Genomic DNA, 1153433 nt, shown 5'->3' with positions numbered 1-1153433 from the left:
AACCAGTTTGTCACTTAACCTTGTATATTGCATAGTGTTGTTACATGTGATAAAAGTTGGAAAATATCCAGTGAGCCAGTTTTATTCTACGTTTCTCAATTTACAACCAGCTGTCCTTGAAATTTTACTTTTTTTCTTTTAGAAACTGTTTATTTTTCACTATTTCCATTTTCTGCTTAAGAGTCTATGGATGACCAGCTTAAGACCACTCTGATTGTCCCTACCCATTCAGTGGCTCAAGCAGTGGGAACTTCAGGCCAGTCTTCAGGGGTGGCTGAGCACTCCAGTCTTCAGCAGGGAACTGCTGGATAGGCACAGAGGGCACCTGTGCATCTTCAGACCAACCAGCCTGTGACCTTGGAGTGAGTAGCAGTAAGGTTGGGAGCCGGAGCGTCCCTTCACCCTGAAATCCCTCCTCAGTCATGGCCTTTTCAGCAGTGGCCTGCTGTTCCTTTTCAATCTCTTCAGGATCTCTGTAGAAGCGGAGATCAGGTATGACCTCCCGTGGGGGCTCATGGGAGATGGTACCACAGGTGCACAGAACTTCCTGGGCCAGCATCCACCACCTCAGACCCACTGAGTGAGCTCCCTTGTTGTTGCACAGGATGGCAATGTCCACACAGCACAGAGGAGAGTCTGTGTTACACAGAGTGATGGAGGGCAGGTTAACATAAGACACCCATGTGAGAGGCTGGTGACCAGCCCTGGGATCAGTAACCGCTGAAAGTTGTAGCTCCTGGAAGGCTGCCTGGGTCTGGTTAGTAAAGTTCCCAGGAGTGAAGTGACCAGCAATAGGAATGGCTTTAGTGGCAGCAGCAAACTTCAGCACAGCTCCCTGGCCAGTATTTCTGGAAGATATGACACTGACATCAGCTGGTTTTTCAATGGCAGTAATGGCGTGAGCTGCCAGTGGAAGCTTCTCCCAGATTATCTTCAGATTTATGATGTAGATACCATCATTTTTCCTTTTGTATATGGAAGTCAAGGTTGGTGCCACGTAAGTTGGTTCCTGCTGCAAGGAATTTGCAGACATCCTCCTCCTTCATTTGCAGGACATTAAGGGCTCCGGATATTGTGAAATCTTTCCTTTCAGTTACAATGAGAATTCAAAACTCAGAGATGGACCCCTTTCTGGGTAGCATGTAAAGGTTTTACTTTCTGATTATTTATAAATATTGTCATTATCCCTAGAAAAGAGAATAGTATGTTAAACTGGATGGTACTCAATATTTAAAGCTTGTAATTGAAATCTTTGGGAAGTATTATTTGTTTATGTATTGGTCCCACCCATCTAACCTCACGGTCCTTGAGGGCATGTGTGGTAGTTTCCTTGTGCTACTATAACAAATTACCACAAATTTATTGGCTTAAAACAGCACAAATTTACTATCTTACAGTGCTGGAGGTCAGAAGTCTGAAATGAGTTTCATCGGGCAAAATCAAGGTGTTGGCAGGATTACTTCTGGAAGTTCTATGGAAGAATCCATTTCCTTATCTTTTCTAGTTTCAAGAGGCTGCCTGCACTCCTGGGTTCATGGCCCATTCCTCCGTCTTCAAAATCAGCAATCACATCACTCTGACCTCTACTTTGATCACGTTGGGCCCACTCAAACAATCTCCCTATATCAATGCTCTTAATCAAAGCTACAAAATCTTTTTTGTTGTGTGTGTTGGGGTTCCCAAGATCACCCTCAGGTTTGATGTGTTGCTAAGAGGACTCACAGATCTCAGCATATAGTCATAAACATGACTATGATTGATTATGGAGAAAAAATACAAAGCAAGGTCAACCAAGGGAAAAGGCACATGCACGGGGCAAAGTCTGGGGGAAAACAGGTGCAAACTTTCAAGGGTCCTCTCCCAGTGGAGTCACGTAGGATGTGCTTAATTTCCCCAGCAATGAGTTGTGACAATGCATGTAAAATGTTGCTAGCCAGAGACGCTCATTAGAGACTCAGCGCCCAGTGATTTTATTGGGGCTGGTCACGTAGGCATCCTTTCCTGCCATGTCCTCAAATTCCAGGCTCCCAGAAGGAAAGCAGGTGTTCAGTATAAGCCATATTGTTTGCACGAACATTTTGGGCACGGTGAGCCACTCTTATCAGTTATTGGTGGGAACCCTGCAAAATCTAAATTCCTAGATGCTAGTCAAAGGCTAATCTTGCAAGTAGGGCTTTTCAAGGACAGCAGTTTAGGACTTCTATGTTAACACCTTTCTTCACACCATGTAAAGTACTGTATTTGCAGGTTTCAGGGATTAGGATGTGGACATGTATGGGGGATCATTACTCTGCCTACAGCATATTTATTTTACTTAGTTTTATATTCACAGCTCTAGCCCAGTGCCTTGCATTTAGTGAGCACATGGGAAATGCTTCTTTGTTCATTGACCTGTGGATGGTGATTTGGCACATTGCCTGTGGCTCTGTCTTAGTAAATGGCATTACCATCCATCCAGTACCTGAATAGAAAATCCATTTTGATTCCTCCCTTTTTCTTGCCCTTCATATGCAATCAATCACCAAGTCCTACTGATTCTACTCTCTAAGTGTTTCTCGATTCCATGCCATTTCCCAGGCTCACTACCAGCACTATAGTCTGGGCCACCATAACTTTTTGACTACTTTTGTCTATAATCTCTAGGCTGGTTTCAAGCAGCTAGTTTTGCTTCCCTCCAATGTATTCTCCAGATAGAAGCAAGTGTGTTCTTTCAGGAACACAAATCTAAGTGCATTACTGCTCTATAGAAACCCTTCAGTGGTCCCTGTCTGCTCCTCTAGACTCAATTTTTACCCTCTTTTACCTTGCACACTCCAGTTTACTGTCATGTTGAATTTCTCTTGGTTCCTCAAGCAGAACATGCTCCCTCCTTACCTCTAGGGTCTTACATGAGTTTGTTCCTTTGACCAAACACTTTCCCCCTTCTTTGCCATTCAAGTCCCATTATCCTTTTACTTGAGTCTCAGTGAAAACATTTCTTCCCCAGGGAGATCGTATCAGGCATCTAAACAGGTTGTCCCTCTATTACTTGTTCCTACATACCGTGTACTTTCCCTCTCATTATACTTATCCCAAAAGTTATTATTTTGTCTGTTTTCCCTGCTAGTTTTTAATCTCTATTATGGTAGAAATTCTGTCTGTTTTGTTCACCATTCTATCATTAATATCTAGTACCTGGAATTGGACATAGTAAATTTTCAATAAATATTGCCTAAATGAGTGAACGAATTAGTGCTAAATTTTTAAGAATGATTGCACAGCTGCTTTGAAAAACAGTTTGGCAGTTCCTTAAAAGGTTAAACATAAGAGTTACCATATGACCCAGTAATTCCACTTCTACGTATATACCCAAGAGAAATGAACACATAACCTCCACAAAAACTTGTACATAAAATTTCAGAGCAGCATATTATTATCATAATAACCAAAAAGTAGAAACAACTCAAATTTCCATCAACTGATGAATGGACAAATAAAATGTGGTATATCTGCACAATGAAATATTATTTGCCTATAAAAAGGAATGAAGTTCTGATACATGCCACAACATGGATGAACCTCAAAAACACGCAAAGTGAAAGAAGCCAGTCACAAAAGACCACATATTGTATGATATATATGAGATGTCCAGAACAGGTAAATTTACAGATTTACAGAATAGACAAATTTACAGAGAGAAAAAGTAAATTAGCGATTGCCTAGGGAAGTTGGGAAGAAATGGGGAGTGACTGCTAATGATTGTGGGGGTTTCTTTTTTGAGTTGATAAAAATGTTCTAAAATTGTTTATGGTGGTAGTTGCGCAATTCTGTGAATGTACTAAATACCACTGAGTTGTATATTTTAAATTTGTGAATTGTATAGTATGTGAAGTATTTGTCAATAAAGCCATTATATAAAAAAATAGTGATTGAAAACTCACCAATGTATCATTCAACTCCGAAAGAGAGCTGAGGGTGATTATGTCTTATCTAGATTGAAGAGAATATTGAGCTCAAGAAATATTAGTTGAATGGGTGAATGGCTTATCATTCTTTCTTGACTGAAATGTCTGGCTGGCTAGTTCACCTCACAACTCGAACAATCACATAAGTGCTTTTCTTTGGGACAGTCGTCGTACTTTGGTATAGAACAGAGGGCTTTATGTAAATTTTGTCACATGAAATATTAAAAAAAAAGTAACTTAAGGATCGAGAGTTAAAAAAATTAATACTTTTGACAAATAAAAATGGCAAGCAATAGGATATATTGGAGAATATGAGAAGGCCATTTGGTATAAACCTAATTCAGCCTGACCTTGTCTTTCCAAAAGGGCTTGACGGTGGCTGTTGAGCATGCATTGTATGTCTGCTTTAGATTTTCCCTATGGCAAGAGCAAAAGGCCCTTGAAGTAAAGGTGCAACTTCCCTCCCCCTCCCAACGTTGGCATCTCCTTAAGGATTACGCATCTTTCCTTAAGCTAGAAACTGATTGCTGCGCTCACCTGTGACTGCCCAGCTTGAGACAATAGACTTGCCTCCTGCTACACCCACCAAGATAGCAGACCCACTACCTGCTGTGTCCATCGAGTCCTGTGCCTTCAGGGCAATCTTGTGACTATTGTGGGAGGGACATTTCAATCATATGTAAAGCACTCTCTTTGGGGGTATATAACCACTCTGTACACCTCATTTCTTTGGTGCCCTTTCTTCCTTTGGGAAGAAAGGCCCCGGGCCATGGTCCTCAGATTTCAGCTCAGAATAAACTCACCCAAATTTTCATTTACAGATTGGTTATGGATTATTTTCGTCGACACTTTTTACTGATTCATCAAAAACCCTCATAAATGAAACAGCGTCTCCCCACTATTAGATACAGAAGGATACGACTGATTTAGGCTGAGGTGCCAGTAGTTTTAGTCGCTCACTCACTATTGCTTTTGCACTGCAAGTGCAACATCAACCCAATGAAAAAGGCAAAGAGCTCTTCCTATTATTATGAAACTAGTTCTGACCCGATGTTCCCCTGAAAGCATCTTGAGGACTCCTAGTGGGTCTGTAGACCACACTTTGAGAACTGTTGACCTCAGTGATATAAATCACAGAAGCCTTAATAACAAGGGTCCTGAATGTGTTCACAGATCTCCCTGATACTAGGTTGTGCCCCAGGGGTCTTTACTTCTAGGGTTGATAATCATCTCAATCAAGTTGGAAATTATTTGGTCAAGTTTCTCCTTAATGTGGTACCCTTCTAATTAAGGGGACAGCATTGCTAACTGCTAAATTAGCATTTCCTTGCTTTTTGCTGTTAGAGGATACATACCAGCAATCACTTCAACCTTGTTTATCTTAGGTCTTAATTCTTTTTTTCTCTTCTCAGCTCCCTTATCTAGAATAGTGAGATAAGGCAGCTAAGGAGGTAGAGAGGGAGTCAGGCGACTTTGTGATAAGTACCCTTTTGTGGCTTGAGAAGTTCACAAAACTCTTTTCTGATTATCTTTTCTGGGAAGCTTTCTGGATGCTCTATGATAATTGATTGGAGATGGATTGAAACATATTCTGGCTGCCCTACATCTGGGAACTGAGAGGCCAGCCACCAAATTCTTATTGGAGTTTAAAAGATGGCATTCAGAGCTTACTTGTGGGCATAGTTAGCTTCAGCACATGAATAATTCTCCCAGCAATGACAGAAGGGAGAAACTGCCCAACCATTCTGTAATTTGCACATAGGTTTTCTGATTAAGCCACCATAATTTGTGACAACTCTGAAGGATAATGTGTCAGTGGCAGGTTAGAGTTTTGCATCGTGTTAATGTTGTCTTTGTTTAACTTTTTACTACCCCCTTCTTTGGGGAACACTGAAATTCTTCTTTGTGTTGCAGAAGATTTCTCAGCGTGGCCAGATGGTATTTAAAGAGCCTAATGAGAAAGATGCCTTGGCTCCAAGTGGCAATGTCAAAAGACACGTCGCAGCTGCCCTGTCTCAGAGGTCTGGAATGAGACCGACACTCCCAATTACTGCCCAGTGTCGCGTTGTCACTACTGCCTTCTCAGCATCCTGCCTCCTCAAGCAGCATTCACGCCTCTCTTCATCTGTTGAAGTGGGTGCTTTGGCACGAAGGAAGCTGCGCATTATCTCCCTCATGCATCTTGCTGTCCTTGGCACATTTGTTGTTTGTTGTTGGTGGTGCCAGGGCTCAGCTGTTACATGACAGGCTTTGATAGAGTGAATCAATTGTTGCTGTTTTTTCTTCTTGAAATACCCATCAGACTTTGCACTTTCCCTTTAAAATGAAGGCTGCTTTGTAATAGTTACTACCGGGAACAAGAAAAATAGGACACAAGACATTTATATCATTTTCACATTTGATCATGTTGGATGAATTGTCAGGAGAAAAAGAAGTCTTGATTTTTCACAGCGTTAATTTAGATGGGAACAGAGTTCCCAGAAATATCAGTTTATGGAAATTTAGGATTAAGGGTATACTGATTTGGCCTTAGCTTTTGAAACTGCTTAGAAAGACAGAAAGGGAGCGAGTTCATTACTTTCAGCTTTCTTCTCTCCCAGAAGGGCAGAGCCCACAAAGGAGTCCTTTCTGGGAGTCCAGGAGATTGCTTTTCACTTGAGTGTTATTGGAAATTTTCTGTAGATGGTGGATCTGAAAAATCTTGAGGTCAGGGTTGAGGATTTGTGATCTAAACATTCTTGACCCTGCTTCCTATAAAACCACAAATTAATATTGCCAGAACTCATCGCCACAGGAGAGCCATCCGGCTGTCCAGCAGATAAAATTGAGTAATAAATTCAGAAAGTTGAATGTTCCTTATTTTTGAACATTTGAGTTAAATCTTTTATGCCTGATAGTGCTATTCAAATCTAAACCCACTCTAGGTTTATAAACTATAATAAGAAAACTCCAACTTTGTAAAGTTTTTAGAATGATGTGTAAAATATGGCTGACTCTAATTAATGGCTTAAAAAAAAAAAAAAGCAAGGGGAAAACTAGAACATACTCATGGCCTACCTTTGTCTGTGGTTCACCTTCTGTGAGGAGGCTTCCACAGCACCGTGCGAACAGGGATATGTTAAAAAACAGAAGCTGCTTTAGATCAGTGGGTCCTTTTATCTGGACTAAAGGTCAAAACTAGCAGTCAGCTAGTTTGACCAGTTCTACGACCTTGGACAAAGTCACCTCTCCATGCCTTAGTTTCCTCAACTGAAATGGGGATTATAATAGTGCTATCTCAGAAAATTGTGAAGGATTCAGTGAGTAAATATAATAAAGCATAGAACAGTGCCAGACACAGACTAAATACTGCCTAATTGTTAGTTTTTGTTGTATTGTAACAATAATTGTATAATTGTTGCAACCGAGATGATGCGAGGTATCCAAGAAAAAAGGCAAGTAGAGAGGACGGAGAGAAAGAGGGAAGGTGAGAGAGACAGGATCTTTCCCATGATGGGGAAAGGGACAGAGGTTGGTGGGTCCCAGTGCTGTGTCCTCTGGCACTGTTCTTTGGAAACAAACTCTCCGAGTGGGTAGAGAGATTTCTTGAAGGAGAGGACTGCACGGTGCACACAGGCAGGCTTCGCTTTGGGCACAGGACATCCCAGCCTTGCCAAAGACTCCCCTGTCCCAGTCATCGCAGCCAGGTCTCAGCAGTAATTAGTGAAGACGGAGGAGCCAGCCCTGGAGGGGGCAAGAGGGTTCCTCCCTACCCTTGGTTCTGTAACACACACCACCTCTGCGCATTCTGGATGGAGAGAAAACTCAGTAGGCTGTGTATGCAGAGTTGGATGTAGTTTACTTAAAGATAATAAAGAAATTCAATGTTTTCTGTGCACCTGGGTTGTGGACTGAGATTTCTACCCACTGCCTTAATTGGTCCTTGTGATGATATTATTCATAGAGATGTTCTTTCGATATTTCACCTAATGTCCTGTTTTCCAAAGTATATTATGTCTTTGATGGCAGAGACCATTTAAAAATTTCTGTACTCATCCTCCACTCTGCCTCGCATATCATTCTCTGCACAGTGAGTGTTTAGTAAATAGTGATGTGCGCCCCAGAGCCACCAGGACAGTGGTCCTCATCTACTGTGCTGGGTACAGAGGTGACCACATTCCTGCACCAAATTCCATGACACAACATTTCTATCAAAGTACAACATTTTTGTCTTTGCTATGACTGAATGCTGTCACTCAGAACTCGGTGAGATGTAATGTAGAGTGAACGGGCTGTGTGATGCAATTTAGTCAATACAAACTGGCTTTAAAGAAAGAGCATGTGCATGTTGGGACCCATGAGATCTTTTGCACCATGAGGCTATAAGAGGATAAGGTCAGGGCAAGAGGCAGCTCTATTTAAACAGCCCTGTAGAAAGCCTTCTAGAAAGACTAGAAGGGAATGAATGAAGCTTTTCCCAGCTATGAGGGAAGCTTTAATGGAACCTGTGAGATGTTGTTATACTGCAATAATGATTTCCGTGTTATTGTCTATGACTTTGACAATGATGATGTTGGTATTTAATCCCTTCAAGTATGGTGTCCAAATTCTAGAACTCAAGAGTGTGACAAATGCTACAGGTTGAGAACTACTGCTTTGGGACAATTATATCCTAAAAAATATAGTGTGAGGCACTTGAATGGTAGGTTCTTGATTCTTTCCATATCGTCCTGTTTGGCCAAAAAGAGGCATCTCAACTGGATTACCTAACACCTCCTGTCTACTGTTAAGTGGTCAAGCAGATCCTGAGTGGCTGCTAGGCTGACTTGCCACATTTCCACAGATGCCTTTGGTAAACAGACAACAAGCCCAGATGTATTAGACAGTTTATGCGTGAGCTTAATATTTACATGGGTTTCCCTTGCTCCCAGGTCCCTTGGCTGGTGCATGGGCCCAGGTGGATATGGGGCACACAAGGGTATGTGTCACAGCGGAGGAACCCTGAGCTCAGGAAACCCCTAAGCTTATAAGGGACTGCTGCCACACCTGCCCAATCTTTGTCGCCAAGGAAGACAGTGTTTTTATACCTTGAAATGCACGCAAATCTTCTCTGAGGAAAGCAGGGAGACCTTATCATCCTGGTGTGCGTAAATAAATCTGCTTCCTGACCAGGAGAGCGACCCTCTCTCTAGCTTCCACGACTGTTTGTGACGCAAACAGCTCTGAACAAAACCGTTATTGAGCAATCTTCCAGGTGCAATGCGCTGGCTTCTGCACCGTGGAAGAAGCAATAGAGAGCATCAGGTCAGGATCTGAGTTTGGGCGCTGCTACTGACTAGCTGGTCCATGTTAGGAAAGTTATTTAACTTCCCTGTAAAACGGGGAATGGTATTTGCCTCCTTGTAGAGCTATTGAAAAAATCAAATTAGATAGTGTATTTAAAGCACTTTGTATTGTATTTAGCACAGTAAGAGGGACACATTGTAAAAGTCAGGCCTACATTATGCCGAGAGTACAGAACGCTTGGTTAGCAGGAGCTTAAAAATCAGGGGTTTTATTTTCTTATGTAAGAACAAGGCCAGAGATAGACAGCCCAGAACTGGTCCAGCCGCCCCCAATGCTGCCTGTGACAGGCTTGCTCTGCTTTCTCACTGCTCTGCTTAGCACGCTGCTCCTGTTACGGTAGCAATGGTTGCTGTTCCCTAACCCTAAATCTGCATTCCAGGAAGGAAGAAGGTGGAAGGACCAAACACCTTCTACTTGCAGGCTTTGCATTTTTATTCTGGGGGCAATGCCCTCCTCAGGGACCTCGTCCATACGTAATTGGCAGATTTGGGGTTACATGACCACTCTTAGCTGGGAGCTTAGAGATTTTTAGTTAGACGCACAGCTGTCCCAAACCAAACAGAAGTCCTGTTAGAAAGGAATAAGGTGGAATGGATCTTGGTAGACAGCTGGCAGTGTCTGCCGCAGACGTAATCCCTATGTTCAAGCTGTTCGCCTTTCAATATGGAGCCTCAGTGAGCAAAACGAACTCTCATCCTGGCAGTCACAGACTCTAGCTGGTGTCTAGCTGCTTTCTATTAGGTGCTTATATTTAAATTTGAAAAGGTTAATTCTACTTGAGCCAGTGGTCAAAGGACAGCTATATTCCTAGCTTCTAGATTTTAGACACTGTGAATAGCGTTATTTGGTGATGTCTAAAATGGAACAGAATTAACATATTACGGTTAATTAGGCTTACTGGAAAGCCTTAATGCCCCTAACACAGGTAGCCTAATGACTTATATTTTAATTTCCTCTTCTTCATTAACAGGTACTAAGGGGCGTCTTCAATGAATTGGTTCTCAGCATTTTGGCTTTAACTTCTGTTTCCATGTTTATACTATCAAGAGTTGGTCAGCTGGGTATCAAGTCAATCTGTGTAGCCAAGTTTCTTGGATGTGAATTAACCTATTAAATTCAGGAACATTTATTTCAGCCATTTTCTCTGGTATACTGGTTACTAAAATGTATTTCTCATTCCTTAACAAGAGGATACTGAAAACAACTTATCCTAATTTTGATGACTCAGAATCACCTTTCGAGCATCAGTCATGAAATTTTATAGCCATACACATTGATATAAAACTCCCATTGTCAACTTATTCTTTGCTTACTTGCTTCTTTCTCATAGAATGAAGCTTGTTTAATTGTGAGACCCTTTGGGCCAGGGTAATAGGCCCCCTTCAAGAGCCTGCATCATCCTCAAAGAAGTTATCAGTGTCTTCACTCTTGCTCCTTTTGTTCTTGACTTTTCATCGCCATTCAAGTTATTTTTCAGGTCTGTAACATCTATTGTTGGACCACAAGCACCAACCTATGAACTTGCACCCATCCCCCTTCTCACTTGTACTAATTTCATTAATGAAGTGAGAAGGGGAATCTCCCTCACCTTTCAAAGAATTTTGGAGGTGTTTTGAGTGGGCTTACTCCAGAGTAGAGGTTGGCAAGCGTTTTCTGGGAAGGGCAGTTAGTACAATTTTTAGTCTTTGTGGGCCACATACAGCCTCTGTCACAAACCTCCCCCTCCTCCTTCTTTCTTTCATTCTCAGCTTGGAGGGCCATACAAAAATAGACATGGGTCAGAGCGGGCCTGCAGCTGAATTTTGCTACTCCTTGCTCCAAAACATACAGTACTTTACCATTACAGCAGTCGTCTCCAAAATTTTTTGAAAGTAGACCCTTATTATTAAAAATGCTTTGATGGGGACTGGCTCTGTGGCATAGTGGTTAAGTTCGCATGCTCTGCTTCAGCAGCCCGGGGTTTGCAGGTTTGGATCCCACACCTTACTTACACACTGCTTATCAAGCCATGCTGTGGCGGCCTCCCATGTACAAAATGAAGGAAGATTGGCATGGAATGTACTCAGATTATTTTTATCTATAAAATATGTGCATGTTTTTATAAAACTAATCACAGACTTTGTAAAACAGGCAAAAAGATAGAAAAGCATGAGACGAAAAGTGGATATAAATAAAAGCTCTAGAATTTCTTCCTGTGCCTCAGGAAATCATCTTGCCCACTTCTGGGGGAAGCTGCATTTCATCCTTGAGTTCTCTCTATTAGAGGAAAAAGATGACGCTTCTCACATGACACCAGCCCTACAATTTTCCAGAAGATCTTAATACCATCTTTTGCCCTGAATCTACTTAAACCCAAGGGAACTTGATTCATTGGGACCTGTCAAAATAAAGGTGGAAAAACATTACAAGAATAGATTTAAAAAAAAATCAGTTCTCTAACTATACAAAGAACAGACTATGATCAAAGAGAAGCTCCTTAAGACCATGAAATTCTCCTTCAGCAGCATGATTTATTGACTATTTTTCACCAGTGAATATGCGGTCTTCTAATGTGATACCGCACTTGAAATGCCAAGGCCCCCTTTCAGGAAACAGCATACAACACACGTAAACGCATTTACTTAGAAAACTGGACTTTTTAGGAAGCCACAGCCTGGAACCCAGGTCACTTTCAAATTGTTTTCTAAGAATCATTATTGAACATGTCCTGTATCAGACCCCTAGATTCTTTTTTCTTTTTAAAAAGTCAAGTTTTTTTTGTTTTTAAAGATTGGCCCTGAGCTAACGTCTGTTGCTAGTCCCTTTTTTTTGTCTTCATCTCCCCAAAACTCCCTAGTACATAGTTCTACATTCTAGTTGTGAGTGCCTCTGGTTGTGCTATGTGGAATGCTGCCTCAGCATGGCCTGAGGAGCGGTGATAGGTCAGTGCCCAGGATCCTAACCACCGAAACCCTCGGCTGCCAAAGCGGAGTGTGTGAACATAACCACTCAGCGACCAGGCTGGCCAGCCCCCAGACCCCTAGATTCTTAATCTTGGGTTCATGGATTCCATAAGTGGCTGTGGATGAATTTTAGGGTATCAATGAACACATCAAAATTTTTATGCATGATGGAGCTTGTGGATGTAATATGTGCATATTTCTGAGACTATGGCCATAACTATCTATTTAGAAGACAGAAATCACACCAGCTATTTTACTAGACAGAATTTAATATAAAGAACCGTTTGCGTAAAACTATTAAGGTAACTGAAAAGGCAAATTAGAGAATTCGAAGTTATCACAGAGGTAGCAATTGCAGGAAGCTGCGCCTACTCTCAGAGAAACAACAGAAAGGAGCAGAAATAATTAAAATTCGGAAACTTGGGGACTTCGCCCTACAAGACCTGAAACTAAGATCTCGCGAGAGCCGCTGCTCGTGCGGTGCACGACCCAGACCTCCTGGGAGAAACAGCTGGCAGCTGGCGCTGGGGCTCTAAGCGGGCGCCGTGGGCTGGTTCTGAGTTGGAACCTCTTCACTCTAGCCTCAACTGCAGCTTCCCAAACCAGCTGCCCCGGTTGGAGTGTGAAAGCGTTGCTGCGGTGATGCTCAAAGAACTGCAAACCGGCTGGAGTAAGCAAGACCCTTCCTCCTCCTCCCATCTTGCAGTCTCCCTAAGGAGCCCCCTATTGGTGGACTCTAACCCGCTTTGGCTCGCCAGGAAAGTGGTCTGCAGCATCGCAAAACCGGGTGGATTTAAAGCTTGGCAGTAATAGCTTCATTGCCGGAGCAGCGGACCATAGATTTAACCAAATTCATTTTTTTTTTTTTTTGAGGAAGATTAGCCCTGAGCTAACATCCGCCACCAATCCTCCTCTTTTCTGCTGAGGAAGACTGGCCCTGAGCTCACATCCGTGCCCATCTTCCTTTACTTTATAGGTGGGACGCCTACCACAGCATGGCTTGCCAAGCCGTGCTATGTCCTCACCCGGGATCCGAACCTGTGAACTCTGGGCCGCTGAAGCGGAACACGCGAACTTAACCAGGGCGTCCCTAACCAAATTCTTAAAGCGGACGTGAACTCCAAAGGTAAAACCTCTACTTTCTATTTCTTAATATTTGAGGAAGAGGTTTATTTTCTGTATGGAGGTGTTGCTTCATAGGTTTATTTTCTGTATGGAGGTGCTGCTTCATAGGTGAAGATAAATGAGTCTGGATATTCTGAAGTATTTCGTTCTCTGGGTTCTGGTATCACAGAATGCAAACCAACCAGTAATTAATCTATTATGAACGTTCTGGAACTAAACTTTTGAAGTTATGTGGCGAGGTCCCACTTCTTTTCCATTAATGTTCTGCTGCGTCGCTTTGGCTTCGTCTGCAAAGTGATTTTGTTTCTTAGGACAGCATAGTGCACACCATCTCTGGTGGGCTCCAGCACTGGGATCCCCGAGGGGCCTGTCTGTGCTGCTTTCCTGCCCTCCCGGCCATGGCTGCTGCAGAGCTAGAGGCATCTGAAGGGCTGAACTAATCCCCCACCCCTGCCAGTTAAGTGGTCCAAATTTAGAAAGAGGGCATCTCTCTCAGGTGGTGAAGTTGGGAGACATGAATGAGAAGCTGCTGGCAGCCCTGTTCTTCCCCGTGAAGACAGAATTCGGCCAACACGGTGAGGGAAGCAGAGAGGTGCCAGTGCCAGAGTCTCGCAACTTTCCAGCCCTGGCCCAGTGCCCCTGAACCAGCTGCACCAACCCTTGAGAACACACTTTGCTTGTGTGAGTCAAGCTTCTTTTCTTCTTCCTCTTAGCTTGTTGAGGTTGGTTTTCTATCTCTGGTGCCTGCCTCCAGCAGCTCTGTGGGGCTGCTTTTGTACACACCATTTAGACAGTTAATCTTCCAGGGGGTGACAGCACCAAACTTTAACCACTAGGCCATTAGGGCTGTCTCTGGGCATTATATTTTAAAAAATAAAATAAAACAAAGGTTTATCTGACTATTCATTGTGCAACTGGCAAATCTCCTGAAATTTTTAGGATTCACCTGTTGACTGAAGAGGAGATGTTCAGCTGTGAATGTGGCTGATTTTTGTTTTCTTATATTTTCTGTAATTATCGTGTGTAATTCTTTTTGTTTTTTGCTGCCATAGCGGTCAAAGGCTGATGGAACTCACCTCCAAGGTTGTTTGAGGAGTAAATGAGGAAATGTGTGTCAAGCACTTAGCCTGGTGCCTGTCATAAAGGACACATTACAAAAACTTGTGCTGGACTCGGCTGTATCATCAAGAGCCTGGCTTGTCACTAGACTGTGCTCGTATGGCAGTTTGTCCCTGTGTCTCTTAAGCTGCTCTATTACACCATTTGGTTTGCCCTTTTCATGACACCCTGACGCTGTCAAGGACCAACAAAGTTTGCAGAGGTAGCTGTTAACCCAGCAGTGTATAATTTCTTCAAAGACATTCACCTAAGTTTAGTGCAGGTGTCCGTGGGGGCAGCCTCCCTTTAGGCTTTAAGGTTGTTTCTCTTTTTCTTCTGCTGGGCGTCACTGCTGTTCTTCTGTCTTCTCTACTACCGCGGTCAGCGGAGGGATCCCTGTTGTTGTTTCTCATTGGTGATGTTAAGCCTGCCCATTTGAGTCTGTCTTCGCTCAATCTTTTCCTTTTGTTAGGTTTCTTCCTAATCTTACTACGTCTCTTTTGCTTCTTGGCTCCTTATATGAAAAGTCTGGTTATGTATGTAGATACGCATACATTGTATTTTGGAATATCGGTGTAATGATTTTCAGTGAGAATTATAACTCTCATGCAGACCAGCATATTCTTGCTGGCATGAGATAGGAAGCTAAATTATAATCAGAAAGTTGCTTGGTGACCCAGGAATCAATGTAAGAGACATAATATGACCCCCTCACGCTCCCCATGTAGCTGTTTCACTCAGCCTTCATTGCTGCCGGCTTGAGCGGGTAAAAGTACTTTGTTATTCAGAAATTATTTTTGCATTAATATCAAACTGGACAGCTAAAGATTATAGGATCGCTGCTGCTTAAGATGAATACTTAAAAAATAAAACAAAGTGGTTTTATGTGTGTGAACAACTCTCTCTGCCTCATAAATACAGAGAAATAAGGATGTACTCAATTCCAAAACAAAACAAAAAAGAAAGAAAAAACCCTAACAAAGCAAGTGCAAGCGAGTGACATTTGGGAAAATTTCCTATAATAATCAATAAACAAGTTATTCTTAGGGAGGCAGATGGCTTCGTGTGAACTCTACCTAGCTTGGTCAGTGTAGCGTTGTCAGTTTGAGACTTTCAGCCTCGTAGTCTACTAATTTAAACGAGTTGATCCAAATGATCTTCTAGATGACTGAAATAACCAGCTGATTGTTTAGCTGTCCGAATCACATAGGCACCGTTTGAGACAGATTTCGAGCTGCATTGGTCCCATGAGGCAGTGTGGTGGAATAAGGATGAGTGCACGTTGCTCTCTTGTGCCCCAACTCTCCCCTGCTTTCTAGGCTCCTATTCCGACCACCCACTGGATAGTCCACGTGAATGACCAACAGATGCTTCAACCATAGCACATCCCAAACAGAATTCTCCACTTCTTCCGCAACACCTTTCTTGTTGCACCAAATGATACCCATCATCCACCCATTCCTCAGGCCAATATCCTGAGTCATTCTTGACTTTTCTCTTTTGCTCACATTGCACACTCACTCCATCAGTTGTCCCGTCAAAGTATACCCTGGTTCCAGACATCACATCTCAGCACCTGGTCCAAGCCAGGCTTCCTCCTGGTCCAGGACCCCCTCAGCTCTCTGCCAGGCCTGCAGCAGCCCCCCAACTGTTCTCTCTTCTGCTTCTCGGGCCCTCCAACCTCTCTCCACAGAGAGCCACAGGGATAGGTTAAAACATAAATCACCTCACATCTTTCCTATCCTCAAAATGCACAACAAATATCCAGTCCACTCAAAATAGCATCCGAGTGATTTTTGTTTTCTTATATTTTCTGTAATTATCGTGTGTAATTCTTTTTGTTTTTTGTGGGGAAGATTCTCCTTGAGCTAACATCCGTTGCCGATCCTCCTCCTCTTTTGCTTGAGGAAGATTAGCCCTGAGCTAGCATTTGTGCCAATCTTCCTCTACTTTGTATGTGGGATGCCTCCACAGCATGGTTGATGAGTGGAGTAGGTCTGCGCCTGGGATCCAAACCTGCGAACCCTGGGTCGCTGAAGTGGAGCCCGTGGAACTCTACCCACTCAGCCACAGGGCCGCCCCCTTGTGTAATTTTTATGACTTGAAAAACAATTTGGTTTTACATTTTTGCTTTTATAAAGAATATAACATTTTAAATACAAAAGAAAGCATTTCTTGGTACAGCTTTGCTTTCTTTAATCATTTAGTTTGACACACAACATCCTCTGATGCTAACTTCAGAGGCTTCCTTTTATTTTGACTCCTCCTATTCCCAGTTAGATAAAAGATAATACTCAGTGACACTAGGAGACAGCATGGTATAGTGGGAAAGGCATGGATTTTAAACCACAAGACCTAAGATCTAGTTTATGTGACAATGAATTAGCCAAGTAGCTTTAGCCAATTGACTTAAATTGTCTGTTCTTCATCTTAAAAAAACAGGACTAATAATATCTGACTTACCTACCACACAGGATTTTTGTGAAGATCAAATAGATATTTGAAAGTGTTTGGTGAAGTGTAAAACACTCAGTGAATGTTAGTTTAAAATAATAGAATCGTACAATCGTCACAGTGAGTTGTAAAATCTACAGAGGGAGTGATGAATTCCATACGTTAAAACACTCACTAAGGGTTTGACTGAGTATCGTATTCATCATATGCTATCTTAACCCAATATCCACACGCATAGAAGAGGTTAGATCAGTGGATGTCAGATGCTAACTGAATAAGAATTAAAGTGACGGATGTGGAGTTGGAGCAGCCCTGCTCATCCGAGGAGACAGCTGTATATAGCTCGGAGAAAAACTCTGCCTTGTTAAGTAGATGGGCTTTCTTACATATCTTGAGAGAGCAGAGAAGACCATAGATGGGTGTAGGTGGACATAGTGCCCAGATCTGAAAAGGGAGACAGGTTGTTACCCCTGATAGCCTTGTTGGGACAGCCTGAGGCTGACCTTGAGAAAAGGGGCCTCTTGTTTAGAGGATCTGTGGGACACTCTTCGTTTTGCCAGTCCTGGAAGCACTACAGGTAGTGGTGATGGGGCCTAAGGGAGGGAAGCTCTCAGGCCCTAGGAAGATGTAGAGTTGGAACCTCAGAGGAAGGAACAAGAGAAGTTTTGAGATCGGTCTTCAGTTTAAATAAAGCAAAGAAAAATTCTCTGAGTCCCAGGCTTATTGCTAGGTCCATTTATATATTGTCATATTTGATCCTTAGCGTGCATTTTGAAGTAGGTATTATCACTTTACAGATGGGAAAACGTTAGACTCAGAGGAGTTCAAGTTGTTCCAGATTAGCCTACTAGTAAGTGAACAATCTGGGAATGAAGTCCAGTTGTGTTGGCCTCTTTACCTGTATCCTCTTGAATGCCAATGAAGTTCTGTGTAGTAGAGGCCTTGCATCTGTTCATATTACTGATTTTCAGAGAGATACATGTGAAGTTTTCAGGGGTGTTGGCAGAGTCTCTGCTACCAGGGTGTAATGCTATTGGAAGCCGTGAATCCCGCTGATGTGTGGAGCTGCTTTCTTTAACAAAGAAGGATGCCTAGATTTGTGGCTCAGCATCTCTGAAAGAGTATCATGATTTTTTTCAAGTCAGATATTTTCTTGATGAAGAAATATTTTTGCTGTTTTGAAGATAGGATTTAACAACAGCCTAAAGAAGCTCACCAAATCAATGTGTGTTAATGTAAAAAATGGAGATTTTGGCTGCACTAAGAGCTCAGGATGGTTTCACTCAGGTGTAGGCAAGTGGCGTAGCTGCCTATAATTCATGACCTGCTTCATGGAGTCAGGGACATTATTTGACAAGGACACTGCCTCATTATCATTCTTCTGCTCCATGTCACAAAACAGAATACATGATTTCAATGAGATCTTTTCAGTCATGTGTGGCTCCTTTTCAAGACTTTTGTGTTGGGCCAAATCCAAGAGTTAGTAAAATCCTGGCCTTGTCAAGTCCAGGCTTCTTTTCACAAAGATTCACATTGTCTAATGTATCATGGACAGACAGAAGGTACTCCTTTGAATTTTGTTGGCTTTATATTTTTATTGGGAGAAAAGTTTTTAACACCTAAAGCACTGAGGTTTTTGCTTCTATGTTCAATTGTAGAAGAAAAATCTAAAAATACAGAAACTTTGTCATACTTTATTTCCTCTGGCATTTTATAGCTAAGTGCTATAAAACAAATTTGTAAAAATCATGTGTCCATAAATGTAATGACAGCTTGGGGTCTCTTTAATTCTTTTCATAGAAAGATTATTCTGTATATCTTAGCAAGGAAGCAATGATGGTTATAAACTAACTGACCATGTCTAATACAGATAGTATACTGCTATTCCATATTATCTGGAGTCAACAATGCTTTAATAACTTAATTTGTTATAAATGGAATATTTATCACAAAGTCGTGGTTCAAAGTATCTAGAAGAAATTAAAGACAAAAAAATTTGACATCTGTTTCATGTGCCCCCTGAAGTCAACCAATGGACTCCATGCACAGTTTAAGAAATGATATTTTAGAGGACAACCAAGCATTTGATTTAGTATAGGAATAGCTAATTTCTATGATCTGTAGGATGTACCCTTTCTGTTGTAAGAACCCTTAATTGTGTGATTCAACTGTGTAGGTCAATTGTCTTATCTGATTTAAATCAAGGATAGCAGAAACCGTATTGTATGATAAAATCAAAAATGCCATTGCTTCAGAAAATAGTTTATAGGTTGCATTGAGTTTTCAGGTAAATTATTTGTATGTGGTAAGGTTGTGTTTTAGTTATCTACTCTGTATAACAAAATATTTCCAAATTTGGTGGCTTTAAACGACATTGATTCTTTCCCGTGTTTCTCTGGTGATTCTTTTGCTGCACACGATGTTGTCTGGGACCACCCATGCAGCTGCATTCAGCTGGGAGCTTGGCTGGGACACCATGATTTTTCATATGGCCTCTCTCTCCAGCAGGATCACTGGGACTTCCTTACAGAATGGCAGCTAGGCCCTTATGAGGGAGTGAGCCAAAAGAATAAGTTCTAATATGTAAGCCTCTGCTTGCATCACGCTTGCTAATATTCCATTGGCCATGGCAAATCACATGGGAGGGAACTTTACATGGGTGTGAATCCTGGGAGGTGTGGTTCTTTGGGGGCTACCAATGTCAGAGTCTCCCACAGGCCACTGCTTATCTCCTAATAGCTCTCGACCTCTGCCCTTTTTCTTTCACAATTAAAGTCCTGATTTTTAACAGGATGAATGGCCACTTAGAATAAACACTACTTTTCCTACTCTAACACTCTTCAAATTGTGGCTGGGAAGCTACATTTTTGGGCAATGGGATTCAAACAGAAGTGCTGTGTGTGACTTCTGGGTAGTATCTTTATTATGTATCCACTGCTGTGACAAATTACCCGCAAAATTCAGCAGCTTAAAGCAGCAAACGTTTATTTTCTCACACGTTCTGAGAGTCAGGATTTGGGAGCAGCTAAGCTGGATGACTTCGGTTCAGAGTCTCTTATGTGGTTATAGTCAAGATATTGAGAAGGGCTGCCATCATCTGGAAGTTGTCTGGGGCCGGAGGATGCCTTCCATGGTGGCTCACTCTCATGGCTGTTGGCCAGAAGACTCAGTTCCTCACTGGCTCTTGGTAGGAGGCCTCAGTTCCTCACAGTGTGGGCCTGTCCAGAGGTCCTGCTTGAGAGGGAAGCTAGCTCCCCCTAGAAGGAGTGGGCTGAGAGAGAGAGAGAAAGAGACAGAGGAAGAAAGGGAGAGAGAGATAGAGGAACCGAAATGTCTTTGATGACCTAGCCTTGGAAGTCACATGTTACAACTTCTATATTCAGTTGGTCACACAGATCGACCCTGAGGGTGGGGGTAACTACACAAAGGTGTGAACACCAGGAGGGTGGGATCACTGGAAGCCACCTTGGAGGCTGCCTATGACAGTGTCATAAAGGGAAGGTGCATGTGTTTCTTCCTATTTTGAGTTTCTAGTATTCGTCAATATTCTAAGCAGTTATGTGAGACAAAGCTGAGCCTACCAAATTCTATACAATAGGTTCTCCACAAGTAGCCAAGCTCCAATTTATTTGTATTCTTCATTCATTCTCATTAGGGGGGAAAAAAAACCAGAAGAGAAATCATTTCTTAAAACTAGAAACAGTTATGACAATATTTACTGAGAATTCTTTTCTATAACCTGCTAGAAGTGTTTTTGGATTGTTTGAAAACAATTTAGAGAACATGGCCTGAAACAGAAACATTGCTATCTTATTCATATTCATCGCAGAAATAATTATGGATTATTGTTGGCAAACTTGTCTGATTTTTTTTTTTTAACTAACTGTAATTGGGGCAGTGTAAACTGTGTGGTATGGAGATGAATTTTCATATTGACCAGTTCTGCTATTACTTCCCAGCTGTACTCATGGTGGAGCTGTTGGTTAAATCCTGTCTTTAACATGACCAGGAAAATACTCATACATACATAATACATAATTATTAAAGACAAATTCGCATCCTATATAACTGATTTGCCCAATGTGAATTGGATTCTAGCAGTGGATAAAAAGTATTGACTTTAGTCAGGAGTTCATGGTTTCAGATCCCAGTCTGACCTCTTCCCCGTGTGTGCTTACATACTCTAGGAGGCAGCTCCCTCATCCGTAAAATGGGAATAATAACGGGTCACAGGGTGTTGTTAGTATAAGGTAAGACACATAAGGCTCATAGTAAACACTCAAGAAATGGAATTATTATTAGCTAAACATTCTTTAAATCTTTGTTAGGATTAATGGCTTTGGTGAATTCTTGGCATATTTCCTATAACAAGACCTTCCTTTTAAGGCGATTTTGTGTGTGTGTGTGTGCATGTTTTCAAAAAGAAGAGATAATGGCACTAGAGGAGCTAAGATTAAGAAAATATAGCACCTTTTAGAAGGTCTCTTCTCCTGGAAAATTTCTTTGAACAATCTGAGTCGTGTTAATGCAGGTAAATAACTAGAAACCATCCATCTATCCATTTATCCAGCCAGTAAATTATTACCCAACATTTATAAAGTATCCATTATGTGGTGAGTACTAAAAATGTAAAGAATAAGATATTGTGCCTGCCTTCCAGGGTTTCTCACAAGCTAGTGAAAATTTATATCAAAGAGAGAGAGAAAAAAATAAGTAATGTGTCAGTTGCTCTATTTGTAACATATCTGTTCTTAGCTGCATAGGGCACTAGCGCTCGCACAGGAAGAAGCACTTAACTGCCCAGGAGAGACTTCCTGAGGGTTCATGCTTCATCTTGGTCTTGAAAGATGAAGAATAGTTTCCCAGATGGCTAAGGAAAGGACTGGGGATGTCAGGGGGAGAAACAGGACTTTCTGGGCAGAGTCTGTACAGTGTGAGAAGGCAAGAAGGAGTGGAAGAACACGGTGCATCCTGAGGAAGGCCCATAGTTTAGAATGTCAGGACTGTGTAGTGCTTAAAGGGTGGGCCTCCGGCCAAGGCTAGAAAGGTAGAATGGAACAAATCGTGAAAGGGCTCCCACGCCCTGATGCAGAATGGGAACTTTACTTTGTAGGGATCGATGAACCGCTAAAGGATCAGCACTTCCAGTCTGGTGGCAGTGTGGAAGATAAACCGGAGGGACTGAGAGGGGAGGCTGTGGCACCTGGTGGGAGACTACTGCAGGCATCCAGAGAGGCAGGACAAGAGGCTGAGCTGAGTGGTTGTAGATACAGCAGATAGAAAATAGGGCTGACTGGACTGTGTGTGGGGGTCAGGGGTGGGGAGAGAGGGGAACGGTGGGGAGGAAAATGCAGGAAGAACTCTAGAAAGGCCCCTGGGTTTTGATTTGTGATACAGGGGGATGGCAGTGCCAGTCCCTGAGAGGGAAACAGGAAGAGGAGTAGGTGTGTGGGGGAAGAAGGGATGATGTATATCATTTTGGACATGACGAGTCTGATCTTCCAGGGGTGACCCAAGTGGAGATGTCCTGCACCAGCTGGATATATGAATGTAGCTCAGGGCTGGAGGGGGCTGGAGAGACTAAGTTCAAATCTCTTTTCAGCAAGCAGCAGCATACACACAGCCCTGAACCTGGCTCTTTGAGTGGAGACTGCTCTAGGCAGAACTCTGAAATAGGTCAGGTCTGTCTTTGATCTCCTGATCTTTTAGTGCGCATTATTGGCTGCTATTTTTATGTGACCCATGTATACCTTTTTAGCCCTATCTTCTACTATTTTTTCACATTCATCTCTTATGCTAGCTACATCAAACAATGTGCAGTTTTATGGGTAGTTTACACGATTTCATGAATACATAATGCTATTCCAAGTTAGCGTGTTCACATCTGTCTACTGCTTTGAATTCTCTTCTCACTTTTTACATCTAATTGAAATTTCACTCAGTCATTACCTCCTCTAGGAAGTCTGCCTGAATTCCTTGTCCTTTTTAGGTAACTTGTTATTCATAGCCCTTAAGTGGAGGGTATGACCAACTTTATATCATCCCAGGACATTTATGATGTGTTATAAATTTAATATTTTCTACAAATAAAATTACTTGTTGACTACTTACAATATCCCATGTAAATGATTTACCTGTAAATATTAATGGGAGTATACTATACATATTTTTTAGACCTACTTTCTTCAACAAAAATATACCATAAACATGTTCCATGTCAATAAATACATGGCTTCACTCTTCTTTACCGCTACATGGTGTCTTGTTTATGTATGCACTCATTATATTCAATGATTTTTTGAATAGTACTTATTTCCCTATCTTTCAGTGTTTACATGTACTTCTCTGTCTTTTCTTACAGATTGTAAGGTCCTTTGCCAGTAGAGGCTGAGTTTTGTTGGGAGGCAATTCTCCATGGATTGCTTGTTTCCTGCACCCAATGACACCAGTGGCACTGATAGCCCTTGTCCTGGAGTATTTTCAAAGGATGTTTGTACAGCCAACAGCTTTGCAACATAGAGCGGCTCCCTCTGGAGCAGAGGGTAGTCCTGATTACTGCCCAGTATAACAAGGATAATGTTCAACAAATAGTAAATAAGTCCTAGAGATCTAAGGCACAGTACAGTGAATATAGACAAAAATATTGTATTATAATCATCAAACTTGCTAACAGACTAGATCTTAATTATTCCCACCACTAGAGAGAATTGATAATTCTGTGAGGTGATAGAGGTGATAATTATGGCTATGTTGTTAATCATATTACAATATACAAATGCATCAAATCAACATATTGTACACCTACATTTAAACAATGTTATATGTCAAATATATTTCAATTTTTTAAAAAAAGGATAATGTTCTCCAGAGCAAAGGTCAGGCAGGGTTGCTTGCAGCCTATTGTAAGAGATTTGAGTTTCCTAGGCTCAGACTTTCTCGACTGTGACCCAGACCTCATGCAAGCTGGGGAGTGAGTGAACTGATGTAAACAGGAAGCTCAGCTTGCTTCCTGTGCTGTGAGCAGCATTGTCTCTGACTCAGTTGTCTAGTGTCCTCTGCCAGCATCCATGAAACTGTGGCAGGGTCAGGTGTCAGCTTGCAAGTAGGGATAAATCTCAGACCCCTCACAGTTGATCTCTTAGCACTGACTGTTATTCTTGCTAACAAAGCTAATGCTTACTAAGTCCTTACTATGGGCTAAATAGTACATGTATTTTTTTTCTTTTAGTTGGCACACAATCATGAGTAGAACGTTATTTTCCCATTTTATAGATGAGCAAATCGCGTGGAGATGTAAATAACTTGCCAAGAGCCCATCATCAGGAAGTAATGGCGTTGGGAGTCAAACCCAGGTCTTTGAGTCCCAAGGAGTACCTTCTCGTCTCGTTACAGAATAGCTTAACATGTAAATCAGCCCAGGGGACTTTAGTTCTGTAACTGGGCCAATTTCTTAACCCAAATGAACGAATTCTTTGGTTTAAAGAAAATAAACACAGGGGAGGGGAGCTATTTTTGGGTAAGGAGGCCTTCCTCACACCCCTCACATCAGGTGTATCGCGTAGGTATACTCAGCCTGGCTGAGGGCAATAGAACGTATGTATCGGACATAATTCCTGCTCTCAGGGATCCTGTAGTTTTGTTTGCGAGGTGAAATTCCGCCACAGGAAGCAATCAGAGGGTAAGACAGAATTTAATTAGGCTCCATCTTGAATGGTTCAAGTAATAAGGAAATTACGAGTTGAGGGAGAGGCGAGATCAATGAGGGCTGGTCCGTTCATTCGGGAGGGATGCATGGAGGAGGTGAGGCTTGAGCAGAGTGGGGAGGAAGGGAAAGTCAGTTCCAGGTGGGGTCAAAACACTGAAGAAAAAATTCGAGGAGAAAGTGACACACTTGCTATGTGTTCTAGGAAAACGTACTTTCTGTGCCTGCTCTTCTCCATATATGAAAAGAACAGTTTACAGTTTTGTGTCTTTTAAAAAACCACAACATACAACCACTGGAAAAAAAAAATCCAAAACATACTCACACAAAGAAACAAAGCCCACCGCGATATTTTCTCATTTGCACTTCACTCCGAGTTTGGGAGCCTGTTTCCCCTGGTGTGGATGTTCCCACAGGCTCCTGCATTCTGAACTTGATTGGATCCCTGCAGTGCAGTGTACCTCAGACTACCTTTTTTAGACCACTTGGAAGTTTTTCGATTTATTCAGCAGAATATATCAGTCTGTCAGCTTTGGAGAGCTGGTGCCTGCAGAAGATATATCTTTCCTCTGCAGGTGGCACTGGCTGCCAATTTTTCTTTGGGGTGAGCTCTTGTTGGGATGAAGCCCTCTCTGGTTTGAGCCACTAGTCACACGTGAGTTCATCTCCTTTTCTGTCTACTGTGCTATCTGGATAATGGCTATACCTGCTGTGTGTGAGTGGAGAGAGGAACCTATTGTGCTATTTCTTTGCTTTGTGATTAGCAAATCGCTTTTTGCTTAAACTGGGTCATCCCAGCTCTCTTTTCTTGCCTGAGCAATTTATCTGCCTCTGTCATTTCCTAGATGTTGATATCAATGTCACTTTGCTTCAGATGGTGTCCCTTGAGTCCTTGAAGTTCCTGCTATCTGTCTTCTCTTTGATTGTTCTCCAGCCTCTCTGCAGAATGGCCTCCCTCTCCTCCTGCTGTCTGTCCTCATCACACAAGCAATCTGGTTCAGCTGAACTGCCATGAGCCTTCCCTGCCGGGCTTCGGTGAGGAAGCAGAAAGATTTCCTCTGGGATTGTCAGAGACCTCTAGAAGGTGCCTCCATTGACTCCCGATAGCGCATGACAGAGCCTGAAGGCAAAACAGACCCACTGCTGTCAGTTTTACTAAGTGGACTTTATAAGGTGACACTGACATCAAAAGTAATCATGGAGGAAGGAAAGGACTTCTCTTTCGTTTCTGGGTTTTCCTCTTCCACTCTTTCTCTGCTTTTTCTGAATGCCAATTTCCTTTTTCTCTTCTGCACAGCAAGTTACCAGGAGGTTAGTTAATGTTTTAAAAAATTCCACCAAATGAATTATAATTCCAGGCTGAGTTTTGAGACTTACTAAGTTCTAGTAATGGAAAAGTCCAGAAGAGGCTATTGAGCCCCTTTCCCCTATTTCTGGGTCAAGAATCCCAGACAGATGGGTTTTGAGGCTGTTTATAGGTATCTTGTAAAAGAAGCCGCAGGAGGAGAATCTGGCTTCTGGTGGATGGGTCTGTATTTAATAAGTAACAGTAATAATGAGGATTGTACACTATTAATAACACAGTGAAGAAAAGGATTGGAGAATTATGGTAGCTAATGGTCTGAAGAACATTTACTATAAACCTGATTTTATGATACATTTTAGAACAGCACTTTCATCATAAATATTCACTCTCTTGTGACATGTTGCACATAAAGTCTGATCCCAGGGACATTTTTAAAATACCTTTTAAAATTATAGGAGACAATAAGAGATAGCGTTCATGTGTGAGGGACGTTCTCTTAGGTTTTTGCCACCCTTGGAGGAGGAATCCTCAATCAAATTATTTCTACTCAAGATTTACCCTTAGGGAAACTCACAGTAAAGTGAAAAGGTCAACTCACTGAGAATATTTTTAACTTCTATAAAAGGACCAGACTTTTGCTCAGGTGGGAAGTGGCTCACAGGTGTCTTGTTTTTAGATTTCATTATAATCATAAGGAGTTTTTGCTATTTCTAAGTTAAAGTGGTTGGTCTTTTAGTCGTACCATCTTGTCTCTTCTCGGCCTCTGCTCACAGGTGATGGCAACACTTACCCCACTCTTCGTAGGAGGTTCTGATATTAGTGAAAACTCCTTAACCCCACCCCAGGCATGGTGGGCTGGGCTGTAATTTCAAGCACGGCTGCACCTTCCTTAGTTCCTAGGGCATGTTTTAATCTGGGATCGAATAACCATGGCTTCCCTGAAAGCAGAAACAGACAGGAGAACTTACTTGTATTGCAACTCAAAATTGAAAATTGATAAAGCTGAATTTTCTTTTTTTATGAAAAAAATAAATAGAAATTTTAATATTTTCTTCTCAACTCATACGGATTACCTTATATGGGGGGACACCATCTTGGAGACCACTATTTTTGATAATGTAATAGAGTTGATAATCTAAAAAAAACTGTCCCTCCATTTAAGGTGAGTCATTTTATTTTATGGTAGTGAATGTAGAGTAAAGATGAGCATCGTAGTCAAGAAATCCCAGTAGGTCCTCAATAAGGTAGTTATGACTCCTGACAACTATTTAGAATCACCTCATTTAACTCTGTTACTGTTGTGGATTCTGTTATGGACAATTTTTTAAGGAATTAAGTTCTAATTAAGCTGTTAAAACTCAAATATTCATTTGCTGATGTGTAGTGTTAAACCCATTAAGTAACATTTTTGAGAAATGCTATCAGTCTTTTATGTATCTAATGTGTCCAGATAAAATAAAACACCTGGGAACTGAGCTCGTGAGCTGCAAGATGGTTCTGATGAAGACACAGCTACGAATGCTCGGAGACTGTGGGAGAGCTGAAACGTTTACGAATGTAATTGATCTTTGAAGACTGGTTCAAGAAAAATGGGCAGAAAAAAGATTAAGGATGTTATTTTGGAGAGAGAAAACATCTAAAACGGAACGTCTGATTACTGCCCTTTGATTTTAGATTGCTAAAAAGACTTGTTTCGTACATAAATTTGTAAGTCACTATTTTATGTAATTATAGGACTAGAATTAATTTCTTTGTAAGCACTTTCTTAAAATCTTAGGGTATAATGTATTTCACTCTGGGAAAGAAAGTGATGGCTTCCTCTAATCCAGGGATATATGTGAGACACTCTGTTTTCTCTATTTCTTTCCTTTAAAGATTTTGCACTTGCCTTCTAACTTTTGAAGCGTAAGTCATAGTAGAAGCAGTGGCTTCTGTGTTATAGAGACACCAAAAGGACCTCCTGATGTTATTTGCAGGAATAATTGATGTTAAAACCATCTTCAAATATGATTTAAGAATTTTTGAGATGTATCTGAACTATTCAAGTTTATTTGTGTGAAAGAGGCTAGCATCAGGAGGTGTAACTTCTTAAGACAGAAGTCTGTTAAATTTTATCCTGTGTCTTTTTTCGTGGCATTGTGTAAAATCAGCAAGTGTATTTGGGAATAAGTACAATGAAGACTCTTTCTCATCCTCAAAAGCTTCTTGATAATGACATTCTCTTCTTTCTGACTTATGTTGTGAGGCTGAAGCATTAAAAACGTTGAATGTATTCCATTCACATATTATCTATCCCTCGGACATCAAGTGGATTTTGAATTCTCTTATAATGTGAGAATCACATCTTTTATTTGTCAAAGTGCTAGTCAGCTTTTGTTCCTTTAGCATTTTAAAAAACTTGTATCAAAATCTATTAATGCTTTCTATGACCTTCCTACAGATGAAAAGGCAATAAAAAATTTTTCCCTAATATCGATTGAAATTATTGCTATGAAAATACTGAGTGAACTACTGTACAATAGGAGCATGTGTTTGACTTTCCAAAAATTAAAGCTTAATTAATAGGCTTATATTGATTATTGATCAGTGGCAAATCTTTAGAAATGTCCCTGAGTTTTCATATTCTGGAAATTGTTTGTAGGGTATTTTATAGCCTCTGTAGAGACTTTTCAATTTTACTGGTAAAAAGCAGTGGTTGCCAAGCATGCTGACCATCAGAATCATGACGGGTGGAGAATAAGCTCTCCAGCCCACCCTCAGAAATTCTGATTCAATGATCTGCCGGTAGGGGTTGGGAGAGCAGGAGTGAGTGTTTTACAACTCTCCCCATGTGATTCTGGTAATAAGCCAGATTTGGATTTAAGTATAGAGGTGGTTAAATTTTCTACTGCAGCAATTAGAAAAGGGAAACAAAAACAGCCTCATGTTTTTAGAAGGGCAGAATTTCAGGCAATTACAGTATCAATACATATAATAGAGGATATTTGCTTCAGTAGGCCGGCTGCTTATTACAATATTCTTGGCAGAAACAGTGTGATTTTGTTCCCAGGTCACAAAGCCTGGCAGACTTAATGAGATGGTCTAAGAAGACAGGCAGGCCCCTCAGAAAGAGAGTCAGCAGAAAGCCCACCCTTTCTAATCCTGGTGGATTGTGGGCAGGAAGACAGAGGGAGAGGAAAGTCCATCAACACGGTGTCTAATTCCCTTTTCCCCATTAAACTTTGATGCGGAGGAGCTTTACTTTGTTTCAACCAAATAGTTGTGAGAAGCAGCCCAGGCATGTTAAAGTGTGTGGCCACCTTCTCTGGACTTTTTAGGGAGGCTGCAGGAATTTGGGAGAAAACCAGCCTGCAGCTCAGTGCCACAGCTTGGCATAACACAAGTGGGATGGCATAAGTCAAAGAGAAGACCAGTTAGATATGTAACAGGAAGTTAAAATTCAAGTTTTGGGACTCACACAAGTAGAAATTACTGTATGTAAAATTCCAAAGTGAGGCGCTAGATTACCATTTACTGAATTTACAAAAGAAATGGAAAATACCAAATTTTATACCTCATAGGCCTCTCATCTAGGGGTCCCTCATCTACTTCAAGACCATAAAAAGATAGAGAAAGTGGACAGAAGGAGATTGTTGAGAAGGGGAGAGGGGTGTGTGTGTGTGTGTGTGTGTGTGTCTGGTGGGGTTCTATCTCCTCCATTTCAAGCACGTTTTGGGAGGGGGCTTCAATGGGACCACTCAGAGAGTTTGACATGCATTCCCTGAGCTGGGGTAACACAGAGAACTGTGCCTGTCTGTGACAGCAGGATGAAGGAGGCAGTGTGAGAAGTGGCTAGCACTCCTGGAGTTGGGACAAAGGATGTGAGTGTTTCCCATGGTGGACCATGTGGGAAGGAGATCTTGCCCAGAGTTGGGAGGATGAGGGTCTTTTGCCAGTGAGAGTCCAAATTGAGTGAGCCACGTAAAAGTTAGGGACTCAGGAAGGGCAGTAGTCCATGTGCCAACAGGACAGAAATGGGGGTTCTCAGTGAAGGCAATCTCCAAGGAGCCCATGAGATCACTGGAGGAAGTCAATATTAAACACCTTCCCCAGAAGGCTCCTCACAGACAACGATGGTACCTGCCACTGTCCGTGTCCTTTCCCTTCATTCTTTCTCCCTCTGGGCCCAACCCTGGAGAGTTCTAAATCTTGTTACTATGCTGGTGGAAGAAAAGGCATAGGATTAAGCACAGAAAGAGAAGGAAGGGCAAAAAGTAGTGGTTGCCAAGCATGGCTGACCATCAGGATCACGGGGGGTGGAGAATAAGATCTCCACTGTTTACCCTCTTTTCCCACTGCAGGTGGCCAGCTCAGGCCCAGCAAGAGGGAGGAGTGGAGATGCTAAAGTCACGTTTTGAGTTTTGATGATCACATAGAATAGCTTAATTTACCAAATTAGAATGTTTTATAAATTGTAATGACTGAAGGATTGCTTATAAGTGTGAAAGAGTCTTAAATGCAGGAGAAAAGTATTTTCTCTTTTTGGCGAGGAAGATTGGCCCTGAGCTAACATCTGTTGCCAAGCTTCCTCCTCCTTTTGCTTGAAGAAGAATGTTGCTGAGCTAACATCTGTGCCAGTCTTCCTCTATTTTGTATGTGGGACACCACCACAGCATGGCTTGATGTGCAGTGTGTAGGTCCGTGCCTGGGATCTGAACCTGCAAACACCTGGGTTGCCAAAGTGGAGCATGGAAACTTAACCACTATGCCACTGGGCTGGCCCCCAAAATTATTTTCTTAATCTAAAAAATGTTTAAAGGAAGGAGGATTAAAAATAAAAGTTTTCATCCCATTGAGTTTGTTCAATATACCAGTTTCAGATAGGCTGGTTATTAAAGGGATCTGGAAATGTCTATGCCCTGGGGAGAGATGAGGAGGTCAGAGGGGGCTGACAGGAGGTGGAGTGTAGAGGTGGCAGTATTCTGATACTGTATGCCTGGAGGCAAATGGGTGAGTTCAAGGACTTCAGTGATGAGAGCCAGCCAGTCATCCCTCCCACCAAAAAATAAAAATAAATGTGATCAAATATTGACCTGAGTAGTGTGAGAACAAGACTGGACCAGTTGCTCTGCAGACATTACCTTTTCCCAACCTCCGATGCCTTGTGTGTCACACCCCTCACCATTCACCTGATGTCATCTAGAAGAGGAGGAGCGGAGGGATGAATGGAATATTGAAGATTTATTGAAGTCATATAGACAGAGACTGAATTACATGAAGAGAGAGCTTAGATTATTAGGTTAAACTAAGGTTACTGCATTGGCCTAAATTTTAGTTTTCCATACTAAATAAATTGCTGGTAGTGGTGGTGTGAGTTACAATTGTGGTTAAGAGGGGTGGTTATGAAAAAGATCAGAACAACATAAAAGGGGAAAAAGTTAGCATAGTGTGCGTGAATTTTTGACTTTTCTCTATTTTTGGCCTATTTTTCTTTTACTGTTTGATTTGAGGAAGAAGGTAAATCAGGCAGCTGCTGTGGTACAAGCTGAATGCTCATTTCTTTCACCGATTTTAGGACAGTGTTAGAAATCTTACATTATTGTGTTTCTTGAGGCTGAGGAGAAAGACTCTGATGTGAGGAAGAAGAAACACAGCACTCGATGAGAGTGGGGGAGAAGTCACAGAGGGGTTTGTATTTTTATACTGAGCAGTCAAAAATGACCAGTGGGTTCCTTTGAATTAGCTCTGTTTTGACTGGGTCAAGGGCCAAGTGTGTTTAGTTTTTTCAAAGAGAGAGAGAAAGAGACACTGAGAAAAAGAGATTGATTAATTATTCTAGGGGAAATAGTTTTCCTTGATTTTACCTCCAGAAATGGAGGCAAATGTATTGGAGTATGCAAAAATACATGGTTATTGTTAAATCATTCTTAACACTGCCATTTTCAGAACTTTTTTTTTTTTTGAAGAGAAAAAAAGAAGACTGAAAACCTCACTCCACAACAAACAGGAGACTGCCGAACTTCCTGGATCTCCTGAGGGAACCAGGGCATTCAGGTCCTCAGTGACCTCAGAAGTGCTTGCTGCCTTGTACATGGCTGCAGGATGGCAGGCTGTCTGTAAGAGTCATGGGTATGGATTTTTTAGGAAATCAATCACTTTGGGTGATCAGACTGTGTTACAACAGACAAGGCATGCCCTTTCTCCTGGTTAACCTATTTATTTTCTCCTCCTGTGTTTATTAAAGAGTCTGTTCTCAAGGTGGGGAGGGCAATAGAGGCATATTATTGAGACCTAACAAATGGTTGATCACATAACTCTTTTTCTCCAACACTTTGGTGGAATTTTTTTGGTTTTAGCTTTGAGGCTTATTATTATTAAAAGAAAGAAAAGGGGAAAAACTTACCGTCTGAGCTTATTGGGCTCTCACGATCTTGCATCAGTATGTATCTAAAAAGCCATTAAGCATCCTGATTAGTTTGGGAGATGGTGTAAAGATTGTTGCATTACCAGTTACTGCAAGTGAACGTTAGATGCAGAGTTTGTCACGGTAAAATGCACCTATCAGAAAATATGGGAAAATTATTATATGCCGCAATGGTTGATTTGGCCTAGGTATTGGACATAATGAGATATCTTTTAAAGGAAAGTATTCAAAAAGACAGATGCTGCAGAAGGGATGGCAGCTCAGCTGTGGTGGATGTGACCACAAAGTACAGTGCTGGATTTCTTAGGGTACACATAGAGAGATTATTTTCCTTACTGAATGGTCACACTTTGCATATGTTGAGAGAGCATCCTTAGTGAGTTAAGAAAAAAAAAAAAACAACAACATTCTTCTTCTGCATACTGATTGACACGGTATACATTTTTGGGGCTACTTTAATTGGAAGGTTTTATTAACATGTAACAGACAAAATTCATTATGCTCTGAAATAAGGATAATATGATGTGGCCTGAGTCAGGAATGCACGTGTATGTCTTCAAATCTTATTTAAAAAGCTAAAGTGGGTTTTCATTGCAAACTGATTTTTCTGGAGCCGGATCCTGTATGACATGCTCTGTTATGCAACAGCTGCTTATTTCAGCCTCATTTTCTTCTTGCTTGCTTTTCTCCATGGCATCCTTAGGAAGCCTGTTGAGAGGATTTCCGACCAAAAAAAAAAAAGGACTCAGAAATCCAGCTTCAAAGCAACATTTGTGATCCAACATGCACTGGGATCAGCAGTGATTGGCCCCTAGAACGGGCTCCCAGGCTCTGCCCCCTCTCCCAGGAGCCATGGGTTTTGAATTGAGCAGGATTAAGCAGCGTTAGGAGAATAGAAGCTAGTCCTCCCCCCCAGGAATGATGGCCTGGCTCCTCTACTCTGCTACCCTGAAAGGAACATGAGAGCTGTCGTGGTTTATATTTGAGGTTTTGTTTCATACATTTGGGGGGTGGAGGAAGGCCAGCATTGCCCTGAGTTCTGCATAGTTACAGCATGAACTGTGTGTTAGGGGCTCTTTAAATTTAAAATGGGGGTCTTTTCAAAGCAAAGGGCAGATAGGCATCAGTCCTCCCAGATGTTAACAGTGGCAATGTGTTTGTTTTTGAATATATTTGATTTAAGCATGCAGATATTTTAACAATATCTAAAAAATAAATATAGATAATATCTATAAATAATATATGACATTATTTATAAAGAGTTTATATGACATATTTATAAAGAAGATGATTAAAAGCTTCTAAATTCTCACCTCATTGCGTATAAGAATTATGCCAAGTATATCAGGATGAGCATATACTATGATCTTTTTTTTCTTTTTTAAGATTGGCACCTGAGCTAACAACTGTTGCCAATCTTCTTTCTTTTTACTTCTTCTCAAAGTCCCCTAGTACATAGTTGAAGATTCTAATTGTGAGTGCCTCTGGTTGTGCTATGTGGGACACTGCCTGAGTATGGCCTGATGAATGGTGCCATGTCTGCGCCCGGGATCTGAACCTGTGAAACCCTGGGCTGCCGAAGCAGAGCACGAGAACTTAACCACTCGACCATGAGGTTGGCCCCTACTGTGATCTTAATATTTGAATTGTGGCATGATTCCAAAATTATGGACTAGCCATACAAGAATGTCTTGGTGGAATTTCAGCCATAGTGTTGGGAAATATAAGCCTGAAGGTGGATTGAGGTGTTCTCTGGGCCTGAAGATTAGGAGCAGAAATAATGGAGCCAATGGTCCCATTTAATCAATATTTGTTTTATTTTTCAAGGAAAATATGGCTTCTTTAAAATAGTGTTTTTAACTGACTCAAAAAATTTTTTAAGTTCTATAAAAAGTTGCATATCTCTTCCCCCATCTTCCTTGGATCCCATCTCGCATGCTGTGTTTGCCTGCTCTCTCTGGTAACCGCTGCCATAGGTTTCTTGTGTATTCCCTCGGGGGCAGATTATGTTTCACTAGATGCCACAACAGCTCCCATCCTACCTGCTCGTTTGCAATGTGACTTTGCCACTCCCCCATTAAGAGAGAGAATCCATTTCCCTTCTTGAGTCTGATCTGCCCAGTGTTCTAAGCTTTTACAGGAATTAACTCATTTGAGCTTTACAAGAGCCATATGGGAAGGAACTATCATCACCCCCATTTTATAAATGAGACATCAGGGTTAAAAGCCAAAAGGTGACTTAGAAGAAACACGCATAAACTAGAAATTACAGTAGATACAGGAAGAAATGATAGAAACTTTAATCCACCCCACAGCCCATGACAGATCAAGAGGAACACTAATAAACTGGAAGCACTTGAGAAATGTTGGTTATTATTAATATTTCAAATATTTTATTTCTCCTATTTTAATTGTTTTTCTTTTTTTGACTTACATTTTTTAAAATTCTCAAACATAGGATTTTCATTATTTCAAAAATACATTTCCCATTCTCCTTTTATCTTATAATTTTACCATTACTTACTTTCTAAATCCTTAATTCTATTTCTAAATCTTTTTTTTTTTTTAAAGATTGGCACCTGAGCTAACGTCTGTTGCTATCTTTCTTCTTTTTTTATTCTTCTCGAGGTGGATGCTTTGGAGTAAATATTAAAAGATAATATCCCTTGTTTTCATCTTTGGAAAAAAGAACAAACCAGAACTAATATTACCCATGGTTAGATTAAGGAGATTAGAGGGCAGAGAAGACTAGGATGAACAGAGGGGCCTTAAGATATATTGGTTACCTGCCGTTATCACAATTCATGATGGTAGCTTAAAGAGAACTTCTCTTATTTCCCGTCAACAGTTTGATAACTTAAAAATGATTTGATACACATGGTGTATTAGAAAATCTGGAAATCACCTTTTAGTGCTTCCTTTGACAAAGATTTCTAGGTAGTATATAAAACAAGACAACGTAAAACAAAATTAAGCAACAAAAAAAGAAACTAGTTAGTGCTTATATAAAACAAAAACGAGATGTGTCCACCTGCAATTTTATGATAATATTTAAATCCTAAAACCCTCTAAAAAAATCTAGTAAAATAAAACTATGTGAAAAGCACCATCAGACTGAGCAATAAGAATAGATTTTGAAATATAATTGCTTGAGGTAGAATTCTGGGGAGTGAGGCAGAGGACTGGTGGATGTGTGACACGTTTATATTTGCCAGCTTTGCAAAGGCAGATCATCTGCCTTGAATTTTGGACTGAACTGTTTCCCTGTGCCTCCTCACATGCTGCAGTTGATTTAAGAGTTTAAGATATTTGTGGAAGGTTTTATGCCTTTTGAATTGTTCAAAAACTTCACATGGTGTGTTCTAATCCTTTTCAATTTCTTTGTTTATTAATGCCAGAATTTACCTAAATATAGTCCACCCTTGTGTTTTTTAAAGGAAAAATTACAGACCTGTTTGTGCGTATTAAATTCCTTTAACAATACAGGCCATGTCCCTCTTGGTAAATTGCAAATTTGATTTCCTATGTTAATGTCCCTGCTAAGAAACAAGCAAGATGTAAGCATGGCCAGTCCGTTATTGACTTATCATCCTCTGCATCACCTTTAGAAACATGTCTTCACAATAATATAAGATTGTTTGCAATTTTGACATTGTGGACAACAATTAAGTGACCTTTAATTTGTGGGCAGACTTGATTATGAGCAAAACTAAATTGATATCTCCCCCAGTTATTCACGTTTATATTAAATTGTGCCTTAAATATTATGGTGAGAGTTGGAGTTATTAGTAATGATCTTTTGGTTAATCAGTTAACAATTGCTTTTGTGCAAAAAAGAGGGACGGAGTTCTGATTCTCCTTCTAAAAAATTTGTGCCATAGAATCTTTTTTTTTTTTAAGGATTTTATTTTTTTCCTTTTTCTCCCCAAAGTCCCCTGGTACATAGTTGTATATTCTTCGTTGTGGGTCCTTCTAGTTGTGGCATAGTGGGATGCTGCCTCAGCTTGGTTTGATGAGCAGTACCATGTCCCCGCGCCCACGATTCAAACCAATGAAACACTGGGCTGCCTGCAGCGGAGCGCGCAAACTCAACCACTCGGCCACGGGGCCAGCCCCTGTACCATAGTATCTTGATAGCTGTTTTTGATTGGCTAGCAGCATAGCATCATATAAAACAATAAACATCTGATGATGACAGTGACGGTGAAAATCTTTTTGGCACTTAAAATTTTTATTGAAGGAAATGGATGAAATCATACTTTTGTACTTGCTCAACAAATTATTACCTAATCCAGAGTAGTAACAATATTTTTTAAAAGGCTTAAAACACTGTGACAATAATAACATAATAGGCTAGCACTTATTGAACACTTCACACGTACCAGGGACTTTTCCTAGGGCTTGACATATATTATCTCACTTAATTCTCACAACAAACCTTTTAGATAGATGACATCATTCTCACTTTTCAAATGAGGAAGCATGGTAGAGAAATTTGAACTTCTCAAATGTCTCAATAAGTGGCAGTGTTAGAATTCAAAACCCAGACATTTTGACACCAGAAAGCAAATATATACAATATTAGAAAGCTCAAGACTTGCTAAAAGCTTAGTGGAAGATTAATTTACTTTAAATGAAAATCTGTGAGAATATCATTAAGAAATTCTTGCACTCTTTTTTATGATGAGGCAGTGCAGGTCCTTGTTGGCACCAGCCTCCTGTAGTTGGAGGTGCTTGATATATTATCAATTTTCTTTTACAGGGCCAATGGAAATGGTGAGGCGCTCTCTCATTTCTTCCTCATCAAAAGGCTGGAATGCTGGTTTGTTTCAAAGTTGTATTTTAGATAAAATTTTGTTTTCTTTTTGCACACACCTTCCTTTGATGCTCCCTTCAGAGGCAACACATCTGCTACTGGCTTCTTCAAAGGGAATTTTCACAGAAAAATTAGAAACTTTCTTCCTTATATCAACATTATTAATAATAATTTCAAATGTGTTTGTGAGAGGATCAAGGCCAGTTTGAAAGATCAAAATAATATATCGTCCTTCCAGAATTGTTAACTTGTTTATTCCTTTGCAATTATTCCAAACTCTATCCTTATTCTTTGCAGGCCTATTCTCAGCCTTTGATAAACTGCTGGTACCATCTCTAGAAATACTACAGGTAGTTTTCAGACATGACACCATTCACATTTAGTTAGGCCAGCGGTGTTTAAAGTCATGCCTACAGGATCCTTTTCCAGTTCTTCTAGCTGTATCTTGATAAAATGTCAGCAAAATTTATAGGCTCTGTAAATAGCCAGAAGAGTGTTCCTATTGGTCTACTTCCGTAGTTTAGAATCACACCTTCAAAGGATCTTCTTGCAGCCTAAAGATATCAGCTCAACTGATACTTCCTGAGATACCGCTTTATGACATTGTAGAAGTGTGTTGGTAATAGAATTATCAAACTGGTAATTTCATTCTTGCTTTCCTCTGTGAGGCAACTGTGTCTTTCCTCTGAATCTCCTGGAATGCGTCTTAGTTCGTGCTCTCCTCTGCAGGTCCCTTCATTTAGTGCGGCTTCTGCTTTTCCAGAGGATGGTGCTTGGGAAGAACATCTGAATCATCTACTTCAGGAGATAGGTTTTCTCTTCCGTTAGTCCTGTTGTCATCATCATCATCATCATCATCGCTGGACAAAATGGCTGGATCATTTAAGTCCAACAGACTTTTAAAGCAGGAGACAAAGGAGACTGATAGGTAGCACAGGGGCATTTCTGTTGTACTTTCCTCTTGATTGAGGCTTCCGTCGTGATTCAGACTGTTTTCTTTCTTAAACGTACAACACATTGGGGCCAACTTAATCTTACAGGATTCATTTCGATTGTCTATAGACACGAGGTGAGTATTTTCTCCTTTGAGCTGCTGCTTTTTCTCGTATCTGTCCACTAGCATGAGGAAAACGTCCTCCATGAACGTTGCAGAAAATAACGCTGCATTTTGTGTATTTTCATTTAATTTCTAATCATTGCCCAAAGCGTGAAGCCCAATTAGGTGACCCTCCAAAGTTTTAAAACTGCCGGTCTTGTGTCGTCTTGCATATGTCTTCAAAATGCAATCACCAGAACTGCTAACAACAATTTTGGATGACAACTTGACTGCCAGACAAGTCGTTTCCTGGCGCGGCCCAGCTCATGCTGGCCGCCATCCCTGCCCGCTGCTTCCCTCCTCGTGCGCGGCCCAGACCCCGCGGCCTCGCCCGGACCAGGGCCCGCCGCAGACGGCAGCCCCGCAGGCTTGGGCCTCCTCCGGCCTCAGGCCTCCGCGACCCTCAGGCATGTTCGCTCCCGGCTGGCCTGCCGCAGAGGCCGCGCGCCCATCCCCCGGGGCGGACTGCATCAAGCGGGCCTTTGCCGCGGCCACGGGGACAGGGTGCGGCTCCTCTGCCACTGCCTCCCGTGATCGCTGCAGCGGCTGTGTCCTTAATAGAAGCCCGAATCTGCCCTATAATTATTACCAAGAGGAAGCGATGTAGGTTTGTTATGCTCAAACTGAGGCTGTCCTTTGTGATCATTGCTCACTTTTAACCGGCTTATGTTTAACCTCCCTGCCCTTGTAGCCACTTAGTCCACTCGGTCAGGTTTGCACTTAGGGATCAGTTCATCTTGGAAGAAAGAACAATAAATGGTGCTGCTCAACAAGGCCACTCCTAGACCCATGACTGAGAGGCCCCTGGCACGAGCCTTGTGCCTGAGGACCTATCACAAACTCATAAAAACACATTCATAAGCACCCGAGCTCAGCCCTGGCACAGTGGATGTAACTCCAGCCAAGCACTTTTGTTACTCGCACTTTAAGCCCCAGGGAAATGCTTCTCTGTGACTCTTGTCCACCATCTTGGATTGAAAGGCAATTGAATCCCAGGGCCATGGGGGTTGTGGATTATGCTGCTGCCAGGACAGGAGATACACGCTGCTTTGGAGTGCAGGAGGATTTGTGTGGCAGTCACTTAGGAAAGAGAAAGACAAATTAATTAGTTTGTCTAAGCCACCATCTTTTCTTGACTACTTTGCAATAGTCTCATCTACTCCTTCCATTTTTGACGCTTTTTAATCCATCCTCCAAATCTTTGTAAGTGTAACTCCAACCCTATCACTTATCTAATTAAAACTCTTGAATGGCTTCAGGTTCTTCTTTACACCCCTGGCCCATGTCTCCTTGTCTTGTGGTATGTCTGCATCTGCAGGGACATTATGTTTCTGCAGATCAGCCTTCTGCTTGTGCCGGGAGAAACCCAAGCTCCTTCGCACTTTAGGACCTTGCACATACAGCCTGTTCCTTCTTCCTTGAAATGCTTTCCACCCAACTCCTCCGCTTCACTGAACGAACTCCTTCCTATCTTTAGGTCTTAGTTTAAAGCTCAGCTCCATAGGGAAGGCCACTCTGACATCCTAGTCCAGGTTAGGTTTCTCTAAAACACTTTCATAGACTCTTAATCACTCTTAAGACTGTTTCCTTCATAGGATTTATTACAATTTTAATTGTGTAACATTTTCTCCCAATAGTTTTCTAGTGTATTTCTTCCCTATAAATTAAAAGCTCTATGAGATCAGGATTCTTTCAAGTGTATCCGCAGTCTGTAGACTGATGTCTGGCACAAAGAATGCACTTGGTTTTTCTTGGCCAGGACAACTTTAATTGTGTTGCTTAATAATGCCACTCTTAGGTCTATGGCCTAGAGAAATGAATGAATGAAGAATGCCACTAACCGATTGCATGATCTCTGGCATGTCGATTGTGTGATCTCTGGCATGTCTGGGTCTCAGTCACTTCATATTTTAATTGAAGATGATAATTCCTATAAAATAGCTACTTTATGGAATTGTTAGAAAAACATTTGAAGTTACACCACCCCCCAAATACAGATATTTTCATCAATGATAAATTTTTATGTCTGCACTGTCAAATATATAGGTATAGCTATAGTTTGGAATGACTCTCTATATATATATCAGTTAGGGTCAAGTATCAGTAAACTGGACTCAAGTGGGTTTAAAAAATACCAGGATGATTACCTCCCTTAGCAAGAAGTCCAGTGGCAGGGCAAGCTGGAGGTACAAGTAGTCATGACTCGGACTCTGCCTCTGTCATTCTCTCTGTTTCAGCTTCCTCTGTGGGTAAAACTTGCTTTCAGACCCACAGCATAATGGCTATAGCAATTCTTGACATAATATTCAGAGACAACCACATCCAGAGAAAGAATATCTATTTCTGTAAGTCTTGGAAAGGGGAGAAGACTTTCCCAGATGTCCTACAGCCCAGGAGACTTTCTCTCCTGTTAGAATTGCATCAAATTCCTGTCTTAAACCAACCCTGGGCAAGGGAATAGGACTGTCATGCTTGGCATCATCCAAACAGGCTTCAACTTTTTGGTTGGTAGTGGTGCCACCCTCTCCTGAGTCACGTGGATCTGTAGAGAAGGGTGGATAATAGAACAACATTGTCATTGTTTCCAGAAGGAAGGAGGAGGAGTGAGGGCATGGATGTTGGGTAGGCAACCAACAGTGTCTGCTACATAATATGTCAGATATATACATTTAAAATTATTTTTCTTATTCATGGAGTTCAGAAGATTTTTAGGTCACGTAGGCACTGTGGAAAGATGAAATATGGTAGTGTCATGTAACATTTTAGAGTACAGAGTATTAGGATTACTAGCAAATGATATCATTAGCAAGCCAGCCCATGCTGGTATGCAGCAGTGAAGAAGGTTTCTCTGCTGTGTAGGTAAAAGTCATGTCTGATTATAAGGTAGAGGGAAATATAAAATAAAGGGTGCCATAAGCAGTGACAACTGTCAGGGATGACATGCATATTCTCCATCCCCTCCCATGCTCATTGCAGACATAGCTAATTGATCACCGCGGACTCCTTGCTGAGTGTGGACATGGTTTGGAGTCCTTTTCAGACAGCTCCTGACTATCAACTGGAGTAGATTCTTCAAAGAAAGCCTATCCACCATCTATGACATAGACATGTTACAGAACTAATTTTTTATACCAAGAGCAGAACAGGTATATATGAAGCAGAATGAAATCATTTCAAATTAAAATCAGTAAAGATATGGGCCGAAAGCAGAGGAAATAGAAATATGAGTAGTAGTTTTATGCAGCCATGGCTTTTGGTTGAGTGGCCTTTGAATCAGGCCCTGCAGGATGCAGAGATTTTGTTGATCAGTGGATGAAAAGGGAAGAAAAAGAAGAGACAGGCAGGGTATTAGCAAGGACAGGTAGGCAATAGCATCAATAAATATTTTGTTAAAATATTGAGATGAAAATGTGTGTCCCCAACCTTCTCTTCTCTGTGCCCTTTTCCTTCATCCTTTGGCACTTTGTCCTCATTCTGTTTGCCCTCAGTCAAATCCCCATGTCAGCAAAAGATCTGACCAACTCATTCATACGAAACAGCACATGATTGATAAAGCTCCATGAGAAATCTTCCCCTGAACTGTTGGGAATATTTGTTAGACGCAAAGCCTCAAGCTGAAGGTGTGAACTTAATAAGGTGTAATCTCACAAGCTAGTGAGGTGGGAGTAGGGTAAGGGCAAGAGATATTGTGGGGACACAGAGGCTTCCCCTGAGTCTGTGAAATCATACCATGTAGGGAAATATTGAATAATGACAAAAATAGAAATATTTTGGGTAAAGACAATTTATTTTGCCTACAGTGCCCAATGCTTAACAAAATGGCTTTATTGAGATGTAATTCATATCCCACACAATTTAATGATTTAAAATGTACATGTCAGTGGTTTTTAGGATATTCATAGAGTTCTACAACCATCACCACTATCTAATTTTAGAACATCTTCCTTACCCCGGAAAGAAATCGTGTACCCATTAGCAGTCATTCCTCCAATCTCTGGCAACTGATAATCTACTTTGTCTCTATGGATTTTCCTCTTCTGACCATTTCGTATAAATGGAATCATATGATATGTGATCTTTTGTGACTGGTTTATTTCTCTTAGCATAATGTTTTTAAGGTTCATCTATGTTGTAGCATCTGTTCCTACTTCATTCCTTTTCATTGTTAAATAATATTTCATTGTATGGATATTCTATATTTTGTTTATCTATTCATTAGCTGATGGACATATGGGTTGTTTCCACCCTTTGTCTATTATGAATCAGGTTGCTATGAATATTTGTGTACAAGTTTTTGTGTGAACATATATTTTCCTTTCTCTTACATATATACCTAGGAGTGAAATTGCTGGGTCCTCTGGTAACTGCATGTTTATTAACCTTTTGAGGAGCTGCCAGACCGTTTTCCAAAGCAGCTGCACCATTTTACATTCCCACCAGCAATATGTGAGGGTCCCAATTACTCCTCATCATCACCAATGCTTGTTTTTATCTGTCTTTTTGAATGTAGCCATGTTGGTGGGTGTGAAGTGGTATCTCACTGTGGTTTGGTTTGCATTTCCCTGATGGCTCGCCCAATACTTTTTGCACCCTCCTCCTTCAGCCACAAAATAGACATGGTTCCTTTGTTTTTATCAAGTGAGATTTCTACTTTTTTCCTTTTCCAGCTAACCACCAATAGAGATGAACACAATCCATAGCAGCTTCCCTTTAAACAATACCAATCTGTTCCTGATTTGGATGGTTGATGCTCAAGATCTATTCAGGTCAAGAACAGGAATACTGTCCAAAAATTAAAGTCTAACTTGGTGTGTGAGAACAGATAGCAATGAATAGAAACCGAAAATCCCGGCTCTGCTCCACACGTCACTTCAACCTCAGTATATTGCTAAATGGCCCTTCACTGTAATTTGAAAGGGTGGGAGAGCCATGACTATCCTAAAACTCTTGTAGGAACTGAGAAAGGCGAGTAGTCTACTCCATTTCCTTAGATCTTCAGAACATGAGTAGCATTTCAACACTGCATAAAATCTTCGTATTGCTTTATCGCCAGTCAGAAGGAGACTAATGCAAAATGCTACCAGAACCCCTGGTGCAGGAGAGTCTCTGTTTCCTGAAGTTTGCTTGACTGACTTCATTGTGCCATTCATGCCTGAGGTGTTTGCTGAGGTCACCTGCTCTTAGGGACTTTAGGCAAGTCTTTGTCGCAGCAATTAACTTTGAGGAATTTCGTTTTTATTGTTATTGTTGGTGGTTTTGTATATTATGTGTATTACGCTTATTAATTATATTGTAATCTTAATAGCTATCCAAAAAGTGTTAAGCTCCAGGCAGGAATCTTTGCTTTCTTCACTGATATGTGCTAATCCTCTAGAACAGTGCCTGGTATGTTGTAAGTACTCAGAAATATTCGTTGCATGGAGTGCTTCTTATATCTGGTACATAATAAATGCTCAGTAAATGTTAACTGCTATTTTAAAGTGCAAGTTTTAGGTTAAGCACATTACGACAGATACTTCACTTAATCCTCCTACCAACCAAGAAAGATAAATATTATTATTATTCTATTAATTTTACAGATGAGGAAAGGAGGAGCTCGGAGAGTTAACTAATGTGCTCAAGGTCACACACAAGAGCTGTGGTTGGAACCCAGCCATGCCCACCTCCTAAGCTTGTGCATCTCCTAAGCTTATGCATCTCTAAACCTGTGCCCTTATTCGCAGTGCTCCTCTGCCTTCACTACTGAAGAAGAGACAATCAAAGCCCCGTGCCCTTTTATCATTGCCTGGCAGCCCCAGACCTGCCGGATGTTATGATTTAAACAGAAGAGGAGTGCCGTTGTGTATGAGCCGTCTCTCCTTGCTCTGCAGCAGGCAGTCCTTTGAAGTGGAGAGAACAGATATTCAGGGAATAGGAAAAGGAACTTCAGACTCTTGAATTTCACATGAAAAGCTGTCAGTTAGTGTTATTGATCCACCCCACATGTAGCAGCTGGTAAAGGGTTTGTTTTAACTTGCGTTTCTCCTGACGCTTGGAAGTTTTGCTACACTGTAATCACAGCATTGAGAGACTGCTTAAACTCAGCCTAATCCTTCTGATGTGTTACTTTAAGAATTTATACTAATGCTCCCTTCTAATAATAACAGCTATTCTCAAGAGTGAAAAGAGGAAATCTAATGTAGCTGCTTATTTCAGGAGGAAACAACAAACACTTTTCCTGAGAATCAAGAAAAGCATAAAAACAAAAATCAGTGCTGACTTGTAATTTAGTTTCTTGGAGCCACTCCTATGCGAATAAGTCTTAGTGACTAATTATAGCCAAGAAAAATATCTGATATGTACAGATTTGATGAAATTAGGCCAGACATTTAAAAAATACATGAGGCTACTGGCAAATGAGGTTTTTAATAAAAATTGAAAATAGTTTCTGCCACAAATGCTAACTTGTCTGGAAGCAGGATTGGAAATTTGTGGGTTATTACAAGGTTTGTTTGTTTGTTTGTTTGTTTGTCTGAGGAAGATTCGCCCTGAACTAACATCCACCAATTTTCCTCTATTTTGTATGTGGGTTGCCACCACAGCAGGGCCACCTGGGGAACCAAACCCAGGCCACGTGCCTGGAACGTGCAGAACGTGCCAAACTTAACCACTAGGCTACGGGGCTGGCCCCTACAAGGTCTTTTTAAAAGCTGAAACTTTTAAGGACATTCTGCAGGCCAGATCTAGTCAGTATTCTTTGAGGAATGGTACATTTTCTGGTACCTGTGTTCCTCAGCATCACAGACACCTGTGGTGAAGTTATAGTGAATGCTGCATGGCTGAGGAAAAGCAGAGTATTTAGCAATTACCAAGAGAAAAAGAAGCAAAGCTGGGGTGATGTTTCCCTAAGCTCATTTCTTTATCTCAGTTCATTTCCTGGACGGTTTTTCAAATAGGAAATCTGACAGCAGAGGGCATTCTTGTGGGTCTGCCAGGCCTCCTTTCCTTTTATGATTATGATTATGATTGTTATTTTTAGTGCTGTCTGGATGTGGTTGAGTTTGACATGCAGCCTGAGCTAATCAGTAAAACTTATATCCTCCTGGACACAGGTGTTGATTTAGGAACAGGCACGTGACCCAATTTGGGCCAGTGGAATTGAGGTCTGGGACTTCTGCTCAGTCTGTTGGGTGAGAGGAACCCTTCTTTTCTGCTTTTCTTGAGAAGTCTGAGGCTGCTGGCAGCCATTTTATCCGCTCTGTTGTCACTGTGAGCAGAGTGGCTTCCTAGGGGTGGCAGCAACACAGAGGGAAGCAGAGCCAGGTCTGGGGAGAGACCGGGTCCTGGTGACATGTTCCAGCCCTTAGATGCAGCTGTGTTCAAAATCGTCCTTGTCCTCTGACTCTTAAGCGCCATCAGCCAATAAATGCCCTCACTCTATTATTTTTTTTTTTAACCGATTTGACTGGGATATTCTGTTCCTTGCAACTGAAAGCAACTGACTGATCTGGTGAGATAATTTTTAATTTAATTGACCCCTTTCCACCTCTCCCACCAAAGATTCACATACTTACACACTAAGGCTGCTTACAATGGACTTTATAGCACAATCCTGGTCATATGTAAAGGGTATATCTTCTACTGCTGAGCGTCTAATTAGATATATTATTTCCTCTGAGTATTTGGGGGTGTGTCTCTTGTTTGGAAAAATGGCAAAATGCCTTGGTAATAAGATCCTGATGTAGCTTTATTCTGTGTGAGTTTTCATTTAGTGGCAAATTGAGTAAGAGTATGGTCTTTATTTTCCGATCTCAGACAAAAACAGGATGTTCTTATGGTCTCTCATAGCATTGTAGATAGTAAGTGTTATGGGTGAAATGTTTGTGTACTCCCTAAATTCGTATGTTGAAATCCCAAACCTAAATATGATGGTATTAGGAGGTGGGACCTTTGAGGGGTGTTTAAGTCATGAGGGTGGAGCCCTCATGGCTGGGATGACTACCCTTATAAAAGAGACTCCAGAGAGCTCTCTTGCCCCTTCTGCCATGTGAGGACACAGAGAGAAGACAGCCATCAGTGAACCAGGAAGTGGGCTCTCACGAGACACCGAATCTGCTGGCAACTTGGTCTTGGACTCCCAGGCCTCCAGAACTGTGAGAAACAAATGATTGTTGTTTAAGCCACACAATCTGTGGTGTTTCTGTTATGGCAACCCAAACAGACTAATACAGCAAGCAATCCATAAATATGTGAATAATTGTTCATTCGTTCCTGTTAATTAAAGTCTGACAGTTTCTTCTCACTGTCTGGGAAGAAACATTATTATTGAAAGAAAATTCAATGTCAGCGTCATTAGAATACTTTTTCTGTTTGTGCTTTGGTCTGAACAAAAGAAAGGATGATGTATCTTCCTTGACATTTTCTTATACCTTAGATCAAAGATTGTTTGTTAAGATTTATACCCTGTGTGCTTTATTTTGTCTTTGGAAACTATATTTAATTTAAAGTATTTTAATAGGTTTATATTTTATTTAAAAAGCTATACTTGTATTAGTTGGGTTTCAATCATGGAAGCGGAACCACTATGGGCTGTAGGTTAGGGATTTACTATAGGAGTTAGAACTTACACAGCTGTGGGAGGAGCTGCAAAAGAACAGGTCCAAGAAGGAATCTGAAGGATCAGAGAAAAAAAATCATCAAGCAGTTAATACGAAAAGTCAAGGATGGCCAGCTCCCAAAACGAGACTGTGAAGGGAAGGTTCAGGGAAGAAACCGTGGAGAGCTGTAACTCTGGGTAGCTGATGTCTCTGTGCATCCACCACCAAGCATCTGGGGGTGGGCCTGGGGCTGCTGTGGAGAAGAAGTGGTAAATTCAGAGCAGAGGACACCAGGACAAACTGGAAGCTGCTGCCAACCCTACCTCGGTCTATCCCTGGGTTTAACCACAGTGACCCTCAGAGAATCATGGCTGGACTTCAGTTACGCTTCCTAAGTCTCATGAACATTCCTCTTTAGGCCAACTGCTATCTGGGAGCATACAGGGAAGGGGATTTTGGGAACATAATTCTAGATTTACCACCGTATTTGCTCTTCACATTTTAATTTATGATTAATTTCAATTTGAATTAGAGTGCTATGCAAAAGATAGTCACAAGAAGGAAATGTTGATAAAAAACTAATTTCATATTCCGGTATAAATATCCATGGACACACAACTAATTATATAGCACAGCATGATGGTTGGAGGCAGTGGGTTAGAGTCAGGTGGACCTGAGCGTAAACCCTGGCTTCACCATTTTCTACTTGGACAATAAAAAAAACTCCTGAAGCCTTAGTTGCCCATCTGCGAAAGAGAGATGCCAGTAATATGTACTACGTAGAGTTGATGAAAGAGTTAAGCAGATGTGTTGGACTTAACATAGTGAATGGCAAGTTGCAAGCATGCTTGAGTTACTATTGTTGTACTATTGCCTACGTGGATGTCAACTCTCATAGGGGAGCCGAGGAAGCAGTGAGTTTTAAATGACAGCGGTCAGTTTGGATGTGGCTTCTTCCTCAGGCCAATTCCACTTTCCCACACACTTTTAATTTACTGGTGATTATTCTTATTCATTTTGGATTTCACAAAAATGTAGTATATGTGTGCTCACCTCGCCGTAAGCCTCATGGGTTTGGTGTCTTCCAAGTAAGCCTTTATTTATTTTTGTCTTGTAAACTACTAATAAATCTTCTCCAAGGTATGATAGTTTAATACTTTAACAAGTTTCGACAAGTTTGGGTAGTTTTTTCCCTCTCATATATGTACAAACATCCTATAGTCCTCCAGTTTTGCATTTTTTACAATAAATTATAATTGTCTTGGTCACAATCAGTAATAGTGGCTTGTACGATAGAAACATGTCTGCCAAACACTACAGTGGGATTTTGGTTTTAATAGATTCTCTGCTAAGCTGCTATTTATTTTTCTTCTTTATGATAACCAGCTAAAAGATTTACTCAAGTCAGTTCCTAGTTAGATACACTCAAGTGTGCCGTCAGCATCGCTGTAGTAGGGGGACATCCATTTAGTTCATCTGGTTGCTATTTTAAGTTATTAAAGTAAAATTTAAGAAAAGGAGCTGGAAAATGGCCATATTTCATATTTTGATGAGTTGAGATTTTATTCATCAGAAACTTTCTCAGTGTGTTTTATTTTAAAACACATTTTCTTGGTAATGAAATAGAAGTAAGTTGTAGAATGAAAGTCTGGAAACTACAGAAAAATATAAAGAACAAAATTAAAATCACTTGTAATCTACTCGGAGAAAACTGCTGTTAATATTTTGACGCTTTTGTTTCATTTCAGACTTTTTCTATGTTTTTGTATATAAAAGCTGAACATGCTATTTGTATGTACACATACAGATACACAAGTACTCAAATTACTGTTATTTAGTTTGGCACAAAATATATTATGTGATTTTTGCATGTCTGTAAAAATTCTTCAATCCCTATTTTTATTATTCATGCAATTTTTGCATATAAATATATGTAAAGCTTCTATCATAATGCCTGGGACATAGTAGCGCTCAACTCTTATTAATATCTGTGTACCTAGAATTACTTTTATTTATCTGTGTAAAAAGCCTTTGTACCTAGACTTAGAAACATTTTAAGATTCCTCACACAAATAGTCAACTTATTTACAAGAAGGCGTCTTTCTTTTTATACTGTAACCAGGAACAGATGGATATTCTTAGAGTTTAGTCTCTTTTTATAAGGAACAAATGTTCTCTTTCCCTCTATATATTATTTAAAATATCTGTTTTTCTATGTTAACAGTATTATGGTCTGCCATAACTTGAAGTTATGAGCTTCCCAAACAATTGTGTACCTATACTTAGTTTTTATTTCATATAGTTCACCAAAGGAAAGTATGTATCTTTTCTTGGTGGATTGGATTTTTAAAATTACCGTTGTTGTACACTTGATAATTTGAATCTTAAATGTGACTTTGTCTAAAATTAATGTGCTGCCCCTAGTGGTTTTTTTTTTTTTTTTGGTTTGAGTTTCATATCTTTCCCATAAGGCTTTTATTTTTAACCCATTTTAATCATTCTGATTTCATTGTTTCCTTTGTAAGCAATATATAGTGTCTTTATCATTTAATTAGGAAATTTATACTATTCACATTTATGATCTAAATTGTTTGATCTGTTGTCATTTTATTTTGTGGTTTGCCTTTCCTTGCCATGGTTAGTATTTTCTTATTTTTATGACTTTTTCTATAGATATCTTATGTTTTTTTGCCTTTTTTCCTCCTCCAATGATTAAGAGGCATATGAGAGATTCACTTTGTTTTTTAAAAACAAATTTCCAGCTACACTTCAAATCCTTATTTTAGCAAGAATTAAAAAGCATCTTTTTTGCTATCCCTATATATCACTTTTATTTTTGACCCATTATGGAATTCCTGAACTTTATTGGTTTTATCTTGGGTTGGAGGTCATATAAGTGGTAAAATTGATGCTTCTAGCATTATATTAACTTTATGTAATATTTTGAGATTTTTGTTCTATTTTGTAATCATGTTTATAATAATTTTGCACAGTCAACCATTGTTTGATTTCAGTGCTCAGCACCAGTCCTTTTATACAACAACTTTGTTTAAAATGTTGGGTTTTTAATTTTGATGCCATTCTCAGTTGGCTGCCTTTGGAGGTTTAGGGGAACCTAATTTCCCATCCCTTCTCCTCTCCAAGTTGCAAAGAATTGATAACAGACCTGGGCAGCTGAGTGGGATCAATAAGGCCTCAAGGACATGACGCTCAATTTGTATTGGTCAGAGTTCACTTGTGGAGCATTCAGTGGCAGAGAAATGAATCCTCTCCTGCTAGTTTAAGCAGGAAAGAAAAAAAGCTTATTAAACAGTTTATAAAATCATCAGAAAGGCTGAAGAAACAGACTCTAGCTTGAATTTATAAGAGCAACTCCCAAGCCACAGGCCAGAACCAGGACCCCTGGGGAGCTTTTCCCTCTGCGATGATAAGCAAGCGTCCAGCTCCAGAGCGATCTGGTTAAGGCCGTGATCAGGAAGCTGCTGCTAGTGCTACTGGCTACACAACCGTGTCCCACTTGTTACAAAATGGGCCAGCAAAATGGATGGCATGTGGCCTGCCTTTTGACAGCCATGAAGCTAGGGACTGGGCTAATAATTCTGCCGCAGAAAAACCAAAGGCCTCCATGACTGCTTGTCAGCAGAAAGAGCAGCAGCAGCTGGACAAAGCAGCTCCTGCAACAATTCTGCTTTCCCGAATCTCCTGCAAGTGTATTTGATTGGTTAAACCTAAATCATACCTGGAAATTCTAGCTGCAGAGGAGCCTATGGATTGAATTGTTTAGTTTTCCAGTCCCTGATCTACGAGAATATTCTCTAGAAGGAGGATGGAATGGATGTCCAGAGCCAAGTCTCTTATCCACCACAGTATTACAGCTGGGAAAACTGAGGACGCATCACCCAGGAATGGATTTATCCACTCTTTTACAAGCAGAGATGTCCTGCAGGCCTCCTTTCCCCAAGCCTGGAGGCTCTGCCCTGGTCTTGAGGACAGGAAGAGAAGGAGAGCATGCTCCACCTGAGCAGGCAGTTACAGCCAAGTCAGAGGAGGATCCGAGAGAGTGGGTGGAGCCCATTTCTTGCTTTGAGGCACAGTGGCTGTCCCCACAGTCATGAGTACCAGTGACTGGCAGGCTCTTCCCACTTGGATCAGCAGGTTCTCCTTGCTTGCAGAAGAGTGAAGGATGTAAGGCACCCTCTCCCTCAGCCTCCCTGGGAAGGTATATGTCAGGCTGAAGCAGGGATAGGGTTTTTGCAGTTTGAGAATGTGAAAAGTGAGGGAAAAGGGCTCCACAATGTGACTGCCCTTGCTCTTTTGAAAAATAATGGTCTAACAGTGGGAGGTTTTCTGAACATACAAATCCTCAAGCAAAAAGAGGAAGATGGGTAACCTATGTTAGCTCGGGGCGAATCTTCACATACACACAAAAAGAATAAGGAAAACATATAAGATTTTGTTTTACTTTTGTTCTTTTTTTTTCACGAATTTTCTTTTTTTATGTAGATCCTGATATATCATTTTCTTTGTGCCTGAATAACTTAGCATTTCTTGAAGGGCTGGTCTGCTGGTGGTGAATTTCCTCACTTTTTGTTTGTCTGAGAAAGTCTTTATGTCTTTTTCACTTTTGGAGGATAATTTCACTGTAGAATTTTAGGTTGGTGGTTTTCTTTCAATACTTTAAATATTTCATTCTACTCTTCTCTTACTTGTGTGGTTTCTGATAAGAAGTCGGTTGTAATTCTTGTCCTTTGTTGTTTTATAACAAGATCCTTCCTCGCTGCTCACTCCTAGCTTCTTTCAAGATTTTCTCTTTGTCTTTCATTTGCTGCAGTTGGAATATGGTTGGCCTAGGTGTGCTTTCTGTGGTATTTATCCTTCTTGGTGCTCTCTAGGCTTCCAGTATCTGTGGTTTGATGTCTGTAATTAATTTTGGAACGTTCTCAACCATTATTACTTCAAATATTTCTCCACTGTGTTCTCTTTCTTCTCCTTCTGGTGTTTCCATTATGCATATATTATACCTTTGATATTGTCCTGTAGCTCTTGTGTTTCTTGTTGTTGTTTTTCTTTTTTTCTTTTTGCATTTCTGTTAACCTCTCTTCAAGTTCTATGATTCTTTCCTCAGTCATGTCAAGTTTACTGATGGACCCATGGAAGGAATTTTTCATTTCTGTTGCTGTGTTTTTGATTTCTAGCATTTCCTTTTGATTCCTCCTTAGTTTCTATTTTCCTGCTTACATAGCCATCTGTTCTTGCATGCTGTCTACTTTTTCCATTAGAACCCTTATTATATTAATCACAGTTATTTAAAATTCCCTGACAATTCTAATATCTGTGTCATATCTGAATCTGGTTCTGATGATTACTTTGTTGCCATGGAGTATTTTCTTTCCTGGCTTTTGGCATACCTTGTAATTTTTTCTTGAAAACTAGACATGCTTATTGGGTAGTAGAAATTGAGGTAAATAGACCTCACTGTGAGGATTTATGTTAATTTGGCAGAGAGTTGGGCTATGTTTAGCATTTTTTGTAGCTGTAGATACTGGAAGCCCCAATTCCTCTAGTGTCCTTGTTTTTGTCTCCCCTGTTGTCTTTGGGTTTCCCTCAGAACTCCTCAGATAGAGTCTGTGTCTTACATCTCTTTCAGCTATCATCCAGTGTTATACTGGAGCCCTGCTGTGGTGGTAATAAGGTGTTGGGGAAGGGAGCATTCCATAATCTTAGTCTCTTTGAAGGCCTGTGTCCTAGGGCCCTCCAGTATTTCTCCAGTGTAAAGGAGAACTTGCCCACTGTTCCTTTCTCTGGCTGAGGTGTTCCTAATCTATATCCTTAAGACCTGACCTCTATTAACTATGTTTTATTTTGTTTTATTTTTTAATTTTTTTTTAAAGATTTTTTATTTTTTCCTTTTTCTCCCCAAAGTCCCCCGGTACATAGTTGTGTATTCTTCGTTGTGGGTTCTTCTAGTTGTGGCATGTGGGACGCTGCCTCAGCGTGGTCTGATGAGCAGTGCCATGTCCGCGCCCAGGATTCGAACTGACGAAACACTGGGCCGCCTGCAGCGGAGCGCGCGAGCTTAACCACTCGGCCATGGGGCCAGCCCCTTAACTATGTTTTATTTTTATTCCTTAAGTGAGACAGGAAGGCTGAGCTGGCTAGAAGGCCTGTAGCAAGAAAGCAGTTGCTTTGCCCAGCTGGGGTAAAGTTTCAGAATTGAGCAATGAAAAGCCCTTTCCCCTGGAAAGTAGTCCTATTTTTATGTAGAAAGCTCTGTGATTACCTTTCCCCTCCCATTGTCAGGGCGAGGAGAGGATCTTTCTTGAATCCTCACTGTAAGGGCCCGGTAGTATTCCTGGAGAGAAAGCTGATGAAAATGTGGGGGCCCCTAGGAGTTTCTACTCTCACACGAGTCCACACTTAATCTCCAGCAATTCATCAAAATTACCATTTAAGTATTCCTACCAGTCTATAGCCCCAGTGGCTTCTGCTCCAGGTAAACAGATCTCAGTTGCCATATCTCTCTGGATGCTTCTGTCTTTCCAGATTTGGCAGTGGTGGTTTACTTTGCAACCTCAATTCCCTGATTGGTCCAAGAAAAGCTATTGATTTTCAGTTTGTTCAGTTTTAAACTGTTAAAAGGATGGGAGTGACAGCTTCTATGCCATTACATGTCAGAACTGAAACTGTAAGTCTGCTATTGAATTCCTTTTGAAGTCTTATCTTGCCAACTTTTCTAAGATACTTAAAATTTTCTTGTTATCTTTCTCAAGTAAATAGATAGGAGAGCCAATCTTTACCCAGTTATGATATGGTTAATATTGTTTGTGTCCTATATATAATCTCTTTAGATATAATTAGAAGGTGAAACCACTCAGTAGAATCTGTGAGTGGTACTTTAAATTTTTTAGCATTCATTAATTGTGGATGTCTAGAAACCCTCATCTCTAGATTAATTATAGATTTCTAGAAACTCTCATCTTTCTTATCTTGACTTTACAATTCCATTTATTTGTATATATAGTGGACACATTACGTGATGTCCTTCCAGCTTATCAGCCCCTCACTCCATCTTATGAGAACTTTCTCATCCCTATCCCTTACACACAAGGAAGGGCCCTATCAGCCTCATAACCCTGCCTTTGGGCCATCATTACTTTGGATGAACAAAGCTGAGCCAATTGGGTTCTTTCTCCTACAAATTAAGAATTGGGATTGAGAGACACCTAGACTCTGCAAGTTGGTCACTTGTCTTAAAGTACACTTGAGGGATGTTTGGCAGCCATCATCTGCTGTGTATATGCTGAATCAGAGAAAGGTGTTCAGTGAAGAAGTGGACATTCTGAGAGAAGCAGATGTGTGAAACCATTTAGCCTGAGACAGAGACAGAGGGGATAGAGCATTCAGTGTCAATAACATTCCATGTCTGTCTCTGGCTCTGAGCAATACTCCTATTTTCTTAAAATAAATTTCCCTCTGTTTCCTAAGCTTACTTAAAGCATATTTCTTACTTATAGCCAGAGGTTACTGAAGACACAGTGAAAAAGAGAAGCAGAATGAATTTCAGAGAAAGGAGGAGACTTGCATACTTGTTTCAACAGTAGCCTTTAGAAGTGCATAGGCATCCAGTCATGCTTGAATGTTTGTATTAATTATTAAATAACTCTGGTCCTTTGGAATAAAGACATAAGTAAAATTTTTATATTATTCCTTATGGCTTCTATTCAAAGTCTTAAGATTAAGTTCGCAAATTGATTTGATTCTATGGGATTTGATGGTTGACTCTACTTCCTATTTGTAAAGATTTGATACAATATTGTCAGCTAATGGATTGCTCAATTTTGACTTTTTGACTAAAAGTGTTGAATTATGAGTTCCTCTACCCAGAGGAACTTCCTTGCAGTTTGAGTTAATGGACTTTGTAGTCTAGCTGTCCTGTGGAAGGGAGAAAGTCGTTAGCCAGCTAGATATACCAAATGAGAATCTTTGGAAAAGAAGAGCAGAGTTGGGTAAAAGATGGGCTGATGGATAGGCATTACTGAAGAGGTGTTTTTATAGAGGACACCGATTTCTGTTCACACCATTCCTAGGCTTTGCATGTGTGTGGAGTTTCAGCCTTCTTCAGAGGACAGTCATTTAGGCCCACAGGACCATCTGGGATTGGGAGTTTAGGGACACTGCCAGAGATTCTGTGGCACTAACTCAAAGTAGGGTTGGATAGTCAAAGTCTTCCTCCTTTTTTGGTATTTCTTATTTACTTAAATTTTTTGTCTTTTTGGAGTAAGATACTAATTACGCATAAGAGAAAACATAGGAGAAAATGTTAGTGACCTTGTATTTAGCAAATATTTCTTAAATGTAACACAAAAAGCATAAGCTAAAGAAGAAAAAATTAATAAATTGGACTTTATCAAAGTAAGACATTTGCTTTTCAAAAGAAAATGTTAAAAAAATAAAATGAAAAGGCAAGCTACAGACTGGGAGAAAATATTTGCAAATCATGTGTGACAGTATATGACATTGTGTGATATTTTTCATAGAGCCATAAAAACACATACTACTCTTACAACTTAATGATAAGAAGACAAATAACCCCCAACTAAAAGATGCACAAAAGATTTGAATAGATACTTCCCTAAAGAAGATATGCAGATGGAAAATGAGCATGAGAAAAGATGCTGAGCCTCATTAGTCATAGGGAAATGCAAATTAAACCCCAACGAGATATTACAACACTCACAATAGCATGGCTAAAATTTAAAATTTGAAAGACTGACCACACCAAGTGTTGACAAAGATGTGAAGGAGCTGGAACTCTCATACATGCTGGTGTCATGTACAAGGGCAATAATGTACTGCTCCTCTGGAAAACAATTCGGCAGTTTTTTAAAAAGTTAAACATATACCTACCATATGACCCAGCCATTCTACTCCTAGATATTTACCCAAGAGACATTAAATCATATGTCCATTTAAAGACATGACTATCATAAAAGGTTTGTTGGTAATAGCCAAAACCTGGAAACAATCCAAATGTCCATCAACAAGTAAATGGATAAACAACATAAAATGGAATACTACTCAGGAGTAAAGAGGATTGAACTATTGCTACATGCGACAACATGGATGAATGTCAAAATAATTATGTGGAGTGAAGAGAGATGGACAAAATAGTACATAATCTATGATTCGATTTACATAAAATTCTAGAATATGCCAACTTATCTGTAGTGATAGAAAGTAGATCAGTGCTTGCCTGGGGATGGGATAAGGACAGAGGTGTAGGGGTTATAAAGAAACCAACAGAGGGTAAGGGGTTATAAAGGGACATGAGAAACTTTGAGGGGTGATGAATATGTTCATTGTCTTGATGTGTGGTGATCGTTTCAAAGGTGTATGCTTTTGTCAAAACTTACCAAATTGTATACTTTATGTGCACTTTATTGTATGTGAATTTTTACTACAATAAAGCTCAAAAAGAAAAAAAATTAGATAAGTGCAATTAAAAGTAAATGAGTAAGATAGCCATAAATGTGATATATGAGATGCTCAGCATTAACATTAATCATTAGAGAAATGCAAATCAAAACCACAGTCAAATATTACTTCACATCCTTTAGGATGCCTATTATCAAAAAAAAAAAAAAAAGAAAAAGAAAAGAAAAAAGACAATTATTAGTGAGGATGTAGATAAATGGGAACCCTTGTACACTGCTGGTGGGAATGTAAAAAGCAAGGACTTGAACAGATATTTGTACACCAGTGTTTACAGCAGCATTATTCACAATAGTCAAAAAGGAAACAACCCAAATATCAATCAAATCAAGGCTGGATAAACAAAATGTGGTTTATGTACATACAATGGACTATTATTTAGCCTTAAAAAGGAATGAAGTTCTGATACATGCTGAAAAATGGATAAATCTTGAGGACGCTAAGTGAAATAAGGCAGACAGAAAAGAACACGTATTGGGTGGTTCCACTTATTTTAGGTAGCTAGAATAGTCAAATTCATAGAGAAAGTAAGTAGAATGGTTAGCAGGGGCTGGGGGCAGGGGAATGAGGAGTTATTGTTTAATGGGTACATAGTTTCATTTTGGGAAGATGAAAAATTTCTGGAGACGGATAGTGATGATGATTGTACACCAATGTGAATATACCTGAGGCCACTCACTTCCACACTCAAAAATGAGAAATGGTAAATTTTATGTTATGTGTATTTTATCACAATAAAATTTTTAAAAATCTGATATATCAAATAGCATCCCTAAGGGGCAAGAAAATTTTTGTGTCTAAACTGAATGAGTTTTGTGATAATTAGAAGATGGCTTGGGAAAACAAGATGCATTCCTTTGAGGAGAGAATTTTCTGAAAGCTGGGTTATAGAATGACCATAGAAGGAAGAGGTGAGCACACACCACCTTAGGCATCATCTCAGGCAGAAGGCATTATATGCTGAAGAGGGAGAGGGTGATTCTTGTTGAAAGGAGGGCTCGCCTAACAGTTCAGCCTTCCAGCCAGAGGTGCATCTTGAAGCAGCATTTTCTTCTGATCAGGTACATAACTGAGTTCCTGATCCCTTGGCCTCGAATGGCTTCATTCACTCTATTCTTCTGGAGCCTTTTTTTCTCTATTTGTCACACTATGATGACAATGTCTGTTCCCCAACAACTATAGTGTCATTTGAAGATGGGCTAAAATTAAATAAGCCTGTAAATTGCCTTTAGTTTGTCAAAAACTAAGTGGTGTTATTTCTGTCAGCTACTCAGCCATGTGAGTGCACTGTCAGTCATTGGAGGCCCACCGCTTTTTACTTCATGGTGTGTCAAGAAACAGTGACAGATGACCCAGATGATATTTATCAGGGGTTTGGGCTCAAGGCTTTTTCATTTAGAGTAGCGCTTGTCTCTATGATCTTTTAAAAAAGAAACATCCTAAAAGCAACGTACATAATGGAAGGAAATACAGTAAAGATGCCACAGCTAAGACAGTCTTAAAACTGCTCATGATTTCCTTCCATTTCCTTGCATCATTTCATTCCTATAAAAGAAACATAGCAGTTTTCTGGAGCATTTTGCTAGTTGTTGCTGAAGGATAAAACGTATGATTGTAATTGTTGTTAATATCAGTGTAGGAGAGGAAAGAAACTTTTCCTAATACCCTAATTCAGTTAGTTGGGCCTGTGAATTAAACTGAAAAGAGGAAAATTAACAGGAGAAAAAGTTTGTTATGAACACACATAGAAGCTTCACAGAAAAGAAGTGAAAACTCCAAAGAAGTGGTTAGGCCCAGGAGCTTCTATACCATTTTAACACAGGGTGATAAATTGTAGAGGAGTGACAAGACAAAGGAAAAGGGATTTGGGATTTGAGGGGCAGTAGATTGCAGGAAGGCATATTTGTGGGGGAAACTAATGGGAGATGAGGGTTCTTTCAGTAAGATTTGTTTACGCAGACTCAAGTCAAGGCCATCTCCAGGATGAGAGTCATCTCTTCTTCCTCGTAAGGGGAAGGGAAGGCGAGAACCTTCACAAGGGGCTGTTGATGCCCTGTTTTTAGGCAGAAATGGGGAGGGCAGAGAGTTCTTCCCACATCTTCTGTTTCTTAATTGCCTTCAGCTCAAAATAATCATGATGCCAAAGTGGCATATTTCAAGGGGCATATTCTGATTGCCTTCATAACAAAGAGAACGTGTTTTCTTCTTTCTAGGTTACTTTTTCTTATATTTTTAACAGAGACTAATTTTGGATTATGCTAATTTAACGAATATCCCAGATAGCTGTATGTTCTTTGCTTGGATATTGGTCTCCACTTAGATCCTTCTTTGTCATCATTTGCTCAAGGGTTTTCAGATTTCTCCCTTTAATTGTGTTTTAGAGAACACACACTTAGTCCTTATAATCCCTTGGGTGGCAGGCAGCTTTGCTACCTCCTGTGGCTGGGTGGCTTCGCAGCGGTGGCAGGGACAGTTCTCAGGGAAGTAAAGTGGAAGCCTTGGAAAGTCAGAGTCTGGAAATGTTACTCCTACTGGTGGTCTTCTGGAAAGGCTGAGCTTTTCTTCTTTCCAGAACCTAGGGTTTCTGGAGAGAGAATCTGTTCCATCCTGCAGAGAATGAGAATTAGAAAGATGTGCTCAGTCAAATTCGTGGTTGGCTAGGTTGGATCCGTGGCCTGAAAGTCCCTTGCTGGGAAAATGGCCTTGGAATATGTGAGCTTGCTTCAGGAAGCAGTTAACAGTCAGGGACAGTGAAATATCATGGCAGCTGAGTTGAACAGCATGGGAACAGCTTAGAAGAAAAAGCAGTGGTGGCAAGAAAAGCAGCTGCCAGAAAACGAAATTGAGGAATGCGTACGCCAGTCACAGGAGAGAGGTGTTGCAGATGAGAAGAGGGAGCTTATAGGAGAAAAGGAAAGCTGTTGAGGAAGCAAAGGCCTGTATTGTAATGAAATAACCATTGCACATCTCTGAAGGAGCTTGTAAACCTTCTGTAATAATAGAGAAGAAGGCATAGAAGAGGAAGAAAGAGTTATTTGATAAAGACGGGATTGAACCAATGACTTTGTCATATCCAACTATAATGTATCCTTCTCTTTATTTGAGGAGATCTTAGGGGGTCAAAGGTAAATTCAAATTGTATAATATATTTGCTACTAGATTAAAGTTTCTTGAATCATTTAGTAATCTCACTCAGTCATCCATGAAACTGTTATTCTCACGCAAATGGTTATTTATGTTACAAGTTGATGTTCAAAGGTCCTAACAAAGCGATGATTATACAGATTATACAGATTATATTTCTTTATTCCTGTAGCCCTCATCACCCATTTGACCCAGGTCCTGATAGTCTATCTCTATTTGAGTTACTGGTTTAGTGGTTTGCAGAAGAGTGGAGGAATGGACATTTATCTTGTTTTTATAGGGAAAATAACCATGATAAATAATTTCTTAAAGAAATTTTTTTTGATACTTCCTCTCCACTAAATTAGCAACTTTGAGAGTTGTCTCACGTGGACATGTGTTAGTGAAGGAGACAAAGGCACTGGAACTGAGATTCATGCTGACTGTACGTTTGCCTGTCCTTGAAGATCTTGTGGGTCTACTTTATACCATATGGTCTCTGAAAATGTGATGATATCCTGTGCACGTGAAGGATATTTCCAAAATGATTTGGTTCATAAAACTGTCAGTTGATTTTATACATCTGATTGAAACGTTTTCCATCTAAAATAGGGCAATTTACAAAAGTGTCTCTCTGGTTATTTACATTGCGTATTCCCATAAAGCAGCAGGTTTGCAATAAAGCATTTGACACCCCCATGGCATTTTGAAAAAACAATATACAATCTGGCACAAGTTAGCACCAGTGTGAAATGGCAGGCTGGGGGGATGTCTTAAACAGCGGCAACTTTCAAGACTAAATGAAGTGTCATCTTAAGGAGTCTGCTGTTGATGCAATTTAAATTACTCACCTGAAATTAATATTCTGCTGAGGGAAATAAAGCAATTTAAGGGACTACATAATTTCCGATCACTTTAATGACATTATGTGGTCATGCACTGCTCCCTTATCTAATATAGTAACATTCCAGTTTCTTTTAACACTAAACACATTTTTCCATTTTAATTACTTGGCTTCTGAAAAAAAAAAAAGATGCTCTCATTCCCTGCAGATGGTTAACAACTTGAGATTTATGCTTTGCTTCATTAAAATTAGGTAAACATGACCTTGACATACTTATTATCATACCTAATATTCATTCCTATAGAGGAAAGTGGAAATGAAAGAACTGTGACCTATCGTGTGAATTCTCCAAGCCATTTAAGCCCATATGAAGCCAGTTTCATTTTTTTCCCTCTTTAGCTAGAGGCAGTTTGAAACTTGGACCATCTTACTCCTTCCCATTTTGGCATGTGAAAATGCTAAAGGGAAAAAGCAGTTTTTATAGCTAACTGCCTAGCTCTCTGGAGGAAAGAAGAAATGCTGGATTCTTGCTGGATGAGGGAGAGGTTTGAGGTTTCTAGGGTTGTTGGGTTGATCGGATGAGACGATGTGTTGACTGCTATTATATCCTGGAGTTAGTTTTGTATCTGAGCGAGGATTAAAAATAAAAAGAGCAGCTCTCATTTTAGAGTTGGTCTGAAAAGGAAAGGGTGGGACACAGCTAAACGTACTACGCTAGTGAATAGCCTCAGTTGTTAATTTTTCTTGAACATTCTTTGCTTTTAGTCCCAGGATCATGAAAGTCTGCGCCCTCAGGCAGGAAGAAAAGGCTACAAGGGCGTTCAGTCCTGGTCATGGTTCTTGGCAGCACGTGGGCTGCTTCTAACCCCAAAGCCCAACTTGCCCCCAAGAACAAGAAAATCAGAATCTCTGAGGGTGGATCCAGGCATTTTATATATATTTTAGTGCTCCTCAAGTGATTACAATGCACAGCCAAGGTTGAGAACTTTTGTGGTATAGAAACTTTTCTGAGGGCAAAGGTGTTTGTGTTGGCAGCGCTATTTTATAAAGAATTCGATTATCTGTTTAATCTTATTATTGACTTCTAGTTTGAAGAGAAAAGCGGAAATTCCATTAATGTTGATTTGGTCAAAATGGTAGTGAAGTTCTCTGGGGCAAGGACTGACTTCAATTGTTTTTAGTACATTTTCTAACACAGTCACTAGCATATAGTAGTTGCGTAATGAATATTTCCCAAATAAATGCTTAGTCTGCCCATTTAAGTTTATTTTGGTGGTAATTATTTATTGTCATTCAGAGACCTTATTAACAGAGCATATAAAAATATTTAGGAAGATTATCCTTCTCATTTAGTACACGACCCTCTGAGGTGAGTAAATAGGCTTCTTTAGTAAGACAATACGGAGATATATTTCCCTAAAGAATTTCTCCATTGAGTAGAATAAATCTTCCTTAAATGACTTGAATAGAATTAACTTTTGCATTTGGAAACTGATTATGTTCAAAATTAATCAGTAATCTAAGCTTATAGCAGGCATTGGTCACGTATTTGAATGAGTGAAAGAGCAAACGAGTGACTGACGGAAAATACTGCAGAGAATTAATATTGTTTCTGAATACTATGATTTATAGTATCCAGGCTCTGTAGATTGACCCATCTAATAAGTGATTTCAGCCTATATTTCTCAGATAAAAATAATTTTTAGGCACCTGAAATATACCCTTATAAGAGAACGATGCTTTTTTCTTAAAATCTATCTGTCTATCTATCTATCTATCCATCCATCCATCTACTCACCTACTTACCTACTTATTTATTGTTGCCAGGGATTTTTCCTTCCCCTTTTTCATCCACATTTCTGCTACATTCTACTTTTATTCTATTCATTAGACTGAGATCTTGGCATCATCTAGCTGCAGATATCCCAGGTTCCTACCACAAAAAGATTTTTGTGAAAATGAAACACATAAGAAATAAATACAGTGCGTGTTTTGATAAAATTTTTATGATGCTGTTGACAGTAGATACTGGGTGTAACATTAGTGGGAACTATTAAATATTATCCCTATATATGAATAGATCAAGCCATTAAAGATTTTTTTCTCTTAAAATTTAACAGAGGGATTAAAATTATATGATACTTTAAATTAAAATGAAAACTTTAAAGAGGAATGTTTAAATCAAAATAAAATGTAGAGACAATAATATCACAGAGATTTATGTATGTACCACTGAAATTAAACACATGTTAACAATTTGCCCCTATTTGCTCCCTCATTCTCCCTCCTTCGCCCTTTTTCTCTCCCCCCTCCTCTCTCCTTCCCCTCACTGCTTCTTCATCACCCTTAGTAAAAATTTTCAACCATAGCTAAAGCTTCATCCATTCTCTCTTACTGCTTCCGTTTTCTCTGGGAACATCTGATGTTGATGCCTATCATTCCCATGCTTGTTTTCCGCTGTCTACATATGCCTGTATACACGAATGAAAGACCTGCTCTTGTTTGAGGTCTTAAAGATGCATAGAAATAAATTTGTTTTGCTTTACTCTTACCATTGGTTTTTGAAATTTATTCACAATATATAGAAAGAGCTATTTATTTAAATGGCCGTGTAATATTCCATTTTCTGTATAATTTACAATTTATTCATTCTTTAATGGGGAGTTCTTAAGAATTAGACATGGAAAGGTTACATGAAGGTGATATTTGTATTAAATCCTGAAAGAGTTGAGTAGGGATTTTCCAGAGAGACACAAAGATTCCAGGAAGAAAGATAAACAAAAGGTGTAGAGCTGAGTCTTGGAAACTTTAGATAGCATGTGACAGATGTGGATGAATCTTAACATCACATGCTCCTAGTAAGAAAACAACTAGTAACATCGATATGCAGCTTCAAACGGATATTAAAAATTTTGGAAGAATATCTTAATTGAAATATTCTTGGAATTATTTTTCAATAACCTCAGTCTTAATATGAGTAACAGCAAAGCTATGATACAGACCTGCTTGTGGATACCAACATGCCAGTCTTATCTTTTGCTTCCCCTCATTTTTAATGAGGAAAATGAGCATGACCTCTTTACTTTCTGTTATCTCTTTGTGCAGTATTTTTAAAGCAAGGTTTTTATTTAAAGGACATTTTATAATTTTGAATTATTAAAAATGTCAATTCTTAATTAATATTGGAGGTTACCGAGTGTTAAACATTCTGGTGGACGTGGAAGATAAAGAGATGAATAGTGGTTCCTGCTTTGAGGAGCTTGTGGTCTCAAATGAATACAAGAATAATACCTAAAAGAAGACCAAAAGGACTAGACTAGGAAGTCTTCAAAACTTTGCAAGTTCTTGTAGAATTTTAAATGACAGAAATTATTCTGACTCATCCAATATCATACTTCTCAACAGTGGGAGGCTGCAAGAGGTATACTGTGATCTTTTCATAGGCACGCCTCCAAAAGTTGGTCAGTATGTAAGAATTATTTTTGCTACATCTGAGCTTAGATGCTGTTGGTGATACCCATTAGAAGGAAAATAGCTAATCAGGCCACATAATAGTACGTTGATGTAATGTATGATCCTTTTGCAATTTATCTTGATTTTCACTTAACATTGTTATTATTATTATTATTCTTTGCTGAGGAAGATTCGCCCTGAGCTAACATCTGTGCCAATCTTCCTCTACTTTTGGATGTGAGCCACTGCCATGGCATGGCCACCAATGAGTGGTGTGGGTCCATGCCTGGGAACCAAACCAGGATCACCAAAGTGGAGTGTCCTGAACTTAACCACCAGGCCACGGGGCTGGCCCCCAACATTATATTTTTAATATTTATCCAAGAAATATGTAGAGCTGGTTTTTATTTCAAATGCTATGTATATCCATTCTATAAATGGTAATACAGGAAATCAGCGGGTCAATCCAGGTGATATTATGTTGAGGGAAGTGTACAACTTGCTGTTAGTCAGAAGGAGGCAGGGGGCTTATTGTAATATCAAACTGGTATGTTCTTTGATGGAATATGTATGAGACTTTATTGGGGCAATAACCATTTCTAACCAAATATCCGTACAACAACAGCTGGTAGTCAGTGAATGGTGTGGTGGACGTATTTAAATATATCAAGAGGGGCTGGCCCAGTGGGGTAGCAGTTAAGTTCCCGTGCTCCACTTCTGCAGCCTGGGGTTTGTTGGTTTGCCTCCCGGGCGCAGACCTATCACCGCTTATCAAGCCATGCTGTGGCAAGTCCCACATATAAAGTAGAGGAAGATGGACACACATGTTATCTCAGGGCCAATCTTCCTCAGCAAAAAGAGGATTGGCAGCAATGTCGGCTCGGGGTGAATCTTCTTCTTTAAAAAAAGAAAGTACCAAGACGTTCTTATACTGTAGAAGTGATTGTGTATGTTACTGTCTTGTATGACCCTATTTAGAGTATTTAATACCAGCCTTAATTCAACAGTAGTGTTGAATACTAGATTTTTGTGCTCAGATTTAAAGGTACCACAAACACAAATGATTCCGAACCACTGAGTGCTTGATTTCCTTGAGTAAGTTACATAAAATTAGATTAAAATCTTAATAAGTCTTTTTGATAGTTGCGTTCTAGTATAATAAGATTTCTGTTCAATAATACCTGTCTTTTAAGTTTAAAGAATATAACACTAGAGTTTGAAATATTGAATTTTGATCAGTGGCCAATTTTATGTCAGTCATAAGTATGGATTATCTGATTGATTATTTTATTGCACACACGTGTAACAGATAGATTTGAATTTTTTTTCGCTACAGCAAAATTTTATGTATTCTACAAAATAATTCCTTTTTGGATTTGGAATTTTTGATAGCTTATTCTTATTCATGACACATTGATATACAGAAACGTTATTAAACTTATGTGCTTAGGTCACTGAAACCTTAAAATATGACAATAATTTTCATTTGTCGTTGTTGTAACAATGACCATTTAAAGTGAAAACTTAATTCTTTTAAAAATAATTTATACAGATGTACTTTTTTCTGATAAAAAATTAATTTGGTTTTTCTTAAACATATTTATCATTTGCTGTTAGAAAAAACAGGACCAAATATGTGTTCTTTAGCAGAGCTCTTGTGGCGTGCCAAATCCAGGAACACAACTGATTTCACAAAGTACATTATATGCGGTTTTTGCTTATTTTTGTATTGTAATGAATTTTAGCTTTTATGAATTAGTTTACTGTAAAGGATGAAATATGCCATTTAAAAATTTTTATTTGAAAGTGGTAAAGTTTCTTTCCTGCCCTTAAGTAGATAAGAGAGCACAAATAAGACTAAACTGATAACCTTTGAACTTTGTCCTTATACATATCATGAGCATATGTAATTATGCATTTTAAAAAGCCATTGAGCTGATAATGGACAGTCCATAATCTTGAAAGATGAGTCCAAGTAATCCAAGGAAATGAGTTCAATTCATTGAAATGTTATTATAACAAGGGTTAATGATGAGCATGTTTTATACAGTACTAAAAAGAATTGTTATTGCTCAGTTTGTTGTAATAGTCATTTCCTATTGCTAAATTTTACTTTCTTCCTTTGAAAAAATGATTGCTGAAATCCTCCACACTAGTAATTATTCCGTGCTCAATCTTGTTTCTGAGAGGAATAAAATAAATCATTGACTTGATATCCAAAGGGAAAGCTTGGCTAACCTTCTTTAAGGCTGCTGTGGTTAGATACACATATGTGTTGTCTCACCAGATAATTCAAGATTTAATAAGGGCACAACACATATATAATGCATGATTAGGAATTTCTAAGAGCATTTAGGACAGGCATACAGGAGACAAAGACTAATTGTTTGCTAAATTTTCATTCTACTATCCTTAATTTAGGAATTTTAAAATGCTGGAATATTGTTCTAGATATTGACTTTTTAGGACTGAGCATTGGGAATGAATTCCAATAGGTTCCAGATTTTCACTGAGTTTTATTCTTATATTCACTCAGTGTTTCCAGTTAGATTTTATCCTGCTTTTCATTAAAGAATTATTCTTTTGAATTTTCCTACATTGTAATGCTGTTATGAACGCCTCACTAGATTCACTAAGAAATATCTGCAGACATTTCTGTATTCATTTTCTAGGGCTGATGTAACAAAGTACCACAAACTGGGTGGCTAAGAACAACAGAAATTTATTGTCTCAGCTCTGGAGCCTAGAAGTCCTAAATCAAGGTATTGGCAAGACCATATTCCATATGAAAACTGTAGGGGAATCCTTCCTTTCCTCTTCTGGCTTCTTGGGGTTTGCTGGCAATCTTTGTGTTCCTTGGCTTGTAGATGCAACCTCCAATTCTCTGTCTTCACACGGCATTCTTCCCACATCTCTGTCTCTTCACGTGGTCCTCTTTTAAGAACCCCAGTCATATTGGATTAGGGGCCCACCTACTATGACCTCATCCCAACTTAACTTATTGCATCTGCAGTGAGCCTATTCTAAATAAGGGTATATTCTGAGGTACTGGGGATTAGGATTTCAGCAAATGAATTTTGGGGGATACAATTCAACCCATAACAATCTCCTACTCAGGTAAAAACCGGAGTGTGTGTCTTATTTCCAAACGAACAGTCCAGGATGGTGCTGCCAGCGGGCATGATTAATGCAGAAACCCGTCTTCTCTGGTGAGACATGGCAGTCACTACAAACATATCAAAACTTGAGCTATTTCTTCATGCTTTTAGGAAGCACAGCTCATCAGTTGTCTAATGTTGTTATTCTGTATGTGGACAACTCATCATTCAGTTGTCCATCCAGAAGGGGTCAACATCAAAGTCTGGACTGGCTGACAGGACATCTGTTTCTCCCTGAGCATAACTTGAAATCATTTAAAAATCTTGAGTTTTTTCAGATATGAAATATTAACATCTATTAGAAAAGATAATATATGGGGTCTTTACCTTTAGGATCCCATCTAATCGTATTGGAGGAGAGGATTTTAGTTATTGGGAGCATCCATTGAACTTAGAAAGTCATAAACATTGGTCCTCTTATGCCACCTACAATCACCAAAATAGGCTCAGTTGGTGTCTGGAAGACCAAGTTTGTCTGGCCCATGGTCTAACTTTCCTGTTCATTATTAGTAATGCAAGATTTTGTAAGTTTTCTGCTTTATGTTGTCTCTGGACTGGCTGTAGGTCAATAATATTGATCTAAGATAAATCACAAAAATCATGTGCACAGGATAAAACCTATTCTTTCAAGCATACATTGACCACATATTAGCTCACAAGTAGTTTCAATGCACTTCTAAAAATAGACGTCATGTGGAGTATTTTCCATTATCTTAAAACAATCTGCTTAGAAATTAACAATAAAAGGAAAATGGGATAAAAAAATACATATGTTTGGAAACCGAAAAACATTCCCAAATAACTCCTGGTTACCAACTTTTTAGAATGGAACTGTAATAAAAGTACACAGCAAAACTGGTGGGATGCAGATAAAGTGGTATTCAGAAAAAGAATTTATGACCTTAAATAAGTTTATGAAGAAATAATATTTTATAAGCTTCATCTTGGCTGCTTTCTACTTATTCACCTTTTGAAAGAGGTGCTGTCTATCCAGACTATCTTTTTCAACAGACAAGTTGTTGGACTGTCTGTTTTAGTCTCTTTGTCTATTTGAGTCACAACTGAATCCACTTCTCAACTTTATACTTGGAGGTCAAGTTGAGAAAAAAACATATTTGGGCTTCCATTTGAGGGCAAACTGATTTAATCTTTCCTGTGCTTTGTGGAGATTCTTTCCACATGTTGGCTTTAAGCTGCCTGTCAATCTTAATTTTCTGGTGGTGATGTGCTTTCACCTTTTCCTATGTCTTCATAAGTATTTTAGTGAAGAGAGAGGAGAAGCAGCATTAGGGGATGTTAACAAATGCCATTTTAAGTAAGAAATCCTGCTAACCAGGATTTGCTAATCCTTTGCTTTTGGAGAGATGAAGTTATGAGCAAGGTAAATTAGGAATACACTTATGCTATACTTTGATCCAATTCAGACAGAATTCAGGCAGATGTCAGGTTAGTTGAAGTCCGTAATTACTGCTTTACTTGCCTCTGTGCTGGTTTTGTAATTTGTTTATAGGAGGAGCCCTCCTTATTCTTTGTGTGACTGAGTGATGTCTGCTCCAACAATATGATTTCCTTCTCCATTTTACTTTAAGCAAATATCCTTTATGTGCTTCCATTCCTGGGTTTGCAGATTTCTTAACAGGTTTACTCACTAATAGCCCCAGTAGACTCTAAGACAATTTCAAACAGCATACTAAATAAAAACTGAAAGTTTAACCCAGGAGCTTCCAAATTAAAAATAAAAATAGATCTAGATTAACAAACTCTGTCTCAGACTTTTGAGTCAGAGTTCTGGCATTGGGGTCTTGGCATCTATACTTTTAAAAAGTGGTTCTAATCCATGCCTTGGTTGCAAAAATAAAGCCACTCTTTTAATTTGTTATATGCAAATGAAGTAATTAACTTATTAATATGGTGCATAGGTTCTAACTTACATTCTTTCTGGCCGGATTTCTTCAACACAGATCACTGCAGTGCAATTGAAACAACTTAGGGGTCCAGCAGGACTCGGAGCAGATCCTGCTCTGCCAGTCTGAGCCTTGGGCAAGTCACTTCCTCTCTCTGAGCAAAAGATTTGTTTAATGGACTAAGATCTTCTTGTCTACGAGTCTGGATGGGTACTCGGTGCTGAAGATAGTAGGTGACAAGATCCCCAACATTCTAAATGGGATGACTTGCTAAAAAGTGGCCAAAGCTGTCTTGAGACTTAAAGGTCTCATGTAAGAGCGGCTAGACTGATCAGAGAAGATTTGTGTGAAGAGATTTGTTAGCCCAGAAGGCATGACTCCTACTTCCTGTTTCGGTCTATCTCATAGAGCTTCTCTCTGATGCTGTGGCCTCACTTCAGCAGGCAGTCCTCAAAGGACAGGATCCTATTAGGATGGCTCTGTCTGTATCTCCTGCATGTGAGCCCTGGCCAATAGGAAACACTCTTATCCCACTGTTTGTAAAATGGGAGCTTGCCTCCGCTGCAACCCACCAACATGGGAGATACAACAGAACAGATTAGAAAATAACAGTAAGGAGGGAAAAACGACTATTTTTAGGTTGTACCCTACTGAATAACTTATTTAATGTCATAGTTACATATACTTAACTCATGTGACTTACTCTTTCAGCCCTGGGTACATTTATGATAATATCTCATGTGAGTACCCTTCTGTTCTATTAGCCAAAATCTAGCATCTTCTTCTTGAGGCTTTCCTATCCTAGAACTGCCAGAGAACCCTGAAATCTTGCTTAGTTCAAAGTGGAAGATGGGAAGAGTCAGTCTTCTACCTGCTAAACAGAGAGATTTTGAGTCTGACATCCCCTGCTGTCATTGTCTCTCGGCTGGAGTGCTGCTGCCTGGCACCAAGGAGATCTTTTTTTAACTTTGCACTCTGGTTGGCCATTACTCTGCAAAGCTCAAGGACTTCTCCTAATGCGTGCCAATGAGCTAGTATAATGTCTGGTGCATGATAATTAATCAATAACTGGTAACTTCTTCTTGAACCATGCTTATTGGTCTATGATGCATGAGGAGCTGTAAATGTATCTGTTGATAAAATGGGATATGCAACTGAAGGGTTTACAGTTTGTCCTACAATAGGGGCTCTCAATCTTCTCATCTGGTTGACTGCACTTGGCATTGTTCATTGATGTAAGTTCTTTGGGACTAGTTAGATAGAAGTGGCATTTGTCCACAGACTTCTAATGTTGGGGTCACCAAGGCTCCATCTTAGCCTTCTTTCCTTTTCTTTAGCTGCACACTCTCCTTTGGTAATCTCATGCATTTCCATGGCTTTCAGTGTGCCTTTTAGGCAAACAAACCAAATTCATATCTCAAGCTCAGTCCACAGTTCCTGAGCTCCTGTTGCTTATATTACACTGCCTACATTTTTCATATTTTTCACAAGCTCCTCACATATACTATGCTCAAGACTGAAGTCCTGAGTTCCATCCCTCAAACCTGCTCTATTTCCGTTTAGTAGTTGGTACAACCTCCCTTCCCAGCTTCTCACACAAGGAAACACCTTTATAAAAACCACCAACCTCCCTTGTCTAGAATGCTCATCTTATTTCTTAGGTTGGCTACTCCCATCCATTTTCCACATAGCAATTGGAGTGATCTTTAAAAAAGAAAAAGATTAACGGCCCAGGCTTAAAACCTTTTAATGACTTACAGTGGTACATAAAATAAAACCTAGTAGCTTGACAGTGGCCTTAAGGCCTTGCGTGACTTGATCTCTAAATGTTTATTCAAGATTCTCTCTCTTCATCCTTCCCCTTTGCACATTTTCTCCTACTACTCTGTTCATCTCACAGACACCAAGGGACTAAGCTCAATTCCACCTCAGGGCTTTTGCACTTGCTTTATTCTCTGCCTGCACCTCGCTTCCCCAACACCATGAGCCCCTGCCTCCACACTCCCTGCCTAGTTTACTACAATCTAGCGACTCTGTTTAAATATCGCTTCTTCACAGAGGCCTGCTCTTGCCACCTTCCCATTATTCTCTGTTATCATAGCCATTCCTTTCCTTTTAGAAGTTATTGCACCTTTTGAATTTTGTGTGTTTGCTTGTTTAGTGCTTATCTCCCCTACTAGATAAGTGAGTTCCATAACGAGAGTGACTTTGTCTGTTCTGCTCACTGTTGAAAAAGCAGAATGTGAAACTGTGTGTGGCATAACCTAATTAAATGGATGAATTAATGAAGAGAGTGTGCATGGAATTAGGAGCAGGAGATGCAGTTTTCTCTGTGCTTGTGGAGGTGAAGGGGTTGCCTCTACTCTACAGTTTATAGATACAGTTTCTCTCCTTTCTTCTTGTTGCTAACTTTCCTTTTTAGTGAGAAAGTCCGTAATTTGCTGTTCCTGTTTCTAATAGCTCTCTCCACCACCACCGCCATTATTTCTGCTATTTGTCTTTCTGTTCTTTTCTCTTCTTTCAAGGTGGATAAGGTGTTCTTGCTGAAGCTACAGAAATAGAAGGTATAGTTGAAATTATGTGCTGTTGTTTTAGGCTGATGAAATGGGAAAGAGACAAGGGTAAAGCAATTAAACCCCAGAGTGCTGGTTCTCAAACTTTAATATCTACGTGCTCCGTGGGAGCTTGTTAAAGGATGCCTATTCCTGGGCTCTGTCTGCAGAGTGTTGGATTCAGTAGATCTGGGTTGGGCTCCAGGAATTTGAAATTGTGACTAGGTCCCCTGGCATGGTATGTTATGGTGGGATTTAGTAGGAGATGAGAGTGGAAATCCTTCCAGAGATTAAATTTGCGTTAGTTTTATTTTCTTTGGTGACAAGAGTTGCCTTTGTGTCACAGTAAAGTTGGGAACTTGAAAACCCACTGGCTTCATGGAGCATGTCTCCTTTAAGAGGATAGGTGGAGGAACTCTTGCAGTCACATAAAGGGAGAAGCCCCTGACTCTCCTGGGGGAAAGGAGTTCCCAGAGCTGGAGTGAAGTGTGGCTCACCTGGGAAGTTAGGGGAAGTGAGGTTTTGGAAATCTGAGGTGGAAGGTACCAGAGCGTGTCCGGACCCAGGGCTCTGGGAAATGGCTTGCATCCCCAAATATATCTGGAAGTTGAACCGAAAGGCTAAGACAAGAGGTGTAACATTTCATGCTTCTGTCCAGTAGGGTGAGAGGGCTCCATTTCTGAGTGTGACATTGGGCCTTTGCCTCAAGTGCTGCTGATGGACACTGACTGAGTGTCCACAGTGGCTCCATAGCGGGGGACACAGCCTCTGCCACTGTGTGCTGGGCCCAGCCTTCAGGACCTGCTTTATAGGGTGGAAGGACCTCACTTCCATGGAGCCTCTGTCTTTCACTGCCGTCCCTATTGCTGTCGGCTCACACCCGTCAGATGACAGATTGATGAACTGTAACAGAAGGGTCTTGGGGAGCCACCCTCAGAGATTGGCCACTGGGAGGCGAGCCAGTATCTCAGCACCTATACGTGCCACGTGAGCGAGCTGAAGACTTTGCCCAGATTCTGTGCTTCAGGCAGGATTTGCTAGGCTCCTTCTTAACTCTCAGAACATTCGGTCCGCAAGGAACTGGATTGAACTTGGAGGGGCCTGACTCCCACCCTCTCCCCAAGATGTTTATGAGCAATCAGGACCCCTGGGCTGTAAGTGGGAGCCTTGGAGGAGATAGATGGGCTTCTGGACCTCCTGCTGTTCCTAGCAGGGAGGCACCCTCTGGGGATGCGTCGGTTGCATTTTGTGCTATGTTGGGGCACCTCGTTACAGGAAGGCAGGCTCAGCAGGTGTCTCCCTACTCTGACTGGAGGTGAATCATGAAGGTCTCACTACAAACAATGTGTGTTTCAGAGATATCTGCTGTTCCGCCGTTGTTAACACATAGAGGCACAGAGTATTGGAGTTGAGAAGACTTAGAAATGAAGTCGAACAGCTCATGGCCCAGTGAAGACATTCTCTTTATTAGACTCTTCCTGTTACATCTCTCTCTTTTTTTTCCTCTATTTTATTTTTTATTGGGGTTTTGATAGTTTACAACAGCGTCCTATTACATCTCTTAGTTGAACACCTCAAGTGATAGGAAAGTGAGAATCTGTTAGGCTGTTTCATTAATTCGCTTTTAATTTTTATTGGAATTTGTTAATATATTTTAATATCTGGAAGTTAACCCTTCCCCTGATTATTTTTGTGTTCAAATTGTTCTTGGCTCTTTTTTTCAGAGTTGTTTAATCTTTCAGCTAAGCTTCAAATCACTTCTCTAAGTTCTAAGTTTACACATTAATTTAGGGAGACGAAATCTTTGTAATATTCACTTTTTCATTTAGGAACATCATTATGTTTGTCCATTTATTCAAGTCTTATCTATATTTCCCAATAAAGTTTGCAGTTTTCTCTTTTAGGTGCTGGAGATTTCTTGTTAGTTTCATATTTCTTTCTGTTAGTAGGATCTTGTTCTATCTTGTTTTCTAATTGGTTATAGTAAGAATATACGGAAGCTATTGGATTTTGTGTACTTGTATTAATAATTTTAATTTAACTTTGTGGGTTCCAATAATCTTTCAGCTAATTCTCGTGTATTATCCAGGTGGAACATCAAAATATCTTAAAATAGTGGTCATTTTGTCTTTTTCAAAAGTGAAGAGTTTCCAGCTTTGCTGCATTGGCCTGAACTTCCAAAACAATTAAAGTGAAAGTTTATCTTTCCAATAATTATACCACTCATTTCTATTTCCTCTATTGTTTCACTGGTTAAAACATTCTCAAACTGCACTGCATCCAATTTTATCTTCCTTGTTTTGAGGTAGGTGAATTTTGTTTGGGACTTTCTTTATCTGTGTTACTGAGGCCTCTGCCTGTTTTATCTCTCCTTACATTGTTCAAAATTACTTGAATTATTATTATTATTATCATTGTTATTGCTACTCACAAAACAGTAAGATGACAGCAAATTAAGTTTGGAAAAGAGCACAAACCAACTATAATTTCATTACAAGACGGTATTTCTTTTCCATTTTTAATCAAATGCATAATTATTTTATTTTTATATATTGTATTGTTGAAATCCAACTGTTCTTAACATTTAGTGATTGATTCAATTTTTATAACTGCAAAAAATGTCTCACAAATAGAAAACTTCTTGTGTTAGCTAAGAGTGTCTAATTTGGAAAACAGCTCATTTAGGGTACACAAAAAAAGGAGAATATATTACAGTGATATTAAATTTTTATCTAAAAATTAAATGACATATGGTTATGGAGAGTAACACAAGTTACACTTAATAAAATCACTTATTATTTTGCTTATTGTAAATAAAATAAAACTATTTTAAAGTATCTTGCATTTATTTTAAAATATGATTTTCATAAAGTTTATATTTTCATAAAAGGATCACAACTCATAATTTACAGTGTAAAAATGAGTACAAATATTCTCAATTTTTGTATGATGTGCACATGCAAATTGACATTTTGATTGTAGTTTTAAAAATTTTGTGGTTATGTGTCATCAGCTCAGGTCAGAGGTTGTATGCTGGTGTAAGTGTTTATCTGTAAACATCTACACTACAGGATAAGGCAATATGTACAGTAATGATGTCTCAAGTCTGGATGAGAAAAGAAATCCACTTGCTTTAAAGTTCAAGAGATGGGGAGAAACTGGGATTTTTATTTCTTTCTTGACAGACGCATTCATCCTGTCTGACATTCGCCCGGTTCCTGCAGTGTCTCCAGGCTCAGGGTACAGCATGTGCACACTTCAACCTTGGATGCAAGAGCACAGATTCTATCAGTCTTGATGTAATGGTATGAGCTCATGAATGAGGAAGATAATGGATGTTCTCATGGTACTGAGAGACCATTATCTGCTTATTTTAACCACATGTACCTATTTCCAGATATTTTTCCTTGATGGATATTCAGTTTCCCCTAATAATTTTTCCTTACTCTTCCTTTTCATTTGTCTTGTCTGCAAAGTGTAGATAAATCTGGCAAGGTGGTGGCTGATTTTATGTTTTGTGTTGTGTCTGATGTATGCTTGCTTTTGTGATCACTCTGATTGCTATTATTGCCACTATATAATTTTAGCACTACATCTTCCTTGCTCTGTAAAACTAATTATTTTTATACCAGTTCTGCCTAGGAAGTTGGATTACAACCCAAAGAACCCACATGAATAATAGAATTGTGGGCTTACCCTTAGAAAATAAATAGTTTCTCTACAGGGAAGAAATGGTCCCAGCACACGGAAAGCATGAGTTTTAAGGGTGTTCAGCTGCTCATGGAAAGCAGGGAAATTCTCCTCGCTCTGTCCTCTCCTAATCTCTGATTGATAGCTTCAAAAGTTCTTATAATAAAAGCTTCATCTCTTTTGGTTTAAGGTGATAATTTATGTAAAAATCAATTCCTGTGCCATCATATGGCTGTGATAAATTTAGTTCAGCAGATCAGTTCTGTTAAAATAACATTTATTAATCACCCCTATGTGTTATGAACCAGAGGTACTGTGCTATGCCCTGGAAATATCCTAATAAATGAGCTGGCATCCAGGTTCTTGAAAAACTCTAGAATGGTGGTTTCAAATACCGGGCATAACAATTCTCATATATAATGTAATAATTCTATGTTAGAAGAAAACGATTCTGAAATAATATTAGAAGGTTTAATATAACAAGAAGATGCTCAGTAAATATTTATGGTAATATTAACTGTCTTCGTCTTTAGATTTGATGAGCTGCTTATTTATTTATTTACTTTTTTGAGGAAGATTAGCCCTGAGCTAACACCTGCCGCCAATCCTCCTCTTTCTCTGGGGAGGACTGGCCCTGAGCTAACATCCGTGCCCATCTTCCTCTACTTTATATGGGGGATGCCTGCCACAGCATGGCTTGACAAGCAATGCATAGGTCCACACCCGGGATCCGAACCAGTGAACCCCAGGCCGCCAAAGCGGAACAGGTGAACTTAACCGCTGTGCTGCTGCACCAGCCCCTTTAGAGTTGATGAGCTGCTTTTAATTAAAGGGCTACAATTCATTGATTTCTTACTCCGTGCCCAGTACTTTGTATAAAATCTTTGCACTTTTTTCTATTACATCAGTTAATGCATACTTACTGTAATAATTCTGGGAATTTCATAAAAGTATAGAAAAGACCACAAAAATCACCAGTAACTCCATCACTCAAAGATAGTCATGATAAATATTTTGGCATAGATCTTTCAATTACTTTTTCAATGTATATTCTATACATTGAAATTTAAATGACAATTTAAATGAAATTAGTAACATGATAAACTGTAGTCTGTTGTTTTTACTGAATCAATTTATCATTTACTCATTAATTTACTAAACATTTATTGAAAATCCCCATGGGTTTGGATATTCATTTTTAGTAGCTGCATGGCATTCCATTTTCTGGAAGCATGGTGATCTGTTCAAACAGTAAAGTACTGTTGGTCTTCTCTGGTCATCACGTTCTGGGTCACTGTCAGCAATGCTGGGTGATTTTCTGAAACTGGAATTGCTCTGTTAAGGTGTGCACATATTCTAAAGATAATGGTGTCTGTTGCCAAAATCTCTCTAGGAAAGTTGTATCATATTACATTGCATGAAATAGTATATGAAAGTATCTGTTTCCCAGTACTCTGGTTAAGATTGTCAATCAAAAATAATTGCCATTAATCTTAATGAACATGTTTTTGCTTAAAAGCGGGATTGATCATTTTATTTTTTCATGTTTAATGCATTTTCAAATTTTCTTTTAGTGACTTACTTGATCGTATTTTTCACCCATTTTTAAAAGTGAGTTACTCTTCTTCACACTGCTGTGTGAAATCTCCTGATACGTTAAGGAGAATAGCCCTCTAAGCTGTCTTATACATAGGATTAATCTTTTTAGTTTATTTGTTTTTGGCTTTTGACTTTTATTTGTACAAGTTAATTTTTGAAAGTAAAATCTATCAACCTCTTTCATTATGTTTTCTGTCTTTATGTTTATGCTTAAAAAGTCTTCCTTATCATGCGATCAGAATAATAGTAGTGAAATTTCCTTCTAGTACTTTTTGATTTTATTGTACATTTTGCTTCTGAATACATTAGAATTGATTTTGGTATAATGTGGTGGAATATTTTCTGAGTCCACCCTAAGACTGAAGAATACATTTCTGTTGACTTCATATATAAATGCCAGCAGGATTAAGTATAGAGCTCTTGGGTTCAACTTTTTTCACTCAAAATTCTGTAAACGTGGCTCCGTTGTGTCTTACACAATGAAGCGGGCTTGATCTTCCTTTTTTGACATGAAATCTATTTTTTCCCTCACTGGGTACGTATGAGTCACTATTTACTCTTAAAATTGAAAAGTTTACCAAGATATGTCCAGATATTGGCCTATTTTCATTATTTTTACTTTAATTATGATAAATTCTTTTTAATATGTAGGTTCATATGCATTTTTTTAAGTTCAGGAAAGTTTTCTTCTATTATAACTTTTTGTACTATTTTGTTCCATTTGTTCTTTCTCCCTCGTTAGTAGCTCCAATGATATGTAGTGGTGAATCACTTTCCTACATATCTGCTATTTTCTCCTGTGATTTTTATCTCAATTATTCTTTCTGTGTTATAGGTAAAACTCTAAAGCCTTTTTCCAGTTAGATTTTCTGTAGTTTTGATTCTCATCTTCAGTTTAAATTCAATGACTATGGTTTTGTGTCTTTAAAATCTTTATCTCCTCCAGCTGTTCTACCTCTCATCAAGATGACCTTTCAGTTCAGACTTTCTTATCAGCCCATTTTGATCTCCTCTCTTTTTATAGTCATTTACATTTTTTAAAAAATTGAGGACATGAAGAAGACACATACTTCTATTTCTTGTGACATGCTCAGTTTTTATTTTGTGTTACCAAATGTTTTTATTTGCTCCTCTTTTTTCCTTGTCTTCAGAAAGGAGAGATATATCTAGAGCCAACAGATGCTCGAAATGGTCAATAGTGGAACAATGTGCATAACAGAGATATTTCAAGTTAAGACCAAGGAAGATATGCACTTAATGTAAGTCTCAGAGAGTATAGGGAAGCTGAGGTTTGTCTTTCTTTCACTGACCACACATCTTAGTGTATCCTGGCATGGAATCAATGCTGTTAGATTCTCCAAAGGCTGATGGGTCAGAGTGTACAGCTCCCGACACTGGATGAAGGATCAGATTAAACCAGTATTACAATGAGTCCATGAATCTAGTGTAAACTCAGCACCACCATGCAGTGTATTTTGGAAAAGAATATACTTGCACATGTGAGACCTAATTCCTAGATTTTAATGAGATTACGTAGTACTTTCAATGACTTACTATTATTTGTCTTTAAATTTAATTATTAATATATTGTTATATTATATACAGGTTTTTTTCCTTCCTCCCTATTGTTTCCTCTGTTTTCATCTTCCTCTTTCTTGAAGTGTTTATTCTGATTTGGGCATGGTTTACTTTGTGTTGTAAGATGTTGTGTACTCTCTGCCTAGGAGATTGTAGGATTTTTTTTTTCCTTTACTTTTGAAAATTTGAATCATTCATTTAAAAAATTGGTAATTGTACCAGGATGTGCTTAAATGTGTTTCAAACATTTCTGGAATTTGGTGAGCCCTTTCAATTAGGGGACTGGAGTTTTTGTCCAGCTCAGAGAAATTTTATCTATTATCTGTGTCATTATCATGTTTCTTTTATCCTCCTCTAAATCACCCCTCCTTTGTGATCTGCACTTGAAGTCCCTTATCTTTTTCCCCGAAGATTGTTGTTTTTAGTTATTTGTCCTTTTGGGACCTGAATCAGTGGCTCAGGAGATTAAAAAAAAAAAGTCCATCCTTTTCTTAAATTCATTTACTGAATTTTTAATTTGAAAACCATATTTATTTTTAGAAAGTTTTTTGTCGTGCTGAATTTCAATCTTCTATGTCTGCTTATTGCATTTTGGTTTAATAGTCGTCTTTTCCTCCGGCAGTTCTGTTTCAGAAGGTGGCGTGTGACTGTTCTGCCTCTCTCTGTGCTGTGGGTGGGCAGGTGGGGGCAGCAGCTTCTCCACTGGGGGTTCTAATTAGTAGTGGCATCGGCCTCAGGAGGGGAGGGGGACAAGGGCTCCCCTCTTCCCAGAACTGCACACAGGCCTAGCGCTGGACATTCCTTTTCATTATTGGTAATGTAAGTCTTGTAGGTTTTATGTTGGGAACCATAGATCACTTGTTAAAGAGAAAAATTCTGTATTTTTTTCTTAACAACAACAAAAAAAGTAGATCAATTTTACCCCTTGACATCTTCTCCTCTTTACTACGGCTGTTTTGCAGGATTTTGTCACCTAAAATTTATTTATAATAACGTCGGACCCTAAGGACACTACAAACACTGACAGGTGCCATTTTTGGCAGTGGAGGTTTATGGTATAATTCCATGTGAACTGCTGTTGTCCAGATTATTAATGATTTATAAAAACTAATGGGACATGAAGAAAAATACATATTTTACTTAAAAAAACTTTTTATCATCTTAATTTCTATATTTTATTTTGCTTTCTCTGCTCTTTGGCTGAGTGTCAGAGCAGTAACTATTCCCTAAGAGAGGAACAGCCTTCTTTCAAAGGCTTTTCCATGGCATCTCAATAAATCAGCAAAGAAAGCACCGAAGAGAGTTGTAAATCAGCACCCTGGGCTCTGTCTGCCTCTCATTATACTTTCCTTCCTGGGCATGATGAGGCTATATTTATTCCCTAAAGCAGGCCTTCCTGGTGAATGCTTGAAAAAATATATTTTTTTGGCTTTTTTGAAACTTTAGGAACATGTTTCACTTCTTGTACATGAAAATATATTTCTGTATGCCTATTTTGACTACTTGGTGCATGAGTGCGTATAATTTACCAATATAGGTCTCTTTTTCTTCTCTCACTCGTTCCCTTCCTCCTACTTCCTGATGTGCATTTAATGTCAATTCAGTTTACACTCATCGAGTGACCTGAGACATCATAAACCTGGTAGGCGTTGGGAATACAGGAATAAATAAAGCATGATCCCACCGTGCGTATATAATGTATTTGTAAACACACAGCATAAAATTCTGGTTAAACTATTTAGTATGCTCATGAGGACACATTATTTTTAGACCATAAAAACCAAATAAAACTCTAATTTTCATCAAGCCTTCACAGAGGTAGCATGATTTTTACAGTTGGGTCAGGTGTAGGTAAATTATACAGAACTCGGATGGGGGGCAAGTAGTAACTGATGCGGGGTCGGTGAGCTGAGGAGTCGAAAGAAAGATTTCTTAGACTCTCAAGATCTGGCAGTAGTGCTCTTTTATTTAGAGAATAGTGTGGAATAGCATGGGGACAGGACCCATGGGCAGTCAGAGCTTCTGCTGCCCCCAGTTGAGGGTTAGAGCTAAATTTAAGGCATAGGTCTATGATTCATCTCTTTACAAGACAAAGGAAAGAACATGAAAAAAAAGTTAAAATGGTATCAGTGCAGGTGGGGTCTGGTCATTGAGTGATCCCATGACTTTTAGACAAGAATCAAATGGGATTAAGTAAAGGTTAGAAAGGTTAGATGCCACCACCCTAAACCAGTTACATGAGATTGCCAGACAGCAACCAACTTAAGTTCTTGCCTTCCCCATTAAGAGCTTCTAGGGACAAGGTCATCTCTCCTCTTCTTCCTGGTCCAGAGAGGGAGGCACCTTTTACAGATAGAGATTTACCTTACAAATGTAAATGTGTCCCAACAAGGGCAAGTCCCATTCCCCAGAGCCTCCTTCCCTGTCCCAGTTTATCGAAAGCTATCAGCCCAAAACAATCCCGATGCCAAAGAGACATATCCTGGGGTGGCCAATTTCAGGTCCCTACAAGGTCATCCCCCCTTCCTTCACAACTGCAAATGTCTCTCAAGAGGGCAAGCAAAATTCCAGTCCTTGGAGCCTGCTTCTCATCTACAGTTTTAAAAGTAACCAGTCTAAAAATCCTCATCATAAACCATTTTAAAATTAAGCAGCCTAAAAATCCTCATCAGTAACTATTCTCTTTTATTTTTGTCCTGACTCAGCCACAAAAGTCGGCTGTTTATTTCCCTGGTAAATTAAAAAATATCCTAAGGCCCTAAAAGTATTCATTAGCCCTTTCTCTGTTTCATATAATTGGCTAACTTTAAAAAGCATTTATAGCCTAATGGACAGCATATTATGATGGGAATCAAATACACTAACTTAGGATTTTGGTCTTGAATCCAGTAATAGCTCAAAATTTATTTATTTAAATATTTTGATGTAGAATACATCTCAAACTTTAATTCAATGGAATGGAAAATCTGTTTTTATAATTTATTTTAATCACATAAAAACTTTCAAGAAACTTATCTTTTGTAAGCTAGGTTTTTTAGAAATCAGTGCATAATGTGGGGACCTGGAATTGGCCACCCCAAGATATGTCTCTTTGGCATCAGGATTATTTGAGGCTGATTGCTTTTGATAAACTGGGACAGGGAAGGAGGCTCTGAGGAATGGAACTTGCCCTTCCTTAGGACACATTTACATTTGTAAGGTAAATCTCTATCTGTAAAAGCTGCCTCCCTCTCTGTACCAGGAAGAAGAAAGGAGATGACCTTCTCTCTAAAAACTCTTAATCAATACCAAAGGCAAGGACCTAAAATCTGCATTTTATTGTGCTAGTCTGGTAACCTCCTGTAACTGACTTCCCTCCCCCTTCCCACGTTGGCATTCCTTAAGGATTAAGCATCTTTCCTTAGGCTAGGAACCAATTGCTGCGGGGCTCACCTGTGACCGCCCAGCTCCAGACATAGACTTGCCTCCTGCTACGCCCACCGAGATAGCAGACCACTACCTGCTGTGTCCATCAAGCACTGTGCTGACAGGGCAATCTTGTGACTATTGTGGGAGGGACGTTTCAGTCACATGTGAAACACCCCGTTTGGGGGTATATAACCACTATGTGCACCCCACTTCTTGGGTGCCGTTTCTTCCTTCGGGAAGAAAGGCCCCTGGCCATGGTTCCTCATAAAGCTTTGTTTAATTTTCTCTTGCTATTCTGTCTCATGTGAATTTAATTCGTTCTCCAGCCAGACGAACCCCCATTTAGGGAGAGGAAATGTCCTCCTCCCCTACAATAACCTATAATGCAGTTGTAATTACCTAAGAAGATACAAAGTTACAGTACTCGACTTTAGCATATATGTTCATATGTTTATAGCAAAAGCTAAGTTTTAAATCACTAACCTGTGTAATACATTTTCTAGGTATAAACTAATTCGAAGGAGTCACCTGTAATCTGAAATAATATGTACCTACAGGACCTTATTAAATAATTTTAGGAACAGAATAATTTGAGTAATCTTTGTTAAATAGTGACATTGTTCAGCCTTGATGAAGCAAAGTAGATAAATGACCCCAAATAGAGTGATATTTAGAGATAAAACGTTTTTCAAGAGGAAGTTTATAAGCTACAGTAAATATTTTCAAAGATCTTGTACTGTCAAAATGATAAAATATGGAAAGCTGGAGACCTTTCTCTTCAGATCTACACAAGACAGTGGGCGTGTCTGTGAACCTTTCTGCATGTAAGTGTCCAGTTAGAAACAAGCGTGTCAGGAAGTGTATTTTGAGGAAGGTCTGTGCCAATATGGGGTAGCGAGACAGGGCCAGACTCATCAGGGAGGCCCTGGCCTTCTGGGGTCTTGTATCTAAGTAAAGGTATCTGGCCAGAAAACCCAAAATTCTTCATTCTAATGTGAAAAGCTCATAGTGGGAGAGGCAGGAAGTGTGCCTGAGCCTTTTACGTGGATGTTTGTCTGTGTGTGTGTGTGTGTGTGTGTGTTGGAAATTTGTCATTTCCTAGTACTCTCAGCCGTCAGCCAACCTAGAAGCTGAAGGAACCTAGAGTAGTACAAGCCTTGAATCCCCAAGGAGGCGTTGGATTTGTAATTGGGATTGAGGCCAATGATGGAACAGTTTGCATAAGTCTGTCCATTTGAGTTAAAAACAACTGATTTGATTGGAAACTAGTAGTCATGTCATTTACAGAATATTTCACTTTCAATATTTATCTTAGAAATTTACTTTCAATTTAATCAGTATGATTTTTCCAGGCCTTGTATATAATGGCATGATCAGAGCCAAAATTGCTTCAGATTTGTAAAAAGGACTTCAAGTTTGTTAAGTAGGAAAAAAGAATGTGCAATAATGTATATTGTTAGAGTTCTTTAAAAGAAACCTCAGAAATCATCTGTAATAAAAATCTTTCCCAGGATTTGGGCATAAAGTTGTTCATCTAAAATCTTCCTTCATAAATAAATTATGTTTTGGCTTAAAGAATGAGATGATTTGTCTCTCCATAAAGCCAAATAACAGGGCTAAATTTGACTTAAACCAATTATATATTGTTCTTGTTAGGAGGAATCACGGGTGATTAAAATATTTGAATCAGAATAGCATAGATTTTGGGTTGTATTCATTTGATGAGTGGCAGCCAAGTACCCATCTCTATTTGCCTTTTCTTTTTTCTTCTTTTTTCCTCCCATGGTTCTTTAGTAATGGACCAAAGTATACCTTCCTCTTAGGCAGCAAGCTGTTTATCTTTGAACAAGAACATTCAGAAAAGACATCAGGCATTTCCTTTCTCAAGTTTTATAATAAAGAGCCCCAATGTTTCCAGACTGAATTTCAAGGTTTATGGCTCTGAAAATTGCAAGTTAAGAAGCACATTAGCAATTATTTCTGAATTGCACCAGAAATTATGGGCCAGTTCAAAACAGATTGTTGGTGTTCTAATGTCACCATAGGTGCAACAAAAGACTTTTGCAATGGACATTTTGTTTATGACTATATCCTTGCCCTAAATCCTTTTTCTGCAACATCATTGCTGTTTCCTTTTTAAGAATTTATTAAAAATAATTCCCTAGGCTATAATGAGGTCTGCTGCTTAGAACAAGTTAACAAAAATGGAAAATTTTATTTTCTATTTCTGAGTGTTGCTCATAGCAATTTAGTAGCAAGTTCAGTATCTGGGTCTCCCTGTTACAAAAAGTAAAAGTTTAATTATTATTTATCCTCAAACATACTTAATTACCTGTAGGAAAGACTTGATGCTATTTAGCAATCTTCAGATCAAAGCAATATAAACATATAGCATTTTCACAACAAGCAGGTGTAAAAGCTAAGAAATTATCTTTAGCGCGAGGTTAGTTTCCCTGCTCTCTCTTTATGATTTTGCTCAGACAGCATGGGTAACCTGGATATTGACGCTGAGATAGACATCCATCTGAAGGAGAGGAAATTATTTGCTTTGGCTTTTGTTGTTTTCTGTATAAAAGGAATTACAGATATTTTGTAGATGAAAGGTTTTATTTATCCAAGGATTCCTTTGAACTCATATCATTTTTTGGTCAAAGTTATTTAGAAGGTTGTGTTTGGGGAAAAAAACAGTCACACAATGAATGTAGTCATTGTCAATAGCACTTACAGTAAAATGGACAAGGCATAGGCCTTAAAATGGAAATAAAGTGCTTACTTTGATGAATAGTTATCAGTGGCTTAATTGGGTATTTCATCATGTGCTGTGATGGACTTCTGGTTATTTATCATGGTTGTGTGTTCTCTTACTTATTTGAGTCTTCACACAAATGAAAGACCTCTGAGTACATGAGTGTCCTTTAAAGGGGAATTTGTGTTGAACTTTGAACACTATAATCAATTGTTTAGCCCATAAATAAGTGAAAATGCAGGTATTGTAAATAATGCTTTTACCTCTCGTTTTTGATGTTCCATTTTCTTCATGCTTTAGCCCTTGGGAGCTGGAAGACCCCTGCGATTGCTTCTGCTTTCCAACATCTCCCAGTCGTTCTGCTCTATCTTCTTCTGTTAGTGATTATATTAGCCCAACAGTATTTAAGTACAGTTTTCATAGTCAATTATTAATGAACCTTTCATTTCATCTGTAGTACTACTTTGCCAGCAAAACTGCTGTGAAGTTAATTACCTGGTGGTTTTTTAAAGGATAAAATTGAAAGAAATTTCTTTTGCTGTTAAATTGTCATGCAGACTCACTTTTGTCATTACAGGATAACAACAGATCCCTTTGATAACTAAGCCAAGCAGGTCAGCCGCTCCCTGTTGTTCAAATGGTTGATAAAATATTCACAAAATGGAAATCTGGTGGGGTCTGGAACCTATGGCTTTGCAATTTGGATGGCATTTGATTATGTGCTTTGTAAATTGTTCACATTCTTTGAACCTGATTGAAAAAAATGTTTATATATCCACCTGCTGAGCTCCTCACATTTAAAAGAGAATAAATGGCTTCTACAAATCAAGGCACCCCGGGCAGCAGAGGTTGGTCTTGCAAACAATGGCTGAGAGAGACCTGGCCGCCGGCACATTGAGAGGCAGCATTGTTAAGTCAGCTGAATGGTAGAAAATAGACTTGGGGAAATGGCAGTTCCCAAAAGGTTACTGTACTTATAGGCTAAAGACAACTCCGTGTCTTGACTCATTTAAAAAATCCTTCTCCAGGAAGATACTGAGGCAACAGTTTTAAGATGTTCAGTTAGGAACTTTCTGGGTGCTGCAAGGGAGAGCACACACCATCTCCAGCACAGGGTGCCAGATTTACAAGTAAAAATGCATGACCCTCAGTTAGATTTGAATTTCAGAAAACAGGTTATTTGCCATGTGCCCTGTATTTTACCTGCAAACCCTACATTTGAGTTCTATTATTTTTTTTAATCTCACATAAAAGTTACATTTATTTTCCTATCACAGATAGTGAGTAAGAGGACAATTCATGAACATAGCACAGATGAAAGTCAAATTGGTATGATTATGCTATTTTGCCAACTTTCCATTTAATTTAGTTTGGGGCAGTTTTGAGAATTTTTGTAAATATTTCAGAGCAGTGGTTTCCAAGCTTGACTATCTACTAGAGTCTTACCTGGAGAACTAATAAAACTCATTGAGGTATGATCAAGACACCTTAACGCTTCCCCTCAGCTTGACTGAACTTTAGACAGGCTGCTTCTTGACTATAGGCCTCTGAGTTGCCTTTTCTGAGAGCATTTACTTTAGCGAACTTAGAATTTTAACGTCTTTCTCTGCCCCTTTGAGATGTAAAACTTCTCCCAGCCTCTTGCCATTTTTACAGCCCATCAAAGTCTTTCTCAAGGACCTGGAAGCCATCCTTTTGAAATGCAATCAAGGAAGATGGTGCCCCGTCTCCCAGTCTCTGTGGGGGGGTAGGAGCCTCTCTTCAATAACAGCCAGTTAGCAAACACAGATGTTCAAATTGCGTTGACCAGGTCCCCCTCTACTATCCCTCAGTACTTTACTACTAGCTCATCTTAGTGCTTAAAACCCCTCCCTCCTTTTGTTTCAGCTGAGTTGAGCTCAGTATTGTGCTGCAATCTCTCTCCCCTACATAGTAGCCTAAATCCAATTGTCTTGCTGTTTTTAACAAGCGTCCAGTGCGTTTTTACTTTGACAGGCAGGACAAGGTCCGGGCCTTTGCACTTTTCCCAAGTCCCCTGGCTGATTCTGATACTGACTCAAGTTTGAGAACCACTTTATTTTCAGCAATATTTCACAAAACACCACAGTCATAAGTCTTGAAATCTATTTGTACTTAGAGTACAAATTTGTAACGCTCTGAGAGATGTTACTCCCTTACTTCGAAGGCATCTTTTTAAATGGAAAAAAAAAAAAGTTGGTCATTGCATACCTTGTTCTTTTCTCCAACTCAATCTACTCATGGTTCTCAGCGTTTTAACCAACCGACTTTGCTGGTTCCTGAGGACTGTGGCCTCTGCCACTCAGTGAGTGGCTTAGTGTGGCAGTCACTCTATAGAGGCAGAAATTGGAGCTGGGGGAGGAGGAGAGGTGTGGAGTGCGTTCAGGCCTTTCAGGGGGTCCTGCTCCCTCCAGCCCACACCCTCACTGAGAAAACCTGCGCGTGGCGTTCTTGGGTTGTCCCGTGGTTTCCCTGCTTCGGTTGCTCAGAAAGGAGATATTATCCTACTCATTTTTTCTTTTTTTTTTCTCAGCATAGTGCCTGGCAATAAATAAAAACTTAATAAAATATTCTTTCCTTTTCTCTAGGCTTTTGCAGGATTCTTCTCACCTTCTCAGTGTGTATCCTAACCTATTCTTGTTTTATGCCTGAGTTGATATAAAATTAACTTTGCATGTGAAATTTTTCTGTGGACTTTGTTTATTTATGGGGCAGAGAGAGTATTCCAAATTAGAATTGGAAGGAGATTAGTAAATGTGTCTTTTATTTTTCTAGCAAAAGAATGACCAATTCTAAATCACTTAATGCATTTTAAAAATATCATTCATTGAATCTAATTATTTTCAGTTGAGGAAACAAACTCAGGCAGAATATCTCCACTGCCCCAGGTCATACAGCCAAGCGGTGCTAGAATTAGAACTCATAGTGTGCCTCCTGATCATTCAGTCCTAATTTATCTATTCATCAGTTACTTGGAATCTTCTATGTGCCATGTACCACATTAGGTACTAAGGATACAAGAACAAATATTATACAGTTCCTATACATTATGTTTATATGGGGAGACAGAAAAGAAAACAAACCAATGTGATAAATACTTTGACCAAGATATGAACAAATATTTCTTTCTATTCCCCCTTTACTGACTGTTCTTTCCAAGAGGCTTTGTATTAATATTTTACTGTTAAAAAACAAATGTTAAGGGGCTGGCCTGGTGGTGTAGTGGTTAAGTTTGCATGCTCCACTTTGGCGGTCTGGGGTTTGTTGGTTTGGATCCTGGGCATGGACCTACACATAACTTATCAAGCTAAGCTGAGGTGGTGTCCCACAAAAAGAACTAGAAGGACCTACAACTAAGATATACAATATGTACTGGGGCTTTGGGGAGAAAAAAAAAGAGGAAGATTGGCAATAGATATTAGCTCAGGGCCAATCTTCCTCACCAAAAAAAAAAAGAAGCATACCTAAAAAAAAGTTAAAATTCCTAATTGTCACAACGTGGAAGTAGCCCAACCAAGATGTTCTTTAGCAGGTGAATGGATAAATAAGCTGTGGTACATCTAGAAAATAGAATATTATTCAGCACTGAAAAGAAATGAGCTATTGTGGGGGATCAGAATTGGCCACCCCAAAGTGTGTCTCCTTGGCATGAGGATTATTTTGGGCTGGTTACTTTTAAAAACTGCAGGCATGGGAGAAGCTCTGAAAAGTAGAATTTTACCCTTTGCAAGAGACATTTACATTTGTAAGGGAAATCTCCATCTGTAAAGGTGTCTGCCTCTCTGTACCAGGAATAAGGGGGGATGACCTTATCTCTAGAAACTCCATCAATATGGTAGGCAAGGCCTTAAATCTGCATAGTAACCTTACTCTTGCTGACTGTGCTTTTCTGGTAATCTCCCATAGCTGACTCCCCCACCCCCAACATCCTCCTTTGTCTGTAGCTGAAGATGGTATTTAAGATGAGAGCCTCTGCCATTTTGGTGAGTTGCTCAGTTTTCCTGAGTGTCTCCCATGTATACATGTTATAAAACTTTGTTTGATTTTCTCCTGTTATTCCATCTCATATCAATTTAATTTATAGCCCAGCCAGAAGGAGCCAGAGGGTAGAGGAAATGCTCTTTCTCCCCTACACTATCAAGCCATGGAAAGACAAGGAGGAAACTTAAGTACAAATTACTAAGTGGAAGAAGCCAACTTGAAAAGGCTACATACTATAGACATTCTGGAAAAGGCAGAACTATGGAGACAGTGAGAAGATTAGTGATTGCCAGGAGTTGGGTGGAGAGGGATGAATGTTTGGAGCATAGATTTTTAGGACAGTAAAAATACTCTGTATGACACTATAATGTCATTAAAATTTCTCCAATCCCATAGAATTGTACAACCCAAGAGTGAAGACTAATGTAAACTACAGACTCGGGGCGATAGTACTGTGTCAGTGTAGGGTCATCAGTTGAAACAAATGTGCCACTCTGGTGGGTACGTTGATAATGGGGAGACAATTTATTTGTAGGGGCAAGGGGTATCTGGAAAACCTCTGTATCGTCCTCTCATTTTGTTGTGAACCTAAAACTTCTTTAAAAAATAAGACTATTAAGAAAACAAATCTTAATAAAGAATTTGCTTTTGGTTAACTTCTATTCCAATTTAATGTTTTAAAAAGAACTTCATTATTCCTTGAGTATGAGCTTTCTGGCAAGTTGAGTCTGGTCTCTTGGTAGCTCATGCTTTCTGTAGATGCTTTTTGCACAGATCCGTCCAGACACTCATTTGGCCTGAAGTAGATGGCCACAAGGATGAACACCAGCAGTGCTCTCTTTGCGTGGTAGTATGGGACCGTAAAAATAACCATGCTAGCTGAAACAGTACGAAGCAACCATGTAAAATCATGTAAACTATAACATTCTGAATGAAGACTACTGAGTGGGTTGAGATTAGGAGATGGAAATTGGGGACGTAAAAGGGAAAGAAGATTCACAAATTAGTATCCATTCTTCATTGTACTAAAGGGGGGTTTCTCAAACTCAATACTATTGACATTTTGGTCTGGCTAATTCTTTGTTGTAGGAGGTTGTCTTGTGCATTGCAGAATGTTTAGTAGCATCCCTGGCTACTACCTCTACATGCTAGTAGCATCCTCCTAGTTTGACAAACAAAATGTCCCCAGACATGCCCAAATGTCCCTTGTGGGGCAAAATGGTCCCATATTGACAACCACTGTACTAGAAGAAATATTTAGATGGGCCTCACCGAGGTGAAATCATAAAGAATCATTATATTTAGAAGCATCATTTAGGTTTTATTGGAATATTGTAAATATGAAGACAGTACTTTTTACATGACGAATAAATAGTTGAGCTTTTCATATAAGATAAAAATTTTAAAGAATGTCATCTACTCAGAAGGGTACATCTGTGTTCATTTAGTCACTATGAAATTTATGGATGGCTTATGTGATGGCAATTTGCCTCTCAGCCCCAATCTGTCATTTTATCGTCATGTGGGTCTGTACGTCACCGCCACCCCCATCCCCAAGTTTCAGGTTTATGGACATTGAGACTTGATTAAAAACAGCGTGTGTGTATATAAATTTGGTGATATTCTGATGAACAGATTCTTTTAAAAACAAGCTTCCTTATAGCAAAACTTGTGTTTAAAAATAGCAAAAACAAATCTTCATGAATCATTCAAATAGAATAATATGCATCTCCAGCCAAATGTAACAGGACGCATCTTAACACAGCTTCTTTTACTCTGGAGAGATTTCAGGTAACGTGCAGTTTCCTAGACGGGGTTATGAGCCCTGCAAAGATTGTTTCCTGCCCTCCAATAACCCATTTTCTTTTTTTAAGGAAGATTAGCCCTGAGCTAACTGACGCCAATCCTCCTCTTTTTGCTGAGGAAGACTGGCCCTGAGCTAACATCTGTGCTCATCTTCCTCTACTTTATATGTGGGACGCCTGTCACAGCATGGCTTGATAAGCAGTGCATAGGTCTGTGCCCAGGATCCGAACCAGCGAACCCTGGGCCGCCAAAGTGGAGCACACAAACTTAACCACTACGGACAGGGCCAGCCCCTTAAAAGTATTTCGATGTACATTAGCAAGGTATGTTACCCTTTTCTTAGGAGACCGAGTAGAGATTGGCATACTTTTAATCGGTATTTGCTTTTTGGACATACCTTAATTAGTTTTTCCATGTGGAATGTGAAAGATTATTTGTGCCCTGTTCTAGAGTTATTGTTGTTAGAGGGACCAATGCCTATTTATCAACTCTGCCCTGATGCAGCCCATGATGTATCATTGCCTCTTTGTTCTGGGAGAGGACAGGTGGGACATCTCTGTCAGTTTCCCTAAACATTTTCTCTTTTACTTTTGGTTTAGGATTTTCAGGAGAATCAGTATTTTTTAACCACATTTAAAATTGTTTTAATTTTTAATATTTTGTTAACTACAGAATTTATATTCTCTGAAGTCTATTCTGATGCCTTAAACAGTGTATCAATTTCTACCTCTAATAATAAACTCCCTAATCAACTGTTTCATTGAAATACTCTCGTTTCATTTCTAGATACAGCATTTTAGTTAGTTTTGATGAGCGCATGACTGCAAGCTCCATTTCCTTTTGGTTCTAGAATTTTGGACTTGACAAGTCATATCATTTTTTTCCCTAGTTCCTTAAAACTCATCTCAAATAAAATAAGCCCATAGTCTGCTTTTGTTATATGATGAATATGTTGAATCTTATTAATTTTTTATTTAAAAATAACCTTCTCTATTTTTTCTTAGAAGAATATTTAGTTACTTTCTATATACTCTTTTTTGCAACTGTTTTCATTTGGAAGATACATTATTAAGCCTTTGTAGCAAATGTATATTTAAATACTTGAATGGACCCAATTAGTGAAAAATGCTGCATATTTGAATTTGTTGAAGCTGAGTCCATTAATCCAAATAAGAAAAACAAGCGACTAATTATCTTTAATTTTGGAATTGTATGTAAACTCTACTGTTGAAAAACACACTTAGGAAGATCTACGTTTACCCCCGATGAATCTGAATATTAACTGATTCAGTATATACAAATGAATGCAGTATGTATGTATACTCACATTCACTGGAGTTGAGAGAAGGTTTTCTCTCTGTATATAGAAAGGGAGAGAGAAAGAAAGGTGCCAACATTTTTTGAGAAGTTTATATTTTAGGCTTTTATTTGGTTGTTTCTGTCATGCATATATGCATATTTATACTGCAGCTCACTTTAATAATTTCATAATTTGCCTCATATTAAAATACCTCTTTCTATTTTAAACAAATTACCTTGGTCTTTTAAAAAAGTATATAAGAGAAATAATGACTTTTTTGTGTCTTATCCCCAAAGCACATTGAAAGCTGTAGGATTCTCACACAAAGTAGCAAGAGTTTACTCAGAAAGTAAATCCAGAGAAAAGAGGATTTCTGAGACCAACTAACCAAGCAGGTCATGATTTCCAAATTCAGAGAATAAAAAAGGTTTATTAAAATAAGTCACCTCCTCACTTCCAGCCTGCTTTTGAAACAGCCAATGGCCCTCCTTCCAGTGATTTCAGACAGTGGTTCATTTTCTTTTAGTTAATAGGAACGGATAAATAGAGAAAGAAGCATTTCTGGCTAATATTTAATCCCTTGATGCTGGCAAGTCCCAGCGCGTTATATAACTATGTTTCTATTTTTGGTTCCAGTATTTGTTTTGTTACATTTAAATTATAAAAACAATTTCGGGGGGCTGGCCCCGTGGCCGAGTGGTTAAGTTCGCGCACTCCGCAGCAGGCGGCCCAGTGTTTCGTTAGTTCGAATCCTGGGTGCGGACATGGCACTGCTCATCAGACCATGCTGAGGCAGCGTCCCACATGCCACAACTAGGAGAACCCACAACGAAGAATACACAACTATGTACCAGGAGGCTTTGGGGAGAAAAAGGAAAAAATAAAATCTTTAAAAAAAAAAAAACAATTTCGGTCCCTGACCATTTAAAGTGGATCGTAGCTGAGCTCAGATTGAGAGCAAGTGCCTTACTGTTTGCTGAGCCGGTGTGCTGGTGACCCATAGGACATCTATTGGCATACAATGATATGCCTAGAAGATTTTGTTTTAGGCTAAAGCAGAAGGATTTTTTTACGTTTAATTGCAAGAGCACCTGGGGACGAGGTGGGGGAAATAGGAACAATGGAGGGAGCAGCATGGCTGCAGCCCATCTGGATTTGGAGGCCTGACAGAGGCAGGCAGAGGAAGAAGCTGCAGGAGCCACTTTCGGGAGGAACGCCGTGATACTTGCAGGAGACTTGAGAGAGGCGTGGGGCTGCTCCAAGGGCGGTGACAGAGCACTGTACAGAGTGTGAGAGAGGGACCTCTTTCCAACTTCAGCAGTGGGCAAAGCTTGGCCCCTGCAAAGACTGACTCCTTTGGGAGCACAGGGAGGTGGCATCTTGACTTGGGCACAGACATTTCACAGGGCACATGAAGCAATGGCAGGGACTAGCGGTTTTCAAGCAGGAAGGCAACACTCAAAAGGAAAGGTTGGGAGCAGATAACATAGCAGATTTATTCTTTCCCTTTCAGGGACTCCCAGAAACACCTGGGCAGGGGACCCTTCCGCAGACTGGAGTCCTTCCTCCATGAGTGGGTAGGGACAGTGACCCACTGAACTTTGGTTGTCTACTGTTAATGCGGCTTCGTCTCTCTCCACAGGCTGGTGAGGTCTGGAGGCACCCGCGTCTTTATCTACGGAGTTTCAAAATTGCCGTGATGATCCTTTTAAAAAAGGGTGCATCTAATTACAAACAAACAAATAAAAAAAAAACTCACAACAACTGACTGATATTCACGAATATAGTTTTGTTTGCACAGTCTTGATTCATTATAAAACTTCTTAATTGTCTTGCATATTAATGAGTTTAATAATTAGACGAGGAATGAAGGAGAAGGTGCAGTTCTGAAAGTGTCAGTCAACCACATTAAAATAACATATAAATTGTATCTATATTTATTGAGAAAGATTGCATTCTCAGTTTGAGAAATTATGAATTACATTTAAATTATCAGGTAACTTGTTTGATAGTAAAATTAGGATTAAAATTCTGTTATTATCTAATTAGTGCTAGAAAACAGCATTAGACTAAAGCACATTTCTTTCAGAATGCTATGCTGAAAATTCGAGATGTGGTAGCTGGACAATGGCTGGGTTTCAACGTACCCTAAGCTGTGTTTCTCACTTCAGAACTTCAGAGAACTTAAGAGAACTTCAGATTGGGGAACACTATTGGTGTTCTAGGGGGTATTGTGATTCAATATTAACATATTTAATTTATTTAGGGTTTATGCTTTTGCTCTATTTTGCAGTGATTTGGGGCTGTGTAGCTGAGAAAAATTTCCACTGTTGTCCAAAAATGTATTTTGAAGAGCGATTTATTTCATTTGGATCCTTTCCCTACTAAAGCAACGGCATGCTCTTCCACGTATTGACTGAAAGGCCTGGAACAAGTCCTTTATTTCCTTTCAGTGTCAGTTTTGTCATCTGTAAAGAGTGGATGAAGGAAGCCCTAACAGTGATAAGTTAAGGAACTGACGTGTGCTGGCTCCCAGCATCTGGCTGTTGGGCATTCCTTCCTTCTTACAAGGCAGTTCTTATAGACAGCAAAGTCTTGGCTTTAAATTCTAGTCTGTGGTCTTTTTTCTACCCAGTGTTCCAGGCTTATAATTATACTGTCTAAATATTTTAGTTCTATACTTAGACTTGCCACTCTCAATTATGTGGGATAAAATATATTTATTTTTTAACTCTGGTAAATCTCCAGCCCCATTATTTTCCTTTGAAATGTCTCTTATATTTTTCATTTTTCTGACCTTCCTAACATCACAAGTCCAGTTTGGGTCCTAATCACCTCACACGAGAATTACTGAGCAACACCTAGCAGGCATCTCTGACAGGGAATTTCCCCCTTCCGTTTGATGTGCATTGTATTGCTAGGATTATTTTCCTTGAAAATCACATGATTCTGCTCATCAACAAAAAAAAATTTCAGCAGGTTGATAAATATTTAAATTACAGCGTATCCTAATTTCCTTCCTACTTTTGATGGCTCTTAAAACAAGAACATTTCCCCCCATCCACCTCTTTGCATATTCTCTTCACTCCAGCAAGGAGGACTTTTTTGTGGTTGTTTGTTCTGCCTCTCTGCCTGTGTGTACACTCTTCCCCTCATCCAGCATGCTTCTCCTTTTTCTCCACCTGTCCTTTAGGGCTCGTTCAGGTTTTTCTTTCCTTTGAAGCTTCCAATCCAAACTATAAGAAAATTTGCCAATAATTATGTCTCCAGTACTCCTTTACCAGTGATTTTTATACATACAACTAACTTACCCCTGACCTTTCTTGTATTGCGGTAAAATATACATAGCATAAAACTTACAATTTACCTTCTGTTTTTTTTTTGAGGAAGATTAGTCCTGAGCTAACATTCACTGTCAATCCTCCATGTTGGTTTTTTTTTTTTTGGCTGAGGAAGATTGGCTGTGTGCTAACATCCATGCCCATCTTCCTCTATTTTATATGTAGGACGCCTGCCACAGTGTAGCTTGATAAGCAGTGGTAGGTTTGCACCCAGGATCCAAACCGACAAACCATTGGCCACCAAAGTGGAACATGTGAACTTAACTGCTGTGCCACTGGGCTGACCCCATAATTTACCATTTTTGAGTGTACAATTCAGTGGCATTAAGTGCATTCCCATTGTTTTGGAACCATCAGCACCATCCATCTCCAGAAAGTTTTCATCATCCCAAACTGAAACTCTGTTTCTATTAAACAATAACTTCCTATTCGTCCATCCCGCAGCACCTGGTGGCTACCATTCAACTTTCTTTCTCTGTGAATTTGACTCTTCTGGGTACCTCACGTAAGTGGAATCGCACGTGTTTGTACTTTTGTGTCTGGCTTATTTCTCTTAGCATGAAGTTCTCAAGGTTCATCCATGTTGTGGTACGTATCAGAATTTCGTTCCTTTTTAAGGCTAATATTCCACTGTATGTATAGACCACATTTTGTTTGTCCATTCCTCTGTTGATAGACAACTGAGTCATTTTCACATTTTGGCAATTGTGAGTAATGCCGCTATGAACATTGATGTTCAAATATCTGTTCAAGTCCCTGCTTTCAATTCTTTTGTGTATGTCCTCAGAAGTGGAATTGTGGATCCTTCTATGCTTAGTTTATTGAGGAATTGTCATTCTGTCTTCCACAGTGGTTGCACCATTTTACATTTCCACCAGCAATATACAAGCGTTCCAGTTTCTTTGTATCCTTGTCAGCACTTGTTATTTTCTGCTTTTTTTGGGTAATAGCCATCCTAATGAGTTCGGAGTGGTATCTCATTGTGGTTTTGATTTGCATTTCCCTAATGATAGTGGTATTGAGTATCTTTTACTGTGCTAATTCGCCATTTTTATATCTTCTTTGGAGAAATGTCTGTTCAAGTACTTTGCCTGTTTTTGAATTGGATTGTTCGTTTTTCTCATTGGCGAGGACCTTTTAAACAGCAAGTACTCAAAACTGTTCAACAGGTTTTTGAAGACTTAAGTCATCGCAGGGAACACGATCCAGTGCACTGTGTGAATGATGCCCTGGGAACCATTGAGGAGGTTAGGGCTTTTCACTCGTCTCAGATGCCTTCCTTATTGAGTTGTTGGGCATGTTATTTATATGTTTTCTATCAATGCCTTTGTTTATATCAGCTCTTCTCTTTGGTGTCATCATGCCTGTCTGTAGGCAGTTTTCTTTCTTTGATGTCTTAATCTGATTTTTTTCTTGGAAACCAGATGATCTGATTTGTTAGAGCTATGCATAAATTTAGACTAATTAAGCTCTTGTGAGGCATAAGGGACTCACCTATGGGTAAAGAGAAGAAGCTTTATTGTATGTAGTTCAGATGTCAAACATATTGTTTACTTTTGTTTCTTACTGATGGAACTAGGTAAGCTTTCTTGATGGTCTTTTTCTGTAGAAGTGATGTTTTTCAGTGTAAACCTCTCAAGTGTAGCTGCCATGTTTGATTGTTTACTTACTCTGTATTTATTACTAAATTTATCATGTTGAATATTCAGTGGGTATTTAATGAATATATTTTAGTTGCTTTGCGGTGAATTCATTGAAGCTGTATCATGGGGCAGTTTCCCTGGTGATTTTAACCGACTTTTTCATTAATTAATTGATTCTAAAATTATGGTTGTTAGTAAGGAGAGGCCTTAAGATTTATGTTGATGCTTTTAAAAAATATGAATTTATCAGTAGGTTTCATTGTGTTTCAAGTAACACCCAAACTTAGTGGTTTAAAAAGACATCATCAACTCATTCAGTTACAAGTCTGTGGGTTGACAATTTGGGCTAGGCTCAGCTGGGCAGTTCTGATGGTCTCACCTGAGTTTACTCCTGTGGTTGCAGTCAACTGGCAGTTAGGCTGGGATCTGGTTAGTTTCAGATGGATTTACTTACAAGTGTGGCAGTTGGATTCAGTGATCAAAGTTACTGGGTCACATATCTCTACCCTCTAGCAAGCTAACCCAGACTTCTTCATGGGCTTCCAAAAGCAACAGGAAAGGGCACGCTCCAGTGTGTAAGCTTTCTGCATGCCTGTTTGTCTCATGTTTGCTAAGGTCCTTTGGCCAAAGAAGTCACTCAGCTAAGTCCAGATTCAGGAGAAAGACAAATAGATTCTATCTCTACATGGAAGGAGCTGCAAACTAAAATGATGATTTTTTTTTTGTTTTCAATCTACTGCAACATCAGTATCAACTCATAGCCTTGATTTTGTTGATGTAGTCTAAGTCCCACATGAAAACAATTTTTCCAAAGTATAACATTAGCATTTTCTCTGAAATGGCCTGGGTCTTGGATATCTTCTTTATTTGGAATTATAGTTTAAAATATTTTTCAGCAGGTTTTTAAAAAATCAATTGTTTGCTTTTTTTTTTGTTAAGATTATGATAGTTCACAACCTTGTGAGATTTCAGTTGTACATTATTGTTAGTCATGTTGTGGGTACACCACTTCACCCTTTGTTCCCTCCCCCCAGCCCCCCCTTTCCCCTGGTAACCACCGATCCGTTCTCCTTGTCTATATGTTAACTTCCACCTATGAGTGGAGTCATATAGAGTTTGTCTTTCTCTGTCTGGCTTATTTTGCTTAACATAGTACCCTCAAGGTCCATCCATGTTGTTGTGAATGGGACGATTTTGTCCTTTTTTATGGCTGAGTAATATTCCATTGTGTATATATACCATATCTTCTTTATCCAGTCATCAGTTGCTGGGTACTTAGGTTGGTTCCACGCCTTGGCTATTGTAAATAATGCTGTGATGAACATAGGGGTGCATGGGACTCTTGGAATTGCTGATTTCAGGTTCTTAGGATAGATACCCAGTAGTGGGATGGCTGGGTCATAAGGTATTTCTATTTTTAACTTTTTGAGAAATCTCCATACTGTTTTCCGTAGTGGCTGCACCAGTTTGCATTCCCACCAACAGTGTATGAGGGTTCCTTTTTCTCCACAACCTCTCCAACATTTGTCACTCTTGGTTTTGGATATTTTTGCCAATCTAACGGGTGTAAGGTGATATCTTAGTGTAGTTTTGATTTGTATTTCCATGATGATTAGTGATGATGAGCATCTTTTCATGTGTCTATTGGCAATCCTTATATCTTCTTTGGAGAAATGTCTATTCATGTCCCCTGCCCATTTTTTGATCGGGTTGTTTGATTTTTTGTTGTTGAGCTGTGTGAGTTCTTTCTATATTATGGAGATTAACCCTTTGTCAGATAAGTAGCTTGTAAATATTTTTTCCCAATTAGTGGGCTGTTTTTTTGTTTCAATCCTGTTTTCCCTTGCCTCGAAGAAGCTCTTTAGTCTGATGAAGTCCCATTTGTTTATTCTTTCTATTGTTTCCCTCATCTGAGGAGTTATGGTGTCCAAAAAGATTCTTTTGAAACTGATGTGTGGTACTGGTACCAAAACAGGTGCACAGATCAATGGAACAGAATTGAAAGCCCAGAAATAAAACCACACATCTATGGACAGCTAATCTTCGACAAAGGAGCTGAGGGCCTACAATGGAGAAAAGAAAGTCTCTTTAACAAATGGTGCTGGGAAAACTGGACAGCCACATGTAAAAGATTGAAAATTGACCATTCTTTTTCACCATTCACAAAAATAAACTCAAAGTGGATCAAAGACCTAAAGATTAGGCCTGAAACAATAAGTCTTCTAGAAGAGAATATAGGCAATTGTTTGCTTTTTTATCAGAGTTTCCGAGGTAAGAAAATTACTAAAATACCAAAATTGCTAGGTATTAATCATATAAGAAAAATGAATGCCCCAAATTTTTAACACCAAATCACTTGCCAAAGTAGCTTTGTCCTTTTAAATTTTGACTTCTATAGAACATCAAAGAGAGAAGAAAGGGAATGAAAAAAGCAAATGTAGAGGAAAGTTATAGTCATAAATCTATTGAAGTTACCTAAGTTATTTGGAAGCTAATTATGACTGTGTGAAAGCAAATGATGTGAGAACTGAATTAATGAAGACCAGCTACCTCCCACAAGCTAATGAGGCATACTTTATACCAATAGTGACACAAATTGAAAAATTAAACCTCTTCATGGAGAGAAAAAAGGAGCAGCCTAAGAATAACGTGCAAGGCCAAAGGAGATCTCAAAGGCATTGTCTGGGGTAAGCAGTTTTTGCTTACTTTTCTATGATATGGAATATAGTGTGCAGAATCCCTGAAATTTCCTCGTTTTTTGTTTTTTTCTCCCCCAACCCAAAAAAGAATTCATAGACACCATAGTGTGCTTCAGCCCTGCAAAGTCAATGGAGGATAAAAGTGCTAGTGGTCAAATGTATTTTGATTTCTTAGGTGTTGGTGCTTAACTTCAGTGCAATAGTAGCCTTCCTTTTTCCTCTTCTTGACATGACCACATAGGTAATTTTCAACCAGCTTCTTTTTCACACGTTCTTTCCACTATTTAACATTGTTATATATATAAACTTTATATATATGAGTTTATTATATATATAGTCCAATGAAATGTATATGATATATATAAGTATATACTATATCTATAATGTGCATATTCCTTTTGGAATTTTAACTTCCACGTTTTTCTCTTATTTACCCTTACACATTCATAAATCGAGATCCCCAGTCTTGCAGTCTTACACTTACTACACTCAATATATCTCCCTTCCACCGTACATCTCAAATCACGTTTTTAATTTTTTTAGGAAGACACTATATTACACAAAATAAATACTATTTTTTCTTCATTATAAATACTTTTATTAAGGATGTACAAAGGCATGCACTATTTTGAAAATACTTTAATTTTAAACCTTTAAAAAAGATTTCGTGTACAAATATAATTCAAGTAGTAACACACACACACGTACATATAGACACATATATATGCATTTCTTAAGTGCCGACAATTTTGAATTTAGAGATGTGAGAATAAAGCCAATTGGCCAAGTCCTAGGAAACTTTGGGAACATTGGTAAAAATGTTGTGGCAGTAATTTATTTGCTTAGGTTTTACCCTTTTGATAGCAAACAAAATCATTTTATTGGTGTTTGAAAGCAGCAAAGCTTGTTGTATGAGTACTGAGTAAACAAGAAGAACTTATGTGAAAAGTTAGTTATTAACTATTTAAAAATCTCGTCCTTTTTCAAAAAAGTAGAATTTAAAAATATTTTTTTCCTTCACCTAGTGGAGGAAAATGTTTTAATCATTTAGATTTATAATCTAATCATTTAGATTAATTTCCTTCCATGCATCTAAAAAAGTAGTAACAACTTTTAAATTTTCTGATGATAAAAGTAAGACATATTAATTTAGAAAATTATAAGCAGCAAACATCATGTATAATATCATCACATAGAAATTATCAGTTAACATTTTGGTATATTTCCTTCTAATCTTCCTATGTGTCTATATAATATTTAAATAAAATTTTATGTTGTATATAACATATTCTCTGTATAGATAGATTTATATGTTGTGCTTTTGCACTTAATGTTATCATGAGTAGTTTTTAATGACATGAAATATGCTTCAGATATACCTTAAGTATACTCCAAAACCGTTATATTAATGCTATATGATATTCCATCCTATGGGTTTATTACAACTTATTTAAATTGCCACTCTTCTGTCTGTATTTCAAATGAGTAGATATAATTAATTAATGGCTAAATATTAAATATACTAGTGTTAGAAAATAAAAGAGTCTGATATTTTCTTTCTCCTCCCTTCCTTACTCCCTTTTTCTCTCCCTTTCTCTCTCTCTCTCTTTCTTCTCTCTCCTTTTTCTTCTACAATGACAAATTCAGCCCTGATAGGAATACTCTGGCCACTTCACCATTTGTCGGTTTTTTCATGCCTTCTAAGTATCTGTTATCTCTCTTTTACTATTTAATCCTGTACAGGCTATTCTGCTACAACCTGATAGTTATGTTTTTAGGAAAACTTGTGAAATCAAAGATTACATAACTAAATTAATAGGGCAGGTGTGTAGAGGGTTGCAGTTGTGAACAGCAGTTTCAGATTTCCAACAATATATTTCCATAACAAAGGGGTCACTATAACTGTGCACGTATACAACCTAAATACCACTCAGTCAATCCAATGTTTGCTTCCATCCATCCCTTGCTATCATTCACACGGCACTTGTGAAACATTCTATCTCCTGATCTCGTGTAGTTAAGAGAAACTAAGCACCAAGCCACTCAGAGGGGTTAGGCTTTTCATGTTTGATGCCACTTCTGAATCTTGATCATCCATAACAGCTGACAGCATATAAATTGTTTACCCTAATTAATGGTTCACCAATATCTCTGCAGTGAGTTATGAAAACTCCTGCTGTGACTGAGGAGAAATTTGAATACAGTGAATTTGAAATATTCACTATTTGAATTCAAATTTGAATTCAAATTTGAAATTTGAATATATTTACAAATTGTCTGCATACTGCTGGTTACTCTGAATATAGTTTATCTTCAGAGAGTGTTGAGACTCCTCTCTGAAAGCTGAACTATTCATGATTTCATTAAACAGCAAGAAAAGAAGATGTGGACTGCCTCTCGAGAGTGAGCTCTCTCCCATCTACCACAGTACCTGACATGGTAGGTGGGCAATAAGCAATGGTTACATGTGGCATCTATGGTTGTTGCCTTCTAGCGTTTGTGCATAGATAGCTGGTGTGATGTGACTAATTTATCAGGGACTTTATATGTGCCAGAAACTATTCTAAGCCATTGATTTGTATTAACAACACTGTCAGATAGGTACTAAAATTATCCCCACTTATAGACAAGAAAACCAAGATATAAATAAGTTAAATTATTAAACCAGGACATGTGGCTTGTAAATGATGCCATCTGGTTCCAGAGGCAGCATTTTTTTTTTTTTTTTTTTTTTTTTGGTGAGGAATATTGGCCCTGAGCTAAGTTCTGTTGCCATTCTTTCTCTTTTTTCTTGAGGAAGATTGCCACTGAGCTAACATCTATGCCCATATTCCTCTATTTTGTATATGGGATACCACCAGAAGGTGGCTTGATGAGTGGTGTGTAGGTCCGAACCCATGAACCCTGGGCTGCTGAAGCGGAGCATGCAAACTTACCTGCTACACTACTGCCAGAGCCTGCATTTTTAACTACTATGCACATTCTCTATATAAAACAGTCTGACTCATTTGGGAGAGATGGATTTAATACATACAAAAGAGAAACATTAATATATTGGGCCTAATTCAACCAAGGAAATAAAATACTTTCTGGAGTAATTGAACATTAGTCTTAAAATGAGGACCTACCAGCTTAGATCTTATCTCATCCGCTTAATAGTTGTGTGAACTTGTTCAAGACACTTCGAATAAACATTTCAACTAATGCCGTAAGAATTGTGTATAGTTAATTGCGTGATAATCCATAGAGAAATATTAAGATTTTATTGCCATCTGTAAAATAGAGCACTGTGCTATAAATTGGGAGCCGAGTCTAATTCTTATCTAGCAAGAGTTCGTTATGATTAGACATATCACTTAAATTTCTATCTTATTTCCTCATTTATGAAATAAGAACAATTTTTTAAAACCTTATCTTCTAAAATTTTCACAGGAATGTTGGAAAGAAAAACGAGGGAGTAAATGAAAGTGCTTTGAAAAGGCGTGCTCTGGATCCAGACTGGTGACATTGCTGCAATCTCAGAAATGTCAGGTTAGTTCTCTGTGATATGTAGGTCCTTTTTAAGGTCTCGTGTTCTAATAGTTGTTGGTGTTGAGAAAAGTTTGTGGTTATTGAAATCATACAATTTTTGTTTCATATGGGAGACTATATGATTTGTCTTATATGTTTCCTTCCTTTATGATTTCACATTAAATTTTCTAAATCTCCCAAGTATGAGGGAGACAATCATAATAACGTTCTAATATATTTTATGTGATAATTAGAATGTGTATGTATATACACATGTGTATAGCTATACACATACACAATACATATATTTTTCACCTTTAGAATCGTAGTAATTATTAGATTTGGAGGCATTTCTGGAAGTTGATTTCATTCAAATCCCACATTTCGTGACTGATAGTAATGTAACTTGTTATCATTTAGCTACTGCTCCTGGGTTGGGAGTAGAACCAAGTCCACTGAGACAGAATCCAGAGCGTTTTCCACTGCCCACGGTAGCAGTTACCTCTTCTACCAATGTTCTGAGATACTATTTTCTTTCTTTGATCTTATCCTTTCTTTTTACTTTTTCCCATTTCATTTGCTCCTTTTTTCATTTTCAAATTTCCTCTCTCTCCTATTCTCATAGTAGCTTCCGGGTCAGAAATTTTAAAAATATCAAAATTGATCAAAAAACTGAAATAATTTCCATCCCATTCATATTTTAGGCAAAAGACACTTTTAATTTTGCTGTTTTTGCTTGAGTATGTCGCTGCCATGGAGATGTATTCAGGAACATCTCTGACCTTGAGCCAAGCAAGGTCATCCCTGCCTTCCCCGTGATAGACCTTGCAAGTGCTCTAGCTCAGGTTTGTATTGAGTTTGTATAGTCAGGAGAATCCACATGCCAGCTCCCAAGTAGGTGGACTGCCTATGGACGTAGATTTCCCTGGAGATCATGGTCTTCACAAAGTCTGTATGCCTCCCCATGACCGTGAACAATGCGTCGCTTCCTGGAGTCCTATATCCAACTGTGGCTGGAGAGGTTGCTTCATTGCTTAACCCCACATGGCTCTCGGCTTTCTTGAAGCCAACTGGATGACCAGATTTATATCCTCTAACATATAGACCACTGATGGAGATGGTTTAGATCACTGTGTTTCTATATGTATTATATATTTCTCTTAGGTTTTAAAGGGACTTCATATAGGAGTTATATGAAGACAGAGGGTACATCTTGTTCGAATTATTTTCCTTACATTCTTTAAAAAATCATTAGCATAGTGGCTTATTATATAAGTAATAGTTGATTTTAATTAATAGTTTATTTCTTATAATTTCACTTGAAAATATAATCATGATGGGCTGGGATGGGTGGAGGGTATGATTAAGGAATGGGATGGGCAAATACAGATTCGTTTGCCAAATTGCATGTTAGTACTATAGGCAATCCTTGAAACTCTAATGAGGAAAGTGTAAGACCAATAAAAGGGAATAAAAATGTACCCAGTGAGTGACTTGTTTGAGCTCATGCCTCTGGTAAGCATTTTTAGGGCAGCCAGGCCAGGCCTTCCTGAATCACCTACCATTTGGCTCCATTGTCAGTGATCAAATGTTAAATACGGTGCACCAAGGTCCTTACCCGGTAGATGATTCCTCTGTTACTTTGTATTTAGGTTCAGAAACAGACCTGGCTTCATGATGGACACTGATAGAAAATCTACTTTTGAACAGATCTTCTTGAGAAGAAAACTTGGCTTGTGGCTTAGGTACACTTTTGAAAGGGATGTGACATTAGCCCTGCTGATGATTTTCTTATGAAAATTTAATGGAACTTATGATATAAAACAAAATATTGGATGAACTTACAACAAGTTGTCTTTAATGACAGTTCAAGATACCAATAGCTCATTCCAGGGACCATTTACCTAAGGCTTTTGAATTAAATTTTCTAAGTGCCTTGCATGTTCGACTCTGCTTTTGAAGAAAGAGGCATTCCACTTCAGGGAAATGCAACCACTTACCGCCGTAAAATAATAGATTCAGATTGGCCTTTCAATAAGCGGGTGAGTGTGCCAAAAATCTGAAAGGTGTTACTGTAAATAAAAATCTTTATTAAGAGCTAAAGAGTGCAAATTGATTTTAAAAGTTTTCGTCCTTACTGGCACATGAAAAAATGCAATAAAGATAATCGATATTGAAAAGCTCCCTAGGAAGGGAGATGTCCCGAAGCAGTACAGAACTCTAGTCCTGCACTGTCTGCCTTTCCTGAGGATGGCCTGGTGCATAGAAGTGACGGGTTATCGCAGTAGGAAGACTCTGTGAATGAGACCCAGGCATGGAGGCCGAGGGTCAGCATTTCACCATGAGGTTCATTTGTTCCTTGGTCAGAAACATTGTCCTTAACTCCGGCGAGGACTCTATTCACAAAACGTTTGCACCCTAGTCAATCAGTCAATGTTGGTGGCCCACAGGGTGTTTCGGCAAATAGGGTAAGATCCAAGGAGAATCGCTTAAGTTAGTAATAGATGAAACTAGCATTCCTTTTCCAATAGTTTTCCTCTCTCTTTTTCTTCCCTTTTAATCGACCCCTTTTCTCATGTACCCATACACATCAGTACTCTCATCTTCCCTGTTCTCTCCTATAATGGAATTGATAGAAGACTAGAGGAAACCTAAGGAATTAATGACTCAAGGTGACATCCATGCGTCCCCATCCATCCCAGGAATACTGGCCTTTTAAAAGAGAACAGGTAGGTCTGGCCCGGTGGCGCAGCGGTTAAGTTCGCACGTTCCGCTTCTCGGCGGCCCGGGGTTCGCCAGTTTGGATCCCGGGTGCGGACATGGCACTGCTTGGCAAGCCATGCTGTGGTAGGCATCCCGAGCATAAAGTAGAGGAAGATGGGCATGGATGTTAGCTCAGGGTCAGTCTTCCTCAGCATAAAGAGGAGGATTGGCAGTGGTTAGCTCAGGGCTAATCTTCCTCCAAAAAAAAAAGAGAACAGGCAAGGCCTTCCTTAAAAAAGTCAAGCAATAACTAATAGTATTATACCCATTTTGCATATTGGGGAATTGAGGTAGAAGGAGAATAAGCCACTTATTCAAGATGACACAGTTAGGAAGTTGCAGAATCAGAATTTGCACCAGATCCAGTTAGCTCCCAGGCTCTTAAGTACTGAGCTCTGTCGTCTCCCAATCCCTGGCAGATAGGTTGCAGGAAATCCCTTGTGTAGGAAGATGAGGAGGAGTTCCTGGTCTCCCAAACCCACGTTCTGTCCTCACCTCCTCTGCCTGCACGCGAGGGCCATCCACCTGGTCCCGGCCTCCTTCAGGAGCTGAATTGAATAACTTGAGGATCCATCTTTATCTGTTTTTTCTCTGGACCCCATGTCCAGATGAGTCTGAGGCTTTAGTTATCTTTGACAAGTCACAGTAACCTTTAGTGAAGCTTTCTTCCACTGTAGGTGGAAAGAAAAAGTTCTCCATTGAAGGAATAACATTAAAAATGACTTAAGACGTTATCTGCTTCTCCTGTATTTACTCACTTATGAGTAAATATAAGTAACGTATTAGTCAGGATTCTCCAGAGAAACAGAATCAGTAGGACTTACATATACTTGCCTACATTTACACATACAATCTGTTTATATAGATATGTAAGTCCCAAGATCTGCAGGGTGAGTTGGCAAGCCAGAAATCCAGGAGAGCTGATGGTTTAGTTGCAGCCTGAATCTGAAGGCCTGTGAACCAGGAGAGGCAATGATGCACATTCCAGCCCAAAGGCTGGCAGGCCTGGGACCCAGGAAGAACTGATGTCTGAGTTTGAATCCAAAGACAGGAAAAGACTGATGTCCCAGCTTAAGGCAGCCAGGCAGAAGGAATCCGTTTTACTCATGGTAGGGTCAGACTTTTTGTTCTCTTCAGTGCTTCAACTGATTGAATGAGGCCCACCCACATCAGGAAGCACAATCTGCGTTACTCAGTCTACCAATTTGAATGTTAATCTCATCCAAAACACCCTCACAGAAACAACCAGAATAATGTTAGACCAAATATCTGGGCACCTTGTGGCCCAGTCAAGTTGATATATAAAATTAACCATCACAAGTCATATTTCTAACTTTAAGTGACGTTTCCTCGTTTCTGTGCTCAGCCGTTTCTCATGGCTGTACGTAGATGAACATTCGCCCTAGTTACCCAGCATAGGAGATTTGGTAATGCTTGTTGTCCTGTTAATAGTATTGTCCTATCAATGGTGTCTCCTTTTTCTTGCAAAGCCAGGATGATATGGACATCTTACTTATACAGGAGTTCACCAGGCTTAAGCTATTTTTTATAATATCTAGCTTAAAATAATTTTCTCATTTTCCTCTCCAGGTGAATCTACCAATATATCTTGTCACACTTGCAGTTTTGTCTCCACGCGTCTCTGAGTTTGTTGCTCCTGCTCCCTCTTCTGTTTGTGATTGTGGATTTTCTTTCCTTCTCCTTTCTTGTCCTGCATGTACCTATGCTATAATCCAAGGGATTGGTTTCCTCCATGTATGTTAATACTATTCATAACGTGTCACATTCAGTCTATACTAGAAAAGTTTGAGAAGGTGAGATTAGCAGGCACATGACTCTTAACTGGATTTTTTAAACGCGTAATGCTAATTTTATAGCTTTAGTTATTACAGAAAAGCACTCACACTTGTCTTTTGTGGTAATAGCTAAGCTGATTAGTGCACAGAGCTAATGAAACCACCGGCATTGTCTCCCTTCTTCAGGCTGTCCATTGCCCTGGCTTATCTCTAGCCAAGGCCTGCATCTGTGGTCCTCCTTTTCATCCACCAATGAGGATGCTATTGTTGGTCACAGGGGGCTTGGGTGAGAAAGAGGATCAGTTTTTTTCTGCTACTAGCAAAACAACTCATGGTGTGCCTTGGGGGAGGCAAGCGGGCTCAGCAGGACAACTCCTTATGCTAAGGTCAGCAAGTTATGAAATATTCTCCATAGGGAGGTGATTGGATTAAATAATTAGTGAATGTAAAGTGCTTTAAATTGCTAATTATTATGCTTTGTGGGTCTTCTTTGCAGATGATCTGCAGTCAGGGCAACTATTATGAGGCACAGGGCTCAGGATAATGTTCTCACTTATCTCTGCGCCTCATGAGTGTTTATATCATGGGTGGGTTTCGGTATTTTACAAATGTAATCTACCATTGTGACTTCTCAAACTTTGGTACCTTGGAAAAACAGAGCAAGATAGCTCAGGAAACCTTTTCAGGAGAAAAGGAAGATTAGAAACACTGGATTAGCAAACAGCTCACACTATTAATCATGTATTGCCATACCAACGTAAGAACTATGAGCTTGTGCTGTATAGGGAAAACACGCAGAAATAGGGCTCAGCTACTGATAGGTCTGTTATGGGCTACTTGTTCCAAAAATTCGATTTAATCTCCTGTTGTAGCATGGAGACTTGAAAGGTGGAAAAGCAATTACCTGTGCCTGGAAGATCAGGCTCTTCCCCATTAAGGAATTATAGCCAGCTCTAGAGATGATTTAAGAAGCTGTCTGACATAGACAGTATGTAAAACTGAATAGCCCATAGTCAATCACGTCAGTATGGTTTTCAATAGATTTTAAATAATGTATCTTTGTTAATGAGCTTGCTGTGTTTAGTAGCCCCACCTCTACGCTGCAAGCCACAAGGGAACATCATAAAATTTAAATATATAGCACTCACTCCAAAGTTGGTATGGAATTAATTAAACGCATTTGAAGCTATTCCTTTTAAGTAAAGATCTTTTGAGTGTTATAGGAGAGAGGAGTGTGAAATTAAAGCTGAGCGTGAAAGAGAGCATAGAAACCCCATATGTTGTTACTGCCTTACATATATGTGGCTAGGATGAAGCAAATCATTAGAAATCAAGTATATTAAGATAACGGAGAATGAAATAGTTCAGAATATTTGTTTAAGGTAGCTAACTAATCACTAGAAGGGAAGAGAATTTCTGGAACAGCCTTCATCTACAATCCCTTTGCCCTTCATTACTCTACCTCCGTCCCAAGTATGGTTTGAAAAGGAAAAATATGATGGCTAAGCCAGGGATGGGAAAGCCAGGGAGAAATGGCTTTGTATGGCTGTGCTGGCCCAGGCCCGAGGAGGGCCCTGGTTCTGAGTGCAGCACTTGAACTTGAGACTTCCTGTAGAGAAAGAGAGAGAAAAAAGCCTACTTAACTTTCTGCACCTTAGCTGGAGAAAAGAGAGCAACAGGGCAATCTCCTTAGGCCGTCAGAGAAGGCAGGAGGGCGGGAACGGAGCTGGAAGTAACATCTAGGGGTGGCTCTGAGAGGCAGCATCTGCCGTGGTTGAAAGCACGCAGTCTGAATCCCGACTACCTCAGGTCATGAACCTGGCTCCCTCAGGTACCAGCTGTATGTCCTTAGGTAGATTATTTAATCTCCCTGGGCCTCAGTTTTTTGGTCTGTAAAATGGGGATAATATTAGATTGCTATGAAAATTAAAGTGCTTAGAGCAATACATGGGACATTATAAGCACTATATAAATGTTTATTATGCAAAGTAATGTTAAAATCACTCTTAATAAAATGAAATTACTATTAAATAAAAATATAAAAATAACTGTTATTAAAGATCATAAAAGATATGCAAGGTTTAGTTTCTAATCCAAAGCTGAGAAGAAATTAATTGTGGTTAACTATTAGGCAATTATTTCCTAATTAATTCTTAGGAAAGACGTGTGATATAGGGGATAGAGAACCAGGCTTTACAGACCAAACATGTGAGTTCAGACAGAGACTCTGCCACCGGTGTATTCCGGGTTGAAGTCCTCCTCTTCTCCTGCACACCCACTTTTTCTCCCATGGCCCCTCTTTCAGTTAAGGGCCCCAACTGTGACTTCCTCCTCTCTCTTCTGAATTCAGACCTTGCCAGGTGGAGCTAGAGTGCCACATGAGGACCCTCATCATGCACTGTTATTTCCCCTGGGCTTTTGCAGTAACTTCCTCTCCAGATCCTGTCTATCCAAACCATCCGATATTCTGCTGCTGGATTAATTCTTAAAGCACCATTCCTTATGATTCTATTTCTCCCCTGCTTGGCAACTTCCATGGGTCCTTATTTTTTACCAAAGTCAAGTCAGTCTTTCTTTGCAGAGTGCTCTAGACTTTTCGAGATAGGATCTCAGCCTGTCTCCCGGCTGTATTACGTACCTATGTACTTTATTATGTTTGCAGCCAAACGAAGCCAGCTTAATCTCCCGCTCTCCCCATTGCTCATGCTGCTTTTTCTCTTTCCCAGCCTTCCCAACCTCCATCACCGAATTACAAATTTGTCTTCTCTGAAGATTTTGCTCTTGTCGTTGATTTTCCGTAGCTCTAATCCCCTTTAAGACACTGCATACATTCTAGTTGATCTTACGTAATAACAACTGTTATTATGGTTATGTGGGCAGATGTCTTGTCTCTACTCCTTGTACCTAAGTCTTAGAAGGCTGGGCTGGGTCTTTATCACCTTGATATTTTCCGTGATCCTTAAGATATTGCCTTAAACTTAGTAGGCTCTCAAATATGTGATGAATAAATCAATTAAATTAATGAATAAATGTCATTAACTGTGTGACACAAGAAATCTCATGTTGGGCTCAAATTTCCTAATTTGCAAAATAATAAGATTGCAGGAGAATCTCCACCTTTTTATGTTTCCTCCTAGCTTACAAAATTAATGATTCGAAATCATTCCATGTCATCTATAAAGAGAAATTGCAGTATATTTGAAATAAGTACAAAAAACTCTTTGAATATAATTACAGTTTCAGTTTCCCCAGCTTCACATTTCTATTATTTTTAATTCCCTGCTAATGTTAGTATATTAAGCACAAACACTATTGTTGTTTAAAAAGTAATTAATCAAAAAAACTTTTCTCAAATAAAGGAATGCATAACAGGGTTTTCAGTGGCTGGTAGAATCTGTTTATACCAAAGTTTTCGTGCTCTGATAGATTTTTCCAAAGTTGTGGGCTGTTGCTATTTGGTAAGAAGCATGGAGTTTTTATATTTGTTTTTATTGTAATTTTAGGTAAGATAATTGTTGTTAGTCCTCCTTTTTAATCCTTGCTTTTTTCATTCCATATTTTCACTGTTTTGTTACTGGCTATGTCCAGTCTCCTGCAGAGAGATGCACTAGTTTGCCCTTGCTGCTGTGGTCCAGGGCTGATGAGGAGGCCTGGCAGAGTTTTCCGTGTTTGTGGTAAGTGTGATGCAATCTGTATCCTTGAGTACACAGAGGATGTGCTGAGATCCGGAGAATAACTGAATCTGTGGAATGGCAAGACACTTCCTAATGGCGTTTTACTGTATTTTGGAAGACTGTTATGACAGAGGATGTCACTTTGAGTCATCGTTCAGTTAAACAGATAGATTCATGCTTTCGAATCCTTGACTTAGCATGAAAGTTATATTTCACTTGGCATTTCACTGACTATTTGAGTTTAAAAGTTTTATTACCTAAGATACAAGCAAAATAATTCCAGTGCTTCTCTTGCTTCATCCTTGAGAGAGACAATAAGAATTTCTGTAATGTGTTTGCAGCAAGACTGGTGTTTCGAGGTCATTTTATCACATCACTTGATGTTTATGTATCTGTGACTCTCCACGTATAGGAAATTTCTGTGTCTTATCATGAAAGGATCGTCATGGACAATTCATTCCCTTTGGAGGCTGGAGTAATTCACCATTCAGCTTATAATTACTTCTTTGCTTCGCTTTGCAGTACAAGAATGATTCTCTTGTAGTTATAATTTTAATACTACTTTGCCATTCTTGCAATTTCTGAACACTCTTAAGCAGTGTTAAGATAGTTTTTAATATATAGGAGAGAGAATAAATATTTAACCAACTGCTTAAACCTTAGTTCTGAGAACATTATGTTTATCCTGTATCAATTATTTAAAAAATTATTTATATAGTCAAAATCCTTTCAACCCCCAAGCTCATTGACTCCATCTAATATATTGAATAACATGAGGAACTTTGACTTTGCTGATGTTTGTCATTTTTCAAAATAGTCAGGCAAGCTCTCCTTGCTGGTGTCGAGACTTTACTCAATAGTGTGTGTTATGGAAATAATTTCATTTTCCCCACAGTCTTCAGATCTGCATGGTTTGGTCTCCCTTTCAAGGCCCTAAATGAGATCCCTGGCAAATTTCCTAGTTTTTAAAATCACTTGGAAATACAGAATAGTCTCTTTTTTAGGTATGAAGTAGTCCTGTCTAATCCAAACAAAAGATTTCATTCTATATACAGTTTGCAGCTTCTCCTCTTATGTTCACCTGGGAACCCCAACCCCAGCTTAGGCATAACCCAGGTTCCATAGCCTGCGGTAGCGGGGGCTGGGGCCAAGGCACGGCCTATTTCATCACTGATTTTGTTCTACTTCTTCCCCTACTTGTTAGCTGTTGCTTCTGGCTCCTGCAGAACCCTGTAGGAAGGAGGAAGTAGAAGGAGAAGACAAGGTCTTACTTGATTGTTGCCGTTGGAATCTGGCATTGAGGCCACCACTACAGCAGATGTTCAAATGCTGGTTCTTATTCTCAAAGGATGCTTTGGTGGACTTTGTAGAATCCTTCTCACCACCCTTCCCCCACCCTATCCAGAGACGTCTAGCCCTATGCTTTTCTCTGAGGTGGAGGCCTACTTTCTGGTTGGCCTGATTGGACATCCATCCCCTCAGTTCTTGCTCTTATGAGTGTTCCCTGTGCATCCTTGGCCTGGTGGGCACTCTTACTGAGCTTGGCAATGTTCAAATGTCTCAAGACTAGATACCTCCTTCTGGCCCCGAAGAGAACTCAGCCTCTTTGCCCTTGCCTGCTACCTTGGACATGCTTGTGCCTCTGTGGCTCTCCTTTTGAGATTTGCCATCACAAATGGTTATTGCTGGCCTGCTTGTTCAGGTGAGTCTACACTCTAGGCAACACAGGTGAAAGTCCCAAGGGAACTCTCCTCTATATTCAGGTTCAGTACTGACATTAAATGAATCTATGAGTTTCTATAGCTGAATAAGCATGGGAGCGGGGGGCAGAGAGGGTGGAGAGAGAGGGTTTAAGATGTCATTGTCTCCTCTTCAACCCATAGCAGCTCAGGTTCAACTATGCTAGAATATAAAACTGTGTGTTTAGGTACTTGCACCTGTTTACAATGAATGTCTTGGTTTAAGGAAAGAATAGGTTTTCTTTCTATTTAACGTTTTGAAATAAACACTAAGTATCCATACACGTGCACGTGGAATCATCGTGAATGCTGTGGTAGTAAATGCAGACTGATGTCCAGGGTGCTATATTGGTGACTACAGTACCACTGATGTTGTCGGTAACATGATTTTCTGTTTTAATACATTTCCAAACAAAATAAAGTGTACTGATCCTCGATTTATGCAATAGTTGTATTCCTAGAAAATTTGATGCATTTTAACACCATGCCAGACTTTCACTTCCAGCTATACTGACTAAATTGTGGCAGTTGAAACCTCCTACCAAAAGCCAGATGAGGAGGAAAAAAACTGGGAGCATCTCAGAGTCACCCAGGCAACCAGGATTCAAGGAGCCAAGATCCTGGAGAGGAGGGAACTCACTCTGCACCACTTGCTCTCTCGAGACATTGGCTGATTCATAAGCAGTAAATAGCGAGAGGCTAACAGCTGAGCAGAAACTGGCTGCCAACGTGCTGAGAAACTGAGCTGGGCTTTTGGAAGTCTCGTGATGCTTGGGGGACAAAAATTAGAGTTCAGGGCCTCCCGAGGAGGAGGGGCTCAGGCTCTCAGTTGGGACACTGAAGGGCTATTGTCTAGAAATCACAGAAATACACCAGATCTTGCAAAGACTGAAACCCAGCTTTGGATGAACTCAATACCTCATTTAAATCCCAGCCAAATGCTAAAATCAGTTCTCCCTGGAGAAAAATACCAACGTTCAGTCTCTACACGTTTTCAACCTAATGTCCAACATTCAATAAAAAGTTATCAGGCATACTGACAAATGGGACCAGAAGAAAAAATAGACAATGGGAGCAGACCCACAAGTGATACAGATATTAGATGCAGCTTTTAAAATAATGTGATCAAGTAGTAGTCCATTGTGTATAAATGCCACATCTTCTTTATCCACTCGTCCCTTGATGGGCTCCTAGGTTGCTTCCATGTCTTGGCTATTGTGTATAATACTGCAATGAACATAGGGGTGCAAGTATCTTTATGCCTTTGTGTTTTCAAGTTCTTTGGATAAATACCCAGCAGTGGGATAGGTGGATCATATGGTAGATCTATCCTTAATTTTCTGAGGATACTCCATACTGCTTTCCATAGTGGCTGCACCAGTTTACACTCCCTCAGCCATAAGAAATGATGAAATCCGGCCATTTGTGACAACATGGATGGACCTTGATGGTATTACGCTGAGTGAAATAAGTCAGAGGGAGAAAGTCAAATACCATATGATCTCACTCATAAGTAGAAGATAAAAACAATGACCAAAAAACACACAGCATTGGAGATCGGACTGGTGGTTACCATAGGGAAGGGGGGAGGGACGAGGGCAAAAGGGGTGACTAGGCTCACATGTGAGGGGATGCACTATAATTAGTTTTCGGGTGGTGAACATGATGTCATCTACACAGAATTCGAAATAGGATGTACATCCGAAAATAAAAAAAAAAAGAAAAATAATGTGATCAAGAAAAGAAAAGATGTAGAATTTTATCAGAGAACCATGCCCAGTAAACACATATACAAACACACACATATACACACTCGTGTTTGTGTGTATTATTAGTGTTATATAAAACCGAGTTAGGTTCTAGGCTCAGACAAACCTGAAAATAAACAAACAGGTTTTGCCCCCACGTGAATGTCTGGTGGGACATTTAAAAACCTGGTGGGACATGGAAATGCTGTTGATGGTGTGGAACTGTTCTGGGTATCTAGTGCCCCGGCTCGTCCAGATGCCAATAGCACCTTACAATCAGCGTGTCACCTGGAACACGCCCACAGGTTTCCCTGACGTCTTTTGGGGGCAATATTGCCCCTGTGGAGAACTATGGCTCAGCTGCTCAGTCGATCCCCACTTCATGGGAAAGTGTGCAGCCCAGAGAGCTGTGATAGTGCCACAATTCTGTGAAGACCATACAGCTGGTTGTTTGCAGAGATGACGTTGGAGCCCTGACCCCTAACTCTTAATGCAGTGCTCTTCTGCAACTCCTCTATTCCACTTAAGTTTTAAAGTTCTTGGGAGAACTGACTTAGATTTCTGGGTCAATCAGCAATTTGAGGATTTTTTTTAATGTATACCTGCCCAGAGGAATGATACAGGATATCTAAAAACCATGAGCTGAAAACCATCAGTTGTTTTTAAAACTCCCTGTATTATAGTAATGCAAATTCCCTTCCAAAATTCTGAAGTAGGTTGAGACTTTTTGCTGAGAGTTTAAAGGTCTCAAAACACCTCACCCTGCATCAGCTTAGGGGAATCAAAGGAATACTTCAAAGATCTCAAGTTTGAAAGATATCAGAAAGTCCTACTTGTAGAATAGTTCAAAGCAATCACAGGTGAATCCTGGGGGATTTGTGTGGAAAGTTAGTATCCAAATATATTTTTCCTCTGAAATTCACCTAGGCTTCTAAATTCAGTTGTATTAGCATTTTTATAAATTCTCTCTCAACTCCGCAGTTCTTTAGCATCACCTGAAATCATAGCCTCTCCTCCAACTTTAATGTTGAGACAGCTGTCATGTCTCACAGACTTCTGAGGGACCTGCTTCCCATCTATTTGCCCTCTGCTTCTCTCACATGTGGAAAATAGAGCTTGTCTAAAAGATTTGATTTTTATCCCCCTCTGTTTTTATAGGCAACTTCAGATTTGCATTTTTATCACTCCTCTCTCAAAACGTGTTGGCATTGCTGTTGAGTTTTAATGGCTATTTATTGGTCGTTCTCAAAATTAGTGCATCATTATTTATTGTTCTGGTTAGGTTTGCATGCAAGCTCCATCCTATTGCCTATTATTTTCTTCCTGGCCTAGTAGATTTCTGGTATCTACCAGTGAGACAGATGTATTGCGTATGTGCAAGAGCCCAGTAATGAGCACCCTTACCTACAGAAAGTAATTACAAAGCCATTAATTCTGTTCATAAATGCACACAAAGTCAAACAATTCCACATCTATCAGAGCCTCGGTGAATCCCCTCAGTGAGTCCTTGCACCCTACAGAGGGGTCAGTTTTCGTTTGCTTCCATTCTGGCCATGCCGGGAAGGCTTGGGAAAGTGGGAACACCGCTTATCACCCTTCGGCCCCTTGCCATTTAGCAATGGCCTCAGCAATATTTTATCTCTAAGACTTAGTTTGTCTTGCTTCCTTCAGCCAACAAACAGGCTTGAGCACTTGCTTAACTGCGAGGCCCCTCTGCTGGTCTATATGACCATTAGGTTTGTATTCAAGTATTTCAGTCCTTGGCTTCTTATAGGCTTTTTGGAAGTCTGTGCAAATGTTATTTCAGTTTCAGTTCTTCGCCTGAGTCCATTTATGCAGCAGCACCATCTGAGTGAACCACAGGTGGCTCGCTGAAACTGTGAAGGTGGATTTTAGGAGTATCAGAAAGGCCTCTGCCTTCCCTCCCGCCCCACTTTCATTTTTCCTCCCACTCCCAAGCGCTTCTCTGACCAGCTCGTGAGTGTGATTATTCTGCTACGTTGAAATCATTTATTCGACTCGTGTTTTTTTTTTCAGTCAAAATTTAAGCTTATTATTTGATTGCATGTTAGTATGAGTTGGTCAATACTTTCAGGAGAGCAAGTTTTGATGATGAGAAGGTGAAGGAAGCTTGAAAATTCTGGTTTCTTTGAGCAAGGAAGCCTCTTGCTTAGAGAAGGAAGCACTCTTGTGGGAGGAAGCCAGGGGGACCCAAACTCTCTGGAATAGACCAGCTGATCACAACTAACCTGCTGCTGGTTCAGAGGACTGTTTCTGGAGCTGTGGTCCTCACTTTGTGTTGGGAGTTATCTCAGAGAGGAGAGAAATACGTGGTGTCACTCCTCATGGGGTTTGCTGCTGACACTTCCAGTGTGCACTAACTAGTTCAGGCTCACGGGAATGGCTTAGAATATCAGATTCAACAAGCTTTTATTCTTTTCATAATCCAGGGTGAAGGCTGGGCATGGTCTGTGGAAAGAGAGGATTAATGCATTTTTCGCTTGCTTAACTATACCCTTATATTTTTCATTAATTATACTTCTCTATAGGATAGTGTTGAAAGTACAGACACGAGGTCAGGCAGCCTGGTTTCAAATCCTGATTGTGCTGCTTGCTCACAGTATGACCTTGAATAAGCTAGCCTCATTGTATTTATGTTTCCTCTAAATTGGGAAATAATAACAGAATTGACCTCATAGGGTGATTGTGAGGATTAAAGAGGAAAATATATGGACAGCATTTAGCACAGTTTGTGGAATGATGATAGGTAATTATATTCAACTTTAATTTAACCAGTTCCTTTATGATTTCCTTTAACTTCAAAATAGCATTGTTTAATATCCCCTTAGGTATTTTTCCAAACATTTTCAATAGATGTTTACTACAATGTTTTCTTTACCCTTTCACAATCCAATGTGTGCTGGCTGTTTTCTGAATTTGTTGGTTCCAGTGAATTATTTGCCCTTTCAGAGGATTTGCTATCAGCAGCATCTTAATTTGACAACATTGTACAGATGTTTTGTGTTTCAGCTGTTTTGTTTTATCACCTGTTAATCCTATGCTCTTTTATTTAAAAGAGATGAAAACTGTGACAAAAGTACAGGCTGAGTTTACAATTGTCCAGCAAATCCTTTCTCTCAACTTCCAAACACCAAGTGTTCCAAACACTCTCATGAGTGCACTCATCTTTTATTTCTCTTTCTCTTTCTCTCTTTGGTGTGAGGAAGATTGGCCCTGAGCTAACATCTGTTGCCAATCTTCTCCTTTTTGCTTGAGGAGGATTGTTGCTGAGCTAACGTCTGTGCCAATCTTCCTCCATTTTGTATATGGGATGCTGCCACAGCATGGCTTGATGAGCGATATGCAGGCCTGCACCTGGGATCCAAACCTGCGAACCCTGGGCCACCGAAGTGGTGGGCACGAACTTAACCACTATGCCACTGGGCCAGCCCCACATCTTCTTTTATTTTCATTAAAGGAGCTTTACAAAAGACATCCTCCAAATGACTCTTTCTTGGAGGAGAGTTATTACTTTCTTTAAAGTTAATCAACACTTGCTATTCTTCCAAATAGGTCTAAAATTACTTACTTAGACCTGACCTCTGAACCCTCATGTCTGGTCCCTATTTCTGAAATAAAGCTAATATTAAATGTGCTTGTAGTAGATACAACTTGGTCTGGTTGCCTTGGTCATGATAACTTCCCAGATGGTCGTGACTATGCTGCTCTGCTTGTTCACATGATGGACTCCACTCCTGGCTACAAATGAACTGTCTAGGCCAATCATAGTGCTTCCTCCTGGCCCACCAGTGATTGTAGTTTCCAAAAGGGGGTAATAATATCCAAACCAGATCAATCCTGCCTGAGAATTTTGTGAACATGAGAAAGAACTCATTTTTGTTTTTATATTTCTCTTATCAATAGTAGTGAGATGTTAGCTTGGAGCTGCCTCCAGTCTAATACAATGTCAATGTCTTTAAACTTCAACCTCAAAGTTGATAAAAGAGTCTTGATATCTTACATTTAAACCTTACCAGCAATTTAAGACTAAGAATCCTATGACAGAATCCAGCTAGTCTAGAGCAGAGATAATTTACAACTCTTGTGAGACCCTTTTACTATTAACTATGTAAACTTAATATGGCGGTAATGTCACAAGATATGGAGAGCTTAAATGCAGCATGTGTCCTTGCTGGGGAGTCAAATGCAGTACCTCAGACCTAGGTTCAAATTCTGATGGCAATTTCTTGCCAAGGTGACCTTGAGCCTGTAAGGGAGACGAAATTTTCTTCTTGTAGATTCTTCTGGCTGGTCTAAGAATTAAATTGACATGAAACATAATGACAGGAGAAAATCAAACAAAGTTTAATAGCATGTATACATTGGAGAAGCTCAGGAAAACTGAGTGAAATGGCCAAAGCCACCACCTTGAATACTATTTGCAGCTAAAGACAAAAGAAGATGTTGGGGTAGTGATTTGGAACTTCAAAGGGAGGAAGGGAATTCACATGGAGATGGAAAAGCAAGTGTTTGGTAACCAGATGTTTGCCACGTCTTGCAGAGACAATGGGACATGGAGAGGACTTTGATTAAATGGGCCTTGCTAGGTTCCTGTTGACCACACTTATATCATATTATACTATAGCTATCTATGGTGATGGTTCCTTTCTGGAACAGACCTTCTATCTTAAATTCTTTTAGGCAGTGGGGGAAGGTCCAAGTTTCTTCCTGAGTCTTTGTTCTTAAATATAATCAAGCCAATGAGAAAATGTGTCTCATTGAGAAAATGTGTCACATTTTGGGGTAGCAAATTCTGCCCCCCCATAAGCCCGTCATTTACATTTTTCCTTTGTAGAATGAGGATTATAATGATCCTATAATGTGGTTGTGAGAAGTAAAAGTCAATGAATAAAGCAGAGCTTAATAGGCTTTTTTCCAGTATAAATATATTTCATGTCTTTCTTTCCTTTTGTTGGTATTTGAGCCTCTGTTCAGGCTTCTTATTGTACTGCAAAATATATACGCATGGGTGGGGAGAGTGGGTAGGGTAGGGTGAAGCTGATCTTGGCAGCAGACCATAAGAGTTTTTATACACCTAGTCTTCTGGCTTACTGGGACCTCTTTCACTGTTATTCAAGCCTTATGCATCTGAACCAAAATAGTTGTCCTGATTCTTCCATTCTAGTATATTCCCCAAGACTTGCTTAGCACAGCACTGTATAGCCACTTTTATGCAAGAATGTTTGATGCAGAGACAGAACTGCTGAAAATAGAGTTTTTCTCTTAGCTGAACCTCCTCCAAGGCAGTTTAGTTCTTTATCGTCACCTTAGTCCTTTTTCTAGTTTTCTTTTGTTGTTATTTGTCCCTAATACCAGCTCTAATTCAGAAGTGAATTTTAGCTTTTCTTGCCTTTTTCCACACCTAGAATTCCTCAGTCAATAGAAAGCTCCATTTTCCCTTATTTTCTGGTCATCAACTGCCCTAGATTTCCATACTTAGTAGATTATATTCAAGGGTGTGCTCCTCTCTGATGCTTTGGATCCACTAGGTCCTGACACATTTAAACACTGAATAAATGGTAACTGTGATTATCAGCAGTATAATTGTGATGCTCACCATGTCTACAAGTGCTAAATCATTAGATGAACTGACATTTATCACCTTTCTGGGCACTAGAATACTGACCTGATGGGTGGGATGGGTCTTTCCTTCCTCTCCATACCATGTATGTCTTATCTGAAACAGTTCACTTGGTCAAGAAGGATTACCTTTCTTCATAGGAGAGGACCTTCTTTAGACAAGAGCATATGAGTCAAGACTCTATCCTACTGAAATATCCAAACAAGGTCTTACAGTTCCACAGTTGTTATATCTATAACAATTAAAATAATTTCCTTGTTATGTCGCTAAACACGACTGTGGACCATAACAAACAGATGCTAGTAATGAAGGCCTATAAATAAATTCTCATGTGTTTTATGTTCTTGATCAGAAAGATTAACAGCCAGCTACAATGTTTCTCCTTGGAAAAGTTTCTCGTGTTCAAGAATGGTTTTATTATTGCCTTTTGAAACAAGTGGAATATTTGGATGAACAGGCAACGCATAAAATGTCCCTGCACTGCTGCTAACAAACTTAGGAGAAGCATTTTACTTTGAAGAGTATTTTTTTCCTTCTGATAGCTCGTAAGTAACTCAAGTAATTTCCACTAGTGCTATGGCCAAGCTCTCACTGTAGCATGAAGGAGAAAAAATGAAACTATTGATATGAGTCATCTGTCAGAAAAACTAGGTCCAATCCTTCAAAGGGGAAGCAGAAGAGATGAAGAAGTGATTTTGCTGTCAATTATACTGTTTTTTCTGAAGTAATGATGTATTAGAAAAAATTGTGTTGGGTGTTAGAGTCTCTGTTCTCCCACACACTGTCTCTGCCATTCCAAGCCTTTCTTTCAACTTACCCCTACTGCCGAAAAGTAGGTGTTGAATATGTGAATTACTTTAACACTCACTGTCTCTGCCTATTGCACTGAGGAATGTGTTAGTTACGGTGTGAATTTAGAAAAAATGCTTCATGGTAAATGTCACTTTGAGCAGTAGTTTGTCAAATTAAAATAATGAAGAGAAGGATGTGATAGTGGAGTCAGTCCTGGAGACAACCAAGATTAGGTGGTGAGCTATTTTGGTGTTACAGATTGGCCTCTGGATCAACTTATCACAGTCTTTCTTAGCCTACCGTTATGTTTAAATCAAACTGAGCAAGCTTTATCGCAGACACTTTAAAGAAGATTAGGCCTATTTGTCTTATAAAAATCAGCAAATAAGGAGGTGACACCAATTTACTGATTCCCCTCCTTCCAACTCCAGGTCCAGGGAAGATGCCTTTCAGTGTAGGTTTTATTTCCTCTGATGGGTCTAGCTTCCGGTGAACGTGATGTTGAAGACTTGATGGATCATCTCTTCTGTCCTGAGGATGGGGATGGGGTTGAATCTCAAGTCATTAACAGTAAGAGATATATATGATGCAACGCCAGCAGCGTCAGTCTGTGAAGAGGGCTCAGGCCTTTCATTATGTGTCCCCTCAGCTGTCCTTTCCCTCAGTAGGCCTGGTGCCTCACAGGTCCATCACTCCCAATTCTGTTACATTGAAGTCAGGGCAGGGGGCTTATCTTTAATTGGCTTATTTCTTCCTACATCTGTTCATGAAATGTTTGTGGAAAAACTTCAAATCCTTTTTTAGTCTTTGCAGTTGGGCTTCTCAGGTGCTCTGATGAGCATGCTGTATTATAATAAACCACTATACAATTCCAATAATAGTTTTCTTTGTTTTAAATTATGGTCTATAAATACTTTTGAAGGGATAGTCTTTCAAAAGGTTTGAGCTCTCAAATAATTGTGATTGTTGTCTAATGAAACAGTAAAAAAGTAGGAACAAATGTACAAAGATTTCTTGGATGCCCTGATCTAGGTTTCCAAGAAAACTGACTCACTGCATAAAAGAGAGGGCACTTTCTTTTCCAGCTGACAAATGGTGTCCTCAATGCAATTGCTTGATTCTTACCTTAGGGGAAACTACAACACAACTTTAACAAGTTGTCATAGCTTCCTGTGATGGTTATAACAAATCACCACAAATTTGTGGCTTAACACAAGAGAAATGTATTTCCTCATAGTTCTGGAGTCCAGGAGTGTGAACTCAGTTTCATAGGACCGGTCAAGGCTGCACTGTCTCATAAGGCCCCAGGGGAGAGTCTGTATCCTGCCTTTTCTAACTTCTGGTGGCTGCCCGCATTCCTTGGTTGGTGGCCCGCATCATTCCAATCTCTGCTTCTGTGGCCACATTGCCTTGTCCTCTTCTGTCTGTAGTAAAATCTCCCTCGGCTTCTGTCTTATAAAAATACATGTGATTGCATTTTTGGCCCATCCTTGTCATCCAAGATAAATTTCCCCATCTCAAGATCTTTAACTTGCTCACATCTGCAAACCCCTTTTTGGTCGTATAATAATGCTCACTGGTTCTAGAGATTAGGATGCAAATATCTTTTGGGAACCCATTATTCAACCTCCCATGCAAGTGTCACCAGGATATTTAATAGATAAATAGCATGATCCAAATTACTAGCAATAACAGTGCTTTTCAGGAATTAGCAACACTCTTCACTAAGAAAATAGAGAATCTAAACTGGGAAATTTGGTGATTTTTTGGCCTATGAACCAGAATGTTACAAAACACAAAGATGAAACTTGCAAGCTTTGTGTATTTAGGGTTGGGAGGAATTACGCATTAGAACCGGTGTACATTTTTGACTAGGTGTTTGTTACCATTGCTTGTTCTCACCTTTGGATGTTTTCTAAAATCTAGAGCTTGTCTTCTAAGTCAGTGTTTTCTGATCTGTAGATATTATTGAGATGAGAAGTTGAAAATGGACTTTCCTTTCATCAATACATAGATTAGATATGTATTTTCATGTTCTGGAAGCTATGAAATACATGGAATGCCTTAGCTCTTATATTGACCCCAAGGTCTCCCTTTTGGGTAACCAGATCCAGGATCTGACACACAGTGGTAATCACTGGGTTCCCATGTAAAATCCAGCTCCCTCCTTGACCCCAGCTCTTCTTTATGACATCCCTTCTCCCTTTCCTATTCCCCAATTCTGAGGCTTTGTGTTATGATTTGGTAATCCTGAATTGCTCTCACCATTGCTTTGATGCTGACCACAGCCCAGTGGCTGGCTTCTTATTGTCTGACTACTGATATTTCTGGACAGTGATTGCTTCCCACCCCTAACCTCCCTGCTTGCCCCTTTCTTGTGATATGATTACGTTTCCTCTTGACTCCAGACCACAATTATGGCATAGTAAAAAACAATAATAATGTAAATAAAATAATAATAACAGTAATGTGAAGAAATCCGAACACTATGGTCAATAGCTTGAAAGTCTTATTTATGAGAATGAACTGAATTATGAGAGTGAATTGTTCAGGCTGCAGTGTTCTAGGTTATTGGCATGCTAAATGTAGAGTACAAGAAACATAATGATTTTACTGACCTTTGTTTTAGAAAAGACTGGCCCACAAGCATTGATCGATTCATTCAACCAACAAGAATATTTCTATTTGCCAGGACCTTTGCCAGGTGTTGGAGATAAAATCATGAACAAAAAATAGACTTGCTTTGTTTCTTCTTGGGGCTTACATGCTACTGGGGGAGTCAGATACTAAGTCAAATATATATATATTTTTTTATATATATATATATTTGCTGTAGTAAAATCTCCCTCTGCTTCTGTCTTATAAGAATACATGTGATTGCATTTTTGGCCCATCCTTGTCATCCAAGATAAATTTCCCCATCTCAAGATCTTTAACTTGCTCACATCTGCAAACCCCTTTTTGGTTGTATTTTGGGGAGATTTTGGTCGTAGGGGGAGATTTTGCTCCCCCTAGTAGCAAGTAATATATACTAAGTCATAAATAATTGCAAATTGCAATTATGAGTGATAAAAGAGCTATTCCAGGAAAAGTCAAAGCATGTCATTGGTAACTCAACCACTTTAAGGGAGGCATTCAAAGAAGGTTTCCCCAAAGAAGCAGTATTTTTATGGGAATTTGAGGAATGAATGGAAATTAGCAGGTTGGGGTAGTGGGATGAGGAGAGAGTATTCTATGCAAAGGCCACATGTGCAAATGTCCTGTGGTGAAGGGGAGCATGGCATGTTGAAAAAACTGAAAAAAAGACCAATAGGGCTGAAACAAGAAGTCATTTTGAGTGCGGTAAGATTGGTGGGGTAGGTAAGAATCAGATGATCTGTTTTTAGGTCTTTTAAAGATTTTGTCTTCCCAGAAAATCATAGGAAACTGTTGAATACTTTAAGCAGAGGCATGGTGTGATCGAGTTTCTGTTTTGAAAAGGATACTGTACTGTGTATATATGTGTTTGTAGGAAAGCAAGAGTAGATGTGGGAAGTGCAGTTAGAAGACTACTGTAAAAATAAAGATGAAAAATGGCAATCTAGTTTTCCATGTTCTTCAATTTTATCTTTTTCTGGCATTCAGCGTTGTGCTTGGAACAATATGTATTTGTTTAAAGAGCCATAAAAGATATGAATGAATAAATTCAGCTCTGGCTTGATGGAGGAGAAAAACTTGAACCAGCTCTGCTGTGTCCTCAGTGTCTGTTATTTGCCACTGATGCTCATACTCAATTTGAAAAACTTGAAAGTTCTCCAGCATCATGAAAATACAGAGATTAAACTGTTCTGAATATAACAAAACCCTCATTGGCACGTAAGGGGAAGAAGTTAGAGAAGTTCTAGTGATACAAGGCAGACATCCCGTATCTCAATCCTTGTGGACCAGAAAGTGATTAAGCAAAATTAAAGGTCTGATTAAGACTGCAAAGGGTATAGAGATTCCTGAGGTTCTTGGTAATTATGCAATAGAAATTTAATCCAAATTGGCAAGAAATTAGTCTTTGAAGGATAAGACGGTGATAACTAGGTCAGTTGACAATATGGTGTGAATATTTTGTCTGCGCTTAAGAAGAGGTCATTCTAACTGCTTCATTAGGACTCAAATATTCTATTAAAATGAAGATATTCTAAATATGTCAGGCTTTAGAAAAAGAAATCCAGGAATTACAAAGAGATATTCTAAGTTGCAAGTGCTGCATAGCCATCCAGGAATTGAATTAATAGCCACAAAAATGTGAAGTAAATATTTCTCCTTAAAATTCTCTCAGATTTACCCAAAAGTGTATAAAATGTTCTGAGTTAGAATAAAGCTGAGGCTTGGAAGCTTTGCGAATGCTCTCACTCGGTGGTATGAGTTGGGCTCAGTGAGATCTGGCGCCTCAGTCAGTGTCTGTGGTCGGCTTCAACAGCGAGGACTAGCATTCCGCCTTCCTTTTTTTTTTTTTATTTTAATTTTCGGAAATCAGATCCAGAGCCTGATAAGTTTGTTTACCTGGAGAAGTGGATTCTAGGTTCTAGAAGAAAAGATTGAAAACACAACCTTAAGGGAATGGATAATTTGATGACAGATTCTCATTGATCAATGATGCACTTTACATCAGATCTAGTATAAATTCTGTGCTTCGCAGTGGAATTATGCTTCTAACCTTATTGGGGAAGGCGATAACTTTGCAAAAAACACCCAGGTTATTATTTCTGGAATCCAGTTAACCTAAGGATAATTATTCATCTTACTAAAACCTATTTGGGATCCACAACGTTACAATGTAGGCGATCAATACACAGGCTTTAGAATCCTCCACATGTGGGTCAGATCCTGGCTCCACCGATTATTAGACTTAAGACTGGTCACGGTACTTCTCTAAGCCGTGTTTTCTCATCTCTAAAATGGGAATAATTTACTTTACTATTTGCTTCATACAATTATTGGGAGAATGAAATGACTTCATAAATATGAAGAACTTAGCACAGTGAATGGCACAAAATAACCTCTGAACACTTGCAGCAACTGCTCTTAATAGAAGGCCTTTCAGATTGTTTATGATCTTTACCCAGTTCTCCTCACAGACAGAAACAAAAGGATAAAAAGTTCCATTGAGTATTATGCCAGTTATGCAAATATAATGAATATTCCATGAAACTTACATAGTTTCTCAGAGATAGTTGTCCAATTTTAGGAGGAAACATTATTTTGAAATTCACCACTAAAGCATTGTTATAAACTTCAGTAAAAAATGGTCTGATCTGTTAAAACATTTACAGTATTCTCCCCACTTTTCGGAGCCTTGGATGGAGAAGTGTTAATGGCTTATTGTATGAGTTTTTCTTATGTTCAGATATAGTTTATTCTTGGCAAAATATTAACTGCTTAAGTAAATTCTGCAAAAGTTAGTGACTCGAGGGAATAAACCTAATTCATACTTTGAATAGAATATCCTAGTGTTTTCTTGATTTGTTTAAATGGGATAAATCATGTGATTTTTTAAAAAAATGCAATTTATATGAAAATGTAATTTCTAGACATCCAGCAGCCCATTCACAGAGTAAAAAGCTGTTGTCATAAATCCAAAAAAGTACAATCTTACATTCTTATGACTATTTATCAAAATGAACTCTTTTTCTGCAGGCATGATAGACAACTTATTATTACTCATTTGGGGTTTTTAAAGATTCATATTTTGCTTCTGAAACAGGCTATTATTCTGATTGACTGCTTTGGGCTTTCAAATCAATATTGTCATTAGCAAAGAAGTGTACCAAATTATATAAGGATAAAGAAAACCAGCACCTCAGAGGAAGTCTCTCAAGAAGTCATGTAGGTAATTTAAAATGTATTTTTTCTCTGATGTGCTGATATGCTACATATAGATACGAGAATTTAATTGCCGTTGGGTGATAATTTTTAAAGGAATCGCACAGCTAAATCTTAATCCTGTAATTTCAAGTATCTCAAAATGTTTCCCTTGTGATCATCTAGTTTACCTTTGCTTGACTAATTAAACCTAGAGAATTTTTTCTAAGAATTCCTACCTACTCCAAATGCAGGTATTTCCAAATGTGGGTCCTTCTAGTTGCGGCATGTGGGATGCTGCCTCAGCGTGGTTTGATGAGCAGTGCCATGTCCTCGCCCAGGATTCGAACCAACGAAACGCTGGGCTGCCTGCAGCGGAGTGCGAGAACTTAACCACTCGGCCATGGGGCCAGCCCCTGCCTCTCATTTTAGAATCTTACACTTTCATGTAAGGTGTAACTCTACTGTACATATTATCAGGGAGAATTTAAGTAATTTTCCTAAAGTCACAGTAGATATATCTGAGAACTGAGATCAATTCCAACACACATGTTCTCAAGTACTTTGCTGTTCAGCCTCCTGAGGTGATCCTGAAATTTGGAAAGTTGCCAAGCTTAACCCTTCCAGGAAGTACATTCTTCAGTTAGTGATATGTACAAGAGAAGGATGTGAGTAACATAAGCTTCTGCTATTTCTTATCTACCATCCCTTGCTCCTTCTAGGTATTCATCTTCTACTCAAACCTGCCCCAGGCCCACTAGAGAGTAAAATGCTTGGGTATTACCATTATTTAGTAGCATGTAACTACCAAGCACCCATCTTTACTACCCTTACTTGGACTTTTCCTGTGTTTCTGTAGGACTAGGACTCGTATTTGAGGTATTAGAAAGCAGGATAGTGGCACTGAGAATCTTCCAAAGAAAAGAGGCTTCTAATGTAGAGTATTTGCTTCTTTACATACTGTATAAGCTAATGGCTTTAAGCATTGCTGTGGATGAGTGACCCCTTTCTCAGCTATCACAATTTAAATTTGGGCCCTAAAGACCTAACGGTTCTTATTACTTTAAATAAAGCTGATACCATCAGGCGATTTCAGTATACTTTTATTTTACATGTATTTAGGTGGCTATCTATAGTTGTCAGTGACAAATGAGCACAGCTCAAGGCTCTTTTCTTATGCATTGATCCGTGCTAAAAAGACCAATATAGCTCTTATTGCAATATGTTGTGAGTCTGAGAAACAACGGACAAATTTATGATGAGTCAGTTACCTGACTGTGGCAAAATACAATTGCCCTTTTTTTGGTGAATGTAAGAATAAACACTATCGCTACTATAATGACTAAAAACGCCTCTGATAGAACTACTCTCTTCACCTACAGAAATTCCATGCCACATGCTTTGGGAGTCATTCTTGCGGTGCCAGAGATTGGTTTAGATGGAGAGATAACAAGCAAGTTGCATAAGTTACTGTTGCTTCCATAAGTCTAGCAGGAAAAAGGAACAACGTTAGGAATAATTGATAGTAAAGGGATGAGGGAGATAAAAAGAGATGGACTGGGAAGCATTTAATGACTCTTTGTGGCTTTACATCTGTCACAGTTTTTGTGCTACATTAAAGTTTCATTATTTTCACATTTCGTGTTTTCATATTTTTCCATCCCCTTCTTTCTGCTAAATTTACCAAGTAATACAATGTAGATAATGGAGAGCTATTTCTGCAAATGTCATTGAATCTGTTACTGGAAATGAATAAAGTGTTTCACTGATGCATTTCCTTCAAAATACATTTTCAATTAGCAGCAAAGTATTTGTGTACAAAACATGCTCTTTAAAAAATTACATAAAAAATAGATCATGATATGAAAAACAAAACCCTAAAATCATGAATATTTGTATCTTTGTTCAATTTCGGTGGGTCAGATGATTGTGTCAACTTTTATCAACTTCCTCTTTCTTGTAATATTTTGTGTTTACCTAGAAATGTATTCTACCTCAGTTCCTTGACCTTTTGCTTGCCACGGGATACATTTTAATAGTAATTTCACCAATGAGTTAAAGATATTTAATGTGTGAATATCTGAGGGCATTGATTGAAGTCATTTTCATAACCCTGTATTAGCATAATTATTTTTTTGGAGTAATTCTTCGTTCAGAGTTAAGAAAGAAACCATGATTCTGTTCTGTCTCCATGACTGAATCATCATGCAACCTCTTGCAAGAACTTGTACTTTTTTTTTTTTTTTTTAAGATTTTATTTTATTCCTTTTTCTCCCCAAAGCCCCCCCCAGTACATAGTTGTATATTCTTCGTTGTGGGTCCCTCCAGTTGTGGCATGTGGGATGCTGCCCCAGCGCGGCCTGATGAGCAGTGCCATGTCCGCACCCAGGACTCGAACCAACGAAACACTGGGCCGCCTGCAGCGGAGCGCGCGAACCTAACCACTCGGCCACGGGGCCAGCCCCAAGAACTTGTACTTTTGATGCTTTAGGTGACTGGAGTAGAAGTGAAAAGAGGTGAATAGCTTGCCAGAGGCGTATGCATTCTATGGGTGTGTGGAGGAGAGCTGTAACGGGAGATGCCTCTATTTCAACCAAACACTGAACTGCTGGATCAGTGCTGCAGAAAGACACAGCAAGGGCAAGGATCCGTGTCTTCACTCACCATATATTTCTTTCACTCCCTACATTGACATGTACATAACCATGCTTAGCTTCAGAAATCATGTAGGATTGAGTGTCTTCAGGTGAATATAGTCTGCCTTGTGCGTCATCATTCTCCTCTACTGTCAGGCATAGGTGGTATGCTCGTTCACTGCCTGTTAAATGTGTTTATGGATACCAACTGTTTTAAATTCAACTCTGTTTTCTTGTCTTCATGTGAAAAATATCTAAAACAGCACCAACCACATAGTGAGCATGTTGTTGTTGCTAGTAAAAGTGTAAGAAGTCCCTCGATTCCGCTGCCATTTGTGCTACTGAATTCGATCAACATCTCTTCCTTACTTGTCTGTGTGTTGTGGAGTGAGAGATGGAGATATAGTCTCATGAGCTAAACGTTGGAAAAGACCATGAGACTGTGATTACGAAATGAACTTGTCCTCATCAGGAAATGCTGTTAAACTAACACCATCACTTTTTAGTATATTGCATTATTTTGGGGTGGTTTTTCATTTAGAGATCATTCTTTCATTTTTTGGACTGCAAACATGTTTTGTAATGAGAAATATTAATTGTTAGCACCCACTCTGCCTCCCATGAGAAAAGTAATCTCATAAATTTTTTTACAAAAAATTTTACATAAATTGTAAATCCTGCATTTATGATTATAGCTGAGCAAGTTAAAGAACAATTAAGAATAGGAATGCTTACATTGACATCTAGTTGGAGTTTCATGTTGTATGATGTGAGGAAGAATATTACACAGCCTCAAGACAGTTTGCTGTATTCATATACTGTAGCTCATTCAGTAAACATTTATTACAATATTTCTTTGTGCCATTGAAGGTCTGTGCAAAATGCTAAAGCCTTGGTTAGAGCTGCCAGAATTACAGGGTGCCCTGTGGCTACTACCTTCACATACAAGGGTCACAATCTTGTGTTCCTGTGCTTGAACTTTCTAGGTAGCTCTTGCAAAAGGGAAAGAGATGTAGGCTTGGAGCTGGAAAATCTAGGTTCGAATCCAGGCTCTGACTCTTCAGATTTATGTTTGATTAAATTCATTTTCTTTCTTGAGCTTCAATTTCCTCATATCAAAAACAGAAAACACACTTGTCTTAGGGTTGTATGAGATAATGTGTGAAAAACCTGTGTAAACTCCAGAGAGGTTCCCAGATCTAAAATAGTGGAATTATTATAAAATCTGTAGGCAGTTATTATTATGGAGCAAACAAAAAGCACTTTCAATGAAAATGTTGCGCCAGCAGAGACCTTGCCAGAATATTTTACCCAGGGCTCCTTTGAAAGCTGGATGCAGATCCTTGATTGGCAGTAGCATGCTTGGAGCACTACGTGGCCCTGCTTCAGTGCCCCCACTGTGTTTTCACACAGCTTGCTCATTGTTAATTAAACTGAGCCAAGAGCAGCAGCGTTTATTAGGCTGGACTGTGGACCAGCGTGGAACCGTGAAAGCAAAAAAGAATTTAAAATTTGTGAAAGGTTATTGAAAATATGTAGGCTTTGAGGTTTACATACCTTGCTTTCTTGTATATTATAATTTAAAATAGGCATTGGTACCCAAACAAGGAAGATGCAAAAGAGGTGTCCAGCTTGGCTAATGCTGATGGGCATGTGGGTGTTTCAGTGCCATTGAAGCGTTTAGATTTTTATCCCCGAGAGGCCTGCAGTCTTCGCTCAACTGGAACAAGTGGAAAAGGATCTCAGAGATAGCAATGTTATGGCCAGAATGTCTAGAGTCATTTTCATCTGGATGATGCGTTCTACTTTCTACACCTTTAAAATGGAAGGAAAAAAGAAAGGGCCTTCTTCCTTTTCTCCCCCTAATTGAGTAGCATAGCTCACATCTTGAAAAACTATTGACAGACTCCTATTTCTTTGATGTGTTTAACCAGAAGGGGCTCTTGATGATGAGCGATCATTTACAGATACTTTTAAAGGGGGAGTTAATGGAAGTGAGAATAAAAGGAGAAATTATTCCTATTCTCTACTATGCCTTCCAGTTAAAAGATTCTTAGCTTTGTCTGAAGGAAACTTGCCTCGTTCACCTGCCCAGGGATTATCGACAAATAGTGACTTACATCTTCACCGCACCAGCATTAAAGTGTCCTGGTTTTTCTTTCTTTTCAAGAACACTTCCTTCTTTGAGTCATTAAAGTTAGATCTAAAAGGGTTTTCTCCTACTCTTCTTTAAATGAGAGCACAGTCAATTTTGAGTCTGTGTAGAAATGAATAGTACTTTGGTGGTTTTCTAATAATTGAAAGAAAAGAAAAGGACAATATCCTTGGAATTAGAGAGGGATGTGCTCACATTTACCAAATATTTATATGGAACCAAACGTTTCTTAAACAGATTAAGATGTGCCAGTGGCACACAAGCGTGTCCCAGTGTGCCTGAAGTTGTGGCCAAGCACTCCTGTGTGTGTGTTGCCATGTGCAGGTGTTACTGTCAGCTATACATTTTTGCCTGTCAGTAGCTCCAATTTGTATAAATTTTCATGATTATTTTTCAGAAATTTTGTTGAGTATATAAAGGATATTTTTAAAAATACTAGGTTGCAATTTACTCTAAGTAAAATTATAATGAAAGAATTGGTACACCCTGAACAACATTAAAAATAATCTCTTTTAAACCATAAAAATAAACACTACATAATTCTGTTACATTTTTGATTGATTTTATCATAAGTTAATTTGAGACAATTCTCCTACACTTAGCGTCGTCTTATACAGGTCAGACATGAGTCAATGCTTTTCAATGTTTCTAATTTTCAGAGTAGTTAAAATTTCATTTTTCATTGTAATAATTTTTAGTTATTCAATCTATTTATAATGAGGAGAGAAATACAATGGATCTTATGAAGAGACATTCATTAATGGGCAAGTATAGAGGGGTTAGAAAAGTCTGTCTGAATCACAAGGCAGGGATGACATTTAGTATCCGAGTCCGCTTCCAGACAAAATTAGCAAAGGCTGCAGTGAAGTTAAAGCCTGCTGGTTGCAAAATTGGAAATTGGTTTCCTGGGGCTCTCTGTAAACTCTTCATTACTTTACTCAATCATGGTTCATTAGCAAGTTAACAGACAGAAGACCAGTGCACATTGGGAAATATGTGGAGCCAATCCTTCCATGTCTTTGAGCGTCACTTAAAACTTGAATGTCACAGCAGGTTAGACATTGCATCAAGCTGCATTTTCATAAAATGCTGTATATGGTCGGCTCACAGATCATATCCACTTATCCTCTAAATATTGTTTTGTATTTTTGTTTTATCACGTTTTTTACAGGGCAGCAAAGTTTTAATTCAAAGTGACTCTAATGGAACAAATAAAAAATCTCAAAAGGCATCTGAAAAAGAAACAACTTGAAGAAACTCAGTTAAGAGATTCGACTAAAGTAGATTTAATGGTTCCCATTAACTTAGATCTAACTCACTGGAGGAGAAAAACCCATCGAGACATTAGGGCATTTAAATGTGCTTCTGAAAATGGTTGGACAAACTGTAGCCTTGGCTCATGAAATAGTTTTGCCCAACCTAAGCAAATGGCTTTGACTCTCAGACCAAAACCATTCATTTTATGCAGTTCATATTGCAAGAAAGTATTTTTGTAGTCTTCTGACTCATGAAAACACTAACTGGGGAATGTACATATCTCCCTAGGACCCACTAGAAGTTAAGGTATTTTCTATTTTGGTCTGGTAGGTATTTGTTTGTATTACTCAGAGAATCTGTTACTGGTTGCTGTCTAGACTATCCATTACTCAAATCATATGTGTGTTTCATATTCTGAAAGTGTTTCATATTCAGGGAGTAGGCCTAATTATTAGATGAAATAAAGTGGGATGTATGTTCAGTTTAAGAAGGATTGAGTTTACAAGACAAGGATGTCCACTCTGACCACTTTTCTTCAACATAATACTGAAAGTCCTAGCCAGAGCAGTTAGGCAAGAAAAAGAAATAAAAGGCATCTAAACTGGAAAGGAAGAAGTAAAACTGTCTCTATTTGCAGATAACATGATATTATATATAGAAAACCCTCAAGACACCACCAAAAAGCTATTAGCACTATAAACGAATTCAGTAAAGTTGCAGGATATAAAATCAAAACCACACAAACCAGTTGCATTTCTATACACTAATAACAAACTATCAGAGAAATTAAGGAAACAATCCCATTTGTAATTGCATCAAAAAGAATAATATACATAAGAATAAATTTATCCAAGGATATGAAAGACCTGTACCCTGAAAACTCTTAAGACATTGATGAAAGAAATTGAAGAAGACAGATATGTATGGCAAGATATTCTATACTCACAGTTGAAAGAATTAATGTTATTAAAATGTTCATACTATCCAAAGGAATCTAAAGATTCAATGTAGTCCCTTTCAAAATTGCAATGCCATTTTTCACAGAAATAGAGCAAACAATCCTAAAATTTGTATGGAACCACAGAAGACCCAAAATAGCCAAAACAATCTTGAGAAAGAACAAAGCTGGAGGCATCATGCTTCCACATTTCCGACTATATTACAAAGCTATGGTAATCAAAACTATATGATATTGTCATAAAAACAGACACACAGAGCAATGGAACAGAATAGAGAGCTCAGAAATAAAGCCATGTATATATAGTCAATTAATTTACAATAAAAAGCCAAGAATATACAAGGGGGAAAGAATAGTCTCTTCAACAAAGGATGTTGGGAAAACTTGACCCCTATCTTACATCATACACAAAAATCAATTCCAAATGGATTAAAGACTTGAATGCAAGACCTGAAACCATAAAACTCTTAGAAGAAAACATAGGTGGTAAACTCCTTGACATCGGTCTTGACAATGACTTTTTGGTTTTGACACCAAAAGCAAAGGCAACAAAAGCAAAAATAAACAAGTGGGACTGCATCAAACTAAAAAGCTTCTTCACAGCAAAAGAAACAGTCACCAAAATGAAAACGCAACCTACGTAATGGGAGAAAATGTTTGCAAATCATATACCTGATAAGGAGTTAATATCCAAAATATATAAAGAACTCATAAACTCAATAGCAAAAAACACCAAGCAATCTGATTAAAAAATGTGCAAAAGACCTGACTAGACATCTTTCCAAAGAAGTCATACAAAGGACCAACAGGTACATGAAAAGGTACTCGACATCACTATTCATCAGGGAAATGCGTATCACAAACAAAATGAAATCTCTCTTAACACCTGTTAGAATGGCTATCATCAAAGAGACAAGAGGTAAGTTTCGGCAAGGATGTGGAGAAAAGAGAATGCTAGTGCACTGTTGGTGGGAATGTAAATTGGTGCAGCCACTGTGGAAGTTTCCTCCAGAATTAAAAATGGAACTACTGTATGATCCGGCAATCCTACTTCTGGGTATGTATCCAAAGGAAATGAAAACAGGATCTTGAAGAAATTCTGCCATCCCGTCTTCATTGCAGCATTATTCACAATAGCCAAAATAATGGATGAGTGGGTAAAGAAGATGTGTGTGGGATATGTGTGTTTATGTGTGTATTTATATATGTATATAAATGGAATATTATTCAACTGTGAGAATGAAGGAAATCCTGCCGTTTATGACAACAAAGATGGACCTTGAGGGCCTTATGCTAAGTCAAATGAGTCAGATGAAGACAAATACAGCATGGTATGACTTCTATGTGAAATCTTAAAAAAAAAAAGTCAAACTCATGGAAACAGTAGAAAAGTGGTTGCCAGGTGCTGGTGGGTGGGGGAAATAGAGAGAGGTTTGTGAAAATGTACAAACTTTCAGTCATAGATGACAAGGTCTGAGGATCTAATGTAAAGCATGGTGACTAGTGGATAACACTGTGTTGTATAATTGAAATTGCTAAGAGAGTAGAACTGAAATGTTCTCACTATATATATATATGAGGTGATGGATGTGTTAATTAACTAGATGGGGGGTGAAAACTTTCCAAAATATAAACGTACATTAAATCACTATGATGTACACTTTCAATATCTTACAATTTTATTTGTGGGAAGAAAAAAATAAAAGAAGGATTGGGTTTGCTAGAAAGAAAAATACCCCTAAGAGTGGATTGTACATTTTTTAAAAGGTCAGTCTCCAACAATGAGTAACAAAACAAAAGTGGTATTTTGTTTAACACTTTATGTAGGAAGAGAAAACATGGCAATGATTTATCTTGGCTTCAATTCTGTCCTATGAGATAGAGGGGTTTCCATTTTTTTCCACTTTATTTTCAGTTCTTGGTTTCTTGCATTTATTTAACAGTTTTTAGGTCAGCCTTCCGTACATCATTTTCTCGTTTGTTTTTACATAAAAGTAGACTTTTATGAAACACAGTCTGCGTGCTGACAGGTGAGGACCCAGCTGTCTGACCATCACACGAGTGCAGCCTGATGGATCCAAATGTATTGACCAGAATGAGGTTCAACCCTATTTTTAAAATCCCTAGTAATGCTTAATTCAGTGATGGGTAGTTGAACTATATGTCTACTTATAGTAAGGCTACAGAATTTCATTGTCCTTTATTGTTTCTTGGCACTGAAAAATGGACGAACAGTTCCCTTTGTAGAAGCTTACCCTACAGAGAAACCCCATTGTAAGGTAAAAATTGCTCCATCTTCAGCCTCCAGAAAATTAGACTGATTCTGGCTTAAATTACAGAGAACAGGTCTGGCCCAGAAGGAGTCCATATTTGGAAGACGTTTTGGACACTTGGGAGTCTGGGCCTATCCGGGCTGTCAGACCTCTGCTGATCGATGCCTAGAGGGACACATGGGTCCTCTAGTTCTATACGGCCCTCAGATTAGCCCCGCTTCTAGGATAATGATACAGATTCAGGAGGGAGAGAGGTTTGCGCTGGCCTCAAGACCTGCATTGTTGGATGTATTTGCTTTATTTTGTTAGGCCTTAAGTCTAAGAAATATGCCACATCATGTGTTCTTTCTGTCCTTTTCCTTTTTTGCATCCTTATTGGAGCATAACTTCTGATTCTCAACTGTCCTCCATTTTCCTTCACACTCTCTTTCTCTGAGGGAGTTCAACAGTACTGTAATATGAGTTGAAAATATTCCCAAATAGTAAAATAAACAAAACTATTATAAAAAAATCTCCCTTGCACAAATAAGACTGATTTTTCAAAGTTTATGCCTTTGGCACTATTGTTTTAGATCATAAACTCTTAGCAAGTGAGGGTCATGTAAGCTTTGATTAACTTTTGTTCAATACCATGGAATTAAACCGTAATATATATTGACTATTTTTAGTCATTGACATAATCTTGTTTCCTCAAATGTATTATTTTCCTTCTTATTTCCTTAATATATTAAATTATGTACAATAGGAAATGAGTAAGAGTCAATAGGAAAACATTTTTTCTCGCACTTATTTTCTGGAGAATATCATTGTTATCAGTATTTGCCCTCTCCTTTTCCATTCTTAGGGAGAGGCAAATATTTTCTTCATGACTAAAGACATTCCTGTGTTATTTTCTGCAGTATTCTCTTTCCTACTGCCTTTTGGTTGTTAAGTCCTCTGTTTACAATCATCTCAAGAAATGTCATTCCTCTCTTGTTCAGAACTGCACAGTCCTTACCTTACAACTCAATGCCTGAGGGAGTCGAAGAGTGTGGATGTCATTGCTCTGAAGTTTCCTGACATAATAAATTTATCAGCGTGTGCATCCCCTGTTTGTGAGGCTGTGCCACACTTTGGTGGATTCTGACCTAATTTCTTCAGTGACACCTAACCTGCAGAGAAATATTTTTGTCTTGTTCCCTGAGAACAGCTGCCTAATGAAACAATTAATCACCTTCCAAATCAAATGCAAAACTTTCAATTAACAAGATTGAAGAAATGGAAATTGTAGGTGCTATATATTGAGTAGGAAAGTGAGTGAGGTATAGAGCTAGCCAAACCTGTTGCATAAACATTGGATAATAATATTCTGTTCAAAGAGAAGAATCAAGTTGGTATTCAGAATAAAGGCTAGACTTGAATCATCAGGGTGGTATGCAAAATACGGGGAGAAATTCTTCATATTCAGTCTTCCCAGGTGGGATGTGGAATGGGATGAGACTGTCTACATATATATAGCGTCCTTTATTTTAAGACAGCCTGTATCTCAAGATGCCTACAATCTAAAACACTGTTTTATCATAATTCCTGAATTTTCTGAGTCCCATGAGTGCTTTTTTCTCATCATTAGTCGAATGGGTATCTGTTAATTGCTATTTCAGCTACCTAATGACAGAGGAGCAGTCGCCACAGGAGACTTGAGATGGCTTATTGTGCCTGTAGGGCGCTCTCAGAATCAGGGAGGGGAACCAAAGCCTAAGAAGCACAACCAGAACAAGGAGAGCAAGGCCTGGTGAGGAAGGCGTCTTGAGAAGGTAGTGGATAGGAAGTGGGTCATAGCTAAAAGGGCAGTTTCAGACAGAAGAGTAGAACTAAGAATCATAGACCGCGGACTTGGACTATGGGGAGGCAGTGAAGGATTGTGGAAAGGACGCCGGACTAAGACTTAAGGATTTTTCTGGGCTTGGTCCTATTACTAATTATTTGTATGATTTTAGGCATTTGGGCCTATTATGTGACTTTACTGGCTTTCAGTTTTGTCAACCGTGAAATAAATGGAAGCACCAAATAATTTCTAAGTTCCATCACAGTTTTAAAATCTATGATTGTATGGTGTGTCTTATTCTGAGCCTGCCTACTGTCAAAAACAATGACGTTGCTTAGAGAACATTAGAATTAAGTTGAAAATGAGCACACTAGATCAATCCATTTGACACTGATGGTTAGTTAGCAATTTAATGACTGTAGTTAGGAAATGAATTCATTGGAAAGATAAGGAGAACATTTAACAAATACACTCTATTAAGAAATGCCTTCTATTTTATGTTCCGACAGTAACAATAGATCAGAAAAGGTACTTAAACAAGTAACTTGTGTATTTAAAAAATTATTTAAAAGAGGAATTCACTCATTTGAGATTTCGTTTGTTTACTATTATTAAAAAGATATACTTGCACATAAACAAAAATACAACAAAAGCACCAAACTTTTTACTTTTATTTGCAAGGGAAATTATATTGAAATCATACTGAAGTTCTATTGAGAGTGCAGACGGTGCTTGTTTTCTCCCCTCTGAAGACACCTACGTGTTGGAATGCAGACTTTATCTAGACACAGATCTCCCAGGTATTGTAACAAAATATCAATAGACAGAAAAACATGAATTTCTCAGAGGAAAAATTGAAAGCCAACTTGTACTATACAGCACCGAGGTGGCAGAAACAGCTGCACAACAGCTTAATCCTTGTGACAAGCCCAGAACTCTACAATAACGGGTGGCTCTGTCTGATGATATTGCCAAGGAGCCAGATGCCAGAGCTGGGAACATTATCCTTGTGTTTCAGATGAAATTGATACAGCAAATGGCACTCCATTGTTAACTCCTTGGTATCTGTATGAGCTTTCTGCAAAGAATTGAAACCTTCTGTTATAAAAGACAAGTTGCAAAGGGTAATGGCAAGGGATGAATGATAAGGACAACAATTTTATTAGAAAAAGAAAATAAAGGAGAGAGTGTAAATATTGTTCAAAGAAGGAAAAATGGAAAATAAGGAGTGGTTTTTAAATGACAAACTATAGAGAGATAGAGGAGTTGTGACAGCATCAGGTTGACACATGTTCTAAAAATTAACGGACTATTTACATTTTCTCTAAAGTGGGTACTAGTATTTTGGCCAGAGACAATGAAGAAAATGACAGGGAGAACATTTGAACTAAAAAAATGAGAAAGAATGCTTTCATGATAGATTCTAAATAATCCATAAATGTTAACTGAACATATACAATGTGTATGACCCTCTGTTACAACTGCATGGATCTCAAAGAGTCTGTAGTATAGAAGGGTATGGTCTATAATATAGTCTATATACAACATACAGTAATTTATTGTATCATTTATGTATAACTGTAATACAACGTGTAAAAGCCTGTGTAAAGTACTGGATAGGTTGAGTCTACAGTACAATCGTGTCTATAAAAATAGTATAGTCTATGTAGTAGACAGAAAAGCACCCCTCATGCCCCAATGATATCCAAACTCTAATTCCCAGAACTTATGAATATATTACCTTATATTGCAAAAGGGACTCTGCAGATGTGATTAAGGGTATGGAATTTGATGTGGGGAGTTATCCTGGATTAGTTGGGTGTGCCCAATCTAATTACATCAGTACCTAAAAGCTGAGACTTCTCTGGCTGTGTCAGAGAGGTGAGATAGGAGAAGAGTTGGGAACATGAGAGGGATTCAACTCATCATGGCTGGCTTTAAAGTTGGAGAGAGGGGGCCATGAGTTAAGGAATGTGGGCAGCCTCTAGAAGCCTGGAATTGCCCTCAGCCAACAGGGATCTCAGTCCTATAACCACAGGGAACTGAATTCTGTCAACCAACCAAGTGAACAAAGAAATGCATTCTACTCTATAGCTTCCAGAAGGGAATGCAGCTCTGATAACACCTTGATTTTTGCCTTCTGAGACCTGTGTAATACTTCTGACTGATAGGACTATATGATAAGAAATTTGTATTGTTTTAAGCTGTCAAGTTTGTGATAATTTATCCTAGGAGCAATAGAAAACAAATACAATCTGCAAGTTATTAGGTGAATAATAAGTTAAAAATACAAGGGGAAAAATAGGAATATAAATAGTGCTATACTGAAATGATCAAGTCTCTATCTGCCAAATTAGTAATTAAAGTGAAGGCAACTTATTAGAGATCATGTAGGACTCATTTGGACTGAAAAGATTTTCTGGGAAATAGGTTAAAGACAGACTTGGAAGGATATGTAGACCTTGTTGAGAAGATGATGAAGTCTATGAAAGTTACGTGTGGGAGAATGACAAGAGGAAACTTTTATTTGTAGGAAAGGTGTGAGATGTTTTGTGGGGGAAATGGGTGACAGCCTAAGTTTTTGATATACAGTCACGCATTGCATAATGACGTTTTGGTCAATGACAGACTGCATATATGAAGGTGGTCCCATAAGATTAGTACCATGTAGCCTAGGTGTGTAGTAGGCTAAACCATCTAGGTTTGTGTAAGTGCACTCTGTGATGTTTGCATAACGATGAAATCACCTAATGACATAATACTTAGAACGTGGCCCCATTGTTAAGTGATATGTGACTGTATAGGAATTATAGAACAATAAGGAAAAGTGGATTTGGGACTGATTGTAGAAAGTGTTTGGGCTTTCTTGTAATGCCAGGAAGAAGCTTTTTATTTTTGAAGATATGCATGTAAATGCATCTGAGCCTCAAAAAATATAGAATTGTGCATTTTAATGGTACCATGGTGGTTTAGCATTACTATGAAATAGATGTGTAATGGCTTAGTTTTTGCTGGTATTAAAATATCATTCAGATATCACTAAGACTACTACATTCTTTATCCTACCCTGCCTTTACACCTGTCATGTCCACTCCCTGGATTTCTGTTTCTTTCTCATGCTAATGGGAACTCCTTTGAAATGTGACTTCTTCTGTGAGGCTCTAGGCAGATCCAGCCCCTCCCAACATTGTGCTTCCAGTGTACGTTGTCTATGCCTGTATTATGCCTCTCACTATTGCCACATTTTAATTATTTGTGTATATGTCCATCTCCTTAAATCAACTCATCTCTATTTTCCTTAGAGTTCAACAAAAAGAACATAATAGCTATTATTATTTAAACAATTATTAGAGTAAGATATTTTACACATTGTTTTATCTAATCTTTACAACTCTATGAAGCAGAGTTTTTTTAAAAAGACTTTATTTTTTAGAGCAGTTTTAGGTTCATAACAAAATTAAGAGGAAAGTACCCTCCACCCCACACATACACATTCTCCTCCTTAATCAACATCCCCCACCAGAGGGGGACATTTGTTATAACTGATGAACCTACACTGACACATCATAATCACCCAAAGTCCACAGTTTGCATTAGAGTTCACTCTCGGTATTGTACATTCTGTGGATTTGGACAAATGTATAATGACATGTAACCATCATTCTAGTATCACACAGAGTATTTTCACAGCCCTAAAGATCCTCCGTGTTGTGTCTCTTCATCCCTTCCTCCCTCCCACAACCCTTGGCAACCACTGATCTTTTTACTGTCTCCATGGTTTTGCCTTTTCCAGAATGTCATATAGTTGGCATCATATAGTACCTAGTCTGTTCAGAAATTGTGCTCTTTATATTTACACAAAGAAGTTGAAAATTTACGTCCATATGAAAACCTGCATGTGGATATTTATAGCAGCTTTATTCATAATTGCTTAATCTTGGAAGTAACCAAAATGTCCTTCAGTAGGTGAATAAACTGTCGTACACCTAGATGATGGAACATTATTTAGTACTAAAAAGAAATGAACTATCAAGCCATGAAAAGACATGGAGGAATCTTAAATGTATATTACTAAGTGAAAGAATGAAGCAAAGTTTTAAATTTTTTCATTCAATTTTTTAATCAAAGTAATAAAGAATATTGGAATTTTTTTTTTTTTTTTTTTGGTGAGGAAGGTTACCCCTGAGCTAACATCTGTTGCCAATCTTCCCCTTTTTGCTTGAGGAAGATTGTCCCTGGGCTAACATCTGTGCCGAACTTCTGCTATTTTTTGCGTGTGGGACAAGGGCTCAGCATGGCTGGCTTGATGAGTGGTGTATAGGTCCACGCCTGGGATCCAAACCTGCAAACCCCAGGCAGCCAAAGCAGAGCACATGAACTTAACCACTACGCCACTGGGCCGGCCCCTGGAAAAAATTTTTGAATCCAATGTAAGTTATACTGAAATGCAACAGTCCCACAACATGCATCCTCACCCCACAATTCTATGCTCAGAAGGCATCTTTTTAACTATTTCTCCTTTTAGGTTCTTAGGTGGTTGCCTCCATATAGCTTAATAATGTGCCTTTAACTCCATTTATTGATTAATCAACTTTAGATCTTATTTATTGGTTCCATACTGTGAAAGATGCAGATTGTTAGCTTCCTAATTTTAAACCATTTGCTTATACTTACATTTTCTGTTTCAATATGTGTAGCCAACATCTCCATACCCTTTAGAGGAGACAAGAAGATGAGGGTCCCACCCTTCCCTCTACCTTCTTTGGCCAACTTTCACCTTCCTGCCTGTTTTCTATACTTTGCTTTGTCAATGAGCTCTCCTCTCTTTTTCAGAAACTGGAAAAATATAATTGAGTAGAAACAATTCAGTTGAAGGGGTGGAAAATCAAGTTGGAAGAATTCTCCTAGAAAGTAAAACAAAAAGAGACGGTAAAAGTGAAATAAAACAGATCGCATAGTGGCTAATCCAGGCAGTCTTTTCTCCAACCAATGGGAATCCAGGAAGAGATAATGGAGAAAATATCTATTACATTTACATTTTATTCACAGATTTATTCCTGAAAGCTAACAACCAATAAACAGTGACTACATTATTTAGACTGTAAATATTGTCCACTGGAGTACAATTTCTTTCTTAAAGTGACTCATGTCCTAATTCTTGAAGAATAATACTGTGAGCATAGAGGTGAATGAGCCTCCATCATATTCTCCAGGTCTTTTCATTAATTTATTTTTATTTTTTAACTTTATTGAGGAATAATTGACAAATATAATGGTATATATTTAAAGTGTACAGAGTAGTGACTTGATATACATATAGATTGTAGAATGATTACCAAGATCAAGGTGATTAATACATCCGTCAGCTCACATAGTTAACAGAGTTCACTCCCTTGTATTTTTGTCATGGTGAGAATGCTTAAGATCTACTTGCAGCAACTGTCAAGTACACGATGTTGTATTAACTATAGTTCTTCTATTTTTTAACCGTTTCAATCATACTAGTAATTGCAAGGATTCCTTTTTTGTTTCCTGCAGAGACACTGCCAGAGGCTTTTCATCTCTTGCTCCCGTCTGTGTGGTTGCTCAGCTCCTCTTGGCTTCTGGTCTTCTAGAAGTTGCTCTCGCTGCTCCCGGGGTGGAGTCCACTCTTTCCTGAATCCCACTTCTTGCTCTTCTTTGGTTTACTCCTTCCTTTTGCTTCTAAATGACTTCAGGTAACTTCCTAAGGGTGGGGGGTGAGGTGTGGGGTTGGAGTGGCGGGTCAACACTGAGTTCTTGCATACTTGAAATGTTTTTATTGTTCACTTAATTTCATGGATAGACTTGCATATTGAATTTTAGGCCCCAGTTTATTTTTTCTCAGAACTTGAAAACTATTGCTTCATGGTTTTCTGGAATCCAGTTTACTAATAAGATATGTTATGTTCAAATGATACTTCTTTGTAGTAGCTTTGTTTTTCCTCTTTGAAACTGTATATGAATTCATCTTTATCTTTGACATTTTAAAATGTTATAAGGACATTTATAGGTGTGGGCCTTTTGTCATTCATTGCTCTGGAGATTTTTCAGTCTAAAGACTTGTATACAGCATTCCTTTAACTCTTTTATTATTCCTTCTTTTAGTCTTTTCCTTTCTTTTCTTTTATTCTCTCCATTTCCTATTTTTGGATACCTATTGGTTAAAAGTTAAACAATGCCTGGAGAAAAACTCAAAATAAAACAGAAAAAAAAATTTAAGTTTAAAAAATAAGGATGAGTAAAGATTTATTAGGGGAACAAACAAAAATAAAGCAAATGTGACATTATTAATTTCAAAGAAAATAGAATTATAATATTTATGAAGAGTATAATGCACAATAAAGTTATGGATTACATATTTAAATGCACAGAAAAAGATGTGTATATATCTAAAAATCCAAACTACTAGATATAAAAGGAGAAATAAAAAGCATAGTTATTGTGGAAAACAACATGTAGTTTAAGAGCTTAAACGATAGTCCAGGCTAAGAGTTTTATATGCATTAATATTTAATCCTCCAACAATGCTGAGGCAGATACTAGTTTTCTCATTTTATAGGGTAGAAAACTTAGTGTTAGAGATTTTAAGTAAAGTGCCAAAGGGTTAAATAACTACGAAGTAGCAGAATTGGGTTTCAAACCCAAGTTTATCTGATTCTTGAGTCTGGGGTTCTAATTCTCTGCGTTTTGCCGTTTTCTCACTCCCTTCCCTTCCGCAGATGAAAACTCAATAACATAGATTGTGAATGATGACTGTTTGATTTACAAAATATATATGTCAAACTCTCTACTCACTGTGGTGCCAATACAGCGAGATTCTTTCGTCACAGTTGTTCTTTGTCCTGTAAGGTGTGAGGAGTTTTGACAAATGCGGTGTCATGTATCCATCACTACAGTCCCATACGGAAAAGTTTCACAGTCCTCAAAGTTCCCTGTGCTTCCCCTGGCTAACCCTCCCACCTCCTCAAGCCTCTGACAACCACCGGGATGTGTTTTCTGTGACCATACTTTTGTCTTTGTCAGAATTTCATACAAATGGTATCATACAATATATATCCTTCTGAAACTTTCTTTTTTCACTTGAGCAGTGTACATTTAAGCAACAGCATATAACACTTACGCATGTTGCGTAGATTAACAGCTTATTCTTTTTATTCACTGAATATTATTCCATAATATGCATGTACCATCATTTGTTTATTCATTTGCCCATTGATGTCCATCTTGGTTGCTTCCTGCTTTGTGTGTGTCCTGATTTTTAAAGGTTAACAGCGAATATTCACAATTATAGGTGCTAGGTGGAAGACATGACAGGACTTGTCATAATATACTGTCTATCACTGGTGTATTTAATTTTCCAATTACCAATGAAAAATGGCTCAGTTCATTCAATATGATTTTTAAAGATGCAATAAATCATACTTTGTTACTAAACAAGGAAGTATGAAAATAAATGAACTGAGCATTCGGTAAAGAAATTAGAAACAGAGAAACAAACAAGCCAATGGAAAGGTGAAAGAAGGGGATGATAAAACAGACATTGATAAATTGGAAAATGCAAAACAGAAGAAATGGTAAATAATTTCAAGAAATTTTCACCTGGAATAAATCCTGTAACTTGTATAAACAACTTTAGCATGTTTGATCAAGAAAAAAGACAAAATCCTTCAAGTATATAAAATAATATACTTATATAATAAGTATATATTATACTTACATAATATACTTGTATATAAGTATATTAGAACAAAAAAGAAGATATAAGCCATGTAAATGGTTTTAGAGTATAGAAAATGCTATGAATTTTATGAGTATATTTTATAAAGCCAAAAGGATACTAAAATCAATATTGGGCATAGACCTTCCCCCAACTATGAAATAATCTAATTTATTTTTGGAAAAAAATCTTAAAAAGTTTGCTAGCAAATTACTTCAACTGGCTGTTAAAAGAAATGGACACACTTAGTATGTTTTGTCCCAGGAACGAAAGGACAGTACTAAATAATGCATCATTTCAATAAAAGAGAAAAACATAATTTTAAAAGGTTCCCCAAAGGTATTAATAATAATTACTAACTTTATTAAGGTATAATAATTTCTAACTTTCATTGAATTCTTAAACTGTGTCGAGAACTGTTCCAAGTGCTCAGTATACACTAGCTCATTGAATTCTCACAAACCCATCAAAAGATAAGTACTGTTATCATCGCTTTACTAATTTTATAGAAAGGGAAACCAAGACACAGATAGTTTAAATAACTTACCCAAGGTCGCACAACTGAGAAGTAGCAAAGCCAGGACGTGAACCCAGGAAATATGACTCAGAACTGTGCTCTTGTCCACTGGCATACAGATTCACAGAACCTGTTTCTGATTAAAAACAGCAAATATGAAAACCACGGGACAACAACCACTACCAACGAATCCGCCACCACTCACTGCTAGTACTGTTAGCGCCGCCTGAAATAGCTGAGATAAATGCAGTCAGTGGTTAAGGCAGGGTAGCATAAGGGAAGCCATCCTATAGAGGGAATCCCTGTTGGAACTGTAAATGACCCGGATCCACCAGACACCCACCTTTACCTGTCAGCAATGCATGTAGCCCAGATAAGTAAGCACCTGCTTGCGAGAAATACGCATTCTCTGCTCTTTTCATAGCCCTGGCTTATACATAGACCTCCCTATTGCAGTGAGGTGATAACTTTATTCTTTAAGTTTTCTGAGAAATTCTTTAAGTTTCCTCCGGGAAAGAGCCCTATGCCACTGTCCATCACTGGTGGCAGGAGAGAGGGATGACCTGGCCGCTCAAGCACTACCACACCAGATGGTCAACATGCCGAGACCTCCCTTTTCAGCCCGTTTGCCCTATATAACTGCCTCAAAATGTTGCAGTTTTAAGATGGTTCTTTGGGACATTAGTTCGCCATCTTCCCCCTTGCTGGCAAACTAACGAAAAACCCTTTCTCTGGCCGCCGGGTGACATGGTGGTTAAGTTGCATGTTCCACTTTGGCGGCCCGGCATTCGCTGGCTCAGATCCCAGGTGTGGACCTATGCACTGCTTATCAAGCCATGCTGTGGCAGGTGTCCCACATATAAAAAAATAGAGGAAGACAGGCACAGATGTTAGCTCAGGGCTAATCTTCCTAAAAAAACCCAAAACCCAAAAAACAAAAAAAACCCCTTTCTCTCTTACCACCTTGCCTCTTGACTGCTGGCTTGTCTTTGCAGCGAGTAGAAGACTCCTTTTAGTGGCAATAGTATCACAACATAAAATTAGGAGTAGAAATATAGCATAATAAAGAGGATGTGTTTGAACCTAAAAGTGCACATCGTTAAACAATCAAACACCAAGAGCAAGAGCAGGGCAAGTATGCTGTCCGTTCATGTTATTTCACACATTCCCAGAAATTGGGAAATCCCAAGGCCATTGAATGAGAAATGAAACAAATTACAAAGAAGTACATCTTTTGGAAACGAAAACATTTAGTTATCATAATTTGCATGTGATTTAGTAGTCTATCTAGGAAACCCAAGAGAATTATTGGGAAATCATTAGACGTAATAACAAGAGATCAGTAAAGTATTCAGATGGAAAAAAATGCAAAGAGGTCAATTTTTTTGTTATTTGCCAATTTTAAGGGAAGAAAAAGCCCATTACCAATAACCAATAAATTATAAACTGTCTAAGAATAATAATTAGGAACGAAATAAATCCAGCTACAAAACTTTGCTGAAAGATCTAAAAGAAGATCTGAAATACATGATATTTGATGGAATGACTAAATATCATAAATTATTCCAATGTTGTACTGCTAAACTGACTTTCTGTGAGGTCAGAGTGGTAGAGCCATGATTTGTAGCATGTGCTGATTTTCGTGGTGTAAAAACTGCCATCATGGTTGATTTTAAGATACCAAGAGTTTGAAACCACCTGGCAAAATTCCTGAATTATTTAACAGTTGGCTTTCACGGGCTGGTAAGAGCTGGATCAGAACACAACTGAATTATTCCCAATTTAATTTGTATGTTTAATGTAATTGCATTCTAAGCCTCATTATTATGATTTTTGAAGCTAGACAAAGTAATTTTAAAATTCATCTGAAGTTCCTTTTGGAAAACAACATCATGATACTAGCCAGCACAATTTTGCAAAAGTAGTAAGCAGGGCTTACACTACTCTATAGGAAAGCATGTTCTAAACTATGCTGAGAAACAGTGTGTTGTAGCACAGAAATCAACAGATGTGTGGCTCACCATAGCTAAGGTTCATAATAGATTCTATATATGTAAAAAACCCGTTGTGTGATAATATTTAACTTTACTTTTAGTTGTAGAAACAAAAACTCATACAGTGAGGTACCACTTTTTGCAACCTTCCTGGAAATCTATTTATTAATAGATATTAAGAACTTTAAAGAGTCTATACCATTTAATACACACAGTCTATTCTTTTTTTGTTGGTGAGGAAGATTGGCCCTGAGCTGCCATCTGCTGTCAACTCTCCTCCTTTTCCTTTCTTTTTAACACCCCTACCCTGTATGTCAGATGCTGCCACAGCATGGCTCAACAAACCGGGCGTAGGTCTGTAACTGGGATCTGAAACTGTGAACCGCAGGCTACCAAAGCGGAGCGCATGAACCCAACCATTACACCACTGGGCCAGCCCCCTAGTCTATTCTCTTTTTAGATATATATTTTCAATATATTTTTCAGTTTAGTGAAAAATTGGAAACAATCTGGATATCTCTCCTCATGTGAGGTTATTTTGCCTCATGTGTCTGAAACCCACCGCAGCCAGCTGAAGGAATGGGGGGAGGAGATTTGTACGGACATTTGTAGATATTTCACAGAACTCAAGGGCAGGAAGTATAGGTGGTTCCACGAGAACCCAACAGAAAACTGAAAAAAGCCATCTGTATCCAGGACAGCTGTGTTCTTCATATTGGTCTCTGATGCTCCATGTTCTCTTGTCTGTGCCTGGTTTTTTGGGGCTCTAAAGAAAATATTTTTTGTGTTTCTGCAGTTAGAGATCTTTTTGAGCAAATTTTACTGAGACCCGGGACCTGGTTAAAAAAGTAAGCTGTGGAAGGTAATTTAAAACTGTGAGAACTCCAGAGAGATTTACCTCACTCCAGAGGTGCGTATTTAGATTTCAAGAAGCGAGGGGAGATCTGGGATGTGGAGACATCCCCAGGTTGTAAAGCTGAACACATGGTTTTGTCTTTCAAACTCCAGATAAATGTATTTGCATTCCAAAAGGTTAGATTGGGAACTCAGGATCCTTCCCAAGGAGCAAAGGCTTTTCTCCCTCTATCTGGAGGAGAGGGGACAATGTGTATTTCAGCAGTTGGATTCATTGTTTTGACTTTCTTGCCTATAAAACAGGCTCCATATTTGTGTAGGATAACACCCAGCTTTTGTAGCATTGCCCTAAGAAATTGAGGCACAGGGGAATCACAGGTTATTTGTTGTGAAGTAAACAATAATTGAATTGCTCTGCTCCAGAAAACTGTGTGTGCATTCAGGGTAAAATTAATAAATAGGGGTATTACGAATTTAGCAGCTTTTTTGTTCCATTCTCCAGCTTCTCCCTGCAGCTTTGCTCATCAGCACATACAGCCCTAAAATGGCTATTCCTCAGACCCCTGAAAGGCCCAGCACCCAAGGCCAAGTAATTCAGTTTTCTTAGTCTCTCAGTTACAAATTTCCCTGAGAGAGAAACAAATCAGAATCCACCTTACCACACAAGGAATAAGTGTACAGATTTTTGAGTGGAAAAGAAGAGGAAATGATTGGCTCCTTTAAGACAACCTCCAATAGTAGGAAAAATGATTAAGGTATATCTAATACCATGGATTATTATGCAGTTACTAAAACTGTGTTTTTGAAGAATATTTAATGATTCTGGATTATGTTCATGATATGTGTTTATGCCTTTGAGGATATTAGTCTGTATTTTTATTTCCTTGTAATGTGTCTGGTTTCTGTAGTAGGGTAAACTCGTCTCAGAAAATAAGTAGGGACGTGTTCCCTCCACTTCTGCTTTTCTGGAAAAGAATGGGTAGAATTGAAACCATTTCTTCCTTAAATATTTGGTAGAATTCACCCATGAAGCCATCTGACCCTGGAGTTTTACTTGATGGAATATTTTTAACTATGTGTTCAATTTTTTTAATAGATATAGGACTATTCCTGTTATCTATTTCTTCTTGAATGAATTTTGGTAGTTTTGTCTTTCAAGGAATTGGTACTTTATGGATGTTTTTAAAGGGAAGCAACTTCAGATTACAATTAGGTATCGTTCTTACAAAGCCTTAACTTCTCTTTTAAAGGCTTATTGTAATCCTAAATTCAATAACACATTTTAGCAGAATTTTCTTTTCTCAACTCCTTGTGCCCAGACTTCTGGGATTCAGACAGTATGAAAGCAGCTGATACTTTCTTATCTCTCAACCATGGCAATGGTGTTTCTGGCCTGAAGAATCATTCTTGCAGTCACCTTTTCCTTAGTTTATAAAGGTATTGTCTATTTCAGTTCCATCTAACCAGGTGGACCTCTAACGTCTTCCCCATGAGAAAAAAGAAGTGAATGGGAAGTGTGTGTTGCTTCTGTGAGAGTAAAAAGTCGACAAACCACCACCACCACCACCAACAACAAAACCATGTCTAATATTTCTCCTGATTGTGACACAATTTTTTCACTTTACTCTTGGATTGAAAATCTCTCCTAATCTTGTCTTTCAGTCTAGGAGCTTGTTTAAATTAATTGTATGCAATGCTTAATTAGTTAATAGGCTCTAGGGACCAAGTTTGCCTTAGTAACATTTAGCAACTGACAGTCATTATTCTAGTTAAACTTTAGTTTGACAGGGATGTACCCCACAATCCAAAACCGAATGTTTTGGCTAGAAAATTTGAACTTCAAAATTAAGGTTTAAAATTATTTTATCACACTTACTATGAATTTAATCTCAGTCAGTTGAACAACTAGAATTTTCAAGAATTTGATGGATTCTTAACCAAATTTCTCCTGGATAATTGACTTCTTTTATAAGCCAGGTGTATTGAAGTGTAATTTACGTACTGTACATTTCACCATTTTTAGTATATAATTCTCCGGATTTTGACAAACGTAATTGGCTTCTTGAGTTTTCTTATTCCTATTCTTTCATCCTCCTATTGCCTTCCTGTTACTGTTAGGCTGTTACATTAAGACCCCAAAGTGAAGAAAGTAGCAAAATAGAAAAAATATGTTGACATTTGCATTTAAAGGTGGAATTATAAATGTGCCATATAGTGAACATTTTGTGCATGCATGACCCCTCCTATTAAGCTAAACTTAAGTTTATCTTAAGCTAAACTTGTGGAATTGCTGGATCAAAGAGTATTAGGGTTTTTAATACAGAACCTCAAAATTGTTCTTCTGAAAGACTTTGCTGTTAAATTTCTGTCAGTATGTATGAGAAAAATGTTTCTCAACTTTATTGCATTTCTTTGTTTCATGTTTGAAACTTCCATGCTTAATACAGCTCTGATTTGAAGTAGCTACAGAATAAATGTTTGCTAAACTGAGTTGAACTAAAAATATCTTTGCCAAGTTTATGTAATTTAAGGTAAGGATGCTTATATTACTAAATTAAAAGAACAGAAACTTCAAAATGAAGTGGATATTATTTTTCAACTGGTTACTATACTATACTATAATGAAAAATACTTAAGGTGAAAATTTAGAATCCCGTATTGTGCTGATATAGAGAATATAATTTTGAATAAAATAATATCTATAAAATATTAAAGTGATGATTCTTACATAAGAAAAAGAGTCTGGCACCATTTTATGAAAATAATTGCTCAGACTCTGCCAGTCTACTTTGCTATTTATCACAGGTGTCAATTCTCATTCATTTCTCTTACATGATTTTTCTTTTTTTTTAAAGATTTTATTTTTTTCCTTTTTCTCCCCAAAGCCCCCCTGTACATAGTTGTATATTCTTCATTGTGGGTCCTTCTAGTTGTGGCATGTGGGACGCTGCCTCAGCGTGGTTTGATGAGCGGTGCCATGTCCGCGCCCAGGATTCGAACCAACGAAACACTGGGCCGCCTGCAGCGGAGCGCGCGAACTTAACCACTCTGCCACGGGGCCAGCCCCTCTTACATGATTTTTCTAACAATTCATGCTAATGCATCGATGCATAGTACTTCCCATTAACACGTAACAAAAAAGCTCTATCCTAAAAAAAAGGGATATCTTAGAAAAATCATAAGGACTATCTAGCATGCTGAGAGTTTGCCGATTTTGTGAGCAGTAACTAAGGACAAATATGTTTGGTTGCATTTTGACAAGTTACTCATCTTTGTTCTGGGTAGAAAGAAGTGACCTCTCCAGCCTGCTTAACCTTACCTGCTAATCGTACCAACTGAATGGCTAGATCCTTATTTATAATGAGATTTCTGTTAGGAAGGACTCTGAAGAAAATCCAAACCCATAGAGATGACTAAATTCTCTCTGATAAAATGAGACAATTTTGTCCAATGAGGAAAATCATTATAGATTTTAAAATTAAACTATGATTCTGACTTTAGTTTCATATATCACATAAAAGGATAAGTCGACTCAAATATCCTGAAAATGGAGACTCCAAATGCTTTTGTTTAAATTACTAAGGTAAATTCACGTGGATGTGGTGTTCAGTGTCGGTTTAGTAGATACTTACTTCAGTGCTTAAGTTGTGTATGTACACACAGAAAACCAGAGTATTATAATGTCTAATGGCTTTATCTAAAGAATCGTTTCATATGGACAGAAATGAAAAGGGGCTTTTGGGGAAAAAGTCTAATGTTTCAAAGAAAATCTGTGTGAAGTAACTAAGGTGAAACAGATTTTAAGCTTCTAAAGTCTCTTCGCTTCAGTAGCTTAAGCCAAAAAGAAGAATAAAAACTTGAGGTGAAAAGCAATAAGACTCCATTTTTAATGCTCAAACAGTCTTCCGGATGGTTCTCTGTTCAGCTTGATAACAGAAATCATCTTTGCCTATGCCAGACACCAACCGGAATTTCCCTTTGGAGTCCCCTAATCTCACTTTTGTGCCTTCTTTTCTGTATATTGCTTATTTGGAACAGTTATCTTTCTTTTTTGTAACCAGGTAACTTCTCTTAGGTGCTTTTATAGACATAGCTATTCTGAGAGTCTGTTGCAGTGACAACTCATCAGAAAAAAGACTGATGTTGAGCCAAGACTAAACAATAAAAAAAAAAAAGAAAAAAATCAAGAAACCATGAACCCCCTGAGACATAACTTCCTTACCTGAACTATGACTATTAAATTCATTTTATATTTTATTCAGAGTTGAGATTCCCAGGGCAGAAACAATCACACTTAAAAGAATGCTTTTCCAAACAAATTGGAAATACACAAAACATTGGCTTGTGTGTTTGTTGCTATTTTCAACAATATGAACAATTTTATAAATCATTTCAGTTTTATTACCAGGAAACATTGGCTTCATAGGGCAAATTTCAGTGTCTTCATTGTTTATATCAATCCTTTTGTCTAACTTATACAAGCACAGAATAGAAAAGAAAGTAGCGCAGAAGGGCTGGTTACGAAAAACAGCATTTCCTGAGTGTACCCATTGCCACCCATCCCATTCAGGCTGCTCCCAGCAGCACAGATCCAAATGGTTTTCTGCATTCCCCACATGGGTTACTTATGCCACTCTTCCTTTTCTTATCCACTGAAGACGTTACTGTCAACCTCCTGTTCTACATCAGATTTAACTCACTTTCCGATCTCCCCAACTTTATCTACCTTGCCTGATATTGCTATTTCAGCTCTTCAGTTGTTTACGTATGCAATCAACAATATACACAATATGTGTACTATACTTAGCTTCCATCTCTGGTTCCCTTAACTAGAGTCAGTATCTCTTGACTCCTTGGTTTGTCAGTTGAAAAACTTAGTGGGGAAAACCCTCTCTCTCCCTCCTTCCTCTTCCTACTTTTGTCAATCCAGTTTTACTTTTAAATTGGCATGTTTGAAAACATTTGCTATTTTGTAACCACAATTAATATTTCCAATTTTTTTATTGATTGATTGATCCTCAAAGTTAGAAGGTGGTAATTGACATTTATATTGTTATGACTATGGGAATATTCTCATCACAAAGCCAAGTGGTGTGCTCAGATTTCTTTTCTTTCTCTACAGTTCCATTATCATGACTTCTGTTTTGCTCAAAGATGATTGTTCACATGGGTTCTTTCCCACCTCCATCAATCATCCCACATTAGAGTTTGCCCTGTGTTTGGACTGTGCCTACTTTTACAGTCCCTCCTGCCCCGGACCCCCATGCTGGTTTATCGTGCTCTTTTCTTATGGGGAAAAGAATTACAAGTCCTTTTCACCTAAACCCAATGCCTTCAGCTTCTTGCTCATTCTGACTCTTGCTTAAAATCCATTGTGTTTTTATTCTCGAAACTCACTGATCTCCTCTTAAATTTGGATTAACTGTTGTTTCGTATTTCAAATAGAATTTTATTTTACTGTTTGGTTTTCTCATAATTGAGTTTTTCCCTAGCATTTTGTGTTTTTTTTCATATCCTTTGGTTTCCAGGTTATCATTTGTATCACATAATCTATGTTGTCCCCCCTTTTTCCACAAAATTATTTTATTGAAGGCCAGGCAAAAGAAGTGGTGCTACTAATTTTTGTATAAATAATTTTATAGAATGACTTTCAGTAAACCAGATGGTGAACATTTGCTGAAAAAAAAATATTTTATCGAGGTCCTATTGGCTTATACCATTGTGTAAATTTTAGGTGTACGTTATTATGTTTCAGTTTCGGTACAGACTGTTGTCCACTCTGTGCACATCTTCCTCCAGGGTCTGCCGCTTGCATGCTCTTGTCTAGACCTGTCACTGCCCGCTGTCGTCTTGATTCTTTCCTTCACTGCTCTTCTAGTTCGCCTCCTCTGGTTCCTGAATACCATATTTTTCTCTCATGTTTCACTTCTTTGTTCTCCTGGAGGGCATTCTCAAGTAGCTTCCTAAAAAGAAATTCTGGAGTCACGTGTGTCTGAAAATATCTTTAGCCTAAGCTTACACATAACTGGTGATTCAGTAGCTAAAGGGATTTGCGGGTCAGCAACATCCTCCTTGAGAACATGGACGGTATTCCCCCCTTGCCTACCTTCTGCTTGTCTCCCTCATTTCTTTCCTCTGAATCTAGATCCTCTCCAAGGATCCACCCTTGACCTTATCCTCTTCTGTGCGTATTTTAAATATTCTATCCTATGGTTACCTCTTCTCATCTTCTGTCAGTCCTCTTCCATTTACTTCCTGTTTTGAAATCTCAAATCTGATGACTCTGCTCTCATTCTATTTGCTCTTGGGGGTTTCAGGATTAAAAAAATCATTTAATATCATTTTTGGGAAGAAAAGAGGAAATGAATTTGAATTCTCAGTCATCCATCTTGAGCCAGAAATCTGTATCAAGACTTTTAAACACTTAAATTTTAAGATTTTAACATTTAATGACTGATATATTCGTTTATATTTTTGCCTTTAACTCTCACAACAGCTCTTTGAAGTATTTTCCTCAGATGTCAGATGTAGAAACAGGGAATGGATAGTTTCTCTAATATGTCAAACTTCTCTCTGGTAGTGGGTGATATTTACACATCTAGAGGTATCTGATTTTAGATACCATGCTCATTCTGAGATCATTGAGAAATAGATGTTGTTGCGTAGAAGGGAGTGCATTCCAGTCTGAAGAGAGAGAAAAGCAGTAGTAAACCATGAACATACTCATGAAAGAGGAATATCCAGGTATCTTGATCATTTGGGAAATGCACAACATGAAAATTGAGGCCTTGCACAGAGTGGGAAATCATTTGATAAGAAATTATTGATTCCCTACCATGTACAAGAAATGGGGGATGCAACAGTGAACCAAGATGGGATGGTGATTGCTCTTATTGAACTCACCATCACATGAAGTGGACCAAATAAACGAGTAAACACAGAAGGAGTGCACGTTGCACCAAGTGCCGTGATGGAATAATGCTGATCTCATGGAGCTGTTGTGTGGATTGCGTGTACCAATATATGTAAAGCACCTGGAGCCCTACCATTATTATTGTCATGATTTAAAAAAAATATATCGTTAGGAAGTAAGTAAACAGAATGTGTTACAAGAATAACAGGGACCACTGAGTTTGTATACACGGGTTAATGAAAGTCTTTCTGCTAAGGTGGTATTTATAGACTTGACATGTGAGAAGAAGCCAAGCCATGCAAATAATGGGGGAAAAGAGTGATTCATCAGAAAGAATGGAGGAGCAAATGCCACAAGGCAGAACATTTTAAGGGAGGTTAAGGAAGTGAATACTGACCTGTTTGACTGGAGCAATTAGATAGGGGAGAGATTTATGAGATATAGTTGGAGAGGCAGGCAGAAGTATACTATGCGTATCTCTGTGGGCCATGATAATGTTTCATAAATATTTGTTGAATGGATGAAGAAACAAAAATTAAAGATCTACTGAACTGTGCCATGCCTGGCAAATGTAGAGAAACATGTGGAGGCCTTGTTGTGGGAGACCCTGAGTGCTGGTCTGGAACGAATATCATTGGTTTAATAGACATTGAAAATATGCTGTTCATCTTCCAAACAAGGGAGTACATGGGCAGGACTGTCCACATAATTTGTGGAGCCCAGTGAAAAATAAAAATGTGGGTCTCCTTGTTCATAACTAAAGAATTTCAAGAGGGTGACAGCAGAATGTTAAACAAAGCATGACTCTTCTTAGCATAGGGTCCTGTGCAATTGTAGAGGTCACATGCCCGTCAAGCCTGCTCTGGACATGGCTAATAATCTTTTAGAAGATTTGTCTTTTGGGGCACAGTGTAGATACAGGGAGACTATCTAGTGAACAATTAAAATACTCTTTGTACAGAGTGATGAGGAGAAGCTGGGTGGTGGCAGTGAAAATGACAAGGAGGACCAATGGAAAAACTATGGCAGAGATAGACTATATAAATAGTAATAGTGGTTGGATGGGGGGATAGAGTTAGAAAAGGAAGATGCTAAGGTGATTAGATATTGTGGCAGAGTGACCATGAGGAAGGAGAGCTGCTGCTTGTTAGACCGTCTACTGTATGCCTCAATCTCGTAGGTACGTTACCAAAATTTAATGCTCAGAACAGCGCGTTTCTATCAATTGTAATTATTGTCATTTTAAAAATAATGCAACCATGGTTTAAAGAGTCTAAGTAAGTTGCCTCAAGTCGTGAATCTAACCAGTGTCTTTGCACCTGGATTTCAGGCTTAGGTCTGATTCTACCTGTGCTCTTTCCACTATAGTGCACGGCCTCCTTCTACTGAGAAGGTAAACGAGTGGCGTTCCTAGTTTGCGATACGGTAACTGAAGAAAGTATTCTCCAGATATGGCTTCTTCATCATTCATTTATTCAACACATACTCACTGAGTGCCAATTGTATGCCCAGGATCTGTGCTCAGTGCTGCTGATAAAAAGATGAAAGAGATTATTTTAGCATTCCTGTGTAACGAAAAACTCAATAGTAGTGCTGCTGAAAAATAGAATTCATGCTAAAACTTCCTCTCTTTAGTATGATTTCACTTCTGGACCATATTGCTGACAGGTATATCCCACTGATTAGAACTGCTAATTCTAGTATATTGTATTGCTTTACACATAGTACACAATACATATGGTGATAGCTTAGTATAGTAGTTACTATAAATGGCCAAACTCTTTATCACCTATTAGCAACATGATCATGGACTAATTGACTAACCTTTCCATTCCTCAGTTTCCTGAAAAAAGGGGATAGTAAAGGTGCCCATCTTGGGGAACTGTTAAGAGGACGAGTGAGTAAAACCATAAACTGCCTTGAACAAAGCCCAGCACACAGTCAACACTCAATAAATGTTAAATCTTTACCATTTCTTCTGCCCACAACTTTTTTTTAGCTAAGTCCTCGATTTTTACGGACAATATAAAGAAAATAGTAGGTGGAAAGGCACAAGATAAAACAAGTTTGTGATTTTTATCCCTTATTGGGACTAATACAGTGCAAGAAATTTTCAATGGAGCTGTGGTAAGAAAAAAATCAATTGTTATTTTTAGACCAGTAAATCTTAACAACCAGTGTCTAGCTTGTTAGTAATTATTCCACTAGGCATTAGCATACTTTACCAGTTAGTCAAATAATATTATACGTGTGTATTTTATGTGCTCGTGAACACACACACACACATAGAAGTGCAGGCGTAGCTTGGATGCTATGTCAGCAGTGTACTAAGTGGTGATAATGATTAACCTTGTAGTATTCTCAAGAGTTTTTCACATAAAATTAACTTTGTGAAATATTAGTAATTAAGCCATAAACCTGTACTGGTAAACTTTATTGGAGTCATATAATACGTACTTGATAGTTTTACATTTCTTCTGCATTACACTGTATCTTATCTGTCTAGTGAAAATCAGACTATTTTAGGAAGAGAAAATTAGTGGTAGCATTGTATGGCTCCTGAAAGTACCGCAGTTGTGTTTTCCTTTTTAGGCCCTTTGAGTTGAAAAGGATAGTTCATTTGCATTATGACTTTGTTTCATTGATTTTATCACAAATAATAGAAATAACTGATTACAACTTGTAACAGGATTGCCAGAGAATCATTATGAAAAAGACTATTCAGGGTCTGTGGACTATTTCTTGACTGATTTTATTTTAGCTCTGATACTTTATTTTCTTTTTCTTTTTTTTTTGAGCCTTTTTTTTTTTAAAGATTGGCACCTGAGCTCACAGCTGTTGCCAATCTTCTTTTTTTTTTTCCTGCTTTTTTTCCCCAAATCCCCCCAGTAGCTAGTTGTATATTCTTAGTTGTGGGTCCTTATAGTTGTGGCATGTGGGACTCCACCTCAACATGGCCTAATGAGCGGTGCCATGTCTGCGCCCAGGATCCGAACCAGCAAAACCCTGGGCTGCCGAAGTGGAGCGTGCAAACTTAACCACTTGGCCACGGGGCCGGCCCCCTGATACTTTATTTTCTGATCTCCAGTATTAATTCATGAATAAAGCCACCATACCGAGCTCCCTTCTTCCGTTGTCCTGTTACAGTATTCTCTTTTCCTGGAGTGTCTTGCCCTTCCTTAAGTATTTTCTTAATTACTTTATCCTGAAACAGTTTCTTCTTTTTTCTATATTCCAAAAATACTTTATTTTTATTTACCTGTGGCACTTATTGCTTTAAGAAGATTGAGACAAATTAAAATGAAAATATGACATGCCAAAATTTATAGGATACAGCAAAAGCAGTTTTAAACAAAAGGGAAGTTTATAGCAATATAGGCCTACCTCAACAAACAAGAAAAATCTCACATAAACAATCTAACGGTGCACCTAAAGGAACTGGAAAAAGAAGAACAAATGAAGCCCAAAAATCAGTAGAAAGAAGGAAATAATAAAAATCAGTGCAGAAATAAATGAAATAGAGTCTAAAAAAAAAATCAATGAAACGAAGAGCTGGTTCTTTCTAAAGATAAACAAAGTTGACAAACCTTTAACCAGACTCACCAAGAAAAAAAGAGAGAAGGGTCAAATATATAAAATCAGAAATGAAAGAGGAGAAGTTACAATGGACACCTCAGAAATAGCATCATCATCTTGGTGAGCCTTTGGCAAGGAGGAATAGGCAGAGTGTGCTTGAGACGGAAGTGGCAGGCCAGGGCACCAACGTGTGTGAGAGGAATGGGCCCTGACTACAGGATAATGAATGTGTCAACACCCAACTCTACCCCCTCGTATCTGTCTTTTATAAGCAGGCATCCGGAAATTGGGGCCCAAAAGGAGATAAATTCTGGGTCAAGGGGAGTCACTAAAAGCAAACACATCATCTACTCAAATGAGAGAACACCCAGCCCTGGAGTCCTCGGGAAGAACAACCAGGATCACCACTTTCCCTTTTGTTCATTACACTCGGTGAAATGGAGCTGTCTTTATTCTCTGCTGAGAGCGTGATGTACCAAGAGGGCTTGTTAAGAGTAGCTTTATTCCTCATGGCTTAGTTAGAACTAGTCTAAGCTGTTTATCCTATTCCTTAAATCCTCTAACTCAAGGGACAAATTGAACAAGTAGGAAAAGAAGGGACAGTGGGCTATCAGGTAGAGAAAGTCTCTAGAAACTGAACCAGAAAAGAAATAGATGAAGAAACTGGTTGGACAATCTGGAAGGATTTAGGGGGTGTTCTGATAACTTTTCAAATAATTATAGACCCTCCATGTAGGACAGCTATATTTTTGTGTGTGTGTCAACAGAGCAAGCAGACCTAGCACTAATGAAAATCTGATATTGGGAGGTAGATTTTAGCTTAGTGGAAGGGAAAAAACAGTCAATCGCCAACCAGCCAACCAACAAACACAAACTTTTACCATACGAGAAAAAAATGACTTTCTCTTGAAGTAATGAGTTCCGGGTCATTGGAGGTGTTCAAGGAGAGATTGAATGACCACTTTCAGGAACAGTGCAGAAAAGAGTCCAACATCTGATAATGGTTAGGTTAAATGACCTGTAAGTTTCCTCTGAAATCTAACATTTTATGTTTCTAAGAGTGTACCAAATTTTATGCCTTAGGTATAAGGTTCAGGAAGCCATATTATTTCTAAGCAATTTCTCATGTCCCATTTAGTAAAAAATAACGAAACAAACTAGTTCCTGAATGAGAAAGGAACAGAACTTGGGCTTTATATTTTTCTGGTCAAAAGAGTCCTTCAACATCTTATGTCCTATGGAAACTAAGAAAATAATGTACTAAATTTTAACATTTTCTCTCTGTAATATTTTCTTTTGTGAAAGCTAGTTTCATTTTTCACCTTGTAAGGAAGGGGTCACTTCTGAGGCTTATTATCTTTTATGATTCCCTTTACCTCAGAGAGAAAGGCACCATTTAATTCTGACTAACCTGGGGTGCTTGTTTAAAATTTAGATTCCTGGCCCGACTCTGGCATAATGAATCAGAATCTTTGGGATGGTGTTCTTTGAATCCTAATGTTTGACAAATACCTTCAGAAGATTCCTGTGCCTCTTACGGTTCAAGAATGTAGGCAGCAGATCTTCATCATTGGGCTTTCAATATGGAAGCGTGGTTTATTTTCTTATCAAATATCCAAAAACCTGCTCCTTCTTGTGCAATATCTGGGGCCAAAACCTTGACAAGAATTAAGAGTTATCTTCCAAAAAATACTTTTTTTGATGTAGTTTTTTCATTTGCTTGCTTTCATTCATTAACTTAATAAGAAAAGTCACAATATATTTGTGTTTGCATATGAGCATATACTTTTAATATAATAGGAGAACTGTGTCAGAAAGTTTCAAAAAGAAGGAAAAAATTTTCATCTTTATTTGTTCCTGTAAAAATAGTTGGTGGTAGGGTAGCTTACTATTTACAACAGCGTGCTACTGAATTCAAAGAGGTAACTAGGATACCTATGTGGTCAATAATAGTGTTGTTTCATTCCACGGTTTTAAAAATTCATGCTTTTGTTAGATGGAGTAACTATGTTTTTCCAGGCCTTTTTTTTTTTATTGCCAGTGACAGAAATGACACTCAAACTAGCTTAAGAAAATCAAAAACCTCATATAACTGGAAAGGATAGGAATGAACTCCAGGCATGTCTGCAGCTGAGGCTCAAATGGGATCAGAAGTTTGTCTTGAGCCATCACTTAGCTCTGGTTTTTTGTGGATTAATTTCATTCTGGTAAGTGCTCCCTATGTGCTGGCAAGGACGGCCATCATCAACTCCAGGCTTGCCTTGTTCTTACATCTTGTGGTCCAAGAGAAAAGAATGCATCTCTCCAAAGTTCCCCTGCAAAAGTCCCAAGGATGACTCTCTGGCCCAGACTGAGTCACACACCTATTCCTGCTTAATTACAGTGGCCAGTGGGATGAAGTACTTGGAATTCTCTGGTTTTTTATTCCTGGTCCACACATTCATCTTTGAAACCAAGGTTTGTATCACCCTGTGAGTATCTGAGGATGTGTGTGAGTCTGGGCGTGGTTCTTCTGAAGGAGAAGATGCTGAGCTAAAGAAAGTAGCCGATGTCCTCCAGTAGAACTACTTATTAAGTCCTTCTTTCAACAGACACTTATTGATCATACATATTGGAAATATAAAGGGGAGCCCCACACTAACTTCCTTTCCTTGGGCTCAATCAAGTGGGTGAGATTGGTCTTTAATAACTGCTCTGTGTGGTGGTAAGAGCTGTGGTGGAGGTAGGAATAAAGTTCTGAGGGAGCCAGGAGGAGTGGGTAACTAAGTGGGACTCAGTAATTTAAAGAGAAAACATGAGAGGGAACAGTGAGCCGGATCTGGAGAACGAGTGGAGGCTATAAGATAGATGCAGTGGGAAGGACAGTCCAGGAAGAGGGAAGGTAGGTATAAGGCACACGCTTTGAAAAGGACAGTAAGTTAGAGTATCATCTTCTTATATGATAGCTGGCATTTATATTATAATCAAAATAGAGTTTTTCCAAGCAAGCAGGTTGAAAAAAAATTCCTGACTCAGGGTGAAATTTGAGATTTTGTCCATTTTGGCTGGGAGCCAGTGCAACTTACCCTAAATAACTCAATTTCTTTTAAACTGAACTGTTTCTACTTGTAAGAAAACCTTATAGTGGAAATAAAGATTTTTTTTAGATCAAGTTGTTAAGATAAAATGTTAGAAAGCTCTTAAAGGCAATTGCAGTGAAGTTTAAAACTTTTACATCTTACTGAAGGAAAAAAATAATATGGCAGCAATTCAGGAAAGGCATGCTTAAAATTCAGTAAAATGCAGAAGCAGTAGAAGTTAAAATTGAAACAATCTTTTGTAGGTTTCAGTTGTTTTTAAAGTTAACAAGGACAGCTATCGATTCTATATGTCATTGGTGATATTCAAGTGCAGAATATTCTAAATACAATATTGGTTCAAAATGTAAAGATAAAAGTGATTTTAAATATTTTGAGATGGGATGCAGGAAAAAGAAGCCAGAGAAGAGGCTGTGTGATAAGGTGGCACAATAACAAAATAACGGTTGGATCCAGCTTTTCACAGTGACTCTGGAGGCATTAGTTCAAAATGTAGTTTGTTTTAGCGAGACCAAACAATCATAGAGTGACGATGCAAGCAATGACAATAAGAGCATTCTTTTAAACCTATATCTACATTGTTGCATTTAATCCTCAGAATGACCCTTTAATGTAAGCTCAGTATCCTCTTCACTTTAGAGATGAAGGAACAAGGCACAGGGAGGTTGAGTAGCATGGCCAAGGTTAGGAGCTGATGTTAGACCCAGCATCCTGGCTCACGCAGAGTGATACTGGAGTCCAGCTTTGGATAATAATAGCTAATATTTATTTAGCATCTGTGATGAGCCCAGAATTACACTTGCTTCGTCTATTCCTCAGAGATGTCTTGTGAATAGATACTATTTTAAACCCATTTCACAGATAAAGACTGACTTGAGATGCTGAGCAAATTGCCCGAGTAAAGTTAATAAATGCCCAAACTGGACTTCAAAATAGGTGTTCTGGACTTCACAGACTGTATTCCAATCACTACTATCTATGATCTTTTTCCTGTGTTACATACAATGGCCATCACGAACAAGGGGAATCCAGTTTTTTGTTATCTTTCTTGAATCCATAGCAAATGCTCATTTAATGACCAGATGCTACTGTGCTGTGACCTTAACAGGAAAGCATTACGAAAGAACATGAATATGCTAGTCACAAAAATAGTTGATTTTAAAGCAACCTATATCTGTGCTATGGACTATATGTAGTAGTTTAGGATTTAAATTTATTTATGAGGAATTGCATTTAAAATATGTCCCATATAGTGATTCTTAATACATCTCTGAATTTTTTATTATTTTTAGAATACCTCTTTGAATTTTGGTGCTGATACCAGATCTAAACCTGTTAGATTTCTGGTTAAGTATACCCACTAACATTTAAGAGGTTAAAAATTTTAGCACAGACTTATGTTTAAATATGGTCGTTTGAGCATATGCTGATATCTCCTATTTTGTTCCAAAACTCATTGGAATAGGAATAAAAATGTAGAAATAGGAAGTGAAGAGAAGGTCAATGGAGTGTGAAAGATTTTCTCAAATCTAATAGGAGGTAGAGAGTGGGAAAAGGAGTAGAGACTGGTGCAAAAGGGTGGAGGCAACCACAGCTTAGGAAATGTCCAAGGAGGGACACAAATTAGAAGAGCCTTACCTTACAAGCCCTGGGGATTATGTGCGATTTGGAATCTCCAGATTAGAATAGTCAAAAGGGAGGGTAGCCTTAAAACACGGAGTAGAGGGTAATGGAAAGCCTGTAGCTGGATAGCATTCACTTCCCACACGTCATTGTTTCCTTCAAGCACAAAACTCAAAGCCAAAAAATGCCTCCGAACAAAAAGTAAAACTTAAATAAAAATAGACACAGAAAATAGAAGGGTGGTTAACAGGGCTCGGGCAGTGGGGGAGTGGGAAGTTATGGTTTAGTGGGTTTCTGAGTTTCCGTATGGAATGATGAAAAAGTTCTGGAGCTGGATAGTGGTGATGATTGCACAACAATGTGAACGTGCTTATGCCACTAAACTAAACAAGTAAAAATGGCTAAAATGGTAAATTTTATGTTATGTATATATACCACAATAAAAAAAAGAAAGGAGACTTCTTATGTACAGGAATGAAAAGGGCTGTCTGGTAAAATAGGGCAGTTTATGTGGGAACTGGCGTTCTAGAGTGAAGGCTTCAACATTTCAGCCATTTATAGTGGCTGACTTGCTACTGGCTCAACTTAAGATGAAACCTGCAAGTTAGTGAACTCTTGCCCATCAACATAGAGGCTTCACCTAGATTTTCTATTGTTTTAACCTTAAATTCAAACAGGCAGTCAAGGACTACCAGACAAATGAAGAATGTCAAAGAGAAAGAGCAGGATTAATTATTAGCAACCGTGGCCAGAGAGGAAATAGTTAATCCAGGATACAAAAGAGAAGGTTAAAACTGTTTCCATACCTAGTATCTTTATAGACATATAACATTTATTAAAGAAGGACAATATGCTGTAAAAAACAGAACACATAAAAATGTAACTGACTCTCAACTAGAAGGACCCACAACTAAGATATACAACTATGTACGGGGGGCTTTGGGGAGATAAAGCAGAAAAAAAAATGTAACTGATGGAAAAATCAGTAGAAGAGTAAAGAAAAAAATTAAGCAAATCTCCTAAAAATAGAATGAAAAGAACAGAAAGCAAGAAAGGGAAATATGAGAATAAAGATTAAAAACATAAGGATCAATCCAAGGTTTTCTACCTAAATAATGGAAGTTCCTGAAAGAGAAAACAGAGGGCAATAAGTTACCAAAGAAATAACGAAAGAGGCAACTCTGAGCTGAATTATGAGTCTTCGTGTTGGAAGGGCCTACCACGTGCCCAGCAAAGTGAAGCAAAAGACGTTTGCCTAGATGTGTTAGTGTGAAAATTCAGAATACCACAGATAAAGAGAAGATGCTAAAGTTTACAGAAAGAAAACAACAAAATTAAAAAAGAGGTCCCCTTACAACTAAATAATAAAAAGACAACCCAATTAAAAAATGGACAAAGGATTTGAACAAACAATTCTCTCAAGAAGATAAACAAATGACCAACAAAACACATGAAAAGATGTTCAGTATCATTAGCTGTCAGGGAAATGCAAACTAAAACCACGATGGGATACCATTTAACACACACTAAGATGTCTATGATCAAAAAGATAAAGTATTGGTGAGAATGTGGTTGAATTAAACCCTCATACTTTGCTAGTGGGACTGTAGAATGGTATATGGCTTGGAAAACAATTGGATAGTTTCTCAAAAGGTTACGATATATATGACCCAACAATTCCATTCCTAGATATATAGGCAAGAGAAATGAAGACAAATATCCATGCAAAAAGTTGTGCCTAGATGTTCATAGTGGTGTTATTCATAATAGCCCCAAAGTGGAAACAACCCAGCTGATGAATGGATAAAGAAAATGTATTATAGTCATGCTTCACTTAACGATGGGGATATGTTTTGAGAAAAGCATCATTAGGTGGTTTTGTCATTGTGTGAATATCATAGGGAGTACTTAAATAAACCTAGAGAGTATAACCTACCACAGACCTAGGCTATATGGTACTAACCTTATGGGACCACTGTCATATATGCAGTCCATCATTGACTAAAATGTCGTTATGCCGCACATGACTGTATATCCATTTAGTGGAATATTATCTGGCCATGAAAAGGAGTAAACTACTGATACATGTTACAACATGGGTGAACCTTGGAAATATGCTAAGTGAAAGAAGTCAGTCCCAAAAGACTGCATATTTAATATTTTCTCTATATGATATGACCAGAATAGGCAAATCTGTAGAGACAGAAAGTAGATTAGTAGTTGCCTAGGGATGTGGGGGTTGGGGGAAACAGAGAGTGACTTTTAATGGGGACAGCCTTCTTTTTGGGGGATGAAAATATTCTAAAATTTTTATGGGGATGGTTTCACAGCTCTGTGACTATACTAAAAGCCATTGAATTGTACACATTAAATGGGTGAATTGTATGGTATGTGTGAATTATATTCCAACAAAGCTATTATTTTTTTTAAAAAACTCACACTGTTATCAGACTTATTAACAGCCTTGGATTCTAGAAATCTATGTATATGTATATAATGTGGAAATAAATGAAGACCACCCAGATGAGAATAAGCAAAGGCTATTTATTCAGAACTTTCTATAGCAAGGGAGTCAGCCACCATAAGTTGGTTTTGGCAGCAACTCAAAGGCTGACAGAGGAGTGGGAAAGCTTTATGGTGGAAAAAAGGAAAGGCTTCAGGTGTGCCCTGATTGGAGCCTGTTGGCGCAGGAAGCCATAGGCGTGTTAGCCAGAAGTGGGTCATCCTGTGTGATTGGGTAGGGGGCATATTGGCTTTCTCTGGTTGGTACTAAATTGAAAGTGGGAACAAAAATTAGAGAAGCAGTCAGTTTTTAATCAACTTCTGGCCATTTGGGGCCAATTTTTTCAGGTTTTTTTGTTGCTCTTCCTGGATTGTTTGCTGGAGATAGTGATCTGACTTCTGCAAGTCTGACTTGTAGATTGTAGGCTGGCTTCCTGGCTCTTTCCTGTGGATAAGGGGTTGGTTTCCTAGGCTGCTTGCTACAGATTGCTGTTCAGAGTTCTGCTTTTATACTTGATTTGGCCATTGTCCATTTGTATAATCAGTCTCTCAATAAAAATGCTTTCAAAGTTATGAAGAACTGAAAAAATATATTTAGATAATATATGCAAAGAATAAATAAAATCTGAGATTTGAATAAAAAAATATAACATTCAAGGATTCGTAAACTTTACTTCCTAAGCACCTTCTCTTATGAAGTTAATTGAAGACATTCCAAAAAATAAGTAAGAAAGGGAAAGATGTGACATCCAGAAAGAGGTGATGCAATCCGGAAGAGCAGGGACCTGAAGTTCCAGAAGAGCACAGTGTGGCACATGCAGAGCGCAGCCGTCCGGGATGGAGAGCAAGGACCGCAGATGCCAGCAGGGAGGGCTGTGTGGGCAGAGGATGGAGGGAGTCTCTAAAGGAGCTGATGTAAAGGACTGTTTCCAAAGACACTGAGGACATGATAAGGGTGCAAGGAAAGAAAGAGGCAATTTAAAAAGCCATTAGACACTCCAGGAGAAACAATAATTTATTATAGCGTTTGCATTTTTATGATTCTGAATTATTGTTCACAGCAGAGCCTGTAATTACAAAGGCATAATAATACAAGCACTATTGTTTTTCAACAAAGACAAAAGGTAAAATAATTGGTTGTAATTACAAAACAGACCATAAATATTGTCATCCTTGATAAAGTAAAAACCAAAGTACAGGTGACAGAAGTGGGAAGGTGGAAAGTGGGGATAAGGGCAAGGAAAGGCAGAGGTGAGATAGCATCATCATAAAATAGGAAGCCAAGAGATGCTGTCTATAGCTGATGGAACAATAAATGAAAGTGTTGGTTTATTACTGAGAGAAATAATGGTACTCACGTGCATTCACATACCAGCATAGGCATGCAAATTCTAACCCAAACTTTTCCATAACAATGTGTTGTAGGAAATCTCTCTATAGTAATAAATGATTTACATTATCGTTTGTAACTGCTCTGTTGTATAAAGTTTATCATATATAATCGCTAGATTTGGGGGTTGTCACTAATTATTCATTATTGTAAACAGTGCTACAAAAATGTCCTAGTTTGTGTATATTTATGCAATTTACCTGTTATTTCATTATAACAGTATCCTGAAAATGTAACGCTACATTTAAAGTTACCTATATTTGAAAATTTGAATCTGTGTTCAGATTGGTCTCCAGAAATGTTTGATTTAAACTCTCAGCAATAATGTGTGGTATTTCCTGTTTCCAGACGTGCTTAACAACGCTCACGACTATCAAAGTTTTATGTCATTTGATTTCATTTTTATTTAAATGAGCGTTGTTTGATTACCAGTAAAGTTGTACATGATATTTTTATGTTTATTGCTTTGTATGTCAGCCTTTTCTTACCCTTTGCACACACTGGAATGTTTGTCTTCTTTTAATGTGTAATTGTGCTTCATATACAAGAAATTTTGAAAGTTGATCTGAAGCATTTGTTACAAATGTTTTTTTAATCATTTTATTTGGATTTTAACTTTGTTCATGCTGCTTAAAATTTTGAAGTAGGCAACTCTATAAATATTTTTATTTCGGGTGTTTGAATTTAGGTTCCATTCAGAAAGTCCTCCCTACTCCACTATTATAAAAATATGTACCCAGATATTATTATAGTATTGCTTTTCTTTTTTCATATTTAATTATTTTTTTCATTTGATATTTATTTTGATGTCAGATGATACATTTTCCAACCAACTTTTCTCCTAAATGGCTAGTTCTCCCAACACTGCTTGTATTTTTCCACTGGTTGAACATCAATGAATTCTACTATACGTGTGTGTTTTCCTAGTATATGTTCTATCTTCTTTGATCTGTATTCGCTGGTACGATAGTGTTTTAATTCCTAGTATTTTATTATCCCCTACCATATCTATTGAGAAAAATATCCTTTATTGCCCCTTTTTCGTGTTATTTGTGTCTGTTATTTCATAATTATCCTTCCAGATAAAACTGAAAATTATTTAGTCAAAATTTTGAAATGACTTAGAGTTTTGATTAAAATTGCATAAAATTTAAGGACAAATAATGACTTTGTAGTATTGAGTTTTCTCATTTAACAAGAATGTAAAGCTCTCTGGTTTATCAGGTCTTTGTATCACTCAGTGGTGATGGATGGTTTTGTCATAGGAGTCTTGCCTGTTTATTGGGTATGTATGGTTGAACACATATATGTGCATGTATGTATGTGTGGCTTGTTAATGAAACATTAGTCCCTTGTCCTCCTACACTCTTTTCTCCTTCCAAGAGGCATACTCCTTCAAATCATCTATCTAATCCTTTTGGCATTTGCCCCATATCTGTAAATGCCTTGCTTATAATCCCATCAGAGCCAGCACCTGTGGTTGGCACGTTGTGCATGCACACTGTCCCGCCAGTTTGGGTTAGTCTTCCTCTCTCCAAGATGTATAGCTGTCATCAGGCAATACACCTTCTGCGTCTTCCTGTACTCTTCCAATTTCCTTCTCTATTTTATCCCGTTGCCCATATCCCATGACTTTCTTTTTCTTGTCTTCATCCTCCTCTAGGTAAAGCTCATACTCCACTAGATTCCTGCCGCTTTCCAGAGGGTGGCAGGTCTCCAGAACACTTGGACTCCATTTACCATTGCCTGTCTTTATGTTATCTTTGACTTATGTTTTATTTCTCTATGTATGTTAAACTCAAGTAAACCTAATAATTATTTTGTATATTCATATTATGTAATTAAATATTATATAAATATAATCTATTTCTATATAATTGGTATAATGTATATAATTAGGGAGCATGAGGGCTCCCTAAATGTGTTTTGCTACTGTATGGGCATAAATATGCCTATATATTCCAACATGGCATATGCTTGATAGTTTGGTTGGATATATAGAATTCTAGATTGCAGGTATTTTTCCCTCAGAATTTTAAGGGCTCCATTGTCGTTTATCTTTCATGGTTGTTGCTGAGATGTCTGAAATCATTCTGACTCTTGAACTTTTGTACATAACCTGTTTGGTCTTGCTGGAGGCCTCTAGAATGTTTTTTTTTTTTTCATCTCAGCGTTCTGAAATTTTATAAGGAAGTGCCTTTGTGTGGATCTATTTTCATCCATTTTGAATTATTTCTCTGATTTTTTACCCCTCTGTTTTTCACTATTCTCTTCAGGGGAATTCCAGTTATTTTGAGATTATATTCTAAAAGAAACAAAATTAAATTTGTTCAATCTGCCATCTTTACTGGGAATTCTTGCATATTTCTTAAATTTCTTTCTATATATTTTGTTTTTTCTTTATTATTTATAGATTTTAAACATAATTTATAGCTGTTTATTTTTAGTGTATAAGAAAGCTAATTAGTCCTGTTATTTTATTTCTACCTTTTTATATTTCTTCACTTTATTTCTACCCTTTCTTCAGTTGATTCTCTTGAATTTTCCTTGCATATAGTTTGTTCATCCTTCCCATTATTTACATTTGTTAAATTTTTTTGGTGACATGTTATTTACACTTTGAGTATGAGGTTAACTTCTAGTAATGATGGAAGGCATTTTTGTGATATTCCTATTAGTGGGAATAATTTAATGCTTTGTTATTAAATATAATTAATTACATTTTCCAAGGAGTTTATTTTCAAGAATGTGTTAACTTATATAAATCTATTCTCAATATTTATAGAAATTATCTCTGTTCTTCCTTTAACCGTCATCATGGGGATTTAAAAATATATTTTCTAATATTGAAATGTCCTAGAATTTACCATTTTTGCTTTACTTTTTTGAAATAGTCTTTATTCTGTTGATGAATGCTTTAAATTTTTGCATGTGTAATTTTAAGCACTTTGGTTCTGTAATGTTTATCTTTGGGGACTATCTATGCCAGGTTTGGGTAATTGGGTAATTTCCTCTTACAAATTGGCAAATTTTCTTTCTTTCTCTTTACTCTTAAAAAGTAGATCTCTGTTTCTTGATTAATCAACTTGAGATATTGTTCACTAGGTAAGATGAAGAAATTTTCACATTCTATTTGGCTTCATCTCTTCCCCTACACTCGATCTCTCAACCTCTGTCATCTCTATTTCTATTGGGAAGGATAATATTTACATTCTGCTCTATAATTTTTTATGGCTTAAATTAAAAAATTGAAAACCAATAAGCAGCTTTTTATAGCTTTAAGATTATGTGAATATCATTCACTTCAGGACTAAGTAACGATTGTGTCAATTATTAAGAAATTATATCATCCTTTGTCATTGAATCTATGATCCCTATTCTAATTACCAAGGTCAAATCTTTTTCCTCCAAAAATTTCTCAGAATCTTGTCGTATTCTGGCTTGGTTAATATGTGGATTTTCATCTTCTTGTAAGGATGTTTTTTCCAGTTTTTGAGACTCTACATATTATTTATAGTTAAATTTACTTTAATGTGTTTATTTATGTTTATGCTTATTTGTGGTTTTGTTTATCGCAATTTTATTGGTATTGATAAACCTAGAAATAACCCAAATATTCGTCAGTTGGTGAAAGGATAAACAAATTGTGGTGCATCATATAGTGAAATACAACTCAAAATATAAAGGAATAAACTCTGAGACATGCAACAAAATGAATGAATCTCAGAAACATTACGACAACTGAAAAAAGCCAGTTGCAAAAAGCCTACATATTGTTTGATTCCATTTATGTGACACTCTGGAAAAGGCAAAACTCTAGGGTCAGAAATCAGATTAGTGATTTCCAGGAACTAAGAATGAGGGAGTAGGAATGGAGGAATTTGGGGGATGATGGGAATATTTTATAGCGTGATTGTAGTGTTTGTTACATGACAGTGTGGGTTCCTCAAAACTCGCCAAACTGCATGTCTAAAAATGGTGAATTTGACTATGTATAAATTAGACCTCAATAAAGCTGACTTAAAAGAAAGATGATATCGGAAATGAAACATCTTTAGAAACACCACGGCATCTGACATGGTGTTTTGCAGAACTTTCAGAGGGAAAAGAGCCCTAAATGAAGTTAACTGCGTGATAGAGAAGCTGTGAATTCTGCGCTATTCAAGAGTCAATACTAGAAAAAAAAAAGATTGAAAAGTACTCAAAAATCAGATTTCTATTTCTTCCCCCAAATCTCACAGTTTTTCTCCTGTTATCCTATATATTTTAATTAATATTTGGCATTCTTTGCATGTTAGAACAATAAATAAATTAAAATTTTTCTTATATTAAAGCAATTTTTGTCTTCTTAGCAAGTAAGGAATTGTGTTACATTTTAGTTATTAATTTATAGAAAACATTCAAACGTTCACAATGGGTACACAGTTTTTCTGTCTCTTCAAAGAGTATTCTTCTAGAATCTAGAATAATCTACATCAATTGATTCTTCACTGACTGTACTTTGTCACTACACATATTTGTTATGCCATGTTTCTGACAAAACCACCTATTCGATCGAGAGTAGTATCAATACCCATATAAAACGCGAGCACGATATTATAGATTATTAGGACAGAAATAGAACTTTAGAATGACATAGTCTAGTTCCCTGTTTTATATGCACTGGTGTCCCAGATTGTCGGTTTAAACTATGTGCACATTAGGATGTCGGCAATTCAGGAGAGTCTGGGGATCCTATTCGTGTAATGGACTGTGGTAGTGAACACGCGGGATACTGGACCTGGAGACTCACAGAAATCACTGGTGTTGATTTTGAAGATGAGTGTCCATATCAATGGGTGGGGCAGAGTCAGAGTGAAACTAACATGTTCTTTAACACCCTGGTTTTTACTTCCAAGCTCATCTGCCTTTAGATATGGTTATTATTTACAGATAACAAAAACCTTTACGTAGGTAATTTTCTTGCCTAAAATCCTTTACCTGTTACCTCCTAGTCATCTTCAAGTCTTAGCTTAAATGCCTGAGGCCATTTTTCCTGCCTGGGATCAAGTTCCTTTCCTGTACTTGTCTTGTAGCACATAGCTTGATTTTAGTGAAGCAATTAGTTTGTGATTAGTGTTTTTTCATTTGTCTCTCAACTCAAATATAAGCTCCATAAGAAAAGGAAACAATGTCTTTCTTGGTCACCGCTATTCACTCAGCACCTGATGCTGTATCTTGTTCAGGATATGTCCTCAACAAATGTTTGATTTTCCACTGGAGGGGTGCTTGTCACACTACAGAAATAACTTGTGTTTATTTTTGTTTACATATATTACCCAGATCTATTACTCCGTGGAGTATCCCATATTGGGTTCCTTCTCAGAAATCCTAATACGACCAGTGCCCTGGGGACAAGTGGGGAGAGGCCCTACCAGAAGCTGCCATCATATCCTTGTCATTGCCAGCAGCTAGACAAGCTCCCAAATCTCCATATGGAATATCCCACTCAGACCATCTCCTATATTTCTGAAACACGGGTTCTAGTGACCTCACTTCTATACTTCACAGACCTCATCATCCCTTCCCGTCCAGTGGTCCCTTCATGTTCTCAATGTCTATCAACCACACCTTTTTTATTTTGTTCTTTATTCCAGTTAGATTGCATGATCCATCATTATAATCACTCTTTGAAAATAGCTTCAACCTTTTTGCCCATCTCTTTCTCCATCACACTCACCTGATAAAATCTTGCACTGAGATGAGCTCAGACAGCCTCTATCTTCATGTCTGCTCCCTTCAGGCAAACGCTGCTTCAGAAAATTCACACAACTCTGCTGATTTGTTTCCCTTCGAATTCACACAGACGTTAAATGGACTCTCTACAGCGCCCAGTAACCCTACTAAGTTGTCTCCAACTATGAATTATTGGTGAACCAGTAATTTTATCAGTTATATCACTCTGTTGATAAATTTTCAGAAATTCTGCTGATCATGAATTCAACTCCCTGCATATAATTTGTACTACTTAATACTTATAGTACTCTTAAGATTATTTCTATCATGTTGCACACTTCTTTCTGCCCAGCATATTTTATTTCCAGTGCATCTTTTGTGTTTTCTTTAGTTTTCTTGAAACTGTAAAGGAATTGTTGTCTAAAGTGTTGTTTCATTTATAGAGGTGAATTTTCAAATGTATCATCTTCATTTTTTGTGTGTATGATTTTTTGTTGCTGTTTCTGTTATTCTATTTTCTTTTGAGTTTTAAAAATTTATATATCAGTTTGTTTGGAGTTGTTTTCATTTAATTATGGGGGGGGGGGGGAATTTGCCCCAAAATGAAACAGAAGGATTTCCTTGCATCATTTCCCTTCTTGCCTCAGCACTCTTCACAGTGTTTCTTGGATCTAAAGAATGGAGGTTTATATTTTCAGCCAGGCAGGACTACTGCATATGGTTGAAGAGCTCGTGCATTGCACAAGGATACCCAGCTGAAGGCATGAGCAGGGATGGAAATGCAGCCTACATTCTGCTCAGCAAGCCCGGGGCCCCACTGTGGAGTGGTGTCTTCCTAGGGGAAGAGGCTCCCTCTTCATCTCACAAAGACATAGTCCACCCATCCAGCTATGTGTCTGCAGAGAGGAGACTTCCTTGTGCTCCCACAGACGCAAACCCCTCCTACCTGTCTACATCTCTGCATGTATCTGCCTTCCATCGGAGCTGCCCGTGCTGGTCTCCTTAGGACCAGGTCTTTGGATACCATCCAGCACCTCCCCCCATCATAATGTTGTAATTTCTTTCATCTAAATAAAAGATCCTCTTATTCCTAAATGCTGCTCCATCTACTGCCCCATTTCTCTGTTGCCCAGTCAGAGCGAAATTCCTCAGCAGGGCAGAACATTCTTCTCTTGTGCATCAGTTTGGAGGGCTCCCTTGTGTTCTTCAGATCTCTGTTCAAATTCACCTTCTCATTGAGGACCCCTCCTTGGCACTCCCTATGTCCCTTCCCTAAATTAATTTTGTCCCCAGCACTGTAACCATCTGACATATTGTAAATATTGTTTCGTTTCAGCTCTCTAAGGCGTGGAGCTAGATCAAACTCTATATGTTGGCATTTTCTAGAGCATGCCCCCCAAACCATTATTTCAGCCAGATAAAAAGGGTTACCTTGTCACAGAGTTAAGTTTACTCTGAAAGCAATTAAGCTTAATCTTCAGGGCCCCTCTCTTGCACAGACCAGTGAAAATATCAGGAGTTGCTGAGAGTTATAGAGTGTTCTAGTTGGCAGGGGAAGAAAGGTTTACCGCCAGGAACATTTCTAAGGAAACATTTCCGGTGTGTTGCCCACTGAGAGCTCAGAAGAAAAGAGACACAGATCTCTAAGAACTTTCAAATGGTTTCTAAATAAATATATACTATATTCCTAACTTTATATTTTATTTTCTATATTTTTTCATAAAGAGGGTTTGCAAATTGTAAAAGTTTCAGGCTCCACAAGGGCTTGGTCAGATACATTTGGTAAACACAGAAGTAAACAAAATGAAACAGGTTTCCCTGATGCAGAGTCCTAGAGGCACTTACCATGCACATCGGCAATGGACATCTCTCCGAGAAAGTTGGGATATGCAGTATTTCCCAAATGTGCACAGCTATTGTTTCTAAAGCATCTTAGGTGATCAGCATCCTGTGGAATACTCAGGGAAGCTCTGGTTTTCTTCCTATCTCATTTTCATCAGAATGGGTGAGCACTTCTGTAACAGCTTCAGGAAGCCACTTGAAATGACTGGAATGTTACTTTATATTCAAAGGAAATATGAACTAGATTCTTTCCGAGATTGATTGAACCTCCTATGTTTAGCATGACTCTGGATGAAATAAGAAGAAAAATAAAAAGCTTGAACACATCCACCTTTCCCACAATAGTCATTGTTTTAACCCTTCTGAGTCTCCCATTGATGAAAGAGATTAGAGTTGCTTCCCTGAAGAGTACCTGTGCCATGAGAATATTTTCACATTTAATCTACATTTTCAAATTCTGCTGCCCCATGGGATTGAAACCTAAAAGGCATTTCAATGCACTTGCCAATTTGAAGCTATCACAACCCTCCAAGAATGGTTTTTAAATGGTTTAAAAATGTTTTAAGTTGCTAAATGTAAAAAAGAACTATGATTTTTCAAACAGAATTAAACTATGTGATACTCCCTCTAAATAGTAGATAATAGATTAACTTAAACAGTTCAAATCTGTGTTAGAAGAAAAAGGGTCTCAGATGGTGGAAGTGAAATTGTACCTTATCCACGCCAGGTGGATTTTAAATAATTTTAAATAATACTTTCCACAGGAAACTCTGTGATGAATGTGGATGTGTTTATTAGCGAGAATCACATCTGTCTTTGTATTTGGCTTTCTTCTAATGCGCTATCCATTTTTCTAACTTTTCATTTGAGTTCTATCACATTTACAGCATCTGCATTCACGAGATTGCTCACTTCCCCAGCTCAGATTTCATGGTATTTAACAACTATAATTATACTTTTCAAGTGCTGTACCAATCTTCAGTATTACATTCTCTGGCAGGAATATTAGCTTTTCAAAAATGCTGAAAAGCTCATAGAAGTTTCATTTGTAAAGATGGGCTGCGCTTAATTTTGATGACAGTTATCTTGTTCATAACCACACTAAAAAGATCAATCTCATTAAAAATGTATTACAATTGGCAAATCTAAATATGATGGACTAAATTCTATCATCAAATTTGTAGTAATGGTCTTAGATATGAGTTACCTGGAGTTTTAAGAGGAAAGGTGATAAAAATAAAATTTTCTTACTTTCCGGGTAAATATCATTCAAGATTCAAAGATAGGGTGGAAATATGTCCTGGTTTGCCCAGCACAGTCTCAGTTCATCCCTGTTGTTTTAGCTTATTACTATCACCCCCCCTTCACTCTCAAAGGGGTCTTGGTACGGATGATAAATTATATAGTCAGCCTGTTTATAGATTGTCTACTAAATCTGGGATGATTTGATCTAAGTCATTCAGTTCTCTCTTTCTACCTCCTTCCTCCAATACCTAGTAAGTTACAAGGTTTGGATGGATTTGTAATAATAGTTAAAATTTTTATATGTACACAATAAGATATAAGAAGTCAATTTTAGACTACACATATGTGTGTATGTCTTTAAAACAGAATAAAGTATATAGAGCCCCAGGGAAGATGACTGAATGTGATTTTTACACACTATCTCACCCTCACACATCACACAGTATGTAACACATATTGTATCTTGCCTACTCTACTGTCATGGATTTTAGGGCAACTATAAAGACAAAATTTCTTGCTCCCTAAACCAAGAAAAACTTGAATTATGTAAAACTTGCAATCACATCTCAGAAAAGTATGGTTGTTTGGTAAGGACAACTGAAATTTAAATCGTGCAACTATTCCGTTTTTTGTTGTTGTTGTTGCAAATTTGACCTAATGATAATGTCTCAGCACTAAAAGAGATAGTGTGATAAAGACCAGTAAGTAGTTTAGAATTTTTCTTCTTGCAAAATAACTTCCTTGATTAATGATGATTGAATTCTTAGGACTGTATGTCAGGGATCATTTTTCCATTTTATTTATTATGTATTTTTAACACATAGAATTGGAAAGCACAGTATTTAAATGGCCCATATTCCTACCAATCAGATAACAAATACCTGTTAATATTTAAATACCTTCAACCTCCCCTCTCCCACACACATATAAAATTTAATTTTTATAAATGATGTGTTATCTAATATCGTATAACAAATTACTGTATAACATGTTAGCAGCTTGAAATACAGACTCATCATTTTCTAGTTTTTGTGGGTCTGGAATTCAGGAGTGACTAAGCTGGTTGGTTCCAGCTCAGGATCTCTCATAAGCTTGGAGTCAAGCTGTTGGCCAGATCTGTAGTAATCTGAAGGCTTGACTGGGGCTGTAGGATCCATTTCCAAGGTGGCTCATTTGCATGGTTGTGGGCAGAAGCCCTCACTTCCTTGCTTGTTGCTGGCTGTAGGTCTGTGTTCCTCGCCCTGAAATCTCTTCATAGGTTGGTTTGGATGTCTTCAAGACATGTAGGCAGGCTTTCCCCAGAGCAAATGATGCATGAAGAAAGCTGCAAAATGCCTTTTGTTACCTGGTCTCAGAAGGTACATGCCATCACTTCTGCCATATTCTATTCATTAGAAGCAACTCACTAAATCCAGCCCACACTCAAGGGGAGAGGAATTAATCTTGACCTCTGAAATGAGGAGTATCAAAGAATTTGTGGCCATATTTTGTGGGCAGGTTTTACCACCATACGTGGTAAAAATATAGGAAGCTAGTGCAAAGTGGGAACGCTGGAAATTATAAAACATTGCTGAAAGAAATTAAAGAAGATCTAAAAATTGGAAATATATATTCAGAAAGTAGAATCTCACTACTCTTATGATATTAATTCAGTCCAAACTGATTTATGTATTCAATGCTATCACAATAAAAACCCAGCAGTCTTTCTTGTAGAAATGGACAAGATGACTCCTAAATTAATATGGAAATGCAAAGGGCCTAAAACAGCAAGATGATCCTGAAGAAAATTGGAAAAAATACACTACCACATTTCAAGATTTACTATGAAGTTATAGTAATTAAGACAAGAGTGTTTTTGGCATTGTTAGTGCCATCAAGTCAATTTTGACTCCTAGTGCCCCTAGCTACAGCAGAGCGGAACCTTACCTGATCTTTTTATGCCATCCTCTCACCTTCTGTGCTACATCAGACAATGCTCTGTCTGCTATTCATAAGGTTTTCATGGCCCATTTTTTCAGAAGTGAGTGACCAGGTCCTTCTTCCTAGTCTGTGTTAGTCTGGAAGCTCTGCTGAAATCTGTCCACCATGGGTGACCCTGCTGGTATTTTAAATACTGGTGGTACAGCTTTAAGTATCACAGCAACACACAGTCACCACAGTGTGACAGCCGACAGATGGGTGGTGTGGTTCCGTGACTGAGAAATGAACCCAGCCCACTGCAGTGAGAGTGCTAGATCTTAACCACTAGACCACTAGGGCTTTTTGTTTTTTGTCATAAAGGTAGATAAATAATTCAGTGAAACAGAACAGAAAGTCCAGAAAGAGACACATATAATGTCACTTGATTTTTAACCAAAGTACCAAGCAATTTGAAGGGCAAAGTCCTAAACTGGAAACAATCAAATGTCCACTGGTAGGAGAATGGATTAACGAATCATGCTATATTCATATTCTGGAATACTACTCAACAATAAAGGAACAAAATACTGATACAGGCAAAAACATGAATAAATCTTTAATACATTTTGCTGAGTAAAATAAGCCAGATGCAAATGGATACATATGTATGTATCCATTTATATGAAGTTAAGAACAGGCAAAATGAATCTATGAGAATAGAAATCAGAATATTGGTTACCGTTAGGGGACAGTATAGACAGGGAAATGGCAGGGTCAAACTTTCTGGGGTGATGGAAATGTTTTGTATCATGATCTACTTGGTGTATATATGAGTGTATGCATAGGTAAAATGCATTGACCTTTACACATAACAGTTACACATTTTTTTTCTGTGTGTAAGCTATTCCTCAATTAAAAAAAGACAAAACAAAAAACTCGCAATTTCTGTTAAGCTTCCAAAATACTATAAAATCTGCATGCTAAAAGATATGCCATCTCAAAGAGCAGAATTTACAAAAAAATGTTAAAACCAGTTTCACAACTTTTGGAATTCTCAGCAAAACAAGACACAATGTGTTCTACACTGGAGAAGAAAGTGCACTCTCTTCTTTTGGTGGGTCATATGATGTGAGAATGTTTACCATAGGTCAGGTAGAGACCATGCTGGAGAGAGAACTGGCTTGCTGTGTTTTAATTCCCACCTGGGATGGCAAGAAGACCCCAAAGATGAGATTCTGTGTTAAAAAGACCGCCAGAAGACTAGAGATTGAGGGTGTGGCCAGCTGAAGATAAGTATGGTCCATGTTGTGGGGAGTCTATACAGAAGGTTGATGGAAATGCCTAGAAAAGGAAAAGCCTACTTTAAACAAATGTGAGAGTACAAATCATTCGTGCCATTTTTTTGCTTGTCCTCTACGTTCTTTGATGGGGAGCTGGTGAGTGGAAGAGGAGGTACAGCAGAAAAGGAGTAAGAAGGAAGGAGAAACATTCATGTTTTCTTCTCTGCAGCATGAGACACACCCACCGTCTGAGGAAGGGAAAGTCTTAGTTTTGAATAAAGGTTAATGTGTTGCTTAGTATCTTGGATTTGGCTCTTTGAATTTCTGAATTGAGACTGTGGTTTGTGTTTTAAAATGACTCTAGGACTATTACCTAACAGCAGAAAAGTCAGAGAACCAACTGAGTTTTCATCCATAGCAGGCGAAAGCTTCCTCTGTGAATATAGTTTTCAGGGGAGAGGAAAATAAAAATAAAATTGTGTTTTCATTACATTACACATGTTGTGCTTGTTTAACTGCCAGTTAGATTAATATTCCATGGAATTGAGGTGTACTTTTTGAAGAATATGGTTACATTTTCCAAGTTTTCAAAATGGGGATAAAATACTGATTCTGGAAGCTATACTGCACTGAGTCTGGTGTTTAATTACCTGGTCTCCCTTTAAATCAGTGATATGGGGGAAACTAAAAAAGGAATGTTTATCAAATTTACAGAGGATAAAATATAGAGGAATAGCTCACAGAATGTGACTATTAATTCTAGTTTAAAAAAAATCAACAAAAAATCAAATCAAAGACCATGTCAGAGGTGATGATAGAATCTGCTTTATTTGCTTGTCTTGACTTCCACTCCAGCTCCTACAGGCATTTCTACTGAATGTTTAATGAATCATGAATCCAGTTTGCACCATCCTTTGTGATTTTCAAAATCAAACTGTGGCACCAAGGATGGACCTTGGTTACATGACTAGTTTATGAATCATAGCATATTAATCCAGATCACAGGAGGTTACAGTATTGATCGGATCACGCCTGGATTATACATTGCTCTGTATTTGTTTCAGAAGAGTATTTCCCACTTGGAAAGTATCCCATTGAGCATGACTAGAATTAGGATGTATCTGAAAGGGTTGAGTTGAACTTGAGTATTTAGCCTGGAGAAGTCTAAAGAGATAAGCTAGTGCTGTTAATTTTGAAGTTAACATTAAATAGACTCCATCTTTGTCACTTCAGAAGCAAACGAAGTTTCAAAAAAGGATATTTCAGCTTTCTAACAATTAGAGCAATCTAGCAACAGATTGTTCTTCCCTGTGGTTGTTGAGATCTCTGTTCACTGGCAATATTCAAAGGTTAATTGCCACTTTTAAGAAAGTTTATAAATGGGATTGGGAGACTTATTGATTGAAATTCATCTGAATTTCCTCATAATGACTCCATGAGTTTATAAATTTCCTTCATGAATTTCCAACAGCAAAGTTATACAAAGTTTAGAAGATGTAAAAAATAGGAAGAAGAATTTTTTTCATATATTTTTACTATTCAAAACAATCCATGCCAGGAATTTATCGATGTATAGATTTTTCGTTACATAGTTTTAATATTTCTGTATCCCAATGTATATATTTTTGTTTCCTGGATCTTAACTACCATTTTAAGTATTTCCCATGCTGTTACTAATTATTTGAACATACAATTTTTTATTGACAGTATTATATATTTCATGTAGATGTTCTAAAATTTGTCAAACTCTTTTTTTGTCAAATTCCTGAAAATTTGGGTTGTTTCCAATTATCTCCTATTACAAATAATACTGTGCAAAGCAACTTTGTTTATAAAGGTTGTGTGTGTATGCATGCACGTGTGTATTCTTCCTCCTGTTTATCTCCTTGCCTTATGACAGAGTTCCATAAATAACTATTGGGTTAAAAGGATTTAGTTTTGTGAGACTTAAAACACACTGACAAATTGTTTATAGATTTTTCTAATTTTCACTGCCACCAGCAATGTAAGAGAGTAAGTTTCTCAGGTAACTCGTCTTAGCTTTCATCTGTCATATCAGCATGGTTTCATTGCATGTGCTTGAGCATTTCTCATATATATGGAATCTATCTAGTTTTTAAGTCATGTATGCATGACTTTTGATCATTTGTTTGAGGTTTTAGGGTTTCCAAAAAATATATGATCATGTGCTATGAAGACGAGGTTCTTGCAAATTCAGTCCATGGACCTTTGGCAGCTTCGCATCCTCTAGGGTATTAACATGATATCATGTGACATTTTTTTATTTAAGCATTTTTTGTTCTTTGGTTTGTTTTTAGTTGAGGGGTGGTAGTTTTCAACCAACATTCAAAGCTGCTCATGAAAGTGAAGTTTAAGAACCATTAATATAAAAATTGTTCCTGTTTATATTGTCTTCCATAAATGTATTCTAAAAGTAATTTTCCTAATTTTTTGTTTTTCAATTTCAACTCTGCTTATTTTGTTGGATTGTTTAAATGTAGTCACATCTTTCCATTTTTTCATTGCCCTTTTTCCCCAGATAGTTAATAAGTATTTATTTTTGTATTCTTCCGATTTAAAAATTAACTCTTGCATGTACCTTATTTGAAGACGTATGGAAATTGCAACTATAAGTTTTGTTACTAGTTTTCTATTTAATGTTTGTGCAATAATTCCTTAAATGGTTCACCTTCCAAAAGTGTTTGACTTGTACCTAGGATCTACTGGAAGGCTCTTGCATATTTTATTTTCAACTAAAATATCAATGACTTTATCACTTGATAGTCCTGTTGTATCAGTCGGTACTTACTTTATCAAGGCCGTCATTCCTTTGATTTAACCTTTTTGACAGATAGCATAGGTAATGCAATTTGATATTCTTAATTTAAGTAATGATACTTATAAAATCACTATTATGAACCTAAAGAAAATATGATTCTTTTCCTTGAAATTTCTTTTCTATAATTCCTGTCAAAGGGGTATATTATTAAAAGAGATACAATACACTCAAGTAAGTAACGTGCAATTATCAGTTTTGGAGACTTTCCAATGTGATAATGCAGTACATAATGAATATCCCTGAGAAGGACGTTTATTGGGTCTATATGCAAATATTGTTCTGGGAGTGTACACTGGTGGTGGATGTGTATCATGCAAGTATAGTCATATGTCTAACATCATCGATAGTAGATTATGAGGCCATGATTGGAAAATGAAATGCAGGGTAGCTCAGGATGGCAAAAGCAAACATTTTGAAACAAATGGTAGACCCAGTAAGTGCTACCAGTTTTGTACTTCATCTGTCAGCCACATTTTCATACTTGCTCAAATATTTTATTCAAAGCCCTGATGTGTAATTTCATGTTCTGACCTGGAGCAGAGTCATCATCTTTTCTTTCAGGATCTGAACTCCTGGCAGGCAGGGAAAATGGCTCTTCAGTCTTACTTTGTAATACCTACCCCACCATCCTGTAGTAGTCAAATGATGATTTCCTCAAGTTAGTGACAGCTTAGAGGGAGGGAGCAGATCTGTAAGGAAAACTACAGATTCCTTTGATATAACTGAGTACTGAGAGTCTGAGATTAGCAATGAAAGGAAATACCCACGTGGGACTGGAGAGCTGGACCAATACCCCTGACTCCTACCATGGAGATTCTCAGCTCTCACTAAGTCCTCCACCATCCTGGCCCCAGGGGACCAGAGTTGGGGATTTGTGGGCCATGTGTGCTTTTCCAGGAGGATAGTGTCTCATTTTTGTCAACTCTGGAAGACTAGGGTTTAATTTATTGAGGGAATCCGTGGGTTTTCATGTCAGAAGTCTTTTATTTCTTTCCCATTATGGCCCTGGATTCACCTTGTTTAGGTTTTTCAACTTTGACCTCTAGAGTCACTGCCCCCCAAATTACAATTTAGTATCTTAACTTTGCTTTACAAAGAAGGGAAAACTGAAACTCGGAGAGATTAAATGACTTGGCTGAGGTTAAAAAATGGGTCGTCTTGAAGGTGAGAGAGGTACCAATATTTTTTGATCATACTTTATGGGTTTCTCTCCGTGTAACTACACCATCTGTTCTGGACTTATTCAATCCTGCTTTTCTTCTCATATTCTCTAGCACTTGTTCTGTCGATCAGTGTTCAGTGACAAGAAATGCCATTTGTTCATACCAGGAGTGCTGTCTTTTACTTCAATATATCTTTCAATGTTTGTTGCTATTTTTGGCCACTCACTCCATTTTGTCTTTTACATGGCATTCTCAATTTTACATTAGTATGCTATTCTTACTAGTCTTTCTATTTTCTTTTTTTTTATTTACCTGGCTATATAATTGACTCATCTCTTGCCTTTATTTACTTTTATTATGAAATTTGATTCTTCTTTCAAAATGTCTTTTATATTTATTTTCTTGCCCTTTGCATCCTCATTAGTGCTTAAAGCACTACATATCTCACCAATTCCTGTCCATCCTGCACACCACCAGACTAATCTGAAACACACGTTTTATCATTTTACTCTTCTGCTCAAAAGTCTATGACTCAGGGTGATAAGTGCTCAAGGATGAATAGAGACAGAAATTATTTTCAAACCCAGTTCTGGCAACTTTTTTAGAAGAAATAATGATGATAATAAAAAAAATAAAGAGCCTCCCACACAGAAGTGAAGACTTCTGGCATAGAATATGGTCCAGGTGGGTGAGACAGGAGATGACAGGACTAGGAAGAAGCAGCAAATTGAAATGGAAACAACTCCACACAACTCCGAAGATCCCTCCCCAAGACAAACTTTAGGCATGAGAATACTGGTTCCAAAATGGCCAGCAGATCCTGATCAGTCTTTCTCAGTGTCCCATAATGTTTCTTGAATGACATACAATGAAGTGTTGCATCTCCAGTACTCCTAATACATGTATTCAGATACTAAAATCCTAAAAAACCACCTAAGGATGAAGTAAGTGAGAGACCTGGGAACACTGCATCTCAGTTTGTAAAGTTCTCATAAGCAGAGTGCTGCTGGATGGGCAAACGCAGGTGATAGTACATTCTAGATCCTGCGGTGTATCTTCCTAGTGTATTAGAGAGCAGGACACTGGGATTAGGAGGGAATCCGTCAGTGTACAGCATTGTTACACTGAAAGGAAGTCTACTGGTCACTGGGATTTGGGCTAATAGCTGAGAAGAGCATCCTAAGAACAGCTTTAGATTTGAGGAGGAGTTTGAATAAGCACTCTGTATGAATACAAATTATCCCAGGATTGTAGGTTTGAAAAATATAAGATAAAGAGAGCTCTTTCCCTCCATAAGGAAGCATAAATAGGAAACAAGCAACAAGGAGACTCTGGAAAAAGTTCTGTAAGACTCAGGAAAGGGAACAGTATCTTGAAGTCACAGAAGAAGATTGAATCTCAGCAATGAATTTATTTCAGAATTCAAAGCAACCTTGAAGAGAACTGTTTGTCGTTCTCTGTAGGATACAATAAGAATGTTTTCTATGAAACAGAGGAACATGTTGAGAAAAAAGGTAGTAGGATTAGGTGAAAATGTAGACTGATAAGATAAATGATTTCAAGAAACTTAAAATGCAATAGCAGTGAAGTAATAAAAGGCAGAAATGACATTGTGGAAAATTTAACCAATTATTAATTTGAAGGTTGAACTTAGGATCTCCCAAAGAAAGAGAATAAGACAAAAGTAAAATAAAGAAAGAGAAGGTAAATTGGATGAAGAGATGATACTGAAGATGATACTTCATATTTCCATAAAAATAAGTATAAGAAATAAAAACTGTCAAAATATAATGAAATAACTTCTACAGAATTTACCAAAGATATTATTGAATACTTACACGTGACAGACCCTGTTCAGAGCTTTGCAAGCATTATTTTATTTCCTCCTTGTGACTATGAGCATCTTGTAAGAGAGGATGACATCTTAGCAAGGCACACAGCTCAAGGTGACGCAGTTGTTGTTCACATGTGAGGGTTGATGTAGAATGTCCTTGGCATTGTCCGTGACTCGTCTCCAATCCCTCAGCAAATCCTCTGGCTCTGCCTTCAAAATGTGTCTAGACTCTGTCTCCTTCTCCCCACCTCCACTGCTACTGGTCTGGTCCAAACTACCATTACTCTCACTTAGTTCACGGAAATAGTCTCTGACCAAGATGGCTTTAATGTTCTCCTCAGCTTGACTAAACTTTAGACAGGATTCTTCTTTATTTTAGGAATAATGAAATTCCCAACCTTCTGTTTCTTAGAGCAAATACTGTAGAAAACTTGTAATTGTAAATCCTCTCTCATTCCCTTTGAAATGTCTTTTTAAAAGCCTCATGCCAGCTTTAAAACCCAGGAATGTCTTTCTCAAGGACCTGGGAGCTCTCTCTTTCCCATGTAACCATGCAGGAAGATGGCACCTTTAACTTCCTGTCTGTGTTCTTCAGTGGACTCCTTACTCCAGGTTGTAAAACTGCCTCCTATCAAGAAGATAATTGAAAGTTTACTATTCCTTTGGGGAAATTCAATTAGCAAACACAGATGACCTTAAAAGGTTCTTAAAAAGCCTCCTGCTTTTTGTTTCAGCGAGTTGAGCGCAGACTGATGTCTGATCTCTCTCACCTCCTGCAGGAGTCTTGAACCAGATCTTCCCTGCCTGTTTACCTTTGGGACCATTTTTGTTTTGATGTCTCCTGACAGGTCTCCCTGCTTCTACCCTCTTTGCCTCATTGCATTCTGGTCTCAATTCAGCAGCCAGAGTGATAGGATCATGTCACTCTTCTAGTCAAAACTATCCAATGGCTCCCAGTTTCAAAGAGAGAAACCAAAGTCCTTACAAAAGTTACAAGGTATGACTCAAAATTACCCTTCATTATCTTTCCGACGTCATGTCCTATATCTCTGGAACTTACTTCACTTCAACCACACGGGTCTCTGTGCGTTTCTTGAATACAGTAGATGTGTTCCTGCTGGAAGCCTTTACCGGAGGTGCCCCTCTGCCTAAAGAGCCTCTTGGCTAACTCCATCTGCTCCTTTACTTGTGGTGCAATTATTGCTTCCTCAATGATGCTTCCTCTGACTTCTTTATTTAATGGATGTCGTAGGCCAAATAATGATCCCCCCAAAAGGCCCATATTCTCATCCCTGGGACCTGTGAATATCTTACCTTACATGGCAAAGGGAGTTTGCAGCTGTGATTCAATTATGGATCTTGAGATGGGGAGATTTCCCTGGATTATCTGGATAGATCCAATGTAATTACGAGGGTTCTTGTAAGAGCAAGTTGGGTGGGTCAGTGTGAGAGAAGATGTGACAACAGAGACAGAGATCTGAGTGATGCAGCCATGAATCAAAAAATGCGGTGGACTCTTGAAACTGGAAGAGGAAACAGATTCTCTCCCTAGAGCCTCCAGAAAGAACAGCTCTGCTTACACCTTGATTTTAGACCAGTGAGAACCATTTGGACTTCTGACCTCCAAACCGTAAGATAATAAATTTGCATTGTCACTGTTTGCGGTAATATATTACAGCAGCAGTAGGTAACGAAACAATGTGTAACCTGCAACACTCTCTGACTTTATTCTGCTCTTTTTCTTTTTTCTATAGTAATTTTCACCTTTAACAGATTGAATCATTTACTTATTTGTTCTATTTATTCTTTCTTATTTTGCTTCTCCCCCAAGAATATAAGTGTCTTGAGTTTAGAGATCTCTTTTTGTTTTACTCCCTTAGCACTTAGAACAATGCATGGCCTAATGTAAGCACTTAAAAATATGTGTTGAATTAAGAGAAAATCAGTCTCAGATATGTAAGGACCCAAACAGTGAATTACTTTTGATCCATATTTCATAATTTTGCTTTAGGCACACTGAAGCTGACAAAGCGATTGCTCAAAATGATGAAGAATACTGTCAAAAGGCCTTTTGGCTCATCCCTTGCTTGGCTTGGTTCCTGGGGCCGAGATGATCAGGGTGCAGTGAGCTTTCCGCAAGCCCCTCTGCTTCGTTCCCCTTTCTCTCCTGCAGTTAGTCTTTGTCGATGGATTGAGCGTGGCGGTGACATGTGTCACTTCGGGGAGGAGACATTTAAGAGCCAGTGTGCTCCCTCCATCTTTTTCTTCTCTTCTGTTGTGATCACAAGACCTCGTGTTCCAGATGGCAGAGCTAAAGATGGAGGAGAGCTGGCTGAACTGCACCAAGCTTTACAATAATGAGAAGTAAACTTTAATTGTGTTAAGTGACTGAGAGTCTGAGGGCTTTCTACTTGCAGCAGTTAGCCTTAATTAGAGAAGCAAATTCTGGAATGCAGTTGGATTGCAAGGTTTTCAGCTTCTACAAACTGCAAGTGAAAATTGCTCTTTGTGTATCTTTTTTAGCTATTGTACATTTGCTTCTGTTTCTTTCTCAGTATCAGAAGAGATGTTTCCTGAGACATATTTTTCATTGCATGGTTCAGATAAAAATCTTGTATCTTCATTGTTGTTAAAACAGTAGTACCGTTCTATTACTGTACTTGTTAACTATGGCTAAACAATTAACCCACCTGGGAAATTTCTGGGAGAAATATTTGTCTTTTTATTCTGCTTTTGTCATTGTACAAAATTTGAACTGCATAGTGCAACATAATGGCTATTTCCATTGCCAAAAAGTGTAGTACTGGTTTTATGTATCTTCAAAAATAAGAAAAAATAACAATCAATTGAACCATTTTTTAATTGAAAGATGAATAAACCATCTGATGACAGATATTTTCATTATCAAGTTCAGGATGTACCCACATATATTAGCCTTTTTATATGCTCTAATATTCTAGTGCAGGTGCTAGCAATTTTTTTCTATAAAGGTCCAAATAGTAAATATTTTCAGCTTTTTGGGCCACATAGTCACTCTTAAAACTACTCAAGTCTGCCACTGTAGCATGAAAGCAGCCACAGACAATGCATAAATGAGTGTATGTGTCTGTGTTCCAACAAAACTCTGAAAACAAATGGTGGCTGTAGTTTCTCAACCCTGATTCTAGAGGAAAACAGGACACTCTTCTTTGTTACGGTACCTCATTTTTGGAAGTAGTTTTCAACTAAGGGCCCAGAACCTCTCAGGAGAAGGGTGATGAGTGTATTAGTCAGGGTCCTCTAAGAGAAACAGAACCATAGGATTATACACACATGCTCACGTACATATACATGAACATAACTACAGTGAGCAACAAGAATATGTATAATATCGGTACAATATGTATAATTATATATATAATGTGTATTTGTATATATATATACATATTTTTGTTGCTTACTGTAGTTCTGTTCTATAAACTCTCTACAAACACTGAATCAGTGAATAGTGAACCATTGCTCCATTACTCTTAGGGGAAATACAGGGTAGTTCCTGCAGCCTCTGGTCACATTCTTATTAGCCAATCAATCCTTCCTCGTTTTATGCATGCTTCTTTTAATGACATCTTATTTAACATATATTGTTGATTCATTGACATTGAACTCACGGCCAACAACACTATAAGTCATGCCTGAATGAAGTTTGTCTAACACGTTTTCTCTGTAAGTCACATCACAGCCCTGTGCTTAGGAACACTGGAAAGCACCTCAGCACTACACTTGGAGGCCATCTTAAACAGCGAAAGCACCAACCATATGCACCATAATGAAAAAAGAAAACCTGTGGCGCTAAGTAGATTGTGAGAAAGTTACTTGTTTGTAGTATCAGAGCTAAAACAAGTAGGCAGAACATTGCCTTATTCCGTCTCAACTGGGAACCTATTTATAGATGAAAAAATAAAGATTCTAATGAACTATACTAAATATCAAGTATGATTATCTGGGTCCAATTCCCTTTCTAATGTTTATTATACTTTTCTGTATTTGCAAATTTTCTACATTTCTCTTTGTGCTTATTACACAATGAATTAATGGTATTTTTATATATAGTATATATATATATATTAATTTTCCAATGCTACATAGCAAATTACCACACATTTAGCAGCTTAAAACAACACATACTCGTTATCTCACAGTTTACATGGGTCAGGAGTCTGGGCACACATTGTCTGGGTCCTCTGCTCATGGTCTCAATAGACTGAAATCAAGGTGTTGGCTAGGACTTGAAGTTTCTTCCAAACTCACAGATTGTTAGCAGAATTCAGCTCCTTGCAGTTGTAGTTAAGTCCCTGTTTTCCTGTAGGCTGTTGGCCATGATTTTTTCTCAACTCCCAGAAGCCACCCTCAGGTGTTTGCCTTGTGGTCATCTCATAGCATGGTGTTTACTTCTTCAAAACCAGTAGGAGACTCTCTCTCCAGTCTACTAAGATGGAGTCTTATATAACATAGCCTAATCAAGGGAGCATCTATCCAATCCTATTCATGGGTCCTGCACAAACTCAAGGTAATTATAAAGAGTGTGCACACCAGAGGATCAATAATTTTGGGGAGCATCTTGGGATTCTGCCTCCCGTATCTTGTGATCACAACTAATAAAAAGATGCATGGCAAAAAACAGACAGAAATAAGAAAAGACTATTAACCATTATCCCTGAGCATTGACATTATTAGGGTTGGTATATTTCCCCCTACAACTCTGTGGTTTTAAAATTTTTCTATAATAAGCACTTGTTAATTTTCTGTATTAATTCCATTTTAATTAATTTCTTTTATAGAGGTAGGTACTGGTTCATGAGGGGAAAAAACAAGCAATAGCGAAGAGTTTAAAGTTAAAATTATAATTAAGCACCATCCCTTCCTAGATGGCGCTTTGTAGCACTTCTCCTTAGATCCTCTCTATAGAGTAAATATCTCTTAAAATTTTGGAGTATCCTTCTGTAAGTGTTCTTCAACATCCCCTTTTCACTGAACAATATATGTTAGACATTTCGTGTATGAATACACCTTCTGTGGTCTTAATTTTGGTAATTATATTTTTCAATTCTAGGAATTCCAGGATTTTTTTCCTCATGATTTCAATTCCTTGGTAAATATTTTCATCTCATTTTACATTTAAAAACATCATATTCCATGAGTTGAACCTGTTTAACAGCAAAGTCCATGTTTGATAACTTCAATATATGGCTTAGCCACGGGTTTGTTTATACTTTCCTTCTCTTGGTTTTGGCTATTTGATTTTGTCTCCTGGGCCGCCTGGTAATTTTTAACTGAATGCCATACATTTTGTATGAAAAACTGCAGAGGTTCTGGACGGTCTTTTTTTACTCCAGAGGAACTGAATTTTATTTTGGCAGTCAGCATAATGGCCAAGCAATTGACTCCAACAGAGATGAGAGGATTTGAGTTGATGCTGAGCTTTAGTCTTTGTTTCTAGTGCTGATTTCTAAAGTGCAGCACCACAGGGTTACAGTTGAAGGCTCCGTAAACCAGGGCAGCTTCTCCTTGCTGAGTCCTGAACTCTAATTTGTGTCTCTCCAGTATCATGAGACTGGCGAACCCTCTGCTTGATTCTGTCACCAGCAAACGGCCCCAAGTTGCTTAAAGGAAGTTTCAACAGCATTTAATAGTTCCTCAAAGTAGTCGGGAAGTCCTTAAAGTAATTTTTGTTGTGCTTGCTTGAGACAGAACATTGCTGAATAGTCAAACCACAAAACCAGCCCAGACCAGAAAGGTCCAAGATGGTGGTGGGGTGTCATGCACAAAAGAAGACGTTTGCAAAAGGCACCATATGCAAGAAGGGAAGATCTGTGCATGACCCAAGGCAAAATCATCCTCATGCATATTCATTTCCACTCCAAATAAAAGACACCCACTCTCCTTGTTTGGAGAGCCATAGCTTTGTGCAATTATTCCCTATGGTCTCCATTTTGTTGGCCGCATGCTGTAAATAAAATTTGGCTTTGTGTGACTACTACTGGTGCAGTTTGATTAACTCACCAGGAAGCAGACTCTCTTTGGTCTGGTAACAATTCTTGTCTACTTGACTGCCCCTTTCTGCTTGGCTTCCCATCATCTTGTCCTGTGCAGGTTAAGAATCAAAAAATGCCTCCAAGGGAAAAGCCAGTTGGAAAGTTAGGCATATTACTCTCAGCTGGCTTTTCTCTGGGATCATAGTGCCTCATGTCTGGATGCTTTAGTATCACAGACCTTCAGATTTTGTCTCCCCAACCTGCCGAGATTGCTGACACTTTGAGTCACTCCTTTTGCTTGGTCTCCTAGCCTCAGTCCACTTAGGAATTGGCAAATGCCTCCAGGGGAAAAGTAGCAGGCATGGCAGTTTTACCACAAGATAACAAGGTAGCCAGCTCCTCAACTTATTGTTACCCTCTGAACAGCTTTTTTGTGTTTTTCCCTCCAGATTTTCCTGTCTTTATTTTTTTAATAGAAATATATTTGATGAGAGGTGTGTTGCAAGTCCCTTTTCCATTTTCAAAAGCAGAAGTTCTCTACCTCTACTTTTGTCCTCCAATTTAAGCATCATTATTTGTGTTTTAAATGGCCATTACTCAACTTTATCTACATGCTTTCTTTTCTCACCTTTCTTCTGTGATTGTTTTATTTCTTACTAAAGGACATTGTTTAACATTGTCTAGATTTCTTTAATGAGAGTATTTAAGTATTAAATTTCCCATTTTGATTTGTCTGGAAAAATCATTTTTTAAATCACAGCACTTTAATAAAAATTTAGTTAGTTGCATAGTTCTTGGCTGACAATTATTTTGTCTCAACAACTTGAAGATATCATTATACCACATGTTTAGCTTTCAGTCTTGCTGGAGAAATTAACCCTCAGTCTGAGCATTGTTCCTTTTAAATTATCAGTCTTATTTCTCTGGGTGCTTTTAGGAGTTTTTTTTGTGACTTAGTCAAACAATATTATGTTTCTAAGTGTTTATTTTTTATTTTATTATGAGAATTTTCAAGCATACACAAAATGAAAGAGAAGATTGTAATTAAACCATCATTGTCCCCGATACTCTTTCTAGCTTAACAACTAGGCTTCTGTCATTCGTGTTGTCTTTTTGTTTGTATTTTTACAGTTTGAGATTTTTGATACTTCCTACATCTGTGGATTTATTTCTTTATCTGTCTTGGACAAATCTCAGCAGTTGTCTCTTTGAATGGTGTTTTTCTTTCTCTATCTTTGTTTTCTCCTTCTGAGATAGCTGCTAGATAATTGTATCTTAGTATCTTTTCTTCCATGTCTCTTAAACTTTGGGTTCCATTTCCTCTTCTTTCTCTGATGCAGTCTGATTAATGACTTTAACTCTGTATTGAAGGTCTAATTCTCTCTTCAGCTGTGTCTAATTTGCAGTTTAACTGACTGAGTTTTTACTTCCAATTATTATATTTTTGGCCTATTAGTTCTATCTTTTCATTTGTAAAATAGGCCAGTTAATTATGCCAAATGTAGAATTGTTTTACTGAGGTAACATTGGTTTGTAACATTATATGAATTTCAGGTGCACATCGTTATATTTCAGTTTCTGTGTGGACTGCATCATGTTCACTACCCAAAAATTAATTACCATCCATCACCATACACATTTTCTCTAACACCTCTTTTACTCTTCCTCCTCCCCCTTTCCCTCTGGTAAGCACAAATCTAATCTCTGTGCCTATGAGTTTGTTTGTTGTTGTTGTTTTTATCTTTCACTGATGAGTGAAATCATACAGTATTTGGTTTTCTCTGTCTGGCTTATTTTGCTTAGCACAATACCCTCAAGCTCCATCCATGTTATTGCAAATGGCAAGATTTCATCATTTTTTATAACTGAGTAGTATTCCATTGTGTATATCCACATTTTCTTTATTCATTCATCCATTGATGGTCACTTAAGTTGTTTCCAAGTCTTGGTTATTGTGAATAATGCTGCAGTGAACCTAGGAGTGCAAATATCTTTATGCATTGGATTCTTTGGATAAATGCCCAGAAATGGAATAGTTGGATCACATGGTAGTTCTATTCTTAATTTTTTGAGGGATCTCAATACTGTTTTCCATAGTGGCTTCACCAGTTTACATTCCCAGCAGTAGTCTATGGTCTATGAGAGTTCCCTTTTCTCCACATCTTGTCCAATAATTGTTATTTCTTGTCTTATTAATTACAACCATTTTGATAAGTGTGAGGTGATATGTCATTGTAGTTTTGATTTGCATTTCCCCAATAATTAGTGATGTTGAACATCTTTTCATATGCCTATTGGCCATCTGTAGATATTCTTTGGAAAATGTCTGTTCAGATACTTTGCCCATTTTTTAATTGGATTGTTTGTTCCTTTGCTGTTGTGTTGTATGAGTTTTTAAATATATTTTGGATATTAACCCCCTGTCAGATATATGGTTTGCAAATGTCTTTTCTCAATTGTTAGTTTCTTTTTTCATTTTGTTGATAGTTTCCTTTGCTGTGCAGAAGATTTTAGTTTGATGTAGCCACATTTGTTTATTTTTTCTTTTGTTTCCATTGCCTGGGGAGACATGGTATTGGAAAAGATGCTGCTGTCAAAGAGTGTACTGCCTGTGTTTTCTTCTACAAGTTTTGTGGTTTCAGGTCTTACATTCAAGTCTTTGATCCATTTGGGGTTAATTTTTGTGTATGGTTTAAGACAATGGTCTACTCGTTCTTTTGCTGTGGCTGTCCAGTTTTCCTAACACCATTTATTGAAGAGACTTTCCTTTCTCCATTGTATGTTCTTGGCTCCCTTGTTGAAAATTAGCTGTCCATATATGTGTGGGTTTATTTCTGGGCTCTGTACTCTATTCTATTGCTCTGTGTGTCTTTTTTTATGCTAGTACCATGCTGTTTTGATTGCTATAGCTTTGTAGTATATTTGAAATCAAGAAATGTAATACCTCCAGCTTTGTTCTTTTTTCTCAGGATTGCTTTGACTATTCGGGGTCTTTTGTTGTTCCATATAAATTTTAGGATTCTTTATTCTATTTCTGTGAAAAATGTCATTGAGACTTTGATAGGGATTGCATTGAATCTATAGATTGCTTGAGGAAGTATGGACATTTTAACTATGTTAATTCTTCTAATCAATGAACATGGAATATCTTTCCATTTCTTTGTGTCTTCTTTGATTTCTTTAAACAATGTTTTATAGTTTTAAGCATACAGGTCTTTCATTTCTTTTGGTAATTTTATTCCAAGGTATTTGTTCTTTTTTTTTTTTAATTAAGGTTATGAAAGTTAACATCCTTGTGAAATTACAGTTGTACATCATTATTAGTCATGTTGTAGGTACACCACTTCACCCCTAGTGCCCTCCCCCCACCCCCCTTATCCCCGGGCAACCACTGATCAGTTCTCTTTGTCCATATGTTAACTACCACCTATGAATGCAGTCATACAGAGTTCGTCTTTCTCTGTCTGGCTTATTTCACTCAACATAACACCCTCAAGGTCTATCCATGTTGTTGTGAATGGGACAACTTTGTCCTTTTTTATGGCTGAGTAGTATTCCATTGTATATATATACCACATCTTTATCCAGTCATCAGTTGCTGGTCACTTAGGTTGGTTCCATGACTTGGCTATTGTGAATAATGCTGCGATGAACATAGGTTTGCATGGAACTTTTGGAATTGCTGATTTCAAGTTCTTAGGATAGATACCCAGTAGTGGGATGGCTGGGTCATAAGGTATTTCTATTCTTAACTTTTTGAGGAACCTCCATACTGTTTTCCATAGTGGCTGCACCAGTTTGCATTCCCACCAACAGTGTATGAGGGTTCCCTTTTCTCCACAGCCTCTCCAACATTTGTCACTCTTTGTTTTGGATATTTTTGCCATTCTAACAGGTGTAAGGTGATATCTTCGTGTAGTTTTGATTTGCATTTCCCTGATGATTAGTGATGATGAGCATCTTTTCATGTGTCTATTGGCCATCCGTATATCTTCTTTGGAGAAATGGCTGTTCATGTCCCCTGCCCATTTTGTAATTGGGTTGTTTGATTTTTTATTGTTGAGTTGTGTGAGTTCTTTGTATATTATGGAGATTAACCCTTCGTCAGATAAATAACTTGTGAATATTTTTTCCCAATTAGTGGGCTGTTTTTTTGTTTCAATCCTGTTTTCCTTTGACTTGAAGAAGCTCTTTAGTCTGATGAAGTCCCATTTGTTTATTCTTTCTATTGTTTCCCTCATGTGAGGGGTTATGGTGTCCGAAAAGATTCTTTTGAAGCTGATGTCAAAGTGTGTACTGCCGATATTCCCTTCTAGAAGACTTATTGTTTCAGGCCTAATCTTTAGGTCTTTGATCCATTTTGAGTTTATTTTAGTGAATGGTGAAAAAGAATGGTTGATTTTGATTCTTTTACATGTGGCTGTCCAGTAAGGTATTTGTTCTTTTTGTTGTGATTGTAAATGGGAATGTATTCTTAATTTCTCTTGCTACTATTTCATTGTTAGTGTGTAGAAATGCAACTGATTTTTGTATGTTGATTTTGTATCCTATAACTGTACCATATTCATTTATTATTTCTAAAAGTTTTTTGGGGGATTCTTTGGGCTTTTCTCTATGTGAAATCATGTCATCTGCAAATAGTGACAGTTTTACTTTTTCCTTTCCAATTTGGATCTCTTTTATTTCGTTTTCTTGCCTGATGCCCTGGCTAGGGCTTCCAATACTATGTTAAATAAGAGTGGTGAAAGTGGGCACTTTGTTTGGTTCCTGTTCTTAAAGGGATAGCTTTCAGTTTTCACCATTGAGTATAATATTAGCTGTGGGTTTGTCATATATGGACTGTATTATGTTGAGGTAATTTCCTTCTTTATCTGATTCAGAGTTTTTATCATAAATGGATGCTGTATCTTGTCAAATGCTTTCTCTGCATCTATTGAGATGATTGTGTGATTTTTATTCTTTATGTTGCTGATGTGGTGTATCACATTGATTGATTTGTGGATGTTGAATCATCCCTGCATCTGTGGAATAGATCCCACTTGATCACGGTATACACTCTTTTTAATATATTGTTGTATTTGATTTGCTAGCATTTTGTCGAGGATTTTTGCATTGAAGCTCATCAGCAATATTGGCCTATAATTTTCTTTTTTTGTGTTGTCCTTGTCTGGTTTTGGCATCAGAATCACGATAGCTTCACAGAATGAGTTAGGAAGTATCCTCTCCTCTTCACCTTTTTGGAAGCATTTGAGAAGGTTAGGTGTTAAGTCTTTTTTTTTAAAGATTTTATTTTTTCCTTTTTCTCCCCAAAGCCCCCCGGTACATAGTTGTGTATTCTTCGTTGTGGGTTCTTCTAGTTGTGGCATGTGGGATGCTGCCTCAGCGTGGTCTGATGAGCAGTGCCATGTCCGCGCTCAGGATTCGAACCAACGAAACACTGGGCCGCCTGCAGCGGAGTGCGCGAACTTAACCACTCGGCCACGGGGCCAGCCCCGGTGTTAAGTCTTTTTTGAATGTTTGGTAGAACTCACTGGGGAAGCCATCTGGTCCTGGACTTTGGCTTTTTTTGGAGGTTTTTGATTACTCTTTCAATCTCCTTACTGGTGATTGATCTATTCAAATTCTCTATTTCTCCTTGATTTGGGTTTGTAAGGCTGTATGATTCTAAGCATTTATCCATTCCTTCTAATTTGTTGATGTATAGCTTTTTGTAGTATTCTCTTATAATCTTTTGTATTTCTGAGGTGTCCATTGTAATTTATCCTCTTTCATTTCTGCTTTATTTCTTTGAGACTTCTCTCATTTTTTCTTGGTGAATCTAACTAAAGGTCTTTCAATTTTGTTTATTTTTTCAAAAAACCAGCTCTTAGTTTCATTGATTTTTCTCTATTGTCTTTTTAGTGTCTATTTCATTTATTTCTCCTCTGATTTTTATTATTTCCTTCCTTCTGCTAATTTTAGGCTTTGTTTGTTCTTCTTTTTCTCATTCCTTTGGGTGCACTGTTAGATTTTTTATTTTGATTCCCAAGGTGCTGAAGTCACTTTATCACTTCAAGTTACTGGTCTTGTTTGGGAAATCTAAGCCGATGAATTCCTCTGGACATTATTTTCCTAATGTATGAAGCTGAAACAGACATTTACTTGTATAATCCCTTTGCTGGCAGACATTTTCAATTCTAGCTTACTCTTTTACTAAAAGAGCAGGCATTGAATGTCCTGGCTCCCTAAAGGGGTCTGGGAGCCCAGTCTCTCACCTTACATGAGCCCAAGGCCCCATCTTTTGCCTCTGACATGGACATTAGAACCCAGGTTCTACATTTCTTGTTTCCAGAAGTACCTAGGGCAGTCTTGGCTCCAGAGCTAGTTTAACTCTCTGGTTTTGGCTCCTTCTTTTGGGGCCATTGAGGTGTTCCCTTACTTATAAACTATTTATAAACTTATTTATAATTTAGAGTAAAATTTGTCACAATTATTTTTGGCATCTTTGAACATTTTATTGACTCTTTCAGAATGTCCATGCCACTAAATTGTTGGAAAGGGAAGTATCTCTCCTTTGTTTTTTAATGTCTTTTGATATATAGTCAGTATTTTCTTTGGTGTCTGTGTGTGGAAATACGCATGTATCTGTATCTTCCATTATTAAATTTGAAATGTTTATAAGGTATTCTTATTCTTTAACAACTTGGTCAAACTTTATTATTAAGTGCTTCCATTCTATGAAATTTATCAAAATCATAAGCTCGTACTTGTTTATCTCTTGTCCATCTTTCTTTACTTCTGAATTTTTGTCATGTTGTTTTTCTTTCATAGTCAGAGTTATTTTTATTATATTCAGCTTCTGTAATTCTCACAGTTTATCTTTCTTAGCTCTATATTTAAATATATTCAGTGTTCATTCTCAATTATTTTTTATAGCATAGCTTCCAGTTTCTGAATTCTTTATTTGATCTTTTGATGGATTAGATTTTTATCACTGAGTAGATTTCTTTTTTTAAAAAGACTTTGTGAGTACTATAATTCACAACCTTTTGCTTATTTGAAATTGCTTCTGCTGCTTTTATAAATGAATGACAAATTAAGTGTTAAAAGTAAGGATCCCTCTTGACTTTCTCAGAACAATGTAAATATTGATTCATTCTTTTCACACTTGTAAAATAAAATTCTCTGCAGAAGTTTTAAAGCAGTCTAATTTTTGCTTATTATAGGCAACTTGCTTTTATTTCCTAAATATGCATTAGATTTTTTTCCTAAAGTTTAGTAACTTAACCAAGTATATCTTGACATTGCTCATTCTTACAGATTTTTAAGCGAAATATAGAATTTCTTTTTAGTCAGCAAATTCATCCTTTTAGAAAATGTTTTTCTTTAAAAATATTTAAAATTTTTCTGTTGCATTTGCTGATTTCTTCTTTAGAAATGCTAATTATAATTTCTCAGTTGCTCATCTTTATCATATTCTCTGTACTTTCTTTTATATCTTTGTTCTTTTCTACTTAACTTTCTGTAACTTTTTTCTAGCCTTGTGTCTTACTTTGTTTTCAGCAGCATTCAATCTATTTATTTCAGCTTCTAATGTGCCTTTCATTTCTGTATGGTTTTATCATCATCTTCTATTTCTTTCCTGACTTCTGGCAGGTAACTTTGTGTCTCTTTGTAATGTTTCTTCATTTATTCTTTGATTGCTTATATCTCTTCTACTTGTTCCACTTTTAAACATTCTAAATTACTTTTCTCAAGATTTCTTGTTTTCCAATTCTACTTTTATGTAAAAGTTTCATCTGTTTTTTACTTGTCATACTTTTCTCCTGGTCCTGGTGGTTAATGTTGGTGGTGCAGGACTTGAGCACAGGTGCAATGGCAGATCCTTTAACCTCTGCATGGGATTAGATAGTCCTTTGGAATAGAAAGAGGATCTGTATAGACTTGATCTCTGATTGTCAGCCCATTTCCATCTTGGCATTCTGAAACTCCAGTTAAGAATGGCTAATAGGACCTTCCAGGACAACCTAACTTACTTTTAGAGAAACCTTTACCTTATTCAAGATTTTTAGCAGCTTTCATGGTCTTCCCTAAATTTGGTACAAATTTCTCTATTCTATGTTCTTTATAGTTTGTGATTTGGAGTTAAAGATGTTTCTTGGTTTTATTGAATATAGAAGTTCTTTTTCTTTAATAAACTAGGATTAAGGGAGATAAGTAAAGTCATCTACTTTCCCATCTTTAGTTTTATAATAAAAACACCATGTTGTATTGTTTTAAACTCCTATCTACTTATCAAACCATATTCATTAGTTTCTGTTGGTGCCATGAAAATTATCACAAACATAACAGCTTAAAACAACACAAATTTATTATCTCACAGTTCTGTAGGCCAGAAACATGGATGGGTTTGAATAGGTTCTCTCGTTGCATCTTAGAAGGTCAACCTCAAGGTGTCTATGCTCTTAGACACCTTGGTTGTCATCTGAGGCTCTGGGGGAGAATCCATTTCCAAGCTCATTCAAGCTGTTGGCAGAAGTCAGTTCCTTGTGGTTGTAGGGCTGAAGTCCCTGTTTCTTTGCTGACTGCCAGCTGGGAGTCTTTCTCATCTTCTCAAGGCTACCTACATTTCTTATTGCATTGTTCCTTCATCTTCAAATCAGCAATAATAGTGTACTGAGTCCTTCTCATGCTTCAAATCTCTCTGACTTCCCCTTCTGCTGCATTTCTTCTGCCTCCAGCCCAGAAAGTTCCCTGCTTTTAAAGGCTCATGTGATTACACTGGGGCCACGTTGATAATCTAGGATAATATATGTTAAGGTCTTTAGCCTTAATTAAATCTGTGAAGTCTCTTTTGCTGTGTAACAGAATATATTCACAGGCTCCAGAGATTAGGGTGCAGACATCCTTGGGGGGCATTATTCAGCCTGCTCCACACATTAAAGAGGGCGGCCATATTTCCTAATACATTCCAAGTCTAAGCCTTTATGCTTACTAGACCCAGATTTTTACTCTTCTGGAAGAAGATACCTCACATTTAGAGTGGTCTTTTTGCCTTTTTTTGGACCCTATTTTAAATAGATTATTTCATGTTCTTGCTTAAAATACTGTAATAGCTTGCTCTTACACTTAGAATAAAATTTACACTCTTTCCCACGGCTCATGAACTGGGCCTAATTACCCCTGTCTAATCTCAGCCCAGTATCCTCTGTGTCCAACAACATTGTTCACCTTTTGGTTTTTCAAATAATCTAAACTTGATCTCGCTTCAGGTTCTTTGAACTTGTTCTTCTCTCTGCATGTGACATACTTGCCATGATCTTGCTATACTTGACTCTGACTTATCATTTAGGCTCAAATTAAATATCATCTCCTCAAAGATGGCTTCTCTGACCATCCCATGAGATGTTGTCTGTCCATAACTCTCCTTGGTAATTATCAATGTAAGTGTTTCCATGGTGCCTATCCTTCTATCCCTTCATATATGGCTGATAGAGAATGATTTAAAGACTGTACTTCAGAGTCATTGCTGTCCTTACCAATAAATGGACATACAGAAGTGAATCTGGTAGGTTTATAGTCACATGTAACCAAATGGCTTTAGAAAGGCTTAGGTTCTTGAATAATTTTCTTTGTGGTGTTGGAGAGTTGTCCTCCCTGAGCTACAAAAGTAAATATCACTTAGTGCAGTTGGTCATGCAGAGCAGGTTCTAATACTGCTTGGTGATGAGAAAGTAGTTTCATCTCTCTCTTGACTTTCCATTTCTTCTCATGTAAAAGAAGGGACCTGGATGATTTAACCTCTATTTGTCTTCTACTTGAAAGGTCAATGATTTTCAGTTCTGAAGTCAGTTTGATATTAAGAACTCCTAAAAGTTTCTGGATTGCCTGAGCCAGTGGTTTTCAAAGTGTGGTTAGCAAATCTCTGGAGGTCTTAACAACTCTTGCAAAGGCTCTGTGATGTCAAAAGGCACTTTTTAAAAATATTAAAATTTATTTGTCATTTTCATTATTTTGACATTATCATTATTTATGGTGCAAAAGCAAAAACTACCGTCACCTTAGCGCAAATCAAGGCAGTGGCACCAAAGTGTACAAATCGTTATTGCATTCCTCAAGACATGAAAAAATGTATTCACATTAAAAAAAGTCTTTTTCATCTAAGGATGCTCTTTGTGAAGCAGTAAAAATTATTAAGTTTGTTAAATCTTGACCCTTAAGTGTATATCTTTTTAATATTCTGCAGGACAAAATAGGAAACAGGTATAAAACGCTTCTGCTACATACAAAGTACCACAACACCACAGTATGGTGGTTGTTCAGAGGAAAAGAACTTGGATGATTGAGTTGCAAGTTGAACCAGCCGCTGTTTTATACAACCATTTTCTGCATGAAAGAATGACAGACAAACTATGGTTATTCAGAGTTGGGTATTTGGCAGACATTTCCTCAAATTTGAACAAAGTGAATCTGTCAATTCAGGGAACACCTCTGACAGTATTTGTTGCTAAAGATAAAATGATCTTTCAAGTGAGAATTAGAATTTTGTAAAATTTGTATCAGCTTTCCAAACACTTAAAGACTTTTTGATGAGATCAGTGGTGATATTAATGAATGTGGTTTTTAATATTGAATAATGAAATGTGTCAACACTTGAAAGAGCTTAGTGATAACTCAGTGAACCAATATTTTCTAAATGAAAATGGATGATATTACAATGTGTGGGTAAAAGATATACTCAAAACACAAACTAGACCATAAACTTAATATAAAAGGATAAAAAGTTCACTGGTATGGTTTCAGATTTCACATTGCGACTAACCTTTAGGAAACTACTACTTGTTTAATTTGAGTGTAGTGTCAAAGCACAGTATCTAAACTTATCTCAAAGGACTTTTGAATTTTGCTTTCCAACTATATAACTGTATGAGGCTAGATTTTCTTCATATACTTCAACCAAAATAACATATTCCAACAAATTGAATGTTAAAGCAGATATGAAGTTGCAATTGTCTTCTAGTTCACTAGGTACTGAAAAGATTTTTTAAAATGTAAAACAATGACACTTTTCTCACTATACCTAAATATTTGAAAATATACTTAATTTTCATAAAATATGTTATGTTTGCATGTAATGGGTTTATTGTTATTTTAAGTGAATTTATAAATATTTTAAATTTTCTCAGTTTTAATCTCTAATATGGTAAGCATCAATAGAGATAGTCCATACAAGCAAAAGTTCTTTGGGATCCTCATTAATTTTTAGGCGGCTAAAGGGATCCTCAGACCAAAACGTTTGAGAGCTGTTGGTTTAAGCAGAACCAAAAAATGTTTTGTTCAGTGCGATTGACTATTTATAAAAAATTTTCATTGTGGTAAAATACACATGACGTAAAATTTCCTATCTTAATCATTTTAAATGTACAGTTTAGTGATAATAAGTACATTCAAATTGTTGTACAACCACCACCACCATCCATTTCCAGAACTCTTTGCATCTTGCATATAGAAACCCTGTGCCCATGGGGCCGCCCCGTGGCAGAGTGGTTAAGTTCGTGCGCTCAGCTTTGGCGGTCCAGGGTTTCACCAGTTTGGATCCTCGGCGTGGACATGGCACCGCTTATCAGGCCATGCTGAGGCGGCGTCCCCCATGGCAAAAGCAGAAGGATTTGCAGCTATAATATACAACTATGTATTGTGGGGCTTTGGGGAGAAGAAAAAAAAGAAGATTGGTAACAGATGTTAGCTCAGGTGCCAATCTTAAAAACAAAACAAAAGAAAAGAAACCCTGTGCCCATTCAACAGTAACCCCCCATTACTTTTTTCCCCCAGACTCTGACAATCACTATTTGCATTAGGGTTCTCCAAAGAAACAGAACCAACAGAAAAGAGATTTATTATCAGGAATTGATTCACATGATTATGGAGACTGAGAAGTCCCAAGATCTGCAGTCAGCAAGCTGAAGACTCAGGAGAGCCGATGGTTAGTTCCGGTGTGAGTCCGAAGGCCTGAGAAGCAGGAGATCCGATGGTGTAAGTTCCCGCCCCAGTCTGAGTCCAAAGGCAGGAGAAAACCAATGGTCCAGCTTTGAGACAGTCAGGCAGAGAGAGGATGAATTCTCCTTTACTCAGCCTTTTTATTGTATTCAGGCTTTCGATGGGTTGGATAAAACCCATCCACAATGGAGATGGAAATCTGCTTTATTCAGTCTACTGATTCAAACGTTAAAATCATTGAGAAGCACTCTCACAGGCAGGCTCAGAATAATGTTAACTAAATATCTGGGCAAGTTGTGGCCCAGTTAAGTTGACACATAAAAGTAACCATAATACTGTTCTACTCGCTGTCTATGAATTTGACTACTCTAGATTCCTCATATAAGTGGAATCATACAGTATTTATCTTTTTGTGACTGACTTATTTCACTTAGCATAATGTCCTCAAAGTTCAACCATGTTGTAGCATGTGTCAGAATTTTCTTCCTTTTTAAATCTGAATAATATTTCCTTGTCATATGCCCCATTTTGTTTACCCGTTCATCTATTGATGGCCTCTTGGGTTGCTTCCACATTTTGGTTATAGTGAATAATGCTGCTACAAACCTGGATGTACAAATAAATACCTGTTTGGGATCCTGCTTTCAGTTCTTTTGCATAAGGATTCCAATTTCTCCACATCCTTGCCAACCCTTGTTATCTTCTATCTTTTTGATAGTGGCCATCCTAATAGATAAGAGGTGGTATCTCCTTGTTGTTTTTATTTGCATTTCCTTAATAATTATGCTGTTGAGCACCTTTTCATGTGTTTATTGTCCTTTTATATTTCGCCTTTTGAGAAATGTTAATTCAAACCCTTTGCTCACTTTTAAATTGAGTTGCTTGCTTTTGGGTTTTTGAGTTGTAGGATTTCTTTATATGTTATGGATATTAATCCCTTATCAGATATGTGATTAGCAAATATTTTCTCCCATTCTGCAGGTTGCATTTTCACTCTGTTGATTTTGTCCTTTGAGGCACAGAAGTTTAAAATTTTGATGTAGTCCAATTTGTCTACTTTTTCTTTGGTTACATGTGTTTTTGGTGTCATATACAAGAGATCATTGACAAATCCAAATGTCATGAAGCTTTTCCCTTATGTTTTCTTCTAAGAGTCTTACAGTTTCAGCTCTTGCGTTTAAGCCTTTGATCCACTTTGAGTTAATTTTTGTCTGTGGTGCAAGGTAAGGCTCTAACTTTATTCTTTTGCATGTGGATATCTAATTTTCCCAACACCATTTAGCTGAAAAGATTGGACACCCTTGTCAAAAATCATTTGACCATTTGTGTGAAGATTTATTTCTGGATCTCAATTTTATTCCATTGGTCCATATGTCAGTCTCTATGCGATTACCATGCTGTTTCAACTAACATAGCTTTTGAATAAGTTTTGTAATCAGAAAGTGTGAGACCTCCAACTTTGCTCCTCTCTGTCAAGATTATTTTGGCTACTTAGTGTCCCTTGAAATTCCATGCGAATTTTATGAAAGATTTTTCAGGCAAAAAACACCATTGGGATTTTGATGGGAATTGCATTGGATCAGTAGGTAGCTTTGGGTAGTATTGACATTTTTGCAATATTAAGTATTCCAATCCGTGAATGGGAGATATCTCTCCATTCTTTTCTGTCTCCTTTAATTTATTGCAGCAGTGTTTTGTAGTTCTCAGTGTACACGTGTTTTGCTTCCTTAGTTAAGTTTATTTCTAAGTATTTTATTTCTAAGTATTTTATCCCTTTTTTTACTCAGTAGGTCTGATTACTGTTTGTAAGCAACACATTGAATGCAGGCACTGTTCTGGGGATTTGAAATAGTACATCACATGGATCATACCCTCAATTATTTTTTGTTAAGGATTGGTACAATACATTGTAATATGTACCATAAAGATGATTTTCCCTGGGTGCTATTGGAGAATATAGGACTGTCATTTTTACCACGAGATATGGTTACATTGCTATGGTTACCTTGGTTACATCTCCATGGAAACTTGAAGGAAAAGTCGGCTTGGGGAGGGAGAGTGGGAAGGGCTGGGAAGAACATTAAAAGTAGAGGGAAGAGCCTCTGAACAAGGAACTGGAGGCATGGAACAGCAGAGTGTGTACAGAGAACTGCAAACAGCTTGATATCGCCTGAGGACAGAGTGCGCTGAAAGGAGACAGAGGGGAGGAGGCTGGAAAAGCAGACAGGACCAAATCTTGATGGTTTTGGCCCAGACTGCCACTCCTCTTAAAATTCTGGTGTTTCCAAGTCCAAGAACGCCTCCCTAACACCTCTTCCTCTTTCGAAGTTGGCTTAGGTCCCCACTGCTATGCTCCATTAATACTTTGAACAAGTGACTCTTATTTAAAACACTTAAAAGTTGTATTATAATTTATTTATATGCTTAACATAGTGCCTGGAACATACCACTGTTTATCAAACTTCTCTGAATTGGGTTCACATTTTTGAATAGATAAGCTATATAGCAACACTAATGCTTAAGGAAGATAATTTTGCTTGCTGTTTACCTGATAGTAGAGGCTAATTTAGATTGGAGACAGGGAGAGCAACTGAAAGGGTTTCAGGGAGAAACGGTGTGACCAGGACCTGGGTCAGCATAGCAGCTCTAGAAATGGATAAGAACAGGCCTAGAGTGTGCTTCATTTCACATATTGTGAAAACACGGGCTCCCCGTGAAGCCTGGCAGTGGGTGGGCCACTAAGTAACAGCACGAGTAAGCTGAGCTCTGAAGAAGGGCCAGGGTACACAGAGATTTGGGGTTGAGCATGAAACAGTCAAATTTATCATCTCCTAGTAAAATGCAATCAAAACCAAGAGAGGGAAGGTAAAATAAGAATAGCTGTGTAAATTGTTGAGAGGTTTGAGAGGAATTTGAAGTGCCGAAAAACAAAAGTGGCCTCTCACGGAAAGCCCCCTGCTTAACTCAAGGCAGCACATGTTTCTTCGACAGGAAGCTTAACTCACCATCTGTCTTTCCGACCTCCCCTTGGAGGTGCCCACGCTCTGCCGCCGCCGAGGTCTCATGCCCCTTTCTTATGTCTATCCATCTGCACCAACCGTGCAGTGTGAAGATTTTTATTTTTTTCTTGGTTGTAACAAGGCAAGATCATTTTAGAAAATGGGTTTTCTCAAGAATTTCAGAGTACAGTATTAATCTTTAGTAGACTAGTGCAAAATAAAGTCACCGCTACTTCACATTTTTTTTGAAGAAAGAGAAATGTGCTAAATTATTCAAGGTGACAGCAGCCACCTTCAACTTTTTGTATGCCAGCAATGCAAATTTTTTATGGAGTGACCTTGAATCGCAACAGTGAAAAGCATTAGGTGTAATATGTTAGGGCCACTGTATGGCTGCCAGGAAAAAGGAAAAGTAAAAACAACCTTTATAATGTAAAATTCTTGTAATCCACCATTTTAAAAATGAGATGGTACATGGGAGCATATTGCTCTTTATTCTAGGGAGATTCCAACACTGAGATAGAAAATGTCCCTGTTTCATTACTAGGAATTCTAAAGTAATCTTAGTTACTGTGTGGAATATACTAAAACTAAAGTAATATATAAATTCAATACATGGGTATATTTATTTTTCTGCCTCGTAATCATCAATTTTTTTCTACTTCTCTTGAAAACCGTGCCGTTTATTATTCAGAGACCTAAGCTGAAGAGAGAAGAAATATGTTAGGATCAAATTGGTGATATGGCACGATTTAAGTTTTTTATTTTCACTTAAGATGTTCCTTTGCTTTATTTTAATTTTTAAATAAAACACAATTTTGGGACATAGTTAAAGTAATTAAAAGTAATTTAATTTTGATATGGTATAACATACGAAGAACTCAAATGTTTAGCATATGGCCTGAGAACTAGAAAGGAAATAATTTTAAAACAGCAAAATTATTGATAAATAACACTAAAGCCTGGATACTTTACTATTGGGAGGGTCTTACAAGTTTTGAATTGTCATTGCTACAAGCAGACATATAGATAGAGTGGGGAGATAATACAGCAGTAAGACAGCAGGTACCTCTCCTCCAAACACACACACACACACACACACACACACACACACAGACACACATGCACACACATACGCAGAAGCACACACACACAGAGAACAAAAACTGATTGTAGACCCCTTTCCTAAAAGACACAAGGACCTGATGGTCTTATGTTTCCCAAGAGTACAAGTGCTTACAACACAGTACAATTGTTGATGCTTGCCATCCATCCTGAATCATCTAGAAAAGATTAAATAATGTGCAATAATAAATGCATTTTTAGAAAATATAGTATAAAAATATTTTAACTCTTACCTAAAGGGGCCAAACTGTTTGTTCTTTAGAGCACTTTCCTATGCAGACTTGTTTCTTAATGATTCTGAATAATTATGATTTTATAGTAGTTTGAGTTAAGCCAGAGTTAATTTGATAAACCAGGGTTTTCTATGACACAATGCATTCTTTTTCGTGACACCTATACTAGAAAATAAAAATATTATGCTTTCTCATTGGTCATCACATATTTTTATGGGGCAAATAGCTAAGTAGGATCTCCTAGTGTGTAGACAAAAGTCAGTTCATAAATTGACTTTCATGTCAATATCATATAATTCATAAGAATGTTACTAGAGCTAGACTTGCCATATGCCACACAGTTAGTCGTGGCAGAAATAAAACTCTGACCATAGTTCCTTATTACCAGTTCAACATTATTTTATCACGTCTCGTTTTTTCACCATGTTTAATATAGATGAAAAATGATTCTATTTACATTTGTTTGTATATCATTGTTGTCAAAACAGCACATCTTTCAAAGCTAAGTTGAATGAAATAAAGACACTTATACAAGGCAAGTTACTGCTCCCTCTAGGAGTTTAAAATAAAGTTAGAAAGCAAGACTAAAGTAAAGCAAGAAGGAAAGGAGAAAAGAACTAATTTATCCAGTACTTCACGTGTGTCAGGCTTTGTGTTCAATGTAATTAATGAATTTGGTTCTCAAGAATTCCTGCGTTACAGATGAAGAACAGGAAGCTCAGTCTACATGTAAACAACTGGTAATCGGCAAAACCAGACTTCTCACTGAGGCTTGCCTGGCTGTAGAATTCCTGCTCTTTCTGCTGCACAGCCAGGAGCATGCACGGCAAGACTTAACACCTGTGGAAAATGCATGATGCAAAACTAAGACCACGAACGTAGCCACAGGAGGAGATCTTTTGGGCTGGAAGGATGAGAAAAAGTAGAGTTTTGAAAAGAGAAGTTTTCATAGGCTTCACAAAAAGAGAATCTTGGTAAGAGTAGGAGGAAGGGAAGTTTGTCCAGATTTCAGTCACCAATTACCATTAAAAAAAAGATGATGACCCTTACGTGAAGCATTGGTATCCTCTGTTTTTTTTTGTTGTTGTTGTTTGTTTGTTTTTTCAGGAAGATTAGCCCTGAGCTAACTACTGCTAATCCTCCTCTGTTTGCTGAGGAAGAGTGGCCCCATGCCCATCTTCCTCTACTTTATACGTGGGGTGCCTACCACAGCATGGTGTGCCAAGCGCTGCCATGTCTGCACCCGGGATCCGAACCGGCGAACCCCAGGCCGCTGAGAGGCGAAATTTGCGAACTTAACCGCTGCGCCACTGGGCTGGCCCCTGGTATCCTCTGTTTTAAGAAGATGGCCAGAATGACAGAAAACCTTTTCATTTTTACCGAGTGTATATTCACCAGGCATACATTCAGTACCAATTTTGTAAATACAAAAACTTCCCAGGAAAAATAGTACATAAATTTGGAATTTTTCTAAAATGATGGAAATTGGATAACTTATCCAAGTGCAACTACATATGGATATGCTTCTCTGCAAATTGATATTAAATCAGTAATGTTAATGTTAACAGCAGTAGCTGATATTTACTGACTACTTTTTCTTTGCCAGCCACTGGCCTGAGCAAATTGCATGTCCTAACTCATTTAGTGCTCAGAGTAACAATGTGAAGTATTACTGTCATCCCCACTTTACAGACAAGTAAACTGTGGTTTAGAATACTTAAGTAACCTAACCAAAGTAACACAGGGTGTGCTGAATGTCTTCATTTACCCTTCAGATTCCTCTGTATCTTTATGCATTGTTCTCTGTGTCCTGGGAACACACAGGTTTCATGAGCATGTGGCTTAGGCAGTGCACAGGGCCCCATGCTCAGAAGGGCCCTACACTTGATTTAATGCTCTGCTGTCACTGTCTTAAAATTCTTAACAATTTTATCAAAAAAGGGGTCCTGCATTTTCATTTAGCACTGGACTCCTCAAATTATGTAGCCAGTCTTGTCTGGGCAGCTAACCCATCTGCTTTGCATCAATGGGTTTCCTTCTCCTTGGTTTCAGGTTGGTTTTAGCCAAAGGGAGGCACTGACAAGAGATAAAATGGTGGGAAGAAAGTGAGATGGGGGTATTAATTACTCCAAAAAAACCCACAGCCCATGTGGTTTCTAAACACTTCCTTTATTAAACTCTCATCAAATTATCCAACTTGAATGTGCCATCTGTTTCCTGCAGGGACTAACTCATATATACAGTTACTTAAAAAAAGAAAAATCTATGCGTAGTAATTCGAAAAAATAAGTAGCTTGCAATTGGAAAAATCATAGCTTGATGGAAAGACTAACTGGACTCCACCTTCTTCCATTCTATTGCATTCTTCTAGTCCAGAGACACAGTAGAAAACAGCTCAGGACAGTGGGATAGGAGCCGGCTGAGGGAAAACAAGGAGCTGGAGGGACCAGAGGCAACCAGCTCCAAGACCTCACTGCCAGTTTTCTCTCTGCAAAGCTCAAATCAGCTTAATGCCTACCAGCCATATACTTGCAAGCTTAGTTCATTGAATCTTTACTTTTACTGGGTTTTATAATTTACTCCAACCCTATCTCTGATCCTTAAAGGAAAAAGGACCCAGAAGCGGTTTGGAGTGGTGCCTGGCCCTGGGAGGGTCAGTGCGGGGAGCATCGTGATCTTGAAATCTATGTAACTATACTCTCTATATAAATTTAAATCCCTAAGGCTATTAGTTCAGTTTCTGACAAATACCTACATAATTACTTCTCAGGCAAGCTCTAGAGGTTTAGAATAAAGATCTTAGTTCTGTGAATTCTCTGACATTATAAATGAATATGGGAGAAAGTGCTTGTCAGGGAAAAAGTGAGATATTAGCATTTACTCTACATTTCACTTTCAATTTGCATGTTTAAAGGCTCTGGGTTTTTTATATTAAGATGTTTAAATCACCATTATTTTTTCTCCTTTACTAAAAAATAAAAGGATATTCTTTAAAGTTCAATTTTATTATGTTTCAATTTCTTATTATAGAATTTTTCTTTATAGGCAGAGAAGCTAAACTCCTAGAAATACTTCCACTGGGTATTAACAGCATCCATGTAATAGAGATCCAAATTTTGGAAACGGGCTTTTTGTATTTTTAGTATCACAGTGGTACCAATACAATAGCTCATTGGTGTTGACTTAAAGTGTCTGTGAGAGCTGGCCTTTTCAATTAGGGGGTGATATATTGTTGAACAAGGGTAACTGAAGACTTTTACTCCAAAGGAAAATTTGAAATAGTCACATATAGAACCCTGATCACTAAACTTTTATCTCATTCCACAAAAACAAAACAAAACTCTATCTTACTTTTAAATCTCCATCAAAAGGAGGTAAGATGCTTACTGCAAATACAATTACAGAGAAGTTTACTTCTCTTTTCTATTTTCACTTGTTTCATGATTTCACTGAGGCTCATGGTTTTAAATATCATCTAGATGCTAATAACTCACAAATTTCTACCTCCAGCCCAGATCTCTCTTCAGAACTCCTGCGTTATATATACAGCTCAATTTAATATCTCCTCTTACATGTTCAATTTAACCCCTAAAACTGGGCTCCTGGTCTACACTCTAGAACTGGTCTGCATGCATCCTCACCCATCTCGGTTAATGGCATTCCATCCTTCCTACTGATCACCCTGGATTCCTCCTGTGTGTTTTTCTCACATTCCATATCCAACCCATCAGGAAATTCTGGTGACATTACTTCAAAATCCAAATACTTTTGCCACCTCTATGGCTGCCCTCTGCTTCATGCCCCCATCACCTGTCTCCTGGACTGTTGGAATAGTCTCTTACCCATCATCCTATCTCTTCTCCCTGCGTTGCCTTTGCTTCCTCTCCATCGATTCTCAACACAACAGCAAGAATGATCATTAGAAATGTATATAAGTCAGATTATGTCATGTTTCTGCTCAAATCCCTGAAATGACTTCCCACTTCATTAACAGTCAAAGTCGAAGTCTAGGAGGCCTTATGCTGTCTGACTCCCTCCGTCTTCTCTGACCTCATCTGCTACTGCACCTCCTTTACTGCCCTGGACCCCAGGACACGGGATCATGCCCTTTCCGCACGACCTCCCCTTCCACTGCCAGTCCTCCTTACCTTGCTCTATTTGCACTTATTCCGGAGCACCAGCCATCTTTTAACACATGATGTAATTTACTTATTTACTATGTTTATTACTTATTGTATCTCACTGTTAGAAGGTAAGCCTCATGAGGGCAGAGATCTTCCTCTGTTTTGTTTACTGATCTAGCCTCTATGCCTAAAATAGTGCCTGACACTTAGTAGCCAATCAATATCTGTGAAATGACTGAAAGCTTTGTTTAGGTACCCACCCCCTCCTTTTGTAAACTATCTATTTGAAGGGCTGTGTAGGAGGTAATTTTGTGCCCTGTCTATTTGCAGATTAATAAAACAAGCTTCAGATTGGTACCAGGCCTTTTCTGAGTATAGAAAGATCTTGAGAATTATTATAAACCATCCAGAGTTAGTATTTCCTAGTAGAAACCTAGAAATGATTCTTTCTCGTTCTCCCTATGAGACATCTTCATGTGGAAGAAAGAAAATGAGTTTTAGAGTTAGTCAGACTTGAGTTCCACATACACTCTGAGTGGCCTTGCACAAGAGTTTGACCTCCTTGAGCCTCGGTGTTGTCATCTGTGATGTGATTATGAGAATGTTAGCTACCTCCTAGCGTTAGTTTAGAGTCAGTGAGCTAATGTATGTAAAATACTTCGTCCACATGTGCCATGGAACCCAACAGAATTCCTATCCAGTGCGTTTAATTCAGAACCTGGCTGAACGGGCTTCTCTTCTATAAGGACAAAGATATGCTTGGTCTTTACTTCTGCTTCTATTTGAGGCATTTTTAAACACATTCTTTCCTCATGAGTAGCTAAAAACGAGATGAAAACTGTCATAAAATGGGGGAGATTCATCACTCAGACAGTGAAACTACTGTTACACTGGGTGAATACACTGGGTGAGGGATTGTGGAGATTTGCAAGTAGTGGATAGCTCACTGAGTCAGTGGCGTAGCGGGACACTGAGAACATCAGGGTCATCACGAAGTGCTCGGTGAACTAAATCTAAGAGTATGTTTGTGTTTCAAAGGAATCTTACCTATGGAATGACTTTCCAAGGTGCAAAATGAATTAAAATGATGACAACAATAATAACCCTTTCAAGAAATTCACAAATATTTTTGGAATCATGTGTAACTAATTACTATTGATAATTTGGAGATTTGGTATTATTAGATTACTGATGTATTCAAGTAAGTTTACATGTGCAATACCTTTGATTTATATGATATTTCCATTTATTATCTTAAGATTATCTCCAGAATCAGGACTCTATTCAACTTCCTTGCATAATACAGAGAAATGAACTTTTTTTCCATTTTAGAAATAAAAAAATTTAAAGAAGAAAGGTTAAATGACTAATCCAGGATCAATCACTCAACAAGTAATAAGACTGTAATTAAAACACAGCTATTTTGATTTTCTTACCAGATGTTAGTGTGATAATCTTACCAAGTGCTATTGAAATTTTATTTCTTTTAGGAAAATGCCTACATGGGGTAGATTAAGTGAAAGAAACGTGGCAGCATCTTTCAGCTCTGATAAACTGAATACGCATATTCCTAACCTGCTCCTAGACAACTAGGGGCAGCAGAAGTAAGTGCCTCTCTTTCCTACTGACCTCACTGAGGGATATTTTACCTTATTGCAGAATCTTAGAAGAAATATTCATGTTGGTTGGAGAAATGTGGATTATAGTATAACTCATCTGGGAAAATGCAGAGGTCTGTAAAACTTTATATTTCTCTGGATTTACCTAACTTGGGTGATTTCATCTGCAGGTCAGCAAAGAGTTCAGAGATGCAGCTGGAAGCATGAAGTGATAAGATGGTCCTTTAGTCCCATAACTCTGTGCAAACTGTTATTTTGTTGAGTCTTGCTGCTGGATGCCAACATCAAGGCAGAACGCACGGAATTTCTTCACAAAGATGTGATTGCAGCAAAAGCAAGGTAATCGATACGTACTCACCACTACTTTCTACAATATAAATAATTGATTGATAAAACAGTGGGTCAAATCACTGTCCCCTATTTTGCCATAGGAGGCTTTTTCCCCCACTTGCCATTTTAATTGTTGTTCTATATCCTTTCATTAAGTCTAGCTTTGTATTTCAGCACTAAGGAAAATTCTATGCTTAAATTCCCTATAAAGTCATATTAGGCTGTCTATTAACGGCACGGGCTTTGAGCTTGACGTTCAAGGACTTTAATTGTCACCGTAATTGATTTTACCTTTGACTCGGCATCGTGATTTCTTTGTAATCTGTTGATGATTAATCACCCTTGTCTGGTTATTGCTGCTCAGTTAGCCAGAAACAAAGCAATCGGTTTGTTTTGGCTCTTAAGTTTTATTAAAAGATTTTAAAAGTCAAGAGTATCTTTGTAAAAATGTTTTATGTCCTCTGTGGTTTAACTGTCTTGAATGAAAAGGATGGAGGTCAAAATTAAGGAAATGTGGGATAATTTTATCTTTATGTCTTTAAGATACATTAATATTCAAATCTTTCTACTTTATAGCATTTCGGTCAATATATCGGTTTTAGAAGAGTAGATGCTTTCCAAGATTGCTAGAGGTTAGGATAGTTGAATTACAAAATTTTGAAATTAGAAAAATTTTCCAAATAAAAGTTCTCAAAGATGTGATACCATTATTACTAATGATATTATTCCATTCTAAGAAATAGGAAGTGTTCAGCAGAACACCAGAAAAATAAAAAAAATGACACTAAGTGATCACAGGGACCTCACTGAACAAGGATTCTTTTGAAATGATCTATAACAGAATTTTAAACATAAAAATGCAGGATGAAAATAGAACAGGTGATTATTGATTCACTAATTGTTAGCAAATATGAATTGGTACTACGCAAAAGCATTTTACCAAGTATTGAAGAGACAAAGAAGTACATAGACATGACTTTTTGTCTACCTCTCCCCACTCCACACAATTACATAGATATTATAATCTACGAAGGAAAATTAAGAAGTGACATAAAAGAAGCAGGGAAAATGTATAGCATGTACAAAATGGTTAATGTAAAAATTTGAAGTGTGCACAGTATCTTTGTCTACGACTTTCTTTTTTTAAAAAAGAAAACACAGAGGCCAGCTCTGTGGCTGAGTAGTTGAGTTTGTGCACTCTGCTTTGATGGCCCAGGGTTTGCTGGTTTAGATCCCTGGCACAGACCTACACACTGCTCATCAGGCCATGCTGAGGCAGCATCCCACATAGAAGAACTAGAATGACCTACAAGTAGGATACACAACTGTATACTGGGGCTTTGGGGAGAGAAAAAAAAAGAAAGCACAGATGAACTAAGATACTGTAGGGGAGGGAAACATTTCCTCTCCCCAAATGGGGGTTCGTCTGGCCGGAGAACGAATTAAATTCACATGAGACAGAATAGCAAGAGAAAATTAAACAAAGCTTTATGAGGAACCATGGCCAGGGGCCTTTCTTCCCGAAGGAAGAAAGGGCACCGAAGAAGTGGGGTGCACATAGTGGTTATATACCCCCAAACGGGGTGTTTCACATGTGACTGAAACGTCCCTCCCACAATAGTCACAAGATTGCCCTGTCAGCACAGTGCTTGATGGACACAGCAGGTAGTGGTCTGCTATCTCGGTGGGCGTAGCAGGAGGCAAGTCTATGTCTGGAGCTGGGCGGTCACAGGTGAGCGCAGCAGCGGTAGGTTCCTAGCCTAAGGAAAGATGCTTAATCCTTAAGGAATGCCAATGTTGGGAGGGGGAGGGAAGTCAGTTACAGGAGGTTACCAGACTAGCACAATAAAATGCAGATTTTAAGTCCTTGCCTTTGGTGTTGATTAAGAGTTTTTGGGGAGAAGGTCATCTCCTTTCTTCTTCCTGGTACAGAGAGGGAGGCACATTTACAGATAGAGATTTACCTTACAAATGTAAATGTGTCCTAACAAAGGGCAAGTTCCATTCCTCGGAGCCTCCTTCCCTGTCCCAGTTTATCAAAAGCAATCAGCCTCAAATAATCCTGATGCCAAAGAAACATATCTTGGGGTGGCCAATTCTAGGTCCCCACAATACATAAATATTTTAAATCTCTTGGGAAAAGTTTTAGATACTCCATTGACAAGATTACATGGGTAGAATCCTTGGGAGTGAAAATGTCATTGATGATAGGGAAAAAAAAAATCACTAAGAAATATAACATCTAATGAAAATTTGGTCCAATATATTTCTGTGTTGAACATAATCATAAGCTATTGAAACTTAAAGTATGTCAAGCTAATACACATACTCTAAAATAACTATTTTAGAACAAAAATCTTAAGAGCAACCATTTTTTTGCATGAGTATTTACGTTTGTCTTATTACGTTTAATGTTACTACCAGCTTGTAAATTTTTTAAAAAATTAAATTGATAAGAGAATAAATTGTAGGTTCAGGCATTTACATATATCTCTTGAATTTACAAAATAAGCTAGCAATTTCTGAGTTTTTTCCTAATAAGAAACAGAAAGGTTGTTCTAAGTAAGTGGGAGAGCTGTTGCCTCAACCAGAGATTCTGGCCCTGATTTTCAAATATTTTTAGACCATCAACACTTGTTGAAATTCCTAGTGGATTGTATTTCAAAATATTTTTTAATTAAGTAAATTATTTAAAATATTGACTCTATTTTTCAACAGATATAATATTTTACATGATAGTTACAATTTCAGGACAAGACAATAAAATCTTTTTAACTCAATATTCCATACCTGATGATCTTTCCAAATAGTATAAAACCTTAAGCACTGCGAAGAATAATATTTCAAAGGGAAAATGTGTTTGGAGATCTCCCTTGAGATAATAGGAATCCACATTTCCCCACTCTACACCTGCCAGGATCCAAGCTACTGTGGGTGACTTATAGAATGAGTCTCTAAGAAGGTGGGTGCAGGAAATGAAAGGTGGGAATTGGGTTTTATGCAGCCTGTGATCATGTAAATCTTCCCTGATTTCTTCGTTGCCATTACCTGTTTCTCGAGGGGAGAATTTTATTTATTCTTTTCCTTAACCATAGTGCAGGGCACGATGTCTTAGCTCTTCCTCTGCCATTGCATCTTCTAGGCAAGGGGGTTGTTCTTCTGCAGTTTTGGGGAGACTCCAGAGGTTGTGTAACAGCAGTTCAGTGAAAAGTAGAGTCTTTGGACTTAAGGGAATTCATCTCTCATTAGCTGAATGGCTCTGTGCAGTTTAAAGCATCTGGCTTCTGTTTCCTCATAAAACAGTGACCATAATATGTATCTTCTGGAGGTTTGAGAAGAAAATAGTTGGTGAAAAACAAACCCTGGAATTATGTTTCACTCACTTAAAACTTGTAGGAAAAGACAAAATGATGTAAGTGATTGTTCATTGTGTAGATGAAGAACTCAAGCAGTATTCACATATATTTAAGAGGATTTTAAATTATCGAGGACTTTTAAACAACAAATATGATGGGGTGTTGGATCAGAAGCTAAGAGAACTGAACCTCTGTGATGATTGTGGGTGGTGGAAAGGTGAGAAGATTTGGGAATGCTGATTATGAGAGCCAAGTTGAGCTCTACTTTGATCAAGAGGTCTTCTTTCCTCCTTTCTTTTTGTCACTTGCAATCTCTTGTCACCACAGACCACAACCAGGATCATGGATAATGTCTGGATAATTTCAGAATCAAGAATTAGGGTTCACTCATTCATTCAACCACTTTTTATTGTTTAACCATCAAGTACTAGGCATCGGTCAAAAAATATGACCCTCCCCGCCCCCAAAAGAGTCTATTTTCTCATTAAGCTTACAGTCCAACAAGCCTACACATACAGATCAGATATTCTCTAAGCACATGTGAAATGACACCTGTGACCTGTGCAGTAGTAAAAGCCCACACTGTGCATTGACTCACTATGGGGAATTTGAACTAGTGATGGGGATGAGGAAAGGCTTCCTTGAGAAGATGATGATTAAGTTAATAGCTGAAGGAGTTAACTCTTGAGTGAAAAGAAAAGAGAAGCACATTCTAAGCAGGGAAATAAAACCTGTTAACAAGCAAACCAACCAACAAATCAAACCTGTCTGCACAAAGTCTGATGAACAATTTGAAGAATTTTGTCTCTATCTGAAGGGTAATAAGAAACTTGACATGGGTTGGAGAGGGCTTATGGGAAAATCAGGGTAATATGATCTGATAATCACATACCCAACTTGAAATGACTATTATGGCTGAAACATAAAATAATGCTTTGGAAGGGACTTTAGTGGCTTCAGACAGACCCATTAGAGGCCACTGAGACAGTCCAGGTGAGAAGTGGTACCTTGAAAACGGCTCTAGTTGATGTACGTGAGAAAATGGACAGACTGAAAATTATTAAGCTGGTAAAATGGATGGGAATTGCTGTAATTTAGAAAAGGGTAGCAGGGGATCTGCAATCCCTATGGGGAATGGAAACAGCTCTTAGACCAATATAGCAGAAAGGGAAAAAGAGTGCTCATGACTAGCAGGGCTTGGAGGTGGTAGGGGATGAGAGCATGGTGGTGGAAATCTGCTAGACAGCTGCTCATTCGATCTGAGTAGAGAATTGCTGTAATTTACATTTCCTGCATACTTATTTTATAAAATGCCGATTCATGTCTTCATTTCTTCTCCCTTTGTTCTCCTCACTGCTTCACTTTAAAAAAAAATTAAGAGAAATAGCTTTTTCCTTTTGGAGGTGATTAGTAGAAAGAATCAAATATTTTTCTTATGTCTTTGTTAATAGCCTGTATCAAGTTGGAACAATTAATACTCACAGTTATTTCTCAAAAAATTGCTACTTATACTGTATGCTTTCTAAAAGTATGAATTTTGAATTATTTATATAGTATAGATGATATATTTATTCACTGTAGACAATTTACCATTGTTTCTTGATTCAGTTTTCTATGATTAGTTGCACAACAAAGCCTGGATTGTTAAGGTAGGCTCAGATTATGAGAAAGCAACCTCAGAATCTCAGTTGGTTGACAACAAAAGGCGTATGTCTTCTTGTTTCACAGTGTAATCTAAATAAGCAGGAGGGCTCTGCTTCACTCACTTACGGAACTAGGCTACCCCCGTTCAGTAGCCCCTTCATCTCTCTTTTACAGCCTAGGGGGTCCTCATCTGATTCTTCTGCAGTGAAAGTTTAATAAGATAACAGCACTGGGGTTAGGAAAAATAAACAAAAACTAAATAAGGGCATGAACACTTAATGTCATATTAGAGGTTCTACACACAACTTTGCATACTAAACCCACAATTGCCAATGACCACAATTGACTTAAGGAGAAGTTGGGCCAGCCTTGGTAGCCGAGTGGTTAAGTTTGGCATGCTCCACTTTAGCGGCCCAGGTTCAGTTCCGAGAATAGACCTACACCACTTGTCTGTCAGTGGCCATGCTGTGGTGGCAGCTCACATGGAAAAAGAGGAAGAATGGCAGTGGATGTTAGCTCAGGGAGAATCTTCCTCAGTAAAAATGAAAAAAGAAGTAGAAAATTCAGATAAACAATAACGCTTGTAAAATCTGAGTTGATATTTAATAACTTCCTTCTTCCTCACCCTCCCACGCCCCCCCCCAAAAGATAGCCATGACTATCTATAGGAAAGTTGTGACATTTTTCAAGGTATAGGTAGTAACAATCTTGCACAAATTGCTTCAAAACCAGGAAAAGAGGTAAAACTACACAGTTTTGTGAGACTACAAGACCTTGATGTCCCAGCAGAATGAAGCAATAAATGGAAGTAAGTGCATAGATTTATGTCATCCAATTCAGTACATGTGTCTATTGAGCATTTGAAATGTGGCTAGTGCTATTGAGGAACTGAATTTTTACTTTTCTTTAATTTTGATTAATTTAAATTTAAAAACTGACATGATTCAATTATTGGACAACCTTAAATATGCTTTGAAGGACTTGGTTATGTGAATCTACCTTTTCAATCAAAAATTTTATGAAATCTAAATGTAGATAAGGATTTTTGATGAAATCTTAACATATGAATTGAGATGTGCTGTAGTGTAAAATACCTACAGATTTAGATGACATAGGACAAATAAAGAATGAAATATCTCTCTAAGTTTTTTATTAATTACATGTTGGTATATTATTACATTTGCATATTTTAGTTTATTGGGTTAAATGCATTATTAAAATTAATTTTACTTGTTTATTTTTCTTAATCTGGTTACTAAAAAAATTTAAATTATATATGTGGTTCATGTCATATTTCTATTGGACAGCACTGTTATAAACCAATCTCACAAAAAAAGAATTGGGAGAGTTGAGAGCTTCATCATCCTGAGTGTTTCTTTCCAGGAACATGGTATATCTTTCCATTTATTAAATAATACCAGAGATTTTAAAACTCGTTTGAGCCTCTTTGGGAGGATGAGATGGGGAGTGGCGGAGGCTTTGGCTGAGAAGAATCAGGTTCTCTTTCAAGCTATGGAAGTTTCTTTATAATTCATGCCACACAGAGATAAGCTCATAAAATGATAGGCAATTTCTATGTATGATAAGAACAGAGGGAGCACTTATCATCTGAAAACCTCTTTAAGCCAAGAAATACATTTGTTAGATTTAGTTACTGACATTTTTAGATTGACTTTACCTAGGCTATGAAATATTTTTCCAACTATCAAAACTTTCTTGGAGAAGTTTGAGAAAATGTTGAAAAACGCATAAATTATTTGATTGCTCGTACTTTTAATAAAAGATATATGCGTATTGGTTAGGCTCCTCAATAATTTTAAAACATCAATTCAAGATTTATTTTGTTTATTGTTTTATTTTGTTTATCAAAGAGTATCCAGATGTCTTTTTATAAAACTTTTATTTAAAAAGCAATGTTAAAAATTAAATGCTTGTTAATATTCTTTCTTATGAAATTTGTTGCAAATGTTTTTTTCTATTTCAGACAGTTTGCTTGACATTGACTTACTTTATTTCTAATCTGAGAGTTTTGCTATTGCTTTATTCAGAAATTTGTAAAGTTATATATCGTCAAGGTCTCCAGAGAGTTATGCACTTCAACTTTAGGCATGAAGTTCATTCAGCTCTTACTTATCAAAAAAAATCATCATTTCATTTATCCTATTTTAGAAGTTCTCTATGAGTTGAGGTTGTGTTATGTCTTTAGGTCTTTCCAAATGTTGAATCATCTTTTCACTCAAGGAATACATTAATTTCTAAATGAATTTTCTTTTGCTATCCACACATTTGTGATTCTGTAAAAATCAATTGATTGAAAGGCCCAGCTAAAGTTATAAACTTCATTGTCACATAGACTAATTTGCTTTTTCTTGCTCAGTGCCCTAAACTCTATTTCTCTTATTGGTGTGCATTAGAAATACCTCACAAAGTGTGTGATCTGCATAAATCTGTTAATAACTGGTAAGTAAAATTAATTTTGGTTTAAGTGAATGTTTTTCACCACTTCATCTTTTCAGGATCAATTTCGTTTAACTCCCTTCATTTTAATTCTTGTTTTATAGAGATATCTTGAGGAAAGATGGGAAAGATCAATGGAATCACAACATCTGGCAATTTAAAAGTCTATTTTAAATTGAAATGAGGGGCCAGCCCCGTCGCTGAGTGGTTAAGTTTGTGCGCTTCGCTGTGGTGGCCCAGGGTTTTCGCCGGTTCAAATCCTGGGCGCGGACATGGCACCGCTCATCAGGCCATGCTGAGGTGGTGTCCCACATGCCACAACTAGAAGGACCCACAACTAAGAATATACAACCATGTACCAGGGGGCTTTGGGGAGAAAAAGGAAAAAGATAAAATCTTTAAAAATAAATAAATAAATAAATTGAGATGAACTACTCCTCTAGTTGAAGTTTTCTAGGTTTCATTGTGTTAAAAAGTTACTAGGGATTAAAAACTCCTATAAAAAGAATTGAAAGCCGACAAAGATTGCTGATAAATAACCCTCCATTGAGTTTGGAGGAAGTGGTTACTGTGAGACAAGATGACTGGCCTCCTAGAATGCCTTTATTAATGATCTGGGAGAGACTGTGAAAGCATTGTAATGAAATTTCAAAGATGCTAAATGAAGGTCTTTCAAACACCACGAAATTGGCCAAATTATGAAGCTGGGAATTAGGAACCTGGGATGCAGTTATTTCCAAGGATTCAAGCGGTAACATCAGGAAGAAGTAATGACAATCATGAGAACAATTTTTGATTTCCCATAAGAATATTTGTCTGCTCTTGTCCTACTAATTCATTATGTAGCTTATGTATACTTGTTGAGTGCTTGACTATATTCTGATAATCTTCAAAACTCCTGAGTGAGTGATCTGTGTCACTTGGAATCGAATGCCGTGGTCAATACTTTATTCATATTTAAAAGTGATAGAATAGGAATTGACAATTTTAGTTTGGAGACAAATGTCACTGAGCAAATTAACTATCCAACTGGAGCCATTTGCCCCTCCCGCCCATAAACTCTTTCATGTGGTTGTTTATATGAGAGCAAACGTGCCTGTTTGCTTCACAGCTTGCATAGAGCCAGTATCTGCTCTTACAGCTAACAGAAATTCTAAGTGTTATAATTTTTTCATACTCCTTCTCTTTGATTTCACAACCTTTGAAATCTTTTAAGGCTTACCATCATTTCCCAAGAATAGTGCTGAGAATAATTCAAAACCATTTAGTAAATTGCTGCTTTCATGCTTTCTATTCAATGGCAGGAGTAGGGGGTGTAGCTCAAAGAGTTAATGTAGCTTCGATTGGTCTCTATTTACAACCACAGAGAGGCAAGCCCAGGGAGAATAGGACTAAGTGCATGTTTGTGGAGTCAGCTAGTAGCAGCGGGATTTCAGAAAATGACTTAATGCTTTGGTCATGTGCTTCAATTCCAGGGGTTGGGGCTATTAGAGTGAAGACAGTGCTCACAGTGTCTTACACCTTCTGAGTGTTCGACATTATGTTATCCTTCCAACTGTGAAATGAATTCTGGGCTGTCCTTAAATCCCAGTAAGTAACTAAAACTGCTTTAATGTAAAGTAGGTAGCAGAGCAGTAATTACTGCACGCACTTAAAAATGCACCAAGCTCATTTACTCTGTGTTTTTAAAGTGATACATAGAGTGACTAAACTGACACTAATTAGGCTCAGGGGTGATGCCATAGGACGGCATGGACAAGGACACTATTATTGCAATCATAGTAGCTTGAAAGACTAGGGGTAGTGGGTATGGTACTCAAATCCCAACTTTCAAACATGGATTGCAGGAATTTATGGCCTGACAATCTAGGGTGCTTTGGAGCAGCTCTGTGGGTACACCACACTGAGCTATTAGAAGATGTTGGCTGAGAGATGAACCAGGGCTCCTCAGATGGCAGACTCAGAACCAGGCTCAGGCAGCTATTCCAAACACAGCAAAACAATGATGATGCTCAGTCTAACAAGTGCTGAGAATTCAAAATGTATTAACTTTGTCCGAAGTATTTGACATGTGTGAACGCATTGAGTAATAACAACTCATTTAGTCCTTGAAATAGGTTCTATTATTATTTCTGTTTTATAGATTAGGAGAATGAGAAACAGAGTAATAAGTTATCCAAGGTCATGTAGTGAGTACACTGGGATTCCATCTCCTGCTGTCTGACAGTAGCCTCTCCACTCTCAATCACCACTCCATGGTGGTTTAAGAATTTTGACATATTTGGCCTTTTCTTTCTATAGCTTTAAGTATGTTTAGGAAATCTACAGACTTTGCTCTGACAAGCAAACTCAAGACAGAAAAATAATTTTGTGCCTGGATTTTAACAGGAATAACACCTTGTGATATGCATGAGTTCAAGACATCTCAGAAATGCCATCAGGTTAAAGATATGTTTTATGGGATCATAGCTATTAGAGATGGAGGGGTCTCTGTGGATATCTGATGCAGAAGTCCTGGTTGCCTGCAGAGATGGCTGTAAGAAGGTGCTTGAAACTGAAATAACTTACAGGATATTTTTGTAGGTACATTTTTCCGAGTTGAATACTTATTGTTTTCATCAGATTCTTAAAGAGTTCTGTGATCCACACATATTAAGAATCCAATCTAACTGTCTTTAGATAACCCTTCTTTCCTTCACTCTCCTCAATGTCACAATTTTTCCCTCTGTGTTCATCCATTTTCGTCTTCACCCTCCTTTCTTCTTCTACCCCGGCCCATCACTGCATAAGACCAGGCTCTCTAGCCTCTTTCTCTTTTGCCCACAACCAGGAGAGCTGATAGTAAAGGCAGTTCAGTCGCCTTTGAAACAAACTCACCATTCTCTTAGTTTACCAAAGGACCCAAACGTCAACCACAGTAACAGCCTGCAGGAGCTGTGCTGTCTCAAGCCCACTTTCGACCAATTGTTCTTCACCCTGCTGAGTCTTCCTGGCATGTCATGGTTGCTCCGTTTTCCAGAGTCTGAAACTCAGGTCGCCATTTTCAGAGGTTACACAGCAAATTCTGGTTATAAGGTCTTTGGCTTTTAATCCATATGCAAGTTATCTTTTCTCCCATGCGCGCTGTCCTTTCAGAAGTATTCTCCTCCCCTCCCCTTTCAAAAATACAAGTACAAAACAGAAACAAAAGTCAAAAATGTCCTGGGCAGGGAAAACCCAAACTAGAGAACGTGATCTCCTAGCTTCCTAGAGTCTTACTTAAAATTCTAATTGAATATGCTCACCGGGTTTCTGTGGGTCAGAAATCTCCACTTGTTATTGATTCATTGATTCATTCATTTTTTATTTCATTCTATGACCTTACATGATGCTAGGTGCTAATGACATAGGCAGACCATGCTTTTGTTTCATGCAGTTTTAGTTCAAAACCAAACTGCTTTTAGGTTCTCTGAACCCCAATTTCAAAATCTTGGGTAATTAGTGAATTCCATGTTCCTAAAGTGAGCAAAATATTTTAGTTCTCCCCTGAACAGGGCCATTCATATCTTTGTGTTGTCTTGCTAAGTAGCCTCCAGCAAATTACATCATATTTCGGGTTCTTATTAACTGGGAAAGTGTGTAATAGAGATAATAGTAATGCTGTGTGATTTTAATGACCAGAAAGTGTCCTAAAAATATACAGTGCTGAGCGAGTTCCAGGTAGTAAGGGGACCATTTGAAATCTCATTTCCATCTGGCTGCTTATGCAAACGTTTAACTTGCGTTTTGTCCTCTTTATGTATATTTCCTTTGTGGTTGCAGGCATCCCTGATGCCGTTATCTGCTGTTTGACTTGAAAATTGAGCCTGTCTCTTTGAAATATGTTACATAGTTTAAAAAGTGTAAGCAAACTCTGACATTAAAATCAACTTAAGTAGAGACAAACAAATGAATATAGATAGGGTACTTTGCTGCTTTTCCCCTGGTGCCCTCCCCCCGCTGCCCTTTGGCTGGGATGTGCATCTTTGACAGAGCCATAATTCAGCATGTGTTCAAAGGCTACAGATTCAGCAGTGAGGACTTAAATGGTACTGTAAGTGATATCTTAACAACTTCTGTTAGGCTTAAAAATGAATCCTTGTAGAGACTAATATATCGTACAATTTTTTAAAAAGATGAATGGAGAAAATAGGCTGACTTTAATAGAGTGCTCTTCCCATAATAGCTAGAATTCGTGATTCAGCACAGTAGTAGCGCTGCAGTTTAAGGAAACCTCTTGTCTCTAGGCCTCAGTTAATTAGAATGTATGTTTAATTAACATAAAAATAGAAGTCCAGTAGGGAAATTACTTCTTGAGCCTTTCGTGAGGAGTTTTAGAATCTGTGCAGATATGTTTCTGGACATTGCTGCTCTTGTGACCTCTCTCATATGTTGAATACAGCTGTGCGTACTGATTTCTGCAAAGAGAGGGCCTGGGACAGACACTTGTAAGGGTTGGCAAGGAAGGCGAGGGTCCCAGGATACATGATTGTCTTTCCTTAGTCAAGTTAGGAAACCCCATTGACAGAATACAATGGTTTTTGTCTACTATGGTGACCTTAATTGCATTTGGGAAACTTGAAATGAGGCCATGAAGAATCTGCAAGAACTTGGCAGCTGTGGGTTTCTGAGAATAAGATAGATCATTACTCAGGGTTCTTAAGGTTACACTGTAAGACCTGATCATGTCGGCCATTGTCCTTTAACAGAGGGTTGGAATCAGCTTTGCCTAAGTGTAGATGCACGGGGAGATGCTAATAAAAGACTACTATTGTTTGCCATTGTCTTCATCTATCTCTTCAAGTTGTTTTCTGTTTGTCTCTAAGAAACTACTCTTCTAAGGGAAACTGAGGCAACAGCTGTATTCTGAAATTGTGTTAGTGTCCACTTGCAGCCTTGAGATCTCAGACAGGTCTAAGGAATTTTGTCCTAAGCGTATCAGACCTACCTGCTTGGATAAAGGAACAAACCAGTTCTGAGATTTCTGTGCACTCCAGCCATGTGTAGAGCAAATGCAGAAGCAGTGAGGGAGGAGACGTAGAGGAGGTGTGTGCAGGAAGAAGCCAGACCCAACGACTGGCACCTAATCTCCCTCCTTCCTGTGTGGAAATGGACACAAAGTAAGTAACTAGAGCAGTGGGTGGATAAGCAGCGGAAGTTAGAGTTCTCTGAGCTCCCTGATTGATATGAAAACTAGAAAGACTAAAGCAGGATTAGAGAAAATCCAGAGCACACAAAGAAAAGAAGATCTCAGAAATATTAAGAAATCAATTGATTTCTATAAGCCGTTTAATTCAATGACTTCAAATTGGTGTCCTGCCAATTGGGTGCCAATTGGAAAGAATTTCAACTCTGGGAATTTCTACAACAGGAAAATATATTTTGCCTTCACATTTTTTAACTTCCCACAGGACTCACAAGAAACAATTTTTTGTTCAACCGACAAGTCACCGGCATTTCTGGAGCGTTCATTGTACACAGAACGACGTATCCTTCACTACATTTTGTCTGAGGAACTGAACATGAAGGTTTCTGAGAAGAGGCACAGGGTCAAGTTTAGTAACATCAGGGAGCTCATTAGGAAGCAGCCTCGCTGATTCTGTGGTTTGGCCTCAAGGTTCCAAAGATGGTGTCAGAATGAGGCTTCTTTATGTTTGTTTTTGTTCCTTGGGCTCCTTTTCTTGAAGTTAAGTGATAAATCATATCCGATTGCAGCAGCTGCATTTTAGCATCGGGTTCTTCTCTTCAACAAAGGCTCAATCTCCGCAGGAAATTTTCTTTAATATGGAAAAGCTGCATCAAATTCAGATCATGCTTATAATCCGATCTTGGGATTCAGAGCAGAACTGTTTCTGCAACAATTTGTATCTGTTGGGAAATACATGTGACCTTTTCTAAAAACCTTTCCTTGGTCAGTTCAGACTTCCCCCTCTCTCCCTGTCATGTCAGTGCTCCTTCGACCTCTCCCCTCCCGGCCTTGCTTCCCACCTGCCCCTGTGCTGTGGGTTAGAACACAGATTCCCTGGGGATAGGGTGTTTCTCGCTTCTGCTGGGTATCTTGCACCACCAGAGGGTAGAGGAGAACAGTCACAACAAGAATGATAATGAAGGGTTTTCTAGCATGAAGGGAAAAAGACAACCCAGCACCATGCAATTTACTTGGGTCATGTACGACTCTGGCCATTTGATATTCACAAACCGCAGTAGACCTGCTTTTAATCTCTACACATGTAGGTTTAGCTGTGGTTCTTAGCAGAGCATGAGTTCAAAGAGATGTAATGCAATTCCCAACAACAACAACAACAAAATCCAACGCATGCTTACAGGGTTTTCTTAGCAGCCCAGAAATGCTAACAGATCGTTTTACAGGGAGATTCAGGCTGGGAGCAGCGCATTAAAAAGTGATCCAAGATAAGAACCATAGCTTAGGCAGCAACATGCTGTTTCCGTGCAGCAAATTCATGATTTGAAATATTATGGAATGAAACATTATAGAACATTGTAGTCACCTTCACTGATTAACATGGTGAACCCGCTGTGATGTGGTGAGTACAGACCTATGCATGTCTTCTAGTCTAAGCCATTCTGAATTCCAAAGGTAAACATGGTCGGTCATCCTGGAAGTGTGAGTGCCAGGCGTTTGCTTATATAGTGGTGTGAGGTGCTCCTTTTTTTCTACTATCCTGGATTTTGAACTTGAGCTTTATCTCTGTGGTATTCTCCACAGGTGTTCTCAGCTTCCCTCTGTCTCTCCTTCTATTCCAAATTGCCAAATCGGCAAGTTGGAAGTATTGATTAATTGTAGCAGCTGGTGCATTAATGGCTTTTGGGTTAATTTGTTTGGAAACAATTTATGAGAGGATGAGTTATTGTTCTCCATAATACACTTTCAAATATTCAAATGACATTGTCAGAACAGCTGCATTAGCTTGTCTTCAGGAATTAAGAAATAATTTCTTTTCAGGTACCAATTTCAGAATGGTTTTCCTCTAGTTTTGGGTGATGAGGTTTACCACTCAGTAAAAATTAAGCCTTTGGGAGTGATTTATTCTCTTATAGTATAAGTTTAACTATATTGCTGTTTTAGCAGTAATATGAATGCAAAATTAGGTCAGTATTGTGGATAGATCCAGAGGCATTTTTTTGTTTTTAAACAACTGGAGACCAGTTTTCAGTCATTTTTTCCGTTATTAAGTGACCACCATGTAGGTTTGAGAATAACTGGTCGTATAGTTGTGACTTGACCCTTGGCACAGCAGGTTATGCCCAGGCACCGCCTGTGTCACCGAGGAGATCTCTCTCTTATCCAGAGTTAGCTAATAATTCTGCAGTGAATGCAAGAGGCATCCATTGCCCAGACCCACGGATGGACAGAAGAAGAAAGCTGCTTTATTTACAAAACTGCCATTCACACAATTATAAATTTGAATATTTTACCTGGACAACTTACATGAAAAAAAAAACTCCTTTCTTTTTCCTTTTTTTCTTCAGTTATTTAGCTTCTCAGCCTAAATCAACTTTATTTGACAGCCATTTTCAGAATTTTTCTTAGTTCTAATAAATCAAGAAAGATAGCTCTAGTTTATGCAGAAACCCAGACTTCCTACCAGAAAATTGGACTTGAGGACGAATTGCATCACTTGTCAGCCCTGAGACCTTGGGCACGTTGCTGCATGTCTCTCTGAGCCTTAGTTTACTCATGGGCCAAAGGGAAATGAGAGCTTGTTTCCCATAGCATCACAATGAAAATTAAAATCACAATATAAATGAAAGGTATTTTTGTTGTATCCTCTGGGGTTTGCTGTCTTACATATGATGATCTAAAATAAAAGTTGCTAAAGCTATATAAATAATGTTTCATACTGATTGATCTCCTTCCAGTTTATCTTTTAATCCATGGGGTATGAATTTCAGATTAGGGCTTTGATAATTTGTTGCTATTGAATAAACGCAAGAGAAAGGACACTCTGAGGAAATCTAAATAACATTCATTTATTTATTCACTTATCAACTCATTCATTCACTGATATTTATTATGTTTCTATGATATAGAAGTACTTAAAGTGTAAAGATGAATATGATAAAGTTCTTGCCTTTGTGTAAAGAGATATCAAATTTAGTAGTTGTGATGTAATATGTGTTATAATGTAGGTATGTTTAAAACAATGGGGGGTCTTAATAGAGAAAGATGGCAACTCTGTCTGGGTAGAGGAATGAGACAGTGAGGATGGGAGTGAAAGACAGGCTTGCCTCAGAGTTCTTGTTTTCTAGCAGCTGTGGTCTGAAAGAGAAGCAGGTACACACAATTTTAACAAGGAAAATGCTTTGGTAAAGGTCTGTACATATGTGCAGATTTGTACTTTGAGAGCACAGATGAGTAAACGTCTGGGGAAGGTGGAAAGTCTTCACTGTGAGGGAAAAATAGCTCCAAGAATGCTTTATAGAGGGCCTGGTCTCTCCCAGGCTTGTGCCTAGCACTTTACCAAGACTAGCTCCCTCCATTATCATGGACAGTATTGCCTGATAGGTAAGAGCACATTTTTTGAAAACCCTACAAACCCAGATTTTTATCCTAGTGTCTCAGAACTTACTAGTTGCATTACTTAAGATACTTAGCCTCTAAACCTTTTTGTCTGTAAAGGAGGAATAAACATATTACCTCTTTAAAAAGTTGGCATTTGGATTAATGAGAGTGTAGACAGAGCAATTACTCTAGTGCCCGGCACATGTAGCTTCTGTAGTTGCTCTTGTTGGAGCAGTAATGGCAGGAATAGGAATAAGAGCAGCGAAAGGAGTGGAAGTCGGTCAAATGGGTGAGGTCAGTGTCATTAGTCTCTTTTTAAGTGCAGGGAAATCAAGTCTTTGAGAGCTCAGCTGAGGAGCTTGCTCAGGGCTGGTAGTGACAGAGCCGTGATTAGAACCTAGTGTGTTATCTTACTCCAAAATCTAAGCTCTTCAACACTGAAGGAAGTTAATGGTGAGCTGGTTTGAAGGAGCAGGAATATGTCAAAATAAATGAAGATGATTAGTTTTTGAAGGCCCGGGATGCCCTACCGTGCCAGTTGAAAAAGGAGCATCCATAGTTTAAAGATATTTGTTCATTTTACTGCAAACCAGATCCATGATAGGAGCTTAAAAATTAACAGTTTGATGTACACAAGGAGCCTTTGTGTTCACTGAGCAAATTCTTTCAATTTCTCCCTGCTCTGAGATATGAAAAATGTGTGAGTCAGCTCAGGCTGCTATAACAAAATGCCAGGACTGGGGGGCTTAAACAAGAGAAATTTATTTCTCACAGTTCTGGAGACTAAGAAGCCCAACATCAAGGTGCTGCTAAGATGTTTCATTCCGAGGTCTCTTCTCTTGGCTTGTAAGTGACTGCCATCTTGCTGTGTGCACATATGGCCTCTTCTTTGTGCAGAGAGAGAGAGAGCAAGCTCTCTGGTCTCTCTTCTTCTAAGTGCACTAATCTTATCACATCAGGGTCCCAGCCTTATGACCTTGTTTAAGTTTAATTGCTTCCTTAGAGATGCTGTCTCCAAATACAGCCACACTGTGAGGTAGAGCTTCAACATATGAATTTTGAGGGGACAGGAACATTCAGTCCATTAAAAAAAAAATGAGGTCACACATTTCTAGTTATATACCCAGAACTCGTCTAAAGCAGATGTAAAAAGTAGTTTGTATGTGTTATGCACATATGTGTTTTTCAGGAGTGAAAAACTCTTGTTTCTCTTGGTGAAGCTGTTTTTCAAGTTCACAGTGTTCTAATTTTATCACTTCTTGCTTAAGTTTAAAGCCCCTCCTTTTGGGCATGTACATCTTAGCTTGTTATGGAGCAATATTTCATACTGATGTGAGTGTCGTCACCCAGGCTTAACAAAGCTTTGTCAGCAATAGTCCTTCTACTCTTGCAGGCTTCCTCACTCCGACGCCTTGGACCCTGGTCTTGCAGAGCAACCGAAGTTCTCAGGGGGAGGGAGGTATTGTGGGATGAGTCTGGACTTTGTGTCAATAGACTATGTTCGAATCCTTGGGCAAGTAACTCCCTTTCTCATCACCTCAGTTTCCTTGCCTAGAAAAGGAGAGATTATCCACCCATTGGGTTAATACGATCATCAATAATAAGTGGTAATTATTATCATCACAAATTGTAATAGTCAAAAATAGTATTCTCGAGCCAGCCCTGTGGTTAAAGTTCGGCCTGCTCTACTTCGGTGGCCTGGATTTGGTTCCCAGGTGTGGAACCACATCATTCATCTGTCAATAGCCACATTGTGGTGGCGGCTCACGTAGACGAACTAGATAGACTTACAACCAGAATATACAACTATGTACTGGGGTTTGGGGGAGGAAAAAAAAACAGAGAAGAAAATTGGCAACACATGTTAGCTCAGGGCGACTCTTTCCCAGCAAAAAAAAAAAAAAAAAAAAAAATAGTATTCTTGTCTTTTGTGCCAAAAGGGCTGAGTGACCAGGAGTTTAATACAAAATCTTGCTTTTTGAAGATTTTCTTAAAAAGCTAGCTTGCTGAATTTTTGACCTCCTACTCCTTTCCCAAAGGAGACAGCAACCTGTCAAGTATGCCTTCACCTAGAGACCTTGTCATCTATGGAAGATCCGAGTCTGTGACCCAGGTGGTCAGCTTTGACCTGCCCTCACTTATGAGGATCCTGCCAGCTCTGGACCAGGGCTCAGCTTCTGCTGTCCACATCTTTCCCCTTACTTATTACTGACATACCCAATTAATGACACACTCTGCCTGGCTCTGAGCATCTCCTCTGACTACATTCCTGAAGCTCTGCCCCTGCTCTTTTTCTCTGACTCATCATTACTTACAGGTGCCGATAGTCAGACTGGAGTTGGGCTATGTTCCCTGGAACTTTGTGCTGTATTTGTCCTTCTCGCCCACGTTTGCCCCATATTTTAGTTGCTTCCTTACCACTGTATAGTCTCCATTTTATTTCCTCCATGCCACAGGGCCAATGCCATGCTGTGGAAGGTACTACACCTCTCCTGGAGGCCAGTGTGAGCTGCTGCCGTCACTCTTGTGGATGTACATGTTGGAAGAAAAAAGTCTCCATTTCACTGTGAAATACTTGAAAATCCATGGGAAAATGATAATGCATGTGTAAAAAAGTGGAAAATGGATCTCAGGACAGTGATTTTACTTCAAAATGTATCTGCAGGAAGGTAAACCAAAAACAAATGCATTCTAATGGTTGATTTTATCTCAATAATTCAAGCTGTTATGCAACAAACACCAATACCATTAGGAATAGCTCAACACCACCTTGGGGTGAGCTGGTTGATGCAGTGGTATTTCAAGGTGCTAAAAAAGACATTGATTTCTTTGGGTGAGAAGGTAATTGTACCTATTTAACTGCATTATGTAGAACTCGTGTGTGATTGGCATGTATGAACATACACAATCACTCATGCTTAAATGTGTTTGTTGAGTCCTCTACCAGAAAGTATTGTCCTGGCTAGGAAATACAGAGATAAATAATACACAGTAAATTCCTCTCAATGATATTACGTAGAGTTTAGTTTGAAGGATATTTTATTCTACTCGGTGTAGAAAGTTACATGCCACAAAAAATGTGAGAAATAAAATGCTACAGGACTTTGCAAAGGAGTAGAGTCTGGATCATTTTCATTTGAAAGTATCATTCACAAAACTTAGAGGCTGAAAAAAACAACCATTTATTTACAATTTGGACAAGCATCAGTAGGAATGACTAGATTCTGCTTTGAGTGATGCTGACCGGGGGACTGGAGGATCTGAGATGTCTTCATCCGCATGGCTGGCACCTTAGCTGTGGTGGACTGGCCTTTATCTCTTGCCCTTCATGGTCTCTCATCTCCAGAGCCTCTCCTCACCTTACAGCCATTGTCTCTAGCCAGGCAATTAGACTTTACGTGGTTGCTGGATTCAATGAAGGTGAAAGTGGAAGCTGCCAGGGCTAGTAAAGCCTAGGCCTAGACTTGGCAAAGTTTTACTTCTGCCACATTCCATTGGTCAAAGCAAGTCACAAGAGTAGGGCTTATTCAGAAGGAGAAGAACTAGCATGTGTGTACAGTTATGAGGAGAATTGCTGGTGGCCATCTTTGGAAACAATCTACCGTACTGGCCCTGATAACATTTGTAGAATTGGAGCATATGGAAATGTCAAGAAAGAATACTCTTTGTAGGAAAAAAATAGGCTAAGCAAAGGCTTATCAGTGAGAAAGAATGTGAAGGACAATTGCTGAGTTTGTTTGGAGTCTAGACTGAAGGTTGATGGAGGTTGGACTCTGGAGACGGGTCCACAGCCAAGGGGTCTCTCAACATCCTTCGTAGACCTTCATGTGCAGCCCCTCCTGCCCATTCCTGGGATCCATTTGTTTTAGATCTGCTCTAAGTCCCAGCTAAAGTAATGTAGCACGTCTTTTTATTCTTAACCAAATTTTTGTTAATTGAAAAATAATGTATATATATTGTCAAAAACTCATGAGAATAAGGGGTACACAGTGAAAATGTTTTATTCCCAGATCTTTAAACCCTACTCAGAGGCAATCACCATCAACAATTTCTCCTGAACCCTTCAAAAGATAATCTCTGCATAGCCACAAGGATGGATAGATAGATACCTAAATATATATGTATATGTGTAATGCATATATATCCCTTTTGTACACATATAGGGAGCATAAACTCTAGGTTATTTGGCCTATTGCCTTTTTTCACTTAGTAACGTATTGTGGAGATGCATACTATCAGCACATATAGACATAACTGCTTTCTTAAACAGAAGGAAGTAACTCCTTATGATAATTTTTTAATGACCATGAATTTGTTATGAATTAATAGGGATCAAACACACACTTGTAGAGAAGGAAGAAATATCACACTAATACCTTGATGCTCCTCGTACAGACAGTGGGAATGTAAAGAGATGACAGCGGCCAAGCAAAGATGGTAAGTAAATAGTGTTTTAGCTGTCAAGGCCAAATGTACCCAGGCGTCCATAGCTGTTTACTGGAGATAAAAAGTATTTATGGTACTACCATTAGAGAGAATGTTTGGAAATTCACAAAACCCACTAAAGTCACAAAGAGGGAGGGAAATGCTGCAGAGAGGGCAGGCACATTCCAGCGGTCTCCCTGGTTCACCTTCTCATGGAGACCTCACCTCCATGGGCTACCTACTCTATTTCTTTCTCTCCTTTAACTTGGGCAAGTGAGAGTCGGTTACATGGGGAGAGTGCAGAGAGGAGATGCAAAGTCCTTTACAGGCATATATGGACCTTTCAAGTATTTGATTTTGCTAGAAACACTGGCTTCCAATAGATCTTGGATGAAGTTTGCTTTCAATGTCAAATTTTTTTTCAGAGGTCCTTGGTTACGTAATATTACTATATTGGCCAGATGTTTAAAAAATTTTCCAAACCTGAGTCATTACTAAATTATGAACCCTACCAGGATTGTTTTAGCTGATTTCTTCTATGCAGCTGGTCTGGCTCATGGAAACTTAAACCTACTAGGAGAAATAGAAGATATTCATGAATAACAGTTCATATAGGAATAACAATGTAATGCAGATGTTGTAGGAATCATAGATAAAATAAGTAACTAAGGGTTCAGAGGAAGGGTCTTTTTCTTCAGAAGCATGAAAAGAAGCCTTTACGGAAGAAATTGGATTGGAGATGGATCTTAAGGTTGTGGTAGGATTTCCATAGGGGAAAAAGTTTGGGAGAGAAACACTACTTACTACATAGATGTAAAGACATAAGCAGAAGTGTGAAAGAGGGAAGTAAATAAAGCAATAATAATATTAATGTTAATACTTGTCATTTATTGAGTACCTATGATGTGCCACAAATTAGTCAGGGTGTTATAACACTATTTTTAATACTTACTACATCCTACAGGAGAGATATGGTTGTCCCTGTTTTATAGAAATGTAGAAATTGAGACTCAGAGAGGTTTAATAATTTGGCCAAGGTCAAACAGCTACAGTGTAGGAAATCCAGAACTTGTGTTTATATCTGCCTGACGCTAAAGCTTTTGATATTTTTAGGATGTTTACCCTGGACAGGCTAAGTAAAGAAAGTTCCAAGAGCAGGCAGTGGTCAGCCGTGTTCAATCCTACTGAGAGGTCAAGTAAGAAGACCAAGAGCAGAACTTTGGAGATGACAACAGGGAGGTCGCTGTTGGCTTTAAGAGGATGGGTCTCAAAGTTTTGTTGAGGCTGAATTCTTGATAGAATGGATTCCAGAGAAAACGGGAGGTGAGAAAGTGGAGACGTTGATTATAGACAAATCTTTAGAGGAATTTGGCTACAAAGGGAAGCAGGGAAACAACGCAGTGACTGGACAATGATTTAGTGTCAAGGGAAGGATTTTTGGTTTTATGTTTTGTTTGTCGATAAGAACGATCCAGTAGAGAGGGGAGAAATGAGGATATGGGGAGGGGGATGTTTGGAGGATCAAAGTCCTTGAGTAGGTTGTGCTGGCTGGGATACAGAGCACTAGTGGAAGAGTTGTCTGTAGACAGGAGCAGTGAAAGCTTTTTGTAACAAGAGGGCAGAGGACCTGGACACAGGGGAAGGCTGATGGTTTTGGTGCTGGAAAGCCAGGAAGGTCTCCTCTGATTTTTTGTTCTCAGTGAAATAGGAAGCAAAGTTATCAACTGAGAGGACGGGCAAGAGTATGGGAGTGAGTCGCACTGAATCTACTGCATTCTCTGTCCTCTTGTGAAAATCACAGTGTGAAGTCTGGGCTGCTTGCTTTGTGGAGGAAGCACAGCCCCAGGAACAGAAGAAAAAGGCTGGAGACAGCAATGCTGAAAGAAGAAAATCCTACAAAAGCCTGGAGAGCATCTCTACAGACACAGATCTGAGTAGCCCAAAGTGAAATGAAAAAGAGATTCCAAAGTATATAAATCATCTCAGATACTGACGGTTAAGCATCCATAGGGCATCAGGCAGGAGGAATGGAACCTGCTGGCTCTGAGAGAGTAAGAGCAGCATGATTCTCCAGCTTGTGTTTCCACACGTGAAACGTGGCTAACGTAGCATTTGTTGAGTTCGGTGACATGTTCTGTAGGGGCTTTGCAGGAGGGGGCGGAGCAGCCGGGGGGCTTCCAGCAATAAGTAAGAGAATGCACATTTATCCTAACTGTAGTGAGAAAACATGGAAATGTAGCTATGGAATGAGGATGAGATTTGAAAATTTGTGAATACAAGTTTGTATTTATAATCTGTTCCAGATGATATTCTAAAAATGTATCACTCATCAGAAATTTGCTTCTTTATTCAAACATTTGAAAAATTATATTATACAAATGTGTTGCCTAAGATTAGTTTACATATAACATTCACTTACATAGTGCCTACAATGTATCTGGTACAAAGGGCTTTATGTGTATTAACTCATTTAATAGGAACAACTCAATGAGTTACATACTGTTATGATACCCATTTTACAGATGAGGGAACTGAAGCATAGATGCCTGCTAGGATCACACAGTATGCAATGGGTGGAGTTAGGCTGGGTGGAGTTAGGCTATAAACCCAGACTAGCTCTGCCATACTGTATTATCTACTAATTAAGGACATTATGCACTAAGCATATTAAAATAAAAATCCTAGATCAAAAGGTAGACATGGGACATAGGGAGAAATAATTGCACCAGGAAACTAGTGCAAGGACCACTAACAGTATCTCTGAGTTTCTTAGAATTTAGGATGAAAACTGAAACATGATTTGCAAACCTGCAGACTGAGCATGCCTGCTGCCTGTGGATCAATTACAGTAGGAACTGGTTTGTAATGACACGTGATACATGTTCTGGGCTGAATTGTATCCTCTCAAAATTCGTATATTGAAGTCCTAACTGCAAGTATCTCAGAATTTGACTGTATTTGGACATAGGGTCTTTAAAAGGGTGATTAAGTTAAAATGAGGCCCTTAGCAAGGGCCCTAATCCAAGCAGACTGGTATTCTTATAAGAAGAGGAAATTTGGGCACACAGAGAGACCCCAGACAGGCGCACACACACAGAGAAAAGGCCATGTGAAGACATAGCAAGAAAAGTGGCCATCTGCAAACAAAGGAGTGAGGCCTCAGGAGAAACCAACCCTGCTGACATCTTGATCTTGGACTTCCAGCCTCCAGAACAGTGAGAAAATAAATTTCTGTTGTTCAAGCCACCAGCCTGTGGCATTTTGTCATGACAGCCTGACTTGACTAATACAATGGGAGTTATAATTTTGGAACAAAACAGTTTAGCTGAACCTCAGGGCAGAAGTAGGAATTTCGATCAAGTTGTTCATCAGTGGATGTGTAGGGAGAGAGCTTTCGGCCACATCGTCACCACTGTAGAACCAGACAACCCTGCAGCAATCCAGGCACAGCCGTTGAAATCCAGTGGTGCTTATGTTAACTACAATTTATGTCCTGGCAATTTTCCCCTGTGCATTTCAAAGAAATGCAGGGGAAAAAGCAGAAGACACTTTGACATTAACTCGATGACCCTGCATTATGTGTTTCTTTGCAAAAAAAAAATGATTTTAATGATTTTTTTCCCCTGTCTCTGCTTTTATTTTAGCCACACACTTTTGTATAAGCAACTTGCAGAAACGTGTTCTGAAAACTGACATTTTCAGACAGGTCCAGGCACCGCGTGGGACGCCGGAGCCACCCTCTCGGCCGTTGACCTCGGCCTTTCCCTGCTCCAAGTTCCAGTCGCAGTGGGAGATTTGAACTCATTATGAAATGGAATTTGGCTTTCAGAACTGGGTACCATATGTCTTCCTGGGTGATAAGGTTGACGTTTGCATCCATTGAAAATACATAAGTCAAGTCATTCTTGTGCTAATACTCCAGGGAAGAACCTGCAGCTGACTTAAATCCAAGCACTGACAGGTAGCCGCCCTGGCATCCTGCAGATTTTCACATCAGCGCATCTTCCAGAAGGTGTAATGCAAGGCAGTCATGCTTTGGAATTTTGAAAGAGACAGTGAACAAAGAGGTAGGAGGAAGTCAGGATTTTTGCTTTCTCTTCTTCTTTTGTCTCTCTTGCTCACACTGCTCACTGAGAGAGACTTTCCTCTCTATACAATTTTCATTTGCTTCTGTTTTACAGACAGTACATTTCTCTACAGCAAATTTAAAAAAAATCCACTTGTGCCCTGTGTTAATTGAAAAATGTGACTGTTACATTCTAGCAACATAGAGTTGAGAAAAATGCGTTGGCTGAGGTTTCTCATTGCTCACCACATTCAATCAGTGATCTGTTAGGAACATAGAGTAACATTTTCTGGAGGTACCAGAATAAAAAGTGAGTAGAAATAACCATTGGTTTTATTTTATGACTAAGATGACCCTGATACAAAGTACCCATATGCAATTATAAGGTATAATGATGCCTATTAACTTACACTTATTTTTTAATTATTTTAGATCTTAAATGTACTCGAGTTCTTGCTTTGTTATTTATTTGACTTTTATCAAACCATCTTACACCACCATCACAATGACAATATATCCATTGTCCTGCAACAGTGGAAATAACATTCTTTAATGATTTAGCGATCAGTTATCCATCTTGGATCTTTGGACAAGAGTGTGATCGCTTATCATTTTCACTCGAGGACAGGAAGTTGGGGGGGGGGGAGATTTAATAACCCTCCAGTTCATCAACTTAGTGTTAATTGGGTATTTGAATGTCTAAGACTTCTCTTTTAAGCACTGAAAGCATAGGGAAAAATTTAGCCTTTATTTTGTTACATTCTTTCAATGCAACCAGGCTGAAGACTTTGCACAGTACAGAAACAAAACAGCGTGGGGCGGTGGGAAAGCAGTGGGCAAGGAGTCAAGAACCCTCTCATTTTGTTTCTGCCACTGATCTTCTGCGTGGTCTTAAACAATTTACAAGGCCTACCTCATTTTCTCATTTTCTTCATCTATAAGTAGCAGCAGTAAGACTGCCTATCTACTGTTTCTGTGATTAAATTAGGTAATGCATGAGAAAGCTCTTAGAAAATATGTTATATAAGCTTTCTAACTATTAATTCGAGGTTTATGCATTGCTTAACCTGAATGGTGAGTTAGCCTAAGCATAAAAAGATTCTTTCCTAAGTGGTAGTCCTTCCCCAGAACAAATGCTGGACTCTGCCTGATTACTTCCTTTTTATTATCCTTTAGATTAGAATACCGTATTCACAGAGTCTTGTTTAATTTTCTGTCATCTTTTACTGGGCAGGTGCCTTGGTGTGGTATGTTTTTGTAGGTGACTGAATGCATTTGAAATGAATGAATCACCCGGTAAATGCAGATATGTTCAAGGTATCTGATTCTCAAGAAAGGGAAAGGAAATTGGACAATAAAGTATTGTAAAATAGCTTCATGCTACATCATTTAAAATAAGCACTGATTGATTCTCAGTTATAGTGTAGACTGAGAAGACAAAAACTATCTCCCCCAATTATTTTGCTTTATTTATTATTTCAATTATTTATTATAATTTATTTAGCATTCTAAAAATTATTCTTTACTGCTGTTTCGCTTTGTCAAAGAGACCTGGAATAAACAGGTGTAGCTGCTTTGTGAGACGCTTGGATGCACAGGTGGAGGATGCTGGGCGATGGGCAATTGTTAGGAGCTGAAGCCCTGGGAAATTCCACACGTTCTAGCTGCATTCAGGAGATCAGGAAAGACATTGGGATGAGTGTGTAAGGCAAAAACACCAACGTGAGACTGAATGGATGTGTCCTAATCAGCTTTAAAATGTGAAAATAGAGCTTTCCTTCACGTAATGGAAGATTCAGAAGATACTGCTTCCTTCCCGCTTCCACCCATCCCTCCTTCATTCTTTCCTTCCTTCAGTCCTTTGGCTCATTTTTACTCCTTCCTGGGTTTATAAACCATTACCTTTTTCCGCTAGTCCACAACCATTTCCTTTTGCTTTCAGAGAAGTAATTTCTCTCCTTTGGAGAAGAATCTGTGGAGACTGGTCTTGTCCACCATGTCCTTTGGCCATCTCCTTGCCATTGATATTACTGAGATTTATCAGTGCTTCACAGGATATGGCTTTTCATTCTTTTTGCTTTTTTGCTGATCCTTAGGTCATTGACTAAGTATAACCAGTATCATCACCCAGATAATATTGAATCACCTCAATAAAACATGAATGTCAGTAGCTGTCCATATCACAAAAATTGCTTCTCTCTTTTATCCATGATAAGTTGACCTGGAAGGTAGAGTTGTGTGCCTACGAGTACACTCTGCCCATCATAGATGTTTTACTTCAATGGAAAAGATAACTGGAGTTTTGAAAAATGAAATGCTTGATAGCTAAAAGTATTATAGATAATACTGTAAAGGTCTAATATTTTATGAGAAAATATATCAGAATCACGTCTGTTGGAGTTTTTAGCCCCTGTTTCCAAGATTCTATTCTCTTTTCACAGATTGGATGTTGCCCACCCACAATGGGGAGGGCTATTTGCTTTATTCAGTCCACCAATTCAACTCTTATTCTCTTCCAGAAACACCCTCACAGACACACACAGAAATCATTTTTAACCAGATATCTGGGCATCCCTTGGCCCAGTAAAGTCGACACATAAAATTAACCTTCAGAGTCATGTAATTTGCATTTGAGATATCAGTGGTATAGCATTACCTTTACAAAAAATTTAATTTACTTATAAAACTTTATATAATGTCTATATAATGATATCTCACAATAATTGCATTTAAATTGAGAGTTGTCTGACATTAATTTTTCTGTCGCTGAAAATAAAATGTAATAAACATCTTATCAAAAATTGGCATTAGAATATTTTATGCACATCAGATTTTATTATTTCAATGATTTTTATTCTTGTTGCTCCATTCTTCACTTGCTTATCTGAATTTATTATCCACTTCTCCCTCTATATATGTGTGAAACCGTTTCCTGGTCCATCAATGTGTTATAATCTCAGTGTAATGAAATTTTTAATTGGCCTCCGCTATCTGAAACCATGGCTCAATTTTCTTGCACTGTAAGATGATCTTTTTCCCCAAATATAGATGTTTCTAGGGACTTAGCTATTTGAAATATGCCTATTTTTAAACCTATGACTAAAATATAAATTGTTTCCCAACTATTGCGGAATTGTGCCATTGCATACAAATCAAGGACATAGATTTCTGAAAGCGTATGTAAACAGCTCATTAATATAAAATGTATAATATAACTATATATGCAAATTGATGTATTATGAGGGCTAATACTTTGCACAGGTATTAAAATTAAAATATTTGAGTCAATATATGTGTGCACCATCAAATACCATACACTGCAAACTGTTTGCCCTGAGATTTGCCTGACTCACTTTTACTTTCTCACCCTAAGTTCCCCGTTTATTAATCAATAGTGAAATTTAGTTAATGTAAATAACAATTCACTAAGAGTTAGAAAAACTAAGAGTACTAACTCAGACTATACCTCTGTGGCTTTGTCCAATCGCTGAAGCTCTTTCACCATCCTTGGTTGTGCAATCTCTGTGTCTCCCTGTCCTAGAAGCCCTGCCTTATCCTCTTCGTAGAAAGTGATGTCTCTTTTCTCTGCATTTTTTTCACAGTCTAGTTTTTGACCATAACACATACCACGTTTTCCTCTTTGTATTTTAATTTAGGTCTGTCTCCCTCACTAGATTATAAAATCTTAGTGGTCAGAGACCAGGCCTTTTCCTTTAGTGCCCCTCATGACATTTTAGGTTAAATGTTTAATGACAAATTGTTAAGTTCGAAACGTGGAAGGGTCTGGAATGGTACCCTGCTAGCAAGCTAACCAGTTTGCATGACACAGAAACATCAGATCTCTGGATCAGAGGACAGAACCTTTACTCACAGAATGTCTTGCCTCAGTCTTATGTCCCAAATCTGTGCAGGCCATGTGGAGAGAGCCAGATTTGCACCCCAGGAGAGGAACGTTGAAATATGAGACTTGGAGCACGTCTGACCAGCCTCGCCTTGGAAGTAGAAAGACAGCCTTTGCCTGGAAGGTAAACGAATCCTCTCTGGGAAGAGGAGGAGAAGGTCCCTCCTTCACCACTCTGGGGCGTGAACACATGGCTCTGGGGAGACGTGGCTCTTCCTCTCCCCAGAGGTCTCTAGCTGTAGGGTTGCTACTCGATCATCCTGGAACCCAGGTGCTGGCTCTTCACTCAGAAAGCTCTGATCAAGCAGAAACATGAAAATACTCATGGAACATTTTCTCCAAACACTTGTAAGTAAGGTGACATATAACACATAGTCCAAACTGTTAACGAAAATGAGAGACTTGTCACCTAAATTCAATGTGTGATCTGGATTGGATCTTTAATCTTAACAACAAATGGAAAATATTTCAATAAAGGACATTGTTGGGGCAATAGGAACAATTTTAATATGTATTATATATTAGATAATATTATCATGTGAAGGTTGAATTTCTTGAATTTGATAATCTTACTGAGGTCACATAAGAAAATGTTCTTATTTTGAGGGTATACATGCTGAAGAATTCAAAGTTGAGTTGTCATGATGTCTATAACTTACCTTCAAATGGTTCAGGAAAAAAAATATGTATTTATATGTGTGCATAAAGACAGCAAGAGAAAGAGAAGAGAGAAAATGAATGGGACTGAGTTGGAGCACTTTGGTGAAGAGTATGTGTGTATTCAACGTACTATTCATGCAACTTTTCTGAAGATTTAAACTTTTTCAAAATTAAAAGAAATTGAAAAAAGTTTACACTGGGAAGATAAGAGTAAGCTGGGGCCATGCCAGGCAAACCAGAAAGTAAGATGACCTTGTTTATAAAGCATGTTACCATGTGCCAAGTACTGTACTAGGCTCTGGAGACACAAAGCTGAGGCATTTGTTTTTCTTTTAAGGATCTCATCACATAGAGAAAAAAAATAGATAGGTGAACAAATTTGAAATTTGTTGTAGAGAAAATATTTTTGTGTCCCTGTGCAGTTAGGGACGTTCTAAACAAATTTTGCTGGAACTTGAGACCTGTGCTAAAAGATGGAGCTATGGAAAGAAATTTACAACTGCATCTATATAGCTGAGAGTTCCGCAGAGATTTACATAAGTCCAGAGGTTTGTGTTTACATTTCAAGGAGGGATGAGGCCTGGCACCTTGGAGATGTGTCTGGGTTGTCAAGCTGGAGACACTTGGCTTGTCTGGTTAGTGGAGAGGTTTATTTACATACCAAAGGTTAGAGTTAGAATCCAGGATTCCTCCTCTTATCCCATTTTCAAGATTCTCTCACTAGGAGAGGGGGCAGCAAATCCACAAAAGGTAGACAAAATTGATTTTTAAGCGTCCTTTGCCTGTGATGCAGACTCTGTTTGTATGTGTAAGACATTTGCTCTGCCTTTCACAGCATCGCCCCAGGGAGAAGAATTGTAGCAGTGCTAGTCTCTGTGAGCAAAGAGAAATCCATCTGTGATCTAGTGATGGGGCTGAGAGCAGGCCGCTCCAAGGTGTGCCACTCTGGTATGCGGACTATTTCGAGCTGAAGACAGTGAAGCCTCAAAAGACCCAGAAAGAGCATCTGACCTTCCCCCAAGCTGCCTAAAGAAATTTAAAATGAAGGTTGTCTCCAGGACAGGCCATCACCATAGATAACTATCTAGTACACTTGGGGGGATCCTTGCTAAGTCCACTCTTATCAAAGTCCTGCTTATCAAACTTCTGCATTCCGTCTCTATGTAGATTGTCTTTCTCCCCTTTGAAGCCCCAGATCATTATGTCCTCCTTGTCCGATGCTGAGGGTACTTAAACGGGTGGACTCAGCCAGATGGCCGAGTTACTCAGTTTACCCTGGGTTTCTCCCATGTATACATGCTATTAAATTTTGTTTGATTTTCTCTTGCTAACCTGCCTCTTTGATTATTTGACCAGCCATAAGAACCTTGAGGAAAAGCGGTGGGGGGGGAATTCTCCCACTTCCCCGACACTAGAAAATCTAGTGTGTGCATTTGGGACCAAATTGATGAAGATGAAAATTAAAAACCCAACAGATATACATTAGAAGTTCTATAAAGTGAGAGTTATGAGTGTTCTGTAAACACAGAGAAGGAACTGCTACCGACCTCCAGGTTTGGTTGGATCTAGAAGACTTATTAGTTCTACAGGGAAGGAAAAGCTCACCCACAACAGTTTTCAATAAATGTGCGTATGAACTGGAGCATGTGGCATGTTTCCCTTTTTAAATTTAAGAAGTGATACCTGTTCTTGTCTCTTCTCAACCTGAAGGATTCTTTGACAAGAATGACATAAGAGTAATATTACTTAGCAGACACGTAGGGGACAGCATGTACCGGAGAGCGAGCATTCACGGGCTTCATTCAGAGCTGGTCAGACCCGTGAGAGATCAGACCTGTTGAATCTCACCTGTGGGAGATCGAACATGTTAATTAAAATCTGACTATCAGTTTCGATATCTTAAAAAATGGAATATTAATGTTTAGTTCGAAGAGTTATTGTAAGAGCCAAATGAAATAACCCATGTTAAGTGCTTGATGTTGTGCTTAGAGATCAATTGGTGCTAAATGAGCATTTGTTCTCTTTCCTCCCTTTAGTCCTTCCTTATGCCGCTTGGTAAAAGGCCATCACAGTTACAAAATTGAGCACTTGAAAGACATTATTTTATTATTTACTTGTTTGTGCAAATATTTCATTCCTGAAATGGGGCTTTGTAAACATTATCTTATGTTGGGGATTGACTACATGTTGTGACCATGTAAAGAATAAGCTCGCTTACATGGGTGCCGTTAGACTTTTGAGAAATCTTGAAGGAACCACAGGACTCGGGAGCATATGTTATCAGTTATCTTTATTCAGAATTGCAAATAGTCTGACTGTACTAGCCACATTCTAAACTGTTTTTAGCTTAGAATAAATTAATGACAGAGAAAATGTCATTTTACTTTTCTTCATTCAGAGATGTGTACACTTTATTGAAATTATTTAAATATCCCAGTAGACACTTTTCTCGTTGAAGTTTCTATAGATATGCAATCTGAAAAACATAAGATATACAGATTTCTCCAAATATTTGCTATGAAGATATTCTTTTTCTTTTTTTCTGCTACCAGGATGACCAGAGTCTTTTTAGCAGTAGAGCATTGTTTGAGGACACCTCAGAGGAGCTGTGAAACGCAGACTTCAAGCATTCCATATTTGCAAAGCTAAGAACTTGTGGGCTTTCAGAGTGATTTAGTTGAATCATGTTTGGCTTTAGGAATAGGAGCTGAAAGTCATCTATAATTTGCTGATTACATGGGCTGGTCTTTTTTCCTTCTCCCATCATTGTTTATGGTTTAACACCCATGGGCAGAAATAGTCCCACAGACAGAACAGAGAGTCATGTGCACATATTGATGGGAGAATGGAAGGAAGACCACAGAGGGCAATGATGTAACTGTTGTAAAGAATTTTTATATAAGACCAGGTAAAACAAAAATACATGCTATTATGAGTGGGCAAGAGTAGACTATTCATCAACTATTCTCTATGCTGTTAATTCAAAGTTTTCTGATGTAGTAAAACCACTCAATTTTCTATAAATGGATTGCATTAGCTGGATTCATTAACACCTTTTTCTATTTGATTTCATGGGCCAATCAAATGGAGCTTTATATGTGTTGTTTGAATTGCCTTGAATGCAAAACTATTTGAAAGAATGTTCAGTTCACGTTCTAGAACAGGAGACAACAAGTTAATTTAACGTTATGAACAGCAGTCAGTCATCATCAACCTAGTCACCCACGGTATTTTGCTTCTGCTCTCTTTCCTTGCTGTCTCCTTGTCAGAGCCCTCTCACTCAATGGCAACTTGAAGAAATTAAATAGGGGAGGAAGGCTGGAACATTCTGATTAGTCTTTCTAGCAACCCTGGATCTTTTTACTATGACACAGCCAAGAAATCTGTCTCTCCTTCTGTCACATCTCTACAAATTTATGGCTGGTAGAATTATTCTATCACGTAAATCATTTGACAGAAGGATCCTAAAATATCAGGAGCCAAAGGTTTTCCACTCTAAAGTTGGGACATGGACATAATCCATCCACTTGATCCCTCTCATAAAATATGTATGTCTGAATTCTCTTCCTTTAATTAGTTCTGAATTTATTTTCCTTGACAGTTACTTTAAAAGATTTCCCACTGAAAGATTTTTTTTCTGTTTAGCATATCAGAAAATGTTCATCTTTGTGATGCTGACTAGCGCAGGTTAAGTTTTTTTTGATTTTATTAAGATTATGATAGTTTACAACCTTGTGAAATTTCAGTTGTACTAGCACAGGTTAAGTTTTTATCTTCATGATATTTATTTGTTCTTCCAGAAAATATTTATTGAGATTCTGCTATGTGATTAGCACAGTCTCTGCTCTCAGGGAACTTCTAGACTAGTGAAGCGACAAAGAACACATGCTGTGCATTGAGTGCTGTGACAGAGGTAAGGGAGCACACAGAATGGACATCTAATTCAGTCTTTATGGTGTCAGAGAGGAAAGTCTGTGGTCTCAGTTGATATCTGAAGGATGAAGAAAGTTATTCCCAGGAAGAGGTGGGAAGGGTATTTCAAGCAGAGGGTACAGAGTATGCTGGAGTCCAAATGAAAAGATGAGAATGAAGACATGGCAATTTGGGGGATGGGAGCCTGGGTGGTGGAGGGAGAGAAAGAAGAAAAAGAAACTGGAGAAATCTGCTGGGTAGACATGTCAAGGGATTTTCGTCTCATTGATTTAGAGGCTCTGTCCCTGGTACTGAGTGGTTCGACATGTCTTGACCAACTCCTTGGAAGTCATAAAACTTAGTTAACATCACAATAGTTTTTGAGCTAACTTAAGCTAGTTAACTAAGAATGGTCTTAGTTAACTAAGAACTAAAATAAACTAGTTTTCACAAAGATTATTTTAGTAAGTTATCTCATATTTGTATTACTAATTTATTACTCATATCTGAACAAATATGAATTTCAACCAATCATTTTACATTAGACATTTCTCATAATTTAAGGTTCAAAATGGAGCAAATCATGAATCATCTTTGCTGTAATAGAATTCAATTTTTTAAAAACTTGTGCTGATATAAATTAATGTAGCTGGCTCTGTATGCCAGAATATACACAGAGTACATATGATAAATAGGTTCCATCATATTGCTTTTCTTCCTAGAAAACTACTTAGCTTTATTTTATAAATTGAAACCATTAGGTAAGGCTTTCGAATGGCTGGACTGGATTTTTCTTCACTTAGTCTTGCATGCGTGCACACTTAATCAGATCATTCTATAGTAGTTTACATGAATTTGCATAGGCAATTGGTCTATCATTGCTTGCACACCTTATATGTCCGTAATTATAATGACTGTTCTGCCTATTACCAACCATATTAAAGAGTCCATATAATGAATTAAATAAGGTCTCCTATTGTGCAGTTCATTAGCTATAGTCCTGGTCTATCCAGCTATAAGAAAAAACAGTCTTGGGAAAGGAATTAACTAATGCATATGGACATGGTCATTAGTTATGGAACAGGCCTACTCTTTAAAATGCTTTGTCAAAGCAAATGTTTCAAGCCAGTGAATTCTGCTCTTTCAAGGGAATTTCCCCGTATAAAAAAGTAATATCTTGCTTCTACCAATGGTACCACATTTAGAGACCTATTCTGCCTCCTCTTAAACTAATTTATGTAAACAAACAATTCAAATAGTAGACAAACTAGAACATTTAAAGACAAGCAACACTATAATCTCTGAGTTTGTTTCCCAAGGTCAAATTTGTCTAATGTAAATTTTGGATGGTGCGTCAATAGAATCTGAATTACTTTTGGGCAAAATTTAGTAGAAATCTTGTTTTTGTCACTTCCTCCCCTTGCTGTTCCCATCCACATCTAAGCTCTAAATGTCCAGTGCTGTATAGCAGACCCTAGACTCCCAGACACTCCCCTGGAGACTTCTCTTTATTCTCTTTCCTTGGTGGTCCCAAACTCCGGGATATTTCCCCCTAAGTTCTTATTGTGAAATTGGCATGATTATATTATAATCAAAGGACTAATTTCTGTGATGTTCCAAGAGTTCACACATATTGGTAACACAGACATTGTAGTAGAAAATCATCAAAATGTAAGAATAAGCAATTTGCAGAAAAATTAAAATCCTACTGAAAGAGAGTCAGTGTTATTTATAGTTAAATAAATGCAAATTAGGACAATGGTATACTTTTTTCACCTACCAGATTGGCAAACCTTCAAAAAGTTTAATAATATCTGCTATTTGATGAGTGTGTGGAAATAACTATTCTCATAAACTATGAGAATAGTGAACATGTAAGCTAATGCAACATTGCTTTTGATAATTGGCAGTATTATTCAGATTTCAAAAATGCTCACTGCTTTCTACTCAGCAGTTCTACTTTTAGGATATTATCTCCAACATAAACTCACACAGCATCATTTGTAACAAAACAAACAAAAGAGACAAAAGAAAAAGCAGAAACAATATAAACTGTAGTACATCCATTTAATTGAATACGATGAAGTAATTAGAAAGAAGATCTGTATATATATTTTTTTTTTCTGGAAATATTTATGACATATTATTTGGGAAGAAAAAACAAGTTCTAATGTATGTGGCAGGAATTGGCCCAAGATTTCTTGGTGTGATATATAAGAAATATATATTTGATCTTTGTCTGTGTCTCTGGCACAGAGCTCCTAAAACTCCTGTAATTCCCTAAGTGATGGGAGAGATAAAGGTGTTTTTTGTTGTGGTCATGAGATGACTTTTGGACAGCACCTAGGGATGGGGGCTGGGTGCCAGGAGAACCAACAAGGTGATTAGAGACCTCCAGGGAGGGGAGAGAGGCTGGAGATTGGGTTCAATCATCAATGGCCAATGATTTAATCAATCACGTCTCTGTAATAAAACCTCCATAAAAAATCCAAAAGGATGAGGTTCAGAGAGCTTCTGCGTTGGCGAACACGTGGAGATTTGGGGAGAGTGGTGTCTGGAGAGCATGGAACCTCTGCACCCTTTCCCCAAACCTTGCCTTGTGCAGCTCTTCCATCTGGCTATTCCTGAGTTATATCTCTCATAATAAACCAGTAATATGGTAAGTAAAATGTTTCTCTGAGTTCTGTTTGCTGCTCTAGCAAATTAATTGAACCTAAGGAGGTGGTGGTGGTGGAGGAGGGTCATTGGAATTTCTGATCTATAGCTGGTTGGTCAGAAGCACAGGTGACAACCTTGCAATTGATGTCTGAAGTTGGAGGAGGGGTCAGTCTCATAGGACTGAGTCCTTAACCTGTGGAATCTGATGCTATCTCCAGGTAGACAGTGTCAGAATTGAATTAAATTGTAGGACACCCAGCTGATGTCAGAGAATTTCTTGGTGGTGTGGTAAACCTCCGTACACACACACACACACACACACACACTGGAATTGGGTGGAGAATCTTACTTGGACTCAGAGAAGTGGACTGGACCTTCTCTAAGGGTGGATATGGACCAAATTCAGGCTAAGGATAAATTACAGGAAAAGTAGGGAAGAATCTGGAAATGTTTCCACTTGTTGATAAAGGATGAGATCTGGCTGAGATAAAGGTCCCTATTGGCCCCATACTGTACCCTGCTTCCTGTTTTAACTATTAGAGCAAGGACTTGATAGCTGGAGCTACAGCCCATTTCTCAAGACTGTGAAACCACAAGGCGGATGACAAAAAGCCAAGCTGCAGAGGATGGCAGAACAGAAAGAGTGAGGTCTCTGGATCCTTGTTGAGCTAGTAAATCAGTCCTGGAACATGTATCTTCATACATCTGGTTCAGTAAACAATAACTGTCCTTGTGATTCATGCCACTGTTAGTCACATTCTTGGTTACCTGCAACCAAAACCATGTTTCCTTGGTAAAATGTAGATAGTATGATCACATTTGTGTAAACATATGTTTGTGGTAGTACTTGTTAATTCATGAATTTAGTGAGCATTTTTTGAGTTTATCCACCTAAGGGACTATGTGACAGATACTGTTTAAAAACAGACATTACTGTCCTCATGTAGACTAGATTTTAGTATCAGAGAAGGGAAATCATCAAACAAACTATTATAAATTAGAGATACTGTATAGAGTAGTGAAACAGCATTATTCTTTAGATTATGCCTGGCCGTGTACCTTGTTTTGGCCAATGGGATGTTAACAAATGTGACATGAGCAACAGCCTTGAGTGTGCTCATATGGTTTGATTTGGCTTTTGTACTCCTGCCATTCACTGGAAGAAGAGCATGCTTTGGGTAGCTGCTGGTCCTAAATAGATTCAAGGCATGTGGAGTGGACCCGAATCCATCCTGAGGCCTGGAGCCCGGAGCCTAGAGTCCAGCCTTGTCCAATTGAAGCCAACTCATAGGTCTATGAGTGAGAAATAAGTACTTGCCATTGTCAGCCTCTGAGTTTTGAGGTGGTTTGTTACAGGCGTCATTGTGGCAATAGCTTCCTGATAGATGAACAATTCTTTCATGTGTTCCGTTAAGGGCTTGTGTTGCTTCTAGCATTATTTCTATGCAGACAACTTCTAATTCTATATATCGAACCCTTAACCCTCTTACCTTTTAAGCAATCAACAATATTTGGCAATGAAAACGGTACTTAGAGTGGGATTACACATAACTTACCCTCAGAGAAAGTGGGGATTTGACTGTGGAGCCAAGCAGAGGTGGGGAGAGTGAGGATCTCCCTGTAGCAAGAAGGAAAGTCAGCAGTCCACGGCCAGTAGCAACAAGAGTCAATGAAAAGAACTGTGCCCTCAAAAGGTGAGTGTGGGGAACTTGGAGCGTGCTGCCACACAGCAATCCCCGCAGAATAAAGAGTTAAGGGAAGTGGGATTGGATGCGGCTCTCAGACCATCAGGTGATGTCCATAAGAGAAAGGATGAGTGCAGTTCCCAGTTTCCAGGCAGGAAGCAGACCACCGTATGTTTCTGCTGAAGGGATATCGTTCCTCCTGCAGCCAGGGCTTTGAGATTGCTGAACATCGTGGGGTGAGCATGCGTGCGTGTGTGTGTGTGTGTGTGTGTGTGGAATTGAAATTTCTGCTGATTTCCAGACCATTTAATGTTTTGCCTTTGCTGTGAAAGTTAATGTCTTCATTATCAAAAGCAAGACGGAGATATCTGGGAGAAGCAGAGATTCTAAACATTCAGTCCAGTCAAAAACACTTTGCTCTGTGTGCCTCCCCAAAACATCTACCTCACTGTGAGATGTATTCAGTCATGCGGATTAAATACTTCAAGCCTTAGAGGGATTGAAACACCAGAGTAGAAAAGTAATAAAAAAAAAAGCTATGCTTTTGTCAATGATTATATAAATAAACGATTATATACAAAAGGCAATGATAGAAGACTGCATACACTGCTACTGTGTACAGCAGCTTCCCAGCCATGCTTTATCGTTACAATCACGTGCGGCTCTTACTAAGCACACAGAGTTCTGGTTCCAGCCCAGACTAACTGAATTTGATTCGCTACACGAGATGAATCAGTATGTTTAAAAGATACTCCAGGTGAATTACATGATCAGGTCAGTTTGAAAAATGATGGTTTCTTAGGTTTTTATCGCATAGCAATGATTTTCAACGTGTGACTCCTGGACCAGGAGCATCAGTATCTTCCGAGGACTTATTAGAAATGCCAAGTCTCGGGCCCATCCCAGACCTACTGTGAGAGAAATTCTGGGAGGGAGGCCCAGCAATCGGTGTTCATGCAAGCCCTCCAGGTGATTCTGATTAAGGCGAAAGTTTGAGACCCACTGTTCCACAGATTTCAAATGGTGAAGAATAACACCTGGGTGTGCCTGCAACAAATCTGAAGTGAAAAGGGTCCATACTTGGAGATGTTAGACTCTATGACAGAGAAGCTGCTTTTAAAAATAGACCTTAACACTGCCTCTGTAAACAATATATAAACACACAACTTTGGGATTTTCTCCTGTTGGGAAGAGAATGCTATTCAGCCCATCAGTTGAATGGCTGCTGCGTGCCTGGCACTGACTGAGCGCTTTTCCTGCACGGCGTTATCATTGAACTCCAGGTACCGTGAGTACTTCATGGAGGAGTTGGCATTTTAGTGGGAACTTGGAAGGTAACTAGTGTTTCAACAGATAGAAAAGGGGGAAAAATTAATTCAGGGCAGAGGAAAGAACATTAGCAAAAGCAAGGACAAAGAAAAATAAGGTGAATTTGGATAATAGTAAGTGGAGTAGGGCAATGGGTCTCAAACTTTATCTGCATCAGACTCACGTGGAAGGCTTGTACTACCACCGATTACTGGGCTCCCTCCCAGAATTTCTGTCACAGTACGTCTGGGATAGGCCTGAGACTCGGCATTTCTGACAAGTCCTCAGAAGATGCTGATGCTGCTGATCTGGGAACCACATTTTGAGAATTACTGGTATCGTGTGTGTGATGAAGGTTGGTGGTGAACACTACCTAGAGATGTTAGTCTATGAGGCCAGACTGCCGAGGGCCTGAATTCATACCAAGAAGTAGAGACTTATGTATGTATGTATTTATTTATTTTGGTTTTCATTTAAAGGAGGGCCAATGACATGGCCAGGGTCATTCTGGACTATTCTGATATAATATGCTGAGTTGAATCAAGGAAGGAGAAGCTGAGACGTGTTCTGAAATTACTTAACTCCAGTCTCCCTACTTCACTGCGACTACTCCCACCCTTCCCCCATGTCTCTGTGAAATTCTTTCTATTTTGACATAAGGCAACAAATGAGATGACAGTGTGAATGACTGATATTATTTAACACTCCTTAATTAATTGCATTTTCAAAGTGGTGCACATTAATCTCAAGGGACCTGTATTCTGGAACTCCAGCTACTATTACGGCATCAAGAGAAAATATCTAGCAGTGGGAGGGCTTCCTCGTAGGTTCCTTCAAAGGCTGGATCTCCCCAGCTGTCTCTGCTTTTGCAATATCCCCTGCTTCCGTTCCCCAGCCCACAGATCTCCAGTAGTGCCAAGTCTCGGTGTGGAGGATCGGTCTCTGACTGCAGCTGTATTCCGCTCCCTCGCTAGGCAGTCAGCTGTGCCAGCTCTGTGTGCTGACCTGACTTTAGATGTGCTTTCAGAATCTATTTAGTTGGAGTTTTCAGGTTTCTCTAGATGTTGAATATTAAGGATATAGCATTCCAATTTTTGTTACTTTGTCCATGAAAATATTCCCACATTTATGTGGTTTTTGGTCTATCTTTCATCTTTATTTTAAAAAGCCTGTGCCCATTCTGCTTTTATTATAAGTTTCATGAAATCCTTTTGGAAGTTGGTGGGCATATAAATAAATAAAATATGGGACTATTATCATATTATTGTTGTCTTTTATATACTCCAGTTCCAGTTACCACTTCAATTCCATATTAAAGTCATGTAAAAAAAAAAAAGAGAATTCACTATATAAGAGAATGTTATCTTCTCAGCTAATGATTCAATAAATAACAGCCTCTCAACAAAATCGCCTCCCGGAGGCTTTGTGTAGCTCCCTAACGAGCAGCTTCTCCTTGTCTGCAGCCACGCTCCTCTCGCTGTTGCTACTTCAAGGAAGCCAGAGAGCACTTCAGTAGACAAAAGGGGGCCATAAATAGAGGGACAGTGGAACTTTATCCAGGAAAAAAGTATTGTCACAGACTTTAATGACCGCCAGTGAGAAGGGGACGGTTTGACAAAGAAACACCTGAGGTAACCAAGATTGGTAACAACAAGATGAAGGTCAAGAACTGATTGTTTGAAAGACGGAGATGACTAGAACAAGGCAGAAATGTGAGGCAAATTGAGTGACCCAGCGATTAAAACAATATGTATCCATTTGAATAATAGACTTAGGAATGCAGTAAGTAGGCAATTCAGCTATGTACAAGTTATGCCCAAATGAATTGAGACTGATAAATGTAAGACCACCCTTCTTGACTTGTGGTAATAAATACCAGGATCATGAAGCTTCTTATTTTCTCTTCTCAACAAAGTCAGTTGAAAACTGCTCAGAAATATAGGTATAAACACATAGAAAATACATCCAATATAGTATTTTACATTATGGAGAAACAACATCGAAATAAATAGGATCTATTTTCTGCGTGGTCACGTACTTTAAAATGAATCAGAAACAGTGCTGGTGATGGGTATTTTATTTCACTATCTCAGAAAATGATACATGGGCCTTCCAAAAACACCATCAGGCTGACTATGGCAGTGATAAATTAGATTTGATTGAGATTTGAGTGTTTCGAATGATATTTTACAAACATCATTTTTCCTGAAATAAAATGCCATTGATGATACTCCTCTTGTGTCCTTTCATCTCTCAATATGGAGCAAATATAGAAAAGAAAAGCACAAATAATAGTGGGGGCAAGGTCAGTGTTTAAATCAGGGTGTAAATCTCAGAGGATTTCATATCCAATATCATTTTTTGCTGTTGACATCGGGGAAAAGGTTAAGATATCTACTTTCAGCTTACAGGAATCTGGTGCCCTTTGTTTATGTATGCTGAAAACTCTGAGAATAGTGGTTCTGTGCTAACAGACTAATGAAAAAGATATTTTTAAAATAGGCCATTGAAATTGATATTGTGTATTCAAATACAACAGTGTGTATTTCTCTCTTCCATTTTAAATGGCATATTAAGAATATAGTGTCTTTTTTTTTTTTTTTTTTACCATTTATGCCTGTCATGGTACTAGTCATTGATGAGATTGGAAACATAATGCAAAGGTTAAAAAAATAGTGCATATGAATATGTATAGGTTCAGAGATTATTAGAACTGAAAAGAAACTCAGAGATCATCTGAAATGGTGAGCATCACAGCATAAAGATCTGTATCATGGCAGACTGTTTGTCATTATGCTTCCATCATTTATTGGCTGTGTAACTTTGGACTGAGTCTCAGTTTTCTTAGATAAAATAAAATGCAATTCTTCGAGTATACTGTCTTTGGCGTGGGTTCCTCCAGAAGCAGAGCCTGAGTCAACTTGGGTGCAGGTAGCTTCTTTGAGACATGGTTCCAGGATGTTGCAGTAAAAAAGCGGGGAAAATGAGACTGAGAAGGAGGCAAAGTCAACAGCATGAGGGTTCGTTACCAAGTTTGTTACTCTATACAACAGGGTTTTTATTTCCTCAGGGCATCCGAGAAGAGCTCAGAATATCTCCTGGAAATGTTGTTCCAAAGGACAGGAAGCTGGGGCATTTGTCCTCCTGATTGAGGGTTGTTCCCAGGGACATTAACTCCTCCACCCTTTCAGGTTCCTCTTGCAAATGATCCAGGCTGGCTCCTGAAGCTTCGGAAGCAGAAGAGTAGATACGGGAAAAATCCCTTAGTGCACATAAAACTGTCCCCAAAGCTACAGCAGAAATCACAGATAGGTCTTAGGGATGTGGAGCATCGAAAGCGTATAAAATTGTTTGAAATACCTAACATGATGATGTAATTGAGGTACCTGATACTTCATAAGCACTTAGGAAGTGTTTCTTTTTCTTTCATTTAAAAATGAGAGAAGACAGAGAAGTACTATTCAATTTCACCGCTATTTAACGCCAGAACTAGGGCTGGGTCCCATGTCACCTGACTCTCATTTACTTCATTCCTGTTTTTGGTATACCATCATAAACCTGGCTTTAAGGTACAAGAGTGTATTCTTATTATCTTTAATCAAGCTTAGAATAAATGCTGGACGTTTTATTTGTAATGGTCTGAAATTTCTACCTATATTCTTCCAAAGAAGGGACAAGAAGAAGAGTAGCATTAATATAAGTTTGATGTTGTGAAAGTGTGATTAGCTTATCACATGGCTGAAATCCTGAAGAAAACTGTTTTTAAGATAATTTTTGAAAACTCTTTTGTTATCTTTTATACATAAGGTAGCAGTCACCTTTTCCCCGGAATGGGTGGCTCATCAAGGCTGGTTTAGTAGTGGAAAAATTATGCCCCTTCACAAAGAAAGACATTATTTTTTGTTTGGTTGGCTTTGTTTTTGTTCTTTCCTTAGAGGGCTTATAGCTTTGACTATTTCTCACATTTCTGTTGGCTATTTTGAAGTCCACTGCTTTCCTTCCACTCTCTCACTGGTCCTTTAAGCTACTTTCGTGTGTCTGATTTTCAAAAACGTGTTACAATAGCTCTCCTCCATCCCACAGGCTGATTCACAGGCTCCCTCTACACTCCTTCCCTCCTACCCCACCACCAATGGAATCAAGCCACATGGCAGGCAGTTACCTCTTGGTTTTCAAACACTTTATTCCTATTAACTTGGTCCCCTTCTCTGAATTGACTTGAATGAAAATTCAATGATTGTATATAAAAGGCTATATCCAAGGTGGTCAGGGAACTAGAGAGCTTTAATATTGTGGTGCTAGTATATCAGCGAAATGGTTTCTCTTCTGCCTGGGCATGCAAGAAAACTACATTTCCCAGCCTCCCTTTCAGTTAGGTGTGTCCATGTGACTGAGTTCTAGCCAATAGAAATCAGTGGAAGTAATGTATGTCATTTCCAAACCCAGTGCATAGAATCCTCCCAAGTGATCCTCAATGCTTGGTCACCATTTGCCAGTGAAATGCCAATACCTTGGGGGAACTCAGGAAGCCACTTCTTGATGGCAGAAACAGCAACAACCTGGGTCACTGAATAACTGTAGCAGACTCCCTCCCCTCGCCAATGGAACCCAGTCTAGTCTGTCTCAGAAATGAGAAATAAACTTACCGTTTTAAGTCAATGAAATCCTAGGGTTTGCTAATTATAGCAGTTATCCAACCTTAACTAATATAGAAATCTTACCTTATAACCGAAAACACTTCACAGAACATATTTACGTACTCATTTCATGGTTACAATTTGTATGAAGTATTTTTATATCCATTTCCAAATAAAGGAATTGAAGTAAGTAGTGTTATCAAGGGCTTTGGGTCAAGTTCAAGATAGGTTTACAGGACTTGAAAGATGAGCAAATATCAACTGTTGTGACAGGCAGGAGGTTGAGTGGAGGCAGTGAGGTGTGACATGGGAGTCCACAGTGTGTAAATACCCAGTCAGGCAGGAGACATCAGATACAAGGATGATCTTTGCCCAAGGATGGAGTTTGTTCTCCTGTGGACTGGAAATGCAAGGGTTTTCAACAATGTGTGGATGTACAGCTGAAGGGAATGAAGCATCCCCTGATTAAATTAGGTTGGAAAGCTAGGACTTCTGGGAGATGCTTGCATCAGACAGAAACTCTGCTAACACACTGCATTCCAGCCACCGGACCTCCGCTTGCCATCATTATTTCCTTCCTAAGAGCCTCTGAGTAAGCCCTATGAAGTCTGCCTCGATGTGGTAATTGGGGTTCAAAAGCTTTAAAAGTATAAAATATAGGATCATGTTATTGTGAGAATAATGAAATTGCCAGGGGAGCCTGTGCAGCCCCCTGGCAGGAAGTTGGATGTCCTGCTGCGTGATCCAAAGGTGTCCTTTCCCAGTTATGGTTTAGCATCCTCTGGTGCTGTTGTTGTCCCCTCCACTTAAATTCTGTGGAAACAGTACTGAGTCCTGTGGCTCGCTGGGGCCCCTGCAACAGTGGCAGGTCTATTTGATGTACTGATTTGATGTATGTATGTATATATTGTGAAATGATTACCACAATAAGGCTAGTTAATGCATCCATCTCCTCACATAGTTACAATGTTTGTGTTTTTTTTGTGGTGAGAACTTTTAATCTACTCTCTTAGCAATTTTAAAACATGCAATACAGTATTGTTAACTATAGTCACATATATTCCCCCATTTCCCCCTGTGCCTGCCCCTGGAAACCACCAGTGTGCACTCTGCTCTCTGTTTTTATGAGTTCATTTTTTTTTAGATTTCCCATAGTGAGATCATACATTTTTTTGCCTTTTTGTGTTTGACTTATTTCACTTAGCATAATGCCCTTAAGGTTCAACCGTGTTGTCACAACTGGCAAGATTTCCTTCTTTTTTATGGCTAAATTATATATATATGTATGTAATTATATCTGTATATATCACATTTCTTTACCCATTCATCCATTGAAGGACACATAGGTCATTTCCATATCTTGGCTATTGTGAATAATGCTGCAGTAAACATGAGAGTACAGATATCTTTTCATTATCCTGTTTTCATTTCCTTTGGATACATACCCAGAAGTGGAACAGCTGGATCATATGGTAGTTCTATTTTTAATTTTTTTTTTTTTAAAGATTGGCACCTAAGCTAACAACTGTTGCCAATCTTTTTTTTTTTCTGCTTTATTTCCCAACCCCCCCCCCCACCCCCCCCGTACATAGTTGTATATCTTAATTGCAGGTCCTTCTAGTTGTAGGATGTGGGATGCCGCCTCAATGTGGCCTGATGAGTGGTGCCATGTCCATGCCCAGGATCCGAACCCTGGGCCGCCACAGCGGAGTGCACAAAGTTAGCCACTCGGCCACGGAGCTGGCCCCTATTTTTAATTTTTGGAGGAACCTTCATACTGTTTTCCATAGTGGCAGAACCAATTTACATTCCCACCAACAGTGCACAAGGATTCCCTTTTCTTCCTGTCCTTGCCAGCATGTGTTATCTCTTGTCTTTTTGATAACAGCCATTCCAACAGTGTGAGGTGATATCTCACTGTGATTTTGATTTGCATTTCGCTGATAAGTAGTGATGTTGAGAATCTTTTCATGTACCTGTTAGCCATCTGTATGTCTTCTTTGCAAAAAGGTCTGTTCAGGTTCTTTGCCCACTTTTAAATTGGCTTATTTTGTTTTTTGCTATTGAGTTATACGAGTTCCTTTTATATTTTGGATATTAACACTGTATTGTGTATGTGGTTTCCAAATATTTTCTAACATTCTGTAGGTTGCCTTTTCCTTTTGTTGATTGTTTCTTTTGCTGTGCAGACCTTTTATTTTGGTGTCGTCCCACTTGTTTATTCTTGCTTTTGTTGCTTGTGCTTTTGGTGTCATATCCATGAAATCATTGCCAAGACCAATGTCCAGGAGCTTTTACTCCGTTTTTTTTTCTAGGAGTTTTATGGTTTCAGGTCTTACATTTAAATCTTTAATCCATTTTGAGTTAATTTTTGTAGGTGGCCTAAGATAGGGGTCCAGTTTCATTCTTTTGCACGTGTCCAGTTTTCCCAGCACCAATTATTGAAGAGACTGTCTTTTCTCCATTGAAAATTCTTGGTTCCTTTATTAAATAGTAGTTGACTATGTATGCATGGGTTTATTTCTGGGCTCTCAACTCTATGCCATTGGTCTATATATCTGTTTTTGTGCCAGTACCATACTATTTTGATTACTGTAGCTTTGTAATATACTCTGAAATCAGGAAGTGTGGCTAGTGTGAATGAGGAATTAAATTTTTAATTTAATTTAATTTTAATCTATTTAAATTTAAGTTCAAGTTTGAAGGCGCACGGGTAGGTTATGGCTACCCATGTTAGTGCAGCTCTGGTGGACTCTTTCTTTCCTCATTCAGTTTATATGATACATTTGAGAGTGAGTTTTTTGGTGGCAACATCCATTTTATCCTTGTCTACTTCTGGTACAGGGCCTCTTTCATGGTTCCAAAACATGATGCTTAGTTCCAGACATAGACACATTCACACTGTTTGTAGGCTCTCCCAATTCTGGAGAGCCGCTTGTAGAGTGAAATGGTAATGGTTTCAAGAATCTCAACCCTCTCTAGAGAGATTTCCTCCACTCATTTAACACTAAGTACTCTTATTCGCCTCTTGTTCACAATGCTTTCTGAATCCTGTATTTATAAAAATGAAGTCTTCTCCTCTGGGGCAAGGAAACTGCGATCATTAAGATGCAAAGGGAAGCTCTAGCTCCTCATTTTGTGAGAATGAGGATGGGAAAACCTCTCACATATTCTTTTCATGCTGAGCTCACAATGGTGAAAACAAAGACACAGTTAATTTCTCAGTCAAGCTATCTTGCTACATGTAGATCAAGGTGACCCCCCCAAAATTAGCAAAAACCACAAATGAGGAAAATCATGTATATTCTGCATTATATGCTCCTATTTGTATGCTAGTAGTGTTCTTCTTGCTTTGCCAAGCACATGGTAAATGAGAAAAAAATGCTTAGAAATATTCTTTGCTGGCAAGAGTTTTGCATTTCTGGGAACCAAATGAAAGGTAATAACTGTGTAATAATTTGTGAATTATTTTAGAAGTTTAGCAACGTTTCTATATGAGCAAATTTGAAACATAGATTGTAACATAAATGCTCATAAAGATTCAATGATGACTGCCTTAAAATGTCCTTGTTTCCATGGCAATTCTAGAGTAATTATCTCATCTCCTAGTAAACACATAAATTTGGGTTTAGTTACAGAATATTTTGATTATGTGTGTGTGTCTTGTTATAATAAAAACAGCCTATTTATTTTTTTATGTGGAAACACGGCCATGTGATTATTACAGCATACCTTGGATACTGAGCTAAACAGCTTTTGCAAATTAGCCAATTTATTTTCAACGTTGCATATGATTTATGAATTGTATTCAGAAATAAAGTGTAAACATAAACAACAGTAATTCTTGTTAAAATTATGTTGCATTCATGGTGTAAAAAATTTCTATGGAATAAGTACTATTATCATATCAGTCACAATTAACTTATAGAAATGGGGAAATTACAAAATCTACTTGGTTACCATCATAAAAAATAATATGACTTCATCTTTAGTAACCATTCAGAATGTAGATTAAGCTGAAGTATGTGATTTCTTTGCTGTTATAGAAACAGTGCCTCACTGAATGTACATTAAAAACTTCAGTACTTATTTAAAATTAAATATGATATAGGGCAAATAAATAATATGAGATACTTAAAATAATGTAATTTGAAGGACTTGGAAATCATCATATTCAAATGCAAGGTTTTTTTTAATATTCCATATGGGTCTTTAGTTATGTGTAGATGCTTATTCTGATATATATATTAAACTGGTAGACAAATAGTAGGACAAAAGCTAGAAACCCTATTTTCTACCTGATTCTATAACTTGCCAGCCATGAGACTATGAGAAAATCATTTTGATATGTCTTAGTCATAGCTTATTTACTTATTAAATTGTAATAATTACCATCCTGTCCACCTTACAACCTGGTAGTAATGGTCAAATGATACTGTTAGAATATAGAGAATTTATGGTGCATTTTGACTAAATAGAGAGCTACTGAATAGTCAGACACATCTGATTTCAAGGCAAAAGATAGGAGTTCTGTTTCAAAGAAGCCTTGGGATAGTGATTACATACAGTCAAGATAAACTTATTACCATCCATTGGGTTTAAAAATGTGTAAACTGCATAAATGCATGTAAAAGTTTTAGTGGCTGCTTAGTATGAATATCCAGAAGCTATATTTCAGAACATAAGTTCTTCCTAGCAATTTTATGGAATAGTTCAACATGGAAAAGATGAATATGCAGTAAAACAAGATATCGCAGGATGTTATGGGAATGATAGCATGGGGGATGGGATATGAAAAGGCTTAGGTATCAGTTAAGAGGTTTATTTCTCTCCTACTGATAAGGAGCAGACAATACTCAGCTGGTTTGGCAGCTCCATAGTCATTCAGGACCCAGATTCCTTCAATCTTTTACTCCACTATCCTTAGTGACATCACTCCTCAAGGTTGACACATTGTCCAAAATAGCCTCAAGTCTTTGTTCCAAAGGAGTTGGGTAAAGGGTATTCAGAAATTCTTTGTACTATTTTTTTTTTTTACAATGTTTTGTAAACCTGAATTTATTTCTAAATTAGAAGTTAAAAAATCAAAACAAAAATAGAAAAGAATGGAGGAGGTTCTTAACTGGAGGAGTGGGGACCATTATAATTTGTGATATATTACACAAAGGCCCAGAGAATGTACAAAGTTTTAAAAATAATAAAAATCATTTAGAGTAGTAGTTCTTAATCTTAATATGAAGGGAAGGATTAAATGTTTATTTGTGCATAAAATAATTTTGAGTGGTAAGAGAATTCATTACTTTCATCAAAATTTCAGTAGAGAGTAACGTAGAGCAAATGGATATGTTTTGCATTTCATGCTTAAATGATCTTTTCTTATTCAGTAAATTCTGTTCTCAAATATGGGTCAAAACAAAACCCATGAGTTCACACTACACAAAAAGGAGAAAAACAAAAGCAATAAAAACAAAAACGCAAAATAAAACCCCACAACTCACTGGTCATAGGAAGGAAGTAGGACACAACTCCTAATTATGAAAATTGGCAATTTGTAGGAAACAGTTAAGCATTTTTTTCCCTGTACAGCTTCCGTTGTTGGATAAACAAGTAGCTCATATTGAGAAGAAAAAGTTATTCTTTACAGAAGAATCCATGCTAATAAATGTAGAAGAAATGATAGAATTATAACATCATGATTGTGCGATTTCTAGTAATATATCCTTATCATTGCATGAAATGCTAATAAAAAGTTGATGGGTACCTTTACAATGAAGGGATTTGTTTCCTAACATTTGGATACAATTTGAGTTTCAAGCAGCACATATGAAGGATTTTTGCCAAAAATGTTGAACCTTAGTCCAGCTAAGCCTCATATGTAGCTTCTACTTTATAAGAAATATAAGGGATAAAAACACATGTTAAAGAACACTACAAGTGGGTAAAATAGACAAATCCAGAATGTAGGATAGTCTTATAGGATCCTTGATCCAAATCTTTTGATAAGTCAATGGCATAAAAAAAGAGAGAGAAAGAGACTTGAAAGATACAACAGTGGCAGACGCAGAGATGTACTTCTCAGATCCCCCTTCAAGGAAGTGCTTGTGCCCAGCTGCTGAGCAGTGTGGCTAGCTGACAGCCTCCTGATGTGAGTTCCTGCAGGATCTCCTCAGCATTTCTCTGTTGTAGCTAACGTGTGAACAAGAATGTTGTACAAGGACCTGGCCGTTTCTGCCTAAGGTGGGGTACCTCTACAGGGCAATCTTTGCTCCAGAGCTTCCTGTTGGGCTGACAGAAATTTTTTTACAATTGCTTTTTAATTGGGCTATTTATTTATTATTATTTATATTGTGGTAACACTGGTTTATAACATTGTATAAATTTCAGGTGTATGTCATTATATTTCGATTTCTGTGTAGATTGCATCATGTTTGCCACCCAGAGACTAATTACACTATATAATCACACACATGTGCCTAATCACCCCTTTTGCCCTCCTCTCTCCTCCCTTCCCCTCTGGTAACCACAAATCCAATCTCTGTCTCTATGTGATTGTTTCTTGCTGTTTTTGTCTTCTATTTATGGGTGAGATCGTATGGTGTTTGACTCTCTCACTCTGACTTATTTCGCTTAGCATGACACCCTCAAGGTCTATCCATGTTGTCACAAATGGTAAGATTTCATGCTCTTTTATGGCAGAGTAGTATTCCCTTGTGTATGTATACCACATCTTCTTCATCCATTCGTCCCTTGATGGACACCTAGGTTGCCTCCAAGTTTTGGCTATTGTGAATAATGCTGCAGGGAACATAGGGGTGCATGTATCTTTACACATTCTTGTTTCCATGTTCTTTGGATAAATACCCAGCAGTGGAATAGCTGGATCATATGGTACTTCTATTCTTAATTTTTTGAGGAGTTTCCATACTGTTTTCCACAGTATCTGCACAAGTTTGCACTCCCACCAGCAGTGTATGAGGGTTCCCTTCTCTCCACATCCTCTCCAATGCTTGTGGTTTCCTGTCTTCTTAATTATAGCCATTCTGATGGGCATGAGGTGATATCTCATTACATCTTTGATTTGCATTTCCTGATAATTAGTGATATTGAACATCTTTTCATGTTCCTGTTGTCTATCTGTATATCTCCGTGGAAAAATGTCTGTTTGGATATTTGTCTGTTTTTTAATTGCGTTGTTAGTTTTTTTGTTGTTGAAATGTATGAATTCTTAATATATTTTGGATATTAACCCCTTATCAGATATATGGTTTGCAAATATCTTCTCCCAATTGTTAGGTTGTCTTTTTGTTTTGTTGATGATTTCCTTTATTATGCAGAAGCTTTTTAGTTCGATGTAGTCCCATTTGCTTATTTTTTCTATTGTTTCCCTTGCTCGGTCAGACATGGTACTTGAAAATAGGCTAAGACCAATATTGAAGAGCATACTGCCTATGTTTTCTTCTAGAAGTTTCATGGTTTCAGGTCTTAAATTCAAGTCTTTAATCCATTTTGAGTTAATTTTTGTGTATGGTGTAAGATAATGGTCTACTTCCCTTCTTTTGCACGTGGCTGTCCAGTTTTCCCAACACTGCTTATTGAAGAAACTTCCCTTTCTCCATTGTATGTTCTTGGCTCCCTTGGCAAAAATTAGCTGTCCATAGATGTGTGTGTTTATTTCTGGGCTCTTGATTCTGTTCCATTGATCCGTGTGTCTGTTTTTGTGGCAGTACCATGCTGTTTTGGTTACTATAGCTTTGTAGTATATTTTGATATCAGGGAGTGTGATACCTCCAGCTTTGTTTTTTTTCTCAGGGTTCCTTTGGCTATTTGGGGTTTTTTGCTGTTCCATATAAATTTTAGGATTCTTTGTTCTATTTCTGTGAAAACTGTCATTGGAACTTTGATGGGGATTGCATAGAATCTGTAGATTGCTTTAGGAAGTATGGACGTTTTGACTATGTTAATACTTCCAATCCCAGAACATGGAATATCTTTCCATTTCTTTGTGTCTTCTTCAATTTCTTTCAACAATGTTTTATTGTTTTCTGTGTACAGGTCTTTCACCTTTTTGGTTTACTTTATTCCTAGATATTTTGTTCTTTTTGTTGCAATTATAAATGGAATTTTATTCTTCGTTTGTCTTTCTGCTATTTCATTGTTAGTGTGTAGAAACACAAATGATTTTTGTGTGTTGACTTGTGTCCTGCAACTTGATCATATTCATTTATTATTTATAAAAATTTTTTTGTGGATTCTTTAGGGTTTTCTGTATATAAAATCATGTCATCTGCAAATAGTGACTGTTTCACTTCTTCCTTTCCAATTTGGATCCTTTTATTTCTTTTTCTTGCCTGATTGCTCTGGTTAGGACTTAATACTATGTTAAATAGAGTGGTAAAAGTGGGCATTCTTGTCTAGTTCCTGTTCTTAGAAGGATAGCTTTCAGTTTTTCTCCATTGAAAATGATATTTACTGTGGGTTAGTCATACATGGCCTTTATTATGTTGAGGTACTTTCCTTCTATACCCATTTTATTTAGAGTTTTTATCATAAATGGATGCTGTATCTTGGCAAATGCTTTCTCTGCATCTATTGAGAGAATCGTGTGATTTTTATTCTTCACTTTGTTAATGTGGTGTATCGTTTTGATTAATTTGCAGATGTTGGACCATCTTTGCATCCCTGAATAAATCCCACTTGATCATGGTGCATGATCTTTTTAATGTATTGTTGTATTCCGTTTGCTAGTATCTTGTTGAGGACTTTTACATCAGTGTTCATCAGTGATACTGGCTTATAATTTTCTTTTTTGTGTAGTCCTTGTCTGGTTTTGCCATCAGGGTAATGTTGGCTTCATAGAATGAGTTAGGAAGCTTCCCTTCCTTTTCAATTTTTTTGATGAGTTTGAGAAGGATAGGTATTAAGTCTTTTTTGAGTGTTTTGTAGAACTCACCAGAGAAGCCTTCTGGTCCTGGAATTTATTTTTTGGGAGGTTTTTGACTACTATTTTGGTCTGCTTATTGGTGATTGGTCTAGTCAAAGTCTCTATTTCTTCTTTTTTTAAAAAATTTTATTTTATTTAGGTCATAATAGTTTATAACCGTGAAATTTCAGTTGTACATTATTATTTGTCAGTCACCATATAGATGTGCCACTTCACCCCTTGTGCCCACTCCCCAACCCCCTTCCTCCTGGTAACCACTAAACTGTTCTTTTTGTCCATGTGTTAGTTTATCTTCCACATAGGAGTGAAATCATACAGTGTTTGTCTTTCTCGGTTTGGCTTATTTCCTTTGACATAATACCCTCATGGTCCATCAATGTTGTTGCAAATGGGACAATTTCACCTCTCTTATGGCTGAGCAATATTCCATTGTATATATACCACATCTTCTTTATCCAATCATTGTTTGATGGGTACTTGGGTTGCTTCCACTACTTGGCTATGGTGACTAATGCTGCAATGAACGTAGGAGTGCACTCTTCCCCTTCTAAGTTATTTTTGTCACAACTTATTCTATCTTGTGTTGTGAGTTTGTGGTTAAAATGATGAGATTATGTTTATTTTTGATGTCTTCCTTCCATTTATCTTTAATGTTATAATTAAGTTTGCTAACCTCTTCTGATAGAGAGCTGCAATTTTCTGATTTTGTCTACCTATTTATCTCCTTGCTCAAGGCTTGTAATCCCTCCCATTTTTTTTCAGGTATGACAGCCTTCTTGAGAATTTTTTGAGGGGAGGGTCTTGTGGTGGTGAACTCCCTTAGCTTTTGTTTATCAGGGAAATTTTATTTGTTTGCTTTAAAGATTGGCACCTGAGCTAACATCTGTTGCTAATCTTTTTTTTCTTTTTCTTCGTCTTCACCTCAAAGCCTCTCAGTTCGTAGTTGCATATCCTAGTTGTAGGTCCTTCTGGTTTTGCAGTGTGGGATACTGCTTCAGCATGGCCTAATGAGTGGTGCCGTGTCACACCCCAGATCTGAACCAGCAAAACCCTGGGCTGCTGAAGTGGAGCGCATGAACTTAACCACTTGGCCACAGGACTGGTCCTTATCTGGGAAAATTTTTATTTCTCCATCATACCTGAAGAATATTTTTGCTAAATGGAATATTCTTGGGTGAAAGTTTTTTGCCTTTCAGAATTTTGAATGTATCATTCTACTCTCTCCTAGCCTGTAATGTTTTTGCTGAGAAATTTGCTGAAAGCCTGATACAAATTCTTTTGTAAGTTATTTTCTTCTGCCTTGCTGCCCTTAAAATTTTTTCTCTGTCATTGACTTTTTCCAGCTTTACCGCAATATGCCTTGGAGAAGGTCTTTCTACATTGATATAATTAGGAGTTATATTAGCTTCCTTTACTTGTATTGACAGCTTCTTCCCCAGGTTTAGTAAGTTTGCAGCTATTATTTCTTTGAACAAACATTCTGTTCTGTTCTCCTTCTCTTCTCCCTCTAGAATACCTATAATCATTGTGTTGCATTTCCTAATTGAGTTCAATATTTCCTAGAGAATTTCTTCATTTAGTTTTAGTTTCAGTTCTCTCTCCTCCTCCATCTGATGCATGTCTATATTTCTGTCCTCCAGACTGCTAATTCTCTCCTCCATAATATCAGCTGTTATTCAGAGTCCAGATTTTTCTTTATCTGATCTATTGTTTGTCATCTCCAACATTTCTTATTGGTTTTTCTTTATAGTTTCAACCTCTTTTGCAAACAATTCCCTCTGTTCATTAATTTTGTTCATAATTTCACTGAACTGTTTGTCTGTATTTCCTTGTAACTCATTGAGGATTTATTTGATAGCTATTTTGAATTCTCTGTCATTTATATTATAAATTTCTGTGCCCTCAGGATTGATTTCTAGGTGCTTGTCATTTTCCTTCTGGTATGGAGAAGTAATATATTTCTTCATACTGTTTGATGGCGAGGATTTGTACCTCTGCATAGTGATGGTGTCTGGTTACAGCTTCCATCTGCTTCCACTGAGTGGGGGTCAAGAGCTGTGTATTCTGTGCCCACCATGACCCCAGCTTGCTAGCGCACAGCTGCTATTTTCTAATGTATTTGCAGGTTCTCTGGCCAACCAGCTGAGCTGGAGCATCAGGTGGGAGGGGGCACTTTCTTGCCCCTGTGTGATCCCAGGGGCATTCTTGCTCTTCCCTCGCTATCTGCTCTCCTGGTGTGCTGGCTTGATGAAGACACCCCCATAATAGCTTAGACTCCTCTGTGTGGGGATTTCCCATGGACTGTGAGGAAACTTGCAGAGTAAAGGTGTTCCTGTGAAAAGTCTTTTCTCAGAGCCACATATGGTCCTGTGTTCTGGGTCACTGCCATTGGAGGGGAAAGGAGATCCCCTTACCTCCTTCCACTTCCTCTTGTGGATCCAGAACCTCCATCTTCAGATGTATGTCTGCATGGGCCTCTTAGATGTCTTTTATGTTGTGTGAATGTCTTCTGTTGGTTTATGAATGTCCTTTTATTGTATCTTAGAGGAGAGAGTCTAAGGGAAGTATACACTGTGCCATGATGCTGATGTCATTCCCTCTATTTCTTCTTAATTCAGTTTTGGAAGATTGTATACTTCTAAGAATTTATACGTTTCGTCTTGATTATCCAATTTGTTGGCATATAGATTTTGTAGTATTCTCTTATAATCTTTTGTATTTCTGAGATAGCTGTTGTAATTTCTCTTCTTTCATTTCTTATTTATTTGAGCCTTCTTTCTTTTTTTCTTCGTGAGTCCAGCTAAAGGTTTGTCAATTTTGTTTATCTTTTCAAAGAACCAGCTCTTGGTTTCATTGTTTTTTTTCTATATTTTTTAGCCTGTATTTCATTTATTTCTGCTCTGATTATAATTATTTACCTGTTTTTACTGATTTGGGGCTTAGTTTTTTCTTCTTTTTCCAATTCTTTTAGGTGGACTGTTAGATTATTTACTTAAGATTTTCCTTGTTTATTGAGGTGGGCCTATATTGCCATAAACTTCCCTCTTAGAACCACTTTTGCTGTATCCCATACATTTTAGCATGTTGTATTTTGGTTTTCATTTTTCTCCAGCTACTTTTTGATGTTTCCTCTCATTTCTTCATTGACCCAGTCATTGTTCAGTAGCATTTTGTTTATTCTCCACGTATTTCTGGCTTTTCTGATTTTCTTCCTGTAGTTGTTTTCCAATTTCATACCATTGTGCTCAGAAAAGATGCTTGGTATTATTTCAATCTTCTTAAATTTATTGAGCCTTGTTTTGTGGCCTAATATATGTTCTATCCTGGAGAATGTTCCATGTGCATTTTAAAAGAATGTATATTCTGTGGTTTTTGGATGGAATGTTTGGTATATATCTACTAAGTTCATCTGGTCTAATGTGTCATTTAAGGCCAATGTTTCCTGATTGATTTTCTATTTGGATGATCTATCCATTGGTGTAAGTGGAGTGTCAAAGTCCTGTACTATTATTGTGTTGCTATCTCTTTCTCCTTTTATGTCTGTTATTAACTGCTTTATATATTTAGGTGCTCCTATGTTGGGTGTGTAGATATTTACAAGTGTTATAGCCTCTTGTTGGATTGTTCCCTTTATCTTTACGTAATGCCCTTCTTTTTCTCTTGTTACAGTTTTTGTTTTAAAGTCATTTTTTGTGATATAAGTATTGCTACCCCAGTGTTCTTTGCATTGCCATTTGCATGGAGTATCTTTTTCCATCCCTTCACTTTCAGTTTGTGAGCACCTTTAGGTCTGATGTGTGTCTCTTGTTTCCAGCATATATGTGAGTCTTGTTTTTTTTTTATCCAATCAGTCACCCTATGCCTTTTGGTTGGAGTATTTAGTACATTGACATTTAAAGTAGCTATTGATAAGAATGTACTTATTGCCATTTTGTTACTTTTTTGCTGGGTGTCTTAGTAGTTCTTCTCTGTTCCATTCTTCTTCTCTTGCTCTCTTCCCTTCTGGCTTGATGACTTTCTTTAGTAATATGTTTGGGTTCCTTTATCTTCTTTTTGTTGCCTACTGTCTTTTTGCCTTTACTAGTGATTTTTTTTTAAATTTTTATTTTTTTCAGATGTACATATTTCGAATTCTGTATACATTACATCATGTTCACCACCTGAACACTAATTATAGTCCATCCCCTCACATGTGACCCTAATCACCCCTTTTGCCCTCCTCCCTACACCCTTCCCCAAAGGTAACCACCAGTCCAATCTCCAATGCTATGTGTTTTTTTTTTTTTGTAGTTTTTATCTTCTACTTATGAGTGAGATCATATGGTATTTGACTTTCTCCCTCTGACTTATTTCACTCAGCATAATACCCTCAAGGTCCATCCATGTTGTCACAAATGGCCGGATTTTGTCATTTCTTATGGCTGAGTAGTAATCGCTTCTCAGCCTTTTGGCTAAGATCAAGTGTAGTACCAGTGATTTTATTGGTAATAATTTTCTTATTCCTATTTGTAGTCTTCTCTTTTCCACTTAAATAAGTCCCTTTAGCATTTGTTTTAAGGCTGGTTTCTTGGTGATAAACTCGTTTAGTTTTTGCTTGTCTGGGAAGCTCTTTATTTCTCCTTCCATTCTGAATGATAACCTTGCTGGGTTGAGTATTCTTGGCTGTAGGTTTTTTCCTTTCAGAACTTTGAATATATCATGCCACTCCCTTCTAGCCTGTAAAGTTTCCACTGGGAAGTCAGCTGATAGCCTTATGGGATTTCCTTTGTGTGTAGCTTGTTGCCTTTCTCTTGCAGCTTTTAGGATTCTCTCTTTATCTTTAATTCTTGACATTTTAATTATAATATGTCTTGTTGTGGGCTTCCTTGGGTTTATCATGTTTGGTGCTCTCTATGCATCCTGTACCAGGATATCTGTTTCCTTCCTTAAGTTAGGAAAATATTAAGCTACTATTTCTTCTAGTAGGTTCTCTGCCCATTTGTCTCTCTCTTGTCATTCTGGGACACTTATCTAATGTGAATGTTAGTGCACTTGGTGTTGTCCCAGATGTCACTTAGACTGTCCTTGTTCTTTTTAATTCTTTTTTCTCTTATCTGTTCAGTTTGGATAATTCCCTCTAGTCTTTTGTCCAGATCACTGATCTGTTCTTCTGTATCATCTACTATGCTATTGAGTCCCTCTAGAGAATTTTTCATTTCCAGTATGATATTCTTCATTTCTGATTGGTTCTTTTTTATATTTTCCAAGTTTTTGTTGAAGTTCTCACTGAGTTCATCCATTTTCCTCCTAAGATCAGTGAGCATCCAAATGACTATTAGTTTGTACTCTTCATCAGGTAGATTATTTATCTCTGTTGTGTTTAGTTCTATTACTGGAGTTTTGTCCTGTTCCCTTACTTGGAACGTACTCCTTTTCTTCTCATTTTGCCTCTTTCTCTGTGCTTATATCTATGAATTAGGTAGGTCAGCTATGTCTCCTGATCTTGGAGAGTTGGCCGTATGTAAGAGATGCCTTTTGAGGCCCAGCAGTGTGCTTCCCTCTCATCACCAGTTCCAAATGTTCCAGGAGTGTCCTCTGTGTGGGCTACATGTGTCCTTCTGTTGTGGCGGGGTTGCTCTTGCTGCAGGTGCCTAGGGAGGCCAGGCTATCCCCCTGGCTGGGTGGTTGTAATACTCAGCTGTGTGTGGCTGCTATGGTCCCTTCAGAAAATTTATTGGGCAGGGGAGCCCAAGTACAGTTGGCTTCAAGGTCTAATATTACATTCTTGTTGCAGTTTTTCTGTTAAGTGAATAGGCCTCAAGTGTGACTGTTTGCTAGGCTCAGGGGCTGAAAATTGCTATAGGCCTCTTGCCTACAAGGGTGTTGTTAGCTTTCTCAGGATTGCAGCTGAGTAGGGCCAACCTCAGGCTTGGGAGCACCAATTGTTTCAGGCTTTGGAAGGTGGGGCCAATTCCCTATGTGGCTGTTTGAGAAGTACAAATCTGCTGCAGCTGTCATGCCCCACCACCTGCAGGGCCACAGACCCCATCAACACAGTCTTGCCCCATGCACATGTCCGACCCACTGAAGTGCACCCAGGTGTCCCACTGCAGAGGCCCCACACACTCCACAAATGCAGTCCCACCCCTCATGCATGCTCTTCCCTGCAGAGGTGGATCCACTTGCTTCTGGCTGCAGAAGTTCCAGGCACCCTGCTTGCGTGGGCCCACTAGTTGCCCAAGGGCTTGCTATTGGGTGAGGCCAGTCCCTAGGGTGGGCTGCCTGCCCTGGCTGAGTTGGATTAAATCAGTGCTCTATTGGGTGCCTCAGACCCCCCTGAGCTAACAGGCTAGGGGAAGACTCCAACAGCTTCTGCCAGCATTTGTGTCAGCATGCCTGTACTAGGTCACGATAATGGCTGCTGCCAATTTCTCAGTCCCTGGGAAAGTGGTCCCTGCCTGGGAAGGTCTTACCTCTCACTAAGATGCACCCAGAGCTTATCAAGTGAGTCTCTTCACCAAAGGACTGTGCACCTCTCTTTCTGGTGGTTTTAGGTTGCTTTCTGAAATGGGTGAATTTGTGCATGGGCCATTTTTGATCAGGCTTTTTTTCCCCTTATATCTGATATCTTTTCTGATGGTATTCCCTGTTGTTAATAGCCAACAAAGCCAGATGTTATGACACTCATCTCAGTTGTGCTGAGTCCAAATACTGCTTATTGTTGTAATGCTCCCTTGCTCAGATCCCCTACTGCTCCACGGAAGGCTTTGTACCTCAGGATTGCTCCCAGCTGGCCATGAAGTGCCAGGGCAAAAGGTGGATTTTTCTTTCCGGAGAGGAATTTCTTTCTCTTCCACCTCAGTCAGCACTGTCCCTTGTTGTGGAGGTTCTTTTTATCCAGTTTTCCATTCTATCTCAGGGGTAATTGTTCCAAGAGTAGCTATAAATTTGTTGTGTATGTGGGAGCAGGTGAGTTCAGAGTCTACCTGTGCTGCCATCTTGACACCGTCTCCTAATTGGGCTATTTAGATTATTGTATTTAATGTGATTAGTGTTACAGTGGTATTTAAATCTACTATCTTGCTATTGTCTATTTGTTCCATCTATTATCTGTCCTCTTTTCCCTCTTTTTCTGCCTTTTTTATGAATTCATTTTATCTCCTTGTTAGCTTATTAACTATAACCCTTCCTGTGGTTTCTTTAGGATTTATTTTGCACATATTTATTTTAGCACAGTTAAGCTTCCTGTGAAATTACACCTCTTCACCTGTAGAATAAGAACCTCACAAGGTTGTCCCTCCTTGACATTTTTGCTATTGTTGCCCTGCATTTTACTTTTACTGCGTTATAATTTCCAAAATACATTACTTTAAAAAATACTCAGCTATCTTTTGAGATTTAATTAATAAGAAAAAAATCTTATAAATTTCCCTCTTTCAGTGCTTTTCATGCCTGTGTGTGCAATCATATTTACATTTGGAAGAATTTTTTCTTGTACCATAAGAGTTCCTTTAAGATTTGTTTTACTGCAGGTCTACTGTTGAAGAATTCATTCAGCTATTGTATGTGTGAAAAAGTGAAAAAGTATTTTACCTTTATTTGTGAAAGATATTTTTGTTGGGTATATAATTTTAGGTTGACAGACTTTTTTCTTCTTTACTTTAAAGATGTTGCTCTAATATCTTATTAGTTGTGTTATTTCCAACAAGAAATCTGCTGTCATCTTTATCTCTCTTCATAGGTAATGTGAGTTTTTACTTTGGTTGCTTTTAAGGTTTTCTCTTTATCATTGTTTTTGAGCAATTTGAGTAAGGTATGTGTTGGTGTAGTATTCTTCATATTTCTTGTGCTTGGGGTTCATTGAATTTCTTGGATCTGTGTATGTATAGTTTTTACCAAATTTAGGAAAATGGCTATTTTTTCAAATATTTTTCTGCATCGCTCATCTTTTGGGGATCCTCCTATTACAAGTATATTAGGCTTCTTGAAGTTATGCCATAGCTTATTCATACTTGTTTTACTTTTTTGATTATGTTTTCTCTACATGTTTCATTTTGGACCACTTTACTGCTATGTTTTCAAGTCTGCTAGTCTTTTCTTCTACAATACCCATTCTGCTATTAATCCCATCCAGTGTATTCTTCATCTTACAAATTATAGTTTTCAACTCTACAAATGTGATTTGGGACTTTTTCATATCTTCTGTGTTTCTACTTAACTTCTTGCAAGTGTTGAATACCATGTTAATGATGTCCTTGACTGCTAATTCTAACATATGTTTCCATTGTGGTTCAGTTTTAAGGTTCATTTTTCTCCTCAATATGGACCATATTTTCTTACCTCATTAAATGCCTGGTAATTTTGGGTGGGATGCCAAAAATTGTAAATTATATCTTTTTGGGATTTGGATGCATTCGTTCTTTCCTAAATATTCTTGAGCTTTTTCCTAGAATGCAATTATTTGGAATCTATTTGCTCATTTTGTCTCTTGCTTTTAGGATTTTTTTGATGCTTTTGGAGCGGCGCTCGTCTGGGGCTAGTTATTCCCCACTACTGAGTCTAGCTCCTTCTGTGTATTCTACACAATGCTCCATGAATTATGTAGTTTTTCTCACCTAGCTATTAGAAACAAACACTATTATTTTCCTGTGTTAACATCAAGCATTGTTATCTCCAATTATTTTGCATATTTCTGCCCTTGGTCTTAATTTTTTTACATATGTGTGATAATCAGTACAGCTGAATACATAAGGGGAACACTCTGAAGATCTCTGGAATTCTCTCTCTGTGCAGTGCACTTCTTTCTAAAACTCTGTCCTGAGAACTCCAGCTGCCTTGGTGTTCTTGGACTTTCAGCTCCATCTCTTCAATTGAACGAGTCCACTTTGCTCCACTTGGGTTCCTTCTCCTGGGACCATGACCTGGAAATTCTGTTAAGGCAGTGAGCTTGGGCAATTCTAGGATTCATCTCATTTGTTTTACATCTCTAAGGAACTACCATCTTTGTTGCCTATAAATAATTTCTTCATATATTTTGTCCATTTTTGGGTGGCTTCATGTGTGAGGATATATCTGGTCCCTATTTTTCCTTCTTGTCTAGAAGCTTACTCTCTTTCATTTAACAATCCTATTTGACATCTTTCTGTAATTGCTTTCTTTATACTCCTCCTACCTATACCTACACATCCTTCTATAACCAATGCTCTGTAATCCAACCCACAGCCTAATGTGTTCATCTAATAAGGCCTTACCATGTATCTGTCTGAGATATATATATAGTGACTTAGTTGGAATGAGGAAATTATGTTTTTATAGATATAGTCACATCCTCTGTCTACAAGTAGCTTAATCTACAGTTGTAAAGACAAGATACACCACTGAGAAGCAACTTTGGAATAGAGAGAAATCTAGTGATTATAACCGTTGCACAAAAATACGTTTAGAGCATGAAGTGTACAAATAATTTTCTGTAGGTTTATTTTTCTCTTGCATATAGTCCAATCCCTCAAATCAGGGAAAATCATTCTCCTGGACAATCTGGTACTCCTCTTTCAGAATGAAAAATCAAGTCATAAAATATCTTTTAATAACAACAATAAGCAACATTTTCTATGGCCTCAGAAGTAGCTGTGCACTGCCCCCTCTCCATAGGTTTTTGAGACTCTTCAAGGTCACTTATAGCCAATGCTAAGATCTATCACTTTCCATTAAGAGTCTTCTCTACACTTGGTTTACTGCTACTTTTGATTTGACCAGTGCTACTGAAATGTTAATAATCACCACAAACACTATTTCTGGCCTTTTTTTTAATGTGTAAGCTGGTGTCTTAAGGATTATATATACGTGGTTTTATTTACTCCTCAGAAGCCTCATTTTAAATAAAGTTGAGAAAACAGACTCAGAGAAAACAAATGACTTGCCTAGGGTCACACACAGTTGGTAAGTATTCAAACTTATGCTTATTTGATTCCAGAGTGTGAGCATAGAGCAGCTGTAGGGTACTATCCTTAGTTGCTATAAGAAATGATAACAACAATTAACACTTATGTGGTTGTTACTATATGTCAGAGTTAATCTTAAATACACCACAGATGTCAAATCATTTAATTTTTACAACTACTTTATGAATATGAGATATGTTCTATTATTATCCTTATTTTACAGATGCTGAAATGGAGGACTGGATTAATTATACACCTAGGAAGTGGCAGAGTTTGGGTCTGAACCCCACACTCTGTCATAGGAGTTCTTGATCTTAACTTCTAATCTGTGCTGACCAGGTCACGTGCTACCACATGATGTGCTGGTGTCCATTTTAGCTTTCATTTGTCTTCTCTGGTTTCTGTGTGATTACCCTGCAACAAGTAACTGGCCAAGGAAAGGAAGTTTTCATATTTTTCTGTTCTTTTAATTTTATTTTGTGTTCTATTGACTTATTTGGGAAATGGCAGATAGCTATAAAATCATCTCAGTTAAGGTCATCTCTGACTCACTTTAGCTTTATGTTGTCAGAGAAATCAGGCTATTCTTTCCCATGTGTGCTGTTAACTGTTTTATTTGCCCTCAGTTCTTGCTAAGAGATACTGGGACATGTTTTCCAATTGAAGTACACACACACCACATACACACATTACAAGTCCCACCAACAGCCCACAATGAGGTGTATTAATAATGAGTACAAATTATATTATGTGTGTAAAACATCACCTAAGAATGGTATAGCGTCAGAGAGTATTTTTTGAGAAACTAATTCTTTCAAAAAATTTATTATATTCCCCTTTAATCTAGTTTATCTTTCTTTCTGAAATGTATTCATGTCCTAGCACCTTCATGGAGCCTTTCTGGCCCTGTTTCCTCCTGTCAGATGAATGTAGTAGCTCTTTTGTCGTCATTACATTTATTTAGTCTTTCCTTATCCCTCCTATTATACTCAAAGCCTCTGAGGACAGGAAGCTTTTAAACTAGTGCAAAACTGTAAGTTAGAAGCAGTATTCAGTTCACTTGCTAAAAGTCTGGGGAACTTTAATGTTTGTGGGACCATGACTTTGATCTATTTGCAAATAAATTTCTGGCAATTCTTTCTCCCCCATACATCACCGCCCCCCCATCTTGCCACAATTCTTTCCTGTAACTTTTCTCCTTGCCTGCTGCTCTGTTTCTCTTATTGATGTGTTGGACTTTGCAAACTATCTACTATTGTAAGTTAGACATTCTTTCTGTGTCATAAGCCTTTCAACCTAAAAATGCTATTGAAACCCAGAAACCATTCTGAAAATCAAGTTTAAGAAGTAAAGATCCGTACGCTCTCAGTATGGGGTCTCAATTAGTTCTTGGCCTGAAGACATGTGTTTAGGACCATTCATCGATTTCTTTGGAACACAGAGATTGCACTTACTCAGCTTCTATTAGCAAGGGAGAGTACAGGGAGAATGGGAGTTTTGAACTCTAGAATTGGAAGAGAATTTGAGACCTCTCTTAAATGTTGGCCTCCAGGCAGAAACAGTCCTAATCCTTACTAGAAAGTGGGTGTGGCTTATTTTTCAAGAGAAGGAAACTCAGCTCTTGTAACACATACTAACACTTTTTAAAAATTCAACTACAGGCTTTACAGTGGCAAAAGATGACAAACGTTACCACAACCATGTAATCTAGGTCAACATTAACATGTTATGTGTACCCTGGATGTGTTGAGAATGTCACTTTGCCTGTGTGACCTTCCTCCTCCAAACCTATAACCCCACTCTAACTATGACAAAAACATTAGACACACCCAAATTGTGGGGCATCCTACAAAATATACAACCAGTACTCCCCCAAACTGCCAAGGTCATTAAAACCAAGGAAAGTCTGAGAAACTGTCACAGCTGAGAGAACTTAAGGAGACATGACAACTAAATGTAATCTGGTATCCTGAGTGGGATCCTGGAACAGAAAATGGTCATTAGGGAGAAGATAAAGAAATCCAAATAATGTGTAGATTTTAGTCAATAATACTGTATCAATATTGACTCACTAGTTGTGACAAATATGCTATAGTAGTATAAGATGTTAATAATAGGAAAAACTGAGTACAGGGTATATAAGAACTCTCTGCAGCATCCTTGCAACTTTTTTGTCGAAAACTATTCTAAAATTAAAAATTTATTGAAATACAACAAAAAGCATCCAACTACAGGAAGTAGTTCATTCAGACTCAAGAATACCTAGATGCAAGCAGAGATGCATGTTTGTCCTGTTTTACTATAAGGACTAAGGCTGTTACAAAGTTTTGGTTTATGACGAATCTTAGTATTTGAGTTCGTTATTTTTCCTGACCTTTGAAAATCCAGAAGATTTAATCAGCATCCCAGCCTTTTAAAACTAAATCAATGGTTCCTTCTCTTTCAGCAATTTCTATGCAAGTGGGAGTCCAGTTACAGTGAAAAATTCCTTGTTCATGCTCAATTTGTTGCAGAGAGAGTTAACATCAATGGGAAGGATAATTACTTTTAAAAATTTAGGGAAACAATATTGATTTGGTCATTTAACATAGGCCATGAGTCCTGACACTTCCTGAAGTGGTGTCCTAAAAATAGCACACTACTTCATTTTTGTATAACCAGAGCCTTAGTTGTATCTCATCGTATATTCTTAACTCCCTTTTTAGAACTTGTGCCCTTGTACTTGTGGAGTCTGGTATAGAGAAAACACTGCCTGCTTTGATCATATTTTATTCCTGGAATGTATATTGTTTATGTTGGTTGATTGAAGATTCTACTTAGAAAGCAAGACATCGTTCTTTCTCTGTGCAAATAATGTAAAGGATAGTAATTGTATATGTGATATTTTATGACTCTGTGCCTATTTCACTTAATTTTTTTGATTGTCCTTTAAATTTTGTATCTCTAACAAATGAATTAGTAGCACTTTTAGTACTTTGTATAAAATTTTCTGCTACTCTGAAATACTTAAATCCATTTATTTGACCTTCATAATGAGGTGGAGTTGATACTGCAAGGTTAATGAGGCAATTATTCTTATAGAGAATATCAGTCATGAAGGCACACTTTCTTCCTCCCTTTAATATGCACATTAATTAAAATATTTTTTTCTTTGCTATTTGCACTGATAAGTGATCATCAATGAAGGAAAGAATAATTAAGATTCTAAGTATCTCCATTGTAATTTGGGACCTTAAGTTCCACGGTATAAAACTTTTTCTGGTAAAATACTCTACTTTTGTATTTGCCCTCAATAGTTTTACATATTTTTCTTTTTTTCCATTTACTACAGAGGCAGCAGCAAGGGGTGTTGCTATGGCTGTCTGTCAATTACGTGGGCAAGAACATAGACTGACGTGTTTCCAGAAGCTGCCCTTGACTACTACCTCAAACACAACGCACTTGGTTAGTCATGACATTTAATCGTAAACGAATAGTTCAAAATTATTTATTGAGTTTTCTTTCAGGTTGACATGTAGAAGCTATCATAGGGTACAGTAAAAATTGTTTTCTATTAATAGCAAAACAAACATTTATGGGTACAACTATCAGTACACAGATCCCTAATAATGTTTCTGCTACTACAAGATGAATCTAGCATAGCAATGAACCAGCTGTATCTGTGGGTATGTAAATGTATAAATAAGTTTAATTAAACCTTGTTTGGCTTGTGCACATTAACTTCTTATATTAAACCTAAATGAAATTCAATTACTACACTTTAAATATACACATATGTCTCTATATATGTATTTAGAAATATATTTATATTCATATAATGAAGAGAAAATATAGATAATAAATTTGCTTCTGTAACTTAGAGGAATGGAATTATTTTTCTCAAGTTGAATTTTTTTGTTTGGCGAGATGCTTTGATGCGACATTTGCTTGTGAAAAATGGGCCTTAGACACAGCTGGGAGGGCCGAGGAGACAGTCAAGCAAACCTTAAATTGCTCTTCATAATAAAAGGAGACTTTCTGAATTTCCCGACAAACAGGTTGAGAAGAGGGAAATGGAGGAGGGAGATTGTCACTGCAAGGAAGGATAAGGAAGGAGGCCAAGAATCCAAGGAAAGCCAGAACGCCCTGCAGTGTGATGGCAAATGAGCATGGCCAAAGGATGATTCATGAACAGGAATATCTGAGTTTCCATAATAAACTCTTGGTTGGTCCCCCCGACTGCTTTGTAACTCCTCAAGCTTCAGTGACACTCTGAGCAGGGGCACACCCACTTGGGGAATGATACATAAGGGTGCTTTTCAGGATCGGGGAGAGCCCCGAGAAGAGCAGTGGTCACCAGTTTTGGATAGAGACAGGATCCAGCTGGGCAGAGCAGAACTCAGAGCCAGCAGGGTTCAGAAGACAGTGTATAGATTCTTCCTTCCGGTTTACACTCATTTCATTTGAATGTTAAAGTATATTCGGTACTTTCAATATATCCAGTACATCAGCTATGTCCAGGTTACATATATAACCTATTTAATACTCTGTGTACATGATCTGCTAGACTTAGGTTACCAACAGCATCACCACATTGCCAGAGAATATTATCTAAGGATTCGTTAGTGAATACTCTGACCTCCAGAAAGGAAAGAAAATGACCCACATAGTAAAACCTCAAGCCATCTCCCTCATATGCAATAACAATGTCAGATTAAAGGGCCATGCTTCTCTAAGGTCACATAACCTACTCGACAGAAATCTGGGAAGGAGGGTGTGTTAGGATTCATAGCTTCCCAGACTGGATGGAGGGAAGCTGGGCTTAACTTTGATTTTTCCATTTAATGATGATATTATAAGTAGCCTTAAATTTTACTATTTCTTTTCTTAAGATATGGATGTAAGAAATTATCTGGGGTCATAACTGAAAATGAATCTCTGTTAAAATGATGTTTAATCCTTGTCCCATGTGGAAGGCAATCAACCCAAAAATCTGTTAATCAGGCTGATTGACAATTGCTATCATTTAAAATGGATATATTTTCTTGTTTATATACTTTGAACAGTAAATAACTTTTGAGAAGCACGAATTATATATACTGATTATGGTTGGGTAATTTTTTCTCCTTATCAGATTAAGAAGAAAACTGCATTTGGAGTAAAATTTTAGTCTCTCTCATGCAGATTAAAATTTCACAATTTAGACACTCATTTGATTAATAAGTCACTTCTGTTAAAGTAGAAATGTATGGGGGACATTAGTCATTCATACTTTATTATGAATTGTTTACTAGATGACCTTTCTTCTAACATGTAGGTAAAATCAGTGACAATGAATAGTTGAGTGTATGAATAGAGCCTAAGAGATGGAGGTTAATTTTGGGTAAAGGCCAACAAGAATAGCGTCCTCAATAGTGACCTTGCAGGCGGGCATTTGGGACAATGACAAAGAAAGTGAAATAAAAATGTTTCAAGGTAAACTGTGTCTTTATGGTTTACCTGTAATAATCCATATACCAATAATACTCAGGTATTAAGATGAACATATAGATTTAAGATAACTAGAGAGAATATGGGAAAAATGCATTCTTTTTTTCCAACTAAAAGTAATGGAACAAGAATTTTAGAATCTATTTCTGTCCAACACTCCTCCATTTAAAAAATTGCACTATTTCTGTGTATCTCCCCTCTAGACTCCTGCGTCTTCCAACAGTAAATCATTAGCCACCTTATGAAATGCCACAGAGAAGGGTCTTTTGTGGTAGAAAGATGCTCATAAAAGGAGAAGCTGAGAGCAATCAAACATCCACTTAGGAAGCAGTTTTACCCATGGGAATCTTCATTGGGTGCCTTTATTTCATTCTGATTACTGCCTTTACTATTTCCTGGGGAACAAAGCCTTGATTTCTAGAAGGATGCTTTCTCTTCCAAGCACATAATTTCTGAGCCCTTGGGTATCTTATAGACACTAACTACACAGATTCAACAGACTCCGACAATTTCGCATTTCTGGTTTTTTTTCTAGGTGGATTCCAAAGATTTATGATAGCTATTTTTTTGGTAAATACATGTAAAAATAAATTTACATCACTATGACTGTCTCGTGGGACACCTTTCTTCCAAGAAGCTCAACGCACTTTTTGGTGTGAGTCAAATTCATCTGGGGCCTCAATTACAAAGCAGATACAGTATGTAAGTTGAGTTTCCTTCTGGTACCCCTCACCGGTAACTATTCTTCATAGGACTGTGGAAAGAATCATTTAAAAAAAAAAGAATCACTTGAGTTTATGAGATATGTAAAAATACCATAAACTATAAAGTACATGTAGTTACAATTATCCATGCAGTCTATTCTCATCACCTATATAACACACTTTGCCTTACACTATAATACCAGGATGGACTTAGGTATGGGAAACATATTAATATAAAGAAATAACGTACATGTTGTGGTATACAAGGTAGTAACTATTTCTGACAGTAAATCAAGTAACCCATTTGTTTTATTATTAATTGTTAGGAATTAGATTTGAAGTCCTGGACTCGGGTGTATGCTGTCATTTAAGTTTTCCAAAATTTATTGTTCCTTTTTGCTGGACTATGACAAGAGTGGCAGGAAGAGCAATTAGACTAGAGAACCTGTGAGGCCCCTTCCAGCTCTAGTATTTTATCATTTGAGGACTAGCACGTGTTCCATAGTAAATAGTGAGCTTCCAAGCTAGAGTCTATTTAGGTTTTGGGGAAATTTCCCTTACTTTAAATATCTTGGCATTTCTGTTAAGTAGTATGGCAAACTATTGTTTAGTCCAAGACATGTCTATTTATAGAAACGAGCTGTGCACTTTGCTTGCAGTTACACAGGAGTGAATCACAGATGAAATTTCTTGACTTTGAGCTTTAACATCTTTGCATGTTCTATCAGGTCAGGATTCACCTCAGGAAAGAGAAACCACTGTAGGAATTTTAAGCAGAAAGATAATTAGGTGCTAGGAAAGCATCAGAAGGGCTGAAAGAAGCAGGGGTTTGCTGGGCCTTTAAGTGTGATTCCCAAAAACACTGTGGAACTGAGTGACCAGGGGCACTACCACCACTGCCAAGTCACAAGTTGAGGACTCTGGAGGCCACTATGAGAATCTCAGTGCTGAATCTGTGCTCCAGGGAACAGGAAGCTGAAATTGGGCCATCTATGCTGTTGTTGCTGCTGGCACTGCCACCACAAAGGCCTCTCACTCCCCATCTGCCACCTCTGCTGGAAGCTGGACACAGGAATGTTGTTGTAGAAAAATCCCAGTTCTCTATACAACTCGTTTGCCAGCAGACAACAGTCAAAAGAACATGAAATTAGCTTCTGTCTTTTGCTCATTCTCCAAATCACAGTAAATGGCATCTAATTGATGGAACCTGATTCCCATCCAGATCCTTAGCTGCAAGGGAATCTGGAAAACATAGTTTTTGCTTTCCAGTCTCTGCAGCACAACGAGACAGTGGTTCTGAAAGTGTGATCCTCAGAGCAGTAGCAACTGCATCCCCTTGGAACTTGTGAAAAATTCAAATCCTTGGCCTACCTTTCACCTACTGAATCAGAAGCTCTGGGGATGTGGTCCAGCAGCCTGTGTTTTAACAAGCCCTCCAGGTGATTCTAATGCATGCAGAAGTTTGAAAACCACTGTAATAAGGCAAGCTAGAAACAATGGAAATGGGTGCTGACTGCTATTCAACCATCTTCAAGAAATATGTCAAGAAACATGGACACAGGTTTTCCTTTCAAAGCAGGAAAAAGGAGCATAAATTAATTAAGAATGATGAAAATGTAAATCATAGTCTTGTTTATATTGGCTAATTATATGCTTGTTAGAGGTATAGGGCATTAAATTCATACTAAAATAATTGGCTGTGTCTCATGATTTTTATGGAAGTCTACTGTGTTCAATAAAGTGATTTTTATCTTTGTTTTCAATCTTTCTATTACATCAATACCTTCATTAATACACCACCAAGTGGCGCATGCTTGTGTGAAGTTTTGAGACATTAGCTCCCAAAAGCCTTATCAGAGGAAGAATCAACAAAGTTTATTAGCTTTTACGTGCTTTTGCTGGAAAAAAAATTTAGTTATAAAAATATTTGTATTTAATGTTTCTTTTCGAGCTAAATTAGTACACTTTCTTGAAAAGTGGACAGTTCTGTTCATATTGTGAAGGCATAAATTTCTTTGATAGAATATAGTATTTTAAAGAAAATGAACTTCCATTGTTGGAGACTCATATATTTATTTGTTTGCAGAATGTGAAAATTGGTAAAAAAGTGAAAATCTTCCCATAATCTTACCACTTAAAGACAATTTGGAGCCAATCCCCCTCCCTCATCCTTTCCTTCCAATCCCCTTTCAGAAGGAACTGCCAATAATGAGTCTAAAATTTTTCATGCTTATACAGATACACACATAAATCTTAAAGTAATAGTTGAACAATTTATTCATTTGAAAAAGTACTTAGTTTTATGTATGGAGCTATGTTTTTCAATTACCAATGCTATCATGGGTTTCTTTATGCCTCAGTAGATCATTATTTGTGATATGAATCTAATCTAACCAATTTACTTAACTATTCGCCTATTACTGTATGTTTTTCAATTCTATTGGAACAATAATGCATTGAATATCCTTATATGTACAGCCTTGTCTATTGCTCTTTCTATTTTTTAGGCTAAATCTTAAAAGTGTATTTACTGAGCATCACATTTTAAAAATGTTAATAGACATTTTTAATACTAAGTTATCTTCCAAAAGATTGCTCTGTTTCTAACTTTAAGTGCACCTTTTGAAATTTTATTAAGTGAACAGATTTAAAATGAACTTCATTTGGTATTTTAATTTTCACTTCCTGAATTAGACATAAGGATGAACAACTGTTTAAAAAGTCTATTGGTCATTACTATGTCTTCTGATGTGAATTATCTATTCTTCTCCATGACTCATTTTTTTCTATTGCACTGTTTTCCTTTTCTTCTTTGTAAATAGCAGTTTGGGATATTAACCAATTATTACGTGTATTGCAAATATGTTCTTTCAGCATATTGCTTAAACTATTATTTTTGTTTTATTTTTTACCATGAGTTAGCTTTAAATTTTCCAAAGTCAAATTTCTCAAAATATTTAATGGCTGTTGGGCCTCATGCCTTGCTTAGGAAATTGTCTTCACCTCAGATTATTTTTTAAAACTACGTAGTATTTAATTAATTGTAACTATTTATACTTTGATAGTTTTGTACATTATATCTTTAAACTGCCAGTAGTACATTTTTATAGTGTATCCTTCCTTATATAAATGGATAGACAACATCCTTTATTGAGTAATCTATTTCTTTCCCATTAATTTGAAATGCCATCTTTATCATGTATTCAATTCTCATATACTGTTGGTCTTGTATCTTACTTTTCTAGTCTATTAAAACTCACCTTGTGTTCATTCCTGTCAGTAACTTTCTGTTTTAATGACAGTACTTTTTAAAATATTAAACTTTGTCCTCTTGCAATGACTTTTAAACTGGCATCTCATAGAGCCATCTCATTCCCTTTGTCTTACAACAATCCTTGAGAAAAATGTGTGTTTGGACATTTCTAATGCAACTGAATTGTCACTTTTTTCAATTATTTGATCACTGCCTTTTCAGGGTTCCATATAAAAATTAATTAACCTTTAGTCAGATATGGCATAAAAACCCTGCATAAATACTTGTTTATACATTCCTGGGAGTGCTTCTATTATAATGTTTCAATTTAACATCGTTTATATATAAAGAATATTTTCAGCAATGTATCTTTTCCAGGAAAACCTAAAAAATCAATAACATTTCAACTACCTAACTAAGAAAATGAAGTTTTCCTTGTTAAATTCTAAATTGTTATTTAGTAGTGTTCAGTCATATTAAGAACAAGTCAATAATAGTAACTTCTAACAAATGTATATTGAGCACCCAAAGGATATTTGTACACTGCAGGAATTCTCTGGAGGACAAAGTCATTCTGTAAAGAATTCTCTGGCTTCTTAACTATTCAATAAGATCATCACTTTCCTCTGAAGAGCACAGACTAAAACTATATTACCATAGATTTTTCAGGAAAGGAGATTCAAGGGGTGGGAGTAGGGAATGCTTGGACTAGAAATTCTTTTTTGAGGTGAAGATTCTCCTGCCTACTGAAATATGGGTCTCTTCTTGAATGTGATCCATACTGAAATTTATACAGAAACATCAACATAAATCTTCTCATGAAATAGCTAACATTTCATAAGCTCCAATTCTGTGGACATACTCAGTGAGCCAGTGCTATGCGTTAGCAATTAATCTATTAGATTGCAATCACCTTTCCAAGTGATTTATATTAGAAACTTCTAATTTTCTAGCATTCATATATTTAGTGCTGCTGATTTTTGTATGATTGTTTTCATTTAATTATTTCTTTCTATACTTTATGTATATTATCACTTAGATTGACAGTGTCATCATTAGAAATGATGACACTAAGGAGATACTAATATTGCCTGCTTTTGAAAAAGCCCGAATATGAGATAAATTATTTCATTCAGTGGTTAAATGTAACTATCTCACTTTTAAGGAAGATAATGTAGTTTCTGTATAACAATATACCATAAAATAAAATCTTTCATTAACTTTGCATCTGGATAAAAATCTAAATAGTTAAGTTTTAATACATCAGATAAAAACTATTTTCGTTATTTGTTAATCAAAATGCCTGATTATAAACACTAATAGTTGAACAAGTTAATTGCAACCATGATTTGTTCAGTATACATGAACTTTCTTTGATTTGCATGTCTAAACATGCTGGTTTGAATCACAATATTTTTTAACTTCTATTTTTATTCAGCTGGTGTTTTCAGTTATTTATTTTATATAATCACACTTTCTTGCCCCTTGTTTATATATGTCTTCCTCTATTCTTTCCACAAATAATAAAACCTTATTAAAATGCTGTTAAGCAAAATCAGATATACTGCAGCTCAAATCGTGTCTCCTAAAAATGACTGCATACAGTGAAACCTTGATATAAGACAGCTTAAACAGATGGGTGTTTTTACTGTCCTCTGACAGCATCATAAAGAATTTCTGTGAATACTCATGTGTAATCCAAGTGTGGGAGACAGGGTGGATGAATGTTTTGTAAATGACAAAAATACTTTAAGAATCAGTCCTTTCTTTGTTCACAAGCCTGAGTAACCTGGGTGGGGTCAGGACCTGGGGTAGGTGGTAATTGAAGGTCTGTTGTATTGAATTGTGTTTATTGAGCATCTTCTGTCTGCCTACCCAGGCACCATGTTGTTTCACTTGGGGAAATTTTGAACAGAGCTTAAGAGAGAATTCCTTTACCTTTCCATACCAAAATCAACGGTTTTGTTCACTTTTCTAAGCCATGATTCAGAATTCAAAGAGACAAATTAAAACAGTGTTTCTCAGACTTTAATGGACAGAGTAATCACCTAGGGATCTTGTTAATGTGAAAATTTTGAGGCAGTAGGTCTGGGGCAGCCCTGAGATTCTGCATTTCTACCACTTAAGAATGGTAAGGAGCTAATGCATTTTCATCAACGCCCTTTTATTTTCTACTCAGAATAATACTGAGTAATGATATGCTGCATTGCTTTCTGGTGTCTCAGCCCCCTCCGGGTGAGGTTACCAGCTTGTATAAAAAGTAATTCTAGTGGACACCACCTTTCTTCACTCTGCTGTTTTAGGAAGAGTGATTAAGAGGCCAAAGTTTTAGAAATGACTTGGTCAGTGTGTCCAAAGGGCAAGGTGAGCCAACTCTCTTTATAGCTAAGATGGTGAAAGTGTTAACAGGCTAATCTAATGTTTCTCTTCTCATTTGGGAAAGTAATGGCTGGCTTCCTCTATTTCCTTATAGACATATTACAAAGTAGAAGCCATACATACCTTTTCAGGACACAGAGAAAGATACAAGAATATTGCAGAACATGTCCTACTTTTACTTATGTCCTGTGTTGAAACTTGGAGTACATGTTTTTTGAAATTAAGCTTCAAAGGCCTCATGCTATCACACTAGGAATTTTAGTGACTTTATACACCCTAGTGCTTCACAGATGAAGGAAGGGAGGCCACATGGCAAATGGTCACTGGCCTCCCCTTTGCCCATAAGTGTAGGATTTTCAAAGTTTTCCAGGATATAAGGGAAATACAAAAATACACAAAACAGAGCCAGTCCTGATGGCCTGGTGGTTAAAGATTGGCATGCTCCACTTCGGCAGCTTGGGTTCAGTTCCTGGGTGCGGAACCACACTTGACTTGTCTGTCAGTAGCCATGCTGTGGCGGTGGCTCACATAGAAGGACTAACAACTACAATACACAGGTATGAGCTGGGGCTTTGGTGAGAAAAAAGAGAGAGAGAGAGAAAGGAAGATTAGCAACAGATGTTAACTCAGAGGGAAACTTTCCATGCAGAAACAAACAAACAAACAAAACCCCAAACCAAACAAAAGTAATTGTTCTGTTTGGGGCATGCACAATCTAGTTTTTTTTTTTAATCTTAGCAATAAGGTGAGTTATTATGTATATAAGCTATTAGAGTCTGAGTTAAAGGACAGAGCATTCCATATCTTTCATGTTTGAATGCACAGAAAATTTGTCTAATCATTTCCAAAATGAAGCTTTAAATTGATCTTATTTTAGTTCCTGTTTTGTGATTTGCTTGAAAATTGTCATTTTGTCAAATCTAACAAAGGCTAAGATTTCTCAGTCATTTGGTGAAAAAAGACCTGATAGTATATTTATTACCCACAGGCCTGTCTCTCATTGATCTTAACTTTTCTCTATTAATCACACAAGTAAGCGTCTTTCCAAGGTCTCCTTCTCTGTGTCCTCATAATATTTAGCACTGGGTTCCTCTGAGCATATCTTAGTCATGGTAATTAGCCTCCCCCACCTACTATCCATCAGCCTTGTTCCCCTCCTCACCATCAGCCTAGTTTTCCCTCCCTCCTGTGCGTCTCTCCTTTGCGTATAATTTTATTATCTCACCAATCAAATAACCTCCAAGTCCTTATGTTTTTCCTCAGGTATTCAGTTTTTTTTTCCAGAAAGTAACACAGCATTCTACTTTATATGTATTTCTGCCTGTATCTTTACTATATCTTTTTTACCTCTTAGATGTTTTTGTGGAGATTTCCTTTCATTCCTTTAATATCTCATTCCCGCATAAAATTATTGTTGTGACTATTACTATTATCTCTTGATTTTTAGTAAACGGACCCCTTAGAAAATATGATACCCAGGGCTTTATCAGATTCATCTCAAGTGCGATAAAGAAATCTTTGTTTTTCAGCTAGAGATTTTCTTCTCCAGTTCTGTAGGTAACATCAAAATTCATAAAAATAGAGTCAGATTTAAAAAAAAAAAAAAAACTTGCACCAACTTCTCACTTGCAGATGAACTGAATTCTCCTCCTTGGTAAAATTATAAAATTGGCCTCATTATGTAAGAAGCATTTCTGGATTTCTCAGTCCTTCCATATGTGAAACTGCCTTGAGAATCAGCATTTATGTGTAATGTATAATTTATAACTCATTTTCTTTCTAAAATATTTTGAGTCCATTTTTCATAAAAAGACACACCTAAACAAGATAACTAAAATCTTCTGTTAAAAGCCAGTGAAACAAACAGGTATAGGAAATATAAAGGAATTAAAGGTAGTATTTTTTTCATTCATTCATCAAACCCTGTGTAATACCCATTGTTTAGTAGGTATTCATCAGGCACTGGATCAGAAAGCAAAACAAAAACAAAGTTTAGTTCTAGTTCCCAACGTTCAGAAGATCAAAATCTAGTAAAGTGAGACAGACAAATGAAAATTAATGTCACCATGTTGAACACCACGTCAGATAAATGTGAATATTGTAATGCATGTGGCCAGAGGACTTGATTTATGCTTTCTTTAACAATAAAAAGAAGGACACTTTTACTGCATCTTATGAAAAACTATCCTTAGTTATTCTTTTTGAGCCTCTTTGTTCCAGTCTATCAATACACCCATCCCATATATCAATTAAACAAAGAAAAGAAACACCAGGTCCAGACTTCTGGTGCTCGTAAAGACTGATGAAAATTGCTATGAGTCACAGTCAGAAACAGTTCATCACCATTGTACATTCTAAGGAAGTTAGTTTTTTGAAATTTCATCAGATTTGAAGGAAACTTGTGATAACCCTTATCCTGCTGTAGGATTGATGTATGAGTAGGCTGATGCTCTGTAAAGTGAGGTGTGGATTAATTTAAGAGCATAACAGCAATAATGTTAGAGGAAATTGCCAAATTGTTTCTATTTGAGGGAAGTGGGGGTCAAAGGATATGATTATGAAAAATCAGGAGATTCTGAATCAGATGGATAATGTATGGCTATCGCGTTTCTTGAATTCTAGGAATGGTCCATAGTACCACTAGAGTTTTCTTCCTATCCGGAGAAGGACAGAACTCCAGGAACATGCACAGAATTTACTAATTCAACTCCTCATTATTGTTCTGGCATCAACTTTTGCAAAAACTACCTAATTTGTGTTTGATTCTTGCCTCTCTTTTTTCCATTCTAATTCATACTTCCAACCTCTGCCATTATGGTCTCTAAGCCCAGCTGTATATATCAGCAGCCTGTTTGCCTTCTGAAAGCCTGAACTCTATAGGCAGTCCTTGATGACTCTTTATGTTCTAAAATTACTCTACCTTTCCAAATTTGACTCCAATTGCGCCTCATAACCCTCATAACTGGATGTTCTGTTCCAAATGTACCAATCACCTTTTGCCATTGACACCCAGCTTGTCCACACTTTCACATTTATGTCTTTGCTCACGTGATTTCCTTTGTACCTCTCTATGTATATCCAAACTACATCTCTTTCAAACTTTAGCCCAAATTTTGCCCTTTGTGCAGACTTCCGTGGTATTCCAAGTTGGAAACAAACTGTTCTCTAATCATTAACATGTAAGAATAGTGCTGCATCTGTATCTCTTTATGTACACTTACTACTTTCTGGGTGACATTAAAATTGAGTATAAGTCCTATTCCCTTTAAAATTCTTAGGGCAAAGATCTATGTCTTATTTATCATTGAAATAGTAATAATAACAGTTAACATTTATTGAGGGCACACTGTATTATTTTAATATGTTTAATACAACTGGGCAGTAAAGATTACTGAATAAAGAGTTCACTTAAGAAATACAACTAAAGGATGATTAAATTAACTACTCTATTAAAAATGAGACATGAATTATCAAACTTAGGGCTTATAAAAACCCTATGAGGCAAATAATACCTTATTTTAAATGGAGGGAACTCAAGGCTCAAAGAGTTCAGAAACTTCCCCAGCATCACACAGAATAAATGGTGGGCTATACTTCTAACTCACATGTATCCAAATTCAGATCCAAACTCTTGAGCGTTATTCTGTATTGCTGCTCACACATCCCCACCTGCATTTTCATTCCCTTTTTCCTTTTGAGTTACATATGTGCTTTGTTTCTCCCATAGGAAGTGCTCATAAAGATCCATTGGATAGACCAATGAGTGACTCAACCAAGAAAGGCACATATTTAAGGGTCATAGATGTTTATTCATATCCAAGCTGCAAGACAGAAGAATTTTATTCTTTGTGTGTAGAAGATTATTGGTATAAAATTTTCTCCATGACACATAAACTCTAAGATTTATGCCAGAGTTCTGATGTGTGCTTTTCATCACATAAAACAGGAGAATTACAGTTTTTTAAAATTAATTTACTCCTTTGAAATTTTTAAGGGCTTTGGGAAAAAATATGAGTACTTCATCAGAAGGAAGATATACAAATCCAAATTTTTATAAAAGATCTTTCACTTAATGTCCGATCCAAGCCTTGACCTATTTGCCCTCAGATCAATTTCTTCCTCTGTTTTTCTCTGTTCTAAACCGTGGAGCTGATCCCTGTAGACTGTGGTTCCCAGGTTGTCGTGTCACTGTCATGTTCCAGCTGTGTTTGGGTAATGGGAGATACTTGAAGGAGCCAGGAGGGCAGGAGGAGGGGAGAAGCTAAGGTGTTTCTGGCCCTCTCTATCCATCTCAAGTGATATCTTCTGTTCTGGCTACATCTCTTCTTTGCCTCTACTTTCCTCAGACAGGCCTGTTAGGGTTTCAGCTTCTACCAGATTACCCTGGCCCCAGGGCTCTGGCAACACCACCCATCCTTGGCTTTTCCAATCTAGACATGGTTTCCTCTCCCTGCAACTGCTAATCTCTGGGTTGCCTCACTATCCGCAGTTGGCTTCTTAGCAATTCTACCATCTGTGAACCAACTCCTAGTACTGAATCCCTTCTGTTTTAAACGCTAACAGCAGTTTCTCTTTTTCTGGTTGGGTCCTGATTGATAAAATGTCCTATGAAATTACTGGTGATACAACTGAAGTTGGAAAATTTTTAGATTTAATATTGGGAACATTTAAAAAATATTTATGTATGCTCTCTTCATGTATGAAGATAAATTATATACATATAGGGCATGTTGTTTTCTTTCTTTGGACGAGAAACATTAAGTTAGATTCACATTGCTGCCTTGGAACCAACAGTACATGATCCTAGGGTAGCTGGCCACAGATAGTGATATAGTCCACAGGCGTGAATGGACTGGAGTTAACTGGACTGCATGGGAATCAAAGACATTGCCTCAAACCCACTGACAACATGTTTCAATCAGCTGAACTAGTCAACTAAAAGCATCTGACAATACACACTGTAGTAGCGTTTAGCAAGGAATGGTTTAAAGTCAGCTTACAGACTCTCACATATTTTTAAATTACAGTTAAAATCTAATTCAATTAGCAGAACTATCCATTGGACTGATTATGCAGTGCCGCACATTAGCCAAACTTTATTTTTCTCCTTGTTGTTTTAATTCAGCAAGACCTTAAACAGACAACCCAGAAAATACTCAACTAATACTGGATTTCCTGTACAAAGTACGCATCAGAAGTTGGGAAGTGTTTATATGCATGTAGTTCTTAATCTTGCCACTAAATAGCAGAAACAATGAAATGTGGTAACTTTGGTTAAAGGAGGGGATATCTGAGCCTGTTTCTTGCATCTTTAGACTTTAACTTTTAAACTAGGGTGCAGAGCACTGTAAGGTGCTAAGGATCTATATTTACATATTATGTAAAATGTTTTTAATACAACTGGATAGGGAATATTAGCTAGTGGAAACAAAAGACATCCATTAAGAAATAGTCATTACACGACTATTAAATTCGGAGCAGATGCCCAAATCCCCACTTTCAGAGGAAGTGGTGGGAGGAATATTAAACCACAGTATTGGGAGAGCCGGGCTTGCGTCTCAATTCTGCTCCCTTACCAGCTGTGTGACTTTGGCCAAGTCCTTCAGCATATCAATTCAGGTGTCTCATCAATAAAGCTGAAATAATACCAGTGACACTAGACCAGCAGGGGTTCGAGAAACATAGAGAAACAATGTAAGTAAACATATTTTATAAACATAAAGAAAAATATATTATTCTACTAAACACATTCAGTGTCTCTAAGCAGATCCAAAGATTTGCCAAGTTTTAATGAGATGGAATGTGGATTACTTTTGCTTATTTTCTTTGTAATATGTCCAAAAGTAGATGTGTCTAAAGTTTAAGTCATTTTCTTTTTTATGCTGAGGATCACTGTTTATGAGAATGAATGGAATCCATGAACATTTCTGCTTTTATTACCTTACTCTATTTATACTTTTTTTTTCATAGTCATGAAGGTGACTTTGCAAGAACAGCATACAGAATTTCACATTTGGGAGATAATTCAGTGTCATGAAAAAACTATCAAAACCAGCAAACAATGTTCATTTTCTTCCTGAATCTGCAAAGTAAGTGCAAAGATTTCTTTTTTCATTCCTTTCTATTTGTTTCTATTCTTTAGCAAACATAACGATGGTGAGGAGTTATACCAAAATAGCCTGTTTTGGCAATTTCTTAAGTATATCACTTCTTTCTTATTTTAGAAGCCCCAGAGTTGAATTCAAGCTTCTTTCAAAGACATATATATTTACTCTCATAACCATCTGATCTAATTCCAGAATGTTTCCCCCTTCTAAACAGATATTATAAATCTGAAATTATGACTTATCTTTCTTTCAGATACACTTTTAACAAAAATGTTAGATTTACTGCCTTGCTATGGAATGTATTTAAATATATTCATAAGTTTTCACAAGCACTCTTGAAAAATGTTTTACTTTTTTGTAATAATATGAATAACTTTATTAATGTTGCTGGCATAGATCCTGAGTTATATTTTTATTAAAATAAAGCAGGCATAGTTGGCATTATGCTTATTTCTAAATAATATTTATTTTTTTAACAACATGACATGCACATTTTCTTTTAAAGTCCACCAACCCTAAGAAGTTTACAACCAAAACCATTTCAATCTGATTCCCATCTCCTGGGGGGTGGAGGGTGGGTTCTTCCCAAGGGGGGCACTGTTAATATTCACATTTCTAAATAATATACTAGCGCTTTAATTTCTAAATCTCAATTGTGCACATTATTTGCTGTCTGTCGCTGTGATGCTTGAAGATTTTGTTCTTTAGACTATAACTCCTTTGCCTCCTCCTCTAAGACTTCAATTTTGGTTTAATTGAATTTTTTGCAGTTTACTAGGGCTACGTATTAAATATCGTTAACTGCTGAGACACAGCGTATTTTTTATTAAATTTTCTTTCTTGTATAATTTTTTTCCCTAGGCATTTGCCTCTTTTTTATATTCACTAATTTTTTTGTGCCCACAACTTTAACTTTTGGGGCACTCTCCAAAAGCTTCTTAATATAATTTTCTCCAGGGACGAGCCCATCAAATCATCTATCCATCAGAGTTCCTTGTTTTTCTAGAGGCCACACTCCTGGATTCTTCCTTCTTTCTGTGCTGGGCGACCCCAGCTGCTCTCTGGGCCTGTTTTATAACTTTGCTTTTTTTCCTATGGTTCTGGGAATTCCACTCACCTTTCTCTTGTATTGAATCCTAGCTTCCTAGATTCTAGCATTTCTCTTTCTCAGTTTCACACTCTAGATTTGATGTAGATGTTTTCCAGTAGCTTCCACTGAAAGGGTGCCTGAGAGGTAAATGTCTGGAGGCATTTCATATCTAAAAATATTTTTGTTGTCCTCATTCTTGATTAACAGTTGATCTGCAAAAATCGGGGCTAAATATCATTTCCTGTCAGGGTTTTCTTTATCTCTAGTGCTCTGAAATTCCAGGAGAATATGCCCTGATGTCGGTGTCTCTATGCTCATGTGGACTCTCCACTGGCCTTTCAATTTGGAGATCTGTGTCCTTTAGCACAGGGTAATTTCTTATATAATTTTTTTGGATCATTTTCCTATATTTTTTTCCTGTGTTCTTTCAGGAACTTGTACTAGTCAGCAGTTAAATCTCCTGGAATAACTCTCTAATTTTTCTATGTTTTCCTTTCAGATTTCTTTCCATTTCTTTATTTTTATTCTGCTTTGTTGAGAGGTTTTCTCAAAATCTTCTAATCCTTTGTGTTCTAATCCTTCTGCTGAGTGTTAAACATATTTCATCTATGCTTTTAAAATGTTTTATTCTTAATAGCATTCCATTTTTGCTGTGTAGATGTAATATTTTATGTTTTGGGAGGTTAATTTTAATTTTTGAACAATTTCTCCTGATCGCTCAGTCCCTTGTTTCAGTTGCCTCGGATTTCCCCATTTTTTGTTAATTTTGGTCTCTGTCTTTCATCTTGGGGCTTCCGTCAAATGTCCGGTATCTCTGGATGTCTGTGAATGGGACCCTAAGGAGGTGGCAGAAGTTGTGTGCCTGGAAAGGGCTGCAAACCAGAGACTTCACAGGAGTGATGTTGGAGAATTTGCCAAATGTTGGCCTTTGAGAAATTCTCAAATGCCAGTATCTGTGTTTCATTCTGGGATTTTTCAGTTACTCCAGAAAATGCTAGTCTATTCTGCGGTTTTAGGGGAAGGCCAACTCCAGCCCAGGGAAGGTGGCGGGGATCTCAGCATCAGGTGCATAGGTACCTCACGTTTTCAGTCCGGGGGTCTCCCGGCCCCTCCGCTGTTTCTGGTGTCTCTGAGTTCATCGCCCGTCTTATCCAGTTCATCCAGAGGGGACCCTCTGCGTCTCCTTTGGGGAAGAAGCAGCCACGAGTGGGTGGAGTCAAGGAGAGGACTGGGGAGCCCTTGAGATCGTCCCTGATCTTTCACCCCGCCTCCCTCTCTCCTTCCGTGGGATCTGACGTCGCCTCAGCTCTGTCTTTTTGGGGTCCTGAGCCCGCAGATGGGCCACTGGCTTGTCTCTCACTGGTGCGCCTCCTTCTTTGGGCACTTGATTTTCAGCTTCTTTTGCACTGTATGGCGGTTCTGTCTTAGTTTTCCATCTTCCAAAATTTTCTTGACGTCTCATGCTGACTCTTCTCCTGTTCTCTCATCCTTCAGGGTTTACATCTGTTTTAGTCCTTTACTTTCATTTTCGTAGAACTGTGGGGGCGAGAAAGAACGCTGTTTGCTGCATTTCAGGGGAAGTCTATTTTTATGCTTATAAAACTCCAATCTTACATTTTAAAGGCCAGAAAGGGAGATAAATAATCTACTCAAATACATGAGTATCTTTTAAAATTACATTTTTAGCTGTTCTCCTAGTTCAGAAATATTTTAAACAAAGCATAAATGAACCTTTCATTTCACAAGGTGGCCTGCTAGTTTATGTTCAGGTATTCAAAAAAGCTATAAATCAAAGCATACAAATGGAAATCTGTGACCAGTGTCTACAGCCATAGCTTATAATTAAAAAAATATGGGTCAATAAGGCATTGATAAAAAAAAAAATCAAACCGTTTCTCAGCAAAGATTGTAGATTTAAAGGATAAAATATTTCTTGAACTTTAGTCTCCTGATGCCAAAATCAGTGTTAAATTGTGCCGTCAGTTCAGTCACAACATTTAGTCCAGGATATTTTTATCTCTCTCTCCCATGAACTGGGCTCTTGAGCTTTTTGACTATTTTTTTCCCCTCAGTTTTATCACTTAGTTTAGAAAGTACAAAGACTTCATTCTGGTGTTGAAGTGTGAAAGAATGAGATAAAGATCAAATTACCTGGACAAGAAAGAGAAATGGATGACTTATCATGTTTTCACATTCCTAAGGTTTCTGGGTGAAATTTCCTACCATAAATGTCAGTTAAATAAATGTCTGAAACAGTGTGACTTTCTTTGACTAAGAATGGCATGAGAATTGCTATGAATTACTTTGCCTGTGGGACTAAATTACAGTCAGAGCCCCAGAATTCGTTCTGCTATCACTTTTATACTTTTAGGAGTGAGATTTATTTAATTAAAATGATTGGGAAAGACTCACAGAGGCATTAGCCATATAAATAGTGAGGAAGTTATAAATAGTCTCTTACAAAAATTTTATTTCCAGAACCAATCATTTAATTTTGTTTCATGACTTTCTCTCCCTGCCATGAAGAAATGGCTTATATAATTTTCTGTGATGAGTTTTAAGGCAATGTTAAAAGAGAAAAAAAGGAGATAATAGCAATATATTGTTGCTTCTCTGGGAAGTCATTCCCTAGCATCTGAAGGTAGGTATATCTGACCAGATCAGAAATACACATGTAAAAGAAAAAAACGCACGTCAAATAATTTTAAAACCAAATTATATATTTGTACTTTTAAAGATGAGTTCTCAGGGTACATACTTTGTACCTGTAGAAATGTGTATCTTTGCCTGCAAATGTTTTTGATTCCTGTCGGAGAAGTGAATACTGTGAATTTAATATAAAGAAAACACTTTCTGTCATTGAGGCTCGGAGTGTGTGCCCCGTTCTTCAACTGCATGTGCACCTGTGCCCCTTACACCAGGAGTGGCAGAAAGCCTGTCTAGGTGGACCCCACACCTTGCTCCACAACACCCAAAATTTCTGCCATGGGATGATCTTGAGAGCATGAATACGACATGGATGTTTAATGTTCTGCGGAAGAGAAGTTCCTGGATCTCTCACTGATGACTTAATCCTTCCTGAGGGGCTTATAGCAGGATGCCATGTCCTTGATCTTAAACTGCTTTTGGTAGTCTCAGGGTTTGTAAATCAGAGAGTGACCGGGCCACACGCTCTGATTGATAAGTTCAGAGCTTGGCATGGCGGGCTCTGCTGTCGCAGGTTTACCTGCATATTCAAACCTCTCATGAGAAGCCGGAGTACTGACCCACATATCCAAGGCCTAAAATAAATTCGGACAGGCCCACAGAAGGGTGAGATAGCCAAAGTAATGAGGCCCAGGCAGGGAGCCCACAGAAAAGGGGAACGGACCCTACTTCCCCTTTGTACTCTCTTTGGATTCATTTTTTATTGGGCTCCGAGCCGTGACCTCTGGAGTGTGTGTGCCAGGAAGGGGTGGTTGTTCTTTACAGCCCAGCATATGGGAGCAATAGTGGGGGATTGTGAATGTGGATGGGAATAATACAAACTTGGCAAGCTGTCTACAACTTCATGGGTCGGTAGAGTTTCAGAAACTCTGTCCAGTATCGTTACAGCAGGAATGCATCATTATAGCCTAGAAAGCTAAGTTAGATTAAATAACCTCTGAGGCAAAGAGCAACATTTGGAATTTGTGGTTTGTTTTTTCTCAGCATTGATCTTAAAGATAATCCAGTTGGTATTTTTTGAACGGTTTTCTGTAAGTGGTAATTTCCCTATCTAATTGATTAGTATAAACAAAGGTGCAAAGATTTTAGCTTTCTTAAAATTCCCAGCGATTTCAATTTTATGTCAAATCATACTAGTTTTGAATGAGAATAATGCGTCTGCAGATGGTGCTGAATTGCATAAAATTAATTACTACATGTGCAAGTTTTTAGTAATTAATTCCGGTGAGGCCTGTAAAAATCCATTGTGAGCAGAATTACATGCTTCTTAGTCTCTTCTTTTCCAACCTGATGATTGCTTTTTCACTTTTGAGAACAAGCTAAAGTGACAGGGAAGCAAAAAGGTCATTCAGAGAAAATGTATTGGATTTCTTAGGGTGGAAAAGAACCAGGCTCTTGGATGGGGGCGAGTTCCCACAGTTCCCATAGCTTGTAGGTTTTCACTTAAAGAGTGCTTGTCTCTCGGCGATGGGAAGGGAAAGTCAGTGCTGGCCGTGCCAGTGCTGCTGTTTGCATATGTTGTCCAGCCATGCCTGGACATAGATTCACAGAGGGAAATGTCCAGTGTCTCAGTCCTTGGCCTTAGCACTGCCATGGAATGTCCATTTCTCCATTGTTTTCTGTGGTCTTCGTGAATGAATGTTTACAGTACAAAAACTTAATTCATGCAGTTTAATGTTTTGAGTATAATATTAAGTGTATTTTGTCAGTAACAGGGAAGTGTCTTGGATCACTAAAGAGGCTACTAATACTGGATGATAAAGAAACGGGAGAATTTTAGACTTTGAGTTCAGACCAATAATATTTAAAAGTGAGAGTTTTTACTAGGCTTTTAGCTTCTGTCTTGAATCATATGCTTCGAAGTCTTCATGAAGTTTGGGAATTGTGGAAACTTCTAAGCCATTCTCATCTCAGCTACATGGGATAAGGCTGTCTCTCTTATGAAATCTGGTCCCAGATTTGAATAATGTTTAAGTAGAGGCATTTGGTGTAGTCACCATTTATTCATGTGAATGAAATTAAGTACTATCTTAATAGGTGAAAATATCTTAACTGTAAGCTTGGAAGGCCCTTGAAGACTAACTGCTCTTCAGAAGATATGATGTATTACCTTTTAAGCACCAATATTATACTCCTTTACGCACACAAACACCTATAGCTCTCTGTTTTAGCTATATATCAAATTAACTATGAGGGGAGTGACGTCAGCATCATGGCAGAATGAGGTCTCTCAGAAATCTTTCCCCTCAAATATACAACAAAAAAAAATCCACACTCCAACAGAGGACATCCAAACACAACACAAAAAACATCGGAGAGATCCACGCAGCCATACCACGGAGGGCAGAGAAGCTAGAACCCCCCTTGGAGGAGCTAGAATGGGGTAAGAGAAATCTTAGCTTCTTTCCCCTAAGACTGCAATCAGGACTGAGGGAGGCCTCATAGAGGAAAGGAACAGGGGAGGGGACATTCTTCCATAGGAACATCAAGGAATCCCAAGGGCCCTTGCAGCCTAGAGGGAAGTCCCCTGCTAGGGTGAAAGCTTTTGTTGGGTGGGGGGGGTGGCCTTACCAAGCCAATGCCCCAGGAGAGCAGATAGCAAGAGCAGAGGGAGAAAACCCAAGAGCACACAGGAGAAAGCACTTCTCCCCTCTACCAGTTCAGCATGGCTCCAGCCCCTAGGATTTTTGGCTGAAGGCAAAGGGCTCAAAATATGTGGCTCTTGACCCCCACCCAGTGGCGATAGGCAGTAACTGTGGCTAAATAATGCCAGGATGTGAAAGAGCAGAGCCACTCTCTCTAGCAATATCAAACATTATATTAGATCTTCAGACCATAAAGAAAATGACAGGTATGAAGAAATCAGCCCTGAGGATGCAAAAATATGTAATCTAAGTAAAGATTTCAAAACAGCTATCATCAAAAAACTCAATGAGGTAAAATAGAATGTAGAGAAACAATTCAGCGCATTCAGGAGCTACTTCACAAAAGAGATTGAAACTAGAAAGAAGAATCAATCAAATATTAGAGATGAAAGACACACTGGAAGAAATAAAACAAAATATGGATGTCCTGGACACTTGATGGGACACCATAGAGGTGCATATCAGCATAATTGAGGATAGACATATTGAAATGCTCCAGATAGAGGAGGAGAGAGAACTAAGACTAAAAAGAGATGAAGAAAGTCTCTGAGAAATATCCAACCCAATTAGGAAATGCAACATAAGAATTATAGGTATTCAAGAAGGAGAACGGAGGAGAAAGCTTGTTCAAAGAAATAATAGCAGAGAACTTCCCAAACCTAGGGAAGGAAATCCATGTGGAAGAGGCTGCCAGACCGCCTAAATATGTCGATGTAAAAACACCTACTGCAAGGCATATAGTAGTGAAACTGGCAAAACTGAATGGCAAAGAAAGAATACTAAGGGCAGCAAGGCAGAAGAAAATAACCTACAAAGGAACCCCTGTCAAGCTTTCAGCAGATTTCTCTGCAGAAACTTTACAGGCTAGGAGAGACTGGAATGACATATTCACATCATTAAAGGACATAGACTTTCAGTCAAGAATACTCTATCTGGTGAAAATACCCTTCAGATATGTTGGAGAAATAAAAGCTTTCCCAAACAAACATAAGCTAAGGGAGTTCATAGTCATGAGATGCACCCCCCCCCCCCAAAAATCCTCAAGAAGGCCCTCATACCTGAAAAAAAAGGGGGAGAAAGCAGTTACAAAGCATGGAGTAAGGAGTTAAATAGGTAGACAGAATCATAGCAGAATAGCAAATAATTATAGCATTAAAGACAAAGGGAAGGAAACCACCAAAAACAAAGACAATGTTGTCATTTTAACTACAAACTCGTAACACAAGATGGAATAAGATGTGAGATAAACAACTTAGGAGGGGAAGAGGAAAGGAGCTGAATTGGTTTAGTCTAAGGAAATTAAAGGCCATCAGAAAAAAAACTATCTTATCCATGAGATCTTGAATACAAACTTCAGGGTAACCACTAAACAGAAAAGCATAGCAGAGATGCAACTAATAAACAAGGAGAAAACAAAGAAACACAGCATAAAAAGCTACATAACTTGATTGGTGGACCAAAATGTACGGGATGAGAAACAAAGGAAATGCAGGAGAACCAGAAAATGAGTGATAAAATGACAGCATTAAGCCTTCATATATTGATAACCACCTTAAATGTAAATGGATTGAATTCTCCAATAAAAAGACACAGAATGGTGAGATGAATTAAAGAACAACGTCCAACAATATGTGGCCTCCAGGAAACACATTTCAGCTCCAATGACAAATATAGGCTCAGAGTGAAGGGGTGAAAGATGATACTGCAAGCTAATGGCAAACAAAAGAAAGCAGGTGTTGCAATACTTGTATCAAAGTAGACTTCAATATAAGACAGGTAAAGAGAGTCAAAGAGGGACAGTATATAATGACCAAACGGACATTCCATCAAAAAGAAATAACACTTATAAATATCTATGCACCCAACACAGGAGCACCAGAGTACATAAAGCAACTATTAAAAAACCTAAAAGAAGATATTAATAGCACAATAATAGTAGGGGACCTCAACACTCCAGTCACATCAATGGATAGATCATCCAGACAGAAAATCAGCAAGGAAACAGTGGAACTAAATGAAAAGCTAGACCAGATGGACTTAATAAACATATATAGAACACTCCATCCAAAAACAGCAGAATACACATTCTCCTCAAGTGCACATGGAACATTCTCAGGAATAGACCATATATTGGGAAACAAGGCAAGCCTCAAGAAAATTTAATAGGATTGAAATAATAACAAGCATCTTTTCCAATCACAATGCTATAAAGATAGAAATTAATTACAAGAAAAAAGCTGAGAAAAGGGCAAAGATGTGGAGACTAAACAACATGCTACTGAACAAGCAACGGATCATTGAAGAAATTAAAGAATAAATAAAAAATTTCTGGAGACAAATGAAAATGAAAACATACCATACCAATTCATATGAGATGCAGCAAAAGCCATATTAAGTGGGAAATTCATCAGAATACAGGCTCACCTTAACAAACAAGAAAAACCCCAAATAAGCAATCTCAAACTACACCTAACTGAATTAGAAGAAGAAGAACAAACAAAGCCCAAAGTTAGCAGAAGGAGAGAAATGATAAAAATCAGAGCAGAAATTAATGCTATTGAAACAAAAAGGCAGTAGAAAGGATCAGTGAAACAAGAGTTGGTTCTTTGAGAAGATAAATAAAATTGACAAACCACTAGCCTGATTTACAAAGCAAAAAAGAAAGAAAGCTCAGATAAATAAAATTAGAGATGAAAGAGGAGAAATAACAACAGATATGACAGAAATACAATGGATTATAAGAGGATACTATGAAAAACTATATATCAACAAAATGGGCAATCTAGATGAAATAGATAAACTCCTAGACTCTTACAACCTACCAAAGCTGAGTTAAGAAGAAACAGACAATCTGAATAGACCAATCACAAGGAAAGAGATTGAAACAGTAATCAAAACCATCCTAAAGAATAAAAGCCCAGGGCCAGATGGCTTCCCTAGGGAATTCTACCAAACTTTCAGAGAGGATTTAATACGTACCCTTCTCAAGCTATTCCAAAAAATTAGGGAAGTTGGAATGCTTCCTAATACATTCTCTGAGGCCAACATCACTCTGATACCAAAGCCTGACAGGCACAACACAAAAAAGGAAAACTACAGACCAATATCACTGATGAACACAGATGCAAAAATCCTCAACAAAATATTGGCAACCCAAATACAGCAATACATTGAAAAGATCACACATCATGATCAAGTGGGATTTCTACCAGGGACACAGGGATGGTTCAACATGTGCAAATCAATCAATGTGATACACCACATTAACAAAATGAGGAATAAAAACCACATGATCATCTCAATAGATGCAGAGAAAGCATTTGACAAGATCCAACAGCCATTTATGATAAAAACTCTTAACAAAATGGAGATAGAAGGAAATTACCTCAACATAATAAAGGCCATATGTGACAAACCCACAGCCAACATCATACTCAATGGGCAAAAACTGAAAGCCATCCTTCCAAGAAGAGGAACAAGACAAGAATGCCCAGTAGCACCACTCTTACTCAACATAGTACTTGAGGTTTTGGCCAGAGCAATTAGGCAAGAGAAAGGAATAAAAAGAATCCAAATAGGGAGTGAAAAAGTGAAACTCTCACTCTTTGCAGATGACATGATCTTATATATAGAAAACTCTGAAGAATACATTGGAAAACTATTAGAAATAATTAACAACTAAAGTTGCAGGGTACAAAGTCAACTTACAAAAATCAGTTGCCTTTCTGTACTTTAATAATGAATTTACAGAAAGAGAACTCAAGAATACAATTCCATTTACAATCACAAAAAAAAGAAAAAAGTACCTAGGAATAAATTTAACTAAGGAGGTGAAGGACTTCTACAATGAAAACTATAAGACATTATTGAAAGAAGTAGACAATGACATAAAGATATGGAAAGAGATCCTTACACATGGATTGGAAAAATAAACATAGTTAAAATGTCCATACTACCCAAAGCAATCTACAGATTCAGTGCAATCCCAATCACATTCTTCATGGAAATAGAGCAGAGAATCCTGAAATTCACATGGGGCAAACAAAACCCCCAAATTGCTAAAGCAATACTGAGAAAAAAGAATGAAACTGGAGGCATCACAATCCCTGACTTCAAAATGTGTTACAAAACCATAGTGATCAAAACAGCATGGTACTGGTACAAAAACAGGCACACAGATCAATGGAACAGAACTGAAGGCCCAGAAATAAAAGTGCACATATACGAACAGCTAAACTTTGACAAAGGTGCCAAGAACATACAATGGAGAAAAGACAGTCTCTTCAGTAAGTGGTATTGGGAAAACTGCACAGCCACATGCAAAAGGTTGAAAGTAGACCATGACATCTCAGGCCATACACAAAAATGAACTGGAAATGGATCAAAGACTTGAAGATAAATCCTGAAACCATAAAATTCCTGGAAGGCAATATAGGTAGTAGACTCATTGACATCGAACTTAAAAGGATCTCTTTGAATACCATGTCTTCTCAGACAAGGGAAACAAAAGAAAAAATAAATAAGTGGGAGTTCATCAGACTAAAGAGCTTCTTCATGGCAAAAGAAACTAGGATCAAAACCAAAAGACAACCCACCAATTGGGAGAAAATTTTTGCAAATCATATATATCTGATAAGAAGTTAATCTCCATAATATGTAAGGAACTCACACAACAGAACAAGAAAAAAACAAACAACCCGATCAAAAAATAGGCAGAGGATATGAAAAGACATTTTTCCAAAGAAGATATACTGATGGCCAATAAACACATGAAAAGATGTTCAACATCCCTAATCATCAGGGAAATGCAAATCAAAACTACACTAAGATACCACCTTATGCCTGTTAAAATGGCTGTAATCACTAAGACTAAAAATAACAAATGTTAGAGAGGGTGTGGAGAGAAGGGAATCCTCACACACTGCTGATGGGAATGAAAACTGGTGCAGCCACTATGGAAAACAGCATGGAGAATCCTCAAAAAACTAAAAATAGAAATATCATATGATCTAGCTATCCCACTACTGGGTATCTACCCAAATGACTTGAAATCAACAATGCAAACTAACATATGTACCCCTATGTTCATCGCAGCACTATTCACAATAGCCAAGACATGGAAAGTATGCAAGTGCCCATAGACTGATGATTGGATAATGAAGATATGGTATATATATAATGGAATACTACTCAGCCATAAAAAAAGAAAAAGACAAATTCATCCCATTTGCAACAACATGGAAGGACCTAGCAGGAATTATGCTTAGTGAAATAAGCCAGACTGAGAAAGACAAACACCAGATGATTTCACTCATATGTGGAATATAAACAAGCACATGGGCAAAGAAAACAGTTCAGTGGTTACCAGGGGAAGGGGGGGTGGGGGTGGGCACAGGAGGTGAAGGGAAGCACTTGTGTGGTGACAGACAAAAAATAATGTACAATTGAAATTTCACAATGATGTAAACTATTACGAACTCAAATAAAAAAATTTTTAAAAATTAACTATGGGGCTTTTTGAAATAAATTTAATGCTTGGGTACCACCCTAGATAAAGGACAACACACACACCCTCACATACATGCACACTCATTCACTCACACACATTACTAAGCTGTTCTTTGGGTGTCATGCTTGAAGAAACATATACAAAATTTTGGAGGGGAAATTGCTTCTTTTTCTTTCTAAGTACGTAACCTTCATTCTAGACTCCATGAGGCATCCCTTGGCCTAGGGAAAGATTTGCTTAAACTACAGGAAGAGTTCAAAGATTAAAGTTAAGCAATATTCAGTTTCTGACATTCCAAAATATAACTTCTCAATAAAACAATAGATTCTATGCCAAACTCTTCTTTTGAGGAAGGATTGTCTAAATTTCTTTAACTCCCATTCAACTTATCAAGAGACCGGCTTGACAGATGATATCCTAAAGTTTTACATAAAATAGATACAGATCAGGAGAAGGAGGAAAAAAGTCTTCTCTTTCTGACTTCGAGGGAATTGTGAGCAGAAGAAGGAGAAAGAGAATTGGAAGTGCAAAATGAGCTGAGTTATTTTTTTCTTTTTCTTTTTTTTTTGGCTTCTCCAAGCTTTGTGCCTCAAAGGAAGCGAATTCTTGTCCTCCTGCTTACTGGTTGGGACTCTGAAAAGAGGCCACTGTGCAATCAACAATTTGGACCACAAGTACATCAAATAAAATTGGCATCCTGGAAAGGTTGGAAGGATGGATGCCCTAACGTGGAGCTTTCCTGAGCTGCCCTTGGCTTCCAGGAGACATTGGACAGACCCAGAAGTAACTGAGGGTCTGGCTAGGAAAGTTGACAGAGGAGGAAACCAACACAGTGCAGAGTAACCCTGGAGGGTGGCACAGAGGAGACCCCTTGAGCTGAGAGTGAATGGGAGTCAAGACTAAAGGACGAAAAGCAAGGTGAAGTCAAGTTCAACAGGGAGCACCACCAGGAGCCTTGTCTGGACCAAGAAAAGAGCCATGAGTAATCAGCTGAGGACTTCAGCATAGGAGGCCCGCAGGGCAGACAGTCACTTGGCCATCCATGGACACTGTTTCAGTGACCCTTGCATGCCAGCCAGCACACCCTCAGGAGCCACACAAGACTGCAGACCCCCTTCTACCATGCACCATGAGGACATGTGTGCCACACCCCTCTCCCATCGTGTACCTGAAGGATATCTTAGGAAGAGGAGTAGGGGCAGAGAGAGGTGGTTATCAGAAAGACTCTGCTAAAATCATATCAGGCCAAGTAATTAAGTTTTAAGTCTATGAAGACTACCTGGGTCTGTTTATTTATTCTTTGTTTCCTCGTTTCAGTCAGCCAATGAGAAAGACCAGATTTTCCCAATAAAATTGAGTTGTAACATAAAATATATTTGATATAGGGGCTGGCCCCACGCGCAGAGGTTAAGTTCGCACGTTCTGCTTCAGCGGCCTGGGGTTCACTGGTTCAGATCCCAGGTATGGACATGGCACCGCTTGGCAAGCCATGCTGTGGTAGGTGTCCCACTTATAAAGTAGAGGAAGATGGGAACGGATGTTAGCTCAGGGCCAGTCTTCCTCAGCAAAAAGAGGAGGATTGGCAGCAGATGTTAGCTCAGGACTAATCTTCCTCCAAAAGAACCAAATAAACAAAAATATATTTGATATATATTCTTAGAAAAATTAGCTGATGAAAAAGAGACATCCATATATTTCTACTTATACCACATATTTGCTTGGAATTTAATCAAAAACATGCTTGGAAACTGAAATTTTTTAAAATTTGAGTTTTAGCCTCCTCAAATATCTAATGACCTATCTCAAATAAAAATTGGAACTTTCACTAGATGCAGTGAATAGTACAATCTCACGATTTAGAATCTAATTAGCCATTGCATTAGTCTGCTTGGGCTGCCCTAGCAAAATACCATAGACCGGGTGGCTTAAATGATAGGAACTTATTTTCTCACAGTTCTGGAGACTGAAAGTTCAAGATCAAGGTGCCAACATGGTTGGTATCTGGTGAGAGCTCTCCTCCTGGGTAGTGGATGGCCGCCTTCTCACTGTGTGCTCACACGATCTCTTCTTTGTGTACTCACAGATCTCTCTTCCTCTTCTTAGAAGGCAACTAAACCTGTTGGATTAGGACCCCACCCTTATGATCTCATTTAATTTTAATTGCTTCCTAAAGGCCCTGTCTCCAAATACAGAGTCACCTTAGGGATTAGGGCTTAAACATGTGAATTTTGAGGGGACACAATTCAATCCATAGCAGCCACAAAACTCAAACATAGTATTTTTAACATAGTTCTGTATAATTATAATTTATGTGTATAAACATGACTTTTGGCAAGGTAAGATACTGAAGTAACTTTTCAAGCATAAGCAGTGAATTAAATTATGGCCAGTATACTTCTTGTGTTAAATTACTTTTTAAACTGGTTATTTGTGTACAGAGCATATGGTAATATTTGATAACCAGCATAATAAGTTGGCTGACCCATTCTACTCTATTAATTCTGAGAAAATGGAACTCGTCATATTTTCAGTTTGGGAACTGATCTGACAAAGATTTTTGAATTGCTGCAATGCAAGTATCCATTTAAGCTAAAACTTTTCTAATATGAAGAATAGCTAGTAAGTAAGCAGCTCTTTACTTAGCCATACCCAGAATCATGACCAATAAGTTAATTAAGCATACGTAATTGGCATAATATTTTGAAACCACTATAGTTATATGGTTTTTACTTCTTGTCCTTATAAATCACATTCCCCAGCACTCTGCTGCCATTGCTGCCACAGCAACAGGAGGAAAGCAAGTGCTTTGTTTGGAGGCAATAGTCTAGCTCAGGGCTGCCACATTCAGTGATGGAAGTTGTATACTGCTCGAGGGTCCCACATCTAGCAACGCTTCATTCGCATCACAGACAACAGAGTTTGCATATTTATTTCAACAAAAATTTCCCAGCAGATGGCAGTAAAATGTCTTATTCTAAGCAATTCAACATAAAGCAACAATTTTCTGACAGATGGAAATAAAGATTTTTGAGAAAGGACCACCTTTTTCTAATTTGCTAAGACTGCACTGAACAGGCTAGCTCCTGGGGGATATACCTCATGCGGGAATTATAAGGATTACATCAGTCATAATAGTTGCTGGTTCATAGAAATCTCTGAATAAATGTTAGCTACTAACACTGCTACGACAATCAACTACAACTGTCACCATTATCATTATCTCCATGAAGACAAGCAGAGTCCTCAAATGTGCAGGCACTATTGTTTGGGAGAAGAGAGATGGTACAGAATTTTCTTTCTCACCTAGAAAGACTGAATATTCCATAAGATATTATTTAAACAAACCCAACTGGGGACTTAACTTTAAATACAATGAATATTCAAAACAAAAGAGACTCATAAATTGAAGCCATCTCCCACTCCCAGTTTGGTCGGAAGTGAGGGTCAAGGACTTGTAAGGAAGATTACACCAGTGCTAGGAAAGTTACTGTTTTTTCCCACTTCTGAATGAGGTGTTGAGTCAGTTCACATCCTTGAGAAGAAAACTCTAAGACGTGATTCCAGTACAGGAGATATAGTGAGTGTAACACCTGTAAAGGATAGAGAGGGGGACCAGGAGAAGGGAGGGAAAGTCTTCAGATTGCAATGCAGGCCCAATACCTGTGAAAGGAGTAATAGAAGAAGGGGAATTGGGTATGAATAGCTCCACATCATGGTGCATTTCTGAGTAAGCTTTGGCCAAGCTAATGGAAAGTCCCCAAGCAAAGGTTGCCCACTAAAGGAGTCCCACATTGGCCAGGAGTAGCTCAGCTCTAGAATTCTTGCCACGTTCAGTTATTGGCTGGGGACAGCCTAGAGGAAGATTGTTCTCTGACGGAACACAATGGTGGTTCCAAAGTTACAGCGGCTGCGGGTGTCAGTCAACTACGCTCCTTAGGGCAGGTTCTCTTGAAGGGACAACTCAGTGAGACACCTACATCGCTGCCACATGGTTGTGTGAATACATTTTCTGACCCTACTTCATGTATTTAAAGGCATAAATACAACCCCCCCGCGCTTTTAAAAATGCATCATAGTATGAGCTACCATTTACAGAATTGAAGGGAGAAATAGGCAGTACTATAATAATAGCAGGAGACTTCCACTTCCCATTCTGAATAAAAGATAGAACAACCAGATGGAAGATCAGTAAGGAAATAGAGGTCTTGAACAAGACTATACCAATTGGATCGAACAGATATATCCAGAATATTCCACCAAACAACAGCAGAATACACATTTTTCTCAAGTGCACATAGAATGTTCTCCATGATAGATCATATGTTAGGCTACAAAATAAGTCCTAATAAATTTTAAAAGAATGAAATCATGCAAAGTATCTTTTCTCATCACAAACGAATGAAACTAGAAATCAATTACAGAAAGAAAATTGGAAAATCCAGAATTCAAATATGTAGAAATTAAACCACACACTCTTATAAAACCAATGGTTCAAAGAAAAAGTCACATGGGAAATTAGAAAATATCTTGAGACAAATGAAAATGAAAACACTGCATGCTAAAACATATGAGATGTAGCAAAAGCAGTGCTAAGATGGAAATTTATGTCTGTAAATGCCTACACTAAAAAAAAGAAAGATCTCAAATCAACAACTTAACTTTACACCTTAAGGAACTAGAAAAAGGAGAACGAACTAAACGTAAAACTAGCAGAAGGAAGAAAATAATGAAGGATAGAGCAGAGGTAAAATAGAGAATAGGAAAATAACAGAAAAGTCAATGAAATAAAGAGTTGGTTCTTTGAAAATTCAACAAAATTGACAAATTTTTAGTTAGATTGATAAAGAAAAAAAAGACTCAAATAACTAAAATCAGAAATGAAAGAGAGTATGTTAATACCAATATTACAAAAGAGAGTAGTTTCCTTTTTTATTCCTAGTTTTTTGAGTTTTTATAATGAAAGGGTGTTGAATTTTGTCAAATGCATTTTCTGAATCAATTGAGGTAATCATGGAATTTTTTTCTTCAGTCTGTTAATGTATTCTATTACACTGATCGATTTTCATATGTTGAAACATTCTTGCATTCCAGGAATAAATTCCATGTTGTCATGGTGTATAATCCTTTTAACGTGCTTTTGAATTCTGTTTGGTAGTGTTTTGTTGAGAATTTTTGCATCAGTATTCATCAGAGATATTGGTCTGTAGAGCAATAAAAGAGAGTATTATGAACAACTGTACACCAACAAATTAGATAACCTAGATGAAATGGGTAAATTCCTGGATACACAAAACCTGTGAAAACTGAATCATGAAGAAATAGAAAATCTGAATACATCTATAACTAGTAAGGAGATCGAATTAGTAATCAAAAATCTCCCAAAAAGAAAAGCCCAGGACCGGAAGCCTTCCCTAGTGACTTCTTCAAGAAGAAATAACACCATCCTCCTCAAACTCTTTAAAAAAAATTGAAGAGAAAGGAACAGTTCCAAACTCATTCTACAAGGCCAGTGGTGTTCTGATACCAAAACTAAAGACACTTCAAGAAAAGAAAACTACAGTGTAGTACTGGTATAAAGAAAAACATGTAGACTAATGGAATAGAATACAGCACCCAGAAATAAACTTTTGCATGTATGGTCAAATGATTTTTGACAAGGGCACTAAAACTATTGGATGAAGGAAAGAACAATCTTTTCAACAAATGATGCTGGGAAAACTGGCTATCTATACGTGCAAAACAATGAAGTTGGACACTTACCTTACAACATATACAAAAATTAATTCAAAATGGATCAAAGACCTAAATGTAAGAGCTAAAATTATAAAACTCTTAGAAGAAAACAGAGGAACATCTTCATGACATTGGATTTGACAATGATTTCTTGGATATGATATCAAAAGCACAGACAACAAAGGGAAAAATAGACAAATTGGACTATATCAAAATTAAAACCTTTTGTGCATCAAAGGACACTATAAGGAGAATGAAAAGACAAGCCATGGAATGGGAGAAAATGTTTGCAAATAACATATCAGGCAAGGGGTAAATATCCAGCCTATATAAAGAACTCCTATTAACTTAACAACAACAAAAACCCAAACAACTTGATTAAAAAATGGGCAAAGAACTTGAATAGGCATTTCTCCAAAGACTTATAATGGACTAATAAGCTCATGAGAAGATGCTCAATATCAATAATCATTAGGGAAATGTAAATAAAAATCATAATGAGGTACCACTTCACACCCCCATCACACATCGCATGAGGATGCTATTATCAAAAAAGCAGAAAATAAAAAAGTGTTGGCAAGGATGTAAAGAAATTGGAATCCTTGTGTACTGTTGTTGGGAATGTAAAATGGTACCGTCACTATGAAAAATAGTATGATAGTTTCTAAAAGAATTAAAAATTAAATTACCATATGATCCAATAATTCCATTTCTGGTTATATAGCCAAAAGAATTGAAAGCAGGGCCTCTACCAGATATCTGCACATTTTCATTTCAGCATTATTCTCAATAGCCAGAAGGTGGAAGCAACCCTTTTGTATCTCTGTACCTTTCTATTTCCCTCTCTTTTTCTGTTTCATTCTTTCTTTCTTCCTTCCTCTTTTTTTTTTTTTTTTTTGAGGAAGATTAGCTCTGAGCTAACATCTGCCGCCAATCCTCCTCTTTTGGCTGAGGAGGACTGGCCCTGAGCTAACATCCATGCCCATCTTCCTCTACTTTATATGTGGGATGCCTACCCAGCATGGCTTGCTAAGTAGCACCATGTCCACACCTGGGATCTGAACCAGTGAACCCTGAGCCACCTAAGCAGAACGTGCACTTAACCGCTGCGCCACCAGGCCAGCCCCTCTTTTTCTTTCTCCTTCCTTCCTTCTTTCCTCCTTCCCTCCCTCCCTGCCTTCTTTCCTTCCTTCCTTTCTCTCTCTCTCTTTCTTTCTTTTTCTGTCCCTATTTTTATCTTTCTTTTTCTACTTCTCCCTTCCTCTTCCCTATTCTTCCTTCCTTTCCCTTTCCTCTGTCTCTCTCTCTCAACTTCCTATTGACATTTCATTGACATTGCTATTTCTGTCTTGCCCACCAATGGATGAATGAATAAACAAAATATGATCTATATATATAACGGAAAATTATTCATCCTTAAAAAGGAAAGAAATTCTGACCTGTGCTATAATATGGATGAGCCTTGAAAAATATAATGCTAAGTGAAATAAGCCAGTCACAAAAGGAAAATACTATGTGACTCCACTTACATGAGGTACATAGAGTAGTCAAATTCACAGAGATAACGAAGAAAAATGGCAGTTGCTGGGGCCTGGTGGGAGGGGGAGATGGGGAATTATTGTTTAAAGGGTATGGAATTTTGGTTCAAAAGATGAAAATTTGTGGCGAGAGATGGTGGTGATGGATGCACAACAAGGTGAATGTACTTAATGTCATTGAGCTGGTTAAGATGGTAAATTTTATGTTATCTCTATTTTACCACAATTTAAAAAAAGAATTTATGCAAAAACATACTAAAATTCATAGAATAAACCAACTCACTTCAGAGAAAAAAAATGCATAATAGTTTAACAATGTGTAATTTCAGCCATGATGATTTGGTCAGGAGAGGTGAGTTGGATTAAAAAATATTAATTTCATCATTAAGTTGTCAAGGGAAGGAAGAGTCTAAACATTCAGATTCTTTAAAGTCTCTTGGATGTATTTATATTCCAAGAATGAGAGAAATTTTTAGAAACAAACAAAAACACAAAACCCTCCAAACTCAATATATGGAAGTATCATTTGGGTTAACTGGTCTCGACTTTCTAAGGCATTTTGATGAAAGAATTGAAGCTCTAGTGTTTAGGCTCTTTTCTAGACTAAAACCTTGTTACTATTTCAGGACACTTCCTCTTAAGTACATAACAGATATAATATTAAAATTTTATGGCTAGGATTTATTCAAACACTTCAGTAAACTGGGAAAAAATAGTATCATTATTAGGTGATTATCTATTTCACTCTTTGAGGAGAACTTCCTTATATCCCAGAATATTTGAAATCAATGTGTGGCTAAAGGAAGCACAACATTATTGAAGAACCACTCACCTCAACAGTTGTCATTATTTAATGACCCCAACTGTATCTGATATCAATCTTCACTGTATAATCATATTTTGAGAAAATCTATTAGACATGATTATTTTCCAATAACCTATATTTTCAGAGCACTGGCTAAATGATGAATTTAGATACTTCTATCACTTCTCCAAACTTTCACATCTATAAAGAGGAAATAATTACCCAAATTTCTTCTTTTTCAAGAAATAATAATTTGTTTTTTGATGAAAAGACAGTGGAAAAGATATATGTATCAACATACACACACATGCACATACATACAAAAATAATATGCAAATACCTCTTTTAAAGGACAACGATATAAATAATAATGACATTTTAAATAGTCTATATAATAACAATGAACGACTGCTGAGTTCATTTGAATACATTAGAGAGTCAAAATGAAATTTAGCTCTTGGGTCTCTAAACTGCCTAAATCTACACATCATCTCCCAGAAAGTTAAGAACGAAGTGTGGGAGAGGGGTGTTGGATCTTAAAAGAGAATTGTTTTCTCTTCTGATTGAAAGCATATTGAACACGAACATATCCTTGTGAATCAACTGTATTCATACTACTTGAATGAAAATTATGCAATTGAATGAGCTTGGTATATGTACCCATGCCCAGGATCACATAAAAAAATCAAGTAAAAGCATTAATAAACACACATTTTCTACCAGTACTGTAAATCCCACTTTCTTTTAGGCAGCTGCATCTCTCTAGCCATGACCTGACCACAACTCATATCCCTCTACTTGCCTCTTCGCTTAACAAGTTCTAGCTGAACTGACCCTTCCTCAGTGCTCTCCAGTGCTCAAATTCTTCTCCTCATAATCAGAAGAACGAGGAGAGAGGTGGTGCTCCCTAGCTACTTTCAAGTGAGGAGGAAAACTGGATTGACAAGGATTGACAGCAACATGTACAGACAGAAATGGTGGGATCTAGTGGGACCCATTCCCACCCAAAGGTAAAGCTCCCTTCAGCCAGCACACTCTATTGCATTTACTCTCTCTATTAATTTTACAGAATACTTCCCCTGATTTTAGTAGCTATTTATTGATTTATTTTCATGGAAACACTTTCCTTGCTATGTTCTAAACCAAATCACCATGAATCCAATCACCCATGGTGTGCAACATCTGTGGTTGGAAATCTCCATCATCCTGAAGTTGTGATGTAACTGTGGGAGGCGGCAAGTTTCTTAATATAATACTAAACAATATAGTAAGAGATATTAAAAGCAAGAACCAAAGACATTTTCTGTGCCTAGGGTGCTCAGGCTGTGACTCAGTGGCCGTTGCTGTGTTTACAAGGCCTAGATGTATGTTTGCCCTGTGGGTGCTTTTGGTAGCCTTGTATGCCAGACTTCACTGCATAAATAGCCAATAAGTCATTATCTGGTTTCTAATTGAGAGACATGCAGTGAGCCAGAAAGCAAAGCCAATGTACACTACTCTTATCCTGTAGTTGTGCTTTTACTCTAACCAACCAACTATTGGTTTGGTTTTGAAGTTTTCTTATGTTACAGGGTGGAAAATTGTGTTTTCCAGAAGTCCAGGTGTATGCACCCCCTAAGAAGAGTGGGAAGAGCAGAAAACCATGCAAAGGAGGAGGGGCTGGGCTTTGAGCAGGCGGTAGATGGTGAGGAGAGAAGAGGGGGTCGTGGAGGAGAGATCAGGTGTCCAGTGTGAGGGAAGAGGGCGAAAGAGAAGGAAGGAAAGAAAAGAGAGAAAGAAGGAGGAGAGGAAGGAAGAGAGAGATGGACGGAGAGAAGGGAGAGAGAGCTAAAAATAGGGACAGTGAAAGAAAGAAGGAAAGAGAGGTGGAAAGAGATACAGGAAAACAGAAAGATACAGAGAGACTTAGAGAGAGAGCGGCAGAAAGCAGACACAACGTCAGAAACAGAGGCATTTGTGTGGCAGCCCTAAGGGTTGGGAAACCTCAGGAAAAGAGTGAAAGCGAACAAGACAAGGAGGAAATGTGAGACGTCAGGTGCTCTGTAACTGCCGCCTTCTGTTTCTCTAAGATTTTTCTGAGTCTTTGGTATCTCTAAGATTTCTTCAAAGAAATACTTTTGGAGTTTGATTTATTTTTAATGTGGTAATGTATGTAACTGGCCCCAGAAGTGGTAGAAAGATCCAAATTATATTTGAGTTACACTTACATACCCCTAATTTAACAGGGTATAAAAAACTCGGAGCCATTTTTGAAGAGTAATAAGTAATGTGCCTTTTAGCATTATTATTTCTACTTACTTGCCTCCATCCAATATTTTAAGACCATTTAAAAGCAGTCTTACAATGCTGAATGCCCATTTCCATGTTCCATACAGTTCAATTTATACTTCAGTGTCACCATTAAACCAACTTTATCCTTCTCATAATTTTATGCTCTTTCAGCAAAGAACGGGCATATTTAAAGAAAGAATTTCACAGTCCATTTCCCTTAAATTATTAATAAACAAATTCTTACAGATTTCTACAATTACATAAACCAATAAGTAAGCCAGCTTCACAAAACACAGTTGTTTTTATGGTTCAAATATGGGCCATCTATAAGAGACATAAAAAATTTAAAGTATAATGGAGTGTGAGAGCAGGGGTCTAGGAACTAAGACACGGGGGTCCCAGCCACAGCTCTGCCTCAAATTAGTCGTGGGACCTTGGCCACCCCATTTAAACTCTCTTGACTTCTGTTTTCTTATCTCTTACTTGAGAAATTTTATCTAGATGACCTTTTAAATCTCTTCCAATTTTAAACCTTCATGTGCGTTCTAAGGGTCGATCGCTTGGAAAATCAAGAGTCAAAGGGTACAACCCAGTATGTGAAGCGAGGAGTGGTGTTTATGGTTTGCTGTAATTTTGATACTCAGCTGTAAAGTAGTTAATATTATGTAGTGTAGCCTGTTTAATGAATTATTTTTAAAACCAGTATGAATTGTCACTCTCTTCATACACTACAAAATATATTTTCTGATACATTTTCTAAAATTTTTGTGTTTATATAAGTTTATGGCTTAATGGAAAGAGAGGAGACTCTTCCATATATTTTTTCAGATTATATTTTGTATTTTGAGATAATTGTAGATTCACGTACAGTTGTAAGAAATGGTATAGAGAGATCCCGTGTACCCTTTACTCAGTTTCCCCCAATGGTAACATCCTCCAAAACTACAGAACAACATCACAACAGGATTTTGACGTTGATACACTCAAGATGCAGGACATCTGCATTTTCATCACCACAGGGATCCCTCTCGTTGGCTTTAATAAACACTCATATTTCCCTCCCACCCTCACATCCACCTTGACCCCTGGCAACCACCAATCTGTTCTCTATTTCTATAATTTTTAATTTCAAGAATGTTGTATAAGTGGAATCGCAATATTTCACCCTTTGGAGTTGCATTTATCATTCAGCAAAATTTTCTGGAGAGTTATCCAGGTTGGTGCGTGTGTCAACAGTCCATGTCTTTTTATTGCTGAGTAGCATTCCATGGTGGGGACATGCCACAACTTCTCTAACAAGTCACCCACTGAAGGATGTGGGGTTGTTCCCAGTGTTTGGCTATGGGGAATAAAGATGATATGGATCTTTGTGTACGGGCTTTTGTGTGAGCCCAGGTTCTCATTATTCTGTGTTAAATGCCTAAAGGTGCAACTGCTGAGTTGTATGGTGGTTGCTTGTTTCATTTTTTAAGAAACTGCCAGACTGTTTTCCAGAGTGGCAGTACCCTATTACATTCACATCAGCAAGGTATGAGTGACCCAATTTCTCTACAACTTCTCCAGCATTTGGTGTTGTCACTATTTTTTTTTTGATAATAGACATTTTTTAGAACAATTTTAGATTTACATAAAAACTGAGCAGATAATACAGAGAGTTTCTATATATTCCCACACGCAGTTCCCCTATTGTTATTTTACATTTGTATGCTACATTTGTTATGATTAATGAACCAATGTTGACGCATTATGTAGCCGCCCCTGATGCAGGAAGGGTTAATAATAACTGGTAAAGGCTTGCCAACAAACTGTGACCCGGAAGTGAGAAGGCCAGTTAGCCAATGACAGGTAAGACCTCCAGGGGGAGGCAACCTAAGCCAGGCATCGGTCGCCCGGGGCCACAGATGGAGACACGATATCGATATTGGGAGCAGGAGGAGCCGTTGCCTAGGAGGCCTTGCCTGCTCTGAGATAAAATATATGAGCACAGCAATGACATGATAATATCAAAACAGAAGCCTAGGGGGGGGCTCCTTGAGAAATCACTAAGAATTCTTGGCATTCGCTAATTACTTCATCCAGAACACCTGTGTATGTTTAACAGCTGTAAGCTATGTATATATTGAAATACTGGTTATAATAAACTCAGAGTGGCCATCTGCCCTCTCCGCATCTATCCTGATGTGTACATTGGATTGCGACACCGACACATTATAATTAACTAAAGTCAACAGTTTATTTAGATATCCTTAGTTTTTACCTAATGACCTTTTTCTATTCCAGACCATCCAAGATACCACGTTACATTTAGTTGGCATCTCCTTAGGCATCTCTTAGCTCTGACAGTTTCTCAGACTTTCCTTGTTTTCGATGGCCTTAACCTCAATGAACTGGTGTTGTCATTTTACCAGTTCAAGTGAAGTGCAGAAACCCCCCTTTCCATCCTCTTACCTTTCCCCATTTATAATATAATTCCGTAAAGATTTCCTCCACGTGCATTTAGGATCACTTCAGTGTTAGAACTTTTGCTCTAACTCTCCAACACAATTAAGAGCAGCAAAAAGATAATTCTCAAGAGGAGAAGGAAAGTGTTTAATCTGCCCATATTTTTACTTACTCTGTTTTTCCTTCCTGATGCTCCAACACTCCTTTTTTTATATGTCCTTTCTGTTTAAAGAATTTCTTTATCCATTCTTATAGTGTAAATCGACTGATGACAAATTCTTTCAGTTTTCGTTCATCTGAGAATATCTTGATTTTCCCTTCATTCCTGAAGGATATTCTAGCTGGTTATAGGATTCTTTTCTTTTTTTTTTTTCAGACTTAAAACACCTTGCTCCACTTTTCCTGACCTCCATGGTTTCTGGTGAGAGCTCCCTTGTCATTCAGACTGTTTCCCACTAGAGGTCAGGTACTCTCTCATTGCTTCCAAATGTTTGTCTTTGTCTTTAGTTGTCAGAAGTTTAACTAGGATTTATCTTAAGGTGAATTTCTTTGTTTTTTTCCTGTTTGTTATTTGCTCAGCTTCTTGAATCTCTAGGTTTATGTCTTTTGCCAAATTTGAAGTGTTTTCAGTAATTATTTATTTAATAATTTTTTGGCTCTGCCACCTTTCTTCTCTCCTTCTGGAATTTTGATAACCCAGACCCCTGAGGTTCTATTCTCTTTTTTTTCAGTCTATTTTCTCTTTGTTGTCCTGATTGGCTAATTTCTCTATCTCCAAGTTTAGAATTCTCTTGTCTGTGCCCTCCATTCTGCTGCAAGCTCGTCCATTGAATTTGTATTGAGTTATATACGTTTCAAGTCTGAAATTTCCTTTGAATTCTTTGTTATGTCTTCTGTTTGCTGAGACTTTCTATTTCGTTGGTGAGACTTTGAATTTTTTTACTTACTTCAAGCATATTCATAGTTGCTATTGAAGCATTTTTATGATGGATGCTTTTAATTCTTTGCCAAATAATTCTGACATCTGTCATTTGTGTTGGCAGCTGTGATTGTATTTTCCTATTCATCTTGAGATCTTCCTGATTTGGGGCATGAGCAGAGACTTTGATTTTGACTGGACATTTCTTGTTTTGTTATGAGATGCTGGTTCCTATTTGGCCTTCTGTTTTAGCTGCCTTCCTCTAACTGTGTCTGCCAGGGGAAGAGAGTATACACTACTGCAGTTATTGCCAGGCGGGCACAGAAGTCCATGTTCCCCACTTGTCCTCTGCTGGGGGGAGTCCTCATTATTGCTGAGTAGAGGTGGGGGTCCTGGCTCTCCACTGGCCTCCACTGATACCTCCCTGGCTTGGAGACATAGGAGTGCCTCATTGCTGCTCCCCCAAGGGCCTCTGCTGACACAGTATTGCAGGGAGGGGAGGAGGATGAAGGGTGGCCTTGTTTCCCCTGGGTGATGGTGAAAATCCTGATTCTCCCCTAGGCCTCCTCAGGGATGTTGGCCTGCCATTTTCTTTTCTTGAAGTGCCCTTGGTTTTGGTATCAGAGTAACACTGGCCTCATGGAATGGATTTGGAACTGTTCCTTTCTCTTCAATTTTTAGAAAGAGTTTGAGGAGGATTGGTGTTATTTCTTCTTGAAGAAGTCACTAGAGAAGGCTTCTGGTCCCAGGCTTTTCTTTGTTGGGAGAATTTTGATTACTGGTTTAATCTCCTTACTAGATATAGGTCTATTCAGATTTTCTATTTGTACATGATTCAGCTTTGATAGGTGGTATGTGTTTAGGAATTTATCCATTTTATCTAGATTATCTGATTTGTTGGTGTGCAATTGTTCATAAAGCTCTTTTATTCTTCTAGACCAATATCCCTGATGAATATTGGCAAATGACAGAGAAGGAAAGAGAAAGATAGAGCAAGCCATAGTTGCTTTTCCTTTCAGTCCTTCCTTGCTCACCAGTAAGCCAAATGTAGAATGTTGATAGAGTGTCAGTTGTTATGTAATTGGTTAGCTAATACAGGTAAATAACATGAGTAGGAAGGGATCTGATTGTGTTCCCTTGTCATTTGTGCTCTTAGAACTCCATCGCTTTCTTTCTGCATTTGAAGCAAGTTCTGGTTAAGATGGAATACCTGGCCCCTCGGGACTGTCCGTGCCCCTGCTTATTCAGTTGTAGATGGAACATGCTTACCTTATACTTGCTTTGAGTCTCGCTGAACTCTCACACATAGTGAGGCCACGTGAATTCTGTGTGCATGGAGGCATCAGGGACATTGTCTGCAAACAAATCAACAACAAACCGTGGATAAGCATATTGCACGTATGCATCTTCCCTCTTCACATGCATGTTCCATTGTCCCGTTGGACTTCCCTTACAAAATACAAGTTCACATGTAAGATTATTGAGATTTTCAAGACACTGACAGCAGAGCATTGAACCAAGCATAGTTCTGAGCACAGTGCCCTGGGCAGCTGTAACGGTCGCGTATCTTGAAATCTGCCCTTATAGGTCAGAAGCCAATTTTCCTGTACTTAGTACCATACACCTAAATTCCCCTTTGCCCACCTAAATACCTAGCTTTTCTACAAGCTATGAAATCTGGCATCTCAGTTTCCTATTATGTGAAGGATTTATTAGTTGAGCTTAATTTTGCTTAAGCATTTTTTGTCTGACGGTTTACTTGGTTCCTAACCCACCACATACATTGGCCCTGTCATCTATGTGAGTGCAGCTGTCTTCTTTTCTCCTGTTTCAAACTTTCTCCTCGAGTTCTAGCACATGTGAACCTCAGTCTCTCTGCTGGAAAAATCATTGTCTAGGTTAGAACTCAGGCTTTCTGACTGTGCTGCAACTCATCTGGTTCCTATTCCTTGATTTTTATCTGCAACATAGTAGTATCTATGACTTGGTGCTGATGTGGTCTAGAGCAGCATTTTTTTCAAACTGTGGTACACATATATAGATAGATACTGCTTTTCAACATGCTAACATACAAAGCTGTATATTGGTTCACAGGTTTAAATATATATATATTTTTTTTTGGTGAGGAAGAATGGCCCTGAGCTAACATCTGTTGCCAATCTTCCTCTTTTTTGTTTTTTCTCCCCAAAGCCCCAGTACATATTTGTATATCCTAGTTGTAGGTCATTCCAGTTTTCCTATGTGGGATGCTGCCACAGTGTGGCTTGATGAGCCATGTGTAGGTCTGCACCCAGAATCCGAACCGGTGAACCCAGGGCCGCTGAAGCGGAGCGCACAAACTTAACCACTCAGCCACGGGGCCGGCCCCTCACAGTTTTAAATGTATTTCTCAATTTGGGCTGTGGGTCATGGTCAAAATGTTTGAAAGTCTGGTCTGCTGAGCAAAAGTTGTTTTCACATTGGAAATAAGTCAAAATCATTGCATAAATTGCAATATATGACAAATTGGGTGCATAAATGCTGCCATGCCAAAGGGACACTGGGTAGAGTAGTTATTGTTGTGCCATGAGGTTCGTTAGGGATGCTTCCTGCTACCATATACTTCAATGTGCGTTACCAACACCTTTGAAGAGAAGGAGGAAGGGCCAACACTGAGAGGAAAGGCACATATAAGGGTTGGGATGGGATGTGCAGATGAGTTTGACTGGAGGATCCAGGGCTTTAAAGAAGCAGAGAGCAATGAGATTTGAGTTCAGGAAATACAAGGACACTCTTTGCTAGACTATGCTGAATGCTTGGATTCTGAATTTAATAGAGTAATTTGATTAGAAAGCCACTGGAGATTATTTAGTAGAGAAATGATGCTATGAGTCAAGCATAGTGCCTGACCCATGGGCTTTTACTATTATTATTATTTCCTTTAGAAAAACTCTTTGCTATCCAGTAAATTTAGCACTTTTTAATTTTAATCTCATTACAAGAATTTTCAAGTCATGGCCATAAAATTTGAAAGACAGACTATTCAATTTTCCTTTTCATTTTCTCCTTTTATCATTTAAGGCTGAATTATTAGAAACAACCTATGACTATGAGTCTTTTAACCTCTCCACTAGCTTATAAAACTGTTAATTGGTTATGGAAAACAGACATCTGCTAAGTCTATTTTTTAGCTCAATACTCCTATTTTAATTCTTTCCTGTTATGAACATCTTGTGATTTATGCATATTTAACATGTCTTCTCTAGGTATATAATCTGCTTTCTGAACTCTGTTTCTGTGGACTTGACTGTGATGACCCTGCATTTGGGGGTTTGGGGAAAAGTAATTTAATAAGAATCATTATTAATAAAAAATGATTTAGGATTTGTAGTTCCTTTATATAGCAATACACATTTCTTTCTAAACAAAGGTCAACTCTCTAGGAAAAGGGGCTTTTTAGATTGCCTCTCAAATGAACAATCATTTTCCAGGTGTAAGCAAGAGGAGTTATTCTGTAAGAAACGCTTATTCTCTTACTGATTAAATAGCTGTTCCTATCTGTGCAATTATAGCGTCAGATTCTACAGGACATGCTTCGGGAATCTAGTTCTCTCACGAGCATCCTCAGATGCTGACCAGCACAAAGGTAGGGAGCTTGAAACATTGTTAGAATATTATTCTTGGTAGAAGGCCTTATAAAGCCTCTATCAAAGTGGGTTAAATTATTTGATTTACCTAGTGACAGATTTTACCTTTATTTATCAAGTGATCTTTCCTACATATGATCTAAATGGGACCACAAATTAATTCTAAGATTTATTTCTCTCTTCAGTGTTATTCACAGTGTTTGCTTGATAGGTCCGTGTGTCTGTGTATTTGTCTACATGGGTTTGGACCTGAGGATGAGGACTGGCTTTGGGAGCAGAGAGCATATGCTCTGTTCATGTGTTATGATATGTGTCTTAATTGGAAGAGCTCTTAATTTATCTGTCTCCTCATTTTAGACTAAAAAATCCCCATTCTTCCAACTGGGGTTAGCTTGAGAATTCTCAGTTGCAAGATTAAGTTACTGGTGGGTCCTCAAGTGTAATATATTTACGATCCTAATAGAGCTTGGGAGGCAATAAAGGTTGCCAGGAGACAAGCGGAAAAGTAAGAACCAGAGCCAGAAATCAGAAAATTTTGTAAGGTTAGAAAAAAAAGTCATTATCTAATTATAGGAATAGGGCCAAAGATAAACTCATGAATGTGTGTGAATGGAAGAACTGTTAAACTAGGAGGTCAGTTGGATGAAAAGCTGGAAGTTTCCTCATGTCTAAAGTGGAGCTAGGAGGTAGTAATATCTTGTTAGATTTTGAGCATTCTAGCATATTTATGTTAATGCTCTTAATAGTGCCTGGTACCTAGTAAATGCTCAATCGATGACAGCTGTTATTATTTATTTATTTATTTATTTATTTTTTTTTTTTTAAAGATTTTATTTTTTCCTTTTTCTCCCCAAAGCCCCCCGGTACATAGTTGTGTATTCTTCGTTGTGGGTTCTTCTAGTTGTGGCATGTGGGACTCTGCCTCAGCGTGGTCTGACGAGCAGTGCCATGTCCGCGCCCAGGATTCGAACCAACGAAACACTGGGCCGCCTGCAGCGGAGCGTGCGAACTTAACCACTCGGCCACGGGGCCAGCCCCAACAGCTGTTATTATTATCATCATTATTTTTATTTGAATTGATGAATCTCCTCCTGGTAATATTTGCCAAATAGAGAATTCAGAAATGGTTTCTCATACCCCTTTTCAAATGTGAGTGGGCATTTGGTGCATGGTATTCAACCCAAAGGCCATTGGAGTTCGTGTCACATGTTCCTTCTTTATTTTTATCACAGAGAGATGCAGGCTCTCCTGTCTACTCATGATGAGTTCAGTGATTTAGAAATCAAGGCCTGTAGCTGTATTACCTATTCAGCTGCTGAACTGTGACACACTGTTTCATTAGTCATACCGGGTTGTTTTGGAAATATGTCTCATCAACCTATAAATTATGGAGCTGCTGTTATAAATTCATAACACAACTATATGGGAAGTTTTAGATTAAGTTCATATTCTCTTTAGCTGAATTAAAATATGAATGAGCTACTTTGCATCCGAGACTTCGGTTCACTGAAAGTCTGAAGTGGGAGGATGATGTTAGAAAAAAAGATGAGAACACAGTATTATTTGAAGTCCATATCCAACCTGTCATTTTGACAGATGCATGTTCTTGGCTTATTTTAATATTTGGATTGAAAAAAAGTTAAGAATTCTAGTTCAGTTTTCTCTGGCTTTTCAAATCTATAAAGATTTTCACTCCCATGGGAAAAGAAGCTCATGAGAGACTCTAAATAATAGGAGGAAGTTTTATGTCTGATGATGATTATTATCTCAGAATGTTGTTTATGGCTGTACTAGCTTATTGCATTATTTTTCCCAGTCCCTAATTCAATCAAGCAACAAGAATATACTGAGAGCTAGATTATATATTTACTCTGCTTGCCACCTGCTCTCCAAAAGCATGCAGTATAATGGGATACAACACAGATACATAAAAAGACAACGGTGGCAGAAGGGCTACTGTGTTGTTAAAGAAATGATACTGATGACAAGTGCTGTCAACCTTCAGAGCACTGCCTTTTGGTCTAAAACTGTTGCAGGGAAATAACTCCCAGGCTGGAAGTCGCCTCTTTACAGAAGACTCCAGCCTGGCCTCCAGCTTTGACCTTTTTACCACACTCTACTCACCTCTCAACACTTGTGGGGATAGAGTAGAGCAGTATTCAACCAGGCTAGGAGAAGAGTTATACAGTAAGACCTTATATAGACTCTTTACATTGTTCTAGGTAGCCTTCAAATTACTAAATATCAACCCAAATTTGTTGTCAGATGATGTCAGTTTCCCTGATTATAGTGATAGTGTTTAATTTAACATTGGTGCTTGACACAAAGAACAAACTTAACAGATGTTTATGTAATCAGTGGTCTCTAAAGTTGTTTTAATCTACACTTGGATATCACTCTTTATAAATTTTTTTGTTTTTTCTGAGGAAGATTTGCCCTGAGCTAACGTCTGTGCCAATCTTCCTCTACTTTTTAGTATGTGGGCCACCAGCACAACATGGACGCTAACAGAGTGCTGTAGGTCCACGCCTGAGAACCAAACCCAGGCTGCCAAAGCAGAGTGCACTGAACTTAACCACTAAGCCACCAGGGCTGGCCCCTATAAATTTAAAAAATATAATTCCAACGTTACTGAATTGCATTTTCAGAGAAGAAGCCCATGACCACAGCTCATGTTTGCAGAAGTCATAGCCAGCTTTGTACACTATTCACGTATGTCACAGACTATTCACGCCCCTCAGAAAGTAGTGGACTTTCTGCATTTATCCATTCAGGTTTTCCTTCATACTGCATGTACCGAGTATCTACGATTCTAAGATGCTAGGCACTGGGGATACAGTAGTGAACGAGACCTGTGAAGCCTCTGCCTTGCATTCTGTTGGAAAAATGGACAATAAGCAGTTGCAGACAAAATATGTAAGTAATCATACAGGCTAAGAAGATAAACAAATCAGGGTAGGAGGATGCAGATGGACTGGTGGTAAGAGAGGGGGAGTTGGTCAAAGTAGTTCTCTCTGAAATGATGATGTTTGAACGGCGATCTGACTGAAGTGAGAGAGTAAGCCGAGATCATTCAAGCAGAGAGAGCAGCAAGTGATTAGATACTGAGACTGGAGCTTTCCTGGCAATGTCAGAGGAACAGCAAGGAGGCCCTGGGGCTGGTTGGGATTGAGGGGGCCACACAATGATATGGTGTGAAGTTGCAAAGCTGGTAAGGCCTTTACTGGGGAAGGACTTTAGACTATCATAAGGACTTTGCATTTACTCTGTGTGAGATAGGAAAGAGGAATGACAAGATACAGCTTGTGCTGTAAGAGGAAATCTCTGATGTGATGAGATTAGAATTAAGGAACCCAGGCTAGAAGCAGGGAGAACATATAGAGAGCTCTGGCAATAGACCTGGTGGGAAATACTAGTAGCTTGAGCAGGAGTGGTAGCTGTTAAGTGGAAGAAGTGATGAGGTTTCCTTATAAATTTCAAAAGTAGATCTGACAGGACTGGGGTTGGATGTAGGTTGTGAACAAGAGGAGTCAAGGATAGCTCCAAGATTTTTGTAAGCATGGAGTTTACACTTACAGAGATAAGGAAGACTAGGACGAGAGCAGGTATGTGTGTGTAGGGGTAAAAAAGTTTGACTTTGGCTGTGTTAATTTTGAGACAACTATCAGACATAAAGGAGAGAGGTTGAATTGGCAATTGAGTATATAAGCTCAGATTCAGGGGAGCAGTGATGGCTAAAAATATAATATTGGGAGTCTTCTGCATGTTGATGGCATTTAGAGCATGAAGGTAGATGAGCTCCCCCTAGAGAGTAAATACTGATAGAGAAGGGAGTAGATCAGATGACTAAGACCTTAGGGCACTCCAAAATGTCATGGTACAGGAGAGGAGGAGAAATTAGTTATGGCAGCAGAAGAAGCAACAAGTGAGGAAGGAAGAGGCCTGAGACAGAGCATCATAAAAATGAAGAAGGTGTTTCAGAAAGAGGGAAATTGTAAGATGCATTCAATGCTGCTGGAAGAGTGTGCAATGAGAACTGAGAATTGACCACAAGGTTTTACAATAAGGAGATCATTGGTAAACCCTGTCCTGAAATGCCGTTTTCTCACCTTTTCATCCAGCTGATTACTACCCAACCTTCAAGTCCCAATGGTGCAAAAATAGTTAGCCAAAACAAAACAAAGAAAAACAAATTGAGAGAGAGGGGAGAGAATTGAGAGAAAGAGAGAGAAGGAATATACCTGATTGTTATACAAATATATAAAAATGTTCAAACAATAAAATAGGGATGAGTTCTAGACGCTGTCCAGGCTAAAATGCTAGCAGCGACAGACACTATTGTGCTGTGGGGGTGAGCCACAGGCTAAACATGCCCATTAACAAGCACGGGAGAGAAGACATCAATGATGTTCTGAGAGCTTGCTATGATAGAGCATGAACTAACATGTAGAAAAGTGTAAAAACAAAAGCAAACAATCCGATTAAAAATGGACAGATGATCTGAATAGACACTTTTCCAAAGAAAACATACTAATGACCAACAGGTACATGAAAAAGATGCTCAACATCACTAATGATCAGGAAAATGCAAATCAAAGCCACAATGGGATATCACCTCACACATGTTAGAATGGTTATTATAAAAAAGATGAGAAATAACAAATATTGGTGAGGATGTAGAGAAAAGGGAACCTGTTTACACTGTTGGTGGAATGTAAATAGGTGCAGCTACTATGGAAAACAGTATGGAGGTTCCTCAAAAAATTAAAAATAGAACTACCATATGATCCAGCTATCCCACCTCTGGGTATTTATCTGAAGAAAATGAAAGCACTAACTCAAAAACGTATATGCCCCCTCATTTCATACAGCATTATTTACAATAGCCAAGATATGGAAACAACCTAGATTACCATGGATGGATGAATGGATAAAGAAAATATGGTATATATACACAGTAGAATGTTACTCAGCCATAAAAAGAATGAAATCTTGCCATTTGCAAAAACATGGATGGATCTTGAGGGCATTATGCTAAGTGAAATAACTCAGCCAGAGAAAGAAAAATACCAGATGATCTCACTTCTATGTGGAATCTGGAAAAAAAAAACCCTCGGAGATATAGAGAACGGATCGGTGGTTGCCAGAGGCAGGGAGTGGAGGGAGGGCTAAATGGGTGAAGGGAGTTAAAAGGTAGAAACTTCTGGTTATAAAATAGATAAGTCCCAGGGATGTAATGTACAGCAAGATGAGCATAGTTAATAATACTGTATTCCGTATTTGAAAGTTGCTAGGAGAGTAGATTTTAAAAGTTCTCACCACGAGAAAAAAAATTCTGTAACTATGCATGGCAACACATGTTAACTTGACTTACTGTGGTGATCATTTAGCAATATATACAAATATCAAAGCATTATGTTGTACACATGAAATAGATATAGTGTTGTATGTCAATTATGTCTCAATTAAAACAAAGTGTAAAAACAGAGCTCTTCTCTTTTTGCATCATCATCTAATCTGATGGCACAAGAGTTAATCAATTTTCAAAAATCTTGTCATTGCTGGCCCCGGGAAAGAAGCTGTTGATATCACTCTGTAAGGTGTTATTTTAGTTTTTTACATGAGTATGCCAGAAAGTAGTTTCTGAAAGTACAATATATAATCCTTTTTGAAGTAGGAAATAAAATATTGGAGATACAGTGTCTTTTTTAAAAAAAATTTAATAAGAAAACTAGTATGAATGAAGGAAAAAGGAAGCAATTGGGGCCTCTTCAGTTAAGGCAAATCACACAGATGGCTTACTAGATAACTCTGTGTATGAAGTGAAATATAGTTATCACTGGAGTGGCTCTACAATCTGTCTAGATACTGAGGGAATTAAGTAATAGATTAAACTAAGCCATTTGACAATTGTTTTCCTAAGTCTTGCGGTATTAACAGAAAACAGAATTGAGATTAAAAAATTCTTTGCCTTCAACATAGAGCCAAAGGAAGGCAGATGCTAAATAACGATTGGAACACACATCCACAGTGCAAGAGATAGGGCTAACAGAAGGAGGATAATGAATAAAAAAATAGTAATCCATTTTTAATTTTATTAATTTTTCATAGAACGTATCATACTCTTATCTAGTGAGGAATGTTGACTGTGTTGTTCTAGGAAGATATTTATTTTCTGTTGTTAAAGCAATATAATGGTTTTGGAGATGATGTTATAGATATTAGAGTTGCTGCAAATTTATGGGTCTAGCCCACTGCTTCTTAAACTTTAATGTGTGTGCAAATCACCAGGGGTTCCTGCTAAAGTCGGATTCTGGCTCAGTAAGTCTGGAATGGGATCTGAGATTCTGCATTTCTAACCAATTTCTGGGTGAAGTCAATGCTGCTGATTGGAGCATGATGCTTTGGGTAGGAAGGTACAGAGGAATTGAACTTCTAAGTACCTGGGCTGATTTAGAGACTGTTTGTACTTGATCCTTTCTCAGAATGAATCTCTTTGGAGCTGACTCCACCTTATCTGATTAGCATCTGTTCAGTTTGCATTGTTCCTCATAGATGAACATCATGTTCCTGACCCATAAGTGAGCATGCTTTCAGGAAAAGTTGATGGATTTGCAGTTGTCTGTTCCTGGTCATTACCCAGAATTCTTTATGGCCAAGCAGAAACGTTTTGAGTATTGGGGAAAATTCTGTGGCCATGGGATGGAATGAAGTCAATGGTCCTGTGTAAACTTTGTGACCATGGGCTCATTAGCACTGTGTTATAAAGCTAGGCTTTATTCAGCTTTGTTAATCAGTCAAATTTTTTTTTTGATCAAAGGCGGAGCCAGTGATCTTTATCCTGTTCCACGGCTGTGGATTGCACTTTTAAATCATGCTAGCTGTTTCAGAAATGTGGGCCATTTTTGTTTGAAGAAGAGGGGTATCTAAAGAAAAGTAGCACAAATACCAACAGTGATAAAAGCTACCCCAAATTAATCACATGCACGGACTAGAACACTTCCCCTTCCTCCTGTCTCTATCCTTTAAGACAGTAACTCTCAACCCTGGTTTCCTATTAGTATTGTCTTGGGAGACTTTATAAAACATCCAAACCTGGACCACCACCCTTGAACGTTCTCATTTAACTGGTAGAGAGGGGTCCTATGCATCAGCATTTTGTTTTAAGATTCCTGGTTGTTCTCATGGTTGTTCTAAGGTTAAGAACCACTGTTTTAAGAGCTGGAAGAGGAGAAAGTTTGCAAATTTCTCTTTTTGAGGAAAAATATAAGCTACATAGTAAGTTGCTTAAAAACCGTAAGTGTTAAATAAATATTTATTTAATGAATAAATGCTATTTCAAATTGATGGTAACTGCTTAATTGGTCAGTTTCCTCCTCGGAAAGAGATACAGAAAAAGAGTGACTGATGACAGCTCTGAAATTCACAATGATTTCCTTTTTTCATCTCTAAGCTAAAAAACACATCTCAATTAACTTTGTAACAGTTTTCTCAGTACCCAATAATATATTTACACCCCCTCTAACTGACGGTTGTTCAATCAAATAAGACTTGGACAAATCGGTATTCTCCTACAATATAAATGAAGGTATCTTTTCCGAAGGTATCTTGGTCTGAACTACCACGAGTAACACTTTCAAAAGGGCTTTGTCTCTGAACAGGTTATGTCTACTTATAGCTGCTACTCAAGAATTCCAATCATCTTATATTTTGTCACCTCTTAGCCTTTGCTCATTCTTGGCATTCCTATTCTCACAGCCTCAAAAACCATAAATTTGGGCATTCCACTTATTTTCAAGATAATATTGAAATGCTACGTACTCCATGAAGCTTTCTTTCTTCCTCTGATCAGAATAATTCTCTCCTACATAAAATATTAATTAATAATTAATTAAAAGATAATTAAGAATTATCTTTAATAACGTATCATGGCTTGTCTAGTAGTTATTTTTGTATATTATTATTACTCCTCCTTAAAATATAAACAACTTGAAAGGTGGGACTATGTCTTATGGAAATTTTGTTTTCCATTAACTCATATATATATGCATTAACAAATTTTACTTTGATTGAATTAAACAACTAATCTTCAATATTATGAATTTATTTTTATTAATTTTCAATTCAGAAGGTATGGTTTTCTGACTTCATCATCAAATTCTTGGACATTATACTTTTTCTTTTATGGACCAACCACATTATTTAAATTAAGAAACATAAATTGACTGACAGAAGGAATATGACAGTAGTGACATTCAAAAAAAATTAATCCTTTTATAGAAACTAGTCAAATTAACTAGGTTGGTAAAGGTGAAAACTGATGCATGGTGTTTTCAACAAAGCTGGATGATGGGAATTCTAGCAAACCTCAGAATATAGTGAGTGTAGCTAACGCTCCACACAGGAAGCCGGGCAGAGAAAGAAGAACCAATGAAACACAGAAATTTTACGTGGACTCTAAACTGCAGACAAGGGGAAAGCTGAAAGGAATCACTGGGCGCTTTCTTATAATCTCATATAAAAGTGACACAGCCTAAACCCTGAAGAATCTCAAAAGTATTCAACAAATGCTCCCTTTTAGAAGGGTACGGAAGAAACTGAAGAAAAGATATTGAGAACAGGATTCAAACTGAGCAAACTGTAACCTTGGGGAAGGGACCAGAAGAGAAAGACCTTGGGATATACCGTAACCACCAAATAGAAGTTTTGAATGTGAGAACACTGATGTGGAAGGCCATAAAGCTCTGGACCTCTCAGAGATAGAGTCAGGACAGTTTTCTGAAACCAGCTTAGCCTCCAAACACAGAAATGGAAGCAAAAAGGAGCGATATTTCTGACTATATCATGGGAACAACAGGGAAAGGAGCTCTTGAGCCATGAATTTGTGAAAGCTACTCAGGCTTTGGTCTGCTCCCTATGGAGGAACATTCTCCTAATTGTTAAAAACACCGACTTCTTTTAAGCACAGAAAAAAAATTATTTACAATCAAACCCATATAAATAAATTGCAGGACAATATACAGATAAACTAATGTCCCAACAGATAATGAGAACCGCTAGAAACATGTAGCCACAAAGAAGACAAAACTCTAATCTCAGATTTTTAAAGAGTCTAGAAAATTAAGAAAATGATCAAAGCTTTGCAAGAAAAGCATAAATCAGTAATATTACAGCTTTGAAGTGAGGTAGCTAGACAATAATAGAATCTGAAAAGAGAGCAGATAGGAATTAGTAATGAACTAGAAAAATGTAAAAGAAAGACATTTTAGAAATGGACATTAAAATAGAAGAAATATAGAACATACAGTTGAACACAAAAAAGAGTAGTATAGAAAATATGATATAGAATAGAAAAATGTAAATTTAATGAACAATAATAAAAAGAACAAAATGAGATAAAAACATTTTAAAAGAAAATTATACATATAGAAGATAGAATATATATATGTATATGTATCTTATCGATAAATTCAAATTGATGAACTCACTTATTGAAAACAGAATTTTAGATTGGCCAGCAAAGTAACATGCAATTTTATTGCTTTAACAAGAGACAAACAAACAAATGATTAATAAATATTAACGATGAAAAGGGATGGATAGAAATATACATCAAAATGAATAATGTCTGCAAGCTATTTAAAATATATTGAGTATATAAAAAGTCCCAATTAATAATGATACTAAAACAAAGCAACAAAAACCAGAGAGATAAAAATCATTGTCCCTTATTGGAAGTGGCCAGAACACCCACTTTCTATCCTGAAAATTGATCATTAAAAAAAAAGTAAGCTGTTATCCTAACTTTACTGTAAAACCTATATTTCAGAGTAGCTAAATAGCCTTAGTAGATAAATTCTTGAATGCATAAGCTTTCCAGCTAATCTGTGCAGAAAGAATAATAGAATTAGAACAATAACAATTTTGTGATCTCTAATGAAATAAATGATTCAAACAGTGGTCATTAATAGATGATAAAGCTATCAGGTGAAAGTTGATGGGGAACTTTTCAATGAAGATATCAAGCTGTCACCACTGATGAATTTTATTTTCACTAAAAGTGAAATGCTAGACATCATGTGCCTCCTTGTATGATGCAATATGAAGAACACAGCACCATGTATGAAGTTTTCTTATTACACACACATACACACACACACAGAACTTAAATCTAATCTTTAGATCTACTTTTCAGTCTAATAGAAGCATAAGGGAAGGAGGAACAAGTTAAATGACATCAACAGGAAGCAATCAACCAAATCCAGGATGGGAAAATTCTGTAAAAAAATAAGCTATGCGACATAATAGAATAAAAATAACTGGCCCAATTTTTCCAATGACACTAAAAAATAGATGGTTGTGCGGGCTGGCCCAGTGGCATAGGGGTTAAGTTTGTGCATTCTGCTTCAGTAGCCCAGGGTTGACGGGTTCGGATCCCAGGTGTGAACCTATGCACTGCTCGCCAAGCCATGCTGTGGCAGCGTCCCACACACAAAATGGAGAAAGATTGGCACAGATGTTAGCTTAGGGACAATCTTCCTCAAGGAAAAAGTAGAAGATTGGCAACAGATGTTAGCTCAGGGACAATCTTCCTCACCAGAAGAAAATGTGGTGTAGCTCTGGATTAAAAAGAACTTTGAAAAGACTCAAGAGCAGGGTGAGCATATGTTCTAGTTGGCTGGGACAGTCATGGTTTACTCCTGTTATCCCAGTGTAATTATTATTAATACCTCTCTTTACTTTTACTCCCAGAAATATTTGGGGTAGGATTATAGATTACATGACCACCTTACTTGTATGAAATAAAACCAAATACATTGAGAAGATCTAGTTTGGATCCTGATTCATATACATGCATGCACACAAAAAGCCCTCCCTCCCAAAAAAAGCCCCCAAACCAACATATATATGTATGTGTGTGTATATATGTTATCATAATTATAATGAAATATATTATATATGATATTTATATATATAAATGCAAATATGTGGGTTTTTTGTTTATACATGCATGTATTTTTTTTAACAATTAGGGAAATTTGAGTATGAATTGGGATTTAGGCGACATTATGGAATTTCTGTTAGAGAATTCTGAGTGACAAAAATATTGAAGTTATACAAGAATGTATCCTCCACTGTGAAGTATACCTCAGTATTTTGGTGTGAAACAACATGATGTTTTGGATTTGCTTTAAAATACTCAAGAAAAAGAAAAGAGATGGCACTTGGGGTATTGCAACAAATAGGAGAAATGCTGAGAGTTATGGAAGCTGAGAGATGGGTATACAAGTGTTCATTTTCTCTCCACTTTTGGGTATGCTCAAAAATTTTTAAAATGAAAAGTTGAAACAGAGTAATTGTTTTTATGAAAGAAAAATTATATTGATCAAGCTTGGCATCAGCTTATTATCAATATGAATTCTAAATATTTATGCACTTAGTAACAGAAAAAACTGGTAGAATTGAAAAACTAACAGAAATACAATAATTCACAATATTAGTTAGAGATTTCGATACTAAACCCTCTAAAAATCAATAGAACAAGTAAACCGAAAATCAGTAAGAATATAGAATATTTGAATTACACCAGCAACCAACTTGACTTATTTGACATTGTGAAATACTCCAGCTAACAAAAGTAGAATATACATTCTTTTCAAGTGCACATAGAACATTTGCAAAGATAGATCATATTTTGGGCCATGAAATGTCTTAATAAATTTAAAATAATTCAAGCCATAAATTCTCTAAGCAAAATGAAGTTAAATAAGAAATAAATAAAGGAAAGATCTCTAGAAAATTCCCCAAATATTTGCAAATGAAATAACACACTTCTGAATAATCCATGGGTCAAAGAAGAAATCAAAAGGTAAATTTGGAACTATTTTGAGCTGAATGAAAATGAAAACACGGGGCTGGCCCCATGGCCGAGTGGTTAAATTCACGCGCTCTGCTGCAGGCGGCCCAGTGTTTCGTTGGTTTGAATCCTGGGCACGGACGTGGCACTGCTCATCAAACCACGCTGAGGCAGTGTCCCACATAGCACAACTAGAAGGACCCGCAACGAAGAATATACAACTATGTACCGGGGGGGCTTTGGGGAGAAAAAGGAAAAAATAAAATCTTAAAAAAAAAAAAATTCATTCAACAGTGTTTCAGTTATCTACCGCTGCATAATAAACCTCTCCAAAGAACAAATTAAAAAAAAAAAAAGAAAATGAAAACACAACATATTGAAATTTGTGGCATGCTGCTAAAGAAGTGCTTGGGGAAATTTAAAGCACTCAATACCTGCATTTGAAAAGAAGAAAAGTCTCAAGTCAATGACTCAGCTTCTACCTAAAGAAGCTGGAAAATCAGGGCAAATTATATCTGAAATATGTAAAAAAAGCAAATGATAAAGCTTTGAGTGGAAATTAGTGAAACAGAAAACAGAAAAATCATAGAGAAAATCAATGGAACCAGTATCTGTTGTTTTGATAAAGTCAATAAAACTGATAAACTTTTAGCCAGATTAATCAAGCGAAAAAGGGAGAAGTTACAAATTGCTGATTACAGCAGTGAGAGAGGTAACATTCTTACAGATTCTACATATATTAAAGGGATAATAACAGAAATAATATGGAAAACTTTTTGGCAGTAAACTTAACAATTCAGATGAAATAGAAAAATTTTTTGAAAGACAAAAACTACCACAGCTCACTCAAGAAGAAATAGCTAATGTGAATAGCTCTACATCTATTTTAAACATTTAATTTTTCGTTAAAAATCTTTCCACAGAGAAAATGCAAAGCCCGGATGCCTTCACTAGTGAATTCTACCAAACATTTGGGGAAAAAATAATATCAATTCTATATACACTCTTTCAGATATTAAAACGAGGGAATACTTCAAACTCGTTCTATGAAGCCAGCATTACCCTGATTCTAAAACCAAAGTGAACACAAGAAGACCACAGACCAATATCCCTTATAAACACAGATGCAAAAATGCTGAATGAAATTTTAGCAAAGTGAATTCAACAGGACAGGAAAAGGGTAATACATCATGATCAAGTGAGCTTTATCCCAGGAATAAAAAGCTTGGTTTAACATTTGAAAATCAATCAATGCATTGCACCATTGGGGAAAAAAAGACAAGCAGATGGAGGAAAAAACACTTTTGATAAATTCAGTATTTATTCCTGATTAAAAAAAACACTCAGCAAAGTAGGTGTGAAAGGTGTGCTAGTTTCCTGTGACTGCTGTAACAAATCGTCACAAACTGAGCCACTTAAAGCAAGAGAATTTTACCATCTCCCCGCTCTGGAGGTCAGAAGTCTACAATCAAGGTGTCAGCAGGGCTGCACTCTCTGTGGAGGCTCCCGGGGAGAATGCTTCCCTGCCTCTTTCAACATCCCTTCATTTGGTTCATGACTTCAGTCTCTGCCTCCATCTTCACATCACCTTCTCCTCGGTGTCTCTGTCTTTCCTCTTCTGTCTCTTATAAAACACTCGTCGTGGAATTTAGGTCCCACTTGGGTATTCAATAATGCTTTTATCTCAAGAGCCTTAACTTCGTTACATCAGCAAAGACCTTTTTTTCCAAATAGGTTAGCATTCACAGGTTCTGAGGATTGGAACATGAGCAATATGTTTTAGGGGGCCACCATTCAACCCACTGTAGATGGGAAATTCCACATCCTGAAAAACAGTGTCTGCAGCAAAACTACAGCTAACATCAAACCTAATGGTGAAAGACTGAATGCTTTGCCCCTAGGAGCTAGGACAAGACAAGGATGTGTGTTCTCAACACTTGTGTTCAACATTGTAATGAAAGGTCTAGTCAGTGCAATAACATAAGAAAAAGAAATAAAAATCATCCAATTTGAGAAGGAATAACCAAAACTGTTTTTATTCAAAGATAAAATGATTATCTATGTAAAAAGTATGATGGAGTTTACCAAAAAAACCTATTGGAACTAATGAGTGAGTTTAGAGTGGTTGCAGGATGAAAGATCAATATACAAAACCCAATTATTATTTTATCTATGAGCAACAATTAGAAACTGAAATTACAAAAAAAAATCCCACTGGATTGGATTATTCACCAAAATTATTAGTATTAGTATTTGCTCTAAAGGACAGTTTTGAAGCAAGTGGCAAAAGAGTAAGGTCAGTTGATTATATAATACTAGTATGTCAATATTGATTTTCTGATTTTGGTAATTGGACTGTGGTTATACAAGAGGTTAACCGTAATTTTAGGAAATACACACTGAAACATTTAGGTGTTAAAGGACATTTCAAATAGTCCTGAAAATTACATGATATGTATATATGAGAGTAAGAGAGAGAAGCGATAGTTCCCCAAACAGGAATGAGGCAGTCAGTCACCATCAAGATGTATTGTAACAGCATCTGCAGAAACAGAAAGAGAGAGAAGATGAAAATGCTTTTTTGAAACTGAATGACTCCTCGTGAAGATGCTTCCTCTATTTCCTGTCCTCCAGTAAAGGAGCGGGTACTTCATCAGGTTGTGAGAAGCTGCTTTAAGGCTTCCAGATCATGCTGGGAGATGTGTCCCACAGGATCTCGCTTCTAGTGTTCTTTCCCACTGCTGTGCAAGAAAGGCAATCAGAGAGACTGGAGAAAGGGTGACGAGAAGCCTTGTAGTATGAACACTGCAGTCAAAATTTCAAGTAAAGTTGTATATTCAGAGAGAAAAATACTTATTATATGGCACTTTGCCTAGATTTAGCCAGATATCAGCCTTTGGTGACCAACACAAATTTATCTTTGACACTTTCCAATGTTATTTACTAGGTGACAGATTTTTCAAAAGGGTCCCCTCTCTTCTTACTAAGATTCTGGAGAAAACGTGGTTCCGTCAACCGCATATAACAAACTTTCCCTTGGGGTAGTTTTTTTCCTGCAGTAGATGAGTCTTTTTCACTAGTTTTTTTTTCTATTTCAATTTTAGAGGATGAGTGAAATCTAGGAATACTTTATTGTGTCCCTTATTTATAGTACCCAAAGTTCAAGTTTAGTCTCCCATAAATGATATTTAGTATATTATTAGTAGGTGAGATATAGTGAAAAGAACACTTTATTTGTTGCCAGGAGTGTCTGTGTGTGTTTGTATGTGTGTGTGAATGCCAACATGACTGCTTACCAACTCTTGGGGCTCAAAGAAATCTTGGCAATCAATCACATAGTTAAGATCCAGGTTAACTAAGGTAACAGATGTGAAAGGGTAGACAGTAAAACATGTTATATAAATTCTTGATACATTTATTACAAAAAAAAAGAGAAAACAGTATTTAGCACTAAGAAATTTTGAGATTTGTGATATTTATTTTAGGGTATATTTTTGTTCTTTGCAAGCTGTGTACACGACAAATTAAGCTAAGTTGTATATTTAGTTGGTGTTTATTAGTAAACTGTGACCTATTAAAATGTATGCAGGGACACAAAACAATCATAAAATGCAAGACAAAAACTGTATAAGAGAAATCAATATAATTGAAGGGAAGACAATTTGAATAATCTCAACTTTATAACCTATATGTAGATGGAAAAGATGTAGATAGTGGGCTGTCTGGTTAAAAATAAATTGGAATAGTAATATACAGCCAACATGATGTTAAGTGAATTTTTGCATTCAAAATAAGAAGGCAATACTATTTCCTATGCTTGTCTGCTCAGACCATCCATAGTAAATGGTAGTCTTTTGACTATCTGAGTAACAGCCTGCAGCAAGGGAATTTGCAGAATAACAAGCAAGTAAACCAGAAACTAGCAAGTTTGACTTCCAGTAGAAACAAAGAACAAAAACAATTCAATTTATAAAGCTTGGCCAAATTGAAATGGTCCTAGACAAGAATCTGTAGGGTATAAACGAGAAAGAAAAATAGTTTAGAACGTAGTAATGGGATGCAATTAGGGAAAAGAAAATGTAGGCTGAACATCAAAACAATTTCCTAACAGTCTATTAGACTGTACATTAGTTTCCCAGGAGAAGAAATGGAAGCCTCATTGCCTGAGTCATTTAGAGCTAGACTGATTCCCAGAGGGTGTGGCAACCCAGAAGGAAATGAAGAATGTAGAGCCATGAAAGTCAGTCTCAGTGGATGTTGTAGCACAGCAAAATGCTGTTGTAGGTGTTGGATGGGGTCTAAAACCCCTGCAGTGGACCTATTCTGTCACTTTAAAATGAATGGTTCACCCTGCCACGTAGCATCGCCAGCGTCAGATGCAATCTGCCCTCACGTCAATCCAGTACTCTTCCTGGGCTGAGGACTAGGACAGAACGGCTACAGACGCCATTAAAATGTGAGAAGAATCGCAATATGGCTACTTCTACCACTGCAAGGGGCAATAGGGCTGATTTAGATAATCCAGCTGCCTAGGTGTGCGCTCACTTCTTTCCTCTTTGCCTCCTGTGTCTCCAAACTCCACTGAAGAGGACGGCCTCTAGAATAGACTGGCTCTTCAGTCAAGAGTAAACACCTCCAAGATTCCACTCCAGACTTGGAAGTGCTCTGGGGACCAGCTTGTACTGTTTATTTAACCATATTAATGATGGTAGTTTTGTTGTTTTTAGGTCACATGGAACATTTCTTTTCAATGTCTTTTAGTCTTGTCTAATTCCTCCATCCTTTTTCTTCTTATCACCAAGGTTGGATTCTGTATTTCTAATGAACACTTATCTCTCCCACCCCACTGCCAAGATTTTCCAGACAGTTCAGGATCTGGCCAGCATTAATATAAAATAGAACGTAAGTTTATTAATGTAAGACAACATTATGACTCATAAAGAAGGAAAAGCATACTTTTCCCATTAAACTGTGACATGCTACTTTATCTTTTAGGATTGAAATAGCTTTTTAAACATTTTTTTCTTATAGCTATTTTACCATTCATCATATTTGTGCATATTTTAAAATTGGTGAAACAAACTTCTTAACGTATTCCTGAAACAATTTCAGGAATTGAAATTACATCCCTTTTAAATGCAGAGTTGTCTCTGTGTTTTGTCACTCAGTATGGTCCTCAATGCCATCCAGAGCATTGGGGTTGCAGCATTTCTTTAGAAAGTGCTCCTCTGTAGTCTCTGGAATTTTCTCACAAGCTCCTGACACCTGTTGTGCAAAACTTGTTGCTGGCACTTTCTTGCTTGGCATGGAATAGTCAACAGAAGAAAAACACAACACATCTTTATCTTCTTGTACGTTCTTTCTTCTTTAGCTCCAATAAATCACTTTGTTATTTCTGCCCAGGAAAAGAAATAATTGCATTCACTCCTTTTAGGATGGAAATTTGCTTCTGGACTTTTAAATCTGTGCCCTGCTGCATGGTTTCTGTACATTTCTGAATAGAGAACTTTTCATTTCAGTGCAGAATCATGATGTAATTCTTAAAGACATTTTAAATGGTAATTAAATGTAACACCTGTGGTACTAACATAACTCAATTAAAATGACAACATGAACAGCCATGACCAAATTTGCTTATGTGTAGGCAATGACGTCTGCGGTTACTGCCACCTGATTGATAATGACAGTGAGGTGTGAAAAACCGTATTTTCCTGATATATCTTGAATTCCCTGATCTTGTAACACTTTCCCCAAGCCTTCTTTGCCCCAACTGGAAAATTCCACCTCTCCCTGAGTTAAAAAGTTACTGAGAAAAATGACTGGTGTCTTTCCCAAGGAAAACTGCAGGGCTCCTTTTTTCTTGCTCATGGCAAACATGTGCTTGATGAAAACTCACAAGTTAGAATGCTTGAAACTGCTTGTCATTCTCAGAACTTTTGTTACTTTTTGTCAGAGGGTCTCTGCCCAGCTTAAAAAAAACCCTGGAAAATTATTTCCCTGCACACTGGCTTTGAAGCAATTTCTTCGAAGGCTTTCTTCCTTGCCATACTCAGCTAATAAGGACCAATGTTGCATTCCTTCACATCTTGTGGGTTTCAACAAATATCATTAATTTTAAAATGATTTCTTACTTTGGAGATGTTAAATTATAGAAACGTATGTATCTTGGAATTGATGCAATAAAGTGTCTGTCACCAGTTGGTTTTTCATTCCTAGTTATTTTAGGTGCCATGTCTGTACTAGGATTCTGTTGTCATATAGTGAATGTTATTTGGATCTCACTTACTTCCTGTGGATAAATCTCTACTCCAGGATTAGCGCAAACACAGTTTTTGTTTTGTTTGTTTGTGACTAAGTACCATAACCTTTATTCTTCAAAGTATCTTTGAGACTTACTAATATTACTAGGGAGTATGTACACTCCCAGTACTACAAATCCGTTCTCCCTTTTCCCAGTGAACAAATGTTTATCGAGCACCTACTTAGTGCCAGGTGCTAGAGAGAACAATGAACAAGATAGTAATTCCTAAGCTCACAGAGTCTACAGACTTGTTCTACACAGTCTCTGTGGATGTTGAGGAGCTGTTGGTGATCTGCTCAGTTCCAGTATCCCAAGACATGTCCCTAAACATATTAGGAAAGTGGACCTGGAACCATCCCAAAGCAAATGCACTTGAATAAGTGATCTTCATCACAGCAGCTTTGGAACTGTGTGTGTGTAACCATGTTGGGGGTATAGAATACATCCAGAATTCTGGTTGAAGAGCAGAGGACCCAAAGCCTCCTGAAAGAAAGCACTGTAGATTGTGTGTGGCTCCTCTAAATACTGTGCAAAGCCTCCTCTCAAAGTGAAAGAGCCAGACTTTGAGGTCAATAGAACAATTTTGTTGGCCTCTGTACACTTTAGAGAAATTAATGGAGAGAAAAAAATACCTATTTAAATTTACAAGGAAAGTGCTTTTAAGAGACCCAAATAATCCCCTTCAAACCATTCTAAGTTTCAAAAGGACAAGCAAATTGTTAATTGAATGTTTAATTAACATTTATTGCTAGCATATTAGTGTTACACGACTCACATTGAGTAATACAGTAGAGTTGCGTTCTTGCTACCATATGTGCACTTTATAGCATATTCAGTCTCCATATATAATCAACACATATGGTTCATTTATACCCACTTTGTAACACTTGGAATATAATTCCCCTATTTTAAATGATTATAGGGGTTTATAGTTCTATCACTACTTCCCCTGAATTCAGCAAGAATTTATTGAGGGAACTGAGTATAAAGTACTTTGCTAATGATGCTATGAGAGGCGTAAAGATGAAATAGATATGGTTCTCAATGCAGCTTAAGGAATTTGGACACTGAAGGATGGGTGTTATTATGTGCCTGTATGTTCCTTGTGCTGAGCCAGGCACCAGAGATACAGAGAGAAGAGATGGTTTCTGTCTGTAAGCAGTTTAACGTTAGTGGGGCATTGGAATAGCCAGAAAGAAATACAAGGATATTCAGAGGACCAGAGACAAAAGAGACAAGGTATATTTGCAGAAATGAAAGTGGGCTCAATATGTAGTAAGAATAGAATGCAAAAGGTGAGAGAAATGGCTGTAAATTAAGCCATGTAAGTAGGCAAGGTTCTGACAGCCATAGGCTTCAAATGTCATGAAGTTTGGGAGAGAATTATGCATTAGTCATTGATGGGTTTTAACCTGAGGAATGACATGGGGGCCTTTTTATTTTAGAAGAATTATTCCGGTAGTGGCAGAGGGGATAGAGACACAGAGATTTGAGGGAGATTAGGTCCCATTCATTGAGCTAATGAATAGTAGGGGGGTGGGAAAGGAGGTGAGGATTATGAAGTCTTCCTGATAGCTCTTCATTCCTGTTCTTTCCTTGTGCACTTCACTGCAGATCCCCAGCCCTGAAAATGTTGTCCCTGCTTCTGTCTGTAGGTTGCGCCAATATTCCCTCAGTGTAACATAATTATCTTTTCCATATTCCATATTAGGAAGTCCAAATCTTGAAGGAAGCTGGTCTGACTAAATTAACATCTTAGTACGAGCTCCAGAGATGTATTTCCAATGGCATATTATTGCCTGACTATCTCAAAGGCTGCCTTGAATTTAAAATGGTCAACTACTGATCCGTATTTTTGTGGATTTACTAAATTCCAGGCAATGTGCTAAGCAATTCATTGTTCATTGTTTCATTGAAAGACCTTGTTGACTCTGAAAAGGAACTAGGTGTGGTAGGACCAGCATAGCTGTCCCAATTCCAGGGCTAGCATATCATTATCACAAACCATAAAACTTCTTTCTCCTAAGTTGGCTTGATGGTTAATTTTGTATGTCAACTTGGCTCGGCTATAGTCCTCAGTAAGTTAATCAAACATGAATCTGGCTGTTGCTGTGAAGATGTTTTGTAGATGTGGTTAACATCTATGATCAGTTGACTTTAAGTAAAGCAGATCACCTTCGATGATGTGTGTGAGCCCCCTCCAATCAGTTGAAGTCCTTAAGAGCAAAAACGAATTTTTTTTTTTTATAAAAAAGGAATTATGCTTCAAGACCATAATATAGAAACCTTCCTCAGTTTCCAGCCTGTTGACCTGCCCCACAAATTTTGGACTCAAGATGGCAACATGAATTCTTGCCTGAGTTTCTAGCCTGCTGGTCTGTCCTACAGATTTTGAACTTGCCAGCCCCTACTATTGAGTGAGCCAATTCCTTACAGTAAACCATGTGTTCTCCTATTGGTTCTGTTTCTCTGGTGAACCTGATTGCACAGTTGGCTTTTCGCTTCCCTTTAGCTGTTTAGTCCCAAGGATTTTGTCCCTAAGTGGGAGGGTGAGGAGTGAACGTGGGAGAATGCACCACCTATTCCAAACCAAGGGTGGCCATGGGACCCAGAGATTGAAAATTTTTGGAATTAATTTTTCCTTGTGGTGGTTCCTGTTCTTTTTGATTCCTGGATCTTATCATTACTTTTATTATGTGGCCTATCTCCTGTCTTCTCATTGGATCTTCATGGGAAATACAAATCCATTTTCATGTGCTAATCCATTTTCATAAACTAACATTATAAATTTTCATATGCTATTTGTAATGGTTGTCATTAAACATAGAATAAAATGAGTTTAGATATGCTTAGATATTAATATGGAAAACAAGTAGTTTTTATCTTTTTTACATCATATACTGCTTATATCCACAGGGTCCTAAATGACAGTATTCCAATTTCTACAAGGGACCCTTTTTTTTTTGTTTTAAAGATTGTCACCTGAGCTAACATCTGTTGCCAGTCTTTTTTTTTTTCTTCTTCTTCTTCTCCCCAAAGCCCCCCAGTACATAGTTGTATATTCTAGTTGTGAGTGCCTCTGGTTGTGCTATGTGGGATGCTGCCTCAACATGGCCTGATGAGTGGGGCCAGGTCGGCACCCAGGATCAGAACCCATGAAACCCCGGGCCTCCGAAGCAGAGTGTGTGAATTAACCAGTAGGCCACAGGGCTGGCTCCCCTCTTCTTTTTTCAGTGTTTGATTTGTAAGGTAAAAGATTCACAGCCACTCCTAAATAAAAACCATCGAGGCATTTTTTTCCACCTCTGACTTCCATCTATTGCTACTTTCAGAAGCAGGGAAAACCTTGTATATTCACTGAAACACTGTGGGTAATGATCCTTAAAATTTTTAGCCATTCTCTCTAATTAGTGCCTCCCCAGGGAGGAAGTGGTGATGGTGGAGGAAAAATTGACTATCTGGGTATTCTATTGATTGATGCTGCTGCAATCGGAACAGACAACAGCAAGATAATTTTTAAATTACTGAATTAGTTAAATAGAAACCAATCAATGGACTCATATTCTGTTCAAAGGCAGCCTAACCACTGCTCTTTGTAAATGATTCAGAATGCCTTTATCATTATTGGCATAGTTGTAGATTTATACAGCATATTTCAGTGGCAAGAGGCATAAAGGAAAGTAGGGTTTTGAGTTCTAATCCTGATTTTTCCATGAGCTTTGGACACCAGTTCCATATGCATTTCAGAAAATCATTATGGTAAATGACACATTTAAAGATCTTAAAAACATGATGATAGGTATGATATTGAAAAGTAGAATTGAAGAAGTAGAAAGTCTTAATATTAGAAGATGATAGGGTATCAGGTGCGACTCTGAACCCTAGACCCTGCCCCTACTCACCATTTTATGGAAATAATGACTCTTCCTGAGAACTTAAATGTAAAGCTGCCTGCAGTGGAGCGGAGAAGAGCTTTGTGAAGTCACTTTAAGGAAAAAAATGGCCTCTATTTAAGGCCTCCAGTTAAGAAGCCTTGACTATTAACATTCCTAAGGTATTAAAATTTTTTAAATAAAATATTATAATCCAAAGAGGTTTAAGTTTTTTCTATCTTGTTTCTTGTGCTAAACACTATGAAAAGAAAGTTCCTTAAGCTAAAATGTCATCAAAGCTGGCTTCATGGGCGTGTGACCTGTGCCACTGGATGGGCTCATTCTGATGCTCAGAAAAGCCCCACACTCTTGGTTTATTGCTCTGCTGAGAATGCCTTGAAATTCTTAATAACTTTAGCTTTCAATGTGTGTTTTGTAAATAGAGTCTGATAAAACAATGGAGCATGTGCATCAATAGAGAAGATACATTTCAGCAAAATGTGTGTCTGCCCTTCCTTGTTGCCCCATTCATGCAGTGTTTGCAGTGGCCCAGGAGCACAGAATTCTTGTGGACTTAGGGTGCGTAGAAGTTCAGAGATACTCAAAGCAAGTATAAGGTAAGTGTGTTACACCAACAACTGAGTAAGTGGGGCCACTGAAAGACCTAGGAGACCAAGCTTTCTGTTTGAACCAGACCTTGCTTCAAATGCAAAAAGAAGGCAACAGCATTCTAAGAAACACTAATGACCACGAAACGCTGCCATATCCTTTCTTACTCTTGTTACTTTCCTGTATTAGCCAACCACCTATGATAAAAATAATATAAAGAAAAGAGAAAGTGCTTCCTTACTCATCAGTAAGCCTGGGGAAGAGGGTCTTGTTAGAATATGTGCATATCAAGAACTGAAATAAGAGCAGTTGTTAGCTCTGTGCAGTGTTTCCATTGTCTGATAAGAACAAAATGCATATGTAAGTAGGAACTGCAATACAAGTTGTATAATTTTGTTGATTGTGCATATGAGTTCAATGGTTTTATATTTACATTTAAAACTGGCATTGCACAATTAAAGATGGGTGGTAAAACTCATGCTAATAATAAAAATTTCTAAGGTGCCTTTACTTATTACATCATTAAAGAACAAATTAAAAAAAAAACATGAAAATTCATGACAGAGACACAGAAGAAAGAAAAAAACTCTAGTTTTTGATACCTTTTATGTCACTTTTTCCCGACTTTTTGAACAAGGAGTATCCAATTTTCATTTTGCACTGAGTCCCACAAATTGTACAACCCGCCCTGGCTGCCATCAGCTTTTCTCATAGCACTTCACCCTTTGGGCTAATACAGAGCTGATCGTGAAAGTTCTTCTTGGCTTTTGTATGAATTGCCCTCCTATCGGTCTCAGTCAAATCTCCTATTTTGATCCTACATGCTCAAGATTTTGTGGGTTGCTTTGTTTGATTTTTCTTTCTACTTAAGTATGGGATGTTGCATTTAATTCTTTTAAATTTAATCATTACATTTCCCATTGGTGAAATTGATTTTCTGTTAATTAACTCTGCTATCAAAATAGAACTGAACACCAAGCTAGCCTCCTCATTTTGGCAAGATATCTTCACTTCAAAAAGATCTTTTACACCAATTCAGTGTTCTCCACTGCAAGAGACATTTGTTTCTTTCTCTTGCATTTATCTTTTTTTTCCCTAAGATTCAGAAGAATTTTCTTCGTATCGTTTTGGATTACTCCAATGACACACATGGTGGCAACTTGTCTCATATACAATCACCAACTAATTCTATGCATGAAGTATAATTCAGCAGTTTTCCAGCTGGGTGCTAATCTTTAGGGATCACTAACATAGTTTTTCCTGCTTTAGTCTATTTAATAAAAAAATCTCCAAAATTATTTCCAAATGATGTTAATAGAATATGAGTGTGCCTTTACATTGTAACTGGGTATAATCTGTTGTCTGCTTACATATAGTCTTCACATCTCTTTTTCTAGTGTATACATTTATTTTTACTTATTAAAAAAAGCAGACAATGTTGCTGCTTATATAAACGTTAAGTAGCAGTTTATTAAGTTAAGTAACAAGTGAGCAGTTTGTTAGTGATGAAGCACCAAAGCTAGTTCTTCGTAACAGTAACCTTTGTTTAACAGACACAGAGAATTCTAAACTGCCCGGTTATACAGCCTTGGGCAGACTAAGCTGCTCAACTAAGGGCTCTGCCTTCCTTATGTGTAGAACGAAGGTAATAACAGAACCTAATTTAAAGTTTTGTTAGAGGAATGCCTGTCACACCATAAATACCTTTCAATAGTACAGTTATTATTATTCTTGGTGTTGCTGTTGTTGTTATTATTGTTATTGATTATTATTATCATGTGTAGTTAACTGTTACAAATTTTCCCTCTTCTTCCTGGCTAACAGAAATTGGATTTGGAATCAAAATGGTGATGTCTTTGCCTCAGGTTTTGGGCCTTAATTGGTCTTGGGCAGTAATAATGATCCTGTTTCTCACTCTTCCTTCATTTCCCAGCATCCCTTGCAGCTAGTGCAGCCAAAGGACCCAAGTTAGGCCAGTAAGATCTAAGCAGAAGTTTTCTGATGACATTTCTGAAAAGGCATTTAATTACCTGTAGGAGGGGACAGATACGGCTGGAATAGCGCCACAGCCCCTGACCTCTTCCCTCCTTCTGCCTTCTTTGAATGTGGACCTGATATAACAGCCATCTTCTGACAAGGCGTGAGGATAAAAGCCAGCACAGTCACCACGGCCAGTAGAGAAACAGAAAGGGCCTGTGTGTCTAATGACATCAGTGAGCAGAGAGGCACTGTTTGGGTACATCCTGTGACTGCTAAGGAATACAGAACAGCATCATATTTAATAGTTTGGCTACTTCTAAAAACTTATTATTCATGATTTTTCAGATAAATAATTTTGTTCTCAATATATAATTGCAACAGCATACAGCGCATTGGAAATAAAAATCTTAAAATGATTTCAAGGGGAAAACCTGAATTATGTCTAGTCTAGCTTCTGGCTGAATTTAAATGATTTTCCTGAAAAAGTGGCTGAATATAACCTTTTAGAAATTTCAAAATTATCTGGCTACTGTCTACTCATTGCTGGATCTGCAAAAGTCATTTAATTTAGATGATTACACATTAAAGAATGGTCTTCAAACATATAGAGCAGTGGTTCCCAACCGAGAACAACTCTTCAATTGACAATGCCGAAGGCATTTTTAGTTGTCACGCTGGAGGGTATGCTGCAGACATCTAGTGTGTAGAGGCCAGGGATGCTGTCAAGCACAAGCATTGTATAATGTACAAGACTGTGCAATGCACAGGATTCCCCCTCCATGACCACCCATGAAGAATTATCCTGCCCACTGCCAATAGTGCCAAAGTATTCACAAAGAATTTTGAATGTATCCACTGAGAACATTAAGGGTCAGCTTAGAAAATAGACTATTTCTTTATTATTAGTCATACTTAATGGCCAGATTCTACTTGTGACAAAGTTAGTGCCAAATTTCAGGTATCTTGACAGTTTCTTTAGTTGAAATGATATGTAATTAATAAGTTTTGATTCCACGGCTGTGGAAGACAGCAAATATTAACCTATAACTACACATAGTAAAAATCTGAGATAATACACATAGTGAGACCATCCTGATGTTATAAAGGACCTCCACTCTACTGACTAATGAAGAACTAAGTTGGGGGGCCAGCCCCATGGCCTAGTGGTTAAGTTTGGCATGCTCAGCTTTGGTGACCCAGGTTTGGTTTCTTGGCATGGACCTATACCACTCATCAGTGGCCATGCTGTGGAGGTGATCCTCATACAAAGTAGAGGAAGACTGGCACAGATGTTAGCTCAGGGTGACTCTTCTTCAGCAAAAAAAAAAAAAAAAAACCATTATTTTGCAATTTTATTCCTTAGAAATCTCATACCCTTATGGTTCAATAATAAAAGTTTTAAAAAAAATTCACATACTTTGACTGTATTTATTGCCATAAATATTTTATATTAAGTAGATGATTAGTAATAACTTACTTTGCAGCCAAAAAATTCAAGGAGCTATCATAATCCAGATCCAGAAAGAACCCCAAGCATGGGGAGTCAAGTTTGCTAATTAATATTTAGTGCCAACTAAGACACACGTTTGGGCATGTACTTTTCGTGATTAATGTCTTCAATATGTTCCATCCCATTTCTGTACTTTTATCTGTTCTGGAACAACAAAATATTCTATTTTAGTCTTCCTAAAATAGTTATGGTACTGTACAAAGTATAACTGCTTTTCAACAAGGAGCTGGGCTACATTCACTATTGATTATTTTAGGACCCTGGAGCCACTCTCTCAGAATTCTGTGTAATGGAGATTGCAATAAGGACTAAATGAGATTTTGCAGGCAAAAAACTGCTTCACCCTCTGCCTGGCACGGAACGAGGTTCCCAAGAATGCAAAGTTACTCTCCCCTTTCTCTGCTTTGGTGCTCTTGTTCCAGCAGAAGTGCTTGTGATGACTCATGGCTCGTGGTCATACCTTAAAACTTACCTTGTTTTGACTGAGCAGCACCGGTGTTTCGAAAGAGGGAAGAAATCCCTGGCATCCTCTTTTTAATCTATCAATTTTTATGTTGTTGATTTTGAATATTCTGATCATTAGATACAATTAATTTTCTGGACATGCTTTGGATTAAGCAATGGATTAAGACAAACAGACTTACTTGAGCAATAAATTGGAATCCAACAACTTGAACTGACATTTAAAACAATGGGTAAATTAAATCCTTCTTTAAACTCTCAATGTCTTTTCTTTAACATCAATTTGAAGCGTAATTGTTCCCCTGCTTTATATTCATAAGAAAAGATGAACTTTAGTATCATCAAGTCTGTTGCAACCCATTCAGAAAAGATTTCTCTGTGTTGTTGGCTTCAGGGATAATTCGTCCTTCAAACAGAGTCAAATAGGAAACTTAGGAAAACGTCCGCCACTTTAGATCGCAACCAATCGCTTTGCTTTTCTTCAGAAGCCGTGCAAAGCCATATGTGGTAGAGTGAATTGAGAGAAGCCCAGCCAGTGTGCACTTGCTTCATGGAGATCTAATGATACACCTGCCTCTCTGCTGAGGATGCCTTTGTTACCAAGAATGAACACAATCGAGAGATGTAGGTGCCTAATGTCTGCCTGACAGCACATATGAGTCTTTCCTAACAGGTACAGAGCAACAAACCTTTAAATAGAATCCAGCAGCTCTTAAATTAAGAAGAAGACTGCTTCTGTTACTTTTTTCTTTAGTCCGTTATTCAAACGTTAACGCACCTTAGGGTTTTTTTTTAAAGATTTTATTTTTTTCCTTTTTCTCCCCAAAGCCCCCCGCTACATAGTTGTATATTCTTCGTTGTGGGTCCTTCTAGTTGTGGTATGTGGGACGCTGCCTCAGCGTGGTTTGATGAGCAGTGCCATGTCCTCGACCAGGATTCGAACCAACGAAACACTGGGCCGCCTGCAGTGGAGCATGCGAACTTAACCACTCGCCACGGGGCCAGCCCCGCATCTTAGATTATTTTTAAGCTATAGCTGATAAAGAGTAAAATTCCTTACCATCCATAGGGCTCTGAAAGGTTCTCAACTCATGTCACAGATGAAGCTCAGGCAGTTTATTCCGATTCCTTCTTAGGACTAGAAACTGTTTTTGCCCCTTTAAGGTGAACAGTTTTAAAGTCATATGTGTGTATTTCAGGTGTAAATAGGCGCAATCTCTGAACGGAACAAAGTTGGAAATTAGCTTAGAGATTTGTCTAGATTAAATTCGAATCTGCTTTCAGATCCAAAATGACACCATACCTTCAATTTCAGAATCACCTCCTTTGTTTGCTGTGATGTGGATTAGAGCCTGCCTGCCCTGAGATTTTCTGTTTCCTTTTTGAGTATGCAAGTGACATTTTCCTGTTCATCCGAAGAATGAAGTAAACTCGATTAGATTTGTTCTCCATCTGGGAGCAGGAAATTAACTTTGAAAATGATTTAAATCTCTTGCCTGGGGAGGGACTTTTACTGCCCTGAGTTCAATAGTTCAATTTGACAGAAGCCTCTGCCAGAGTTCTAATACATAGTTGTGTTCTTTAAAAAAGGATGAAATGAGGCTGCTTTAAATTTCATTAACTGAATTCTTATAGCAGGCCAAATTTGGAGACCTGTCAGGTTGAAAAAGTTGGCCCAGTAAACCTTTTAAGTAGACATATATTATTAGTTTCAGAGGAGAAGAAATACAGGGTTTTGTATATTGAGAGGAAATCTTCAGGTCTGACGATTATTCCTTCTAATTTTTTTCTTCTGTTGTAGCCATAAGAACAGGCAGTGCAAGCCAGAAACCATGAAAACTGTTTGTACATGTTCAGAGTTTATACTGGTAATCAAATAAAACAACAAAGTTATTCTGACATATTTTTAATGATATACATAATAATTGTACTGAAGAGTAAGTACTCAAAGATGGCAAGACGTTCACATAAATAACTTTATCTTGAATTTGCACATGCAAACTGATGCCAATTTTAAGATTTTTAAATTCTCACTTTATTTGTACATATCCGTAATTAACATTGGTCACACTTTCTCATACACATCTGCATTTATATATAACTTACTCCCTATGACTGGATTTTGTTTGCATGGGACTCTTTGTCCCATGTCTTGGAAATAAGGTTCCCACTTCTTCCTCTACACAGTCACACTCCTACTGTTTTCCTCTCAAACCAAGGAGTCCTTGTTCAGTGTCTGTCCAGCAGGTAATAGTTCATTTAGGCTAAGTTAGGTTGTGGTGGCAAAGCCTTTCAAGTTTTTGTCTTTTCAGAAAAAAGCTTTGTTTTGTGCTCTAATTATATGTTTATTTGGGGTTGACTACAGTTCTGCTCCGTGCCATTTTCGTTCCAAGACCTAGGCTGATTGATCAGTTTCTATCAGGATATTATCAAATTTATGGCAGAGGAAAAAGAGCAGGGGTGGAACCATAAGGTATCTTTTAAATCTTCTGCTTGGAAGATAACACATCACTTCCCTTCATATTTAATTGGCCAAATCAAGTCATCTCGCCAAATCTAATGTCAGTGGGGGCAGGTAATATAATTCTCCCATAAGAAGTGGCTTGACAGGAAGAGATCTCAGATATTTGAAATAAATGTGACTGAAGCTATAAATAAAATACATTTTACATGACCCAGTATATACGTGCACACATAAACCAGTGTGGGGAGCATAGTGGGTGCTCAGTTAATATCCGTTGAATGGATAATGAATGAATACATTCAATGACAAAACATTACTATATGATATACTCTGATATTCTATTCTATGGTATTCTTTCGTATTCAGATCTATTTTATTTTGTAAAGTGCTAATCAAGGCCCACTAAATTGATTTCAGGACCTATAATTCAGAAACACTGATTAGCAAATGTAAGACTGTGAAAGCAATATTATTTTTAATCCTTGATTCTGCTCTTTTTTCTGTGAAAACATAATAAATATTTCTTAAACATCTTCTGTGTGCTAGGTATGTGTTAGTAATGGTGCTAGGAAATAATTGTAGGTTTAATTAGATACCTAAGAAGCCCAAGATTGATACCTACACACCTAATATTAAAAAAATGTGGAGATAGCTCCTATAAGAAAGGTGTAAAAACTGAGGGAGAAATGGAAATGTCTCCCCAAGGAAGTGATGCTTAAAATAAGTCATGGTGATGAATAATAGGATTTTGAAACATAAGAAAGACCAGTATAAGAAAATTCTCAGTGGCACGAAAGTTTATGGTGAGTTTGAAGAAGACCAAACGGTCTAAGAGTGGTCAGAAGTGTTGGTGGGTGATTAGGACCCATGTATGACCAACCAGCTATTCTTCACCTACTAGATATGTCAGGAATCTCTGGTCTGTAATTTTACCTTTTTAAAAAAGCCAGTGAAAGGAGACCAGGACAGTTGTGAAATTAGAGTTTTGTTTCATAAACAGATTAGATTTAAGGTTAACAAATTCCCTATCTCACGTATTTATTGGATGATCTTTTAATGCCTGCCAAGTATACTCGGCTGATTTTTCCTCTTTTTAAAATTTCTCCCATTTGAGATTTGCCATGTACCAATTATACAGCTGTAAAACAAGTTGGACTCAATTTCCTTATCTCTACAAATAAATTCATAATACTTACCTTCTATGTCCTTTAGGAAATATATTTAGCAGCATGTAAGAAAAAAAGGGTGTAATGTTTTAATCAAATAAGAACTAAATGAATAAGCCAGAGCAGATAAGATTGGCCAATAATGTTGACGCCAAGATCACTGTGTTCCTGTGGTTTTCTTGTGTTTGCAAGATAACTGCTGGACCCTTAGTTAAAACATCCCTGTATCAGGCAGGAAGAAGGAGAAAGAGACAACAAAAGACAGGCAAACCTACATCAGAATCCAGACTTCTCCAGAAATCTCCAGCAGACTTCAGCTGACATCTTAATGCCACAGGCCATATTCATATCAACTGGCCACTTCTAGCCACAAAGGAGGCTGGGAAATAAAATTTTTAAAGCGCGATATTGCTACCTTGAATAAAATTAGAGTTCCTGATAATAAAGAAGAGGAGAGTGATAATTGCCACATTCTCCTACATCACAGGCTGTTGAGGAAATCAAATGAGAGCAAAGGAGTATAGGGACTTAAGAAATTTCAAGTCACGAGCAAGTAAACTGTTATTTAGAAAAAAGTAAGAAACATACAAAATTAAGCTTAGCTAATTACCTGTTTCTGACGTAAAAATGCTTGGAAATTCCAGCAGGCAACACAAACACACATTGTCATTCATACACATAGGTGCTGCATTCACATATATATAAACACTTATTAATCATCTGTGCATATATGCCTACATATATTATTTATAGATACTTTATAGTTATTTCACACATATGCAGATGTACCCATATATAATAATATATACCCAGTAAAATAACTGTGAAAAACCAAAGATACTGTATTTCTTTTAATTTTATGCAACTAACGACTAAAATTTTCCACAATGTGATATAATGAATTTATTTCAGGATCTCCCACCAAAGTGCTTATCACTTAACGTGGCAGTTTTATCTTTTGCAAGGAGAATTGCTAACTGACAACTTAGGATATACAGATTAATGAGAGAGAGCAGACATATACATTCACCACCAAATGCACTGGCAATTTTCAAAGCTCACGGAGTTCTGGAACTTTGAGGAGAATTTAGGGAGCTGGCTCTGCTCAACAGGGAAAACAGCATGGAAGGAAGGCATGAGAACTCTCGGGTATATAAAGGTACTTATACAGTTAAATAGCAATCATTCTGCTAATTGATAAAGACAGAACATGGTATGATGGGTTGAGGCTGCAGCAAAGAGTGTTTTATTAAATGACAAGGCCAATGGAAGCTTCCAGAAAGCTGTCTTGCTACACCCACTGGAGATATTCGAGCACAACGTCCCTGATATTTCAGAGTCTGTCTTTCTGACACAGCATAAGAGCTACTTTATCTATAGCCTATCTGTACTTTTGGACATTTTATTTCAGTTTCTGCACTATTGTTGTTATTTACTGGAACAATTGGCTGGGAACTTTATATTATACTGTAATTAAAGCAAGATAATATGTGTGAAGACCCTCTGTAAACTACAAAATACCATAACAATAGTGTAAGCAAATGCAATGCAGTATTATTACGACTGTAAATAAGACAAAATCCTGGGCTGAGGCAATACCGTAAAGCTGTGGTCCTCTAAGCGTAGCTGCGTATTCCTTCAGGTGGCATGTGAGGTCAAAAGATTTTCGCAATAATATGAAGATGCTATTTGCCCTTTTGTACCGTGTTGGCACTTGCACTGATGGTGCAAAACAGTATAGTGGAGAAAACTACTGGCACCTCAGTTCGATCAAGGCAGTGGCACCGAACTGTACCATTAGCCATTGTGTTTCCACCACCATGCACTCGCACAAGAAAAAAAAATGCTGGCTTCACTTACGGATATCCTTGATAAAGCAATAAATCTTGTAAACTTTGTTAAATATGGACCCTTGAGTACATGTCTTTTTATATTCCCTGTGATAAAATGGGGTGGGGGGGGGCTCTTACAGCACTTCTGCTGCGCACCAATGCAGGGTTGTGTTGAGGGAAAACACTGCGTTGTGAGCTAAACTGGCTTCTTTTTTAATTGAACTACATCTTTTCCTGAAAAAAAAAACCTGACAAACTATTCTTTTGAGACTTAGGGGAGACATTTTCTCAAAAATGAATGAGGGGAGCCTACCAGTTCTAGGAAAATAACTCACGATATGTTTGCCAAGGAATGTATTTGAGCTTCAACATGAGAATTAGAATTTTTTAAAATTTTGCATTCGCCACCATGAACTTGCCTGCTTTCCAATTCTTACTGACTTTTCCTCTGAGATCAGGAATGATATCAATGAATGTCGAATTCATTTTTCAGAATGATTTTTTTCATATTGCATAATGAAACGTCAATATTTGGAAGCTCTGCATAACTCAGTGAAATGATGTTTTCCAAATGACCAATGCAATGAGTAAAGGATCCATTTAACCTATAAAATAGACCAATGGGTTTTAATGTACAAAAGGGTCATTGACACTTTTTGCGAAGATTAGTTGCAAGGTTGGATCTGAACCTATCACTTGTCACATTTTTGTGAAGAATCAAAGAAAAATATCCACAATCATCTAAAAACATTGCTAAAATACTTCTTCCAACAACTTATCTGTGTAAGGCCAGATTTCCTTCACATGCCTCAACCAAAACACTGTCTAGGAACAGAATGGATGCAGAAGCAAACAGGGGATCCACTCTCTCTACTAAGGCAGACATTAGATTTGCAAAAACAATGCAACTCTTCTTGTTACACTTGTTTGTTTTGGGAAATATCATTATTGGTCATAAATAATATGTGTTAAGGTGAACATGTCATGGGTTTATTACTGTTTATTTGTAAGTGATGTAATACATAAAAAGTTACAAATTTCACTATTTTAACTTCAAAGATGGTGAACAACCATTGATGTAGTCACATCAATAAATGCTCCTTGCCGTATTCAACAATTTTTATGACTATGAAGGAGTCCTGAGACTAAATGTTTGTGAACCACTGCTACAAAGAAACCATTAAAACACATCGTTTAGGGGCTGGCCTGCTGATGTAGTGGTTAAGTTCACTTCCTCTGGATTGGTGGCCTGGGGTTCATGGGTTTGGACCCCAGGCATGGACCTATGCACCGCTCATCAAGCCATGCTGCGGTGGCATCTCATATACAAAAAATAGAGGAAGATTGGCACAGGTGTTACCTCAGTGACAATCTTCCTCAAGCAAAAAGAGGAAGATTGGCAACAGATGTTAGCTCAGGGCCAATCTTCCTCACCAAAAAAACCCACCATCATTTAACATTAAACGATTATTTAATACAATTTAGACTTTGATCCATTTGTTACTTTTGCACTCTTCCTTATGTCCCACACTTTGGTTTTATTCTCTAATATTTATTTTCACTGTTCAGATAAGAAGACAATCTCCCTAAGCTCCCTGTGCTTTTTAAGTCATGACGATTCCCAAAGCCATTGCATTTCTTCACATTGTGTTTATATGTCTTTTCTTCTAGAATTGTGTGGTAAGCCAGAAGCCACATGCCACAGTGTGCTGGTAAACCCACTCTGGGGGAAGAAAAGGCTCTGATTCAGTGTTTGCTGATGCCTTTAAGCTACCACATTGGCGTTGCTCTATGTGGAGCTGGAGTTGGGAAGAGAGGCACACAGTTGCCTCTCCTGAATGCTCAGAACTGGCTCCAGCACCACAGGCCCATGTCAGCGTTAGTGGCAAGTGATTTCTACCACTCACTTTTAAGAAAAGATAATTCCACATTTTCCTATTTTCACCCAGAACTTATCTGCAGTGATGGCACTGACTTCTCTGTCAAAAATTAGGGTCAGTTTGGTTTGTTTTACCTCTGTTTATCCAGCAGCCAGCTGTGTAGACCCCCAGTGTGGTGTGAAGACACCTGGCATTGCACAGAACTGTAAAGATATCAAATGTTGTCTGTTCAGGAAGAGCCAGACTCACAGAATGCACTTTGCATGTTAAACCTGACTATTATCTGGATAACTCTGTCAGTCGGAACTTTAAAGATGAATGGTTTATCTTACTACTCAAAGTGTCATTCTTGGGCTGCAACTTCCACATCCCCTGGGCTTGTTAGAAATGCAGAAGCTCAGGCCTCACCCCAGACTTCATCAAAATCCGGAATTTTAACAAGATCCTCAGGTGATTCTTGCGGACATAAGGTTTGTGACCACTAGTTTGGGGTAATGTGAGTCCCAGTCACCTCTGCTTACTGCCTGTCATTGGCACATGATTACCATATAAACAAGACCCTCATAAAATGTGCTATGTTTCAGGATGTGAGCCGAAATATTCCACCCACCTGTTTCTTAGTTTGTCCGTAATGTTGTTTTCCTGAAGCTAATTGAAGTCGTCTCTTTTCAAATGCTGGAATGTTTCTGGGTATTTTCATAATCCATTTTCTTTCAAACATAGAATTTCTATTCTCTTTTGAAGCATCAGATTCATCACTTCAGCTTCTATTAGATTTTTGTCTCCCTGAAAATATTGATGTATAAATTCTTCACTCTGTGGAATGATCAGTCAGAGCTGGGACATATTTCTTCTTCTCTGTTGATTTGGAGATTCACTTTTATGTGTTACTAAATTAGTAAAATGCTAAAATTGCTGTGCCTCTGAATTCTGTGAATCATTGCCAGCCCCTTGGCTATAAAGGCTAGCATAATTTACTATGATAAAGTTCAAGAGCTTGAGAGAGAAATTGGACATTTTTTGGAGGAAGAATACATATGAAATGTATTAACACATTTATAGGAGTTTCAACAAGGCCCCCTAAGACATTGCTGTCACCCTGGCTGCACTTGAGAATTATCCAGGAAGCTTTTAAGAAACTCTAGGACTGGGCTCCCTCCCCAGAGACTCTGGTTTAACTGACCCAGTGTTGCTTCCATGTGTCAGTGTTTTTAAAAACTCCCCAAGTGGCGCACACCAGGGGTTGAGCATCGGTGCTCTACAAAATGGCAAAGCCAGGAAGAAACATGCTTTGGCTGGCACCCTGCTGACCGCGCTCTCCTTCCTTAAGGGGTCTACTGCTCCTGTGCTCTAATATGGGGATTAAATTTGTCAGGTGGGTCCATCAAGTCTGATTACACATCTTTAAGAATTACTGAAATGTTTGTTTTTAACCTACCAAGCTACCTTTCTGAAGACAGCCAAGAGATTGAACAAAGATCAGGAGGTTACGCTGTGAGATAAATCATATAAAGTTTAATAAACAGCTAATTTAAAGTTAAATCTACATGCATCAAACTAAAATAATGTAGAGATGAATATATATGGCAATTTCCTCAAACCTTTTCTCCAGTAATATAGATACATTATCTCAGGCGAGCCTGAAGATATGAAGGCAAACTAGCCTAGTATAGTAACCTGCAGTTATCTGAAGTTTTATTTTTTCTTAAAGTTTCATGCCAATTTTTTCATTCTATTTCATAAATATATTTCATAATAATATATTTAATGTATGATGAAATTATATATTCTACTTATTAATAGATAATTCAAAAAGTACAATAGATATTTTAATATTAATACATTTAAAACTTCATCAGAAAACTTTTCTTCATCAACTTCTTGATGTTAAATCAGTGGGATAATAGATTAAGCTTTTCAGTTCAATGTCATATATCATCATGTGTTTGTTAAAGGTACAAACATTTAGAGAGTGTATTAGTCAGCTTGGGCTGTCATAACAAAATACCACAGACTAGATGATTTAAACAATAAAATCTATGTTCTCACAGTTCTGGAGGCTGGAAGTTCAGATCAGGGTGCCAGCCTAGTTGGTTTCTGGTGAAAATTCTCCCCTTGGGTTGCAGAAAGCTTCCATCTTCTCTCTGTGTGCTCCCATGGCCTTTCCTCAGTGAGCGTGCACAGAGAGAGAGGGAGCTCTCTGCTGTCTCTCTTCTAAGGTCCCTAATCCATCAGATCAGGGCCCTATCCTTTTGTGTAACCTTAATTACTTTCTTAGAAGCCCCATCTCCAAATACAGCCACACTCAGGGTTAAGGCTGCAACACAGGAATTTTAGGGAGGACCCAAACTTTCAGTTCATAGCAGAGTGGTTCTCAACTTATCACATCCCCCTCCTTTCTCACAAAACATTTACAATATGCTAGAAATACTGTTTTTGAATGTGGATTGATGTATGTGTGTGGAAGTTAACAAGAAATTTATACTGGAAGAGGGAGAGAGGCATTAACTAAAAATGGTACACATTACCCATGAGCTGACATAATCCCTTCTATCCCCCCGTTCTCAAAGACCTGAAACGCTACCTCAAAACACATGTTGAAGCAGAGGATCCACAATAGCAAGAATGAGGTTTGAGAGGCTCCTTTAAGAAAATTGAGAAGAGCAAACCTACCCTGATATAGACAAACACAAATTAAAAATAAAAGGCTTAATTCTGGCTGTTGAAAATAAGAGATTTCCCTTCCCTTCCCTCCTTTTTCTTAGAGCCTTTACTTTAGAAAAACTTTGTAAGTACTATTTCCTCTCTTTAAAATGTACACAAATCCTTTAGGAAACTGGATAGACCTTTTGTCAGCTTTAAGGCTTTAAGACCCAGGGAAGTCTTTTTCAAGGACCTAGGAGATATCTCTTTGAAATGTAAGCATCATAGGTCTCCTAGTCTCTGTGGGAGGATAGGAGCCTAATTTTAGAGGGTGCCTTGCTCCACGCTGCAAAACTACCTTCTGTCTTAAAAGACATGAGAAGTTTCATTTTCTTCTGAATGAAGCCAATTAATATAGATGGTCACCCCAATTACCAGGTAAAGTTAGGATGAACTGTATATGACAAATGCTTCTGTCATCTCTTCTTACTTGATGACTGGTTATTTTTAAACCTGCTTAATTTTAGGTAGAAAAAAATAACTCCTAAAGTTCTCTGATTTTGGTTTTAAGGGGTAAATGTTAATTGCTAATCTTGGATTGAATTTTAACTAAGTTTGCTGACCTTTACTCTATTCATATCAACACCGATAGGATCAATTTAACTTATTAACAAATGGGAGGAAGATACAGGCGTTCCGAATAAGAGTCATAGTCAATAGAATATGGATTTATGGGAATCAAGGGTAACCTAAGCCACAGACCTTTTACCTCCAAAAAAACCTTCCTACTTGCAGTTGTACTTTTCAGACAAAATTGTACATAAAAATGTCTATTAAAACAGATTGTAAAGCTATTATTACTGAGGTCCGGTCATAGAAAATACATTACAGAGTATCTATTAGAGCCTGGGAGAGGATGGGAGAGTTAACTTGAACCAGAGGAGCTCAGTGCAGAGCATGAAACAGCATTTTGAAGGTCATAAATGAAGAGCTTGCTTCTGCACCACTGCCTGTTGAAGTTTGAAAGATGCAGCAATAGAGGACTGGGAGTCTGATTATGTCCTTGGATGGTCTGGTAGAGCCAGTAGTCCATCTTATTTTCATGTGGTGGTCATTAAAGTCAGGCCAAGTAAGAGAATTTTCTCTACCGCTGTGATTACTGCTATGAAATCATCAGCTTGGAGAAAACAAGTACTTGTCTGCGTTAAATACTTCAGCCAAGCACAAAACAAATCTTTGTCAAAATGGTAAAAAGCACTAGTGAGCCTCTTCAACTGTCTGACTTTAATAAACATGAATTCACAAATTCAATTTAATGGGCATTTTATCAGGTACCTACTGTATGCCTTTGCCAAGCACTCTGAAAACTGTAAAAGAAGTAGAAGATATAGTTCCTGTCTTTAAAAGAGTCCAATTTTCAAACAGAATTGGAATAAATGGAGCAAAAGTCCAGAAATAATTTTCCAACCTTTCTTGGTGTACAAAGTAATGATTTACCTTATCTCCTCTGGGTGGGACCAACTTTAAACGGCTTACATTGCGTAATGGCTTTCCTTTTGTTCCTTCTGTTGTCCCAAGTAGTTGCTTGCCTACAGCATTTTATGGCTCTGTGTTGAGTATCTCCCTCCTTTATGAAAAATATAGGTGATGTGGTTTCTTCCAAAGCATAAAGATGAAGTTGATTCCTGAAAGCTGAGGATAGTATTACAACCCTGGGATACCTGAGAAAAGAAAAGTTCAAGACAGAAGAAAGAAATGTCCACTCCTGTCTCTTTTGTTCTGTTTATTAAGGAACAAGGAGGCTGTGGAGATGGCGATGAACCCTGCAAGTTTAGGAGATCACCATAGAAAATGTTTTAACATTGAATTAGGGCTCAATTAGCCAGGACATTTTCCCTTTCTAGGTTAGGCTTACCTCTGGTGGATACCACACAGTCAAAAAAATGTTCCAAATCTTTGAGCCAATTAAACCATGTCTTCAGTAGGCTATTCAGGGATCTAAGGAGCCACAGTTTGGGGGAGAATAAATGAATCCTGACACTTGTTAGAGTCTTCATTAAGAACGTGCTAAACAAAGTTAGCGTAATGGCAAATGTAAAAGAAAAATTGTACCAGATCAGTTAAATAGGCAAGGAAGACTTTATTCAGGACCGTTGCAATATAGGAGAGAGACAGAACTCAAGTCCTCTGAAACAAAGGATGGGAGGACTTTTAAATGCTAGGGTTTTTAAATGGGGGGGAAGGTTGTTGAATGTGATTAAACCATCTGTGTTTGTTAATTGTCACTTATTGAAGTAGACTCCTACGCTCCCACAGAAACTGGGGGAGAGGGGCTCTATCTCCTTCCATGATTACATTTCAAAGGGATGACTCCCAGGTCCTTGAGAAAGACATTTCTAGGCTGTAGAAGATTTACCTCTCAAAAGGGCAGAGAAAGAATTTACAATTGCAAGTTTTCTAAGGTAAATGCTCTAAGAAAAGGGAGGTCAGGGGCCCATAGGAACGAAGAAATCTGTCTAAAGTTAAGTCAAGCTGAGGGGATTGTTAAGGCCACTTTGATAATAAAGAGAAATGTGAAATATGGCTAAGATTTTTTTCTCTCTCTTTCCGTCCATTCCTGTCTCTCACTCCTTCCCTCCCTGTCTTCTTTTCTCCTTCTCTTCTCCATCTCACACATCATGCACACATTCTCTCTCTCTCTCTTTCTTTCTTATTTCTTTCCAGTCTATGAAGCCATGCTAATGTACATTAACCTTTTTTTTTTACCTGTGTGATCTGATAATGAGGATTCAGACCAAGAGCAATTACCGTATTAATCATAGATTCAGCAATAGTCAATTAGAGTGTGATGAAATATGGCAATACTCAATTAGAGTGTGATAAAATGTATTTATCACAATCATACAGAATATAAATGAACTTATCATTCGTGAGACACTTGAGGTGTTTTATGGGATATAAATAAAATCACCATTATGTGGACAATTTTTAAAGCTCTAAACTAATTTTGGTTATTTTATAGCATTAATGGTTTGAAATAGAATGTGCAAAATAATTTTTTACTTTGGTAACATATAATTTGTTAAAGCCAATGTTGTAAAAACAGGCCTATTTTCCTAAATGTTATACAGAATATTTGACATTTTCTTTGCTAGTGTTAATATAAAAGTTTAAAATATTTTTAAAGTATAAAAATTTGATTGAAATTCCAAAAAAGATTTAATGTCAAAACAATATTTCAATAAAGTATATTCCAAGATATCCATCATATACCCTGACTTCAGTTCATTTTATTATTTAATTTGCTTATTCAAATCCAGGTACATATTCTGAAAGAACATAACTTTTCCATTTTAGAATAGTTTGTAGCTTCTACTGATCTTCATAATCAGAAAATGTCATAATCCACAGTTGGCCAACACCTTCATGATTATTAACCCACTTTACTTTCTAGGGCTGGCAAAGATAAGCTGATTACATATGATTCTCAATCCTTGCAGGACCTTTGGGCCTATCCAAAATGTCCATAAGACATTTGGTCCACGCCAAAAGGTCCTTGACATTTGGTCCTGTCCAAAACATCCATGAGCATATTTGGTCTATGCCAAATGGTTTTGGATAGGATCAAATATCAAGGACATTTTGGTGTGGACCAAATGTCTTATGGACATTTTGGACAGGACCACTTGTCTACTAATCTTCTCTACTGGTTCTTACAGGGCCAGTACCAGCTTACTGCCTAGTAAGTGCTGCCTATTACTTAAGTTTTAACCAGGAGGAATCAAAACAGAGAAATGTTATGGTCAAAACTAGGTAAAGAATTTTACTTATAAAAGCTGAGCAAAACAAGAAAGAATAAATCAACAGGTGCAGAAGGAAACAAAAAGTCAAGGCTAGGGAGTGAGTAGGACTGCTAGTGTAATGGCGCTTAAGTTTAGCGAGTCAGAATTCACTTCCGTAATCTATTAGCTGACAGAAGTAGGTGTGGGCCTGTCTTCGGGATCTCAACCAATTCCTTCTTAAAACAGTCAGTGTCTTAGGCCAATGCTGAGAGTGACGTAGTACAGCTTTTTGTTTTTCAAAAGTGACATCAGGGAAGACTGATACTTTCATGTCCCAATTTTGTCTTTCAGTCGGATATTCAGGAGACAAAATGATACGCTGTATAAGAACACAGGCTTTGGGGACAGACTCTTCCTGAGTTTGAATTTTAGCCCTATTATTTACTAACGTCATGACCTGGGAATGTTACTTAACCTCAGTTTCCTGAGCTCTCAAAATGGAGATAAAAGTACCCACAGGACAGGGTTTGTGTGATGGCTAAATGAAGTAATAACTCTAATAGGATATCACATTGGAAATCTCAACTTAAGCACCAAGAGAGAACAGAGAAGATGCTAAAGTGATTTTGTAAGATAGAGTGTTCTGTATAAATTCCAAAGTAGGTTAGATAATGGCATAGCATAGGTATAAAAGAAGCAGATGATTGGAGATTAGAATATTTGTGAGCAGAATTTCCTTCTGGGGAGCAGCTGCTGCCTTTCCCCACTGTGTCAAGGTGTAAGAGTGTGGATGCTTCTGCATTTCCCTCTGGTCAGGAAAGAGGGCTTCAATCATAGCAATTAGAGAGCTTAATGTGTCGTCTAACTTGGGGCATGCAGTAGACTGATTTATTCTTACCCTAGAAATCTGGTGAACGTAGCTGGCAGAGTCAAGTCAAATTGAACTCCTTGATTTCGCTCTGCAGTCCTGCGCTCCTGACACTTGTTCTACAAATAAATACATTAATGTGTCCTGGGGACCAGATGTGGACTAGGTATGTTTTAAGAGATGTGTCCAAAGGGGCTGTTTGGAGAAACATCAGGCCTCAACATGGAAGAAGCTGAATATGGACCATAGGATTTCTAGGAGCTAAGGAGAGAGGAAGTGATCTTAGAGAGTCCATTGTTCTGGAACCTGGGGAACTTGGAGGCAGTAAATGCTGGTAGCTGTGTGAGAGAAGGGTCGAGTGTGGGACCCTGGTAGGCACAGAGAGCAGGACATCATTTTATGGGACTTCACTTCACCTTAAGAACTTTCCTGCCCTCCTTTTCTTTCTGCACTGTCTCCCTCCCCTATCAAGTTGGGAAATTTGATTATTCCATATAAGGGGGGAATTTTTAGATTTGCTAAACTGAGAATGTGTCTATAATGTAAAGAGATAGCAGGGCTTTATATTGTCAGTGACAGAAAACTCATAGGGCCTACCCAAGTTTTCTTCTAGAGGAGAGGAAGAAATTCCCCAATTGAGTACATTTCATGGAGAGAAGGAACAAAAAATAAAGTCGCATTCCAATTATACACCAAGTCAAGCCCATTCAGTAGACATAGTACAAATGTAAAGCAGAACTGTGGCTGGCACATAAGAAGCACTCAATAAATGTGAGGGCTTCTTTTTTGAGTTGATTTTGTTTTAATGATTCTACTTACAGATTTCTCCCTGAACCCCTAAGGTTAACCATGCCTGGGAATTTGTTTCAACTTTTGCATGCAGGGCATAAAAGCTCCTTTGACAATTTCGAGTGTTGCCCCTAGTTTAAATGTCTTCACATTTGATTTTCTTACTTCTCTGCCTTGTCTTTTTGGGTCTTGTAAATATCCTGGCCGTTGATTATCTATCTGAAGTTTTGAAATCTCACTTTGCCTAATTTTTTTGTGTCATCACGGTTTCTGTCTGCCAGACTAGTTTGTGATTCCTGGTTGGCTCCAAAGGCTGAATGTTGGTGTATTTCTGGAGTTCTTACTGATTTACTCTCATCTTTCATCAGCTCCTGCATGTGTTGGGCATCTAGCCTCTGGACCGGATCCTGCCTTCTTGGGCTCCCACACTGTGTCACAGCTGCAGCCATTGTCAGTAACCACATTAATCATACAATTGTGTGGAATTCCTCCTCCCTTCAGAACTTTTTAGTTGCTTAATAAAATAACGTCTTTTGAGACACTTTTCCTGTTATAGTGATCCAATTCTGGCACAGGGGAATAAAAAAGTATTATATACTTTTGTCTCTGTTTGTTAATTTTTATTAAACTTATTTAAAGAGGGGCTTTCTCTGTTAAAGAATCATATTAAAACAAAAAATTAAACATAACTACCATATAGGAACATAATTTTTTTGTTTTTTTTTTGAGGAAGACTGGCCCTGAGCTAACATCTGTTGCCAGTCTTCCTCTATTTTGCATGTGGGGTGCCACCACAGCATGGCTTGATGAGAAGTGTGTAGGTGCACACCCAGGATCTGAGCCCACGAAACCCAGGCCACCAAAGTGAAGTGTGCAAACTTAACCACTATGCCATCAGGCTGGCCCCAGAACATAATATTTGTAAGATCTTTGTAAAAAAGTTTAATATAAAGAAACAAGACTTTGTATTGCAAAGTGAAGGAAATATTTAAAATAAACTCCTATTTTTAAAAGGTGGTATAAATACGAGATAAATCATATGGTCATTTATTCAGTTATTACATGCACTTATAGAAATATTTTTGCAAGTTATACAGATTTCATATTATCTATGGGTGTACTATTTGGCATTTTACATTTTGGATATCAGCATATATCATCCACAGAATGATATGTTACTAGACCCAGCATTCTCTCTATTCTTGGTTCCATTTCCCATAAGAGGTTTGCACTGTTGGCCCTGGAGCTCACTGTGATTCTGTGTAGACACCTAATGGATGCACTGGGAATTTGACACTGCATATTTTTCAGAGAGCTGTCTGGCATACTGTTTCAGTTCCTGATGTTCTTGGAATTATTGCTTGAGTTTACTAATATTCTTTTTTTTCATTGTGGTAAAGTTGGTATGTAACATTATATAAGTTTGAGGTGTACAACATTATAATTAACATCTGTAAATACTACAAAGTGATCACCACCAAAAGTCTAGTTAGCATCCATCACCACACAATTTACCCTCCTCACTCATTTCACCCACCACCAACGTCCTTCCTCTCTGGTAACCATCAATCTCTTCTCTGTATCTACTAGTTTGTTTTTGTTTTTTTTGTTCATTTGATTTGTTTTTCTAGATTCCACATATGGGTGAAATCATGTGGTATTATTCTCTTTTCATCTGACTTACTTTACTTAGCATAATACCCTCAAGGGCCATCCATGTTGTTGCAAATGACAAGACTTCATTCTTCTTTAGGCTGAGTGGTGTTCCATTGTATGTAGATACCACATTTTCTTTATCCATTCATCCCTCAATGGGCACTAGGTTGTTTCCATATCTTGGCTATTGCAAATAATGCTGCAACGAACATAGGGGTGCATATATCTTTTTGAATGTTTTGTATTCTTCAGATAAATAGCCAGAAATGGAATAGCTGGTTCATCTGGTAGTTCTATTCTTAATTTTTGGAAGAACCTCCATACTGTTTTCCATGGTGGCTGCCCCTATTTATATTCCCACTAACAGTGTATAAGTGTTCCCTATCCTCCACATCCTCTCTAACACTTGTTATTTTTTGTCTTTTTGGTAAAAACCATTGTAACAAGTGTGAGATGATGTCTACTAGTGGTTTTGATTTACATTTCCCTAATAATTGGTGATGTTAAACATATTTTCATGTGCCTATTGGCCATCTGTATGTCTTCTTTGGAAAAATGCATATTCAGATTCTCTACCCATTTTTTAGTTAGGCTGTTTGTTTGTTTGTTTGTTGAGTTGTATGAGTTTTTTAAATATATTTTGGATATTAACCCCTTTTGGATATATGATTTTTTAATAACTTCTCCCATTCAGTAGATTGCTTTCTTTTTTTTTTTTTGGTGATGGTTTCCTTCACTGTGCAGAAGCTTTTTACTTCAATATAATCTCATTTTAAAATTTTTATTTTGTTTCCCTTGCCTTTGGAGTCAAATTTGCAAAGATATCACTAAGACCTATGTCAAGGAGCTTACCGCTTATATTTTCTTCTAGGAATTTTATGGTTTCAGGTCTTACATTCAAATCTTTAATCCATTTTGAGTTAACTTTTGTGTATGGTGTAAGATAGTGGTCTAGTTTCATTCTTTTGCATGTAGCTGTCTGATTTTCCCAACACCATCTATTGAATAGAGTATCCTTTCTCTATTGTATATTCTTGGCTTTTTTGTTGTAAATTAATCAACCATATATGTGTGGGTTTAGTTCTGGGTTCTCAATTCTGTTCCATTGATTTGTGTGTCTGTTTTTATGCCAATACCTTATTGTTTTGATTACTGTAGCTCTGTAGCATAGTTTGAAATCAGAGAGCATGATACTTTCAGATTTGTTCTTCTTTCTCAAGTACAGATCTCTCACCTCCTTGGTTAACTTTATTCTTAGATATTTTACTCTTTTTGATACAACTGTAAATGGGATTCTTTTCTTAATTTTCTTTCTGATAGTTTTTTATTAGTGTATAGAAATGCCACAGATTTCTGCATATTGATTTTGTATCTTTTGACTTTGTTGAATTCATTTTTTATTTCTAACAGTTTTTTGGTAGAGTCTTTAGGGTTTTCTGTATACAGTATCATGTCATCTGCAAATAGTCACAGTTTTACTTCTTCCTTTCTAATTTGGGTGACTTTTCTTTTTCTTGCCTAATTGCTGTGGCTAGGACTTCCTATACTATGTTGAATAAAAGTGGTGGGAGTGAGTTTTCTTGTCTTATTCCTAATATTAGAGGGAAAATTTTCAACTTTTCACCATTGAGTATGATGTTAACTGTGGGTTTGTTATATGTGGCCTTATTGTGTTTAGGTACATTCCCTCTTTACCTACATGTTGAAAGTTTTTTCATAAATGGATATTGACTTTTGTTAAATGCTCTTTCTGCATCTATTGAGGTGATTTTACAATTTTTATCCTTCACTTTGTTAATGTAGTGTGTCACTTGATTGATTTGTGGATGTCAGACCATATTTGCATCCCTGGAATAAATCCCACTTGATCATGGTACATGATCCTTTTAACGTATTGTTGAATTTGGTTAGCTAACATTTTGTTGAGGATTTTTGCGTCTATGTTCATCAATGATATTGGTGTGTAATTTTCTTTTTTTGTGTTTTCCCTGTCTGGTTTTGGTCTCTGGCTAATGCTGGACTCATAAAATGAGTTTGCAAGTGTTACTTCCTCTTCAATGTTTTGGAAGAGTTTGAGAAGGATAGGTATTACATCTTTAAATGTTTAGTAGAGTTTAGTAGAGTTCAACAGTGAAGCTGTCTGATTCTGGGCTTTTCTTTTCTATGAGGTTTTTGATTACTGATTCAATTTCCTTACTAGTAATTTGTCTATTCAGATTTTCTATTTCTTCATGATTCAGTCTTGGAAGATGAATATTCCTATGAATTTTACCTGTTTCTTCTAGGTTGTCCAATTTGTTGGGGTATAATTGTTTGTAGTAATCTCTTATGATCCTTCATATTTCTGTGATATCAGTTATAACTTCTCTTTCATTCCTGACTTTGTTTATGAGAACCCTCTCCTGTTCTTTCTTGGATAGTTTAGCTAAAGGTTTCCCAATTTTATCTTTTCAAAGAACCAGCTCTTAGTTTTGTTTTTCTTTTCTATTGTCTTTTTAGTTTCTATTTTGTTTATGTCTGCTCTGATCTTTATTATTTCTTACCTTCTACTGCCTTTGCAGTTCATTTGTTCTTCTTTTTTTTTAGCTACTTGAGGTGAAAAGTTAGATTTTTCATTTGAGATTTTTCTTGTTTCTTGTGGTGGGCCTATATTGCCATCAACTTCCCTCTTAGAATCACTTTTGCTGCATCTCAAAGATTATAGTATGTTGAATTTTGTTTTCATTTGTCTCTAGGTAATTTTTGATTTTTCCTTTGATTTCTCTGATGACCTGTTAGTTGTTCAGTAGCTTATTGTTTAATCTTCACATTTTTTTTGTGGTTTTTCCAGTTTTCTTCTTGTTATTGATTTCTAGCTTTATATAATTATTGTTGGAGAAGATACTTGGTATGATTTCAGTCTTCCTGAATTTATTGAGACTTGTTTTGTCCATGGCCTAACGTGAGGTCTATCCTGGAGAATGTTCCATGTGCACTTAACAAAAATGCATATTCTGTTGCTTTTGGATGGAATGGTCTGTATTTATTAAGTCCATCCGGTCTAATATGTCATTTAAGGCCAATATTTCCTTAATTTTCTGTATGGGTGATCTATCCATTGCTGTAAGTAGAGCATTAAAGTCCCCTACAATTATTGTGTTGCTGTCACTTTCTCCCTTTAGGCTTGTTAATTTTTGCTTTATATATCTTGGTGCTCCTATGTTGGGTGCATATATATTTATAAATGTTATATCTTTTTACTGAATTTATCCCTTTATCATTATGTAATGTCCTTCTTTGTCTTTTATTATAGTCTTTGTTTTAAAGTCTATTTTGTCCATTATGAGTATAGCTACACCAGTTTTCTTTTCATTTCCACGTGCATGAAATATCTTTCTTTATCCCTTCACTTTCAGTCTTCATGTTTCCTTACTTCTAAAGTGAGTCTCTTGTAGGCAGCATATAGATAGGTCTTATTTTTTAATCTATTCAGCCACTCTGTCTTTTGATTGGAAAGTTTAGCCCATTTACATTTAAAGTAATTATTGATAGGTAGGTACTTACTGCCATTTTGTTATTTGTTTTCTGCCTGTTTTCATAGTTCCTCTCTGTTCCTTTCTTCTTCTCTTTCTTCCTTCTCTTGTGGTTTAGTGGCTTTATTTAGTGTTATGTTTAGATTCCTTTCTCATTTTCTTTTGTGTATGTGTTATAAGTTTTTTCTTTATGGTTACCATGAGGTTTATATATAACTTCCTATATCTATAAGTCTGTTTTAAGTTGATAAGACCTTAAACTTGAAAACATTCCAAACCTTTACATTTTTTTCTCCTTCTCCCACATTTTATATTTTTGACATCATATTTTACATCTTTTTATTTTATGCATCCCTTAACTTTTAACACTCATATGTGCTTTATAAGTGATTGATCCACTAGTTTTACCATATATTTACCTTTTTCAGTGAGAATTTTTACTTTCATGTGTTTTCTTGTTATTAATTACTGCCATTTCTTTTCAGTTTAGAAAAGTCCCTTTAACACTCCTTTTTTTTTTTCTGGTGAGGAAGATTGTCCCTGAGCTAAGATCTGTGCCCATCTTCCTCTATTTTGTATGTGGGTTTCCACGACAGCGTGGGGTAATGAGTGGTGCATAGGTCCCTGCCCAGGATCTGAACCTGTGAACCCCAGGCTGCTGAAGTGGAGCACACGGACTTAACCACTATGCCACCAGGCTGACCCTAACATTTCTTGTAAGGTAGGTTTAGTGGTGTTGAACTCCTTTAACTTTTGCCTATCTGGAAAACACTTAATTCTCCTTCAATTCTGAATGATAACATTGCCAGGTAGAGAATTTTTGGTTGGAAGTTTTTTCTTTCAGCACTTGTTGTTCCACTCTCTTCTGGCTCACAAAACTTCTGCTGAAAAATCTGCTGATAGCCTTATGGAGGAACCCTTGTACGTAACTAGTCATTTTTCTCTTTTTAAGATACTTTATCTTTAACTTTTACCATTTTAATTATAATGTGTCTTCATATAATCTCTTTGGGTTCATCTTATATGAAACTCTCTGGACTTCTTGGATGTGAATGTCTGTTTCCTTTCCCAGATTAGGAAAGTTTTCAGGCATTATTTCTTCAAATAAGTTTTCTGGCCCTTTCTCTCTTCTTCTAGGGCCCCTATAATGTGAGTGTTATTCTGCTTGATGTTGTCCTAAAGGTCCCTTAAATTATCTTCATTTTTTTAAATTAGTTTTTCTTTTTGCTGCTCCATGTGGGTGTGTTTTATTGCTTTGTCTTCCAGCTCACTGATCTGATCTTCATCTCCACTCAGTCTGCTGTTGAACCTTTCTAATGTGTTTTTCAGTTCCATTATTGTATTCTTCAGCTCTGTAACTTCTGTTTGGGACCGTCTCATATTTTCTCTCTCTTTTTTGGAGATCTCACTGTGTTCATCCATTCCTCTCTTAAGTTTGGTGAGCATCTTTATGACCATTACTTTGAACTCTTTATCAGGTAGATTTCTTACCTTGTGCTTATGTTTTTTCCTGATGTTTTGTCTTGTTCTTTTGTTTGGAACATATTCCTGTCTCCTTGTATGCCTGACTGTGTTTGTTTATATGTATTATGCCAATCAACTACCTCTCCCAGTCTTGAAGGGATGGCGTTGTGTAGGAGATGTCACTTGGGGCCAAGAAATGCAATCTTCTCTGATCACCAGAGCTAGGTGCTCAAGGGGTATCCCCTTTGTGGGCCCATTAACTCTGACAGGGTTGAGCAAGTGGTGTGTGGGGGTGGGACTGCTCACCTGCTGTGATTGTTAGGGCCATGTGCAACTTGCACAGGGCTGGGGACCTGCTGTTTGCCCTGTGCATCTATTGCTGGCACATGCAAGCAAGTGGGAGCCTGGGAGTAGGGCTGCTTGCCCAGCTCAGGGCTGGCGAGGTGGGGCTGCTCAACCATTGCTGTTAGCAGATTTGACTACGAGTACAAAAATGGTGCCCAAGAGTGCCAGCACCAATAAGTTAGAGCCCATAAAAATGGTGTCTGCCAGCATTCCATTCTTGGAGACAATCCTAGCAGACTTCTGCCCCTTTGGTAGATACTTTAACATTAGCTGGTGAATCTCCTTCACATGTGATCTAGGCTCTTTTTAAACTGATGCTTTTCACACTGAGTCCTGGGGAAAGTGGGTCTGTGTGCAAGCATTTTAAGAGAGGAATCTTCATTCTCTACAGCCCTGTGTTTCTCCTGAACATAAGCCTTGTTAGTTTTCAAAGCCAGACACTTTGGGGGCTTGTTTCTCTCGTGCAGGACCTAAGGGTTGGGGTGACTGGTGTGGGGTACAAACCCCTTATTCCTCAGGGAGAAGCTCTGTTTATTTATTTACTTTTTGAGGCAGGAGTGTCTCTGCCTGTCTTACCCATCTCTATGTGGCCCTTTTATCCTTTGATGTGGAGCAGGTGTTCAGCTAGTCCTCATGTTGTTTTCAGAGGGATTTGTTCCATACATAGCTCTATATCTGTTGCATCTGTGGGAGGAGGTGAGTTCAGGATCTTCCTATACTGCCATCTTGGGCAAAGTTTATACTTTTCTATATGTGAACATCTCTATCATTCCACACTGTAGCTGTGCTTATCTTGCCACATACATACCCCCAAAACCTGGAAGTAAAGGAAATTCCTTGTGCTAATAGAAATTCAGCTGTAACTTACATTTTTTCCCCATCTTTGAGAATTTAACATGCCAACAGGGAGAGAGAAGGGCACAAGATTTGGAGGCACAAACCATATAAATTGTAGTCTTGACTTTCAGTGGAAACATAGAGAATAATAAAACTCTTCTTCTTTCTTCAGAAAGAAGAGAAGATGGATGTTCTTTCCCCTTGTGTGAATTGCTATACAGCAATTGCTCTGGAAACAGAATTTAGAGCACACACACTGATGATCAAAGTGTACATGTCTCTCACTCAAAGGAGCTGCTTTAATGAAAAGAAATAGGGAAGGCACAGAACTGAGCATGTGATAGAAGATGATGTAATTACTGCTGACTGGAGTCCTACATATTTATAATGTGACTGGTAGTGATCACTTTGGGTCAGTTGTTTTCTGAGCCTATTTATTTTATTCATGCTGACAGGAGCACTGCTGACAAACTACATGTGGATCATCAAATATTTAGTCATTATTGAATTGATATTACACCTCTCCTCTTAAGAGCTCACTGTGCTCCACATGAAACTTATAAATTATACAACTAACTTTTAGATAAGTACTTTTGTATGGAAACTGTAAAGAACAATTATGGAACCTGGGGAGGGGGGAAAGGATGGGTAATAAAAAGACAAGACTAGAACTTGATTAGCTGTGACCCTGGCCTAGCAGTGTTCTAAAAGAAATAACAAAAGGGATATTTAGGCCAAATGCACAGTCTAATTGCATGAACAGGACCACTGCCCAGAATTCTGCTTAAGTTACTCAGGGAACGGAGCTAGGCAGTTAGAAGGAAATCTTTTTTCTAACCATCCCCCCCTCACCTCCCTCCTCTCAATGCAATCCCAAAGCAAACTTTGAGGAGCCCCTTCTTAGTTGTTTCTCCATTGATCCCTTTTAATAGCTCAGATTTGAAGCTAGTGCCCAAATTTCTAGCCCCAAAAAGTACTTTCTTCAGTTTCGTCATAAACTTCTCATTCTGTAGAGGGGAAGTGGAGAAGGAGTGGTGGATACAAGTTGTTATAATTCTCCATAAACTCCATAAACAAGATAGTCCACCCTCCGCTCCCTGATAGCATGAGGATGCAGGCTTAGGAAGATGTAATTTCCTTCTGTGCCCCTAGGAAATGGATGTTGCTCTCTCACTTCCAATTTTGTTCACTGGCTCTTGAATTCTCATCTTGTAGAGAGTGGCAGTCCTCCAAGTCTAGATGGGTTCAGCAGCTGTCAGGCTAATGGAGGAGGGCAGCTTCAGATGTAGTGGTGACAGCAGCACATGTGGCAGTATAAAAGAATCATCTCAACGTAGGGACATTGCTGAAATCTTCTCAGTTCCTAGCATGGTGTCTGGCATGTAATAGATGCTTAATAAGTATTTGTTGAATGAATGAATGGATAGATAATGCATTTATACATACACAAATACTAAATTATTCTTTTTGAGTATGTTTCTTTCACAGGAGACTCAGTTCTAAAATGTTTTATGTCAACCTTTTATTTTGTATAATAACTAAACGTTGTGAAGAAGAAAATCCAGGACCCCATCTGGCTCTGATATCTGCCCCCCTATTGATCACTAGCGTTTCTTTTGCTGAACATATTGGCCATGTGTGTTCCACCTACTTTTCTAGTACAACCTGTCTTTAGCTGCATTTTGTCAAGATAACTGCTACAACAAAATAAAGATGTTTTGCTCTTGGCCTACAGATGTTAAATGAGGCTCCTAGCAATTCTAAGCCACTCAAATATGCAATTTGGTCTTCAGAGAATTGAGGGAAAGTTGGGACATTGGTCTCAGTACTCTATATCCTTATTTCAATTTATATTTCATGATGTTTTGGTCCAACTGAAGGACAATGGCTCTCTATTGCCTGTGGGACAGCATCTACACTCCTAAACCTGGCACTTAGCTTCTCCCCTTTCAATTCCCAGAAAATGTATCATGATTATTTTTAAGAACTCATTAAACAATGAGTGTTGCAAGTTATATTTTATTGATGAATATGTGAATATTACAGTAAGAAAAATGATTTTATTCACTTGTCATGTTTTATTAAACAGTGTAAAGAATTATTAATATTTATAAATATTAAAATCTCACACTTATGATGCCATATTTTGGGGGAAAAGGCTGGAAATGTTAAAAATACATGGTAGCTATTATCACCCTAACAATGATCCCATGTCTGTAAATTGCCGAGTGAATGCCTCCTTCAAGATGAAGGGAAAAAGTAAGTACTTACAGGTGATCCTCTTGCAGGTGGATAGGAGTCAAACAGGTCAATGAAAGTGAGGAAGGCATTTCAGGAGATTTATGCAATGGCACAGAAGCTGGAATATGCCCAACTTCCAATGTTAGCGTAATGGAAGAGTTGGTGGAAAGATGTAGTTTAAGTTAAAAAAAAAAACTTCAGAAGCTAATAGTGGCTTACTGTACTTAGGAAAGAAAAATTGACCCTGGCTCTAGAAATTACATGAAAGTTTCTTTCATGCATTCTTACTAAATTGGTCCTAGAACAAAAATCTCTTACCATATTTCTGTCACTTTTAGCTGGTAGTTAAGCCATCAAGAAAAAGGAGCTCAAGCTGGTACTGATGAAATTTTTAGAATTTTTATTTTCTGTGTCGCTCATAATATCTTTGATTATAAATAAGTTTAAGGCACAATTTTATACAAATTCCTCTTTCTGTCCACTTGTGAAGCATCTTCATAAATCATTTTCTTTATTTCCAATCATATTTGTCGACACTTGTGGTTACAGTCATTTCAATAGAACAAGAGAATTACTTTTCTTTGTGAAATAAAATGACTTTCTTTTTTCCAGTATTAATATGAGTTGAGGCTAATGATTGTTAAAACTGCATTTGATACTAGTCCATTGTTCTTATTTTTAACATTGCAACTTTACTGATATTTGGGATGTTGTGTAATTTGGTGATATACAGAATAAAATATTAATTGCTATGTAAACTAAAAAATTGCTCCAACATAGTTTAAATTTACTTAAAAAATCCCCCTAAGGCTTCCAAAAACAATTCTTTAACATGCTTTTTGAATAAGAATACATGCAAACTGTAAAAAAATTCAAGTTTTCAGTAGCGTACAGCCCTGTCCCTTAGCAATCCATAGATTATCATCACAGCTATATTCTAGGCATATAGGGTTTATATACCACATGCACCATATATATATATACACACATATGTATATATCCCATGACAAAATTTAAAATTGGACTATTGTTAAATTGCTCTCCAAAGAGTCATATCAATTACACTTTCACAATAAAACATTGATATATGAAGATCCCTGTTCTCTTACATTCTCATCAACACAATGTACTATCAAATTTTCTGACTGGTATTGTTTGCAGTCTTAATTTGTATTTTTCTATTGTGAAGGAAGTTGAGCATGTTTTCATGTGTTTAACACCCATATTTATTTCTTGTTCTTTGCTCCATCACTTCATATATTTTTGTCATTTTCTATTTTTTTCTTATTAATTTATAGTAGCTCTTTATATATTAAGGAAATTAGACTATGATTGTGATATGAGTTGCATACATTTTTTTGAAACTTGGAGTTTCTCTGTTTTTATGGTAAGTTTTTCTAAAGTCTTTACTTTTTATCTTTATGTAATAAAACATGTGTTTTTCCCACAGCTCTAGTGAGGTATAATTGACATACAATAAACTGCACATATTTAAAGTGTAAAATTTGATAAGTTTTAATATATGGTTATATCAGTAACACCATCACTTCAGTCAAGTTGGTGAACATATTCATCACTGAGAAGTTTCCTCATGTTCTTTTATAATCACGCTAAGTACTTCTTTAGCAGCCTCACACAAAATCTGATAGGTTGTATCTTAATTTTCATTCACTTAAAAATGCTTTCTAACTTCACCTTTGAAACCAAGTCTTGCCCAGTTTATTTCCCATTTCTTAGGCATCATTGTATTTTGTTGCCTGATTCTAGTGTCCAGAAAATTGTCATTTCATATAGCATTTCTAATTTTTCAGAGGAGAGGGTAAATTTAGTCCCTGCTATTCTATCTTGGGTAGAACCCTATGTATTCAAATTTAACAATTTTTTTCCATGTGGCATCTGGTATTTGTGTTCCACTTAGAACGGCCTGCCAGTCTTGCATTTTTAAAAAAATCATCAAGATTTTTTTCTAATGTTTTTGTTTGTTATTCCGGAATTTATTTTGGAGTAAAACATGAACTGTAGAGCCTGCATCCTTACATCACTCACCCCACACGAACATTTGCCGCTCCCTAATTGTCCTAACATCATTTATTAAATAGTATAGCTGTTGTCACATCCTAAATTCCAGTATGCATTTGGGTGTATTTTGTGGCTCCCTGTTATTCAACTGCTGTCTATTCATGAGTCAGTGGCACACTGTTTTAATTTTTATGGAGCCTATAAGATATAGTAAAATTGGATAGAATTTTACTCCTGCTTTGTCCTTAATTTTTCGTCCATTCTTTATTTAATTTTGCTTATTTATTTTTCCATGTAGAATTTAGAAATAGTTTGTCAATTGCCAAAAAAAAAAAAAATCTGGTTAGAATCATGTTAGATTTATAGATTATTTTTGAAAGAATTGGTATCTGTAAGATGTTGGGTCATTCTATCCAAACCATAGTAATCCTTTTCAATTTGATCAAGCGTTCTTTTATGTTCTTTGGTAGTGTTTAAAATTTTTTAAATTAGTTTTTCCATATTTTTCTTATGTTCATTCCTAGATGTTTACTGTTGCATTACTTTTGTAAATATGGTGTTTTTCTTCCATTACGTCTTCTGACTAGTTTTTGTTTAAAGTAGTGATCTTGTTTATTACAAGGGTAAACACCACAGGTTGGTATACCCAGCAACAGCTACTCCATCCAAACCATCTTCTTCCTTGCTTGCCTGGACTATAAAGGTTGTACAAAGTAAGTACTTGAGTTCTCAACCTCAACTGGAGGAATCAACATCGACCTGTAGCAGCCATCTTTAGGCCATGAGGGAAGGCCTAGTGAAGGTCAGAGTCATTAGCAATGCTATTGTAGAGTCGCTGATGTAACACCTGCCAACTGCATTCCCCCTGCCTGACTTCAGACTTTTGATTTTGAGGAAAACAAAAACAGAAAACTTCTTACAGGACTTTGAAAGATTATATATGATTGACCTGAGCTTTTTTTCAGAAAATATATATTTAAAGACATTTTCCAAAATAAGACTTTTAACCAGTACTTTTAGCCAGACTATACCATACAGATTAATAATACTAAAATAAGAATTATACTGATAACTGAAATGTTCTTTTTACAATAGATGTTTTTCATAGAATTAAGAATAAAGCATAGAAATAGTATTCTTATAGTAAAATATCTATTAACATTTTAGAGTAACTGTTCTGGGGCAGCTAAAATGCTACATTCTTTTTGTTTATATAATCTCAATAGGACAAACATGGGAGCTGTAAAAATCCTAGTCAGGGAATGAGAATATTTCCCCCAGAATTTTTAATTCAAAGATTATTTCACAGAAGTTAAACTTGACACCAAAATTAATACCATCAAACATAATAGGCAGACATTCGGGAGCTGCTTATAACGAAAAGTCTGTCTTCTCTCATAAAACTTCACTCTCACTATTTTACTCAACAAATATGTATTTTTGATGTTTGGATCATAAAGAAGCCTCAAGTCATGAGGGGAGAAGACACTGGACTCCTGGAAAAAAAGGCTGAAGTAAAGTGTACTCAGCTGGGTTGAAGCAATGAGAGCAGAGGAAGATGGCAGGGGTGGGCTGGTGGGTGGGGAGGGGAGAGATCAGGTCACAAGGGGAAAACCAGTTTATCTTTAGAGTTCTTTAATGGCTCATTGCATCAATGTTTTGTCAAGTGTTTGTGGTATTAGTTGCTTATTTTCACTTAAGAATTCAGAATGATCATTCCGAAAAACAATACAGTAGTCAAAAATATGTGTGTGAGCGATTAGAGTGACAATGACATGCTATGATTGCATTTGGAATTGAAAAGGCAGTGTGGCTTAGCCCCGACTTTTATGGAATGAGTTCTGGAAGTCTCTGGTTTATTAGGTCAGCTGCTTGTATCTCCAGAGCAGTAAAGCTTTCAGTCCCATAAAGCATTCCAGATTCCACTGCCCTGGCCTTCTACAATTCATCTGAAAGTGCTTTTATCTGCCAGTAAAAATTTGCCTTATAAAAACCAAATTGGACTCATCAAATAAGAAGTGTGGCTGCTCCATTGCGTCTGTATCATAGTTGTAGTGATAAGATATTTTTAATGTGATAAAATTACCTTTTTACAGATTCGTGGGTAGTAAAGCTATTACAATCAGACACTTGGACAATGAGACTCTCCTTTCCAATTAAATAAAGAAGATTCCAATTTACCGAGGGCAATGAGAAGATTTTGTTTTTCTTTCCTTTTCATTCTCTTTAATATTTAGCCAGCAGTTTGTATTTGCATCCAACACCTTGTGCTTTCTGTGGGATTTACACGTTACTGGTAATTTCCTCTCTCAGCCCAGGAGCAAGGTCGGTAATAATTTTATCCCTGGTTAAACAAGCACGGAGTGTGACAGCATGTCACGAAATATTAGGTTTAGTCGGTCCCTGAAGCAGGGAGAGAGGGGGATGGGCTGCCAGTGCTAAGTTTAAATGTGGAATAAAGATGAGGGTGGGAATGAGGCTGGAAAAGAACAAGCGCAGGCTTAGGATTGGCAGCAGGAAAGAGAACTGTGTCCACCATTGCCAGAGAACTCAGTCCTCCTCTTTACCTTCTCGCAACTTTCTCTTTGGGCTCCTAATTCCGTGCCCAGCTCCGTTCTGCTCATGGAACTCGGACCTCAGCCCAACCGCTCCTCAGTAGTGAAGGGTAGGCTATTCGGACCCAAGGTGTGGAAATGTTGGTCTTTCTTCTGAGACAAACTGTGAATCCCAGATCAAGACTGTTAGTAAATGCGTGCGGTTGAAGTACAGAAATACTGGGGAACCGAAGCAAACGTGCTCTTGTGCAGGGCCCGCAGGCCTGAGACGCCGCCTCTGGCGAGACCCAGAGGCCGACCTCACAATCTGCATTTTCCACTCCTCCCACCACAGAGTCTCTGCCTCAGGAAAGCCTTGAGCCTGCTCTTTCCAAATCGTATGCCGTATTCGCATCCTGTATTCGCATCCCTAGGCCTGTCGTTCTTCTCAAAGTGGGATGTTTGCCTTCCCCGACTTTCTGTGGTTTAAAGGTTCAATTCTTCTATAAGAAATCTCAATATCACCTACCAAACTGTTCCTTTTTTATTTTTCTTGTTTAATCTGTGTTTCTGAGACTAGGAACTATAATTTTTAAATAATATATATAGCTCAATATATAAAAGATAGCAAAAATGACAAAATTAATGTCAAATTTGAATTAAAGGCCAAAGCATTCAGAAGGGCAGGTAGTGAAGACGTAAAGTCTATGAAACTTAATGGATGAAATAAAACATTATAAAAAATATATAAACCAAACTTAGAATAATGAAGAAACATTAACAGAAACATAAATGACTTTGGAAATCTGAAAACATCATTCTCTTTTTATGACAGCTCAACTAAACCAAAATATATTGAAATGGAGAAACTGAAAAACATTTAAAAAGTTGATTAAAGAGTATATGGAAAGCTTTACATTTAAGAATCAAAAAGAATATATGCTATTTTCAAATGTCCATGCAATGTCTTCAAATATTTATCCTTTAAAAACTCAAAATGATAGGAAAATTATAAATTGTAGCCACCACATTCTCCAATTCTAAATCTAGATGCGAATAACAAAGGGACAGGGGGAAAATGTCCCAAAACTCAGACATTTAAAGAAAAAAGGAATCTTGACTTTTTGACAAAGATAATCAATATTATGACTTATCTAAGTAAAAACTAAATGAAACATTGAGTCAGTAGTAAATTCACTACCTAAAAGCTTTTATATTAAAAGAGAAAAAGTGAAAATAAATGAGCTAGGCATTCAGCTTAAAGAGACAAAAAAAGCAAACATAAGCACAGTACTTAGGAGGAAATGAGAAGCAGAAAAGCAGAAAATAATGATTTTGCGTGACCTGTGTAATAGGATAGACAAATTCAAGAGTGTCTTTGTTTTATTTTATTATTTATTTTAGATAATAATACATTAAAAAATATCTAGAAGGCCAACGCAGGAAAAGAAAGAAAAACCAATGATATACAAATAGATACAGCAGATATTGCAAATAAATTATATGCTCTGGGAAAATATAAATGACCTAAATTTACTCAGAATAAAATATAACGCCTGAAGAAACCATTAAGCCAACGATGAGCTAAAATAGTGTTTGCAGTACCATTAATAAAATAATTCACAAAAGAGGTTGTTTAATAGGCAGTTTCTTCAAACATTAAAGAACAAAATCCCTATACCATATAAAATGTTCCAGAACTTAGAAAAGGAAGGAAAACAGCTTCTTTTACAATTTTTTTTTCTGGTGAGGAAGATTGGCCCTGAGCTAACATCTGTTGCCAATCTTCCTCTTTTTAGCTTGAGGAGGATTGTTGCTGAGCTAACATCTGTGCCCACCTTCCTCTATTTTGTATATTGGATGCCGCCACAGTATGGCTTGACGAGCAGTACGTAGGTCTGCCCCTGGGATCCAAACCAACGAGTCCTGGGCTGTTGAAGCAGAGCATGTGAACTTAACCCCTGTGCCACTGGGCCGGCCCCATTCTTTTTACAATTTTTTAAGGGCAGCATAATATTCACAATCTGACTAAGACAAATTCTTCATATTCCTTATGACAATTATGTAATTTGATATTTTACTGGGCTTTTTAGAAGCATAAAGATAAATTTAAAGTTCAAATATAGCTATGGTTGCATATTTGTATTCATCTTTTCTTGGTCCTGTTTCTCTCTAGACCTCATTTTACATTTTAATTTGTAGTGTATTGTACGCATTCTTTCTGTGTAATTATAATTTTGCACTTATTCTTGCTGTAGGTCTTTTCAAATCCTTTGTAGAATGAGAATTGGGTAACATTAATCACTTTCTTTAAAAAATCTTTTTTGCTTAAAACAAATTTCAAGCTCACAGCAAAGTTGTAGGACTAGTGACATGAACTTCTTAAGACTTTCATCTAGATTCGCTCATTGTTAATATTTAGCCACATTTGAATACTCTCTTGCTCTCATATGAGACAGATTACGTATCAAGAATCAGAAATTTTCCATCATCTCACAAAATTTCTTCATGCCCTTTTCCAGTGAACCCCTGATTTCTATCACCATTGGTTAGTTTCACCTATTCTGGAATTTCATGGTGCCAAACAGTGTGTACATTTTTCTATCTGGCATCTTTCATTCAGCAAAATATTTTTGCGATTCATCTATGTGGTTACATGTATAAATTGTTTATTCATTTTTTATTGCTGAGTAGTATTCCATTAAGTAACAATAACACAATTTATTCATTCACTCTTACTTTGATGGACATTTGGGCTTTTTCCAGTTTTTGGCTACTATGAAAAAAATATGAATATTATGAATGAAATTAAATTATTTTTAATGGATATCTAATTGTTTCAGTATCATTTATTTAAGAGATTTTCATTGACCCATTGACTTACTTTGACACTATTGTTGAAAATCATTTGACCATATTTGTGTAATTCTATTTCTTTACTCTCTATTTTGTTTCACTGGCTTATTTTGTCTATCCTCTGGCCACATTTACTTGATTACTGTAGGTATATAGTAGGTCTGGATTCAGGTAGAATAAATCTTTCAATTTTGTCCTTCTTTTTCTAATTGTTCTGACTATTCTCGTTGCTTTGTCTTTCAAAATAAATTTTAAGATCAGCTTTTAAATTTCTAGAAAGAATCTTGCTAATATTTTGAAGTTGTACTGAATAGTTGGATCAATTTAGGGGTAATTACTATCTTAACAATATTGAGTCTTCCTATCCATAACACAAGGTATTTCTCATTTACCTAAGTCCCTTTAATTTAACTCAGAAATGCTTTATAATTTTCAATGTAGATGTCTTATACATCTTTTGTAAATTTATGAAAATCCTTTAATGTTTTAAGTGCTATTGTCAATGGTATTTTTTATTTCATCTTCAAAGTTTTCATTGCTACTCTATATAAGTAAGATTGATTTGTGTATATTGATTTCGTGTCTCGTGACATTACCAAATTTACTTATTAGTTTTAGTACTTTTCTGGTAGGTTCCTTAGAACTTTCTAAATAACACAGTAATGTCATCTGCATGACAAAGATAAAGACAATTTTACTACATCTTTTCCAATCTTTATGTCTCATTATGTTTTCTTATTCTCTTACACTGCCCAGTACTCCAGCATAATGTTGAATAGATGTGATGAGAGAAGACATCCTTATCTTGTTACTGATTTTAGGGAGAAAGTATTCAATATTTCACTCTTAAGTATCATGTTACCTCTAAGTATTTTATGGATACTCTTTATAGTTTTCTTCTATTTCTAGTTTGCTGAGCGTTTTTACTATGAATAAGTATTTATCAAAAGCATGACTGAAATAATTATATGATAATTCTATGACTTTTTTGTCTCAATCTGCTAATGTGATGAAGTGTATTGACTCATTTACATATGTTAAACGAATTCTGAATTTGTGGAATAAACCCCATTTGGTATAAAGTTTACCATTTTTGTATATTGCTGGATTTTACTTGCTAACAAAGAATTTTTGCATTTATAATTTCAGGGATATTTGGAAGAGTGGGTGGTTTAACAAGCATGCTATCTAACCAAAGACACTTATGATCATTAGAATAGGAATATGGTATCAGTGTGAGTGTATGCTTTTTGTTTGGCCATCTTGAATAAGAGAAAACCTCCTCCAGGCTTGCTTGATGACTCTTTGGGAAGAAAGCCCAAAAGAGAGTATTGAGAATATGTATTGGTACCAGAGACCACAATATAAAAGTTTGCTCTGAGCTGTAGTTTCTTTTTATGAAAGCTTTAAAGTAAATTTTATAATTCTGTTGAAAATTTTCGCTCATATTTACCTTTATGTTTGGGATTTTTCTTCTATTGCTGTGTAAATTTATACCAAAGTTATAAATTTTCTTTAAAACTATTCTTGCACTCTTTTCATGGGAAAATAAGTAATATAATGTGGAAATGATAATTCATGTGATTTTATGGAGCATACAGAAGAGCTGCAGCAAAGCAACTGTAATGCAGTGTTATTCTACACATAACTGGCCATTCTTACTTAAAAGCCATGTGGATTTGTTCCTGGGACCATCTTTCATGCAGTGCATAAAAGAGTGATGAAAAAATGGTCCATCAAAACTAGAGAAACCATCAGACAGAACCGTGGTTTTTAAAAAGGCTTCTAAAAAAACATAAAACAGAGAAAAATGGTACTCCATTTATAAGCCTTTATCCAGTGATGAAAGCATTTCATAGTGTCACAAAATTCATGCAATAATAATTCAGTGGTGCTGGCTACCTTCATGATGATGGGAAGGAAATGCAAGGAAACTTGGACTAAAATTACAATTCTACGGCACATTAACGATAGCTTTGGAGAAGTCATTTCATCTTTCTGAATCTTTTTCCTGTTCTCTAAGATAAGAGGCTTAGAAAATATGGTTTGCAAGATCTTTTCCAGACCGCAGATACACTACCACACCTGATAATAATTAATAGTCATCATGATGACTCTGAAGCATTATAAAGTCTTGAAATGTTCTTGCGTCATCAAAGGAATTACGTTCAAATTTTTGTTGTGGGCATTTACTGCTTTTGCCCTCCAGCATCTGTTCCTTCTCTTGGGAATAGCACTCAAATATTTGCTTGGATATTCTTTCCATCCCTCATTGCTCCATCCCTCAAGCTTCATTTCAAGCTTAAAATGATTGATATGATTCCATTTCTCTGATTTCAGTGGTTCTTTAGGTATGGAAAAATTCTAATTGATTCAATCAGACTCCACCCCAGATCTCTTATTTAGAAATTAGAGAAAGATTTATTTCTGTGCTTATCATGAATGAGAAAGCATGACACCCTGGGAGCTATCTGCAGCCATCTTGGGGCCACAAAGTGAAGCTTGTTAATAACCGAGCCAGCACTAAGAAAGAGCTGAAAAATGAACCAGAATCGAGGTCATAGTCACCGTGTTTAAGCTTTCAAATCAAGCCTTGCCAGAAGACACCAAAACCTTTGGATTTTTTAGTTATTTAAATTCTTTTATTCTCGAAGCTAGTTTGGTTTTGGCATTTGTTACTTATAAACAAAAAATCCTGCTAATATTAACTGGAGAAAGGCTTCATTTTAAACATAGCTAGACAGGCTTTAAGGAACATGTGCCTCCTCATACGTGCGTTTGTCCCAACATCAGTATATTGTCCCTTTAGTAGTGATTTCTCTTCCTGTTCAGTACATTTTCCATCTCCCTTCTTTAGGAAACAGATCCATTTCCTTTGGGAACATCTTCCATGTTTTCCACCTCATTTCTTCTGGGACCAGCTCGTACTTTTCTTATGGGAACTCCCTAACTCTCTCGGTGTGGTTCTGATGGTGCCTGTAATAACAACATCCAAGCCATTTGTGCTAGCTTGGGCCAATCAAACAATCCAGGATTCTCGGCAGAGTGACTAATAGAGGGCTGGGCATATGGCTCCATAAAGAAATGAGACGTTTTCTTGATTATCAATCTATGACATTTAGAAAGAGGAGCCTTTTTTCTGCTTGGGGTTCTAGGCTGGGAGGATTTGAGTTTGGGGCTCCCAGTAGCCATGTCCCCAGTCACTCAAAGTTAATGCATATGCAGTAAGAAAGAATGAAGCCAGCCCAGAAAAAGGTAGAAATGGGGAGAGAGGGAGTCCAGAAGATTGCATTCAAGACCAATACTCCTGACGTGCCTGAAGCTAGCTTCATCCTTGAACTTCTCTGTTTTTTTTGGTCAACAAATTCCTTCTTGTGGCTGATATAATATAAGTAGGGTTTCTGTACTTCTCAAGACCTAGCTAATAATACGTAAGAAAACCTGTTCAAATTTCTGTGTACATAAACCTACCTCCTGACTAATTTAGCTGCGCACCTGCTCACTGCACTTTCTCCTTGTCATTTGTATTCTCTTTTCTCAGCATATGATGCCATCATGGTGTTGGGGAAACTGATGGCACTTCCAACCCGCCCACATACACTCTGTGCTGCCCACCCCTCTCCTGACAGTAAGCCTCCTAATGAGGCAGCAGCCACAGCTGGCTTTTTGAATCATTGCTTGGGGCCTTAGATCAACTAGATTTAGCGGACACTTCTTTTGGAGCTGCCAAATCAAACATACTGGCCTGCATATGAATTGATTAACTGAAATCTCACCATCGTTTTGCTGACCGTGTGCCCAGTGACAGTCAGCTGGTGCTAGGGAGACTATGAAGAGACAGCATTTTTCTCTCTCTCTGCAAATGGGCTTGAGGCAGAGCCAGCTATCAGAACACATCCCCAGGCCAGTGGAAACACCACGTCTCAATCATCACTTTGCATTGTCTGGCTTGATACTGCATTTTATCCTCATTTTTTTAAATGGAAAACTTACATTGTCTTTTCATTTTTAGATATTCAGAAATGACCTTACAGTTGGCATGGATGCCCCTACCTTCCTCACGCTGGGGTCAGGTTAATACAGTACTAGTACTTAGTGAGCTACAGTTGAGACCAAATGGATGGGATATTTTGACAGACGGTTCTTTAACTCTATCAGGAAAATGGGCTGGTTAACTCTCAAATGTCACTGGTTACAGTACATATCTTTATACTAAACTGTCCCTGTCCTTTTCCCATGACTGTGTCTCTCTTCCAACTGCCCTTCCAGTGTCCTTTGCACACACATCATTTTAAATGACCAATCTCTCCTGTCTAGAGATTGGTGTTATCATATAGTTACAGGTGCCTAGAAAACTAATTGTAGACATCTTTCTCATTCTTGCATTCAAATCTATACTTAAGAAACTATTTCAGACAATGGACTGCTTTATTCTTTGTCATCAATTTCTAGTTCAATTAATCTACAGATATTTGTTAAGCGCACGTTCTGAGCCGGACACCATGGGAAACAAGAATAGGCTGCACTCTGTCGTCATCAAGCTGCTGATAAATGATGAGTTGGGGAGCTCTTACTTCCATTCCCGTTTAGTCGAGTCTCCATTTATTAGGATTTTCAATGCTTCATTCAATTATAATTCATATAACTACTGTTTGAGCATGCTTTGTAAATTATAAAGCCTTATGCAAATATAGGTAATTAATTGTGTCAATAACTCTAAAAATGACAAGAAGATAAAGAGGCCATTCATTGCAGCTGCTGCTGTTTGTTTTGTATTCTATTCTCTCTCTTTTTCTCCACTTTCTCTTCTTTTGAGGTTTCACAAAATTAGGAAAAACGAAAACTTCTTTAACAACCACTAAAGTGACTGTGATTATTGTTGTGTTGCCTAAGGATGTGGTAATAACCATTTATGGATCACTGTGATTTAAGTTTGCAAATCTCTCAATTATACTTGCACATAATATTTTTAAAAAATAGATAATAGAATTTACAGGTATCTGGTTAATTTCATTATTCTAGTTAAATGATTAAGGTAATTCTAGACTCGAACTTCCAGACTCTCAAAGAGAATGAAAGTCACTGGGGAGACGTGTTTGGAGACAGCTTGCCTATCTCGGGACACCTGAATATCCTCCTACAGTTGAGGATGAACGTGTATTCCAGCAGCTAAGTTCTGGTAAGTTTTTTTCTTAATTTTATCATGAATAATAAAATTTTATTTTCTTAGTTAACAAGTTTCTTAGGATAGTTAACCTAAAAAGCCCTCTTAACTAGCTACATTACTCAAATTTATTCAAAAGTGCCCTTTTGTTTACCGTTTAGATATAATCTGACAACAAACTAAGAGCTGGATAGGAAAGAGTTAAGGAAGCGAGGTCTCCCAACCCCGGAGGAGGATGATGCGCTGACCCTGTGTCTGTCTTGCAGCAGGAATTTGGCAGTAGAAGAGAAGAAATTTGCTTACCAAATAAAAAGGTTTGTGGATGTTGGGAAATAATCTTTTTAGTTACCTTTTGCCTGGAGTCTTATTTTCTCCACAGAGGACTATCAATAACCCCACCTACTTTCCATACCATGGTCATAGGCAGTCTCAACCATAAACAGAGGAAGGGGAAAACTTATGGTATCCTTGCAAGTTCCCAAATGTTCAACTGCTCAAAAATAGCCCCATTGTGGTAACAGAAAAACCTAACACTGGATGTGCCTCCTTCTGGGTTTGGGCAAGACACTGTGTATCCAAGAAGCATCTGCTGAAAACCAGAATAGCAGCCACCGCAGAAATAAATACTCCCTGATGAAACCCAACAGTTCCATCTACTAATATTTTTATTATCCAATTTTTTATGTTCCTGGATTAGTTGTCCTAGTCACAAGGCCTGGGGGATTGGGATCTTAAAAAATAAATCATGATGGTGGAAAAAGTCAGAGACTATTAAAACTATGGAGCACTTGTGCTGTGCAGAATTTCTTGGTATGGAGTATGTAGTCCAGAAAGCTACTCCTACTGAAAACTCATCATTACCAGACGCGTGGAGATGTCTCCGTATTTTCTCTTGGACACATTACAGGCCTATGGTCTCCTAAGAAACTATCAGGGTGACATTTACCTTGGCGTGCCTTTCCCCAAAGTATTGTCTGAGGAAATAAATTCTGTGAGCTACTCTGAAATACAAGAATTTTGGAGTCACGTAAGTTTATTTCTATATTGTATCCCATTATTAAAAGCTCAAACATGTTGCCCATAACACATTAAGGGATCTGAGAAGCCAGGAATTAGTATACATTTTTCACTTTGTTTCACATAGTAGGACTCTCTTCTGTGAAACAAGTACTATTCTGTGGGTTTACTTTGGGTAATAGGGTCTTACGTGAATTTTCTTTCTGATGTTTTTTTCTCCAACACTTATAACACTTGTCTATATGCCAAGGTATTTTCTTATAGCTGTAAAGTGCTCTCTGTATGCCAGGGTACTTTCTTAGATGAGGAAACTGAGATAACAAGATGTTATGGTTGTTAAGTGGTGGAGCCAGAATTCCAACTCAGGTAGCTTGATGCCGAAGACCAGATATTTGATTGATTGATATTAGTTTGACCTGCAGCCTTGGATCTTTGGGACCTTGATTCAGCCCACAAGTCGTGGGACGCTCCATTTGTAGGGCTGGAGGAACACTAGACAAAATCCAGAGACTGATGTTTCAAACCGGAATGCCTCCTTCGTAATTTACAATAAGAAATTGCCACCATAGAGATTAGAACATTCAAAGAGCATCGTTTATGCATTCTTCCCCTCTGGGAAGACCTGTGTGGGAAGGCAGACCACATGGAAAATGTTGCTGGATGAGACTGGAATCAGAACGAGTAATTAGTTCACCCTTTCTCATTCTGTTGCTCAGGGACTTACAGTTATGGGGCAATATTATGAGTTGAAAGTCCTTCATCATTGGTATAGTGAAGTCCAACTTTTCCCACAAAAGCTATCGGGAGTAGGGAGAGGGCACCAAAATGAAAAATGAAAACGTGTACCTACTCACCTTCCCCTCAAAAAGCAAATGAAAAGAAAGAGAAGATTCATTTATTCAAGGAGCAAATCCATGAGTAGGGAAGAGCTATACAGAATGTTACTAGAAAACCAGAACTAGCATGAAATTTCTGAAATGTAAAAAGATATTACTAACAGGTAATTAAAGAGTAAAACACAGGAAAAAAATGTAAAACATGATCAGAACACTCCTGAGGTAGTGGTGGTACTTCCAGCTCAACCCAAGCCCGGTGCAAAGAACACAAGCTGTTGGGTGGAAGTTGGGATGCAGGTCAGCACGGTGTCATTACTGAGCTACATCTTCTGCACCTAGAGCAGCTAAATCTCCCTTCTGCCCTACTTGACCAACAGGGGATTGGGTGCTCTTTGATCACAGGATAAAGAAGGAAGCCAGCCAGATTTATAAAATCAAGGTAAAATACCAGGGAGCTATTGCTCTCCAAGAAAGACAGGGTTGCCTCTCTCATAAGCTAATTTAGCTTACATCCCAAGTTCACCCAGCCCTGCTCGCTGCTCTCCCATAAGCATCAAGGGCAAGATGGGGTCATCCAGGCAGTGAAGGGTTGTCTAATTTAAATACCATCAAAGAGCCAAGAATCACCAAACATATGAAGGAAATTAACGCCATGAAAGAGAGTCATCAGACATAACTACAAATAACACTTGACAAAATAGAGTAATAGAGAAAATAGGAGAAAACCTTAGCATAAGCATAATTAATATACTTGTGGGTCATAAAAAAGAATAAAGTTGAGATTTTGGACATTAAAAGTTTGTTTGGGTTAAAAGAAAAACAATAGAGGGACTGAATGTAAAATGGGCACAACTAGAGAGCGTATTTGTGAGCTGGGAGATTAGCTTAGGATTTTTCCCAAAATTTTAACAAAAATTAAAAAAGGGATGGAACATTTAGCACAATAAAATAAACTCATAAAAACAAGAGAGGAAAAATGAATTCAAATAAAGAATAATAAAATGTAAAAACCAAGAGAAAAAAAGCTGGTTTTTGAAAAATTAATAAAACATACAAGCCTCTGGAATAATTCATCAAGAAAAAAAGCGTATACAGAAATAAATTATATTTACATGAGGAAGAGGACATAAATATAGATTAAGGGGAGATTAAAATGGGTAGGAAATTCTGTACAACTTTACGCCAACTAATTTGAAAATCTAGACAAAATGGATGACTTTCTAGAAGAATTAAAACTTGCTGAAATTAATTCAAGAAGATGCAGAAATTGTGAAGGGACAAATGAGCACTGAAGAACTTAAAAAATCCAGCTAATTATTTACTCTAAAATTGATCTTTAAACTCAACGCCATCCATACCTAAATCTTAATATAGTGTTTTAATACAATTTGATACACTGAGTCTAAAGACTATATTGGAAAGAAAAGAATTTCAAGAATTGCCTGGACACTTTTCATAAAGAACAATGAGGAAGGAAGCATTTCATTATGAGTTATAAAGCACATTATAGCTATAACAGCTATTATCAGTGTCAACAAATTTACATTAGTGAGAATACAGAGTTAAAAAAAGTTCTATGGATATATGAGAATTTTGTGTAAGATGGCATTTATATTTGGAAGGGAAATAAACTAGTCAGTAAATGATGTTGGAACAGCAAAGAAATATGGTTATATGCATATTCATGTAATAAATTTAGATAGATTAAAGAGCCAAAAGAAATGTACAAAAAAGCCTCTAAAAAGCATTGGAAATACTAGGAGTTTTCTTCTAATAATGCTCTTATAATGAGGGAGACTTTCTTAGGTAAGACACAAAATTTAGAACTTACAAAGTGTTAGAACTCAAAAAGTCATAAAGCTTTAAAAAATTTAATGATGATGAACTCCATAAACATGGTTTAAAAAAACCTGACAGACTGAGAAAAAATATTGGTCCCTTTACTAATAGCCAAATATTTGCCATGATGATATTCAACTACTACCAAAAATGTATCAGAAGAAAAGCAGCCCACTAGAAGATCAGGCCCTGCCGGCCCCCTTTCCTACGTGATTGTTCTCCATAGTGCCTGCCATAATTACCTGTGTTGCTTTTTGCCTTTTAGTGTCTCTCATCTCCCTATCAGAATGTAAATTCTAAGAATGTAATAATTTTTTTTTCTATTTTGGTCAATTCTGTATCTCCAGTTCCTAGGATATCGTAAGGGTTCACAGGCAGTTCCCAGAACCCAAATACAAATAGCCAATAACCATAGCTGGCAGTCTTCCAGAATCAGGGGAGAGCAAATTAGAACAAGTGCTAAATGGTTGTCAAGCATATGGACAAATAAGGGAAATAATTTTAATGTGTGATATTTTAAAGGACATAGGGAAATGAGTATTCTTTTTCGGGATTTTAAATGAAAGAGCAAGTTTGGAAAGCAATTTGAAATTATTTATTAATGTTTAAAATGCATAAACCCTTTGACCATGAAATTTTGCCTCTAGGAACAAGTTCTGAGAAATACTTGCATATGCACACAGGGTATCTGAGCAAGTGTGTTACCATAGCATTGTTTTTAATAGCGAAAGGCTGGAAATAAATCTGCCAGTTCATATGAAATAGACATATATGTATTAATACAGAAAGATCTGAAAGATATATAGTGAAATTTTAAATAGTTATAGTATTATCTCTTTTATGTAAATATAAAATTAAAAAGCATGTAACTGCAGGAAGAGGGGAACAACAGGGTAGACGCATACCAAGCTTTTATTAGGGGTTACCTCTGGGTAGAGAATTGGAGTTGAAAGAGGATTTTAAAACTCTTTTCTGTATACTTCTGGACTTTAAAACAAGAATGATTTCATGTATTACTAGTGTAGTTAAATATACATTTATATATTAGTAATGATATACTCTAAGAGCTAATTCCAGAATTTTCTCAGAGCTTATTGAGAAATATCTTTTTACTTCCAAAACTAAAATTATTTTTAAAGCATAAAATTCTTATAGACACGTTAGAGCCATTTTGAAAAGCAGAACAGAAATAAAATATATAATCTCTCTATCTACCAGTTTTGTGTAGCTATTTATAGTGTTTGCAAATACCTTTCCAAGATTGTTTCTAATGCATATAATTTTCACATTGTTGCAATGACAATATATTCGATTTCAAGTCCTAAAAATTTACATTATGTAGAATGAAGGCATCACAGTTATTCTTTGTGAAAGTTGTGTGCTATTCTAATATTCTCTAAAACCAGCTAGTCACTGGTTTTAGGTGGGTTTTGGAACTTAATCAACTTCTAATCAGTGGAACTAGAAAACGGTTAATGAATTCGTTCTTGAGTTAGCCTTGGCTATTCTAGGCAGAGATATACACATAAATAACCCTTGACAGCCAGGTGAAAGCTTGTGAATCCAGAGCAGTCAGTTCTAATAGTAGAGGAGAGTAAATACGCTGATCTGCCAGTATGTTCCAGTTCGGAATTTAGAAAAACATTTCTTAAAAAATAATAGCTACTATATTTTCCTATTAGTAGTTTATAAACTATATTAAATTTCTAAGAAAAAAATGATACATATTTGGAGGGACTTTAAACAGGTTTTCCTTGATGTATTTTAACAGTTTTATTAGTTGTCTATTAGTGTAACAAACTAACCCAACATTTAGCAGCTTGAAAGAACAAACATGTATTCTCTCCATTTCTCTGGGTCCGGAACTTGGGAACTGCGTAGTTGGGTGTTTCTGAGTCAGAGTCTCATGAGTCTGCAGTCAAGACGTTGGCTTAGGCTGCCATCACCTACAGGCTTAGCTGGACCTGGAGGACTCCTTCCAAGATGGCTCACCCACTTACTTGCCAGAGGTCTCAGTTCCCCACCATGTGGACCTCTCAGGAGGGCTATTTGAGTGTCCTCATGACATGGCAGCTGGCTCCCCCGAGCAAGTGATCCAAGAGGGAGAGAACAAGGAGGAAACACAATACCACTCCCTCCTTTTTTTTCCCTCCTAATGCCTTTTATGATCTTGTATCGGAAGTTGTACGTTGTTAAAAACAAGTCACCAAGTACAACCAGCACTCAAGGAAGGAAAGTTAGGCTCCACACTTTGAAGAGAAATTTGTGGACATATTTTGAAACCATCACAATAGCAGAATCCATTCTTATCCCTTAATGATACCTGTTAACATTCTGAGGATCACTCTGGGAACACTTGGCCATCAGGTCTTAACCCCGAAGAAGGGGCGTTATGTTATCTCTGGAGGAATGGGCTGGGTCTGTGTTCAGTGTTTACATGGTAACACATTTTGCATCTCCTTAGGAAAATATGTTCTAAATAATGTATAAATGGGTTGCCTATGATACCCTTTTCAAACAAAGTAGAGTAAGTGCAAATCAAAGCAATCAATGGCATGTAAATCCCAGATAAAAATCAAACCTCTGGGGACAGGGCATGTGTTATTGTATCTTGAACTTCTCTCTCATGTTCACTGGGTCTTCTATCCATCTACCTATTTATCAACCTATTTTTGAGAGCTTAGTGTTCCCCAGAACTATTCTATATGCTGGTACAGAAAGGCCAGTAAAGAGAAACTTCCACCGACCTTTTGAAAAAAATCACAGTCTCGTGGAAGGAGACACTCATGGAACCATTTGCCAAGAAGAGGGCTAAAAGAAATACCCTCACAGACATAAGTCCAAGGGTTTGAGAGCAAAGGGATGGGATCACTAATTATGCCCGGGCAATATCTAGAATGAAACCTTAAATTAGATTTTTCTCTCCATTGTTACTTTTCTTTCAATTTGTTGTGAATCCTAATATTGTAAACCTTTATTGGAAGTAGCAATTCAATGCGTGAATCATCCACATACTGGGGTAGAACTTATGCAGCCAGTGAGTCCTATACACACTCATTGGATTCCATTTTTGAAAGCGTTTTTGGTATCATTCTTCATTCAGAAACAATTTGCCACATCAGCCACATAGGAAAGCGCTAGGAGAAGCAGATCATATCAAATGTGTGCATACACTTGTGTGTGTGTGTATATGAATTAGATACATGGACATATATAACACCTATCTTGTGAGGGTCATATGCAAAAGTAAAGGACTAGAAAAAAGCTGAAAGAAAATCTTGAAGATTTTCTGTGTTTTGCTTTTCAAAATTTGCTAGGGGGCCAGCCCGGTGGCGCAGCAGCTAAGTTCGCGCACTCCGCTTCGGTGGCCCGGGGTTCGCTGGTTCGGATCCTGGGTGGGACATGGCAAGCCATGCTGTGGTAGGCATCCCACATAGAAAGTAGAGGAAGATGGGCACGGATCTTAGCTCAGGGCCAGTCTTCCTCAGCAAAACGAGGAGGATTGGCAGCAGATGTTAGCTCAGGGTTAATCTTCCTCAAAAAAAAAAAAAAAATTGCTAGAGAGAAAGCACTTAACCTATGCTGACCAGCTATATAAACCCTCTCAATCGCTCTCATTAGGCTGATGAGGACACCTTTTTTAGACCCTCAGAATTGTATATTATTTCTCATTTTTTAGCATTGACCAAAGGTCTTGTCATAAGACTGGAGTTGAAAGGAGAGAATAAAGTCTAAGTAATGGCTTTTGGGGAGTGTATGGGGTCTGTTAGAATAAATATGGGCTTTAGCGTCATTTCCTAACTAGCTTAATATTGCTGTCCATGTGGCACCAAGTTATCTAAACTCCGTAAGCCTATTTTCTCAACTGTAAAATGCACATAATCACGTCTACTTCCAGCACTGTTGTGGGAGGGTAAATAAGATACTGACTCTAAGTGCTTACCATTGTGCCTGGCGCAAAAGAATTAATAAATAATAATAATATTACATATCTATTATTTATTGAGCACTTACTTTTATCACAGGCACTGTGTTAAGCACTTTATACACGTCATTTTTAAAATCCTATTAATTTATAGACAAGGAAACTGAGACCAAGAAAGGTTTAGGACCTTGTCCCAAGTCATTGGCCAAAGGAAATCAGCCCAGTGTTCAGACGCAGGTGTGCCTGGCCACCCTGCAGTTAGTCCTTCTCCAACACATTAGGTGAGACCATGTCAGGCCCAGGAAATGTCCTTTTCTTCCCCCTGTCACACTGGTAAATTTCCAGATGGGTTTAGGAAACAGCCTAAACCTTTCAAAATTGTCTTGGATGTAGGATTTTGTCAAATGGGGTCATATTATTTTTTTTAAATCATGTTTAGCTGTGATAATCAGGGGAAATGATTCACGTCCCTGCTACCAGCAGCCCAGCCAAGCTCCCAGGGAGCTCCAGTTATGGAGAAAGGAACAGAGGACCTTTTACTGTGTTCCTTAGTAATCTCCTAGAGATCTATTCTGGCTCTTACCTCCCAGTGGTCACTTATCTCTGCACATTTCTGCTCCTATTACTGTTTCACGAACATTTCGAGGACGCTGCAAAATAATGTAGAATGTAGCACAATATCTGATACATACTGGGGCTTGATGAGTGTCATTTGATTGAATACATGGATGAATGGATGGAGGAATAAAGAAAGAATGGATGGAAGGCAGTGTAGGGGGTGGGCATGAGGTTGAGAGAGGATTCTGACACTAGTTCTGAATCATACGTGTCTGGAAATGTGTTAATAACCCACCACTCACTGGTTGTGGAGCTCTCAGAGTGAGCAGAAGTGTGCTTGACGTCTTTGCATGTTGCAGAGTGGGAAAACCTGCGTGTGGTCCAGCAGAGCACTTCCAAGTCGTGTGCTCCTATCAGTCTCCAGGGCTCAGGATTTCCCTTTATTCCCAGTTTTATAGGCCTAAATATTACAGTTACTGCCATCACACTGTCTCCATAGGTAAGGCAGTCAAAAGCAACGTAAAATGTAGCTTTTTGCCAGCTTGATTATTTTTTCTTTTTACTTTTCCTTCTGTAGAATATAAGGGGTGTGAGGACAGGAAACTTCTTTGACTTATTTCCTACTGTAACCTCTCCTCCTTATACGGGGCCTGATACTCAATAGTTGCTCAATAAATGTTTCCTGGATGCTTGAGTGACTGAATGTCTATATGTGATAACATTTAATTTTATGACAGCTTTGTGTCAATACAATAGAATCATAGAACACATGAGACCTTGGGACTCAACCTAGTGGGCCTATTTCATTTATTTTTCAGATAAGACAGCCGTGGCCCAGAGAGGTTACATTAGTTGTACAAAAATAACATACCAATTATTACAGCGCTTAGATGTGGAATTGGCTCTTGAGTCTGGCAGGCTAAAACGGTTTTGACTCATGCACATTCCTTCCTGCTTTTCTTACATCCATTCCGTACCATTATCTTTGCACAGTCACTGTAATCTTGCTCTCTTCAGCTATAAGAAACCTCTTTGAGAGCATATAACTCTGAATAAAGCTGTTCTTTGACTCTGGTCAATGAATTCTACTGGATAATGCAAATTTGTGTCTTAAAGAACTAGAGGAAACTATTCCCATGCATAACAAATGAGCAGCACCACAAAGTGTTTGGCATTCCAGAGAGACCTGTGGTATAAACTCTTTCCTTGAACTTCCAAACAAACAGCAATATTTGGGCTTTTTCTACTCAACCAGTTTACCACATGATGTTTTGGGTCATCTCTCTGCTTCCTGGATTAACTGGCCTATATCATGGCTAATTCATCATCTTGACCAAAAATAATAAAGGTAATTTGTACTCCAATTTATTTTGATTCAAGTCAGGAGGATTTTAACCCAGAAATGGTGCTTGACATTCTTAAGATACATTATTTCATTCACCTCCTCAACAATACCATTCACCCCGTTTTAACCATGAGAGACTCCTAAATGATGATGTGCCCGCAATCACGTATTACGAGTAATGTCAGGATTTGAAGCCAGTTTTCTGTGTTTATTTGCTGAACATATTGTAGCCTCTCTTTCTTGTAGTCTCCCATGGTTGTTGGGATGGTGGGCGGGAAGCAGACAGACAGCACTATTGATTCTGGTGATAGCATAAATAATCAGGCTGACTCAGCATTTAATTTGCCTGCCATGATGACTATCAGAATAGATCTGCAATCTACTATTTTTCTCAACTTCATTGTTAGGGGTAACAATGTTTCCAAAGATTTCCTAGTGTGACAGTCTCAATTCACTACAAGACAAAGGGATTTTATCTTTATTTCCTCTAATTAAATATGATAATTTGTGGAATGATAATAGTTTCATTTTTCAGTGCCTTCCTGTTCAGTCTTTCAGGGTACGACTTAAATTATCTTTTTCTTTTACTTTTTCTTTCTTTCTTTCTTTTTTCCAGTGAGGAAGATTGGCCCTGAGCTAACATCTGAACCATTCTTCCTCCATTTTGTATGTGAGATGCTGCCACAGCATGGCTTGATGAGCAGTATGTAGGTCTGTACTGGGATCTAAACGTGTGAACCATGGGCCACCAAAGTGGAGTATGTGAACTTAACCGCTATGCCACCAGGCCAGCCCTGGGACTTAAATTATCTTGGCCATTAATGACATTCTGGGGTCCACTTAGTCCACTAACATTGTCATTCTAGATAGAGGCACCATCATGGGCATCAGACTGTTTTATTGTCTTCAAAGTGTACAATGAAGTTTTTGCTTTGTTTTGTTTTAAAATCGTGAACTCTGGATTTGGCATCAGTGTTAAGATCTCAGGCTCCAGAGGTGGGATGACATTGGTTTGGATCTTAGCCCTGTGACCTGTGAGCTCTGTGAACTTGAACAAGTTAGCCTGGAGGAACCTCAGTTTTTTCTCAACGTCAAAATTGGAATAACAACAGGAACAATAATAATAATATTTTTCATATACTTAATATCAAGATTAAATGAGTTATTGCAGATAAGAGTACACGACTCATAGTAAGCATTAAGTATATATTATTATTTGGCCAACTTGACCTAATAAAGGCTCTGCTGAACCTCCTTTGCTCATATAATTTGAGATTTTGTGGGCAAAAAGCATTCAAAATTTTAAAAAATGAACAATCATAATTAAAAATAAATGAAGAACCAAGCAACAGCACCGCGGCCTTGTCATACTCTGTCCACACCCATCCCTAAAGTCAGATCCCCTCTTCCTTTTCTCTGGGAATCACTGGATCCTGAGTTATTGATTGATAATCTCCTACATGCGTTACCTACCAAAGAAAGAAATCAGAGAAACACTCCAAATCCGTTTGGCTTTGTTGTTCCATCTTTATAAGCATTTATCATGTCAGTTGGATAAGTTCAAAGTTGACCAATTCATAAAAGTCTGTGAAAAGGACATTGAGGGCCGTTCCAGGTATATTATAAGGATAACAGTCATTTTTTCCTCCAAATGTCACTTTTTATATCTGTTAAGAGACAGACTCCTGAGTTGGATAGATTATGGTTCTGTCTTAAAATGGCATTTCCTTCCTGAAAGGAGTTGACTATAGACAAATGTTTGTGTTCCTGTCTTCCCTGAACTAGCAGCAGAAACATCGAGTGTCAATGGATAGCATGAGGGTGAGAGTTTCGGGTGAAAAAATTTATGACTTAAAAATGTGACCCAGTTTACCGTTTACTTTAAAATACACTAAAGCCTCCCCCAGTTGGATGCCTTTCGGAAGATTAGGACATATGATTACGTAGAACACTATTGTACTGTTTCATCTTGAACTCAATGACCATGTGTGTGGGATGGAGGGAAGGATTACTGGGGAGTAGTTAGCTAGAAAAATGGAATGTGATGATCCTATAGTAAGACTGTTACAACAACATTTTAGTTATGAGGTGAAAGAATACATATAAAATGCTGGTGCATTCTCAACCATCTATAACCTATTTTTGCAATATTTGTAGTAGAGCAAATGATTTAATCAATTTGACTGATAGAATGGATCCTTGGCGTGTGCTAAGGCCAAATGTGACTGATGAACGTACATACATTGAACATGTAGAGTGTCACCTGCTATCTATTTTCCTGCACTTGATCCTGGCAATCCTGCTGAGAGACATTTTAATGAAGAGACTGAGGCTCACAGGAATCCTGTGTTGCGGAGTTCCCTTAGCTCGTTAATACCAGGCATGGAATAGACCAGCACCCTGCATTTTCCACGGAGCTTTCCTCTCTGCCCTCTCAACTTAATTGGAGAAAATTGTAAAACATTTAAGAAAAATGCCTTTTGTTGGGCTAGATCTGAACCTACTAAAGCCATCGATGGCATGATGACTATTTTAATTCTCAGGGACAAGTTAGTTTACTAAGTAGCTGTTTGTTTTTCTTTTTTCTGTATGTGGAAAATAAGAAAGAGATCACAATCAAAATTTAGTGCCAGTTGAGGCCGATTTCAAAACAAGAGAAATGAGAATGTAAACGCAGACGTGAAGCATGCAGTATTTACACTAGAAATAATTGGGTTTAAAACTACATTTAAAAATATAACATCTATTTAGATATACATAATTGTTGGGTTTTGTCTTAAACTTAGAAACATTAAAACTGGTTCCATACCACTATTTAAACTGTAGTATCTCTACAGGTCTGTTCACCTGGAGTTTAAAGACTGATGCATGAAAAATCCATTCATTTCAGCCTTCTCGATGATCAGTGTGGCTGTCTGCACGTATTCTGGGTATCGATTTTGAAGGATAGCTTTGCTTTCATACAGATTATCTATTTCATTGTCTCAGCCATCATCTTATTTTGATGATCTTCTTTCTGAAATACTACCTATTATTAAAGTAATTACCACTGAATATTTTGTTGCAGCAATGCTTTCTAGCATTCCAATAGGTTACAAACCACATTTATTTTGATAGGTTAGGCAGCCAGAGTACGTGATTAGAATTAAGTATTAAAAATACAAATTAAGAAGAATGTTAATTTATTTTGTTCTGAAAACTTATTAATTGAAGAAGACTCCAATTTTTTATCTATTTTGAGTATCTAGTGTCAGCAATATCATGTTCATAGCACACCTCATTAAGTAAAGTAATTTAACAAAAAGCTGTGTCCAAATGAATGTTAATAACTTATAAAAGCACAAATAAAATTGAATTTGTACGAAGAAGTGTTTGCCTGTGTCTAGACACTAGGTAATCATTAATTTCCACATTCTCTAGAAATAATTAGAGAATTTCATCAAGTTTTGCTTAACCTTTGGATTTTAAAGAATACCATATAACATTAAAGTTAGAAAAATAAGCAATAAATCCTATTTTTCCCCAAATTGTCATCTTTGCCAAGAAAATTTAGAAGTATTTTAAATCAAGTTGCCACTTATTTCCTTATTCTTTCAATGACTCTCGTAAAGTTTCATGACAAAGTGTTCTTCACATGGATACACATGAGTTTTTGAAATTAGGAAGGAATTTGAACCTGAGCAGAAAGTCACAATGAAAAGTAATGACGTTCTTTAAGCAATTATAACATTTTTGAAGGCAAATCTTTCCTGTAGATGCTCCGGAATCAATGGATCAACAAACGTTGACTCTACCATTTGTGAGACACTATTTTGAACCCAGGTGCGCCGGAGGCTGTGTCTTTGGGAAACAGCTTTCTCTAACATGGTAGTCTTCTAGTTACCTAGAAGGTCTAGAATTCAGTAGACCATTATACCTTGAAAATTCTTTAGGCCACATGCATAACATGGCCACTTTTCAGGCAGAAGGATGGTCTTTAAAGGAATTTTGGAAATAATTTTCACATGACATTTCTGTTAGACAATTGCTGATCTTAACGTGGATAAGCCTTCTGAGGTCTGCCTGGCCACTCAGGAAGTACAGCTCCTTTCGTGAGCATCTGCTGCCATCTATATAACTGATCCTGGTTCTTCTCACGTGTATAGCTCTTTCTCTAATGCCTTGTTTATTTCTTTATCTATTTCTTTGTTGATTGTTGGTTTCTCCTACAGGAACAGAAGCCCCACGAGGGCAGAGGTTTTTTGTCTGTTTTGTTTTATGCTGATTTATTTTCGGCAGCACATTGAACAAAACACATTCTCTGTCCTTAAGGAACTCAGTCATTTTTCTTTTGTAATGCTGAAGAGTAGGTGAGCGAAATTTTGTCAATTTGGGAGTTAAAAAATATTGAAATCTTAATCAAAGTCAGTCAATTTGCATTAAGACCTCCAATCTCTTTATTATGAGATTACTTGCAGAAGGTTTACTATAAGGATCAAAAATATAGTAATTATGAATCACTTGGAAAAATGCTTGCCATGAGATAGTCATTCCATTGCTGTTGGCTATTTCCCCTCCAAACTCTATTTGGAGTTTTTCTTATTTGTCTGAGTTATTTTCAGTTTTAAAAAAACTTACTTATGTTTTTAAAATACACAATATGGTTATATGATTCAAAAGTCAAAACTGTGTGGAAATTTATATCTTGAGAAACTTACATCTACTCCTGCCCCTTTCATTCATTCTCATCTACTTTGATAATCATTTTTTAAATTTCTCATTTTTCTATCAGTGACTCTTTATGCAAACAGACTCAAAGGACCTCTATCATTAGTAATATTATTAGTGAGTCTTTTAATTTAAATTTTTCATATTTATATCTTATATATTTAAGACAGTATCTACTCTTTCCAAAGTTCCTTTTCTGAACCAGAGGAGACACAGTCAGTGACTATCCTCTGTTATTGGAGAGGCAACATGGCCTCTGGAGCCAGACTGGTTTGTGTTAAAGTTCCAGCTCTGCCACTTACAAGAGACATAGTTCTGTGAAGTTAGTCACTGTCTTTGAGCTAAATGTCTCCATTGCAAGGTGGAAACCATAACATTTACCTCTTAAATGGAATGCGGTAGCCCTGGAGTTGTGATGCTTGGATCTCTCAAGAGAAACTGCCCCCTCCATTAAGGGACAGCATGCCCCCTATCGGTAAAGACAGTGTAAAATCTCTCCCCTGCAAGGCAGCAGATGCCTCTTCAAGAGTTGCTCCACATTTTCTCCTGGCTGCAGGCCAATAGCTAGAGTTAAATCTCAGTATAACCTGGCTGGTGATGAGCTGAACCTAATAGAGGAGAGATTATATCCAAAGTAACTGCAAAAATTAGTTAGCATATACTAGCTAGATTTAAGGGACTGTCCCTAAGGTTGAATTTTGAGGTTGCTTGATCAAGTAGGCCAAAACGTAAGCCTGAATCTGCAAGAATTTATTTACTTCAGTGCCTTTTCTTAAAACATAGGATTTAACACTATAGCAAGGACCCTAGGTGATATGGCAAACTCAGTGTTAGAGTGGCTCCTAGAAGCCTGGGGAAAGTGAGGACCCCTGTCAAACAAAGGGGATCTGCCCAAATTTCCCAGGTAGATAGCAGAGAAAAGATGAAAAATCTCAGAGGAGTGGGCATGTTGGAGTGGATATATTATGTAAGACCAGAAAACCAACCAGAGGATTATGTTGCATGGAACAGCCTAGAGGACACATCATTCATTAAGATCATCAAGAATACATCCATGGCAGATGATTATGATGTATCCATGTAGGTTTGTTCCTGGTAACAAAGGTACCATTCTGGTAAGTGATATTGATAATGGGGGAGGCTATGCATGTGTGGAGGTAGGAGGTATATGGAAAGTCTCTGTACCTTCCTCTCACTTTTCTTGTGAACCTAAAACTACTCTAAAGAGATAATCTTTTTTTTTAAACAAAGAATGTGCCAATGCTCGAGGCATCAGCATCACTAAGAACTTCAATGGCAGCTCTCTTCTACAGGCCAGGGATGATGGGTGGAGAAGTGCTCACAGAGCTAGGTTCAGTAATAGCAAAGGGAATAGAGGGACCCAAAGTAATAGAGCCCATTTGGAGGGGCTTAATTGCCTGAAACCAGGGGATCACAGTTACCATAATGACTGGCAAGGATGGAGGGGCAGCCGAGGGGACTTGACTTGCAGGGGGTTTTGGAGATGGTTAGTTGCATCTCTAGGAGCAAAATAGATGGACAATAAGGGAGTCCCTTCACATTTACATACAGTAAAGGGTAAAAATAAGGACGCATGAGTCTGAAGGCAGTCACTCCTATAAAAATTCACCATCCTTTGCTCAGCTCAGGGACCTGAACAAATTTTCTGATATGAAACCCATTGACTAAAGAGATGACAGTTCGAGGAGGAAGGATGCTGCAACAATGCAGCAAGTATAGACTATAAAAATTCTTCCGGTCTTTGTGGCAGATTCTATGTATGGGAGATGTTAGTGGTGAGTATTGATGCAGAGTGGCATTTATAAGCCCTAGAGGGAAAATTAAAACATAGGCCCATGTGTTCTGGAGCAAAGCTATGCTGTGTGCAGCAGAGGAGTACATGCCTTCTGAGAAACCACTCCTGCTATGTTGCTGAGCTCTGGTAGAGACAGAACTCTTGTCCATGGGGAAACAAATGACCATGCTTCAGAACTACCCACTATAAATTGGGTTCTGTTGGACCTGCCAAGTCATAAATTTAAACAGGCCCACCAGCATTCCATTGTAAGATGGATATGATACATCCTGGATGAGCCTGAGCAGGACCAGAGAGCACAAGTATGACACACAAGCAGGTAGTCCAAACTACCATGTCACCCACCACAGTTGCATCAGTGTCTCTCCCCCAGCTTGCAACTATGGCCTGATAGGGTTGTTCCATATAACCAGCTGAAAAGGGAAATAAAGCCTGAGTTTGCTTTATGGAATCATCAGTTTGATATGTGAGTGTAAGTTGAAAATTGACGTTGACTGCATTACAATAACTTTCACGGGTGGCTCAGAAATTGAGTGGAGAGGGAAGTCCTTCCCAATAGGTAAAGCTGAAACAATGCACCTGATTATCTACTTTGTGGGGAAGGAAGAGTGGCCTGAGGTGAAAACACAAAAATTCTTGGGCAGAGGCCAATGGCCTAGGACTAGAAAAGAAAAAGATTAGAGTAGTGAAGTAAGGAGGTTAGGAGTAGAAGTTTGTGGAAGATTTTTGTATCATAAGTCAATGCCAACAAGAAATCATCATTCATTGCAGAAGTACTGAATAAGCAAGTAGACAAAATGATTTGGCCAATGTCTTTAGCCAGCCTTTGTCATCACCATCCCAGAACTGGCATGATGGGCAAGTAGACAAAGCAGTCGCAGTGGCAGAGATGCAGGCTACACATTGGCCCTATGGCGTGAATTCCCATTTACCAAGGCTGATCCAGCTATTGCCGCCTCTGAAGACTCAACCTTCCAGTAACAGATGCCAAATGAACACAGATTAACAATTCAGTTACACTGGGGTTGCTTCATTCTAGAAGGGCCAGGAGTTCATCCTCACAGTGATAGATACCTATTATGAGTCTAGGTACGCTTATGCATTTGGCTTTCCTTCCCAGAGAGCTTTAGTCAGCACCACTATCTGGAGGTTTACTAAAAGTCTGATCAACAGGCGTGGAATCCCTCATAACAGCATCCAACAGGGGAACCACTTCACCACAAATGCGGTATAGGAAGGGGCCGAGGACCACAGGATCCACTGACTGAATCACATGCCACACCATCCAGAGGCAATGGATGTCAGAGAATGCTGGAATGGCCTTCTAATTGCACATCTGGAGTGCCAGCTTGATGGCAAACTGTGCAAAGATGGCTTGCTATACTTAAGCACATAACATACACACTAAGTCATAGGTCTAAATAGGAAGAATATATGTGCCCAAGAACCAGGGGGTAGAAAAGGAGTGGTGCCACTTACCATCTGCTATTACTTCTGATGATCCACTGTGGGACCTCGTGCTTTCCATTAGAGGTCCTACTCTGCAAAGGGGCAAACTCTTGCCAAAGGAAGCAGCAGAAGTCCCATTAAGCTACAGGCTATAGCTGCCACCTTGGTAGTTTAGATTCTTTGTGTCCAGAAATCAGCAGGTAAAGAGAGGAGTCACCATCTTTGCAGGAGTAATTGAATCTGATTTCCAGAATGAGGTAAGGCTACTTTTGCTATGAGGGAGGCAGACAGGAATTCATGTGGAATCCAGATGATCCACTTTGATGCCTTGTGAAATTCACTTGTTCAGTTTTAATAGTAATGGACATACGCAGCAATCCTAGTTTGAGAAAGGTCTGATTACCTAGGGCTCAGACCCATCAGGAATGAGTTTTTGGGTTATAGCACCAGGTAAAGTAGCAAGACCTACAATTATCGCTCAAAGACTAACTGTAGTGACAGGGCTATAATTTGCTCTCCTAACAGGGCACTTTTAAGGAAGAGAGATCCATAGGAATGAAGGGATCATTCCTGAACAATTCTGGAGAGACTTCATGAGACATACAAGGGATGGACTGTGGTGGTCATGGAAATGTGTCACTCAGATTTCCTTGAGTGATACACTCAGAAGAGTAGTGGCAAACAGCCTCTAGTTGCTACACTTTTAGGCTCCATCACAGTGTTCATGAAAAGCCTGTACTCTCCCTGGGGTGCCTGGAGTCCATAACTGAGATAACAGAGCTATGCGAGCCAGGTAATTCTTGCCCGTCACCACTCCACTTGCGGGCAATCTTTGCTTTGGCACTGTACTGCTCCCCTGCCCAAGGTTTCCTCCCTCCTTTCCTCCTCTCATAGATGTCAGACCTGCATTGGAATCTGAAGGCTCTTCCTGCTCCTGCTTCTCCTCTTTATCCTCTGCAGGCATTTCTCCCAGCAAATTGCTTGCATATCTAATTCTGTCTTGTCATCTCCTTCTCACATGATTAAGACTGAGACAGCAGATAATGCCTATGGAAGTTCTAATCATTGTGATTTGAATTAAGCACTCGAAAAGGTTTTTTTAAAAGTCCTTATCAGTCAGTGTATGTTTTCCTATGTTGCAGAGATTGCTTACATCTTTTCTTTTTTTTGGTGAGGAATATTGGCCCCGAGCTAACATCTGTTGCCAATCTTCCTCTTTTTGGTTGAGGAAGATTGTCACTGAGCCAACATCCATGCCAATCTTCCTCTACTTTATATGTGGGACGTTGCCACAGCATGGCTTGATGAGTGATGTGCAGGTCTGCGCCCAGGATCCAAATCTGTGAACCCCAGGCCACTGCAGAGGAGTGTCTAAACTTAACCACTACACCACTGGGCCAGCCCCAGAAACTGCTTATTTCTTAAGCCACTTTCTGATACCTCCTAACCATTGGAGCTGTAAACATTTTGCATCTATATAAGGTTTGATTATGTAAAAAAAATATATTACTGTACTGTATTTATTAATTTGAAAATAGAATATTCATCTATAATATTTGCCCTGTGTCCATAATCTATTATAGAAGTATAAAAAAGCAAAATTCAAATACACTATATTTTATAATATAATATATCTGTTTTCTGCCTATAGATATCATACTATAAATTAAGGCAATTTCTTTCCAAAATTCATCTCTCATCATTCAGAAGTTGGGTAACAAATAGTCTAAATAGAAAAAATATTTTATGTAGTTTTCAGTTGTGCCATTGTCATGGAACAAGAGAAAAAAGACACTGTTTTTCATTTGGATAAAATGATCCCCAAAGGCAAATACAAGTAGGTATTGTCACAGGTGTACAGCGTGGGTGAGGGGTTGGTCTTCCACTACTTCTTAGCTGACAACTGCATAATCCGTGACAATGAATTGAAATGAGAACATGTCAAAATAGAGTAATTACAGTTAAGAGTACCTGATATTCAGTGCAGAAAATAAAGAGAACATTAATCATGCTGACCTTGTCACTTTTGCATTTGTCTAACATGAATGAAGTATTTAAGTCACTGCTGTGTCAACTACGGATTTACATATCTTGTAGATCACATTTTCTTTAGGAATTGTTTTAGACACTTGCAAAGGATATATATTTTAGACATCTGCTTAAGAAAGAAAATGCAGAAAGAATTGTTTCTCTTCAAGCTAATGTTAGCATCAGACTAAGCATTGATTTCTTTAGAAACATATGCTGTTTTTATTTGTGTTGCTTTTCTCATGCTTATGCTCTTGTCAAGGACTCTGCCCCCAACTGTAGCCCTTGCTGAGGAGCTGTGAGCACTGAACTATACCATGTGACCTTTCACTTTGTAGCCAGTCACATCTCTAATCCTCGTTTCCCTCTCTCTTCAGCCTGCTTTGGAGTTTCAACTGTCTGCTGGAGATTCCACCTAAAAGAGCCTCGAGTTACTTCAAATTCATTCTGTTGTGTAATAAAGAATGTGGCTGACCTTTGTCCCTGGTTCTTAAGATCCTCTAAAGCCTTGGATTTCCCAAGTGATAGGAGTGTCCTTGTTATTTATGGGGAGCCCCTGGGTTTATGCAAATGAGATGACTCATGCATTGCCTCTAAATAGTTTATGCCAACACAATGAGTGAGGACGGGTGCTGGCCACATGAGAAAGACCAATCATGTGATCAGGGGTTGGGGCTTTGAGTCCTGTGATATCAGTCTGACCGCTGGGGACAAGTAGGGGGCAGCAGATCGAGTTCAATTTCTTAGCCAATGATTCAATCAATCCTGCCTATGTAAGGAAACTCCAATAAAAATTCTGTACAGTAATGCTCAGTTCAGCTTCCTGGTTGATGACACATGTCGATATGCTGAAAGGGTGATACGTTTTGAAGACACAGAAGCTCATGTTTAGGAAGTTCCCAGATCTTTCCCCATATGTATGTTTCTTCATTTGGCTGGTCCTGATTTTTATCCATTATAATAAAACCTTAGCGTTTTCCTGAATTCTGTGTCATTCTCGTGAATTATCAAACCTGAGGGGGTAGTGGGAACCCCCAAATTTGTAATCAGTTGATCCCCAGTGTGAGTGGCCTAGGAAACCACAGCTTGTAGCTGGAGTCTGAAGTGAGGGCAGCCTCATGGGGGACCGTGCCCTTAACCTGTGAAGTTTAACCTAACTTGGTTTATTAGCATCAGAACTACATTGCGTGTTCTTTAAATCCTAAAGCATAATTTTCTCCAATAGCCAACCAACTTATCTGCTGAACTTTCTATTTCTCTTCCCACATTATTAGCCATTCAGCCCAATTTCTTCTTCCTTCATAACATTTCTCACATACATCTCTCTTAGTTCATGTCCCACGACACTTGTATCCCTTTTTGCCTGGGCTGTTTCAATACAGTGTATACTGGTCTACCCTCTTTGCAATCTCTTCCGTATTGTTCAAACTTCTCTCTTTTACCTTCCCCTGAGGCTCAAACACCTTTTGAGAGATGTCTGTTTAGTGTCCACTGCACACCTCTCAAGAAGCAAGCACTCACTTGTTTGTTGAATAAATCTCTCCCTGCTGTCCAAACTCCATAGCTCCAAGTTGGTCCCCAAAGTTGGTCCCACCACATCTCTTGTGTGTACTCTTTTACTTCCATAAATGAATCGTTTGTTGCAACTCAATTAGTTTACTTATTACTTTGGTTGCAAACAATAGGGTCCATCTCCATTCCATTGAACGAACGGCATGTCTGAAATGCTTCCTGCTCCCTCTCCACTTGTGTAGGCTCCACCTCCTCTGTGAGCCGTCTTGGGCTTCCCCATTCCTCAGGGATTGCTCTCATCTCTAAATTCTCTTAGAGCATATTGTATGCATATTATATGTATTGTATGCAGTTCTCATTTGGCTCTTACTCTGGCCCGTCCAGGATTTTCAGTTATTTTTTTTATCATTCCATGTTCTTTTGAAAACTATAGCATGGTCTTGTGAAAATAAGCAAATGTGATATAAATTTTTTGTGATCTCAAGGACTAACATATGTAAAAGATACATAAACTTTTCAGTTTTGCTGTAGATTTTCTTTTCTTCTGTCTAAATAGCACAAGCAGTCAAGTTGATCTGTAAAAACCACGAAGATGGGGAAAATACCTTGGCTATTAATTCTGAAGCTATTCTAATCAACCCTATCATTTAAATGTCCTTGAAACTTTAAAGGGAATACTATCCATACTGGCATGCTTGTAGCCAGAATTACAGAGAAACTGATATTCGTTTGCTGTCCTTAAATAGGGCATTTATGATATTCTGCTTATTTGTCTAATCCAAACTTTTCTCACCTGAATCTCCAAAGTCAACAAAGTCTCACGTTTCCCACCAAGGAACCCAACAAAAAACGCACTTGCAAGCGTAATAGGGTGGCCCTCCTGTTTCCAAACAGGGAAGGAACCATGCCCCTAGCATTATTTAGGGATTACAATGTTTGCAGTCAGATTTGCAATCCTGAATCTGGCATGTCTTCTTACACTGCCGTATTCCTGTATATAACTGAAAACTAAATATTGGCATTCTTTAAGTTTCTTATTTTGCGGCAAAGACAGAAAAAGCAGGACTCCAGTCTCAGCAATCAAGAAAGATAAACAATTCAGCATTCATTTAATAGAGACATGCCTTGGGGAGAAATGGTCTTTTTGTGAGAAAACACAACCTTTAAAAAAAAATCAAATCCTAGAAGTGACTGCAGGGGGTTTACTAAGCCTTTTGGGCAAATGGGTTCTGGGGCATGAGGTCTATGTTTGTTTGAAAGAGGTTTATATGTTCTGAGACTGACTGATCAGTAATAATACTGAAAAACTAGGATGTTATAAAACAGAATTTTAAAGTACAGCACATCTAATCTGTGAGTAACGATGAACGTGTTTGATAATAAAGATAAAGGGAATTGTGAAAACTTACTTCTCTGAAAAGTCTTCTCTAATAAATTTCAAATTTCCTTGTAAGATTCCACATTATTTTTACTTACTGTCAATGGAAATGCATTTTTCCAGATCTTGCTTTGTCAAATATAATCTTGTAGCGGTTCCATATTCCTACACCTGAGTTAATGGTTTCTATCAAATAGCACTTTCAACCATTTACAGTCTGTGGGTCAATACACATTTAAAAACACTCAGTAGGAAATTTTAAAATCAACTCCTAGCAACTCAAAGGGATAATAAAACTGTGTACTGATATAACGGTCTATAAACTGAGATGGTGACTGAAAAGTTCAGTTATTTTTACTTTCTTATTCCTGCCTCTTGGATTAGTTGTTAAGCATTATATTGAACTGGTGAGAAAGACTGGTCGAAAAAAATGTAGACATGTACGTATTTTAAACACTTGTTTATTTTCAATTTTTACAGATGCATGATTGGGTCTGGTAACTGAAGATCACACTTGGACCAAAGTTGATTTCAGGAGTGAAAAGTAGAGCAAAAACATAGGAGAATGGCTGATTTCTGGTGAAGGCCCCCAGCTCTAACTACTGGAGGTTCCAGTGTCTTCCATGATGAACAGGATTGTCTTTGGAGGAATGTGCCTGGAACCAAATCAGAGGTACATGATTGAGAAAAGGTTCTTGGGAAATTTCTCAACAATAAAGGGTTGAATTATGGCGACAGTGAGGTGTATGCTTACAGAGCAGAGTAAATTCTGGAATGATGCCTGAAATGAGGAAGTGTGGAATAGGTACAGAGGAGCGGGTTGTGTGTCTTCCGGGTCCTCAGACATTGGGCCAGAGAAGAGGGTGGCCAGGAGACAGTGGCAAGAGCGGTGAGCAGGGAACAAATTTCATCATATCACCAAGAGGGAAGAGCTGGACTCTATGTATGGGGGATATAAACTGTCCCAAAGAATGACATCTTGGAGTTTGGTGCATGTTTCCAGGGCTGAGGTGAGTGATGGAGTCTTATGTCAGGATTCTGCAGATACTGCCTATTTGTCTATTTTGATTCTGTGGCTTTTTAGACTCCTTGGTGAGAGGCAGTATTGCTTTAGAAACAAATTATTTTAAGTTTCATGTTGGGAGCCCCAAGTCACATCTCTTCCTTTCTTAGATGAACATCTGACTGTTTCCAAGGAAGTGACATCTGATCCCAGTTTAGGAGGTGGGAAGAAAGAGAAAGAAAGAGAAAGAGGGAAAGGCAGCATTTTAAGCAGAAGATACACATCAGTAAGTTTTCAGTATCAGAAACACAATACCTAATTCAGGAAATGTCCTTCATTCATCAATCTTTTCTGAGCACATCCTGTCTGCCAATAACTTGGTAGGTTTACATCTATAAAGATCAATAAGATATCTTTATGCTCACAAGAAATTCACATCCTAATGGGGGAAATAGACAAATAAGCAACAAATGATAAAGTATATTCCATTCTCTGATGGATTTGCTGGAGGTACTCTGGGAAGAGAGGGGTACCTAACCCACATCAGGGACAAGGGGGAAGGGTCAGAAAATATTTTTTAAAAAATAGTGGCTAAACCAGGTTTAAATATCAAATATATGTGCTTGTGACTTTGTGTAGAGGTCTATCTGTTGAGTTGTGACAAGTAATCATATCAGTGGTACTCAAAGATGAGATGGTGTTGGGCCATTGAATGTCAAACAAGGGAATTTCGATTTAATAGAAATGGGAGGTCATTTAAGTTTTTAGGCTGGGAGCAACAATATGGCGGAAATGCTTCTAAGGCTTTCTGTCAGGAGGGCAATCAGGTGAGAGGGGATTGGAGGCAGGGAAGAAACCTAGTAATTTGTTTAATCAACAACTTAAGTGTGAGGCAATGAAGACCTGAATCTAGGATGGTGGTTATGGAGAAAGCACAAATTGTGGGAATGTAAGTCTGAACTCTGAGTTTGTCTCAAACGTTTTTTTCCTCAGGAATGGCCATTTGATTGAAACTAGGGAAGAGAAGATAACCATAAGTCAATGAAGAAAAGAACCCAACCAACTAGTTCAACGACTGCAAAACTCTCTGAGCTATAAATACAGGATTTGAAAGAGATGTGCAAATGGATGTACACAGAGGAGGAGGTAAAAGTTGGTTCCCAGATGCAGGCATTAGTGTCCACTTGCATGCCCATTGATTCTTTTAACAGTGCTGCTGCCACTGCTTTTTCAGCATTATGAAAATGTTCTATAAGGAAACAGGAATGACGATGTTTGTGAAAAGACTGGCACCAAATAACGTAAGCACGGCCAAGAGAAATTTGTTAGTTAAAATAGATTTTAATATACCTAGTAGTAATATACTAAAAATTATTTTAATACCAAATCATCTTTAGAGAAATAAGTGCTCTGTGACACTTAGGATAGTCATAGTATTAGAATGAAGCCAACACAAAATAATCTGTCACGATAAATATCGCAGAGAAAAGGAAGAAGAAAATACTTAATGAGCACTCATGGTGTTCCAGACATTGTGCTAGACACTTTACTAGAACAAAAATATTTCTTGAATTAGAATGTGTGCATATCACATTTTATCATTTTAGTTGGGAAGTTTAATGGAAGGTTCATCCTAACAAATAAAGTTATAGCATAAACAATCTTGAAAAATAGAGTAAATGTAAATATTCAGATCAAATTAAAAAACATTTAGGCAATTGATTGTGAATGTCATGCTCTTGATTATGTGTGTTTTCGACCTATGCTTATACCTAGTTATATTTGTTCGTGCCTATGCTCTAGGTTCAGCCCCATGAAGATGGTAAATTTTGATCTCCCTGTTGGTAGAAGCTACTTTCTGACGGTCATTTTTCTCAGGCATGGATCACTTCAAATTCATCACTGCCACAAGAAAATTAACAAAGCAGACATCTTACAGATCTCAGTTCTCGATAATCATCTCCACGTATGAAGGTCAGTGTGCAATTGTGCAAATATAAATGAAAATCAATATTCTCCTTTCTTAAACATTCTAATTTATCTCTGAGTTATCTCTTTTGAAGTATTCATAATTTGAGGTAAAAAAAAATGAACTCAGTAAAAGCCTACTTGGAACAAAATAAATTACCCTTTTGATATCCAGTGCAGCAACCTAGTATTTGAGAAAAACAGAACTTCACAAAAGCTTAATATATTCAGAATTTGACAAAGTGTGACCCATTTACTGAAGCAGAAAATGCACCATAGGTACTTCAGTGTTTACTTTTTTTCTTCCAAAAGCAGATAAATCATATTTACCAGCCAAAGAAAAGAACTGCTTTTAGACTTACTTATTTAGGGTGAAAAAAACAAGAATTTTGACTAAGAAAGATACTCCCAAAATAACATGTGGTGGGTTTTAAGGGATTTTCACAAGAATGTCAAAATACGGGAAATATTTGAAGAATTTATGTAAAGTAAGCTAGTAGTTACCTTAGCTCCCTTCAGTCCCTTTAGATACCAGGAGGATATGGAACACTTAAGAGAAGCCACATGTGCATGTTGCATTTTTCATAGGACACTTCTAAGACTTCTGTCAGGATTTTAAATATACTGGAAAAAGAGTAAACAACATCACAATACAAAACCCTTACTCTGGCTTGTTCTCCTAAGTACTCCTCTCTATGGCAGCACTTTTTATATTTTTCCACATGTACCAGATTAATCGTCTCTCTTCTCCTAGACTGTCAACTCCTTGAAATTGGGGAGCTCTGTCTTCGACACCCTCACGTGCCCGGTCCCTCGTACTGCACTTAACACATCATTGATGCATCAACAAATGTTTGCTGAATGTAGGAATGAAGAAGTCAAACCGGAGCCCACGGACAATTCTTTATAAAAAGAGTATATATTAACATACAGATAGACATACTTTTATATTAATCAGGTGTTTAAAATAGATGAATATGATCACTGATTATGTTTAAATACCTTATTCTTCCAAAAAAAACTTACATAAAAACTCATTTATATCACTTAACGGTTTTATAAAATACCAAAAAAAGCATGCAATTGTAATTAATGTTACTTCAAAAATTCCAAGTGGTGAACATTGTGTTCATGAGCTAAGAGAATGACTGAAAGATTTTATGTCTCGACTGCATTTGTAGATTTCTTGATCTTTCAGACTTTTTAGATCTATGCTTTAAGCCAAAGTCAGAAGTGGGACTAAAATTGAGTTTTGTAACAATCTAGATATTTTGTCTTTTTATTCAATTCAACATAAATTCAAAATTATACGGAAGGATTAGAACAGGTTTTCGAAGGCAGCTCCTTCATTCATTAACAGTCACTCCCAGTGGCCTGATGGAAGAGACCACATGTGGCCAGAATGAGTTGTGTACACAACGCTACAGATCAAATTAAGAAAAAAAAAATAGAAATAGCTTTTGGGACCCTAGAAAACCACTTCCAGTCTAAAGCCACAAGGGCAGAAATGATCAATAATGGTAGCTATTTGGTTCATTCATTTCTTTTAATGAACACATTCACAACTCACTAAAAGCACTCTCACAGGACTGAGATGGATTTCAATTCTCTGGTGACAGAAATAGAACCTTTGATAAAACCTGCAGGGAGTTGCATTGCTCCCCACCGCCTTCCTCCCCTCATCTTTACAACTTGATGCTAACTCAGAAGAGTATGTCACCTTGGTACAGACTGACAAGCAGTTCATCTGCAACTATTAGGAAAATTCTCTCCATGATTCTTAATGCAATTTATTTTAGGAAAGCATCCCAAAACTGTGGATCCGTTTCAAATATGTAGAGTCTGGCAAATGTAGGAATAAAGCCCTCAAGAAAAAATGGGCACTGAGCTGGTTTAATCAATTTATTAATATTCAATGAGATCATTTCCATTTCTGTAGTCACTGCCCTAGTTCAAGTAAGCATTAATTTGTATCTAATAAAGTGCCATTAATACTGTGGATATATATAAATTGCTTTTGATAAATGAACAACATCTGGATTATTGCAGCAGCCTCTTAACTTGCCTCACTTATTCAAGTTTCTTCCAATTATTGTCTATTTTATATCTAACTGCCAGAAAAAAATCTCTCTTGAATTTTCACCATATTTAATTCTCTGCTTATGAAACTAGATTTTGCTTGTTTAATAAAATCAAAGTTCTTGTGCCTGAGATGAAATTTTCTCCATCAGTTTCCCTAGGTTCTCATTTCTTATTATCCAGTTGATTTCTTATTACTTCACTACATCTGTATTTTTTCAAAAAGTGCATTTTAATTTTTTGGTATCTACCAAATATAGTTGTAACCTCAAAAACGTAAGTTTAAGAACTTCTAAAGTAAATATACTAGTCTGTTGGCAAACAAAGAATAAAAGGTCTCTGTGATTTCAGAAAATGCCCCTTTCTTGGATCCAAGTCAGGGATGACTTGGGCAAGAATGAAAGAAGATGTGGGGTGAAGAGGGAAGGATGATTTGCAAGGTCTTTCTCTCTCTGACACTTGCTTCCCTTTCTCCCCATGTTTAATAACATATTGTCTGTACATGAGAGGTTTTCACGTTCAAAGAGTAAACCTTTTCAGAGCAAATGAATAGTATAGTTACTGATCAAGCGTAAATTTACTAAGTACATATTTTAACCCTTTAGATGGAGTTTTTGGGGGTTTTAGTACTGTATTTGCCTATCACATGCAACTGAATTATGTCTTGTTCTAACATTTCATATTGTAAATGGGGATAAACTTAGACAGAAACTCTCAAAAGGTGTGGGAGAGAAGAGAAGACATAAAAATCTGTTAGTATGGTAAGAACCGCAATGTGGATAAAAATTAATTTTAGAGATCTTCATTCAGCAGACAAATGGTGACTACATTTTCTGTGTCAGCCCTTGGAATTTAAATGGAATGCTTTTCTTCAAAAGGATTATTTAAACATCTAGATTCATAGTTTCTAGGTCACTAGAGAGTTATTGTTGAGAATATCATCTTTGTCTTCACCACTCTGCAACATCGTTACAACTTTCCACTTCAGGGAGCCCCAGAGAATCGGGGCTCACCTGCCAATCAGCTCTATCAGGAAGCGTCAGCTCTACTGTGAGAAACAGTTTCAACAACAATTCATGAGCTCAAACATAGGAGCAAGTGTTATAGTTTACTTCTTCACTTGTTTTTCCTCTCTCATACCATGTTGGCAAACATACATATCACAAATATATCCTCTAATTTCTGCCAAATTATGCCCTTAACTGAGTCACAGACCTAAAATGGACTTTCTCATTTGCCCAAATCATTCTGCCCAGAACTGTCATACTAACATTTCCAAAATGATGCATCATTAATTTCACTTATCTGTTCAGATGGCCTCCCTACAAAATGAAAAACATTCTCTTTATTTTATATTCAAGGACCTCTGTAATTTGATTGCTTTTTACTTTATCGGTTTTTTCTCTACTAACCACCTCCTGAAGACCGAATGCTACGTGACCCTTGAACATAATTTATACTTGTCCACTTGGTTTCTCATCTCCATTTTAGTCACTTTCTCATTATCGTCTCTAAGCCTGAAATGCTCTCCTCTTCCCCACCTACTCATATCAACCCCCCGCCCCTCTGTGGACCTCTCTTGATTTCCCCAACCAGAAGTTACCTTTATTAGCAAAATGCACACAGGACTTGCCATCTAATACAATGGTTCAAAACTGCAGGCTATTTCTGACTCAGTCCTCAGTAGACATTTGGCAATATCTGGAGATATTTTTGATTGTCACAACTGCGGAGGTGCTATTGGCATCCAGTGGGTGGAGGTCAGGGATGCTGCTAAACATCCCACAGTATGCAGGACGGCTCCCCACAACCAAGAGTGATCTGATCCAAAACGTGAACAGCGGTGCTGCTGAAAAACTCTAACTTGATCCATTTTGACGCCTCTATTCCAATCCTGACTATAATTTTACTTCCGTATGCATACGTTAATCACCCATACTAGAATCTAAGCCTCTGGAATACCAGGACCACACTTATGCACAATTTTATTCCCTCAAAAGTCTAGCACAAAGTCTGGTATATGTGGGCACTCAAAAGTATTTCAAAGTCTATATGATATGGAATACTTGGATCACCATTTATTAAAGAATAAGTATGCAAGAAGAAAATACTTACCAATCAAGCTATAGAAGTTCAATGTCTACTTTCTTTGAAGGCTTTGGTAATTCAGATGTCATTTGAGGATCTTTTAATAATGAAAATCAATTAGCATTACGCTGGTAAAGAGAGAATTTATGGGTCAACATATATATATAGTTGATAGGCAAAAACCCCCCAAAACAACCCCAGACATATTACAAACTTCACTGAATTTCCAGAATAGACGAAAAGTGTAGAGTCTGAAGTTTGTAGGTCTGGTATATATGTCTTTAAAAGAATCATCTTCTATCTCTCCTACGGTAGATTTTTTGAGTTGTTGTTGTTGTTTTATACTATGCCATGAACAATTAATCCTTGCTGTATAAATCTCTCTCAGCTGTTGGCTACTGTGCATTGGTTATATCAGTTCCAATTTGTTTGCGTTTCTCTAAGTGGAGCATCTAGCTGTTGGACAAAACAAAACATTAAATTATCTTGCCAACTTTCTATAAATATTTGAAAGTGATTGTTATTTGAATACATAAACAATTTTTTAAGTTTCCTTATGAAAAGAGCTGATGTATTTTACTATTAACGGAATATCTGTTTCCACCATGTCCAATAGTCTCCAATAAGTGGAAAAATGAATGGAGCTAATAGCTCCCTGCTCTAGAGGACAGTGTTCGAGCTTTTCAGCTGTTTAGCCATTCAAGATCCTCTCAAATCTGCCCCCTGCTTACCTGTATCTCTCTCACAAATATCCTGCTTCAGCTGAATTGTTTCACTTATAATCCCTTGAATGTATCTCTTACTTCCCTCATCTCCAGGGTTTATGGTTTTGTTTTTGGTGGTTTTTTGCATGTTTTTCAATTATAGAATGTATTCTCTCTTTTCACTCCTTTCCCAGCCCAACTTCCTCTTGAATTGCTGGTCACTCTAAACCATCCATCTCACATGCCAACTTCTCCAAAAAGACTCCCTTCATCTTCCAAGCTCTGCCTCTGCCTTTAAAACTACAGCATCTTCTCCCACTTAACTTCTACTGCCATGTTTTTGTCATTATATTTGTACATTGTTATTTTTCCTTTTCCTCCAGGTTGTAAAGTCCTAGTGGTAGGGACCATGATTTACAGACATCTTTGAATGACACTCAGCACCAGTTCACTGTCCTGTACATAGGAGTAGCTTTTTATTATACAGGAGTGGAACAAATGTTGAATGAATTACGGTTTTGCTTTAGAAGTAGAAGAGAGTGTGGCAATCTGGTTTTAAAATATGAAATGAAACTTGTTTTTCCAATAAATAAATGTCAAGAAAAATTGGAGTGAGGATGGTTATGGAAATAATAAGCAAAAGTGATGTGAGGACCTTGTTTGGATACTGATTTGAACAAACTAACCATAAAGGAACATCTTTGACATAATTCGAGAAATGTGTATATGGAATGGGTAACAGACGATATTAAGGATGTTTGGTATGACAAAAGCATGCTCATTATGTGAAAAATAGTTCTTAGTTAGAAATGCACACTGAATCATTTACAAATGACATGTTTGATATTTGATTTAAAATATCCCAATAAAAAGTATGAGATATAACTAAAAAAATGCAACAGTTTGCAAAATACTGATCATTATTAAAGCAGAGTGAGGATATATAGTCTTCATTATACCATATCTCTCTAATTCAGTGTAAGCGTAAATATTTCCATAAAAGAGTTCAAATATATATAAAGTAAGTGCTGTTGGAGAATAACCTTACAGTCATTCTTACAGGAGGGAAGTATTCTTTCAGTCATTTAAGACATTAACTACAAGAAACTCTAGTAATTTGAATGAATTTTAATTCTACAATGTTTACCCTAACACTTAGAATCACTTCAACATGTGAAAACATTACTTCGGTTGCACAATGTCTTACTCTCTTGTATGTCACTGGGTGCTTAGTGAGTCTTGCTTTTCACCCTTCTCTAAGAACCCCATTTTTACTATTTATAACTGTTTAGCTTGAAGGAGGTTAGAGTCAACACAACAGCCAACCATTGATCCAAAATGTCTTACTCTCATATCCTGAGAATGACCAGCAGCCCTCTAAATATTTTTTTTCTTTCCTAGCTGAACTAGATCCACTCATTGTCATCAGTGTCATGGAAGAGAAATGACATGAAGAAAACTTTCCTTTAATAGACATACCAGGATTAGGTAAGTTGATAGAGAAATTGTGGACATGACCAAGTAGCAAATGCTAAAGAAAGATGACAAAGTCAGAAAAACAGATGAATTGGTGACTTGAACACTAGACTTTACTATTGTCAAGTCTTTCTCTCAGACTCATTCCTTTCTTCCCATCTTTGTTGCCACTTTCCTAGAAAAGCTCATCTTTATGACTCCTTCAGGTGATGATTCAAAATCTCTAAAAACCCTTGGCTACCTTCATTAGCATGCTCCAAACCATCCCCCAAAAGCATAAAATCTAAGTTATATTCTTGAGTTTGAGAAAGAAACACAACCTCTAAAGAGGTCCTCTACCCTCCCGGCTCTCAACCACCGTTATGCCCTTCCTTCCATTGCCAGAGGTGCACCTTCATTTTCTTATAAGTTACTTCAAGAGTTTTCCAATAGGTCTTTTTGCTTCTAATTTTTTCTCTCTCCAACACACACTAACAGATGCTTCCAGAATCGGCTTCCTAAAATATGGCACTTATGACATCATGTTCAAAAGCTTTCAATGGCTCACCACTATCTATCAAATAAAAGTCCATTCTTGTTTCCTCAGCATTTCAGGCCTCACAAACCTGTCTGGAGTCTACATTATAATTGTGACTTCTTTCAAGCACTTGAAACTGTAAACCAATGGAACTAACTGCACTTCCCTGAAAATACCCTACACTTTTGGGTCTCCATTCTTTAGCTTGTTAATGTTATTATTACTTAACGCATCTATTTCCATACATTTCTGCTTGAGACTCCTCCAATTCTTCTTTCATCATCCTTTAGCATAAAGTCTTTTCTGCTCCATGTCAGAATCAGCCTCTCTCTCTGTAAGTTTCTACACCTCTTCATGGGTATCTTTCTTGGGATATTTCCTCTCACTGATTTAAAAACATGGTATGAGCTTCATTTCTCCAATCAACCAGAAGCTTTCGAGAACAGAACTTACTGTTTCATCTTTGTGTCCCTAGCCTTTGGCACAGTGGTCTGTGCTTAGGATATGTTTAGTGAATACTGGTTAAATTGCTGGTAGAAAGAATACTAAAAGTTCTATGCAACAATCATTAGAGATAAAGGCAAAGCAATGTTTTCACAGATTTAAAATATTATGATGTTTAAATTCTAGTTATTAAGAAAATTATCACCAATTAATTGGGGCTGTGCTGGGCTTTAGGCTAAGTGCATTCTTTGCATTGTCACATTTAATCCTCTCAATTCAATAACTTCTTAGATGAGGAAATTGAGACTTGGGCAGATGAGGTACTTTGTCGGTACATGGTCTATCTGACTTGAATTCAGGTCTGCTTGAAGTCAAACCTAGTCACTTGTCTATTCTTAACTGTGCCTGGGAAGCCCTAGGGTTTAGAAGACATAACTCAAAGGCCATCTCAAGAGACTGAACAAAAGACGCAGACAGATGATGTTCCTTTTCCTCATCCCCTACTTCAATAACAGAAGCTTCTCTTCGGTTTATTTTTTTTTTAAATTTTTTATTTCTTCCCCTTTTTCTCCCCAAAGCCCCCCCGGTACAGCGTTGTATATTCTTCGTTGTGGGTCCTTCTAGTTGTGGCATGTGGGACGCGGCCTCAGCGTGGTCTGATGAGCAGTGCCATGTCCGCGCCCAGGATTCGAACCAACAAAACACTGGGCCGCCTGCAGCGGAGCGCACGAACTTAACCACTCGGCCACGAGGCCAGCCTCTCTCTTCGGTTTTTTGCAGTGAAATTTTTATTTTTTATTTTTACCTGAAAGGTGGGACACTGACTTTCTTATTTTCATTATTTCCTTTATTACTTCTTGTCTTATACCCAAGGATTTCACATATTAATTTGCTCGTAGGCATTTAAACATAAAAGCCCTGACAACATTAACAAGTTGCATTTACTTCCCCAAAGTAGGCTGTCATGAGCCTGTGTGCCTATCTAAACAATGCTGTCATCTTCTAACACATATGTTCTGATCCACTTTTATAATTTCTAAGTCTCACAAGAAAATCAATTTCATTACTTGATAGTTTCTATTTCAATTTGTTCCAAAGTGTTTTGGTTTTTTCCAGAAATTCTTCAACCCTGAAAGGATGAGATTATTGTGAGGATACTTAAGATATAGTTCTTTATTATTTATTTTTAACTGAGACATAATTGACATATAACATTATTAGTTTCAGGTGTACAACATAATGATTTGATATCTGTAAATATTGCAAAATGATCACAGCATGGTGACTATGGTTAATAATCTATATTGCACATTTGAAAGTTGCTAAGAGAATAGATCTTAAAAGTTCTCATCACAAGAAAAAAGATTTTAAAAAGCAATTTAAAAGATTATTTGGGTGATGCATGGCTCCCCACTGGTGGCCACTTAAAAGAGAGCTCATTTGAATTGTATAAATCCTGGTGTGTGTATGTGTATTCTGATATGTATACATATGCACATATATATGTACATATATATTTTGAAAAAATATATATTTAAAAAATTCATATTTCCCTGGTTACAGCTTATCTCATAAGTATCAGTTAACTAATGTATATCAGAAACTTGAAAAAAGATTTGGAAAAATAAATTTCTTCTGGGGATGAGGGAAACAGGAAATTTCATTAAGGAAATGTGGTATTTGGGTGCTCTGTGGAGCTTTGCCATGGGCGGATGGATAACCTTAGGATATTCCAAATTTAATATTTTCCCAAGCATTTTCTGGAATGCTAGCCCCACAAGCCACTATTGTATGTGGAAGGGGGAAAAGTGGAGATGGGTGCTCAGATGTGTTGGGAAGACTGCATCCCCTCCTGGAGACTTACGGAGCATAATAGTACATTAAAGGTTCAGAAACGTCTGTCAGGAGAAAAATGTTTAACTCTATGTTTCCAATTTATTTAATAATGGATCACCGTTATTTTCTTTAGATTAACTTGGATAACACCCCCAATTTCCCACGTAAGTAGAACTGTGCTATTTAGGCTGATGATTGTGATGGTCGTAGTATCTCTCATATTCCTTCCAATAAACACACATTTTTGTGTCTTGAACAGTTTCCTGTGTTTTTATTCAGTTTAATATTTACAAGTTGTATGATTATGGAAAGTTATTGAGTGTCTCTGAGCCTCAACCTCCTTGTTTGTAAAATAGGGACAGCCTAATACCTATTCATACGGTCTTGAGAGGACTAAAGGAGTCGGTCCATGGAAAGTGTGAAGAACTGGGTTCAGTTACTCAATAGAGGCATGATCCTGTAGACCAGCCAGAAAACATTCCTATTTCCACACAGTGGCAATCCTTCCTTTTGCTAGTCTCCAATTACAGGACTGTTATGTAAATGAGCACATAATGCTGTAAATAGAGGTATTTATTCCTACAAGGAACACTAAGTAACAAGTTCCTTAACATGGCTTATGTGAGCCCTTCCAGATTCTGTGTGAGCCCTTCCAGATCTCGAGGAGCAGGCAGAGGCCTTCAGGGCCAGACACACACCATGTCTGCGCCTCAGAGGACAGCTGCCTTTTTTCTTCTGTTTTGCTTTTTGTTGGTTAAAAAAATACATGAACTTCTTTTCACCTCTAGAGGATCATTTATTACATAAGAAAACAAAAATGTTACACGGGCATTATTCTGGGTATGCAAAAAGTACAGCATTTGGGAATTATAGAGAGATAATTCAATACATGCTGATGATTTATCCGTTTAAGAAGATAATTATTCTGGTTTCTTGAATTTACAAAGTGGTAAAGAATATGGCCTTTGTAATTTGGCTTTTGCTTGTGTTCAGAAAAGTCCCTGAGGTTCAATGGCAACCGGAATACCTTCACCTTCCAGAAAAACACACTTTGTTCACCTGTGCTACCAGAAAGATTTATTAGATATTTGGACTCACGTGTCTCTCATTTTTATCAGGCAAGAACAAATAGAAATTGAGTAAATATGGAGTATATTTATATGTGCAACTTCTCTCGTCTTTATAACCTCTAATGTTATGGATCTAAGGATAAAATACCTAGAATGTTGAGAAATGATTGTGAAAGTATTCTGTAAATGGTAAATCACTATGAAAATATGTTTACTAACAGCAAAAATAATAAATTGGTGTGTGGGGATATTCAATCTTAGGTCTATAATTTTATTTGTTTTATATCTCAAAGGCAGGACCAACCTCAGTCAGTGTTTTCACAAACAGATATCAATAAGTCAATAAAATGTAATGTTTATGTAAGTTAATATGTAACTATCTACATTTATGTATAATCATAGATAATTACATAACACAAATACAGAATTCCAAAACATTTGTTAACTATTCCTCCTTTCCATAGAGATTAATTCAGTTCAATTATTAGTGTGACACACAAGGTTTTTAAAAATCAATTCTAAGACACATTAAATTTTGAAACCAGGGTGCTTCTCATAATCAATATCCAAAACATTGCTGAGTATCTATGTTTTATACTGAAAAGTTTTTATTAATTGTATCTTACAACCAATTTTGTTTCGTAGTCAAGGAAGTAGAGGATGTTGTACCATCATGCGTCTAGAGACTTTTTGTGGATTATGTTTATGTTACTCAATTAGCCTCCATGATCTTTTATGCTTCATTTATTTATTTTTCTCTACAAAGTCTTTATGAATGCTTATTCTATCTCAGTCATCAAATGCTGTGATGTGGAGGTCACAGACTTCTCTAATATTAGTTTTTGTTTTCAAAGGCCAGATTGTGAATGTTGACCATGCATCTTAGTAAAAGACATATGGAAGCAATGATCTAACACATCCATTCATTTGTGGGCCAGCCTTGCTCCCTTAAATGAAAATCAAAAGATAACTGCACAGAAATCACAAAAAGTAGTTCTAATGAAGAATGGATAATTGTCTCCCAGGTGACTCAGATCTTATACTACTGGACAAAAGTGCCATTTTTTATTTTAAATTTCCTCTAAAAAAGGAAAATGAAATGAGTATAATAATACGTACTTTAAACTGGCCCACAGTATTATGCCATCTCGAGTTTTTTATGGCACTAACTGCCTTTTCTAAACACTTGACATATTTTCATGTTATTCCATCATCTCTACATATAGTTCCTGTGGTACAATACGTGTTAGCCCAACCTCCCAATGTCTTGACTTAGGGTAAGAGAAAAAGCTAACTTCAGAGTGAGAAAGAACAATGGATGCTATACCATCATGATGAAAACAAAACACATCCTAACCTTCTCCAGCCACTTGACGTCCTCCATCACATCATCAGCACTACCATTTTCTATGCCCTGCCGAATACAGTCAGATTGTGTTATTTATTTGTTCAGTCAGTCATTTAGAAAATCCATATTTAGCACTTTATGTCAGGTTCTATGGTAGATCCCTGGAATTTATAGATGAACACATGTTCTGCCTTCAAGGGCAGCCTCACGTGGAGACAGACAAATAATAACCAGATACTTTCAGCAACATGTGCTATAGCAATAATATAGAAAAACCACAGGAACAGAAAGAAGGTAGTCATTCTCACACAGCTTGGCTTGGTAGGGGAGGAGACAGGGCTTTGTCCTAAAGGAGCCAGCCAGGGTCTGGCCTGAGTGATAGAATATGAGCAGGACTTGACCAAGTGGTTATATGTATTTGCGTGTTTTTCCTCTTCAGCAGATCTCACATTTTGTAACTTCAGATTTAATCCGGGGTGCTCCTGCCTTTCAATACACTCCTCCTGAGGTAGTATCATTGATTCCCGTGACCTTAATGCCACCTCTATGCTAATCATTTCCAGGTAGACATCTGAGGGCAGATCTTCCCTTTGAGTTTCTGTAGGGGGTTCAAGGGATTTTGCTGCTGATCAAGGAAAAAGATAAGACCACAAGGTGGCAGTAGCGCACACAAACTTCATTGGGTGCGACTTTGATAGGTTCACACGTGAGGCAGTCCCTCACAGCAGGAGTCGGTGCAGAGATGAAGGCACAGGGCAGCTGCTCAGAAGGGGTGAAGGTGCAGGAACTCCTGGGAGAGGTGGCTTGTGTGGAGGCAATGTCTGTCAGCAGCATGGCAGGCTGTCTCTGGGTCCAAAAGCTCAGAAAGAAAGCAGAGGCTTGGGGTCTTTCTGGCTCAGGGCTAGCAGATGTAGGGTGAGATTTTGCAAGAGTATGCAAAACAGGCAGGCTCTAAATGGCTAAAAAATCTGCTTGTTTGGCCTATTTTAAAAATAAATGGATGTGTAAAAATTTGGTTTTGTCCCTGGCGGGCTTTTGAGCTAATGAGTCTCAGCCTGCAGTGAAGAAATAAATGACCTAGGGGCCAATATGCAGAGGCCATCTTTGGCTCATTTATATAACAGCTTCACATCAGTATAATCAAATGCTTATTAACATCTCCATTGGGGTGCCACATAAGTATCATGAAATTAACCTGATCAAGACAGAACTCCTGGTCCTTCTCCAGTTTTTCCTTCTCGGTAACTGGAACTACCATCTAATATTTGAGGCAGAAACTCAAGAGTCATACATGGTTCCTCCCTTCTCAATGTAACCCATCATCAAATTCTGACATTGCTACCTCCTAAGGATCTCTCATGTCTCGTTCTCTACACGTTGACCGCCAGCACTCTAGTCTAAGCTACAAATCTCTCTCGCTTGATTAGTCTAATATTCTACTAGGTTGTCTTATTTTACTCATAAATCTTTTCCGTAAATTCTCCAGACAGCAACGAAGGTTACCTTTTGAAACATGCATCCACTAATGCTAGCTCCTTGTTTAGATCCCTTTTAACCATGTCCGGTTCCACCTTGGGAATATCCAAATCAGAAAATCCTGAATGATGCCACCTATACTCGTCCCTCCAAGCCCTTCTCCCACTGTTCCCGCCATGGCTCACCAGTGCCCAGCCACAGACCCAGTGACCTGTGCACGTTCTTTTCTGCACCACGACCTCTCACTGCTGTTCTCTCTTCCTGGAATGTGCTCCTCTCCCTGCAGTTCGAATGGCTAATTCCTTTTCTTCCTTCAGGAGAGGAATGTCACTTCCTCAGAGAGGCCTTCTGTGCCTGGCCTCACACAGCCCTCTCCGGCCCCACCACCCACTTTCATTGTTCTCTCTCAAGTTCTCCATTTATTTCTTGCATAACAACGATCTCAATTCATAACTGAGATATTCTGTGTTTTGTTTATCCCTCCAAACCCTCTCTAGACTCCAGGCTTCATGAAAACAGAGACTTTGCCTGTCTTGCTGACTGCTTTTTGGGCACATAATAGAAACTAAATAAATATTTGTTAGACGAAATACATACATACATTCAAAAAGAGCAAATAGCGGGAAGGGTGCAGCCAGGTGGGGAACGTTTTCTTCTCTCTTTTTTTAAGGGCTAAAGATATTATTGTATGATGTTACATAGTGAACAACACGGAAAATTTAACAGTGGCTTTCTTGATGACATAAAGGAGCTCAAACAATATGGGGAATATGAACAGCCTTTGAGTGAACAGGTGGAAAATCATTGAGTTACATCACTCGTGATTCCTCAGCAAGGCTGTGGGTTATTAAAAAGTCGATTTTAATCAGCTGTTCTCCAAATTTTTTAGACCAAAGAAGATGAAATAAGAGTAATCTTCGTCATTTAAAAGATATATGAAGGAACATTTTCTAATAGGGGTAAGAATTAAAGAAAAAATTTATCAAGAAGACATAACACAGTCTTAGAATTCTGACTTTCTACTGTGCCTTTTTACATTTCTCATGCATCTCTGACTATATTCCTTTTTCAGACTTACAACTATTTATGTGTGCATCTCTTGTTCTTTTCCTTGATCAGTCTTAACGGAAATTTGTCCGTCCTGTGTTAGCAGTAAACCTGCCTTCATTTGGAGATGGTGGCAAAAATAACAATGCAAAGAGTACAATCAGTGAACATTTATGGAGTGTTAATATGTGCCGGATTTTATTCCAGAGGCTTTACATGTTCTAACTTATTCAATCCTAATAAGAAGCTCTGTGATTTAGATACTATTATTATTGCCAGTTTACAAATGAGGAAACAACCAGAGCAAGGTCACACAACCTGCCTACAATCCCACAGCCAGAAAACAGTGGAGCCAGGACCTGAAACAGGCAGTCTGGCTCACGGCCTTTGTTATCAACCAGTGCTCTCCGCTGCCCCCTCCTGTGATCATCTCCCACTCTTTCTTTTTAGTCATCAGAATTGTTTTTAGGAGAAAAGGCGTGCACATACCATAGATATATTCTAAAGATATCAGGATTGTGCTCATAGAGAAAAGATAGAAGTTTGGAACAGATAATGTAGGAATGTCCCATTCATTTTGTGCCACATTACTTGGAAATTATTAGCTTTTGCTAAAATGTCAGTAGGTTTTCTTAGTGGGTAGCACACACAGAGGACCACAGAGTCTGTCTTGTCTCCTCTTTCCCCTCTCCAGGTGAAAACAAACTGAGAGGTCTGGGAGCCTCTTTCTGGGAGGAGTTAGATTATAAATCTATGCAGTTTTGGGGCAGAGGGAGAAACATTGACTCCTTTCTTTTTATGCTTCTAGTTCTCTCCTCATTTCACTCTTTGATCAGTAAACATAACACCTGATGTGACTAAGACTGGAAAGAATTCTTTGCTCTCATAGTTTCATTCATTCATATATTATTTATTCAACAAATATTTATGAGTACCTACAATGTGCCAGGCTCTGTATTAGGCCTGAGTGTTAAGTGGTGAAGAAAATCTGTGTGGGGGGGGAAGAGAAAATGAAAACATAAAATACACATATATGTACAATCGCACCTATGGGTGTCTTTTGTATACATTACTTACACACATACATGCATATACTTTATATCATCTCCTACATATTTTACATATTTATATAAATTTAACTTCTTTATTTACTTCATGTGGCTATTTTACACATACTCTATATAGGTATATGGTTACAAATTATCATATTAAGGAACTGAACAGGTTCAGTGACATCAAGGGTAGGAACCACTAGAAGGGCCATATTGAGTTCCTGGGGACAGGCAGCTTAGGGATATTCCTGGCTTTAAAGAAAAGTGGCAAAGTGGTCTTGAAGTCCCTGTACTGCCCAGCCTAGCCCACAGACCTTCTGAGAGGAATCAAGGAGCTGCGTCCTGTCTGGGTGCCCAAACGCCCATGAGTCCAGCCCCAGAGTGAGCACTCCAACGTGTTCATTTGACAAGGAACTAAAAATACTAGCATGGATACTGGTGAAATCTAGAAGACATTTAGTTCACAAACCTATGTTGTGAACATGCTGTGAGGAGACATAAAAGAAAAAGTACCTCTGACCGCCAAGCTCTGAGTCTAATTGGGTAGAAAAAACAGATGCATGAGAAATGACACCGGAGGCAATGGACCAAAATGTGCAAAGAGAGCCATTATAAATGGAATAAACAGAGCACGGTTGAGCTCATCCTTTTCAAAGGAAATGAGTGAGAGACATGGCATTTACTTAATTGATGGTGGAGGCAGTGAGAATATATTTAGATGGATGCTGAAAATAAGGGCTTAAATTTAGGAAGACAAGCATGGAGACAGGATGCAACTTCTAGTGAAGGAGAACAAAAACAAGGCAAAGATTTGAGATGCTTTGTCCTAAACTTGTTTAAGTGCTACTGTTCCTCTTGTGTGCCTATTTCCCTATTTATCAATGTTGTTCAACAAAAATAAGTACTTCTACATGCAGGCACAAGCTTAGGCATTTTGTGAAATAACCTGTGTCTGTTACTAAAATGTTCCTAGTACAAAGAAACCAAACCAAACCTTCCATTCCAAGATCCTAATGCTAATTTTTGTCCAGCATGGGAGGCCTTGGAACTTTCAGGGTGTTCAAAAACAGTTCAACAAATATATCTTGAATAGTTCCTAAGTGCTGAGGAAGTTATGGAGCACTAGGACTACAAAGATGCAACACAGTCCTTCCATTATAGAGCCAAAGTCTAACTCGAGACAGAGACATAAATATATTTCACACAATGAAATACTGGGGCACGAACAGGGCATGAAGAGATGTTGACCCGACAATGAGTAGAAAAGTTCAGAGGACACTCCTGGAGAGGTGGTTATTTGATGGAGAATTCGTAGCTGAACAAAAGAAAACAGAAGGAAAAAGATCACTTCAGGAAGGGGTAGCACGGTGGGCAATGCAACAGGATGGGCTATAGGGGAAAATGTGCAAACCTTTATAAAATGGTATTTTCAGAAACAGCATTAATGTATGTTTCAGTGTTCAAAGTTCAAAATAGGTTTAATAAGTGCATGGGATGTCCAACCCTAGGTTGATACTTTTGGGTTGAGGGTACATTTATAGATCTAATTTAAACTCTCTAAAACAATTTTAAGATATGGAGGTGTTTTGTGGCCCAAAATTTACTTCTTTGCAAAGAAAGTAGAAGGGATATAATTGCAGAATGGTAACAGCTCACAGATCCATATTCCAATCCTATTATTCACAATGTGGAAATAATCTGGAGACTCTCTCATCCCTTGTGACTTTCTAGGAAGGGACCTAACATTTCACAGAACAATCACCTGTAACTGAATTTGAGGGGAGTGGCCTGAAGAAGGGAGACAGGCTAGGCTAACAGTGTAATGGCTGAGAGTCTTTTGAATACTTTTTCTCTGCCTCCACCTCAGGGACCTGGCCCAGAGCAGGCTCAAGGTAGAGTCGTCACACAACTAAGGGAGAAGAGGAGCAAAGGGAACAGTGATGGCAGGAGTTCATGCTCCAGGAGGGCCCCTGAGATCTTTGTGCTGGGTACAGAGGACTGCACTTCCAACAGTGTTACCTGCCCAAGAATTCTATGAGCAGTCAGGGTCCAATCAAGGAAAACAGGATTCACCTGGGATATTTGAATGATAGACTCTCATGCAGGGAATTGATTAAAGCATGAACAAGTGATGAAAGAGACAAATGAGGCCAACTAGAGAAAAGGGAGGTAACCCAGAAACTGGCAAAAGGAGCAAGCCAGAACCAATCCCAGGCAGCAGGGACACAAGGATGAGGAGGTGTTGTTACAACACAGGAGCCTTGGGTTACCTGGTGAGAACGGGGACCGTGGCAGGCTGCAGTGGTTGGAAGTGGAGCAAGGAAGAGACATAGCTGCTGCCTGAGAAGGTGCAGGAGACAAACTGATGTCAGGAGAAATACCCTGGCTCCTTCCTTCTTCCTAGCCTCCTGTCTCCCACCATTGTCCTCACCCGCAAGCCCCACTGCCAGAAGCCAGCTGTAAGTCAGCTCAGACAGGTTCCTGGAAAAGGAGGCTGCAGGCCTCAGATTTCCCTCCCCAGCATGAAGGGCAAGGAACGGACCCAAGGCCACCGGCCCCAGACTCAATTAAGAGAGTTAAGTTACCGAAATCTCAGGATGACCTTGCTGAAAAGAGGACGCCTGCACTCCAAAGACTGAGTGCTTAGAAAGTTTGAGTGTAAAAAAAATATCTTTGGAACGTGTTTCCCTTTTCTCTGTTTTGCTTGGCTAGAAGGTCAACGTAAAATGGGAACATCTGCATGCACACCCCAAAAATTAGCGTTCATTTGGCTAGAAACACTCCTCAAAAAGACAGGCTGATTTTTTTCTCTAAAAGAAACTGCATTTTAATATCCTATTTTGTAAAACTTAGCCGACATGTAAGATTTTCTGTTTGTTGTGCTAGTGCATTCTATGAATCAGAAAATCCTTGAATCATCAAACAAAGGCTTATTTGCCTAAATTACCATGCTGGCCTGACACTGAGATGTGCCGTTGGTTTTGAGTCTGTGCATTTAGTGACCTGCAGTATTTTGATAAATGCCGTTGCCTAAAACTATTCAGTAGGAGGTTTGGGCACCATCTGTGTTTGTTTCTGTGGGAGCAGTAACTGCCTAGAGAAAAATCTGATGCTCATTTCAAAGATGCAGTATAAACAAAATTCAAGATGATGTGTTTAACATAATTATCCCACCTTTCATTTACACAGTGCTTCATGCATTTCAAAGTGATTTGATGTGCTTTCATTCAAAGGATCTTCACAAAACTTGTGGAAGTTGGGTATGAGCTTCTAAAATACATAAAAGCTCAACAAGGAAAATAACACTGAAATTAGGCAGTTTTTTAGGAGAAGAGTAAAAGACCATCTAGTCTCCTCTCCTGTTGATACTAATAGAAATACTTATTGAGTACCTTCTTTGTGCCTGGCACTTTTAAAGTACATCTCATATATTGCACCATTTCATCATCAGAACCATCCTATGAAGTAGGTATGTTCTTATTTTAAGAACGTAGAGACTAAGACACAGGGAGGCTCATTGACAGCTAATAAAAGATAAGGGCCTTGGCAGTCTAACAAAACACTGTCTCTCTTAAGCAATGTTTTCTTAATATTTACCCAGCAAGCAAAATTCTTAATTACAGAGATATATATTTATATGGTGTCTCTTCTTCTACAACGTGCATGTAACTCAGTGGTGTGCTGGTAAACTGGCTCACTGGCTCTCTGCAAAAGAAAGAAAGAAAAAAGCCCTGATTTGTAGTGTGCTATGGTCTGAATGTTTTCTATGGTCCTCCTTGACCCCCAAATTTACGTATTGGAATTCTAACACCCAATACAATAGTGTTGGAAGGTGGGGCCTTTGGGAGGTGATTTGGTCATGAACATGGTACCCTCTTGAATGGGATTGGTGCTCTTACAGATGAGACCCCACAGAGCTCCCTAGTGATTTTCACCACGTGAGGATCCAAGAAGTCTATGACGTGGAAGAGGGCCCTCCCCTGGCCACAGCCTGATCTCAGACTTCCAGCCTCCACAACTGTGAGAAATAAATTTCTGTTGTTTATGAGCCACTCAATCTGCAGGATTTTATGACAGCTTGAACAGACTAAGACACAGCATTTGCCAATTTCAGTGGTATAAGCAGTCCCACCACGGTCCACTTTAAGCTACAAAAGTGAAGTCACTGAAGCCTAGTTGAGAAGGGATGCATATACTCGGATCTCATGAGCTTGTGGCTCCAGCACACCACTGGCTGATTAAAATTACTAATGGTGCTCAAGATGACATGCATGCCATGGATGTGATGATCCACTCTTGAAATATTCTTAAAACATGAATTCATTTTATTTTCAGCTGTTTTATGCAACTCACTGTGAATTAAACTGTTTTAGATATGTTCTTGTTCAATCACTGCTTACAAAGAATAATGTAATCATGTTTATTTTTGGTGCCTTTTTCAATGATGATAATTAGGCTTGCCTGGGATGAGGCAATCACGTAGCAGCTGGAAAAGACAGAGGGGAGGCCGAGAAAGCGCAACCACTCATACGATGGCCAGTAGATATATGCCTTGAGCCAGGTACTAGACATTTTCCAAGCCACAGTTCCTTAGGTTATTTTGCAGCCAGTATGGTTATGAAGACTCCAATTAGCAATGTGGAAGTCTTGGGTTTGGTCCAACCAAGAATTCCATGTGTCTCTTACAGAATATAGTCACCTCAAGAGTTCATTCAATGGTCTTTTAGAGAAGAATGGCCATTTGTTTAAGCTCCTCTAGCCTAGAGCCATGTGAACTGAAGAGTAAGCAATAAATGGGAGGGCAACCAGGACTTCTCTTGAGTGGCACCAAGGCTGAGCTCACAGCAAGCTGTACTGTGACAGTTGCTTCTGCCCAGGCTCCTTCTTCTGGTTCCTACTCGTCCCTTCTCTGACACCAACCTAAGTGTCTGTCTTTACTATCAAAGCTGTCTCCCCCGAAAAATGTTTTAGAAATACATGTCTAAAACTGAACACTATATGATGCCTTCCACTTTCCCCTTTATGCTGCAAAACACATAGATGAAAAATAAGATCAAAGCTCTCTGTCATTGGCTCACTGTACTCTTTCACATCTGTGTTTTGTTCTCTGCTCCTTCTTTCTTCTTCCCATTATTTGTACCCCCTACAAAACTGTTTCCAAAAGTAGTATAAAATTCCACTGGGGAGCTATGAATATCTCCTGACATTTTTTTCACAACAGTAACAACAAAATGCTAAGAAAGCTTGGCTTGACTGGCACCGGGGGGATACAATGCAGTAAGATAAAGAATTTGAGTGATCTTGGTGGTTGTCTAGTAACTCTAAACTCTAAAACTCTATTAACAACCGAAACCAAAACAATGACACGACAATCCTGTTCTACAAAAAAGCAGGTCAGTGGAAGGGGCTAGGGCAGCCATGCTCCTCCCCATGGAGGGGTCTGGTGACTCTGCCTGCTCCTCCCTCTGGAGAGGCTGGTCTGAGAAGGGGTTTGCCAGCTGTTCTGGGCATCAACATGGATGGAGAATTCCCTGCTGCTAAGATGATTGCAACTTCTTTGCCTTTTCCACTCTTCTTCTTTCCCTTCAGTCTTTTCATTGGGAAGGAAAAAGCCTAAAAGCTTACTCTTACAAGCTAATGATCGTTGACAGTCTGCCCGCTCGTTGGTTCTGGACAAGAAACAAACAAACAAACCAAAACCTCCATGTGTAAAATACTGGATCCTCCAAATGGAGACCACTGAAATCCACCCAACAAACAAGATGGAATGAATAAACCAAGAAAATCCAAATGTCTCGTTCATTCAACAAACAAACGTGTTATGCATATTCTAGATACCAATCCCTATGCTAAAGATCTAAGAACCCAAATTTGAATAAAATACAGATCCTGTCCATGGCAGTTTGCAATCTTAATTACATTTACTAATTGTGATAAAATTTCTTTATTACCAATATTAATGTTCATCTATAATAATATACAAACTTTCAAGCAAGACTTTAAACCTGAGTTTTATGTAGCCATGTCATAGATATATTATAAGATACTTGAACATTTCCAGGTATTTATTGTTATAAGTTTTATTATCTATTCTAGATCAATTCAGTTAGCAATCTGAAATGCAGGAAAAAAGTCTCTAAAGGCAAGATTTTATTTTGAGCTAAAATGTAAAAGAAAAAGTTCTGTTTCACCTACCTTCTGTCCATTTTGACCTTTCATTCAAATCTCATTTCTTCTATGAAGTCATCTTTTTAAATCCCAACCCAAATTAACCTCTTCTTTTTCAGTCTGCATAATTAACATATTAATATATTCCACATATATTTTTATCCAGTGGTGGTTATTCATAAGGCACTTCAGAATCACCTGTGGAGTTTAAAAAATACACATTTCCAGGCTCCAACCTTAGAAACTTATTCAGTCAATGCAATTATAGTCCTAGCATCTACATTTTTAAAATACTCCATATGTAATGCACTCCAGGTTAAGCATTGTTCAAATTACACTGTAAGATTTGGCATTTTATGATAGCACATAATCTATATTTGTGCACTGATATTCTTACATCCTCTAATGAACTGTAATCATCTTTCGGGTGTAGGCACAGACATATTTACTTTGTTCTCCGCAGGGCACAGAACTTACTCTGCTCTAGTAAGAATTTCCACACTTCTTGTATGAAAAAATGCCAAGAAATCCTTTCGACAACTTCTATATAATACTATGATATCTGTTTTTCTATTCCCATTCTTTATACAGTGATGGAACAAATGTGGTCATGAGCAAATATTTATTAATTTCTATTTAATATTGCTTTTCAGAAAGGTTGCTAAATTAGGGCAGTCCCTAGAGAGTTCCAGAGAGGATACTATCTTTAGCATAGTGGGGTTAAACTTACGCTGTTGGTTTGGATCCAAATTCTCTTCTTAGTTGGCCTATGGTGAGGAGAATAACAATAGAAAAGATCAAAGTTAGTAAAGCACATGCCCTTGGTAAGCACTCAGTGCATGACAGCTAATACAAATATGAGATGTTAGGGAAGCCTCTTTGCCCCTGTATATTTTTGGCAGCATCCAGATTTTATGCCTTACATCCTGATAATCACTTACCCCCAGAGGCATCTATTCTAGTCACAGAGTGTCAGCATTGGCAGGGCCTGCTGAAATGAGTTAATCCTCTAGTTTTCATTTCTAACCTCTGAACCAGTTGAGGGCTTATAGCTAAAGCCATTCAGATACATTAGTGGGCTTCAAATGTTCTGCCTCGCAGAGCTGTTTTCAGGGTCAGTGAGAGAACACAGGAAAAACCCTAAATATGGTGCCTGCCATAAACTAATCACTTTACAAGTCATTGTTGTTATCATTAATATAATAATGGTAACAACCTGAACTGCAACCCAGCTGACTTTGAGATCAGATTAGTGCTCCTTTCCTGCCTCTTAAAATGCACAGTCCTTATAAAAATATAGTCATAACAGCTAGGAAGAATAACAAATTAGAACTATTGATAATCTTCAAATGTATTAAGTAAAACCAAGCTAATCATATCGATCAGCAGAAAGGAACATAGTGTATCATCTTCTGGCCTATGTTGTCTGGTTGTGTCTGGTTGCAGGTTGCCAACTGTGAGAAGAGGTCGTGCTAATCAACCTCTCTATCTCTGTTTCCTCAACTGTGAAAGGGGGGCAATAAAATACCCCCCTCATTGGGTGATTGTGAAGAATTCATTATACATGAAAGCATTTCAAAGTCTCTGACAAATAGCAAGCTTGCAATAAAGCTTATTTTATTATTTTTAACATTTTGTTATTATTCATAGATAAGGGTACCATAATTTGTCATCCATCCTGGGACATGTCTGAGATTGAAAGGTGGTGCTATAATAATAATCACACTGGGACAACAGGTGTAACCTGGGGCGTATGGTCGCCTTTTCTGCAATATATTTTCTAGCTGAAGGCAGATTCCTTGGGGAGAGGTGTCCTGTGCAGAAGAATTTACTTGTTGTGTATGGGTCAGATTCAAGATGAGCACAAAAGTATGGTACTGCCTTCTTCCAGACTCCTCTGAGACAAAATAGAAGGAGGTGTGGTCTTTCTATTGTATTTATAACTTAGCTAAAGTCTTTCCTAAGGTCTCTCTGAAAGTCATGTCATGAGAGATGCACTTTCATTTTTTAAAAAAATTTTATTCTAAATACTTGCAAAAGAAACTTTCTGAAACCTCTTATAAAATTTCCTGTTTCATTAAACAAATATATACACTGCAATTTATACTCTCTAAATAAGTTCTTTTCCAATAAAAGTGTGTATAAAGAAGAAAACAGAAACTTCGCTTTTGAATCATCTGTGTCACTGATCCCCCATCCAGCCATACATTTACTTCTCCTTTTGGTTAGGACAAATTAGAATTTTAGGAGAGAACAAATAATCATGGTCCTAGTCTATCGTGTTCTGCTCCACTCTGGTCCGTTCTGCCCCACTTCATTCTACATTTAGTGGAAGCCCTCTCTAAATTGACCCTCTCGCCAATAAAATTGAACTTTCTCTCTATACGAAAAGGTGATACTGGGAAGGATGACTACTGTAACTTTTTGGACAAAGGCTCCATGAAGATCCATTATATACAGTGGGTGACATTTCCTCTCCTCCAGAACTTTCTGTCCCACTCATCTTATTATCAGAAACAGTGTGAATATTTATCACATTCTCTTAAATATATTTCCTTATTAATTGATTTCTGTTTTGGTTTTTACTCTGTGATAGAAATGCGTAACCTCAAGGTCTGGTGATAGAAGATGTGAAAATCGTGTGCATATGAGAGTCAATACATTACTGCCAGGCTGCTACAACGTAGAATAAAACTCTCACTTTCCTGACATTAATTTAATGTTGCACTTAACTTCTATTAGATGCAAAGAGCTGCTCCATCCACTTAAGCATTTCTTTTTGGCCCCATAATGTAGTATTCTGTATCTGTCTTGTAAGCAGAGTGCATAAGTGAAATCACAAGTCGATGAGGGGACTCTCCTTCATTGTTAAAAACATCGAACCTCCACACAGTCTTTGTCAGATTTATTCCAGCTTTTGGTTTTTCTATCATACATCTTCACCTACAGTCCCAGATGAGCAGAACAAATGTAAAGCATTATGCAGCCATACATATAGGTATCTATAAGGCACTCGTATATGGGTATCAATTTGGTTCATGCCAAATTTAACAACAGTAATAGTCATCAAACATACTCAAAACAAAATAAATTATCCATCCAACCTCTTGTACTTAAGTGCTTTTTATATTCTGTGTTTTAGAGAAACAGTTTAAGTAGCATTCAACCTATGATCAGTTCTCTCCTGAGGAAGTTTTTTATGAGATTGAATGAAGATAATGACAACCATTAGTCACTTCCATTAGCATAAGGCGCGAGGCACACTACAATATTTATAAGCAGCTAAGCCACGACAGTAAAAATATGACTTCCTATAACTCGGACAGGCTTCTGACTACAGCTGGCTGTGATTTTGTAGAGTGTAACCGGTCTAAGTCTGGTAGTAGGATACTTAATGGCATGTTCCTCATCAGACCTAATTGTTTTCCACCACAGGGTACGAAGCTTTACGTCCTCCATCAGCCAAAACCAAACAGGCATCCTGCTTAATGGCTGTTCAATTAATGTTTATGTGCTACTTTTACACCCTGAATTATTTGATGAATGAACTCTAAGAAGCTACTTTAGAACTAAGTTTAATGGGACCTCAACTATTATTAAAAATTCCCAGGATCCTTACAGTAGCTGAAACCATCAACTAAGGGATATAGAACATACACTGATATCCAAACATCTTCTACTTTCCTGTAAGGAAGACAGAAAAACCAAATATTTGGAAGGAAATGATCTTTGTAGCTGGAGCCTTGCTGCCTTGAAATTGAAGATCAAGATAGGGTCAGAATAGAAACGACCAGTCAGACCAAGTCAAAAGAGCAGACTTGGTTTATTACACTAGAAAGGCTCAGGTTCTGTTTCAAATGCTTCCTTAACTTCTAACTCCACACCTACCGATATTTCCACTTTCCTTATATAGGACGCAGCAGAAAGCACTAGTTGCCTGAATGTATTAATTCAACACCCTTCCTTTGGTAGAAACTTTGTAAAATTACTGAAAAAATATTTTCATTGCAATCACCATTTTTGAATTTATGACAAAAAAATGATTTTTGGCTTTTGTAGTTATTTAGATACTGCAGTCTTGTATTCATTCACTGTTTTTCATTCTAATATAAGAGCCCTGATGTCTCCAACCCTGGGGCAATTAACTAATAGGATCCCTTATTGTTCCAAATTAGTTGGGCACCATTAGACACAGGAAACAGAAAGAAAAAAACCAAGCACTAAGGAAATGAGAGAGAGTACACATTTCCTTCTGGAATTAAGGATCCTTTTACACCATGTATGGTATTTACGAATGCTGAAGTATGTTTGTGTGTGTGTGTGTGTGTGTGTGTGTGTGTGAGGAAGATTGGCTCTGAGCTAACATCTGTTGCCAATCTTCCTCTTTTCATTTTTTTGCATGAGGAAGATTGTCCCTGAACTAACATCCATGCCAATCTTCCTCCATTTTATATGTGGGATGCTGCCACAGCATGGCTTGACCAGTGGTATATGGGTCTGCGCCTGGGATCTGAACCAGTGAACTCTGGGCTACTGAAGTGGAGCATGCGGATTTAGCCACCACGCCACTGGGCCAGCCCTAGAAGTACGCATTTTAATAGAACTGTGGCTGTCCTCTTCTTTCTGTCCTACAGTTTAACATATTAACATAAGGGGACAAATGAGACAGCAAGTTTAAGAGATGTCAAACGTCCTTGGCAACTTTCCACTGAGAACACAACTGGGAAATGACAAACGTCGCCTGGTTGGTTGAAATTTAAAGCTCACTGCTTTTGATTAAGGCAATGAACTTTTCATTTTTTAGTTTATTTTGCGTTTCTTAAACACTATTTCACTGAAATGTATGTAGTTGAATTGATTTGAATTTGATTAGTTTAGCACTAATCAAGTTTTATTATTTGTAATAAATAAAGGTGGCTCTGGTGTTACAGCACATTAAGAAACATTTTAGCAGAGAGTTTTATTATAATTTTTAAATGTATCATTATTTCATATTAAAATCAAATTCTTTGCAACTAAACTGGATATATTCTTTCTAATTCGACACATTGTTGGGTACTAATTAATATTCTAATTTATGTCTAGTCGGTTTTTGAAGCTACTGAGCAAGTAACATGTGACATAAAACTCTGAATGTGGTGGGTGGGCATTTGGTAGATAAACTGATTAGGCATGAAATAATAAGTCCTTAATTTTACTTCCAATTAAAAATCCATATAGTATGTTTCCCCAGTTATTTTATACCTGACTTTTATATGTCAAAAATTAGAGTAGAGAAAAATATTTTAGCAAATAGAATATTGGGAATAGCCTTGGGTGTTACGTTAATATAAGACATAAAACATTGGTGTTTAATGCAATCAAAACTATTGGATGATACTTGTGTTTCATGTTATACATTTTTTCTACTAACTCCATTATAAGGGCGTATTTTGAAATGTGAGAGGAATTGCATCACTTATAAGTAATGCTTATATTCTTTACAAATGCAAAGTGGATGAGACAGTTGACAATTTGTGGGCTAATTTTCACAAATATCCTATTTTGGACTGATTATCAGTTCAATAGATAATACTTATTTCTAAACTTCTTTAAAGTAGGAAAAAAATAAACTTTCATAACTGCCTAATCAATAAAATTGAAGGCTTGGTAAGTATACAATACAGAAGATAGAAAATTTTACACAAATTCCATTAAAGCCTGAAATAAAAATCTTATTCATTCACTTAAGTTCTGGTAAGACCTGATCATCTTTTCAAGGAACAAGTATGCCCAGTATTAACAATATTATGAAATCCATGTTCTATACAACATAAGCAAGACCTTACTTTGTTTTTATTTTTTAATCATAAAGATCATTGATAGTTTATTTTGTACTCCAATAATTTTATTTTGAAATTTAATTCCATCACAATTCATAATCACTGACAAATTAACAGACTGTGTCTTGTCCTGAAATTTCTGTTCTCAAATTCTGTTTTCTTGTGTATTTTTACATAGAAGGCAATTAAAAACAAATAAAACAGCTACTATATTTAGAAACCAATAGTTTGATTAGTTAAATAATTATATTTTGATGTTGTCCATGGTTCTATTAAGAATAAAAATATCAGTTATATATACATGAATCACTTGAGAGCTGAGGTATGTGTCATTTCTACAACTTGACAAGTCTATAAAATTGACTGAACACAGCTGCAATATATTAATATGAACAATCAGGGTTACTTTGAGAAATAAAGTATACTTCTACTGCAGTAATAATGAACTCTAATGAGAAAATAAATGAAAGCATTTTTAAAATATTTTAACACTGCTAAAAACAAATCTAGCCTCAGAAGAGAAGGAAATAATGCCCAGTTAGATATTTATCAACTATCCTTATCAAATAATTTATCTTTATAAATAAATACATAATCTAGAAACACTATGTAGCATATCAAAATCTTCTTTTTTGATGTGGATATCACAAACATAACTAAAGTCATCTCTCATTCTTACAGCATTTCTAGACCCTTCCTTCCCCCACACTGGGGGAGGGAGGCAGAGGATCATCTTGTCACTAAATATATGTATTTGTTTTAAGTTTTACAAGTTAGAAGCAAGTATTATTTATATAATGAGCCCTAATATTCTAATTAGTCACCCATGCTTAATGAAAAAGTGAATTTCCTGATCTCAGCAGCTCACCAGAAATGTGTGAGGTTCTGAGCACACCAGAATGTGGAGGGTATAACACAGGTCGGCTATCTGACCACAGGAGCAGGAATTGAGGAACTCATGTCGAATGCAGGAATGGTTTCACCTGGAAACTGAGTAAGCTTCGGACACTCAAGTGAGCTTCTTTTATATTGGAAAAGGAGCTAGTGTATTTTCAGTACAGTAGATTACACAGCAGATTAATTGTAAAACAGTAAAATCTGTATTGATTTGTCATGTCCTGCTTCAACAGAGGGCTTGTGACAAATAGGTATTTCTGGGTCCTTGCAATGCACTTTTAAGGGTAGAGGTGGACAGAGATAAATTGGATCAAACAGCAGAATCCTTCCAGGTGACCACATTCTTACAGAAGTAGCACAAGTCTCTGCACTGCTAAGTGAAACTGTTTAATAAATTAAGTGAAGATCAACTGCTGATCTGTTTAATTTAGACTCAAACCTCCTGGGATCTCGTCCTCAAATCAGGATGCTTGGTTTAAAATTAGGAAACTGAATGACTTTTTTTGGTCTTTGCAAACTGAGCCAAAATTAGATTTTGGAACTCATAGGGCATTTAAAAATCTCAATTATCCAAAAGCCATAAACTTTTTTTTTTAAGATGGAAGGACTAGTGTAAGTATGGAAAAGAGATGGCCAACATTACGCTAACTGTTATCCCGTGGAGGAATGATTACCCAGTTTTTTTTCTTTTGAAGTTTTTATCATCATAGATGCTAAAGAAAGTCATAATTTTGATATGTTATAAATCAAATTAGAATGTTTCCATTAATTTCTTAGTGTTTTGCGCTTTTAATTAATTTCAGTTCCATTCTCTTCCTGCTAAAATCAGAAAAATTATTACTACATTTAGATATTACAAATTCAGCGTACACTTTTGTAATCATTAGGCTGTTGATTTTGAGCAATTTCATATGTTTCTGACACCAATATGCTGTTTTTTCTAAAGTAGTCAATATTATGGCATCCCTTTAGGAGGCATCTAAATGGTAATTATTAAGGTTATGAGTAAATGTTTATATATAGGTAAAAGCAAATCTCACGACTTTTGGTTAACTTAGAATGTTTTATTAAAAGATGTTTAATAATTACTGCACTTGAACACTGTTCCCTCTCATACAACCGTGATCTCTCTTCCACCATGGGACATTATCTTTTACAAATACAAGATAGGTAGTTATTTTGAAGAGGTTAATGTTTCAGACCAAGTCTCACCATTTAGAATTTATATAGATTTTGGGAAAACCTCTTAACTGTGAAATTTCTTTCTTTATCTTTAAAATGAAGATAAGAAAATTTGCCCTGCTTTCTTCTTAGAGCTGTTGTGATAATTACATCAATATTATCTTAAAAGTTTTTTAAAGTATCAATGCATAGATAGATAGGTAGATAGACAGATACACACACATAGATATATATTTTTTGTCAATGATGTGGAGCCAATTCCGACTCCTAGCACGCCTGTGTACAGCAGAGCGGGACCCTGCTCAGTCTTTTTGTGCCATCCTCTCACCTTCCATTGCTCTATCAGGCAATGCTCTGCTGCCATTCATAGAGTTTTCATGACCAATGCTTTTGGAAGTGGGTGGCCAGGTCCTTTTTCTGAGTCAGTCTGGAAGCTCCACTAAAACCTGTCCACCATGAGTGACCCAGCTGGTATTTGATATCCTGGTGGTATAGCTTTCAGCATCACAGCAACGTGCAGCTGCCACAGTAAGACATTCGATAGATGGGTGGTGTGGTTCCCTGATTGGAAATGAGCCTCGACTGCGGCAGTGAGAGCACTGAATCTTAATCAGCGGACCACCATGGCTGGCTATACATACACATACATGTTTATACATACATATAATGTCATATACAATATTAGCATTTTACATATAAATAGACATAATTTACATATATCACAAATAGTACGTAAATATCAGATTAGAAAAAGATAGAAGCAAGTAGATATTGATTCATTTAGTTATATTTGATAAACACCTTCCATCAATTTGGATCAATATACTAGCTAAGATTTTAAAAAGTTAAGCCTTTTCCCAAGAGGGCTCCAATTTTTGTTATCAGAGAGGTAAAGCCTGGCTGTTCTTTCCCAAAATATTTCTTGAACATCTTTAAACCAAGATGCTTTGCTTGATGACATTTTTCCTTATGTGACTAGCTCGGCAGACTATTTGGCATCCACTGAATATCTTTTAGCTGTAATTTGTCATAAGGCCACTTTCTTTTGAACCTATTTCACTTAGTCCCAGCCTATCATTTCTAGTCTCATTTGCAGGTTAAAGTGTTTCCTTGAGTGATGTAAAGAACTGGTAAGTTAGGGATGGAAAACTACGTGGGTTCAGTAAATCATCTGAATATTACTTAAAATACACAAAACACCTTGGACTTAAATCCTGAGAGAATTAATTAATGGTCTCCTACTTCTGAACAAGCAAATCAACTCATCATTAAGTTTTACTTATTAGTAATTAAACTTTTATAATATCCTATGTTAGACATCATCCTAATAATCTAAATATTATAAATAAGCATCTTTTATTATTGAGAGTCTTATAGAGTTAATGCTTCCGACAGGGTCTATTTTTTGCTCACAGTATATGGTTTTCCAAACTACAGGCTTCTTAAACTGTAGGTTGGAGCACAGTATCTCTCAAACATCAATATCATTGTAAAGCAATGTGATAAAATTACTTTGGCATATGCTTGGAATTCATAGAGTTAGCACTCTTATATTTTAATATCCCTGAACAATTCTGAAGGTGCATGATATGCAGCATTTTTCTAAAAGTACAAATTTCAACTAATGTACACTGTGAGAAGTTGGTGCAAATTTTTGTTCCTTACTCACCAAAGAAATTTTCTGAAATGGGAAAAAAAAATCTGCTGGTGGAAGTGAAGGGAAAATGGAATGATCTATGAAAGCAATTGCTCTGGAACAGACAAGTGAAGCTCCAGCTGCAGTCAATAGCAGAATGTTCTGTATTTGCCATAAAGGGGAGGCGTATTTTTAATTTCTAAAGTTACTGCCTTATGTGATAAGTTGCACATGACGGTAATTTATGGGAACTTTTAGATCTCAGGACATTACATTCCTTGAAGTTTGCAAGGGGTGGTCCAGCTTCTCTTTCTCATATTGATGTTTCATCTTACCACTTCTAATGCATCTTTCTCAGCCTTCTGGCTACATTCCTTTTCTTTCTAAATCTATGTCTTGTCTTATTTTCATGGTCACTTTTGTTCTGGTGTCCTATAATTAAGTATAATAAAGTATAAAATACATTTCAATAATGTGTATTATTACTGTATCTATTTAGGACATATATCTATATGTTGTACCTATATATGTATCTATATAGAGACAAGAGATAGTAAAGGAAAACTCCATTTTATTTTTGCAATCACGTGGATTGGGACAAATCAGTACAATAGAGCATGCCACTAGTAAACAAATAAGTAAAAGTAACCATGACTATTTTTCTAGAAATATATCTTTCTAGTTTATTTTTACTCTTTATTGATGTTTTTGTTATTTTGTTACTTAGTATATCCCAACCTCCATGAAGGCTAAGTTCTATACTTAGATACACACGGCTTCCATTTAATCAGTGGTCAGGTGGTCATATCAATAGAGTCAGGCACAACCTATACAGAATTTAGAATTATTATACAAGGCACTTTCTAGGTAATTCAGGGTGAAAAGATATTCTGAATATTTTGGCTTATGCGTGTAGAGGTGTTTAGAAATTTATTATCAGTCTTTAAAGTTCGTACTACTGATCTTGGCAATATTCATAGTAAGAGAATTTCCTCAAATTTCTTTTTCCTAGCTTGAAGAATGAATTACATATTTACATTTTGGTTCCCTCTCAAACTTAGTTTACCACCAAACTTTGTCATCAGTCAGAGGGGATGGTAGACTGCAGGGGTTAAGGATGAGGTCTCTGAGTGTGACAGCCTGGGCTTAGAGTCCACCCCACTGCCCAGCGATGTGACCTTGGGAAGGTTACTTCTCCTTTCTCAGACTCAGTTTTCTCATTTAGGAAGTGAGGATGCCCTAGAACTTTTATTGTAGGATTGCCAAGAAAATATATAAAGTAATTCATAAAAACACTTACTAGAGTCCGTCACATGGATTATGCATTCTATTACTGCACATGCATTTTCTGCACCTTCTTCTTATTGAAACAGTTTTACCAAATTATTGTTAGTCTCACTTTCATCTTTAGTCCTATTTCAATGTGAACAATATATGTACAACATTATTATAAGGTTCTTGTGTATAAACATGTCTTATAATACCTGTTATGAAGATACCCAAGATGTTTGCTTATGAATATAATGACAAGCATTTCTGCAACTGTTTTCTAAAGCCTACATTAGCTGAATATTTTAGTAAAGAATATTTTAAAAATGTGTAGGCTGCAAACTGGTTTGGATAATATGAATATTTTGTGGATTAAACTAGCTTTCATTTGCACTTTTGATACACACCGTGAAGGTATCTTAAAAATTTTTTGTCAAGGAAAAATAATTTGGGTGAGAATATTAACTAAATTTGGGGAGGATATACACACGCCTGTATGATGTTACTTTACACACCTCACAATTCTGTGAGTAGGTGTGATTATTATCCCCGTTTTACCTATAAGAAAACGGAAGCTTGAAAACTTCAAATGGCTTTGCTCACACTCCAGAGCGCGTCCTGCGGGTTACAGTTTTACAGGGAAATGATCACACCGCGATTTAATCCTCCACACACAGATCACCCGGTGTAAGTGGGTATTAGCTCATTTTGTCACAAAGAAACAAAATTCACCTCATTTCCGAAAATTAAAATTGCATATGCGTGTACAGCAGAATCCCATTTCAAATGAATAAATAAGTAACAAGCAGCTGAGGAACGGAGGAAGGAAAGAGGGAAAGGAAGAGAAACAAAATCAGAAAGAACATCCTCTGAGGGGTCGGATTACAGACTTTGGGTTTTTACATTGCATATTTACATTATACATTGTCATTCTTTAAATCCTGAGCATGGATTACTTTTGTAATTAACAAAAAAGGAGACAGGCTATAAAAAAAGAATTCCTCCTCCCAAAATACCAATTCACTGGCAATTCTGCCATATTTTAAGACAACCATTATTTGTGCCTGAATGATTTACTCACTAGAAATGAAATAAAGGTCTTTAAGAAGTTAAAAGATTACCAATGATAAAAGGCTTCCAGAGAAGTTTCTCTGATGGAAAGTGGTATTACTTATTTTAAAGATTGCTGCCTTATAAGAAAGCACAAAGCAGCATATCTAATATTACTTCTAAATAATTATCTACTGGTCAATAAATTTATATTCTTAAACCACTAAAAGGAAAGTTGAAAGAAATAGTTTAAAAATTCAATGTTAATTTCATTAGGAAGATTGTCTTTATGCAAAATGTAACTATAATCTTCCCTGTTTGAAGACATTTAAAATTGGCTTTATTCTGCTCACAGATTTTATGCATTGATCTTAGTGAATTCCATAAGCTTAGTTATTTCTAATTTTAAGCTTTATACTTTGAGACTGGAGAACTTAGATTAATTGGAGACATTTTCTCACCTACTGCCACCTCTTATACTTTATAGCTGAGAAATCACGATTTTGTAACGAGGAGGTTATATATAAATGTTAACAGTTATTATTTATTCATTTTAATTAAATGCAATTTTTCTCTTTTCATACTTTTTGGTTTACAATAGACATGTATTGGTTTCATACCTAACACAACAAACGTTTCTTAACGCAGGGGCTCCGTTGAATAGATTGGACAGTGCTCGCTCCCCTACAGTCATCAGCTGCCTTTCTCTTTTTCTTCTGTCATCCCCTTGTGCAGTTGGGAAAATGACAGAAGACACTGTGAAAGGAGGGGCAAGACGGTATCAGACAAGCTGAAAAATGTCCTGGTGTCAGAAAAGGCAGCCTATGAGTTTAGAATATAGGAAACACAGTCCACCTGTGTTAGCGCAAAGAACCAGACAGAGGGGAGGGGACATTCTCCTGGTGATGGAAGTCACCCTGAGAGGCATCAGGGTGATGGGAAATGTACATCTAGTGGTGACATTTGCTTCCAGAGAGGGTCTAAGAAGAGGATCCAAGACTGTCCAAATTTCTCTTGAAAATAGGTCATTCACTACATCCCCCTGTGAAGTATGAAACATGGTGGAACAGAAACTTGAACAAAACTAGCATTCAGGAACTCATTACCAATTTTTAAGATGTCTCATTTTGCACTTTTTTGGTAAAGGAAGACAAGTTGGCTGTTGTTAAGGCATCCAGTGGTGTTTGAATCAGGCAGCTTCCTCTCAGTTCCTTTCACAATAAAATGTGGGTGACTGATATATATATATATATATAAAACAGCATATCAAGTAGAGTGACCTTTTCCCTCTACTGTAAATAATCTTTTGAGTACCAATTAATAAATTCCATGTAAAGAGACTATGAAATTAAACTTTATGATGAATATGGAAGACTGGTGCCTGCCAGCCAACAAGAAGAGCTGTCTTACTGCTAATTCAGATGTTTTAATGGGCAACTAGAATATCCAGACAAATGTTACACATTACATTGGCAACAGGAAATACTTTGTTTTTAAATATTTAACATTGAGCGACACCCTCACATTGTGCTCTTAACACACAACTGCGTGGCTTATACAAAGATATTTCTGGTTTGAAATTGACTCTCCTACTTTAAAGCAGAGTTCTGATTTATCGATGGAAGAATAAAAGCCTGAAATTGCTTTCATGCTTATTTAATCATGCGAGTGTTTTTTTTTTAAAGTCAAATGGCATTTAGATTATAAATGAATTCATTTGTTCTACGAAAGGCTGTAGTCATGCTTTATGACAAATGTGGGATACCTTCATTTACATTTTTCAATGATGAAATCAGAACTTTTGAAAGAATGACAAATTTGAGGGAAGATCAAAGCAAAGATGCATGTCAAGTTAAAATATTTTACCAATCATATTTTTAGTCAATATTCGTCATATTGCTGCAGAATAGAAATTATGTTAAGGCTATCTGAGATTTTGGATTCTCTTTTCAATCAAATTCATGCAAAGTTGGTAATCACTATAGCATTTTGGAAAATGTGTAGATTATCAAACTTTGTTTTAAATACTGGCTTTGCTATGTATTAGCAGTGTGACATTAGTTAAAGCTCTGGACTTCAACTTCCTCTTCTGTAAAATGGGGTTAATTGTACTTCCTTTGCAAGCTTGTTATAAGGATTACAGATGTTTCATGTAGGTTTTTATGTGAAAACTATGGTACTTTGCCTGGCAGTATGTTCAGAAAACAGATGGCCCCACTGTTAGCATTGTTATTACTATTAATACTATACCCTCACACTAAACAGAAATCACGTAATCACTTTTGTAAATTATCCTACAATTGGGCATTTTCAGTCACGTACTGCAGAACGTTTTGTAGTGAAAATTGGAAGCTTCCCATGGACCCCGCAATGGATGGGATTTTCAGTAACAGGAGGCTCCTTGATACGGAGACTCACTCTTGATATTTGGCGAACTCAGATTACTGATTACTGATCACTCTTCTCTGTTCCCTTAAAAAAAAATCCTACAAACTGCTATTATTACGTTAACCAAGCGACATAGAGATAAAGAGAGAGAGAATGCTATATATTAAAAGGGTTACATTTTAAGGGGGCGTTTGTGGTTTTCAAAAAAACAGTCTATATATTTTTAAGTGAAGAACTAAATGCCCAAGAATAATATTTTACCAATATACTTTAAAAAACTATTTCCTTTAGAAGAATTCATGAGAACCTTTAGTATGTCATTCTGTGCCAAATTTATTTAAAAACTGTTAGTGCTTCAATTGTCATTAAGGGAAATAGCCTTAGTTCCATTAACATACTGAAAGTGAAAATTATCTAAGTATTACAAATAAGACCTTCAAGCATTATTTGGTTTCTTAAATGGCATCAAACTGATTCTGATTGAATCATACTTGAGTGTAGTAAAACTTTTCGTTGGACAAATGTTAGCAGGCACAAAGACTTTCTTATTAATGTTATTACTACTATTTAAAATGCTTTCTTTAGTGCCCAAGCTAGCTACCTTCGGTGTTTTGGTGAGTTCTCCACTGACATAGGCTCAGTAGTGTATCAAGAGTTACAATATTATCTGAACAAGTGTACGGAGCATGTGCACGGATGACTTCAAACTACACTTAGATGGAATGTACTGTAATTTAAAAATCCTAATTTGCCATTCAAGTTTATGTGACTTGCATGAGGTGGATGTCAGACACGACAATGTTTGTACAGACAATGCCGAAGTGGCAAGTTACCTCTTCTGCTATCTTTGGGAGCCAGAACTTTGAAATTTGTGAGAACAGACATCATGTCATGAGGGGATCCAAATGGGACCCAGCATCACTCTCTGAAACTGTCAAGAGAAGAAGGCATCTGTGACAGGGCAGATGTTCATTAGTTAGGACCACTCTCTGAACAGTTTTCATTCCATCAAACGTTTCTGACAAGAGGTCGCTAACTTACGGAAATTCTCATTCCCTGTTGCCAGAGAAACCTACTGTATTCATTTCTGATGAAGAGTCAAGCAAGTTATGCAATAAGTGACTACAATGAGTATATGGTTATATTTTTCTATACCTCAGCTTGATTTCAGTCTCAAGTCCCCATTCTCCCAGGTGGAGAAAAATAATCTCAGTCAATTCAGATTAATTTTCATCAGGTGTTCCTCTATCAATTCAGGGATTTATTTTCCCCCTCTCTTTCCTGGGTGTTGGTGGCAGGGAGCAGATATCTTCTCACCTTTCCATGTTGTGTCCACTGATCCATCAGGATCCCGGTCAGTGTTGGTCCATGCCGATGCTACGGCACCATGCCCTGCCTTCCTGCAGAGGCGAATGTGTGTGGCTGTCTCTGCCACACCCGCTCCACACTTGCCAGGATGGAGAAACATTCTAAAGAAACATTGTTCTACAGGACTGCACATGGATCACACTGGTGGGGGGACTTGGTGAAGCTCGCTGCCTTCCCGGGCGCCGCTGAGACAAAGGTCCCCTCTGTGTTCCAAGCCTAGCTGAGGCTTCTGTTGGGTAACTGATAACGGTGCACAGACCCCATACTCAAGGCCACACTAACATCTTACACCACTATATCAGATATTGCTGCCTCTGGAGCTCTCTTCTTATGCTGGACAATCTTATCTTGTAGATGCACGGAGGCAGGTGGATGGGAGACTTTTATTAAGTAATTAATTTTTGAATGAGAGTCTTTTAAATCTACTGTTAACACACACACTTTATGTCCAAAGTCCATCAGAGTCATGTTACTCAAAATGCAGGCTTTTGAAGCTCAAAATCCCCTTTCTCACAAATCATTGTTTTTGAGCTTTAAGAACTCTGACTTTTAAACACAAAAGTCAAGAAGGTTCTCGTCTCGTGTTCAGCACTGGGGTTTCGGCTGTGATAGCCCCGCCCTGAGTTAATGCAATCAAAGATCTCGTCTGAATGGTAAGAGATCCACAGGATTATAAAACAATAAAAACAGTAACAATAAAATAAGTACAATGGATCCAAAAATATTGATTAATATATCAAAATAGTAACAAACTGTGACCGCTTTCTCTTTCATTACAAGCTCAAGCTTATTGTTTGCAAAGGATCAAAGGAGAAAAATATGCAAGATATCTGGATTAGAGATTCTCCCTTTCCTTGCCTTATAAAAACTGTAACATTTTTAAGACTCAAATCAGATAAGGAATGTTACTGATAAATAAAATTTGAGAATTGCATTCTCTATAACTTTCAATCTTTGATTCTGCGGCTTAACAAAGGGACTTGATGAGTTGAAGCACATGTGGTATTAAATAACTATTTTAACAGTTTGAATTTTAGAAAAGCTATCTTGGATGAAGAGGCAGTTGGTAATTGTAAAAATGACTAAATGTGAGGTTTTCCCTGGTTGCTTGTGATGGTTTCCTTAGGAATAGCTCTCATTCTTTACTTCAAACCTACAGCGGCTTCATTTTATTGTTCCCATAAAATCTGAATGCTTTAACACAGTACTCAGGGCCAACTGGGAGCTGATGCGGCTCACCTCTCCAGGCTCTGCTTTCGCTCTGCACCTTTCTGAATCTGGCCCTCAGGACTCACTGACCTTCTCCTTTCTCGCAAACACTTCCTGAGTTGACGCAGCCTATTCCCCTCACCAGGCGGTGCTCCCTTCCTCCTCAAGGACAGGCTACCCCCTGCATTCCAGTCCACCCGCAAAGGTCCCCCAGTCTCTGTCCTACCTCCAGTCATAAGGAATCTTCAGGCTCTCTCAGACCTCTCCTGTGGCACTTCTCTAAAGCTATATTTGTGTAGGAAAAAGAAAGCCAGATCCAAAAGGAGAAAACTTGGGTTTTTAGCCCTGTTTCAAACGTCGTGGCAAGGCCATTTCAATTGTGAGTGTCAGGTCAGTCTGTGGACTTCGTAACTGCCCTGGCACTGTTTTCAGTCTGAGGTTTACTGGCTAAGGTTTTCAACTCCCTGTGTGCGAATGGCAGATGAGGAAAAAGTTAGTGATAAATATGGTGAGATCAATGGGGAGAATAATGGTAATGTTTATTTTATTTGACCAAATAAATGTTAATACGTTATCTCATTGACAAAGGGTAGGCAAGGGGTTGGTTATGGGGTTCCCTTTCCCGTCCCTCCATCTCACCTGACAAATGTGATTTTCTTCTCTTGATCGCAGAGTAGAAGTTTTAATATTCTTTCTTTGTACAAGTAAGGAGAGGTAATATATCGTAGTTCATAGCAAAGAAAAGGGCTGAAGATTAACCACTAATTCACATTTCCTTTGACAAGCTTCTGAATAAGCTCAGAAAGCCTTGCCAGGTAAATAGCAAGTTAGATCACTTTATTTCAAAGAAGATAAAAATAACTCAGTTCTTTGACAACAATCTCAACCGTTTCAGTATTTCAACAGGGTCATTTGGTGTTTAGCTCACTGCCATAGCTTCTGGTTGGTAACGAGTATCTATTTCAGAGTAGATCAAAAATAAGCTTACCTCTATCTTTCTTGGCCCATCGCATCTGCCATTCAATTATGTGCTCTTTGCTTGTGTGTACCTGAAATAGTGAGAAAGAATAAAAAAAGAAAATTAAATATAACTCGACAGCATTTTGCGAAAGGCAAATATTTACAATTTTAATTAACGACAGACACATACTTCATAAAACTATTAGCATGCAACTCCAGCTGCAAGAACTGAACAGCAATATGCCTAAGCTGGTTAGCAGCAAAAAAGTAAACCAATCACATCGACAAAAGCCACCAGAAACAAAAAAACTGTATTTACAAGATTAACAGTTTTGGCATTCATCCCTACCATCAAGTCTTTCACTTTCTTTTTTCCATCAAAATTTAGCTTACGTTTGATGTTAGCAAGAGTTGCATTACTATTATTGTTAATTTTAGTTCTGTTTATTACCTTGAGGGTTATATATTGTAAAATAATTTTGGTGCCTCTAGTTAATGTTAATTAGTTGTTTTAATAACCTATAGACCTATTTGTTATGTTTTTGTAGGTTTACTTTTTTAACTATCAGGAACTTAATAACGGAGAATATTTAACATTACTGTTGCAAAATTACAGAGTTACTGTTAGTGTTACCTGTTTAACGTTTAGTCATCCTTTGAGTCCTGCGACATATTTCCTTAATAATCATCAGCCATCAAGTCTGATAGTCTCAAAAGAAATATCAGCCCTCTAAACTGCCTTCAAGGGCGGTGATATTTAGCACTGAAAATTACAAATAAAGTTTTTGAGGTTGAATAGCAACAACTGGCCAGTGACACTGATGATTTGTTTGTCAAAACAAATTGTCATCAACTACGCAAATGAAGTCCACGCACTCCTTTGAGTGAAAACAATAAGGTGAATCTACGCGATGCTTACATGTTGGATGGGATATTTAATGTGCGGGGAAACTCAAAGGTTGAAGAACTAGGCATTTAGACAGTGGTAAGTGGTAATCTTACCTCTTTATACTCCATTACTCTTTCTCACGAGAGACATGCTAATGCAAACAAGTCAATCAGAATTTGTGTTTAGCAAGATAAAGCTTAGAGGATAGTTTAAAATCCATTTATTAGTCTAAATCCATTTTTTTCCATTAACATGTTATACATTAGTGTTTACTAACCATGATTCATGTAACAGTTTAGTTTGTTAACTTTTAAATTATTTAACAACCATAAGTTATTAATACATTTTTTAAGTATTACACAAATATCTTAAAACAGGCTTGGGTTCATTTTTGTAATTTTTAAATAGAAAACATTTTAGGCATCTCTTGAAGAAGAAATAAAGCAGGCATTTAAAGCTAGAAAACAAGTAATTCCAAATTTAGTTTTTACAAAAGTTTTCAGCTTTATTGACAAATTATGGCAAACATATTTGACAAATTGTGGTTTCCTATTTAGAGAAGCTTACACATGGAACTTTATGTGTGTTTTTTTTCTTTTTTAACAAATACAGGTTAAAACACTGAACAAATTCAGTTAGCTACATACATACAGTAGCTGCTTGTTTTCAACCCCATTAAAACAGCATTTAAAATTAAATTTACAAACTTAATATCGAACATCTTCATCTAACTAACAGATATTAAAAGACAGGTTAAAACATCTTATCTACAACTTTATTATCAGCTAGTTCAAAAATCATATTACAGTCTTTTAGCAACCCTAAACAAAGTTTTTACTAGTTGATTGAGACTCAAAATCTGCTAACAGATTCATGCTCTTTCTCAAAGAAAAAAAAAGAAAAAGAAAGATTACACACAACAATGAAAAACAACCATGAGAATATCATCCTACTGAGTGGTTTATAGACAACGCTTGCCAATGTCTTTGTTTTAGTCCGTTGTAAAATAATACTAGTGTCAATGTCACGCCAACAGTATAGGGGGAAATACAAGAAATATATGGGAGTAATCATGAGCAGTTACCCCTAGAATAGAAAAAAAAAAGGACTATTACTTGTCTCGTTGCTGTTTATGTGGAGACCACAGGCTATGAATTGTCTTTGAGGTGAGGTCACGGTGAGGAGACCTTCAATATCTACCATAGGGGTGCTCCCTGTATCCCCCTCTGGCTGACCTTGGCGGCGGTGCCTTCAGGCTGGAGCGGCTTGTGGCCCATTCTTCTGGTGCTATGAACAAGAGAAAGACGGTAACAATGATGTGGCTTCACAGTTATCAAAAACAGTCATTTAAGAAGCAATAGTCGACTGAGGAGAAGAGAATGAAAAATCTCAACTCTGACGGCTAACGCCATACTACATTTCCACACGGTGAAATCATCCAAAAAAGTATATATTTCGAAATGCAGCCACTTGGGATTAAACTTGCAGGGCACTTTTCAAAGAAGAGCAAGTTAAAGTCCTTGGACTTTACCCACATATATCATGTGTTAAATTTCTATGTGTTAAATTTCAAAATAGAAAGAGGAGTCTCAGTGTAAACCACTCCTCATTTGATCCCTTACACAGACCAGCGATTCTTAGCCCTTGATTAACTTGAGAATCTTAAAATGAAACAAAACAAAACCAAAAATGACTAATGCCTGTTCTCTGTCTCCCAAAGCAAATGCTTAGAACACTCCACAGGGTGGAGACCTAGGGTTTGGCATCTTCCCAATGCTCCCCTAGATGACTCTTACATGGTCTGGGCTTGAGATCCATTGTGCTAAATTGACCAAGACAAAGTTAGCGAGAGGTAAGCAGAATATGGAGTAGGGTAAATTTTAAGCAGCAAAATCAATAAAGAAAGGAAAATTCTCATATCAGTTTTTCCAAATAAACAACTTGGGAAACAGAGGTATTAGTACACTAGGTAAACTCCCCATTGACCTGTTAACCAGATTTCTAGTAACTTCAATGCTTTGGAACCTAGCCAAAAAACAAGAAACAAGCAACCAAGCTTCTGAGTATTGTGGAAAATAGCCTATGTAAAGTCTCTGTCCCCAGAAGAGGAATGCAGCCCTCCTTCAAAGGGCTGGACATTTAATATTGGGTTTATTGTGACTTCTTATGTGACTCCAGAAACCAGGTTTTCTGGATCTTTCAATCAGAACTCAGTTCTTCAGTAGAGAGCAGATTTCATGCATGGGGCTATGGTGGCAGGAAGTATGGACACAGGAAAAGAGAACAGTGACACTGACAGCTGATCTAGAAGGTAGTGGTAACAGACATAGCAGCTGGAGAATCACTGCTGACATACACCCCTGGATACTTCAAGTGCCCCTGAGAACATCTCAGCTCAGAAAGACTATGCAAAAACAATAAGAAAAATTTAAATTGCACTTACTATTCTATAAGGCAATGGGTAATGATGTATGATGTACAGAGTGATTGAAAGTTTATCAGCATAGGAAAAAATAGCATTTATTTGGGTATATATTATGTTTCTGAGGCTATCTTTCATCAGGACATCTTTATTACAAATGATCTCTGATGAAAATGAAGACCATCTCTTTCACTATTTAAGGTATATGCCTATGTTTATTTTAATATGTGATAGGACATAAAATAGAAATAAGAACCTAAATAAATGAGACATGTTACCTTGGCTCAAAATACAGATCTACCTAGATCGGGGGTGGCAAACTATGGCTTGTGAGCCAAATTTGGCCAGCTGCCTGTTTTTGTAAATAACGTTTTACTAGAACACAGTCATGATTATTTATTAATATGTTGTCTGTGGCTGCTGTCACTCCTCAAAGGCAGAGTTGAGTAACTGTGACAGAGGCCATACCATACCGCCTACAAAGCCTAAGATATTTACATGCTGGGCTTTCACAGAAAAGGTTTACAGACCCCTGTTCTAGATCCTATTGTCTCTTTTGATGGGAAATTTTGGATGTTGGTCCTTCTGCTGTGCTTTCTTGAGGACAGGAATTTATCCTCGAGCTGCCAGAATTTCTCAACATTGTTTGCTGAAGAATTCAGTGTATCTACTTGATTGGAATTAAATAAAACTTTCTTTGATGTAGTAGAAGGAAAAATGGATTCTGCTTGAGAGTGCCTTCTCAGGTTTACGTAATATGAATTTTACACTTTGTCTATGAATAATCAAGACTATGTTGGGGGCTGGCCCAGAGGCGTAGCAGTTTAGTTCGTGCACTCTGCTTCGGTGGCCTGGGGTTCACCGGTTTGGATTCTGAATGCGGACCTACGCACTACTTACTAAGCCATGCTGAGGCAGGTGTCCCACATACAAGGTAGAGGAAGACTGGTGCAGATGCTAGCTCAGGTCAATCTTCCTCAGCAAAAAGAGGAGGATTGGTGGCAGATGTTAACTCAGGGCTAATCTTCCTCCACAAAAACAAACCAAGGAATGTGTTAATGTTCTTGTCCTCTGGTGGTAAAATCTACCCCACTTTATTATTGTTTTTAACAAAGGGAAGGTACCCTTTTGTTTTAGAGTGTTAGACATCCCTGAGTTGCAGGCTATTGCGTTTAGAGGTTGAGATAACTGAGATAATGTAAGTTTTGAGTTTTCCCAGGGAATGGAAGTCTTGGATCTTTTCTCAGATGTTGGATGTTTCCGGGAGGTTCTGTAAAATAGTGAAACAACCACACGCAGAGTGACAGCAATGCCTGCCACATTTAGCCCCAGATTTGTCAGAACTTTTAAACTGGCTAACCTTGGGGACTTGGTACAGAGCACATATGTGTTTAACAAGAACTTGTTGACTTGGTTTTACTTGACTTTAAAGCTCAGGGCAGCTAGTTCATGGATGAAAACCTTTCATTTCCTAACTGCTGGCAAACATTAAAATGGGGAGTATCATCCTTCACTGCTGTATCCCCGTGTCTGGGAAACTACATTGCCTAGAGGGGCTGGATGCCACGAATGATTCCACAAGTGAAAGGATGAATGAACGAAAAAATGTATGAACTATGAGGCAGAAAGAGCTTCCAATGACAACCTTAAAAACAGTAACAATTGAGCCGAAGAAACTTGACATTAAGGCAAAACTCTATAACTAGAGACCTTATATATTTGCTATAGAATTAAAGTCAGACTTCTTACTCAAGAGAGTTAGTTAGCGAAACATCAAAAGTATTTCACTACTGGATTCATTGGAACAATCATACTGGAATCCCATTACAAAAATGTGGAAAAACATTATGTTTCATTGCATAAAAATGTGCTCTTTTATAATTCTCTGTGTGTATGTGAATTAATACTATGTTTTTCGTCCTTGCTGAAGGCTAGGAAAATGAGAAATAGTGTTAGTCTACAATAATTATAACCAAAAAGGCAGCCAAAATGAATTCCTACCCAGGGGAAAGTGAGTTTTAGGTTTTCTAAGACTCCTTACCATTAACAGAGGAAATCAAAGATTTATCTCACTTAGTTCATGTTTTCAGTAATAAAAATAAATCAAAATCAGGAAAAGTATTATTTCTATTTGTGCCAAATTTCCTTGGTCTATATTTTTCCTAATATTAGAATGTTACATATAGCCACATGTCTACAATCACCATATGATGATACAAGCCAGCTTCTCTTAGTAAAGTCATTTTCTTGATGGGCTGGACAGCACTGACAATGACTGTTTTCCTTTGTCAGCATATAGTGTGTCACTGAGCCTTCTATGGTCAGCCAATCCCCTCATTGCTCACCAGAAGCTCTTGAATTTCTTCATCGTAAGTATCAGAGATAGAAGTGATTCTTAGGGATCCAAAGGGATTCTAACTTGAGTCCACCATGGAAACTTGCACATGGAAAAGACCCAAACATATGAATATAAATCATTATAAGGTCCACATGATGGGAATTCTCTAAAATTTGAAGTCATAAATGCCCAGGAATGGATTTCAAATTTATCTGTCTTCCTAGGGTTCTACTATTCAGCAGACAAGGTGGATTTAAAATATTTTGGTTCTTCATACAAATTTTGGAGTCCTGACCAATTGTTTCCACTCCCAAGATGTGGTCTAGGATGTCATTTAAAAAATCATTGCAGACAATGAAATTTAGAGATAATCTTTCTTTGTTCCTTTGGAAACATGAAAAAAAGGAAGTAAGATGCTCTCAATATCAGGATCATTGTCACATGAAGAGCACTAGCTAGACTATGAATGAGCAAATAAATAACAAATTATTCCTCAGAGAAGGTGCAAAATAACTGTCTGCCAAGTTGAAATAACCAGAATGGCTTACAGAATTGGGAATCTGGAAATAGCAAATGAGGATATGAGAAACATAGCTTAAGTGACTTGATCAAATTCTCACAATTTCTAGGCTTCCCAACGCAGATTTTAATGTACCATACAGTATATGCAATAAGAGGGAAAGGGGGCAAATAAAGCATTCACTAAAGACATTTTTCTTTACCGAAGATCTCTTATGTGCTAGTCATTGTACTAAGCCCTACATATGAGGATAGTTTAAGGAGTCTCAAGGAGATCATAGGACAAAACTAACATGAAATTTCATGGATTACAACACAGTTATAATTGATATTTGAAGAAAATGCTGGAGAAAGCCTGCAAGAGGGAGCTACTAACCCTGATCATTCAACTGAACTTGGACTGAGCTCTAACATTTAATCATCTTAAAGAACTAATTTTCTGAGCAAAAATAACTGTCACGTAACTAAGAATTCAGGTACTATTTAACCTATTTAAGAGAACTCACATTCTTTAAGGACTTTCCTATATTAATTATTTTGTCTCAACTGGCCTCATTTCTTAAACTGGAAGCTAAGATCTCTGAGAAGAGAGACCTTGGCAGACCGTGGCAGACACGTAGTCAGAACACCATAAATATTTGTAAGCTATGTATAAATAAATGATGCTACTAATTAAAAAAAGAATTTTAAGGGCTGGCCTGGTGGAATAGTGGTTAAGTTTGGCACACTCTGCTTTGGTGGCCTGAGTTCGTGGGTTCACCTCCTGGGTATGGACCTACACCACTCATCAAGCCATGCTGTGGTGGCATCCCATGTACAAAATAGAGGAAGATTGCCATAGGTGTTAGCTCAGGGCCAATCTTCCTCAGCCCCCCCAAAAAAGAATTTTAAAATCAATTATGCAAATGAATAAAAACAGGACTCATTCTGAAACACATTGTTAGCAATTAGGTTATAGTGTTGCATATACTTGAAATACATCAATATTTCTTTAAAAAATTATTCTATGTCTGGTTTTTCAACTCAGGCTGATTTTTTTACCCCGTTGAGTCAAGTTTTACAGAATTCCATAGAGTGTAGCTCCATTACATGCTAATAAGCATCATTGTGGAATATTTTACTTTGATCAAGGGGTGTAAATTAGCCAGGTAACTCTTCTTGTGCATTAAATGTTACCCTAATGACTTCAAAAGCTTCTGCATCTCAAATACTCTGGTCTCAGCGGAATCAGGCCTATTAAGTCGTGTGCATTTCTCACTGTGCTCTCAGTCCTGCCGTGGGACCAGGTACTTTGGGGAGCATTCAGAGTGGGAAAGAAAAATCTGGATGATTTTTAAAGTTACAAAACTGTGTTCTCTGATTGTTCCAGAGATACCATGAGCATGGAGGCTCTTGGGGGGAAAAGGTGAAGTGTGAGAACAAAGCACAAATTTAGGAAAAGTCAGCATTATTTAAGTACCTGGAAAGTAAACTTGTAATGCTTATCTTTCTGGAAATAGGTTTAAAATACCACCTTCGCAGTAGATTAATTTTAGAGATCAGTTTGGAAAGGATATAGGATATCATGGAGATTACTGAGGGTGCAGCTCTTAGGTTCACACTTTGCTGAACCTACATGGCTAGTTGTTTACATTTCTGAAATCTGAAAAAGAATCTAAAAAAAAATTTCTTTTTTTAAATACACTACAACAAAAACACATACACTGTAAGCCAATATGGGAGAGCTACAACTGAAGTAGGAAACCTAAACTAATCTCTATTATTACAAGCCACTACTGTCTTTGGTTTGTCAATTATATAAGAGCATTACAACAGGGTGGATTCAAATTCACCCTGGCTCTGAGCGACTCAGTTTGTTGGTTCACTTAATTTCTGATCTTTCAGAGGAATATCCTTGTATGTAAAAGCACCTTTCAAATATATACTTATATGTTGTTTTATGGCTGTTTATTCCCAAAGATAATTTGTTTTGTTGTTGTTGTTGCAACTCACTATAATAATAACATCCTGTTTCTTTATTTAATTTTTAAGGGTCAAGCACCATGCTAGGCATTTTATGTATATAATTTTCACAGTTTTCCTGCACAATAGGTGGTAATGTTGCCATCTTTTCAAAGGTGAGAAAACTATAGCTCAGAAAGTTTAGTTGTTAGGAAGGCTTAGAATTTTTATCTATAACTGTTTCAGCATCTTTCCACCACCCCTTTCATCTGAAAGAAGTTCTAGCTCCCACTTCTTTTTCTTTCCTTTCTTGTCTAGAAAATCAGACTTAATTTATTTTACTTCCCTCAGGTTATAAAATAATTGGTGATTCCAACAACAAACAAATTAAAAAATTAATTAGCCAAATGAGTGAGATTACAGCTTTAATTTTGTTAACAAGAATGTGGGCTCCTTGAACTGAATATGTTAATGTGCAAATCTAGGTGTTCATTCAGCCAAAGTGGGAGGCAGGGTTATTGGCTCTGCTCTGAGCATTTAAAAATATTAATGGAATTTTGGGACCGAATGGCTCAACCACCTCATCCACACACTTTGTATTGCCACTGTTTGTAACTGCAGAGTTTATTGTTTTAAGATGCAGAGGGTAGAATGGAGTAACACTGAAGGAGAAATATGGATGACCAGCCTTTGTTTTCACAGATGAGCATAGTGAGTTATGTTCCAAGAAGAATTAACTTTCAGTTCGCCATCAGTTATGCTGTCAGGAAATTCACGCAGCTTCTGGAAACGATTGACAGCTTTTCTCACTGTTCCCAATTTTTAATTAGCTATTTCCTGTTAGAGAAAAGTAACACAGGATAATCCAGGGCTGGCCTTTCTAAGCACTCAATTCTCAACTCTAGAATCTCAGGATGCACATGGCAGGCACTCGGTAATTATTTATTGAATAAATTAATTATATTTAAATATTTTGCATCTTCCTTTTCTACTCATAAAAGAAGCCACAGGCTTCCCTCAGATGGATCCGTCCACTTTGAGTGGAGTCCCAGGAGTCTTGCAGACAGGCCTGCCTGTGAATTCTGGTTCTGCCTCTTTCTTGTTGAAAGACCCCTTCGGCAAGTCTCTTCATCTACATACTGATGACACATTTTAATTGTCACAAACCATTCTGAGCTTCTGACATGCATATCTAACTGCCGTGGGACATCTCCTCAGACATTTCAAAGTCAACTTTTCCAAAACTAAATTCATCTTTTTCTCCATACTACTTAACACTCTTCCCAAGTTTCCTACTTCGGTGAATGACACTAGTACATACAACCTAATTACCCACCAAAACCCTTGGCCTCTTCATGATCTCCTCTCAACTTTACCCAATGGATCCATGCTATCACCAAGCTTTGTCTTTTCTTCTTTTACATGTATTTAACCTATCCATTTCTTTCCATCTCCACTAATCCTATTCCACTGCAGGCTATTATCATAATGGTTGAAAAATACTCATTTCTCAGTTCCCGAGTTATCTTTTGTATCTTTCCATGATTTTAAATAAATATATATCCATGTTATAATGCAGGTATGTTATATTATACATATGTATGTGTGTATATATTTGTATTTCCTACTGAGTGCGTGTGTGTGTGTGTGTCTGTGTATTCACGGTCTACTTCTCTCCACCCTCTGGCCAGAGGGATTCTTCCAAATACCACTGATGGGGCCTGTTCTATTGCTCTTTAGCACACTCAAGATCAACCTCCTGAGTCAATCAAAAGCCTGCAGAATTCAGCCATAGACCTTTTTTAAAATATACATAAGGACGTTATGAGAAATAATGGAAGAAAGAATAAGAATAGTGATATAATATTTTATAATTCTCCTCTCAAAGAATTCCACTAACATCTTGAATTCAGTGAAGAAGGTGGGTTCGGTGGCACAGCATCTGTAGACGAAGAGACTGAATTTGTAGTTATTTCAATGGCTTACTCACCTACATCCCTCATTTCTAGACTTGAGAACAGAAATGAGCCCAGAGTGTATTCTCAGACCAACACTAAGCCATGGGAGTCAGAAAACTTCAGGCTTTAAGCTCAGCAAAATGTCTACCCTGCTGTTTGACCAGCTCTAACTCTCCGTGTTTTGCCCCAACGTCCCTCTGCCTGCTTTCCCAAGTTGGTGCTCTCATCTCATCACCTGTGTAACAAAAACTTTAGCTAGTTTTTGTCCCTGGTTACTGTGAGGTAACCTCTAAACCCTGGGGTTTCTTGGAGTGTTGAAGCGTCTTTGTTGTTCATGAGGGGCCCTCTAACCATACCTGAGAGTTTATGCTAATGAGATGACTCAGAACGAGGCCAGAAAGATCAACCAGGAGATTAGAGGGTTTGGGTTTGACCACTGATATCAGCCCAACCTGGGGAGGGGAGGAGGCTGGAGATTGGGACGATTCAATCCATCATGCCTACATGATGAAACCATAATACAAACTCTGGATACTGAGTTTGCATGAGCTTCCCTGGTTGTTAACACTTTTCGTGTTGTTACACATCATGTGTCCGGAGGATAACACGGCCCTGAAGATTTCAAAGGCTTTACATTTGGGACTCTCCCAGACCTTGCCGTACGTGCTTCTCCCTTTGCCCGGTTCTGATGTCTATCCTTTTGCTATAATAAAACTGTAATGTTAGTATAGCACTTTCCTTAGTTCTGTGAGTCATTCTGGCAAATTATCAAACCTGAGGGGTTAATTTGTAGCCAGCTGGTCAGGTAAGGGTGGCCTGGGGGTCTCCCAAACTTGTGACTGGTGTGTGAAGGGAGGGCAGTTTTGTGGGGACTGGTGCCCTTAACTTGTGAGATTTGGCCTGACTGGGCACCCACTCCAGTCTCTGTTGGCTCTCCCCAGTCTTCTCAGCAGCTTGAATCTTAGCTCTTTACCCATGACTGGCCCTCTCTCTGCTGGAACTTCCAAATGCCAAAAGGCTCCTGGGCTATCTGTCTATTGCCTGCTGCTATACTCCCTTGAGCATGAGGGACCTTCTCCTGAGATCTTCTGGACAATGCCAGGCTCCAGAAGGACTGACCTAACTACTCTAGCTTTTTTTTTGTTTTTTCTGGCACATCTTGTTGCCAACTGAACTAAAGGTTTGACAAGGTACCGATATGGCTAAGTAATTTGTTCAATACAAAAAGACATCGATTATAAGTCATCAATAATTATAATTACATTTTCAACTTGCATAGTTTTTCAGCAATCCGTATATATCAGTTCCCACTGAGTCATTCAGTAAATTATGACATATTTGATAAATGAAGTGTAGCATATTTATTTCAGAACAATTTATCTTAGTCTATTATTTTTTAATCCATGTGCTCTTTTAATAAACATAAAAATCTCCCCAACCTCCGGAAATTCTGTAAAGATCCCCTAAGGTGCATGTCTCCTTGGATATATATTTTCTTAGCTGGTATAGTTCCACGTGGGAAAGAAAATGTTTTCCCAGCTTTGTATTTTATTTTCTGTACTTTGTGTGTTAAAACAGTTAATTTTTTCTACATTCTAAATATAAATCTATATCATATTGAATATACTTTTTTGTACATGATCGGTTCACCCCAAGATTCTGACAATAACTTGCTCAACTCTCCCCTCCCCCTCAGTTAAAATGATTGCATCATCAACTCAGCAGAAAAGAAAGCGATAAAAAACCTCTCCTATGGCTCATTTTTATTGTCTCAACAAAAGAGTTGTTAGATGCACAAGGACTCTAATTTTTTGTGGGCTCCATATCTATTGGGTAAAGTTTAGACAAAGTCAAGTTTGAGATTTAACTATTCAACACACAATTGTTCAAAAAGGGACTAAATTCTATTTTCCATTACTTAAACTTACAATTTTTCTCTGAAGTGAATTTAAAATGCCAGGTTCTGTAACACAATGTTTGCTTATAAAATACGCAGCGTTATCAAAGTGGCCTGAACACAAATTGTGTGTTATCTTCAAGAATGCAAATGCCTGGCATGGTTTGACCATTCATATTAAGATCATAGGAGACTTTTCATCGTGCTCCCATGTATGTATCTATCTAAAACTTATTCTCAACTTTAGCTTCCAGTGGCACCACTAGGAAGCTTTTAAACTGATGCCCAGTTCTCATCTCCAAAGACTGTGATAGAGGTAATCCGGGTGGTAACTGGACATTGGTAGTTTTTCAAAATTCACCAGGTGATTCTAAACTGCATAATTAAGGTCAAGAATCTCTGATCTAAAATACTGAAAAGCAGGTTTCAGTTTGGCCTAAAGCTGTTGAATCCAGGGGTGCATAATTCAAAACAAAATTGAAATTGTGACTACATCTAATTTAAAATTAACAACGCAAGTGATGAAGTAGTGAGCCACTCCTCTTTTTGCATGTTTTTTGCCCCAGGCAACACAATCTGTGTTTACTATCAAGACTAGTTGGATTAGATATCCATGTCATTGCAACATCTGAAATAGTAAGGAACAGAATATCAGGGACTTCTTAAGGTGATTTCACAATTGAATTTTAAAATACTTTAGAAGCACAATTTCATTAGCCTTTCTCTCAGTTAAAAACAAAGTTTAAGAATCTACATTAAAAGTTAAATCGAATAAATCAGCGATATTTTCTCAATAGCCTATCACATAACAACTTCAATATTAATAAATCCTAGGAAAAATAAAATTTGTACATTAGTTTTTTAAATTACTGACAAATTCTTGCCCATGCTAGGAAAACTCATCTTCATTTGTAAAACCAATTTCCTCAAATTTATACTTCTATTTACTATTAAAGATGGACAGTCTTTGTTCTTGAATCACATGGCTGGCACGATTGCTGTTAGCTTCATTTTCCTTTGCTATTTTCAAAGATTAATCAATGCAGGGCTTATTTTCCACTGGGATGATAATCATTCCAGCTCCTCAACACAAAATGAATATGTTTGTGTTCTGCAATAGACTTGAAGTGAGGCACTCAAATACCCTAGAATATGGCACAAAAATTCTTTTTGCTTTCATTCATTTCGAGACTGTATATTAATATTATTCTCCTTGCTTCCACACAGCTGTCATCTAAAATGCCAGTAAAGAATGGGTGCATAATTAGCTCTTCAGTTCGTACAGTAAATACATTTTAATAAACAGCTCTTTTCTCCAAGAAGAGGATATTGCTGTCCATTCTCAGCTGTCAGTCTGAGGGAGAATTTAGGGGGTGTTTCTTATATGAAGCACTGCTCAGCCAAGCTGATCTATGCACTGTATTTAAAACGCACCCCTATTGAATTCTGAGCTACTCAGACTTATCCAAAACCATTATAATAATGACTCTGATAAGGTAGGAAGTATTTTTAAAATGCAGAAACTGATTTAGAATTCCTGTAAGTCAAATATTCATGTGCCAAAAATAAATTCAAGATATCAGTCATTTAATATGTAAATATTAATTTGATAATAATTAATTTAACACCAATTAAATAATAAATATTAATGCATTAAATATTAAATAATGTAATAAATAATATAATTATATTTATTTTAGTACCACTATTTATTTAAAAGATTTAATATTTAAAATTTTATATTTACATTGCTGCAAGAAAATAGTTTAATATTTAATATTAAATTTTCTGCAAATATCTTGAATAATTTAATTGCTACAAAGCCCAAAGGATACATGATTTTCTCTGAAGTCAACAGGAATTATGGGTCCAAAAGAGACAAACACAATTTCAATCAGCTGATACACAAAACACAATGTATGAAGATTCAGCATGAAGGGTAACACTGAATGGTTGGCTATTTCCTTCTAGTGATTTATTTAAACCATGACTGAAAGAAGCCTGAATGACAGTTTCCATCTTGAGTCTTTTGAATGCAGGACCTAACTATTCTGGAGAGCATTCCTTCTTCCCCTCCCAGTGCCTCTGTTTACCCCACGATTCTTTCTGCCCACCTGAGCAGGAGAGGAGGGGTCCACAGCAACGGACTGTGAGCCTCCTCACAGACTGTCCAAGTCTGGGCATTGCCAAAAAACTGAGAATTGGGATTATTTATTTTATAAAAATACAGACATTCCATTGAAATTGAGTATGTGTACCCATGATCCAACCAAAATGTACCAGAGAGGAATTACTAATTCAGAATGGAAGTAAACGAGTAAGTGGAGATGCAAGATTTACATTTTGGAAGAAATGTTACTGATTTAAAAGCTGGTGCACAGTTCATTAAAGATAAGCTATAAATGGATACTAGTTGATACACTAGTTAATATGTGAGTAGGGAAAATTAATGAAAAACATCAATCTACTTTTGACATGAGTGGGTCCTCAAATCACTGCTCCACAGGCATATTTAAATTTTATCATCTGCCCATTTGGATATGATAGGATGAGCAACCTATCAGCAAGAAGCCTGTGGTTAAAGCTCCTTCTACTTGATAACCTAATACCAAATCGGAGCGCAGATAATGCATATGAATTTAGTTAGGGTTCAAGGTTATGAGGCTGAACTCTCACTATATCTTGTCATTTGACTTGGTCCTTTTTCTATTGCCTATATAGGATATAAGGGCCTGAGAATTTTCAAAATTTAAGTCTCATGACCATATGGATTGAAATGCAAGTATTTTCTTTATTTTCTGGTTATACAAAAGGAGTATCCTGTTTCAGCAGAATATATTAATGGTTAATTCTGATAGCACATGTGACAATAGATTAAATTCTGCATTTTGTCAAGGTATAATCCTAATGATTAATAATTGAAAAAAAAACCCCTTTATTTTATGATAGGAAAATCTTAAAGGAATTTTCATAAAGCAGTCTATGTTGTGTTCTCTGTTTAAATAAAATGTGTATCATGATGGATTAAGAACTTGGTAAAATATATAATAAAAAGTAAAGAATGAATAAACATGGTAGTGTAATTCAGAGTGATTTAAATTTCCTTCTTTTTTTAACCTAATTTTTCCATACTATATGTGTATTATTTTTAGAGTAAGAAAATAAATGACTTATTTTTTAGGTTAATCAGAGCTATGCATATGCTTAGATTTCTAAACATCTGTCACAAAAAAGAATTCTTAAAAAAGAAATGTATTTCACGTGTGCATCATTTAAAACAGAGGTGCTTTTGTTCGGTAGTTCTCTGGCCCCCATACTGTGGCCCAATGTGTACTACAGATGGGCCACGGTGAGCCCAGAGGATTATGGGGCAGTGGGAAGGGGCCTGAGCTGCTGGAATCCTGGCTTGTGAGCAGGCTCCTTCCTCATCTCCACTCTGCCACACATGTCGTTTTCTATGAGAGCTGCACCATGGCAAAAGGTTGCAACTCATTAGATTTCTTTGCCTCAGCTCCTGGAATATCATCTCCTGACCCCAACGAAATAAGTAAATAAATTCTATCCTGAATAATTTTCCTTCTGACATGAAAATCAAGAAGCACTTCCCAAATTAGAATGCATAGAGATCTGACATAGCCACACTTCCAAACAAAGAGTAAAAACGCCTTGAATGTGAAGTGTATTCTTGAACCAATGCTTGCTAAATAATGAGATGGGGGTCTTACTGTGTGGCTGTGCTGGCTATTAACTGCAGCAACAGATCCTTGTGGCCAAAGAAAAGATCATGGCCTAAAGCACAGTCTTTGTTTAGGCATATATGCGTCTAATCTTTCAACATTAAGAATATGGCCAATTTGGCTGAAATTTTAGTTGATAAAATAGGTAAAGAAAAGTTATTAAGTAAAACTTCCGGCCTAATACCTTTCTTACTGTGTCCAGTCAAACCTCTTTCTGCATTTCCCTCATTTTTTACTAGGAAGAATTTATCAACTGCTTTCTGTGTGCAGAGAATTGCTTGTTGGTAAGTCATAATTTGACCCAGAATGAAATCTAGTGCTTATGGGCAGGTGTAGCTTCCAAAGTAAACAGGTTGTTTCTCTCTAGATTTTGCTGCAGGAGAAGAACCAACCAACCAAGAAAGAACAATGCAAGCCCCACAGGTTAGAGAGGCGAGCCTGGCTCTCCTGACCACAGCTCCTGAATCTCCCCTGGAAAGTCTGAGAAACAATAGCTTGTATTCACACACTTCTCCCTATTGCCTTACGTGGTATTAACATTTTAAAATGTAAAGAATTCAGATATAGAAATCTCATCTTTTATTACCAACTACCCAGTCAAACACTATCAAATTCATCCTCGCCATTGATTTCAGCGCATGTAATTCTGTAAAGTAAAGCTCACAGGTGTGATTTCTCTCAAATTGATGTGGCAAGTGTAAAAGGTAATGATTATATGTTGCAAATACAAATTCAATTTTTTAAAAAAGGATTTATAAATAATAATATGTCTTCTCACTACAATGTAAGCTTCAAGAGATTGTTCACTGCAATATCTCCAGGACTGAGAACAATGGTTTACATGTGCTAGCCATTAAATAAATATCTGTTACATGAGTAATAGTCTATGACCTTCTATAAAACTATTGCATTGCATGATTTATAACCTGGCACAATTTGTTTATATGTAGCTATAAGTTTCTCAGCAGTAGACAGTAGAAACCAGGAAGGGACAATGTCTATCTTGTACACCATCATTTTCTAAGAGCTTGGCACCACTTACATGCACTAAACTAAAGTTGAACTCAACTAAAGTGCATTCAACTAAAGTTGAATGAATTAAAGAAAGACCCAGATTGTGTCTCATTCATCTATCATCCTCAGTAACTAATCACACAAAACATGTGGCTTGATTCCTATTTGGTTGAAAATGTGTTTGGAACAGTGGAGGTATACTCATTGCTGTGCTGAACTCAGAGGATGCCGCAGTGTTAGGTGTGGCTGCTCTGGGATGCTAGGCAACCTCTCAGCTCAGCCTGGCCGGCCCACTGATGTGGTTCTAGAAAAGGCCTAGGTTTTGGATGCCATCGTTCTTATTAAACACCATATGACGCCTTTGACCCCCTCCTTCCAAGGAGGGAAAAATAGAGAGAGAACAAAATTAAAGCTGTGCTTTTTGTGGCAGCTCACCAACTGAACTAGACCTGCACAAACCTGCCCGTCACCTAGTATTTCTGTGAGATAATTGCTGGAAACGTGTTGAAATTATTTTGGGGAATATTCCTAACTCTCATAGCAGTGAAAGACTAGGTCAATTTGATTGATGCTGGAGTCTAGGAGAGAGTGAGCCTAGTGCTCACTTTGTTTTAATTCTTTATTTTTTTCCTATAAAATACTATAGAAGACCTTCCTCATCTTAGATTAGTGGGATAGTAGCTGGCAGGATTTAGAGAAGTCTCACTAAGCTCAACATCCTTCTTTTAAAACAAACTCAAGTTTAAAGTACCAGATCCTGTTTCACTCAAGGTCCACTGGGTTCTGCCCCCCACTCCCAACAACAGCAAAGTCAGACTCATCTGAATTCACATTCTTGTTCTGTGGTTTCCTAACTTTTTTAACTGAGAAAGGTTACTTAATGCTCTAAGCCTTAGTCTTTCATTTGTAAAATGCAATGACAATATGAGTCTCTACCCTGCAGGATTCTCATGGGGATCAGATTCTATAGATATTTATATAATGTCTAATGAGGATTAGTTCCCAGATCTCTAATCCTCTTTATAAACTGCTTAGTATAGAGCCATAATAGGTCCTCCATGTGTGGTCCCAACAATTAGTAGCATTCCAATCACTGATGAGAACATAAAAACAGAAGGTGAGTCTCACAGCTATACTCTCATATTGACTTCTGCTGTTCAGTTTCCTCATTATTAGATTGAGATAAAAACACTTATTGTTTCTATTATTATAAATAAATACATGAGAAAATATAAGTAATCAGCTAATGAATGGCAATTGTTGTGGCATTTATTTTTCTACTCCTACTTCTGAGCTCCATCTCGTTGATATTCCACCAAGACAAGTGAGTTGATTTGGCAACTCAGGTTCCCAGAAGGGTGTACTTCCTCCTTTCTTCTCAATGTCTGCATTTTCCCTTCTCCATCCTGAGGAAGCCCTACAACTTCGTCACGAGGAGCCCCAAACACACAGGCAACGTGCACCATCTCCTTTACTGCTCCCCTTAAAGAGGAACAGAGTGGCCTTGGCATTATTTTAATAAAAATCCAGAGCTGGAAACACTTAAATGAGTCTTATTTTTCAGGGTGGTCAATGGTGACACTGCATATGTATTTTAAGGAATCAGAAGCTACGCTTCAAAAGGGATGCACTATATTTATATATGATAGGCACTCAATATTTCTTACTGAATTGAATTACAATTTTAAGTGGACTTTTAATTAAACAATGTATTTTTGAAACTAATTAATTTTATAGACTGACATGCTTATTGACTATTAATTCTTATGAGCCAAGCACTATTTGGCACTTTTAAGAACTATGCACATATAAAAAATAACTTGGGAGCCACAATTTCTGCCCTTAGAAGTTCTAAAATATTTCAACTATATATTACTCTGATGATTTTTGTGACAGCAGGAAAGACACAGCATTGTTGTCAAATCAATGAATCAGACAAAGGACACAGTGAAACATATAAGACACTCTTCAGAATGCTCACTATTACTGTTGAAAATGATCTATGATTGTGATTAATTGCTTTTGAAATTTTGATCAAAATTGATCTGTCCAATTTTCTGGCACTGGCTTTGTATGTCAAATCTCACCCTGGAATTACATAAATCAATTTAGTCTGGACTTCTGTAGAAACTGGGGGGAGAAAGATAGAAGTAATTTCTGAGTTGTCAGTAACTGATGGATGTTCTGATTTCACAGTGTTAGTAAAGAAAAGGTCTTACCGTAGCTGTCATAGGCATCCTCACTTACTCCATGACCGTAGTCATAGTACTCAGGCACGCTGCAACAGATTTAGACAGCAATCAATGTTACTGTAATCAGGAGGAACTAACCCAGAAACTCATACGGAATTTGAAAGCAAAATGCGTCCTAGGGTAATATCCCAAGAACCAATGGACATAAAACACAGTCCTAAAGAAATATTCAGTAAGAAAATATAGATTATTTATAAGGAGTACTATGATTTTCTTATGCCACCTCAGTACTTATTTATCTATATCCTCCAATGTTATAAATCAAATTTCCCCTAAAACACAAGTATAATACTTCAAAATTTGTCAAGAAGAGAGTTATAAAAGGCCTGTTTCCAAGAAAAAGTGCTAGATAAGATGACAATCTGGTCAATTGTGTATGGCTTTTAATGCTGTTACCTTAAGAAATATGCATCAATTTCATCTTCACTTCCGAACTGAAATTATATTTATGCTCTCCTCTAGTCCTTCCACAGCATGTCCATGCACTTCTCAAATATATAAGCTATTTATTTTCACTTGATATTTTGCTAGATGCTTCCACATTTCAATAACTGCCAAAAAGACGTTCTTCCTCCATTCTTACTCAAGTTACTTAAAGTCTTTCCCCACTATAGCTGTCATTACTTTGTCCTACAGCAAGTTTCCCCCTTCAAGGCACCATTCCCATCAGCAGCCAAACATATATCTCCCACCATCAAAGAGCCCTCCCTCACCCCCATATCTCCTTCTAGCGATTATGCCTTTCCCTGCCCTTTTTACCGCAAAATTTCTTGAAAAGAGGTGACTCTGTTCACTCTTTCCACTGCCTCTCTCCTTCCATATGCTTTTGGAGACATTTCACTCAAGCTGTTGTCTCCACTGAAACAGTTCTTGTCAATATCTTGATATTTTTAAAACTAGTGGTCAAGACTTGGTTCTCGTTTTAGCACCACTGAACACAGCTGACCATTTCCTGCTCCTTCAAACACTTCCTTTGCTTCGGAGATGTCCTTTCTCTTGGATTTCTTTAGCTCACTTCATGTCCTCATTCTTCTCTACTGGTACCTCCATATTTTTCCACTCACTTAATCCTGGAGACCACTGGGGCTCAGTTATTACATTTTTTCTCTTTCCTATTCATACTCACTCCCTAGGCAATCTCATCTGATGCTATGGCTTTAATACCACCTCTACTCTGACGACTTCCAAATTATATGGCCAGCTTTGGCACCTCCCCCCTATTCTGGTCTCATCTGTCTGGTTGCCTACTGCACATTTCTATTTGGATGTCAAATTTAACATACGCAAATATAAAAATTTGATTTTCTTTCCAACTCAGACTGTTTCTTTCAAATTCTTCCCATCTTTATAAATGACAACATCTTAATTAGTCTTACTCATGCCAAAAACCATGGAGTCCTCTCCTTTCTCTCACATCCGATGTTTAATCCAACAGCAAATTCTTTCACTTCTACTTGCAAAATATATCCAGAATTTGAACATTTCTAAACATCTCCACAGCTATGACTGTAGTTAAAGTTCTCGCCATCTCTCACTTAAATGAATACAATGTCCTTCTAACTGGGCTCTGTGTCTTGCTTCCTGTTTCTATTTTCCACATGGCAAAGTAATTTTTATAGAAGAAACTTAGATCAGATTAGGTCTCTATTCAAAACTCATCAATAGCTTCCCATATCCTTTAGAAAAAAAAATAAAAAATTCTTATTTTACCTGGACAATTTGGTCCCCTATTATTTCTTAGACCTCACCCCCTATGACTGTCCCCTTTGCTCACTCTGCTCAGGGCGCACTGGCCTCCTAGCTATTCCCTGAACATAACAAACACATTATTGTCTCACAGGCTTTTCATCTGCTATTCCCACTACTTGGAACACGCTTTTCCTAAATATGCAAATGTCCCTTCTCTCATTCTTTCAGAACTCATTCAAATGTCACTTATGAGAAGTTTCTCTCACTAGTCTATTAAACTAGCATTTACTCATCCTTACCTTGCTTTGATCGTCTTAGTGTTTATCAATCACCCCTGTGCATATTACGCAACCAAATACACAAATACACCTTTGTTTATTTACTTATTGGCTGTTTCCCACTTCTAGAAAAGCTCCCTGGTATAGGACTTGGTCTCTCTTCTGTTCACTTGCTCTCATTGTTCCAGGCTGACTGTTCTAGAACAATGCTTGGCACATGATAGCTGCTCAATAAATATTTATGGAATAAAAGAGTGAATAGCTCATAGGAAGATTAGACACCATTTACATGAGTAGCCTAATGTAACTGAATCATAATTCTTTAAAACACTATACAAAAGTAGAAAATATTTTCGTTTAGCTCAGGATTTGGATAATGAATGCATAATTTTAATCTTACTTAGTGATCTATAAATATTTATGATTCATTATTTTTTACCTCAAATGAGCTCCTTCATTTAAAGTCCTCTGCCTGAATCTTAACTTATAAATTTATATATTACTAGATTACTAATTCCTTTTAAGTATATAAAAGTGTGGCAAGAAAATGGCTTAATATCAAATTCCAAATTGTATAAGGGCTGAGAGTGGCAACAGATGACAAAGTGTTAGGTTGGAAGGAAAGACAGAAAAGCCTAAAATTTTGTGGCTGTCATTCTCCATCAAGGAAATCTCACAGCTCTCATTATATTAAATACTTGAGATTTCATTGATAGTAAGGAAAGAGAAGCAAAAAAGAAAATAAAAGTCTATATATTAGAGACAAAAAGAGAGACAGAGAGAAGTTTGGCCATCTTTATCTTTCTGGAAGGCAATTGATATGCACGAATTCACTTTTAGTGTAAAGTAGCTGGGAAAAAATAAAAAAAAGATTACCTATTCCACCTTTCATTGCCCAGGATATTTATACACAAACTGTCTAAAAAAACATGGATGATAGCATGCTCTTCTCCCCATATTTCTAATGACTTGAGATTATAGAAGTCTAGGGCCATTGGCTGGTGGCTGGATGTTTATTTCTTCTTTCACATATTTATCACAATACGAATGATGCGACTCAACTGAGAATCCTCATATTGTGTAGCAAATTCTTGAGAGTTGCTACATTGATTCCCTAGATGATCAAGAAGTGGTTATGAGAATATGATTTAACAAGCAACATTCTCATTTACAGAGAAGAGAAAAAAGAGCAGTGACAGCAGCTTCTGCCTGCTTTCATCACAATCAATGACTTTTCCAGGAGTAAGCCTATGTGTCCCAAAGTATGCTGTGTGAAGACCAGTAGCACCAAACACTATTGAGTGGCATTACTATATTTCTCACTCAATTTCAATTTTAATTTTAATTGATGAAGAAAGAAGTGGGAAAAAGAACAGTATTGAGAAAATCATGACGAAGAAGCTGCATTGTCATCTACCATAAATGATACATACACACCAAGGGGAAATGTTAACTTTCAGAATTCTCAAAAGGGGAAAGTAGAACATATAGGACATTTTAAAAATAATGGATACTGCAAAATAATGGAAAAGTAATGGATAATAATCATAATGGACTCTGCCAGAGTCTATACTTTTGCTTATCCAAATATTACTTCTCATTCTTCCGTAGGGAAATAGCCTATGTGGACAAACGGCTGCACAGTGAGTGAATGCACTCCCCAGCCACCCTTGCAGCTAGGTGCACCCTTGTGACTGAGCCAGGAAACATGGGACGTGTTTCCATGCACAGATGTGAGGGTGGCAACCTTGAGGTCACCATCAATTTAAGAATAAGCTCCTCGTCTTGGATTTGCCCACCGTCATCTTCTCTTCAGTTGGTAGAATGCAGTTACAGTAGTGATCTAGCATCTAGCAAATAAAGTCAATGTCCTAGGAAGTCATGGATGGCAACATGGGAGAAACTTCTGTCTCGAAACGATCACACTGGAGCAGGCTTACTCTAAACCACTGCCCACCTCAGGGATGGTGATGAGAAAAAAAATCTCTTTATCTTGTTTGAGCCAGTGAATTTTGAATCTCCCTGTTACAACAGCTTAGTTGAATATAGAAATCAGTATGTAGAAGTGTAGAACAGCCATTAAAATCCCAAAATATGGGGCATTAGCTTAGTGGGAGCATGGAAAGTGCAAGGAAAAAAATACTGTAGGGTAGAAAGCTGGTGACACTTGTTATGGCATTGACAGTGAGGACATGGACAGCAGGCTATAGGCCTGTGTATACTTTGGCACTACAGAAAAAAGCTGGGCCAAGCCCAACTGTTAGTAATCTTTCCTGCTTTCAGAAAAATTTACAAAAGATATGAGCTCAGATAAGAATGAGGCATTTTTCCAGAATAAACAAGAATGAATAGAACTTTGCTAAGGAAAGTTTTCTCTGCTTGATCTATGTGTTAGCTCTATAATTTAAAATAAGAGAGGGTTCAGAAATTTGAGCCTTAGCAAGATTAGAGAAGTCAACTGCTCCTGTATTCCAACAGCAAGAGATAATGAGCGTTGCTCAAAGATGCCCTTACATCTTTCCATTAGACTTTGCTGCCATATATGACCCCGAGAACCATCCTCAGGTCCCCAAACATGCACTAGCAGGAAGCATGCTGCAAAGCTTGTGAAGTCCCCTGTGAGGGCCTGCTCTACTTTACTCAATTCAGATAAGGCCATTCATCCATTAGAACAAGGAAGAACCTTCCAGCAAATCTGGCATAACTTCCATAAAAGAGAACTGAGGTTGCCAAATGTATTGACTAAAAAACTTATTTCGATGCTGTTGCTTAGGTGTCTTTTAATCTCTGCTTGGCAGGATTTTGTAATTATTATTGCCAACAGAGCCTTCAGTAGCCAGTAACATTCAGTAGAAACTAATGGGAGTTTCTATTGTAATTTTTCTGCTCCTTCTCCACCACTTATATGGGTATTTTGAATGGGAAAGAAGGTTGAGAGCAGGAAAGATAATCTGTCTATTATTTCACAGGTTGCTGGACTTCAAGGAACCAAGTCAAGACCTAATGTAGTGGTCTGCCTATTTCCCAGAGATTCTAAGCTGGTTGCAGTAATTGGAATTGAACCTTGATTTTCTCTGTTGGGCAGAAGGTAGGAATCTTTTTATTATTTGTTTGTTTGGTTTTGTTTTTAATGCGAAGAAGGGTATTCACTCATCTTTAGATGACTAGAGGGTTGGGCCATAGAGGACTTCACTTGTTCCCCTCCAAAATCCATTTGTCTCTTCTTCCAAAGGAGAGATTGACCATCTCAAGACCACATTTCCTACTCTCCCTCACATTTGTGCGTAGCCATGTGTAGAGTGATGTGTACAAATTCTTCATGATTTGCATAATAGTAAATTCCTTGTGCTCTGCTTCTTTTCAAGCTTCATGTAACTGGGCGGAAATGTCAATGATCAGAGCCACTTTAGAAGATTCATGTTAATGATGGTGCAATGGACTGAATCTTCGTGTCTTCCAAAATTCGTGTTGAAATCTCAACCCTCAATGTGATGGTATTAGGAGGTGGGGTCTTTTTGGGGGATAATTAGATCACAAGGGTGGTGGCCTCATGAATGGGATTAGTGTCTTTAAAAAGGGGACCTCAGAGACCTCTCTTGCTCTCATTCTACCATGTGAGGATTCAATAAGCAGACAGCAGTCTGCAACCCAGAATAGGGCTCTCTCTAGAACCCAACCATGCTGGCACCCTGATTTGGGACTTCCAGTCTTCATTACTCTAGCAAATAAATTTCTGCTGTTTATATGCCATCCAGCCTATGGTATTCTGTTATAGTAGCCTGAACTGACTAAGACAGATGGCACCCACCAGCCTGTAACCCTGAATGATGTCATGGAGCAGAGCCCACCTACTTGCCCTAGTTTATTATGTGTGAGGGAGATAAACTTTTCTCTTGTTTGGGCCACTGCGTTGTGGGTCTCCTTATTATCGAAGTTTAGCCCATAACCCAAATAATGCAGCTGGCAATTAAAAAAATCCCTTGAAGATGAACAGGCACTCAGTAAATATTTGTTGAATGAATAAATGATTGAATAAAAGAATTCAAAGAAAAGATGATTGTATTTGAACATGAATACTCTTAGAACATTTTGCTATAAATATTTTTGCAAGACTTTATGTATACTTCCCAAAGTATGTCCACTTATATTAACAGCAATTGGAACAGTAGAAAAGAAAAACAATCATTCATTTATTTTCTGACATGAATAAAATTCAGGTTATAAGTTTAAAGATAATGTAACTGACCAATGTATGTGTCAATTTTATATTGTTTTATTATTTTTCAATTTTAAAAACATATGACTTGGCTAGAAAAAGTAAATTATGTATGTATGCTTTTCATTTCATTATTTATGAAATAAATTATTGAATGAAATGAAATTATTTCATTTTATTATTTCAGAAAGCTACTATTCCATTACATATGCTTCATTTATCATGTTGTTTAATTATGTTGAAATACGAGCTAAAAGTGGACACATAAACTCAGTATAAACACAACCTGGTTATTTAATTTTCAATTCACTATTATTCCATCTTATATGTTAGAAAATACGGCAGTCAAGGTTTCTAAATGTATTGTTACAATTATAGAGGTGTCAATTAAAATTATGACAATTACTGGTGATTTGGAACTTAATTACTCTGGTGGTTATAGCAGATATAATTTTTCTTGGAACTGACACATATATAAAACTAGGATATAACATGTTAGCTGCATTGATTTATTAAAGAATATCTAATTATTAGTAACATTCTACACAATATTTTGACTTTTTGACATCAAGACCTTAGACACTAACAAATATTTGGAAAAAAATTAATAAATAAGTGGAGTAAAGGAGATAGGAAAAATATCAGATTAATTAATTAATGGTCAATTGGAAAACCAGAGATGGAAATTTTCAGTTCTTTTTCGGTGAATGGAGAATATTTTACCCTAAATAGACTATGTTAGCAGTTTATCAAGCCAACTAATTAAAGGAAATGAATATAATAGAAAAAATTAGGATGAAATTTGGTTCCTGGGAAACCAAATAATATCTTCACCAGAGTCAAGCTGTTTTTCCAAGCAACTTCTTAGTCAGCCTACCTGGGGAATAATAACACTTGCATTTCTCTACTGCTTCACAATCTAGCACTTGGTGTTAATATTCATGTGGCAGGAGAAATCACACTGATGGTAGAAGAGCGCTGTTCACAAATCAATGAGACTAACTATGCTTGTAAAGGAATATTGTGTGTGTGTGAGGAAGATTGTCCCTGAGCTAACATCTGTTGCCAATCTTCCTCTTTTTGCTTGAGGAAGATTGTTGCTGTGCTAACATATGTGCCAGTCTTCCTCTATTTTGTATGTGGGACACCACCACAGCATGGCTTGATGAGCTGTGTGTAGATCCATGCGTGAGATCTGAACCCGTGAACTCTGGGCTGCTGCCGAAGCAGAGTCAAGCGTGTGAACTTAACCACTATGCCATTAGACCAGCTCTCTGTAACAAATGGAGATACTGGCAGTAATATAAATGAGAACTCTCTTCTATCGAATGTGTTCATATACTCAAACCAGTTAGACTGGTATAAATGGGAAAAAAATAGAAGGTGCAATTTGTTAAAAATAAACACTTTGCTTAATTTTTCAACTGTTTACTTCGGTAAGATAAAAAAATTACCAGAGATAATTAAACACTTTACAAATACATCACAGCTTGTCATGGCCCTCATAAAATTAAAGCTCCCACATTCATAGCTTTCAGTTCACTTGTTTTATGCCATGGTGTCTTTCATTTCAACCTTTCTCTAATTCTCGTCCAGCTGCAGATTTTTTGTGTATGAAAGTAGGACAGATAGATGAGCATGAGTTTCAACTAAAGCTTCATTGATTATTTTCTGGATTTAATAAAAGTAAAAAATGCAAAATAATATTTTAGAAGAAGGGATGAAGGGACTTCATTAATATACTAATACAAAAGATTTATAACTACTCAACTATTCTTAGCATTTAAGTGGGTGCTCTTAAAACTTGTTCTCCTAAGCATTTACACTTAAACCTTGTTATATTGTGCATTTACACTATATTTCCAGAGATATTTGTCCAATAAAGATAAATTTTCAGCTCAGCTCCCACACTCCAATTGCAAATTGGTAGTTCCTTTATTCTTGTACCCATTTACATAATGATCAAATCCTTCTGTTTAATTTCATAAAGCTCCAAGAAAGTGTTATTCACAAAGCTGTAAATCTAGTGTGTAGATTAATATGTGCAACACACACATACATGTGTCAATTCTCACCACCAACCACAACCCTCCCTGACACCATCATTCAGGGCATCAATCAAACATTGTTGGGATGGAGAAAGGAAAGACTCTTCACCAAGCAGCTCAAGATTCTACAGCTCCCTTCCACATCATATTACTGCCATGTTACCTGCTAATTCTCATAGTTATTCCCTTGGGGGACATTTCCAATTATTTCCAGCACTGAGAGTGACGTTTACCAACATAGGATCAACTTTATGCTTATGATGGAAAATGTGAGCTATGTGCAAATAGGTTTTTAAAATGATCTTCATTTGTCTATCCTTTCTAGAACAAATCCTGTCTTCCCACAGAAACTAGCTGCATGCATCACTCCTGCCTCACCTCTCCCAATATATTCTTTCACTTTCATTATTCCTGGCTGTATAAAGTAATAGTATAATAACCATTTAAAAAATCTAGCAGCTACATATAGTTATAATCGGACTTTTTTTAAAACACTAAAAAACAAACAGGTGGGACTAAGAAAGCCCTTGGGGAAATTATAGTCCAGCAGAACAGCCATTGAAAAGGGATAAGGAGTGATTCTTTCCTTTCTTCTTTTTCTTCATTCATCAAATGATGGACCCTTGAAAAGAAGGAGGAATTAACTACTCAGGTAAAATGGAGTGAAGAAGATTAATAGGCAGGGGGTCAGCACCAGCCAAGGCTCAGAGGCAGGAAAAAGTGTGGTACCAGCCACCACTCCTGCAGAGTGGCCAGGGGGTTAGTAAAAGTGAGAGAGGAGGTCAACATTGGATCTTGAGAAAGACGCAGGGGCCACACCTCGAAGGACCTGCCTTAGCCATGGTAAGGAATTTCGATTTTATCTCGGGGGGGCACTAAAGACAATGTATGATTCAAGAAGGGGACAGACATGATTATATTTTGTCTTAAACAAATTCTTCTGCTGGTGGGGCTTTGTTTTTGTTGCTGTATCATCAGCATCTGGCACACTATCAAGCACACAGTAGGTACTCAACAAATACTTATTAGAGAAACAAATGGATAAGTGAATGCCTGTGGAATTAATATTTCCTCTCACAATTGCTGTTTTCCTTGTTTTTTTTTTATAGTTTTATTCCCTTTATATCCATGAGCTTGGGCTTTTTCGTTAAATTAAAATGTGAGAAAATTTGCATATTAGGATAAATTATTTGTGAGCATAACTCATAATTATTTCATTTCATTAGATGCTACGTTCAGTATCTGCAGTTTAAACTGCTCAATGTCTTCTTTTTCCGCAACTTTGCAGAGATTGAAAGGCAAGAAGAAAAGAGGATAATTCTGGGTTAACTTTAGTCAATAGTTCAAAAAACTATTTTGGAAGATTTGGTGGATATTGAGAGCAATACATAAATTAAGTCTGATGTTTTGGAGGCCCAAACTCAAATGTGTGAATTATAAAGAAGGATGATTTGCTTAATTCTTTTTGCTAATGTTTTAATAACATCTGTAGTGAAAGAGAAACCACATCTATTAAATGCTATTTCTTTATTGACTTAAACCTTCTTTCCTACTCCCTCACGGCTTGTGCCACCTGATTTTTGGAACTGAGAAATCTAAAATGAGAAGGGGCCTTAAACAAGAAATTAAGTCATTTGTCTCTGAAATTCTCCTCCTTCCCTTCTCTTCCCAGAAGCAATAATAGTAGTAACAACCATAAAAACACACAACTAATACTTTTCCAACACCTAATACATGCTGAACATCACTAAGAGCTTTACAAACCTTGTCTTATTTCATCATCACAACAACTTTTGAATCGGTATTAGGCAAAGTACAGAAGCAGCTGATTGAATTACTTGTCCTAAACCACCCAGCCCTTCAGAGATGAATCTGTGATTTGAACCTTGGTGTATCTGATAGAACTCACGCGGGCAACTTGTAATTCATCTAGTCCATTAGATGTATTCAAACACTCATTCTCAATTTTATCTGCATAATACCAGAAGAAAAGATGGGAAACAATTTACTTAAAGTCGGTGTGATCTTGGGCTAATCGTGATTAGGAAGATCAGATGAGCTGTGAGCTGCCCTGTATATTTGCCTGTCCTCCTCCTCCTCCTGAGTAAAATTTTAGCTCCCCTCAAGAACAGGGGCCTGACCCAAGCACACAGAGTTCTCAACACCCTCTCATCCCCTCCTCAATTATTTCCTTCTCCAGGAAGACTTCTCAGATCTCTAATAACCCCACAATGTGTTCCCACAATGCTATGTAACTCCCACATATAGAACCATCATTGCTGCAATGTCACCTTTATATGTGCTAGTATTCACTTGTCTGCCTTCCCAATTAAAATATGATTTCCCCGAGGTCAGGGCTATTTGGATCACCCTTGTATTCACAGGGAGCAATCCAGTGCCTGACACATGGTAGATGCTCAAGAAATATTGGCGAAATGAAGGAAGTGGAGTCTTGGAACTGATGGGCTTTATATTCATTCCAATTCTCAACAGTAATCTTCTAACCTGCAGGCATTACCCAACAACCCATTGCGTCAATGACCACCCATCACTGTCGCTGTACTCTCTCCTTGACTCCCCTTCCTATTTGAGGAACCCAGTGTGATCTTATGCCATTGAGTCTTTAGCATTCAGTTCTATCTGGAACAAGCTCTCCAGTTCCTTTACCAATTTCCTTGATCCATCTTGACTTAACTTTGATAAGAGGCAACCTTCTAACTACATATAAGAAGAATATGGGAGACCTATAGGGTTTGAGATGTTTGTAACAGGAAGAGTAGATTTGATGGTTACTTAGAAAGCTTCTAGGTGACAGAGTAAAGGATGCTACTCACCTACAAAGGAATAGGATGTAGACTAGGGGAATTCGACAAGATGCTTTTAAGCTATGCCAGGTAATCTAAGACTTGGGTTTTAGAGTATGGGGACATTGAGTTTATTATTCTCCTTTTCAACTTCTCATGGGACCAAGGACCAAAACCTTTGCTTCTTATATACTTAGAAAATTCTAACTATGTGAAATCACCCAATAAATATTTATCGAGTACCAGTACTATAAAAGATACCTTAACATATCACTTAGATATGTTGGAACAATAAGTATTCGTGCTGCCTACTTCACAGGAAGAATGAATAGATTAATATTGTGAATGTCTTCAACCTACTTTCTTTATATTTATTCAACAGAATTTATTGAGAACCTGGTTTGTGCCAGACACTATTCTAAGTGCTAGGGAATACAGCAGTGAGAATAGACAAAGATGCCTTCTCTCATAGAGTTCAGAAGTAAAATAAATAACAAGTAAAATAAACAAGCAACATGTAAGCTAAGTTAAATAGCTATAAGCGCCAAGGAGAAAAGACTAAAAATGGGAAGGGAGACATCAAGCGTTGTGATAATGGGTAAAATTATAGTTAAAGTAGTTAAAACGGCTTTACTGATAAGGTGATGTTGAACAAAGACTGAAGCAGATAAAGGAACAAGCCTTGGAAATTGGAGGACAAGCATTCCAGGCAAAAGAAGAGAAAACATACAGATCTTGAATTAGGAGTTGGCTTAGCATATTCAAGGAATGGCCAGACAGCCAGCGAGTAGTACAGAGTGCGCTGCAGGAGATGCAGCTGGGGAGGGGGCAGGTGGCACAGATTCTTTTCCACACCTTCCCCTAAGTGCTGTCTTTCTCAAGTCTGTATCTTGAGCTCATTCCTTCTTTCCTCAGATCCTTCAGTTTTACTATCAGACCCATCCCCAAGACTTCACTGATCACAAACTATATAACTTCTGTCAAGAAACTTCCAATATAAAAATAACACTTGTTAGAATCTCCATGTTAACGTCAAGGAGCACAACAGTCTCCAAGTATTCGTTATAATATTGTGAAGGTGAGAAATGTACATTTTTCATCCAAATATTAAAAGCTAATTATTTTAGTCAAACGTGAAGTAACAGCAATTTAGAGAAAGCACCAATTTATTTGAAAGCAAAAAAATGTGCTTGAATTTTGCTAACTAAATGTACAGATGAGAGGTGGTCTCTGAACTTACTGCCATGATTAATTCCATAAGTAGAGAGAAGTGAAGAGTCATAATATTTACAGGCTGTCACCAATTAATTTCAAGGGTTTATTAAGGAAATGCTCTGAATTATTAAAACAGATGGATATAAAACACAATTATGATACATTCAGTCATAAGGAGAAAGAAAAAGGGAAAAATATATACTATACATAAATGCTAATTATGAATGAATCCACATATATACATAGTTTAAAATTATTAATCTTATATTATTAGATTAAAATCACAGGTACCAATACCAAAGAGATTTAAATACGAAAAATATATAGCTTAAATTATTTAGCCACCATTATGTATACATATTTTATATGCTTCACTCTCCGTTCAAGAATTTTTCCACTTAGAGATTGGCCTTTATTCTGAGGACAACTGCAGAATTAAAACATACAAGTCCACCTTTCTGACTAGAAATTAGTGTCCACATATATAATCATTTGCTTTGTTGAGAATTCACTATCATTGCATTCATATTGTTAGTAAATAAAAACCTATATAAAGTTTATGGTATGCTATAAAATAAATAAATAAGAATATATATATATAGTATAAAAATAAACCATGTCAAACTCAAACTCTTAGGCGTAACTTATTTTATACATTTCTACCACAGAAATAATCAAAATAGATTTTAAAGAAATGAAACTCCCTTAAAATAGTTTTATTCAAAAATTGAAATACATTGATTACTTTGTGTACGTGTGCTCAAAAATATTAAATCAAATATGTTCCTTTTTGTGTGTATGTGTTTCAACTAAAATGCAAATACCATTTTCCATGCTCTCAAATCAGCAGTTTTCAGCAAGTTCTAACAAGGGAAAAGATCAATCCTTTAGATACCATATTTCTAAAGTATCTTTGGAGTTCCATCAGAATCACATAAATAGTTTTAAAATATCTTTAACATTTTAGTATTGTACTATTTATTTATTCATTGCATTCAACCAACAACGTTACACAGAAAGCACTGTGGTATCAAGGAGACATGTTTGTGTATAAATACAAAGTAAATCTTCGTCTTCCAAAATTAACTAGTAAACTAAATACATTAAACATAGATGGAGGGGTAGATGGATAACAATAACCCTTTGCAGTTATTTTCTGGCCTGTTTGCTTTGAGAAAGTCAAAGATATAAATCTCCCTCTCAGAAGTAACTCTTCATGAGACAGAAAAAGTTCACAGTCTCAAGAGTGTGGAACAGTGAGGTCTCCATTCTCTGATCCATTTGGAGAAAAATCAGTATTTCTTCCAAAAATGATACAAAGAATACAGAAAAAAGGTATCTGAACTTACAAATGGGAGCTGCTATGTTCCATTTTTACTGAGTGTGCCATTTTGGATAAATCATTTAATCTCTCTGAACTCCAGTTTCTTCACCTTTAACATGGCAATAATGCTATCTACCTCAAGTATTAATGAGATAACCTGTGACAGCCTATGATAAGTGCCTGGTCCATAGCAGGTACTCAATAAATATTAATAATGGGGGATTGTCCAATCAATGAAGGCACAGACATAAAGCTCTTCTTCTTCATATTCATAAAGGTCGCAGTGCTGATAGAGACTTCATCTTCTTGAACTATTCTGAAACAAGAAATACCCATACATGCCCTCTTAAGTTTCAGTTGATGGTATTTAATGTTCTCAGGATGAAATATAGGCTGATTATTCATGAGGGAAGTGACATATTTGTTCTGCTCATAGATTAAGGATCAAGACAGATGATCTATATGAGGCATCTCGTGTAGAATTATGATCAGCCTTGCAATGATCCCCTTTATAGAAAATGGATGTTTTGAGAGTGCAACCTCATGCCCTAAATGAGAGAGAAATACATTTAGATATGTTTTTATTTTCAGGATTCAACACTGTGCCTACATTTCTGCAAATGGTGTCTTTTATAGACAATATTTAATCATTTTTTTCCAGTTCGGCTTGTATTTTTTGCTTACTTTGACCCTTTATTACGGAAATGAGAGGTGAGCAATTTTATAACAAAAACATTAATTTTTCTGTTTCATTGTGTAGAATTATCATTAGAACATAGTGATTATTTTCTACAAATAAGACCTTAAACTGACTGATTAATTAGGCTCAGTGGTACATGACATTGTTAAATGAACTGTTATACACTTTTGGTACAAATATACAGAAGCTATTGAACCCTAGTTTGAAATGGACATAATTTTAACTGTGTACACATATTTCCTTGGCTGAGTCATAATTCATGAATATCAGTAAGATTTCAGTGTGGTAAACATGAGTATAATTTCTAATTATTTCAATACTTTAATCTAGTTGACTTTGAGACTGAATTCATTGGTGCAAGCTGCACCAGGGCTATGTGTTAATGATGATTTATATTCTTCCCCATTCAAATCACAAAGAAATCTCACCTGCGTCGTGGAATGTTTCAGAACTACTTGTTACTTATTAAAGGGTTATTTCCACATACCAGGCTTTGGAAATTTAAATAAATAAAACAGAGTCTGGGGAAAGAATATATGAATTGATAACCATGATTCTATTTTGACAAGGCTTTTGTTATCTGAAAGAAAGAAGGCCTCATTCATCCAGAAACTTTCAGTATGCAACATAAGTCAGATGAGGCTCTGTCTGTGCACCACCATTGTGGCAGGCTTGGAAGTAAATTGTAATTATGTTATTTTCATGTCACCCTTTTCTCTAATCCTCAAACTGTGAGTGATAATTCCTTAGCACGGCACATCAGTCCCTTTTCTATCTTCATTCTAATGAGCTATTCATCCTCTTCCATATCATCCCCTATTACCAGTGTTTCCAAAAGTCACAAATGCTTTCATACCTCCATGCCCCCGAACATGGTTATCCTTCTATCTAGATGGAACTTGCTTAACTTCGTCACCGAGGAAAGTATTCATCATCCTCCTGGGATCCAGCTCAATGGTCAGCTTCTTAGTAAAGCTCTACCCAACCTCCCAGACAAGTCAGCCCTTCCACTTGCCTTCTGGAAGACCTTGCTCAATCTTCATGTAGAACAGCTCTCATTGTACCTGAACTCTTTTTTTTTTTTTTTTTTTAAAAAAAAAAAAAAACAAAACTTTATCTCTTCTTCTAGCACAATAGTTCTAAATATCTAGTGGGCATAAGCATCACAGGGATACTGTCCTAAAAATGCAGATTCCTGAGACCTATTTGCAGATTCTGGATCAGCTGGCCTCAGCAGGGGCCCAGAAATCTGCAATTTCATTTGCAGGTGTTTATGATGCAGAAGTCCAAGATCATACTTTGTAAAAAAACTACACTAATTGTGAATAAATCAAAGTCTTAGCTATGCCTTATTTGAATATATAGGTTCAGAATAGTGACAGTCAATGAATGTTTGCTGAATAAATGAATGAGTAGTTCTAAAACACTACATAATTCCGGTGTGAATAATTTGTAAGCTGCCTGACAGCACATGTAGATTCGTGGCTAGGTTCTCATGGAATTTTAATTAGTGGGCAATATCAATTTAAAGGTTGCTACTGAACTTTATCCTTGGTACTCTCTGTTTTTCCAAAAATTTTTTGAAAGCTACTTGAAAAAGAAACATAAGATTTGCTAGGAAGTATAACTAATATGCTGGTTTTAAGAATTAGTATTAAAAAGGAGCTCAAAATCAACAATAAAATGCCCAAACAACAAGGTGAAATGTCACAGAGATAAATGTACATTTCTGTGTTTGGGTGAAAAAAATCAATTGCAAAATGCAGGATGGTGTGAGAAGTGGCTTGACAGCAGTTTATTTAGGAAGAACCTAGGTTTTCAGTTGAAAACAAATTCAATAAAACCCCATAATGTGACACAACCACTTAGGAAAACCACATGGTCAGATCATATTGAAGGGCTTTAAAGCAAGAAGCAAAGGATGCAATAACACCATTTCTTTGCACCAGTCAACTCTCGTTGATATAACGTACCACAAGATCACTGTGCCACACTTGAAGATGGACATTGGACAACTGGAATGTTTTGTAAGACAACAGCTAGGGTCTCTGGTGAAATGAGGCTCATGATACACCAAGAAGACTAGAGGAAAACCATGTCCATGGGGGCGTTTATCCTGGATCCAGGCTTGTTAACAGTACAATAACGTTGTTTAACAAACAATCACAAAATATTAGCATCATACAACAATAAGCAATTATTTAGCTTGTGGGTTTTGGTTTGGCTGGAGGTTCATTGATCTAGGCTAGGTTTGCTGGGGACTCTGTTCCAAGCAGTGTATGGAGCTGAGCTGGGCCTCCCTGAGGTCTGAGCTCCACATGTGTTCCTTCAGGAGCCCTGACCAAGGGCGCAGTAGCTGCCTGGGGAAGCTCTTCTCATGGCAATGGCAGGAAACAAATGGGAGACAACAGACCTCTTCAAGTCAAGGCTTAGAAGTGGCACTGTTCTATTAATTAGTCAAAGCAAGATAGGTGATGGTGCGGTGAGGAGTCAGGAAAACAGATGCTCCCACTTTTTTGAGAGGGACTGAAAAATTACAAAGCAAAGGGTGTGAACACAGGGAGAGTGAAGAATTATATCCGTGAACATTGATAGAGGGACATCATCTTCATAAAGAAAGCTAGATTTATTACATGTAGCTTCACAAAACTGATTAGCGACCAATGTATGTAGATGGAGATTATAGGAAAGGACATGTCACTTCAGTTTGAGAGCTTCCTAATAGGCTGAAGTGTTACCAAATGGAATAAAGGGAAGCAATATGGCATTAGGACAAAGGGCCCAGTCTTTGAAATAGGACAGAAGTCAGTGCAAAGCTTGGACCTTTTACTTATTAAGCTACAAAGTCCTGGGCAAGGTAAATATTCTGAGTCCCAGTTTCTTTATTTGTAACATGAGGATACAACTATCCACCTCATTCAATAATGTTTATAAAATAATGAACACAGGCATCTGTGCATAGCAACTACTCTGTATTGGGTTATTATTGTTAGAATCTTACTGCCTTTACAAAGGGTCAAGTGCTCCCTGACTGGCCTGTCAACTGCTCTCTGGCCTCTTTCACACATCTCCTGTAACTCCATCTGACTGAATATTATGCAAGACAAGTCCATCTTACTTATACGTGAATTCCAAATCCAAAAACTCTGAAACCAATTTTTTTCTTTAATGAGATGTCTGAAATCATTAGGCCACAAAATTCTGATCTAAAGTGATAAGAAGCTATTTATATTCTGCTTAGTGTATTCATATACTTCAACACAATAATATGAACATACATTTTTGGCCCAGTTGCCACTTGGGGGTGATATGTAATATATAGAATATGCATTGCATTGCCTTTCTAAAATACAAACAATTCCGAATATGAAACATCTGGTCCACGGTATTGCAACTATGATTGTGAACCTGTACAAAAGCATACCATACTGTTCACTATACCACTTCCAACACCTAGAAAAGGTGCTATTCCCTTCCTGTCATTTCAGCTAAATGTCCTGCCACTCCCAACTATTTTATTTTTATATTTTATTTATTTATTTATTTTTTGGTGAGGAAGATTAGCCTTGAGCTAACATCTGTTGCCAATCTTCCTCTTTTTTCTGCTTGAGGAAGATTAGCCCTGAGCTAACATCTGTGCCAGTCTTCCTCCATTTTGTATGCCTCCACAGCATGGCTGATGAGTGGAGTAGGTCCACATCCAGGATCCAAACCCTCGAACCTGGGTCCACGAAGCAGAGTGCACGGAACTCTAACCACTCGGCCTCAGGCTGCTCCCTGCCAACTATTTTATAATCTGATTCACCTGAAGGACCTCGAATTCTTTAGGAAAGAATTTCTTTGCTTATTTCTCTGTCTTTGTGCACAAATACATCGTTGCCTGGCTAAATTTTATTTACCCAGTCAAATCACAGCTTGGCATCAGTTCTTCTGAGAAGCCTTCTGGTACTTTCTCTTAACCCTCTACTCAGATGGCCACCTATGATCTCTCATATCCTCTGGCATATCCCTTTAGCACAGTACTCATCACATGCCAGGTGTTTATTTGGATGTCTGTCTTCCTCCCTAATTGCCTCCAAATGGTCCACCCCTGGATTTTAGGACATCCTTCACAGACCACATAGTGCCCTCGAATAGCCGTTCTGAAGGGCTCCTGTTACCAAGCCTTTGGAAGCACTCTCTGGATACTGACTTCTTTTCTATCTTGATTATTTTGCATAAAGCAGAATTTAACCACGTTTCATATTCAGAAAACAATAGCTGTGGCTACCTACAGATATGTTTGGTTTAACCTTTAAAGTGTTTAAATTTTAAAAATTAGTTGCCAGCATCTAAAAATCAGTGCATTTCACTGAAAAACTGATGTGGCAAGGTATATTTTCCAAAAATGGCCACAACAAAATTTTTCACCTTTGAACCATGCCAGTTCCCCATTGTGTGGTGAGGTCTAACACCTCTTGTCTTCAATCTGGCTGGGCTGTGACTCGCTTGTAACTAACAGAATGAGGCTAGGTCATAAACGGCAACGCAGCTTCTGCTTTGTTCTTTGGGATACTCATATCTGGTGCTCTGAGCTGCCATGCTGTGAGGAAGCCTCGGTGACATGGAGAGTACTACAGGAGCATCCAAACAGCAGCCTCGGTTAAGATTAAGCATCAGGTGGGGCTGTCCACATGGCCGAGTGGTTAAGTTTGTGCACTCTGCTTTGGTGACCCAGGGTTTTGCGGGTTCGGATCCTGGGCATGGATGTGGCACAGCTCATCAAGCCACGCTGAGGTGGTGTCCCACATAGCACAATCAGAAGAACCTACAACTAGAATATACAACCATGCTCTGGGGGACTTTGGGGAGAAGAAGAAGAAGAAAAAAAGAAGATTAGCAACAGATGTTAGCCCAGGTACCAATTTTGAAAAAACAAAAAGCATCAACTGATAGACATATGAGAGAAGAATCTCCAGATGCTTCCAGCTCCAGTCATTCAGTTACCCTTACCTTTTGGGCCTCCCCAGCTGAGGCTCCAGAAATAGGGATGCAGAAACAAGCTACCCCTCGTGGCCCTTGTTAAAATTCCTGATGCACAAAATCCTCAAGCATAACAAACCTGGTTATTTTATATCACATTGTTTGGGGGTATTTTCTTACACAGGGATAGTAAGTGGAGGAGCTAGATTTCCAGATTTTCTTAAAAAAAAAAATGATCTAGCACTACTGGGCCCTCACCCTAAGTGGACTCCATGGCCACAATATGCTGAAGTTGAACAGAAGATAGTGCTTTAGACAGAGCACACACTTTTCAGTTTGCCATAGTCTCTACCACTTCTTATTGTCATACCTTGACAATTACAAACATTCATGAACATTTGTGACCCCTTAAGTATGCTGATTAACTAAATGCTAAATATTTTTCTTTCTTTTGGAGGAGCTAAGCTTCTTTATCTACTGTGGAGGCCAGAATTTCACCTTAGGTTCTTTTATTTTTTTTTTGAGGAAGATTAGCCCTGAGCTAACTGCTGCCAATCCTCCTCTTTTCGCTGAGGAAGACTGGCCCTGAGCTAACATCCATGCCCATCTTCCTCTACTTTTTTATATGTGGGACGTCTACTGCAGCATGGTGTGCCAAGTAGTGCCATGTCTGCACCCAGGATGTGAACCGGCGAATCCCGGGATATAGATATAGATATCTATATCTATCTATCTATCTATCTATACCACTTTAATGGTATATTTTCAAGTAAAAATCGACTATTTAGGCAGGCAGTTTAGTTATCACTGAAATTAATCATAATTTAAAAAGCCAATTAATACAACTAATAAAGAATAATTTGAGAAAGCACATCATTTCTTTCCTAAAACTTGTTGTTCTGGACACTTAAAGATGTCAGATGAGAACAACAACAAAACAGTGTGTATCGAGAGCTGATTCTCGCTCTGTTGAGATAAATTCAAACAATCCCGAATCTACTGGTTATGCATGCAGAGGTCTCTAGATGGCATGAAAATACAACTAACTTGCAGACTAATCTGGGAAAAGATCTCAAATCCAATAACCGTCTGTTAATTCAATCTCATCATTGACTATAGTTGGAGCCATAAGAGAACTAAATTACAAAATGAGGGTGAGACACTTTATAGGGAATAACACCACCTAAATAAATAAGCCAAGCTGTTATACAGTTAATACTATAACTTTTATTAAATTACTGGGTAAATTCAGTGTCTTACACTTAAGTTTTCATTAGAAGGGTTTCTGTAGACTTCATATCAAATACAAGTGCCCACATTAAACCTCAGTAAAAACAAAGTTAATAGTTAAATAATTTCAGTTTTTTTCTTGTGGAGATGTAACCTTTGTCAGAGCCTTTTGAAAAGCATGCAAATAACTCGCTACATTTTTATTATATTAGATTTATATTCTCTCTGGCCTCTTCAGGTACATAACGGAAGGCTGTTGAATCAATGAATCAATTTAGATTTTCAGACAGTATTTATTAGTCTTTATGTCTAAAGCCTCTGGAGTTAGCAGATGTGATTTTGAATTCAACATTTACTACCTGAATGAACTTGGGAAAGTCATTTAACATTTTTAAGCTTCAATATTTCTCTGCCTCAGAAGTCGTTGTTGCAAAGATTAAATGAGATAAAGGTCCTCAACAATTAGCATAGCAGAGAGCACAAAGCCAAGGCTAGTTGTTATGAATCATTAGTTCTAAGTAGCCTCTGAACAAGAGTGGTAGTTCCCATGGTGTGGGCTCTGAGCCTTGAGGAGCTAAGAAGTTGTGCAAGGGGCTCCAAGAACCCATTTATTCACCAAGTATATATTTGTATGTTTACTGTATATTCTGACAGTTGTTTTAATATATAGATGCTTTCTCATTAATAAAGTACAAATTCATTTAAAAGCATTACTGTTCCCCTAGTAATTTCATGTCATTATTTATATCTTCAAGCAACTGACATTAATAAGTACAACTAGTTGTTGGAGGTGTGATAAAAATTTTGGATGTTGTGCTGGGTCTCTTCCATTTGCCATCCCACTTCCACCATTTCCCCAGCCTGCTCTATACCCTGGGGATGATGAATCGAAATCCATCTACTCCCTTTCTTTTCCTTTGCCTCCTAATGGGTTCAGACAATGGGAGCAAAGGTAGGAAACTGGAAGGAGGGAGGAGAGTGAGGTCGGGTATTAACACCCTGAGCTTCTCCTTGTGGGTTGGCCATGGCTGCCATTCTGAATTGAAGGTCTCAGCTCCAGTCAGGAGGCCTCTCTGACAGCTTTTTCCACATCTCTTTCATTCCTAGGTTTCGTGGCAGACAGCTTGCCCCAAGGATACCAGCCCTAAGAACTGCATCGCCGCTTGCGGTTTCCTATACTCCGCCACTGAAAATAATTCCCTTATTAAACTCTCCTCATATTATCCTAATCTAGGAATTTCATCTTTTACCCTACTGCGTAGGCTCTGACAGTTACAGGTATTCAAAGAGGGTCTTCATTCTAGAAAACTTTGGGAACTACTGCCTTATATAGCAGAGTGAGATGTATCTTTGCTCTCCCAGCACATTCCCTCATTAATCCAGAGAAAAGAGGATTCTTTTCCTAGGTCGTATGAGTTCCTCACCTGATTCAAGCTTCAAGGAAAGCAAAGGCTTTCATTTTGATGTTTCACCTGTTACACAAATCTGCAGTTACAAATTTACACCGGAAAATTGTAAGTTCTTAACATTTCACATCCAAATTAAATTATTGTTAGAGTCAAATATCAGCATTGGTCTTTTGACTTTCATTTGCAATATTACTATTTGTATCTAAGTGCATGAAAGTTTCCCTACATCTATGATTTGGCTTGGTATAGATTCTTGATTAAAATCTGGGCACTGAAAAACACCAATTGGTTGGCAAAACCTTGCGAATTTACCGATGTCAGAAGATTGATCTCCAAAAATGTTAATGACTCTAAGGAGGATATAAAATTTAAGGTATCAGAACATGAACAGAATTTAATATTTGGTCCAATTAAAGGTGTTAATCACAGGATGTAACTTGTCTTAAGCCAAAGACTTCAAATAATTGAGTTCCCCTGGAAACTGCAATACTAATCCTGAAATTTGAAGCTTGCATAATAAACTCATCAGTCTGTCTTTTTACTTTTTTTCCTCATAGACACAGGTCAAGAGGAAAAGATGGTCAGAGACCCTCCATATCATTGTCTTTATCAGTCCTTAATATGTCATTTTATTGAGCTGCCTCCTAAGGAATCTTTAGTGAAGTCCCTTTTATGATCCATTTGAAATTTTCCACAACTAACGACACCTTACAAGACGACTGGGGATTAATTAAAGCTGTTATAGCTTCTGAACTCCGGGTGAACCTTTGTAGGGTTGTTACCTTGTGAACTTCCCTTAGACTCTCTATTGAAGACGATATAATTATTCCATTTAGACACCTGCCAGATTCTACTTTATAATCTCCACAAATTCCGTAATCACCTGTGCTGACTAACGAGTCAATTAAAGACCATTGTCTCCGAAGACTTTTTTATCTCAGTTCTACTAAGGCACACATAATCTATTGTTTTACCTGCAGTATTCTAAATCAGCAAGTCTCCTGATTTCGACCAGGACAATGCCAAATAATATTTATATTGTTTGTAAAATGATGGAGAAGTGTTATGCTCATGTGTTTCTCTTTATTCCCCTTCTTTACAAACTTTCTCCATTTCCCTCCATAAATCCAAATCATACTTTCAAAAGCCCAATTAAGGAGCCACCACTTGAAAAAGAACAAATCTAGTCTGATTCTTGTAGAAAATGAACTTTCTTTCACTTCTAATTTCTAATACTTGATTACCTTATAGTTGTTTCACTTATACTTATTTAAATATATACACAGCTTGCAAATAACTCCTCAAATTATTATGAGAAAATATTAAAATATATTTAAAAATTGAAAAGTATTGTCACTGTATGATGAGTATACTCTGGCACACATAATCATTTAATAAGTGCTTATTTAACCAAATTGTTAATTTTACCTTCTGCTGGCATAGTTGGATCAATAGAAATAATCTAAAGGTAGGGATTTAATACATTATGTAATAAATTTTCTCAGTGCTGATCCATTTCTATTACAAATTGGTATTTAAAAATTCTTCCTCACAGTTTTCTGAAATAATAGTGTTGATGTCACTCATTCATTAATGCATCCATTTATTTTTCATTCATTTACTCAACAAATCTTTATTGACCACCTCTAGTGTGCCAGACAGTATACTAATATTGAGGATACACTTTGCATAAGTAGATATTTTATAATTATTGCAATATAGAATATTAGAATCATTGTATCTAATTTCATGACCTGCTTTCTTTATCCCTCTGGTTTAGTACTAAGATGGCTCAGAAACACGTAAATATCTTGTCTGTAAATGTGATGCATATGATTATGAATATTGTACTCTCTTTGAGGGATGAGGGTCTTGTTTTTATCCCCATAGCGTAGCTACATACTAGACCTGACATTCATGTGTTCAACAATCATCTGTTCAGCTTATACCCTATGAAAGACTCAATGCCAGGTGCTGTGAAGGACCAGAGCGTGTATCAGACAAGGGCTCTGGGCAAGTAGTAAGAGTGACAAGGGATGTACACAAATGGTCCCAATGTGAGGCAGAGAGAGAAAGTGCCATAGAGAAATAAAGATATGGTGCTATTGGAATTCAGGGTAGAAACAGATTATTCACAAATAAAGGGTAAGAAAGGACTTTGGAAGCTTTGGCTTTTGAGCCAGGCGGAAGAGGACCAGAAGAATTTAACCATAGAAAAGTGAATGGATAGGAAAGGGAAAAGAGAAGGTATCAGAAGTGCATGGAAAATGGCTTTTTACATATAAATTATACTTCAATGAAACAAGATAAAATGTTTTTTCCAAAATTATTCTATGTTGCCATTACTTTTTATACATAATTATGTTCAATTAACTTAGTATTCGCTTTTCAAATATTCAAAGATAAATTATCCTAATCCTTAATTTTTTTCTTCTTCCTTGTCTCTTAGAATGAGTTAAGCCAATTTAAATCTCAAGAGAATAAAGATGCAGAAAGTTTCTCTCTTTCAGAAAATTATTCCCAAATCTCTACCAGCTGAATGGAGTAGCTCTTTAGAGCTACAAGAAATTATTTTATCCTATTCTAGGTGTGTTTGTAGTGTGTGGTAATTGTGTTTTCTACCAAATAGTTTCTGAAACAAGTTATAGAACTTTATTATCACTATTTTCTATGCACTAATATACAATGATGAACAAGCAATTGATTGAAAATATTAGCAGATATTTTAAATATGTAGCCAATTTGTATATAATACTCTATTCAGGGTCTCTCATGTGATGCGAAACTTGGCCCCAACCTAAACAACTGTGCTGTGTTCCAATATGTAATTCAGACAATTAGGCTATTTCCCGCAGTAGAAGCTCTTGGCTCCCAATGGCTTTTTTATTCAACCTACTATAAATTAACCGATTCCTCAAAATTGAAGATGGCCATTTCCATAATTATATCTTGTTATGCTTAGCTTTAAAGGTATCAGTTCATACTAATTTTTTTCCTATATTATTTCCTACAGTATTCTCTCTAAATAGAATCTCCCTTCACCCCTTTCTCTATGCTGTCCCTCAGGCCATGAAAAACCCAGACTCATACAGTACATGTAGCTTTCCTCCATTCCATAATGACCTAAAAGTTGTTTCTTTCCTTGCCACGTCCTCTCCTCCAAATATTACTTGATGATGCATCCAAATCTCTTTGGGTGCCAATAAAGTTGATGAATAAATGGTCAATGCTATAATGATTTTGTGACAATTAGTCCTATTGATTTCTGTCAATCACATAGAGGGGAGAATCACTTAACTAACTCACATAGACTCCTTCTTTCCCATGAAATTTGTAACTTTTTTTTCAGGAAAAAAACTTAGGTGATAAATTTTTCTAAAAATGCGTTTATGTCAATTTTATTCATAACTGCAGGAAAATAGAAACAACCCAAATATCCTTCAACTGGTGAATGAAGAAACTGTGGTGCATCTACACAATGAAACACTACACAGTAATAAAAAGGAACAAAATACTGATTCAGACAACAGCATGAATTAATATCAAATGCATTATGCTAAGCAAAGAAGCCAAATTCTAACGGCCACACATTGTATTGCTTCTACTTATATGACATTCTAGAAAAGGCAAAACTGTAGTGATGAAAACAGATCATGGTTTCCAGGGCCGAGGGTGAGGGGAAAGTTGACTAGTGAGCTATATGGAAATATTTTGGGCTGATGAAATTGCCCTATATCTTAATTTTTGTGGTGGTTACATGATAGTTTGGATGGGCCAAACTCATACAATTGTACCCTAAATGGGCAAAATTTACCGTACGTAAATAACACAGTACTTCAATAAATCTAATTTTAAAAAGTCAAAATTCATTGATATCACAAATTCTGAGTCAATCTAAAGACATATATGCAACAATCATTAAGAGATTCATCAAGAAAGGAAAGGAATTCTTGATTCCAGGAGACATTTTAAACATTCCCCTCTTTTCAGAATACCAATAATATTTCCTTATGTTTTGTTTTACAAATGAAAATTACATTTTAGAGGGGAAAAAAAGCCACATTGAGAACGTGCCTTGTCTTCATTGTTGTCATAATTACAAATTCACTAAAATAATTTCTAAAAATAATAGCATTTCGTTAAATACAAGCTTGTTTAATGAGTTGATTGGTTATGATAATCGTCTAGTCTTAAAATAATGCAGTACTATTTCATTATTAGCAGTTTCAAGATTATTATCTCTTACCTCTCACAGTCTAGTAAACAACTTCATAATTCAGAAAGACAATGGAGGAAAACGACTGCTAGAAACTCTCACATAATATATCTGATATTTAGATACAAGAAACAAAATAGCAGGCTTAGAAATGATCCTGAGAAGGATGCTTTAGATAAAAAAATGCCTTACCTTTGCGTTTGGGTGGCATAGCTGTTATCATAAGTCTCATATGTCTGGTCATCATATTCACCCCCGTAGCCATCATCATACCCCTGAGGCAGAAAATGGCAGAAAGACCTATTAGCAATCAGTTTTATTAACTATGATCTGTTTTTGCTTAAAGAGATATTATATAATGCGACCTTGATTTATGTTTGGGTAGTTACTCTGCATCACATTTTACTGGATTAACAACTTCCACACAACCTCAAGCAATATATTTCATGGATCAGATATTAATGTTCAGTAATTAAACTCGGCATATCATTGATGTGGCAATACCTACCCTAGGATTTACTTAAAATTTTGATCAATACTAATCAAGACAATTAAAGAAATTCAGAATAAATTTTTCTTTTGAAAATATTATAAGTAGATAAGGACAGTTATGATAAACTAATGGTGGTGCCAATATATCTGTTCCCACCCCACTGAGAGTTTTTCTTCCCCTAATAATAATCATAATTAAGATTAAAACTATAAAATTCACGATCCCTAACCTGTAGTCAACTTTCAGTAAAAAAGATGTAGCTATCATTGCAACAAAAAAAGAGCAAGGAAAAAAGGAAAGAATGAAAGAAAGGAAGGAAGAAAAGGAGGGAGGAAGGAAGGAAGAGAAAAAGAAAAAAGGTAAAATAGAGATCTTTCATTTTTTGTGCATTCTAAGGTTTTCAAGTCTCATAAACAATGCTGTGTGGTGAGTTTAGTTATCTGACTAAATTAACGCTAACAAAGCTAATGAAGATTTGTCACTGCAAAATGTGCAAGCAAGCTAGCAATTATGCACTCCAGTCACCAATCATTCTGCAAGTGATTTAGTTTGTTTCCCTTTGTGGTCACTGACTTTATTCCAAACCCCAGTCAGCCATCTCGACTACTTCTGAAAAACCTATAGCTTTTCTGCCTCCGCTGGTACATCTCTTTCCCTGGAATGTACGTCCGTCCCACTCCACCAGTTAATAATTTCATTTCCATCTGGAGGCTTATAAATCTCTCTCTTTATCATGCTCAGAAATTTAAACAAAAAATGTGCAGATGTGAAAGTTTCCACATTAATTTTGACTAAGACTTTTGAGTCCATTTAATCTGAAGACTAATATTTTTCATCACCTTAAGAAAATTTTAAAAATATTATTTATTACTTTTTTATCTGGTGTACCCTTTATATAATGGTATTTATACGTGAGGTTTCTGAGTCTGACCTCAATTTCTTCTGTTTTCCCATTCATGATTTCTATTTTATCATATCTTTGCCCTTCAGTATGGGACAGTTTCTCCATTTGATTTTTCAATATTCTAAATAGGTTCTTATAAATTTTTTTTAAATTAAATATTCAAAAGTTAACTTTAGTATATAAAAATATTACATCCCGATTACTTAAAAATAGTATTCAAGAGTTTATGTCCAAAATGCAGCACCTCCTTATCTTGTCTTCAACCTCCAGTTCTCATTTAGCTTTTTCATCTATTATTTTAGCATTTATTTTTCATTGCTAAGTAATAAGGTTAAATTAATGTTGCTTGATTTATAAATCTTAGTGGTTTTTTACTGACTACGCATTCAGATTGTTAAGGATTTATTTCTATCATAGACTCTTCCCCATATTCCTCCCTATAAGTGTCTTCCTAATATAGTTTCATCATAATTTTTTCTAAATAGTAAATGTCTACGTTATTATTGAGTAATTATAAATAATTATTATGCGCTATTGAGCCAAACAGATTAATATAATTCTAGTTTTTATTTTCCTCTTTTTGCTGAGGAAGACTGGCCCTGAGGTAACATCGTGCCCGTCTTCCTCTACTTTATATGTGGGATGCCTACCACAGCATGGCTTGCCAAGCGGTGCCATGTCCGCACCCGGGATCCGAACCAGTGAACCCCGGCAGCCGAAGCGGAACGTGAGCACTTAACCACTGTGCCACAGGGCCGGCCCCAAGTGAAGAATTTTAATTAAAGAGAAAAATTAAAATACTAGTTCAATGAGCACTTATCTACTCTTTAGCTAGATATGTCAATTGTTGATATTTTCTCCCATTTGCATTATCTCACTTTATATACACATTTTTTTCCTAAACAATTTGCAAGTCTGTTCCAGAAATATATTTTATCCTAAATACTCCTGAGTATAAGGATATTCTCCTACATAAATACAATATTATTACTCCCTCCCAAAAGCTCACAATAATTCTTTAATATGATTTACTGTGAAGTCCATAGTCAAAATTCTGCAATTGTCAAAAACGTATCTTTTACAGCTATTTAAAAACATCAGAATCCAATCAAGATCCATGAATTGCATTTAGTCACTGTATCTGTTTATAACTGTTTAGTATTTTTAGAACCAGGACATTCCTCCAGCCTTTTCTGCTTTCCATAACACTGACTTCTTGAGTCGTCTACACTCGTTGCTTTGTAGGCTGCCGCACATTCTGAATTTGTCTGATTCGCATAGTTATATTCTGATCCAATATTTTTTGAAGAATGCTACGTATGATATTGTGTTGAACATTTACCTGACTGCAAAGTTTTGAATTCTGGCCCCATGCTTGATTGATAGGCTGCATATGGAAGTTTAGGCTGAAAAATGATTTTCAATCAGAAATTTGAGTGCTTTGATTCAATGTTTCCTATTGTACAATGTTTTCTACGTTGATGTTGAGAATTCCTACAACTTATACGTGACCTAGTTTTGCTTTGTTTCATTTCATTCTTTTCCCTCTCTGGATGCTTTTACAATTTTTATCTCTGATGTTCTGAAATTTCACAAGGCTGTGCTTACGTGTGTGTTTCCTTTCATTCCTTGTGCTGGGCACTCAATGAGCTCTCTCAGTGTGGAAGCTTATATTCTCCAGCTCTGGGAGATGTTGCTCCACTTTTCCTCTCTCTTTCTAGAACTCTTACTAGTGAGATACTAGATCTTCTGTATTGGTACATTAATTTTATCTTTTTGTCCTATGTGACAGCCCTTAATCTTTTTATTTTACTTAATGGGAGAACTCTATAAATTCATCTTCCAGCCATTCTGTGAAATATTTAACTTAAGTTCCACACACACACACACACACACATACATTAATAACTATTAGGAGGTGAAGAGGAGGTTTCCATGTTCTCAGTGAAATTTAAGCATCCCCTTCTCATCCCGAGGCCTCATCTCCCCTCTGAGGGAACAAGAGTTAACATCCCTGTTGGAATTTTCAGTGCCGCAACAAGCAGGGCCTGCTCCCAGCTCTCTGTCCTGGAGATCCACCTGGGTCAGTAACTGGGGCATTAATGATATTTGCCACAGGTGCCTCAGAGGATGAAGCCTCTTTTCAAGCATCCAGGCTATTGTTCCTGCACCAAGGTTATAAAAGTACAGTTTCATTCATCTTCACTCCGATCTCAAGAGTTGAGTTGTTGCTTCCAACAAAACGCAAGCCAGTTTTGTTTTGTCTTGTTCCACTTGTGTGTGTGTGTTTGTTTCCCATAGCAAGGAGCTAGAAGAGCCAAGGAGGGGGGCAGGCAGATGTCTTCCGGGCCACAACACCCCTGAATTCCCTTCCTTTCCCCTATTTCCAACAGTTGAAATGCTACTGATTTCTAAAGGCCTTTTTCTCTTACATGTTCTTCAGGAAGTTTTTCCCACTCCTACCAAGCATATGGGGACCCTCTATGCTGAATTTTTTCTCCCTGGTACTTAGAATGTCTAAACATGTACTGTATTTTATTTTTCCACATTTTCCTCTCTTCTTTAGAATATAAGCTCCTGAAAAGCAAGGGCTATATCACAGTTAATCCCTTTTTTTGGATGTCTTGTGGTGCTTAACATAATGTATTCCATAGAGTATTCACTCAATAAATATGTACTGAATTGTTAAGTTAGCACGAAGACTGTTCTCAACCAGTGTGGATAAGGATGGACTTATCAATCACTAGAACAGGAATCTTTCAAATGATGAATAGAGAGCAGTGTCGCCTCTATTTATGAAGAATAGCTTCACCAGTTGGTCTGCAGAAGACAATTACATTTTCCTTCTTCACGTAAACTTCTATGTTTTTTAAAGTCTTACATAGAAAATCCACAGAATAGATAGAAATCCTTCCCGGCAACCTGCAATTTCATAAAGCAATAGTGCAGTGGTCCCCAAACAATTGTATACTTACTATAAAAAAGAAAGTACCTGTGGATACTTGTACATAATCTATTTTTATTTTCTAATATGATGTAAATATTTATCTAGTTTTCTTAAGACAAATAAAAATATGGATCATGCTAGTGGTGTTCTAAGATAAGTCACTAAAACAGACATGCTCCCTAAAAAGCCAGTCAGTATCTGCAAGAGATTTAAATCAAATATGAATATTCAACTAAGAAATCAAAACATAAAAGATCAAAAATTCTAAAAATATTTTTTTTCCCATTTTTGCTCCATTGTTTCTGCTGTTTACTTTGAAAAAAATTGCCATCTTATGTCCCGGCCTATTAGCACATTTCTACTACAAGATTAAGACTGTTTCCAATGCTACTTAAGTTATCATGATCTCAAAGTAGAATTTCTTAAAATATAAAGGGTATATCTGATGTGTCAGTAAAAGGAAAACCTTTTACAATCAAACATTTTAAGTTTGTTTCCTTCTAGCCAGAGAGAGACGATTTGACATCTCTCACAACAAGGGAGATAAGATTCATTTTTTTCTGGAATATGGTCACGAAGAATCTCTCTTCTATCTTGAATTTCTTCATATTTGTGAAGTTATAAATTCTTTAGCTTTCTATTCTTTGAGCCACATAAGAGCAGATCCTTAGGAAACACAATCTTGGCTACTTTCCAGGTCTTCACAAGGCCTCTACAATTTACTGAAGGTACAATCTGAAGTGTAGGGCTGACATGAAGACCTGAGCAATAAAGAAACAAGAGGACTTTTTTTTTTGGTAGTTTCGTATGAATTACAGATCACCTTATACATCTGAGTATTGGGCAAAGCAGCATACAAGATAGACGCATATAACTATAAACACATAGTTACAAAAAGCCAGTCCTTTTTAAATCTCCTTTGCAGAATGTATTTTTCTGCCCTAATAAGCCTACTAACTTTTCAATTTGAGGAGGTCATTTTGATTTAAAAACCCTTCTTGAACTATGATTTCTGCACCAATTTTGGGTTTTTAAATCTAAATAATGTTGGCCCTACACATAAGCTTATAATAATAGTAATTTATCAGACGTTATATTAACCACTGAATTACCTATTATCCAGGCATTAGACATAAAAGAAGAATAAGATAGAATTCCTGTCTTTGAGAGGTTCTCAGACAGTGGTGTTCTGGTAAATGTTCAACAAATGCTTCTCCAAAAATATTATATGCACATGCATGTATGTGTGTTTGTACACATAATTTCATTATAAATTTTACTGACATAAAGCATACAATTTACAAATAAAAATCAAATGTTCTATTTACTTTATACTTAAAATTAAACTTTATATTTAATTTATATTAAAAACAAAATTTATAGCATGCAATTTACAGATAAAATATAGAATTTATTGTAAGTTTTATACATAGACTTCAGTGACTTGCTATCTTTTGCCAAATCTACTATCAATTTTTATAATTCTGTTGTTACAATGATACAACCATAAATCACAAGACAGATAACTACTCATTACTATCCAATTCAGCAAAGAAGAAATCCCTGAATTGATGAACATGTATAATTCTGAACTATGAAAGTCATTCGAAATTTTCATGTATTTTGGCAAATAAAATGAAAGGTACAATTCACATCTGCATGTTGGAACTTAACTCATTTGTCAGTGTTGTGAGCAAATTTGGTCTGCATTGGATAATGGTTTTCACAAAATAGAAGAATGTTTCCTCAGTTTTATGTTTTATTCACAATGTAAAGGCTATAGAGATAATATAAAGTTAAATCTGTATTATTAAGATTTTCTCCTTAGTTTTCTTAAATCTACGTGATTAACATAACAAAACATCAAGTCCTGGCGTTTAGCATTTGTCAATATCTGTGGTAAATATTCTCTCACCGTGGCTGATTCCAAGCTATCAACGTGATGTCTTTAAAAACAGATTTGGGAAGAGATAAACAGTAGCACACCATTATGTATTTCCCACCATGCAGATACAGCAGACATAAATAACCTGGGGTTATTATAGGGTGTAACAAAAGAATTAGATATTGATGAGTTTTAAATATTAACTATCTCTGTCTTTAATGCAATTTATTTAATTTTAAGTTTATACAATTTAATTTTTAATAATGACTGTGTTTAACAACCAATTTGCAAAATTCCTAAAAATTTGACAAGGAATTTCATTAGCCAGCACAAATCAGCTCTCGCATATCATTGCTCTTGGCCTACTAGGGGAGGCCAACAGATGTATAAAAAACTGAAATACCATGGGGCCAGCCTGGTGGTGTAGTGGTTAGGTTCGCACAGGTCAGGCCACCATGCTTTACATGAACACAATGTTATAAGCCCCACTTCCTCCCTTGAATTCGTCCTGATCTCACTAGGAAATGAAGGTACAAGCATCAGCTGTAATAAAAATAATCAGGTTTTCTACAAGCAGACCCCATTCTATAAAGAGTATCAGTCTTGAATTTATAAAAAGATGTTAGTTTTTGAAAGGCCTTGCTGTAAAATCCCCATACCAATACATGTTCTTAACATTGATCTGACAACTAGAAGGACCTGCAACTAAGGTATACAACTATGTACGGGGCGGGTTTGGGGAGATAAAGCAGGAAAGGAAAAAAAAAAAAAGATTGGCATCAGTTGTTAGCCCAGGTGCCAATCTTTAAAAAAACAAAACAAAACAAAACATTGAATGTGACAATCTCTGGTGTGTGCCCATGTGTATATTACATTACCCTACAGACACCAAATCAAAAATTCTGACAAAAATGGAAACATAAATAGAATATATTAAATTTCCTCTAAATATAGAGTTTTTCTAATCAGCACGAATTTCTGGAGGTTTTAAAGATTTCTTGTAAGTCAGAAAAGGGAATCATCACATAAATTTTTTAGAACATCTCTCACCACATATTTTGGAAAACACATATGTTTCCATATGTTTCCAAAATATCATATCATGTTACTGACAGTTTGGCTAGTGGTTATTGTATTTAGTTTTACCTATTTAAAAAGTTAAGTTGGACCCTATGAAGTTGCTTTTTTATAAGTCAAAATATATATTTATATATATATGTAATATATATATGTGAAATATAGTTCAACCTAATGCTAATATACAAAACTATAAAACTGGAATGTTTTTATCAACTAAAGAAAAGCAAAAATGTCATATGATCCCGGTAAGTTATTGTGGCTTCCAGAAAAAATCATTTGGAAGTTTAAATGATATGAAATATCATCTGGCTCTGTTATATACCTACACTTTCTTCAAAGACTTTTAAATTTAACAGTCTTGGTGACAGATTTAGCATTTCGTCATTATTCTCATTTTGGGTTTTAATTTCTGTTAAAGGTCAGTGGGTATTAAAAGAAAATAAAAGGAAATAATGTGAAATTTTCTAATACAATCGAGAGAAAAAGAAAATAAAGTCAAATATGCAATCAAGAACCATAAAATATTCTAGAATGAGGTAATTTAATTATGAGGGTCAAGATCATAAATCTGTCACCAAACACTAAAATACTAGGCACAGAAGCAATTTGTAAATGCTGCCCTTTAATGTTATTGAATATAATTAACAGGTCAGATAGGAACTTGACATTTAACTTTCTTTATGAAGTGAGGTTATTTCTTACAAACATATGGTCCTTTCTTAACTTAATGAGCTAAACTGTAAAATGCACAGCATGTCCACTCTGTGTCTGATCTCGTTACTGCAAAAGCACTTCATGCTAATTCAAATTAAAAAACATATCAGGAAATATTAAAACAAAAACAACATGGAATGCTAATGTTTTAATAGTCAATATTCCCTTAGGATGTAAATGATCAATGCTTATGACAAGTATTTGCTTGACCACGGTTTATTTATACTTTCTCATGTTTCTTTTCTTAAAAGTTTTATTTTTATGTGAATATCTCCCTAAATTTTTATCATACATTCTCTGCTTGATGTTGTATAGATGAGTTTCTTATAAAATAGAAAGGATTTGAATAGTATCGTCTATCTCTTTTTTCCCAGGGAAAGAATGTGCCTATTACAGATTACTGACTGGTTTAGAATAGCATGGTGATGGCTACCCCTCAATGTGTAGCTTTTGTTACTGATGCAGTAGGTCAGCTCACTCACTCACTGTGTGAAGTCATTATCTGTTCAAAACCATCCTACAGCATAATGGTCCACACAGTCCATGAGGAGTCACTATACCTAACAATCTAGCTCTGCAATCAAGTAATACTTGAATTTTCTGAAAGTTTTCTATGGAAATCAGTGAATAAGTCCCTAATCAGCGGATGGCACTCTATTATATCTTCATCTTCTCTATAGGTTGGAGCCATCAAACAATTTTCCCATAGATATAGGTACACTCAACATGAAGGTTGGAAATAACATATTTCTGACATCTAACTTCTTTGAAATTAAAAGCTCCCCAAAAACTACAAGACCATCTCTGACAGCCATGCATATGCATATTCCATACTACAAAAGTAATCTCTGGGGAGGCTAACTCTAACTTTTAAATCAACTCAGCAAAATCAAATAACAAACCTGAGCAGATACACCTGGAGGTTATGTATATTTAAAGATGAAATTAATAATATTTCATTCAAGTGAACAACATTCGGATTCATACACAAAAAGCATGTGCTCGGAGACCACTACGTGCCAGTATGTGAAGTATTTCCTTAAAAACCTAAATCAATTCTATAAGGTGTGTTTTATATCTTTACACCCACTTTACAGGTTAGGAAACAGAAATAATTTTATGAGTTCATAGCCCATTAGCAAGTGGTCCAGCTAGAATTCAAATCCAATCTCCGACACTGTCTAATGCTTAATCTTTAGTTGTTTTACTAAAGGCCTAATATCATTAATAGTAAAATATGTCTCATGACTATTTTAAAATCATTTTGAGTATGTAAGTTTTTCATAACAATGAAAACACAGTTTGAAGTTTTAGCCGTTAACACATGTATGGGAGAAATAATTTTAAAACATTTTGGGTTAATAATTTTTTAAATATTTTTTTAAAAGCCATGTTCTACCTTTAAATGTCAAGAACTCTGCAGGGTCTGAGATTTTAATCTATTTATAAGTTAACAAGCTAGCCTGTTACTCTTTCACGATGCCGGCAGAAAACACGAGACTCCTGGGTCAGAAACAAGGGGCTTCATTACTTATAGCAAAGCAATAGCCAGAGCTTCATACACTCATTGGGTCGCATTTCAAGAAAGGGAGAGTGAGTTTAGGAAATCTTAAAGTAAGCAGAAGCAAACCTACTCTTTTTCTGGGGGAGATGGTTTCTCATCCCTCAGTGTTTCTTCCTGAAAATATAGTCCTGAGAAGTCGCATGGGTAAAGAGTGGTCAAGCCTTGTATTCTTGGCTTACCCAGGCAGAAAGCGCAGGGGCACTCAGCGTCTGTGGTGGATTGCAACTCCCAAGAAGAAATGAGCAAAATGCATGAAATCTAGGAGTCCTTTAAAAGTGACTTACAGTCTTGAGAAAGGAAGGAGAGATTATTATAGTGTTTCCCTGATTATTGAATATCTGAAGGCTAGGTCAGCAGAGGATAATATGTGTCTTTAATTTTATCTTGTTTTATCTTTTCAACAGAATTGAACGTGCTTTCTCCTTTTTTACTCTGCATTCCTTTTGTCTCCTAGACATCTATAATGTTTTACCCAAAGGCAGTGCCAGCCAGCAACCCTTTTCTATTAGTAGCAATAGACATTGTCAATTTGTGACATACTATCTCCTGAAACATAGATACATATTTTTAGTGAGGCTCCATGGTTCCTGCAGAATATTAACATTTTCTACCAGAATGATTTCAAATCTGCTTCCCTTTATTGGAAAGAGTGACTAAAAATTAATTTCCAAAGTTTTCTAAGTTTCAAAGCTCAACTAACTATATTTTTGGTGAAAAATACTAGGTAATGTAGTTTAAACTTCCAAGTAGGTGATTCTTAACCATGAACACCTGTATTCATTTTTTGTTAAAAAACTATACAATAAACCAAAGTATATCATAAACTCTAGATTAATAAGAATAATAAACCTTAGTGCTTGGTGAGGACAGAGGGAAGCAGTAGCTATTTATAGAATGCTTCTAGGCTATAATTCAAAAGAGGTCTCCCGTAATATCATAGTTTTATTTTTCCCTAGTATGCCATGAGAGGTTGTTAACTTTGTGTTTCTTGAAGAGACTCATTTGTCAGTAGGGTTCCCCCATCCCCATTTTTATAAATTCCTTTTAACACTTAGAAATCAGGCAGCAATATGCTAAATCTAGTTAATGAACAGACTTAGGACTAATGAAACTGGAAGTTTACAGTAATGTACTAATGAGAGCCAGTTTGCTAATGGATCCACTTTAAATGTGTTAATGCTTTATGTACGTCACATGGCAGGCATCATTACTGCTTCAGAATAGAGCCCAAAGCAAACGCTTTACAGTCAGCGGTAGGAGTCTCTAAGGCCTTCTAAGCCACTCAACAATAAAAAAGACAGATAAAACTGGTAAGGGCTGTCATGTCTAAGAACAAGATCAAGTTTTAGAAGGCAACTCATGTTTTTCACCCATAAGTACCAAAAGGTTAAAGATGAATAGAAGGGCATTGTCATATCTTAATATATTTCTAATCATATGAAGCCAATGAGCTGGCCACACAAGGGGAAAGTTTTTCTTTTAAGGCCTTTTTATCTCTAATAATCTAGATGGAGCCTTGAGGTTGCTGCTGTGTTTTATTTGCTATTTTAAGCTAGAAGAAACCAAAGCCTAAAGAGTTGTTAACATCATCATAGCTGACCTGATTCCAGTGATCTAATTCAACCTGTATATGGCAAGGGATAAATTAGAAAAAAACAAACAGAATCCTCAAATTCAGCCTCCCATAGTGACTCCTGCCACTCTTCTTGGTAATATGATTTTGGTTGTTGAAACAGGGATTTCACAGCTTGTAAAACAAGAGTGTGAGAGCATGATGCATCTATTTAACATTTTTCAATATTTCTTCTTCAAAAGTATTTGAGTTCTGATCTTTAGTAACATTTTTTCAATTAGAAAGCAATTTAATAACCTATCATTGACATTCATAAATAAAGCAATTTTGATGGTTTGTTTTACATAACTATCACTTTCTAATAAGTTATGCACGAGGCAAATGAATATCAAAATTACATAATAATGTCATATAAAGCAGTGAGGTAATTTTCATTTTTATGGTGATTTTTTTCTGTCACAGGGTACCATATATAATAAAACTTCTTTTATTATCCTGCGAGGAAGGTATTTCTAAACTTTTTTCACTTTCTATGATTAGAAATATATTAAGATATGACAACACCCTCCTCTGCATCTCCAACCTTTTGGTACTTACGAGTGAAAAACATGACTTGTCTTCTATAACTTGATCCTGTTCTTAGTCATGACAGCCTTACCAATTTTATGCTTCTGGAAAGTCTTCTGTTTTGGCAGTGCTTATTTTCATGGGAAAATATAAATATTCATATGAACTTATTAAAACTAAAGAATTTATTTTGACATTGTTCAAAAGGGAGGGGTCTCACTGCTGAATTAGGCTTAGTTCTGGTCTTCAATATTCTATTTTTTAAATTACTCTGACTTTGGTCAGGGCCGACATTTTTTTTTTTAAGCTAGCTCAGGCTCTCCGGGGGCTGGTGATTCAGGCCACCTTTGAAAGCAGCAGCCCTGGAGGTGGCGTGTGTGAGTAAACCAGGGCCCTCCACCTCTATTGCAATCCCACTCGCTCTAGGTCAAGCTTCACATGAGATTTCTTAAAAAAAATTCAGTCTAAAATGTTTCAAATATGTTGGTGTAGAGCATTCTGCTTTATTAAACATTTTTACATGTTCTATCGTAACCACCAAATGTAAGCTATTTGTCCTGAAAATATCAGTTTGCTGTACAGAAACTCAAATTTCTATCAAAGGATCATTCGAATTGCTACATTATTCTATAAACTATTCATTTTCTCTGTGGTGATTCATTGCTTTCCAAATTTGACATTGTGTTGGCTCATAATGTTAAAACTCCTGTTGCATTTCACACTTGGAGACTTCTTATATATTAGTGCAGTGCTGGCCAAAGGATCTTTCTGTATTGACGGAAATTTTCTGTGCTCTGTGCTGTCCAACGTGGTAGTCACCAGTCAGATGTAGCTATTGGGCACATAAATGTGGCTAGTGTGACCGAGGAATTGAATTTTCAATTTTCATTAATTTAACTTTAAATTTGAGCGGCCATATGTGGCTACTGGCTACATATTGGACACGGAAGCACCAGTGAATAGATATATATGAAATATTCAGCTGCCCAGAAAGTTTTTAATGTCTGTTTTCCTTTTCAGTTCAAACTTAGCCATAGAGGGAGAAAAAGCCAAAGTTAGATTTTATCAATGATGTCATTTTGATAGCAAAAAAGAATGTCTTTTGAACATGCCATCCACTCCCCCGTCCTCTTTTCCTGCCTCATTTTAGAAATACCCTTGATTTTCTCTTTTGTGATTTTGAGTGATTTTGCTTCCTAATGAAAGAGATGGACTGGGAGCTTGGGTGGCATTTTCGATAGACTTACTCCTTTGAGAGTATTCCAAGGTAAAATGAAGAAACCGTTAATGACATAATAACCTCTAGTAGTTCTGAGAAAATTTCAATATGCAAACATCCAAACAAGAGCAAAGAGCAATGAGCTTAGGGAAAATCACAAACACTTCTTGACTCTGCACTCATCCTTCTTACAATCATTTTAAAGAATCAACAAAAGAGGGAAAAAAATAGACCCATATGTCTGCATCTTTGGTGATTTAAAGACTGCTATTTTACAGCAGAATCTTATGTTGTCGGTTCTGCTATATTCCTTAGCTTTTCTTTATAAACTAGTGGAATGACCTCTGGGTTTTACACTTAACAAGGATTTCAACATTCACGAAATGGATGATGAGGAGTTATTTTAAGAACATGTAAGATTATTGTGTGGAAAAGGGTAGAAGACACCAGAAGAACTTTTATGTGTGCTATCACCCTTTGTTTTAAAGAACAACAACAAAACAACATTCTTGACAAAAGGATCTTAAATATAGGAAGAAGAAAATAGGGATGGAGAAGAGCATCACAAGAGATGAAAAGTCATCTTCTAAAAGTCTGTGACATGCGTAAATCTCAGGCCCATGAATAACAGACAACTTTGATTCCAGTGACAACTGGTAACAGAAAGAAAAGCAGCTTAATGATGAGGTGAGGCCAGTGCAAGGATTGGTAAATACACAGAACAACAAGGGAACAAGCCGGTCTACGGGGTTCAGGATCTTTCTGCCTGGATTTCTCTTAAACCTCCTTGATTAAGACTCTTCTGGCCACACAGCACATAGTGGGCTTTGTCTTTCTGAACCTGCGCTGTTCTTTTTCACATGTTGTAGACTTGTAGCTGCAGGCACTGTCAGTCATGCCCACTCACCCCGTCATCCAGACAGGCGCTCTGCTCACCATCTCTACCCTACTTCTTTGAAAAGCAGTCAAGCATTCCCAGACAAATCTATCTTCTCATTCTGTGCCTCTAGCTCTCCTTTCTAAGCTTTTAAGGTTTATTTCCCTCTTTCATATTTTCCTTTTTTACCAGGGAGTGACCGCCTCTCTTCTCATTTATGCCCAAACAAGGAAAAAAACCCAAGAACTAGGAGGCAATAAATCATCACAGAGATGGTCAAATTTGACAAATATTCTAGTTCTTGCCAAGAAATCCTATGTCGAATTCCTATGTTTCTTTTTTTATCTTGAGTAGCCTTGCTATAAATGGGGTTATAATATGTCTTTATCAGGAATAAGGCAAATGATGATGGTAATTATGTTATTATGATCATATATACCTTCAAATACACAAATACATAATTTTACATTACATTATGTCATAGTAGTATAGTAAAAGAATTTCGAGTGACATATTCTGGGACCTGTGCTAAACACTTTAGCTAGATTATCTCATTTATTGTTAGGAGGCTGCTACTGTTATCATCCCCATTTTACAACTGAAGAAACCCTCGTACGATTTCTAAAGTGAAATCATAACCACCTAAAGGACCAGTGTCTCAACTTCCGGAATTTTCGAATAACCCTTTATTTTCAATTACATATTTTTCAAAATTTATACTCAGCTTTATAACTGCTGCAACTAATAATAGCTTCTCTATATTGATTCCTTCATAGGGGATTATGTGTGTGCATTTTTAATCATCTGAGTTCTAGGGAACTAGGAACGGCCAGCCAGTCTGGCTGTGGGGTCTATCCATGAAAGAAATAGTAAGAATTGGGTATGAAATAAACTTCTCAGGGGTCATACCCAGTGGGATGTGTCCTATTGCAGAAGCCCAAACTTTATAAGGTCACACATAGAAGGGAAAGACGCTCAGAGAAAAGAAGACAGGACCATCGGCTAAATGACACAGGCTGAACTGTCCAAGATGCAATCCATCACATTTTTGCTAAATAGATACAACACCTAAATGCCGAATAGGACAGCATTTCACCTGGAAAAGCAGGAAGGAGCTACTAACCCAATTCTGGGGATTAGCCAAATTGGCACACTCTGATGGAGGGGCCTGTTAGCGCAAAGAAGCTTGAGGAAGTGTATTAGTTTGTTAGAGCTGCCATAACAAAACACCACAGCCTTGGTGGTTTAAACAAAAGAAATTAATTTTCTCAGTTCTGGAGGATAGAAGTCCAAGATCAAGGTGTCAGCAGGTTTAGTTTCTGAAGCCTCTCTCCTTGGCTTGCACAGGGCTGCCTTCTCACTGTGTCCTCACGCGGTCTTTCCTCTGTGAATGCACATTCCTGTTATCTCTCTGTGTCTTAATCTCCTCTTCTTATCAGGACATAAGTCATATTGGATTAGGGCCCACTCCAACTTAATTACCTCTTTAAAGGCCCTATCTCCAGATACAGTCAGTCTAGGTGTTAGGGCTCCAACATACGATGGGGTGTGGGGCACAATTCACGCCATGACAGGAAGTAAGGCACCAAAAACACAGGAAAGGGGGGAAGGCCCTGAGACATCACAGGTCTAGGGATGGGATTTGGGCCAAGTCTAGTCAGACTACCATGGGCCAGAGAGTCCCATTCAGCATTCTGGATGATACTTATATTATTCTGCAAGATAAGGATTACTTTTCCCATTTTGCAGGTGAGAAGAGTAAGGTTCACAGGGTTTAAGCAACTTTCTCAAGCTCTCACAGATTAATAAACAGCAGATAGGATTCGGCCTAACTTTTATCTGATTCTAAATCCTAGCCTTTCGTCCATTAAATCATACCGCTAAATCTGCTTTTCTGTAAGCCCAAACATCCAACATAATTGTGACTGAAATACAAAAGAGTATGTTACTCCATTGCATTACTTTAAAACTTGCATTCCATTATCTTTCTCTAATATTTTTAATTGTGATTATAGACTTTAACAAGCTGAAAACCTAATTATCTCACTTGACAAACATATTTGAGTGCCTGCCAGGTGCCAGGTGCTAGTCCAGTGATTGTGGTACAGGAGTAAACAGAAAAAAACCTCTCCACAAATGGAGCTGATGTTCTGGTTGGTGGCTTAAAGTGCAGACAGAGAATAAACAAAATGATTAAACTGAGTGTATGTTATGCTTTATGGAGATGGATATTATGGAAAAAATAGAGCCAAGTTTTCGGGGCAGGGGTAGTGGGTACGTAAATTTTAATAAGGTGGTCAAGGCAGGCTTTCCTGAGAGGCTGAGATTTTTAGAGCAGTGTTTCAATGAGAAGATGTTCTGGATTAAAATAATAACAATAATAGTAACAAAAAGAGGACTTGCAGAATTCCACTGGATCCTAAGCACTTGCTAACTTTTATCAGGTGTTTTATTCATGACCAGCTGTGTGTCAGAAAACCAACCAGAACTACACAGGACTTGGTAGTTCACAGAATGGAAGGAAAGGCATCTCTAGGGATCCAATCAACACAACATTCATGTCATTCTTCCTCACTCTCTCCCCGCTCTCTCTTCTACTTTTTCAATTTATCATTTCTCTTTGTTTTCCAGGCATCACCACTTGGCAGGGAACATAGCCTCCAGCTGCTCCAGTCACATTATTTAGCAGCTAGCCAAAGAAAGGAGAAAGTTTCTCTTTCAGCTTCAGTTTTCAAACTCCTGAAGAAGAACTCTGATCTGCTTGGGACACATGCTTTTCTCTGTACCTATCACTATGGCTGGGGGTAAGGGATCATGACTTGAATGGTTTGGCACCCCCTAAACTATATGAGCACTTCTCAGAAAGAAGGTGATACTTTGGACAGGTAAAAGTAACTGTCCAGTGGAATGGAGCTAAACCTCTTTCTTTAAGCAGAGAAAAAATTGTAACTCATGGTCAGCCCAACTGAGTTAGTCAATCACGGTTACGCTAAACAAATTGTGGATCTTTTGCTCATCTATGTGTAGTGTTGGGATTTCAATTTTCTTCCCCAGGCTTATATGAAAGAGAACAAAATACGGAGATGGGAGGGAGGGTGGGGATATGGCAGACATGCAGAAACACTTCGATTCTGTTGCTCCCCTCTACAATTAATGTGTGTTATGAAGTGGTGCAGCAGACTGACAATGGCTCCCGAAGAGAAGCCGACGTCCTAATCTCAGGGATCTGCAAATTTTACTTTATTTGGAAAAAGGGTTTTTTGCACATGTAATTTAGTTACAGATTTTGAGATAAGGAGATTATGCTGTATTATCTGGGTGGGCTCTAAATAGCCTCCCAAGTGTCCTTACTAGAGACAGGCAGAGGGAGATAACACACACAGACAAAGGAGAAGATGATGTGACCAAGGAGGCAGAGACTGGAGTGACGCGGTCACAAGCCAAGGAATGCTAACAGCCACCAGAAGCTGGGAGAAGCAAGGAAAGATTCTCTCCCAGAGCCAGTGGAGGGAATGCAGCCCTGTTGACACCTTGATTGTGGACTTCTGGCCTCTAGAACTTGAGAGAATAAAGTTCTGTTTTTCACCAAATGTGTGGTAGCGATTTGTTACAGGAGCCATAGGCAACTAATACAGATGTGGAGGAGTAAAAAGGCAGAGATTTAACTAGAAATCTCAGCAAGTGGAGAAGCTGGAAGCTGTCTTAATGAAAACAAAACACCTGATTCAGGGATTCTGGTGGGGGCTGCAGAAAACAAGTGATGACCCGTCGCCGTTATTCATGAGTGAGGCAAGAGAACGTCACAGGCTTGAGAGCTCATCCACCCCCAGTCCTAGGTGCACTGCAGACTTTATGTTCAATAGGTGAGAAGGTGAGCCTATTACTACTTCCCAGAACTTCTGTGTCTCTCTAAACTGAGGTACATGTTTGAGAATCAAGGGTTAAAAACCCACATCACATTTAGAGCCACACAAAGGGAGAGTTTTATGAACTCACAGCAGTAATGTCCTTCTTGGATGAACTGTGTCTTACATGCTTCTTTATATCAGACATCCCACTTGATGCAGAACCTTACACAGGACTTTGCTCATGGATTTTACAAACCTTTGCAATTGATTATTGGAAGTAAATGCAGTATTCAGTGTGGAAGCTACTTACTGACCATGGAAGAGATGTAAGCCAAGAAATAATAGAAGCAAGGAAAAGTTAGGAGAGCATAGAGAAATCAGCAACAAATAAGTATGAATTTAGGAAAATGTTTCTTAAACTGCAATTTTGAAGGCCAGTATAAGGTGTTGCTCTGGTAAAACGGAAATAGTAGCAGTGTTTTTTCAACCCATAGAGTTAATGGATAGTACATTTCAATGTTGTTTTTCCTCCAGAAATTTTCATTACAATTTTGATGTCAACACCAAATTTACAATAGAACCCAGTACAACAATATCTGTTTGAGCTCAAATTATATGAGTTAATATTCATGGAATTGCAAAGGTCTCTTCTCTGAATAGTTTGAGACGTATTGGCTTATGTTAACCTATGTGCAAGATATTATTTTTATGTTCAAAAGTGTGTGAAAATAGAACATCAATAGGGATTAGCTCTACAGTATTTTTTAAAGAAATGCTTTAGAAATTAGATATCAAAATAAATTATTTAGGGGCTGGCCCCGTGGCCAAGTGGTAAAGTTAACGTTCTCTGCATTGGTGGCCTGGGATTCGCTGGGTTCGGATCCCAGGCATGGACCTACGCACCACTCATCAGGCCAAGCTGTGGTGGCGTCCCACATGGAGGAACTGGAATGACTTGCAACTAGAATACACAACTATGTACTGGGGGTTTGGGGAGAGGGAAAAAAAAGAGGAAGATTAGCAATTGACGTTAGCTCAGGGCCAATCTCCCTCCCAAAAATAACTAAATAAACAATTTAATAAAATCTTGATATTTCTCCTAGGCCCCATCCTGAGGTTCTGATTTAATTGGTCTGTACTGAGGACTGAGCACTGGTAAATTGTCAAAGTTTCCCAGATTTTGGTAATGAACAGCCAGGTTTGGGACAACTGACTTGGAGCCTTATTAGGCCTAGACCATGGAGGAAAGTTCCTAATGGGGCTAAATGTTCACCAGAGCTAGTCTACAAAACCCAGAGCCTATAAGAAAATTTAAATGCCAGGAGAACCTAGGCAGCTCCTGAGGTCATCAACTCGAATACATGCATAAACATCAGGAGACGATCTTTTAAAAATTTACTATTCTACTCAAATAAGTGGATAGGGAGAGGGCTTGGTAAAGACTTGCTGGACCAGTAGGAGGAGTTAGGGCCCCTCAATGCTTTGATTTGGAAACTGTGCTTGTTTTTCACTTTGAGTTGCTTAAGCAACCTCCGGTTAACATACTGCTTGCAGGAAGAGTATTGGTAAGAGTGACATATTAATACAATCATAGTCCTAACACATTAGAATCATTATTGACTAGCATACTACAGTGGCTTTGGGCAGGGAAATTTTATGCGATGACCCATTTTTTTAACCAAGTACATAGTTTTGACAAGTATGTTCTGTCAATTATTGAGAGAGGTATTGAAACTCTCACTGTAATTGTTGATTTATCCATTTCTCATTGCAATTCTATCATTTTTTTGCTGAAAGTATTTGAAGTTCTGCTATTAGGGGATTAAACATTTAGGATTATGTTTTGTGATGTTATGTTATTGTTAATTGGCTCCTTTATCATAATGAAATGATTTTCTTTATCCCAATTGACATGCTTTTCTCTGAAACTTACTTTGTCTGATACTAATGTAGCCACTTCAACTTTCTTTTTTTAATAGTTTTAGATATTATTTACATACCATAAAGTTCACATGTTTAACATATACAATTCATTGGGTTTTAGTATACTTTTAGAGTTTTGCAACAATCACCATAATCTAATTTTTGAAAATTTTCATCATCCCCCTGAAAAGCTTGTACCTATTAGCAGTTACTCTCCACCTCCCCCCTACCGCCCCGCAAATCTCTTACTTGGCCTAGGTAACAGCTAACTCTAACGTGTCAATTCTGGGTAAGTTTTGATTGATTATTCTCTTTATTGTGTGTCATGTTGTCCTACTTCATTGCATGCCTGGTACTTTTGATTGGATGTCATCCATTGTGAAATAGACCTTTTTGGATGTTGGGTATATTTGTTTTCATATAAAAATATTCTGGAGCTTTTTTCTGGGATGCAGTTTAATTACATGGAAACCATTTTTTCTTTCCAGTCTTGATTCTACTATTTTTTAGGTGGGACAGAGCAGTGCTCAGCTTAGGCCTCATTATTCCCTATAACTAAGACCTTTGTGTGTACTCTACTCAATGTCCCATTAATAAAAAATGATGTTTCCCAGGATGAAAATTGGGAAAGGCACTATTCCGAGTGCCGTGTGAATGCTGGGCACTGTTAGTGCTGATCCTTGTAGCAAGTAATCTTTTTCTCAAATTCAGATATTTATTCACAGACGTGCTGATCAAAATCCTGCAGATTCTAGAATTCTCTCTATGTGCATCTCTCTCTTATCCAGTACTCTGACAATCTCTAGCTGCCTTGGCCTCCCTGGACTCTCAGCTCTGCCTCCTCAGTTCAGGGAGTTTGCCAGCTCTCTGAGTCCTTCCTCACTGTGTCACAGCCTGGAAACTCTCTCAAGGCTGTAAGCTCGGGCAGTTGCAGGGCTCCTCTCATTTGTTTTCCATCTCTCAGAGATCACTGTCCTTCACTGCCTGATGTGTAGTGTCATGAAACTGTTGTTTCATATATTTTGTGTATTTTTTGTTGTTTTTGATGAAAAAGTAAATCCAGTTCACGTTTATTCCATTTTGCCAGAAGCACTTGCTATCTGAATTTACGTTCTGTTTGTAAGTACAGCCTTGTATCTCTCTCCTCCACTAGATCACGACTTTTTGATGATAGATTCCATGTGGGTTTCCATCTTAACATCTACCCCCATTGCTAGCACAGTGTTTTGTATATATATTATTTGATAAACATTTGCTGATTTTGAATAGTTAAACCAACTTCCAAGTTGGGATTTGTTGAATGTTGTTCATGGTACTTTTCATAACTCAGATGCATGGAAAGTTGGCTCCCCCATCCCCTTGCATTGTTTTAGAACTGTATCAAATATGGCCCACAAGGGTTAATGTTTTTTCCCAAGCTAGTTAGAATCCAACATAAAAGTGCAGTCCTGTTGTAAGACTTTCAGCAAGTTACTTAATCAACCTGTTCTGGATGGTTTCTATCCACCTACAAAATGGATATAACAATACTGGCTCTAAATAAATGATCATCATGTGGCTAAAATGAAAGCTCAGCTTGTGTGTAACAGATAGAGTTTCTTCGGCAGCTATCTAAAATATTAATGAAAACAATGATTTTGCATATAGATAGTTTGATGTTCAAAGGACTCCAATCCTTTCAAAAAATTCAATGGAAAAAGCATAAGAGAATAGTCACTATTTCTTTGTTCGAAACACTATTTCTTTGTTCAAAAACACAACATTCTCAACTAGATATCTGCTTGTACATGCAGGTTAGCAATGTTGATAACTATGATGGATACCAACCTATGACTTTCCTAACCCTGCTACACCCAAAGTACTTAGGCTCTCACATTGCTTTGTCCATTTTTTTTGTGTGACTCCATCCTTTATGTGCTTCTTAAAAACATAAAAGTTAAAATGCTATGCCCATTCCTCTCATCTAGTACTTTTCTAAATGCATCACAAATAGGCAGTTTTAATAGGAATTCTGAACTTTCTTGCATCTCATAATTTAAAATATTATGAAAGTGTTATTAAAACGGACTTGTTCTTATTTCTCTTTTTTCAGAATTTTTTTGAGATTTAAGAATTTTCTGTAGTCTACTAAGTTTTAGGAGTACCTGAAAAGTTAACCAGCTTTCCTTCTAAGTACATGAAGTCAAGCTCAGTACGCTACTTGCTCCCAGTAGGTAACTCATTTCTTAATATTTGTAGAACACCAAACGATTTCAGAAAATGTAAGAGCCCTTTCATTTCCCCTGGTAGCACATTTCAGCCTCAAGTTATGGTGAACAGGAGAGCTGCCTGATACAACTGATGGGCGTCATAATGGTAGGATTTGGCTAATCAAGAAAAATTAAATGAATACCAGCCGCCTAAAGGAATCAGAATGTGTGCAAAAGATTGTCGTTTCAGCTTTAATTAACTTTTGTCTTCACCCAGAACATGCTGTCTTTTAAGCCTGGCCAAACTTTTTTAAAGGTCTGAGCCTTTGGGCAGGCGCTAAATGGCAAACTTGATTTACTGGGGAAGAATTCAGTTCGCTTGTGCTTGTTTACTTATTCAGAAAATAACCTGAAAAAATAACATGCACTTAAATTAAAACAAAATGTCCTAATGTTGAACTTCATCTAAAAAAAGATGAGCTATTTAAAATACATGCTGTATTATTTTTAATTGGAAAAGTCAATTACACATGATCTGCCTAAATATTCTGAAGTGATTATAGGTGAGAGGATTCAATAAATTTATAACTGTTTTTCTAAAAGCACTTGCATTGCTCCCTTAGAGGAGGTTTGCAAACAAGTGTGGGAACAAGAAAGAACAAGGCCGCAAACTATTCTTGATACGCGTAAACCAGGAACGCTCTGGAGAGGATGATTTCCAAAAGAAAAGCCATTACCAACAGAATAGAAGATCATAAATTTTAAGAATGTTTTATGACTTCCTGGTTTTAACTTATTTGAAATGGAAGTAAGAAATCATGGAAATCATCAAATCCAATAATTTGGCAGAGCACCTTCCTTAAGTATAAAATCTAAATATGTTGACAGATGTAGATTTCTTAAGTGACACTTTGGGAAATGCCATGGAGAAATGCTTGAGTAGTTTTGAAAATTTCTTCAATGATTGAGTGGCAAAAATTATTGTTTTTTTTAATCACATGTGGTTTATTATTAATATTAAAGATATATTCAGTGGTGAGATCCAGGCAAACAGAAAGGTTGAAACATATTGGAAATGAAGTTTGCAGTAGCTTAGCTTTCAGAATATTTTCTCTAACTGTATTTTTTAGTGGACCAGTTTCATATGCTATAGGGAACAGGTATTTTTGTTGCCTTTAGGTAAGGCTTCTCAGAGAAACTGTTTTTAAGCTTTAAAATGTATGATCAGTGAAGATGTCATGCCTTCATGATGCAAATAAGGATGCAGATTAGAGAAAGATGTTGTCAATCACAGGGGCTGGCCTCCTTTGGAATTAATCAAGGTGGCTGGGTTTGAACTTAACTGACACTTTGACTGTTACATATTTCAGAAAACAAGTACCTGTCTACTTAGCAATTCCTATAAACACCTATATGATTTTGTGCCAGTGACACACAGTATTTGCGTTTTCTATTATAATAATAATATGCTGGTGATATCAGCTTATAAAATTCGACTGGTTCATTTTAATTTGGAAGATTTTGTACACAGCAAATAATACACCCCTGAATACACCCCTGTTATTTATAAAACAGAATTGCAGATCATTACACTAAGGTATTTGGTACTATTTGTCTGGAGACTAACATCATAAATGCCAAATAAAAATGGCCTAGCATGGATTCTTTAAACCTGCTGATGGAAATTCTATGAAATAAATCCATATGTGTTAAATGGAACTGTCATTACATATCTGCAGGTTACAAAAAGTTTGGGAGATTAGTGTGATATGGTAGAAAACTAAAAAATTTGAAACCAGATTAACCATTATTTGAATTTTGGCATTAGCACTTCTCCATTTTGTAAAATGGTGATACTAATCTATACATTATATTGGGAGGGCGATTTAAATTAATCTGGACAACTAAACACGGATGCCTAGGTACCACAAAATTACATAAGACCTAATTTTTCCTCTGTTTCTTTTGTCCCATTATACTTAAAAAAATATTTTTCTGTAATTCTGTTATTACTAACAGAAATATAAAATCAGTTATAATATCAAATAATGTAAATACAATATCAAAAAATACCATGGCCTAAGGGGAGAAAAGTAGGAAAGAAAGCTCTGGGTATTCTTCATTGCAAAGGAGTAATTTGTAGACGCCAATACAAAATGATTCAAACTGGCCAACAGTAACTTTCACTGGTTACTTCCATACACTTCAGTGACCAGTCTAGCACAAATCGAGGGCATAATCCAGAAGAATAAAGAAACTGAGCAATTTGAGGAAGTGCCCTTGAAAAATGAAATCCTGCACAACCTCTCCATAACCATTTCTCAGGATTAGCTGTGGAGCAACTGCTGACTTCTTCTCCCCAGTGTTTTGTCCTGGGAAGAATCCTGTGTATCCCCAAAAAACAGGGCGGCCCCTTGGCCAGACTCAGTGTGATGTCACAGAGAAGGAAGCTCAGATCCACTGCCAATAGCCCTGCACACAAGTGACATTTAAATTCTCTCAAACAGGGAGCAGTAGGGCTCTAACATAGAGCAGACGTTCCCTCCGAATGTTATCTACCCGCCTCTCTTCTCAAAGTCCTCACACAGTAAGCCAGCCTGACCCCTCTTCTCTTCCCCAAACTCCTCAAACTCTCAAACTCCTCAAACCCTGCAGCAGGGCAGGGGGAGGCAGTCCTTCTGCCTCCTCTTCCTCAGCTTTCATTCTCACCTCCTCACTCCACGGTCTGCCTTTGGGAATCTTTCTATCAACTCTTCTGTGAAGAGCTCCAAGTTCTTCCTAATATATATCAGCGAAACCTCCTCCCAATTGCCCTCCTCACCTGTGACCTCACTCAGAACAAGAGAAAGCCCAGGAATTGAGCAGAGAAATCAAAGGGAACTCCTAGAAGTGGGGGTGGAAATTGAGAACAGAGACCCCACAAGAGCAGGCGTGTTTGTCTTGTTCACCTGTGTATATTCCCACCCCGGCACATAGAAAGGGCTTGATAACTATTTGTTGGCTAAATAAAACATTGCACGGATAAACGAGTATTTAACCATTACTGTTTTGATTCCTAACTCTCTTGTCTCTGTAATGCCAGGCTGTGGAGGCAGTGTAGGTAGGTCTCTCAGAGTTTATTGTGGAGAATTTGGAGCATTGTCTGAACAGAGATGGAAGAGGAGAGCTAATGGGAGGCCAAGAGCTCCTCGAGAGTTTGTGCTGGACGGCAGTAAACATGAATTTCTAACCAGATTCAAACACGAGGGCATTAAGAGCCCTTTCAGAGTTGAAAATGGGCAAGTTTCTAAAATAAAAAATTTAAGGGGAATCGTTTTATCCAATGAAAGCACACATAAGTCATATAGCATTGAAATTAAACCAATAACAACAGAGCATTACAATTGTTAAAATGTATGTGGGGGACCTCACTCACCACTTTTTAGACTTGCATGGACATCTTAAGTCATTCTATGATTCCCCTTCAAAGACAAGTGCGGATTGTGAATTTCTATGTACAACTGTGTGGATACGGACTTTCTTTTGGTTCATATTTCTAGGTGTGCCTTGATTTACTTTAAAAAAAAAAGTCAAAAACTTAATACCTCCATTAAATTAAATTTTCAAAAAAACTAGATTAAATATAGCTTAAGAAAATAGAGCTGTTAGAGGTAATCGTTTAAATTACAAAAGTTATTTCTCAGCTGTTGATAAAAGAGGACAAAGAATTTAAAATGGCAAATTCATTGGTTTTAAAATTTCATTTAGAGGGAATTTAGAAGGAACTTTCTTTTTAATTCTAAGTGGATCTATATCCATTTTCCTCTGAAAGTGGAAGAATCATATTGCTGACCCTCTCCGGTTTCTAGCCTTTCTTTGATGTCTTTGGTGATTTTTATTTATAACAAAGATCAATATTCATATGAAAGGCATGCTGTATGTAACCACTTTTACAGTTTATGTTGCATTTTACGCTGATGTTAAGTGGAGGTCACCTAAAATTATTTCTGATTAAAGAATTACACTGGGTTTGACAAAATATAAATTTCCAGTTTTATTTTTAGAAGAGGACCTGAATAAAGGAGGGAAAAAGTTCATTTTGCCATGCTGTGCTGTTAACCCATTGACAAAGAGGCAGCAATGCTAGAAGCTGTTGCCAACACACAAAAAGAATAATGAAATGATTTTGCTTCTCATTTGCAAATAAACATTGAAGCAGAAAATGCTAAGAAACCATGAGAAAACATTAAAAAACTCTTTCTAACTATTACTATTTGGGAAAGAAAAGAGTGGAATTATAAAGGGACACAACAATGAAAGTATTCAGGGAGATCCATGTGTAGAGGAAAAAAAATTACCTAGTATGTCCATGTTCTCCTGTGATGGAAACCTCAAAGGAAAGACCCTGTTCAATTTGAGAAAGAGCATCACAACCTAAGCTTGATATCTTCCCAGGATTTCAGCACTCTTATATTAAGGGTGTGAAATACAATATCATATAGCTGTAAAAAGAATGATTTTAAGATTTTAATTTTTATCAGTCACCATACGGTTTAATAAAAACCATTTGCCAGAGTATGTCTTTGAGGCAACGAGCAAGTACTAAAATATATTGATACCAGCTCCAAAAGTCACACTCTGTGGGATTTATTAAACTCCATGGACTAACACAGTATTTGGCACTAAAGGCCTTTGGGTCAAGTTGGCACTGCCTATTATGTCCAGGACTGTGTGAGGTGCCGTCTCGTCCTTAATCTCCTGTGTAACCCTCCATCATAACTTGATGAAACAAGTATTGCTTCCCTTAGATTACAGCTGAAGAAATTTAGAAAGGTGATGATAATTTACCAAAGACCACACAGCTGAGTAACCTGACAGCAAATTCAGGCACCATGTGTCTCTCCAAACAGAGGGTAAGGTACACATGACTCACAGAGGAGAATATCATAAAATAAAATGGGCAGCTAAAAATGAAAGATAAAAAGACAGAGTCTATGGATAGAGGTATCATATGATAGCACAAAGGACAGTTTTCTAAAGTCAGACCCAGCACAGACAACTCAGGCATCGCCGGGACCTGATGCCACCATGCCACGATTTGCTCTTTTGTGTCTTCCTTCTTTCCTTCCTTCACTCCACTGTCAGTTGTCAATGATGTATTCCACCCTCTGATCACAAGAGGCATTACATTATGTTTTTCATTTCTTTGTTCAGTCAATTTAAAGGACAAGATAGGAGAAAGAACAGATTGACTGTTGACTGGAGGCCACACCCTTCTGCCCTGATTTCAGACCCTCAGCAATTTGGTTCCACTTACTTTTGTAACCTTATTTCCCAGCACTGTACTCACCCACAATGCACCACTCATTTCCTGCCTGAGCCCTGGTGGTGTCAGACTCATTTCCACGCTGACATTTCCCTTCCCACTATTAAGCTTGTTGCCCAAATGTGCTCCAGTTTGTAACCTCATTAAGGAGGAGAAAGGGGGCATTTAGCTTACTTGACAATTTGGGATATTGGTAGAAATTCTCTCAATCATAACCCCAGCTTCTAAACTAGGCATCCTTCCATCATGCCATCCATCAACAAGAGTAGAACAAATTCCGCTATTTAATAACACTAATTTAAATATGTAAATGTCATATAGTAGAAGAACTTCTATTTTATTTTAGTGACACTGAAACTATTTATATAATCTTCCTTTGGTTCACTTCTTAGCACTCCACTAATATCTGAAATTCCCCATCTCAGAACTCTCCTCCCATGGGGACCATAAGAAATACATCTGCTGGAGCTGCTATGGTGTAGGATAATATGATAGTAAAAGCTAGACGTTTGTCTTAATAAATGTAGCAGTAATATAAGGATGAAGACAGTATGGGAACACTTGAATTAAAAGTGCTGATTTTTAGATGAGTGTGTGGTTCAAGAAAATTTTAATTAGCATCACAAGAAGGAAAAAGCAAGGTAATCTTTAGATGGTGGCAAATAATACAATTCTCTTGAATGGATTAAATCGGAAAATAAAAAGTAACTGAGAATAATATTTGACCAGAAAGTGTATAAAATGCTTTATTTTTTTTAAACCTCTCAATCAGAAAACAACCTAGTTAGAAAATATGGCAGTGCAAAATGATGTTAGACTTAAAATTTATATTAATATTAATAATAACTAACAATCAGTGGATATGATGTTCCAGGCACATTTTTTAAAAGTAACTATTGTAATTTGTTCTGGTTATAACCGCGAGATGTGGGTACTATCCATCCCCACTTTACTTATCATAAAACTGAGGTGCCAAGTCCAAAACCACACAGATAGAATGTCCAAGCTGGGAATCAAACCCACATCTGTCTGACTCTGAAACTGATTGCTTAGCATTCACAGACAGAACCTAGTTATAAAATACTGTAAAAATAGAGGAAACTCACCAAACTGTAGCAGTTTATTTATTCTTTTGGGTTACATTTCAGTACACTAACTCTCTGTGCATCTTATAAAAACAGGCCACATGTTACAGGTGTTTTGAAATACATGATGTGGTCTCAGCACATTTTTATCCATGAAATAGAGAACTTTATTTAATCAATAACTTAAGAGTAGTGGTCTGAGTAATTAAATTCAGTTAAATTTAGGACACTTTTTTTTCAGTGCAAAATTGGAAAAAATATATCTTTAATACCAAAATGAAAATATGTAACACTATCTTCTACCACGTGTGACTAATATTTCTCTTCTTGAATTCACTGAATCTATCCAGGATCATTTCCATTCCCCCCAAAAATCCAGCTATGTACTCTCTAGCAATTTCCTTCTGACAAACGACACACATTTAAATCTAATTATGGATCTACTTTCTATAATCTATATTTCAGTTGTTTGGGAAAAGAATAAATCATTTATGATAAATACACACCCGTTGCTACCTACTCTTGTCCATATGAGAAGCAACCTGCCTACAGTCAGAGGGTCTGCCCTTGTGTATTTCACTTGAGGGCTCCTGTTTGAACCATTTGTGTTGTCTCGGGGCATCTTCATGCATATGAGGCATCTGTTCTGTTTTGCAGGCATATGAGCGTCTCCCTGTACCTTAGATGAATCTATTACAGAAAATGATGGCCTGTGGCTTTGAGGTGCCTGGAAAAGTTCCTAAAGTGACAATCATGTAAGCCATTAGGCAATATTTATAAAGAAACTCCCAAATATATGTCTCAAGTTTGAGAAAAATACAACCAATCATTTCCATATGATGCAATAACACAAGACAAGAATTTAATTTTATTTATATGGGTTATAAATAATTGTATCTCTAGACCCCAGAATGATAGTAAGAATTTTAAGACGAATGTGTTTATAATATATTCATACAGTAGCTCTCAAGGCCATGTTTATAAGAAATGATTTTCCAAAACAAAAGATGAAGTAAAAACTGATCAAATACGGATACTACTCCCAATATAAACTGAATCTCCCCTTCAAAAAAATCAATTTTAAGAATTCAAGCTTCTAAACTCAGGCTAATATTTTTCGACAAATTTCTTTTTCAGAATTACATTAAGTGTAATATCACAATGCCATCAATAAGACCTATTATTCAAAGCAAGAAAATAAATAAAATAGGCAAAACTAGCATTTTGCAGATTAGAAATTTCCGAACTTTTCACTTTCCCAAGCCTTTAAAACCAGAGGGCAGATGCAGCTCCACGGAAGGAGAGAAGGACCCCTCTATGAACTGACCTGAAATCCCCTTCAGAATCTCACTTTGAGAACCTTTGCATAACAGGAAGAGAAATGAACTTCATCCAGGGAATACAAACATGATACTGAGTGCTGATGATTCCTGTGTGCCAAATTAACTCTTTTGGACAAATATTGGGAGAGGGCACACTGAAGGATGTATCTTCAGGAAGGAAAACTGGGAAGTGTTTTTTGGTTGGTTGGTTGTTTCTGTTTTTGCTTCATTTTGTTTTTAGAGTTAAAAATCCAGAGTCTCTATCACACGTTAGGGAATCTAAGTCTCTGGCTGCTATTGACTGCGTGGACTGCTTAGGGGCTGTGCAGGCAATGAGCTGTCTTTGCTTGTTTCTTCCAGGGAGTGGTCTTGCTATATAAACACAGCATCAGTAATTTTAATCATTGTTTTGGCAGGATTTAGATTTGTGCCCCTGTCATCAGGTTGGCTGGCCATGCCAGGATTTGTCACCTCATGAGTTTAATATGAGTCAATTGATTTTAGTTGCTAGTTTGATGCTCCTGTTACAGACTATGAAATGCCATTTCTGAAGGGCCCAAATATAACCTTCCTGCACTAGAATCTTGGTTTGTTTTTATGTGACAGTTTAATATGATTTATAAACTTTTAGATAATTCCAATTCTCAAAAAACCTGTACAGATAAATTAAGTTCTTTCCTCAATTCAGAAAATTTGTATTGACCACCAATCTCACACTATTTGTACTCAGAAGTGCGTACTAGTTAGCTATCACTACATAACAAACACCACAAAATTTCAGTAGCATACAACCATAAGCACATATTTCTCACTCATGTATAAATTGTCTGCAGTTGGGCTGATGGAGGCTGGGCATGGCTGAACTTACCCCAAGCTAAAGGTTTTGTCCACATGCCTCTCATACTTCTTGGACTACAGGGCTGCTGAGGCCATATTCACCGCTTGGAAATGGCAGAAACAGAAAAGGACTCAAGCAGATTTCATGCCTTATCTTATTTTATATTCATTATATCACATTGGCCAAAGCAAGTCACATGGCCAGGGTCATACTCAAAGGGTGGAGAAGTACACTCTCTCCACCATCAGGCTATGGCAAAAGTATGGATGTAAAAGCTACCACAGGGGTTGAAGAATTGAGTACAGTACTTGAAACAACCATAACTTTTGAGAGAAAATGAAATTTTTACAAAATGAAAATCACTTTGTTGGAGAGAATAAAGACGTTCAGCCGTCATCATCATACAACTTACTTGCAATCAGCTGCTTCCTGTCACTCATTTCCCCTTCATTCCCACACCTGGCACCTTCTCCTAGAATGTCTTGCTCTCCCTTCTCAACCTGACACATTTTTACACACCCTTTAAGCTCAACACATGCATGATCCTTTATAGAAAGTATATTCTGATCATTCTGGCTTATTTAGGTCAGGAACATATGCATGCCCGCAGCCCCGCACTCTCCACGTTGCATTGCAATGATCCAGACGTCAGTCTCCCCAGAAGGCTGAGCACTCCTTTGAGTCTTTTTCTCCTAACATCACATCTAGCATGTAGCAAATGCTCATTATACATTTACTGAAGGAAGACAAAAAATGAAAACAAAAGAAGAAAGACAAAAAGACACAGTTCCTGCCCTCAAATTCATGTCCTATGCTCTAAAAAACGCCTATTTTCTCAATGGTTTTATACAAATGAATTTGAATTATAAAATCAAACTTATTTTCTTGCTGAAATGAAGTCACGTAACTAAGTAGACTATTCATGTAAAAAAATTAGTACACTGTTATCTCCTTTAAAACACTGGAATGTATTTATTCTCTAAAACTAATTGCATTTTATTTTACCTAGAACTGTAATATGTGTAGGAAATTAGTAAGAGTAGCCATTACCTATAAAAGCTTGAGCTTGGGTGTTAATCGTATGTAAACTACTGAACTGCTACATTAGAAGGAAAATAAAACATTTAATTATTAGGAATCCTTGTTAAGAATTACTTAATAACATCAGGCATTAACCCTTTAAATTATAAAATGTGAATCCTTGAAGCAATTAAATCACAGCACTCAAATCTCACTGAAGAAGTATGAAAACAGACCTTAGAATGACTCTCCCAAGTAAGTTTCTTTTATTCAGTTAAAAAAAAAAATCCTGTAATGAAATCTAGCAATGAATATAGACTTCTCAGCTAGGAATAATTTTTTTTTTTGAGGAAGATTAGCCCTGAGCTAACATCTGCTGCCAGTCCTCATCTTTTTGCTGAGGAAGACTAGCCCTGAGCTAACATCCATGCCCACCTTCCTCTACTTTATATGTGGGATGCCTACCACAGCATGGTGTGCCAAGCGGTGCCATGTCCACACCCGGGATCCAAACTGGCAAACTCCCATCACCGAAGCAGAACGTGCGAACTTAACTGCTGCGCCACCGGGCAGGCCCCAGGAATAATTTTTGAAAACATTATCCAAACCAGAATTATTTTAATATTTAATCTCTGAGATTTATTAAAATATGAATTACTTAATTTGAAAACACATACATATCCCTTAAGATTTCGTGTTTTAGCAATCTTAGACTCATCTTCTTGGATCTACTTCCCATTAAGAATCTGAAAAGTATTTATTACTTTAGTCATTATAGTAATCAAATGATAGCTTTTAAAAATGATCTATTTCATTTAATGACTTTGTCAAGAAATGCACTTTGTCATTCAGTAATTTTATGAAAATTATTCCTTTTCAATTATTCTGAAGCAGCAAATAAAAAAAAAACCTATATCAAGAGTACAATAAGTATTAGAAATAACTCAAAATATGAGTAAGAGTAGCTTTTTTTTTTTTAAAGATTTTATTTTTTTCCTTTTTCTCCCCAAAGCCCCCAGGTACATAGTTGTATATTCTTCGTTGTGGGTCCTTCTAGTTGTGGCACGTGGGACGCTGCCTCAGTGTGGTTTGATGAGCAGTGCCATGTCCGCGCCCAGGATTTGAACCAACGAAACACTGGGTCGCCTGCAGCGGAGCACGCGAGCTTAACTACTCAGCCACGGGGCCCGCCCAGAGTAAGGGTAGCTTTTACAGAATACAATTCCTTTCATCACATGCCAGTTTTGTTTTATAAATTGATTTAATCTAGAAATTAGCATGGCATTCCGTACATCCTTCAAGTAACAAATGGTGTAAATATTTAATACAATAACACTGCTCATAAAAATTCTGGTGAATTTGTAGGTTAAACCATATGAAGCTGAAATATCTATGGATGTTTTAACCTACAAAATTGGTAATTTCACATGGTTCAACCTAATAAAAAAGACATTAACAGAACACAACACATACATGCGTATCCCCCCAGGAACGTTAGGGTTTCATTTCTTAATTATGACAAATATTAGGATTTTTAAGTTAGCATAAATTTTATGTTTCTAAAATTCTATGTATAAATAGGCAAATAAAATTTAAAAAAATGGAAAAAGAGTGTAAAACATGCTCCTCAGAATCTAATATTCAAAGAAAGGCAAATTTTTGAAAATAGAAAAACTATCTTTTTTTTGCCTCTCACCTCAACAAATGTTGCGAACAGTTATTATTATTCACAATGTGGGAAAAGTAATATTCCTGTTCTTTGATTGTGGGAATGCAAATTTGTATAACCATTTTGAAGAACAACTGGACATTTATCAAAATTTAATTTTGTGCATTCTCTAGAATCGAGCAATATGTTTATGGAACTCTATCCCACACATACACTAGGGCAAAAGTGCAATTGGATCCATTTTTGAAAAATAGTGTGTGTTTATGTGTATACATACAAAAATCAGAAAGACTTAAAAACTATTAAGATAATTTTCTACGGGATTGATATTGGGGGAGATTTTCTTTTTTAAATTATATATTCCAACCAAAAAAGAAAGTAAGTATTGGGGTCATTTAGCTTCCTACTTTTTGGGTATGTTTAAAAAACATTGTCTATATTGAAATTGCTTTAAAATATATAAAAAAAAATGTTACCCACCCCCATCTATACAATCAAAAAAGGAAAAACAAGTGTATACATTTTGTGACTATGTAATAATAGTAAGAGTATGGAATGAGCTTGCATTGTCCAATATGATGAACATCTGTTACTTTCTTTTCCTCCCATTTTATTCAGTTGAACTTATTTGGGCAAATACAAGAACTTGCATCTGTTCTCCTGCTGACTAGATCTTTGGCTAAAATAAAACCAAAGCACACACATACACACACAGACACAGACTCTGTCCCTCTCTCACACACACAGCCCCCTGATCTGTCATGTAACAGTTACCAGTGGTCCTTTAAGACAGTTTGAAAAGAGTGAACACTGCTAGCTTTTAAATTAGTTTATTTAGTTGCTATAATCAAATGATGAAAGGAAGAAGGAGAGAAAGAGAGAGAGAGGGAGTGAGGGAGGAAATGGAAGAGAGGAAGAAAGATGGAAAATTTGCTATTAAATTTGCGAGTAGAAAAATTTGCTATTAAAACATAAGTGTTGAAAAATATTCCATCCCTCCCAAACATATACGTTTAAGTGAATCTTCTATAAGAGAGTCTTTTCGATGATTAGGGGTCATATTAAAATACAAAATATAATATATTATTTGCTTAATTGACATTTTTGAGAATAAAGATAACATATCACTGGAGAAGTTTGTAAAATATTTTGAAAATTAAAATCATTCATGATTCTATTAAGAGACTGCTAGAAGAGAAAAGATCAAAGAAATCGACAGATAAGCAAAGGTAAATTTTTTAGCACCTTTAAATGGGAGATTAGAACAGAGTGTGTATAGACTCTAAGAACACAGGCTGAGTGAATTTGAGGTGGGTCTTGCAAGTAAGGGAATGAATTGGGATCAGGCAGAGTTTATGACAGCAAAGCTCTGGATTGGTGCGTGGGAACAACAAGGCAGAGGTTCTGAGTTCTGTCTTTATGAGTAAGAAGTTAGTTTTGGTAAGCGAACTGTTTAGTTGGTTCAGTCTTAATTTCAGCAGTAGGCACAGTAGCCTCAATATTTTTGCTTATTCTCAGTATTGTTTAACACACACACACATACACCAAGAATACACGCTTTATCACAGACTTGTTTAGCATGGGAGTAGGAAATTATTTTGGTTTGTCTTAATTCCCTTATCCCCAAATAATCCCAAAATAATTCCAATAAAAAATTTAAAACAAGTTTCATTACCCGCATTCTTTTACATAAATCTGTATATATTTTTATGCAATTGGCCATGTTTTATATACAAAAATATATATAATAGATATATATAATACATACATAAACTATTATATCAAGCACGTGATTTTCCTTATTCTTAGATATGCCCCAAAGTATACTATTTTGGTGCATAGAGTGATGGTGTAGTGAGCAATGTACAATGATTTATTTTACCAGGTCCCTTATATTAGAGATTTAGGTTGTTTTCAACATTTGGCTATTATAAATAATGCTGTAATGAACATCTGTGCATATAAATCTTTGACCTCATCTTCTCATTTTCTCAAGGACAGATTTCTAGAAATAAAATTAATTGTCAAGAGTGTCCATCTTCTTTTAGTATAAATAATGAGTGAAATTATATATGACTTTACCATGATCACAATTTCAATCTCCTTGTAATTTTTGAGAATATTACACAACAGATGTTATTACAGACAATGAATAATTTACACACTTTAACTCATGATTTTTCATTACAGAAGCAAACCATAGATTTTCTTTAGAAAATGATTACTCAGCTTTATCATGCTTATCGTTTAAAAAAATGTCAAAGACATCACATTAAGCACTTCATCCTTCCTCTTATTAAGTTTTTTTGTTTGTTTTGTTTACTTTGTAAATTGGTCTGACCTATTATCAACCCCCAAAGCCCTGGTATTTATCACTAATGTCAAGGTCTTAACCTGTATTGTGGCCTAATGCCAATTTGAGTAATTGCATATTTCTGGCTTTCTTCCAGTCGGGTTCATTTGGGAAAGTTATTCTCTTCTTCCCTGGAAATGACAATGTAATGTTACTTCTATGGTAAAAGTATGAGCTTTTAAAAGCAGACTGGATTTTAAGCAGTAAAGGTTTACCATCATCTTAGCTCAGTTCAAGAAACCTGCAAAGTCAGTATGCTCCCTAAAACTGCATACCTCAGAAAAGGTGCTTTATGCATCTTTCTGAAAACACGTTAGTGTGCACACTGCATCATAACATGGCATTGTTAGAGTCACTCTAACCTACTGTCTAAGTACTATAGTTTAGTGAAATTGCATTGATATATTTGTGGGAAATAATTCTTTTCTATATGTGTTCCAAATCAACGTTGGCCAAAACTTTAAGTAGTTTTCTATTTACAGAAATAGGCAAAAGAGTGATCTCATAAGTTATTAAAAACCAAAATCCTCTATTAAATATTGTTGGGAAAGAAAACCTTACTCAGCCACTTTTATGCTCTGAAATATTGTTTGTTTGTGACTGTGGCCTGTGTCATGTATGAGCAAAGAAAGGAGTATTAGGGAACACAAATTCCTGAAAACTCCTCCTACTTATAGCTGTTAGATGAGATTTCAGAAGTGATTATTTCTAGGCTTATTGTTATTTCAAACAAATTATTTACTTAACACCATTGTATTTGAATGAAAGTGGGAGAATAGTTTTTTCCAGCTGGAGGTCAAATGTCACTTTATTTTATCATGCAAAATATCAATGTGAGAACAATTTATTGGTATACATTTGACATCTAATTGTGAGTCATTTATGTAGCACCTCACACATATTCCTGTTTGGCTTGGTAAAAGAGCCTTGCATATTTTATGCAAATATAATATTCTCTTCTTCTCAAAGACAGCACATATCTAATTAGGTAAAAGTTTATTATAGACTAAATTCAGATAGGCTAATTTTATTTAAACCTAAAACTCTCAACTTTTTTTTCCTCTCTTAAGCTAGCATGCCGGTTCTAGAATAATTTTCAATTAGAAGTTTTACTAAAACCAAATTGACCGAGTTTACACAAAGTATGCCATTCCTAAGAAATGACATGTTCATAGACTACATTTATTAGAAATCATATATCATGATGTTTGAAAAGATGTACACAAAATTTCCCTTATATATTCTTTTTACATATTAAACCCAAGACACACGTAAAAATGATGAAGATAAATTATAGATGAGTGGGGTTTCTAAACTCAAAAGTCTTGGGTTTGAATCATGGATTTACCACTTAGTTATCTGGGCAAGTTCCTAACCTGTCTGTGCCTCAGTTTTCTCATCTGCAAAATGGTTTTGGTATGAGTAGTTATCTTGCAATTTATGTAAACAGAACAGTGCTGGGCATCTAATGGTTTTCAATAAATATTAATACCATATTAGTAATAACATATTGAAAAGTTACATATTCAGTGATTACTCAATATTTGTTGAAAACAAAGTATGCAAAGTATGTGTAGATATGAGAAATTTGCAAAGATAAATTGAAAGGAAATCTTGATTAAGATGGAAAATGCTTTCTTTTCTACCGCTGCTCCTACTACTGGCAGGAGAAAAGCATGGGGACACTGGGAAAGTAGATAAAAGTTACTAGAGCAATTGGCAGTGAAGGCAGGAGTCGAAATTATATAACACAAGTTTATTATTAAATATGAAAGAATAAGGAAACAAATTTAAAAAGTGAAATTGCTAAGCATACAAGAATGAAAAGAGAGAAAATACAGTGTTAGTAGTTTGAAAGGAATTATCTGTATAGACAGGTAACATATGCTTTGAAGATCTAAATATGGTGTTTAGCCAAAGAATACTCAAAAGAATCAAATAAATAAGAGACCCTGTACATTATGTTTCTGACATTTTAACACACAAAGGCCAGGCTTTGGGCTGCTCTTATAGGAATGGTGCTGCTTTGCCATTACTACTTTACTCCTTAGCATCTTGTGACCAGGAGAATAATTTTCAAGATATTTCTTTCAGAGTTGGAGTACCTTTAATGGATGCATGATCACATTCACGGTGGAAACCAGTGAAGACCTACCTAAGAACATTACCTCACAAGTATCAGGAAAGGCACCATTGTGCTTACTTTATTGTCAAAGAAACAAACTTATTTTCTTCATGTGCTCAAAGTCCTACAGCTCATAAATGGCAAAAGAAATGATCTGAAGTCCTGCCTAACTTCTAAGTTGATCCTTTTCTCTGGAATTCACACTGTCTTGATAAAACTCAGGGGGACACATTGATAGCCTAGAAATCATAGGGAATTAAAAAGGAATGGGAAAAGGACAACACTGAAGATCTTAAAGACACTGTTCATTTGAAACAAAAGCATAAATTAAAAAAGCAGGCTATGGAGGCATGTTTGTTTTCACATTCTGGAGAGAGGAGAATGCTAACACAATGAAAAAATGCAGCCAACAAAATACTTTCGTAATCATCCACTTTCACAAAATAAAGGGTAGGTCCTATTGTTAATTAAGAACTGTAAACTTCCATGAGATTCTTATGGTAAAGTTAATTGAAATTCTTGGGAAATGATATTTTAGAAAGAGGGAGAATAAATAATGACCTATTATTCCTGTCAGTTTGGGTACTGAATTGATTCAAGCATATAACCCCATGTAAAATCAATGGCATTTTATATCCAGAACAAGACTATAGATTGTACTGACCGAAATGAGTCATGCACTTTCCACATTAAGGGTGCTTTTCAAAAGATGTCTTTATTAAGAAATAAAATAGAAATCCTTGTAAAAGTAAAATATTACCTGGATTTCATCATTAGGTGCTCTTGTGCCTTTCCCTCTTCTTATTTTGAAGTATTTGCCTTTTAGTTTCATCCAGATTTCTAATCCATTAGATTTGAAAGATGCTTAAGTGAGTGCAATGCAAAGCAGCAATCGCTAAAGAAATTAATCAAAGCTCTCACAATACACCTGACTTGCGATTTTATTTTTAAACAAAAGCAGAGGCAGATAACAGCAGCCTGAACCAGCAAGAATAATACTTTAACAGCAGTTCAACTTAAAAAAACTCTTCACCTGCACTGTTTCACCTGGTTCTCAAAATAACTCCAAATTAATCATTTGAATTTTCTCCTTTAATCTGTTCTTCTGATGAGTTCAATCATTGATTTTTAAATGAAACTACTTTGTGTTCTCAGGATAAACCTAATTTTTCCACGGTACTTTTTTTTGTTATTAAATTACCATTATCATTCCCGGATACAGTTTAGTAATATTTCATTTAGGATTTTTTTGTATCTGTCCTTATCATGAATGACAGTGTTCTGTAATTTATCTTTCATGCACCACCTTTGTCAGGTTTTGGTGTCCAAGTTATCTTGCTTCAAAAAATGACATCTTGAATGTTTTCTGAATTTCTATACTCTGGAATAGTTTGTGTAAACGTTGGCATTTGTTCCTTGAATAGTTCATATAATGCACCAGTGAAGCCATTAGGGTAGAGAATTTCTCAGTAGAAGAGATTGGTGATGATTTGCAATGTTTGTAACGGCTTAGGGTCACTTTCATTTTTCAGTTCTTTTTGAGCCAACTTTGTCACGTTTTATTTTTCTGAGACTTTGTCAATTTAATCTAAAATTTCAAATTTATTGGCATGAAGTTGTTTGTAATACAATTTTAGTATTTGAATGTCCATAGCTTGGTCTCCTTTGTGAGTTCTGGTAATTTGTGAATTTTCCCTTTTTTCTTGATTATTTAAATTATAGGTTTGCAAAATTTATTACTTAAAAAAAATCAAATTCTGGCTTTGTTTTTACTTTTTGAGCCTTTCTCCCAAATGTTTCTATTTCATCAATTTCTCTTCTTCTTCTTCTTCTTCTACTTTTTTCTTTGAGACTATTTTCTTTTTCTTTCCCTGTGCCTCTTAAAATGTTTGCTTGGTCCATTAAAGTTTAGCCTATATTCTTTCTTATATTTTTAAGGTTCTCAATATTCCTAAATACTGCTTTAATTACATTTCCAAGCTGAAATTTGTAGCCATTTCATTATCACTGAATTAAAAATATTTTCTAATATCAATTATGACTTCTGTAAAGCATTAGTTATAAATATGTTCTTACTGCTTTGTAGATCAAATGAATTGATGTCAGAGACAATTCTCTGTATGCTCAGAGTTCTCTGAAGTACGATGGATTTGCTGGAATCCTTTTATGATGAATTTTCCTAGCTTATCTCATGTGCCTGGAAAGAATGTGATTCTGCAGTTGTTGAGCACAATGCAAAAAATCTAAAATCATTACAACTTGACAGGTGTATTGAAGCTTTTAGCACCATGAAGTTAGCCTCTGTCTCTAGCTTTGTTTTGCCTTACTGTCATTTTGCTCAGATATTAACATAACTAGATGTGTTTTGTTTTTAAAAAATTATCTCATATATATTTCCATCCTTTTACTTTACAATGTTTGTCTTTTAATTTAGTCCATTTATAATTATTGTTATTAGTGATGTCTTTGGATTTAATTCTTACCATCCTATCTTGTTTCTTGATTTGTCCTTCATGTTCTGTATTTTTTCTTCCTCTATCTTAAATCTGTCAAAAACTTTTTTCTCATTCCATGTTTTCCTCACTACTAGTTTGGAAATTGACCCCTCTGTTTCTATTCTTTATTTGTCTCTCTAATTTATTAAAGTCTTTAACTTGTCATAGCATACTTAATTTATCAAAGTGTAAAGTCTAAAGTTAATTAATATCTGTATGACCTTCTTGTAAAATAGGACATTAGAACAATTTAATTCTATGCACTGGTTCCCTGTCCTGATGCATATGCTACTCATTTATATATAAATTTACTTTATTTTTAAACTCCATATTATTTTTAATCACATAAGATACTATCATTTTGTCTTACATAAGTTGATATTTATTTTTCCACTTTTAAAGCATATTTTAATCTTTTTATTCATTCTTGAAATTCATAATTTCCATCTGTAATCATTTTTTTCTCTATCATTTCAAAATTTTCTTTAATGAGGATCTGCTGGTGGATCTATTGATTAGCTTTCCTTTGTCTGATAATTTGGCTGTCATATACAAAAGACTGAGTTTGAAATTTTACATGGCATATGTAGGGCAGATTGATAATTATTCACTTTTGGCACTTTGAAAGTATCATTCCTGTCACCTTACTTCCATTATTGCTGATGAAAAGTCAGAATTACAACTAATTAGAAAACGTAATAAAATTTTTAAAATGCTCTCCCCAAAGCTACAAGTTAGCTAGGAGTAAGTGTGAATTTAGTATAGAATATTAAGAACAGAGAAATATGTCCTATTCTTGAATAGAAAGACTCAATATCATAAAGATGTCAGCTCTCCCTAAGTTAATCTAAAAATATGATGCAATGTCAATCAAAATTCTAAAAGGTTTGTGTGTATGTGTGTGTACACCCTGAAATTCATATGGAGGTATAAGCAGCCAAGAGCCAAGTGTAGGGGGATAAAGTATGAGGAAGACAAAGAAGAGTAGCTTGGGGTTTCTCTACTTAATTTCAAAAATCATTACAAAGCTTTGATGATTGATATCTTTGAATATATATAAGGATAAAAACAAAAGAAGAGAAAACTGAGAAACAGATGCCTATATGGGAACTTAGTATATGACAGTGTAGAGATTACAAATCAGTGTTGAAACAACAGTGTATTTAAGAAATGTGTTGTGACACTAAGTTTAATACAGGAAAAAAATCAACTATGGACTCTACCTCACCACATTTACAAAGCAGATTTCAGATAAAGCTCTAAATCTACAAAGTGAAATGTTAAAAATTGAAGAAGTAAATATAGGGTAATATATGTATGTCATGGTGTAGGGACAGGTTTTTTAAAGTATGACACAGCATCACAAATCATTAAAGAGTACCGTATTTATGGATGCATATAAATGTAGTAAAAGCATAGAAATATAAACAGGAAATCATCAACTTAGGTAAACTAATTACCTCTAAGGGGGAGGTCAGGATAAAGACACATGGAAAGGAAGCTTCAACAAAACCTTAATATTTTATTTCTTTAAACCAAATTGATTAAATCAGATACTGCAAAATGTTAATATTAGTTGGTGAATCCATGGAGGTGTGCTATGTTATTGTCAAATTTTTCAATATGTTAAAAATATTTTCACAATTTTAAAAAGTTGATTCGGAAATATAAACTTTCGTTGCAAATTGTACCAGATGCCAGAAAACAAATCAAACAATTATTTTTTAATGGTTATATGCCTACAATATTTTTGTGTCTAGCGCCCTCACACTGATTTTTCCAGATGTTGCCTCATAAAGAGATGATAATCATCAACAACTGTAGCGTTACCTTTGAATTATGAGGGTGTTAATGTCATATATTATAATAAGAACAGTTCACATGGCAATGGGCAATGGCAATTTACCTAAATGATGATGATTTCAGTACAGCTTTATAATTCAAATTTGGCGTGCTACCAAGATAGTAACACATATTTAGTATGCCTTTGGTCAAAAAGGTGTTAAATATATAAAGCAAGCTTACAAAACAAGAATAATCAAGGTCTAGAGCATTCCAGTAGTACTAAGACAAACTGAAATCTTTATATACTACATTAATAGCTCAATTTACTGAGCCCTCACTATGTGCTGAGCAGAGTGTCAAAAATTTTATGTCTAGGGGGCTGGCCCCGTGGCCAAGTGGTTAAGTTCGCGCGCTCAGCTGCAGGCGGCCCAGTGCTTCGTTGGTTCGAATCCTGGGCGCGGACATGGCACTGCTCATCAAACCACGCTGAGGCAGTGTCCCACATACCACAACTAGAAGGACCCACAACGAAGAATACACAACTATGTACCGGGGGGCTTTGGGGAGAAAAAGGAAAAATAAAATCTTTAAAAAAAAAAAAATTTATGTCTATTATTTCATTGGCTGATCACAATAACCCTGGGAGGCACAATTATTACCCATCTCAGTGATGGGGAAACTGAGGCTTAGTGATTCAACAATATGCCTGAGATTACAAAGTAAGTGGGAGAGTCCAGCAAATGCAGCCCAGATGGGCTCCAAAGCCCTGGCCATTAATAACAACTTTTTTTTTTCATTTCATTTATTTATTTATTTAGAGAAAGATTAGCCCTAAGCTAACATCTGCTGCCAATCCTCCTCTTTTTGCTGAGGAAGACTGGCCCTGAGCTAACATCCGTGCCCATCTTCCTCTACTTTATACGTGGGACGCCTACCACAGTGTGGCTTGCCAAGAGGTGCCATGTCTGCACCTGAGATCCGAACTGGTGAACCCCGGGCCGCTGAAGTGGAAAGTGTGCACTTAACCACTGTGCCACCAGGCCGGCCCCTAATAATAACTTTATAATTACCAAATAAATTGTTTTCTCCAGGAAAGAAAATGATGCTTTCATTGGCATGTTAATTAGCTGTATTCTAAGCTATTGAAGCATCTGTACCTTTTAGTGTTGGGCACTTTTTATCTAGCATCAAATTTAAAATGAATTGGTTAAATGCAATACTTTTTCACTTGACTGGATGGGAATTAGCTAACAAATCCAACATGTTTTAGAAATAGTGTTTTTATCTCAGAAAATATTTGAAACTTTATCAAACGAGATAAAAAGAACATGGAATCAGAATGGTGGAAACTTAGAAATTATGAAACCGCTGGAAGTTTGAAATATAGTGAAGATTTGCTCATAAAGCACCAAGCAAAATAGTTCTTTACAAGTTTTAAAAAGTTGTTCTAGGCACAAATACATGAACTTTTAAAAGTGTGTCCTGAAAGACTATTTAATCAGAATTTTGGTGAATCTGACAAATTCTGTCAGGAATGACAAAAAAATTTATGTTTTTCTTTGCATACTTTCTATAAATCTTCTAATTATGTACATAAGTCTTCTTACCTATACAGTAGAAATGCTATACTCAAAGTACAAAGGGCACACTATTAAGAAATGCCAGAGAAAGAAAATGAATGACTGGGTATGGCTTGCAATCCATCAGAAACTCAACACAAAAAAACACCTGAAGGGAGGCGTGTCAACTCACACACAAGATTAAACCTCCTGCTGCAAAACATTTTGCAGATAATAAATGACGGGGACCTCATACACTCAGAGCTATACCTGTCACACACAAGTACTTGCACATCTTTAGAAAATGCTTTAGTTGAAGCAGGTATACTGAATCCACTGATATAAGTTATTTTTTGACAAAATCACTGTTCACTAATGTAAGAAGAAAAAGATGGTTTGGATGCCACTTTGATTCCAATTTTATTTTTCTTCCTTTAGTTTCATGGAAGGCTTTACTTGCAACAATTTTCTTATATGTGTATGCCCTCTCCAGATCAATGCAACTTATAATTTGTTCTCCCTCTGAAGATCCTTTTTACATTTTACCTCTTTCTTCTTACTGTAGAGTACGTATTTGAACAAAGGATAATATACTATACTCTTTGGTTTGTTTATTTGGTCTGCTTCACTTCAATCATCTTATTTTTCACTAGGCCTGAGTACTTTCTTTTTCTGAAATAGTGAGGGTTGTCATCATTCTACTATCACAGAAACCTTAAAAGTTAGGAGGTTCAAAGGGAAGTGAAGGAAAAAGAGCAGATGACATAGTCTAGAGGTTAAGAACACGGGATGTGAAGTAAGATGGAATGAGTGAGAGGCTCAATGTTGTCACTTTTAGCTGTGTGACCTCAGATAATTTTGTTTCCTCATTTGGAAAATGAAAATATTAAATAGGTAGCTCTAAGATTAAATTAGATTTAAAATTCCACTTTCTGGAACATAGAAAATACTACTCTTTCATAATTTTACTTACTGACTAAGATCTTCGTAAGTTGGCTTTTTATTATTTTAGAAGTGATGTAAGACAAATAAATAAGGTTGAGATATGTTATCAACTCTTTTCCACTAGTATAAACAGAGTTGGCTTTCTTTGGGAGGCTGAAGAAGTTTCAAATTATGTAATAATCTTTTATAGGTAACCTATAGGATTCAACATATATCTTTCAGTGTTTTATTTATTCAACAAGTATTAATTGAATGCCTATAATCAGCCAAGCATTATTCAAATTATGAGAGTTTGGTATTAAACAAAGCAATGATAATTTTACACTCATAAAACTTACTTTTGACTCTATGCTTCTTAAAGTTTACATTAAAAGCTATTAGCGAATACTCATATAAGTAAATAAAATCGTTATATAATTGGAAAAATAATATAGTGCATAATGACCAAAGAATCTACATAAATTGCTAAGGAATTTGATAAATATTTAATACCCAGCATGGCTGTAATTTTGGTTATGTACAAGATTCCCTTTATACTTAAAAAGTATATTGGCTGTATTTTAAGAGGGCCATATACTTGACTTTCATAGACTTTCAAAGGATGTAATTTAACCTTATGTAGTGTACGCTACAGCAATAGTTTATAAGAACAGATGCTCAAACTAGAAAACACACCATGGAGTATGAGGACTGCCCATTATTTAATGAGAATTCTTAATTACTCTATAAAATGCTGATAATGAACTTAGTTTCCAAGCTAACTGTATTTTATGTTTCCATATAAATATATATGCAAAGCAAAATATGCAGAACAATTATCACTCCAGTTTTCTACATTATGTGATAATAGAGAATAAAACTAAGAAGTCTGGTCTTTTACAGAAAAGAAGCTTCTGCTTTAATACAGCATCTCTAGATGTTATTCTTAAACGATTTCTTTGTAAACTAAGAGAGTTTTTTTTAAAAAGCAACTAAATAGCAATGAAGATACCTAGCTGAACATGTATTTTTGACTAGAAAAAGAATGAAAAATGAGGGTCCTGTTTCACTTTGCAGTTAAGGGAAGTAAGAATGAAACTGAGGGAAGAGGGCACACGTTTGTTGAGCATGTGATGACATACTATGCCCAACACAGTGCTACGTGATTTCCCATCCATGTATAATAGCTTTCTAATAGCTCATTAGGTGTTTCTGATACATCTTATTTCAATAATTTTGAGATAGTAACACATACTCATAGACTCTTTAGCTTGAAAGAGAGGAGAAAAGCATGAGCATATCTGATTAAAGAGAAAAATCATGACTGATTTTCAAGACAATCACGTTCACAGCACAAACGTGTTTATAAGCACTTAGCAAGTACTAGGCACATTCCCAAATATATCTGTGCTCTTTCCTTTCCACCGACAACCTGTGGGCTGTCAAGTCCTTTCTAGGAAATGCCTCATGGGTTAAATCTCATATGCATTATCTAACATTGCCCCATTGTAATATAATAGTCTCCTAAGCAAGAACAACTCATTGACCTCACAAAATAGCCTAATGATAGTGTGTCAGTAATGGTACACACACACGTAACTACTTCAGATAACAATACATGCATTGGTTAGTAGAGGGGATTTCAGTTTTTTGACTGAAAGGAGAAATATCTCATGTCTTAATTAGTGAAACTATCTCCAGGCGAATGGCCATTATTTTTAACTGAGATATAAATGACATATAACATTGTGTAAGTTTAAGGTGTACATGTTGATTTGATACGTTTATATACTGCAATATGATTACCACTTTAGCATTAGCTAACACCCCTATATCATTTCTTGTTTTGTGGTGGGAAGAATTAAGATCTAGTCCCTCAGCAACTTTGAAGTTTGCAATACAGTATTATTGAGTACAATCACTATGCTGTGCATTGGCTCTCCAGGGCTTATTTCTCTACTAGTTGCCAGTTTGTACCCATAAACAACATATCCCCATTTCTCCCACCGCCCTCCCCCCCCGCCAGCCTCTGGTAACCACCATTCTACTCTCTGTTTTTACAAGTTTGGGTTTTTAGATTCCAAAAATATAAGTGATATCATATAGTATATGTCTTTCTCTGTCTGACTTATCTCACGCAGCAAAATGCCCTCAAGGTCCATTGACGTTGTTGCAAATGGCAGGACTTCTTTCTCATGGCTGAATAATATTCAATTGTGTACATATACCATGACTCTTCTATCCATTCATCTGTTGATGGACACTTAGGTTGTTTTCATATCTTGACTATTGTAAACAATCTGCAATAAACAAGGAAGTGTATATATCTCTTTAAACTCCTGTTTTCATTTCCTTTGGATACATAGCTAGACGTGTTATTCCTAGATCACATGGTAGTTCTATTTTTAATTTTTTGAGCAACCTCCATGCTGTTTTCCATGGTGGCCTAACCAATTTACCTTCCCACCAAAAGTGCACAAGGGTTCCCTTTTCTCACAGCCTCGCCAACACTTGTCATCTCTTGTCTTCTTGATGATAGCCATTTTAACAGATGTGAGGTAATATCTCATTGTGGTTTTGATTTGCATTTCCCTGATGATTAGTGATGTTGAGCTTCTTTTCAAGTACTTGTTGGCCATTTGGATGTCTTCTTTGGAAAAAGGTCTATGTAGTTCTTCTGCCCTTTTTTTTTATTGGATTGTTTTTTGGCTACTGAGTTGTATAAGTTCTTCATGTATTTTAGATATCAACCCCTTATCCGATGTATATTTTGCAAATGTTTTCTCCCATTCTGTAGGCTGCCTTTTCATTTTGTTAACTGTGTTTTTGCTGTGCAGAAGCCTTTTAGTTTGATGTAGTCCCAGTTGGTTTTTCCTTTTGTTGCTTTCGGCTTCTGGTGTCACATCCAAAAAATCATGACCCAGTCCAATGTCAAGGTTTTCTTCCCTATGCTTTCTTCTGGGAGTTTAATAGTATTAGGTCTTATGTTTCAGTCTTCAATCCACTTTGAGTTAATTTTTGTGAGTGGTATAAGATAGGGGTCCAATTTCATTTTTAGGTGTGTGGTTATCCAGTTTTCCCAACACCATTTGTTAAAGAGATTATCCTTTCCCCATTGAGTGTTCTTGGCTCCCTTGTAAATTATTAGTTGACCATATATGTGGGGGTTTAATTCTGGGCTTTCTATTCTATTCCACTGGTCTATGGGTCTATTTTTATCCCGTACCATACTGTTTTAATTACTTTGGCTTTGTTGTATAGTTTGAAATCAGGAAATGTGACAACTCCAGGCTTGTTTTTTCTCAAAATTTCTTTGGCTATTTGGGGTCTTTTGTGTTTCCATACAAATTTTAGTATTATATTTTTTATAACTGTGAAAAATTCATTGGAATTTTGACAGGGATTGCATTGAATCAATAGATGGCTTTGGGTAGTACAGACATTTTAAAAATATTAATTCTTCTCATCCATGAACATTTCTGATCCATGAATCTTTCCATTTGTTTGTGTCTTCTTCAATTTCTTAACTCAAGGTTTTGTAGTTTTCATTGTACAGACCTTTCACATCCTTGGTTAAATTTATTCCTGAGGTTTTTTTTTTTTTCCGCTAAGGAAGATTGTCACTGAGCTAACATCTGCACCAGTCTTCTTCTATTTTGTAAGTGGGATGCTGCCACAGTGTGGCTTTTGCAAGTGGGGTGTATGTCTGTGTCTGGGATCCGAACCTGCAAATGCCAGGCCACCAAAGCAGAGCACACAAACTCTACCACTGTGCCACTGGGCCAGTCCATATTCCTGAGGACTTTATTGGTTTTGATGCTATTTTGAATGAGATTCTTTATTTCTTTTCAGATGTTTCCTTGTTAGTATATAGAAATACCATTCATTTCTGCATGTTGGATTCGTATCTGGCAACTTTACTGAATTTATTGATTAATTCCAAGGTTTTTAGTTGACTCTTAAAGATTTTTCACATATAAGATAATATCATCTGTAAATAATGACAATTTTACTTCCCCTGTTCCAAATTGGATACCCTCTTTCCCTGCCTCCCTCCTTTCTCTCTTTCTCTCTCACTCTTGATCCCTCTCATTGTCTCTCTTTCTTTCTTGCCTAATTGCTCTAGGTAGGACTTCCAGTACTATGTTGAATAAGAGTGGTAAGAATGGGCACCCTAGTCTTGTTCCTGATCTTACAGAAAAACATTTCAATTTTTCACCATTGAGCACAATGTTAGCCGTGGGTTTGTCGTATATGGCCTTTATCATGTCGAGGTGTGCTCCTTCTATATCTAATTTGTTGAGAATCTTAATCATGAAAGGATATTGGATTTTGTCAAATGCTTTTGTGGCATCTATTGAGATGGTCGTATGATCTTTATCCTTCATTTTGTTATTGTGGTTTTTATCACATTTATTGATTTGCATGTCAAAGCACCCTTGCATCCCAGGGATACGTCCCACTTGGTCATGATGTATAATCCTTTAATGTATTGTTGAATTCAGTCTGCTAATATTTTGTTGAGAATTTTTGCATACATATTCATCATGGATATTGGTCTATAGTTTTCTTTTTGTGTCATGTCCTTATCTGGCTTTGATATTAGGGTAATTAGGCCTCATAAAATGAGTTGGTAAGTGTTCCTTCCAATTTTTTGGAAGGGACTGAAAAAGATTACCATCAATTGTCCTTTAGAGGTTTGGTAGAATTCACCAGTTAATACATCTGGTCCTGACGTTTTCTCTGTTGTGAGGTTTTTGATTACTGATTTAATCTTATTTGTTATTAGGCTATGCTGATTTTTTATTTCTTCCTGATTCAGTCTTGGTAGGTTGTATATTTCTAGGAATTTACCTATTTCTTCTAGGTTATCCAATTTTTTGGCATATAAATATTTACAGCAGTCTCTTATGATCCTATGTATCTCTGTAGTATCAATGGTAATGCCTCCTCTTGCATTTCTGCTTTTATTTGAGTCTTCTCTTTTTTCTTAGTTAGTTTAGCTAAAGGTTTGTCAATTTTCTCTATCTTTTCAAACTACCAGTTCTTAGTTTTTGTTGACTTTTTTAATTGTTTTTTCTGACCTCTATTTCATTTATTTCTGCTCTTATCTTTGTTATTTCCTCCCTTCTGCTAACATTGGGTTCATTTTGTTCTTCTTTTTCTAGTTCTTTGAAGTGTAAAGTTGAGTTGTTTGAGATCTTTCTATTTTCTAATATATGTATTTATTGATATAAACTTCCCTCTCAAAACTACTTTTGCAGCATCCCATAGGTTTTGGAATGTTGTCTTTCCATTTTCATTTATTTTCAGATATTTTTGATATTGCTTTTCATTTTTTCCTTGATCCATTCAGTTGTTTAAGAGAGCGTTGTTTAATTTCCACACATTTGTAGACTTCCAGCTTTCTTTTTGTTGTTAATTTCTAGTTTCATATCATTGTGATTAGAAAAGAAACGTGGTATGATTTCAGTCTTTGTAAATTTGGTAAGACTTGCTTTGTGTCCTATCCTATGGTCTAACCTGGAGAATGTTCCATGTGCACTTGAGAAGAACCTGTACTCTGCTTCTATTGGATGGAATGTTCTAAAAATATCTGCTGGATCCATTTGGTCCAGTGTATGGTTCAAATGCACCATTTCCTTGTTGATTTTCTATCTGGAAAATTATCTATCCATTGGTCTAAGCCGGGTATTGAATCCCCCTACTATTATTGTATTGCAGTCTATTTCTCCCTTCAGATCTGTTAGTATTTGCTTAATATATTTAGGTGCTGCAATGTTGGGTTCATATATATTTACGACTGTTATATCTTCCTGGTAGATTGACCCCTTTATCATTATATAATGACCTTCTTTATCTCTTGTTACTGTTTTTGGCTTAAAGTCTATTTTGTCTGATATAAGTATAGCTATCCTTGCTCTCTGTTGATTTCCACTTGCATGGAATATCTTCTTCCATCTATTTTCTTTGAGCCTATGTGCGTCTTTAAAGCTGAAGTGAGTCTTTTGTAGGCAGCATACAGTTGGGTCTTCTATTTTTATCTGTTCAGCCACTCTGCCTTTCAATTGGTGAATTCAATCCATTTACATTTACAGTTATTATTGATATGTGAGGACTTACTTATGCCATCTTATTAACTGTTTTGTATTTCCATTGTCTCCTTTTCTCTCTGTTTCTGCCTACCTTTTAAATTGGTGGTTTTCTGTGGTGGTATGCTCTGTTTCCCCTTTCTTTATCTTCTGTGCATCTGTTCTGGATTGTTACCTTGTCATTACCATGAGACTTACATAAGACATCTCAGATAAAACAATCTATTTTAAGCTGATAGCATTGTAACTTCAATTTTCTATAACAGCTTCACCTTTTTACTCCCTCACTTTTATATTCTTTATGTCATTATTTACCTCTTTTATACTGTATATTTGTTAATACATTATAGTAGGTATAAATGCTTGTAATAGTGTTTTCCTTTGATCTTTATACCACGGTTAAGCGGTTAACACACCATCCTATTACAGATTTAGAGTTTTCTGAGTGGATATTTATCTTTACCAGTGTGTCGCAACCTTTCATATGTTTTCATATTGCTGATGGGCATCTTTTGATTTCAGTTTGAAGAACTCCCTTCAGCGTTTCTTGCATGCAGGTCTAGAATCAAGTCCCTTGTCTACTTCTTTCCCAATTTCCTTCCTCCCCCCATTCATGGAAGTCTCACCTCAGTACTCTGGGTACTACTAGAGAGAAACAGGTTCTCCAGCTGCATCCTACAGAACTGGATAGCCAGGCAACGACTACCGCTCTTCTCTTCCCCTGCAGGAGATGTCACTGCTACCAGATAGACCAGCCCCATGCAATGTTTCCTTTGGGAGAGGGCACCACTGGGAAAGTTTCTCTTACTGCTGCCTACCATAACCAAACTTGTATTTTTTTCTCCAACAGCATGCAGGAATCTTCCATAGGAAAGGATGGACTACTGCAAATTCTCTCTCATGTGTGACTATCTGCCCAGGTCAGTGCTCTCCAAGTTTTTTTCAAACTGGGGCAAGAGGGGTCTGGGCATATTCAGTCTCCTCTGCTTCCACAGCTTACACCAAGGTCTGTCTGCCTATTATTGGATGTACTGGTGGATGTGACTCCTGCCAGGTCCTTTGGAATATGGTGCTAGATCCCACAATACAAAAGCACTTTTGTTTCTGGATGGGTATCTATTTTGCTGTTAAAAAAGGGGGTTAAAAAGGAGGAACGTCTTACACCACCATGATGTTGATGTCACTCTCCAGAATAGTCATTGTGGTGCATCCATATCACACTACTATCAGCCTGTGAGCATAGCTCATTCTGCATGTGAGTAGAAACATACAAATGCAGAAACAAAGAAGCTTATGCAATGTGAATTATCTCATCTTAGTGTTCTTGAGCATGAAGGTGCTTAATCTGCACTCTTATCACCAAAATAGCAAAGACTATACAAGACCATATTTTGTACCAACAAAATTTGTTGAAAGCCATGTAACATCATTAGAAAAGAGTAATTAGTTATGGTTGGTTTGGTTAAAGAAGAATATAGTTAGTTTATAAGTTTAAAACATAAATATTTTTTAGTATAAATTCATGTTATACTGTCTGTTAAAGTAATCCAAAAAACCTACAGAATTTTATGATATTAGAATGAGTTCTTAATTATAAATTTTATAGTTATTCTACTTGGCCACCACAATCATTATAAAAGCAAATAATTATCTTTTCTTTCTTATTACATTAACGTCTTGGGTAATGAGGCATTTTAGCTTATTCAATATTTAAAAGACAAAATTGGAAACCACACTTTTTATGTTTGTCAGTTATTATTCTGTAGTTTTCTCTTAAACAAAAAACTCTATACCTTTTTATAGTAGTATATACATATTGTATATATAGACATATACCGATGTATGTATAAGACCAAAAAGAGCTATTCAATGTGTTTAATTCTTTAAGTAAATAGTTATATAGTTATAATGTTAAGTTGTTACATTTCACTGAAAATGAATAAAAAATTAAAGAATTGAGGATGAAGACTGAGACCTTACACTCAATTTTTGTGGAATATTTGACAGCTATCAAAAACAGAGTCAAAGGAAGAAATGAAAAGCTCATCTATATTTGAAGCATCTTCTGTGAAGCTCCGTATTCTTTCACTAGACTTTGCAACATCAATCATGAATTACAGTAACAGTGTGTTTTTGGCGCTGCAGTTTTTTGTCCCCAAGGTATCTGTTCCAACATATTATACTTTTTTTAAAAGCATTGAATAGGAAGTCAGAGACATAAGCAGGCACAGATATAAGCTATATGTGTCTTTTTTTTCCTTTCTTTTCATCATTTTGAATATCTTGAGGGCTTTTCATTGCAGATTCCTACTGCTGTAACCTAAAAAATGTATTCTTATTTTTAAGCTTACTAAGTCTTTTTCTTTTACAAAGTGCTGGGTTTTGTGAATAATGTATATCCTCAATAAAATAGTCAAGAGCTATTACCATCATTATGACACCTTAATGAAACAGTCAAGTTTTGCTTAAGGATTGGGATACGTTCTGAGAAATGTTCGTTAGGTGATTTCGTCACTGTGTGAACATCACAGAGTGCACTTACAGCAACCTAGCTGGTACAGCCTACTGCACGCCTAGGCTAGATGGTACTAACCTTATGGGACCACCTCATCACTGTGGTCTGTTGTTGACTAAAACATTGTTATGTGATGTATGACTGTAACGACTTACAATTTCTAATATAAAATCAAACATTTTTTAAGGCCTATAATCACAAATCCTCTTTTGGTAGATTATTTTTCAGTTAGTTCCCTTCCAATTAGAGTTTCTCAAATAAAATCTCTAGACATAGAAACTCATAACCTTCATGAACACTACTTTTCTCTGAATTTCTCCGTATCGTTTTATCCATTTCAGCATGGAATGTACTAATATAATATTTGGAAGAAAGAAAAAAAATAGCTGGATAGGTAGTAAAGAGGGGTTTGAGGAACAATCCTTACTTTATTCGTCCCTCTACATCCACCTCCTTCTACTTTCAACACTTTATAATTCCACCGTGTTTCAATAGTGCTATGAAAATGTTATTTATCAGTATTGATTATTGCATATGAAAGTTGTAAAGTAGTAAGTTGTGTGTATTAATCAAAACATGAGTATCTAAGTTACGTGTGGGCTAGCATATACAAATTCACGTCTAAGAAATAAGATTTCCTCTATAATGTGCCTAGAAGAATGACTGCAAAAGGCATTTTTTTACATCTTAAGCCCAAGTTTGGAACTGTAATAATGCGGCTTGGACTTCTTTAGCCTTTGAACTAAGAATCAGAGTTTCTGATCCCCAATTAATCTTGGTGCAAAACTTTTAGCAAAGGAATGACTAAGAAGTTAATTTCATGTTTTTGTGATTCACATCCTGTATAGATGAACTGCACGCTGCTACATATGGTATTGTTGGAATAGAAAGTCAGGCGGTCCCAGCTAAAAACACGTTTTACAGGCAGTTTCTTTCACAATTAACATTCAGTGAGGTGATCACAACTGCTCCTTTCTGTTGTGCCTCCGCTCCCCAGATTCCCGCTCCATGAGCAGCAAAGCAAATGCCCCGTGTGTCTCAGAATCTTTATGTTCAACATTAACCTGGTTCTACACTGCAGAGCAGTTATGCAGTAGTATAGGCAGACATACGCTTACCTCCTTTAACATAAACACTGGAAAAAAATGTACTCCGATCTGTTGTCTTCAGGATCCTCCTGATCTGGGCTTTTCTCAACTTAACAGCTGGATCCTCTTCTCTCCATGGGGCCCCCCCAGGCTGTAGGGAGGGGACACAGCCTTCATGTGTCCCCCCTCACTTCTGACCTAGGGACCTCCATCCCATACCCTGGGGTGGAAGTTCATTTTTTTAACTTGTTCACCTTCGCCCATGTCCCTCTTTTAGTTTCGTACCAATAACATCTCCCTCTTAGGACTCGGACACCATCTTGTTCTCGCCCGTCCCTCACACATGGGCAGCACTCCTGCTTCTAAACACCCGTGACTGTGGCCATACTCCTGATGCAGACTGCTTTCATGGATATCTAAACATCATCAGTTCCAGATACTGTGTTGCCTCAGAATAGCCCACTCACCTGTCCTTTAGGATATGCGGGGTACATATGCTGGACTTCCTTCATGTCAGCTACCTGTCTGGATGCAACACTTGTGTAATGATGAGAACAGGAGCAATAACAAGTTATTCCCATTTGTATCATAATTCTAATTCATTTACAAATTCTGTATGTTATACTTCATCAAGAGTTTTTTTCTTTACCTTAACTTTAGTAGTAGGTAATATATGAAAGGAAATGTTTTCTCAAATTTCCATTGGTTATTTTTTATTAAACAAATAATTTCATAGAATCCTTGCTGTGCTAGGACATTTCCTGGGGATAACAGGCATTCAGTTTTATCCTTAAGGAGTCTAAATACTACTTGAAGAAAAGAATATGGTAAAAACAGATGGTTCTAAAAGATCACAAGAAGGGTTCCCTGATTAAGCTTGGATGGAAGAAAGGAGGAAACGGTGTGAGTCAGAGCTTTCTAGAGGAGAATATAGTACTTAAGCTGACCATTAATGATTGAGTATTGTTTAAGACAATGGCCAGTGGAATTATACCTGCCTCCATATTTCTCACTTAAATTGATAATTCATAGAGATTATACTTGAGAGCACTAATGAGCAGCTCTTTGGTCTTATTCAATTTGGCTGCATTTCAGTCAAAATTGATTGAAGGGGTCACTGCTGTCCCACTTCTCTTGCTGATGATAATTATGAAGACAACATTAGTGATGATGATGATAACAAACATCACTTGAGTGTCCATATATTTCAGGCAGTTTGCTGATGGCTTTATATGCTTGATCCCATTCGATCCTTGTAGCAGGTAGAATTTTAAGATGGCCCCCAAGATTCCTGCCCACTGGTATACATACAGCTTCTCTCAATATTCAATCAAACACTAATGTAGGTACTGTCATGAAAGGATTTTGCAGATATAATTAAGGTCTCAAATCAGCTGACTTGAAGATAGAGGTATTATCCATGTGTGCCTGAACTAATCATATGATCTTTTCATTACGGGTCTTGAAGTCAGAAACCAAGGAAGTCAGAGAGATCTAAAGTTTGAGGAGGATTCGCTGTGTCATTGCTGGCTTTGAGGGGGCCACGTGATAAGGCCTCTGCGTTCTGAGAGTGACCCCTGGTAGACAACCAGAAAGAAAACAAGGGCCTCAGAGTCTATTCAACTGAGAAGCAGAATTCTTCCCTGACCGGAGGGCTTGACATAAGACCCAAGCTCCAGATGAATTCACAGCCTGGCTGATACCATGGTTTGAAGTTTGGGGGACCCTGAACAAAAAACCTAGTTGAGCCCACCCAGACTTCTGATCTAAGAACTAGGAGATCATAAATGGGGATTGTTTTGAGCTACTAAATTTGTGACGCCAAAAGAGAAAACTGATACAATTCCCGTAGCTGATAAATTGGTAGCATCATTATACTCATTTTAAGATGAGGAAAGTGAAACTTAAGGACTTTACCTGTTTTGCTCATATTTACTCTGTATCAGTATGGTTGATAATGCAAAACAGAACTTCTTCAATATTGTGAAGATACTGCTTTCATATTACACTTGTTTTACTTTTGATGTTATGATTGACTTTTCCCTACTAAATCGGTGCACGAGAAATTATAATATTTCCACCCTGAGTCTAGTTCCAAACATAGACAAAGAAGTGTGAAATAACTCTCATGTCCCTGAGTGCAAAAGCCAACATTTAGAAAATGCTCCAAATTTTATTTGCAGTGAGGTAGGGAGTTATAAATGTCTTTTCTTCAGTATTTTATCTATAGTTTTATACATTTCTCTGGGTACAATTTGTAGCCTTGGACTTCAGAAATGCCTTTTTCTTATCTACTTATTGACAGAGCTTTCTCCTCAACTAAGGCCTGGATGGGTCACGGAAGAGAAGCTTAAGGAGAGGGGCATTCATGCCTCCACCCTCCCCATCTTGAGATGGCAGATGGATGAGTAGCAGATGGCAAGATGAATTAAATGTGTGTGTATGTGTGTGTGTGTGAGACAGAAAGACAGAGAGAGACAGAGACAGAGAGAGACAGGGACAGAAAGAGAAGGCAAAGAGACAGAAAGTGATGGCTCTCCACAACCTGATAAAGAGCAGATGTAAAAATTTAAGGCAAACTATCTCAAAAACTTAGAGGTAAAGGAAGGGAAATTAGAGAGGTTTCTTGGCCTGAGCTTTTTTGACAACACTGACTTAATTTAAATCTTGACTTGTTTTCACAGATTCAAAATATATTTTCTGAATCATGGTCTGAGTCGCACTGCCCTGCTTCCTCTTCCTCGGCCTCCTCATCATCAATTCTTCAGTTGTTTGGTTTGAGTGGGGATTGGGAACAACATGATTTGTCAATTGTTTGCAGACATAAAGACACAATTCTTTTACAGGAAGCCCTCCTGCCTGTGGAAACACTGTTTACTAAGAAGCGTAAGGATCAAGGTCTTTCCCAGCACCCCTTCCAGAGAGGGGCTGAATGCCCACAGGCACCTTTGCAAGGAAAAATATGAAAAGCATATTGACCCTGGAGCAATAGTGATGATTTAGACAAACCTGCTGTTATCAAGAGTCCCATAGACTCATATATGTTCTTATGCTTTCAAGCCTACTTGGATAAATACACTTGAAGGATTATAATAGCACACAATCATACTTACTATATGCCAGGCACTGCTCATGGTGCTTTTACATGTATCATCTCATTTAATCTTCATAACAACACTATAAGGTAGGCACAACTATTATCCCCATTTTAGAGATGAGAACACAGAGGCAGAGTGGCTCAACAATTTGTGCACCATCACACAAGTTGTTAGTGGTGGAGCTGGGACATGAACCCAAGAAGTCAGGCTTCTGAGACTATGCTCTAACCACTGATGCTGTGGCAGAATTTGTTCTCCAAAGATGTCTGCAACAATACTTCATATCCAACTTGTTTTTCTTACAATGTAATATTGACACATGTCCCCTTAAGAGGTGAGATCTATGCTACTTTTTCTTAAATTGGAGCAGCGTTTGGGACTAAGTTAGAAATGACACTATGTAACTTTCATGACAGGTGGCAAAAGGTGATGCAGTTTTCATATCATTGTTGGGCTCCTCACCTTTGGAGCACTGAGCTGCCATGAAAACAGTCTGACATCCCTAGGGCCACCGTGGTGTGAGGAAGTCAAATTTAACCCATAAGAAGAGAGGCCACATGGAGAAGCCCTGAGTCTGCATGTAGATGCAGAGATGCATCCCCACTACTCCAGCTGCAGCCACCATCTGACTTCCACCACAGGAGAGACCTGAGTCAGAACTACCTAGCCAAGCCATTCCCAAATTCCTGACCCAAAACCCCCCAAGAGACAATAAAACCATTGTTGTTTTAACTCACAACGTTTGGGGTAACTTGTTATGTAGCAACAGATGATTGGAACATCCTTTCTACAGAAGATAAGTGGATTCAGTTAAAAATTAAGCACATACAATTACTATATGTACTAAAAATGTGTTTTAATCCTAAATTTAGATCTTGGTATATGTAGTGGTTTCCTAAATAGAAATATTCTTACTATGATATCATTGTTTCAGTCTCAAAAGTTGGTTTAATCCAGTTTCTAGTTTTGTTTTGTATTCTATTATTTCAAAGGATGGGTTAATTTCTATACAAACTATAGTAATTAGATTCTAACAGTTCCAACTTTTTAAATTAATATAATTTACTCACTGTATTTCCTGTGTCAAATCATTTCTTTAGGATGAAACTACTCTATATACCTGAAAAGTATCCCTTTTTTGTGAAACACATTCTACTTTGTGAATAAGATACCAGAGATCACTATGAATAATCCAGCCAGAAGACCCCTACTGGATAACAATATGAAATCGACTGTCATGTTAGGAGGAGATTGGAAGAACAAATTAAATTCCCATTCAGTCATTCAAACAAAGCAACTGCTCGAATGCTCACCCAGTAGGCATCGTTTCATCACTCGATGGGCATCTTATTTGAGAAGGAATATTCCCACTGGCAAACTTATTGACTTCACAGTTTTAAACATATACGTCAAGAAAAATAGGAGAGTGTGAGCTCAACTACCATCATTATTTAAAGCTATAAAATTGATTCATCTTATATATTTAAGGGTAGAATTCTTTTTAGGGGACAATCACATTAAGCACCTAGTTTCTAAGTATGTCTGCTAGGGAGATATGGAAATTGATATTAATCCATTAATATGAACTTGGAGTGTTCAAAGAGGCCCTAAAACAAAAAACAAAATTGAGACTTTACATGATGTTAGGTTATAAACATGGAACTATATCCAGAATTGTAGTTCTAGTCCCATTAAACAAGTTTTTTACTAGAAGTCAGTGTAATTACAGTGAAATTGAGCTTCAGCATTAGATTTCTGAAGAAGTATTGACCAAAGGGCACATGTGATTTCTCTCAGTGACATGATCTATTTTCTCCCAAATGTAACTCTGTAAAATGGCACCAAAGGAGTCACTGCCAGAGTCGTATCTTTGGAGTGTGTGCTCATTAAGGATAAAACACTGAAAATAGATAAATGAGAAATGCATTCTTTGCAGGATTTTTTAGGTTGGATATGAATTAAAGTCTAAATTTCTCTATTTCAATTACTATAATTGCAACTAAAATGAAAATAGTACATTGTAGGATTTGAAGTGAGGTAAGAGGTGACAGGAGCAAGAAAAAAATATTCACATTGCCATTTCATACGTTTTTAGCTGTTTTTCTAAATTAAATTCTAATTCTATTTTTTTCCTCTTTTGGTGATATCTATATAGATTGAAGCAACATACAAATTCCTCTTTTCTAAAAGGAATGAAGGGAAGAAAAAAATAGAAAATTAAATGAAATTTAATTAAATGTGGCATAAACCTGTGTTTAAAGAAATTTGTTAAATGCAACATCTATTTCTTCATTTCAGGAACTGAAATAAAAATAACCTGAAATCATGATTTCCTGAATACAAGTTTCCTATCTAAGTTGTAGCCAGTGCACTCTACTGGAAAAAAAGATAAACTATCAAGCAGGGGTATCACATTTAAGCACTAGCCTCCTTTTACTATATTTGCAGAAGTCAAAATGTACTAATATCAGACTAATGTTTTGTAGTCCCTTCAGGTAGATGGAGGAAGAGCACACATGATAAATCAATACAACAAATTGTCAGACCAGTAATGTGGCTTCTCTTGTTCTGCTTCTCATTAGAGGCAGTGGCAACTGAAGAAAAGCTATTACTGCCTCCAGAATTCTTAACGAGGTTTGCTACCAATTAGTTTACTGCCCAAGTACATGCTTTGACATTTGGTTTGCTAGAAACTTGGGCAACTTTTCACGCAAAAGGATATTACTACACCTAAGCCTGAAATGCTTAGCTATTCTAATGTCTGAGCCAGTTAACAGAACAGGTACCTGCAAACTATCTTAAGAAAAAATTGACCTTCAACCTCCTGCTTTCTTCTGAGCTGATGTCAAATCAATAAACAAACCTAAAGTCAATGTTTTACTGATATCTAAACTAATGTGGGTTGCAAAATTTTTTTATTAAGCTTTGCAAACCAATGTCAGGTTAAACTATTGTTCCCAGAAAATGTCAGCCTCAAAAAATTGTCTGACAAATGTCATCGAGCTTTTTTGACACATTCTCATCAAGACCCTACTCTGATACCCTCTTCTTTTCAATCACTTCAAGGCTATCAATAAATATTGTAGCAATTTTTATCCTGTAACTAGGACTTTAGCTGTATAAATCATGGGTGAAAATCCTGGTGCATCACCGATTGAATATTTTTAGTTTTACCATTGTAAAGAAAGATTTATAATGTAAAGAAAATTTTGCAAACTCATAGGAGAAAAAACTATAGCTTGTGTCACAGGATTTCAAGAAAATTCATGTTGAAAAGACTACCAATACTCATATACATAAGAGATTTTAGATAGATTATTAAATAGATACCACTTATTATAGATTCAAAAAGAATATAAAACAGGGCAAAATATACTGACTTTGGAACAAAAACCTAAAATATTTCATGTCTGAGAATTAAATAAAATAAGCTACCTCTTATAAATCGGAATAGAGTAAAACAATGCACTATAATCTAAAGAGCAAAGAATGAAGGTTCTTTGGGTACAGAGAGAAAGGCATCCAGAGACAACATGCTTCCTGATACCTCAGCTTCAATATCATTTCCTCAACCTAGTTCTTCTCTACTTGGCTGTCTCATTTATTTCCAGTCTTAAATGCATTTAATATTTTTCTCATTGTCTTTCATATTTCTATGAATTCAGATACCTAATTTTCACAAAACTCTACTTTTCACTACTTTGAGAGTCTATACTCAGCCCATGACCAAATCTGAAGTTTCGTCATGTACACTTGGGTTCCAATTCTGACTCCAGTTCTGACACATTGAATTAACAGCCTTCTCTCTTCTGGATTAAAATGCCTATTTCACAGCCTCCAGGTCTTTGATATAGAGAAAAAAAAATGTTATCTCCCTTAAGTAATATTCTAAAAAGTCACTAAAGTTCATATCTTCCTGTTTTAGAGTATGGAAAGGAACTTTTGTATTTTTCATGATTCTGTATGAATTAGCTTTGCATTCAACAGTCATGTACCACATAACGAAGTTTAGGTCCATGACGGACTTCATATATAATGGTGGTCCCACAAGATTAGTACCATATGGCCTAGCTGTGTAGTAGGCCACCCCATCTAGGTTTCTGTAAGTGCATTCTATGATGTTTGTACAGTGATGAAATCACCTAACGACGCATTTCTCAGAATGTATCCCTGTCGTTAAGCGACACATGACTGGTCCTTTGATACTGCTGGATATCATGCTAAAGCTAGAGACTTTACCTTCCTTTATAGCCACAATGACTAATTTCACTTGCCTTGCTTTAACCAAATTTTTATGCCATATTTAATTAAATTTCATTTAATTTTCTACTTTTTCTTCCTTTTTTTCTTTTAAAGGAGAGGAATTTGTATGTTGCTTTAATCCACATGTATATCACCAAGAGAGGAAAAAAATAAAATTTTAACTTAAAAAAACTGAAAACGTATGAAATGGCAATCGGAGTATTTTTTTCACATCTTTGTAATCTCTCATTTTAAATCCTGAAGTGTCTCATTTTTCCTTAAGTTACAATTACAGTAATTGAAATACATAAATTTATAATTCATGTCCAGCCTAAAGAATCCTGCAAAGGAAAGATTTGCTCTCTTATATCTTTCCAACCATTAAGATAAGTCAGCCTTTCAGCACTCTCTAAAATAACACATGTGATTTTGTGTCCTTCAGATTGTTAGGCCATGAACTGCTCATTAATTCAGAGTGTCCTATACTTCTCTGACTTCCCAGTAGTGGACATGGCTTTGCACACAGTAGGTGCTCAAAAATGAATGATAAATACTAACTCCAAAGACAATATTTACCAAATGCCAGACCCTTCACGAGGAGTTTTACATAAGTCATCTGATTTAATCTTTTTAACAACCCTTGGGAAAAACAAAGTCCATAAATATTAAGTAACTTACGCAAAGTCAACAGTACGTGGTAGAATTAGAATAAAAGCATTATAACAATGCAAAATAGTGCCTATCAATCAGCTAGTTTATAACTTAAAGACTAATTTACTTGAATATTTTTATTAAGGAAACTGTTAGCACCACAAAGATCTATAATATATTTTATATAATCAACCTTATCAATAAAAAAACAATAAAAAGAGGTAAGATATAAACTAAATCACTTGTAATGTGGTAAGATCTCCTTACAAAGAAACAAAAATAAAAAATGTTAATAAACCACAGCTTGAATGTTAAGATAGACCATTTACATGTTTTTCTAATATGCTTGCTTACCATATTTTCACATTCTATACATATATTCCTATATCTTTCTCACATGTATATTATGATCATCATACTTTAAATTACCTGAAGACATTATTGTTTGATTTTGAGAATGCCTCAAAATCTAACATGGTTTGCAGTCAACAGGATTTATATCCCCAATAAAAGAATTTGAGCCTACCATCAAATATCATGTGTGCATGTAAATGCTGTTGGGCGAATTATGTTTAAAATCAAAAGTTAATGAAATGTAAATGAGAGCTATGTAAAGATTGCCAGAAAATAAAATCTAACACCAAATGCAGGACTTCAAATGGAAAAGGCATTGTGCTATTTTGAGAATGACATAAAGGAAGAAAGGAAAGATGATCCACAATGAGAAGTTAATGAGGCAGATACTATTCAGGTGGACTTTCGCTGTGTGACAGTATTGTGCTTATAATTATTCTTGCCATTATATTATTAAAGCCCATCGAACACCAGGAATCCAACTATAGTCAAACACAATTGGGTTTGTTGGCTTATTGTTGCAAGGGAGACCACAAAACCGGGCAAACCATTGAACTGGCAGAGATTAGTCAGAATTTGTAAACTAAGGAATTGCTGGAACCACATGGGTCTGCGAGGAGTTACTGTTTTCTGTAGTTTTTGGATCTGATAAGTCTGACAGAGCTGATATAAAAAGAGTTTGAGCTTATTTTGTCTTGCATGTCATTATTTGGGACAGTTTATCTGTTTTGCAAATCATAGTACAATCTTGCAACGTGTGCTTTCTATTTGAATCCTCAGTTTCCTGCGCATCACTGGGCTACTAGCAGATCTGCTCTTACTTTATGAATATCAGTGTAGTCCAATCCCATAAGGGTTAAATGAAATTAACTCATGCCCTGGAATGAACTAGACAGTAACTAACTATAACGAAGAAAGATTTCTTTCCTCCTTGGTGACTTCCCAGTTCAGACAGGTGGTACTATTGCACACACTCTGCGCTACCCCTCCAGTGTTGTTTCCTGCTTTTCCTCCTCTGCCACTACTGTCCAGAGTCTGCAGGAGCACCCTACCCCACTCCTACCCTCATGCAAGTTACAAAGGGTTCAGTCCTGCGTTTAGTTTGGTTGAACTTCAGCAAGATTAATGAAAGAAAGCACTGAATTTATTTATTCTTTTGTGGAGATTTGGCTGAAAATTCACACCAGCTGACCTCCAAGTTCCATTCAAATGAGAGTTTCTATGATTCTTTGAGGCCTGTGGCAAAAATATGTCAAATGGATTCTTCAAGATGAAACAGTTATTTATTATTCAGCAAAAATCATAACTTTGAGCTGCTGTTGCCTTCTATAATAGTATAACAATCCACCATGATTGAAATTAAAATAAATGACTCTACTTCAGTCCATGGGCTAAAGTAAATGAGTGTTATTGAAAATTCTATGCATAATGCGAATATGATTTAGCCTTACTTAAAATTTGGAAACATATGGCTTTTTTAAGTTCAAGAGACTGTGGTGGGGAGTGAGCATAAATAACATGATGAAGATAACAATGCTCCATCCCTCCGAAAGCCATTACTTGCTCATAAGTAGCTAAGTATATACTTTCACTTGGAGTTGCAGCAATGGTTATGGGTTCTTACTGATCTATCCATATATTTACAGTGGCCTGGTGACTCACTCTGCATTTGCAAGAGGTTGGCTGGGATTATCCCTAGGGTCAATGGCCAAGGACATGAGAGAAAGCAGCTGGTCCCCAGGCTGTTCAATTCCATGACCTTGGTATTATTAGAGGACTGGCATGGACTTGATCTCCATGAACATTTCTAGCTCTGTAATAATCATAGAGGAACAAACTTTTTGTTCCTGCTTTTAATGAAAAAATGTGGAATTAATTTACTCAAGCAAGTAAACGAGTTCTGGACTCTACTTTCACGTTGGGGTCCTTCTTCATCCTTGGCCACGTTATATAAATTCTAGGCTTTGTATAACTTGTCCTTGGATACCCACCATAAAACCCTATGTTGATGATAACCAGTGCACTGGAAAACCCTGCTAAAGGCATTTTTTTAAATATGTTCTACAAGAATATTTGTTAATATTAAAGCAGAATCAATAAACAAAACACAGATTTTATTACAGGAAGGATTTTTCAACCATGCTCTTCAACTAAAAAGAGCTCTCATAAATATCAGAACTTCCTCAGTGAACCAAATCTTACACCCATACATACCAAAATCCAAGATGATGGATTAACGCATCTCTCAGACTTCTAATCACTTGCCAAAACAATAAATGGATTTGGGTTAAATAACTACACATAATGCCACTGATTTAGAAAATACTTCCATAAAACGGAAGTTTTGGGTTGAATTGTGTTTCCTCAAAAGATATGTTGAAATGCTGACTCCTGGAACCTGTAAATGTGACCTTATGTAGAAATAGGATTTTTGCAAATGTAATCAAGGTGAGATGAGGTCATTAGGATGGGTCCTAATCCAATACGGTGGTGTCCTTGTAAGAGAAGAAAACGCCGGCTAAAGAGAGAAACACACAGCGAGAATTCCCTGTGTTCACAGAGGAAGAGACTGAGTGATGCAGCTGCAAGCCAAGGAATGCCAAAGATTGACAGCTATTGCCAGAAGCTAGGGAGAAGCAAGGAAGGATTCTACCCCATTTCTCAGAGGGAGCACAGCCTGCTGACCTCTTCACTTCCAACTGCTAGCATCCAGAACCATGAGACAATAAATATCTACTGTTTTAAGCCACAGTACCAGTTGTTGGTACTTTGTTACCACAGCCCTAGGAAACTAACACAAGAGTGTTAGCTATTTTTACAATCAGATTTGACAAGGAAAGACTAGTTTACTCTTAAAGAATAAATCTTTAAAATGTAGAATGTCATGATGTTATGCAATGAAACAAAATTAACTCACCATATTCATATGAGGTGACATTTAGAATCCTCCCACATGAATTTTCTTTATACTAATATTTTTCTGTGCAAAACGTTCCTCTTCAATCTATGGGAGTTGTCCTAATTTAAATCATATATTTTCTACAGTTGATATCATCGCTAGAATTTAGTAGATTTCAATTTTGGTGCTTATATTTAAGACAATTAACCTGATGATATTTCTGTCATGGTCTCCAGAAATAAGGAACACAGAGGTTACTGGAACACTAAGTTGAGGCACAGAGTTTATTCCTGTAGATAAATTCAGCTTTTCTGAAAAATTTTGCCAAATGTAACCTGAGTTCTCTTGTTTCCCCACCAAAAATGTAAATGCTGCCCCTAAATGATGAGTCTACTGCAAAGTGATGGTGATATTTGTTAACAATTACATTTAACAGTAATGACAACCAGCATTACTGATGATGGTGTTCAAGTTAAAAATGAAAACACATTTCAGAAAGTAAGGTGAAAATCACTGCTTTATAATTTTCTTGTGTCCATGTAGAAGTCCACAACTACCCCAATACACATTAGCTGTCTTTGTTTAGTCCTCCACTTGTCACTTATGCTGCTAAAATATCACATTAAATGCATTGCTGTATCATAGAAGAATGGAAATTACAGAAGTCCTAAGCACTATATAAGAAAAACTCATAGTATGCTAAATACCCACTGGCACATAGGCTGGTTTTGTTTTTTTTCTCTTTTTTCCTGCAGGAAAAATCTAAATACCTCTTCTGGAAGAAAAATAAAATACATTAGACTTGAAAAATAAAATGCTACGTTTTTAGACAGTCTGTTTAATCAATACATTTGGTTTGGGTTGATAAAACCACTGACTATTTTTACCAGCAACTGTGACTTTCAATACTTAGTTATTAGCCATATTAGTACCAAGTCAAAGCTGCGGTTTTGTGCACAACTCCTTGAAAGCTCGCCCTGCTAACCTTTACATAGACTTACAAGTCACTGGTGCATAATAAGTATAGCCTCCACTTAATGAAGCTAGATCTTTATATTTTTAACACTCATTTGGAAAACCAATTAACTCTGGCTCTATTGAACAAATTGAACAGGAAATAAATCAAGTGTTAAAACATTGGTGACGAGCCAGACTTTCTGTAATTAGGGTGCTGATATGCCCTAGGCTGGCTGTGTGGAGTTCTATATTTTGATTGACAACTTCCACAGATTAAAGGTGTTAAATTTTTTTAATACACTGGCCCTCTCCCCCATCTCAAAACCCAGAGACTTGAATCACAGGGAAAATCCCCAGAAAATGCCACACAATTTACAACAGGAATTTGACTTACTTTTTCATATTTATCTTGCCAAGATAAAATCTACTGTGATACATAAGATGCAACTCTATTGTTCTTCATGTCAGTTCCAATTCAGAAAGGACACTTTGCTACCTGGTTTTTAAAAAAGACCTTCCCATTGTTAAAATCAGAATATTAGGCAGGGAAAGCATGATGAAGTAAAAGAAAAGGGACAGAAGGATCAGGGAAGAATAAAGGATGAAAGAAAGGATGTTAGGGACACTTAACAGGTTACTGAAAGTTGTTTTAATAGTATGAGAAGAGGGAGTGACTAAAAAGAGAACTGGAAACTTCAATCATAAGAAACTTGGAATGTGAACTCTGCCCTGCTCTTGAGAGACCCAGGAATCAGCATCCAGTGGATGGAGGACCACATCCTCTGGATAGGTGTGTTTGGTTTGGGTGAGAGTGAATTCAGAGGATTTTATGAGAGTCTAAGCTTCAAGATTATAAACCTTATTCTGTTGTTGCTCCATGTTCACCAGAGAATTTTAACACTGGACAATGGAAATGACATGAAGGCCATGTGGAAATGTGTGCCTCCTTTTGTAAATTGCTGATATTTTTACTATACTCATCTATTTCTTGTGGGTTTGGTTAGTGTACGCCATTCCTCCAGAACCAGTTAAGTATAGAAGGATAGTAAAGCTGGGTTTCTAGATCCAAAAGTGAACAAAATAAACATAAAAGATTATACCACCTAGTCGTGTCTCCCTCTAACAATGATTTTATTGTTTCCTTTAACAAGCGTTATCAAGGATAATGTCCCAGTAGTCTGATTAATAGTTCAAAGAAAATATACATCCTTATATATCTTACAATGAATTGCTTTACTGAACCCCAAAAGGTTTGGGAAAATCTACAATATTCTCAATAGTTAATTTAGTGCATAATTGAATTAACTACTTCTAAATTTCTCTCTTCTCTCTCAATTTTTCCCAATATCTTTTTCTTTTAAAGATGTTTATTTTAGCTGTAGTTGTTCAATGCATTTTAACAACTGAGAAAACTCTAGCTCTTTTGTAAAGCAGGCAGTATTTAATTTGGAAAATATAAAATAATTACTTCATTCATACAAGTGATCTTAGGGAAATGGATGTGATCGATGAAGCCAAGAGGGCATAAGGTAATAAGGCATTGAGCACGGATGAGGGGAGAGATTTTTTCCATCCAGTTTTAATGGAAAATTTAAATGATGACTTTTTCATATTAATTTCTTCAAAATATATCTAATATAATGTAATTTAAGGAAATAAAACAAAATTCTGAAGCTCACTTTGTCCCTACTGTGATTTTCTTCTGCTTTCTCTCTTTCCTCCTGAGAGACATCCAAAATTCTGGGTTTGATGTGTTTCTTCTCTGCCTATGTCTTTATAATGGATACAGAAATATCCAAGAATAATACCAACATTGTATTTTCACCATTTTGTTTCTTGTTTTATTGATTAGTAAGTGAAGGCACTGATTTTCCTGAGATTAAATGAGATTCACAAACACTCTTCTTTATTCCAAATAGGACTTTACAGTAAATTTGATTCCTATTTATAGACATTGTTTTCAGGAATAGGGAAAGCAAAGTGTCCACTCGCCCAGAATTTAGGTGAAGAAATACAGGAAAATAAACAAACAAATAGGACAATTGTTGAAGTCAAGAGATATGAGGGAAATAAGCTGGCTGATGAGGGAAGATATCTCTGAGGAGCTCACTTCCACCTGAGACCAACTGATAAGGAGGAGATGGTCAGGCCAAGGCCTAGGAATGCACAGTCCTGGTAAAGGAAACAGCAGGTGCCTAAGTCTTGAAGAATGAATGAATGTGAGCTTTTCAACAAACAGAAAGCCTTTCTAGACATTCTCTGAAATACATTCCATTTTATCATTTATTTTCAGGTGAGGCACATGAAGGGTCATTAATTTGCCCAAATACAAAGTAGAAAGTATAGATGCAACTTAGATAATCTGTTTCCAGCAAGCCAGAGAATTAATGAAGATATGCTAGAAAAGGCAGCAAGTGACCTTGGTTTCCTGTGAAAGGAGATTGCATTTTTGTGTGTGTGTGTGTTTTGTCAAACCGCAATGGGAAAACATTAAAGAACTGTAAGAAGATGAGTGACATCTGATTTATATTTGAGAAGGATAAATCCTGCTGCTGGGAAAAGAAGGATTATTGGAGGAGGTTAGGAGTGAAAGCCATTAGAAGACCTGCACGGAATTCTAGGCAAAAGATGATGATGGCTCAGATCTGGCCACACTGTGGATGGGGAGGTTCAGGATATGTTTTGTAAGTGTAATCTACATAACTTTCTGATGGATTCGACATGGGAAATGAAAAAAATGGGAAATACAGGATCACACTACATTTTTTGCTTGAGCAATGGGTAAATGGGGGTACTATAGATCAAGGCATAGGTTTGACACGACCTGAGGTTATAGAACAGAAATTCTACTTTAGCTATTTTAAGCAGGAATTTTTGTTAACAAATCTGGATCTTGGGGAGAGTTTAATTCTGGAAAATCAATTTAGGTTTGATGAAAGATGAACTATTTAGAGGGTCAAACCAATCCACGATTCCTGTCAGGAATAATTTTTGCCCTTAGGGACTCTCTCACGGTCAGATTTATATCAATAACTGTTTTAATGGAAATCTGTGTATTACAAACTTTTACAACCCATTTATGCAGAAGGGATCTCATTTCTTGCAGCCTTTTCTGTGCGTGTGCAACACATTTAATAAAACTATTTACTAGGGCTGTGGTTTTTGATAAGAGTTTTTTGGAGATAAGTAAAATGCCCGTAAACACCAGATAACTGAGGGGAGGAAAGTTTGCTCCCTGGACAGCCAGATTTGTCTGCCTTGTCCTCCTTCTCTCTAGTCTGTAATCAGCCATGATGAGGCTGAACAGATGCCTAAGGATTGTATAGGGAGAATTTTACTCAGAAGTGGGATATCTAGATGGACTGACTACTTAAGCTGATTGAATCTGGATTTAAACCTGTTAAGATAGATTATTTTTCCCCCTCGGTTTCCCAAGATTAAGCACTATTAGAGACCTCTATATTTCCTTATCAGATAAACAAGTTCACCCCTCAGAAACTTGAATCACTTCCGTCTTGGAATATCTGACTTCCAATCTTCCCCTACTACAGAGGCTTTCAAAATGTAGTTTTGGACCATCTTTGTCAGAATCGACTGGGGCGCTATTTAAACAATATAAAACCTCAGGCCCTGACAAGACTTCTTAAATCAGAAAGTCTAGATTTAGGGCTTGGGAAGCTGCATTTTTAATAACTTCCCAAGATGACTCTTAGGTTTGCTAAAATTTGAGATCCACTGCTTTATTTAATCAGTAGAATGTGTGTAATTGTATTGTCTCATTAATGGATGTGGTATGTGAGGAGGACTCAGCCCACCCATCTGGAACATTTTCAATGCTAATAGACAGATATCCATGACCTAAAATGCTGACAGCATTCAAAAGGTAAGATGACACTCCTAAGATCACCTATCTCTGAATCAAAGGTGAGCGTTCTATTGGCAAGCTTACTCTTTCCATCTCTCCTTAATTAGGCTCCTATTATCCCTCTGCAGGTTGCTACTGTGATGGGAGGTAGAAGCTCATTTTACAACCGCAGTGCATTTTTTCCTCCACTTAAAAGGCTTGGAAGAAATGAATTCCTTTTAGCTGGGTTTTAGACGTCCTGTGGACTGCTTTCATTCTTGGCAGGTATCATATCACTAAGATTTTATTTTTTCCTTCTATCAGAGCAGTCTCTTCATCTTTATAGAACTCCAGACCACCCAGTGCCACACCTAAGGACGAAGGAAGGAGATTCCTGGTAGAATAAGAATTCAGTTCAACAAAGTCTAGACTTTACAGGTGCCTCAAGCAGTCTAAGGCTTGAGCCTCCTGAGATGCTCACTCTGGGTAAAACTTTCTTCATTTATGAAGTCAGAAGATAGATACGGCCTATTGTGTGAAACTTCCCAAAGAATTTTCATGAATTCCCTTCAATGCTCTTATTATTTGAGGTTCTCCCTTGTTTTCTCTTTTCCTAAAATATTCTCAAACCCAAAATGATATTAATTTAACTTAATTTAAATGACTTCAGTAACCATTTCTATGGATAAATCCCAGCTATATGGCCCCGAATCAGATTTTCTGATGAACGTTAGACCTGTATTTCCAATGCCAATTAGTTGTCTTCTTGGCTAACCTACAGGCTCCTCCACATCAGTCTAAATCTGAGATCAACTTCTTTCCCCATATTTGTGCTTCATTCTGTATAGCCTATGCGAATGAATGATACCAACGTTTACCCAGTGTCCCAAGTCAGAAAGCTGGGCATCATCCTTGAACCCTCTGTCCTCCTCCCTTCCCACATCCAGTTGACCACTGAGTCCTGTCGAATTTATCCTAAATGTCTCAGGAATCTCTTCACTTCTTTTTGTCCCCAGTACCATGGGCCTTATATTAGATCACAGTTTTCTCTCACTCTGATCAGTGCTTTGGCCTCCTAATGTGGTTCCCCATGAGCAGTGTGGTCTCACAGAGGAGCTCTCTCCCTCTCGGGCTGTATCTTCATCCTCCAAACTATGACATGGGCTTTAATCTCAGCCTATAATATTCTCCTACCTTTCTCCTTATGCAGAGATCAGTGTCTCTGTTCTCTGTACCCATGAAAGCCTGTATTATTTCCACCACAGTCCTAGAAACACTCTAGGACAATTAGCTGTATGTGTAACTCTGTATTCTATCAGCTGGTCAGCTCCATGAGGACAGGCACCATTCTCAGTTATTTTTTTCACTGTAGTATCTCCAGTGCCTGACATGATGCCTAGGGTAATATATATGTACTGAATAATGAACGAGGTGGTCATTCTAACTGATAGGTGTCATTTGCCAGCTTTACTGAGTTGAGGCAGATTCTAAGCCTCTGATGACCCAGCAGCAAAGGCGCAATAAGGATGGATTAGCCACATCAGCCACAGTCAAGAAGGCAGGATTGGAGAGACACACGCCACATTGTTGCCACCCCATAGCTCTCTCCAAAGATTCTCTCCAGCTCTTTAGGGAGGAGAAATTAGAGTTTATTCTGGAATCTTTCACAAGAGCTGTATATAATTTTTTATGTTAAGCTAAAAATATTTTAAATACATTTTGTTCTGCTAAATCATGTGGGTTCAGTCTTTTGCAACACATCATTCCTATTTTTCATAAAATTTTCACTCAGAGAAGGCTTTTCTAGATGTAGAGATTGGGTAGAAGTTATCTGATGGTTACAGATAACAGTCCAATGCCCTAAGTGAGCAAACTCAGAAACAGACTATCTCTTCCAGAATGTTGTCCTAACATGAGTTATTTCTCTCAGACTGTGATGCACATTATAAGCAAACTAGTTTAATGATGCTCTTCATCAACGGGGTAATTGCTTCTGTAGGGGAGAGGAGGAAGACATTTCCTCTGCCCTCTCTGGCCAGAGAACGAATTAAATTCACATGAGACAGAATAGCAGGAGAAAATTAAACAAAGCTTTATAGCACGTATACATGGGAGAGGCTCAGGCAAGCTGAGCAACTCGCCAAAATGGCTGAAGCCCCCACCTTAAATATTATCTTCAGCTAACGACAAAGGAGGATGTTGGAGGTGGAGGGGGAGCGGATCATGGGTGATTACCACACAAGTACAGTAAACAAATGCAGATTTAAGTTGTTGCCTTTGGCATTGATTAAGAGTTTCTAGAGATAAGGTCATGTCCCCTTCTTCCTGGTACAGAGAGGAAGACACCTCTACAGACAAAGATTTCCTTTACAATGTAAACATCTCCTAACAAAAGGCAAGCAAGTTCCACTCCCCAGATCCTCCTTCCCGTTGGCAGTCTACCAAAAGTAACCAGCCGCAAATAATCCTCATGCCAAACCTCAAGCCTCTTGGGGTGGCCAATGCCCGTTCCCCACACTTCAAAATGATTCTTCATTATTTCTTTCCCCAACCATTGTGAGGTATCTATGAAGAGTCACCTCCTCAGAACATGTGTGTTTGGGATGACTTTGTGTTGAAAGTAAAGGTTGCTCAAATTTACAGTTTTCAAAAATGTGTGGCTGCTAAAAAATCTGGAGATTACAAAATCAAAACTGCAAAACCAGGGGCCAGTAAAACATGTATATGGGTCACTTGATGAAAAGACTAGTGCCTGAAATAACATGCATCAAAATATCAGATCTGCAATCCAAGTTAAATCACGTAGAAATGTTTACTATTGATCTTTTCTTAATTTGGTGACATGAAAAAGCATTTAGTTTTATCTTTCAGGTTTTCCCAGAAGACAATTTTTTTCCTCGTTTTAATAATACAAGAGATGCATGACTTTAAGAGTTCAAAGAATATTTTAAAAGCATCTAGCATCTGGGTTAACAATCAAGAAAGCTCTGAATCAAGTAAAGCTTGTACTCCTATTTTTATCCATGGTGTCCAGTCAACATCTATTGAAAGGACAGGACTCTTCTTTGTATTAGAATCTGAGAACTGGAAGACACGCATTTTAGAACTTCTGCTTTCAAATACTTCAGGAAAATTAGGGTACCCTGCAAATCCATCCCACACACATAAGTAGGAAGAAGGCTTGATTTTAAGTTTTAATAATAAGACATCAAATCATTTCTTTGTTTTATTTGATACTATAATGTGGTCCAGATTCAGTTGTTAGATTGTCTGCAAATGACTGCTTATGTAAAACTGCCAGACCTTTACTGGAAACCTAAACTTCCTAAAACTAAAATTTATTACATATTTTTAAAATGAGAGTAATGCAGTAATCACAGTCATGTCATTCAAATGGCTGATCGTCCTCTTGCCCATATTAAAACTGGACAGATTTATTGTGCTAGGGAGTTTAAATCTGTAATTTCACAGTTCTTATCTGGAAAATTTTCATAAAGACTCATCTTTTTATTACAAATTTAATTCAGTATTCACTTTAACATTCATTTTATTTTAGTTGAAATCAAGGGACAAATTATTTCATTAGCCAAAAGCATTTGGAAATGACTATAATTTAGGTTCTGAAAATGGAATTCATTTGTGTTAAAAGAGTATTTTTATAAAATGTCATTAAGGTCTTTAAAAATTGTATTTGTCAAAGAATTCTCATTTGACAATGCAAATATATTTTAAATTTCATATTTTCTTATGCAAGTAAGTGAATTATCAACTTAACTTAGTGTTTCCATATTGGGAAATGCATTCTGAGTCTTTGGGATTGATGCTATACATGCTGGATTTGGTCACATTAATAGCTGTCATCATTCTGCATCTAGTCTCACTTAATCCTGTAACATGCCTCTAAATCTCTAGCTCTGACATACAACACCCCAATGTGTGTGCACTTACATCAAAGTTAAATAGTTTTATAGTAGGTTTAACTGTGAGTAGAAAATACATCTTTTCTAGTGTCTTAGAAACAAGTTAATACAGCTGAGAGAGTTACGAAAATTCATGGGCAAAATATCACCATCTCTGATCTGTTGACATGGTCACCATTTAAAGTTTACTTGTACTGGGAGTTTGGTCATTCAATAAGTTCTCCATAAAAGAAGTGGCACATTGTAGTGGCTAAGAGTATGACACTGGAGCCCAAGAGCCTGGGTTCAGATGGGGACTCCACCACCTTTGGGTCTTAGCGTCCTCAGACACTGAATGAGCATGATGAGACTAGAGTGTAATTCACATCACTGTATGAGGACTAAATTAAATGTCAGTACTTGTAAAAAAATTTTAGAGTGGCACCTGTCGCATACTAAGCACTGTAAGGTACTAAATTAAATGTCAGAATTTGTAAAAAAATTTTAGAGTGGCACCTGTCGCATACTAAGCACTGTAAGATACAGTGTTAGATTAGGACCTCATCACTTGGAAGATATCTCTTCCTTCCAAAAATAGGAGATAGAACATCCTTAAACTGACAAAATAGATGTAAGAAGACTTCTGGGATGCAAATGATGAAAGAAGGGGTTTTTCCACATATTCTGCTTGTCTCCAAACTCATTTTCCAATGTTGGCCCTGATATTCACATAAAGAACTGTGGCCTTTTTAGGGGTTTCCGAAGGTTATTTTCTGTCTGCTTTCCTTTCCTGTCTGCTTTGCCTTATCCACACTGCTCTGTGTCCCAGGAGGCCGACCTCTACAGGCTGCACCACTCAGGCTCGCTTGCCACCTGGCTTTTTCTTGGGTTAGCCCAAGAAGAAGCGCTGGCAAGAAATCAGAGGACAGGAAGAGACAGGTGAGGACATTCATCCCCCATCACCATCCCTGCTCTCTTTTGCTGGACCAAGGTCTGACAGTGGCTCCTGTGGGACAGCTGTTTCCCCACTGCCTGGCAGCTTCCACAGATTCCACAACAGGGCCTCTGCTTGCCCTTCAGGGCACAGCTTTAAAGGCGTCCTGCTGTGACTAGCCCCAGGCTGCTTTGCCATCCCTTGAAAGGGTCCCTTCATTGTGCTCCCTCGAATTACCTCTATGAGTGTACCATCTGGTGAGTGCTGGCAACCTGGCTCGCACAGGTAGTATTCATTAGTTAGTTATAAATTCGACCTTTCTCACCTGGAAAGAAACTCCTGTTGAATTTTCAAAATAATTGGACAATTCATTGTTTCCTATCTGCCATGGAAATGTTTATTTGCATAAAATTCAGTGGTTCTTTGGGGAGGTACTTTCCACTTTTTTTCAAACCCTCAACATAAAATTTGGCAAGTTTTTTGAAAGCAGAATACTTTCCTAATCTTTCTAGTGTGAGTCATAGAACCTAAGGTAACATTAAAAGTGAGCCCATCGTAACATGATTTAGGAAAGCTGACTGCAGCTAGAAGGCACCAAAGCCTGTGTTCTTTTCTTTGTCACCATAAATCTACAAGAAAATAATTTCAGCACGGAAATAGTTTGGACTACACAAAATTAAGCCAGTTGTTTACTTCATTAGAAAATACAGGACAGCCAGTTCAACGATAAACTAACTCACCAAGTACTGGAAGTACAGGATACTTCTTGGGACTCCACAGAAGCATATTTACAACAAACAAATCTAAGTTATTTATTTTACCCAGCAGTTAATAAGCATCATTCATTCACTCGTTCTTTCAAAAGTCTGTGCTGGCCAAGGTGCAAAGTGCTAGATAAACGGTGGTGAACAAAACGGACAGAGTCCCTGTGCTCCTCAAGCTCACAGTTAGGAGGAAAGTGTTAAGGCAGCCTGCCAATGACCCTGCACTCCCTTTGTGGGTGTGGGAGTGTGGGTACTGCTCCCTGGGGAAAGAGAAGAAGACAGAAAACCCACTTTATTTCTTGGTCCACTGGACTTCCAAGAAAGCAGACGCATAACACTTGCTGGGAGGAAGGGATCCTCTCTATTGAAAGTGCTAGGCAGGATGTCCCTGGGTCAAAGATTCCAGAGAGTCAATAAATGCAGAATCTATGGATTGATGATAGTGCCCTGGAGAATGCGGCTAACTTGGACAACTCTCTGGGATATTATATTAGTTTTCTCTAGCTGCCACAACAAAATACCATTAACAGGATGTCTTGAACAACAGAAATTTATTTTCTCGTAGTTCTGGAGGCTGGAAGTCCAAGATTAGGGTGCCAGCACAGTTGGGTTCTGGTGCAAGCTTTCTTCCTGGATTGCAGATGACGCCTTCTCACCGCATCCTCACACGGCAGAGAGAAAGACAAGTTCTCTGTATCTTTTCTTATAAGGGCACTAATCCCAGCATGAGGGACCCCCCTCATGACTTCACAAATGTAATTATCTCCCAAAGGCCCCATCCAAATACCATCACATTGGGGGTTAGGGCTTCAATATACAAATTATGAGGGAATACCAGTCAGACCATAGCTGATACAAAATGGAGATATTGTATAATTGATATGCTCCTTGTTCTGTAAGGTAATCCTAAGGACTTCACCTTGAGACATCCCTGATTATTCTGGGACATGTCTGACGCAAGATGGAAGGACTTGGGAGATGTTTTTGATGCCACAGAAGTCTCTGTCCTTTGCCAGCCTCTGGATTGCCTCTATTCTTCACACTAGGTACAATCTTTGATCAATGGATTCAATTTGACAGTCTGATCCTGGATCTAGTGAGGATGTAGTGCACAAATAAGCACATGGACACATCTAATTACAAATTTTGATAAAAGCTAAAAAGGAAAGGTACAGAGTATCTTAAGGAGAGTGTAAAGAGAGGACCAAATTTAGATTTGGGGGTCAAGGAAGGTTTTTCTGAGGAGGTGACTTCAGGATTAAGACCTGAATGTTAGGTCCATGTTAGCAAAGAGGGCTATAAATTGGGTGTGGTAGTAGGGTTGGGATGGATTACAAATTCTCTTTAATTATTATTTGTATGGTTAATTCTTATCAATTTTCTTTCATTTCATTATTAACCTAGCATTTGATAAAACACCAAAAGCTCATCATAACTGATGACTAAGTCACTAAAAGTATTATTCATTCTCCAAGTCTTAGCTCAAAGCTTCTCTTGTCTGTGTATCTTGTATGTATCCCCTAGGCAGCTGGGAGGTAACCATTTCCACATTTTAGTACACCCCTCCAGTCTGCTCTGCCCTTTGCCTGCCCTGTAATGTTCCTCTGTTACAGCATTCATCACACAGAACCCCCATGCCCAGCTATGAGACTCCTGATACCAGATGCGATCTTTTATTTATCTTTGTATGTTTTTGCTATCTTTCATTTGTCCTTATTTTTATAAATATTTTTAAAAGTATTTTATAAATATTTTTATAAGTATTTTTATTTATATTTGTATATTGTTGTATACCTGGCACTTAGGTCATGCTGCAGAAATGTGTGGGAAATAAATAAATGAGGTTATAAGTACAACTTAGGTTGTAAGTATTGAAAGTATATTCATTAGTGTGCAATGGGTTAGGATTATTAATTTATTCTGGAAACCATTAAGTACAAGTAAAATGATTGCTGAAAAATTTATTTAGTCTTTGACTCCAGAGAGGTCTATAGGATTATTCTCTATTTACATTAATTTGGTAATATCTGTTAATATAACACCGATGGTGTGTGCGTCTGTGTGTATTGTTAAGACTGAGGATTTTAAGTAGTTCTCTTTATTATTGACTTTACTTCAAATAATAAACTGAATCTGGGAAAGCTAAACCCAAGAAGCTTAGAAATCAAAAGGATCTAATAAAGATTAAAATATTGTAATCATATTTATTAAAACTATGTATCTACATGTTTATTAAGCACTGTGGAAACATAGTTACATTGCAGGTAAGGCCAGAAGTAAAGGAGAAAGTGGTCTCTATAAACTCATGTACCAAATCATTTTCATAAGAGTCAATAGCAATGCATCAATTTAAAACTGGAGTCATACATGATATTCAATCTTTAGTGCAGTAAAAATGGTCACAGCAAACAGTGGACCCTTAGTCTGGGACCTTAGACAGAGACAGCCAGAGTGAGAGAGCAAAGGTGCTGTGACTGGATGAGCTCAACCAGAAAGCAACATGGAGATTAGGAGACAAATTTTAAAATCTGCTTTTACCCTTTATTTCCTATGCCCACTCATAAATGTTCCAGAATAACTGCAAAGGAATTTCTTATAATCCCTACTCAAAGTTGACTACTACTCTGAATCTATTCCGGAATAGGTTGAAAAAAGTAGTCAAGTTTATGCTGCATATAGATGACATCTTGAGAAGCTTAAAGGAAAAAAAATATGGAATATTTGCAATGTGAAACCACAGTTTCCATGTCCTAATTAAATTCTTGAAGCAGATACCACAAGAAGCTGCAGGATATATTGATGTGAGCAGAGCCGATTCTCAGAACAGAGGAATGGGGACTCACCCTCAGCCTCGTCAGGTTTCGAGTGGTTAGTTTTTAATGTCTTTTCTAGTTTAGGGTAAGTCCAGAGTGCAGCAAAGGAATGACACACTGGGAGCTACACATTTAGGAGCAGTTGTTGGAGATCTTCTTGGTATCCAAGTCTCCTCCAAATTTATCTTTCCCTAACTCACTAAGAAAGAAAATTGGAAGAAATAATTGGTGAGCAATGGAAAATTCTGGCAGCCTATCTGCAATTTTCCCTAAAGTGATGGAGAGAGATGAATTTTGAAATTTCCATTTATTCTTGAATTCTACATTTCTGCATCCTATACAGAATTTATTTTTTGAAGCTTTTATTTCCCTTTCCTTCTCTTCTCATTGACAAAGAGGCTGGCGGTCCAACCTTTCCTCATTAGTCCGTCTGCTTTAACTTGGCACTTGTATCCTGGCTGCTCATTTGTAGGTCTAACGTGATGGCCGAGGTCCCAGTGAAAGCTAGCTTGCCATTCTACCTCTGAGCCAAAGGATAAAGTAGAAATTCAAATAAATGCTTGCTTACTAGTGACAATAAGCTCTAAAGGCTGATTATTAGTCATGATACTAAAATAAAAGTAATATTAAAGATGTAGATAATTTGGGTTTGATAGCATTGTATTTCATCAAATCTTGAGATAGTTATAAGATAGGGCATTATCATCTGTACAGTTAAGGAAGGAAAAAAAATGCTCCCAACTAAATTCTCCACTCTCAGGTGCACCTCTCTTTCAGAGATGTTAGCATGTGAAAAACATACATCTGAGAACTTGAGAAAAATTGTAGTTAGATCACTTTTTTTTCACTTAACATACTTAAAAACGTACTGAACACCATGACAAGTCAGAGTCTCCGCAATTTCTCTCTGTTTAAAGTTAGTAAATTTCTGTTATTGGCGTTAAGGCTCCTTAAGTCTTTGTATGACATGTTCAGTAGTTTCTATACCAAAGGGATTCTTAGCCTTAAAGAACATCTAGCAATATTCTGAAAGATTATCAAATGACTGGCTTGTTACTAATATCTCATCATATTACAGACTAAAAAAACACAAATAATTTAAAAAGTAACCTGTTATACTTAACATATAACCAATTGTACAATTCCTGAAGGCAACAACAGCAAAAAAGTGTGTGAGTTTGTGTGTACATTAGAGTTTATAATTTACTCTTTATTTTAATTTATAAAATATAGGTTTCTAGCAAATATTATTATTTCTGTGTTTCCTTCATCTATACTGTGATTTAAAGGGACTTTTGAAGGGTATCCTGAGATCCCAGTCAATATTTATAACACTATTTTCCGGAGAAAAACTGAATTCCAAGCAACTGATTAAAACAACTTCATAATGTAACTCAAAAAAAAGTTGGGAGCTTCCTGTATTTTTATGAATGTGATTAGTATACTCAGTGTACATTAAATGCATATAATATGGTCAATAGATTTACCCATAATTTCTCAAATGTCTTCTTAAATCTTATCATGATAATATAATTATATTAAAAAATTCCTTATTGGCAAACACAAATGAAATCATCTAGCTATTCAAAATACACCAATATAGAATAACTTAAGGGATAATTTAACTGCAAAATAATCCTCCATAAAATTTCTAAGGACAATCTTAGTCATAATAAACTGTGAACATATTCTAAAGCATAATTAGGGATAATAAGTCATTATATGAAGTGAATATATTTGTACATTAATAAAATGGGAAAGTATTGAACATTCTAAATTATTTCTAAATATTATAATGAATAGATATTTCACTCAGGGCTGGCTAGAAACGATGCCACTTAAATCTGATTTGGAGTGTGGCCTGCATACCTTCTGATTTAAAATTCTCTTCCCTCGTCTTCTTCATATGTTTCAAATCCTCAAATAGCTTCACGTCATTAATAATACGATAAAGTAAATAAAGGCTGCAATTTGACATCAGGAAATCTGAATTCAGTGCCATTTCTGCCTTGGGGAAGTCCTGGTTTTGTTTTCCTCATGCCAGGTCATGAGAATACTTACCTCAAAGAATTGTTGGGAGGAGCACAGGAGAAAATGATTATAAGAGCCTATTTTAAACTGTGAAGAGTCAGATCTGTCAACTAGCACTTCATGAGGGATTAGGAACAGCTGATGATCACCAAACTCCTTAAGAATGGTCCAAATGGAGAAAGAGAAATGATTGAGCCTTAGTCATGATCTGGCTGCTGCTGAACTTTGCTGTATTTGGAACCTAAAAGACCCATAGGATGGGAGTCTTAGAGCTTTTTGTGTCTAAATGGGTTTGTACGATTGAACTATTGCTTTTTTGGTTTAAGTCTATAACAAAGAATATAATTCCTAAATGCTTTTGAAGATCAGATTTAGGTTCCATATTTTTATCTTTAAAATAGTAAATTGAAATTAATGTAAAATTAGTAAATAGTAAATTGAAATTAAATTTTGTAAATATCTTAATAAATTATAAGTATCTAGATCAGACATAAGCAATTTATGCTGATCCTCATTTATACACACTAGTCACAATTTGACAATTTCTTTTTGTTACAACTTTCCCATAAAGCACTATCTCTTTTTAATATTTCAATGGATTTACCAGAACAGATGCTTAAAGGACAAACCAGGCAGGCTGTTTACCTTAGATATCTCAGTGTATCTATGAAATTACAGTTTATGGAGCTATTATTGACACTGGTATGAATAATGCCCATAGCACAGAGTCATGACAATTTGTTAGCAATGCTTTCTGGCCTGAGTGACATTTTTCACATTACCTACATTCTTTGTCCTGGAGTCTTTTCAAAGCTCTTGCTGTTGATTAAATTCTAGCCCAGGCAATTGCTAACATCTCCAAAATGTAATATTTTTGAAATAGCTTTGAAAATGCTATTTCATTCACACATTCTGGATGAGTTTCTTTTCCTATACAGTACCATATGTTCAGCTTCTATCATATATTCCCAATTCAAAAAACCTTCTCTCTTACGATGCGTCACATCCATCAACAAGGTGTTTATTTGGAAGACGTTTGGTCGTGAGCTATAACATTCCTTCCAGATACAAATTAAATGAAACCTCGGCATACAGTTCTCCATCATTCATCATTTCAGGTAGTTGGACAAGACAGGCTTTAGTGACTTGAAAAGCTCTTCCAAGGGCAAGTGCAGCTCCAGAGATTTTGGTGTGAAAAATACTATGGTTACACTGAATGTGTGCCCAGTCTCTCCAATCAAATATATTTCTGGGACTTCTTGAGAAAACCTATTGAAGGAACATAACATCCCTGAGCAACTGTCAATTTCTTTAAAATTAAAAAAAAAATCCTCTGTCTCTCTCTGCCCCGCCCCCCTTCTTCTCTCCATTTTTCTCCCTCTCCCCTCTTTCTCTTTTCCTCTATCCTTCATTTGAACCTTTTTCAAATGACTCTTGGATGTATTTCTACACAGCAACCAGAGCTTGGCTGAAGATCATACAATGAAGACATAAAATAGAAATGGACAAACATCTGAGGGTGTGAGAACCCTGTGAATAAAAGCAAAACGTTGTCTGACATAGCCCTGTAAGGTGAGAGGATGGCGCAGAAAGACCAGGAAGGGTTGGCTCTGCTGTAGACAGGGGCACTAGGAGTTGAAATCGACTCCAGGGCACTAACAGCAACAACACATCTGATGAACACTGATGACTTGATCTATATCTGTTGGAAGATTTTCTAAATTGAAATGATTTTCCTTTCATTTTCTGTGTAAACAAGCCTTCACCTATACTTTCATTAACCTCAGGAGTATTACTGTTTTGCTTTCTTTTTAAATTCGTATTATTTCTGTACACATTACTAAACAACAATAGATTTGAAAAAAGAAATGTTCCTAAGGTAGAGTTAATCAAATAAAGAGAACTATTTTGGAACCCCCAAGTTTTTTCAATATTGTTATTTAAAAACAAAAATATGTTTAATCAGCAGATGAAATATAAGATCCAGTGAAACTACATAATGAAGTGAACATGTAAATGTAATCACTTAACATCATGAAACTAATTAACAGCAGAGAGGATGAGTTTTTTCACCTTTGGTAGTTCTGATTCTGTTTTAACTTTCTTTATCATAATTGCAGTAAAGAATACTCTCAAAAGTTAATTCCTTTTGGTCAAAGGGCATCTATTCTATTTGCATTTTTTATGTTTGTTACTCTAGAAGCAAATGCAAAGATGTCACTGGGCCAACATCCTTAGCAGACGAGAATCATACGGTAGCGATTTGGTTGCCTTCTCAGTATTGTTACGAGGGTTTACCATTCAATTCTCCTCATTAGGAAGAGAATACTGAAAATACGTCAAGCTGATTAAACCTTAATGTATAGGTGCTTTTTTTGTAAAAAGGATAATTTAATAGAAAAAGTTCAATTCTGTTTTATGTGTACTTACAAATTTGAGTCATATTTACTTATCATAAGCTTTACCAAAACTTGGTGTTGCAAAATTTTTAAATAATAAATATGCAAATTGTTGAAAGAAAATTTACATACTATTTAATTCATTTCCTCCCTCCCTACCTTCCTCCAACTCTCATTCTCTCTCCCTCTTTCTTTCTATCTTCCTTCCTTTCTTTCAAGTGCCGACAATGAACAAAGCAAAGGGATGCAAAGTGCATTTATCAGGGTCTCAACTGGAATCCTTTCTGCCAGAATGATGCCTCCACTATCACAGTTTCCTCTCATCAGACTTTTAAACTTGCCAATTGATTAGGAAAATGAGAAAAGCTTGAGATTCATCATTTGAATTTTGGAGCTTTTAAGTCTGTAGAGATATAGCCAAAATCTACTGCTGACATTTTGACTAATGCAGCTGGAGACGACAACTTGATACTGTATCAGTTGCAGAAGGTTCCTTAAAAACACTCTTCTCCTGCTTACATAGTAATTCTATATTAAATGTTTCTTATTAACGTGTTTTAATTGTAATAGCAGCGAGGTACAAGAAGAGTCATTGAGTAGGTGTCAGGGATCTCTCACTAGTCAGTTCTCATGTGTGAACCTTGGACACGGCTCATGAATCATATCTTGTCTTTCTGTCTTCCATGGCACAGAGATATTGCCATGAGCTAGAGCCATTTTGCAGAGCTGTTGCCAGGATATACAGAGATAACGAATATGAAAAAACTGTATAACGACAAGGACTTATTATTTCAACATCGAATGTACATGATGTTTTCCCAAACCCTTGAGAGGATTTGGGTTACTCCCCTAGAATATACCAATATTGAATTGACATCATTTCCAGATTCCAAACACACAGATATAAATGTACTGTGTCACTCACTGCACGTAGTATATACAACAATTTTAAGACAAACTCCGATAGGAACAGTTAAGGTACTAAGAAAATTAAGAATATGCTTCAGCCTTATCAATGAATTAATTAGTTTTGCAAATCTAAGCATTCATTTATTTCCTCAGTCTTTCATGCACGTGTTGAGAATTTTTTATTTCATTATTTTTAATCTTGGGGAAGTTTCCCAGGATGACAAACATTGATTGTGAGAAATCTAATAAACCATTCATGCCAAACTGCGTTCCTTAGTTTTTAAAGTGATAATCCTGAGGTTCATGAAGGATAAAGTGCTACACACAGGTCACCTGACTCAGGAGGAATAGAGCTAGAATGATAACATCTTCTGATTCTCAAGCAAGGTCTCCTCTTCACTATCTACCACATGTAATTGGATTGTTTAGGAGATGTATGTGTCTGCCCAATAATATCAGCTAGCATTGTCTCTTCTTTGCCACCATTTTGACACAAAGCTATTCAAACTACTCCGGAACCCTCTTCTCTCTATGTGGCTATCTTGGTAGTCAGTGCAGGAACCTTAGTTCATGTCTTCCATATATATTCCCAGATTTCTCTTATACATAGACTCCGTATAAGGCAAGTTTCATGTTTTTTCCATGTGAAAGATACATACATCCTTGCTTAGATCTGAAAAGCTGACAAAAGGACAGACAGATGAGGCAGCCTGCCTTTTTTAACGTTATGAAATTTTTCATGTTTTATTATCTAGCTACTCTGATAAAATTAGGTGGGACACATTTTTAACGTTTCCAATAAATAAGAAAAATGTGCCCGCAGCATGAAAAATCCTGTGACTGCCTTGTGTTATTTGCAACAGACGAATCTAATTTGCATTCAGACATCAGTGCTATAACTAACTAGAGAAATAAACTGGATGTCTATGACCTCTGTTCAATTATTTAGTAAGGATGAAGTGTCAACTGGCTAAAAGTAATGACGTTGGGGCTATATTTAGTGTTACAGCTATTAAATAGAAATTCAAGATGGAATATGCACACATACATACATGCATACAATAGATTAATAGCACTGAAGGTTAAGCAATCCATAATCACCATATTACTTTTAGGAGAGCAAAGTATTTATACTTCAATTAGTTGGTGTTGCCAAGAGGCTTAAAATTCTTCTGTCATATTATGGAGATAGAATGCCATTTTTCATTTAAACATTTATATATCAGAAAATAAATTAGTTGAAGTCTATTGAGCAGTAGTAGAAAATTCATTTATCCGTGACACAGTCCTAGACCAGGGATACAACGGGTCTTAAAAAGATCTTAAATGTACAGTAAGGTGTACCTAAGAAATTTTAGATGTAGAAACTCCATTCTGGGTTTATCCCTAAAGGCAGGAACTTTTGTTCAGTATTCCATACACATTCCCAGATTTTCCTTATGCACAGACTCCAGGTAAGGCAAGTTTCATATTTTTGAAATGTGCATGCATCTTTGGATGTGCTAATACTAATCGTAACTTTTAAAAAGCAACAAGAAAATGTAATTCACAAGTTAGAATATGCTTTATTCTATCACTAACCGAAGACAAAGCATTAGTATTTGTCACATAACTATTCACAGTGTACATTATTGTTTCAAGTTTTAGTACATACTGAAATAATAGGGAATATGCGGGATATAATTTTAACACAGGAGTCTGCATGCTTTCTGCATCTGTTGTCACCAAACTTGTTTACTCTGGAGACCATCCCTTCCTTAAGCACCAAGAGCTAGACATGAGTCATCCACTGTTTTGGTGGAGGAGGGGGTCACAATAAAACCAAAATTCGAAAGCAATGGGTTCATGACTATGAAGTAAAAAAGCCTCCAGCCTTAGAATAAGAAACATGCAAACATTTACTTAAGGAGCGAATAACCCTGCCCTGTTTCCTCTTTCCTTCAAATGTTATGATTATATGATTGGCGGGCACAGGCGAGGAGTGACCGCATGGGCAGAGATGGCTCTTGACTCAAAGATTACAAGGGTCAAAAGACCACTGCCATTTTTTGCCCACACTAGGGACCATATGGAAACTGAGTTAGTGACTAGTCACCGCTCCTATTTTTAGCAGCCCTTTGTCTGATGTACAGGAACACCCATTCTGACCAATTTCTGTGAACAACTCTCATTTAACAACTGAGGAAACCTGTAGTAACTGCCTCCATCCAAACCAGAAATGGAAGCAAAGAACCTGGACACCTACAGGAACAGCATGAAGCAAATGCTCCTTTAGCTGACCTAGGAGAGAAATATATCACTGAGAGCTCCCACGAAGTCTAGACAAGCCGAGACGAGAAGACCCTCATCTAGGACAGGCATAAATGTCAGTAAGAATTTAAACATGGTACACTTTTCTTTAAAACTAGGAAAAAGGAAGGACAACGATTTGGAAAAGGTACAACAGAAGCAAACTGGTCTGATCAAATTCTTCTACCCGCATATGAATTATTCCATAAGGATGAGTGAGAGAGGGTCTCAGTTCAGTGTTGACATGGAATAGTTCTTACATAAATAGTTTGCAAGTGTTGTGAAGGTATGCATCCCCAACTTTGTTCAAAAAAGCTTACGTTATCAAACATACTAGTAAATCTTAATTTCTGAGATGTTCAAACTAAAAAAAATTTTTAAATTAACTCACATTTATATTTGAGTAATGCTTAAGCCAAAGATACAAAAAAATTCAAGGAAGAATATCATCGTACCACTAAACTTTTCATAAGCAAAGGGCATGAGAAAGTTTTTATTCTTCTTATTATCTCAGGTATCTTGGAAATATTTCTTCTGTATATAATTTAACTCAAAAATACTTATATAAACCATTGTCATAATATGATAAAAACACTGTTGTTTCTTCTAAGAAGTCAAAGCTCTCTAACCTGTGTTTCCTTCTTCAATCTGTATATAGTGTGGAATCCAGGAAAGATATGAAGAAGACATTAATGCCCAGAATGCTTTGTGATTTATCCAGGCTTCTGCGATTGCTTGTAATTAGAAATATACCTGAACCCATCTACTTTTCTCCATCCCCATCATCACCACAGCAAGCCAAACTACTACCATCTTTCACCTGGACTAATACAATGGATTCAGAACTGGTCCCTATTTCTTCACATGCTTATCTCCAATTCATTTTCTATGCTGCAATTAGGGTAATCTTTTAAAAACCCAAATGTGTTCCTATATTCTTTTGCTTAAAAGTTCAAAGATTTCTTATTGCATGAGGTCAAGAAAAGAGAAATACTCAACATGAGTAAAAGTTGCTGAATGATCCAGGCCTGCCAGTCTCTCCAAGGTCGTTTCTCACCACTCTCCTCCAGGGTGACAGTGCTCCAGTCACTCTAGATTTCTTTTAATAGGTCAATCCTTTCTCCACCTCAGGGATTTTGCAGATGCCTTTCCTTTGGCTGGAATGGTGTTCCCCTTGCTATAACTGGGTAATTATTCACATCCTCCAGATTGCATCTTAAAGCCCTTTCCTTAAGAAAAAAAGAGCTTCTCTGAGCCCCAATCTAAAATAGTGGCTCATGTTATACTGTCTCATGGCAGTATCTACTTCTCTGACACAGCAATTGGATTATAATTTGTAGTTACGTATTCATTTCTGTGATTATCTTTGTAATTTCTCCACCACCTCTTCCTACTTCATGACTATTTTTAATTGCTTTACATTGAATACCCTGTGCCTAGAAAACCAGTAAATCATAAATATTTGTGAGAGTGAATAATGACTGAAGAGATGGATAAGAGGATGAATGGATAGAGTCCAGGGCTAATATCCAAGACGCAAATTGGTTTACTAGTCAAATGTACAGAGTCCATGGTTGGCTGGGTTTAAATTCCAGTTTGTTATTTATTTTCTCTGTGACATTGGACAAGTTAATAAACTTTCTAAGTCTTTCATTTTTTACCTTATGTTTTTGGTTTTACTATAATAGTAAAATGGAAATGATCTGTAGAATAAGAGACGTTGGCAAAGAGGTAAAAAGTGAAGAGACTGTAGGGGAAACTGATATGTTACTAAGCTATTGAAAGTCAGTGAAAGATCAAGAACATGGGTGTTTAGATAGCTTAGAGAGAATCACAAAGACCGCCCGAAATGAACGAGGAGAGGGTATAAGGTGTGGATATTGAAAAAAGGAAGTAAGGATGGATGATAAAGAACATGGGGGAGAAAATAAGTGTAGAAGTTCATAGCTGATGGCTTCTAGGTTTGCCGTTTCTTCCCGCACTGGAATGAATATTTATTTTAGAATGAAAATATCTACATATTGTTTGTGCATTAATTTTTCTTTTGGAGGAAGATTAGCCCTGAGCTAACCTCTGCTGCCAATGCTCCTCTTTTTACTGAGGAAGACTGGCCCTGAGCTAACATCCACGCCCATCTTCCTCCACTTCATATGTGGGACGCCTGCCACAGCATGGCTTGACAAGCAGTGCATAGGCCCACACCCAGGATTGGAACTGGTGAACCCAGAGCCACCAAAGCGGAACGTGCAAACTTAACCGCTGTGCCACTGGGCCAATCCCATGTTTGTGCATTAATTTTAAGCAAAATGTTTTCAGTGAAACAATCTATCCAGTTATTTTTGTTATCTGTATATAATGATATTTGTCTCAATTATTGCTAGGGCAAGAAGATAAAAACAAAACCCCAAACAAAAACTTGCCTGAGTAAAAAGAAAGAGCCATTTTCAAAGAACTTTCAAATGAGTTTTATAATATCATTTTCATTCGAACGGGTAGAGACTTGAACAAAAAAAATAGGATTAACATTGAAAAACAATATTAAAGTTGTATATATTTAAAATAATGTTTGTCTATGTCAAACTAGTAGCAAGAGATTTTTCTTTTACATCATTAAAATAATGAATTTTGACATTATAAAAGTAGAGAATATGAATATGATTTTGTTTGGTTCCTTGAAACATCTCAGTTCATATATTCCAAGATTCAACTGTAACTCATAATCTAGGACCATTAAATGACAGCAATTTTTCTTAATAACTGATGTAACAAATAATAGTTAAAGCTACTTTCAGTTCTTTGGACAGGGGCTTCCTAAAAACAAACAAAAGCCAAAAAAAAAAAACAAAAACGGGAAAAGGGGGAATAATTTGAAGCTTATAATACTCTGCTCTGCAACAAGAATAAGATGCTAATATGCGATAATAAATAATACTAGCAGATTCTCACTAGCTTATGCTAAGCTGGCTTTCTCTTAGAAATCCTGGGCAGTAAAAGAAACAAAAACAACTCTGAGTGCCCATTGAGACAGAGGGAGAAGTCACCTTCTCATCCAAGTGGCGTGTGTGATGGCACATGGTAACACCAGGCGTGACTGTGGCTTCTGCTCCAGCTTCACTCCAGAGCAAATCCTCAATGTTGGCATCCCAACTGAGCTCATCAAGCTCAGAGGTTTGAACCAAGGAGAAGTGAAATTCTTAGCCTGTTTCTCTGTGGGAGGAGAGAAATAGCTCTTGAACTCTAAGCTCCCATCTTCCGTTCTCTGATCACATAGAGAATGATCGTTATAAACTGAAATGTAGACACGCAGCCCAAATGGCAGGTCCCAGTGATCACTGGGGACCATCTGTTTCATATGTGTTTATTATATTCTGGAATTAAAGTTGAGGGTTAAAATTTTTATTAAGATAAATCTTAATCTGTAGCCTTATAGTAGCCCTTAAAACAACTTAATGCCCTAAACTCTCAGGGCATCTGAGCTCTGCTATAACTAACAGAAAGAAATAGTAGTTTCCTTACTTTTAGGTAAACAAAGCATCTAACAAGCTCTAATTGGAACCAACCAGTCTCTGTGTAAGCATTCTTTTCCTGCTTACTCTCACTTAGTTCTGTTACATACTCTGAAAATAGGTGTTAAAATAAATGTACTAGGCATTGTTTTGCATGGTTACTAGATTGTAAGCCCTATCAAGGGTAGGCTCTATGTCTCTAAAGCTACCTCCTCTCACATAATGGTGCTTTGCATGCAGAAAATATTCAGTAAATACTTCTTGAATACATTAATAACATAAAAGAATTCAACTTTTAAAAATTTCATCATGTTTAAAATAGAGCAACAAAGTAGATATAGAAAGTACACAAGATCCAGCAGATCAATTTGGCTTTACAAAGATTAATGTTACTCTCTGATTTTACAAGCAACCTCATTAATAAATATTTATTGGGTCCTTCCTGATGACATGGCCCTGGTCTCGGTACTATGGATTAAACACTTGTTATTTCCATGCATTCTGCTGAGACAGGATTGACGGCATCTCTCGAAATGAGCCCCACACTTGCATCTTCCTGGGAACAATATGAATCATTGACAACCGTTAGCATTGAGAAGCACAGTTGATGTGGTAGCATTTATTATAAAACATACTCATTTGAAGGAGTAATTGCTCTGCTACCAGGGCACAACCCTTTATAACATCCCTTAAACAGTTTTTTTATGAAGATGGAACTTTAATTTTTTCAGTAGCTACCGAGCGCGATGCTCGAGTACCTTTCCTCATCTGTTTTCCATCACGCATCACTACCCAGAGGCAATCATTAGCTAATTTGCTGATTTATGGCTGCAGTTTATGAGGTTTAAACAATGCTGAACCATTTTTGTTCCTTCCTTAGTGCACTGGCAGATGAAGAATGTCTGTCCTTTATATTCTTAGCTGGGTAAAGAAAATGCACGTCACCCCGCGTGTTCTTGGCTTCTATGACATCTGAAATTGCTGCCTTATTACTTTCCTGCAGGATCTTAACTGAAAGCAATGTTTACCTAGCTACCCAATCTGAAAGCCGCGAAGGTTCTTTGTGCTGCCACCTATGACAAAACAAGGTCAGAACACCAGTTTAGCACGGGAATCTAATAGCTATTACTTATGCAGTATTCTAGTGGTATACATACTGAAGAGCAAAATTGGTTACTGCTGTGTAGGCTGACAGGGCCTGGCATCCTGACTGTGTGAGACAAGTTTTCATTCTTCAATGAGACACAAACGTTCACGTTCAAAACTTGTCTTGAATAATGACAGTCTATATTCGCTTCACATGTGTGACCCAAATTTCGCAGTAAAGAGGGGAAAGATTTTGAACGCTTCCTAGTACTGACCCGGTAGCTGTGTCTTACAGGTCTAACGGGCTGAACAGGCCACAGTGGGAAACAACATAAGCATGCTTCTAAATTGGCTGACAAAATACACATATCAAACGGACAATAACAAGTGCTGGCGAGGATGTGGAGTAATTGGAACACTCACACATGGCTGGTGGGCATATAAAACGGTGCAGCTGCTTTGGAAAACAGTTTGGCAGCTCCTCAAAGAACTAAACACAGCTTTAATATGACCCAGCAATTCCACTCCTAGATATATATCCATGTCCACATGTCCACACAAAAATTTGTACACAAATGTTCCTAGCAGCCTTATTTATAACAGCTGAAAAGTGGAAACAATCCAAATCCCCATCAATTCATAACTGGATAAACAAAATGTGGTATATTGGTAAATGGAATATTGTTCAGCCATATAAAGGAATAAAGTACTGATACTTGCTACAACATGGATGCACCTTGAAAACGTTATGCTAAGTGAAAGAAGTCAGATATAAAAGGCCACAGATTATACAATTCCATTTTTATGAAATGTCCAGAATAAGCAAATTCATAGAGGCAGAAAGTAGATAGCGTTGAATAAGGGCTGGAAGCAGAGAGGAATGGGGACTGAGTGACTGACAATGAGCAGAGTATCTTTCTGGGTGATAAAAATGTTCTCGAATTAGATTGTGGTGTTGGTTGCCCAACTTTGCAAATATACTAAAAACCACTGAATTTATGCTTTAAAAGGATGAATGGTACGGCATGTGTATTATATCTTAAAAAAACTGATATTTTATTATTGATGTCTTCATATGATATGCACCTTTATATTAGACATTGTTAGGCCATTAGATATTCCACATGCACACAGAAAGCTTATTTGGATTAATTTCTTTTAAGAAGAATTTAAATTATAGTAACTATTCTACATTTTTATCAAAAAGCCCAGGATTTAGTTTTCAAGATATAATTGTTAATGTATCTAATTATTATTTGATTGATCACATTTGATATTTTTCACCTATCTTTTTATTGAATGAACCCCTAATTCTCTACTTTTGAATTTCTTTAGTGTGCTTAATGTGGCAATCTTTTCTATTCAAGATAATGAGAATTAAGTCATTGTTCACATTCACAGCAGTTTAAAATCTGACCTGTTTTTTAATTTTTCCTATAGCCTTTAGGATAGGGGGATGAAGGAAGAGGATAATGCTCTTTCTACTTTATGATTCTGTTTCTAAAAGTCTACTGGAAATGGAGTTCTCTCTCTCAGACAAAAATAAATACATTTTAAAGGCCTCAAATTACCGTATTTCTTGAAATCTATTCCATGATTTCAGATACTTTATTACCTTGCACTGGTACTATAAAAACGATCTCTTAACTGGCATCACCCAATCACTGGCCCCACCTCTCTAATTTATCCCGCAGATTTAATCTTCACCAGAGCACATTCTGTTAAAGGGTTACTCTCCTCAAAATCCTTCAATAAATACCACCTTCCTATTAATCTTAGTGCAATTTTCAGTATGGTATTTTGGCTTCTCTTCTCACCTCACATCCCATAATTCCTATATGTACCTTATACTCCAGCCAAATAGGTTCCTTCCTATCACCTGTTCTCATATTCTGGCCATGATCCTTGTGATCTCCCATGGCCTGGAATGATTTCACTTCACTCACTCTGTTGATATTCCATTCATTTCTTCAGGCTCATGTCAATCACAAGTAACGTGGAAATCTCGTGAAAACAGAAATCTTGTCTGATTCCCTAGTTTAACTCCACTGACGAGAACAGTGCTTGGCACAAAGCAGGAATTCAAGCAATAAATAAGCAAATAAGTAAAAATTAATTTGTAATTAAATAGAGGAACTAATAGCTTCCGAATATCCTTCTTGATACCCCAATTCTCTTTCCTTTTGAAATCATGTAAAACTACTTCTTCATTGTACTTAAGATCCCGCTGTACATCTGAGTTATTTGAGTTTTTATCTTTATCTTCCTTGTCTCTTATTCATTTCTTATTTCCTGCATTTTATTTTACCTTGCCTTGAACTTGATCTCTGTTCAGTCAGCATTGGCTAAGTTAAACCAACCAACAGAGCTCAGTATCCCCACTTTGGAAATTGCATCTGCTTTGCATTTTTTTCCCCTGCAGGCTGGTTTACATAAGTATTACATGCTTAGAAGGAAAAAAAAAAACTTCACTTAACAATGAACGAGGTAAACTCTAAGAAGTTAATTATTTAGTTCTCATTTTAAATGGTATATGTCTTGATGTATTTTCTTTGTGAATTTTGGATTTTTCTAGACCGTGTCTTTTTAAAAGAAGTAGGATTGACATACAGAAATAATCATTCAAAAAACTTGTGACTTTTGAAGGCAAACATGTATTATAAGCATTTTCCTACTTTGCCAGTGGTCTGTGATGGCCGAGGCTATCGCTTCCTGGTTCTGATTCACCTTTGGGATTAGAGTTGATGCCAATGGAATTTTAGAACATCTCTCAGTAACTGCTGCTGGTGGTGGACATGGGGAGACTAAATCTGAGAAAGCTTCTTTCAGAGGAACAATGATGTTTCATTGAAGCTGTGCAGCCCTTATTTCCTCAATAGTACTGTAACTACCATGTCTAGCCAGGGGTAATATAGGTCAAATTATAGGCTTCTGCTCAAACTACATTCTGCACGGAGAATACTTTATATGTCAATTTGTAAGTGAATTTCTCATCTAATATACTAGAAAATCTAAACCACAGTTGATACTCTTATTTACCTCTAAGTGGCTATAATTTACATTATTGCCATTATAACACGTTACTGCCTTCTTGATTGGTTACATGGTGCATGGTTAGTGTCTACCTGCTGGCAATGAGGTCAGAAAAGTCTGGCCTGAGCTGAGTTTTGCTCTGTCTGTTGGAAATACTTTTCTATTTGAGTACTTTTCCATCTGAGAAACTAGAGTTAAACTTAAAAATACTAATAATAAATTATTTGCAAATACAATCTTCTCTATCCACTAAGAAGTCCTGTAATAATTACAGAGATTTACAATTCAATTCTCAAAACTAGAAGACATTTCTTGTAGGCTTTAAATAGTTGCATAAGGTAAGGACTCCAAAAATAAACACCAATAAATCTGGTAGTTGTAAGAATATAAGATTAAGCCCTTGCAAAAAAATATACCTGGTAAGCATAAGCCATTATTGAGTAACTGGTTGCATAAAAACAGTAAAACATTTTGAAAATTGTATTTACAATAATTTTTCCTTCAACACCCTTTAAAAAGAGAAAAAAAAATGTTATTTTGTTCCAGTAAAAGTGTATCCATGGCAATTCATGTATGATGGTTTTCAGCATCGTACAGAGAGTAAATAATTTATAACTATCATAGTTTTTCCTGAGAAATGTATCTTAATTTAAAAAATTTACAGAGTAAAAATTTCATTGTATATAAAATGTATTATGGTCATTTAATACAAACCACAAAAATTTACCTAGATGAAGAAAGTGGTTCTAATTTTATCTTCTGTTTTATGAGGTTAAACAATGTTTCTCCTAGCGTCTACCTTCTATAGTGTAAGGACAAATACAAATTAAAAATAAGAGGATATATTCTACCTGTTGAAAATAAGGGAAGAAATTCCCCTCCTCTCCTTTTTCTCAGAGGTATAGTTTAGAAAACTTGTGATTCTAAGTACTTTCTCCTCCCTTTGAAAAGTATATAAATCCTTTTGAAGACCAGATGGGTCTTTTGTCAGCTTTATGACCTAGGAATGTCTTTCTCAAGGACCTGGGAGTCATGCCTTTGAAAGGTAAACATCAAGGGAGATAACCTCCTGTCTCTCAGTGTCTGTGGGAGGGTAGGAGCCTAACTTTGGTGAGCGCAAAACTGCCTCTGGTCACATGGAGATGAGAAGTTTGTTTTTTCCTTTGGATAAAGCCAATCAGCTAACACAGGTGGTTACCCAGATTACCAGATAAAGTTAGGATGAACTGTGTGTAACAGTGCTGTAAAGTCTTCCTACTTGAGGACTAGTTTATTGTTTATCTCAAAAACATATGTGAATAGGTTGTATCTGCTCGGCTATATAAAAGCCTAAGATTTCTTTCTGTATTTGCAATCTGTTACTGGATTGCCTGTGATGTCCATCACATTCTGGCTTAATGCTTACTCAATAAGAAAACTGTTTTCTTTCTCTATTACATTTGTAGAGAGGATTTCTGGATTGGGAAAAGATTTTGCTTTTAATTATATTTCCCCAACAATCTGTAAGTTATTAACATATATAGGTACATTATTTCAGAGCAATGAATGTAATCAATAATTGTATTTTACAGGTTAGAATATATTTGATAAAGTCTTTAAAAATGACTGTTTCTGCTTAATGTTATAAACTGATTTTACTGTTGTTAAACTGAGAAATCACTGCCCTTTCAGAATTGGTATTTGTTAGATATTTTTGCATTCCTCTTGGTTTACCCACTGGCACACTTTTGGTAATCTCTAACCTCCCTAGCCAACCATCTGTTACTGTACTAGCTCTTCAAGTTCAGTCTCCTAAGCAATTCCTTGAGCATTACTATGTTTCAGGCTATGCTTTATGTGCCCAGGGGCTGCGGGTACCAGACAAGGCAAGATAGTCATGGAAAAGAGGGTTCAGGAACCTGTCTTTTTAACAAGCCTCCAAATTCTGATACAGGTGGTATGTAGCCTACATTTTATGAAATTCCATTTATGAAATTGACTACCCTGCCTCTATTTCCTTCTACATCTAAACTCCTAAAGCTTAATATATCTATAGAAAATTGCTTAACGTACCTGGAAGTGAACAAGCTGGTGGCGATGAGGTGTATACAATGCTAACATGTTTAAAACTCCCCATCTAGAAATGAAGATAGAAGGAAATGCACCAAAAATTATATTTTGAGAGACATGGAGGTATATTTTCTTTTTAATGGATTCCAGGTATTTCACATATCCTATCTGTTCTTCAGTGCTCTGTAGCTCATATTATCTCTTTAAGGAATTCCCCGATCATGGAAACCTGAAATCCTTGGCCCACGTCAGAATCCTACCATCACTCATTCATATCTCTTTTATTGTGTTTATCATAATACATTGTATACCTGTTTATTTCCTTTTTATACTGTAAACTATTTGAAGGCAGGGTAAATTCTTATTTATATTTTCAACCTACGTTGAGTTGAAAAGCAGACACATGATGTATAATTAGGAGTAGTTAAATAAATGTATCTCCACACAAATTTGAATTTAAGCATTTCGTTGCCAGAAAAATTATTCAAAACTTTAAAAGAAAGCAAGAAGATGGACAGCACAATCTTTAAACATCCCACAGAAGCAGCAGCTGCCCTAAGATAGTCTAGGGATGAATTTGGTTCATCTCACGGTTTACTCTTCATCAAAGGTCCCAGCCTTTGCTTGCGAACTTATAGATTTTCTCCAGAGATAACCATAAAGATTGATGGCCTGTTAGATACTAATTAGTTTGTATCTAATTAACCAATTTGTATGCTGTCTTAACATTTCTTTATTAAATTGCCTATAAAACCCGAATTTCTCAAATAATCCTTGAACTGATCACAGTATCACTACTTCCCTCATTAACTGAGTTAAACAGAATCTTTGACACAGTAATATTTGCTCGAGAGTAATGATTTTACCTCTTTGAAAGTTAAACTTTAACAGTAATACTTTTCTTATTAAAAGAACTATTTCTGTTTTCAAACAGCCCTTAGAAGATGGTTACATGTTAATAAAAGTTATGCTATTTTGAAACAGTTCCCTTATAAAAAAAATTACAAAGTACACAAACAGTTTGAGTCTAACTAGTCTGAATATTAGTTTTATTCAAACTAAAAATATCTTTAATGAGTTCTAAAATAGAGAATTTAGCATACTTCTTTGGATTCTCAATAATGGACTTATTTTAACTATCAACTTGCTAAGTCTAAGAAAATGTATCTGTCCTTAGCATTGACTTTGGATATTAATGGGCTGACAAATAATGTCCCTCAGAGAAATAAGTTTTTTCTTTTTAACTAAGTCTTTCCCAAAGACACAGAAGGAGTTTTCAATGAGATTCATAAAATGCTATTAATAGGAATCATAGACCATGATTAACTCTCTTTAGAATTTTAAGGTGGATAAAGATCTCTGGAGAGCTCCTTTGTGCTTAAAAGTTTATTAGAATAATCTTAACCTTACGGTGGAAAAGGGACAGCATGCTGCACAGCTGCCTGGGATGGAAGTATGGCTCAATGGCTCACTGACTGGGATGGAAGTACCAATTTCCATGGACTATCTTAATGTAAACGAACTTAGTAGGATCTCAGTTAAGTTAGTCTGTCTGAACTTCGAAAAACAAAAGAATTTTCAGATATGCATGCTTTCTAAAATCAAAGCTCCTCAGCACAGTAGGAGAGCAGGCTTTGTCACCAGAAACATGGGGCAAATCCAGGCCTTGACACTTAACTCTCCATCCTTGGTAACCTTTCAGAACCTCAACGTCCTACCACATAGAATGGAGATATAAACCTTCATTTTAATGGATCCCCTGGGAGGATAAAATGAGAAAACTAATATAAATACCTAGTCCAAAATCTGATATACACAGGCCAGATTTACAACATAGCTCAGCTATTATTTTAACAAACTCCTTTGGCACCTGCTTTTTGACCAGCCCTAAGTCATTATTACTATATCTTAACGAAGTATGGATATCTAATATTTGAGAAAAAAATAGTCATTTTTTATTGTACCATTGGGAAATAAATTTATATTTATTATTGATAAGTCATTAAGGAGAAGAAAATTACGCCTGAAAAATTAGTCTATCCCAACTTAAAGACTTCTGTTGGTATTTCCAGCTTTATCTAGACATGTGATGTTGATTTAGTATCCAAAGAGGCTATTTAAAATAATTTACTTATAATTTATACCAATCACACTTCCAAAAAGGATTTTAGCCATCTGTTCTCTGAAAAGTTCAGAGTCAATCATCAGGGTCATTTGACACAAAATTTATTTAAAACACATAGAGTTTTTTTCTATTAAAATTGAATTACTATAATTTCAAGCAGTAGTTTGATTTCAAATTGTCAGCTACGTAACAGAGCTCTTGCCAATCTAGCTCAGACAATTGCTGAGGGAAGGCTGAGGCGATGCTTCTGAAGGAAGTGGTAGTGGGTGCCATGGAGGTGGGCCCGAGAGAACCCAGGGCAACATGGATGCTTTAGAACATGGAACACTCCCCCCAACGTCATTGTTGTCACAAGCAACCATAACCAAAGGGATTTTGTTATATACTCCAGGCCTGTTCTTGTTGGAGAAGGTTGTGAATAACTTGTCTAAAAAACAGACAATGCCTCCTGAATGGTCCTCTTACCCAGTACACTGGCCACAACATGGTTGAGGACCTCAGGGTTTCCCTCCTAAACTGTTCCAGCAGCCTTCCAGCTGGTCACTCATTTCCATTTATCCTCTAATCCAATCTACCCTCTACAATGTTGTTAGCATTAACTACCACCAAACAAATATGATTATTTCACTTCCTTGTCTAAAAATCTATTCTGGAAAACTGAGCAAAAAATACACCCTATTTGCTTTAATACAATGTCAATCCTGCCTTTTGGCATTTGGATTTTGTTATGGGCTGAACTGTGTCTCCACAAAATTCACATGTTGAAGTCCTAACCTGGCCCAGTACCTCAGAATGTGACTGTATTTGGAGATAGGGCCTTTAAAGAAGGGATGAAGGTGAAATGATGTCATACGTGTGGCCCTAATCCAACATGACTGGTGTTCTTATAAGAAGAAGAGAGTAGGACACAGAGAACACCCAGGCTGAGGGGTGAACAAGCGAAGACACAGTGAGAAGGTAGCCATCGGCAAGCCACCGAGAGAGGTTTCAAAAGAAACTACATCTGCTGATGTCTCAAACTTGGACTTCCAGACTCCAGAAATGTGGGAAAATACATTTCTGTGGCTTAAGCTGCTCAGCCTGTGGTATTTTGCTAGGGCAATCTTTGCAAACTGACATACATGTCTTAAACAAAGAAACATTCACTAAGTTTTATTCCTTATGTATTACTGCATCAGTGAATTAGAATGCTGTATGTGTTTGATAAAGACCTTAATATACATTTTATTTAAGAAGAACTGAAATTAATATAAAATTGTAAGTAAATTTCCACTTTCTTTATCAATCAAAGAAATGCATACCAGAATAAAATTGATTTTTACCACCTATGAAGATTTTTTTCCTTTTAATTATTTCTAATAATACCCAGTGTGATTAAAGAAGAGGTCAAATTCATTACTGGTGGCAGTCCTAATTGCTAGAACCTTTACGGAAAATGACTAAGAAAATTTTATAAAGAGATTTAACAAAAATGTAAAATAGACTGTGGCCCATCAATTCCAATGATTTATGGAAGTAATCTCAAAAATTGAGTCTGTGTGTGTGTATGTGTATATGAGGTTATGTTTCCTTTTCTTTACTGAAGTATTATTTATAATGAAAAATTAAAAGCCACCTACAAATATGACCATGGTATATTAAGGATCACTTTAATCTTAACTCCGCCTGCCACACCTAATCATTTGAGCAATAACAACCTGCTGAAATGCCAACGTCCTGTTCCCTCTATCCTTGTACACATGTATACACACACACATATTTTTTTTTTTTTTGAGGAAGATTAGCCCTGAGCTGACTACTGCCAATCCTCCTCCTTTTTGCCGAGGAAGCCTGGACCTGAGCCAACATCTGTACCCATCTTCCTCTACTTTATACATGGGACGCCCACCACAGCATGGTGTGCCAATTGGTGCCATGTCTGCACCCGGGATCTGAACTGGTGAACCCTGGGCCGCTGAGAAGTGGAACGTGCGAACTCAACCGCTGCGCCACCGGGTCGGCCCCCACACACACATTTTTGGGATACTGATCTGTTAGGATCTTGCTCTTGAGCTTGGCTGCGACCACAGATTGCCCTGCTTTGGGCCTTTCCAGAGTTGGTATTTGATATCTGTACTTTCCTTGGCCTTGGAGTCAGCCTTCCTCTATGGACTCAGCTTTAGTATCTTGTGCTCCTTGGGCCTTGGGTTGTTTCAGTGAGTTCTTGCCTAAGCTATAGCTCTCTAGAAGCTATCCCCAAATCTATTCACTGACTTTGTTGCCCAGCAAAGCTATTCTTATTTACAGCTTCACACTTTATAACCGTTACCATACCACATACTTTAACAACTTATAGCCATTAAAAATTATGTATTAAGACTATGTAATACTGTAGAAAAATAATTTAAATGTTGCATAAACATAACTACATTTATATAATCAAAAGCCTAGGTGTTGGAAAAAAGACCAGAAGGAAATGAACTAAAATGTTAACAAGGTCCTTTGTCTCCTCCCTTCTTTCATCCTCCTGACAATTTGGAATCTCCTGAATGGAAAAGAGTATTGAAAAGCATAGGTGACCTAGGCAATTTGATATTCATCAGATATACACATATCAAATCGACATCATTATATACATCATATATATATCAAATACTTCAAATACACATGTACTAAATGTAAAGTGTGTGTGTATATGAAATGCTAAGTGATAGATATCTGCAGCAAGAGTAGCAATATTTTATATCTGCTGAATTTTGTCTCTGTATCCTGTAGGATTAGCTTCAGGGCAGGAAACACAAAGCCTCAAATTGAGGTAGTTTAGACAACATGAAATTTCACTGTTCCTTTGCCTAAAAATCAAGGTGGATGGTTTAGGGTTGATGTGTTTTTCTAAATGTCAGCTGCTTCTCTTGTTGCTCTATTCTGCACACCTTTGACCTCAAGGTCCATGGGAGTGGCATCTGCTTTTCTGACAGCTGGTTAGTGAATGGAGAATAAGAGAAAAAGGACCTTTTATACTGTCTTAAGAAGGATTTCTAGAAAACTCTATAGAACATTTTACATCGGCCAGAGCCTAGTCACACGTCTCTGTCTAGCTGTGAGGAAGCCTGGGCAATCTGGTCTCTATTCAGGATTGCCATGATCACAGCTAAATGTCTGTGCCTATAAAAGATACAGAGAAGAATTATTGCAGAGAAAACGCACCATTTCTGGCATAGTCTCAAGAACTCTCCAAATTTTTAAATGTGGTTGTCAAATTGAAGTTGTGGAATTTTATTTTCTTCATGACAATTTTACCATACACTCTAAATTTTTCTTCTGCCTCCTGATTCTATTAACGTCTCCTTTGGCTTATGTCATCTTGATTTGAACTTATTATTATTTTAGAATTTTTTTCATTTTCTTCTCTCCTTCTTTAATGTATGCCTTATATAACTTGAATATTTGCTCAGAACCAGGAGTATACGCCTGGGGTTTTGCTGTTGTTTCCTGAAGCCTGGAAAAGCACCCAGTCCACACAGGCACGCCCTGAGGTTCCAGGGCACTCAGTGCTCTGGGGCACGGCAGTCCATAGATAAATGCCCCACCTCTCTTTCCTTTGGTGGGACAACTATGAGGGGCTCTTTAGAGGGTCCTCAGTGAGAATGAGCCCCTATTTCCCATAGTAGGAATCAGCTCACTAGCACACGTTTTATTGGCTTTTTTCCCTTTTTCTTTCACTCAGCCTACTTCTTAAATTTTGGTTCTTGGATAAACTATCTGCACCTAAATCCACACTTCAGGGTCTGCCATTGTCAGAACAAACACTAAGAGAGAGATTACCATTCTCACGTTTGTACCCCTGTGATTTCTGTCCACCACCTGCTGGTCTCACCACCATTTCTTCTCTCCTGTAGTGAGTTGTTACCCAGTTTATTTTTCCCATCTCTCTGATGTTAAATTTTCACTTTGTGCTTTCATTCTCCTTGTCTGTGCCTCCTCTTCCCCGCCCCTTGTATTACACTCAGTATCAACATTGGGATTCCTGCCCTGTGTCTTCACACTTTGGTGCCTAATCTGCATGTGGTGTGGTGGAGAACAAATAACACTGATTAGCCTGAAACCTGCTGGCTATTGTATTACCTTACTAATAAGAGATACAAAACTTTTGGAGGAGGTGGTGAAGACAGGGCCACCAGCCAACTTGCAAGCTGAACCAGGCAATTGGAGGGTCCCCACCCTCTGCCTTGTCTTGGAATGTGTGCCCCGCTTGCCTTCTCCACTCCCAGAAACTGCCCCCAGGGTACAGCCTTGAGACAGATGTGGTGATGAGACTCTCTGGACTGAGTGCGTGACTGAACCCAATTAGAGCCTCCATAAACTTTAGGATTTGGTGGGCAGGTGTGGTGATCCACTCATCTTAAGTAAGTTCCTTTGCTTATTAAACCTGCCATCACCAATCTGGAGCGGTTTGCCTCTTTTTCAGTCTCTCCCTGCCCTCCGTGAAAAGGGGCCAGTTTCAGATTGTACCCAGGACGCTTCCAAGAAGTTTGTGACCCAACAATTGGTGAGCCAGCCAGAAGACCAAAGAAATGGGCCTTGGGAAAGAGGAAGCCGAGAGGGAAATCCCATGTTGGCCATCCTCCTCTGTGTGGGGAGGGGTGGCCCGGAGTTAGATGCTTGTGGACCACCATCTGAGGACAGAAACACCCTGAAAATGCTGCTGCTTCAATGTGCTTGGTTGGGGAACTGTGCATAGTGCACTGTGCAGAGAAATGAAACCAAGGACTGCTGCAGAGGCTGGCCTCTACTGTGGGCCAATACCGACGCCCAACTAGAGGCCAAAGCTCAGGTTAGGGAGTTGGAAGAAGAGCTGAGATTAGAGAAGGACACGTGGTGTCCACTACTCTGGAAGCCCCAGGCCTGGCAGACAAGGTGGGAGCGCAGGATGATAAACTGGAAACCTTAGTGTGTTGCTTTGCAAAGTTAGGAAGACACAAGCTGCCTCCGATTAAGGTCCAAGCTCTTGTGACAAAGCCTGAGTGGGATGCTCAGAAGTGGAATTCCTGGGAAAGTGATGAAAATGAAGAGGAGGATATGGACAAAACATCCAACCCCCAATACAAAGGAAAATTTTAGATAGCAACTCCCCCAACACTCCTAGGAGAAACTTGCATTTTTTTCTCTGTTCCTTGATCTTGGGAATTTTATCGAGTCTTTGAAATGTAAACACCCCAGGAAATAATGTAAACATTGCCCACAAAGAATAAAGGAAAAAAAAAGAGGTTTTGGTTTTTTTAAACTACTTAAACAGTAAGAATGAAAGAAAATGTTTGTATAGGAGAATAAGATGTATGTTTTCAGTAGAGAAATGGAGAAGTACTTTTGTTGAGGGAAAGGCAAATAGAATGTGTTTTTTGGATAAGGAAAGATATAAAGGACCTCGTTTTTTTTTTTTATATAAAGGAATAAAGAAAGTAATTTTGTCCTAGAGTAAAATGATTGTTCCAGAATACGAAAGGAAAAAGATAGGGCAAAAACCTAGTTGGATATAGAAAGTTACAGAAGGTTTGTGAAAGTTGCAGAAGGTTTGTGGAGGGGAAATCTTGAGCGAGAAATTTTAGGTGTAGTCAAGCTGACTAAGATCAGAATGCATTTATTTAAGTAAAAGAGAAAAAAAAGAGAATTATAATATCTTTAACCATGGCCATTTTTAAGTCTTGCCATTTTCAGACAGTTATTGTTTTACTCTGATGCTTTTGCAAAAGTGTTTCACCTTCAAGGTGCTTCATCTTCAAGGAGATTCATGGAAAGACTCTGACAAGTGCAAGTTTCTGATAACTAAGATCAATTTGCCTTCACATGGGAGGGACAATAATGGACTTTCCAAATGTTTCCCCAGTCTAACTGCACAGCCCCACAATATGTAATGGGATGGGAGCCCGAGACCTGTCTCTGCTCTCTTTCTTACCATCGGTAATATGGGCCCATTATACTGATGATATAATGTTAACATGTGAAGATTTCCCTCTGCTGCAGGACACACTGCAGGCTTTGCTGGAACATCTGAGAGGGAAAAGATGGCGGTGAACAGCCACAGGCAGGGCCACAAAGTTTTGGGAGTCATCTGATCAGGTTAAGATGCGCATTCTCCCAGAAGCTGTGTTTGACAAGATGCAAGCCCGTCCAACCCCTAAGAATGCAAAGGAGATAAAAACTTTTGTAGGGATTTGGGGGTTTGGGAAGACTTTTATTTCCCACTGGGCACAGTGCGTCTGACTGACTCTTATGCCACCTGATAACGAAAGGGCATATGTGGGACTGGAGGTCAGAATGGCAAGCTGCCTTGGAGAAGGCAAAATTACTAGTGAAGCAGCTTAGAGCTCTGGGCATCTCCCAAGCAGGGCTACCATTTGAGTTAGATGTGTCTGTGACTCTGGAAGGTATGGATTAGGGACTGCGGCAGAGACAAGAGGAGAGGAGAGTACTCTCCTTCTGGAAGGGGGTAGAAGCCCGACATACCCCCATAGAGCAACAGTTCCTAGCAGTGTGCACTGCGCTCCTCCAGGTGGAGCCTCTCAGGAAGGAATGAACTTGAAAGGCCGCAGCCAGTGGGCTGAGCTCAGAAGGGTGTGGCTGGTGATCACTTATGAACCCTGGTCATTATCCTTTTATAATGACAGTCGGGCTGTTCTAAAGGGATTAACCCTAGGGATTAGACAATGGAAAACTGAGGGGTGGATGCTCATAAATAAGCCCTTGTGGGTTTAGGATATGTGGAAAGACATTTGGTTCTTCTGGAAGAGCCTGAGGCAACCCTTACTGTCTTCCACATCCTGGCTCATAAGGCACTGACACCTCCTGGTGATCAGGAAGCTGACGCCTTAGCCCAGATATGAGCTGGAGCAATTGACCCTTCAGTTGGTAGAGCAGACTGGGTGCACAGGAAGAGTGGCTACCATTGCACCCAGGTGAGATGGTGCTTTGCTAGAGATGCCGGATTGCCCTTGAAATTCAGAAACTTGGTTAATGCGGTAATACGTGTCATGTGTGTTCTAAACAATACCCGAGGCAACTGCCAAAGGAGTCTGAGCCCACCCATCAGAGTTTCCAAATGGTGAGGGATTGGCAAATTGATTATATTGGCCCCCAATATGCCCTGGTTTGTGTGGATACTGCATTTGGCTTAACCCAAGCCATCCCTAGTTGCTGCACAAACCAGGCTGCCACTATTAGGGGATTAGAGAAGCAGAGTACCATGTGCAGATACCCTCATCAAATGGACAGTGATCAAGGGTCACATTTCAAAGGTCAGGATGTGCAAGACTGGGTAAAAGAACATGACAGTGAATGGAAGGTCCATCTCCCCTATAACCTGCAAGCAGTAGGGTTGGACAAAAGGAAAAGTGGAATAGTAAAGGAGCAGATTAAATTACTAACAGGTAAAACCACCTTGGGTGGGTGGGCTAAAGTACTTTCCAGGCTTTAATACATTTGAATGATCAATCAGCAGGGCCTGTTGGCCCACATGCCAGCCTGGGGACCCCTGCCGAGACGCCCAGTGCTGTATAGGTATGGAAGTTGACGGAAACAGGCACTGTTCCGACTCATCCTAGATCAACGTGCTGTGTTGCTGAGAACATCAAGCCCCATCACATTTGGGGACAGAATATCTACTGGAATTTGCAATAGGACATCCCACCAGGATGGGTGAGTTACTTCACATCCCCTGGTGAGGGGAACTACTCAGTCTCCACTGGGATCCCACTGTCCTGCCACAAGCTGAATCTACTGAAACACACTATGCCTAGAATGGAACATGCAGAGAAGGTGGGGGTCCTGGTCTGGTACATCCGATACCTAGTCCATCTCTTGACACCTGACAGTGCTGCCTCCCCTGGCCAACATATGTGGTATGTACAACCAGATCAAATTCTAAAGCTGCCAACCACCCTCTCTGCAAGGCCAGGTGGGCACATTCTGTTTCCTACTGGTACTATCATTTGGCTGCCATGTTTGTTCCCTCCATTGGCCTGGAGGTCATTATAGCACATATAGTAGCCCTTACTAAATTCACCCAGCAAGCCTTAAATCATAGCCAACAAAGCCTGTCCTTATTGAGCACAGAAATGTCTCTAAGGAGAAAAGCCGTCCTCTAAAATAGAATAGGCTTGGACGTTATTACTGCGTTGCAAAGAGGCACCTGTGCTATTATCCAAACAGAATGTTTTGTGTTCATACTTGATGAGTCTGTTAATGTGTCATCTTTACTAAATCACATGAGGACACGAGTGAACATCCTGAGGGATCCAACCACCAACGTAGGGCACTTAGTAAATCAATGGTTCAGATCACAGGGCTCTTGGCAGAAAAAGTTGTCACTGATTTTGAGAATTATTGTCTTAACCTTTCTCTGCATGTGCCTGTATTGTTGCTGTGGCATCTGCCCCCAATGTGGCTAGACAGCCACCAAATGAGCCACCTCCATGCCAGTGAACCCCTCGCTGACCGCCTAGGACATGTGGAAGAGGGGGGCACGAGAAATTGTAAGAGTTGGTCAAGAGGGTGGAGTGTTGGAGGAGGTCTTCAACAACATGTGACCATCAGTTGACCTGTGAGCTGGACCAGGGCAATTGGAGGCTCCCCACTCCTGCTGCTGTCTTTGGAATGTGTGTCCCACTTGCCTTCTCCCATCCCAGAAGCTGCTCCAAGGATACAGTCTTGAGGTAGTAATATGGCGATGAGACTATCTGGACTGAGTACGTGGCTGAACCCCGTTAAAACCTCAACATCAACTTTTAAGATTCTGGTGGGTGGGGGCAGAGATCTGCTCATCTGTGGCCACCCAAGACGAGCCTTGTATGTAAGTTCCCTTCCTTATTAAACCTGCCCAACTACCCGTCTGGAGTGTGCTGCCTCTTTCTTTGGTGTCTCCCTACCCTCCGCATATGGGGGCTGGTTTCACATTCACCCAAGAAGCTCCTGGGGAGGTGGTGTCACAACAAAAGCCTCCTGCATTTTTACCTTTTTTTTTTTTTTTTTTTTGCCATAATCACTTACTTATCTTTACCCAGGGCAGATGACTGAGTTCGAAAGAAGTTCCCCAAATCTTTATGAACCTGTTTAAATGCCGCATGGTTTTAATTTACCTGAAAATAGAAGAATATTGTTGGATATGATGAAAAGCTTGTATTACAGTTGCTTTATTTTGAAAGACAATTGTGAAGCATTTCTTGTTTTAGAGGTCAATTTTATTTTGGAGAGTTTCCTTTGCTTCTTAGGCTTTTGGAAGAAGATAGATTTGGCAGGTTTCTTCCCAGGTTACTGAGTTGCTGTGTAGTTTTGTAAAACCATCATATTTTTTTCTTCTGCTTTTCCCTAGGTGTACAGGTGTATTTTCTGCAAAGACTTCAATAGCAGTGACTTTTAAGACTTGCAGGTACTTAAAGAGGTCAAGGCACACTCCTGGGATTGCTGGAGGTGGCGTGAGGCCAGCACTACAATGCAGCAATTTTGTCAATCCTTCTGTGCTTTCACACTTAGTGCTGCCAGAACATCTTGGGAAGAAACAGTTTTTCTGTCCAGAATATGAGAACAACTATAAGAGGCCAAATCCCTGGCCGTCTTCAAATATTGTGCCGATGAGCATGACTCCAGTCTTGCTTTGGGACATGTTTAATAATATAATATAGTAATTCTAGTAACGATAATAGTGCCAAATAGACTTTCATTAAGTGACAGGCCTTCCTGGAGGTACCCACCTCCTATTTTCTTTTTAAGACTCACGGATTCCAGTAATTTTCTAAATTCTATCTTTCAGAAACTCATGGAAAAAAATTTATGCTGGACAAGTATTGGATATAAAGCATACTCATTCTTTCAACTTACGTAGTGAAATGCCTACATCAATTGACTAAAAATAATTTCAAAATACAGCTTTCACTATATAGGTTAAAAGACTGATTAAACCTTTCTCTTAAATTTCCACATCTTTTTAATGATGCTCCTTTTTATATGTCATCAACTTAACTACAACGATAGCTTAAAAATTGTCACAAATGATCAGCTAGCATTCATGATAAGGAATAGCCATGGATAGTCAAGGAATAAAAAACAAATCAAGGCTGGCCTCACAGCGTTATTTTCTTTCCATGTCTCTTCAAAATAATCTTCTGTGGATTCTGATAGAATCTATCATGAACCTTTCCATGGATAATGGAAAATATAACTATTTATTACATGTTTTAAAGATAACAATGGAAATTATCACAGCACTTTTAAGAAAAAGCCATCTGAGTAACATACTGACCTTGCTGCCAGAGTGAACCTAGTGCCTTCTATACACAGAGCTTCCTTTTGTAGCTTCTGGAATTGATCGAACAGTAAGATCTCATAAACCTCAAGCAGGGCAATGCTGATGTGATTATAAATCATTTGCGGCAACTCCTGCCCTCTGCAATACTCTACAATTCTTGGTATCCAATAACCTCCTCATTAAACGATAGAATACAACATGATGTGAATTTTTCACTGACAGTAAATGGGGCACTTCTATGTATATGACAAATCCATTCAACTTGCTAAATGTATTATTTAAACTTTATAGTATGTTATGCCATAGTATGATAAAGTATGTCATAATACATCATCATATCATGTTATATTTTAATTGTGTAACATCTGAAAAATTCTAGAGTCAACAAATACTCGTAAGTCAAGTAAGTCGTGGACTTACCATGAAGAATTAAATGCATTCAAAACTGGCACCATAGCATGGGTTTAAATTAACCATATTATCAAATGACCGGACTTATTTTGTTGATTTTCCTATCTTTGACACCACCAAATGAGCACCTTCGAAGCACTTATTCTTACTCCCTATTCTACATTCCCTTTGATAGCCATTTATATTTAAAAGAGTTAATAATTTACTTCCAAGAGTCTGCTGCAATTAAAAAAACAAAAATCAATATAATATAATCCAACACTTTTCTTCTTGATGATCTAAAAGGGCTAAATTTACTCAAAAGAGAATATATTACTCAATATTGAATTTTATTACTTCATTCTCTATTTTTATCAACTGAGCAATTTAGAATCTTGTATAATATTGTTTGCTATTTTTCAATATTAGTTTTTTCTATATACTACCTTCAACACCTACCCTATAACTTTGAATTTTAGCTAAAATTTTTATTTTTGACCCTCATAAAAAATGTAAGCATTTGAAATTTTATGGAAAGGCATGCATTTACACTATTTTATTGTAATAGATGGTATCAAGATCATCTCTTATCTTACAAAAAAAATAGTTTCCTGGGAAAAAATATTTGCAAACAATATATCTGATAAAGGGCAATATTCTAAATATATAAAGAACTCATACAACTCAACAGCAAAAAAACAAATAACCCAAATTAAAAAAATGGGCAAAGGATGCGAATAGACATTTTCCCAAAGAAGATACATGAGAGGCCAACAGGTACATGAAAAGATGCTCAACATCACTAGTCATTAGGGAAATACAATGAGATCCTGTTAGATCCTGTTAGAATCGCCATCATCAAAAAGATAAGAGATAACAAATGCTGGCATGGACGTGGAGAAAAGGGAACACTTGTGTGCTCTTGGTGAGATTGTTAATTTGTACAGCCACTACGGAAAACAGTATTAAGGATCCTCAAAATATAAAAAATATTCCACTTCTGGGTATTTATCCAAAGGATACAAAAATACTAACTCAAAAAGCATCTGCATCTCCATGTTCATAGTTGTATTATTTGAAATAGCCAAGACATGGAAACAATGTAAGTGTCCATAGACAGATGAATGGATAAAGATGTTGTGCTCTCTCTCTCTCTCTCTCTCTGTATATATATACACACAGTGGAATATTATTCAGCCACAAAAAATGAGGAAATTCCACCATTTGCAACAACATGGATGGACCTTGAAGGCATTATGCTAAGAGAAATTAGACAGAGAAAGACAAATACTGTATGATCTCACTTACATGCGGAATCTAAAAACAACAAAAACCAAACTCATAGAAAAAGAGATCAGACTTACGATTACCAGAGGTGGAGGTTGGGGGAAGGGAGACAGGAGCAAGGTGGTTAAAAGGTACAAACTTCCAGTTAGAAGGTGCATAAGTACTAGGGACGCAGTGTACACATGATGACTATAGTTAGCACTGCTGAACGATAGAAAGTTGTTAGGAGAGTTAATCCTAAGAGTTCTCATCACAAGAAGAACTTTTTCTTTTTTTTCTTTGTATTGTATGTATATGAGATGATGGATGTTAGTCGACCCTATTGGGGTAATCATTCCATAATATATATAAATTCAGCCATCATACCATATGCCTTAAACTTATACAGTGATGTATGTCAATTATTGCTCAATAAAACTAGAAAATAAACACCATTTCTTCCTACTTTACTGTATCTATTTTACAACACGCTGGCCATATGAACTTCCTAAAGGCCAAAGTTTTGCTTCCCTTTTACTGAAGTCTGCAAAGAGATAAAATTTTCCCCAATTATTTTTTGTCTGTAACTAAGGAAATCATTACACATAAATATTTGAGATTAAGTTTTCATATTCAAATACATCGTCTCTAAATTACTAACTTTATAATGTTATAGATAATAGCTAGTTTCTACATAAGAGTTGTGTATCGGCCAGATTCTCTAGGAATTCCTATTTTCTAGGAATATATACAAGTGACATAATTTATTTGATCAATATTCAACTCACTGAATAGTTGCAAATATACTGTAATGTATAAATTTAAAATTATGTCTAGATGTAGATAAAGCCTAAAACAGAGAAAAAAATAAAAGTTATTCCCAGAAATACCATGGATGAGAAATTCAGTGAAAGCCTTTGTATATATTAGACCTAAACATGAGAGATAAAATATATTTTAAAATAAGTATATAGGTGAGCAGATATAGAAATAAAAGAATTCCTCAGGAGCCTCAAATGATTAGAAAGTGTGATTCCAGAAAAGTTAAAAAGCTTTGCGGCCAAATTTTTCCTCGGAATATCTACTTACCCATGCTGCCTAATGCTTGATTTTTAATAGGCTGCAGACAAGCCTGGGGCAGGCGATATAGTATCTTTAGCACTAAAAAGGTAAAAATCAGGTTAAAAACGACCATAAAATGGTGGAACTCCTTTTAGGATGTCACATTAGTGGGTAAGTAGGAAAGAATTCATCTAACAGAGAAAACGAACAGGAATATTGCTGAGTAAAGCTGAAAAGAAAAGGTGTCCCATTCATACGAGGTTTGAGCCTAGATTCATCATATCGAACGGCCCCAAGCCCCTCAAGCCAAAAATTTGGTTAAAAGTCATCCCATTTGGTGGTGCTCCCATAAGCCTGGAAGGTTTGAACGTACATAACTTTGGACTTTAAAAAGAGGACTCAATGTTGTTCCAAGGATTCTCAGCTCACAATTCATTAAACACATGCAAGAATAAGCCATCAGGACTATGAATCACCATAAACATCAAAGTAGAGAGTAATATTCAGAAAGACTGCATATATCAGAATTACAGAGAGGATGCGTGTGTGTGCTTAATATGTTCACATACAGAAGAGGGTCATTGAGAAGGAGCAAGGGGCAACAGAATTTGACTGAACTGAAATACAGAATTTTTATAAATTTAAGACATCTTAATTAAAAGAAATCAAATACCAGATTAAATAAAGTAAACTGAAACAAGGACCTGAGGAATTACACACATTCTTGCAAATGAGAGGAACAAGGGTCAGTGTTTCAGAGACAAAGAGAACAAGCAAGTTCAGTGTATTATAATCAACGTTTGAGAATGACATAGCAGACGGAAGGAGAAAATGAAATTTTTGAAATTATAAGAGCTTCTAGAATTTATGAAAAATGTTATCCCACAAGCTTACTAAATATTAAACATCCAAAAGTAGAGCAAATAACAACAAATCCCACTTAGACACTTCATAGTGAAAACAGTAGTAAGTCAAAGATGAAGAGAAAGTCTTAAAAGCAACCAGAAAGAAACAGATTGCTACAAGCAGAGATTCCAGTCAGGCTGATTTCTCAGTAACAATAATAGAAACAAGTTACTCAGGATAATCATCTTCAACATGAGAGAAAACATTTGGTGACATAGAATTCTATACCCAGTGAAAATATCATTCAGTGATTCAGTGAACAAGGGCAAAATAAAAACGTTTAGACAGATAAAAACTGAGAGAATTACTATTAACAGACTGACAAAATGAGCTTTAAAAAATTTATTTTAGACGGGAGAAAATTTATACAAACAAGAAGGTTTAAGAGCAAGAAAACACGATGAAGTCAGGAAAAAGGAAACAAATGGATAAATCTAAAGAAAAACTGGTATATGAAACGATAGATTCAATCTCTACATTCAGGAGTAAACTGAAAAATTACTGGATAATAGCATACAATTTGAGAGGAAGATTGGAATTAATTCATTTTGCGTTCATTGTGTTATGCAGGATCAGGATTAAAATATTGATAGATTGCTTGTTTCGTTAAGTTACATGTAATGAACATAAGTCCAAATTTATGGGCCCAAAGAGTCTTCGGACCAATTATTAGAATTAGTCAGAAATATTGCTGGAGATGGTACTAATACACCAAATTTAATTAAACTGCTATACAAAATTAAACATTTAGAATAACTAAATTAATAATTTTAAAAAATTAAATGTATCAAAGCAACAAAAAATATGAGATGCCTAAGCCAAAAAGATGTGAAAGACATATAGAAAAACATGAAACTTTTTGAAGGGAATTAAGGAAGAGCTAAATGAATAGGGAGATATGCCGTGTACCGGGATAGGACACTCAATCTCATAAAGATGTTAATTCCTTCCCAAATAATATATCAATTCAATTTATATGAAGGAAAACAGGACTAGGGAAATCTAAGATGGTCCTGAGGAGGGAGAGGAAACAAGAGGCCTTGCATGACTAGATTATCAGGATTTAATTAACAAGCTATGAAAATTAAGTTGGTGTTATATAGGTTTGTAGAAAGAAAAATAGGGAGCGGAGAGCATGGAAATTGATCTGCACATATATAAAAGCCTGATATATAAAAGAGCTGGTATCACACACTTGTGGGGAAAGAACAGACTACTCAATATATTGCACTGATTGAATTGGTAATCCATGAGGAGAAAAAAACGAAGCCTAAATCTCTTCAGATACCATACATAAAACATGTTCCTGGTCAATTAACGTGGAAGGAAAAACAATACCTTTGTAAAAGAAAAGTTATGGGAAGATTTTTATTACCTCAGAATAAGAAAGGATTCCCTATATAAAACACAAAAATCACATTCTGTTAAAGGAAAACTGATCAATTCTACCACATCTAAAGAATAAGCTATATTCACCAAACATCATAAGAGAGACTGAAAAGATGAACCAAAGACCAGGGCATGATTTAAAAAACAAAGATATGTGACAAAAGGTTAATATCTAGAATATATTAAGAACTCTTATAAATAAACAAACTGCAAAAGACAACCCAGGAGAACAAGAGAAAATTCATGCAAGCATTTCCCAAAAGAGAAAAGAGCAACGGCCAATAAATATATGAAAATCTAACAAATCTCATTAGTCACCATAAAAATGCAAATTAAAACCACAATAAAATTTGATTTCATATTTGATTAGTTGGCAAGAATGTGGAGTAATAAGGACTATAATAATACACTAGGTAATTTAGTAAATCTGCTTCGAAGAACAATTTATCTCAAAAAGTTGAACATTCTTATCCCCATGGCCCAGCACCAGGAAGCACGCACATCAATGCTCATGGCAGCATTGTTCAGAAAAGCAAAAAATGAGAAACAATCCAAATGTTTACACACAACAAAACGGATTTTTAAAATGCTCATGTATTTATTAGTGAAAATGAACAAGCTACAACTACCTGCATCAGTATGAATAAACCTTAAAATTAAGAATTATGCATAATTCTGAGTCCCTTTTTATTGTTTAAAAAGAAAACTAAACAATACATTGTTTTGAGATATGCACATCAATGATCAAAAAAGCAAAGTGATGATTATCATTTAGTTCAGAATATTATATCTGAAGGGGAGTTTGGGGGGATATGATGGAAAGGGGAATCTTCAGACTAGCAATGTTTTTGTTTTTAATCTGTATGTGTTATGTGTGTTTATTTCATGAATATTATTATTCTTTAAATTGTACATAGTGATATAAACTCACATATACATGAAACTTTTCACAGCAATAATGAATAATGAAAGCAACTGTTAGGATAATGGGATTATCACGTTTTTAATTTTTGAAAATTGCCTTTGATTATATAATATTGTTTTTATATTAAATGCCAGAGGAATTGATTCATTTGTAGGACAATTTTCAGATAAGAAATAGTAACTAACATTCATCACATATATACACAAAAATGACTTTAACAATAAATGTCTTCACCAAAAGTAAACACTGAGAAGTAATTTTTTTCCAAGAAATCAATATTTGACACCTTTTTTCACAACGTGCCTCATTTGCAACATTTGTCAATATTGTATAAGAATTCATCCTGATTAAATGGAATAGCTGGCAGATCACACACAGAAGTAAACTCTAATTTAGGTCAGGAATTAATTGATGTTATTTAGCTCCCTTCTACCTAAATGTGTATACTTTTTTCCTCCTTCTAGACCAAAACTAGTAATTACTAGTAAGCAAATACTTTATTTATCTAATCAGTGACAAGTCAATATTTGGTTAGGTGCCTCTTTATTCTTTGTGTCTCCACCACAATGTTGACCCTGGTAGAGAAAGTTGTCACACAAGAATACACAGCTCAACACAGATGCCAAGACGAGCACCTCATCTAGATGCGTCTGAAAGATCTCAGTGATGAGAGTGGAACAGATCTGAAGGAGCACATGTGAACCACCGAGGGAACAAGGTGCAGGTTGACCTAGATGTGTGTGGCACAGCCTCCTCCACAACAACGCCACCCTGTGTCGGCCAGGAGTCTAGTCAGAACCCCTGATGCCCTGATTTAAAAGCCTCCTGGGATTTCTTATCTATTTCTATCCCTTGGCGGGAATTCCACATCTCTTTTCAACTGTTTGGCTAGACTGATGCAAGTTACACTTATCAGATTTTTTATTGACCACTTATTATTTGCAAAATAATGTAGTAAATAAATAAGAAAAGCCCTAGACTGTCCTCAGTGGGGCTTGCAATCTAGCAGAAGAGACAGGCAAGCATGTAATTAACTACCTTAGAGGCACACTGAACCAACCAACACTTTTTAAGGTGTTGGTTAAGGAACAGAGGTGTGAATTCTGAGTTGGGGACCTGAAAAGTTGAGTAGATCACTTCATGTGTAAATGTATGTGTGTGTGTGTGTGCTTGAAAGGTAGAAAGGATTACATTCAGAATAAAGGCAGGGAGGTGTGAAAATGCACATAATGTTCTGGGACAGTAAACAGATCAGGCTGAATCTAGGGTTTACAAAGTCAGGGTGTGGGGGAACATGATGCAGGAAGTCAAGCTCACCCATAAACAGCCAGTCTCAGGGTGAACAAAAACACCTTACCATATAACATGCACGTGTAGGTGCCAATCAGTGAAGTCCTTTCCATCTGTTTCACTCAGACCTCACTCTTGCCTGAAGGTGATGCGATTCAGAAATTGACAATCCACACTGTCAGAACTGATTCAGGCTTAACTCTGAGAAATCGGTTGCAATTACATTTCTATACCTTGCCTGTCCTTCACAGACCAGAGGCAGCCTGGAACATTCCCATGAAGGGTTAGATCTGTCCTTTCACTGAATTGTGTCATGACTCTAACATGTCATTAAAATCAAGTTGCTAACAGGCATCAAGCACAAACAGGACTTTCCATCCTCTCTTGTCAACCTGATAATTATTTTACTCTCCAGGCCCATAATAGTTAATTTTACATTACTTTATTTCTGAAGTCAAATTACCATATTTGGTTATAACTTTCCAAATCCAAATTTAATTCTAATCACCTTATTATATTTATTAGATTATATTCTGTTTTTTGTCACGTGCTGTTTCCTGCTGATTCTCTGTGCAGTCAGGATAATCATCAAAGACTCAGGTCTATTCTCAGATGTAGAAAAAAAATGCCAGAGAGGAAGACATTATTTATTTATTTGTTTGTATACGTGGAGTATCCTAGAGCTGGAGTAGTTGACAAATAAATGACCACCTTGAAAGATTAGGTTTTGTAACCTGTTCCAATTTCTCACTTTATGGCCTTCGAACCATTACCTTGAAATTCAGTTGTTCCCTCTCTGCCTAACTGATCGCTGAAGTCTCTAAGTGGCCTTAATGTCAAATCTACGGTGCTAAATTTTATAACAAGATCAATTTCCACAACATTTTTACTGCCAAATCCATTTTTTAAAGGACACATTAAATTTGAGTCTGTCTGAAGCACTTGTTTCCAGAAGAAAACAAGCAGCACCCTTATGTGAATATTTATCTGACAGCAGCTTACAATACCAGATTATTACAAATGGCAGGGACACAGCACGACCAGTGAGGTGACACAGGAGAATTTATCATCAGGAGTAGGTAGCTTTATAGAAGATTGGTATTACTGTACCTACATTCTCCTAAAAAAAAAAATGAGGATCCAAGCTCATTCATCATTTAGCAAGACACTCACCTGCACAGTGTGCCTCTGCCACCCAGTCTTCAGAAGCTCTGCTGAAATTAGATTTTTTTTACTTTAACGTATTTAGCTGTTGGTGAGCAATTTGGCAGTGTGCTGTAGCAAACATGTATCTTCAAATTAAAAGGGCAGGAGGGGCTTGAAATGAATGTAATTCGATGCAAACCGCCATCTCTGAGGACTGATGGAGTAAATTCGATATGGTTCTATGTAATGTTTTATCCCTTCTCTTTGATATGGCAGCTCCTATAAGAAAAGACGTGGCCTCAGGGAATTCACACAAGCTGAAATTCCAGGGTCTTCTTTTTGTCACCATTGCAGAACTATGTTTCTTGTAAATTTTATTCTGATACCTGTCATGGGATAAATATAAAATACAGTGGATGCTGCACAGCAGGCCAGGAGGTAGCAAGCTACGGCCCATGGCCCAAATATGGCCCTGCCACCTGTTTTGGAAGTAAAGTTTTATTGGAACATAGTCACTAGCATTCATTTGCATATTGTGTATGGCTGCTTTTGTGCTACAATGGCCAAGTTGAGCGGTCTTGACAGAGACTATATCTCTTGCAAAGCCAAAAATGTTTACTGTCTGGCTGTCCACAGACAAAGTTTCCTGAACTCTGCATTGGACCACGAGTCTTGAATATTCTCTAGATGTCCTGGTTCTGGTCTGCCTGAAGGACCCAAAGGGACAGGAAGAAAGGTAGGGAGCCAGAAGGGATGGAAATGCCTAGAAAATACATTGAGATAAAGACAATTCCACAATTCCTATAGAGTATCTTTTAAATGCTTTCCTGGGAGTGCAAATAGAAAATTCAATGGAGGATATATGAAAGAGAACCTTTTTAGTAATCAGAAAGTTCTGGCTTTACCCCCTCTGCCTTCCCTGCATTGCACGTGGGCCGTGTGCTTTTCCCCTTTGATTCAGCCCCTGTTCAGCCCCTCAGGGTTACAGCTCCCCCAGACCCACCCTGCTCTCCTGAGGGGCTGCAAGAGGTCCTGCAAACAGAGAAGTAACTTCTGACACATAAGAAAGTTTAAACTACTACACAAAACAAAACAAAAAACTTGTTCCTCACTATTATGCAACTGGAGCAAGGGCTAAAATTGCCTTTGACAGATGGGTGCCACCAAAAAAAATTGTGCAAAAACTACTGTGTTATAGACATATCATGTTTAAAACATAGACAGTGGTTCAAGTATTTGGCTGAAGAGAAATCTGTAGTCATTACATGACTATGTCATATTATTTTGCTTATAGTAAAAAAAACGAATGCCATTGTTCGCTTCTAAATCTTCTTTTAATCTCATTTAAAAATGGTGGTTTTCATAAATAATGTTTAAAATGTTTCCTAACTGAAGCTTTTATCACGATATAGAAAAACTGAAAAACAAGATTTATAGTAAAAAGAAGTATGATAAAGAAATAAAATTGAGGGTCTGGAGATGTTGGTCTAAAGGGTACAAACTCCCACCCATAAGACAAATAAGTTCTGGGGACTTAAAGCACAGCATGATGATTATAATGAACAATAGTGTATTATATGTTTAAAAGTTAAGAGAGTAGATCTTAAATGTTATCATCACACACGTCAAAAAACCACAATGATTCGAGGGGATGGAGGTGTTAACTAACCTTATCGTGGTACTAATTGTTTTGCAACATATGCATGCATCTAATCAACATAGTGAACATCATATACCTACATATATTGTATATCATAAGTATCTCAATAAAGCTAGTAAAAGAGAAACTAATTCCATTTTTATAAATTTGTTAAAAAGACATGTTTTTTAGAATAAATGATTTTCAAGGTAGAAATAAATAATATTGAATAATATTCTATTTTTAGATTACCTAAAATGTTTTGCATAATGACCAGAATTCTGGAATTCGCTCCAGAGTTTGGCCTAATTAATTTACTATATCTTCCATAATGTTTCCCATTGTCCCTCTTTTCTCTTCCACTCCTATGGAAGATTTACATAAGCTTTCAACGGCACTTCTGCCTCTGGTGCCTACCTGCCGCAGTCGCTGCTGACACGCACAGCCACGTTAATCCTCAGGTCTCAGAAACGTTCAACCAGTTTCCACTAACAGTCAACTGAATGATTACATTCTCTTCCAGGCTTTTTTGTCCACAGCTCCTTATTATGCTGCCCCAATTCATCTTTCAAGCCTCCCCACAAGTCCTTAGTTTTATTTGTTCATTAAAGACTGGTAGATTTACTAGGTGTTTCCTTTGACTATTTTACTCATTTCTTTTCTATTCATATCACTTGCAACTAACAGACCAGATGACATTTTTGCTAGTTACCCCAGAGATAGCAGGGCAGGGTGGATGGGAGCCAGACTGCTTGGTTTGAAATCCCAGGTCTGCTGCTTGTTACCTACCTGGATGATGTTGGCTCAGCAACTGGATCTCCCCCTGCATGTAAGTTCTCCTGCCTAAGCAAGTAATAGTACCTAACTCATAGAGGTACCAAGAGGATAACTAGAGTCCATGTGTGTAAAGCACATAGGCAAGCACCTGCCATGTGTGAAGTACTCTACCGTTGTAGCTTGGAGCCTGTGAGCACCGCCCTTGGACTCTTACTTGTGAACACCAGCCCTGCTGCTAATTGATTAGGTAACTTTGGGCATACCACTTACCCGCTTTAAGCCTCAGTTTCCTCTATTGTAAAATGGGAATAATATCAACATGATAAGGTTGTTGTAAAAATTAAATGTTGAAGGTAAAGAACTTTGCACAGTGTCTGGCTCATAATAAATACTTAATTGCATTAGTTGCTTCTATTATCAGTATCATTATTATTATTACCATTGTAGGGATTTTTTTTTTTTTACTACTTTTAATATTCTAGACTTCAAAAGAACTTGAGTATGTGTCTAACTGCCCCAGTCTTTTCTACCTCAACTACTATAAAGTTGAAGATTATTGGTTGCTTTTCCCCTAAATGTCTATATTTTCACTATATCAAATAGCATTAGAACTAATTAGTTCTTTGACTTTTCTGAGTGGAAGCAAAGCAAATAAAAATATTACAGATATGTTTAGCTTAATGGGATTTCCAGCAGGTGTCACAACTACTTTATACTCAGTTATGAGGTACATCAGGAAAACATCAGCTTATGTAGAATAATGAAGTCTTGAGTCCACCCTCACAGTTTATACTTTGCCCTGAACCTGTGAGCTTTGTTCTTTTGTCCAGATGTGTTACCGGTTGCCCTTTTAAAGCCAGGAGCTTTGTCTGTTATGTCTTTATATCCAACAAGGTGTGTGTTTGTTTTTTTTAAGATTTTATTTTTCCTTTTTCTCACAAAGCCCTCAGGTTCATAGTTGTGTATTTTTAGTTGTGGATCCTTCTAGTTGTGGCATGTGGGATGCCACTTCAGCATGGCTTGACGAGCAGTGCCATGTCTGCGCCCAGGATTCAAACCAGTGAAACCCTGGGCCGCTGAAGCAGAGCGCACAAACTTAACCACTTGGCCACGGGACAACCCCAAGGTGTTAGTTTTGAAGACAAATCTCTCTGGCTCTGCTATCAGACAGGTGACTGATAGATTTATCTAATTCTTTCACCCCAAAATTCCTTAATGGAAAAACAAGGACTATACCTCTCACCTTTTATTATTGTTGTGAGATTATGTATGTAAAAATCCTAACATATAACAGACACCTAATGAAGGTGGCCACCTTTTTTATGACTCATTGCATCTCTCTGTGGAAATCAGCATGATATAGAATGGATATTTGATAAACGTTGAATTGAACTGAATCAAACAGCAGAATATATTTTAATATACTACGAATTATAAAGTTTCTGCTAACTGTATTGGCTGTATAAATTTAGGATTTTTCTCCCTTGCCTGTTCGTTTACTTTATTTTTATTCTTGGTCAAAATCTCATTTGAAAATGAAACACAGTTAACAGTAAGTAAGCTCATAAAACTAAAGTACTTATCTTCTCATAATATTACATATGTAAAATTAAGAAGTTGGCATTCATTAGGCAACAGGGAGAGATTGATACATTTAACAAAGGAGTGACATGATGAAGTTAGCGTTTTGGGAAAACCAATCTGAATTGAGCATTTGAAACAAAGCAAAGAAAGAACCCAAAGATGACTTTTAGATTTTCTGAGGTTTAACTGAACAGAAGACAAACCAGGAGAAATCCTAGCTTGGGAGATGTTGAGAATGGTTTTGATGCATGGGTGTAGGAAGAGAAGTTTGAATGGAAAGGTCCAGAAATAATTGGAGACTCTTGAACAAATAAGTCAATAGGGAGAATCAAGTTTTGAGACAGTTTTGGAGATGACAGTTGAAAATGTGGAGTGATGATAGGAGCTTATAAGGAGCTTAGAGTAGGAAAAAAGGGAATATAGCTGGATTAAACTTAGTTATGGAAGAAATTTTAATGGAGATTGTTTTCTCGGAGGAAGGGCATTTGGTAGATTTATTTTGGAATATTTGCTTCATAAGTTACATATGAAAACTATCATATCCTGTTGTCTAAATTTTAAAAGTATAGTTTCTTATGTAAAAGAAAATCTTAAACGTGATCTAGATATGAAGTGAAATATATTTTTGTTTCATTATATTTAGAGCTTTATGTGTATAACGCTGTTCTATAGTTTATTGCTTAAAATGCTTCAACTTATATTTGGCACGTAAAACAGAATAGACTCTTTTGCTAAAAATCTGGTTTCAAACACAGAAGTCAGTTCCTGCTTAATGAGTAAGCACTTTTTTACCTACTAAATCCCCAGAGATAACTCCTAAAACCTTTTCCTACCTCCAGAGGATGTTTGCTACGTTACAGTAAACTAGACTCCTGTCTTCACAACTGCAACTCCTTCCTGCTGAGGACAGTCCTGGGACTCAAGAGAGAACACGGGACAGGATATTCTTCCATGATTTCCTGTTTCCAAGAAGGAACGACTCTGATAAATAAAGGAAAACTAGCCCCTCCTTTTTGTTTATATTTTGCTCTTGCAAATATTTGGTGCTTTTTTTGCTGTGTCAGTAATTAAAAAATTGAATTAGAGAGGGAGGGTATATGTGTGTGTATGTACGTGTCTCTTCTAGAGGGCCTTCAGCTTTCTGATTAGGGAAGATAGGACAACAAGAGAAATTTGGGCCCCATAAACCTCAGTGCTAGAGCTGCTCAGGGTGAGGGCTCACACATTTTCATATGCCATCCTGCCATCCTACTCCCTGTAAATTTTAGAAAAGCTTGAAACTCAGCTCAACGCGGATGCCAGATGCTGAGAAGACACATAAGCGAGTGTATCTGTGCCTTTTCCCCTCTCCTTGGAATATCTGTTAGAAAAAGCAGTGCAAGGAAAGTCAGGAAACCTATGACTGGCATTACCAGCTGTGTGACTTTAGTCCAGTCACTTCTTCTCTGAACCTTAATTTCTCCAACATTAAAATAAAGGAGTGTATTGGACAAAGATAAGACCCTTTACCACATCCCAAAGTGCATGACTATCTTTTGCATTCAGGAGACTCTACATAAATCAATGATGGAGTGAGGCAGGTGAGGTACATTAGATTATGTTCAACTCTCTACAGATGTGGGATACATTGGGCGACCAGGAAAGAGACTGTGATGTTCAGCATGATGACAGGCAGAGTACTGGGAATTCTGAACTCACAGTGCCATCAACTCTAACTGTAACCCACAGAGGTTTTGGGGCAGTGTAACCATCTGGTTTGGACAACTGCCCCAATGGCTTGGCTAAGGAGTCTTCCTAATCTATAAGCTTGGTTGACTTAATTTGCCCATTTGGGAGAATCAGTTACACTGTATTTCTAGTAGAATTTCACCAGTATGGAAGTGGTACAACAGTTAACAGCCAGAATAGCTCAGGCACCAACCAACGAGATCTGAAGTCTGACCAAGCAGAATGGACACCAACTGGTGCTCTGTACTGTGCAGAGCAGCTGACTATATCAGCTGTGGATGCCAGTTTCTGTTTTGGCTGGATATTTTTTTTTCTGCAAAGGAATAAATTCTAGCTCTATTATTCAATAAAAAATATTGCAATATAAGTAACCACCAGAAATTACAACATGGGCTGAAATTATAGCAAAGGGCATTGACTTTTATTTTTCAGTAGTTATAGCTAGTACTGCTGTGCAGAGGGAGAACAGGAAGAATATTAAAGGCAAAATCTCTCGCATTCTTTATGACACACAGTCCCTGTGATTCATATTATGTGAATTTGTTGTTTTAAATTTTTATTTAAACCAAGAATAGAAAAAAACAGGGAAGATTTTGAGCTTATTCATAGAGGTTGAAAAGAAGGAAAAGATCACCCGAAAGAACAAATTGCTCATCCTCCAGCATCCTAAGCCTCTATGCAGCACTCAAACTCATCGCATCTGCAGCTCTCCAACTCTGTTAACATCCATGACAGTGTAAAATAGAGGACAACTCACTTACATGGATGTGTAGAAGTCAGAGGTTCTGCAGATGAATTAATGTAAAGACATGAAGAAATTTGAAAAAATAAAAAGCCTACCAGTGGCAAATTCTCTACTTTTTTTCTAAGAAATGCAAAGCAGAAGGGTTAAAAGAGGGTCCTTTCGAGTCCCTCTTCTGCCAGATTGGTCCATAATATGGTTTCATATAAAGAGAAAGTACAGTTTCCATCTTTAATAATGAAGAGAAATTGTCTTAACACAAAAAGTGGGATTATTAAAAGTTATTTCAAAGATCATCTGTAGTTTCCCCAGTAAAAGCCTTTGGCTCATAAAATATCACAGAAAATAACCACAAAGAATTGTGTCTGATGAAAAGATTTAGAGGCCACTATTTTCCACTGAATGGGGAATCCACAGTGGAAGAGGGCCAAAGCATGGACAAGGACTCAATGCTATTTTATCATTTCTATTTGACTTTCTCCAAAAACCATGGACAAGCTAACAAGTTAGGCAAGTTGTATTTAAGTTTTCTTTGTCAGAAAATTATAAGGGTGGTGTTCGCAAAACATGGAGAGCAATGCTTTTCAACCAGCGAAAGAAAAAGTGAATTTTAGGATTATTAGATATGTTATGTCATCCTATACAGGGTCTCAATTTTTCAGGGGGCTACAACTGTCAAAATAATAATCAACTCTGAAGAAAAAAATGATATAAAAACTATTAATTTGTACCCAGCACAGCTTTTTAAGAATATACCTACAGAAATAAATTAAGCCTCAACTCATCTTCAGTATTAATCCTCAGGCCCTAAGTAAGAACCAAAGGCAGAAAATAATATAACCTAAAATATACTTATAACGTTAAAAACAAAAGAATGGTAGCATTTGTTAAGGCTGAGGTGGCAATTTTTGGCATTTTTACTACCGTTTTCCTCCCCACATCTACAGCAGATGCTGCAAAAAGATCATGGCATTATTTTTCCCCAGTAGAGCCAAGAGGAAACTTTAAAATAGTTTATGACATAATATTTTCCATCAGCTAACACTCATCTGCAAAAGGTACAGAGAGTAAACCCACCTTCACCCTTGTAAGTGTTGCAAAAGACATTTGTCATGGTAATTACAAGGTACAGGTTCGGCTACAATCCTGAGTGTTGTGGCCAATAGAAGAATCTGCATCTGTTCTAAAATGACTTAAAAATCTAAGACATAATGCTAGAAGAAGGATGGTTGATTCCAGCTCCAGCAAATTCACACAATTTTTAAAGATGGAATCTTACATTATTTTGGGCAGTAATTTAATATTTAGTAGTGCTTAAATACCACTAACTTTCTATAGAGATTTGAACCACAGTAGTATCGATGTCCATCCTATAGTTTCAAAAGATATTTCATTACCCTCACATGTTTCGCTTATTTTAAATATTAGTTACATTCCAAAAAAAACAAAATCCTACAATGTATTCTGATAAATTAGTTTCTACTAAGGGGAGACTAGAGCATGAAACTCAAGCAAGAATGTTTAATGGAATACAAATATCTGAACTAGAAGCTCTAATAAAAGTCTCCCTTCGTTGGGTGAAGGCTCTTGGCTATTACACAGAAAACCACCCCACCTTGCTCCCCTTGAAATGCATTATAGATCAGGCCCATAATCTTTCCTTCCACAAAAATGGCACAAGAATTGATTTCAATTATCATTTAATACTTATTTCCCTCTCCTGTCAAAAAATGTTCCATACACATGAAATTGAAGGTTGGCAGCCTGAACTCATTTATGGAACTTTTAAGGATTATTGATTTACCAGTGAATTTTCTAGTTCTCTCATTGTTACTGGAAGGATGCCTCAGAGTCTGAATTAGATGACAGGATGGGCTGGAATGCCGATAGGCTTAGTTAAGACTGATGGAAAGAAAAGCTACTCAAAAATTTGTCAAGATGAATTGTATAAATTAGGTTAACATGATTGATTATACATGGCCAAAATCTCTCATGTAGCATTGAACTGACATCTCTCTTGCTTTATTGTGTGCCAAATACCTCCTTGATGTCCAGGTATTAACTGCTGGAAAAAATATGAGGTAATTTAAAAATAAATGGGTCTATGTCTTTGAAAACCAGAAACTATTTTGTGTACCTGAGGGTTTTTTTGTTTTCATGCTACACTAACATATAAGCTACAAGAGAGTGTTTATTTAAGCATATATTTACGTTGTCAATATGTTTTTATAGTGTGATGTTCTGATGGACACTTCCGAAGTTACATGCCTTTATCTGCACTTTTAATTCTCTCTCACAACCTTTGTTAAAAGGACACCATCTCCACAAGGAACGGCATACTTACCAAAGCACCACATGATTATAGCCAAGCATAGCAAAACAGACTTTCAGAACTGGAAAGAAACTAAGGTGATACAGTGAGTTTTTTCCTTGAAGGATACCCCTCCACACTCCTCCGGCCCTTCATACACATTTTCCTATAAATGTTGCCATTGTTTTCCTCTACAGGAGATCCAGAGTTTGTGGGTCCTGAAGATGATAATGACTTCGAATTCTATCTTTAAGAAAAAGGTTACAAAATTGTGAATATAAATCAGGTGTAAAAGTGAATATTTATTTTGAATGACAAAAGCAATCATGACCAATTGCAAAATTTTAAAATCTGAAAATACAAAAACATCAAAAATCCAGAAAACAATATAGTATTTTTATTAAGTATTCTTGATACAACCCTATACTATTTTTTCCTACTTTTTGAGGGCATAATCTGAGGGCATAATTTGTTATCACCTCTATTACGACCAGTGATTTTATAATATTTTCTATAGAGAGGAGAGCAAATTCTGTTTTTTCCTCTAGCACAGTTGATAGGAAAAGTTTTGTTATTATCAGTAGTTTGGGAAAGTTTTCTTTAGTTTCATAATTCATCACTGGTTATGTCATAGGCTGTTAAGATTATTGTCAAATTTTGGGAAGCTTCTATCAAGTTACTTTCATAGCTGAGCTGAATGACATGGAAGACCATCACCAACCACATACTTCCAGCACCAGCGCTGGAGTTCATAATCAAACAGCAGTCAGACCTCCGTCGGTGAATACTTGTACAATGACACTAGCTGAGATGGGAAGAGTATTCCTGCAATCATTTCTACAGCAGAATGTTAGCAATATGTAAATTATACAAATAAAAGTATTCCACTACACTCAAACTACATGAATCTCCAACACAAACTCCACTTAGCATGATCTCACAAATAGCCTTGCCCAGTCTAACACCACCTGATCCAACGTGAGTGTGACAGGTGGGGAAGTGACCTCCACCCATTGTAGGTAAAATTCCTTACTTTTGCAACAAAGAGACATGACTCTATGAGCATGCTTAATGTTTCTCCCAGAGCCTCGGAAAGGAGCTTCATTAGTATCTATGTCAATCTTTCACTACCCACCCTTCCCACAGCCCTTGGTCCTGTCCCCCAACCCTCCCTATCTACAAACATATCTTTGAATCAGGCTTGATTGCATTCTCTTATTCTTCCCACACCTACTTGTCAAATCCCATTGCTTCCATCTTCAGCGTTCTCTTTGGCCTTGAACTTTCAATCCCATCCTATGCTCACAGCCAAGGCCACATCTCAGCGAGCCTCACTATTGTTGATCCCCTAAATCTTCTCTCCTTTCTTCACTTTGTTCTCCAATCCACCCAAAACAACTGAGAACTATAAAATCTCCCAAAACCTTAGTTTCTCTTCTGCTCAAAAACCTTCAGGTGGCATTTTATCACAATCAGTGAAGTTATAAGCTCAGCCTTTGAGGTCATCTGCTATCCCATATTATTCCCACTGCTCTCTTAAGTGAACTCTGTTTCCCCAAATAGTTCTCCTGGATTCTTCAGATTTGCTATGAAAGCTCCCTCTTCTTGCCTTCCCTCTTATCATCTCTTCTGCGTGGAGCTTCCTCCCTCTTCTCGCTATTTCTTGAAGTTGTTCTTAGTCATCTTGGTCTGCTCTTGTTTTGCTCAGCCTCTTAGAGACTTTCTAAAACACCCACAGCCATAATGGAATTCCTTTTACTCATGCAGATATAGTTTCTATTTGACACTTAATATATGCTCTGTCGTAACGTCATTCACTTAATATTTATATAAAATATGTATGAGTGTGCATATATATAACGTCTTTCCAACAATATCATAAGTAGGTTCAATTCAATTGCTATTACCAAGCACTTTACTTAGAACTGCAAAGATAAACTTAAGAAACACCCAAGTTTTCTTTTAGTTCTGCTTGTAGGACGTTAAATCTTGTAAGTGGGAGAAGATAAGAGCAAAAATTACTTCTAATAGAGGGTAGAGAAGACAAGAGCCCTATATAGCAATTACAGTACTGTAGGTTAATTGTTCAACTCTTCGTCTCCCTTGCTAGATGGCATGGTTTTGAGAGTAGAGCAGTGTCTCTTTAACCACAGATTTTATATTTCCAGCACCTACTTTCTGGAGCTATTGAGGTCTCTGTTGTGAGAGGTGTTCAGGCAGGCGCTGGGAGATGTCCTAAATATTGCTAAGGGGAGTCAAACACTGACTTGTAGTCCGGGTGGGAGGTACAACATATAATAATCTGTATATATGTGTGTGAGTTCTCTGTGAGACAAATGCTATGTAGGATATTTTATGGTGACAAACAGAGAGGCTTTGGAGACAGAAAACTGGGTGCAGGTCTCGATTCCTAGCTTCAGTGTACTCATCTACTAAAGCACGTCATCAATAACTGGTTGGTGGTGTTACCATGAGACTAGGTGAAGTAATGTCCAGTGACTGGAACCTGGTAGGTATTCAAAAGTTTAAGTTCAATCTCTTTTAATGTATTATCCACTGACAGAGCTGATCAGCTTCATATTTTGTTGTGTGGGAGGTTTTTAAAATCTACTTTTCAATTCCCCAAACCTGATGATGGATCTGTAAAATGTACATGTATTCTCTTAGCAGAAGGTCAGTGAAAAGAAGCTCTAAAATATTTAAAGTCTGGATTAAGATGAGAAATTTTATCTGAAAGTTAAGAACTCCTCAGAGATTTTTGCCATCAACTCAGCCTGGTGCTATTATTTTGTTACTGAGACACTTAAACTTCTGTTTTTCTTATCCCTTACGGAAGAATCAATAGTTTAAAATTAGAGCAGAGGGTAGCAGCTCTTGAGTGTTAATCTGAGTTTGGTATTGAGACTTCAAAGATTGCTGTCAGCAGCTTCTCAGCCATGTATTAAACTTTTTATGGACTCACTGGATTGCTTTTAGGAAAAAAAGTTAAAATATGCCATATGACAGGTTTTAATAAAATATGACACAAAAGAGTTTTTTAAAAACAGTATCTACTTTTTCCCGTAATCAGCAGTATGTTATTGTAGATATATTTTGAGATATGTGCCAAGTTCCTAATATTTTCTCCATCTCTGGAAATGAGTGTCTCCCCATATTATCCTAGGGGTTGGGTCCCTAGTAACCATATTTATACTGTGTGAACTTCACTCCTACACTCCTCTCACCACTGGTGGCTGATGAGTGGTAGATCTCACACCTGGTTTCCAGAAACCTGCCCTGTAGGCATAGCTGACTGACTGGTGTTAGACACCTGACAACTTGGATGAGCATGATTCTCCCACCTGGGGATCCAGCTTAGGACTCAGAGCCAGCCAGCCAGTCAGCATCGGTAGGTGATGAGAACTGGACATGTAAACGTGGCAGCCCTAGGATGGACATATTTTACCAAGATCTGATGGCATTCCTAGTACTGGACATCATGACTCTATATTCAAACAACAACCCTCCCCCCAAGTTTGCTTGTTTACTTATTTATTTATTACTAAAAGAAGATAAAATTGCTTCTGCTATTTGTAATCAATGATGCCCAGTTAATTCACCAAACGTAGGTAAATGTCTATGACTTCCACGGGTTCATAGCTTATTCCAGGCAGAAATTAAAGAATATCATACATGATGGAATTTTCTATAATAGTTACTTTTTGTTGAGTGCCTATAATGTTCTAGGTACTTATGCACGTTTATAAGTGCTTATGAATATTTATTTCTAATATTCAGGGCAGTCTTGTGAAGCTGAATTGATTACTCCATTATACAGAAGGGAAATCCAAGCCTCAGAATGTTTATAAGTTACCAGCTGGTGACAAACCTAGAATTCACACCTCGGGATGCTGCTGTGTGTTTCAAAAGTCAGGTCCTGTCCACCCAGAAACGCAACAGAGGTTCCTAAAGGCCAGACACCTTTAATGGGATTCAGGCTAAATTTCCAACTCCCCCTGTGGTACACCTCCTTTCAATAAACGATGCTTCGATTTAACCCAGTTGTTCAGTTCAAGGATCAGTTTACCCTTCATGTCACAAAAGTCACACAAATTATCTTTTACTCCTTTTTCTTTTTCACCCATCTTACATCTATTCCGTCAAATCATTTTCAGAGAACACTCAGAGTCTGATCTCCTCTCAGCCCCTCTAAGCCATTGTTTTGTCAGTGGAAAATATTGCAATGAGTTACTCACCGGTCTCCCTGTTTCCACTCTGGTGGCCACCCCCTTCCCATATTCTGTTCTCAGTGATGTATGCAGAATAAATCTTTTAAAACATAAATCTGATCACGTCACTTTCCTGCTCGAAACTTTCCAATAGCAGCAGGAATTGGCCTGTCCATCCCTGGACCTTATCTACGCCCTCCCCTCACACAGGCTGCTCCAGCTTCCGTGTCCTCCGGCTGATCCCCAAGCATTTCAAGCAGGTTCTGTTTCAGGGCATTTACGCTTGCTGTTTCCTTCAGCTGGGATGCTCTTTGCAGAGGCAGTCCCTTGGCCTGGGCCCTCACTTAATTTAGGCGCTTGCTGAAGTCTCCACTTTAGAGAGACCTTCCCTGATTGCCCTTTTTTGGTTCTGGGAAAGAGTCACCCTGTGCTAACACCTGTTGCCAATCTTCTTCTTCTTTTTTCCCCTTCCCAAAGTCCCAGTATGTAGTTGTCTATCCTAGTTATAAGTCCTTCTAGTTCTTCTATGTGAGCGCCATCACAGCATGGCTACTGACAGATGGGTGGTGTGGTTCTGCGACTGGGAACCTGACCTGGGCCAATGAAGTGGAGCACACTAGACTTTAACCACTAGGTCGTCAGGGCTGCTCCCTAACTGCCCATTTTAAAGCAGTGCCCTCCGCCCGTCTCTCTCCAGAGCACTTAGCTCCATCTGGCATTACTTTATTCATTTACTGATATATGCTTGTTTTCTGTCTCCTCCCATTAAAATGTCAGCTTTAGGAAAGCAGGTATTTGGTCTGTCCTGTTCACAGCTATGTCTCCAGAACCTTCACAACAGTGCCTGAAATAATATGGAGGCTCAGTAAATGACTGAGTGAATGAATCAAAGGGATTTGACAAAATCTAGGTAAAAGATTCAGATTACATGGCTTTAAGTATTTTCTTTTACTCATTCTAGGAAGTACTCCCCCTCCTGGATTTCCCACTCAGGATATAACCCTTCTCACCCACGTTCCTATAAATTCTTTAGACTTTCGCCTCTGACTCTTATTTGCCTGGTACTCCAGGAATTTCATCATTGTAAATCGGAGTGCATGTGAAAGGCTGCACTGTTTTTGCGGCTACATGAAAGGCTATGATGTTCCGCCAACCTTGCTCTCTTTTACAGTGCCCTGGGTGCCCTGAAAATTCTTTGATTAATAACAATCTTGACCATTATTATGCGAAAAGTTTTTCTCTCTCTTTTAATTTTTGAAATAAGATTTGACTCTTTACACCCCTGTCTGGAAGACAAAAACACCATAGTGGCAAGGTATACAAAGATAGTAGAGCTAGAAGATTCCTCAGAGATCAAAAACAATGATCCAATCATCCGTGTTGGGGATTTTTAGTTCATTCATTGAACAAGTACTTAATTTTTACATACTATGTCTCCGGAAGAGATGGCAGAAACAGGACTAGGCTCTGTGTTTCCTGACGTGTGGGCTTGTTTACAGGGTGGAATATGTTTTCTGCTTCTGATTTCTCAATTTTCAGATTGCTGAAGATTTTAAATCTGGGTACTTAATGTATAATAGATAGTTTAGATGAACACATTTCATCTTTTCCAGTAGAAAAGGATTCCCAAAAATCTTTCTTTACCCTTGCAGATATAAGTCAATGTTTCACATTTAAGGAGCAACATTATTCCTAAAAGCTAACATACTCTAAGCATTATTACATTCTTAATGACACCTTACCGACCATGTTCACTTTATTTTAGGATGAAGTTTTGCTTGGTTATTAACCAGTCCATAAAACATTTCTGTTTTGAGTGCCCAGCATGTGACAGTAACTATCCTTGAAGAGTTTATATTTAATTAGTAATCATTCACAGAGGATGTTTAAGAGGACAGCATGTCTGTGGGTGGTTGAAGGAAACAAACACCTGGATCCGGGGATGAGCATGCTGAGGAGGTTAAAGGCAAAATGAACCTCTTCCTAGGACAATGATCCGGCTGGCATCAGTTCAGTTTAACATTTACAGTGACTTCCTATGGTTACACAAATGAATAGGAAACGGTCCCTTTTCACAATTTTTGTAACATAGTAGAAGAAATGGAGACAGGGACTAGCATACATGTAACTAGTGGACTAACGACGTAGACGAAAGGTCAAAGGGTGTATCAAGCGATACAGTGATGGGAAAGGAGGGCAATGCTTAGAGACACTGAATTTCTTCTGTTCATTCTGTATTTGTTTGAGTTCTTCATACCTGCCAATTTCAGACCTTTCATACAGTGAAAGAGAGAGTAACGATGTTTAAGTGAAAGACCAGCCACACTGTCTTACATTATTACCAAAGTTTATAATACAATCACATTATATTTGTCAAGTATTTCCGAGTGAGTTTTATGCTAATCTTTATCACGTTGCAGAAGAATCTTGTAAACATATGATGATGCACATTATCCTCATAATTATTTCCATTTTGAAATTGACCACGTCTTCTAAAGATGAGAAAACCTCAGGACAGTTTGATTCTTAAAATGCAAGCTCTGTAACTGGTACTAACAACAATGACGGCACCTGTAAAATGAAAGCTTTTCCAAAATGCTCTCATTTAAATGTACTGCTTAAACTCTGTTGCAAATGACATTTGTTTTCTGCAATGAATATCATCTGCTATGTTCATGGTATATGAATGTATTTGAGGCTTAGCTTGTTATTCAATCAACTTAGTCTTCCTAACAATGGATTTCTTGAGGGTACTTACATATTCCTCATAAGTCTCGTGGGCTGGAGGAGGGGGTGCCCTGTATCCTGGCACTGTTGGTGCCCCCCTGGCTCGTGGGGTAGGGACACCTCTTGCTACAGGGGGCACTGGAAGAGCTCCACGGGTCACAGTGGTCCCTCGAGGGGTGAGCACACCTCGTCCAGGTGGCGGGGGAGGAGGAATGGCACCCCCACGGCCCCTAGGACAAACAGGTCATGTACAAATCAGAGACAAGCAATGAGAGAAAGAGACTAAAACAGATAAAACTCCCAAACTGTAGCCTCCATATCATGGGAAAAAAGCAGTAATCTCTGCATGCAGGTATATGTAAGTGTGTGTATGAGACAGTATGTGTGTGTGTTTGTGTTTAATTGAGATTCTTTAGGATGTAAAGCAATTTGACTTCCATAGAATAAATTTTGTAAATACTGGTTTTGACTCAGTTATCATGAAAACCACGTAAAATAGTGTCATATATTCTTTCATAAAACACAAAAACAAAACTAAACCAAGCAAACAAACAAAAACCAACTCCCTCTCGTTTTATTCCAAATTTTCCAAGAAGACCCAAATTAGAGCATCGTCTAATATACGAGTCACTGGACCATCTATGAAAGTGAGCTGCTAAAGGTCTGTCTCCTCCCTGCAGGAGGTTATTGACATTGATATGCAATGCTGTCATTTACAAAAAAAAAAAAAAGATCTGCCTGCACTTCAATACTTTAATGAAATGTGGAACTCTAACCACGGTGATATCATTGTGTTTATTATAGTAGCTTAAGCTTGAGGTCACTTGAAATCACAACTCATTGTCATTGATTTATCATCATGCATGTAACCCCCCGAACCGGTACCGTCTCCGATATAATTTATTTTCCTGTGGTAACTATGGTGCTAGTGAAAGATATTAGGATTCTGCAAAAAAGGACAGACTGAATACTCTGTACTACAGTGCTTGACACAAAAGCAACTTGTACTAAAAGCCTAAGATCAAATGGGTGCAGCCAACTTTTATGGTATTCGGAGGTCTCTGGAAAGGTTGAGTGTTTGTCTGAAGTCTTTGGGCAAAAGCATGGTTATTTCATTTTTTATGATGTCTGAAAGGCTGGCCTCCAGAAAGCACTGCTTTGAGCAGGAAGACTAAAGCTTTGGGGAAAATGATGATCACTGGGATGTCAACAGTCCCACAGTTTGGCTGTGCCCACAGGTGGGGATGTCTGTGACGCTTTCTGTGTGAATAGCAGTCGGCTGGCTCTTTCTTGCTTGTGGAGAACGAGGTTGTATGAGTGAACAGTAAGAATGCTGGTAAAGCTTTTAACAGTTTTAAATAGATTACAGCGCTGATGAATAGAGAAATTATCAGAGAACTTATTGTGAGGCTAATGTAAAGAGGACCCTCTCCTGGATTGAGGGAAGGTAAAATACAAAAGACCCAGAAGGCCCAGTGCCGCTTCAAGCACAACATAGCCGAGAATACAATATTCTTTATTATCATGATAATATAAAAACACATGTATAAAAAAGGATGGGAAGACCAATTTTACCTTCCCTGGGCCTCTAAGCACCTATCTGTTCCCCAGTAAGGAGAGTGAGCGTAAGTCCCGGTTTGCCCAGAATAGTTCTGATTTACAACTGCTGTCCCAGCCGCCTGTTCAGTTTGGCATTTTAACACTCTCAGAAGTGTCCACGTGCGGATAGTAAGTTATATGTCACCCTACTTTAAACTATATCCGCAAGTCCTGGCTATACCACTGAATAATCACAGGTAAGGATTATAACTCTCTGGGTCTGAAGGGAATGTTTTCGTAATGGGGTAAAATCAGATTTCTGAACCTGTAACAATTCTTCCTGCTTTTAAATTATGTGATGCTCACATGAAATCTAATTTCTCATTCCATCCCTTCATCAACTGTCTGCCAGACACAGCCCCAGCAAACCTGCCTCCTGTCTGTCTGTCTGTCTGTCTCATTGCTCTAATTCTTCCCTATCACTCACAGGGATGAATGAGTAGTCTTTCCCAGAAACAAATATAATTACGACCTCTTTAACAAACTCCATTAGTGCTATGTATTAGTCCTCATTGTAGTAAACAAAAGCCTTCAAAATCTGCCCCTAACATTTTATTTTCCACTGTTTGCTCTCACTCCACATGTAGTGGTGATGTGTTAGAGATGTCACACATCTTACTTCTTCAATCATGTAATATACATTATTATAATGTAAGATGTAATGCTTTGTTCTCTGGTATGCATTGTTATTGGAAGATTAGATAGTTTTCATAGATATGTTTAATGAAATGTAAATTCCTTTAATTAAATACATTTTCAACAAATTATTATAGAAGTTTTAAAATATCCCAGGCATCATTCCTTTTGAATATAAGTAACTGAATAGTCATAATTTCATAAGAATTTACAAATTAGCATCAATTAGCTCATGTTTTCAAGAGCTTTCTGATCAATATGATTTTCTGTTGTGTGAAGCTGTTTCCTTATTACTTTTTTTTTCTTTGCTGAGGAAGACAAGCCCTGAGCTAACATCTATTGCCAATCTTCCTCTATTTTATATGTGGGTCACCACCACAACATGGCTGATGGGTGGTGTAGGTCTGTGCCCAGGATCTGAACGTGTGCACCCAGGCCACTGAAGTGGTGTGTGCCAAACTTAACCACTAGGCCATGGGACTGGCCCCTCCTTATTCCTTTTTAACTGTAGATACATTTCATCATGTGGTTTGAAATAGAAGACAACAGAGTTCTGTTCCATTGACTTTCATTAATGTTAATATATTAATGATATCAATATAGCATTGGAAGTGAAGTTTAAGTTCCAATATTAATTTTCTTGTCTTTTTAATATGCAGTATCAGATCAGTATGATTTATGGGATATTAAAAATCAAGGGCTTTCAATGAAATTTTTCTTCTAAGATAGTGAAAACCCCAGATCACAATGCACTATTCTTTACTAGATCATTAAAGAGATTAATATTTTAGAATAAAATATTTACTAAATTGAAATCCTATATGGTCCACTCAAATATGGCAAATGTAGTGTTACACTGAGGAACATCAACACCAAAACAAAATCTGTTAATACGAGGATTTTATAATCTTGAAAGCTGGTTAATGTGGTATTTTTAAAAAATGGTTCCAATTTCAAGGAATATGGAATACAAACAAGCTGTCTCCTCTGTAGACACGCTAAATATATACTTAGGTTACATCACATAAACTGCCAAAAGTGGCACTTTTTTGAACTATAAAAGTGATAATTTCATGATTCAAACCATACGATTTCATCAATTTAAGATTACCTGCAATGATGTCGTTTCACAACCCATCATGAGATTAGAAATGTACAAGGTTTTATAAAAGGCTGATTCCATAAAAAAGTATGACCACAAAATAAAGTTATGTCACATTAATTTTTAGCAATAAATAAATGTTCCTGGATAGCACTAGAAAGCTATGTTTTTTATTTTTTTAAGATAAAAATGTAAAAAATAAGCTCTAGAACATTTTCAAAAGCTTTTCCTTTAATCAAATGTAATTTCCAGAATTGGCATGTTTTACCTTTAGATCTTTATTGCCCAGGTTATACATTCATCATTCTTAACTTTTTTTTTTCTGATAAGTGTGAAATTGAGATGTTTATGATTTAAATATTAAAACAGCTGTCTTTTGACAGTGATGGTTAAAAATATTTGGGGCATAATTTAATAAATAAATTGAACCAGCAAAGTGTTTTAGAATCTCTTAAGATGATTTCTCTGCAATGTAAGAAATAATATTCTAGATTGATGTCCTTTAGAGAGTTGAAGGCCAACTACAACAGGGTGAAGGCAATGACTGAATCACATTGTCTGTGTGTGAAGGCTATGAGTATTTTCTGCTTTAATTCTTGTCAAAGCAAGGCTTCCTGTTGAAAGCTTGACAAATTCAGAATTCTACAAAGCAAATTCCGATGCAGAAAGATTCCAATTTCTTTGCAAAGTGACTGACGTCAAATAAAATTCTCTGATGACCAAGGACATTGCAAAGTCAAATGTAACTGAACTTAAATACTCTTAGCATCGGCCATGCAAGAATTCTGCTTCTGGCTTTCTGGACTGGCGGTATATATATATCATCTACCTATCTATCTAAATATCTTCTATCTGTCTATCTATCTATCTATCTATCTATCTATCTATCTATCTATCTTTCTGTCGTCATCACCTATCTCTCTACCTATCTGGCAAGACTACTTCAATTCAAGGGCCACTTAAGACACAAACAAAATTTGTAACTTTCTTCGTGTGCAAGGCCATCCTGGTTCAACAAGGCAAATGACTGTATCATCTGATGTCCCAATCATGGGGACAGGCACAAGAGTAGGAAGTCTCAGGTGTGCTCTTCTTATTTTCTTAGGATAGTTGTTAAGAGCTCAAACCATGAATTCTGGAGTCAGACTGTCTGTGTGACCCTTGGGCAAATTCCTTACACCTTTCTGCACCTCAATTTCTCAGCTGTAAATAATACTTAACCCTGGTACGGAGAATTTGACGAGTTGATTTACGAAAGTTCTTGTGTGCTCTATAAACATTTGCTGTATTGCTTTTGTGGTGGTGGCGGTTACTGTTGCTGATGCTGCTGTTGTTTACTCCTAACTGGGATCATGACACAGAGCAAGCCAGCAAAGGACTGCCATCCTCATTTGTTGTTAATTTATTCCAAGTATGAACTAATGTACCTTGAAGGAGCTGTGGGAGCTATTCTGATCCCTCTGCCTCTAATACCTCTGCCACGACCAGAGTCCTCTGAGCCATTTAAGTAAGACAATTCACGTAGTTGTTCCTGACGAATTTCATCATTGTAGTCCTAGAAGAAAAAACATGACCTGATGAGTTAAAATGGGGCATGGGGTTCTTAGAGCTGAACAAACACAGTTAGAAAGGAAATTTTCCATTTATTTTCTGGAGCCTAGTATATGAAAATCCAAAATGATGAAAAAGTGAATATACTTTAAATTCCTATTTTTATAAAGAGAAATTGAAGTTGCTTCTTTTATCAAGGAAGTATTCAGCAGGAAATCAGATGAGATTTGTTGGGATATCACTTGATGTGTTACCCAGAAAAAGAAAGACGGCACTATAGAACAAGATCTTGGGATGTACCAAGGTTATGACTGTCAACATGAGGATTACTAAAAAAAGCAACTTTACTGGGATGAATATGTGTAGATTATGAATGATTGCATGATACTCAAATATCTCCTGATGCATAAACTGAAAAGGGGCAATCTCAAGTCCCTAAGTAGGTACCGTGTGAAAACCATAAAGAAGTGCAAATAAAGATAGCACAGTTTCAGATGATTGGTAAGCTGTGAGTTCCAACCAAACAATTTGATGGGCAATGTCTAAGAATGAGGAACTTCCCATGTGTTCTACCGTTGGGCTGATGGAAAGTGGTAGCCATAGCATAAGGCAAATTACACAGTAATAACCAGAGATTCAGTCAAAGAGACAATCTCTATCCTTCATCAGTGTGGAAAGGTAACAGTCATTTCAGTGGGACAAGAGAGTGGATCTGAGTCACTAAAGATGAGTGCTATCTTCAAAAAACAAACGACAGTCTCACCTGTCTCTCATTTTACTAACATAGACACATACACACCCCACCTTGGTTGAACAGTACAAAACTGAGTAATTGGTTACTTTTGCCAAATGGCCAATTTGATGAAGTTCTTTTTCAGTACACATATGTTTAAGTGAAATCACTCTAGTGGATTTTCTAGTGCTGGAGAGGAGTCTAGGAGTTGAGACTAGAAATATTTGTAGAGGGCAGGCTAACAGACATGACATTTGAGGCCTAGTTGTGGGTGCAGAAAACAAGTCTATCATCTCACCAAATGATGCCAGTTTAGCTCTGCATGTGTGCGTCATAGTAATATTAAGTGAAAACTGTGTCCACTCACCCATGTACTTCTGTCTAGAAAATGGTAGGGATGCATTGAGCCTACAAGGATTTCTAATGCAGCTTTACCTCATGCTCCAAATACTGCCTTGATTACAAGCAAAGGTACTAGTCACTCCAAAGCATTTATTTTCTTATTTTTAACATGCTGCTTTCATGTTTATCCTCTTCAGCACCTGATTATAGTGATAACGGGCTCAAACTGGTTGGCTAAGAGAAGAGCTATACAGCAGAAAATTACAGTTTCTAACAAGTCATATATTATTCAATTTCTGCCTGTTAATTTTCACATTTAAACAACAACCAAACTGAAGAATAAACACATCTATTATTTTATTAGGAACAGGAAATGTGATGAATTGCTACTTCTGAGTGAATTGACTAGCCGCCATTAAAATAAAAATTAATTCCATAACTTTTCCATGTAATATTCCTAATTTGAAAGGAAGTCTTTGTAGCTTCTTATCTGAAAACCCATGTACTCTCAGAATCCTTATAAACTGTAAAAAGAGAGAGATTTTCATTGTTGGCAATACTGAGGGTTGAGACAAAAATTAATAAATTGCAGCTGAATTCAGTATATGTAAAAGTTTACTTTAGAGTATAAATATTTTTATGCCAGAATCAGAAAATGGAACAATGTGGACGTAGTCTGAGTCATTATGTAGTCATAAAGAAGGGGAGGACGAGGAGGCGGAGGTGAAGGAGGACGAAGAGGGAAAGAGAGAGGAGGAGAAACATACTAATCAGATGGCATGATAGAACAATTCTCAATTTTACTATTACTGAACAGTTACTATTTACTGAAATTACTGAACAAGTCACTGAAAATTTGTTCAGGCATCTGTGCATTCATACTCATTCATACTCTTCAATAGGGCCCATCACACCGACTCTGGAATTGGCCACATGATTTGCCTTAGTCCATGGGACAAGAAAAAATATGACAAAAGCAGAAACTTGGAAAGTGCTTGCATATCAGAGCCTGTCTTTTTTTGACACTGGAAACTCTTATGCCCCCAGGGGAAGAAGCCTGGGCTAGCTTTCTGGAGGATGAGAGAGCATGTGGCGAAGAGGCTCCCATCATTCCTTCCCTCCCGGTCATCGCATCTGAGGCCACAGACATGAGTGAAACCATGCTAGCACATCCAGTCCCAGTCAAGCTGATGAAGACCAGAAAAATCACCTGCCCAAGCCCAGAACTGGTGGATAATAATAATAAATATAATAAATAATAATAATAAGAAATTGGTGTGTTAAGCCAGTATTGTGGTGTTTTTTTCTGTGTAAAAGCTAACACATACAGAAGGGCTGGTCAGCATGGAACACGAGAGACCAGAGTCAGAGAGGCACACCTCAGCAGGCTGTTTCCTGTCCTGTCCAAAGGGAGGGTGCTCAGGCCCAGGTGTGATCTGCATGTTTCTTGGGGCAGGTGTAGCTTTGGTATGTAGGGAAATATGACTGAATGTCATAACCTAGTGTCATCAAAGTTTGAACTGTCCATTTAAATCTCTTTATTCAGAGTCTATGCTCACCAATCCAACTGCAGAATGGAATTCAGCTCCTAGATAGAAATCCGCTATTATGGGGACAATCTGTTAGTCTTACTAAGATGAATAGTTGACACTGCAGGTTAATTCTTGGTGTCAGCTAAACAACTATTGTTGATATATAATCAAGTTTCTCATGAATTTAGCTAGATACACTCTGTTTTAAGAAATGGATCATCTTCCAGGGCTTTGGGGGCCAAGACAATGCTGACTTCTAACTACATGTGTAATTGACTGAGAATCCCAATTGCTGTGTTCTGAAATCCTATTGTTCCCAAGGCCGCGCTACCCAAGAGCTCCTCCCAGCCAATGACCAACTGTGGTCAAGATGCTAAAATAGGCCCATTTCTTGGAGTCACAGGACGCCTCCAATCATGCCTCAGGGATTCCTGGACAGCATTGCTGGACTTTCCTTTAACGTCACTGCACCAGGGAAGTCTAGGAGCTTTCATCTCTCTTTCCTCTGGGTCGGATATTATATTGCAAGTGCTCTCCACTCTTCCTTGGCTCCCTCCTCATTTTTTGGCACAAGAGCATTTCTGTAATAAAAGCCTTACATGTTCAATACCATTTTAGCATCTGCTTGTTGAAGGATCCAAGCTAACATGCAGAGTGTTGACAAAATCAAGTTCCTAAGATTACAAAGCTGACAGCTTTGGTAAATCCATTAATGTTAATGCTGGTGGAGCCTATTCCATTCAATACACCTTATGCTGATTAAATTGGACTACTGCTTGCCATACTCTTAAAGATGGTTATATATACACAAATTAAACATGCAACTGATTACTGATAACCAAAAAGGGTAGGAATCACTATCTTTTAAGAAAATAAATTGTATGCTAATTTTTTTAACACTTCACTTAATAAGAAAATATGAAAGAGTCATGGAGTGGACAAACACAATCCATATTTTGGGCTGGAGATTAGAACATTCTTGTTGGCACCGATGAACAGCGGCAACAATGAAAAGGCTAGTGTGTGCAGGTGTGAGGTGAAGTAAGAGAGAGAGAATGTGGACAACCACAATAAATCTGAGAGCACTCTAGTGGGAAGTCTGCGGTATGATTGGGAAAGGTAGGAACAAAGTAAGTTTCTAGATGTAGAAATGGCTGGAAGCATAATAACCCCATTAACCAGAGAAAGAAAGGAATGAAGAAATAAAGATCTGGAGGAAGGTGTGCAATTAGTTAGTGTGTTTGGCTGTTAATCAAGATAATTTATATATGGTCTTGATGACTTTAAGTCTAAATAGACAAAGAGGCATCAAGTGTTATCTTAGAAATTCAGATCTGGGTTGGGGGAGTAAAGTTACAGAAATTTTCTTTTTTTTCTTTTTGAGGAAGACTAGCCCTGAGCTAACTACTGCCAATCCTCCTCTTTTTGCTGAGGAAGACTGGCCCTGAGCTAACATCCATGCCCATATTCCTCTACTTTATACGTGGGACTCCTACTACAGCATGGCTTTTGCCAAGTGGTGCCATGTCTGCACCCAGGATCTGAACCGGCAAACCCTGGGCCACTGAGAAATGGAATGTGCAAACTTAACTGCTGCGCCATGGGGTCGGCCCCGAAATTTTCTAATTACACTTTTAATGCAAATGCATATCAATAAAGATAATCAGTTGACTTATTAATTGCAATATTTGGATCATTAAATGTTAAATGATGAGGTATTTTAATAAACTCAGGTTTTTCTAATTAGACAATCAAAATATACAAACCACTATCTTTATAGAAATGAAGCATCTAAATGTTTCAAATAAATACAGAAGAGAAGTTCCTCAAATGCCCAACGGTAAGGATAGTTGAAACTGTAAATATTCTTTAGACTGAATACATTCTGTGTATTACTTTTATAATATAAACATAATTTTCTAAACTCCAAAGTCTGTAATTTTATATTATAGTGCTTATTTCCTGTGCTTCCTTAAGCACAGATCTAACTGTGAATTAACCTTTCATCACTAGTACCTGAGTCTACCTGAAGCCAGAACATCCTGCTGAACATTTAATTGTTGCATGTGTTATTGATGCTTCATATATAAAATTTTATACGAGTAAACAAAATAGTCCAAGTTTCCCTTGCAAATGTTCTCTTATCAGAAATCTACTACATATTAGTTCATTTGAGAAGTACTGAGTTCTAAGATTCTGGAGCCGTAAAATCATTATACATATGATGGGTGGTGGTAGTTTTATGGCCTTTGTAATTTTTGTGCTCAATTTGCTAACACAGATATTCATCGAAAAGGAAAAGCACATAAGTATCAATGATGATAATTTGTATTTTCATGATATTATTGTAGTATTATTTCATATTACTTTAATATTAAAAGACCCTTGAGAGATAAAGAGATAGAGACAGACAAATAATCAACTAGGCACGTGAAAAAGTTGATAAGACACAAAGAAAAGTAAAAAGTTATGACAACTCAGAAGGAACAAAAATAAAAAGTTAATTTCCAGTCATTTAAATAAATAAATAATAAAATACAACTTAACATATGTATTTAATTTGTATGCAAAACTGCAATGTTCCAAAACTTAAAAAATAAGGTCTACGCATATTATGAAGACAAGCTTCTTGTTGAAAAAAATGAAAGTCATGCTTATGGATGAACTTTAATATTATTTTAGAGAGCATGCGAAATTACTGAGATTCCACACTTCGAAAAATAAAGAATGCTTTACCACTGTGGGGAGCACCTGCAGTAAATGAAACAGACACACACTAAAAGTGCTCTGCCTTGCAAGCTGAGTTACAAAGTGGCTTTAAAAAGGATGATTGGTCTGATATGCAGCTTTGGTTTCAGACGGAAGGGATTCAAATAAGTAATAGTGAACCTTTAAACGAAACTATCAAGGCTTGAATAATACTTGCATATCATACAATGACATTTTAGAATGGATCCAAATTTTAGTTTTATTTTTCCTGTAAGGTCCAAAAATCTTGCTATTTGGCTACCAAAATCAAATCTTAAAATTTGCTATCTTGAAATTGTAACAGAGATATTCACAATACTTGCTATATGTTTCTTTTGCCCGTGGTGAGGTAAATGCACCCTAGAAAACAATTTTCATGAAATTCATGAGTGCTTCTTTTAGTATCTCTGACAAGGCCCTCCCACTGTGACGGCGTATGGTGTAAACAGTGTACACAAAAGCTCAGAGCAGACAGATGTTTGGATGTTCCTCGAAAGGACTCATGCTCATAGTCCACATATCTAATGTATATGCACAATTTCTCAGTTATGGACACTCATGTCCATCTGTTATGATGGCATTTTGCCCAGCTACAAATTGAGAAGATTATTTCACTTGCGTCTAGATGCCAGGTAATGACAGGTGTAGAGAGGCTACCTGGGGGCACAGCAAGCGACCACTTTCCTGCCAGATTCCCTCCTCTGAGACTCCGAAGGCACTGGGGCTGCACATTTAAAACTGTGTTTATTACCACTGGTAGCATGAGAACGTATATCTGGCTCTACCAATGCCAAGACTGTCAGACCACATCAGGGGAGAAGGAAATGCAGACGGTAACCCGTCTGAGCCATGACAAAGAGACCTGGGATTTCCTCAGCCCCTACAAACAGGTCAGGACACTTTCACCGGAGTAATAAACAAGAAAACGCAGGAAGTAATGGGTCCTGTGCCAATATCAGATGTGTAGTTGAACTGGAATGGGCAGGAAGCTATTTCAGAAAACAAATAGTGTTGTGCTGGATATTATTTAGCAAAACATCATAGAATATTAGATAACATCTCTTAGCCAACACAGGGTGAGTTTTAATCAGCCCACGCTTGGGACCAGAAAAACCCATTAAGAAAATGTGGTCAAGGAACAGTCAATTAAGATTCATTAAGAATCTGTTTGGTGAATGACTCTGCATAAGGTCTATATAAAGGCTTTATGAAGCTTATTCATCAAAGGAGATTGAATGTCACAAAGTAAAAATATTGTAGACTTTGTATCTTGAACTGCTGGTGATGGTAATTTCTGTTACTCAAGAACATTTTCTCTTTTTTTCTCATTATTAAAGTCATATGGCACACTATATAAAAATCATCAATGAATAAGATGATAACTATAGAGATTCTTTGGAGATATTTTGCAGGATTACTGGAAAGGCTTATTTTCTATCTTGTTTTATTTTACCTTAGTAAACACTGGCCACTGACATATGTGCTCTAAGACACAGGATCTTTTGAATAAGCAACAAAGTAACAAAGGACTCAGTATTTGGTGAACAACTTCACCCACCCTAGTTTATAAAATCAGCCACGACCTCAGGTTAGATTTAGGGCAGTAGATAAATATTTAAATAATACTATATGAGAGATTGGGGCTGCTATTCTAAAAATACTAAGTTCCATTTGTTTAGGTAGAGTCAAAATGACTACATTTTCTTCAGCAAATTTTCTTGGCAACTCACTATACACATCATACAGGAGCTCAATATGCATTTTAAGTTGAATTAGGCATTAATTTCATACTTTCACATATTATATCTACCTTAATTTATGAGTATAAAAAATGAACTCTTGGTTAACACAAAATTGATGGTAGTTATTGGTACAGTGAAACAATGGGCTCAAATTCTTGACAACAAAGAAATCATCACAATAAGGATACATTTGGAGGAGAACGCAAATTCTGTGCATGAAAAAGGTTGATAGGCTATGGCCCAGGGGAGTGATTTTCTAGGCCTTCCCCTAGACAGGGAAAATTTATATATTCAAGATAGTAATGCAGTTAACCAGCCAGATTTTTTTAAGTGCCTAAAGGAATTTTGCTAAAATAAATCATCGTCTTATTTATTCAGTGTATTTTTAAGGGGCAAGTGAGTACCAGGCACTGATGCAGGTGCTGGGGACGCAGCTGAGGAAAGTCCCTGAACGGGGGGAGCTAAAGTTGAATACAGACGACTAGATCCCCACACTTGCTCATGAAATGTAACAGCCAGCATCATTTCAATAAAATAACTGGGCAAGTACAGAGCCTTCTTAATGCCCTCTGAATCAGTGTGTGCTCAATTCAGCTTTGATTCTTTTTGTTGGTTTAAAAGACAATTTATTCCCATTATTATACTAATGTTTTTAGTAGTTGCTACTTTTTTGTTTTGTTTGATTAAAGGAATGTTTAATTTTACATTTCTGTTTTAGAAAGAAAAGTATCATCTGAGGAGAGCTATGCAGACGGCTCATGAGAAAATTCCTCCTGGAGTTGTCGTTTGTCTTCTCCCAAACGAAAATGCTGTGACAATTCCTTCAGACTGTGCCTTTTAGTCGGGAAAACAACAAACTACTTGGTCGTGGGGACTTTTCGAAGCTCTTTGAAAAGAGTATAAAATTTTCTGTGCATGTCTTTTTTTGTTTTTTAAGTTATCCTTTTATCTGGGTTGCAGCTCCTAGTCTCCTCCAAATTTAACCTTAAAAAAATATCTTTGGGGGCCGGCCCAGTGGCATAGTGGTTATGTTCATGTGCTCTCCTTTGGAGGCCTGGGGTTTGTGGGTTTGGATCCTGGGCGCAGACCTACACATCACTCATCAAGCTATGCAGTGGAGGCATCCTATATACAAAGTAGAAGAAGATTGGCCCAGGTGTAAGGTCAGGGACAATCTTCCTCAAGGAAAAATAGGAAGACTGGCAACAGGTATTAGTTCAGGGCCAATTTTCCTCACCAAAGAAAAGAAAAAAATCTTTATATTATAGTATTCTTCCTGAATTTTAATCAGGATACAGTCGTCCTTAAAAATAATTAAAATGCCACCTTTTCAAACAGCATTCTAGAGGAGAATAGAATCACTTGGCAGATGGGAAAGGAGACTCTAGGACAGCAGACGAGCAAAGGCAAGAAGAAATGAGAGTATCCAGCTCGGGTGCAGGATGTTAAGTGAAGAGTTCCAGTTCCTGGATATCAGGAAAGGAGAGAAGAAACAGTTGATGAAAAACTTTACTTCCACTGTCAGGAACTGAAGAAACGGACTTGTTGAGAGACATGAGTGGAATACAGTGAAACAAATATTTGAAAACAAAGGGAAAAAAATGTCAACATATGATATGGTGGTTTACAAGAAAAATATACATTTGGTCCTCAGGTGATGACCAGATGGGGGCTGGTGATTGGGAGAACCAACCACGTGATTAGAGGGATGGAACTTTCAGTGTCCCACACCCTAAATTCCACTCCCAGGAGGGAAGAGCGCCTAAGGTTGAATAAATCACCAATGGCCAGTGATTTAATCAGTCATGACTATGTAATGAAGCTCCAGAAAACCCCTCGAGAACAGGGTTGGGAAAGCTTCCAGCCTGGGGACCACATGGAGGTGCTGGGGGAGTGGCCTGCCTGGAGAGAGCACGGGAGCTCCTCACCTTGCCCTATGCCTCTCTGCCATCCGGCTGTTACTGAGTTACACCTTTTTATAATAAACTGGTGATCTAGTGAGTAAGACGTTTCTGTGCAGCCCCCCTTTCCTTCCTCTACACAAGAACATACATAGCAGGTAGTCAGGCCCAATCCTATTCGGCATGTTATCGAAGAGGTACACTGCAGACCACCAGATCCTCTCAGCAACCATGGGATTAAGGGTCCTTTTCTAAGGCTCCTTTCAGGCTTTGGATTTGCTCCCCCTCTAACCTGCATCTCCCAGAGTAAAGGTAACACCTGCTTTCTTGGAATCACATCCAATATCAGGTACTTGAAGACCATTCAGCCTCCCTACCAAGAAGTTTGTGTCTGCCAAGTCCTTTCACCAAAGACATGGGAGAAGCGGCATCAGGAATTAGCATTTGGGTCACAATCCTTCTCTAACCCCCTTCTCCACTCATTTTTAAAATTTATTCTGCAAACTCTGATTGGAATAAGGTAATCATTTAATCGTTCTATAAAGACCATGCCCTGGGATTCATCAACATTATTTCTATGCTCTGTCATTATGGCTATACTTTGATGCTTTTTCATCCCAATGAGAGACATCACAGACTCTCAGAAGGTGGAGATCAGCTGAAGGAGCTTCAGTTTTCCTTTATTTCCTACAAAACGCAGCATCGAGCAACATCTAGATACTGGCCACAATGCTCCTGCCCTTTGCCTGAAGGTGGGCTTCTTATTCTGTTCTAAAGGTCTAGCATATCAGCACAAGCTCATACCACCCAGTGCTGGGGGCAGAAAGCCAAGTTTTCATTGAATCTGTACACACATAATGTGGCAAGAATTCCAAGAGCTGAGAAGGGAGCATTTGGGACTCTTCTCTTGCTTTTTTCAGTAAAGAAATATATTATTATTAAATATATTAAAACCATATATATTACATATAACAAATATGCTTATTTGTTTATATATTTGTTCTAGGTATTTAGGATACAGTAAACATAAGAGCCCTTATTGAGCTTACATTCTAATGTGGCAAACAGACCACAAAAAAGCAAACAAAGGAATAAGCAAGCTCATTTCAGACAGTCCTATGCTACGGAAAAAGGGTACAGGGTGTGATGATGGAGGGACTGTGGAGCTGGTTTAGATGGTAAGACAGTCACAGTCTCTGAAGCAGGAATATTGGAACTGAGACCTGAAGGAAAAGGAGCCTGTGATGCGAGGATCTGGATCACTCGCCTGCCAGGGGGCTGGAACGCAAAGGCAGAGAACCAGGACGGAGCTGAGCCTCTTTTCAGGAACACAAACAATGCTGGCGCATATATATATCAAGAATTTAGTGAGCAAGGGAGAGAGTGACAGTAGGTCAGATGAGCAGGCAGGGGCTAGACCATGGTGGTTCTTCCTGGCTTTATTCTAAATATAATAGAAGGGCTGGGTAATATTTAACTAGACACTGAAATAACCAGTTTTATATCTTAAAAGGAAGACTCTGGCTGCTGTGAGGAGAGTGGATTAAAATGGAACTAGAGTGGAAACGGGGAGAAGGGTTAAGACATTACTGTAGTGGCGTCTACCTCTACTACCAGCATGGAGTGTGGTGGAGCGGAAGAGCCTCTGGACGTCTGTGGATATATCTGGAGACAGAAGTGGTGGAGATGCTGATGGATTAGATATGGGGAGCTATGAAAAAAGCAGACTCAAATGTCGCTCCTAGATTTTTGCTCTGCACAGCTGATTCGCTTGTGATGTCGCCACGGAGATGGAAAAGCTAGTGAGTGTGCGTGTCCCTCTTGTCTCTCTCTATTCCTAAAAAGGAAACCAAATATTATTTGTCAACAAGGGGCATGTTTAAATCGGGATTTTTTTAAGGTGAGATGTGATTCTTCTGTGTGGGTAGCCTGTCTTCCGGGCAGACATGCAGATCTTTAAGAACCCCGCTTAAGAAAAAAGACAAAAGACAAAAGACAAAAGACATAGTCTGTTAATGATAAAAGGGAAAATAAATACCTTTACATGAAGCCATCTAGGGATCAAAAAGAGAGAGGTGGACATTTGTTAGTTAGAGGTGAAAAAGAACAAGCCAGGCAGATTTCCATGTCTAAAGGCATGAAGCCATGCCAGAAAAGTGATAGAGTTAGGAAACAGTCAATAATCCCATTTTCCTAAGATTCATGTCTGAGGAAGACAGGAGAAGAGTATCTGGAAGAAATGCAGGCTAGGAGGTTGGAGCCTTGTGTTCTCAAGACTATGAATGCTCACAGAATGGCATCGCCATGGGCTCTGGAAGGAGGACTCAGAAACCTGGATGAGGGATTGGAGTCGGAGAGACGTCACTCAGTTCTTCTACTGAAACCCCGTTACCGTAGGGGATTTTTGTAGCAGCCCAGACATGAAACAATGAAGGTTGGAATGAGGCCAGAATTCAAGTTTTGCTCATAAACCAGTTGTGTGCCTTGGAAAAAGTCATTTCTGGCTGTGTTTCCATATCTGGAAAATGAGGAAGTGGTTGTCATGATGCAACTAAATAATCTCCACGGTGTCTCCACAAGACTTTCTCATGAAGAAGGTTGCTGTGGATATAAAGAGGAGGGCAGGCTACCGAAGTTTTACTTTCCTACTGTCAAATCCAAGTACAAATGATTAGGGTGCCATGTGCACATGGAAATGTGGCTGCATCCTTGACTATTTGTATAATAATTTCTTCACAAAACACATACTCAAATGTGGGCTTTTTTGTGCTTTGCAAGCTATCTTATTTTATGTTTCTTTACTGTAAAGTCACTGAGAGAAACAAAAAGAAATTTAAAAAAAGCAGATTTAAAAGATAGTATCAATAAACCCTCTTGAGGAGAAAGAGAATGTTTTAAAAAGAGATTTATGCTTTGGTTTGTTGTACCAGGTTTAATGCTGGTAGAGAATATGAATTGCAATTGGAGTCTTAGGACTCTAGTGGCAGTAAAGGGCTTTTGTGGTTATTAAACACCTCAACTTTACTCAGGCATTTAGCAAACCACAAAAGCCATTAATTGGCTGTCTTCTGCACTATCACGGATATTGCTTCCAAGGCATCAGTAAGTACAGAGCAGATCTATGGCTCTCTTCCCTCTATCACCCTCTAGATAATTTATAGATTAGAAATACGTACCCAGAGTTTGCTTCTATAATGAACAAAAACATTCTTCCAGGAGGTTTGATTTCCATCGGTTTCTGAAACACATTTAATTCTAAACTTTAATTAACCTGATGCTTGCAAATCAGCCACGTTGAGGCTTAGAACTCAATTTGAGTGATTCTCATATGGCCTTGTTCTGAAAAGCTAAAAAGATATTTATAAAATCGTGTTTCCTTAGAGACCTATATTGTTCTAAGTTATTGATGTTTATACAGGTGAAGGTGTGCAGGCGAAGGTAGAGAATCCAAATTTCACTCAATTACTCTTGCTCTCCCTCTAAATGATTTCCAACACCACTAGAGTTTTGAGACTCCACTCAAACTTTCTAGATATCTCAGCCTCTGTTTTATCCCTATTTAGAATATAGTTGTAGTATATTTACATATACAAATCAATGCTGGAAGAATTTTCAAGTCCTGCTCAGCTAAGCAGTACAAAGAAACGTTTATGTTCAGAATCAAATGCAAATACTAATTTGAAAACTAATAAACAATGTGAAAAATAATGCAGAATAACTTAAAAACTCAATCAGGATTTTAAGGGAATGAGAAGACAAGCCAGACTGGGAAAAAATATTTGCAAAAGACATATCTGATAAAGGACTGTTATCCAAAATATATAATGAACACTTAAAACTCAACCATAAGAAAACGAACAACTTGATTAAAAAATAGACAAAAGATATGAACAGACTGCAAATAAGCATATGAAAAGAAACTCAATATCATATGCTATTAGGCATTTGCAAATTAAAGCAGCAACGGGATACAACCACACACCTATTAGAATGGCAGAGATTCAAAACACTGACAACACTAAATGCTGGTGAGGACGTGGAGCAGAAAGAACTCTCATTTGTTGCTGGTGGGAATACAAAATGGTACAGCCACTTTGGAAAATAGTTTGGAAGTTTCTTACAAAACAATATACTGTTTCCATATAATCTGCAATCAGGCTCCCTGGTATTTACTCAAAGGAGCTGAAAACGTAGGTCCACAGAAAAACCAGCACACAAATGTTTATAGCAGTTTTATCTGTAATTACCAACACTTGGAAGCAACTAAGACGTCCTTTAGTAGGTGAATGGATAAACAAACTGTGATACATTCAGACAACGGAATATCATTCAGGGCTAAAAAGAAACGAGCTAGCAAGCCGTGAAAAGACATGGAAGAAACAAATACATATAACCAAGTGAAAGAAGCCAATCAGAGAAGGCTACATACTATATGATTTCAACTATACGACATTCTGGAAAAGTCAAAACCATGGAGACAGTAAAAGGATCAGCGGTTGCCATGGGGGAGAAGGGAGGGAGGGACAAATAGGTGGAGGACAGAATTTTTAGGGCAGTGAGACTATTCTGTATAACACTACAATGGTGGGTACATCTCTGAGTCTGTTTAGCTGCTATAAGAGAATACCATAGACTGGGTTGGTTATAAGGAACAGAAACTTATTTCTCACAGTTCTGAGGATGGGAAGCCCAAGATCAAGGAGCTGGCAGATCCAGTGTCTGGTGAAGGCCTAGTTCCAAGTACACAGATGACCTTCTTTTTCACTGTGTCTTCACAGGCAGACGGGTGAGGGATCTCTCTGGGGTCTCTTTTATAAGGGCACTAATCCCATTCACTAGGGCCCCACCCTCATGATCTAATCATCTCCTAAAAGCCCCCACCTCCTAATACCATTACCTTGGTGATTAGGATTTCAACATATGAATTCTGGGGGGATAAACATTCAATTTATTGCAATACATGCCATTATACATTTATTAAAGCCCACAGAATGTGCAACACTAAGAGTCAACCCTAATGTAAACTATGGGCTTTAGGAGACAATGATGTGTCAATGTTGGTCTATCAATAGTGACAAACGTACCACTCTGGTAGGGGATGTTGATAATAGGGGAAGCTATGTATATGTGGGGCTTTATGTAGATTCTGCTCAATTTTGCTGTGAACGTAAAATTGCTCTAAAAAATAAAATTTATTAAAATCAATCAGGAAATGATTTTGATAGCATGATGCTATGAAATAAAGGCCATTTTCATCAAGTTGAAACAATTTCTGCAAGGTTAAAAAAATCCTGGTGTTAGAAAAGTATTTCTTTGCTCATCATCAGAGGTAGGAGGCTACCGCAACCTCCTCCATATGCACTGCCGATCTCCAAGGAGCCCTAAGTGCATCACAAACAGACCGAATTCATCTTTATGGCACCTCGGTGAATGACGAAGGGTTGGAGGATTATTACCCCTATTTACAGACTCAGAGGTTAAATGATGAATGTGAGGCAAATCACAAGCAGGGATTTAGTGGTAGAAAACATTTTAAATGCTTTACATTTCTCATCTTTATCCTAGTTAAATTATTCCTTTTTTATTTTTCTCTTGTTCTGAGATGCTGTCAGCCTAGACCTATTCAGAAATGGAGCAAGTTGAAATCAAAAGAGCATTGATTTCTGAATCAGAGCTTCACTCCTTACTCTACACACAGTATAAATGGGCTGTAGGGGGGCTTTGCTTCCAAATCGTTGTGTTCTTTTTGAAAACAGAAAAGGAAATCACAGAATATCACGTTATCTTGTTTCTAAGCTGGTACTGCTGCTGGTGGTGGTGGTGGTGGTGTGTGTGTGTGTGTTTGATGTGTGTAAAACGTGTGCACGTTAACTGTTGGACTAATGAATTGATACTAGGTGAGCAAATGATATAAATAAATGTATAAATTGGATAGGCTGCTTTCTAGGCCTGGAGATAGGAATTCTGAGCTCTCGTTTGGATTTTGTCTGTAGGACATTGCAAAAATCATCTTTCTTCTCTCTGTTACCTACTTTCTTATCTTTAAATGGAGTTAAATAAAACCTGGCTCCACTTCTGGAGATTTGAAGATGACTCCAATTGTACTGTGAGCCTCTAGGTAACCACACATTATTCTCACACATGCACATTTACACACATGTGTGTCTGTAGAGTACAAATTTATGGGTATAAAATTATAAAAAGGAATGAAACCTGAGGGCAACGATCGGGTAAATAGAAAAGCAGAACCCCCAGCAGCCTGGGGTTTATACGAACTATGTGATTATGCAAAAATTAAAAGAAATACAAAAGACAGCCACAGGAGTGAGGAACGGACGAGCAAGAGGGGCAGTGTGACTCAGGGCACAGAGCAATGGGGCTGAGCAGCTCCCATTATAACCGAATGGGCAATAAATGACAATGTGGTCACGTGTCGGCACGCTGGAAATCGACTGTACAGAGCTTGATGAGCTCTAAATTCACACTGTGATTAGATGAAACTGTTATGTCAAAATTATTCATGTAAACCAGCTAGCTCATAACACCTTTTTTTTTTTAGCTCTTATGTACCGGCTAGTCTTTGCATAACTTCTATTTGTAGAAACATGACGACAAGACAATCTTTCATTTAGCGTCTCCCTTCCAAAAAGTAGTCTTTTGTCTAATTTCTTCATTTTGAATTAGTTCTGCCCATATTCAGTCTAACTTAAAATCTAAAAAGAATAACCACTAAAACCATCAGGCTTTCCAAATTCTGAAAACCACTGGCTTACTTAAGAAATAAGAGAAGACGTGCCCTCTCTGTGGTAGCTGTAAGTCTGTATTCTCCATGTGGGGCCCCATCACTGGGACGTGGGGCGGATATCGTTTCAGAACCCTTCTCTCTCTTTCTACAATTCTAAGAGCGGTGTGAAAAAATCTATTTTTATGTGTTTTGAGTTGGAACAAAAATCAATTTCTACTTTAAAAAAAAATGATACAAGACCCCAAGAGTCTTAAGGAGAGAAAAACATGATTGTAGTAGTACTGTACAGTGATAGCGTTTAGGTTGTTTAATTTCACGATAATAATTTTTTAGGTGTCAGGCTAGAAGAGTTTTTTCAGAAGAGTTAAGTTTTAAAACTGTGAGCCAAAAATAAAATTACCTGTATTGGACTCTGGGGAGATGACGTCATGTAGCAATTATGAATGTGACTGTGAGGTCCCATTGCCTGAGGCAGGGTCTGGCTTTGACGTTTATTATATGTGTGGCTTAATGTAAACTTTGCTATGCCTTCTGGGCCTAAATTTTCTTATCTATAAAATGAGATTAATAACAGTAATAAACAAAATAGTATGGCTATTGGAAGATTGAAGAAATAAACACATGTAAGATTATAGGATCTCCTATTCTGATACGCCACCTATTTGAAATGACAAGGCAATCCATTATATCTATCTTATTTTATTTGTAAAATTAGAATAATTTTAGCTAAAAAGGGAATCCTCAAGTGTTAAATACATGTGAATACATTTTATCCTGTACTTTTCTAAAGTGGTGGAGAATCTTAGGGCTAAAGTAAATTATGAAATATGAAAAATTTGTTTTAGGCTATTTATCCTTGAAAGGTTAAGGCCTTGGGTGAGAACGTGTTACAGGTAAACCCTGATTTGATGAATTCAGGAAGATTCATAGCCATGAATCAGTGTAAGGCTGCTTCTCTCGGCAGTACTTTTAACCAACAGTCAAGACTGAGGCTATTCTTGAGTGAGTATCTGGAAAAGATCCAGTCCTAAAAATGTCTGCAGCCAGAGAATATTTAGACTCAGTGATCATAATTTCATTAGTAGGAAATGAAGGTCCAGGGAAGTCCAACAACACAAAAATGCTAACTTTTAAAAGAAGATTTTGTATAAATGCAGCTGGAAAGAAAGTAAAGTGAAACACTTATGATGAAATGGGATACTCATGCAAATCACTCCATAAAACCAAAAATTTTTAATAAAATGTCAACCTAAGCAAAAACAGTCTTTCAGAGGAGGGGAGGGATGGCATGGGCATTACCCATTTCAAAATCAGACTTTTTATGATAAAGAAGAAAGTTAAAAAGGCAAAGAAAAGTTGAAAAGAAAAGGCATACTCAAGACACAAATTTTAAATTCAGTTCATCTAGGAAAGATGTATAAACAAAGAAAACATAAAATATCAGTTTATTAGTTGAAATCAGTCATCTCACTTTAAATTGCAAGGTACTATCCTCGGGCAATGAGCAACACAGGTCAAAGCTACAGGAGATGTTAAAGTATTGTGAAATGTTCCCGTCATTTCCAGTGCCTTGTTTTCATAATAAATGTGAAATTGCACCTATCAGCAAGTGTTCTTCTATCACTCATCTACTAAGTAACTTCTCTTGCAATTCTAGATAAACAGTACATTCTATTAACTTCCTGAGTTTCATTACATACACATTAAAGCAGGCTTCTTTGATGAGTTTCTTTCAATATGTATGTGCATACTTATGCAAGTTATGTTGGACACTGGCTGGCAACATTCCTGGGATTTTTAAATTGTTATTCAATTTTTTTTTTAATTTGGAAAGCAATACTAGCTTAGTATAGCAAGTAATGTGATATAAAGATAAATAATAAAAAAAAAAGGTAATAATCTTTCCCTGACACCTCTTCAACACATCCTCCTGAAGGTTAAAACCACATGATGGTATTTATCACTTCACTTTTTCTATTGTTCTTTTCTTTTTTCTATTTTTTAAAACATTTGACTATATGATTCATGCTACTTGGCAAGTGTCTCTTTGAACTGAACAATATGTCATAGCCATTCCTCAAGGTCAATGAGACAGAACTCACTTTTCAGTAGCTAATCGGTTTTCCATAGCATATGTGCAGTTTACTAATACATTTGATCATTCTTCTATTTATGGATGCTTGAGTTTTCCATTGCTTTGCCACCAAAATGCTACGATTATCATTCTATTACATGGTTCCTTTTTATCCTGAGGTTAGATTCTCTTAAAAGGAATTATTGTGTCAAATGATGTGTTACTTTTAAAAAATTTTAATACATACTGGCAGATTTTCCAAAATGGTTTGTATTATTCACACTAGTATCAACAGGATATTAAAGTGCTCATTTCCTGCAAATTTACTAACAATAGTAAGTCATCTTTTTTTATTTGTCATCCACACGGGTAAAAAATGGTATCTAATGGTAAATCTTTTTATTAGCCATTGGGATCTCCTCCTTTCTGAATAGCCTATTCATTTTTCTGTTGGGTTATTTGTCATTTTTAAGAATCTATTTGTAAGGACTTCTGTTTCAAAGCAAGGCAGGGTAATTGAGAAGAGATTTACCTTGACATCTGAAAAAATACAAAAAAGCAGAAAAATATATTTTAAAAAACTTGAACAATTTCAAAGCATTGGACTTCAGACAACTAAGGACAGTGATCACTGAGTGATGGGAAACAATGGGGTACGCCCTACAATTTACTGCCTTGAGAAAGCCTTCCAGCCTTGACCCAGAAAGAAATAATCCAGGCAGAACCCAGAAAACTTCCTGAGTAGCAGAGACATGTTGAGAGTTCAGGGAGATTAAGGTAGCCGGAGTTCCCAGGAAAGAGTAAAGAAGAACTAGAAAAATAGACAACTCTGAAAATCTGAAGAGGACCCCTTTTGAGTTTTCAGGAGTTTTCTTCAGTGTCTATGTGAATGGAAACTACCCAGGACAAAGAAAACAGCCACTGGAAAAGACTACAGGGAACAATCTACATTCCTCACACAGGACCACGAGTAGAGGCTGACAAACTACACTAGAAAACTTAATTCACGGGACATTGGGTAGGGTGCTCAGAAGGGTCCTGTGTCACGGCAGGGAACAATTAGCCCTACGGTAGACAGCTCTCTGGTCTTCCCAAATAAATCTGAAAAGTAAGACACAACAGGATCAAATAGTTTATACGTCACTTAATGGTGTTCCAGAATAAAATTCAAGAATATTTACAGTAATAAAAAAGTATCCGGCACTTAATAAGGTAAGATTCGCCATGCCCAGCAATCGGTCTAAAATTACCAGCCAAGCAAAGAAGCAGTAAAATATGATCAGAAATCAGGAGAAAAGTCAATGAATTGAAACTAATCCAGAACTGATACAAATGTTAGAATTAGCTGTCAACGACATTAAAATAGTTATTATAAACTGTATTCAATTTAACAAAACAGTTAAGTAGACATGGGGGAAATAAAGGCCTAAATGGAATTTTTAGAGATGAAAATTACAATGTGTGAAATGAAAAATATACTAGATAGGAGCATAACAGATAAGATTATGCAGAAAAAAAGATAAATGAACTTGAAGACATAACAACAGAAACCATCCTAAATGAACAACAGAGATACATAAGAACTAGAGAAAAGTGAACAGAAAAGAAGACATGTTACTAAGATCAGAAACAAGAGAGGGAATATCACTATAGATTCTATAGATATTAAAAGTATAATAAGGGAACATTAGGATTAACTTATGCCAATAAATTCGACAACTTATTTGAAGTGGACAAATTCTTTGAAAGACAAAAGCCACCAAAGTTCACTTAAGATGATATAGATAATAGATAGCTTGAAGCATTTTGTCTATTAAAGACATTGAGTTTATAGTGAAAACCTTCTCACAAAGAAAAATCTAAGCTCAGATGTTTTCATTGATGAAGTTTGCCGTCTACAAATGAAATGCTACTAATTCTCCACAAAGTCCTTCAGAAAGTTGAAGAGTATGAGATATTTGTCTGATCAAAAAATAAAATAAAACCTCAGTAAAACAGGAATAGAAGAAAACTCGCTTACTCTGATAAAAAGGATATGTGAAAAACCTACAACTAATATCATGTTAGTGATGAAAGGCTGAATTCTCCCAAGATCAGAGAAAAGGCAAGTCTGTTTACATCACTTCGTTGAACACTATATCGGAGTTTCTGGTTAATGGAATAAGTCAAGGAAAACATAAAAGGTGTCCACATTGGAATGAAAGAAGTTAAACTGTCTTTGTTTAACTTAGATGAAATATTTATTTACATAAGGAATCTAATGGAATTTACTACAACTTAATAGAAATAGTTAATGAGTGAATTCAGCAATGTGGAATTAAAATATAAAATTTAAGATATAAAATACAGATAGAAAAAGATGTATTTTTATGTACTAGCAATGAACAATTAGAAATTGAAAATAGAAAAGCCTATCTTTTATAATATGAAATAGAGGAAATTTTGCAAGAAAGTTGAGAGACTTGTACACTGAAATTTACAAAACTTTGCTGAGAGAAATTAAAGAAAACCTAAATAGATGGAGAGATATGCCATGTCATGGGTTGGAAAACTCAATATGGTTAAGCAGTTAATTTTCCTCAAATTTGTTCATTCATTTAATGCAATCTAATCTGTCGTGTCATCCTGGGACAGTAAGCGGGCTATGGGGATAGCCTGGAGGAAGGGATTTTTACAAAGGGCCACAGGAAACTTTTAGGGGTGATGGACATATTCATTATTTTGAGTGTAGTGATTGTTCCAAAGACATACATATGCCAAAACATCAAATTGTCCACTTTAAATAGGTGCAAGATTCATCAATTATATTACAATAAATCTGATTAAAAATCTAGACTCTTTTTATATCATGAAATTAATCAAACTATGATGAGCATTATAAGTTTTTGAAGTCTAACATTGGTCTTCAGATTTTATTTATGGCATATTTTACTGTATTTTTATTATTATATAAATAAATGTCTCTTCAGATAAACATATCTAGTCTTTTACTTATAAGATCTGGGACACTTGGATTGCTTTAAAATATTGGCAAAAACTAAGGCTATGTGAATATTCTCTCATATTCTATTTAATATTATTTATATTAATTTAGATTTTATTCAATTTAGAATTCATCAGTTCATTAATTCATTACGTGCAAGTAGATATAGATATGTTAATTACTAGACATCAATTATTATTACTAGTGGTTGCACAGAAATACATGATAACTTGAAACTTGAACATGATAGTTAAACTTAATTATCCTTGCATTTCCTTTTTTACTTATCAATTAAATAATTCATTCAGTATTTACTGAGAGCCTACACTGTATCACCACAGGAGTTCAAGAGTGAACCAAATTGACAAAAATCCTGGCCTGAAGTGAGCTAAAATCATAGTGGTCGGGGAGTGATAGGCAATAAAAAAGTAAAATAAATAACATGTGGTGAACGTGCTATACTAGTTACTAAATATGTGATGCTCTGTACTATATTAAATAATACGTGATGATAAGTGCTATGCTGAAAAATATAACAGGGAAGAGAAATAGGAAATGCTGGAAGCAGTGATTGCAATTTTTAAACAGGGTAAACTCAGGAAAGGCCCCGTGAAGTTAATTGTGAGCTAAGACAAGGCGGTGCATGGAGAGACCGGGTTGAAGAGCTTTATGAGAAGCGGAAACAGCAAAGGCAGAGGTTTTGCGTGGGAGGATGCCTGCCATGTTTAATGAAACCTAAGTAAGGCCAGTGGGGCTGGAGCAGCCTTTGTCCTTTACCCCCAGTAAACTAGGAATCGTTGCAAAGTGTTAAACCGAGGAGTACCATGATATGATGTATGTTTTAAAAGGATCACTAGGTCAGCTGTGCTGAGAACAGGCCGTGGGCAGGGCGGAGGCCCATGGTGGAAGGAGGCAGAGCAGTTATGAGGCAACAACCCGTTTATTACAGCCTAGCAACAGGGCACCAGACAAAGAAGGCACAGGGAAATAAAGCCAAACCGGAGGAGGAGAGCCTATGCATTCAATGACCACTCATGGTTTTTCTGTCTGATTGCAAGCAGACCACTCTCCTCAGCTCCATACTGGTTATTGGGTAGGGTGGTCAGATATCAAAGAGATGGGTTAATTAAGCCAAGGGCATAATTTGGGTTTGGGTTTAAATCTGTTAACACTAATGTTAAGCCATTTAATTCTGTCACTTAAATAGCATGTTTTCTACAATGTGGTGCCTCAAACAACATGTAGGCTTATAATTTAATTAGGTGATAGTACTTGAAAATTAGCTTGCTTAAGAGTAAGCACTAAGATTTCAAAAGAAAAAATTCAGAGCAGTTGAGTGGATGCATTCTTTCACAGGTACACACATGTGCAGTGGTTTGCAAAGCGTTTTAAATCATTACTTAGTGATTATCTTAGCCAATTTACATCAGTATCTGTATAGTACAGAGTTTCTGGAAAGAAAAGGCAAGATTCAAAATTAAGGCTACAGAAGCACTAAAGAATAATAATTCGTTACACACTTATTGAGCACACACTATGCACCAGTAGTGATACAAGATTTCTTGCAGTTACAAAGATACATATCATTTCTTTAAGAAATTCCTAGTTTTGTGGAGTAACAACCTTACTAATAGAGAGAAGCCCATTAGATTACTGGAACACTTACTGAGCACTTTCTCTGTGCTGGGCATCTTGTTCTGCATTATATCCCCAATCTTCACATACCTATAGAGTAGGTAGTATTATTATTGTCATTTTAAGAACGAGAAAACTGAACTTAGATTAAACGACGTCTATAATTACACAGGGAGTATAAATAATTACTAAAACCTAGCTATTTATATAGAAATAAATGTAGAGAGTGTTTTGTTGTTATATAAAATTACTGTGGGTTTACAGCTGGAGGTCCAAGGGTACGTAGGAAGTGTAGTAGAAGGAAGACCATGTGCGCCTGATTCTGGGTGACAGAAAAGAGGCAAACAGCATGATGGGAGGAACCATGACGGGACAACAGATCTTTTTTTAAAGAACTGAGTAGGCAGTATTCACCATCCTGGACGGGGGGGTGGGAGTGGGTGAGTTCAGACAGAGCAGGCAATGAGCCTGGTAAGGCAGGTTGGAAGCTGATTGTGAAAGCGCCATTCTTAGGAGTTTGAAATTGATCCTGCAGGCAAGGGAGTCACTGAGGTTTTTTAAGTGGAGTATAAGTGCTTTAGAAAGGTGTAGAATTCCATCCTGAGCTAGTAACTGTATAACACGCTGGGAGATGGAAAGCAAGCAAGGGCGAGTTTGGAGTACAAATTTAGAAGCATTAAGCCAGGGAAGAGCCATGCTGCCAGGCAGGTGCACAAGCCCAGATCGCCGCCCTCAGGGCTGCAGCAAGGGGCGACCTTTGTGGGGTTTCCTGAGGCAGCAGGGATTTGAGATTATCAGCCATGGAAATTCTTGGTATCAGGCAGCATTAGGATGGGCACGGAGCCTGTGGGGTTGAAACTCAGGAGAGAATTTGAAGCAAGATTTTTTTTGGTGCCATCAGCAAGCTGGAGCGTGTCAAAGCCAGGAGTGTGGAGGGTCATCCAGAAAGAAAAGGTTGAGCGAGAGACCACCCAATGGGCCACAGACTAACCACCTGTGATTCCTGGATTCTTATCTCATTATTATTCTTTTTAAAGTGTTCTCAGGTGTGTATAATAAAAAATTGTGGGAAAGAGTTTCAAACAAGTGTCTGGCTTCCTAACTTCATTCACCACTTCCATCATCCTCAGCAACCATCACCTAGTGTTTTTCCAGGAGCAGGATCTGGCTACACAATGTAGCTCAGGAGAGGCTGCCTAAGATGTGGAGTAAGACAGACGTTAGATTTCTGACTTTGTCAATGAATGGCTGGATGAACAGGAAAATGTGCTTAAACTTTCAGAGACAATAAAAACAACAACAATTACAAAAATATAGTCTACCGTATAGAGTTGATGGCAGGATGAGTGATAATAAATGTAAATTACTAGGTTGGCACATAATAGGTTTGAACAATTATTTTACAAAAAACTATGGAATAACTACTATATGCTAAATATTGGGGTTATTGCTATGAGCAAGTCACTGTTTTCACCCTTAAGAAACATAAAAATCTCCATTATAAGCTGCTCTACAAAACATAAAGATAGTCATACCAATGTTACTCATTAAAATTTGAGAAGTACTCTCAACTGGTACTGACAACTTCAAAAGAGCATTGCTTGTTATAGAGAGCATTATAGAGAATAAAAAACATCTTCTTCTATTAAGCCTCCAAGCCAACTATCCTAGGACTCTCACATCTTTTTAAATAAATAGAATTACATTCTCTTACCTCAAAAGTAAGATTTCCTTAAGTGCCTTGCGTTAAGAATTGATTGCCCAAACTCCCCAATCTGTCTCTTTAACACCCTAACAATTTGGTAGCCCAAGGGAGTCCTGTGAGCACTTTCATAATCCATCACTCTGAAGACAAGGGTTAATTCAATTCACAATAAATAGATTGAAATATGTTGTGATGCATAATACCATACAATGTACTTCTGTTGCACAGAAGTAGGAAAAACATAAGGATGAGATATTTATTTTAAATCTTATAACTGAGGGTTTTAGTAAGCTATAAAATCGTATGTCATAGATCTATATTTAAAAATAATATAGGCTATGGGAGCAGAAAATTATTGAGGTTTGTTTCACAGACAGAGAGATGGACACTGTCGACATTTCTTCACTGCATTCTGCCAAATCTTAGGTACCCCCTATACTTGCAGGGCTTTCTGGTGTCAGAGGAAATGCCAGCTTGGTTCTGCTCATTGTTTGTATTAGTTAGCAAATTGTGTCCTTGTGTCTACCTCATTATATAAAATGCTAAAACTTACAGAGAAAAAGGAAAGTTTCCCAAAGAAAGCAACGTGCTTGTTATCAATTCAAAATTTGATTGCCTGTTCAAATTCAGTATATAATACAACAATTCATTTCAGCTTCTACATTCAAATTTATACTTTCTTAGTTATTGTAGTCCCTGGAAATTATTTAGTGTAAAATGCTAAGCAAAGGTGAATGAATTCTAGAGGAAATCATTTCTTTTTCTTCCTAATCCTCAGAGGAGAAAAACATTATTTTCAGGATAAAATTATAAAATTGCTATATGGAAACAGGCTGGTGAAGGGAAATTATGAGTCTGTTATTGGTATGATTCATATTCTGTTGAGGAATAAGTATTTTAAATTTTGAATTACTCATACTGTTATTCACAATGATCAGATATCTCATACAATTACTGCTTTCATTTTATTTCATCTGACTCTACTCCCAATACACTTCCCAGTATATTTCAAGATCATATATTTAGAGTTTTAATCATAAATGGATGCTGTATCTTGTCAAATGCTTTCTCTGCATCTATTGAGATGATCATGTGATTTTTATTCTTCATTTTGTTAATGTGGTATATCACATTGATGGATTTGTGGATGTTGAACCATCCCTGCATTCCTGGAATGAAACCCACTTGATCATGATGTATGATCTTTTTAATGGATTGTTGTATTAGATTTGCTAGTATTTTTCTGAGGATTTTTGCATCGATATTCATCAGTGATATTGGCCTGTCAACAAAACGAAAAGACAACCTAATTGGGAGAAGATATTTGCCAACCATATATCAGATAAGGGGTTAATATCCAAGATATACAAAGAACTCATACAGCCCAACAACAAAAAAACCAACAATCCAATTAGAAAATGGGCAAAAGCTCTGAACAGAGATTTCTCCAAAGAAGATATATGGATGGCCAACAGGCATATGAAAAGATGCTCAACATCATTAGCTATCAGGGAAATGCAAATCAAAACTGCAATGAGGTATCACCTCACTCTGGTCAGAATGGCTATAATTAACAAGACAGGAAACAACAAATGTTGGAGAGGATGTGGAGAGAAGGGAAATCTTGTTCACTGCTGGTGGGAGTGCAAACTGATGCAACCACTATGGAAAGCAGTATGGAGTGTCCTCAGAAAATTAAGGATAGATCTACCATATGATCCAGCTATCCCACTGCTGGGTATTTATCCAAAGAACTTGAAAATACGAAGGTATAAAGTTACTTGCACCCCTATGTTCATTGCAGCATTATACACAATAGCCAAGACTTGGAAGCAACCTAGGTGCCCATCAAGGGACAAATGGATAAAGAAGATGTGGTATTTATACACGATGGACTACTACTCAGCCATAAGAAATGAAATCTGGCCATATGTGACAACATGGATGGACCTTGAGGGTATTATGCTGAGTGAAATAAGTCAGAGGGAGAAAGTCAAATACCATATGATCTCACTCATAAGTAGAAGATGAAAACAATGACAAACAAGCACGTAGCACTGGAGATTGGATTGGTGGTTACCATAGGGAAAGGGGTGAGGGGGGAGAGCAAAAGGGGTGATTACACTCACATGTGAGGGCATGGACTATAATTAGTTTTCTGGTAGTGAACATGATGTAATCTACACAGAATTCAAAATATACTATGATTTACATCCAAAAATAAACAAATAAATGAAAAAAGAAAAAAAGATCATATAAACATAACAAATATGCATTTTAGTGGTGTGCTAATATATGACGTGGATTTACAATGACTTGTAATGCAGGTCATTACATTTTTGCACTATAGGAAGAACAATTATTCATACAGGGCATATGTGTTTTCTTAGGTTTTATCATGTGTGGTATTCCTGCCTATATGTTTAAGGCAAAAATAATTTATGATCTATACCATATTTTTATCCAAAAAACAGATTTCATGATGCTTTGGAAAGATTATAAAACTAGGATCGTTTGTTGGGCCCCAAAATTTGTTTTCTTTCTGATTCTCTTTTCCATTGTTACCACTATTTTTAAAGACTACTGGCAGCTCTTTGGTAAAGAAACCTGAAAGTGAAATATTACTACTTATTACAAAATAGCGTATTTTAACAATTACATAAAAATTACAAGTCTGTTGCAAGCAAATTTTTGTCCTCTAAAGATGGCTGACAAAGGATCCAAATTAGGCAAAGTAGTACAATACCAATCTATAGGAAGGTTGAATACAATGTAGTTTTCCTCCTGTGTGGTCGTCAACACCACCAGAAAACAGAGTGGGGAGAAGTGCTAACGTGGGAAGCTGTAAGGAAAACAGTCATGGGGGATTAGAAATTTGAACACAGGAGTTTATCATTTTATTAGAATAACACATGCCAGTTCTGTGCTTGAGTGTGTAACAACTTTCCCATCTGTCATCAAATTTACCTTAGTGGATGGTAATGCTTTATGGTACGTAGTTGTAATTGTCCTACTTAAACACTCAGTCCTAAAGTACCAGCCAACGTTATTCTCTTTGTTTGTTTATTTCTAGGAGGTATTTATTTTCAAATTATTCTAGAATAATACAGGCATACCTCGGAGATATTACAGATTCGGTTCCAGACCACTCCAATAAAGTGTGGCACAGAAATTTTTTGGTTTCCTAGTGCATACAAAAATTATGTTTATACTATACTGTAGTCTATTAAGTGTGCAATGGTATTAGGTCTAAAAAATAATGTACATACCTTAATTTAAGAATACTTTATTGCTAAAAGATGCTAACCGTAATCTGAGACTTCAGCGAGTCATAGTCTTTTTGCTGGTGGAGGGTCTTGTAAAAAAAGCAATATCTGTGAAGTGCAATAAAATGAACTACAATAAACTGAGGTATGCTTGTAGTATTTTAGCCATCTTCACCAAATCAAACCTTCATAAATTGATGCAAATTCTTAATGGCAGTGACATTTATTTTCCGTTGTTGTTTGGAGGCCTTAAACATCATTTAGAAATATACAATTGTGTTTGCTATTTTGAAAAAGGGTAATAACTAAGTTTTAAAAGTGATCAAATGTTAAAAGGAATGTACCCAATTGATGTCATATTCCATCTGAAAAAGATGCTTGTAAAGTCTTTTTCTCTCAAGTAATTACTTGAAAAACCTCTTTGGAAGAAGATTCTAATTTTACTGATAGTTACACCTTAAAAGCAAAATCTTTGGATTGATTTTTAATAGCCATCTGTAACGTGTAGGTGTAGGCCAAAATCAAAAGGTAACATCAGTTTTTCTACCAGCAAGAATTTGGCTAAGGGAACATTTTATTACAGTACCTAATTTCCATCACTTAGTCATCTTAACAGCAACATAATATGAGTCTGCCCCAAGGCCATTTTCTACCATCTGGATACCTAGGGGTTATTAACACCTTCTCGATCATTCACATTCACCTTACCAGGAAGTAGGGGAAAAAATCCAGAGATACAGGGAAGATTTTAGCAATTTGGAATGTATCACAGGGAGGAATAAAATTGCCGACTCAAAATGGATTAATTTAGCAGGACTCCTTGATGTTATTAAGTTCCTGAACACTATCATGAAATACAACAAAAGCACACTGTGAATCCAAATTTGAAGACAAACAGAAAACTAACGAGCTAAAAAGGATATAACTTTCCTTAGACAAATGTTTAAATAGAGAAAATTTAATCTAGATTTACTATAAATAGATATATAATATCTTCCAAATTGTTAGATGAGCTACTGTTTGTAAATGTTTGCATGAATTTAAACATGTCACCCCTCTGGGTTTCCTTGGTCTTCTCATCCATTAAATAACAGATCAGGATTATTTGATTTCTTAACCCTCTCCTCCCCAAGTTGAACATCCATTTCTATTTGTAAAGCCAGTGAAAAGAGAAGTATTGAGAAATGGGCAAGTTCTTGTAATTGGCACTTCTTATAGGAAGTCCCCTAGGAGAGTAACTTCGGCCATTGTGTGCCAATGGTGGACCTTCTGAATGAATTGGTAGGTGAGAAGGGGCTCCATAAATTCCGTAAAGAGAGATGACTATAAATGAAAGGAGAATACATAGAGAAAAAAATGCAGAATCAACTCTTTTACATATTTGAAACAAACATGCCCCAGTTTGACAATAATGTGAATCAACAAAGAATTCAATCATATGACACATGAACGATAAAACAATAAAATATTTTTCTATCTATCTTTATAATGGCAAAAAGATATTTTAATAAAAATATAAAATGTTATGCCTAAAATACCACCTCTATGCCTCTTCATTGAAAATCACATAAGAAAACATGTTTTCATTCCTTTATATAGTATCATATAATCAAGGGCAAATAAATTTAATTTAGTGTATATGATCACAGATCCATAAACCTCTGATAGTCATTTACTGAAACTTTCAGGTAACTGAATTTTTATAAAGGTTGAAAGTTTTATGTAAAGGCTGAAAGAACACTACTATTGAAAAGAAACAAAATCTGAATAGTGGACTTAAAAACTGCTGTTTGAAATTTTAAGGATATATATAGAGAGAAATGTAGATATACATAAAGTCAAAGACGCTATTTTAAATACTTTTATAATGCTTACTTTCTTTAGTAATGAAGAGTTTTAAATATTACAATTTCATGCTTTTGAGAGAGTATTGCAGACTAGCCAATTCTTGAATCTCACAGAAAACTGAGATATCACAATGGCACAGACCATCACAGAGTATATACTGGTCATAATCTCTTCTCCAGGACATATAGGAACATACCCAACAAGTATCATCTCATTAAAGACGCAGGTTCTCTTTTCTCTATAAATTGTGCAATCCTGCACAGCATGGATCTGCTTACTGAAATTTAGTGCTACTTTAGAAGGTTAATCTTCTTGATTGACAGAAAACAAGTTAAGAATGCCAGAATTTGTTGTATTAGAAGCTAAAAAAAAAAAAAAAAAAAGAGAGAGAGAGAGAGAGAGAACTTCAAGTTGCCAAAGGGTTATAATTATTTTTTAATGAATGGGAAAATGCACTCAGAATTCTAAATTGGGTGACAGAATCTTGGAAGTCAGGAATTCTCTCAGATTTACTTGGGCAGAGATTCAGGAAATTGAGAAAAACTTACAAGACTGAGTAAACTCATGAGCATATCGTACGTCTCCTTCTCTTGTTTCCTAAAACCCTATGTTTTCACTAAAGCAATTTAGGCAGACTCTTGAGGTTTGAGGGTGATGAACAGATCTCTAAAGGGAGGGGTATGAGACAGTAAATGTTGCCTGAGGGTCACCATCCCTGAAATTTAGCCAAAGTCAGTGGATTTTGAATGAGAGATGTTAATAAAGTTTACTTATCATTCTCTCCCTTTTCCACTGCCAGTCTCACCTCTGTCATTTCTGTCCAGGACTAACAATAGGACAAGGTGGGAAGGGAGATAATGGCCAAGAAGTATCCAGATAGCCAAGGGGTCACTCAGTGGGGATCAGCAAAGAGAGGAAGTGAGAGCAAGCACAGGGGCGACTTGAGAAAGGAGATGACACGCCCAACCAGGGACTTCTTCAGAGGTCATTCTTGCATAACATATGGTGTTGGAGACTGTCAGAATAGGTATGAATGCTTAATATTTTATTACCCAGAAAACGGCAGTCTTAGAGTGTATTATCTGAGGTTTTACAGTAGTATAATAGAAATCACGCACATTATTCTGCAAATGGGGAGTAGATTCCCCTGAGTGACAGTTTGGCTCGATACCGCTAAATCCTCAATATTATTTATATTCTGCACAACATATTAAGACTGAATAAGTCTTGTGAGACAATATAGTGTAACTTATTCATTTTAAAGTTAATGAAATTTGAGGACCAGTAGGGTAAAAAGCCATTTACTTGAGGCCAAAGACAGAACTAGAATGCGTGGCTCCTCACTCCCATCTTTATTTTCAGAAATAAAACTTTACTACAGAAAACTTCAGAGAATAATAATCCTGTCATATTGATTTCAGTATAGGTTATCCAATAATAATGTAAAAATGAAAATTTCCTGTTTCACAATTCCATTTTATGTCTTCCTTTTTCTGGATGTACATTCTTTCAAATTATATTTTTAAATATTTAATATACCTCTATTTTCTCATCTGTCTATACACTAATAAACAAGAAATGATGTCTACTCAGCTAATCTTCTTTAGCAACTTGCTGTTTTCAGTCAACATTTTATTTAAATATCTATATTGACATATAATTACAGCATGTACATTCATTTTACCTTTTGGTCTTTGCTTCCCACCTACCCACCCCCATTTTTTGCCTTCTAATACATTATTCACAATTTCTTTCTCTCCTCCTTGTAATATTTTGGAAACTATATGTTCTATTATAGACTTTAAACATGCAAAATGACATCAAAATATTCCAACAAATTATAACATTCATTAACATCTTTAGCTTGCCCCATAGGGACCGCTCCAGAGTTTTCTCTTCTCCTAAATATGCTTGTACTTTACTCTGATATTTCAACCATCCCCCCATATATTCTTATTTTTATGTTTTCAAGTCAATAGTTACATTTGGCCACCAAATAGATTTGGCCATCGCGCTTTCTCAATGTTGGACTCATTGTGTGTCTTGCATTTCATTATTTTCTGTTATCTTAATTTTCCTTTGGGCTGAAGAATATCATTGGTAGTTTTTATAATGAAAGTCTGCAGCTGGTAAACTTGCTGTTTATAGGTGTGAAAAATATCATTATTGTTCTCTAACTCTTGAATCACAATTTAGCCTGGAATTGAACTGAAAGTTGATACTAATTATTTTCTGTCAGCACTTTGAAAATATTATTCCTTTATGTTCTGTATCTAGCTTTGCTAATGAGAAGTTTGTCAGCCTAATTTTTACTTCTTTTTGAATCTTTTTTTCCCAGAAAACTAAAAAATTTTTCATTTGTATTTGATATTCTATAGTATGACAAACATGTCTAATTTATCCTTTCCAGGACTTTCAATTATTTTTTTTGGACTCAATTTTGTTTTCAGTTTTGAAAAATTCTTAGAAAATATGTTTTCAGGGCCGGCTTGGTGGTGCAGCGGTTAAGTTCGCACGTTCTGCTTCTTGGCGGCCCGGGATTCGCTGGTTTGGATCCGGGTGCAGACGTGGCACCACTTGGCAAGCCATGCTGTGATAGGTGTCCCACATAAAAAGTACAGGAAGATGGGCACCGATGTTAACTCAGGGCCAGGCTTCCTCAGCAAAAACAGGAGGATTGGCAGTAGTTAGCTCAGGGATAATCTTCTTCAAAAAAAGAAAAAAAAGAAGAAAAAAAAGAAAATGTGAAAATGTATTTTCAGACAGTGCATCTCTCCATTTTCTTGATTCTCTTTTTGAACTCTTGTTAGACATGTGTAGGGACTGCTTATTCCTTCCTCCATGATTTTCTCTTCATCTCATAACGCTGTATTCTTGGTAAGCACCTCAGATCCATCTTCATGTATATTAATATTTTCCTCAGTTGTATATAAACCACCTTTTTTTACCCATAGCATTGAGTTATTTTTTATTTCAATTTGTTTAGTTTATTGTCTAGAATTTATACGTGGGTCTTTTGCAAAGCATTCTCTGTTTTTAATCATGTCTTTCCTTGCCTTGTCAACCATATTTCTTCTTTTATTTATTGGACCTTTTTTTTTTTTTTTTTAAGATTTTATTTTTTCCTTTTTCTCCCCAAAGCCCCCTGGTACATAGTTGTGTATTCTTCATTGTGGGTTCCTCTAGTTGTGGCATGTGGGACGCTGCCTCAGCGTGGTCCGACGAGCAGTGCCATGTCCGCGCCCAGGATTCGAACCGACGAAACACTGGGTCGCCTGCAGTGGAGCGTGCGAACTTAACCACTCGGCCAAGGGGCCAGCCCCGATTTATTGGACCATTTTAAAATTCCTATTTTAAAGTATCTTTCAGATTCCTCTAATATCAATGTCCCTTAGCTGTTATTACTTCTGACTGCTGCATGATGTTATTGGACATATTTCATGTGTTTTGTAATATTTTATTGTTGACTTATTTTTGGGTCTGATGTGCTTTATGTCCCTTGAACTTATAGGGAGCTTTTATTAATTTGTTTTTTGGGAATTTCTGCTGTATGTGTATAGGGAAGGAATTTAGGTCACACACCTATTTGTGTTATAAGGCTAGAAATCATGAATTTTCCATTTGATTTTGTACTCACAGGCGTGGGCCAACAAGCTGAAGTTTTCCATTGGGACTTCTTGTCCTGCAACTATATTTATAAAGAAGCTCAGGTTCAGTAACTTTTAAATACAACAGGCCTATTGTCTTTATTCCAAGCTCCAAACAGAAATAAACTCCATTCTTTAAGGGTTATATAGAGACAGCTTTATAATCATGAGCTACCTGAGTCAACTCCTAGGGAGAGTTGTAAATCTCCTCTTAACTTGTCACATCTGAAGATTTCATTTTCTTAGTTTCAATTTTTATTATCTCCGATTTTTCAATCTAGCGTTTGTATATGAGTGGGGTAGTAGAGGTTGTTTTCCCATGTCAGCTAATCTCACCATCTTGACCAGAAGCTCCCAGTGCACAGTCTACAACTCCAAGCAATCAATTCAAGTCATTAATAATTTATTGCATGTTTTCTATGTTTACAGCACTGGGGTCTGGGCAAAATGTAAGTATAAGTCTCACTATCTCTCTCCAACGATTTTATAATCTACTGATGATTTAAATAAGATAAAACAATGGGGCTGGCCCAGTGGCACAGTGGTTAAGTTTGCAGGTTCTGCTTCTCGGCGGCGTGGGGTTCACCAGTTTGGATCCCGGATGCAGACATGGCACCGCTTGGCAAAAGCCATGATGTGGTAGGTGTCCCACGTATAAAGTAGAAGAAGATGGGCACGGATGTTAGCTCAGGGCCAGTCTTCCTCAGCAAAAAGAGGAGGATCGGCAGCAGTTAGTTCAGGGCTAATCTTCCTCAAATAAATAAATAAATAAGATAAAACATTTACAATTTTAACAAAATTAAAAATACAAAAATGTACTGTCATAAGATCAGTGTGTATTCAAGAGGGGTGCATCACTTTGAGTGAATGACATGTAAAGGTTTTGTGAAGAGTCAAACTTCAACTTGCCATAAAAACAGATCCAGCAGGCATAAAATCAGTAATGATATAGTTGGACTCAACAACAACATCAATCAATTGGATATAATTGACATCTAAAACCACATCACCTAACAACATCAGAATACACATTTTTTTCAAGCTCACATGGAACAATCATCAAGACAGATGACATTCTGGACTATAAAATACACTGTAACAAATTTAAAAGAATAAAAATTATACAATTTTTGCTCTTAGGCCTCAATGGAATTAAGTTAGAAATCAATAATAGAAAGGTAACTGGAAAATCACACATTAGTCAAAGAAGAAATCTCAAGAGAAATTAAAAAATATTTTGAACTAAATGAAATGAATACACAACTTATCAAAATCTGTGAGATGCTGGAAAGACAGCAATTTACAGCATTTAATGCATATATTAGGAAAGAGGAAAGATCTAAACTCAATAATCTAAATTTCCATACTAGGAAACTAGAAAAAGAAAAGAAAATTAAATCTAAAGTAAGTAGAGACATAGAAAGAATGAGAATTAGAGCAGAAATCATGAAATTAAAAAGCTGGTTCTTTGAAAAGATGAATAAAATCAATAAGCCTCTAGCCAGGGTAACTAAGATAAAAAGAGAGAAGACAAATCACTCATATCAGAAATGAAAGAGGGCACATCACTACAGATCTCATGGACATTAAAAGGATTATAAAGGAATAGCGTGAACAACCCTATGCCTACAAATTGGATGACTTAGATGAAATGGACTAATTCCCTCAAAGACACAATCTGTCAAAACTCACACAAGAAGAAACAGACAATATGAAAAGGACTCTATCTATTAAAGAAATTGAATCAATTATTAATAACCTTCCAAAACAGAAAGCGCCAGGCCTTGATAGGTTCACTGATGAATTCCACCACACATTTAAGGAAGAAATTACATGAATTCTCTTAAATTTCTTTCAGAAGACAGAAGCAGAAAGAATACTCCACAGTTATTCTGTGAAGCCATGTGACTCTAACACCAAACCAGACAAAGAGATGGCAAGATAAAAACTGCAGACCAGTATCTCTCACGAACATAGATGCAAAAATACTCAACAAAATATTAGCAAATCAAATCCAACAATATAAAAAAAAGAATTATGGGGCCAGTCCCAATGGGCTCGTGGTGAAAGTTCAGCATGCTCTGCCTTGGTGGCTGGGTCTGGTTCCCAGACACGGAACCACACCACTCATCTGCCAGTGGCCATGCTGTGGCAGAGGCTCACACGAAAAACAAAAAGGGGGGAAGACTGGCAAGAAATATTAGTTCAGGGTGGATCTTCCTCACCAAAAAAATAAAATTTAAAAAATAACTATACACCATTATCAACTGGGATTAATCCCAGGAATGCAAGACTGGTTCATTATTTGAAAATCAATTAAAGTAACCCATCATATAAACAGACTAACAAAGAAAAAACATGTAAACATATCAATAGATGAAGAAAAAGCATTCGACAAAATCCAACACTCATTCATGACAAAAAAAAAAAAATCTCAGGAAACTAATATCTCCAAAAAAACACACAGTTAATGTCATTAATGGTGAGAAACTCAAAGCTTTCCCAGTAAGAACAGGTACAAGGCAAGGACTTGGAAGAGACCACAAGATAATATTTGCAAAAGACAAAGATGATAAAAGAGTCTCACTCAAAATATACAAAGAACTCATAAAACAAGAATAAGAAAATAACCTGAATAAAAAACGGGCCAACGATCTTAACAGACACCACACCAAAGAAGATACACGAATGGAAAATAAGCATCTGAAAAGATGCTCCACATCATAGTTCATCAAGGAAATGCAAATTAAAACAGCAACAGATACTACTAAACACTTATTAGAATGGCCAAAATCTAGAACACTGACAATACCAAATACTGGCAATGATGAGGAGCAGTAGGAACTCTCATGCATTGTTGGTGGGAATGCAAGATGGTACAGTCACTTTGGAAGAGAGTTGGCAGTTTCTTACAAAGCTAAACACACACTAACCATACAATCCAGCAATTGCACTCCTTGGTATTTACCCAAAGGAGATGAAAACTTACATCCACCAAAAGCCTGCACACAGATGTTTATCACAGCTTTATTCATAATTGCCAAAACTTAGAAGCAACCAAAACATGCATCAGTAGGTGAATGGATAAATAACTGTACATGCAGTCAATGGAATATCACTCAGTGCTGAAAAGAAATGAGCTATCTGGGGCCAGCCCTGTGGCACAGAGTTTAAGTTCACACATTCTTCTTTGGCTGCCTGGGGTTCCCTGGTTCAGATTCCGGGTGCAAACCTATGCACTGCTTGCCAAGCCATGCTGTGGCAGGTGTCCTACATATAAAATAGAGGAAGATAGGCATGGATGCTAGCTCAGGGCCAGTCTTCCTCAGCAAAAAGAGAAAGATTTGTGGCAGATGTTAGCTCAGGGCTAATCTTCCTCCAAAAAAAAAAAAAAAGAAATGAGTTATCAAGTCATGAAAAGACATGGAAGAACCTTAAATGCTCATTACTAAGTGAAGAAACCAATCTGAAAAGACTGCATACTCTACGATTCTAACTATATGACATTCTGGAAAAGGCAAAACTGTGGAGACAATAAGAAGATCAGTGGTTGCCAGGTGTTAGGGGGAAGGGATGAACAGGCAGAGCTCAGAGGATAGTGAAAATACTCTGTATGATATTACCATGATGGATATATGTCATTATACTTTTGTCCAAACCTGCAGAATGTACAACACCAAGAGTGAACCCTAAGAACAAGGTAAACTATGGACTTAGGTGATTATGATGTGTCAACGTAGGTTCATCCTTCGTAACGAATGTACCACTCTGGTGAATGATGTTGATAATGGAGAGGCTATGCACATGGGCAAGGGGTATATGAGAAACCTGAACCTTCGTCTCAATTTTGTGGTGAACCTAGAACTTCTCTAAATCAATAACATTCAAAAAAAAAAAAACAGGTAGATGTAGGAAAGCCATTGAGTTAGAAGTGTTTCTAGTCAAAAGAAACAGGATATGCTACAGATGTAACAATGAACAAAGTATATTGTGGGATAATGATTATTACTGCCTCACATTGCGCAGAACAACTATATCAGAGAGCAAAAGACCTGGAACAGATTCTGAAGTATTTTATTTTTAAGAGTTAGAACTTTCTTTGCTGAGGATATTTTAAGTAAGAATATTATGTTGTGAAATCGTTCTGAGAAGGTTAATTTGTCAGTGCTCTACATCATGGCATGGGAGAAGAGAGGCAGGAAGGTATTGCAATAACTCAATCATAAAAGGATAAACACTCAGACTAGTAGATTGGTGATGAAAGTGAAAGAGAAAGGAAAAACTGACACAGGCAGCTTAATGTATTTACACCCACTACTTTCTGCAAAGGATCTAGTGTCTGTTTGAGAAAACACCAACAGATGTACTAGAAATATAAGAGAGAATTTTATAAAGAGGAAAAAGGAAAATTGTTGATCTTATGGCACTATGGTTTCTGGCTGGCAGTGCACACAGGAAGATGCTGTAGGAAGTATGCTCTTCAAGAGAGGTAAAAGCTTTTTCTAGATAAAACTTCTGAAAAGAACTCTCTTATTCATCAGTGGTTTTCATCTGGTTACTATTTTGCCCCCTAGGGGACGTGTATCATCGTCCAGAGACATTTTTGATTGTCACACTGAGTGAGGAGGTGGCTGTGCCACCAGCATCTAGCGGGTAGAGGTGAAGGATGCTGCCTAATAGCTTCCAATGCACAGGATGGCCCCACAACAAAGCATTATCTGGTTCAAAATGTCAATAGTGCTGAGATTATGAAAACTTAATGGACATTAATGTAATGGACTCTGCCCTTGCAACTGTTTCCAAAGGAAATAAAAAGTAGGATTGATCTAGGCATTATGCATACTTACATTCATGTATTCAATGAATCTGAAGCATTAAACATCGTTCCATCAGCAGCATATGCAATCCACCACAACCTGCTCTATTTTTTCCGTTGTACTTATCCAAATCAAAATTTATTACTCATGCCATATTCTAAATTACTTATTTTTATTTCCTATCTCCCTCCTGCCCACCCCTGCAATTGCCTGAACATAAGCTCCATCGTTCAGGGATCTTTTAAGTTTGTGCACTGACATTTCCCATCCCCACTGCGTGATGCAGAGTATAATCTTAATGAGTACTTTTTGTATGAATGAATGAATGAGGTTCAAAAATGTACAGATTTCTAGTGGTCTAACTAATGCCTCTGGAGTTTATAAATTAAGATATTTTTAGAAGGAAGAGTAGGTATGACTATAAATTATCCTCCTCAAGTCTTATTTTGTTCTTTTACACTTTTAAATGAAGCTGGATTTTAGACTCCAAGAATATCCTTTCTTTGAAGAACCAGCATGGTGGATGAAATTCCTTAATGCTGATTACAAAACTTTGGGAAGAAACCAAAGGATATATTGGTTCATTAGATATGAGAAGGAAGACAATAGCTGTCAAAGACTATGTAGCTGAAAAATTATAGATTTTCTATCAATGCAGAAGTATTCTAGTACTTTCCTAGAAAAAAAAATGGTAGCAGAAGGTTTTGTTCCTCTGATATTCAACCCAGAACGGAGTCCACTCCTTTTTCCCTTGGTACTTTCTCTGAGGCCATATTCTTAATCATAAGTGACACTATTCATGACGATATTAAGTCAAAAAACAAAGAAAAAATTCATAGCCAAATTATTGGCAAAAATCTCTATTCAAATATTCACATTTATAAGCACTGAGGTAAATAATATCAACTCCATCATTTATCAAAGGTAACGATAATAACTATCAATTAAAATGTGTTTAAGGGAGCAATAAAAATATTTAATATTAAAAATCTAAGAAATAGAAAGGTCTTTGACAATCATGTATTGATAAATGAATGCTCTAAAAAAAGAAAGTATTACCCATATCAAACAACCTATATGCAATAATATAGATCATAAAAATGTACACAAGAAGACTTATCTTGCTCAAGTTTATTTTTAATAGTAATATTTTATTAATTTTAAAAAACTGTCACCAAACATTTCAATACCTTAAAGCCATATTTTTAAGATGAGCAAATTTCATGAAAATAAAGCAAGATTGCCTTATTTGGAAAATTTTTTGTTAAAATTTTTACAAACTTAATATTTGCACAAGGAAATAATTACGTTCAAATATCTATTGTACTAAAAAATGTGCTAAGCATAGTCAGAAGGCAGAATGAATTACCAATTCTCCGTCACTATCAGCTTCTCCATTCCTACAAGCTTTAGTTACATTTCACAGCAGGATACAAAAGACACACTTGAACTACATCTTTATTTTTGACTGAATTTAATACCCAAGTGCATGTAGAAACATCTGCATGTGAAATTTTATTTATTTAGAAGCACATTTTTTGCAATGTGTTTCTCTTTGTTCCCTGGAAACTGAATCTCCACGGATTTAATTTTAAATTAATTTCCTTGATTTTAATTTTCTTTCTATCATTTCCATATGAAACTAAGCCTAATAACACCTTTCAAAATAAATAGAAATGTGTTAGGTGTACTAGGTACTACGAAATAAACTGAGCGGTTAAAAGGACCAGGCATAGATGCTAGATGCAATTCAGAAATCCACCTACAGACCACAGAAACAAGTCTCTACTACATTTGAAACAACCAGACATTATCAGCATGTTTATACATCACCTCTGCACTTCTTATTCTAACTTAGGTCCACACTGATGTCTACTAGATTAATGACTTAGGTTAGATTCCTTTAGCAAAATCATAATGAAAAACCATCCAATATAATAACGCACCAAACCCACCTTTTAAGAATTACCTCCTCTCCCCCTCCTTTCACATTTTAGGATAGAACGGTAAAGAGAAAAATGGGTTCTTTAAAGCAAAATGAGTGAAAGCCTCAAATCATCCGTCCTGCCATGGTACTTGATACCAGACCTGAGTATAGGACAAGGGCTTTCTCAGCTGCTTTCAATTAGTGCAGAGGCCAATACTAAAGTCAAGCCTATCCTAAAATGCTTTAAACCTATTTTTTTTTTAAGTTAAAGAGAAAAAGATACTGTGTCAGTCAAATCCTAGCAAGAATAAAAAATTCACCCAGATGGTGCATCTGAACAGATTTTATTTGGAGACATGTGGGCTGGAGAAGATAATCCATCCTGCATCTAGCAACATGGCCAGACATGCGCATCACTGGTACTGAAAGAACAAGGGGAGGAAATAGCTAGAGGAGTGCTGGGACCATGCAGGAGGCACTCCCCAGTGGATGTTCAGTCCCAAGGCAATGTAGCTCCTGCTAGACACATGGGTCTGAAGCAAGGAGGGCAGATGGGTAAAATATCCAGCCCTCTCACTCTCTCTTCCCCCCTCGGTATCCCTTCTATTGCCTCTCATTGGCTACATTCAGGCACCCCACCTAAGCCCAAGGGCTAGGTAGGTACGGAATTCAGGGGTCAGCCATGCTGGTATGAGAAAAGAGAATAAAAGAGAGGCAAGTACATCTGGGTGTGCAAATGGGTAAAAATCCAACAAAGATATGCAGTCTTTTAAAATTGTATTCTTTTTCTTACTTTAGAATTATGTACTAAGCCAAATTAAAAAGATCAAGAATCAAGAAGGAATATGTGACCAAAGCTTCTGGCTAAAATTGTATGTTGATCTTGTCTATTACAACTTACCCATTGACATTAGACAGCTGACAGTCATCCATTTCCTATGCCTGTCTATTATAAGACATCTGCAAACTTGAGGTAGGTGCTCATGTGTCAGTTCACATGGATTGGCAAACAAGATCTCAACAGAGCACAACAGCCCTGAAACAATAATTTGGAAAAGACTGCACAAGGTGATCCAATTTCACTACTAACGACACTGCACAAATCATTGCTCAATTCTAGCGCAGGGACACCCACATTCTGAGAGATCCAGTTCCTGGCACGGTCCCAACAAAAATGAGAAGCTCAGTAAATATTTGTTGACTTGAGTTCTGTAGCATGAGGTAGAGATATTGTGAATGAACAAATGCATGTTTTAGCCAAGGGGAGCACAGCAGGAGTGGAAAGGTCAAGGGAAAAGGTGCCATCTGGGTTTGTGGCCAAAAGTCCCTGACAGAGGAATTAAAAATTGTAGTCTAGGACATTGTGGGTCACACCTCACTAGTGGATCAAAAGTTCAATGTAGTATGTCTTGACAAGCATTTTAAATTAAGAATGAAAAGGGAAAAAAATGAATTTTCAGTGTAAAATGCAAGCAGTAAGGATATGTATCATGAAACTTTTATTTCACATTTGTACATGAGTACTGTGAATCACAATATGAAATGCCTAGCTTATTGTAACTCTCAGTTAAAAAATTTTGAAAACAACTGACATACGGTAACGAGACAGGTGCACCCTTGATTTCAGTTAGAGACAAAAAACACTTTACACAGGCATGACACACTCTGAGAAAATGAGGTCTAGGGCAGCTGGAGAAAGTAAGCATAGATATTTTAACAGGACATAAAGGAAAATAATTTTCTAACAATTCACCTAAGAACAATATTTAAGAAACCAAACCTGTGAAGGCTGGCATTTTAGTTAAATTTTATACGGCAAAGATACTTGGGAAGAAACTATACCAGGAAGGCAAATGACTGCAAGATATGCAAATTATATAAAAGTCAAGCAAGTATCAGGACATTTGTACAGATAAACGATATATGTAGCTAACTAGATGGTCTTTGAGCCTAATTTTGTTTTAATATTTATTCATTATTTCATCCGTGTGATTTATCTCGTGGCATTTTTATAACCAATAATGGTTGCACCAGAAGGGTGATTTAAAATCCAGAGTTCTCTTTTTTAGCTGAAGAAAAACTTAGTCGATGTTAAAAACATGCTTTTGCCATTTCATTGCCATTTCTTTAAGTCAGAGAAGTGTCACCCTGGTAATTAAGGAACAGAAGGGATGAGTCTGGCACATGCAGCCATCTATGTATCTCTGAGCAAGTTTCCTGAATTCTGTCATCCAACTTCTTCTTCTTTTTTTTTTTTTTTTTTTGTAAAGTGGAGACTCTAATTCTGGCCAAAGGTGTCATTGTGAAGATTAAGTTAGAAATACTGATGTAAGCAGTTCATACATCACAAACCCTTACAAATCAGTGGTTGTGGTGTTAGTGTTAGTGGTGGTGAGAAAAACAATGTGGCAAAGCCCTGACACCCCACTTTTCAGGTTTCTGTGTGGAAATCCTACAGCAAGAGAAAAACTCCTTGTCTCTCTTCATCCAATCACGGCAGGCACAGTGACTTAGCCAATTTGTGAGAAGGAACTAGACCATTTGGCTCAGCCCTTTCTTCCTTGCCCCTTTTGAGAGCCAACCTTCCTCCAGCAGGATATTCTCATCTCTCCAAAACTATAAATGTCCAGGAGCAGACTCCTTGGGGGAAGTAAGTGATGGTCCCGCTGCCCTTGGAAATACATGGTAATTCTGTTTAATGAGGGATATTATCAAGCCCTTTTGGCTAAACATTTAAAACCACTCAATTTACCTCACATTAAGCTGGTGGTATTTTGACCTGTGATTTGATTCTCAACCTGTTTTCAACTCAGGAGGAGGAGAAAGGGAGGTTTACTAGTCCCCTATTTTCCTAACAAGTCACAGTGATTAATATTTCTCTGTTATTTCCCTATATATGTCATCCTTTTTAAGGCAGACACATAGAATAACTTCCCTTAGCAAAAGACATCGTCTCAAATAGGAAAGTTGAGATCAGTCTGTTAGCAAGCTATAGGTCATATTTCACAATTATGCAGTTCTATGTATGTTCCATAACTGAAATGGCACCCATTTCCATTTACACTAACATTGTAATTCTATTTATAGATTTCTCTTTACAGGCAAGATTGTCAGATAGTTTTTGTGTATTTATATAAAATCATTTAGACTAAGTTTTAAAAGAATAGTTCATCCTCCCAACGATGTATTTATATTCTCAGCTGTAAATGTTTCCCAGTTTAAAGATATCTTCCTAAAGGCAAAAACACCTATAAAGTGTTTTACCTACCATGCTTTTACTTCATGTTTTAAGCGTGAAATAGAAATCGGTAATATTACCTTTAGTTAGTTTAATTGTTACAAATGAAATGCTTTTCCTGAGTTAGCAGAAAGCTTATCAGCACATTATTAAAAACCAAAATATGGTGTTCTATCACAGCTGAAAGTTCTGAAAGGAATCAAATACACTGGTTGTTTTTAATGTTGTTATTCCTCTCTCTCTCAAAAAGAAAAAAAAAGCCTAATAACAGAATCAACAGGAAAGTGGGCTGCTGTATGACTGAAAATTCCTATATCTTGGAGAATAGCTGTCTTTGGCAAGCTTATTGGATAACAGCTGATATACTGTCGGAAAATACTCTATGTGTGAAAATTTTATTTTGTTGAATCTTAATTCTCTTCCCTTGGATACAGTACAGCTCCAAGAGTTGAATGGCTTGCTATTTAACAGTAAGTGCTGATGCTGAAGATTCAATATATTACTCTGGTGTAAATGATCGTATAGTAATGACTACTGATATCACCAACTTCCTTCTGAAACAGATGCTAGGAAATGAATTTCCTGAATTAAGATAGTAGAGTGTTGAAATGCTCACTAAAAGTTAACATTCCAGATGTTCCAAGACTCTTTTAATCCTAAACTTTTTTTTTCCCCATATAGATAGAGCTACCATCTGTTTCTCTGATCAATCAATGATGTGGACGTGATTCTGGATTCTGTGTTAATATACTTCACATTGAGTGTTTGGAAAGCATATATTTTCTATGAAATTCTCTTATCTTTATTCATTCCAACTATGCTAACTTTTGGTTTATAGCACTCCCTGGAGTAGGATTATTTGTCTTTACAAGACTTAGAATGTGTAAGACAAGATAGCCCTTGAGGATATTAAGCAATATTTCCTTTAAGTTGAATTTCCTTGAGATGAGACTGAATGTCAAACTCCCCTTCATGGAAGGGGAGGAATCTGAGCTCCACTGTCATTTTTGTGGGTGATTGTAGGTCTCTGTTTATGGATATGCCATAAGCTTAAACATGCTATGCATTCAAATTATTTCTAGTGATGTTTACAGTGAGGAAATCTAATGTTATTTTCATGATTAGGGAATATTTACCAGGCACAAACTTGGGGTGACCGAAGTAACTATTATCATAGGCATACACAAATGCTGAGAGGTAAGCTGTCCATGTCCTTTGCAATTTTTCTCCCTAGAGAACCAGGAGGCATGAGGTGGCAGGGAGATTGGTTGCAAATTCATGCTATTTGTACTTTGTTCCATAGTTCTTTTATATGAAAGTACAAAACAGTAAGCATCATGCAAAAATAGGCAAGAATGAGTAAGAGAGAAAGTTCGTTTGATGTCAATGCCCCTGTATTGGGGGTAGATTTTTCATTCTAAGACAGTTACAATTCCTGTAAACAAAGTGTCTTTGATACTCTACAAAGGTAGACTTGAAGTTGACAAATGGCTCCATGTGGAAACAGAGAATTCATCCCTTTAGAGAAGAGTGCTTTGAAATGACTTTAAACAGGCTCTCAAAAATATTGGGAGTCAGATTGTTCATTTTTTTCTGGGTGAGTTGTATGAGTTCTTTATATATTTTGGAAATTAACCCCTTGTCAGATATATGATGTGCAAATACTTTCTCCCAGTTGGTGGGTTGTCTTTTTGTTTTGTTGATGGTTTCCTCTGGCTTGTAGAAGCTTTTTAGTCTGATATAGTTCCATCTGTTTAGTTTTTCTTTTGTTTCCCTTGCCCCAGTAGACATGGTATTTGAAAAGATGCTGCTACGACTGATGTTAAAAAGTGCACTGGGGCCGGCCCCGTGGCCAAGGGGTTAAGTTTGCATGCTCCACTTTGGTGGCCCAGAGTTTCGCTAGTTTGGATCCTGGGCGTGGACCTGGCACTGCTCATCGGGCCATGCTGAGGCAGTATCCCACATAGCACAACCAGAAGGACCTGCAACTAGAATACACAACTACGTACTGTGGGGCTTTGGGGAGAAAAAGAAGAAGAAGAAAAAAAGAAAGTGCTGGAAACTATTAAATGTTATTTGTACTAAAAAAAAAAAAAAAGTGCAATGCTTACATTTCCTTCCAGGAGTTTTATGGTTTCAGGTCTTACATTCAAGTCTTTAATCCATTTTGAGTTAATTTTTGTTTCTGTTGTAAGATAATGGTCTACTTTCATTATTTTGCATGTGGCTGTCCAGTTTTCCCAATACCATTTATTGAAGAGATTTTCCTTTCTCCATTGTATGCTCTTAGCTCCTTTGTCAAATATTAGTTGTCCACAAATGTGTGGTTTTATTTATGAGTTTTCAATACTGTTCCATTGATCTGTGTGTCTGTTTTTCTGTCAGTACCATGCTGCTTTGATTACTATAGCTTTGTAGTATATTTTGAAGTCAGAGAATGTGATAGTGTGATCTCCAGATTTGTTCTTTTTTCTCAGGATTGTTTTGGCTATTTGGGGTCTCTCATCGTTCCATATAAATTTTAGGATTCTTTGCTCTATTTCCATGAAGAATGTCATTGGGATTTTGATTTGGATTGCATTGAATCTATGGATGGCTTTAGGTAATATAGACATTTTAAAAAATGGGCAGAGGATGTGTACTGACATTTTCCCAAAGAAGATATACAGATGGCCAACAGGCACACGAAAAGATGTTCAACATCACTAATTATTAGGAAAATGCAAATCAAAACAACAATGAGATACCATCTTATACTTGTCAGAATGGCTATAAATAACAAGACAAGAAATAACAAGTGCTGGGGAAGATATGGAGAAAGGGAACCCTCATACACTGCTGGTGGGAATGAAAACTGGCACAGCCATTGTGGAAAACAGAATGAGATTTCTCAAAAAGTTAAATAGGAATATCATATGATCCAGCTATCCCACTACTTGTATTTATCCAAATACAAGTTTATCATGAAATCAACAACTCAAAAAGATATATGCACCCCTATGTTCATTGATGCATTATTCACAATAACCAAGTCATGAGAGCAAACCAAGTGCCCATCAACAGATGAGTAGATAAAGAAGATGTGGTATAAATACAATGGAATACTACCCAGCCATGAAAAAGACAAAACTGTGCCATTTGCAACAACATGGATGGACCTTGAGTGTATCATGTTGAGCGAAATAAGTCAGATGGAGAGAGACAAATACTGTATGATTTCCCTCATATATGGAAGATAAACAAACACATAGATAAGGAGAATAGATTAGCGCTTCCCATTGGAGAAGTGGGTGGTCGGTGGGCATAAGGGGTAAACGGGTACATATGTATGGTGATGGATCAAAACTGGACTGTTGGTGGTGAACATGATGCAGTCAATACAGAAACTGAAATATAGTGTTGAACACCTGAAATTTACACAATGTTATAACCCAATAAGACCCCAATAAAAAAAATACTGGGGTGAGGAATGACGGGATAATATATAGTTATCAATCTACCAATCAATTTTAATTGACAGGAAAAATAGCACATTATAGTTTTTTAAAAATTAACTTTTTTTCTATATTAGCATTGTACTCGAAATAGTCTAGTATTTCTGCTACATTTTTTTTTTTTTATCACAAGCATATCTTAAGAAGAGGCTTGAAAACTTGTCTCCCAACATAATGGTCAAGAATATAAGGAATCTGTACAACATCCTGCCATGCTAATATGTCTTGATTGCTCATTCATCCAGTCCTTTAAATGTATTAGCCTGACAGGAAGGTATTTTAAGACATTCAAAGGCAGGATTAGAAAATCAGCATACAGTGTAAATTACCGAACACTTTTACAGGATGTACCAGTCTTGGGTTAGTAACCATAAAGTGACCTTGACAGAGCTATTTACAGCCATGTTTAAAATGCACAATTTAACCTGAAGTGAATAAAAGGTGTTTATCACATCAGAGTCTGCATAAGTAATCCCTCACTCTCTTGCTGAGGAATATTCTTTTTTTTGGCATACTATCAGAGAGAGGTTCAAAAAACACATTAGAGAAGTTTTATAATTATAGTGTTTGCAGTTCAAATAGCCTTGCTAAAATGAAGTAAAACATTATCTGTACAATCAAAGAAAACCACTCCTTAGAACAATTCTGTTTAGCAGGATTCTGTAATTATACCCAATACCATGCACTGGAGAATAATGATGTAACTGCCATAAATGATACCATATGTTTTTGATGATTATGACTAAGGCAAAATTCATAAGACTCCACAAAAATTTCCCAGTTCATTTTTATTAACAATTAATCATAAGAATACACAGCAGAGCACTTCATCCCATTGTTCACTATTGAGTGATGACTTAAACCAATTATTATTATTATTTATTGTTGTTGTTGAGGAAGATTAGCCCTGAGCTAACTGCTGCCAATCCTCCTCCTTTTGCTGAGGAAGACTGGCCCTGAGCTAACATCCGTGCCCATCTTCCTCCAGTTTATATGTGGGACGCCTACCACAGCATGGCTTTTGCCAAGTGGTGCCATGTCTGCACCCAGGATCCGAACCAACGAACCCTAGGCTGCTGAAGTGGAATGTGCGCACTTAACCGCTACACCACCGAGCCAGCCCCATTAAACCAATTATTTTTAGAGCGTTGATTAGGAGAGCTTTTCAATCGAAAACTCTACTTGGAAAAGGCAAACTTGGAGGCACACAAATCAGAAGCACAGTGAGGTAACAACTAGGGACAATGGCTTTGGTGTTAATATACTGAAGACCAGAATCACAAAGCATTTCTGGATCTTCCACCTCATCTTTTTCCTATCCTCTTGCCATGATAATCTTTTTATTTTCTCAGTTTGGACTTTAAGACTATTCATTGAGTGGACTAAAGATATCAAAAGTAATAATTACCATTTAAACATGTTTTTTATAAGTTCATAGATGATCTACGACTCACATCCATCCCCCTTACTCTACACACCATTGCCTCAAACCAAACACAGTTTCCACCTGGATACCAATAAATTCTTGAAACAGAACTATGAATCTTGTATAACGATTATCACAGCCTAATATGTTAAGTGTGTTACACATGTTCCCAAACTATGGCCACGACTTGCAACTGTCATTAATAAATCTAAACAAAACAAATCCATCAAACAGTCTCCCTACTATCATTTTGCCACATTTCAACTCACAGCACCTGTGTGGTCATCCTGCTGTCTTATCCATCCACATACTGTTCAGGGGAGCTGTATTACAGCAACATGGTTATCATGTCTACTCTGAAACATATACTTTAGAAATTACTTTTTTTGTTGTGCTTGTAAAAAACATGAATACAATAATAGCACTGACTCAAAGTTAAAAAAAACTGTTCACATCTGGTCCAACTTAGAAAATTCCCAAAATGTGTTATATATTTCATTAAACATGAAATCTTATATTTACCTAGGGTTTTCACATGTACTGGTTAGCTGGAGGTTCACAATGGCCCAGGGAAAGGCAGGGAAGCTATTATCATTTCTATTTTAAAGATGAAGAGATCATGGCTTAAGTGAAAACACTCAGACTCTAAATATTCTGACTCTGACCTGTCCAGTGTGACTTTTCAAAGAATTCTGTGGGTTTTATAAATTATAGTAAGTCCTTGGTAGACACAGTGATAAGCATTAGAAAAACAAAGACTGGAACGGCAATATTTGCACAAATGCCCCCATCCCTCCTCCGTACATGCACTAATATATGCCAACTTAGCACCATCTAAACTGAAAAAGGTAAAAGGAAATTTGGGAACATCATTACAATTCTTAAAGTTGTCAGAGGAAAGCCCTTGTTATGCCAGCTCAGTTTTGACAGAAAGTGCAGAATTTCACTTAATATTGCTAGCATTCTGACATAGAGCTGCTTTCGTGTCTGATGACAATGATGCCCTTCAGCCACAAACTGGAAAAGCAGACTACTACAATGATTTAGTACTGCCCTCAGCCATAAAATTGTAAAAAATGGAGCTCTCTTTGTGCCCGTGAAATTCATTTTTCTATAGGAAAACAAAAATCATCTGACCCACTCATGCTCCAGAAATCAAAACAATTTTACTGATAGTTCGGAGAGAAGTACGCCACGACCTCTCTGCCTTCTTAGAAGATACAAGTGCAGCTTCAGACTGAAAGAATTGAGAGGCTGACTCGGAAGGAGTGAGGGAAGGGCATGGGCCAGAAGCAAAGAAAACCCAAGCAAGAGGTCACAGGGAAGTCTGCAGCTAACAGAGGGGAAGGAAAGCTGTGAACATCCAACTTCAAGAAGACCTATGGCAAGTTTCCAGACAGAGGAAAAACGGGCCAGGAAAGGAAACAGATGGCGACGGAAACACCACAATGAATAAACAAGACATCAGGACAAAGTTGCCACAAAATCAAGGTCTGTCAAATAGTAACAGAAATATTTTGGCAGAGGGAGACTCCACAGGCATCTCAGAGCGCCATCAGGCATAATACTGAGAAACACGCTTCAGTGGTATGTCATTGTTTCCAGAAGCACCTGCCGAGTTCTGGCACTGTCTTCAGTGCTTACTTTTTATTTTAGTCCGAGAACTCAGCCCATAGGAGTGTGTGTGTGCGTGCATGTGTGTATGGGTGTGTGTATACTCGCATATATGTGTGTCTGTGTGTGGATGGATGGACGGACAGATAGATAGATGACAGATAGATAGAGATATAATAATGTAAATAATAATCAACAGCATTTACTGAGTGCTTTTAAGTGCCAATCTCCTATCTAAATACTCAGAAGCTCAGGACTATAATTATCCTCAATTTACCAATGATGAAAGTGTTAACTTTGCCCATAGGTAGAAATAGCAGCAAAGGAGAAAGGATTTGAATGCAGGCAGTCTGGCTCTAGAATTCATACTCTTAACACGCTCTTATCATATGTTCAAAGCATAGCATACCAGTATATGTAATTTTTTTCATGTATATGGAATTCTGATTTTCATGAATCTCTGTTAATGACTTATGGTGTAACATCAACTAGCATGTTTAGACAACATCATAGGGTGTAAACTGCTAAACATCATAAGATTCAATGATGCAAATGGAATCCAAACATCTTGTCTCTTCTGTCTCCTTGATCTCATGGGCCACAGTCGTGGTGCTGTTACTTAGTCATCTCATAGACCTTCCACCAGTACATCCTCTATTTCTTCTCCAGGCTGATAACCACTACAGCCACTCTTGGAGCCACAGTGAGCACTCAGGAAAGAGACCACAGAACTCCACCAATCCCTTCCCATTCTCTTCACAAATACACAGAGAAAGGTCCGCCAGGGGTTAATAAGGCTTTAAAAAGCAAACAAACACGGGACCAGGGAAATTCACCATTCTCCACACATCCCTACATTCTTGATTGCAAACAAATGTCCGCTCCACCAATCTTCCTGGCTTCTTCACATATTAGCTGTGTGACCAAAGTTTCCAAAACTCTCTGTGCCTTAGTTCAACTACATTTTAAAGTTCAAAACATTAATACATCCTCTGATTGTTTTGAGGTCTGAATTAGAACAGCACCTTACAAACTGAAAGCATTCAACAGTTGTTAGCTTTTTTCGTCATTGTCATTACTATAATCTACCTTTATCTTCCACTCTCATGAAGAAATTTCTCATGGTTCTAGGCCCTAATAATGTCTCTGACTTCCCTATTTACATATAAACCATTTCACTCCATTCTCTGTACTCAACTTCTATAGTATCACAAAAGATACAAGAGAACAAAATATCCTATATTCTCAGTCCCTTGGTGGACATAATTCACATTTTCTTAACTAGAGCCTGGCTCTGCCTCCTCTGCAATCCAGTTAGTGTAGGCTGTTTCTGTATATCTTGCATCTGTCAGGGTCACAAAAAGGAGAAGTTTTCCTTCATCCTCATCAACTTTGTTTCCAATGATTAAATTCCTGTTTGGTGGGTAAAAAAAACACCTGCACTCTCTTAATGATTTGGCCATTTGGCCACCCTTCATCATATACTGTTGTCCGTAAGCTGTTTAGATGTAACCTCATTCATTTGTGACTTTAAAGTTTGGCTGATTCTACCAAACCATTCATTAACAGAAAAGATTTCAAATAGCCATGTGGAGATCTCATCCCTTTTCCTACGTCTCACTATAGTGTATTCACTTCTATCCCACTTCAATGACCCATACTAATGGTCGTACTCTTGAGTTTGCATTAACTGGAATTGCTTCACCTCTTAAATATTCCATGTAAGCCTCACTATCCTTATTTCCAACTGTGCTCCTATTCCATCTTAGGAGTTTTACTTCTACAGCACTTATTCTTTTTTTAATATAATACCCTATCCTACCTAATTTCTTGTCTTTATTGTAGCTCTTCCTGTTGTCTGTCTTTACGCCCTCCTCTGTTGAGATTTGACCCCATGTTCTATACTGCAAACCATGCCCTTGGCAATGCCTTCAATTTTCTTGGCTCTTGTCCCCACATCAAACCCGCCCAACACAAACGCACCTCTAGGTCAACCAGAATCTCTTCTTTTTAGAATCCAAACTCAGGTTGCTGTGGACAGCTAGAGGGAAAGACAGTGCCACAGAAAGATGCAGTCCAACATCAATGGGCCCACGATTAACCCAACTGATGCCACTCCAACAGCATCTGCTTCTTCAAACTTTTAAGGGTTTGTCTAGTCTCTCGTATTGTCCACAAGAATTTAAAAGTTTTTTATGTCTCACCAGTCTTCTGACCCAGCATTCTCTACCCTTACACTTGGCAGATAACACTGCCCCCTACTTCACAGGGAGTTATTGTATGAGACCTTGATGAATGGAAATGTTGATTTGGGTTAAAAATATAATGGAGTACTCTTAGTTACCACATCACTCCCAATGTTTCCAACTACCTGCATTTAAAGACTGCCTATTGAAGAGAATATTTAAGCTATATTTAAAGCTATCAGCAGTTTCTTTAAAGACTGAATCTTAGATGTCATGAAATTTCAGTTAATGCAAATGGGAAACATTGACTCGTGAAACTTCTTGAATTTAAATTTTATGGCTACATCAGACACAAGTAAATCAAGTCTGGTAGCTCTTAATAAAGTCAGAGAATAAATTAAATGGAAAAACACACACATTTCAGCCAGATTTCTTTTGGCATTAACAGGCAGTAAAATGATCCACCACACATTGGCAAGCTGCAGAGTTTTGTAGACCAATTCTGAAATGCAGTATGTAGTTTGTGGCAACCATCTGCTGAAATCTCTTTACTTCCTGTCATTTGACTCACATGAAATTAAAACATCGATAGAAACAATTTCTGCGGGGAAATTGGAAAAGTTAATAGGAAAGTCAATTAAGGGTTTCATGAGATCATACAGTTTAGTTTCTTGATACTTCTACTAGTCTTAATTATATAATAGGACTAGGAATAAAAGATAAAATATAATAGAAAGTAGACCCTGCCAAGTGCAGGCAAAAATATGAAGACAGTTATGAGTTGAGTAAAATGCAAAAAGATTTGCCACAAAGCTCGAGTCTGCATTCAACGCTGCCATATTAATAGAAAAATTCTAAGAAAAAAGTAAATCTTAGCTCTATAAAAAATATTAAATATGTTTAATGCCACTGTCAGGAATTTCTTAACTCCCTGCCTCTGTGCTCCTTTATTCCAGCTAGGTCTATATTTTCCATTTTCAATTGATACAAGACTTGGTTCTAATTTCATTTAAAAAGAACAAACATAATGATCCCTTGGCTCAGAAAACACCATGTCACTATCAAGTCTGGTCAATGAAATACAGAGACTAGAATTAGTGTTTAATTTCTCAATCTGTGTTGCCAAGCGTTTCCTCTGCATTCTTCAAGCACCTGGCTTGGCTTCATAGCTCTCTTCTTCCTCTGGGCACCCTACCTTAGACCCTCTGTTAATGTATATTTTGTCTGTGCTGATCTCCCATACTCTGAAATCTGCTCCCTGCCTGGGTTCAGCACACCTACTCTCTTTCCTTTAATCTAGTAATCTTCCCTGGCTACAGGTGGCCCTTACTTCTATAAACCCTGAATATCTTCCATTCCCTCTACTCCTGGTCTCTTTAGACCTGTGTCTTTCTATTAATATGAAACAGCTCACAAAGAACTACCCAATTCCAAAAAGAATTGATGGTGCCTTCATCCAAAAACTTTTGCAATAGCCCAGAATAATCAGCAGATACCAACTAAATTCTATATCAGGTTTAAGACAAAAAATCTGTAATTTAGAATCACACTTTCAGTTCATTTACAAGGCTAATTTAATCCATTTCTTGGTATTAAGTCATTAAATTTCCAAAATAATAAAAATATATTTTATTTCCTTTTTGAATCACACAGATAGAATCTAATCTCAACCAACATTTTAATATCTTTTAATGTTTTAGGAAAATGATGGATATATTCACACTAATATTATTAATAGTAACTGGTTACATTAATTTGCTAGCTGTTATTTCATGCTACAAATATTAATTTACAGAGGAAGAATCTGTTAATATATACATTGGACATATAATATTGGACAACATTCTTGGAGACAAGCTTTATAACTCTGAAAACAGTTTAACTGTTTATTATAAGTCAAATTTAGAGTCAAAATAATCTGGATAAACTTCCAGTGAATATGTGTTTTTAAAAAGAAACACTAAATACATATTTACTAAAAAAGTTGAGATTTTTATGACCTGATGTTTCCTGAAAAAAGCACCAGAATAATTTTCATGCTCTGAAAGAATACAATACAAAAAGAACAGTAGAACCTTTGGAAAATGGTTGGGGTTCACTATTATAAAAAATATTAAAGCATACATGTTTACGGGATATTAAAAAGATCATAAGCACTGATCCCCTCTACTGGTTTTTGGAACAGTTACAAATCAGAATATTAAAATGCTTTTGTCATTCATTTGTAAAGCAACACAGGGAAAAACTGCATTCAAGCGGGCAAGAGCTTTTATACTCAACTAACCGATTATTAATAATCACAATTATGTGCGGTTTGATGTTTTCCACAATGCTGTGGTCAAACAAAGTGGGATAATTCAGAAGCAATAGATACATTGAACCTCAGATCAATGAAAACATGACTAGCAAACACTGATGGGTTTTATAAAATAAATATGAAAGGTCAGATCTGCAGCATTTCAACAAGAAGCAGTGTCTCCATAAAAAACAAAACAAAACAAAATTCAGCTATAGACAAACTATTCTAAGCATTTTAACAAAGTTGCTCTATGAAAACAACCAATTTTCTTCCCTCTACATACGACAAGAGTTGTATACATTTGAGAGCAATTTCGAGCCAAAAGGCTTACTCTTAATGAAGCATAGAGTAGAAGAAACACATTAAGAGATTCCAGTTCAGGGTAAGATGGCGTAAGCACTCTGCACACTGTTTCTCCCCATGAACGCGTGAAGCAGTTACTGGAGGTAGCCTGCAGATTGAGGGGGAAGACCAGAATCTGAAATAACACTACACTGGTAGTGAGTTAACTACTTTTTTCTCTTCTTTCTCCCCTGGCCTGGACTCAAGTCAATCCATGACGTGGAAGTGGGCATTGTCATGGATAAAGCGAAACTGGAGAGGAATTCTCCCCGTGAGTTCCCAAGAAGGTGACATTATATTATGCTGGGACAACAGCCCTACAATAAACCTTCATTCATTTATTCATCTGACACCTATTGACTGAGCGCTTACCACGAGCCAGGCATTTTTCTTAGCTCTGGTGATAGTCAGTAAACAAAACAGACAGGGATCACTGGATCATACATTTTAGCAGAGGGAAACAAACAGTAAAAAATGGACCTAATAATTAAGCAGATTATATGGTGGTTTAGAAGGTGATGAGTGTTGTCTAAAAAGCTAAGACAATACAGCAGGGTAAGGAATCAGGAGTGCTGGCAGGGGAAGCAAGATGAAGTTCCCAGTAGGGTTCAGGGAAGGACTCACTGGGGAAAATGACGTCTGAACAAAGATTTGCAAAAGGTGACAAAATCTATAACGCTGAATCAAGGGGAGTGGGCTTCATACGCAGGAACAGCCTGTTCGGAGGCCCTAAACTGGCAGCAAGCCTGAGCTTAGAGCAGCTGCAGCAGAGGGAGCAGAGAGAAGTTACAGAACACAAGGTCAAAGGGAAACTGCAGGGTGGGCCTCTCATGTAGGGTCTTGAAAGTAAGTGTGAGTTCTTTAACTTTTACTTAGGATGAAGCAGAGAGCCGCTGCCGGACTTTGAGCATATGATTAATATTATCTGGCGTTTACAACGGATCATGCTGGCTGCTGTGTTGAAAATAGACTATGTGGAGGCCATAGAATAAATACGATAGCACGTTTTACAGGGCTATCTTATAAAATATTATTCTACAGGACAATATGATCATACACATATACGTGTGTGTGTGTATATACGTACATACATACATGTGTGCGTGTGTGTGTGTTCTTCTTTGCAGAGAGCTTCCTAGGACCTCTAATCCATGGAAAACACCCTAGGAAATGTAATTCATGAATTTATTTATGACCTAAAGGCAAGCATATCTCATAGAAAATCTTCAATAAACATTATGTCTCACAACTAAGCTTTGCTAGGAATCGGGCAGCTGAGGCTTTGAGTTTATAATCTCTGGCAGGATCTGAAGGGCAGGTCTATTGTGTTGCCAATCAAAGGTATAACCATATGCTTTGAAAGTTTACAGTTAAATTCAAAAAAGCTGGTCTTTGGATTGATGGACACAAGGCCAGTTTGGGTTATCACTGATGTACAGAAGAGCTGGCAGGGAAGGTAAATGGCAGTAAAAATAAATAAGGGGTCTCTGTAGGACGCGTGTCTTGGTAGAAAGAAACATGACCTTGCATCTCCATCAGCTTGTGACGAGGCAGAAACTGGGGCCTACTCAAGACTATTTTCAGGAAATTGGCATTCTAACATAGTCAAAATGATGTGTGTGGCCCCATTCTGTGCTCCATTGCAATGGTTCCCAGTCTATGGACTGCAAGCCTGAGGAGGTCAGAATTTTTGTGGGAGGTGTCAAGGTTTTGGGAAGGTGTCCGTTTACCTACACTTGCACATGAATTTTCTCTTTCAATTAAGTAAAAGTACAACTACTACATTATGAAGGATCCATTAATTTTCCCAACATTAAACAAGTTCAAAATTTGGGGGGCTCTTTTTTTTAATAGTTAGAGGATGATCAATAAATTAATTATGATAAATAAATTTGGAGGATAGATGCCAAAAATGATGGTTTTCATTAGAAATTTTCATCTGTGCTTTGTGATAAAAATTAGATAGCAATGACAGTTATTTAAGCCAGGTAACTCCTAGGTTGTGACCATAAAATAATACGCCAATTTTATACAAACTACATGCACCACCTACATCCCCCCTGTTCTCAGTGTAGAATATTGACTCTGGAAGCCCAGATTTTTAGCTTATCAAAAGGGAAACTAATTTACATTTTAAATGTCATATCAAATGTGTGAATAAGTCTGTTCTTTTGGAGGCAAGTATGATTAAAGAGAAATGACTTTCAATGCTGAGCATGTTTGTTAATCATTCTGCTCTTATTTCTCACAAAGGTAACAGGAGACTTGAGCTGGTTACTATTTAGCAGTGAAATGAAACATGGCAGTACACATGCTCCAAGGGGCCATTGGTGCAGTGAAATATAGGCAAAAGCAGAGAATATCTCATGCTAATTTGGTTACCTAAGACTATGTTCGGAGCATGAGATAAAGCCAGGCTTTAAGGTAATTATAAATTATGGCATTTAGTATTATATAATATGTTATGAAAACATGAACAATGGCATTTTAGTAATCTAAGAGAATACTCAAAAATACAGACATTTCGGGATGAGGTGAATATCATTGTTTAAAGAACTCACTTTCCATAAGGTAACATCTAGATTTAATACAACACTTTCAAAAGTGTGTTGAGAATGAGTAAGATAATTTTCTGAACAAAGGGATACTCGGCCAAATAAACATGATAATTCCTGGGCTAAAAAGTTAGTTCAGCTTCTTTGCTTCAAGACCTCTCAGAGCCTTTAAAATGAGAATTTGGGCTGTGACTCTCTAAGAAGGAAACACTGAAGGCAGCATTCTGCAAACTCAATTGACCACAGGGAACCTCTACCTTTTTCTTTTTCCACAGACCACCGCGGAATGAATGTTTCATAGAATATTCTGGCAAATGATGTTCTAACCCAATCTAAATTAGGAAAGTTCCCTATTGCAGTCTGATTGGGGCACACAGCCCACAGAATCTTACAGGTTCCCCCCACCTCCACATTTTGATGTGAAAGCCTGTATATGGGCCCTGATAAATCCAAGTGAAAGGCTTCTTCTCGACAACCACATGTATGATCTATAAATTATAACGATTTCTTAGCAATACATTAAAAAGTAAGCCTGAGGAAATTTTGTTTCTTCCTTTATACCTAACTATATGGGTTTTTCCACAAATAAACACAGCTTTTAGGAATCTCCTACTGTACCCTATGGTATGGCCAATTTGAATTCTGTCTTCCAGTTGACTTTATGAAATGTAATGATATCTAAAGATAGACCATATACCCATAAATGTACTCATTTTCTTCCAAATATCCTGCAATAAAAAATATTGAACCTCCTTGTACTGCATTTCATTATCACATGGATTCACTTATTGAAAAATCAAGAGAAACCGGGCTGGCCCCGTGGCTGAATGGTTAAGTTCGCGCGTTCCGCTGCAGGCGGCCCAGTGTTTCGTTGGTTCGAATCCTGGGCACGGACATGGCACTGCTCATCACACCAAGCTGAGGCAGCGTCCCACATGCCACAACTAGAAGGACCCACAACGAAGAATATACAACTATGTACCGGGGGAGCTTTGGGGAGAAAAAGGAAAAAATAAAATCTTTAAAAAAAAAAATCAAGAGAAACCTAAAACATCTATCAATTATGATTCATTGCATCAATATTGGTGCTATAGAGGGATAATGCTGCTCTTTAGAAACCTATACATATCATCTATACATTACACACGCTGTTGTTGCAGAATAATTTCTCACAACGCACAAGTTCAGTTAAACATTTTTAACCTTTTCACGTTGGAGGAGGCCACTTCCATCAATCAATACTTATTGAGGCTCACAGTGTATGAGCAGTATCCGCCAGCGGGGGGCTCGGCAAGGACAATCTAGCTCTGATTTCTGACTTCAGGGAGCTGGGTGTCAAGGAGAAAAGAAGATAAATACATGTGCAAATAGCACATCCACTGTCAGTTCATACTTTTCTCCAGCATATGAGATCTGCACTAGCATACTGATCAATCAAATTTTAATTTCTGCAAGTAAATCTACTATTTCTGAAAGATAAGCTTTTTTTCCTCCTTGAAATTAACAGCCTATTATTACATGTTGTGATTGGACTTTTGAATTTTTTAAAAGTAACTTCTGAGAAATTTAATTAGCTAATGTAATTTACAGACATTGAGTCATCTAAAAAAATAAATTAAGCAATCATTGTCTTAGTCTAGCTTTCAAGTGATTCTGACATTCCAGTTGTAACATAAATAACAGATGAATGAGTCCAACAGCGGTGGCAGAAATGTGCTTCAAAAAAAAACTACTTAAAGCAGATTTCCACACAGGTGTTTAGGCAAAAATAGAGTCTGTCAACAGGATAAAAAAATCTTTAGTCAAATATGTGTTCACTTTGTGCTACACATGGGTGAACATCTGGATACCTCGCAATATTTAGATATTTTAATATTTCACTTCATATTGCATTATACATGTGATTCATGAATATCAAGGTATATCGTGGAGAATTTGTTAATCCTAGCACTTGGATGAGGAGGGTAAGGTACGTTTTGCTACTGTTTGGAAAAGAGGAGTTCAATATTGGCTTCCTACAGTTGAGATGGAAAAAATAAAAGGAAAATGCTGAAATCCAGTGACAGGAGCTCAGAGGGTTTTTCCATTCCCCTCTGTGAGGGCTTAGGGTTTGCCCTGTGCCAACAGGCAGTTACAGGGCACTTGAAGCATCTGCCCCCAATCAATCATAGTCTTAATGGGTGTGGAAGCCTGAAGGCCGTGAAAAGAGGCAAGAGGGCCCAGATTCCAGATGGTGGCAGGTGTGGCCCAGACCCCGGCCTGGGAGGAGGACAGGAGACATTAGGTTCCCCGTTGTTTCCCTCTCTCTGAGTATTTACACTCATGATAAAAGTCAAGTGGGATTGGAGAGATGCTTAGTTTTCAGGGCCATATTACTTCCTGCAGTTACTTTTTACCCCTGTACCCCCAGGTTTGATGCATACAGATGGGGCATACTAAACAAGGGAGGGTTGCTATTCTCCAATTGGTTGCACGTGGGGTAGTGGAAAATCTGACATGATAAAAACAGTCACTCTGGTCACCAATACATGGAAGCATTTCTTCCATTATAATATTATGCAATTATTTTTGATTCCCAAAGAATCAGAAATAAATACTTGGTACAATTTATAGACATGGATATTCTGAACTGGGGTAAGGCTTTTCTATTTCAGAAGATGTTAAGGCATTTTGATGGATAACGTTTTGAGAATCACTTCAATTGGAAGTGGAAGTTTGAGCGACTGCAACAAATTAATCTAAAATGTAATAGACAAACCTTAGTCAAGTTTTTTCATCCTTGTGTACACTTTTTATAATGAGCTACATTTCCTGATTTTCTTACTTGGATAATAAGTTTAGGGTCAGTTGGCAATAGACAGTAAAGCTTCATATTTATTCAGCATGTATAGAATCTTATTCCTGCTCAATCAGACAAAGTCTTATGATTGCTATTGGTGGAAAAGAAATCTCTGGATGAAATACATTCTAAATGTACTATAATTGAAATAGCATTTGTATCCTGCTTAAAAATGAAATCTGGAAATGAGAATTATGTGGAAAGGTAATGAATTACAGTTTGGTGGTGAAATTACCTCATCGTAAGATAAAATATTCGTTCATTTAAGAAGATAACTGTAAGAAAACCTACTTTTCTACTATAATTATCTTCAGGTAGTTTGAGGTAAAATAATCTGTGCTTTTCAATATAGTTCATTTAATTTTATAATATAGACTAAATTCAGCATTTTAATGCAGTTTTGGTCATGCATTTTTGTATTTCCTTTTCCCATGCTAAGAGTTTCACACCTCTATTGTGAGGCCCCCAATCCTGGATCTATGAATAAGAATCTCCTGGGCTTTTGTGTATTTTTCTGGGCAGAGTATCTGGTGGTTTCATCTGATTCTAAAGTGACCTTAAAGTGATCAGTGATCTACTTGGTAACAGAAAATACCAATGACACAGCATCTTAAGAAGCCAAAGTCCCTGTGATGTCATATGATGTGACAGTCCAATTCTTTTTTCTCTTATAAATAACATAGTTTATTTTTTTCCAGCTTTATTGAGATATATTTGACAAATAAAATTTTAAGATATTTAAAGTGTACATCATGGTGATTTGATTTATGTGTATATTGTGAAATGATTCCCCCCATCGAGTTAATTAACACTTCCATCACGTCACATATTTATCTTTTTTCCTCTGAAATCTTAATATTGTCTCTGGCTGCATGAGTATCTCATCACCATTCTAACCCTGACTTCATCTTTTTGGAAGCTGGATCCTGAGAAACCTAAGAGTCCATGAAACCATTAAAATGAGGTGAGTATTCTTGGTTCAGACATTTCATTTCTTTCTATCTCTCTCTATTCTGTATTTAAAGAAAATATTTCCCTAAATAGTAGCATAATCAGACATTTCTTCATTCATATAGTTATATTTTCTAAAAATCAAGCTCATTTAAGAAAGATTAAGAATATATTTGGGCAATTTATCAAACAATTCCTGATACATACTTATTAAATGGTTGGGATAGGGTTACGAAGTAAGAGCTGTAAAAATTAGGTATTTTTAACTGGACTACATTTTAAAGGAAAATAGGATTTGTGCTATTTTCTTTTAAAATTTAAAAATTATCCTGTTCAAGGATAAAGGTTGCCGTACAAATATAGCACCACATATGAAGTTATAATTATAATATTGTGCTATGTTTAAATTATCAGACTAGAGTAGAATTTCTTTCCCCTATATTTACAAGAAATAAACAGATAAATGCCTCCATGGAAATTTAAGAAAGAAAAGAAAAGAAAGAGGGAAGGAAAAATAGTGAAGAAAGAAATACTTTGTGATACAAGTATATCACTGAAATTTGAGGCAGAAAATGGTTAGATTTATGTGAACGTGCTTTGATACTTAAGCCAATTTTCCAAGCTGTAAGCCTTGAGTCAGCAATCACAGAGATACACACGAATGAGAACAGGGGGCAGAGTGAGAGCTGCAGCTGAAAGGAGGGATCTAAAGGGCCAGGAGGGAGAGGGAGCAAGAGCTCTTGTGGTAAAGCAGCGTTCCAAGGAGTCACAAAGCATGAGTGAATAGAAGCTGTGAAGGAGAGGAAGACAGGAAGAGTGATCGCTAAAGACGGAGGTGGGGCAGAAGTTGAGAAGTGAACAGGGACACAGAGAGACATGGGTCATTTAACGTTGAAGATACTTCTCAGATTCCCTGCTGTCCCTGGGGACCCAGGAGGCAGCTCTCTGTGAGGCCCTCTATCACTATCTGTCCTGCTCTTAAGATTTCCATGGGAATCTGCCTCCAGTCTCTCTATTTATTTATAAAATATACATAATGCTCCTTCCCTCCACACATGCTTTTATGATCTAATCTAATCTGAATGAATCACTTTTCACTGTAACCGAAAGGGTCTAACTAAAACAGAACAACCTTCTCCACAGTGTGTGGAATATTGGTTAAATTTATAACTTCGTTACCCAGCTAAAAGGACTCTGAAGCTTCAGAATGGTAATGTCAAATAGCATTTTGTTTTAATTCCTGAGAATGACTAGTGACATATATTCATTATTGTGTCAGTGGCTTTTTTCCTTCTACAATCTACTTTCTAAATATATTTTAATACGTTGCACTATTAACCATTACTACCAACTGTGAGAATGAACATTCTATAATGTAAGGAGGCATCAGCTTGCTGTTAGAGATGACAGAGTACTCCTTAGAGTGCCTGGCAATGGATAATTTCAACGTGAGTTATTTTAATGCTTCTATTCCTACTGTAAAAGTTCTGTCACACATTCCTTACCTATGTTTAAAACAACTGCAAAACACTTTCACCAGCAGTGGAATGCATTTGTGCCATGAAAATAAGAAAGTAAAATCAAGGAAGAAGTCCCCAAGTAAAATAGACTTACGAAGATATTATTGAATTAACGACTAACTAAGAATGAGCAGGAAAAACCACACCTGCTTTACCACTAATAAGAATATTGGCAAATGCTTACTGAATGATAATAAGTCCAGAGTTGTCCATGTGACAAGAAATAGGCATATAAGATGCTCTAAATATGGAGGAGCCTCATGCTAACCACACAACCATTGCCACCTGCTAGTGACTTGTTTAGTCCTCTCCAATAGAGTAGGAGACATCTTATAGCAGTTGGGTCTTCACATTTTGATAATTTCCTTGATGAGGAGGCATCTGACTAATCCCTCTTTTTCCTGCCTGACCTTGGCAGTTCAGGTAACCATGCTGGCCTTTGGTACACTCATTGGTAAAACAAGGCTTGGATTCCAGCAGTGGTTTTCAAACTACCTTCTTTGGAATTCCATGGCTCTGAAAATCCTTAAGGGGATTGGCAAAAATGAAGTATTTTGAAGTCTTTTCTTCTCAACCATTAATATTTAAATTGCCTTGGAAATGTGTTAATTGTTCTGAGCTTAAAATTCCTCCAGTTCTACAATTATATGAGTGTGTCTATGTAGGTGTGGGAATAAAAGCATTAACATAGAAAATGTTTTCTTTGACGAAGTGGCTGGATTTAATTCTAGGATAGCACAGCATCTAAATAAAACATTTTTGGAAACAAGACTATCTTTGCTCATAGAGGCTAAGGTTGATATTGTCATTCTTATAGGTATGATCTGTGGTTTGCCATATTTTGGTTAAAACATCTAAGTTTTAGAGAAAGGGTTATTCTTCTTTTATCACAAACTTGTGCACTTACTAGCTAATTGTTAATCCTAATAATTCAATACACTTCTTTAAATAAAGAGTATTTCTTACAAAGTGGGTCTTTCATTCATTTCTTACGCATTAGGTCTGTTTCACATTTAAAAATGTATCTGGGATAAGATGATGTCTGTATTTTGCCTGAGGACTAATTTTAGCTGACATCTTGTCCCAGCTGTAGCTTGTCTGTTTGTGGGTTTAAGAAGGAGAGTAGGTATCCACCTTCTCCCTGTAGGAGGTCCTCCTTTCACTTTTAAAAGAATCTCACTCTGATTCTGATATCCATTCTTGCTCATAACATGTCTTTCTAAAGCTCTCAAACTTCTCAAATAAGAAGTTAGTACAAAGAAGGGAAGGGCAGAAAATGATGAAATATAACTCATCCTGGGGAACTGTGCTAATACCAGATGGTGTTTCGTATCCTTTCAGTGTGCCCTGGCTAACAGACAGGACCAATAAGGTAGGATGAAATTATTACAAGAATCTGTGGGCTCAAAATATATTTTGACCTAAACAAAGGTAAATACTAGCGGAGAATGTGGACTCTTAGATGAGAGATGTGCTTGAAACAACATAGAGTCTCTTAAAATTCTAAGATTCTATTATTCTTGTTGTAATAGAGTAACTTAAATTTCCATATTATAAGCCCTAAAATTCTAATCTTCAGAATAGAGAAAATGAAGAAAGGGAAGAAACAAAGGACATCAGAGAAATGGCAGCAATCTAAAAGTAAACAGGTTTTCAAGAATCACAAAAGAAGCTTATACAGAAAAGGAACCAGTTCCATCAGTTATTTAGTACTGATATCAACTGACTATGTAAATAGATATACCATAAGGGATGATTTTCCTTACATAGATCTAGTGCCTTAGTCCTGGTGATTGATTAATCAAAAATGGTACTATTACCACCATCATGCATCGATAATTCAACATTTCAATTCATGTGACTTGATTTGGAGAATTGGAGAAAAGTGTCTTGTTTGCATGAACACAGTGAAGAGGTAAGTAGTTAAAATGACTGCATATTTTCACTCTCTTCCAAACACATTTTAAACAACCTCATAATTCTCATAGGAACCTAAATACTCATTCTTCTTAATGTTAGAAGTAACAACAACAAAAAATTACAAAACACCCCGGATTTCCCTTAAGCTAATTAAAATTTTATATTTTTACACTGTGCATCTCAGAGTATAATCTCAAACACCAGATATTTTAATTAATTAAATTATAATAGCTTGGATCCCCTCTGCTCTTGTTTTTGCCATTTCATGTAAAAAACTAAGAGAAACTAAAAACAAAACAGGGAAGGAGATGATTATTAAGAGAAATCTCTGCCTAACATCAGGATTTGCAGATAGACTTTAAAAAAATCACTCTGTAATATCAGTATTCTTACAACAGCAAATTATTATCTTCTGGTAACTATTTATCATATTTATCTCCAAACAGAATTAGAAACTCAAACATCCAATGGTAAATACCAAATGAAATTACGCGAGGGTAGTATTTTCTATGTTTTATTCAAATCTAGCTTATGTCACCTATCAATAGCTTGGTAGTTAAATGCAGATGTCTGACTGGACCAAATCTTAGACACTCTATTCTTCTTTTGTTACCTACCATCAAAACAATGAGCCATTGTGAGAAAACGACGGGCTTGAATGTAGGCTTCACTATGTGATGCTACTTATGCTACTTCTGTAGCTACACAAACTTGCTCAGCCTCAATCTCCTCATCTATAAAATAAGCGTTATACATCCTTCTCAGACTTGTTCTGAGGATAATAGAGGTAATGTCTATACACCACCCACCAGAATACCTTGCCGGTCAGATTCTAAACAAATGTCACCGTCCCTTCCTTAAAAAAAAATCTACAGGTAAAGGTAAACAAAGAGAGTAGAAAGAAGCCATTAGCATTTTAATTTTCCTATTTAAAAATATACTAAAATGACTATTACCCTCAGAATTAGCTATTAATGGCAAATAGGAATTGTCATTGAGATTTATAACGTACATGAATGTTCCAAATTCCCAAATAGGTTTATCATAATATTTCTACCATTAGGGAAAGGACTTCATTAGTATTTGTGCATATTAACTTGACAACATCTGTATAAAACATATGGAGGGGCGGGCCCAGTGGCGCAGTGGTTAAGTGCGCACGTTCTGCTTCGGCAGCCTGGGTTTCGCCGGTTCAGGTCCCGGGTGCAGACATGGCACCGACTGTCAAGCCATGCTGTGGCAGGCGTCCCACATATAAAGTAGAGGAAGATGAGCACGTATGTCAGCTCAGGGCAAGTCTTCCTCAGCAAAAAGAGGAGTATTGGCAGCAGATGTTAGCTCAGGGCTAATCTTCCTCAAAAAACAAACAAACAAAAAAAACATATGGAAACAACTGTGTATCTAGTCTTTATAGAGGGAGATGTTCATGGAATACTGTGCCTTTTCTCTTGTGGAATATTTTATTTTAAATATGTAATTTCTGATTTATTACAAAACAAAATACTTGTCTTAGAAGCATGACATGATATATAGAGCTCAAACGTAAAACCTCTGGTGCCTATAAAGTACTTTGGATGCTTTCTTCCACATGTTAAATAGAAAGAGAACACATTAACTCTGTAAGATCTTAGTAATTCTTGGAGGATGGTGACCTAAATTCAGCTTCTTTCTCTTTGTTTGACAACTCTAACATACCAGCATATTTTGGGCGAAATAAAGGCTGGGGTCCTCAGAAGCTTATGTGCATGTCAGGCCTTGAGTTCTCTGAGAGGCCTGGGTAAAACAGTTGACTGTTATAGGCCTTTATCACCTGAGGGTTAAGTACACAAAACCCAGTGTTGGAAAGCCCCAGAATAGTAATGGAGGACTGGCTATTGGGAAAGAGTTTGGCTTGCAAAGATCTATATTTCATCCAAATGGAAAGCTGCCACAGACCCGCCTGAGTATGCCTATTGTCCCTGGGCAGCAAGAGGCTAAGACGGACCAGAGGGGTGAGCCCTCAAGTCTGGGAAAGCAAAAGGAGACTGGAGAACAGGAAGATATTTTTCAGGTTCTCACCAAGTCTCTGGTGGGCTGCCTAGTTCTACCTTTTTGGTCAATTTTACTTTCTAACATTTCAGAGGACTGATGTCACTAAAGGTATCTAAAAAACAGACCTAAACCAAGATAAAAAGAAAAAAAGAAAAGAGTATCTAGAGAGAGGAAGAGCAATCAGAAAATCTGCCCAGTGAAATAAAGGTGCTGGAGAGGATAGAAATAAACCGGAACCAAAAAAACAGAAGAAATATCTAATGTGATTATAGTACTTTCTGAAGAAATGAAACAAAAAAGAAAGCACAATGTCTACATGATTTCCACCTAAACAATTTAAAGGAATGGGCAAGAACATCGTCAATGCTAAATCCTGAACCTGTGGCTTAGAAGACCTTGGAGAAGATGTCTCTGGAAGGCAGGAGCAAAATGATAAGGAGATGGAAATCGTTAGAAAAACACAATTGGAAGAAAGACCCAGGAGCCTTGCCATACGTAATAGGAGTTACAAAAGGAGAAAAAGGAAAAATACAGAGCAAAGAAAATATACAAATAACAGGTAGAGAATTTCCATGAAAGGAAGGCCCACTGCTGCCAATTGAAACAGTTCACCCATTTCCAGGCTGGGCTGATCAGAAAAAAGCCAAATCTGAGCATATCCTGGTGAAATTCTTGAGCTCTAAGGACAAGGTAAAGCAATCTTACAAGCTCTCAGACAGAAAGAACAAGTTAGGTGCACAGGACAATGCTCCCTGCAAAACTGAGAGCAGGGAGATGGTGGAATAGCATCCAGAGATGAATGAGAGGAAGGACTGCATTGTGAGAACCCTGAGCCCCTCCCAGAGATCACTCAGCTGAAAGGGAGGAAAGTTATTTGAGGACTGGCAACAACTCCACTAGTCTATCATGCATATACCCCATCAGAGGAAAATGTCTGAAATAAGACTTCAACCAACCAAACTCACCAGATTATTACAGTACCAGGTTTATAGCCCATCTTTCTTCAATGTCCTATCACCTCTTACCCCACCTGTCAACCATCCACAGAGCCCTGGGAGCACTGGAAGCTGGAGGGTGGAGATGAATGAGTAGAACATGACTCTTTCCCCATTACTACTTCCTAAGCCATAAATTAGGGGAGGAGGGGAGCTTTGAAATGGATTGGAAATTGAAATCATAAATTGGAACTAACTGAGTTTAAAAGCTAAATTACCTAAATTAAGATTCTTCTTATAGGAGAATGAGTGGAAGCTACGTGATTTGCTCAAGCTGTTCGTAATGAATAAGAAAGGGAGAATGACAATGGTTACAGAAAAATAAAACCAATTTCTGTTTGTACCATACTGAGTACAGACCATCCAGTACACCATTTGTAGTTGTATTTTAAGGAACTGTTTTATATGCATTCCTTTATACACTATGTGGAGAGGCTGGGCGGAACAGAGAAGTGGACCAAAAAAACAAGGATTAGAGATGAGATAGAAGATAGATTTCTTGGAGGAATAGGGATTCTCCCAAGTTCCCTGGATATCTAGTATAAATACTGTCTGGAGGAATCAATACATTTTCCACTGTAGCTTGATGAAAGGAGCTTGAGAGTCGCAAAATGAGATCAGTTAATCAAGGAAGGGGAATTCAAAATAAGCTTATGTTGTATCTTATGTAGCTGCAAAATTAGCTGTTTAAAAAGTAAGAACTAACTCCTAGAACAGAAGTTGAAGATACGTTTCAGGAATACAAAGTTTTGCAAAAATAACCAGTTTTAAAAATGCTATTCTCTGTAAGTTTTTCTTGTTGCATTTATTTTTTAAAAAAAATTTCAGTATGAAATAGAATCTTTGACTGTGGGTCATCAACGCCTTCAAGAAACTAATCAAAAGTAACTCTCTCACTCTTCTCACCCATGCGCTCCCCTCCCCCCCATCCCATCACTCTTTCTTTCTCCCTACCTTTCCTATGTGGTGGTGGTCTTTCAGTCAGCCATTAGTTTTTCTTGACTCTAGAAATAACACTTTTTTTGATCAGTGTTGTCTGGTCTATCATCACTATTGTCCATATCATCCTTATTATCCAATCCGGTCTTTCATTTCCAATTATCTCTCAAATATTTCTCCATAACTCTTATCTTTTAAATCTTGAAAATAGTTTTCTGGTTCTTAAATTCTACAAGGGGAGTGGCTGATGTAATACAAATTCTTAGAACTGTGGCCGGCATATATTTGATGCTCAGAAATATTTGTTGAATTGAATTGAAATAAAACTTTCCCTTTGCATTAATTAGTACCATTTATTTTACGTACTTAAATGATTTACTCAGCTAAAAATTATACACTTTATTTAACAGATTCTGATTATTGAGCTATTTTTCTTCCTTGATTCCTTGGTACCAAATTCTTTTCAATAATCATGACTCTTTTTGAGTTGCTTGCATCTATAAGAGTATTTGCAGGTCAGTGTTGGCATGTATTTATTATGTACAAGCAGAGGACTAGCATTTACTAAACGTTTTCAATGTAAAGTAAAATTTCTATTAAATCCTCTAAGACTTTCCTTTTACTAGAATCCAATAAAGTTAACAGGTGAGATTCTTGCCTTGAAGATCAAACCTGTATCCTTAGGGACTACAGATCTTTGACAACACTGATAACTTCTCAGAAACGCTGCTAAGCCTTCATGTTAAGTACTACATATGGAACTGCAAAAGCAGTTCTTTTGATTATAATGCCAGCTAATGGGGAAGAAGTAACTCATCAAGATGAAATCGAGGTGCTGATATCAAGGAAGAATGATGCTGGGCATCTAAAAAGCAATAAAAGTTCACGAAAAGAGTAGCCTTGGAGAATTCACAATTCTGACATCAAATAAGACCAGAGATAATTAGTGATAAATTGTTTCCTAAGATAGAAAGCAGACAATCACGTCCTGACCCGAGACTCATATAGTGAACATGTGATTATCTGTACAGAGGAGGAGTAAGAAGATACTTGTCTTAGGGTTTGTAGAAAAATTACACTCAAATAGTTATCCGCTGCTTCTTTTATCAGTCTTCCAGGTTATGTCAATCAATTAGCAAGGCTAAAGTGGCTTTAAGTTCCAATAATAATATTATTGTAACTAATTATATAATAATTATTATATAGAATAATTATCATCCTATTCTAAGAACTAGTAATGATTTTAGTTCTGTTCTAAGTCATACACATCTATTATCTATTACAACTTGCCAGATAAAAAATCCTTAATATTAGATGATTATAAATTCATCCCAAAACAATCAGCATATGATCATAGTGCTATAGCAATATAGGAAACATTTCTGGGCAAGCAATACTTATGTAAATACATGTGGCTTTGTGCTATTAGCTACCACACTGTTAGAACATGGTTAATTACAAGAAAGAAAAGGGAATTAATTGATTTTGAAGACAGCGGTCCAAGGAAACTCTAGACAACAATTTGACACCAACCACAACAACGAAGGAATGATATCCAGGTTATGGATTCTGTTTCTCGCTCTGTATTGAAGTTTATTTTTTAATTCTGTACCTCATCATTCTCTTGCCTGTAGGATGCTGTTGCTGTAAATGCTGAACTCCTGCCATCAGCCAGCCAAACTGTAGCTGCCACTCCCCACTTGTCAGTCTTGCCATTTATCAATGTTGCTTTGCTGGCTGGTGGGATTTTGTCTAATACATTGTTTTCCCTACACATTCACCTGCATAAATGACTCTGACCTAATTTTCATTTTTTATCAAATTATAGCATGAATTTCAGGGACACATTTTTATGTTTATCGTCATCCAAAACTTCATAGACAATTTTTCAGTGCCTGAAAGTCTGGATCTTCTTCCATCTCCTAGACTGAAATTACCCAGCTTTCTTCTCTATTTTCTTTATATCTACTTACTTTCCTGTATGATTGCAATTAGCAATCAGTGTCATTTTCCCATTTCAGAGCTAGGATTATAGTCTTTGAAGAATAGAAGGCAAGAATGTCCTCTATTTGCTTTTACCACAAAGAGGAAAAGGGTTTCACTTTTCCTCCACAGTCAGACTCATGGTAGGTTTCCTATATAGGTTTCCAATATCTCAAACTGGAAATGATATAACACCGTAATTGCCCCATTTCAAGAACCATGGCTTTCACCAAGGCATAGATCCAGTCTAATGCAGAAAAGAAGTAAAAACCTAGCATGATGCATTTTTTTCTCTGTTGAATTGATTTAAAGTCTTATATATGAGATGGGTGAGAGGATACAGACACACAGCACCCCCCCCCCCCACACACACAAATATATGTGCCTTTTCTTTAAATGACACAAATCTCTAAAGATAATCATTGGAGACTTAAGCCAGACATGAAAAATACTTTTCAAGTTCCGTCCGCTCTGAAAATACGATAGTGTTGTGTAGCATACTGTGCTGGCAAAGATTCTGAGGCCATGACAGGGCTTGGCAGAAAGGAGTATTGGGATCTCTTAATTCTGTCAATAACTAACTCTTGAGGAGGTAACATAGTAATCTATTTGTTATCTCTGACCTAAATCTAATTTCCTGTTTGTGTGGAAATCCCTTCTTCCATCTTTTTTATGAAAGGATGAATAAACTTGCTCTTGCTGAGAATCTTGCCAAATGCTTTCTAAGTTCTAATTATGAGACGTATTCTGTTTTGATCATGAGTTAATTATTAAGCATTAGTAAAACTTACCAATTCAACTTAATGGAAGGTGAAAGTCAGCCAATTTAGGAAAATGAAATAGCGTAATTATCTTAAAGTAATCTGCTAACTAGGGTTGGAAAAACCCTAGGGATACCAGAGGGTTCCATTCACAAACTACAATGTAAATGCCGCCCTCTAGCAACGTGCAAGGAATACCCTGCACTCCCAGAGGTGGCAGTCGTGGTCTATGAGGATGTCTATAAGAAAACGAGTATCATAACCATCACACTGACCATATCTGTTTACCCCTTTGCAGCTTATAAAGGGAAGAGAAGGGCACTAACATTATAGAAACATACATTAGTTTAGGATTTTATATCCCTTTTGTCATTATTTGTCAAATTATTTAACACTCCTCATCTGTATTTGTAAGAAAAATTAGCAAATACAAGGAAAATAATATAGCACCTGCTCAAAACATTAGAGATTTAAAATTAGCAAAGTTCCATTTATTGATCTTCTATTGACTTGCCACTGTACTTGTCCTGATAAAAAACTGTAGTGACCGAATGGAGACCAGCAGGATGAAAATTTTGCCCAGGGCAATAATAAGTCTTTTGTCTTGAATAATTCTTTCAAAGTACTGAAACTGTGTTGTTTGCCAACTTCTTACAGCATTCAGACATTTCATGAGGAGTTGTATGTTCTAAAGTTGGCAGTCTTATAGGATTACAGCTCCTGGCTGTAGGGCAAGTTGGGTAAATGTCAGATGAATATAGAAAAGGGAGGAAAGTACAAGTGCTAACCACGGAAAGACACTCCATTCTGTAGAGGAATTAGATGCAGCGGAACCCAAGAGTCCTAGTCTACATCAGCTTTCTATGTTGTTCTAACATGTCTCTTAATGGCTGTAATTCTTCACTTATGTTGTTTGTAAATGTGCATGTCCCAACATGTTAGCATTTCGGTGGACTTTAATATCAAACGTCCAAAGAAACCTGGATCACCAAGTAATTTCATATAATAAAAAAAGAATTGGAGTTCATTTTTGTCCCTTATGGTTCTCATGACGGATGAAGTAGACAGATTCCATCTTTTGCTTGGTGCTGACGCAAGTGAGGGAAATGGGAAAAATTTATCAAGTAGAAGGAATTTCATTGACCACAAAATTTGCTAATACAACATTCAGAGATATCAGAAGAGTTATTTACTTTTTAAATATTCATTCAATCACTTATTCACTCATAGAAAAAAATATTTATTAAGTGCTTCTTATGTGCCTGGCCTAGTCCAAAATGGGGGAATAAAGCAGAGAAACTAGACAATAGTCTCTGCCCTCATGACATTTATATTTTAGCAGGGAAATCAACAACAAACACATAAGTGAAAAAAATACAGAGTACATCTGAAGGTGACAAAAGCTTTGAGGGAAATAAACAAGTGGAGAGGGCAACAGCATGATGGGACGATGAACTGCAATGTTCCATACGGTGGCCAGTGATACAGCGAACAAAGTATAATAGGACCGCACAAACGTAGCGAAGCTACTTCAGACTATGTGGTCAGAGAAGAATTTCCAGCAATGCTGACATTTAAGCCAAGACCTAAATGAGAAGGAGATAGCCCTGCCAATATTTTGGAGAAGAATCTTCACAGACCCTTAGTGAGGGGTGAGCCTGGGGTGTTGGATGAACAGAAGGCAGCATGTCTGGAGCTCAGTGAGTGAGCAGTTGGACCCACAGAGATAAAATCTCAGAGATAGGCAGGAACAGGTCACACTGGCCAAGGTAAGATTTTTGGTCTTCATCTGGATCCTTATATATAGAGCATGTTTATTGTAGGATATTATTCCCTAAACCTGATGCAGAGAGCTATTTTATTTCTCTGTATCACTCCTGGTACCTCCTAATCAGCCATTCCATCAGTCAGACTGTCAAATAAATACTTCTTGTGCCAGGCACAATGCTAAATGATGGAAATACAAGAGAGAGACTGCTAGCTCTTGCCCTTATAAAGGATATACTTCAGTGGAGAAGATATAAATGAAATGATTACAAGTATTATGAGGTCTAAGAAGTTAAGCGAGATGTATGATTGGCATTTATAGAAAAAGAGGGTTAACCTAACCTACAGCCAAGGTGCAACATACATACAGCAACAAAATAGTGTTTCATCTTACATATTTCACCTCAAAACGTCATTCCAAGATTCGATGTATCTACAATATAAAATGGATTAAAAGCAACCATTTACATGGCACTTTATAATTTTCTACATCCTTTCATATGCATCATCCCATTTAATATTCACAATAACTGTGACAGAGGTCAGTCAGTTATAACTATCTTCTTTTTAAAGATGAATAAGCTGAAGCTATGAGAATTTAAATGTCTTGTCTACAGTCATGAAACAGTTAGTAACACAAGCAGTCGTAGCTTTTCTCTATACTGTCTATATCACCAGAGGTCTGGTCTGAGCTAAATATAGCGAAACTGTTTACCCAATAGCACTAGGCGCCTAAGTCAGAGGCAAAAGAAGAGAGAATGTAGCATCTTCATTCTTAAGACATATGGGATCTATTTAGGGAGGTGTTCAGATAAGCAGCACATAATAAATTGTGCTGAAATTCTATGTGCATATGAAGTTAGGGAAGAACCAGAGTGGTATGGGATTATTCTCTAACCTTGCCTGGACAGAAAATTTTAAACTGGGCCTATAAATAGACTATGTGGCTAGATTTTAATGCTTTTACATTCTGAAATTCTCTGGTTTTGTTTTTCTTTTCCCATTCTCAAAATCACTGCCAATCAATGAATCTTATCCATCATTTCCTCTGAGGTCATTGCTCAGTTCAGAAATCTACAGTGTTTCTTCACTGCACAGATTAATCTTAGCTACTCTCTCTCTCCCTGCTGAAGACTTCTGGCCAGGCACTCCAGAAAACTTTACTCAGCATTCTCTTCTAAATATTTTATTCCCAGCTCTAAGCCTGATGGCAAGAATTCCATTTGAATGACCTATCCTCGAATACTAAATTGTTAACCTTTAGGAAAGCTTCATTCATTTAACCTTCCTCTATTTCTTAGAAAATAGGTAGGGAATTCTACTCAATATGTAACCCTGAATTTGTTGCTTTACTAAATGAACATTCTCTGTTGCCCTCATATAGTGCAATGAGTTTATTTTTTCAATTTTTGCTTGATAATCAACAAATGTGTGGTTCTATTAATATTGATTATTTTACATTATGTTTTATAATGAGCCAGCACCTGGAATACTATTACATAAAAATACATTTGATATTTTCAAATAATATCACCATCTTATTACAAACATTACATATCTAATCTCTTTCTTCTCCCACTATACCTGCAAATGCTCTCTCTATTAATTAAAATTTGCCAATAATGCATGTCAACCACCAAGTGATTAAGACACAAGAGAAGGATATTCTCTTCAATTATGGATTTGTGTTTATGTGTTAATTGTCTTCTTCTTCATGGCTATGACCTGATGCATGGCATGTAATGTACTGAAGACAAACACTGCTGTCAACCCTCACTATGTGGCAATGTGCCAGCTCCCATGCTAAGTGTTTTTGGTATCCTATTTTATGTCACTTTCACATCAACTCTACAGATAATTAGTTGGCAATATGAGTTTCCTTCTAAAAAGTCAGTGAAGATCAAAAGCACATTTTTTTTAAGAGAAACTGATGAGGAACATCTTTGTAAAAAATGAAAAACACTTACAGGAACCAAGAATTTTTTAATCTCTTCCAATGCATGACTCATACGTGAATAAGCTTCCCCAGGTGGCGCAAACACTTCAATTAATACATGAAGTTCATCACTCAAGTGGGCATATTTGGCTTCCCCACTCTTCCTTAGTTCTTCTTCCTGTGAAAGAGGTTATTTTTAGAAATACAAATCCACTCATTTTGCATTGATTTAACACTTACCAAGAATATGACAAAAGGACATAATCTAAGCAGATTTTCCGTAAGTAGAAACCCTCTGAGAAATAAAAATCTGGTACAAGCCATTTAAAGATTTTAAAAATCATTTTTGAGTGTTTGAATGATTTACAAAAAAAACCCTGGCATAATTAGTATCTACAATAGATTTTAATCAGCTAAATGAAAATGCTAAGCTCTTGGAAAGAAGTTACAGAAATGCCATTAACTCTTTAGTCTACACCACTACATTTTAGAACTGCAGATAATAAACCAAAGATTATCACTGTTCTTTAAGAAAACCAGGACTTTCTAGCTACTTTTGAGAAGTGGAGGAAAGGTTACTTGTTGGCCATGAAAGGCTTGAGCTAAGTATGCAAAACCAAGGCTTATCTCCCAGCCTATGTTCTCCCTGGCTCAGATTATTATAGAGCTTCATACCCACATCTTCTCTATCATTTGCTGCCTTGTTTTGGTCAAGAGAAGTATAGAAAGGGATGTTGGCTAACTATTATGTTGGTATTGATTCTGTATGAGCTGCTTATCTTCTGCTTAAACAACAAGAGATTTCTATTAGATCAAATTTTCCATTGTACTGTGCCCAAGCAATTATTGAAGCTTGAATAATTCAGTACAGGAACAGAGCAAACCAGCATATGATACATATACTTTGCTAATGTGCACTGGGTATTTTACACATATTGTCTCTAATCTCGCAATAACCTTGCACATCACTCACATATTTCAGATTAGGAAATTGAGGTTAAAAGACTTTAAGTAGCTTCAGCAAAATGGTATTCACACCCAGCTTATTTAGCAACCAGGTTTGCATTGTTTTAGGATTTCAAGGAAGCAAAATTTGGTTAAAATTAACATAAATAACATTAATTATGCTTTACCTTTTTTACCTGTCTTGACATCCCTCCCCAACAAACTAGCAGTTGTTTCACTAAATTTCAAAGGATAAAAATTAAAAAGTATTTTTTGCTTTTATGTAGGGCTTAAGTTAGGAAAGTGACATGAAAGACCTAAACCAGATAAATGAAAGCAAATTTGCTATTCACTTCATATGAGTTCACCTATATGATCCATGCTAATGCGCATGTTTATCTGCTAAGTCCATCATTTCAACATATGAAGGATCCATGAAAGAGATGGGAAGCTGTTTCTGCTTCCTGTACATCCCACACCTACTCAAATCTCTTGAATAGCAAAACCTCTCAGCCCGAGGAACCTCTCTCCACTTCCCTAAGCATAGTTTCTATCTCTAACTCGGAGCTTTTACCCAAGAGGGTTTTTCTTAGCGCCCATTCTCAGTTTGGGGAGGAGAAGAAGTGCATGGCTAAACAAATGTACCCATAGGATGTGGTAAACGTTTCTTTCCTCTTTGGGTTCTGCTAGGATGCAAGCTGTCTGTGAACTCTGAGGTCAGAGTCACTTGCACATAACTGCTCAGGTAGTTAAACCAGAAGCTTCCTCATATTGCCCCCTTGTCAATACTTCCTAACCTGATTTCCAGCTGAAAATTAAGGGCCACTTGCTAGCCAGATTTTATAAGGTCTGTGTACTATGAGGTGTGGCATTCAAATAAGAATTGTAACACTTATTTTAAAGGTTCTCAAACAAAATGAGCCTGATTATATACCTCCGCAGTTGAGCCAATAGGCTGACGTTCATGAATAACTGTAGCTTGCTATTTAAAAACACTTTTGCTTCTTTGCACCCCTACCCGCATCATCCTTTATATAAGGAGATGAGGAAACCAAGGTCCTTAGAGACAAAGCAACTTCCTAGAGGCCAAGAGTTAGTCAGGATTCAAGCCAGGACTCAGCAAGGTAGGTGACAGTACTGATGAAGACTTCAAACAAGAAAAGTTAACACAGCAGAACCTATCGTGAACTACTTCTGGTTAACTTCAAAACTAGACTTTCTATCTTGAAAGATGTGTTATAGTTGAACTCACTCATTGGACTGACTTTTGACAAAGCAAAATTTCCCAAGCTTTGCTTTTTTCATCTGTGAAATCAAGATAATAATACTTACCTCACAGGATTTGTGAGTTTCGAGAAAACTGAAGAACATTTTATATACTAAAAAATGTGATACACATTTACTATAATAATAATAAATATTATTTCCTATATTCTCAAGTAGTAGTTTAAAATCATGTTTGACTTTTTCAACAGAGACAAAAATAAATGCGGCTCAAACAAGTAGAAGAGTTATCTTCCTCTCAAGTGAAAGTCTACACTGTAGGTGGCAGAGCAGGGGGTCCTTCTCCACACTGCAGGGACTCTGGTTTCTCCTCTCTGAACTCAAGCCCTTAGGGATGCTGTTCTCATGTGTGTTATAAAGGAGGCTGTCCACCAACACTTCCGAATTCCATCACATGGAAAAGAGAAAGAAGATGTGGACAGCAAAAAGCTTCTTTTTGAGGAAATACACCAGAGGTTTTGTACATCATTTCTGCTCACATCTCTTTGGCAGGAGTATGGTCACCTGGTGGCCTTGGATGCAATGGATGCTGTGAATGTGGTCTCAGACTGAGTAGCCATGAGACTATCTAAAATGTGAGGGCTTCATTTATGAGACAAAAAAGTGAGAATGGATCCTGGGTGACAATGAGCTGTCTTTGCCATTCAGTCCTCATTCAGGGCTAGTTAAAATGACTCTTGATTATTGAGTCTAATTTTGGTGAATAGCTAGCCAGTATCTGCCAGAATGTCCAAACTTTATTTCCAAAAACAATACTATATCCCCTCCCCAGTTGTATTTATAACATAAACCTCCAAGTTCCATTTGAATATAGGCAGACATCACAGCCATCCTGAACAGCACAAGTGCCTGGACACCAGTAAGTGTATTTATAGTAATTTAATACAATCTCTTGAGGTATTTCTTAAACAAGTGTTCCAAATATATTTGGGGAAAATATTTATCTTTGCAATAAATGCATCATCTAATAAATTGATTATGAATGGAGCAGTAGTGTTTTCACATTTCTCCCCAATTATCTTTTGGATGTTTTATAACAAAGATCATAGCACCCTGGAAGGTTACACTCAATAGAACCGAGGACAAAATAGCAACAACATTAAAGAAAAAGATCAAGAAAATTAGAAATGCTAGAAAAATCTTGAGTGTAAATAGAAATGAATAGTTGCAAAGTTAACACTACAGAAGATTGGATCTCCAGCTAATAAAGGGGCATAAAAAGGCACAAAGGTTAAATCAAAAGACTTTAAGATCACATGCTAGAAGGTGAATCTGCTTGACTTGATTCAAAATTCTTCTTAAAGTCCTGCACACTCAGTTGATATTATTTAATCTTCCATGAAGATGGTACATTTATTCCATTGAGGGTATTTACCTTAACCACTGACCTTCAGAAAATGATTTGTGTGTTCAGCTCTTACAAAGGAATCATAAGTTAATTATTTTAAATAAAATTACTAGCTGCTAAACCTAAGAGATTCTAAAAAAATCATTAGGGAATATCAAACCGAGTTTTACATATCCCCAAACACTCTACCATTGTTATACATGAAGGTAAAATATAAGTAAAAACATTGGTTTTTATTGGTTACTTTATAGAGAATAGCATGGCAGTAAATACAGTCTAATTTGAATTGCATTCATGTATTGTTAAAAGGATTTTTAAAGAAACTTTCTCTTAGGAATTATCATTTCCATTTTATCTTCTACAAAAGAATGTTTCTGATTTGGAATTAAGTTGACAACTAGGAAATTTTTCTCATAATTCAAAACAGCATGTTCACTGAAGAAAACTTGAAAAAATCCCCCAAAAGTACAAATACTTTTTAAAAAAATTAACAACCATACAGTTCAAAATATACTGTTAGCATTTTCAGCGTATTTTCTTCAAGTCTCTTTTTAGAATAACAATGCTTATGAAATAGAAGTCCTAATCTTGGTATTTCCTCTTAAGTCACAGGTATGCAAAATGCTTTCCATGGATTATCTGATTTTATCAGCACGACTATACCTTAAGCTAGATAATGTTATTTCCCTCATTTTATTGATGTGAGGACTGTGGCACAGAGAGAGAAACTTGTCTAGAGTTACATAGATGATAAATCATGGAGTTGGATTAGAATCCACATAAGCTCTTATCAAAGGTCAAGTTCTTAATCATGATTGGTATGTTGCTGGTACAGGTACTTATGTGTAAGTAAACGTTTTATACATGCAGATTTCCCCATGGATGTCTCTAGTTTCTGGAAGACCTTGCCAGCAGTCTCCCAGTAATTTCCTGGTATTTAGTTCCCTGTAGCCCTGTGCTCTCCAGTGGAGGCTACAGTAGATTACAGGTCCTTATACACAAGAACAACTGTCATGAATTTTCTTCCTCCTCCCCAAAAGGTTCTGATTCCTTAGTAGCTGTGTGCCCATCGGTACTGGTATTTTGAAGGTTCTCACTCATCTTGTACTTTATGATAGACTCCCCCCAAAATACTAGTGATGTCACATGACACTGTTTACCCCTAACTCTCTTTTTGCAACCATCAGTTCCAAACAAGGCACTCATCCGAAGTTTTCCAGGTTGAGCTCAGATTCATTTGCACAATTTCTCATGGATATCCAAGCTGTATTCCTAAAACAAGTGTGTTTCACGAAGGACCATTCTCTATGCCCCTGCACAGTTCATCCAACAGCAGGGGCAGGAGGGTGAGGACCCTCTGCACCTGTTTCTATTCTGGCGTAGGGACAAAAGTCAGCTCACAGCTGGGCATTTCATCTTAGTTCAGATGATTCAAGACAAATTCCCCAAAATAGGACACAGAAGCAGATGTCCCCTTGTGCTCTGGTCTTGAGTCCAGTATTTGGTCCCTGGATTTGCCAAATGCCAATTTTAATATAAAACTCAAATTTTCTTAAAATACTGTAAAAGATCCACTCTCAAAATCATTTATGGGTGACACAGATTTCATTTAAAATATCAAGGGGGCACAAAGCAAAGAGGTCACATTGATAATCTCATTACAGACAACTCAAAAAACCCTCATTCTCTTGTCCCAGGTCCTTCCCCACTTCATTACGCAATTTTAATTTTTTCTCTCCAGTCTATAATTTTTGTATTACATTCATCCACCTGGAATTTCTTAGGAAATTTCAAATTATGTTCACCTCTATTAAACAGGGTAATTTAGCTATTAATGCTAATTCTCAAGCTTACATGTCTAGCTTATTATGGAGCTCAATGAAATAAAGGGGACACCAATTAATTAACCCTACTATCCTTAGAAGTCACAATGGTGGTCATCATTTGCCACTTGCAATGACCCTTTGGAATCACACCTACACACCCACATACACACACAAATACAGTGCTCTCTAATGTGGGATTCTAGTGAAAGAGAATGTTTCCATTTTGTCAAATTAAGAAGAGTAGTCATCTACTTTGGGCAATCTTTTTTTATAATATGTTATAAATTCTTCATAATATGATGTAATCATGTATTCCTCTTTTGTGCTACTCCAGATTTTGGTATTTTTTTCCTTCAGAATCTCCTGAAAGGCATCCCACCATTAGCCCTACCAGCAGAGAGAACACCTGAGTAATTGAGTTCACGTCTTACTCATCATTTTCTAAACACCTATGTGTTCATTTAAATGGATACATAAAATGTCATGTACATGTCATGTTTTCTTTTCTTAAATATCTAATTACAGAAGAAGTAGTCTTTACTCTCATCCACTTAACTGATTCACTAGATTTACCAAATATTTATTCCCCCATAAAATACTGAGTTAATGTTCAAGATAATCTACCTGTTTGAGCTCTCACCACCTACATTTTATAAACCAGGAGTCAGTGGTATTTGTTCCCAAACTTGTTTATATCTGTTGTATTTGTTATTGTTATTGTATTTTATTATATTTCATAATTCACTTTACAACTTTTTTTCCATTATCAAAAAACTTCCAGAGAAAGCCATGTAGGTTACGAGAGATTTTACTGGATCATAAAGTGCTTCTGTAGTTACATTAACTCTGTTACGGTTTTTTTCCAAAAAATGTTGTTCCTAGATCAATTACAGCATCATCATTCTATTTTGTGATTTACCTTTATACATATGTTTCATCATTTTCTCATCCCTCAAATTATTCTGCACATACAAGCGTATCTTATACCACATGGGGAAGGTATTCAATAAGTTCGTGCTGAATAAATTACTTACAGGTGGAAACCATGCTGCATTTCTCTTCTGTCATCAAACCATATCCTTACTCTACTGGTCGTGCTAAAGTTTTCGTTAAATGCTCAACCATTTATTGTCCTGAGACCTTGGAATGGAGTGAACTATATTTACTAATACGATTTTCTTTTTAGCTTAAGAAAAATGTCTCCAAATTATTACTACATTCAGTATGTCTCCCATTAAATGAATAATAATGCATAGATCATATATATATATGTATATACCCATGTTGGGTGATAATTTACTTTGTAATCAAAAAATTATGCAATTGCAGTTTGCACCACATCACGTACCTCTTCTGTGATTATGAGCACAAACACATCCTGTGTAACTAACAAAACAACAGAAGCTTGTAACCCAAAAGAGCATTGTGTATTGTGTGTAATCCAATTTCAGGAGAACCAGTTGCTGTATAAATACAGTGCTTACTCTTTGCACTGAGGAATCAGCCTTAGCAACCTTTAAAGTAGAGTCCAGAGAAAAGATTCCAATGATTGAAAACTTTATAGTAATATTTTAGGAGCAACTGCCACCATCTTAGAGACTGAAATAATATTTTGTATTATTCTTTATGTATAGGATCAAATATTTCAAAAATCCTATGAACAAATACCAACCAGTGCTTTCCTGTAGAGACTGTTATGCAGCCTTGGGTCCAGAAAGTGCCTTGGACTAGGACTTAGAAGATGCCAAGTGTAATGGCTCTCCTGGTCAGGGCTCCACTACCAACTGCAAACCCTGGCAGATATTGCTTTTGTGGCCCTCAGTTTCTCCATATGCAAAAGGAGAGGAGGTTGCGAGAGGTAATTTTCAAATGGTGCTATATTGAGCCACTAGGGTTCCAGAAAAGTGCTCATGGACCACCTTGGAGCAAAATGAGGATTCTCCCCAACATTCAGCCATGTCAGCCCAACTTAGATCTGTTTATGCATAAAAACTCCAGGGAAGAGGATATTATTCTACAAACTCACTAAAGTAAAAACAATAGACAACATTAGAAATGACAACATCTAAAGTTTCTCATAGGTTTAAAATTTCATGACTTACCATGTGACTTTACTTCATAGGCATCCTCACCCTCCTACCTAGAAATTTAGTTTTAGAAAATGCTACTTTCCAAATAGAATATTGTCTAAGATATATTGCTAGGAAATTCAAAACGGCAACTATTCAAGTTAATCTTTAAGCATCTACAATGAGGCTGCTACTGTGTATTTTATACACATTATGTCATTTAATCTTCATAGAACCCTTAGGTGGGCGTTGGAAACAGCAGAGTGTAGTGAAAAATATCTTTTCGAGTCAGAGAGATCTAGATTTGAATTATTACTCTGATTTTTATTATCTATAGTATTTTAAAAAGCTTACTATTTTGAAATTTAGTTTCTCAATCTACAAAACAAGGAAACTCTAGATCTCCCATGAAGAGATGAAATGAGATAATGTATGTAAATCACAAATACAGTGCCTAGCACATTATAAAATCCCAGAAAAAGTTACAGGTTTCCTCTCCGAGGAGCTAAATAGCTTGGGTTCATCCTTCCAGTATGTAAGAGATTCAAATTTATTCTGCTCAACTCCAAAGCCACACTCTTATGTTAGTAGATGTTTATTACGAACATTGAATTCACTTGAAAGAATACAATTAAAAAAGTTTCAGATTAAGTGTTGCTTTGATGTAACCAAGAGTGTATAAGTTTGATGCTATTTATTATTAAGTTAATTTAAATGTAGAACTTTACTCTAAGAGAAAGTATATTTGAAAATTACTCTAAGCCAAAGGGCTCAAGTGTTTTAGAAAGATAAGGAAAAATTAACATTGCCACTTGTACTTTCCTGAATTTTAACTTTCAAATGAATCATAAATTTATTGTCTACAGTATGTCACTCGGACCATATAACATTGAAAGCCACATATCACGGTAGTTAACAGCCCAGGTTCTGTTGATGATGGCCAGGGTTAAAATCTCAGTTCTTCGCCTTAATAGTTGGGAAACTCGGGCAAGTGACCTCACTGTTTCGGGCTTCTAATACCTCAACTGTAACATGATGATAGCAATAACACTGTAAGCACCAATCAAATATGACTATTGCTAACTGTTATTGTGTTAAATATCTACGATTCATAACAATATACAAAACAATATATGAACCAAAAGAATTAATGTATTCAAAGAGCCCAATTATTTTCCCAGGAGCAGCTCTTTCAGTGACAGGAATAAACTAAATAATTTTTTAAAAAGTTAAGAACATGATACAAAGTGCACACAAGTTTTATACTTTGGTTTTCACTTTAGCAATCATTGTTGTCATATTTTATCCTCAGAGTTATAATTTGCTAGAGTGCTTTTTGCAGGCTTTGTCTTCTTAATGCCCCAGGGAACTTTCATTTAACATAAAACCTCTTCAGAAATAAATACATCTATTGTCTGCACAGCTTTCTCCATCAAGAAATTCAAATAAACACATATTTATTATTTATACCTTGGTCTGAATGGGATCTGTCTGAATCACCAATTTAAAAGCACTTTTAAATACACATATGTGAAAACTCTTTTATGTCAGTACAAATTAGTTTTCCAAAGTTTATCCACACAAAGCGTTTTTATACAAATGGACGTACATAAATACACGATAGAGAAGCGATGGCTTGACCCTAAAGAGCACCTGTCTTTAGGTTCTGTTGCCTTCACTTACAAATCCCTGCTCTCTTGCATTGAATGTGGCAGGAACTCTTCCAGGTTGGAACCAAGCCTACTCCAAATGGTGGGCCATGGGAGGGGGATCTTTTCAGTGCTGCACACCCAATCCAACACATCTAGATTCAAAGGGTGAAGTACCAGAAGCATCAATGAATCCAAGGAAGATATTTTACAAAGGAGGTCAGGATTTTGAAAGCAGAGAAGTGGATAATGCCAAACAAGATTCCTTAAGCTTGAGTTTGGAAGCTGAAGGTTTACTAAAAGGTATAAACCTCAATTAAGGACAATCAAGTCAAACACTCTCGGTTACACCAAAGATGGTCTAACTTCTCAAACTATGAAAGGGTGTTGTCTGAAACACGAAAAGAGAGTCTCAATCCAATAAAGGGGCTATTTCACTATTCAGGGAAAAGAAGGTAATTCATCTTGACCAAACGCTACCTTCAGGAAGATTTAATTCATCCTCCTGAATTAACATATGGAAGACTTGTGCCATTACATTTTATTTAAAAAGTTGTTTGCTTAGTAACTAAGACACCCCCAAATATTTACTTTGTGGGAAGAGAACAATCTGGGAACAAAATTATCTAAATATGCCTCTCTTGTCTCTTTTTTTCCAAATACAAGTGGATGTAAATGGGCTTTGCTGGGGTTCAGCAGAGGGAACTGTTATGGGAATGTGAAAGCACTTGTACAATAGTCTTGGAGCTCAATGGCGAGACACAGAGAGAGGGGAGTGGACCCTGGGAAGAACCTGGCACTCAGACATCTGTGGACTTGGTGGGGGAAGGACACGTGAGTGTATGGTTCTCCCTGACCTCAAAAGCTGAGAAACCAAGAAGTGGGTTGAGCACGCCTTGCCTTTGAGGCTGGGAGAACCAGAGGCCCAAAGGGTAGGAATCCTCTGTCTTCCACTCACTATTGAAAGGACTTCATCACTATTTGATTTCAACAACCGTATCTAAACCAACAAATAAAAATAACACACAAAACTAACAGCCATAGACAGGAAAATCAGGCGGAACATCTGAACACATGCCATTTGAACACAGGCCAATTGAATTGCAGGAAGAGAAAGATGAACATTTGAATAAACACATTTTAGGAAGCAGTTGAGGAGATAAAATGCAATCACAAAAATTTTATGATTTTAAAAGACATGACTTCCAAAGTAAGAACAAATATCAATTAAAAATAAGAGGCTTAATTCTCCCTGTTGAAAATAAGGAAAGAGATTTCCCTCCCTCCTTTGTCTCAAAGCACTTACCTTAGAAAATTGTGATTATAAGTTCTCTTCTCTTTGAAATGCTTATAAATCCTTCTGAAGACTAGTCAGACTTTTTCTCAGCTTTATAACCTGCGGACATGGAAGCTATCTCTTTGAGATGTAAACACCAAGATAGATTGCTCCGATGGGTCCCAGTCTCAGTGGGGGCACAGCAGCCTAACTTTGGTGGGTGCTTTGCTCCAAGCTGCAAATATCTGCTATCACAAAGATATGAGACATCTGTCTTCCCTTGGATGAAGCCAATTAGCTAACACAGATGGTCACCCCAATAATCAGGTAAAGTTAGGATGAACTCTGTGACAAATGGTGCTGTCAAGACCTGTTACTTGAGGACAGGTTATTGTTTACATTGAGAACAAGTATCTAATGCATTGTATCTGCTTGGCTATATCAGAGAGTGAGATTTCTTTCTGCCTTTGCTATCTCTTAGTGGATTGCTAGTGACGTCCATCACGTTCTGGTTGAATGCTTATTCAATAATAAAGTGTCTTCTTTCTCTACTACCTTTGTGGGAAGGATTTCTGGGCTGGGAAAAGATTTTGCTTTTAATTATATTTCCCCAATACCCATTGAAAGATATAGTAACATGCTGTTGATATCCTACTCATATGCTCTTGCCTTACTATCTTCATGCAACTAACATTTATTTGTCTTTGTGCCAGAGGGCTTGGTCTGGCCATGAGGGACTGACCTAATCCTGTACATGCCAGGAAGGAAATGCCAGGGAATGGACTCCCTCTAGGATCAGCTCTCAACTAGTGATAGGGGAGAGATGGCTTATAAACACCCCAGCCTGCTCAGTCCTTAGACGGGGTAACTTGCATATTCTCCTTTCTCATAGTACCCCAGTGCAATAAGCTTCAGCTGCTCACAGGTTGAACGTGTTAGAGAATGCACATTGTACAGGTTTCCTGCATTTTCTTACCTTTCTCCCTCACTTCTTTACCAGAGTTCCCAGAGATCTCCTTCCAAACAAACTTCACATAACTAAATCTTGCTGCACTGTCTTTTCTAGGGAAACTCAAACCAAGACAATTCAGTAGATTAAATTAAGAAGAGGACGACTGAAATCAGAATTTTTGTCTAGAAAGGTTATATGCAAAGAAAAGTACATGTATAGATAAAGATCAGGAAAGAAATATCAGAGACATGGAGGATAGATCCAGGGAAGCTAAGACAATGTTTAGACTACCCGGAATTAAGTCTGTTGAAAATTTTTCACAAATACAAAAAAAACACAAGGCTTATTTCCAAGAAGACTAGAATTAATGAGGACTTAAAATGTTCAGAATACATGCTGACTAGAGCAATAAGCAAAACACAAGATGTTTGGCAAGAACATGGGTAAAGACGGAAAGCATTTTATAAATCACTCTACTCAGCATGCTCATTCCCACAGTACCTGTTATCTTGTTTTCCATTTCAAGAAGAGGCGACCTCGAGGACGAAAAGACTTATGAAGCCTGAGATAGACATCTTTTGAATTTGGAATAGGGCCCAGGAAGAAAGGTGTGCTGAAAAGGAGCCTCTGAACCAACTAGGAAGTGAAGACAACCAGTGAGCCGGGTAAGGGGACCTCAGTTAAGTCACCTTTAACCCAATGAATATTGCCAGAATTGCTTCTGAGCCTCATGATGATGAGAGGGCAAGTCATCACTGCCAGCCAATAATGGGAAAGCAAACACGAGTGAATCCCAGGCTCAGGGAGCCACAGCCAAGTGCCTGGTTCTGAAGGAAAACGCAGAGGTGGAGTATCGATCCTGGGGAGGACATCTTGTGCAACCAGACACGTGTGCAGAGGAGACAGTAATAGGATCCCAAACCAGCCCTGACCCAGGGTGCTGAAATGGAGAGACTACAGCCAGAGAGAGGAGACGACAACAACAACAAGGTCTCAAAAGCCACTGCAGAAGTTCCCATGGATGTGTAGAGACGCTGCCCGCTGTATGCGCCATGGCAGCAGACAGGTCAATTTGGCCCATGAAGATATGATGTGGAAGGCTTTCCTTTGAACAAATGCATTATGCTGTTCATCAAGCAAACAGACAGAGAAGCAAACACCATTAGGACCTATAAAGTGGCTAACCACTGCCCAGAATCCACCTGGCATCAGTGTGAGAGGGGATCCAGATTTACAGCAGGGACTCAAGGTCAACAAATGTCACGAGTAGAAGAACATATATTGTTGCCACTTTTACCTTTCTGAAAAAAAGATCATATTAGTTCCTGCTGACAAGCCTCCACTGACATCCTATTTACCTAAAATTCAACAATTTCAACATGGCATTGTAGACCTTTTTAATCTGTCACTGGCTTAGCTGACCAGTTTCATCTTCTGACATCCCTTTGGCAGACACTATTTCCCAATCACTAGAAAACCCTCACCTTTCTCTGAAATTATCACCCTGTTTCAAACCCCTGTGGCCCTTTGTTCTTCTTGCAAGGTTCAGGTCAAATATATTAATCTAGACTCCACACAGGGAGCAATGCAGAAGTGATTGCTCCATAGACTCTTAAATGTAATATCTTCTGAATAACAATATATTATAAATGTTTGGTATTATATTACTAATATGGATCGTATCCTCCATCAGAATATTTGGTCCCATGGGCCCTCTCAAACGTGGAGGATGTTTTTCTGTAGGTATCGTGTGTGTGTGTGATGAGGGGGTGGATTAGGGCGGAGTATACTTAAATGATGCTTCTTAGATAATATCTACATCTTAATAAGATGTATAATCTCTACATACTTTTATATTAATTGTTTTAATCAAACTGATTTCTATCTGTTGCTTGGATAATAAATAAATAGTTTCTGGGGGATGGGGGCATAGGAATTTGATCATTTAGATATTGTAATGTCTTACCACATGATTTTTTCCCTTCCATCCTTGACTCTGTTTTGGCAAAAATATATTTGATCATGTCTAAGAGCAAAGTTTTTCTTATACATTTGACAAAAGGATGGGGGGAGTGAGAATATGCTTCTGTTTTCAAAGAAATCAATTACACTGGAAAGACTAGGGTCGTAATAAGTGAATGCTAATTTTATAAGCACATTTTTTTCTGACAAGTTCATCTCTACTTTGTTTTTATAGACTTACTGAATGTCCTATCAGTGTTGGAAAACACAAACCCAGCACCAGAGACGCCTGAAACATGTGAGAGGTAGAGCACACTGGAGGGAGGGTGCCCTTGTGCCCTTCAGTAATTAGGTTTCAAGATCACTGTTTACCAGGAATCTGAACTTGGGCATATGACACTAAAGCTAGGAAAAATGTCTCTTGGGTGTGGAAAGCCCGTTTGCAAAATTTTTTTTTAAAGTCTGTGAAACTAACTTTTTTGGAAAAAGTGTAAGGAAGAGGATGGAGAGAGGAGTTAAGGATTCCTCACGACACTTCATATTTGTTGGTGCACATCTTGCCTCACATCAACCAGAAAGTATCTTTGCCAGGAGAGAAACTTCTCCCTAAGTAGCCCTGACAAGTGTAATTTTCATGGTATCATCTGAAAATCTTTCATCACCACTCACCTATATTTAAATGGGGTCAAGACTCACTCTTTACCCCAGGGCAACAAGCATCTTTGCATGCTGTATAAACAGAAGGGAAAAGTGGAATCACAATAGTTTAAAGAACTAATGTTTGTTCTTTATAACTTATAGTTAGAGGATGGCTATAAACATATTAATCTTCTGCAAGATTTTAATCCAATCTCTTCTCAGCACAGCCTGCTCCCTTCCACAGCTAGCCCAACAGCAAGCATGCCTGTGGTGGTGGCAGTCAGCAATGGTGAATGTATCCAGAGAACACAGGTCAAGGACAGGGGGGTTGCGACTGCCCTCCACAGCTCCAACTACAGAAAAATATAAATAAGGTTTTTTGAAGTGAGCATATGTACTCATTTCTCTTGCCCCGGTGCTAATATTGTTAAATTAAGTCTTTGTGGGGGAAAAAAAAAACCCAAAAAACGAATGTATATTGACTATCCACATGTGCTGGAACTCTGCTAGGGATTTTTCTCACTTATAATATATTTAAATTTCATAATATGTTAATATTACCTGCATTACAACTTTTAAGGAAATGAAGAATTCTTTGAATAAGCCAGACAAAATTTTAGAAAATGGACTGACTCAAACATTTGGTTCAATGACAACTGTCAAGCCCACAATTGATAACCATATCTTATCCCATATCATAAAAATAAGTAAAGTCAAGCCTGAGGCTGGATTCTGACCCACAGGGTATTTTGCTGTTTTCATCACTGTCAGCTGTTAGAGGAACCAGCTGGAAGGAATGCAATGGCTTTCCCGGCACAAGCAACTCTCTTTAGTGAACTAAATCAAAAGGACCAGATAAGTTACAAGTTCTCTGCTCTCAACAGTCACAGGAATTCTAACAAGGCCTTTAATTCTCAAGGGAGGATTTCTGCAAAGAGGAGCAATCCAAGCGTATGGCCACCCCAGTCTTAAAGACCCCATGTGGGATGAAAGTAGGCATTGGGAGAGAATTCATCTTTAAAAGAACAACTCTCAGGGCCAGCATGGATCAAGAGTCGATTACTTTTATTCCAGAGGCTGACTGGTAAGAGGAAATCTAAACACTCATTTAAGAATCCTCTAACATTTGTCTTTTGAAACAACTGGATTTTTCTAAAAATAAGTGTCTGGAAAGATTACATGGGTGGTTCTGCTCTAAATAGTCACTAACATATATGTTAATTTAAGTAATAAATATTTAAAATGCACCTTCTTGTGAAGACTCTGTGCTGAGTTTTGGGGGTAGATCCTGACCTCAGAGAGCTCTTTGTTTACATGGAGGCATAAGGCATCTAAACATAATAAATTTTGGTAAGTGACAGAGATCAGAAGAACAGTTATGAGAATTAATTCCTAGGCATATGTATTCACTCAGCAATGTTTACTGAGGCCCTCCACCTTAGGAGCATTGGTCCAATGCAGAGACACAGCAGTAACCAAGGTCAACCTACCCACTGAGCTTACAATCTGGTGGAAGGAGGCAAATAATAAGATGTAAAATTTATATATAGAGATATATGTCACACCATAAGTGCAATAAAAGAAACAAAAGAGAAGTGGAGGAGGACCCAGGAGAGATAGAGTACTACTCAGATAGGGTGGTCAGGAGGGCTCCTCTGATCTCAATGCTAAGTAATGAGAAGGTGCTTGACTGCACAGAGACAGAGGGAGAGTAGGAAGGTGGGAGCAGGGCGGGCAGGAGGGAGTAGCATTGCAGACAAAGTAAAGAAATAGAGAAGACGTCTTCAGGGAGAAACATTTTTGAGGAACAGAAAGAAAGCCAACGTGGCTTGAGCATAAAGAATAAAGTATAAAGTGGAGGCAAATGAGGTCTGAACTAGAAAATGTAGACAACCAATACAGGGCTTTCTAGACGATGGTAAAGATTTAAAAATAAAAGAGATGGGAGAGTGACATCTGCATCATGGTAGAATGAGCTCTTCCTTTAGACTCTCCCCCTTAAGATACAATGAAAAGAACATTCGTATACCAACAGTGGACATTCACACAACACTTACTGACATCTGAGAGACCCATGCAGCCATACATCTGATGGTGGAGGTGCTGGACCTCGCAGGAAGTGGAAGGAAGTAAGAGGATCTCCTCTCCCTCCTGAATGGCTGTAACCCCAGAACTGCACATGGCTCTGAGAGGAGAGAGGGGAGGGGTGGCGCCCTGAAGGAACACCTTCAATCTCCAAGTTCTCTCATAGCCTGGGGGAAAGCCCCACACAGAGGTGCCTAAGCTATTGTGGAGGTGTCTTCATCAAGCAAGCACTCCAGAAGAGCATATAGTGAGGGCAGAGTGAGAACACCCCAAGGATTGCAAAGGCAAAAGAAAGTGCCCCTGCCCCTACCGGCACTCCATCTCAGTCAGTTGGCCAGAGCACCTGAGCATATAATAGAAAAGCAGCAGCAGTAAGCAAGCGAGGCAGGGTCATGGTGGGTTCAGAATACACAGCTCTTGAACCCACTCAGTGGCAGCAGGTGGAAGCTATGACCAAAGATTATCATTATGTGGAGGCACAAATCCACACCATCAAACAATATGAAAAAATATTTTAATACTTCATACCAGAAAGAAAATGAAAAACACACAGAAATAAATCCTGAAGGCACAAAAATTTATAATCTAAATCACAGAGAACTCAAAAGAGCTATCATAAAAAACTCAACAAGTTACCAAAAAATAAAGATAGACAGTTCAATAAAACTAGGAAATTCTTCAAAAAAGAGACTGAAACTATAAAGAAAAACCAATCAGAAGTGTTGGAGAGGAAAAACATAATGGGTAAGATAAAGAAAAATCTGGAATTCCTGCATAACAGAGCTGATATTATGGAGGAAAGAATTATCAGCTTGGAGGATGGACATATAGAAATGCTTCATATGAGGAGAGAAAACTAAGACAAAAAAAAAATGAAATTCTCCAAGAAATATTCAACTTAATTAGGAAAAGCAACATAAGGATTATATGTATTCTAGGGGGAGAAGGAAAATGGAGCAGAAAGCTTGTTCAAAGAAATAATAGCTAAGAACTTTCCAAAGCTGGTGAAGGAGCTAGAAATACAAGTGAAAGGAGCTATTAGATCTCCTAACTATATCAATGTTAAAAGACGTTCTCCAAGGCATATACTAGAAAGCTGGAAAAAGTCAATGAAAATCTTAAGGGCAGTAAGGCAGAAGAAAATAACTTACAAATGAACCCCTATCAGGCTTTCAGTGGATTTCTCAGCAGAAATCTTACAGGCTAGGAGAGGGTCAAATAATATATTCAAAAATCTGAAAGGCACAACCATTCAGCCAAGAATACTCTATCCAGGGAAAATATCCTTCAGATATGATGGACAAATAAAAACCTTCCCAGATAAACAAAAGCTAAGGGAGTTCACTGCCACAAGACTGTGCCCCCAACAAGAAATGTTCAAGAAGGCCCTCATACCTGAAAAAAAAAAAAAAAAGAAAGGAGTTACAAAGCCTTGAGTAAGGAGATAGATAGGTAGACAAACATCAGAAATTTGTAGCTATCAGAACAGGTTAGAGAACAATTATGACATTAAAGATAAAGGTGAGGAAACCACAAAAGTAAATATAATCTAGCCATTTTAACCACAAAGTCACAAGAAAACACAGAAAAAGTTATGACAATAATAACTATGAAGGGGAAGAGGAAATGGATGGAATTGGTTAGTCTCAGGAAATATGAGGCTATCAGAAAATGGACTATTGCATCTATGATATTTTTTTAATACACATCTCATGGTAACAACTAGACAAATAACCAGAACAGAGACACAAATAATAAATAAAGAGAAAACTAAAAAAAAATTATAGAGAACTACCAAACTGAGTTGGTAGTCTGAAATACATGGGACAAGAAACAAGGCAAAGGCAGAAGAACCAGAAAATGAGTGATAAAATGACAGCATTAAGCCCTCATATATCAATAATCACTCTAAAAGTAAATGGATTGAATCCAATCAAAAGACACAGAGTCGTTGGATAGATTAAAAAATAAGACTCAACAACATGCTGCCTCCAGGAAACACATCTCAGCTCTAAAGGTAAACACAGACTTAGAGTGAAGGGATGGAAGATGATACTTCAACCCAATGGCAAACAAAATAAGGCAGGTGTTACCATACTTATATCAAACAAAGTAGGTTTCAAGATAAAAGAAGCAATTAGAGACAAAGAAGGACAGTATCCAATGATAAAAGGGACACTCAACCAAGAAGATATGACACATAAACATCTATGCACCCAACACAGGAGACCAAAGTACATAAAGCAACTATTAACAAACCTAAAAGGAGATACTAACAACAACACAATAATAGTAAGGGACTTTAACACCTCTTACATCAATGGACAGATCATATAGATAGAAAGCCAACAAGGAAATAGTGGATTTAATGAAAAGCTAGACCAGATGGACTTAATGGGTATATATAGAACACTCCATCCACAAACAGCAGAATACACATTCTTCTCAAATGCACATGGAATATTCTCAAGGATAGACCATATGTTGGGGAACAAGGCAAGCCTCAATAAATTTAAGAAGATTGAAATCATATCAAGCATCTTTTTCAACCATAATAGTATGAAACTAGAAATCAACTGCAAGAAAAAAGCTGTGAAAATGACAAACACGTGGAGACTAAACAAAATGCTACTGAACAACCAATGGATCATTGAAGAAATCAAAGGAGAAATCAAAAAATATCTGGAGACAAAAGAGAATGAAAATACACCATATTAACTCATATGGGATGCAGCAAAAGTGCTCCTAAGAGGGAAATTCATAGCAATACAGGCCCACCTTAACAAACAAGAAAAATCTCAAATAAGCAACCTTAAACTACACCCAACAGAATTAGGAAAATCAGAAAAAACAAAGCCCAAATTCAGCAGAAGGAGGGAAATAATAAAAATTAGAGCAAAAATAAATGAAATTGAAACAAACAAAAAAAAGTAGAAAGTATCAATGAAACAAAGAGGTAAGTTCTTTGAGAAGATAAACAAAATTGACAAACTCTTAGCCAGACTCACTAAGAAAAAAGAGAGAAAGCTCAAAAAAATAAAATTAGAAATGAAAGAGGAGAAATTACAATGGATACCACAGAAATACAAAGCATTATAAGAGAATACTATGAAAAATTAAATACCAACAAATTGGACAATCTAGAAAAAATGGATAAATTGTTAGACTCATACAACCTCACAAAACTGAATCAAGTAGAAATAGAGACTCTGAATAGAACAATCACAAGTGAAGATATTGAAAGAGTAATCAAAAACCTACCAAACAACTAAAATCCAGGACCAGAGGGCTTCTCTGGAGAATTCTAACAGACATCCTAAGAAGTCTTCATACCTATCTTTTTCAAACTATTCCAAAATATTGAAAGAGACACAACAATTCCTAACGCATTATATGAGGCCAACATCACCCTGATACCAAAGCCAGACAAGGACAACACAAAGAAGGAAAATTACAGGCCAATACCACTGATGAACATAGATGAAAATTCTCAACAAAACACTGGCAAATCGAATACAGCAATACATTAAAAAGATCATACACCATGATCAAGTGGGATTTATACCAGGGACAGAGGGATGGTTCAATACCTGCAAATCAATAAATGTGATATACCGCATTAACAAAATGAGTAATAAAAACCACATGATCATCTCAATAGACAAAGAGAAAGCACTTGGCAAGATCCTACATCCATTTATAATAAAAACTCTCAATAAAATGGATACAGAAGGAAAGCACCTCAACAGATTAAAGGCCATATATGACAAACTCACAGCCAACATCATAGTTAAAGGGGAAAAACTGAAAGCCATCTCTCTGAGAACAGGAACAGAACAAGGGTGTCCACTCTTGCCACTCCTATTCAACATATAGTAGTGGAGGTCTTGCCCAGAGAAATTAGGCAAGAAAAACAAGAGAGATGTTTTGAAGTGGATAAGTTTATGGTGTCTCTTTGGGGGAGGGGAGGCTTTGTCCCTCATTCTGTGAAAGTAGCTGGATATACTGCAAAAGGTGAATAAACTTGAAGGTTAGAATAGCAATAATTTTTCAGTTTTCAAGTGATAAAATTGGTAATATAACATTTCAAAACACAACAAAACAGTACTTCAGACTAGAAGTGACTATTTTTGCTTCACTTTTCAACACATTTAATGTCTACTTTCATAACCTACAAAGCCTTATCGATGAGGTGTTGGTTCAGCTGGGCTTTGAAGGATGGCTGAGAGTTGAAAATAAGAAGGAAGTGGGTCAAGAAGAAAGAATATCATGAATGTTATCTCATTAATCTCTTTGCTTCAGGAGTCTGGTTTACACCCTTGTGTTCACTCAATAATTAATAGTACCTTCTTTCACTCTCAAAAGTGTTCAGGGTTGGAGAATAAATGAGGTGGTCAGCCTTAATCACCAGCAAAGACCCAGAGGCAGGAAATCATCCTTTTGTGTCAGGAACAGTGAAAGCTTCTTCCGAGATTCATTAGGCAGATGTTCAAGGAATGCCCATGGTCTAAGATAGAAGAGTTATGAGGAATCTGATTGGGGGCCCTGTAGTCATCACTGAGGAATTGACTGTAATTCTGCAATCTAGCGAGGGATATGTGGGGAGGGTAATGTTAATTAGTACCATGTTTCAGAGAAAAAAAGTCAGCAGGCAGTTTATGAAATACTGCATCTGTCTGCTTTTAAGTTGACTCACCACCCTTCTCCCCACCAGTTATCTATCTGTACCTATATTCCTAACTGTCTTTATAATCATTTGTTAAAAACTTTTCTTTTTTCTAAGGCTTCTTATTTGAAAACTAGGTGTTAATTTTATACTTTGAATTTTATTATATCAAAGAATGGTTAGTAGACAGAAAAATAAAAATGCTTTCCCTGCGAAAAACCAACTTATTCCAATTCAGGGCACCAATTTAGTTCTCTAAATCGAGTTGAAATCTAGAACTTTAAGCTTTTATCTGCTGCTATTTTTGCTCTCTTGAGTCACACAGACCTTTAGCATTTCCTCATTAGGATAGTCTTTTAATCATTAAATAAATAAACACACACATGTATATTTTTAAGCTAAAATATTTCTATGAGTTAAACAATGTTTTTGCACTTGTCACTATCCCGGGACTCTCATTCTCATGAATTCTAGTTTGCTAACATTCCTCCTAAAGTGTAGCTTTTAAAACTATCTACATTTTTTTTCAGTATTATTTTATCACAGCAGAGAGAAAATAATCATCTTATTGGTTCTGGGCAAAAAGGTACAAAAATGCCAGCTAAGATAGGTGTCCCACCCTTGACCCCTCTCTAACTTCTAATCAACGGAGACCTCTAGAACTATCTCACATGCATTGCTGAATGCTTGTAAGTAACATCATTGACATTTTGAAATTAGCTGTTAAAATTCTTAATCAGGGCCAGCCCTGGCCGCCCAGTGGTAAACTTCAGTGTGCCCTGCTTCGGTGGCCCAGGTTCAGTTCCCTGGTGCGGACCTACGCCACTTGTCTCTCAGTGGCTATGCTGTTATGGCGACTCACATAGAAAAATAGGAATATTGGTAACAGATGCTAGCTCAGGGCGAATCTTCCTCAGCAAAAAACAAAACAAAACAAATTTTAACTGAAGGAATCAGTCAAATGCAGCCCATTTTATTCAAGTTTATCTATACATTTTTGTCCCAAACATTTCTCTCCAAGTTCCCTCTCTTGCAAATTTGGTGAACATGATATTCACATTCCCATCTAAATCTACAAACAAAATTATCTTCCTTCATTTAGGAACTTCTTCCAATTTAACACCAATCCATTAAATCAGCACTTTGAAGGTTAAACTGGCTATGGATCCTCCTAATCTTCAGTAAAGCTCTTTGGGGTGTAATGAGAGGCGTCATATATTAGCGACTAGAGAATGTGCTCTCAAGGACTCCAAGTACCCCCCAGCCCAGCTTACACGTTTTTTTCCTAAGCTCCAACGACATTCAGTTGCCATACTGCAAAGAAGAAGAACATCCTTCCACAAGACACTCACAGTATTACAGAGGAGACACATGACTATAGCACATTCAGAAAGTCCGAGGTGTTCCAAAAATCTCCAAGAAAAATGCTTTGGACACACAGGTTGGGGCCTAAAATCCACCAGAATCAATATATTTGGTTTACAATGTTTGGCAAAGTAACTCAAACAGTTTGGAGATACAGTAACCATAATTAATTTTAAAACTGAATTATAGGTATAAATTAACATCAAACAGTTTAATTATTGTGCACACAGTGGTCCCAGAAACTAAACATATTTTTTCTTCAACATATTTAGTGAAATTCAAAACCTAAATGGGTTAGCGTCATTGAAAACTTTGAAGCATTGTGAAAGACCGTGAGTGAAATTAAAAGTCATTAAGGTGGTTTAATTAAGGCAATTTTAGAGTGAAAAGTAATAGAATTAATTCAGTGAATAAGTATTTCAATCAACTATTTTGTAATCATACTTCATTGAAAAAGTTTTACCCATAATATATTGTTACTATTTCTTATACTTCTGAAAGATTCTAGACAAAGTTTCTGGAAGACATCCAATTCCCTCTAGCAAAAATATATATATTTTTTGTCACAGGATGTTTATTTTTGTTTTAAATAATATTTAGTTTATTCTTCATCCTACGAAAAGAAAACTAAGTGGGCCAAATATAAGAAATCTGACAGGGGGGTTTCTCTCCCAGAATGGAAAACTAGTTTCTTCATTGACCTTTCTTTTTTGAGGTCATGATATTAAACCAAATTTCACCTACAGAAGTTTCAGGAAACACTGTTTTGGTCTTCTTTCTGGCATATTTTTTAAAATATATTTTGTTTGTGTGTCTTTTCTTTTTTCTTGTGCTTTCAAAAGCCATGCAAAGAATTAGACAGGCCACCTTGTTTCTAAAAGAAATAAAAATTAGGTCCATTTGAAATTGATCTATAGACTACAGGATATAACAGACACTTTTAGCCTCCTCTTGAGCTTTCCTACTGCAAATTCAACTGAAATTCATTACTTTATGTTCATCTAAGTATAACTATATTATATAGAGAGATATAAACATACATGAGTACATATTTATTTTTTAACTGTTCCTACCAGCTTTAGGCCCAGTCTTATTTCCAAAATCTATGTTTCTTTGACTACATCTTCTCATTTTGTTTTGTTTCTGAACTTCTTACATTTATGCATTTACACTGCTAAAATTCTTTCTTGCAATAAGGTAAATTACAGAAGAGTTTGAAAGTATTCATTAATTTTAAAAAAAACAAACTAAAATAAACAAGACCAAAAAAGTGACCTGATTCATTTACATTAGGATAGATGTCTTGCCACCAATTTCCAGTGAACTTTTCCATTACATCAAAATCAACTCTCAGCCAAATAGAAACAGTCTTAAGTGACTTTGTTCAAGTGGTTTCAGAAATGCACTATTTTCTTTCTGTATTAGCAAACAAGCAATCTCATAAAGAAAGATCCCAATTAAATTTGCATAGTTACTGAAAGTGACATTTGTTATGTTAATATGTATGTGTGGAACTTCTTTTATAAATTAAAATATGGCCAAGCAACATTCTTATGAGCAACAGTGTTGATATAACTTAAAGATGCTTTCACTATACCTCTTTCCTTTATATACTATAGGCACACGTTGCATTTATAAATCCAAAGGAACCACCCCTATTAAATCTCACAATTGGTCTCTCACGTGCTTAAAATTACAATTTATTTTTGAGGAAGATTAGCCCTGAGCTAACATCTGCTGCTAATCCTCCTCTTTTTGCTGAGCAAGACTGGCCCTGAGCTAACATCCGTGCCCACATTCCTCTATGTTATATGTGGGATACCTGCCACAGCATGGCTTGACAAGCTGTGCCTAGCTCCGCACCCAGGATGTGAACCGGCAAAACCGGGGCCACCAAAGCAGAATGTGTGAACTTAACCCCAACCCCTATAAATACTTTTTATTATCCCTTATATTGCATCAACTTCAGTTAACCAACTCAAATCAGATAATAAATCATCAGCCCAAGAAGGTTTTGGTAATACTAGAACAAACTGAATTTTAAAGTCAGTTAAAAATAATATACCTATTAAATCATGAAAAGCTATATTTTCTTTTTAGAGTTTTTTTCTGCCCATCAGCTCACTGTGGTGTCTATTTGACAAAAACGCTATACTAATAAAATAGAAAACGTTAGATCTTCATTATTAAAACCTAAAACAAGATTAAAGATTAGATATTCTTTTTGTTATGCTGGAAACCAAAGGACATTGAATAAGTTATTTTCCCATTAATAAAAGACAAGAACAAGAAAAGCATCAATAAAATTATTGCTAAGCCTAAGTGAATAGCTGATGTAAATCTAAGTTGTAACAGAGGTAAAATGGAAACAAAAGCTAGAAAGAACTAAAACACCCAGAAAGGAAGTAGTTTTTAATTCCGATTAAAATATCTGGCCTGTGATTATAAGGCTCATGATCATTTGTTCAATACTAGTCATTGTATAGGATTGCTTCTGTGCAAATTAATACTTTAAACTATTTTTAATAAGTAAATGCATCATTTAGACCTAATGACCCAATTCAGAATATGTACGTTTACAGCAGATGTGTTTGCAAATGAGAAATGCAACTTTGAAAGTCCACTTTTATAGGCAGAAATACTGAATGCTAAGAATTACAAATCGGGGGGGAAAACGTGCTATTTTTAAAAGAGCTTATGGATCTACGATTAAACGTTTACAGCAAATCTTAAAATTCAGTAAGATTTATAACAAAAAGTAAAAATGAGAAAACAAATTTAGACATATGTTTTTAAAGTAGCTCTTGGACCACTGTTTTGTCAAACTGCAGGTCAAAACCCATTACCAGTAAGTGACATCAATTTATTGGTTTTAATTACACTTTAAAAAGTGAACTAGAACGAAATACAATAGAATAATAGTACAAAAGAGCATGCCATCCAGTAAATTTGACAAGGATATACATACATACATATATACACACCTCTAGTAATATCCTTCAATAAAAGTTTTGCTTCAATTCTGTATTATTGTATTTGTTTTCTGTTGCTGCTGTAACACATTACCACAGACGTAGTGGCTTAAAATGATAGAAATTTCTTCCCTTGCAGTTTTTGAGGTCCCAAGTTTAAATCAATGTGCCATCGGGACTGCATTCCTTCTGGAGACTTCAGAGAAGAAATATTTTCCTGCCTTTTCCAGTTTCTAGAGGCTGCTTGCACTCCTTGGCTCATAGTTCCTTCTTTCATCTTTAAAGCATATTCCTCCAACCTCTGCTTCCATCTTCACATCTCCTCAATCCATCCTTACAGCTACTATTTCCGAACTCTGATCCCCTTACCTTCCCCTTATTAGGACATTTGTGATTACACTGGGCCCACTCAGATATTCAGCATATTCTCTCCATCTCAAGATCCTTAACTTAATTATATCTGCAAAGTCTCTTTCACCATGTAAGGTAACATCTTTACAGGTTCCAGGATTAAGATGTGGGCATCTTTGGGGGGGGGGGGCGTTATTCAGTCTAGTACAAGTGCGTGCGTGTGTGTGTGTGCGTGCGTGCACATGCGCACATATGCTGGGTCATGATGTAAAATCTACTTCTTACTGTGATATCTGGTTTCAAAAAATTAGGAACACTCACTTAGTCCAGTGCTAGGCAGCTATGCAGCAAAAGTCCTACCATGCTTCCAGTTACAGAGCCATAGTAAAATCACTAATTGATCTTAATTTTTTTCTGCTAAGTTCAAATGCAACCTCAGAATTCTTCTCAACACAAATTCCAACAAAATATTAGTTGAAAAAATTTGGAATGTAAGTGCAAAACTTTTTCCACTCCTTATAATCACACTATTGTTAAAAGAATGAACAACAATGACTCTAGAATTAAGGTGAACGACCAGTTATTACAAACTTAGTACTGAACAATAGAATCTTAAAAAAGGGACATCAAATATCAAGTCAAGCATCACATAGATTCATTAGATTTAATCAGCATCCTTGTACATGGTCAACTATAGGTTTAACAATTTTCAAATAACTCAAAAGTGGTAAAGTATGGTCGGTCCTCCAATAAAAAAGATAAAATAAACTTGGCTGCTATGAAAACCTAGTACTGTTAAGTCTGTCTAGAACTAGCAGAAGCATGTTCAATCAACATGCAAAGAAATAAATTTAAAAATCATCAACAGCAATATTGGCTGCAAAAGTAACATTCATGCATGAAGAATCATGTATGGTTTGAAAAGCAGCCCTTCTTTTTTGCATCAGAGTATTATTGGAGTAACTTGCTGGGTTTTAGTCACCTTAGTTGAGAAGGACAATTTAAATGGTTAGTGAAATGTAAAAGCAGGTGAGTGACTCAAGAGCATAGTCCTTAGAGTACATGCAAATCAGATTTCAGCCTAATTAGTGGAGCTAATGGGTCAGTATGCTCTGATGTAAAATTTAAAAATCTTCAAACATACCCACAGTTTCATCAAAGTAGATAACTATTTTCTATGAATGAAGCATCACTAAGGAAATCTACTTTAAGCCCACTATAGAAAACTGAAGGCTTTACTATCATTCATTTTTTACCTACTGGGACTCCTCTTACTGTGACACAATGGTTAGAAACACTGACTATATTAGAAAAACAAAAATATTTTTCCAAATAACAGATACTTTTGCAATAGTACAAAAACTCAAACTTCAAATTGCCCAGGGTGGAAAAAGAAATTACAGAAAACCAAGATTTACAATAACAACAAAGCAAGCTCAGCGAAATGGCACAGATCGTTATCTTAATACAATTCAATTCCTGCCAGGTGGTAAATACATTCACTTCTCAACGTTAATGGAAGTCATTCCTAGACTCTGCTCGCACTACTTTTTAAGTTTGTTAAGTACCAAAGGAATAATTTGACTTTCCATGAAACACGACCAATAGGATCTGTGCAAACATTAACGACATACGCAGAAGACGAACTACAATGACATTGGGGTGAACGAATCTCAGAAGTGAAAAGTTCTTGGATTTCGTTTCAAATTTCTGTGAGCTTACTATAGACACATCTATTTCATCCTTAGGCTGAAGAGAGGTGGATTACTTGAGGCGTGTTTAAAGAAGCAAGTGAACTTGCAAAGTAGATCAAAGAGAAAATTAAATTTTAGCACGTGATGGCACTGTGCTCACTTTAGATGAAGCATAGCAGGTGGAACGTCCCCTGATCTCTGTAAGACGTTTACTGAAGAGTTGGAGGAATCAGAAAGTGAACGCTATTAAAAGCATTCAATTTTGCCATTAGGTTTCCTTTACTGGCATTAAGAAACAGAGACATCACAGTAACTGTTTTTATTAATTCAACTGAAGGTATTTGATATTTTTCTTCTTGAGTCTCCAAAATTTTCTATTATGAAAGATGGATCATGTGTGAAAGGAAATGATTACATGGTATGTGAGAGCTTTTCTTGGTACATTGCTATTCCTAGAAATAATGAATGAAATAAGAACTAAGATTTTTTTTAAATATCTCTTTGCTGGCACAGGAAAAATTTTCTGAGGAAAATGTATCTTCAAATCTACTGATTAAATATCATAAATATCTGTCGTTTTACCATTCTGTCTATAACAATGAACTACATTAATAATAGTTATAAAATCATAGTTTGATCTAATTTTCTTTTTTATATAAGCATCTCTCTGTTTTCACCTGTTAAACACTATACTATTATTTTGTTTTAAAACAAATTATTTATCTGAAAATTTAGATTATAACATATAATCAAGATTATAATATACAATCAAGAATATAAAATCATTGAAATAACTTTAAAATTTCACTGATTAAATAAAAATTACAAGGAAGGGAGGCTGGCATGGTGGCATAGTGGTTAATTTCGCATGCTCTGCTTTGGTGGCTCAGGGTTTGCAGGTTCAGATCCTACACACTGCTCCTCAAGCCATTCTATGGTGGTGCACCACATACAAAACAGAATAAGACTGGCACAGATGTTAGCTCAGGGACAATCTCCCTCAAGGAAAAAGAGGAAGAATGGCAACAGATGTTAGCTCAGGGCCAATCTTCCTCAGACACACACACACACACACACACACACACAAATTACAAGGAAGGCAATATAAATGTCTATTATAAAAGTGTCACTTAATTTATGTTATTTTTCTATAATTATACTTTAGTCAAATATGTCATAACAGAGAAAACATAATATAGGTAAAATTTTTTATAATTTAATTTTCTGTTGGTTACTTTTATACCATACATATTAATTAAAAGATGAGATTCTATAAAATAATTCTAAGATAACTCATGTAAGTTGTAAAATTTAGACAATTAAGCTTTCATAATTCCTCCATTTTATCAGAAATATTTTGAGAATTTAGTATATTTGCTACTTCTTATCTACTCACATGTAAAAATTTTCATAGATAAACCTAACAAATATAAATTGTATCCTTTTTCATTTTGGCTAAATTACGCATATTTCTCAACTGATTTCCAACGCATTTGCATTTGTGTATAATCATACTTTCAAACAAGAGTCCTTGTCTATCTTAATAACACTGTTTCGAAGTGGTAAGTTCCTCCAAATATTTGTGAAATTATTTTTTTCTAATTTACCAACATATTAGAATATAAAGACAACAACAACAAAACTACATCACAAAAGAAATTCTCCAATTCAGAAGGAATAAAGTAATTAAGAAAATTGATGTGACACAACACTTGACAGTTTTATTAGGTCACTAGTCTTCTTATCCATCATATGACCTTATTTTAAACAGATTTGGATGTTATAGCTTTGCTTACTTTGATGATATGAAGGATAAAATATTATAATACATACAAAATATAACATATATAAAATATATATAAAATTTTCAGGTAATTATGGCAATAGCTGCATGTCACTAAGGCACCAGATGCCATGAAGAGCAGTGATTGAAAATCAACAATAAGAAAAACACAACTTAGTAAATGTTTGTTGAATTGTTGATTGTTGAAGTTCTTCAATTTATAACAATCTATCAATCAGTTGTTAAGTGTAGCATGTGTCATTAGCAGAACATATTACTATTAGTTCCTAAAATACCACCCTATTATATTTTTTTGAGTTAAATTAACATTACCAAAGATTTATTAGGAACTCTAGACAAAATAGAGCTACTCCCAACTCAGTTAATAAAATTCATACTCATATAAATGAATTTAATGTAGTGGAAAAAGGAAAAAATGATTTATTCAATTAAAACATAATTCTTATTAGCTAAACCAAAATAACTCAAGTAGAAAATCATTTACCTCCATGGTTGAGAATTGTGTCTGTCTTTTTCTTTAATTTAGACAAAAGTAAAACACTCCATTGTCAAAATTCATCTAAAGAAGTTGAAGTTCTGACTACAATTTCTTAATATTCTTGGTGCATAAATCAGACATTAATGAGCATTAATCAGTAGGGTTATGTCTGCAAATATGGTAAATTCTTCTTAAATCCACTCTTCTTCCTAATCAACAAAATAACATTTGCAATAGGGCTACTTCAAGGGAGACAATCAGTTAAATATGCAAATATAACTGCCATACATTGACATTATTGTTATCATTAACCCTGACATTTGTATTACTATTTCTACTACTACTATCATCATTTTGAAGCCCTACAATATTCTCCAATTTTTAAAAGAAGAAAACGTCAAAATTTACTTCTACTATAAGAAAAGAAAAGTATCCCATTATGCTTTGGCAGTATGAAGGAAGGATTATTTATATATATATATATATTTGAGGAAGATTAGCTCTGAGCTAACATCTGCTGCCAATCCCCCACGTTTTTGCTGTGGAAGACTGGCCCTGAGCTAAGATCTGTGCCCATCTTCCTCTACTTTATATGTGGGATGCCTGCCACAGCATGGCTTGACAAGTGGTGTGTAGGTCCACACCAGGGATCCTACTGGCAAACCCCAGGCCACCAAAGTGGAAAATGTGAACTTAACCACTGAACCACCAGGCTGGCCCCAGGATTAGATATTTTGAAGAACTGTCTCCCTAAAATATGAATGGTCCTAGTGAAAATTACAGCAGACATGTTTTTCAATACTTTTATGGACTTTTTCAAGGAAGAAAAATCTTTAAGGATCAAAAGTTAAATTCAGTTAAATAATAACATTTGGGAAAATAACTTATTTCAGGTGAATTTGATAAAAACAGTTTTTAGATCTTGAAGTTATCAAGAAGGAACATAAAATAACTATTTTATAATGTTCTAAATTTAAATATGAAAATAAAAATAAAACCATAAGTATAGAATAAAAAATAAATAATGAAAAAGGAGATTTAAAAACCACAAAATTGAACTTTCAAAATGATAAAATAAAATTGGAGAATTTATAACTCAATTGATGGACCAATCTAAAGATGAGACACAGCTTAAGAGATAACCAGACACTGAAGAAACTGCCCCCAAAGAAATGCAGAGATACAAGCAGATGGAAAAGAAACAGGCCTATTAAGTTATAATTATAGCTGAAGCTTGAGGGGCAAGCTTATAATTAACACACATCTAAGAGCCGACTGAAAGCTTTCCTGAGACCTCAGAGAGTGGGCACTATTTTCACACTCTCCGTCTGCCATGTTCCAGAGCACCAGCATCTCTTGGAGGGGAGCTCTTGTAAGTGTCTGGTGTGCTGGCTTTTACATTTGGTACATTGGTTTTTGCAGCTGCTGCCCAGGGAATACCTCTTCACTGCTTGGCTCTGGTGGCCAGAGGGCTTTGGTGAGAGAGCTCTCAGCAGACTATCAGATCTAGAGCCTTGCACAAACAGCAGACTTAACACACCTCTAGCTTTTCTGTCAAAGAGGCATACTTGCTTCTCCTGGAGGTTCAGCCAGAGGGCCAGGCTTCAGGTTTGGCACACATGTAGAGGCTAGGAAGGTGCTCTCAGGAAATGTAGGCTGTGGGATGCCATCTTTGCACTCTGCCTTTGCCTTGCTATAGAACACGAGTATCTCCAGAAAGGAGCTTATACAGTTGTCTGAAACACCAATTTTTGGGACTGCTGCCTAGGGCACACGTCTAGATTGCCTTGCCCTGGGTAGCCCGTGGGACTTAGGCTTGCAGTCCCATAAGACTGTATATATTCACATTCTTTAAAAGCTGATGCCCAAGGGTCTGGCTTCTTTTTACTTTTTTTTTTAAGGAAGATTAGCCCTGAGCTAACTGCTGCCAATTCTCCTATTTTTGCTGAGGAAGACTGGCCCTGAGGTAACATCTGTGTCCATCTTCCTCTACTTTGTATGTGGGACGCCTACCACAGTATGGCTTTTGCCAAGTGGTGCCATGTCTGCACCCTGGATCTGAACTGGCGAATCCTGGGCCACTGAAGCAGAACATGCACACTTAACCGCTGTACCACCAGGCCAGCCCCCAAGGGTCTGGCTTCTAATCAACCTGAATCTAGGTGCTGACTCAGGACTTCTCCTCTGGGACATTGACTGGTCTTTGCACACTCGCAACTACTGTATGCTATTAAAAATAAAATAGACTGCTTAGACAATCACAAAGGTTTGAGAGACAACCAAGAGCTAGGGCTAGGTTGAATGACAAGGCCAGCCCTTCAAGACTGGCAGAGATGGCTGTTTCATCTAATGCCTAGAAAGCAACCAACAGACAAAATCAAGTAAAATGAAGAAACAAAGTAATATGTTCCAAACAAAATAACAAGAAAAACCTCATGAAAAAGATTTAATGAAACAGAGATTAGTAACTTACCTCATGAACAGTTCAAAGTAATGGTCAAAAAGATGCTCACTGAAATCAAGAGAAAATTGGATGAACACAGCAACAAAGAGAGATAAAATATAAGATAGTACCAAAGAGAAGTCACAGAGCTGAAGAATATAATAACTGAACTGAAAACTACACTAGAGGGGTTCAACAGCACATTAGATAAAGCAGAAGAAAGAATCAGTCAACTCAAAGGCAGGGCAGAGACACTCAGGCAATTAGAGCAGCAAAAAAAAAAAAAAAAAAAAAGGATGAAAAAAGTGAAGACAGCTTAAGGGACTTATGGGACCACATCAAGAAAACTGACATTTGTATTATGGGAGTATTAGAACAAGAAGAAAGAGAAAAAAGGGGTAAAAAACCTATTTGAAGAAATAATGGCTGAAAACTTCGCTAACCTGGTGAAGGAAAGACACATTCAGATTCAGGAAGCCAACACGGTCTCAAAGAAGATGAATCCAAAGACACCCACACCACGACACACTATAAATAAAACGTCAAAAGTTAAAAAAGTAGAGAATCTTAAAAGCACCAAGAGACAAACATCTTGTTACATACAAGGGAACCCCATAAGACTATCAGGATATTTTTCAGCAGAAATTCTTCAGGTCAGAAGGGATTGGCACAATGTATTCAAATTACTGACAGAAAAGAACTTCCAACCAAAAATACTCTCCCTGGCAAAGTTATTCAGAATTCAGAAATGAAGGAGAGATAGTTTTCCAGAGAAGCAAAAGCCAAAGAAGTTCATCACCAATTAACCAGCCTTGTAAGAAGTGTTAAAGAGACTTATTTAAGCTGAGAAGAAAAGGGGCTAATCAGTAACAAGAAAATATATGAAAGTATAGATCTCATTGGCAAAGGTAAATATATAGTAGAGGTAGTGGTTACTCACTTATAAAGCTAGTATGAAGGTTAAAAGACAAAAGTAGTAAAGAATAATTGTAACTACAATAATTAATTAATGGATAAGCAAGATTAAAAGATGTAAAATGTGACTTCAAAAACATAAAATAAGGGTGGGGAGAGTAAAAATGTAGAGCTTTAGACAGTGTCCAAACTTAAGTTGTTATCAACTTAAAATAGACTGTTATAAATGTGAGCTGTTGTATGAAACCCTCATTGTAATCACAAAGCAAAAACCAACAGTAGATACACAAAAGATAATCAGAAAGAAATCTAAGGATACTGCTAAAGAAAGTTACCAAACCACAAAAGAAGAGAGCAAAAGAAGAAAGGAACAGAGGCACTACAAAATAGGCAGCAAATAACTAAGAAAATGGCAATAAGTACACACCTATATATAATTAATGTAAATGTAAATGGACTAAATTCTCCAATCAAAAGACATAGAGTGACTGAATGAATAAAAAAACAAGAACTCATCCTTATGATGCCTACAAGACTCACTTCAGAGATAAGGACACACACAGAGTGAAAGTGAAGTGATGTAAAAAGATATTCCATGCAAACGGAAACCAAAAGGAAGCTGGGGTGGCTATAATTACATCAGACAAGTCAGACCTTGAAACAAAGACTCTATTAGGAGATAAAGAGGGGCATTACATAATTATAAAGGGGTCAATCAATCAAGAAGATATAACATTTGTAAATATTTGTGCACCCAATATAGGAGCACCTAAATATATAAAGTAAACATTAACAAACCTGAAGGGAGAAATATACAGCAATATGGTAATAGTAGGGGACTTTACTACTCACATTTGCATCAATGGACAGATTATCTAGACAGAAAATCAATAAGAAAACATCAGCCTTAAATGACACGTTAGACCAGATGGATTTAACAGATATATATGGAACATTCCATCCAAAAGCAACAGAAAGCACATTCGTCTCAAATGCATACTGAACATTCTCCATGATAGATAATATGTTAGGTCACAAAACAACTCTTAAAAGATTTAAGAAGACTGAGGAGCTGGCCTGGTAGCACAGTAGTTAAGTTTGCACACTCTGCTGTTACGGCCTAGGGTTCACTGATTCAGGTGACCTACACATCACTCATAAAGCCACTCTGCACTGGCATCCCACATACAAAAGACAGAAGAAGATTGGCACAGATGTTAGCTCAGCAACAATCTTCCTCAAGCAAGGAGAGGAAGACTAGCCACAAATGTTAGCTCAGGGCCAAACTTTTTCACAAAAAATTAAAAGCTAATAAAAATAAAAATTTAAAAAGATTGAAATCATATCAAGATTATTTTCCAACAGCAAGGATATAAACTAGAAATTGATTACAAGAAGAAAAATGAAAAATGCACAAATATGTCAAGAGTAAACAACATACTATTGACAAACCAATGGGTCAATGAAGAAATCAAAAGAGAAATCGAAAAATACCTTGAGACAAATGAAAATGGACATACAACATACCAAAACTTAAGGTATGCAGCAAAAGTAGTTCTAAGAGGAAAGTGCATAGACATAAATGCCTACCTCAAGAAACAACAAAAATCTCAAATAAACAACCCAACCTTATACCTCAAGGAACTAGATAAAGAAGAACAAACAAAGCCCAAAGTTAGCAGAAGGAAGGAAATAACGAACATCAGAGCAGAAATAAAAGAAGTAAAAACTAAAAAGACAATAGAAAAAAATCAATGAAACCAAGAGCTGGTTCTTTGAAAAGATAAACAAAATTGACAAACCTTTAGCTAAACTCACCAAAAAAAAAGAGAGTGGACTAATATAAACAAAATCAGAAATAAAACAGTAAATGATACACCCAATAGCATAGAAATACAAAGGATCATAAAAGACTACTAGGAACAATTATGCATCAACAAATTGGACAACCTATAAGAAATGAATAAATTCCTAGAAACATGCAACCTCCCAAGATGGAATCATGAAGTAAAAAAATGTGAACACACTGATTACCAGTAAGGACATTGAATTAATAATCAAAAACCTCCCAACAAACAAAAGTCCAGGACCAGATGGCCTCCCTGGTGAATTCTACCAAACATTCCAAGTGCTAATACTAATCCTTCTCAAATTCTTCCAACAAACAAAAGAGAAGAGAACACTTCCAAACTCATTTTATGAGGCCAACATTACCCTGATCCCAAAACCAGACAAGGACATCACAAGAAAATTACAGGCCAATATCTATTATGATCATAGATGCAAAAATCTTCAACAATATTAGCAAACTGAATTCAACAATACATTAAAAAGATCATACGCCATGATCAAGTGAGATTTATTACAGGGATGCAAGGATGTTTCAACATCCACAAATCAATGTGATATGCCACATAAACAAAATGAGGGATAAAAATCATATGATCATCTCAAAGCATGCCAGAAAAGCATCTCAGGAAATGCAATACCCATTTATGATAAGAATTCTCAATAAAATGGGTATAGAAGGAATATATCTCAACATAATAAAAGCCATATATGACAAGCCCAAAGCTAACATTATCAATAGTGAAAAGCTAAAAACTCTTCCTCTAAGATGAGGAACAAGACAAGGATGCCCATTCTTGCCACTTTTCTTCAACATAGTGTTGCAAGTCCCAGCCAGAGCAATTAGGCAAGAAAAAGAAATAAAAGGCATCCAAATTCTAAAGAAAAAATAAAATTATCAGTATTTGCAGATGACCTGATAGTATATAGAGAAAATTCTAAAGATTCCACCAAAAAGCTGTTAGAATTAATAAATAGATTCAGTAAAGCTGTAGGATACAAAATTAATATACAGAAATCTGTTGCATTACTATACATTAATAATGATCTATCAGAAAGAGAAATTAAGAAAACAATCCTATTTACAATTGCATCAAAAAGAATAAAATACCTAGGAATAAATTTAACCAAGGAAAGATGTTGTATAAAAACAACAATAATAACAATAATAATGCCTAAAAGATGGTTTAGAACACATCATACACACACAAATAACTAAAATACCATAACTCATAAAATATACATTCAGTAGGCCATACTGGAGTGCCCTTAATTCCTTCTATTGCTTATAGATGGAGTTAAAGTGTTGATTAACTTTATCCTTTAAGTGGGCATAGTAAACATTTCAAAGATCACTAATAAAGTTTGATAGAGTAGATAATTTTCTAATACATTTTGGAACAATTAAATAATAAAAGGGGCTGGCCTGGTGGCACAGTGGTTAAGTGCACACATTGCGCTTCTCAGTGGCCCTGGGTTCACCAATTTGGATCCCAGTTGTGGATATGGCACTGCTTGGCAAGCCATGCTGTGGTAGGCATCCCACATATAAAGCAGAGGAAAATGGGTATGGATGTTAGCTCAGGGCCAGTCTTCCTCAGCAAAAAGAGGAGAATTGGGCAGCAGATGTGAGCTCAGGGCTAATCTTCCTCAAAAAAATAATAATAATAATAAATAAATAATAAACAACAAAAAAATTCCTAATTGGAATTTAAAAGAAGATAATAAAGGAAAGGAGTACAATAAAGCAAAGAAAACCCTCAAGATAACTAAGAATAACTGTAGAAAGCTTTAAATATATCAATAAATGTAAATAATATAAAATCCCAATTACAAGGCAGAAGTTGTCAGATTGAGTCAAAAAAAAAATCAAGCTTTGTGATATTTATAAGAAACCCAACCGAAACTTAAGCATACAATAACATTTAAAGAAAAAAAATAGAAAAGATTATGACAGGCAAGTTTAACCAAAATAAAAAATTGTAGATCTATAAAAATACAGGACTGGCCTGGTGATGCAGTGATTAAGTGCACACGTTAATCCTCTTGCAGCTTCTCCTAATTGTTAGATACCTTCCTATGCCACTAAATAGTTTATTTTTTAATATTTTGTCCAGATTTTACAATTCTATCTGTGGAACAATCCTCACAACCTCTTTATTCTGCCACCATTATTCCAAGTGCCAGAGAAAGATCGTTTTGTTGTTTACATCTTTTTTACATTTTGGGTTTTTTGTCATGTACGTGCTTAACCTGTTTTTAAAAAATGCATGAATTTGCTTCTCCCTCTAACTCATCAGATGTATGAAAATTGATGCCACAGATTACATTTTATTTATGCTTGTATTCTCATGTAATTATAGTTTGTTGAATTAATTATTGCCTCGTAAAAATAGAAAGTTAAACTTAAAATATAATTTACATTCTGAGGAAAACCATTAAAACAAACAGTTATGTTAACAAGGGACAAACACACACCAAATCTCCCAATCTTTAGTGAATATCAGTTCAAATTCACTGAAAGTAAGTTTACTTGCTGCGAAGTGGACACACAGTCAGTGTAGAAGCTTTTCTTTAAGTTAAACCTCTAACATCATACATTAAAAAATAAAAAAATCTGCCTTTTATGTCTTTATATCTTTGTCATATTTTTAAAGGCATATTTGATGCTGGAAAACAATAAAACTAGAACATACACGTTGTGCTAACTCCACTGTACAATGACCAAATCCAGTAGAGAGAATCTGCAAAAGTAAAGAAAATACCTGGCAGAAATGAATTCCTAATTCTGTACATTAAAAAACGCCAAGCATTTGAGGAGATGTGGAGTTACTCAAACGAAAAAGTTGAAAAAGTAACACATTAGTGGCCAGCCCGGTGGCGCAGCGGTTGTGTGTGCACGTTTTGCTTCTTGGCGGCCTGGGGTTCGCAGGTTCGGATCCCGGGTGTGGACATGGCACCACTTGGCACGCCATGCTGTAGTAGGCGTCCCACATATAAAGTAGAGGAAGATGGGCACGGATGTTAGCTCAGGGCCAGGCTTCCTCAGCAAAAAAGAGGAGGACTGGCAGTAGTTAGCTCAAGGCTAATCTTCCTCAAAAAAAAAAAAAAAGAAAAAGTAACACATTTTGATTGAAATATCACACAATTTACTATTTCTTCCATTCCAAAAGTTCTCATTTAGGACAAAATATTGCTCATTCAGGGTCACATAAGCAAATAAAATACAGATTCTCAACTAGGTATAAGCTGCCTCAGTAAGGTATAATAAAAAGTATCACGTACCTCAGGTTTTGTCGCTTAAGAGGAATTTTTTTAAGCCTAAAATTATCAATCAAAAGACTCTTTCGTGAGTCATGTGACCTTGAGTATCTCACTTTATATTTTTTGGACTAATTTCCTTATTGAAAATGAGCATAGCAATAATAACTATCTCATTGGAATTTTTTGAGGAATAAAAGAAACATGTATAGAATCTGCAATATTGCTCAGTAGTTAAATATTATGATTATCGTTATCTTTATCACAAATCTATAAACTTTAACCACAATCAATAAAGAGAGGATTTCCATTTCTAAGTGGCATATAGTTTCAGATCTAGGGGCTGGCATCATCAAGTGTGAATGCCCTAAAGTTGAAATTGGTAAGAATGAGCCTACATTCTACGGAGAGCTTTGCTGAAAACTCCTTTTCCTTCAAATTCATTCAGAGAATGAACATATGACAGGAAATGCAACATTGAAAACCACATTGGTGAGTGACATGAACAAAAGTCTAAGTTGCTTAACGATAATCACTGGCCAGAGACTCTTGACTCGAAATTTTAAATTTCCCAGTGTAAAGTAGTGAATCGCCATTGTGATTTACCAAACTCTCTGTATCAGCACAGGCAGTTCTGACCCATGACAGTGGTTTACGGACACATGCTCAGCAGTTAAACGCATCTGATTTTGAGCCCCAGACATGCCACCCAATATAACCCACGTTACTTATAACTTCACATTTGACAAGTTATTTAATATTTCAAAATCCTCAAATCCTTCCTCTGGACAATAAGGTGATGATTCCCACCTCATGGCCTTCTTATAAAGAGTAAAGGAAAAGGCCTACACGATTACTTAAGTGCAATCATAATCATTCATCATCAAAATGATTCTCAACATGGGAAAACAGATAAAGACGGAAGCACTCTGTAATAAAACTGCAGGGTTAACACTCTCTAACAGCCACCTGCCCCACGACGCCACTCCTGAAAAGGGGATTCTCTCTCTTCTTCTACGCATTAAATACAGCTTCTTGTTTTGGGTGAACTGCTACTTGGAACACACATGTTTAAAATCTAACTTTTGTCATGTAGAAGCTTCTAGCTTTACTTTAAAAATTATATGGAATAAATGAGTGACAAACTAAAATTGTAAGAAGGAAACTACTATGTGATAGTGTCTGCAGGTGAACAAAAATTAGTACAAGGTAAAACTCAAAGGCAGACTGTTGGACAAGGCTTACCGGAGACATTAGGAATTGCAATGATCTGGAAGGACTGGTGAGATGTAAAGTGGGAAGAGGGGACGGACAAAGTCCAGGAGACATCAATTCATAGACTATCACCTACAGAAGTCATGTTTGGAGACTTCTGACTTTACACAACTTTTCCTCAAAAGTAGTCCAGGTGGATTGTATCGATCATTGTGCTTTAAAATAAAAAGAGATGACCTCATAGAAGAAAGTAGAAGATTTTTTATCCTATATGTAATTAACTTTATATTAAATTTAGCAATTCCTAGAGTAATTATAAAAAGTAGCCAAAGTCTTTCTTGAAAAGTAAAACATTTCAAATATAGCTGATTCTTAGCCTTATGCAAAGTGAAATGTATTATGAAAAAAATTACAACAAAAATGTGTATTTAAAATTTCATTGATAATTGTAAATCCACAAAACATACAGGAGGATATGACAAGGGACAAAGATGACCAATAATTTTTACTAGTTTTAATTAAGGTATTAATACATGAATTTTTGTTAAATTATCACACAGTACAAATTCCAAATAATCACACTTTTTTAAATTCACCTTTATAAAAATAATGAAGGCAAACATATAAACAAAGAAAACTGAGGCCTAAATACTCTAACTCCAGTATTCCAAAAGTAAACACATCTGTCTCTGTTATTGCAGATTCTCACTTTAAGGAGCTGTGTTTTTTGACTTACCCACACAGGTCTTCACTTTGTAGCTTCTAATCAAGAGCTCATTATTAAATAATAAACATATAAGGAGGGTAATGTTTTGATAACTTACACTTTCCCCTAAAACTGTACAACCAGGCTGGCAGGAAGGAAGTTATTATAATTGATCTTAACAGAATTCTTCTATCTGTTCAGAACCATAAACGCTGAACGCAAGGAGCACATGGAATGCAGAATGCATCAGGTACAAATGGATTCTATAATTCTTTCTGTAATGCTAAGAAAACCAGTCATGAAAAATCAAGTGACACTATTTACAAACATGAACACTATACTAAGAATCAACATGGCAAATCAATAATACAATGCACAATGCAAAAAATAAAAAACAAAAGTAAACAATTATGCAGTTTAGTGACATTCAACCAATGGCAAACATTTTATGATAGAAAGAACACATTTTTAACTAATGATTTTTCAGATGCAAAGATTTTTCTATTCACATTAAAACTGAATGTCCAATAAACAAAATCTTGAAATAATTAAATTTCTCAATCTCCAAAATTTTCTTCCTATTCCCCGTATCATACGTTTATACTGAAAGCAGATGAAACAATTGATAACTTTTCCCTTCAATGCTGAAGTCCATTCAGTCATGTAAAAGGGGACAGTGACAGAGAGGAGGAAAGGCTAATTAATTAATAATTAATGTTTTGTCCTATAGAAACAGATTAGATAATATTTATTGATAACTATGTGCAAGTCACAAGGCTAGGTCTGCTTAATCCAATGAAATATATGAGGTGGTTCCTGCTTTTTAGGGTAAGAAAGGAACAAGGAAATGATACAATCACATACTTACACGTAATATAAGGGTACTATCAATTGTAAGACCCACCTTTACTTAATGTACCACTAAAAAGGGAAAAATATGCTACAATTTAACCTCAAAATATTGCTTTCTTCTTCCTCAGAATTTTTATATTATATTATTAACAGAGCCTTTTTAGACTTAGACAGATTTGTTTAAATCATACAGCTCTCTTGTGCAAATGCAAAAGATTAAATTCTCTGGTGCAAATGCTAAAAAATTAAAATATTAGCAAAATAAATTGGTTCAGGTATTCCTAAAACATTTTTACATTCAGAGCATGAATTTTCTGAATCACTTCTCAACTCAGAATTATTGATACCAGCTATTTTTCCCTAAGTATCATTTAGCGTCTGCTAAATAACAAACTGCCCAAAACTTAAATGTATAAAACAATAAACCTTTGTTGCCAGGCATCTATAATTAGCTGGGTGTTGGCTACATGGCTTTGCTGATATTGGCTACGGGTACTCAGATGTCTGGGGGTTAGCTGGTTATTGGCTGGCAGAGGTTGTCTTTAGCATTGTGTCCCATCTCCACATGTGTCTCATCTTCCAGCAGGCTACCCTAGGAATGTTCTTGTGTTGATGGCATATATACAAGAGAAGGAGCTCCTTTTCAAGCCTCTGTTTATACCATGTACACCAATTCTCCATTGCTCAAACAAGGGCCCAATGTCAAGGTGTGGATCCCGCCAACAGACTCATCATGGGTGGGCACTGCAAAGTTACATTGTAAAGGGAGTGACTACAGAGAATAGCAAAGAACTGGGATCACTGATGCTGTCTATCCCACCCATGACGATCTCTGTGCCATCAGAATATTTGCTAGATCAGTACTTCTTAGAGTGCCTCATTATTGTTCCCAGGGCTTTCTTCCAAACACACATTCTTGCAAACTTTGAAGCCCATGGACAATGACAACTATATCGTGACCACTGCTTGCTTTTTCATGATTGTAATATTAATTTCAATCAGAAATGTGGAAGTATGAAAAATACGCATGTTAAAATCAACAAAATACGGCAATACAATACTCCCTAATTAATCCATGTGGGAAAATCTTTTCGTTATATAGTACTAGGAAAATATGTGTCTCCTTTGAAGAACCAGCATGTTTTCTCCTTTCTGAACACAAGAATTATGCGAAATCTGTTACAGGAAACTTGGTTTCATGTTCTGTCCAGTGACCGTGATCCCATTAACACTCTTGGCCAGCATACTTGCTCCTTCTTTATCTTCATGGTCTTGAGTTCCTACTTTTATTAGAAGTTACTTTTTTAGGATTGTTGTGATGATTAAATTTGATAAGAGACCTCTCAAAGCACCTGTAGCAATGCCTGACACACACTAAGAGCTCAATAAGTGTCAGCTATGTGTCATAATTACTATCTGCTGTAGTTTATTATTTGCATTTCCTTTATAAACTTTCTCAAATGTACTATGAGAAAATGAGTTCAGCAAATATAGTTAAAGTTGTTAAAACTTTTCTAAGAGTAGCACAGATTTTAAATGACCTAGAAACAGATTTAGAGCAATATTTACATAAACAAAAAGGAAGAAAGTGGCAGGAGGTATTCACAAATTATAAGCAAATGGAAAATGGCCCCTCATAAAGATTTCTCGACTTGAACCAGGGAACTGACTTCTTCTCAGATGTTCAGACTCATGTAACAACTTCCTTCTTGGCATGTCCATGTGGATTTTTGCAAGTCACCTGAAACTAAACTTGATCAGCACAGCCCTATCAGATAGCAGCTGTTCACAAGAGGACAGGAGTTATCTTGATGACTTGCTCTTCCTTGCCGTCTGCATCCTCTGTATCAGAAAGCCCTCAGATTCTGTGCTCAACACACACTTAAAAGCTGTACTGCTCGCTCTTCTAGTCTCCTATCCCAACTCACCATCATATACTGCTTGACCACTGGAGCAACTTCCTAACTAGTTACCGTGTTTCCACTCTTGTTAACCCACAACATTATCACCAAACAGAGAGAGTATGTTTTTAAACACAAATCAGATTTATTTCAATTTCTTCCCATTTCACTTAGAGTAAAATTCAAACTCTTCTTCCTGGCTTAATCATCCTGTTTAATCTCAATCCTCGTTCATGTCCTTGACCTCACCTTGCAACATTTCCCTCTTCACCCACTACATTCAAGGGAAACTTATCAAAGCATCTCAACACACCAAGCAAGCATCTACCTTCTAGTGTTTACATTAGCTGTCCCCTCTACCTGGAACACTCCTCTCCTGACCCTCACATGGCTGCCTCCTTCTTGTTCAAGGCCAAACCTCAGAGAGGACTTTCTTGAGTACCCCAACTACAGCATTCCTCTCACATCACCCTATTTCATTTATCTACACAGCACTTCTCACAACCTCAGATGCTTTCTCGTCTATTTGCTTGCTTCTCTGTTTTTCTTTTTTGCACCCACTGTACCCCTAAATAGAATTTAAGTTCAGTGAAAGCAGGGAAGTTGTTTGTCTTGTTCAGACAATATCTCCAGCATCTACATTCCAGAATCTTAGTGAAACACAGTAAGACCTCAACAAATATTGACTGAAGAAATGAATGGGTGCTGTTGCAGAAGACAGATCAAAGAACAATGCATTTAGTATAATTTAAAATCATAGTAAAGCCCATTTATCTATATTATTAATATTTTATCACTATTATTATTAAAATTAGACAGTATAGGATAAAAATTCTAAAGTATACTACCTAGGTTCACACACTTGTTCTACCCTTTACTAGCTGGTGGCCATGGGTACCTTTCTTAACCTTTCTAAGTATCAGTTTCACATGTACAGAATGGGAACCTCGCACATAAGATTGTGAGGGTTAAACTAGATTATTCACACAAGTTTATTATCATTATCCCCGACATATAATAAGCACATAATAAAGGTTAATTACTATTACTATTACATTATTTAATAAATAGCCTTAAATATTAATTTAATAAACTTTTCTTTGTAAATATAATTTCAGAAGGAATTGATTAAAAGGTGCAAATGGAACATTTGCTGAACATTACTAGACTAGAAAACAGATATTTGCATAGATGTAGAAACAACCAAAGCAGAATGTAGTAATGATGGAATAGGAATGGGGTTTAGGATGGGAGCATATTAGGGAAGAAACGAGAGAAAGAAAAACTGGGGGGGCCAGGAAAATTCTATCTTAAAAATGAATTATTTTTATTGAAAGATATATTGGTTAGTTTTCAAGTCAAAATAGTTATTTAAATAATATGGATAATTCAAGTTAAAACTATTCATTTCATAACAGAACTATTTAAAGGAGAAACAAAAACATGATGCAAACATTCATTAATTGAAATTAGTTTTCTCAAGATATCACGTTCAGTTTACGGGAGAATTTTAGCTTTGAATTTAAGCAAAAAGCTATAGCCACATATAGTGAATATTAAAATTACATTCAAATAATTGAAACGCTATAAGAATCAGGAGTTCACTTTGGATGAAAATTACTTTTATCACACAAGTATCTTAATTTTAAATTCTCAGCACAACCATATCTATACATATACAGAAAAGAAAAATGATAGATAGACGACAAATTTCACCAGACTTCATTATCAGAGTTCCAGGTGGTTTATTGACAAAGGGATTCATACTCAGTTGTTAGCCACAACAATCATTCTCTAAAAGGGCCAGGAACCAGGAAGGAGCAAGTAGCCAGGAATAAGGCCCCCCCACACTGCAGGACTGCCCTGGTGAACCTGCCATGGCCGACCACCACTTAGTCCTGATCACACTCACAAGGGGTTGCCAGAAGCTCTTCCACAGCCAACCCCCCAAATCAGATCCATCACCACCAGCCTTGCCAGGACATCCAGCCCCAATGCCCACCTTCACTCAGAGGTCCCGCGGTCTGTCTGTTTGGAGGAACCAGGCCCATGTGCTCCAAGGGGGTCTGTAAAAGTCACCTTAGCTCTTCAGCCTCCAGACAGAAAGGGCTTGAAATAGGTGTGGAGCCAGTCACTATACGCTGTCTGCCTGTCTGTGTTTTAAAAAAATCTCAACATTAACAGCAAGAAGCCAAAATCTCTGGTTTGCCTACACTTCACACCTACAAGACACCTGAGGCTCTTCCAGTAAAATCTGTTTTCCTCCCTCCTCACCAAAATATTTCTGAGAGATTCAAGAGCCACGTCCCATTTCTAACAAGTCCTTTCTCTCTGTTCACAGTTGCCACCCAAGAAGCTGCTTGAAGTCATTTGAACCTGGTCCCCAACGACAGGTGCCACGTGTGCTGCCTCTGCTGCTTCCAATCTCCCAAGTTCTCAGGATTATCATCACACCAACAAGAATGACGCAGCTTTTACCATGAGCTGACCCTCCGACAGACACTGTTCTATGCACTTTTACAAATGTCATCTTGTCTACACCGTACAATAATCTGGTGAGTCTGGCACTATCTGTTGGCAGTGTGCTGCCCAATACTGGGGCACCTCACACAGTATCATCATGCTATTAATATCTCCTTTTTTTCTTTTTTTTGGTGAGGATGATCAGCCCAGAGCTAACAGCTGTTGCCAATCTTCCTCTATTTTGTACAAAGAACACTGCCACAACATGGCTTGATGAGTGGTGTGTACCTCTGCGCCCGGGATCTGAAGCTGACAACCCTGGGCCACCGAAGGGGAGTGTGTGAACTTAAGCATCACACCACTGGGCCAGCCCCAGTATCTCCATTTCTATAAGCACACAAATACTAAAGACTTCAGCAAAGATCACTGATGCAGCAAGTGGCAGAGCAAAGTTGCAAAACCAGGAGCAGGCCAGAGAGAGCCAGCAACCACACAAAGGAGAAAAGTATTTCCCGCTCCCCAGCTCTGCAGCCCGCTCGTTTCCTAGGTCACAAAGCTGCCATGTGTGCGGAGCTCACGACAGAGTTTTGATTGAAAGATCTGAAAAAGCAAGTGTATTGTAGCAGCAAGATATACATGACACTAATGACTGATATTTTTAAGAAAATATTGTAAAAACATGGTATTAAATGCATGGTGTGTGTACTAATGGCAAATGAACTTTAATAAAATAAGTATCACTTATTCCTCCATACAATTCTTAGGTGATATCTCTACTCTCATGAGTTCTGTATATTTTTTCCAGTCTTCCATATGTTTAGTAAGAATCAATTATACATAGTTTTCTTTCTTATAATTTCTCACAAATAAACAATAAATGTACTGGCAGATCTTGCATCATGTCCTCCTAGGCATAGAAAGAGGTTTTCTTTCTGGATTGATTATTTTATTCAATCTTTCGATTGGGGTTTTAGTTTTATCAAGGGAGTCCTACAATTTGTCAAAATGCAAGCTCCACATTCTTCTGTGAATAACTAAATGACAGTTAAGGTACCTGAAAGTCTACACATTCCAAATTGCTGTACCTGTTTCCTTTGGAACATTTTATAACATTATTGACTAGATAGAGTATGAGTGACAGGAAAAAAAGGGGAAAAAAGATAATTTAATTCATATGGTAATGAAAGAGCTAAAATTGTAATTTAAGTAACATGAAATCTAACTAATTTTACCAGCATAACAAAGATTAACTGAGTAATCTCTCTTAACTCATGTTCAACACTTATTTGGATTCTAAAATTACTTCTTTCCTGAACTGAAAAATCTTAGATTTTACTTCTGTCTAGTCACACAATACATGAAATATTTTCATTTGAATGTAATTATTTTTGATAGCTGATCATAAAACTGTCATATATTTAATGAATTGTATAAATCACATTCTACAGGAAAACAGTAAGAATCTGATTTCATTTAGGAAAAGTCTTAATAATATACAAAGATACAGCTGCAATCCCTTCTCCTTTAGTTTCCCAACCTTGGTTTTCTTATTGTAGGTTTTTCCCATTGGCAAAACACACCTAGAACGTATTCAAGGAAGACTAGAAAAATTTATGATGACAAATCTTAATCACAAAATGTGCTCAAGGTTGGACATGTTTGACACTAATGCAACCAAAGGCACATTTAAAAGCAATTCTTTCCTCTTTTTTGCATCTTTCAAACATACATAATTAAATAATTATTACATCAGTAGTCCAATGATATTAAAGCTGTTATAATTATAGATTAATACACACATAGAGTGCATACGACAACATTACAGAGTTAGAAGAATTCCCTCTTTATGCAATTTGACTTTTACAGATAAAGACACTGAGACATAGTTGGGTAAAAAAAATCGTGTAAGGTCACACAGTTTGAAATAGCTAGAGCTCAGCCTAGAACCCACGCCCAGGTCCACTCAGGTTTGCAAGATGTAAAGGAAAAGTGGGGAGACATCGGTGCATGTATTATGTCTGCTGCTGTATTTTTACACTCTGCCACTCTTACCTTAATTGGTACTACATGGTCTACGTTCTACTAAAAACTTCTCATCAAAATGAGTCTAGCTCATGATCAGCCTTTAATTCAAAGGTCCTGTGATCCTCCTTCTAGAGCACAGACAATTTCCAGAGCTCCAGACAAAACTCCGAAAAGCTTTGTGTCCCCACTCACCTACTCCGCCTCCAATATCATGGTCGGGTACTGAGAGATACACAGAGGAGCCCACACAGATGGCAAAAATAGCAGTTCCATCTAGGCGTAAAATGTTTGAAAACATGGAAAGCCTTTGTATTTTCCAGTCTTACTGATGATGGCCAGAACTACTATTGACAGATCAGAAAATTAAATAGAATTAGTCCTCACTGAGTTTCTCTTAGGGTAAGGACAATTAGCATTCCCTTTCGAATCACAAAGGCTAAACTCTCTGAGGATTTTCCTTCTTGCTCTGATGATTTCAATAATTTCATTCCAGTTTCAGCAAAGATAGGTGGTGCCATTTATGCTTAGACTCATTAGCCTTTCTTGCGAACTCCTCCAAGTTGGTCATCCCTCACTCAGGTTTAGACTTTCAAATATGTTTTTAAATCACACATTAACCTAAATAGCCAGACCCAGAAAGAAAGAACACAAATGGCGACAACAAAGGAGCCCTTCTCAAAAGGGGTCTTTTCTTTTGCTTTCTCTTTTTTTCCCCCATAGGTCTTTTAGTTTCCAGTGGTTCTTATAGCTTATATTTGTAAATTTTAACTTTCAACTCAGGGATATTTTTAATGGTAGAATAAGGTGGATGATCAAATTGAACCATTCTAAAAAGCTTTGTCACATCAATAAATTCTGGAAATAATTTGGGAGGCTCAATTATTTGCACCCATGTGCTAGTGTAGAAAATTTAGTCCTGGTCAAATTAGCAGAAATGCAAGAGTGCTGAACATACTGTTGACCATATAATAAGTGTCCAGAAAATATTAGATTACTGATATATATATAAAATAGTATATATATGCTATAAATTTAAATTATATATATACATACTATATATATAATTTAAATTTATGTATATAATTATACATGTTATACTTTATATATATATATACACAAGTGTATATATATAATATATACTTGTATATATATTATATATTATATATAATTATATACATAAATTATAAATATATAATTTATGTATATAATTATACAATTATAGTATGTATATAATTATAAATATTATCTAATAGAGAATGTCTGATCAAGAGGGACATTTAAAATACAAGAGCAAGTAAAGCATGGGTAATGATCAATCAGTGATGTGTACTGGCCAAAGATTCCTGGACGCCAAGCAATCCAATGAGATGCTGGCCATAAACAGCAGCCATATTTATGTTCCCACTAAATGTCAGCCTTGGTATAATAACATTACCACTTCTAAGGCAGTGTCTTCCATGCCAACATAATGTGAAGTCAGAATAGAGCCTGTGTTTCTCTTACCCAAAGTTTACCACTAGAAAGCATATGTCCAAATACGAAATATTCAACAAATCACAACAAAACAATCAAGGGAAAACAACTATATGTTGGTGGAACCACAAGTTACCTGATTTTTTTCTATCAAATATTTTTCATTCTCCAATCTCTTCTCATTTTCCATCACTGATTTCTATTTTGTAAGGTACAGCAAATGAACTAAACTAACACAGAAAAGCAAAGCCAACAATATAGATTATGCCCCCTCTCCCTAACCTTCCAGCTGATGAACCACACCTATAAGAAACTGTGCCTAAAGTCACACAACAATGGTGATTTTCAGTAGCATCCTAGAATTCTTAGAGGAAGATAAAATATGTTTTAGATAGGAATTGATTAAATGACAAAGTAGAATAATCAAACTTGCCACCAAAACATGATAAAATTCTATAAAAGGAACAGGTGTCATAAAATTTGAACTATGAACACAAAATTTCATAGCTGAAATGTGAATCTGGAATGAAATATTTTTTATGTTTTTCATAAATTCTCAAAATTCAAAGAAATAAGAGTGTTAGATGAGAAGAACTACCCATTTATTGTCTCTGAACTCTCTCTTCAAAAATTCTGAAGTAGAAACTTATCTTATGAAAGGAAATGTCAAAAATATTACATTTTGGTAAGATGATATCTACGTCTATCAACATGAGTGGCACAAATTGAAAAACCAGTACCAAACGGGATTATCCTTTTTTTTTTTTCATTTTACCAAAAGGAAAATCCACAGAAATCAGTATTGAAATTTGCTTTATATAGTTTTGTGTTCAGAGATCTTGAGCTTAACAGCTCTACACTCAATTTAGAACAGTAATTTTGAATATCATTTTAAATTAAACTTTTTTCCTTCTACAAGGTAAATAAATGGCGAAATAACCACTTCCCAAGTGTAAGCATGTTCAGAACATTAACTTGATTTGAGTTACATCATTATAGAGGGCAAAGTCATAGCTATTTTTAATACATCAATTTGCTTCTTATAAATTTAATATTAAAAGTTTGTTCCCTACTGTGAGTTATGAAAAGGAGTGACTTTATTCTAGTACTTATTAATCCTAAAAATGAACCTATCTAAAATTCTAGTGCTCAGTTCCACTAGAAACATCAGTTATAACAACTGAAAATAAATGCCATCGTGGATCAGCATCATCAATGACCAAAATGTGCTTTATATGAAAACGGATTACCTTTCACTGTCTATTTAAAATAAATTAGCTTCTTGTGTCCTTATCCTTAAACTTCAGTAGTGCCAGGGATAAAAATTCTTTTCAATTTTATGAAAGAACTTACATATGGTTGACAGAAAAGTAACATACACATGGTCAAAAAATTATAACTCAGTAGCCACACAAACTATATTATTTAAATAATCATTAGAGCATAACAATTCAAATGAATTTCAACATATGACTTTTAATCTGTACTGTTTAATAAGTAAATTAGTGAATAATGTGAAAATATTTTTAAAATGAGAAAGTTTTTAAGTAATCTTTAATAAGTTAATAATTGATTCTTTTCCTGTCTACTTAATCCTGTGTCCATCAGTCTCTTGGTATCCTGGGAAAGTCTGACTTCCTTCTTCCTGAATAGTAAAGTAATAGTAATTATAATAGAAATAGTGATAAAATAACAGTAATAGCTAACACTTACATAAAGCTTACATTGTGCCAAGTACTTTTCCAAATACTTTACATATATTAGCCCACTTTATATTTTCAATAGCCCTATGAGGTTAGTTCTAACATTACTACTCTCATTTTACAAATGAGGATACTGACGCACTGAGAGCTTTGGTGACCTGCCCACATTAACACAGCAGTCAGTGAAGGGTCTGGAATAAGAGGTCAGATAGTTTAGTTCCAGAGGGTGTGCAAACATAACTCTATTAGTGATCCAGAGTTTAGCTAATTTTTTTTATTTTTGAAATTAAGTCTAAAATTCAGGGTTAGGTCTTCTTGGTATTGCATAGCAAATCTGTTAAATCTTAACACCAAAACCCTGCAGTCTTTACGACTGTTATTTACACATATTGAAGTCAGATAGCATGAGCCCTCCAACTTTATACTTTCTAAACATGTTTTGCCTGTTTCAGGTCCTTTGCATTTCCATATGAATTTCAGAATCAGCTTATCTTTTTCTTCAATGAAACAATTCTGGCGCATTGATTGGGATTGTGTTGAATCTATAGATCAATTTGAGGACATCAGCATTTTAACAATACTGAGTCTTTCTACCCACACAGTATATTTCTTATGTTTTCCTTAATTTCTGTTAGCAATGTCATCTTCAATACACAGCTCATTCAAATTTTTAGTCAGATTTAGTCCTATTTCTCATTTGCGATGCTATTGTAAATAGTAGGTTCTCCTAATTTGAATATCTAAGTTGCTTTTTTCAAGAATATACAAAATGACTTTTTTGTTTTTCTGTGAGGAAGACTGGCTCTGAGCTAAAATCTATTGCCAACCTTCCTCTCTTTTTGCTTGAGAAAGACTGTTGCTGAGCTAACATCTGTGCCAATCTTCCTCTGCTTTGTATGTGGGATGCTGCAACACCGTGGCTTGATAAGGGGCACTAGGTCTGTCTGCGCCCGTGATCTGAACCCACGAACTCCGGGCTGCTGAAGCAGAGCGCACGAAATTAACCACTATACCACTGGGCTGGCCCCAGAAAATGACTTTTGTAAATTGATTATCTTGCAATCTTGCTAACTCTTTTATTAGTTTTATTTGATTATTTTTTCAATATTCCGATAGATTTTCTCAATAGTCACTCATGTTGTCTATGAATAAAGACAGTTTAACTTCTTCCTTTCCAATCTAGATGCCTTCAATTCAATAGTCTTGCCTTATTGCACTGGTCAAAACCTCCTGTATAATGTCAAATAGAAATAGCGTGAGCAGACATCCTACCTTGTTCCCAAACTTGGCAGAAGGAATTCAATCTCTAAACATTAAGTATCATGTTAACTCCAGGGTTTTCAGACACCCTTTATAAGGTCGAAAAGGTCTGCTTATATTCCAAATTTACTGAGTATTTTTATCAGGAATGGTGTCAAATACTTTTTACGCCTCTATTGAGATTATCATATGTTTTTTTCATCCTCTTTATATGTCCCATTAATGTCTTTTTATAGTTTTGGTATGAGGGTAATGCTGGTCTCATAAAATGAATTGGAAAATAATCCCTCATATTCAATATTCTGGTAGATTTTGTTATAGAATTGATATTATATTTTCCATATTTGATTGATAGAATTTATCAGTGAAGCCATTTGGGCACAGACTTTGGGGAGAAGGCTTTTCAGTAAAAAGTCAATTCTTTAATTGATAAAGACTTATCAGGCTATTTTTTCTTGAACAAACTTTAGGAGCTTGTATATTTTTTAAGAATTTTTCTATTTCTTCAAAGTCATAGAACATACTCATGTAAAGTTGTTCACAATATCTTCTGGTCCTTGTAATATCTGTGGATCCATAATAATGTCACCTCTCTCATTATTGATATTGATAATTTTTTTCTGCTATCTTTTTCTTGAGTAGCCTGGCTAGAAGTTATTATATTGAATTTTCTTAAAGAATAAGTACTTTTCATTTTCTGTTATTTTTCTGTTTTGCATTTCATTCATGTTCTCGCTGATCTTTATTATCTCCTTTCTTTATTTTGATTTAATTTGCTTTCATTTTTCTAGTTTTTAAGGTGGAAGCTGAGGTCATTGACTTGACATTTCTTCTTTTTGGATATAAAGTGTTTAATGCTATAAAGTTCTACCTAATTATTGATTTAGTGGCATCCCTTGTACTATGATAATGTTGTGTGCTCATTTTCTTTCAGTTTATATTTTCTAAAGTCCCTTCTCTTCCTTCTTCCATCCATGGGTTATTTAGACGTACGTTATTCATTTGATAATTGGAGCTTTTTCCAGAGATTTTTCATTATTGATTTCTACCTTAATTCCATTGTGGTCAAAGAACATCGCTTTAATACTTAAATCTTTATAAATTTATTGAGACTTGTTTTATGCCCCCAGAATATGGTGTTTTGTTATTTTTTGGTAAATGTCCTGTGTGCATTTCAGAGAATAATGTATATTCTGCTGTTGGTGAAGGGGAACTTTCTATAAATGTTAATTAGGTCAGTTTGGTTGATAATGTTGTTCAACTCTTCTATATCCTTACTGATTGTCTGCATACTCTATAAATTATTATCAACTATAACTGGATTTGTCTATTTCATTTTCTTTTTTACTATTGGCTCTTCTCTTCATTAAATCATGTAGATTATAATTTTTTGAAAAAATAAATTTAATTATAAAATGATTTGTTGAAAATGGAGCAGATATATGTCACTGAGAATATTATATCAAAATAGGTAGTGTTAAGGTATAGGTCTTCCTAACAAACATGACATTTCCTGAACATACAAAACATATAGTAAATGTTCAAAAGATCTTTAAGTATTATTATTAGCTATTGCATATAATAAAGAACATATATGTATACATATTATCTTATCTGTTATACCAAGTTACTATAAAGTTATTTCTCTGTATAAATAATCTTAAAGAATTATACGCTAGTATTTCTACTACAAATACACTAAAAACAGATAAATCTTTCTGATACAAATTCTATCAGAAATTGACTTTAGTTATCATATATTTAATTTAATTAATAATAATGTGTGGTTCATTGATTGGTAATCAATCAACTCACTGATTATAACAAATGTACTACACTAATGTAAGATACTAATAATATCTTATTATTAATTAGAGGAAATCTCAGTACTATTTTTGTAAGTTTTATATACCAGAAATTACTCAGATAAAAGTTTATTACAGTAACAGGATACAAGATGATATCTTAAAAAATCATGGGCATTTCTCCTGTTACAATAATTCCTAAAAGAATGAGAAAAAAATACTCCTGTCATTATAGTTCCCACTTCTTTCTTTCCATTCTCTCCTGAATACTCTCCAGTCTCTAGTATCCACTGAAACTGCCCTCTTCCTGGTTCCCAGTGATCTTCATAATACCTGAACTCAGAGGCAACTTTAATCTTCAATTTACTCGACATATCAGCAACATTTGAAAATTATGAACATTTCCAACTACTTTTATTGTTTTCTGTCTTCATGTCTGAGTCTTTCTATTTTCTCCTGTTTCTTCTTCGGTTTCATTAGCTTCTCCTTATTTTCTCCTTTTCTGGGTCCTCTGTTTCTTTCCCTTTTCTAAATCTTGGATTATCCCAATACTCAGATTTCAGCTCTCTTCTCTTCTCTCTCTAATTTTACTCCCTAGATAACCTGAAACAGTGTGTGTGTTTTAAATAGCATTTATTCACTCATGATTTCTAAATTTAACCTCCAGATTCATAAATCAAAGTGCCTTTTTTGTCCACTTTTTTTAAACTTTTTATTTTTTTTTAGGTGTACATTGTAATATATTTCGAATTCTGTGTAGATTACTTCATGTTCACCACCCAAAAACTAACTCTAGTCCATCACCAGACATGTGAGCCTAAGCACTCCTTTTGCCCTCCCTGCTCCCCTCATCCCCTATGGTAACCACCAATGCATTCTCTGTTGCTATGCGTTTGTTTGTCGGTGTTTATTTCTCATAGCACTTCTAACAGTTTTTGCTTTACGTATTTTGAAGCTGTCTTATTATTATGTGCATAAACTTTAGAATTATTATGTCCTCTCAATGAATTTACCACTTTATTATTAAAAAATGACCACCTTATCTTGGCTAATATTCTTTTATAAGAAATCCAAGTTATCTGTTATTAATATAGCCACTCCAGGTTCCTTTTCATTAATGTTAGCCTATCTTTCCCTATTCTTTTACTTTCAACTATTTGTGCTTTATATTTAAAGTGTGTTTCTTGTAAGTATCATATAGTTGGGATTTGTATTTTCATCCAATTTTTCAATCTCTGCCTTTTAACTGAAGTGTTTAAAACATTTACATTTAGAGTGAATATTCACATGATTAGGTTTAAATCTATCATATTAACTGTTTTCTATTTGTCCTATCTGTTATTTGTTCCCTTTTACCTCTTTTCCTTCCTACATGTGGATTAATAGAATTTTTTTTGAATCTATCTTATTTCCTTGGCCCTAACTCTATTTTGTTATTTTTGAGAGGTTGCTTTTAGAGCATACAGTATACATCTTTAAGTATACATCTTTAATTTATCAGAGTCTACTCTCAAGTTACACTATACCACTCCAAGACTTGTTGAGCATGTTACATCAGTATATCCTACTATGTATAATGCTGTTTGTTAATCAAATCATTTCATATATGATTTCAATGAAACAATTTGTAAAGTTTTTAAAATTTTTTCACTCATTCCAGACCTTGTTATATGGACCAAAGTAGACTGAAGACAAGTAAATGTATACAGTCAGAGGAAAAATTCCTAAAAGACAAAACATAATACGAAATTGCTGTAGTGTTATATTAAGGGTCACATGATTATATTTTGCCTTGGCAAAACTTGTTTTCATTAATTCCAATATTGGACTGAAAAATTTCAGTGATAAATCTACCAGTAAAGGGATATATCTATCTTTAGCTTTATATATTTATTCCATTTTTTAGTCATGGTCTCAGTAGTGTATATAAATATTACTACATGACTGTACTATCACTTCAGATAAAGATACAGCTGCTCAGTTACATTAGAGCTGACTGAACGTACAGAGTATGATCTAAAAATTTGGATAATTCTGATTATAGAGATGAACTCATTTTTGCTTAAATCAAATTTAATGGCTATTCACTGCACAAGACCAAGGGGTCACACGTATCATTGTCCTTCCTTAATTCCTCTTTTTAGACTTAAAAGTTATTTTGGTTAAAGTGCCAGAAGCTATGTCCAAGAGACTCATTAGAATTTACTTTACCTCTTTCCTGGAAGGTAATAAAGCCTTTGGGCCAGTGCTTATTTTACTGCCTAATTTAGAACACTGCTTATAGTCATCAAGACAATGATTGGCTTATGCTGTCTTCTGGCCATTCTGGATGAAATTCGTCCCCTCCAATTTTCCTAGGAAAATCAAACATATTTTGATAGCTGATAGCATTGGCAGATTTGGATTTATGAATAAAGTGATGTGAATACTGAAGGATAATCTTCCATTTTTGCAAACTCCCTCTTTAGAAAAGAAAAACTTTACATCCTATATTTTCCCACTGACTTCTGAGACAAATTAATTTAAAATGAAATTTAATGCGTTTTGTCCAAATTAAAAGGGAATGTAAGCATTAAGGAGAACAAGAATACTAGAAAAATATACAATTCACCCAAATATTACCAACTACTTTAAAATAATCGAATTTGAGAAATAATAATGCACCTTGCCAACACTTGAATAAGAACTATGAAGTGACATTTGTATAACTCATACTTTAGCTATGAATAACCGTGTCTTGCAACTTGTAAGAAAATAAAATGGAGCACTGAAGAATTTATGATTTGCATTGTATATATAGAAGGTGTGGGGTTCTCAATCTATTCAAAAAGCATGTCTGTGACAGGATAATGAGCCATGACCAATAGCAATCGTCTACTTGCCAACCAAAGGCACATTCATACTTTTATAATGTCACCAAAATGATGTCAACCTAAAGGCATTAATATACTACACTTACATTTTGAAGGTTAAAATATAGACATAAACAAGTGAAATTCTAAAATGGATTAACACAGCACATCATATAATGACTTCAAGAGTCATTTCAGTCCTATTGGTAGTACAGAAACAAAATTAGATTCTATGGAAGGAAAAGGAACATTTTCAAATGGATAAAAGGGAAATAGGAACAAAATTTTCTTCTGATGGAGGGAGGGTCCTTAAAGGAAACAGTTAAATGATATGTGGAAAAGAGTTAGATATATACCCTATGAGGAAAAACAAAATTTGTTTAGGTGCTAGATCAAGTATTAGAAAAGCTCTCAATCAATTGTTAGGGTTTCACGTTGAAAACAGATTGTCCATTGGGGTTGGAAAAGAAATTTTTCTTTATGAAGTGAAAATGTTTAATTAGCCAACTGCAGTTGGAATTTATCACATCCTAAAGCATCCTCATGATGCAAAAGGCTGTGGGCCTGTTTGAGTTAACAGCTCTCTGTCCGTATCAAAATAGTAAATCTAGAGAATATGTTTATCTTCCCATGTTTCAATATCTAGGTAATCACAAATTAACACATTATGTGGATCATCTTACTAGGTGAAGAAATTCTGGGTGAATTATTTCTGTGCTATATCAAAAAGAGACAATTAAAATTACAAAGACAATTACGATTTTTGTTCATATGTGGTTTTATTTTCAGTTATGATTTTTCATTAGCATTTTTTTGCTATTGTCTATTTCATCTTGACTAAATTTATCTCCTTTTTGGGTTACTACCTCAGCTTCTAATTTCTGATTCACCATAAGCAACAAACTTCAACAGAAAGTCTGCTTCAAGAAATTTCTGGATCCTCATTTCATCAAGGTAATCTTTCTATAGTGTGTGTATGGTATAAAAATTTCTCCTATCAGATAATATTTGCTTTATTGCAGAAGTCAAATTCTTTTTTTTGTTGTTGTTATCTGTTATCTTGTTATAACATATGGCAGACAAGAAAATAAGTAAGTTGATAGCTCTCAGAAAGCTAGCAGCAGCTTTTGAAGTGAAGGAGCATAAAGCCATCATCAAAATTAAGTTCCAAGGGGGGCTGGCCTGGTGGCATAGTGGTTCCGTTTGTGTGCTCCACTCTGGTGGCCCAGGGTTTGTGGGTTCAGATCCTGGGCACGGACCTACATGCCACTCATCAAGCCAAGCTGTGGCAGCGTCCAACATACAAAAAGGAAGAAGATTGGCACAGATGTTAGCTGAGGACCAATCTTCCTCACCAAAAAAATAAATTAAGTTCCAAGAAAGACATTAAACCTTTAAAAGCCTGGATTCAAAAAAGAGCATGCTTGTATCACCTTGGAAATATTGGAGAATGTTTTGCTTGGAACATGGGAAAGAAAAAAATGCAATACTTTCAAAAGCAAAGTTGTTTATTTCATCTTAACCTAAGGGGTCTGAGTAAGATTAGGAGAACTTAGTTTTAAAATTATTTACTAATCTATGTATAAGAAAGATTCATAAAAACTGAGTTTATTGAAATGTGTGTCAGATTGTCAAAGAATATTAATTTACCAAGCAATTTCTGTCTACCTCAAGAAACAATCTGGGCATATGCTTATAGATCTTTGTGCAACTGGAACAAAACAACAGGCCTAACAGTAAGAACACTAACAGCAGGTTCCAGAGTCAAATGGCCTTCAGCTAATGCTGGTTCTTGTCACAGATGCTCTCTATAGAATCTTAACTGATCATAAAGACAACTTTGCTTCCCAGTCTTCATATTTTATACTTAGTTGACATTCTTCACACTTCTGTTTCTTGTTTCACTGCAAAAACGTGACCCAAAAACAACATTTTATTTGGAAAAAATATTTTTATTCAAAAATTATTAATTTTGTGGCTATTCTTTTTAAAATGCATAAATAAGCAATGACCTGATGTTTTTTGAGATTAAACGAAATTATGTTTATTATAATTTACTTAATTAAACTTAAAGTAAATTACAATTTGCTGTAGTGGTAAATAATGAAAAAGTTATCACTGAAGTACAATAACAACAAAAGCTGTCAAAGGAAATCAATTTGTGGTTTCCACAACATTTGGCACCATTATGTAGACTAAATTTTCAGTCAGCAATATATTTACAACGTGAATGAATTTGGAGTAAGACTATAATCATAATAAACTTCAGAATAGTTGGTATAATCAATATTGTTTGTATATCTAAGTAATTCTCAAAATTACTTAGGTATGTGAAGAATTTACTCCATAAAATATAAATATTGCTAAAAAACAAAGAACAAGAATTTTTCAACTTATATTCCATTGTTCTTCAAAATTATCCCATTGCTTTTTTAGCATCTGTGTAGTTATTTGCATCTTCCAGTCAATAGACGATTATTTATAAAGTTTATTGATCACATACCTCTATCAAAATGATTTGTTGAACACGTGCTCCTCATTTAAGAACATATATAGATAAGCTATAAATGTAGACAATTTCAAGTAACATTATATTAGTAAATATTAATATCAGTCTCATAAAAATTAAAAACAGAATTTATAATATAACTTTCCACTCACCCACTGATCGTCTCACAGCTCTTAAAGTCTGCACACCTACATTGACCATTACTGAATAAATAAGCAATGAATGTGGCTGCAATGCACAAAAAAACTAAATCTTAATGTAGAGATAAAAGTAGGACAACAAAATGAATGTTATTAACAATTTACTAACTCTATTCTTAAACATTAACTCTGAAAATATGTATTTTATTTTTTTGTAACATCATTTTCTATTCTCTTTCCAAGTACATGCAAGGTAGCTTAAGCACAGACTGTGAAAATTCTTCTAAATAATTTTTTAAGGAAACCATAAATTACTGCAGTTTTGTCATATCTGAACCTATTTAAAGTCATAACTTTAAAATTAAAATGATTCAACATAGATACATGGTGAAGGCTGAATATATTACAATAGCAATTTATCAACATAAAATAACTTATATACATCAATCTTTCTAAAAGAAAGATCATTAATCTTTAATAGTGATATTACAGAGAAAATGATTTTGTTTAGTTATATAAATTCTGTTCATCATCTTCTTGAATTGTTTATCAAAGAATCTAATTTCTCTGGGCTCTAAAGAATTGCTGCTTTGAGCTTTTATTTTTTTATCATCCTATTTAATTGTAGCCCTGTAACGCAATTTAATGTAAATGCTGTCTCTATTGAGGCAACACAAAATTTCCTGTAATAGTAACCCATTAAAGTATATTAAAAGTATTTATCATGATCCTTATGAGTACCAAGAACACAACAAATAGAAACCTGGGACACATAATTGGTACAAATAATTCAGAAAAATCTCTTTCCATCTGTCTACATGCAAAAAGGCCAGAACAATAACAAACTAAAGAATGAAATAAAAATTTATTTTACAAAAATCAATGAAGGACTAAAAATTAATCATTTCCATATCTAAAAATCAGAAGAAAATCATTCTAATGATGAGCAAATTTCTCTAAATTTGCCAATATTGTCAAATCCATGTACTTAATGAAACTGTAATTGAATTTTGATGGGTTCTTGTCCCAGTTTCAAACTCTAAGAGACAGTCTGGCAATGGTTTACAATTCTTCTAAAATTCTATTCTAATGATGATTTAAATTTTATGGTCTCAGACATTATTTTTCAATTTTGCACGCTGCCCTCAATCACTATTTTCTGACATTAAATATTATCAACTGCTTACAAGTTTCCTCTTCCTAACTTTTAATATTTCACGCAAGTACTTTTAAAGATATTAGTGTCTTTCCATCTCTGGGAGGAGTATTTTATAATCACTATTTTTTAATTTAGAAATTGCTTTATAACTTTATTTTTGGATAAAAATTGCTCTTCCATATATCTACAATTTTTTCTCTATTTCAGAATATCTCTATTGTATCTCTATTTCAGTATGTATTTCTAAAGGACAGGAACTTTTTAAAATAACATAACCCCAATACCATTATCACTTATAAAAGTCAACAATAAAACTCTAATTTCAACATGTACCACGTTAGTGTTCATTTATCCAATTATAAGTTTTTAGACTTTGTTTCTTGGTTTGAGGATTGAAATTAGATGCATGCATTGTAATTGGCTCAAATGTTTCCCAAATCTCTTTTAATCTCTAGTTTGTCCCTCAAACTCTTATTTCCTCACACTTTTTTTCTTGTAGAAGATGCCGAGACATTTTTCCCTGCAGTGTTGTGACAGTCCAGGTTTTGCTTATTACATCACTGTTGTGTTGCTTAACATGTCCTTCCCTCTCCTGTACTTTCCATAAATTTTTAATGATATCTAAAACATTGATAAAACCTCAGATTCAACCTTTCAGAAAATATTTTTCATCATTGGCACTGTATGCGTCCATCACGGAATGAAAAATATTTGATGTATTTCAATTCACTGGAATTACTGTCCTTACTGATGTTCAAATTGTCCCATCTTTGAACAAAGCGAGCGATTTCATGTTGGCTCCCGAGACCTAGGGATCTAACCCTGAATTAAATAGATTGCCTACCTCGTATTATGACAAGTTGTTTCAAGCTCAAAGTTTGCATTTGCTTATTTATATTTATACTTCCCTTTTCTTATAAAAATGATAGAATTGTACAAGTTCTTTTCTCAACTATGCTTTGGTCACTTAGCAGTATGCCATAGAGATATCTCAATAAACCCATTACTTTTGGACTTTGTAGTAAACTACTCAGAACGGACTTATGGGAACAACCATCCTTTAGTTCCTGCATGTTGCTGCCGATCTAAGGTTTTTATGTATAAAGGTTAGTACGGTTGAATAAAAATTCCTGGTTCACATTATCTTCTTTAAATATCTTATATGTTACTTGACTAAATCTGGCAAAAACCACTGCTGAGAGAGTTTGATTTTTTTCTTTGCCCCCTGATAAGTGATTTGGTATTTCTGCCTTCATGCACAAAGACTTTTTTTTGTCTAACTGTTTTTCTTAGGATATGTCTAATATTTTATGTTCAATTTTCCTAAGTATATGGTAAGCACTTTCTATATGTAGTTTCAAGTCTTGCTTTTACTTCCAGGAAAAATTTTATTCCGTTATGGCTTTTTATTTTGCTCCTGTTGTACATATGCTGGATTTCTTTGCCTGTGTCCCATACACATCATCCCCTCAAATTCTCCTCATCTCTTTCTCCCCTGATATGTGAATTTAAAACATTACAATTTGTGTTTAGCTGTTCTTCTGTTTCTCTTAATTTACTCCTTATTTCTGAAATTCATTTTACTTTTATTTAGAATTCTATCATCAGTCCTATCACCTCTCTTTATGAATCTCTTTTACCCAATAAATCATTTTGAGGTTTTTCTATTTCTGAGTTATTTCAGTACTTCTTTCTTTTTTCAGCTTGTCATTAAAGACGACATTACTGTTTTATTTGTTTTGTATCATGTCTTTCATTTTCATTTTCAGGCTTCATCATCTTTTTCTTAAAATAACTTCCTTTGAATTTTAGCCCAAATCTTTTTCTGTTGCTCATTTTTAAGTGACGTGAGATTTTCTTTACTTTTTATTATATGGAGTACGCATTACCACTCCCTCTGTCAGTTTTCCAAAGGGTAAAAAAATACAGCCTCTTGCTTTCTGAGATCTGCCTTATCTGATCAATGGCCTGATTAATTTCAATATTCCATCTGTTTTGTAACTGTTTTTTTCTCCCTTGCTTACTTTGGGGCTATTGTTCCTCTCATTATGTGGCTCTGTCTTAGAATTTCAAGAGTTCATAGGAGGAAGATATTTCCAGGATCTTGAGATCTTGCAGTGGACCCAATGACTTCACCCATGGACTGAGCTATGAAAACGCCTCTCAGTTTGTTTCTGTTCTTAGATTTGCCTCACAAAATATCGTTATTTGGGGATTTTCCTGTTCTTGTGCCATGAGACACCCCACTACCTTTTTTTCCGCTTTTCCCCTACAAATGCTGACAGCACAAGGATCTAGCAGCTTTCCCTGGTTTTCCCCACCCACTTGCATTTCAGAGCTGCTGGAGGATGACTGTCACCTAGTTTTGGTATAGATATTGATTTATTTGTGAGTATTTTGGCTTTTCTGTATTATTTGTACTGTTTTTATTTATTTTATTCTTATCTCCTTTATTATCCACATCTCAAGGAGAATTTAAACTCTAGGTATGGATTTTTGTCGTCTTTTAAAATTAACTGCTCTGTGACCAGTACATATGAAAAAATCTCTCCACATCAGAAGCACTCATATATGTATGTTTAAAATGAAAATAAAATAGTGAATAGTCTAGGATGCCAGATACCACAGAAAGGTCTAGAAAATTTCAAGCTTAAGAAATAACAACACACTTTGGAAATAAGTAGCCCACTGAATACTTTTTCTCTTGCTGTATGAATGGAGTGAGGGATCAAAGCTGGGTTGCAGTGGTTTGTGCAGGGACTTTATGACACTATAAAGTTAATAAAATCATAGGAAAAATGCCGCCTGCATTTTTTAGTGTCCATTGTATTCAATAAGTACCTATCTAAAAATTAAGTAATAAATATAAATGTAAATGCAATGTATATTTTATTTTTTTAATGCATTACACAAAGCTGCAAATTTCTAAGACTACTGATCTGAGCATGGCAAAACCTGAATAAGACTTAAGGCTTTTATAATCCTTTGCGGAACTGGGTATTTCAATGAAAATATCTGAGAACCTGATATCTTAAAATGTCATCTGTATGTATGCGGAGAGATTTGACCCTTTGTTGATTGTCTGGTTAATCTCACAATGAACTACTTGTTTTATGTGGACTTATGTACTCACATACTCACATAGTGTAATTGTAATATTCTTCTAGTTAGCCTATGATTAGTTACGCAATGTAAAATCCAGATTTACTCTAAAGCCACTAGCGTCCACATATGCTTACATTCACTATATATCTTTGATCGCATATTTTTATAACACCATTTTTTTAATATCAGAGCCTGTTTATATGCATGTGGGTATGGATTTGCAATATTAAACTAGTAACACTCATTGGCAACTTGTTTTCTTAAAGACATTAGCAAATAACCTGCTTAAATGAATTAATGTTCAACTCTCAATTAATCAGTTTGGCAGAATGTGAAAATTTGCTTGTCAACGCATGAGATAATTCACAAGACCCTTTGCCTTTGGGTATTAACAGCATGTCTTCAAAATAACTAAGATTGAGAAGTGATAATTTTTTATTTTCCTCTTGTGTCTTGAAGTTACTTCCTCTGGCATACAACTAGAATTCTGTTAAATTATTAAGACAAACAATAAAAATGGTAACATTTTTATGTGCAGATGGATCAGGAAAATTATATCCTTAAACAAATGAGTTAGACAATCCTCAAAATAGTTAACCGTGGTCACAAATTATAGTATAATTCCACTAAGTATGGGTAATAGTCCCATATATTTTAGAAATTTTATATAATAATTATCCAAACATAATTTTTGATAGAACTACTTTAATAATGTTAAAAATATTAAAACTTCATAACCAAATTTTAGTAACAGGTGCAATAAAATATTAGAGGTAGCAGTAATACTTATTTGTCAACATTAATATAACCAACTAGCATGTATTACTTGACATTTGGAGGAGGGGAGTTTTTTTTCTTTTTTAAACATGGATGACACAACAATGAAGAAAACCTTCAAATAACTTTTAAGATATGCCCAATTTATCTAACATCCTTCTTATGAAACTGTTTCACAAAATGTATCAAGTATTTTCTACCTGAATAAACCATGGCTATCATCTACTATAACGTCCAAAAAATTGTGAGTAAGTAACATTATGAGGAAGTAGAACTAGGTTTAGGAATTAACTTGTAACACCCACGCAATAGGCCCTGAAAGACAAACATTCTCCAGATTAATCATCTAAGGAAGTCTACCCTCCGTTACACAAAAGAGCTGAGCGGTTCATCTGCATTCAGTACCCACTAACACAGCACAGAGGAGAAAAGATCAGAAATCTAAGCAGCAAAGATAGAACAGAAGTGAGTATGGCATATTAGTAGACTTGTGGATTTTCATAATCAATCAATCTCCAGGATTTCTCCTAGTAACGCAATTATATGAGAGATGAAACTCATGGATTACAATGACATAGCTAAAATTCTATTAATATCATAGATATTTGCATTTTTTAATTTTTAAGTGTGTGTTCATTTGTAGATATAAAATACTTTACTAATAAATAAAATTCCTCGAACAAGAAAAAAACATATTATCTTTTCAAATAAGTCTTCTACCTTCCATTAGAGGAAAAGATTCCTCAGAATTCCAACAAAAAGATACACATTAAACTTAATGTCTGGGGTTTAATTTTACAATAGAGGAGAAGGGAAAAAAGAAGGCAAAATATTTTTTGAATAGTCACAAGAGATTCACCACTAAACTGTCAGAGCTGAGAGATGGGAGACCTGCTTTAACATCACATGCGAGGGAGGAAGTGAAGATTTTTAATATCGCCACTCTGGTGCAACAGCAATAAAACACGGATCTTGCAGCATCTGTGCAAAGTTAGATGTAATTCTTTGGTGAGTATTCCCTTAGAACAATATAATTTTCTAAAGTATCAACCCTAGAGTGTGCAATTCTTCAGAGAAGGTTAAATTTTCCTCTCAGTTATAGAGTCTTGAAAATGCCACTGCTAATTACATGAAAATATTAGACACTTCATGAATCAATTTGGTAGAACTATTTAAATTGATGCAGATGGCTTCATTTATCTAACAGATCTAATCTCTCTGACTAGGGAATCGTATCCTCCAGTTTGCTTCTGAACACTGGGATCTTAATTTAGGGCATTGCTAGAAAAACATTCTCCCAAATCTCAATTTAGAAGTGATTATTTGCAGAATGAAAAATGAATAACTAACAAAAGAGTCTTTCATAGAACTAGTAGATGTTACTAATGTCAAGCAAACCATACCAAAAATCAGAGAATAAACATACAATCAATATATTCGGAGTACTTCTTTCTAACTTTCTAAAAAGTGCAAAATCTTGTGATAAATATATAATGAAAAAGATAATACACATGTTTTTGTGCTTTAACTTTTGATGAATACTTCCCAAATTCTCTATTCTGAAATCATATATCCATACGAAGAGTCATATCCATCCATATGAGTCTTGATAGTTTTATAGATAATATCCAAAACTGGAAACAATCTAAATTATCACGGAAAGAAGAATGGATAAACAAATTGCGAGCAGTCACACAACGGAAAACTTCTCAGTCATGTAAAAGAACAAACTACTGATAGATGCGATTACACAGATGAGCCTCCAAAGCATTACGTTAAGTGAAAGAATGAAGGAGCAGGGCTACATACTGTATAAATCAAGTCATTAAATTCTAGACAAAAGCTGACTGATGGCAACAGAAAGCAGATCAGTGGTCCCTAGTGGCCAGGGGTGGAGTGAGACCCAAAGGAAATTTGGGGGGGAGACAGAAATACCCTTTATCTTGATTGTGTGATACTAACATGGCTGTATGCATCTGTACACTTAGACATGGTAGATGTTCATATATGCAAGCTATACCCTAATAAAAGTGAGGCAAAAGAATCTAGTGATCTGGCCATGGTGGTTTTAATAAAACCAATGGTTAGAGGAAAAATATCTGCACTAAAATGACATTTTTGGCTTATAATTTTAGCAATAATGTATAGCAATATGGAAGAAATTCTCTATTACAGGTGCAGTTAAATGTACTGTGATTGATTTTCTATCCTATAAAACTATATAACAAGGAAGAAGTAAGGAAACCTCTCTCCTCCTAAACAGGAAACTCTGGGCTTTAGAGATAGGAAGAGACCCCAGAAGAGCCCATTGAATTATTTTAGCTTTAGAATTTCTTAAAGGTAGATAGGTGAATGGAAGAAAATTAAGAAAGACTCAAAAACATTCCACAAAAGCGCCAAATGAGAGAAATAAAATATATTTCAAAACATGCAAAACATACAAAAGAAAAAGGAAGCAGTAAGCCTACTACTGAGAAAGAGGAAGCAGCAAATAGCGGCATAAGCTTAGAAATGCGAACATTCCAATGAAGACATTCCAATTTCTCTAAATCAAGGGTCACATTTTATTCGCCTTTTCTTTTTTTTTAACCTCAGATTGATGCTAGACTTGTAGATGTTAGCAAACTATGTACCTCTGGAGTCCAAGTGATTTCTGATATTTAGACATTAAGGAAAAGTACATCGAAGTGTATTCTGTATTGACATTTGGTATGCTTGCTTCTGTGACCAGCTTCAGTGCTGGTAACAAGCAGTAATGGACAACTGGGGACAAGTCCCCAGAGAACGCCTTGTGAATGGTATCTCTGGAAGTGTACAAAACATCGTCCTGGCTACAAAAAGTCAAGTGTTGCAACCAGTTGTGTGCATAGCAAAATATGCAAAACTTCATCTGTGGCCTGAGCATTCCAGGCTTTTTGACTTCACTCTGGGTGAACCAACACACACAGAAAGGAAAAGTGAACTCAGGAATGTTGCTATGCATTAGACTGAGGAGCTGGCGTCTTCTTTGTCTTTCTCCGGGTTCTCTGTAGCATCATTCACTATAACCAGAAAACAGAGTTCTCCACTTTTTAACAAGGGTTTCAAGAGCTCAAACAAATTTTCCAGTATTCATACCAACTCTACTCGGCTAAGAAATGACTCAGATATATATGTCTGATAAAACTACTATTCAACTTTGGAATGACTTGTGAAGTTAAATACCTAATAAAGAGAAAACACAATACTAAGTCAAATAAATATCACTGCAACTAATAAAATTCAGAATCGAAATTAGTGCTAATAATGCACTTGAATTAAGTGCAGGATTTTTCTCTTTAGCACTCCTACTCTGGGCCCATTATCCTCCTAACTGTATCTCCAAATTCCCCAAGCTGTGCTGGAACAAGGTGTCCAAGTTTCTCTTCAGAGAACATGGCTTATATTGAGGTCAAATTTCAACAACATAAAACAAGCATTTAACCACATCTTTCTAAAAATATAAAAATAACATTAACCTTTTCATTAAAGGCTCTTCAAGAAGATTAAATATCATTATTATTTGATTTTTTAGGTAATCATTCTCACTTTGGTCTGACACTAAAATTACCCACAAAATTAAAAATGTGTTATTTCTTACAAGGAGCAAATTAGAGTTATTTAAGAAATTTTGCTTTCTAATATACAATAATTTATTCATGTGTCTACTGAACCCATCTATTCATTTGACCTATTATATAAATCCAATATATTCAGTTGGTCTATTCACATGGGTCTATTGCTTTGCATTGGTTATTCGTATGAGTCTACTGGAATTTGGAATGTGTGGGCAAAGCAAAGATAGGCTCCAATTTAAAAAAATAAAGCAAATATTAATATCTAAATTATATATAATGAGGGGTCAGCCCGGTGGCATAGTGGTTAAGTTCCCATGCTCCACTTCAGCAGCCCAGGGTTCACTAGTTCAGATCCCAGGCGAGGACCTACACACCACTCATCAAGCCATCTGTGGCGGCAACCCACATACAAAATAGAGGAAGGTTGGAACAGCTGTTAGCTCAGGACTAATCCTCCTCAAGAAAAAAAATAAAGAGGAGGGAAGATTAGAAACACATGTTAAGCTCAGAGCAAATCTTCTTTATCAAAAAAAAAGAGGGACTGAGAAAGAAAACCATCCCCATCTTGATCTGGGCAGCACCTTCTGTCTGGTACATTCTACGTCCCCTTCTGGGATCCATCTCGCATCCCCTATAAATGCTGCAGCACTTGCTTTGTCAGATTGTAATAAAACTAAGAAGCCTCACAGAGAAATTAGAATTACCTACCCAATCAACCTTGAGTCTCGTGACATTAAACCAGACAGTCAAAGGTGTAAAGACCTTAAACCAGCTTTATGACTGGCATAATACTTTTTAAGTAGAACATTCTATTTTTGGTGTTTGGTCTCTCATACCAAGAAGAAATCTTTGAACTGCCTTTCTTGGAAGCCTTTTCCTTACTGGCAACTTGGAAGTGAAACTTTGACATGTGCTTCAAAAGGAGTTGCAAGTGAAAAAGCAAACAATCAAAACATCAAACACACAAAACCCCAGAAATTATCAAAGTCTATAGTCATTGCCATGACAGAGCAGTAGAAACACAAAAAGAGAACAAATCCAGTATTTGGAAAATTTCTAACAATGTTGAGAATCTTTTAATTTTATAAATAAAGTAGTAGGAATGTGTTTCCAGTTATCTAGTGTTGTATAACTAACCATATTGCTACCAACTAACTTAGTTGCCCAAAATAACAACCATTTTATTATTATTACTATATCTCTGGAGTCTGCAGGGGAAGGATGTAGAGCACACTGGATATAACTTGTTCTGAGATCTGAGTCTGGGGCCACAGATAGGAAAATTCAAGCAGCCTGTGATCACTCAAATGCTAGAGGCTGATAGCAACCTGGAGAGCCTTGCCTGAGTAGTGCCTGGACTGGGATGATTCAAAGGCTGGGCTCAGGTGGGACTTTCCACTGGTACCCCTACAAGCCCTCTCCATATAACTTTGGCTTCTTCCCAGAGGGCAGCCTCAGGCTTGTCAGAATCCTTGCAAGGCAGCTCAGAGCTCCAAGAGACAGCGTTCTTGCAAATGAGATAGCAGGTGCACTGCCTGTTCCAGCCTATCTCCTGGAATCACGAAGCCTCACCTCCTTTGTAGTCTCTGTTACAAGCAAGTCACCAAAACTATCCAGATTCAAGGGAAAGAGAATGATATCCTATTCATTTCTCCGTAAAAGAAATGCCAAAGAATTTGCAGCCATCTTTAGAACTGCCACAGGAGGCAGAATTTAAAATATTCCCAAGACATACCTGGCCCCTTTCTATAATGGTTATATCTCATTTGAATTTTCTGTGTAGTATTTTGAGGTGGACAGTACACCTCAAGACAAAAAAAGATAGGCCTTCCTCAGTAGTAGAAAAAAACACACCATATAATTTTGGTTGATAAAATGTGAAATGTCTAGAAATTTTTATGTCTTCATACATTGTATTTTTTTAATAGCTTAATAAAAATTTCCTGCAACACTGTGTGAGAGATCTAGATTCTGTGATTTCCTAATTTCACTCCTTGTGGGAAACAGGTTCAGTTCAAATAATGAGTGACAAGTGACAAAATAGAAAAACTACTATACTCGTAACATTAAAAAAATCTCTTTTGAGTACAGTCCTTGGTTTATGGCTGAGACAGAAGCTTATGAAGCACTGAGCCTAGATAGGCTTTTATTTTTTTCATTTCATTTATGGATTTTATTTTTTTTCATTCTAAGGTCAAAGCACACTACAGTGAATGACAAATTACACATAAAAGGGTTGAAAATGCTAAAGTGAAAAATTATTTCTCACTAATATCATGATATATTTCACTCTTCAAATCAAACCCGAAGTCCAAATATATCATAGGTTGAAATACCCTTGTATTGGTTCACCATTGAAACACGGGTTTCATCGTGTCCCCACAAGACATATATTTCTAATGCAGTGTCCCTTATTACAGGTGATGCTGTTCAGGTGGGACCTTTTAGCCTGTTACTCTAACTTCTCAGAGTTCAGATCACAGAAACAGGAGAGAAAGTAAAAAATAAAATCCCATCTATCTGTAATTTTTGAGATGCTCCTTGTCTTTCAGGGACTCAAGTGATATTTAAGCAAAGCGTTATGCTTACTCCTTTGTCTCTGGAAGTCAAGATGGGCCACGCATTCTTTTCTGCACACGGGAAGCTGAGAAAGAAATATTGATCTACTGTCCAGTTTATTAGGGGCACAGCTAAAATTAAAATCAGAGTGGCTGGGTCTGGACTCTTGATTTTACGGGACTACAAGTTGCTTTTGTTGTTGGAGATATTAAAAAATTGAAACAAGAGTCTATATAACTAGTCCCAGCCTGACTGACAGGCAGTGAGCCTGACCTCGCGCCTTCAGGACTGGAGAGGCTACTGCGTTGTTTGAAGTGAGGCAGAGCCCCAAAGCCAAAGGAGAGAAGGAGGACTGGCACGGGTTCATGCCCACATTGCCCACCAGGTGGCCGCATTACTTTGAAGGGTTTTAGTTGATTTCATTGTTGATGAAAATCAACCTTGCCATGAAATCAGAAAGGATTTACTAAAGTAGCCATAACCAAATACAGAAGATACAGGCTAAAGAGAAACTGCACTTGATATTAGCACATCAAAGAGAGAAGGCTTGCTTTGAGATTTATCACACATTTTCAAATAAAACTCCACCAAACAGCACTTTACTTGTAACCTATAATCACTTGCATCTTTTAAGACCACGTTCCATAATCCCAACCAAGCTTACTAATATAAATGCCAAAATGCCTTTCAATGCAACACAATTTATTTGCAATATAGCCATTTGTGGTTTCCATGTAAGCACAACAGATCGGTAGGCAAGAAATGTGCCTTCATACTTTCCAGCTGTTTCCTCTCTGATCTGGGTGTGCTCACCCCCTGTCTGATTTTCTCTAAACTCTCTAACCTTTCTTCTTGGAGATAATATGTTTATTCCTCACTCTTTTCAAAGATAGGTCCATAGAACCACTGCTTGCCTTGTATAATCTCTGCCATCAGCTTCTCTAAAAATAGCAACACTCCCTCTGAAGCTACAGTAAGTTACCCCTGAAGATTGCTCAGACGCAAGTGCTGGGGAAGCTGGCAGCTGTGTGGTTATTTAGAACCAACTGGCCATATGGTGTACAAAGGACTTAGACTTTAAAGAAATTTCTGAACTGCCAGTTAATTTCCTGATGTATTTTGAAACATTGAAAACATATCGTATATTTTACCTTCCAGATTTCTCTACGTATACCTTTTACCATCACAGCTGAAGATAGCTTCTGTTCAAGCGTTCCTGGATGGTTTTAGGTAGAACGTAGTTTACATATTTTGGGATCTGACCAATACAGGCATGAAATCATGAAGATAAGGTAGGATTTTGCTACTGGTGTTACCTTGGATTACTACACTTTATTTGGTTTTGGCTTTGATTTTCTTTGTTTACAGAGTTATTGGCTAGTTATAACTAAACAGAAAGGAATGTTTCCCTACCACCGTCAAAAACAAAATAACGCAAATAAAAACATTAAACTTGTTAGAATCTTCTTACTATGCTAGACCACTAGAACTATTTTCTCTATTACGTAGTAAATTTTATAATGATCTTACAAAAAATTAATACTTTTATAAGGATTAGAAGTCTTATCATATCTATAAAAACAAAACTAAATGAGTTTATCATTCTTTCCACCTACTAATTCAAATCATTGGTCATTTCGTAGACTTTTTTTAAAAAAAGTGTTAAACAGATCAGGACATTTAATTAAACTACAAGCTTTGTGAGGGCTTGAATCATGTCTAATTCTTATTTCCTAAACAGCATAATATTTAATCTACTGCTGAGCACATAGCAGATGTGTAAGAAATAATTTTCATATTTTATCCTGACTTAAACAACTATCTAGGTATCTCCTTTCAGCATGAGGTAAAGATCAAGGTTAAGGCGTCCATTGTGAAGCACCTTAGCAGCATCCCTAAAACAGAAAAACAATCTGTTATTTCTTAGAAAGGGGAGGCAAGCCGGTAATTGCAAACCAGGCTATTAAACACGTTTGTCTGCAAAGGCGGCTGACTACGGGACTGCAGAGCAGGCTGCTGACCCAGGCTTTGCCTGCAGGTGCACAAGGAGTGCTAAGTAATGCTTCAGTCGTTTATTTTTTCATTGAATAGAATGTGCAAAACAGACTTGCCGTTGTGCACTGATCTCCTTAATGCCTGCTGATATCAACCTTAAATCAACACAACTAACCTTTGTAGGCTTGAGCTACCAAGCACCCTTCAATGGAATACGGGCTGTTTTCCATTTCTTCTTTCAATGAGATTTGCTTCTGAGCAAACATAAGGCAAAAAGAGAAGCTATCCCTACATCTTGAGACTGCACAGCTCATATTGTAGTCACCGAAGCCCTAAAAGTCAGCAAAGGAATCTCGCTCAATCTTTCAGCCTCTCTGTCTTACTCTTTCAATCTTTGGGTTTATTCTCTCTCTCTCTCTGTTTGTATATGTGTTAATATGTCCTTCATATATAGATAAGTATATCCCTGTATATGTAGGTACATACATACCATACACACATACCATATGTAGGTAATACCTTTTATGTATGTAAATATATAATATATGTATTTCATTCATATATATACATATACATATATGAGTGTGTTTATACACATACATACATACAAATATACATATATTTATATGTTTCTATGTGTGTTTGGACATATTAAGTTTCAATGTCTATTAGACATCCACATGGACATGTTGATTAGGTAGTGAAATATGTAACTCTAGAACCTAAGGGAGAGATTGGGGGCTAGACATACACATTTTGGGTTCTGAAGCACATAGATGGTATGAGTTCACGAAGGAAAGAAAGAAGTCTGAAGATTCTGGAACAGGAAGGATCCAATCACAAGGACTGAGCAGGAGGAGAACAGAAAATGGATGAGAATGACTGATCCCAAATACACAAATAACATTTTCAGCTTGCTATAAAGGTGAGCAAAGAAATCAGGTCACAGCTAAACGGGAATAAATATAAACAAAGCTATGGCTACAGCACCATAATAGTTAGAGATATAGATATGGTTACAGAGAAAGATACAGATCCTCCCTCAGAGTCATCACACCTGGCATTCTCTCTTGATTCTGGCTTTTCTATGGTTGGTTCCTTTTTATTATCCAGCGTTCTACGTGATCATTGTATCAAATTATTGCTCCCACCACCATTAACCTCTTTTCCCTTCCTCTGTTTTATTTTAATCCATAATAGTTATCCATGCCTGAAAGCACAAAATCTATTTATTCACCTTTTTATTGTCTGTCTTTATCATTGGAATGTAAACTCCAGAAGAGGAAATTTTTGTCCTATTCATTACTGTGAACTAGAACTATGAATGACATACAGTGTGTCCAATAAATAATGCCGCAATTGTGCATGAGTATGTGCTTGCGCGGCTGTATATACACATACACACATATACGCTTCCATTGAAGAATCAGACGAGTTTCATTCATTTGTTAGAATAAAATCTTGCTTCCTATTCAGGTCACGTTACAGAAAGGCAAAATAGCCGCTTAGTAGTAAATAACACACCAGGAATTTATTTTGACTTTAATCAACCGTTCACCAAGGTAAATTTTTTCATATCCATGTCTGTGGTTTTATTTCAGCTGTGTGTCTTAACTCAGCAGTTAAGGTCTTATCTAGATCCTAAAAAATGTATTTTGTAGTGCAATACATTATTATCACTGTTGTTAAACATTTTCATTTTCTTCCATTTTATAAAGGAACAATGAAAATGCTCAAAGCATAGACAAACATGATGGCTCACTCAAAAAGTAATCAATGAGAAACAGGGTTTTAAGTAACAGGTAATATCAGTAAATTAAACCAAATGAAAACTTAACAGAAGCAAATTTGCTTCCCAGTAGATTTCAAATACTTATGCTGATACCTAACATGCTCACAGGGAAAAAGGAATCCAATTTAAAACTTTATGAACAGGAAAAAAATGCCCAAATATATGAGAATGAAAAATACCCATCTGCTTTAAAGACATGGAGAGACTACACAGAGGCTCTGGGTGTGCAAAGCTGACGAGGACATTTCTCTGGTCTGTGGAAGCTTACAGTTTAATGAGACAAACAGCAAACTTCAATAAAATATGTTAAGTGATAAGAGAGAGTTTAGCCTATTACAGAAGTTCAGAAAAGCCCTGCGAGGGAGATGATACCTGATATAAATCTTAAAGAATGTGTAAAAGTATAAAAGCACACAATAAGAAGTTTACATTATAAGACTATGAGATATTAAAGAACATATGAAAGCATGGACACAGATTATTATATATCAATTTCTCCTCCTATATACAGAAAATCAAAACTGGTTTGTGACAGAGGGAAAAAGCTTATCTCATGACTAGATATTGGTGTTACCACCTCTTAAATACTTTTATTCTTTGTCCTAAATGTTCTCAGAAAAACTGGAGGCAGGAGATTAGCAAGAAGGTAGTCATTTCTGAAACTATACACAGTATAGAGTAACCAAAAGTTACCCAAAATAGAAGACTAGTAAAAATCATACCGTTTGCAATTTATAGAATTGACTGTCAAATCCATTCTAAAACAGCACCCATACATAGATTTACTACAATTAAGACAAAATATTTAGTGGATTAAACACTCACCAGTTCAGTGACATTTCTCTCTAACTGTATCCATTTAAGACGTCATATTAATAGTTCAAATACAGAAATCCTAAGCAATTTTGTAAGTAATTCCTATAGTCAGAAACACATGTTTGAGTATTTTATTTTCCATGGCAACATATGAAATCAGAAAAGAATGGCCTGGTCAAATGATACCAGCATAACATATCCACCCTTCCCAATGAATTTGAAAAGATCCTTCTTGAATAAATCTCGACAAATAGTTATTATTTTTCCAAAACATTGAATTCTAACACATATAAAATTGCTATGACTTTACAAAATGGGAAAATGATATCATTCAGATGTGAAATAAATCATTTCAGACATCCAAGTTGATGTATTTCTCAGCTTATTGTTCTTCTAGGGTCAGGTGAGTTGCCTAATAGCACTGAAACATTTCAAAAATAAGTGGAATCCTCCTAGATTTGCAGATAAGTATTTGAAATTGCTTCACATAAGAGGCTCAAAGTGAAATAGAGCAGAGAGAGAAAATGAAAGAATGACACAATGGATGTGATTAGATGATATAGTTGAAGGAGGAAAAGGGATCCAGCCAGGGAATTACAGAAAATGAACACGGACATAAAGAAACATCCTACAGAGGACACAGAAAAGGTGGGAAGAGTTGACAAGAATCTACAGAAAGGACTAAAGAAAAAAAATAAAGAATGTTCTGGAGAAAAAAAAGACCAATAATTGATTTCTATGAAAATAAAGGAGACATCAGAAAGTGTAAGAGTGGTCCCAGAAGATGACAATCAAAGGAAATAACAGGAGAACAGTTCAGATGGGCGTGTAAACTTGGCCCTCAGTGCTCCAGGTAACCTCCTGGATGTGTTAAACAACAAATTCAGAGTTCAGTACCTTCGCTTTATCTCTCATTGATCCTTTGCCCAGGATAGACATTTTAGCACCTGTTTCTTCCTGTAGCCTCTTCAAGGAGTTTCCTCTTGGTCCAAGCAATTTCCCCACAAAATTGAACTAGGAAACAAAATCAATAGAATGTCTGTTTTAAAGTAGAGAAAAGGAATAATTTACACCAAGAGTAACTGATGGGTCATGAGTTTTTCAAACTTTACCATGGAGAAGAGAGTCACACCATTCACACACACAGACATGCACACATGCGATACCATTTCAGACCTCTAACCTAGGATCCATTATAAAAAGGATGCCTCTTCCTAAGGAAATGCCAAAATCAGTAATAAGTTGAACATATCATTTACCTATATAATCAAATAAATAAATCACTTATTTAGGTAAGAATTAGGGATAAGCACTATGGTTTACACAATTTCTAAAGGCTTTTCCTCACAATCAAAATATTGAAATAAAATATGATTTTAACATGTCTATTCACCTTCAAAACTGCAAAAGTTAATATTTTAAGTTGATTTTTAAAATAAAATTTAATACTCATACTTGTTAAGCATGGTCTGTGCCCATAACATTCTATCCCAAATTTCATGTTAGGAATAAAGAGATTCAATTATTCTCCAATCTTACATTGTCTATGTTAAAAGAGCTGTTCTTAGGATCAGCAAATAAAACACGCCAACACATACAAAAAAGTTTCAAACACTACAGATAGAGAATATATACCAAACAATGTGTCTAAATGAGAAATTCTGGGGCGAGGGGTGTCTATCCAATTTATTCATTCTGAAACATGGTTAAAAGCAGGTGAACTAAGAGCAGTTATCAGAGTATGTTGTCAGCTACCAAAAGGAACACTATCAAACCAAACGATTCAGATAATCATTCACTGATTAACTTAAAAATACAAAGGGCTTAGAATGCACCAAAAACTATGTTGGACACATGAAGGACAAAGGTAAATAAATTAACTGCCTTAGAAATCAGAGTTTTTCTTTTTTTAATCCATGGTCCCACAGTAAGAAATACACCACACGCAATGGTAAAAGACTAAATGCTTTTCCCCTAAATCCGGACAAAGTCAAGGATGTCTGCTCTCATCATCTATTCAATATTGTACTGGAGTCTGGATAGTTGCATTTTTAGACAAATAGATAAATGGAACACTATAAAGTTCAGAAAGACTACAATTAGATGGTCAATTGATTTTCAACAAAAGTACTAAGGTGATAACTCTTTTCTTTTTATTTTACTGCAGCAAGATTAGTTTATAACATATACATTTCAGGCGAAAGGTGATAAAATTAGAAAAGTAAAGTCTTCAACAAATGATGCGGGAAAAATTAGATATTCATATGCAAAAAACAAAATGAACACCAAAAAAACCCCGTTTACGTCCTATCTCACATTCAGGCAAACCTTATTTGGAGATCTATCACAGATATAAACATAAGAGAGTAAAATTATGAAGATTCGAGGAAGGAAACTACAAGAACGCCTTTGCAAACTTAAGCTGGGAATGGTTACTTAACTAGGAAGCCAAGAACACTCACTGAAACTTTTTCTGATCCAAAAACCATTAAGAAATGGAACAGACAAGTCACAGACTGGGAGGAAAAACTCCCCATGCATATGGGTGGAAAATGACCAGTATCTAGAATCTATAAAGAAGTCCATCAAGTCAATATTTAAACATACAAATGCACATCAGATTGGTAAAACTAAAAGAAAGACTAAACGTTGACGAGGATGTGGCACTACTGGGGCAATCACCATTGTCAATTTGAAAGGATACAACTACTTTGGAAAGAAGATGGGCAATTATTTATGAAGTTAAACATGGAGATCCACTATGACTCAGCAATTCTACACATAAGTATTTAACCAAGAGAAATAAAAGCATATGTTCACAAAGTGACTTACACAAGAATGTCCAATAATTTACACAATAAATGTTCATGACATTTTATTCATAATCATTAAACTAGAAATGAACCAATGCCCATCCAAGGAGAAGAGATTAACAAGTTTATATATAAATAGAAAATAATTAGTCACTGATTGACATAACAGCATGGATGTATCTTACACACAATTATGTTAAGTGAAAATAGCCGGATATGAAAGAGTACAGCATGTTAGAGTGTATTAATACAAAATTCTAGAGGCAAAAACAATATATGGTGTTAGCATTCATAAGAGTGATTGCCTGTTGAGAACAGAAGGCTGAGGTTGGACTGGCTGGAAAATGACATGAAGAAATCACCTGGGATGATAGAACTGTCTTGTATTTTGCTGACAGTACAGGTTTATTTTGTCAAAACTCATCAAGCTGCACACTAGCTCATACAAATATTTAACAAATAATAGCATAATGAAATGTCCTATAAAAAAATACTACTCCTTGGAGGTTTATGAAGGACTCCCACTAGACTTTTAAAAAAATATATCATTGCAAGCTATGCAGATGTTGGAGGAGGTCACTGAGAGGATGTGACTGCTGGCTGACCTGCAAACTGGACCTGGGCAATCAGAGGCTCCTCACACCCTCCGCAGTCCTTGGAACTTACATTCTACCCACTGTTCCAGCACTAGGAGTCACTTCAAGGACGCAGCCTTGAGAGAATAAGGTTTTGTTGAGACCATCTGGACCGTATGCATGACTGAACACCGGTAAGGCCTTGATAGAAACTTTTAAGATTTTGGCAGTCAGGTGCAGAGATTACTCATCTCGCAGCGCCCAAGACAAACCTCATTTATAAGTTCCTTTGCTTCTTAAACCCGCCATCCACCCATCTGGGGTGGTCTGCCTCCTTCTTCAGTTTTTCCCTGCCCTCCTTCTTCAGGGACCAGTTTCAAATTTCACCCAAGGAACTCCCAACAGCAAACTATTCAGAGAAAGAAATGTGGAAATATCCCCCAACTCACTTAGCAGGCTACTATAACCTTGACAGCAAAACCGAATCAGAAAAGGAAATTCACAGACCAAATCCACTCATGAAACAAAACCCACTCAACAAATAGTCGCATCACCAAGGCCTGCTGTCTATACAGAAAACACACGATTGAGTTGTGATTGTCATAGGCACATGGGTAGTTTAAGATTTATAACCCCTAACTGTAATTCACCTATTAACAATGGAGGAAAAAAGCCTACTATTTTATTTGAACAGAAAGATAATTTGATACAATTCAAATTCAATCATTATGAAAACTCACATCATGCAAAAAATGAAGGAAACTTCCTTAACCCAATAGTTTGTACTCAAAACTAATAAGAATACAATACTAAAGTGAAATAATACCCAAAAACAAGGTAAAGATGCACATTCTGGATCTTTTACTAAACACTGAAAATTCAAACCACTGAGTAACATAAATCTTATAAATATCAGAAAGTAAGAAACAAAATATCATTCATAGTTTATATAATTATACACATAAAAACCTTAAAATAATTTCAGAAAAATTCTTGGAATTAGTGAAAGAGTTTAGTAAAGATGTTTTATACAAAATCAATATAAAAAATCAATTGTGCTTTTGCATAACCAGCAACATATAATTAGTAAATGTTTTCTTAAAAAGAGATAGCATTTTTGACAGCAGTAAAAAAAAAAAAACAGATTTTCTAAGAATAAATTTAATTCTGTACTGTCAAAACCTTTACAGAGAACATATAAAATGCATTAATGAAACCATAAAATAGATATAAAGAGACAGATGTTCATGAACAGGGAGACTCAATGCTATACAGATATCTGGTATTTTCAGTTACATCTATGGATTCTATGCAATTCTAATTACAATCACAACAGGATTTGGATCAATTTACCAACTGGTCCTAAAATTTGTATGAAAAGGTGAAAGTCTAAGAATAGCCAAAACATCCAAAAGCAGAAGAATAAGTTGAGGGCCATTCCTATCACATACAAAGATCTATTATAAAGCTATATTAATTATGATAGTGGGAAACATGGAGGCCTGGGGCACAGAAAATATACTAGTGGAATCCAGAACCCAGAAACAGACTCATGCTTATGTTAAAACGATATAGGATACAGGGGGCATTACAGATCACTGAGACAGAATGATGGTCCCCTAAAGACGTCCATGTCCTAATACCCAGGATCTGTAAATATATCACCCTGGAAAAGGGACTTTGCACATGTGATTAAATTAGGAATCTCATATAAGGATATTATCCTGGATTATCCAGATGTGCTGAATGTTCTTATAAGTGAAAGAAGGAGCAGCAGAGGCAGAGGTTGGAGTGACGCAATTGCTGGCTTTGAAGATGGAAGGAGGCCATGAGCCAAAGAACAAGGGCAGCTTCTAGAGGCTGGAAAAGTCAAGGAACAGATTCTCCTCTAGAGCCTCTGGAAGGAATGCAGGCTTACCAACATCTTCACTTTAGCCCATAAGAACCATTTCAGAATTCTGACCACCATAACTGTAAGATAACAAATTTGTCGCTTTAAGCCACCAAGTTTGTGGTAACTGTTACAGCAACAGTAGGAAACTAATAAACTAAGGAAAGAAGGAACTACCTAATACAGGGCATAATTGGCTCTCCATAGTAAGACAAATGAAACTGCTTCCTAACAATAAATAAATAAATATATATAGACTTAAGTATGAAAGGAAGAATTTTAGAATTTCTAAGAGAAAAACAGAGCGAGATAATACCTCAGAATTCTAAAACAAGACAAAAATATGCTAACAGCAAAATAAAAGTTGGATTCAAATGAGAAATATCTGTTACTAAAATACACCACAAAGAAAGTGAAAACATAAGTCACAAGTTTGGAGGCTATTTATGTCACACATTACCGATAGAGCATTAGTTTATAAAAATAAGTATAAATCTGTAAGGCAAAGACGAGAAATTTAATAGATAAATAAAATTATGAATATGTCACTGAAGAAGGAACAGAATGGCAAAAGAAAAAAGCATGAAAATTTCAACATCATTAGAATTTAAACAAAAGTCAAATTAAGAGCACAATGAGATATCATTTTACACATGCTATGATGGCAGGAATGAAGAAGTCAGAAACCACACATTGACTAGAATGTGGAGCCACAGAGACTCATATACTCTGCTTGTAGGAATGCAGATAGATACAATCATTTGGGCATTGTCTTGTAAATCTGTAAATGCATTTAACCTATGTCTCAGGAATCCCATCCTAGGCATATTCTCAGAGAAATCTCAGCACATGTACAAGAATATTCAAAGTCTCAATGCTTGTAAAAAGCAAAAGCAATAGGGGAGAAACCATCAATTCAAAAATGGTGTGCTATCAACTGATACCATACCAACACTTGTCATATGTCTCAGACATGCTTCCCAGATCCCTTTCCACATATGCTTCTTTTAATTTTGGATATTCTCAATGACAGGAAGTTGCATGAGATTTGGAATGTGGGCCTGATTGGAGTCATTATTCTTGGCAGCTCATGGTGGTCAGACACGGCTGCTTTACTGACCTCTACGTGAGCTCCCACTCCGCAGATAAGGAAGTTCCACAGACCTCTCCACAACCTCCCAATTCTAGGTCCTGGCAGGCTTCAGGCTCAGATATTCACTGCTCATGGGTAGCAGCTTTCCTAAGGTTCCTTCCCCATCTCTTCCAATAGTCATTTTAGTCCCAAACTATCGATTATAACTATTATAAGGGAAATGGATTCTATTTTCCTGTCAGAACCATCACTGGTACAACTGAATAAGTAAATTGTGACATAGCCATAATGGAATATTATACAACAGTGAACATAACTTACCCAAATATATATGAAGTCTCATGAACAAATGGTAGAAATAAAATTTTGAGAAATTCAAGCTCTAGACATATGACACTCTCTTATAAAACTCAACAGGAAAAATTAGATAATATTTTACTTCTGAATATATGCATAAGTAGTAAATCTAATCCTCAAATAATGTGTAATAATAAACACAAAATTCAAGGTCTTGGTAACCTCTGGGAACAAACAGTATGTAATGTTATCAAAGGGAGACACACAGGTAGTGTCAAAGTAATAGGTAATATTTCAGACTTTAGTTTAACTTAGGGGTTCATGAGTATTCATTCTATCTTATTTTACATTCTACATGAAAATTAGATATATTCTGCAAATGCACTAAATATTACATAACGTTTAAAAAAAATCAAATAGAACAATTCCGGGTGAGTAAAATTTGACTGAACTTCTCTTTAATGCTCTGGTATAGACCCTCCTGCCCCATTACTGGTATTAGTGAAACAGCGAATACACAAACACCAAAGCACTCAAAATGAGGTCTTCACTGGGAATGCTTATGATTCTGAAAGGAAGAGATGGCATTTTACGCATTCCTGGCTGAGGACAGATTATTGACAAAATATATACATGGTCTCTACTCTCAGAAGATTCTGCTCTCTGCCTTGATTATGGTGACTTTTTCCAACACTTCTATTTCAACACACTGGCTTTATTTCTAGCCAATGACCAGCTTGAAAGCAAATTGTCTTGAAGCTGTAAGAGAGACAGCCACTTGATTCTTTCACAAACTCTGTCTTTTGAAAAAGAACACAAAAGTCCAACAGAATGATGTTGTATAATCAGAGAAATCACAAAATGATGGAAAGTATCTTTTAAGAGTAACATTAATTATATAACATTATTTTAAGCAAAGAGTCCTTCTTTTAATGTGTTTTTGAAATTTATAAATGTCCAATCTACCATTTGTTTTTGGTAAGAAGTATTTATTTATCATAGTTAAGAATGCTTCTGCGATTTTCTCTCTTCTCTAATAGTTTTTGGACCCAGCACTGAGGAATGGCTCAGAGGACTTTTTTTCCACCTATTATTTGGATGGGTAAAATGCCCCAACATCAGTGAATAAGTAGACCATAATGCTCAAGACCAAGGTTCTGTAGCCAGATTGCACAGGTCTGTAAATTCACTAGCTGTATAAATTTGCCTCTATTACTTAACTTCCCCTAAGCTTCATTTTTCTTATCTGTAAAATGGAAAGGATAGAGATAATAATACACGCGTAACAAGTTCTCAATAAATGTGAGTTCTTATTATTACATGATTATTATTGTTTCAGTAGATTGTAATAGTACCCGACATGTATAGTGAAGTCTGACATTGGTAACCCTTCTTTTTTTGTTTTTATGCTGTTAATTTTTTTGTATTTATTACACATTATTATTATTATTGGCTACTATTACTTGCTAAAATAAACATTTTTTGAAGGCTCACCGTGTGCCAGGCACTGTACTATGTTCTCTGTCTGGATGATCTCACAGCAAGTGTGTGTGTGGTGGTGAGAAGAAGTGTTTACCAAGCCCGTTCCCCGATGGCTGCCTCCACTGTAAAGGATGGCGCTTCCATTCAAATGCCCACAAGGAACACTGCCAGCCTTTCTTTCTCCCCCTTCCTGGCTCCTCAAGAGGACTTTCTTTCATGAACGACTGGACATCGTTTCTGTTTGAGGTTTTGAATCATCATACATAATCATGAAGCTGGTTACACACTTTTGATGTCATGCTTAGTTTCTGGAAATTTACTTTGAAATAAATTCTGAAAACAGCCAATACAAAAGCTGTTCTAACAAGACAGTTTTTTCCTCTGCTTTCATCCCATATTCAGTGCCACTATGAACAAAGCCGATTGACAGTCATGACAGGTGAATTATCAGTTCACTGACAACAGTTGGTTCTCAACTTTTCTTTAAAGCAAATCTCTTTTAACATAGAAAATAATTCAAACACCACATAGCCATGTCTTCAATATTTAACCATAATTTAGTAACTTGGGAGTCTCTAAGATTCTTAAGGCTTAATAGAGTGAACACAGCTGTGTTTTCAGTATGTTAAATACCTTCAAATAATTCTGAAAGTATTTTATCCACATATGTTTTAAGAAAATTAAATTTGTATATGTCAAGTTCATTTACGTTTGACAGTCATCGTGTAATAACTTTTATATTCAAAAAGTCTTTTGAGCAACTTTAACCAGATTTTAATTTTTATTCTAAAAGCAAATATCTAAATCATGTCAAGTAAAATGAACCAAAAGAACACATTTCAACAGATCTGTAAAGCAACAAAATGTAATCTGTGACAAAGCAAGCACTTATCATAAAACTGGGGACATTTTAAGAAAAATTTTTCAGGACATTTTTAACATAGTAAACTCAAGAACAGTTTAAATTAGGTCAAAATAAACTTCAATAATATTGGGAATATATATTTCAAAACTTATCAATTCATCCTCTAAGCACAGGACACCAGAGAATGTCTTATCTACAGTCTCTCATTTTACCTTTTCCTCATGATTAACAGATCTCCTTATTGCATCATTACTTGTATGAAATAAACCTTTTATTTTTACAAGTGGTATTTTTCTGGTCGCATGTTTATAGACTACTTTCAGCAGCTCCGTTTCTTCTCAAAGAGAAGAGGCAATTCACCTGGTCTCCGTCCTCTTCTTGTGGGCACTAAGATTACACCTGCTTTGTGATGAAAGGATGGTGTTGACACTAGGGCCACTTGGTCTCAACTGCTGGTCTCAACTGAGGGCACACTCAACTGCTGGTCTCTGCTCCTGGCCTCCTCTCATTCTTCTTCCATTTGAAACAACTGGACTTGAACTCTCTCATTTCCTGATCATCAAATTCCTCTTGTCCTCATATCTGTTAATATCTGAACATTATTTTCATCTCCACCCTATTCCTGATTTGGGGATGAATCTCCTTTTTGATCAGTAGGAATTCATAGAGCTGCTATTCTGTGCTTTGGGAACTCAACATTAAATCAACCTTTAATATTTGACTCTCGTGTTTGTTGCTATTAAAATAAAGTAAAGCAATTTGGGGCAGATTGCACAGAGACCACAGTTGCAGATCAAAAAATATTCTTCTTGTATAAACAGATAGGAAAAGACAACACTTCAGGCACTCACCTCGGTAATCATCAAAGAACACTGGTGAGCAAGGGAACAGAGTTTTATTCTATTGCAAAAGAACCAAGCTACGTATGTAGAATTAAATAATACCATTTAGAATTTACAGAGGACTTTATCAAAGAAAACCACTTTCTCTCTAACAAAATAGACAATGATGAGTATTTAAGAAAATAAGAAAGAAAAAACAAGAATGTTTTAGATTAACCATTAAAGATAATATCAATAGGTTGTCATAAACTAAATTTTATTCAAAACATATATTTATAGGGGCCAGCCCAGTGGGGCAGTGGTTAAGTTCGCATGTTCTGCTTTGGAGGCCGGGGGTTTGCCAGTTCAGATCCCTGATGTGGACCTACGCACCACTTGTCAAGCCATGCTGAGGCAGGCATCCCATACATAAAGTAGAGGAAGATGGGCACGGATGTTAGCTCAGGGCCAGTCTTCTTCACCAATAAAAGAGGAGGACTGGCAGCAGATGTTAGCTCAGGGCTAATCTTCTTCAAAAAAAAAATATACATATATATGTATATAAAATCAAGGATGGACTCAATTCAGTTACTCACTAAACACATTGGTTTAGCATCTAAAACTTGTGAAATGTATAGAGGATATAAAGTGACCCAGATATAAATACTTCGTTCAGGAAACTTACACTCCCGTGGGAAAAAAGGGAACATACATAAACTGTTAAAATTTTAAAAAGAAACTGATAAGTATGATAACAGAAGTACACATTAAGTGCTATGAGAATTCAAAGGAAGAAGAAATGGCTTCCACATGGGAAAGTTAGGAAGCTTGAGATTTTTGCAGAACCTTGAACAGGGAGGCATGGAGAAAGGCAGGGACATAAAAGGTCTCCAAAACAGGATACTGGGAAAGATGCAGTTGAATGGGGAGAAACTAAAGATGGGGAAGCCCATTGGACATTGTTTGGTATAACCTCCATAAATGATGACAGGAGCATAAAGTAGAATGGTGGCCACAGAAAGTAGAAGAAGAGATGAGATGAGTGAGAGATTGGGTGGTACCCTCAACAAGACTTCACAATTTATTGAATTGGAGGGATATGGAGAGGGTAAAGTAAATTAGTAATCAAAACATATTCTATACCCAGAGGATTGAAAATCTATTGTATTATTAATAAAATTATGGAAGACAGCAACAAAAATTTTACAGGGAAATTTGAGATATACTCAACTTCAGGTGTCCTCCAAATGGAGAAATCTAGTGGTCATGTATGGATAGACTCTGAGAGAGAAATTTGAGATGAAAATATAGGCTTAGCAATTTTCCACATGGGAGTGCTACTGAAAGTCATGAAACTGCTAGGGGAGAGGGATAAGAAAGGAAAGCCCAGGAGTGAAACTTGAGGAACGCTGACATTTAGAAGAGAAAATAAGGAAAAGGGGCAAAGAACTAGTTTCCGGATGAACAGGAAAGAATGAGGAAAACAGAAGAAAGGGAGATTTTTTATTAATCACTTAATCCACAAATACATATCCAGAGACAATAATGTACCATGTACTGTGCTAGAAGGAGTGTAGGATTTTATGGGAATGTAAACTGGAGTCATTAGAAAACTTTTCCTGGTGGGGCCGGCCCCGTGGTCAAGCGGTTAAGTCCTTGCGTTCCGCTTCGGTGGCCCAGGGTTTCACTGGTTCGGATCCTGGGCGCAGACATGGCACTGCTATCGGGCCATGCTGAGGCAGCGTCCCACGCAGCACAACCAGTAGGACCTACAACTAGAATATATAACTATGCACTGGGAGGCCTTGGGGAGAAGAAGAAGAAGAAGAAAAAGAAGATTGGCAACAGATGTTAGCTCAGGTGCCAACCTTCAAGAAAAGAAGAAAGCAAACTTTTCCTGGGAAATAGCCTTCAAGCTGAGAGATGATTGTGGGAAGGTGGGGTGGGGGCAGAGGAGGAGAGTTCTGATGGAGACTTTCCAGGCAGAAGGAGTAACACATGAGAAAACTCCAAGAGCATGACAAGTCTGATAAACTGAAAGAAATTCACTTTGAAGCCCTGAGAAATGGGGCTGGAAGAGAGACATAGGGAGAATATTCAGGTATTTATTGACCGTGTTGAGAATTTTGGTCTTCAGGTAGAAGCGATGTAAAGAAACTGAATGTCTGAACTGGAGACGGGTGCGGGATGGGTGGGAAGCAAACTGTGGCACGATTAATAACCTTTATCTGAAAGCATCTTGCCAATTGCAGTGTGAGCAATGGAAGGAGTCAGCAAAGGGGTGGAGAAACCTGGAAGCAATGATTTTAACAGAGGCTACAGACGGAGTTAGCCTAAAGTTTGAGAAAAACAAATTGCTCATTGGATTTGGCAATCAGGAAGAATTTTGATGCTGTGCTAAAATAGCAATTATGACAATATATTTAATCTCAGAATTTACATAACATTTCAAAATAAAACATTAAATATCAATACATATATGAACTAAGAGGTTAAATAGAAAGCCCTACCAAAAATATAAAAAGCAATTACTCTTGGTTGCCGTAATAGCCAAGATTCCCATTTGAGATTGCTCTCTTCAGAGGGAGATGCCTGAATTGGAAGGAAGCATACACAGTTGGAGAAGAAGAAGCCATTTATACCAAGTATAAAAATGCGGGTTCTTTAAAATGCGCTGATTGGTTATATCTTGTGCTTAATCAATACTTGTCTCTGAAGTTTCAAAATAACATGGTCTATGTTAAAATCACACTATATTTTACAGAACGGTCCATGTTTTACAGAAATGGCAAAGAAACTTGAGAACATATTGATAAAAACAATTGGACATGAATTTTAATAATGTAAACAAACAATCCTGCCCCACTTGTTGTGCTATGAATAAGCGTTGCTATGTTTCAGCACTTGCATGTGCAAATCATATCTTTCTTTCAGAGACAACTCAAGAGCTTTGGTCATGTTTTAAAGGTTTTTTCATCCTGCGTGGAGCATCCTTAAATGTCTTCTGAGCTACAGCTTTGCAGTATTTATACAACTCTAAGGGCGTCTTCTCCAAGCTCAAGTTACTTTTATTTGCAGAGATTCATTTAAAACACCATTATTAAGTGAAAAGAATCACCATTAGTAAACAGCCCTAACCTTAATTATAACCACAGCTCAAACCCCAACCCTAATTTGTTCAGGATGTACAACTGTCTGAATAAAAATGTTTCTAGAACACTATACAGAGGAGATTGCCAGAGTCCTTTGATGATTAAATGTTTACTCAGAACAGTGACATGTAGTGCATAATTCTTATTTTATCTGCATCTTTGCACGTTTCATACTTAACAGATGTGTCTTGGGTCTTTCAAATAGTCACAAAAATAACACCTTAATGTCAGCTATACTCTATATTTTAGAATTTTTTAAATCTTTAAATAAATGACAATGGTGTCATCAGATAGAAACCTAAATTTCTAAAGTAAATCTTTTACTTAAATGTCACATAACATAAGCCTCTTGTAAACTGTTTACTCGTCCAAATTAGAGATGTCTGTTCTTTACACGACTTTCCCCTCTCGATGTCAGGAAATCAATGTCGGAGTTTATGTTTGATAAAGACATAATCATTCAAGAAGTGCATATTGAGCATCCGCTATGTGCCACGTACTGTTCTAGACACTAGAGATATAGAAGAGGATGAAATAAAGTTCCTTGACCCTATGGGGCTTACATCCTAAATATACATTTATTTCCAACTTAAATATACTTAAATAGCCAAATGTTTTTCTGTTTCCTGGATGGTATCTGACTTTTTCAAGGTTTAGGCTGCTTAAAGATCAACTATCGTACTGTTTAGTATTTTATGGTATACCTTACAGATAGTTCCAACTATGTTAAAAAGATATGCCTTAATTTCCTAAGGCTAGATATTAATTCAGTAGTAGAGTGAGGAAAAAAGTTAATTCTGTTTATGATCTCATTAAATGCCATCAGTTTCATCAACATCGATTAAAGGACTGGGGGCTCTGAACAGACTCCTCAGTTGCTTTTTATGCAACTACAGGTAGTATTCCTATCTGGTTTTCTGAAATCCTTAACTGAAACAGATATGGATGTGTTAGAAGAGAGAACAGGAAATCCAAATTTTAAATCCTTCTTCATACCCATTTAGTAATATTAGAAAATATTAAAGGTACTACATACTTGAAAGGGAACTTATACCAGAAACAGAAAGACAATATATTAAACTCGATGACTCCTCTTCTTGAACATGATTCCTTTAAGGCAATGGAGCCTACCCAAACTAAAGACTGTCTGAAGTGTCCCGCTGGCAATTTAAAAACTGCTACGGCTGCCCAGTCCCCGTTATATGACATATCTCCTTCAGAAAGTGCCAGCTACTGATTTTAATATTTTAAACATATTTATTAAGATATAATTCACATGCTATAAAATTCACCTATTAAAAGTGTACAATTCATTGTGTTTTTTAGTATATTCACTGGGTTGTGCCGCCACTGCCAAAATCTTATCCTAGAACGTTAAATCCTCCATAAGACAAATGCTATTCCCATTAGCAATTACTTCCCATTCCACTCTTAGACCTAGACAACCACGAATTTACCTTCCATCTCTACAGAGTTGCCTCGTCTGCACATTTCATATAAAGGGGGTTGTACAATACCTGGTCTTCAGTGCCTGACTTCTTTCTCTTAGCTTTGAACTTTCAGGTTCATCCATGTTTTGACACTTTATTTCTTTTTACTGTTGATTAATATTCCATTGTATTGAGTATGACATTAGTCTTGAGTTTTTCATAGATGCCCTCTCTCAAGTTGAGAAAGTTCCTTTTAATCCTAGTTTGTTGAGTTTTTTTTTCTTTTTATCATGAAAGAGTGTTGGATTTTGTCAAATACTTTTTGCTGCATCCATTGAGATGATCATATGGTTTTTGTCCTTCACTGAATAACTATGTTGCATTACATAAATTGATTTATAGACGTTAAACCAACTTGCATACCTAGAATAAGCCCTACTTTTTCATGGTGTACAATCCTTTGTATCTATTGCTGGGTTTAGTTTGTAGTATTTTATTGAAGATTGTTGCATCTATATTCATAATGAATATTGATTTGTAGTTTTCTTTTCTTCTGCTGCCTTTGTATGTTTTCAGCATCAAAATAATACTAGCTTTGTAAAATGAGCTGGGAAGTGTTTTCTCCTCTTCTAATCTTTGGAAGAGTTTAGGAAAAATGGGAATTAGTTCTTTTCTGAATGTGTGGTAGAATTCACCAGTGAAGAATCTGAACCTTGGATATTCTTTGTGAGAAGTTTTTTCATTACTAATTTTATCTTACTTGTCATAGTTTTATTCAGATTTTCTATTTCTTGTTCAGTCCTTGTTAAGAATTTGCACCTTTCTAAGAATTTTTCCACGTCACCTTTTATTTAATTTGTTGGCTACAGTTGTTTATAACATTCCTTCATGATTTTTTTTTACCACTCTTAAGGTCAGTAGTGATGTCCTCACCTTCACTCCTGATTTTAGTAGTTTTGACTCTTCTCTCTTTTTATTCTTGGTCATTTTAGCTAAATGTTTGCCAATTTTGCTGATCTTTACAAAGAAACAACTTTTGATTTTGGTGATTTTCTCTACTGTTTTTTTCTTTTATTCTCCATTTCCTTTATTTCTGCTCTAACCTTTATGATTTCCTTCATTTTGCTTGCCTTGGTTTAGTGTTTGTTTTTTTAATCTAGTTTCTTAAGTTGGAAGGTTAGTTTATTGACTTGAGATGTTTCCTCCTTTTTAATACAGGCATTTATTGGGATCTCAGAAGGGTTCCTTGTGGCTGTGTCTTTCCTTGTCTCTCTGTATTAAACTTCTGGTTGCTATGCCATTTTATTTCATCATACAGCTATCAGCCTCCTCTTAATTGCTCTCCATTGTTCATCAGAACTCTTTGTCATGTATTTCTCCATTTTTTTTTTTTTTCAAATAACATCTGTCCTTACAGGGAGAGTTGCAGATCACTTTGTCCTTAAGGCCTGTTTTCCCTCTGAGCAGAACTTTTGCACCAGGTATGGGATCCGCTTTTCCTGGAATAACACGCCTACTGTATGGGTGTAGATTAGAATAAACTCTGAGGGTCAGAAAGGCTGTGAATAGGCTGCACCCTTTTAGGCGCAATCAGAGCAGGACATGGCGCAGATTCGAAAGCATTACCCAAACCACACACAGACCCATGAGCCCAAGGCTGAGTCCTCACTGACACAATGGGCTTAAACACAAACTCTGACCCAACGACACCCATTGAATAAACAGCCAGGATTCATTTAAGCCATGCCTGGACTTCTGACTCATAGAAACTGCGAGATAATAAATGTGTGTTGTTTAACCTACTATTCTTATGGCAATTTGTTACACATTAATAGAAAACTAATTAAACCCATATATACTCATTTGCTTGACCCCAAATTACACACCCAATAATCTTAGAACAACAATTTTAACAGTACCCCACCTGTATGATTGCTGCAAACAGTTTAAAGCTATCACACACTCTCTCCCCCTTATCCTCACATTTTGGGATCCTTCAGCTCAGTTACCTCCTGTAATGCACCCACTGCATTTGCAGGCATCCAACACAGTCTCATCCATGTCACTTCTTGGGACTTGGGGAAAAGGGGAATTGATGAAATGAGCCAATGTTGACGCTGTTTGCTGTGCTATGAGTAATAAAGTTCTTCATCTCTGACTCAAGAGTCATGTATTTTCTGCCAGCTCCATGAAATGGTACATAAAATTGTAACTTGTTAGCCTGGAAATAGAGTAAAAGACAGACCCTTCACAGTTCTCGACACTATTCTATCTATATCTATGCATCATTTCCATTCATAATCTTGTTCACCAGTGCCTCATATTTATTGATCTGTGTTACTAGGAAAGCGTTTTTTGTTCTGACAATTTTTCTCCAAAAACTTTCTTTTTGGTATTATTGATATTCTCTATTGCTTCTTTCATTTTATTAGGTTCCTTTCTGGTCATATATTTATTTTTCACCACCTATTTATTTTTACTAACTTTATTTTTCTATCTTGTGGAAATGAATATCTAGCTAAATAATTTTCAGTTTTTTGTTTTTTAATATACGTACTCATGGCTAAGAATGTCCGGCTGTAGCTGTATCCCACATTTTTAGTCATTATGTAGTCCAATATGCTCTCTGAGGTTAGTCAAGGGTACAGACTGTCCACTATGAGATGAGTAAGTCTGAGGAGGATCTAACGTAAAACACGGTGACTATAGTTCATAACACTGTATTATGTAATTGAAATGTGCAAAGAAAGTAGACCTTAAATGTTTTCCCTTAAATGTTCTCATCAAAAAAAGGAAAAAGATAAATATGTGAGGTGATGGACGTGTTTATCAACTAGATGAGGGGAATGCTTTCACAATAAGAAAAAATATGTTCTTTTCCTTCTAGAACTGCTATTAGAAATAAGCTAAGTGCTACCATTGTATCCTCCAGGACTCTAAACACTCTGTCATAGTTTCAACATTTTCAGTTTTCTGAGCTACACCATAGAAGGCTCTCTCAGATTATTCAGTTGTTTATATTCAGCTTTGTCAATTTTGCTGTTTAACATTCCCCACTAATTTTTGAATTTAATTTTTAGAATCACTTTTCCATACTTATTTTAAATTATGGTTTTGATTGCATATTTTCATTCTTCAATTATTTAAAATGAGCTTGTGCGTGTGTATGTGAGAGAGAGAAAGAGAAAGAGAGAGAGACACCAAAGTAAAAGTCAGACTTACATTTTATAAATATTTTACAAAGTAATTTAATATCTGCTTACGTTGGAACTCTTGGGATATCAATGGTCCTGGTTAAATTTTATGCTAATTTTAATGGCTTGAGGTTCATATGCCACATGGGAATATATATCTTGATCCTTACTTGCGTTTGGCACAGGATTAGGGTTTCAATATCATGTAGGTGACTTTTTCCTCTACCATATCTCCAGCAAAGATTAAAATCTTTCCTGGTACTTTGCATGATTGCCATAATTTTTCTGATCCAATTTTCATAGTGGGTAACTCTTCATGGTCCCAGGCTTTACGGATTGAGCACAATTCCAGATCAGCACTTGAACATATTAAGATAACCTTAACGTAGGTAATCTACCACCCTTCTGTGGGTAATAGAGTTCCCGTTTTCAGTCTCCAGATCCAAAAGATAATCTGATTTCCATGCAACACCATGCCAGTGGCCTGACAATAATCAGTCAATCAATAAATCAGTCTCTCTCTCAATCTAATAGCAACACAGGATTTCTTCTTTATTTTTGGTTAATTGTCTATATATATTTTTGTTGTTATTGTTATACTTTAGTTCTCATTTCTATGTGTATGTAGTCCACATGTACATGGTCTTGTCTACACATCTCACTATGGCTTATTAATGAAATTTATCCACAATATCTATGTTTACCCACGCCCTCCCATACTTTTGTTAGCCCTCATGTAGTCTAAAATAAATTTTTGATTCAATGAGTTTTGTTTATCCACTCAAAAAACTATATTGAATTACATTACACAGACATACACTCTGTTCCTTACTGTATGCATAGCCCTGACAAACATGCTATTCAAGACTCCAAAAAGGAGAACTAGTCTCCTCTTAAGAGAGCCATGACTATATATGGTGATAAAGTTAAAGCATAATTGATACAAAGCACATTATAAGTACTAACAGGGGCTGTGTAAAGATGAAGAGATGCTACTAGATGGTGAGGTTGAGAGTTAAGTAGATGTTCATGAAAGGAAGTCAAGGTACATGAAATGGATCATTAATTTGTGTTGAAAAATCAGTAGGTCATATTGGTTGTTGTGGAGTGTGGGGGAAGGGTTCTATTCCAGGTGTTCAGTGAGCAGTCTTTTTGGTAGAGCATTAGTTTGGGATCATACAATGAAGTGACTCAAATGTCAGATTAAAGGATCTTGATATCATTCAGTGAACACTAGGAGCGTTAAAGACATGTTCCTAGCCAGCAAGTCTATTATGCTCGGCAGCACATCACACCTCCAGGTCCTGCCATGGTGACTAGAACAGAGCAGTGCTCAACAGGATTTGTGGACTGAAAAACAAAGAAGCAAATGAAGATTCACTTCAAGATCTTGCAGAACATCTAGTATCAGTTACAGAATTACCAGGAAAGAATGTATTTTTGGTTTTGAAAAAAACAAAAAGTATCGTATTTGACCACATTTAATGTCCTGAAGAGCAAGGACTATATTAAGCACGTCCTTTTATTCCTTCCAGTGCACATCACAAAGCAAGAAGTCCAGCTCCAGGCCAAAGTCCTATGTACGATCTTTTGGGCCAGACCATAGGTAATTATATGGCTTTGCCTGGCAGGCTTCATGTGCTAAAGCTGCCCTTCCCACATCAGAGGGGTGCACAGCTAGTGCATAGCAGTTTACTGGAAGGAGATGTAGTCCAGGACTCAGGCCCACCAGGTCAGCCATGCTCATATGCATATCTGCATTCCTAGTCCTGGGCACCTCCGTGGAGAACTTCTTATCTAGGGTTTTGAATGAGGCAAGTTTCTCAGTTCTAATTCAGTAATTTCTACTCCTAGCCCTTCCATTTCTCCCCTCCATCCCAGACCTCCCGGTCCACAAAATGGCAGGAGTCTTCTGTTGGGGTTCCTTGGCAGTGAGACAACTCCCCCATCTGTGTTGCATGCATTTGACCTTCGTCTGGTGTCATTCCATGGAGGAAAATGGCTGGCACCATTTTTTGCCTCTTGATTGCACTGTCACAGTATGTGAATAAAGACCTGATTCCTACCTTCAGTTTGACTCATTGTGCTAAGTGGCCACCTTGACACCTGGCATCTCAACACATAATAGGTGCTCTATTAATTAAATTGATGAAAGGAATGCACCGATCAATGAATGAATAAGTGATGATCTAATAAGAGACATAGTATGTCACAAGGCAATATGAGAATGGAGCACAAATGGAATACATTAGAAACGCACAATATCAATAAGCATAGTATGTCCCCAATTAAAAAAAAATACATTTATATTTCTAAGTGCATTTGCAACATAAAGGAAAAGGCATTTTACCATACATTTGAAAATGCACACATAACATAATTAAAATGGTATTTTTTGTTGTTTTCAGCAAAGTGTTCTAATAAATGCTGCTGACTAAGAATATTTGCATGATACCTTGTCTGCAAAATCACCTAAAGTCATCTTCAGCAGTTTTGTAATTTACTCTGACCACATAAAACCTTGACATATTTTACGAACACACAACAGTGTAAATGTGAGTTCCAAGTGACTGAGAAATTTAGAAATTTCTGACCGTGCTTTAGAATCCTATGATCAATATCATAAAATAGTATACAAGTAATGAGAAATAATATAAAATAATGTTATTTTGGGGATGTGTGTGTGTGCGGTTTCTTTTATTTTATCGAGATTCTTAACATATTTATCAGAGGTATACATCTTCATCAGAGATTTAGAATAGATTTATATTATTAAACCTGTAAAGTAGTTTTGATTATTTAAACTATCAAGTTTTAAAACCCACAAATATGATTTCATCTCTAGATAATTTCATCTCTAGAGAATTTTTAACAATTTTCCCGAAAAGAAGATGAAACTGCTATTTGAGTTAATATCAAAGCCTCTTAATTTATAATTTCCTCTTTATCAGAGGAAGAATGACAAGGACAACTTCTTTGTGATTATTTATACGATAAAGTCATGACAGGAATTGAAGAAAAACTTAGTGAATTGATGAAAGTGTACATGAACTGTAATAATTATTCTATACTTAAGATCTAATATTCTGAAGAAAATTATACCACAGAAGGTACATTTAATGTACTTTAGTTTCTACTTCCGTGGTGTTAAAAGGTTTTAAAGTGCTTTGATGCAAAACGGCAATGACATACTTTAGAGACAATCAATATTTTTTGCATTTGCTACTAAAAGGGAACATTTTTGTATGTCATTGTTGAGAGACTTGTTCATAGAGAAGAAGCCAGCTATACTTTTAACCAATTTCTTCTCAAAATCTTTTTCACAATATCTTACTTCTCCATAGGCAAAAGGCATTCCCAAATGACTTGCAAAGGGATGATAATAACGAATGTGGCAAAGTCTACCAGTAAAATTCTGTGCTGCATATCTGAAAACAAGGGCTTTAAATCATGAACTAAGCACAAACTATAATTCACCATGATCCATAACTGTCTATCCACTGTGAATAAAGTAGGTCTGGGGTTACTCTGTATCAGGAAATATGTTTCACTCTGTTTTTACTTAGTTGACTGTTTTCATTTCCCTCTTATTTTAAATGAAAATTGTTTTTTTCTATGAATTTGATATACAATTATTTACAGATTAACACATTAACCATTCTTGTAAAACATGACCATTAAAAGAGGATGGCTTTATTTAAATTAATAATCACCAGCATACGAGTTAGAAATCCTGTAGGCAGCTACTGCATCTCTAGCCCTACTGAACAGCCTAGAATCATGTATCAGCATTTATCAAGAATTTAAAAAATTTAAACTTTTACATTTGTCACTGCAGAAAATTCAAAGAAAAATGTAATGCTGCGTGCATAGTTTTAGAAAAACAGCTACAACATTTGAGAATCTTCTTAATGGTACCAGATTCGGTTGTTCAATTTCAAACAAAAGAAAAGGAATTTCACTGACAAAGCAGGAGTGAAAATTTAATTCAACCTGCTTCAAATATCCATTTCCACTAATTCACCCCACAGAACTTCGAAAAGACAGAAATAGTGTCATTAACGGAATGATATTGAATTCAATTTGACAAATACTAATTGTACCTCTACTGTCTATGCTAAGAGTAATGCAGATAAGATACCTTCCCAAGTTTGCACATAACTGAAATCCAAGTCTCAGGAAGATGTATTCATGTCTATGCTTATAACTCCTTTAATTTTGCAAAGGAAGTCATATTTTACAAATAAAATACAATAAAATAGTATAGAAAATACCAAAAAATAGCATAAAAATTAGTGCCTATAAGGTTTCTGAGATAGGAGCACATTTGACTATGAGCTCTCTTGTGGCCAAAGCTTAATGAAAAATGATGCATTAAAAAAATTTTATAACATTCCTGATGGGAAAAATGTACATTTATAAATAAATAAATATTTTAAATGTACTTATAAAACATATAAACATATGAAATTAATTTTTATGGCTCTATAAATAGAGATTCTCAGCTACAGCAATAATATACTCAGAGACATGTTTCCTAATGCAGTTTATTGTAGCATTCCTCAAGGTAACCCCAAAACACAATAACCAATACTTGCTGAAATGTTTGTGATGTGCCAAGAACTATGCTTAATGTTTCATATGCATTACTTTATTTAATTCTTAAGTCAAACCCATGAGGAAGCACTATTTCACAGACAGAGTGCTGATGTGGGGTTGTTGAGTAATACACTGAAGCTTTGATGGAATAATATCAAAGAACATTTAAAGGACAGTTATTCTATTAGGCTTGAGGATTCAACAAAATAGGGTCACTCTAATTACGGGAAGAGATAACATATATATTTTATAGATGTCTAAACGAGCCAAAAGTCCTACAATGTAGCACCCAAGATATTGCTTTCTTTAATCGAGTATGTGATAAAACTTGAGCAGTTGATGTTTCTGGTTATATTTTGTGGCAACAAACTGAACTGAGATGCTGTATATTGACTACTGTTCTAGATAATCTCCATTTGTCCAAGGAGATCCACTGACTATCCTTTCCTATCCCTTCTCAGTACCCCTGAGCTTCTCTGGAAGTCTGTGGAACTTGATGTCTACATCCTCCTTCTCTTTGGCTTCTGGATGGATTTGGTGAAGAATAAACAACTCAAGTAACTGGAGAGTAGGACAGAGAAATTGGAATGCTTATTTTCCTGGTTCCCTCCTTCTGCACATTAGCTTGGAATGACTACATTCTTCCATTATAGGACACAGCTCCTGTCCGGCAGCCCTCTTCAACAGCTTAAAGTCTCTTTCTCTTCCTTTGGCCCTTTAGGCTTAGGAGTAGTGAGGCTCCTCACTGTTACTATCCCTGGACACTTCACCATGGCTTGTTAGTTTCCCATAACACTGACCATACTTTGTAAATAGTCTCTTCAATAAAAATCTTTTCAATCACCACCTTTGAGTGTGTTCTGTTTCCTGTTGGGAATCTCAGCAATACTGTCATGAAGAACAAATGTAAAGCTGATGCATTTTTTAAACTTAAGATGTCTAAACAAAGTGTTCACCTAATAGACGGCCATGTCACATTTCTCCAGAGGTGTGCTGAGGAATACAGCAAAATAATTGCAAAAGGAATGTAAAAATAGGTTCCCTAGGGCTAAAGAAGAACTTAAATGAGATCATAGCTAGTTGAAGAGGCTTAGAAAAGCTTCTAGAGAAAAGTGAGGCTTCCTTCTTGAAGAATAGAGAGGATTAAAATGTTTTCCTAATATTACCCAATGGGCAAGAAAACTTTTCTTGTATATTGAAGTTGTAGCTAAGCAGTAAAGTTGAAAATTGTGAAAAACATATGCTGTTAAAGAGAGAAATTTGGAGGGACGATAATTTACTAAAGCTTCTTAAACGGAACTGAGTAAGACAGAAGAATGAAAGCAAGAGAGGAAAGGAAGAGAGGGACCTTCCAAAATCAGCTAAATGTATCAAATGGTAAAGTGTTTCATCAAGTCACTCAAGCTGGAATATATTTTTATATAAATAACTTCATTACTAATAGGGTAAAACTATACAATTAAATTGTTCCTTTTTTCACTTATCTCTTATTTATGCCTACTATCAGGGATTTTTATAGCTAAGATTTAGATGTTCATAAATTATTTTACAATTTTGGGGATATATAAAGAAAAAATTATATATATATTTAAAGTTACTTATCCTTTTTTCCTTTTATCTATGGAGAGTCAAATTTAAATATCTAGTATAAGCATAATTTCAATAATAAATAGAAACTGCTATTACCATTGTTGGAAAGAAGTTAAAAAATTAAATTGCAATCTTGCAATAAATCGCAAACATCAGAGGGTATTCATCCGAGAATTTAGAATGAAGACAACAGTTGTACAACCAAAGGGAACTGGTAATTTGTCATTAAAACAGCTATTTTAGGAGGCGACTGACTCAAAATTGGACTCATCTCCTAAGAGAGAGCTAATGGAATTCCAGGACTGGGTCTGGATTATTGCCCAATCAATCTGACTTACACTCTAAGAAAAGTTACTAAACAAATCATTAAAGATTATTAAAATCAATCTTCAGACAAGGAACAAAGCCAAAATAAAACCTTAGTTTGCTGAGGAAGTTAATGCACAGTACGTGTTGTGTGTGTCTGGAGAGTGTATATGTTAACAACCCAACTTCATTGCATATTAGAAACATTGCTAGGAAGATTTTGTTTACTTATTTTTAAGAAGTGTGTTTTGTCCTGGTCTGGGTTGAAAAACAGGGAAGATAAAAGATAAACACTGAGAATGTCTAGTGAATACACTTCTCCCTCTTTATTCTATGTTCGACTTCTCCTTTGGGGGCAAAGATAAAAATAGACATCATCAAGCAAGATGTAGAAATACTAAATGTAATCCTGGACCAAATTCTGTGATAAACAGAATGCATTCCTAATTTTCATATGTTAGAGAAGGATATAAACCAAATATTTTGTTCTTCCTTTCTTGCACCTCTCCAATTAGTACAGATTTCTGTGTGGCCATATGGTCCTATAAGGTGCAAATCCAGAGAGATTTTAGATAACGGGGTTTGCAAAGTCATCCTATCTACGTCTGGCATCTATTTGCATAATGTTTGGCTGAAGGAGGAGGAGGGACGAATGTGAAAAAGAGGAGGAAAATGAAGATGGTTCAAAGCCTGAGCCTGTTCACCCTCACAGACCGGGTTTTAGTTTCTGAAGAACAAGAGACAACATACACAAGCCAAAGAGATTTTTGGAGACGCAACATTATTCAATAATACTGAGAGTTTGGGTGGAATAAAGCAGAGCCCCTACAATGGAGTCAGGAAAGAGAAAAAGTTATGACACTTTGCTGTGTGTCTCCAGGAGAGGAAACCGGCTGGAGATTAGCATTTTCCCAAAGGACCAGTAGGTAGCCAGGAAAATCTGCAGATCTGAACTCAGAGTAGAATTCTGGAAATACGAAAGATGTTTATGTGACAGCTCCAAGGGATGATTAAAATGACAAGAAGCAGAAGAGGTAATATTCGCCTAAAGCTTTCTCTGGAATCAATACAATTATTATTCTGAAATAATAACAAACATTAAAGAAAAAATAATGAAATTATTCATGTTACATCATTAAAGATGAAAAATGTGTTTTCTGTAAATAGTCTTAATGAAGTATTGTGTGGATTTATAATCATGGTTTCCCACATTTCTCAAAATATGCTTCAGCTGAGAAAAGCATTCCCATTAAATAGTTCATTAAATTTATTTCACCCATTACAGAAATATGATTTTCATGACAAATTAAATTACAAGTATTTTCTTTTTCCTTCAAGAAAGATAAATGAATATGAATTCTTAATTCTTATATCACATATAAATTAACACTAGTACCTATACAAATCACCACAACAGAACAGTTACATGCATACAGGTGAAACTCAAACATCGAACAATAAAATGGCATCAGAAAATTATCTGCATATTATTAACTTTCTAGAAATTAAAATTTAAATATAATGCTATTCTTTAGGATTCTAAAGGAGTACTTTTCAGTACCTACTAACTGTTATATTAGGACCCATTGTGTTTGAGATACTAAGAATATTAAGGTGTCTAAGAAATACCCATGTTATTTGAGACGCAAAAAGTCATGAGGCTTGCTGAGGAAAACTGTGTCAGCCAGATAAGATGAAGCTCTGAATTAAGACAATGGAGAACGTAAGATGGAAAAAAAGGCATAAGTTAAATGGATGAACTAGGAAGAATATGTAGAATGAGAACAGAAAAAGCATAACACAGAAGGCTGAGGCTCACCAAAGCATGGCGCGGGCGGTTTGTGGGGAGTGAAAAAGTGGAAGCAAAGGGGCATCAGAAGGAAGTGAGAAGAGAGGCACTGGGAAGATTAATTCGTGTTAAGGAAGCAGAGTTTCAAAAAAAAAAAAGGAAAAGTTAACAGGAAAACATGCTACAGAAAAATCCCAGTTCCTCTACATTTAATACACAATTAAAATTACTGCATTTACAGAAGTAAAGAATTTAATGGGATAAGTGAAATAAAATCATGTATTAAACATAAACAAAATGCTGTAAAGGAACAAAGTCTACGAGCTTAGCTCCTAGGAAACTAGGGGCGACACTCAGGACTGCATTTTCAGGAGAATGAGAGGGAAAGGCCTAATGGCAACGTGTTGAGAAAGAAAGAAAACGAGAAGAGGGTTAGGATTAACTTACCTAACTAGGTCAGGTAAAGATGCATGGTCACTGATTGTTATTGAACACCGAAAATGTATGCAAGGAGGACACTGAAAGGGAGGGATGGGAAGGAAAAAAGAATGAACTTGAATGAAGTCAGGGTTAGAAATAAGGAAAAGAAGAACTGATGGAGTCTACTTTCCTTGGGAATAGTGAGAAATGTGATCTGCCAATAATTGAACAGAGTAGCTAGAGGGGCTCTGAAGACTGGTGATGATTTAAAATTTGCTGTGGATCATCTAAAACAGTGCTAAAAGGAGATAAATAAAACAATTACCAATGCACATTAAAAATTCAACCCTTGATGTTTGAAAGAGTTTGGAAACTAAGTCTCCAACTGTGTCTATCGCCTCCATTTGTCAATTTTTAGTGATACTTGATATACATATATGAATAAAAATATACACAAGAATAAAGAAGCATGAAAGTTAGCTTGAAATACAAATGGGACATTGACAGGAATTGTTCAGAAAAAAAAACAACAGACTAGAGAAATGACTGGACTACTGAGTATTTCAAAGTGATTGACTAATCGTAGGATTCTGACTGCATAGGAAAGGATTTAGAGGTATGAAAAACAGAAAGGAGTGGAGAGACTTGAAGATTTGGTGCAGCTGAAGAAAATATTTAATTGAGTAAAACAGTGGGAGATTTAAAGTTATAGAGAATATGAAGTAGAAAACGAGAAATTTGGGCTTTAGATATAAGAGAGGAGAGAATTTCTGAAAGGTGGAGGCAGTGGTGGCATAGTATTCAAATCTCCTTGGATGCTCTGATAAATACCAACTGGGCAACTAGAGAGCAAATCTAAAACCACTAGGAAACATTTACAACAAAACTAGGTGACAAAGATTATCTAAAGATCACAAAACGTAAGATGTGGTGACCTGTCTGGTGTCGGCAACTGTTCAGGATGAAGAGGAGAGAAGCAATGGGGTGTCTAATAGACATAAAAACAGCAGAACCCCGAAACAGTCAAATAGTATCCAATGGAAACCAATTTGAGACCAACCAGTTGAAAATGAGAGTTTTCCTGATGCAGCAGCAGGTGGGTCCAGAGCATCCACAGAAGGTTCTGAAGAGCAACGCAGCCCTATAACCTCTCAGAACTAACTGGTCAGGGTTTCCTTTCAAGGCAGAGTATCAGACTGAAGAAAAATTACCAAGACTGGAATCAAAATTAGAACTGAAAAGTGAAAATAAAAACAAGGAAAGAAAAGTAAAAATGAAAATGAGAGAAAGGATGAAAGCCAGGAAATCACAAAAGCAATATACCATATTGCTCTACTTGATTAAAAAATAGAATAAGGAGGGGCCGGCCCAGTGGTGCAGTGGTTAAGTGCACCTGTTCTGCTTCGGTGGCCCAGGGTTCACTGGTTGAGATCCCAGGTGCGGACATGGCACTGCTTGGCAAGCCATGCTGTGGCAGGCATCCCACATACAAGGTAGAGGAAGATGGGCTTGGGTCTTAGTGCAGGGCTAATCTTCCTCAAAAAAAGAAGAAAAAGGAATAAATAGAATAGAGAACGATGTGAATTTAGAAAACATGCATGAACCATGTCTCCTTCTAAAACTTCAGAAAAATATGAATTCATATATAAATGAGCAACAAAAAAGGATTAAAGTCAAATCTCATCCAGTTATTATAACTCAAAAAAAGAATACATACACAGGAGGTGAAGGCAAGCACTTACGTGGTGACAGTCAAGAAATAATGTACAACTGAAATCTCACATTGATGTAAACTATTATGAACTCAATTTATGAACTCAATTAAAAAAAAAGAATACATATTCATATAAGGCTCCTACAAACAATAAAACCATGCCAGAAACATATGGCCACAAAACATATCAAAATTGTATTTTACTACCCCAAATAACCTAAAAGATAGTGATAAAATTATATTAGAGTTGCAGATAAATCAGAATTAGAAAAATTCAGAAATAAGGTTTTTAAAACTAAGGAAAGAATTAAAAATTTAAAAAATCATTTCATAAATTTAGACTAATCTAGAAAAAAATTAAAAAGACAAATTAGTACAATAGATAGTGCCTGAAGAAAACTAGAAGGTAAAAATGAAACCTTTAAAACAGGTCAGAAACAATTGGAAAAAAATGAAATGAAATACAATTTAATAGAAGTAATAAATAATGAAGCTATGTAAAGAAGATCCAAATGGAATGATTAGGTTCCCTGAAGAAAACCAAAAGCAACAGAATAGAATAAATATTAAAAATTATAATTCCAGAAAATTTTCTTGAAATTTTAAAAAGAAAGCAACTGAACCTGATACATATTGAAAGTGCAAACTATGTACCTGAGAATAGCAACCCAAAGTCAACATTAAAAATATGTCTAATAACATTACAGAACTTTAAATTAAGGGAAAAAGTCCCTTGGACATCTTGTCAAGAGTTTCTTAGGAGGGAAAGAAAATGACATTATCATCAGGCTTTTCAACAGCAACACTTTATACCAGAAGAAAATGTAGTAATCTATTTCAGATACTGAAGAAAGGAAAATGTGAGCCAAGGATTTCATATCCAGCAAAATTTTCAAGCATAAAGGCCATTAATCAAACTGTTATTAACACATAAGAACTCAACATATAAGCACTTCCAGAAGAATCCCTTGGGAGAAGTAGTGTGGGATGACCAAAATGAGCAATGAGTCATTGAGATAAGAACTGGTAGTTACGTGCAGAGCTTGATCTCCACAAAAGTTAAAAAGTAGAAAATATACTGTATAATGCCTGCAAGCTCTGACAACGTAGGTAAAATACAACTATTAAAAATAATGTGCGGATAAGGGAAGAGTACAAGACTTCTTTTTACTTATTTCTTTTCCTGTTTGCAATAGTCATACTACTGAGTAGTATTAGAATTGTTATTCTAAGACTATTGCACATGTAATTTGTGATAAAGCAAGCAAGTAAGTATAAGGATGTACTCATTTTCTAATGCTGCATAACAAATTGCCACAAAAGTAGAGTAGCTTAAAACAACGCACATTATCTCAGTTTCTATGGATCAGAAGTCCAGGCAGGGCTTAATGGGATCCTCTGCTTAGGGTCTCATAACACTGCAATAAGATGTTGGCCATAGCTGGGTTCTGATTTTGAAGGCTCGATTAGGAAAGGATCCTCTTATACAGTCATGTGGTTGTAGCAGCATTCATTTCTTTGCAGCCACAAAACCGGTAGCTTCAAAGATATTTTTCCCGTCAGCCAGAGGCCACCTTCAGCTTCTAGAGGCCAAGTGAAGTTCCCAGAAGCCATCCAGTGTTCCATGTCATGTGGATTCCCCAACACGGTCATTTATGTAATCAAGCCAGTAAGAGAGTCTCTAAAGTCAGTCAGTTAACAAGATGGTATTTTATGTTACATCATACAATCACAGAAGTGACATCCCATCACCTTGGCCACATTCTACTGATAAGAAGCAAGTCTCACAATCAAGGAAAAGGGATTATAAGAGGATGAATAACAGAAGGCAAGGCCATCGGGAATCATGCTAAAATCTGTTTACCATATGGGATAGTACTGGAGAACCAGGGTTTGTGGTGTGGATGTTATATGGATGTAATATAGAGCAAGTGAAGGAAAAATCTCACGGTCCTCATTTGAATTGAGGGTATCAGTGGGAATGCATGAGATGTTTATGCCTCAGTACTCTGTACTCTGTCCAGTGTGCTTGTCCACTAAAAAGTCCCAGAAACAATGACCACACATGGCTGTCCCTGGGACCAAGACTGTAGTACTGTACACCATCTTCCATTAAAATAACTCAGAGCTTATTGGACAAGTGGCATATTTTGGGGTAGAAAATCAACAAGATAACTATGGAACACTGGAATTCTTGCCACAGCAGATAATGAGGAAGTTATCAAAGACTACTAAGGCGATGTCAAAAGAACTCAAGAACCAACATAAAAACAGAACAAACTCTCACTGGCTTAAGATAGAATAATTTGTGCTCAAGAAGGGCGAAAATTGTAATGTAGTAAATCCCTCGAATACATTTTAATCCAAGAGTTCATAGAGATACTTTAAAATAAACAAATTTACCAACTTTGACAAATGATAGGGAGTAAATGCACTTTCTTGAAAACTGTTATATAAAGTGAAAGAATCAAGCGTGTATTCTGCCAAATAGTAGATAAGTAGAAGCGTTTATTTATAATACAATTTCAGCTAATAAACAAAAAGCATTGATAGATTTGGGAAATTACCCATTTGCATCTGCCAGTGAATTAATAGATTCAGACACTGGGTATTGACAACTGCTGACATCATAAAAACAAGGACCACATCACTACACGGTAGGTATGTGCAAAATAAAGGGGTCAGAGGAACATGTTGGACTCTACCAGAAGCACACAAGCAGCAAAATTAGAAACTCTACTGGTCAAACAGTCCTCCTCAACAATGAAATTCTAAGGAAAAGATAGGGATGGAAAGGGAACAAAAAATGGACAAGGTTTGCAGAATTAACATTTAAGTGATAACACCATGAAGAACTGCCAAAAAGTGGTAAGTGTAAAATAAATAAAAATTACTACAAAAGTCAGAACAGCAGCTAATTTTGGTGGGAGGCAGGTGGTTTTGATTGGAATGGGGTACATGGAGAGACTCTAGCAAAATTCTGTTTCTGATGCTGAGTGGTAAGTACAGGGTTTCAGTCTTATAATAATTCATTCAGCTATATATTTGTTTTGCATAGTTTTCTGTATCTGTTTTATTTCACTCTTTGCAGTGATTATGTGTGTGTGATATGTAGGTAAAAGTTTTAATAAAAAGAGGGGGAGTAGTTCTGGGTTTAGGGAAAATCTACACCGAGGCTGCTGATGAGTTCTGTGGTAAACGACGACGGGCAATGAACTGTGAAGCCTTCATGTGGACTGGGGCATCCACACGGAGGAAAATGTCTCCCAGAACCATGGCGGACTTCAAAGTGCAGAACGACACTCCTCTAGGTACAGAAGGCCTCAGCAACTGTACGGAAGATGCCTAGGGTTGGCAGATGATGGTGTGAGAGGTGAAGAAATGACAGTAGAGCAAAGACAACAACAAAAACAAGAGTAAAATGGAGGAATCAGAAAATTCTTTTAAAAATAACTTGGGACTTGAGTAGATATCAACAAGAACTATTTAAGGAAATAGCTCCTTAACTGTCTTCAAGAAATTAATTCCTGAAAAGGTTAGGAATTTTTAATAGGATCATATACTTCTTCTCATAGCTTCCAGTCTTGAGGCCCTAAGAGTACTTGGTTCTAAAGACAGATATTCTTTATTTAGCTCAAGAAAGCAAAAGAAATTAACAATCATTATCAACCAATATATATTAGTCAACAACTCTGTGCTTGGCATTATATTGGCACATAATTCAATGGCAAAGCAAATCTCCTTTTGCTGCATAAGCTGCATAATGGAGCAGTGCTATATCAGCCAGTAACAATGCAATGATGTATCCACTAGTAACCCCCAGTGGCTACAGGAAAGCTATTGTTTAACATTTACTGAGTACCAGTCATGCATGATGCTCCGAAGAGACCTAATGTGTTTGTGCGCCAGAGAGAACAGAGGTACCATTTTTATTATCCAAGAGTCTGATTTTAAAAGAAATAGAAGCTACTAAACTCAAATTCACACTGCAAATGTTAGGCTGCATTTAAATAGAAATTTTCTCCAAGGAACTCAAAGTTCTATGTTACAGACTTCAATTTTACTTCAAACTCACGTAAATGAAGGGGCAAACATCATTGTATTGTTGAGGTATATTTAGGTACATGATTTTGGCAAGTGTCACAATGAAGACTGACCAATAAGCACTTTAAATACTACTCAGTGGGGTTAGAATGGCAGGTCCTCCTGTGAGAAATAAAGTTACCACAGGCATAATACCATTCCCACAACGTATGGGTGACACAGTGATTGGGAATGGCGGAACATGTCACATCCTTCATTGAAAGTCAGCTGCTGCTCCGCCATGGAGAACACAGCTGCAATTCCATCTAGGGGCCCATTTGGATGACTGGGGAACACAGCATCCTTCTAAAAGGACAAGCACTGTCACAGCCCCCATCTCACACATTTAAGTTATGCCACCACGGTGGGGACCTTAAGAATATGTTCATAAAACCTTAGAGCTAGAACTGGCCTCAAAGGTCACTGAGTTCATACATATAGCTGCTAATAATATAACTGTATGAGAGTACTCTACATTTTTTCAGTTAGGTTGTATAACATACATAATTATAATTTTCTAATAATTTTAGCATGAAATTATCAATATTTAATTATCTTGCTGCTACTCATGAGAAAAATAAAAGTAATAGTAATTTAAAAGTCTAATTCCCTTGACATTTAAAAGAAAGTTATCCAATTAATTTACTTAAATAAGTCACTCATTCCACAGTAATGGAAGTTGTTGACATTTTTCAATTTCTTTTCAGTAAACTATAATTTTCTACAATTACTTCATAGTCCATATGATTGCAATTCATGGTTGTAAGCGAGCAGTCAGAATTACCAATTAATAATAGATACTAATTTCTCACCAGAAAAAGAATCAAGATTTACACATCATCTCATGATCATCAGGAGGCAGAACACAAGGTGAAAATTACAGATGCTGAAGCCAGATGACTTGGGCCCAATCCTTTCTCTGCTTCATGAGTCCTTGAACAAATTACTTAACTTCCCTATACTCCCGTTTCTTCACCTACACAGGGAGGTTGATAATAACACTCTGGTTTGCTATGAGGATTATACATAAAATATTAAGGACAGTTCTTAACAATGCTCACTACATATTAATTATCAATTATAATTATTATCCAGGTTCTGGATTCATAAAACCTCAGTAAATCAAGAAGCATCTGGGTAAATGCACAGGGTAGGATTTTGCAGGCAGCACGCTGCAAAGACAGTATACGATTACCCTGCTGAATCGCTAGGCCTGGTGGGGCTGTTCTCTAGTCACATCCAGTGACACACTTCCTGAAGTCCTGCTTCATGTGTTCTCCAGGTGGTGGTGGCTGTTTTTGTTGTTGTCTGCTGCTCTGTTTCTAGTCAACCTTTACAGTTCCCAGCAACCTGAGACTCCCGTGATCTCTCCCCACAGGTCAGACACAGCGAATTTGGGGTGTGGCCCCTGACACCCCACTGCATAACTCACTCAAATGGCATTCACTGTGCTACAGTAACCACAAAGAGGCCTGCGAAATCATATCCTTGAGAATGATTTGATGGACACAACCTGGAAACAGATAATAACTTTGAGGAATAAAACATCTTCAAATAGGTAATCAGCTTCAAAGGTGTCCTCTCAGCTCCCATTGACATCAGAAAGTATCAGCACGACTGTGTCAAACGTTACACAGCAGCGTTACTAGATTCTAAAAAAGTTTCCTATGAAGCTGGAATGGTAAGAACTAATGTATGTTATTTTATTTTATTTTCCCTCTGGCTTCTGCTTGTGGGAAGAATAGATATTCCACGCTAATCAAAATTGCCTACCTGATAGGGGGTATACAGGAACTCTTTGTACTATCTGCTCAATTTCCCTGTGAACCTAAAACTGCTCTAAGAAATGAAATTTATTAATTAAAAAAATCACTTACTTGGTTCAAGGGAGCATAATATTTCATTGTAATTGTAATTCTGCCTCTCCTATTATGTGTTTTCCTAAAACTTTCTTTCTCTGGAATAAATATGAATTTATAAATGACCTTTATCTTAATCACTCTTTTCTGACTCTGATTTATAGGCAAAAGTGAAAAATGCATTGAACAATGAAAGGGCAAAGTAATCATTTAATTTCCATTGCTGAAAAGGAATTCTACTTTTACCAACAATTAGCAGTTAATTTGTAAGATATATGAATGTTAGATAAGGATAGAATAAAGAATCTCCACTGTCCTCCCTCTAGCTTTCATTCAGGTGTTAATTTAGATAAAACCACTATGGACCATCAGGTTAATTTTTAAAGGGCTGATGGCAAGATTCAGAGAGTTTTATACTACCAGTTTATTTAATATTGAGAAATCAGTGGAAGGATAAGCCATTTTATAGCATTTATCTTTGGGTAAGTAGATGTTTAAATATTTGTATATATCATTCAACTATGAACAGCTGACAAATTAAGGTCCTCCATCTTTCATTCAGTTACTTAGGCATAAACTACTCAAAAAGCCATAAAGTAACTTTTAACAATATATATCATAAAATACAAGTAAGTGGAGAAACTGCCCTGACCTTAGGTAAAGTAAGATAAAGTCAAGAGAAAGAATAATGTGCAAAACATGAGTCTCAGACAGCGTTACCAAATCCAAGAGTAAAACTTAGAGTTTCTACAGGAATGGATAAGTTTTAGGAAATTCTCTATAAATGCCACTTCCCCCAATTAAGCTTTCGATAAATGTCAAATATCAGTAAGTTTGAGGTTATATCATCTGACAAAAACTTGGAATTCAGATAATCTAGGTTGCTGATTAAGGTCAGATCTACATTTTTTAAACATAGTTAAGAGCTGAGAGTAAGATTGATTCTCTTATTAAAAAAGAAAAATGAACACCCTGATAAGGATCCAAGTCTGAAACAACGACCAGATAACTTCTGTATAGAAGTGAATGGAGAAAGGAATTATCCACACTTATTGCAAAGATTCTAAAGCCATTCAACAGACTGGCAGTCTTCAGTTCTACGCCATAGAGCTCTGGTTTTCTCCAAGATACCCCAGCTATTGCTGAGGATGAAAAGGAGACATAAATGAAACAATTGTATTCACATAGCTCTTTCTGCCAAGAGAGAATTGGGCCAATCATACAATTGTCTATTAAGGCCCCTACTAACTTTATATAAAAAAATAACAAAGATGTTAATATGAATACGAGAAAATGCATGTGTGTCTGGTACCCATAGTGCACATGGGTAATGGCGGTGGGGGGGGGGATACGGTACTTGTTCAGTTCATCAGAAGGCAGAGTCAAGTCATTAAGGTTCAAATTCAAAAGACGTGCTAAAACACACTTTTGTTTTGCCTCTCTGATGTTATCCACACCACACTCACTACTTCCCCCACACCAAAACCAAACCAAACCAAACTGTTCATACAGACCATGATGCTTAAAGAGGATTATTTAACATTTTAGGAAAGCAGATGCTTATATCAAGTTTACACATTTTCTAACACATCAAGTATAATTCTTGTTCATACTTTAAAAGCCTAGGAAAAGTCAATGAACATCACAAACGAGTGTATGCTTTCCTTGAAAGATTTCTCCTTAGGGTTATCAAGAGTATGACACTGACCAGTAACAGAATAGACACGCCCAGTGCTTTCTGTTCCTCACATGGGATATTATCTTGAAAGGCCAGATTTACAAACAATTGAAAAAGAGTTCATGTTCTTAAAATGGAATATAAATAAATATAATAAGGCCCTAATTTGGGGCCAGGGCATTTTAGAGAGTTTTCATATTTAAAACAGAATAAACTGCAGTACAGACGTTCTCTTTTTTCACTCAATAGTAGGTCATGTCGCCTATCCCAATGACTCTAACTACTGTCTATGTGCTGTGACTTCACATTTACACCTTTAACAGAAGCTTCTGTTCTGAACTCCACATATGAATTTTCATTTGCCAATGGCCATCTCCAAATTTCATCTTCAAGTATCTAAAATCAACATATCTAAACCAGAACTCACAATCAGCTGAAAATGAGTCTTTCCCAATATTCCCTAATGTAGTAAAAGCTTCTACACTCCACACTCCATGTAGTTATGAAAGTCCAAACTTGCAAGTCCTTCTTGAAACATCCCTATTTTGCAGCAATATTCAATCCTGCTGATTTTATCTGTTACATACGTCTAACCTCCTCTCACTTTTATCCATCTCCACCGTCACCATCCTAACCCAGGAACCACCATCTCTTTCCTGATGCACTGGACTGGCCTCCTAACCGGTTATGTCACATTCATTCTCTCCTCTTTTAAATCACATGGCTTTCAGTGTAACTACTTTTTAAATAATAAATAATATAGTACTCCCTCACTAAAAATCTTCAGGAGAGTGAAGACTTCAATCTTTAATATAATCCATGAGCTCTGCAATCTCCATCATCTATCTATCTCTAACTTCTCCTTGCACCACACCCTTTATTGCTCTTTGCTCTCCAGCCACACCAGCCTTTGTCCAGTTCCTATCCATCTTCTTGCTTTAGGATCTACACTGCTGTATCTATCAGTCTACCTCATCGTTCCTAGGCTTTGAAAACTTACATCCTTCTCACATTCCAGATGTCAGTTCAAATCTCACTTCCTCAGGGAAGTTACATCTGACTTTCTAGATGAGCCTAGGTCCCTATGAAAATACCCATCAAAACCACTAAAGTTAAATATTTCTATAATAATTTGACTGGGGGCATGATTTTTTGTTTATTTTTCATACTCAGTCTCTAGCTCAGTGCCTGTCATGTAATAGGCACAAAATAAATATTTGTGGACTAAAGAAAGAGATGAAGGCTATTGTGTCACAGCTGTAGATTTTTACAAAGACTAACAAATTGATGAGGATGGAAACTTACCATTCAGAGCAGTTCCATAGGTTCACAGGCAGAAAATCTCTCTCTAGTGCCTGAAAGAGCATGGAGTTTTTAAAATCATTTTTACAGCAAGAAGAGAACCAGAGCTCATTCATAATGTGGTCTTGGGCGTAAAAGGTTCAGGTAGTTGATAAGGTAGTTGATTTTTACTTATAATGTAGGGAAAATAAAATGTAGGGTATGAAAACCTAGGCATCCACAATCAAAATCATCAATGTATACCTAAGAAAACCCTGTCCTATAAGGTATCATTCTACCTAGATGCAATGAGCAAACTCAGGTTATACCACAAAATACCCATAAGCACATTTGTGAAGTAATGGACTCAAAGGAGGGGAGTGAGCTTGAAACAGACTACATAGGGCATTCTAGGCAACTGCAAGGCCTTGGACTTTTACTGAGTGAATTCGGGGCCTCTGCAGGTTTTGAGCAGAGGAAAGAAACTCTGCACTTGAAAAGATCACTTTGACTGCTTTGTTGTGAATAGATGTAGGCATTCAAGGAAAGAAGCAAGAGGATGAGTTAGGAGGTCACAGCAATAATCCTGGCAAGAGGTAACAGAGACTCAGACAAGAGTGGCAGCCATGGTGAAATGGCAGGGTTCTTGATCTGCAGTAAAGGCAGAGCAAGCAGGATCTCCTGACTGATGAAAATGGGGTGTGAGAGAAAGAATGATCGACGTTGTTTTCATCTAGCAAATGGAAGAATAAGAAGTAAGGGAAATTTTGGGGGTGGGCAGAAGATTAGGAATTCAGTTTTGAACATATTAACTGAGGGGATGTTCATTTTCATACATGAAAGTTCATCATTAAGGACCTAAACTTCAATGCAAGGACCACCTGATTTTTCCTCTATGTTGCTGCATTATTCTTTATTCCACACATCTTCAAAAAGTCAAAGAAACAGTTATATTAACATCATCTTCTTATTCTCCTCAAACGGCACATACAAGGATTACAACTGTACTATGAAATTTACTCATATTAATAGAACTTTTCCCCTGAGTCTGTAAGACTTGAAATGTAAGCAAATGCACTAGTTATGTCATTGTTTCAGGTACTCAGCAACATTCTTTAATTAGAATAACTAAATCAAATTTTTTGCCTATGTTTATTTTTCCAACTACGTTTATAAAATAATAGCAAAACATTATATTCTAACAGTAATTATTTAATAGGTCCTTAAAATGCAGGCTCCTTTAACCTTGTCAATTAATAAATCCATGAACTTTGAACATAATTAGAGGGATTCTCAAAAACCCATTGCAATATTTAAATATTTATAATTAAGTGATTAATGTATATGTTCCTATTTAATTTATTTTAGAAATATCATCAAAGAATAGATAACAAAAATAAATATATAAAAATACAATTTTTTTCCAAATTTGTCAAATTTTTCCAAAATAATCAGTAACCATTATAAATAATAATTGAAACAAATAATATTCTAAGGATGTCAGTTAATAGAATAATAACCAAACAAAAAGGCAAAGATAACACAAGTACAAAATAATACTTGACCATTTAAGCTAAATTCATTCACTCAATATTTTTAACCTTTTCCAGTATAATTTAATGAGGTTGTGCACAGAGAAAGACTAGCAATAATATTTTCCATTTTTCTACAAGTAAAAATGAAACTTCTCACTTCCTATAGTTGAAACAATGCAATTTTCAGATATGCCATTTAAGGCCAACTCAAATCAGTAACATTGGGCAAATGTTCAGCTGTTGCATAGCATAAGGTATACCAAAAATAGGTATGAAAATGAAAACATGAAAGGATATACATATTTAGTGGCTCAAATATGGGTTTTCTTACATACTGAACAAAATTGTTTTAGAGGGAAAAGCCCAGTGGAAAATCAGAGTAAAGATGGATGGCTTTTCAAGTTCCAAGCAAGATAGAGAAATCAGGATTGAATTTACCGTCCTGACTGAAACAAGCAAAAATATATCAGAAAAAAAAAATATATGAAGAGAAAAAAAAATCACTTTTCAAGACATTCCTAATTAAGTAATGAAGGAAAGCTCCCTAAGAAATAGAAAGTAAATGAGGTGAAGCCTAAGTTTTCCCCAGTTTACTGCTGGAACGTGTTTCTAGGGAGTAGGGTAGGGAGGGGAACCCAAGGCAGAAGGCAGTGCATTTCCTGAGTTTAAGAGACAAAGCTCAGAGTCCAGGGAGACCAAGGCAGCTAGAATTCACATGAGAGCAGTGGAGAAGAGGAGGCTGTAGCAAAAGAGAAGACCAGAGATCTGCAGAGGCCTCCCCTCAAGGATTCAGCACAACACTGACTAGCAGATGAATGTGAGGAAACTATCTGAGGTCAGGAAAAGAACCCCCTGAAAGGATTAGGGGAAACAGTGCCTAGCACTCACACAGGGCTGAGAATAGTGCTTGTTCTCATGAATCAGCTTGGAATAACTAAGAACTCACATGTACGGGATACAATACTCAGGAAAGTCGTGCCTCAGTAGTGGAGAATAATTAGACTGAGCACTGCTCCAAGACTGGTTAACACACCATTAAACCAAGATCTGAAAGAATCAAACTGTCTCCAAATGGCTCAACTGCAGTTCAGAAAAAAAGCTCAAGGATACTTACAGCACTACAAAACTATCCAACACCCAACAAGGTTAAATTTATAATCCATCCAAAAATTACCAGGCACGCAAAAAAGCAAGAAGGCATCATCCATTATGAGGATAACTGTCAATCAAAGGAAACGGACTCAAAACTAACACAGATACACTCAACAGACAAGGACATGAAAACAGTTATCACACTGTATTCCATATGTTCAAAAAGTTAGAGACACAGAAGATTTTAAAAAGACCCAAATATCTTCGAGAGCTGAAAACTAAAATATCTGAGATGAAAAATACACTGAATGGTTTGAGCTACAGATTAAATATTGCAGAACAAAAAATTAGTGAACTTGAAGACACAGCAATAGAAACTATCTAAAATGAAATATAGCAAGAAAAAAATTAAAAATAAATTAAAAGAGTATCAGAACTGTGGACAACTTCAAGAGCCCAAATAGTCATGTAATTGAAGTACCCATGGTGGAAAAAAAAACTTGAAAGATGTTATTTTTCCAAATCTGTCAAAACTATAAACCCAAAATGCTTGGTCATTGCTCACCAAGCACCAAAACGTGAAGAAAACCACACCAAAGTACAGCATAACTGAATTGCTGAAACCAATAATACAGAGAAAATTTTTTAAACTGCCATAGAATAAAGACGTGCTGGAACAAACAATAAGGATAACAGCACATTTCTTATCAGAAATAATTCAAGGGAGAAGAGAGTGAAGTAAGATTTTCAAAAGTATTGAAAGAAACAAAACTGTCAACCCATAATTATATACAGTGAAACATCTATTAAAAATGCAAATGAAATAAAGTCATTTGAGACATAGTGAAAATATTCATCAACAGTAGATCTTTGTTATCAGAAATGTAAAAGATGCATTTCAGGCAAAAGAAAACTGATACTAAAGGGAAAGAGAGATCTACATAAAGGAACAAAGAACGCTGGAAATAGTAGCCATATAGGAGAATACATAAGACTTTTATTATTTATATCACTTTAAAAAACAATTGATTGCTTAAACAAAATATTCTAAGTGCAGAAAATTAGTAAAATAACAAAAGACAAACAAAACTATCAACCACTTTGACATAATTGAAGTCTTCAGAACATTCTATCCAACAACAGCACATACATATTCTTTCCAAGTATACATGGAAAATTTACCAAGATGGAACACAGTCTATTTTTCAAGTCTCATTAAATTTAAAAATGATTCAAGTCATTCAAAGTATGTTCTGTAACTAAAGTGGCATTAAACTGGGTATCAGTAACAGATATCTTGATTATCCCCAAGTATCTGAAAAGTAAATAGCACACTTCTATGTAACATATGGGCCAAAATACAATCCAAAGAGAAATAAGAAAGCATTCAAAACTGAATGAAAATAAAACTCAATAAAACAAGATCTGTGGGGTCTCACGAAAGCAATCCTAAAGGGGAACTGACATCAGCATGTGCCTTTATTAAAAAAGAAAGGTGTCAGTTCAATGACCTGAGGTTCCAACTTGAGAAATTGGAAAAAAGAAGAGCAAATTAAATCCACAGTAAGCAGAAAAAAAAGTCAGAGTGGAAATAAATGAAAAGGCAAGGAAAAAATCATAATACAGCAAAATCAATGAAACAAATAGGTTGTTCTTGTTGAAGATAAAACAAGTGATAAGCCTATAGACTGAATGGTCAGGGAAAAAGAGAAAAGATGTACACTGTGAATAACAGGGATAAAAAAAAGTGACATTGTTACAGAATCTAGAGATATTTGAAGGAAAATAAGAGACTATCATAAACAATGCTGTGCCTATAAATTTGACAACATAGAAGAAATGGACAAATTCCTTGGAAAACAAACTACCAAATTTTATCAAGAAGAAAACGATAATTTGTATAGTCCTATAACGATTAAAAATTGATTTTTGGTTAAAATTTTTCTCATAAATAAAACCCTAAGTCAAGATGACTTTACTAGTGAATTCTATCAAACAGTTACGGAAGAAATAATGCTAATTACACACAAACTCTTCCAGAAAATTGAAGAGGAATAAATAATTCCCAACTCATTCAATCAGGCCAGCTTTACCCTGATACCATCAACAAACAAAAATATTATAGAAAACTACAAATCAATATGCCTCATGAACATAAACTCAAAAATTCTTAACAATATTTTAGTTAATAGGAACCAAAATTATATAGAAAGAATAACCAAAGGTCATTTATCCCAGTAATGCAAGGTTGTTCTAACATGTGAAAATTAATCAATGTAATTCATTATATTAATAATCTAAAAAGAGAGAGACTACGTAACCATTCCAGTCATCTCATCAAGATAAATGAAAAAAACATTTGATAAATCCAATATCCATTCCAGGTAAAAAATGATCACACAACCAGGAAGAGGAAGAAAATTCCTTAGTTTTATAAAAGGCATCTTCCAAAATCCTACAGCTAATATTACACTCAATGGAGTAAGATATGGTACAAGGATGTCTGGTTTTATGACTTCCACTCAGTCTTGTACTGGAGGTTCTAGTCACTGAGATCAGGCAAGAAAAAGAAACAAAAGGCATCCAAAATTGAAAACAGAAGTAAAACCCTCTTTATTCACAGATGACTAATTATGTAGAAAATCCAATGGAATCTACAAAGCAGTGGCTAGTAGGTGAGATTAGCAAGGTTACAGGATGTAAGATCAAGATACCAAAAGAATGATATTTGTATAGTGATAAGGAACAATAGGAAATTCAAATTTAAAATAGCATCCAAAAATATGAAGCAGATGTAAATTTGACAAAATACTCAGAGAACTGAAAGTACTGCTGAGGAAAATTAAAGAAGGGTTAAATAAATGAAGAGATATACTGTGTTCAGGAATCAGAAGACTCAGTACTGTTAAGATGTCAATTTTTCCCAAATCCTACACTATCTACATTCGTCTACAGATTCAATGTAACCCCAATCAAAACTCCAACAGTCTTTTTAAAAAAGAAATTAACAACTGGATTTTAAAATTCATATGGAAATTCAAAGGAAAAAAAAGTTGGAGGAGTAAGACGATTTATTTTAGGCTTATTATAAATATAGACAAGTAAATCAATAGAACAAAACAGAGAATCCAGGAATAAATCTACGCATACATAGACAAGCACTTTTTCAACAAAGGTTTAAAGTTAATTTAGTGGAGCAAAGATAGTCTTTTCAATAAATGGTGATGGAAACATTTGATGTCTAGACTCAAGAAAATGGAGATGAAGGAAGAAGACAGAAGGAGGAAGAGGGAGCGGAAGAGAAAAAGGAAGGAAGAAAGGGACAAAGGAAACAAAATGAAAAAAATAATTTCCATCGAAACTTCACATCACATTTAGAAAGTAACTAAAAATGGATCACAAACTGTACTATAAAATCTAAAACTTTAAAATTTCTAGAAGAAAACATATCAGAAAACCTTTGTGACCTTGAGTTAGGAAAAGATTTCTGAGATATGAAACCAAAAGCAAGTTCCATAAAAGGAAGCATTGAGACATTGATAAATTGGATTTCATCAAAATTAATTTTCTGCTCTTCAGAAGACACTAATGTAAGAGGAGTAAAAAGATAAGTCACGGACCAGGAGAACATATGTTCAAAGCATATATCTAATAAGAGACTTCACTCCAGAATAACAAAGAAAATTCAAAATTCAATAATGAGAAAGCAATACAATTTAAGAAACAGGCAAAACATCTGAACAGATGGTCATCACAAAACAAGCATAGGAAAAGATGTTCTATATCAATAGTCACAAGGGAATTGCAAATTAAAACCACAATGTGACTCTACTGCCTACTGAGTAGAATGGTTAAAATGTAAAAGAAGGACCATAACAATCGTTGCTGATGACATGGAGGAACTTCACGACACTGCTGATAGAAATATAAAATGATACAACCATGCTGGAAAATTATTTGCCGATTTCAAAAATGTCAACGTACACCTACCATATGATCCCGCCGCTGAAATCTTTCCTAATTATCCAAGAGAAGTCCAGGCCTGTGCCCATCCAAAGACTTGCACACTAATCTCCACAGTAGCTTTAGTTGTAACAGCCAAATCTAGACAACCCAAACGTTCACCAGTAAGTCAATGAATAAACAATCTGTGATATATCCATACAACAAAGTGCTACCCCACAATAAGGAATGATTTATTTACACACGATAGAAGACAGATGAATCTCAAAATAATTATCTTGAGTGAAAGAAGCCCTCCTCCCCCGCAAAAAAAACCCATAGAGTGTATGATTTTATTTATAGAGTTTCAAGGATACGCAAACTCTAGTAACTGAAAGCAGTACGGTAGCCGCCTAGTGACGAAGGGAAGCAGTGAGAGGCAGGAGTGAGGGACCACAATGGAAGCTTATGGACGGGAAAACTGGGGGGGGTTGAAGATCATTATCTTGATTTTAGTGATGGTTTCACTGGTGCGCACATACGTAAAAACTTAAGTTGTACATGTTATATAGGTACAGTTTGTTGTATGTATGTCAGTTTTGCCTCAATAAAACAGTTTAAAAGAAAAACTGTAAAGCACATTTTTTAACAGCCCACTGCACTAAAGTTTGTGTGTTAAAACTTAGGATTTGCTTTTAAGTATAGTGGATCTTTGTAATAACTTCATTAAATATATGAAGTATTCTATTTTGCTAAGCTAAGCTATTTTTCTGTGGCTACAGAACTATAGCAATTGCTCACAATTTGCGACAACCAAATTGAGAACCAGACCAGTTACTTCCATTTAATTCTATTTTTCAGACAATATACTTTGCAGATATTTTATGCTTCTTTAGAAGTTAAAGTATCCACATATACACCTAGAATCCACAGCTAGATCTATGTTTATTACCATTAGGAAAAAATGTGCAATGTATTAACACTTCCCCTAAATAATCATCTGATGGTCCAACAAGTATTCTGTGAAACTAGATAGTATGTTTAGGCAATTCAGAAACTTGAGATCCTACACCTAACTTATCTTTAGTAAGTTAGATGATTTCTTACAGTGGTTCTCAAACTTCGGCTGCATCAGATTCAACTGGAGAGTTTGATAAAAAACAGATTGCCAGATGCCAACCACAGAGTTTCTGTGCAGGAGGTCTGACTAGGGTCCCGAGAATTTGCTTTTCTAACAGGTTTCCAGGTAAAACGCATGCTACTGACCCAGGAATGATACTTTGAGAATGAATGATTTATTATAAATCATTTTGTAAATGCTATGTGAACAATTAAGAATATATATTAAATCTGGGAAGTAATAAAGACAGGTTCCTCAAGAGAAAAAAAAAATATTCCTCAGGAAACACCTATTATTCACTTTAAATCTCACAATTTAAAATGTGAAAGTGTGTAGGTAAACTGAGCTAGCACTCCCAAACTTGGCATAGACACTTGCAATATTTCTTCACAAAACTGGAAAAAATAATTCTATAAACCCCAAATCTGATGGATTTCCCCAATTAATGAAAGAGACATATTATAGTAACTTTGATTGGGCAAATGATTACTGTGTGTTTGAGCATTCCTGTGGCCTGAGTTGTCTATAGCTCTACCCTAAGAATATTAAAATATCACAGTGGAGCAACAGAACCAGAAGAAACCCTTTGGGCACACAAGATTCAGGCAACAGTGAATAAATAGGGCATCTCCACTGGGATTTACACACCAGCAAATCTGTGCACTGAGTTTCCATGAGGAAGAGAGTAAAATAGAAGATGGAAACTTAAATAGAAAAAGGTAAGAAAATCAACCCCATATCTTATACAATGATGCTTTCCAAAAATGAAGAGTTACATAACGAAAGCGTGGTAGCAAAACCTAATAAAGATGCTAAATTACTCTGTAAGCTTCCCGGATATTTTTATCTCACTAACATAGACTACTTTGCGGTCACAAGAATGACTGCCCACCAAAAAGTTCAGCAGATTTGCCTTTAGCAAAATGGTGCAATACAAATATTTTTAGAATAACAGAGCAGCCAGCACATCAAAATTATCTTTCACCAGAGAATGTCCCTGGAATTCTCATATAAGTTGAAATATTTCACAGAAAAACTAAAACATGAGCCAAAGTTGTGATGGTTATTTCTATATCCATCCATTTATCCATCTACCCACCCACGCACCCACCTACCTATCTATATAGTTAGCTATCATTTCTTCTTAAATACCATTTATTTCTAATATATGGCATCCAAAATGCTTTGAGGTTATTTGATTGAAGCAAATGAAGCTGTCCAGTGGATGGATTGCCTCAAATATCTCATTTGGGCTTTAATCCAAGGGAACTGTACCCCTACAAGAGTGGTACATTACATACTAAACCTAGAAGAATCCTATAAAAAGGAATGGACATTCCTTACACACACATTATTTCATTCTGTTTCTGGTTCTATTTGAGCAAATATTTCATGGAATATACTGACTTCTATATAAACTCAGGGTAACCAAGATCTAAAATTAAAGAGAAAAGGGCAAACTGTTACAGTCAGATTTGAATTGCGACTGAGAGGTGAGAATATAATTTTTAATGTGGTTAAATATATACATTTATATTTATGAATCCCTGAGAGGACCTGAATTATAAAATGTTAATTTGACTTATTTCACTTAGCATAATACCCTCAAGGTCCATCCATGTTGTCACATATGGCCGGATTTCATCATTTCTTATGGCTGAGTAGTATTCCATTGTGTATAAATACCACATCTTCTTTATCCATTCGTCCCTTGATGGGCACCTAGGTTGCTTCCAAGTCTTGGCTATTGTGTATAATGCCGCAATGAACATAGCAGTGCATGTACATTTATGCCTTTGCGTTTTCAAGTTCTTTGGATAAATACCCAGCAGTGGGATAGCTGGATCATATGGTAGATCTATCCTTAATTTTCTGAGGATACTCCATCCTGCTTTCCATAGTGGCTGCACCAGTTTGCACTCTCACCAGCAGTGTACAAGGGTTCCCTTCTCTCCACATCCTCTCCAACACTTGTTGTTTCCTGTCTTGTTAATTACAGCCATTCTGACCGGAGTGAGGTGATACCTCATTGTAGTTTTGAGGGAGAAAGTCAAATAGCATATGATCTTACTCATAAGTAGAAGATAAAAACAACAACAAACAAACACATAACAACAGAGATTGGATTGGTGGTTACCATAGGGGAAGGGGGAAGAGGGGAGGGCAAAAGGAAGGATTAGGCACACACGTGTGGTGATGGACTATAATTAGTTTTTGGGTGGTGAACATTATATAATCTACACAGAATTTGAAATGTATTATGATGTACATCTGAAAGCTATATAACGTTATTATCCAATTTTAGTGCAATAAAAAATAAAAATTTAAAACTTTAAAAAAATGTTAATTTGGAATGACAGTTTTAGAGACATATTTAGGTTTAATATTAAAAAAAGAATAATATAATAAAATACTGCTTTGTTTTGTTCCAAACTCTTTCAGAGAATCACAGCAGGTCATTTTTAGTGGAGATAACAAACCGCATCCTTTCATATTTCTCCAAATACTATTTTTAAAAAAATTACACAGCTTCTGTGTTCATAACTAGGGAATACTGCAGACACTTGACTCTCTCTAGAGAGTTTTAAAAATGCGTGAAATACCTTAGATATTTGGTGTTTATCAGCTGAGAAAAGCTACCTGACAAGTTAGCAGGAAGAAAGCAGAGAATTGACAAGATATATTCACTAACAGGGAATTTGCAAATCCCAAACTCTAACACGATCACAATTTATACATCTAGTAATGACTCTCAGGAGCTGGCAAGATTCTCACTCTGTGGAGCATCATGGTTAAATAAGACATCCTTCATCGTATCTCCTCTTAAGAACAACAATCTGGTACCCATCCATGAACAAAAGTGTCTTTGTGGGAGCTGTGTGATCCAGTGCCATACGCCAAGGGACCCAGAAAGAATCTTGCCCACCACTGTATAGGCATACAGACAAAGGTTCCAGCTGTGGATTCTGCAACGGCCCTTGAACTTGCTCCAACCCCTCTCAGCTGTGGTCCAGGATCCTCTGGAAAATCTTTGACAATCACCCACACATGAGAGAGCCTTTGTGGAAGTCTAGGTTTTTTAGCAGAGAAGTTCCAGCACACCATTGAAGCAAAAACTACAATTCTGTTGAATTAGAGTGGGTAGGAGGAACAGTTTGACTTCACCTGCATCACCCCTCCAAGCGTGCACAGCTCACAACCAAGAAAAAACTTCTTACCCCGTGATTTCTCCCATGGGGGAGAAAGACAGCATGTGATCACTGGGCTTCTCCAGCCATACAGGATGCTGCCAAAGAAGCCCATTTCTCTCTTGCCCCATCCAGATTACTCAATCAATGAGCTACATAACTGGCAGGGGCTGGGAGAGTGACAGATAGGACTCTAGGAGGACATTAAAGAGACATGGATCCTTCTAACTGCATGACAGATCTCATCAAGAGCCCACCCACGGCCTCTTGGGGATGCCTTGCTCACAGATCCCCCCAACTGGCCTTCTACACACCTTACCCACACACACCACTACCCCGTGGCTGGCTCCCTGTACCCACTCCCAATTTTGGTGGTGAGAGAGCTTTGGCAGATGGCTAGTGAACACATGCAGAAAGACAGCCTGAATCAGCAGGACAGGGAGAGATCCCACATTTGAGCTTTGGCGTTACCTGTGGGAAAACAAAAGGGAGGTTGGCAGCACCTGGTGTGGTGTGTTGCAGGATCAAGAGAAGGAATACAAGCTAAAGAATTCACCACAAAGGGAACAAGAAGAGTGGAACAGATCTTTCTATAGAAGGACTAAGATAGGCTTAGAATCCCTAGCAAGACTGATGGAAGATATTTCTCTGCCAAGGGCAGTTAGTAAAGGTTAGAGGATGACTGTTGCTTCAATGCAAAGGCAACATTGTAAAACCTCAAGGAACACGCAAAAATCAAGGAAACATGACACCACCAAAGGTGACACCAATTCTCCAGGAACCAATCTGAAAGACATGAAGATTTGCAATTTACCCAATAAAGAATTCAAAACAGCTGTTTAAGGAAATCCAGTGAGCTACAACAAAGCACAGAAAGAAAATTCAACAATATCAGGAAAACAATACATGAACAAAATGAGAAGTTTAACAGAGATAGAAAGCATAAAAAAGAACCAAACAGAACTGAACAATACAATGATTAAAACAAAAAATGCAGTAGAGAGCATCAACAGAAAATGAATCAAGCAGAAAAAAAGAATCCATGACTTACAAGATAAGAACTTTGAAATTATCCAGTCAGAGGAGAAGAAGGAGTAAGAATGAGAAAAGAGTAAAGAAAGCCTACATGCACTATGGTATACCAACAATTTATAAATTGTTGGACTTCCTTAAGGAGAAGAGAGAGAAGGGCAGAAAGATTATTTAAAATGGCTGAGAACTTCCCAAATCTGGGGAGAAATGTAGATATCCAAATTCATGAAGCTCATAGGTCACCAAACAAAATCAACTTACAGAGATCCTCTCTAAGAAACATTAAAATAAAATTGTTAAAAATCAAAGAAAGAATTCTAAAAGCAGCAAGAGAAAAGAAGCTTGTAACTTACAAAGGAACCCACAGAAGGCTATCAGTGGGTTTCTCAGCAGGAACTTATGAAAGCAAGAGAATGTGGGATAATATATTTGAAGTGCTGAAAGAAAAAAACTGCCAACTAAGAATACTTTATCTGGTAAAGTTATCCTTCAGAAACGAAAGAGAGATAAAGACTTCCCCAGACAAAGAAAAGCTGAAAGATTTCATCACCACTAGATGTGCATTACAAGAAATGCTGACAGGAGTTCTTCAAGCTGGAATGAAACGATGCTAATTAGTAACATGAAAACATAGGAATGCAGTTCCTATGGTAAGATAAAGCTAAGTAAGTAGTTAAATTTAGATTACTCTATACCATAATATGGTGGTGCTAACCACTTGAATATAGTGTAAAGTTTAAAGGAAAAGAAAATTAAAAATAACTATAGCTATAATAATTTGTTGATGAATACCCAATATTAAAAAAAGTAAATTGTGACATTAAAGACATAAAGGGGGAGTAAAAGACTAGAGTTTTTGTATGCAATCTAAGTTAAGTTGTTATTAGCAAAAAAACAGGCTGTTATATCTATGAGATGTTTTATATATGCCTCATGGTAACCACAAAGCAAAAATATACAGTAGATACACAAATGACAAAGCAAAAGTAACCAAGCATACCACTATGGAAAATCATCAATTCACAAATAAAGGCAGCAAGAGAGGAAAGAGGGAACAAGGGAGGCACAAAACAGCCAGAAAACAATAGGATGGCATTAATAAGTCCTTACATATCAATAACTACCATAAATGTAAATAGATTGAATTCTCCAATCAAAACGCACAGAGTAGCTGAATGGTTAAAAAAACAAGACACAACCATATGCTTCCTACAAAAGACTCATTTCAACTTTAATTAATACATGGGACTAAAGTGAAGGGATGGAAAAAGATATTCCATGCAAGTGGAAACCAAAAGACAGCGAGGGTAGCTATACTTACACAAAATAGACTTTAAGCCAAAAACAGTAACAAGAGACAAGGAAGGTCATTATCTAATGAACATGGGGTCAATCATCAAGAATCTATAACAACCACAAATATATGTGTACCCAACACTGAAGCACCTAAATTCATTAATCCAATACTAACAGATTAGAAGGGATAAATAGATAACAATACAATAATATTAAAGGACTTCAATACCCCACTTTGAACAACAGATAAATCATCCAGACAGTAGCTCAATAAGGAAAGCGTAGACTTTAGACCAAAGGGCCCTAACAGATATGCACAGAAAATTCCATCCAACAGCAGTAGAATACACCTCTGTTCAAGTCCACATGGAACATTCTCCAGAACAGATCACATGATAGGTCACAAAACAAGTTTTAGCAAATTTAAGAAAACTGAAGTCTGGGGCCAGCCCACTGGTGCAGCAGTTAAGTTCACACATTCTGCTTCTTGGAGGCCCGGGATTTGCCAGTTTGGATCCCAGGTGCAGACATGGCAACGCCTGGCATGCCATGCTGTGGTAGGCATCCCTCATATAAAGCAGAGGAAGATGGGCATGGAAGTTAGCTCAGGGCCAGGCTTCCTCAGCAAAAAGAGGAGGACTGGCAGTAGTTAGCTTAGGGCTAATCTTCCTCCAAAAAAAAAAGAAAAAAAAAGAGAGAGGAAAAAAAACTGAAATCATATTATCTTTTCTGACCACAATGTTATGAACCAATGACAGAATCAATGAATCAATGACAGAAGGAAAGCTAGAAAATTCAAAAATATGTGGAAATTAACAACACACTCCTGAGCAAACAATGCATAAAAGAAGAAATCAAAAGGAAATCAAAAATATCTTGAAACAAATGACAATGGAAACACAACATACCAAAACGTATGGGATGTAGCAAAAGCAGTTCTGAGAGGGAAGTTTACACCAATAAACACCTATATTAAAGACAAAGAAAAATCTCAAGAAAAAACCTAACTTTATTCCTCAAGAAACTAGAAAAAGAAGCAAAAAAAGGCCCAATTTAGCAGAAGAAAGGAAATAGCAAAAAACAGAGAAGAAATAAATGAATTAGAGACCAGAAAAATAACAGAAAAGATCAATGAAATTAAGAACTGTTTTTTTGAAAAGATAAACAAAATTGACAAACTTTAGCTGGACTAAGGGAAAAAAAGGGAGAAAACAAAAATAAATAAAAACAGATATGAAGGAGGAGACATTACAACTGATGCCACAGAAATGCAAAGGATCATAAGAGACTACTATGGGCAATGATACACAAACAAAAGGGATAACCTAGAAGAAATCAATAAATTCCTAAAAATGTACAAGCTACTAAGATTGAATCATGAAAAAAAGAAAATCTGAACAGATCAACTACTAGTAAGGAGATTGAATCGGTAATCAAAAACCTCCTAACGAAGAAAAACTCAGGACAAAATGGTATCTCTAGTGAATTTTACCACACATTTAAAGAAGAATTAATGGCAATTCTTCTCAAACTCGTCCAAAACCTTGAAGAGGAGGGGACAATTCCAAACTCATTTTATGAGGCCAGAATCACCCTAATATCAAAGACAGATAAGATCATTACAGGAAAAGAAAATTACAGCACAATACCCCCAGTGAATATAGAATCAAAAATTCTCACAAATATTAGCAAACTAATTTCAGCACTAATGTTAAAAAGATCATACATCATGATAAAGTGGGATTTATCCCTGGTATGCAAGAGTGTTTCAACATATGAAAATCAATCAATGTGATACACCATATTAACAAAATGAAGGATAAAAATCATATGATCATCTCAATAGATGCAGAAAAGCATTTGACAAAATTCAACATCACTTATAATAAAAATTCTCAACAAAATAGGCATAGAGGAAATGTACCTCAACATAATAAACGCCATATATGACAGGCCCATAGCTAACATCATACTCAACAGTGAAAGGGGGAAAGCTTTTCCTCTAAGATCAGGAATAAGAAAAGGGTTTCCACTCTCACTACTCCTATTCAACATAGCACTGGAGTCCTAGCCAGAGTAATTAGGCAAGAAAATGAAATAAAAGCATCCAAACTGGAAAGGTAGAATTAAAGTTATTTTTCTTTGTAGTTGATATGATCTTACATATAGAAAATCCTAAAGACACCACCAAAAAAACTGTTAGACCTAAAAAAATTCAGTAAAGCTGGAGAACACAAAATTATCATACAATCAGATGCATTTTCTATACTAACAATGAATTATCTGAAAAAGAAAATGATCCATTTATAGTAACTCAAAAACAATAAAATATTGAGGAATAAATTTAACCAAGGAGATGAAAAATCTTTATATGAAAAACTACAAGACTTTGATGAAGGAAATTGAAGACATAAATGACAGGAAAGATATCCTATGTTCATGGATTGGAAGAATTAATATTGTTAAAATGTAAAGCAATCTACAGATTCAATATAATCCCTGTCAAAATTCCATGGCATTTTTCACAGAAAGAGAAAACTAACCCTAAAATCTGTACAGAATCACAAAAAACCCCAAATAGCCAAAGCGATCCCGAGAAAGAAGAACGTAGCTGGAGGCATCACAACCCCTGATTTCAAACTATACTACAAAGCGACAATAATGAAAAGAGTGCAGTACTGGCAAAAAAAAGGCATACATAGACCAAGGGAACAGAACTGAAAGCTCAGAAATAAGCCCTTACATATACTGCCCACTAATATTTGACAAAGGGGCCAAAAATATGCAATGAGGCAAGGATAGTCTGTTCAATAAATGGTGCCGGGAAACTGGATAATCACATGCAAAAGAATGAAACTAGACCCCTATCTTGCACCACTCACAAAAATTAAGTCAAAACGGATTAAGCTTAAACAAGACCTGAAACAATAAAACTTTCTGAAGAAAACATAGCAGATAAGCAGGTTGATTTCAGTCTTGGCAATGACTTTTTTGGATTTAACACCAAAAGCAAAGGCAACAAAAGCAAAAATACACAAGTGGGACTATATCAAACTAAAAAGCTTCTGTGCAGCCAAAGAAAAATCCACAAAATGAAAAGGGAACCTATAGAATGGGAGTAAATATTTTCAAATCATATATCTGATAAGGGGTTAATATCCAAAATAAATAAAGAACTCATACAACTCAATATCAAAAAAACCCTCCAAAAAAGTTTAAAAAATGGGCAAAGGACCTAAAAAGACACTTTTCAAAGGAAGACAAACAAATGATCAACATATACATGAAAAGATGTTCAACATCACGAATCATCAGAGAAATGCAAATCGAAACGGCAGTGAGATATCATCTCTCACCTGTTACAATGGCTATCATGAAAAAGACAAGAGATAACAAGTGTTGGTGAGGATGTGGACAAAAGGGAACCTTTGTGCACTGTTGGTGGGAACCTAAATTGGTTCAGGGACTATGGAAACCAGCGTGGAGCTTCCTCAAAAAATTAAAAATAGAACTACCATATGATCCAGCAATCCCACACTGGGCATATATCAAAGGAAATGAACCAGAATATTGAAGAGACATCTGCACTCCCATGTTCATTGCAGCACTGTTCACAACAGCCAAGATAGGAAAACAACTGGTGTCCATCAATGAATGAATGGATAAAGAAGATGTGATACACACACACACACACACACACACTCTCTCTAATATTATTCAGCCATGAGAAAGAAGGAAATCCTGCCATCTATGACAGCATGGATGGACCCTGACGGCATTATGCTCAGTGAAGTAAGTGAGACAGAGAAAGGTAAGTACTGTATGATATCACTTATATGTGAAATCTAAAAAGAGCTGAACTCATAAAAACAGAGAGTAGAATGGTCGTTGCAAGAGACTGAGGTCACGGGAATGGGGAGATGTCAAAGGATACAAACTTACAGTTAAAGACAAGTAAGTTCTGGGGATTTAATATACAGCTTGCTGATTACAGTTAACAGTACTATATCATAGACTTGAAATTGCTAGAGTGTAGATCTTTACATGAGGTGATGGAGGTGTTAACTAACGATATGGTGGTAATCATTCTGCAATCTATAAGTGCACACATCAACACATCGCTCACCTTAAACTTACACATGTGATATGTCAATAATATCTCAATAAAGCTGGAAAAAAACACATGCAAAAATTAAAGAAAAAAAGTATTCCCGTTCTGTGGAATTAATGAAGGCCCATAAAATGCTTCAGGGACCAAATCAAAGGTCACTTGCAAGAAACTTTTACTTTTCATAAAGGAAAATAAATAATAAGTGTTTGTAGGGCTTTTTCTTCAATTGTGAGTTGACTAAAAGGAAAAAAGCATATTTTAGTGACCTCCTTCTACAATGTAATAATTTTGAGATGTTGAGCAGGTCACTAAACCTTTCTGAGCCTATTTTTTCCTCATTTGGGAAATGGGATGGCAATAACACCAATAATGAAGTATATTAAATAGAATTATACATGAAAGATTTTTAAAGCCTATAATTCTATATAAATATTTATCACCTAATTACATTATGATGTAACTGACAGAAGTTGTAAATGTTGGTATTATCAACAATGACAATGATAGCTTACCTTTAATACGCATTTTCATAGACTAGGCATTGTTCTAAGCATTTTAGCTATATTGACTCATTAAAGGTCTTATTATGCCCATTTTACAGATAAGGAATGAGATGAATCAAACCAGTACATGTTAGTTCTAGAGTCTGAATTCTCAACCACTTCAGTCTTATTAATCCTAATTAAGCAAACAAAAAAACCTACAATAAGTGCATGTTGATTGCAATATGTAATTATACTAATTTTTTGAAAAATTATGTTAAAATTTGAAGAAAATATTGAGGAAACATCACATTCAATACTTAGTAATTTCCAGATCTGTGAATTTTTCACTGGCATAAATATTTAATAGAAGAAATTAATATCTGCCTTTTCAAACTATTTTTCAGTTGTCAATCTATTTGCAATCATTTAAATTAGGAGTGGTTCAGTTGGAGTATTAAAATAATTCTGAATTACTACAGTTTCTCTCTTCTTTTAAAAATCCCCATAAATAAGCGTAAATTTTCCATCTCAAAAATAATGTTGTGAATCTTGTCTGACTTATTTCGAAAGTCTGTTCTACTCCAAGAAAGAGTGAGTTTCAACAAAAGGCACAGTTAATTTTTATATTAATGGTATTCACTACATGAGGCCATGGAGAAAAGTCAAAAGATAACACATTTATACTCTACTGAGCACCTTACGCTAACAGTCGAGCTTACCCAGGCTTACTACTCCTGAAGTCAGAATTAGAATGTGCTTATGGATGTAGGTGCTACCATTATCTCGATTTCACAGATAAAGATTTACTGAGGCTTAGAGAGGGCAAGCAACTTTTCAAAGGTCAGAAAACCAAAAGTAAGATGAAAGCTAGACCCCAAAGTCTTAAGCACCTCAATAAACTTAATCTCACAGCTATGAAATGATCTTTCTCTAAAAATAGAATAATGGCACAATTTGAGAGAAAAAAATATCTGTGGGCGCTGGCCCAGTGGCAAAGTGGTTAAATTCGCATGCTCTGCTTTGATGTCCCAGGGTTTGTGGATTCGGATCCCAGGCATGGACCTATACACTGCTCATTAAGCCATGCTGTGGTGACATCCCACATACAAAATAGAGGAAGTCTGGCACAGATATCAGTTCAGTGACAATCTTCCTCAAGCAAAAAGAGGAAGATTGGCAACAGATGTTAGCTCAGGGGCAATATTCCTCACGAAAAAAGAAAATAATAATCCTTTTATGTATGCATTGACTTGATTTCTGCAAGCGATTGGTAAAGGCACACCAACTTGGAAAACTCGAGAGAAATTTTTTTTTTTCTAATTAGCAGAGTTCTTATTTTGTAATGCTATTTTCACGCTCTAATGATACAATCAATCTGTCCTTACTCTCTATTCTCTTAAACACAAGTATCCATGGCTGGAGAATGGCATGCATTTTTAAACAAGGTCAACTTCAAACTACTTAAGGATAAACTCTAATCATATTTTTTTAAAATTTTCTAAAACATGCTAGAAATCTATCCTGAACCCTTAAATTCTGCCTTCTGTTTTATAAAAGTATAGCCAGACTCCTAATGAATTATTGATGCCATAATTGTTTTGTATTGCACACCACTCAATAAATTACACTTGCTCAAAGTTATGTTTAATTTTTTAAGGAGCATTAGGCCACAAAAGAGAGGATTTGGACTTTATCACTGATAGCACCTTGCAAAGTGATGCCCTTATAAGTCTGTGTCCAGAGGCATGCAGATCCTGTGTGCTATTTGACATCAGATAGTCTCCATCCCATGGACGTTTGTGAACACTGTTCCTTTTGCTATTCTTGTTATGTTTTGTTTTGTTGGCAGATTTACATTTTTCAATCAAAATACAACTGACATATCTTCTTTGTAAAACAACTGCCCTTTTGAGTGTTAAGATGTGGGGTAGACAAAACAATATCACACAGATTCATTGATTTTTTTTCCCCTTGTATGTGCCCTTTTCAGCATGTGTGTTTACCCTGGCAAATGTTATGAGTGACTTCCAAATTTATAATTTGGCGCACACTTTTCTGTTCTCATCTTACTTAACTTTAAGGAATTGGAGAGTCTAAATATCGGTATCCCCAGGGATCTGAGCGTGGCCTCTGACTCCTACCTGAGTGACCCTGTTCACCTCCTTGGCTTCAAGTGTCACACAGTCAATGTTTACTTGGAACCTCAATCCTGAGCACTAATCTCAAACAATTTGCAACTTCCCAGAAGACAGAGGTTGTCCATGACTCTGTGTTACCTGGAACATAAAGTCCAAGCTATTGAGAGATGACTACACGGTTCTTGTGTGACTTGGTGGCCGCCCACCACTCTCTCAAGTGCTCCTCTCAACTTACACCACTTTGAACTCTGTGCTGTGGGCCACAGAAACACTTCGAGTTTATTAAGCCAATCTTTTTCATGCCTTACTCAGATCTAAGTGTCTCCTTATCCAGACACTTAGGTTGTTTCCATATCTTGGCTATTGTGAATAATACTGCAATGAGCATGGGAGTGCAGCTATCTCTTCGATATTCCGATTTCCCTTCCTTTAGATATATGTCTAGAGTGGGACTGCTGGATCATATGGCAGTTCTATGTTTAGCTTCTTGAAGAAGCTCCATACTGTTTTCCATAGCAGCTGAACCAATTTGCATTCCCACTAACAGTGCACAAGGGTTCTGCTTTCTGCATATTCTCTCCACCACTTGTTACCTTTTGTCTTTTAGATGACAGCCATTCTAACAGGTGTGAGATGATCTCTCACTGTAGTTTGATTTGCATTTCTCTGATGATTAGTGATGTTGAACACCTTTTCCTGTACCTGTTGGTCATCTGTATGTCTTCTTTGGAAAAATGTCTATTCAGATCCGCTGTGCAGTTTTTTATTCAGTTTCATTTCTCATTGCTGTGCAGAAGCTTTATAGTTTGATACAGTCCCTTCTTATTTTCGCTTTTGTTGCCTTTGCTTTTGGTGCCAAATCCAAAAGTCATTGCCAAGACAGGAGTCAACTTTCTTACCTTCTATGTCTTTTTCTAGGAATTCTATGCTTTCAGGTCTCATGTTCAAGTCTTTAACCCTATTTCAGCTGATTTTTGTGTATGGTAGGAGATAGGGGTCCAGTTTCATTCTTTTGCATGTGATGATCCAGTTTCCCAGCACCATTTCCCTCTTTTTTTTTACCCTGAGGAAGATTTGCCCTGAACTAACATTCACTACCAATCCTCCTCTTTTTTTTGCTTGAGGAAGATTAGCCCTGAGCTAATGTCTGTGCCAATCCTTCGTTATTTTTTCGTATATGTGACACCTCCATAGTGTGGCTGGTGAGTAGAGTAGTTCCACAGCTGTGAGCCAAACCCAGAAACCAGGGCCACCAAAGCAGAGCACATGGAACTTTAACCACTCAGCCACAGGGCTGGGCTCTCAACACCATTTCTTGAAGGCACTATTCTTTACCCATTATAAATTATTGGCTTCTTTGTTTTAAATTAATTGATCATATATTCATGGGTTTATTCCTGGGATCTTTATTCTGTTCCATTGAACTATGTGTCAGTTTTTAGGCCAATACCATACAATTTTGATTACCAGAGTTTTGTAATCCAGTTTGAAATCAAGGAAATACGATGCCTCCAGGTTTGTTCTTCTTTCTCAAGATTGCTTTGGCTATTCGAGGTCTTGTACATCCTATGGGTTTGGACAAATGACATGTATCCATCATTATAGCATCATACAGAGTATTTTCACTGCCCTAAAAATCCCCCATGCTTTACCTGTTCATCCCTCCCTCTCCTCCAAATCACCAGAAACACTGATCTTTTTACTGTCTCCATAGTTTCACTTTTTCCGGAAAGTCACACAGTTGGAATTGTACAGATTTCAGATTAGCTTCTTTCACTTAGTAATGTGTATTTAAGTTTCTTCCATGCCTTTTCATGGCTTGATAGCTCCTTTCTTTCTAGCACTGAATAACAGTCCATTGTGTGAATATACTACAGTTAATTATCCATTTACCTACTGAAGGACATCTAGGTTGCTTCAAAGTTTTGGCGATTATGAACAAAGCTGCTGTAAATATCCATGTGCAGGTTTTTGTTGTGGACATAGGTTTTCTGTCCCTTCAAGGAAATATCCAGAAGTGTGATTGCTGGATTGTATGGTAAGACTTTGCTTAGTTTTGTAAGAAATTGCCACTGTTTTCCAAAGTGATGCATTCTCCAACATTATTAAACTCCCTTTTATGCATACAAATATTTAAGCATTTGAGAGACAAATTAAGCACTTAAAAGTGGCCAATTTTCTCTCTGAATTGGTCAAATAAAAAATCCTTACTCTCAAACCTCACTAATATATTAATAGTTTACAAACTGATAGTCTAAAATATATGTAATTTGGAAAGAACTGAAGTTTTTATTACAGTAAAGTTTCTTATATTTCAAAAATTAAGTTACAAATTTGTCCTACTTTTGCCCTCTGGAGCCATACAGGACAATTCTACCCTGTCTTCAATTATCTGAAAGATTTTTACTATTAAGAAGGCTATCTCAAGCCTATTTCTAGTTTCCTTATAACATTTCAAGATCCCTTGAACACCCCAGTTAAGATTTTCTTTAAAGTCTCTCATTCACTAATTGATCCATTCATTGACTGTGTGATTAATTCATTTATTCAGTCATGCAGTTACTGAATTATTACATGCCCAGAATCTGCCAGGCACCAGGGGTTGTCGTGAGATGCCACTGAAAATAGCTAATCATTAACATTAAAAAAATTTTCTGTCGTATCCTTCCCATTGTAGAATTAGCAACTTTTTCTTTTATTTTTTTATATCAGCTTAGATGAGTCTAACCTATGAGAAGTAACTTTCCTGCATTTAAATGCTTAGACATCTATGCCCTCCATTAGTCTAGAGTTTCTCACAGGGCAGGGAAAGTTAAGTATTTAAACAGAGGTGTGGTTGGGAGCATGGTCTCATGAACTAGACCAGGTTCAAATCATGGTTCTGCCCTTTTCTCCCTGTAGGACCTTGGGCAAAGTGCTCCCATTTCCCCAGTTGTTAAACGGGGATATTATCAGCGGCTACCTCACAGGCTTGCTATGATGATATCTCTTACTGAATTGTTCGGTCTACTTCCTTTGGCCTTGCAGTTGGTGAAAATCTCTCTGAGATTCTGGGTATAGATGGATTGTAAGTCCAAACATTCACTGGGTAAGATTTTCTCTTTAAGGATGTGTTTTAATAACCATTCTGGTAGAAACGTAGAAGAGATGATTTTTAGGAGCTAAACACTACTTAAGTGGAAGACTCCGCATTTCTCTTAAATATCATCTTTTATGGAGAAGGTGAAAGTATCACAGTCTCTTAAAATAATAATTGCATTTCAAATCTGCTCAGTGAATGCTCTGCATTAATTTTGTTTTTCATTCAGCGAGATAAAATTAAGATTTACATCTTTCTAAATATATCTTTAACATAGGTATTTATAAGCATGACAAAATTAATAACTTCCTCCACATTAAAATAATTATAAGGGCATATTAAAAACATCAACATTTTAAAACATACCCCAGCCAACAGACAAATTAATATAAAATTAAAGACTAATTCAAAGTAGTCATATTCTGCTTATATACCTAACAAGATGATAATTACTTTATGTTATATAATTACTATGTAGTAACATGACAGAGTTTCAGGAAATAACATTCCCTTATAGACATGATAAATATGTGTGTGACTATCACTGCACAATAAACAGGATCTTTTTTATTCATGAAGTTGGATGTCAGACTCAACTGAAAAATGTGTATCATATTCAATGCATTTATTCCAAGGCTTGTTAAAATTACTCTATTTTGCTGCCGATGGATAAAATAACAAGCACTTTCTATGTTTTATGGATTAAAACAGGGTAAAATGATGGCTTTAAATTTCCTATGTTTACAACTTTATTAAAACCCCACAAGTTATATGTTTGATTAAAGATTTATGGAAGACACATCGGACTGCATTCTTACAGGTAACTGTCTTGATTTCATGGGCGCCTGCTCAAACACTGACAACACCCATCACAGCTACAGAAAGGAAAGTTCCAAAATGGAAAAAAAATGCAGTCATAAAAAACATAACACAGGAACAAAAAAGAATGTCATTAGACACAGAATACATAAACCAATGATATTTTTGATACACTGGGTTAGATTTAAAAAGCAATACAAAGACAGCGATTCATGAAGAAGATCTAAATCTTTTTAATGACTTACATATCGTAGCCACTTCCAAGTTTAAAAAGAACCAAACTAGATTTACAATATTCTTTAAATATGTCAACTAAAGAAGCAGAGACTAAAGAATGCTGTTTAATGTGCTTTCTAGAACTCTGCTATCCAATGTGATGGCCATTAGTCACATATGACTATTTAAATTGAAATGAAGTACAATTAAAAATTTAGTTCCTCAGTCACACTAGCCATATTTCAAGTGCTCAAAAGCCACATGTGGCTGGTGACTAATCCATTAGACAGTGCAGACAGAACATTTCTACATCACCCCGAAGTTCTATTGGAGAATGGTATTCCAGAGTTTTAGCATAACACTACTCTGGAGAATAAGGAATACAGAACTAAATTGTTATTAGCACCTGAAGTCAATGTTCTAGATGCTTAATATGATATTTTAAAATGGGAAAATTGGCTAGGATTCTTTTCATGATTAGTTGAAAGAACACCTATATATTTTAAGATTGGACATTTATCTGTACATAACTGCAAAACTCACATATATAGAAAGTAGTTTCATTGCTTACGGTCATTTTTTTTTAAGCCCAAAATGCTCAGAAGAGATATAATTTTGTCTATTAAAATTAACAAACAAACAAATACAGGTGGTACTTTCCTTTCACAGCCCGTGGCATGAGGAGGTAAATTAGAAATACAAGAGCCATAATCAGGGTAGAATTCTCCCCTTTAAAGAGTAACTAAGACATGCGATAAAGGGAGAAAACGGAGAGGCAGTGAAGTCAGAGACGCACTGGCAGTTTGCTGCAATTCACTAAGACGCGTCGAGGCTCAGCTGCAAGTGGGTATTCAAGAGTACAGGCTTGTCATCAGATACCTGAGACACTGAGGTGAGGTGTAAAATCTTAGTCAAGTTACTTAAATTCTCTATCCATCAGTTCCTTTATCTGTAAAAAGATGATAGGAATCATATATGCTTCATTAGGATAGTTACGAAGATACTAGTTAATAGGAACCATAACAAATGTTAATTAGTAGTGGTATTTATAAAGGTAATGAAATTAATATTATTAACATTATTTCCAGAAAACCCTGTGCTTGTTGCTGGAATGCAAATTTCTAAAGCTTATCCCATGTACTAGAATCAGACGGAGCTAACTAATCAGCATGTTTTACAAACTCCCCATGTAATCCTCATATGTACCAACATTTGACATCTTTGGTAGCAGAAAGACTGCACACTTGGGAGTTAGGACTGAGTTTGAATCTAGACGCTGTCATTTGCTGGAGCGCTGGTTTCCTTATCTGTAAAATGGTAGAATAATATTTATCTCATATGACCACTGTGAGGGGGTTACTGTTAGTTAGGATCTCCACGAGATCCACTGAAGTGCCAATAATTTGAAGAGGGCTTATTTACAAAATGGCTATTTAAAAAGATAAAAGTAGAAGATAGAAGTGGCACAGGTGGGTCTGCAGGTGGAGCATCAAGCCGTCCCTCTATCAGGTCTGAAGGGAGGAGGCAGCAGAGGTTAGCAGGAGACGGAGAACTCCAGAGCAGGCGTCCACCAGGAGGAACAAGGACTCGGACGGAACAAAGCCATCCTAAGGAAATATCACAGAGAAACCCAGGGGAAAACATCTCCTCCCCTCATTCTCCATTCTCCTCCTCTCTCTGATTTCCTGCTGAGGTCCTAATTGGTGGAACCCAAAGGAAGCCAGAGGCCTTAGAAGCCTGTTGATGTAGTCCATGTATATCAGTCTCCCATAGTAGAAAACGGAGAGGACCAGTAGAGAGTGGAAACGGAGAAGTAAATGGAAGACACATGTCATACATATAAGGTGTCTAGGACATCGTCTCATTTTCAATGAATGGTTTGTTATTGCTACGGTGGATTATGTTCTGAATGGGTACATGAAAGGTTCTAATGATGTAAATAACACTTGTTCCTTAACAGCATATTGAGGATAAGCTGAAGTAGACAGTTCTAGATAGAAATCAATGAAATGATCCAGTTTATTTTGATGAATGACATCTCTAAAACCCAGCTAATACTCTTGAAATGTTTTTCGCAGGTAATTTTCAGATTACTAAGTAATCAATAATACTTCAAATAACCCTGTAAGGGAGGTAGAAATTCATCTCCACTATTTAATTATGAGAAAACTGACATTTTAATTGGCTGATGACAATATGAAAGAGCCAGGACTCAGATTTGAGTCTTTATTGTTGTTTTAAAGTTTCTTTCCTTTGCTTAAATAATTAATCTATTTATCATCTAAAATCACTCTTATAACAAAATGTACAAGTGAATATGTCAAGTAGAACACCCCTTACTTTTCCTATCACTGAGTAAATACCTTAACATTGTGATTCTCAAAGTGTGGTCCCTTGACCAAGCTGCTGAATCAGCATCACCTGGGAACTTGTTAGAAATGCAAATTATCGCCCCTCCCCCAGCCCTATGGAATCAGAAACTCTTGAGGGTGGAGCCCAGGAGTCTGTCTCTTCACAAGCCCTCCAGTTGATCCTGTTGCAACTAAAGTTTGAGAACCACTCCTTTAACGGATTACCTTTAATCAACTGCTGGCAAACACTACAGTTGAAACCAGAGTATCTGGAAGAAATCAAAATGTACTGATGGGAATCTTTCTACAGTTTTAGCCTGATTTAAAATGATGAATCTACCACCATGTTAACCTACTGAAAATTACCTAGTAGAAACATACAAGATGGTAGTATTATTTTCATTATGCCCTCAATTGTGATGTGTTTAAAAGGATCAGGACTCATTCTCTTTCATTCTAATGGATTTTAGAGAATTCCCATAAATTTCCCCATCAAGAGCAGAAATCATGCATCTTAACATAAAATGCAAACAGTTTTGAACTAGATTAACATGGCCTGCTATGGGCTAATGTGTTCATGAAAATTAGGTATCTAAGGCATGGATTAACAATTTTTTTTTCCTGTAAAGGGCCAGACAGTAAATATTTTGGGCTTTTTAAACCATATAGTCTCTTGGAACTACTTAACTATGTCATAACACAAATTAGCTACAGAGGATACATAAACAAACGGATGTGGTTATGTTCTAAAAAAACTTTACCAGAAGATGTCATGGATTTGGTCCATAGGCCATATTTTGTCAACTCTTGTGTCTTAAGGAATCTGGTGACATTTTACACATGAAAAATGGAACTAAGGCAGGTGAAGGATCTTATTCAAATCATATAGCTTAATAAGAGGCAGTTTCACTAAATGATTCTCAATTAGGAGATGTACTCCTTTAAATATGAGGAACTCATTATAACTAAAGATTCAGCACCATTCCATTACTATACAAATATGTTTTTATCCATTATAGTTTATTCAAGCTTACCTTAATTTTGTGTTACTATTGTATAAGGAATAGTATTTGCTTTTGCTTAGATGATAGATTTGATTTCTTGAAATTATGTTTTATAAGGTTAAGGGTTTGATTTTTTTTTCTCCCTTATGAAAAAGCATGGAAAACCAATTACAATGTAAGACCATCACTAATGTTTAAACGTCAGAGAGGGGTTAACTGGCGCTGCCACCACAGTCAACATGAGATTCTTGGCTTCTGCCTGGCCTGTGCTTGCTGAGCACTTTATAAGCACAGCAATTTAGACACACATTCTTTTAGCCTGTTCCCCGAGGCAAAGCTCGTAGCTCTTTGGTGACACATGTAAGAACTCACTAACGGCACCTGCAAAGTTGGCGTGGTCTCCCTATTCGAAATCTGTTCTTCCCCATTCCTTACTGTTGAGTCTGAGATCCTGGACACTAAACCTCATTTGATTAACTTTCAGCTCTTTCTTAAATCAATGTAAGTCTCAAATTCTGTAACTTATTTTCTTCATCCTCTAGATTTCTGGCATCTAAAGTAGGCAGTCTTCTGGGTACAACTCATGTTTGGCATATAATTTCAAAGTCAGTTTTATTCAAAGCAGAATTGTAAACTCAAGTTCTTCAGAGGCCATTCAGGTAACAATAATGAATGTAAATGCCAGGTACACATCAAAAAACACTGCAAGATTTATACTAAATGACAACTGATATTTGGCCTCAGTGTCAGTAAACAATAGGGAGGGGTGGAGACTTGGGCAACCAGAGAGGGAATATCCTATCTAAAGGGAAGAATCATTACTTCTCACCAACTGATTACTGACGTTAGGCTAAAAAAGCCCAGTGTTACTCTCATTTCCAATTTTTTCATAAAACAGTTTTTTGAAAAAGATAGATTTTGTGTGTGAAATACCCAAGGTTTAAGTGCTGTCCCCTAATTCCTATTTCTCAAACACTATGAGGACTGAAAACACACTTCACAGGCTGCCACTTTAGAAACTCTGACGTAAGGTTGAATAAATTATTTTAAATGTCTGGGTTCACATCCTGATGTTCCCCAAGTTCCATGAACAAAGTTTCCTCCAGGTGGTTCATTATTGTTCAACAAGATTGATTTAGCTGGGATCTTCAAATCACATCAAAATGTTCACAATGTGTTGTCTTTCTGAGTTTGCTGCTCTGCATGCTTATTTTGGCTGCCGTGTTCGCTTGCATATTTCCTCTTCCCTCATTGCCCAGGCCCACAGGTGACAGATGTTAATACAGACTTAGGGCTGACTCTTCTATGGTCTAGGAGCACAACCATGGTTGATCACTCTGTCCTAAATAAGACTCAGAGTCAAAGCGATAGCACGCAAAGGCACTCAATAACCTTCTGTCTTCTTGCTTCCCAATATCATATGCATAAACGTTATCATATGCTCCTCTCCAGCCATCGAGGTGATCTTGACAAGCTTCAATGATTCTGTAATTGCATCCGATTTTCAACAGTTGTGCCCCTGGAATGCATTTGCTCTTGTTACTAATCCGGTAACCTGAAGATGCAGTGCCACTTCTGCAATAAAACCAATACTGATAAGAGTCATTTGGTATTTTACAGGATCCATATCTCAGGAGAAAATTATACTATTGGCTGTGATTTATGTGAAATTCTTGTTATTTGTAAAGCAAGTGGGCCTCTAAATTTCTACCTATGCAAAATTTAACCAAAACATGTTCTTTCTTATTACTGTGACCAGTTCAAAGGCTAATAAACAAAAAAGTGATTCTACAGTGAGTTGTTCATATTGCATTTCCACTTAATCCTAAAACAGCAGTCTGTTGCCCAACAAAAGGAATAAAAGAATAACTGGAGCCTGTCTAGACCATCCGGGAGGTTGATTAAACTTAGAAATGGTTCCGTGTGAAATTGACTGTGAACCAGAATTTACAAACCCATTATCCTTTGCAGATATAAATTATACAGATTACTCCCTCAATAAAAATTTAAGGAAAATAAAGACACGTCACCAAAAACTATATGTGTTGCCATTACAACAAAGTATAAGGTTAAACATAAACAAACCTGCATCTTTAATGTTTTATCCTATCAAACTGCCAGCATGTTTTTACAGGAAGAGTGTCCAATTGCATACTTTAAATTATTCCAAGGCAGTGTATCAAATGGCCACTGGCAAGTCATAAGTAATTATTTGCTTGCATTTTTCCCTTAGCAAATACAATCTTGCTCTCTTTATCCTGAAATAAGCAGAGCTGAAAACAAATTGCTTGACTTTTTTTTTAAGATGGAAAACAATTTGAAAACATAGTATCTTTAAACCTTTTGTTTAAGATTTTACTACTTTTCAAAGAACCAATGACAAAAATTTTCAGAAAAAAAATGTTTCACTAGATGCCAGTGGAAAGACAAGAAATACATACTACTTTATAAAAATGACATTGTTGGGGGCCAGTCCAGTGGCGTAGTGGTTAAGTTCACACGCTCCACTTCAGCGGCCCAGGGTTCGCAGGTTTGGATCCCGGCCACGGACCTATGCACTGCTCATCACGCCATGCTCTGGCGGCATCCCACATACAAAATAGAGGAAGACTGCCACAAATGTTAGCTCAGCGACAATCATCCTCAAGCAAAAAGAGGAAGATTAGCAACAGATGTTAGCTCAGGGCCAGTCTTCCTCACCAAAAAAAAAAACCACACACACAAGACATTTACTTTGAGTTAAAAAGTTTTTATTATTTATATATAATAACAAATCTAGAAGAAATGCAATTATATTCTGAGACTACCATTTATTGCCCATCTCCTCAATATAGATTCAGTCTACTTAGTTCTCATTATACAGCACCTTCATCAGTACAATATAGACTTAATCAGAGCTATTTGATACTGATGAGAACAATGAGAAGGTCATTGACTTTTAAGCCATTAGAGTAACATGACATAAGTCAAACCATTCATTAAATGACAATCAACCATAAGAGTTGCTTTAGCGGTAATTAACCCAGCTCCTCTGCAGATGGTTTATGCTCCGCTACTGCCCCCTACTGCCAGTTCCACCTTGAGGGACTGCATCTTTGCAGCTGTTATCCTTTCATCTTACTTACTTCCAAATATTTATTAGAATATTTAAATGATAAATATTAAATGTCTGGATATAAATAAAAAGTAACCCAAACACTATGGTCTATTCATTTTATTCTATATTACAAAGAAACAAATTTTCCAGACATCTTTTCCTTCAATATTTCTTTTCTTCTATATTTCTCTTAAGCTCCTAGCTTTCTGTAGTTTCCATAAAGAATTCCAAATCTCTTAGTAATACTTAAAAAATGATACAAATTTTTGAGATAAACAAGGTGAAATAATTGATACAGTTTCTGGCTCATAGCAAGCACAACACGGAGAGGAGGCAGGCGAGATTGGTAGTGTACAAATGATGGAAACATCCTACACAATACTAAGGACCTTAGACTTTACAAACAGATTTCCATTTTAGATAAATAATTCTGACAGCTGAATGGAGGATGCATTTGTGGGGGCAAGACTAGAGGCCGGGACAGTTGGGAGACTTCTGTTATAAACGTGGAGAGAAATGATATAAATTTCTGAGTTATAAGTGGATAGTTAAAGAGAGTAGATGATCAGGGTTTTTTAATAGAAAGTCCATTAATAGGCTTCAAAGAATTCATAAGTCCTCTAAGATATATAAATATAAATCCTGGTGTTTCCGTGATATACATGGCATTAAGGACCATCAGTGTAGAGTGCTATATGCAATGTATTAAGGATGAAACTCTGAGGAACACTGACATTTAAGGGACAGATAGAGGGAAAAAAGGCAAGGAGGAAAACCGGAGAAATAATGAGAAACTGGTAAATGCACTGCTTTAGAATTGAAGGAGGGAGCGGCCCCATGGCCGAGCGGTCCAGTTCATGCACTCTGCTTCAGGAGCCCAGGGTTCCACCAGTTCAAATCCTGGGCATGGACATGGCACCACTCATCAGGCCATGCTGAGGTGGCGTCCCACATAGCACAACCAGAGGCACTCACAACTAGAATCTACAACTATGTACTCAGGGGCTTTGGAGAGAAGAATAAGAAGAAAAAAAAAAAAAAGATTGGTAACAGTTGTTAGCTCAGGTGCCAATCTTTAAAAAAACAAAGAAGAATTGAAGGAAATACGAAGTTGTAAAAAGGAGAATGACCTTAATTGTGTACAGTGTAGCATAGAAGTCTTGCATAGAAAGAAATTCGATTGGTGTTTACAATCAGAATGCCACTGAGGACCGTAAAGAGAACAGTTTGAAAGAAGAGTGATTTACAATTGATAAGATACCAATACATCAGGGGACATTTGGAAATATATGGAGTGTTTCTGATTATCAGAACTACTTAAATTTAATTCCCAGGATCAAGGGATGCTAAACATTTTCAAAAGTGTGGGACAGTCTTAAATACTGAAGAAATAAGCAAGAAAGCCAGAATGAAGTGAACTTGGAAATTAACAGCAGTGTAAAAGGAAACACGGTAAGAACAGAATTATTTTGTAAACCTAAAATGAGAAAGGGAAGAGATAATTAGACAGCAGTAGATGTATACTTCCTTTTTAGGATGAGAAAGATTTAGATATCTATATTGACTAAGAAAAAAGCATGTAGAAAAGGTAATATTGACAAACAATATTAATAAGACAAGGCACTAGAGAAGATTGGTGGGTGACGTCAGAATTTGCCAAAAAAAAAAAAAAAGTTGATTTGAAATCAGGCAGGACAGAAGATCCTCATCCTACGTGACCGAGGAGGGAGTTGTCCTTAGGTTTTAGAGAGGAGCCAGATGAGGGAGATCCTGCTTGATGGCCTCAATTTTCTCAAGAAAACAGAAATGAAGTTCAGTGTAGCAGATGCTTCTAATTTTTCTTCTGTTTACAGCAGCAAATCTTTCTTTTCAAAATATCCTTTTCATGCGCATAACGACTACAACGCTCCATTTGTAGTTTTTTAAAGAATTGTATCATAGGCTTCATGATAATATTTTTATATGGCCAGCTGATATACTTACGCAATCAATCTATAAATTTTTATTTACTTGTTTATTTGTTTATTTTGAACACTTGCTCTATCCCACCCACTACTCTGGCACACCATAACACACAGGCTGTGTGAATCTCTTTTGGTGCCTTTCATTTACATGGATACTAAAATAATTCCACCCTTAGACCTTAAGTTAGAAGGAAAAATGATCTGCAGAGCTCTTACTTAAATTTATTGTATCTAAAACATGTTTTCTAGCCGATTTCCCTGGGCTAAAAATTTTGCCTTCCTTAATGCTGTATCAAACAATACATAGAGTGGAAAATATCCCTGAGTAATTTTAATTAGAGCATACATCTTAACTGACCAAAAGCAGAGAAAGACAAATGACAACCACCAGTCCTAGGGCTCTTTGTAACTATACTATCTCCCCTTCTGTAGAACTTCTACACTTTTCTCCTGATTATACTCAATTTGTGAGAATTATAGAGAAAAGAGTACTGATGAAGGCAGGCAAGCAGGGTTGATCTGTCAAAATACTATAAAATAGCAGTGGGTAAACTGTCCTGGGTTTCCGGTTGTCAAAAGCCAAGGTCTAAGCAAAGAGGATACAAAATTGGAATAGGCTGAAGAACTGCTGCCTTTTCCCTATCTAATTGTTGTTTTGTTTTAGGTTTCTATTGGTGTTTTGATGGGTAGAAACTTATCTTGGAGCCTGAAAGACTGCTGATCAATATTCCCTGAGGGTTCCATTTTGCAACCTTTCATCCATGTCTTTTGGGATATCCACATGGATGGCAATGGGAACATTTGGGAGGGTCAATAAGCAGTTGTCTTAGGTTGGATTTCCCTAAAAGCAGACTCTGAGATTAAAGTTTCAGTGTGAGTGGTTTATCTGGGAGGGGATTCCAGGGAGAAACAGAGAAGTGAGGAAGTAAGAAAAAGAAGAGAAGAAAGTCAAGCAAAGGCTACCATCATCGGGTTATTGCTGTGAGCCAGTGAGGCCCAATCCCACTGGAGACCTCTGTGAGACAGCGCAGACCACCCCTCAGGGTTATCCACCCAAGAAGTGAAGAAATTAGGTAATTACTGGCAATTGCCATCTGTCACTGGCCAAGGGCTGCTACCAAAGTCATCAATTCCTTGGCATATCTAACATGATCTGTTTGGAATGAGAAAAGGCCCTCAAATAGCAATTTGAAGGTACTTCAAGTAGCACAGCATGGGCACACACTGGATGGAGTACAATCTATGTCTCCACAGCTGCTTTTGACGAGCTGCTGTTTTACTCACATACACTCGGATGGTCATATATCAGAAATACGTGGTGTTGTATGTCAGCTATGATGACCTGATTCTTACATTTTGTTATTCTGTCTACATAGTCATGTAGTTTTAGGTCATCAAAAGTTTATGCTGCCATTTATTTGGTGTAGTTTTCGCTCCAGATAAGCTTTCTTTTTTAAAAAATTGTAAACGTTATGCAGGTTGTTTTCAAAACAAGAAAACATATTCCATCCAGGAACAGAGGCAGTGAAAACTCACTTTTTACAGAGTAGGTAGTGATCCTATTTTATCACCCCTACTACTATGGTATATGTAAGCCAAGTTGTGCTTGAAACGTATATTTCCAATTATAGACCTCAGCATTTAGCCCCAATTGCGAAGTCAATTCCATTTGTATTTTAAAACATCCAAAAAAATATGTCTCAACATATCTGTTCCTAATGACCTGAAATTATGATTTGATTTAAGTTCCAATAAACTAAACCTACACCCAGAAATACATATGCCCTACAAGAACACAGATTATTTTAAAGGACACAAGTCTCATGATGTAGCCTCATTCCAAAGAAATACTTGGTAAAGTGAACTCTTTAATATTAGTGTCCATAAACACAATTAGCTCTTCTAAGTACCTAACCATTGTATTTGTTTCATATGTAAATATGGGTTTATTTTCCATCAAAAAATGTAATCCATGTAGTTATTCTTAAGTAAACATCAGTAGCACCGTAAACTTAAGTAAACATCTAGAAAACCACAATAGAATACGCAACATGAATATTTCAAGAAATTTCATGTTAGAGGAAATAGAACTATCATGTCAGGATAAATTACGTCCATGAATTTAGGAAAGACTAGATGAATGCTAACGCTTCTATCAGCTATATGCTTTACTTTTCGAAAGAATTGTATTCTGAAGTCAAGTAATTAAAGAGGTACATATTGCAAACAAGCAGGTGATGAAATGTATCTAGAAAAAGATTACACATTATATATATTAGCAAGAGACAGAGACAGAAAGAGAAAAAGATGAACATAATATGTATGCTTCCAATAAATATGGTACTCTTTTGATTCAAATGTTGAAGTGAAATCAATCCTTATTACCAATCATTGACACATAAATCAAATCAATTCAATCATTTGAACATTGAAGGGCAAATTACATTATGGATATATATACATAAAAACACACATATATATATACACATACTCTGTATTTCTCTCTTTATAGAGAGAAAGAAAGAGAAAGAGAGAGAAAGAGAACAAAGAATTGATTTTACTTCATCAAAATCCAAATCACAGGGTATCCTATTTACTGGAAAATCTAAGTATTAAATTTGTATAAATCACTGAATTTTAAAATCACTTCTCTTTCAGCATCTAGAAAATCTTAAGCTCAAAAATATGGTTACCTTAAAGCTAATTACCACATAATTGACTTCTTCTGGCTTAAAAACTACAGAAAAATACATCAAAAACTTTGGCAAAGTTCCTGTATACACTTGATGGTGCATTCTTCCGATAATAAAATTTATGACACCACTGTAACACAAATTTATTAGGATTAAGCTAATGGGTGCAATTCCTAACTCATCTATACACCTCCCACAAAAGCTTTTCTTTTCTGAAAGATAATTCAGATTTTTTTTTATTTCATTGAACTCATAAATACATATGGCCTGTTATTTTTATATTTTAAGAGACACGCTATTTTAACTTGATGAAAATTATTTTAATGCATATTAAAGACCAGGGTTAATATCAGTCACATTATTTGCATTGGGTTGAAATGCCTGTCTGTATTTACCACCCATTAGTCTTAGATATACCACATGGACTTTATAGAACACATTATTCCATGCTCAGGAATCAACCTCAAACGTTTAAAGATAGCTACACTTTTTTTTTCCCGGAGTCTTCGCTTTTCCAAGGTAAATTTCCAGTTCCACGCACACCTCTTCATAGGAGGTGCTTTTCAGCAACTCTCGATCATATAACGGTAATTCTCTTCTGGTAAGCCTCACGATGTTATTTTTTCTTCTCTATTTTAGAATGTCAAGCTTAGAATAGAACATAATATTCTAAGAGAATGAGTAATGTCAAATCAGATTACTGACTCACCTATGTGATTTATCAAATTGTCTTCTGGCTGCCCTGGTGATCATGGAATTGTGGGTCACATGGAACCCCTGTAGTGTGAGTTCCTGAGTGACCATAATAAGCAGATTCCCCTGGCCTACCAATATTAGACGAGGAATAAAAACAAGCTTTTACTGTGTTACTCGGATTAGTGAGCTGTTTATTCTTGCAGCATAATCTAGTTTGCATTAATTTATATTTCTTTCTGTTTTCAACTATGGATTTTATTTTTTACTTCTGATTTCTAAGAGTTCCTGAAATAGACTGAAACTATTTTTATTTCCATTTTGTTGATTATAATTATTATTTTAATGCAGAAATTCTCAAATCATTCTTTTTCTCAGATGTGACCTTGAGATTGTTTAAAAAGTCTTCATTCTACTAGAATTTTTAATCTAGAACTATATAATATCCAATTTTTCTACTAAAATTTTCCATACACTAAGTTATATTGGGATAAGCTTTGAGACAAAATAACTAATTTTACGGCAGCTACATCAATTATTAAATAAAATATCCCTTAAAAATGATTCAACATGCCAAAATTTCACATCATAAATTGTCACACACACTTTGGCCTATTTCTCCACTTTCTACACTGATCCAGCAATGTTTGAAATAAGCAGCACAGGTTTTGTTTTTTAAGCTATTTTTTAGAGCAGTATTACGTTTACAATAAAATTGAGGGGAAAGTACAGAGACTCCCCACACAGCCCTGCTCTCACTCTCACAGCCTCCCCCGTTATCAATATTATTCACCAGAATGGTACATTTTTTTACAAAGCATGAACCTACATTGACACATCATGATCCCCAAAAGTCCTTAGTTCTCTTAGGGTTCACTACTGGTGTTGTACATTCTATGGGTTTGGACAAATGCATAATGATATACACCCATCATTACAATATCATACAGAATATTTTCACTGCCACAGAACTCAGCCACGTGGCCCCACTAATAATAGGGAGAATAGCATGACCAAGAGAAAAATAAAATAATATTGGTGAGCACATATGAGTGTCTCTGCCAGACACCTACTAATGCACACTTAAGATGTTTTCAATATTTAATTAATATAAACAGGGTAAGTTATGTCATTTTTCATGTATATGAACACATCTGTAAGATAATGTCCTACAAGCAAAGCATAGGTATTTAAAATATTGAGAGATATTTCCAAATTAGGCTCCACTCCTTTTCTTTTAAATAAAGACATTATTATTTTTTTTTTGGAGGAAGATTAGTCCTGAGCTAACTGCTGCCAATCCTCCTCTTTTTGCTGAGGAAGACTGACCCCCTGAGCTAACATCCATGCCCATCTTCCTCTACTTTATATGTGGGATGCCTACCACAGCATGGCTTGCCAAGCAGTGCCACGTCCACATCCAGGATCCGAACCAGGGAACCCCGGGTCACCGAAGCGGAACGTGTGCACTTAACCACTGCGCCACCAGGCCAGCCTCAAGACATTATTTTTTTGAGCAAAGTTTTAGGTTCACAGTAAAATTGATAGCTCATTTCTTTTTAGTTCTGAGTAATATTCTATTATCTAGACGTACCACGGTTTATCCATTTACTACTGAAGAACATCTTGGTTACTTCCAAGTTTGGGCAATTATGAACAAATGCATACTATACACATGTGCTATGTATAGCATATGAATAAACATACGCTACATACATCTGTGTGCAGGTTTTGTGTGGACATAAGTCTTCAGGTCTTTTGGGTAAGTATCAAGGAGGATGACTGCTGGATCATATGGTAAGGGTATATTTAGCTTTGTAAGAAACCGCCAAACTTCCAAAAAGTGGCTTCCAAAGTGGCTGTACCATTTTGCATTCCCATCAGCAATGCATGAGAGTTCCTGTTGCTCCACATCCTTTCTAGCATTGGGTGTTGTCAGTGTTCCTGATTTTGGCCACTCTAATAGGTGTTGAGTGGTATCTCACAGTTGTTTTAATTTGTATTTCCCTGATGACATATGACATGGAGCATCTTCTCATATGTTTGTCATTTGTTTTTCTTCTCTGGTGAAGTGTCTGCTAGGGTCTTGCTCAATGCTTTAACTGGGTTGTTTGTTTCTTATTGTTTAGTTTTAAGCATTCTTTTTATATTTTGAGTAAGTCCTTTATCAGCTGTGTCTTTTACAATACTTTTTCCCAGTCTGTGACTTGTCTTCTAATTCTCTTGATATTGTCTTTTGCAGAGCACAACCTTTTTATTTTAATGAAGGCCAGCTTATCAATTTTATCTTTCATAGATCATGCCTTTGGCATCTTTTCCAAAAAGTCACTACGATACCCAAGGCCATCTAGGTTTTCTCCCATGTTGTCTTCTAGGAATTTTATAGTTCTATGTTTTATATTTAGGTTTATGATCCATTTTGGATTAACTTTTGTGAAGAGTGTAAGGTTTGCATCTAGATTCATTTTTTTGGATGTGGATGTCCTGTTGTACCAACACCACTTGTTGAAAAGACTATCTTTCCCATTGTATTGCCTTTGCTCCTTTGTCAAAGATCAGTTGATTATATTTATGGGGGTCTATTTCTGGGTTCTCTATTCTGTTCCATTGATCTGTTTGTCTATTCTTTCATCAATACCACACTGTCTTGATTACCGTAGTTTAATAGTAAGTCTTGAATTCAGGTAGTATCAGTCCTTTAACTTGGTCGTTCTGCTTAAATATTATGTTGGCTATTCTGAGTCTTTTGCCTCTCCATATAAACTCTAGAAAAAGTTTGTCACTATCCATAAAATAAATTGCTGGGATTTTGATTGAGATTGCATTGAACCTATAGATCAAGTTGGAAAGAACTGCTATTTTGACAATATTGAGTCTTCCTATCCATGAACATAGAACATCCCTTAATTTACTTAGTCTTTGATTTTATTTGTCAAAGTTTTGGATTTTTCCTCATAGAGATCTTGTATGTGTTTTGTTAGATGTATACCTAAGTATTTCATTTGAGGGAGTGGTAATATAAGTGGTATTGAATTTTTAATTTTAAATTCCACTTATTCATTGTTGGTAGATAGGAAAGCAATTGACTTTTGTAAATTTACCTTGTATCCTGCAATCTTCATATAATTGCTTATTAGTTCCAGAAAATTTTTTTGTCTATTCTTTTGGATTTTCTACATAGATGATCATGTCACCTGCAAATAAAGACAATTCTATGTCTTCCTTCCCAATCTGTATACCTTCTATTTCCTTTTCTTGCCTTAACGCATTAGCAAAGACTTTCAGGACACTGTTGAAAAGGAGTGATGGTGGGGACATCAATGCCCTGTACCTAATCTTAGTGGGACAGCTTCAAGTTTCCCACCATTAAGTATGATGTTAGCTATACATTTTTGTAGGTAGTCTTCATCAAGTTGAGAAAATTCCCCTCTATTTCTAGTTTACTGAGAGGTTTTATCATGAATGGTTATTGGGTTTTGTCAAAAGCTTTTTCTATATCTACAGATATGATCATATAATTTTTCATTTTTAGTCTATTAATGTAACAGCTTACATGAACCAGCCTTGCATGCCTAGGATAAATCTCACATGGTCATAGTGCATAATTCTTTTTATACTTTTTGGATTTGATTTGTCAAGAATTTGTTGAGGATTTTTGAATTTATATTCATAACAGATATTGGTCTGTAGTTTTCTTTTCTTGTAATGTCTTTGTCTGGTTTTGGTATTAGGGTCATGCTAGCCTCGCAGAATGAGTTAGGAAGTATTCTCTCTGCTTCTATCCTCTGAAAGAGATTGTGGCCTTAGTTATAATTTTTTTCAAGTGGGTTTATTGAGGTATATTTATATACCATAGAATTCACCCAATTTATATGTACAATTCAATAATTTCTAGTACATTTATAGACTTGGACAACCATCACCATCATCCTCGTCTTTTATCCCTTCACTCCACTCTGCACTCTTGTAACAAGTATTTAGTTCCCCTCAAATGCAATTGTTTTGTGGAGGACAGATGTATTAGTTTGCTAGGGATTCTACAACAAAATACCACAGGCTGAGTGGCATAAACAACAGAAATTTATTTTCTCACAATTCTGGAGGCTGCAAGTCCAAGATCAAGGTGTCATCAGGGTTGGTGCCTTCTGATACCTCTCTCCTTGGCTTGCTGACGGCCACCTTCTTGTTGTGTCCTCACGTGGCTTATCTTTTATGCACATACACCCCCAGTTATTGTGTATCCAAATTTCCTCTTCTTATAAGGACACAAGTCAGATTGGATTAAGGCCCATCCTAATGGCCTCATTTTAACTTAATCACCTCTTTAAGGTCCTTGTCTCCAAATACAGTCAAATCTGAGATAATGAGGGTTAGGGCTTCAATATGCAAATTTAGGGGGATGAAATTCAGCCCATAGAAACAGACATTTCCTTTGAGTGAAGAACCTCCTGCTTACCATGCAGCATCTATGGTGTAGTATTACTTCTATTTCCCCTTCCTAACTTAGTCTTTCCCTCTCCAGTCTCTCACATCTGGGAATGAAACCTTCTTTCCACTGTACTGCTTTTGGTTCTTGAAGTCAATTTTGTCTTATTTCTTCCATTCTATTCAGAAAATCATCTTCCTTTCAGTTTCCATACTTGTAAGTGAGCAAAGGATCCTCAAATGGGTTTTGGTAATTATGTTGAAATAATGAAACCATTGCTTGTTTTTTTCTGGGTCTCTGCCACATCTCTGTCCTCAGGATTCCATACGCATACGTCTCCCCTTGAGAATTATCATGTAATTTCTCCCTTATTCTGTGCACAAGGCAAAACTGCTGGGCTACTACTCTCAGAGTATCATAGATTATTATGAATTAATATCCCCAGAAACAGAATAAAGTCATCTTAATAGTGAACCTCTTTATTTCTAGTTCTTGTGTGCTCAATGCACAGTAAGCCTAACACTGAGACACTGGTGCTTGGAGATGGAGAAAGGTTTATTTGAATTGGCCAAAATGAGAAGGTGGGAGGATAGGTTCTCTCAAATCCACCTAACAAGAGAAGAAAGCAGCAGGTTTTACAGAGCTAAGGGCCTTGGCAGGAGGAGTTTTAGAGAAACAAAGGGATAATACGTGTTTCTTTCACTCCTGATAAACCTCTGGGCAATGTGACTTCTGGCTTTCAATGGCCGCTGGGCACTGTTTATCTGCTGATCCTTGAAGGCACTCTTTTTCTTCTGTAAACAAGCTCATAAATCCTTGTGACCCTTGAGTCACCCCTCAGGTTAAACAAAAAAACAGCAAATTGACAAGATTAACTTCTTTTCATAACAAGGTCAAAAGGTAATCTTATTGAATATCTACAGTAACCCTCAGGTACCTGGCTTCACTCTAAAGTTTTTAACTTTCCTCACTATTTCCCTGTTTCCATAATCTCTCCACAAGCTGGTCTGTCATCCAAGGTGGTATCTTGGATGACCAGCATCCCAAATCACCTAACCAAAAGAAAATATTTAAGAAATCACTGGTCACTGCCTCTTTTCTCAGCTATCCCTTACTTCATTACATCCTACTGTTAAGTAACTACTGTATAAATGGATTTTAAAAGAAGAAAATAAAAAGGTTTAAAATTCCCTTACACACTTTTCAACTTGGAAGTATGGCTTTTACACGAGTCTCTACAGACTTGATTCTCATTTCTATAAAATACACTCCTAGTACAATGCTTCCATTTTACTGCCGAGGTCTCTTATCCACAGAGCAATAAATAATTTTGCTTAAAAGAAAAATAAAAGGGGAACACGCACAAAAACTTAATTTATGTGCCAACATGTGTAAAGTGACCAAAAGAAAAGTGTCTCCCAAATCATAATTATATCTTTCAGAAGTACTTCCAAAGTGATTACCGTAATTAAGCACAGGACTAATGGCAGGAATGTGCCCCAGTAGTAGAGAGGCAAGATTTATCTCCTTTGTGCCAGCCACAATTCAAGGGTTAAGAAAAAAATGACAAGTCCACACATCTATGACAATGCTAACTTTTTGAAATATTGGCAGATACACTCACTTGCAGATACAAAAAATATTTTCTGTATAACAAGGTAAGTATAGGCTCTTTCATTGATAGAGGGGCCCTAACCTCTGACCTAGTGAATCTAAGGATGAGCAGCTCCCACTGTCAGAGGCTACATTTATATGCCAGGTCTTCACCCCCAATAGTTTTATGTACACTCAGTTATTTAGAACTGTTACTACTAAAAATCCTTACAACATAAGATCTACAAAGAGACATTCACATGGCCATACACACACTTATTTATCCCTCAGACTGGCTCCTCTTTAGAAATTACATTCTGGGTGTTTCTCAGTTATTCTCACTTACCAAGTTGCTTAATCCCATGAGTTTAGAAGTTTGCACTGCTGCCTCATTTTCCCCAGGACAATCAATCTTAGGGATTCAAAGACTTTGGAGAAAGCCCAAACTGAAGTAAGGAAGTTTTTTTTTTTTTTTCTACCTCTTCCCAGAAACGCTCTCATAAGCAGGAGATCTTCCTTAAATCTGCCAAACAATAGCAATATGTTTAGTAAGCAACTATTTCCTTATTTTATAAATTATATTATCAATATATCTTTTAAAGAGGGAGAAAAAGAGAAAATATCCCACTCCCTATAGATCACTGGTCATTGGATGCTGCTTAATTTCACAGTGTTCAGTTGCACTAGGGTTTCTTCCTTGTTTTATCAAGTTAGGCTGCAGCGGCGACTCTTCCAAGACACCACAAAAGAAGCTGCTTCTCAAAGGTCTTTTACAGTAATAATCTGCTAGAGGAGAGATGTGTCATAACAAAGAACTCAAATAATTCTTACACCCTAGGAATTTCCAACATTTCTGAGAGGGTTCCCTCGCATGATAGGGAAAGTGCAGTGGCTGGAGGGGATGATAAATATAATCATTAAACTACATCCAGTGTCTTGTTAAGAAGGGGTATGTATATGTGTGATAATGCTGATAACATCTTTTTTCTTTACACCAAAGGTTCTTTACTTTTCCCTATACCTGGTGTCAGAGGAGGTCAAATAGCCAGTGACTAAGTAATTCATTTCAGCACTAAAAGTCTGCACATGAAAGGCTAACACAAAACTCCTCTAAGTGGTATTTGGAACTAGGAGCAAATAAACAAGGACAGACACGTTCCACAGGATATAGGAAAAACGTTACTTATTCTGAAGCAAGGATACGAGAATTATAAGTACTATTCATGGCAAATGGGTTAAGATACATTTTCATGTTAACATTTACAGAACAAATTGACGTCATGAATTAACTTTGGAAATTAATAAAAAGTTGTTTGTAACTGGATTACGTTTGGTCATGTTTTTTTAATTGATTATAGCCAATATGCAAATAAAACCAAAGTACTGGTATCCTCTTTTTAAACAGTCTATTCTCCGACCAGAGACCAAACCTCTAGTTGTTATTATTTACCAATATAAAGAACAAAGCCCACTATATGGACATAAATTAGTTAATCTACCAAGGCACTTGAAGACTGCCCTCTATGAGCTTGGCACTCTGCTCGGCACTAAGAATAAGAAGATGAAAGACAGTCCTTAGCCTCAAGAAGCCCATGAGTCTTGGAGACGAGATACTGTACATGAACAGAGATTTGCAGTGCCATGCGATGAACATGATGATGTAGGCAAGCACAAAGTCCGTCCTAAGAACTAAAACAGGAGGAAAAGGAAGTAGTAAACACCCAGAATTCTCTCATTTGCACTCAGAGTAGTTTACAACATCACAACAACAACAGAAAGACCTAGAGATACTCCCTTGTGACATTTACAAGAATTCTGCCCCCCATCACTGCCCTTTTCCTGTCCCTCTCCGTTTATATGTAAATTCCTGAATGTCTTAAATTTCTTTCAGATCTTGTGAGGAGACTTTCCTCATTTCGGAGACTTGGAAAGGGGCTATCTCATATGCCTCCAACCCACTTGCAGATCACCTCTCAGGGTCCGTCCACACCGTATTGTAGTGGTCTGTCTACTCATTCATTTCCCAAGCTAAAAGCTCTTCCAAGGAAAAGTGAGCATTCAAAAAACAAGTATTACAGGGCCTGCCTGGTGGGTAGTGGTTAAGTCCATGTGCTCCATTTCAGCAGCCTTGGGGCTTCACAGGTTTGGATCCCAGGAGGGGACCTACAAACTGCTCATCAGGACATGCTGTGGCAGCATCTCACATCCAAAATGGAGGAAGACTGGCATGGATGTTAGGTCAGCAACAATCTTCCTGAAGCAAAAAGAGGAAGATTGGCAATGGATGTTACCTTAGGGCCACTCTTCCTCACAAAAAAAAAGTAAGTATTACTACTGGTGTTTGCAGTTCCACTGCCTAGCATATTGCAGGACCAAAGCAATTTGCTCAACAAATATTTATTAAATCAATTAACTCACGGAGAAGATACGCAATGATTAACTGATATAATACAAATAAAGCACTTTATAAGATTCGACAAACATTAGTTTTTTTTAAAGCCAAGTATAATACGGTGTAACATATAAGAACTTATGGAATAAGTCACATTAAAAAAAATAACCCCAGTTAAAGGTATACCAGAAACATGGAGCTACAAGCATACCTGTCTCCAGCATTTTCATCCATATGAGGCTGTGCATTTAGACAAAGCTGTGTTCTAATCTTGTACATCTCATATGTACAGTTGGCCCTCCGTATTTGCAGGTTCCACAGCCACAGATTCAACCATAACTGCAGATCGAAAGGTCTATGATGGTTGCATGTGCACTGAACACGTAGAGACCTTTTTTTCTTGTCATTATTTCCTAAACAACTCAGTTTAACAACTATTTACGCAGCATTTTCATTGTATTAAGTGTTATAAGTAATCTAGAGATGATTTAAAGTATACAGGAGGATGTGTGTAGGTCATACACAAATACCACATCTTATATAAGGGACTTGAGCATCCAAAAATCCATGGGGGGTCCTGGAACCAATTCCCTGTGGACACTGAGGGAAGACTGTACTAGCACTGGTGATAAGCAATCTATGTAACCCAAATGAACTGAAGGTTTCCTTTTCACATGCGAAGTTATAGCGACCAAATCATAAATTGTTAAAAGGATTAAATGAGATAAGAGATGTGAAGCATTTAGCTCTGTGGCTGGCAGGTAGCATATATCCTGAATTCATACTGACCTTCCTTTCTCCACTTTACAGCCATGGTAAAAGTACACCAGCATGGGGGAAGGAGGTGTCTTAGGAAGTCACCCAGCCAACGGCAAATACTACCTTCAGTCCAGCTATGTTGCGTTGGTCCATTTATTGCCACATTCCAGTCTCATCACTTGAGGGAGTAAATGTCTCTTTTCAATGATGGCCCTGATAATATTTTTGCTGCCACCAAGTGGTTGGTGGTAGTCGATACATGGATCATGCTTTAAGAGACCACTAAAAAAAACAAATCTTTAGAAACTACACGTTGGGAATTTGCTTATCATGGTCTAGAGGGTATGTTAAGTGTTTGATATACATTATCTCATTTAATTTTAAAGTGCTTGATATGCATTATCTCATTTAATTTTTAAAAAAGAAAGAAAAGAAATGAAAACCTTGTGATGTTCATACTATTTGTATCCCTGTTTTAGAGATGGCACTGATGACTGACATGGCAAGGACTGTGCCTTACCTGCATCCACACAACTGTAGGTGGTAGAGCGATATTTGAATTCAGAGCAATCCCATTTCAGGGCCTAAATACCACACGATACTGTTGTCCTTTCTCTCTAAATGGTGTTCCACTAAAGACTGAAATGTGATTTAGAAAAGTACTTGACCTAAACAGACAACTTTCAAAGCACCCAAATAAAAAATGCTGGTTCCTCTCTCTTCACTTATTTGAACATTTCACTTCAACATATAAGTCTTTTCCCACAAGGAGTTTGTTAGTCCTTTAGGGTCTAGGGCTGTGTCATAAAGTCTTTATATTCCCAGAACCCAGTGAACATGTATAAAGGAGACATGAAATCAATGTGTTAATAATTTTAATGTATAGTTCTGTAAGCAACTGACAGATCTCTATCTTGTTCTTACATGAGTTTAAAAGCCAAAGGTAATCCTTCTTTACAATTCACACTTGATCTTAATTTGATCTCAATTATCCCAGGGCAATCCTTCCTTCAGCTCCACTTCATAACTTTCATTTTCCCCCAGGGATTTTTCCTGCACCTTTTGTTTACAAGGCAGCAGGGTGGGAGAGGGAGCATTTGTGGACTCTAGACTCAGACCCTCAAATTCTGGCTTAGCCACATACTATTGATGTAATCCCGAGATGGGTAATTAACTTCCTTTGTCTTAGTTTCCTCATCTCTAAACTAGATATAAGAACTTCCTGTGTCAGAACTTGCCTCTTAATATGCAGTCAACAGATATTCCTCCCCCTTCCTCCTTCTAGCACGGAAAACAAATTGGAGTCCCATACTGTCACATAAGACCCATTTGTTTCTATGCTTCACAGTCCCAGAATTAATCTTTTTCTCTCTGGAATATTCCTGAAATGCTGCTTTTTTCAAAATTAAACAATAGAGTTGCTTCTAGATGTAAGATTTTCCTCTTCAGTGATGAATAAGGCTTTCTTTAAAATTTGTCTTAAGTGAGAAGAAAAAGATTTCTAAGGTTATAGAAAAGAAAAATGTTAGTCAGTCTTCTCTGGACCTGCATACTCTAAGATAGACAATGACACACATCTTGGAGACACGTTAACTAAACAAACACTGAAGGAAGAGGCAGCAGGATAGTCAAGCTATTGGGTGGTGAACTGAAGTATTCATTAGCACGAGAAGAAGAAAGATGGCTCACACATGCACACATACACTCTTTCAAGTATTGTGCATAAATAAAAAATGTCAGTAGACTATTCTAACCAAGAAGCAGCAGTGGTGTATAAGTTAGAATAAAGATGGCACGTACACATGAAGGAAAAAGGTAGTATCTGCAAAAAGACATATTTCATGCAGCAAATATTAATCATTTGAATAAAAAATGTGAAGAAGACAGGAAAAATATATACAACAGTAGAGAGCAGCAGATAGAAGTATGTGTCTGGAGTCAACTGCCTGGGTTTGAGACCTACATCCATATCTTGATAGCTGTAATTAGGCAATATACTTTTCTACTCTATGCCTTAGTGTCCTCATCTGTTAAATGGGAATAATAATAATATTTATCACATGGGGTTTATGTGAGGCTTACTTGAGAGAACACAAGAAAAGCAGTTAGCACAGTGCCTGTCACTCAATTAGAATTCACCAAATGTTAATTCTTACGCATATTAAGACAAATGTGGTTCAGTATCTTGCTTTAGAAAAGGTGTTACTTTATTTACTTAATAATCCATTGACTCTCAAGAAAATATATAATTGACATAAAAAAACTCTTCTTAGCATGACATACGATTACTCACTTAATCAGGTTTATCAAAAAAGTGAAGATGTAGAATTTTCACAGGAGACTAAAATATAAATAGAGATGATGATGGAAAATACATATTCAAATCTTGACCTGACTAAATTCCTCTCTGCAGCTCATTTATCCCTTTGTCACCTGCTTGCTCCATGGAGACAGCTGGCATAAAGCGGCGAAGGCTGCTCTGTGGCTGTCATTCACACACACACCTTACTCCACAGGAATGGCTGGGAAGTAACTTGTGCATGACAAGGAACCCCAGGGAACATTACTCAGATCTGAAATAAATTAATACCTTCGGCCTGTTACATGCTCCTTAAATTGCATATTTAGATTCGATGAACACAGCAGGGTAAAGATGCACAGCCCTGGATCCACCTGACAGCATTAGGGGTTGGGCCCACATGAGGCTCGGTGGTGATTATGTATGTGATGGAGAGCTTGGAGGGGAAACTCTGGATTTCGAAACATTATTTCACAGTTTATAGCTTGCTCAATGGGATAAACATTAAACTTCACATTTTAAGGTCACATCTCAAGGATTAGTTTCACTCTCTTCTAAGATTTAAAATTCATTACCATAAACTATGAATGAATGGAACATTGGGGAATAACCTGCTTAGTGTTTTTAAATAGAACATGCTGCACAAATTCCAAATCCAAATTTGCTTGTACAATTCTAATGCCGTGCAAATGAGGAAAGTCTTTAATGTCTGGTTATTGTAAAACAAAACCTGGTGAACAATAAAAGAAAAAATATGAATACAAAGTCACATTTCTGGAGTCCATGCATATTTCATTTCAAATAGCAAAAGGGCACTTTCTTTTTGCATTGGGCTATGATTGGTGTTATGATAAAAAGTGTCATGCATGGCCCCTGAAAAGATAAGAGGTGTCAGCCTTTATACTGTTAAAAAAAAAAGCACAGAATAATAACTAAGCACAATGGTTCCTCTTTTTAAATGAGCATTTAAAGAGAAATGATATAAATATTCATCCTAATTATTTATTTCTGTTGATATTATTTTAACATGGGGAGAAACTAATAAAAGATGGTGAGTGCTTTCTTCTAGGGCCACACTTACACTATGATGTGTTGGGCAACATGGCAAGGATCTGAGAGTAGCTACTGTCAAATCCACTCAACCCTCCTTGGTGCCACATTTTTCTTGCTCACTAAACCTGATGAAGAACACTCTTGTACCTTTTTGTAAATGCCTGGCATAATTACACTCAGTTCTCTTGAACCATAAGTACAGGCTAAGGGAGATTCTTTTGCAATCACCAGAAGTCCTTGACCCAGACTTTGCCTAAAGTATTGACAGTATGACTTTAAAGGCAACAATCTCAAACATTTTTCACAGGCATCCTATTATATCATCCCCCTGCCTCCCTGGTCCAAAGTCATAAAACAGACCTTTCTTAAGGAATCTGGGGTACTAGAGCGCTGGGTATTTGGTATCTTTCTTCACAAGCAGAAGCTCTTTTATAACTGGGTTAATCATCTTGGTAGTAAAATCACCACAGTACTTCCTGGACTAGACAAAATGGAGGAAGTCAAGCAGGAACTGATGGTACATAGTGAGAGGATGCATGATGAGTTATCAGAGAAGGATTTGGTACAAGCGAGTGCTGGGTCAGGAAAGGTAGGCATAGAGCGAAACATACATGCCTGGGCTCCAGGGACACACCACCACCCAGGTGTCACTGGGATTCTGTCTGTGTTCTCTCTTGATATCTCCCTATTCTATTTCTATTTTCTTTTGCCTTATTTCATCTGTTGCTAGATTTAAATAGAAGGGAATGAAAAGGCCTGAAATTATTTCACCAAAGTGATTTTATAAGACTTCTAGCCAGAATACTTCAAGAATGTATCAAATTTTAATCAAAAATAGCAAATAATATACGCCCTGGTTTTTTAGGCTGTATACTGAAAAGAAGCAGGGTTCTGACTTCACGTTCTCTCAATTTCTGCTAATTTTCTGTTTGCAGAAGGATTTATTTATTAGAATCCCCTCAGTTTCTCCTTTCTGACTTAATAAGTGGAAGGGAAAAAAAATAGAAAAAATAATTAAGCTTTCATGGATAAAGGGGTAAGAAAAAGACCATGGGAACAAAAATGATAAAACAGTAAGAGTATCACAAATGATGCTGAGGAGAAGAACGTCAACTGAAGGGTCACATTTTTACAAGTACAAGACCACATACCTATATTTCATTTCGATTTTGGTTATACAACCACACAAAGCTTTGAGCTTCGAGAATTAGTCATGCCACAAATATACCAAAAGATGGAAGAAACTGATGGCAGGATTCAAGGGAAAGTAGAACTATTCAAATCATACAAGAGGTATCGTGGAGACTGGATTTAGGCAATGGAGAAACATTGAAGGGTCTAATGCAGGAGAATGATGTTATCAAAAAATACTCAAGAACCTTTATGAAGACTGTATCAGAAGGATAAAGACTGAATTCTGCAATACACATCAGAACGTGATTGCAGAAATGAATGTCAAGAATGATGCAAGCCTGGACTAGTGATGTCAGCATCATGGCGGAGTAAATTCTCCCAGTAATCTCTCCCCTCCAACATACAACAAAAAGGACATTCATACTCCAACAGAGCACAACCAAACACAAAAAGACTTCAGAGAGACCCACACAGCCATAGGACAGAGGGCAGAGAGGCTAGAGCCCCCCTCAGAGGAGGTGGAACGTAGTAAGAGAAAACTTTGCTCCCTCTCCTAAAGACTATGATCTGAGACCATGGGAGGCCTCCAAGAGGGAAGGAATTGGGGAGCGGAGACTTGTTGACAGGAACCTCAAGGATCCCCAAGGGCCCTTGCAGCCTAGACAGAAGCCCTCCACTGGGGCAAAAGCTTTCGCCAAGGGTGACCTTACCAAGCCAACACCCCAAGAGAGCCAACAGTGAGAGCAGAGTGAGAAAACTCCAAGAGCATGCAGGAGAAACCACCCCTCCCCCCACCCGCCAACCACCTGGGATCTCTGCTGAAGGCAGAGGGCTCAGAATACATGGCTTTTCACCCCCACCCAGTGGCGATAGGCCATAACTGCGGCCAAATAACACCAGGATATGAAAAAACAGAGCTACTCAGTATAGCAGTATCAAACATTATATTAGATCTCCAGACCAGAGAGAATTATCAGAAGTACCCAGAAATTAGTCCTGAGGACACAGAAATATGTAAGCTAAATGACAAAGAATTCAAAATAGCCATCATCAAAAAACTCAACGAATTAAAAGAGAATGTGGAGAAACAATTCAATGAGTTCAGGAGCTATACCACAAAAGAGATTAAACCTATAAAGAAGAATCAATCAGAAATATTAGATATGAAGACACATGGAAGAAATAAAACAAAATATAGATGTCCTGGACTCTCAAGTGGACACCACAGAGGAGCACATCAGCATAAGCAAAGATAGAAATGTTGAAATGCTCTAGATAAATCAGCAGAGAGAACTAAGAGTAAAAAGAAATGAAGAAAGTCTCCAAGAAATAGTTGACTCAATTAGGAAATGCAACGTAAGAATTATAGGTATTCTAGAAGGAGAAGAGAAGGAGAATGGAGCAGAAGGTTGTTCAAAGGAATAATAGCAGAGAACTTCCCAAACCTAGGGAAGAAGATGGAAATCCATGTGGAAAAGGCTATCAGGTCTACTAAATATGTCAATGTAAAAAGACCTACTGCAAGGCATATAGTAGTGAAAATGGCAAAAATGAATGACAAAGAAAGAACACTAAGGGCAGCAGGGCAGAAGAAAATAACCTACAAAGGAACCCCAATCAGGCTTTAGTGGATTTCTCTACAGAAACCTTACAGGCTAGGAGAGACCAGAATGACATATTCAAATCTTTGAAGGAAAAAGAACTTTTAGCCAAGAATACTCTATCCATCAAAAATATCCTTCAAATATGATGGAGAAATAAAAACTTTCCCAGACAAACATAAGCTATGGGAGTTCATAGACATGAGACCACGACCGCTCCCCCCCAACCCTGCCATACACAAGAAATCCTCAAGAAGGCTCTCATACCTAAAAAAAAAAAAAGAGAGAGAGAGAGAGAGAGAAAGGGGTTACGAAACACAGAGTAAGGTGATAAATAGGTAGACAGAATCAGAGCAGGATAGCAAATACTCAATTATAACATTGAAGACAAAGGGAAGGAAGATACCAAAAACAAAGGTGCTTGTGACCACAAACTCATAACACCAGAACGAATAAGATGTGAGAAAAACCACTTAGGAGGGGAAGAAGAAAGGGACTGAATCGGTTTAGTCTAAGGAAATAAGAAGCCATCGGAAAAGTGACTATCTTATCCATGAGATTGTGAATACAAACCTCATGGTAACCACTAAACAAAAAAGCAGAACAGAGACACAGTCATAAATAAGGAGAAAACAAAGAAACGTAACATAAAAAACTACATAACTCAGCTGGTAGACCAAAATACACAGGACGAGAAACAAAGGAAATGCAGGGGAACTGGAAAACGAGTGATAAAATGGCAACTTTAAGCCCTCATATACCGATAATCACCCTAAATGTAAATGGATTAAATTCTCTAATAAAAAGACACAGAGCAGTGAGATAGATTAAAGAACAAGATCCAACAATATGTGGCCTCCAGGAAACATCTCAGCTCCAACGACAAACACAGACTCAGAGTGAAGGGATGGAAGATGATACTCCAAGCTAATAGCAAGCAAAAGAAAGTGGGTGTTGCAATACTTATATCAGACAAAGTAGACTTCAGGATAAGACAAGTAAAGAGAGACAAACAGGGGGCAGTATATAATGATCAAAAGGACATTCCATCATAAGAAATTACACTTATAAATATCTATGCACCCAACACAGGAGCACCAAAGTACATAAAGCAACAATAACAAACCTAAAAAAAGATATTAATAATCACACAATAATAGTAGGGGACTTCAACACTCCACTCACATCAAAGCATAGCTCATCCAGACAGAAAATCAACAAGGAAAGACTGGAATTAAATGAAAAGCTAGCCTTGTTGGACTTAATAGACACATATAGAATGCTCCATCCAAAACCAGAAGAATGCACATTCTTCTCAAGTGCACACAGAACGTTCTCAAGGAAAGACCATATGTTAGGAAACAAGGCAAGCCTCAATAAATTTAAATTGAAATAATAACAAGCCTCTTTTCTGATCACAATGCTGTAAAGTTAGAAATTAATTACAAGAAAAAAGCTGAGAAAAGGACAAAGATGTGGAGACTAAACAACAGGTCACTGAACAAGCAATGGATCACTGAAGAAATTAAAGGAGAAATCAAAAAAATATCTGGAGGCAAATGAAAATGAAAATATACCATACCAACTCATATGGGATGCAGCAAAAGCCATATTAAGAAGGAAATATCGCAATACATGCAAACTTTAACAAATAAGAAAAATCCCAAATAAGCAATCTCAAACTATACCTAATTGAATTAGAAAAAGAAGAACAAACAAAGCCCAAAGTCAGCATAAGGAGACAAATAATAAAAATCAGAGCAGAAATAAAGGCTATTGAAACAAAAATGGCAGTAGAAAGGATCAATGAAACAAAGAACTGGTTCTTTGAGAAGATAAATAAAATTGACAAACCCCTAGCCAGACTTACAAAGAAGAAAAGAGAGAAAGCTCAGATAAATAAAATTAGAAATGAAAGAGGATAAATAACAATGAATACCACAGAAATACAATGGATTATAAGAGAATACTATGAAAAATTATATGCCAACAAAATGGAAAATCTAGAGGAAATGGATAAATTCTTCTACTCTTACAACCTCCCAAAGTTGAATCAAGAAGAAACAGATAATATGAATAAACCAATCACAAGCAAAGAGATTGAAACAGCAATCAAAAGCATCCCAAAGAATAAAAGTCCAGGACCAGATGGCTTCCCTGTGGAATTCTACCAAACTTTCAGAGAGGAATTAATACCTATCCTTCTCAAGCTATTCCAAAAAATTAGGGAAGTTGGAATGCTTCCTAACACATTCTACAAGGCCAACATCACTCTAATACCAAAGCCTGACAAGGACGACAGAAAAAAGGAAAACTATAGGCCAATATCGCTGATGAATACAGATGTAAAAATCCTCAACAAAATATTGGCAAACCAAATACAGCAATACATCAAAAAGATCACACATCATGATCAAGTGGGATTTATACCAGGGACACAGGGATGGTTCAACATCTGCAAATCAATCAAGATGATACAGACCACATTAACAAAATGAGGAATAAAAACCACATGATCATCTCAATAGATGCAGAGAAAGCATTTGACAAGACCCAACAGCCATTTATGATAAAAACTCTTAACAAAATGGGGATAGAAGGAAATTACCTCAACATAATAAAGGCCATATACGACAAACCCACAGCCAACATCATACTCAATGGGCAAAAACTGAAAGCCATCCCTCTGAAACAGGAACAAGACAAGGATGCCCACTGTCACCACTTTTATTCAACATAGTACTAGAGGGTTTGGCCAGAGCAATTAGGCAAGAGAAAGGAATAAAAGAAATTCAAATAGGGAGTGAAGAAGTGAAACTCTCATTGTTTGCAGACGACATCATCTTATATATAGAAAACCCTAAAGAATCCATGCTAAAACTAGTAGAAATAACTAACAACTACAGTAAAGTTGTGGGGTACAAAATCAATTTACAAAAATTAGTTGCATTTCTGTACTCTAATAACAAACTTACAGAAAGACTACTCAAGAATGCAATTCCATTTACAATTGCAACCAAAAGAATATAAAGCACCTAGAGGTAAATTTAACTAAGGAGCTGGGGCCAGCCTGGTGGCACAGCGGTTAAGTTCACATGTTCTACTTCTCGGTGGCCTGGGGTTTGCCAGTTTGGATCCCGGGTGCGGACATGGTACCGCTTGGCAAAAGCCATGCTGTGGTAGGCGTCCCACATATAAAGTAGAGGAAGATGGGCATGGATGTTACCTCAGGGCCAGGCTTCCTCAGCAAAAAAGAGGAGGACTGGCAGTAGTTAGCTGAGGGCTAATCTGCCTCAAAAAAAAAAAAAAAAAAACAACTAAGGAGCTGAAGGACTTATACAATGAAAACTATAAGACATTATTAAAAGAAATAGATAATGGCATAAAGAGATGGAAAGAGATTCCATGCACATGGATTGGAAGAAAAAACACATGTAAAATGTTCATCCTATCCAAAGCAATCTACAGATTCAGTGCAATCTCAATCAGAATCCTAATGACATTCTTCACGGAAAGAGAGCAAAGAATCCTAAAATTCACATGGGGCAACCAAAGACCCTGAATTGCTAAAGTAAGACTGAGAAAAAAGAACAAAGCTGGAGGCATCACAATTCCTGACTTCAAAATGTACTACAAAGCCATAGTGATCAAAACAGCATGGCACGGATACAAAAACAGACACATAGACCAAGGGAACAGAAGTGAAAGCCCAGAAATAAAACCACACATATACGGACAGCTAATCTTTGACAAAGGAGCCAAGACATACAATGTAGAAAAGACATTCACTTCAATAAATGGTGTTGGGAAAACTGGACAGCCACGTGCAAAAGAATGAAAGTAGACCATTATCTCAGGCCATACACAAAAATAAACTTAAAATGGATCAAAGACTTGAAGATAAGGCCTGAATCCATAAAACTCCTGGAAGATAATATAGGTAGTACACTCTTTGACATCGAACTTAAAAGGATCTTTTTGAATACCATGTCTTCTCAGACAAGGGAAACAAAAGAAAAAATAAGCAAGTGGGAGTTTATCAGACTAAAGAGCTTCTGCAAGGCAAAAGAAACTAGGATCAAAACAAAAAGACAACCTACCAATTGAGAGGAAATATTTGCAAATCATATATCCGATAAGGGGTTAATCTCCTTTATATATAAGGAGCTCGCACAACTGAAAAACAAAAAACAAACAGCCCAATCAAAAAATGGGCAGAGGAGATGAATGGACATTTTTCCAAAGAAGATATACAGATGGCCAATAAACACTTGAAAAGATGTTCAACATCACTAATCATCACAGAAATGCAAATCCAAACTACACTAAGATACCACCTTACATCTTTTAAATTGGCTATAATCACTAAGACTAAAAATAACAAATGTTGGAGAGAGTGTAGAGAAAAGGGAACCCTCATACACTGCTGGTGGGAATGCAAACTGGTGCAGCCACTATGGAAAACAGTATGGAGACTCCTCATCAAACTAAAAACAGAACTACCATATGACCCACCTATCCCACTACTGGGTATCTACCCAAACAACCTGAAATCAACAATCCAAAGTAACATATGTACCCCTACGTTCGTTGCAGCACTATTCACAATAGCCAAGACATGGAAACAATCCAAGTGCCCATTGTCTGATGACTGGATAAATAAGATGCCGTATATATATACAATGGAATACTACTCAGCCATAAAAAAGACAAAATCATCCCATTTGCAACAACATGGATGGACCTGGAGGGAATTACACTAAGCAAAATAAGCCAGACTGAGAAACACAAACACGAGACGATTTCACTCATATATGGAATATGAACAAACATGGACAAAGGAAACAGTTCAGTGGTTACCAGGGGAAGAGGGGGCGAGGGGTGGGTACAGGGGGTGAAGGGGAGCAGTTATGTGGTGACAGACAAGAAATAATGTACAAGTGAAATTTCACAGTGATGTAAGCTATTATGAACTCAAATTAAAAAAAAAAAGTAATGATGGAAGCCTAGAAGAGGGGGTGGCAGTGGGGCCGGAGAAATATGAATGGATGTGAGCTGTGTTTAGGAGATAAGAATGTACAGGATTTGGAGATTATAAAGTCAAAGCAAGAGTCAAAGATGATACTCAAATTTCTGTCTTTGCAACAAGGATGATGCACCATTCACTGAAATAGGAGCAAAAGAGTAGGAGCAGATTCTAGTAAAAAGAGAGCTAATTTGGTTTTGATCTTGCTGAGTCAGAGCTGTCTCAGGAACATTCAGGTAAAGATGTCAACTAAGTTACTGGATACAGAAATCTGGAGATCAAGAAAGGATATCAGGTGAAGACACAGATTTGGGAGTCACCAGCAAATACATCGTTCTGAAGATCATGGCAGGAGATGAAATTACCAGGAATTGGTATACAGCCATATAGGGGACCTGGGTCAAGACCATAAGGCATACATCTTTTGCCTCGTTTGCAGACTTTAAGGCCACTAGGGTTGTCTCTGTTCTCAACACTGCCCAGAGTAGCAAAACGCACATGCATCATTTTATTCAACTTCATTGCTAAGCTATTATTTTTCTTTAATGCATGAATACTACTCATAGAATCTAAAACAATTTTCCTCATACGGTTGTTTTTAGAACATACAGAACAAGCTATTCCCAGATCTGTCTTCCACACTTCACAAAAATACAAGTTCACATAAGTCATTTGCAAGAAGGATGGAAATGGAGAAAAACAAATAGTTTCCACATAATCTTTCCATTTTTGTGAAGATTGGAGTGCTCTATCCCACAGGTGTGTGTTGGGGGAAAAAAAAACCCATCATAACTTCAGAGGGACATAACAGGCTCACTCTTTCTCACACATGTGAAACACAGTTGCAGCCATTTGTCTGTCTACTTAGACAGCATAGTTTGGCAGCAGAATTTTGTATCTTAATTTAATGCATTTCCCCATACATTTCCCAGTGTAGTCAGAAACAATTCTATACAAACTGAAAAACTAAAAGGTTCTTAGCAATGCCATTGAGCCAATGATATCTGATAGCTTAGGAACAGAATTGCTGTGTGTAAAGAAGCTTTTAATAATTTCAAACCATCTGTGATGCAAATATAAAAATGACAAACGTGAAAAATGTTTCCCAAGTTCCACTAAACTATGTGCTCTTTTGTGTGTTTTGTACCATATATTTTTTATCATCCAAGAAATTACATTTTAATAGTCAATTTCAGAGAATATTTTTAAAGACTACATTAAATCTTATAATATAACATCTCTTTGACTAGCTCAGTAGACTTAGATTGACCTAAAGCAAGATGGAATAATGAGATACATGATCAAATGTCAGTAATAAATTCAACTTCATGATTAGCATGAAACTATAAAATCAAAAACTATTTCATGGGGTTGGTCCTGTCACCTAGTGGTCAAATTCAGTGCATTCAACTTTGGTGGCCCAGGATTGGATCCCACATGCAGACCTACACCACCTGTCAGCAGCCATGCTGTGGTAGCGACTTACATACAAGAGAGAGGAAAGTTGGGACAGATGTTATCTTAAGGTAAATCTTCCTCAGGGGAAAAAAAAAAAAGAAAACTACTTCAAGACTTTGAAATTAGACCCCAAAAGATAACCAAAACTATCAAAAGTCTTTATAAATTTGAAGGTTTTTTAATTTGATGAAAATTCAGATGGGTACTGGCTACCTCAGAAATTAAATTTTCCTCATTAAAACTTTAAAATATAAATTCCATTTTTGACCTAACATAGTATTCTATTTGAATTGCAATAAGTCAGAGTGTAGAAAAAGAAATACTCTTCTAAGCATTTTGCTAAATTCTATTGCTGAAGTCATAAAACAAAATTTATGTTATTAGACTTTTCTGGCAACGAGAGTTACTCTTCTAAAAAGTTAATTTTTCAGCTTTTTATGAGACCGTGAAATTAATGATTTTTCCATTAGATTAAAAATATACTACCTTACTCTAAAGGAAAAAATAAAAATGAGGTAAGCTAAGCCCAAAATGGGTTATGATTTCTAATTTCATATTACACAGCCTATCATAGAAATGAAGCAGGGGCTGGCCCCATGGCCAAGTGGTTAAGTTCGTGCGCTCGGCTTTGGCATCCCAGGGTTTCACCGGTTAAGATCCTGGGTGCGGACACGGCACCGCTAAATCAGGCCACGTTGAGGCATGATCCCACATGCCACAACTAGAAGGACGCACAACTAAAAAACTATACAACTATATACTGGGGGGATTTGGGGAGGAAAAAAAAAAAGCAGAAAAAATTTATAATGAGAGATAATGAAGAATTTTGTGAAGTTTCAATAGTTCCAACTACCCAACAAATATCCAACTGAAACACACATTTCATTCTCATGTAGTTAGTACATGTAATTAAAAGTAAACTAGCAGCAGCATCAGTTTCTGCCTCTAAGAGATGTGTCTTCAGATGGGAACATAGCAAGTCAACAAAATACATTGTCACGATATGCATTCACATGTTTTAATACAAAGTGGTGTATACATAACTATGAGTCAAAGATCTTATATGTAAAATTACAATAATAACAACATAGATTATAGAAACATTCATTTCATAATTTGACATTATATGCAGAATATTCATTTTTCAATTTATGACATTTCACAAATTTCAATCTCAAATTCCAAACATTTAAAAAAGGATGTGGAGTACATGTGAACAATGTTTTAGAATTGTATTGAAGTAAACAAGGAAGAAATTTAGTTTGCAAATAAACATAGTAAATATTGACGATAACATCTATCCCTAAGCCTTCCCCTTTTCTTCAATCTTGATTCGCTATTAAATGTCTACATGACTTTGAACAATTTAATTATCTGTACCGAAATTTCTTCCTCTATATGGTACATATTCCACAGAGATACTAAGTGCATGAAATCAGGTAATAATATAAATCACAGAAAAAAATTGCTTGATACATAGTAAGTAGTCAACAAATAAAAACTTTCACTACCACCAACATAATTGTTAGCCCTTTCATTCATTTTACCCCTATTTTTATTAACATCTTAACGGTTCTCCCTTTCAGGAAGGGGGTTGTAGAACTCTTAGGGAAATAATTGCAACTATCTGTTTCACCACACATCACAGAGCCTGGCATAGAGTAGTTGCCTCCCCACCAGAAAGAGTGTTTTAAGTAAGGAAAAAAAGAAACTAATATTTACTCAGTGGTTATACTTGTGCAAGCTTTCATCGGGTATGTACACAAAGGCCAAGTACGTACCTATATTCTCATGTATTCCTGATGAAACCTCATGGCATGTCATTTTGCTCACGCTGCAGCTGAAAAACACTGAGGATAAAGGTGTTTTTCAGAACTTGCCACTTTCACAGTTGAATGAAAGTGGAGCTGACTCACCCTTAGGTGTGTCTGGTTCAAAATTCTATTATCTTCCCATCGTATTATACAGTCTCTTCACAGCTCTCATTAGCATCTCAAGAAATTCTACATCTTAATATATTCTTACAAATTTCTTTCCAGAAACATAGAAACCCTACAGAAGAGGCCAGACCTAAAAATTACCAGGTTACAAAAACATCCATATGAATTAAAGTTGCCCCATTGAGAGGACTTGACAGTAAGATAAACATTCCCCTGATCTTACTCCTCCGCTCCTCTCAACCCTATATCCCAAATTAGATGATTTCTCTCTTCTATTCTCTGCCTTGTTTTTCAAATTCTGGTCTATTTTTTCTATATCCTCGCCTCCTTTTCATGCCTCAGGCTCTAAAGTTTAAGGGAAATTCTTAAAGAGAGTCTGCCTTCAGGCTTTTACATAAACAAACACAATCCCAAAGCTTCTGGATCCATCATAGTATGAAGCCATAGTTGGACAAATGTTTAAATATACTACAGGATTTTCTGAGACCACTGAAAGTATCTTTTTAATTTTCACATTTACAAGTTGAATACCAAGTGACTGCCACATAGATCCAATGAATATCACCTGAATGACTGAATGAATTAAGTGAAATTAATATTCAGAATGATGATGTGGAGGCCTCGTAGGCTCTTTTGTAAAAGGTCAAATAATGTTGAATATACTGCACTTACTAAAAATGGATAATTAAATAATAAAATCATAACATGATATTCAGAAATGAGTTGAAAGTAATTTCTGAGTTAACCTTTTAACTTCATTTTAATTAGACAATTTGGTTAAGCAAAGTAACCGACTATCTAGGCATTAGAATTGAGTAAAATTTGCACTGCAATTGCTTTCTTCTTGTACTTGGACTCTCTCTTCCCAAATTAGAGCAGCACTGAGGTTTCGGTGAGGACAGTGACACTGGGGTCTCTGCCAGAGGACCTGTGACGTCACTGCTGCCACTGTGATAGGTCCCCTGGGAATTCTGCAAGAAAAGGCAAAAGGGGAGAGCAGAGAGATGCTTCTTCTGGATCTGTAACAACAACTGTATTTCCTCCAGCAAGGGTGTCTTAGAGGAGGGGTGTATAATTATTCTATATCTATTCAGTGAATATTTATTAACTGCCAAACAATGTGTTAGGCTTTGTTCTAGGTGGCTGGGGTACATGAATGATCGAGAAAGATAAGGAGACTTGGCATTTTGCAGTTCACATTCTAGTGTGGAGAAATTGTAAAAACAACACATAAGTAAATTACCAAGTATGTCAGAAGGTGATACATGCTATAGAAAACAGGAAAACTAGAGAAGGGTAAAGGGATTATAAATACTTGGCCAGGAATAGATGAAGGCACGTGCGAAGCAGAAATCAGCAAAGAGGTTCTCACAGTAATCAAGGTAAGAAAAGATGATGGCTTAGATCAGGGTAATAGCAGTGGAGGTGGTGAGAGCTGCTTGATTCTCAATTTATTTTGAAGATATGACTACCAGATTAGCTGGCAGGTTGGACAGGATGTGTGGGAGAAGGAGAGGATCAAGGAGGAGTCCACAGTTTCTGGCCTGACCAAGTAAAAGGATGCTATCGCCAACAACCAAGACATGTAGACTGCAGGTGAAGGACGCGTGGGGTGAGGAGAACACAGGTTAAATCTGAGATGTCTAGACATCCATGTGGTGATGTCAAGGAAGCAGCTTCACATCTAAGTCTTGGAGAGATGTCTTGGCTGGATCACCAGCTTCTACGGTATGTAAAGCCATACCATGAGTGAGATGACCAAGGGAGTGTGAGTATAAACAGAGAACGGCACCATGGATCATCTCTGGGGAACTCTAACATTAAGAAGTTGTGTGCAATAGGAGAAACCAGCAGAGGAAGCTGAGAAATGGAACCAGTTTTCGAACAGGAGATAAAAATAAATTCTGGTGTCCAGAAGCCAAATGAAGACAATGTATCAATGACAGTTCAAGTAAGATCATGGTTCAAGTGTTTCAAGTGAGTTCTTTAGTGGTACAGAAGGCAGAACCAAGACCAATGGAAACTTACAGGGATAAAGATCGTATCTCAATGAGAAAAAAAAATTAAACAGCAATGTCTACTCATTATTAGATCCAGGTGTTTTATAATGCAGTGAACTTTTTTAATCACTAGAGATATTAGTAGACAGGCTGATGAGCATCACAGATATTGTAGAAATGACTCCTGAATTGGGTAGAAGATTAGACCATATGACCTATGAGATACACTCCAACTAATGAGTCTATTATCCCTGCCTCACTTAACACCAGAGGAGAAATACATCTGCTTTTCCATCTGTGGCCCTTAGCAATCTTAGCAGACTGTGTCCAGAATTATCTTGATGCCTCTTCATATAAAAGAAAGTGAATCATAACAGTGGTTTAATGCAAAGAGAAGCTTTGATGCAAACAGACCTGAATTCCAACGTTAACACTATCACTGACAAATTTCATGGCTTTAGAAACGGTCCTTAGATATTTTTAAACCTTAGTCTCTTCTTAAGAACTCTCACAGTGTTCTTGAAGGAAGAAAATAGTAGTCCACTGTGTTTTGCTCATGGTTTGATATAGAGTGAGTACTCACAAACACCTTAGTTCTCTAAGTGTGAGGTCCCAGATTTAAAGACTTTTTTTTTTTAAAAGGAAGATTAGCCCTGAGCTAACTACTGCCAATCCTCCTCTTTTTGCTGAGGAAGACTGGCCCTGAGCTAACATCCGTGCCCATCTTCCTCTACTTTATATGTGCGACGCCTACCACAGCATGGCTTTTACCAAGCGGTGCCATGTCCAAACCCGACATCCAAACCAGCGAACCCCTGGCCGTGGAAGTGGAACAAGCACACCTAACCGTTGCATCACCGGGCCGGCCACCTAAATACTATTTTAGGATGTTTTAAAGTTAGTTATTCCTCTAAACTTGAGTTTTAGACTATACTGTTCATTTCAGCTCTATATTTACTCATAAACCAGAAATAGAAGTGTATGATTTTTTTATAAAAACAAAATTTTCAACTAGTTTTTAAGTTCATAATAGAAACTGATGAGTCATATTTGGGGTCCAATTTTGTACTGTATGTTTTAAGATGTCATTTGCTCACATTATAATAACAGAACCACACAGTGTGATGAGGTAAAGACAACAGGCTGCAAAACCAGAGTGGCTGGATATGAGTCCTGACTTGGTCATTTCCCAATAATGTGATTTTGGCAAGTCAACTCCTCTGAGATTCAGTTTCTTTATCTATAGAATGGGAAGAATAGAATTATTAGGACTTGGGGGACAAATAAATGTGTGAATACATGTAAAATATATGAAGTGTCTGTATATAAAAAACACTCAATAATCCTTAGGTTTTACTATTTGTTTCTCTAATCTAGAAAAAAAGCTCCAAATAGAAGCAATTTTTTCTATTTTAAATGTCTTCAATTAGCCCAAACTATTTTTAAAATATCTTTATTATCAGGAAAATAATGTTATTAGTAACTAATTCAAACAGCACAAAAAAGCCTGTAATAAAAAGGAATCCCTTCCCTTTTACTTATATCTATCAATCATATGCACACACACAAATATATTTCTTTTATACTCAAGAGGAACAAACTATAATACTTTATACTTTCACTGAACAATACATATTTGTGCAAACATATAATTCTAAAATAAATCAACTGCTTCCCAAAGTCTGTGCCTTTGTGATTCTCACTGATTTTGCAAAACTGCTCCAAAACATAGTTGAATCTCTATGCTCTGATCAACAGGTTATGGGGTGTACGTTTCCCCATACCCTAACCACATTATTGGTTATTATCAAACTTTTTTGTCAGTCTGATAGAGACCAGAAATTTCCAATTCACCTGAACTTACATTTTTTTAATAAACGTGGTTCAGGTTTTTCCTCTTTTCTTTAATCAGTACATGTGTGATAACCGTCTGCTGATAGCACTGGCTTCTTGTTCAATTAGAGGAAGTGGGTCCGTCACATATAAAGAAAATGAACTTTCTGTCATGTGTTTCAATTATTTCTCAAATAGTCACACCAGTTTATCATTTTGATTGCGCCTTTCAATTTTGGTAAACATCACCATTTTCACTTGTACGGAAGTTTTAGTGTTAGGTTGCAAAATATTTTAATCACTTACTATGACTTCAATATTTTCCACCTTTCTTAGAAATGCTTTCCCTCAATTACATATTATGAAATAAATTTCCCATAATTTATTTTACCACTTTTTTTTCTGCATTTAATCTTAGGCCCAGGTGAGAAGTGTGTTGGTCTAAAGATGAGTTAAGAGCTTAGCCTTCCTTTTCTTTTGCCCCAAATGCCTCACTAGTTCTCTCTCTGACACTTATTAAATAAATGAATTATTCACACTGATTATAAATATGGACATATTACATATGTTCATGTTTATTTCATGAGGAAAGGAATATTGATTTTATCAAATGCCTCATTTGATCTAAAACTTCAGTGAAGTTTTAAAAATATACTTAAGTACTAAACCAGTTTTGCATCCCTGAAATAAACAACATTTGAATGTAATTTATGTTGCTGGTAAGGTACTATTGAAATACATTTGGTAATATTTTTGTAACATTATTTTTATTGTGGTGAAATTGCATAACATAAAATTTACCTTTTAACTATTTTTGAATGTGCAATTCAGTGGCATTAAGTACATTCACAATGTTATGCAACCATCACCACATCCATTTCCAGAACTTCTTCATCATCCCAAACAGAAACTCTACACCCATTAAACACTAACTCTTCATTCCTCCCTCTCCGCAGCTCCTGGTAAGCTCTACTACACTTTCTGTGTCTGTGAATCTGCCTGTTTTAAGTACTTCATATAAGTGGAACCATACAATATTCATCCTGTTGTGTCTGGCTTATTTTACTTGGCATGATGTTTTCAATGTTCATCCATGTTGAGCATGTATCCAAACTTCACAGCTCATTAATGCCGAATAATATTCCACTGTACCTATACCACATTTTGCTTATCCATTCATCTGTTGAGGATATGTGGGGTGTTTCCACCTTTTGGCTGTTGTGAATAATGGTGCTATGAACACTGGTATACAACATTTGGTAATATAAAGTTTTCGCACTGATATTCATAACTAAGATTGTTGTAGTGCTTTGTTTTTGTGGTATCCTTGTGAAATTCATATATTTTTAGGGAAATTTCTTATAAAATAATAGAAATCTAAATATGTTACACAAATTTCTTCTAAAAATGAACAAATTTGAGAAAGCAAAAAGCTGGCTGCGGTCATGCCCTAACATAGTAATACAAGTAACAATAACCCCTTACCTACATGTTTCACAAGGAGGAATGTATTAATTTTTATTTCCTGTATCCTTTCTAGAGAAAGTTTGTTTTTCTGCTAATCTCAAGGTATATACTTCTTGAATGTATAGAGAATTCACTTGCTTCCACACATCAGTAAGTCCTTCCAAGTCAATAATATGGAAATCCACTCAATCGGTCATGTAGTGATTCTGGATTTTAGCTGTGATCTATCTCCCTTCTCTAGTCTCTTATAGATCTATCTATATTAAAAGCCACGTCTACTGCAACGACAAAAGAAATGACAGAAGGCCATCTGTGCTCAACAGGTGTAGAGAAACTTACCGAAGGCTCAGGGAATCAAAACAAACAAACAATGAGCAAACAGGCAGATGAAGAATGGTGAGATCACAGAGAGGGACGTGAGGGGTAAGCTTTTGTGGCTCCCACGGGACCTTTGAGTAAAGATACAGGTTTGGATTCCATAAAAAGGCACTTGCATTTTAATGATACTTTTGAAGTAATTATCAGTTTTCCAGTTGAGAGTAAATGTGAAACAACCTGACAGAATGGAAACAACAGGTTAAAACAGACTGAAGATCCTCTAAGAGCTCTAGACACAGAAAAGGAGAGATAATTTCAGGAAGTATGAGGACATATTTTGTGAGAGTGTGCTGAGCCCATAAAAAAAGGATGTGGAGAGAAGCACATATAATTCAGGATTAGGAACACGTGCGTCAACGTGAGATGAAGACAAAAAAAATTTTAAGTACCAATTGGAAAAGTATTTAAATACATGAGACAGGCATCAATTAAAGGAAGGAGTCATCAGAAAATACAAGTGCTAGACATAATACCCCTGCAAATTTCTAAGTTTTGCTAGAAAACAGGGTTATTTCAGGTGCCATTCTACTAGAGAGAAAGCATTTTAGATTTTGTTCTCACAGGAAATGTGAATCTGAGTGTCATATTATTTTCTCAGTTGAGATTTAAATTCACAGGTGAGAGACTTGGGAAACTGATATGAATGAAACTGAAATCATAAAGCCCATCTAATCCTCTCTTCTATTTCCTGTAGGAAAATAAAAAGTGATGCTCTACAGTGGTCTCTGTCTGGTAAAGATAAAATGGGTTTAAGATTTAAGGATGGCTTTTGGAAAACCACATCGCTCAGAAAATAGAGAGGTATTTCCAAGATTGTAAGCAGTTATGTTTGGCTTTGAAATGTGGTCAGTTTCCATAGTTAGTAACCCTGGGTCCCTATTAACTATTTTTAAATTATCTGCTAATTACTTAAAATGTTAGAAAAATAACACTCGTCAAGGATTTGGCTTTGGGTATTTCATCTTTCGAAGTCTCAGGAAGGAAACGTGCTCTGTGGGAGGACAGTCCAGGCTGTGGAGACCACCTCCAACCAGGCACGGAAGGCAGCCCGTCTCTCTGGGACCGAGCCCAGTGGAAATCCTATAGAGCAAGTGTAGTGCTTTTGAACATATTCTGGAACTTTAATTTTCTGCATTAATCTACATAAGAAATTGATTTCAAAGCAGCACAGGGGAATGCGGCTGCGTTTGATCTTAAAAGGGGCCAAATTGGGGTCTGATTTACACTCCTGGCGATCTCTTGCTTTAAAGAGTTGGCAGTAACTCAAGTCGAGAAATAAAAAGTGGGCCTTGGGGCAAATTTAATTGAAGAAGAGGTCTGATGTATTTCAGAGGATTCTGAAGGCAACATCAAAACAGTATTTTTAAAAGGCGTTAAGAGGTTGAATTGCCCAGATGGACAAATGGGCACAGTGGCAAGCAACCAGTAGATCTCTTGGTGCGAGGGCAGGCGGCTCCCTCCGTCCTCCCATGGCTCTCAATTTGCCCAGGCTTGTGACAGGTACTCCTTTTGCATTTCTAGCCATGACACAACATAATACAGTTGGAGCCACTTACGTCTATCTTTGTTTCTTAGGTCCCGTAAGGTACTTGTTTGTTGAGGACCAAGAAATGTTGGCATTTTTCAAACACTTCCAAAGATGAATATTGTTTTCATTAATATCAAATTTATATCCCTATCTATGGCTCAATTCTTTTTTTTGTATAATAAATAGTTTTAGATGTCAACACTAAATCATAATGCATTCTTTGCAGGCATTTCAGACAGCAACTAAACTCAACACACATATTTCCAACCCTACAAACTACTCAATAGAAGAAATCATGAGCAAGATCACATGGGCAAAGTTTACAGGAAAAAACAATGAGTTATGACCACTGCTTGCCTGATAGAGACTATAAAATGATTCTGATTACAATATGCATACCAGTTGTAGATGTTAAAATTTGAAAACATAAATGTGTTTTAGACTATGATATATAGCATGCATGGATTTAGGGAGAAAGAGTTAATGTTAGGGATGGTGAGATTTCTGCCTGAATCTCTCCAGGGTCCTCTGTATGAGTCTCTTAGGACTATAGAGGAACATATTGCCACGTGTTGTCTCCTTGGAGATCCGACTATCAAGAAATAATTGCTCTGATTCTAAAACATTTGCAAATGCAGACAATACATGTTCAAAGCCTATTTCTGTACTAATCTTGTTATAAACAAAAATATTAAAAACAACTAAGAAAACTGTTTATTAAAATAATTTAATAATACGGCATATTTCCCCCAAATTAAGTGATTAAACATAAAGCACTAGAACTACATAAATCATTCTTCATGTATTTGAACAGCATTCTTACATTTTCTGTAATTTAAAATTTTAAACTTCTTTCAATTCCTCGTGTTACTCAATTAAATCAGCAAATTAACTTGAAATTGGAGACTAATTAAAACAAAATCCATCCAAAAAAGGTGATGGAGTAAAGTCAGGATAAGGTAATTTCCTCAAGAATTCCCAGAGTTAGTTATTGCCCTTTGTTGGAGAGAACTGTCATCCCCACGTTAATTACCAGCTCAAACAGACAGCAGGAATCAGTGGGAGAGAGGGCTCAGAGAGAAGTTGTGAAAAGCAGGTCCTTCTCCAGTGTTCCCTGAGAAGAATGAATCACTTTTTATTATAAAAGATTAAACTTGAAATCCATAAATAAGGTTGTGCTCCGCTCAACGGTTCACAGTACCACATCACACGACCTACTTGACAGCTCACAACTGCACACCAGACACGGCTCACGTTTAGTGATCACGGTCTTAACTGAACCCCACCAATATTTTTGTGAGAAGCAGGCAATAACCACTCGGCAGAAGAGAATTACCACTTTGGAAATAAAATATGGTTTTCAAAAGGTTGATTTTAATTTTATGGTTATAGCGTAAAAAACAAAAACAAATATAGGTCAGCCTGATAGATGATTCTGTTCTGTTTCTCAGTACGTTTTTTCTGTAAAACGACTCTGAGAGTTCTGTGTGATAAAGATGTATGAAATGCACATCCCTTGAAAAAATAAATTAAAGCAGTTTGGCATTCTATGTATCAATTAAAAAATGGTAAATTTTCCAAGGTATAAATTATTTCATAATATTCCATAAAACTATTAATCATTAGGAGCTATCATTTTTCACATGATTCCACATTTTACACAGAAAAGGAATACAAATATGTGAGGATTATCACTCAAGTTACAAATGTAATGACTCACAAAAAAATGAAAACTCTAAAATAACAACAATCTCTCTAAGTACCTCCATCTGTAACAAAGATATGTCTTTGAGCAATTCATAATCTCCCAGTTATCTCATCTGTAAAATAAAAGTTTTATATATTCTGTGATTTCCAAAATTAGTCCTAGCTTAAGCATTCTGTGATTCTAAAAATTCCAAGAGGTACAACAATTTGCTAGTGAGACATGGTTTATTTCAATATGAATAGGCAGTTCTGTTATTTGATCATATTCCTATAAATTATGAAATTAAATCTCATAAAAATTAGACACCATAAAATATTCTTGTTTCAATATTCATCACCACAAATCAAATATAGACTATTGCAATATTCAGCATAAAATCACTCACACTGTCACTTGAAGAGCCATCAGAATCTATATGCCTTCCACACCTTGCCAACCTAATTTGGTCAGACATAGAGCTGCATTTTATTGAGAAGCAGGTATTGAGTCTGTCATTGGCTTTCCCACATCGAGAGAATAGACAAGTGTTACTCCCAGAAATAGCATCAAGTTATATAATATTTAAATATATGGTTTAAAGAAAGAACCTTGTAACCTAGACTATAATGCGTTAATTAACAAAGTTCCTGAAAAAAAGACACATTTTTCTTAATACACCATCACAGTTCTACCACATTTCATTACCATGTAAAAATTGTCATGTACATTTATTTCCATGACTGCCTAATCTAATATTCATAAAAACATGATTGTAAAGTAAATGTAATAAAATTTAATTTAAAAATATAACTATTGAATGCACCTTTCTTGCAACAGAGCAAATCTAGCTCAAAAAAAAAAAAAAGCACAAAAAGCAAAAGCTTGCATGCCAAAAAACCTCATCTGAGAGTTAAATTCTATGGTTTGGCGGACTGCAACAGTTTATCCCTGTTTGAAATAAAAACAACAATTCTACTTAATTATATTTACTAAAAGATCATACTAGAAGACAATTGGTAAACTACAGCATTTATTTCTGTGATCTTTATTATTAGGATAATTACATGGTCCTTGCTTCAGATTTATTCTTCAGAAAGTAAATTACTAGCTTGAATCTTTAGGTTTCCATTTTTAGCTTACTTAATTTATTTGGGGAAAAAAAAAGAAAAGGAAACTTCTTTTACCCATTGGGATTTATGAATGTTTCTGACGAAATCATGCCACTGAATGCCATGTTTTATAATCATGATTCTCGTGATACAAATCTCACATGATAACAAAATATCTATTGAAAAAGTACGTCCAAGGCAACAATATCATAATTATTTTTATAAGTTAACTCTGAATGCAGAAGACTAGTGGTTACAATCCAATGATCTAATAAAGACTATATTGCTTTCCCGGATATAATAATTCCCCACTAAGTGGCTAATGCTGTATCTTTTGTGTCATTAATTCTACTCCCTTTCATAATAAGAATACACATTTTAACATGAACCAAAACGTAATCAAGTGAGTGTACATGTTTGGACAAATTGTTGAATGATTTACATGTTAAATAAATGGTTAAAGTATCTAATTATGCTTCCCACATTCACAGAATAAAACTGCTAGAGCCTTCAGGAGAAAATTACGCAACATAGTACTTTCAAAGAATTCTCCTTCCACTATGTCAGTCTCACATATTTGTGTATACTAATATCATGAAGCTTTAAGTACTTACTTCATGAAAGGCAATGAATAAAACACCAAATCTTATTTTTACCAGTTTTTCTTAATTCTTCGAGAACAAAGCATATACTGCAGTACCTTTGGATACTGTTTGACAGGAATCAGTACCCTTTCTGAGAGCTTGATGTTTTTGTTGCTGATGACATCAAGATACTTCTTTTCTTCATCTTCCTTTTTTCCATCAGAACCTTGAAATTTTTCAATTTCTGAAAAAAATTTCACAGAAAAAACAATAAGTGAAATGAGAAGTCATCATTAGTATGCTGAGGTTATTACTCCCCTTCTTAAATGAGATTTTGAAGAATCTTGATCAAAGGGCTGAAACGGCACCTTGTTAACAGCTACACGAATGCTGCTACCAGAGGTAAGATGACCTCTGTCAACTAAAACTAAGAAAGGACCATTGAAAATGTAACAGTCTTCTGGGAAACAAATGATGCATATAATTAATTTTTAACATCCTCAAACAAAACACGAGGAAGAATACGTCCTTTGACTATTTACTATATCTAAGCAAACATAATTTTCCCAGGAGCAATGACTAAAACAAAATATATTTTAAGGTTATATGTTTTATTTTTACTCAGAATTATTCCTAAGAAAAAAAATAAGTGAAAACAGTAATCATCCATTATCTAAAATAGGGTAGCAATGAAATAGCATTTTATGTTCTAACCAATCTGAAAGGCAATTAAAAAGGGAGGAATCATAGAAAAGCCACATAAAAGACTAAATCTATAAATGCTATCATTCATACTCGTCAACACGAAATTATCTTTCTAGATGTTTAAGAGGAATTACTAGTTTTGCCCTATGAGAATGTTCTCAAAGTAGATATTTTTGAGCAAATGTACACTATTTTATCCACTCTTTGTTTTCAAAATTAATTTATTCCACAAAGATTTTTGAACTTCTACTATGGATATCACAGATAGAAAACAAGAAAATGTCTCTGCTTTTATAGAATCTATGTTTTGCTGGGGAAAATGAACACTTAGAAAATGAATATATGTGCACATGCATATTTATATGTGGGGATAAAGAACAAACACAATAAAGCTATTAAGAATATAAAGGAGAGTAGAGTCAAGGAGTGGGGCTATTACTTTAGATTTATAGGGTGATATCTGAGCAGAGCCCTGAATAATGAGAAAGAGTAAGCCATGAGAAGATCGAGATATCAGATCTTACAATCTGATGGAGAAACAGCTTGACGTCCTCTTGAAACAGTAGGAAACAAGAAAGCCTGTGTGGTTGAAGAACGTGAATACAGAGAAGAGGTTTGCTAGGGCAGATCATGTAAGGCCTTGTTAGGGCATGTGACGTTCTCTGCTTTTTATTGTGAATATAATGGGAAGCCACCGGGTGGTTTTGGTGGGGGAGGGAGACAGCCATATTTGATTGTTATTTGTAAAGATAACAGCAGATACAATATGCAAAACCAGTCATAGCAGCAAGCAAGCAAACAAGGAAACCAACTTGCATTTGGCTAGCTGAGAAATAATGCTCACTTGGTGTAACAAGGTAGGAATGAAATGGTGAGAAGAATATATGTAACTAGAGTCACTGAATGGAGTTCACTATGTAAAATCAATGTTCTAGGGGCCGGCCCAGTGGTGTAGGGGTTAAGTTCACATGCTCAGCTTCAGTGGCCTGGGGTTTGTGAGTTAGGATCTCAGGGGCAGAGCTACAAACCGCTCATCAAGCCATGCTGTGGCAGCATCCCACATACAAAATAGAGGCAAACTGGCACAGATGTTAGCTCAGGGCCAATCTTCCTCACCAAAAAAAAAAAACCCATATATCAATGTTTTAGAGAAATCTTGAAAAATTCATTTCCCTTGTTTCTTTTATGTTTATTTGACAGTTATTATTACCATAAAATCACCTGTAAATATTTCTTGCCTCCTTGTTCTTGGCCAATGGTACTATTCCAAAGCACTACCTAAATTAAGACATGAACATGAGTGGTTTTTAGTTTTATTAGAGAGGAACAAGAACATTCTGCTATTTTTGAGGACAGGAGAGCTGATGATAGTTATTATGTATGGACATTCTTAATTCATACAATTTATATTGCATTTTGAAACAATTATTTTTTAAAAGGTCTGACTACTTCTGGAGATAAGAGGAATACTACATTGCATCTAACAGCTTTGTTCTTTATTTTATTTTTAATTAGCATCTTTCCCAAAATGATTCACATAGCTTATGTGAAATCCCTGTAGCATTCCAGGTATTAATCTCCTAGTGGATTGTTTATTTGACCCATGTTCAATTTTTAAAAAATCTTTCTGAAGTAATAGTACATGGCTCACCCAGATAACGCCAGAACGAATGCGACACTGCCTGGTTTGTACAGTCATTTACAATCGTTTTTCCAGTTACATGCTATAATTTCCCTAAAGACAACTATCTGAAAATGAACTGAGCTGTTTTTGAAAAGAACATATGTGTAATATGTCTATAATTTCTACTCAGTATGACAGCATCAGATTCTGACTTTTCTATCCCAGAGTGTTAACAAGTCATTTCAACTGGCTGTCTTTTTAAACCAGAAGCACCCTCTAGTCAGGCCTTTCTTTCGATTCCTTACATAATTCTTACATACAGAACTCTGACAACTGCAAAGAAAGAATATTCATTATATCCTCTGATACTGACAATTAACTTTTCATCACTGCCCTTTGGGTACATGCACCTACTTAATATCTACTTCCCAGCATGCTGAGGCAATTGTAATGTGGGACACACTGAAAACGCCGACTCAGTTTCCAATCTATTAAATGTACAGTTTCTCCCTTGTCACTCTCCCATAAAAATAAATTGAATTTGTCTGACATTATTTGCTCTCAACAAAACTACTACCTTAGGCAATTTTAGATGCTTGCAATTTGACGAATCAATGATTAATTCCAATAACTTTTCCACTGAGAAACAGAAGGGAATAAAATACCATTTCCACTGCTTCTTCTGTTCCTTCCTACACTTTCTTTTTAGAAGTTTTGACATTTCTTTTGCCCTTCTGATACTTGCAGGGAGTTATCTGGTCTTCCCTGACATATCTACGTGACTAACAGCTCAGTAATTACATTTGTCAACTGCACAGTCACAGAATGGTGTATGCCAAAATTGCCTGGTTTTTAAAACCACAGAAAGCAATGGATACAGCACATTTCCTTTTCTAATTTTTAGTTTAAAGTAATTCTTTTCTTATTTCATAATTAATGCATGCTCATTGTAAAATATTTAGACAATATAGACAATTTAAAAAATGTCCAGATGGCAGAGCCAGTCTTCTTATTTTGGTTTTAATTTCTTTATTAAAATTGGACTTTTTGTATTATTTCTATATTTTAGAATTCAATGAGGGATTTCTTAGTGGGTAAATTTTGGGTCAGGACTCATGAATATTACATGAAAAGGGTGTGTATTCTATCTTATTGAGTTAAAAGTTAGATCTAAATCAATCTGATCTTTTTCCATACTGGATCCATCTTGGAATGAAAGAGGCGTATGAGAATTTCTTTGGAGTATGTATACAAGAGTGGAATTTTGGTTCATAAATTATGCACATACTTAATTTGACTAAACTCTGCTATTTTTCTCTAAAAAATATACCAGGCACATTGCCACAAACAGTAGAAATGTTTCTATGACTTCCATGTTCCTCCACTTACTTTTTTAACCCTACCTCCTTCTCTTATAGAAACAAGACAGAGCACCTAGGATCATAAAAGAAAAAAAAAAAACTCTGAAGATATCCCCCAAATCCAGGTGATCTACAAGAACCTATAGTAACAAGTGGGTTTGTCAAAACACTGAAAATATCAGCAACTGCACAGGGTCCTATGTGATGGAGTAATTATGGGGAGATTGTGGAAGAATGAAAACGAAAAGTTCTGATGGTTCCAATAGTCCTAGAACATAGACATTTCAAGCAAGTATTCATCATCAAAGGCAGAGATGACCTCCATAGTAGAATGCTCAACATGATCTGAAGAAAAAACCTGTGAAACTGGGACAAGACCACCCAAGCTCCAATTTATGAGTGAGTTTGAAGTAGACAATGGAGACCACATAATGCATGAGGAAAAAGCTGAAGGTACTAAGGTAGCACAAGTACTCCAGGACCTCAGCAAACAACAAAGTTGCCTTCTTTAAGGATGAAGTCCCTTCCTGAGGCAGAAAAATTGCTTCAAGAAAAATCCTACTGGAGCATGAAGCAAGGATGCTACTCGAGCTGAACAGTCTGTTCTGACAGACACCTCCTAAGGGCACAGGCAAAACTTTCTCATTTAAACATTAACAAGAAAACAGATTGTGTTGAACCTCGTACAAGTATACCATAAGAAAACAAAAAAAAAGGAAAATGAACCCAATAATATATTAGCAGAAAATGAAAACAGGAGTGAAACATATGATAACAAAGCAGAAAACCACTAAAATATAATATTAAAAATGAAGGAAAAGAAAGTAAGAAAACTATAAAAACAATGAAAGAAGAATATATATCAGAAACAGAAAAGGGTTGTAAAGAAGCAATTAAATTAGAGAAGTGTCTAAAAAGATCTGTAAGAGCTCAGGAATAAAACAGAATTTATTTCATAAATGAAGAATAAACTAGAAGTAAAACAAGATTAAATAGATCAAAGAACAGAAACAGAAATAGAGGAGAGAATTAAGAACCATTATAAAATCAGAAAGTTAAAAAGTTTGAGAGAAAATGACAGATGTGGAAGACAGGCAAAGAAGGGCCAAGGCAAGTTTAACTGGAGTTCCTAGAAGATGAAAACTAAAGCAGTAAAACTGAAGAAACACTAAAAGCTATCATTCAAGAAACTGTTTCATGAAAGAATCATAAGAAATGTGACATGAACTGAGAAACATGATTAGCTCAATGTTCTGATCTGAAGGAGAGAGAGAGGCAGAAGGAAGAGGAGTGAGGGGAGAAGAGTTGAAAAGAGACAGAGAGAGTGATTTTGAGACTGAGAGGTGCAAACAATAAGGCAAGATTCAATAGATTAGAAGTAACTGGTACAAAATAATTAGTTCCAGACAGTGGTTAAAACTCATGCTGTAGCATATGAGCTGCATACGTCTGTCTCAGTTTCACAGCTGGAAGTTAGGAAAGAACTCTTGGGGCATTGTGAGGATTAAATTAGTTAATATAAGCAAAGTGCTTAGAGAAATACCTGGCAAAAACATTGCTGTTTTTATTATTATTCTCATTAGTACTCTATTTAACTTAAAGGACAAAGTAACCTTTGAACTAGAGTCATAGGCAAAATTTCACTAAGAGGAGGCCAGAAACTGATCCTTTGGTTAAGAAAGCCTTATGGAGAAATAGGGAATGCAACTGGCTGGACTGAGCAATCATACTAGACGATTCTTACATATCAAGAATGGCTCTTCATTTTGCTAATAATTTTTTAAAATATTTTTAATATCTGTGCTATATTTGTAGTTTAATACATAACCTCAAGATAGATTAGTGTCAAATAGTTTAAAGTTTAGATTAAACTCATTCTGAAAATATCACTAAAATTTCAGTGAAAGGGATTCTATTTGAATATCTCAATTTATACCTTAATATTCAAGTCACTTTCTTAACACGGGATTTTCTCTGCACTCATAATTCATACTTGTAAACCAGGTGTGTTAGGTACTTCACAGTGGCCTCCACACACTTCTACCTAGTATTCTTCTGACCTCCAAGACACAGCTGGCATAAGATGTTAGAATCATTAATAGTTATAAAACTGATGTGTTAGGCTCTGTCTGCATATTAATGCTTTACATAAGTTATTTTATTGTGGTTATATTCATTTTTGCAAGTGGTACATTACAGAGGCTCTTATTTTTAAATCTAAATAACATATTATTACACACATGCAAACAGAGAATTACCTGGTTCTATGGGAAAGTCATGAGTTTTTCTCTTAAAATCAAATTTAAAATTAGGCACTGACATATTTTAAGTAATCTTTCTAAAATAAACTACTTATTTTCTAGTCATTTCAAAGAGAACATACTTTGCATGATCCAGGGACCTTATGATGTACGTCAGTTATTTTATCATGCTAATCAATGAGAGTAATGACATTATGTTGTCATTAATTCAATAAATACTACTGAATTAGTCTACCTCATGTGAGGCGGATTAAATATAGAAGGAAAAGAGGAAAAGCCAGGGGATAATGAGGGATCCTTAGCATACATGACTGAGGTTAAAGAGTTACCAGTAACCAGACTTGAGATAAACCTTGACGGTAAGACATCCTATCCTAACTATGGATAGAGAGTGAAGTGGGAGGGAGAGAGGAATAGAGGATAGCCCTAGATAAGTGGTCCTAGCAAAAAGGTTGATCATGTCTCTGTGTGGGTGTGGGTGTGGGTGTATGTTTAGAATATTCATCTGATCATGTTTTTTACTTTTGCAATTAAATGCTCCTCGTTTGTCTAATTTTTGGTTTGTTTAGTTACCTTTACTTAGCATTTTTTACCCTCGTGGCACTATATCACCTCTATGCATACATTTATTTAACCAAGAAATCACATAGCCAATCTTCTTAGAACTATATACTAAGTGCCAGTCCGGCAGCACAGAGGTTAAGTTCCCACATTCTGCTTTGGCAGCCTGGGGTTCGCCAGTCCAGATCCTGGGTGTAGACCTATGCACCATTTGTCAAGCCATGCTGTGGCAGGCATCCCACATATAAAGTAGAGGAAGATGGGCACAGATGTTACAGCGGGCCAGTCTTCCCCAGCAAAAAGAGGAGGGTTGGTGGCAGATGTCAGCTGAGGGCTAATCTTCCTCAAAAAAAAAAGAACTATATACTAAATAATACTAAATATATTCTCAGTCAAGCAAATTATACAAAGCTTTTCATGCCAAAATTTCTTCACAGAGAGTGAAATACATGCTCTTCCAGGGACCCATAATTCCAAAATTCTAAAAAAAGAGGGACAAATTTAAAATATTCGCAAATATAACCTCTAGCTCTAAGGAAATTTTAAAGAATCAAGATACATTTAATTACCAAGTAGACTTTGGAAATGAAACATTTATATGAAAGGTGTAACTGTAAAACACATTAAAGCAAAGAACATGGAATTGGTCTAGGAAGAAAACGAGTTATTGTCAATAAAACGTAAATGAACTTTAAACATAACAACAGGGATGCTGACAGTATTGAGTTGTTTTGAAATTTATGCTCAGCTAAAACCAAAGTCAATAGGAGGTTGTAAAAAATCCTTTTATTTATGGACATTTTCAGAAGGGACGTTATAATATACCTGATGCTCAGCTGCCCAGTGATTAGAACTCCTCATTATAAATGAAGCATGAAGAACTCATATTTACACACTATAACTGAGCAAAGGTTATCCTACTTGTTCCACCTTCAAATTATACTCTTAGTTTCTAAGTAAAAATGTTTTCTGCTCTTTGTATTTGCTTTCTTCTATTTTTTCTGGTAAAGATTAGCCCTGAGCTAACGTCTGTTGCCAATCTTCTTCTTTGTATGTGAGCTGCCACCACAGCATGGCTACTGACAGGTGGGTGGTGTGGTTCCATGCCCGGGAACTGAACACAGGCTGCCAAAGTGGAGTGCGTCAGACTTTAACCACTAGGCCATCAGGGCTGGCCCATTTGCTCTTCATATTTGAATAAAGAAGCAAAGCTTTAATGATTAGTGTTAACAGAATAAAAGAGTACAATATAGAAAACTTCCAACTTCTTTTTAGAATTCCCCATGGTGAAATGTTAGAGATCTGTATACCATAATACAACAGGATACTAGCATTTCAAATTCTAAGTCTAAAGTCAAATTCTAACATCAGGCTTGGCAGGGAAAATTATGAGTTGTATTGTGTTATATTTAGATGATATCTAAGTGGAGATGTACGATAGGGCATTAGGTACCTAATTCTGGAACGCAGGGAAAAGGCCAGGGGTTGACATATGAATTTTTGAGTCATTAGCCTGTGATTGACGCTCAAATTCATAGCTGTGGATTGGGATGGAGGAAGGAAGGTTACCAAGGCCTGAGCCTGGTGAATGAAGACAGGAAGAGGCAGATTCAGCAAATGAAGAAAGAAGGGGCAAACAGTGAAACGGGAGGAAAACCAGAAGAATGAAGATCACAAAATTCAAATACAGAAAGTACCCTAAGAATGGGAAGAAATTAATGGAATCATCCCACTAAGTTTAATTAATGAACACTGAGTCTTGACCACTGGACTTGGCAAGGTGAAGGATGCTAGTGGTCTTTCTAAGAACGATTTCAGTCACTCACTGGAGCAGATTTATGAGAGGCTGGGTAGAGAGGACGTGAACACAGTGAGTGTAAGCCTTCTCTAAACGGCTGCCCTGGTTTATTGCTTTCCTGAGCCCTGTTCTAAGCTCCTTGACACCTTCCTGTACTGCGGATCCTTCAGCCTGATAACATTTTCCCCTTTCTTTCCATCCTTGGAACTAAATCATGTTCTTTGAAGTGACCTGAGGTGAGCACACTTCCAGAGGATCTCCACCACTCTCACAATCCCCATCTACCATCTTTCATTTTTTCAGACGTCAAGCCCAAACCACCTTCCTGAGTTTTAAATCTCTTCCTCAACTTCCTACTCTACATTTCCACTCTAAAAGTTCCAAAACACGTGAAGCTCAGCATACCTCAAGTTAAATTCACCTTAACTCTAAAGCCGACTCTCTCCCTGTGTTCCCTTCCACCACAATTTTCCTGGTCACCCAAGAACACAAATCTTAGGCACTGAAACATTAGTTACTCCCTGGTCCTCACCATTCCACATGCAGTAGTCATCAAGTCCGGTTGATTCCATCTGTGAAGCCCCTCTCATATCCAGCTTCGCCACTCCAGGGGCTCTGTCATCACTACTCCAATCCCCGTCACCATCCATCTTACCATGGCAGAAGCCTCTCAACTACTTCCCCTGAAGATCCATGTATAACTTACCTTTCACATCCAAGTCATCTTTTTAAAACACAGTTATGAGAGTTACACATTTCCCTTTTCTATTGGAATGTGGTATTTCTATTGTGTTTATTCCCTGGCTATACTGAGCATCCAAATTTTCTTGTTGAATGAATGAGTCACCACTCTGACGTGTACCTGCTTCTCACTGCCTGAAGGTTAAGTTCTTAATCTTTTTTCCTGTCACTAAACATTGATCGACCACGCCTTTCCTGTCTCTTGCCATCCTGAGGCAAACACTGCATTCTCTGCTCACATGTCCCTAAGCAAACCAGGTGCTTTCAAAGTCCTTAGGCCTCTGCTTGGGGTCTTTCCTCCTTCCTCTGATCAACGAAGGATTACTCTTTCTTCAATGCAGGCCCAGCTGGAACACTTACTTCATGTGATTACCCCTTCCCAGGCCTCCTTGGTGCTCTGTACTTTTTAAATACAGCACCTTTATCGCCTTGTGGTTTTTCCCCATTAAACTGTGACTTCCTTGAGGTCAGGGAAACATCAAATTTATTATGTTTTTACTGCAAGCACTCATTACAATGGACAATTTCAAGTATAAACTCAAAATCAGGGTTACTCATCAGACTGTCTGTCCAAACAAGATTTTCTAGAAGAATGTCTTTGTTTTTTAATACAAAACCTTCATAGAATATGTGACTTTCAATACAATAATTTTTAGATTATTGTTTACATGGGAAAACATATTTCCACAAAACACAATACCATATTTTAAAATTCACATTTATTTCCACAAAACACAATATAACATTTTAATAATCCTGAATGGTTTTAATCTCATATACATGTTTTGAAAAGCCCAAAGAAAGGGGAGTGACATCTAAAAGAGGTGATAAGCATTTAAAGTAACTTTTTTTTTACAACCTTATTGTTTAGTGGTCATTAAGTGAAATTTTAAACATTTTACAACCAAACATTATTTCTTGTTACTTATATGCTGCTGTTTAACTGTAATTTTTTTGCTATATTATAGGAAATTGGTTGAAGCTTTTGACTTGACACGTAATGTATTATAATTTTTTCATGTAAAATACTAGAAAATAAGCTCTCAGTATTTTTATTGAATATATTTGATTTTTAAAAACAAATGACTAATGTTAAGTAGGAGCAGTCTGTAGTCACACTAAGTTATTTCTGATTTTCTCATATTCATATTCAACTATGTTTATTTCCAAAGCACAAGTAGAACACACATCCTATGCTTATGGAAAAAACGAGAGACTTTCGTTTTGTCAAAGATATCTTGAGATAGACTATCTTAATAAAAAGAAAACAACACATTGAGAATCAGCATCAGCTCAAGCTGCCGTGGTGAGGGTCAAATTAAAAGCCTTTTTTCAAGACTACTTTCACTGTGATAATTATCTAAATCCAAATTTATTCACCATTTAGACTAATTTTACAGAAACACTGCACGCAGTTGTGCTTGAATTTGTATTTATTCTCAAGATGTTTAAAAGTCTAATTGTATTAGGCATTCTTTGTGTTTAAAAATCAACTTTCTTGAATTGAATAAAGGTGAGCTATTATTCACTGGAGTTAAAAATTCCTAATATGTCGGGGCTGGCCCCGTGGCCGAGTGGTTAAGTTCGCGCGCTCCCCTGCAGGCGGCCCAGTGTTTCGTTAGTTCGAATCCTGGGCGCGGACATGGCACTACTCATCAGACCACGCTGAGGCAGCGTCCCACATGCCACAACTAGAAGAACCCACAACGACGAATACACAACTATGTACCGGGGGGCTTTGGGGAGAAAAAGGAAAAAATAAAATCTTTAAAAAAAAAAAAAAAATTCCTAATATGTCAATAGCAGAAAGTATTTAAACAGAACTGACCATGACCCGCTTCACATTCATCATGCTCCAAGGCACCATTTCCTCATCCAGTACTTCCACTCACTCAGCAAATGTTAGGGAGCATGTCTTATTGTGTGTGAGTCATTGGGACGTAGAAGAAGTAACACTCTGTCTTCAATTGCTAATTATGTAGTGACTAATAATTACAAGTATCGCAGGAAAATAGTCCTTATTTTATTGTTGTTCACACCATTCCTAATTTCTTATCTGTATATTTCAATAAGCCAAACTCTCAAAGGTAAAGTGAGGTTATTAAATATTTTTGCAGTATTTATGAATGGCATAAATATAAATTGGAAGTCTATCTTCCTTAGCATCAATGTTCTTGATGAATACAATATATGCAAATAATATCCAATTATGACACTAGTATATGGAAGGGACTGATTCCACATATGTGTGTGCGTGTGTGTCACCTCCTAACTTGTTGGGTTATTTTGAAAATTAGACAGGATCTAATTTACGCTCTTGGTGTTTGTGGTGAATTCTAATCTCTGGGAAAAGTTTACCAACCTTTTCTCCCTATCCCAACCACCTTTACCCAGCTCTAAGAGGAAAGCTCCTCTACGGAATCAAAGTTAAACAATCAGGGTCCCTAGGAGAAAACAAAGTCTCTATAGTGCTTAAAGGTGATGTTCCTCTTTTCACTTCTTCTTTCTCTTCCTCGTTTTAGTTATTCCCATGCAGCTGATGTAATAAAACAGACTGGCCTCATCCTATGAATGGGCCTCTCACCACCGTGGTGTGGTCCCGGACAAAATGCAGCCTAAGGGCCTATCTTCAATTGCTCTTCCTTAGATGTAGTGAGAAATGTTTTATTTTCTTTGAGTCCGTCTACCTCTGCCTCTCCTCCCCAGTGAAGCTGTAAATCCTTGAGGAACGAGTCCCAGCCTTGGTCCTAAGGGGAAGGGGCCAGTGTCTGGTTGCCACCCAGTTTGAAGTTAATCTCAGGTTAGGCTTGGGGACAAAAAGATTCCACAGGCCTCACAAATGGCATAGCTTATCAAGATAAACTAGAAAGCGTTTTGTGGTAAAGGCCCAGGAGACAATCCCTCTACATCCCTCAGGAATCAGGAACATGCAGTGGGAACAGGTGCTTGATTGTAGGCTTGGAAATTTGGGTCTTGAGATATTTCTCCTCAACAAAGACACAACTGTACCAGCCACTCAGGAGGAATCCTGTATGGTGCAACTGTTCATTATTTTCTTTCCACTTTATAACTTAATTTGCACTCCCCTTGTCACATTTCAGACAGACATTTTCCTTTTTTTAAAGATAGGAAGACATAAACAACAGTGGATAAGCTTCTAATTTCTCTTTGTCATATGTTATAATTTTGACAGTTTCCTAGAACATGAAGTTCATGTTTCATTACTATTCCCATGCTGAACATAGGCAGCTAAAACATACCCATTTGATCAAATCCATATGATTATAAACTAGGAACTACAAGATGTACCACTACCTTATTACTTGACCTTGTGTAAGTCCACTTACACTTTTAGTTCTAAGTTTCATTACCTATAAACAACAATTTTTTCCTTAATGCTTAACATTTTGAGGAACCACTAAACTGCTTTCCAAAGTTACTGTACCATTTTAAAATCCCATGAGCAATGCATGAGGGTTCCAGTTTCCCCACATCTTCATCAACACTTGTTATTGTCTGTCTTTATTTTAGCCATCCTAGTGTGTGTGAAGTTGCATCTCATTGTGAATGTGATTTGCATTTTAATAGTTAATTATATCGGGACTGGCCCGGTGGCACAGCAGTTCAGTTTGCATGTTCTGCTTCGGTGGCCTAGGGTTTGCGGGGTCAGATTCCAGGTGCAGACCTACACACCACTTGGCAAGCCATGCCATGGCAAGTGTCCCACATATAAAGTAGAGGAAGGTGGGCACAGATGTTAGCTCAGGACCAGTCTTCCTCAGCAAAAAAAGAGGAGGATTGGTGACAGATGTTAGCTCAGGGTTAATCTTACTCAAAAAGAAAAAAATTATATTGAGTATCTTTTAATGTGATTACTGGTAATTTGCATATATTCTATGGAGAAATGGCTGCTCTAATCCATTGCCCATTTTTAATTGCATTAATTGGCTTTTTATAAGTGAGTTGTATAAGTTCTTTATCTTCTTGGCTACAACTCCCTTATCAGACAAGTAATTTGCAAATATTTTCTGCTATTCTTTGTGTTTTCTTTTCACTACCACGACGGGATCATTCACACCACAAAAGTTTTAATTTTGATGTAGTCCAATTTATCTGTTTGTTTTTATCACTTAACTTTTGTGTTATATCTAAGAAACCATTGCCTAACCCATGGTCACAAAGATTTACTCTCATAAGAGTTTTACAATTTCAGTTCTTACATTTCGGTCTTTGATTCATGTTGAATTAATCTTTTGTGTATGGTGTGAGGTAGCGGTCCAACTTCATTCTCTTGAATGTGGATATCCCATCACCATTTGTGAAAAAGACTATTTCTTCCACACTGAATGTTCTTGGCACCCTTGTCAAAAATCAATTGCCCATAACATGAAGGTCTATTTCTGCACTTTCAAATCTGTTCATTGATCTGTCTGTCTATCCTTACATCAATACCTCATTGTCTTGATTACTGTAGCTTTGCAGTAAGTTCTGAAATTAGGAACTGTGAGTTCTCCAAATTTGTTCATGTTTTTCATGATTATTTTGGCTAATTAGGTCCCCTGGATTCCCATATGAGTTTTTGGACTAGTTTGCCAGTTTGCGCAAGAAAGCAGCTAGAATTTTGATAGGGATTGCATTGAATTTGTAAGTTGATAAGGGAATTTTGTTATCATAATAACATTTAGTCTTTCAAATCATAAACATGGGAAGCATTCCCATTTATTTACATCTTTAATGTCTTTTAACAACGTTTTGTAATTTTCAGCATACAAGCCTTGCAGTTCTTTTGTTAAACTCATTCGTATTTTATTCTTTTTGGAACTATTGTAAATGGAATTATTTTCTTAATTTCTTAATTATTTCATTTTTGGATCCTTCATCTCTGATATAGAAATACAATTTACTTTTGTATAATCTTGTATCCTGCAACCTTGTTGTACTTTTTTATTAGTTCTAATATTTTTGTGTGGATTCCTCAGGATTTTCTATATCAATTACATTTTGACATTTACATTCTCTTAACAATCTACCTTGTTTCCCACCATAAATTCTTTAGAAGAAAGCATATCGTTCCATCATTCTTCCAAATCCACAAAATTTTTAATAAAATAAATTTAATGAAGAAGCAACGCCTGAAAGAGAAATTTCTTAATCATCAAACAAAAGTTGTCCTCTGGAAAAATAAACACATTTGTTACAAAGTATAGCTTAATTTTTTTTATTCTAGTAAAACAAATTAATACCATGAAATAATAACAGCACTCTGAGAATCTTTTCTCAGCTAAGAAATGAAAAAAAGCCCTTGGGCATTGGACACTCGATAAATTTTCATTGAATGGATATAAAAATGAATGACATGTATAAAAGTACATAAAGTGTACACAGCAAAACTAAGAAAAATCAGTGAATTCTCATTCCCAGAGGAAAGTCTCAGCACAGAGAAGATGGCCCCATTACTGACTCCTGGCTTAGGCTGGACAGTAGCGACACTGAGCCCTATTTCATATGAACAAATGGAGAAAAAAAAGAACAAGACTAAACATTAGAAATCATTTCTTAAAAATTTAAATTAATGAAGTAATCGGAAGCACTGCTTTGTAAGTTGTTAAGCTGTCTGTGTCTAAAAATATTAAAACAGAGTCAGAACAAGCATCTGTCATGGATTCTGCAAAGTGATTTTCCATTCTAGGTGGGCAAGTGGACAAAATGATCTCAAAGTTCCCTGTAGGATCTTTAATTCTATAAATAAAAAGGATGCAAGTCTCTAACAAAAAGTGAATATTGTACTTTTAGAAAACAGAATTTGGAACCTCTGTCTAGACCAATTTCTGCCATTTGCAGAGCCTCGTGTAGTAGTACAAATAGAAATCCGTTAAATATTTAAAAGTTATAAACCAAGCCAAGAACAGTTAAATAACAGAATGGTATGGAAAGGGCCAGATTCACTCTCAGCTCTGTCTAATACTATAAGAGGCCATGCCCACATTTGTGTGAACATCCATCCCAAATCCAAACTCCATCCTTGCACACAGCCAAGTCTTAGAATTCTTTAGGACTGAGGTAGGCACATCTGTGGTGTGAATCTGTCCATGGGTAGATGGACACCCAGCCCATACCGCCAAGCTTCACTCATACATCCCTTGCACAAAGCCATACCTTGGAAACCTTCAGGCTAGATATTCATACACTAGCAGTGAGGTCTGCCCTCAGGAAGACGGACTGGAGGAATATATTTAAATAAGCCCTGGAAGTGGGCATGGGAACAAATGGGTAGGGATTTGGGGGCTTCAGCATCTAGAGAATGGGAGTGGGGGCGCTGACTCTACATGGGCACAACAGCTTTGCCGTATAAGACCCTTTCTCCCACAGGAAAGGCAGAGCCAGAGGGGAACCATAAGGAGCTTCTGTAAAGTGCAGAGCTCAGAGGAGGGGCCCTACTGGCCCAGGTCTAATAAGGATAGTACCATGCTATTCATTCTATAATCTACTTTGTCCTCTCACATTTTCCCATACAAGATGAAAATCACAATGACAAAAGAATTTATACAATAATTAAAGCAACTATTTAAGCTTTTAATCTTAGGGAAGAAATTCAGAAGAAGGATTCAGAAAACGAAAATTTCCCTCAAAAAATGGGATATTGGATTACAAAAAATGAATTTGTCATATATAGGTAATTTCAAGGTCCCTTGGATATGTAAGCAAATTTAGCAGTCTTATGTTTTCCCTAAAATTCCATCACAACTGAGGCAAATGTGATAAAGATATGCCTCAGAATATCAAGTTTAAACTTTCAAATTCAATTGTGAACACAGATCAAACAGTATTTCTGAAAACCTGCATTTTACTGAGGAAAAACTGTGGTACAATCAAATCAGCACGTATTCTAACTGGTATCATATATAATACATCACCAATCATTTACAGAAACTGTTCCTTAAGATTACTCTAAGAATCCTGCTTCGAAGAATAATGGGTCCTGAAGGAGCTTACTCTTCTGGTAAGACACGCTTTTGCCGATTCAAGTATTTATCACACTAAGCATTAAAAATGAGCTTTCTTGAGCCCAGTCTTTAAGACTAATAAACATGAAAGCCCCCTAGTGTGTCTAGTGGAGACAAAGTCCATGAATTTATAAACACAGATTTTAGAACAGGGATAAGAATTCTAATGCTTATATAAACAGATGAAAGAAGCTTACATAAAAATAGAACAGAAAAGGTATAATTAAAATGTGGGAGATGTGGCAGACATTTGAAAGACATTTTGCAAGTTGTAAAGAAAGGGTTGTGAATTTTTAAAGGTGCTTAGAACAATAGTGTGCAGTTCATATTAAAATGTCCAAGATACTTTAAGACACCACATAAATGACACCTAGCTAGCATAAATAAGACAATGAGCTACACATGGGAGAATACATGCTTCTAACAAAATGAAATTAATTGACAAATCAAATTTTTCACTTTTGCTTTGGACAAATGGATTAGAAGAATAAAATATTCTGCCCTGTGACCTTAAAACACTAGTCACTATTAAAAAGTCATTTGTGCATAATGCCTTCAGCTAGTAAGGGAGGACACTATTTTTTAAAAGACAGCTAAAGCTCAGTCATTCAGTCATGTCAACGTATAGACATTTCAAAGTCATGCAATTTCATAAAATTAAAGTCATAAATGTTTTGGGGATGTGTAACTTATTCCCTTGATTTCAGAAATACTTTTTCTTATGGGTACCCAAAAAGTCATCTTTAAATAACCCATAGGGTCAAAAACTCTATACTGTTATTTAAATGCACATGCAATAAACATTTTTTTTTAAGATGTACTATGTTAAAGTAACCTTATTTAAAAAGAAATCAGCACTAGGTATAGGGCTTGTGTTCATTCAATTATACATTCCAAACTAGTATACACATTATATTATAGTTGGAAATAGTATTTTATAACACAGTTATACCCTTTCCCAAGTTTTATAATCAGCGAACAGAAATTTTTGCCATTGAATTTTCAGAAACTATGCTCTTCAATTCCCATATCAATTCTGACTATTAACTGACCTCCCAATTCAACTTTATAATCTGTCGATACCTCAAAAACAGAAACTGGAAACTCTCTTTGTCTCTCTTACCTCTTTATCCTTATATACCTAAGATATTACTCACTCTTCCCAGGTTCCTTTTAAAATATTTTGAAGATACAAATATGTATATATATGCATATTTACATGATATATTCATATTCAAGAATGAGAGAAGAAGAGTTATGCTATATAATACATACATAGATGCAAAGAAATGGATAGATGGTTGATAGATAACTAGATACACAGAGATGGATGGATGGAGGGATGTTGGTGAACGGATGGATGAATGGATGGACAGATGGGACTTTTCCCCTACTGACTTTCTGAATGCAGGTGTTCTTACTTCATATATAGACACACTGCTATTGGTCTATCTTCTCCATGTCCAGCCATCCCAGGCAGGGCATAGGCAGTATACATCATTTAATAAATCAAGTCTACAAGCTGCCACCTAATCATATTTATCTCTCTATCTACCCACAGACATAAGCATTTATATTATAGATCTAACAAACATGTTATGGGCATAAAAAGAATTATCTATTTCAGAAAATTAGAAGAAAAAGAAGAACCTATTTTATCCACAAACTCAGAGCAACTGGGTTTATATGATTAGCAAGACAGCTGTCCCTACCAGCTCCAGCTCAGGAACTGTGAAAGAAATGGCAGCCAGTAGGCTTAATTGCACCTGGTACCTAATTTAGACCTGAAGGTGAGTGGATACAAACTATACCAATTTATCCCACAAAATCCCTGAAAGTAAGAATCCACATGAAAGTCCATTTTAAATGCAGAGTAAGTTTTGCAGCAAATAAAAGATGCATATAATAAAAATCTCCCACTTTTAAAAGGAATCCACAAACCTCTTTATTGCTATCTAAACATTGTTATATGAAGATAAGCTGTCTTTGGCATCTGTCACGCCCATTGACTGTCATATGGCTAAACAGAATGTCATCTCTATATTTTGAGAAGCATTCCATGCAAAGATTCTTTTAAAAGGTACTGGATTTTTGACAAGAGGAAGTAGTAGTGATTTCTCAGGAAAGCCAGGATAGGAAGAACAAAAAGTGCTTTTGAACATTGCTCACCCCTACCGCTCTCCTTTCTCTCATGCGGGAAATATAAGTCAAGAGAGAAGGAGCTTTGAAGAGAGGAATCAAAGACATAGTAAGAAGAGGCAGATTGTGTTATTTTGTGAAAGTGGATGAGCTTCATTTTTGATGATTTACAGACCATTCCTCAAAGTATGTATAAAGTCTTACATACCCCATATGTATATAAATGTGGTTGTGCACCTGCACACACACTCTCACACATTCACTACCACACTGCCATTAGACACTGAGAATATTGCACAAAGCACCACTTAGAACTAACATCTTGAGAGCAAGAAATATTTAAAGACAGTTTGTCTTTTATTTATCTGGTAAGAAAAATCGTTATCAAGGAATTTCAGACCACCTGTTTTTATTGGGTAGAATAGTAGAAAATAGAGATGATGTTCCAAAGAAGTCTCTGGTTGAATAATAAATTCCTGATAAACACTTAACACCTGCTAGTCACTATGGAAAAATTAAAAGTCTATCATTTTAGTATTCTTAAATTCATCAGCAAATACATTCTCTCTTTTCTAGAAATGTTATATTTCTTTATGTGTTCCCAATTAAGAGTCATTCATAGGACAAATGAATGAAAAGCAGGACAAATTCATTTATCAGAGAAATGTGAACAAAAAAGTTAACACTCTGAGTCAATAAACAATAAGAACATAATCACTGATTTTATCTCAGTGATTTTAACGATGAGGTTAAGAGAGTCTCCCAGAGTTTTTCTCTAAAATAAAGATAGAGAAGAAAGTCAAGCCCAGGCATAGACCACCAAGCCAGTGAACATTTTTTAATAATACTCTAACGTACTACGAGGTTCCATCTATAATGAACACTCAGGAAAAAAAAAAAAAAACTGTGCAAACTTCAAACCCAACGTAAAGTCTTTTCTTCGTCTAAATGCATATATGTGCAAACACGTACAGTTCTAAAGGTCCCCTTCAGTTTCTCTCCGACACTGGGATATCTCTAAAAATCAAACTTATGTCATAAACTAAGCATCTGAATTCTTTTTTTTTTTTTTTTTTTTTAAAGATTTTATTATTTCCTTTTTCTCCCCAAAGCCCCCCGGTACATAGTTGTATATTCTTCGTTGTGGATTCTTCTAGTTGTGGTATGTGGGACGCTGCCTCAGCGTGGTTTGATGAGCAGTGCCATGTCCGCGCCCAGGATTCGAACCAACGAAACACTGGACCGCCTGCAGCGGAGCGCACGAACTTAACCACTCGGCCACGGGGCCAGCCCCAGCATCTGAATTCTTATAAACATCAGTTAGTCTTTATCAAAACAGATAATGTGTACTCCTTGTCAAATAACATCATCTTGGAACATCAAATTCTTTTAAAAGCAAAATACTATGTAAATAAAATTAGCAAGGGAAGAACTGACTCTTGATGGAACAGATTTAGTAGAATCATAAGGGAAAAAGAAGCCAGACTGCAGTCATAAGATTTCAGAGATGAAACAAGTCTAGGAAATAACACCCTTTTCTTAACAAAAATGAATACCTCAAACTTCTTATTGTAACATATATGTGTTTGTTTTCTCAAATAGGTTTTACAGCCAGAGACACACCTGATGATAAAACACTTCAGCATTTAATTTAAGTATAAAATGTATTGAGAAAATAACTATCAAACTGCAAGGTTTTGTCCATGGCAAATTGGACAGCCTTGTCTTCCATCCTTTGCATATCTTTCTCTCTGTATGCTCAAATCCTGTTTTATGCCTTTTGATGCTTTACTTGTTTACTTTTGAGATTTGATTTATATTGCAGAAAATGCATCCATGGCAAAATTTCCTTGTGCAAAATATATTATTGTTGTCACTGCTGATCTCCTTTATTTTTTGAACTCCACTATAACATTTTATACCATTCCACCATATGCAGAAAAGGATTATATATCATATTAGAACCATTGTTTTTGATTATATAAATGCAGGTATACAATTTGAACATATTACAGACTTCTTTTACTACTAAATAGAATGGTGATCCTAGAAAGTTGTATTAATATAAAATTTCAGAGACAAAAGTTTCCTAGAAATAGTAACATACATGAACTATAAACCCATTTAAAAGTTGACTGGTGGTAATGGCTGAGTAAGATCTTACCAGACCGATCTTCACTCAGATAACAAAAAATAAACCCTGGACAGAATAAAGAATAGCAGATAAGTGAAGGCATTGAAAAGGAAAAGAAGCATGCCTGAAAACAGTTGACAGCATTTTCACTGACATTCCTTTAACCAGAACTCAATCACATGATTGTAGTTTATCTGAAAGGGAGACTTAGAAAGGTATTTTTTTCTTTTTTCTGGGTGCCCAGAAAGAGGAAATTGGCTGAGCAACATCTAGAAACTCTCTGTCAAATACAGATTTCACCCAAAGTACCAAAATTTAGCCAGACAATAGGTACTTCTCACCTGTACTTTCCGCCTCTCCCTAACAGATCACGATAATCAATTTCCTCTTATTTCTACTCAGTTCCATCTCTTCCAAACTTGAATGGCTGAAAGCTTTTATCACTTTCATCAACAACCCCTAACTACGTTCTTTTTCCTTTGTCACTCACAATGTTTATTCCTTCTGTTAATTTAAGGAAACAGATATACATACAAATCAAGACACAAGTTAAAGAAAATAAATTTTAAAAATACAAAAATCTTAACAACTTAGAAGAATTTGTCATTGTTCTCTTAGAAAGCTAAGAGGGTTCCAACAGATAGCACCCCTTCTCCTTATGGAAATTTAGAATCAGTTGAGAAATAAAACTGAGATAGTAGAAAGACCAAAACATCATGTTATTACTGATAAAGTAGGAACTCAAAAATATAACTTATTTATACAAGCAAGTGAATTTTCCAATTGTGAACCCTAGAATTCAACATACCTTACCTCCAAACCAAGTAACACACAGTGCTACAACATCTCCTCACTTTGGTGGGGAGCATTGCCCATTAAATTCTAGGGCATGGAGGAGCAGAGAAAAATATACCTCTCCTATGGGAGTGTAGCTTTCTGCAGAAGGAAGGAGAGAGAGACTGGGTTATGATTGCTCAGTTCCGTCCTCAGCCATCCGTCACTCCTCCCAGAGAACAGCCTGGTGTGGTCAATGGTTGGGGATTCTTCCACATGAAAAGAGATAGGTAATGGGAAGAAGCCATCTCTGAACAGAGCAAAAAGGAAATATCCTTTTAAAAAATAATAAATATAATATATCAATTAGAAAATAAAGTTTTCTTAGGTTATTTAAATCATTTGGAGTTTAGAGATTTCAGCATAATCTTCCTAACTTACTAGAATAAACATTCAACGTTCTGAAAGTTTTAGTTTCATGTTAACTAAATTGGGATCTTCTTCAAAACATAGATAGTATCTAAATCAACGTGAATCACTCAGGATTTTTACCTTCTAAATTAATACAGGACATTTGAAGATAAATTTAAGATTCTATGATCATTTATATGCCATGAACTATCTCTTCATGAAGTTTTTATCTCATTTAGAAATAACACTAAAAAAGAAGAATTTCACATTGTATAATCGGAAACAGGGGAAGCATTTCCCTTAATTATTTATGTCTTCTTTAATGTCTTTCAACAATGTTTTGTTCTCAATTTTTTTATAATTTTAAACAGTTTGGACATCATAAATATTTTCATGCATGTTGAGTTGACCACATGCTGGATAGACTTAACATTTTAATCTTTATCTAGCCATAAGCTATAAGAGTTGTTCATGATTTATAAAAATTTTTATTTATGACTCCTTTTGGATTTCATGTTTAAATCTCAAAAAAAGTCAATACAGCTGACTTTCAAGTACTAGAATCACTGTATATAAAAATGTTTACACCGCTACATAAAATATTCAATGACAATTTGGAATCATTCAGCAAAAGGTTGAATACTATTATCAGGAACAAGATTGAGTGATACTTCTAAATAAAACTAGTGACACAATGATTTATTCTGTGGACCTTTAAAATCTCTCAGCAGAGAGCATATCTGATCGGTTTGTTTTAAACATGGAACCTAAAATTTCTTATGAAATACACAGAAATGTTTACATGCCATAAAAGCAACAGACTATTTAAAGTTTAGGGTACAAAAAGGACTACAGAAGACAACCTCAGCATTCAAAATATATTTATTCTAAAGGTCTGTTGGAGACTGAAGTTCCACAGGATTTATCATAATGATGAGTGGCGATGCTCGTGGTCTTGGGAAGTAAAGCAAAAAAGTCACAAGACTAAGGTTGGATCCACTTTCTTCAAAGAATTTTAACATATATCTTTTTATTTTCTCTTTCTTTTTTCTTAGTTAGAGATTATAGTTTTTCCCCAAAAAACCCAGCAAGTTTCAAGCAGAACAGAGTAGACTAGAGTAGACTTAAAGCCTGGATCCCTAAACCTTGGCTGGATATAAGGAGCCAAGGTTTGCTCCTGAACAAATTCTTCCAGATATCTTTAATTTTCAATCTCTGGAGAGCCAAGTACAATGATTGAAATCAGAGACCCAAAATCCGTAACAGTGGTTATAGGAGTTGCTATCAAGAGCGGTAGACTAACAAAATACAGAAACTGTATGGCCTGAAGGTCTTCAAATCTTCTCAAAAAGAGATGATCTGATTAAAAACTAAGGTGTCAGGGGCTGGCCCAGTGGCAGAGTGGCTAAGTTCGCATGCTCCACTTTGGCAGCCTGGGGTTTGCAAGGTTCAGATCCCAGGCGTGGACCTACACACAGCTCATCAAGCCATGCTGTGGCAGCAGCCCACATACAAAATAGAGGAAGACTGGTACAGATGTTAGCTCAGTGACAATCTTCCTCAAGCAAAAAGAGGAAGACTGGCAACAGATGTTAGCTTACGGCCGATCTTCCTCACCGAAAAATAACAAAACAAAACAAAACTATGACGTCAAAGAACAACACTTGAAACTATGTTCTTGTTATCTTCAACATCTCTACTACATTATTATTTATTCAGAACACTAAATCAATTCAAAGTGAATAATACATATACTTATATAATACAGAAGGAGAAATGTCTCTATGCCTTTTTCAAAAAGAAGCTGAGTCTCCCTCATAAGCCTAAAATCACATAAACCTAAAATCACAATATTCTTTCTGATTGATCAACTCTATATTCAAAGGAGCAGAAAAAAAGAAAGCTTAAAAAAGAAAGGAGCCTTTAACAACTGGTTTGTGGTTTTTGTATTCAAGGAGTATGTATTCAGTGTCACATCATTGAGATTATTCTCCATTAATATTTGTGACTTAGAAGTAAAAGTTATATTTTTAATTTATTTAAACATTTATTGTGGACTTACTAAATTCCAGATGTTGTAATAGCCTTTGTGGATACAAATATTAATAATAATCAATCTTTAATACTGAAGAGCTGTCTCCAAATATATAATTGGTAATACAATGTGTTAAATGTGATAAAAAGAATTAGCAAACTACCGAGGGAGCAGAGAATGAAAACTTAGCTAGAGTATTTGGAGATAGGCTCATAAGTAAAATGCCATTTAGGCTACATTTTCTAGAAGAGTGACTAACTGATGTCTGGATTAGAACAGTTTGATTCTAAAAGAATGTGTCAAATTGTCTTAAGTATGTAACATGGAAACATAATTTTCTTTGCATAAGCATGAGAATTTATTTTTTAGAAGCCAAAGGAAAAAAATATAGTAACATAGAACCACAAAGCATCAAAATGTAGAATCTTGAAAGTTTAAGTAAACGACGTTTTAAAATTAATTACTGATTGGCATTGGGAGAGGGATTCTGCTTTTATAAATGGGAGACTGGGTAATTTGACTCAGTCCTCCTATTGGATTTAATACATATAAAATCTTAAAGGCAGCAAAGGACTAATGAGAGAACGAAGAATTACTGGGCCAACACCCAAGAGAAAAGTAAAATCTGGAGAGGTAAATCTAGCATCTGGGTTTGCTTTTGCCCTTGGAGCATCTGCCAACATAGAAGAAACAGCCAGGGGACCATGCAGCATGGTGAATGTTTCTCGAACTACAGGGACAAAATATGGAGTCAAGAGTGGGTAAAGGGTGAAAGGAACAAGGGTATCCCAAGAGAAAGCAGCCCTCAATGCATGGCAGCCAGGCTGCTAGTCATCTGAGTAGCCTGTAATCATCTGTAATATGGCTAATGCGATTCTTGAATCTCTAGCATGCTGGGCACCTGACAGATCGAAGGAGTATCCGCTTTGGAATAAGGTATCATCATCCTAGAAAAATAATTACTTCTTCAAGTAATTTTTTAATAATAGTGTCCAGCAAGAAAGAAACTCATGTACACAGATAAAGATAACAATATGAACAGAACACAGACAACAGAAAACAGGCACAGACTCATGAGAAGTACACAAGTGAAAATTATCAGAAATAGACTGATATCCAACATCTATGGAGATAAAATTTGAAACTGAAAAATTCAGACAGGAATTGGTAACATTTAAAGATTTGCAAAAGACTACTCAGAATATAAATATTCAATAAGGAAATTAGAAACTAAACAGGCAGACTTAACAGCAGATAAAACATGGCTAAATTAACAATTCATGAACTTGGAGGCTCTACAGAAGAAAATACGAAGAAAAAAAGAAAAAATATATGAATGTATAAGAGAGAGAGAATGCAGAAGGAAAGGTCTAATATTAACTTAATTGGAGCGCCAGAAGGAGAGAATAGAGGAAATGGAGTAAAAGCAAAAAATGAAGAAACAATAGATAGGAGGTTCCCAAAACTGAGGAAAGACATCGATCCATACATTCAATATTCCAACCAATCTTAAGAAAGATGACTAAAGACAAATTCACGTCTGATGACATCGACATGAAATAGCAAAAATTAAAGAGAATATAAGTAGAAGAAAGAAGAAATTTACTGAAGGGGAGCATGAGACAGACTGATAGGTAAGTTCTCAACAACAGTAACGCAAGACAGAAAACAGTTGAATAACATCTTCAAATATGTCAAGAAAATAATCAGCAACCTAGAATTCTATATCAAATAAAAATATGTTTGAAAGATGAAAATGAAATATAGACCAATGGGTCAAAACCAAACTGAAAGAATTTGCTACCAGCAAACTCAAGCAACTGAAATATTAAAGAGTTCTCTCAGATGAAAGAGCAAACACGAAAAGAGAAAGCAGAGCAATAGAAATAATAGCTACATCGGGAAATCTGGATGACGTATGACCTTTATAAAATGATAAGATTTTATTGGAGCTTTTATGTATGTATAAATATAAATATATACAGACATACATACACATATATAGCCAGCCCCGGGGGTCTAGCAGTTAAGATCCAGCACTCTCACCACCACAGCCCGGGCTCATTTCCCGGTAAGGGAACCACACCACCTATCTGTTGGGTGTCACACTGGTGGCTGCGTGTTGCTGCAATGCTGAAAGCTGTGCCAGTGGTATTTCAAACACCAGCAGGGTCACCCATGGTGGACAGGTTTCCGGGGAGCTTCCAGACTAGGACAGACCAGAAAGAACGACCTGGGCATCCACTTCCAAAAATTGCCCATGAAAACCCTATAAGTAGCAGCGGAGCCTTGTCTGATACAGCTAGGTGGAGGATGGTGCAAAAAGACGGGGCAGGGTTCTGCTCCGCTGTCCACAGGGTTGCTAGGAGTGTGAATCGACTCAATGGCACTAACAACAAACATACACATATATAAACACATAAAATATATACACAGTTACACAAACACACATGTACACGTATACATACACATATTTTATATATATATGTATACAAACATGTGCACACACATACATGAATAAGTCATGCAATGAAAGTGGCATATAAGCCCAGAAGGATAAACAGAATTAAAGTGTTCTAAAGTAGTTGGGTTCATCAGGAGAAGAGTGGAATTAGCAATTAACATTAGACTATCATCATCCGACACTGGAAATGATATATTGTAATTTCTAGGGCAATGGATGAAGGCATAGCATGAGAATACATAGCTTCACAACACAGTAAAAATGGAACAATAAAATAATCAATAAAAAAGGATGCAAGAAAAAATGCAGTGATGTCAAACAAATAAGACACGGAAAGCACTTAGACTATGACAGATGTAAAAGCAAATATATCAGGGATTATTTTGAATAGAAATGAAATTAAAGCTCCAATTTAAATAAAAAGATTGTTGGATTAGAAAGAAATATTTAATTGCTGTTTATAAAAAACAAATTAAGGAGACAGAACAGTGGAAATAAAGGCTGTATAAACATACTATGCATACACTTAGAGAAAAGACAGCTGAAATGGCCATACTGATGTCAGAAAGGTACAGCAGAAAAACTAGATTAAAAGAGCATCACTTCATTGTGATGACTCTATCAGGAAGATACAAAACTTCTAAATTAATAAACACTTCCACAGTCTCAACATATACAAAGCCAAAACTGACAGTGCTATACATAAGAGAACATAGAAAAATCCACCATCACAGTTGGAGTTAAACGCGATTCTCTCAATAACTAACAAATCAATCAGAAAAAAAAGAGAATCAGTCCTTGGAGCAAAATAATTAAAAACTTAAACTTCTGGATGTATAGACTATTAATTTTTATTGATATTGTTAATAGAATAGTCTATTCAAGCACAAACTGAAAGCTCCCAAATTTCCAAAATTGACACTGTACTGGGCCAAAAACTCATTTTTAAAAATTTTAACAAATAGAAATAATATCTGGTTTGCAGTTTATTACTATAATATAAATAAGTTCGAAACAAGCAACAAAATACTAAAATAACTAGAAACCCCTGGATATTTGGAAATTAAGAAACAATTTATAATAAGCCATTGACCAAAGATATCACAGTGGAAATTAGAAAATGTTTTAAACTGAATAATAAAAAATGAACAATCTGAAATTGCGCTAGAGATAGTAGAAACGGATTGGGTGCGCTTCTCACAGCGTGAGTGTTTTGCAGATCTGCATGGGATGTGGTGTGTGCGTGTGCTCTTGCATGTGTATGTGTGTGAAGGGTGTGGGTACGCGTGTGAATATGACTCCCTAAATATAACTCTTCCATCTGGTACTCAGATGAAGAAACGGCTAAACTTTCCTAATGTTGCTTGAAACATTAGTTACGTAGGACTTACCAAGAGATGGAATATCATTTTTCCGGCTGAATATAGATTTCAGTAACTGGTTGGACACATACAATTTCCTCCTTACATGCTGACTTGAGAATTTATCCCCATGTAATGTTTAAAGAGGTGTCAGTTCAATTCAACTCTGAAAGTTTATACAGAGTAGTTAAGAGTGCAACATTTAGGAAGGGGAGCATGGCTTCAGTTTCCACTACTACTGTCTAAAAAGTAGCTAAGCAATAGTCTTTTATACGCCACTTTGTGACGAACTGAGTTATACTGCCATGGAATGAAATGACTCACTTTCCAAATATCAACAGAAAGAAAAGCTGCATGCTCAAAGATACCCATATCTGATATACCAGTATGAAAAACAACACAGGGGCCTGCCCAGTGGCACAGCGGTTAAGTGCGCACATTCCGCTTCGCCGGCCCAGAGTTCGTCAGTTCGGATCCTGGGTGCAGACACAGTACCACTTGTCAAGCCATGCTGTGGCAGGCATCCCACATATAAAGTAGAAGAAGATGGGCATGGATGTTAGCTCAGGGCCAGTCTTCCTCAGCAAAAAGAGGAGGATTGGCAGCAGATGTTAGCTCAGGGCTAATCTTCCTCAAAAACAAAAAGAAAAATACACTTCCTGAATTGAGCTATTCTTGGTTTTGATATTCTTTCTAAAGCTGGCTAATTCAGTAATTCTTCACTGAGGGTGATTTTACACCCAGGGGACATTTGGCACTGTCCAGAGGTTTTTTTTCTTCATAACTGAGGGAAATGTTACCACAATCTAGAGAGTAGAAGCCAGGGAAACTGCTAACCATCCTACAAAACACACAACAGTCCGTCCAAGAATGAATTCTCCAGCCCAAAATGTCAACAGTGCCACACTGAGAACCCTTGGTCTCAGCTGATCCACCCAGGAGGGTTTTCTTATCCCTTCGATCTTTGTGTGACAGTAACCTTGTAGGGTTTTCTAGATTGGACAGAGACCATCCTTAGACCAAAAATCGAAATTAGTCAAAACTCTAAGGTATAAAGATTAGGATATATTCATTCTCAACATCTGTAGTCTCAATATAATTTTAGTGAACTATTCACACTTCCATGAATGAATCTTTTAATCATATATCTAATACTAAGAAGAAATACAATTACGGTATCAATTTGAGATGTGTTCATTTAAAGAGGGATTAAAATATTTAAATTATTTCATATTGACACATTAGCATTAGAATCATAATGATATTCATGAAATCTGGCGATTCCTTTATGTATGTCTAGGGACCCTGATTCTGAAACTGGCATGTTGGTGGAGGGCAAACACATTCCTTGCTAAAGATCCGAATGCATCAGGTCCTTCGATATGCCACACACAGGCCTGAAAGACGCGAGTTTGCTTTATCTACACAGACTACATTGATTTCAACTCTTTTTTTGTTTATTTTTTGCAAGTCTACAAACTACTGAAGCAAAAAACACTTCACAAAATGGCACAAAATAGTTTTTGGTTAATTTTGAAGCAAATTTAGCAAGAAATTAAATAAGTACAATGACAGATAGAAGAAGCCCCAAAATGAAATATCTGCACTGTACTTTCACAATTAAGTGACTCACAGACTTTCTACAATGACAGAAAGTTGTTAGAATTAAAATATACGTAAATTGTTAAAAACAAATAAAACTCCAAGAGCCAGCTGGGATTTCCAGTTTGCAATGGGTCAGTTATCTGTCCTTTTGTGAAAAACTGTTCTGAACAGACCATGGAATACGACACAGTGGTGGCTATCGCTGAATCTAGAGCCAGCCTCCTAGGGATGAAATCCCAGCTCCACTACTTCAAAGCAAGTTAAGAGTTCCCAGCACTTAGAATACATTCCTAATCAATATAATATATTTTAATTAATGTTTAAGTATTATTATATATTTACCCAATTCACTACCCTTCAAAATCTTTCAAAAGTAAGGGGAAAGAAAGATCAGTTCAGAATTCAGAGGTCAATGAAAAACCCAGTCTAGATATTTCATCTTGATTAAATCAGACGACACTGCTACTATCAGGAGTTTAACATCTATACATGTTAAGGGCCTGATGGGTTTGATTATTTTGTTTGTCCTGAATAGCCTAAGACCTTAATCACCATATGATCAGCAGTTCATATAAATGTGTGATGACCATAATTGACCGGGATTTGTATCAAACAAATGTAAAATGCTATTTTAGGTCACAGAACAGCCCATGCCTCATAAACTCACACGCAATAGTCCAATCATCCTTTGAGAGGTCCAAATGTAAACACAAACGTAAAATTTCCCCAGCAATATCAATCATGCCAAGAATGTTCAACAGTAGGAAAATAAAATGACCAACAGTACTTTGTATCAAGCTGAATAAATGATGCATATCTCAGTGCAGCTGAAAACTAATGGCAAAAATTATAAAATATTGTTTGTAGTACATTTTAATTTCCAAAGAACATCTTTAATATCTTTCATTTTTCCTTTTGTTTTTGATTTCTAAAGAATGTGCTTCCTCTGGAAGCATTTACTCACAGTGTTTCTGTGAGATAAGGTGGAATAAATGGTCTACCTAGTTATGACGGACCGCTCAAGACACCTGTCTGTCCTGATGAATTCTTACAAATTCATCCTGATGAATTTATATAAATTGCCTCTTGATGAATTCTTATAAAGCACCATTAAAATATTTCTTATAAACATTAACTTATCATATTTTAAAGTAATGAATTGATACAGGGTTTCCTAGATTAAGATGTTTTTAAATAATTTGTCTTACTAATGTGTTCAATTGCTGTATTCTATGAGGGAAGTTACGCTGCTGAACCTGGGTTACACTATCATTCTTAGTTATGAAAAAAGTTATTGGGACAAATGATTATTCTTAGAAGGGAGAGAAAATTTTGATTTTTACTTCAGTTTCAAACTGACCTGAACCGTAGAGAACTATAACATCATAATATCAGAGAATTTGTGTGTATCCTGACTATAAGCTCCATGAAGAAAAGAGCTGTGCTGATCTTGCTAAGACCTCTATTTTCAGCGCTCAAAATAGTGCCTGGTAAATACCGTCATTTAATAAATAGCTGTTGAATAAATACATAAGTCTAACTGTACTCTCTGTGTGTAACTAAGAATGACTTTCATCCTACCCAATCTCAATATGTGTAGAATGAAATTATGAAATTATGTTCTTCCGATCAAGCCGTTGCCCAATTATGGAATTACTCAGAGGAAAGTAAGTCCAAAACAGGAAAAGGTACCAGTCACTTTTCCACTGAAACAAAACACACACCTGATATTCACACCCACACATGTGGGCAGGCATATGAAACTTACACATACTTATTTGAAACACACACACATACCTGAAACATACACCTGAAATCCAATGACCATACTCTGTTTAATACCTTACTTAAGCACACCTCCATAGACTGAGCCAGGTTAAAACATTCCTATTTTCCTTTGCTCACTATTTTCTATTTGGAAACTTTTTCTTTCAAAATGTCTTATAAGAATCAGTTAGGTTGGTTTTAGCTGCTAGTGACAGAAAACAAACTCAAATAGGTTTCAGTGAGGAAAATGATTATTTGACATATTAAAAAGCCTGGAACTAAAGCAAGCCACCAGAAAACTAGAGTCCACCAGCAACAGAGAACTAGGCCACAGACAACTTGATTCTCTCTGCTCCACCCCCCAACCAAAGAGAAGCACTTGGCTCCTTGTCATATCTTACGTGAAGAGAAAGAAACCCCTCCTGGAACCATGATCATAGTCCCTCCTTTCAGTTTTATTGGACTACATGAAATTGCCCACAGTTTCTAGGAAATGTCACATGATGATTGATTTAGATTAACTGGGATCCACCCTTGAAGCTACTGAGAGGGGTAGCTTTCTCAAAAGCACAGAGCTATGCAGAGGAGGCTCAAGTTCCAGAGCAAAATCTGCCTTCTTTTGGAAAGAAAGGAGGGATAAAGCGTAAGTAGGCAGTATACACATCCAAGGGTCTCCTTCCCCGGCCCTCCTCTCCATTATCGTCTCAATGCTTCTAGATTCCTGAAAGTACAAAATGGAAATTTAATGGCGTTTTCTCCAAAAGCTATCAACATCACAGAAACTGAAGATTTAATTTTTCATATCCAAGCAACATGGTTAGTTGTTGAGCTTTAACATTTAAAAGGAATTTAATATATGGTATATCTTTAAGAACAGCACAGTTTTCAAAAATGTAGCCAATAAAACTGAGATATGACCTGAAAACTAGGTTCCAGGTTGATAACTGCCTGCAATAATCATGAAATCAAGTCCTGTTGGGATCTCTATGAGATCCTCAAGAAACAGCACATTTCTTCCATGCTCAGTTACGATCAAAATGAGAACTAAAATAAAAACTATAGATGACGGTCAAAATACCACCTTTGTTGCTGATAGGGGCAAGGTTGAAGAATGTGGTTTGAGTCTGTTGGCTAACGTGCTTGCTAACCCACATGGAGCCTCACAAAGATGTGCCCCCTAGGGAAGCAGATCTGGATGCAGGCTCTCTGCTGATGCTCTTGTCTCCCAGGGTGAAGCAGGTGGGGCCAACCTGAGCATTCACACACTTATGAACCAGATATTTCAGTCTACTTCCAGGGGCGGGATCGACAAGAGCTCCAGGGTAATACCAACAGCCTACCATGACAGGAAGCAAACTACAGGAGTGCAGAAAAGTTGTTCTCTACTGTTGGTACGCTTTGTTATGCAAAAATGTGCCAGGATAAAAAGGTAAGTTGGAGATAAGTGTCTTAGATATAAGGAACTCATAATGGATTTAGAGCATGTATTAATGAACTAAACAGATTTTATCATGACTCAGAAAATACACGTGTAAGCACTGTAGAATAAGCAAAGATGAGTTTATCTGTTACATAATGATATAATTTTTTAAGGCAGATAAAGTTTTTTTTAGAAATTACATATGCATTCCAAATTTCCAATTTTATGAGTACGAAATAATGCACAAAACATACTTAAATGCCTGGCTCAAAATAGTTTGATACAAAGCAACATTAAGACTAGGGCCCCAGGCCACCAATCTCCTAAACCAGCACTTATGGCTTGGAGAAGAACTCCAGTTTGAGTCCCGGTTTGCTCTATATCAGTCCGGTGACCTTGAGCAGGTCATCTGACCTCCCACGCGCCCTCTCTCGTCCTGTGTAAAATGTAGGTCCTACAACACAGTTTTGTTGTGAAGATTAAGTAACTTGCATATGTAAAGGTCAATACAAGTGAATCAAATAATTTACTAATTCAGTCAACAAATATTTAGTGAGCACTTTTTCTATGACAGGTACTGGGGACACAACGAAAAAGACAAGCATCGTTATCATTACACTACATCCAATGTTCCTCATCATATCTCAGTCTGAAACTTAAAAAATAAAATACTGTTTTAAAGATATTGTGTCAAAATGAGAAGTGCTAGTTTAAGAAAGTCTAATTCAATAGCCACAGAGTAGTGGGAACAAGTTCAAGAGAAAGAATAGGCATTAATGTCATCAAAATCCTTAACGCTTCTTTGGCGCTGACTGCCTCACTCCCTAACTCCGGGCAGTGAGAGGTGACCGGCTCACAGGAGTCCTTGAAAACAAATCATCCAGCAGAGCTTCTGACACCGCCACAAAATCATTATCTATTTCCATCTCTAATGGCGAAAGAGATCTGATAAAGATTAAAGCGGAGCTTCTGGGTCAGAGCACAGCCCCAGGAGGCTCTCCTGCACCAAAATCCGACTAAAATAAAACCTTTCAACCACAAAATGGTTATTTTTTAAATGTTAGAATATCTCACTTTTAAGTGGTTTGACTGGTAACAATGAAAACCTAATAAGAGATTTAACACAAATTGTTCTATGAAATTATAAAACGCTTATTATAATGTTATATACCAGGGGTGTTTCCATTGACATTAGGTGTTTTGAGCCACCTCAAAATAATAAAACATTGGACTAATGCTCACATAATCTGTTTGTATTTTAAGTTCTCAGTTTAAAGACGACCACATACTTGATACCTTGGGAGGTAAATTGTCAAAGAAATGCTGCTGTTTTTCTACTTTCCAACTCGCACCCTGCTCCTATCTCTGTTTTATATTTACGGCTCCATTGCTTCCTGATGTTCTTATACTGTTTGGAACTTGATGTTCAGTCAATTGGTACCACAACCTGCCACTCGCCCCTAACCCACCTACTTACCAGCCTACATTGTGCCTCTGTTTTAGCAATCTTGAAACTGGAAGTCACATTATCTTCTCAAATCTTTCTGAGGATAATTATTACAGATAATTTTGTTTGTTTTTTAATTTTGTCTTCTGGCCCGAGAATTATATTTATTTCCTCTGGGATCAGATATTACATACACTTATCTTCTGTTTTCTCACTGAACACTCCCAATGACTTTCCCAGGAAGGCAGTGGATATGCAAAATTTCCCCTGAGAATGTGATGGAATGATACAACTTTTTCAGTGACACTCATTTAAAAGATTAAAAGAGGAAAACATTCTGAACCCATCTAAAATTTAACAAAATAAATGGCAAGAGCAGTGAGGTATTTCCCTCCCTCACCCCCATCTACTCCCCCAAAACAAACAACAGACCGCAACTCTTCCATGGTGTAACTTAGAGGTTTATAAAACGTGAAAACCACGTAAATTACTCTGAAAATAATTTGTGAACCTACAGAAATGACAGATCAAACGCTTTGATTTTCCTAGCACTTTTTAAAACAGCATTATAACCTCAGGTAAATCATATTACCTATCTCAACTACCATGTTTTATTCCAGAGGAAGAATATTAGCTCATTTTTAAGGCTTTCCCATAGGCTCTTTTTGTTTATAGAATTGTCTTACTGTAAGTAATCATCAAAATTGTTCATTATCTTGGCACATGCCACTAACTCATTTTCAAAAGAATTCTTGATTACTAATTATTTTTGACATACCATAAAAATACCCCATAATATATGCATTAGAGTCCCTTATGAATTGCTTATCTTATTGTATAGCACTCTCTACAATAAAGGAGAAGACCATAAAAATATTTCACTCATAATATGCACAGGGTGATGAAAGGGAGCAAGAAAATATGAGAAAATATACCAGCTGTTTCCACTAGCAGGAAAATGTTCACCCTATCTGGTGAGCCTATTGTTCCATCATTGCTCTGTCTTACACCAAGAAAAGTCTTGGTACAGTATCTTGGTAAGAGCAAAGAGATCTAAACCAGAGCTCCATAAAGACCAGAAACATAACTGGGAATGATACTAAAAAGATGGAAACTCAGAGGTTCCTAAAGACTTGACTTACAAATATGGTACCCATAAAATCTATAAGGAAGAAAAGAAAACAGTAGCAATAGAACTTGAAGAGAAATATTTAAATTTTCTTTAACTATTAAGAAGCTTAAATATTACCTGAGATTTAAAAATTATGAGAAGAGCAAAGTATGTATATAAATTTTGGCTTACATTTTACAATATCAATTTGCTTCTTAGTTTGCTTGACACTATTTTTTTCCTGAAACAAGTAAGTGTTGCTTTTGGTACTCAAGAAAAATAAATGAAGAAATAAGTAAATTGTTGATACTTCCCACTATAACACCCCTGAGACTTTAGGCTGACAAACAGTTGAGGTCCCATATCTTTACACTATCACCGAGATCACAGCCTAGTCTAATGTAACGAGTAGTGTCATGGGTGTCAAGAGAAGTGAGTTCTATTTTTGTCCTACCAAAATCTGACAGTATGGCCTTGGACAAATCATTAAAATTCTCTGAACCTCAGTTTCATCACGATTAAAATTTAAGAGTATGATTAAAGGACCTAATGCTCTTGTCAAAAAATAAATTAAAAGAGCTTTAAGATCATGCATTTCAAGTAAAACATCCTTTTGTAAGGGAATGACACACTTTTGTAGAAGGGGGAGGCACACAGGAGAGTCACAAATCATATCTTCAGCTCAATCGAAGCTGACTTCCAAAGAATATATGAACAAATAGCCAGTGGTATTTGATTTTAGATTTGTCATATAAATACTCAAGTCACTTGTCACTATTGACACATATTTATGCAGTCTCAAAATGTTCAGGATTTTTATAACATGTAAATGCCAGCCCTATAAAATTTCTCAGTAATATAAAAATACATATAAAGTTTATATATGTTAACTCTTACATTTTGAAATAAGATATAATCTGATTTAAGTAGCGAGATCTAGTACATAAGGGGGAAAATGTTCTCCTTTGTTAAAAAAAATATATTTTTTTCAGTTAGACCATTCTATTAACACATTGGTGCAGTCAACCCTTGAGTGAATTACACAAAACTTACATTACCCTAAGTTACTTGTGGTTCCAACACAGTTTCAAAACATCATTATATCATAGGATAAACTATGCAAAGAAGTGCCAAATTTTTTCTGATTAAAGTAAAAAAATACCCAAGTACTAAATTTACCCTCAAAATCTAGGAAATATTGTATACTAATCATAAGCTGATTAAATACAATAATTATACATTTTATACACATTGATCATTAATACTTCAATTTGAGAAAATAATAGACTCAAGATATGGTAGGTTAGATTCAAATCAACATACATACAAGATGAAAATATCATTAAAATGATGTAAGTTTCTTAAACATAAGTTTCACTTGGTAAAAGTTAATTCATGCACCTATATATTCTAGTATACATTATTTTGTATAATGGTTTAGCAATACCCATGAATGAAAAATATGCATCTTTATGTACCAGGATCTCATTTAGTACTGTCAGTTACTCATTCTACAAGAGGTGTTAGGCGCACAGACAAGACTGAGCTGATTCACAGCTCATCTATTCAGTTTACCCTGGATTAATGCTCATCGTGCTGTTTACATTTGTGTTGGTTTGGCTATTGTTGTCCTCTATCCCAACCACTGTGGGGACATTTATATTTGCATTTATGATGAACTGTCATTGTACTTTTATGCAATGATCCCAAAAGTAAATCTCTTTTTAGAAGTGAGACAAAAATAAGAAAATGAAGTGCAGTAAATTAAAACATTTTCAGGCTGAAACTGCTTGTGTATGAGGTTAGCAAGGAAGAAAGTCTTACCCAAACAAGCATGGATATTCCCCATGAAGGCAAACACCTATCAAATTTGACTCTTTTTCCACGCAACCCAATTCTCCCACCACTCTCTAACATGGCATCTAATGCAACAACTTCATTTAGAAATGCTAGAATTTCCTATTATCTGAATGGCATCTTTTCTTTCTCTAATTTTGTTTTATCCTTTTTTTTTTTTTGGTAATTTCTCACTTATAAAAAAGTCATAGATTTGTATTTAGAAAAACGAGAACAAATCTTTTTTAGGTTATAAATCCCAACTGAATATATTGGTCGAGTTATTCTAGACCTACTCCCAAAAAAGTGAGTCATTTCTTCCACCTTAATTTTAGTTCTTATATATTTTCTCAGAAAATACAGTTTCATTTTGTAAAAAGAAAAGCATTTTATTAAACATAATGTTTTTAGGTCATCACCTAAGAAAGGAACAAAATGAATAAGGTCATTAAATTACAAAAAACCTGTATGGACACAGTTCGGGAGTTTCTTATACAGTTAAATATACTTGCCACACAACACAGCAGTCACACTCCATCATACTTACGCAAGTAAAATGTCCACACAAACACCGATTAAAATATCCACGGTGATGTATTCATAATCACCAAAACCTGGAAACAACCTGATTGCCCTTAACCAGGTGAATGAATAAACAAGCTGTGGGGCATCCATGTGTAGAGCACAACTCAGCAATAAAAAGGAAAAGACTACCAATTCATGCACAAACATGGATGAAACTTAAATGCACTTTTCTAAGTGAAAGAAGTCAGAACCAAAAGCCATACGTTGTATGATTCAATCTAGATGATATGCTGGAAGAGGCAGAATTATAGGGAGTAGTGTTTTACATAGGTCAAAATAACTTTAACACGAAAACTAAAATCACATCTAAAGAGAAACAAATATGCCTAATTAGATATTAAATTAATAACATAAACATAACCACATACACAAAAATAACTCAATCTGCTTTAGACAGAGTATTCTGAACATATGCCTTTCTTAGATATACTGTAGGAATAAAAAGTACTGCCAAGTAGTCTTAACTTTAATTAGTAGGGCTTGTTAAATTAGTTGACGGTGACATCAGTGTAGAAATTCTGCTTCTAGTTCATGTATATTCAAGTGTAGAGCAAATGAGTAAATATACTGACCTTGTGGGGAAGCAGAATTTTCACTACTGGAGAAGACAGATACGGATATGCAAGGGGGGAAGGTGGGAAAGAACTTGGACTTGTTGTATTTGAATACAAGTATGGAAATAGTCTCCTGATTATTTAAATACACACACGTGTGTCTATGCATCCGTGCACGTATGTATATAGACATGCATGTCTGCGCATATCTGTCTGTTTCACAGCTGTGTATCTTAAAAGTCCAGAAGAAACAACATCCCAGTAACAACAAACACAACCATAACTTTGAATGTTATTTCTAAAATAAATTAGAGAAAATTTAAAAATTTCTAGAGAAATGATTGATTTCAGAGTTCTAGTAGAAAAAAGTACAAAGTGAGCCTGAAATGTCGTGTTGTGCATGTGGCTCCTACTGGCCAAACTTGGGACAACTTGAACATAAGGAGAATAATGAAAGTAAGTAATGGAGCATAAAACATTGAAATAAAAATTACTCATGAAATCATACTAATGCTCTGAAAAAGTTTAAAAGGGAAAAAACTCCTATTTACAGAAGAAAGCAAGTTACCAAATGCAAAATAAAGTGACAGAATTATAAAATCGCCATAAACAACCTTCAAAGTAATAAATGATTCAGGCAATGATCATCAATGGATGCTGAGACCATTGGGTGAAAGATTTATAGGAATAGTATATATATATATAGATATGCGTGTGTGTGTGTGTGCATATGTATACACACACACACACACTACTTATATATTTATAAATTATATTTGTAATTAAATTTATATAAAATTTATTATATATAATATATAAATTAAATTTATATAATTAAAATTATATTTATATAATATATAAAAAGATATATATACTATTTATAACTACAGCCTCATAGATTACTTATTAATTAAGGTAGGAAAAGTTATTTTAAATTGACATATCTGCAGCACCTTAATCAAGTGAAGAAATTCAGCAGAAACAATAATGGAACAAAATGAAATCACATGCCTCCTAATGTAACGCCATGGAAATTCACATCTCCTATGTAGTATTTTTGCCAAAAAATTCGACATGAATCTAACCATAAGCAAATAATCCAAACAATATATCCATACAATAAGATAACTGGACTTTTGAAAAATTCAATGTCATGAAAGACAAAGGTAAGGAACTCCTATAGAATAAAGGAGACAAAGAGACAATTCAACCACATATAATACATGGGTCTTGATTTGATCCTGATGTATTTAAGATAGACTATATAAATTAAGAGTTGTCGAATCACTGTTGAATTTCCCCGGTGTGATGGTGTATTGTTACGTACTGTTACGTAGAATGTCCAGCAGTGCATGCTCAAGTGTTCAGGGTAGGGGAGAAGTGTCTTGAGGTCAATAACTTACTTTCAAGTAGTTCACAAAAATGTTTATACACAAACCACACACCCACACACTCTAGTACACACATTTAAAGCACAAATGTGGCAAACCACCAATCCAGATGATGGGTGCATAGGGGTTGGCTTTTTTCACCTGTTTAAGTATTTTATTTTAGGATAGACAGCACAGAAAAGTTGTGAAGGTGTTAAGATAGTTCCCATATGCCACACACCCAGTTTCTCCGATTAACATCTTACGTTAGTACAGTATGTTTGTCACAATTAATGAACCCAAACTGATAGATTATTATTAACTAAAATCCATGCTGTATTCAAATTTCCTTAGTTTTGCCTAATGTCCTTTTCCTGTTTCATGATTCCATCCAGGATAGTACATTACATTTCATTGTCCATCTCCTTAGGCTTCTCTTGGCTATGATATTTTCTCGAGTTTTCTTTGTTTCTGATGATTTTGACAGTTTTGAGGAATACTGGTCAGGTATTTTGTAGAATATGCCTGATGTTTTTCTCATGATTAGGCTGAAGTTTTATGTGTTTGGGGGAGGAAGACCACAGAGTTAAAAGCCATTTTCATCACACTGTAACAAGGACATGCACTGCCAACACCACTTTATCACAATTGAAGTTGACCTTGATCACCTAGCTGAGGTAGCATCTGTCAGGTTTCCTACCGTAAAGTCACTCTTTTCCCCCTTTTCCATACTGCATTCTATGGAAGGAAGTTATTATGCACTGAAGGAGAGGGGAGTTATGCTTCAACTCATTCCTCCTTGAGGGAGAAACATCAACATAAATTATTTGGAATTCTCCTGCACAAGACATTTGTGTATTTTCCCCATTTATTTATTTATAAATTATTTATTTAAATCAGTGTGGATTCATGGATATTTATTTTACATTTTGGGTTATAATCCAATACTGCTTTATTTATTTTTTACTCAAATTGCTCCAGATTTGTCATTGGGAGTTCTCTCAGTGGGCTCCCGCGCCCTTTTGATATATTTCTGCGCGTCCTTTTGATATATTTCTGTCATTGTGGGCTTTTTTTTCTCTTTTAAGAATTTCCTTACTTTCTAGCACTACAAGAAGCTCAGGCTCATCTTGTACATATCCTGCTCCAGGCCTACTATCAGTGATTTCTCCAAGGGCCCTGGTTTCTTTTATAATAAGGAGAAGTTTACTAAAAAACAAGATCTGGGTGCTGAGAATGCTTGTTGCTCCTGGGGTGTCATTGCTTCCAGACTCTTTGGGCAGACAGAGCAAGAAAATATATGTGGGCAGATTAATCCTGTATAATCGTGCATATATAGGTATCTAATACCTATAAATCTCAATATAATATAATGTAATATGCTAAACATGAGTTTATCCTTATGTTTTCGACCTGAATCCATGACAACAGGGATCCTGCCAGCCTTCTCCCAGGCTTGTCTGTAGGCGCTCATTCCAACAATGAGAAACGTGGCTCCTACTGCCCCCCGTACATCTGCCTCATTGCTCAATTCCAGTATCCGTATCCAGTGGTTTCAGAACTATTAACCCTTATCGCCAAAGGACACAACTTAATCAACAGAATACAGTGCTTATGTGCAGTTCTTTTTCCTTTGATCTTATAGCCTACACTCATTTCCAAAGTCACTCAGATCAGCACCTTTTCCCCCTATATAGGTATTTTTCTTGTTGTGTCCTTTCTGCAGGTTTGAAGTATTTCAAAATAAAAAATTGTTGAAAGAACAAAGTAAAATCATCTTATTTTGGCAAATTTACAAAATCATAAAACTATGGGAACAGATTTCTAGGGGCCCACCTAGTGCCTTTGAAGAGGGCATATAAAAGAGAGACCCCAAAGTTTAAGCTTTATTAACTTCTTAGCATCTTCATGGTAACATTATGAGGGAAAACTAAAGATGATAAGATTAGACATTCATATACGGATGCAGAAGAAGGTACACATCAAGAATTAATAGAAAACCCCAACGATTGTCTTTTTCTTCTCCATGTTTTTTTCTCTGACAATATATAAGGTCATATATTTGAAGTATAAAGTTCTGGATAAACTTTAGGAAAGTACTGAAGGGACTAAATAGTTCATCTGAAAACAGAAGGCGACAATAAAATACATTGATTACTAAGTAAACCAGCTTAGGATCGAAAATATATTTACACCTGTATGAGTGTTCATAGTTCTGTGATTTTTTTTTTTCCCCAACAGTGCTCAGTTCTCCTGAATAAGGGTATTGAAGGCAGATATTTGCAATGAACCAGAGAGGCAACACGCCATCATGGTCAGGAGCACAAGTTCTGGAACCAGATGGTTGAATCTCACTTCCACCATTAAATGTGAGAGCAACTTTAGATAAATCACAGAAATACCATATGCCTAATTTTTATTTGCAAATGGGGATGATAAAACACTTGTTACAGTCCTAGCACACAGTTATTCCTTAAAAAATGTCAGCAATCATTGTCATGATTATGCAGGATCTCAGATTTGTGAGCCAAGTATGACAGAAGAACAAATGGTGGGATATATAGATATAGCGTGGCCCTGAAAAAAATGCTTTGCTGTCTTGGTCTTCTGTTCTCCAGGAGTGGAGTCATTTTGTTGGAAGAGTTTCAGGAAGCATCTCCCAAACATCAGCTTGTAGTATTTCAATGTCACGGAGTTCAGACTGTCCTAACGTACAGATCTGACATGACAATTGAAAACATCTACTTTGTAGCCTTTATTAAATGAGTTTATACTCTTTTCACTTCAAACCCCAAATACACATATTTAACATTCCATTACTAATATTCAAGCAGAAGCTGGTGCTCCAAGAGAAAGACCATCATGGACAGAGAGAACGAAACAACGTTGATTGACTACAACCAGTTCAAACCTATCAGCCATTCTCCACCATGGGCATGAGCTTTAACTTTCTGAATATTTTAGCCATATCTACATAAAACGGTCCTGACCATCAAAATCTTAAAGTCAGCTTATTCATTTTACTTGATGACCCCTTTTCTTCCACTTACTTGAAAACAAAATAAGGATACAATTTTTGAGCAGGGTTTCTGAACTCCTGACACTTTGGGACAGGTAAATCTTTGTTGCAGTGGTTGTACTGTGCATTGAAGGATACGTTGCAGCATGCTGGGCCTCTACCCACTGATGCCAGTAGCATTCTGCCTGCTGTGACCAGCAAAGAGTCTCCAGACATTGCCAATGTCCCCTGAGGAGAATATCACCCCGGTTGAGAACCAAAACATGAAAGGGATGGTATTTACTGGAGAACCTTTGATAATACAGCAAAGAAGTCTTAGTTAAAAAGAGCTTTTATTCGAGGAGTTAACTGACTAAATTTTATTCCAAAACAGAGTCAACCTCAACAGCACTGAAGAAAACAGAAAAATACATCTCTTTTAAAAATTACATCCTCACAAGTAGAGAACTGAACAATGTACTCTCTCTCAGAACCAACGCTTTTCTTGTTTCTTTAAAGACATCTGCCCTTATGGCATCAACACAATTTAAAATCCAATCCAAAGCTGGCTTGCGTGTTCCGCCTGCAGGACATGCCTCTTTGCTTTTATACGCTTTGTCAAGTGCCACAACCATAACCCTCACAGAATGACAAAAGGTATGGAAAAAACAGTGTATGTACTCAGATCATTTTTTCAGAAAGGCCTTCCCACCCTGTGAGCTTTGCATCAATTTAGCCTCTGAGTCTAAAATTAAAGGGAAGTGACACAGTGGCCTAAATATAACATGCAGTGCTATCTATTTGGGCATGGCACAAGTTGCTCTAGCAACACTCAACAGATACACAAAATATCCTCAATGGGATATTTGTTGTAAAAATTTAAGTGTTTTATAAGGCAGGAAATATTCAGTTTCTACGTGCTTCTACAATGGTCCCAGAACCTCTTGAAAAGGACTGACATGATACAGTTATATGTGCTTATGGGTCAATCTCAAATTCATAATGCAAACATTACTGCAACAGAGCAGATGCACAAAGATGCAGTTGCCTCAACACAGAAATCTGAAATGAAAACCATCACCCTGCTAGTCAGGCTTGTGAACCAACTGCAGACATGTGATTATACTGAGATGCCCACTCTCTGGGGTGGGTTTCTTACACTTCACCTTTACATTGAAGTATGAACAAAAAGCACAATGTTAGCAGACTTGAAAATAAGACATAATAACTACCTGGAAAATAAAATTAAAAAAAACTCATTCTAATGAGATAGAAAAAAATTTAACTACGAGAAAACAGAAGTGCTGTCACAAGGGACCAATGGGAAAGCCTGGACTTTGGAGTCAGACTCAGAGGGTTCAAATCCCACCTCTCAGTTCATAATCCTTTAGGTCTTCATATACAAATCAAAGATAGCATCGCTCTCCTTGCCAAACTGCAGGGTAGACGGAGTCACAAGGTATGTAACATGGCAAACCATGAGCTTGACACAACAGATGTTCTCTGTTGCTTATAGATGCCTTAAAAAGGAAATTCTACGTCAATGTTTTAACCCTCCGCCATTTACACAAAGAAAATCTTAGCTTCACTACTCTAAAAGAGACTTTGTGGAATATTACTTTAAATGTAGTTCCACTAAATTCAAAATTGTGGCTAAAACATTTTGAAGACTCGGCATCAAATAATTACAAAAAATTACCTAAATATATGTGATTATTGAAATAACCATAGGCAAGGAGCAGCTCAAACAATGTCTATTTATATCTTTAAAAGAGTCAATCTATATTTTAAATACAAAATAGAGGGAAATTATATGCCCATAACTATCTGTTGAGGCAAATTTCTAGAAATATGATAGCCATAACGTTCACACACACATATACACGTATATGGACTCGTGCCAAATAACATGTAACAATTACCCCCATGAGCTAACATTAACCTTGTTCCATCTATGGAAGAGTTTCATCAAAGTGAAGGAATGTATATTAAAATGAGAGGTTCTTGTTAAGGTAAACTGTGTCCAATAGAAGACAAGGATATGACAGCCCAAGAACCAGGACAAAGAATTCCAGCCAGGCTGAGGAGTTCCATGCAATGCACAAGATCTTTTCTGATTATTCAGCAAGTTATATAAGCTAGCTGGAGTTACATGATTTTGCACCTTAGAAAATATATTTTTTCAGCTAAAATAAACCTGAGATACCTCTACAGGAGAAACCTCCACTCCTCTCTCTTTTCTACTGCTAATAGTTCATTTTTCAAGCGTGGTTTTCCAGATTTTCTTATCAGCTGGCCTGGAAGGATATATAACAGGAATTCTGTTCTTGTTCTTTGCAATCTACAGCATACAACTTTAAATATCCTGCTTTATAGAATAAAAGGAGTAAGAAACTTTTCAGTCCATAGTATATAGGGCATTTAATCAAAGTCAGCTTTCAGAAAAAAGATATAGAGCCATTTTCAAATGCTGACAAAGTAGAAAAAGAAAAATGAACCCTCATGTATCTTTAATGAAGCTTTCCTGGAAATATATCTATACATATCTTAGTGATTTCAAATCTTTAAAATATCTTCCTTAATTTGGTAAAGCAAAATATTACACTGTCATGCCCCCCTCAATTGATTACAATTTCAATCAAATATACTCATCAAATATAAAGTATTTTTCTTTTGTTTTAATAAAAGAAACTGAATTTATTAGGCAAGCCATGAAAAGCTGCAACACTGAATAATTACCTGGCGGTGAATTATTTTAAGTTATTCTGAGGAAATCTGTAGACCACTGAGTGCTAGGCCAAAAGATTTGGTTGAAAGAATATTATCAACAACTCATTATAAAGACCAACGCTGTCTCATAAACTCCCAAAACCAATGATATACACAAACTATCCCCTAGGAGAGAAGCGAGAGAGATTTTTCTCTAAAAGCTTGAGGAAATAGCAACTCTCTCTGCTCTGACTCCTCTGATAAGCAGCAGTATTGTGGTCAACATTTCTGGTAGATTTTTAAATCTACCCAGTAGCACCACAACTATACTGCGAAGTTAATGTTCTACTTACAGAGATATTATAGTACGAATTACACCAAAAAGAGCATTATGCTTACACATGCAGTCATTTCATACAAACAAGAAATTTCTAGCTTTGTATGAAAGAGGAGATTTTGTAGAGCTATACTAAAATAATATGGAACATTTTAATTACAGAAACCAACTGCACTAAATATCTTACAAATACTACATTATGCATAACCAAACTCATTTAGAATGTAGCCTTTTTAGCCTGGCAAACCTGCATTTTAGACGCTGCTGTTCCACTCACTAACTCTTTCCCTTAGGTTCTCTAAGCCTCAGGTCCCTCATTTGTAACAGAAAGCAAATGAGAATTCCTACTTCATAAAGCAATTGTCGGTAGGAAAGAGACAAAAGGTATAAACATTTGCCCAGTAAATAGTACAATCAGTGCTTAAAAAATTTCGGACAACTAGAAGGACCCACAACTAAAATATACAACTATATACTGAGGGGATTTGGGGAAGAAAAAGCAGAAAGAAAAAAAAATTTCAGCTAATACTAATAAATAATTGTAGGGAATTAGAATACCAAGGTACTGATACTCTCATTCCTCTTGTCAATAAAGAGGCTGTAGGTGGGTATTAATTTCCTGTTTGAAGGACTCCATAGAGAATAGCTCCATTTTTCAAATCCAGTAAAGTTTCAATGGGGATGAAGAAGAGTTTCCTAATGTTACAAAACGAGTCTAACTTTTTATTTTCTTTAGTGGAATACTATCCTGAAACAAATAGACCACTTCAAATCTCAGTCTCTACATTACTTCCAGATAGAATTGCTGACCGGCAAGTACATGACACATAAATTAATAATTGTCAGTTATTGGTCTACATTAGAGCTGTTAGCTCCACTGGAGAGCTGGTTTGTAGTCACAAGATAAATTTAATCAAATTACCATAAATTATGGCTGCATCTACGCTAGTTTCCATTATTTCTATGATTCAAAAAAAAAGGAGTTTTTAGCAATGATGGAATTAGAGAAAATTATTAATACAAAGAGGGGAGTTTTTTTTTTTTAAACTTGGACCCAGCATGACGTTTGACCAAGTCTCATTTTTATTGATGGCATCATGTCCCCAACTTCAAAAGACGCGCAGAGCTCAACTGAATTGCCTGATTTTACTTTAAGGAAAACCCCAACGGGAAAAAGACATATGACAAAATAATTACAAGGGAAACATGCTGTACCGATGCAACTTCAAACAGGAGGACAGCCAAGGGACAACTGACATCTACTAGATCCGCAAAGACTGTGTCCAAGAGAGACGCAGACATGGACACTGAAGGACTTGGGATAGGGAGACAGGACAGAACAAAACAGCACAAATACTATCATTCTTAAATAGAGTATTTCTGTATAAGTAATCCTTTACATTTGGCCATGTACATTTAGCAAAAACGTTTGTAGATAATGAGTCTCATCAATCTTTTACAACTCAGGGCTGAAAAATCTGTTTTAAAAGATACTTTAAACATGTCTATCCAACCATTTCTATATAAATTTTCTAAAGTAATTGATAGGTTAAATGTGCAAAATTTCTCAGTGAAAGTGTTCCACTGTTGCTTAACTGCCATAATTATTTATATATGTATATGTCATTACACATTTATTTGTACTCACAATGATCAAAAATACAGAAAATTCACATAGCCTTAAGGAAGGTCTGAACCTGCATGCCTCCCCCAGTAGATTTGTAAAGTATACCAAAAAGAAGATTTTACAAAGTACCAAGAGCATACCTTAACCTGAAAGTTATTTTTAAATGTCAGTTTCTAAGGAAATGGATTGAACACTACAAGATACTTATCATAAATCACACATATTAATGTACCAAAATCTTATTTAGATAATTATATAGTTAACGGCTACTCTCACTTTTCAAAAACACCCACGCAATATTGAGAAAATATTAATTGGTCTATTTTTCTCTTCCCTCAACTCATAAATAAACATATTATAGAATAAGAGTATATATTATAGAATAACAGTATATGAAAATTACTAATGTAGGAGGCATATGCTATAATAAATGAAATAAAACCAAAAAAATGTTTAATTTTCACTTCACACTCCATGGAGTTTGTGAGATACATGCTGCTACTTAACCCAAATTGAAAACTACCATCTTGCTTCCATATGCAAACCCATGCATTATATATGTTCTATTTCTCTATAAAGGGCTTATTTTCCATGCAGGATAATTCAGAAAAGTGGCTTTGAGACTTATGAAAAGTACATGCTCTTCCAGTCTCTACTAATGATTAAGTCCATGCTGCACATTTCCATAAAAAAGACTCATCTCAAATAACTAATATGCTAAATTTGTTTAATGAAAGTTCACATTTAAAGAGGCAGCTTCTTCTGATGTTCTGAAGTTCCACTGAGGCACCAACTTTACCCATGTGTTGCCTCTTAATTATGTTTCTATTAACTGTAGCACTCTGTTCTTGCACTGAGGACCAGAATTAAATTAGAAGAAAATACTTTTCTTATCGTTTAAGATGATAAATGGAAATAGTTCCAGGGGCAATGGCAAGCCATCCAGAAAACCTTCAAAAGTCAACCCCAGGGAATGCAAAATGCACATTGACTCTCCTGTCAGATGAATAAATGTTTAATTATAAAAAGGGACAAAGAGTTTCCTCTAGATTAGTCATTGTTGATGAAATATCACAATTATAAAGCATGTTTACACTTGTTTGTCCATATACATAACATCCTCTCTTGACGATATTCACCGTAAATAATACCATAAAAGGCAAACTTCAAAATACAACTAGCCTTGATTTATCTAAATGTAATTAGGCAAGTGTCTTGTAATTCTATTTAAATAGATAACTTCTAATAAGGAATTCTAGAAACTAATTTACAAAATATATACATACTTTGATTTCAAGTGGAAAAATAGAGCTGACATAAAAAGGAATAAAGGAAGGGAGGAAAGGAGGGAAGGAGGGAAGCAGGGAGGAAAAAAGAGGCCTCTGGCTTTCAGGAGAACGCTAAAGGCTAGTGGTGTATGTGGAGGGAGTGCTGGAGATGGAAAATGATCACTTTTCATCATGGTAAAGATTTATCAGGCAAGAATTATCAATGGATGCTAAATCTAGAGGGATCCTGATGTGTCTCACCACAGACTGCTTCTTGGTTGCAAGGGAGAAAAACTATCAATTATACAATAAGTAAGGAAGGTTCTGTTTTTCTTTTTTTTTAAAGGGGGACAGTGGTACTGTATTCTTCAAAAATGTCAGTCCTCAAAGACAAAGGCTATGGAAATGTTCTAGATAAAGGAGGCTAAAGAGACATAATTTTTCAACAGAATACCTGATCCTAAGCTGGATCCCATACTGGAGAAGGAAATGCTATACAGGATGTTATTGTGTCAGCTGATACAGGTGTATCCAGAACGGTAGATTACCTAAAAGTATTGCATCAAAGTTAAATTATTGAGGTTGACAACTGAACTGTAGTTATGAATAGAATATCCCTAATCTTAGATAACACCCAGTTAAGCTACTTAGGGGTGAAGAGACATGATGCATATTAAAAACGTGAATTTGGATAAAAGGTATACTGGTATTCTTTGTACTATTTTCATTTTTACAACTTCCCTGTAAGTTTGAAATGATTTTAAAATAAAATGTTAAAAGAATGCCATAGCAGGCGGATTGGCACTTTCAGTATCTTTGTGATTTTTTTTCCATTTAACAAACACACAAAGCATTTACCATGTGCTCTATGAGTAGCTTATAACTACTCGTTCATTTAATTTTTAAGACACACCTTTGAGACATGTACCTGCTTTTTACAAATAAACTAATGCACAGAGAGCTTTACAACTGGCCCAAAATCATATAGCTTATAATTCACAGGGCCAAGACTTAAACCTACAGACTCTGAGTCCAAAGTTCCTACTCTTAGGACAATTCTACGTTTCATTAAATAAACAGAATATTAGGTTGGTAGAAATTGCTAAGGAAGCTGTGGAATTTTAATGAGTGAAGCTGACACTGAAGTAGTACAATTATCCCCATAGATGGGTTAGAGAATGCCTACTTAATAACAATTCCACATACTAAAACTCTTACCTACGTATATACCTAACACTTTACATTTGACGTAATCGCACATTATGGAAATCATTTTCAAAACCAACAAAACTAGATGTTTTCTGCACACATGTATCGCATCACGTATTTTTGGGTTTTTTTTTTTTTTTTGAGGAAGACTGGCCCTGAGCTAAGATCTGTGCCCATCTTCCCCTACTTTATGTGTGGGACGCCTGCCACAGCATGGCCTGACAAGTGGTGCATAGGTCTGCACCTGGGATCCGAACCGGTTAACCCCAGGCCCCTGAAGCAGAATGTGCACACTTAACTGCTGTGCCACCGGGCCGGCCCCATTGCACCACCTTTTTACTTCAAACTCACAATTATTAAGAAAGAAAACAGTAAACGTAGTTTTAAAGATAAGAGAATAAATATTTAAAGTTGTGAGAATAATAAGAATCCCATGGAAAACTAAACGTTCAAAGTAATTTAAACTTCAATTCATTACCATTTATAATATCTCAAAGTGGGACATTTGTGAGCATGAATGAATAGCTTACCTATTACCAAGGAGGAGAACACTCTTGGCATAGCACTTCACATAATAATATTTATTGACTGAATTTATAAGAGGAGAGGTGTAATAAATTTCTTAGAAATGTGTTCTTTCCCTTAGGTTTTCATATTTTTAATGAGCTTTGACAAACAATAAAGATAATATTCATTGCTTGATGACACCACTCAATATCATGAGTGCTGAAGTTACTCTAGGAGAACATTCCACGGTCAATGGGTTTGCAGCAAGGCTTCCTACTTCCAGGGTCCCTCTGCTTTCACTCCACCATGCCGGCCAGAATAACACTACTGTTCTTCTCTATCCATCCATTAAAAACAATTTTATCTCACCTCTATGAATAAAACTTTTCCTGACTATTTCAGAATGTTTTCATTAATGAATGTTAAATGAATGTTTTCATTCATTTAGCAATAAATACCGACTTCTAGGATGCCTTCTCATTACTTTGAACAGCTTATTTAAATCTTAGTGTAAAAACTGGATTTTTTTCCCCAGTTCTATCACTTCCAACCAAACTGATGATAACCTCCTTGAGACCAGGGACTATGTAAGATATCTTTGCATTAATCATAATGCCTAACGGCCTCTGGAAGAATCAATTCAATATTTATTTTTAATTTATCCCAAAGTTACATTAAAAAAGTTACAGTGACTTTGAAGCGTTTCACAGTTCTTTTGATGACTTAAAACAAATAGCATGAATGCTCTTCCTCCTCTCTAGTTAAAATATTCAATTTCTTAAAAATCCAGTTCAGAAGAAGGCTTCATAAAATTTCCAAGTTACCCTTTGCTGTCTCCTGATTGGTCTCTTGATAGTTTGAATCTGAATCAAAGATTTGCACTTAAAATGTCAAGTAAAAATATCGAACTAAAAAGCATATATAAAATATGATCATAACTATGAAAAAAATTATACTACGGCACAACTAGAATGGCATGTGTGAACATAATATGAGTAATAGCCTCAGAGTGGAACATTGGGTAGTTTTCATCTTGTTTGAATTCTTCCATGGTTCTCCCTCCCACATACAAGCACGCGCGCGCACACACACACGCACCAGAAAGAGCATATATAACAACACATTCCTTTTAAAAAAAACTGCTTTATAGTTATCTGTTTCAAGTATCCAAATTTCAGTATGAGATTTTTGAGGCCAGTGAGTATCTTCTACTTTTATTTCCCTAATGCTATTTCTAGGATTGTGTTTGGCACACAAAAGTGCTCTCAGGTATCAAGATTGTCTTCACATGTTTTTTGCTTTATGTATGTTTACATATGAATTATACATAATTTATGTACAGTCACACAAAATTATGGACACCCATGGGATATTTACCTTGTTCTCCTCTTGCCCCTCCCCTGGAAAGAGTTGGTTGAACCAAAGCTGGGTCAATGAGACCCTTCTCTGGGATTTTTTTGCTTTGGAAATCAGAAAAATCATTAAGGTGATCTCTCTCTCTCTTTCTCTCTTTCTCTCTCCTCTTCTCTCTCCCTCTTTCTCTTTCTCCGTTTCTTGAATAACACTGCAAGATGTACAACTTGAAAGCTGTTTGACATTCACGTTCCATTTCCTCCAAAAAACTTATCTATAATATGAATAAATGAACTTGACACACAGAAGAAGGGATGGAAGAGGAGAAGAAGAAAAGCAAAACAATCCTATTACCATTGTAGTAATTCCTACAAATAAAAATATTTTATAATAATCTGTAATTATGCTAATAGTGATTCCAATAACAGTTTGTGTCCCTGGAGTCCATATTTTCACCCGGTCCTGAGACTCAAATGCCTTCCTACCTTTCCTCAAATGATTTTAAATGGCTTGAATATTGGACTTAGAAACTACTGCAATTAGCATTATTCTTCTGAAATAATAAAACTTTCTTATTTCTGGTATAACTGTGGGGATTTTTTTCCTCCTTACACATAGCCCTGAGACCAGATGTCAGAATTATTCTTTTATTTGGGGAATTCTCCCATTAGTCAGCAGCCATGCAGAAGAGCACAGGCAAGAATTATAACTTTTAATAGAGACTGAAATGACTGACCCAGAATATCACTGTTGGCAGAAACTGATACACATGGGAAGTAAAGGTGAGCTAGGAAGTAAAACATGGCATTTCTTCCTTGGAAAAGTGTTGACAAAAGAAAACAAATATCAAAAAGCTATTACATCGTAACGTTTATAGTTTTGTTTCAGTTGCTGCTCATGCATTTTACACATCCTACTACCTAAGAGAGCAGCAGGCTTAGATTCAAGAATACTGAGTTCTGCTACTTCCCCAGCTCTAAAATGATGGAGACATTCCGTAACCTTTATAAACTGCATCCAATCATTCATTCAACAAATATTTGAATGCTTAATATATGCCAAGTACTTGTCTAGGTACAGTGAACCAGAGGGACAAAGGATTCCGCAGTCATGGAATTTACGATGCATAAAAGGAGGCGGGCAACAAGGATATACATAAGTTAATAAATTTAAGTTAGTGACAAATGTTTTCAATAAAAAAAAAAGGTGATAATGGGACAAAGGAGAGCGAGGAAGAAGACCACTTGACTTAAACTGGCCACAAAAGGCCACCCCGAGCTGACTCAAGAGTGATGAGATGGCATCAGCCATGTGAAGCTATGAAAGTGATGCTTTCCCAGAGAAGCAAACAGTAAGAATGAAGCCCCTAAGACAGGCAAGAGCTGACAAAGGTCAAGGGAGAGAAAGGAAACCAGTGCTGGAAAAAAAGGAGCAGCGGAATGAAAGTGGCATCATGAGACCAGAGAAGGGAGAACAGAGCAGGCCAGGATTGAGACACGGCATTCCACTCTAACTGCAATGGGCAGTTAGGGTTTGGGGAAGGTTGACAATATGCTCTGAAACCTCTGAAAGCCGCTGGAGGAATGGATTATGGAGGGATTATAAAAGGATAGTAATAATACTATCATAAAGTTATTGTTAAATTGATAATGCATGTAAAGTGTTAACAGAGTCCATGGTATATTGTAAGTCCTAAATAAATATTAGTGATAAAAATTTATTGTTCTTAAAACAATGGGGGAAACCTATTTTCCCTATTACATGGGGAAACCATGAATTCTAAAATCTGGATAGTGAGTCATGATCTAATCCTGAGACTCAGGCTAAGACACACTCCACTCCAGGCCATACAAATGCAATCATTGCATAAGACCGCACTTTATAAAATGAGAAAAATAGGGAGTTTCCAGTTCGCAAATGGATCATCTTCCAAAAGTCTTCTCATACATTGTAATTGGAAACCTAGAGCGCACATTCTCATAGAAACAATGAATGTTAGTTATTTTCCCAGGTAGCCCAGAGAGTTCAAGTTAATCTATAAAGTGTGAATAACACTAATCTATGGTTTTGGTTTGGGAGTCAGAGGTCCATTTGACAAACAAGAGGAAAATAAACAACTGCCACCATTGACTGGATGCTGAAGGAGTACCAACATTATTCTAAGCACTGATCAATACAAGCCTGTTGCAACATCATGGAGTAGGTACTATTGGTATCTCCATCTTATAGATGAGACACTAACAAATGCAGGTTAATAACCAGCCCGTGCAGTCAGTAATTGCAGGGCAGGGAGTAAAACCCAGGCAGTTCAAATCAAGCTTGCTTTCTTTTAAACCCTCTTAAGAACCATGTAATACTATATTTAGTCTTATTCCTCGTGCTTTAAAAAGAATTCTGTAGAAATAGTCATTGTTTGCCTGTGAATCCTTATCAAGCCATCTTTGGAATTTATTCCTGTATCCTGATGCTCCATCTCAGAATACAGGGTATCCTACTGTGCTGTCCCAGATAAAACCATGCTACATACTTGTACATGACACGGTAAGTTGGTAAACTGAGTCTTTAACTAACAAAATTCTGCAGTGACACAAACTGAAAAAACAAAAATCTTCATCTGAGGGCTAAGGAAGAATTTTAGACTTTAAGCAGCAGCTACACAGGTACCTCTGCCCAGATACCTGACTCCAGGCTGGGTAATCCCAGAGAATCTGTCACCTGTTCCCATTTTGTGCAGTATCTTACTGTGTCTACTTTTGAAGAATTTAAGCATTTTTCTCTCAAAACCTGCCAGGGGGGCAGCAATGACAATCCAAGAGTCAAGTGAAGGGGATCAAAGGAGTCATTTCTGTGGATTCAGGATGCACAAAAGGAGAAACAATATGGACTATGGGGACAGAAAATCCTGTATTCATAAAAGCTGTGCAGCTTTGGGCTAGTTATCCATGTTCTTTAGTCCTCAGTCTCCTCAAATGGGGCTAAAATACTATCTACCCCACGAGGTTGCTGTGCAGATGAGCAATAATAAGGTAGTGGGGGAGGAGACACAGCGGGAGCTATTTCATAAGCCCTTCCCATACGTCATGCACTTTATCAGGGATTCATATGGATCTATCCTCATAACTACCATAATGTTGGGCCAAAGTAATTTCCACTTTACAGAAGAGAAAAGGAGATGTGCAGAATGACAAGGACTGTCTCCCAGGTAACTGTCACCGGGATTTGAACACTGGCAGTCTAGATCCTCAGTCCCAATCTCAGCCACTCAGTTTAGCAATCTCCTGGACATACAGTAAGCCATAAATTGCCACTGTTATGATTATTACTGCCATCTCCATTATCAACCCTAATATTGGGTTGTTAGATGGATATAAGTAAACGTAGAGCACAAGAACATTGACTAGCACATAACCAATGCTTCACATGCTAATTGCCTTTTCTGTTCTGCAAGTGGTGTATTATCTACTTGGATTGATTAAAACTATTAAAGATGAGAATATTTGAAATAAATATGAAGGAAGATTAATTTTATATTAACATGAGGCAATTAACCCTCCTACAACAGATATTTGAATCATTTATTACTAATACTTATTTGTCCTTTAATAAAACATTTACTCTGAAAACTCACTGCGAATATTAAGTTACGCCAGAATGCATTCAGGCAGTTTCTCTCCCTCAACCTTTGGCTTATTTCCTCCACTAAACAAGAGTAGGCCCACATTTGGCTTTCTTACTAGTCGAAGAGCTACCTTCAGCTGCTTACTTCCCTCTTTTCCTGACCTACTTTAAGAGTTTCAAACCTCTTACCCAACCTGGTCTCTAACGAGTTGTTTTTTTGTTTTTGGAACACAAAAGCCATGGAGCAAGCATCTTGCTTTTTTCCCAGAAGCATAAACTCACATCTGTCTCCTAGTCTTTACCTAATTACAAGAAACTCTTTCTACCCTGTAATCCCTGGGATCACCTGGCTTGGCCTCAAGCCCAAAGCAGGTTTACCTAGTTGGCAATTCATGCAAATGAGTAGTGTTTCTACTGGTGCCCTGTGGTAAGTGGCTCCAGCTCTGCCCATGTTCCCATCAGGGTGACCTCTCACACAAGACAGCAATCTGCAGAGTGCCCAGTGTTAGCACAGAAACTGATCTCAGGTGACCAGGTGCACGCCTGCATTCCACAGAGGATAAAATGGGGACTGGGGAAAGGGGTCCTTTCTCAAGGTCCAGTTACCAAAGTACAGCCTAGGAGAGAAACCAGTCTTGTGCTCTAATAAATTATGAAGGGAAAATGGATGTATTTCAATAGACAAAGAATTATGCCTATGAGAAGGACCAACTGAAAGCATGATGGAGTTTTCTTTTGAATATTTTTCTGATTCTAAAAGAAAGAAATGGTCAATGTAAAAAATTGGAGAAGTTCTAAAAGTATAATGAAAATAATCATGGATCATTCCAGAATTCAGAAAGAACTTCTAGTGTACATATTCCAATATTTACATGATGATCATATTGCATATGAAGCCTAATTTTCGAGGGAGCTCCAATGGTCAACATTATACAGGATATACTTTGTCACGTGTGGGTGGGGTACATGACGAGGCAGCTTGGCCTCTCCCTAGCCGCCTGGACTTAGGCCCCATTATCAATAAGATGCAAATACTACTGTGTAGCTTATAAAAACTCTGTTTGAGGCTCAGATGAAGTAATATGAACCCTATTCTTATTAAAACTCAGATTTACGCTCATTGTGCTTCTAGATGAAAGAAAAGAATGACCTTCTTATCAAATACAATTCTCGGTTGCATTACCAAACCCTGATGTCAGAGAATTCTGAGTTCAGCTACATGTTTAGATTGAATAGAACACAGTGGCAGCCACTTTTTGACTCTTCCTAAACCACACCACTTGTGTGTCACTCCTCAGTGCTTCAAAGAAGAGAAAAATTCCACATTACTCTCAAGTAGATATCCACCCCGTCCTTGATCTCTGCTTCTCTTCTCCTGTCCAAAGAACAGCCATCTGGCCTTTTTACCTAAAATTCCCAGTAACCTCTTTTAGACTGATGCTTGTAGATAAACGTATCAAACTTTGAAGCTATATTCTATGGGAAAACGGCATTAACATCAGTTTCAATCTCTCTGTGGCAGGTTTAACCAAAACTGATCATGGGAATTACTTTCCTCAATTTTTAGGTCTGAGCATTTCCATTTTTATTGCTTTATCGCCTTTATTTTAATTACAATAAGGAAGCATAATACCTAAATAAATTTTTAAGAACCATGCAAAATTAAGAAATACTTTTTTTATGAGAAAAAAAGTAATTTAGTAATAATTCATAACAGAGCTAGCGTAGCCTTTGTTTTCCAGTATCCTATTTCAAGGACTTTATTTTCTTTACTCACAGCCAGAATTCTCTCCTCCTGAAATCCAGTCACTGGTGATACATCTAATTCTAGGCTACTAAACAGATACACTTGCTTTTATTAACCCATAATGATAGCTTTTAATGTGAAAAATAGAAGAGGTTTCAAATGAATGTGCTAAAGTTGTTTATTTAAGTAGCAGTGTTTAAATAGATTTAAGCAAATATAATAATTTTACTCTTTATTTAAGATCTAAAATTGCTCCTTTTTGCCAAAAGGATAAAAACTCAACTCATTAGGGCATAAATTTCTTTATGATGTTGTCCTTGTCAACTTCTCTAGTCTCCACTGCTCCGCATGAGCCTATATGCTCTAGCTTCATGGAACTACTTACCACTTCCGGGCCAGAAGAGCAGAATTAGCAGCATCATTGGCAGCGTTTTCATTTTGACAGAAGCCCACCTGTCTCAATGAGTTGCAACTAATTAGATAGGCCCCATTTTACAATATGAGAAATGTGTTACTACTCACTAAAATGATACCAAAAATCATATGCACAATGACCTATAACTAAAGAGAGATAGGGTTGTTCTTCACAATCCTACTAATGCAGCATGAAAGTGAGGAGACTTCTGAATATGAGAGACGAATGAACTGTTCCTCATTAGTGGCCGAGATAACCAGCAAGTGTTCTCGAAGCAGAAAGCAAACAAGGTCTTTTTGTTACCATTTTAAGTAAATCAAATTAGACTGTAAGAAATAACTTTTTAAAATAATATATTTCTCATCTGTTCCACAGCACTTGGCTGATTAGATATGGAATTTGGGGAATTTATTCATTTTAATCCAATAAATGTTAATTCTAAGCTCATTAGCACTATTTTGTATTTGGGATACTAACGAGCCCATCAATTGGATGATAATTCTGAAAACAATGAAATTTTTCTCCATCCAAAGTCCCCATAAATATCAGTTGTTGAAAGGCATGGGTACACACTAGTGTTTTCCACCTTAGGCTTTGATGTATTAATTTTAAAACTGAAAAATTTGAACTTCTCTACATTTATTTTGTTTATTCTATGAAGAAGTGGCAGGAGTCATACCCCAATATTTAGATTCAAATATATGAATAACTCTGGAAATACAATACTGTTTTAGTACAACACCTCAGAAATGGGGACTGAGGGACCACTGAACATTTCCAGCACTTAATCCTCATCAATCACCGTGTAAAAAGAATTCCAATTTTGTATATAATCACATGAAATTGCCTTCGAGTGGAATTACATGAAAACACATCTGTCAACCATACCATTTGAGCTTGTCACTGTGTTAATCATTTCTATCACTGTCAGCAAAATCAAGTACTTTTACATTAATCTACATATTTAAATAATAAAAGTAGAAATAAAGTTAAAAACTAAAAAAGATATCTCAAGAATTTTAAACACAGGTTTGACAAAGATTCATTAAAATGTGTGTAACCTCAACTGGAATCTAACATAATACTATGTGAAATTCTGATTTCATGGGGGCAGAGGGGTTTATTTTTAGCAAGTATTACTTTATGATCGTTATCATCCTCTAGCACAGTGCTTGAATCATAGTTATACTTTATACATATCTGCTAACTTGAACTATTAGAATATGTTTAATATACAAAAGTATAAATAATAATGCACAGCCCTATTAAAACAAACTAAGCTTAGTAAAACATAAGCTATAAATATATAGAAAATATATTCTAAAATTTTCTCTAGAGAGAAAATCTCTCTAAAATCCAAATACATAAAACAGATGCCTTGGTCAGCTTCATCTGACATTCCATCACGCCTGCATTTCACACCTGCAGGCAAGCAAACAAAAAGCAAGAGATCAAAGAGTGACTATGAGTGTAAACATAAAAATTATATGAAACAAACCTGATATTCACATACTGCCATACACTGTATTTGCCGAGAAAATTCAAAGAAAGGGCTCATTAGTAACTTAGAATTTTATATTTACGTTTTCTACACCACTTGTAGTAAGTATACTTTTGTTCAACCTAATTTTAAAAAGCCCATTCAGTGCTATGAAATTTCCATACAACAAAATTCCATTTACTTTCTAGAGCAATTTTATAAATTATTTCTTATAAATGTATAATTTGGCACAAGATATGGAATGTTTTTCATGTTTAAAAAGCCAGCATCTCTCTTAGGTATTTTTAGGATCTAGCAGGCTACTGTAATATCAACTCATTTTTTTCCATTATACAGATTATCAACTATATTTCCTGAAAATATTTTTAAAAAGAGTTGCCACATATTGTCTTGATCAAATATTACTCTGCATGATTAAGATCCACTGCAATGAAAATAACACGGTGTTATTTTTGTTTAACAGACTGATATCTTAACTCCAGCTAGACTAATACCAGTTGTTTTCATATTTTACCATTTTAAAATATTACTGCATCTCTCAAACCACTCCAAGTACACATTTTTCTCTGCTACATTCTATAACACAAAAATCTGAGAATCTGTTTACAAGCGTATATAACTAATGGCTTCTTTTACATATGAAATAGGGTTTCTTTAAATAATAATATCTATCTATTCAGTTCTCTTAATTACTACTCCATATCCAATAATTTACAAAAATGTGCATCAAGCCTTGAGGTCAAATGGCCTTTACTCATTGGTTTTATATCTGTGCCTGCAGGGTAACATTTATCATTCATTAGTGCACTAAGATGAGTTCACAACTGTAGAAGATGAAAATTGCTTTAATTTTAGAGAGATAATCTGAACCCTCAGGATGAAAACCGTAAGACACCACTGTCCTTCCGATTGCCAGATAAAAGTACCAGGGGAAGCTTTTTTCTCAAAAAGTACAGTCAGATACATAATTACATATGTAATGCAATCAGATAACTTCAACAGGTATTATTTCTCATTTAAAGTAAACGTGATTAATATGACGACTAAATTGGGTAGCCAGCCAAAGAAATGGAAAGATGTTAACAATACATATCCTTTAGAATCACCTAAAGTCAGGTAGTAAAAAATAACTGAATATAAAAAGTGATGGAGTCCTATCATTTTTTGAAAAAATACTAGCTGGTAACTTTACTGTTTCCTTTATGCCCCATATTTTAATGCCAATTTTAAAACTAATAATTATCAGTGTTTCAGGGACGTGCCAAAGGGCTCTTTTTGTAGGGACATGTCATACCAAATTGCTTATTACTCATTCCCTTCATCAAAAACTCTTAAGACCCAAAGAAATAAATCCATAACTCTTTTTAATTCTATGCACTCTAATATAGCTGTTACATTCATTTCAGTAGGAAGACTGTTTGCATAGTGATTTTCAAATTCAATTTCGTGGCTTTTTGAAGCTACACTTCCAGGGCTGATACTCAAAAGAGCATAGGTTGGCTGTCCTCTCTTCCTGTAGGATAGCCTCCATCCTCTCCTACTCCTATCACCCTCTCTTTCTGCAAGAACCCACGCAGAACTGTTAACACTTTCAAGTTATCTTATTCTCATTGTGAAACGTCACAGTGGTTTGGCTTTGCAATTACTGAGGGTTATCTTAGAGGTTTTTAACTACATAATTCCAACTTCACTGATTTGTCATTTAGCCTTTTCCTTTTTTTTTCCTAAAATCTACCTTTTTAATTCATGATTTCCTTTATCATCCAATTTATTGAGCCTATCTTTTTCACTAGTCCTTATTAGAATCATTGAACCTAAAAGTTGAAAAGGAGCCCTAAGCGGCATTCAAGGTGGTACTCTCATCCCAGAAATCCCACACTTATAATTTCTCATGACTAATAATTAAAAAGCAAGTGTGTCAGGTCCCCACCCCTACCCACTAAGACTCAGCAGATCAACAATTCCAACTATCTAACATGAAATTAAAGTCTAAAACACAATCGATCCAGAGGAATAATAACAGGAAACTGGTACTTTGGCTAATATTCACAAAGAAAAGGATAATTTTTTAATAAGCTGAGCTTCACAAACTATCAGAGAACTAGTAAGCTGAAAGGTGTACCTTAAACCTTGTTAAGTAAACTAAGAGATACAATAGGGATTCCTCAGAGTATCTGTGAGGCATTACACCCCAAAACATTATTTAGATGGAAAATGAACTTACTTGATCTTGCCCGTACGATAAGTCACTAAATGATAAGAGGTAAGGACAAAACAGACCACTGAACGAACTGCCACCTGTATGCCACCCTTGCTCAAGGAGTAGCTATCTCCTCTTAACTACAAACCAATTTTGCTAATTAATTATCTTCCACTTTGATGGGCAGAAATAACAGGATTACTGTAACTAGTGTGTGTGTGTGTGTATGTGTGTATGTATTTCCCCTATATGCCATGTATGTATATGCGTTTGTGTGTGTGTATTTTTTGAGACAAATCATTAGTAGTTAAATTAAACAGACTCTTCCAGACTTAACACAAAAAAAGTATTAAAAACTACAGGCTATTTTTTTTCAAATAAGAAAGTCAATTGAAGAAGGATTAAGAAAATGAATTAGCTAAATGTTGTATTTTCAATTATATTTAGTTTAACCAACCAGAAAGTCTATAAATATTACAATAGTAAAAAGAAAGACTTTGTGACCATTTTGCAAAAATTCTTTTCTTATTTTCTTTCTCAATTAGAAATATCTTCTATTCACCTGCTCTCTGCAGGCTTTCAGCTCCCAGCGCAAATGGAAAGGCAGAGCATAGCAATGGGCCTTTTGAAATCAAAAGAAAAGGCTGTCACTCCCAAACTACCAGCTATTTCCCTTTTGAATACAAACATACTATTTGAGTAATTCATTTAGCTTTTTCTAAAGGCACCTTGTGTGACCTTGCAAGTGGTGATTTGTAACGTGGCAGGCTGTTATCAGGCAGCTACAATATTTTGCCTCAGTTCAATAAAGAGCAGCATTATTCCAAAGTTCGTTCAGAGAAACATTTCGGGGGAGGGACCCTCCAAACCCAGTTTCTGTTTCTCCATTTGTTGTTTGAGGGGCCGGAGGAGGTTGGGTAGACAACCCATCTTCCTCCCTATTTAGTTGACTCTTTTCTGATTCACAGGGGACTCTCACATGTTTTGTTTGTCCTACACACCCAAAAAGCTGATGAAAGTAATCTTACATGATAGCATCTTACGCATTGTTGCAGTCCGTGTCTGTGCTTGCCTATCTTTCTTCATCCTTTCAACTTCGGGCACACATCTGCCCAACTTACAGCAGCCAGGCCCTAGACATTTCTTGCCTAAGGGCTGTCAGTGACTGTCACAGCCTGCTTCTTTGCCCCCAAAAGATGAGCATGACATGTCAGTGAATTAATGCTGGCTAGGGCCTGCTCTCAACCAATTGCTGACAGGATTTGGTATAAATACCCTAGCTCCCTCAGCTTGTATGTATTTTATACTGGCTCCCAAAATTGCCCAATGTGATAAGCATCAATTGCCTATACTAGTAACTTGCTTGATTTAAAAAAAAAAACAAAAAAAACCTTTGTTGGCTGTCTTTCCTTCATGGGCAACCCCCATTTCTTGAGGTCACCTCCAAAATAAATTTCTTGCACTCCAATATTTGTTTCAAGGTCTACTTCTGGAGAAAACTGTAAGACATTATGCACCTCTTGCTGAATAAATCTGGACTCAACTTCACCCAAAATGAATAGAGGGCAAATCTGAAATACATATCTATCCTAACATACCATCAGCAAGGAAGATGTCGACAGAGACTAGGACAACCTAATGGCTGTATTCTTTGTCCTTCTTACTTCCATCTGCCAGAATTAATAGAAGTTTGAAAACGCAATGTGTTAAATAATTCTCTATATTATATAGGCATTTTTAATTTATGTATAATTATAATTAGCATTCAAACAAAGAAAAATGCCAACTCTTTAGAGATTAATAAAGTTGCTTTGGCATTTTTGTTCGATTCAGTGCTGGCAATTAGTACAAGTGCGTTTCCACATTCAAATCGTCCTCTCAGGGTCTGCTTTTAGGGGAACCCAAACTAAACATTACAAGAGACTGCTGTTATCCTAGGCCCAGTTCTGTTTTCTCAAAGTTATATTTTGGTTGCAAACAACATAAACCACATGGAGCAACCTTAAATAATTATCAGAAAAGTGCCTAGCTTGGAAAAATCCTGGGATTTCTCAAGGAACCAGGGTCCATTGGGCCCCTTGAAAGACTTCATCGGAAGGCCACAGGCAACTCAGGAAATTCTCTCTCATATCAGCCTCGCTCTGCCTGCACTCAGCCTACCACCCCAGAGTTCACATTTCCTCTGAATTAGGAACCAGCCCACATTGGTTGGCTTCTCCTCATTTTTAATGCCAGTTGTGCACCTGAAAGAGCTGGTGGCCGCTCTGACCCATCTGGCAGCAGCCAGGCGAACAAGGGTCAGTAACACAGTGCTCTAGGAAGATGACTGGGGGTGGAGAGAATAGAGGTCAAAACAAACTTAGAGAACCCTCTAAAACATCAATTATAGACTATGAGTTATTAGGGACTACAAAGTGAACTGCATCTGAGAAAAGCTGTACTGATTTTTTCATTTCTAGTTGGGAATGGTCAAAATGAGGTACCAAAGGTGAACACTAGATGCATCAGAGACTATTCTCTCCTCTGCACCCAATGTGGATCTTTGACCAATATTGTACAAGCTGGACACACATCTAAAAAGAATTTTCTTTCAGAGATTTAAATATCTCTATGGACTACTGCTTAATATAAATCATATATTCTAACATTTCATCTTCAGATAAATTTCAAAAGTGGTTTTCCTTTATAGTAACATAAGGAATTACTGTCCAATACTATAGAATTTTAAAAATATAAGATAAAATGGACATTCATAGGTCATCTAATCAAAACTTTCATTTCCAAGGAAGTATCAATATATATCTTTTGAGGAAAACAAATAGTTACATTTCCTTTTCTCATAGCTTTCTATAAGAGGCTCTAAATGCCAGCACTGATGTATTCTGTCAGTCTGGATCACTGTTACACCTTCTTTTTGGTGATTAGTGTTGACATGATGAATACCTATGTGTTTACTAAATGATAGTGGTTTGGTACCTGTGCTTTAGGGATTAACATACAGTCACGAGTCACTTATGCCCTTGGGCAATTTTAAAAACTGTATATCACATTTCATGGTAATAGCAATGCTGGCAATTGATATGCAATTGTAGATCAAGAGATATAAATGGGCTACCTCGGTGGTAGGTCTCAGTTGTTAGTCTACAGGTATATCTGTTTTACCCAGGATAGGGTTGCCAATGGTGTACAATATATTGCTTCTGTAAGATATATTTTTTCTTGCAAAAATAGAAAAAGCATATAACCTACTAACTAAAATTATATGGCCTTTGTTAATGAAATGTTTAATGAGCATACTATTCCCTACTATATAGTAAGAACCTACTTTGCTACTCAGGAAAGTGCAATGGTTCAGGTTTTACTAGCTATCACTACTGCTCATTAGCAGCAACTACCTTACTTCTCTATTGGTAGAAAGCTATATTTGTCAGATTCAGCAAACACCAAGGCCTCTAGGAGGGCTAGCCTTCTCCCCAGTTATAATAAGAAAAGTATACTCAGGGGTCGGCCTGGTAGCATAGTGGTTGGGTGCGCATGCTCCAAACCCAGGTTCAGATCGCGGGCGCAGACCTAGCACTGCTCATCAAGCCACACTGTGGCGGCATCCCACATAAAATAGAGGAAGATTGGCACAGATGCTAGCTCAGCAACAATCTTCCTCACAAAAAAGAAAAGTGTATTTCTTACCTAATGATTCTAAGGCAGTCACTCTTTCCTTTTCTATTGGAACAGACATTTGGAGGGTCAACATTTTAAAGCAGTTCACATATATTTAAACACTATAATCTTTATTTTTCTATATTTTATTGTTTAAACACTATACATTCATCATGGTTACACTCTATCTTCAAACACTTTAAACATGACAGTGAGAAAACAAAGTCTTTTCAGCAAATGATGCTGGAATACCTGAATACGCAAATCTAAAAAAAAAAATAAACTTTAACCCCATCTTGACACCATCCACAAAAATTACTTCTAGATGGGTCATTAACCTAATCTTAAAAGCTAAAACCATAAAGCCTTTAGAAGAAAATATTGAGAAGACCTTTGTGACCTTGAAGTAGGCAAAAATTTTCCAGAGAGATCACAAACAATACTAAGTATAAAGAAGAAAATGTAAATTAGGCTTCTGAAAAAATTAATAAATTGTGCTCTTCAAAAGACACTTAAGAAGGGCTGGGTTGGTGGTGTAGTGGTCAAGTTTGCATGCTCCACTTCAGTGGCCCAGGTTCACAGGTTCGGGTCCCAGGTGCAGAACAACACACCACTCATCAAGCCATGCTGCGGCAGCATCCCACATACAAAATAGAGGAAGATTGGCATAGATATTAGCTCAGCAGCAATCTTCCTCAAGCAAAAAAGAGGAAGATTGGCAATAGATATTAGATCAGGGCCAATCTTCCTCACCAAAATAAAACAAACCAAAACGAAAAAACACAAAAACACTAAAAGCTAAGGTACATATTGGGAGAAAATATTTTCAGTACATATATTCAACAAATGATGCAAATCCAGAAAGTGCAAATAACTCCTACAACAATAAAAAGACCAAAATCCAATTAAAAATTTGTCAACATTCTAACCAATCATTTTAAATAATAGAAGAGATACAAATAGCCACAAAGCACATGAAAACATGCTCAACATCATTAATCATCAAAGAAACGCAAATTAAAACCACGGTAAGTTACCACTTAAAACCACCAGAATAGCTGTTGTTAAAAAGAGTGAGAACTTCACTGCTGGCATGGAAGTGGAACAACCAGAGTTTTCATCCATCACTGGTGGGAGAGTACAACCACTTGAGAAAAGTATTTGACAATTCCATATAATATAAGGTTAACCATATACACACTCTAAGACCCAGCAATTACACTCCAAATAAAGAGAACATATGTCCACAAAAATCTCATACATGAACATTCATAGCAGCTAATTCATAATAAACTAACACTAAAAACAGCCCAGATGTCTATCCAGAGGAGATTGGATAAACAAATTGTGACATATTTATACAATGGAACACTACTCAGCAAGTGTAAAAGACAAACAACTGAAAATATCATGCAACAACATCAGTGACTTGCAAAAGTACATTGCACTCAGGAAGAAGGTAGAGTACATACTCTGTTATTCCATTTTATATAAAGTTGAAGAACAGTCAAAGGGATCTATGACGGCAAATCAGAATAGAAGTTACCAAAAGAAAAGCAGATTAATGGGAAAAGGGTGTAAGGAAACTCTAGGCTGAAAGAAATGTTCTCTATCTTGCCAAGAGTACTGATTACACCAGATAATGCAATTTTCAAAACTCATCAAATTGTATACCTAAAAACTGCATTTCACTGTTCATAAAATTTGCCTCAATTTTTTTAAAGTAAGAAAACCAGACAAAGTGGAGTAAAGAAAAGAATCTTCACTGATTCCTGCCACTGGATAAATTCTGCGCATACACTCGCACAGGATTCACGAGATGATTGGTTGATCGACATACAGCTGACAAGAGTCCATCTCACAGACGAGGAAACAAAGGCTCAAAGAGATTTAGAAATTTGCCCACAGTCACAAAGCAACCAAGGAGCAGATCTGAGATTCAAACACTAGTATTTTGACTTCACCTACCACATTGTTTCTACTATAATAGTAGCTCTCAAACATTTTTTACCACTTTCCAGATTAAGAAATACCACACACACATAAACACACTAATAAATGTTTCCTAAAGTAATGATTAACCTTAAAATATATAATTAAAATTTTACATAAGCATGTCTTCTTTCAAGTCCAACACAGTCAATGTTTTCTCCAGTCCTGAAACAAACCTATGAAAGATAATACATACAGTATATCTTTTCACACTATGTCACTTGGCATAGAGAAATGCTTATACTACAAGCTTTAAGGTTCTAGGAGTATAACAGATTCAGGTAGCCATCTCATGCTCACCGTGGATACAGCTTCACTGATTAGAAAGGAGGCAGTAAATTTCTATATCGACTGTAGAACCACAAATCCAAGGGGAAAATGTATCAAGAAGGCAGCAGTGGTCAATGAAGTCACATGTCCCAACAAGTCAGCAAGACCTACCAAAGAAAAAGTAGGTGCACGCAATGGATTTGGAACAAGGAAAGACTCAAGTTCAAAGATAGTCTTAGAAAAGGAGTAGGAATTAGTTTTATAATTTTATGATAGGAGATGCAGTTTTGTATAAGGATATTCCATGTGACACTAAGAGAGTTAGCAAGGTAGAAGCAGAGGGAATGGACAGCAGAGATGATGGCGCAGTCTAGGAACTGCATTGTAATTTGAAGTGAGAAAAAGAAACAGTAATACACAGCTGTTATCACCTTGTTAGTTTAGAACTAATAATGCCCTCATTTTACATGTGAGGAAAAGAGGAATATAGAGGTTAAAGTAACTCCCCCAAAATAATACAGATCTTTAATTATAAGAACAAAATTGGAACCTAGGGAGTCCAGTCCCAGCATCTATGCTCTTAATCACTACACTTAAACGCCTCTGTTATTTCTGCTGTTCCCTACTATTGGAGAAACCATACAAAAGCACTGTTTTTATAGGTCAAAATGATTAAATATGATCGGTTTCATATGGTTCAACAAATCAATGACGCCCAACTCTCCTCCTCTATGAAGTGGAGTTTCTTGGAGGTTCTTTTTCAACCTCATTCTCTCATGGTCTCCCTCAACCTGAAGAAATATGAGATTTTCTCCAACTCCTCTCAATGTGTTCTTTGTTGCCAAATCCACTCGAAATTTTGAATCTTTGTCTCACTTGGCCTATCTGCAGCACTTGAAAATATTAACCAAATCTTTCATTTTTCAAGTCCTCTATTTACCGACATTGAACGTACTTGATCTTTCCTGCCTACATTCTAGGAAACTCCTTTCAGTTAACTTTGCAGATTATTTTTCTTCCGTCTTTCCCTTAAATGCTATCCCTGAAATTCCTGTCCTAGTAACTGACACCACCGTTAAACCAATCATTAAGAAGCAACCTTGATGGGCCAGCCCAGTGGCACAGCGGTTAAGTTCACATGTTCCACTTCTCAGCGGCCCCGGGGTTCGCTGGTTTGGATCCCGGGTGCAGACATGGCACCGCTTGGCACACCATGCTGTGGTAGGCGTCCCACATATAAAGTAGAGGAAGATGGGCACGATGTGAGCTCAGGGCCAGGCTTCCTCAGCAAAAAGAGGAGGACTGGCAGTAGTTAGCTCAGGGCTAATCTTCCTCAAAAAAAAAAAAAAAAAAAAGAAGCAACCTTGACAACAGCCTTGACTATCCTTTACTTTTCATCTCCTCTATCCAATCTAATCCTTTCTATTTTACTTGCTAAACTTCTATTCGCTCTGTCCACTCCTTCCTGCCTGGATTCTCATTATATTATTTGAGTTCAGGTTACCATAACTTCTCTCCTGGATTGCTGCTCTAGCTATCTGATGACCTGCCCATGTCTTATATCTGTCGAATCCATTCTCCAACAGTGCAGCCACACTATGCCTTACATGAAACTCTGATATCACACCTGCCCCTTTTAAAACCCTTAAATGATTTACCTCTGCTTTTGGCATAAAGTCCAAACTTCTTAGAGTTTACAAGATATGTGTGAGAAGCCTCTATCACTCTCTTTAGAGACACTTTTCTTGCTTTCTCTTACTCTATCTGCCAAGCATACGTACATAATCTTTCAGATTCCAGGGTCCAATCTCAATGTTATGGGGCGGGGAGGGGTTTCCTACACAACACTATGCAATTCTCAGACACCAGCAGAGTACACAAGAATCCAGCTCAGTTCTGACACTATCTACCCAGAGATAATGTCAGATTCCACAGGTTAAGGGTTCAGTCCTACAAGACGGCCCTCCCCACTTCAGATGCCAGTTGCAAGCTCAGGTCATTATCTGTACTTCTAACAGACTGGCTATAAATCAGAGGTTCCCACGATCTCTTGGGGTTCAATTAACCGCTACAGCAGCTCACAGAACTCACAGAAATATCTTACTCATTAGATTATCAATTTATTACAAAGGATATAAGTCAAGAGCAGTCAGATGGAAGAGATGCACGGGGCAAGGTATGGGGAAAGGACATGGAACTTCCAGGCTTTCTCTGAGCTCATCATTCTCCCTGAATCTCCACGTGTTCACCAACCCAAAGCTCTCCGAACCCAGTCCTTTGGGGTTTTTATGCAGGTTTCATTACATAGGCACGACTGATGAAATCAGCCATTGGTAACTGATTCAACGGCCAGCCCCTCTCCCCTTCCAAAAGGTCAGGGGCAGGGGACTGAAAGTTCCAACCCTCTGACCACATGGCTGGTTCTATGGGCAACCAGCCCCATCCTTAGATGGGGTCCAAAAGTCACCTAATTAACATAACAAAAGACACTTTTTTTTTTTAATTTTTTTTTAAAGATTTTATTTTTTCCTTTTTCTCCCCAAAGCCCCCCGTACATAGTCGTATATTCTTCATTGTGGGTCCTTCTAGTTGTGGCATGTGGGACGCTGCCTCAGCGTGGTCTGATGAGCAGTGCCATGTCCGTGCCCAGGATTCGAACCAACGAAACACTGGGCCGCCTGCAGTGGAGCGCAAGAACTTAACCACTCGGCCACGGGGCCAGCCCCAACAAAAGACACTTTTATTGCTCTCATTGCTTAAGAAGTTCCAACAGTTTTAGGAGCTCTGTGCCAGAAACAGAGATGAAGACCAAATATACATTTCTTATTAGGAATCACTATAGCACACTTAACTTCTACTGATTCAATTAAATGTTCTGTTTCTTTTCGAGTTTTGCGGATGTTGTTTGCTGCATCTGTGTATAAATTTCCCAGATGACAGCCTCTTCCTCCCTGAACCTGGCCATATCCTATTTATTTGTTAGATCTCAACTAACATGCCCCTTGCTTTTGAAGTCTTCCATGATCTCTGTAGCCTTCTTTAAGTGCCCTACCCTGGACTTCTAAAGCATCATCTATTTCCCCTATCATTGCATTTTGCAGATCCTGTGAAAACTGCTTATTTAAGTGCCTGTAACTCTTGTCCACTCCTCAACCTACATGTCAGTCTCAGTAATACAGAGCACAGATAACAAGAACCAACTGGACTAAGTCTGTACTGTTTCTCATTGATTACCTATGTCTAGTATCTGCTTAACACACTCACACATACACACATCTATTTTCCAGTCATTTTACTCAAAGAAACCATTTGGCTTACCGCAACTCATTACAAATACTTATCACTTCATCTAATTCCATTACATGGCTTTTAATTATCTTACTGCTTTATTCTAGTAGATTTTCCCTACATGGATATGCTATAATTGCCAGTCTCTCACCAGTTTCAGAATACTGGTTTAATGCATAGCCATCTATCACCTTGAAGTCCCTTCGCAAACAATATCATACAGTAAAATGCCATCTGCCTCGGCACACCAAATGTTCTTTCATCTTCACACAATGCCTTAAAGGCCCCCTTTTCCACCAGATCTTCAATGGATAAAAAGGCAGATTCTAGTTTTTGCCTTCCAGAAGGAAAAACTTAGACTATCTGGAGACATGGATGATCCTTAATTCAATTTCACATTCACTTATATCTCCCCATTTATAACATTTACATTCCTAAACATATAATAAGAAATGTATTCTATTATGTATTCATTCATCTATTTGCATTTTATAGTCTTATATAATAAGTGTATTGTTGCATGTAAATCAAATTTCTAAAAAGTCAAATTCTTTAAATTTCCTCGAGAAAATTATTTTAAAGGAAACAATAAATTCTATAGTAACAGGTATTTAACTCTTCTAAAAGTTTACAATAAATTCTATAGTAACAAGTATTTAACTCTTTTAAAAGTATTTCCTTAAACAAGAAATATTCCTCAATATTGTTCAATGGTTAATGGTTGCTTTTTGACACTCTTTCACATTATAATTGGATATTTACCTAACTTCTGTTATATTGCCTAAAAATCCCAAATTGAGGGGCCAGCCTGGTGGTGTAGTGATTAAGTTCACACGCTATGCTTTGGCAGCCTGGGGTTCAAGGTTCGGATCCTGGGCACAGACCTGCATACTGTTCATCAAGCCATGCTGTGGAGGCATCCCACATACATAATAGAGGAATTAGAGGAAGATGGTCAGAAATGTTAGCTCAGGGACAATCTTCCTCAAGCAAAAAGAGGAAGATTGGCAACAGGTGTTAGCTCAGAGCCAATCTTCCTCACCAAAAAAAATTAAAAAAAGAAAAGAAAAGAAAATCCACATTGCTAATGCTACCCTCTAATCTGCCTCTTTATCTTCTCCCACAAAATAGGGACAATATGACCTGCCTTTTTGGATATAACGTAAGGACTGAAGCCTGAGTGTGTGGTCAATAAAAGTAGTTATTACTTTGGTCATCCCTTTCTTCTCAAAATTACCACATTTCTTCCCCTTCAGCCTCTTTGCTAGTTTCTGTCACAGAGGCTCCTTCTCCTGAGCTGTAGTCAGGACCCATCATTTTCTGACATACAATTCTATGAACCTGCTAAAAATATCTACACTCTAGAGAAAACACATTTATTCTGCTTTTCTATTAGCCGGGCAAAATCTAACCTTTAATGTTTTAAAGGAAATGGGCATCCATTGTGCCATTTCTGATAACAGTGTAGTAATACCAACCAATCTGTTTCAAAGTCATTAAGCCCGAAAACCTCGGAACCTATAGATAACACTCAGATCAAGCCATATGGCTGAGTTAGCTGTTTCTGACCACATGCGAAAGCTGCTTGTTTCCAAATTCTACACAAAACCAACAATGCCTCCAGAGAGGACCTATAGTTAGTCGTTCTCCCTTCCTAGAAGAATTCAGCAAATGTAAGCAATTCTCTAAAGAACATGGGAAAAAATGCCTCAGCAAATCACACAACGTTCTCCAATCCCTTTTTGGATCCCCAAAAAAAGCCTGGAATGTTCTCCTGTTCCTTGCCACCTCATCACCGAGTTCCCTCAGAAACAACAGTCAACATAAGACATTCAGAAAATTTAGGCTGTCTCGACAATCCTTAACCCAATTCTGTACTTAGGTAAATTTCCCCATTTATAAATGTACTTGCCTATTATATACTGTACTTATTTAACAATATTGTGGAATAATTCATCCAATGCTTGCATTCAGGAACATATTTCAGAAGTTAATGACAACACCACGTTGCTCTCCTAGACATGATTTGTATATCTGAACTTCCTTCAAGCTTGACCAGGGGCCGGGCCCATGGCTAAGTGGTTGTTTGGCACTCTGCTTCCGTGGCCCAGGGTTCACTGGTTCAGGTCCTGGACATGGACCTACACACCACTCATCAAGCCATGCTGATGTGGGTGGCATCCCAAACAGAAGAGCTAGAATGACCTACAACTAAGATATACAACTGTGTACTGAGGCTTTGAGGAGAAAGAAAAAAAAAAAGAGGAAGACTGGGATAGATGTTAGCTCAAGGCCAATCTTCCTAACTAAAAAAAAAAGCTTGACCAAAGTTGTGTCTCTTTCACAAGAGGCAGTATGGTGTAATGGTTACACATGGCCTATGGATGAGAAAGGCTGAGTTTCAGCTTTACAATTTATTTGCTATGTAACCTGAGATAAACTAACTTCTCCAATTCTTAATTTTTCTCATTTTTAAAATAAGGACGATGCTAATAACTATCTTATATGTTTGATGGGTGGATTAATTGTGGTAATGCATGCAAAGCATCTAGTACCTGACAAAGATTAATCTCCCAATAAATGTTGACAGCAATGACATTGGTGATGATGATGATGATGACGATGAAGAAGCATCTACGATTACTATGACCAACAAGAGTCATGACCTCCTCTGAATTCCTATGAAATCATTGGTCTATAAAACCCAGCAGATCTTCCCTGGGTTTTTTTTAACTTATATGTTATGTATACTGTTGGATCGCCCACAGATTATTTAGAAGTAATAAACATCTGATACCTCTTCATATACCAATAGCACATACCACAGACAGGTTTACCAACACACATTCAAGGGCATGTGTGATTGCAGTCAAATGCGGTAGAGTTCTAGCCCAAGAGGATTTATCCCCCAAACTGTAGCAACTATAAAGGTGTCTATAGTAAACAGCCTAGAAATCTGTCATCCAGGTGTTCCTGAATGTTGACTCTCTCTCTACTGCAACACCTTTTTGGAAGAAGTGTTTATGAGGCAAAATGAAGTAATAGAGAATACGTTACAAATAACTTATTTTCCAAAACAGTGAATAAGGACTGGGCCACAGGATGTTGGCTGCGACTGCTCAAGTTTTTAAAAAACAAAACATGCAATCATTTCAGAACTTTGTGCTTGAGAAAAGGAAGAAGTCATGTAACATGGGTGTTTGCTAGCATTAATCTGGGAGATCAGCTATTAACTAGTATACTATTAGTTTTTTTAAAAAAATCTATTTACATGTCATGCTTATTTTATTGAAATTCACCATTTTTGTGAGAAAAGGGATCATATCTCAATCTATGAATATATCAAATGTTACACTGTTTCTAGCTTTAAAACAGTGTCAGAATATAATTCCAATTAAGATTTATTTCTTTTATATATTCAGATGAAAAAAGGAGACCAAATCATGTGTTCACACAAACAAGGGCACAAGAAAAGCTGGTGACATTACAGAATTATTTCCAAGATTTCTAAAAACTACTTCTGAAACTTCTTTCCCTTCTACAGCTGCCGTGGGAACAAAGAGCTTCAATCTACACCGTATACTTAAACAGACACTAAGAATAATGACCAACCTCACTTTGCTCCCACTCTTATGTACCACGTCCCAAGTCTCTTTGAAATGACATAATAAAGAGGAAAATATTGTGCCCATTATCCAGATGGATTTATCCTGGTCATCTTATTGTTACATAACTAGTTAAAGAAATATTAATGTACAACTGACATGAATTCATAAGAAAATTTCACACAAATGAATGGGGACTGGATATTATTTATAAATGAATATAGAAGACTTCGTGAAAGGTGGCCAGGAGAAGGCAGGCTGGCTGGGTACCACAAGACCCAGGAACGACATGGCAGTGGTTTCCCTAGTTCTTACTGTGCCTTATATATGCCAAAGCGGGCACTGGAAAAGCTGACAATCCAGAAGCTTCAACAGAAACAGACAAAAAGAAAAAAAAAGCCTCAAGAAAAGCCTACTCTCTCTAGCCAGAGGACTAGAAACAGGGCAATCTAGCAAGGCAAGAAAACTTAGACAAAGACATCCTTCTCCAGCAAAACAACACAGAACAGTGTCTCATGCTCACCCCTGTCGAGAAAGGTTAAGCAGGGAGCCTACATTTCCAGCCTCACCCAGCTGTAAAGAAACACCCTGTCCCCTCCAGGTGGAATCAGAGAATACAGAATGCGGAACAGAGACTCTACTTTCCACCCACAGGAAGGAGGCCTCCGGCAGCGGCAATGGAGGCCACGTGGACTTCCACCCCCGTGAAGAGTAACGAGGTGCACTTCTCCCTACCAAGCCAGGGTGGTGTCAGAGGAAGTCTCATTCCTGCTGGAACTTCCACCAGGCTCCAGCAAGCCTGAGGCTCCCGCCCCTCCTGGTTCACTAGAGGCCACACAGGGAGTAGTAATAAAGCATTCCTCTCCCTTCTGGCCAGAGTAGTGTCAATGGATGTCTGGGGGGGGGTCTGAACTTTTACCTCCACCTGGAAGTATCAGGGTGGCGCCCCCTCTCCCTCTGCCGGCATGGTATCAGAACAGGCTTGCTAAAATAGAGGATTCCAGTCAAGTATCGCTTAATGATGGGGATACTTTCTGAGAAATGCATCTTTAGGTAATTTCATTGCTGTTCGAACACCATAGAGTGTACTTTCACAACCTAGATGGTAAAGCCTACTACACACCTACGCTGTATTGTACTAATCTTATGGGACCACTGTCATATATGCGGTCCATCATTGACCAAAACATTGTTACGTAGCACATGACTGTATTAAAAAGTATGACATGGTCAGACTTTGATTTTGGATGCATCACTCCGACAGCACAGTGTGTTGGGGTAGGGAGGAGAGGGATGGAGGATGCTGAGGCTAAGAAATAGAGAAGAAGAGTCAAACCAATAGAGTGCAGTGCTTGGAAGCCAACAAAGAAGCCGAAAAACTGGAATAAGATCAACAGTGGAAAGTGCAGCCAAGAAACCTGATGAGAGGCCAGAAAATGTTGACTGGATTTGGCAATGAGGAGACGATTCTGTGAGTAGGGTCACTGGTTTTAGGATGATGATGAGGACAGATGCCAGGCTGAAGAATTCTGTAGAGTTCTGTAGAGGTAAACTGAGAAAGCGAGGCAGCTGGAAGTGACTAATATTATTTAAACTTGAAGGAAACAAAGGAGGATAAGTGGCAAGAGAGATTATTTTTATTACTTTTGGCAAGTAAAACAACTAGTGTATTTTTTTTAAGTTACTCAGATTGGATCATGTTTACAGACTGCTACAAGGAAAGAGCGGAGAGGGTGGACGAAGTTGGAGATACTGAGGAAAATATGTAACCATCGAAGAAGTCTGGAGGAGATGACGAGCATTAGGGTTAAGGATACTAGTGGACAAGTCAGCCTCATAGAAAAAGGAAACATTTCATCTTCTGGGAATGAAAGACTATAAGGAGGAGCCTGGAAGTTTTTAGGTGGCAAGAGGTTGAAAAATGTCAGAAGAGACACATCCATTTCTCCCACTAAAACAGAGGATGAAATCAGCTGCCAAGAGCAAAGGACATGTAGGCTTATGAGGAGGCCTGAGGAGGTCTGGAATGACCCTTAAAAGACACAGCACCAGCGCTAACCAAGCCCAGGTGAAACACCGACACCCGACCGTGGAGTAAGAGAGCACGATATTTTAAAAACCCTCACTGGAATCATTTTTCATAAGATAATTTATTTCATAATTTGGTTTATGAGCTCAAATTTCTCTCAGCAGTGATTTAAAGAGTAAGGCAGCGCTTATTTTCTAACAAGTTGAGGTCAAGTTCACAATGCCATTAAAATGTAAAGGAAAATCTTAAAAGCATCATCTTATATTTGTATAATTTCTGCTCACGTTTTTGTTAGATTTATATTAGGGATCTATTTATATTTGTATAAAATACTGCTTATATTGTCACAAACAGCATTTTTTTTAACCTTAAAAGAACCATGCCTGGTAGACATTACTTTTTCTGTTTTACAGATGAAGAAACTGGGAATCAGAGAGGAAATAAATGACATGTCATCTATTTCAGAGTAGGCAGAAATGTCAACATTCTAACCCAAATGTTTTGTTTACTAAAGCAGAATTTTTACACTATATCATACTATGTCATAAATGTGTTTTAATTGCAGATGAAAAATACCTTGAATTTAGTTTTTTAGCCAATTTTTGTTTTTTATTTCATAAACATAAATAATACTATTCTAAAATTATTAGGAGAAAAAAGAGATTACATGAATCAAAGGAAAAGTCACATTAATACTATTTTTAATCAGAAGCTGGTTTTAGACATTAAACCACTATCTTTCCTTAACTTAAGAACTCACCATGATTTACAAAAAATGTTTTAAGGAACATGATCTAAATTAAAAAATGATCCTTCTTGAGAATTTAAATGTAGTTAAGTGACTACAAACCGGCATTTGTGATAAATGCTAATCCCTGTTTCTCTCGTGGTTTTAGAAGCTCACCTATATCTGCAAACATGAAGGCCGATCCTAGACAGAAGGCCAGGCTTTCCACAAAATTTGAAAATAGCATCTAGAGTTTTTAAACCATTTTAAAAAATCATCAGAGTTTTTGAAAAACCCAAACCTGTTGGGATATTTGGCAATATTTCACTTCATCATGAGTCAACCAAAACAAGGGTGAATCTACCAATATTTGTGAAGAATTCAGGTTAAGATGTCTTGCCAACCAGATGACCCAAAACACTCCTAAATGGACAAGATTTATTAATCCTCCTAAACCTCTGGAATCACCATAATTGAGTCTATAAATCTGAACAGATCTATGTCTGTCAGCAGACAGGCATGCTTGACTGCAAACAAGAATATTTCCAAGTATATACATTTTTAGCCCCAAGCCTTGATAATAGTTCAATAGATTTAAGAACATAAATCCGTGCTCAATGCCCAAAATAATGTATATGCCTCAAATTATATTATAGTGCAATAAATGCATTATTAATCATTAAACTAGGAAGGAATGAAAAATTTCAAAAATGTTCGACCATTGATTTTGGTGTTCTGAATACGCAAACAGCACTCATTTGCCTCAGCAGTACTGCCAGACTTAATTAGAATTACTAAGAAACATATAGATCATCCGGTCCAACTCCTTAATTTGAGAGACAAGGAAATTGGGTCTGGAGAAGGGAAGTTTACCAAGATTCAGTTTAGCCAAAAGTGGAATAAAAATCCAAGTCTTTGGATTCACAGGTTAATGCACTTCCCAGAAGTAGCATAGATATAAATAACCTCATCTAATTTCATCTGGCAAGCAAGTTCAGGGCCTGAGTGGAACTTTAGAATCATGCTGAGTTTGCTGTTTTATCATATTCAAGAGAACCTTCCATAACAAATGGATAATTAAACAATATTATAATCACAAGAGAAAAATTATTTTAATTAATAAAATATATTATAAACACTTAAAATCATATTATTCAAGATCTTTTCTAAGCAACAATCAAACACATAAAATGTTTGGCTCTCCCATTAGCTTTCTTAGAATCCTTCCAACTGAAAACACAGAGCAGAAACAAGTGAAATAAAACAAATGACAACAAAATAACAAACTAGTACTTTTAATCCCACAGGCCTTCATTTCTAAATTAAGTAGTAGTTGCAATTGAGCACTGATTTGCATCTATCACCAATCAAAAAAGCAAAATAAATCATTGTGAAAGCTCATTGGTCTACATCACTGCCCTTATATATATTAGCTTCTGGAAAATCATTCCGAAGAACTGAATCATCTGGATCATTTTTATTACTCACTCAGTCTTGAGACTGTCTGCCCAGTACTGACTAAAATGTACTTCAGTGTGCACCTTCCTTCCAAATGAATATCTATGTCAGGTTTATTTATAGCCACTGCCTTCAATCACTGCATTTCCAGGTATGAGAAATAAAATCATCTCAACAATACTCTCCTATACACAACCTGAAACAAAACCTGGAAATCTGGACAAATGGCCCTTGAAAAGATAATGAAAGATCTATAATGTAAAACGTACATTAAGATTTACTAGAGATGACAAAGGACACTCACCTTATACTCTTTAATAAGCACATACAAAGAGTCTCAGGTACAATTAGAGAATTGATTTAAACCCTATACATCTTTCTGCATTTCTCCTTATACACTCAAAGATTATCACCATCAACTCCTCCATTCTCTTTTCCTGATTATAATTTCTCTGAAATTTGGACATCTCTTTGTTTCTTACTTAGATGCTTTTCTCTCCATCTAGGAGCTTATTCCTGCTAATTCCTTACAAAAGCAGGACATGCTTCCCCCTACTGGGAAAAAACTAAATTACAAGGTACATCAGAACGTATTTCCTGAGTCCCAAGAAATCAAGTTCCTGGGAAAGATAAAATGTTAAGGAACCAGAAGCAGAGCCTTCTCTGACCATTGTACCTGCAGCAGAAGCACTTATGATTCTATGAAGAGTTTCTCACACACATTTCTTTAGTCTGGCAGCTTTCAAAAGTACACCAACTCTCATTAATGACTGATGAATTAATCACTGAGCCTCTAGTCGCACAGAGAACTCCAATTAGCAGGTCAGAGAAATGATCAATTTATAACTTTTTTTTTCATTTTTAAAGACATCAGCTAAATGAAGAACTGCTGAAAAATATATGGAAGTAAGTGATTTGACAAGGCTTAACTGCATTTTTAATCATTTTGAAAGATTTAATCATTTATTAACTCAGTTTTCAATATTCTTATTATTTTTACATAGTTATCTTTATTTTTTAATAAAGTAGAGGGAGAGTTTAATCTTCTTAATTGACTTTACTTTTCAACTTTAATTTCTAGTTTTTTCATTCAGTAACCAAGAAGTGGCAAGCATAATTGCATTTTACCTTCCCAAATCCTCTACAAGACCAACTTGTTCCTTGAAAAACAGTTCAGTTGTTTCATAGTTCGATATTTTAACTACAAATCTTATCCTAATTTAGTATGCAAAAATGAAAAAAATCTTACACTTCATTGTTGTTATAAATAATAATCTATCAATAAAATATTTAAATAAACCTAATGCCTATTTGTATCATACACAGAGGATTAGAATTCTTCCTTCCACATACAACTAAGTCTCAAAAAACATTTCTCTTCTGCTGAAGGGCTGAGGGAGGGGAAGTTGTCACTCTGAGTTTTGCTCCAGGTGAGTCCAAAACAACCTAAGCTATGAAACTGCACTGTAGTCAGTCTGATGATGAAGCAGTTCATTATCAAAAAAGATCTGGACTTGTTCGTAAAGCGGCATGTGTAGCTTACTACCGATATGGTATCTTTAGCAGTTAGACGGCATTATTTCCAGATAAAGGGAGTAATTTGGTTAATATTTCTGTCATACACAAGTTCATGTTTGTGTGTTTAAAAACATCTTTCAAAGCAATGCAAAAGACAAGATATACATGTTCCTCCGGGAATAAAATCTCCTTTAGCATTACAGGTACACAAAAGAAAATGCACACTTGGTAAAAACCGTTGATCAATTGTGAAGTGTTCCCAGGGACCAGTATCTCGCCGAGTACCCAACCATCACACTTCAAATAAATTTATAAGCACTTTAGCCTCTGCCACATTCACACAGACGAACATGTATAGTTTAATCTAGGTTAATTCTAAGACTTTCCATGAGAAAGACTGTAATGAGACTAAAGAGTATCAAAATCACTTCCTAAATGCAGCAAAAAATAAATAAATAAATAAATGTTGATTTGTAGCTAAGAAGCTCTTAGACCACTACAGTGATCATCATTTACTTCCAAACTGATTTCCCTTCCCTCTGCGAAGTGAAAAAATCCCCCGGAGACCGCGTTAGACTTGATGGTTTCGCTATCAACGATCCTAACAGGTCACATCACCACTGCCATTAGATCTCGTAGCTTTGGTCTTCCCCAAATTAAGACGTAGAGGAGAAGGAGCATTGCTGCCCGCCCCCAGCACGGTCCGCCCGGGCTCTGAAGCGAGCATCTTCAGGGGACAGTTTCTGCGAAGGAGGAGACAGGCATCCCTCCCCAACTTCACTCCCCTAACCCAACCGCGGGGAAGCCGGGCGGCCGACCGTTTGTGCTCATCCGTGGGGGGCTAGTCCTACCTTCCGCCAAAAGGCGCGATGCATGCACAAAAGATGGATCCAGGCTATCTTTCTCTGCCATCAGCTCAGGCAAATATTTCTCCTCTTCCATAGCGCGGACTTCGGACCGTCCCCGGGCGAAGCGCAGGGTTCCGCTCGCTCGGACGCAGGGTCGCGGGCAGCGCCTGGCTCCCGCGCCGCTCCGCCTCCGCCGCGGCCGGGGGATCTCCGCGCGCCCTCACTGGCCCATGCACCGAGCGCCCGCCACTCCCGCCGGCCCGCCGCGCGGCCCCGCGCCCACACCTGCCCGTCCCTGCCGTCGTCCCCGGCTCGCGCCGAGCCCGGGCTCACACCAGCGGCCTTAACTGAAGGGGCGGGAACAGGACGCGTCCCACCTCTGCCAACCAGTCATTGGTGGTGCTGCCATGAGAGGCGGGGCCTCCGCGAAGGCCGCGGGCCCTCATTGGGCGGGGCCGCACGTCGGATCGCCTGACTGGCAGGAGGCAGCTGCAGAGGGGAGGGGAGCGCAGAAGGTGCAAACGCTTTCTTCTTGCAGCCCAAGCCTTCCCTGGTTATTAGGCATGCCCAGTTGTGTGGAGCCCTCGGCGTCTTCAGCTGAGGTGCGGAGCGGGGACAGAGCGGGAAAAGCACCCGTCGAACAGAGAAGCTTGGGTCCAAGACGTCAGGGGAGATGCGGATGAAGAGCGAGCGGCTAAAGGGGTGGGAAAGCACCAGGGAAAGTCTCAGGAAGGTAGATGGGACTTCACCTGCGTCCCAAAGGCACAGGTGTCTCCTCTCCTTCCTGCAGCTCGGACGCACTCCAGTGTGCAGGAATCAGCAGCGCACCCGGTCTGGAAATATAATGAAGACTGCATGTGGTCGGCGGCTGCTATTACCAAGGAGCCTGACCTACATCTCGGGGACGCAGTAGGATGTTCATTGATAAACAAATAAAGCGGCTCCGGGGCTATATTGTTCTACGGCAACGGGCTTCAAGTGTACAATCATTGGGGTGTTGACTGAGTTCTGGTTTCCCTCTCATCTATCCCTCCTTCCCCAGTCCCTATGTATGAGAGGGGTTCGGGGAGGGGCTGAATTTTAAAACTAAAAAGCAACACGGTCAATTCGCCACAGTTTGTGAAAGAATTGGGAAGACGTGGAAGAAGGAAGAGACTAGAAAATAGGTAACCACGGTTGCTCTAATTTCCCTCTTTCTCCTTATTTTAGATGTGACAGTCTCTTTCACCAGGTGCTGTTGTTACTGAGCTACTTTTCACCTATCCCACCTCTATTTAAAGGAGAATCAAACCCGCCAGGTATCACCGACACTGGAGACTGTGCCCATCCTTCTCTTGCCTGCTTCAAATGTTACAAAACAATCTTTCCATCGTCTCTTTTCATAAACAATCATTTTCCAATTCACCTCTTCCCCACCATTTTTGGGGGCTAACTTTCCGACAAATAAAGCATGCTGAAACTTTTCCAAGTTCTCTTCCTGTATTCAAATCTTTTCCTTATTTATTCTTCAAAATAAGGTTGGGAGATTATCTTTTACTTATATAATGTTTTAAAATTTTAATGGGCCTTCACATCCATTATCTCACTTTGTCCTCACAGAAGCACTCTGGAAAACAAGGCGTAAGTATTGCTTTCTGTGTTCCCTAGGTGTGGAAACGAAGGCAGAGATGGAGGAGTTGCGTCACCGGAAGTGACAAATATGACCTCGTTTGGCACCAACCATGTTCATCCCACCCAGAAGCTGAGCATATGCCGCCATGGGGCCAATGATAAGGGGATGTGAGGCTAACAGATGTGATAGGACTGTTAAAAGTTCATGAAATAAGCTGTGAGAACTATGACTCATCGATAATTTTGGGTTTTGACAGGAAAAAAATCATTTCTTCAGGAATTTTTTTTTAATCAAGAGCTTTTCTATGTAAAAATCTAACACTTTAAAATGATCTATGTTCCCCAAAATGTTGTTACTCTAGGCCTATGAAAGTATCTCATGATGGAGCGGGGGACAAAATGGGTGAATGAGGTCGAAAGGTACAAACTTCCAGTTATAAAGTAAATAAGTCCTGGGGATGTAACGTACAGCATGGTGACTATAGGTAATAATACTCTATTGTATATTTAAAAGTTACTAAGAGAGTAGATCTTAGAGTTTCTCATCATAAGAAAGAGTATTTTTTAAGTCTCATAGCTGGTTAATGCTAAAGTTGAGATTAAAATTCGTCTATTTATTACCATTTAGCTCCAGATTGTACTACTGTAGCCTGCCTTTTTGAACATTAAATATTTCATTTATTTATGTATACATTCTATAAATGTTTATTGAATGTTGAAAATAGCCTATAGACACTGTGCTAGAAATTGGAGAAACATTGGCGACTGAGGCGCATGCATTCATTCCCTGTCATCAGACAGATGATTTTCTAAGGGGGAAAGACAAATAAAACCAAATACACAAGAGAACTGGTAATTGCTGGCTGCAATAAAGGCCAAGAGGAGACCAAGCAAGGAGTTAAGAAAGCGAATATAAGGGAAGACCTGTTTTTTTGCTAGAGTAGACATGCAGTCTTGCTAAAGAGTTGACATTTAAAGCAAACCCTAATGCAAAGAAGATACTCAGTGTAAAACGAACAGAGAAAGGCATTCCAGACAGGTGAACTTGCCTATGCAAAAGCCATTTGACCAGAAAGGATTTGGCCTATTCCTGGAGCTGATTGGGGTCAATGTGACTGCTGTAATCTGGGAGAGACAGGCCAAATAAAGGTGGCGGATGGATGGGGACAAACTACCTAAGGTTTGGTAGGTGAAAAATAATTCGAATTTTATTCCCAGCGTTAAGGAGACGCTAAAGGATTGTCATCACTCTAGATGTGCTTCTCAAATGATCTCTTCTGGCTCTTATCTTACTTTCAAAGAAGAAGTTATAATTTAGAATTGAAGCTATGTGCAAAGAGTGCTTGCTGTTTTAGTTGAGTGTGGATGGGAGGTTTAGCAGTTGAAATGTCATCCATTCTGTGTCTGGTTTGCAACAGAGGTATAATGGGAAAGCACACTGCCAATCTTCAGAGAGGTGGTCAGGAGCTGCTCTAGCAGTGGAGGGTGGATAAGATGCAAACCAAAGCTAATAAATTGTAAATGTTTGGAACGAATATAAATTAGAAAAATTATTGCATAATAATTGCAACCACATTTTGCTTTGCAGCATACCAAGAGATTAAACGCATATGGTGCTAATGAGGATATGCACAAACCCAGTTTCATGAATCAAAAAGATGCAGTAACTTTTGTTAGGTCCAGCAACAGAATTACATGACTCATTCACAGTCCTCTTTTCCATGATTAAAGGTGCACTAAGAAGATACCGTGGAGAGCTGTCCAAGGGCTGACTTTGTTATACCATGCCTCTGGATATCCAGGTCATTATAAATATGGTAAGCTAGCTAACCGTCACTTTTCCATGTTACTATCAAAAAAATTTATAATTTTATTTTCTCTGGTAAACTCTCGGCAAGTGCCCAACATGCATTCTAACAGAAAAAAATCTATTTATGCAGCTTTAAAAAATTAAAAGAAAATGAATGTTAACCTAACCTTTAGGATAGTTTGTGTATTTAGCACATGATGGACATTACAAAATAAAAATACATAAGCTACACTGATCTTTAATAATCAACATGCTTCGGAACTAACTGACAAAATATTGCCTGTTTCCAAACAGGATGTGGCTGAATAAAGGCAATCTCTGCAAGTGCCCTCCGTTTACACTTAGCCAGCATCAGATCCATGTGTTTTCAATATATGACTCTGTCACTGTGTGTTCTCCATTTATTTCAGCCTTCTTTAGCTGATTTTGACTAGAGAAGATTCTGTGCCTATACATGAATAAATAATAACTACTGGTAAGCCCACCTCTTCTAATGGTGTAAAAAACTTAACCCAAATCACCACTGAATTGATTTGTATATCTTAGATAAAGATTTCTCTCATTTTAACATGAGTTCTAGTCCTGCAAGTTCCTTTAAAAAAATAATATTCCATTTACTGCACTATTATTTTACTAATGGGATATTATGGAAAATGTGGTTTTGAAGGATTAATAAGGCAGGCACTGTAGAATATGTTCTGTAGTTAATCCACAAACCGTGTATTCAATACTTTCACAAACGCTTATGAGAAAGGCCAGGATGCAGGGCATTTAATCAGGCTTATCCTTGCACACTAATAAAAAATACCCAACCTGTATTATTAAATAAACCACACAGTTTCTATTTCAGAGTTCTCTTCAGCTTTAGGAACACCTCACTAGCCTGACTACTTACTCCAAGGATTCAGCAGAACCTACTCACAATAAGAACCGTGGGTTAATAAAATGATAGCGGCTCAATCATTTGTGTAATGATAGTGGAGACTTTCAGTGCTAATATTTACTAAGCTTTCTAATGCCTTAGGAGAGAGTATAATAAAGGACCGAAATAGTGACTGACTCATTTTCATCTATTGAAGAGCCTGGCACAGCCCATTACATAAGAGGTCCTGTTTTAATATTTCTATTTATTTTAGTTTCACTAACTAGACGAGTGAAATCAGTCCACTTTCTCTTATAACTACCGTGATGTATTTTACAGTTTCAAGAAGGAAGAAGGGAATAGGAACTTGGCTCTGCTGATAACCAATAGCAGTCGTAGCACTTGCAGTGAGAAATCTCTCACGTTCAACATGGTCAGAGTCAACATTTATGCTAAGAGCTAATATGTCACAGCACAAAATGAATACTCACCATTCAAAAGCTGGCATATATAATATATATATGTGTATAAATGTATATATCCAAGAAAAAAGTGTTTTCTGCTTAGAAACCTTTAAAATTAGCATATTGGATTTAAGCGGATACAAACATATAATAATTAAAGGGCCGCAGAAGAGAGACAGAGAGAAAGGAAGGGATATTTGTTGCAAGCCTGCTATTGTGTTTGGAATACCGCTGTTGTAAATCCTCACAATGTCAGGAGGGAAGGCCAAGAAAGAAGCTGTTCTTAATTCTAAGTGGCCTAACAACTCAAACAAACCATTGCTGATGTTGAAATGATCTCTTTGGAAAACTGACAAGTTCATCTTGTTATACCTCTGAGGACGATCCCTGCACTGACACGTGCTGGTTGGCATTGATAGCAGCTGAGGAGCAGTTACTGCATTATGGGAAAGAGAAATGAAGCTATTGTTCCAAGGTGAAAGTTACTGACTGTCTTCTTAAAATTAAATCCTTCAATAGTTGAATTATATCTCACAGATTGATTATTTCTGGAGATCAATATATTAAGGTAAAATGTCACAATTGTAAAATATAATATTTTTTATACACAGCAAATGAAGGTCTGATCTCGATTGTATTCAGTATAAAATAAATAGATGAAAGCTAAGAGATAATTTAATAAAAACCATCTTCAAGCACACTAAAACATTTGCCAGAGAGCAAGAACTATAGGAATTGTTTTATATCATGACTAAAACCAGGGAAGAAAGAGTGGATTAAATTTCAGCTGGAGGGATTCTTTTTTTAAAAACACTCATGGGAAAGACTATTTAATATTGACATAGTATTTTAAGAGAATACCAACCCATTCGAGGTTGTAAAATATAGCAGATACTTGTTTGATATAATTTTTTTTATCATTCTTGTCTCTTTAAATGATATCGTCATGCAGGAGACAATTATTATGAAATCCTACTGTATAAAATATTTCTTACAAAACAGGCACAAGCCATTTGAAGAGAATGATAATGAAATTGAAAAACACTTCCAGAGCCAGGATTTTACCGGCCAACGAAAGAGAACAAAATAAAAGTCAAAGACATGGACATTGTATAAGATGTTGGATGAGAGACTATCGTGACCATCCAACCAACAAAGAGCTAATAAGTATCAAGAAAATTATCTCAGTACATGACATTTAAACATAAGTTTCATACTAGATTGGATCTTGGACCAGATCTTGTTTTTATTTCATTTTTATTTATTTATTTTAATTTTATTTATTTTTTATTTTTTTAATTGCAGTAACATTGGATTATAACCTTATATAGCTTTCAGATATACATCATAATATATTTCAAATTCTGTATAGATTACATCGTGTTCACCACCCAAAAACTAAATTGTAGCCCATCCCCTCACATGTGAGCCTAATCACCTCTTTTGCCCTCCCCTCCTTCCCCTCTGGTAACCACCAATCCAATCTCCATTGCTATGTGTCTGTTTGTCATTGTTTTTATCTTCTACTTATGAGTGAGATCATACGGTATTTTACTTTCTCCCTCAGACTTATTTCACTCAGCATAATACCCTCAAGGACCATCCATGTTGTCTCAAATGGACAGATTTCATCATTTCTTATGGCTGAGTAGTATTCCATTGTGTATAAATACCACATCTTCATATCCATTCATCTCTTGATGGGCATCTAGGTTGCTTCCAAGTCTTGGCTATTGTGTATAATGCTGCAATGAACATAGGGGTGTATGTATCTTTATGCCTTTGCGTTTTCAAGTTCTTTGGATAAATACCCAGCAGTGGGATAGCTGGATCATATGGTAGATCTATTCTTAATTTTCTGAGGATACTCCATGTTGCTTTCCATAGTGGCTGCACCAGTTTGCACTCTCCCCAGCAGTGAACAAGAGTTCCCTTCTCTCCGCATCCTCTCCAACATTTGTTGTTTCCTGTCTTGTTAATTATAGCCATTCTGATGGGAGTGAGGTGATACCTCATTGTAGTTTTGATTTGCATTTCTCTGATAGCTAATGATCTTGAGCATCTTTTCATATGCCTGTTGGCCATCCCTATACTTTCTTTGGAGAAATCTCTGTTCAGATCTTTTGCCCATTTTTTAATTGGGTTGTTGGTTTTTTTTGTCGTTGAGCTATATGAGTTCTTTGTATATTTTGGATATTAACCCCTTATCTGATAAATGGTTTGCAAATATCTTCTCCCAATTGTTAGATTGCCTTTCATTTTGTTGATGGTTTCCTTTGCTGTGCAGAAGCTTTTTAGTTTGATGTAGTCCCATTTGTTCATTTTTTCTTTTGTTTCCCTTGCCTGGTCAGACATGGTGCTTGAAAATATGCTGCTAAGACCAATGTCAAAGAGCATACTGCCTATGTTTTCTTCTAGAAGTTTCATGGTTTCGGGTCTTACATCCAAGTCTTTAATCCATTTTGAGTTGATTTTTGTGCATGGTGTAAGGGAATGGTCTACTTTCATTCTTTTGCATGTGGCTGTCCAGTTTTCCCAACACCATTTATTGAAGACACTCTTCTTTCTCCATTGTATGCTCTTGGCTCCCCTGTCAAATATTAGCTGTCCGTAAATGTGTGGGTTTATTTCTGGGCTCTCGATTCTGTTCCATTGATCTGTGTGTCTGTTTTTGTGCTAGTGCCATGCTGTTTTGGTTACTATGGCTTTGTAGTATATTTTGAAATCAGGGAGTGTGATACCTCCAACTTTGTTCTTTTTTCTCAGGAATCCTTTGGCTATCCGGTGTCTTTTGTTGTTCCATATAAATTTTATGATCCTTTGTTCTATTTCTGTGAAAAATGTCACTGGAACTTTGATCGGGATTGCGTTGAATCTATAGATTGCTTTAGGAAGTATGGACATTTTAACAATATTAATTCTTGCAATCCAAGAGCACGGAATATCTTTCCATTTCTTTGTGTCTTCTTTGATTTCTTTCAATGTTTTATAGTTTTCAGTGTACAGATCTTTCACCTCTTTGGTTAAGTTTATTCCTAGGTATTTTATTCTTTTTGTTGCAATTGTAAATGGGATTGTATTCTTAATTTATCTTTCTGCTACTTCCTTGTTAGGGTATAGAAACTCAACCAATTTTTGTACATTGATTTTGTATCCCGTGACTTGACTGTATACCTTTATTGTTTCTAAAAGTTTTTTAGTGGATTCTTTAGGGTTTTCTAGATATAAAATCATGTCATCTGGAAAGAGTGACAGTTTCACTTCTTTCTTTCCAATGTGGATCCCTTTTATTTCTTTTTCTTGCCTGATTGATCTGGCTCAGACTTCCAATACTATGTTAAATAAGAGTGGTGACAGTGGGCATCCTTGTCTGGTTTCTGTTCTTAGAGGGATAGATTTCACTTTTTCTCCTTTGAGAATGATATTTGCTGTGGGTTTGTCACATATGGCCATTATTATGTTGATGTATTTTCCTTCTATACCCATTTTATTTAGAGTTTTTATCATAAATGGATGCTGTATCTTGTCAAATGCTATCTCTGCATCTATTGAGATGACCATGTGATTTTTATTCTTCATTTTGTTAATGTGGTGCATCACTTGATAGATTTGCAGATGTTGAACCATCCCTGCATCCCTGGAATGAAACCCACTTGATCATGATGTATGATCTTTTTAATATATTATGTATTCAATTTGCTAGTATTTTGTTGAGGAGTTTTACATCGATGTTCATCAGTAATATTGGCCTGTAATTTTCTTTTTTTGTGTTGGTTTCGGTATCAGGATAATGTTGGCTTCATAGAAGAAGTTAGGAAGCCTCCCTTCCTCTTCAATTTTTTGGAAGAGTTTGAGAAGGATAGGTATTAAGTCTTTGAATGTTTGGTAGAATTCACCAGGGAAGCCATCTGGTCCTCGACTTTTATTTTTAGGGAGGTTTTTGATTGCTGTTTCGATCTCCTTACTGGTGATTGGTCTATTCAAGTTCTCTACTTCTTCTTGTTCCAGTTTTGGAAGGTTGTATATTTCTAAGAATTTACCTATTTCTTCCAGATCATCCAATTTGTTGGCATATAGCTTTTCATAGTATTCTCTGATTATCTTTTGTATTTCTGAGGTGTCTGTTGTAATCTCTCCTCTTTCATTTCTGATTTTATTTATTTGAGCCTTCTCTCTTTTTTTCTTGGTGAGTCTAGCTAAGGGTTTGTCAATTTTGTTTATCTTCTCAAAGAGCCAGCTCTTGGTTTCATTAATTTTTTCTATTGTTCTTTTAGTCTCTATTTCATTTATTTCTGCTCTGGTTTTTATTATTTCCTTCCTTCTGCTGATTTTGGGCTTTGTTTGTTGTTCTTTTTCCAGTACATTTAGATGCGCTTTTAGATTGTCTATTTGGGATTTTTCTTCTTTGTTGAGGTAGGCCTGAATTGCTATAAACTTGCCACTTAGAACTGCTTTTGCTGTATCCCACAGATTTTGGCATGTCATATTTTCAATTTCATTTGTCTCCTGGAATTTTTTGATTTCTCCTTTGATTTCTTCATTGACCCAATTGTTGTTCATTTTGTTTAATCTCCACATTTGTGTGGCTTTTCTGATTTTCTTCCTGTAGTTGATTTCTAGTTTCATACCTTTGTGGTCAGAAAAGATGCATGGTATTATTTCGATCTTCTTAAATTTATTGATTTATTAATTTTTTGTGGCCTAAAATGTGATCAATACTGGAGAATGTTCCATGTGCACTTGAAAAGAATGTGTATTCTGTGATTTTTGGATGGAATGTTCTATATATACCTAGTAAGTCCATCTGGTCTAATGTGTCCTTTAAGGCCAGTGTTTCCTTATTGATCTTCTGTTTGGATGATCTATCCATTGGTGTAAGTGGAGTGTTAAAGTCCCCTACTATTATTGTGTTACTGTCTATTTCTCCTTTTATATCTGTTAATAATTACTTTATATATTTAGGTGCTCCTATGTTGGATGCATAGATATTTACAAGTGTTATATTTTCTTGTTGGATTGTTCCCTTTATCATTATGTAGTACCCGTCTTTGTCTCTTGTTACAGTTTTTGTTTTAAAGTCTATTTTGTCTGATATAAGTATTGCTACCCCTGCTTTCTTTTCTTTTCTTTGCCATTTGCATGGAATATCTTTTTCTATCCTTTCACTTTGTTTGTGAGTGTCTTTAGGTCTGAAGTGTGTCTCTTTTATGCAGCATATACATTGGTCTTGTTTTTTTATCCAATTGGCCACCCTATGGCATTTGATTGGAGCATTTAGTCCATTGATTTTTAAAGTAGCTTTTGAAAAATATGTATTTATTGTCATTTTGTTACCTTTTTTTTCTGGGTGTTTTAGTACTTCTTCTCTGTTCCTTTCTTTTGCTCTCTTTCCTTGTGGTTTGATGGCTACCTTCAGTAATATGTTTGATTTCTTTTGTCTTACTTTTTTGCTTACTTATTATAGGTTTCTGATTTGTGATTACCATGAGGATACTATTTAATATTCTATGTATATAACAGTCTATATCGAGTTGATAGACTCTTTATCTTGACCTCTTTCTAAAAGCTCTACTTTTTCACTCCCCTCCTCCCACATTTTGTGTTTCTCAAATCATATGTAGTCTCTTCTTTAGCGTGTGTCTATCCATTACCCTCTTATCATTGAAATAGGTGATTTTAGTACATTTGTCTTTTAACCTTCATATTGTCTTCACAGGTAGTTGATCTGCTACCTTTACTATATTTTTACCTTTACAAGTGATTTTATTGCCTGGTGGGTTTTTTTTTGTTTTTTTGATAATTTTTTCTTATCTATTGTGGTCATCTCTTTCCTGCTTAAATAAGTCCCTTCAGCATTTCTTGTAGAACTGATTTCTTCATGATAAACTCCTTTAATTTTAAGCTCTTTATCTCTCCTTTCATTTTGAGTGACAACCTTGATGGATAGAGTATTCTCGGCTGTAGGTCTTTTCCTTTTAGCACTTTAAATACATCATGCCATTCTCTTCTTGCCTGTAGGGTCTCAGCTGAGAAGTCGACTGATAGCCTTATGGACTTTCCTTTGTATGTCACGTGTGGTGTTTCTCTTGCTGCTTTTAGGATTCTCTATTTGTCTTTAATTTTGGACATTTTAATTATAATATGTCTTGGTGTGGGCCTCTTTGGGCTTATCTTGTGTGGAGCTCTCTGTGCTTCCTGTACTTAGATGTCTGTTTCCTTCCTCAGGTTAGGAAAATTTTCATCTATTATTTCTTCAAATAAATTTTCTGCCCCTTTGTCTCTCTTTTCTCCTTCTGGGACACCTATAATCTGAATGTTATGACGCTTGATATTGTCCCAGAGTTCCCTTAGACTGTTCTCATTCTGTCTAATTCTTTTTTCTTTTTTCTGTTAAGCTTGGGTGATTTCCTCTAGTCTTTCGTCTCCTTGCTGATCCGTTCTTCTGCATCCTCTACTCTTCTATTGAGTCCTTCTAGTGAATTTTTCATTTCCAGTATTGTATTCTTCATTTCTGATTGGTCCTTTTTTACATCTTCCAGTTCTTTGCTGATGAGCTCACTGTGTTGATCCAGTCTTCTCCCAATATCTGTGAGCACCCTTATGATATTTTGTTTGAACTCTTTGTCAAAGAGGTCACTTGTTTCTGTCTCATTTTGTCCTTTTTCTGGGGTTTTGTCCTGTTCCTTTTCTTGGAAAGTATTCCTTTGTCTCCTCAATATGCCTCTTTCTCTGTGCTTATTTCTATGCATTAGATGAGTTGGCTATGTCTCCTGATCTTGGAGAAGTGGCCTTATGTATGAGATGCTTTATGAGGCCCAGCAATGTGCTTCCCTCTCATCACCAGTCTAAATGATCCAGGAGTGACCCCTTTGTGGGCTACTTGTGTCTTTCTGCTGTGGCAGGGTTACTTTTAAGACAGGTACCCAGGGAGTCTGATCTTTCCTTCCCTGGCCAGCTATTTGTAAATCTGGTTTGGGGAGCCTCAGCACCATTGGCTACAAAGTCTATCAGCATACTCCTACTGCAGTTTTTCTCTTAATTGGGTTGGTACCCAGTGTAGCTGGTTGCTAGGCTCAGGTGCTTACAGTTGCTATAGGCCTCAATCCTACAAGGCTGTTTTCAGTTCTCTTAGGAGTACAGCTGAGTGGGGCTGGCCTTAGGCGTGGGAGCACTCAATTGTTTCAGGCTTTGGAAGGTGGGGCTGATCCTTTTTATGGCTATTTGTGAAGCACAGGTCTTCTGCCACTGATGAGCCTCACCCCCCACAGGACCACACACGCTGTCAACACAGTCCTGGTCCGTGCACACTTCTCACCCCCCTGGAGCATATCCTGATGCCACACTGCAGAGGGCCCCACCTCTCCACCAATGCCCCCCACAGTTCACCGGGTCCTGCCTCAGGCCCTGCCCCACAGAGGCAGACACACTCACCTGCCTGTAGAGGATCAAGGCACCCAGTCAATGCAGGCTGAAAAGTAGCCTGAGGGCTTGCTGTTAGGTGGGGCTGGTCCCTAGGGCCAGCTGCCTGACCTGCCTTAACTGGATTAAATCTGTGCTCTAGTGGGTGTGGCAGACCCCTGGGCTAACGGGCCAAGGGAACAGCCTCAATGGTGCCCACCAGCGTCTGTGTCAGCATGCCTGGACCAGGTCAGAACAATGGCCTTCACCAATGTCTCAGTCTCCGGAGAGGTCCTTCCTCTCACCAAGATGCCCCCAGAGCCCACCAGGTGAGTCTCGTTTCACCACAGGACTGTCAGCTGTGATTTTAGGACTGTGATTTTAGGTTACTGCAATGAGTGAGTTTGTGCATGGGCCCTTTAAGACCCGAGTCTTTTTGGCTTTCGGTGATAGCTTTTCTGGGGGTATCCTCACTGGAGTTAATAGCCAACGAAGCCAGACAGTAAGACCCTCATCTCAGCTGGGCTGAGTCTGAAGGATGCTTATAGCAGTATCGCCCTTGCTCCAGTCCTGACTCTTCCAGGGAGGGCTGCGTACCTTAGGGTGGCTCCCACCTGGCCAGCTGAGAAGCTCCGCTGCTCCCAAAGGTGGCTTTTTTCCTCTCCAGCAGGAATTTCTGCCTCTTCTGCCTTCGTCAGCACTCTCCCTTGTTGTGGGGGTTCTTTTTTTATCCAGTTTTCAGTTTTCTATCCGGGGTTATTTTTCCAAAAATAGTTGTAACCTGGTTGTGTTCGTGGGAGGAGATGAGTTCAGAGTGTGCTTACGCTGCCATCTTGATGAGGTCCCTCATTTTTAGTTTTTACTATAAAAGACAGTGATAGGATAATTGATGAAATGTAAATAAGGTCTATAGTTTTAGTTTACCGATTTTGCTAACAGTATTGTGATTATATAAGAGTATGTCTGTGTTTTTGAAAATACACAATAAATTATTTAAATGGTAAAGGGGCATCATGTAGCAACTTTGTTTCAAATAATAAAGAAAAAATATATGTACATACATGTATATACAGAGAAGGAGGGAGAGACTGAGACAGAGAAAATGATAAAGAAATTGGATGAAAGATAAATTGAAATTTTCTCTATTATTTTTGCAACTTTTCTGTAAATCTGAAATTATTTCAAAATAAAAAAAAATCTAGATATTACCAAAAATAACCTCCAAGTATCGTATCCAAACCTCCGTTTACTAGCGGGCCACAGAGAGCATCAGCCCATACTTTCATCATGTAGGTTTTGTTACAGCATGCATTGAATTCATGAATTTGGCCACAAATTACCAAATATTTTTTAGTAGCTTTATAAATCTCACTAGAAATACCAAACACATGTATGTGAATTACCTACTTATCTCTTCTTTCCAAACAAAAAATAATACAAATAATTATGTTGACTCAATTATTCCTTTTAAAAATAACAATTGCGGCAATTTACTACACAATTAGCCATTTTTAAAGGATCACTTTATTTATTTTTTTTACTTTTATTGAGGTCACATTGCATTATGTAAATTTCAGTGTACATTATTACATTTCAGCTTCTGTGTAGACTGAATCGTGTTCACCACCAGAAGTCTAGTTTCCGTCCGTCACCATATATTTGTGCCCCTTTACCCCTTTCACCCCCTCCCCACCCACTTTCCCTCCATTAACCACCAATCTGTTGTCTGTATCTGTGTGTTTGTTATGTTCCACATATGAGTGAAATCATAGATATTTGTCTTTCTCTGCCTGATTTATTTCACTTAGCATAATACCCTCAAGGTATTGCAAATGGCACAATTTTGTCTCTTTTTATGGCTGAGTACTCCATTGTATGTATATACTACATCTTCTTTATCCATTCATTGCTTGATGGGCACTTAGGTTACTTCCAAGTCTTGGCTATTGTGAATAATGCTGCAATGAACATAGGGATGCATTTATCTTTTTGCATTAATGTTTTCATGTTCTTTGGATAAATACCCAGAAGTGGAATGGCTGGATCATATGGTATTTCCATTTTTAATTTTTTGAGGAATCTCCATACGGTTTTCTATAGTGGCTGCACCAGTTTGCATTCCCACCCAGCAATGTATGAGGGTTCCTAAAGGATTGCTTTAAATGAACTACTGGAATAAAAATACTTTTGTTTTGAATATGTACTAGAAATAACTGTAGTTCTACTTTAATTATAGGCATAAAAATGATAAGAAACTGTTAGTTTTCATGCTTCTCATGTCTCAGGTTTTGAGTATGTCAAAATATCCCAAAGCTAACATGTCTTCTAAATACTTTCATCCAGTTTATTGGACACCATGGGTAAAGCACATGTTTCTTTATATCATAATGTGCTTTGTGTCCTGATGAATGAATGTGGTTGGCTGGTTCAAAAGCTAAGGGGAGGGATGGAAGTAATGGGACACAGGGACAAAAGTTACTATTGTATTATTGTGATAAAAGTTTACCATTGTGGCAAAAGTTTAGGAGCAGTAACCTCTTCATCACAAAACATTCAAAAAGCTAGGAATAGAAGGGAACTTTCTCAGCATGATAAAAGGCATTCATGAAAAAACCACAGCCAACATCATATTCAAGGGTAAAAGATTGAAAACCTCCCCACCAAGATCAGGAACAAGACAAGGCTGTTAGCTTTTACCACTTAGATTCAATCTACTATTGGAAGTTCTGCCCAGAGCAACTAGGCAAGTAAAAGAAATAAAAGGCACCCAAATTTGGAAGGAAGAAGTAAATCTATATTTATTCATGGATAACATGATCCTACATGTAGAAAAATCCCAAAGAATACACAAAAAACAACTAACACTAATTTAAAAATTCTGCAATTTTGCAATTTTAAGATCAATGCACAAAAATCAGTTGTGTTTCCATACAAAAGAAATCAAAATTCTTAAAAGGAAATTAAGAAAAAACCTCCATTTACATTAGCAGCCAAAAGAATAAAATACCTAGGAATCAATTATCTGAGAAGATGAAAGACTCGTACATGGAAGACTACAAAATATTACTGACTGAAGTGATAGATGACCTAAATACGTGGAAAGACATCCAACATCCACAGATTGGAAGACTTATTGTTAAGATGGCAATCCTACCCAAAGCAAACTACAGAGTCAGTGTAATTTCTGTCAACATTCCAATAGCATTTTTGTAGAATGTAAAAGTCAACTCTTAAATTCATATGGAATTTCAAAGGACACCCAAATATCCAAAACAATATTGAAAAAGAAGAACAGATTTGGAGGACTCACACTTCTTGATTTCAAAACTTCCTACAAAGCTATAGTAATGAAAAAAACGGTGGTACTGGGATAAACATAGATGTGTAGATAATGGAATAGAATTCAGAGTCTAGAAGGAAGCCTATATATCTATGATGAATTGATTTTTGAAAAGCCTATCAAGACCATTCAAAAGGGAAAGAACAGTCTCATCAACAAATGATGGTGAGATGACTGGATATCTAAATGCAAAACAATGAAGTTGGACCCCTGTCTCACACTACATGCAAACTTACCTCAGATTGGATCAACAGCCTAAGTATAAGATCTAAAGCTATAAAACTCTTAGAAGAAAACATAGGGGTAAATCTTCATAACATTGGATTGGCAATGAATTCTTAGATATGACACCAAAAGAATATGCAACAAAAGAAAAAATAGATGAATTAGACTTCATCCAAATTAAAAATTTTGTGCATCAAAGGAAATTTTCAAGAAAATGAAAAGATAACTTATAGAATGGGAGGAAATATTTGCAAAGCAAATATCTGATACAGGCCTTGCATCCAGAAAATATAAAGAGCTTTCACAACTTAACAAGAAAAAGACAACCCAATTTTAAAAATTGGTAAAGGACTTGAATAGACATTTGTCCAAAGAAGATACAGGAATGGCCAACAAGCACATGGAAAGATGCTCAATTTCATTAATCATTAGTAAAATGAAAATCAAAATCACAATGAGGTACAACTTCACACCCACTATGGTGGCTGTTTTTTTTAAGAAAGGAAAATAACAAATTTTGGCAATGATGTGAAGAAATTGGAATCATCAAGCATTGCTGACGGCAGTGTAAAATGATGCAGTAACTGTGGGAAACAGTTTGACAGGTTCTCAAAAATTAAGCATAAAATTGCCATATAACTCAGCAATTCCACTCTAAGTATATATGCAAAAGAATAGAAAACAGGTACTTAAGCAAATATATGTACTCATATATTCATTACAGCACTATTTATAGCAGCCAAAAGGCGGGGACAGCCCAAAGGTCCATCATCCATTGGGTGGATAAACAAAATGTGATATATTCACACAAAGGAATATTATTCAGTCATAAAAAGGAATAAGGTACTGCTACATGCTACAATTCAGATGAACCGTGAAAACAATATGCTGAGTAAAAAAAGACAGATGCAAAAATCCACATATTGTATAAATCCATTTATATGAAATAACTAGAACAGATACATCCAGAGAGTCAGGTAATGCAGACTTTGGGGAGGTACCAGGACTTGGGGGGAAGTGGGAATGGGGAGTGTCTGTTTAAGAGGAGTGGGTTTTTTCTTACTTGGAGTGAGAAAAATGTTTTGAAACTACATAGAAGTGGTGGTTACACAACATTTTGAATCTACTAATGGTCACTGTATTGTTCACTTTAGAATAGTTAATTTTATAGTGTGTGAATTTCACCTAAATGAAATTTAAAAAATAGAATGAATTTTTTTTAAAGTTTACGAACAGAAAATGCTGCTGTAGGACTTCAAGGTTGAAAATCTGTAGAATGCATTATTTTTTTTAAATATTGGCACCTGAGCTTACAACTGTTGCCAATCTTTTTTTTTCTTTCTTTTTTTCTCCCCAAGTCCCCCCATTATATAATTGTACATTATAGTTGTGGGTCCTTCCAGTTGTAGTACATGGGACACTGCCTCAATGTGGCCTGACGAGCGGTGCCATGTCTGCGCCCAGGATCCAAACCAGAGAAACCCTGGGCCGCCGAAGCAGAGCACGCGAACTTAACCACTCGGCCATGGGGCCGGCCCCCTGTAGAGGGCATTTTTATCCCACTTAATGAGATAGATTCCAGGGCTAACAAGCCCCCCACATTTTTCAGATTTTATCTGGCTAAGCCACTGTTCTCTATCTTTCACTAAGTTCTTTTCTCAAAGTCACTCAGTAATGGTATAGCAAAATTGGAGTTCTACTTAGCTGAAAGGGATTTATGCTTGTGTGTGTACACACGCACTCATTTATACACACACAGGGAATGAAGAGCTTAACTTATCCACTCATGGTATCAAGCTATGCTTGCTAATTACATGAGAGGGCTTGGAAAATTTCAGATATTTCTTAAGTAATATGATAGAAACAGTAACAGAATGGAAGCATAAGCTGGTCAAACTAACCAAGGAGTTGCGAATTTTAAAGGGATGAAATCAGTCTTGTGTTCATCCTAGATAACCTAAGACTTTAGGAGCTGCATTATTTAAATGAAGAAGAGATAAAACAAGTAAGGCTATCAGCACTTTCAAATTTAATCCTGGTTTGCCCTAAATTGAGAATAGACAAATACTTTAGGCCCATAATATTTATTGACTATGGGTTCTTTAGAAACCTAGCTCAAAGCTACTTATTCAGCAAATCAACAACCAAGAATTTTTCAAGTAGTTTTCACCACAATTAGACACTCTATAAGTTTTGTTTGGACCTAAACTTGTTACCCTGTTTAATTAATAGATTCTCAAATTCTTTGCCCTGCATGCCAGTTAAGTAATGCAATTCTTCACAAAATGTTGAATCCTTAATGCATTCACTCACCATATTCACATACACACACAGACACACACTTTATCCTTCTCCCTTATTAATCCTTAGTTTCCTCATGCAGCCTTCTGTTGACCTCATCTGTCCACTTTCTAGCAGGCTAAACCTGGACGCTCATCATCTAATTCTGCAGGCAGAGGTGTGGTCTTGACTCCTCTAAGAAGCAGACAGGAGCAGAGCCCTAAGGTAATAGCAGAGACACTAACTAGCCCATGCCAGCAAGTAGGCTCCCATACAGAGGAACTAGGTTTGACTATTCATCTCTTCTGATTTTAGGACTTCCCTTTGGGATGAGTAGATGAGATAAGACACATATATATTCATTTGTCCTCAAGAGAATATCAATACCAGTCATTTATATAAATTCTGACTATTTGCCAGTCTTTTATCAATTTTTGTATTGGTTATCTATTGTGTGACCAATCGCCGCAGAATTTAGCAGCTTATAAGAATAAACAGTTATTATATTACAACATTTCTAAGGTTCAGGAATCTGGGATCAACTTAGCTGGGTGGTTCTGGCTTAAGATCTCTCATGAGGTTGCAGTCAAAGTTTTGGCTAATGCTGTAGTCATCTGAAGGTTTGACTAAGATGTGAGACTCACCCAACGTAGCTGTTGGCCAGAGGCCTCAGTTGGTCATGATATAGAGCTCTCCACAGAGTTCACAACATGGCAGCTATTTCCGGGACTACACAAGGGCGAAATTACCAGGAGGTGGAGGTCGATCATAGAGAGCCACCTTGGAGGTTGGCTGCCCCAACTCACTTAATTCACTTTGAATTAGGTGCTATTACCATCCTTCCCTTTTTACAATAAGAAAAATTGAGGCATGAAAAGTTTGTTACCCAAAGTCTCAAAGCTAACAAATAGCAGAATTAATATTCAAACACAGGTAGTTGGGCCCAAGAGTCTATGCACCTGAGAACCACATGATGTTAAAAATTACATAATTGAATGTGGCTTGTGATAATATCATATACAGAATTCCCAATACTTGTAGAAAATGCAAACAGTTCTTGTATTACATATAGCCAATGCTGCTTTAAAGGCCATCTCTTCATGGATAACCTATCTTCAACATAAAACGTGTCATCCATCTTCACAGGACTTCTTGTAAAGTGCTAGTATTAGTCAAATACCATATAAACTATGCAATATAAGGAGAATATTCAAAACTTAGCATATAAAAATCAAGATATGTACCTTTATGACTCACAGACTATTGCTTTAACTAAATTTAACTATTTCAGGATATCATTGAATTACAGAAGCAGAAATTTTCTCTGATTGCCTGGGATTGTTGATACTAATTCAAAGATTATGAACTTCTAGTTAAATATGTCTGAATAATATCAAATGCATTGAATCTCACAGTAGCTATATTCTCCTTGAATGTTATTCAAAAGAAGACAAAGATTATTAACACAAACCTATCAACTCAGGAAAAAATGAACACCTGTTTTGGTTTTCCATTGCTGTTGTAACAGATTATCACAATTTAGTGGTTTAATACAATAAAAAGTTGTTATCCTACAGTTCTATAGGTCCAGAGTTTCACACAGGTCCCACTGGGTTAAGATCGAGGTGTCATCAGAGCTGTTTTTGTATTGCTTTATGGGACATCTTCCTTTTCCAGCTTCTAGAAGCTCCTTGCATCTTTTGGCTCATGAACCCCTTTCTTCATCTTCAAAGACAGCAATAGTAGATTGTGTCCTCACATTGCATCGCTCTGACCTACTCGTCTGCCCTCCTCTCTGCTCTCAATGACCCTTGTTATTTCGTTGAGCCTACTTGTATGATCCAGAATAATCTCCCTATTTTAAAGTCAGCTGATTAGCAACCTTAATTCCATCTGCAACTGTGGTAGCCTAAACAATGCCCTCCCCAAATGTCCTCATCCTCTTCCCCAGAAGTTGTGAATATGTTACCTTACATGGCAAAGGGGACTTTGCAGATATGATTAAGTGAAGGACCTTGAAAGGGGAAGATTATTCTGGATTATTCAAGTGGGGGCCCAGTGTCATCACAAGGATTTTTATAAAATGGAGGCAGGAGAGTAAGAGAGACAGACAGACAGAAAGAGAGACAGATGTAGAGAGAGTAAGGGGGAGGAGAGGGAAGGAAATGATTGGAGAGAAAGGTAAAGGGAGGGAGAAAAAGAGAGAGAGAGAATGAGAGAGAGATTTGAAGCTGTTATTCTGCTTCCTTTGAAGATGGAGGAAGGAGCCAGCAGCTGAGGAATGAGTGTGGGCTCTAGAAGCTAAAAAAGACAAGGAAACCAACTTTTCCCCAGAGCCTTCAGAAGGCATGCAGCCCCGCAGACCCCATTTTAGACCTCTGAACTCCAGAACTATAAAATGATAAAATTGTATTGCTTCAAGCTACTAAATTTGTGGTGTTTTGTTACAACAACCATAGGAAACTAATGCAATGCAATCCTAATGTATTCATAGGGTCCTGGGAATAAGATGTGGATGTCTGTGGGGAGCCATTACTGTGCCTGCTACGGCATCCATATTTTTAGGTAAATGAATTACTAAATATGCATTCTTGTAATTATACTAGTCAATGAAGAATTGTCTTCTATTTAGGTGAAAATAATTTTCATGTATGATGATGACCATTACATCAAAAATGTATTCACTTGCTGATGGCAGGGTAATGGCTTTCAAAAGCTTTTTCCTTTCTTAAAATTCTCTGATAAATCCTCCATAAAAAGAAAAATTATTTCTACAAAGCAGCCAAATGGAAATGTGACTGAGCTCAAAATATATAATATCCTCCCATGAATACTAACACATCCTTTCATTAAAAATAAAATACAGCTCAGCTGAAAGTATTGGCAGTGCACTGTTTCACCAATGTTTATGAAGTATTCTTTGGCATAAGTTAAAAAAAATGTACTAAAGTCTCAAAGATGGCTTGTGGGAAGTAAAATGAGAGGAAATTTAAATTTCCTACATGGCAAACCCAAAGAACAAGTGAAACCGGATCAATGATGAAAAAAAAAATAGAGAAAAATCCAAATGGTACACCAACATCATGTGACAGAAAAATCTTTAAATAAAACTAATCAAAGTACAGACTGGAATAGCTAAGAGCACTGAGAATAATCTAATGTAACTCAAGATGAATATTGGTTTCAATTAGTATTTTATATTCATTACTGAAGGTAAAAATGTCATTCAGGGAAAGGCAAAGCAGATATTGCTATTGACAGTTTGACACTTGAACACAAAGCAACTTTAAGAGAGATGTTTAGCACTGGATACACTTCCATAAGGTATTCAGGGGTGCTTAATCCAATTGGATTGATTTCTAGGGTAAATAAATAATTTTACATTTGGGTAGAATGCTTTTATACTCATTACCGTACTGTACTTTTAATGTATTTTTACTTCCTTGCAAACAATTACAACACCAGACAGGGCACTTTGTAAGGCATTCCTGAATTTCATCCCTATATTTTTGTGCCTGGACTTGCATAGAATCATACAAACATGATTCCAAAAGCTATTCAGAGTATTTTCTTGGGAGGCAGTGTCTAAACATCACATAAAACGTTTGGATTCACCCTGTTCCATTTTCACCTGGAGAGCTGAATTCAGTGGATGTGGATTTCAAAACATTATTTCAAAACAGAACATTTTAAGATCAATCCTGATTATTTTCACATTTAAGATCAAATTATTCACTCAATGAATATGTGTTGACCTAAATGTATTTTTTCTGAGCTATAACTGTGAGACAAGAAAAATGGAAAAATGACTAATAGGAAGATGAAAGCTAAACCATCAATCATTCCATAAAGATACTAGCATCCCTGGGTTTTCAAAAGAATTTGCATTTTCTATCTTCTTTCCTTAATCTCTCCCGTCCTCCCTTCTTTCCTTTCTTTTTTTTTCTTTCTAACATTTATTGAATATCTCCTATGTACCAGACATTGTGCACTGACAATAAAGAAACATAGCCCCTACTCTCATAGACCCTTTAGACTAGTGGATAAGGGAGACAAACAGAAATCAAGCAAGAAAAAGAACAAACATAAATAGATGTCATTGGTAATGAATGTTATGAAGGCAAAAAGTTGGATCCTCTGAGAGGAAGAAACAGGGGGTTGATGGAAGGAGGCAGTTTTGATTGGATTATCAGGGAAGACCTACCTGAAGAAGTGATATTTTAAAGTAAAACCTGAAAGATAAGGAGTTATCTTGGGGAGGATTGGAATCAGCACCCTCCAGGCAGAGAACATAGTCCATGCTAAGACGGTGAAGTGGAAGAGCATTCAGTATATACTTAGATAACTGGAGGCACAATGGAGCATACTGCAACGTTATGCCGAAAGACACACAAGAACCAGGTAGAGACAGACCCTAACTGTTCGCTGGTCACACTGACTTAAAGGTATTTTCCAGGCCCCTTGTAACTAGTGGGCCATGGGATTAATTTCTGGCCAATGTCATGCAAATTGAAATGTCAAGTGTACTTTGAGGTAGTCCCTCTAAAGGGAGGGAACACACATTCCTCCATACTGCTGCTCATGATGGCTGGAGCTCTTGCAGTCATCATGGACCATGAGCTTGAGAATCACACCCACATGGGGAGCAGGAAGGAATTTGGTTCTCCAACAGCTCTGTAGAATTATCACGCCAGCTCCAGATTACTTAACTGTATGTTTTGTTTATCCTACAGAGGAAACAGCTAACTTTTGAAAGCAAGGGTTATTTCGAGTGCTTCTGTTATTCCAGCCAATACCCAATACAGGAGACTGATGTAATAGTTCAAATGAGAGACGATAGCGCCTTGTACTATAATGGCAGTGGATATGGAGGGGAAAGGATATGTTCAAGAGATATTTTGGAGGTAGAGAACAAAGGACTTAACAATAGATTGGATATGGCAGGGTGAGGGAAATAGAAATATCAAAAATTAATCCATGATGAGTGGCTTGAGCAACCATTTGGTGGATGGTGTCATCGCTACTGAATGGGGAGGAATTGAGACACAGATTTGAGGGGGAAATAAAGACTTCACTTTGGATATATTTCAGAAATACCAAGTTCTTCCTTCATATTTGTTTTAAATCTGTGCTAAATCCATCAATCAATGTATGTGTACCTTCAGAAATGAATATATTTGCTAAATCTATTATAAAATTCATAGTCAATTCTAATTTTACCAGAAGACCCATAACCAGTTTAGGAATTCTCACTGTGCCTGAGTTTCGTGGGTTTTTTCTTTCTGTTACTCATAAGTAGATTAAGTTGCTGTGCAAACATGCCATTCTCTTTTGGTTGCTATGTATTCCAGAAAGGAAAAAAAGGAAACCCCAAATAGGACCTATATTTAGACCAGTAGCTTCTCTCATGTCTCTCTGAGGGGAATGCTAATGTGTTTGAAGGCTAGTGATTTACAATGATATCTGATTCAGACCTTAGTCGTAGGGCTTGTCATCATCATTTTCCAGATGGGTAACTCATAGAAGTTAAGTAATGTCACAAAGGTTGCAGAGCCAGAAAAAGGCAGAACAAGAATTCAAAACTAGATCTGCAAAATCCTAAGACATGTGTTCTCACTGCTAAAAATTCCTTCTTTCTTGTATGTTCATCCTATAAATAAAGCCAAACAAATTCCAAGATACGATCTTAGTGCTAATTAGTTATAATGATAAAAATTATTTTCACAAATATATCTACATATTTATCCACACATATTCATGTGTATAGACTCTGAAAATTTTCCAGTAAAGAGCAATATATAAAGACTTCAACTAGAGTAGAACTTTTCCTGAGAAACCCTATATCTGTAGGTAGCCTCTGGCATTGATTAAATTGAAGTTTAAAAAAATTATAATTTAGTTCCATCTTCAGACAGTCCATTATCAAAGCATAATGCCTTTTAAATGAGTTGAAAAAAAGCCCATAGGCAGTAAAAAGTAGTAAAATCAGAAATGATAGTCTAGCGCGTGATATTTAAATAAGAAATAAGAGGAGTAAATAAAAGGGCACTGCCAGTTCTCGCCAGGAGAAATTACAATGCATCCACTCGGGAGACGGCAGGAATACATTTTTATAGGAAAAATAATAATTTGGCGATATAGAGTTCTTTCCCCTAGATTCCTTCTTTTTAAAATGCCCTGCTCTTCTTTAGCATGTCAACTGTTCAGTGTCCTAGAGTTATTTCACTCTCTTTGTAGTGTAAACCATCATGCAAATCACTTGTCCTAAGTGTTAGATTCAAATGTAAAGCGGTTATATAAAAACAAACTATATTGTGCTGACAGTCATTGGGAGCTCATTATATGAAAGGATTTGCACTCAGTGATGAGTGGTTACAAAGGAGGAATTAAGAGTTTCTTACCTCAAGGATTTCACCACCCAGTGAAAGTAACGCACACGCACATATATATACAAATAACTGTGTTCAAGGGAAGGCTGTCATTATGTGTGGGCTATGTTTCTAAGTCAACAGAAACAAGCTTACCTGCTCATGAGCTTACTTTGTATACAGTTCACTGCTAATGGCTGTGTGAGAGGAATAAACAATAATTTAGTATACAAATAAATTATGTATCTTTATAAGTGGTCTTCAATTTGCACCCAGTTGGCATATTTGAGCATTGTCCTGTGAAAACCCAATCATTTTTAACTCTAAATGAAGACTTTTCAGCTGACGACTGTACAATTCGAGCAACAATCTACTCCCTCTCTCCATTCTGCACTTCCCTTCTTAGTGATGCTTTTTAACTCATTTTGGGCTTCCATCAGGCCTCTCTCCTCCTACTCTAGGCTCTCTTTTGAATCAGGAAACTGAACACTTTCAGTGACGGACAGACACTTTTTTCAGCTGCAGCATTCCTTGCTGTGTCCATATCACTGGAAAGGCAAATTCCTGGCCTGGCTCCCTCTGGCATTGAGAGACTCCATGAGGCAGGCCAGGGGAGACTGAGACATCTCCTACCCGAACAAAGGTTAGCACCCCTTGCCCTCTCCCAAATTTACCCCCTGGTTTGTCCAATCTTGACCTGAAACTTCTAGATGGACATTTTTGTGTGTGGATATTTTAAGTTACATTACTGTTTAATGATACTTTTACAATAAAAATGTGTAGTTATCATATTATCTTTTCCTTAAAACAGACTTTTCTCCATGTTTCTGGTTTTTCTATTAATTTCTCTTATTAATAGTTTTTTTTTTTTAACAGCAAACATTTATTTCTCGCAATTCTGGAGGCTGGAAGCCTAAGATCAAGGTGCTGGCAGATCTAGTGTCTGGGGAGGTACTTTTTCTTAAAATAAGTGTATCTTATAGGAACTTGTTAGTTTGATCAAAACAGAAATTATGATATTTTTTCAAGTATACAGAATTAAGAGTTCACTGCTATCTTTTAGTATATATTAATGCATTGGGAAAAGAAACAAACTCTGAGAGACATTTGTAAAAGTGAGGTTAATGTACATAATTCCTTTTGAGTATGATGGCTATTTAATCTTGTGGGGGACTGGAATTGGCCACCCCATGATATGTCTCTTTGGCATGAGGATTATTTGGGGCTGGTTACTGCAAACAGGAAAGCAACTGAAAAGTAGAATTTACTTACCTTTTGTTAAGAGACATTTACATTTGTAAGGGAAATCTCCATCTATAAAGTTGTCTCCTCTCTGTACCAGGAAAAATGGGGATGACCTTATCTCTAGAAACTCCTATCAATACAGAATACAAGGACTCAAATCTGCATAATAATCTTATTCCTGTTCACTGTGCTTCTCTGGTAACCTCCTGTAACTGACTCCCCCCACCCACAGCATCCTCCTTTGTCTTTAGCTGAAGATGATATTTAAGGTGGTGGCTTCAGCCATTTTGGCAAGCTGCTCAGCTTGCCTGAGCCTCTCCCATGTATACATGTTATAAAGCTTTGTTTAATTTTGTCCTGATATTCTGTCTCATGTGAATTTAATTTGTTCTCAGGCCAGACGAACCCAGAGAGGGTAGAGGAAATGTCTTCCCCTCCCACAATCTCAATAGATGTTTTAAAAAGAAAATTTTCTAATTGTCTGACATTTGGATGTATTTTCTTTCTAGTGCTAAGAAAATATGCCTAATTGGAAATATAGAAATGCATTTTAAAAACTCAGTTACAAGTAATTTTAAATTAAATCTTGTTTTCATATAACATAGTTTTAAAGTTAAAATTTTAATACAATGGACTGATAGTGATATTTCCTTATGTGTCAATATGGAACATAAAGAGCAAATATTCTGGGAGCCTTAAGTATATAAACTAATTGTTTTTACTCTATGAAGGTGGTTGAAAACTTTCTTAAAGCAGAATGTTCTAGTCTTACACTGGATACCCATTCAAATAAGTAAAGGTCAAGTTACAGATGAGATAAAATATTATCATTTTACAGAGAAAGCTTCTAGAATATCAGCAAACAAATTCTACTTTTTCTAGTTACGAGAATATAAGTTCAGAATAATTCTATGGAAAAATATATTTTACCAAATGTGGTAGAAGAAAATTTCATAGTCCAAACAGGCGATAATCAGGTAAGAGAATGGAAATGATTGAAAGAGTTACCTGCTGAAATCGCCAGTCCCAGAGTGTCGTCCAGGTGAATTGAATCCAACTCTCTTACAGCAGCCTGATTCCTATTCTGTACCATAGATTTCAGAGTGACAAAGAGGCATTGCCATCATTTTAAGGAGTTAATTTAAGTGAACCGAAACTTTATTTTTAACATTCCAATTCCTATTATAGGCAAAAATGTAAAAATCCTAATATAAGCAAATATGCTCATCAGTATGTTAAAATAGTTTCCAGTCATCAAGTGAGATTAATTCTCAGGAATGCAAAGGTAATTTAATAAGATAGAATCTAAATCTGCATTCAAGGGAGGGTTTGAAGACTAGCTCAACTGCTTACTGGATGTCTCACTCTGCCAGGTTAATGAAACTTGTCAGGCCTCAGTTTCCCTCTCCGTAATATAGGGTCAATGTTAAGTATCTGAGACAAGGGATGAGAAGATTTAAGTTGATTAGTACTGTTAAACATTGCATAGTGTCTGTAATACTGTGAGAGTTCAATATTTGTTGGCTAGCAATAGCAGTAGTGATTACTAAAGTTATATTTATTAGAAAAAGGATTAATGATAATTCAATGAAATATATCACTGGAAAATAATAAACATAAATATAAGCTGAAAAGGCATTACATACAACGCAAGACCTATTACTGAAAACTTAAAAGACAACAGGAAGATAAGTTAATTTACTTAAACTGAGAGAAAATATGAAGCTTAAAGTATGGTTTATATAATATTATTGGTGTAGTCTTATAGTCATTGTTATTAATTCCAGGACCCTCATTCTCCCAATTCCTCTGTGCAGACGGCACTATGTTTTAAATAGCTGCGAGCAGATGGAGGCGGGGAGTGTTTTGAGGGAAGGTTTAGGAATCAGGCACATCACTTCTGCCCACGTTCCTTTGACCCACAGGACTCAGCCACATGGTCCCACCTAATAACACGGAGAGTAATAAGTGTAGTGTCACCAAGAGAAAAATAAAATAACGTTGGTGAGCACAGATGAGTGTCTCTGCCACACACCAAGTGATGCACATTTGGATGTTTTCAGTATTTTATTAATATAAACAGTAAATTATGCCATTTTTCATGTATATGGACACATCTTAATTTCCTACAAGTAGAACATAGATATTTCAAATATTGAGAGATATTTCCAAATTAGCCTCTATTCCTCTTTTTAAATAAAGATTTTATTGTTTTAAGACAAGTTTTAGGTTCACGGCAAAATTGAGAGAAGGGTACAGAGATTTTCCATATACCCCGAGCTCCCACACATACATAACCTCCCCCATTATCCACATCCCCCAACAGAGTGGTACATTTGCTACAATCGATAAACCTACATTGACACATCGTAATCATCCAAAGTTCATAGTTTCCAGGAGGGTTTACTCTTGGTGTTGAGCATCCTATGGGTTTGGACAAGTGAATAATGACATGTATCCACCATTATGGTATCAGACAGTGTTTTATGTCCTAAAAACCCTCTATGCTTTGCCTATTTATCCCTCCCCACCCAACTCCTGGCAACCATTGATCTTTTTACTATCTTCTAAATTTTGCCTTTTCCAGAACATCATATAGTTGGAATCATACAGTATGTAGCTTTTTCAGATTGGCTTCTTTCACTCAGTAATACGCATTTAAGTTTCCTTCATGTCTTTTCATAGCTTGAGAGCTCATTTCTTTGTGGTACTGAATAATGTTCCATTGTCTGGATGTACCACAGTTTATTTATCCACTCAACCCACTGAAAGACATCTTCCAAGTTTTGGCATTTATGAATAAGGCTGCTATAAATTTCCGTGCCTAGGTTTTTGTGTGAACATAAGTTTTCAGCTCTTGTGGGTAAATATTAAGGAGCATGATTACTGGATAATATGGTAAGAATGTGTTTAGTTTTGTAAGAAATCACCACTGTCTTGCAAAGTAGGTGTACCATTTTGTATTCAAACCAGCAATGAATGAGAGTTCATATTACTTCACATTCTTTCCAACATATGGTGTTGTCAGTATTCTGGATTTGGCCCATTCTAATAAGTGTCTTCCATTCCTTTTTCACTGATTTATGCTCCTACCAGTAACATATCAAATTCTTGTTTCTTCATATTTTGGTAAAGACAGGGCACTGTCAAGCTTCTGGATCTTTGCTAATTTGATCATATATGAAACATACTACACCAGTGTTATTTGAATTTGCGTTTATTTTACTATGAAAGAGATTGAGCATCTCACTATTTATGAAACATTTTCACTTCCTTCTCTATGAACTCTGTTCATGTCAACTGGTGATGGTAAAAAGATGCTGATGGTGTTTTTTACATACTCATAGGTATACTTTATATATTAAGGAAAATGCCCACTATGTCAGGAGATGCAAATACTTTCCCAGTTGTTAATGGTTGTTTTATATTTTAACTTTTTATTCATGTACAATCTACATAGAAAAAATTTATAAATTTTAGTGTACAGGTAAATAGATTTTCACAAACTGAACACGCATGTACAACCAACACCTAGTCAAGAAACAGAACTGTAGCGGAATCTCAGAAGAATCCCTTCTTATTCACCTTCCTGTCTCTACTCAGTTTCCAGGGATAACCATTATTCTGTTTTCTGATATTATAGGGTAGTATGCAAGTTTTAAACATTTGTAAAATTTAAATCAGATAATATGTAATTTTTGTATCTCGTTTCTTATGTTTGTAATATTATATTTGCAATATTGTGTTTGTAAATTTCCTCTGTTATTTCGTGTAGCAATTGATTAGTCATTATTATTGCTGTATAATGTTGTGCTATTTAAATTACCATGTTTATTTATCCATTCTATTCTTGAGGACATTTGCGGAGTTCCACTTGGGCCTGTTAAAAATAGTTCTTCTGTGACCATTCTTTGGCTTGTCTTTTGGTGAATGTATGTACATATTTCTGACAAGTCCCTGTAACTGGGCTCCAGCCCATTGCAGCCACTGTCTACAAACAGTCCTATTGGCACAGGGACCGGGCAGGAGACACCCCAGTCTGCACCCCTGGAGATCCTGAAAGGGCCATAAGCTTGCCGCCAGCCCCCTCCCAGCTGAAGTCTGCAGCAGTCCTGCAGGTCCAGGCACCCAGTGGGAGACACTCCCATTTGCACCCGCAGAGATGCTGAGAGGGCCCTATCCTAGGCTCCAGCTCCTCCCAGCTGCGGTCCTTGACAGTCCTGCTGATGCAGGGGCGTGGCAGGAGACACTCTGGACTGTGCCCCAGAGATCCTGAAAGGCCCCTATACGTGGTTCTCACTTCCTCTCCTTCTAAGTCCATGAGCAGTACGGCTGACAAAGAGACCCAGCGCAAGACGCATTTGGGCCTCAGGAGATCCTGAAAAGCTCTATACTCTATACTGGGCTCCAGTCCTCCAGCCATGGTTGGTGCAGCCCAGCTCACCCAGGGACCTGGCAGGAGACATGTCCACCCATACCTTCAGAGCCAGGTCTACAGACCTCAGTCTTGGCTATGGAAATGAAAACAGCCCTAGGGCTCGGTTCCAGCCCCTCTCACCCAAGGCCAGGGCCAGTCCTACCCACCCAGGGACCAAAATGACTCAATAGCAAAAACAAACTGTCCGATTAAACAAATGGGCAGAGGACCTGAACAGACTGTTTTCCAAAGAAAACATACACATGGCCAATAGGTGCATGAAAAGATGCTCAGCATCACTAATCATCAGGGTAATACAAATCAAAACCACAGTGAGTTATCACTGCGCACCTGTTAGAATGGCTATTATCAAAAAGACAAGAGATGATAAGTGTTGGAAAGGATGTGGAGAACTGGTGGTGGGAATGTAAATTGGTATTGCTACTATGGAAAACAACATGAAGTTTCCTCAACAAGTTAAAAAGAGAACTACCACATGATCCAGCAATCTCATGTCCGGTCTATAGATCCAAAGGAAATAAAATCTCTATCTTGAAGACATATCTGCACCCACCACGTTCATTGCAGTGTTGTTCACATTAGCCAAGACTTGGAAACAATGTCTTATTAAATATGAAATATATTTAAAATATATATTAAAATATATATATTGGAATATTATTCAGCCATAAATAAGAAGGAAATCCTGCCGTTTGGGACAACATGAGTACATCTTGAGGGCATTATGCTAAGTGAAATAAGTCAGACAGAGAAAAACAAACACTGTATGATATCACTTATATGTGGAACCTAAAAAAAGCCAAACTCGTAGAAAAGAAGACTAGAGTGGTGGTTGCCAGGGGCTGTGGGTGAGGGAAATGAGGAGATGTTGGTCAAAGCACACACTTCTAGTTGTAAGATAAATAAGTTCTGGGGATCCAATGTACAGCATGTGACTGTAGTCACAATACTGTATTATATACTTGAAAGTTGCTAAGAGAGCAAGTCAAATCTTGACACCACAAAAAAAATTGTAGTTATGTAACTTAATTGCATATGTTAACTAATGCTATTGTGGTAATCATTTTGCAATATATGTGTATGTCAAATCGTCACATTGTACAACTTAAACTTACACAATATTGCATGTCATTTATATCTCAATAAAGCCAGAAAAAATAAAATGTGAAAAAATGAAAGCACACTCTGAATTAATCCGATCCTCTAGAATTTATTTAGGCCTTCCCTATCAACTAACTTACGGTTTTTTGGCAAGATTGCTTGGATTCTTACAGAGTTTGTGCATTCTCATTTTTAGTTTCAGGGTTCTGAAGACATTAATTATGCCAAATTTGTTCAACTCATTTGTATTCTTACTATTTTTCTTATCAGTTTGTTCTATCAGCTTTTGAGAGTTATATTAAAATTCTCACTGATTGTGAATAACTACAATTATATTTCTAGTTCTGTCTGTCCTTTCTTTATATGTTCTGAATCTTATTAAATTTATTGTAGGAATATAAGTTAAGGATTATTGTATGTTCCTGATTGATACTATTATATCACACATTTTCAATGTTTCAGTGTGAATAGTCTTTTTTTCTAGCTGAAAAACTCTACCAGTATTTCTTTTAATGCAAATCTTCTGTATTTTTTTTGAAACTATTTATTGCCTGTGTTTTTAAAAGATATTTCAGTGAATATGGTACTCAACAGCGGCAGTCTTCCCCTCCCCCCCACCGCCAACACTTCAAATATGTCATCTCAATGTTTTTGTTGTTGTTGTTTTAAATCAACTTTATTGAAGTAAAATTTACATGCAAGAAAATTCACTCATTTTGAATGTAAAGTTTGGTGAGTTTATTGCCTTTTCTAAAATTTCATATACATTGAATTATACAATATATAATCCATTGCATTTGGTTTCTCCTCATCAACATAGAACTTTTCTCCACTTTTTTTTTTTTTTTTTTGCTGAGGAAGATTCACCCTGAGCTAACATCTGTGCCAATCTTCCTCTCTTTTGTAGATGGGTCACTGCCACAGTGTGGCTGATGAAATGTTGTAGGTCTGTGCCGAGGATGCAAACCTGCGAACCTGCACTGCCAAACAGAGCATGCCAAACTTAACCACTACACCATGGAGTTGGCCCCTCAACACAGCATTTTTGAGGTTCATTCATATGGTGGGTATATCAGTAGTTTATTTCTTTTTTGCTCTTATTGCATTATAACACAAACTAGCTACCCATTCACCTGTCGGATGCTTGGGTTATTTCTAGGATTACATTATTATGAATAAAACTAATATGAAATCCATGTACAGGTCTTTATGTGGACATATATTTTCATCTATTGGTATATTCCTGTGAGTAGAATTTCTCAGTACAATGATAAGTAAATATTTAACTTTGTAGGAAGATGGCAAAGCATTTTATAAAGTGGTTTTGTTCCTGCCAGCTGTATGTAAGAGTCCTAGCTGCTCCAAATCCTTGCCAGCACTTGCTGTCTTCATTCTTCTTAATCTTAGTCGTTTTAGTGAAAAAGTGAGTGGTATCTTATGTATTTAAATTTACATTTCCTGGTGACAAATGAGGTTGATTATTTTTGTATTTTTACTGGCTACTTGTGTCCCTTCATTTGTGAAGTATATGTTCAAAGTTTTTGTTCATTTTATAGATGTTAAAGCTTTATTTTTTCTAATATAAGCATGACAAATTATAAATCCCACCAAACAATACTTTAACTTAATCTTACTGAATATTATCATTGTAAATTGTACGTTGAGTTGTCATTTTCATTTAATTCCAATTATTTGTAATTTATTTCAAAATTCTCCTTCTACTCATGAATTATACAGAAGTGTGTTGTTTACATTCCAAATATTTGAGAATTATTGGATATATTTCTGTTATTGATTTCTAATTTCATGTTGCTGTGATAGAGGACATACTATGATGTAAATCATATTAAATTTGTTGAGACACGTTTTATTTCCATGTATAAGGTCTATCTCTGTTAGTATTCCTTAGATTGTTTTTTGGGGGACTGTGAAGTGAAATATATGTGATATTGGATATATATATGACATATGGATATATATATTAGATAGATGTGATAAATGGATACATATATGATAAATAGATAAATGTGAAGAAAAATGTGATTGACATATACATATATTTCTAAGATACTTAACTGATATTCTTTCTATTTCTTCTATAAATTGTTAATAGAAGAAAGTTGAAATTATGGAATTTTCTATTTATTCTTTAAGTTCTATAAATTTTTCTTCAGGTACTTTGAAGCTTGGTTAAATGCATACACATTTAGGATTTTCAGAGTCTGTTGATAAGGTGATTCCTTTATTACGATGAAATGCTTCTCTTTATCTTTGCAATATTTTTTTCTCCATCTTATATAATATTGGCACTATAGATTTCTTATGATTAATGTTTTCATAGTTTATCTTTTTTTCCAACCTTTTACTTTTAGCATTTTTTAAAATTTAAAGCTGGGTTACCTACAGAGAGCATAATGTTGGGTCTTATGATTTTATTCTCTCTGACAAGCTCTATCTTTCAATTAGAATGATTACTCCATCTATAGTTAATGTAATTGTCAATGTATATGGGCTTTTATCTAACTTCTTGCTAGTTCTTTTCTGGTTTTCCATATTTTTTTTCCCTTTCTCTGTTTATCTGTTTTTCTTCTATGATTTGTTAGGTGGATCTGGAGCATTGCTGGGACAAGGACTACTTATTCTCCACTACTGGGGAAAGATTTCATGAATATTCTACCTAATATCCTATAAATTATGAGGATTTTTTTTCAGTCTGGCTGGTTGGAACAGGCACTATTCCTGGCCTTCCTGGATGGTGGCACTGTTCCCTTTAATACTTCCAGATGGTTCTTTCTCCAGGCTCTGGGTAGTTTCCTCCAACCCATGGGCTAATCAGTCTTTTGTTGAATACTTGCGGGGCCCCTCTGCAGATCTCTGGAGTTCTCTCTGTGTGCAGCTCCCTCCCCTTTGGTACTTTGTCTTGTGAACTCTAGTTTCTTTGATCTCTCTGCACTGTTACCTCCTTCTCCAGCTGGGTGCTCTCCCTGTACCTTGGCTTAGAAGCTCCCTCACAGCAGTCAAAGTGATAGAGCTCACCTTTTTTGCTTCCTAACTCTCAGGAATCGTTGTCCCTTACTACTTGACGTCCACTAATTTTTATTTTTTTCAGCAGAAGGATAATTCTAGTCCCTGTTTCTCCATCTTGGTGAAAAGCAGAATTCTACAATTAAAATTTTAAAATAAAACAACTAAACATACCCATTTCAATCAAGGTCTCAATGGAAGTGGATGGCAACCAAATTAGAAAAATTTAAAGAATGTTTATTCAAAAGGATTATTTGCAGAGGTTTGGGGGCATATGGGGAGGCCACAATAAACAGTATGGCAAGCCTAGGCCAACAGCAGAAGAGCTATTACTAGCCCTAGTCCCTTTGGGCCCAGGACAAAAGGTGTTTATTAGAACCTGAAGGAGAGGATCAAGTTAAGAAGGATTCCTTGAGAGGACACATGACCTAAGTGACTCTGAGGGGAGGGACCAAGGACATATACTGACCTCGCTCTCTTCCATCCCTCCTTTCTTCTGCCTGTTGGCTGAATCTAAACCAGCAGCTGAAGGGCAAAGGAGAGTATGGAACAGTTTATATAGGTCAGCTTCTTAGAGCACAGAGCAAGGTGAAGTTGCAAAGGAAATGGAAGCTATTCAGCACAAGATACTTTGTGGCATTCCTCCATCCATGCAGTTTTATAAACCCTGATAATCATATTTGATTCTCTCCTGTCTCTCACCTCCCCATTTCAACTGGCCACTGATTCTGTAGATGATTCTTTTTTATCTTTTTATTTTTTTTTGGTGAGGAAGATTGGCCTTGAGCTAACAGCTGTGCCAATCTTCCTACATTTTGCATGTGGGATGCTCCCACATCATGCCTTGATGGCCAGTGTGTAGCTCTGCATCCAGGATCTGAACCAGTGAACCCCAGGCCGCTGAAGTGGAGCACACGAACTTTACCACTATGCCACTGGACTGGCCCCTAGATTCTATTTTTTAATATGCTACATATTTACTGCTTCCTCTCAACGTGCTACTGCCACTGTTTTAATTAATGTTGTCATCATGTTTCCTTGCCCTTTGCCATAACTTGTAAATACTTTCCTGGCCTCCCAGTTTTAGTCCCTTCTCTTCAGTCCATCTGTTCTTTAGAGATAATGGGATTGCTATTGTCTTTTTAATTCAAATCCGATCACACCATTTCCCACCTTTATATTTTGTAATTGCTCAATCTTTTCAAGGTAGATTTCAAGATGATCCATTTTCTGGCTTCTACCATTGTCACCATCTTAGGCCAGAGGAAGTAGTGATAAAATACAAAGTGTAAAGCTGGCTGTCTTTCACAAGTTTCTCCTGACAACTCTTGATTTCCTAATCATTAAATATCATGAGTCTTTTGTTACAGTTACTACTACATTATTTTTTCTCCACAGTGCTAAACTAGCTTCCTATCTCAACCAACTGATGCCTCTTTAACACTCATTAAATAAAGAATTACTACTATTAATCTTATATTATTTCTCTTAATAAAAGCCTGCTTTTTATGTAGGGCATACCTCGTATCAAATTCATACGTGAGCTAGTTTCTACTTCTTAAAGTATTCAGGATCAATACTTAATTCACTTTATTGCCTGGTGAACCATCAATTAATTCAGTTTCTAATCCAAGTTTTATTTTATGTGCACAATGAAACACTTTATATAGTATTTTAACATTTTAAAATCTTGGTTTCAGAGAATACATTGAGCCATTTTTTGTATCTCAAATAAATACACAGAAATGTTGTTCAAATGACATTTCATTTATCTAAATCAGTCTACAACCGTAGAAGTCTTCTGCTGTGTTGAGAAGGGAGCAGATAACTTGGTGCACAGTAATATAAAATTTGATGTGCACTTACAAGGCCCAGCTTCTTGTCATCGCTTCCAATTATAGTTCCTCCTTCACTAAAATTTCATCCCTCATAATGTTACTCTCATCTTTATCTTACATTCCCTCAAAAGTTTCATCATTTCTAGACTGTCTGGGTCTTCACCTGATTCTACCACTTACTAACTCTTGACCTTGGATGGGTTCCTCTTTGGACCTCAGTTTCCTCATCTGTAAAATTGAATAATAACTCTATATTTGGAAATTTTGTGAGGAATAACTGAGTCAACGTATTAAAAAGCTTAGAGCAGCATTTGGAATATAGGAAGAATTCTACAAGTGTTATTATTGTTATGAAATCAAGTATAAAGGCTTAGTCTCTCTCTTCTCCTCTCTCAGGCCAGTTAACCTGATTTGTGCTATTGCTCCGCATTCGTTTACATCTTGTTGAGAACCTCACTCTCTCAATTGTCTTACTTCTCCTGCATCTTCCATTTCTCCATTGGTACCAGCTCTTTCCATCAGCATTTCGACATCTTTGAACATTTGTTTGGCTGTAAACACACTTCCTTTAGGTCTTTACTTAAAAGTCTCTTTATCAGTGAGGTCTTCCCTGACCACCCCATTGAAAATTGCACCACCGCTCCTTGCTTCCTATCTCCCTTTCGTACTTCATTTTGCTCCGTGACACTGAAAAGTATCCTATGTTTTGTTTACTTATTTGTTCATTTTCTCTCTCCTTCCACTCAAAATAAGTTCCGTGGGGGCAAGTCCTTATGTCCATTTCTTTTTCATCACAATAGCTCAGTGCCTGATATGTAGTAGGCACTCAATAAATATTAATTGAATTAAGGAAGGGGAAAAATCATAAACTAATCATTTGAAGACCTGAATGCTTTAACTATTGACCTATCTCTTACCTATGCTTCACAGACCAACAGCTGCAAAGAGTCATCCATACTGAATTCTTTTCATTTCCCACTCATTTCTCATTGAGAAGCTGACCTCTACTTTCTCCATTTTATTTGAGCGACTCTTATCAATTAAGTTAAAATACATGTTAGATCTAACCTATGCCATGGAAACATTGGTTATGCATTTTGCTATTAACTTCAATTTCAAGTAAGGCAAGTTCAACCTATCTGGGAAGTTAGTTCTAAGATATCAAAAAGTTTTCACTGTAAGACAGATATCAAAGAAAGCACTTAATTAATAATGTGTTTCAGAGATTCAGATCTGATGCTTAGACGGAATGGGGAATGATAATGTGAGAAGAACAGAACAATAGAAAAAGTAGAGATCAACACAAGACATATATTTACAGGGAAAAAAATTGTAGATAATGTGCAGTATCAGTGGGTCTGGCAACAGGCAATCGACAGTGATTCAGACATTTAGTATTAGGAAGAGGCTGCCTCAGTACCTGGTATGGGCTTTAGGAGCAAAATCTTTGTGGGGAATGGAATGAATGAGCAGATATAACCCCAGAAAAAATGTGGAAACACTTCCATTTATAGTCATGACAGGTTAGATGGTATTGAAACCCTCCAATGCTAAATAACTATTCAAACTACCTATTTTACATTATATATATTAATAACTCTTTAAAAGAGTTATCCAGCAACTGATGGAAGGTTCTGATCCTGAGAGTAAAGAAGAACACAAGTTTAACAGTGCATAATTCCCAGATTTATTTGTGAGAATTTTTTACAAACTGCAGCTACAGGAAATAGAACCCAAGAAAATAGCAAGGTTCTCTGGATGGAGAAGACAGAAATGTGGTTCAGAGATGCCAAGAGAGTTGGGGGCAGGTATCAGAGGCCTCAGAATGTTAGCCCTAAAAATCTATGTAAAATTTCCTCAGAGCATTTGCTTTTGCTTTTGGATGGCATCCAAGCTGTGAACATACAGGTGGATCTCTAGAAAAACTAGTAAAGAACAACTACCAAAGGCTAGAATGCAGAGATTCAGAGGCTGCACAATGGTGAAGAGATACAGATTGCAGCGTAGAACCTTCTGGAAGGCGCAGACCTTGATAAACACCCCAGGTTTTCAGTTGAAATGGAAGAAAGTTCACACTGTACAAATAAGGACTATAGTATAAAAGTAGGGACCATGCGGGGCTGGCCCCGTGGCCGAGTGGTTAAGTTCACGCGCTCCGGTGCAGGAGTCCCAGTGTTTCGTTGGTTCGAATCCTGGGCGCGGACATGGCACTGCTCATCAAGCCAGGCTGAGGCAGCGTCCCACATGCCACAACTAAAAGGACCCACAACGAAGAATATACAACTATGTACTGGGGGGCTTTGGGGGAGAAAAAGGAAAAAAATAAAATCTTAAAAAAAAAAAAGTAGGGACCATGCTCTGAAGTATGTGAGAACCAAAAGTGCCTCTCCCTAATAAAGCTTGAAACTAACTCTGGACTTAATTAGTCTGATCTGATGATAATACAACCACATCTCAGAACAAAACTTAATACTATTTAATGGATATCAAAATAACAAAAGCTCTTCAAGGTATTTTCCAAAATATCCAGCATATGATAAAAATCACTAGGGATATGAAGAAGTAGGGAAAAAAATGTCCAATTATGAAGAGGTAAAATAGACCCCAAAATGATCCAGATTTGGATTTAGCAGACAACATTTTCAAAGTAACTATGTATGTTGTAAATAGAAGAAACAAAGGGACAATTAAGGAAAATATGGACAAAATATATGGGATAGAAAAGTTCAACAGAGTTGAATAATAAAAATAAAATAGAAATTCTGGAACTAAAAATACAGTATCAGACATAAAGAATTCATAGGGTGGGATAAACTTCAGACTTGATACAGCAGAAGACAGGATTAATGAACTTGAAGATAGGGCAATAGAAAAACACTATAATGAAGCACAGAGAAAAAAATGTATGGAAAATAAAAATAGAACAAAATATAAAAGACATGGGGATATAGTCATAAGAGACATGGGGTATGCTCATAGGATCTAGGATTTATGTAATTGAAATCCCAAAAGGAAAAGTGGAAAGGAATGGAATGGAAGCCATATTTGAAGAAAGAATGCCAAAAGTGTCCAAGTCTGAAGGAAGAAATATATCAACTCACTGTTTCAAGATGTTCTACAAATCCATATCAAGTTAAAAGACACACACCCTCACACACAAGCAGCACATGTTCACATTGCTGAAAACCAACGATGAGAGCAAAATCTCAAAAGCGGCTAGAGGAAAAAGACTCAGTACTTCAAATAAGAGACAAAAGAAATTATGGATGCTGAAATTTACAGCATGACATCTTTAAAGTACTGGAGAAAAAAAGGAAAACTTTCAATCCAGTATTATATTATTTAGCAAAAATAGTCAACATAAATGAAGGTAAAATTCAGATATTTTCAGACCAAAACAAACAGGCAAACAAACAAAAAAGTTTAAAAATTTTATCATCAGCAGACCTAAAGATTACAGAGAATTGTAGATAGGATAGAAAGTCAATAAAAACATCATAACAGACAGGTTTTAATGAAATATTTCTCATTATATGAACTCAAGAATAAGTGTTATAATCAGATTCTACTTGTAGGCAAAATAATTTGGAAAATCTAGATAATAAATACTTTAAAAGAAGTTCTAGAAGAATTATGATGGTCTATATGGTTTCTTTGGTTATGACATAACATAATGGGAAAATTATTATTTACATAATGAACTCTTCTTCTTGGAGACCCAAAGTCTTTAGAGCCTGAAGAAGAATAACAAGAGACAAGGTGAACAGCAATGAGGCAATGTTTCAGGAATCCACAAGAAGCTCCTTGTTTATTTCCTCTGCATCTTATGCTTCTGAATGTGTTTGCTATTATACTTGAAATAAATATTAGAATATGGGACCTGATAAATGTTTGTTAATATAATGAACTTTATAAATATGTTTGTACTCTCTTTTATTTTTTCAACTTCTTTAAAAGACATTAAGACTGTACAAAATAATCATTGAAATCATGTATGGTTGCATTTGTAACATATATAGACCATTCGTATAAAAGCAATAACAAAATGGTGGGGAAGAAATGGAGTTATCTAGGAGTAAAGTTTCTGTAACTTACTGCAACTAAATATAAATCTGAAAAACATTCTAAGTTAAGGTGCAGTTTGGAAGCCTTAGAGCAACCACTAAGAAAAATAACACAAAAGTATAACTAAAAAGTCGTAAAAAGAATTAAAATGTTCCACTAAAAAATACCCACGTCATACATAAGAAAGCAAAAAGGGAAGATTAGAGGAACAAAAGTTAGGGGACACATAGTAAATATAACACAAAATGGCAGACGTAAATCCAAACATAACAACATATGTTTTCATTAATAATAACGCTATAGGTTATTATTATAATAATAACGCTAAAGGTTAATAGATTAAGCATTCTGATCAAAAGGCAGAGAATGTCAAACTGGATAAAAGTAAAAAACAAAGACAAAAGAAGAACCAACTATATGCTTTGTACAAATAACACACTCACATTCAAAGAAAGAAATAGGTTAAAAGTAAAAGAATAGAAAGGATATGCCAGCAAATCAGACCTGGAGCAACGGGTCTACAAAAATTTCTAGGATTATTGTATATTTTTGGAGAATTTTTGAAAAAGTGCTGGGTTCTGACCCAGTGTGGACAGAGAGAGCAAGACAATGACATCAGCTGGTGGTCAAGGATACAGACTCCAGCGAGGGCTATCAGAGTACTCTGTGTAAGCACATCGAGGCCAACCAGGGGAGAGGTTATGCGATGGAAGGATTGTAGAATCTCAGCTGTGAACTTTAGAACCATCAAGATTCCAGTATCTGGGCTGAGGAGGAAATGGGGCAAGCAAGTTTATAACATGAAAGCAGGAATTAGGCCCTCCTTGAAAAAGCTGGAAGATGGTCTCTCCTATTTGGTCTTCAGGGCAGGGAATCTAACATATCTTTGTTTCCTGAGGGCTTAGCTGAGTGATTGTCAAAGGGTATGGACCAATAAATGTGAATGAACGATTGAAAAAATTAATAAAAGGAAAGGAATTAGTCACAAGCAATAGGACAGATATTTAGCTAATAGAATTTTGGTCCAAGTCAGGGTAGGATTAACATATGGATGATTTTAAGCTGGTCTACTGAGCTTCAAAATGAAAACACTTATTTTGGCTACTTAAAAATAGGATGGGCAAGGCAGTGCTATCCTGGATTAGAGCGATAATAAAGAATAGGGCAAGGGCCCAGAGCCTGGAAGTTCATTTTAAATATAAACGACCTTTCATAAATATTATACTATAAAGATCTTGTTTATTTGGTGGTGGGGAGAAGTGCTCAAGGGCACCTACTGATCAGTGTTTGTTGTATGCACGGGTGAGTATTATTTAGGAGGAAAAGATGTCACCATGTAATATAGAAAAATAGTCTTATGAAAAGTAAAGTACGTATAAATATCGCATGTTAAATTGAAAGAGGGGAAAAACTTCAAAAGATAGAAAATGAGCAAATGATCCATATTCTGATGGAAGTTGTCATCATTAAGTAAGAGGATAGCTTTTTATTCTAGAAAAATTATAACATTTTGAACTATTTGAATCCTTACCTTCCTAGTCAAATATACTTGTTTTCATTACAACCAGCTGCATTTGAATATTAACGTAATACTTTTTTAGAAAAAGTGTCATTCTATTAGTTTCTGCTATCATTTGTAATTTGCATCTAATTAATATATGTATAGTCATATATGCTTAATTAAAATATATAATTTATTTCCATTGAATTAACATATCTACACATGTATATACTTTACCTCTATAAAATACAATATTTCATAGAATTAACAACTATACAATGTCAAAATGGACCCTGTATGTGTGTACACACACAAAAACCACATTATTTATTAAAAATCTGTATTCAACTTTGTTTCTATGCAATTTTTTGTTGTGTTATATGCTAACTTAATGTTTCCTAATTGTTCTTAGATGTGAGCATTGTGGATAAAAGTAAGAAAATCATACTCACAAGGGTCACTAGAATCTATTTCCCTTCCTTCAGCTGGCCCTCATGGCTGCAGGTCAATCTTTTCATCCATTTTTTGTTGGCTTCTTATCTCCTTCCCCATAGGAGATGCTGTAAACTTGATCCCTTCTCTTCCAGGCATCAGCTCACTGTTTCTTCTTTAATCCCAGAGGATGGCTTTCTTGGCAATTTATTTACAAAATTGAGCCATCCAGTGTGTCTCACATTTTTCTGTTTTTCCCTCAAAACATCTGTGTCCTCACACTCTTTGTACTGCCACAGAACATCCTGGTAGCTTTGCACATTAATTCCACTCATTGTCCAGGCCACAGTTGACATTGCCCATGACTCTCCCAGGATAGGGCTGCATCCCTGAACGACCCTTCCTGCTTGGGAGTTATTTCCCACAGTGAATACCTTTCCTTTACGCTTCTGTCAGCTCCATTCAATTCAGTACACAATTAATTAGACAATTAAATAACCAACGTGTAAAATAAAAATGGAAATGACTAGTGAGGTCAAGTTCCAATGTTAGGGAATTTACTCTCTGATAAACTGAATAGTACCCATGCACAATGATTACCATGGAAGTAAGGTAAGGATTTTAGTGGCATACAGACCGAGTATAACGGGGGGCCCAAGGGACATAATGCCCCCAAACAAAGGTTTTCCCAGGTACATATTAATCACCAAAACTTTATTTCAAAATATCTTTAAAGACTGAGTAGGAAATCAATATTGGTGCCAATCAAGGTAGAAGGAACTACAGGCACTGAGCTGTGATATCAGGAAAATTGCAGAGATTGCTTAGGAATAGTCATGCAGGAAAAATAGAACGTAATGAAGTAAAAACTGTAGATGATGGCTAAAACATAACAGTTCCGGAATTGCAGAGAGGAGAGTTTTACCTAATTGCGAAGACAATGGACAGCCATTGAAGATTTTATGCGAGGCTGACATAATTGGAGTATCACACACTCCCTCAAAGAGCAATGTTCAGGGTAGATTCGTGCTGAGAGCGACGGTGTGGGGCACAGGGTGCAGGCAGGACTCTATTTAGATTGTTCTTTAAAAGTGACCCTTCTCCGTGGAAGGCGGATGGGCACATGTGCAAGACTTTGGGATCTGGAACTGGTCTGTTGTTGCTCAACTCCTGACTCCGTTGTTTATTAGTTTGGTGACTTTAAGCAAATAATTAAATCTCCTCGAGGATCATTTTCCTCATCCGCAAAACAAAAACTAGAATAGTACCTGCTTTTTGGGTTTGTTGTGAGGAGTCCATAAGCTAAGTCATGAAAGGACCTTAGTGCACTGTTGGCACCTAGGAGTAAGTGAGCGCTCACTAAATAGAGCTATTATCCTCACTAGTATTACCCAAAAGATGGAAGTAGAAGTGAGAATAGAAAGCAGAATGTGGACGTTAGAGCCCTTGTGGAGGTAAGTGAGGATTTTCCAACTTACCAAGCGGGTGTAGGGAAGAGTCCGAGATGTCTCAGAGGGTGCGCTCTGGATGAGTCGGAGACTGCATGAGCTGTTAATCAAAACATGCGAGTCACCGGGAGTTGCTGCTTTTGGAGCCGAAGTAATAAATTTGGGTTTGCTCATGCTGATTTCAAGGTACAAGTAGGTCACACAGGTAGAGCAGTTATTATGCAGCTGAAAATACATTTTACAAATCAGGGATAGAAATATAAATCCTAGAATTGTGCAGACAGGCTGAAGTCTTGAAAGGGAAGAAAACCCCTAACAGAGTAAATGAGAGTTTCAGGAACGAGGGAATCACCAGAGCTCACCCGCCCCTGAGGCTGCCTTCTGAACTGGACTTGTCCCACAGGCTTCATCAGCCAAGCCTCTTGGATTCCCGGGGGTGGTGCCACCCTTGTCTGCCACAGCTGCTTTACTTTCTTCACTCATAATTCATTTTTCTCTTAAAAACGCAGCCTCCTGCATCTGTATGACTGTGTCTGCATAAAGAAATGGAAGGAACTGAGGACACCTTTCTTCTCTGTACCTGATGATGCTGTGTCTGTGAGACAACTCGTTTGGGATTCGCTTACCCTCACCCTGACACTCAGACCCAATCCTAAAGAGTTAGACTGGAAAATCATTCACATGACAGTCACTATGCTGTAGTCAGAACCTCTTTTTTCTTTAAGATTGGCACCTGAGCTAACATCTGTTGCCAATCTTCTCTTTTCTTCTTCTTCTTCTCCCCAGAGACCCCCAGTACACAGTTGTATGTTCCAGTTGTGAGTGCTTCTGGTTGTGCTATGTGGGACGCCGCCTCAGCATGGCCTGATGAGCAGTGCCACATCAGTGCTCAGGATCCGAACCAGGGAAACCTGGGGTCGCCGAAGCAGAGTGCACGAACTTAACCACTTGGCCCAGGGGTCAGCCCCTAGAACCTCTTTTTTTATGCTGGCTCTTTTCCAAGGGGAGTCTTTAGTCCATATTATAATTCTTAATCTATCAATTCAAATACACCCCTGGGCACAGGGGAATTTTCTGTCTTTTTCTGTTTCCTATTCTTCACTCTTCTTTTTAGGAATGAGCTCCCAGATCCCTTCCTCACTCTCTGTAAAGGATGTATTTCTACATTTTAGCTGCCCCAAACTAAGGATTGTTGTTTTTCTATTCCCAAAGGTGCTTCCTCAGGACAGGAAAGTCCTGTGCAGTGTGTGCAGCCCCTCTCTCCATCTTGTCCACTACCCTGGAAGTAGCCACTGGAACCATGTAGTTCCTTAAATTAGATATTGAACAAAATTACTCTAGAAGCTATACTTGAGACACTTTGTAATTGAGAAATTAGCAACTTGGAGACCAGCGGCGAACTATCCTAGTGACTCTGCTGAGAGGCAAGGCAGTAATATGAGGCTAAAAGCCTTAAAATCAAAAAAGACACGAAAATTAAGAACATTTTGAGCTCTTGTATTTCTAAGAGATTTACATACCTATTTTTAAGTCAAATTTACCAAAAACAGAGATTTTACAAGTCCTATTGCTATCTTCTTGGAACAGTCACGGTTATCGCTTCTCGGCCTTTTGGCCAAGATCAAGTGTAAACAGTCATGGTTAAGAATTTTCCTTATAGTCCATAAATTTGTTACTTTTGTTCTGTACAATTCCACTGAGCATTTTTGTGATATGTTGGTGTATTGTCAATCGCAATGTTCTTTTTATTTTTCAAAATATCAATTTGATTCATTGCCTTTCTAGCCCTAAAGTGAGGTATTTAATCCAAGGGTAGCACAGGGTCGTCTCTTTCCTTGGACATTATTGCTGTGCCTGAGGTGGGGGTCATCAACAACATAATGACTCCTCATGGGTTTACAAAGACCTGAAGCTCCACTCAAACTTCAACCACAGACTGGAAACTCACGAGGGGAGACATGGCTAACCATTGTCAGTCTATCGCTTAGTTCACTTTGAAAAAGTGAAACTCTGTGCCTTTCCCGTGAGTACTGTTTGCTTGTCTTGAGATTTGAAGGAATAAAAAGAACAAGGAGAAGTGTGTCCAGATTCTGACTAAAGAACGCCCCAGGAGTAATGGAGTGAGTCACAGCATGTGGCTGAGCATAAACACAGATACAGCCCTGGAATCCAAAAATGATTGATTTGGGTCTCTTTAAATTTTTCCTAGCCAGTCTGTTGAAATTGGGTAAAAGAACAATTATCTATTTATACTATGTATAGAAAATGCCAAAACATCTCGTTAAATAAGACTTTTGAGTAATTCCATATGCTTTATTTTACCTTCATTGTAAAATGTTTCTTTTGTCTCCAGGGACATGATTAAATTTTCTATACAGAAAGATGGCTTAATAAATGGTATAATACAGTGATTTACCTCTGATACCTACCATTATAGGAGATAATACAAATTTCAAAATTATCTGTATTAATATTTTTATAATTTTGATATTCTACAAATATTTATTGAGTACCCATTCTATGCCCGCTACATACAAGGTGGGATGTACAATAGTGATGAACAAATCTCGATCCCTGCCTTCCCGGAGCTGTAGTCTAATGTGCTCTCCGTATGTGCATTTACTCTGCAGAGAGGGATCCGCGGAGGGAAGGCAGTTGGCTGTAGCAGTTAGTCCAGAGAAGCGTAATTGCACCCACAGATCAATCGCAGTCTTCAGTATCAAGAAACACACTGTCCACCGGGGAAAACAATGCATAATGGAAGTTGAATGAAACAACTTTTCAACAGGATTTTGCCATTTACAAGGTGATTTTCAAATTGTGACTTGAAAGGAAAGGAAAAGATTTGCACAGATGTATAGCTATGTATTGCTAACCACTAATGATTACTTATTCTCTGGTTTTGCTTCTGGATTTATTTTAGTTGTACTATTTTAATGTTTATAATCTAAAATTGTGCCTCCAGCCTCCTGAATGTGGTAATTCATTGCCTTCAATTCAATTTACTAAACATTTATTCAATGCTTCCCACGTGCCAAGCAAGTGTATGGTGCTGAGACTACAGATATATAAGAAACAAGCATTCCACTTTTATGGAAGTAACAATCTGATATACACATGGCTTTTTATTTTTTTATTTTTATTTTTTTTTTCGAGGAAGATTAGCCCTGAGTTAACTACTGCCAGTCCTCCTCTTTTTTGCTGAGGAAGCCTGGCCCTGAGCTAACATCCATGCCCATCTTCCTCTACTTTATATGTGGGACGCCTAACACAGCATGGCCTGCCAAGTGGTGCCATGTCCACACCTGGGATCCAAACCGGCAAACCCTGGGCTGCGAGAAGCGGAACGTGCGCACTTAACCGCTGCGCCACAGGGCTGGCCCCGTACATGGCTTTTTAAATGTCTCTAAGAGTTCTTGGTTTAGTAATAAATATTTAGCCAATCCTAAAACCTAATGCTAAAATAAAATTTTAATTTATGTTATTTAATGACCCAGTGAAAACAATAAATTCGCACTGTTTGTTACAATTAGATTTGTAGGTAAAGAAAAAAGACCTATAGTGATAAATTATGGAAATCTAATTAATTTAGTCTGCTTATTTCAGTAACAGATTTAGAAATTACTACAGCACCTATAAATTGTCATCTACTGATTGATTATAAGCTAATTATTAATGAAGCTTATAGTTGAGTGCTGAAATTTTCACTTATTTATAGTCAACTGTGAAAGAGCAACAAAGGTTAAAAAACACATACACGCTAATTGACTGATTACCTGAAGCGACCTTTTGAAGCTACCCCTAAACTTCAGTATGTCGTTGACAGTTCTGTAATCTCAGTTAGTTTTTTTAAGTTGCAGAAAGCCTGATATCAAGGCTGGATTTTGGCATTAGCACTCTATTTTCATGGGTTAAAGATGACTATAACTGTGAGCTTTAAAAAATTAAACAAAGCCTTAGGGAATTCCATTGTCTTGATAAGATTTTGATTATTTATTTGGCGCCTCTGAGTGTTGCCCTAGGGCACTTTTCCTTAGGTGATTGTCTAAATAGAATCCTAAGATATGAGAACAGAGAATGCCAGTTGCAGTGAAGGTATGGGGCTCTTGCCAGCCCAGTAGTGGATATGACACACATCTTCCTCTATTCCTGGTATTCCTGCCACAGGGAATGGCTGTGCTTTGATGGACAGAGCACTAGATGTGTACTCAATAAGTTCTTGCTTATTTACTTAGTAAATTTTGACACATGAATTATCTTGACTTGCAACAATGTTAAAATAGTGTAATAGCGATTTTGCCTAGATTCCAGGGCTGTTGGAAAGACTAAGTGAACTCAGCTATGTGACTGCATGCGGTAATCTATCACGTGTAATACAAATGTAAGGCATTATTACTATTTCTTTTCTTGTGGAAACCCCATCATCACTTTGTAGCTAATGTTGACTTCATATTACATCATCTATATTCTCAGTACATTCCCCACAAAAATTAATGCAAATCTTTTACCAACAAAAGTTTCCGTTACATTTATTCCCACTCCTAACACCATGTATGATATATATCAACAATAGGAGACTGGCAATGCAGTAAAATCTGTCAAGCCATAAGCTGGACCCTCTTCTGCATCTGAGATGGGTGCCAGAATCCCCAGCGCTGGGGCAGGGAGGTAACAAATGTACCTCCAAAGCCCCACCCCTGTCCCCATCACCACACCCCCTCCCCAGGGCCAGCCACTGCCCACTTGACTGTGATGATTTGCCTTTGGACCCCTTCTAGTCTCCTGGTATGACCAATATTGGTTCACAAATATATGGCAGAAGATTCACTCCAGATATGCCTGTGTATCATCTCTCTTTTGGAATTAGGAGCTGAAGAGTTAAATTACAAGGTAATTTTCTCTGATTCTAGTTAGCTCCTGTATTACATTACGCAAATTTCAGCCTTTCCAAACTCTTTAGATCCTGTTGAGATTACCTCTCTTTCCTAACTTGGGAAAGAGAAAGGCTATCTCACAATCCTTTCCATTCATCCACCAGGGAGTTGCTCCTTGACAACTTATGCTCTGTCCTCCACCCCAAGTTGAGCCAAGGTGTCAGTGCTCATCGTCTGGTTCTCTCTCTCTCTCGCGCCTTCTTTTTTTCTTTGTTAATAGTCCACTTCTCCCTCTCAATGAAAGCTTGTGGTGCATCTTCAACCCTTTATTCTCCATATTGACAAACACCAAAGGAGTCTGTCACATTTTACCCAAGACACAAAGTTACTACAGAAAATTTCGTTGGAAAAGGGGATGAAGCAATTTCAAACACTGCTCTAAACATGACTTCTCCAGGGTACAAGAGAAAAGCACCTGAAGTTAAACTCCATAAAGATATCCCATTTCCTTGGGCAGAGGAGAGGAACAGACACTTTTCCAAAGAAGATATACAGATGGCCAATAGGTGTATGAAAACATGTTCAACATCACTAATCATCAGGGAAACACAAATAAAAACTATATTCAGATACACCCATCAGAATGGGTATGATCAACAAGACAAAAAATAGCAAATGTTGGAGAGGATGTGGAGACAAAGGAACATTCATACACTGCTGGTAGGAATGCAAACTGGTGCAGTCGCTATGGAAAACAGTATGGAGAGTTCTCAAAAAATTAAAAATAGAAATACCTTATGACACAGCTATCCCACTACTGGGTATTTATCCAAAGAACTTGAAATCAACAATTCGAAGAGACTTATGCACCCCTATGTTCATTGCAGCATTATTTGCGATAGCCAAACCATGGAAGCAGCCCAAGTGCCCATCGACTGATGAATGGATAAAGAAGATGTGGTAAATATATACAACGGAATACTTCTCAGTCATGAAAAAAGACAAAATAATCCCATTTGCAACAACATGGATGAAACTTGAGGGTATTATGTTAAGTAAGATAAGCCAGACAGGGAAAGACAAACACTGCATAATTTCACTCACATGTGGAAGATAAAAAAATACATGGACAAAGAGATCAGACTAGTGGTTACCAGAGGGAAAGGAGGTTGAAACGTGGGCAGAAGGGGTAACAGGATACATATATATGGTGACTGACAAATAATAATGTACAACTGAAATTTCACAATGTTATAAACTATGATGACCTCAATAAAAATAAAAAATATCCCGTTTCCTGTTCTTGCTACCTGTTCTCAATATGCAACTCTCCAACACTTCTTTTATCTGATCACTTTGGGAGGAAATTTTCTCTATTATCATAAGGGTAAACTTGCTGTAATATCCATCCCTCTTTCTTTTTACTATGTGTCTTACTCAGTTTGGGCCACCATGACAAAAGACCATAGAATGGGTGGTTTAAACAACACTTCTCCACATATGCCTGTGTATCATCTCTCACAGTTCTGGAGGCTCAAAGTCCAAGATCAAGGTGCTGGGATGGTTGGATTCTAGTGAGGGGCCTTTCCTGGCTTGCAGACAGCTGCCTTCTTGCTGGGTCCTCACATGGCCTCTTCTCAGTGTGTGTACATGGAGAGATCTCTCTCTCTCTCCCTCTCTTATCTGATAAGGCCACCAATCCTATCAGATTAGTACCTCTATTTTATGACCTCATTTAGTCTCAATTATCTCCTAAATGTGCTATTTCCAGATGCAGTCACATTGGGGTTAGGGCTTCAATATATGAATCTGGGGACACGCTCAGTCCATAGCAGTATATTTCTTGTGATGTGTCCCATTCAGTTTTCATGTGGGTCCCAGTCTCCCAGAGGTTCCTGGGAGAGAGTGGGTAGTCTATCTCAAGGCTACTGTGAGGTTTCCACATCAGTGGATGCTACAGCTAATCGTTGTACAGATTTCTCTGTTTTTTTGTGCTCCGTGCCTGCCTTCTGACATGGTCTCCCTGTCTCTATCACCCTGTGTCTTTCTGGGTCTCTTTCTATGTCTGCCTCTGTCTTTACCTTTTTCAAACTCTCTCTGTATCTCTTACACACACACACACACACACACACACACACACACACAAATTCACATCTCTCAAGAACAAATATTAATTCCCAGTGCCAACAGATTCTAAGCCAGGGGGCACAAATTCAAATGCTGCCAGGGCCAGGTAGGTAAGTAAATATAGAATAAAAGAGATAACGTGAAATTTTAGGATATGGCAAACTGGAGAATGTATGCCTATCTAAATACATCAAATTCAAATGCTCTGTACACAGAAACAGTGTCATCTGGCTGAATTCAGTATGTAAATTGCTGCTTTGAGACGCTTGGTCTAAACACATTAAAAGGAGGAGAAATATCTTCTTAACTAGCATACAATTGATGAGGCTTCCTTATTCACAGCGGGTTTTGCACCTACTATTATAATGGAGAAGAGTGTTCTTTCCCTATCTCACCTCCCCCTGCACTCCTTTCAGTTGCACCCTTCTGGCCTATGGAAATACTACACGAGACTCTTGCTTCCTTGGGTTCATCCTGACTCCGTCAAAGTGGAAATGTGCACTTATAAGTGTTCTGGTATATTTCCACCCAAGGACCATTCTCTATCCAGTCTCAGTCCGGAGCAGGGCTGGGTTGGTTTTCTTATTTCCACAGGAATCCCTATCTACTTAAAAAAACACAAAGGAAGTCAACCAATAGTCTTGGTCTGTTGAAAATTATTTTTCAGAAGGAAAGGACTGAGATGACACTGTGGCGTCCCTCCTGGTCAGCAGCAAACACCATATCAATCGCTCCCCTGGCTCCCGGCCAGACATAGCTTACATACAGGCTCTGATCTTTGGATTGGAGAGCAAATCTATTCCTTCTTCCTTTCTAGAGAGGAACTTGGAGGAGCACCCTCCATAGAGCAGAATAATTTCTCCTGGACTCTGTGCCTAAGACTTCAACTTCTGGTTTTCATGTACCGTGTTCTATAAACATGATTTCAGTTCGCTAAGCGACCCCCCTCATGCCTCCACTGCAACCCCTGCACACTCACACTCACAGGCACGAGCCTGCCCCTAGCACTGGAGGGTCTGGAGCAAGAGGACGAAGGGAGGTTACATACCAAATGTTTAAATATGTATTTATAAGTGAAACTAAAAATGTTAAATAAATGTGCCATATCCTCCTGCTTTCATAACAACTTGCAAGTCCATGTTCAAATTTAAAATTCCTGAACATTTCAAAATTTGCTGTTGGCACTGTGGGGAACATTACTCCCCTCTACACTGCACCCTAATTCATGTTTTTGTCACCTCCTAGCTCTATCCTGAATATGAGAGGCCCCACATACGTATGTGTAGCCATTTTGATAGGTAACAATACATTTTAGCCTCAGTTTCTTTAGGTATAAAATTGGACCTGTAATACTGATGGGATAGGATTGTTCAGAAGCTTAAATTAGACAGAGTGTTTTAAGTATTGGGTCTTGTACATAATAGGCTCTCAATCAATGGTCATTTCCCCTTGTAAACAATGTAGTCACTATGGCCTATAAAATTGTGGTTGTGTAATTTTCATTTCTCATTCATTACTGTTTCATGTCACAATGGAAGAGATGGATGATGAATGGGTTTTAGCCCTCATGGGGGTCCTGCCCTTTTTGCATTAGACATGTTATAATGAAAATGCTTCATATCCAAGTACAAAGAGACTTTTTACATTAACTAAAAACTACAACTGCAGACCCATATGGGAACCTATACCTTTTTTTCCTAATCCCCCAGACACTAATCTGCTTTCCCCTGAAAAGTAGAAAGAGAGGAAGAGGGAGGAGATTGAAACGGGAGCAGGGATGATAAAGACCAGGGCCCAGGCGTGCATGCGGAGAACTTTTTAAGTTATAAGAAGGAAACAGCCACATTAAGCCCAAGATGTGGGACTCTTGTCTTTACCCTTCGTTTCCCTAGGAAAGCTGAGGTTTGGTATTGCCAATAGAGAAAGTCACATGTCATGGGATGGTTGGGAAGGGAAATTCCAACAGCTCTTCAGAACCTGCTGATAATCCCAGGTGTCAGGCAGGCAGCTACTGAGGTGAGAGTCAGAGGGAAGGGAGGGGAAGCCTGCAGGTTAGCTTCCAGAGGGCCTACTGGATCTTCTGAGATCCGGCCTTGCCTCCCCCTCCAACTGCAGTTTATATCACTCTAATCCAGCCGGCAAGCTTTCCTTCTGTTTCTTCCCAAGGGCTTTTTATTTCTTTAAAAAAAAAACAACAGCTTTGTTGAGATATAATTCACATGCCACATAATTCACTCATTTAAAGTGTATAGTTCCATGGTTTTTAGTATATTAACAGACATGTGAAATCATAACCACAGTCAATTTTAGATATTTTTATCACTTCGAAAAAAAACCCTGTCCCCTTCTGCTATCACTCCACTAGGCTCCCGTCCCACATCCCCAGCCTGAAGCAACCACTAATCCACTTTCCATCTCCATATATTTTCTTCTTCTGGATTTCCACATGAATGAAATCATATGTTCTCTTTTGTGACTGGCTTCTTTCACCACAGTGTTTTCAAGTTTCATCTATGTGGCAGCATGTGTCAGTACTTCATCCCTTTTTATGGCCAAGTAATATTCTGTTGTATGGATATACCACATTTGGTTTATATATTTGTCGGTTCATGGATATTTGGGTTGTTTCTACCTTTTGGCTATTATGAATGATGCTGCTATGAACATTTGTGGCCAAGTTTTTGTGTGGACATGTTTTCATTTCTCTTGGGTACATGCCTAGGAGTGGAATTGCTGGATCATATGGTAACTACATGTTTAATTGTTTGAGGAACTGTCAATCTGTTTTCCAAAGTAGCTGCACCATTTTGCATTCCTGTGAGCAGTGTGTGAGGGTTCCAACCTCTCCACATCCTTGCCAACAATTGTTATTATCTGGCTTTTTTGATTATGGCCATCCTACTGTATGTAAAGTGGCATCTCATTGTGGTTTTGATTTACATTTCCTTGATGACTAATGGTGTCAAGCATCTTTGCATGTGCTTGTTGACTGTAGATCATCTTTGGAGAAAGGCCTATTGAAATCCTCTGTCCATGTTTAATTGTTTTGCTTGTCTTTTCATTACTGAGTCGTTAGAGTTCTTTGTGTATTCTGCATGCAAGTCCCTTACCAGATATATGGTTTGCAAATATTTTCTCCCATTCTGTATGTTGTGTTTTGACATTCTTGATGGTGCCCTTTGAAGCACAAAAGTTTTAATTTTGAAGAACTCCAATCTATCTATTTTTTTCTCATTTATTGTTTATACTTGTGATGTTATGTCTAGGAATCCTTTGCTGAATCCAAAGTCAGGCAAATTTATCCCTATGTTTTCTTCTAAGAGCTTTATAGTTTAGTTTTTAATTATTTGTTAAATAATTATTTCTGCCTAGGATACTCTTCACTTGGCTCTTAGAGTGGCGAGCTCTTTCATTTTTCAATAATAAAAGTCTTGTCTCAAAAGTCATGTCTTCAGAAAGGTCTGTGCTGACCACTCTATCTAATATTGACTTTCCTCTCCACATATTTCTCTATCACAGTACCACAATTATTTCCTTCATAGTGGCTTCCACAATCAGAAATGATACCATTTTATTTACTTATTCATTTGTTTATTTGCTTACTTACTGTCTGTTTCTACCCACTAGAATATAGTCTCCCATAGTGCTGTGTTAATAGTGCTGGTGCTTGTTAGGTGATCGATAAATAATACACTAATGATGGCGAGCGATAAGAAGGAAAATCCCTACAGGGTCGCAGATCAGAGACAGGAGGAAATTCCCAGTGAGTCTGCTAGTGAGTGAGTCTGTGGCTTATTTTGATGTATTCATCTACTAATCAGATATTTAAATGATGGATTCTATCTGTATTCACGGGTCAAGGTGAGACGTCGGGGTCAGTATCCAAACACAAGGTCAGGAAAAAAGAAATACGTAAGTAGCAGAGATCAAGATACAACAGGTCTACATTTCCTTAGATTAATTTTCTAAGAGTTGAAAAAAAATTAAGCTGATTGGAAAGCTAAAAGTTGATACCGGAAAATGAGGCTGATATTTAAAGATCACCGTGAGACTATTGATCTAGTCACAAAAGGTCAACTATTTGAATACACAAGTGATTTACACAAATTAAGTTCATTTAAATGCATCACAACCTGAAATAATTTCTACATTTTAATGTGTATGTCACTAGAATTTTAATTTAAAAAATAAACTATAATGAAACTGATCTTTGAATACCAAATCTTTTATTTTTTCTGAGAACTTAGGAAATTTTATAGCTTTCAGGAAGGTGACTTTAAGTACTTTTCTTTGATCTTCTGCCACAAAATTATACCATTCCATAAAGACTGTCAATCTCTGGGTCCATCATCCTTGAAATTTGGAATTATTCTTTATTATATTTTATTGCATCCTGCCTGTACATCTGTCCAGCCAGTACCAATTTAGATATGATGGTTTCCTGATGTTTCCACCCAAACATTTTCAGAATCATTTTTCACTGTACTGCAACAATGACCAGCCTAGGCTGTAATATCACTTGAATTACTGTATATTTCAGCCAGTATTTCTGTCTCTAGATTTTCTTCACTGCAGTCTCTTCTTCTCACTCTCTCCTGAAACATCTTTCAGAAACGTCATTTCATTTCTTTATCCCCTCATCAAAGACCTAGCCCAGCTCTTCTAGGTGTTGGAATTTAAATCCACCCCCTTGGATAGCATCTGAAGCTCTCTCATGAACTAAGTCCGGTTTCTCTCTCTGCTAATAAAGATAATGACTTTACTATCTGTAGGACTTGCCAGCACCAGTCCCCTTTGCCCATTCTATCTCCTCAATCTGGAATACTCCTCTCCTTTCCTCTATTAATCTAAAACCCACTTTGTCTTTGTTGGGTTTTGCCAGTTCAGGCCTTCCCCGGCCTCAGCCCTTATCAGTTCTGCACAGCTGGGACCAGGGGTATCTTAATCTAAAGGCTCAGACTGAAGAGTCAATCCTAGAAAGAATTAAAAGGTTTTTAAAGGAATATCATCAGTTTCAAAATAGCATTAAAAAAAAGAATAGGAGACATTTAACCATGTTTCTACGTGGAAGAGAAGGAACTAGCAAAGAAAGCAATTAAGCTTATAGGCAAGAAAGAGGAGGATTCAGAACAAAGTGTATTAGATGAGACAGAAGCCATGAGGAACTGGCGAGGTGGTGGTGGTGGTGGTAGTATTTAACAGTGATAGGAAGGCAAGACACATTTTGCCACTGTGGTAAAAGGAAAGAAGACTGTGTGTGTTTAAATTAAGAGAGGCATTGAGGTTGTGAGAAAGTTACACAAACTCTTGTCAAAGTTGTACAGTTTAGAAGCCCTGATGTGAGAAATACGCAAAGAATTAAAGTGGAGAAGATGATGAGTATCAGGCTGAAATGAAAAATATTGTTAGGGTGGTGCCAGCTCCTGGAGGATCTCTGAAATTAAGTTTGTCGCATTGATTATGGAGACAGACAAACCTGTATTTTACTCTGATTATTGACTCTGTGGTCTTACACAAGCTAAGTCACTGTCCAAGCCTCAGTGTCCTCATCTGTTGATTGAGTCTTCGTGAGGACTAAGTCAAGTAATGTATGTGACGTACTTGGCACAATGTTTGGCATGTGGTAGATACACAATGGATTTTGCTGTTATTATAAATCAGACAATTATCTGAAATGCTAACAATTCTCTGGCACATTCGCAGAGTCATTTTGATGAGATCTGGAGGAACCCAGAGAACATAATTAAAAACATATCAAAGAAAAAATTTCCAACTTGGCAAGATATGGACAAATAAGAAAGGTACATTCTTCAGTTTATACTCTTGCAGTAATATCTAAAACTGACTCAAGGCTCTTCATTCTAATTACCATTTCCTCATAATTATATGTATAGGATCCTTCCAGTTATAATATTGTTTGTCAGAGACACTCTTTGTTGAAATTCAGAGAAATTGTTTGTGGAAATGTTTGGTGAAATTCTAAATTTCTTGAATTAAAAAGGAAAAATGTGTGCAAGATATATTCATGACCAATGGCTCTTGGATACTATATCAAACCAAGAAACAGGATGAATTTTTAAAGTAAATGGCTTGGAAATTTTATCATATTGAGGTACTGTGAATCAATATAGAGCATGGGAATTGCCAACAAGACTATCAGGAAAATGAAATTAATAGTTTATGTCTCAGAGAGAGGAACACTACAAGTTGACAAATCAGTTCTGGGAATTATCTAAATGCTGAAAGCAGTGCACTAAGGCTCAAAATTAGTTCTAATGTTACCAAAATCTCTGCAGTAAGATGCATCCATTTGTTCAACAGGAATGGAGTAAACAGATGTGTCTGACAGCAGCATGCAGTAGGAATTGGGTGGGAGAGACTCTACAGTCAGGAGCCTCAATCAGGAAGCCGTACTCTAGGCTGAAATAATGAAGCCTCAGATGTCTAGGAGAAAATTACTTCATTTTTTTAACATTTGGAAAATCTCTCTCTCCAGCTGTTCAGTGTTGATTCTGGCCCTGAGAGTCTACCAAAGCTAATAAGGAAACCAGTGTGTTTGCTTGTGAGAAATTAAAGTGAATATTTTTTAGTGATACAGGTTTTCTTTTGACAAGGAAGTAGATTGACAGTGAGGATGATGTATTGAACACGGTCACACAACCTAGGAGCGTGTCTGGACATCTCTTGCGCACCTGTTCGTAACTTGTCCACCCCACCTGTCACTCCAGCCACTGCTCCAGGGGCCTCTTCCTGCAGGCTTGACTAGCTTCTTGCAGGCTCAATCTAACAGCCCCTCACTTGAGCCTGCACGGGTCCTCTCACTTCCTGCTCCAGTCCCTTAGAAAACCATTTGGCACTCATGGGGGTGTTGACCAAGTGGCTACCCTAGACCAATGGACAACGGGAGACAATTCTGAGACCCATTTTATGAGATTCCTCCGAAGGTCTTGTGGGATTGAGTACCCATCACTCATAGTGTAGGCCGCCTCAGTAGACACTTTCTGTCTTCTTACTTCTTCTGCCGTTTACTCACCTGTCCCTCACTCTTGCATCCTAAGATTACGTTCCCTTATAAACTGCACGCAAGCTCCTGTCTCCAGCTCTGCTTTGAGGGAAACTGGACTAAGACAGAGCAGTTGTTTCTGCATTTGATGTAATGCTTTTTCTTTCTTATTCTTTTTCTTTTTCAGAAAATGATCAAAATATGTTTACTCAGGTGGTTGTACAGCTCTACATAATTTATTTGATTGGGTTACTTGTTCGTTTGTCCAAAAAGGCAAATAATAGGAAATACAGTTGATTTAAGTTTACTTTAGAAGGAAAAAACAAAAAAACTAGCACCAGTGTCTTCCTTCCTGTGAACACAAATTTAACCCATAGTCTGTGTGTGATAGTTAGTTTTATGTGTCATCTTGGTATAGTATCCAATTACACAGCTGAACACTAGTCTATGCATTGCTAGGTAGGTACTTTGTAAAAGTGGCTAACATCTAAAGTCAGCTGACGTCAAGTAAAGGTTATCCTTGATAATGTGGGTGGGCCTCGTCCAATCAGTTGAAAAGGTTTAAAAGCAACTACTAAGGTTTTTCCAAAGATGAAATTCTACCTCGAGATGGTAGCATCAACTCCTGCCCAAGACTTTCTAGCCTTCTGGCCTGCCCTAGTTAAGACTTGCCAGCCCTCATAAACACATGAGCCAATTCCTTGAACTAACACTCTCTCTCATTAAGTATATGTATATGTATTGAACATCCTACTAGTTCTGTTTCCCTTGGGAGTCCTGCGTGACACATCACGTAATATTCTAAAGTTGTCATACTGTACAATACATATCATGAAGAAAAAATTTTGCCATCACGAAAATATTTACAATGAATAAACAAATGGAAGGAAATGTAAATCTTCCTTACAGAAGAATTCTAAATCATATGTAGAAATACACGCCCCTCCAGGAGGGTGGGCTGGACTCAATGATTTGTTTTCAAAGAGCTAACTAGGGAAAGGGAGAAACAGTAGTTTACTGGGGAGAAGCCTAGCAAACACAACCTTAGCCAAGTGATGAACTGAGCATCATCTGTGATGTCATGTGGACAGCGTGATGTGACAAGAAAAGCACCATTTCTGTGTTATTCTTCCCCTAAAGCCTATAACCCCGGGCTGAGCATAAGAAAAACATCCGATAAACCCAGATTGGGGGACAATCTACGGAATATGTGGACAGGACTCCTCAAAACTGCCAAAGCTTTGCAAAACAAGGTAAGACTGAGACAACGTCACAGACAGAGGAGGGTGGGGAGATGAAACAATTAAATGCAGTGTGGTACTCTGAATTGAATGCTGAAAAAGAAAGAGGACATCAATGGAAAAACTGGTGAAATCCAAATAAAGTCTGATGTTTATTTAATAGTAATGTACCAATATCATTTCGTAGTTCTGAAAAGTGTACCATAGTAACGTCAGATGTTAAAATGTGGAGTCCTGGATGCTAGGTATGAGGGAATTGTATATATACCAAGAAAAATCATATATTTTTACCATTTTGCAACTTTTCTGCAAGTCAAAAATTATCCTCAAATAAAAATTTACTTTAAAAAGAGAAAATACTTAAGTTCACTATTTACTAAGTCATGACAATATATAATACATTTGAGAAGCGTTTCTGACATAAATGTTTTGAAAAAATTTCAGTGGTTAAAATATTTTTATTCAGTAAGAAAAACACAACACTAGTAATTTAATAATCACAAAAGTTACATTATGCGTACAGAGAGAAAGACCTTCATATAAAAGCCAGATTTGACGTTAGCTGAATCATAATTCCTCAAATTTTAGAAGAAAAATTCTACAGACACTAAAATCAGGGAGAAGAATACAATATGATATATATTATGACTTTTCCCCTCTCATTGCAGCTCAATTCACTCTAGAAAATAAGTTCTAAATTGAAGTTTTATGGCTGATCATGTAAATTCTGTTATATTATTCCACAATAATACAAAAATGATATATAAACAAACCTGATATTTTTGACATATTTGTGCTAAATTTTGGTTACGAAATATTAGAAATAAATATCTATCTTGATATCAAAAGGAGGTTATTTGAAATAAAGCAAGAAAAACATAAAATTTAATAAAATATTCTGTACATTTACATCACTGATATTTCAACATGCATTGGGGAAACATTATGTTCAACAAAGGAACTAAAAATATTGTTTGAAATCTTTTCATTTTTCTCATATCTTTATAAGACAGTAAGAAAAATAAATTTTTCTTAAAAATAATATTTACCTAGCTCAGTTCACTTTGCATTTGACTCATAATATTACGAAAAATGTCTAGAAACAGTATGGAAACAAATAACACCATGACAAATCATTTCTATTTGTCTCCTAAATTCACTAAGACCAGATTTCACTGCCTGTCCTTTCTTGTGACAGACTTTACTTGTTCTCTAATTAATATCTTATGTCTGCTGGTTTTGTTCAGGGCAATATGCCTAATGAAAATGCTTACATCTCTAGACTCCCTGGCAGTTAGGGGTGGATATGAGACTTAGCTATGTGCAGCAAGATGTAAACAGACGTCTACTGAGAAGGGGCTTCTAAGAACACACAGCTTCTCTAATAAAGAGGAAAGTCTTCGTTAGCATGTATCTTTTGCTGTTTGCACTTTTCCCTTTTCATCCTGCCTGGGACTTAGAACCAAGTCCTGGAAGCAGACCAGTCATCCTGAAAACACTGGAACAAAGTGCACATGTCTAGGAAAGCAGAAGCAGCAGCTTGAATAAATCAGAATCCTTGCTTATTTACTTAAGCAGTTAAATTGGCTTTGCAAAATCTGCTTGCAGATTTCTTATAATTGATAAATATAAACCACTATTTTGTCAAGACACTATTGTTAAGTTCTGTTGCATGCAAATTCCATCATCCTGTATACTATCTTCTGCGCCAGAAATTTATTATAGATCACTATTAGATTGAAGAGTTTGCTCGCTCTTAGATTGAAACTATAGCCCATATGGCTATTGAATCTCTTGATCGTCCAGAAGGCGGGGAAAAGTGTAGCATCTTTCAATGTAGTTGATTAGAGAACTATAGTGACAATCCTCTTCCAACGCCCATCCCCACCACCAGCACCATTTCAATGCTCTCTCTTGGTTAAAGGATGATTTGATTTCACATGGAGAAATTTTTCAAAATTATCACCTACATCTTAACAGTGTGTATTTGTTGGTATATGTGGCTGCATTTTATGCCTCCATTCTATAATGTTGTCATTATCCATTCTTTATTTAGTTTTTTCTTTACGTAACATTCTTACATTTGGATAGCTTTCCTATACCTATATAATTTCATGCAATGACAACCTTTGCATATCTTCTGATAAAACATAGATTTTTATTTATTAGTCATTCTTTCTCCTTAAGTATTTTATATATTGTTAGGAAGAAGTTATAGAGTGTATTCTATTCTCCTTGTTACCTAATGTTACATATTTCCATGTTGGTTGTTTAGGATGATGTTTTCTTGAATATAGCAAAAAGTGGCATAAATGAGATGAAAATCTTTCGTGTTAAGAAAGCCTAGATTTAAGCAGCCCAAGTATGTTATTATGGCTTCATGTTGTCATCAGAGACTGTAGTAAATTCTGTGTAGTTGACAGTCTCTGTAAGAAAAGAATTTAACCCTACCCAAAAAGAAGTCTGACCTTTTCCTTTGGCTCCTGGCAGGTAATTTCTAAGCCCTTAGAATACTCTATCTGATAAAAATGTCTTTGTTTACTTCAGGGCCTTGGACCAGTCATATGCAACAACGAGATTTGGGGTGAGAGCTTTGTGCCACAGCAAAAACGTGATTTCGATTGGGGCAGTTGGGCCGGATCAGATAGTGCCAAAGTGATTTAGGATGGAGACTTTGGGTCACATGGTATCAGTGGACTTATAGGGGAGTTGGCGACTAAAGTCAGCCACGTGGGTGTTCAACAAGGTTTACGTCATTGAGTCCCTATAGACTCTGGACACCAAGGCTCCGGTGAACTTCCCGGTTGACAATACTCTGTGCATACTGTCACACATCATTGCTGGGAAATTACCATTGTCTACCATTCCATCAGGAGAGGATAAAAAACTGGAAGCTGGAAGCTACATGCTCTGTGTTTGGAACTCTCCTGGACTCTGTCCTGTGTGCATCTTCCCTTGGCTGACTTTAATCTGTATCCTTTAACTATGAGCTTTCAGTAAGGTCTGTGAGTCTTTCTAGCAAATTATCAAACCTAAATATGGTTTTGGAGACTCCTGAATTTGCAATGGGTGTCAGAAGGAAGGGTGTTCTTGTGGACTGTTTCCCCTAACTTGGCACTCACCCAACTTCTGTTTTTTGCTCTATCCAAGTGTAATTGCTTTTATTTTCTAGGTTTCTTAATAGCCCAAGATGGTTGCTGGAATCGCAGATACTATATCATCATTGAAGACTGAAAGAAGCATAAAAGGTATAATTGCAAGTAGCTGCCCCCCCTAGCTTAGTAAACTTGCTCTAAGCAGCCTTCCCAGAAATTTGAAACACATCTCTGGTTACAACATTTTGGCTGGGACCTAATCACATGGCCACATTTAACTGCAGTGGAATTTGGGAAGTCTTTTGATTCTGTGACAGTTTACCCAGTAAAAAATCAAAATTATGCTACTTAAAGAGAGAGCATGAAATTTGGATTAGACAACTACTGGTATCTGGCACATGATTCATAAGTTGTATACTTGATATCAAATAAGCAATACATGTAAATAAACTTTTCGGGAAATAAAAATTCTTTTTAATATCATTTTGATTATGGAAATAAAATATTTGAATATTGGACAGCTGGTTTTAAAAATCAATTATGTGAAAGTACCCCCCCCAAAATAAAAACATAATATCCACATGGACTCATCCATAAATCATCACAGCATTATTCATAATAGCCAAAACCTTGAAACAATTCAAATGTCTGCCTACTGGTAAATAGATGTTTTTAAAATATGGTAAATCCACACAATGGAATATTACTCGTCAATTGTAAAGAAATGAACCACTGATAGGTACTGTAACATAGACAGATCTCAAATCACTATGCTAAGTGAAAGAAGCTAGACTAAAAAGACCACATAGCGAATGATTTCATTGATATAAAATGCCCAAAAAGGCAAATATTTAGAGATGGAAAGCAAAAAGCAGACTGCGAAAGGGAATAAGGAGACTTTTTGGGATAATGGACATATCCAAAAATTGGATTGTGATAATGACTACACAATTAAATAAATTTACTAAAAATCTTTGAATTGTATTCTTACAATGAATGCACTTACAGTATGTGAATGTTTACCTCAATAAAACTAAAAATAAATGTCACATGAATTTCCAGGGAAGATGTGTGAAGGAGCTGCCCTGGCCAAATTCTAGCTCTATAAAAGCAAGGGTTTTGCCGTAGTCTTATGCAGTGATTCCTAAGTGCAGCCTGAGGACCCCTCACTACTGGAATTATATAACGAAGTTTTGTTAAAGGTTCTTGCACCCCACCCCAGCATCCTAGGTTGGAGCCAGATAATTTTCATTTTAATGAGTTCTTTGAGTGATTATTTTTCACACTAACATTTGAGAGCCCCAGGTCAAAAGGAATAGGTAATTCAGGTTAATGATATAGTACGTTAAGATTTGGGTCAGAGATAGACGGAGAGTAGGATATTTTTATGCAACACTAAGATTTCATTTTTACAGCATGATGCCATGATTTGCTTCAAACATTTCAAGAAAATCATACATTTGTTCAATGTAATAGAAATAAATTTCTTTCAAGTTTCAAAACCAAAATACTCTATGAAATAACACAAACCTACAGCGTTTGGTAAAGGTCTCAGAGGGTATATATATATATATATATATATATATATATATATATGTTTTTTTTTTTTTTTTTTGCTGAGGAGGATTTGCCTTGAGCTAACATCCATTGCCAATCTTCCCCTATTTTTTGTATATGAGGTGCCACCCCAGCATGGCCACTGACAAGTTAGTGGTGTGGGTCCGTGCCTGGGAACCAAACTTGGGCCGCCAAAGCAGAGTGTGCAGAACTTAACCACTATACAAGCAGGGTTGGCTCATAGTAAATATTTTTGATTCATCAAAGAAATGATCGAGAAAAGGAAGGAAGAAATTTTGGGTGGGACTGGGTAGGATTTAATTATAATAAATCAAAGGCAAATTGCTTAAGTTGTTGACATAGTTCTCTAAGTGTTAGAAATATAATTTGAAGATTCTCAAGGTAGAAAAACAAGGTAAGGACAATACAAATTAATACTAATTTTGTCTGAGCTCAAGGGATAAATATGACATAGGGTAGTTTCAGAATAGAAAGTTAATTTAATGGAGGTTAAGAAGTCATAGGATTGACGTTGTCTTCGTACTAAGTACATCAGCTCCTTCAGAAAGCAGAAAAGGTACATCCATTTTCAGAGAGAAAATTGCTAGTTCAAAGAAGGAAGGGAGAACAGATTAAAAAATATAATAACCATAATCTATCCTGAATGACTGAATTGACAATGGTAATTTAGAAAGTGATAAAAATTAGGGTAGAGAGTTAAAGAGCTTTGGGGAGCAAAAATAATTATTTCTCAAAGAAAATCAGAGACAGGTCGGGTTATTTTTTTCCATAGAAAACTCCACATCATTCTGGAGAGTGGAGCAAATGACCAGCAATTCCTTAGAATTGAAAACTCATCACTTAAAAAGTTCTTTGCTTGAAAATGCAAGTAGTGAAAGGTTAATTATTACCCCAAAATGATACAGAGAAACTTCAAGTGTTCAGCCAACGCACCTAAAATTATATAGATTCTGATACTTGGTAACAATAAGAACTTGGACAAGTAAGTTTTTTTATTTTTATTTCTTCGTTCTTTAAAATGGGGCTGGTAATGCTATCTAATTCAAATGATTTTGGGGGGATAAATTGGATGACAGATGGAAAGTACTTGGCACAATGTCTGGGACATAAGAAATGTTACTATATATTACATTCATATCATAATATATTTTAATATAATATAATTAATATATAAATATTATTATATATAATATATAATTTTATACATGTTTATTATATATTATACATCATATATAATGTAATAATTATATGCTATATATTATATTATAGTCTAGATACTATATTATATGATATGTCATTATCATTATACTTACTATAAACATTGTTCTAAAAGGTCAGATTTGTCTTTTAAGATGTCTAACTCAAAAGAAAAAGCAACCCATAGTTTTATTCATCAAATTCTAAGGCATTAGAAATACTGTTCATTCCTTTGATGCCAGTTTGAGAATGGTTTATCCTTCAGCAGCCCTGAGCTGTCAGCAGTTTCCAGCACTGCTGATTTCCATGTCTCTCTGCTTGTAATCACACTTTCTCCTCTGCTTGGAATTTCCGTTTCTTCCTCCCTCTTCCCTCTCCTCTAACTGCCTGGCTTTACCTCAGGTTTTTTTTACAACTTTCAGTTCTGCCTGAAAGCCTTGCTAGCACAGGCTAAGTGCTCCTCTTCAGGGCTCCTATAAAAAATTTTTGTGTAAAATACCACTGTTTCATTGCGCTTTTTTATAACACTGTTTATGTTAGCCAGTCTTCTTAAAACAGAGGCTGCTGTCACGTCTTCATGTAACATTGCTCAGAATAGAGGCTGGTTTATCATCGGCTCTTGGTAAATATTACTTGGATTTGATTGAGTTAAATCAGTATGTGGAATCTGTTAAAGCCGTGATACAAGTTGACAATATTAATAGGTTCAATGAATATTTGAAAAATACATGGATGAATGACTCATAATGACATAAGAAATGAATAAAGTAACATAGATATATGTAAATATTATTTTCATGGAGAACATTGCCCTCCAGCCAGATGTCCTTGCCATCGAGTGTGTTCGGAACACTTAATTAGATAAACCATCATCTTTCTCATTCTGATATTTTTTAAGTCTGGTGTACATTTGTGCTCCTTTATTTTCTCTCTGCTAATTTCTCATTCCTTAGCCAGAACCAGTAATATTTACACAAAAGTACCTGGGATTAAATAATCCCTTGAATCTTTGTAAAATAAACACTTGCTTTGGTAATGTTTTATTGTATCAGAAATTACTCCTCCTCTTATAGCTTTCAATCCCTCCATAATTTGAAACACAAATTGTGTCCAACAAAACGTAAACTTACTAAATGACTTATTACTCAAAGAGTTTTACTTTTAGTACTAATTTGCATAGCAAACTTCAGGTTTCCTTCTTTCTTTATAAATATTCCTTCTGAGGCATTTTCCGTTTAATTGGTGCTGAAAACAATTCAGTTACACTACCTTCAATTCTATTAGTATATAGATATATTGACTAAGGTAAAGGTTATTACGATGTGGTCCTGCCTTAGTGTAATGAAGAACCTAAAGGGAAAGACCTCTATTCATTGACATAATATTTTTATCCCTGAAAAAAAGGATTTTAAGTGGTCCTCAATGGAAGACATCTGTACCAACAAAAAAACTAATAAATAACAATTGAAACAGTTTCAAGGCAATGGGGGGACAAGTAAGCAATTAAATATGATGCAAGAGAAGAATGAAATAATACCATAACTTACGAGGCAGTATTGGAACACAACAGAAAATATTTCCGTCAAGACAGAAAGAGGTGAGAGAAGACTTCTTGGAAGAGGTAGAATTTGAATTTGAATTTGATGGATAAGAAGACACTTATAAATGGATAAAGGCATGTCAGGTCAAGGGAATAGCTACAAAATCACAAAATTCTTGTAGAATGAGTGTTTTGGTGATGTGGGTGTGTAGTGTACATGGGAGAGATGTTGGTAAAGGTAAAGCTGGAGAAGCCACCTGGAATCACATATTGAAAATCTTGGACTGTGTGTTAAGAGGCTTAGGGCAAGGAGGACACAGAAAAATTTTAAGCACAGTGTGATTTGAGAACTCAGGTGACTTTAAAGGAGAAAGAGCTGGATGAAGAAAGTACAGTTAGATAATTATTCTAACAGTCAAGGTCAGAAAAGAGGGGAATCAGAACGAAGTCATTGGTAATATTCTTTAATAGTAGGAGCTGCATTTTTTATATTTCATAGAACTTAACAAACCACCTGGCATAAAAATCAGTGCTTAAAGATTATTTGTTGATAGAAGGATATAATTTTACAGAATTTCATCTCCCGTCCCAGCTCTTTGTTCTGTTATTAGTGCGTGATAGAACTTACTTCACGATGTCATGAATTAACTTCCAATCTCTTCATATTTTCAGGAATAGGATTGATTCCTGGGGGAATATGAACATATTAGCTTGTATACACTATTGAAGGAATGTGGGTTTCCAGTATGAATTTGAATACAAAATTTATGCTAACTCAAAAAGCTGGAAGAATCATAGAGAAGTAATTTAGCCTAGTTGCCAGATTTTTAGAAATATAAACTATACAAGGGAATAGGTAGAAAATATTTCAATAAGTGAAGATTATTAGCTTCATTTGTTTCTAAATATAAGAAATTATACGAAAAAGAATCACATTACTGAATAATTCATTGCAAGGATTTTTTTCTGAGTATATTATATAATCCTATTTCCTTTTATCTTTCTTTTCCCTATTCTATCCATTATTAAAAAAAACAGCCTGTAGTCCAGAAAATCCAAATATTTATTTGAAGCTCTGTTCTCAAGGCTGAGTTAATCTTAGTGTTAGATGTTTGAATTGAAAGATAATTCTCTGGAATTCCAAAAACTGCCTTGGAGGAGCCATCCAGATGTCACCTCACCGTTTGGATGGCTTCCTTTGTCTTCTTACTGCCTGTATCTCCCTTTTGCCCAGTAGATAAGAGCATCTGGGATTTTTGTTTGGATATTGGTGAATAGGAGCTGTCAGAAAGGATTTGAACAGTTCAGCACTCCTGAAATGTAGGATTTCCCCTTCTTTCTATCCCTCACTATCTGTACTTCCCACATCCACACTGGGCATCTGTGGCCCAATTCTGAAGCAGGCTGTCTCTGCTTCCTGTGAAATTTATAAGCTGCAGGCATATCATCTACAATTCTCCTAATACTCCCAGCATAATCTCTTCAACCAACAACTCCTGAGAGCTTATTATTTAAGAAGGGTATATAACTCTACATTTACTTATTTTCACCTTATTATCTCCTCTTCTAATGTTATTTTCCTTCCTGATTTTTGTCAAGGTTGTGGCTCTAAATTATTAAGCTTCTGCTACAAGGAGCTCTTTAAGATAAAGATCAAAGGCAACTATGGGAAAGCCCTCCATTGAACTGTCTCTTCAGTATGAAACACAAAATGTCGTAATATTAACAGCATGTACATGGAAATAATTAATTACATTTAAAACGAAAAGTGGGAAATCCCTCATCAATGAAAACCTGAACTTGAATATTAAGTTCCTAGGGGGCCCATGGAGATTATTAATCAGAGCAATGTGTTTTCAGCACTTAAAAAATAAACAGAACTCTCGTAAGCCTCTAAAAAATAGGGCTCAATCGCTTCGTCATCATTATCTGAAAGCCTCCATTAATGTCTGAGTTTGCTTTGCATAAAAAGATAAATGCTGCATTATTTTGAGAAACATAGGTCCTCAATGGCAGAGTTCTTGGGAACTCCAGAGGTCAAGGCTGACTCTAGTAGCTCTCAACATACCTGTCTGTTCTCATGAAAGCTGCAGCCTCCAGAGAGGGGTGGACATCCTATTACATCTTAAAACTCCAACATCCTGAAAATTATAAAAGACCAAAAATAGAGTTATTTTACATTCAAGAATTTGATAAAAAGACACACGAATACACGCAGTACGTTTTATTTTCAATTGTAAAATTGTAAACGGATGAAGAGTTCATACCCTGGATATGTCAATGTCTTCTGTTTTCTCATGGTCTCTTTTGAGGGGTTCATAAACTATAATGAGACCGAGTGGTCTCCCCAAATGGAGAATTTACATTGATCTATGGAGAATCGAAAGCAATGGCAATTTTCCTTTAGGAAACGGCTTAAATTTATGGCAAGTATTGTCAAATGTAAGAGCTAATGCTACCAAGTTCCTCATTGTCTGGTTTTCTTCTTTATCTAATTAAATGCCGGTCAAATTTCAGGAAAAATAATTCTTAAAATACAGTGACCCTTTGTCTGGCTACATTTCTCTTTTAGATTGAATTTTCCTTTGTATTTATGTACGAATAGAGTTATTTAAATTATTACAGCTCAGGGAAAGACTAACAAGATATGTTTGTTCAGTTAGACTCTGAAAATTACTCTGAAATGGTCAGGAAATAGAGCAATCAAATCAGTTTTCAATCCAATCAAAGTAAAATAAATATCACCTAATACGGAATACAGGGAAATTTAAACTATGTATCCAAAAATTGCAAAAAAGAGAGGAAGCATTAGTTTAAAGTTGCTTTGGTACGATTTCCTGAAAGCCACCATTAATGATTAAGTTTACTCTGGATAAAAGATGAATGCAGTATTGTTTTGGAAACTGCATTTAGCAGAAGACCTTTATGGGACATATTCATGATGGATTTTTATTTGTTGATATATATATAATATGTATATATGAAAGATATGTATATATATATCTATATGGAAGAAGTAAAGCTCATTAGTGCCTACAAAGAATACAAAAATGGCCTGACAGGTGTAGGTACCTGAATATACTTACTGATAAAATGATACGATTTGTCAGCCTATGAAAGTATGGCAGGTACCTAACAGATAACAAACTCAATGCTCCTAATCTTTAGAATTTGGTGTTTTAAAAATTTGATTTCTGAGGAAGAATTTCATATGCACAAGTTTAGGTTACTTGAGACTGACTCTCTGTGTTACTATGGCATTCATAGGTTTAAATTTTGCCCTTAATTTTGCATAAATCCCCATTAGCAATACTTAAAATATTTTTCTCTTAACTTTGTGTTATTTTTCCCACGAAGATCATGGATATTTGCTAGGTAGTATTGCTATTTTTGGGGCTTTGTTAGAATGTTTACATTCATACTTCAGTCAGTTAAGACGTCATTCAGCTAATTTTCACATCAGTTGTTTCAGCGTCTCCGCATGCCAAGCCTCACCCTGCGGAAGAAGAGAAGATAATTTAGTTTGGCATTCTGTCCTGGCTGGCTCCTATTTTCCTCAAAATCATAGCTATACCATGGCTTTGACTCCTTCCTGATTTCTCGAGGACTGTCTGTCACTCCTCCCTTGCTCTCAGACTTTCTCATTCAACCACTGCTCCTCCTCTGGCTTCTATTTTGCCTTTAAAATTGCACAAGTCTCCATCCAGATTTAAAACATCTTTGCTTAACTCAAAGATGGTTTGCGATATTTTCTCTCTTTCCCTTTCATCTCAAACTTCTAGAAAGAATAACCTACAAACTCAGACACTCTTTACTCATACCATTCCTTCCATGATCTTCTCTGATAATTTTGTGCATGTAACTGAATTCAAATTGCTTTTCTTGCCAGTTTTAGTGTTTTTGTCTCAATTTCCACTTCCTCAAGTTCTCTGACTTATGCGACAGGATGCTCTTATGGTTCCTTCCTACCCCTATAAGAGAAACTTCTACCTTGTTTTTCGTACCTTGTTCAATATTAAATGTAAACTGATACTTGGTATTCTTGAAAGGTTAATCTTTAGACCTATACCTTTTATAAATTTTATCCTCTAGAGAATTCAATCATTATCATGGAATTAATACAATTTTTAAATTTTTATTCTCAAGCTTCTTTTTCTATACTGTCAGTGTTTCATCTGCCAAAATTACCATTATTTGTGATATATTTGTTTACTCAGAAAACCCAAGATTATCAAGTTAAAAAAAGTCTGTGTAAAACAATGAGAGAATTTGGTGAGGTGTGTGCTAACAAGAAGGATGGGTCATTTACAGTAGTGACAATAGATCTTTTGGAAAGAAATATAAAGCTGATTGCCAGCTTCACCTCTATATCAAAATAAATTCTTGCTGGATCAAAGATTTGAACGTAAAAATGAACCCAAGTTTTCTAAAAGCAAGTCTGGATAAATTTGTGATTTCAGAGTGGTTGAAAACAAAATCAGAAAAATTATAGATGTGTGAGAAATAAGGCACCAATTGCCTTACGAGGGGTTTACAATCAGTTATGAAAATCAGTGTTGCACAAATCAGTGAGTTAAAAGGAGTAGAGTATATGAATAGGCAATAAACTAAAAGAGAAATAGAAACACAAATGATAAGTGAATACACATGAAAAAATGTTCAAGCTCACTCATAACTAAAGAAATGAGATGCTAATATTTATCAATCGTGAGCAATACCTGGTTCTGGCAAAGGTGTGCGTGTGTGCAATGGGGGAAGCATTTTTGTGAGTTTGTGGTAGTCTAAAGTACTACAACAATTTTGAGGAGTAATTTAAGTGTATCTATAAAAATCTAAAATGTGTATCATTTTTAAGTAGCTGTTTTTTTTGTTTTTGTTTGTTTTTAAGGAAGATTGGCCCTGAGCTAACATCTGTTGCCAATCCTCCTCTTTTTTTTTTTCTCCCCAAAGCCCAAGTACAAAGTTGTATATCCTAGTCGTGGGTCATTCTAGTTCTTTTATGTGGGTTGTCACCACAGCATAGCTTGATGAGTGGTATGTAGATACGCGCCGAAGATCTGAGCCGGTGAACCCCAGGCCACCAAAGCGGAGTGTGTGAACTTAACCACTCAGCCATGGGGCTGGCCCCCAAAATGTGCATCATTTTGATCCAACAGTTTCACTATTAGGTGTTTAACTATATATGTCATTTATGTATGTTATATACATATGTTATATATGTACATATGTATGTTATATATGAATATATATTATATACATATATATGTATAGCTGTATATGTATAACTATATATGTATACATACATAAAGATACATCTATAAAGGTTGCAGTAGCAAAAAGAACCATAAATTTTCATGAAAAGAGCATCAGTCAAATTAAATCTATTATATCTGTATAATAATTTTTAATCTAAATACAATATTCTATTTTCTAATATGGAAAGAACTCTAAAGTATATGTTCAAATAAAAAAACAAGATATAGGATCACGTGTATTAGTTTGAGTCACATAAAATTGCTGGTCAACAATTAGCAATCTCATATGGTTCAAATTAATGTACTGCTACGTATAATAAAATGTAAGAACATAAATTCGTAAAGTAGGTGTGACTGAAAGAGTAAATGGGTGCAGGTTTGGGATAGGGAGGGTTTTACTTGTTCTTTGTTAAATTTTCTAATTATATGGACTTGATACTTTCATTTTAACAAATCAAAATGGATTGCCTGAGTAATGGGCTTATGGATAATTCTCTTGTTTCCCTTTATGGACTTTGTGCGTATATATGTTTATTGTATTAAACATTGTTTTAAAAATAATTTTTGCTACTAGGAAACTGCTATGGCCACTGAAATTACAAACCAGATATTCTGTAAAATGTTCACTTTGAATATTGAATTTTCCACAAAAAGATTGGTTAGCAAGCTCTACTAGTACATTTAAATATCATTTTATTGTTGTTAAACATGTTTAAAAGAAGTACACATGTAAATGAAATGTCATTTTAATAAATATTTTCTAGTTTCTTTATTTTTAAGCTCTTTAATCATCTGTTTTTTGGGGAATAAATAGATTTATTAGAAAGTAAATGTTGAAATATCTATTAAAAATTACAGATGAATTTGAATAGACATATTAATATCGAAGAACTTTCCCATGCCTGGTGTTTTAGAGGGAATACTGTCGACACTAATCTTTAATGTGGGGAAGATGCATTATTTATATGCATGACTCCACATCATGGACTTTTCTTAACTGATGCTGGTATAGCTAGAGACTCAATTATAAATAATTGAAAGTTCACCACCACTATCCCTGCTTAACACATAATTACTACTTAAGTGTATACCATCTATCATTGCTGTTGTCTACTGCCATGTGTGTCAGAATTAATACAAATCAATAATTTTCTAAGTTTTGACTAAAGATGAATTAGGACATGGTGATGGTCTGCCTAAGGCAATAGAATATTTTTATAAATATATTACAATTGGTACTTAGCCTTTCTTTTATCCAGAGTTTTAGTTAACAGGTCAGATATAAGAGAGTTTATTAATCTTTGAAATTTCCCATTTTTGTCAGAAAGAAGTTCTATATCAGATGGATCCCTTCTGTTATGGAGTGCATTGTGTCCTCCAAAATTCTAGATAGAAACCTTAACCTGCAATGCAACTGTGTTTGGAGATAGGGTCTTTAAGGAGGTAATTAGGGTTAAATGATGTCAAAAGGATGGGGCCCTGATCCCATAGGACAATGTCCTTAAAAGAAGAGGACAAGATACCAGAGATCTCGCTGTCCCTGGGTGAGGACCCAGTGAGAAGCAAGCTGTCTGCAGCCAGGAAGAGAGATCTCACCAGAAGCTAACCCTGCTGACACCTGGATCTTGGACTTCTAGGTTTTCAGAATTGCCAGAAAATAAGTGTCTGTCATTTAAGTCAAGCAGTATGTGGTATTTTGCTATGGCGGCCCTAGCAGACTGAGACAATTCCACAATTTTTGGTTTTCATAGTTAGAAGTGGATATTGTTACTTAAAATATAAGCACAATTTTTACAACTTTGTCTTTGATTTTAGGATCTTTTTGAAAGTTTTTAGTAGAGAAATTGGGCCTACAAAAGTTCATTATTTTCTAAGAACTAGTAAATTCTCACTTCAGAAGTGATTAGCCGCAAAGCCACCTAATCAATTGTTTCTTAAGACACAAACTAAAGTGCAGATCAAGCCTAAAATAGAGCCTGAAATATGGTTTGTTCGAGGTCATCATTGTCCCACATAATGTGACAAGGACTGAAGATGATCTGAGTTCCAGTCTGCTCTGTGCTGATTATATAACAGCTGGCGTTTGTTTCCTAAAACTCTTAAGGTTGCATTGAATCTGCAGGTAGGATTCCAGAATAATCTTGCATGCCATATATTTCTAAAAGTCCAGGACTTTGTCAGCTCTTCACCCTTAAGGCACCTGCCCATTGCTCTTCTTTATACCCAAGGCACTACCATCTTCTCTCTATGCCCAATAGTGTCTGGTATTTTGCCAAGCTTACTTTCTAAACTTTTATCATAATTGGCTATTTTGGAAAAAGAAGAGCCCAAAAGGAATATAGCAATTGTGTTTGTGTGTATATATTGCACATATTATTAAATATTCTTATGTTTCTTAATAAGTAGAAAAATTCCCAGTAAAATTTCTTATACCATAATAATTTGGCATCAATTTTGGTTAAAATAAGTGATTAATTCACATTTTCCGTACTCATGGCAAATAGATTAGACATATGTAAAATATTCACAGGGCCATAGTATTCTCAAACAAAACATTAGCAATCGGGAGGGTCAGCCGGGTGGTGTAGTGGTTAAGTTCGTGTGCTCCACTTCCGTGGCCTGGAGTTTGCAGTTTTGGATTCCAGGTGTGGACCTACACACCGCTCATCAAGCCATGCCGTGGTGGCATCCCACATATAAAAAATAGAGGAAGACTGGCACAAGATGTTACCTCAGGGACAATTTTCCTCAAGCAAAAGGAGAAAGATTGGCAACAGATGTTAGCTCAATCTTCCTCACCAAAACAAACAAGAAACATTAGCAATCTGAAGGATTATTTCAGTTTCTTGAAGAAACGTAGTTTTGAAATGTGTCTAATGTTATCTAGGGCATGAATTATTCAGAGTATCCCAAAGGCAACAATAAAGGCTGATATAAGTGGGATATATAAAAATTGAGACATTTAAAAATTTCATACACTTTGGTTTATGTCTCTACTGAACTTCTTTGCAGAGTTTGGGTTACTGATTTCAAAGATCTTTTATTAATCTTCATTTTATATCTTTCAGTATTTTATATCACTTCATTTTTTCTCACTTCTGGCTTGAAACTCTCTTCTTTCTTGTCTTGCAAAACAGTGCTTCCTCCTGATGCCTCTTGGACCTCTCTGTCAACTGTTTTCCTGTTTCCAGTTTCTCTTCTTTATCACCTAAATTTGTCACAGGCATATCTCTGCTTGGCTTATCTTTTGTTTCTTTTGTATTTATTTTTCCTATATTTCATGCACATTTGTGGCTTCAACTCTCATGCCTGCCAAATCTATTTCCTGGCCCCTACCTCTGCCCCAGATCTAGGCCTTGCACTTCTCTTCCCAGAAATTCTTTCAGCACTCCAAACTCAGGGAGGGCAAAATTAGTGCATTTCCATTCCTCCCAAATTTGTTAATGCTCCTTTCTTCTCTATTTTCTTAAAAGCCCTGCAAGTGAGAGGCACACTCAGACAGCAGCAAACAATCCTACTGAATCCTCCTTTCCATTGTTTCCCAAATAAAGTCATCTCGAAATCCTGTTGAATTTCCTCCTACTTTTCAGAGATGTGCCTACTTCTCCAATTCATTTCTTTTGTTTAGGCCTTACTAATTCTCACTTGAAATATTGTTGCAGCTTCTTAACTGATATCTTCTCTTCCATTCTCTTTTCCTCATTAGTCTCTCATGTGTAACATTGTCGTGATTAAAAATATGATGCTATATTTTCTGATACAATCTTGGAATATGTAAACTGGTAAATTATCTTTGTATTTCCTCAACACTTGAAATCCTCTCTCAAGGAGGAATTACACATTCTGAAATGTTAGAAAATTTGAAATATATCAATATTTTTATACAGACGGCAACAGAATAACTGATATGAGGACTGCCTTTAAATATTTGAGAAGCATGGCTAACTTTTAGTGAGCACTTACTCAGTGCCACACGTCTGTTCAGAGCAAGGGCTCCATGGGCTTGATTGCTGTCCCCATTTATACCTGAGGAAACTTCAGCCCTCGTTCTGTTAAGCTGTGAAACAAGAACTGTAAACAAATCACTCTATTTTCAAGGCTCTGTCTCACATCTGATACTCTTTAATCATGTTACTTAACAGATTGCTATCCGAGGAATTGAGATGCCACACTGAGGAAGATTGTAGGAGAGACAGGCTTATTAGGAAAGATCAGAAGTTCAGATTCAGATTCATTAAGTTTATGAATAAATGTGCTTTACAGTCATTAGGAAAAAAATTCTATCAATAAAAGCAGACACTCTGACATTATTACACTTGCAATATTACCATTTTACTTAATTTTTCACGTAATAAAACCTCTAGACATTGGAAAAAGCAGAAAAAAATTAAGTATGGACTACAGCAAACTGTGAAATGATAGAATGCAGAATATAAACAAGGAAGAAGTAAGAAGGGGCCATGGTACCCATGAGTGAGATGAGAAATTAAACACAGAGCTGGAGTCAATGTGTACGCCAGGTGAAGCTCCCTAGAAGTAGAAGAGTTGTTGGGAAAATAAAGGAGCTTAAAAAATCTAATGAGTCCTCATGAAAAGATGCTTAACATGACCAGTCCTTAGGGAAATATAAATCAAAAACACAATGAGATACCACCTCACACCCGTTAGGATGGCTACTATCAAAAAGACAAAAAATAACAAGTGTTGACAAGGATGTCAAGAAATTAGAACCCCTGTGCCCTGTTAGTGGGAATGTAAAACTGTGTAGCTGCTGTGGAAAACAGTATGGCAGTTCCAAAAAAAGTTAAAAAATAGAATTACCATATGATCCAGCAATTCCACTTCTGGGTATATATCCAGATAATTGAAAGCAGGGTCAAAGAGATATTTGATACCATGTTTATAGCATCATTATAGCTAAATGTGGAAGCCACGCAAATGTCCATCAATGAATGAATGAATAGATATACAGAATGTACATACTCATATTATTCAGCCATAAATGTTATTCAGCCTCAAAAATGAAGGAAATTCTGACACATGCTACAACATGGATGAACCTTGAAGATGTTATGATAAGTGAAATAAGCCAGTCACAAAAATACCAATACCATACAACTAGGATATACAATTATGTACTGGGGCTTTGGAGAGAAAAGAAAAAAAGAGGAAGATTGGCAGCAGATGTTAGCTCAGGGCCAAACCTAAAAAAAAAACCAAAAACAAATACTATATGATTTCACTTATATGAGGTACAAGAGTAATACTAGGTTATATTTAATTTTCCTATAAAATAAAACATGGATGCACTAAAATATACCTAGCAGATTTTTTCCAGTTTTAAGTTAATCGATAAAAATGGTCATTTTAAAGTTAAACAGATATTACTACTTAAAGATATAAATAACCTTATCTAACCCCTTTTATAACCAATTGTAATTATATTTATAGAAAATCCTTATAAGACTCTCATAAGTACTAACTATAGTCCCCCTCATGTGATCCAGTATATTTTTTCTGAGCTTTTTTGAAGTGTAGCTGTGTGGGAGGATTAAGATATGTGTGCATGCACTTCTGGAAAAAAAAATAACAGTTATATGAAAAGGCAGAAAATTAGAGATACTCTAATTATCTTCCTATTCCTTTCCAGGAACACTGTATCTGATGGCTCATCACTTCTGAGAGACCCAGGGGTAAAGACACCAGACAGTTTAAGAAGGCTGTGGTCTATTCTCCAGCCACCAGAGGATTTATTACATGCAAATTTCCATTAGTGCTAATGGGAGTTATTATAGGGGATTCACATACTTTAAAGATACGAAACCAAAAGCTGAGTTTTGTTTTGTCCACTTTGAATGACTCTCTCTTTTTGTTTTGCAAAATTCGTAGGAAAAGATGAGGAATGAATATCAGCAATTCGAATATATTGAATATAGCTTTATATGAAATGGTACTCTTTGTGGCTGATCAATTTTCAAATGTTAACTTTTGAATTCTCAGCCATATGCCCCTGACACTCCTTTCTAGCTTCTCCCAGTGTGTAGTTAGGCAGGGAAGACCAGTTTTAAAATTAGGTTGATATGCCGCTATTATTAGTCATATTATACACGACAAAGCCATACAAAAAGGAATGTTTTGTTGTTGTTACCTGAATTTCATGTATCATTAAAAGCAGTAATCCTCTAGCAATCTTATTATTATTTATTGGCCACTGTCAAGGTACTGAACTAGACTGGGATAAAAGCTTTCATCTCCTCTTTGAGAAGCACGTGTTTTGGTACAAAAACAATGTAAGTTGACATATGAACACAGCTCTCCCTGCTCCTTCCCCCAATAGTGCCTCACACCCTGTGGCCTTCCTCCTCTGAGTCAGATAGGACCTCTAAGATTCACGTTAATGCTGGTGTTTCATGGTTTTTGATAATACAACCTTGAAAAATGAGGTTGAAATGTTAGAAAACCTATTGCATGTAGATTTTCATTTAAAGCCAATTTAAATACATGTCTTTTGGGGTACACTTACTGATTTTGAAGACTCATTCCCATTCTAATTTTTTTAAATTTTTCTCGTATATACTAGGCTACATTCTTCTATGATTTTATTACTTTAGCTCACAAAACGAAACTCATTCCCGTTTACATTGTTTCAGTGAATATTTCAATCTCAAGAATCAACAGATCTCTAGGATTTTTGCTCCTATCATGGCAAGATGCCAAGTTCATAGATTTGTTGTGGGGCTTACCCATGGCCTTTGTCTACATGCAAATGAGCCGAGAAGCTTCTCAGAAAACCAGTCATTCTCACGGACTGCAGCTCCAACATTTTACAACAAAATCTTAAGTAATGGTTCAAAATGCACGATCTTGATGACACATGCAAGGTGAGTCAAATCAATTTTAGCACTCCAGGTGCAGGTCACAGTTTCAGATCAGTAGCTGGTGAGCCAGTAGACAGGACTTTTTGCAAATTTTCTGCTCTGAGTTCAGCATTTGTGATTTAACTGTGTCATTTCAAGAGATGTTCATAAAAAGTCAAAGAAATAAGTTTAGAGATAAACAAAAAAGAAACAATGTGTATTTGACCAAAAAAGTTATACTTGATTTTCAGGTGTGAAGATTAAAATGTCCAGTAAGCATTGAAATATACTCTTGCCTTTGGCTTGAATATGCAGGGTGCACTTACATGTTTCATCAATATTCATATTTGTATCTTGATGGTGGCTGAGATGAAGTTATTAGTAGAAATAATACGATACAATTCAACAAATATTTCTGAGTATTTTCTATGTTCCAGATACGGGGTAGGGCATAGAAAGATGAATGGCGGAGTACCTGCCATTAATGAATTCATGATTAAGAATGAAGTAGAGCGCAACCAGAAGGACCTACAACTAGAATATACAACTACTAATTGGGGAGCTTTGAGGAGAAGAAGAAGAAGGAAAAAAACAAAGGAAGATTGGCAACAGATGTTAGCTCAGGTGCCAACCTTTAAAAAAAAAGGAATGAAGTAACCTGTAGACATAATCACACACATACACACTGTGTGTGTATATATGCATGTATGTATTCACTTATTTATAAAACAAAGCACAGAAAGTTCGAGTAATAACATGAAGTGGAAACCTCAAAAAAAAAAGAAAGGAAGTGAAGATCAAATGGGATGGCATGGATAAAACTTTTTATTAATTTATAAGACACACTTCACAACTCTACCCTTCATGAAAAACTCTTATTTTTAGCAGCAGCACATCGCACTGGCTGCTCCTTTCTCAACTATATTACTTCTACACATGATCTAAATGTTGCAGAACCTCAGAGGTGAATCCGAGCGCCTCTATCTACATCTCCCAACCTTGGTTTTCATTGCCGTCCGTATTCTAATGACTCTTAAATTTTATCTCCATGCGAGTCCTCTCCTGTTAGATTCAGCCTGGTGTATCCTACTGTCTACTTCACATCTTCACATGCTTATTATACTAGCATCCTAAGGATATAAAAATTATCAGTTTGGAAATATTTCTTCCCCTTGCCAGTGAACATGGCTCTGCCCCCAGTTTCCCTATCTCAGTGAATAGTGCTAGCACTCACGATGTCTTCAAACTCCAAACTATAGAAGTAACCATCGATCTTTTCTTTCCTCTAATCTTTCAAATGCAGCCCAGGATCAAATCTTGTCATCTCTCCAACCAAAGTATTATATCTACTCCCCTCAATTTACTTTGCTGCTATTAGAGTTCAAGCCAAATAATCAATTTACCAAAACGTTATTTTTTAATAAATAAATTAGCATAAAATCAATTGTCTAAAAGCTAATTCATAAAAATCCAACGACAAAAATGCAAATTCACTCAAATACATTTATATTAAATATTTATATAGTTTCCAGTGTCTTGTAATACATGATTGGTTTCAAAAGATTTTGAGGATTCTTAAATTATCTCTTAGATGAATTGATTCACAGTAGTTTTAATACTGCCAAATCTTACTTCAATTGTGTTGCAGTAAATTCGTTGGTGAAGCTTATTTAAATGTCTATTTTAAGGGTGATTCATATGTCAGTCCTTAAGATATTCTCAAATATTAACTTGACTGAACTTATTGATGGATTTGTGACTGGCACTTTTCAGAAGGTAGAAACTAAGTCTTTCAATAAAGTCCCAATATTGAACACATGCCCAAGATTTGGCATTAAAAATACAGAAGGTATTCTCATTCCCAGACCAGAGGAGAGTAAAACAATCAGGAATATACTAGATGTTGGCTTGTCAGAGTGAAATGGCTCATAATAAATAAAAAATAAACTGTGTACAAAAATAAATTAAAAGAAATTGCTTGACTAAAACATCTCAGAAATCTTCAAGGTTTATTAAAACCATCCATTTCACTCAAAATATCTCTAAACTTTATGAATAAATCACTTTTTCCAGTAAATTGGGCAAACTGACCATTCAGCGTATTGATCCTTCAGCATATTTAAGAATTATTTTTAAAGATTCGGTCATTTTGTAATTGATGCATGTTTTCTCATGGGCAAATTGAACTAAAATCGTTCATTCCTTATATCTTCATTGGGATATTCCAAATGTTCCTAACTAGTCTGTCTTCTTCTCTTGTTCTTGTGCATTCTACCAATCCTGTCTGTTCACAACAGCCAGAATAGTCACTTTGAAAAGCTCTGTTGATCCTGTCACTGCCCATTTAGAGTCTATTAATGGAGTCCCACTTTACACAGTAAAATCTAATCTTGTCAGAGGGCTTCCAGCCCCTTGGAGATCTGACTCCTGACTACATCTCCAACTTCATCTCATGCTGCTCTTCCCCTCTTTACCACACTTTAGTCACCTGGATCTCTATTGCACTCCAGAAAAGATAAAATATTTTCTGTCCAGAGGCTTTGCACTGTTTTCTCTGCCTGAAATTTTCTTTTCCTGTTTCTTCACTTAGCTGGCCCCTTTTAATCTAAAATATTTCTCCCTTAGATAGTCATTGCCTAACCATTTATCTATGCAAAACTACCCCTATTATCATTTCTCATAGCAATCTGTTCTTTTCCTTTCTAATGCTACTTCCTTCTAGATTTCCTTTATTTGTGTATAAAGGTGATACATTTATTGCCTATCTAATTCCCCGTAATATAAATTTCATGAGGAAAAGGAACTTGTCTATCCAGTTCAACACTGCATCATCCTTGGACTTCGCACATTTTTATAAAATAAAAACAATAATATGATATTTGGGGAAATAAAAATAAATGAAGTAAAAATGAATTCCTTAATAGAAAAACTAATTGAATCTAGAATCTATCATATCAACCCAATATCTTTGATATCAAGATAAAAATTCCACACCAAATTATTAAATAAGTGATTTGTTAAGGAATACAACAGTAATATTAACTACCATCCTTGCTGAAAGACATCATGTAAAAATTAAGTTGACTTGCTACATCCTGATTGGGTCTTTAGACCAATGGATGAAGTGACTGCTCTATAAATGTCATGTTTTTATTTTAGTTCACATTCTCAGTATTATGGATAAGGCAGGGAAATGGACTCTGGATTATATTATAAGCATGTGGATTGAGGGCTATTTGAGCAACTCTCTCAAAAAATGGCATTTATTAATTAAACATTGCCAACCTGAAGAAATTGCTCTAGAAGTATGTCATAGAATTATATTTGAGCTTTATTCTATTTAACTTTTTTTAGAGTCAAGTATTTCTAAAGATATATAAAGCATTCAGTCAATGTTACAAAGCAGGAAGGATTGTTAAAATATTCAATGACAGGATAAGAATAAAAGTATATAAAATTAGGCTAGAATTATGAGCTAAAACAAGGCAAAGTTTATTAAGAATAAATATAACGTTTTGTATTTATATTTGCAATTTAAAAACATAGATATTAGGTGAGAGAAGACTGACAGCTCTTTGAGGGGTGGCAGGTAGGGTGCTTCCGTGAATTCAGGCTTAACCGGAAGTCAGTCTCCTGTGGTTTTTAGGATGAAAATGGAAGTTGGAAAAAAAGTTCTGTCAATACAAATACGTTATCTAGACAAAGAGAGAGATTAATTCCATTTCAACATTCACGAGTTCAACCACTTAAAGTATAGTATATCTAACTCTGGGTTCTACGTTTTGGATATGAAATTAAGAAACAAAAGCTTACCTAGGGAGCTGACCTAGTGGTGTAGTAGTTAGGTCGCACTCTCCACTTCAGCAGCCCAGGATTCCCAGGTTTGGATCCTGGGCGTGGATCTACGCACCTCTTGTCAAGCCAGGCCATGGCGGCATCCCACATGGAAGAAGTGGAAGGACTTACAACTGGGATATCCAACTGTGTACTGGTGCTTTGCGGAGAAAAAAAGCATACCTAGAAGGCAAAACAAAAATGCCTGGGAATCGTTATTTAAGAAAAAGTTATATGAAAATGGGAACTAGAAGACTAAGCAGGCATGCAATAAAGAAAGAAAGTTTGGAGGATTGATAACTTTTAAGTGTTTTTCAAAAGTTTAATTTTCTGATTTTATTATAGCTAAAAAAGCACTTTTAAAATGTTAAGCAAAGAAATAAGAATATTAACAATAGGTCCATGGAAATGGGAATCTTGCGATGATAAAAGCTGTCATTTATTAAGTACTTATGTGCCATGCATTATGGAAGATGGTTTATGTGTATTATCTCATATTATCCACACAGAATATCTTGGAAAAACGGATATTATTGTCCTTATCACATAATTAAAAAATCAAGGCACAAAATCATTTAATAAGTTTTCCCAAAGTTCAGGATAAGAATATAGAAGTATTGGAATTTGAACTCAAAGCTGTTGGACTCTTTAGTCCATATTCTTTCCAATGTAATAGGTTGTTTTTCAGTTTATTTACATTTATTTATATTTTATGCCATTACAATGACTATGGATTGCTCTGATGAAGAGAAATATGGTTAAGCTGAAACAATAAAAATTCCAAAAGCATTGAGTTATGTTGAGAGCCTGGAAGCAGAAGCAGAAAATGGCTTACAAATAGACAAAGGAAAATTTTTGGAGAAAATAATGTATTTTTCTCTTAAAATGGTTGTATTCATTCATCTAAATTTCTACATTTTTTTGTGGCGACAAAGAGAATTTTTTCATATCTAGAGTATAATAAGTATGGTCTTGTTTTCTGCAAGAAAGTTTCAACTTTGGAATACATGCCATCCTCAGAAAACCATGAGATAATACTCCACAGCTGTTAAATTAGCAATTAACACTGTGTTTTTACTTTACAGTTTAAAGTTGTTGTCAAAATTTACCCCTGTTTGAGTCTCACAAAATGCTGCTTCATTTTACAGGTAACAGAGAATCAGAAAATTGAAGCGACGTATTTGAGGCCACAGAGGAAGCGAAGGGTAGAATGAGGCTACAGTCCAGTACTTCTGTCTCTAAGTTTCGTGTTATACACCGCAGAGACCCAAATAGCAAAGGCAGGAAAGTGCGTATGAAATAATGCAAAATTCTGTACATCGTAAAAGCAGCTTGATTGACAGAACTTCATCAACAGCAGCGGTACCAGCGCTGAGACAGTGAGTCTGGGAGAGAGCTCTCTGTTAGTGCCCTTGCCCAGGTGAATCTTCTCAAAACCCTACGAGATCCCAAATTGAGAATCTGTATCACTTTCAACGCCATCTTTATTTTACTAGTAGTTACATTCCAGGAGGAGAAATATAACTTTAGCCACGTTCCTCCCTGAAAGAAATTCTGTACTGTCTTTTTATACAGATTGGTTTTGTTACAGCTCAATTGAGCTAATTTGTCACCACGGTCGTGGTGAAAATGTACCCTTAATAGAGACATGGTTTAAAACGTTAAGTGAGTAAACATGGTTTTACATAACAAATATCCTAATAAATGTGATTTCTTCTAACTGACATCCTTTAGAGGTTAAAACACAGAGGTTACAAATCAATAATCCTTGATGATATTAATACCAATTTTTTCAACATTCCAAGAAAACTATTTTCCCTGATTAACAAATGAACTTAGAGAGAAACTCAAATTTATGATTCCAAGATACAGAATACATTTAAATTTAACCTAAATGTTGAGGTAATATGTAAATATTTGATAACTTCTTTCTTAACTGTTCTTCAACAGAGTATATGCCCTAGCTCGTGGGTTGTCCTCTCAAATTACCTATGTCAAAGTCTACCATTCTTTTAAGGTTTTTTATTAACCAATAATGAAGTTATATTTCCTAGTCATAGCCAAATTAAAAAACATGGGGGTTGTAATTTTTTCTCTCCACATCTAAAACTAGTCTTGTAAATTTAATTCTAAGACACTCCTGGGGAGTGACTGAGCGTGCACTGGAGATAGATATATTTGAGAGCAAGAGAAATGTCTTGACAGATCATTTTTAAGGCTTTAATATGAGTGTATATGTACAAAGTATGTGAGTGTATAGCTTCATATAATATTGATGTGTCCTAATCAGACTAATCATACCACTGTTTAGCCTGCATTTATTTCCCCCGTCTTCACAGTTTTTTCTCTTTATTCTCTACCATTACCAAGAGTATCATATAAAAATTAATTTTGGGTACAAAAAAAATCCAAAAAAATTAAATAATCTGATTCAAAAAATCAACATCAAGATTCTCCTCTTTCCTTTGATTCTGCGCTTCTCTTTAAAAGGATTTTACTTTATGAATGTTTAGTAATTGTTATTCAATAATGTTAATAATGATAATGAGTCTGACGTCCATCAAAGTGGGAGACTGCATCATGGCATTAAGAGCATAAGACCTTTATTGGAGATGGAAAAATAAAAATTGATTATTGAATTTTACTATTTTGGCAAAATCTCATTAAACAGCATGACATTCAGGAAATGGAGAACAAAATAAAGAAAGCCAGCATGTTCCCAGAAAGACTAGCTGACAAAATATGACACCAGCAGAGCAAAACGCTTCTGCCCAAGCTAATAGCCCATAGAATGGTGGTGGTATATAATTTGTAATTTGACTGTGAGGCCTAGATTTTCACAGATGCTGCTAAATGTCGGCACTTCCACCATGTCACAATGAACAAAAGGTAAGCTTTTAGAAGAAACCAGCAGCTGTGTCACCTTTGAATCTCATCTTAGGTAAATAGCATGTTGCAGATTCATGAGGGCGTTAAAGCAGATTCAGGGATCAGGCCATATGTTTGACTCCATGAGCAGTAGGAATATTACAAGTCCAGGGCCTGCCATTAGCAAGACAGCCTCCCCAAAGCCTGAGCCAACCAACTCTTTGAGACATTCAATTCTGCTACAGTCAAATAAACTCAGTGTAAAAATGGATTACTGCTCATTGCAAAACTGAGAACTACCAAAATCACAGAGAAAGATGAAATTCTATGAGGACATGCCTAAGCATAATTTCAAACAACAGGGCATAGCCAATGACTGCTGGGAAACCATAGCAACAGGCAGACCAAGCTGGCATGTTAGTAATCTGAGATGGCATGATTCTTATAAAGGAAGGAAGTTGAGCTGTAAGGGGGATGAAGCCTGTAAACATCAACAACCATATTTCCTCTCTTACAGGAAGGAGTGCAGCATTATCCGTTACCATATTCTAACAGACGTCAGCAGCAATAGCACTGTCATTAAAGGAGAATCACACTGGAGCCTCCTATACCTTTAGAGTCCATGCATCAAGACTACCTTATAATGAAATTATTTTGGTAATTTGATAATTTATCCCTCTTGAATTCTATTTGAGAAAAATATGTTTATGTCAAAAATAATAATAAAGCCTGCTAGAACAAGGCTATAATACATACCATCTAAGTTAAACGGCAAAGAATTTTGTTTGGTAATCTACATTTAGAAATTGAGGATGTACAAAAAAGGCTATGAATGATAGCTTTTTCAGATGGAACTTGGAGATTCAAAATATTTAAATAAGTCCTGCATGTCAAAAAAGGAACATATCATTTTCTCAATATAAATCCTGAGAACACAGGGAACATATAAATATGTAGAAATGGAAACACTAGGATTCATTTTATGTTTCTGCAATGGAAAATACTTTCTTCTTTTCCATGCCTACTATAAGCTAGTTAATCTATAGCATAATGTAAAAAGAACCGCTGACCACTAATAAGATATAGGGTATTCTCTATGTTCTCTATATTTCTTCCCATTATTACTGTCTTGAATATTTATAAAGCTGGACTACACATTTTCCTGCATGAGTTAACTGTAAATCTCAAGTCATATTTTAGCCAAGTAAATACGTCTTCAAGGAAAGACCTTTAAAGAAGAAAAAAATGGGATTTTGAAGCCAAACTTTAAGTACAACTCCCTAGATAGTATTTTATTTGAGACACTTTGCTGTACTATCAGTAAGATAGAAAATCGCACTGAAGATGAGCATTTTTACAAATTGAGATTGAAAGCAGTGAGATCCATAACTATTTCCAACAGGATAAAAGAAATTTTGTAAAAGCCTAAATATTGTATACGGTTATAATCATATTAGCTTAAGAGATTCTGTACTATAAAAATGATTCTTAATCACTGGTACTAACAAGAAATTATAAATGCAGGTCTAAACTTGACAGCATGAGGATATTTTAACTTTCTTTACTTCCATTGACTCCTATCAAGTAAAATGGACAACATATAGACAAATAAATCTTTCTTTAATGAAGCAGAAATGAGATCATAATTTCAATGCATAAATTACATTAAAAAACTTTAGGTACTCTGAAATTTGAACCAAAATATGGAGAGACATGAAGAGCTTACATGTTCCTCTTTAGATATGAGGGGGCAAGGGAAGCTTAAGGTGTCCCTAAAGGTATGAATCAGGTTCCTAAATATGTATCCGGTGATTCTCTAAAATATAGAGGTGGGTGGTCATAGAAGAAATATGGGTTTTGCCTCAGGTTAGCACATTATAAATGCAAGGAAAATTAGAACTAAAGAAGAGAGACTATAATCACCACCAGTTTTTTCAATTTGAGACAGGTTTTTACCAAAGGAGATTGCCAAAATGAATTGCAGCAAAAGAGGGAAGAAAAACAGTTACCATAACATAAAGACCCCAAGAATTAGGAGACTTTATTATGTATCATGTGAACCAGCTGAATGTAAACAGCCTCAGGAAGCCATGTCTTGAAGGATAATGGACATAAGAGACTTAGTGTTTCAGACAACGATCCTGAACTAAAGCTGTGCCTGTCCCCAGATGTCCTCCCTCCACACCACCCCCACTCTATTATCCGGTCGGTGGCTGGCTCGAGTTACAGATGGGTAATGATAAGGAAGGAACTACCACAGTATTTGTGTATGGATATGAGCAAAATTAAAGGGACGGAGAATGGGAAATCAACACAACTAAGGTGAAGAATATAGCAAATCTGAGGAGAAAGAGGAATAATTTAGAAAATATAGTTCTCCTTAGTTTTCATGCAACAATGCAACACGTTTTCCGTATAGAATGGATTCTACAACTACTACAACAATAACAGCAAATAAATTTAACAACAACAACGAAGGAGAGGAGAGCAGCTTGAGATAAAAGACAATGGATTAAAGTTAAGGAATGGCAAGAGCTGATGGTGGCTAAGACTAATAGATTCACGGTGGATAGAGTGAGAAGAAGTATTTAGATTAGAGATAGATATTGGAGGAGAAGTGGGTAGAATTTTAATGGGTTCAAAATATAGGGGAAAAGAGTAAGGTGAGTCCTGTGGATAGTTCATGCCATCCGTTTCACCAGCCCTCCTGATGCTATAATGCTGCTTTGACTTACATATTTAGCTCTTCCCCAACTAGTCCAGCTGACTCCCTGGATGCTGGCTTCATTTTCACTTTTAGGAGTGATACTAATTAGTCATAATCAATCATGTTAATGCTTTCCTCCTTGCCAGGTACAAGACTCCACTTTTAAGCAAATCAGTACTTGACATTTTCCTAATTCATGGTATTGGCCCGGAGATGAACACATGACAAAATTTAGTCCAATCATACTAAATAAAAAGACTTAACTCCAGATGAGCAAAGAAATTTATCTTCCACAAGATATGAATATCTTGTATGTACTGGTCAGGCAGTTGACTAAATGAGTCTGTCTTAATATCAAGATTAAACATATTAAGTTGAGAATCAATTGATTATAGGTAACTGGAATGTGGAGTAACAAGAACTCATAGGATTGATTTTTAAAAGGAATTTTGTTTTACTTGGATACTGTGACTTTTCTAATCAATGTTAGGCAATAGAAAACTCGATAGTTATTTAAGACTCAACACAGTCTTGAAGCAATTATTGAAAATGTACAGTCTCAATTATAATCAAGCCTCTGATTTAGATTTCATGATAAATTTGCTCTTTCCTCCTTACACCTCTGCTGGCCACTTGATGTGGGAGAGAGAGGTGACATCCTACTTTTCTTTCTCTCTCTAAACCTGCTAACTGTGGTTTCAAACCAGGTCTAATCAGGAAGAGGGAGTTAAGTGAAAAGGAACATTCTTACACAGATGGATAAATTTCTAAGATGGATTTGTGTTTTCTAGGGCTGGAATATATTTAAAGATGATTTTTTTCTCTCTTGAATACTTTCAAAGGTTCTTCAGGGACTCACACTGGTGATATTTGACTGCACTTAATGGAACATGGGGCACACATTTTCCTGGGAACCTCCTTTTTAACAATTTCACTCCACTCCTTCTTAGGTTTCCATTCCTCCTTTGGCAACCTTCTTAGAGGATTTAAACTGGCCTCATTTTGTCTTTCCCTCCTGCACCACTCACTCTGATCCATGGAAAACTCTCAGGTATTTTGCCAGGACAATGTCCAGAAGTCAGGCCAATTCCAGTGCAGAAATAACTCTCCTTTTCTGCCTTACTCAAGTGGTCAACCAAATCATCTTGTCCTTACCATCAGTCCCTGGATGTGAATCAAGCTCTTACACATGTGGCCCCACTAACTTCACCAAGTACATATTAAACCCCTAAACAGAACTGATAAAAGGTACCACTTCTCTGATTCAGGAAACCCAACAAATATCAATCAGTAAAAATAAAAGGAAATACATAGTTAGATACCTCGTGGTGAAACTATTGATTATCTCTTTCCTTTGTTTGCCCCTTTGTCTCAATATCCTGTGTTCTGTATAATTTCTGCAGATGTAACTTCCAAATAATTAATTCTCTTTCAAAGGTATTCAATGAATAGGGTGAGAGTCAAAGATACTCCTCTGGGGTCAGAATGGCTGAGAGGAATCCTAAATCTTCTATTTGCCAATCATATAATCTAGAAACAAATACTTACCTTTTCTGGTTTTAGTCTTTCTTGTTGTTTCTGGCTTCATAAATGTTTTCCTTCTTTTTCTGCCAGCTCAGCTTTACATATAGATAGATAGATAGATAGATAGATAGATAGATAGATAGATGATAGATAGATAGATAGATAGATAGATAGATAGATAGATATAGACAGATAGGTAAGATAGGTAGATAGATGGATGATAGAAAGATAGAGTTGGAGATTGACATTTAAATTTAGGCAGTGGGAAGACCTAAAGATATATAAACAAATGAATAATATTATTAGAATCACATAGAAGAAACATTAACAAGCAGAAGAAACAAGCAGTGTGCTGGCTGCATTGATGGGTTGGACATTGTAGCTAGTGACCTCAATTAGGATATAGTCCATGCTTAGGAATATTTATAAATCTAGACAAGAGATATTAGGACCTTATTCTTGATCAGAAATGATGAGATTGGAAATGAGATGAGTCATTTCAAGAATATTATTAAAATAATTGCATATAAAGAGTGAGGGACTGAATATGTACTAAGATTTGGGACAAAAGACCCTAAGAAAGAAAATGTGCTTAGTTTGGGCACATTATGTTTGAAGACCCAAGGTGATACCTAAGATGGTGTGTTCAGCATGGCATTATTTATGTAAATCTGTAGCTCAGAATCATATAAAAGACACATAGAAATAATAGCTAGCACTGCTGAGGGAGAGAGTGTCAAGAGAGAAAAGTAGTGAACAGAGTACCCACATATGCCAAGAAGTTAATGATGCTTAAGCTTCTGGCCCATCACTTACATGGGTCCTTCCAAGGCGATGGGCGTGTCCCTAGGAATATCTTCACATGGTCAAATGTTTTTGTAAAATTTTTTAGACAAATTTTTTTAATTATTTTATTTAAAGAGAGCCCCCCTTCCTAATTCTGTAAGTGCCAGGCCTCCTAAAACATGTATCTGCCTATCTTAGTTTGCATTCTCCTAAAGCAGAACCTGAGACAGAGACTAATGCAAGCCATTTGTTTGGAAGATGACCCCAGGAAGCTGGAGAGAGAGATCAGGGAAAGCTGGACGGGGAAGAAGGAAAAGCCAACATAAAGATGCGTTATCAAGGTCGCTGCTGTAAACGACAGGGCTCAGTTCCACCAGGACTGCAAGAAGCATAAAAATTATCTCCTAGAATTGTCCACCTCAAAGCCAGAGGCCAGACCATTTAGCCACCAGTTCCCATAACTTCTTGGTAGAGAATTGCCCCCAGAGGTTAATTCTTGCTGAATTTCTGGGTTGCTCCCTGAGTTAACTACCCAGTTCAGAGGATGTCCTGTGGCAGAATGCAGGAAGACTTTATGCATTTGAAGGGGACACTGATGACTAAGATGAGTCTGAGGTTGCTCTGAACTGTCTACCAGGATGCGTGCTTGAGTCAGAGGTGAGCTTAGGGCATTTGTGACAGACATCTGCTTCAATCCCTTGGGTCAAAGCATAAACTTTAGGATTCCCTTATTTAGGATGCAAGAGAAGGAGAATCTTAGGAAAATGGGAAGAGCTTAAATAGTAGGAAGGTAAGAAAAGAACTAAATCAAAGTAATGCTAGAGAATAAAAAAAGGTAAAGAATGTCAGAAGGAAATCTGGTTACAGGGTGCTCAGGAATGATATGCTTAAAACTTACATTGAATTGGGTTAATGAGAGAAGATAATTGACTTTGTGGAAGAATCTCATTGAAAAAGTGGGTCAGAAAGTCACATTAAAAGACATAATTACTTTCTTTTGCTGCATTTGTAATGGCTAATCCTTTTCCTGAAAATTCTCCCACCCAGGCCCCTTTGTATTTCTAGGAGGATTAAATGAGTTACATGTAAAGTGCTCAGAACTATGTCTGGCACATTGTGGGCACTATGGATCAGTTCTCTGTTATTATTTTTATAATTTAGAAGATTGTAAAGACAGTGTGAACAATTGTAATAAGAAGTCAAGTTGAAATCAATCTAAAGACTGTTAAGAAAATGGCAAGTTCTGTGCAAGTCAGAGATCATCGCACGGTGATCTCAAGAGTGCTGGGAGCTCAAGATCAATGGAAGAAGAAGCTGATGGTGGGGGAAATCCAGGTTCTAGGGATGGGAGAAGTCAGGAAGAGGCCCAAGGATTAGAACCACAGGGATGGGTAAGCTGCTTACAGCTGGTCAAAGAATGGACAGCCAATTAGTTAAGAAGCAGAAGTATGGAGAATGTTTTTGGGGAATTTGAGAATTGGAGATATTAGAGGTAGAACAATTCCAACATCCATAGGCACAGGTGTAGCTAGACTTGATATCCAAGTGGAGTAAACACTTCAGAATTGATGTAATAATAACATAAAATTACACTTTGCAGCTTACAGAGCCTCACATTTCCCACAGTAATGCATATACACACGTACATATGTATTTATATATGCACTCTCCTTCTCTCCGTATATAGTATATGCATGCAAAATGCACTATATCTATGAGGATATTTATTGTCCTAAATTAGTAGGAAGCTAAAATTTTGGAAAGATAATAAAATAGATTTTTGGCTTATATTTCTGCCAGCAATTTCACTAATGTTTGTTCCTTCAATCCTTTATTCTAATTAATAAAACAGGGTAATGATTTACAGATATTTTTCTATTAAAAGCATTTTATTGAAATGTTTTTCATATCCTTTTATAAAACAAAAAAGTACAAAGTATCTCAATGTCCATGATTATAGGCTCTAATGGACACTTACGTTTAAATTAGCTTGTAAATGTTCTGCTTTTTCTGTTTATATGTATTACTTCATTTTTCTGTTTTCAGATTTTTCAAAGAGATCTTTCACAAGTTTCTCTTTCATACACACACATTACTTTGCACTTTCAAATAATGAATTCTCCTTTTCGATCGACACAGCACTTATCTCCAGACACTCCCAGTGTCTGCATAAGAAATATATGCTATTTTTTTCCATAAGCAAATATCAGAATATTGAAGATGTTTCTAATTTTACTACACAGAATATTTTTGAAACTGTAAGCATCGGTCACTTACTTTTTTCATTAGCACAGAACATTACAGTCAAAGATACATCCACCTGAATGCCTTCCAGTTTTCTAAAAGATTATTTCAAAGTATAATTGTTTTATACAAAAGAGCAAACACTCATATGTTACCATGATATTGACTGTTGCAAATCAATATGAATATACTCTTATTATCCAAGCAGGAATATGGAGAAAAGGCACATAATGCTCCCACATGGGTAACAATTTCAGGATGAATCTTCACTGTGGAAGATTAATTTCATACAATGAGCAGCTCTCTTTGAATTAGTATATGAATCAACTAGTTCCTATCTTCTACTAATGATGAATATTTCATGGAAATATCTCTTCCATGAACTTTGAGCATAAATTACCAAAGTGAAGAATAAAAAGACATCCATTTTATTTCACTAGAAAAAGAAGAAAATGAATCTTCTTATCATTTAGAGAAATTTTTAACAAAATGTTTTAAAGGCCTTTCTGGAAATTTATTGAGTTTACTCTATTTGCCTTATCAAAATAGAGGCAAAATAAGAAATCATACTGATGAGAAAATACCTTTCAACTTAGAGATGCAATGAGATGATCATTGTTTAATAGCTTTCTAAGACAGGAAGTCAACATTCACTTTATAATAGGGCTGTAATTTGAATTCAGCGAAATTACTATTGGTAAAGGTCCTCGTCTAATTAAACACAAACAAATGTGTCTTAATTCGTGTCCCCAACACAGGTAATCCCTTCATATCACAGCCAAGTTCAATGCTTCCAAAAGATTTAAAGAACTGAGAAAGGTGCTTAGTCAAAAACAGCTAGTTATCTCAATTAACTTTCTGTTAAACATGAATGATGCTTTATTTCCAATGTGCTGTGTTATAAATGGTGACGGTTGCTTTATTCATTCATTGGTTGATCAGCCAATAAATATTGAAAAACACTACATGCATAGAACTGCTCAAAACTTTGGGAGTTAAAGAACTTTCCTGTAATCAGAGAATATGAAATCTAATAGGAAATAATACGCATAGACACAAGTAACTATAATAAAAGATAGTAAATTTTAAATTGATGGTTATATTCTAAAATAAAAAATATCCCAATTTTACGCCTTTCTTCTCTCAATAATCATCACTATAACACATTTTAATAGAACTTCAATTTTTGAAATTTTATTTGACCTGTTCTTGACAATATCATATTCCTAATGATGATGATGGAGGTGATGATGATGATGGTGATGATATTAGCTAATAGTTATTGGACATTATGTACCAGTCATTGCTCTAAGTAGCTAATATATATTTACTCAGTAAATCTTCACATCTCTAAGAGTTAGGTGTTTGCTTACAATTTATAAGAAATATAAACATTTGGTCATTCCGATGACCAACATATATTTCTCAGATATTTTGGGGTTTTGTCCACAATTCTTGACTCGCAGCTCCCAAAACCTTTGGTATTTTTTGTTTATGTTAATGAAGGTAACTTTTGGACCCCACTCAAGGGTGGAGGCTGGTCGCCAGGAGAACTAGCCACATGATCAGAGGATTGGAACTTTCAGTGCCACCCCCAGATTGGTGGAGAGGAGAGGGGCGGCTTGAGATTGAATCAATGACCAATGGCCAATGACGTAATCAATCATCACTAAGTAATAAATCTTCCATAAAAACCCAAAAGATAACTCATTGGCCCCTTTTTCAGAGAGTTTCCACAGTGAGGAACCAGACTGCTTCCACATGCTACTGTGCCAGGCCCCAAGCTCCAGGAGGACAGAAGCTAATTTGTTAGGGACCCCATCCTATGTATCTCTTCATCTGGCTGTGATTCATATCCACTAATATCCCTTGTAATAAATCAGTAATCTAGTGAGTAAATGGGTTTTCTTGAGTTCTGTGAGCTTTTCTAGCAAATTAATCAAACCCAAGGAAGGGCTCATGGGAACCTCTGATTTATAGCCAGTCAGTCAGAAGTGCAGGCAACAAGTCTGAAGTGTAGGGCGGTCTTGTGGGACTGAGCCCTTTACTTGTAGAACCTGAGTCTATGGCAGGGTAGACAGTGTCAGAATTAAGTTGAATTCGTGGACACCCTGCCGGCGGCCAAGAACTGCTTGTTGGTGTGGGGATGCCTCTACACACACTTGTTGGAATTGGGTCCAGGAACCCTTTTGCAGTGATATTACATTACCTATATATAGAGAAGGAAACTGAAATACATAGAGGTTAAGTAATCTGCAAATTCACGTAGCTAGTATGGGCAAAGCTGGCATGGAAAATTATGCTGTCTTGTTCCAGAGGTTACCTTGGCAATCATCACACAATACTGTCTCTTAAACAATGACTACATATATTATAAAATATCACAAATATCATAAAATATTCTCTATAAGAGAGAAGTCATATATAGAACTATTCCTCTGTAGTTGAAGTTGACAAAATTTTCCTGTAAAGAGCTAGACAATAAATACTTTATGTTTTGTAGATCACATAATCTCTGTGGCAAATATTCAATTCTACTGTTGTAATGCACAGTAGACATCAACACTATATAAATGAATGGCTGTGCCTGTGTTCCAATAAATATTTATAAAACAGGCAATAGGCTGGATCTGGTCATGAGCTATAGTTTGCTCACAAGATATCAATGAACATATTAGATATGGTAGTGTTTTGATTAAATTAAATACTTTTATTTCTTTCAAGATTCAATTCTTGTTGAAATGTTTTCTTAGATTTAGGTGATTAATAAGACTTTAAAAATAGCAAGAAATTAATTGAACTAGATATCCCCAAATAACTAAACAAAATTGTAAAAAACTCTTTCACATCTTCAATTGGTTCCTTATAAGTGTTTCTAGTAACCTCTATGTTCTTGATCAATTGCTTAGGCTCCACCTGCTGTGTGACCTTAGAGAAATTAAGGTTAAAGAATTTAGGAACTTGTCCAATCTGTAAAATGGAGTTAATAGTATAATTGTCCTATTTAAGCACATATTTCCACAGGATTCCCAGGTTTCCATAACCTTCATTCTCAGATCAACCTACTCCCTTAAACTCAATTCTTCCCAAATTGGCATCCTTTTCTATAATCAATTTTATGAAGCACAATTTAAAGACAATGCAATGCATTATATGAGGTATACTTCTTGATGAGTTTTAACAAGTTTCACACCAATGTAAGTAGCATGGCAGTCAAGATAGGGAACATTTCCATCACCATATAATGTTTTTTTTGTGCTGCTTCCGAAATAATCATCACCTCATCCCTAGCAGAAGAAATTATTGATCTTCTTTCACTATAGATTAAGTTTTTTTTTACCTATAGTTTCATGTATATGAGTAGATACCATATGAATTCTTATGTCTCGTTTCTTTTATCCTGCATAACAATTTTGGGCTTCATTAAGGCATATATCAATATTCATTCCTTTTGTTTTGAGTAATATTCCATTGTACAAATATACTAGCACTTTTTTAGCCATTTATTTATTGGTGAACATTTGGGTTGTTTCCAGTTTTTGGCTTTTGTGAATAAACCTGGTATGAATACTCACGTACAAATCTTTGTGTACGCATATGTTTTCATTTCCCTAGAGTAAAATTTGGGGTTATGTGGACAGTGTGATTTTAACTTTATAAGAAATGTGCAAATGTTTTTAAAGAGGAAAACCTTTCCATCAGCTATATTTGAGAGTTCCAAATATTGGAACTTTCTCTACCTCCTTGTCAACACTTGATATTGTCAGTCTTTTTAATTTTAGTGATTTTAATTAGTGCATAGTGATATCTCATTGTGGTTTTAATTATTTTCCATTATCCTAATGACTAGTGAATCTTGAACAACTTTTCATATACTTATCTGCGACCTGTTTTTCTGAATGTCTGTTCAAACCTTTTGTCTATTATTTAAATTAGGTTTAAAAAATCGTATTATTGAGTTGCAACAGGTCTTTCTGCTGGATCATCTCCATAGATGTTCATTTATGCAGATTCAAGTTTCCATCTCATATATTTCTTCCGCCTGCAGCCCTTCCTTTAACATTTCTTTCAATGCGTGTCTGCTGGTAACGAATTCTCTGTTTTCCATTTTTTGAAAAAGTTTTTCTCTCTTTTATTTTTGAAAAATATTGTCCCTGGAATACAATTCTATATTGAAAATTGTCTTTCTTTCTGTACTTTCAAAGATGCCACTCTTTTGCCTTTCCGCATATACAGTTTCTGACACAATGTTTGCCACATTTTCATCTTTGTTTCTCTGTATGTAAATGTGTCTTTTTTCCTCCGGGTGCATTCAAGATTTTGTCTGCACCTTTGGTTTTCTGTTGTGTGTGCGTGCACGTCTCTGCGTGTGTGTGTGTACTCATCCTATTTGGCATTCTCTCAGGTTAGATCTGTAGTCTTGGTGTCTTCCATTATTTTTGTATAATTCTTGGCCTTTATTACTTCAACTACTGTCCTTTATCACTTCAAATATTTCTTCTTCTCTGCTTTCTCTCTTTTCCTTCTGGGATTCAAAATATACATATGTTAGACCACTTGATATTGTCTTACTGTCTTTGTATACTCTTTTCCTTCTGACTCTCTCTCTCTCTTTCTTTTCCTTTTGTGCTTCAGGTTAGGCAATTTCTATTGAGCTTCCTGCAAGTTCACTGTTTCTGTCCAAGTCTGTGTCATGTATACTGATGAGTCTATTGACGGTATTGTTCATTTTTGTTGCCATATTTTTTCCTAGCATTTCAAATGGACTTTCCCTAGTAGCTTCCATCTCTCCTGACTTTGCCCATCTTCTCTGGCAAGTTTACTTTTTCTACCAGAGACTTTAACACATTAATCATAGTTCTTTCAAATCTTTTGTCTGTTGGTTCCAACATCTTGGATGATCTCTCAATCTGATTTCATTCATTACTTTGTATTTTTACTGTGAGTTTATTTTTGTTGTTTTGTGTGTCATATTTTTTGTTGAATTTCAGTGATTGTGTATATGACAATAGTGACAGATGTAAATTATTTTCTGATCCGGAAACAGTCATACCTCTTTCTCAGATTGGCACAAAGTATGAGGGATAGAGTCAATCTAGTCACATGTTGAGAAAGTTTGGGATTTTGCTGTTGCTATAGTTACTCTCAGTGCACTTACAGCTTCAAATTCCTCCACCTTTACCTTGGAGTTAGAGTGAGGACTTGGTTGCCAGGGAATTTTGCACTGTCTTCCTATTCCATCTTCACTGCCTCATGACCTCTCTCCAGGCTTTTTCTCCTCCCCAGCATTAGATAGCTGATGCTAATTTCTTGGTTCTTGCCAGCCTGGTGGTGCAAAGCAGGGGAACTGTTCTGTTGTCTTGATCCAATCTTGGTCTTAAGCAGACCCTGTGTCCATGTGTCTCTGTGGTGGGATTTTTGAAATAATACTGTCCATTATCCAACTGTAGAAAACTTCTAATACTCTGGACTCAGGACTACTTTCTGTCCCTCTCCTAAGGATGTAGGGATTTTTCCTATTCCCCGCCTTTGGCCACAACTTGTCGTCATGTGCGTCTTGGGGAGCCAACAGTGTTTGCCACCCTTTTCAAAAAGATGAAGGCATTGGTTCTATAGGAAATAAGGATCCAAGTAGGATTTCCTTACTTTCCCAAAGTGGCAAGCGCCCTTCCCTTCTAAACCTGCAAAATCGAGGTGATTTCTTGGGTCAGCCTCTTTACTCTCACTTTTTTATGCTCATTCAGTGAAGGTTTGTTAGAACAATCATTGAATGAGTGCAAACTTCCCTGTGTCTGCAGCTCCTAGAGCTTCTAAACTTTCACACTGGCCCACACAGAGCCTTTAATATTCATTAAAAGTTTTAGCTGAATTTTTTTTCCCACTTCTATGACGGCTTCGTCTTCCTCCTATGGTCTGCCCTGCGTGAGTCAGCACTTGCACCCCACTCCTCCTTTGAAGTGCCTGCCTTTCTTTGGATTACAGACTGATTAGTTTCCCTATAATATGACCTCTCTGATGGTTTGAAGAAAAGTTGAGATTTTTGTAGATTATCTGTTTTCTGTACGCTAAGCAGAAACCAGAAGTCTTATACTTTGATATACATGGTTACTTAATCTTTACTAAAGCACTGAACCTTGTGTACTATTATCATCTCCATTTTATACATAAGCAAACTGAGATGTAGATCATTTAAATCATTGCCCAATATCATTCAGCTATTAAACGATAAAAACTAAATGAAATTGACTTCAAGATCAGCCCATTGTATACAGTTGGCTATGCCATAGGTAAAAAATGTTACAAAAATGAAAAGTAAATGCAATAATATTCTGCCGTAATCCAGGGAATCACCTGGGTGGTTTGTAACTCTATGGAATTTCAAAAAGTGAATATGTCAACTTTCCTCCCACATTTTGCTAGCAATAATGAGAAATTATGCTGAGCAAAAGAAGCCTGGCATAAATGAGTATATGCTGTATAATTGAATTTATAGCAAGTTCTAGAATAAGGAGACTAAGCTCTTGTAATAAAGAAAATCAACAGCCTCTGAAAGAGGGAGGTGGGTGGAGATAGTCTGAACATAGGCACAAGGGAACTTTTATTATATGATGAGCACTTCCTTTATATTGATTTTGATGGTGGTTAAATTATATACATTTTTAAAACTCATAGTACTGTGCATTTAAAATCTGCATATTTTATTGAATGCAAATTATATTATAATACATTTCAGCAATAACCAGACAAAAAAGCAGATGAAGTTAAATTCAGGGCTTACTGACCTTAGAAATATTGTGAGGTCAAAGAAAGTTTTACTTCTAAAGGTAATACTTACAACTTTAAAATGTTTTAATGTGTTATTTACTCTTTACTGTACTTTAAGGTGTGTATTATTATGATCTCCATTTTATACATGAGGTCTTCTGACTGCAAATTTGGTTTTGTTGAAAACAGTTCACTATATCATGAATTAGAAATGTTACTACAAGTAAAATAAATGCAACAATATTTTACTGTAGCCCACAGCATCACTTGGGACGTTAGCAACTAAATCTACATGGTAAAAAAAGAGAATGTATTCATTTTTTCCCCATATTACACAGGTGAAAATGAAGCTTCCTACCTTCATTATAGAAATCTCCACACCCTAAATAGATATGGGAATGTTATTCTTGAGTAAATATCTGCAATCAAAAGTCATTATTATCACTTATCTCTTCAAGTTACTTGACAAAACATTTTTGGCCAATCCAATTGATTGTTTCCTCAAACACCTACCACCTTATGGGCCCATTCTGCTACTAGGCTAATTAAATACATTTGATTGTTGCTTTGTTTATTTGAATACAAACTATTGCCAGAGTGTTTGGAATACTTTGATAGGACTATTTTCACACAAATTACAATGAGAAGAACTAAACTTATAATTATCCAAATAAAACATAACATCAACAAAATAGGGAGCATTATTAAATAAATGTGGCTATCACATGGGTCAGGCAATGTGTGACAAAAAATGAGTGTATTCAGTGTGTGCTATAATTACAGTATATAACGTTGCTCTTGGTCCTGACCTTCCATTAAGACAGGGTGTTACTGCTGATTTTGTGCCCTCTGATTCAATGTTCACACAAAGCCTTAACCCTTAAAAATGACCTTAAGTTCAAATATGGTAATGGCAGTCCATTTGTAATTTTAAAGGTTCAGGACCACATCCAAATAGCTCCTTACTGACTGGAATACACATTTAATAATCCAATGACCATCACTATCACTAAGTATTTTACAAGCCCTACACTCTTCCCTGTCTACTCAGCGGTGTACCTGTGTACAGAGATGATGTCTAATGATGGAAATGACTAACATGGTTTGAACTTCACAGGTTGACTCATAATAATCCTCATGAATGGTCATATAATTTAGCTCAAATTGAGCTTTCTCATCTCCAGTTGCTACACACACTAGTCCTGGCTTCCTACTGTTGGTATTTCCTAGTTATCATTTACTCAAAATGCACTTCCTTTTGCCATTGGCTCTTGTCTCTGCCTGCTGAGCTTTTGATTGGCTCATGTAAAGCAGAGTCAACTGGATGCATCTGTTTCCTGTCAGAATATTGATTACCTCCTAGGACATCGTTATTGCAGGATTTCACTAGCATTTGGTGCTGATTATACTATCCAGAGCCACTGGTGAATTATTTCCAGAAGGACCACATGGCTTTGTTGTCAAAGTGAGGTTTTAGACCATAATTGGAAAATATCCTTAAAAAAAAAGCAGGGCTGAAAGAAAATGGGTAAGTAGCTGCCAATGTTCTCTCTGACATTATTGGTTACATTTTATTGACTTAAAAAAAAAGATCTGTCTTCTATTCTGGTCACACAGTATGATAAGAGAGAGAGCATGTTAAGGGGCAGCTGTGACACTTGAGATCACAAACTTGGTCTCCACCCTCCTTGGGCAGACAGCAGATAGGCAATGCCTACTGACACCGATGCCACTCTCTCAGTTTGATATTTGGTGACCGGGCTCTAGACCAGAATCATCTTGCTCTGTCTTGAGTTTCTTGATTCCTATTTTTTCCTCCCCATTAATTAGCGCAGTGCCATGAGTGCCAGTAAGATAGGAAATCAAATGCTAGCACCCTTTTCTCATTTGTCAGCTTAGGCTGTTTGTTACTGCTAAGAGCCTGGTTTTTGGTGTTCTATATATAATTTGAATTACTTATTAAATAAGAAAAATTTAAGACTGCAAGCAGAATGTATTTTCTCTTGCCTTTTTTCCTGAGACATTGTAATCTGATACTATAAGCCGTAAGTAGCAATGATAAGGCAGTAATCAGGATTTGTCCTGAAAGACATGATCACACATCTGAAACCTGACTTTAGACAGTGGTTCAGTCTCAGCTCCTGCTCCACACAATGACTTGTAAAAGTATATGTAGCATTCACATTCCTGCCTTTATGTTTCTGATGGTAAGCAGTTCATATAGGCGCTTCTGTAATGAAATCAGCCTGTGATTTTTCAATGATCTCAAAAACATTTGTTCAAAAGCCTGCCAATATATTACATGTTTTCCAAAATCTGAGCTTATATTTGAGCTTAGTTGAAACTTTGAGAGATATGTCCTCGCACCACTTTGCCCCTTGTCCCGTCCCTGCTGTAGAGAAAACTGTGGTAAATAAGAAAAAGTATTACTCTGGAAGTGGGCCTAATTTTAAGTTCCATGCCTATCAGTTACTAGCTATGTAAGCTGAAATAAGGTGAATAACCTTTGTGTGTCTCAGTTCCTTCTTTATAGAATAGGAAAACCATTTGCCTCACAAGGTTACTTGGGGGACGGAATGGTGTGGGACAATGTGCTCTGTAGTTAGCTATAGGTTAGACAAAGATAAGGTTTGCTACAGTAGAATTCAACTTATAAATAAAATCATCTCACTGCAAAGGAATTAGCTACCTGTTCTTCATAATCATAGGGATGTGACTGATAGTAATATAGCATATATTATGATTACAGATTTTCCTTCCTAAGAAAAGAAACATAAAATTTCTTTAATACTCAAATGTCTCTACTATTTTTTTTTGAATATAATGATAATCAGAATTGTTGAAAACTCCCAGCATTCCAAGTGTTGACAAAGATTCCATGCGGTCATCAGGAGAGAATTTCATCTTTAGCTTTGTCTACCTCAGCAGTGAGCCCTCAGTTCAGGGAATGGAGCTGACAGTAATTTAAGATGGTTTCACATCTCTGGTGCTACTTTTTGGAAAATTATAGGATGTTGTGTTCCATTTGGGTCAAATTTGGTCTTGAGAAACTCAAGTGTTGCTACCAGAAATACTCTTCTGCTCTGTGACAATGAGAAATCAGCTACGTTCCTTAGAGGCAGAGGTGTGGTGATGACAATCTATCATTCTGAGAAGTTCAGCAAGCAGTAAAACCAAAAAATGGTATATTTTCCTTCATTTTGATTTAAACTTTTGAATACTTTTCCTTTGCTTAACTTCTGGTGTGACTTATTCAAGAGTTACAGTAAATGAAAGAAACTTTTTAATTTACTGTACCTAAGTATTTCTAAGTAGATAGTTACAACTACCAAAATATTCACACGGAGAGCAATCATTTTAAGAGCCATCACAGGAAGCGATTCTAAGATGCCTATATTTTGTGCAGTTATATAGCTCACTCTTTGTCTTTCTCAAGAGAATTTTGTATGAGATAATAACCTCAGATAATGATATTAATATATCTGATTCCAGAGCTATTACCAATCCTAATTTACACCTTTCGTGCTACTTTGAATATTTTATTTATGCTGAAATGCCAACTGTGCAACTGAAAGTGGCCCAAAAGGAGCACTAGTCATCCATTTCTTTGGGTAGAATGTCCCCATATCGTTCCTTGCAATATAAAAAGCTCTAAGATACAGGTTTGTGTACATTTTATGTTTATAGATGATTGCAGAGGATCAAAAATCCTGTCGATAACTTACCCCTGTTTTCGTAGATCTCCAACCCGGGGGTACACTTATACGAGTGGTTGTGAGGCACTGATTGAGATCTATATTTTCAGTGGGTGCAGGGGGGTGGCTAGCACGCATGCAGTGATTAAAGTGGAGATATAGAAAAGCTGCTAACTGCTCCCAAGTCAGAAGAATATCTGGATCTTCATATAAAATTCCTGTGCTCCCTGGTATAAGAAGGAAGGTTTAACTCTTTTGGTGAGCTATCAGGAGATATAATAAGTAAACCAGGACTGAGACAATGTGGTCCTTCTAAGAATGTAGTTCTGCAGTAACAACCATCCTGTCTCTTTTCCTTCCAACTTCTTCACTAGAAAGTACCTGAAACATACTTTTCCTTAGCTCCAGTAAATGATGACCTCTTCTCAGGAAATTGCTGAGTCACTAAGACAGTTCAGTTTCTTCTGCCACTAGGGCACAGAAGGGGCAGAAGAGAGGAGGCAGTGCTGAAATTAGAGCCCAGATCCCCTCCACTTAACATAGCAAAGGTAAGTGTCTTCCCATGGGTCCAATGGACACTGTGGATGCTTGTAGCAGCTTAAGTGTTCTTGCCAATACCTCCAAGAGGGCTACCTCCCGAGAGAGGACCCCAACTTCACAAGGGTGTAAGGTAGATGGCCTGTGGCAAGGCTTGACATGGGAGAGAAAAGAAGAGGCTGCACATTGAGTGGCTTTCCCATGCCAGGAGGTCATTTGGGGTAGGATCCAGTCCTTTGGTGAACCAGCAAAGGCATCTCCAGGAGTGAGATGGCATTAGGACACACAAAATTAAGAAGGAACAAAGAGCCAGTCAGTATTAGTCTCTATTAAGAGAAACAATTACAGAAACTAGCAGTACCACAGTCCCTTCACCATCCTTGATACATGAGGTATGGGGCTACACACACGTCATCCCGTCCATCAAGGAAAAGCACCTAAAGAAATGCCTTTGTCCGCTCATCTGTCCCTAGAGAAGACGAAGAGGACTGAGAAGACGGTGTATGAAAAGATACACCACTGTCCTCTCCAACCCCTACAACTGGAGCTCTCAGGCTAACATGACCGGGAATGGGGACAAGGAGTGTTTTGACTCCTTTTTTAAAAAAATACAATTCAATTTATTTACTGTTCTACAACTTATAATTCCAAAGTTTTACAATGTAACATTTTCTAACTTATTTCAATATAATAATAGCTTTATTAGTTCAAATCAAGAGAGAGATCACATGTTCTAACCCATCATGATGATGCAACATTTAGCTCTTCTTTGTAGGTGGAGCACTGCAATTTGTTTCCTCTATATCTGCTGGGTATTTCCTAAATTTTACAGCATCTGCCTTGCATCTCTGTGTTTACTTGTTAATTTGTAAGGTGCTTTGGCTCTCCATCTCTCACAGTTACAGAGTTACGTTGCAGTGATTTGTGAGACACTCTCCTGGACTCCAGTCCCTCCAGCTGGGCCGTGGTAGTCTGTTCCCTTCAGAGGCTGCCCTTCAGTGATTTCACAGCCAGCCTGTCCCTTCACCTTGTAAACCAGAGGGATGCTCTCATAGTCATAGGTTTTAACTTGTACTTATTTCTGGTGGGCTTTGCAGCCAATGTGCAATTGAAGTATTTAAATGAACAAGGTCAAGTTTTAATAGCTTAAATGAGACTCTTTTAGTAACTAAAATAACTAAAATTATATGGCCTCAGGCTAAGATATTGTTGAGGGACACACCTGAGAAAGGGGCAGTCATAGGGAGCTCAGCAGTAGCAGTTCACAGCAAAATCAAATGCAACTTTTTCCATTGAGTTGAGATTCCTAATTTAAACTGGTAATAGATTTTTAACATTCCAGTTAGAAATTTTGAAAGATTTTTACAAAATCAAAATCATCACTATGTCTTTGTACATAAACCTAGAATTTTTTTGCAAATGTCTTTATTTTTAAACAATTTATCTATAAGAAGACATTTTTGGAGAGCTCAGTTCATGTAAAATTCATATTAATGTAGTGCAAAATATAATAAAATCTTTGGTATTTGAAGCCATGAAGTTTAGAGGTAGTTTGCAACGCAGCAATATTTTGGAATAGTATTTTTATTTTCCAAATAATAAGAGCTCTTTCCTCCGTCAGGTACTTAGGGTAACAGCTGATCATCTGGTTCTTCCTTTATTCAAATTGAGCTGAGGTCGGAGTGAGCTCACCTGTGCCTAAGCCCAAACTTCCCTCACCTGGTCAGGACACCGTGCGGGTCTTACTGACAGTTCAGCTGGACTGTGCTGGGGCAGCAGTTTGAGATATTTTTTGCTCATGTTACATTTCAATTCTCTCAGAGCCCTGGAATCAAGCCCCATGAGAATGTGTGGGACTCTGCAGTTTCTCTTTGCTTTCCAGCCTCTCCTCCACGCCACTTGCCTGGGAAAATCCGAGCATGTGTGTAGGGGAGGAATAGTTTAGCTATTTGGTTTGCTTTTGCATTTGAGCTCTTCCTCATTTTATTCCATTCCACCTGTCCACGCCTCATCTAAGGCTCAGCTGATTTCTTTTTGTCCCTGCAAAAATTCTCTGTGTCTACTGCTCAATTTACTCATCCCAGCCCAAATGCCCGAGCCAGGTATGGGAGTTGTAGCCCCTGTTATTCATGTAAGAAAGAATTGTTTTTCTCTGGAATTAAGTTCTTCAAGGTTTTCTTGTGTCTACTGCTCTTTGCTAGCCACATAAAAGGGCACAGTTATTTGCTCGTATTTTTCTTGTTATCTTTCACACTCTTCTATATCCTAACTGGAAGGAGAAGTCTAAATAGTTATAGTTAGGGGTATTTTTAGCTATTTCACGTTTTAATTCCTGTTGCAAAAATAATCAGTTTTTCATTATAACTTCTAATTGATAATAATTTTCTTCATTCTTTAAGTCCAAAATTTAAACCACTTAATTCGATATGTCTATTGCATTAGATAGAATTTCTAAAATGGAACAAAACATCTACAAATAAAATACCATGCAAAGTTTCACCATAAAATATAATGTTGACTATTAGTTTATGACAGAAAATTTTTATCATATTAAGGAAAGTTCCTGCCATTACTAATTTTAAGAGACCTTTACCAGGAATATTTGTTAAATTTACACCATCATTTGAGAGACTTATATGTTTTCCTTTTGGGAGCTATTGATATGATAATTCATATTAATAGATTTCTCAAGATCATACCATTTTTTGCTTCCTGGGGTGAACACATCTTAATCATAGTAGCTGATTTTTTTCTACTGTAGTCTGGAAATTGATTCTGATGATGTTATATGGGAATTTATATCTATGTTATTTCAAAATAGCTTTTTATAGTAAGAATGGGAAATGCTGTCACCTGTGGAGCCACATGTGTCTATGGCAAATACCATAACTGGTGAAAGGAAATGAGGATAATGGTTCATCATGTACATAAAACTTGTCAGCAGCTATTACTACTGAATCAGAGTTGTAATGACACCTGAAACTTGCTGTCATTAATCTATGATTTTCATTTGTTATGTTCGCATTGCCAGCTTTAGCGCCAAATTGCACAGCAGTTCCTCTTTTTGCATTTTACCACAAGTATGATAACATCCAAGTTTTCTATTTCTAGAAAGTTTCAAATAATTTAAGCTTAAAACTGTCTGCCCCAGAGCCGTTTTAGGAGGAAATTCTTTAATAATGTTTTAAATGTCTTCTATGGCTGTTGATTTATCCAGAATTTTACAAATTCCTGGTTGGTTCACTATTGGTAAGCTTCACGTTCTCAGAAGATAGTTTGTCATAATCTTCACTCTTGAGATGGACACAATCAATGAGAGATATTAATTTTTCCATGCCATAAAAACTGAGATTACACTACCATACATTTTAGAGTTATATGCATATACTTTTGAATTCTGGCTAAATATTGTCTTTTATACTTATTTTAAATAGTCATATTTTGTAATTTAAAAAAATTCGTTTCCTTAATGTTTTGTATGCTCTTGAAAATGCTTTGTGAAAAAAACTTCTTGACTGGAATTTTACATTATGTTCATTAGATCAAGCTTTTATTGTGTTGTAAAATTCTAAGTTCTTACTAATTTTTCTTCATTTCATCTGCCCCTCACCGAGAAAGGATGTTAGTCTCACACTATGTCGGTCAGTTAGCTATCACTCCCCATAATTCTATCAATTTTTTCTTTAGGTGATACATAATAGCATGCTATGTTAATGAGTCATACATGTTTTGATTTGTTATAACTTTCTGCTAAATTGAAATTTTTTAAAAAAATATTTGGTGGTCACTTTATCTCTAATAATGATTTTAGTTTAAAGTCTGTCATTTTGGTATATTGTAGCTACACAATTTTTTTGGTTGGTATTTAGCTATTAAAATTTTGAATGTTTTTAATGTTAATATTTTAGTACTTTATGTTTTGTGTGTGTCTTTTTAAATAGCATATAGGTGGGCTGAAAATCTTTGCTTTTAGCTGGAATACTTAGTCCTTTAAATATAGTCTAATTCTGTCTCATGCTTTCTATTTGGATCTCTCTTCTTCCTTTTCTTGACACTTTGAGATCAATTGAGTAGATTTTCACATTCTGCTTCTCTTCCTCCACTTATTTGAAAATGCTCCTCTGACTATTCTTTATTGATTAGACCCTAAATAAGCATATCTGTTGATATCTAATATTAAATATCTTTCTCTTCTCTAGAAAAGTATAATCAGCTTGGCATATTTTAATTCTAAGTACCCTGTCCCAAATCACATACTAATATTTTCCAGTATCTATATCTATCTTGTTTGTTTTGTTATTTGAATCATACTGTAAGACGTTATCATGGTCTTAATGCTTGTTTGATTCCACAGCAAACTTATCAATCTTTTGCTCATTTTTCTTACTGATATCACAGTACTGTCACCTGTGATTATTTTCTTTCTGGCCAAAGTATTTATTTTAAATTTCTTTTACTGAGGATCTGCTGTTATATATTCTCTCAGTTTTTGTTTTTGAAAAAATATCTTTATTTTAACATCATTTAAAACATAATTTGACATTTTATTAATTACAGGTGAACACATTTTCTTGATATCACATCGAATATTTTATTATGGTCTCAAAAACAGGCACCCAGTGAATGACGCCTTCTAGTATTTATACTCCTGTGCAGATGATTCCCATTGAACTAGAATTGGCAATATGACTAAATTTTCACCAAAATCAATGCAGAAGAATTGATGCTGTGTGACTCTCAATGCAATGTCATAAGAAGGCTTGCAGCATCTGCTGAGGTTTTAGAACACTTGCTTGGGGAGATGTCAACCATTGTCAGTAGTCTGACTAACTTGAGCCCACCATGCTGAAAGTAAGCCCAAGCTACTCTCATGGAGAGAGAGAGATTCCTAGCTGAGCTCAACCAACCCACAAAACTGTGAGAGACAATAAAATGTTTTAAGCTACAAAATTTTGAGCTGATTTATTGTGCAGCAATAGATAACTAGTGTAAAATTAGTTCACTTCCTTTTGGTTTTTAACTTATTTTTGAAAGGTTTTTGACTAATCTAATCGATCTAACTTTAGAGGTAAGACAGAATTGAGGGGTGTGAGAGTTAGCAAACTGTGAAGATGGGGGATATAGACCACGTAAGACCATCCTTAATTACAGATTCCAGGAGCATTCTCAAAACCACCCTCAGTTTTGATATTTTTCTGGAAGGACTCACAAAACTCACTGTAATACATTATACTCATGGTTACAGTATATTACAGGGAAAGGATACAGATTAAAGTTACTTAAGGGAAAAAATGCATAAGGTAGAGTCCAGAAAGCTTCCAGACATGGGGTTTTCAGGTGTCCTTTCTCTGTGGAGTCATAGACAGTGGTAATGCCTGTTAGAAACAATGTGTGACAACACGCATGGAGTACTTCCAGCCAGAGAAGCTCACCAGAGTCTTAGTGTCCAGAGTTTTTATTGGTGTTCCATCACATTAGCCTGGTTGGCTCCCAACGTGGCTTACTTCAGTCTCCAGCCCCTGAAGAGGTTGAGCAGACACTTCATGACACAAAGCCCCCACCCTACATGACATTGTTGACCTGCCTCAAAGTCCCCACCCTAAATTACATTGTTACTATCTGACTGGCCCTAGACCCCCAGGAAAACAAAGACACTCCTATCAGGCACAACATCCTAAGAGCTTAGAGGTTATCTCCCAGAAGCCAAGGACAAAAGCCAGACCTCTTTTGGGGCAAGTTAGTTTCTTTACTATACCAAGGGTGTTCTAGCTTTGGCATTTTGGTAGACTTTTCCAACATACTCCATTAAATTGCTGTATCACAGCAAAACAAACTGTACTATCTCTACATAACCCTAACCATCAATTCATTTCTTTCTCTTCTCCTCCTGCCTAATAGTAAGACTCAAGAATTTCCAAATATTGTGAAGGCCATAGGATGCTTCTCATGCACTGAATTTTAGGCATCAGTAAAAGTATTATGGTGCTTGATGCTCATGATTTTAAGAGAGTATGATTAGTTTTACGAGAGCACAACTAGTTTTAAGAGAGTATGACTCTCTAAAGGGAGTAAAATATCTAGTAAATATCTACTTATTTTAATTATAATCCACTCTAAGAGAACTCTTATAGGTAGTGTTGCCAGATTTAGCAATTAAAAATAGAAGATTCCCATTTAAATTTGGATTTCAGGTAAATGACCAATGAATGTCTCAAATATCATGTACATACTTATCCTAAAAAAATCACTCATTGTTCATCTGAGAATTAAATTTAAATGAGTGTCTTCTATTTCATCTGGAAACTCTACTTTCAGCAATCCTTTCAACCCAGTGATCATGAACTAAGAAAATATATGATCATTACTTTTAGCTGTAAAAAATTCTAGGAGATATATAAAAACGCTAAATCAAATATATCTTTTACAAGGTGTTATCATTTATTACAGCAAATGCGAAAAGAGTAAACTAACTGAGAATTGGTTATTCCCTCAAAGATTTTGATCGACTATTTGATAAGGCTAATTTCAACACTGATTCATGGTTTTCTATTATGATTTATAATGCCTAAATAAATCAGAAAATTTCAACATGTGTTGAGTTCAAAAGTTGCTTGTATGTTGAACATCTCACAACTGTTCTTATTGTTTCTGAAATCTCCTAAAAATACCCAAGAAACAAGGCTTTAGAAATTTACCTGATGATTTAGTGCTTTAATATCAACCATATTCATGGCTATGTCTACGAACTAAATTCTAGCCACTCTCAGTGTTTGATTTAAAATAATGCATAATTAACCTTTGCTTACTTAATAACATTATGCTGTGTTTTGACAAGCAAATAGTGAAACTTCACTGTGTTCAATTTCAATTTTATTGGAATCAGCAGACAGAAACCAAAAATAATTGTTACATGCACTCTGATAGTACCAGTTAGTTAACATCATAAAGAAATAGCTATAAACAAGAACAGTGTTCTAGCCTGTCATGAATTATAAATTTACAAATTGATTTTCTTACGCCTCTCAATTGACTTAAACCTTAAAAACACATCATTGATTAAACTGGTCCTATATTGTGTATGATGATGAGAAAGTAACCTGAAAAGACTGAAACAACAAAAAATATAACAATGCATTTATCTTAACAAGAACTATTGGTAAGGGAATCTACTTATTCACCATTTTTCTAAACAATCCAATTATTGGAACTCTTCCATTAGACTTTTCTAAGCCATAATATATGGTATGTTCCAAGAGATTTTGTGAAGGCAGGAAAAATCTTAAGAGGTAAGAGTGAACCATAAATTAGTCTATTTTTGTCTGTACAAAAATCACAGACTCCAGAAGTGCTTAAAAATTCTCTTCCTAAATACTGCCTGTGAGAAATGTGGATTTCCATTATTTTCACCCTTTATACTCATGTCATTTACTCACTCATTCATTTATTCATTATTTCAAATATAGATTGAATTCTTAATACAATACCTCACAAAATGCTATGTGCTGACTATTCTGAGATGAATCAGGAACAATAACTTCTTTCAATGAAGTTATAGACTAGTGGAGAAAAGTAGATGAGAAAATCAATTATTGTAACAAAATGTAAAAAGTGCTGAAAGCATAGAAATGCATAGTGTGAACAGAGGACGATCATTTTTCTCAGACTGTGTGTTGGTGAAAGGAAGGTATGTTGGAAAGCATTTCCACAAGGACATCCGTAAGCTAAGTAACTACCCTACATTCTTATTGAAAACCATTTTCCTGAACATCTACCATGGAGAGAATATTGGTGTGTGGAGCTCAAGCACAGGATGGGATAAAGGTGAGGGAAAGGAAAAAGGGTGTTAGAAATTCCACTCTAGGTTTCAAAACATATCATGTTGTGGGGGTGAGGGAGACCCTTAAAAGTAGGCTAATATGTAGGTCATGAGCGAAACAAGCAAAGCTGTATTTTGCATTTGAGTTCTGAAGTACTCAGTCCGGAGATAAAAATATTTAAAATCCATACTTCTTAAATTCTTCTTTCATTGGCTTACATCCATAATATTTTCTCATTTAAAAATCCAAATCAAAGCAAAAAACAAAAACTTTTGTCTCTAAAACCATCCAAATCTCTTCCAATTGTTAACTGATTCTTGCAAACTCTTCTTCAAATTAACTCCAAAATATAATCTCAATTGATAGACTCAAATATACAGGCAATTCCATCTGAAGGATCCATTGAGTGTTTCTGTTGTGTTATTTTGTAGTACCATTTAGTTAGTCATCTTTATTTTATGTCATTAACAAATTACAAGTCTGAGCCTTCCAACCCACTATCATGCATGGAGAACAAACGGACATTAAACATGTTTATCACTTTCTTATCCTATGCCTCAGTATTTTTTATTATTTGAAGAAGAACAAAGATTATTGGCAGAAGATTGGCCTCTTCAAGCTTTAGGAGATGGATAAGTGTGGTTGTGGGTGAGATGCAGAAAATATGGACTTCAGTCTGGATAGTCTTCTGCAAACTGCATTTAAACAGCAATGTAAAGTTAGAACAGCAAGAGCGAGAGATAGAAAATTTGATGTTCATCCTTCTTTTGAAGTTATACTCAATTGTTTGAATTCAGTTTTGTAAATTCTGGAAAGCATCTTAATATTTCAGAGCAAGAGTAGTCTCAACTTTTTTTCAGGTATCTAACTACTTTTATACAAAATATTTTATGTCAAATATTCCAAAACAAAATGTGTGTTTCTAATAAATATCTTCAAAATTAAATTGATATATATAGCCAAAAACTACACGTAAAAATTCAATTTTCTCTCTTTATTTGGAGTTTATTAAAACTACTTATTTCTGTAGGTTCACAAAGTTCTAAAATCAAGATAGTCTCTGAAAATAAGACTGAAGCTTTCAGTGGCTATAATGGCTGGTAATGCCATTCAGTAGAGGTTGATATTATCTTCTTGGAAAATTTGAAAGGTCAAAATATTTTTGGGCATAATATTTGCTAATCACTTCTCCATGTATTAGAGTAGATGTGGAATTGTTTCCTATTTTGGCCAAAAAAAGTCATTTTTTAATACATAAAATTTGTAACTTGATTGGAACACCAAGGATTCATATTTATCCCTTCTCTGTGTTGTAATATTAATAATAACATAGTCTTCGAGCACTTACCTTGTTCTAGTTGCTCTGCTAAGCATTTTACAAGCTATCCATTTAACATTACAATGGAAGTGGGTACCATCACTTTCTCCATATTACACGTGATGAAAGTGAGGTTTGGATTGGCTAAGTAGTTTATTCAAGGTCACATGGTTAATACATGGCAGAATTGAAATCACTATCTGGTAGTCTGACTCCAGAGCCCATGCTCTGAACTCTAATGCAATAGTGTCTTCCTTTTCAACTGCTAGGTTCCAAGACTTTATGCCCAGAGAGGGAATGGAAAAACTGAGATAGACATTCTGAGAAAGAGTATTGAAAGATTAGTAAGTGCTTCTTATATTTCTTTTCTGTCTGTTTTTCTTGCTGTTTCTGTTTTTTGTTACTCTATTTCACTGAGTCTATACCTTTTCCTATTGGTATCTTTTCCTTCCTTCCCCTTCCACTCTTCCTCTCCTCCTCCTCTCCCTCATCCTATTCCTCCTCTCCCTTCTTCCTTCCCTCTCCCCACCTCCTCCTCGTCCACTTTCTTCTTCTTCTGCTCCTCCTCCTTTTATCACACACGTACTTCATGATGTTTGGATCATGCAGCTGGAGATGTAACAAGATCACATAAAGGAAACTAAATGAAGGAAAAACGCGTCATTCCATCCTCTGGCCTTTCAAATTAAACAGGTCCTAGAAATGGATGATGGCAAAGAATATTTGTTTAATCATATTCTTCTCTTTCCTTGTCAAAAGAAATTTAGATGATATCACCTATAGCTAAAGTCAACTTAAAATACAAAAGAAGAGTAAAATTTTAAGATCAAATTAATTAACTTCCAATAAAGCTTCAAATAAATGTAATTTCTGTTTAAGTAAATTTGTTACTATTTGGAATCTACAAGTCTGGTAACTGGTAGTTTGATTAAAATGAGGTATTAATAATCTATACATAAAAAGGGGTTTGCAAGCACATCGATCTTTAGAAGGAAATAAATCTCAAGCAATGTTAATAGGGATTATTCCAAGGTTAAAATATAATTCATTTTGAGAATGAGTATATATATCCATATGTGTATGTACATGTATATTTTATTCATGAAAAATGCATGGTGAATGTGAATTAAAGGGTCTTGAATATATGTTCTAGAAAAATTCAAAGAATTTTGAATAATAGTTGGAAGTGTGAAGGTGCATAGCTCAAGTTCTGGTGTCAGAAATACTATTTTAAACTGTTAAACACAATTTTAAGTGACTGCTGGTAAGAAGAGCCTTGTCAATAGGAGCACATGTCCATTTTCTTCTCTTTGTTCGCATGGAGAACTGGATATTTCAGAAAGGTTGAGTGATTACTTTGGATGGAACCATAACATAGCGGCTTCAATAAGGATTTTTAGTAAATCAAAGTTCTGCTTAGTTCTTTCTCATTATAAAATATCCAGTTCTGCTTTTAATCAGAATGTGTCAGAACACACAATTTTGACTTGCTACCATATATAATTGTATCTTATATGAGTCAATTAAAAAGCATTTGGGATAAGTAATTACTTAATACAGAAAAATATTTATAAAAATAAAAATTTAGACTCCCGCAAAAAGGACAAACAGATGGCTCAAATAAATCAAAATGGTTAAAATGCTCATTCATTTCTCATTTTGTTAGCCTATTTGTAAATTTTTTACAAAAATATTTTCAAATTTAAGAGGTTCAACATCAAAAATTTATAGGAAGCAAAGCACAAGATAATTACCAAAACTACATATTTTAGGAGGTTTAGAATTCATCCCCTGGAAGTAGAATTAGGACAATTACATGTATATTTCTCAGGGCTATTCTAGTCTATGGACGATCTATTCTTTTTGGCAGTGAAAATATGACCGTGGAGAAAGAAATAAAATTACAGTAATTTATGCACATTGTTCTTATTTCTTCACTTAACAAGCAGTTGTAGATAAGATACCAGCTCAACACAAGTTTGGCATAAGGGAAGCCACACTGGGGGAAGGAAGCCCATACAGCAACTGCGGATGACTTCTAAGTAACTAACCCAGAGGGACATACTCTGGCTTGCACGTATGCTAGATAAAAAATAACTGAAACAGGGGCCTGCTCCATGGCTGAGTGGTTAAGTTTGTGCGCTCCGCTGCGGCGGGCCAGGGTTGGGATCCTGGGCGTGGACATGGCACTGCTCGTCAGGCCACACTGAGGCGGCGTCCCACATCCCACAACTAGAAGGACCTGCAACTAAGATATACAACTATGTACTGGGGGGTTTGGGAAATAAAGCAGAAAAAAAAAAATAACTGAAACATAAAGAAAACTGCATGCATTGTGATTTATGACCCCTCCTTAGCTATATATCTCCCAGTTGCAATGAGGTGATAATTTTGTTCTTTTGAGTTCCTTAGGAATATGTTGACCCCTGGACAGAAATTCTATACTGGCATCCATCACCAATGATAACTGAAAGGTGTGGTGTGGCATCCCCCAGTCTACAGCATCAGATGGTCAGCATTCCTGACTCCCTCCTTTATAGCCCACTGACCCTGTATAACTGCTTCAAGATTCTGTATCCCCCTTAAGATGGCTCTTTGGGATGTTAGTTCCCCATCTTCTGATTAGCTAGCTCATCACTTAATAAAAGTCTTATCTCTACTACTGTCTTGCCTCTTGACAGATCGTTTTTTTTCTTGTGGCAAGCAGGTCATGCCCTTTGCGCAGTAACAGAAATAGTGATGTGGTGAGATTTGAGCTTATTTTCCCTGTCTGAACGCAAAGTTTGTAATTATTCGCAGTTTTTATAACTGGCAAAAAGGTTTACAACTAAACAAGATTTAAGTTAAGTTAATAAATGAAATTAATAAAAAGGAATTCTAAATATTTGCTGCCATGATTCACAAAAGAATTTGTGTCCTATCTGTATGTAGGGGAGGAAAAATAATTTTTCCTCTTACACTTCTAGGTTCCTGGCTGAGACCCCCCTGTGATGAAAGGCAGATTAACAGGAGAAAGAGAAACAGAAGTTTAATAACATGTAAACCTTCTGTGTACAGGGGAGAGACCCAGGAAAACTGAGTAGCTCCATAATATGACCCAAGTAATCACGTTAAATACCATTCTCAGCTAAAGACAAAAAGAAAGATGCTGGGGGATATAGAAGGAAGCCAGTAATGGGAGGTGACCAGGAAAAGCATAGTAAACAAGGGTAAGATTGTCATGCAGACCTAAGTCATTGCCTTCTCCATTGACAAGTGTTTCTAGAGATTTCATTCCTCCTACAGAGAGGGAGATGTCCTTACAAATGAAGAGTTTCCTTATAAATGTAAGTGTCTCTTACAAAAGGGTAACTTTTACTCAGTTTTGAGAGCTTCTCCTATATCTGCTCTTTCTTAAAAATAACCAGCTCAAGATATTCTTTATGTCAAAGAGACGTATTTTGGGGTGGTATATTCTGCTCCCCTTCGTGTACATCCTCAAAATTTTCTTTTTATAAAAGTTTATTTATTGTCAAGTGAATTATTAATTCATTTAAATGGCTTATTATTAGTAAAACCAAAAAAGAAGAAGAAAAGGTGGAAAATCTCTTAACATTTGAGATATTGACTTTTAAAAATTTCACGTCTGTATGGTTAAATTGAAACACATCTTGAAAAGACCCGTAACTTAGTAAGTTTGGTATAGATGTTCTTTCTGTGTCAGTCCCCCAATCTCTAAATATGACAGCAAAGAGTCCATTAACGTGATGTCCATGGACTGGTATTTCCACTTGTAGCCCAGCTGCATCTGCCTCTGATTAGTGACTTAGATCACAGACTGGGAATATCTACCCCTTCCAGATCCTTCCCAGAACATGCTAGTGACTTACAATATTATTTCTCCTGCCCTCAGGGCAGCTCCACCCTACTCTTTTCTCTTACCTTCTTTCCTGCCTCTGCTACTGGTACTCCAAGCATGTAGGATGTTTATTCCCTTAGTAATTATACCTGTTTTTAATGTTCACAGAGAGAAGCCTGGCACTTCCTGAACTTAGAATGTTTCCTAGGGGCCAGATCCAAGTTCACTACTCTTATTGCACTGAGATTTATTTCTTCGTGCTCATTGTGAACTACTGTCCCAAGTTAAGCTTTATGTATTTTGGATCCATTTCACTTGAGGTAAATTCCCTACCTGTCTGGAATCTCTATGTTCCAGAAGTTGGGACAGGTTTCATCAACCTTGTTTCTCTATGAGTTCTTATGCTTGTATGTGGGAACCTAAGGATTAGTCCAAAGACTTCTTTACCAGTACATAAGATGTATATTTTTTCGACTACTGGGATCCTGTCTCAGTTGCTCACTTTATCTCTACACAATACCCCCTTCCCCCAACTGAACTCAACTTCTTCATATACTTTATGACAGCTTTCTGGCTGAAAGAGTCTCTCCCATCTTCCTGTCATGAACTGCATCCTAGGAAACATCACCTTACTAGAAAGTGAATTGCATCCCTTTCATTGAAGGAGACAGAATCTGTGTTGAGGGTCGTAGATTATGGTCCAGGTTCTGCTACTCATCGCTATGTGAGTTTACAAATTAGTAATGATTTCTGGTCCTCAGTGAAGAATATAAATGTTGAAGAAATTTTGTTCCAAAATTTTATCAAATGTATTTATTATGTGACACTCTGCTCAATTTTATCCTCATCATACTGTGAGAGGCCCAGTTTAGAAAGTGATGTAATAACTGATATCTTGGACTTACTAGAAAGAGGAAAATCAGGAAGTCCAGAGAGCAGACACACAAAGTTCCTCTGAGGGAGCTGAGGGAATCAGGAGGCTTCTGATCTCAGCTCATATTTCCATTTGGTTCCATTAATTTGAAACCGGATGCTAAACTCCACTTCTACCAAGCAATTACTTGGTAATCCTAGAATTTTGGGAGGAGAGTTCTCTGATTTGAGTTAATAAGGCTCTTAAGGCTACTTTCCAAGTCTTCAAATGTATCACAGTTTTGATGACATTCTTACTGTAACCTTGAAATAGACTTCCTATAAATTTATTTTTTAACCATCAAATACAACATAGAAAAAAATAATGCCATTTGTCTCTCCACCTCCTTCCTATCACTTGTAGGTTTACTCATTGCGGTATCTGTGAGCACCTCCTTCCCTCTTCTCAAGATGAAAAAATATATTTCTTCCCTTTGTCGACCAATTATGGGGGAGACTCTGATAGACTTCAACAAAAAGAAGTTTATTCAGGGTTTGTTAGGCCTGCAGTCCAGGAATACAAGCAGCTCTTGAATTGTGTTCTGGCTTTTGAAGGGGGACAGAAGGTTTTCTAGCCCTTGCTAACAAAGACAAAATAAAAAAAAGGGGAAGGAATGTCTTTTAACAAACTGCAGACACAAGGCAGTCATGGGGTGAGGGTCATTTGAAACAAGCCATTAAAATTTAGGAATGTAGAAGATGGTCCTGATAGGAATGAGGTTTCTGTCCTATAATCTTATCTTCCTTGAGAAGACTTCCAGATGCATTTTAGGCATCTAATGAGTTCAAGAGTTTGTTTTGAAGGAAGAATTCGTTCCTCTCCTCTCCATTTCCACCTGGCTCCATTTTAGTGCCTTAACATGAGAGACTCCAGCTTTTTTCACTTCCACACCTTGCACAGCCCAACCTGCATCCCTGCCCTCCTTTCTTTCTTCTTTTTTTCCTACCACCTTCTTCTTTTTCCTTAATCCATTTATTTACTCAATGAACATTGAGTAGCTCAATTTTTCAGATACGTTAATTGGGCACATAATACCCTAACCCACTAAAATTTCACTATTTGATAAGTGCATCACACACTTTAAAACTGCTTTCTTTTACCCACACTATTCCCTTTACTTTTTATTAACCTTCCCCTTTTCTATCTGGAAAAATGCCTGATATTTTTCAAAACTAAATATGGTAGCTCCTGCTCCATGAAACTACTTGTGATACTGACCCTGATATCAGTTTCCCTACATTAAACCCAGCATATATGGGGTTAAAACCCAAGCACTCTTTCCCTGCTTACTCTCTGTCTTCCTGGCTCCAGAATCCACTATCCTCCATGGAGACAGACACAGCCAAGGACAAGCACTTGGATTCGTCATCTCATCCTTGCAAAGAGAAACAGGCTGGTGGGAAAGCTCTGACCATCAAGGCCATATGCTCCCCCCCCAACCTAAAACCCCAAATAAAAACCCTTCCTTTTAGCTTTTTGGGGAGTTTGGGATTTCAGTGTTAGCTGCCCTCTCTCTTTGCTCAGCACTGTGCGAAAACAAAATTCCTACTTTCTTCCACCGCACCTGGTGTCAGAGATTGGCTTGCTGTGAGTGAACTCACTTCAGGTTGGGTATCACTTGTAGCTCCTCTCTGAAAACTACTCTTTCCTCTGTCTTTACCTTGTTCCAAAGACCAGTTGTCACATGATTTTCATTGTTTAGTTCATTATTTATTGAGACTTTTCAAAATGTGACAGTTACAGCTCTCACCCTAAAATTCAAAATGGTGCTCTTAGGGTTACTCTCTTTAAAACTGGCAAATAGTAACAATATTTTTCAAATGAGAAGGAAATCTTCCCAAATAAGGAATTTTTAAATAAGAGCAGTGCGTGAAACCTCAAAGACTATCACAACCACATATTTGTGAAATTCAGAGCATGTGTAATAAGACTTCAGAGTTGAGAATACTGATATTCTCACACAGCTGACACTAGCAAAGTCCCAGGGGTAAGTGATGTATGTGAATTTTTGTCTCCTTAAGAGGTAAACGCAAAGCAATAAGAAAAATGGAAAGTATAGTCATATCATTGATTCATATCCATATACATCCAAGAAACTCTAATATGAATGACACATTTCTAAAATAAAAGCTAATTGAGATGAACTGTGATGATCTAGAACAAATCTATATTTGATGCTCTGATAGATGAAGGTAGGAATATTCTGAAAGCTTGGGCCCTGAGATTAATGATGACATTAGAGAACAATAGCTAGGAGTAAAATGAACCACCTGGAACATAAATTGTTGAAATTTTAGTGCAAAGAGCAAAAGGAAGCGTATTAGAAACAGGATATTTTAAAAAAAAATGGATAGAAGTCTTATGAATGAAAAAATGTAAATTTTGGTTTAATGCTTTAAGAGAGTTTTCTTGAATACGAACGTATGATTTTCATAAGAAGCGTATCATAACAATAGTAACTGTACTTACTAAGAAAAACAATAACCATCATTTTTTGTGTGTTTACCGATAGGCACTTTAGGGATTTTATGTATATTTTTCTAACATTCACAGTAATACTATAATGCATATATTTTTTATTTTACAAAAATAGACTCATTAAAGCTAAATATGAATCTCAAGATTACGAAAGGAATTAGTGGCTAAAATAAATCAAAGCATGAGTCTAAATTTCGTTGTTTTCAATACGCCTACGAATTGTAACAGCCTTCCCTCCTCTCCTCAAAAAAACCCAGCTACAATATAGTGACCAGCTTCGATGTGTCAGGTTCTTTGCCTCTGTTATCTCCCTGACTTAAAACACAATTCTAAAGCCACTTTGCCTTCATTTTACAAATGAGAAGACTATACATCAGAGGGTTTAAATAACTTTATCACATTTAGAAAGTTAATAAGAGGCACAGCTAGTATTCTAACCCAGTTTTGGTTCAAAAGTGTGTAGTTTTGTTCCAGAAGTATGTACTTTCCTCACTTATCATATTTTGCTTACTACAGGAAAATTATTTACTTTAGGTCTTGAATGGGTAGAAAATTCATATCCTTGACGAAAAATGACCTGAGACGCACACCTCCACATCTATACCCACACCCACAGTCACACCCACACCCACACATACAGTCACACTCGCACCCACTTGTGTGTGCATATCAGGAATTTATATTTTCTAACTTTAACATCTTTTTCTGTGCTTAGTTTTTGCTGTTTTATATATTTTTGGCATTATTATCAGTGCAAAATCAAAACCATTTTATTGATTTTTACTTATCTTTCTTTTATTCAGAATATCAGTATTATATAGTTTATTCATTCATTTCTTAATTCATTTATATATTCACTAATATATTTAAATCACATTTTCAATAATTCTTCAAATATTCTTTCATAAGTCTCATAAGAGCTGTATTCTGTATGATTAATATGTTAAGAGATCTACTGGAAAGATGAACAACATAAATTAACATATGGGAAACTATAAAAAGTCAAATGGAAACACTAGGTAATTCTTTATCTCTGATCTGTTTTACATTTCCAGTTGTTTTGAAAATTACCTAAAATGAAGCACAAATGGGAAAATAAGTGAGGTAAAAACCAAACAGAACAGAACAACAAAAGCTGTGGAAACAGCATCAAATAGTCTATAGATGCAACTGCAGTTCCGGAGAATAGACAGAAGAAATAAAGAGATTACAGCCAAGAATTCCGAAAATTATTGAAACATAGAAAAACCAAAGTTCCAAGAAACTTAGAGAACTCTGAGCAGGATATATACAACAACAAAAAAATCACACCAAGGAAGATCATCATTAATCTGATGAAAATAGAGGAGAAAAATCTTGATATAAACCAGAGAAAAAAGTAAGAAACATAACCATGATAGCAGACGTATCACCAGAAACTATGCAGAACAACAACAAAGAAGCAACATCTTTAAAACAATGGGGGGTGGGGGGGGGCTTTCAACCCAGAAGTGTTTATTCAGGAAAGCAATCTTTCAAAATGAAGGTATAACACAAATTTATTTCCGGCAAACAAAAATTGTAAGAAGTTGTTACCATAAGACTTGTACTAAAAGAAATGTTAAAAAAAAGGTCTGTAGGCAAAAGAAATACGCTACCAAATGAAAATTTTAATCTTCAGGAAGAAATAACTACAGGATACAGTAAAAACGGTGAAATACCAAAACTCAAATTTTTTTTATAGTTTTAAGCCCTTTACAATGTAATTGAATGTTTAGATGAAAATAGTAATTTTTTATGGGGATTATAACGTATGTAGACATAAAATGTTTGACAACATATGCAAAAGAACGGAAGGAAAAAAATGTAAGCATTCTGTTCTAAGACTCTTACACTATACGTACAATGGTAAAATTTTTCTTGAAATCAGGTTACAATAAGTTATAGATATATGTTGTGAACCCAAGATAAACCTCTAAAAGTTGCAGAAAAGTATTACCAATAAACCAATATTTGAGAAAAAATGTAATAATAAAAAAATTCAGTTAAAAAGAAGGAGGAAAAGAGAAAAACTAGAAAGAAAAAGAACTGTTTGGACTAATACAAAGGAAAACAAAAGATATTATTTGATAATTACTTTAAATATGAGTGCTTTAAACGACTGAATGAAAGGCACGGATTGTTAGATTTAATAAGCAAGACGCAACTACTTGCTGTCTACATGAATCTCACTTTACATCGACGAGCATAGATGTGTTGAAAGTAAGCAGCAGGGATAATGGAACAACCTGTGGACTTCTGTTCACCATCTACTGATCCTTTATTCTCTATTCACACTTAAGAATAAGAAACAAGAAATCTCTTTTTATCCAGTAAACTGTCTTTAAATATTTATCTTTTCAATTCCTACAGGAAATTTATTCCCTTGCAAAACAAACCTGAAGAACTCTCTGCTTGGAGACATCAAGTACAGAGAAGCATAAAGATGAAATACTGGGTGAAATATAACAGATAAGGGAAATATATACACACATTAACTGTGAGACACACAAGGCCCTTCTCTTCTTCTTCTGTAACACGGGCCACTAGGCAAACATCACTATTCGAACCACACCCATCCTACCAAAAAGAGTACAAGTTTCTCTCTGGGGGAAAACAATATATTCCAGAAGGAAAAATGTTTTCACCAAGGAAAAGCTCTAATTACTATGTAACTAAGGTACAATAACTGAGACATCTATGAGTCAAGAAGCATTCCTTGTATTTCTACATGCCCTATAGAGCTAAGAACATTTCAAAGATACTATTACAAATACTACTTCCTTAAAAAAGAAAGACATACTACAAAATGAGAATTATAAGAGGGCAAGGATGCAATTTTGAAATTTGAATTTGAATTCTTAAAATATTAAAAGTTAAATATTCAATAGAAGAGTTTGAAGACAAATTCCAAGAAGTCTCCCCAAAATTCACGCCCAAAGGAAAGATACTGAATGTAAAAATAAAAAGAATCAAAACTAAGGATCAATAAAAAGAAGTTCAATACAGAAAAGAAAATTAAGAAAATAGTGAGAAGGAAAATATCCAAAAAATAAGAAATCATACAAGAACATTTTTCAGAATTGAAAGTGTCCATGAAATATACAGAGTAATAATGAAAAACAATATGCATCAAAGACACATCATCATGAAATTTTATAACACTTGCAATAAAGGAAATCTCAAAGCTCCCAACAAAAAACAGTTTGGGTCATATGAAAAGAAATGATTCTAAGAATGGTATTTATACTGTCAACAGATACTCCAGGTGAAAAATTGGGAGATAATGACTTCAAATTTCTGGAAGAAAAGAATTTTCAGTCTAGAAATCTATAGTCTGATCCAGCTCAAAGGACTCAACCTTTCAGGCCCGCCAGGTGGCGCAGCAGTTAAGTTCGCACTTTCTGCTTCAGTGACCTGAGGTTTGCTCGTTTGGATCTGGGTGCAGACATGGCACCGCTTGGCAAGCCATGCTGTGGCAGGCTTCCCACATATAAAGTAGAGGAAGATGGGCACGGATGTTAGCTCAGGGCCACTCTTCCTCAGCAAAAAGAGGAGGATTGACAGCAGATGTTAGCTCAGGGCTAATCTTCCTCAAAAAAAAAAAAAAAGAAATCTATAGTCTGACAGAACATCTTCAAATATGCCTGTAGAATTAAGATATTTTTCAGATTCAAGGACTCAAAAAATATTCCTTCCATCTACCATTTATGAGGGACGGAGAAAACTATAAATGATAAACAAAGGAAAACAATAAACTAGTTAAAAAAGGTAAAGAGACAAAATTTTGTGATATTATTCAGTTCAATATTAAAAGATGTTCATGAAGTAAAAATAAAATAAACACTAAACAAAAATATACAATAACTTTTGGGAGTATTGGGAAGTACAGTAGAGAGTACAGGGTGGTTTAGAGTCCAGGGTAGCTGAATTTTCTGTAATTACTGAATAAAAAAATAAATACATTGCAACTAAAATTGAAGAATAAGAAATATTGATATCTATATTATTTGGACACAAAGCTTTTAGTAGTATTTGGTTTTGAAGATATTTGTACCATTCTAATAAAAATGAAAACAATTAAAAACAAAAGATTAAGGAAATTAGTACCTTTGTGCGTTTGTATTGAGCTTGTCAACTCTCAGCATTTGCTGAGGGTGAGCCGCCAGGAAGCCACTTTTACCACTGGAAGAGATCTCAGTGAGGAACAAGGCACAGCGGGTTGAGAAAACCCTGGCTGGAACTGCAGGGGGGTGAGTGAGGCACTTGCTTCTGGCACAGAATTGAGGATGGTGACAAAAACTCAATAATTAAGATAATTTTAATGCAATAATTTAAAAAAATCAAAATTAATGCAAAAAAATCCATGGTGGAAAAATGTCAATATTTCTAAAAAGACAGGATCAAACCTCTACTTGCCTCCCTTGGCCACACACACTCTCACTCAACTTACCCTAATTCCTGTCCTGGATAGACCTAAACGTAACTGTCTTATTTCTTCTCTAAGGATTGGTTCCACTTCCAAAGAGAGTCGTGCTTCATTTTTCCTTCCAGGACGTAGACCGCAGATGAGGCTGTTGGGGAGGGGATGTCACGAGGGTGGAGTGAGGGGAACAATTTTGCTATTGAAAAGTTTCAAAGTAATTCTCTACTTTCAGCCCAATTTCTCATTATCATTCTTAGTTGTCGTCATCTTCTTGTGGTCAGGAGCCTCTCTGGGATTTTGTCAGGTAAACTGGTCTATAGGTTAGGGTAAAAGCTAACCTGCTTCAACAAAGACACTCCAGAATACACTCCTTTAAATAAACAGAAGTTAATTTCTTTCTAACATAGACCAGAGGTTGTGGGTCATTCATGACGGACAGCCGACTCCGTTCTATGACGTTATCCACAGACACGAGCTAGCAGATTGACTTTGTTATACTTGGCATATGAATTCGTTCTCTATGACCTACACAACTCCTTTGGTTGTTGCTATTTTCCTGCCAATCTAAAAGGGAAAGAGGAAAAAGAACACAATCATCTTTCTTTTCAAAATTTTGATCCAGAAGTTTTGCACATCAAATTCTGCTCACCTCTCACTGGTATAAAGTTAGCCACATGGTGGTATTTAGCTACAAAGGAAGCTAGTTATGTAATCTCTAGCTGAGCCATATTCCTTGCCAAGAATGAGAGACTGGATATCAGCATGCTTTATTTACCAGAAAGGAAGAAAGGCAGGTTATATAGGGGGGGAAATTATCAGCCTCTGCTACAAATTGTCCCTTTTTATATGGATCACCTTCTGCATATTCTGCATAAGATTTATTTCCTTCTGCTTCATCAGTCAACACTCTAACATCAGCTTTTCTTTGTCCAGAAGTCTGATAGAAATCTCATCTAATAATATCTCTTTCATTCACTTTTTGTCATGTTTATAACTTATAAAATTATAACTTTCTGTCATTATATTGAATTCTCATTATGGAAAAGAAAGAAACACATATTCCAACTGTTTAAGCTTGAATTGGAAACTCTTATCATTTTTAATAGCATCTGTAATTCTTCCTTAAAATTCATTTTCTGAAAAAAACATTTAGGGAGCCGGCCAGCTGGCGTAGTGGTTAAGTTCATGTGTGCTGCTTTGGCAGCCCAGGGTTTGCAGGTTCAAGTCCCGGGAACAGACCTACACATGCCTCATCAAGCAATGCTGTGGCAGGTGTCCCAGATAGAGAATAGAGGAAGATTGGCACAGATGTTAGCTCAGTGACAATCTTCCTCAAGATTGGCAACAGATGTTAGTTCAGGGCCAATGTTCCTCACCAAATAAATGAAATAAAATAAAAAGATATTTACAATGGACTATTCAACTAAGGTGGTTCCACTATAAGGAACAATGAATGGCACTAAAAGTATTGTGTTAATAATAACACCTTCATAAGTTCATTGTAGTAAAGTGAAACACTGTGTGTGTGTACCTGTTGCATACGTGCCTTGGTGTACATGAATGGCAAGAGTTGGGGAGGGATGGTGGGAGTTATAAAATCCAGGAAGGTGATTTTGATTGAATGATGTGGTATTGTTGAAATTATCCCTCGTCTAAAAATTATCTTACCTACACTTGAATCTGGAATCCTGAAACTGAGAAAGTAGAAAATTAAAATATTTTAGCACTTGGAATTTTGTACACTAAGGGTACTGTTATACAATGGTTATGAACGGCAGTCTTTTTCTCTGCGGAACTAAGATGAGTCATTAGGGAGTTTTACCTATAGGATTTTTCTAGAGAGATGTAAATTTCTCCTGGCTCTTTCATTTACCCTCTCATCACAATCAGAAGTATTAATCACAGTACTTAACATTAATATGCTTCATTATGCTAATAAAGTGTTTTGTATAGCTTGATTCAGTATTCTTATCAAATAAATTACAAGATAGTTTAGTGCCATTACCGTTTTATTTTTGGAAGAGATGAGGAAAAGGGCACAGAGATGTTAAATACAGTACAGGAGATTACAAAGGTCAGCAAAAGGAATTATACCAAGGTTTTCCCACAGGGAATGTTGCCTCAAGCAGAGAAATGGTAGATTTACTTCTTAGAAAGAATAGAACCTTATATTTCATCCATCCATCCATCCATCCATCCATCTGTCCGTGTCTCACTGACCTTGGAGTCCTGTGTGCAACTGCTTGAAAACTTCACATTGTAAATGAGATATAACAGTGTCTCTGAATTTTGTGCTATTCTTCCAAGGGATTTTATTTTTGTTAGCTTGCCTTGACTTGACTGTAGGACTATCTCCTTTACAGTATACAATCATTCATGTGTGTGTGTGTGTTCGTGCGTGTGTGTGTATATCCTCTCACTTTATATATATCCCCTGAGGGGTCTGCTCTGTGGAGTTTAGTTTACTGGTCAGCCAATGACTCGGACATAGGGAAAGAGACTAGGATCATACCTGCAGAGCCTGAAAGATTTCCACCCTCTGCCACTTGAGCTGTGTGTGGGTTGCACAATGCGTTGCGTAATGCAGCATCAAAGATGCTGCAAGGTCCACAGTCTCCGTTGGCTTTCCCTTTTTTCCTGGCACTTTCAGATCTCCTCTTTGCAGGTGCAGGTTAGCAGTCAGCCAGGGCTTAGTGGAGGGTTTCTGGTGTCAGAGCTTCTATGTCTCTCTCACTTCCAGCACCTCTCTGTGAAATTTTTCCTTGGTCTTCCATTTGCCTAAACTGAGACTAAAACTTTGTGCCTGTAAGTCTGCTTTTCTTATTTGTTTAATTTCCCTGTGCCTGTTTGGAATCTACCACTTTTATCCAGTAAAGCTGAAATTTTACCCCTCACTTAGAACCAAAACAACCACCTAGTATTGCAAAGCCGCTGGTTTTCACAGACAGCCTCAAACCCACTCTGACACCACATGACTCTGAGAAAGCTGAGGCTTTGCATGCTGAGTTAGAGCAGAATAGAAAGGAAGAAGGCCAGAAACTCGCAACCATTCTTATCTAATACTCTACCAGTTTTAAATGAAAACACTCTTCTCAGTTTGTCGACTGTCATTTTGTTTCAGGCCCTGAAATGGTTGTTTTTGACAATGTTGTCCAGTTTTTACTTTTTTCTACAAAAGGAAATCGCCCAACTTCGTAGGCCCTCCATTGCTAGAAATGTATTTCTCTGATGGCATTTATGTGTAATTCTACAAAGCTAATCTAATGTGAAAAAAAAAACCTCCAAAACTCTGACAGCCAAGATGGAGATGGAAATCAAAGACATTTCCAGGAGAAACGTGAATTTGATTTATTTTGGTATGTGTGTGGCTTACGCAGGTGTCTAACTATTTTTCCAGATTGAATAGATAAGATTTGCACCTTAGAGCCTGTGTAGGAAAGAATTTGGTCTCGCCCAGAGAGGTCTGACCTTTGTACCTTGCTCCTGGGAGGTCGCTTCGAAACCCTTAGAATTTTCCACGTGATAGAAATGTTTTCTTATTCATGGTGGGCCCCTTGGACCACACCTGCCGGTTATGCTAAAGGTGACTCATGCTGAGTTCCTCAGGACACTTGCTATTAGCCAGACCTCCAGGGAAGGGAGTGGAGGCTGGAGTTCAGTCCTGTGGGCAATTAATCAATCAATCATGCCTACCTGATGGAGCCCAAATGAAATCTCTAGACACTGAAGTTCAGGCTATCTTCCCAAATTGGCAATACTCTCTATCGTCCCACGTTGAGATCAACGGAAGTTTTGCATCTGGACTCCTCCCACTCTTCCCTTGGCTGATTTTAATGTATCGGTTCCCTGTAATAAATTGTAACTGTGAGTATAATCACTCTGTGAATGCTGGCACTCCTTCTAGCAAATTATTGAGCCTGAGGGTGGTTTTTGGAACCCCCAAACTTGTGCAATGTGTCTAAATTTTACCTAAAACATAACATAAAATTATACTAATAATCCAGAGAAAGGGTGGGGTATGGAGAGGACTATAGGTAACCCAGGAACGGCAGAATCTTGTTCATTCTTGAAGCTGAGTAATGGAAATGGGGATGGGTACCATTCTTTTTTTTGTAGTTTTACCTTATAAAAGAATTTTTAAAACTCATTCTTCATACATTTCCCATTTGGACTAGGAAGATCCAAATGAACACAAAACTTAATTGCACTGTAATTTACTTACTCATTCTACTACTTCAAATATACTAATCAGCATTTTGATAGTTGATGATGGTAAAGGAAATAATATGAAATTGTCATTAGTTGTTTTTCAGTCAGTTTTTATAAGCTTTCTTTTATTTCCCTAGATAATATTTATTTAATGTTAGATTTTTTGGTCAATTTATTTTATTTCCTCACTATATCAGTATTTGTCTGAGCGTCTCTAATCGATGAATTCTATTTAAACTTCTTTGGAGCAATCAGATTACTCTGAATGAACACAAAGGAGTAACTAGATTATCTGAAATGCAGAATATGAAGATAAGGAAAAATTCATTCAACAGAAAAATCTTCTGGCTTTGTGAATAGACATGAGTCCTATATCGCTCACCCTCTGCAGAGGTGGCTGTAAAGACACCAGCATTCATCAAGTGACCAACAATGAGTGAATGGTGTCTGAAATCTCTCCTCTGCTCAGTGGATCAACACAGCTTATCATGGACATTGCATTTAGGGACCGAATCCTGACACCTGGGGAACATTTTCAAGTGGGCCTTCTAGGACTTCACTGCAGAGACACTTTGAGGCTGTAGAACTAGAGTGGGGGGCAGGCATATGTGCTTTAAAAACCTTCCCAGTGCTTTTGACGTGCATCACAATTTACGAACACCTGACTTAAGTACAGTATCCACATTTGGTGTCTGAAAACTACCTACCTTCCCCTTTTTAAAAGTATGACAATAGGTGTTTCGTTTCTGTCTAGTTGTTACATATGCTTTAAAATAACATGACTTTTCGACTTATTGTTTATATATTCATGTGTAGTGATCGACATTATGGTTAAAATGCCTGTTGCTCTTAGCATAAATTTCCTTTCATTTATTATCTTGAATAAATCCTCACATATAGATAATAGCCTTGAATCAAGAAATTGTTCTGCTCTGTCATCAAAAAAAAAAAAAATCTTTGCGCTTCATCTCTAGAAAACCTACAGTTTCAATTATATCTTTCAAATCTTTCTTTCTACTATCTGTCAAATTTCACTATCCGTGGGCTTTACCAACCTAATTATCTCTCTAATCTGAAAAGAATAGGAGCTGTAATCTCTGGGATCAAAACTGGACTTGGCCATGTTTCTCAATAGCTATTCAATTCATCCTTCAAGGAAAGCTTATCTCTTTGTACCTGAGTGAGAAAATATTCTACCCTAAAAAAAAAATAAAATAAAATAAAACACTCTGGTGTATTCACAAGCAGAGAAAGATTTTCTTTTTGGTCTTAGAGGCAACACAGTAGAAAGCATTTTGGACCACTATTTCTGAGATATGCCTTCTAATTCTGGCTTTGTCACCAGCTCTGTGGCCATAGGACAAAGATGTGAGGGGTAAGATAGGAAGGAATGTGAAGTCAGTAATAGAAGATTATTTTGCTCCATAATTTGATTTTCATGATTTTGAAACCTTGAAAATTTACTAGGTGAATAAATTTACTGAGAGCAAATTTCTGTGGAAGCAAACAAAGGAACGAACTTTCCAAATAGAATGATCTTAGTTAAACCAGAGAATCCTGTGTACATGCAGAAATACAGAAAGTGAGGGTATAAAATCAAGAAAATTGTGTAAACTAATAAAAAGTGTGAGCAGAACTTTATAGTCTCTTGTGCCATGAAATTGGAGTTTGGCCCGTTTTAATCAGGTCTCTAAAAGACAGAATTACTAATGTGTGGTTTATACAAAGTAAATGTTTTAATGGTCTCTACTTCCAGATTTGACATCATGGCACCCTCAGACTTCAACTTATGAGCACAGACCAACTGTGATAAAGGAAGAAAGACCCATCAATTTTTGAATCTTGAGTCATGGGATCTATTCCAACCAGAAATTTGTGCAGATGCTAATTTATTGCTCTCTTCCAGCCCCTCTGATCTCTGACCTTGTAGATTCTGTCAGAGTACCCTCTTCTAACCTCCCTCCTTTCCTGTCATGTTTATGAGCGAAATTTCAAGAAAGTTTGACAGAAACTTCAAGAAAGTTTGACAGAAATTTCAAGGAAACAAAACTCCAAGAAAACCACTGAAGGTGCATAAGGCAGAGGATAGAGTGGTGACTGTGCTCTGTTTTCCAAGAAGGGAAACATCTTTATAAGCAAAGGAAGGTGAGTAAAAAAATGGGTAACTGTGCACACGTTTTTATAATGAGCTTCAAACATACAGAAAATTAGGGAGAATAGTGTAAAGAACTTCAATGTACCATTACCCAACTCTGACAATTACACCATGGCCCACCATGTTTCATCTATACTCCCATTCTCTTCTCCTAGCTGAGATTACTCTGCAGGAAATTTGAGATATGTCATCATTTTATCTGAATATATTTCAGAATCTATCTCTAAAGGAAAGATTTTTCAATTCTATATCAACCTAAAATATTAAAATACTTTCTAAATATCATTTGTGTTCACATTTCCCCAAGCGTCTTAAAGTTTTTTAGAGTTTGTTAAGCAAGTCTACACAAAAGTCTATGATGGTTGATATACGTGAATATGCCTATTGTCTTTTTTATCTATAACTTTATAATTTAAAAATCTGCAATCTATAATTGCTTCTTCGTATTTAATTGCATTGGCCAAGATCTTCAATTGAATGTTAAATAGTAGGACAGAGAATTGATATTTTTATCTTTTTCTTGACTGTAGCAGGAAAGTCTGTTACTTCCCCACTAAGTAACGTGTTAACAAGTGCATTGAGTTATGCAAATTTTATAACATTAAAGGGGTATCCATGAATTTCTATTTTATGATTTAACATAAATGGGTATTGAATATTAGCAAATGCTTTTGCTAGTATCTATGAAGATAATCATATGATTTGGTCCCACTGAGTTGTTCCATAAAATTCAAAACAATACCCATCAAAGCACCAAGAAGATTATTGTGGAACTTGACCAATAATAGCAATTTATCTGAAAAAATTAACTTGTAAAAAGGGACATGTAGATGCTGGAAAAGAACAATCAAGTGAGAAAATTAAGCTCTAGAAAATGTTGAAATAGCTTTAAAAACAGAATAATTAGAGAGATTTCTTACTAATGGGACTAGATCAGTCCTGGATAGGAAGTGAATTGGAAAGAACAAAAACAAATTCAAGTCATTTTTGGAATTTACCTTATGATAAGGTTAGTATTCTAACAGTTGACACAAGATGACTTTTTTTTTAAAGAAATGCATATTTATCACCTTGATTTTAATTTTATTCTATTCTACTTTTTTCGTAAGGAAGGTTGGTCCTGAGCTAACATTGTGCCAGTCTTCCTCTATTTTGTGTGTGGGATGCTGCCACAGCATGGCTTGATGAGCAGTATGTAGGTCCACGCCCAGGATCTAAACTGGCGAACTCCAGGCCACTGAAGAAGAGCACACAAATTTAACTACTATACCACTGGGCCAGCCCTGTAAAGTGAATTTAAAAAAAAAAATTGGTGTCAAAACAACTGGTTTGATGTTTTGAAAAGAGTATGATTATTGGGTTTTGTATGTTTAATAATCTTTTTTGTTAATGATATTATGCAACAACTAATATTTTGCATACTAATGCATTGAAAATAATGTGATTTTCCAGTAAATTCAGAGAATGATTGGGAAGAAAACCTAACAACATAAAGAACTGGTGATTAAAGAATGCCTTTATTTTTTTGAAGCATGAGAAGTAAAATGAGGCAAGGTAAAACAAGAAGTCTGCCATGATATTCAAGTTAATATGAAACTATACAAATACCCCTTGTAGGGGAGGAAGACAATTCCTCTACCCTCTAGGTCCTTCTGGCTGGGCTATGAATTAAATTGACATGAGACAGAATAGCAGGAGAAAAATCAAACAAGTTTAATAACATGTATACATGGGAGAAACCCAGGAATACTGAGCAACCTGGCCATGTGGCCAAAGCTGCCACCTTAAATATTATCTTCAGCTAAAGGCAAAGGAGGATGTTAAGGGTAGTGATTTGTGATTTCAGAGGGGAGGAAGACAATTTACATGGAGATGGAAATGCAAATGCTTGTTAAGTTTTGCTGGGCCAAAAATGGTCTTGTTGGTGCCTTTCTATCACACCTATTTTATAGTATAGCTATCTTATGGTATTAGCTCCTTCCTGGAACAGGCCTTCTGTGTTAAATTCTTTTAGGCAGTTTGGGGGAAGCTCAAATGTTCTTCCTGAGTCTTCTGAGCCTTTATTGTCTTCAACTCAAAATAATCTGCACACCAGAGTGGCGAATCTTGGGGCCACCTGCCCTGAACCCATCATCTTTTAAGAATGTGTGAGTGATTAGGCTGTGGTCCTCGTGAGATTAATAATATAATGAGAAAAGTAATGAGTTGAGAATCACTTGGAGGAAGAAATAAGATGGAGGCAGAATTGAGGTGGAGTTTGGAAAAAATTGTGCAGTGGTCTATAGATGAGGTGATGGAGAAATGCAATCTGGGTCTAAACCAATGGATCAAAACCCTGAAGTGAGCATAAAAACTTTAAACTTGTTGGTTAAGGCAGATCTGTTTGATTGCTCCCTGAGTTAGCTGGATTCAATGTAAATAACATTCCCGTGTCCATATCTTCTCTCCTGCTCTGCTTGGGAATGTGGACGGAAAGAAAGAGGGGAATCTGCTGTGTGTCACAGTTTGCCTTAGCCATGTACCAAGCCACTCCAAAAACTTAGTTGCTTAAAGCAACAACCTTTTATTTAGCTCATGTTTCTGTGGGTTGGCAATTTGGGATGGAGCCACCTGGATAGTTCTTCTGCTTATCTCAGCTAGGGGAATTTGCACTTCTGCATCAATTGCCAGTCTGTTATGTTGACAGTCTTAAAACATCTTTGAGAGAATGTGAGGAGCCGTGTCTACCAATCTGTCAGGCCGTCATTAATATGTTCTCCTCTTTCTCCTTCCCCTTCAATTCTCTTCCTCCAGAGACATCTTCCTTTGTCTGGTTGTTTTGTGGGTTTGGGTCTGTTAATTTTTGTTTTCATGTGTTTATTTATTTATTGGGAAAGAGAATGCACTTAGTGTGTTATATTTACAGATAAGCTTGAGGAAATAAAATCTGAATGGGTTTCTCTAACATTCCAGATATCTCTTTGATAAAATGATTTAATCAGTGTAACATGGGATAAATATAGCTTTAAATAGACATTTAACTTCTGATATACTGCACTTTAGTTATTTTTTGATATTAAAAAATATGAAATTCTATCATTGCAAATATTGACTTTATTTGGTGAGAACAGGATAGGACCTTCAAAACTATCTTATCAGACTTCATTAAATGAGAAAGTCAGACGACCGTCAGGGAGCAGAGCTTTTCCAAGGAACTCAATAGGCAATAAGATTGATATTAGGGCACTGTTTCTCTTTATTCTAAACCACAATGCCTCAAAAATTGACTAACTTTATAAATAACGAAGCCACCACTTTCACAAAATTTGACCAGTCATGTGGAGAGAATTCTAGTGGTGGCACCTAGGAATTTTCAGAAATGTCAGGGAATTCTTCTTCTTAATAGGTCATCATTAGCCAATCAATTATTATAGATTTATTCTGATTACTCATGTTCCATTTTAATATATATATATATATATATATTTTAATCTCTTGTAGCTATAGCCTATGAATCATTCTAATTCCTCCCAAAAGTCATATGATGGCATGGAAATTTTAATAAACAAATGCAGACATTGTAACATAGTAAAAGGGAAAGTAATTTTGGTTGGGGCATTTAGTCACGGGATGTGCTAGGGTGAGGAACACCACAGATCTTTGACAGCTAGAAGCCTGCATCAAATATAACAGAGGCACTGTGAGAATGCAAGAAGTGTACATGACTTCTAAAAAAAAGCTAACAACATGTCCTAGACAACTTTGCCTGCATTAAAATTATGCTCTGGGTCCCAATGTTGGCAAGTATTTGGTGGTACTATTGATATTTATCATGTACACTAGCTTTGGAATACTTATTAATTGATGCCTCTTGTAATGCAACAGAAAATTTCAATTAAGGTGACTATGTGGCTAAACCCCTTCATTCAATACACGCACAAAAAATGGAATAGTGGTAGACTCTCATTGTGGTATCAGCTGTGCACCCAGGACATATGCAATCTTTAACTTGGCAAAAGTTATACAGTTCATCCTGGGAAGCAGAGACTCCATTAGCAATGCAATTACTAAGAGAGGAAGATTACTCACTCAATTCTGGGCTTAAGTGTTTTCTTTTATTTTATAAATTCAGCTACTTAGAGTCTACTAGACTGCTGTGCAAAGAAATTATTGAGAGATGCCCCTGTGATAGAAAAGAAAAGAAGACAAAATTAGTGCGTTTATTTAACCTCATATTGTTTTAAAAGGAGAAATTCAGTTTATTTCATTATAAGATTCTTGTGAATTCCAATAGAAATTTCTTCATCTGACTCTGTCCTCAAAGAAATGAACAAAATCAAAATTAGGTATTTCAGACAAATGGGGTATTTTGGATTTTAAGAAACACAGTAAATTTTTTGTAAATTCTTTAAGTAAAATGATCAAATGTAACTTAAGCTAGACATGTTCACACTCAAAATACATCACGTGCTTTTGTAATATTCAGGAAGAGCTTGAACACATTAGCAATTAGTACGTTTCGTTTGTTTAATTAAAATCAGTAAGATTCAGTATTTTAAATATTAACTCTTGCCTGTGTCAGACAATCAAAATTATTAAATCTGTGCTAGGTTTATACACTGTTCCAGCTCAGTAATTCTCAGCATAAAAATTGCTCCATGCTTCTCCCATTCCTACACTGAACTGATGATCTACATATTTGTGTTTGAATGTATTTTAAAATATATGTACATTTTAATCCCTTGCAGGTGAAGTCTACACATCATTGCTCTACGTGGAATTAAAAAATTCCAATTCTGTAGAATATGGGATTGCATTATTGAAAGGTTAGAGAAAGACTAGAAAAGTCTGCTGTGAATGAAGTTTGCAAATATTATTATATTCACTTTGCTTTACCAATATTTGTTTTGCTGTTCTTTTATGAAGAGAGTCACCAAATTTTTTCTATAAAGGTCCAGACAGTAAATATTTTTGGCTCTGTGAGCCATACATGTTGCAACTACTCAACTTTGTTGTTGTAACATGAAGGCAGCCATAGACAACATCTAAACAAACGAGTGCAGCTGTTAGCCAAGAAAAATTTATCTATGAACACTGAAATTTTAATTTCATGTGGCTTCAAGTATTCTTCTTTTGAGCACTTTTCAACTTTTTAAAAACATAAAAACCATTCTTGGCTTGTGGACAATGCAAAAATAGGCAATGGGCTGGATTAGGCTACCAGAGAATATTTTGTCTAACCCTGCTTAATACTAATTTCCCTATGGCTCACAACTTTGGGGTAAAGTCACTACACATTTATAGCTAATTTATAAGATAGATGTAAATATCTATTTATAATATACCCTTACCTACATATACTTATTCACTCATTCAAGGCATATTTATTATGTTCTATATACAAAGCATGTACTGGGTGAAATGAAGGATACAAAGAGAGTGTGACGCGGTTTCTCACTTCAAGAGGCTTAAGATCTATTAGAAGTTTTGAGTGATCTACTCTACACAAATAATTATAATACGAGGCCACTTGGGATAACTGCCAAAGTTGAGAGGCACATGCTAAGTACAATAGGATTTGCCGAGAGGAAATGATTGCTGACATCTTAAGAAGTATTTTCATGATGTAGAGTGTCTTTGTGCTAAGACTCAATGGATGGCAATATATTTAGAAGAAGATAGTAAAGAGGTAAAAAGATGAGATAATTTTAGGTGAAGAAAGGCAGAATTATCAGTCACTATCTTATAGACAGGTAACTTTTTTCTTGAGAATAGAGACAGTGGGACTACAGAGGGAAAATTCTTTAGTTCCAAAGGAAATGCTGTCCTATTTAAGGTGAAATTAATCTAATACTAATTTTGTATCTACCCTGTGCCTCTCACTGGGTTCAGTTCAAGGCGTACAAAAATTAATAGCACATGGATTCTGTCTGAGTGTTCTGCAATCCAGTGGAGGGTTGTAAACTCTCAACCAATAATTATATCACAGCACAAGGAGTAGTAGAACATAATGTCTATAAAGTGATAAAAGAACATTCTGAATATTGATATCTGATTAATTCTCATGGGAGAATGGAGAGGAGAGAGAAGACTTCACAGTGGATCTAATGTTTTTTTCTGAAATTAATGACAATAGGAATTTTCAAATGAGAAGAGGTAAAGGGAGAAGAGGATAGAAAGGGCAATATGGAAACTCACAGAGTTAATAAAGAAATAAGCTATGTTTTCCAGGGTATAGAGGCTATAGGGGAGGAAGACATTTCCTCTACCCACTCTGGGTCCTTTTTGCCAGACAATGAGACAGAATAACAGGAGAAAATTAAACAAAGCTTTATAACATGTATACATGGGAAAGACCCTGAAAACCACCAAAATGGTGGAAGCTCTCACCTTAAATAACACCCTCAGCTAAAGACAAAGGAGGATGTTGGCAGTGGGGGGAGTCAGTTATGGGAAATTACCAGAAAAGCACAGTAAACAAGGGTAAGGTTATTATGCAGAAGTCCTTGCCCTCTGTATTGATAAGAGTTTCTAGAGATAAGGTCATCCCACCTTCTTCCTGGTACAGAGAGGGAGACACCTTTATAGATGGAGATTTCCCTTACAAATGTAGATATCTCTTAACAAGGGGTAACGTCTACTTTTCAGAGTTTCTCTCATATCTGCAGTTTTTAAAAGTAACCAACCCAAAATAATCCTCATGCCAAAGAGGCATATCTTGGGGTGGCCAATTCCAGTCCCCCACAATGCGAAATAAGGGAAGCAAAGAGAATGGTAGTAGGAAGTTAGAAATTTATCCCCAAACTCATAATTAATTGGCAACATTAACTTTTCAGGGCATATACTGAAAGTAAATGCATTAAAAGGCAAGATTATCTTTTTCAATGTATCATTTTCTGGTAAAGTTATCCCAGGACTCTGGAGCACATTAAGTGTGCTGCTACCTCTGGAGATCACATCAGAGAAGTAAATGAAGACATTGCTTCAGTTCATATTTACGATGATCCATATTTTCTGTTCACATATGTAATATAGGTGGGAGATCATGTCCGCGCAGGACATCAGCTATTAACAGAAGATTCTTCTACCTCAAAGACAATAATAGACCAGTTCTGGCTAGATGGGCAGCAATTGTATTGTCTTCCAGATTTGGGGAAAACCCTTCCCCTTAATGATCCTGATTTTTCCTATCCATTAAAAATAGAAGAGTATGACTATGGCTATTTTTTTAATCTCAAAATATTTTTAATCAGTGACATAAACTGAACAGAAAAATAGGATGTTTGCTGACCGGTAGTTTACATCCTTTGAATTAATTTTTTTCAATTGTCTTAAGAATGGAAATGGAAAGAGTTAAGCTCAGAATTTAAAGCAGATCAAGTTGAAAGGAAGAAATTGGAGTCCAGATGAATGAGCCCACTTTTCTCTTGATGGAGGGCAAGAGCTTTGTTCTTCAGAGCAAAGAAAGCCTCTGCTGGAGCTGATTTTCAGTGAAGACAGATGCTAGGTTCTCTAAGGAGTTTAACTGTTAAAATAAGTCAACAACTTTGTCTAATTTTGGGGTATTAATACGTTCTAGAAGGTTTATTTTAGGAGAAAAGTTCTGTTCAACTATTAATCCTAAATATACAATTTTTTCTATGAGAATTTACCTTTTTAACTTATCTTTTTCTTTCTTAACAGATTATCATAATTTTAGGTTTGCAACTGGAAAGTGAAAACATCGATCAAGCAAGGACACCAAGCCTCAAGCTGTGCAATCTGCTCAAGGTCATTAAACAAAGAAGGGGATGAAATTCAATTCAAACCCAGATTTTGCTTACCCCAAAATCACTATATTGCCATTGAGTGTCACTCTGTGTAAAACCCTGCCCACTAAATGCAATATGAGACACAGAAACCAAGGGAAGATAAGGCATGGTGATAAGATATCATTGCCCCTCTCTCAACTTGTCTCCTTTCAAGCCCTGCTGCTAAGCTCTTGCCAAGTTCACGTTCTCCCCTAGGCTTAGCTGTTTCCTCTGGATCCCTCCTTCCCCAACAGTGGCTTGGCTTGCCCCTCTCCTCTGGACTCTCAGATCTCTGCTCACCTTTGTCTCCTCCACAGAGGCCATTTACATAGCTCACCATCACTCTTCATTCTTGTAGCCTGCTTTACATTTTTGATATCATGTATCTCTTCCAATTATACTACATATTCATATGTTTGTATTTATTTATTATCTGCCTAAACTACATCCTAGTAAACTCCATGAAGGCAGGGATTTTGTCTATTTTATTCTCAGATCCTAGAGCAATTCTGAGCTCTTAGTTGGTACTCATCAAACACTCGTGGATTGAATGAATAAATAACTCAATTAAGCAATTTTCTGAGAGAACACATTAGGAAAAAATGCCTAACTGTAAAACAGAGAGAAATACATACCATAATATTATAATTAGATCTGTAAACAAAACCCTGTGAGATTCCAAGTCAGAAAGCATCTATTTCCAAATCTGGGATTTAAGTAAGACATCTCAAATGAGCTGGAATTTGAGCTGTCTTGAAAAAAGGCTATTTCAGAATAAGAGAGCTGATTAATACAGAGGCAGGCAGAAACAAATTCTGGGAGTACCGTTTATGGAAGATTCTTATGGAAAATGAGACTGGAATTATAGATTTGCCCTGAGTTTCATGGAAAACCGATTGGATACCTGCAAGCAACAGAAAGCCAGGGAGTTTTGTTGAGGAGATGAATGCCTATCCTACCAAATGGCTCTGTCTGGCAACAATGGGCAATCCGTTAATCTCAGAGACAAATGAACCGAAGCAGGATCTTAATGACTCTACTTTCTTGTTTATTTCAATTGTGGTGAAAATACTTTTTCTTGGTCTTATTGGAAATGTTTAAATAATTTGAAGCTAACTGATTCTATTTAGTTGGTCCGTAGGGGTATACTTGTAGTTAAGGTAGATCACATGTTGTTGAAATATGAACTGATTGAACATAGAGATTTTGACTAGTTCAAGACTAAATCACAGGGAAGACCATTAAAATAGTTCTCTTCTCAGTCAGGAGATATGAATCCCAGTGTAATGTCTATCAACAATTAATAAATGAAGTAAACTCTGTGCCTTGACTTCTTTATATTTAAAATGAAAAATCACTTCTCTGATACTTCTAATCCTAACAAAGGGAAAAGGCATCTTTTTGGTATTCTTGGATCAATTCCACTGCGAGGGGATTCCCCCACCCCCCAACACCAAGCAATTCTCAGACATCAGTAGGGTGCAGGAGAATTCAACTCGATTTTGACATATCTACCCATAGAGAACATCAGAGTCCTCAGGTTAAGGATTTGATCCTGTAAAACTGCTCCCTTTCGACTCCAGATGCCAGTCCCAAGTCCAGGGATTTGTACTTCTGATCAAAAGGCTACAAATCAGAGGTTCCCACAGCCCCCTCCTTGGATTTGATTAATTTGCTAGAGCAGCTCACAGAGCTCAGGAAACTCATTTACTCACTATATTACCACTTTGTTATACAAGGATATAACTCGGGAGCAGCCAGATAAGGAGATGCATGGGGAAAGTATGGGGAAAAGGGGAGGAGCTTCCACGTCCTCTCCAGGAGCCCCAGTCTCCACGCGTTCACCAACCCAGAAGCTCTCTGAAGCTGGTCCTTGTGGGGTTTTGTGAAAACTTCATTACACTACATGTCCTGTCCCCTCCCCAGAGGTCAGGGAGTGGGACCAAAAGTTCCAACCCTCTCATCACATGGTTGGTTCCTTTAGTAACCAGGCCCCATTCTTCGGTAACCTAGGGGCTTTCCAAAAGTCACCTCATTGATATAACAAAAGACACCTTTATCACTCTCATTACTTAAGAAATTCCAAGATTTTAGGAGCTCTGTGCCAGAAATAAAGATGAAGACCAAATATGTATTTCTTATTATAAATCACAATATCATAAGGTATCTCATTTAAAGTATTATTCAAGTCTAAATATCAGTAAATAATACAGACAATAAAATATATAGATGCTAGGGCAGGTACTTTTCTTAATGTTTGCTAAGAAATGCATCTTATTCTTCTATCTGTTTTTAAACGATCACTACTCATATTTATTTTTTAAGCTATGTAGTAGACACAGGGCTGAAGATGAATAGAATAGTACCTGATCTTCAAGAACTCATTTCTAAGTACAAAAAATGCATTGAAATGGTAAGGTGAAGTTTAAAATTCAAACTAGTAAAACATGCTAAAAAGAAGGAATTTTTTTCAAAAATTCATTCATTCATATATTGAATGTATATAGAAACTAAATAGCATATCTAAAAAAGAGAAAATTAACTAAATTTCATCTATAGCATGACTTCCATTCTTAATAAATAGAAATTTAAAAATGCTATGTAAAGGATTATGTATGTAAATCTATGTAAAATGTAAATGTATGTAAAATCTATGTAAAAATGCTATGTAAAGCATATATATATGCTCAAATAAATATATAAATATGCGCAAATATACATAAAATAATACATGTACTCAAATAAGCCTATTTATTAAAAGAAAGAACTAAATTGTGAAAGTGCTGATGGCAAGATAGTATAATGGAAACTAATTTTTATTAACTGAGACATTGACTTTATTTCAATTATTTCTGTACCTTCTGAGTCTAATGCATGAATAGAAAAAGAGTTATCAGCATAAATGTACACGAGATAGCTAGGCATGGTTTAAATGATTCTCAGTGTTTCTTTACTGACTGTGGCCATAAGTGCCAGAGGTGTCGCCTCCTCGGTTCGGCACTGATAGAGCATCTGCACAGAGCAGGGGCTGGGACTTGTGTGGAGACCGGCAGCACTCTAGTGGCCGTTCTTCCTAAGTGCAAAGACAGCTGGCAGTAGCATAAATCACTGTGGTGGACACAGACGTTCTTGAAAAGACAGTCTACACTCATGAACCAGCACTGAAATTAAATCTGTTACTCTTACAATGCACATCACCGAATTTAAATTAGTATATTTATCCCCTTAATTTCCCTCTTTTCTCAATGCTGCACATTTTGGAGGACAGCACTTGGGGAGTACGGAAGTGCAGAGTGGTGAAGGAGGGGAGGAAATAAAAGGCTGAGGAGCTCATTATAGTCAAAGTCCACAGAGGGGTAAGATTTCTTTGAGGCCAATATTAATTAGAGTTATAAGTGAAGGTGGATTAATAACTTCATATTCCTGGAGTGGAATCAATTTTGTACCTGCAGCAAATAATTTTGTTTGGCTCAAACATAGAAGAAAACAATGAATTGCAGGGAACACCATCTATGGAACACCTCAAACTATTTACCAACATTTTTATTTCACAGGATGTCTGATTATTACAAGAATGAAGAAGGACAAGTGGAGATTCTGGGGAGTAGCATAAATTGTGTAAGGAATCGATTAGAGAGAAGGGGTATTAAACATGAAAATAAATGGAATAGGAAGAATTCAGAATTAGAGACATGCAAATGAGAGTGCAGCTGTAAAATAAACTGCTAATGAAAATCGACACGTATCTATCAGATCAGACATTTATCTACCAAAGGATGATCTTGCTTAACTTGTAATTTTCTTTCATTTTATCAATGACTGACATTAAAATTTCTGAAAGACAGTAATTCTAGAAAAATATGTTTTAAATAATTCATCAACTGAAAGTTAAAATGCCACTCTTGTCACCTGATAAAAATTTGGTAATAAAATGTAAGCTGACAATTGGGTAAATAAAATAATGTTTAGATAAGCTTATCTGTTTCTCAGCAGAAGTAAATGCATAAAGTTGTCTTTACCTCATAAATGATATACACATCTTTTAAAAATTCACTTAGCTGAAAAAGAGCATCATAGATGTTAGAAAAAATAAACATAGCATTTTATTTTAAATAGCTTTGTTTTCAATCCATTGATTCAATTTTTTTTAACTTTAAAAATTGTTTTTAACCTTAAGAATTTCTTTCATTGGTGTCTACAGGTGTACACATGCACAAGTCAAATATTAAAACAATAATTCAAATGCCAAAACATTTAAACACTTGAATCAAAGGTCTTCATCTGACTTATGCAAGCATAGTTCAGATGAGATAATACCAAAATAATCTCATACCTACCCAGTGTCTGAGCTGTCTTTTTATACAATGAGAAAAACGTGTAATGTTAAAATCTTCCCATATAGTTTCCAATATATATATAAATAAATGGTTAAGGAAATAAAAGTTAAAATAAATTTGACCATATTCAATTCAGTAATAATGTTCATTATTTTTGATATTTATTTAAGCCCGTCTATATATGATCAGATAAATAGAAAACTAGTCATGATATGTTTTAGAAAATAAACAATTTCTTAATTTGGTTTCAGCATTCCTGTATATATGGAATTGGTTAGATTCACTGGTTCATACTTTGCTACAAATTGTTAAATTCAGATTAAATATGTACACACAAATCATACACGATATATTTCAAAATCATCTATTTTAGGTAGTAACCTCATGTTGATGTGGGCTAGGTGAGCCCAGTCATCGAAAGAAAGATTTCTTGGACTCTCAAGGTCTGGTAGTAGTGCTCTTTTATTCAGAGAATAGCATGGGGACAGGACCCACAGGCAGTGAAGAGCTACAATGTGTTGAGGGTTAGGGCTAAATTTATAAGACATGGGTACATGACTTATTTATACTAGACAAAGGAAAGATGATGTAAAAAGTCATTAAAACGGTATCAGTGCAGGTGAGGTCTGGTTATTGTGTGGTCGTATAACTTTAGATATGACAAATAGAAATGGCAAGCAACAGGATGTATTGGAGTATATGAGGAAGCCAATTGGTGTAAACCTAACTTGACCTGACTTTGTTTTTCTAAAAGGGCCCGACATGGCCCTCGAGCACGCATTGTATATTTGCTTTAAACATTTACTACGGCAAAAACAAAGTCCCTTAAGATAAAGGTGCAACTTCCACCCACATTGGCATTTCCTTAAGGATAAGCATCTTTCCTTAGACTAGGAACTGATTGCTGTGCTCACCTTTGACCACCCAGCTCACCTGTGACCACCCAGCTCAAGACAACAGACCTGCCACCCTGCTATGTCCACCAAGACAGCAGACCTACCGGCTGTGTCCATCAGTCGCTGTGCTGACAAAGCAGTCTCGCGAGTATTGTAAAAGGGACATTTCAATCATATGTGAAACATCCTCTTTGGGGGTATATAACCATTCTGTACACCTCACTTCTTTGCTGCCCTTTCTTCCTTTGGGGAGAAAGGTCCCAGGCCATGGTCGTCATGTTTTAGCTTAGAATAAACTCACCCAAATTTTCATTTATAGATTGGTTATGGATTGTTTTCATCTACAGATATGAATTGGATCATACAAATCGGCATGTAGGCCAGGACGCCTTGGGCTTCTCTCCCTGAGGCAGCCCTGATCCACATCAATGTGAGTAAATAAAATCTATGCTATTTAAAACAAAGGAACATATTTTATAGTTGTAAATCTCATGATTTGGATTATTAATACTCATTTTTGAGAGAAGGAGTGGAAACGTAGCAATGGGTGAAAGAGTTGCAAAAGGCAATTGATCATGTTAAAGAAAAAATTATTCTGACACTTATTAAAATGGTAAGGGAGACTTTATTCAGAACTATTGCAATAGGTGTCAAGACTGTTGCAACAGGGGAGAAAGATTAGACTCCACTTCAAACACAGCAAAGACAGCTGGGGATTTATAGTTAAAGAGCAGAGTAAGGGGGTCAGTGGATGGAAAATTACTAAGACGAGAGATCAAAGGTAGGGAGATTCTTGATAAAGCTACTTCACAGGACTCTTGCTGAAGGCTGGTGGGGGTGATTGAACGTCAAGGGTGAGAGATGAGGAATTTGATCAGACACGGAGCATGTTCAGATATCAAGAGTGGGGGATTCTTGCTAAACTGATGTAGGAGAGGAAGACAATTCCTCTACCCCCTGGGTCCTTCTGGCTATTCTAAGAAGCAAATTGACGTGAGACAGAGTAACAGGAGAAAATCAAACAAAGTTTAATAACATGTATACGTGGGAGAAACCCAGGAAAAACGAGTAACTCGCCAAAATGGCCAAAGCTGCTGCCTTAAATACAATCTTGAGCTAAAGACAAAGGAGGATGTTGGGGGCAGGGGTTTGGGACTTCAAAGGGGAAAAAGACAATTTACATAGATGTGGAAATGCAAATGTTAAACAAGTATTTGCTGGGTCCTCTATAGGCAGTGTGACTGGAGAGACAGAAGGTTGATAAAAATGGGCTTGTTGGTGCCTTTCTATAACAGCTATTTTACATTATACTGCAGTTATCTTATGGCATTAGCTCCTTCTTGGCACAGGCCTTCCATCCTAAACTCTTTTAGGCAGTTGGGGGGAAGGTCAAAGCTTCTTTCAGTATTTTGTTCTTAAAAATAATCAAAGCAAAAAGACACATTTTGGGGTGGCCAATTCTGATCCTCCACACTGACTTAGCAGGAGAGTTGCTACAACTGAGCTAGGCAGGCCGAAGACAGGGCCCAAGGAAGAGGCCTAGCCGAAAAGAGAGCTGAGAGGAGCCTGCCTAAAGTTTGGTCAAGGAGACAGTTTGTCACTCACAAAATCATTTCGAAAGAGATTTAATTGCTATCATTCATTTATACACACCAAGTACTCAAAGCACAAGAATGCAACAGGCTTGCCTTTTCCATATTTACTTTCTTAAGATGTATGAAATATATAACACACTTGGACATTTGTTATTGTATTTAACAGTTTGCATTTATCATGTTCTCTATTGATGAATTTATCTTTATGTGTGATACACTTGATTAGCATTTGCCTTGGCTTTGAATTTCTAAGCACTTTGTGATCAGAGATTCGTTATTTCACCCAATACTCCATATGAGATAAGCTAATTCCTAGTCATCATATAATACTTCCAATTTCAGGGCTTTTACTAAACATCAACTACCTGGTCTTGACATCGCTCTTGAGGGCTGAGTATTATCCCCACTTTATTTTATGAGGAAAATAGAAATGGGATGGTTAAACTACTTTCCTGAACAGATAGCGGAATAACTGTGAGGAAAAGGAAAACTGCATCTCAAAACAAACAACCAAACAAAGAAAACAAGGGGGAGACCATCATGAATCTATAAATCTTTTATTATTGAGATCTTTTGGATTTGTTTTCACACATTAATCCTCGAAGTAATCTAATGAAAAAAATTAGTTTAGGAATCATATACCATGTCAGCCAACTTCCACAAAAATTTAGGCAAATCACTTAAACTTACTTTGCTACATCTTACTTGTGCACAACAGTAGTTATATCTTGCTGACCTTTTGGGGGAAGATTGTAAAGAAACATCAACTCATGCACATGAAAAAAACATTTAAAAGGACAGCATCATTAACAGTGTTACAGTTTCAGAACCAAAAGGTGTATCCGCACGGTGCTATTGAATAAATCTGTCGATTCAGAATCCTAAATAGATTCTTAAATTCTACCTACAAGACAACGTCTCACCTCTTTTGCTTGGCTGGCCAGGCCTTCCCTGTGCCTGCAAACCCCTCATGATCTGTTCCCTGCTTACCTTTTAAAGCCCATTTCTTGCCAGTCTCTGCTCTTCTCTTTATGCCGCAGGCACTCTGACTCGCTAGCCCTGCAATAAGCCCCCTTCAGATCCTTCACATGGACACTTTCTTCTTTCTGGATGTCTCTTTCCAATTGCCTTTACCTGTTACTCCTACTCATTCTTCAGCATTAAAAACCAACCATTCAGCAAAGCTTTCTTACCTCCCAGATTAGGCCAATCCCTTCTGCTGTACAATCACAGATTAGCGTGTGTTTTCCTTTTTCTGTCATTTATCAGAGTTGTTGTTATAGAGTCATTTATATAATGATTTGTTTAACATCTGCTTTCCCCCACTAAGCTGTGACCTTCATGAGGGCTGATGTTATGTCTATGATGTTGTGGACACTGCTGTAATCTCTAGTCACTAGCACTGTGCCTAGTGCCTGAAAGGTGTTACCTGAATATTTGTCAAATGTATAAAGTTATATTGTACTGGTCAATCACTTTCATCTTCTAGAACATAAACCTTCTGTTCCAGGACACAGAAAGAACAAGTGGGCTTGGGAGCAATAACCTGGCTAACACTGGAAAGAAAATTGCTAATTTTAGGCCCTACTTATCTCAAAAAGGTGAATTCCTGAACTGGTGATGTCCCTTTACCTTAGCCACCTAAATTTCCTAAGGTATGAGAAGAGGATCCTAAAAGCATGCAGGGGGACAGTCTTAGAATTCAAGGAAATCCCAATATGATAGTCAGGGCTGAGGTGTGAGGGAGGAGTCCATTCAAGGCATGGACAACAGGAAGGAGAGGTCATTAGGGAAAAAATCACCAACAACAAAAATAACATTTGAAATACAAGACAAGCACAGTTTGAATAAGACTGAATAAAAGAAGAAATCAATTTCAAGTATTATCTGCTATGTGATCTCTGCCAAATTCACAAACATAGGGATTTTATGAAGAATGCAATGAAAGATAGGTTAATAAAATCTTTTACTGAGATAAAACGCCATTTAAAAAGAAAACAGAATAAGATAAGAAAAATTGTAAGGAAACACAAATTATAATGGTACAATGCAAAACTTCTTTTGTAGTAATAAAGGCAGAATTGACACTGTAAAAACATCAGATAATTTATGTGGGAATAAAATTGGGCGAAGGATTGAAAACAAACGACAAATGAAAACAGTTAAAGGTGATAGTTATGAAGAAGAGTAAAAGACCTAATAGAGTGTTAACAGGTATTTTTGAGGAAGATATGAGAATAAATGGGATAGAAATAAAAAATATGGGTAACTAGGCCAGCCCAGTGGAGCAGCAGTTAAGTTTGCACATTCTGCTTTGGCGGCCCAGGGATCACTGGTTCGGATCCCTGGTGCAGACCTGCGCACCGCTAGTCAAGCCATGGTGTGGCAGGCATCCCACATATAAAGTAGAAGAAGATGGGCATGGATGTTAGCTCAGGGCCAGTCTTCCTCAGCAAAAAGAAGAGGATTGGTGGTAGATGTTAGCTCAAGGCTAATCATCCTCAAAAAAAAAAAAAAAAGTTTGTGTAACTTGAAAAAATTTTTCTGTGCTAAAGACTCAATTCTATACATCTGAAGAAGTCTTTCAAATATTACAAAATTCAGAAAAGAAAATAAATTTTTAATTAAAGCCTGGTGAAATTATTTAATTATAAGGTAAAAGAAAATATTCTGATAGGCATATAGACAGAACTTTTCATTAAAGGAAAATGTTACCTGAGCTTAGTTTTCCTTTCTATTTTGTCAAACAACAGAAGATAAGGGAGAGATTAGTGGAAGAAACAACAAATTCACCCTTCCCTACACACCTTGTAACACTAAAGGAGAGACAGTCTTCATATCCATGGGCTTAGGATGTGTGGTATCCATTTAGTCTATCAATTAAAAAATGAGTAAAAAAAATATTCAAGAATGCAAATTTGCGGTCTAAAAGGATGGGGAATGTAGCCATTATCTAAATGTTGAGAATATGATTACATATCAAATGATGTTAATTCTGTTTAAAAATAGAAATATACAAGAAAAAAGGGAAAGTAATGGAAACAAAGACTGGTTCTAAAATATCAAATCGTACAAACATAAATCCAACAATTTTAATTCTAATTATTACTCTTTAGAAGATAATCAGATTCATATGCAAAAGTATGTTTACAAAAAATTTATTGCAAATTTATCATAAAAAAAGAAAATCAAATGAAAGGTTCCATTATACAATATTGGTTAAATAAATTGTGATATATACTTAAAAGTGAAAGCCTCTTCACACACTAATAAGGTTTTATCAAAATATTTAATAAAATGTGAATATATTCGTAATAGTTGTTTAACGACAAAGGCAGGTTACAATAGTGTGTGTGCTATAATTATTTAAATTAATTCTACAGTACACCGCACTTCAATAGGAAAAGTCAACAAATGTTTTTCAGAAATAACTTGTTTTAGCCATTTTGATGTGCTGAAAGTATGTTTGGGATCTGAAATGGATTAGGACAAATCTGAATATGTTGGAAAATTTGGGGGCCACAAAGCTATTATCCATCCATTTCAAGTATGTTTTTTACTGGAAAAAGAAAAAACCCCAGGGAACTATATCTATGAAATTAAGGCAAAATTATGGAAATCTAAGCCATAAAAAGATCCTCATTTACATGCGTTTAAAGATAGAATCAGGCAGAAATCTATGGTATCTCAGTTTTCAGTAACTGACAAACTTTATATAGAATCCATAAGTGTGTTTTCATGGATAAACTAGGGAAAATTTTACAGTTGGTAAATATGATTTTCTTGAAGACTTTAAACATATTTGGTTTTCCCCCACAGGGGTTAAAAAGGTAATGATGAAAAATATCAGTGCAAGTATATATAGAAAGAGTCAGAAAGCAAGCATATATAATCCAACTTTGGTTTTCATATTGCAAATCATTATTTGAATTTCCCCTTTAGATTTCAGTTAACTGCTGTTGATGAATAACTGAAATTATTGTTAATATTTATAATATTATACCAGAATTCTATTTTAATGATTAATAAGGAATATTACAAATCCATCAATTAGGTAATGAGCTCACTAAAATATTTTTAACTGAATAAGAAGTTTAAGAATTTATAGGATTATGCATTAGCTCTAATAGTTGCTGTTTGCTGTTACATGCATTTTATGCTAGGGAGGAAGATTAATCTTCTAAATGAATAAATATTTAGCGTCGAATTTCACCTTTCTCCATGTAAATTAATATTTTCAGCCTTCCAGCAAATTTCTTTTTTGATAATGACTTTTCAGTTTATTCATTTGTTTTATTTTTGTTTTTTTAAGCCATGGAAAATGATTTCCATAGGGAACTACTGACGTGCTCCTCTTTCTTCTAATGGAATCGTAACACTTAAATTAACTAGAATGGCTACAAATGGGAAGCAATATCTACTACAGTCATAAAGGCAGATGTTTTGCCATCATGTAATCTTCAATTATCTCTTAGCTATACCTATGCCCTAACTAGGTAATGTTGAAGTGTTGAGTGCCTTTTATTCACTTCATATAAGTTTAATAGTGTTGTAATTGCTTCACCTCTTTTGATTCATATCATTTTAGTTTTAATGATGTTAGTGCTCTATGGAATGAGAAGCCTTCTTTTGTTTATGCAACAGTTTCTTTAGGAAGAACGAAAACTGCTGATGCAGTCTGTCAGCTCTCCTTGCTGTCTTGGGCCTTTCATTGTGAGTTCATGTGTATCTACCTATCTAAATCAGACTAAACTATAGTTCTCAACAAATCTGAAAAATCCCACCTAGCAAAAAAGACAGGAGGGCCTTAGAGTTTTCCAAAATGCTAACTAAAGTGAGTACCTCACCGCCACGCTCAGTCCCAATCTTTCCTTAGTCCTCTTTATCTCAGTTTGCAGCTAATTCATTTTCATGATTATTTGGTAAATATCGGCCTTCACCACTCTACTTTAAGCACAATGAGAACAAAGACCTCATCTGTTTTGTTCACCATTTAATCCCCCCCACCTAGGGTAGGACTTGGCTGAAGAAATGCAGAGACTAGAGATGCAATAGGAACACGTAGGCTGCGGAATTAATGGGTTGGCTCTGTCAGCTCCTGTTGCAGGGACAAATCAGCCCTAACTAATCTGTTTTTATGTCCTATGACTCAAGATTGAATTGTTCTGATTTGGGTCCCTTGTCCACTTCTTGGTGAAAAGAACACAGGTCACCTTGATTGACAGACGCTGACGCTGTGTGGAAAGGAAGAGAAGAAACTCCGCACAGAAAATCCAGTGCTCTTACCAGACCGTAGTAGGGATGGATACAATGAAAGCAAAACTGAGAGACTTTCAGCATAGGGAATGCACAGATAGTTCTCGACTTTCGACAAGTTCTTGACAACAGCAACACCAGAATATCTGCAAAGAAGTTACTAAATTCCCTTTAACGCCAATCTCTCCTTAGAACAACCAAAGCAAATTAACTGATCTTCCATTAAGATTTATTTTACCAGCACTTATTTCAGAAGGATTATCTTGGGCAATATATCAAGATGGCACATGTCTGTTAAGTAGTTTTTCAAACATTAGTTGTGAAGTGTTTTTTCCCTTAGATTGCTACTCCATGAAGGCAGGAATCATGTCCATTTGTGCATTTCTGTATTCCTAGAACATGCCAGAGCTTGGTACAAGATAGACACTCAAAAAGTATTGGATAATAAGCCAAGGAAGGACTGTGAGGCTCTCCACGTACAGACCTTTTTGACCTCTTTCCCTTATGAAAACTAAAAAGTGGTTTAAGGCTGAAATTATTTTAAGAAATATTTATATACAAATATGGAGTCTAAGACATCCAAAATTAGAGTTTCAAAAAGGAAATATCTCTATCAGTTTTGGACTAGGTTTAATTTAGGACTCTCACAACACATTTTAGGAATGTAGAAAATGATGTAAGTTGATCTTGTGTTAGTTTATCCATGCTCTGAAGCAGACAGGTTTGAGGACTGGGATTCCTACAAAATAATTCTAAAAGTATGAGGACTAGGTCTTGACACTAATACATCCATTACCGTATTATTTTCCTGAAATAATCCTCCCCAGCAACTTGTCATGAAATCTACCGGATGGACATATAAGCTCATCTATTAAATCTTTCCCACTGACATCTCCATTAGGTGATATTATTCGTTCTGTTCAAAAGTGTAATTCTTTCTCAGGTGTCCTATCTACTGAAGGCTGAGATATTCATACTTGCTCACGTTTTATTTTTTGTGAACTATAGAATACAATTTTCTTGAAAACAAATAAGCTTTCTCGCCCTAATTGCTTGGTGCACTGGTTCACTACTCTGTAGACACTTACTTCCTCAGCAAGGAATTGTTTGACTGTGTGTGTCCTTGGTCAGATGAAAACCTGTTCAACCTTAGTGTTGTTAATCATATGGCAGCCAGGTAATAAAAAGAGTACTGCCCTGAATTAAAATTCTGGTCTGATTTTTATTGGATGTGTGCCCTTCCAAAAAAACATTATTTTTTCTGAGTATTTCAATCTTTGTCTGTAAAATGAGTGTAAGAATAGAAATAGCAAGTCTGCGATATGAAATGGGATAACATGAAGATGGCTAGCACACTGATGCATAACAGTGTTTGAAAATGGTTATTTTCTTCCTTTATTTCTAAACAGGAGATAGCTATACTTTTTCTGACCTAGTATATCTACTAAGAACTGAAAAGTTTCCTTCTGCTATAAGGTGGATATATATTTTTTAATAAAGACCCTGATCAGCTAACCATTCATATAGAGATTCAATGGAAGCTTATGGAAAAATCTAATGGCAGTTTTATTTCCAGCTCCAATCAAGTGTTGACACCAGTTAGCATGCCTTTGTCTGTCATATATCTGTAAATGGTTATCTTAGCTCAGACGTGTTTCCTTTCTCCTTGTATGGCATACATTGTTATCACTGTATTTGTAACTAGAATGACAAGATTAAGGACTATAAGTGTCACAAAGCCATAAACATAACTATTTTGTACAACTGTCAACTCACACAATGCCTAGCACCTATTGGACGTTGAATAAACATATATTGAAGGAATGAATAAACAAATGAGCAAGAATAAGATAAATGGTGAGGATTTTTCTGTGCCTATGATGATATATCTAAACATACTTTCAAATCATCTTTTAGACAGGCTCTCACTGCTAACTGCATATCAACATATCGTAGACATTTCAATCTAGGCCCTTACGACCAAGACTGGATTTCTAGCACTAGGTACTTTGCTCAATAATGCCTACTCCTTAATAAAATACACCAATCATGCAAAGTAAACGTGACATTATAGCATGTGCTATAAAAATGATGTTGTTCATTTTGCCCAATGTCTTAAAGACATAGAGGAAGACAACTTTAGCATTATCTTATATGAGATGTCTTAAAAACACAGGCAAAAGTAGAATCAATTTATGGTTATCAATAAACTAATTTGTGGAGGAAGCTTTGTATGTAATTTTAGTGTGACTGAGGGTAAATGGAGTCACGTCTCCCCCCACTCTCCCACCACACAGACAAACACACAGGGCAGAAGGTAAGCACAATGCTACAGAGCACAAAGAAAGGTGTGAGACCCAAAATATGGAGAGGAGGGTTGGAAGAGGGATTGTCCAGGCAAATGTTATAGATCAGGCAAACTTTGAATTACATACAGGAACTTTTCCATGGAGAAAACATTTCAGGCAGAAGATACAACATGTACACAGGCAGAAATGAAACAAAAGCATAAACACAAGAGAATGTAAGAAGTATCAGAAATGCAAGGGGTTCCATGTGGCTGGAGGGTAGTTGAGTCATAAGCCAGACTTTGATAGGTCTGATCAGTGAGGCCAAGACATTTGGATTGTGAACAGAGTTAAAGACAAGACTTTGAGAATTTTAAGCAAAGAATGACACATCAGATCTACATTTTAGAAATGTTACTCTGGCAGTGATGTGGAGAATGAATTGGTTGGTAGTTGGGGAAACTAGGTACAAGAAACACGCTTAGAAGGCTAAAAATAATGAACTCAAGTAGTAGAAGAGAAGACGGGGCGGATGAGAGGGATTAGAGTGAAATTAAGAAACTGTTACCTGGAGAAGAATCAGTCCAACTGAAGAGGAGGAGTGTCTTTTTCTCAGAGACTAAATTAAATGAAGGAATATTATAGCAAATTTGTTAACTTTGTTATCATGATTTTGAACCTGAAGGAGTTCATGGCTAGTGAATTCAATTTAACCCATTCATTTAGAGCCAGAGAAAAAAGCCAGAAGTCTACTGAAAGTGAGTGTGGTGGGTGTGTGAAAGAGTCTTAAGAAAAGGGCAAAGCTTGGGAATATGTGTCGTAGGAAAGACACAAGAGAATTTTCAAAGAACACTGAGGATCCAGCTGAGGTTGAAGTCTCAGTTTGCAATGGCACTGATCAACATGGTTATGCGCTTTTCCCCTAGCTTTAACCTTTTAGGTCTAATATATTGAAGAAAGATTATAGTGTTAATCCTGGCAGATTTTCAGGTGAGTGCAGCAAGCTAATGTGAGAGGTATGCAGGGTTTGAGGCAGGAAAGTGATCCAGGCAATGAGGATAGGAAATGAAGCAGGCAAAGTGGACAAAACACGGGGAGAACAAAGAGGTTCTGGAAGTCTAGATGATGTCAAAGGTCAGAGTCAGAGCTAGCCATGGTGTAGACTAGTAAAACACGGCAAATGGAAAATGGTGATGAGAGTGTGAAATCTTTGGGTGTACCCTTTCAGATCTGGAGAAGCCTGAAGCCATAAGGAGTATTAAAGCAGCAGCACACTATTAGTTCGTAAATAAGTGATTAAAATGGTCAAAATAAGTGTTCGGAAGGGGAAGAGAGATTCACGTGGGCTGAAATGATCTTGGAAGTCTTTGTGGAGAAAGAGAAACCGGAGCTGAAAGGAAAGACTTAAAATTAATTTATGCAGAAAAATAAGCTGAGAGAATATCTCGTCTAGAATATCTCCCTCTCTCCTCTTTCCCCATAGAACTGCCATAAAGAGTGGTAACATAGCACATTTGCAAGACTAGGAGAAGTTTGTGTAAAAGCAAAGAAATTCTTGACGGACGAATAGAAGAAAATGGAACAGGAGGCACTGTTAAAGACAGAATTCAAGAATCTGATTGACAGGGCAGGATTTTGTTCTTTGTTGCTCAGGCAGTGCTCTTAAGTTAAAAACATTTCGATTGATTAATAAAATATGTGACATAAGCTGCTCAAATATTTTTATCTGCCCTTTACTCAAACCCAATTAATTTCTAAAACTATACAACAGAATTATCATTCAAAAGATGAAATTTTCCTGAGTTTCTCAGGAGCCAAATTTCACTGTCAGTTGGATTACTTCGTGCTTTGTTTTATAATAGACTCAGCATCAGTGTGGCTTACTGGCCAATTGATTGTTAGTAAATAGAGAATAAATTTGTGTTCATTATGACATTTCAATTGGGAAATTTTCCTTAGAACACATTATCAATCTCATCTATTTAATTCTCTGGAAAAATGAGCAACTAACATGGTAATAAACTACAGGAATATCACATTATCTGATAGTTTTAGTATCTAATATAACTTTGTTACTTGTTTTAAAGTTAACTATTTTTGATTCTCTTATTATATAGGTTATACTGATATGTTGTAGTATTTTAACAAGACGACATCCTACTAAAATTTGCTTAAAAATATAATATATTTTTAAATGATGTTTTATGAAGTTAAATATTACAAAGATTTCATTTCTTTTGGTAAAAATTGTGGTAGAAAAGCATTGGATTATATTTATTATTTTGTCCTTTTGTTTATCTTTCTAAAAAAAAAAATCCCCACATATTTGATAATGTTTGTCAACCAAAGAACTAAAAAGTAAAGATACCAAATCTGTAAAATTAAAAGACAGATTTGAAACTAGAATAAATATTTTCAGGGTAACAGAGAAATAATTCAATAAAACAAAGAAACCAACATTTTCTCACATCCAGTGTAAATATGTAATCAGCACTGAGTAACCAAAGACTAATTGTTACCCTATCACCCTGAATCTGACCACACAAACAGTGAGAATTAGATTATTCTTGCATCTTAATAAATGCTCCTGAGCTCTTATTATTTGTGAAGAATTTAAATATCCCCTCTGTCCTCAGTTAGTTTGCACACTAATTGGAGAATTTAATCAACTTGATTTATAACTAAAATGCAAGATAGAGAGCCAAATATAGTATGAGAAGTACATAGTAATTTCTATGAGCACTGACTCTAGTACTTTTCTCTAGATGAAAGTAGGTCAACATATGAAAAAGGGTAGAGGTGAGTTTTGCCAAGAAGAATTTGAAAATATGCCCTTTCTTTGGAAAATTTAATATCAAGTAAATAGATGCTCATAGAATTAAATTCTCTTTGCCTGAGAAAGGGAATATTGACTATCTGCTGTCAGTGACTCCTTAATTAGCTAGAGTGATTAAGATAAGGGGGAAGGAGCTAATAAAAAAATTCTCTCTAACTCATCCGAATAATCTTATGTTAATTTCAGGTATTAATGGCGGAAATACTGGTATACTAATATTCTGGATGGGATAAGATTCAATGGCAAACACTAAGGTGACCCCAAATGTCCATCCTGGTTAATCATTCTTTCCTGATCCCAGAGAAAACCAACTTCATAATCGGAGCAGTGTCCTTAGGGATTGCTGCAGAGTTAGTGGATTCTTCTGAGCCTGAGATTGTCTTCATCCCAGCCCGGGGTTTCTGTTTGGGAGTGTTTGCTGGCAGCAGGGTGCAGTAGCTGATCAGAGAAGGGTTAGAACAAAAGATGTCACAGAAGATGGTCAGTTAGCAGCAAATCTCTGGTTTTGTGGATCTTGAAGCTCATACAATCTCCCATACCCTACTTAAGCAAAAGGAAACAAGATGAGGCATAAAACTGACAAAAAATATAAATTTTAAATTTGACAAACATCAAAATCATCACAAAATCTAGAAAAACAGTGCAACATTTTTATTATTTAACTGTCTAGCCCATCATCTTAATAATACGTTAATTTTTCTATATTTTGTTGGCTGCAGACCCTGATGGCTTATTTTTAAGGTAACAGAAGGTTGAGAGAATAAGAAATAATTTTTCTCTATTATAACTCATCAAAATTTGTTTCTTATCCTTGATCGTTTAGAAAGTTACTTTCAGCTCTACAGCTCATTATTGGTACTATTGGGGAAGTATTTAGAATTGTCATCAACTTACTTTCACATATGATGTGGAAGTCTTGATGATCCGTTCTGACTCCAAGTGCCTGCAGCACTATTTCTCCTTCGCTACCTCCTAGCTGAAAATCAATGATATCCTTCTCTTGTAAAGAACATAGATCATAATCAGGCCATTAGAAAAGAAAAATTTTTAGCTGCTATATAGTAGGATATTAAATTGAATATTTTTTCAAAATAATATCCATTTTGAAAACAATATCACAGGAATTGAGTTTTTAAATTAATAAAGAATAAATAAAATTAATTTTTTCCTATTTGTTTTTCATGGAAAATAATTTAGAAAAATGGAAGGCAATATACATTAATCTTTGATTTAATTGAGGGAAAGCATCTATGGACCAAACTGTATATTCTTGATAAATATCTTAGGCTTCAGAGTATTTCACACACTGCTACTGCTAAAATAGAGTGAGTGTAAATTCAGCTCAGACACCCATCTAACATTGAAATGTATCCAACAGTACCTTAAGCCATATTCCTTTCAATTGTATTTGACAGGTACTCAATGAACTAGATGGATTTCCTCTTTCTATAGCAAGCAAAACTAAATAAATAAAGTGTTTTTCTACATGTTGTGTATACTATTTTATAATATCAGATGAAAAATGGTTTGACTCTATTGGATTATTATGTTAAAAAAAGAGGACCTTTCGCTAACCTTACCAAAATTAAATTATTACCTGCTTGATGGCAAAGCTTTCTCTAACATATAAATCACCTCAAGACACACTTCAGTTCATCCTCTGCCTAGGAGCACATTTTGTAGCTAGCTTATCCTTGGGTATAATCAAAATAGATACTTCACAAGAGACAGGTCATGCCAATGTAGAGAAAGAAAGACCTGGGGCCTCTTCAGCAGGCTGGGTAGGGACTGTTAGGGCCAGAAGCTAAAAGTAGGACAACAAGTGTTACTAAGCGCAAGTGGTAAAAAGTTTAAATAATCGTATGTAAAGCTATCTGACAATCTCAGTCTGAGTGCATAGTAGCAAAAATGCCTGAAGGAGTCAGGTGTAATGGTGGACACAGAGTCCCAGGCCGTGGTAACCTCTGTTATCAAGCAGATTTTAAAGTCATTAGGTCTGTGGTTGGACTTGTCATCCAAATCCATTCTCTCCCTTTTCTAGCATTGTTCTACACAAGAGATAACTTCTATAAATTATATCACTCAGGCTACTTTTCCTTCCATCTTTCTATTGGGATTACCCAGTAGAAAACACCAACAGGAGATGGAAATGTGGAAGGAGAGAGTTTGGAGTCTCTTTGTGTCTTCTTCCCTGTGTCTGAGTTGTGTTGGTTGACGGGAAGGGACCAGTGGAGGTTCAGTGATTAGAGACCCACGAGAAAGAGAGGAAATAGCTAATAGAGTTGAATCTACAGATACGGCCCATTGGATGGCCCCATTTCCAAGGCTTTTAGCTCCCTACAGGCTCCATTAAAACAATTTCTTCTCTTGCCCCTTCAGGTCTCATGTAGCAATGGCTTCTCAACATTCCCATTCCCAGGGCCCCTTCATTAAAACTGGTTGTTTCTTACAACTTTTCACTCTTTCATTAAACTCTCATGAATATACAAACAATAATATACAAAGCATTATCATTTGGCAATAAGAAGGAATAAAATTCTAATGCATGCTACAACACGGATCAATCTTAAAAGCATTATTTTAATTAAATAAACCCGATAAAAGGGTAAATATTTTATGATTCCACTTATATGAAAATGTATTGAATAGGGAAATCTATAGACACTAATCTATGTAGATTAGTGGTTTCCTAGGACCAGGGTGGGAAGGAATGGAGAATAACTGCTAATGGGCAGATGGTGTATTTTTGGAGTGATGAAAATGTTCTAAATTTAGATTCTGGTGATGGTTACACAATTCTGTGGATATAATAAAATCATCAAATTGTATACTTTCAATAAGCGAATTTTACAGTATGTAAATTAAATCTCAGTAAAGATGTTAAAAAAAGAGTAATAGAGTAGATTCTTGCCACTGAGAAGAGAAATCTAGTAAGGTGTCTGGAGACTGTCAGTATCCCAGTCATCTAAATACTAGCTTTCATAGGAAACTATAGCGTTAAACGGGAATGAAGACAGAAAATCAATTTGCATGGTGGCCAAAGGAGGATTTGTGAAGAAGTTGTGGTTTGTTGGCCCTTCATAGGCACTGGACTTACTCCAATTCTATCAATCAGTTGTGCTGGCCTGCTACTTCAGGAACACCCAGTAAACTAACTCTCCCAGTATACACACACTTGTGTAGTTCCCTTCTCTTAAATCTGTGCTAGCCATGTGACCTGCTTTAATCAGTTCAACATAGGGAGTAAGTAATGCTCAGCCAATTCTGAGCCTGAAGCTTACCAAGTCCCGGAAGCTTTTACTTCCATGCTCTTGGAAACTACTGCTAAGATGTGGGGTGGGAATAGAACCAGGCAGCCTCAGCTGATCTCCCGGGGAAGAGGCAACATCAAATGCCAGTGATGTGAATGAGCTACCTTGGACGTTTGGGCTCAAGAGCTTCCACATGACTGCAACTCCAGCTCACAAGTGTGGAGCAGAACTTCCCAACTAAGCCCAGTCAATTCGTAGAGCCATGAAATTTAATAAGGCGGTTGCTGCCTTAACTTACTAAGTTTTGGGGATGTGTGTCACATAGATAATTGAAATACAGAGCATGGTATATCTCAGACCTACTTGCTGGCAGAGTTGAGGGAGCTCCTCACCTACTCCATATTCTGGTGTTCTGGTCAAACAGAAAACAAACAAGTGTGCAGTTGATAGAGAAGTTAGTTAATAGTTATCTATTCATAACATGTGGCATGTAACTTTGGATTGTAAATAAAACATTCAGGTAATTATTGAAAAGATTCAAAATCCATGTGAAAACCAAACAAAAAAAAATACTGAGTTTACCTTTATTCACTTAGGTAACAAATATTTGTGAAATTCTCATTTTTTCCCGGGCAATGTGCTAAGAACAGAACACAACCTTGAACAAAAAAGGACAATTTCACTGACCACGTGGAGCTGCTGGTTTTGGAAGCTGTGATAATTCATATGAAATGTGGGGTGCCCTGAATTTGGTAGAAAATAGCATAGGAGATGCAGAGAAGTGACTAGGTTCAAGAGATGAATAATTTGGAGATGATGTGAAAGTGTCTGGTTAACTAAATCTGGCATGAGAGAGAAGGGGAAATCAAGGTTAGCTCGTGAGTTTTCAGCTTGGGAAAACAGAACTGGAAGCAAGTTGACCTTTTCCTGTTTGGCTGACTTTAAGATTTCTCTTGGGAGAGTTAAGGGAGATATTTAGAATGGAGTTGGAAGTATGAGCTTAAACCTTTGAAGAGGCGCATGGGCTGGAAATTATATTTGCAATCATCAGAATATGGATGTGCATAAATCTATGGGAAAGACTAAGGTTACCCAGAGAATATTTCAAGTGGAAAGACAAGAGGGTTTGAAAGAGAAACATGGACATTTAAAGACCTAGCAGAGGAAGAAGAGACCACCAAAGAGGATAAGGAGTAGACAGGAGTAACAGAAGAACTGGAGATGCATGACAGCACAGACTCTGCCAAACGCGTCTGAGAGAATATAGCACCAGATCAGGACTATTGACCGCCAATTGGATTTACAAATAATCCCACGATTAGTGACTGAAAAAAGAAGATTCAGTGAGATAGCATGATTTCTACGAGGAAGCAAATACATTGAACATAGGAAGTACTTTCAAAATCTTTGGTTAGGAGGGGAAAGCAACAAATGGGGGAGTAGAGTCTGGAGAAGGGACAGTGGGTAGAGAAGATGGGTGTTTCCTGTCCACCATGCAGGCAATAAGGCTTTGTATTATCTGGAAAGAATTATAAAAGGATAATACAATTGACTAATAAAAGTCTGCCTGTTTTTATTATCACCATGCGTAGGCAATTCCATGATAGACCACTTCTCTCTGTCAGAGCATACCAGTTTTCTCCACCATTTCCTGCCAACACCACTGCAAAGGAAAAGGAGGGTGAGGAGTGAAGAAAGACTTGTGATTTGTTTTATTTGTTTGTTGTTACAAGAAAGGAAATACTTGTGCACATTTAGACAGCCAGCATTCCCCTCAGCTTGACTAAACTTTACACAGGTTTCTTCCTGCCTATAGGTCTCCCTTTTCTTAGGACACTGACTTTAGAAAATTTGTAATTGCAAATTCTCTCTGCCCCTTGGAGATGTAAATCTTTTTAAAAGCGTCTTGCTAGTTTATAACCCAGGACTGTCTTGCTCAAGGACCTGGGAACAATCCCTTTGAAATGTAATCATCACAGAAGATAGCACCCTATCTCCCAGGTTCTGTGGGAGGGCGGGATGCTAACTGATGGTCCTGCTTCACATTCTAAAACTACCTCCTGTCATTGATGATAGCAGGAAATTTACTTTTCCTTTGGGTAAGGTCAGTGAGCAGACACCGATGGCCACCTAAATTCCTAGAAACTGTCATGTCCTCTGTTTCTGAAGAGTTAACAGTGTGCTCTGGTCTCTTTCCTCCATTGCTATGGCCTTGAATAAAGTTTTCCTTACCTGTGTAACTTTGTGGGTGCAATTTTTACTTTAACAGGAAGGAGTTTGTAGATTCAGCTGAGTGAAGAGATAATCAATAGAACAGAATTTCTAATGAAAGAGAGGATGAAAGATGTGTAGAGAGATCTGCTTTAGCCTAGAGCACAGCCACCCCAGGGTTTATGATCTACTGACATTCTTCCAAATGACACCAGACTGGAGTATGTTGACTTTCTGTTTGGGAGTAGGTAATGACACTCTTTGTTCTAGGACAAGAGAGTGACAACTTCGACATCTTTATGTAGGATATCTAAAATTAACCAACATATGGCCATTTGTTAAATTTTTAGTCACAATTTTTGCTGTCATCCTAAATCTCCTCAAAGTTTAAGTTAGACAATAATTGAGAGGAAAGAGTAGCTGATGGTTTCTGTTCCTGCCGTTCACTCTTAGCTCAATTATTTTTGCATGTTTCACAGCACTTAGTACATAGACATGGTTAGTGCTTATTTCATTGAATTGAATCCTTACTTTTAGTTGAAGTACCAATACCATTATATCTCTGAATAGAAAAGAAACTCAGTTTTGAATTCAGGTTTAATGTTATGCTCTTTATTCTTTAACAATAGACAATAAAAGACTTGCTTGTTTATACAAGATTTCTGTTCAATAAAAGGAAGAATTTTTTAATAATTAGACTTTGCAGCAATGGAATTCTTTGCTTTTCAAAGGAAGGAAATCTCTGTCCCTAGAAGTGTCACGCCTCTAGAGAAAGATCAAGATGGGATCGACCTTTATATTGGTTCTGGTATTTTTTTCCCCTTGGCCATGCCGTTCCCCGCCCCGTCCAGTGGAGGCAGCGGGAGCTCGAAACAACCCTCCCAAGGAAGCTGGCAAGACCCCTCCTGTCAGCTTCACTGAACCCTGGGAGAGTACCTGGTTCTGGTACTTTCTAAGTGTGTGAATTGAACATATTATCTAATTTTATTGGGGTTTAGTTTGCTCATGGGTAATTTACTAATATGCTGTAAAGTTCAAATAAGCTAACATATGGCTCATTTTGAAAATTATAAATGAATATATGGGCAGTGTTTTATCAACAGTTATCACTATAAACTTATTTATGCAAATAGTCTACTTTATTTGATGACATTAAGTAGTACCCTAACCAAGATATCCACCTTTTAAAAGATGCACCATGCATATTTCTAACCACCATTGATGTCAGATTCCAAGTGTGGAAATTGGAGAGGTGTTATCAAGCACTTCTCCTCAGCTTCTTTTTCCAGTGTTTTCTGAAAGTGCAGTGAAAGTGGAGTTCTCAGAGTTTCTGGGTTCTGTCATCCATTGGTGTTGTTTCTACCATCTTACAGTATCTCAGGTTGAGTAGAAGCAAGAGAGACCATATAGATGGTCAAATTGCTTCTAGGAGCAAGTTCCCATTGTTGAGAGTAGAAGAGCTTACTAAAGGCAATAAAAGCTTACAAAAACAATAATGGATTCATGCACTCTAATAAATATTCTTGGTTTTTACTTTGAAAGCACACCAACTAATGTTTAATTAAGTGAATTTCCCAGTCATACCTTTGAATTAGAAATATGCAATTCTTGCAGGAGAACATGAGTGGTGTAGGGGAGAATTTGCTGTTCCAAAATATATCTCTTTAGCTTGATTATTTTTGAGAACAAAAAACTCAGGAAAAAACTTTTACCTTCCCCCAATTGCCTAAAAGAATTTAATATAGAAGGCTCATTCCAGGAAGGAGCTACCATCATACATAACGATAGCATAACATGAATTCGGTGTTTAGACAGGGAGGAACCCAGCAAGGCCCATTTGACCAAGCCCTTTCCATGTTCCATTGTCTTTGCAAGGCATGGAAAACATTTGTTTACCAAATATTTACTTTTCCATCTCCATATGCATTACTTTCCTCTCCTGTGAAGTCCCAAACCACTACGCCCAACATTCTCTTTTGTCTTTAGCTGAAGATAGAAGTTAAGATGGTGACTTCAGCCATTTTGATGAGTTACTCAGTTTTCCTGGGTTTCTCCCATGTGTACATGTTATTAAACTTTGTTTGATTTTCTCCTGTTATTCTGTCTCATGACAATTAATTCTTGGACCAACCAGAAGAACCTAGAGGGGTAGAGGAAAATGTCTTCCTCCCCTACAGTGACGATTTACCTTCTATTAGTGTTGAAAGCATATCTTAGATTGTTGCTATTGAAACTGTACACTATTTCCACAATAGACACAAAACATATTAAGACATTCAATTAAAAATAGGAGTCGAGGGATCCTAGCTCATGAAAACCCAGGTGTTTGGTTTTAGATATGAAATAGTATTGAAAGAAATAATCTAGTACAGTAAAGGATGAGAAAAATAACTTGCTGAAGGAGAAAATATCCATTGACCAATTTGTCCTTCAAGAGGAAGGTAACCACAAGAATTAATTACACTTTAGAGATCCAGGTGCATTGGAAAACATATTTGAAAGCAGGAGCTTGCAACTATATCTGAAACCTCATAATGAAAGACCAATTGTCTCACTTTTCCCCCTCTCTTAGCGCTATAATTTGTCTAAGGCGTGCTCAGCTGGTTTGGGTACTAAAACCATTGGAACTCAAAAATGAAGTTTGACAAAATACCTGTGTCAGGGTAAACTCATATAAATCTCTAACGTAGCCATTTGTGGATCGTGTATGGCTATAAGCTCTTATGGATACTGTGTTCTTCCTTGCAAAGTAGTCACCAGGTATGAACACACACTGACATTGTCCTCAACTTTCCCTCATATACATTGGTGGTATCGGTAGGAGGGGTGTAATGTCCTGTGGTAAATGTTAGTATTAACTTGGTAAAATAACAAATTCTGAGGTGAGTTTTCAAAAGAAAAAAGTAAGAACCTTAATATTGATGGATTTTATGAAGAAAACTTAAATAAACATTACAGAAGATTAAATTTGGGTTACTAGATCTTGCATTTGACATTACTTTTTTATCATATTTTTCTCTTTCTCTTTCTGTATAGATGGTGTATATCCCACATATGCCTTGAATTTTGTGAGTAATATAGAATTGCATATTCAGCTAGTATCATTTCAGAATTTGTAACAAACCATTCATTCAGTATTAACTATTCTTAATTCTCATTTATTTGAAAAACCAAGTAACCTCAAAATCAGAGTCTGTTAAAGTTTAGAAAAATTAATATTGATATCAAGTAAATAATAACTTTTCTTTTATTCCAACTATGCAACTACTTTAATCCTATTTCTGCTATTTTATTAATCTACTCTGGTAGATATTTCCTTATGATCTATTTGCAAATATATATTCTAGGCTTGCTTTCAGCTGTACTTAAACGCATGATTGAATCATTTTATGAGTATACAATCACTCCCAAAACTTTTTATTATGCTAATTTAAGACATTACTTTCTATTTAAATTCTGTAATTTGATCCCGAATACTCCTTGTCTTCTGTTTGTTAGGAAGGGAAACTAGTAAGGGATATAAGATACAATTCAAACTGGGATGTGGTGCTCAAGAAAAATTTGAAACATTTTTAAAAAAGGCACAAATTTCACTCCAGTTCACTGTTTAAATAGCCTCATGAGCTTTGGAGGAGTCATCTCATATTAGCTAAGAGAGAAAGGGTACTATGGGAAGACTCTTGAATATGCAAATTAAGTAGTATTAATTAGCTCCAGCAGCCATATATTTTAAGTTTAAGTGTTAGAACTTAGCTAAGGCAATAAGACCAAATCAGGTCTCAGTAATTTACATTTTTATAGTTCTTCCTAAAGCAATCTAGGATTGACTGTTATTGCCAAGAGAGGGCATCAACCAGTTCGTAAAATGCACTGCACTCTAGGCAATGCATTTAAGTACGATCCTCTGTGGATTCTCAAGATTTCTGCTTAAACTGGTAATATTTTAATAAAGCATACTCGTTTCTATGTCATTAAATGATAGTAAATAGGATCGCTGAAATCAAGGGAAATTTACAAGTGACAAGAGTATTTCATCTTCTTTGGAACCTGTCCCTTTTCTCTGGCTGTTTTCATTTTCACCCTTGCTGTCCCCTTAAGGCACACTCCAAAGTCTCCTTTACAAGCATTTTAAACTGGGCCCCAACATCAAAGCAAACGAGGAGCCAGGGCTGAAACCAGCTTTAAACGTGTCCCTATGTTTATTTTTTAGCCGTGTTGCTCAGAAGTTCTTAGTAAGTCACACTCCATCATCTCTGATGCAATGTTATTCTATACGGAGAGAGTTTGAAGCCACTGAAAACAGTATTTCACTCTTCACTTGGGCTATTTCAAGGATTTAGAGAAAACTTACTTGAAGAGATTCATTTCACGAAGGTAGAAAATTCTGCCTCATTCAGTCCAGCTGCATGATTGTAGAATGCTCATTTCCTCCTAGGGAATTCTGGTGATTATACAGGGGCAATAAGCAGCAATTACCTCTATCAAGAGGATAGTCTTAAGAGGCTACACTGCTCTGTTCCAGACAGGCAATTTTCAGGAGCTGAAGTCCCTCGTAGAGATTTCAAAGGAGGGTGTTTCTTAAGCAGTGTCTTGAAAAGGCTTCTTTCATCTCACATTATTTTCACCATACTTTAAAGCAGACTCCTTACCCCTATAAGTGTGGCCTCATTTCCCACACATTCAGTGCAATTTCCTGCTGATGGGATAAGGTTAAGCCAACCAGATTTCATAGCGGTGGACCACCCAGTATAAATACCAGTCGTCAAAAAAGTAATAGGGTCGCTAGCACCACAATTCTAAAAGTGACATGGAAGAGGAATTAGCAATGAGCCATGGCTTCAATGCATTGCATTATGCAGATTGAGGGTTCTGCTATTCTGGGTAATTTCTTTTCAACAAGCACATTTGAAGCCATAAGATAAAGACTTTGCTACTCTTCAAGACACACTGGAGTTTTCATCATATTATTCTTATTTTCCCAGAAGAGATTTTTTTCCATGGCTCAGATTACCCTTGCATCTGGTTCTTTCCTAATGAATACTGCTATCCTCCATCTTACTGAGGTAGGGCAGCCTGCTGCAAAGCTCCGAAGGGGCATTGCAAAACTGGCAGAGCATGGAGGGAACGTGAACCGGGAGGTCCGTCAGGACGGTGAACTGCAGAGAGTGAAACTTGGCTTCTGCTTTGGCGATAGGCAGTCAAAGGCATGGTTATATAAATCCACCCACAGTAAAAATCGTCCCCTACTGGCTCCTCCAAAACCAGTTGCAGTATTCCATTCTCAATTATTAACTTTAAATTAAAATGACCTAAGGTTTTTTGCTTAATCATACAAAAAGCACACCTGATTCTTCACCGTAATGACAGTTAAATTAATAATCCAACCACATCTCTTAGGAATTTAGTGCAAATATTACATCTCAACATCAGCAACTTATTGAATTAAGAAAGAAGCATTGACCAGTTTTTAGTAAAAGTGACTTGTCTCAAAATTCAGTAACAGCATTAAGCCCTAAATACACATTCTTTTTTGGAGCAAACGTGCATGTTGTGCTCCAAACACCAGAGGTTTCTGTATAGGAGCAATCATTTTTTCTGTAAGCTCAGCTCAGAAAGCCTTGAGGATATTAATTATTAAACTTCTTTTAAGATAGTTTGCCTGCAAATAGGACAGCATTGTTTATAAAGCAAGTGGAGATCTTCTGAAATAATTAAAATCAAGAGGAAGATAAGCCATCTGTCAGAATCCAGTTACTTCACTCATTTACGAATACAGTGAGCCAATTCCTATATATTTCCCCTTCGCTAGTCTAAGAGTCTAAGACATAGGTGTGTCTTTTTAAAAAAACCTCTTCCAATTTTGAGTAGCAAACTGTTCCTACCACAGGACCTAGTGTATCGGTTTAAATCAAAAAGGTGAGCTGCTTCTCTTCAAACTTTCCGTAGCTACCATCTCAACCAAACTGGAGTGTGACTTACCTGCATCTTCTCTGGCTTAGAAAATAATTTGTTGCAAAAGCCTCTGTTAACATAACACTTTAAAATTGACCCGCCAATTCTAACACCAACACTCGAATCTGAGGCTTTGAGAAGGATTTCATATATTCTCTCAGCGCTCTGTCCACATTTTCTCCCCATCCTCCTCCTTTCACTGGCTTCTGGTACTAGTGTCTGAATACAAGTCCCCCTCAGTCACCAACTGTAAATTCAGCCAGAAGCTGGATAGACTTTCCCATTTACATACCGTACAAAGGAGGGACAAGTGGTCTGATCTGCGGAGGTTAGCAAGGGCTGTGACAGTCAACAGAGTAAGGGTTCCTAATATTTTTCCTCTTTTCACTTACAGATTTTTTAAAGCCTCCCCTCTGCTGTGTTTCTACCACTTCCTCCCCACTTACTCACTTGACCACTTTACACTTCAACACCAGACTGAAAATTTGACACCTGAAAAAAGCTCTCTTCTGGCTAGTGAAGACCTCAAATTGCAAACTTCTGTACCTTTCCTAAGTAAGTCCTCACTGTTTATTTGCACACTTTCCGCTGTTTTGGTTTGGATTCTCCCAGAGGCAGACCTTCAGACGAGGACTCAGTGCAAGTGATTTGTGTGGAAAGTGAAGGAAACAATGGCAGAGGAATGGGGAACTGATGGAGAGGAGGGAAGTCAGTCAATGGAGGAGACACGATTAAACCAGCGAACACTGGTCACAAGAACTCAAAAACGTGGGGAAACTCTTGGAAGCAGTGTAGAACACATGTCTTGGAATTATTCACCCAGAGGTGAGAGAACTGGGGTATTTATACACTAGCCTTCCAATAGTCATTGATGGCGGCCTCATTGGGGAACCAGGACAGATAATTCTCCAAAACTCCAGCCTGTCATGAACACTTGTCTAGTGGCTTAGGTGAAGGCCTATGGCATTGGAAATTCTCCAGCGGACACTGAAGTGAGTATGGCTCAACGATATGGGCAGAGCCCCGTAAAGTTTGTTACATCTGCAGCTGACAGCACTCCCTGTTAAATGGCATGTTTTCCTTCCAGAAAAGAGTATTTTACTAATGTTCTCTATATAACTTCTTTAGATCTTCTTAATGTTGAGAGTATCTAGGTTTCCATGCTTAGTTATCTTCCTCCTGTTCTCTTCCTCGGCAGGATCCTAAAGTATCAATTATCCATTTCTCACAGGTGATTCCTCAAATTATATGAGTGCCCCAGCTGAAATGCTACTTCTTGCATGACAGTTCCTCTGATGTCACTCTCCCCTCATCAGGGAACTCATGTTTTTTTGGCTTACAGAGGACTTTGTTATATTCCTTTTATGTATGTCACTCTCTGTCGTGTTTTCTGAAATAGATCAACTTTAAAGTAAGACAAGTAGCATTAGCTCATTTTCTTAGGGACAAATTTATTTTCAGAATGAAGTATATTGCACTGCTTGTCATAAACAACCATTTAGCCACATTAATTATTTTAGTTTTAAAAAAAAATCACTGCAATGTGATGATAAATATATTTTCATAGTACCTTGTATGGTTTTGAGGTTTTTTTTTAAATTCTACTTTTCCTTTTTCTCCCCAAAGTCCCCTGGTACATAGTTGTGCATTTTTAGTTGGGTGCTTCTAGTTGTGGCATGTGGGATGCTGCCTCAGCATGGCCTGATGAGCAGTGCCATGTCCACACCCAGGATTTGAACTGGTGACACCCTGGGCCACCGAAGCGGAATGCGCAAACTTAACCACTTGGCCATGGGGCCAGCCTCCCAGGTTTTGAGTTTTTTTAACAGTGATATTATACCTATTTTATAGTTCTTAATTATGTAAATAGTAAAAGTAAATTTATGAGAAAATTGAATACATAGTAGTAAAAGAAAGAAAGTGAAAATCACCTGAAGTATTAGTAACCAGGGATAACTGCTGCTAACTTGCTGAATCACCACAGTCTTATGTAGATATTTATGCATCCAATCATATACGTTTAAATAACTGACATCAGTGGTATCATAACACCTGCTTTCTTTGATGATATCTTTTGAATAGTCCCTCAAAATATTACAAGAATGTAATTATGCTTATGCAGAATCTAGACTTCCTCTCAGATACTCTATTATAAATGACATGCCATTACAATTATATTTTCTGTTTGATTCTGGTAAACAAAATCACTTCTAGTTTTGTATACTTGTTTTTTTTTCTGCAGTAAACTTACTGAACTATTAATTGCTCACCTATTAATTTCAATAATTTGTTTTTGAGTTTATTAGTATTTTATATGCAAAAACCAAAAACTTCTGCAAATAATGACAGCCTTGGCTTTCAACCCTTTTTTTCTCCTTGTTTTGCTGCACTGGCTAAGACTTCCCAGTGAATAAAAGTGGAGATAGTAGGCTTTTGCTGTTAAACTGATAATATTTCCAAAATTTTTTAGTATGATCAAGTGATTATATTTATCATATTGTATCACACATATTCCCATTAGAGTGAGAATGACATTTCCTAATTTCCTACTAATAAACTACTGAATTCCTGGGTTAATTGAACTTTATCATGGTACACTATCTCTCTTAGACATGGGGGGGGTTCTATATGTGAATATTTTAAGATTTTTGCATTTATGTTCATGAGTCATATTTTTCTGTAATTTTTCATTTCTGATCATTTTATCTGGTTTGGAATCAAGGTTAGATGAGTTGCATACAGTAAATTGTGAGGATACTCGCTATTTGGTCCTAAATAGTACCAAGCTCCTGTGGTTTGGAACCCCTCTGAGAGTCTGATGACACCTGTCTAGAGCTTCCAGTTTGGTGAATAGGGCCAGGTGATGCGAGAGTGGCCGCCCAGAGAGTCGTCGAAGTGCCACACCCCTTCCCACACTCCTTGCCCTGTGTATTTCTTCCATCGGCTGTTCCTGAGTTGTATCCTTTTATAATGAACCTATAATCTAGTAAAAAAAAGAAAAAGAAAAGAAATTTATCTATGCTCTCACCAGTGAAAAAGTCAGCACATGAACAAACACAGATATTTTCATACATATGGGGAGTTTATTGCCCTGCTAGAGATCATCCATTGGCCCTTAAGTGTGCCTATCAAGTCCTGGAGAAGTGTCTGGGCGTGGGGATATAAAAGGAAACTCCTGACCTGAATTTTCCAGAGTTCACCATTATCATTAGTGTCTGACAATAAACAAATAGGAAGCTTTTATTTTTTATTTGTCATCAAATGTCATGAGCTCCACCAATAGTTTAGAAAATAAATTCTAACTGAAGACTACACTAAAACTAAAGACAATTCTTAAAAATCAATAAGAGCAAAGTTAACAGCATTGTAGAAAAATGTCCTAAAAATAAAAACGAAAGCATTTAGGAAAGAAAAAATGGCTAATAAAAATAATCACAGAAAAATGCAAATTAATACAACATAATATTATTCTTTTGACTTTTTAGGATACGGAACAGCTCTATAATATTTAGTATTGTGAAGAGAATGGAAAATGGTACTTTCGATGCTAATGATGGAATAATAAATCAGTAATCTTTTTGAAGTCAGTTTTTCAATATCCATCAAAGCCTTGGACCCAGCAATTCACCTGTACTGAAAAGTATATGAACAAGGACATTTATAGTATCCAAGTTGGTAATAGTAAAAATTGTATATAACTTAAATTTCCCTCAATTGGGAATGATATAAATGCTACATCTGTAAAATGGAACACTGAGTACAATGAGCAATAATTTTAAAGGAAACCATATTGACATGGAATTATTCCATGGATGTTAGGATATGTATGGAATGGGTATATTATTAAGTAAAAAGGCAAACATCATGAAAATATTTAGTAGTTTTCATTAGGGGAAAATATGTGAACATAGATACATATATATTCATGAACAGAAGTTCAGAATAATTCAGAAGGTCTGGAAAAACAAAAAGACCATATTAACAATGTTTATGTCTGGAGAAGAAAATAAAGCAGACGTAGGCCTAGAGTGAGGGCAGACCTTCTGTTCTATATTTTCTGTACAATTTGACATTTTTAAAAAGCACATATTTAGCTATAATTTGTATAATTCAAAGCATATTAAAAAGTGGAAAAACTAGATAAACCTCACTTTATTAAATATAAAGTATTTTCTGTATTGTTCACTTTTACTCTTGTTTAGACTATTGCTTTGACTTATATATAATCAGACATACAAATAAATTTAAGCTATGAATCTATTAACATTAATGCTGTACAGTATTACTACTACAGTTTTCATACTACTATCTTAAACTTACAAGTAACATAATTTTAAACGTATTTTATATATTGATAAGAAGATATTCTCTTGAAAACATGGCTGCCTAAATCAGAGGAAGCTATTATTTTTTAACACTCAAAGGTTTTCACATTCCATAATAAGCTCTCAGAGAAAATAAATCTGCTAACTTTAGGAAAGTCATTTTTCTGTATCAGAACAATTGAACCTTGCTGTTCAATTGCTCTGAAGTTGTGTGTGCGTGTGTGTGTATGTATAAGAGGCTATGACTTTGTGCAGAAATTTAAAAATTCAAGGAAAGCAAAGGCTCTGCTGTGAGGAATCTGACCCAAATTCAGACTCTCAATTCTCTTTAAAATTAGCCAAACTTTCAGAAGCAGGTTGGTCTAAATCTGGAAAAATAAAGGCTTTAGGCCATTGACACACTGAAAGCGTATTTATTTAATATTGTTCAATAGAACAGCTTTCTGCATTACAAATTAATTAGCAAATGCAGTTAATTTTTCAGAATCTATTTTTAAGACTTAATTAAGCCTTTGTCTTTTTTTTCAATATTACTCTGTCTTTGGAAATAAAGCTGTGGAAGGATTAGTCTCTCTCTAAGATTGTTAGGAATGTGAGTAATTTGCACTGCCACTATGCATTATATATGTGTTAGACTTTTCCTTAATTGAATTTTTAACCATTACTGTAAATACTCTAATTTAATTTGCTCTAAAGCATCTTATTAAATAGCCCAAAGGTGTTGACTTACTAGAGAGGTGAATCAAAGGTTTAAACCAAGTTTTGGTTTAAAAGAAGGAAATAAAAGGAGCATGAAAAGAATTTTTTTTGCTTTTGTTGCTTTTTCTTTTTTATGTAATTTTGAATGTATGGAAAAGGTGGAAGAACAGAATAGGAAAATCGTTAACAAGAACCACACGAGGTGAGCAGGATTTTTTATGACAAATAATTAAACTTCAGGAGTTGGATATCTTGTACAAAGTCACAAGATTGCTAGACTCTACCCAAAAATGATTAATTCAGAATTCCAGAATAACCTAAACACACTAAAAATTTGATTAGCAAAATAAAAAACATAGCTCATTTTAAAATATAGCTCTATTCATTTTAATGAAACTTGAAATCCCTTAGAAATTTCAAACAAAAAGTTATTATTGACTAATAAATAAAGAAGTGATATAGTCTTTTAAAAAATATTAGAATATTTTTTATATGGTAGGAGCCATATGAAATATCGTTTGGCATTAAAATGAATGAGCAAAAATAAGCTATTCTTCTAAATTCAGAGTAAAACAGCCCACAATTTATGTCACCTTTTTTAAAGCTCATAATAATGGCGTCAGAATGACGAAATTAATCTGCTGACTCATCGTCAACCAGTTCTTAGTCTAATTCTTATCAAAGTTTGCAGAATTAATTGTGACTTTTTGAGAAAGAGTTTTGTTGGACTTTCCGGCTGAATCCCTCTATATCAGCAAATGTAGGATCTGGTTAAAACACGCTGCTTATCACAGGGAAATTTCCAACCTAGTCATTATCACAGGCCCAAACGCAATGATAGGCTGTCAGAAGATCAGGTTATTACCTACCTCATCTAACTGTTTGAGCAGACAAAATTGTTCCCAAGTTGAGAAAGTTTAAATTTGAGTATGTCCAGCCTCAGTTCAATATCTTTTATTGTGTTGAGACAAAGGCTCAATGGCGTGATCATTTATTAATTTTCTTCTCTTTCTCCCTCTCTTTCTCTTTCCCTCCCCTTAGCCTCCTTCACACTGGACACCTGATCTCTCCTCCACGACCTCCTCTTCTCTCCTCACCATCTATTGCCTTCCTGAAGCCACGTGTACACACACACGCACTCTACAGAGTATCATATAAGATATATGGATTTAATTCTAGTGTTATCAAAGAAATCAGAGTAGTGATTAATTTTACCTGTAAATATCACTAAGGTAACATTTAAATGAACTTTTAAAAATGAGGGAGGTTGATAGTCAATAAAGGAAAGGACATTATTCTATGCAGAAGGAACATCATGAAAAATGGCATGGAGTTATCAACGAATTACGAGAATTTGTAGCCATGAACTTTTGCCTAAATGTAGAGTGTACGAGGTGGATAAGGCAGCAATTAATGCTGGGAATACAAAACAAGATGGCATCGTGAAGGGCCTTGAATGCTATATTAGAGTGTTTGTAAAATTTTTCCCAGAGGCCATGGGACACCCATCTCAATATAGTCTTGTTATTTTCTCCAAAATGGAGAAAGGTTTATGGTTGGTCTTTTTGATTGTGAGTGTGATAGATACTTTTGTTTAAAAATTCAACTACTGGGGCTGGGCTGGTGGTATAGTGGTAAAGTTTGTGCACTCCGCTTTGGTTGCTCAGGGTTTCTGGGTTCAGATCCCGGGCACAGACCTACACACCACTCATCAAACCATGCTGTGGTGGCATTCCACATAACATAGAGGAAGACTGGCACAGATGTTAGCTTATCAACAACCTTCCTCAAGGAAAACAAGAGGAAGATTGGAAACAGATGTTCTAATCTTCCTCAGCAAAAAGTAAATAACTAAAAGTACCATAAAATACAAATGGTAAATAAATGTCATCTAAAACCCCACTAGACAGATGACAACAGTCAACACTTTCTGTGTGCCTTATAGATATGTTTGCACTTATAGATGGTATCTATATACCATAAAACAGTTTTACAAATATTTTTAGAACTCATTACATATGTAATAGGTTTTATAGGAATATGGCAAAAAATTCAAGAGAAAGGTAAGTCTTATCCTACTATTTCCCCATTTCTCCAAGTTCAAAACTTACAAATCTGGGGGCCAGACTGGCAGCACAGTGGTTAAGTTCACAAGTTACACTTCGGCAGCCTGGGGTTTGCTGGTTCGGATCCTGGGTGCAGACCTACACACTGCTTGTCAAGCCATGCTGTGGCAGGCGTGCCACATATAAAGTAGAGGAAGATGGGTATGGATGTTAGCTCAGGGCCAGTCTTCCTCAGCAAAAAGAGGAGGATTGGCAGCAGATGTTAGCTCAGGGCTAATCTTCCTCAAAAAAAAGGAAAAATTACAAATCTGATGCATAATTTCAGAAATAGCTATGCATATATAAGAATATGTATATGATTATGTTCCCCTTTTAAAACATATTGTAGCATATTATAAACCTGTAAAATGAAATACTACACTACACCTTGCTTTTTCACATAACAATTTATCCTGGAAAGTATTGAATATTAAAACACGTTTTGAAGTAGAGGTAGAGAGAAGGTGAGAAGTAATATAAGCATATGAATTATTCATTTTTGCTTGTTTTATTGATTTTCTGACTAATTTGTTGTTTTATTACGTTACAAACAAAGCATAATGTTTCTAGTATTTTTACCTGTTTTGATTTAGTGAGCATTTTTGTCAAATGCTGTGACTGCTTTATGGGAACTTGGAAAGTGTAGTCTATGCTCAGTTGAGTTGTATCAATAAGGTCAATATCAGCAATAAGGTTACTTAGATCTTATTTTTTTTCTATCAATCTATTATAAACTGAGAGCAGCCTGTACTAATGAATTTTTGCTTTATGATTTTTGAGGCAATTATTTTGTAGATAGATAGATCATGATTATAAAATTTCTAGTGTGGATCAAATCTTTGTTTTATGAAACCTTTTTATTTGATTCAGGGGTTTTTTTTACTAGAATTATGTGTTATCTGAGATTAATATGCTGAGATATTTTTAATCTTCAGTTTCCTGCTCCGTCTTTGTCTACTCTTTTACTTTCAACCATTCTGAGTTACTTTGTTTTACATCTCCTGTGCATCACACGTAGTTGAGTTTTGCTTGATTACCTAATGTGAGCATCGTTTTTTTCTTTTAATAGTTAAATCTAATTTATACACATAGAATGAAATTAATGCTTGGGTTAGTTTTGCCATCTTAATTTGTGTTTATTTTTCAGCATTAATATTTTATTTATTTTCTTTCTCAGTAAGGTCTGTGTTTCCTTGATTGTGTATGTTTACTTCTAGTAATTTTAAAAGTTTATACTCTTTTAAAGTTATTGTGGTCCTTTAAAATTGCAAGTGAAGTTGAAATTTCTGTACATCAACTTTCTTCCACCTCCATAATCTCCATTGCTCCACACTATGCTTTTGATTATATAACCCTTGGCTCTGTGTGTGTGTGTGTATGTGTGTGTGAGGAAGATTGGCCGTTAGCTAATATCCGTTGCCGATCTTCCTCTTTTTCGCTTGGGGAAGATTGTCGCTGAGCTACATCTGCGCCAGTCTTCCTTTATTTTATATGTGATGCTGCCACAGCATGGATTGACGAGCCATGCTGGGTCCCTGCCCAGGATCTGAACTTGCAAAGCCTGGGCCACTGAAGCCAAGCACATGAACTTTACCACCATGCCGCCAGACTGGCCCAATCCCTGGCTTTTCTAGAGGTTAGCTTCATACATAAACATACGTTTACCTCTTACTTAATTTTCCGGATGTACATAATCCATCTTTTCCCCCCTGACGCACACTTTTCTTTGGCTGAAAACTGCTCCCCGTCCACAAATTTTCTTCCACTCTGCCAGGCAGCTGCACAGATGCTTGATTTCTTTAGTCACCACAGCTTCCCTTGCAGTATTCTACTATGAAATAAATGTGAGGGATGTTTCCACAGCAGTTCTCATCACTGAAACAAATCAGCTTTTCCAAGTAAGGAATCACTGACCTTGCCGCTCAGGTTGCCCTCTACCATTGAGAATCCGTATCCCAAGGGCTTTGCCTGAAATCGGCACCAGCAGGCATGCTTTCTAGGCGTCCATCCTCATCCCTGTGTTATTCTTACTACAATAGGAGGCACATATATATATATATATATATATATATATATATATATATACACACATATATGTATGCTTTTTTTTCTATATCTCCTTTTCCTTGTCATCGAGACAGATTTCCATTTCTCTTTCTCATTCCTCTTGTTATCTGTTAGAGTCAGACAGGAAAAGAGGAGGTATCTTTATTCCATCTAAAGCCAGAAGTCCATTTAAAGATTTCAGGTGGAGGGTTGTCATTCGCATGATTGCATTTTAGAAAGATAACCACAAGAATATAAAATCATTGCCACTTATATTGATTCAGTTGTATTTTTTTTTAACATCTACAAACATTGCAGCTATCTGAGTTTATCTAAAGACCCTTCTGTTACGACACCTAATAATAACACGACGTAATTTCTGTATTTCACACAAGAAGTGATTTAAGAAACCCAAGTACGGCAGGAGAGTCCAAAAGACATGAACTCACTTTCCTTTTTGGTTAATACCTGAACTTCCACTTTTAGAATTTAAAAACATATGCTTATTATTTTTGATCATTTTTAATCTAAAAACACCACTCTTACTAATAACACTACAAGTGAGCATCAGCTACTCACACCTTAGTATTAATAAAAATTTTGAGAAGCATCTTCGAGAGGGAATTGAGTAGAAGTAGGATATGGATCCTGAGGAGTGGGAGGCATTAAGATGTACAATGAAGCACATATTCTGCAAGTCGTGTGAATGAAATCGCCAGCCATGAGAGCATGGAGAAGTTAGTTTGTAACTACAAGATCAGGAAAACTTCATTTATCATTTAAGAAATGATAGAAATGATATTTTGGAGGCTGGCCTAGTGGTATAGCAATTAAGTTCATGTGCTCCGCTTCAGTGGCTCAGGGTTTGCTGGTTCAGATCCCAGGTGTAGACTTATGAACCACTTGTCAAGCCATGCTGTGGCAGGCGTCCCACGTATAACATGGAGGAAGATGGGCACAGACGTTAGCTCAAGGGCAGTCTTCCTCAGCAAGGAGAGGAGGATTTGTGGCAGATGTTAGCTCACGGCTAATCTTCTTCAGAAAAAAAAAAGAAATGATATTTTGCTATTAAATTTATTAGATTGTATCTTAAGATATTTGGATATTTTAAGGAAAATGGGACATATCTGAAAATAGTGAATTTTAGGTTGAGGGAATGAAATGTTTTAAGTCTCAGAAATATTCAAAATATGAAGTGATTAATCAGAATAGGCTTAAAAGCAATATAAAAATGGGTGAATAGAAGACACAAGTGTAGGTGTGTTTTATCTGTGAGAAACTTTGGACGCCAATGACAGAAATTCAACTTAAATGAGGTTAAAGAATTGTACCAATTCCTAGATTACTAGAAATTCTAGTTTACTAGAGTACTAGAATTGATTAGATTACTAGAAATGAAATCAAATCAGGAATCAAAAAACTCCCAACTAACAAAAGTCCAGGATCAGACACCTTCACAGGTGAATTCTACCAAATATTTATGGAAGTGTTAATACCTATATTTATCAAACTATTACAAAAATTGAAGAGAAGGAATGCTTCCAAACTCATTTTGTGAGGCCAGCCTTACCCTAATACCAAAACCAGACAAATACTATACAAAAAAAATAAAATTACAAGCCAATATCCCTCAATATCCTTGATGAACATAGACACAAAAATCCTTAACAAAATATTAGCAAATCAAAATCAACAATACCTGAAAAGGATCATGCACCAGGATCAAATGACATTTATTCCAGGGATGCAAGGATGGTTCAGTATCTGCAAATCAGTCAACGTGATACACCCCCTCACAAAATGAAGGATAAAAATCATATGATCACTTCATCAGATGCAGAAAAAGCATTTGATAAATTCAACATCCTTTTATGATAAAATTTCTCAACAAAGTGGGTATGGGGTAACATACCTTAACATAATAAAGGCCGTATATGACAAACCCACGGCATATTCAACATCATATTCAATGGTGAAAAGCTGAAAGCTTTTCCTCTAAGATCAGGAAAAAACACGGGTGCCCACTCTCACCACTCCTATTCAACATAGTACTAGATTTCCTAGCCACAGTGATCACACATGAAAAAGAAATAACAGGCATCCAAATTGCAAAAGAAGATGTAAAACTGTCATTATTTGCAGATGACATGATACTATATATAGATAATCCTAAAGGCTCCACCAAAAAACTGTAAGAACTAATAAGTGAATTCAGTAAAGTAGCAGAATACAAAATTAATATACAAAATCTATTGCATTTCTATACACTAATAATGAACCAACAGAAAGAGAAATTAAGAAAACGATCTCATATACAACAGCACCAAAAAGAATAAAATACTTAGGAAAAAATTTAACCAAGGAGGTGAAAGATCTGTATTCTGAAACCTATAAGACACTGAAGAAAGAAATTGAAAACTACACAAGTAAATGGAAAGATATATCACCTTCATGGATTGGAAGAATTAATACTGTTAAAATGTCCACACTACCCGAAGTAACCTACAGAGTCAACGAAATCTCTATCAAAATACCGATGACATTTTTACAGAACCAGAACAAATGCTCCTCAAATTTGCATGGAACCACAAAAGACCCGGAATAGCCAAAGCAAACTTGAGAAAGGAGAACAAAGCTGGAGGTGTCATGCTCCCTGATTTCAAACTATAGTAACCAAAACAGTATGGTACTGGCAGAAAAACCAACAAATATATCAATGGAACAGAATAGAGAGCCCAGAAACAAACCCACACTTACATGGTCAGTTTATCTACGACAAAGGAGGCAAAAATATACAACGGGGAAAAGACAGTCTCTTCGATAAATGGTTTTGGGAAAACTGGACAGCTGCTTGCAAAAGAATGAAACTGGACCGCTTTCTTATACCATACACAAGAATAAACTCAAAATGGATTAAAGACTTAAATGCAAGACCTCAAACCATAAAGATCCTCTTCTGGGGTTTTTCTTTTCTTCTAAAACATAGGCAGTAAACTCTTTGACATCAGTCTTAGCAATATTTTTCTAGATTTGTCTCCTTAAGGAAGTGCGACAAAAGAAAAAGTTAACAAATGGGACTACATCAAAGTAAAAAGCCTTTGCATAGTGAAGAAAACCATCCTCAAAATGAAAAGGCAACCTACTGAATAAGAGAAGATACTTCCAAGTGATTTATCTGACAAGGTGTCAATATCCAAAATATATAAGGAATTCATATAACTCAATATCAAAAAAACAGAGTCCAATTAAAAAATGGGCAGAGGAACTATTAGACATTTTTTCAAAGAAGATATACAGATGACCAAGAGACACGTGAAAAGATGCTCAGCATCACTTTTCATCAGGGAAATGCAAACCAAAACCACAATGAGATATCACCTCACACCTGTTAGAATGATTATTATCAAAAAGACAAGAAATATCTAAAGAAAATGAAAACACTAATCAGAAAAAGATATATGCACCGCTACATTCATTGCAGCATTATTTACAATAACCAAGACATGGAAACAAACTAAGTATCCATTGATGGATGAATGGATAAAGAAGATGTATATATATAATGAATAAATCTGGGGATGTAATGCACAAGATGGTAACTAGAGTTAGCAATACCGAATTCTATATTTGAGAGTTGCTTGATCCTAAAAGTTCTCACTAAAAATAAAAAATTGTAACTATGAAGGGTGATGGATGTGTTAAGTAGCTTTATAGTGATAATCATTTTGAGATGTATACATATATCAAATCATTACATTGTACATCTTAAACTTATACAATGTTATATGTCAGTTATATCTCAATAAACCTGGGGGGAAAAAGAGACAACTATAATTGCAAACAATTTGCAACAACAAAAAGATAGAAATCTGCTTCACCAGATTTAATGTGTAAACCCCTGGGATAGACTGACCTACCGGCTAAACCCTCAATTTTATATAATCACCATGCCTGGTGGATAGGCAGAGACTAAAATTCATAGTGGTGGTCTGACTCCATGTCCAGGGTGGGAGGGTCAGTTACTAGGGAGTTACAAAGAGGCTTGTGGACCAGAGATTATAACTGATGTGAATTACTTTGGGGAACATGTTCATTTTTACAGAATGTGTCATGCTTAACAAAACTGGTAGAACTGAGAAATACTTGCAGAAGGGAATACGGGATAAGATTCGTTGGTAAGAGTTTCTCTTCTCCAAGTTTGAGTTGTTGGAAATGGTTCTGACTTATTATTTTTGTCTTATATGTGTGTCTCATGACACCTTGATCTTTACAAATTCAAAAAAGTTACTAAAAGTTAAATACACAGGTGAAAAACGATCTAAGAGAAAATAGTAAGTATTCAGGATGGTTCGCTTGCTTTATCAGTTTATATCCTGATGGTATGGGCTCAATGGCCACTCTTACCCCATTAACAGATTCTCTTTCTGTCAAAAACATTCCTAAAAATCCAAAGCTTCTCATCCAAGCACATTTTTAATACCTCTTCGGTTTCACAATCTGTCATTTGAATTAGCTTTATGAAACCATCACAACAAAAAGAATCAGACTTTCTTCAGATATGAGTTGTCATAATAGAAACAACTGGAAAATATCTAATGTTTCCATTTTCTCCAGTGAAATAAGGATTTTCAATCTTATTTATGACCTAAAATAAACTCAGATACTGGAGTTTTAACAAAAGTAAAGTGAAATGATAAAAACAACGTAAGGAATGTTATTCTTTTTCATATACTCGTAAAATGCAGGGGTAAGTCTACTAATAAAGATATAACTAAAGTATCCTTTAGAAAAAAGAAACCTTTAAAAATTCTAATGTGGTAAAATATTCTAAAACTACGTTATGAATTAGTGTACCCAGTGAACTACAGAAAGCTCACAGCAAGGTCAGTGCTAAATGTGTTTGCATTTAAGCTACCTCCATTTCACTGATGGTGGCAGGGTGTACTTTTGTAGTTAAAATTTGCCCTTGCTCACTTGGTCTGGAATTATGTGACAGAAAGGCATGATTTGAGGGTTATTTATAGCACATTTCAGAAAACTTCCAGGATAACTTTCAAAGTTAAATTCAATGAAAAAGCAAACAATTTGACAATTTCTGATAAAGAAAGTACATCGACCACACTAATTTCAGTTGTGGTATTTCTCTTTGAAATAACTGTTGGCACAAACGATTCACATATATAATGAGCAAGGGGTCAACTGAGTTGTGTTTAACACATTCAAGATGCATTAGCTAAATTGTTTTAAATATATTTATTTTGAGACTAAGAATATAATACTTACAATAAGAAAATATCTTCAGAATCTATAACTGGGGTGAAAGAGACTATTTCCTGAATATGTATATTGTCTCAGATACCTAAGCGCTCTGAGAAATGGGAAGATGGGGCTGAAAAATGGTGGTGGGATCCTCATTAGAGAAAAGTTCTTCTGTTCAGCCCTTATGTGACTAGCACTAAACCAGTTGGTTTTCTCATAATGTTATGTTTCTACTCATTGCTATTCCCTTTTCTGACTCTCAAGTACTACAGCTTTGTTCAATGAACATGTAGGGCTAATTTCCATTCTGTGTCTTTGCTAGGGCCACCCTAGTGATTCAACTGTATCACACAGATTTTCTGTCCCACAGCACTAATTTTTGTCTGAAACATTTGAATACAATAAAACAATTTTCACCTAGTGTGTTAGTTTCCTAGTGTGGCTATAACAAATTACCGCAAAGTTAGTGGCTTAAAACAACACAGATTTAGTATCTGACAGTTAGGGAATAAGCAGCCTGAAGTGGGTTTCAGGGGGCCAGAAGTACGGTGTCAGCCTGGCCATCCTCCCTCCCCATGGAGGTCCTAGGGGAGAATCAGCTTCTTTGTCTTTTCTGGCTTGCAGAGCTGCGTTTCTTGCACTCCTTGGCCCGTCGTGCCTTCCTCCATCTTCAAAGTTGAAGTGTAGCATCTCAAATCTCTGCTTCTGTCATAACAGCCCCTCTGTTCCTCTGAGATCACTTGCCTTCTTCTTATAAAGACCCTGTGACTATATCAGCTCTACCTGGATAATCCAGCATCATCTCCCCCTCGAGATCTTCTTCACCATATCTGCCAAGTTCCCGTTGCCATCTGAGGTAGCACTCGCAGGTTCCAGGAATTAGGACATGGGCATTTGGGGGGCAGTTATTCAGCCTGTCACACAGTTAATGCTTTTAAGCCATATAAACTACTATTACAGAGTAAAGTTTCAGTAACCTTACTTCAAAAAGATACATTGTTTTAATGAGACGGCATAGAAAAGCTAAATACAGCTTTGCAATTACCAAATATATGACACATTAATGATTAGATTTCCTCAGAAACCAATTCATCAATCAATGTGATGTAAATATCAATATATTAATTTGCCATTAATATTTCTCAGTTACTAAAGAGCTTATTGACTATCTTGTAGAGTAGTTGGCATTCCAATATAGGGGCTGGCCTGGTGGCATAGTGGTTAAGTTCACATGCTCTGCTTTGGTGGCCTAGGGTTTGTGGGTTCAGATCCCAGGCGCAGACCTCCACGCGGTGCGTTAAACCATGATGTGGTGGCATCCCACATACAAAATAGAGGAAGATTGGCACAGATGTTAGCTCAGTGACAATCTTCCTCCAGCAAAAAGAGGAAGATTGGCAACAGATGTTAGCTCAGGGCCAGTCTTCCTCACCAAAAAAGAAAAATATATTTTAAATATAGCATTTAAAAATATTAAGCAAATTAGTCAGAATTGTTTTCAGAAAATTATCCAGTTCAAATTGCAGTTAATTGGCCGTGCTTCGTTCATGATTTCGTATACTTCTTCTCTCAATATACAGCAGGAAGCAAA

The 1153433-nt window shown here is 36.9% G+C and overlaps 1 protein-coding gene and 3 pseudogenes across 4 annotated transcripts; 1 reads left to right on the top strand and 3 right to left on the bottom strand.

Moving 5' to 3' along the window:
* Positions 1–176: 176 nt before the first annotated feature.
* On the bottom strand, positions 177–12910 carry LOC106839705 (small ribosomal subunit protein uS2 pseudogene; annotated as a pseudogene).
* Positions 12911–36923: 24013 nt separating this feature from the next.
* Positions 36924–38256, bottom strand: LOC106839704 (sentrin-specific protease 6 pseudogene; annotated as a pseudogene).
* A 232486-nt stretch (positions 38257–270742) lies between these two features.
* On the top strand, positions 270743–270833 carry LOC123288476 (U2 spliceosomal RNA; annotated as a pseudogene).
* A 140107-nt stretch (positions 270834–410940) lies between these two features.
* Positions 410941–971010, bottom strand: KHDRBS2 (KH RNA binding domain containing, signal transduction associated 2). 4 transcript variants are annotated; one of them, XR_011504916.1, is made up of 16 exons: positions 970672–971010; positions 890836–890963; positions 784563–784679; positions 709162–709308; positions 634566–634693; positions 629833–630031; positions 497788–497870; positions 471472–471530; positions 454542–454713; positions 452566–452626; positions 435487–437699; positions 434784–434954; positions 417646–417746; positions 413956–414075; positions 411799–411875; positions 410941–411136 (listed from the first exon to the last, which is right to left on the bottom strand). XR_011504916.1 is itself a non-coding variant. In XM_014860065.3 (9 exons), the coding sequence occupies exons 1-9, from the start codon at positions 970760–970762 to the stop codon at positions 454616–454618; spliced, it is 1050 nt and encodes a 349-aa protein (XP_014715551.1). In that variant the 5' UTR covers positions 970763–971010; the 3' UTR covers positions 453906–454615. The 4 variants fall into 4 exon arrangements, 1 of the variants encoding a protein (XP_014715551.1); XR_011504917.1 differs by having other exon boundaries at positions 435487–435523; XR_006532064.2 differs by lacking the exons at positions 411799–411875; positions 413956–414075.
* Between the last annotated feature and the right edge of the window lie 182423 nt (positions 971011–1153433).

The sequence above is a fragment of the Equus asinus genome, chromosome 8, assembly GCF_041296235.1.
Source record: "Equus asinus isolate D_3611 breed Donkey chromosome 8, EquAss-T2T_v2, whole genome shotgun sequence".
Lineage (NCBI taxonomy): Eukaryota > Metazoa > Chordata > Mammalia > Perissodactyla > Equidae > Equus > Equus asinus.
The sequence above is the reverse complement of the archived record's forward strand: the minus strand, read 5'-3'. Positions and strand labels throughout refer to the sequence as shown.

Excerpts from the sequence above, each read along its gene's own strand:
- KHDRBS2 (XM_014860065.3), bottom strand. The coding sequence starts at position 970,762 with ATGGAAGAGGAGAAATATTTGCCTGAGCTGATGGCAGAGAAAGATAGC. Across the intron at positions 784,680-890,835 it reads CTGTCAAACAGTATCCAAAG|TTCAATTTTGTGGGGAAATT; the intron begins GTACTGCAGTAT and ends TTTGTTTCCTAG. Across the intron at positions 709,309-784,562 it reads CAATGAGAGATAAAGCGAAG|GAAGAAGAACTAAGGAAGAG; the intron begins GTACTGAACTCT and ends CCTCTTTCACAG.